Source organism: Eublepharis macularius, chromosome 4 (genome assembly GCF_028583425.1).
Source record: "Eublepharis macularius isolate TG4126 chromosome 4, MPM_Emac_v1.0, whole genome shotgun sequence".
Classification (NCBI taxonomy): Eukaryota; Metazoa; Chordata; class Lepidosauria; order Squamata; family Eublepharidae; genus Eublepharis; species Eublepharis macularius.
In genome coordinates this window covers 89,666,878-90,820,310 of record NC_072793.1, presented here as the reverse complement: position 1 = coordinate 90,820,310, position 1,153,433 = coordinate 89,666,878, and the positions used below count along the sequence as shown (strand labels likewise).

Genomic DNA, 1,153,433 nt, shown 5'->3' with positions numbered 1-1,153,433 from the left:
GGGCATCTTTGTCCTTGCTGTGGCACTTCTGTGTGTCTCAGGTGAGTTCCTCTTAAAAGAAGGCCTTCAGGCTGCAATCCTAAGAATGTTTTCCTGGAAGTAAACCTCACAGAATCCAATAGTTCTTACATCTGAGTACATCTGATTCTCAAAATGCCATATCTAACACACAGATACACACACACATCACTCTGCAATCTTTTTACTGCATCTTTAAGAGGGGTGGGGAGACGGGATATAAAGGAGGACAATATTCTTATATGTATAATCAGTGTTGTGCAGTGGTTACAATGTCAGACTGTTCTGGGAGAACTAAATTTGAATCCCCACTCTGCCATGGGCTCTCATTAAATGACCTTGGGTCAATCACTCTCTCACCCTAACCTATCTCACAATATAGTTGTGAAGATAAAATGGAGGGAGTGGGAATTATGTTGCAAATCACTTTGGGTGCCTACTGGGGAGGAAAAGTGGGGTATAAATATCTAAATAAATAAATAATCATTAAGTAAATGATAGTGTTTAGGCAAGAGCTGCTTGTTGTGGGGGAGAGAAAAATGGACCTGGCTGAAATGTTTTGTTTTACTTTACTAATGTCCTCAGTATGGTTGACAAGAAGAAGATGAACCTAAATATAGATAGAGATTGATGATTACAAAGAAATGCTGATGATCAACATGTAAAGTCCTGCTCATTTTCTTGTTTAATCCTGGAAACACCTAATCAGAATTATTCAAATATTAGCCCATTGTACTGTACATTGACTCAGCAGTAGGGATGTGCGTTTCGGCATTCAGAATGCCGAAAGAATGCCGAAACAAAAGTGTTTCGGCTTCTTTCGGGGAATGCCGAAACGTTTCGGGGAATGCCGAAACGTTTCGGGTAGCCGAAAGAAAAAAGCTGAAACGTTTCGGGATTCTTTCGGCTTTCTTTCGGCTTTTCAATGGGAAAATGCCTCCGTCTTCCCGGACGTCTGGGGGAGGCATTTTCCCACCGAATAAGCCCAAAATTGGTGGGGACCTTCCTCTAACCCTTCTCTAACAACCACCCACGTTTCAGACAGATTGGACTTTAGGGGCCATGTTATGGCCCCCCAAAGCAGGTCCCCCCATCCTCCCATAAGAAAGCGAAGGAGCAGCATATTGTTAGCATGCTGCTGCTCATCTTTCTTCATTATTTCCTATGGGGAAAAAATGAAGAAGCAGGCTTCCTTTGCCAGGGGTGGCATTTTGCATGCAAAATGCCCCCTCACCCTCAGGGGCCCTTCTCCCACCCCTCCTCCCACCCCCCACCAAGGCTCAGCCTGCTCCCACTTGGGGGGGCCATTTCATGGCCTCCCCAAGTAGGTGCTCTAATCTCTACCACTGACAGTTGGGGGAGGCTTGTGTTGCCAGGGGTGGCATTTTGCATGCAAAATGCCCCCCAACCCTCTGGGGCCCTTCTCCCACCCCTCCTCCCACCCCCCACCAAGGCTCAGCCTGCTCCCACTTGGGGGGGGCCATTTCATGGCCTCCCCAAGTAGGTGCTCTAATCTCTACCACTGACAGCTGGGGGAGGCTTGTGTTGCCAGGGGTGGCATTTTGCATGCAAAATGCCCCCCAACCCTCTGGGGCCCTTCTCCCACCCCTCCTCCCACCCCCCACCAAGGCTCAGCCTGCTCCCACTTGGGGGGGCCATTTCATGGCCTCCCCAAGTAGGTGCTCTAATCTCTACCACTGACAGCTGGGGGAGGCTTGTCTTGCCAGGGGTGGCATTTTGCATGCAAAATGCCCCCCAACCCTCTGGGGCCCTTCTCCCACCCTTCCTCCCACCCCCCACCAAGGCTCAGACTGCTCCCACTTGGGGGGGGCATTTCATGGCCTCCCCAAGTAGGTCCTCTCAGCCCCTAAAGTCCACCCCTTACAGCCCCACACAAACCCAATTCCCCCCCAGCTGCCACACACAGACCCAAATCCCCACATTAGCCCCTCACAGACCCAAATCCACCCCCACCTGCCCCACACCCATAACCCCAGGAACAGGCTGGCAAAGGCCAGCCCTCTCCCTTTGTTCCCTATGCTGGGAACTTCTAAACTCTCTTTCCCTGGGCAATTCTGCACAGCCCAGGGGTGCCACAAATGTGGGCACAGCAGGGGGGCGCACCAAAGGGCATGATAGAAGTGTACTACACAAAATAATACAACCCACTTCACCGTTTTTGACAGCAGTTGTGTTTGTGTGATTCTCTGATGTGAAGTGAGTTGTGTTATTTTTATGTAGTACACTGCTTTCATGCCCTGTTGTGCCTTCCTACTGTGTAACCTAAAGCAGTTAAGGAAATAAAGTGCTTTTGACAGCAATATTTTGGGGTGATTCTCTGATGTTAAGTGAGTTGTGTTATTTTTGTGTAAGATACTGCTGCCATGCCCTTTGGTGGGGGGTGGGAGGAGGGGTGGGAGAAGGGCCCCTGAGGGCTGGGGGGCATTTTGCATGCAAAATGCCACCCCTGGCAAGACAAGCCTCCCCCAGCTGTCAGTGGTAGAGAAAAGAGCACCTACTTGGGGAGGCCATGAAATGGCCCCCCCAAGTGGGAGCAGGCTGAGCCTTGGTGGGGGGTGGGAGGAGGGGTGGGAGAAGGGCCCCAGAGGGTTGGGGGGCATTTTGCATGCAAAATGCCACCCCTGGCAAAGGAAGCCTGCCTCTTCATTTTTTCCCCATAGGAAATAATGAAGAAAGATGAGCCGCAGCATGCTAACAATATGCTGCTCCTTCGCTTTCTTATGGGAGGATGGGGGGACCTGCTTTGGGGGGCCATAACATGGCCCTCCAAAGTTCAATCTGTCTGAAACTTGGGTGATTGTTAGAGAAGGGTTAGAGGAAGGTCCCCACCAATTTTGGGCTTATTCGGTGGGAAAATGCCTCCTCCAGGCGTCCTGGAAGACGGAGGCATTTTCCCATAGAAAAAAGCCAAAAGAATGCCGAAATAATGCCGAAAGAATCCCGAAAGCCGAAAGCCGAAAGAGATTCTTGTTTCGGCTTTCGGCTTTAACGATAGAGAATCTTCTTTCGGCTTTCTACTTTCGGCTATAGCCGAAAATTTTTGGCTTGCACACCCCTACTCAGCAGAACTGCCTCATACTCGGAAGAGCTAATAAGACTGAGCAATCATTTTGAATCCATTTTATGTTTTGTGTTTCTGTTATAATGTATAATTATTTTAGAAAAAAATGGTTGTGAGTTATAATATTTGGCGAGGATAAACAACGGTGCACTTCTTCATGGACCAATAGATTACCTTTTTGAATTTAATGAGCTTTAAAGATAAACTTAATGTGTCTGTTCTTTCAGGAGTTTTCAGTCAACCTGAAAGACCATCTGAAGTAAGTGCTGCCTCTGCTTCTTTCCCCAACTACTTTAAAAATACTAATGATGCATAACAATAAATAACCCATTTGCACATAGGCAGAACTTGATTTGGTTTGTGAAAGAACATATTTGCAAACTCCATTTCTTTGGCTCTCTGGGAGGTCAGAAAACCCCATCTCTGTCCCAAATTTCTGCTCAGCATTGCCACCCTGTTTTCAGCAGGTATCAGAAACAAACTGGGTAGTAACCACTGCCACCAGATTTGCATATCCATCATTCTACCTGCACTGCTGTTTAGAGGCTTTGTCTAGTTGCCGCACCCTCCACTTCACTCCTACAAGTTAGCACGGGGATGATCACTCACATTTCTGCAATTCTGAGCTATCGATTCCCTAAATAAGTGAACTGATCTCCCAAGCAGTTTTCCTCAGCAGCTGGCATGAATGGCATCTGTGGAAGAGCACAGTAGTTCATATTCATTTCAGTGGCACATGCATAGGACTGTGCTTGATTGTTGTAATGTCAGCTAGATACAAAACCCCACACATGTCTTGGGTAAATATTTAAAAGAAATAAAGCTTCTGTAGGGATATTCTTCAAATAAAGTACTCCAGTTCCTACATCTAGGCATTAGGGGTGTTTTTTATACAAAGCACAGCATAATAGTAATTCATAATCTCAACAGAGGGAGAGAAACAGATTGTTCCACACAATCTGTGGTTCAAATGTCCCTCAGCCAGTCATAAGAAGAGACAGACCCAGAGTCCTGTGAATAAAGCAACTTTACAACATTTATTAAACATGATGGAGTGGAGGTTACACAGAGAGTAAAGGGTTCCCTTGTGTCCAATGCTCATCAAAGCTACAATAGCTGTGCAAAGCATTTTATACCTTTTGATTAATTACAATATTTGTTATTCTATTGGCTCAGATCTTGCTGTGGTCCCCATTGGCTCAAGTGGGCTACCACCTCTAATGATACAATAGTCCAGGGGTATGCTTATTGGAAGAAACATCTTTGGTCAACAGCATAATTACAATATTTCCCGATTGCCATTGCTTATCTGATCTGTCCTTGGTTTATCTCTAGGAGGAACATCTCTCTTCCTTTCCCACACATCTCTTTCATAGGCTTTTCATTATATCCATCTCTCTAGCTCATGTAGCATTTTACCAAGGGTGCCCCAATGTCACTTTTCAGCAAACTTGTATGCTACAGGCAGAGATTGTGTCTCTGGGTTCCGTGGGAAGGGAGCACTCTCCCTTCCGGAGGAATGTGCTTGAGGTTGCATTTAGCACCCATTCCCCTTGTTCTGGGGCTTCTTCTCAGCCTTGAAGGGTACTGCTAATCTGATTAACTCACAGCTAGCTTCCTTCTTTCAGTAACACATTTTCTTTCCCATTCCTCTTCTATTGCTACATTTGGCATGGAGAGATTTACTAAGAAGTTTCTATATCAACCTATAAGCAATGTCTAGCTAATAGTGAGTACAGGTGCAGGTGTAACTACCTTATAGCAAGCTTCACAGTGGCTGGTCTCAGTCTTCACAGTGACTAACATACATAACATACATTCTGCTTTGGTCATTTTGTTTCAAGTCTCATTCTCTTGCAAGTTGTGTTACAAATACTACATTAGCTCCTGCAAATAATAATGCATAGCAATAGTAAAGACACATGAAATATTCTCCTTCATTAAATCTACTTCCCACAAGATCAATGTACAAGGGTGGCCATTTACAGTGGCCAACCATGCAGGAAATCCATCCTTATCACACCTACAGTAAGGTTAGCTTTGGATGTGATTAACCATTACAGACAGTCTGCTCCACATGAACGTAGCTACCTAACATAACCAAATGATGCTCTGTCTTCTGACCCTAAATCAGTGTTTATTTATTTAAAAGTGCTAGTACTTATATATAGTTGTACTGATTTCCAGCAATTCCCACCCCCAGAGACTTGGAAGAGCCCCCCAGCAAGGTTCTGGTATTCTGTACTAGTGAGTACTGCTACAAAAAAAGAGAGCCCTGCCTAGAACCACATAGTTCAATATGTGGCTTAAAAGCATGATTAAAAGCATGAGAAATCTTGGGATAGCAATTGGTCATTTGCTGAACATAAGATCGTGTGAAATGGCTGCAAAAAAAGTCTAACGCAATTTTAGGGTCTATTAACAGGAACACAGTATCCAAAAATACGATGTACCAGATCCACTCTGTTCTGCACCAATCAGACCTTATCTAGGGTACTGTGTCCAGGTCTGGGTGTTGCATTTTAAGAAAGATGTAGAAAAATTTAAACAGGGTCAGAGAAGTCCTGCAAGGAAAATTTGAAGAAATCCGGTATGATTAGCCTGAAGAACAGAAGACTAAAGGACTATCATGTGGAGAGGGCAAAGACATTTCTTTGCTACTTTAGAAAGCAAGAGTAAATTTAATAGGCTTAAGTTGCAGTAAGGTACATTTTAGATGAATATTTGGATAACATTCCTAATGGTGAGGGCAGTTTGACAATAGAATCAATTATGGGGGGTGGTTTCTGCCTCACTGGAAGCCTTCAAGTAGAGGCTGGATATCTTTTAGAAATATTCTAGTTTTGCATTTCTCACACTCAGTAGGAAATGAAAGGATGTGGTGGTGTTGGAAAGAAGGAACCTCAATCAATGGGTCTGGCATACTGAGGGCTAATCAAACATTCATGGACCTACATGCATTTCTAGCATTGTGAAGAATGGGTACTCTCTAGCTGGGGCACACTTTAAATTGGGCTGTCATTGAACTGTATTTTCCATCATATGGACAAATCCATGAAGAATATTAGATCATGAGAGCTCTTCCTGAGTGCAGAGAACTGGATTAGATGACCAATGACAAACCTGTGAATTCTGTGATTTCTAATACTATACTAAAGACTTCTAAAATCATCAAATATGCCCTGCTACACACAGGATACATCCGGCTACTGTTGATATTCTGGGTTTTAGATGTTTTTATGCTATTTCCTACCAAGCAATATATAGCTACCTAAGGAATCCACAGTAGATAGAGCTGTCCAATTAATTTTCTTTGATATAATCACTTATACATTCCATCTTCTTTATGAGAAAGAAAAAAATTAAAAGCTAGGGGTAGGTTCAAAGTGTGACCATCTTACTCCAATGTACTAAAAAGACGTGAAATCAAGGGTGGTGAGATTGTGTACCTATATATAAATGATTAATTTTTTTTACAGTTGGATTGCAAGAACTTCCAGAACCCAACTGGTATCGGGAGACCGGAAATCACACAATGCCCAGACTTTGAATATACTGTCTGCGGCACGGATAATAATACCTATGCCAATGAGTGCCTGATCTGTCAATATAACGCGTAAGTATTGCAGATATCTTGGCAATGAAAAATGCTAATAATACTAATAATATGTCATTATATCAAATCATTGCCTCATAACATCATTTTAAAGTAATCTCATATGCCTTTCTTCATTACATTTGCATCCCACCTTTCCACCATAGGTGGTTTGCATGGAAGCTCTCCTTTTTTATCCTCACTATCCAATGGCCCAGATATGGTGATTGACCCATGTACCTACCAAGATTCATTGGGGCTTTGTAAACAGGTCTACTTAAGCCATCACTTAATCTATTATACTATACTGATAGCTGTCTGCTAATAGAACCTATTTTCCCTTTATATACATACACACATACACACAATGAAATAGAGTCACAATTATATCAAAATATAGAATCACAGAATCATAAGGTTGGAAGGTACCTTGAAGGTCATCTAGTCCAACCCTCTGCACAAAGCAGGAAATTCACAGTTACCTCCCCCCCCCACCGCCCACACACACACAGTGACCCTTACTGCATGCCCAGAAGATGGCAAAACACCGTCAGGATCCCTAACCAAACTGGACTGGGGAAAATTGCTTCCTGATGCCAAAGTGGCGATTGGCATTACCCTGGGCATGTAAGAAGGGGCCGCAAGAACTAAGCACTGATGTTACCCTTCCTGCCCTCCCTGTCATGATCAGCCTAGGTTCACAAAATAAGCACTGTTGTCAGAGGGCCATCTAGCCTCTGCTTAAAAACCTCCAAAGGAAGTCTGTTACACTGAGGGACTGCCCTCTAGCAGTGGTTAAGTGGTTCGGCTGAGAATCAGCACTCTACTGGTTTGAATCCCACTACTGCCATGAGCTCAGTAGGTAGCCTTGGGTAAGCCTCTCAGCCCCAGCTCCCCAGCTGTATTGTGGGAATAATAATAACACTAACTTGTTCACTGCTCTAGGTGAGGCACTAATCTGTCTAGAAGAGCAATATATAAGCACAGTTATTATTATTATTCAAATTATCCAAAATACAAACAACAATAAGCAGAGGTCACATGTTATTATTGACTGACCTTGCTAAGCTGATACAGGTTTCCTCTGGAGACCTAAGTATCAACCAGATATCGGCATAATATGTATGCTGTTCCAAGTAGCGCCATCTTTTGCAGTTCTGTAGGTGTTATGGTTCCAAGTGCCCCGATGACAATGGGGATTACTGTTGCATTCTTCTTCCATAGTTGAGTGGTTTCTATTGCCACATCTCTATATTTAATCATTTTTTCATGTTCTTTTTCTTCGACTCTGGCATCCCCAGGAATTGCAGTGTCGATTATCCAGACTTTTTGATTTTCCATGACTGTTATGTCTGGTGTATTGTGTTCAAGATGCTGATCAGTTTGAGTTCTGAAATCCCACAAGATCTTGACTTATTCATTTTCTAGCACCTTTTCCACCTGATGTTCCCATGAATTCTTTGATACTGGCAAGTTATACTTTTTACACAATGACCAATGAATTAGCTTTGCCACCCTATCATGTCTAGCTTTGTAGTCCATCTGTGCAATTTTGCTGCATTCAGAGATAAGGTGGGGCACCGTTTAATCTTTTTCCTGGCATAGTTGACATTTTTGATTTTCACATTTTCTGAATTTTGGCTTTCATAACATCCATTTGCAATGCTTGTTCTTGTGCTGTGAAGATCAGACCTTCAGTTTCTTTCTTGATTGTACCCATCTTCTACCATGCTCAAGTTAGGCTGTTGTCACTTTCCTTCAACATTTTTTAGATGTTGCCCATGTAAGGGTTTGTTCTTCAAGCCATTTAATCTATTCTCAAACTGTTTCTTCTTGTATTCAGTAGTTGTTATTGTTATTGTTAATCGTGGTAGGAGGCATCAGGAAATGAAATAATAATGATGAACTCAATTTACAAAAATTGGGGTGCAGACAGTAAAAGTTCATTACCTAAAGCTAGCAAGGCTCAAAAGCTTGAAAGAGGTGGTTTTACCACCCAGGATATAGGGAAATATTTGCTAAGGTTCCTAACTCTTCTTGCTCTCTCTCCCTCCTACCCAGGGACCACAACCCTGAACCAAAAGTTGGTAGGAAACATGATGGGCCTTGTACAGACAACTGGTAAGCACACTAAGAATTTTATAGTTAGGAACTAATAGTGCAATCCTAAACAGAGTTTCTCCCTCTAAGACTATTGAAGTTACTGGTGTTAAAAGGGTATGATTCTAATTAGGACTGTTAACCCATAGAATCAGAATAACAAGGCATTAGTCAATCCATCCCTTTCTAAATCTACAGATCGGCTCAGTATTGTACAAGGAAGCTGTCTAATGAAGATCATAGAATTTTGGAAAGGATAGTCATGTTAACACTTCTCTTCCTTTGTACACTGATCAAAAAAGGTCCAGCTTTTGTCCCTGAATGAAAATCTCTCCTAGCACTAAATAGATTAAAGGGTCATATTTGGTAGCCTTTCATTCAGATCATACAGGAGTGCCTCTGGCAGTTAGAAGGAAAGTCTGAGGGTGGTAATTTCTAGCCTGGCCTGTGCCAATCTCTGTTTGCCTTGCAGCAGCATTGGTTTGCCCCTCCACTGCTTTCCTCAGTCCTCCCCTTCAGGATCTTCCCTCTCTCATGGTTAAATTAGAGAATGTCCAGGGCATTGTGCAGCAGCAGAAAGACCATAGCAAGAGCATCCCCTTGCTATGTGTAAGGGAAGCCAGAGAACAATGAGGGTCAAGCAAAAGGGCAGCACAGTTCTGATAATAATAACATTCGATTTATATACCACCCTTCAGGATAACTTAACACCCGCTCAGAGCGGTTTACAAAGTATGTCATTATTATCCCCACAACAAAACACCCTGTGAGGTGGGTGGGGCTGAGAGAACTCCAGAGAGCCATGACTAGCCCAAGGTCACCCAGCTGGCTTCAAGTGGAGGAGGGAGGAATCAAACCCGGTTCTCCAGATTAGAGTCCTGTGCTCTTAACCACCACACCAAACTGATACTGCCCTCCCAGCAGGTTGCTTCTCATTCTGTTGTGAAGTGGATTTGGGGCCCACAGAAAACTGCTCTGTTTTCTTTCCAGTGTCCCTGTTGCTGGGTCACACTGGCTTTCTCAGCCCTCCCTCTCCCCTATATAGTTCAATGTGAGAGAGGCTGAGATCAGAATTGTGGGGGGAGGGGGGGCTGGCCACATCCCCTGTCTCTCTTGTATGCCACAACTGCTTTACTTGGGCTTTCTTCTCCCCTGCATCATCACAGTGCACTGAGAGGATGCCCACAAGGGGTCTATGATAGTGTAGAGATCTTTGGGCTTCCTCTCATTATGCCACAGAGAGAGAGACTGGGAGGGAATGCAGGAATAGCTGTGCTAACCAAGCCAAGGGCAGCTCCTGGCTATCACTGATATAAACATGTGTTTTTCAAAATTTACAGCAGTTACAATTAACCCCCTTTAAGTTCCCTGCCAAATTCATAGTGAATGCCTAAAAGGTGCATTGTTTCAAACTCATTTAATAGCAATCGTTACAGTGTCATAGATATCCTTCATAGTTTTGGAACAAAACATTAAATACCTATACTGTCTTAATTTATCCTTACACTTGACTATAACATGCACAAACACATCAGTACATCTGTCCTTTTAAATCAAAGTAAAAATTGGTTAAAAGCTTCTCAATTTCTTTAAGTCACCTTATTTGCTTCTGATACTAACAATGTATGGTCACTTAAGCTCTAACTACACATGATGGTGGCAGACCCATGTAGTAAAGCAGGGGTGGCCCATTTTTTTAAAAAAATACTAGAGGATATAGTATACAGCAGTGAACTCCTACCCATGCCTTGCCTACCCAGAGTTTATTTCCTGACATCACTGGAAGTGTTCATAGCTGATATAAAAGTGGAGGGACTACAAGGAGGGACTACAGCATGTAGGGAATTGATGCGCTTCTCACTCATGCACCCTTGTCAGGGCCAGCGCCACCATTGAGGCAGTGAGGCAGGCGCTGGGGTGCTAGAGGGGGCACCAGAGGGGGTGCTGGTGGCGGAGGCGCATGCCACAGAGCTGGCGTGTTTGGCCTGTGGCTGCTATAGCCAGCCAGCCCTGTGCCGCTTCTGCCACCACTGCCACCACATGTCCCCGGCTGGGCACAGCAGCTGTGGGCCAGGCACAGCAGGCAGCTGGGGTGGCGTGTGGAGCATGGGCAGCCTCCACGCGCCACCCCAGTCACCTGCCAGCCAATGGCCCTGGCTTTGCTATGTGATGATGTCATCATCACACAGTCCGGGGGGCACGCGTGCTGCATGCTGTGTGCACACGCACGTGGGGATTGCCACGGGCACCAGAAACCCTGGCACTGGCAGAGACCCTTGTGCATCTTTAATTTTCACCTCTCTATATATGATCAGACTAAATAAAGGAAGCAACAGCCCCCAGATTACAAGATCTTAGCAAGGATGTTAACAATAGTATGTTTTGCAGGTCATTAATTCATAGTGTTGCCATAAGTCAGAAGCAACTTGATGACACATAGCACACACATATGTGAACAAGCAAATTTCATTATAAATGTATGGGCTTGCTAGTGTCCTGTATAGTTCGCCTCTAATATTCAGACTGAGATTTCTGTTAATTATGAGCATAGCTGATTCTATAGTGAGGAAAACAGAGGTGCTCAGGCAGCATATTTTGGATAGTGGCATCCTCCACCATCACCTTGGTTGCCATGGTTGTTGTTTCATCATCACGGTTGCCATGGTTGTTGTTACCACTGCGAGAGTTCAAGAAGCCCCATTGGGTATGCATGGCTTGCCAAAACAGATACTATTGAACAGGACAGTACAAGAAGGAAACAAAAAAAGAAATGAATCAAAAGTATAAGTAAAAAGAAAAGTCTTTTCCTTACACCTAGAAGTAGACATACCTAGCACTCCTTCTAAAATATCTAGGTCTCAAGCAGTGTAGGGATTTACTTGTAAAACTTTGATCTGGGTCTGAAAGTGAACCAGGAGATAGCTGACTCAAAACTGACAAAGCCTACCCCCTACAAGAAATAAGAGTCAGCCAACTGACTGTGGTACTATGTACTAGCTGAAACTATCTTACAGTTTTCAGAGGCATAGCATATTACAGCAAAATGTGGTTTCATAATCACACTACCACTCAGATACTGAATCTCTCACCAGCAGCTTGGGTCAAGTGTGAGCTGACCACGATCCAAGTGCTGCCCTCAACATGGGCTCACAGAGGATCTACGTGGAACAGCACCTCCCAAGTCCTCAGCCCTTCCCTGCCCCTCACTGCCCAGGCCAGTTCATTCTGATTGGCTGGCCTTGGCTTGAATCCATGGTGGCATGAGCTATCCCTCAGAAGCTGCCAGGAGCCCTGCTGCCCTCCAAAAATGGCAGCTGTCATGCACTCCCCACTCCCTTCCACCAGCCAGCCCCAAGTGAGTTTGGAGGCCAGTGTTTACCATAATCTGCGATTTCTTCATTCACAACGTCTCACAAAGGCTGCTTCCACTCATGTTGGATAATCCACTTTCAATACTCTTTAGTGAACATTTGGAACTGCTTTTCCATGTGTGGAACAAAAATCCACTTCCAAAGGATTGCTAAAGTGCATTGAAAGTGCATTATTCAACGTGTGTGGAAATGGCCAAAATCAAGGGCTGCATATATGCAGTTGGTGCATTATCTGCCAAACCAACTATGCAAGGTACCACTAGCCATTTCTAGACTTCAGCTCTTGTGCTAATTAAACAGGGGAAGAAACAATTAACTAGCCAAGACTCTTGATTTTTATATAATGAAACTGGCCTAGGGTAGGATCCAAAATACTCAGTTGTGTCTTAAAGGAAAAAAATTCTAGAGACGCTTTTTGGGAATATGGGAACCAGAGTGGACATATTACCCTTTCCAAAAGTTGTACATTTTAAAAAGTAAAGTACTTTTGTTTCAGGTCTGTAGTCTCACGTCATAATTTTTCTTTATTTTTAAATTCTTCTAGAAAGAAGAGTAACAGCACTCTCCAAGTATTTTCGGACAACATGATTGATGATTAAGAGATCTTTTTGCCTAATTTACTGCTAGCAGATCTTTAATCTGGGTGTCGCATTTAGTATTAAAAAAATCTAACCTGCAACTGTTTTTTTGTTTTGTTTCTTTTATATTATAGAAATGTATTGTGGGGGGGGTTCCTGTCACAATCCCAGATACATGTTTTGTTCGGGGGTGGGGGTTTCAGTTTTAAGGCACCATCACTGAGAAACCCCTGTCCTTAATGGATACCCTGTTGCCTTTGTCCTATGAGCCTACAGTCAGTGCTACATGGTCCAGAAGCTCACCCCAAGTGTGCCAGTGATAGTTCTCATCATCTACCATTCCCTGGAATATGTCATACTAGCCCTGGGCCACCAAGTTTGAGCAAGTATGAAAAAAGAAATAGACCAGAAATTCAGAAATCGCTCAGGAACTACTAATATGCAAATCTGAGGATGTATTAGGCAAAAATTATAGAAGAAATAAACTGTCTCTGAACACAGATGCTACTAAATTTCGTAACAGCATGAAAACTTAGTTTTCTTTTATAAATAAAAACCACTCAGGTGTCAAACAACCCTCAATGTCTACGGATTTTGGCATTTTAAACCAGAAACCATATAAATACCCCATGAATTTATTTCAGAAAATACTGGTCCAGCAAAGTATTTTAAGTGCTCTCCTGAATCAGTATTTTACAGTCCTCCTGATTACCTCGTGATCCTTTTCATAACCTGGAGAATTTTTTTTCACTGCAAAGATATATATTCTTGGGGTAGAAAATCACCTCAGATCCGAACAAGCATTTACTAATATTAGTTGCTTTCCTTTAAAAGTTAAAGAAGTTTGTTCGTTTTTAATATACTTTTTGAGATATACTTTTTGTTGTTTCAAAGTGGAAAAAAAGTTTTATAAAGGAACTGGCTTGAGTTATTGAATATGCAAAAGAAGGGCAAATCTATTCAAAAGAAACATTTTGAATCATGCTCAAGTGTGTTTTCAGGCTTGAGTGTCTGGGTGCCATGAAACACAATGACTTCTGCCACCACACATAAACAATGAGTGATTGTAACTGCTAAAGGCACCCACAGAAGATCTTCCTGCCTTCTCTCAGCACCAGTGCAATCACTGCCTCTCCACTCACCACTGGGAGCAGCAAGGAGGAATAAGGAAGACAGCTGCTCAAAGAAGCCAGGTACTGGAGAGGAGCAGTTTATAGATGTACAATTACTGGGAATTTTATAGCTTTAAGGAGAAGTCAGGGTTTCCACCTTGGTTTTTTGGGGGGAGTGGGGAGAGGGAGGAGAGGAAAAATTGAATTATGTTTAACACTTATTTCCTTTTGAGATCAAACTTACCTTAGTACTTTAAGAACATAGAATTAATATTCAACTTAGTTGTATTGTAGAATTGCTGTACAGGTGTAATTCTATGAGGAGAAAAGGTTTAGTTTTATTTAAAAATATTTACCTATAATTATTAATAAAATTAAAAGTACAAAAATTTTGGAGGTATTAAAACTACAAGTATAATGTGTGTAAAGATATGATAGCTGTTGTAGAAGAAAATGGAAAATGAAATATGTATTATTTTTATTTGTTTTTCCTTTATTTTTCATTCTTTTCTTCTCACTCTCTGTTCTTTTTTCTTTAATTTTTCCTTTCTCTGCCCTTTTATTGGGTGTTTAATCTTATTAATAAAATAAAAAGTATTTTTAAAAATATTTACCTATATATACAGTAATAACAACAGCAAAAAGAATATGATAGTTTGTGCCCACTGGAAAAAATAAGGGCGGAAAGAGTTAAAAGCAGAACTAACCAACATTACACTAAATTAAATATATATGATTATGTAACTTCCAATTTAGACTACTGTAAGTACTTATATAGGCATTCCCTTGAAGGTTACTCAGAAATTTTAGTTGGAACAGAATGGAGCAGCCTGCCTTGTAGGGTTTTGAGGTGGTGTGCAAGATTACATGCATGCGATGCTGCTTATAAAACAAGTGCACCAGCTTTCAACATGTCTCCAGAGTCCTCACTCTGTTTTTATAGGTTTTGACATAATGCAAAATCTGGTGCCCATATATTTGAAGGACTGCCACACCAGTTGAGGTGAACACCACATTCCCTGCTAACTCCTTTCTTCTGAGAGGTGTTTTTGAAATCTGTAGGTTGCACAAGTTCTCTGTAGATAGCCTTTCCTAGTCCATTTCTTGGCTTTTCAGATCTTTGGTTCAAGTTTTTAGACCTAGTCAGGCTACAGAAGGCTTTTCTTTGAAAAATACAGTCACTCTCTATGACTCTGCAGTTTTCAGGGAGATGAGTGCCAGATGGAACTGAAGCATGCAGGTGTAGATGGGATCAGAGCTTTGAGGCCAAATCAGGAAGGAGTTTTGCAGCTTCGTTCCATCTCATTAGTGCAAGGAATCCTGAGTGACAGCTAGTAGCTCTGATGGTGAATGGGTTCCAGCTTCAGAGGGATGTCACAAGATCTAGCAACACTCCTGACTGGTCAGTCAGGCTCAGGCCATGATGAAGCAGCCTGGCATAAAACAAAGGTCTCCATTCTAGTATGGTCTTGCTTTTGTTTGGATTGCTTACATGCCATTCTGTGTCTTTGGACCTAACTATCAGAATTAGGGATCCCAGGTGCCTACTGGTGGCAAGCAATCCAAAGAGTTTATTGTCTATAGCCATAGGCTGTCACAATTTACCAAACATCGACTGATAAACAGTTAAATCCATTATCAGTTTGTAAAAGTTAATTAAAATTAATTAAAACAGTACAGGATGCCAAACAATCCCAGGGATCACGAAACAGCCTCATTCAGTACCACCTTAGATCTTATCTTTTTGGCTGTGAGTGCAAACTGACTGACTCTGTAGGACACATGATTATCCGTGTCAGATAACAAAAACACAATCTTCTTGATTTCAGAATATGTGTTTGTTACTGATAGGATTCTGGCCAAGAATTTAGCTCTGGGTACACTATATAATGGACAATAAAGTAGGTAGTGGGGAAGGTTCTCCACTGTAGGTAATCCAGAAATGCAGGTGCAATGTTCCATAGGGATGTGAGAATAATGCCCTGCCAAAAGAGCTGTCTGCATCATCTGAAAGCACAGAGCAGTGAAAGACACTCTGAGGTTATAATGAGAAATACTGGCTAGGTAGGGAGATCTTAAATGGCAAGCAATCTCCTAGCAGTTTACCTTCTTTTGGGCCACCTGGAGATTACCCACCACTGGCAGGCACCCTGGGAATATGCACAGCGCATGTGCTTCTGGGAGGACATGACAACATCACTTCCTGAAGTGACATCTTTGTCCTGGTTGCAAGTATGCTCTCATGCTTAGTTGGAGCCAATTTTGGCCCCAAATGGGCTAGAATTAGCCTGGTGCAAAGCACGAAAGCATATTTGTGGCTGACATGATGACATCATTTCTGGGCATGAGGTAAGTGCCAGGTCCCCGCTCCTGCTGGAAGGGTATAGGGGCCTAGCAATCCTAAACAAGTGTCAATCCAGGACTCTTGCCTTTGGATTTTGGACTTCTGCATCTAGCCTGACAAAGTAATATCTGTCTCAGAGGATGAAATCTTTATAGTATTTTAGAGTATTTCTGTAGTTTTGTTATTCCTTTCCTGTTTTGGCACAACTTGTATATTTGTAATTTCTTATACTTTTCTAATAAATTCTATTAATTATGCTTCTGTGGTTTTATTTCGATTTTGGGGCTTCAATCTAAATCCAGTACTTTGGCCTATTCTGGATATAGCTATCAAATAATTGTTTTTGTGACTTATTGATTGCAAGATTGACTTCTTGATTAACACTCAATAGAGCCGGAGAGTTTGTTCCTCAATCTCTCTACTGAGAGTTAGTTGAGAGGGACTGGTGGTGGCTCACATTACCTTGGGAGGATCCCCCACCCCTATATTGAGTGTTTGCTCTTGATCTTCACTCTAGTTTTCTTGTGGGACAAGGGGGCTATGACATTCCCACACTGTGGAATAGCTTAAAAGGAGGTATATATATATAGTTCCTTCAATGCCAAGATTTCTTTGAAGTGTCCTGATGTTGGATTATACTGGCTTGAATGTCTATGACTATCTGATCTTTTTATAAACCTTAGAGGTGAGAGTTGTTCTCTTTTAGAATTAGGGGGCCAAGGCCATATTTTATGGCAAAATGGAATACCTTGGTAGGATTCTGAAACTAGCTCCACATCAAGTGACCAGAGAAACAACTCTGAAAATGGAACCCAAAGCCCCAGCATGCAGAAACGGCCAGCTAGCCCAGTCCAGTGGAGAGGGCGTGGCCTGGTTGGCTGGCATGGGGTGTGCCTGTGGGGGTAGAAGGGTGTCCTCAGGCAGAGGAAGGATTTAAGGAAGAACTATAGACAGGAGTGGGAGAGAAATGTGTCCAGCCTTAGGAAAGTATGGATGCTACCAGTTTCCATTATGCATCAAAATTCAATTTTCATGTTTAAGTAGAATTTCCTCTGTCCTTGCAATGTTTTGGACTGGTGTCTACTCTGATTGGTATTAGCTGTCTAGGATCTCAGGGAGAGAAAGGTCTTTCCTAATTCCTACTACCAGAAATCCTTTATGTTGATATGCCAGAGGCTGAACCTGGGGCATTGTGTGTGAAAAATATGTGCTTTACTAATAGACACCAGAGGTGACTGTTCCAGTTGACCAGTGTCAGGTGAGAGGTGGATTTAAGGAGCTAACCTTATAGGTGCTTGTTTCCTTTGGACTGGTGGGACATACAGAGTCTAACCTCTGACTTTCCTAGCATAGTATCCAGGTGCATAACTTCCTGAATATTTGAGTGGCTATAATTCTCATATAGTTCAATCAATCTCCTTCCCTTCCCTTCTCAAGTATACTGGCCATTACCAAATCTGGAGCCTTATAAATCTTGCAATTCTGTTCTGAAAAAGTTGCAACATACAGTTGTTGTGGCTTGTAATGTGATGACATTGTGATCCCAAGAGCGTTTGACAAAAAAGTAACAGCATCACATTTACCTCTACTAATAACAGCTTAAGTCCTCAGATAGCAACAAATGGTGAAGTTCAGAGTTTTTGAGGAAACCAGGTTAGGAAATTTCCTGGGCTAGGCAGGGGAGTCCACTAGGGACTATAGTTATTGATTTTGATAGGCAGGAGTTTGGGTGCTGTTCTCTGTTTAAAAAAAAAAGTTTAAAAGTGCCAAGCAGTCTGTGGTTACCTTACAAGCTTCTGATTCATGTAACAGTGTGCCTGTTCAATATAAAGTACTTCCCAGATCCAGCATTCTGTCATCTAGCTGGCTGCACTGGGAAGAAGTTGCAATTCACTTTACCCCTGAAATAAACCTGTTTTCCTAGTTGTGTTCCTCAAGCCTACTGTGTGATTCCCGCAAGCTTACCTCATAATAGGCCAAGTGACTGTCAGGTGGCACTCTGAGTTCCAGGCATTACCATCATTAAGGACTAGAAGACCAATTGGTCCCAAAGGCCTCAATTATAAGAGTTCACAGTAAAAGAGCGGGGGAGGACCATAACAAAACAAAGGCCTGGATCAGAGGTTGTAAGAGAGGCTATTTAAGTACCTTAGTTCCTGATAATGTGAATTGTGCCAAAAAGCAAATAGGTAGCCAAAGGAACTCTTGATTCTTGGGAAATATAATCTTCGTAAATCATACGAATATAATTCCAGCATTCTGAACCAATGAAGGCTTCCCAATTGTTTTCAGCTCCCTTACCACAGAGGGAACATTGCAATAATATAGATATAATCAAAGCATGGATATTAATGGTCCAATCACATCAGCAGAAATGGCTATAGGTAGGACGCTAGAAAAAGCCGGCAAAAACTCTCCAAAACACAGATCAAATGGCAGCATTCCCAAGCTGCACACCTCATGCTTCAAGGGCAGTACAGCCCTGTCCAGATATCAAAACTATGAGTGACCAGTGGTTTCTCAATCTTGCCTGAACAGAATTTCAAAGTACTGACTAGCTCATGATTTCCTCCAGACTGTGGTTCATCCTGGCTGCTTCCACACACTTTGGATAATGCACTTTCAATGCTCTTTCATGATCATTTGGAATTGAATTTTCGTGTGTGAAACAAAAGATCCATTTCCAAAGGATTGCTAAAGTACATTGCAAGTGCATTATCCAACGTGTGTAGAAATGGCCCGTCTGACTCAAAGGCAATATGGATTGTGTTTCACTTCCAAATTCTGGCTAACAACAATTCCACACAGCATGGGAGACAATACAGAACTTTTGGGGATCCCTTAGCTCAAGTATTATGGGTCCAAAGAACTATGTGCCAATGGGCCCTGTGCTCTTCTGAAACTGGTGCCAGATAGAAGTGAGACTCCCCAGAGCATGGCAGCTCTGATATCCATCTCAGTCCACGTTCTTGGAACTTCTTTTAGAGTAAAAGATATATAGCTGGACCACTGAATTTTATAACCATGGATACACCTGATCATTATTTAATGTAACTAAGGTTCTAATCACAAGACATTTCCATGTTGAAGTGTCTACTTGAGGAGAAAGACCAAACAAACACAAGGATGGCATCACATTTCCCTTAGTTCCTCTACTAGTTTTGTCTGTCAAGGCAAAACATTTCTCTTTAACAATACCTCAATGAATTCAGAGTGCTATAGGTCTACTTGAAATATCTATTTAAAAGACTTTGGTGACATTAGTTCCTCTTCCTGGAACATCTTAGGATATCTCATCAAGCCCTCCTATCAGCAATCCTACATCCTCTAATATCTGAAAAAGGAACTGGTCTACTAATTATGTAACAAAGTGAAGAAATGGCCCACAAGTACGCTATAACAGTGAAAAAGACAAATCAGCAAGTCACTTCAGATGCATGAGGTGATAGAATGTTCAGGATCTAGAAAACAGTGAATTTGGGAGATCCAATTCCCTCCAAAGCCAAAACAGCTCATAGGTCCAGTTTCAGTAAGTTTAAATACTAGGTAGGAATTTAGCAAACAGTACCAATTAGCATATCTAGTTTGATCATGCTGAAGATTTCTGGAAGGTGGCTTGTCTACTTAACAGATTATTGGAAAGTCAAGGGATGCAACCACTGTGTACAGGAAAGTTGTGAAAAACATCACAAGACACCGAAGAAAGCACATTTCCACATCTCAAGTGATGTGGCAGGTGGATATTTCATTATCAATGTTGCATATACATGATTGTATATGAGAAAGGCCTGACTGACTGTAAATAGGTCTCCCCTTTAAGTTAACGTGCAGACTCCAGTTGGTGCAGAATGCAGCAGCTCAGTTATTATTGGGAGCTAGGAGGAACATGAATGTTATTCCCATTCTGCAGTCACTCCATTGGCTACCTATTGGGGTCATTTCATTTTCTGTTGTTGTGGTCCTTCCTGTTCCCAGATTTCTCTCTCCCAAGGCTTCACCCCCAAATTTCCCTTCTCAGAGCTAGCAACTTTATCCCACTTTCCTTCCAAATGGTTACTCAAAATTGCATACAAGACAAGGAAAAATTAGGAGGAAACTAATATTGACATTTGAAACTAATAATTGGTCAGTTTGATGGTGAGATTTGCCCTCTGGATGGCACCTAACATTTTCACTAAATGCTCCAAGTACAAATTCAAGTCCTTGCTAAAAATTGTGCTGTCATCAATATAAGCCAATGCAAATTCTGACGTACCAGCTATTTCTTCTTATTTTTCCTTCTGCATTGACTGAGAACCTGGCCATCTCATTGTCAATGGGCTGGCCAGGCAATTTGAAATTATTGGCTCCTGCACAATCCCATGAGAGCTGCTGGGAGCTGCAGGCCCAGACAACATGGTGGCCATCGTGCACTGCACTCACCTCTCAGTGTTCTGCAAATTGGGGCCCTGGATGAATCTGGAGCTGGGGCTTCTTCTGCACACCCTGGTGTTCTCTTGGTTTGCAGAACTTCCTTTTCCCTTTGTGTCTGGTCCCATTCCACAAACTTCACTAGCATTTTCTCCTGGACTGTACACAGAGATGACATTTTCTTTCTTGCTTTTTTCTTTTAAGAACAAGCTACAACTTGCTTCAGGCATCTATAGATACAAAGTAACATACTTTGTAAACCACTCAGAGTGGGTATTAAGTCATCCTGAAGGGCGGTAAATAAATCGAATGTTGTTGTTGTTGTTGTCATTGTTGTCACCGTTGTCGTTGTTATTATTATTATAGAGAGATACTTCATCCTTGGTAATCCATATTGTTCCCCTTCATGAGATGATGTCTTTACATCCACTGGCAATGTTCCGTGACTGCTATTTCAGAAGGGATATAAAATAATGACCAAATAAGCTATCCTCTTCATAACACTTAAAGTTCTCTGGATATTGGAATTAAGCACATGTTAGAGAGGAAGATTTGGTTCCCCAGAAAAACAGAATGCTACATTAACCAAGCAGTCCAGTTTCAAGGCAAACCCCACTGTTTTGTACAAATTTAGCAATCAATATATCTGGCAATGTCTGTTCATTGGGATTAGTTGTAATGTACAGTTTAAGTTTCAATATGTTCATTAGTCCACTTGCCCATTGCTGTCTGAAAAATCAAACTTTCTGCAGCTCTCCAAGATGTGCAAGTGCCATGTGCAGGACAGAACCTGTTTAGTAATAATGTCACACAATTGTTGCATTCTCTTTGGCAATAAACAAAAAAGAAGTGTTTTTTTTAAAAAAATCCCTAACTCAGCTCATGCTTCTTTAGAAATCACATTACTTCATCTGAAAAACATGTGAAAGGGAATATTGCATAATCAAAGCATTGGAAACATATATACTGGAGAGTAGAGATGGGCACGGACCAGCATTTGCCTACGGACCGCCAGTTCGGGGTTTGTGGGCTTCTACGGACCACGGACCACGAACTTTTAACGGACCAGGCCCGGTTCGAGAACCGGTTCGAGAACCGGTTCGAGTCAGAAAAGGCCTTGGTTTTCCCACAGATTTTCACTTCAGTCGACTTTCCCCACCAAAGGTTCTCATGTAACGCTCCTCGATTATCACTTTTCCAAAGAGACAAACAACAACTTCCCCTCCCCTATTCTCATTGACCCTTACCCGCCCTTGGGGGAAGGAGAGAGACTTGTACTCCTGTCCAGGAGAGGTGGCTGCCCACAAAACCCACCTACATGGGGCTGCATCAACAAGGGACGCCCTCCCCGGGGACGGGGAGACCAACTCTCCATGATGGCCAATGAATGGATGGACTTGAGGAAAGCCAACTCCGCAACAGGAGATCATGCAGCAATTCAAAGTCCCCTTGCTGGAATGGAAGGCACGCGAGGGAGGGAAAGGATGTCTTCCACACCTTGAGGGAAGGAAACTCATGCTACCCTGTTCAGAAGGGGCCTCTTTGGGAAGTGGACAATGAGTCCCACCTCAGTGACGTGGTGTGTCAGCTTGCTTGCTATCAAGCAAGCTGACCTGGGCCACTGTCCTCCCTGTCACCAGACTTTGGGGATTGACCCTCAGAGGGGCCCTTGTGCTCGCGGAAGCAGGACGGTCACCGACCAAACCCACTTCACCAAACGTGGCGGTGTTGGCAAAGGAAAGATATGCTGGTTGGGGTTTGAGTGGCTGGCGAGAGGGCAGCCGCCACGTGGGAGAGGTGGGTATCGACGGTGGCCACACCCTCCCTGCGGGGGCCCCCCTCACTGGCCCCGGTTGGGGTTGAGTGGGGAGAGGGCGGCCGCCACATCGGAGAGGTGTCTTTTGATGGTGGCCTGGCCTCACCCCTCCTTGCACATGCCCTGCATTCTGCTGAAACTGGCCTCCACACTCGGGGAGGCCCTGCCCCTGTGATGTGGGGACCACCACAGATCTGAGCATGACCTGATCAGAGCACTGCACCACAAGCAAGTAAGGATTTGATACGAGTGAAATGGGAGAGGAACCCCATAGTTTTAACTTAATTGTCTGAAACGGGCCTGTGCAGAGCCCCATGCCACAAGCAAGTTCAGCACAGTGTTCTTTTACAAATTTGTCCTAGTTTAAGTTGAGTCAAAGGACAGGAGGACAGTACATAATGTGTTAATGAAATTGTTAAGTGGAAAATTAATAAAAATATTTTCTAAAAAAGAAATTATGTGATTTCCTTTTAATTTATGTTTGAATCGTTGATGTGAAGGCAAAATTGAACTTGCACAAAATAATGAAATTGAAGAAGGCCACAACAAGAAAGGACAGAGAGAGGAGATGCTGGGCCAGACTGATGGTCCAGAAAACCAGACTCATAGCCTGCTCCTTCAGGACAGAGGATCTACTGAGAGAGTGGGTATTGAAATGATGGATCTTGGATTTGCTGTTAGGTTGCAGCAGGTCGTAAGAGATTATGAAGGGAGAGGCTTAGAGGTGAGAAAGAAAGTCTGGAGCAGGGAGGGAAGGCAGCTGTGGTGGGGAAGAATGGATGAGTTCAGGAGGAGGGCTTCCTATCCTAACATGGACTGGGGGTGCTCTGGAGCCTGACTTAAAGTGAAGCAACCTGCCATCAGTGCAGAGAGAGACTGGGGTTTCTCAGAGCCAAGATTCTGGGTCCCCAAGGTCCAGGGAAGGATACCCCAGCAGGGGGAGGTTGATCTTGACAAACGCCAATTGATCCACTAGGGCGGGATCCAGGCGTGAGCAGTGGGGACGGAGGATGTCTCCCAGGTGGGAGAACACCCGCTCACTCTGGACACTGGTGGGAGGGCAGGAGAGGAAATTCATGGCCACAGACGAGAGGTCTGGCCAGATGGCAGATTTACATGCCCAATACTCCAGGGGATTGGATTCAGGGGACTCTGGCATCTCAGCAAAGTACTCCCGCACCATCACCTCTGCTGAGTCCTCTGCAGGTGCCATCCTGTCCTTCCTCATGCCAGCAACCTCCCAGTTCAGCACTGAGGACCAGTAGTTGGAGCGTGGTGGGCTCTCATGGGATGAAGTGCCAGGCTCATCCTCTGCCACTTCCCCCTCCTCCTCCTCCGGTTCCTCAGCCACCAGCCCCTCTTCTGTGCCCTCTTCCCTCTGGCCGTGTCTTTTAGCCTGCCTGCGAACCTCTTTGCGAAGCTCCTTTTTCCATCGTTCTAGCTCACACTGGTGCATGGCAATGGCGCCCTTCACACGTGGATCGCACATGCAGGCCATTCTGTACGGCCGCTGTTTGCAGAGAGGATGCAAGCAGGCGGCCACTCCTGCCTGCAACCTCTTCACCAAGTCCCTGACACTTGGAAGGGTTTCCCCCCGCTCCAGTTCTTTGGCCAGTGCCCAGTGCAGCCCACAAATCAGGGGGATGGCTTGCCCCAGGCTGGACTGGTAAGAAGAGAGGAGATCCGTGGTGTCCCGAAATGGCTTGAGGATATGCACCATTTGAGAGAGGACTAGCCAGTCCACAGAGCTGATGCTGAGCACATTTCCTGCATGCATGATGGGCGTTGAGGACATGATGTCTTGCAACACATGTCTTTGCTCCACCAGACGAGCTATCATCACATAGGTGGAGTTCCAACAGGGTGCCATGTCCTGGAAGAGCTCGTGCTCTGGATCTCCCCCCTCCCCCTGCTTCTTGTGCAGCTGTCGGGCAGACTTAATGCTGCGAGAAAAGTGGGTGCCGAGACGACGAAAGCCATCCAAGAGGTTGCGCATCTCCAACGTTCCCTGGTCCCAGCTGGGCTTGACCGTGCTACCCAACCCGAGAGCATCCCCCACAACCAGGTGCAGCTTATGGGCCAGACAGACAATGCCCTCCAGGGATGCCTCATTCAGGGCCTCCAGCATGTTTCTACCAGCATCCATCACCATGTAGCCACGGACAGCATCGCCTGGGGACAACCAGTCCCTCAGTGAACCCTTCAGCACAGCGGCAATGTTTTTCCCATTCTGATCCGCATCCATCCCCCGTGCCTGGAGCAGAACCACTCTGTAGCCCGCCGGCAGGGGTGGCGCCTCCTCTTGGGCCCCCAATTTGACCGCGGTGTTCCGGAGGTCCTCCGGTTGCCACCAGTGGGCAGTGATGGCGAGGTAGCCATGATGACGGCTGCTCCACAGATCTGCTGTGAAGTGCACACTCCGCCCTCTTGCTCTTGCCAGCTGGTTCCTGACCATCTCTGCCATGCAGTTGTAGATGGCGGGCAAGACTCGCCGGCCAACAGTCCGCCGCGAGGGCGTCGTGAACCAGGGTACAAAATGACGCATTGCCCTGCGAAAGCCCACACCCTCCAACACAGACAAAGGGAGTCCATCCAGGGCTATCATCTCAGCCAGTACATGAGTTCCGGCCTCCTGAGCTTTCCCCTTGAATCTTTTGCTTGGCAGGGACGAGCCAGAGGGAACAAGTTCCTGAAGGGTAGCCTGCCTAGAAGTTCCACTCCCACCCACAGCTCTCTCAGGGGTGTGAGCCTTCTGACTAAGAGTGGACTCCCGTTCCACTTGCCCTTCTCCCTGCTCAGCAGCCCTCTTCACCCCACTGCTTGATGTTTTTTCTTGAGCCAGCAGGCTTGGGTGATGTCTCTGCAGATGCCTGCGGAGGACACTGGACGACAGGTGTTGGGGGTCCACACCCCTACGCACCATGGCATTGCAGACTTGGCAACGCACCGAACATGGGTTGTTTGGGATGGTCCGGAAGTGCCGCCAAAGCGTGGGGTTAAAATGGACACCAGGAATCTGTGGCTCAGGAGGAGGACAAAGCCTTAATGGTTGAAGTGTTCGGCTGGGCCAGGCGGGTGGAATGCAGGCAGGGGAAGCCACAGGAGATTGGGATGGGAAGGAGCTGAATGTTTCTGCCGGACCCTCCAGTGACCCCTAAGATTGATCCACAGAGAGTATTGGCAGCTGATCCTCAGTGGGCAATGCTGAGAGCTCTTCTGCCTGCTCCTTGATCCCCAAAAGCAAATCTGTAGAACAAGGTGCTGCCTCTGAGGTCTCCCTGTCCCTGGTGCCACTTGTACTGGCCATTGATGGGCACCCAGGACAACCTTTGCAATTCTTCCCACCACGACCACTCTTGTTCCTCTTTCCAGCACTCACGGTGCTATGAGAAAAGATCTCTACAAACAAGTGAGAATCTTAAATGAAGCACAGAGCCCCAAAAGCTTGGAGCAGGGTAGGGCAGAGCCAGGGTAGGGCACCCATCTGAACCCCAGTTGAGGGAAGAATGCACCACAAAAGACACTCTAGAGAGGCTTAGAAAAAGTGAAGCAGAGAGAGAGCCCCCAAAACCTGCTGCCAGTGGTTCTAGGGTGGGTGTTTCACAGAGGCCAGTAGCAGTCTCCCCCTGCACCTCAAAGGCCAGGCTGGAAATATCCCCCCAAGTCACCCACTATTTAGGGGGTGAAAGGCTTTGAAAGGAGTGAAGCAGAGAGCCCCCCCCCCAAAGCGAGCTGCCGGTCACCAGAGAGTAGGTGTTTCACAGAGGCCAGTAGCAGTCTCCCCCTGCACCTCAAAAGCCAGGCTGGAAAAGTCCCCCCAAGTCACCCACTAAAAAGGCTTTGAAAGGAGTGAAGCAGAGAGAGCCCCCCAAAACGTGCTGCCAGTCATCAGAGAGTAGGTGTTTCACAGAGCCTAATAGCAGTCTTCCTCCCCTTGCATCTCATCAGCAGCCAAAAAAAAAAAGTGGGGGAATGAAGGCAAGAACTCAAGCAGACAACGCCCAAAGCTGCCTTGCACCCACTGTGGGTCTTTAAGTGGGGTGGCGTCACAGCACAATAGAACCCACCAGCAACCCAGAAAAAAGGAAGAGATTTGGGGGGGAGGGGGGATTAAGTCCGAGAAGAACCCAAGGACTCAAAACGCAGAAAGAAATCAGAGTAACCCAATAGTGCAGTAAAAGGATTTTTTTAAAGTGCTCTAGAATAGAAATGAGGAGAAAAAAATTAAACAGGAATGGAGAAAAGAGAAAGCTCTCTTGCACCAGAAGCCCCAAAGCCCCAGACACAAGCCGCGCTCTCACAAAAAAAACCCTTCCCCACAGCAAGCAGTTGCTAAGCTAATTTGCGTCCCCGCGCCAGCAAAATGGAGCAGCTCTTCGCACGCTTTGTCTTTTATGCAGAAAGGCTGTGATCTCTGACAAGCTCTTGATTGGCTGACAGAGCTGCCAATCAAGGTTTCCTGGGCTAAGATTGGTGTGTTCCAAACGGGAAAGGTGGCTCCACACCGCTGCCGAGGAAATTGTTTGAGCGGGAATCCTGGCATGACGGGCCAACGGACACACGGACAGAAAGCCCCAACGTTCGGCAGTTTCATGAGAAAAACGCGTGCCCACGGGCCGCGTGTTCGCGAAGGACGAACTGGGTAAGTTCGTGACAAAATTAGGTCCGTTATGCGGTTCGTGCCCATCTCTACCGGAGAGCCCAGGGAGAGAGGAGAGACCTCAGCTTGGCCACTGGAATCTGAGGAGCATCTTGAAAGAGCCACAGCGAACTCAGATGGACCAAGCCAAACAATGAAGACAACAGGCTTTCTGCTCTTCAGCGTGAAGCTGTTCTTCTCCTCCAGTGAGTCATCTTTCCACTTACCTAGATTTCCATTTTGCTCAGCCTTACTTTTAAGAACCATATCCTGTAGCACATCAGACCCCTGAAAACAATACACCTCTCAGAAACACATGCCACACGTTGTTTCATGTAACAGCACTGGCCCACAGGATAAGCAGCATCATGAATGCCATGCCTTATGCACCCATGCTTCCCAAGTGTTTGCACATTGTACAGGAAGTCAGTGTTCTATGCATTACTGAAATAAATTATACAGCGATAGTTTTTCCCCATGGAGTGCAGTTTGTGCTTGAATGAAGTCATGCATTACTGAATACTATGAATTTTATGCCATCTACTGAATAATACCTGCAAAAAATCCCATGTCTGCATTTTGATTTGTGAATGTTTGGAACACTTTTTACAATTCACACAATTTACAGGATTTCTTTAATTAATGCCCTTCCCAAACAGATCCAACTTTGCACACTGCCAAGAACACCAGTACCGTTCCTTCTATTTTTCTGGCGTGAAAAATGTGTCTGTGCAATATGTGGCTCTGTTTTATAGCTTTTTAAAGTTTGGTATTTTCATTCTAGGTACTGCCATGGCAGGAATAGCGGTGAGTGTTCGTTATTTCTTCCTAATCTATACCATTTTTCTTGTTGCTGATAGGTTATCTATCTGCTAAAGGTGGTCAAAAGGTAATGAAAAAGAATATTTGGGCTAAAATTAACATTCCAGTTTTCTATGTGATGGATATAAAGAAAATGTAGTAAGTATTAAGTATGAAGACAGAGGGCATCTTACTTTTAGGTAAATATAAGTCTTTTATTGCTGATTTTCTTTTCATTTGATTTTTTAATTTTTCAACTTTTGACATAAAGACATTAATAGTATTAGTAACATTATATGATCTTTTGATCTTCATCACATTCTAAGGGTTGTGCAGGTTGTTGATAACTCTCTTAAATCAATGGAGATTCGGTGTAACTGTTGAGTTTTCAGGAAGCTGAAAAGCTAAATTATGTCCCTATTGTCATGGTTAATATCACATAATTTCCAAAAGGATACTGAGCACTTCCATTACTGTATAGATGTCTCATTGAACAAAGTTTTGTAAGAATTATAGGACAAGCATCTGGTATGATTGGTTTTGTGGTTGAATGTCATTCTTTTTACATGTTCAAAGAAGAGGATCCATTTATCAGTAACCTGGGACAACTATAGAAACAAATTAACTCCCCAAATTTCTCGACTCTCCACCTTCTTAGCTCAGAAATGGTTTCCACCGGGCTGTGACTCAACTATTAGTAAAGTCTGGAGATATTACAAAATAGCAAGACTGATAGGTAACACCAATGAAAAGAAGATATTAGAAAAGATAGAACTGGAAAGGGAAATCTAATGTAGTATCCCATGGTATTTCTATCTACGACTCAAACATATGACCTCACAGATACTGATAACTGAAATATTATCAAAACCTAAAACAGATTTAAAACAGCTTTTAGATAAATCAGAACCCAACTGCAAACGTCTAATTTCAAAACTATACAACATAATCCTCAGCACTATCAAGCATAAACCTCCAACCAACCAAGCAAAATAGCCACAAGATTGTGAGAATCTTATATGATCTGACTCACCAGTGATCAGTAGTACTAAATTACAGTCCTACAAAATAATAAATCACTGGTACTGCACCCCCAAGAAACTAGCCATAATTTCTTCCGCAAAATCTTCTCTTTGCTGGAAAAAATGTGGAGAAAGAAGCTCATATGTTCACTGCTGCAAAATGATAGAAGAATTCTGGAAAGAAGTCCTTGACCAGATGATTCAGATAACAAGCTATAAAATTCCTCTGAAACCTGAAATAATCTTCCTGGATCAATGGCAAAACACAAACATACCTCAAATCAGAAGAGACCTTCTAAGAACCTTCCTAGTGGCAGCGAAAGCAGCAATAGTTTCAAAATGGAAATCACATAAACCACCTACACTAGAAAATTGGTACACAAAGGTATGGGACCACTACATATTATGTAGTACATAATAGAAAAAAATCACAGATGCATCTGACGGGAAGAGCTGTAGTTATTGAAGGCTTATACTACATTGGAATTGGATGGTCTGGTTGTTTTGCTGCTACAAACCAACATGGCAAAACGCCTTTGAAGCCTCACACAAGCCAATTAATCTCCATACCAAGAGGAGATGTTTACATTTACTAGCAAAGGAATGTTTTGGTTACATCCCTCTCTCCCCCCCCCCCTAAGTGCATCTTCTCTCTCCTCCCCTTCTCCCCCCTCCTCTTCTATATTTGACCAGTTTCTGTACCATGCATCTGACGAAGAGAACTTGATTCTCGAAAGCTTATGCTACAATAAAATTGGTTAGTCTTAAAGGTGCTACTGGACTCTTTTTGAATAGGTTTTTATATTTATGTTCCCCCATAAATTGATTCCTATTTCCTATTTCATGAATAATGTAGAAGTTTGCTTCTTCTGGAGTCTCACCTGGAGTTCTCTGCTTTGCCTTTCTCTTCCCCAGGGAAAGCGGAGGAAAGCTTGAGCTCGAGTACCCTGGACCATGCAGGAAAGGTGCGAAAGAATGAGAAAAAGCAACCTCACCCTCACTTCATGGCTTGCTAGCACCCCACCCCCAATTCTTCCTTCTGCTCTTGCTGTGGTAACTGTTGAACATCTTGCAGTATTTGGATATAGTTGAAAAATCTAAGCAGCATTTCCTCCCTTAGTCTACTTTGGGCCTTAACATCTGTCTCTAAAGCTTATACTTGTAGAGTCACAATAAATAAGAAGTGTAGCATAAAAAAGTGTTCTCAAATGGATCATTCTATAATATATGGGTCTGGTTTACAATTTTTTCATGTTTGGTATTTTCATTCTAGGTAGTGCCTTGGCAGGAATACCAGTGAGTTCCAGTTATTTCTTTTTAACCCATACCTTTCCACTTCTTGCTTATAGGTGATAGCTGCCCAAAGTGGGCAAATGGTAATGAAAGGCAATATTTGGGATAACCCTTTGGATTGAGGCCAGATGCAGGAATAGGGTGTCTCCTCCATCCTTCCTTGGGCCTCCCAGCCATGGATTTTACCATTGTGGTGATGGGGCCCCATTGGCAGGCAACCTCCTGGCATCACTCACTACAATGGCACCCTAGCTGATTCCTGTCCTGGGGTCCCAGTGCCAGTCAGAGGCAAGCTGGCAGTGCAGGAAGGCATGGCAGCTTTGGGGGAAGGGGTAGGATTTGTTTCCCTCCATCCTCTTCCTTTTTGCCTCTAGCATAAAGCAGCAGACAGCTCCTCTTACTTACTTCCTATCTTCCCTCCCTCTCTCTATTGGGCACTCATGTGCAGATTGTCAGGGCTTGCAGCAGCTGCCACTGGGTGGGGCACCAGACAGCCTGCTCTTGACATCAAAGGAGTGCCAGGGATGCTGCAGGACCCTGCTCTGTGGAAGAAGGGGCAGTATACATCACCCAGACTCCCTCTCAATCCACTCACTGGTCTGCTCAACCTGGGCCGCTCACCCTCTGTCACCTCCACCATCTCCTCCTCCAGCAACTCTCCTCCGTGCCTCTGCTCAACTCCATCACTCCTGCTCAACCCACCACCCCAGTGCTCTTCCGAGCCATCCTTTATAGGGCTTCCTCTCTCCGCCCCACCCTCCTTGCAGGCTCCACCTGGCAGGCCACACCCCCTCCCAGGCTTCCCAGCATTGTTCTGGGCTGCCTCAAGCCGTTGCAGCTGGGGTAGCTGGTTTGGCTGCCTAGACCAGCAACAGCTGTGTCTTGTTGGCTGGCTGCCAGGTTTTTCTGGCTGAGCTGGTTGCTGAAGGCAGGCCCAGCTGTGGCCCCCTTGGCTGGCTGCCCAGTTCTTCCTACAGAGTGCCTCCAGCAGCTCCACCTGGAGGAGCTTTGCTCTTGGCCTCTCCTGAGCCTGGTTACTGTCTGCTAGCTGAGGTGTAGGCTGGGGCGTGGCTCTGAGCTGTTGTGGCTGCTTCTCTTCCTTGGCTGGTAAGGGCTCTGCTTGGGCCGCTGCTGGGTCCCTATTCCCCCTGCCTTTGCCCTCTCTCTCTGCTCTGTTTAGCCCCCTATCCTCCCCCTGGAGGGTGGGACTAGCTGGCCTCTCCCTGCCCCTTCTAGCCCTCTGAGGCTTTGGACCTTTGCCCCTTTCCCCTGGTGTAGGCAGGTCCTGGCCCTGGATGCTGGCTGGGGTGGCAGGACAGCTGTCTCCCGGCTGCCTCCCACTGCTTCCTCCCGGCAAGGCCGGGGGCTGTGCCTCAGATCCTGGACACAGATTACTATTTGATCTGCTCACATTGCTGTCACAACTTGGGGGTGGTGGTTTGGGGGCATTAAGCAGGATCCAGTTGGGGGGGTAGACTGTGCTGACTAGCTGTCTCACCCTACTTGGGGGGGACCCTTAAGGGATTTGTGGGCAAGCCATGGACTGATGTGCCTTGTATGGGGACCATTCTCTGGCTTTGCTCTCAGAGGGCAAGGGGACCCTGGTGTGGGCTATCCAGGTGGGAATCACACCCCTGCCACCCCGCGGTTGGCTCCCATAAGTTGGACTGGAAGGGGTGCCATCAAATGGCAGGCAGGTCATTCAATGCTTGGATCCATGCCCTCAGCCACGCCAATTCTCCCACAGTTGTAAAACAATAAAGTTGTAGCCTGTTTTTCTTCCAGACTGGTGTGTTGTGTCTTTGTGTTTTGTTGCCTCAGGCTTTGTCCCACTACCCTGGGACCAGAAAGATTGTAGATAAGTGGCAAGGTATAAAGTACCAATGGTTTGGTCTCTTAGAGTAGCATCACCATTTTTGGTGGGCAACATCTGCCACTGAACAATATTGGACATAAGAGCTTGAATTTTAAATCTGGAGGTGGAAATAAGACTTTTAAAAATGTACTTCTGTTTTCTCTGCAGATTGACTGTAGCCGCTATCCCACCCCAGTCTGCCCCCTTCTATACGATCCACATTGTGGTTCTATTCGCAAGACATATGCAAACAAGTGTATATTTTGTAACGCTTTTGTGTGAGTATAAATGTTACTAATGATAGCCAAATGAGGAGGGTGATCAGTGCAGTTCAACTGGGTGTGCCTTGTAGCTAGCGTTCCATTGGTCCTTATTCCAAGAGATGCTGAAGCCTGAATAAAAATATTTTCTGACGTGACTGAGTAGTGAAGCCTGCAGCAGGGGAGTTGTGTTTATCAAAAAATATATCCGCAGTTGTGCAATCCAATAGGTTTTTATATTTATGTTACCCTATGAACTGATTCCTACTTCTTTTTTCATGAGTAATGTGGAAGCTTGCCTCTTCTGGAGTCTCACCTGGAGCTCTCTGCTTTGCCTTTCTCTTCCCAGGGAAAGCAATGGGAAGCTTGAACTCGAGTACCTTGGAGAATGCAGGAAAGGTGACAAGGAATAAGAAATGGCAACCTCTGCCTCGCTTCATGGCTTGCTAGCAGCGCCCCCCCCACACAACTCATTCTCCCCTCTGCTTTTGAGAAATGATGAATATTTTACACTATATGAATGTGATTGCTTAGTTTTTCTTTATTGATCAATATTTTCTCCCATAGAGTCTTCTTTTTATCCTTAACTTCTATCCATAAAGTTGTATCTGTAGAGTGGCAATAAATAAGAAGCACAACAGAAAAGATTATTATTGGTACTAAGATAAGGCCTATTCTAGTGGTTTGCTTATTATTATTATAGTATTTTATAGTATACTAGCTTGATACTCGTGCTTCACTACAGGATTTAACTACTTTAAGTCCAGTTATAATATTTACGGGTATGTAACATTTTTTGGTTTGGGTGGGAGGGGGGGTTACGTTGGTTTTGTAGTATAATAGCATAGTACCTGAGCTTCACAAAGGTGTTTGAATAAAGCGAAGCGTGTTGATGCCGAAAACTGATGAAGTGAATTTCGAAATGTAACATTTATTGAAGAGATTTTTAAAAGAAAGTTTGTAGTGTTATAAATAAAGTGAAAAATACGTACAACCGTTTTTCTCTACTGAAGGACCTCTTTGTAGACCTCATTGGCGGTTTCCCCCTCAAGTGCTAGGATCACCAGGCTGCTGGGTGAGCTCACTCTGGAGCAGGCCAAGTAGAACTGCCCATGTGAGAAACAGTCCTCCCTCAAGTCACTTCTGTCACCTTCAGTGTCTGGTCCTGGACTTGTTGTTCGTCATTCCAAAGCAGACCTTGAGGGGGAACTGCAGTCCCTTGAATTCAAAGGGTTTCTCTGATGGTATGCGTGGTATGAACCAGGGCCGGATCTAGGGTTTCCAGCACCCGGTGCAACCCTTGTGTGGCCCTCCGTGCACGCACGCAGCGCACTCCCAGCACTGCGTGATGACATCACTTCCGTGATGTCATCACAGAGGGTGGGAGGCATGCTGCATGCATGGCAAGCTGGCCACCCCAGCGCCCAGTGCACCCTGGAGCTGGCGGCAGTGGCGCGAGTGTGTGCTGGGGCGGCCAGCTTGCCGCACAGGCAGCTGAGTGCAGGGCTAGGAGGCCCTCCGCTTGGTTCACCTGTCCCGCTGCCCCATGCCACCCGTGTGGCAAGCCGGCCGCCCCAGTGCTCAGTGTGCCACGGAGCTGGCAGAGGTGGTGTGGGCGTGCGCTGGGGCAGCCAGCTTGCCATGTGGGTAGCTGAGTGCAGGTCTGGGAGGTCCTGCATGCATGACAAGCCAGCCTCCCCATTGATGGGGCAGGCGAGGGCCTCCCAACCCTGTGCTCAGCCTCCTGCGCGGCAAGCCGCCAGCTCTGGCACGCTCCTGGTGGCTGGCAGCCGCACCCGGTCCCCCCTCTTTGGTGGTGCCAGGGGCAGGTTACCCCCCCTTCCTCCCTTGATCCGGCCCTGGTATGAACACCGACTCCCCTCAAGCACTCCCGGTGAACAATGTGGCCTTGATGACATTCCTGTGGAGAGCTTTCACTCACAGTCTAGTGCCATTGCAGAGTTTGGGTGGGTTGAGGTTCCAGAGCAGCATCACTGGAGCCTCCACTTTGAGGAGAAGCTTGTGGGCTGGGGAAGTCAGGAGGGTTGAGCATGTTGAGGAACTCCGTGGGCTAGCGGATTGCATCATCCATTTGCACCACTGAGTCCACAGATCTGTACTCCATTTCTGCCCCTTCAAGGGAGTTAAGTTGTGTTTCATTAATGATGGCAGCCTTGTCATTCTTGAGGGTCGGAATAGCACGCTTGCACAGCCAGTCCATGGATTTCTCCATGATAGTGATGATATCAGGGTATATCGTGGCTGTTAGGTCTGCTAGGTTTGTCACTACTGTGCCCAGGTCTGCAGGGTTGGTCACCTTTCCCTTGGACTCAGGATACTCTCCATCCCCTGTTTTTAGTAGGAGTTCAGAGAATTCACCAGCAGCCACCTCACCTCTCAAGTGGACCCTCATGTTTTTTCTTAGTGAGAATTTCCTGATGAGGGGCCACAGATACGACGTCTTGACGCACATAGTAACCTCATCATCTCGAGTTCCCCTTGGGACTACTGGCAGAGTCTGCCAGAAGTCTCTAGCCAGCAGCACAGTGATTCCCCCTTCCACTCTCTCATTGCCCCTGACATCTTTGAGGGTTATGCTCAAAACACCCCTTGTTGTGCCATGGTGCTCTCACCCCAAACAATGAGCTTACAGTTCCGCAGCACTTGGGCCATGTTGCTTTGTTCTGAGATGCTGAACAGGGGTGTTTCTGCATGGGTGAGGTTAAGAGGCAGCTTGAAGGCAGCAAAGGATCATATGCCATGCCTGACTGAGCCTTGATCTTCCATGGAAGTGATCGCCTCTCTACTCATCTTCCAGGATTGCTTTGCTCATAGGGAGACTCTGCCGCTCTGTGCACCTCAGGGTGATCTTGCTGGCACTTGGCCACTGCTGCTCGGTGCAGCACAAGAGTACAATGTGCATATTTCTTTACCATATCTCTAAGTTGCTGCCTCCTTTTAGTGTCGGTGTATCTTGCACAATGTCTGCCAGGAGGCTTCTTGGGGGCAGTAAGAGGTGATAGCTGCGAGAGGTGTCAAGTGGAGTTGGTCTGTGGGCGGTGTGGTGTGGTGGGCACTTCGGCACGTTCATGTGAGAGGTTCGCATCAAAATGGCCCCTAGAAAGGTCATGCACCATCTCCCCATGAACATTTAAAAACTTAGTTGCCATACTAACTTTTATATAAAATCCCTACTCAGGAGTATTGTATTATCTTTCTTCAACTGTCTGCAGTTTCCTTGACCTGATTTTTACCTCAGAACACAGAGTTCCACAGCTGACCAATCAGAGGGGGGGGGGTGCAAGCACGCAGCAGCCTGCCAGCCACACAGGGAAGCCAGCCCACACAGGGAGATTGGCGGCCCTAGTGAACTTTTAGGGGAAGACGGGGAGGTGCAGTTTACTTCAGGACACATTCAACGACTCCCTATAGCAACTGCACACTGTTTAGAATGTTGTGGGGGAGGGCCAATCAGGCGACATATGCAAATGACCTTGAAAGGCAGGCCCAATCAGGGAAGAGTGGCAAAGCTGACAGGGGGCAGGGTGGGGAGCAGGCAGCAGCCTGCCATCCACACAGGGAAGCTGTATCCCTATGGGGAAATACATTTTAATCCTTTTTACCCCCTTAGGGGGCGAATTTCTTAACATCCTTCTTAGTCGGTGTTTACATCATGAAAGGAATGTTCTCCCCAAGTTTCAGGGGTTTGGGCTTGGCAATGATGAGTCAGTCAAGATATTTGTCTTTATATAGAGAGAATATATCGTTTATTTTATTTATACTATATAACTTTATTTCAGTTACTTTCGTTACTATATTCATGTCCTGCCTTTTGTCCCCAATGGGGACCTAAAACAGTTTACATCATTCATCCCTCCTCCATTTTATCCTCACTACAACCTTGTGAGGTAGGTTAGGCTGAGAGTGTGTGACTGGCCAAGGTCACCCAGAGCGCTTCGAACCTGGGTCTCCCAGATCATAGTCCAACACTCTAACCGCCACAACCAGGTTTCTTTCATTTCATTTCTTCATTCTGTTTCTTTGTTTTGGAAAGTTTTTAATAGAAAGTTCATAAACAGGTGTTAGATATTTGTTTTCAATCTAGTTAAGATTATATTTTAGGATTGCCCTTTGCCTGTTGCTGGCAGGGAAAGCCCTACTGGTGCTCCCCAATCCTCTACTGGCACTCAGTGGGGCACTGTGGAAGGGAGGGAAATGAGGGTGCAAAATTTTGAATTTCGTATTTTGCAATGTCACTTCTGGCTGTGTAACCAAAAGTGATGACACTACGTTGCAGATTCACATGGATCCCTGTGGTTTTTACCAGGGGAGCATCTTGATTGCAAACCTTTTGCAATTCCCACTTTCCAAACCTTACGGTGGGAGCAGGGGATGTACTTCAGACACTATGCTTCATCAAGAGGACGAGAGATCTCATTCTTGTTTGGAAGAAGTCATTCTCATGTATTTCCCCATTTTTTAATATCATATTGCACTGATAAGTGCAGGAAGGTGCAGCTGTGTTCACTTTCTCCTGTGAGTTAACTTGAGGGTATAGTGGAGAGATTTAGGAGGGTGAATTGAAGAAATATGAGGTTGGTTCAGACCTGAGCTGCGAATACACATGCCACCCTAATCTATTTCCCCCAACAGACCAGAATAAAATCAGTTTGATCCTGCAAGATTGCAAAAAAGTCCCACCCAAACACAGTTAACCATCATCCCATCACATTACAAGATACAATGAGAAATTCACCAGAATTGCAGAAACAATATGAAGGAACCCCCATACAGTACAGAAGATGCCTAAAAGCATTAGCACCCAAGATTCATATCTCTAGCAATATGTACATGGCAGCTCCAGGGCCCTGACTTCCTCCCCAAACCTCCCACTGCCTCATGAGACCAGGCCTTGATGCATGCAGCAAGGTGCAGCGTCAGGTGGCCATCCATTGGGTAGCAGCTGCTTGTGTCCCCTTGAGTCCCACTGCAGGGGAGATTGCTGAGAAGTGGCAGCAGGAATTTCTTTCTTTATTTGTTTGTTTTATTCAACCTATACCCCACCCTTCCCACAAGCGGGCTCAGGGCAGCTTCTAATAAATACACTGTTAAAATACAATAAAAAACTTATTAACACATTAAAATTCAGGCGCCATCAGACAGATCGGCTACTGCAAAATCAGATGCTGCCGAATATGTGGCCACCAAAGGAGCAGTAGGGGATGTGAAGCAGCAGGGGTCAGATGCTGCTCACGAGGAGGCTGCAGGGGTGGTGGCACCCTTATTTCTTGAGACACTCTACAGTTGATGGGAAGAGGATTTCAGAGCTATCCATTGTACACCAGATTCTTTTCTCTAGGAAGTGGAAAATGAGCAAGAATGCAGTTAAGGGTGGAAGGGTTGAACTTTGTGCAACCTTTCCGAATGACACCCAGTTTAGGATTCCTCCCCAAAGGGGCTGCTGGGGTGTGTGGTTAATGATTCTGGATCCTCATCTCCCAGAAACAGGCGAAAAGGCCTGAACCAAACTCATCCCCCACTCAGCTTCATCTCCAGTAACTCCCTCCCTTTTTTGCTCTATCCCACACTGATAACAGTTGTCACAAATTTCTGTCTTATCTAGGGGCTTTGTGGGTTGAGGGAAAAGGAGGGGGCTCCCACTTCCTTACAAAGTCTCTGATCAAGCGCCCCCTCCGCAGACCTTGGGAAAAGGCTGGCCTTTCTCCAAGGTATCAGAGCCACTGCCCAGCTGCTTGCCTCTTCCTGTCCCATTGCACACATGCTAGTCTTTGTGTACAGAAAAGTATACCCTTACCCACTCTTGCCTTACACCTTTATCTTACATTGTGTACCTGCCTGTCCTGCACACAACAGCACAAGGGCCAGAAGAAAAGAAGAGACCAAGATGGCCAGGGTTTGCTGACAACCCCACTAGGGTTACCAAGTTCCCATACCTCTCCCAGCAGGAGATGGGGGACTTGGAACCTTTCTGCTGAGGCCATGATCTCGAGGCAGCATGACAATGTCACTCCCAGGAAGTGACATCATTGCACCGATGCAGGGGTGCACATGTACTTCACATTGGGCCAAAACATACCCGTTTAGGGCCAAAATTGGTCCACGGCAAAGTGCAGAAGGGCTCGCAGTGCGGCACAATGATGTCACTCCCATGTCATCACATAGCCCTGGGATGACTTTTCCCATACCTTTCTTCCCTGCTGGCCAGGTAACTGGAGGTGGAAGGGTAGAGGGTGAAAGCGGGGGATCCCCCACCCCCACTGGGGGAATAGGATCCCTAATCCCCACCTCCACCACATTTCCAGAAATTGCTGCAGCCAAGGCCTCTACTGTAGGCACCATTGGAAGCAGCACCCCTGGCCACCAAAGTGAAGTTGCATCCCCACACTCATGGACCTTCTTGGCCAACCCTTCTCTTCTCCACAGACACCACCACAGTAACAGGACTCTTACTTTATTGTTTAGGGTTCTTGTTCTAGTTGCTGCTCAGTGAATAAAATACATTGTTATTCAAGGTTTTGCAGCCTCACAAGATGCGTTTAAGATACCTTTCCAGGTGGCTTGATTCATTACCTGGAAATATGATAGGCTTAAATTGGGAGCCAAGGCTCCTTTAACTGTGGTCTTCCTCCTGCTGTTTTCTATGTGCCTCTGTGGGCTTGGGATCTGTATGAGAAGTACGATGCAGACTGAGCTGCCAGATCCCTTTCCAGAACAGAGAAGCAGCACAAAAGGGAACATTTGTACCATTTACTTTATGTAAAGTAAGTTTTATAAAACAGCATGGGAAAAGCTTCTAGGGAACAAGAATATGGCACATTTATCTTTCAGAATAAAAAGAAACAATGCAGAATCAAAATACCCTACCCACCCTCATTTGATGAGTTGCAGTTCATCAAAGCACTTCTCCACTGAGTGGATCATCAATCTGTAGAAAAGGACAGAAAGTAGAGCAGCATCTTTTCAATGGCCACAAGGGCTGACTGGGGCGGGGGCGGGGGGGGGGAGGCTGTGTGCATTCCTCTTAAGGCTGCTACCTCAGTGAATGTTTAGGAGAAAACAGAGGGTCAACTGTCTGCTATACCTTCCTCAGGAAATCCTGCCCTCTGTGGCAGTCAGGGACTGCACTGTAGGTAAACTGCCCCACCCCATCCCCAGACCCCCTAGACTGTGGTATTCTCTTCCCATTCCATGGGTGGCCCAAGTTTTTCAAGTTTTTCAAGGTGAAAAACTTCAAAGGAAAATTACAGTAAGATTGCTGAAACTGAGTTCATTTGACAATTTAGGACAATGGATCCTCCAGGGTTGAATCAGGTCATAGAATTTTTCTCTCATTACAGATATAATTTTACGCACATTGTATTGGGTTTTAGTTAAGGGATGTTAACTAAACAAGCTGCACGCAGAAAGCTCTCATCCAAGTTAGAGAACCAATAACTGTTTATCTAAAGAAATATATTTACATAAGTTTAGGGGAAAGAAAGAACTAGTAACTGATCTAACTAGCTAGGATGGCTTTCGATTGAAAGTAGGCCATCTCTCTCAGGAGGAGATGCCATACTGCCTCTCCTGGTGCATGCAAGGAAGGAGAGAGAGGAGGGGGAGAGAAGGGAAGGAAGTTCCCCTAGCAGGAAGGAGACTGATAGCAGCCTATCTATCTAACTGATTCTATGGTTGTTGCCTTCCTTCTTCTCTAAAGGCCTGCGCAAGATATATCGCCAGTCCCTTCTTCTAAGACATTGCACCTATGTTCTATCAATCTAATTAGGTAAAAGGTAAAGTTAGTTCCCTGTGCAAGCACTGAGTCGTTACTGACCCATGTGGGAACGTGGCACGACGTTTTCTTGGCAGACTTTTTGTTACAGGGTGGTTTGCCATTGCCTTCCACAGCCATCTGTACTTTACCCCCAGGAAACTGGGTACTCATTTTACCGACTTCGGAAGAAGTCAACCTTGAGCCAGGCATGTGAACCCAGCTTCCGCCAGGATCGAACTCAGGTTGTGAGCAGAGCTTGGGCTGCAGTACTGCAGCTTACCACTCTGCGCCACAGGGCTCTCATCAACCTAATTACAACAAGTATTATAGCTAGCTTCTGACAACATAATTTGCAATACCCCTCTCACCTCCAACTGGATTTCCTCCCTTTATCCAGTCCATGCGTCTGACAAAGAGAGCTTTGCCTCTCGAAAACTCACACTCTAGAAATCTAGTTAGTCTCTAAGGTGATACTGGATCCAAATCTTGCTCATCTGTGCAGACCAACATGGCTACTCACCTGAAACACGGATAACACAGAACACTAGTGCTCAGTGGTGATCAAGCAGATGGACGAGGATATCTGCAGGGCAGCCATTGGATGGTCTGTGTAGAAATACATCAACAGGCATCATCACTGGACTATCCAGCCTTCTCCCAGCAGCACAAGAATGAAGAGGGAGGAGATGGTGGTTGGGAAAGCACCCATTACCATCTGTGTCTCCAGAGGGAGGGATGCTCCTCTTGCCACTGATGTGATGTCTGTAGTAGGGAGGAAAGTGGCAAGTTAGTATAACAACACAAAACATGGAATGAGAAGCCATGTGTGGCATTGCAGGCTTGGTTAGTTAGTGAATTAGTGTGCAACATGTTTGAAACAACTTGGAATATTTTTTGCAATAGAGTTATTAGTGAAGCTGTAACTGTAACTGTAAAAAAAAAAAACCCAGGAACTAGCCTCCTTTTGGGAGATCTGGCGTGTGTTTCCCAACTGTCCTTTTGGCCCTCTAGGCACATTATTGTTGGATTTGCAACTTTGGGATTCTGTTCCCAGTTTGGTTTCAAAGGCCAACCACACAGGTCACCCTTTTCCTTTCCATGGAAAACTGGGAAGAGCATACCCCTCCCAGCCTGATTGAATAAGGGGGATACTCAGGAGTAGTCCTGCTGTCATGCAGTGCCAACCACCCTCTTAATCATCCTCTGCATAAGCCAGGGTTGGCACATTAGCTAGTGGGAGGTTAACCTTACGAAAGAACAACTGTTCCACACGCCAGGGGATCAGGCTGAATGGTGAGAACGGACAATGTCACTCATCTGTGAGAACACCCATTCAATCTGCACGTTCATAAGTTGGCAGAAGAGAAACCTGTACACCACAAGGAAGAGGTCTGGCCAGACACTTCTGGAGAAGAGAACTGCATATGTGAAAGTGAAAAGATGAATATATAATTGTTACATGACTAACCACAACAAAGGATATAGCAATGGCTGATAGGATCTCATTATATTTTGCCACGATGGGGGAAATGGGAGGAGACACCACATTAAGAGCTCTAAAATCTATGGTCTTCCTCCAAGTAGCTCCACCTGCTTTAAGAACTGGCCATAAGGTTGTGTTCCAAATGAATTTAATTGGAGTGATTACTAGATTTATGCTAGACTTGTGCATTGTAATAATACAGTTTTATTTGTTAAAAGAATGCCCTGACTTGATTCCTACCCTTGGCCTTGACCACATCCATGGCCTTGACATTACACTCCTGGTTCACTGTAGCTCCTGGCAGCATCCTAGGGAAGGAGAGTCAGAATTCAGGAGGTGATGGCAAGCTACTGAAGGGGAAAACTCTCAAACCCACACAACAGGGAGTCGGGGTGTGCAAGAGGTTTCAAATGCAGGACTGCTCTGGACTGCGACAATATCCATAAAGTCTGGCCCTTTTCATTAACCTGTGGATCCACGATTCAGTTAGTATAGCCACAATTCGTAAATAGAAAATCCAATAGTTGGTTCTGTGGGGAAGTCAAAGCCAATTTTTTACACGTGGTAGAATTGTATAAGGGCTAAGAGATTTGGGGGATAGGAATGAAGATATTGTTCATAGCATTCAGTCTTAACCTGCAAATGACTGTTGAATTGCTTCTTCTCAATTGTGTGTGTGTGTGTGTTATGTGTCATCAAGTAGCCCCTGATCTATGGCGACCCTATGAATGAAAGACCTCCAAAATATCCTATCATTAACAGACTTGTCCAGATCCTGCAAACTGGAGGACATGGCTTCTTTTATTGAATTAGCTTCTCAATTATATTGTTTCAATTCCAAAAAGGCCTCAGCATATAGCTCTTTATTTAATAACTACTGCTAGACAACATTGTAAATCAAGCCTACTTCCAAAAACTCAAGATTGGATGGATAAGGCCAAAGGAGTCTGTTTCATGGACCTCATTACAAAAAGTTTGTGATATAATGGTGATAACTAAAAAATGAATTGTTGTACTTAATAAAATAGAAATGACTACAATTGATATTTGATGCGCTATTTGTTATGATGGGCCTTTCTGTTTATGTCCTTCGTCATTCATGTAGATATAGTTGAAACTAATTATTTGTAATATATAACTTTATCTTCTAACTTCTTTTGCACATATTATCTTATCTTTGTATCTCTGGTTTATTAAATAAAAATGAATACATAAATAATAAGAAACTATCCATGTAGTACCAGCTGAATGTAGTACATACTGTGTCTGAGAAAATTGGTCTGTTTACTTATCAGGTTCTCGGAAGACTCACAGGGCCAAGCTACACATGACGAATGACACTTGAACAGCAAGTGTATTTCTCCCTGTTCACTTGCCCTCCACTCAATCCACTTGCCGTTCAAGTGTCATTCGTCATGTGTAGCTTGGCCCTCAGTTGCAGCTGCTCTGCCAGGAATGAAACTTTCATGAGCACAGCAGTAGCTATTTCATAATGTCACATCATCTTGTCACATCATGTGTGTGTGTGTGTGAGAGAGAGAGAGAGAGAGAGAGAAAGAGAGAGAGAATTTTGGACCTGGCTTTCAGGCAGAGTATTCTTTTCATTATTCCCAGGTATCCAGACTCTTTACACTGCTTGGGCTGCACGTGCCTCTCCTTCCTCTCAGGCCATGTCAACTCCTTCCTCCCCGGCTTCACTGAGAGACTTCCCTTTATACTCTTTCTCCCTTCCCTTCTCCCCACCTTCCCCAATCCGTGCCTTCCCTTCCTGATCTGCTCCTCCTCCTCCAAACTGTGTCTCCCCAGATTCCTTCCCCTAATGGCGGTTGCCGCTGCCTTCCTGGTCCTGCCTCTCTCTCTTGCCATGTCCCGCCCCCTGCTCCGACACTCCGTTCTTCCAGTGGGTGGCCGCTATCTTGGCCATCATGCCCCTCGCCTTCCCCTGCATGGCTGCTGGCCCTGACCTCAGCTGTGGCTGGGCCCGGCCCGGCCGGGCTGGGCACAAAGCTGAGGGTGAGGAGGGCCTGTGTCACGGCTGCTCCACTGCTCACCACTCAACTGGGGCTGCCCACCGCGGAACAGCTGGCTGGTGGCACGGCAGGCTGGCGGCAGCATCCAGCCACTCCTCCCATCTCCTGGGAGCGCTGTGACTAGAGCATACCCCTCCCAGCCTGATTGAACAAGGGGGATACTCAGGAGTAGTCCTGCTGTCATGCAGTGCCAACCACCCTCTTAATCATCCTCTGCATAAGCCAGGGTTGGCACATTAGCTAGTGGGAGGTTAACCTTACGAAAGAACAACTGTTCCACACGCCAGGGGATCAGGCTGAATGGTGAGAACGGACAATGTCACTCATCTGTGAGAACACCCATTCAATCTGCACGTTCATAAGTTGGCAGAAGAGAAACCTGTACACCACAAGGAAGAGGTCTGGCCAGACACCTCCCTCTTGGCCAGTACTGCAGAAGATCATTGTTGGGCAATTCGTAGGGCTCTCCAGAGTACTCCCCAACCATATCCTCTGCCTGATCCTCCTTCCTGCACCTCCAGGTCACACTAGAGTCATGTGCCCTCCCAAAGGCCTTTAGGAAGAATGCCCTTGAGGTGCTGGTTGGGGGCATTCCCCCCCCCCTGAATACAGGGGTGCCAAGGGTTGGCTGCTACCTTCACTCTTGTCCTCTTCATCTTTGTCACTGGGGAGGACACCCCTCTCAACCTGCACTTGCCTCACCTCCCTGCAGAGCTCATTTCTCCATTGGAGAGAGCATTAGCCACTGGGTATGTGTGTGTGTGTGGGGGGGGGGGTTACACATGGTTACCAGCATGAAGACCCTTTCCCTGGAGTCTTCTTGCAGTCTTCTTACCAGGGCATGTTCTGCCTTGGGCCACTGAATTAATCTAGCTTCCTCTGGAGCTCTTGCATTGAATGACAAAGACTACTTTTGTCACTGCACTGTGTCTTGGTGAAGTCCTTGAAGGGTTTCAGGACAAGCACTGTTTAGGCAGGAGTCTCCCACTATGCATTATCCTCCCTTGAACCCCACATGATGCCAATCTCTCTGGAAAATTCACATAGATCAGATGCTTGAGCATGACATGTGTGTAGTTCCAGCAACTGGGTATGTCAGTGATGAGGTGGTGCTTTGGCATGTCCTACTTTACCTGCTTCTCACACGGGTAGCCTTCATACTAAAGGAAAGGTGGCCAGAAATCTTATACCAAAGCTGGACTTTGATGTCAAAATCTAGAGTGGTCTTTCCCAACTCAAAAGGTTCATGAAAAGATGAAGGAGATCAGCCAGGTAATAAATGCAAGTGAAGCCCATGTCCTCAAGTACTAACTGTATGTTTGTATTTTTTTTGCTACTACCTGTCACCACAGATCCATGGGTGACATCACTGGCTACTCACTCCTCTATCCACTGTTGGATGATAGCAGAGATGTTGGCCACTGTATGCTCCTCATCCATCACCTGGGAACGGAGCAGAACCTGGCAGTAGCTGTCACACTGGGACCTCTCATTCTCTCCAATCCTGGTAGTCTCACCTCAAAAGTTCTCGGGTTGCCACCAATGCAGTTAGCAAGAGGTACACATGCCATGCATTAGATCTGGTCCAAAGACCCATTGTGAAGTGCACAGTTCTCTCTGAAGCTCAGGACAACTGTGCCTTCACATACACCCTGGCCACTTTATAAAGAGCAGACACTACATTCCATCTCATCATGGTGTGAGTGGGGATCATGTACCAGAGTATGCATCACAGAGCAACAGGCATAAGCCACAGCCCTCCACTATGCGGAAGGGTCTGCTATCAAGGGTGTCCAGTGAATGGAGTGACTCTCTTGGTTGCTTGCCTGAGCTCACCTGAGGCACTTTACTTCCTGAAGTCCTAACATCTCAGTCAAAAATGTCTGGCACTCCCTGGATTGCACCAGTGGGGAAAAAAGAACTGAAGGTGGAGGTTGGGGAACCACACACCCCCAATGCTGTCAGTAGTTGGGCAGTTGCCTGACCAGCATCACATCTTTATCCCAGAAGAAGCACCACTTAGTGGTCATTCTTCAAATGGCCCCTCTTTCCAAAAGCCCTCTGGCTGACCCTCACTCTGCAGAGCTGGCACAAGGCATAGGAGGGGTCTTCCATTTTCTGGAAGTAGTTCCATACAATAGAAGCTGGGAAGACAGACATGTCTGGCAGGAGCAGGAGGATTTGCTGTGGGGAGGGGTTGAGGTGTGATGTCTTCAAAGAGCAGCTCCACCTCTTCCACATGACCATGGCTAATCTCCCTCCCCACCTCAGGAAGACTGCTGGACCCCACAGGAATGCATGATGATCTTCTCTACTGACAGTTCAAACCCAGGGAAACCTGACCACTCCCTGGGCTGAACAGTTTGGAAATAACAGTATCTTGGTAACAGTAGTTACTACCTGGGAGTCCACTTTTGTTCAAACCAACTCCTCCTAAATAGTACTTCGCATTAAAAAAAAATGAAGGGCTCCAGTGCACACTCCTACTGGCAAGACAGACAGACCTATCTCTAAACTACCCCAAACAAGAAGCCTAAGTCATCCCACACGCTCCAGCTCACAACAGGAGTTGGAGCCCACAGTGGTAATCAAACTCAAACTATGTTCTCAAACTGTCTGGCTCTGTCAAGATGTTAGTCAAAGCCTAGAACCTAACACAGAGAGACACACACACAGACACTAGGGATCCCAGACCCCTGGTGGGGGCGGGGGATTCCCCGACTCCGCTCCCCCCACCCCGCCCTCACTTACTTCACTGGTGGGGGACACGCACCTTCCCTGAGGGCTCCCCCATGGAGCTGCACACTCCTGTGCACAGCAGCCACCAGGATCGGGCCCGTTTTGGCCCGGATCAGGGCTGCTGCAGAGCATGAGAGTGCTCCTGCGCTCCGCAGCACCTGAAAATGGGCCCGATCTGCGGCAAAACGGGCTCATTTTTGGGCACTGCGGAGCGCAGGAGAGCTCCTGTGCTCTGCAGAGCCCCAAAATGAGCCCGTTTCAGCATGAATCGAGCCCATTTTGAGGTGCTGCGGCACACAGGAGTGCTCCTGCGCTCTGCAGCACCTCAAAAACAGGCCCAATCCGCAGCACAACAGGCCTATTTTCAAGCGCTGCAGAGTGCAGGAACGCTCCTGCGCTCCACAGCACCTCAAAAACAGGCCCAATTCGCAGCAGACCGGGCCCGTTTTCAGGCACTGCGGAGTGCAGAAGCACTCCTGCTCTCCGCAGCACCTCAAAAACAGGCCCGTTTCAGCCCCGATCGGGTCTGTTTTGAGCCCCTGAGGAGCCTGGCCATGCTCCCAGGGGCTGTGCGATGACATCACTTCTGAAGTGACATCATCATGCCTGTGGGGGGGCGCATGTGTGCACTTTGTGCACGCGTACCCCCTCTCCCCCAAGGTAAGTGCCAGGCCCCTATCCCACACCTGGAGGTTGATGGGGCATGGCAAGTTGGCAACCCTAATAGACACATAACATAAGACATTCATTTGATGGCTTTGTTTGCTGTTGTTATTCCTCCTGAGCTGTGAGGTAAACAACTAAACTAAACCAACACAATATAAAATTTTCCCCATGCATGCCCTGCCTACAGGTCATTCAGTGCTATTCCTCCAAGAACAGAAGTTTACCAGATTAAAGATTAGCATGGCCTAGGCTATACTGCCATTATTCCCTCACATGGTGAAGTAGTATCTGATTTCTCCCACTCCACAGGACACAAGAGCCTGCCTTTATAAGTTCTTCTTTTCCTGTTTTCCAAAGCTGATAGTCAGGGAGGGGTCATGTCCCTAGAACCTGATTAGCAGGTAGACAATGTCAATGCCTGGTAGTGCCAAAAGAGATGCACCTTTCCCCCCTCCCCTCCAAGAGAGTTGAATGAACGCTTCCAGGGCCGATGGGCCAGAAGGAAGGCAGTGCTCCCCTGAGTCCCAATTGGTAGAGACACAATGCCAGTGCCTGGGAAGTGCCCCCCAAACAGATGCACCTTCCCCCATCCCCTTCAAAGGAGTTAAATTAAATTGAATGAATGTTTCCAAAGCTGATGGGCATGGGAAAGTGTTGGTGCTTATCCCCTTTCAATGTCCAGATTGGCAGGGAGACTGCCTGGGGGAAATGCACTCATGCACACAACACACATTTCCCTTTCCGTCAACAGAGATAATACTAAGGGCTGCTCAGTGTCTTCGCTTGGGATTCGATTGGTTGCAGTTATCAAGGAAAACAAGGTGCTGCTGGGTCACGCTGCCTGGCCTACCTGCCTGCAATGCTGCTGAGTGGGTCAGAACCAACATGGAACATGGAACCAACATGAGCGCACTCGCGGGGAGAGCATAATACAAATTTGAAATAAATAAATAAACACACAAACTTTTCAGTGGAAGGGAATCATTACAGCTTTGTTTCCCAAATTTGTTTCACTGTTCTGGAAACTGTTTTAATGAGCTGAACCAGTGATCTCCTGGGGGGGGGGGAAGCTGGCTTGTTTGTTCCATTTTGCACTCCTCTAGTCCAAACTACTATATCTAATGCTCCCTTCTAAAACTTACCTACCAGATGGGACTCACAGAGTATAGTGACCCTAAATGCCCATTTTACTGCGCAATCTTCCAGATACTTTAGAGCCATTCTCCCATATGTGGTGCCCATGGGTGCCATAGCGCTCACAGATGTATTTCTTGGTGCTCATGCAACCTGTTTCCTCCTCAGTACAAAATAAGTTTAAATATTAGGTATGAATCCTGCAAACAATAGCAATCAGCATATGTAGCATGATCATGCTTAGTATTCACTTGGAGATTAGAGAATATGGTTGTGTAAATTGACCTGTCCACTTAGAAGATTATTGGGAGGTTTGTTACTGTGGCTGTCCAAGGAATGCAACTGTCATGTGTAGGTAGGTAGCTTGTGAAAGACTATATTCACCACAAGCCACTGAAGAAACAACATTTCCACAACTTGACTGAAGTGGTAGTTGGATATTTCGTAATTAACATTGCACATGCATGCACATATACGGGTAGGGCCTACAGAGATGCCAGCTTTGCCAGTGGGATCTGAGAAGAGTTTTTAGGAAGAGTTCTACAAACTTGGGTGGGTACCAAGCCAAATCTTGATTACTCAGTATGATGCTGCCCTCCTTTTAGCCAGATAATATTTCATCTTCCAGAGATCCCCATTCTGTTTAGCCCTGCTGTGATGACTCACAGAGCATAACAAACCTCATCCCTGAAAGGCTCGTGATACACATGGTAAAGTTTGCTTCATGCATTACAACAATCATGTAGAAACTGCATGTTGTGGCTCCATGCCTGGAATACAAATTAGGTAAGTCGCTTACTATAGGAATCGGCCCTCTCAAATGGGGATTAGCATTTTCAGTTAATAGGGAAGATAATAAACAAGGGACAGAACAGGGCTTTATAAAATTATGCACTGACTGGAGAATAAGGGCATCTTTTCTCTCTTCTGTAATGCCAGAGGCTGGAGTACTCATTGAAAGTGATGGACAGGACATTCATGACATGGAAAAGGAACTACTATTTATTAATTTAATTTTTAATTTAATAATGTAAAATTAAAGCCAGGAAGCCTTTGTGTCGATTTAGTCCAAGCGGATGCATCGTCTTGAGTTTTGTTATCAGTAGCAGTTCAGCAGTCTCTCTAATCTCCCTTTGAAATTTCTCTGCAAGATAACTGCTACTATTAGGTCAGCAACTGAATGTCCTGGAAGGTTTAAAATTCCCTCTACTGGTTTTTGAATGTTTTGGTTTCTGGTGTCAGACATGTCTATTAATTCTTTGTTGAAGGGACTGGCCAGTTTGTCCAATGTAGAGAGTGGAAGAACATTGCTGACAGGTGATGGTGTAAATCACATTAGAGAATGAGCCGGTATATGAACCCGAGATGGTATGGCTGATACTGTTGGGTCTACTGATAGTATTGCTTGGATTGATATGAGAGCAAATTTGGCATCTTGGTTTGTTACAAGTCTTGGTACCAGAGTCCGTGTTAGTGTTGTTGACTAGTTTATCATGCTGAGTAGTTGTTTCAGGTTAGCAGGCCGTCTGTAAGCAAGAAAAAGTCGGTCCCCCAGTGCCTGTGTAAGGAAAGTGTCCCAATCCAGCATGGGTTGTAGGTCATTAATAATGCATTGGACAGGCTTGAGTTGTGGGCTTTAGGTGATCACCAACAGTGTTCGGTTGTTATTTTCTTTGGGCTTGTCTGGTAGCAAGCTGTTCCTGAGCGTCATTCTGATCTTTCCAATCATCTTTCTCACTATGTCAGGAGGATACTGCAGTTGCAAAAATGTCTGTTGTAGATCCTTCAAGTAACTATCTCTGTCTGAGGGGTTGGAGCAGATGAGACTATACCATAGGGCTTGGATATACACAATGGATTGCTTGATGTGGCTTCCTGGCTTATTACCAATGCTAATTTCTCCACACTCACTACCCCTCTGCATACCCCACCGTATTCAATCATGTCTGCCATTGTTCCACTTCTGTAAATACCCCACTCTCCAAGATATAAGGACATGGACTCACATTCAAGCTGTATCTGAAGAAGTGAGCTGTGGCTAACAAAAGCTCATACGATGTATTGTCGAAGGCTTTCACGGCCGGAGAACGATGGTTGTTGGGGGTTTTCCGGGCTGTATTGCCGTGGTCTTGGCATTGTAGTTCCTGACGTTTCGCCAGCAGCTGTGGCTGGCATCTTCAGAGGTGTAGCACCAAAAGACAGAGATCTCTCAGTGTCTTTGTTGAAGGACACTGAGAGATCTCTGTCTTTTGGTGCTACACCTCTGAAGATGCCAGCCACAGCTGCTGGCGAAACGTCAGGAACTACAATGCCAAGACCACGGCAATACAGCCCGGAAAACCCCCAACAACCAAAAGCTCATACCTTACCACAAATTGTGTTAGTCTTATAGGTGCTACTGGACTCTTGCAATTGTCTACTGCTACACATAGAATAACATAGCTACCCATCTTGAATTATATGGCTGTTAAGTCTGGAATCATATTTCTACTTATAATCAGAACATAGTCTCAAGCCTAGTGTAACTTTTGGCTTAACTTGTCATTTATAAGTAGTCATATGCTCCATTTGCACACATATTTTCCTGAAAAGCCTTTTTTAGAGATATTTCGCACTCACGGTTTAAAACGCCTTTTTTTAGCAACCGCAGTGGTGTCAGCTTGGCACTGATCCTTTCACACTTCCCAGCAGTTTCGATTTGGCCTCTTGTGATTCTGCCTGGAAGCCTCTGTTCAGCTTCGGACTTTCGGGGCATCGCAGTGCACGTCAGCTTTTTTTTTTTTAACTTTGAGCATGTGTGGTAATGACCATGCCTTACATCTTAGGACAGACAAGCCTCCTCCCACGGTGCCCCTTCAACCACCCCCTCCCACCTTACTCTTCCCGGGGTAAGGCAGGACTTGCCTCCCCAGCGTTTTTGCATGGTGTGGGCGGGAGCACACTCATACCTGCCTCTGGCTCTGCTGAGACGCGTTGAGCCGGGGCTTGGTGTGCTTTCTGAGGGGCTGGAAATTCCCTCGTGTGGGGATTGCACGCACACACTCCAGAGAGGAGAGGCTGCAGCAGCTCTTGAACCCAGAACAATTTGGCTGAGCTTAGCAAGTTCACTTTGTGAAGTTGAGAGCCTGTGTGTGTGTGTGTTAGGGGTGTGCGATTCGGATTTTGGCAAACCTGAAAAAACCCGAATCACCCCGATTCGGATCAATTCAGAAAAATCCGAATCGATTCGGAGAAATCCGAATCGATTCGGGTTTTCCGAAGCACCATAACCCGAATCGATTCGGATTGATTCAGATTGATTCGGGTTTTTCAATGGGAAAATGCCTCCGTCTTCCCGGACGCCTGGGGGAGGCATTTTCCCACCGAATCTAGCCACAATTGGTGGGGACCTTCCTCTAACTCCCCTCTAACAACCCCCCAAGTTTCAGACCGATTGGACTTTGGGGGGCCATGTTATGGCCCCCCAAACCAGGTCCCCCTATCCTCGCATAAGAAAGGGAAGGGTGAGCATATTGTTAGCTTGCTGCTGCTCATCTTCTTCGTCATTATTTCCTATGGGGAAAAATGAAGAGGCAGGCTTCCTTTGCCAGGGGTGGCATTTCGCATGCAAAATGCCCCCCAACCCTCAGGGGCCCTTCTCCCACCTTTCCTCCCACCCCCCACCAAGGCTCAGCCTGCTCCCACTTGGGGAGGGGCATTTCATGGCCTCCCCAAGTAGGTGCTCTTTTCTCTACTATAGCTGGGGGAGGCTTGTCTTGCCAGGGGTGGCATTTTGCATGCAAAATGCCCCCCTACCCTCAGGGGCCCTTCTCCCACCTTTCCTCCCACCTCCCTCCAAGGCTCAGCCTGCTCCCACTTGCGGGGGCCATTTCATGGCCTCCCCAAGTAGGTGCTCTCAGCCCCCAAAGTCCACCCCTTACAGCCCCACACAAACCCAATTCCCCCCCAGCTGCCACACACAGACCCAAATCCCCACATTAGCCCCTCACAGACCCAAATCCACCCCCAGCAGCCCCACACCCATAACCCCAGGAACAGGATGGCAAAGGCCAGCCCTCTCCCTTTGTTCCCTATGCTGGGAACTTCTAAACTCTCTTTCCCTGGGCAATTCTGCACAGCCCAGGGGCGCCACAATGGTGGGCACACTTCTGAGTGCCAGCTGGTCCCTGTGAAAGAGCACCTGAACCACAGACACCCTCCCTCAAATTCCCCCACCACCTACAGAGATGGCTGGCCAGCCAGCCCCATTGTTCCCTATGATGGGAACCAACTGCACAACAAAGAATAAAACACGAACAACACAAAATAAAGTTTTTTAAAAATTATTTTCTCCCTTTCAAAGTACAAGTAGGCAAAGCATTATGACACATTACACCAGCAGTCCCCCACGCAGAAAAATAACACAACTCACTTAACATCAGAGAATCACAAAAGCACAATTCCTGTCAAAAACACTTTATTTCTTGAACAGCTTTAGGTTACACAGCAGGGGGGCAAACCAAAGGGCATTCCAGCATTCCACCTCACAAAAATAACACAACTCCACATCAGAGAATCACCCCAAAAAATTGCTGTCAAAAGCACTTTATTTCTTTAACTGCTTTAGATTACACAGTAGGAAGGCACAACAGGGCATGAAAGCAGTGTACTACACAAAAATAACACAACTCACTTCACATCAGAGAATCACCCAAACACAATTGCTGTCAAAAACGGTGAAGTGGGTTGTATTATTTTGTGTAGTACACTGCTATCATGCCCTGTTGTGCCCTCCTACTGTGTAACCTAAAGCAGTTCAAGAAATAAAGTGTTTCTGACAGGAATTGTGCTTTTGTGATTCTCTGATGATCTGCTCCTCCTCCTCCAAACCTTCCACCTGCCCCGGTGTCTCCCCAGATTCCTTCCCCCAATGGTGATTGCCCGCTGCCTTCCTGGTCCTGCCTCTCTCTCTTGCCATGTCCCGCCCCCTGCTCCGACACTCCGTTCTTCCAGTGGGTGGCCGCTATCTTGGCCATCATGCCCCTCGCCTTCCCATGCATGGCTGCTGGCCCTGACCTCAGTTGTGGCTGGGCCCGGCCCGGCCGGGCTGGGCACAAAGCTGAGGGTGAGGAGGGCCTGTGTCACGGCTGCTCCACTACTCACCACTCAACTGGGGCTGCCCACCGCGGAACAGCTGGCTGGTGGCGCGGCAGGCTGGCAGCAGTGTCCAGCTGCTCCTCCCATCTCCTGGGAGCGCTGTGACTAGAGCGGGCTGGTAAGAGCTTCCCTGGGGCTCTTGTGGCGTTCTCCTGTATCGGGGATGGGGCAGGGGGTGGGTGGGCCAGCCCCCCCAAGTCCGGCATGGCTGCCCCCACCAGACAGCTATTGAGGAAATAGAACTCAGTTTTACTTTCTCTAATATGCTGCCACCTGCTATTTAAACTTGGGCTATTTGTTGTAAACAGTGTTTGAGTTTTGTGCATGTGTTTTATTTCTCCTTAGCCAACAACTTCAAGCCATCCAGAGTTAAACCAGAATGAAGAATAACTATTATTTATAATACAGAACATAGGAATGAATGATTTCAAAGATTATAAATATTTTGTGTTTTAACTGGGAAAGATTACGATGGAACAGATTAACAGCCAGTCATCTCTCTGCTGCCTTTCCATAGCAGCCTCAAAATCTTCTCCTTCAGTAACTACCTTCCAGTGGACTCCAACTGTCACTGGCCCCAGAAAATTTACATTAAGCTCCAGTATTAAAGAAAATTTTTACAAAATGATGTATTGTTGGTATATGACTCCTGAAAAATTGGCTAGAATGTATAAGGGGGCGTCAAATGTATGTTGGAAATGTGCCAAACAAGAAGGGACATTTTTTCATATGTGGTGGACATGAAAGAAAGCAAAGGGTTTTTGGTTGCAGATACAATAATCAATTCAGAAGATTTTGAAGATTGAACTTCAGCTGAAACCAGAGACTTTTCTGTTGGGAATAACAGACAGCCAGTTGGAAAAAAGCTTTAGAACACTGTTTTTATACTTTATTACAGCAGCAAGAGTACTTTATGCACAAAAGTGGAAAACTACAACATTGCCTACAGTGGAGGAATGGTGGAGGAAAGTTTTGGAGTTTGTGTCAATGGCAAAACTTACTGCATTGATTAGAGAAAAGCCATTAGTTAACTTCTTGACTGAATGGAAACCGTTAATAGACTTTTTGCATGAAATGGATAACAAGGATTTGATGACATCTGGATTTATGGATTAAGAAACAGGAACAATAGAAAAAAGAGGGGATTTGTGACTTAGAATAAGTGTGACTCTAGAAATGATATATACTTGTTGCGGAGAAAATTGGAACTCAACCTATAGTGTAATCTAGGTTTTTGTCGTTGTTGTTTTCTTTTCCCTTTTCCTTTTAATTATATAGAAATATGTATTGTTAGTGTGTCATCTTTAGAATTGTGTGTTTTTTCTTATCCTCTATGTTTATTGTTTATTATGTTATGGTGTATAGTTTATAGTTTAAATACAGAAAAAATACAGGCAAAATCTTCTCCTTCAGTAACTACCTTCTAGTTGGACTCCAACCGTCACTGGCCCCAGAAAGAAAACAGAATGCTATATTAAGGCAAACCCCATTGTTATGTACAAATTTAGTAATCAATATATCTGATGGTCTGTTCATTGGGATAAATTGCAATGCATAGTTTAAGTTTCAATAAGTTGGTTGGTCCACTTGCGGGTTGCTGTCTGGAAACTCACATTTTCTCTTGCTCTCCAAGATGTGCAAGTGCCATGCACAGGATAGAACCTGTTTAGTAATAATGTCACACACTTGTTGCATTCTCCTTGAAAATACAGAGAAATAACTTTTTTTAAGAACCCTAACTTGACTCATGTTCCTTTAGAAATCACATTGCCTCATCTGAAAAACTGCATAACCAAAGCACTGTAAGTATATATATAGGAGAGGCTTGGTAGAGATGAGAGACCTCAGCTTGGCCACTGGAATCTGAGGAGCATCTTCTTGAAAGGGCCACAGCAAACTCGGGTGAGACCAGGCCAAACAATGAAGACAACAGGTTTTCTGCTCTTCAGCGTGATGCTGTTCTTCTCCTCCGGTGAGTCATCTTTCCACTTACCCAGATTCCCATTTTGCCCAGCCTTGCTTTTAAGAACCATATCCTGTAACACATCAGACCCCTGAAAAAAATACACTTCTCAGAAACACATGCCACAGGCTGCTTCATGTAACAGCACTGGACCACAGGATAAGCAGCATCATGAATGCTATGCCTTATGCGCCCATGCTTCCCGAGCGATTTCACATTGGAAATAAATTTCCGTGCATTACTGAAAGAAATTACACGGAGATCATTTCTTTCCCCATGGAGTGCAGTTTATGCTTAAATGTAGCCATGCATTATTGAATACCATGAATTTTATGCTAGCCATTGAATATATCTGCAAAAAATCCTATGTCTATATTTTGATTTATGAACATTTAGAACATTTTTGACAATTCCCACAATTTTACAGAATTTCTTTAATTAATGTCCTTCCCGAATAGTTCCAACTTTACACACTGCCAAGAACATCAGTTCTTTTCCACTATAGATTCCTTCTATTTTTCTGCTGGTAAAAAAGTGTCCTCAAATGTATCGTTGCACAATATGTGGCCCTGTTTTATAGCTTTTTCACATTTGGTATTTTCATTCTAGGTACTGCCATGGCAGGAATACCGGTGAGTGTCAGTTATTTCTTCCTAATCTATACCTTTCCCCTTGTTGCTGAGAGGTGATATATCTGCCCAAAGTGGGCAAAGGGGAATGAAAAGGAATATTTGGGATAAAATATACATTTCCATTTTCAGTTCACTAGATAAATGTTGGGCAAACGTTGAGCTTCGAACATGAATGCCAGGTCTTCCACCTCCCGTTCAGAGGGTAAGAGGACCTGGCAACCCTACCTCAAACAGATGTTGGACTTTGAGAATTTTGCCCCCACAGTTCCCCTCTCTCGGTGATCCTGTCTGGAGATATTGGAAAGTCATAGCCTTTTTTGGAAATATAGCACTCCATATATGCTCAGAGAAGGTACTTCTAGGTGATCTATCTTCTCCAAAGTAAAAAGATAAATGAAAAAGAATAGTTGGGCTAAAATTAACATTTCATTTTGTGTGTGATAAATATAGAGAAAATGTAGTGAGTGTTATGAAGACAGATGGCATCTTACTTTTAGGTAAATAGAGACCTTTTGTTACTGCTTTTCTGAGGGACTTTTCTGTCAGGAAAGATCAGTCTTCCAAAATTAGGGACTTGGTACCTGTAATCATTGTGCTGCTGAGGGGATTTTGGCAAATTGAAGCAGCTGAATTCCCCTCTTTATTTTTTTATTTACTATATTTCCAGTCTTCCTTTGTCATTGAGACTCAGATTACAGGTTATAAAACAGTGCAATCAGACTGTAAAAGACAAACAGTGAACTATGCAAGAGAACTAGGATTACTGAACAACAAACTACCTGAGGCAAAGTAAACTATAAACAAAAAAGGAAAGTGGAATGCAGAAAAAGAAAGTGATGCCTGCAATAATCATAGCAGTGAACTACAATCCTACTCCATTTAAAGGATGGTTCCATTCTACTACTACAGATCTATCTATTGTGAACAATTCCCTCTTTAATGTTCCTTTCCCCCCACATTCTGCCAACAGAAGTGTGGGAGCCTTCCCGATCTCTTCAGGCAGGCCATTTCAAAAGTGGGAGCCACCATTGAGAGTGCATGTTCCATGGGCAGCTTCTGATCTTATCCATTTACAGAGTGGCACCTTTAGAAGGCATTGTTCAGATGAGCAAAGCTGTAGCAACAGGGCATAGTAGGACAGTTGGACCTGCGGGAATGTGAGTCCAGGGCCACTAAGGGCTATGTAGATGATAACCAGAACCTTGAATTGAACTTGGTTAGCAACGAGGTGACTGCAGAATGGGAGAAACATATGTGTTCCACCTTTTTCCTGATAAGAACACATTAGAACTGTAATAGAATGAACAGACTGGGAGGGCACCTTTATAACAGAATAGGGTTATAGTCCACTGCAGTTATTATTGTAGGTATTGCCTGCATTGTCTTTACCTTATAATCCATTATCTGTATTGTTTATATTATAAATTGCCAAAGGAACCTTATTGCCCGAATTGTTCTCGAATTCTGTAATCCTGGTCCTACTCTGTTCATTGATTGTTTCATGCTGTAATTAACCCAAAAATACAGAGAGAAAAGCCCTCGCCAAGGGACACAATCAAACAGTTAAACCCAATGCTCACAGAGTATGCAAAATACTAAACTGTACGTAATAATTAATAAAGTGCTCAAGTGCTGCACAAACAATCTTAGGGTCACCAATTATTCCACAATGTCAATATCCCAATACATACAGTCAAATTACAATAAATATGAACAATGATTATAAATACAATGTTTACAGATGATATAAATATACAAAATATCCAATAAATATTTGGTCGCAAAGCACAATTCACTATTCCTTCTTATTCGCCAAAACATAACCCAATCACAAAGTTTCTATAGTCGCCAAAAATGAATTCAGGGTGGACTCGCACTGCCCTTGAAGGCGAAACACTGAATCATCAGATAATAAATTCTGGGATTTACTTTAAAGTAATGCTTAATTTCTTTAAAAAGCTGCTAGTGCAGCTTCACTTACAGGGGAGGGGGTTGGAAGAAGTATGCTTGAATGAAAGAATTCATTTATTGGGCTCAGTCTCAGTTCTAATTCTTAGTTTGTTAGAAGAGAACTTGTCTGTGAACATTTATATATCATGTTTAACTCAGTAGGAAAATCATTTGGGGTTCAGATGTATAGATGCTTGCAATTGATTCATGGAGTGGTCATAAGCGTCATAAAACTGATTCATTTCTAGTTCCTTTCAGCCGCTAGGCTTGCATTACAGAACTGTAAACAATTTGTTTATCCAATTTAAAATTGATAATTGTAAGTGTTGGGGTGGTTTACCGGAACGTGAAATCTGGTGCCCACAATAGGCTATAGTAATATTCTCCTTAGAAGCAGAAGGAGTTCCATTTCTGAGGCATCAGCTGGTGCTGAACAGTGTTTGTCAAAATATTTTGTATTTTAAATCATCAGGAAAGGAAGAGAAGTTTAAAATGTGCTGTTGTTGCCTCTACAGATTGACTGTGCCGGCTATCCCACAGATAAATGCACTGCGGAATATCTTCCACATTGTGGTACTATTCGCAAGACATATGCAAACAAGTGTGAATTTTGTAATGCTCTTGTGTGAGTATAGATTTTACTGATAACGGCAGGATGAAAACGGAGAGAAGAGCTCCTCAAAAGGCTTTGCTTTGTAGCCCAATTAAAGAGTAATGTGCAAATGAGCGTTACCAACCTGCAAGTGGGGCCGGGATCTCCAGAGTAAAGAGATTAGTTGCCCTGGAGCAAAGAGAAACTATTTAGGATAAACTTCATGGCATAGCGTCCCTACTGAGCTCCCTCCCTTTCCCAAACTTGGCCCTCTTGAATAGGGTTGCCAGGTCTCTCTCCCCTCCATTCAGGAGGTTAGGGAACCCAGCACTTACCTCGTGTCCGGCATGAGGTCTTTCTTCGCACATGCACACCCTGGGGCTGATGCAGTGATATCACTTCCAGAAGTAATGTCACCATGCTGGCCATGGAAGCACTTCCGTGCTCCGCAGAGGGCCAATTAGCCACAAAGGAAGCACGGGAATGCTCCAATGGCCAGCATGACAATGTCACTTCCAAAAGTGATGTCACCATGCCCCCAGGGTGCACATGCAAGGCCATCAGCAGGCAAGAGGGCAAATCCCCAGGAGTTTGCCTGCCACCTGGGAACCTTACTCCCCAATCATTGTCTCCAAATCTCTAGGAGTTTTCCAAGCCAGAGTTGGCAACCCTGTGTGCAGTTTAGACTTGTTGCAATAGATTCTGAGTTTTGAGTTAAAATATTTTATCATATGATTGAACAATGACTCCTGGAGCAGAGAAGTGTTTTGATCAGCAGAAAATATACTAGTGGTTGTCTTCTTAATTATATCTCAAACTATTTTACTCTGTGAACTGATTCCTACATCTTATTTCATGAGTAACGTGGAAGTTTGCCTCATCTAGAGTCTCACATGGAGTTCCCTGCTTTGTCTCTCCTTTCTCCAGGGAAAGCAGTGGACAGCTAGAACTCGATTATCTTGGAGAATGCAGAAAAGGTGAAAAGGAATAAGGAATACCAACCTCAGCCTCATTCCCCCACCCCCAATTCTTCCTTCTTCTCTTGCTGTAGTAGCTGTTGAACATCTTGCTGTGTCTGAATGTAGCTGAAAAATCTAAGCAACATTTCCTCCCTTAGATTTGACTTTGATCCTTAACATCTATCCCTAAAGCTTATATTTGTGGGGTGACAATAAGTAAGAAGTGTAGCATGAAAAAATTGTCCTCAAAGGGCACTCTGTAATATATGGGTCTGTTTTACAATTTTTTCGTATTTTCATTCTAGGTAGTGCCTTGGCAGGAATACAGGTGAGTTCCAGTTATTTCTTTCTAACCCATACCTTTTCCCTTCTTTGGCTAAAATATACATTTTAGTTTTCAATTCAATAGGTAAATGTTTAAGCAAATATACTGAATGCCACATTTGATAAAGGGTTGTTTTTTTACTGTGAAGGAAAAATCTGTTTAAAATAATAGATAATAATAATTTAAAAAGCCTTCAACAATACAATAATTTAAAAACTTTGTACAATACATGGTACCTTGATTTACCGGGAGCCTGGTTTGCAACCCTTGAGGTTAGAGCAAGATGCAGGAATAGGGGGGCCTCCTTCATCCTCCCTTGTGCCTCACAGCTATGGATTTTACCATTGTGGTGATGGGGCCCCATTGACAGGCAATCCCCCTGGCATCACTCACTACAATTGCTGGGGGGTTGGGGCTGATTCCTTTTTTAAAAAAAAATAAGGATTTTATTTAAAAAGAAAAGATATAAAAATAGAAAGTGCATAGAAACTTATACAGGCACAACATTTAAAATGAGATTAAGCTAATAGAAAGTTACATTCAGAATATATAACAGCAAAACTAAGTTGTTCTCATTCCCTCTCCTTAGTTGCTTATACCCAACCTTTAGTGTCAACAATTTTTAATTAATTATTTCTCCTGTGTTTCATCTTTTTAGCATTGTATCAAATTACCTTATCTTACTTTTAACCTAAGTAATCAAATAAATCTTTCCATTTTGTCCAAAATTCAACTATTGGTCTATTATGCACATAAGTTTGGCCATTGATGCATAGACATAGATCTTGTCTATCCCCTCTGATGTGTCAGGGCACAGATCTGTTTTCCATTTTGCTGCCTATAGCACTCCTGCTGTCACTATATACTGGAAAAGATCTCCCTGTTCTTTTGTAACATTATTTGGCAAAATGTTTAATAGCATATTTTTCAGATTTAGCTCAAACCTAAGCTTGAAGATCTTCTGCATCTCTTCATGTATCTTTATCCAATATCTTCATGCTTTCTTAGATGTCTTCATATGATAAATTGTTGCATCTGTGCATTGACATTTCCAACACTGTCCACTATAGTCCTTCCTTACTAATTCTGGCAATGTCTTTGGGAGTTGTATACCATCTAAAGAACATTTTGTACCACTTCTCTTTTAACAACTGACAATCTATAAATTTAATATCTTTATATCGTCAAAGGCTTTCACGGCCGGAGAACGATGGTTGTTGTGGATTTTCAGGGCTGTATTGCCGTGGTCTTGGCATTGTAGTTCCTGACGTTTTGCCAGCAGCTGTGACTGGCATCTTCAGAGGTGTAGCACCGAATGACAGGGATCTCTCAGTGTCAAACTGTGGAGGAGATGTTTGCAAGTAATTTATATCTACTCAGAAAGGTGGGTTGGGTTGTGTCATCCTGTAAGGGTTTCCCAGGGTGTGGAATGCTAATGGAGTGCTAATGCTTCACTGTATCCTGAGGAGGTTCTTTTGCATATGGATTAGTGCTCGATATGCTAATCTTCTCTGCAGGGCTATTGTGGGTTGTAGAGTCTTTTGTTAGCCTGGTGTTTTTCAGAACTGGAAACCATGCTCTATTCATTCTTAAAGTCCCTTCTTTCCAGTTGAAGTTTTGCTTATGCTTGTGAATTTCAATGGCTTCCCTGTGCAACCTGACAAAGTAGTTGGACGTGTTGTCCAGTATTTTGGTGTCCTGGAATAAGATACTGTGTCCTGTTTGAGTTAGGCTATGTTCAGCCACTGCTGATTTTTCAGGTTGTCCAAGTCTGCAGTGTCTTTCATGTTCTTTTATTCTTGTCTGGATGCTGTGCTGTGTGGTCCCGATGTAAACTTGTCCACAGCTGCAGGGTATGTGGTATACTCCTGCAGAGGTGAGAGGGTCTCTACTGTCTTTTGCTGATCGTAGCATCTGTTGTATTTTTCTGGTGGGTCGGAATACAGTTTGTAGGCTGTGCTTTTTCATAAGCTCTCCCATCTGATCCGTGATTCCTTTGATATATGGCAAAAATACGTTTCCTGTAGGAGACTGTTTTTCCTTAGTTGTTTGATTTATCCTGGGTTTAATTGCGCTTCTGATTTCATTTCTGGAGTAGCCATTTTCTTGAAGTGCATGGTTTAGATGATTGTGAATTGTATGTTCAGGTGGATGTTGTTGAGGTGGTTTTAAAATCACCAGGCTAACAAATGCGCTGATCAAGAATTCCTCACTACATCCCAACGCACAAAAAACTATGCAAGACAGAAGCACAGCCACCTAGACTATATGGACTCCCTGAAATTCATAAGGATTCAGTCCCACTCCGACCCATCGTGAGTGCCATTGGCTCACTGACATATGAATTAGCTAGACATCTGGCCAATCTTCTGCAGGACCACATCGGGAAAACCACATCTTACATCAAAGATTCAGCACATTTCATCAACAAAATCCGTTCTCTGAAACTCAGTCCACAGGACATACTTGTCAGTTTTGATGTTGTATCCCTGTTTACTAAGGTTCCAGTAAAAGACACTATTGCACTTATTAATCAGATTTTTCCAGAGGATGTAACAGCCTTATTCCACCATTGTCTGACAACCAGTTACTTCCAATGGGATAACGAATTCTATGAACAGATGGATGGGGTGGCCATGGGAAGCCCGCTCAGCCCAGTTATAGCAAACTTCTACATGGAACATTTTGAAAAAAACAGCTCTAGAATCAGCACCTCACAAACCTATTTTTTCTGTTAGCCTGCTGCCTTTTTAAAGAGCTTGTTCTTTGAACCTTGATACTGTTTGGCGATACATCAACCATGGAATATTTTTTCCTTGAGCTTGTTTTCACATTTCCTTGCTTGTCAATCATAGATTCATAGCTGATTCATAGATTCTATTTCTGGTGGCAGTGTCACAATGGGTATTTATTGGCAACAACAGTGCCAAGATTGGTGGACTCAGTCTATTTCTGCATTGAAACCATGTTTTAAATAGTCCATCTCTTAGTATATGGATCCCATCCTGCTTTTGAATGGATTTCATTGATTTCTTAAGCCATAAATAATTATAAATGCCTTCTCTAGCATCCACTATCTCCAATTTAATGTGTCTTCTACTCGGATTTATAATCAAATCTGTTATTCAAACCAGTGCCACTGCTTAGCGATACAGTTTGATATTCGGTACTGCCAGTTCTCCTCAGTTTTTGTCATCCTGTAATACTTTAAATCTTATTCTTGGTTTCTTCCCCTTCCATATGAAGTCATTTGTTACTTTCTGCCACTTAAAGTCTTTTGATCTATATGAATTGGAACCATTTGAAACAGGAAATTCAATTTTGGTAATATATTCATTTTAACAGCACAAATTCTTCCTAGCCATGAAATATTCAATTTTTCCCATCTTTGGAAATCTTCAGTAATGTTTGTCCACACGTTTTGATAATTGTCCTTATAAAGATTCTCATTTTGTGCTGAGACATTTATCCCTAGGTATTTTACAGGCTTTGTGGTGATGGCACAGTCTGTTATTTTTTTCAATCTCTTCTCATTCCTATGTTGCTGTCGAAAATAACATTACCTTTGTTTTCTGTTTGTTCAACTTGTATCCAGAACATTGTCCAAATTTTGATATTTGTTCCATTACATAAGTCAGAGAGTTGGGTTTGTCAGCTGATTCTTGACCTGGGGGCCCAGTGCCAGTCCAAGGCTGCCTGGCAGTGCAGGAAATCATGGCAGGTTGGAGGGAGGGAATAGGTTTGTTTCCCTCCAGCCTCTTCCCTTTTCCTTCTGGCACAAGGCAGCAGCCAGCTTCTCTTGCTTCCCACCTTCCCTCCCTCTCTCTAGTGGGCACTGGTGTACAGATGGATCTCCTCATATTGCTGTACAATTTGAGGGGTTGTTTGGGGGCATTTGGCAGGATCCAGCTGGGGGAAACTGCACCAGCAGGCTGTCTCACCCCATTTTAGGGGTCCCCTTAATGGATCTTGGGGGAAAGCCAGAGAAAGACATGCCCAGTTTGGGCAAATCATCTGGGTTTGCTCCCAGGTGGAATAGGAATCATGCATGGCCACATCCAGGTGGGGATCACACACTTGACCTCCAATAGTTTGATCCCATCAGGTGAGCTGGGAGCAGGGCCACATTATTCATAAGGGCCCTGCAGGGACTAGGGGGCCTGTCAATTTTTTTTTTTGATGAGGCACATCTCCACATAAATTACAATTAATTGATTCTCTTATATAACATCTAATAATAAGAAAATTAACTGCTTCCTTATTGAAATGAAATTGTCTCTTATATTAAGCAATTATCCATAAATTATATCTTTTAAAATAAATAATAAAAATTTTATTCACTTCAAAATATTACAGTATTGAACAATTATACCCCCAAAATGTGCTTTCCTGTAGAGTTCTACTCATGCAATACAATATTTTAAAAATTGTGAATATAATTCTTCAGGAGACCCTCAAAATGGATATAGGGCTATGTACTGCAGTCTAGTACCTACCGTACTAGACTACCTACCAGGGTCAGGCTGTCAGCTGTAGTGGGGTGAAAGATTGAAGTGCTTTCTAATTTTCAAGTCGATCAAACAAAAGGGGTTACGTTTACAGACACCCAGAGTAGGACCCTATCTGTGCAACTATTCACTACTTTTACATGAAAAATATCTTTCTCCAGCCCACAAGGATGGGGGAAGAGGAGAAGGAGAATAGCAGTTTGGGACTGGCTGTAAGTGCACTTTGCTCATCCCTTAAAATGATCTGATTAGAAGTGAGATAGACTGGAAGTGGAAAGAGGGGAGGGGACCGAGGAGGAGCATGATAATAGAAAAAATCAGATAGTTTGCAAAGATTTGACCAGTTGCAGACAAGGACCCTTTCCACATGTCCTTAAAGGGACAGCCCACTCACTGAACGCTGGCAGCTTTTCCCCTTGACTCCAGATGTCTCCCTTTTCAAAACGGTTGCAGCGCAGGCTGTTTGACTTCCATTTTTTGGAGCCTTTTCTGGGAGAGCACTTTTCTGAAGTCCTGAAAATGTGCTGAAAAAACAAAAGCCAAACAGCCTGCAACTGTTTGGAAAACGGAGATGTCTGGAGTGAAGGGGAAAAGCTACCAGCATTTGGTGAGTGGGCTGTCCCTTTAAGGATGTGTAAAAAGGGCTCTGTTCATGACCAAGAAAGTAGTTTACAAGCTCCAAAATGATTGCCAAGCGACCAACTCTCTACAATGAATCAACCTTCTGCAAAGCATACCTCAGCTTCTGGAAAGCAGATCTCAGCCAGTGTAAAGCATATCTCAGCAAGCTCAATTATAACCTGTGCAAACAAGTGGCTCAGGGTTGCAAAAGAGGCCTTTGCAGAAGGGGTTTGAATTCTAGGGCAGCAGAGCAAGATAAGGCTTTTCTAATTTACAAGTTGGGGGGGAATCTCCAGCCCATGAAGTGGAGGAAAGGGGGAAGGGGAAGGGGGAAGGGAAGAAGGAGAATAACAGCTCTCTGCAGTTTGGATTGGCTGGCATTGCCCTTTGATCCTCCCTTGCAAGCATTTGATTAGAATGGAGAAATGCCATTTTCAGGAAATCAATAGAGAAAAAAATGTGCTCATGTTGCATGACTGATAAGCATCAGAACTTGAAGAAAAATTAACAGATTTTTTTTTAGGAGGGGAGGTGTTTCATTATTGCAAGAATCTTGTATTTGTAATACTGTTGCATATAATGATCTGAAATAGCAATTTCTGTGTATATTTTCAGCTCGAGTGTTTCATTTTGCACACCCCTAGTAGACACTGGGCTTTCATGGCAGCATTCTGTTTTCCTTAACAGCATTCACCAATCAGATCCCAAGGGGAGATAGCCCTTTTATTCTTAATTAACTCTGTTGCCAGGAGGGGGGAATGAGTGCAATGTGAATGAGTGCACTTTTTTCTCCTCATATCTACCCTGTGCAATGGTGGCAATCTGGTCCTTGCAAGACCCCTCCCCACCTATCATCTTTGGAAAGGTTTGGAAAAGGGAATGTGAACACTTCAATCATTGGCTGCAATTCAAAAGGCACTTCCCTGCATGTAAGCACGATTGAATGTGAGTTACATCTGAGTAGACCGGCTGGTGTGTATCTTGGTTTGTTTTGCAGTGCTACCCAAGCACTGGTCTGTTTCCCCCACCCTCATCAGCATTTGGCAGTCTCTGTGAGAAAATGTGCCACGGAGGGGCTCATTCAAATCTGATAAAAGCACTGGAAGACTTCAATCATTGGCTGCAATTCTAAACGCAATTCTCTGGGAATAAGCACAAGGAAATGTGACACTAAAAGTAATCATTTACTTGCACTATAGGGGGAAAAAGTGAACATAAAGCAGGATTATTCTTAATGCAGTCGCCACCCCTTTTCCCTAGCCAGCCAGTTTTTGTTGCCATAGTGTGCACCCACTGACATTCATCTTCTTCAGGGTCCATTGTTTTGTAGACATGGGCACCAATTGAAATATGAATCAAATTTCATGACGAATCTGGCTTGGGAGCAGGGGGTGGATGGGAAGGCATGTCAGAGCAGCAGGAGGATGGGAGGAAGAGAGTCAGAGAAGGGATCCTAAAGCTGGCAAGCAGCAAGCAGCAAGCAGCGGCAGAAGAAGCTGCTGAGGCTGCCACTGCCACTGTTACTCTGCCATCCCATTCTTAAAAACAGAGAAGGGAAACAGAGGGGAAGGAGTCTCTGATTATAGTTCCCAGGTAAACTTGTGCAGACTCACCACGTGTAATTGGTCATTTGTAGCTTGGCTGCTTCACCAAACTTGGAGGGTAGCTGGAGGAGAGCCTTCTGAAGTCTCCCTGCGAGTTTGGCATCTCTGGGTATGAAGGGGGCCATTGTAGGGCCCCAGGATCTGACGAATCATGAACCTAACGAATCATCTCATGAAACGGGACAAATTCATGAAAGTTCGTGTTTTGTGATTCGTGGAACGTGGCGAAATGTCATTTTGTGGAACTCTCATTTTGTGGAATTTGTGGAACTCTCATTTTGTTTTTTTCCATTTTGTGCCCATCTCTATTATTTTATGTGTGTCATGTAACTGAAAAAATCTTGGTGGGTCAATTGTTTAGAAGGAGGACTGTGTTCTATGTGATAAGCGCAAAAACAGCTGCCCCAAAGTACCTGGAAGTCTGCATTGCAAAGAACAGGGCTGATAATCATGATAACAAAAAAATCCAAATGGATTAGATCAGAGCTAGCAATGCCCCAGCCGAATAAAAACACTAGTGGTGCATAGTTGGTTCAGAACCCATAATACAAAACAGAAACAGATTTCTTTTCAGTGCACTCCTGATGGTGGCCAGTTTTTTTATCCTGCCTACTGTGTCGTGTCTTTCTGTTCTGTCACCTCTAGCCTTGGCGAGGTGTGAGGTACCAATCTTTTGCTGACTTAGTATAGCACCACCATTTTTGGAGGACACCTACTGCCATTGAACATTCTTGGTCATAAGGGATTGTATTTTAAAAATGAAAGGCGAATGAAGAGCTTTAAAATATGCTGTTGTTGTCTCTGCAGGTTGATTGTAGCGGCTATCCCACCCCAGTCTGCCCCCTTCTATACGATCCACATTGTGGTTCTATTCGCAAGACATATGCAAACAAGTGTGAATTTTGTAAAGCTTTCGTGTGAGTATAGATTTTACTAATGATAGCCAAATGAGGAGGGTGATCAGTGCAGTTCAACTGGGCATGCCTTGTAGCTAGTGTTCCATTGGTCCTTATTCCAAGAGATGCTGAAGCCTGAATAAAAATATTTTCTGATGTGACTGAGTAATGAAACCTGGAGCAGGGGAGTTGTGTTTATCAAAAAATATATCCGCAGTTGTGCAATCAAATAGATTTTTATATTTATGTTACCCTATGAACTGATTCCTACTTCTTTTTTCATGAGTAATGTGGAAGCTTGCCTCTTCTGGAGTCTCACCTGGAGCTCTCTGCTTTGCCTTTCTCTTCCCAGGGAAAGCGGAGGAAAGCTTGAACTCGAGTACCTTGGAGAATGCAGGAAAGGTGACAAGGAATAAGAAATGGCACCCTCTGCCTCGCTTCATGGCTTGCTAGCAGCATCCTCCCCCCACAACTCATTCTCCCCTCTGCTTTTGCTCTGTATCTGAATGTGATCAATAAAGAAAAACTAAGCAGTGTTTTTGCCCTTATCTCAACATCTGTCCCTAGAGGTCATATTTGTTGGGTAAGTAAGAAGCATCACAGATAAAAAAATCCCTCCTCAGGATACCAGGGGCAGAGCTTAGTAAGCTCCTGAACCAAGGAGCGAAGTTGACTAGAAGTCACGAACCCGCCAGACTTCTGAACCAGGAACTGGAGCTCCTCAATATGCCTGCGCTGGGCATGTGAAAATTGTCCTCCCATACTCACCAATGAAGGGGTCACTGAGACAGCAACGAAGGAGTGCACTCAAAGGGGCCTATGCCAGGCGTTGGTGAGCGGGTGTCCCTGTTCGGCTGCGCCACTTGTAGGAATGACACGACACAGGGTTGCGATTCTGAGCATCAGTCTGCGAAGGCTAGTCTCTCCTAGCCAGCCAGTGGCTCCTTTATTTAAGCACAGCATGCATACACAAGGACTGATGACCATGGAAATAATGTTTGTCTGTGCTGGCATCCAGTTAATCAGTTACTGACAGGGCCGGCTGAAACTGCACGTTGCATTGTTAAGCATTTACGAGGAGAGGGGAGCAGAGTGCCCTTTCAATCAGGGTAGGCTTTCCTATCCGCTGACCTAAGGACCCACAATATTTGTTGGGTAAGTAAGAAGCATCACAGATAAAAAATGTATAGGTACTAACATAAGACCTACTGAGCAGCAACTGGAACCAGATCCCTAAACAATAAAGAGACCTGCTATTGTGGTGGTGTCTGTGGAGAAGAGGAGGGTTGGCCAAGAAGGACCCTGAGGGTAGGAGTATGATTTCACTTTGGTGGCCAGCTTAAATCTGGGTTTCCCAGATCCTAGTCCACCCTCTAACCACCATACCACAATTCTTTCATTTTATTTCTTCATTCTGTTTCTTTGTTTTAGAAAGATGTTAATAGAAAGGGCATAGAAAGCTGTTAGATATTTCTGTTCAGTCTGGTTAAGATTGTATTTTAGGGTTGTCCTTTGCCTGTTGCTGGCAGGGAAAGTCCCTACTCATGCTTCCTTATCCTCTACTGACACTTAGTGGGGCACCACGGAGGGCAGCAAATGAGGGTGCAAAATGGTGATCTTAGTATTTTGCAATCTCATTTCTGGCTATATAACCAAATGATGTCACCATGTTGCAGATTCACATGGAACACTATGGTTTTTTACTAGGAGAGTACTTCTTGAAAATGTTGTGGATTCATATCCGTGGTTGTTGAGTTAAATGTTTAACCTGATTGGGTAGTTTTCCATTGGGGCATTGCTGGTTCAGGATAGATCAGTTTTTTTTCTGTTCTCATTATTTTTGCGGCTGTTCTTTACAGTTGTAAGGGGAAGGAGGACCAATTGGAGGCTCTGAGGCAGCTGTTTTTGCACTAAAATCATGAAAGTACACAGTCATCCCTCTAATCTAATCCCTACATTTAAAGCAGATTGAACAAAGGAGCATGATTTTACAGACCCTCGAAGCAGGTCCCTCTCTGTGCAGTCACACTTATCTCTACTGATTTCTCAAATGGCGACAGCCTTGCAGGAGAGCTCCAAACCAGGCATAGGCATAACCCACCCCATCTGCATTAATTTTATTTTCCTGCAGTGACTGACTGACAATAGAATCTCTTTGTGCCAGAACCATCAAGTCCAGTCCATGTCTTCTTGTAGGGGACAGTCTTTGGAGTGCTGGGCTATGTGATTTGGTTAATGCAAAAATTATTTTGGGGTGCAGCTTCTGCCCTCCCCTTTTTCTGCCTCTGCATTTGTCCTGGAGGCAGCCCACTTTGCAGCAGTTAGCACAGGAACTGGGCTTTGAGGAAGGACCCAGCATAGGTCCACTTGGAAGACAGAGTCCCCTAAACATGGGGGTGAATGATATGTACTCCTCCAAACTGTACTTTGGGATGCAGAGGTTTTCAATCTTCCTCAGTATTATTTGCAAATAAGGCACTAGGAACTGCGAATAAGGAACTGGGAACCAACTTCAGCTTTGTTATATTAGAGAATAATGATAGACCTGCATGACAGGACAGGATGAAGATGTTTTCTGCAAAGAAAGCCTCTCTCACTTTGTGAAAGAAAACCAAGAACAACACAGAGTTTTCAGAAGTCAAAAAAGGTATAATCAGTCAATCACTGTAAGAGTAGGAAAATGAAATGATTGCAGACAGGGTTTCTTATAAATGCCAGTGGTAGGCTGGTACTCTCCTGCTGGGCTGCTGCTTGACCACCAATTTCCCCCGTGTCTGGCAATGCCATCCTCTTTTCTGCCCCCTCCACCAGCCCTGCAGCAGCAGGCCCATCCCCAGGCCCTGTAGCACCTCCTCGGTTAGCACCTCAGCTGCAGGCGCTACCACAGAGCCCCAGGTCATCTTCCCTGTCAGAACAGCAGCCAACTCCCATACCTAACCTTAGGCAACAACCCCCAGCCACTCAGCCATGCCCCTTCCTCCCGCAATAGTGCTGGTAGCTCAACCTCTTCCAGACCCACAGGAGTGCTTTGGCAGGCCAGGCCAGGCAAGCACAGACCCCAGGCCACCAAGGGAGCTGCTGGGGACTCTTCAGAAGCTGCAGGGGTGAGCCAGGCAGAGGAAATGGCCCACCTTGGGCTGAGATGGAGTAGGAGGAGCTGGAAGACTGCAGAGTCTGCTCAGCCCTCCCATTGGATAGGCTGAAAGAAGGGCTACTGAGTGAGGCTAGGTGAGGATTCAGAGGAAACTTGGGGATGTGGGGAAAGGGAAATCCTTTAAAAGCAGGTTACTGAGAGGGGGAGGAGAAAGCACAGGGAGAGGCAACTGGAGTGTGATGTCACTTTCTGGGTAGGAGAAGGTGCAAGTTGGTGAAACTCCCTTCCCTGCCCATCTCAGACCAGAGGACATCTTTCTTCTGGGAATCTGGCAGGATGGTGCATGGCGGTGCCGGTGAAACTTCACACACTCCTAGGAATCAGTAGAGGGAAGTGTGCCTATGCTGAGAGACTCCTACTTTGGGGTCTACAAAATCCAATCCCTTTGTTCAATGTGCTTGAAAGGGCGTCCTTGGGTTAGAGAGAGTGCTATGATCTGTGTGCAAATTTGGTGCCATTATCTTTATAGACAGCTGCCCCAATCTCTTAAATACATTCCCCACTGAAAATAATAGTCCTGAAATTACAGAACTGAAAAACCACTTGGATTTGAACCCCAAACCTAATAATCAGTGATTATGGTAAAAAAATTTTAGTAGAAGCGCAGCCATGTCCAGAAAAGGCTGGCACCTTAAACATTCTGCACTATGGTTGACCAATGACCCGTCAACTTCAATTTATTGACCAGATCATCAGCAACCTCATCTGACTAAAAGAAGTAGAACTTGATGTGATTGGCATATTTATTGCATTTTTCTCCAAATCTCTAGACAACCAGCAATTTTACATGCATGTTAAAGAGCACTGTACAAAACCATTTGGGATCCCACAGCACAAGTGTCATGGTTCCCAGGGCTGGTGTCAACACATGGTAGGGTGTGGTAGCTGACAGGGTCTGCAGCTTTTGGTTGGGCCTCCTGCTGCTGCTGACTCCCTACTCAGGCGTCTCCTCTGTTGCTTGCACTCTTACCCTTCCACTGCCTACTTGTGAGTGCTCTGTCACATCTGCTGTCTAGCACTGCTGGAGAAGGGCATGTGAGTGGTGCACAGAGCGTCAGCATTCCTGGTGGCCATGGCAGTGGAACTCCTACCTGCATCCACGACACATCACCATTGGGGAAAGGGCATGCAGGCAGTGTGGGCAGCTGTGGATGAAGGTGATAAGAAAGCTTGAGAGTAGACAAAAAAAACAGAGGGCTAGAAAGGAAGCCCAGTTGTGGGTATGGGAGGGACCTGAGCACTCTCTGCCCAGGTTCCCCAAAATCTGGGACGAGCCCTGATGGGCTCAAACTGAGAAAATTTCCATTTTATTTTCAGATCCAGGGCTTCTGAGTGAACTCTATTCTATTATTGATTTGTTCTGGGTGGGCCAGTGCCAGCTCAGATCTAATATATTTGGTTTTTTCCATTTTCATGAGTTTCAGCTCATTGCATGTGCACAAGGGAGTGTTGGACGTATATGCACAGGCACACGTTCTTTTCAAAGGAAGTTGCAGAAAGGAGGCTCTGGGGCAGCTTATTTTGCATTTAACCGTGCCAAAAGTCTCACAGGACACAGTCCTCCTTCAAAACCATTGACCCACCTCCTTTTTTCTCATGTACATGCTACACACACACACATACAATAATAGACCCTGAAGAAGTGGAGTATTGGTGGCTTGGCACACACCATGATGCAGTGCAGCATGAGTCCAACCAGTGCAGTGGAGTGATGGCATTAAATTTTAAAAATCTAACTTTCTCTTCCATTTTTTCTTTTCCAGGTAATAAAAATGCCAATAAATTATTATTACCTTTGTATCCTTGCATATTTCTTGCTGCCATTCTTCCTTGTTGTTACCAGAACTGCTCTATTTGAATGGGGAATTAGCTAGCAGTCTGGAACTAAATTTAGTGCAGGTCTTAACCAACTATACCAGGGTCCCTCTCCAGATACTCGTGGAATAAAGAGGCAGACTAAATAAAGATACAACGTGTTTTACTAAATAATGTGGCATATGCCTGAACTAGCACACGCATACAAGGTTACACACAAGAGCTATGAAAACAGAGTAGGAAAATAGAGACGGTTGCATTAGCGGGATAGTCCACTTGAGAGCGATGAAGTTGGGTATACTCACAATCCTGAAACGGAGCAAAGACGTAGCAGCGAGGTGGTCTAATGCCTGCACTAGATCCGAAATAGAGTGACAGCAAGGAGTCTAGATAGGAATGGCATGCACACTATGTGGCCTGGGAGACCAGCTTAAATACCCCAAAACGTACCCTGGGGCTGGTGCGGTTTCTAGTGGTTCTCATGGGTGAAACAAAGGTTTTAATGGTTCTACAACTACCCTAGATGGGCCACTTTAGGAATCTGATTATATTATTGTGACACCTTCGGAAGAGGGGACAAAGGAGGGAGGGGGAGATCCGGGCGTGTTGAATGGATGTTCCAGCAGACAGGGCTTGTCCCGACGTCATCAGCTCTGGAATGCGGAGGCTGCTTTGAGATGCATTCTCTAAGCATTTGGGATGGTCGGCACTTAGCTTCTTCTCTGGGGCAGAGCAGGGTGAGGTCCGCCGCTGCGGATGTGGTCTGCTCGCTTCTCCAAAATGGCTTCTCTCAGCAGGCTGCTTTTCTGGGTCTTCTGGCTGCCTGGGAACATGGCTGCCGGCTGGGCATGGCTGGGGCTTGCTAGCAGGCTGCCCAGTAGCGAGGGCAAGCTGGGTGACCGGCCCGCAGGAATCTCCAGGTGGGAACTGGCCAGGGGGTGCCTGGTCAGGCTCACTGGAGGTTTCCCTGGCTGGCACCTGGCTGCTAACAGCACGGCTTGGGCCCGGGTAAGGCAGGCTTCCATGGAGGCAGGGAAACAGCATGTACAACACAGTCCATAGCAGAAATAGGGCACAGGCACAGTCTGTGGTTGATAGCAAGCAAGCAGGAAACTGACACGTGAAGCAGAGTCCAAATAGGCAGGAAACGTGCAAGGCAGTCTCTGGTGTAGCAGTAAAACAGCAACACAGGAAACTCAAACATAGTTCATGGCAGGCCTTAAAGCAGGAGAGGGGGGCTACTTGGCAACATTGTGCTTCTTTTCCATTTTGTCCAAGTCCCACGATGAACGACAGCTGGTGGCAAAATCTTTTGTTTCAGCATTCCACTGGAAAACGGGATGTCTCACCTTTATTGCTGCCAAGGCATGTGGTATAAACCTCCCCCCTACCCAGTTTTTCACAACTTTTTGTTTTGCTGTGCAGGCAGACAGGAGCAAGTAGGGTAATGGGCCATTAATGCCAATGGCTCACAGCAACAGACTATGAAGAATTGGGAATTTTAAAGTATTGTTTTTGTTTTGGCAGTTGGATGCTGGGGGAGGGGGGAGTTGCAGAAACCTGAAGAGAAAATTACATAGGTTGATACACAGGTGGGAAATGAACTTGCTGGGGTTTCATTGGGGTACATGTTTGCCATTTGCACAGAAAGAAAGAGAGCAGAAAGCCCCAAAATACAATTATTTAAGTCTTCCAGGGCTTTGATGAAGTTTGGTTCATCCACAGACCACTTCTTCCATCCTTCCATCCACTTCTCCTCACAATGACATACTGTCCAAATGCCTTGATGGAAGTCGGGGAGACAGACCATTGCCCTGGTGTTGCTGGAGTAGAGCATTTTTTCTGGCCAACCTGCATTGTCCATCCAGGAAACCACTGCCCATCCAGGCGCCATTGTAAACTAACAAGTGGTCATCACAAGCCTTTTTCGTTGTGTTCGTCTGCTATTTGTGAAGCCAGCTAGTCAGATGCCTTCAATCAATTCCCTTGGCAACAGAAGCAGGGACAGCCTGAACTTTGTCTGTACTCCTTCTGTTGCCCTGGAAACCCCAATCAAAGCCCAACTTAGCTTGATAGGCAGGTCTTCCTTCCAAGTGTGGAGCTCCAAATTGCTTACATGGGAGCAGAGACCAGGGGGGAGGGGTGTTCTATAGCCATGGGAACTCCAATCTCATCCCTGCTTTGTTCTATGGGACCTCTGGTTATAAAAGGAAGTGTGCTCCAAGCTCTAGCTTTCAGTTTCAGCAGGCAGTGGAGTGGGAGAGAGCTGTTGCTAGCATTTTGGGAGAGACAGGGAGAGTGCATTGGAGCCCTCCAGTCTGTGTGAGACCTCTGGAATGGCTGCCATTACAGCTACCTTGAAGAAAAGAAAGAGGCTGCTCCTGTTCAAAACTTTATTCAGTTGTGATGCCTTGTCATGGGTTTATGGATTTTTAAAAAAGGACTTTTGGCATTCTGTAACACTGTATAAAAGACCTACATTGCTGTTTTGTAATACATTTACTTATGGATACTGTATAAATCACTAAAGTGGGGATACCATTGAATGTAACACAAAATTAATTTTTCATTACAGTTATGAACCACACCCCTGAAGAAGGGGACGAAATCTGAGTTTAGCCGGCCCCAGATTGGGCGTGGCTAATTTCTAATTTGCTTTGGAACCTGTTCACCTGGTAATTTTTCGTTTGAGAAGACTTTGTGAAGATTCTGCTGTTCCTCGTGGCCAAAGAACACACATATATACACGATGGAAACCCTGGACTAACTTTATCGAATAGCTCATATATGCTTTATAATATTGAGTAGTAAATGCATTAATATATTTGACTGTGATCAATAACATTGAGTAGTAAATGCATTAATATATTTGATTGTGATTATATATTCAAATGGGTTTTGAATAGTGGCTCCTGTGAGTCTCTTCTCTCTTTAATTACAGCTACCTTGGCATCACCGCCCACTGTTGGCAACCAAAGGACCTCCACCACCCCAGGCCAAGAACTGGCACCTGAAAACAGGTGCCATGCTTGACACCGGTCTACAGGGTAGTTCTTCTCCAGGCCTGGGGGATGGACTATGATCATACTGGGAAGAACATTGCCGCCACGATAAAGGCAGCACTGAGGGAGAGGACGGCCGGGGGCTCAGGAGGCAGGCATTCATGTCGTGGCAGAGACGATTGCCCTACAAGGATTCCCCCTATCCGTCGTGGAGGGCATGGGCTTCTGCAGGCTGTTTCAGCATTTCTCCCCATGGTTCTCCATGCCATCACAGCGCACCATTGGGCATCCTGCCTGTCCTCCACCAGTCTGTGTGAGACATGGTGCTCAGGGAGCTGTTAGCCGCCAAAGGCCGTACCGTACACTTCATGGCAGACCTCTGGAATGGCTGCCATCACAGCTACCTTGACATCACCGCCCACTGTTGGCAACCGAAGGACCTCCGCTACCCCTGGCCAAGAACTGGCACCTGAAAACAGGTGCCATACTTGACACCGGTCTACAAGGTAGTTCTTCTCCAGGCCTGGGGGATGGACAATGATCATACTGGACATCACCACCACGATAAAGGCAGCACTGAGGGAGAGGACAGCCGGGGGGGGAAGGGTTTGTCCGTGGCTTCATGGTGACAGACGTGGGAAGCAACATGTTGGCAGCCCTGAAAGAGGTATCCCTCCTGGGCCTGGTGAGCATGGCACACTAGTGGCACCTGGTCACGATGGATGTTCTCTGGCTAGGGAGCAAGCCGAGCGACAGCTGGGATGAGGGAACTTTGTGAACAAGCAATCTGCTGGACAGCTGCTGGCACATCACTTCCCACTTCTCCCGTAGTATAAACTCTTCCCGCGAGCTGCTCCAGAGGCAGGGGGAGGGGGGACCCCAAGCACCACCTTTATCAGGACCTGCCCACCCTCTGGAACTCCACCTATGACATGATAAGTCATCTGGTGGAGCAGAAGGGCCCGTTGCAGGACATCCTGTCATTGCCAGACATTCTGAGGGGGGAAGGAGAGCTCAGCCTCAGCTCCATGGAATGGAGAATCCTTAACAAGATGTCCCGGTTGTTGAAACCCTTTAAGGAGGCCACCGAGCTCTTGTGCTCATACAAGGCCAGCCTGGGTCAGGTCATCCTCCTGATCCACGGGCTCAACCAGTTGAGCCCGTGAGGAGCTCGAGCATGAGCCAGAGCTGCTCCCCAGGGTCAGGGACTTTGTGAGGAGGATCCAGGCATGCGTGGCTGAGCGCTTGCATCCTCTGCATCACAAGGTGCTGTACCAAATGGCCTCTCTCTGAGACCCCTTGTATTGGCTAAGTGCTGTAATAAAGAAATCTGATCTCTGTGACCCCTGTATCAAGGGCAACATCACTCCAGGAGAGACCCACCAAAGCGGGACCACTCAATCTCTGGTACTCATCTGTGGGCTGTGTGGTTGGCCTCAGTACACTGGATGTGTCTCTCTCACAGTGGAGGATGGTGGCCATGGTGTGAGAGTACCTTACGGAGCCCACAGAGCCCCCCCAGTCCAACCCCTTGGAGTATTGGGTGAGTAAATGTGCCATATGGCCGGACCTGTTTCAACCTCTCCCTCTGTGGAACTAATATGACCCTTCCCACCGACTTGTCCTACCCATCCGGTCCTTTCCGTGAAGGCAGGAAGGTGGGTGAGGTCTGCAGCCACCACTTTTGGACATGAGGGATTACCACGGCACTGCCACTGCCTTTGGGTCTTCCAGGTCCTGCTTTGACCCACTCTGACCCACCAGGGTGTGTGTTTGTGTGTGAAAGGCCTCCACATTCGCCACCATGTCTTGCTGGAGGGTATTCTTAGCAGATTGTTGCTGGGTCATTTGGTAAATGTGGCAGCTGCCGACATCACCCACCTTCCGGCCATGTGGAAAGTAGCCTCTCTGAGGCCTGGCAGGCGGGCACATGGGGGGTTCTGCTGGCGCGCAGCCAAACCCCCCACCCCTTAGAGGGGAGGCAGCCCATCATTGCCTCCCCAAGCCCGCCAGTCCCAGTGGCTGCCGATATTCCCCATCTTACTGAGTTCCGGAAAGTGGCCTCTCTGAGGCCTGGCGGGCAGGCACATGGGAGGTGCCACCAATGAGCAGCCAAACCCTCCACCCCCTAGAGTGGAGGCAGCCCACAAGTCCACTGCTTGTACATGGGGCCAAAGTCAACTGTTGCCTCCAATTGTATCAAATGGGAGTTTCCTGGGGGCGTCAGATTTGGGAATGTATAACTCCAAGATCTGTATTGCAATCTTGACCAAACTTGGATGATGGCTGGAGGAGAGCCTGCTGAACACTTCCTGTGAGTATGGGCTTTCTAAGTCCCAAGGGGACTGTTCTGGCCCCCACGAACAATGAACACCGAACATGTTCGTTAACAGGTCATGTTCATTACTGTTCGTTTGTCCGTGTTCGTCAACGGCAATGAACAACAAACAGCATGTTCATTTTTTCCCCTGTTCATGGCCATGTCTAATCGTAATACAAAACAAAAATATGCACAAACCGGGCCAATTTGTGATTCGTGAAAACGCAGTTCATGGGGTCGTGTTTTCCACGAACTCCATGACTTTTTGGCCTGGTTCATGAGAGTCGTGAGCGGTTCGTGAAGCCAAACAGGCTGGCGCCACTCAACTGATTTCCTAAGCAACATAGGCCCGGAATGTCTGCAGACCTTTTGTTGCCATGGAAACCCTAATCTTAGCCCAGTTAACCTTGATAGGCAGGTCTCCCTACCAACCATAGATCTCCCAGTCTGTCATATGGGAGCCAAGAGTGGGGGGGACACGGGCCTTCTGTAGCCATGAGAACACCAATCTCATCCCATCCCTCCAAACCCTGTTAGGCAGGTCTGACTGCCAACCACAGACCTCCTGTTCTGCTCTATGTGAGCATTTGTTGTATAAGGCACAGCTGTCTGCCTTGAGCTTTCAGTTTCAGCAGACAGTGGGAGAGTGAGGAGCTATTGCTGGCATTTGAATGAGATAGAGGGAGAGTGGCATTGAGCTTGGCTGCTTTAAAATGTGGCTGGTTTAAAGGAGACTGAAAAGCCTCTTCAGCATCAGTCTTGGCATAGCTGGGGTGCCTTCTTTCCTCCACCCCATCCCACTCCACCACAGTCCCAGGGCCACTTCCTGGCTCTGGGCTGGGGCCTAGCTTGACTGAGGCCTACCTTTTTAATTGGATTTTCTTTGTTTCTCCTTATTCCTTCTGGATTTAATTATTATCTTTTTGGTGCACCTATCCTGCCCTCTCAGATCAGGTGTCTGTGTGTGGTGGGGTAGGGATCTACCCACCCTGTCTTAGGGCCACCGTCTGGTTCCGGGGCCAAGCTAAGTGGGTACCTCGGCTGAGGCCTCACATTGTTCTTTCACTTTACTATCAGTTTTGTGCACCTGTACTGCCTGCTCAGGTCAGGTGTCTGTATGTGGCAGGGGCACTACTAGGCTCTGGGACCAAGCTAAGTGGGCACCTCGGCCGAGGGATCACATTGTTCTTTCTCTTTATTATATCTTTATTTTGTGCACCTGTCCTGCCTGCTTAGGTCAGGTGTCCATGTGGTGGGGTTGGGCTCTACCCCCCACCATCTCAGGGCCACTGCTAGGCTCTGGGACCAAGTTAAGTGGGCACCTCGGCCAAGGGCTCACATTGTTCTTTCTCTTTAATATCTCTTTATTTTGTGCACCTGTCCTGCCTGCTCAGGTCAGGTGTGGCAGGGTGGCTCTACCCTGCCACACCTGACTCAGGGCCACTGCTAGGCACTGGGGTAGACACTAAGTGGACACTTTGGCCGAGGGCTCACATTGTTCTTTCTCTTTACTATCTCTTTATTTTGTGCACCTATCCTGCCTGCTCAGGTCAGGTCTCTGTGTGTGGTGAGATAGGGGTCTACCCCCCACCACCCCATCTCAGGGCCACTGCTAGGCTCTGGGGCCAAGCTAAGTAGACACATCTTGAGGAGGGCTAACATTCACTCTTCTTTGGTCTCCCAAGTATTCCTGTTTTGCAGCACTATGAGGCTTAGAGTGGGGGCCAAGGGTGGTCATGGGGGAAGTGCAAAGGTTGTCCTGGTTGCCCATTGCCCAACAATAAAGGGGGGAAGTCTCAGTGGCACCAGAGACTCCTACTCAGAGGGAGCTGTGGAGGAGGCAAAAGAGGTCTTACCACTGGAGGAAGAGGTTCTCCTAAAACTTTTTGAGGAGGTGGAGGGATCTCAGGAGGAATGACAGGGGTTTGGAGAAACTTCCATTCCCCCCTCCCCCACATCTTGGAGCTGTCCCTACCCACAGTCCACCCATCACACCGTCTTCCCAGCCCAGTTCCACACTGTGGCTGGTAATCCTTAGTTCTCCTCATGACCGACCTCCTGGTCCCGGTTTCAATCTCTCAATCTGGCAGCTGTAAACAATAAATGGTGCCAAAATAATTTAAACCAAGGAAAAACAGTCTCCTACAGGAAAAGTGTTTTTGCCATATATCAAAGGAATTACTGATCAGATGGGAAAACTTATGAAAAAGCATAACCTTCAAGCAGTATTCAGACCCACCCGAAAAATACAACAGATGCTACGATCAGCAAAAGACAGTAGAGACCCTCTCACCTCTGCAGGAGTATACCGTATACCCTGCAGCTGTGGACAAGTTTACATCGGGACCACAAAGCGTAGCATCCAGACAAGAATAAAAGAACATGAAAGACACTGCAGACTTGGACAACCGGAAAAATCAGCAGTGGCTGAACATAGCCTAACTCAAACAGGGCACAGTATCTTATTCCAGGACACCAAAATACTGGACAACACTTCCAACTACTTTGTCAGACTGCACAGGGAAGCCATTGAAATTCACAAGCATAAGCAAAACTTCAACAGGAAAGAAGAAACCTTAAGAATGAACAGAGCATGGTTTCCAGTCCTGAAAAACACCAGGCTAACAAAACACTCTATACTCGACAATAGCCCTGCAGAGAAGATTAGCACATCAAGCACCAATCCATATGCAAAAGAACCTCCTCAGGATACAGTGAAGCCTCCCACCATTAGCATTCCACACCCTGGGAAACGCTTACAGGATGACTCAGCTCAACCCCACCCCTCCTGAGTAGATACAAATGACCTGCCAACATCTTTTCCACACTGTGACACTGAGAGATCTCTGTCTTTTGGTGCTACACCTCTGAAGATGCCAGCCACAGCTGCTGGCGAAACATCAGGAACTACAATGCCAAGACCACGGCAATACAGCCCGGAAAACCCACAACAACCATCGTGCTACTGGACTCTTTTCTATAATGATTATTAAACTGCATTGGCCCTAATTTTGTCATACCATATATACCCATGACACCCAAATTTTAAGTCATGCCCTTCAAGGTCCAATAGTCTTCTATTTTTTAACAGTATCCATTCCTTCATCCAATCAAACAGTTAACCACAAAATATAATCTCAAATCTGGTAAACCCAAACCTCCTCTTTCCTTTGCATCCTGTAGAACCTTAAATTTAACCCTTGTTTTTTTGCCTTGCCATATAAATCTTGATATATCCTTTTGCCATTGCTTAAATGGTGCCTCAGTTGTCAATACTGGAATTGTCTGAAATAGGAATAACATTCTAGGAAAGACATTCATTTTAATTGTAGCTATTCTTCCCAACAACAAATAATTGAATCTTATCCCATCTTAACATATTCCTTTTAATTTCGTTCCAAGTCTTAATATAATTATTTTGGAATAACATACAGTTCATATTTGACAAAGTAATACCCAAATATTTTACCTTTTTCTCAATTTTGAACCCTGTTTTGCTCTCAAGTTTCATTTGGTCCTGTATATTCATATTTTTAGTTAACACTTTGGTCTTCTGCTTATTAACTTTAAAAATGGCCACTACACCAAATTCTTTCAACTTTGTCATTAAGGTTTCAATTCCCTCTAAAGAGTCCTCCAAAACCAATGGATGTTTGAGGCATTGTTTGTTATGATGGCCTTTCTGTTTATGTCCTTTGTCATACATGTAGGTATAGTTGAGACTAAGTATTTGTAACATATAGGTTACTTTATCTTCTAATTTCTTTTGCACATATTATCTTATCTTTGTATCTCTGGTCTATTAAATAAAAATGAATACATAAATTATAGCTAACTATCCAAGTAACATCAGCTGAATGTAGTGCAAGTGTACGCACTGTGTCTGAGAAAACTGGTCTGTTTACTTATCAGGTTCTCGGAAGACTCACAGTTGCAGCTGCTCTGCCAGGAATGTCATGAGCAGAGGAGAAGCTATTTCATAATGTCACATCACCTTGTCACATCATTCTTTTCTTCTGAGGTGGCTATGCTGCAAAACTCAATGTTACAGCATCAGGCAAGCAAAATGGCACTTAGGTCATAAGAATTTAGTTACTAGCACTGTGAACTTCAATTTCTGTACGTGTGTAAGTGTTAATTTTGGATCTGGCTTTGGGGCAGGGTATGCTTTTCATTATCCCAAAGTATCCAGGTCATTTTACCATTTGGGGATGTTTTCAGGCCCTAAAAATTCTTTTTTAACTTTTAATTTAAATTTTATTAAAAAGAAAAGAGAGGGGGGTGGAGCCATGCTTGATGGCAGCAGACGTGTAAGCTGAGAGCTCCTAGGCCCTTGCCTCCTCAAATGAAAAAAATCAATGCTCTAAAACAAGCAAAACAGCCTACTAACGATAGGAAAGAAAAATGGGAGCAAAATGAAGCAGGCAGCAAGTGAAGACGTTTTTGAAGCCTGGAGACCTGCCAGCAGATCCTGAGTCCCAGCTGATCAATGGAGCCAAAATGGCCACCATTAACACTCCAGCCGACCTGGAAAATGCTCCCATAGGCAAGAAGGACTTGGAAGAACTGAGGAATGACCTGGAGAACTTTTTCACTGAAAAAGTTTCAGAGCTTCTGCAGCCAATTCACTCTCAGATTAAAGTACTGACAGGAAACCTAAAAGAGGCTACCCAGTCAGCAGAGACTGCAATTGAACATGGAATAACATTGCAAGAAGACATCAAGTCACTACAGATGAATGAAGAAAATATGCATGAAAGAATTGCAGCTGTAAACAATAAATGGTGCCAAAATAATTTAAACCAAGGAAAAACAGTCTCCTACAGGAAAAGTGTTTTTGCCATATATCAAAGGAATTACTGATCAGATGGGAAAACTTATGAAAAAGCATAACCTTCAAGCAGTATTCAGACCCACCCGAAAAATACAACAGATGCTACGATCAGCAAAAGACAGTAGAGACCCTCTCACCTCTGCAGGAGTATACCGTATACCCTGCAGCTGTGGACAAGTTTACATCGGGACCACAAAGCGTAGCATCCAGACAAGAATAAAAGAACATGAAAGACACTGCAGACTTGGACAACCGGAAAAATCAGCAGTGGCTGAACATAGCCTAACTCAAACAGGGCACAGTATCTTATTCCAGGACACCAAAATACTGGACAACACTTCCAACTACTTTGTCAGACTGCACAGGGAAGCCATTGAAATTCACAAGCATAAGCAAAACTTCAACAGGAAAGAAGAAACCTTAAGAATGAACAGAGCATGGTTTCCAGTCCTGAAAAACACCAGGCTAACAAAACACTCTATACTCGACAATAGCCCTGCAGAGAAGATTAGCACATCAAGCACCAATCCATATGCAAAAGAACCTCCTCAGGATACAGTGAAGCCTCCCACCATTAGCATTCCACACCCTGGGAAACGCTTACAGGATGACTCAGCTCAACCCCACCCCTCCTGAGTAGATACAAATGACCTGCCAACATCTTTTCCACACTGTGACACTGAGAGATCTCTGTCTTTTGGTGCTACACCTCTGAAGATGCCAGCCACAGCTGCTGGCGAAACATCAGGAACTACAATGCCAAGACCACGGCAATACAGCCCGGAAAACCCACAACAACCATCGTGCTACTGGACTCTTTTCTATAATGATTATTAAACTGCATTGGCCCTAATTTTGTCATACCATATATACCCATGACACCCAAATTTTAAGTCATGCCCTTCAAGGTCCAATAGTCTTCTATTTTTTAACAGTATCCATTCCTTCATCCAATCAAACAGTTAACCACAAAATATAATCTCAAATCTGGTAAACCCAAACCTCCTCTTTCCTTTGCATCCTGTAGAACCTTAAATTTAACCCTTGTTTTTTTGCCTTGCCATATAAATCTTGATATATCCTTTTGCCATTGCTTAAATGGTGCCTCAGTTGTCAATACTGGAATTGTCTGAAATAGGAATAACATTCTAGGAAAGACATTCATTTTAATTGTAGCTATTCTTCCCAACAACAAATAATTGAATCTTATCCCATCTTAACATATTCCTTTTAATTTCGTTCCAAGTCTTAATATAATTATTTTGGAATAACATACAGTTCATATTTGACAAAGTAATACCCAAATATTTTACCTTTTTCTCAATTTTGAACCCTGTTTTGCTCTCAAGTTTCATTTGGTCCTGTATATTCATATTTTTAGTTAACACTTTGGTCTTCTGCTTATTAACTTTAAAAATGGCCACTACACCAAATTCTTTCAACTTTGTCATTAAGGTTTCAATTCCCTCTAAAGAGTCCTCCAAAACCAATGGATGTTTGAGGCATTGTTTGTTATGATGGCCTTTCTGTTTATGTCCTTTGTCATACATGTAGGTATAGTTGAGACTAAGTATTTGTAACATATAGGTTACTTTATCTTCTAATTTCTTTTGCACATATTATCTTATCTTTGTATCTCTGGTCTATTAAATAAAAATGAATACATAAATTATAGCTAACTATCCAAGTAACATCAGCTGAATGTAGTGCAAGTGTACGCACTGTGTCTGAGAAAACTGGTCTGTTTACTTATCAGGTTCTCGGAAGACTCACAGTTGCAGCTGCTCTGCCAGGAATGTCATGAGCAGAGGAGAAGCTATTTCATAATGTCACATCACCTTGTCACATCATTCTTTTCTTCTGAGGTGGCTATGCTGCAAAACTCAATGTTACAGCATCAGGCAAGCAAAATGGCACTTAGGTCATAAGAATTTAGTTACTAGCACTGTGAACTTCAATTTCTGTACGTGTGTAAGTGTTAATTTTGGATCTGGCTTTGGGGCAGGGTATGCTTTTCATTATCCCAAAGTATCCAGGTCATTTTACCATTTGGGGATGTTTTCAGGCCCTAAAAATTCTTTTTTAACTTTTAATTTAAATTTTATTAAAAAGAAAAGAGAGGGGGGTGGAGCCATGCTTGATGGCAGCAGACGTGTAAGCTGAGAGCTCCTAGGCCCTTGCCTCCTCAAATGAAAAAAATCAATGCTCTAAAACAAGCAAAACAGCCTACTAACGATAGGAAAGAAAAATGGGAGCAAAATGAAGCAGGCAGCAAGTGAAGACGTTTTTGAAGCCTGGAGACCTGCCAGCAGATCCTGAGTCCCAGCTGATCAATGGAGCCAAAATGGCCACCATTAACACTCCAGCCGACCTGGAAAATGCTCCCATAGGCAAGAAGGACTTGGAAGAACTGAGGAATGACCTGGAGAACTTTTTCACTGAAAAAGTTTCAGAGCTTCTGCAGCCAATTCACTCTCAGATTAAAGTACTGACAGGAAACCTAAAAGAGGCTACCCAGTCAGCAGAGACTGCAATTGAACATGGAATAACATTGCAAGAAGACATCAAGTCACTACAGATGAATGAAGAAAATATGCATGAAAGAATTGCAGCTGTAAACAATAAATGGTGCCAAAATAATTTAAACCAAGGAAAAACAGTCTCCTACAGGAAAAGTGTTTTTGCCATATATCAAAGGAATTACTGATCAGATGGGAAAACTTATGAAAAAGCATAACCTTCAAGCAGTATTCAGACCCACCCGAAAAATACAACAGATGCTACGATCAGCAAAAGACAGTAGAGACCCTCTCACCTCTGCAGGAGTATACCGTATACCCTGCAGCTGTGGACAAGTTTACATCGGGACCACAAAGCGTAGCATCCAGACAAGAATAAAAGAACATGAAAGACACTGCAGACTTGGACAACCGGAAAAATCAGCAGTGGCTGAACATAGCCTAACTCAAACAGGGCACAGTATCTTATTCCAGGACACCAAAATACTGGACAACACTTCCAACTACTTTGTCAGACTGCACAGGGAAGCCATTGAAATTCACAAGCATAAGCAAAACTTCAACAGGAAAGAAGAAACCTTAAGAATGAACAGAGCATGGTTTCCAGTCCTGAAAAACACCAGGCTAACAAAACACTCTATACTCGACAATAGCCCTGCAGAGAAGATTAGCACATCAAGCACCAATCCATATGCAAAAGAACCTCCTCAGGATACAGTGAAGCCTCCCACCATTAGCATTCCACACCCTGGGAAACGCTTACAGGATGACTCAGCTCAACCCCACCCCTCCTGAGTAGATACAAATGACCTGCCAACATCTTTTCCACACTGTGACACTGAGAGATCTCTGTCTTTTGGTGCTACACCTCTGAAGATGCCAGCCACAGCTGCTGGCGAAACATCAGGAACTACAATGCCAAGACCACGGCAATACAGCCCGGAAAACCCACAACAACCATCGTGCTACTGGACTCTTTTCTATAATGATTATTAAACTGCATTGGCCCTAATTTTGTCATACCATATATACCCATGACACCCAAATTTTAAGTCATGCCCTTCAAGGTCCAATAGTCTTCTATTTTTTAACAGTATCCATTCCTTCATCCAATCAAACAGTTAACCACAAAATATAATCTCAAATCTGGTAAACCCAAACCTCCTCTTTCCTTTGCATCCTGTAGAACCTTAAATTTAACCCTTGTTTTTTTGCCTTGCCATATAAATCTTGATATATCCTTTTGCCATTGCTTAAATGGTGCCTCAGTTGTCAATACTGGAATTGTCTGAAATAGGAATAACATTCTAGGAAAGACATTCATTTTAATTGTAGCTATTCTTCCCAACAACAAATAATTGAATCTTATCCCATCTTAACATATTCCTTTTAATTTCGTTCCAAGTCTTAATATAATTATTTTGGAATAACATACAGTTCATATTTGACAAAGTAATACCCAAATATTTTACCTTTTTCTCAATTTTGAACCCTGTTTTGCTCTCAAGTTTCATTTGGTCCTGTATATTCATATTTTTAGTTAACACTTTGGTCTTCTGCTTATTAACTTTAAAAATGGCCACTACACCAAATTCTTTCAACTTTGTCATTAAGGTTTCAATTCCCTCTAAAGAGTCCTCCAAAACCAATGGATGTTTGAGGCATTGTTTGTTATGATGGCCTTTCTGTTTATGTCCTTTGTCATACATGTAGGTATAGTTGAGACTAAGTATTTGTAACATATAGGTTACTTTATCTTCTAATTTCTTTTGCACATATTATCTTATCTTTGTATCTCTGGTCTATTAAATAAAAATGAATACATAAATTATAGCTAACTATCCAAGTAACATCAGCTGAATGTAGTGCAAGTGTACGCACTGTGTCTGAGAAAACTGGTCTGTTTACTTATCAGGTTCTCGGAAGACTCACAGTTGCAGCTGCTCTGCCAGGAATGTCATGAGCAGAGGAGAAGCTATTTCATAATGTCACATCACCTTGTCACATCATTCTTTTCTTCTGAGGTGGCTATGCTGCAAAACTCAATGTTACAGCATCAGGCAAGCAAAATGGCACTTAGGTCATAAGAATTTAGTTACTAGCACTGTGAACTTCAATTTCTGTACGTGTGTAAGTGTTAATTTTGGATCTGGCTTTGGGGCAGGGTATGCTTTTCATTATCCCAAAGTATCCAGGTCATTTTACCATTTGGGGATGTTTTCAGGCCCTAAAAATTCTTTTTTAACTTTTAATTTAAATTTTATTAAAAAGAAAAGAGAGGGGGGTGGAGCCATGCTTGATGGCAGCAGACGTGTAAGCTGAGAGCTCCTAGGCCCTTGCCTCCTCAAATGAAAAAAATCAATGCTCTAAAACAAGCAAAACAGCCTACTAACGATAGGAAAGAAAAATGGGAGCAAAATGAAGCAGGCAGCAAGTGAAGACGTTTTTGAAGCCTGGAGACCTGCCAGCAGATCCTGAGTCCCAGCTGATCAATGGAGCCAAAATGGCCACCATTAACACTCCAGCCGACCTGGAAAATGCTCCCATAGGCAAGAAGGACTTGGAAGAACTGAGGAATGACCTGGAGAACTTTTTCACTGAAAAAGTTTCAGAGCTTCTGCAGCCAATTCACTCTCAGATTAAAGTACTGACAGGAAACCTAAAAGAGGCTACCCAGTCAGCAGAGACTGCAATTGAACATGGAATAACATTGCAAGAAGACATCAAGTCACTACAGATGAATGAAGAAAATATGCATGAAAGAATTGCAGCTGTAAACAATAAATGGTGCCAAAATAATTTAAACCAAGGAAAAACAGTCTCCTACAGGAAAAGTGTTTTTGCCATATATCAAAGGAATTACTGATCAGATGGGAAAACTTATGAAAAAGCATAACCTTCAAGCAGTATTCAGACCCACCCGAAAAATACAACAGATGCTACGATCAGCAAAAGACAGTAGAGACCCTCTCACCTCTGCAGGAGTATACCGTATACCCTGCAGCTGTGGACAAGTTTACATCGGGACCACAAAGCGTAGCATCCAGACAAGAATAAAAGAACATGAAAGACACTGCAGACTTGGACAACCGGAAAAATCAGCAGTGGCTGAACATAGCCTAACTCAAACAGGGCACAGTATCTTATTCCAGGACACCAAAATACTGGACAACACTTCCAACTACTTTGTCAGACTGCACAGGGAAGCCATTGAAATTCACAAGCATAAGCAAAACTTCAACAGGAAAGAAGAAACCTTAAGAATGAACAGAGCATGGTTTCCAGTCCTGAAAAACACCAGGCTAACAAAACACTCTATACTCGACAATAGCCCTGCAGAGAAGATTAGCACATCAAGCACCAATCCATATGCAAAAGAACCTCCTCAGGATACAGTGAAGCCTCCCACCATTAGCATTCCACACCCTGGGAAACGCTTACAGGATGACTCAGCTCAACCCCACCCCTCCTGAGTAGATACAAATGACCTGCCAACATCTTTTCCACACTGTGACACTGAGAGATCTCTGTCTTTTGGTGCTACACCTCTGAAGATGCCAGCCACAGCTGCTGGCGAAACATCAGGAACTACAATGCCAAGACCACGGCAATACAGCCCGGAAAACCCACAACAACCATCGTGCTACTGGACTCTTTTCTATAATGATTATTAAACTGCATTGGCCCTAATTTTGTCATACCATATATACCCATGACACCCAAATTTTAAGTCATGCCCTTCAAGGTCCAATAGTCTTCTATTTTTTAACAGTATCCATTCCTTCATCCAATCAAACAGTTAACCACAAAATATAATCTCAAATCTGGTAAACCCAAACCTCCTCTTTCCTTTGCATCCTGTAGAACCTTAAATTTAACCCTTGTTTTTTTGCCTTGCCATATAAATCTTGATATATCCTTTTGCCATTGCTTAAATGGTGCCTCAGTTGTCAATACTGGAATTGTCTGAAATAGGAATAACATTCTAGGAAAGACATTCATTTTAATTGTAGCTATTCTTCCCAACAACAAATAATTGAATCTTATCCCATCTTAACATATTCCTTTTAATTTCGTTCCAAGTCTTAATATAATTATTTTGGAATAACATACAGTTCATATTTGACAAAGTAATACCCAAATATTTTACCTTTTTCTCAATTTTGAACCCTGTTTTGCTCTCAAGTTTCATTTGGTCCTGTATATTCATATTTTTAGTTAACACTTTGGTCTTCTGCTTATTAACTTTAAAAATGGCCACTACACCAAATTCTTTCAACTTTGTCATTAAGGTTTCAATTCCCTCTAAAGAGTCCTCCAAAACCAATGGATGTTTGAGGCATTGTTTGTTATGATGGCCTTTCTGTTTATGTCCTTTGTCATACATGTAGGTATAGTTGAGACTAAGTATTTGTAACATATAGGTTACTTTATCTTCTAATTTCTTTTGCACATATTATCTTATCTTTGTATCTCTGGTCTATTAAATAAAAATGAATACATAAATTATAGCTAACTATCCAAGTAACATCAGCTGAATGTAGTGCAAGTGTACGCACTGTGTCTGAGAAAACTGGTCTGTTTACTTATCAGGTTCTCGGAAGACTCACAGTTGCAGCTGCTCTGCCAGGAATGTCATGAGCAGAGGAGAAGCTATTTCATAATGTCACATCACCTTGTCACATCATTCTTTTCTTCTGAGGTGGCTATGCTGCAAAACTCAATGTTACAGCATCAGGCAAGCAAAATGGCACTTAGGTCATAAGAATTTAGTTACTAGCACTGTGAACTTCAATTTCTGTACGTGTGTAAGTGTTAATTTTGGATCTGGCTTTGGGGCAGGGTATGCTTTTCATTATCCCAAAGTATCCAGGTCATTTTACCATTTGGGGATGTTTTCAGGCCCTAAAAATTCTTTTTTAACTTTTAATTTAAATTTTATTAAAAAGAAAAGAGAGGGGGGTGGAGCCATGCTTGATGGCAGCAGACGTGTAAGCTGAGAGCTCCTAGGCCCTTGCCTCCTCAAATGAAAAAAATCAATGCTCTAAAACAAGCAAAACAGCCTACTAACGATAGGAAAGAAAAATGGGAGCAAAATGAAGCAGGCAGCAAGTGAAGACGTTTTTGAAGCCTGGAGACCTGCCAGCAGATCCTGAGTCCCAGCTGATCAATGGAGCCAAAATGGCCACCATTAACACTCCAGCCGACCTGGAAAATGCTCCCATAGGCAAGAAGGACTTGGAAGAACTGAGGAATGACCTGGAGAACTTTTTCACTGAAAAAGTTTCAGAGCTTCTGCAGCCAATTCACTCTCAGATTAAAGTACTGACAGGAAACCTAAAAGAGGCTACCCAGTCAGCAGAGACTGCAATTGAACATGGAATAACATTGCAAGAAGACATCAAGTCACTACAGATGAATGAAGAAAATATGCATGAAAGAATTGCAGCTCTAGACAATAAATGGTGCCAAAATAATTTAAAGCTGAGAGGAATCCAAGAAAATGCTGAAGTTAATACAGATCTTGCTATCTTTATTTAAAATGGCTGGCTTCTGTGTTAAATCTAGAAGAGGAGGTGGCTCCAGTTATTATCAGAGCATTTTATTTGGTTAAGCCTGCTGCAGCCCCTTCTAATCGCACCAGAGACATTTTTTTAATTATTTTTATTAATTTTTCATAAACAACATATTAAATGGTGAATGTAGTAAAAATAACAGATTATTAATTTTGTGATAGTACAATATTAGTGATCAGTTCCTATTAAACTTGATAGATTAGTTATACTAGCAGTATAACGATTGCTTAGTTTTTCAAAAGATACTGGGTGTGCCAGAAGGGCTCTGGGACTGGAATGACAGGCCCCTGACAGGAATGACGGGCCCTGGGTGTGCCAGAAGGGCTCGGGGACTGGAATGACAGGCCCCTGACTGGAATGACGGCCCCTGGGTGGGCCAGAAGGGCTCTGAGACTGGAATGACAGGCTCTATGCTGGAATGACGGACCCTGGGTGTGACAGAAGGGCTCTGGGACTGGAATGACAGGCCCCTGACTGGAATGACGACCCCTGGGTGTGACAGATGGGCTCTGGGACTGGAATGACAGGCTCTGTGCTGGAATGACGGGACCTGGGTGTGACAGAAGGGCTCGGGGACTGGAATGACAGGCCCCATGCTGGAATGACGGCCTCTGGGGGTGCCAGAAGGGCTCTGGGACTGGAATGACAGGCCCCTGACTGGAATGATGGTCCCTGGGTGTGACAGAAGGGCTTGGGGACTGGATTGACAGGCCCCATGGTGGAATGACGGCCTCTGGGTGTGCCAGAAGGGCTCTGGGACTGGAATGACAGGCCCCTGACTGGAATAAAGGCCCCTGGGTGTGCCAGAAGGGCTCGGGGACTGGAATGACAGGCCCCTGACTGGAATGACAGGCCCTGGGTGTGCCAGAAGGGCTCGGGGACTGGAATGACAGGCCCATGACAGGAATGACGGCCCCTGGGTGTGCCAGAAGGGCTCTGGGACTGGAATGACAGGCCCCTGACTGGAATGACGGGCCCTCGGTGTGCCAGAAGGGCTCGGGGACTGGAATGACAGGCCCCTGACTGGAATGACGGCGCCTGGGTGTGCCAGAAGGGCTCGGGGACTGGATTGACAGGCCCCATGCTGGAATGACGATCCCTGGGTGTGCCAGAAGGGCTCGGGGACTGGAATGACAGGCCCCTGCCTTGAATGACGGGCCCTGGGTGTGCCAGAAGGGCTCGGGGACTGGAATGACAGGCCCCTGCCTGGAATGACGGGCCCTGTGTGTGCCAGAAGGGCTCGGGGACTGGAATGACAGCCCCCTGCCTGGAATGACGGCCCCTGGGTGTGCCAGAAGGGCTCGGGGACTGGAATGACAGGCCCCTGACTGGAATGACGGCCCCTGGGTGTGCCAGAAGGGCTCTGGGACTGGAATAACAGGCCCCTGACTGGAATGACGGCCCGTGGGTGCGATAAATTATGTCTTGGCTCCTTGCTAATGCTATTTCTTTAAACTTGAAAATATTTGCCGTATGGTACTCTATCGTATCAGGACAAGCTTTACTGTATAAACTCAACATTACCTCCACTGACCTATCAAAATCTGCACAAAAAAGTTAACTCATTCAGCCCCTACTCCTCATAAAGGAACTAATTCCAGTAAGAAACAACTGAGCAACAAAATGGAAAGCATTCCAGAGTCAAGAAATTGTTTTTTCCCCATTTCCTTGCAAGCCGTATAAGTGGGGAAGGGGGGAAACAATCCAAACTTAAAAAAAAAACCAGTTTAATATGTCACTAGCAGTTTGTGCTACCCAGCAGTATTGAGGTTTGGGTGGGGGGGACATTTTCTCTTGCTCCCAATAAAGACAGGCCCTTGATTTTGCACTTTTGTTCAACAGGCCCAAATGAGTTCACTTTCCACAGGGTCTCTCAGAGGCTGTACATATATCATGTTTTTTGATTTAGCATTTGGTATGAAAATTGCTTTCTTATTAATTTGAGTTCAATAGTTTTTGTTATCAACATTATATTGCCTTTTCAATGGGTGGTGGGTAGGGGGTTAAGTTTTGTTATTTTATACTAGAAACAGAGCCCGTTGTGCAAATAAATACAATGGGCTCTAGAAAGCTGGGGCTGCGGAGGGCTGGTGGGAAGTTGTGGTTAGAAAGGGCTGGCAGGTGGGGGGCAAGGTGGGTCTGGGGAGAGGTGAGAAGCAGGAGGGGTCTGGGGAGGGATGGCAGGTACGGAGGCAATGGAGGTTTGGGGAGGTCTGAGAGTCAGTTGGGGTGTGGAGAGGAAAGGCAGGTAGGGAGGCAATGGGTGTTTGGGAAGGGGTCAGAGGCAGGTGGGGTGTGGAAAGGAAATGCATGGAGGGAGGCAATGGGTGTTTGGGAAGGGGTCAGATGCAGGTGGGGGTGGGGAGAGTAATGGCAGTTAGGGAGGCAATGGGGTTTTGGGGAGGGCTGAGAGCCAGGTGGGGTGTGGAGGGGAAAGGCAGGTAGGTAGGCAATGGGGTTTTGGGAAGGGCTGAGAGCCAGGTGAGGTGTGGAGGGGAAAGGCAGGTAGGGAGGCAATGGGGTTTTCGGGAGGGGTCAGAGGCAGGTGGGGTGTGGAAAGGAAAGGCAGGGAGGGAGGCAATGGGGGTTTGGATCGGAGAGCGGAGTGCTGTGGCTCCAGAGGCCTTGCAGGGCGGTGGCACTCTGCTCACACCGCCTTTCCCCGGGCCCAAGGAGAGTGGAGAACTGCTGCCCTGCGAGGCCCCAGGAACTGTGTGCACTGCTCTCCTCGAACCCGGGTCGAGACGCCGCAAGAGGAGCACCGCTGCCATGCAAGGCCCCGGGTCTTTGCAGAGTGGCGTGCCCGGCTCCGGCAGGGCTGACATGGCAGCAGGTGCTTTGCCCTCGTCCTGTCCCTGCCGAAAGCAGCGCGGCGCGGTTCTGGCAGGGGTCAGAGGGCAGCAGGCTTCTCTCCTGCCACGGCTCCTCTGAGGCTTTCTGACACGCCGCCCTTGCTGCCCTTCCTGCGCCACCGCAGGAAGGGCTGAGAGGGGCACCGCTGTGGTGCAAGGGCTGAGCGGAGTGCTGCTGCCGTGCAAAGCCCCGGATCTTTGCAGAGTGGCACACCTGGCTCCGGCAGAGCTGACGCGGCAGCGAGCACTTCGCCCTCGCCCTGTCACCCCGTCCCTTCCAAAAGCGGTGCGGCTTGGCTCCAGCATGGATCAGAGGGTGGCGGGCTTCTCTCCCGCCGTTGCTCCCCCAGGGCTTGCCGACGCGCCGCCCTTCCCGTGCCGCTGCCACCGCCCTCTGAACAGGCTGCGAAACCTGCGGCATCGAGCAGCACCCTCCAGAAGCAGCCTGCCTGGTGCACTTACTGGTGCATCGGAAACCCGCTAAGGGAATTATAAAGTAGGACTAGCAACAAAGCCCGTTGTGGGGGGAAAAAACCAACAGGCTCTAGAAAGGGCAGGGCAGGCGGGGCAGGCATTTCCTCTTCCGCCCTGTGCTGCGCCCCCTTCGCAGTCACGCGGTGCCCGCTCGGAGTTCAACACGGGGAGAATCTGCGTGTGGATTTGGAGCGACGCGCGTTCTCGGCCTGGGGCAGCGCAGGCAGCAAGAGCTTCGAAGTGGGCGGGACAGGGTAAAAGCCGGAATGAGACGGAACAGGCCGGAAGGGGCACAAAAGAAATGCCAGTGCCACAAAAAAGAGGGGGATGTGTTAGAGACACTCCAGAGCAATATTTTAGAAATGAAAACTCTGGACTGGCACCCTTTAATTAACCCATTCCATGCCAAAAAGCTCCCGGAACAGCACAAAACAGCCCGGAACGGGCACTAAAGAAATGCCAGTGCCACAAAAAACAGTGGGATGTGTGTTAGAGACACTCCAGAACAATATTTTAGAAATGAAAACTCTGGACTGGCATCCTTCAATTAACCCGTTCCATGCCAAAAAGCCCGGAACAGCACTAAACAGCCCAGAACGGGCACTAAAGAAAGGCCAGTGCCACAAAAAAGAGGGGGATGTGTTAGAGACACTCCAGAACAATATTTTAGAAATGAAAACTCTGGACTGGCCCGCTTTTATTAATCCGTTCCATGCCAAAAGCTCCCGGAACAGCACAAAACAGCCCGGTACGGGCACTAAAGAAACGCCAGTGCCACAAAAAACAGTGGCATGTGTTAGAGACACTCCAGAACATCATCTTCAAGGCCTGTCCATCATCTTCAAGGCCTCCTGGAGGATTGGGGATGTGCCACAAGATTGGAGAAGAGCGAATGTTATCCCAATCTTTAAGAAAGGGAGGAAGGATGACCCAGGAAACTACAGGCCAGTCAGTCTGACTTCTGTTGCTGGGAAGATACTAGAACAGATTTTAAAGGGATCAATCTGTAAGCATCTGAAGGACTGCTCAGTGATCCGGGGAAGTCTGCATGGTTTTGTTCCTAACAGATCCTGCCAGACCAACCTGGTTTCCTTCTTTGATCGAGTGACCAGCTTGCTGGATCGGGGGAACTCTGTTGACGTGATTTATCTGGATTTCAGTAAAGCTTTTGATAAGGTCCCCCATGACATTCTGATGGGCAAACTGGAAGACTATGGAGTAGACTATAGGACAGTTCGGTGGATAGGGAACTGGTTGGAGGACCGCACTCAAAGAGTGGTGGTCAACGGCTTTTCATCAGATTGGAGGGAGGTGTCCAGTGGGGTGCCGCAGGGCTCGGTTTTGGGCCCGGTACTTTTCAATATTTTTATCAATGATCTGGATGAAGGAGTGGAAGGGTTGCTCATTAAATTTGCTGATGACACCAAAGTGGGAGGGGTAGCAAACACCCAAGAAGATAGAATTACAATTCAACAAGACCTGAATACTCTGGAGAAGTGGGCAGCTGTGAATAGGATGCAATTCAACAAAGACAAGTGCACAGTATTACATCTGGGCCACAAAAATGAGAAGCACAAATACTGGATGGGGGATACACTTCTGGGCAGTAGTATATGTGAAAGGGATCTTGGGGTAAGAGTGGACTGTAAACTGAATATGAGCAGTCAGTGTGATGCGGTGGCAAAAAAGGCTAATTCAATCCTGGGTTGTATCAAAGGGGCCATAGCATCGAAATCGCAGGAGGTCATAGCCCCTCTCTATACTGCCTTGGTCAGGCCGCACCTGGAGTACTGTGTGCAGTTCTGGAGGCCTCACTTCAAAAAGGATGTGGACAAAATCGAGGGGGTGCAGAGGAGAGCGACGAGGATGATCAGGGGTCTGGAGACTGAGCCCTACGAGGAAAGGCTGAGGGTCTTGGGAATGTTTAGTTTGGAGAAGAGGAGGTTGAGGGGGGACATGATTGCTCTCTTTAAATATTTGAAAGGCTGTCATTTGGAGGAGGGCAGGGAGCTGTTCCAGTTGGCAGCAGAGGGTAGGACGCGAAGCAATGGGCTAAAACTACAAAGGTACCGACTGGATATTAGGAAAAAAATTTTCACTGTCAGAGTAGTTTAAAAGTGGAATCAGCTGCCTAGGAAGGTGGTGAGCTCCCCCTCACTGGCAGTTTTCAAGAAGAGGCTGGATGAATACTTGTCAGAGATGCTTTAGGCTGATCCTGCACTGGGCAGGGGGTTGGACTAGATGGTCTGTATGGCCCCTTTCAACTCTATGATTCTATGATTCTATGATTCTATGAGAAATGAAAACTCTGGACTGCCCCGCTTTTATTAACCCGTTCCATGCCAAAAAGCTCCTGGAACAGCACAAAACAGCCCGGAACGGGCACTAAAGAAACGCCAGTGCCACAAAAAACAGTGGGATGTGTTAGAGACACTCCAGAACAATATTTTAGAAATGAAAACTCTGGACTGCCCCGCTTTTATTAACCCGTTCCATGCCAAAAAGCTCCCGGAACAGCACAAAACAGCCCGGAACGGGCACTAAAGAAACGTCAGTGCCACAAAAAACAGTGGGATGTGTTAGAGACACTCCAGAACAATATTTTAGAAATGAAAACTCTGGACTGGCACCCTTCAATTAACCCTTTCTATGCCAATATGCTCACGGAACAGCACAAAACAGACTGCAGTTTTCTGCAGACTCGGGACTGAAAGCACACCCAGACCATGTTTTTCGCTTCCCTCCACCCCAACAATTATCTGTTGGTAGCCTGGGACTTAGCCTCAGGCGAAGAGGAGTTACCTGGCTGGATGCTCCAAGTAACAATCAAAAAATATGTCCTATTTTTTCAGTTATTTATTTGTTTATTTATTTGAAAAAAAAATTAAGAGATGTCCGATTAATATATATAATAAACCAAAAAAAGGAATCCACTTTAAGGATTGCTTCCCATAGACCAATTCAGTTAGAGGGTCAAAATGAAGGTGAGTGCAAAAATGATGCGAAGGGTGTGTGTTTTGTACAGTGAATAGTGGATTAATGTGAACAAAATCAGTGATGCAAAAATTTGTGACAGCTTGGTTGGAAAGCTGCATGAAGTATTGGTATCTGAAGAGGGTTTTGACTAAAGTGTCAGCAGGTGCTTGGAGAGACGGTTCAAGCATACAGGAGGGAACAGCAGAGCTGATTTGAAGAGAAGGAGACTGGGTAAGGTTGCAACCTCCAGATAGAGCCTGGAGTTCTGGAATTACAGCTGATCTCCAGATAAGAGAGATCAACTCCCCTGGAATAGCTGCTTTGGAGGGAGGACTCTATGACATTATATGCCACCGAGGTTCCTTTCCTTCCTAAACCACACCATCCTCTGATATTATCCCTAAATCTTCTGGCACAAGCAGGAGTCAGCAACTGTAAGACTGGGGAGGCTGAGGATGGTGAAGCAGCAAATATCATACTCTAGAATGTAACAGATAAAGGGCTTCTAAGCAAGATCAGGTTTGCCATTATGGCCTCTAGGAGAAAATTTCCTATGGGATGGTGGTCTGGGGTACCACTTGTCTGCACACAACACACACACACGTCAGTGCCCAGGCAGCCAGGAGGGCCAATAAGGCTGGCTAGGCAAGAATCAGCCAGTGGTCTAGTGGTGCAGAAAAGCCTGGTGCTGAAGATGCTGCCTATCCTCCTCACTTGGCTTGCCTTTGCCTCAGTTGCTCCATCAGTGATCCCTCTTGATCAGAGACACCAGCCACAGATGACCAATGATGAGGCAAGTGAGGCAAAGACGAGCCAAGGGAGACAGGCAGCAATAGTCCTTGGCTTCACTGTGGTGCTGCCTCCTGCTGCTGGCTTGTACTTGCATATTAGCCCATTATCTGTTGGATCTCCTCCAGATGAGGCAGTGTTGATGGAAGAGGGATGGGACCAATGGTGAAGAACCATTTTCCATGGCTTCTTTGGCAACCCTGTCCACCCCCGTTGCCACGTGATAAAGATGATCCATTTCAGTCTGATTGTTGCCCTCATCATGGCAGACTAAGATCATTTGTTGCCCTGATGAATGCCCTACACTGATCCTCTTATTTGGAAACTGCATCCTTGTTTGTTTTCCTGTACTTCTTAGTGCCTTTTGATATCGTTGACAATGCCATCCTGTGACAGCACAGCATTCATATTTGCTAACGCTGTGACCTGGAACCAGGTATTTGGGACACAGGGAAGTTTATATCCCAAACATCTGTCTGCCATGCAGCCACAAAGAGGTAGGTAGATAACATGCACAAATGATGTCTTCTTCACCCACTGGTGTGTAAAGTGTGGGTTGGTGAACCCCAAAAAATGGAGCCAGGGCATCCATTGTAGATGTCAGCACTCAAAAGGCAAGGATTGGTGGAGGGGGGGTTTACCTCCCCCTGTCACATATGTGGAAGAGAACAGCTTCTCACATATGTGAAGGACAAAGGCTTTACATTCAGTAGACAAATGGCAGCTTTCTCCCTCCCTCCTCGACGGTATCTGAAGACAGCCCTGATCAGGTGAGCAAAGCTGCTGTGGTGGAACATAGAGGAAGAGGTTGTCCTACCGATATGCCAGGCCAAGGCCATCTCACAGTCAAGACTTTGAACTGAGTTTGATAACTGATGGCGGAGGCGGGGGGGGCGTTGGGGGGAGCGGCGCAGCCGCGACCCCCGGGGGCCCGGCTGTCTTCGTCTTCGTCTTCGTCTTCGTCTTCGTCTTCGTCTTCGTCCACGGGCACGGGCACGGGCACGGGCAATTTTATTTTTGGCAACCTCTTCTACATGCAAAACTTTTTTTGGTACCAAGTTGTAATGTTATAAAATGGTAAAAATTTCATAAAATTGTAATTTTACTAACAATCCAACTCAAATAAGTTTATAGACAATTCAAACAGTATTGCTTTTATAATCATATTAGGCATAAATATTAAACATAACTTTTAAACATTAAGTAAAAAGTATTAAACCCTCGGTAGAGATGGGTTGAAGGTTTTATCTTAAATCCTGAGCAGCTTGAAACCTTCAAGTGAGAACTGAAAACATGTTTCTCTGTTTTAGAGAAACTGCTTTTCAGTACAAAATAAACGGGATGTATGTTTTTGTTTCACTCTCCCAACCAGGAGACAGACTCCTCCTAAGAGTTTAATGGCTTCTTTCATTAACAAACGCTAGTCGTTTTCATTACGTGAGGTATCAAAATATAAATGTTTATTTAAATAAAACATAGAAAAATAGAACAGATGAACGCAACAAGAATTAAGTTTCCTAACATTTCTTAATGAAATCTAACTCAGTCAGATTAACGATGAAATGCATTCAAGTTACCGTAGCACATATTACAAGGGTAAGTTTCCTGCCTAGATCGTCATGAGATTTCTTTTGGCCAAAACCCTGATCTGCTATTTGGATTACCATTTTTATATATTATCTTATGCAGAAATCTAAGATCTTTTCATATGATAACAAAGATAAATATCAAACCAATCATAATTTAATTCTTTTTTACTATTTCCAATCATGTGACATTTTACCTAGCCAAAAGTACCACTATGCCCAGCTGTAAGATAAGAGATATGGATAGTAAAAGTGACAAGAAAAGTTACATGACCAGATCATCCTTGGTCTCTGCTAACAATTACAGAACATGTATCTGATACTCTTCACTATTTTTAATTGGCTGTCAAAGATAAAGAAGCACCAGTTATACACCATACTAGAAAAAGAACTACAGTGATGTTCATACAGTGTTATTTAGAATGCATATGTTTCACTAAGTATGTGTTCTAAACCATAATCAGCAGTCTACTGGTTTGAATCCCACTACTGACATGAGTTCAGTAGGTGGCCTTGGGTCAGCCACTCCTCTCAGCCCCAGCTCCATTGTGGGGATAAGAATAACACTGACTTGTTCACTGCTCTGGGTGAGGCACTAATATGTGTAGAAGAGTGGTATATAAGCACGGTTATTATTATTATTTATATTTCCATGACACCATCCCTTGACCTGTGAAATTAAGTATTTTGATAAATATGAAAGTGATACCAAATATAAATGCATTGCATAATGTGTGAGTGTACATATACAAACTTTAAAAATTGTATTGGATAATACCGCAAAACATGATTACTGAGAAAGCTGCTTTCACTGCTTTCAGTGTGGAGAGCTGTTTGTAGATCAAAACAACCTGACGAGCTGTCTTCATGCAGAGTGCGCTTGATTCTCTTGGCTTTCAATTCTGCTTTCGTTCAACATGGGTAAATCGATGTGTCAGCAGTAAACATTTGTATCACTCCTCTCTGAATGACCTTTTAAATGTTACTGCCTATCGTGTCAAAGCAATTAAAATTAACAATACAGTTACTAAGCTGCTAGAGATGGGCACGGACCGCATTTTGGACCTAATTTCGTCACGAACTTACCCAGTTCGTGGTTCGCGAACACGCGGGCCGTGGGCTTGTGTTTTTCTCACGAAAGCGCCGAACATTGGGCTTTCTGTCCGTGTGTCCGTTCCCCCTTATTGCCAGGATTCCCGCTCAAACAATTTCCTAGGCAACGGTGGAAACACCTTCCCCGTTTGGAACACACCAATCTTAGCTCAGGAAACCTTGATTGGCAGCTCTGTCAGCCAAACAGAGATCACCCTTTCTGTATAACAGACAACCTTGATTGGCAGCTCTGTCAGCCAAACAGATCACTCTTTCTGTATAACAGACAACGCGCGCAAAGCGTCGGCTCCATTCTCCTGGCGCGGGGACGCGAGTTAGTTCTAAGCTCAGCAACTGCTTGCTGTGGGGAATTTTTGTGTGCGTGTGTGTGTGTGTGAGAGAGCGCGGCTTGGGCTTCAGCTGCAAGAGAGCTTTCTCTTTTCTCCATTTCTCCTCCTTTCTATTCAGAGCACTTTAAAAAAAATCCTTTTACCGCGCTGATTTTTTCTGCGTTGGGAGTCCTTGGGTTCTTCTCGGGCTTAATCCCCCCTCCCCCCCCAAATCTCTTCCTTTTTTCTGGGTTTGCTGGTGGGTTCTATTGTGCTGTGACACCACCCCACTCATAGACCCACAGTGGGTGCAAGGCAGCTTTGGGCGTTGTCTGCTTCAGTTCTTGCCTTCTTTCCCGCACGTTTTTTTTTTGGCTGCTGATGAGATGCAAGGGGAGGAAGACTGCTATTAGGCTCTGTGAAACACCTACTCTCTGGTGACCGGCAGCTCGCTTTGGGGGGGCTCTCTGCTTCATTCCTTTCAAAGCCTTTCACTCCCTCAATAGTGGGTGACTTGGGGGGACATTTCCAGCCTGGCTTTTGAAGTGCAGGGGCAGACTGCTACTGGCCTCTGTGAAACACCCACCCTAGAACCACTGGCAGCAGGTTTTGGGGGGCTCTGTCTGCTTGACTTCTTTCTAAGCCTTTTTCACTCCCTAAATAGTGGGTGACTTGGGGGGATATTTCCAGCCTGGCTTTTGAGGTGCAGGGGGCGATTGCTACTTGCCTCTGTGAAACACCTACTCTCTGGGACCACTGGCAGCAGGTTTTGGGGGGCTCTGTCTGCTTCTTTCTAAGCCTTTTTCACTCCCTCAATAGTGGGTGACTTGGGGGGATATTTCCAGCCTGGCTTTTGAGGTGCAGGGGGCAGACTGCTACTGGCCTCTGTGAAACACCTCCTCTCTGGGACCACTGGCAGCAGGTTTTGGGGGGCTCTGTCTGCTTGACTTCTTTCTAAGCCTTTTTCACTCCCTCAATAGTGGGTGACTTGGGGGCATATTTCCAGCCTGGCTTTTGAGGTGCAGGGGGCAGACTGCTACTGGCCTCTGTGAAACACCTCCTCTCTGGGACCACTGGCAGCAGGTTTTGGGGGGCTCTGTCTGCTTGACTTCTTTCTAAGCCTTTTTCACTCCCTCAATAGTGGGTGACTTGTGGGGACATTTCCTGCCTGGCTTTTGAGGTGCATGGGGCAGACTGCTACTGGCCTCTGTGAAACACCTCCTCTCTGGGACCACTGGCAGCAGGTTTTGGGGGGCTCTGTCTGCTTGACTTCTTTCTAAGCCTTTTTTACTCCCTCAATAGTGGGTGACTTGGGGGCATATTTCCAGCCTGGCTTTTGAGGTGCAGGGAGCAGACTGCTACTGGCCTCTGTGAAACACCTCCTCTCTGGGACCACTGGCAGCAGGTTTTGGGGGGCTCTGTCTGCTTGACTTCTTTCTAAGCCTTTTTCACTCCCTCAATAGTGGGTGACTTGGGGGGATATTTCCAGCCTGGCTTTTGAGGTGCAGGGGGCGATTGCTACTTGCCTCTGTGAAACACCTCCTCTCTGGGACCACTGGCAGCAGGTTTTGGGGGGCTCTGTCTGCTTGACTTCTTTCTAAGCCTTTTTCACTCCCTCAATAGTGGGTGACTTGGGGGAACATTTCCAGCCTGGCTTTTGAGGTGCAGGGGGAGATTGCTACTGGCCTCTGTGAAACACCTCCTCTCTGGGACCACTGGCAGCAGGTTTTGGGGGGCTCTGTCTGCTTGACTTCTTTCTAAGCCTTTTTCACTCCCTCAATAGTGGGTGACTTGGGGGCATATTTCCAGCCTGGCTTTTGAGGTGCAGGGGGCAATTGCTACTTGCTTCTGTGAAACACCTCCTCTCTGGGACCACTGGCAGCAGGTTTTGGGGGGCTCTGTCTGCTTGACTTCTTTCTAAGCCTTTTTCACTCCCTCAATAGTGGGTGACTTGGGGGAACATTTCCTGCCTGGCTTTTGAGGTGCAGGGGGAGATTGCTACTGGCCTCTGTGAAACACCTCCTCTCTGGGACCACTGGCAGCAGGTTTTGGGGGGCTCTGTCTGCTTGACTTCTTTCTAAGCCTTTTTCACTCCCTCAATAGTGGGTGACTTGGGGGGATATTTCCAGCCTGACTTTTGAGGTGCAGGGGGCGATTGCTACTGGCCTCTGTGAAACACCTACTCTCTGGGACCACTGGCAGCAGGTTTTGGGGGGCTCTCTGCTTCACTCCTTTCAAAGCCTTTCACTCCCTCAATAGTAGGTGACTTGTGGGGACATTTCCTGCCTGGCTTTTGAGGTGCAGGGGGCAGACTGCTACTGGCCTCTGTGAAACACCCACCCTAGGACCACTGGCAGCAGGTTTTGGGGGGCTCTGTCTGCTTGACTTCTTTCTAAGCCTTTTTCACTCCCTCAATAGTGGGTGACTTGGGGGGACATTTCCTGCCTGGCTTTTGAGGTGCAGGGGGAGATTGCTACTGGCCTCTGTTAAACACCTACTCTCTGGTGACCAGCAGCTCGATTTGGGGGGGGCTCTCTGCTTCACTCCTTTCAAAGCTGAATGGATGTCCCTGGCATCCTCCTCCTTGTGACATGTCCTGTCCTTGGTATCCTCCACCTGACGACACATCCTGTCCCAGGTATCCTCCTGATGACAAGCCCTGTCCCTGGCTTCCTCCTCCTGATGACAAGCCCTATCCCTGGTATCCTCCTCCTAACGACAAGCCCTGTCCCTGGTATTCTCCTCTTGACCAGTTCTGCCCCTGGTATCCTCCTCCTGACAACACATCCTGTCCCTGGTGTCCTCCTTATGACGACAAGTTCTATCCCTGGTATCCTCCTCCTAACGACAAGCCCTGTCCCTGGTATCCTCCTCCTGGCGTCAAGCCCTGTCCCTGGTATCCTCCTCCTGATGACACGCCTTGTCCCTGGTATCCTCCTCATGATGACAAGCCCTGTCCTTGGCTCCTTCTAAGTACCTCCTCTTATTCTTTATAAACTTTACTACTTCCATTAGAATTTGTATACTTACAAAACAGTCTAAGGCACATGGTGAGCTTTCTTGATTGACTGCATCATGTTTGGTGAAGTGGGTTTCATCGGCGACCGACCGTCCTGTGGAGATCCAGCTGGGTCTGCCCCTGGTCTGCCAGAGGGACCCTCGTCTGGGTCGGTTGCCTCCTCTACTTGCAGAACTGGGGTGACTTGTGGGTTTGCCAACCCCTCCGCCGCTTCCCTGAGTAGCCTGGAGAACTGGGGGTTTGCCAACCCCCTCCGCTGCCTCCCTGAGTAGCTTGTTGAACTCCAGGGGATCTCTTCCCAGTAGCATTGGATGGGGTAAGTGGGCTACTTTGACAACCTCTATGTGGTGGAGCGCCCCCAGGTATTCCACCATGACCCAGACCACGGGGTGAAGCAGGGTGCAGCCCATCACGTCTGCCCCCATGTGCCCGGCCAGACCCCCTGCCCCCTCAGGGGAGGGAGCTAGGTGCCACCTCCCTGGGCCTGCCAGGCCCATTTTGCCCTGCTCTCCTTTGGCCTGGCAGCTGGGCACATGGGGGGTGCTGCCAGCGAGCGGCCAGACCCCCCACCCCCTCAGGGGAGGCAGCTGGGTGCCACCTCCCCGGGCTTGCCGGGCCCATTCCACCCCGCTTTCCTTTGGCCCGGCAGCCAGTCATATGGGGGGTGCCACCAGCAAGCAGCCAGACCCCCCCCCCGCCCCCTCATGGGAGGTGACTGGGTGCCACCTCTCTGTGCCTGCTGGGCCCAGCAGCCGCTGCCAGCAGACACCTTCCTGCCTGGTGGGGAATACCACCCTGCTCCCCTCTTGCTCGCCACTCGAAGCCCAACCAGGGCCAGTGAAGGGGGCCCCCTCAGGGAGGGGGTGGCTGCCATCGAAACCCACCTCTCCCACATGGTGGCCGCCCTCTCACCAGCCACTCGAACCCCAACCAGCATATCCTTCCTTTGATAACACCGCCACGTTCGGTGAAGTGGGTTTCGTCGGCGACTGTCCTGCTCCCGCGAGCGCAAGGGCCCCTCTGAGGGTCAATCCCCACAGTCCGGTGACAAGGAGGACAGTGGCCCAGGTCAGCTTTCTTGAAAGCAAGCAAGCTGACACACCACATCACTGAAATGGGACTCATTGTCCACTGCCCAAAAAGGCTCCTTCTGAACAGGGTACCATGAGTTCCTTCCCTCAAGGTGTGGAAGACATCCTTTCCCTCCCTCGCATGCCATCCATTCCAGCAAGGGGCCTTTGAATTGCTGCATGATCTCCTGTTTTGGAGTTGGCTTTCACTCAAGTACATCCATTCATTTCCCATCATGGAGATACCTCAGGAAGGGCATCTCTTGTTGATGCAGCCCCATGTAGGTGGGTTTTGTGTGCAGCCACCTCTCCTGGACAGGAGCACAAGTCTCCCTCCTTGCCCCAAGGGCAGGTAAGGGTCAGTCAGAATAGAGGAGGGAAAATTGTTGTTTGTCTCTTTGGAAAAGTGATAATTGAGGAGCGTTCCATGAGAACCTTTGGTGGGGAAAGTTGCCTGAAGTGAAAAAGTGTGGGAAAACCAGGCCTTTTCTGACCCGAACCGGTCCGTGAACCGGTTCGCAAACCGGGCCCGGTCCGTTAAAAGTTCGTGGACCGTGGTCCGTGGAAGCCCACGAACCCCGAACCGGCGGTCCGTGGGAAAATGCCGGTCCGTGCCCATCTCTACTGCTAAGATCAATTAATGGCTCTTAGGCTTTATCTATTGATCTAGTGACATCTTCAAAACCCACTGGTAACAGACTATACATACGTCTCTTCTATCCACAATATATACACAAGGATTGATTACATATTCTTATCTTCTAAATTACATATTTAAATGACATTCTTATCTCCTAAATTAATTAGTCAAACTCTTACATCAAGGATTGGTGACAAGTTGTGGACAGACTACGCTTGGACAGAATGTACACAGAATAAATGACATCAAACAAATTGGAAACTAAATAAATCACTTTTATTTAACAAATAGATTTCTTTTGAAGTCTCTTTAGAAATTAAACAATAGAAACAAACTATGTGGCATTCCTCAAATCCACGTGTAGGATGCTATGGAAGTGGTACTTAGAGGGAAATTAATCTCCGTTGCCTCCTGTCATGAAGAGCAAAAAGAAAACATTAGAAATGAAATGATATCTAGAATAAGAAAACTAGAAGATGAACACAAAAAAGGCCACCCAATCTATAAACTTGCTTGCATGAAAATTAGAGGAAAAAACCTCCTCACATTCTATACAAGCTATTAAAGGCACCCAGGAAAAACTCAAACTAATTCTGTAAAATTAGCCGATGTATTTGCTGAATACTACCAAACCATTTGTACATCAGACAATCCTGACACTAATCATATTTTAAATTATTTATCATCACAGGAAATTTGGAAAAAAACCTCACAAGAACATAAACAATATCTGGACCAACCAGTCACAACAGAAGATGTTACAGTCACTATCAAATCCTTGAAAAAAATAACAAAGCTTCAGACAGGGATGGATTCCCTGTCAAATTTTTACAAAAAAATACATTCACCTACTTTCAACTCCACTAACTGCCACGTGCAACTCTGTTATGTTAGGAGGTAGCATCCCTCTATCTCGGTCAGAGGCTGAAATAGTAGTTACTCCAAAAAAGGACAACCATATTACAAATACTAAATCTTCTCAACCAATACCCTTCCTGAATCAAGACCAAAAGATCTTTACAAGCATATTTGCCAAAACATTGTCTGAATTTAAATAACCAACTACATTCACCTTGACCAGACAATACACGTAACACTTTAACTATAATTAATTTCTGTGAAGCATACAAAACCCCTGCATTACTTCTGGCCTTTGATATAGAGAAGGCAATTGGTTAAGTGGAAATACCATATCTAAAACTTTTACTTCAAAAAATGGGTTTTGGCGACCAATTCTAAAATGCCATTAATGCTCTTTATCTTTCTCCAAAAGCTACAGTTAGGACTAACAATGTACATTCAATAGATATACATATAGCAAGGGGAACTAGACAAGGCTGTCCCCTTTCCCCATTTCTTTTTTTTTTTTTTTTTGAAAAATTTTTATTGGGTTAGAATCCATTATTTCCACATTTACATTCAATTTTCCCCAATTTTTTCATCTCTAACCCCCTCCCTTTCCCCCCCCCCTTTTTGTTGACTTCCAACAGCTTTCCAACCCTTTGTCCCCTTTCCCTTACTTTTATTAGCTTCCTCTATCTAAAACAAATATATATTCTCCATTATTCTAAGCAGTACATCCTTAACTATTTTTAACATTATATGCCCAAACTGTAAGCCTTTGTTTCCATCTTAGATAAACAATTTATCCCAATTTTTCAATTTCAGGTATTTCTATATATCATAAACCATATAGATCATACATTCGTTTATATCAAACAATTTGACTTATTCTCTATATATATTACTCATTCTATCTTTTTATAATAGTTCTATATATCTCTCCTCACGTAGTCAATCAATTTGACCCATCTATATCTTCAGACATTCAGTTTGGTACAAAACTTGTCAGAAAAAAAAAGAAAATATTGTTAGTTAATCGCTCCTTATATTTAGTCCTTATAATTAATTATTTTCTCTATGTTCTGTTTGTTAACCTATATATATCTATATATATGTCAATCTATTAATCTGACTGCTTATTAATTCACATTTATCTCTTCTCCCCCCGGTAAAGTCTCCCCCCTCTACTTCAATACTTCAGTAGTTCTCAAACTGCCACAGTTTTCCTCCCACCTCCCATTTCTTCTCCAGGTATTGTTTCAGCTTCTCCCAGTCTGTGTTGAACTGCCCTGAGTCCAGATCTCTCAATTTTCTTGTCATCTTGTCCATTTCAGCCATATACAGCAATTTGTAAGTCCAATCTTCAATAGTTGGCACTTCTTGTACTTTCCATTTTTGCGCATACAAAAGTCTAGCTGCTGCTGTCATATAAAATATCAACGTCCTGTGTTGGGCTGGAATTCCCTCCATTCCCAAGTTCAGTAGCAGGAGTTCTGGGTTCTTATTAATTTGAAATTGTAAAATTTCACTCATTTCTCTTATTATTTCCCCCCAGTACTGCCTGGCTACCTCACACGACCACCACATATGATAGAGGGAGCCCTCATGCTTCTTACATTTCCAGCATTTATTAGAAGTATTCGAATTCCCTAGCGCAATCTTCTTTGGTGTCATGTACCAACAATAGATCATTTTATAAATGTTCTCTTTGATATTAATACATGTCGTTGTCTTCATTGTAGTTTTCCACAAGTATTCCCATGCCTCCATTGTTATTTCTTTATTAAAGTTTATAGCCCATTTCACCATTTGTGTTTTAACTATCTCATCCTCGGTATACCACTTCAACAGTACTTGGTATACCTTGGATATTCTTTTCTTATCTTCTTTAAGAAGGGTCTGCTCTAGTTCCGAATTCTCTATTCGTATACCTCCCTTTACAGAGTCCGAATTATATAAGTCTCTGATCTGTCTATACTGGAACCAATCGTAGTTAGGTGATAGTTCCTCTTGTGTCTTTATTCTAAGTTTGGATGCTTCAGTTTTAGTTATTTCTTTATACGTTAAACATTGTTGTTCATTATCAACAGCTCTCGGGTCTATCACCTCATATGGAACCACCCACAAAGGGGTTCCTTCTTGTAGATAAATTCTGTACTTCTTCCAGATTATGTATAGACTTCTCCGAACAAAGTGATGCAGGAACATCGAGTTGACCTTTACTTTGTCATGCCATAAATATGCGTGCCATCCAAATATTTTTTTATATCCCTCTAGGGCTAATAGTTTCTTGTTCTTTAATGTCATCCATTCTTTCAACCAAACTAGGCAGATTGCATCATGATAAAGTCTCAGATTGGGCAGTTGCATTCCGCCTCTTTCCTTTGCATCTTGTAAAACTTTCACTTTCACTCGAGGCTTCTTGCCTGCCCAAACAAAATCTGATATTTTCCTCTGCCATTTTTCAAATTGTTTGGAGTCTCTGATGATTGGTATTGTCTGTAGCAAAAACATTACTCTTGGTAACACATTCATCTTAACTGCTGCAATCCTGCCCAACCATGACAAATTCAATCTATTCCATTTAATCAAGTCTCTCTCTATCTGAGTCCATAGTTTTTCATAATTGTTTTTGAATAGATCTATGTTCTTTGCAGTTAATTCGACTCCCAAATATTTCACTTTACTTGTTACTTCACAATCCGTTGTTTCCATTAACAATTGTTGTTTCTGCTTAGTCATATTTTTGCATAATATCTTTGACTTCTTTTTGTTAATGAAGAAACCTGCCAAGTCTCCAAACTCCTTGATCTTATCTATCACTCTTGGCATGTTCTCCAATGGGTCCTCTACAATTAACATTATGTCATCCGCAAATGCTCTGACCTTGTATGAATAGTCCTTTATTTTTATTCCACGAATTTCATCATCTTGACGTATTTGTATCATCAGAATCTCCAATACTAAAATGAACAACAATGGAGATAACGGGCAACCTTGTCTTGTTCCTTTACTTATCGTCAATTTCTTAGTCAATTCATCATTCACCACAATTGCTGCAGTCTGGTCTCTATAAATTTCCTTAATTGCTCTGATGAATCTTTCTCCCAATTGTAGCTTTTCCATAGTGGCAAACATAAAGTCCCAGTTTAAATTGTCAAACGCTTTTTCAGCGTCAACAAAGAAGAAACCAACCTCTTTGTCACAACGCTTGTCATAATATTCAATAGCATTGATCACTGTCCTTAAGTTGTCTCTTATTTGTCTGTCTGGCAAAAAGCCTGCTTGTTCCTCCTCTATGACTTCCGAGAGCCACCCCTTCAATCTCTCCGCCAATATCTTCGCAAAAATTTTGTAGTCATTGTTGAGTAGCGATATAGGTCTATAATTTTTCACATTAGTCAGGTCTTGGCCCTCTTTTGGGATCAATGATATATTCGCTTCACTCCAAGTTTCTGGAATCCTTTGATCCCTTAAAACCCCATTCATCACCTCTTTTAGGAATGGTGCCAGTTCATTAGCCATTGTCTTATAGAATTTAGCCGTAAGTCCATCTGGCCCTGGCGCCTTTCCTAGATTTGCAGATTGTATTGCCTTACTTATTTCCTCGTCAGTTACTTCACTATTCAACTTATTTCTCCAAGCTTCCGAGATTTCTGGAAGTTTGGTTTTCTCCAAATATGACGCTATTGATTCTTTGTTTACTTCTTTTTTATTATACAGCTTAGCGTAAAATTTATAAAAGGCTCTACTAATGGTAGCCTGCTCCAAATACGTTTTGTTATCTTCGCAAATTTTATTTATTATCTTCTTTTCCCTTTTCTTCTTCAATTGCCATGCCAGGTACTTCCCAGGTTTATTAGCACCCTCAAACGCTTTTTGATTCAGTCTTTTGAGATTCCACTCCAATTCTTTATTGCTCATTGCTGTTAGCTGTTCTTGAAGTATTTTAATTTCCTGGTATACCTTCTTTTTCCCTGGTCTCTTTTTTAGCTGTATTTCTTTGGCTTTTATTTTCTCCTCAATCTCTTGTCTTTTCTCCTCTTTCTTCTTTCTTGCTCTACCATTTAAGTCCATTAGTATGCCCCTTACAACCGCCTTGTAAGCATCCCAAACTTTATTGGTTGGTACTTCTTTATTCACGTTGTATTGTATAAAAAACTTTGTCTCTCTTCTCAGTATTTCCATATTCTCTCTTTCCTGTAACAAGTCCTCATTTATTCTCCATGCTTTCCTTTTTCTCTTTTTTCCAAATTTCCACATAATTGGGTTGTGATCTGAGCCTATCATAGGCATTATTTCTACCTCCTTAGTCCATAATGCTAAGTCTTTTGAGGCCCAGATCATATCAATTCTTGATAATGTAGAATGCCTTGCAGAATAAAAGGTAAACTGTCTGCTTTTAGGATATTCTCTCCTCCATACATCTTCAAGAGTCTCTTGTTGAATCAACTCAAAAAAAAGCTTTGGTAATAGTCCTCTTTTCTTTTGTGCCGTTGTAGTCTTTTTGTCTAGTTCCAAGTCTGTCACTCCATTGAAGTCTCCAGCAAGAATTATCTGGTCGTATGCAAGATCGTCTAAATGCTTCCTTAAATCCTCAAAGAAGCTTTCTTTTGCACCGTTAGGTGCATAAAGTCCGACTACCAACACTCTCTTTAAATTCCAAATACATTCCACTGCTACAAATCTAGCTTCCACATCTCTCATAACAAATTTTGGCTGTAGCTCCTCTTTTATGTACAACACCACTCCTCTTTTTTTCTTGTTGGAGGCCGCTACATATTCTTTGCCCAATTTTCCAGATTTTAAATATTTTACATCCTGCTTTCTGATATGGGTCTCTTGCAAACAAACAATGTCACATTTTTGTTTTAGTAGCCAGTGAAAAGTATTTTTCCTCTTATTCGGTGAGTTTAGTCCATTTACATTCCAAGATAATACTTTACACTCCATACTCATGATCTTGTTGGTAAGTCTTTTTCATTGTCCTTAATAAATCGCTCCATCTCTCGCTCAGATCTGATGCGTTTTTTGGCCCCTCCAAACTCAAAGGACACTCCTTCCGGTAACTCCCATCTGTACCTGATTTTCATGTCCTTCAAAATCTGAATTAGCACTTTATATTTTTTCCGGTCCAGTAACACTGATCTGGGCAGTTCCTTCATTATAATAATCGTCTTGCCATCAATCTCCAATGGATCTTGAAACTGTTTTGTCACAATCCTCTCTTTCATATTTCGTGTTGTAAACTGCACAATCACATCTCTTGGTAGTTTCCTCTGGGTTGCTATTCTCGAATTCACACGGTATGCCACATCTAGGATAGCCACAACTTCCTCCTCCTCCTTCCCCAGGTACTCAGCCAACACCTCAGTCATCTGTTCTTGCGCTGACTTTCCTTCCACTTCTGGCAAGCCACGAAAACGTAGCTGCTTCTCCATATGTTTAGTTTCTGCAACTGACATTCTCCCCTTCACCAATCTCATCTCTGTTTGTTGCGTGTCTGCTAAATTCTCCATCGCGTCTTCTACTGTTTTAACTCTCTGCTGCGTTCCTTGTAATTCATTTCGTATTGTTTCCATACCTTTTTTCACTTCTGACAGCTCCGATTTTACTGTCTGTGTAACCTCTTTAACCTCTTTTATCAGCTCCAATTTCGTGTCCTTAAGTTCTTTAATCATATCTAAAAGTTTTTTGTCCAGGTTTTTATCCAGGTTTTCTATTGCCGATTGCCACTCTTTTTTTGACATCGTGGGGCTTGCTTTAGCTCGCTCCCACGAATCCGCTCTCTTCCTTAACTCCGTGGCGTAAAATTTAACATTTTTCTATTTTAAATGTCCCGGTCTTCTTATAGAAATTAAGTTTTAAAGAGTCCAAAATGTCGGGCGTCTTTTCTCTATGGTTTCTCTATGATTTTGTAATCCAAGATGGCCTACTTCCTCTTCCGCTGAAGCCGCGACCCTTCCCCTTTCAAAAATGGCGATTCCCTACTTCCTGCCCTCCAGCAAGGGCCGCTTCTCTCCAGCCACTCTATTGTTATTACGCACTTCCTGTCTCCCGTCTTCCCACAGCAGATCTCGCGATGGTGTCTTTTTCTCACAGCTCCAAAGCCACAGGTATTCAAAACAATAGTCCCATTTCTTTAATAACTTCTTTAAACTTAGTCTCTTTTTAAATTCGATTCCTGCCGAGTCTTCCCCTCCTTTTCACTAGTCTGTTGCAGTTTAAAAATCTACTTTTTTTCCTCTCTGTTTTTATCAATCTGTCCCGTCTCAGAAGATAATGATCTTTACCTTCTCTTCACTTTTCTCGGGTTGTAATCGCTGTTTCGATTTTAAGTTCTCCTCTCAGCTTCTTCCCCCAATCGATGCTTGGGTATGTAGGTCTTATGCCAGCCGAATTGGCCCCAAAACTGCCGCAGAGATTATAGCCGACCCGTCGCAAGGTGGGACCTCAAGGATCGGGGGGAGACTCGTTGTGTAAAGCCCCCCCTCGTCCGAGATCTAGCTCACCCTAGGGTCTTGAGCATTCTTTGCCTGCTCCCCGCCTGAGAGCAGTCGGCCGCGGGCTATTTTCACCCCGCCGGCCGGTTAAAACGGCAGTCCGGTCAGCTCCGCAAGTGGAGCTGCGTTAGACCTCCATGGATCCCAAACAGGAAGTCCCCTTTCCCCATTTCTGTTTGCCATAACTATAGACAGGGCCAATGCTACCATTAGACCAACTAGGCAGCCGCCTTGGGCACAGACTTCAAGAGGGGCATAGTTTTATACAGATTACTGTGACCAACCAGTCACAACAGAAGATGTTACAGTCACTATCAAATTCTTGAAAAAAATAACAAAGCTTCAGACAGGGATGGATTCCCTGCCAAATTTTTACAAAAAAATACATTCACCTACTTTCAACTCCACTAACTGCCACATGCAACTCTGTTATGTTAGGAGGTAGCATCCCTCTATCTCGGTCAGAGGCTGAAATACTAGTTACTCCAAAAAAGGACAACCATATTACAAATACTAACAGCGCAATCCTATGGCCGGCCCCAACGCCGGCGCGGCTGCACTGGTGGTGTGGCGGCGGCGCCGGGCCGGATCCTGTGCCAGCAAAGTGTGGCCGCAGCGGCGCCCGCAGCGGCGCAGAGATGCAAATTTGGAGAACCAGAAAGTGTTGTGGGCGGGTCTGATGCACGGCCGCCGCCAGGTGCAGCCAAAGGGCGCTGTTCCTGACAAACGGCAGGGGGAGGGGCCAGGAAAGGCGTAGCCTATGGGCAGCACGTGATCCCGGCCAGGCCCCAGAGCAGCAGGCAAACCGCGCCCATGCCGGCAGACTGCCTCGGCTTGTGTGTCGGGCGGGGCTCGCAGTTGGGAAGGAGAGGGGTGGGCATGGTCTGAGGAGCCTCTCCCCCGTTTGCCCAATGTAGCACCAAGTCCGTGGTGGCCGCGTCCAGAGAGGTTGGCATGGGACTGGCAGGCGCCCTGCCATGAGGAATCCAGGGCAGCAGCCAGTCTCTGGCAGCAGGGGACAGCCCCCAAGTGGCGCCGAAGGGGAGGGCTGGCCTGAGGCCGCCACCAAGAGGCAGACACAGCGGGCCTGCCCCCTCGTCCCCATCCCAAGGCAAAGAACACAGACACCCATTGCACAGAAATCAGCCTTTATTATTATATCATCCCACCTCCCCCAGCAGATGTGAGGAAGGGGAGGCGTGTAGGAGAGCCGCCTGTGCAGCAAAACACCCCACCCCACCCCCAAGGCGGCAGCGGCGGTCACCGGCGAGGCCGGCGGCCGGACCCCCTTGGCCGTCCACGGGCCCGGCCTCTCGCACGCAACTGGGCCCGAGGGAGGGGTGCCTCTGGGGCGGGTGGAGCTGCTGCAGCGGGTGGGGCCGGAGGGTCGAGGATGGTGACGAGCCGCCCGAGCAGGGCTTCAGCACGGGCTTGAGAGGCACAGAGCCCTTCCCCCACTTCCAGTACTGCAGCCATGAACTCCCGGCCGCGGTTGTTCGCCTCCTCCCATGCAGCGTGCACCTCTAGCCGCTCCCTCTCGATCGCCGCCCACATTGCGGCTAGTGTCGGGGGAAGCCGCTGGGCAGGGCGGGGGCCGCGAGCCCGTGCACCTGGAAGGACCCCCTCCATGGGCCCCTCCCCCTCAGAGGCAGAGCCAGGTCCTTCCCGCACACGGCCCATGGCACCCGGTGGCGGGGGGGGGCTGGAGGGGATGGTGCTGCAGGCTGGGACAGCTCCTCGAGCGGCTCTGTCGATGAGGTGTCCTGAACCGGCGGAGTCCCAGGGCCACCTTCACCCTCCACCGACACAGGGAAGCCGATCGACTGCAGGAGAGCCGCTCCGGCAGCAGAGGTCCTCCGGGAGGGTGGCAGCTCGCGCAGCTGGGCAATCACCTCCCCGCCTATCTCCAGGCGCATGGTCCCTGCTGGAGTGAGACATGGGTGGGAAGAGGCCCCAGGGAGGGAAGAGCAGCGGCCCAACATGTGCTGCCACAGGCCACCGAGCCGGGCCAAGCACACCCATTCCAGCTGCGGCCGCAGCCCCTTGTCTTGAGACCGGTTGGCGCCATGAGGGGCCTTGGATGTGTGGCCGAGGCCGGTGGCCGAGCCAGTCCCTGGCCCCACCAGCAGCAGGGCCACAGATACATACCGTGCTCTGGATCCATGCCCCCCGTCGGGCCCGGTTGAGGCTCCTCGTCGCTGGCAGCAGGGGCTTGCTGTGGCGGTGGAAGGGCTGCCTGTTCCTGGGCCCCGCTCTCTGCCAGGGGGGGCACAGACTCCGCTGCCTCTGCCTCCGCCTGGCTTGGGTCTGGACCCTCAGGGGCCGTGCCTACTCACGGGAGAGGCCCTGTCACACATGTGCCACGATCCATGCGTTCCCCCCCCTCGCCTCCCTGAATCCACAAATACTAACCGGGCAGGACCTCAACGCCCAGGCCGCCCACCACCGCCTCCGGGATGACCGCTCGCATGACCGCCTCTGGGCCTGGGAGCCCCTCGTCAAGGGCCCGCTCATAAGGAACCCCCTGAGACATGAGGAGGCGCACTCGTTTGCGCGCGGGCCCGAAAGAATCATTCCAGCGCTTCATTGCCGAGTGAGCAGTGCGGGGCACGTTGCCCACAGCCAAGACCCTGTCAGCTGCCATCTGCCAGAATGCCCGTCGTTGAGACCGGGACGAGGCGCCCCTGTGCGTGCTCAGGGCGACCTCCGCATTCTCCACCACGAGCCCAAAAAGCAGCACTCTCTCGGCCTCCGTCCAGTTTGCCTGGCGCTGGCTTCCGCCGCCACTAGTGCTCTCAGCAGACATGGGGGTAGTGCCCGCTGGAATGTCCGGTCCCCGAGATAAGTGGTGGGAACCAGCCACCTAGTCATGTGCCCACCCATCCCCTCGGCAAGATGGAGGAGGGCACAGGGGGTGCAGGACCGGGAAGGGTGGCTGGGACGGCCCATGCAGCGGACAGAGGACCAGCTCCTGAGCACCACTTGCAACGGGCCGCTGAGACCAGTAGGCCTGCTGCTTCCAGGTGCGTGGGGGGGGGTTCAGGGTGCTGGAACTCAACCTGCGCTCCTTCCAGGGAGGACCTCGATCATCCCCGCCTGGTGCCCGCCACTGCCGCCGCGGCTCCCAGCCATCCGGACCAGCCACCTCCTGCCAGCCGTGTTTGTCTGAGCGGCCCTCAGGCGGCGCCGCCTCAGACGCCGCCGCCGGTTCCAGGTCAGGGTGCCATCCCTGTTCCTGGGCGACATGACTTGCCTGGACCGCTTCCGCCTGGACAGGGCAGCCATACAGGCTCTGTGCGAGGAGCTCGCACCCGCCCTTCAGGGGCAAGCTGCGGCTCCCCGGGGCATCCCCGTCCTCCAGAGGGTCCTGCTGTCCCTCCGCTACCTTGCGACCGGCTCCTTCCAGGGAGTGATGGCTGAGGCCTTGGAGGTCTCCCAGTCATCCGCCAGCCGCTGCCTGCATGCCTTCCTGGACGCCCTAGTTGGACGGATCCACGAGCACATCCACTTTCCCACCTCAGAGGCAGAGTTGGCACCCATCCGGGCTGGCTTCTCCTCCCTTGCAGGCTTCCCCAATGTGATTGGAGCAGTCGACTGCACGCATGTGGCCATATGCGCTCCCAGAGAGGAGCCGCAGGTCTACAGGAATCGGCACCAGTTCTACAGTATCAACGTCCAGGCAGCCTGTGACCACCAGGGGATCTTCACGGACCTCGTTGCCAAGTTCCCGGGAAGCGTCCACGACGCACAGATCTTCACCACCTCCGGCCTGAACAGGCTTCTGTCATCATGGCCTGAGGGGAGAGGCTGGCTCCTAGGTCAGGAGTTGGTGGGGGAGCTGTGAGGGGACGGGGATGGGAAGGGAGATCCTAACACCACCTCCCCTTGCAGGTGACCGTGGCTATCCATTGCTGCCTTACCTCCTGACGCCATACCCTGCGGATGAGCCCGCCGACAGAGCCAACTACAACCAGGCCCACCGGCGCACGAGGATGGTGATCGAATGTGCTTTCGGTCAGCTGAAAATGCGCTTCAGATGCCTCCATCACACGGGCGGCCGCCTGGCCATGCAGCCGTTCACCGTCGCCAAGCTCGTGGCTGCCTGTGTCATGCTGCACAATATTGCCGTGCGCCTGCAGTTCCCCTTGCCAGCCACAGAGGGTCCAGGCGAGGACCCCTGGCTGCCGCCCGCCGCCCGCCTTTCTCCTGACGCCCCTGCAGAGCCCCAGGAGCATGACCGAGCTGTGCGAGACAGGGTCGCGGAGCACCTGTGGCATGCTGCGCGCTGAGGGCCATGCCTGGCCATGGGGGGCTCGGCCGGCCAAACACTCGCCCTTTACGCCCCTATGGTGTCCCAGGCGGCCCCTCCGAGTCCCCGCTCCCTCGACCCCTGCATGTAGAGAGCATGGGAAAGCCGCCCCAGCCAGCAGCCACCGCCCCCCATGGACGGGCTGCACTGGAAGAGTGGTTAACGAACTTGGCTTTATTCCCAATCGATTCCAGGGCCGCATCAGGGGCCCAGAGAGCAGCTTGCCAACCCAGAACCCCGGCCTCAGCAGCCAGGAGGGTGAGGGCTAGGTAGCGCATCGGACCAGGGGGAGGCCAGCGGCCCCGCCACGGCATCCCCGTTACAGAGCAGGGGCCCGGCTGGGGTCCCAGATGCCTGTGCCTGGGATGGCATATCGGCAGCTGCCCGGCCGTCCGCGGGGACGGGCTCCAGCTTCGGCCACTTCCTGCCAGGCCCCTCCACTGGGTCACCCTCTGGGTCTTCAGCGGGTGGCGGGTAGCGGGGTGGAGACCAGGCGGTGAAGCCCCTCCCAAGTTCCTCCTCATCTGGCGAGGGGCTCCGGGCGGGCGCTGCTGTGGGGGCAAGAGGTGGGGGATGGGAGCGTCAGGGCCCCTGTGGGCTCTGGGGTTGTCGTCGCGGCCGCAGGCCGCCCCACCCCACATGCCCGTGCCCCTCCTGTTGTCGAGACTCACATGGTGCCGCTGCCCGCGCCTGCTGGAATGCCCCGTGAACCCGGTCCATGGCAGCCATCCACCTGTCATTGATGGTCCCTGCAGAGGGGGGAGAGAGGGAGGGGGGGCACCCGTTGGTGGCAGCCCGGCATGTGCTGCAAGCACCTGCAACCTGCGCCTCGACGGAAGTGGCTGGGATGCCTCCGGGCCCTTACGGCCTGCCCTCTGTGGCAGCGGAGGAGGCCCCCCAGATGGCGCCGAGGACCCCGACTTACTGTGCGCGGGGCCCGCAGCCACCTCCTCTTCCAGGAGGTCATGCTCCACCGCGCACAGCGCCGCGTCTAGCCACGCTCGTATGAGGTGGGCCTCCTCTGCATGGCCAGGGAAGAGCTCCTCCAGGTAAACTGGCCGCGCAGTCATCGCACCCTCATCTGCCAGGAGGTCATTCCCGGCAGCCTTGGCAATGAGCTGGGCCCCGAGCCTGGCCGCCCACTGCTCCCGCCACCCGTCGCCCTCCATGCAGCCAGGACTGCTGTGGGTATAGTGTTTCTGTGCTGCCCGCCGAACTACACCGCCCGCCGGCATGACCTTGGAGGGTCTGAGATGTAACAATTCCCTATCTTCTGTCTGGCAGCTGCATAGTTCATGGATAGGTTCAGCACAGGCCCCCCGGCTCAGACCTGTGGGTTGGAGGGGAGGGGGCCGCGGTGGTTGGCTTCCTATGGCCCCAGGGCCCTCTTCCCTTTCCGGGATGCTGTGCTGCTCAGGTGCATCCTTGCGGGACGCGAACCCTTGGGCCTGGCCGTACGGTGCGCCGTGGGACTGGGAATAAAGCTCATCTACCCATGGACCCATGTCTGCCTGCGATAATTTGGTGAACTGCCAGCCATATCCTGCCCTGGCACCATGAGCGCATGACCAGGCCCGCGGTGACAGCGCATCCCTTCCAAGAGGGGGGTGCTTAGGATGCACAATGACTGGCCAGGGGCCGCTCTGGCATGTCTTCCATATTGCCCTAACGCACCTGCCCTGCCTGGCATGCCGCCCTGAGCTGGGGGAGTCACGCAACCTGCCATCGGGGGGCCCTCCCGGGGCCTGGGGTGGCCACCCAGCCTGCATGGCCCAGCCGGGGGAGGGGCGCGCTGTGGCAGCCAGCCGGGGGGCCTCGGGCTCCCGCATTTTGGCCACTTTGCGCAGCTGGTGCGCTCTTCCACTGCCCCTGTGGGCGGGGCCAGCGGCCTTCCCTGCAAGATTGGTGGGGCTGGCAGCCTAGGAGTGGTTCCCCCCCGGCAGGGCAACGCGAGCGGCCACAATTGCTGAACGCAGGAGACGGCGCCGGGCCAGGGCGGAGCCACAGGCAGCCTTGGACGCACCCCTTCCCTCCCAACAACCACGCTGTGTTGGTGCGGGGGCCTCGCAACTGCCCCACAGGATTGGATGCGAGGCAGGATGCCCTGGGGTGGAAGGTGTTGGAATGACCAATGGGGCTGCTGCAGACGCCTGAGGGGCTGGACCCACTCTGGGAGGCGGCTGCTCACGGGACTGTGTTGCTGGGGCTGCGGCTGCAATGGGGGTGACCCTCCCCAGGCGCGCGAGACCTCCTGCCCGGGATATGGCATCCGCCTGCCACCACCCTGGATTCTCCACTGGTGGGGCTAGGGTTCCAGCGAGCGGACCATTTCCCCTGCCATCTCCCGCCCCCTTGCAGCGGCAGCTCGCACCACCTTCTCCCTGGCTTATCGGGTGCCAGCTACTCTCCCCACCAGGGATTGATCCCCCTCCCCGCTCACATGCCCCGCCCCAACCCTCTACCTGGCCATAGATGCAGGGGGGTTAGCCGTGTTAGCCTGTGGTAGCGAATTCAAAAAGGGTCCTGTAGCACCTTTAAAACTAACCAATTTTATTGTAGCATAGGCTTCTGAGAATCAAGTTCTCTTCGGCAGATGGGTGGTACAGACACTGGTCAAATACAGAGGAGGAGGGGGGAGGAGGAGGGAGGGAGGGGGCGTTACTGTGAGGGGAGGGAGGGGGCGGGGAGGCAAGACGGGGTGTGTCGGATACATTTGTGGCAATGTGCAGGTGGAGATATGTGACGGGAGTGTTGGGGGAGGGGCGGAGGACGAAGTCAGACTCGCAGACACAGAAGGCAGTTGTTGTACATCTCGTTTTATTGCACTGGAAAAAGCGGGCTTGCGTTTAGGCTGGCGAGGGAGCCGGAGCATTCCACACAGCCCTCCTTCCCGCTCGGAGGGGCGGGGCTGGGATGCAGGCCGCGGCGCGACGGTGCTTCCTGGGCTGCAGCCAACCGTCCGTCAGAGATGTTTGGGGAGGGCAGGGCGCGGGGGAGCAGCCATGCCCTGGACGTGCCTGCGGGAGAAAAAGACACATGTGGGCTTTACCTCATTCTACTGCTGAGGCAAGCCCCACACTCCGCCATCCGGGGGGGTTGCACATGGTCGAGGGCAGCAGCTGATGCCTGACAGTCTGGCAAGGATGCACTCGGCCTTGGGAAGCCTTTACCTTTATGGGAGGGAATGAGCTGGTCACAACAAACACCTGGTCACATGTGGTTTTCGAGGCGCCTGCCTCTGAGGCAGCCAGGGGCGGCCATGGTTGCCCCCCACCCTTGCTGGGCCTCACCCAAAGCGGCAAGTGAGCGGGTGGATTCAGGTGAATGGGCGGTTTGCACTAATCTGCGGAACGCCCCCCCACCTCCTCCTCACCTGTCAGCACTCCGTCGGTCATCACCAGGTGGGAGCACCAGAGTCAGGGCACCTGCAAGGAAACGGGAGAGCATGCGGTTAATTTGCAAAGTGTCATTCCCTTCTGTCACGGAAGGGTTAGTTTGTTTGTGCTTAGTTAGAAGCAACTAGTGTGCATGAGTCCAGTTAGATGTTGAGTCACTCTTTCTATCACGGTAGAAAGGGAGTTAGGCAGACATTTGCACCTCTTCCCCTTTACGAGAAGTTCCCCCACTTTTTCGTAAAGTCCCCCGAGTGCATTCTGCGCCTGCCAACGTGAATGCCCTCAACCCGTTTCGGTTTTCAAAGGGGCAATGCCACTCAGCACACGGGCAGAGCCTCCGGCAGAGTGCTAACTTACCTGGGGGTTTGGGCGGCGCTGGCCGGATGTTTTGTAGGGCGGGTTCTCAGATGATTGGGTGCAGAGAGGGGGGCTCGTCCATGCCGGGCGCGCACGCTGATTGGTCCCTGGGATAGTTCTCATCCTATGCTCCTTCAGGCCGTAGGGGCGGGGCTGGGCGCTCAGAGAGGGGGCTGATTTTTCGCCGTTCCATGGACGCCTATGGGCTATGCCTTCTTTTTCCGTGGCGTAGCTTTTTTGCGCATAGTTTTAAACAGATTACTTTCTTGAAAAAAATGCAACTGAGAAAACCTATTGAGCACCCCCTAAACGGTCCTGTCCACAGACATCAAGCAGCTCAAAAGCTCACCGTAACTTTTTTATTTATTTATTTATTTGCTGTATACCCTGCCCTCCCCACAGATGGGCTAAGGGTGGCTAACAACATTTAAAAATACATTAAAATCACAGAAACATAAAATCAATATTTTTTTATAAAAAATAATTAAAATGGTCCAGGAGAGGCTATTTAAACAAATATTGGGAGTCCGTATACAGGCATGGCAGATGGCTGAGGGCAGCTCCGGAAGAAATGGTGGTCTTAGATGGAAGAAGAAGGACACTCGCTGGCACTCAGCCAAAGGCCCAGCAGAACATCTCTGTTTTACAAGCCCTGCAAAACTGTAACAGGTCCCACAGGGCCCAGATCTCCAGCGGGAGAGCATTCCACCAGGCCAGGGCCATTGCAGAAAAAGCCCTCACCCTGGTTGAGGCCAGATGGATGTCCTTTGGGCCAGGGACCACCAGGAGTTGCTTGTCTGCAGAGTGCAACACCCTGCAGGGGACGTAATGGAAGAGATGGTCCCGCAGGTATGGAGGTCCCAGTCCATGAAGGGCTTTAAATACCAAGGTTAACACCTTGAACCGGATCTGGAACTCCACTGGAAGCCAGTGCAGCTGGCACAGCACATGATGAATGTGTGCTTGGATGGGCGTTCCGGTAAGGATGCGTGCCGCTGCATTCTGGATCAGCTGTAACTTCCGGGTCAGACCCAAGGGCAGTCCAGGATAGAGTGAGTTGCAGTAGTCTAGCCTGGAGGTGACCGTTGCATGGATTACTGTGGCCAGGTCCTGTGGTGAAAGATAGGGCGCCAGTTGCCTGCCCTGTCGAAGATGAAAAAAGGCAGACCTGGCAACAGTCATGACCTGGGCCTCCATTGAAAGTGTAGCATCCAAGGTCACACCCAGACTCCTCACCATCAGGGAAGGTTTCAATTGTACCCCATCAACAGCTAGGAGCCGGTTCCCAGCTTGATTGCCCCATGATCCAGACACAGAACCTCTGTCTTCAGGGGATTCAATTTCAGGCGACTCTGATGTAACCATACCGTCACAGCCTCAAGACCCTTGACCAAGGAATCCAAAGCAAGATCGGACTGGCCATCTGTAATGATTCCAAGTAAATGTGTGCATGTATCTTTAAATGCTTGGTGAGATAGGTGAAGAGTCGGGGGTGAAGGAGATGGATGAGTGAGTGATATGAGTCAGGCTATGGCATTCCATCCTTGATAGTCTGTTTCACTCCCTTCTGCAAGAAGACGAGGTCTTTTGATTTCAAAAGGTTTATTGTGAAAGACAGCATTCAAGCCCAGATGTGCATATTCCAGGATTAGAGATCCTGGCCGAGCAAAGCATTGCTAGGAATGAATCATAGAGCAAACGTTGTTACATTTCACACTCCCGGAGCCCAGCCTCCCCCCCCCCACAAGTTCATACAGCAAAACTTCTCAGAGGTGCGCTGAGTTGGCCAAGGTCGAAACAGCAAATAAGACAGGATCCTTTCCCATGGAATCGGCTCCTTGCTGGTGTTGCCTGGAGGGAAAGAAGTCTAAACACTATACGATTAAATATGGCGTTACTTAGGTTAAAACAGTTTCTGACAATATGATTGGTTGAGGACTGAGAGGGTGGGTGGAGTGAATGCAGTTTGAGACTGAGAGTAGAGAGAAAATTTTTAGTCAGAAGGAAGCAGACTAGCTGTGTGCTGCCTGAATATGTTGAAGTGCTTATGAGAGAAATATAACCTGTGTGGAACCTGAACTGAGCATGTTTGTGAAAGGACACTCAGTCAGGGAAAGAGAGGCCAGATGTGTGAATGAGAGTAAATGAAGTAACTTTAAGAACCGAGAACTACGTTTATGAAACCAATACGCTTCTCGAATAAATAAAAGCTTATTTTTGTTTTGCTATATCCCAGTGTAGCTGTCATTGCTATATCCCATTCCTATCTTCAGGGCCACATAGAACCACGAAGGAGCCTGACGCTTAGGAACGTTACCAAAGAGAAAATTTAAATAAAATATCTTGGAATAAAATATTCCGGGTGGCAGCAGACTACCCAGAGGGTTAAGGGATAGATTAAAAGAAAAATCTACCCTAAAGAAAGTAAAAGTCATAACACCATCCATCAGCAGATAGAGCTGAGTGTCATCCGCATACCAGTGACAACCTAGCCCAAAGCTGTGGGCTAACGGGGCAAGGGGGCACATATAGATGTTAAATAGCATCGGGGAAAGAATCGCCCCCTGAGGGATGCCACATACCAAAGAATGGTAAGCAGACATCTGTTCCCTGAGTGCCACCCTCTGTCCTAGATTGTGAAGGAAGGGGTTCAGCCATTGCAGGGCTGTTCCACGAATCCCCACATCGGCAAGGCAATGGGTCAGAAGATTATGATTGACCATGTCAAATGCTGCTGTAAGATCTAAAAGTATCAGCAGTGCCAACCCACTCCGGTCCAGGTGTCGCCGCAGATCATCTGTGAGGGCAACCAGAGCCATCTCTGTACCATGGCCAGGCCTGAAGCTGGACTGGAATGGATCCAGGATAGAGGCATCACCCAGGTATACCTGCAGCTGTTCTGCTACCGCCCTCTCAATTACTCAAAGTTATCTCAGAAGTCTCAGTCAACTTGAGAGGAACAATCCTTAGTGAAACTACTCCTTTTTAGCTCTCCAGAGAGCCAGCTAAAAAGAAGAAAGTAAACAAATTAAGTATCTGCAGACAAAAGTATCTCCTTTTCAAGTACAACACAATTCTCTCTCTCATTGTCTCACAGCAAACATGAGAAGGGGGTGGGAGTAGAAGACACTCTGTTGTGCCAGCCAGGAAAAAGGTGGGGAAATAGCTTCCAATGCTACAAAAAGAAACTTTTCAGCAACTTGAGGAAGCCAAGCAAGAAGTGAGAAGGAAAACAAAAGGGAAAAGGTGGGAAACTGCCTCCAGAGCTAAGAAAAAAACCCACTTCTTAGAGCAAACTGTATCCCAGCAACACCAAGAGAAGAGGCAGAGTGGAAAACACTAAAATCTTCACAGCTATTCTGCTGTGTCTGGAAAGAAATGGGCAGAAAGTCAGCTTCATGGCTGCAATAAAAGGGAGGAAAGTAGGGAAATTCTGCTGTAGCAATGCGCATAGCATACTTGCTGCAGAGGAAGAAGTGCAGGGAAAAATACCTCTGCACTAGAACCTACAACTATATAGCCAAGCTTTTAAGGTTTCCTCAAAATCTGAAAATCCTTTAAAAAGTTATGATGACCTCGTCCAATCCTTAAGGCCACTTTTGGTAGGTGCTCGAGAGGGAAAACTGGTCAAGACCAAGTTGTGGCATTTGGAGATCAGTTGTAATTTGTGGGGATCTCCAGGAGGGTTGACAACCACAGAGTCATCAAGCCAGGCGGCCTTAGCATGGACCTGCCTGCTGCCAGAACTGCCACTGTCTCCCAAAGAACCCCAGGAGCAGCGAAGGCTGAGGGTAAGGGCAGAGTCATGGGCCAAGCACAGGAGCGCATGCCTGGCAGCCCACGGCCTTCCCCCTGCTGAGGAAATGTCAGGAGAGTCAGTACAGGATCTACTCCTCCTGAGTAGCAGAGATGAGCCAGCTTGGAGAAAGAAGCTTAATGAACCCAGCCTCACCTGTAGGAGAAACTCCCTTTATAAGGCTGCAGCTAGCATGGGGTTAGCTAGTCAGAATTGTGGCATTCTGGGCTTGGCTGTTGGTGAGCTCTTAGGCTCTGGCTGCCTGAGCCTTGGTGGGTCACAGTCTTTGATTTTGGAATCTGTTACTTGACCATGGAGTTTGACCTGAGAATCTTTGTTGTTGGCCCTGTTGTCGTCAGAACTTGCCTCCAACCTAGTGAGCACAATATTTTTAATCCTTCTGTTTCTATTTGTTGCTCTCTGTTATACTCTTAGATTATGTTGCTGCTCTTTCTTTGGGTTTGTCATGAAAATATGGTTTAGAGCAAATTATACTAAGTGATACATGTGTATTCTAATGAACTTTGTTTTAGAATTTCATTAGGCTGTCTTGTTTTTGGGCATAAATTGAGCTAAATGTGTAAGTTTGGTTTTCTATAGTGCCTTTAATAAATATGAATCTGCCTTTCGGATCTCTTAGTGTATTTTTACGTTGGAAGGGTAAATACTTTTACTTTACCCTTTCAACATAAATTTTAAATTTCCGGCATGGGAGAGATGGAGCTCTTTCAATGTGCTATCATTCTCTTCAACACCGACACCACACCCTCTGCTTTTCTCCATTTCTCAGCTTCTTCTGGTGGTAGCTAGGATATTTCACCCCATGAAGTAGGTTCAGGTATTTCTGCTGTTCTTAGTGCAGAGGTAGTCAAGTCAAGTTTATTATTACAGTCTGCAACCAGTACATATAAAACCATTTGCAAATCAGTTTAAAAGCCGTTGAGACTGGATACTGGGGAAGAACGATGAATAAATATAAGAGTAAAAAAATAAGATTATCATAAATTAGTTGTTTAAGCTGCCTTATGTGATTTACGTTGCTTGTAGACCTGGGCACAGAATCTTGCTACTTGACATGGTGTCTGGTGATTCTGATCAGACAAAAGATAATCAAGTTTGATTTTATTTGAACTTCCAGGGAATCTTTCTACTAATAGACTAATGGTTTCCGCTCTAATTTTACTATGACTTGGGCAGTTGAAGAAGATGTGCTTCATTGAGTCAGTTTCTCTTAGGGGATAGGAGCAAAGCCTAAGAGAGTAATGGACAGCTTTAAACTTTCCTTCCAGAACGGCAGAGGGTAGAGTTGAACTTCTAGCTAAAGCAAATGCCCTTCTGGAGTTACTGGATTCAAGAAAGTAAAAATAGGCTGCAGGAGCGGCAATATATTTAGTAGTATTTGAAGAAATAAAACCTGGTGCTCTAAGAAAATGTTTGTCTTTCAATGTCTGTCACTCTCTGCTTAATGAGTGATTTTTCTCGGTCTAACCCCATGACTAGCAAACTTTGAGGGGAAAGACCCAATTTTCCCAGGGATTTCAGAGTCGCCTTTTGCCAATTAGATTGAAATTTGTCTTGGAATAACAGAGGGAGCAGACGTTGCGGGTTTAGACACCCTGACAGCCATTTGAAAATTGAAAGGATGGTGATTCTGGCCTCTACCCTTAACATTCTTGTTTCCAGTCTAACCCATGAGTTAGGCATGCATTTGGGCACTTGTAATAGAGCTCTAAGGAATTTGGAGTGCACTCTCTCAAGTTGAGAGAAAGAGGAGGATGGCAGCCCCATGATCCGTATACTAATTGGGCCAATGGTTTGGCTTTAAACAATCTGAGCGCAGCCGGTACATACTGCCCCCCTTGTGATCGATAGAATTTCAGTATACCGTGTGCTGTTTTTTCTCCCACATCAGCAATGAAGCTGCTATGTGTTGTTTTGGTACCTGAGGCTTGCAAAACTACACCCAAATATTTGAAGCTGGTAAGTTGTTCTAACTGATGCCCCTGAAGCTCCCATCGTCTGGTCTTTGGATTTTTACCGAAAGCCAGGATCTTAGTTTTTTGGTAATTAGTTAGAAGGTGTTCAGTATCACAGAACTGGGAGAATTTTTTTAGGGCTCGTTTCAGCCCTATGGGGGTCCTAGAAAGTAATACAGCATCATCTGCATAGAGCAGTACGTGAATGTGCCTATTTGCTAATTTGGGAGGATGCAATCCAGGGGCATTCAAAAGGTTTACCAAATTGTTGATGTAGAAGATAAACAGAAAGGGGGCTAGAAGGCACACCTGCCTGTAAGTTTAAATGGGGTCAGTCAAATGCCCAATTCGGCTGCACCTTACTCAGGGCAGTTTGCTTGTGCATAGCCCCCAAAAGGGACAGCAGTCGCCTATCAATAGAGGAGGCCTGCAGTTTCCTCCAAAGTCTATTTCTAGAGACTGTGTCAAAAGCTGCTTTTAAATCAACAAATGCCCGGTAAAGTGATGCTTGGTTTTCTGTAGCGTATTTCTCTACAAGGTGTTGCATTACTAGGCAGTGATCTATTGTTGACCTGCCAGCTCTAAAACCAGCTTGCTCATCAGCAATTATTCCCTCCTGTTCTAGCCAGTCTAAAAATTTCTTCAGCAGATGTTTCGTAGACAACTTGCTTACAATGCTTAGTAAGCTGATTGGTCTATAATTGGATGGATCCTCCTTCTTTCCCTTCTTATGGAAGGGGACTACTATAGCCATTCCCCAATCATTGGGGATGTAGCCAGTTTCATCAATATAAGTAAATAGGGAGGCTAGGAAAGTTTCCCACCAGTCCTTATTTGTTTTTCGTAATTCTGGAGATATTCCATCAAGCCCAGGGGCTTTTGCATTCTTTAACTGGCTAATATAAGCTTTTACCTCTTCGGCATGAACTGGGGGGCATTTGGCCAGATTTTCTATTGTTAGGGCAGGAGGGGGTTGAATAGGATCATCATACATTTTTTGGAAAAAAGAAGTCCATTTATCTGGGGGGGATAGAGGAAGCCAAGGGGGAGGCGGCTGTGGAGGCGCGGTTTGACACTAGTTTCCAGAACACCACTGAGTTTTTGCTCGTAGCTGCTTCGATTATATTGGCCCACAGTTTTCTGGTATGTTCTTTCTTACAGCGGGCAAGCAGTGATTTATATTTCTTTTTAAAAAATGAAAGAGAACGATATGCATCTTGTCTGGTCTTTTCATCAGCTCTCAGTGCTAACTTATAGGCATAGATTAAAGCATTTTTAGATCAAATACAGCTCTGATCAAACCCAGGTTTAGATGACAAATTGGTCTTGACCAGTTTTCCCTCTCGAGCACCTACCAAAAGTGGCCTTAAGGATTGGATGAGGTCATCATAACTCTTTAAAGGATTTTCAGATTTTGAGGAAACCTTAAAAGCTTGGCTATATAGTTGTAGGTTCTAGTGCAGAGGTATTTTTCCCTGCACTTGTTCCTCTGCAGCAAGTATGCTCTGCGCGTTGCTACAGCAGAATTTCCCTGCTTTCCTCCCTTTTATTGCAGCCATGAAGCTGACTTTCTGCCCATTTCTTTCCAGACACAGCAGAATAGCTGTGAAGATTTTAGTGTTTTCCACTCTGCCTCTTCTCTTGTTGTTGCTGGGATACAGTTTGCTCTATGAAGTGGGTTTTTTCTTAGCTCTGGAGGCAGTTTCCCACCTTTTCCCTTTTGTTTTCCTTCTCACTTCTTGCTTGGCTTCCTCAAGTTGCTGAAAAGTTTCTTTTTGTAGCATTGGTGTAGCAGGGTTCAGTGTTCCCAAGAATTGAGACTAGACAGAATCTTCAGGAAGGAATGATGTTTATTGCCGGCAGAGCTCAGCATGACTAGTGCCACAAAGAACTGAGCTCCCGATTCATTCACAGTTCCTCATTTTATACATACAGCATATAGACACATCACATGGTGTTGGTGTCAGGTAAGCTAAGCTCATTTTAGCTAGAATGTATCTGTTTTCCCATCTAACAGCGAGGCACTTCAACTGACAATTTAGATGAACATGTCTACATTGCTTCCGCTTTTACTTTGAATGCAGGCTATTTTAGATAAGCATGTCTACATAGCTTCCTCTTTCACTTTGAATGCAGGCTACTGTAAAATGTGAGAACAAAGTTTATTTTTCATTATAATCATTCAGTATTAATGGCACACAGCATTTGCAATCTATTAGTAATTAAACAATTGGTATTTCCTTCAGCTACATTTCCCCCCTTTCAGCCTCTGATTAGTGCAGCAAAGAGGCTGACCCAAAACTTTGTCTGTACAATTTATGCCTTTAGCCCTACATACTCCCCCTCCTTCTTTTCATCCTCTGACGGGAACCTCAGAGCCCGCATCTTAATTGAATAATCTCGTTCAGGAGATACAGAGGTAACAGTATATAGCTGAGTCAGGGGTGGGGCTCCCCTGGGTGGAGGCGCCACCGGTGTGACCATCATTGTCATGCCTGAAACTGTAGATTGTATGAGGCGAATAACACAGGGAATACAACAAGGGAGGAATATAATACCGGCTAGAGCACACCCCATCAGAAACAAAGCTTTCTTCCACCAACCTCCTCCTAAGAAGGAGTCCCACCAGGTAGTGTACCAAGCAGATTTCTACGTCTGCACAGGGACATGGGCTAGCTTGCGTATATTGGAAGCTATGTTTGTAACTGCTTGCCCACTGTCATCAATTGATAAACAACAATCCGAGAGATTAAACTTTTTACATACTCCTCCTTCCTCGGCTAGCAGGTAGTCTAGAGCCAATCTATTTTGGTAGATAGGTGCTCTCATTTGGGTCTGCTGCCGGGCCAAGAGTTCAAGAGCCGCAGCTGTTTGATTAGTAAGGACAGCCTGAAGACGGATTAGGCGGTTCAGTATGTAAATAGGGTGTGGCAGCCCCAAGACCCATCCTGTGCCCAGGTGGCTGGGCCATAATACTCTATTATACGCTGGGGGGCCTGAACTGTATGGTTTCACTGGGTTAATATTTCAGGGGTCACTTCCATTGCCACACAGGGCCATTGCTCACTCATAAGGGGTCCCCCACACACCCAACAATCTGAGACATTTAAAGAGGCGGCTATTTGTTCAGCAAGAGTCAAAAAGAGATTTCTACCAGGGGTGGGGATTGGAACATCTGAGGCAACCTCCTGATACAAGGAGGAGTATACCACAATCGGGGCCTTAGTTGTGGCCTCAGTTTCTGGTGGCTGAGTTGCTCTGGGGGCGTAGGCCACACGATCCTTCCCCCACGCAGCTGGGATGCATAACCATGGTATGGTTGGGCAACCTTGCACCGTACCAGACCAGGACCACCCTATATTTTGGACCATTGCATACATTTTCCCTTCATGATAACAAACTTTTGCAAGATGTCTGTGATAACACTTTGTACTAACAGGGGTGGTTACGGCATGAAAAGTTCGGATATACCGTTTCAAGCCAAAACAATGGTTACACTTCCATCCTCTCTGTGGGAGCGTCATCTGTGTTGGAAGGAGTATAAGGAGGAGGAGAAGACAGCCTACAATTGGGGCACTTCGTAATAGCATAGTGTTGGCACTTACAGACTGGACAAGTCTCTATTTATGGTCGTCTGCCCAAAATACACCTGAGTAGGCAGCTGAAAAGAAGGGTTAGCCAGACCCCAAACACACACCCCGATATAATAATGAAGGCAGAGTATGACATGAAGCCCTTCTTAAAACTTAACTTTAAATTGCAGCCTGAGTCTAGCACATTTTCCCTGGACCAGGCTTTTTAGCAAAGCACTTATAATATAGTCAAGCAAAGCTTAATCTAGATATAATATCAGAGTGGTGGGGGAGTAGCACCACTCCCTGGAGTGGGAGAGTAGGAGGAGTATATAAGAAACACTGGGGGCAGGGTACGTTACTACAATGTTGTTGACCACAGTCAGGACAAACTACCTCTTGGATGCCTGTCCCGATCTTATAAAAACAACAGATAAGGAGAACAAAACACAGGAAAAATGCACAGCCAGTAAAGGTATAGGAGAAAACACGAAAAAACATCAACTGTTACTGTAGTCCACCGATGATCAAAGCTTCAGCTGTGGGTAGACTAGCCAGCCCAGGAGTGGCTATACCAGAGCGTCTTCAGCCTTGAACCTGAACAGCCTCCTGGAGTGCTCAGGTACCAGGCCCTGGAACTGTTGCCTGTGAATCTTAGCCTTTTCCGATAGGCTGAGATCCAGAGGGTAGCTTCTTCAGTCAGAAACGGAGGGGATCGTCTGGACAGATCTCTGAAACTCAAGGCGTGGCAGCAGGTTTAATATTAGTCCAATGAACCCAAACTGCAATGCCTTTTACTTTCACAGCAGTAGGAGTTGCTAACAGGACAGTGTATGGGCCCTTCTATTTAGGTCCTAGCAGAATTACTTGCCAGTCCTTTACCCAAATCTCAGCTCCTGGCTGAAACGTATGGACTAGATTAAACACTGGCAAAGGCTATTGTTCTCCTACATACTTTTGAATTTTCTGCCAAGTCTTGCCCAGGGCCACAACTTGTTCCCTGAGTCTCAGATCTCCCAACTGACAAGGGTTTCCTGTAACACCTTGTAAAATAGGAGGTGGCCTACCAAACATTAACTCAAATGGGGACATTTTCACTTAAAATAACTGCTGGCAGACCCCACCGTCCTACAATTTCCTTTAAGAGACACCGAACTACCTCTCTGGCCTTTTTAGTTTTACAAGGAAACGCTTCTACTCACCCAGAATATGAATTAACAAACACTAACAAGTATCGGAATACTTGGTACCGTGGCAATCCAGTAAAATCTACAACTAGTGACTGAAATGGCAGAGACCCCGGGGGTTGGAACCCAGGAGGTAGACTTGGTCCTTGTCGGGGGTTGTTTCTGGCACACACGACACAGCTTCTGGAAACAGCTGCACACAGTCCATGTAGTTTAGCAATGTACAAGTCCTTGTTTAGTAACTCTGCTAGTGCTGACTTTCCATAATGAGTGGCTTCATGGGCAGCTTTTACTACTGCATGAGCAATTGATTCTGGCCCAAAGAGTCTTCTATCTGGAAACTGAAGCCAGCCATCACGTCTCTGGGTATTCTGAGGACTAACCTAGTCCTCCTCCTCATGGGAATACTTTGGAGTCCAATCAGACATCTGGACTTGGAAAAAGACATTGAAAATGGGATGGCTGCAAAAATTCTTCTCTGGCCACTGCAATGCATGACAGTTACTTTTTAAAGCCTTGGAGCAATTGCAAAATCTCAGGTCCATTTTTAATTCGTTTTCATGAAGCAGTGATGAGACCTTTCTCTTTGTATAAAACTCCATGAGCATGCAGAGTAAGAAATGCATATTTAGAATCTGTCCAAATGTTAACCTTTTAATCCTTCTGCTAACTGAAGAGCTCTGGCTAAAGCAGTAAGTTCAGCTTTCTGAGCAGAGGTATTGGGTGGCAAGGGTTTAGCTTCTATATTCTTTGTCCAAGTTACTACTGCATACCTTGCATTTCTAACCCCATTTTCGACAAAGCTGCTGCCGTCAGTAAAATAATGTCTGGGTTTGGCATGGGGACATCAGTCAGGTCCTTTCGGCTAGAGTAAACTTCATCGATGGTTCGGAGACAATCAAGGGTTGGGCTCGCCTCATCTACTGGCAGTAAGGATGCTGAGTTGAGAGCACTAATTACAGTTAGCTTCACTTGTGGGTTTTCAGAAATCCCTGATACGTGGTCATGCATACATTTGTGAACGAATCTCTTCCCTGTAGTCCATCAGGGCGAGCACAGAATGTGGGACTTTAACACAGACCTTCTGTCCCAAAGTCAGCTTCTGCGAATCTTTGACTAGCTCTGCTGTGGCTGCTACAGCACGGAGACAGGCTGGCCAGCCTTTTGTTACAGCATCCAACTGCTTAGACAGGTATGCTACTGGCCTTTCCTAATTTCCCAGATGCTGGGTTAATACTCCAGCTGCTGTGCCATTCCTCTTATGCACAGAAGAGCAAAAAGGCTTCATAAGGTCTGGCAGACCCAGGGCAGGGGCTTCCAGCAACTGTCCTTTAAGAGTCTGGAATGCTTGCTTCTGCTCTTTTCCCCACAGAAAAAGGATCCCGTTCTCCCCCCTTTGTAACTTCATAAAGGGGCTTTGCTGTTTTTGCAAAGTTGGGAATCTAAATTTGGCAATACCCTGCAGACCCCAGAAATTCTCGCACTCGCCTCCTGGAGGAGGGCTCTGGAATGGAGCAGACTGCTTCCTTGCATTCATGGCCCAGGGACCTGATTCCTTCTGATATATCAAATCCCAAATATTTTACTTGGGGCTGACAGAGCTGTGCTTTCTTCTGTGACACTTTGTAGCCAGCTTTGGATAGCACCTTTAGCAACTTCTGGGTAGCCTCATAACAAATCCCCTTACAATGATTGTTTTATCTGTCACGGGGACTACTGGCTGAGTTACTACTGAACGTTCAGCTCTAGTGTCCACTAAGAAAGAAACATTTTGGCTCCTCATGCAAATTTCAACCATGGGCTCCTGGGGGCCAAGATTGAAGGTGCTCAGTCTGGCTTATGCCTCCCATTCTTCGTCCCATTCAGAGTCTATTTGCCATCCATATTTGTCCTCTCTCAATGCTGCTTCCATGGCTGGTCCTCATCTTTTATACGTTCCATCTCGGACTTCCCCTCGGCTCTGGGGGTCCCATCTTTTCCTTCTTCTATCATCTCGTCCTCTTCCACATCCCCTGATACTCTGCAGCCTCTCTTTGCACTCATCTTTCTAATGCCCTCTTTTAAAACACCACGCACATGTTTCAAAATCTAGGGGCTGTCTGCCTCCTCTCTCTCAGGTTGCCCCCCATACGTCCCCTTCCAGGGGGGTACTGTCCCTGTTGGGGCTGCTGGGCCAGTGCTACAGCCAGCAATTTTGCCTTCTTTTTCATTTTTCTATTGGTCTCTCTTTGTGCTTCCTGTTCACGATTAGAAAAAACTTTATGGGCAATTTCAAGCAGCTGCTCTATATTCATTCCCAGGAACCCTTCTTGCTTCTGTATTTTCCTTCTAATGTCCCCTGCTGCTTGGGTGACAAAAGTGTTCAAAACCATTCTCCTATTTTCTTCTGCTTCTGGGTCATAGGGAGTGTATTGATGGTAGGTCTGGTAGACCCTTTCTAGGAAAGCACCAGGAGGCTCATTTGGTCCTTGTTGACACTCTTGTATTTTTCTCATATCGGTTGCCCTTTTTCCTGCAGCCTTTATCCCTTGCATCAGGGCCTGCTGGTACCCGGTTAGTTTAGCCATGCCTCCCTCTTCATTGGCATCCCAGTTCAGATCTGCCATAGGAAATGCCTCTTTCACCTTTTGTTTCTGCATCCTCCCCTTCTTTCACTAGCTTTGCTAGGTATTTCCTAGCTCCTTGTATAATACGTTTGCATTCCTCTTTATTGAAGAACGTGATTAGGAGCTGGTTGCAGTCCTGCCAAGTTGGTTTATGGCTATTAATTATGGACTGAAACAAAGTAGTCACCGGTTCTGGCTGATCTGAGAATGGAGGTGTGTGAGTCTTCCAATTGTACAGATCAGTAGTTGGAAAGGGTATATATATTAAATGCGAGGTCCCTGAGCGAGGGTTCACTGTCTCTCTTAAGGGACAGGCTTTAGTTTTCTTCAAGGGATAGACATTGCTCTCTTCCCCTTCTTTTTCTAGCTCTGGGATATCTTTATACTCATCTTCTGCCTCTACATTTTCTTTCCGTGTCTAAGATCTGGTTTTGGCAGGGGTAGCATTGGAGGGGTTTCTTGGTCCACCCCCAGCTCCCCTTACTTGCTCTTCTACAGGCCCTTCCACTCTCTCTCCTCCTCTAGGCAGTGAGGGAGCATATGGTGGTGCGGGCACCTCTTCTTCTTGGGTTTGTTGAACAGGCTTAGACTTCGGCTGGAGCCTAGCTTCTAGAGGGGCAGTGGGGCAGGCAGTATCTCGCTTTACTGGCACCACCGGGTAGATGCCTCCCTTTGGTGGTCGCCTTCTTGACTATGGATTCATCCTCCTTCCTTTCCCTAGGGCCATAAGCTGCACCTCCTTCTTCCTAGCCCGGTACCCCGGCCAGTCCTTAACCCAGGGAGGGGGATTCAAACAAGTATCAAACCATGACTGTGCATATATAATCTGATCATCATGTTACTTAAGAGTAAAGTGATAAACATTTAAGGCAGTTGTTTCGTCAAAAGTCCCTTCCTTTGGCCAGCCTAAATCAAATGTAGGCCAGAAAATTTCCAACAGCTCAGGGGTTGGATTCTCCCCTGACTGGACCCATCCTCCATACACCTCCTGGAAATGTTTCAACATCAATTTCAAGGGGGTTGTTTCTGGGGATGAGCATGAACCACCCATTATCAACACAGAGCCCAGACAAGACAAGACAGTCTAGGGACTAATAACAGTGAGAAAGCAGTAAGGGGTCTGCTTCTCACGAGGCCCTACGCACTCGCTTCTTGTCTTTGACGACCTGACGAAGTCGCCCAGCCAGGAAATGCGTCTCGGAGATTCACACACCAATCGCCCTAGGCGTTCCATTCATGGCATTCACATGACAAGTTTCCATCCCAGTTCCTACAAGCACCAGCGGGTTCAGTTGAGTCCCTCTGACTCACTTATTTGGGCTGTGCTAGGGGGTGATCAAGCCCCTCTTCACTCCAAAGTGGAACGGTAACCCCAATTACTCCATACTCACATGTCCCGGGACTTTTCTGGATCACTCGTTCCTGATTCCGTCACCAGGTCGTTGACGCCCCAGTGGCGCACCGTGGACACCCGAGGAAGGCAGGGCCTGCTCCTGAAAAACTCAGGTGGCGCCCACAGGTCCACTACCAGTCTAGAACCAGCGGCCACGGACTGGGGGTCAAGGGGGTACCCCAAGGGTCCCCTCAATCCCAGAAGAACGAGCCCCCAAAAATGTAGCAGGGTTCAGTGTTCCCAAGAATTGAGACTAGACAGAATCTTCAGGAAGGAATGATGTTTATTGCCGGCAGAGCTCAGCATGACTAGTGCCACAAAGAACTGAGCTCCCGATTCATTCACAGTTCCTCATTTTATACATACAGCATATAGACACATCACATGGTGTTGGTGTCAGGTAAGCTAAGCTCATTTTAGCTAGAATGTATCTGTTTTCCCATCTAACAGCGAGGCACTTCAACTGACAATTTAGATGAACATGTCTACATTGCTTCCGCTTTTACTTTGAATGCAGGCTATTTTAGATAAGCATGTCTACATAGCTTCCTCTTTCACTTTGAATGCAGACTACTGTAAAATGTGAGAACAAAGTTTATTTTTCATTATAATCATTCAGTATTAATGGCACTCAGCATTTGCAATCTATTAGTAATTAAACAATTGGTATTTCCTTCAGCTACATTGGAAGCTATTTCCCCGCCTTTTTCCTGGCTGGCACAACAGACTGTCTTCCACTCCCACCCCCTTCTCATGTTTGCTGTGAGACAATGAGAGAGAGAGTTATGTTGTACTTGAAAAGGAGATACTTTTGTCTGCAGTTACTTAGTTTGTTTGCTTTCTTCTTTTTAGCTGGCTCTCTGGAGAGCTAAAAAGGAGTAGTTTCAGTAAGGATTGTTCCTCTCAAGTTGACTGAGACTTCTGAGATAATTTTGAGTCTCCTAGACTATTTTGAGATGCAGCAATGACTGGCAGTGTTATCTGAAAGCAGGATGATATAACTCATAAGGTTTGCCTTTTTTGAGAGTTAATGATCTCATATTGCCTATCCAAAGCCATACCATACTGCTGTTATTCAAAGAACAATATACACGAATCGCTAGCATCTTTTTCACCTTAATAATTACTTCAACTGGTCCACTTTGTTGGGGGAAATGGTTAAAAAATAGCTTTTCTTCAGAGGTGCAATGGATCTTGAATCAATAGAGAGTCAGCACACGAGTTTAGCTTTTAAAATCATTTACTTCTAAAGGAAAAAAGGTTAACAGGATTGCCTACAAAATAACAAATGCCTGGAGCTACATTCTCACTACTGGTTACAAACAAAGAGCTGGGATAACTGAATGGAGAATCTTCTTCTCCCTCTGTCTTCTTGACCCTGAAAGAAAATCACCTGACCTGTTGACCAATAACAGTTTACAAACACTCAAGTTTTCTGGGCTTGCAGATTATTGGCTTTGAGCCAGGTTCCCCTTCCAGGTCAATCTAAACAATAGCATGGTAGGTAAACACATTAACCCCATAATGAGTGAATCTCAGACCTTACAACACACATATATTCCAACACATTTATGGTACAGGTTTCTCATATTTGTTTTACATATTGGGAAATGTCTTGTTGAGGTAGTGGTGCTCATTCAAGTCTTTCTCCATCAGGCTGCTCCCTTTGCCAAAGATTGCTGGCATTGATTGTGTGGGCCTGGTGTGGGATGCCGAGGAGAGTATAGCCATCTGTCTGGTGTACCGATTGCCCAGAGCACCAGCAGATGCTGTGCCTGGCCTGTTAGAGGCGGTGGCTGGCTGGGCCTTGGAGTACCCCAGGCTTCTGGTCTTAGGGGACATCAGTGTCCATGCTGATGATGCTACCTTCTCACAGGCCATGGACATGATAGCCTCCATGGCAGCATTAGGACTCTCCCAGTTTGTATCAATGCCCACACATCGAGCAGGACACACACAGGATTTGATCTTTGGGTTCGGGATACAGGTGGATCTGGATGAAGCTATAGCAGTGCCATGGTCAGACCACCTCATCCTGAGGGCTTGTCTGGGCACCATGACCCCCTCCTGCTTGGGCGATGAGCTGATTTATGCTCACCCATGGAGTCAAATGGATCCAATTGAACTGCAGAACGCTCTGCAGGATCCGATGTCCCCTGGTGGCTCATTGGATGAGCTGATAGAGGACTGGAATGTCCGTTTCTCTGAAGCTATTGATGAGATCGCTCCCCATCGCTCTCTCCGCCCCTGAACTAGGGTAGCTCCTTGGTATACTGATGAGCTACGACAAATCAAATGGGAGCTGAGACGGCTAGAGCGAGTGTGGCGGCGACTCCATGATGAAATGACAAGAACATCTTATAGGACGTTTATGAAGGCCTATGAGATGGCACTGAAAGCTGCAAAGAGAGACTACTATGCAGCTTCCACTGCATCCACTAGTTCTTGCCCAGCACAACTTTCCAGAGTGATTTGGTCTTTAACGTCCCTCACACATGGGACAAATAAAAATGTAAATTCGGTAATAAACTGTGAGGCTTTTGGAGACTATTTTGCGAATATTATCTTGTCACTCCGCTGGGATCTGTCCACCACAGTTGATGCAGTATGTGTACTGGAGGCCCCTTGGTCGTCCTCAGGGTTGATATTAGATCAGTTCAGGCCACTCTCCCAGGAGGAGGTGGGCAGGGTCCTTCATGCTGTGAAACCTACCACGAGCTCACTGGACCCATGCCCATCATGGCTGGTGAAAAGTGGTGGTGATGGGATTTGGGCACCGTTAGCTGACATCATTAATCTTTCTCTGAGTTATGGGTTTTTTACAGACTCACTGAAAGAGGCAGTGGTGCAGTCCTTCTTAAAGAAACCATCACTGGATCCTGCTGATCCAGCCAATTATCGCCCAGTTTCGAATATTCTGTTCCTGGGTAAGGTAATTGAGAGGGCAGTAGCGGAACAGCTGCAGGTATACCTGGGTGATGCCTCTATCCTGGATCCATTCCAGTCCAGCTTCAGGCCTGACCATGGGACAGAGACAGCTCTGGTTGCCCTCACAGATGATCTGCGGCGACACCTGGACCGGAGTGGGTCGGCACTGCTGATACTTTTAGATCTTACAGCAGCATTTGACATGGTCAGTCATAATCTTCTGACCCATTGCCTTGCCAATGTGGGGATTCGTGGAACAGCCCTGCAGTGGCTGAACTCCTTCCTTCACAATCTAGGACAGAGAGTGGCACTCAGGGAACAGATGTCTGCTTACCATTCTTTGGTATGTGGCATCCCTCAGGGGGCGATTCTTTCCCCGATGCTATTTAACATCTATATGTGCCCCCTTGCCCCGTTAGCCCACAGCTTTGGGCTAGGTTGTCACTGGTATGCGGATGACACTCAGCTCTATCTGCTGATGGATGGTGTTATGACCTTTACTTTCTTTAGGGTAGATTTTTCTTTTAATCTATCCCTTAACCCTCTGGGTAGTCTGCTGCCACCCGGAATATTTTATTCCAAGATATTTTATTTAAATTTTCCCTTTGGTAACGTTCCTAAGCGTCAGGCTCCTTCGTGGTTCTATGTGGCCCTGAAGATAAGAATGGGATATAGCAATGACAGCTATACTGGGATATAGCAAAAAAAAATAAACTTTTATTTAGGCGAGAAGCGTATCGGTTTCATAAACGTAGTTCTCGGTTCTTAAAGTTACTTCATTTACTCTCATTCACACAGCTGGCCTCTCTTTCCCTGACTGAGTGTCCTTTCACAAACATGCTCAGTTCAGGTTCCACACAGGTTATATTTCTCTCATAAGCACTTCAACATATTCAGGCAGCACACAGCTAGCCTGCTTTCTTCTGACTAAAAATTTTCTCTCTACTCTCCGTCTCAAACTGCATTCACTCCACCCACCCTCTCAGTCCTCAACCAATCATATTGTCAGAAACTGTTTTAACCTAAGTAACGCCATATTTAATCGTATAGTGTTTAGACATCTTTCCCTCCAGGCAACACCTGCAACGAGCTGATTCCATGGGAAAGGATCCTGTCTTATCTGCTGTTCCAGGCAACACCTGCAAGGAGCCAATTCCATGGGAAAGGATCCTGTCTTATCTGCTGTTTCGACCTTGGCCAGCTCAGCGCACCTCTGAGAGTGTTTTGCTGTATGAACTTGCGGGGGGAGGCTGGGCTCATTCCTAGCAACGATTTGCTCGGCCAGGATCTCTAATCCTGGAATATGCACATCTGGGCTTGAATGCTGTCTTTCACAATAAACCTTTTGAAATCAAAAGACCTCGTCTTCTTGCAGAAGGGAGTGAAACAGACTATCAAGGATGGAATGCCATAGCCTGACACATATCACTCACTCATCCATCTCCTTCACTCCCCACTCTTCACCTATCTCATCAAGCATTTAAAGATACATGCACACATTTACTTGGAATCATTACAGATGGCCAGTACGATCTTTCTTTGGATTCCTTGGTCAAGGGTCTTGAGGCTGTGACGGTATGGTTACATCAGAGTCGCCTGAAATTGAATCCCCTGAAGACAGAGGTTTTGTGTCTGGATCATGGGGCAATCGAGCTGGGAACCGGCTCCCAGATGTTGATGGGGTACAATTGAAACCTTCCCTGTTGGTGAGGAGTCTGGGTGTGACCTTGGATGCTACACTTTCAATGGAGGCCCAGGTCATGACTGTTGCCAGGTCTGCCTTTTTTCATCTTCAACGGGGCAGGCAACTGGCGCCCTATCTTTCACCACAGGACCTGGCCACAGTAATCCATGCAACGGTCACCTCCCGGCTAGACTATTGCAACTCACTCTATCCTGGACTGCCCTTGGGTCTGACCCGGAAGTTACAGCTGATCCAGAATGCAGCGGCACGCATCCTTACCGGAACGCCCATCCAAGAGCACATTCATCATGTGCTATGCCAGCTGCACTGGCTTCCAGTGGAGTTCCAGATCCAGTTCAAGGTGTTAACCTTGGTATTTAAAGCCCTTCATGGACTGGGACCTCCATACCTGCCGGACCGCCTCTTCCATTACGTCCCCTGCAAGGTGTTGCGCTCTGCAGACAAGCAACTCCTGGTGGTCCCTGGCCCAAAGGACATCCATCTGGCCTCAATCAGGGCGAGGGCTTTTTCTGCCCTGGCCCTGGCCTGGTGGAATGCTCTCCCGCTGGAGATCTGGGCCCTGTGGGACCTGTTACAGTTTTGCAGGGCTTGTAAAACGGAGATGTTCTGCTGGGCCTTTGGCTGAGTGCCAGCGAGTGTCCTTCTTCTTCCATCTAAGACCACCATTTCTTCCGGAGCTGCCCTCAGCCATCTGCCATGCCTGTATACGGACTCCCAATATTTGTTTAAATAGCCTGCTCCTGGACCATTTTAATCATTTTTAAATAAATATTTATTTTATGTTTCTGTGATTTTAATGTATTTTTTAATGTTGTTAGCCACCCTTAGCCCATCTGTGGGGAGGGCAGGGTATACAGCAAATAAATAAATAAAAAAGTTACGGTGAGCTTTTGAGCTGCTTGATGTCTGTGGACAGGACCGTTTAGGGGGTGCTCAATAGGTTTTCTTAGTTGCATTTTTTTCAAGAAAGTAATCTGTATAAAACTATGCCCCTTTTGAGTTCTGTGCCCAAGGCGGCTGCCTAGTTGGTCTAATGGTAGCATTGGCCCTGTCTATAGTTATGGCAAACAGAAATGGGGAAAGGGGACAGCCTTGTCTAGTTCCCCTTGCTATATGTATATCTATTGAATGTACATTGTTAGTCCTAACTGTAGCTTTTGGAGAAAGATAAAGAGCATTAATGGCATTTTAGAATTGGTCGCCAAAACCCATTTTTTGAAGTAAAAGTTTTAGATATGGCATTTCCACTTAACCAATTGCCTTCTCTATATCAAAGGCCAGAAGTAATGCAGGGGTTTTGTATGCTTCACAGAAATTAATTATAGTTAAAGTGTTACGTGTATTGTCTGGTCAAGGTGAATGTAGTTGGTTATTTAAATTCAGACAATGTTTTGGCAAATATGCTTGTAAAGATCTTTTGGTCTTGATTCCGGAAGGGTATTGGTTGAGAAGATTTAGTATTTGTAATATGGTTGTCCTTTTTTGGAGTAACTACTATTTCAGCCTCTGACCAAGATAGAGGGATGCTACCTCCTAACATAACAGAGTTGCACGTGGCAGTTAGTGGAGTTGAAAGTAGGTGAATGTATTTTTTTGTAAAAATTTGACAGGGAATCCATCCCTGTCTGAAGCTTTGTTATTTTTTTCAAGGATTTGATAGTGACTGTAACATCTTCTGTTGTGACTGGTTGGTCCAGATATTGTTTATGTTCTTGTGAGGTTTTTTTCCAAATTTCCTGTGATGATAAATAATTTAAAATATGATTAGTGTCAGGATTGTCTGATGTACAAATGGTTTGGTAGTATTCAGCAAATATATCGGCTAATTTTACAGAATTAGTTTGAGTTTTTCCTGGGTGCCTTTAATAGCTTGTATAGAATGTGAGGAGGTTTTTTCCTCTAATTTTCATGCAAGCAAGTTTATAGATTGGGTGGCCTTTTTTGTGTTCATCTTCTAGTTTTCTTATTCTAGATATCATTTCATTTCTAATGTTTTCTTTTTGCTCTTCATGACAGGAGGCAACGGAGATTAATTTCCCTCTAAGTACCACTTCCATAGCATCCTACACGTGGATTTGAGGAATGCCACATAGTTTGTTTCTATTGTTTAATTTCTAAAGAGACTTCAGAAGAAATATATTTGTCAAATAAAAGTGATTTATTTAGTTTCCAATTTGTTTGATGTCATTTATTCTCAGTGTACATTCTGTCCAAGCGTAGTCTGTCCACAACTTGTCACCAATCCTTGATGTAAGAGTTTGACTAATTAATTTAGGAGATAAGAATGTCATTTAAATATGTAATTTAGAAGATAAGAATATGTAATTAATCCTTGTGTATATATTGCGGATAGAAGAGAAGTATGTATAGTCTGTTACCAGTGGGTTTTGAAGATGTCACTAGATCAATAGATAAAACCTAAGAGCCATTAATTGATCTTAGCAGCTTAGTAACTGTATTGTTAATTTTAATTGCTTTGACACGATAGGCAGTAAAATTTAAAAGGTCATTCAGAGAGGAGTGATACAAATGTTTACTGCTGACACATCGATTTACCCATGTTGAACGAAAGCAGAATTGAAAGCCAAGAGAATCAAGCGCACTCTGCATGAAGACAGCTCGTCAGGTTGTTTTGATCTACAAGCAGCTCTCCACACTGAAAGCAGTGAAAGCAGCTTTCTCAGTAATCATGCTTTGCGGTATTATCCAATACAATTTTTAAAGTTTGTATATGTACACTCACACATTATGCAATGCATTTATATTTGGTATCACTTTCATATTTATCAAAATACTTAATTTCACAGGTCAAGGGATGGTGTCATGGAAATATAAATAATAATAATAACCGTGCTTATATACCACTCTTCTACACATATTAGTGCCTCACCCAGAGCAGTGAACAAGTCAGTGTTATTCTTATCCCCACAATGGAGCTGGGGCTGAGAGGAGTGGCTGACCCAAGGCCACCTACTGAACTCATGTCAGTAGTGGGATTCAAACCAGTAGACTGCTGATTATGGTTTAGAACACATACTTAGTGAAACATATGCATTCTAAATAACACTGTATGAACATCACTGTAGTTCTTTTTCTAGTATGGTGTATAACTGGTGCTTCTTTATCTTTGACAGCCAATTAAAAATAGTGAACAGTATCAGATACATGTTCTGTAATTGTTAGCAGAGACCAAGGATGATCTGGTCATGTAACTTTTCTTGTCACTTTTACTATCCATATCTCTTATCTTACAGCTGGGCATAGTGGTACTTTTGGCTAGGTAAAATGTCACATGATTGGAAATAGTAAAAAAGAATTAAATTATGATTGGTTTGATATTTATCTTTGTTATCATATGAAAAGATCTTAGATTTCTGCATAAGATAATATATAAAAATGGTAATCCAAATAGCAGATCAGGGTTTTGGCCAAAAGAAATCTCATGAAGATCTAGGCAGGAAACTTACCCTTGTAATATGTGCTACGGTAACTTGAATGCATTTCATCGTTAATCTGACTGAGTTAGATTTCATTAAGAAATGTTAGGAAACTTAATTCTTGTCGCGTTCATCTGTTCTATTTTTCTATGTTTTATTTAAATACACATTTATATTTTGATACCTCACGTAATGAAAACGACTAGCATTTGTTAATGAAAGAAGCCATTAAACTCTTAGGAGGAGTCTGTCTCCTGGTTGGGAGAGTGCAACAAAAACATACATCCCGTTTATTTTGTACTGAAAAGCAGTTTCTCTAAAACAGAGAAACATGTTTTCAGTTCTCACTTGAAGGTTTCAAGCTGCTCAGGATGTAAGATAAAACCTTCAATCCATCTCTACCGAGGGTTTAATACTTTTTACTTAATGTTTAAAAGTTATGTTTAATATTTATGCCTAATATGATTATGAAAGCAATACTGTTTGAATTGTCTATAAACTTATTTGAGTTGGATTGTTAGTAAAATTACAATTTTATGAAATTTTTACCATTTTATAACATTACAACTTTGTACCAAAAAAAGTTTTGCATGTAGAAGAGGTTGCCAAAAATAAAAGTCCCCGTCCCCGTCCCCGTCCCCGTCCCCGTCCCCGTCCCCGTCCCCGTCCCCGTCCCCGTCCCCGTCCCCGTCCCCGTCCCCGTCCCCGTCCCCGTCCCCGTCCCCGTCCCCGTCCCCGTCCCCGTCCCCGTCCCCGTCCCCGTCCCCGTCCCCGTCCCCGTCCCCGTCCCCGTCCCCGTCCCCGTCCCCGTCCCCGTCCCCGTCCCCGTCCCCGTCCCCGTCCCCGTCCCCGTCCCCGTCCCCGTCCCCGTCCCCGTCCCCGTCCCCGTCCCCGTCCCCGTCCCCGTCCCCGTCGACGAAGACGAAGACGAAGACGAAGACGAAGACGAAGACGAAGACGAAGACGAAGACGAAGACGAAGACGAAGACGAAGACGAAGACGAAGACGAAGACGAAGACGAAGACGAAGACGAAGACGAAGACGAAGACGAAGACGAAGACGAAGACGAAGACGAAGACGAAGACGAAGACGAAGACGAAGACGAAGACGAAGACGAAGACGAAGACGAAGACGAAGACGAAGACGAAGACGAAGACGAAGACGAAGACGAAGACGAAGACGAAGACGAAGACGAAGACGAAGACGAAGACGAAGACGAAGACGAAGACGAAGACGAAGACGAAGACGAAGACGAAGACGAAGACGAAGACGAAGACGAAGACAAAGACAAAGACAAAGACAAAGACAAAGACAAAGACAAAGACAAAGACAAAGACAAAGACAAAGACAAAGACAAAGACAAAGACAAAGACAAAGACAAAGACAAAGACAAAGACAAAGACAAAGACAAAGACAAAGACAAAGACAAAGACAAAGACAAAGACAAAGACAAAGACAAAGACAAAGACAAAGACAAAGACAAAGACAAAGACAAAGACAAAGACAAAGACAAAGACAAAGACAAAGACAAAGACAAAGACAAAGACAAAGACAAAGACAAAGACAAAGACAAAGACAAAGACAAAGACAAAGACAAAGACAAAGACAAAGACAAAGACAAAGACAAAGACAAAGACAAAGACAAAGACAAAGACAAAGACAAAGACAAAGACAAAGACAAAGACAAAGACAAAGACAAAGACAAAGACAAAGACAAAGACAAAGACAAAGACAAAGACAAAGACAAAGACAAAGACAAAGACAAAGACAAAGACAAAGACAAAGACAAAGACAAAGACAAAGACAAAGACAAAGACAAAGACAAAGACAAAGACAAAGACAAAGACAAAGACAAAGACAAAGACAAAGACAAAGACAAAGACAAAGACAAAGACAAAGACAAAGACAAAGACAAAGACAAAGACAAAGACAAAGACAAAGACAAAGACAAAGACAAAGACAAAGACAAAGACAAAGACAGCCAGGCCCCCGGGGGTCGCGGCTGCGCCGCTCCCCCCGACGCCCCCCGCCCCGCCTGCGGCGGGCCGGGGGCCCCCGGGGGTCGCGGCTGCGCCGCTCCCCCCGACGCCCCCCGCCCCGCCTGCGGCGGGCCGGGGGCCCCCGGGGGTCGCGGCTGCGCCGCTCCCCCCGACGCCCCCCGCCCCGCCTGCGGCGGGCCGGGGGCCCCCGGGGGTCGCGGCTGCGCCGCTCCCCCCGACGCCCCCCGCCCCGCCTGCGGCGGGCCGGGGGCCCCCGGGGGTCGCGGCTGCGCCGCTCCCCCCGACGCCCCCCGCCCCGCCTGCGGCGGGCCGGGGGCCCCCGGGGGTCGCGGCTGCGCCGCTCCCCCCGACGCCCCCCGCCCCGCCTGCGGCGGGCCGGGGGCCCCCGGGGGTCGCGGCTGCGCCGCTCCCCCCGACGCCCCCCGCCCCGCCTGCGGCGGGCCGGGGGCCCCCGGGGGTCGCGGCTGCGCCGCTCCCCCCGACGCCCCCCGCCCCGCCTGCGGCGGGCCGGGGGCCCCCGGGGGTCGCGGCTGCGCCGCTCCCCCCGACGCCCCCCGCCCCGCCTGCGGCGGGCCGGGGGCCCCCGGGGGTCGCGGCTGCGCCGCTCCCCCCGACGCCCCCCGCCCCGCCTGCGGCGGGCCGGGGGCCCCCGGGGGTCGCGGCTGCGCCGCTCCCCCCGACGCCCCCCGCCCCGCCTGCGGCGGGCCGGGGGCCCCCGGGGGTCGCGGCTGCGCCGCTCCCCCCGACGCCCCCCGCCCCGCCTGCGGCGGGCCGGGGGCCCCCGGGGGTCGCGGCTGCGCCGCTCCCCCCGACGCCCCCCGCCCCGCCTGCGGCGGGCCGGGGGCCCCCGGGGGTCGCGGCTGCGCCGCTCCCCCCGACGCCCCCCGCCCCGCCTGCGGCGGGCCGGGGGCCCCCGGGGGTCGCGGCTGCGCCGCTCCCCCCGACGCCCCCCGCCCCGCCTGCGGCGGGCCGGGGGCCCCCGGGGGTCGCGGCTGCGCCGCTCCCCCCGACGCCCCCCGCCCCGCCTGCGGCGGGCCGGGGGCCCCCGGGGGTCGCGGCTGCGCCGCTCCCCCCGACGCCCCCCCGCCCCGCCTGCGGCGGGCCGGGGGCCCCCGGGGGTCGCGGCTGCGCCGCTCCCCCCGACGCCCCCCGCCCCGCCTGCGGCGGGCCGGGGGCCCCCGGGGGTCGCGGCTGCGCCGCTCCCCCCGACGCCCCCCGCCCCGCCTGCGGCGGGCCGGGGGCCCCCGGGGGTCGCGGCTGCGCCGCTCCCCCCGACGCCCCCCGCCCCGCCTGCGGCGGGCCGGGGGCCCCCGGGGGTCGCGGCTGCGCCGCTCCCCCCGACGCCCCCCGCCCCGCCTGCGGCGGGCCGGGGGCCCCCGGGGGTCGCGGCTGCGCCGCTCCCCCCGACGCCCCCCCGCCCCGCCTGCGGCGGGCCGGGGGCCCCCGGGGGTCGCGGCTGCGCCGCTCCCCCCGACGCCCCCCGCCCCGCCTGCGGCGGGCCGGGGGCCCCCGGGGGTCGCGGCTGCGCCGCTCCCCCCGACGCCCCCCGCCCCGCCTGCGGCGGGCCGGGGGCCCCCGGGGGTCGCGGCTGCGCCGCTCCCCCCGACGCCCCCCCGCCCCGCCTGCGGCGGGCCGGGGGCCCCCGGGGGTCGCGGCTGCGCCGCTCCCCCCGACGCCCCCCGCCCCGCCTGCGGCGGGCCGGGGGCCCCCGGGGGTCGCGGCTGCGCCGCTCCCCCCCGACGCCCCCCGCCCCGCCTGCGGCGGGCCGGGGGCCCCCGGGGGTCGCGGCTGCGCCGCTCCCCCCCGACGCCCCCCGCCCCGCCTGCGGCGGGCCGGGGGCCCCCGGGGGTCGCGGCTGCGCCGCTCCCCCCGACGCCCCCCGCCCCGCCTGCGGCGGGCCGGGGGCCCCCGGGGGTCGCGGCTGCGCCGCTCCCCCCGACGCCCCCCGCCCCGCCTCCTGACTTCATTCCAGTCAGGGGACTGTCATTCCAGTCCCCGAGCCCTTCTGGCACACCCAGGGCCCGTCATTCCAGTCAGGGGCTGCGCCGCTCCCCCCCGACGCCCCCCGCCCCGCCTCATTCCAGTCAGGGGCCTGTTATTCCAGTCCCAGAGCCCTTCTGGCACACCCAGGGTCCGTCATTCCAGCATAGAGCCTGTCATTCCAGTCCCAGAGCCCTTCTGGCCCACCCAGGGGCAGTCATTCCAGTCAGGGGCCTGTTATTCCAGTCCCAGAGCCCTTCTGGCACACCCAGGGTCCGTCATTCCAGCATAGAGCCTGTCATTCCAGTCCCAGAGCCCTTTTGTCACACCCAGGGCCCTTCATTCCAGTCAGGGGCCTGTCATTCCAGTCCCAGAGCCCTTCTGGCCCACCCAGGGCCCATCATTCCAGGCAAGGGCCTGTCATTCCAGTCCCCGAGCCCTTCTGGCACACCCAGGGGCCGTCTTTCCAGCATGGCGCCTGTCAATCCAGTCCCAGAACAGGTTATCTAAGCCCAGACACTTTCCTTCAAAATCCATTCCACATTTTCTTTGCACCTCTTTTTTTGCTCTAATGTGTTTCAATGGAGCCCATGCAAGTCAATGGGCATTCCAGTTTCCCATTATTTCCTATGGGCATTCAAGCCTCTCTCATTATTTCCAATGGGCAATCCTGTCATTCGTTTTAGTACATCCCCTCTGGAATGCTTTCCATTTTGTGGCTCAGTTGTTTCTAACTGGAATTTTGCTTCCTTTATGAGGAGTAGGTGAATTCCTCATTCACCCCCCTAAATTTAAGATTCTGCTGGTGCACTATTAATTCCAGGCTTATAATTCTTTCATGCATCTCTTCTTTCTCTTGTTGCATAGTGCATATTACAGATTGCAAAGAGTTAGAAATATCTAGTGCATTATCAGTCTTTTGAATAACATTATTCATTTTTGCTTGAAGGTCAGCTATCTGATTAGAGAGTGGCTTTATAAGATCTGTCATTTTATTTGATATTAAGTTCCATGCTTGCAAACAAAGTTGCTAGATCAGAGTCAGGAGGGGTATTCATTAGAGCTCCTACCTCGTTTCGCAACAGCTGCATTTTGCTTGTGTTGCTTGCTTTGCTTGCAATTGCTTGCTTGGCCTGGGTTGGAGGGGAAAAGTCCTGCAGACACTTTGCAACTGTGCCATTTTGCTTCTTAGTCTTCTCATTGTGCTTCCCCATGTCTGGGGGTGATTTTCATTAAGTTAAGATGTGGATTTTAGAGGAATTTGGAGCAGGGTGGGGCAGAGCTCAGCTCTCAGGCATCCATCTTCTCAGACATCAATGCCATGCCCCACCCCCCGCACCAGAGACATTTTAATACAATTTTTGCATCCAAGAACAAGGGATAGAATTTTGCAAGAAGCACATCAAAAGGGAGCTCTATCATGCAATGAAAGAAAAGTACTAGTCTTACTGGATTTGTCTCCTGAAGTGCTAGAGAAACAAAGAGTACTTAAACCTATTGCATCTAAACTTCCAAGTGCAGGCATTCACTTGCAAGTGCAGGCATTCACTTCATCAACCCTATATGTTCTTCATGAAGGAGTTATTCATCAGGCCAGTGATTTAGCTTCAGGAAAACTCTTATTATCTGCACTAAATCTCTCTTTGACATCTGAAGAAGAACAACTGGCAAGTAGAGAGGCAGCAAAGCAATGGTTTCAAGCTCCAGTGATTAAAAGATGGAAAGCAGAAGACAAACAAGATCAGACCCCTGAATTTAACAGTCATGAATACATGTTATTCCTGAATTATGATTCCAGTAGTCAGAAATGCACTTTGTGTTAATGGGAAAACATACTTGCAAAAATGCAAATCGATTTATTTTGGTAAACAATAGTTGGTAGCTTATTATAATATATAATTTACTTTGTAAAAAAAGAGAGCAATTATATTGAAATAAGTTTAAGTTAAAAAGACTAGCTATAAAGGAATAAAACAACATTAACGCTGAAACTATCTATAGGAGGAGGTGGGATAAGGATGGTAAGATCTGGTTATTAAACACTTTCCCCCCTAAGAAAGAGGTTCCAGGTCAGGAAGTTGTGGAGTTCTGACTCCCTGTGCCCAGTAGCTTGAAGGGTCCCGAGAAACCCACCCAGTTTATAGGGCGCTTGGTTTGTTTTCTTTATAGAATGTTAGGTGCTCCTTTATTTTATTGTATTTTGTATAAACTATAAGTATAACCTATAGCTTGAAGGGCCCTGAGAATCCCACCCAGTTTATAGGGTACTTGATTTTTTTTATATATAGAATGTTAGGTGTTCCTTTATTTTATTCTATTCTGTATAAAATAGATTTTAGAAACTTTGTTCTTGGCATTACAGCAGTGTTTAAAACATTAGAATTAGTTGCCCAGTTAGTATAGGGCAATAGAAGTAGTAAGTCTCTCTCTCTCTCTCTCTCAGTTTGTGAAGTGTTAAATTAAAACTCAAGATATCATTTATATTCTTAGTACACTAGATATCTAATTTAGCCAAATATAGGAGTGATAAAAAATAAAGATGCAGTCCTTGAAGGCAATTTACATGGAACTGCAGAGGTCTTAACAATCTAGTTAAAGTAAAGAGAATTTCTAATATATTGACTAAAGAACACCCTCATTTTGTTTTTTACAAGAAACCCATTATTAAAAGTTAAGTGTGTCTTAAGTTCTAACTGGTTTAACACTTCATTTCAAGCTCCTAGCTCCTCTAAGGCTAGAGGGGTAGCTATTTTGATTTCTAAAAATGTACCATTTTAACATCTAGACACCAAAGTGCATCCAAGAGGACATTTTGTCTTTTTCAGGGGCAAACTGGATGGTTCCCCCCTGACATTAGCTTCCTTGTATGCTCGAAATTCAGACCAACTCAATTTCATAAAAAATGCTCTTGAACAACTGATGGCATTTCAACAAGGGGATGTCTTTATAGGATGTGACTTAAATTATGTAAAAACTAGGCTCTGGACAAACCCCAAAAGAACCCCCTCCATTTTAAAGGTAAAAGAGAGAAACCATCAAAATTGCAGCAGATCTTGGATTCATTTGGTCTGGAGGATGTCTGGTGATTTTATAACCCAGACGCCAGAGATTCTACCTATTTGGTTTCGGTTCATACTGTACATACACACATTGATTTTTTATTAGCTTCTAAGTCAATGTTATCACAAATTCAGAGCGGAACCACAAGTGACAAAAGGCACAGGTTGGACACTTGTCAGCTTCCCACAAGTTTTGATGGGAAATGTAGGCAGCTTGGCAGAATGTTGGACAAGTGACAGTTGAAAAGTCCATTGGACAGCAGTCAGAGAGCCAAGCTGCAAGACTAGAATGCCTACATTTCCCATCAAAACTTGAGGGAAGCTGACAGATATAGGTAACAGAGTTATATCAGATCATGCTTGGGTGTCCTGTTTAATTACTAAAAGAATTACTGACGGAAAAGGTCCAAATTTGTGTCTAAACAAGTTACTTTTACTCAATGAAAACCTCTGTACAGAGCTTTCTAAAGAAATTGAAACTTATTTTGATTTAAACTAAAAGTGTGGTATAAGTTAAGAAAATGTGTGGGATGCCTTTAAAGTGGTGCTTCAAGGCAAAATTATATCTGTTGCTTCAGCACTAAAAAAGACAGACAGAAATTGATTTCAGAAATACAATCTTAAACACATTATTTAGAAAAGAGGCATAACAATATGGTGGTAGTACGATGCTCCATAAATTAAACCATGAACATAAAAATTAGAAATGATTGAAACATCAAAGATACAAAAGAAGTTGTTACTTTTAAAACAAAGATTTTTAATGAAATCTCCAAAGTCTCTGAAATGGCTTCATAGAAGGGTGATTCACAAAAACACATCAAATCTGATACACAAGATCAAGAACCCCCAGGGGAAAACATTAACAACTTCAAAGGAGATAGTTCAATTTTTTATGACTATTATCAGAAACTATATAACTCTGAAAACCCTCAAGAAGCCTCTAAAGAAAAATATTTGAATTCCATAAAGTTCAATACAAAAATCTCCTTAGACTACTTAAAATTTATGGTTAATCCCATCACCACTGTGGAAGTTGCAGAAACAATACAAAAATGAAAGAATAACAAAACACCAGGTCAGGACGGCCTACCAATAGAATTTTATAAAAAAAATCAAAACCCAATTAATGTCACTAGTGGAAATTTGTAATCACGCAACGTCATCTGGAATAGACATGGGTATGAACCAGGAAAAAGACAAACCACGTGGTTCATTCAGTTTCAGGGAACACGAACTGCAAACTTTGCCGAACTTGAGCCAGTTCACGAACCGGTTCATGATTCAAGGTTCGAGGGAGCCCAAAATGGGCCCCTTCACGCTCACAGCCAAACTAAACAAGATGAATTACACGAAGTCATGTGAGTGTCTAGAATCGTGTCTGTTTCTTCCTGCCCATGTCCATTTTACTCCTGATGAACATGTGTCCTGTAGCCCCAGTCTGTGTATGTGTTGGGTAACTGCTGTAGTTGTAGTTGTTAGAAACATAGAGAAGCTACAAAAAATCAATTATAATAAGGTTTGGACAAAGATAACAAAGAAATTGAAGGATTGGAAGAATAAACATTTGAGTATTTTAGGGAAAATTAGAGCAGTAAAAAGATGTTATACCTACTTCAGGTACTTCCAATAGAACTGGGAAATGGGACAAAAATATTAAAAATTGGGTGTTCGGATGGAAAAAAGCAAGAATTTCAAAAAAATTGGTATATATGCCCCAAGATGATTTAGGATGGGGACTCCCACATCTGCAAGCTTATTATGATGCATTCCAGTTGAAAGCATTGATGGAGCTAGAATGGAGGAAAGGGGATAAGTGGGTAAGATTTGAATCTGCAATCAATAAGGGGGCAGGTAGTTATGGAATTTATACTAGAGAGCTGCAAAAGGAGATAAGACAAGCAAAGGGCCCAAGAAAAATAGCCTTGATTGCTTGGAAGAGGTGGAAAACAGCTATGATACCACAGAACTCGAAATGGACTCCACTTAAGTATATTTGGGAGAAGGAGATAAACCGGAAATTTTGGGAAGATCTTAAAGCGGAAGGTATAACTAGAGTGAAGGATATGTATAATAGTCAAGGGGATTTGCTACCACTTCAGGAATTGAATCAAAAATTAGGGGAAAGATATTGGTTAAATTTAATGGGGTTACACCATTCAATTAAACAAGATAAATATAAAGAAGCTATTAAAAGGGAAGACAATAATACAGAACATGCACTATATGTGGATGAAATAAAGAAAGGGCTGGCAGGGAAAATCTACCTTGAATTGGTGAGGGATAAGGAGATTATGTTTAGAACTTAAAAAAATAAATAGAATAAAGAAAAACAAATAACTTCTGAGGAGGTTAATAAGTTAATGGTGAATTTGAAAGCAATTAAGCTAGAAAAGTATAGAGAACTTGAAAGGAAGATAATCATGAAGTGGTATAGAACTCCTGCCCAATTAGCATACATGCTTAAAGGGATGAAACCTAACTGCTGGCATTGCAATGCAAAAGAAGGGTGGTACTCCCACTTATGGTGGGAGTGTCCAAACGTTATAGATTTTTGGGAAAAGATACGGGGAAAAATAGCATTGGTATGTAAGGTTAACCTTAATATAGACGCAAATCTATTATTCATGGGTGTATTGGGAAACACTAGAATTGAGAAACAAAACCAGGATATTTTCAAAGCAATGTTACTAGCTGCACATGCAGTGATTGCATACGGTTGGAAGGAGAAGTTAAAATGGACCTTAGAAAGATGGAATGATTACCTATATGAATATATTCAATCGGATATGTTGGAATGTTTAAAAAAAGATAAGGCATGGGATGGAAAAATGGAGGAGATAAAAGAGAAATGGTCTGTATATTTTCAATGGGTATATAATGGAGAAGCCAATACAGCTATATTTGGAAAATTGAAAAAAATGTGCTCGTGGCTAAAAATTTAATTTGTAGTTATAGGATGGCCACCTTGTGGGGGGGAGGGTTACAAAAGGGGTAAAAGATGTATCATAGGAGAACTGGGACTGTATTGAAATGTAATAATATGTGATGCATTAATAAAAAAATAAAAAATAAATTAAAAAAAGTTGCAGTTGCGAGTGTCATAATCAGCAAGTTGCCATTGCAGAGTGTCGATTTTGAACGACTTCTGCTTCCCTCTCCCCTCTTTCTGCCCTCTGATCAGGCTTATACTCAAACTGTTTTGCTTTTAATTTGGATAGGGGTGGCATTTTGCAAGCAAAATCCACCAAATTTGCAGGAGACCTAGTCCTCAATGTCCTCTAAAGACCCCCCAAGTTTCAGAGAGATTGAACCCTGGGAAAGGCATGATCCATGGGTCCCCCCCTTCCTGTCATTTTTTCTTCACAGTAGTAAAAACTGGAGTGTCTGCTGGCCGCAACTTTGAGGGGCTACAAACTGACCTTCCCAATGTCCAAAACCCACAAAATTTGCAGGGGAGCTAGTACTCACTGTCCTCTAAAGACCTCTCAAGTTTCAGAGAGAGTGAACTCTGGGAAAGGCATGATCCCCCTTTCCTGCCATTTTCCCTTCATAGTAGTAAAAACTGGATTGTCTGCTGGTAGCTACTTTGAGGAGCTGGCCCTTTTCCTGGCTGGATGGGCCAGAATGGGAGCTCTCTAGTTGGCAGGGACAGCTGCACATCAAGCATGGTGGCCTCAGATTGGGGGCAACCAAAAGACTGCCATCATTGCCTGGGTGATGGATTGAATGGCACCAAAGTGTCTGGCTTCCCGAACCGGCAACAGAATGGTAGGAAAAAGTCATTTGTTTCGTAAAAATGTGGCCCCACGGAACGTGTGTTTCTTTGACTATGAACCTGCCATTCCTTCCAGAATTTTGTTCTGTGGTTTGTTTCATACCCATCTCTAATCTGGAATCATTCCTAAATCCTGGAGGGAAGCAAGAATTGTTGTAATCCCAAAACCAAAGAAAGATCCCACAAGAACAGAATCATACAGACCGATTTTGATATTAACCCATGATTTAAAAATTTTCTCATCTATCTTGGCCACCCGTCTCAATAAAATTATTTGAAAATACATTCACCCATACCAATCTGGCTTTATGCCAGGGAGGTCTTTAACAGATAATATAAGAAAATCACTTAATATCATACATCACTGTTGTCATAAATGTCTGGAATCAATCCTGTTGGCTATAGATGCAGAGAAGGCCTTCGACAAATTAGAGGTCCCGTATTTTAAAGTAATTCTGAGATATATGGGTTTTAGTTCTAATTTTATGAAATCAATAGATGCTTTATATTGTAACCCTACAGCACAGCTAAGGATAAATAACTATAGATCTAAGAACCTTGTTTTAAAAAGGGGAACCAGACAGGGATGTCCTTTGTCACCCATTCTATTTGCTATTTCAATAAAACCATTGGTCATGGCAATCCGGCAAGATCAACCAGTTCAAGGAATTTCAATTAAATCTTCAATGTATAAATTAAATTTGTTTGCTGATGATGTAGTAGTTTATACCAGTGACCCAGTAAATACTTTACATAGCTTAGTAAAAAATATTCAGAGATTTAACTTAATATCAGATTTAACTATAAATCATTTAGTAATGGAGATTTATCCAATTTGTCTTCAAGCAAAACCCCAAAAAACAGTCAAAGAGAGTTTTCAGTTTAAATGGGTAACAAATACCTGGAGGCACCTGGGAGTAAATATCCCCATCGATCTAAAGGACCTATTTGATTATAATTATAAAACCCTTAGCAGAAACATAAATACCACATTAAATGATTGGGGGAAAATCAATCTGTCATGGATGGAAAAAATAGTTTATTAAATCTGTTATTTCCCCACAATTTTTATTTTTATTTCAAAGTCTTCCTGTATTGGTCCATCAAAGTAAACTAAAAATTTGACAATCTAGAATTAATAACTTTGTTTGGGCCAATAAAAAACCAAGAATAAGTTTTCCACTGTTAACTCGCCCCTCCAAGTTAGGAGGGGTAGGGCTTATTATGTTGCAGCCCAAATAAAAAATATATTGAGTTATATGGCCCAAAACACAGACAGGGCTTGGATTCTAATAGAACAAACCTATATTTCCCCTTATTATTTACATGAATTAATTTGGGATAGACCAAAAGACCTCAGAAAGCTCTATCCAACCCCCTTTTATTAACAACATTAAATTTATGGGACAAATATAGGAAAACTTTGGCACCTAATACCTTCCCGGTGTCAGCCTTCCTGGGACAAAACTGGTTTGCACCTGGAAGGGAAGCAAAATCTTTGAAGGAATGGAGGGGAAAGGGGGTCTTTAGACTGTGTAGCATTAGTCAAAAAGGACAGATTTGGTCAAAAACACAATTAGAAACAAAATATAACTTTAAAATACCATGGCTCCAATATCACCAACTATACCATTTGTTTGTAAAAACAGGATAGGCCACTTTAGTGGATAGAGAGCTTACACCGTTTGAATCTCTGCTAAAAAAATAATCCTTCTGGCACCAAAGGTAAAATCTCTATTCTTTATAAATTGCTAAACAATAAACAGTGGTCACTAATGACAACACAACAGAAGGTATGGCAAAAGGACTGTAGCATAACAATAAATGAAAATCAATGGAATTCAATATGGACCTCAAATCTCCATTCTTCTAAAGCATTAAATATTAAGTTACAAGCCTTTAAATTGAATTCAAGATGGTATTTAACTCCACTGAAATTATTTTATTACAAATCGAACAATGACCCCAGGTATTGGAAGGGATGGGGACTGGTGGGAACATTGTTGGTGGTCTTGCCAAAAAATCCAGATCTTTTGGGATAAGGTGCTTGATACAGTGGAAAAAATTACAGGATATCAAATCCCAAAATGTCAGGAAACTGTATTACTCAATTTGTAGAATAGCTCATCCATACCAGCAATTAGAAGAGATCTTATCTCATTATTGCTGGTAGCAGCCAAATTTATGTTAGCCCAGTACTGGAAGTCTGAAAAAATACCCTCAATAAAACAATGGCTATATAAGGTTTGGAATTTGGTTGTAATGGATAACATTTCATCACAAATACCAATAATGAATAACCCAACATACCAATCAAGCTATTTGGAAAAATGCTTTCCTTTTTTTTTATTATACTACAAATTATACTTCAATGGATATTTCCTTACCAAAGAAATATAGTGATTTTGTATTTTATTAATGTTCATGTATTGTTTAGTACCCTTCACTAATGTTGTAAATAAGGTTACTGTTAGCATTAAATAGCATTATGATTATGTTATGTAAGGTTATTAAATTGGAAAATTAAATAAAAAGTTTTAAAAAGGAAGTGGACTATTGTAGTAACCTTAAGAATAGTAAATTGTGCACGATTTTACATTATTATGAATGATAACAATGTAACCAATGTAACCAATGTAAATTGGTTACATAAGAGTAAAAAGCAAAGGATATAATATGTGACTATAAGCTATTTATTCTCTCCTTCTTATTACTTATGTGTACTCAGCATTTTCTATTCAGTATTCTAAAATTTAACTTTAATATTAATCCATTTCAAGAATAGCCATTCTTCATTTTTCTTAAATTTCTGCTATTCAGTGTTTTCTATTCAGCATTCTAAAATATTAAGTTGGGAATTGATCTAGCTCAACAATAGGCATTAGTTTCCCTTAAATGACTACCACTAATTCTAGAAAAGAAGTATATCGTTTCTAAAGTCATTACTGACCCACGGGGGAACATTGCATCACGACGTTTTCTTGGCAGACTTTTGAATTATTACAGTCACATAATTGTTACTCATTGGTTTGAAGAATGAACCAACTTCCCTTTTTTCTTACCAATCTTATTAATTTTTAAGGATAGGCATTCAGTGTACTCAAATGGTTTTAACTATGAAAAAAGATTAAAGCCAAACCAAGTTCAGAAAGTGTCAAAGATAAAATATCTCAAAAAATAATCTCCTCTTTCATGGTGATTTAAAACTTTGTTCATGGAACTAAAACACAAGTTTGAGAATCCTTTACATCAGGAGCAGCAAACTGATTAGGAGACTCAAGAATCAGTATAGGAAAATAAAAAACTAACTCAACCACGACAAACCAATGAGACCACTCAAGGATTTCCTACAGGAATAAGGGAAAATGTTCGGAAGTTAAGAACGGATTTATTCTCTGGATTACAAGAATCTAAAACACAGCAGAAACACTACAGAGAGATACAAGAAAAAATTGAATCAGTCCAAGCATTAAATGCAAGCTCACCAACAAGAGTAGGCCAGAGAATGGGAATTTGGGAAACAGAATTTGAAAGTAATATTTTGGGGCCTTGCAGAATTCAAGAAACCTTGGCCGATTTGGATTTAGAGAGTATACTCCAAGGGCCAGAACGAGACTGTCTGAGGGTGTAAATTGACTTTGACCCAGGGGGCTTTCCACAATGAGATGATCCAAGGAATCCATAGCATTTTGGTCACTGAGCAAATTATTAGAATTAACTCAACGTGTGCAAACTGGAAGAAACCATGAAGAAAATAAATAAAATGGAGACCAAGGGAAGATCTATTTTGAAATTTAAACACTTTGTTGTCTATAATTATTGCTGATTTTTTCATGTTCAGACAAATTTCTTTATATATACAACAGGCCCTAAACATTCTTGACCATTTTTAATACCCCCATTCTGACCCCAGAGGTAGCAGGAGGAGGTAGGTAGGAAAGAAGGAGGAGAAATCTGGCCTCACCAAACAGCATTAGTCACTGTCTCCCATCCTTTGAGATTAGAGGCTCCTTAACAGCTGATGCTGACTAACAGCAGGGACTATTATTTCCTGTTGGCTGTAGATGGTGTAGAGAAGCTAGTCCCAATAGTAGGAAGACATGGCCTCTATCCACCAACAATCAGTTGATAGTCAGCATCACTTCTAAGGGAGGCTTCTACACCCTTCAAAATTTAAAGGGATAGCAAGGAGTACTTTCCTGGTGGGTATCTGAAAATGGTGGGTGGTCATCTGGACTGGATGGCAGGCTCCTGCAAATCAACAAAAATTTGGTGCCCCACCAGATTGGTGGCTGGTCTCCTGTACCTCTGAGAAGCTTGGCTGAACAGCCAAGTTTCACTGGAGTGCAACAGCCTGCTGGCCAACCAAATGAATGAGGCAGTGAAGCCTTGCAGGAGTGCTGGAGCCTGCCTTGCCAACCACCCACATTTTCTGATGTTGCTCAGGTAACTCAGTGGATAGTGTGGACAGAGACCAGTTTTACCTGCCTATGGATTGTACAGAAGGCAGGTCTACCTATACGAAATAACGGGAGAGAGGCACTCATTAACAGCTGTTTGGCAGGCTAGATTCCTTTCTCTCCCCACTCCAACACCTCAATGAAAAAAAACTCCAAAAATTCCAGAGTATAAATTCTTGCCATTCCCTGAATTTCAAGAGTGGTTTCAATCATTTTGGATAACCCCAAGTCAACCAGGGACAACTACATTTTTGGCTTAATTTTGTCTTGGATATGTGTGAACGTGCCTTGAACTGAATGGCTTAGGACAGCCTGATCTTGTTGTCTCTCAGAAGCTAAGCAGGGTCTGTCCTGGTTAGTACATGCGGTTGCTATCCAGAGGCAGGCAATGGCAAAGCACCTCTTTCTGTCTCTTGCCTTAAAAACCCTGTGGGGTAACCTTAAGGCAGCTTTGCCTGATGGTAATTTACCATATATCTGAATGCACATTGTTGAGTACTATCTCGGATCCCTGAGCAAGTTCTTATGTACGAAAGACATCCTGTGTGTATTTGTCAGAAAAGGCAAGTTGGGTTCTTCTGCATACCAAAATGTTCCCCGATTTGTAGAACTTCCTTTTCCCTTTGTGCCTGGTTCCATTCTACAAATTTCTCTAGCACATTTTCCTAGACAGTACACAGAGATTATATTTTCTTTCCTGTTTTTTTCCCTTCATCCTTGGAAATTTTGCCCCCCTTACACATTGCCACCTTCCGTAAACCTCCCTTCAAAGGTTTGGGGCATTACAGCACTTAAGGGCAGTCATAACACATCACCTATCTAACCTCTAATTTTCAGGCAGAGAGTCCTGAACCATATCCACACTAAGTCCACCCTCCTCTTCCCAAAGGCTCCACAGGTGGCCCGTTCCCCCTCACCCACCTACTGCCCTGGGTTATTGAGAAAAGGGAACTCAGTTTTATTTTCCTTAATATGCTACCGCCATCTATTTAAACTTGGCCCATGTGTTGTGACCAAAGTTTTTTTTAAGTTTTGTGTGTGTGTTTCATTTCTTCTTAGCCAACAACTTAAAGCCAACCAGGGTTAAACCAGAATGAAGAATAACTTTTATTTATAATACAGAACATAGGAGGGAATGATTTCAAAGCTCATCAATACTTTTTTTAACAAGAAAAAATCACGATAGAACAGAATTGATTAACAGCTAGTCATCTCTCTGCTATCGTTCCTTAGCAGCCTCAAAATCTTCTCTTTCAGTAGCTACTTTCCAATGGATTCCACACTGTCACTGGCTCAGCATTCTGCCAGCTCTCATTATCTGTTTCTGAGGAGACACAGAGCTGGAACCAGTCCTGCCCTTCACAGTAATCCATATTGTTTTCTTAGGTGTGGTGATTGTCTTTACTTCTCCAGTGCAGGCAGTTTTGTGAATGCTTCTTGGGAACAATGGTCAGAAAAAAGAGAGCCATACTAGTAACATCCACTAAGAGAAAAGAGAAGAGCAAGGTTCAGATAGGGAGTTCTTTATTTGTCCTTTTAGATTCCTAAAGGAACAAATAAACAACTCTCCATTTGCATCTTGCTCTTTTCTTTTATGGATGCTTCTTGGGAGCTATTTCAAAAGGGATATAAAATAAACAGTCCATACATGTCGAAGTAAGCTACCCTCTTCATAAGGCTTAAAGAAGTTCTGGGAATATTGGAATTAAACATATGTTAGTGAAGAAGAAAGAAAACAGAATGCTACATTAACCAGGCAGTACAGTTTCAAGAAAAACCCCACTGTTATGTACAAATTTAGCAATCAATATATTTGGCAATGTCTGTTCATTGGGATTAGTTGCAATGTACAGTTTAAGTTTCGATGTGTTCATTGGTCCACTTGCCAGTTGCTGTCTGAAAACTCAAACTTTCTGCTGCTTTCCAAGATGTGGAAGTGACACATGCAGGACAGAACCTGTTTAGTAATAATGTCACACAATTGTTGCATTCTCTTTGGTAATAAACAAAAAGAAGGGTTTTTTTTAAAAAAAAATCCCTAACTCAACTCATGCTAATTTTGAAATCACATTGCCTCATCTGAAAAACAGGTGAGAGGGAATATTGCATAATCAAAGCACTGGAAACATATATACTGGAGAGCCTAGGGAAAGAGGAGAGACCTCAGCTTGGCCACTGGAATCTGAGGAGCATCTTCTTGAAAGGGCCACAGCAAACTCGGGTGAGACCAGGCCAAACAATGAAGACAACAGGTTTTCTGCTCTTCAGCGTGATGCTGTTCTTCTCCTCCGGTGAGTCATCTTTCCACTTACCTAGATTCCCATTTTGCCCAGCCTTGCTTTTAAGAACCATATCCTGTAAGACATCAGATCCCTGAAAAAAATACACTTCTCAGAAACACATGCCACAGGCTGCTTCATGTAACAGCACTGGACCACAGGATAAGCAGCATCATGAATGACTTATGCACCCATGCTTCCCAAGTGATTGTACATTGGAAAGGAATTTCCATGCATTACTGAAAGAAATTACACGGAGATAATTTCTTTCCCCATGGAGTGCAGTTTATGCTTAAATGTAGCCATGCATTATTGAATACCATGAATTTTATGCTAGCCATTGAATATATCTGCAAAAAATCCTATGTCTATATTTTGATTTATGAACATTTAGAACATTTTTGACAATTCCCACAATTTTACAGAATTTCTTTAATTAATGTCCTTCCCGAATAGTTCCAACTTTACACACTGCCAAGAACATCAGTTCTTTTCCACTATAGATTCCTTCTATTTTTCTGCTGGTAAAAAAGTGTCCTCAAATGTATCGTTGCACAATATGTGGCCCTGTTTTATAGCTTTTTCACATTTGGTATTTTCATTCTAGGTACTGCCATGGCAGGAATACCGGTGAGTGTCAGTTATTTCTTCCTAATCTATACCTTTCCCCTTGTTGCTGAGGGCCAAGCTACACATGACGAATGACACTTGAACGGCAAGTGTATTTCTCCCTGTTCACTTGCCCTCCACTCAATCCACTTGCCATTCAAGTGTCATTCGTCATGTGTAGCTTGGCCCTGAGAGGTGATATATCTGCCCAAAGTGGGCAAAGGGGAATGAAAAGGAATATTTGGGATAAAATATACATTTCCATTTTCAGTTCACTAGATAAATGTTGGGCAAACGTTGAGCTTCGAACATGAATGCCAGGTCTTCCACCTCCCGTTCAGAGGGTAAGAGGACCTGGCAACCCTACCTCAAACAGATGTTGGACTTTGAGAATTTTGCCCCCACAGTTCCCCTCTCTCGGTGATCCTGTCTGGAGATATTGGAAAGTCATAGCCTTTTTTGGAAATATAGCACTCCATATATTCCACCTTAACACCTGGTTGAAAATGAATTCAGGGTGGACTCGGGCTGCACTTAGAAGGGAAACACTATATGATCAGATATTAAATTCTGGGATTCACTTTAAAGCAATGCTTAATTTCTTTAAAAAGCTGCTGGCGCAGCTTCACTTACAGAGGAGGGGGTTGGAAGAAGTACGTGTGAATGAAAGAATTAATTTATTGGGCTCAATCTCAGTTCTAATTCTTTGTTAGAACTTGACTGTGAACATTTACATATCATGTTTAACTCAGTAGGAAAATCATTTGGCGTTCAGATGTATAGATGCTTGCAATAGACTCATGGAGACTTTTCACACTCTCACTTTACAGCATATCCGTACCTGATTCACATCCCATGTTTGCAGAGGTTCCACACTTGGAAGCTAGTCATGGGACGCGGTGCTGTTCTTTTCCCCCATTACCCTGATTTTTCTCCCTGCAGACATACCCTGATGTTAATTTTTAATCAGCTACCCAGTCGGTGCAGACTCGATTAATGCCACTGTGAATGTTTTGCAGCACTTCCCCCCTCTCCTTTTCCCTGGGAGCTGATTGGTTTGTATGGAATTCAGCACACCTGTCAAACTCAGCTTTCTGAACTCCTTTTTTCCGCCATTTTTTTTGCCCACTTTGCAGCCCTCCTAATAACACTCACTCACACCTGACTTCTGTAGTAAGGCAGGACTTCAATTTGCACAGCATGTTTTTTTTTTAACTCTGAGCATATGCAGTAACATTCCTGCATTACACCTTTGGACAGACAACCCTCCTCCCATGCTGCCCTTTCAACCCCCCACCCCACCCCACCCCACTCTTCCTAGGGTTAGGCAGGACTTGCCTCCCCAGGGGTAAGGCACTGTGAGGGGGAGCAAACTCATACCCACCCCTGGCTAAGCTGAGATGCGCTGAGCCGGGGCTTGGTTGGGATGGCTGCTCTTGTGCTTCACAGCCTGGCCGTCCCAGCCAACCCCTCATTCGCTGCACACTCAGCTGAGTGCACAGCAAGCTGCGGATCAGACAAGGCGGCTCCTGTGCTCCGCAGCCTGGCTGAGGAGCACAAGAGCAGCCATCCCAGCCAAGCCATGGCTCGGCGTGTCTCAGCTGAGCCAGGGGCAGGTATGAGTCTGCTCCCCCCGCCCACTGTGTCTTAACCCTGCCTTACCCTAGGAAGAGTGGGGTGGGGTGGGGGTTGAAGGGGTGGCATGAGGGGAGGCTTGTCTGTCTAAAGATGTAATGCAGGAATGTTACCACATACGCTCAGAGTTTAAAAAAAAGTGCTGTGCAAATTGTAGTCCTGCCTGTCTCCTTTGGAAGAGTGGGGTGGGGGTGGGGGTTGGAGGATGGGCATGGTGGGGCCTTGTCAGTAGGTGTAGAAATGTTACCATGCATGCTCAAAATGTTGGGGTGGTTTAGCAGAATGTGAAATCTGGTGCCCACAGTGAGATATAGTAATATTCTCCTTAGAAGCAGAAGGAGTTCCATTTCTGAGGCATCCGCTGGTGCTGAACAGTGTTTGTCAAAAGATTTTGTATTTTAAATCATTAGGAAAGGAAGAGAAGTTTAAAATATGCTGTTGTTGCCTCCACAGATTGACTGTGCCGGCTATCCAAAGGGAATTTGCACCCAGGAATATGATCCACATTGTGGTGCTATTCGCAAGACATATGGAAACAAGTGTGAATTTTGTAATGCTCTTGTGTGAGTATAGATTTTACTGATAATGGCTGGATGAAAATGGGGAGAAGAGCTCCTCAAAAGGCTTTGCTTTGTAGCCCAATTAAAGAGTAATGTGCAAATGAGGGTTACCAACCTGCAAGTGGGGCCTGAGATCAGTTGCCCTGAAGCAAAGGGAAGCTACTGAGGATACATTTCTATGGCATAACATCCCCACTGAGCTCCCTCCCTTCCCCAAACTCGGCCCTCCCCAATCTTTGTCTCCAAATCTCCAGAATTTCCAAGCCAGAGTTGGCAACCCTGTTCCAATAGATTCTGAGTTTTGAGTTTAAATAGTTTATCATATGATTGAACAATGACTCCTGTAGCAGAGAAGTGTTGTGATTAGCAGAAAATATACTAGTGGTTGTCCACTTAATTATATTTCAAATTATTTTACTCTGTGAACTGATTCCTACATCTTATTTCATGAGTAACGTGGAAGTTTGCCTCATCTAGCGTCTCACATAGAGTTCTCTGCTTTGTCTCTCCTTTCTCCAGGGAAAGTGGTGGACAGCTAGAACTCGATTATCTTGGAGAATGCAGAAAAGGTGAAAAGGAATAAGGAATACCAACCTCAGCCTCATTTCATGGCTTCCTAGAACCCCCCCCCCAATCGATTTTTCCTTCTATTCTTGCTGTGATCGCTGTTGAACATCTTGCAGTATCTGAATGTAGTTGAAAAATCTATGCAGCATTTCCTCCCTATTGGCCTTAACATATATCCCTAAAGCTTATATTTCTAGGATGACAATGAGTAAGAAGTGTAGTGTAAAAGAAGTGTCCTCAAATGTCTAATATATGGATCTGGTTTACAATTTTTTCACATTTGGTATTTTCATTCTAGGTAGTGCCTTGGCAGGAATGCCGGTGAGTGCCAGTTATTTCTTTCTAACCCATGCCTTTCCCCTTCTTGCTTATAGGTGATATATCTACCCAAAGTGGGCAAAAGGGAATGAAAAGGAATATTTGGGATAAAATATGGATGGGGTATAGACTGGAAGTGGAATGAGGGGATGGGACAGAGGAGGAGCACAATAGAAAAGGGGTGGCCAAACTTGATTAATGTAAGAGCCATATAGAATAAATATCAGATGTTTGCGAGTCATAAGATATGATGCATTGAAGTTACTTCACAGAGAAAGGTGGGTTTGGGGGAGTGTCCTGAAAGTGACATCACAGGAAGGAGTGGAGTTTGGGTGCAGTATGTGGGAAGTGACATCATTGGAAGGGGTGGGGCTTGGGAAAAGCCATTACTTGAACTTTGACCTGAAAGTGACATCACAAAAGTGATGTCATATCCTTGTTACACACCACCCCCAATGTCTCCAGGCTCCACTGTCAAAGTCCACAGATATTTTCCAAGTCCGACCAAGCAACCCCAATGTTTTAATTGAAAATATAAAAGGCATGGAAAGAAAGAAAGAAAGAAAGAAAGAAAGAAAGAAAGAAAGAAAGAAAGAAAGAAAGAAAGAAAGAAAGAAAGAAAGAAAGAAAGAAAGAAAGAAAGAAAGAAAGAAAGAAAGAAAGAAAGAAAGAAAAGAAAGAGAGGGAGGGAGGGAGGGAGGGAGGGAGGGAGAAAGTAAGGAGAAATAAACTAAAATAAAATAAACTTTATGGCCACAGCGATGCTCAGAGAACTTCGGGAGCCGCATGATATGTATAGAAGAGCCTCATGCAGCTCCAGAGCTGGAGTCTGGCCACCCCTGCTATATAAGAAAAGCAGACAGTTTGCAAAGACCTGATCAGTTGCAGACCTGATCAAGTGCAAGAAAGTAATTTACAAGCTCCAGAATGGTTGCTAAACGACCAGCTCTCAATAATGAATCAACCTTCTGCAAAGCATACCTCAACTTCTGCAAAGCCTTGCTCAGATGCCAGGATTCAAACTCCTCTTCTGCACAGGCCATTCTTGTAGTCCTGCTTCAACAGGTTCTAATTGACCTTGCTGAGCATAGTGCTCAGGACTACAAGAATGGCCTGTGCAGAAGAGGAGTTTGAATCCTGGCATCTGAGCAAGGCGAGGCTTTTCTAACTTAGGGGGGGGGAGCTTCTCCAGACCATGAGAAGGGGGAAAGGGAGAAGGAGAGGGGAAGGGAAGGGAAGGAGGAGACAGCTCTCTGCAGTTTGGATTGGCAGGCAGAGCTGTTTAATCCTCCCTTGAAAGCATTTGATTGGAATAGAGAAATGCCATTTTCAGGAAATCAAAAAATATGGTCATGTTGCATGATTGGTAAAAGCATCAGAACTTGAAGGGAAAAAGTAGATTTTGGGAGGACGGGGTTTCATTATTGCAAGCATCTTGAATTTGTAATACCATTCCAGATAATCAAGTTAATGATCCAAATAAAGCAATTTCTATGTATATTTTCAGCTATGTATATTTTGCACTCCCCTAGTAGACACTGGGCTTTCACAGCAGCATCCTGTTTTCCTTAACAGCATTCACCAAACAGATCCCAAGGGGAGAGGGCCCTTTCATTCTCAATTAACTCTGTTGCCAGGAAGGGGAAATGAGTGCAATGTGAATGAGTGCACCTTTTCCCCTACCCCCCTCCTCTCTACCCAGGCAAAGGAGTTGTCTCCCTGCCAATCAGATCCTTGCAATGGGAGACCCCTCCCCTCCCATCAGCTTTAGAAATGTTTGGATGGGGGAATTATTGGCTGCAATTCAAAAGGCACTTCCCTGTGAGTAAGCAGTATTGAATAGCATAGGAGTTACATCTGATTAGACCTGCTGGTGTGCATCTTGTTTTTTTTGCAGTGCTACCCAAGCACTGGTCTGTCTCCCCCACTCCCATCAGCATTTGGCAGTTTCTGTGAGAAAAAGTGTCACGGGGCTGGGGGGGAATCAATCAAATTTGATAAAAGCCCTGGAAGACTTCAATCTTTGGCTGCAATTCTAAAGACAATTCCCTGGGAGTAAGCACAAGGAAATGTGGCACAAAAGGTAATTTTGGCCTTAATGAAAAAGAAAAAAAGTGAACGCAGACACCACCGCACATTCACCAAGCCATCCAGTTTTTGTTGCCATAGGGTGCACCTGCCAACACTCACCTTCTTCAGGGTCCGTTGTTGTTGTTGTTGTGTGTAGTGTAACTATGGAAAAACTCAATGGATTAATGGTTTAGAGGGAAGACTTTGTTCTGTGTGATTTTGGTGCCATTAAGTGCAAAAATAGCTGTCCCAAAGAGCCTGGAAACCCACATTGCAAAGAACAGGGCTAAAACTCATGAAAATGTAAAAAAACATTTGATCAATGCTAGCAACACCCCATCCAAATAAAAACACTAGTGCTGCATAGTTGGTTCAAATCCTATAAAACAAAACTGAAACAAAAAAATTTTCAGCACACTGCTCTAGTTGTGGCCAGTTTTTCCTCCCTCTTGGTTTGTAATGTCTTTGTGTTCTATCACCTTTAGCCTTGACAAGGTGTGAGGTACCAATGGTTATGCCTCTTGAGAGTAGCACCACCATTTTTGGAAGACCAACTGCAATTGAACAATATTGGTCATAAGAGGCTATATTTTAAAAATGAAAGGCGAACGAGGAGCTTTAAAATATGCTGTTGTTGTCTCTGCAGGTTGACTGTAGCGGCTATCCTACCCCAGTCTGTCCCCTTATATATGATCCACACTGCGGTTCTATTCGCAAGACATATGCAAACAAGTGTGAATTTTGTAAAGCTTTCGTGTGAGTATAGATTTTACTAAAGATATCCAAATGAGGAGGGTGATCAGTGCAGTTCAACTGGGTGTGCCTTGTAGCTAGCGTTCCATTGATCCTTATTCCAAGAGATGCTGAAGCCTGAATAAAAATATTTTCTGATGTGACTGAGTAATGAAACCTGGAGCAGGGGAGTTGTGTTTATCAAAAAATATATCCGCAGTTGTGCAATCAAATAGATTTTTATATTTATGTTACCCTATGAACTGATTCCTACTTCTTTTTTCATGAGTAATGTGGAAGCTTGCCTCTTCTGGAGTCTCACCTGGAGCTCTCTGCTTTGCCTTTCTCTTCCCAGGGAAAGCGGAGGAAAGCTTGAACTCGAGTACCTTGGAGAATGCAGGAAAGGTGACAAGGAATAAGAAATGGCACCCTCTGCCTCGCTTCATGGCTTGCTAGCAGCATCCCACCCCACCCCCACAACTCATTCTCCCCTCTGCTTTTGCTCAGGTAGCTGATGAACATCTTGTAGTATCTGAATGTGACTGATCAATAAAGAAAAACTAAGCAGTATTTTTACCCTTTCTTCTTTTTATCCCCAACATCTATCCCTAGAGGTTATATTTGCTGAATAACAATAAGAAGCACAAAAGAAAAAATTGATATTGGTACCAAAATAGGACCTACTCTGGTGGCTTGCATATCATCACCACCACCATCACCATCACCATCATCTTTATTTTTTAAACTTAATTTATACCCTGCCTTTTTTCCTCAGTGGGATCTCAAAGCAGCTTGCATCATTCTCCTGTCCTCCATTTTATCCTGTTAGGTAGGTTAGGCTGAGACCTTTTGACTGCTCCAAGAACACCCAGTGAGCTTTGAACCTGGGTCTCCCTGATTGTAATCTTAATGTCTAACCACTACACCACATTCCTTTCATTTCATCTCTTCATTTTGTTTTGGAAAATTTTCGATAGGAAGGGCATGGACAATTGTTAGATATTCATTTTCAATCTGTTTAGGATTATATTTTAAGGTTGTCCTTTGTCTGTCACTGGCAAGGAAACCCCCACTTATGTTCCTCCATCCTCCACAGGCATTCTGTGGGGCAGCAGGAGAGAAAGGAGTTAAAAATGTTGATCTTGATATTTTGCAGTGTCTGTTCCAGCTATGTAATCAGAAGTGATATCACCATATTGTAGGACCCTCTAGGATTCATCAAGAGTGCTATAGTTTTTACCATTGACTTTCTGGTGAATCCTAGAATGTGGTGATATCACTGCTACATAGTAGCCAGAATTTATAGCCCAGTGTATGGGAGGTCACTGTTTTGGTAAGTCCCATGTCCAAACTCACGTGGATTGTCAACCAAGGTCTTTTCAAACAGTGTGTCTCCTGATCAAATAAACACCCCCGACTGAGTTCAAGGAGATGAGAGAAATATTTCCAGTTTTATAGGCAATACAAATTCCCATATGGCAAAGAAGGCAAAAACAGATATCTGTCCCCCTCCACCAAAAGCAGACAGCACAGCAGAGAGATCACAAAGCCTTACATGTCTTATCACAAGAAAAACAAACCAACAGACAGAGAGGGTAGAAATTGGTATGTGGAACCACCAGAGCCAAGTACTTTCATCGTTCCACCAATGGGAATGTCATATTTCTCTGGCAATCCACCTAATTCTGATCAAAATTCTTGGCTGTCTCTGAGAGAAATGGTTTCTAAAGAAACACTCAAGAATGCTAAAATTTCTAAAGAAACATTCAAGAATGCCAAAATTTACCACCAGAATGGTGGTAGAATGGCACAGCAGATAAAGAGAAGCACTTGGTTCTCTTGGAAGCTAGGGGCATGCATTCAGAAATTGCTTCTTACAAAATGAGCCAGGCAAGCAATGTCCAATGGAAAGGCAATCCTTCATCTAATCCAAATTAAATATTTGGCCATTTTTTTCTGGTAGCTCTGACATTTCCATTTCCCCCGTTCAGTTTATTTCTCTGCATGGCAGTAAAGAATAGAGGCTAGTCAATGAGGGAACAGAGTGACTCAGAAATTATGTACCTTACAGGCATGCCATCCAACCAGAACCAAAGCTTATCACACACTCTGTAACATTGCCTGTAATTGGTGTTCCTGTGCACATCATTTAAATTAATTAGCAAAATTCTAGGTTTCTTTTCTATAGACAGAATACTCATAAACCATAAGAAGAGCCTTGCTGGTTCAGACCAATGCTCCATCTAGTGCAATATCCTGTCTCACAGAGTGGCCAACCAGTTATCCTGGAGGGCCAACAAATAGGGTGTACAGGCCAAGCCTCCCCCAATATTGCCTCATAGATTGCTGCCTGACAGCTGTGGTAAAAAATAACATATTGAAACTGAACCCTGACAAGACTGAAGTGATGCTTGTCGGGAAGGCAGAGATTTTGAAGGACATTGTACTATCCACTTTCAATGGAGTTTGTCTGACCCTTGCAGACTCGGTTAAGAGCCAAGGGGTTATACTGGATCCAGCACTACTACTAAATAACAAGTTAAGGCAGCCACAAAAAATGCTTTCTACAACCTCACTTTAGCCTGGCTAAAGTGTTGAGGCTTCTTACCTCAACATGGCCAACTTGGCCACCTGGATCCATGCTATGGTAACATTAAAACTTGAGTATTGTAATGCACTATACAATGGTCTCCCATCTAAGTTAACTAGGAGGCTCCAATTGATGCAAAATGCTGCAGCTCAGCTGTTATTGGAGTGAGCAGGAGCATGCACATCACCCCCATTCTGCAGTCACTCCATTGATTACCTATCAGTTACTGTGCTTGGTTCAAGATATTGGTTAGCACATACAAAGCTCTTCCTGGCCTTGGTCCAGCATACCTATGGGACCGCCTCCCTCCCTATGTTCCTCCATGACAGCTTCACTCATTTGAACAGGGTCTCCTGCAGCATTTAAACTCATAGCAATACTAATTGAAGTAACTTCCAGAACAAATACAATTTTAGCTGGCACCACAAGGACTGTGATAATCATAAAACTGCGTTTTTGCTATTTTTTAAATTCACTTTGTTTATAGTCCATCTTTCTTGCTGAGACTCAAGATGGTTTATACAATATAAAACAATGCAATCAGACAGCATCATACAATAAATTATGCAATAGGACTAGAATTCCAAAAATTGAGAAAATTCCCCCCAAAAGATATAAGTCATGATGTATCATGAAAAACACAGAAAACAGAATTGCAAAAGTGGAAGACAATGCTGTAAAAGGAAGGAAATACAATAATATGATGAACAATGGACTTATAAAATAATAACAACAACAACAACATTCAATTTATATGCTGCCATTGAGGACAACTTAATGCCCACTCAGAGCAGTTTACAAAGTATGTTACTATTATCCCCACAACAATAACCTTGAGAGGTGGGTGGGGCTGAGAGTGTTCTGGAAGAGCTGAGACTGACTCAAGGTCACCTAGCTGGCTTCAGGTGGAGGAGTGCTCTTCTGAACCATTCTATTATACTACAGTCCTAATTGTCAGAATCTGTTTTAACCTAAGTAACGCCATATTTAATCCTGTAGTGTTTAGATTTCTTTCCCTCCAGGCAACACCTGCAAGGAGCCGGTTCCATGGGAACGGATACTGTCTTATGTGCTGTTTTGATCTCGGCTAGCTCGGAGCGCCTCTGAGAAGTTTTGCTGGATGAACTTGGGGGGGAGGCTGGGCTCCAGGAGTGTGAAATGTAACAACCTTTACTCTATGAATCATTCCTAACAAAGCTTCGATCGGCCAGGATCTCTAATCCTGGAATATGTACATCTGGATTTAAATGCTGTCTTTCACAATAAACCTTTTGAAATCAAAAGACCTCATCTTCTTGCAGAAGGGAGTGAAACAGACTATCAAGTCTGGAATGCCATAGCCAGACACTAATTTCTTATGAAATTGCCGCCCCCCACCAATTCTGTTGTTCGCAATCTGCAGAATGATAGTAGTGAGGGAGCCTTCCATGATTCACATTGCTGGCTCACTGTCTCAGAGGGCGCTGTCACTCTGTATAAGAAGTGGTGCTCTTGATCTGAAAGAAGTCAGAATTGTAGCTGCCGTATGGCAAATGTCTGTTGTTCTACTTGGGAGAACAGCCAAAGAGCCAGAGGTCCAGAAAGATGAGGTCCATTTCACAAGCTTGCCTGCTTGTAAAACTGAAAGCCCCCCCCCCCCCCCGAAGTTACAAATAGAATACTGCATATACAAACACAGACACAAACATGCATGTGTTAGAAGCCAGAGAAAAAGACAATTAGATCTCTATCTGTGAAAGGACCTCTTCCCTTGGCTAAAAGCAGCCCTGAGGTGCTTATTATTGTCCTGATGCAGACTCACACTGGCAGCAGGCAAGGGATAACTCCCAAGTTGTCCGAGCAGGGCAGCACCCAGTTCCAAGGTTCAGGCACCAACTGGGCACACTCACGGCTTCAAGTCCAAAGGGGGATTCCAAAAACACATCCACAGGAACAGGCCAAGGTCAGGGACAAGAGAATCAGTTCCAAACAGCAGCAAGGTCAGTAGTGAGCGGACTCGTTGCTTCCACGCAGCCACTCCCTCTTCGGCTGCTTTTAAGCCTCACAGTGCTCAGCTGCTTGTGCTATAGCACGCACCTGCTGGCTGTCTCAGTCCTGCTCCTGCGAGCACTCATCATCACTAATGATGCTGGGCCGGTGCTGTGCTGCTAGCCTGGCACTGCGCCTTCTGGCTTGGAGGGCTCTTCTAGCCCTCCACTGGCAGCGCTCCCGAGGCTCTGGTGATGAAGGGGGAGAGCTGGCCTGCACCTGGCTTTCTGTTGCCAGCCCAGGGCTGGGAAGCTGAGGAACCGATGTGCTGGGACCTGGCTGTGGATCAGTATCTGAGCCTTCAGAGCCTGCCTCCTCCTGCAGTGCCTCTGCCACTGGCTGTGGATCTGGGTCAGGTTCACCAGCTGCCTCTTCCTCAGAAGAGTCCTCTGAGTCTCTCTGTTCCGCTGGGCCAGGCGATTAATTGTGATGCTTTTGTAAAGTTTTTTCCTGATACAAACACATTGTCTGGTTCATTTATGGATAATTTTGATCTATTTACTGTGATAGATGTTGATCTTGGGATCAGTGAAGGCCATTACTTGTACACTGGAGACTCCTTGCCATCAGTTTCCTTTGGGGTTCCACAAGTCACAATTCTATTCAATCTCTACATAGAAGTCCGTAGAATAAATTATTTGTAGCTTTGGAGTTGTCTGTCATTAATATGCCGATGACACCTAGCTCTATAGTTCTTTATCTAAATCACCTGGTGATAGCACAGAGGTCTTCTTAAGCCACTGCCTGACTACCGTGGTTTAGTAACTAAGAGTGAACAAGCTGAAACTGAATCTTGACAAGACTGAGGTAATGCTTGTTGGGAATACTGAGGTCTTGAAGGACATTGTGCTTCCCACATTCAGTGGGGTTAAGCTGACCCTTGCTGACTCAGTAAGAGCCCAGGGGTTATACTGGATCCAACATTACTTCTGTAAAAGCAAGCTAATGCCTTTCTTCCCACTTTCTTTAGCCTGGAAGATGGCCCCTTATCTTGCCACAGCCAATGTGGCCATCTTGATCCCCATCACAGTGACATAGAGACTAGACTATTGTAATGCACTCTACAGGGGGCTGCCCTGGAAGTCAGCTCAGAAATTCCAGTTGGTACAGAACACCACAGCTCCAGCTGGTACAGAACACCACATCTCAGTTGAAATTCCAGTTGGTACAGAACACCACAGCTCAGTTGCTATCAGGACCTAGGCAGAGCATGTGGACCTAGGCAGAGCACATACACAAACATATACACAAAAGAAAAGTTTAATACTGTGTCATTTTGACCCTGTTACACTGATGGATACAGGACCCTGGCATCTGGCCACTACTTGTGCACTGGATCCTTGCACATTCTGGTTACTAAAATCATGTAAACACTGCATAAATGAGCCCTTAAGATCTATCATAAATTAGTCATTAACTCAAGGCACCTTTCCCCAGCCACTCAAAGAAGCAGTATCTGCCCACTACTTAAAAAACAATCCCTAGACAAAAATGATGATTAGGACAGACCTAATCTGCCCTTTCTAGGCAGAGTGAATGAGAGAGCAATAGTAGAACACCTACAGGTCTTGGATAACTCTGGTGCTCTGGACTAGACATGAGCATGAACAGCATTAAAAACAGAACAAAACCACGAACAGCCCAATCTGCTGTTCCCAAGCAAGCTGTTCGTGAGGCCCCATCCTAAACGAACAGGTGGTTGTTAAAAGCCTTGTTCGTTGCCTTCGGCAGCCATTTGGCAAGCCAGACAGTCTGGAGCCTGCTGCAATCAATCCCCTTGGCAACTGGAGGGAGGGACTGAACTCATTCTGGCTTGTCTTCTGGCTTTAACCCTTCAAAGTACTTCCAACAGAGAGTCCCGTTTTTGCCACTGTGAAGAGAAAATGACAACAAAGGGACAGACACATGCATCATGCCTTCCTCGGGGTGCAATCTCTCTGAAACTTGGGGGGGTCTTCGGAGGACAGTGAGGACTATATCCCCTGCAAAATTGATAGGTATTGGACATTGGGAAGGGCAGTTTGTAACCCCTCAAAGTAGCTGCCTTCCAACAGGCAGTTCCGTTTTTGCCACTATGAACAGAAAATAACAGCAAGGGGGGGGGACATGGATCATGCCTTTCTCGGGGTGCAGTCTCTCTGAAACTTGGGGGGATCTTCAGAGGACAGTGAGGACTAAAGGGGGAGAGCCAAGGATCATGCTTTTCCGGGGTGCAATCTCTCTGAAACTGGGGGGGGGGGGGTCTTCAGAGGACAGTGACAACTATATCCTCTGCAAATTTGGTGAGTATTGGACATTGGGAAGATTATCCTGGGTGTGAGAGGGACGGGGAGAATCTCCCCACCTCTCTCACACTGGGCAGGCAGCCTGGCTGTGTGACTGCTCTCCTGGCCCTTTAAACTATAAGCTGGCAGTCGGCAGGAGGAATTCCCCCCTGCTGCCTGCCAGCTGATAGTTTAAAGGGCTCTTTAAAGGGCCAGGTAAGTGGGTTTAAGGGGAGGGGGCTAAGTGGGGGGTTGGGTAGGGGGGTTCTGGCCCCCATGAACAACGAACAATGAACATGTCCAGGAACAGTTCATGTTTGTCCATGTTAGTTGTTCGTTGTTCGTGGATGGCACCGAACGTCGAACAGGGTGTTCGGGGCGGGGGGGTGTTCCGTTCATGCCCATGTCTACTCTGGACCCTTTTCAGTCTGAGTTCAAGCTGGGCTATGGGATGGAGACAGCTCTGAATATAGACAACAGCCATGCTTCTTTGTTGGTCCTCTTGGATTCATCTTGCACCTAAGTTGCAGTCCTCTTGGATTCATCTTGCAGCTTACCTGCAGGACCATCTCTAGTGGTTCATGGCCCCAGGGGCATTCATCTACCCTCGACCAGAGCCAGGGCCTTTTCAGCCCTGGCACCAGCCTGGTGGAACTTGCTTTCTATCAAAACTAGGGCCCCTTGGGACTTGTTACAGTTCCACAGGGCTTGTAAGGTGGAGATGTTCCACCAGGCCTATGGTTGTGACTGAGGCTTAGATGAACTGTCTAGCTTCTCCCCCCTCCCCCCGTGATCTGTGGTACAGCATCATTAACGTCATATATCATCTGCATGCCCTACCCCATAATATCTTGAATCATAGGGTGTACTGTGAACACTGATAGCCATCTTGGGTAATCTGGTTTTAACTTGAGTTGATAATGCAACTGTTTTTACTTCTATATATTGTATTTAAAATTATTTTACTGTTATTATACTGTTGTAACCAGCCCTGAGTCTACTTGCGGGGAAAGCGGGTAAAAATCAAATAAATTTAATTTAATTAATTAAATTTGACACTGTAGGTTATGCCATCCTCTTGAGATATTTGGAGGAAGAACTGGGTATCAGGGATGTGCTTTGGACAGTTTTAAATGGTTTCTCGTGGAGTGGACTCAAAAGGTTGCTAAGACCAGCTATCTTCAGGATGGGAGTTACCTTGTGAAATTCCACAGGATTCAATCTTAATTCAATTTTTATACATAGACTAGGAGAAATAATTTGTAGCTATGGAATTGGATGTCATCCAGCTCTATACCTCTCTATCCAAATCCTCTGGTCCCTCTTTTGGATAGTGGTGAGGGGGGTTGAGTGTGTCAGTGAAACTGAGAAAAATACTGTCAGGAGTGCAGACTCCATCAAGATTCTAAACTCCTAGCAGAATCATTCAAGGCAGAATGGTCAAAGCTGAGATGCCAGCCTAAGATACATCCACGCGCTTCAGGAATCAATGGTCACATCAGCAGAGAATTGACAGTTCCAATGGAAGTGGAGGTGAAGGAATCCTTGAAGGATAGCTAGTGGGCACCAGCAGTAGTAGACATGGGTGACATGGGTGAAGCATCTTTTACAGACAATGGCAGTGAAACTTCAGCTAACCCTGATTAATACTGTACAGAAGAAGGCAATGGTAAACCACTTCTGATCTTATTTTACCTCGAAAACCCTATAATGAGATTGTCATGATAAGGGTATCAAGCTGGCCTTTAATTCGCCTCTCTGAGCAAGCCTTGGGAAAGTAGATTTCTTATCAAGAAGAAGGGAATAAAAGCTGACAGGGCAGTACACCATTTGCTCAAACTAACACCTCTCCTTGGGATATTTTGTTACAACGGACATCCTATGAAAGAGAAATCTATGTTTTGGTAACTTGTTGGTCCATCATAAAACCTAACTCTGTGGGAGATGTGGCTCAGATAGACCCTAGTCATGTAGAACTGGTTTCAATTCCCTATGATGGAGGGAAATTCTCTCCCCACCCACAAGGAGGGGAGAGGATTTAAAAAGGGCTACAACCTTTTGTGTAGCTCCATCATTGATGATGGAGACACTGGTCCCAATGCCTCTCCAAATAGGGGCACCCATTCAAAAATGATGCCAAGTATCTTCTGTAAATTCCAAGAATAAATTAGACATTAGTAAAATTAGGAAAGCTGGATTAGATTTAGGAGGTGGAGTGAAAACTGGTGGAAGGAACATTAATAATTTGAGATATGCAGATGACATATTACTGGAAGAACATAATGAAAACTTAAAATGACTCCTGGTGAGGGTTAAATGAGAAAGTGCCAAAGCAAGATTACAGCTGAACCTTAAGAAGACAAAAGTAATGACTACTGAGGAATTGCTCAATTTTAAAGTCAACAGTGAAGAAACTGAAATTGTTAAAAAGATTTTGTATTCCTTGGTTCAATCATCAACCAAAAAGGAGATTGCAACCAAGAAATCAGAAGGAGATTGAGACTTGGAAGGGCCACTATGAAGGAATTAGAAAAGATTCTTAAGGACAAGGATGTCTCTCTGGGGATCAAGATCAAGATAATTCACACTATGGTATTCTATTACCATGTATGGATGTGAAAGCTGGACAATGAAGAAAGCTGACAGGAGAAAAATTATTCATTTGAAGAGTGGTGCTGGAGGAGAGTTTTACAGATACCATGTATGGCCAAAGAGGCAAATAAGTAGGTTCTAGATCAAAGCAAGCCTGAATTCTCCCTAGAAGCTAAAATGACAAAACTGAGACTATTGTTCTTTGGTCACATCATGATAAGACAAGATTTGCTGCAAAAGAAAATAATGCTAGGAAAACTTGAAGGCAGTAGGGAAAGAGGAAGACCCAAAATGAAATAGCTTGACTAAATAAAAGAAGCCACATCCTCTAGTTTGCAAAATCTGATCAAAGATGTTAGTGATAGGCTGCTCTGGAGATCTTTCATTCATAGGGTCGCTGTCAAGTCAGAAGTAACTTGACAGCATATAACACACACAAATCCCCAAGTGATGCAGTAGAACTAATGAAGCAAATAAGACTGGGTGAGCGGAGGGTATTAAATTAAAAAATGGGCTCCAAAGCCAGGGAAGCAAGATATAGGAGGCAAGCTCAGAATCAAATAATACCATAGGGAAGAAGGGACGGAGGTGGGTAGGAAGTAAGCTACCAAGGAAAACCATAAAATACTTCAGAAAGAACTGGAGAACACAGCACACACAAAACAGAAAGTATATTCAATAAGAACATAAGGAAAATAAAATACTACATTGGTACTTTGGCACAAGAAAACCTATAAACCATCTCTCTCCCTCTAATATCCCTAGACAGAGATATGCTTTAGGATTGGACACATATATGTAATCTTAGAAAGAAAGAAAGAAAGAAAGAAAGAAAGAAAGAAAGAAAGAAAGAAAGAAAGAAAGAAAGAAAGAAAGAAAGAAAGAAAGAAAGAAAGAAAGAAAGAAAAATTTTAGTGTTTAGAGCGCACAATCAATCAAGAAAACCCAGAGTCCCTCCCCCCTCCAAGGAACACATCTTTATGCCCTTATTAGGAAAAGACTGCAGAAGGCGGAGAGACTGAAAAGCTCCTGATCAAAATGAAAGTCATTCTTTGTTTTTTCTTTATAGGCTGTTTAGATGGGGAATTTGTTTTGTTTTCTTTAATTTGATTATTTAGATAATTGAGACCCGTCTACTCCTGATTAGAGATGGGCACGAACAGCAATACAAATGAAAAAAGCCAGGAACAGCCCAATCAGCTGTTCGCAAACAAGCTGTTCGTGAGGCCCCATTCTAAACGAACAGGTGGTCGTTGCAAGTCTCGTTTGTTGCTGTTCGTCAAGCCAGATAATCTGGCACCTGCAATCAATTCCCTTGGCAACAGGAGGCAGGGACTGCCTGAACTCTGTCTGAACTCCTGCTGTTGCCCTGGAAACCCCAATCTAAGCCCAATTTAGCTTGATAGGTCTTCCTTTCAAGTGTGGAGCTCCAAATTTGTTACAAAGAAGCAAAGAGCAGGGGGGAGGGGGGCTCCCAGCTCTACTTTTGCAGACAGGGAGGGAGAGACAGTTGCTGTTAGCATTTTGAGAGAGAGACAGGGAGAGTGGATTGGAGCTTGAATTTTCTTTGTGTGTGGTGGGATAGGGATCTACCTCTTCAAGTTCCAGGGCTGCTACCAGGCTCTGGGCCAAGCTATTATTTATTACTGGTACGTTTCCTGCTGCCTGCTCAGGTAAGGTTTCTGGGAGTGGTGCAGTAGGGATCTCCCCCTTCAGGTTCCAGGGCTGCTGCCAGGCTCTGGGGCCAAGCTATTATTTATTATTTGTATGTTTCCTGCTGCCTGCTCAGGTAGGGTTTCTGGGAGTGGTGTGGTAGGGATCTTGATGGCTGGAGGAGAGCCTGCTGGCCCCCACGAACAACGAACATGTTGGTGAACAGGTCATGTTCATCAATGTTCGTTGTTCGTGGATGGCAACGAACAACGAACACCATGTTTGGGGTTTTTTTCTGTTCGTGCCCATGTCTACTATTGACTTCTCCCATTCGCTAACCTTCCCCTCTAAACTGGGGTCTCTGTTCAGAGAGCTGAGTTTCCAAAGTGCCAAAGGGTCTGTTTTAAAATATAAAACAAACGAACAAAAGCACTCCCTTCTAAGTCCATTGAAGTTAAAAACACTTTCCCCCCATTTCCTAGGGATACTATAAGGTAGCCTGCTGGCACAGTTTTGCCACTTGCCTGCTAGCAACAAGCAAGCCCCCACCCTCAACCTCAGTCTCCCTCTCTCAAGAAACTGAGGAGCAGGAGAAAAAAGATAAAAATGGCCTCCACTGATACTTTAGGAATTTCCCCGTCTCCAAGGTCTTTACAAAAGAAATTAGGAAAATTCCTAGGATATCACGTGGAAGTGATGTCACATTCTCCCCAAACTCCACCTTCCCCAGGCACTGCCCTCAAAATCTCTTGGCATTTGTTTATGCAGTGCTGGCAACCCTATGCCACCACCAGAGCTGGGAACCCTAGTTTCAGGAGCCCAGTGTCAGGACCTATTCTGATCCCCTTTCCCCCTTTTGCCACCTCTAACTGGCTGGTGATGTGCATGTGGAGGAAAGTGGGCTAATGGAGGAGCTTACCTGTGCACATAACGAAAAAGCTATATTTGGGGCCGAGTGTTAAAGAATCAGCCAGGTGCAAAACTATCACTTCCAGATTGATGTCATCAACAAGGGGGACACAGTCGTGTGCATTTCCCCACCCTGCCTCCTCCCATCAATCAGTTGGTGATCTGCAGGCAAGCCATAAATTGCTGTGTTTACCTGCCATAAGTAGGCACCAGCTAAGGCTAACATGGGTGCGTATTATGGAAAAGAGTTCAGTCTCACCTTGTCCTCCCAGCCTTTCTCTGTGCTGCAACTGTCTTTTCACCTTAGCAATCTGATAAACATGGCCAAGCAAGCTGAGATGCTTGTGACTGAGCTCTCCCGATTCAAAGAAATGTGCCACCATTTAGCCTTAGGTTCCAAAGGAGTTGAACAACATGACACCAATATTGATCATCATTAAAGTTACAAATTCTCAGCAGTGAAAACACTTAACAAATACAGTCAGAACAGTACAGTAAAAAAAAATCTGTTTCAATAAGAACAGGTAGGAAATCTCAAATGAAACACCGTCTAGACAAATTTTTACCTAGCACCAAAAAGAAAGCTGATCAAGTGCTCCAGGCAGACAGCTGAGAATGCATGAGACTTTTCCTCAGAGACCTTTTATTGCCCTCTGTCTGGCTCGGTAGTGTTTCAGATGTTTTTCTAATATACACACAGCATTCAATATTTTCAGAGGTCATCCCAACATGATCACAGGCTTTGCCCGAATTAAATGGATGTTGATTTCTCACAGCTTTTTCTTAAATGTGAGAACATGCCAGGTCTGGCTCCTGTGCAGATGTTAACATTTGCCTTTCATCCACCTGCTCTAGATCTGCTGCCTGCACAATGATTGGTCTGCTTGGTTTTTCTCCTTCCCCCTCCTTGGGGGCACTGTGTGTGTGTGTTGGGTTGCCTGTGCCTTTACCAACTAGTACAAGATATAGATATATAAACTAACAACCAAACTTCATGCTCTGACTTGGAAAGCCCAGGCAAGCCCAACCTCAACAGAACTTGGAAGGTAAGCAGGGTTGGCCTTGGTTAGTAATTGGATGGGAGACCTCCAAGGAAGACCAGGATTGCAGAGGCACACAATGGGAAACCATCTCTGTTAGTCTCTTGCCATAGAAACTGCACCAAGAGTCACCAAATATAAGTCAGCTATGACTTGACAGCACTCTCCACCACTGAACAGAACATAGATATACCTGCTCATTATTTTAATTTTTTTAATGCAATTAAGTTTCTAATCACAAGACATTTCTCTATAGAAGAGCACTGAAGAACAAACGAACAGCATTGGAACGCTGTTCCCATAGTATCTTTAGAGCAGAACCACAAGTGACAAAAGGCACAGATTGGACACTTGTCAGTTTCCCTCAAGTTTTGATGGGAAACGTAGGCAGCTTGGCGGAATGTTGGACAAGTGACAGTTGAAAAGTCCATTGGACAGCAGTCAGAGAGCGAAGCTGCGAGACCAGGATGCCTACATTTCCCATCAAAACTTGAGGGAAGCAGACAAGTGTCCAATCTGTGCCTTTTGTCACTTGTGGTTCTGCTCTCATTCTCTACAAGTTTTATGTCAGCCAAGGCAAAATGTTTGTCTTTAATAATATGTACCTCAATGAAACGGAATTTAGACTACTTAAAATATGTTTTTGAAAGCCTTTGTTGACATTCGTTCTTCATGCAATAACTGATTGAATGCAATTTAGGCCACTTCTTTTTAAGGCTTCCCATCAGTAAGCGTACATCCTCTAATATTTGACAAAAGAAATGGTCTGCTAATCCTGTAATGAAATGAAGATATGGCCCACACACTAAATAAATCAGCCAGTCAATTAACGTGCTTTAATTAAGTGATAGGATAGAATCCTCAGAGTTTAGGGAACACTAGTAAATTTGGGAGACCCAATTCCCTCCAAAGCCAAACAGCCCATAAGTCCAGTTTTAAAGTAAATTTAAATATTAGGCATGAATATAGTATACAGTTTAATAATACTGAGATTACTGAAAGGTAGCTTGTCCACTTAAAAGATTATTGGAAAGTCAAGGGATGCAACCATTGTGTGTAGGGAAACTGTGGAAAAATTACTTACCACAAACTACTGAAGAAAGTACATTTCAACATCTCCACCGAGGTAACAGTTGGATATTTCATAATCAGTGTAGCTCATGCATGCATGTTTGGATTGGCAGAGATGCCAGTTTTGCCAGCAAAACCTGAGAAGAGTCTTTGTAGAACAGTGTTACACACACTGGGCACCAAATCACATAATGACAAGAACACGCTTTCTGCCCCTCAGCCTGATGCTGCTCTCATTGTACCCAAGTGGGTCATCTTGTATGAGATTCCTGTTCTGTTCAGCCTTGCTTTGATGACTCACATAACATAATACACCCCATCCCTGAAAGGCACATGATATACCATTCAAGCTTTGTTTTTTGTGTTACAATAGTCATGTAGAAGTGGCATGCTGTGGCTCCATGCAAGGAATACAACTTGCATTAGCTTACCACATTAATTCATCATATCTCCTGGAGTTTCAGCATTTTCAGTTCAGAGAAATAACTGAGGGTTTTATAATAGGGTTTTATAAAATTAGAATGGAAAATAAGAATAGAGGACATCTTCTCTCTCTCCCATAATGCCAGAAGTTGGGGTACTCAATGAAAATGATGGGCAGTGTATTCATCATGACAGAAAAAGGAGTATTGTAAAGTAATTAACCTGTAGAACTCCCTGCTGCAGGATAATTTGATGCCCACTAATTTACATGGCTTTAAAAAGCAATTAAACTCCTTCCTGGAGGGTAGGTCCATCCAGGGCAAGTGGCCATGATGACTAAATGGAACTTTTATGTTTATAAGCAATTGCTGTGGAGTAACAAAAGGGACAGAAGTCAGCCTCTGTGCTCTGCTTACAGGACTTCCTGGGCTTGGCTACTCTATGAAACAGGATGCTGGGTTAGATGGAACATCAATATGATCCAGCAGAGCTGCTGCTATGAGAGGCTTGATATCAACACTACACATGGTAACACAACATCAGCTTGGGGGCCCTCTATGCAACAGGTCTGGTTCACATAGTTAGTATTGAGGTTCTCAGACACTGTAGAAAGCACCACAGAGAAGCATTTCTTAGCAACCGCCACATGACTACTGCAATACATGATATTACCCTTTACACTGCAATTCCATGATTGCTTGGGTACAAGGAAGTTTCAGTGAAATCAGCAGAATTAATTAATTGTGCTCTATACATTGCAGTCATATTCCTTGGAGAGCAACTGCAACTTTGACCATTTAAAGAACCTTACAAATGCATGGGTAGTACAGTTTTTTTTTTCATTAATAGATTTTTATTGGATGGGTCAATATATATTCAATTTCAAATACAAATACATTCCATTTCAATTCCCCTGTGTATATTTCCCCACCCCTCCCCTCCCCCCTTTCCAATAATGACTTCCAACAGCACTCCAACCCCCTCGTTATTAATAATACCTTATTTCTATACTAAAGTTGTTCTTTTCTTATTAGTAGTAAAGATCTTAATTATATCTTATCTTACTTAATTTCTTTAAAACCCCTCGAAAGACCATAATTGTCCCTTAACATCCCATTTCTTTTCCAAATATTTTTTCAGCTTTTTCCAGTCTTCCAAAAATACTTCTGGATCTTGCTCCTTCAAATTTCTTGTTAGTTTGTCCATTTCAGCCATGTACAACAATTTCCTTGTCCATTCTTCAATTTCAGGTATTTCTTCTCTCTTCCAGTACTGAGCATATATTATTCTAGCTGCTGATATCATATAATATAACAATATTTTATCATTTCTATTAACATCTTCCAAATGCAATGATAATAACAACATTTCTGGATTTTTTGCAACATTATAAAGAAGTATCAAAGACATCTCAGTACATATTTTGGTCCAAAAGTCTCTAGCCTTACGACAAGTCCACCACATATGAAACAGAGAACCTTCATGCTCCTTACATTTCCAACACTTATTAGATAGCTGTTTGTTGGCTATGGCTAATTTTTTCGGTGTTAAGTACCATCTATATAACATTTTATAGCCATTCTCTCTAATACTGGTACATGTTGATATTTTTAAAGTATTTTTCCATAATTGTTCCCATGCTTCCATCGTTATTTCATTATTACAATTTATAGCCCACTTTACCATTTGCACCTTGACTGTTTCATCTTCTGTAAACCACTTCAACAACAATTTGTACATTTTAGAAATTATTTTACTATTATCTCCCAACAGTAATTCTTCTAGCTCTGAATTCTTGATTCTAAGGCCTGTTTTTCTTTGGTCTGAATCAAATAAGTCTTTGTCTATATTGCAACCAACAATATTTGAATGGCAACTCCTCATTTGGTTTAAGGTTTATTTACATTTATTGGAGGTATACAATCTTACACTGCCATATGGCTATGGGTATTGTAGTTCAATCTAGTCAATTCTGAACACAGACCACCACAATGAATGCTGTTTCAGCTGTTGATTTCTTTTTATTATGCAGAGAGCTGTTGTAGCATAGTGGTTAAGTGGCTGGGCTATGAACCAGTTCAAAGAGATTCATAGAGAAATCAGATGGTCTGCTGGGGATTTCAAGTGTGGAGGCGATCCCACAAATGCCTGCATCCTGCTGTATGATCCCTATTTGTGATACTGATTGCATCACACACAGCAACAAGTGTCATTTCTGTAATTCTTTTGTGTGAGCATTCTTTTCCTTTATTGTTTCATAACACTGTCATGCTTCTTTCTCAGCAATTGCTCAGTTCCTAAGCTCAGTGCTTCAGTATCTGAAAGGGCTGCTCAGGCTACCAAAATGGTACTTGAATTCTCAAGAGTACAATTTTGGTTTCCTGAGCAAACTGATCAATCTGCAATGCCATCCTGTACTTTTCTATTGGGAGAGGCAAGTGGATTTTTCTGCATGCCTAAGGATTCTCACCAGTCTGTAAAATCTTCCTTCCCCTTTGTGCTTGGTCCCATTACATGGATTTCACTATCAATGAGCAAGTTTTGACATCACTTTGAAAATAGTGATACTTGTTGCATTCAGAGATATTTTATTACTCTTTTTTAATAAAAAAGGAATGATCTTTTCATCCTTGTTAATCCCTATTGTTTCCCTTTGTGATTGTTTGTTGAGATCTATTTAAAACTATTTTCTTAATAAAATGTGCTAAAACTGTTATGAATAGAGATATTCCTAAGAAAATAATATAAAAGGTTGTAAATCATGCAAAAAAAATTTTTTTCCACTGTTCAATGACTGGTATTCATTTCACTACAAACCTAATATTTTGATTGTTCTTTCTTTCCCTCTTATGTCAATTTTGTTAATAATACTACATTTCCAATTTGCCTATACCATTCCATCATAGATGGTGAGATCACAGACTTCCACTTTTCAGTGGTAAATATTCTTGCAGCTGTGACAAATTCTATGTTGTTTGTTCCAATACATTTTTTTAAAGATAATCTTGCAATACTATTGTTATTTCTTTGATAAGGGTTAACATATATTCCCAGAAGGAGATTAATATTGGACAGTTCCAGAAAATATGTTTTATTGTCCTGAGCACTCATGTCTGCCCTGGACTTGGCCCCGGCGCCCGCCTGCCAGCCAAAAAAGAACCCAGAAACCAGCCAGCCTACCTCTCACAACCCTGTCCCCCTTGCTAGCTGGAAGGATGGGGAGAGATGCTTCAGGAGGCCACAGGGATGCCAGAGATGGCTGTCAATCAGCTGAGCTGCACAGCAAGACACTCCTGCACTGGGTCTGACTGGGTCTGAGAGGCAGGTAATGCCTCCTCGAGAGAGGGAGTGGTTGCCCCAGCGTTGAAACAAGCTTTGGTGCATCTACTACTAAAGAGGTCTACATTGGACCCAGGAGATTTCAATAACTTTCAACCTGTTCTATTTTTGAGCAAGTTGATTGAACGAGTGGTTGCTGGATAACTTCATGAATTCCGAGATAAAGCAGATTTTTTGGATCATTTCCAATATGGTTTCACATCTGGTTATGGAACTGAAACAGCCTTGCTCACCCTGGTTAATAGCCTGTGCTGAGAAATGAAGACAAGGAGTGTGACTCTGTTGATTCTCCTGCAGCCAGGATGCTCACCAGAGTGGATCATAGAGACTATATCACTCCAGTTTTGGCCCATTCACACTGGCTCTCAATCTGTTTCCAGGAACAATTTAAGATTCTGGTACTGAACTTTAAAGCCCTATGTATCTTGGGATCAACATACCTGAAGGACTGTCAGAGTGTGAAAATAACTCTGGCAAGATTCAGACATTGTCAGATCATTCTAATCTAAATGACAGCTAAGTCATATGATCGTCCAAGGTTGCAAGGTTGCATCAGTCAGATGTGCTGAGTGCAAAGGTAAATGCTGATTGGATGTAAGTTATATAAATGTACTATGTGTACTGTGTATTGTGCGCCTGCATAGGTATCAGAGTCTGGTGAAGCACTTTGCTACTCTGAGTTGTAAAGGCTATTGGACTGTGTATATATATCTCTGTAAATAAATCTGTATATATTTCACTTTACTTGGTGTGGTCTCTGCTGCATCTAACCTGCTAGCCAGTAAGCTGCTAGAAAGCTTTGCATCAAGGACTTCCTATTCATTTCCTCCCATTCAGCCCCTAGCTATCTCCAAGACAATTTTTCCCAATCTGCATTTCTCAGACATGTACTCATCTAGTAAACCTCCTCCCCTAATTCTGTTCATGGGAGAGATCAACCTGCAGTGCAACCAGACAGTGGTCATCAATCAATCTAGGAGCCACATTCGACCTGTATCTCCATTTCTTATTCTGTTCTATGTGTCTTGTAGGGCTGCCAGCCAAGTGCTGGCAACCAGGAGGATAATTACTGGAGTGGCAACTAGACATGGGCACGAACAGCAATATGAATGAAAAAAAAACCATTAACAGTCCGTTCATCTGTTCGCGAACAGGCCGTTCGTGAGTCCCCATTCCAAATGAACAGGTGGTTGTTGCAAGCCTCGTTTGTTGCGTTAGGCCACTGTTCGGGAAGCCAGAACCGCAGACTCCTTCAATCAATTCTCTTGACAAGGGCAAGGACTGTCTGAACTCCTTCTGGCTTTCCTTCTGGCTTTAACCCTTCAACTTCCAGCAGACAGTATTGGACATTGGGAAGGTCAGTTCTGTAACCCCTCAAAGTAGCTTCCAACAAGCAGTACAGTTTTTGCCACTGTGAAGGTAAAATGACAGCAAAGGAGGCGGCGCCGGCTCTCCCAGTGCGAGAGGGATGGAGAGAATCTCTCCATTCTGCTGGCACTGGGAAGGAGCAGTCCCACGGCGCCAGCTCTGCCCACTGTCAGGGGGATGAGGAGATTCTCCTTGTCTCTCTGACAGTGGGCAGAAGCGGCCCTGCAGTGGCACTGGCTCTGCCCGCTGTCAGAGGGATGGAGAGAATCTCTCCATCCCTCTCGCACCCGGCAGCAGCAGTCTGGTGGCACTGGGGTGGGGCAGGGGGTTGTGGGGTGTTTAAAGGGCCCTGCCCCTTGCACATGGCAGGAAAGGTCCCTTTAAACTATCAGCTGGCAGGCAGCAAGGGGGAATCCCCCCCCCGCCACCTGCCAGCCGATCGTTTAAAGGGATCTTTAAAGGGCCACAAACACGAACACCGAACATGTTCATTAAGGGGACATGTTCTGTTCGTTGTTCATTGTTCATGGATGGCAACGAACAATGAACAGGGTGTTTGGAATTATTTTCCTGTTTGTGCCCATGTCTAGTGGCAACATGCTAATAAGCATTACTTGTTTGACCATACAGTTTCAGGGTGATCCTAGAGCATCACAATGTCACAATGATGGCACATCTAGGTTTGCATGGCACATCTGGGTTTGCTATGGCATCAGCATGATGCCTATCCCCTGACATCTCCCCTCCCAACCACTTTATTGAGTGGCAGCAAGTAAACAGGGCTGCCACAGGTGGGAGGTCTCCTGCTATATTGGGAAACCTGGCCAACCTAGTGCCTTGGCTGTGCTGTGAAGATTGAATCAACCATAAGTGCTTGTTAGCAATACTAAAAAGCAGAGTGGAATTAGTTGCTCAACAGCAAAGTTGCTCCATTCCCCACTTTATATCTTACTTGTGTTTGAGTGGTTGTATGACCAGTATTGTTCCATTTACTGTAAACTGCATGCTCACTCTCTATGTGACATGCTGGTCAAACTATATTGAGAAACTCAGCTCAACTTTTAACACAGTAAACAATTTATTTGTATTACAGAAAGAAGGTGAGGCACTAAGTGGCCACATGTGCATGATATACTGTACACCATGAAGATTGTGACAGTAGAGGGAAGGGGTGGAGGATGTTCTTGGGCCATTCATTGAGGAACTGTTCCTTCACCCTCAGTGAGCCACTTTGCTTCCCTTTATTCAGTTCTTTGTCTTTGGAAATCCAATTACAGCATGGAGGTAGGGTTCCTGTAATGGTTGCTGGAAGCTATTTCAAATACAATAAATTATCTTTTCTTACATCCTGTTATAAAGAATCATACATACTCAAATATAAGACAAAAGAAAATATGCACTTTTTTCTTCAATAAAGTGAATTAACAATCCATATATTCCAGAAGTAGGAAAAATCTTAAATCCAAATCTAAGCAGGAATCTCACTACCTTCTACTTGTACTTTGATAAGCATCAGCTAAGGCACATGAGTCATATTTCTGGGTCTACAGATAGACTACCAGAATGAGGAATTGCTTAATAAGAACAGCAATTAAAATGTCTTGTGCAGCAATCTCTAAGCCTTGTTCGACAATAAAAGTAATGTGATCTTAAGGTAAGTCCTGAAATTACCAGAAGGTTTCTGAAGCCACCAGTATAGTTATTTTGTGCTGTTGGTCATCCCTAATAAACATATTAATCGGGATCCTGCAAGCCATACAGACTGAAGGCTAGGTAGAAAAAATTCACCTGCACATTCTCCATACTCATGAAGGTAGGCTGAGGTTAACCTCCGAGTATTAACAAGGTGCAACTTTTCAAAACTGCAAATTAAATATTTACCTCACAAATATGTAACTTTTAAACACATATATGTGCATTGAGGTTCCATTTTCACCAGAATATATTTCTTAATTGGATTTAAGTTGGAGTATACTGTCACAGATCTGTTAGCGGTCAGACTTGCCCCCTAGAAGGCTTATGAGCATAGCTATGCGAGGCCAGCTCACCCCCTCCCTCACTCTGGAGATGAGCTAAGGATCCTGATACAATAGACCTTTCCCAGAGTTCCTGAATTAATCACTGCAACACACCCTATCCATCTCCCCTTTACCACTTTCCTATTATTAGACAATTCAGGGCTCTTATAGCCTCACCCATCCACTTTGTAGATTGTCAGTCATTATTGTTAACTTTAGTTCTGCCTGGGGAAAACCTAATCAAACCTTCCTAGTTCATTGTCACACCTTGATGATGGTTTGCTGGTTCATTGTCCCACTTTGGAGACAGTTCACCAGCCTATTGTCTTGCTCTGGAGATAACTTCTCAATCATTTGTCCCACCCTTGGAACAACGATTAAGCCTTTGTTTCAGAGGCAGAAGATGCAATCTTGCCCCTGGGTAGGATCCACAGTATAATTGGACTGCCCTCCGCCATAGCTGTGTGCATTCTTCTAGATCCAACATCCTCCCTTGAACGTCTGTTCAAGGCTCCCTGAATTGATGCACAGATCGTTCAATGTTCTCTTGGACACCTTCGTCTGGATGGTAAATATCTCCCAATCCCTTAAACTCTATCCAACTTTCACCACTGCTTTCTAGTTAGCTCTGAGGGTGTGTTGTGTGTTTTGTGTGCTATTTGAACTTTCTTATTTTCAATAAAAATTCCCTTTTGGTTGAAACCTGTCTGGTCACTGAAAGAGTTCTGTAGCCAGGACCATCCTCATATACATTGGTAGAGATCCGGAAGTTACCCCTCTCACTGCCTTCTCCTTGTTGCTAATTCACCCAACTCACAAGGAGACCTTCCCTTTGGGTAACAGACCCTATGTGTTAATGGTATAGATAAGGAACAGCTGGTCTCAGATTTTCAGCAACCATGTTTGTCTCTTGCAGTATCAGCGTGGCTTACAGTTCCATCCTTAAGAAAGACAGTTGATGAAGAAATGGATGGATGCCGGGAATTAACAAGGCAATCCTAAGCAGAGTTACTCCAGTCTAAGCCCAATGAGTAACTCTGGAGTAACTCTTCTTAGGATTGCATTATCTTAGAATGAGCAAGACAAACATATCACAGGTTTATAACATTTCTATGAGAAATTCATTCTAAGCTCAAAGACACTTTACCTTCAGAGAGAATGGACTGAATGGTTTGATATAGTAATGTGAGTGTCATGTAATTGGACTTATATAAGGTAGTCACACAAAAACAACCCTGACTTGGGTTGTGTGAGACTATCTAATCTTTTTGAAAGCACTTCAGTGAGAATCTTAGAAACTGTAGTTTATCTTTTAAATTTCAGATAGATAGGTTAAGAGATGACATGTATGCTATTCTATTTCTATTTTCATTTATTTTATTTTTTATTTACATTATTTGTAGTCTGTCTCTCTTACTAAGACTCAAGGCAGACTGAGGGACTTCCGGCTTGGATTAATGGAGATCTGACGCAGCCTACAACCTGGGCTGTCCGAGCCACTGTTTTTACTGGAAAGTGGGGCGCTCCAACGCCCGTTTCCAGCCCAACTTCAGGGAGAGATATTGGCAGAATTTTTAGGGAAAGAGAAGGATGAAATAACAGCAAATATGGACCTGGCATATAGAATCAATTCGGCTTTTGCACAGCAGAGGAAGTTACCAAGAGATATTATTGTGCAACTAGTGACAAAGAGAATGAAGGAAGAGATTCTTAAAAGACACTTTGAAAAACCATTAATAAAGGAAGGGAGTAGAATCAAGATTATGAAAGAAGTACCAAAACGGATTCTCCAAGAGAGGAAAAAATATAGAGAACTGACCCAGAAACTATGGGATAAAGACATCAGATATAGATGGGAAATTCCAGAAGGATTAAGCTTCAACTACAAAGCTTTGAGAATTGTTACCAAAACCAAGGAGCAGATAGAAAGATTTTTACAGGAACATGCAGAGGACTTTCCTGGACTATTAAAAATGTAATAACATGGAGTACAAATTAATATCTTGGAATGTGAATGGTCTAAGCTCACCCCAAAAAAGAAAAACAATTTTTCATTGGTTAAGAAAGCAAAATCCTAATGTAATATGCTTACAAGAGACACATATCAAAGATAAAGATGTAAAATATTTAAAAAATAAGCAACTGGGAAAAGAATATATATCATCATCCAAGCAAAAGAAGAAAGGAGTAGTGATTTATATAAATGAAACTGTAGAATCAAAGTTAATTTTTCAGGATAATGATGGAAGATATGTGGCTGTGGAAATAAACGTAAATGCAAGGAAAAAATTGATAATAGCCCTATATGCACCGAATGGAGCATTTTTCAAGGATTTATTGAACAAATTAGATCAGGATGCATTTGATCAGATGATATTGGCCGGAGATTTTAATGGTGTGGTGGACTTACAATTAGACAAAAAATCAAAAGCAATTATCAAAAAATCAGGGAAATTACCAAAAACTTTTTTTTAATTAGTTCAACAAGAACATTTAGAAGATGTATGGAGAAAAGAAAACCCGGAAAATGCAGAATTTACTTACTACTCCGCAAGGCATTTATCATTTTCACGTATTGATATGATTTGGGCGACAAAGGAATTGATTTTAATGACTAAAAAAGTGGAAATTTTACCAACGGCGAGTGCAGACCATAATCCAATGTTATGGAAATGGACAATGGATCGAAAAAAATTTAGATGGAAAATAAATGAGGACTTATTACAAAATCTAGAAAATCTGAAGTATTTGAAAGAAGAAACCAAACAATTCTTTTTAACAAATAACAATAACGAAGTCTCAATACAGATGGTATGGGATACTTATAAGGCTGTAACAAGAGGAAACTTAACTCTATTAAACAGCAAGGGCAAGAAAAGAAAACAGGAGAAATGGCAAGAACAAAGAAATGGCAAGAACAAAGAAATGGCAAGAAATACAACAAAAAATACATGAAAAGAACAACAATTAAGGAAAAGACCAGGGGAAAAATTGATTATACAGGAAATCAAAATATTACAAGATCAAATAACAGCCATTAGTAATAAAGAGCTAGAATGGAAGTTAAAGACATTAAAACAGAAGTCACTTGAAGGAGCAAATAAACCAGGAAAGTATCTAGCCTGGCAATTGAAAAAAAGGAAGGAAAAGAAAATTATCAATAGAATAATAGAAGATGGCAAAGAGTCGAAAGATCATCATTCAATCAAGCGTGCATTTTTTAAATATTACGCTAAGCTATTCCAAAAGAAGTCAGTAAGTGCACAAGAGATAGATGGATACTTAAAGAATACCCACCTACCAAGGATACCAGAAAAGATGAAGCAGAGACAGAACGCTCCAATTACAGAAGAAGAAATTATACAAGCAATTGATGCAGCTAAGATTGGGAAAGCACCACGACCTGATGGGATCACAGCTAAATTCTATAAAGTAATGAAGGAGGACCTAGTACCGACTTTAAAAAACATAATGAATGATATGCTTCAAGGAAAAGGCCTCCCAGATACATGGAATGAAGCAAGTATTGCTCTGATCCCAAAAGAAAGTCAAGATTTGACAGATGTAAAAAACTATAGACCTATATCGCTTATAAACAACGATTACAAGATAATGGCAAGAATACTAGCAGATAGACTCAAAATATGGTTAATGGACTTTACAGAAGAAGACCAGGCTGGATTTCTACCAAATAGACAACTAAAAGATAACTTGAGAGTGGTGATAGATGCCATTGAATATTATGACAAACAACCTGATAAAGAAGTTGGCCTTTTCTTTGCGGATGCAGAGAAGGCCTTTGACAATTTGAACTGGGACTTTATGTTTGCGACTATGGAAAAGATGGATTTAGTTAATGAATTCATAGAAGCAGTCAAAACAATTTATAAACTACAAAGAGCGACAATTTGTGTCAACGATGACCTAACAGAGAAGTTTGAAATAAGGAAAGGAACTAGACAAGGATGTCCACTATCGCCGCTTTTGTTTGTGATGGTCTTGGAAGTTCTATTGAGGAGGATCAGAGAAGATGATAATATAAAAGGATTAAAAATAAAAGGATCTTCCTACAAATTGAGAGCATTTGCAGATGATGTGATGTTTATAGTGGAAGATCCTTTACAAACCCTGCCAAGATTGTTGGATAAAATAAAAGAGTTTGGAGATTTGGCAGGCTTTTATATAAATAAAAAGAAGTAAAAAATAATAACAAAAGACATGACCAAAAAGAAGCAGCAGGAACTGAGTGAATTAACAAATTGTGAAGTGGTACACAGAACTAAATATTTGGGGATAGAGTTGACAGCTAAGAATATAGACTTATTCAAGAATAATTACGAAAAGCTCTGGTCTCAAATTGAAAGAGACGTGATAAAATGGAATAAATTAAATTTGTCATGGTTAGGTCGAATTGCTACAATTAAAATGAATGTGTTGCCTAGAATGATGTTTTTAATGCAAACAATACCAATAGTGAAAGATAAAAAGCAGTTTGAAAAATGGCAGAGGAAAATATCTGAGTTTGTCTGGGCAGGAAAGAAGCCAAGAGTAAAGATGAAAGTTCTTTGTGATGCTAAAGAAAGAGGAGGAATGCAGTTACCTGATCTAAGACTCTATCATGAAGCGATATGTTTGGTGTGGATTAGAGAATGGGTGACTTTGTCCAATCATAAGTTACTAACACTAGAAGGCTATAACAAAATATTTGGATGGCATGCGTACATGTGGTATTGTTATGCGCAAAACTTTGCGCCTCTGTGGTTCGTTCTCCATTTTCTGACCAACCACAATAAAAATTAAAATAAGATCCTGGAGCCCTTCTTGAATTGAAGCAAAACAGATGGTTTTATTAAACCGGTGGATGAGTCTTTTTCTTACACAGAAGTAGACGGTCTCCTTGTGTGCAAAAGCTCATCAAAATTACAATAGAAGCGCAGAGCAATTAATACTTTCAGATAATCATAACAATATTACAATATTCTAATATTTGTTATCTTATTGGCTTGTAAGGTATCTAGGGTCAGTTCTGATTTGAAGATGCAATTCTGGGTTGGCCCCTCTACTTGGGAGAATTCCAAATCTTGCAACCCCCTTATCTTGCCCTCAATTTGGAAGGACACCTTCTAACCTCTCACCTACTTTCTTCTGGGCGTAATACTTTCAATGGTGCCAATGAGTCTCAATCTGGCAGCCTTGGTACCCTCTGATAACTGAAGTCTGTGGGTAGGAAGGGATGTTTTTTCCCATCTGTGCCCTTTCCCCCAGTTTCTTCTCAGCCTTAAGGAAGATAAGGCCACAGGTGGCCAAAACCAGCTTGCTGCATCAAATCAGTTTTCTACAAAAGGCTCTCTGGTACTGATTCCTATTGGAATCTTATAGAATAATAAAACATATGCGTAATATTTTATAAGTGCAGCTCTACAAGCAGTATATTATTAGTCCTCAGTTCTTGCAGAGTTTCAGCATACTTCTCTTGATCTTCTTGTTTCAAGTGTCATATTCTTACAGGTTGCATTACAAATACTACATTGGCTCCTGAGCGTAGAAAAAAAGTGCAAGGCATATAAGTGATATATAAAAGTAGTATATAAAATCCTTTTCTTCAAATCTGTATCCATCAGTATGAAAAGTACAAAATGGATGCAATGTTTCAGCACCTAAGAAGAAATTTACTGTTAACCTGGCTCAAATATAAGAAATTTATAGAAGAAAAGAAACCACTTTGGATTATACCAGCTGAAGTAGTCAACCCAAACTTGGAATATCAGCGAAAAGAATGGCTTACCCCCAAAGAATTAACAATATTAGAAAATGAAGAGTTGAAACTTAAGTGAAATGAGGATTTGCCATTCAAATATGGTTGGTTACAATATAGACAAATAAAAGACTTATTTGACTCAGATCAAAGGAAGGTAGGATTTAGAACCAAAAATTCAGATTTGGAAGAGATATTATTGGGAGATAATATTAAGGTAATATCCAAAATGTATAAGTTGTTATTGAAGTGGTTCACAGAAGATGAAACAGTTAAGGTTCAAATGGTAAAGTGGGCTATAAATTGTAACAAGGAAATAGCCATGGAAGCATGGGAACAATTATGGAAAAATACCTTAAAAATATCAACTTGTACCAGCATTAAAGAGAATGGATATAAAATGATGTATAGATGGTACTTAACACCGAAAAAATTAGCCATAGCTAACAAACAGTTATCAAACAAATGTTGGAAATCTAAGGAGCATGAAGGTTCTCTATTTCATATGTGGTGGACTTGCCAAAAGGCTAGAGACTTCTGGTCTAAAATATGTGCCGAAATGTCTTTGATATTACAGTATAATGTTGCTAAAAATCCTGAAATGCTATTACTATCTTTACACTTAGAAGAGGTCAATAGAAACGATAAGACATTGTTATATTATATGTTAGTAGCAGCAAGAATTTTATATGCTCAATATTGGAAAAAAGAAGAAATACAGAATGTTGAAGAATGGACAATGAAACTGTTGTACATGGCCGAAATGGATAAAATAACGAGAAATTTGAATGAGCAAGATCCAGATACTTTTTTGGAAGATTGGAAGAAGCTTAAGGAATATTTAGAAAAGAAATGTGATGTTGAAGGACAATTGTGGTCTTTGGAGGGATTTTAAATTTTATATAAAAAGACTTTAACAAAAGAAAAATATATTAAGATCTTTATCAGGGTAAGAGTAATAGCAATACAATGTAATAATAATATCTATGAATAAAAGGGGGGTTCGAGTGTTGTTGGAAGTCAACAAAGAAAAGGGGGAGGGGAGGGGGTGGGGTATATATCTAAGCTGAAGGGTTAATTAGGATAAGATTAATGTATTAATCAATTATTGTATATTGCCTCATCCAATAAAAAACTTTTAAATAAAAAAAAAGACTCAAGGCAGACTACACAGTGTAAGTCCAGAGGAGTTAGCCGTGTTAGTCTGTAGTAGCAAAATAGTAAAGAGTCCAGTAACACTTTAAAGACTAACCAACTTTATTGTAGCATAAGCTTTCGAGAATCACAGTTCTCTTTGTCAGATGCAGTATAAGTCAATACAATCAACAGCAGGGACATTCAATAAACAATGCAATAGGGTATATAAATGCAGATTTACAGATCTGAAAACATGCAGAAATCCAATATTCAGAAATCCAATAGCATTTGAAAAAATGCTAAAACAGCATAAGCAGTTCTAAGACTGACATATTAAATAACACAGAAACTACCCAATAGGATCATACTTGCAGCAACAAACGATACATAATAGTATACTCTAAAGTTCCTATCCTTTTATCAATGCATCTCTTTAAAACCACTTCCTTACAGTCTCTCCTATCTGAGTAAAAAAGCCCTCTCGAATAATTTGGTTTTGAATGGTTTGTGGAAAGCCAAGAGAGTTGGAGCTTTCTGGATCTTTTCAGGTAGCCCTATGTAAGTGTTTTTGTATAACTATGCTTCATTTATATTTAATCATTTAATGATTAGATTGATTTTAAATACACATCTTAAAAGATAAGAGTACAGTCTTCATAATACAACCCTATGGTATAGTGGTTAATGTGTTGTTTTAGACACAGACTCTCAGTTTCCACATGTTTGTTTTAAAAGGAATACTTCCCCTCATGGGAGGGGTGTGTGTAAACAACAGTACAGAATGAGATTGTACAGATCAGCCTATCCACTAGCCAAGTCTCAGCTGTTCCTCAAGTAATGCAACTTTCATGTGTAGCAGAGCACCTATTTGGTAATAGTATCACACTCTTCTTGCATTCTGCACACAGTCAGGGTGTTTTTTAAAAAAAGCTCTGACACAGTTCTGGCTCCTGTAGAAATCTCATTTCCAAATCTTAAAAAAATGGTTAAGGGGAATATTTCATAATCAAAGCTTTACCAATATGCATATATGGGACAGATGAGGTACCTCAAACTAGCCAGTAAAATCCTAGGAGCATCTTCTTCAAAGAGCCACGGTTGACTCAGGTGAGATAAAGTCATGCCATGAAGAGAACATGCTCTCTGTTCCTTAGCCTGATGCTGTTTTTCTTCTGCTCACTTGAGTCATAGATTACAATTTTGTTTTGAAGAGTCAAAGTCCATAACAATCCTATTCTTGAATAGAACATGATGCTCAGTGGGCTTTCTGAAAGCCATCTCACAGATTACAACAGTCCTATAGAAGCCTTGCACTGTGGCTCTGCGCAAAGATTAAAATAAAATAGCTAATCACACAGGTTTGTTTATTTATAACATCTTAATGCTACCTTTCCACTCAGGGTCCCCAAGGAAGCAAACTTTAAAACATCAAAATGTTAAAACTGCATTTTAAATATTGGTGTATATAAAATATTTAAACAATTCAGTAAAACATATAAACACACAGAACAACAACTAAGGAGGAGGGTCAATAACAGTTAGCATTGAACTACTTTGAGTAATCCTTATGCATTTCACCTCAGCTTCATCAGGAGGATCTACCAATAAAACAATGTCTGAATAGCAATTAATATAACATTCCAAAAATGATAAGACACATTATTAAAATATTATTTAAAAAACAGGATCATTATACAGAACATGTACAGAGTGATACATGTTACATGATACATGATACATTTTTGTGTCTAGAACCTATGACAACATAGGTCCCCCTGACAAAGCTGAGGCAAAACGCATATGGGCTGCTCAATATTAAAAGAATTTTCTTTGCACCATTTGCTGTTTCTTCTTCGTTTGACTTGGTGCACCCTCCTTCTTTTCCTATAAGAGAGCATCATGCATGGACCCTTGAATCAAGCAATGGTTCTGAGATCATATTTGTACATTCCAAGTTGAAATGTGAGCATAGCACTGGCTTGTTTAAAGTGCATATTTATTTAACCTATTTTAGTGAAATAGTAACAAACTGTATCATCTGAAAAGGTTTTGGGAATTCAGCTCTCCCAGCAGCAGCATAGCTGCTCAAGCTGGGAGCCATCATTTGCAGCCCTGCCCAGAGAAACGGAGACAGGCTCCCTTCCTGGGCATCCGGGCTTTGCCAGGGGGTGGAGCCAAGAGCCTTATACAGGCAGCTCCACTTTCCCCCGGCATCAGTTGCTTCGCTCGCTTGGACGGAGCAGGAGGGTTTTTTCTCCACGCTTCCTCCGAGCAGCAAAGAGCAAGCCGCGCCGTTTGGCCTCCGCAGCAGCAGCTAATCATCAGGAGGGCCTTTGATGGCAGCAGCAATGTTCTGGTGGCGGTGACGGCTGTGCTATACGCAGGAGCATACCCGCTGCTTTTGCCGCCTGTTTTCAACCCCACGGCCACAGCAGACCGGTTTTCCGGCTGTGCTCCCGGGGTTCAAAGCAGGGACAGTGAGGCTTTAGGCCCCTGCCTCATCTCATGCATTGTCGTTGTCCCCCCCCCCCCTTGGGCAGACGGGAGCAGTGTAGCTGGGGCTACTATTGTGGCCTGGTGCGGCCTGGGGGCTGTGGGGGGTAGATTTTCCTCTGCCCCTCCCTGCTTCATTACAATAACTTTGAGGCCCTGGTAGCCCATAAATAAGGGGTTGGTGGCCTGGTGGCTAATTTGGCTTGCATCCCTCAACTAGGCGGGGTGTTGGGCGGCTGCCTTGCTTGTGTGGGCTTGGGGGCCATTTTGTGTTTGCCATTTTTTGTCAGCCATTTTGTGCATTCTCAGCACCACCTAGTGGTGGATTATCGCTATTGTTTCTTTAGCAATTTTCCCAATCTTACTGGATGCAATGCTATATAGCAGGGTTGGTGTTATATTTGGTTAAGTGGTTGCAAACCAGTCCCATACATCACTTGGCATTGGCAACTGTTGTGTCATACTTTGGTAGGGGTCATGCCGCTCAAAAAAGGGGGTGGCCCATCTAAGGGGAAGCAGCCTGTGAAAAGGCCGGCACCGAGGAACCCTCCTCCAGCTCTGTCTTCCTCAGATGTGGATGATGGCCCGAGCAGGCGGGGACTTATGGAACGTATTGTTGCACTCGAGAGGGCTAGGAGTGGCACGGCATTAGCTGTTGCACCCGTTCGGCCATGCTGAGGTTCTAAAAAAGTCTCTAGGGCTGAATGTAACAAACATCTTGCCTCTCGTCTTTCTGCCTTCAAGGGGTCATTAGGAGTGGTGGCAGGTGATGGAGGCAGTAACCAGGAACAAATGGCTTCAACTGAAAGTGTGGCTGACAGCAGGCAAGTTGCCATAGTGGTGGAATCACCAGTATCCGATGGTAAGGCTCCTCTGCCTCTGTAGGCTGCCGCTGGGCCCTGGGGCTGTTGGGAGCAGACAGCTACCACTGACGCTCTGGCATCTTCCGCTTCAGGTACATATCCCATGCACAGTTGGCCTTATGCACCCCTGCCAGTTTGGCCTAGTTATGCCAGTTGGTCCTTGAACCAGCAGCAGGCGCAAGTTTGGCCAGCTGCAGGTGGTGCTTCCAGTTGGGATGGCCAGGCCTACCCTCTTTCTACTGTCGAGTGGCCTTATGGTTACAGCAGTCAGCTGGACCCAGCCCCTTATGGATCCCATGGATATGGGATGGTCCCTTACAGGGCACTGCCCACAGGGGATACCGCATTGCCTTTGAGAGATCACTTGACCCAGGCCACCCGGGACAAAATTATAAAGGGCAAGTACATGGACGTCTTTACCCTTCTCTTCAGGGAGCTGGAGAAGAAGGATAAAGATGATCTAGATGATAGGGACAAAGAGAAGATTCACCGTAGGTGGATTGACAGGACATGGTCTCATTGGTTGTCTGGGTTTCTGGTTTCTGTGGGTGTATTGGCTAGGGCGCAGCCAGGTAGGGCTCTCCCCCTTTTCCAATACATGAATATCATATATAGGGGCTACACTGAGTTTGAGGGGGCAGCGTGGCTCCAGTATGATAAGGAGTTCCGCATGCATGCAGCATTAAATCCAAGCCTCCCCTGGGATCAAATTCTTATACAGTTATGGAGCAGGTCATGGCCCCTGCCAAATCCAACCTGGGAGAAAGGATTGACAGCAGTCATATGATAATTTGGCCCTCCCAGGGTTTAGGTTCCCGCACCTCTGCGGGGCAGCAGGTTCAATTACGGCTGCTCTATTGGGACTTCATGTCCAAAGGGGTTTGCAACAGGAAAGCGTGCAAGTTCACGAGCATCCCGCATGCGTGGGAACCCATCCATATTCAGCTTGCCCCAAAGCAAAGCAGGGTGGAAAACACTTTGGGGGAGGAGGCGGCCAACAAGGGACTGGAAAGGGAGCCCAGCCCAGTAAAGCTGAGGGTACTTGAATGGTTGCTTCAGGTTTACCCAAGGCGCGAGGATGCTGACTATTTGCTTTCAGGTTTTAAGTTTGGGTTTAGGGTCCCCTTTCAGGGCCCCCAGACGCATTTCATGGCAGCCAACCTTAAATTGGTGGTGTAACAAACAAGGCAAACCTAGTATATAGACTGTAACAATAAAGAGGGGACCACCCCAACTAGGTCAAAAAACTCATTAAAAAAATCACTCCTGTTCTTCAAAGTGACAAATGCTCACTCTCTATACAATATATACTTTCATTGTCACCGACTTATTCATATTTACATAAACAACAACTTAAAGACATGACTCTGGATAACTAAAGTAAGGTAAGTAAAGTCCATTTATAGTAATGCTCTCATCTTTTGCTTTTGCAGCTTGTATTTATCAGTGGCTGCCACCAGAAGAGTTGGCAATCCCACGCGGACGCCCAAACGGAGCCGGCTATTTCAAATGCTGATTTTTGTCCCATGGACTTCCTCAGAGGCATTAATCTGTTAATTATTACAATATTTACAGATGATACAAAGCATAATACACAAGATACATTTAATGTACAGGTAATAAACATCATATCCAAGGCTTACCCGTCTCCTTTTTATTTCTTGGACTTAACAGTGAATTATTGTTTAATTGCTTCTTGGAGTGATAAGAAGGTTGCGTTTCCTTTAATTAGAAACAGCGGGTCCCGGTACACTAAGATAAGAGACTCATGAGCTGCAGTAGGTAGCACGCCTGAGAAGGAGTACTGGCGTCACTCTCCAGTTACCAATAAGAGATATAGAAAGCATGTGCGTAAGAAATAAAAAGGAGACGAGAGCATTACTATAAATGAACTTTACTTACCTTACTTTAGTTATCCAGAGTCGTGTCTTTAAGTTGTTGTTTATGTAAATATGAATAAGTCGGTGACAATGAAAGTATATATTGTATAAAGAGTGAGCATTTGTTGCTTTGAAGAACAGGAGTGAATATTTTAATGAGTTTTTTGACCTAGTTTGGGTGGTCCCCTTTATTGTTACAACCTTAAATTGGTGGCTGGCATGGAGGAGGTGGTCCGGCAAAAAAATTCAAAGGAATGTGTCGAGGGCAGGGTCTTGGGTCCATTTGATGCCCCTCCTGTCCCTTCCTTGAGGGTCTCCCCTTTGGGGGTGGTGCCAAAGAAGGCGCCTGGGGAGTTCTGCCTCATCCACCATTTGTTGTTTCCTAAAGGGGAATCGGTGAATGATGGCATTCCTGATGAACTCTGCACAGTGCACTACACTTCTTTTGACCAAGTGGTCAAGGTTGTGCATCAGTGTGGGGTGAGAGCTGAGATGGCAAAATGCAATATTACATCTGCCTTTCGCCTGCTCCCGGTTCACCCAGAAGACTTTGAGCTCCTGGGATTTTCATTTGAGGGTAAGTTCTATATGGACAGGGCCCTTCCTATGGGGTGCTCCATATCTTGCTCAGCGTTTGAGCGCTTCAGTTCCTTTTTGGAATGGGAGTTGCGACAATGCTGTACTTGACCTGACATTGTCCATTATTTAGACAACTTTATGATGTCGGGGCCAGCCGGCACTGGGCATTGTGCCAGGCTTTTGGCAGGGTTCATGGAGCTAGCAGAGGAACTGGAGGTTCGATGTATTGTCGAAGGCTTTCACGGCCAGAGAACGATGGTTGTTGTGGGTTTTCCGGGCTGTATTGCCGTGGTCTTGGCATTGTAGTTCCTGACTACGACACTGAGAGATCTCTGTCTTTTTGTGCTACACCTCTGAAGATGCCAGCCACAGCTGCTGGCGAAACGTCAGGAACTACAATGCCAAGACCACGGCAATACAGCCCGGAAAACCCACAACAACCATCGAACTGGGGGTTCCTTTAGCTCATGAAAAAACTGAGGGACCATCTGTTGTCCTGACGTTTTTAGGAACAGAGCTGGAAACGGTGCAGCAGACCTTAAGATAACCTTTAGAGAAAGTGGTAGATCTTAGGCTCGGTTAGAGGACTGCTTGAGTAGAGACAAGGTATCTCTCCTTGAGTTGCAGCAATTGGTTAGCCATTTGAATTTTGCCTGCAAGGCGGTTGCCCCTGGGAGGGCTTTCCTCAGGTGGCTGTGCGATGCTATGGGGACTTTGCAGTTGCCCCATCATCAATTACGAAATAATAAAGGTATGCGGGAAGATTTATTGGTGTGGAAGGAATTCCTGGACACCTTTAATGGGGTGACTTTTTGGAGGGAGGATCTGTTGTTAGAAGCAGAGCTCCAAGTCACCTCGGATGCCTCTGGGTCTACTGGCTTCAGAGTATTCTTTAGGGGACATTGGTGTGCTGACCAATGGCCAGCAGATTGGGTAGATCAGGGATTGTCCAAAGACCTTACGTTATTGGAGTTCTTTCCTTTGTTAGTGGCTGTATGGCTTTGGGGACCACAGTTGGCTAACCAGGCTGTCCACTTTTGGTGTGATAACTTGGCGGTGGTGCATGTGGTCAACACTCTGGCCTCTAGATCCCTGAGGGTGATGAGGCTAGTAAGGGACTTTACTTTGAAATGTTTACAATTAAACATTTTATTTAGGGCCAGACACGTTCCAGGTGTTAATAATGGTTTGGCAGATGCTTTGTCTCGCCAACAGATGGAACAATTCTGGCAGCTTGCCCCTTGGGCCAACAGGCAACCGGCAAGTATGCCCCAGGAGCTTTGGCAGCTTGGACAGCAGAAGCGAATAGAGCGATCCAACTGTTAATTGCCCCCACCATGCGCAGAGCCTACAACTGTGCAGTAGGGCACCTCTATGAGTTTAGGGCATCGGCTAGGCTCCAGCAGTCATGGCCCATCCCACCTGAACACCTGATGCACTTTCGTGTAGTGCAGCATGGGCGGGGTCTTTCTGTAAAGTCCATTAGGGGACAGCTGGCCGCTTTAGCCTTTGCAAGCAAAGTGTGTGGCTTACCTGAATTCATGGGTGTTTTCAGGATTAGAAAGATGCTAGAGGGCTGGGCCAGGGAAGTTAGGACGCCGAGTGACCCCAGACAGCCCATATCCCCATTTGTATTGAAGGGGTTAGGGGCTGCTTGGGGGGAGGTATGCTCCTTGGTGTTTGAAAGGAAACTATTTCATGCTGCCTCTTTGACAGCATTCTTTGGGGCCTTGTGGGTCAGTGAGCTGGTGCCCTCATCTCGTAGGGACGCTTCTGGCCAGGCCTTGGCAGCCCAAGATGTTACATTTGTTGGGAATAAAGTCTCCCTTTGTATTAGACAGTCCAAGATGGATCAGTGGCAGTGTGGGAGTACCTTGCTTTTGGGCTCATGCATGGAGCAGGAGCTGTACCCTGTTAAGGCCCTCAGGGAGTATGTCACACTTCGTGGGGAAGGACAGGGTGTCTTCTTCCACCACGAAGATCAGACCCCATTAACTAAGTATCAGTTTTGGGCTGTGACAGAGAGGGTGCTTAAGAAAATTGGTTTGTCGGGGGTCAAATTCAGCACCCATTCCTTCAGGATTGGGGCTGCCTCTGTAGCTTCTCTTTTCATGGGTTCTATAGGGCTTAGGAAGCAACTTACACAAAATTTTAAGAAATAACTTTTTTTTTCTTTTCAACTTTTTAACAATTAATAACATACAACTTTTTTTTGAAAAAAATCAACTCTTAAGTGCAACCATAAAAAAACTCCAAATCAACAATGTCCTTGAAAAGGCAAACAGTTCAACATCCAAGAAGTGATGAGACCTCTCTCATCCATTTGAAGCAGCTGTACCCCAGGCTTCCGTCTTCTTGTTGGGAATTATAGCCCTTATTCAAGGTGATAAGAGCTTATAATTTATTAAGCTCCCCAGCAAACAGCCTCCTCTTCAGCAGCCTGCCTCTAGCTTCTGACTCCACCCCATTGGGCTAAACCAATTAACCTCACAGGGGTTACACCTCTACAGCAGCGGCTATGGGGTACCCTCAGCTGGTGATACAGCGAGTGGGCAGGTGGCAGTCAGGGGCATTTCGGACCTACATCAGACCCCTGCCCCAGTTTTAAAAGGCCATACTAATTGCTCTTTCCTCAGGTGCCGTTTCAGGCCAAGGGAGGAAGAGGATCCGGATATGTGGCCACAGCATGGTGTTCTGGGCGGCCTACCAAGCCAGGAGAACACCAATTGGATCCCAAATGGGTTTGAGTGCTGTGGCCATGGTGGAGTGGCAGGGTTAGGGTTAGATGGCCGGGCCTGCTACTGCTCTTGTTTCAGGGAAGGAAGGGTCCTTCCCCACACATTTTGGTCATTCACTTTGGTGGTAATGACCTGGAGCTGATGCAGGGTAAGGACCTGTCAATGCAAGTAGCTGAAGACCTATGGTGTATACGCAGCCAGTGGCCAGGCGTGCTTATATTTTGGTCAGAGACACTACAGAGATGGGTTTGGAGGGAAGCCTTAGATCCTAGGGTGATTGAGAGGGCCAGGCGTAAGGCTAACCATGCCATTAAGCAGTCCTTAGGGGATGGCTTGGGCATTTATTTGCCACAGCCTAGAATTATGGCCAAATTTGCCCACTTCTTCAGAGGTGAATGTGTACACGTGTCGACTGAGGGCAATGACATATTTCTGGATGACCTGTGGCAAGGGCTTCGGTTGGCCTTAAGCCACCTGTGGGGCACGAGGGTCTAAGCAGAGGCTTGACCCTTGCGGTGGCAGGAGTGTTTTGGGAATAGGGTGCGGGCCAGTGAGCACTCATTGGTACTTCCCCATGGGTGGGGAACAGGATCTGCCATCAGTGCTGTATGCTTTGGGCGGCTACCATAACACGGGCAGACACCTGCTGGGATCCCCAGGCACAAGGCCTTCCCTCATGCTAGATGGCTGGGTACTTGATGAGGGGATCCATGGCCTGGCTGGCTGGCCAGGTTGCAGCCATTCATGAGATAACCTACACTTTGGGGCTTTGGGGCTCGCCCAGACAGGTCAAGGCAGAGGTCTGGAGTTGATCCCGTGGCTTGACCTGTACCGCTTAGTTAGCCCTTGCCGTGGTTTATGTTTAATGGTCATTTTAATAAACGGCCCTTTAATTCCAAGCCTGTGTCTGTCTCTTCATTCTGGCTGGGGTTGCAGTTTGGGTCTCCCAGCAGCAGCATAGCTGCTCAAGCTGGGAGCTGTCATTTGCAGTCCCGCCCGGAGGAACGGAGACAGGCTCCCTTCCCAGGCATCCGGGGCTTTGCCAGGGGTGGAACCAAGAGCCTTATACAGGCAGCTCCGCTTTCCCCCAGCGTCAGTTGCTTCACTCACTCGGCCCACCCACCTCACCCTGTTTTAATGCAGGATTAGCCAGCTGTTGTGACCAGAGCCAGGTAGGAATTTTTCCCTCTTTTCCCTGATTGGCTTTTAGGAGAGGGTTTTTTTCCGCCTACCTTGCACTAATGGCAGTGTTCAGAGGTATTCTGGGGTGGTGCTGTTTGGTTAGTTGCTGGCAGGAGAGTTTTGGGAATAGGGTGCGGGCCAGTGAGCACCCAGTGGCACTTCCCCATGGGTGGGGAACAGGGTCTGCCATCAGTGTGGTATGCTTTTGGTGACTACCATAACATGGGCAGACACCTGCTGGGATCCCCAGGCACAAGGCCTTCCCTCGTGCTAGACGGCTGGGGCGTTAGGTACTTGATGGGGGGATCCATGGCCTGGTTTGCATATGTATGTTGCAGCCATTCCTGAGATGGCCTACACCCGGGACTTTGGGGCTTGCCCAGGCAGGTCAAGGCAGAGGTCCGGAGTTGATCCCGTGGCTTGACCTCTACCGCTTAGTTAGCCCTTGCCCTGGTTTATGTTTAATGGTCATTTTAATAAACAGCCCTTTAATTCCAAGCCTGTGTCTGTCTCTTCATTCCAGCTGGGGTTGCAATCAGACTTTGCACCACTTGTATCTGGGATCTCTGAGTTGCTCAAGTTTTATTGTCTTTATTACCAAGACTGCTATCAGTGAATTTTTTTAAAAAACTCAAGCAAATCTGGTATTGTATAGGATACTGGTTTCCAGGCTATTGGGATTCACACAGTTGCCCGGAGCAGGATTCTTTTATTAGGTTTACATAAATGTATTACCACACAAGGCAATGTTAGGAAAACTCTGTATTGAGCTGTACAATGTCCAGAAACAGACTCATAAAGGCAAGGAGTCATTGCCCCCTGTAACCAAGCCAATTTCTTGGAGCAGATCAAAAGGCTGAGCTTCAAGACTCTCACCCCGGGGTTTGCTCTTCTGACACTGGCCTTCTCCTGGACTACCTTACTCCACATGATTGCAGCAAGGTGCATAACAAAGGATGGATTTGTGGGGATTAACTGACAGCAATGACCATGTAATCCCCAGTTTTCAGATGTAAAGTTATATTTAGATGTATTTTCGTATTTTAAAGCAGATTTGACATGAAAGCACCAACTTGACATTCATCCCGATCATAAATTCACTGAGCCAAAGAATTTGACACTTACCAAATATTGCCATATGAAACTGGAGTGGATTATACTGTTCTGCTCTCTACTGTGTTGTTCCTACTGCTATCAGGCCTAGTATCAGTTGCTGTACCAAAAGAAACTGGGAATATCAGACAAAAGGTACAAAGTTTTTCTATTATATTTCTCACATCAGTAAAAGTGCAATTGTATATCAAAGGGATTATCATTCTGTCTGTGTTATTATTGCAAACTCTAGGTATAATAATATTCTGGGTGTATTCTCTGCTTTATAGCCTTGTTGGTCTGCAGTAGAACATCAGGATTTGCATCCAGTGGCACCTTAGAGCCCAACTAGATTTTCAGGGTATGAACTTTCAAGAGTCAAGGCTCCCTTCTTTAGATATATGAAGGTATCTGGAGAAGGGATCTGGGTTGCTTGCTTATTTAAAAGTAAAGGAATATCAAATGGCTTGACCAAGTTATTCATTTGGATCAATATCCTAAGCCCAGATGCAATAGAGGACATGAACAACTGAACCTGATTGCACATAGCCTGGTAAAAGAAACTTGAATCCTAGCAATCAGCTGTTTGGAGGAGAGCAAAGAAGGCTAATGGGCTATGCCTGCCTAGTCCAGCTTTACATTGCTGCTGCTTTCTCTTTCAGCCCCCTAGAACTATGTGCTGCACATACGTACATATGCAAACCTTACTTGTTCTCTTGTGCCCATGTGTGGGTATGCACATGAGCACTGCTGCTGATTTCTCCTTCTGCTCTCAAGTGATGATGGCAACCCCATTCACATGTACTGAGGAGGACCCAAAGCCTTCAAGGGGCCCAATCCCGCCATCACTGCAGCAAATGCTGGATTGAACTCACCCAAAAGGATTGTACTCTACTCCAGTTCTTAGTATGTATTTATATGTGCACAGTGACACGGCCTCTCCTTTCTCTGTACTTTGCCACAGCAACTCTGTGGACTGCTGCTGTATGAATGAGGTCAAAGGTCAGGGCTCCAGAAGCTCCCCAGTGGTGCCACCCCTGCTAACTCCACTCAATTTACTTTTAGCCTGTCACCAGTGTATAGGCATAGCAAACAAAAAACCCACTTGGTAAACAGAAGAGATTCCAGTTTATAAAATGTTATCATAAAGTTATTAAAATATAGCTTTATGATAAAAGATGAAAAGCAGAAAGTGAAAACATAGGTGGGGTATATCCAGTATTTTGTACAGGGTGTCACATGCATGTCAATTAACCTGCTGAGCACAATGAGCTCCTAGATCTTAGGGCAAAGTTTATTGCCTTGAAACCAAGATGGTGAACTGGAGAAGCTGAAAAATGTAGTGTAGTACAGATAAGATAAGGAGTATGCAAGAATTTCCAGAGTTCCCACACATGCTTATAACTACAGATGGGCACGAACCGAAATACAAACCAAAATTAAGCATGAACCAGGCCGGTTCATGATTTGTGAACCACAGTTCATCAGATTCCATTTCTGACGAACCATCATGAACTTTTAGGCTGGTTCATTTGGTTCATTTTTTGGTTCGTCACTGCAGACAGCCTAGTGCCAATCAATCAGTTTCCTAGGCAACAGGGGATGGACTTACTGCAGACCTTCTGCTGGCCTGGGAGTGACCTTCTGCTGACCCAGAAGTGATGATTTTCTGACCCGGCCATGACGTTTTCACGAATCAAACGAACCGGTTCACGAACCAGGGGCAGGTTCGTGAAAGCTCGTGGCTTATGAAATTTGACAAACCACGAACAGCATGATTCAGTTTTTTGCCAGTTCATGCCCATCTCTACTTATAACTCCTTGGTAATTACTTGTGAAAAAGCAGGAGGGAAAAATACTGAGAAAGATAGATTTTTCCCCAGATTCCCCTCCCTCCAAAAGTCTCATCCAGCCCTGGAAAAGTTGGTTCCTGGGGTCAGAGGGTCCACATAGATTTATAACCCCATGGGTTAAAAAGCTGCAGCAAGAAAGGGGGCAAAGTTGCCCTTCCTGCCCCTTCTGTCAGGGGAGTGCTAGAGAGATGGGAATGGGAATGAGATTCACTTGCACACACCAGTCACAGGTTCCAACCAATTGGACCCAGCCCATCTTAACTTCAGCAAAGCTGCTACATCACAGACCATGTCATGGAACTATTGTATAATTGTTGCAACAGCTTACCACTGCTCTACAGTCACCACAGTTCTCTACAGTATCGAATTTCCGCTTCTAATTATTACTTGACAGGAAGAGATAAGATAATTAAGGATGCAAAAGCAGAAGAACCTAACAACATTGGTGCTAGATATGATCCTATTTAATTCAGTGACCACCCAGATACCTCCAGAAAGCCAATATGCAGGGCACAGACGCTAAATCTCCTCTTCTTGTTACTCTCAAGCACTGGCATTCAAAAGATTTAATTTAGTTAAACTATCACCACTTCCCATGGCAGTGAGCTCCACAATCACTTTCGTTGCCTATTGCCCATCACACATCCAATACCGTAATGCCCTTGTAGAGATCTATGGTACCGTAACATTTGGAATGCTATGTATAGCCGTGGCCGTCATACCTCAAAAAGGATGTTATAGCACCAGAAAATATGTAAAAAGGCGATTTCCCCATGTTTAATGGCTTGGAGCACCTTCCCTATAAGGAAAAGCTAAGGAGCCTATCCCCGGGGAAAAGACTGACCAATTACAAAAGTGGTGCTGCAGCACATCCCTCTGGTGAGTTGTGTCCACTGCTGGGCCTGGCTTCAACCAAGTCACACAAATTGTGTGGAGGAGGTGGAGCAGGGGTTAAAGCTAAAGTAGCCCTGCAAATGTCCCTATCCTCTGCCTTTTACCGACTGAAACCAATGTTTGAAGTCCAGCAATATTGTTGTAGTTGCTTAGAAACCCCCACAATGGCCACTGACATCTCAGACAGCATTTATTTCTTAAAGGTGCAGGTGCTGATTCTATTATTTTGGGGAGTTCATTCAATCCTCCAATTTTTTTTAATTTTTTTTTAGATTTCAGATTTTTTTGCAAACCTGTGGGTTTTATCAGGTCTGGTGTGGCCAGCCTTATAGTAAATGTCTTAATTTCTGTTAGCATGTTCTTTGTCCTGTAAAATTCTTGTCATGTATGGCACCAGAGATTGCAAATTTCATGTTCTATCCTAAACAAAAAAACGCACAGTTCTAATCAAACAAACAATGTGGTTAGATAAAACCAGGAATAGTGAACCCACAGTTTTGATCTGAGCTCAGATAAAGTAACCATGTGATGTGGCACTGTCCTTACAGCAGAGTTATTTTGTTACTGCTTTTATGTTCTTGTGTTCTTACAGTACTATAAGTAAAGGGCAAACACTCATATCTTAGATAACAGGTACATAGCATGATGCTATACTCTCTGACCTAAGTTAACTTAGAGCACTCAGGTGTGGACTTTGCTTATGAAAACTTTGTACAAACAGGGAGTGCTTTATACAAACCACATTGCCTGGATGCATAACAAACACTGGAAATGCACATTGCTAATACCTTTTGAATATGCAGATGCACTTCATTAAACAATCTGCCACCTGCCATTGGAAGTGATAAAATCCAGCATGAGCCATACCTAATGGTTTGTCTAACTATATACTTCAGTTCTTTAGAGTGATATAAACTTCCAACAATTTTCTACTGCATAAAAATGTTACATTTACTGAGTGTCAAAATGGGGGAAGGGTAGTAAGTTTTTAAAAATGAATTGTAGGGTAGATGTTTGCCATAAAAGCAGGGGTGGACTGGGAGGAAAAAATAACCGTGGACAAGGGCCCTATCTTCCAGCCCAAGACCCACCCCAAAAGGTGAACACCTTGGCCAGGCCAGGAGCTGCCTTCTCCAGGCTGGGCATGGTTTGCCAAGGCTGGGAGCCACTTTTTCCAGGCCAGGAGCCATGTTCCCTGGGCCATGCATAGCTCACCTGGACTGGGAGTCACCTTTTCTGGTCTCCATGTGGCTTGCCTTGGCCAGATGCACAGCACTTCTATCCTGGGCTGTACTGGCTCAAGGGAGGGTAGCAGGCCATTGGCCCACTGAGAAATAGTGACCAGTCCATCCTTGCCCAAAAGAAGACACCAAATTATACAATGTCACTTAGCTTAATTTATTTATAAATCAAAATAATATTTTGCAAGATTTTCATCAGCTACAGGAGCAGAAGAAAGGCAGAAAGGGGATCTTTGCAGGTAGACTTCCTAGGTCTCCTGCTGTGGTGGGGATCCTCTGCCCCCATTCCTGTGCCCCGCCGCTGCTCACTTGGCCAGAGAGGGAAAAAACAATGGAAAAGGGGGGGATGCAGGCCAGGATGCAGACTGGGGACACAATGTGACCTGCATCTCCACCTGATGACATAATTTTTAGCATAACCCAGAAGAAATGCGTTATGCCATGACCAATTCCATAAAAATTAGCTGAAAACAGTGAAAATGCAATGTTTCAGTCTGAATTTTACTGAATTAGCCCTGGTGCGACCTGTCACTTCCATTTTGCACCATAAAGGACATAATTCCTGGAGATGTGGATGCATGTGTGCTTTGCAAACACACACAGATAACTACTTGTCATGCCCCCCACCCCCTGTTTTTAACTGGTGGAACCTGGAAACCTTGTTTGTAGGGATACTATTAACAGGGCATGAAGCAGTGAGTATTCTTCAAGTGAACGTTCTTTACTCTTGTGTACCTTCAGTTTTCAGGTATGCTTCATAGTGTTTCAGTCTAAGCTTCCAATGGCTTTTGCTGGTGTGGGGAAGACAAAGCAGAGCATTCAATGTGACATTCTGGAATAAGAAAGCTTCCTTGTTAACCAGGTACACAAAAAGATAACTAGGGATTTTAGAATGCATGGTCTCTTGAAACCATGCAACTACTGCAATATTTGATTACAGACTGTCTCTATGAGAAAAGCGTTAATTTTTTCAAAACTGCATTTTTCATTTCTATGATAAAATCCTTTAAGCAGATATTCAGTGCCTATTTAAAACCATTCCAGATGGGAAGCTGTGCATGTTGCAGCAAAAACAAATGAGTCTAATTCCATGTTACAGACAGCACAGTTTTATTCTTGCATCAGCTTTTATGGACTTAATGAAAATTTATGGCTGGAATAAAATATTGTTAGTCTTTAAGATGCCCGTTAGACTCCTGTTTACTTAGAATAAGTATCGACTACAAACTGAAGGTTATGTACACAGCAGCATCCTTTTCAATTGGCCGTTGTAAGTGAAACTTATACTCACTCATAAGCATTTCAGAAAAAACACTTGTTAGTATGTGTTTGTCCATCAGAACCACAACGTGGTCTGGGTGTCACAGGGCATGTTTCTTTGGGATAGCCGTGACACTTCATCTGCAAAGACAGAAACAGCGTATTTTTATATATACATAATTGATGTTATTTATAGTCCACCTTTCTCATTGAGACTCAGGATGGATTACACAGTGTTAAGTCAGTGTAATCAGTACAGTAAGACTTCTGATAAGCAAAGTAATAGGACTAGGATTACAGAAATCTGAAACAAAGCATAAGTATTAAACATGATATGCTAACAAGGCCAAAAAGTGGAATTACATAGGCAGAAAACAATGTACTGAAAGCAAGATAATACATATGACAAATAGATAATATATACTATACACAGTAGTGTAGCCCAAAGTTCTGTTCCCTTTATTATAGAACCTTCTGGAGCCACTGCATTATAATATAACCCTGTCGCCTTTCTAAAAATGCCCTCCTGAACAATTCTGTTTTACATAGTTTGAGGAATGCCAGAAATGTAGGCACCTTCTTGACCTTCTCAGGCAGATCATTCTACAAGGTGGGGTCCACAACCAAGAATGCAGATGTATAGGCAGTTTTTGATCTCACTCATTTACAGGATGGTATCTAAAGAAGGCCCTGCTCAGATGAGTATAGCTGTAATGGCAGGGAATATTTATCTCCTCACTTTTTCCCCCAATGGTGGCCCAAATCAGCTCACAACATTGTTCTCCCCTCCTCCATTTCACCCTAATAACAACCTTGTGAGATAGGTTAGGCTGAGAGTGACTGACACAAGGACACCCAGTGAGCAGAGTGGGAATTTGAACTCCAAGATCCTAGGCCAATACTTTAGCTATTACACTATACTTTTAATTGTTTTTAACGATATTTTTATGCCGCCCCTCCAGAGTTTTGCGTGAGGCAACTGACAACTAAAAACACCAGAAAAATCACAAGATCATGTTAAAATATCAATATAAGAAAGAAATATTAAAAACAAACTAGGGACATAAAAATAACATAAACATATGCATAAAACAGACTTCAGATCTGAAGCAGACATCATCATCATCATCATCATCTCTATTTTCCATAGTGCACCAGATATTTGAGCTGGAATTTTTGGTCCTTCACTGACTTGGATTTTATCCAAGAATTTTGCCTTGGTATGTGGCAAGGTCCAAGTAGTGCAGCTGTTTGCAACTGGCCAATTGTTATTCTGTCTTTGCCTATATTGCCTGGGTATCGTTCAACTACTGTACTAATATTTTTCCTTTCAGCTTTAGATGATAAAATCTCTTTGATGATAACAAACCTGATTAATATCATATATGTTAGCACATAGTAAGCTGATAGTCTTTACTAGACATGGGCATGAACCGCATTATGAACTTCAAAAACCCACGAAATTGGCGATCACGCGATCGTGATCCTGCAGATCGTGATTGTCCACGGCAAATGAACCAGTGTTTGGAAGAAGCCTGGTTTGGTGCGTTTGGCCGCGGTTCGGGAAGCCAGACAATCAGGTGCCATCAATCAATTCCCCTGGAAACGGAGCCGGGGGAATGCCTGAACTCTGTCTGCACTCCTTCTGTCACCCTGGAAACCCGAATGGAAACCCAGCTTACCTTGATCAGCATGTCTTCCTTCCAACCATGGAGCTGCAAAGCGGTTACAAGTTGGGAGAAGACACCCGGGGGAGGGAGGGAGAGGGGGTGTTCTGACTCACGGGCATTCCAATCTCATCCCTGCAAACCCTGATAGGCAGCTCTGACAGCCAAACACAGACCTCCTGCGTTGCTCTATGGGACTTCAGCCTATAAAAAGCACTGCGCTCCCAGTTCTGGTATCACTTTCAGCAAGCAGTGGAGTGGGACAGAGCTCTTGCTTGCTACTTGCTAGCCTTTGGGGAGAGAGACAGAGAGTATAATTGAGCTGGGATTTTTGGGATAGGTATCTATCTCCTCTGGTTCCAGGGCTGCTGCCTGGCTCTGGGGCCAAGCTCAGTGGGCACCTTGGCTGAGGGCTCACATTAGTGCTTGATCTGGTCAGGTCTGTGGGAGTGGTGGGCTAGGGCTCTAGTCCCTCCCTCCCTCTGGTGCCAGGGCTGCTGCCAGGCCCTGGGACCAAGCTCAGTGGGCACCTTGGCTGAGGGCTCACATTAGTGCCTGATCTGGTCAGGTTCGAGAATATTACATAGTTAGAAAATTGTATGTAGAAAACAATAGAGATAGAAAAAGAGAGGGGACATCACCCGCCTTTCAGCCTGCGCCGGTAACAAAGGCATGCTCCTCTGAGGCCTGGCAGGCGGGCACATGGGGGTGCCACCAGTGAGTGGCCATATCCACCACCCCCTAGAGGGGAGGTGGCTTGCCTTCGAGTACACCCCTTGTCCACTGGGCCAACATCAACTGGTGACTCTAACTGTATCGAGTGGGGGTTTCCTGGGGGCCTTGGATTGGAGAGGGTATAACTCCAAGATCCCTATTGCACTCTTGACCAAAGTTGGCTGCTGGCTGGAGGACAGTCTGCTACACACTCCCTGTGAATATGACCTCTCTAAGTGCAACGGGGGCCGTTCTGGTGCCCAAGAACCGCAAACCATTTTGGCAACAGAAAATGTTTGTTGTGGTTCATGACTTTGGGGTCATCATCGGCACCAAACCATGAACTGCTGATTCATTAAATTTTTTGGGTTCGTGCCCATGTCTAGTCTTTACTATACTGTTGACTGGTAAAGAGAAATTCATAACACATTAGGTCCATGTAGTAAACAGGTAGAAAAATGCTAATCTATTTCCAAAAATGCTGAATATATATTTAAAAAACCCTACTACCCTTCTAAAAGTAGAAACAAACAAATATCCACCTGGATGATTTTAAGCCTACAAGCCAGATAATACTATAATGGCTGGAAGAGTCTCTCCCCATACAGTTTGGCCAGGCAGTATTCATCGTATAGGCTAAAGAAGTTGATTATCTCTTCTTTAACCTCCCACTTGCCCCCCTTTAAGAATTCTTTGAAAGATGAAGTGAATGCTGAAATCATGCTTTGGATGTTACATAGTATCTGAGCTACTATGTCAGCATACTGGGGATTCTGAATTACTTTTATTTCTCAGTGAATGAATTTTTTCGGCTAACTTTTTTTCCTCAAAAAACCCCCTAGGTGGTAGATTAGGTTCAGAGACAGTGCAACATCTATGACAGAGAAAAGATTTACATCTGGGTTACCACACTTCTAGTTCAACATACTAAACACTACTCCATGCTGTCTTTCTGGAGAATAAGGTCAAAAAAAGCTGACATTTACCCATCTTGCTTCAATGGAAATAACTAGAACAATTTCTTTTTCTTTTTTTCAGAACTAAGAGGGGTACAGAAAAAAGAGGGGGGATAACAGGGTCAAAGGAACAGTAAGATTTTGCACTACAAGAGTTATTAAAATACAGAATACACAAAACATATCTTAATCAGAGTTCATCAGCTTCTGTGCATTTTCACATTTACCTTCACAAACTAAATAAGTTCTTTTTCTACTCAGTGTTCAATTTTGGATCAAGTAAAGGTCAAAATGAGCGGTCTCTATGTACATTCATAGCGCTATATCTTAATATGGTCTAATGCTTCTATACAGATCATTTCTATTTATCTTAACTTTATGCCAATGTTTCTGTATCAAATATTCTACCTCATCATTCATATTGAACTATTTTCCATCTTATCAGATCCTAATCTTATATTCAATCTATAACAATATATCACTATACAATCTTATTCAGATTTCTAAAACTAAAACATTTAATGCATTTTATCCTTTGTGAGTAAATTCACCCATTTCTCTTCAAATTCTCTCATTGGTCTTCTGTTTAAGGAGCTTGTCAGTTTTGCCATGGTTGCATATTCTGCCATCTTATCTTTTCAGATTTCCCTAGTTGGGCATTCTTCTTCCTTCCATCTGGTTGCAAATACCAACCTTGCCGCCGTCAGTAAGTATCTAAACAGTTTGTGTCATTTTCTGTCTAGGTTTTCTGGTAGTATTCCCAATAACATAGTTTGTGGTTTCATGGTGAAATCAAATTTTAAAATCTTTTGTATTTCAGCATGTATTTCTTTCCAGAAATGTTTGCTTTTGTGGCATGTCCACCACATGTGAGAAAAGGAACCGTCTGCTTCTTTACATTTCCAACATAACCCCACATATTTCTTGTCAATTTTCTCGATGTCCTCCATCGTCTAATAAACGGTTAGATTGCTTCGTCCGCAGGACTCCGTGTCTGTCTCTTATTATGATTGGCTAAAGGGAAATTCGGGACACCAGTTGTGTCCAACAGTGTAATGTACCATCTGAAGAACATCTTGTACCAGTTCTCCCTTAGTGTTTGACTTGCTGTAAATTTTATACCCTTTGTCCAAAGGTTCTCCCACTGTTGAAATGTTATTTCTTCTCCAAAATTTTGCATCCACTTTATCATGCACACTTTAACTTGTTCTGTTTCAGTATCATATTGGAGTAAAAGTTTATATATTAGACCCAAGATGTGTTCCTTTTTCTGCATGATTATTTTCTCAAAATCGGTAAGATTCCTTAACTGTCCTCTGAGTTCCTTCAGGGCTTCTTCTATCCTGGAAACTGCCTGAACATATGTCAGCCATTGTATTTTTTCCCCCTTCATCTTGAATTTCTTGCCATGATTTTATCTTTCCTTGAAGGTTTATCATGTCTTCGTATGTTATAAAGTCATTATCTTTTCTCTGATTCTTGTCACAAAAAGCATCAATTGGTGAAAATAGTGGCAATATCAACGGGCTTATTCTTCTTCTAACCAAGTCACAAATTTGAATGAGGCTGTCTCTTATGACATGGCTTTCTTGTTTCTTTCTTGGTCTTTTTGCCACCCAAAGGAGGTTGGTGTAGTCCATCTGTGAAGTCTGCCGCTTCTAGTCATATTAGTCTATCTTTGGGGTTTCTTATCCAGTCTATAATCCAAACTAGACCAGCTGCTTCATAATATAATTTGATATTTGTGACTGCCAGCCCTCCTCTGGAAGTTTCATCATATAATACTTTGAATCTCACTCTTGGTTTTTTACTGTTCCGGATGAATTGATTTATTTGTCTTTGCCAATCCTTCAGTGTCTTATCTTTTATGCTAATTGGTAACATTTGAAACAAAAAATTGATTTTCAGTAAGGCATTCATTTTAATCGCCAAAATTCTTCCAATCCAAGACAAATTTCATTTGGACCATCTTTCCAAATCTTTTTGAATTCTCCTCCACAATGTCTCATAATTATCTTTGAACAAAGTGTCTTTAGGTCTTGTTAGATAAATGCCCAAATATTTCACTGGGTTTGCTGCTATCTCACATCCTGATACTTCCTGGATTTTTTCTTCCCCACGCTTTGTTAAAAGTTTGGGGATAATTTTTTTTTCTTGTTAATTTTGAATCCTGAATATTTACCAAACTTCATAAGCTGTTCCATCACATCTTGTATTGTCTCCTGCGGGTTCAAAATTGTCAAAACCACATCATCTGCATAGAATTTCAGTTTGAATTCTTCATCATCCACTTTTAAACCTTTGACTTCAGGGTCTTGCCTTCTTGGAAGTGAGAATTTCCATTGCCAATATGAATAGTTGTGGTGACAACGGGCATCCTTGTCTAGTACCCTTTTCTATTTGCAATTCTTCTGTCAATACTCCATTAATTAAGATCTTCACTTTTTGTTTTGCATAAATTCCTTTTATCCAATTTTCAAACTTAAGGCCAATGCTTAAATTTTGTATTATTCTTTGCAAAAAAGTTCAAGAATGATTGTCAAATGCTTTTTCAATGTCCAGAAAGACACTATCTAGAACCAAAACACAGAAAGGGTAAATGCTATAAGGCAAACCCAAAGACATATTTTAAAATGTCATTTTCACTGTTGGAAAATTGATTGCATTTTATCTTTTAAAAAGTTATATCTATACTAATAATAAGGCCCATTGTTTGGGAAAATATAACAGGCCCTAGCAGCACTTCCCCCTCCCACCGCATCTCCCCCGTGGCATCAGTCGAAGGGGGATCAGGGAAGAGATTGGGACCTTCCTCCTCCTCCGGCCCCTCTGCAATCACTCAGCTTGTGCAAAGCCCTTCCAAGGCCCCATGGAGGTGGTGGGGAGCCCCCTCAGCTGCTACAGGACTTTGGGAGGGCCTCACTGCCAATGTTCCCTCTAAGCGGTGCAGTGTTGTGAGCCAAAAATCTACTTTGTGAGCGCAACTTGCAAGTTTTGAGCATGCCTTTTCCAAAACCAGAATCCATTTGATTAAAAGGCTTTTGATTTAGGTTGTCTGGTATTGGTACTGGGTACCATCAAAATGTTGATGACACCCACTTAGGCATGTGGTTCTCAAAAGTGTATGCCTCAATAAAATTGGTTAGTCTTAAAGGTGGACTCTTTACTATTTTGCAACTACAGACTAACACGGCTAACTTCTCTGGATCTACGAAGAAGAAGAATTGTGCCTCAACCAGCCCAGCAGTGCACTCACTCTCTGGCTATTCCCTTCTATGTTTTATATAAAAAGGTGTTGTGAAGCATGCCTGTGAATGGCTCAGACACCATTTCTTTCCACATACATCAGTGTATTGCCAGTTTTCTTTGCATATTGGGCAACATCAAGCAGATGAGCTTCAGTAAGGGTTCTTCTTTGCCCACAGGCAAATCCTAAACAGAATGTGATGTGCAGTCATCCTTCCCTCTAGCTCTGCTCTGTCTATTGGCATTTCCTGTCTCTTATGTGGCCAGGTCTGCAGAAAGAAGAAAGCTGGCAGAGGTTGAAGGGAGAGCACCTATTTAGCTTCCAGCTAAGAACTGCTCATTGGAACTGCCTAGAACTGGTCTTTAGTCACCATAGAAGCTTCATGGCTTTCAAACGCTTTTTCTCTTTGTGAGTTATGGTCATGGAATCTTTGAAATGAAGTCAAGTAATAAAGCATTAAGTCAGTATTGAAGTCCTGCCTTCTCCTTGCTTGCCGTTCTGTTTTATTACATTGTACTGCAATGATCTATTCTCCCCTGCAGATATAAGCAGAATGCCATTGATGTACATGAATACTGGTAAAACTGAGGCTTCAGCTCCCCACTCCCCATGGAGTAATTACCTAGAGAACAGGCTGTCATACCAGCCCATGTAAAATTCCCAGATTCAGACCCTAGCTCTGTCATGAATTTTCCCTGCCATGCAAGTCCTTGGGACTAGGGATTCAATTTTTGTGTACATGTAAATAGATTTCCTTAGTTATGAATTTACAACAACAACAACAAAAAGGAATTCCCTTACCCAAAGCTGGCAAACCCTAGGGGTGTGAAACACCACCACTGCCACCTCTGGCTCCATAGGGCAGCAGAGAGGATGCTTGGCCGCCACCACCTCCTCCTCCTCCAGCACCTGGCACTGGGCTGGAGAGGATGCTTGGTGAGCTTGCGAGAGGTCGTGTGGGTGCCTGCTGCTGCTGCTGCCACCTTCTCCTCCAGCACCAGGCCAGAGAGGCTGCTCAGCAGGCCGGTGAGAAGCCACACAGGCACCTGCTGTGGCTCCTCCTCAAGCACTCGGTGCTGGACCAAAGAGGCTGCTCAATGGGCCAGTGAGAGGCCACATGGGTGCCCACCAACTCCAGCACTGGGCCAGAGAGGCTGCTCAGCAGGCCAGCGAGAGGTCGCATGGGTGCTCGCTGCCACCTCATCCTCATCCAGCACTAGACTGGAAAGGCTGCTCGGTGGGATTGTGAGTGGCTGCACAGGCACCCACCGCCTCTTCCTCCTCCAGCGCCCAGCACCAGGCTGTGCAGGCACCTGCTCGCCACCCCCCCCCCTCCAGCTCCTGACACCAGGACTGAGAGGCTGCTTGGCGAACACAGCAGAGAGGAAATTCCTCTGCGCCAAGGCCAGAGCCACATCAGGTCCTCCGGGTAGGCCTGCCGTGCGCTGGGCTTCTCAGCTGTGTGCTGAGTTGTAAAAATTCGTGCGCGATTGCGCACAAGTGCACATTAGTGGGAACAGTGCTCGCTGCCGTACTGACCTTTCCTACCACAGTGGTGGGCTCCTTGATGACCATGGTGGCAGTGGACTCCTTCATGGCAGCAGCAGGCTCCTTGGAAGCCCTGAGGCAGTGAGAAGGCCCCAAGGAGGCAGTGGGGAGGCAAACCATTTTGCCCCAACTTGCTTCTTGTCCCCATGTACTGCACCTGCGTGTGGATAAGAAGTGAGTCATCGGGAACACAGTTTTCCTTTTATATAGTAGGATTGAGATTTATCAACATGCATATTATTAATTTAAATGGTTCTCTAAATACTTTGAAGACTTGTGGGACAAAACCCTCAAAATAACCTTTCTCCTCAGTGGGGACCCGAATCAGCTCACATCCTTTTCCTTTCTAATATCCTGACTCCTGCACCACACTGGATCTCACACTGACTGGATTGTTGAAAGCAGCTGAGAGTCAGTTAAAGAAAAAAAAGAGGGATGGGAAAGAAATCAGGTCTTTTTAAGGCCCCGAGAGCTTGGAGACTCCTGGATGGGGAGTTTTTGGTGTGTGGGGGACTTTCAAATTGTTTCCCCTCTTGTAATTCTTCACAGGATCTACCATGCCCTATATCTAGTAGTAAAATGGCTATCCTTATGAAGATGAAAGTGGCAAAATTAGGCCAACTACAGACAAGGTATGATTTCCATATACTTGGAAGCTTTCCCTGGGATGAAGAATAGTATGACTTTGTAAATTATCCATAAGGGGGGAGGGGTTAAAAATAACCTGATGATAGTTGAAAATATTCCAGGCAAGAGGAAATTTTGAGTGTTAGTGAGAGGGGAAAGGGGGAGGAGAAATAAGCATAACACTGAGAGACAACCTAGAGAAAAAAATGTTTTGCCCTCTTTAACAGATGCTTAATGTGTGGGAAAGGGCAGCTGATGCTTTTCATGGCACAAAGCTAAATTATACCTCCTGGAAAATAACATTCCATTAAGCCTCTGTTAAAAGGCAGGATACTTTCCCTATGTTGTTAGCAAGCTTACCTGGAGAGGGTGAGGGAGGGTTTTTCAAATTATACACACACATAGACATGATTATTCACAGGGCCCCATTAGTATTACTGATCCAGGGGAGTTAGCTATGTTAGTCGGTAGTAGCAAAAATAGAAGAGTCCAGTAGCACCTTTAAGACTAACCACCTTTACTGTAGCATAAGCTTTCGAGAATCACAGTTCTTCAGATGCATGGAGGGTAAGAAGAAACTGGTCAGATATATAGGGGGAGAAGGGAGGGGGGAGTAGATGCAATCAGTAGCTTCACTGATTGCATCTACTCCCCCTCCCCTCTCCACCTATATATCTGACCAGTTTCTTCTTACCCTCCATGCATCTGAAGAAGAGAACTGTGATTCTCGAAAGCTTATGCTACAGTAAAGTTGGTTAGTCTTAAAGTGCTACTGGATTCTTTTCTATTAGTATTACTATTACTCACCTGAATAAAAGAAGAACAGGGTCAGAAAGAGAAGCAGAACTCTGGCTGTCTTCATTATTAGTGGGTTTAGTCCCAAACTTTTCTGCTAACGCTCGTCTAAGAATCACATACTGATAAAAGGCAATATTGACATTTTACACATAGGCACCAGTATGACGAAGCAATTGTAAAAGAAAGCACACACTAAATTTCCTATTTGTCCTTATGCCAATTTACTACCTGGGTTTCTAAAGTAGTGTCTCCACCATACAATAAAATAAATATACCTTCCAATTTAGTATCTTATTGCATTTGACAAGTACATGTTCAGTTCTTTTGTTGTTTGGGTCTTCAGACTACTCCAAGCAAACAGTATAAATATAACAGTAAAACAAACTATCTGGAGTCTTACATTTAGATATCCTGATGCCCTCCCTTGTAACACCCCACCAATCTTTGGCTGGGATATAAAGGCTCAAGGATCTCCATTTCTACTCATGTCTGAAGAAGGGAGCTCTGACTCTTGAAAGCTTCCATGCTGAAAATATTGTTGGTCTCTAAGGTGCCACTGGATGAAAAACCTGCTATTATATTTTTATAGTACCTTTAACCAGTTTAGTCCCATAAATAGAGTGGCTCTTATCTTTTTCAAAGATGGGACTGTGTACCTTGTGCTAGAAATAGAAGATGGATGCAGATCACACATCAGAGCTCACGAAGCTGAATTATACTACCTCTGTTCACAAATTACTATGAACACAAATGCAATCCATGTACAGTGAGTACTTGGTTTTTTTTTATAAGTGTGTTGAGTAATTCTCACGGTACATTTAACTTACGTGCAGCTGAACATGTGATTGAATCCACAAATTTATCCTGGTATTGATGCCCAGTTTTCTTAAAGTGAACACATATTGGCTCTTTTTTACAAACAGATGTATATATGTATATGCAGGATGTACCTGTATTCACTGTAACCTATGAAAGGACCACAGAATCAGACCATTGGTCCATCAGGGCAAGTACTGTCTCCTCTGAGTGGCAGTAGCTCTCCATGGTACTGAATCACCTTACGACCTGATCCTTTGAACTGGAGATGCCAAGGATTGAAACTGGGATGTTCTGCATGCTGAGCAGATGCTCTACCACTGAGCCATGTGCCCTCTTTGAGCTGTCAACAACATAAGAAGAGCATAAGAAAATTAAGAGTCCATCTCATAAAGCATCTGCTTTTCAACAATGGCCAGATGCTTCTGATCAGCTCAAAAGTAAGGCATGAATATAGAATCCCTTCAAATTTTTTGCCCTCCCTGCAGCTGTTACTGTATTATTTAATTATGTGCCTTATGTACATTTTTGTCCTGAATCTACAGCTAATTAATTTGATTGTATGAACTGTGGCAGTTACTGGGATCTAATTGTGAGGAGGCATTATTTTAAACAGCCATGAAGATTAAAACCTCTTTAACTGAATTAAAGCAATGCATTAACCACTAAATCACAGTGCCACTTGATGGTTTAATGTTTCCTTACAATGCTCAATCTTTGCAGGGCACAGCCCTGAATCTCTAAAGAGGATATTGAGGTTTGTTTGTGTGTTTTGTCCCAAGTCAAGTAAAGACCACATAAGTGAACCACTAAGGTCTATTGTTCATCAATTGCTAACCTAGGGCATCTTCCTCCAGCTGCTCAAATAGGTGGGTATCCATCCACTAATTTAAAAACCATCCCTAGACAAAACTGATGTGGCCAATTATCATCCAGTCTCTAAGCTGCCATTTCTGGGCAAAGTGATTGAAAGAGCAGTAGCTGACCAACTCCAGATCATTTTGGAAAATTCTAGTGCTCAAGACCCTTTCCAGTCTGAATTCAGACCAGGGCATGGGACAGAGATAGCACTAGTAGCATTAGTGGATGATCTCCATCTGATAATAGACAGGTCATGCCTCCTTATTGCTCCTCCTGGATTTATCTGCAGCCTTTGACACAGTAGACCATGCCATCCTGTTGAGGCATTTAGAGACAGAAGTGGGCATCAAAGGATGTGCCTTAGACTGGTTTAAATTGTTTCTCATGGATCGGACTCTAAGGGTTGCCATAGGAGATCAGCTATCTCCAGAATGGGAGCTATCTTGCAGGGTACCTCAGGGCGCAATCTTATATTCCATGTTATTCAACCTCTATGTAAAGCCTTTAGGAGAATTCATTTGCAGCTATGGAGTTGGATGTCACCAATATGCAGATGACACCCAACTCTATATCTCACTATCCAGGTCCCCACAGGATGCAGTGGAAATCTTAGATCGCTGCCTAACAGCCATGGTGAAATGGTTGAAAAAAAACAAATTGAAATTGAAACCAGACAAGAAGGAAGTGATGCTTGTTGGGAAGACAGATCTTAAAGGGCATTGTACTCCCCACTTTTGGTGGAGTTCATTTGACCCTTGTAGACTTGGTTAAGAGACTCGGTGTTATACTGGATCCAGCGCTACTACTAGAAAAACAAGTTAAGGCAGCTGCAAAAAATGCTTTCTACAGCCTCACTCTAGCCTGGAAGATGGCTTCTTACCTCGACATGGCCGACCTGGACACCTGGATCCATGCTATGGTAACATCAAGACTTGACTACTGTAATGTGCTATACATAGGTCTCCCATCTAAGTTAACTAGAAGACTCCAATTGGTGCAAAATGCTGCAGTGTGACTTATCAGGAGCAAGCAGGAGCATGAACATTACCCTCATTCTGCAGTCATTCCATTGGCTACCTATCAGTTACCATGCTCAGTTCAAGGTATTGGTTATCACATACAAAGCTCTTCATGGCCTTGGTCCGGCATACCTATGGGACCACCTCCCTCCCTATGTTCCTCCATGGCAACTTCGCTCATCTGAACAGGGTCTCCTGCAGGTGCCACCCTGCACATGGGCAAAATCAACAGCAGCCCATACACAGGCTTTCTCTGTGGTGGCCCCTACCCTGTGGAACAGCCTGCCTGAGGAAGTCAGGAGAGCCCCCACTCTCCTAGCTTTCCGCAAACAATGCAAAACTAAATTATTCAAAAAGTCTTTTGTATTTTAGGGAGGGGGCTCAGATACTCCACTAATGAGTTAGGGACCATAGACCTCACACATAGACTTCACCACTATGTTGCTTTATGTACGATCTGTTGCTTTAAATATGTGCTCCTATGTCAGCCCTAGAATTGCTTATGTTCTTTTCCAGCATTTCTTCAACTCTGTATTGGATTCTTGCTAATATTATGTCTTTGTAAACTTGTGTTTATTTACCCTATGGCACTGTTTATGAAATTATCCTTGATACTGAATGTACTACTCTCACACTGAGTAATCTGCTTTGAGTCTCAGTGAGAAAGGTGGACCATAAATGACATAAATAAAATAAATAAATAAGTTCAGAGTGAAGTACTGTACTTCCTAGCCAATAAATAGTCAATGTATTAATTAAAAATTGTATTCAAAAATAATCCAATGACTAAACAAAACATTAAATAGATACACAGAACACTGGTGTAGCCCATAAAAATCAATCCTATATAATATACAACTCATTCCTATTCTACTTAAGTTGATACTTGCAAAAAAATGTTAAGTGCCAAAGATTCTTACCCAGAACTGTGCCAAAATGGGGAAAACAGGTTTCAGTAAATACCAGATTGAGGGATTCATAGGTTATGTGTGGCCACCTTATATAGAAGGTAGTACATACATCAACACATCCTACTATATAAAAGGCTTGCCATGTTCTTGACAACCAACCTACCTGGTGTGCCTCCAGAGGGTGCTGCCATGGAGGAAGCCCAGACGAGGCAGCCAGTCCCTCCAGAGAGCACGCTGAGGCGAGAAGCCCAGGCAGGGATCAGGCCTAGAACAGAGGAAAGCGACACCATCACTTTGTGTGATCTGAACACTGTACTTCTGTTGATACAGCCTAAAATCATATTTGTCTTTTTAGCTACCACATCACACTGCTGACCCCTAGATCTTTTTCACATGTACTATTACCAAGACAAATCTCTTCCTTCCTATAATTATGCGTTGATTTTTCCTACCTAAATGCAGACATTTATGTTTAGCTCTGTTGGAATTCATTTTGTTAGTTTTAGCCCAGTTTTCCCGGTGTCAAGATCACCTTGAAACTTGATTCTGTCTATTTGCAACCCTCTCAATTTAGTATCATTTGCATATTTAATGAACATCCCCCTTATTCCTTCAGGTAAGTCATCTATAAAGATGTTGATCAACAGAGGGCCCAGGATAGATCACTGAGACATTCCACTTGTCCTTCTTCTCCAAGACGATGAGGAACCATTTACAGGTACTCTTTGGGTGCTATCTGTCAACCAGTTACAAATGCAACTAACAGGAAGAGGACCCAAACCACATTTTACCAACTTGTCAACAAGTGGAACCTTGTCATGTGGAACCTCATCAAAAGCCTTAGTGAAATCAAGATAAACTATATCCATAGCAAGTAGTGTGTTGTGTTATGTGCCATCAAGTTATTTCTGACCTACGGTAATCCTATGACGGAAAGACCTCCAAAACATCCTATCATTATCAGACTTGCTCAGATCCTGCAAACTGGAGGATGTGGCTTCTTTTATCGAGTCAAGCCATTTCATTTTCCTACTACCTTCTACTTTTTCTAGCATTATTGACTTTTCCAGATAATCTTGTCTTCTCATGATGTGACCAAAGTAACTCTCTCAAATAACCAGTAGTACCTGTAAAACTAACAAAATTAGTGGTAGGGTATGAGCTTTCATGAGCCACAGCTCACTTCTTCAGATACCAGGTACCTGAAGAAGTGAGCTGTAGCTCACAAAAGCTCATACCAACCATACCACTAATTCTTTTAGTCTTATAGGTGCTACTGGACTCTTGCTCTCTTTCTCTGCAACAGACAGACTAACATGGCTACTGATCTTGATCTATCTCTCAAATAAGGAGATAAGGTTAGTCTGACATGACTTGTTCTTGAGTAACCGCACTGTCTCTTAGTAATCACAGCTGTCTTTTTTAAATGCTCAAGGACTTATGTTCAATGTTTTGTTCCAAAACCTTTCCAGGTATAGCATCAAACTGATGCATTGATAGTTACCTAGATCCTCTTTTTCCCCCTTCTTGAAGATGGGGAGAACATTTACCCACCTCCAATCTTCTGGCACCTCACTTGTTCTCCAAGAATTCTCAAACATGATAAAGTCTCTGCAATTACATCAGCAAAGTCCTTTAGTATCTTAGGATGCAATTTATCATTTCATTTAAAGAACATTGCTTACTTAAATGATATTGCTTCGACAGCCAATGGGCTACAAGCAGCATCACATTGAAACAACCCTTTTATTTTCCCCTTTTACATTTAATTATTGCTGACAGAAATTTTGCAACTAATACCATAATCCTTTTATAATTTAAAGAGCCTAGGTATTTACATACCACCCCTATGTAGATCCTATGCTGCAATTCCCTTCCTTCCTCATGTGTTCCCTTTTTGCCAGGATGAGCACAGTTCTCCTTGCAAGTGAAGATGAAAGCAAAGTAGGAATTGAGTAGTTCTGCCCTGTCTTTATCACCTGTTAAAATCTCAATTGACTCTCCCTGCAGTGGGCCTATCACTTCATTATTCTTTTTCCTACTACAAATATAACCAAAGAACCCTTTTTTGTTGTGTTTAGCATCTCTTGCTAACCTGAGCTCATATTGAGCTTTAGTCTTTCTAACAATCCCTCTACAAGCCCTAGCAATTTGTTTATATTCATTCTTCATTATGCAGCCCTCCTTCCATTTCTTAAAGATGTCTTGTTTAATTTTTCAGCTCTTTAGAAAGCAGTGCAAATTTGGTGGGTATTGGACATTGGGAAGATCAGTTCGTAACCCCTCAAAGTAGCTTCCACCAGAGAGTTCCATTTTTGCCACTGTGAAGAGAAAATGACAACAAAAGGGGAGACCCATGCATCATGCCTTTCCCGGACTGCAATCTATCTGAAACTTGGAGAGTCTTCAGAGGACAGTGAGGACTATGTCCCCTGCAAATTTGGTGGGTATTGGACATTGGGAAGGTCAGTTTGTGGGGTGTTTAAAGGGCCCTGCCCCTTGCACGTGGCAGGAAAGGGCCCTTTAAACTATCAGCTGGCAGCCAAGGGGGGGGAATTCCCCCTTCCACCCGCCAGCTGATAGTTTAAAGGGATATTTAAGGGGTCAGAACAACAAACATGTTTGTGAACAGGGTTATGTTTGTTACTGTTCATTGTTTGTGGATGGCAATGAACAATGAACAGCTTGTTCATTTTTTTCCCCTTTGTACCAAGTCTAGTCTTAAATAGAAACCCTTTAATAGATTGTCATAAAACTAAATAAGAATTATAGCTGTGTTTTCTTGTATGATTATTTTATTGGTGTCATATGCTGTCTGTCCTATGTTGTTTTTCAGAATAGCCTTTTTATGTGTATAAGATGTACTTTGTTCCCATCTAAGGTCACGACAATCAATTACTTCACTTAGTGTTTGCTAACAAGCTGCCTGTCACATGCTCCTTTCATTTTTTCTGTGCCCTCTGCAAAGAAGCTTTACAGTTTTTGCAATACACAGCAGTCTTTTATGATATCAAATTTCAATAGCTACTTGGGAGGAGATTTCACAATCAAAGGCAAAGAGAGATGTATATAGGTATTAAAGACTGAGAGAGATGTTAGACTTCCCTTCTGCCAGTAGAATCTGAGGAACATCTACTTAGGAGACTTAAATCCACTAACAGTCATGAAAACAGCAGGCTTTCTGCTCCTCAATCTGACACTATGCCTCTTTTACTCAGGTGAGTAATATTGCAGAGGTTCCCTTTTTGGAGAGCCTTGCCACTGAGTATTATATCCCACTGGGCTTCCTGGAAATTATAAAGACTGCATCATAAGAAATTCTGTTTGTCAGGACTTCTGTACATCCAGGAATGACAAAAAAAATGCAAGATGATTACCATTTTGGACTTCCTTTGTTGCAGAGAAATAGTTCACCATAGCACTTCACATTCTGGGTGGTGATTTCTACTGGAGACAGTTTCTGCATGCAGTAAGGCAAGCAATTTTCAATTGTTAAAGCTCTCTTAGAGTTGCTATTAATAGCATACAAAGTAGAAATAGCATACAAAGTAGAACTTAGGTGCTATTAATAGCATACAAAGTAGAACTTAGGTGCAGTTCTGGGCACACAAATGGATATTCTACCTGAATCAGTAGGATTGTCTTCCACAAAGGTGTATTTTCAATTCGTATGTGAAAAAATATATTCCTAATTGAAGGAAAACTGAAGAATTTTTGTTGGTTTAATAATCTGCTTTTTAACTGAATGATCTATGACACATTCATTAATTAGCATATTTCCAAACTCTAATAATATGTCTTTTTTGAGAGAAAGCAAAATGCATTCATTTTTCTATGGGGAAAACAATGTTCTCAACACATGGACCTGGACACAAATTAACATTTTTGCAGATGCAAGGATTTCTACTCGCAGAGTATTATTTCTCTGCCTCCCCAACCTCCCTACAGCCTCCAAATATTTATTTTTTATATTTTTTATTTATTTATTTAATGCCATTTATAGTCTGCTTTTCTCACTGAGACTCAAGGCGGATTACTCAGTATGAGATTAGTACAATCAGTATCAAGTACATTTCAATACAGTGTCAAGGACATTTCATAAACAATACCATAGGGTAAATAGATACAAGTTTAAAAGACATAGTATTAGCAAGAATCCAATACAGAGTAGAAAAAAATACTGAAGCAGAACATAATCAATTTTAGGACTAACATTAGACAATATGGAGCACTGGTGGTACATAGGAATACATATTTAAAGCAGCAGATAATATGTAAGGCAATATAGTGATAAAGTCTATGGTCCCTAACTCATTAATGAAGCATCTTCCCTACAATACAGCCCTCCCATCTAAATAAAAAGCCTTTTTGAATAGTTCGGTTTTGCATCGTTTATGAAAAGCCAAGAGAGTGAGGGGTCTTCTGACTTCCTCAGGCAGGTCATTCCACAGGATAGGGGCCACCACAGAGAAAGCCCTTGTACAGGCTGCTGCTGACTTCACCTGTGTGCAGCATGGCACCTGCAGGAGACCCTGTTCAGATGAGCAAAGCTGCTGTGGAGGAACATAGGGAGAGAGGCGGTCCCGTAGGTATACCAGACCAAAGCCATGAAGAACTTTGTATGTAATAATAACTAATACCTTGAACTGAGCATGGTAACTGATAGGTAGCCAATGGAGCAACTATAGGATGGGAGTGATGTTCATGCTCCTGCTCACTTCTGATAACAGTCGAGCTGCAGCATTTTGCACTAATTGGAGCCTCCTAGTTAACTATATGTAGCATTTAGGGCTGCCAGGGTACTTGAAGGAACTTTGCACTTCATAAGCAGAACTCCTTGTGTCTTGAGGAAACAGTATTCTAGATCCAAGCTATGAATCTGCATTATAGCTTTTACTTCTTCAGTATTTTCATTCTAGGTATTGCCATTGAAGCAAGATCGGTAAGTTCCAGCTATTTCTTACTATATCAAACTGTTTTATGTATGATGGTCACATATGGTAGTTAAAATTAGGGATGTGCGTTTCGGCTTTCTGAATGCCAAAAGAAAGCCGAAACAAAAGTGTTTCGGCTTCTTTCGGGTTAGCCGAAACGTTTCAGAGAAAGCCGAAACGTTTCGGCTAGCCGAAAGAAAAAAAGCCGAAACGTTTCGGCTTCTTTCGGCTTTCTTTCGGCTTTTCAATGGGAAAATGCCTCCGTCTTCCCGGACGTCTGGGGGAGGCATTTTCCCACCGAATCAGCCCAAAATTGGTGGGGACCTTCCTCTAACCCCTCTCTAAAAACCCCCAAGTTTCAAACCGATTGGACTTTGGGGGGCCATGTTATGGCCCCCCAAAGCAGGTCCCCCTATCCTCCCATAAGAAAGCGAAGGAGCAGCATATTGTTAGCATGCTGCTGCTCATCTTCTTCATTATTTCCTATGGGGAAAAAATGAAGAAGCAGGCTTCCTTTGCCAGGGGTGGCATTTTGCATGCAAAATGCCCCCCAACCCTCTGGGGCCCTTCTCCCACCCCTCCTCCCACCCCCCACCAAGGCTCAGCCTGCTCCCACTTGGGGGGGCCATTTCATGGCCTCCCCAAGTAGGTGCTCTTTTCTCTACCACTGACAGCTGGGGGAGGCTTGTCTTGCCAGGGGTGGCATTTTGCATGCAAAATGCCCCCCAACCCTCTGGGGCCCTTCTCCCACCCTTCCTCCCACCCCCCACCAAGGCTCAGACTGCTTTAGGATACACAGCTTTAGGATACACAGCAGGGGGGCGCACCAAAGGGCATGATAGAAGTGTACTACACAAAATAATACAACCCACTTCACCGTTTTTGACAGCAGTTGTGTTTGTGTGATTCTCTGATGTGAAGTGAGTTGTGTTATTTTTATGTAGTATGTAGTTATTTTTATGTAGTACACTGCTTTCATGCCCTGTTGTGCCTTCCTACTGTGTAACCTAAAGCAGTTAAGGAAATAAAGTGCTTTTGACAGCAATATTTTGGGGTGATTCTCTGATGTTAAGTGAGTTGTGTTATTTTTGTGTAAGATACTGCTGCCATGCCATTTGGTGTGCCCCCCTGCTGTGTAACCTAAAGCTGTTCAAGAAATAAAGTGTTTTTGACAGGAATTGTGCTTTGTGATTCTCTGATGTTAAGTGAGTTGTGTTATTTTTTCTGTGTAGGGGACTGCTGGTGTAATGTGTCATAATGCTTTGCCTACTTGTACTTTGAAAGGGAGAAAATAATTTTTAAAAAACTTTATTTTGTGTTGTTCGTGTTTTATTCTTTGTTGTGCAGTTGGTTCCCATCATAGGGAACAATGGGGCTGGCTGGCCAGCCATCTCTGTAGGTGGTGGCGGAATTTGAGGGAGGGTGTCTGTGGTTCAGGTGCTCTTTCACAGGGACCAGCTGGCACTCAGAAGTGTGCCCACCATTGTGGCACCCCTGGGCTGTGCAGAATTGCCCAGGGAAAGAGAGTTTAGAAGTTCCCAGCATAGGGAACAAAGGGAGAGGGCTGGCCTTTGCCAGCCTGTTCCTGGGGTTATGGGTGTGGGGCAGGTGGGGGTGGATTTGGGTCTGTGAGGGGCTAATGTGGGGATTTGGGTCTGTGTGTGGCAGCTGGGGGGGAATTGGGTTTGTGTGGGGCTGTAAGGGGTGGACTTTAGGGGCTGAGAGGACCTACTTGGGGAGGCCATGAAATGGCCCCCCCAAGTGGGAACAGGCTGAGCTTTGGTGGGGGGTGGGAGGAGGGGTGGGAGAAGGGCCCCTGAGGGCTGGGGGGCATTTTGCATGCAAAATGCCACCCCTGGCAAGACAAGCCTCCCCCAGCTGTCAGTGGTAGAGAAAAGAGCACCTACTTGGGGAGGCCATGAAATGGCCCCCCAAGTGGGAGCAGTCTGAGCCTTGGTGGGGGGTGGGAGGAGGGGTGGGAGAAGGGTCCCTGAGGGCTGGGGGGCATTTTGCATGCAAAATGCCACCCCTGGCAAGACAAGCCTCCCCCAGCTGTCAGTGGTAGAGATGAGAGCAGAGCACCTACTTGGGGAGGCCATGAAATGCCCCCCCCCAAGTGGGAGCAGGCTGAGCCTTGGTGGGGGGTGGGAGGAAGGGTGGGAGAAGGGCCCCTGAGGGTAAGGGGCATTTTGCATGCAAAATGCCACCCCTGGCAGAGGAAGCCTGCTTCTTCCTTTTTTTCCCCATAGGAAATAATGAAGAAGATGAGCAGCAGCATGCTAATAATATGCTGCTCCTTCGCTTTCTTATGGGAGGATAGGGGGACCTGATTTGGGGGGCCATAACATGGCCCCCCCAAAGTCCAATCGGTCTGAAACTTGGGGGTTTTTTAGAGAGGGGTTAGAGGAAGGTCCCCACCAATTTTGGGCTGATTCGGTGGGAAAATGCCTCCCCCAGACGTCCGGGAAGACGGAGGCATTTTCCCATTGAAAAAGCCGAAACAAAGCCGAAAGCTTTCGGCTTATTCGAAAGAGATTCTTCTTTCAGCTTTCGGCTTTCGGCTTTAGCCGAAATTTTTTGGCTTGCACACCCCTAGTTAAAATACACAGAAATAATATATTTAAGGTGTTAGAGGACGTTATTTAAAAACCCATGTGACCCTAAATATGCCCTTTTAGTGCTTACCCTTGAAACTGAGGGTCAAACTAGACATGCAGGTTTTTAAAGAGTTGGGTTCACGTTCCCTAGATCCATCTTGCATTCCCCACAGCAATACAGCAGCAGTGGGAAATGGCTATTAAAAAAGAAAAGAAACCCAAATAGCCTCAGAACACCACTGCAAGGGAAGGAAGACCTCCTGCCTCTCTCCCCGCCCCCCCTGCTGTTTCTCTGTGTTAAAATAGTAAAGGGGGAGGATATTTCCCTGTTTTTACTGCTCCACATACACAGAATACTCCATGTGGAACAGCAGAAAGAGACCTCCCCTTGCTATTTTGGAAAACATCTGGAGGGAGAGAATTTATCAGTGGCAGCTAGAGTAACATTATCACAGTACTGAGTGAAAAGGCATACTCCAACTATCATTAATTTGAGTATGCAAAGCCTGGTTTACTTTATTGATGAAAAAGATAGCAATTAACAGACATGCAATAGGAAGAGGAACATGCAAGAAGATTTTATTAAGCTTTGACATCCATTCATTACATATTGGAATGTAATTAAGCCAAAGGGAAATTTGAAAAAGGAAATTTTAAGGTTTATAGGATTATAGTATACTATGAATTATTAAAGCCAAAGTTGTTTGATTATGTAGATTTTTTTATTGGTAGATTATCAGTGCAATTCTAAACAGAGTTACTCCAGTCTAAGCCCATTGAAATCAATGGACTGGAGTAATGCTGCTTAGGATTCATATTCTGTATGCATATTCTGTATAATTTACACATATGTCCTTTTTTCTTCTTTCTGATGTTTATTTTTTCTCTGTTAAATAAATACAAATCCTCAAACTGTTTCTTTTTACATCACATCATACTGTTTTTCATAATTAAGAGGTGTGTATAGAAGTTAATGGGTAACCACAATTTGTAAAAATTCATTTGAAAACTACACTGGAGATTTCTGTTTATTGAAAAGGTTGTGTAGAATGCATGCTACTCAGGGTGGAATTTATGTAATCGTAGGTTGACCAAGGAATTCTGGGATTGCACAATCATGCCAACCAGGTAGATAGCTCCCATATAGTTATCACATATGGTTATCACAAGCATTCCTCTGCATGTGTGCTGCTGGAACCACAGGTTTGGAGGAAACCTCTTCAACTCTCAAAGCAAGTGTTTGGTTGTTGTAATTTATGAACTGATTCTCAGTTTGTTTCAAGAAAAAAATGCAGTGTACCAGAATATCTTTTAACTAAAGAGATAGATGTATCATTTTAATTAAAGGAATAGTAGATAGATGGACTTCTATCACCAGACTTCTATTGATGAAGGGTCTATGGCAGTGACCCTCCAGCAGGAAGAGCCACTGCTTTGCATTCAGAGAAGTTCCCAGGTTCAGTCCTTTGCATTTCCAGTTAAAAAGGACTAGGCAGCAGGTAATGAGACCCTGAAGAGCCTCTGCCAGTCTGAACAGACAATGCTAACCTTGATGGACTGATGGTCTCTTCAATATAAGGCGAGTTCGTGTGTGCTCTTTTTCTAAGATAAATGAAAACCTTAGGCTGCTTGATCGAGTGGCTATTTTCATACCAGAAATAGCAAGCCTTTCAACATTAAAGCATTAGAGCCTGTCAGGGCTTGTCGCTGCCGCTGCTGGGCGGGGCGCCGGCTGGGCTGGCCCTGACATCAGAGGGGCACCAGGGATGCTGCAGGACCCTGCTCTGTGGAAGGAGGGGCGGTATACATCACCCTGACTCCCTCTCAATCCACTCGCTGGCCTGCTCAACCTGGCCTGCTTACCCCCTGCGTCCTCCATCATCTCCTCCTCCCAGAACTCTCCTCCAAGCCTCCACTCTCGCACTGCTCTGCTCTCACTCCACAGCATCACTCCTTACTCACACCCACCACCTCAGAGCTCTTCCTAACCACCTTATATAGGGTTTCCTTTCCCCGCCCCGCCCTCCTTCTAGGCTTGTTCCCTCTCCTGACTTGGCCCAGCTGTGCCTTCCCTCAGGTGTTTCCCTCCTACCACTAATCCCTTCTTGGCTTCCTTGCCTTGCTGGCAGGGTGGGGTTGAATGCGAGCCATCCCCAGCTGAGGTCTCCTTGGCCTTGCTCATGAGGAGCTGCCCAAGTAGGCATTTGAACTGCTGAGCTTGCCTGGCGTTGCTCATGAGGAACTGCCCTGGCCAGCTTCTGGGCTGCCTGCTCATTGATGCTGGGTGGGGCTGCCCATCTCCTCCCCCAGAATGCCTGTGGCAGCTCCACCTGGAGGGGCTTGGCTCCTAGCAACTCCTGAGCCAGGCTGCTGTCCTCTAGCTGGGGTGTGGCTCTGGGCTGTAGTGGCTGCTTCTCCTCCTTGACTGGTAAGGGCTCTGTTTGGGCTGCTGCTGGGTCCCTATTCCCCCTGCCTTGGCCCTTTTCCTCTGTCCTGCTTAGCCCCCTCTCTTCCCCCAGGAGGGTGGGACTGGCTGGTCTCTCCCTGCTCCCTCTAGCCCTCTCAGGCTTTGGCCCTTCACCCCTTCCCCCTGGAGTGGGCAGGTTCTGGACCTGGTTGCTGGCTGGGGTGGTAGGACCACTGCCTCCTGGTTGCCTCCCACTGCTCCCTCCTGGCAAGTCTGGGGGCTGGGGCTCAGACCCTGGACAGAGCCTATATCTCTAATAGTTGTGGGAACACCAGCTGATAAAAAAAACCCTCTAATAAAGTAAACTGCACTTATTTCATTTACATAAGTATTAAAACTATGGCCACCCCAAAACTGGTCATTTGATGGCATAATAAGGAGAAAATCCTGAAAATCTGGCAAATACAAGACTTGAGAACCTTAACGTTTCTTTAAGGAAAACATTAAGTAGATGAAGGATTGGTATGTGGCTGGCTAGCTTCAGTCTAACAAGATGGGGGAGTGTTTATTCATTTTGTTTGGTGTCTATCCATTTGGCTTTTTTTTCTTTGCAAATGCGCGGTTATAGTGCAAATTGTGAACAAAGTAATAACTCTGTTTGGACACAGACAACATTTAAAAATACATTTTTCACACCACCAAGCCCGTTTGTTTGTTTGTTTGTTTGTTTGTTTGTTTGTTTGTTTGTTTGTTTGTTTGTTTGTTTGTTTGTTTGTTTGTTTGTTTGTTTGTTTGTTTGTTTGTTTGTTTGTTTGTTTGTTTGTTTGTTTGTTTGTTTGTTTGTTTGTTTGTTTGTTTGTTTGTTTGTTTGTTTGTTTGTTTGTTTGTTTGTTTGTTTGTTTGTTTGTTTGTTTGTTTTGGCCCACCTTTCTCATTGAGTCTCAAGGTGGATTACACAGTGTTAGTCAAAAAGATCAATGGCTCAGACATTCATTAAACAACAAAATCAGGTCTGGACTGAAGAAATTTTAAAATGTAGAAATTCAAAACAAAGCTGAAACATAACATAAGCAATTTAATCTGACATATTAAATTACATGGAAACTACCCATTAGGAACCTACATGCAGCAACAGACAGTACACTGTTGTATAGTTTACAATCCCTTTATTTTACCAAAGCATCTCTCTGAATGATTTTCTTACAACACAGCCCTATTAAGTGTGTTATAAAGCCCTCCTGTATAAGTCAGTTTTGCAGAGTTTTCAGAAAGTCAGGAGAATGAGACCTCCCCTGACTTCTTCAGGCAGACGATTCCACAAGGTGGGAGCCACCACAGAGAATGTGCATGTATGGGCAGTTGTTGATTTTGCCCATTTGCAAAGTAGTATCTGCAGAAGGGCCTGAGCGAAGTTGCCATGGCAGAACATAGGGAGACAGGCAATCCTGCAACTATGAGGGGCCAAGGCCATGAAGGGCTTTGTATGTGATAGCCAAAACCTTGAACTGAGCCCAGAAACTGATGGGTAGCCAATAGAGTGACTGAAGAATAGGAGTAATATGCATGCTGTGCTTAGCTCCTGATAATAACTGAGCTGCAGCATTTTGTACCAACTAGAGTCTTCTAGTTGACTTTGACCAGATACCTATGTAGAGTGCATTAAAGTAGACTAGTCTTGATATTACCATGCCATGGATCCAGGTGGCCAGATCAGCCATGTCAAAGTAAGCTAGACTGAGTTGGAAGAAGGCACATTTTGCAGCTACATTAGCTTGTTTTTCTAGCAGCAATTCTGGATCCAGTAAAACCCCTCGGCTCTTAACTGAGTCTGCAAGGGACAACTGAACCCCATTGAAAGTGGGAAGCACAATATCCTTCAAGATCTTTGTCTTCCCAATCAGCATCACTTCTGTGTTGCCTGAGTTTAAATTTGTTCACTTTCAACCATTTGTCCACTGCTGTCAAGAGCTCTATTACCTGAGGATTTGGATGGAAAGATACAGAGCTGGGTATCATCTGCATACTGATGGCATCCAGTTCCATAGCTAGGAATTATTTCTCCTAATGGCTTTACATAGAGTTTGAATAATATGGAGGATAAGATTGCAACCTGTGGAATTCAAGATAATTCCCACACTGAAGATAGCTGGTCTCCAAAAGCAACCTTTTCTATCCATTCCACAAGGAATGATTTAAACCAGTGCAAGTTCTGCCTCCAAACACCTAAACAGGATGGCATGATCTACTATATCAAAGGCTGTAGAAAGATCAAGACGGAGCAAAAAAGAAACAGCCTTTGTCTACATTTTCTGATAAAGATAGCTAGAACTATAGGAGAACAGTTGCTGGGTTTGACCAAGAAAATCATAGAAGTCTTTGTACACAGAAACTGGTCTAGTGTGACCCCATAGGTAGATACACCACAAAGGAAGTCTAGAGGCCTAGAACAGAACAATGTTGGAGAGGGGCACAAAACAGAGGAGTAACACAGTTTATGGCCTTATGCAGATTAAAGAACTGTCTAACCCATATGAGTAGATAAAATGTATTGAAGCCCTGGTGAAAAAAGCGTCTGAGAATGACAAGAATGTATAACTTCACAGAAGCTGAAGATATGATTCAAGGATATTGGTGGAGGGCCAAAAGATAGTCATACAAATGAGAAACTTGTAATCATTCATTTTCCATAGACTTTGTTAAGATAAAATGCAGCAAGAATGAACTAACTAAAAAAACTTGCGGATATAATTTCCGAGCCACTGTCCATTATTTTTGATAATTCTTGGAGAACTTGTGAGGTGCCAGAAGGTTGGAGATGGGCAAATGTTGTCCCCATCTTCAAGGAGAAAAAGGAGAATCCGGATAATTACCGATCTGTCAGCTTGATATCTAAACCTGGCAGGGGCAGATTTACAGGGGCCTGCCCCAGGCACTGATGAACAGAGGGTGCCGGAGTGGCTGCTGGCTGGGAGCGTGTGCTCCCAGCCCTCCGGTGACAGCACGGGAGGTCTGGAAGGCCACCCGTGCCACATTGGCGGGGGGCCAGCTTGCAGCGCACTTCCAGCCCTCCAGAAGCCGTGCTGGCGGTGGCACGAGAGGACTGGGAGGCCACTCACACTATGTGCCTGCAGTGCTGATGGGGCGGCCGGCTTGTTGTGCGCTCCCAGCCCTCCAGCAGCAGCGCAGGCAGAACGCTCCCAGGGGGCACCCTGTGTGATTATGTCATGAAAGTGACTTCATCACGCACTCCTGGGTGTGTGCGCGCACAAAGCACGTGCGGGGGCAGGGGCGCTGCTGGACTTGGGATGCCCTGGCTGCTGGCAACCCAAGATATGGCTCTGATACCTGGAAAAGTTTTGGAACAAATCATCAAACAAGTCCTTGAGCATTTAAAAAGGATAGCTGTAATTACTAAGAGCCATCATGGGTTTCTCAAGAACAAGTCATATCAAACTAACCTTATCTCTTTTTTTGAGAAAGTTACTACCGAAAGTTACTACCTTGCTGGATCAGGGGAATGCTGTAGACATAGTTTATCTTAATTTCAGTAAGGTATAATATCTTTGTTGACAAGTTGGTAAAATGTGGTTTGGATCCTATTACTGTTAGGTGGATCTGTAACTGGTTAACAGATCACACCCAAAGAGTGCTAGTTAATGGTTCCTCATCCTCTTGGAGAAGAGTGACAAGTGGAGTCCCTTAGGGATCGGTCTTGGGACCTGTTCTATTCAACATTTTTATAAATGATTTGGATGAAGGACTAGAGGGAATGTTTATTAAGTTTGCAAAAGATACTAAATTGGGATGAGTAGCAAATACAGTAGAAGATAGAGTCAGAATACAGGATGGAAAACTGGGCTAAAACAAATAAAATGAATTTCAACAGAGATAAATGCAAAGTTCTGCATTTAGGAAGGAAAAATCAAATGCATAATTATAGGATAGGGAGACTTGTCTTGGCAGTAGTATGTGTGAAAAGGATCCAGGGGGTCTTAGTAGACCATACACTGAACATGAGTGCACAGTGTGATGTAGTAGCTAAAAAGGCAAATGCAATTTTGGTCTATATCAACAGAAGTATAGTGTCCAGATCATGCTAAGTGATAGTATTGCTCTACTCTGCTCTGGTTAGACCTCACCTAGAGTATTGTGTTTAGTTTTGGGCACCACAATTAAAGGATATAGACAAGCTGGAATGTGTCCAGAGGAGGGCAATGAAGATGGTGAGGAGTCTGGAGACCAAGTCCTATGAGGAAAGGTTAAAGGAGTTTGGTATGTTTAGCCTGGAGAGGAGATGACTAAGAGGTGATATGATAACCATCTTCAAGTACTTGAAGGGCTGTCATATAGAGGATGGCACAGAGTTGTTTTCCATTACCTCAGAATGAAGGTCAGACCAGAACCAATGGGATGAAATTAAATCAAAAGAGTTTGGGGCTAAACATTAGGAAGAACTTCTTGATATTTAGAGAGGTCCTTCAGTTGAACAGGTTTCACTGGGAGGTGGCCAGCTCTCCTTCTTTGAAGGGTTTTAAGCAAAGGCTGTATGGCCATCTGACAGCAATACTGAGTCTGTGAACCTATGCAGATCATGAGAGGGAGGGCAGGAAGGGTTACATCAGTGCTTAATTCTCATGGCCCTTTCTTCTAAAGCTAATCTTTAAAGTGTATTTTCTGCTGATCTCTCTGCAGGTTGACTGTAGGGGTTATCCTCGAAATGTCTGCACCCTTGAACACCGTCCCCATTGTGGTACTGATGGAATAACATATAGCAACGCATGTTTCTTCTGCAATGCCTATGTGTGAGTATAGGTTTTAAGGAAGATGTTTATCTGGAGTCAGGGGGAGTACATCTGACCTCCTTGTAGGTAGTGACCATTGGCCATGTGGATGGCTGGAGGCCTAAACTTGAACTGCAAGATATGGGAGCCTCTCAGTAAGCTTTAAGTTAAAGAGCATGCCTTAGAATGGTATCTGACTAAGGCATGTATAAATTGAGGAACAGAGAGGAACAGCATTTTTACATCTTTCTTTTGGGACCTCTTGCTCAATCTGCTGCTGTGCTTGAAAGCATGAGTGTGAAAAAATTTTAATAAATGCTTCTTAATTCTTGAATGCCAGTAGCTATTCTCTGTACCTCATAGACTTCTACCACCACTCAAACATGCTATTTTAAAACAGATGCCACATGAAGAGGGTGATGTGTTGACAAATTGCTAGTCCCCCAGTAGTGCATGAGCAAATTGCTCATAACCAAGTGCCGTGTAGCTGGAGACTTACGCACAAGGTGGGGCATTAGAGCAGCAAGCCTAAATGGGGGAGCAGTGGTGGTGGGTACAAGAGAGAAAGAGAGAAAAGAGGATCAGGAGAGCCAAGTTGTTGGCATGTGCCAAACTGAGATTTAGACTGCTATTGATGCCCAGATGCCTTGGAGGGAAAGGCAGGCCAGTGCCTGCAGATCAGTGGAGCTGTTCTGCCACAGCTCTTTAATGAGGAATGTTATGGATTACAATGCTGAGTTCTCTGTTTTTTCTTTCTCATACCAGCCACCAACGTGGGAGGCTTAGACTGAAGCACAAAGGAGCTTGCAGATACCTTTCAGATGCACAAGACTAAAGAGAACCTACAAGAGAATTCCACTTCGTTTTCTGCCTTCCTAATATCGTTCTCATCTGCAAGGACCCTTTCTTGCCTTGCTTCTGCTATGTTGGATCCAAGCCATTAGTTTTAAATTTTCAAAAAGTGTTCAGCTCTTTATGTAGCTTGCTTCATTGCTTCCTGTTTAATTAGAATTCTTGGGCAAACTTCATCACTTTGCTTCTTAACCACAAAGTAAACCTGTTATACAACTACCTTGTCTCTCAGGTGCAAACTAGATGCGACAGACCCATCTATTAAATTTGTCTACTCCAATCCATGCTTTTAAGAGTAAAGGGGATGCCAAGGGGTGGGGGGATCATGTTAAATCTACTCCCTCTGATGGCTTCTGCCATCCATCCTCCAGTGACATTTACCCATCATCCAGGTTCTGAGCCTGACTGGAAGGAAAGCCCTGGCTGTGAAAGATTACAGGGAGAAGAGCAAAGAGGATTTGGTGTTCTCTATCTGCATGCCTCTTGTGCTTTTTCAAGCCCGCATTTTATATGGATGAAGAGATCTGACCTATGTTGCCAAGACCTAGCTGGAAGAAAATGATGGGGTGTATCTATATCAGTTGGCTCCACCTAGTTATGTGGCCCTTCATCAACCCTTCACCAAAGGAAGAGGAGGAGGGATAGCTATCATTGTTTATAACTGTTTTCCCTTTCACAGATTCCCTATGCAAATTATAGCTGGCATTGATTGTTCATTACTTCAGGTAGCACAGATAGATTGGGCATCCTACTCATTTACCATCCACATAGGGTCTGGTTTTCCCAGACCCTAGCCATGATACCACTTGTTCTGCCAAGGGGCCGGGTTCTTTGGATTTGATAGCAATGGAAACACTTTAGTGGTGAAGGAAAATAATTTCATTACACACAAGTTCAATAATCAAAACAAGAAGACACAAGAACAAGGGGATAGACATACAGCATATAACATAAGCAAAGGAAAGATACAACCTGATGCAATCACAATGCCTCCTTCAGTCACTGAGGAACCCTCAAGTGGCAACAAGGCAGACCCCACGGCCCAGTTCTGTACAGCACCACACCGGCACTCTCGTCTGTACTGAGCCCCACACTAAGATGGCTCTCTCTCTCTCTCTGACTTATTAAAGCAAGGATATGCCCACCTGAAACATTACCCTCCTCGGAAGGGGATGATTAGTGGGAAGGTGATTAGTCACAGGGGTAAGGCCAAGGAATGCTTTCAGTGTCAAGGCCGTCCTTGATGGTTTGGCCCTAACTGATAGGCCCAAGCGCCTGGGAACTTCCACTGAAGTCAATAACTCTTTTGTTTTAGGAAACATTCTTGTAAAACATTCACACTTTTGACATCTCAGTCCCAAAATCTTCATTTCACAATACTTTGGTTGTAAAATCATTTAGAATATACTTGAAAATTGAGTAACTTACATTTCTTTGTGGAACAAAATAGCTTGAGAGGAACACATCTCTCACCATTAGATGGCACTGAAGGTTCACTTTGAAAAATCGTGGTTTTGGGTGTAAAATACTATTTTGGATTTGCTGAACACTCTCTTATGGTGGATACTGCTTCCAAAAATTAAAAATGTGTCATTTACAGAACAGTGTTCAGTGTTACTGATAACGTCTCTACAGACTCAGTAGGTTTTTATACAGACCAGGAAAGAGCTATTGATTAAAATCCCTTTTCTACCAAGACAGATTATTTTAAATGCTTCATACAGGAAGCACCTTAGGCTTGGTGTCTGAACAATTATGTCATTATTGGGCTATGCCCGCTAGCCTGATCTCATCAGCTCTCAAAAGCTAAGCAGAGTTGGCCCTAGTTAATACTTGGGTGAGAGACCACCAAGGAGGTCCGGGGTCTCTTCACAGAGACAGGCAAACCACCTCTGTTCATCTCTTGCCCTAAAAACCATCTACTGTCATCATAAGTTGGCTACAACATGATGGCACTTCTACCACCAGGGTTATGTACACCTCGGACTTTTAACTTGTGTGAGACATCATTTCAGAAGTACCTGCTTCTGCCTGCTGAAGCATAATGGTTAAGTTGTTGGGTTGTGAAGCTAGTTCAACTCCCACTGCCAAGAGCTCTACAGGTGGCCTTGGGTAAGCCACTCCCTTCAGCCCCAGTTCCACCTGTTAGCAGTCAAACCCTACCCTCATGTTAATAGGGACATTTATTAATATGGTTATATCATAAACTTCTCCCCATGTGCCCTGAGCCCAAGACATGCTGCCTGGCCAGGCAAAACAGACCCCCAACCCAGCTGGAGTCAGAAAATACTGGAATGTGAGTCATAGGTGAGACTGACTAGCTGCCCCACACCCCAGAGATGTGCAAAGGTTTAAAGACAAAAGAGGTCTTCCAGGAGTTCCTGAGCTAATCTCATCCACACCCTTCTAATCTTCCCCCTTCCTAATCAAGGCTACTTGGGATCTGATAGCCCTTCCTATCTAACAATTGCAAGTCATTAGTCACTTTTCTTGCCTTTAATAACACCCAGGGAGATACAATCAAGCCTTTCCCATTTTATTGTCTCACCTCAGGAGTCAGCCATTAAGCTATTATTTTGGGGTAGAAGGTGCGATCCTGCCCCAGGGTATGTTCACAGTATATTTGGACTGCCCTGCCATGTGCTCAGTGTGTGTGTGTCCTGGGATTCTATGCATACCCTCAGATGTATTTCTGAGCCTTCTCCTTCTTGCTGCGAAACCCTGGTTGCTCAGCCACTGCTCTCTACAGATGTCGTCTATCTCCTAGACTGGTAAATATCTCCTGACCTTGAATATTTCTCTCTCCCTCCTCCTCCCTATTTTCTTAGCTAGCTCTGTGTGTATGTTGTGCATGATTCCCTGTATGTTTGCTCTTGCTCCCTTTTCATAAAACCATTCCTGTTGAACACCCGCTTGGCTCATTCAGAGAGTTCTCTAAGTGGACAATCCTGGTCTACTTTGGTGGAGATCCTGCTAGTTATCCCATCTCACTGTGTCTTTATGCTAATTCCCCCAACTTGCAAGGAGACCCTCCCCCCATTTGTGTAACACCCAGCTGTATTGTAGAGATAATAACACTAGCTTTGATCACCACTATGAGTGGACGCTAATCTGTCCAGAAGGTGATATGTAAGTACACAGTTATTGTTACCATCTTTCCAGTGGAAAGTAGAAGTGGGCACGGACTGGGGAGAACCCACAGACCATCAGTCCATGGTCCATCTATTTTCACAGACCACGGACCACTCACAGACCCATGCCAGTTCATGGACTGGTTCGTTGATCTGTGGTCCATCACTTCTGGGGGCTCTGGGACCACCCCTGCACAATAACTGATGCCAAACTCACAGTGAGTCTTCAGCAGGCTCTCCTCCAGCTACTCTCCAAGTTTGGCCAAGATTGCAGATCAGACATCCAAGTTACAGACCCCCAAAAGCAGCCGCCCCCAGGAAACTTCCAGTACATAGAATAGGAGCCGCAAACACCAATTGACTTTAACTGGCTTGCAGCACCAAAAAGTTGTAATGAAAACGTGGGATGAAGTTGGAGAATCCTCTTCTGAGAACGGAATCACGCCCCCCCCCCAGAGTGGAATGATGGTTTCTGGGAGCAGAAAACCTGCTCTGGGGATGGGATGGGGAGGGAGAGAAGTACTCTTTGAGGGGACAGTCAAGGAGATGTTTTTGGAGAGACAGCAGGAATATTCTTTTAAAGGACATGAGGACAGAGACAATCTATGAGAGAAGGTTAAATTTGGGGGCAAGGAGTGGATGTTCTTTGGGGAGACAGGAATATCTCTGTACAGGAAAGGCGATCTATGAGAGGAGGTTAATCCGGGGGTGGGGGAGTCTCCTTGGGGAAATAGAAATCTCCCTATCGGGCTGGCCAAGGGAAGTTTGGAAGCACCGACTCTGGGAGGGCGAACAATCATTATGAGGAGGCAGACCTGTGCATGGGGAGACTGCAGCCCTGAGACTGGGTTGGGGCAGAGCTCTAGTCCACCACCCCACAAGCAAATAAGAATTGAAAGGGGGAAAAAAGGAGAAACAAGTGTGAGCCCTCAGCTGAGGAAACCCAATAAGCTTGCACCCAGAGCTTGACTGCAGCTCTAAGACTGGGTTGCGGGGCACAGCCCTAGGCTAGCACACCACCCCACAAGCAAATAAGAATTGAAAGAAAAAAGTATTAGACTGAGCCCTCAGCCGAGGAAACCCAATAAGCTTGCACCCCGGGCCTTGCTGCAGCACAAGCTCCAAGCCTCCCTCTCATGGCACACAATGCAAAAATAACTCCTGCAGCAAGCAGTTCCTTGCTCGGTAAGTGCGGGCACAGCTCTGGGCTGTGTCTTATATAGTAAACGCTCACATAGAGAATAATGGGAGCTCTCTGGTTGGCAGCCACAACTGCCTATCAAGGTTTTCAGGGCTAAGGTTGGTATATTTCGAGGGCAGCAGAAGGTCTGTGGGTGGCTCCTATGTTGCCTAGGGAATTGATTGCTCAGCACCGAGATGTCTGGTTTCACAGGCGGACGGACCAACCCAAATTTGTCGCATCTGTGAAAAAAGGCACATCCCATGACCCGCCGGCTTGCAAACACCAAACCAGCCTGGTTCATGCAAAATTTTGGTCCATTTTCCAGTCCGTGCCCATCTCTAGTGGAAAGTATTGTGGCCAAGTTCGACTCTGTTTGACTCTGGCCTACTGTTCATAAATACATTCAGGATTTGTAGTTAACAATTCTTTTTAAAGAATGCAAAACAAAGCAACAGTCTTTCTGACAACTCTTTTTCTTTAAAAAAATAAAAATTAATTCTCCCTAGGTTTTCTCAAAAAAATAATGTATAGTTAGGCCATACCTTGTCCTCTGCTTTTGCCATTCATTCCTGACATTTCCAATAAACTTCCTCTCTTTTAAATTTTTTTAAAGGAATCCTTTCTCCTTTGGGCATCATCAGATTCTTCCCTTCTACCTCCAGACAACATACTCAAATCCTCAAGAAAAGTTATTTTAGTTGTCCACCATTAACCTGCACACCAAGATGTCATCCTTCTAGCCAAGCAGACTTAATGCTATCTGGAAAATAATGACTTATAAGCCTTTTGCCTGCCAGTGAATGAATGGGATTATAGGTTGAGCTTTCAACATTTACAAAATGTGAAATAAACATTTCCCTTCCAAAGCAATAATATATACAAAAATACTTACAGAAAGAGATATCACCACATAAGACACCTTACCATGGAGAGAACAGGTGACCTTATGGACCTTTATTTAGCAGTGTCCCACTAATTTCAATGGGTTTTACTTACAAGTAAATGTGAATAATATTTCATTCCTACAGCTTGAACCTAGGCATGTTTATCTAGAAATAGATCTGCACAGAATTGTAGTCCAATCTGATGCACGTTTACTCAGAAGTCCATCTCACAGTGCTCAGTGGAGTTAGCTGTTTCTGAAATTTTGCTTCATCTTCCCCTCCCCTTCAGCAATTGAGAGGGCTACCAAGTTCTTTCCCTCTACCCTGTTATATTGTATTATAGACTAGTATTTTGAATTATTGAGCTAGGACAATGTAATACATGAAGGATAATCTTAACAATGAAATGGAATGTCTTGGGGTAAATAACATGGCTTCAGAACAATGACCTTTGGTTGTCAGTAAACTTAGAAAAGAATGCCATCATTGCAGCAGATGCAGGTCCTGTGTTTTTAAAATAATGTCAGATTTTTGTCAATATCAAGGCAGATAATGGCTTCTAAGATAAAGTGTTGAGTTGAAGCAGAGCAGAGCCTGCTGGGACTGCTGCAAAGAGTCATAAGGCTCCCTAATCCTATTCAGCCATTACAGCATCACATGAGACCATGCTGAAGAGTGCAATTATAGTATTAACTTAGATTTGCAGGATTCTGAGCTTGGGTTTTCAAACCTGTCATTGGGTTGCTTCAGCATACCTGGCATGCGTAAAAATAATAAGACAGATTCTGTGTTGTAAAATTTAGTGGCAATATTTATCTGTAGCATTAAGATGGTTAACAGGGAGAGCAGGTTGTACAGTTTTGCATGTTAAGTATCACTCCCCCCGTCTATAAAGGGGGTATACTACATGCTGACGTTCTGGGTCTCATAGTAGAGAGGGTCTTTTTTTGGAGCACTATGGAAGTGTGTGCCTCTTCAAATCTCTAGAATTGGCAGTGGTGTCATGCATGGTACATGCACACTGCCCTCCTCCTAATGCCAGTGTGCTCTGCTGGTAGCAGAGTGCAGGACACTGGTATAAACCCACAGCTAAAAGGCCTTAAAATTGCTCCAAAGTGAAGCAAGAAAAGGGTGTAGTGAGAGGCGGATAAACTTCTGAGAATGTATCTGAGTCCAATGTTTCTAGCCAAGTTTACAGCACTGTATATGGCTTTTTTAAAACACATGCCAGGTGTGCTGAAGCAACCCAATGATATGTTTGAAAGCCCAAGTTCCATATCCTGTAAATCTCAGATAATATCATAATTGCTTTCTCAAGCAGGGTCTCATGTGAGAGGCTGAGTAAGATTTCTCTGCTGCAATCCCAGGCTCTGCTATGTTGTGAGTCAATAGTGTTTTCTCTTATCTGTCATGGTATTAAGATGAAAATGTGACAGTATTTTAGAAACATAGAAACATACAATCACCACAATGATAGCATCTGTTACAAGTTTATGACTAATGGCTGTTTTCAGAATTGGCTGGAAATAATTATCCATAGAGATTACTGATACTGTTCTGAGATTCTATTTCAGGGAGGGTAGTGGGGTTTTTTTACCAAGTATTTTTTGTCTATTTTTAAAATTTTATCATCCCCCCACCATCTTACCCAAAGGCAGCAGGAATGGGGAGGGAAGGAGGAAGGAGAGGAAGCTTCTAACCTCTGAGGAAACAGCTGTTAGTGGTCATCTCTTCGTTTTACATTTTAAAAGGCCATTTCCCATAGAACATAATGGCTCTTTAAGAGATGCTTGCTGACTAACAAGTGAGAGGATTAGGTAGACATAGCTTCCCCCAAGTCCATTTAAGTTTTAAAACGGAATGAATGACTAAACTAGCACAAACTTATCATGCTGACGTTATCCCTGCTGGAGGCTTCTTTCTGCCTCCAGCTCTAGAGGTGGCAGAGACTGCCTCCACAACCAGAAAATGATGGGGGCGCTGGCCAGGGCTCCTGAATTCTCATGAGGCTTGTTTCTTTGTGGGAATCTCTTTTTCTCTGTATACCTTTTATTTTATTAATAAGAGTAAAAGCCCAGTAAAAAGGGCAGAGAAATAGAAGAAAAAAGTAAAGAAAAATGACTACAAAGAGAGAAAAAGAACAAAAATGGAAAAGAACAAAGAAAAATAATACGTTTCATTTTCCATTTTTCTCTACGACACCTATCATATTTTAACAAACATTATACTTTTAGTTTTAATATCTCCAAAATTTACCTTTTCTATTTATTTTTTCCGAAATTTATTTTCTTAGAAATCAAAACCACAAATCATCAGTTCATTTTTCCTTGTCTCATGCAGAAAGTTAATAAGGGATTTCCAATTAATCATAAAAATAGACAATATTTTATCTCTGATCAGAGCTGTAAGTTTAGCCATCTCCGCTAACACCATGATTTTCCACAATCCAGTCTTCAATTGAAGGCAATACTGTACTTTTCCACTTTTGCACATATAAAAGCCTAGCTGCTGTGGACATATAAAGAAATAAGATACCATGTTTATTTTCAAACTGTTTATCCATTAGTCCCAACAAAAAGGCTTCGGGTTTAAATTGTATATTGAGCTTCAGTATTTTTTGTATTATCATATGACTTTGTGATCAAAATTTTTTTGCTTTAGGGCAAGTCCACCAAAGACGATAAAATGCTCCTTCTTCATGTTGCTCACATTTCCAACATTTGTTTGAAAAAACTTTACTCATTTTTGCTAATTTATCAGGAGATACATACCACTGATACATCATTTTATAGAAATTTTCTTTAATTGGGTAACTAATCGTGAATTTGAGCCCCTTTGTCCACATATTTTCCCACTGGTCCATTGGTATGTTATACCCAATTTTTTTAGCCCATTCTATCATACAATCTTTCACACATTCTTCAAATTTCAACAAAAGTGTGTACATTTTAGAAATAACATGTTCCTTCATTTGTACAAAGTTCTTTTTCAAACTCTGTCTTTTCGTAACCAAAGCCCCATTATTTTTATCTGATTTAAACCTTTCTATAAGTTGGGCATAGAAAAACCATGGACATTTATAACCTTTAGCTATTAAATCTTCGTGGGAATCTCTTATAGATGGCTACACATAGGAAATAATAACCCTTTATTTCCTATAGGTGATAGAGAGGCCTGATCTGTGTACTAAAAATGAGTAGACTTATCCTCTCTACCTATGGTTTGACTGACCTTGAATTATGAACTAGTATTTTAACTTATTGAGATAGGACGAATGCCTAATTGTATAACCATAGAGAAGTATGGTTTTAATGTTGTTATATGATGAAATTATCTAGATTGAGCAATGCATAATTCTACACAATATTCCTGAATTATATTTATTGCTTTCTTGACTTTCCTAATATGCTACAATTTTAATTTCTCTCATGAATACTCCATAAAGACACAATAAATTTTATTTTGCATTTTACAATCTACCCCAATTGGCTCAAATTTGATGGGATTTATTTTTTAACAAGCTTGGTCTGAGCTTCTTTCGAGCATCTCAACATAGTGTCTCTGGAGATGTTTTAAGAGGCATTTGGCCTGGTACAACAGTAATAATTATATTTTAAAGTGTATGAGGAAAACATTTTTTTTCTTACTTACAATGAAACCAGCTGGATTTCAAAACCATATTAATTTTTTTATGAATGCACAAGTGATAAGGCTTAGAACAATATGGCCTCTTCCCAGCATGCAGCTATGCTGCTAAAGCTGGGGGCCATTAGTTGCCACCCTGGAAGGAGGGAGGCAGAACCACCCCTTCCTTTCAATCCACGGTTTGGCTGGGAGGGCGGAGACAAGGGCCTTAGGAGGCTGCTCTGCCCTGCCCAGTCACAGTTGGGAAGAGTCGCTCAGCCCACCCTCCTCACCCTGTATTGGTGCAGGATTAGCCAGCTGCTGTTATCAGAGCCAGGTAGGAATTTTTTACCCTCTTTCCATTTTGGAATGGGAATGAGGGTTTTTTCGCCTACCTTGTACCGATTTCGGGTATTGAGGTCATTGGCTAAGGGTGGTGCAGGTTAGCAGTATCATTGGCAGGTTTGAGTTTGAGATAGGGTGCGGGCCGGTGAGCATCCTTGGTGCTTCCCTATTGGTGGGAAGAGGGGCCTGCCTGAAGGGCTGGTACTGCTTTGACGGCTGCCAGCTGCAGGGGCAGGCTGCCTTCGGGAACCCCCACATGAAAGTCCTTCCCTCACTGCTGTACGGCTGAGGTGTTCAGGAGCTTGAATGGCGGGTGACCAAATTGCCTGGCCGGCCAGGTCCATGCCATCCATGGATGGGTCGCACCTGGGGCTTCGGGGCTCACCCAGACAGGTCAAGGCGGTGGTCCAGGGTGGACCCCGTGGCTTGACCTGTAGCGCTTTAGGCCCTTGCCGATGTTCTGGTTTGTTCTAGTTGTATGAAGTTAATAAAGTGGCCCTTATATCCAAACTTGGTGTCTATCTCTTCAATCCGACTAGGGTTGCTCTGCAACCGGAGACCAGTCCACCGGTAGCTGTCGGTTCGTTGCTTGGGTTTGCCTCTTACCATAGGCATGTAAAGAGTGTAACCTCACTTGATCTTTCCCTAGTACTGAACTCATGTCTCTGCTAAGAATAATGTGCCAGCAGCAAAAAGATCTTAAGCAAGACTGGAAGTTTTATTTAAAAAGGCAAAAAAGAATGCAAGCAGAGAAATAGGGCACCATCTCAGGGCCTCATCTCTGCTGAACACTAGAACACTACGGAGATAGATACAGAGTACAAAATCATTAGCTAGACATAACAATGATACAAAACAATTAAGATATCCTTTCCCCCCCCAAACAAGAGCTCTTGAGACCACCACCCTCCATTGCAGAGAGCAGAGTTATCAGTTCTCTGCTCTCTAACAAGAGAAGGGTCCCAAGCATCTTGTGTCTTCACCTTTTATAGTTGGAAAATCAAAGGAATGCATAGTTTGACACCATCATCAATTACGCAACCTTTGTTCTGATGACACAAATCTAATGAAGAATTTCACAAAAACATTAACCAGGACATCCTCTACATTTAAGATAGACTTCTTCTTTGATATGCAATTAGTTACATTGTAAATTACAAAGGAATGTTCACTTTTTAACCAGCCATAACTTGGGATGGTCTGCCCTCTCTGGCGATAAACTGTTTGCTCCAGTCCTTATCACCTTGCTCACAATGATTTACAAGTAAAGACCAAAAGACCCTCTGAAGGCATTTAACAATCAGCAACTTTTGTGGCTTTATCTGGTTTCAGTCACACAAAGTGAAACCTTCTGCCTGCTCTCAGGAAAGAAACTTCAGAGAGAGCGCCTTTGGAAGATCTCTATGCCATGCTGAAGCTGGTTCCATATTACAAGCATAGGCCTGGTTCCGGCCCAGTCCCAAAATTCTGACCACAGATATAGCTAGAACTATAGAACAGTTGATGGATTTGACCAAGAAAATCATAGAAGATGTATTTGCACACAAAAATGAGGCTAGTCTGGCCCCATAGCTAGTCATGCCACAACGGAGGTCTAGAGGCCTAGAATAGGAAGGGCAAAAAAACAGAGGAGTAACACAGTAGTATAGCCTTGTGTAGATTAGAAATGCCATCTAACCCATATCAGTAGATACAATGTATTGAGGCCCAGGTTTACAGAGCGTCTGAGAATAATAGGAATGTCTAACTTCACTGAGGTTGAAGATATAATTCAACAATGGGTTTACTGGTGGAGGGTCAAAATATATCCATATGAATGAGAAACTAGTAATCATTAGTTTTCCAAAGACTTCGTTAAAATAAAATGTAGCAAGAATGAACTAACAATTTTTATATACTATAATAAGGTGTTTCCAGTATAGGTAACCTTGTCTGATGTTTGAAGTTATAAAATAATTAGTTAATCAAGAACGTGAGCCCTTTGAAGCAGGACAGTTAGTTATTGTTAAGAGATGGTTTTGAAATGCTATAAATATGAGAAGCTGAACTGATCAGGAGCTTCTTCCTAGAAGGGGCTCCTTGCCTGTGACCTTCTTATCTTTGAGTAAGATACTTGGACTCATGTAATTGCTCTCCTTTAATGATCTATGTAATTAGAATGGATGGGATGATTTTCTTTTGCTTGAGCTAATGTAAAGAATGCTGAATAATCAGGTTTTAATAATAATAACTAAGAATGGAAGCAGAGATTCTGTAATAGTATTATTTGTGTACTATACCCAGTAATGAACCTAAAACTTTAGCTGTGGTGTATCTCTTTGCCAGGAGTTAAATTATTTGATATAGAAAACCTAACTAGATGCTTACAGCTTCTTAAGCGCTTAGCTATTTCTGAATCAGGCCTGACTAGAGTAAGCCAGAACAGAATGTTCACCAAACACAATTTCATGTTAAATCATGTCATTGAAAAGTCCATACATTGCTATATCAATAGATAGTTTCAATATGGTAGCTACCTCATGCAAGCAGACTTGATTTCTTGGGTATTCTTTTCATTTATCCCATTTACAGCCCCATCTTTCAGCCCCAAATAGACTCTCGAAGGAGCTTATAATGTAAGAGCAAAAAATACTTGGTATCAACCACTGCTGCAAGAGATGTTGGAAAGATACCCACACTTGAACCACTTTTTAGACAGACTGCTTTTGAAAAACAATTTAACATGCAAATGAAAAAGAATGAAGTATTATAACTAATTGATAAATTAAACAATAACAAGTTCTAGTTTATATGGCATTCATCAAGAGCTCCTTATTAACTTGCCCAGTGTAATGAGTTTGTGTGACAGACTAGTGAATTTTTCAAGAAAAAAATATTTCATACAAGACCTACCTAAATTATGGAATTATGTTTTAGATAGCTATGTAAAATTTAGATAGCTATGTAAAATGATCAGAAACATTCGTGAAGGGTAGGTCTATTGATAACTATTAACCATAAGAGCTGGGACATGCTGGGGTCAAACAAGAAGTGGCCGTCATTTTCATGCTCAGCCTATAAGCTTCCCAAAGTTTCCTGGACAGCCTTCCTACCTGTTCTGTAAGCAGAGCTGTGCAGACAGAAGGAATATGCTTCACTTTCATTTTCCAGGCAGCTCAGCTTGCATAACATATGAACCAATGAGATTATGTTTATTTGTAATTTTAATATTTAGATTTGAAAATATTCTGAATAATGCATTATTTGGTGAGTTCTGACTAGAGGTGGGCGCGATCCAAAAAAAATTACCAATCAAGCTGATCGGGGATTGGTGCCAGCGACAACCCCAAATCACCGATCCACACCGATCATCTCCCATTTCCGATCTGTGGATCGGGGATCGGGGAGGCCAAAGCGGAGGGGCGCCCTGCTGTTCCCAGCTATGTGCGAAGGTGGGTGGTGGCGGCGACCACTGGGCCAGGCGGGCATGGGGAGGCGCCTCCCCTCAGAGAGGGGACGTACACACACACACACACACACACACACACTTAGAGCAGAGGGGGGAGTTTTTAACCCGGCGACGAGCCGCCTCCCCTCAGGGAGGGGACGTTCACACACACACACACACACACACACACACTTAGAGCAGGGGGGGAGTTTTTAACCCGTCCCTGCCTCTCCAAATAGAGAGAGAGACACACCCCGTCAACATGTTTCAGCCAGCTTTTAAAAAAAAGCAGGGACAGAATCCTCCATTCCTCCCCACCCGATTTTAAAAGCAAGCAGCCAGTCTTCCAAAAGCATATTTTAAACACACACACAGAGCCGTGAATGAGGTTTTCCCACAAAATACAGTGTTTTAAAAGCAGGTTAAAAACCGAGAGTGACAGCCAGAAAAACAGCCATTCCTCCTACAAAGCCCCGTTTTTTAAAAAAGCAAAAAAAACGTTTGGAGTGCTCATAGCTACAGAACACCCCCTTTCCCGTCCTTCCCCTGGGTCTCTTCTCCCAACTGGTGAGTGCATTGCTGCTCCGCGGTTGGAAGGAAGCCCTGCTAATCAAGGAAAGTTGGGCTTCCATTCGGGTTTCCAGGGCGACAGAAGGAGGGCAAACACAGCTCAGGCATTCCCATGGCTCTGTTGCCCCGGGAATAGATTACTGGTGCCTGATTGTCTGCATCCCCGATCAGATCCCGATGGCCCAAATCAAGCCCCGATGAACCCCCCCCCTCCGAACACTGGATCGGTCGCCGTGGACGGCACCGATCCCCCGGGTCCCGATCCCCTGGGTCCTGACAATGGCGAACGCCATTATCGTGGGTATCGTGCCCATCTCTAGTTCTGACTATTTCTACATTCCAAATTGCACATCCCTGCTTCCCAATCCAGGAGTAAATCTATGGCATAATTTCCTTATTTCCTTCAATGAACAACATTAACATTCACAGTATAAATAGTTCCCAAAGGAGTGTCAGCACATGTAACGTGGGAGACTCCACAAATAGCAATGAAGCAATGCCTTGTTATATTGCAGTCTCTTTCTCTACCCCCACTGAACAAATTTAAGTAGACAATTGTTTTGGAACCAATATGCTCTCACAATGTGAATCATTTTTTATTGTGTCCCTTAAGCTTGTAACTCTTTAAATCTCCATTGCAAGGATTCAGTGAGGATCCAGTCAGTGTAACAATTGCTATTTAGCCTACCAGATGACTGGTTGGGAAATTCAAAGTTATAACAATGCTGTGATTAATGAGGAAAGTAGCAATTGTCAGATAAATTACAAGCTCTGAATGAGTAGCTCATCTAATTATTGTTGTAATCTGGGTTTAATGTGGATAAGGTGGCATTCTTAAAGCCTGGGATAGAGCCATTAAACATCTAGTGGCTACTTGGACCAATGATCACTGCTGAAATTAAGTAAGGAAGTTTTCCACCATTAAAGGTGGGGACTGTGATGCTTGATGTATAAATAGATAGGGAGGTGAAAGTGTTAGAGCTGCCTTGAGTTTCAGCACTAAGGAGTTGTCTGCTTGACTGGACTAAACTTGTAGGACCAGAATGAACACCACAGGTGTATTTGTGCTTCTAAGCCTGTCCCTCTTCTGCCTTTTTTCAGGTGAGTTACATTTATAGGTTACTTGTCAAACATGCTCAAGCTTCAAAGATTGCAGAGACAGAGCTGCTGTATCAGAGTGGACCAACAAGCTAGGCTGACTATCCATTGTCCTCTAGATTGAAAAATCCATTCAGCATGAGCAGAAGTGCACTGTGGTGGTTTTGCTGCCTTCTCATTCCTACTGCAGTCATCCATCTACTCCAGTATTGTGTTTCCATGGGAAACATCATGTGGATTTTAATCTACGTTTCTGGAACTTCATGTGGATTAAAATAGAGGGCTGTATGACAGGAGGAAAATGGTTCTTGTCTTCCACAAGTGGAAGTGCCTACAATGGACAGAAAGGTTGCTTAGGATACTAGCCTATATTTACTATTGTTTGTGTTTGTAAAATGGAATGAGGTACGATGCCATCAGCACCATAAAATTCTGAACAGTATATAATGCTATCTTTAGAAAATGTACTTATTAGGAAGCATGTTGCAGTACATTTGCAGCATATACAATTCAACTTAATAATTAGAAACATTTGTACTTTAATCTTCTTAATCCTTAATATTCCAGTATTTCAGTAGAAATACATCGACTATGTTAGCTTCAGTTGTCTAGGATTTTATTTCTGATGTAAATCTGTATAAATTGTCATTTACCAAACTCAACATGCTCAACTATGTATGACAAGTCAGTTGAGGCTCAGGAAATCTATTTTTTCCCTGCCTGGCTTGGCCTGCAAAAACAAACTATTGAAAGGAAAGTCATAACGCAGGGCTTGTGGACTGGTCTTGGCTCAGTGGGTCACAAGTTACGGCATTACATGCTCATACTAATCTAGGCACAGCACGAAGTGGTGTCCTCGTCACTGATGCCCAACATGCATTCTTCATTTGAGCATATAAATGGCTGAATGTACTGAGAATTCCAGGGCAATCTCAGGATTCAAAGTGACACCAAGGCCAGGAGTAAGTTGGAAAGTATCAGTGTGCATCACTGTGGAGCTATAGTTACATTATCATTTGCAAGGAAGATGAAACTACTAGTGCTGCTGCCATTGAGCCAAATGGCTCTTAAGCTGAAGGGTCCTCCTGAAAGTACCGGTGATAATGAATCAGCACAAGTAAATTAAAGCTAAACAGAAACCTGATATATTACAAATATTAACATAATTAAACACCGTTAGAACCAATCAGAAAAAGGCCTGTGTAAATAATATACTGCTACCAGGATGGGATGAGAAAGAGGCAACCCTTACTTCAACCGGCAGTCCATTCCATAAGGATAAGGCCACCACAGAAAATATTTTTGTTCTGACAATCACAGATCTCACTTCTTGACTCTTTAAGGAGGGACATGAGAGCAAACCTTGTGTTGATCTTAAGGTCCTTCAGATATGAGGGACCCTGGCCAAAAGTGGCTTTAAAGGCCAGAACCAGCACCTTGAATTGGATCTAGAAACAAATAACAACAATAACATTTGATGTATATGCCATCCTTCAGGACAACTTAATGCCCACTCAGAGCGGTTTACAAAGTATGTTATTATTATCCCCACAACAACACCCTGTGAGGTGGGTGGGGCTGACAGAGCTCCAAGAAGCTATGACTGACCCAAGGTTACCCAGCTGGCTTCAAGTGGAGGAGTGGGGAATCAAACAGGTAGACAGTACCGCTGCCGTAATATTACCATCATATGGTTCGTTTGACTTACGCACATTAATAGATGGACTGCTGATTTCTAGACCACTTGCAGCTTCCCCATTGTGCAAACAAACAACAGAATCCATGCAGGCAGTACAAACCAAATTGTGATTGTAATGCCAAGTCCTCAAGCTATTTAACTTTACTTCCAGTTCAGTGTTACAACTGCTAAAACCAGACGTTTTTTGGATAAAGCCAAAAAATCCTTTTCATTAATGGAATACATCCAGAACATTTCCTGGGTTATCTCCACTGCGGGGGGTGGGGGCAGTATTATGTTTCATCTTGCTAATCCTCATCCATTCCATACCTGCCTCCCAGCACCTGTTCACAGTTTCCACAGCTTCCCTGTGATCTGCTGGTAGTGTGAGATAGAGCTGAATGTCATTTCCCATTCTTCCCTTGCTTGAAACTCTATGTAAATTTCACAGAAATTAACAAGTAACACAACTTTTTAAAACTGTTATTATACAAAAATAAATAGATGCAATATATATAAATCCATCAATACAATGAAAAGTTAATAATCAGTTGAGCCCATGATAGTAATTACTACTGCTAATATTTAAACTTACACTGACCTTTAATTACAAATATCATTTTCAACATAGCATAATGTTGGAATCCAATAAATTTCTCATCCTTTGATTTTTAATTTTTTTTTAACCAAATTCAATACCTTCTTTTAGACAATCTATCTTTTTTGGAGCACATTTTTTCCATTGAATGACTAGCACCATCTCTGCAGCTGTTAACAGATTTTTAGCTATCTCTTGAGCCAAAAGATTTACCATTTTGACATAGTTCAGTAGAAAAACCTTAGACACCTAAGATAGTACTATTCCCAAGGCTTCAAATATAATACCCACTCACATGTCTACCACATATGCTGAGGGGGGGGGGGGCGGAATGCTTTATCTTTAGACAATACCAAAGCTAGTATACATTTTTTATAGTCTCCAGGGGGATTCAAATTCACTGGTAGCATCTTATTTACGAAACAATAGCAATGATCACTCTGCTGCCTAGTAGAGGATAACTGTTGCTGGGCAATGTTTTTAATGTAATAAATACATCACCTTTGCTTTGTTTAGGACTCTTGGGGGAACTTTACATACTCACATGCTTTGAATATGCAGCATTTACAATTTTCATCTTCTATTGGTACACTGGTGTTTTGGCTCTGCAAGATGTTAGTAACCTTGCCTCTTTTTTTGTTGCAGATGTGGCTGCCCAACGCGTGATGCAGGTTTGTGCAGCTTTTTTATTATATGTTATTTTATTTCCCTGGGATCAAGTTCTCATAAGCCCCAGGTCAGCGATTAGTTGGTCACTTACTGGAAGACCCTTTAATAAGATCATAAGACCATTTGGGAGGTCAGACTCACATCTTTCCTGAAAAGGGACTAATGTCCAGTCCCATGGTCACAAGTGGCTGTTCCCACACAAACTTCCTCTCCCTTTGAGTTTGCAACTACGGGGGACAGACTCTATGCGTCAGAGGGAGAGCTTTGTACTTTGGGTACCTGATTCCTAATACTAGTAATTTAGCAAATATTTCAGCACTGAGAAAATGCTTAGTAATACTGAAACAGGGGGAAAGGGTAAAAAATATCTCACCATTTCCAAAAGCTGTTGCATATTTCTGTTGATTTCAAATGATACGTTTGTGAGGAAACAATCTGACGAACTAAGCAAACTGATGAAACTAGGACTCTTCCACAGGAGGAGAATAATTTTGGACCAAGTTTTAAAGTGAAAAGGAAGCCTTAAAATTAGAAATTTCATCTCAAATTTTCAGAAGTAGTTGTGCTAATCTGCTGAAGTTAATATAGCAAAATGCATCTGACCAGAGCTTTTTTTCTGGGAAAAGAGGTGGTGGAACTCAGTGGTGGAACTCAAGACTGCACAATGACATCACTTTGGGTCAGCTGGAATGGGGGGGGTTAAGGTTTAAATTGCCCTTGGCGAAAATTGTCACATGGCCGGTGGCCCCGCCCCCTGATCTCCAGACAGAGGCGAGTTTAGATTGCCCTTCGTGCCACTTTGCAGTGCGGAGGGCAATCTAAACTCCCCTCTGTCTGGAGATCAGGGGGCGGGGCCACCAGCCATGTGACCATTTTTAAGAGGTGCCGGAACTCCGTTCCACCGCGTTCCCGCTGAAAAAAAGCCCTGCATCTGACAAAATGATTCCTGGCTCACAAAAGTTTAAGCCACAATTGACTTGTTAGGTTTCAAGATGCCATGAGATGCTTTGTTATCTAAAATGTTGATTGTATCAGAAAATGTCAGAAGATTAATTTTAAAATGAACCGTTCTGAGATGGTGGCAAACAAGACTGATGCTGGGTGCTGTCAAAAGCAAAAGTACTTTTGAACACTTTACCAAAACGCAGACAAATTAAAAATTATTGAAATGTTGATCTCTATAATATGAGATGTAACTTTAGCTTTCTGCGGTCTTCTTGTTTTTTGTAGTTGTGCTGTATATTACAAAAAATCTGATATCTTCCTCAGTACATCGTTTTGGTAACATGGGTACTAGATAAGTGGTATACTACTGATAGATTAATCACTTAATCAGTTGGAAACAAGACCAAACCAATAGATTATGGCACCTATTGAGATTTAGAGCTGATCTAGAAGTTATTCTTACATGTTCTTTGTACCATACAGCCATGCTGCTTAATAGAAATAATGACATGAATCCTATCTGCTTTATAAGTGAATTGTCCCAGTTCCACCCTACAACATTGTGATAGCTGCTGTAGAGGACAGGGACTCAGCAACCCTAGATACGTGGGATTCATGTTATGAATTTTACTAAGCAATATGGTCATTGTGTGGAAGATTCTAAATTGTGCATGACAGTACCAATCACCATAATGCATACTCTAGATTAACTGTGCCTAGGAAGGAACAGGCTAGTAATCATAGCCTTCATCTCACATTTATGTGATGTCATCTATAAAGTTTGCAATACCTAAGGGCTAGGGCACAGAAAAGATGACGAACAGATGAGACAGCTTTGTAAGCCCCGGTTAGTGAAATCACTTAAACGCTTAATTCTTCTGCCAGCTTCATATCCCTGGAATTTGGAACTGGATATAGAAATCAATATGTTTTTTCTTATTAAGCAATATCTCAGACTGGATCCAATCAGCCTTTCTGCTATTTGAAAATGAGTTACATGCACAGAGTCATGTCCCATGGGGTCTGTAGTAAGGATGGGATTTGGGCAAGACTGAGTGGAACAGTTGACTGGATCCAATCCTTTATTGGCAGATATTTTGTTCATGAAATCCTAAATGAGTCAACCACCTGGCCCATGAATCCTTCCCATCTGCCTTGAACTCTTCTAAACTGTGATAACTGCATCTCTTTTCTCCATTATCCAGAAAATTGAAAACCTGCAAACCTGTCTTCTGATTAATTCCATAGCTACTCACTGGAAACATTTAGCCAAAAGGATAAACTCAACTATTTCCACTGCTAATGCAGATTGGGAAAGCTAACAGATATTAGAACTATTTTTAAAAACTTTTTAAAATGATGCTTATTCTTTTGGCAGATTGATTGTAGTCAATACATGGATGATTCAATCTGCTCCAGAGAGGGAGAACCTATCTGTGGAACAGATGATCAGACTTATGGAAACCGGTGTGCTTTTTGCAAGGCCACTAGGTAAGTATATCAAAGATGCTGTCCTACATGCAAATGGTGAAAATGTGTGGAGGAGATTGATGGAGGGCAGTGTCATAGAAGGAAGGCTCCTATAATCATTATTTGTATGAATGTGCATGGTTTGATTCATGAGAGTGGCTAAACAGGACAAATCAAGAAAATGATATGCAAATATAATTGATTTGACTGATTTATGAATAGTTTTTTGGCTCTAACTTTGGATTATCTTCGTGCAAAATATACATATGATGCATGCATTTGTTGGATTTTGTGCTACTTAAGTGGTGCCCTGCAAAATATTACTACTGTAAACAGCTGCTTGGGTTGCTTATACTGTTCAGGGCCAGCCATTACTATGAGTCTCCTCCTACTTAAAATATTAAAATGATTGATTGATTGATTTGGACCATTGCTATCTCCTAGCAATTTGAGGGCAACAAAGGAAAAGTAGGCAGGTCAGTCCTGGTATCTCAAAGTCTTGATCACCCCAAACTGGGAAAATACAGCTTGGATTTCTTTCCCTAAAAGATTTTTCAAAATGTCCATCTATAAGAGCCAGTTTGGTGTAGTGGTTAAGAACACAGGACTCTAATCTGGAGAGCCAGGTTTGATCCCCCACTCCTCCACTTGAAGCCAGCTGGGTGACCATGGGCTAGTCACAGTTCTCTGGAGCTCTCTCAGCCCCACCCACTTCACAGGGTGTTTTGTTGTGGGGATAATAATGGCATACTTCGTAAACCGCTCTGAGTGGGCATCAAGTTGTCCTGAAGGGCAGTATATAAATCAAATGTTGTTGTTGTTATCATTATTATTAAGTTCACTAGTTTGCCATAATTTAGCAGTTTCTGTCATTTATTATCTTATTTCTGTATTTCAGAGATAAGTATTTCTCATTTCTCCATATATTTCTCCTGTATTATAGGGGAAAGGGAAATCTTGCTGTTCGTCACATGGGGGAGTGCAGAGGGAAAACTGGCATGCGCAGCTGAGTGCAACATAGCTCCATTCTACTCAGTTCCTGGCTAATGCTTGGAGATCACTTGCATGGAGGTTTGACCTTTCATTTGTGGCTGTTTCCCCCTTTGGGCTCCTGGCAATGCTATTGTCTCCATCGTACATGTTCATTAAAGCAGAGCTCAGCAGAATATTTTTGACTCTTCTTCTTGTGTAATATCTTGAGAAGCCTTAGAAAGCAGAGTGAAAACAAGAGAGCCATACACTTCATATACACTAGATGGCCCCATTGACTGGAGAGTTGGTATATTTTCTTGTCCCACCTCATTAATAAAATGTTGTAAAGAAACATGGAAGTGCTCACCTTTGATATGAGAAGTTAGCTACAGAAAAAATGTGCAACTAGTCAGCCCTGCTGATAAAACTTAGAATGTCACATTTAATTGAAGGCAGGCAGGCAAAAAAAATACTCTTTGCTTTAGAGATTGAGAAGCTTATATTTAAGTCGGGAAAGAGTTGCTGTCAGTTGCCCGACACTGACCCAAGCTTTCCTCATAATTCATTGCTCCTGCTGGCTCTCCACTTCCTTATACAGTGCAGGTTTCCCTGCAGAAAGATGAAAGAAATGCATGCTCTGACTAAAGAAACTCTGAGAAATAGCAAGTGGCAGTAGCTGTGGGTCATCTGCAGTCCAAATCTGAGACCTAGAAAATTTGTTTGGGATATTTGTACAATTCAAATTTTTACTTTATTCCCCACCCCCCACCCCGAAGCACTCTGGGTTCAAAGTGCATTCAGTGAAAAAAAACTTTTTTTCAATGCACAGAAGTACCTAGTTCATCATCAGGAAATTCCTCACCCTTGATGTTGCAATTCTTTTCTGGAGCTGAGTTGCTTAACTCACCCTGTATGGCTCCTGCCCAGTTCTTCAGCATAATCCTGGTATTCAGATATATATTTCTGACTAATCAGTCTCTCTCAGATCTGAGGTGGATGTCTTATTTATTTGAAGTAATTACTCCCTGCCATTCCACTTATGGATGCTCTCTCACAGCATCATTTAAAGTTGTATAAACAAATAGATTTAAAATTAAACTAAACTCAATAAATGCAAGGGTGGTCTTAGTGAATCAGGGTCCCTGGACAGAAGTCCTGCAAGGGGTCCCATAGTCACTGCCCCTCATTGCCTCCTGCCATGGGGCCAAGCAAGAGGCAGCCCACACCCTGTGTGAGGTGGGCGGGAGCCACCACTGATGCCAGAAGCCAGCTGCTAGAGCCCCAGAGAAGGCAAGCATAAGTGGCCACCACGGAGGTGGTGGGACAGATGCAAGTGGAGGTGCTGTTCTGCTTTCCCCCTGCCCATCAGGGGAAATCAAGGACTTGCAAGACACAAAGAAAGAATCTAGTCTAGTCTACTTTCTGCTATGCTTGTTTTCCACTTGCAGGTAGGCTTTTGTTTGGGAGCATTTAAAACAGACGTTCTTTATCTATACTTGGAAGTGGCACCATCCCTTCTATGACTTCAACGATCGACTGTCTTATTCTGCTCTGTCACACAGAACAGGCTATAGAAAGTGTATACAAAACAACTTATATAAAATCCTGTTTTGAAGCCTAGATTCTCTTTTCTAAAACTTTAAGATGACTTGAAGCAAAACAGAACATAGTCTGTGACTACTGAGCCACATTCCAGCTATGACCTAGTCCACTTAAAAATAAAAGCTAAGATTTCCTGTCAAGATGGTACAGCAGTTGGCCATGGCTCATTGAACTCCTGAATGAGACTCTTGTTACTTATGCTGACCAGGCTCAAAATCCTGTTCTCCAGGCCTCTAGGGGATGGTGATCTAGGATAATTTCTTTACTATCTATGTATTTATTTATACCCCAAATATCTCCCCTGTAGGGACCTGAAGTGGCTTACAGCATTGTTCTCTCCTCTATCCTCACAGCAACCAAGTGACATAAGTCAGACTGAGTGTGTGTTAGGCCACCCAGCAAGTGTTTGTAGGACAGTGGGGATTTGAACCTGGTTCGCCCAGATCCTAGTCTGACACTCTAACCACTACCCTCCAACTGGAGATAAATGCTGGAAATACTATCCTGCTGAGCTCTGGCCACCAAGGCCTGCATCCACCCTAAGAGGTCCTACAGCCTTAGACTGGGTTAGCCCCTTGCCACAACCCACACAGACTTAGCATGACAATGTGGCCTCAGGGTTTGTGATCATAATGGAGCTTCATGTCTTGGCCTAGACAGGGCCGGTGCTACCATTAGGTCAACTAGGTGGCTGCCTAGGGCACAGAACTCAGAGGGATGCAGAACTGACCTAAGGGACACAGTTTTATACAGATTAGTTACTTTTTAAAAAGCAACTGACAATTTATATTTTTATTTTAAAATAAATACTACAACAGTGCTATAGAATATAATTAATTATAACATTTTATCAAAATTTTCTCTGTACTCACTCTCACTTGCCAAAGTCGCATTGGCACCAGCCACTGTGGTCTGCCTCCTGGGGTTAGTTGGCAAACAGGGCAGGAGTGGGGGAGAAAACCTATTGAGCATCCCCCAACAGGGTAGGGGGAATAGTCCTCTCAACAGACAATCAAGTTTGAGGATGGTTTTCAATAAGTTTTGATAGATCCTACTGAGATTGCAAAGGAACTTGGAATACTATCAAACTTCAAGACAGAACAAGTTAGAAAAAGAAGAAAGAAACAGCAGTTTGAGTATGAGGCCCAAGAAAAGGCAAAACAAGATCCAAAGCAGAAATTCAAAGTAGGTTTCTATTATGCTGTCTTAGACACTGCCATACAATCTGTTGAAGAGAGATTCCAACAGCTACAGCAATATAATTCCCTATTTGGCTTCCTATAAGAAGCCAACAGTATCAACAAAAAAATTCGTGTCAGTGGTAAGTGGTGAATGCAGTTTCTCAAAGCTCAAACTTATAAAAATGTACATACATTTAACAATGCTGCAAAAGAGACTAGTTGGTTTGGCAGTGATATCTTTTTTTTTTTTTTGAAAATTTTTTATTGGGTTAGAATCCATTATTTCCACATTTACATTCAATTTTCCCCAATTTTTTCATCTCTAACCCCCTCCCTTCCCCCCCCCTTTTTGTTGACTTCCAACAGCTTTCCAACCCTTTGTCCCCTTTCCCTTACTTTTATTAGCTTCCTCTATCTAAAACAAATATATATTCTCCATTATTCTAAGCAGTACATCCTTAACTATTTTTAACATTATATGCCCAAACTGTAAGTCTTTGTTTCCATCTTAGATAAACAATTTATCCCAATTTTTCAATTTCAGATATTTCTATATATCATAAACCATATAGATCATACATTCGTTTATATCAAACAATTTGACTTATTCTCTATATATATTACTCATTCTATCTTTTTATAATAGTTCTATATATCTCTCCTCACGTAGTCAATCAATTTGACCCATCTATATCTTCAGACATTCAGTTTGGTACAAAGCTTATCAGAAAAAAAGAAAATATTGTTAGTTAATCGCTCCTTATATTTAGTCCTTATAATTAATTATTTTCTCTATGTTCTGTTTGTTAACCTATATATATCTATATATATGTCAATCTATTAATCTGACTGCTTATTAATTCACATTTATCTCTTCTCCCCCCGGTAAAGTCTCCCCCCTCTACTTCAATACTTCAGTAGTTCTCAAACTGCCACAGTTTTCCTCCCACCTCCCATTTCTTCTCCAGGTATTGTTTCAGCTTCTCCCAGTCTGTGTTGAACTGCCCTGAGTCCAGATCTCTCAGTTTTCTTGTCATCTTGTCCATTTCAGCCATATACAGCAATTTGTAAGTCCAATCTTCAATAGTTGGCACTTCTTGTACTTTCCATTTTTGCGCATACAAAAGTCTAGCTGCTGCTGTCATATAAAATATCAACGTCCTGTGTTGGGCTGGAATTCCCTCCATTCCCAAGTTCAGTAGCAGGAGTTCTGGGTTCTTATTAATTTGAAATTGTAAAATTTCACTCATTTCTCTTATTATTTCCCCCCAGTACTGCCTGGCTACCTCACACGACCACCACATATGATAGAGGGAGCCCTCATGCTTCTTACATTTCCAGCATTTATTAGAAGTATTCAAATTCCCTAGCGCAATCTTCTTTGGTGTCATGGTTTGGCAGTGATATCAATGGAACATGCCCAAGTATCAGCACTTGACCTGAAGAAATTGGTGATAAAATTTGCAAAGGAAAAGGCACACAAAATCAGAGTGTGATGATCTTGAAATGGGAACATTCAAGAGACTTAAATTTTAATATCACAATTCACAGGATTATTCAAAACTAGTGCCAGAGCCCGTTGTGACATAATACAATGGGCTCTAGCAGCGGGCGCTGGACTGAGCTGCCCCACACCACAGTGGGCCGCCAGACTGGGCCATCCCACACCACAGTGGATGGCCAAGCTGGGCAGCCCCATGCTTTAATGGGCCGGGCAGCCCTACACTGCAGTGGGCTGCTGGGCCAGGCAGCCCCTCGTTGCAGTGAGCCAGGCAGCCCCACATCACAGCTGGCTGTGCCACCCTGCACCTCAGCAGGCCGCCAGGCTGGGCCACTCTGCACTGCAGCAGGCCACTGGCCTGCGCAGCCCTGTGCTGCAGTCGACCGCTGGGCTGGGCAGCATTGCACCAGACCCCGAGGCACTGGGAAGGCCCAGGGCCACAAGGTCATGTCTTCCTGCTGCCATGCTGGTCCTTCCTGAGCCTCCAAAAGCCCCAAGGCAGCAGGAAGGCCTGGTGCCGTGGCACCAGAGCTTCCCACTGCTGCGCTGGGCCTTTTCAGGCCTCTGGAGGCAGCAGGGAGGCAAATCATTTTACCCCTGGCTTGTTTCTTATTCCCATGTACTGCATCTGCATGGGGATAAGGTCACCAGCAACATGGTTTGTCTTTTATGCTTAAGGATGATTTGTGATTTGTGTGCTAAAATTTATTTGTTTTTGAGAGAGAAAATCAAAGATTGTTGTATTACTTATTCTCATAATTATTTAAAAAAATTAGCAATATCAAGTATCGTGCTTTACATTTTTCCTACAATTCATCTGTTTTTGAAAATTGGTTAGCATTGGGGGGGGGCACAAGTAGTTAGCCTTGCCTAGGGCACAAAAAAAGCCTGGCACCGGCCCTGGGCCTAGAACACTGCCAATGACCCCTCATGTTGATGCTGAGTTGACCTGCAGGTAGATGCTCTGTTCTGGAGAGAGGTGAGGTCCTGATCGTGCTGCCCTTAACTCTGTTAAGTGGCCTGGTGAAGAAATCCGGTGAGGGGGCCTGAACACAGAGAGGGTGTTTCCCACTTGTAAGAAAAACCCACATTCACATCTCTCATATTCAGTCTACCAAACATTAGACACAGCATTTGAAGCTTTTCCCTCCCAAAGGAGAAGAAAACACCTCACCCAGACCTGAACTACACTACTGTAACAGAAGTAGGTTGCCAGCCTCCCGGTGGTGGCTGGAGATCTCTTGGAATGACAACTGATCTCCAGGCCATAGAGAACAGCCAAAAATAAAATCTTCTCAAACCAGCTATCTGACCAGAAGGGGTGCTCACATAGAAATTACCTGTCTGTGGTGCAGATCCCCCAAACAACTGAGCAATGGAATCAGATAGATAACATTCTAATTTTCCAATAAGGAGAATTATCACCACACATAGCAGCTAAAAAGCAGCATTCTCTTCAGAGACTTTCCACTGCACCACTCTTCTTATTTATAAGCTTGTAATCCCCTTTATCAATTCCCAAAGACCTTTATGCAAACTTCAGACTAATAAAGGGGGGGAAATTTAAATACAGAAAATGCTCAATTCTTATGAAGGCAATAATACAACTTGAGGGATCATCTTATTTCTCATATTAGAGAAATAAAATGAATGGCTGACTGGATAGCTGCAGCTGAAATTTGAACATTTCCTTAAATACTATGTGAGCTGATGTCCAAAAAAAGAAAGCATCTACAAAATATAAGTGATCATATCCCCATTTCATCATTAAACACAGAGCAGAACCACAAGTGACAAAAGGCACAGATTGGACACTTGTCAGCTTCCCTCAAGTTTTGATGGGAAGTGTAGGCAGCTTGGCGGAATGTTGGACAAGTGACAGTTGAAAAGTCCATTGGACAGCAGTCGGAGAGCCAAGCTGCAAGACCAGGATGCCTACATTTCCCATCAAAACTTGAGGGAAGCTGACAAGTGTCCAATCTGTGCCTTTTGTCACTTGTGGTTCTGCTCACAGACTACAAAATTCTTAAAATCAAGCAGGTTTACTAAAAGGCAGGCATTTTAGCTGGAATACCAGAAGGCTTTGTGATGCTAATGAGTAAGTTAGAAAAACGATTCTCACACAATCAGTCTATTCAAACTGTTTTTGCTTTATTGGAACGTTAAGTCATATGAAAACATGAATTCAGAAGTTATCATGTGTATAGGCATGATAGTAATTGTTTAATTATCATTGATTGGATTATGAAGAAATGTGCACAGAATAATATTTCAGTAGGAATTTTGTTATTTATATTGGCGGTAATAAGAATAGATGGTTGGTTTCATTTGGCTTGGTTGGTGGATTAATAACTCAAGTAACTAGTTCTATGGTATTATTTGTATATAGATTTGATGTATGAAATAAATAATAAAAATTATGTGGACTCAGATTTGCAAAATGTACAATGTTATAGAAAATATTCATTTCAGTATTAAATTCAATTTCAAAGTGAATTAAAGGCTCTTACACACTACAGAGTCATACAGCAAGATCTGAGTCCAGTGGCACCTTAGAGACCAACCAGATTTTCAGAGAATAAGCGTTTAAGAGTCAAACTTCCCTTCTTAAGAAACACTGAAGAGTCGTATTTTGTTCTATCTGAGTACAAAATCAGAATGTTCACAGAGAGACTCAGAACGAAATAATACGTGGTTATTTAATCTAGAGCTGTACTATATATACCCAAGAGAGGTACTCAGCAAAGATTTATGTACAGTGAAAGCATAACTAGGGCAAAATTTTGATCAGTGCATTCTTTAATCCCTCAATTTTCCTTCAAATTGCTCAGAATAGTGTACATGTTCTCGCCACTGCCATTTGGTCTTCACAACAACCCCACGAGGCAAGTTAGTTTGCACGAGTGTGGCTGTTTGACACATCACCCAGTGAGTTTCACAGCAAGTAGCATTTTGAACCTGTGTCTTGCCAGGTTTAGTCAAACACTCTAATGATTACACCAGTAGGGTCACTTGAAACATTACTTCCTTCATGAGTTCGGCATGGAGCCAACCCAGGTTCACCTAGACACATGACAGCTCTAGGGAATGGCTTGTATAGGGATGTGCGTTTCGGCATTCAGAATGCCGAAAGAATGCCGAAACAAAAGTGTTTCGGCTTCTTTCGGGGAATGCCGAAACGTTTCGGGGAATGCCGAAACGTTTCGGGTAGCCGAAAGAAAAAAGCCGAAACGTTTCGGGATTCTTTCGGCTTTCTTTCGGCTTTTCTATGGGAAAATGCCTCCGTCTTCCAGGACGTCTGGAGGAGGCATTTTCCCACCGAATAAGCCCAAAATTGGTGGGGACCTTCCTCTAACCCTTCTCTAACAACCACCCAAGTTTCAGACAGATTGGACTTTGGGGGGCCATGTTATGGCCCCCCAAAGCAGGTCCCCCCATCCTCCCATAAGAAAGCGAAGGAGCAGCATATTGTTAGCATGCTGCTGCTGATCTTTCTTCATTATTTCCTATGGGGAAAAAATGAAGAGGCAGGCTTCCTTTGCCAGGGGTGGCATTTTGCATGCAAAATGCCCCCCAGCCCTCAGGGGCCCTTCTCCCACCCCTCCTCCCACCCCCCACCAAGGCTCAGCCTGCTCCCACTTGGGGGGGCCATTTCATGGCCTCCCCAAGTAGGTGCTCTAATCTCTACCACTGACAGCTGGGGGAGGCTTGTGTTGCCAGGGGTGGCATTTTGCATGCAAAATGCCCCCCAACCCTCTGGGGCCCTTCTCCCACCCCTCCTCCCACCCCCCACCAAGGCTCAGCCTGCTCCCACTTGGGGGGGCATTTCATGGCCTCCCCAAGTAGGTGCTCTGCTCTCATCTCTACCACTGACAGCTGGGGGAGGCTTGTGTTGCCAGGGGTGGCATTTTGCATGCAAAATGCCCCCCAGCCCTCTGGGGCCCTTCTCCCACCCTTCCTCCCACCCCCCACCAAGGCTCAGACTGCTCCCACTTGGGGGGGCCATTTCATGGCCTCCCCAAGTAGGTCCTCTCAGCCCCTAAAGTCCACCCCTTACAGCCCCACACAAACCCAATTCCCCCCCAGCTGCCACACACAGACCCAAATCCCCACATTAGCCCCTCACAGACCCAAATCCACCCCCACCTGCCCCACACCCATAACCCCAGGAACAGGCTGGCAAAGGCCAGCCCTCTCCCTTTGTTCCCTATGCTGGGAACTTCTAAACTCTCTTTCCCTAGGCAATTCTGCACAGCCCAGGGGTGCCACAATGGTGGGCACACTTCTGAGTGCCAGCTGGTCCCTGTGAAAGAGCACCTGAACCACAGACACCCTCCCTCAAATTCCCCCACCACCTACAGAGATGGCTGGCCAGCCAGCCCCATTGTTCCCTATGATGGGAACCAACTGCACAACAAAGAATAAAACAAGAACAACACAAAATAAAGTTTTAAAAAAATTATATTCTCCCTTCCAAAGTACAAGTAGGCAAAGCATTATGACACATTACACCAGCAGTCCTGCACACAGAAAAATTAAAACAAAACTCACTTAACATCAGAGAATCACAAAGCATGATTCCTGTCAAAAACACTTTATTTCTTGAACAGCTTTAGGTTACACAGCAGGAGGGAACACCAAAGGGCATGGCAGCACTATCTTACACAAAAATAACACAACTCACTTCACATCAGAGAATCACAAAGCACAATTCCTGTTAAAAACACTTTATTTCTTGAACAGCTTTAGGTTACACAGCAGGGGGGAACACCAAAGGGCATGGCAGCACTATCTTACACAAAAATAACACAACTCACTTAACATCAGAGAATCACAAAAACACAATTCCTGGCAAAAACACTTTATTTCTTGAACAGCTTTAGGTTACACAGTAGGAGGGCACAACAGGGCATGATAGCAATGTACTGCAAAAAATAATACAACCCACTTCACCGTTTTTGACAGCAATTGTGTTTGTGTGATTCTCTGATGTGAAGTGAGTTGTGTTATTTTTGTGTAGTACACTGCTTTCCTGCTCTGTGGTGCCTTCCTAAAGCAGTTACAGAAATAAAGTGCTTTTGACAGCAATTTTTTGGGGTGATTCTTTAATGTGAAGCGAGTTGTGTTATTTTTGTGTAAGATAGTGCTGCCATGCCCTTTGGTGTTCCCCCCTGCTGTGTAACCTAAAGCTGTTCAAGAAATAAAGTGTTTTTAACAGGAATTGTGCTTTGTGATTCTCTGATGTGAAGTGAGTTGTGTTATTTTTGTGTAAGATAGTGCTGCCATGCCCTTTGGTGTTCCCCCCTGCTGTGTAACCTAAAGCTGTTCAAGAAATAAAGTGTTTTTGACAGGAATCATGCTTTGTGATTCTCTGATGTTAAGTGAGTTTTGTTTTAATTTTTCTGTGTGGGGGACTGCTGGTGTAATGTGTCATAATGCTTTGCCTACTTGTACTTTGGAAGGGAGAATATAATTTTTTAAAACTTTATTTTGTGTTGTTCTTGTTTTATTCTTTGTTGTGCAGTTGGTTCCCATCATAGGGAACAATGGGGCTGGCTGGCCAGCCATCTCTGTAGGTGGTGGCGGAATTTGAGGGAGGGTGTCTGTGGTTCAGGTGCTCTTTCACAGGGACCAGCTGGCACTCAGAAGTGTGCCCACCATTGTGGCACCCCTGGGCTGTGCAGAATTGCCCAGGGAAAGAGAGTTTAGAAGTTCCCAGCATAGGGAACAAAGGGAGAGGGCTGGCCTTTGCCAGCCTGTTCCTGGGGTTATGGGTGTAGGGCAGGTGGGGGTGGATTTGGGTCTGTGAGGGGCTAATGTGGGGATTTGGGTCTGTTTGTGGCAGCTGGGGGGGAATTGGGTTTGTGTGGGGCTGTAAGGGGTGGACTTTAGGGGCTGAGAGGACCTACTTGGGGAGGCCATGAAATGGCCCCCCCAAGTGGGAGCAGTCTGAGCCTTGGTGGGGGGTGGGAGGAAGGGTGGGAGAAGGGCCCCAGAGGGCTGGGGGGCATTTTGCATGCAAAATGCCACCCCTGGCAAGACAAGCCTCCCCCAGCTGTCAGTGGTAGAGATGAGAGCAGAGCATCTACTTGGGGAGGCCATGAAATGGCCCCCCCAAGTGGGAGCAGTCTGAGCCTTGGTGGGGGGTGGGAGGAAGGGTGGGAGAAGGGCCCCAGAGGGCTGGGGGGCATTTTGCATGCAAAATGCCACCCCTGGCAAGACAAGCCTCCCCCAGCTGTCAGTGGTAGAGATGAGAGCAGAGCATCTACTTGGGGAGGCCATGAAATGCCCCCCCAAGTGGGAGCAGGCTGAGCCTTGGTGGGGGGTGGGAGGAGGGGTGGGAGAAGGGCCCCAGAGGGTTGGGGGGCATTTTGCATGCAAAATGCCACCCCTGGCAACACAAGCCTCCCCCAGCTGTCAGTGGTAGAGATTAGAGCACCTACTTGGGGAGGCCATGAAATGGCCCCCCCAAGTGGGAGCAGGCTGAGCCTTGGTGGGGGGTGGGAGGAGGGGTGGGAGAAGGGCCCCTGAGGGTAGGGGGGCATTTTGCATGCAAAATGCCACCCCTGGCAAAGGAAGCCTGCCTCTTCATTTTTTCCCCATAGGAAATAATGAAGAAAGATCAGCAGCAGCATGCTAACAATATGCTGCTCCTTCGCTTTCTTATGGGAGGATGGGGGGACCTGCTTTGGGGGGCCATAACATGGCCCCCCAAAGTCCAATCTGTCTGAAACTTGGGTGGTTGTTAGAGAAGGGTTAGAGGAAGGTCCCCACCAATTTTGGGCTTATTAGGTGGGAAAATGCCTCCTCCAGGCGTCCTGAAAGACGGAGGCATTTTCCCAAAAAAAAAACCCGAAAGAATGCCGAAAGAATGCCGAAAGAATCCCGAATCCCGAATCCCGAAAGAGATTCTTGTTTCGGCTTTCGGCTTTAACGGTAGAGAATCTTGTTTCGGGTAATCCCGAAACAAGAAAGCCGAAAGTTTTTTCCTTGCACACCCCTAGGCTTGTATGAAAAAAGGAGAGCCCAAATGGGCTCGGAAAGCTGCCACCAGGGGAGGGAAAGCTCCTGCCTTTCTCCTAAGCATTTTCTCCCCATGCAAAAACAGTGTGTGGGGGGGGGAGCTTTCCTGTCCCTGCTGCTGCACATGCACACAATACCTCCACATGCAGCCGCAGAAATGTGAAACTCCTCCCTCCTCCACATTGTTTTTGCATGGGCAGGAGGTTGCAAGCCACTTGGTGATTGCCTGCCACCTACACTGTTTTTGCATGGGCAGGAGGTTGCAAGCCACCTGGCGATCGCCTGCCACCGGCAGGCACCCTAGGCGCAAGAGCGGTGCCCGTGCTCCCAACAGGCACAATGACATCTCTTCCAGAAGTGAAGTCATTGCAATGACTGTGGGACTGCTCCTGTGCTTCACTTGGGGTTGATTTTTGCCCCAAATGAGCCGATTCTTGTAGAATCAGCCTCAAACAAAGTGCAGGAGCATTCCTGCACTGGTGCAATGACTTGACTCCCAGAAGTGACATCATTGCCAGGACAGGATGCATGCGAAGATCCTCCTGCTGGTGAGTACTGGGCCACCCTGGGAGGGTACAGGACCTAGCAACCCTGTCTCTAAGGTTGTTCTGTTTTAGGCCTCTGGACTCCCTTTGTGGTATGTCTAGCTATGGGGTTGGGCTAGCATTTTTTGTGTGCAAAGATATCTTCTATGATTTTCTTGGTCAAATCGAGCAACAGTTCCCCAACATTTCTAGCTATATCCATAACAAGAAGTTTGTCTAATTATGTCCTTGTGATCTGAAAATTCACAAGTCTTTGCCTTCTTCAGTTCTGTTACATATGAGTAAATCCATTCATTTTCTAACGGTGGGTGACTCCAGAACTGATAGTACTCAAATATGATATTTATTTTGGAATTAAAATAATTCTTGAGCAGGGTTAAAGGCTGCTCTTGGGTGGAGTTATCTGCAGATTCTTGCCCCAGGGTATACCTCTAACAGGCCTCTTCTCCAACAATCTTGGTTGCCAGGTCCACCTACCTTCTAACTAGGGTGGGTAGCTCTAGGAAGGCAAGCGGGCAGTGGTTCTTTTCTCACTCACCTGCATGAGCCTTAGCTATGTTTTCACTAAAGAATTGGCCCTGCTGAGACCCTGTTGCTTCCGGTTTGAACCAGAAGTGATGCTATCAGAAACCCTGTGGAGTGCACATGAGCCATTTCACTGCATGCTCTGGCCAGCCTTCTCACCCCCAGCCAGATGAGCAGTGGCAGGGCACCGCAGCTGGAGGCATGGGATCCTATGCTCCTATGGTCTCTGCAAGTATGTGACCCAAATCTTCAAAACTAAGCACCTCTAGTTAGGTCCTTAGTAGGTAAAGGTAGTCCCCTGTGCAAGCACCGAGTCATTACTGACCCATGGGGAGCCATCGCATCACTACGTTTTCTTGGCAGACTTTTTATAGGGTGGTTTGTCATTGCCTTCCCCAGTCATCTACACTTTATCCCCAGGAACCTGGCTACTCAGTACCCTTAGTAGAAGGAGCAATAATGAGAGGAGCTTTGGGAGTGATAGAATCTCTTCAACATCACATCCACAATTAAGCCTTTGCTGGAAGGGAATGAGTCACTCTCATTTCCTGTGATGGAAAAGCTGTCAGGTTAAATATCTGGGTATTTAAGCTGCTTTGTCTTGAGGAGAGCTCTAATAAAACTGTCACATGGAGAAAACAAACCACTCATCAAGGAAAACAGAAGGTATATTATTCCACCTGCTTTTATTAATGAATACTATACTAACTAAATATTTCAAAGCATTAACTGTTGAGACAGGGTTCTGTAGAATGTTACGAGGATATGGGAAATGTTATATAGCACAAAGAGTTATATAACCAGCACAAACTTAATTTTAACCACAAAGATATATCAGGAGAAAATCTTGAACTCAGCTAGCTACTAATAAAATCAAACTGAACTAGAAACAGAAAGTGAAAATGATCTTGCTAAGAAACTGAGTTTCATACTTCTTAGTATGGAAAACCAGGACCAATACAGTACAGAAGCCATTTGATCATAAAAAAGTACATTAGTAGAGTTTTGTAGGACACTACTGCTACAGAACACTGATTGAATAGTATACCAACATCACCACCACCACCCTTCACAGTGAGTTTTTGACACAGGGAAGTATTCGGTCTAGGGTTGCCAACTGTGGTTTGAGAAATTCTTGGAGATTCCAATGAGAGAGATCTGTGAGGATGTGATCCCACAGAGTTCATCCTCTGAGGCTGCCATTTCTTCCAGAGGAAAAGGTGTCCAGCATCAGTTCTAATCTGGGAAAACTCCAGGCCCCACCTTGAGGTTCATAGCCCTAATTCAGTCCCCCACATGCATTCTGACATGATACAAATGTCAGGAAAGATAGACAATACTTCCCTCCCCCCCCCCCCAATGCTAAACTTCATACCAATCCAATTTCTCTTGGGTGTACGGTCTCCCTATTCATGGCACTCTGTGTTCTTGATTGCAAAGACAGATCTTGTTGGGAGAGATTGAAGGGGGAGGCACTTTCTTCAGAGAAGGGTTTTGGATTGGGTGGCATGATTGTCTCTTCCTGTTCTTTTATTCTATTATTGTAAATTCTCCTGGCCTGATATTCCTGGGAAACAAGATATAATGATCCTTAAAAATCTATTGTGCTTAGCCTCAAATCTCAAACACTGGAATGTGACTCAGGACAAATCTTCAATGGACCTATAATAACCAGAGCAGACTCTTTTACTGTATGGAATCCCATTAAATGTTAATGTATATCACCACTAGGATTACTAACCTCCAGGTGTGGCCAGAAGATCTTCTAGAATTACAGCTGATCTCCAGACTTCACAGATCAGTTCCACTGGAGAAAACGGATGCTTTGGAGTGGTGACTATGACATTATACCCCGCTGAGGCCTCTCTTCAAACCCTACCCTTTCCAAGCTCCACCCCAAAATCTTCAGGAATTTCCCAGTGCAGAACTGGCAGCCCTAATCACCACCCTGCTCACAGCAATTACAAGTTGGATACCAAAAGCATGAGAGCCAAATTGTGCCATTGTATCACAAAGACTATAACTACACTGGCACTTCTTACAGTGGGACTGTGTTGCTGCTTCCTTATCTCAGGTGTGTATCATGAGTTCTACAGGAGGACAATGTAGGGCACTGAGGCTGACATACCCACATAGCTTTAAAAGAATGATGAATGTGATTCTAAACATTTGTAAATATGTCACCAAAAATGTAAAATTGAAACTTTTAGGTACAATGAAGAGCCTTGGGAATGTAGGTGGTTGGGTGGGGCAATGCAACAACTTAATTTGCATTTTGGGAGAAATGAATGTGGCTCCTTTGCTCACTGTAACCTGATGGGTTGTGGAGTACAAAGGGTGGTCCTTCCTGAATTGGAAGAGTGGGACCTTTTAGAAGCCTATGCATTTGCTCCAAGTGTTAGCCTTACTGCTGAAAAGCCTCAGCTGAAAAAACGATAGGAGCTATAAAGAAATCAAATTCCATTGAATTAACATTTAGGACCTTGCTGCTGGGCTGTTAATTTTATATCACTAAACTGATTTCTTCTGGTGTGGATCCTCACTCTTACTCTCTATTGGATGAAACCACTTCTTGGAGAGAAAGCCAGCTACCCTCTCAACTTCCCTTCATACTTGTTGTCCAACAGATTCTTGTAATGATTGCTGACAGTACTACATTCTGCAAGAAAACAATTCTTCCAGGATATTAGTTATGGAGCCACAGTAGCTATCATACTGCAAACCAAATTTACCACAAAACTACTTTCAAAACCCATAACATTACCTGAGAGCTCCCCTCTTAATGAACCATGAATAAAACCTTGACTTCATAGGCCATCGATCATCTTCAGAGTCAAGACATTTGGGAATGGAAAACATTGGAGGTGGGGAGTATCATATTCATTTATAAAAAATATAGTTTTGCTTTAACCAAGAAGTATGAGCAGAAAAGGGGGGAGATCCTAGACTTTGAACTCACCATTGGTTCTAATACCTAGGTTACACAAATGAAAAAAATTGGGCCCTTTTTGATTATATAATTATATAATTTTGATTATTATATGTTTTACTAATTATTTTATATAAGCTAGATAGCTAAAATAGCTTTAATTACAAATCTCTTTCATTTAGTTTTTACAGTACTTATATTTGGGGGCATATATTAGGGGTCCACCAAAAAGTTATCAGGTGCACTGTAGCTCAAAGCCAAAAGTGCATGAGATTTGTAGTTCCTTAGGAGAGTTGCCACTGCCAGTACGGTTGCTAGCCTCCATGTGGTGGCTGGAGATCTCTTGGAATTACAACTCCAGACTGTAGAGATCAATTCCCCTGGAGAAAATGGCTGCGTTGGAGGCTGGACTAGCAGAAGTCCCTCCCCAAATCCCACACTCTCCAGGCTCCACCCCCAGGAATTTACTAACCTGGAGCTGGCAACCTTAGGTTCCAGTACCACACATACCAAATTGCTACCAAGAATAGGGTTGCCAAACCTGGCAACTGGTGGGAGGACTGGGAGTGGGGAAAAGGTAGCATGAGTGTGTTCGCAATGTCACTAATGTTGCCACATCACTTCCAAGTACAATCCAGAAGTGACAAAGCATAGCTCTAAGAATCCTACAGAGCTTTGTAGTAAAATCATAAAGTTTTTGGCAATTCCTACAGCTACTCTTTTCCACTTCTGGGTTGTGATGTAGTGATGTCAATAGGCTTCCCTAAGTGAGCCCAAGTGAGAAAGAGTTTGTAAGTTTGGGACAGGATTTGGATACAAAGTATAGACAAGAGCTTAGAGACAGAAATACTAGAATAATAGCCAGCCCTTGGTTTCTAGTTTGATTTTGAAAATTCATATCTGCCTAATCTGCCTGCTAGGCAGGGCTAGCCATTTTTGTTGTTTAAGTTACCTTACCACTGTAATACATAATGGCATTGTGACAGGACTGGCTCCAGCTCTGCCTCACCTGAGAAACAAACCAATGAGAGAGGACAGAATGCTGAACCAGTTGGACTCCATTGGAGAGAGTGAGAGGCTGAGAGAAGGCAGCAGAGACATTTTCTGGCTGACTACAAACCTGTTCTGTTACATTGAAATATTCCATTTAACCCCAGTTTGTTTATGCATGTAAAATCATTCACTCCTATGTTCCATCTTGTAAATAAAGTTTCTTTTTGTTTTGTTTAATCCTGGCTGGCTTGTACTCATTGGCTGAGGAAAAATATCACATACACAGGCCTCAAATACTCTGGTCACGTTAAATGGGCCAAGTTTAAGTAAATGGTGGCAGCATATATAAGGAAAATAAATATAGAAGGAAAATAAAATAAAGTTCCCTTTCCCCAATAGCTCTGGATAGTAGCTGGGTGAGGGGAGGTAAATACAGGGAACAAGCTGCCTGTCTAATGGAGTCTCTGGAAAAGGAAAGAGGAGACTCTGTGAGGATTTGGGTCAGGGCTCTCTGCCTGCTAAATTGGAGGCTAGACAGGTGGCGTGTTGTGACCAGCCCTTATCTGCCTGGGAAGCCTCAAACCTGTGAAGGGAGAATTATGGTGGGTGGCAAGGTATGTAAAAGACAGGGTCATGTATCCTAAGTTAGACTTGAGGAAGTTATACACCTTGTAACCAATCACAAAATGGTAACAATTGTTGGTAACAGAGTAGGACTTTCAAAACACAAAACACCAGTGTCTTAAACTAACCAGCCTCCCAAGCTATTCTTTAAATTGCACTGCTACCTAGTACTCCCCCCCCCCTCCCTCAATGAATAAAATCAATGCTTGGCCTGAATGATTATTATGGAACAATATTCTTCAGCTGTTACTGGGACTAGCTAGACTGCACCCTCTGCCATCTGGTGGAAATCTATGAAAAGAAAATCCTAACTGTTGTAAAAATGATGTCATATACAGCAACCCTTAGATGTCTCCTGTATTCTGCTATTTTGTTTTAATGTTTAAATAGTCTGCCTGCCCATGTGAACATCATTTCTGAGAGCTGATCTATAGATTACAGAGGGCCCAGTGTTACCTTGATTGGATGGTTTGAAAGATAAGTGCTAAACTATGACCATGCATTCTTAGGGGGATCATTGTAATTGATATCCTTGGACAGAGACTTTCCTAACAGAGCTGCAATACACAGTGAAGCACAAGCTATCATCGGCCGTTTCCACATGTTGTTAAAGCAACGGGCTACTTACTCAATGCTGGCGTGTTTTTTTACAGATTCCAGATGCCTCCGATTTCAAAGCGGAAGCAGGCAGTTTGTCTTTCATCTGATCAGCGTCCTTGACCTGGCACAGGAAAAAGCGGGAAATCCTGGTCTCAGAAAAGATGCTGATCAGACAAAAGACAAACTGCCTGCTTCCGCTTTAAAATCGGAGGCATCTGGAATCTGTAAAAAAACAAGCCAGCATTGAGTAAGTAGCCCGTTGCTTTAACAACATGTGGACACGGCCTTTATCTTACATGCTGGCAAAAATCTGAGAATACTTACATCAGGAGACTGGAGCCATGAACAGACAAGACAGATCTCCCTACACATCTGAACAATGCCCCAGGTTTGCAGAAAAATCTGAAAACTAAAAAAAGTGGTTTAAAAAAATTCAAATGATAAAAGAAGCACTGTAGTTTTAACCAAATGCCCTTAGTGGCTGTTGTTAGGCAACAATAACAGTTTAACCAGTATTCCAGGCTTGGCAGTAGGGAGCAGGGCCCATTCCAGGCTGTTTTGACCTGTTTGGACCTTTGAGGGAGGACTTGGGGACAGGCCTAGAAGCAACCACTGGGCAAGTTGATACCACATGACTTGCATGACTACCCCAGGCCTGGCTGTTTGCTACTGTTCAAAAGCACCTCCTCCCCAAGCCAATACAGCGGTTAGAGTTTCAAAGTAGGATCTGGCAGTGCAATCCTAAGTGTGGGGTTTGTAAGTGCTCAGGGAACTAACTATCTTTATGCTGATGTATCTTGGAGTTATACCACTATAAGACCAAGTTACACCAGTGGAACTCCCTGGTGCCACTCTGCACTGGCAGGAAGTCACCATGGCCATCCTCTGGTGGACCTCAGGCACAAATCCCTGCACTGGAATGGGAGTGGGTGGGCCAGGGGACAGGCTGAGAGTTAATCAGCTCCTTAAGCTGCTTCAGGCTAGGTAACACCCCCAAACAGCAGTGGAAATTTACACCATGAAAAAGACAGTGTAGCCCATAAGCACCTATGCAAAGGGAAGATTCAAACACCCCATGCACGCCCCCCCCCCCATGGCCTGGTGGATGCTGACTAAAGCTGCAACAAATCTGCTTGCACTTCAACAGTGGCCAAGTATCCTCTCCAGCACCCAATCATGCCCCTCTATGAACCCTAAAGGTGGGCACGGACCGGAAAATGAACCAAAATTTAACACTGACTGGTCCGGTTCTGCATTTGCAAACCAGGGGGTTGTAGGACACCTGTTTTCCATGGACCCCATGGACTTTTCACCGGTCCATTGGTCTGCAGTCCATTAAAGCCTCCCTGCACATCAGTCAAAATGGCACCAAGACTGTGACAAAATATTATTAAAAGAACAATGGGAAATATTATGGTCCTCTAAAATATTTAATTCATCAACAGTTAATATTAAACTACAGTCCTATAAGATATTAACAAGATGGTATCTTACGCCCAAAAAATTAGCAGCTATTTACTCTCACAGTTCATCTTTATGTTGGAAAGGATGCGGGGATACAGGATCATATATACATTGTTGGTGGAAATGTCATTACATAGAAGAATTCTGGAATACAATCTTACACCAAATCTTTTTGTTAACTGGCTACAAAATACCAAAGAAACCTGAGCTGATATTTCTGAATCAATGGGATGATATAGAGATCCCACCAATTCGACAAGACCTCATCAATATCTTCTTAATGGCAGAAAAAAATGTAATTGCTCTAAAATGGAAATCACATACTGTACCGACAATTACCAGTTGGTATTCTAAAATATGGGACCATTTTTTATTTGAAAAAATCAATGATAGAATCTATCAAGCTGAAAATTTCCCCAAAACAACAAATTTTATGGAAAAATGGTTCCCCTTTTTTGAATACATTTCTAAAGAAAATCTATATCCTCCCAATAAAATATACCAAACAATCCTAAATCTATAATACAAAATATATCAGATCATTCAACTTGAATTTGTCTTTCCATGTTTTACCTTTCTCTGTTATGTAGTTTTTAACAATTTACCCATGTTGTATTTCATATTGTAAACAGTTTTGTTAATAATTTAAATAAAAATAATAATAATAATAAAAGCCTCCCCGCCACACTGGCAAGCAGACTGGGAGCACTTTAACATTTAAATCCCCCTTGCTCCAAATGACTAGCGGGGCTACCAGTCAGCTGGAGAAAGGGAGATTAGAGCACTCCCCGCACTACTCGCAAGCAGTGCCAGGAGCACTTTAACATTTAAATCCCCCCCTTGCTCCAGCTGACGGGCCCATCAGTCAGCTGGAGCAAGACGGGGAAGTAGAGCGCACCTGGTGCCACCGGCAAGCAGAGCCTGGAACGCTTTAACATTTAAATCTCCTCTTGCTCCAGCTGACTGGAGGGCCTGTCAGTCACCTTGGACAAGGGGAGGGTTAGAGGGCTCCCAGTACCGCTGGCAAGTGGTGTTGGGAACACTTTAACATTTAAATCCCCCCTTGCTCCAGCTGACTGGCAGCCTGACTACCTTGACTGGACTCCCCCTTCCCTGGGTCAGACAACAGGGCACAACTGTGGGTTAAGGTGCCTGGGAGCTACTTCTCTGTACTCCCCCATTAAAGCAGCCAATCATCCCCTGGATTCATTCCCTCACAGGATCAGAGCTCCATGCAGCAGCCGAAGCAAGTCAAGCTGATGCAGTCACAGAGCACTTCCTAGCTGGATGATGTGTCATTTGGATGCCAGTGGCCACTGCCTCAGTGGAGTCCCCTGCCTCTCATGAGGCCATAGACTGTACCGAAATGCAGCAGACCAGGCCTCAACAATTTGATCTCTGAGAGCCAAACTACAAGTGATGTCTTACACAGGTTGGACACTAGTCAGCTTCCCTCAAGTTTTGATGGGAAATGTAGGCATCCTGGTCTTGCAGCTGTAATGGAGAGCCAAGCTGTAAAACCAGGGCGCCTACATTTCCCATCAAAACTTGAGGGAAGCCGACTAGTGTCCAACCTGTGTAAGACATCACTTGTAGTTTGGCTTTCAGTGTGCCTCACACATGAGCAAGCAGTGCAAAGGATGGCTCAACCTACCAACAGAACTAGCAGGATCACATTTCCCCTGTTTAGTTCTCAGTAGAGAACTAAGGTCTCAGTAGTTCTCAGTAGAGGACTAAGGTTTATCATCCAAGGCAACCAAATCAGTCTGTGTTCCAAACCCTGGCCTGAAGCCAGAATTAAACGGGTCCAGAAAAATCAGACTCGTCGGAGAGCTTCTGGAGCTGAGAAGTACCCACTTGCTCTAGCACCTTGCTTGACAATGGAAGTCTGGCTGAAAGTTTTCCAAAATAGTACAGTACTGGGAGACTTTTTTCAGAACTAGTCTGATCACTGCCTCCTTGAGCAGAGGCGACACAACTCTCAAGGAAGCATTTGCCACTCCCCCTACCCACCCCAGCCAGTGCCCCACCGGGAGCTTTTATCAGCTAGAAAGGCAAGGGTCAACAACAGACCACATGAAACCGTTCAACTGGGCAATTATATGCAGAAGCAATGGTGAAGAAGAAATATTGCCTTTTTGCCACCATCATCACCACACAATAGGCTCAGTGCTGTGTTCTGTCACCCACAATGGGTTTGCTAGCGAGAAATATTCCGTTTCTGTCTCCCCTTCTTCATGGCAGTTCCAGAAACCGACGAAAAGTGGAAGATGCTCCGCTGGTATCCCAGCAGATACCAGCTAGCAAACCCGTTGCAGTTACTAATGGTATGTGAGATATATATGCGGTTACTAATGATATGTGAGCTATATATGTATTATTATTCATTGATAATTGATGGTATGCTGATATATTTTCATTCTGGATTATACTACATTGAAGAGTTGTATTTGTCTGGTCAAGAAGGTATTGTCCTTTTAAGCTAGCACTTGCACTTTGAGAAAAGAAGTTTACAAGCACTATTGCACTTTGAATTCTATGGAATGTATGATGCTATTAGCTGGCTGCAGTGGACTTTTTTGCCTTCTGTAATTGATTGACTTCTCTATTTCATTATATAAAGAAGACTTTTTGATGGTCTAACTTTGTTTTACTGTGTCTTTAAAGAAATGCAGTAGTAAGCTAGTTACAGTGGTTTTTTCATTTTGGTTGTTGCTTTTCTCCGTGGCTCTCTCCTATTTTGAGTAGCTTACATTACCCAGCAGTATTTGGGTCTATTTGGGGTTTCCATTTCTGAGAGTGTTGTGAAGTTTTAAAAAGTGTTTTTAAGATAGGGCATTTTAAAACTAGGTTTTCCCTGTCCATCTCTGGCTCCCCTGGAGCCAAGCCAGACACTTTGGAAGTAGTTTTTTTGCTTAAGGCTTTTCTGTAGATTGGGGTTCATGGGTAGCTTCATTCCTGAAGAGGAATTAAGCTGCTTGTTGGTATTGTAGTGCCTCCACAAACCTAAATAGTGCCTTTAAAAAAGAGTCATGTTTCCATCTCCAGGTTCAGAGCCACAAAAAGCAAGCTTTTAGAGTAGGTAGATAGGTTTTCAAACAAACTTTCATTTTTGGCTAGGTGCTTTGGGTGGTGGGCCTGTTTAATAAGGTTACTTACTAACTTGTTAGTGTAGGTTCTAGGGGCAGAAAAATGAGTGACAGGAGACCAGTGAAGGACTCTGTAGGAAAGATGAGGGCTAGAACTAGGGCAGTGGAGGGAAGGGAGAGGGTTATGGTTCTCCCCCTACCGGAGAAGAGGAGGCTTGTCTAAGCCTAGATTCCGTTCATCAGCCTGGCTTCTGGTGGCAGCTGGCTCCCGCTCCCCCTCCTCCAGCTGTTGAGACCCAGCAGCAGGAGGAGGAGGAGCATGAGAAGTCTTGGGATGGGCATGAGTTTTCATCCCTTGGGCTAACCCCAGGGTCCAGAAGGATATTGGAGGAACTGGTGGAGGGGCCATCAGCAAAACTTCCCCAGTGTTCTCTGAAGCCAACAGCAGGCCTTATATGACGATGCAGGAGGAGATGCTCCATGTCTCTACCTGTCATGTATGTCAGCATACCTGCCATGATTGTATTCTGCTGGGCAATGCTGTTTTATACTGGTCAATGCTGTTTGCCAGCATTGTATCGTGTATTCTGTGTAGATCATCTGTTTTAATTTATGATATTAATTGCAGGAGAGCCAGTGGGCCCCTCCATTATCTGCTGAAAATATGTACTTTCACTTTTTCCAGAAAGTGTCCTTGAAGAGAGCTGCTAGCAGCTAAGATTGTAACTTTCCCAGAGACTGGGATATTTTCCTTTGTACTTCATGTAGTCTAAACTAATCTGTTCCCATGCAGCCTCTTTGGGGTTTCATGCCAGAATGTCAATGAACCCCGGGTGGGCGGGAAGTTTTCTTATACCCTGTATACACCTGTACTGTATGAATCTCAATAAAGCTACTTCAACTGGAACATCTGCATGTTAACTGTGGAGGGCTTGAGACCAAACTGCCAGGGACTGACACTACCCCTTTACCCTCATCCATCTTCTTCTGCCCAGTTTAGACACAGTGTATCTGGCCCAAGCACATCACAAGAAGCACTGCCTCCTGGGGTGCCCACAGCGCCAAGGCAGCATGGAAAGAGTTTTTCCTCCAACGTCTAGGAGCACTTCCAGAGGATGGAGGACCCCAGGTATACACAGTGCCAGCAGTGTAGGTCATGTGTCAATCAAGGTGGGGGAAGTCAATGATCTCTCAAGTACCAGCTTCAAGAACCACACGAAGAAGCACCACCAGGCAGGGCTTCTTCCCATGCAGCCTCTTTGGGGTTTCATGCCAGAATGTCAATGAACCCCGGGTGGGCGGGAAGTTTTCTTATACCCTGTATACACCTGTACTGTATGAATCTCAATAAAGCTACTTCAACTGGAACATCTGCATGTTAACTGTGGAGGGCTTGAGACCAAACTGCCAGGGACTGACACTACCCCTTTACCCTCATCCATCTTCTTCTGCCCAGTTTAGACACAGTGTATCTGGCCCAAGCACATCACAAGAAGCACTGCCTCCTGGGGTGCCCACAGCGCCAAGGCAGCATGGAAAGAGTTTTTCCTCCAACGTCTAGGAGCACTTCCAGAGGATGGAGGACCCCAGGTATACACAGTGCCAGCAGTGTAGGTCATGTGTCAATCAAGGTGGGGGAAGTCAATGATCTCTCAAGTACCAGCTTCAAGAACCACACGAAGAAGCACCACCAGGCAGGGCTTCTTCGGGGGGGGGGGGGGTGAGACAGGAAACATTGCATCAACCGACACTTGAAGAACATGTGCCAGTTGTTTTATGTAGAGACTGAGTCATTATAGAATTGGGGGTTGGCCAGCCCCCCACAAAATGCAGGAAGGTCTGAGATAACATACGTTTTTTACAATGATGAGTGCTATATGGGAATGCCATTAGCCTTGTAGGCATACTCAGGGCATGTTCAGATATTGCTACAAATAGAGTAATTGGATGCAAGGAAGCCCATGGTTCCTGTAAATGTGTAGAAGAGGAATTTTTTTTGCAAGTACAGCTTCTCACCTCTGCTATGATAAACTACTCTCAAAAATAATCTGTCTAAACTATTATTAAATGCCCCAACCTCTCTGCATCTGGTCCATTCCGTAACATTGGAGCCCTTTAGCATGCTTACTACTCACTTCCTCTCTCCCCAGTGACCAAGCTCAAGAGAAGTTATGCATACCAATGGCTATTTTTAGCATTTCCAAATTGCCTTTCCACCAATAGTAGTATGCAAGGCAATTAAGCTTATAATTGGAGAGGAACAGAAGTGGGAATGATGAACTGCCAGTGTTGGTAACCTTGCTCTAGCCTTTCCTTCATAAATCTCTATTACCAGTCACTTCTGCATAGATCCATGCCAGCTACAACTTGGGAGTCTCTTAACCATGAAGGAACTTTTGAAGTTAGACACCCTCTAAGATTGTCTGCATTTGTAATTAGGCATCTCTTTTATGTTTTTCAGAGTAATGATTCAGAACTAATAGAGCAAGGTAAGCTAGGAAGGTATTTTATAGCCACATAAAGCTGTAACTGGGTAGGTTGGCAATTGAGATTTGTCAGAAGCTGCTGCAATAAGCGCTTAAAATCCTAACATTCATATTCTTGCCTCTTGCAGTAGAACGGATTAGAGTCTGCCATGATGCCTATAATAATTTCCTTCTTGGTTCTGAACTTAAATCTCGGCTTGCTTTTAAGAAGTCAGATATTAAACTAAGCCAATTCTCAAATGAGGTATGTAATAATTTCAGACACAACATTATGGATGTGTCATGACAAAGATTCTCATTTAGGTATCTTTACAGTCCAAAGTACCATCAATTGTGAGCCAGATCCTACCTTCTGAGTCTATCACATTGGTATATCAAGAAATTGAATACAGAGTTAAGCAATGCAAAGGTATTGAGTTCAGCAAATAGAACTAGGTTTGATTCAGTTGCTTCTATGAAGCTCTGTTGGACAAAGAAAACAAACTATTGGAGGAAGAAGAAAATACTTCCAAGAAACTGGATTAGGTGTGGCATTCAAAGGGAACTTTAGTTTTATTAAAATGAATGTGAGCCATTAATTTAAGATCCTCTCTTAACCCTCCTCTCATGACTACCCAAGTTTCAGGGAGATTGAACTTCAGGGGGCATGTTATGGTCCCCCAAAGAAGGTGCCCCTATCTACCGCCGATGGGAGGGGGAGGAGGAGGTTGGAGTAAAGTGAGTCAGAAGAGGGAGGGGGATCTGGGAAGAAAGCAATGAATCTGAGAGTGGCCAGTCCTGCAGCAGCTCTCCTTCCAGCCAATGGAGATTTGCTGGAAGGAGAGTGCCTTTTTAAAAATGCTGCAAGGATTTAAATGGGAGTATAGAGGCACCTTCTTTGGGGGGGGGGGCTATAATATGCCCCCCAGAAGTCCAATCTCCCTGAAACTTGGGTGGTTGTGAGAGGAAAGGTAGGTGTATGTCCCCTGCAAATTTGATGCACTTCGCTTGCAAATTGCCACCCCCAGCCATCTAGGAACCCCCCCCCTTTTCCCCATAGGGAATAATGATCGGTGGTTGATATGGGCACCTTCTTTGGGTGCCCATATGGTCCCCCTGAAGTCCAATCTCCCTGAAACTTGGGTGGTCATGAGAGGAGGGCTGGAGAGGGTCCCCTGCAAATTTGGAATTATTAGGTAAGAAAACACCCCCCCCCCCGGCCCCCGGATACCCAGGAATGGCATTTCCCATTGGAAACATGGCCAAATCTTACCTAATAATCCCAAAACAGTTTAAATACCCGAATTTCCCCCCCCCCCCCCCCCGCTTTGGTAAACCCAAAGCAGGAAACCCCAATCTTTTTTTGGTGCACACCCCTACTTATATTTGTATATTTATAATCAATCTTTTTCACTGAGACCCAAGGCGGATTACACATACAGGCATTGTGTGTATCACACATGCATACACGTTCCTCCATAATATCCAATCCTTGACAGCCTTGTTCAGGTCTTGCAAACCGAAGGCTGTGGCTTCCTTTACTGAGTCAAGTCATCTCATTTGGGGTCTTCCTCTTTTCCTGCTGCCTTCAACATTTGCTAGCATTATTGTATTTTTCAGTGAGTCTTGTCTTCTCATGACGTGATCAAAGTACGATAGCCTTGGTTTATTCATTTTAGCTTCTAGGGATAATTCAGGCTTGGTTTCGTCTAGAACACACTTGTTTGTCTTATCCTTATATCACAGAACAGATGTCTACTTAGTTGTGGTATGTAATCTTGTGTAGAAAAGCATAATGGACCTGAGCCCTTAATACCACATAACAGCCCAGGAAGCCTCATGTACAATGGAATATAGTCACCTTGTCCATTAGCATAACATGTGTTTAACAGAGTGACAGTTTTGTGAAACTTTTGTTTTTTTCACTACTGCATAGCCTTATATATGTCAGATTCTTTTAAGAAAAAAATTAACTTCTTCAAATATCTTCAGTTATGAGCTTTTCTGAATACTAAATTTCTCAGAGGTGTTGCTTTAAGGAAGCTTTCAGTATTTGAAGAGCTACCAATTAAAGGTGGGAGACATCTGTTTTCTAGAATGTATGATATTATTTTAAAATCCAGTTCTCACCACAGATATTATTTTCAGCTTAAGTCGAACTAAGCTCTTGGTTGCGAGGTCTCTGAGTAAGTCTGGAAGTTTTCAATGCATCAGGGAACTATCCTTGCCACATCTTTAAAATTCAGAGAAAACTGGTTAAAAATGGTTCATTAAATTTATTTAACACTAAAGCAGCTTGTGAAAATTTGTAATTTTTCTGATCACTGCTGATTTTGTTGTTGTCCTATTGCTGATATCATTCACATGTGGTGGCACTGTCAATGGGCTGGCAATTATTGAAAAATGATAATCTAAAATGAAAAATTGGCTTTAGGATAGATATACTTCTACCTCCAAAAATGGCTGAACTATGATTCTAGTTTTTTTTTTTAAACCTTCAGGTAATTTCTCTAAATCTCATTATTCTTACAAGACTTAGGAAAAAACAAGGACATTTACACCATTGTGAAACTGACTTGGCTAGAAAAAGGACAATGTATCTTTTTAAATTCTCTGTGGTTTTTTTGTAATCAGCTAAATCAAAAGGACTGGATAAAGTTCTGTTGTACTATAACGCTGAAAATAAAATGAGGAAATGAGGGAGAAAATATGCACCACGGGTTGATCTTGCTACTCCTTTCCACTTGAGACCTTCACCGGAAAAGGAGCCTCTTCTGTAAGAAAGTGACCCCACACTTAGCTGACCAGAGTGGTTGGATTCAACTCAATGATCCAAAGCCTGGATCTACTACACACATAAACACATCCTACTGTTTTATCAGTATGTTTGAGAATGACTACACACAATTTAAGAAAAGGCATTTATTATTAGCACACCTGCTATAGTTCCTTAAGAACAATATATGCAGTCTTTATCTGAAAGGGGCAGTCTGCTTTCAAATACAAGAATGGCATGATGAGGGACTGTCAAGAAATGTGAGATAATGGTCACATCACACTTCCACAGTGCAGGCTGAAGCAGCACAAATTATCATTTAAGAACAGCTGTGGCTGAACACTGCCATTCAAAGAGGCTGTATCCTCACAAAATTAACAAGTATAGAACAACCAATCTTCATGCTTTAAGGAATTAGACCTCAGCTCTCTTCAGGTTTAAACCTTTCTTCCAGACAGAAGTTTTTTTTGTAAAAAAGGAACACATTTCATCCAAGCATTGTTATTTTCTCAAACAATGCCTCCTGTTCTCCAGTCATATATGATCCAAGTTTTATCACCAGGATCTACAAAGGCATTTTTGTGCCCTCTACTGATGCTTTCTGCCTTAAAACTGTCTTGCACAAAGGAACACTTGACATACTAATACATAATTAGACAGCTTATAGTTCATAGACTTAAATACCGTAACAGGGATGGGAAGCAATTTCTATAACTGAGAATGGCAAAACTGGCTCCATAGTAAACTTCTGGAGAGAGGGTGTGTGAACTTTTTCTCCCCTCCACATTTCAGAACAGTGTGGCTTTAAATCTTGGGAATACTATAGTAGCAGTACAGATGGCATTTTAAATGGTAATACCAGAGATAAACATAAGTAGAGCAATTGGTTTTCCTTTCCGCTGTTTACTGCAATCTTCAGATAGAACAAACCCATGGTAAGACCATGTATAAAGAGTCACTCTGGTAGCTAAGTCAGTGTCCAGCACTATTTATTCTAGCTTACACAGGAGGAAAGGTCAAAGGGTCTCTACATTCCACTTCACAAATTAAAGCTATTGGCCTTGCTTCTTTGAAAGGTATCTAGATAGAAAAAAGAGAAACAGATTTACAATGAGATCAGAAAAACGCATAATACCCTATTAAGACGTAAATAGATATTTACAACTTCACAAGTCATTCTCTAATATAAGAGCTTAAATAATACAAAAATGTTCTGTCCCAAAATTTTCTTTATCTCAAAACGGTATGATGAAGAGTTTTTAAGGCATAACATGAGGCAGGAGAAGCAGAATTTGAAATTAGTCTTTCGTTTGTTGTAAAGCCCCCCAAATAAATAACCTCTTAATGGTTTCAGCAAACTCACCTTTGAGAAGTCAAAACATTTACATTTTTAAACCCAAATTTAAATATATTGGAGGGGGGGCAGTCTTTAAAACTTACATAGGAAAAAGAATGTTATTTAACAATCATCCTTCCGATCAGCTTTATAAAAGTACATAAAGCCAGCAGAAGCTTTGTGGGCACATCAACTGTTAGTAAACTTGCATGAATATCAAGTTTCTTTTTGTTTCACCAGATATTTTAAAATTTATCACTGATGAAAAAGCTTTGGAACCCCCCCCCCACAGTGGTTGTATTATCCTCTAATTGCTAACAAATAAGATAAACACATGCTCTATCACTACATTAAAAGTCTTTATAAAACTTGGACAAGTTTACAAGGTTCTGGGTCTTTCTAGAAAAGTATGACTTGGATACAGTTAGCTATTACACTACATGGTCTTGAGATTATTACTGTGCTCTCATTTGACCAGATCCTACACCAATAAGCTTCACGCATCAAATGAAAAATGTTTTAATTTACTTATCCAGGCTTTTACTGGGGGATAAAATTGGTTTTTCTGCCTTCTGCTACATTTAGCTAAATCCTAATAAGTTGAGTTTACTGGCTTTGATTACTACAAAAGTGTTCCTCAGCAGACAGAATAAAAACATAACAAATAAATATTGCATGGTTCTTAGTAGGGGTGTGTGCTTTGAGTACCCAGTTTGGGGAAAAAAACTGAACCGGGCTCGATTTGTAAAGAATCGATATTTCCGAATCGGGGCCAATATGATGGCCCCAATTTGGAAATACCGAATCAAAGCACCCCGAAACGATTCGGGTCACTTCAGGAAGCTTTGGGGCCTTTTTAAAGGGCTCCCTGCCACCACCACCCCACTTACCTGGGACATCCTGGTGGCAGTGGAAGTGGCGGCACGGGCAGCGGAGGCGCTGGCTGCAGCATTTCCTGCTGCCCTGCTGGCCACTGTGAAGGCTGAAGCGGGTGGCGCCGCCAGCTACAGCCTTCCCTGCCGCCCTGTTGGCCGCTGAGGCAGCAGAGGCGCTGGCTGGGGCCTTCCCTGCCACCCTGCTGGCCGCCCCCGTGGCAAAACCGCCGCCATGGGCGGCAGAGGTGCCAGCTGCAGCCTTTCCTGCCGCCCTGCTGGCCGCTGTGGAGGTTGAAGCGGTGGTGCGGGCAGTGGAGGTGCCAGCTGTGGCCTTCAGGAAAGGTAAGTGGGGTTGGGCTTGGGGGAAGGGGGCCACTCAAGACTTAGGTATGATAACAACAGTTCCCTTTTCTTTTGAGAGATGAAGGCTTTGGATACAAGCTTCTTACTTAATTTTTCATAGCCTTCTAATATGCCCCAAACTGTGTGGTATTCTAGATTTACATTACTGGCTTAAAACAATATTATTATGCTGTGCAGAAATTTTGAAGCCCTGTTTTTTTAGGGAAATTGAAATATATGCAACATTTTGCCATCAAACTGAAACCATTTTGCTGTTTTAATGCATAATTCATAAATTTGTTGGCATATAAAATTGTATTAATTGGCATATTTATGGAATTTCAAAGTATTAACATCTTAGTTTTCTTAGTTGCGGGAAGGGGGGCTCAAGGGGGAGGTGGGGGTCTCACTTCGGTATGCTCCGAATCACTAAGAAGCATACTGAAGTGATTCTGATAACCTGAATCCCGAAGCGGCTTGTCACTTCAGGTTTTGGGTTATTCCAAATCTTTTTCCCGCTTCGGGTAAACCCGAAGCGGAAAAACCGAATATTTCCCCGGTGCACACCCCTAGTTCTTAGGGCTCCTCATTCAGAATTTCTGAGCACTAGAGGGGTACAAAATTAGCATTCATCAACTACTTTCAGACTACAAAGCCCTTCACATGACTTTACAAGTAGTAAGCTCAACATTATTCCCATCGTATAGCAAACTTCTCCAAACCTGTGGATGCTTCTCCACAAATTGACATCACATGGGAATGCAACATATGTTTCTACAACCTTGCGCGCTGGGCCTTGCAGGACCCACACAGCCTCCACGCACAACTAACAACCCAGCCAAAGTAAAACATGGACAGGTTAAAAGAGGTGTGCCACTGGAGGAACAGGGCCCATCTCAGTTGCTGGGCTTTACCTTTCCCCGGGCGCCACAGTAGCAAGCCACTCTGGGACCAGGTGCTACAAGGTAGGGAACACAAGGGGGAAAGTGTTTGGGAATGGGGAGAGCCAAAGGAGAAAAGTGTTTGGAAGGGGGCAAAGGGGAAAGGTGTTCACAAGGGGAGGGGCACAAGCCTGGCACAGTTCCCTGGAATCCCTTCCTGCAATTTTTGTGGGGCCCCCACTTTTAGTCCAAAGATGTCTTATGGTCAACCAGAAATAGGAAAAAGTAGAGTAGATCAACTCTCAAGAAAAATGCTTGATTAGCAGCTCCTTTCTTGTTAAACTAAAATGACAGTATTGCATTCTTGCCAAGTCAACTGCAGATAAATATCAAGCAAGCAGTTAAGAATGCTGTGACGGACTACATTTTTAAAAAGTTATTAAGTGTATTGGTAGATTCCAGCAAAGTCACTGGGGCTCTTCATTTTACATCTATATCTAACTAGATATCCATGCTACACTACAGTATTTAACTACTTTCTTTTATCGGATTTTTACCTCAGAGTTCCACAGCTGACTAATCAGAGAGAGGGGGGTACAAACAGTGCTGTACAAATAGCTGAAGGACTGTGAAGCGTTAATGCTTCACAGAAACAGAAAGCCTTGAGTGACTGGCTACTCCAAGTAATCTGATTGGGTATCATGAGCTAAACAGAAAAAGACTTCTGAACAGGAATATGGGGGGAGAGGAGGCTGATTTCAGCCCTAGCTGAGTGAAGTTGAGTACTAACAGTTTTGAGATTCAGCCCTGACTGAGAGGCTAGAGGAGTTGAACACAGAAAGGAGAACTGAAGGAAAGTTGGCAAGGAAGTCTGAGAAGTAGCCACAGAATCCCATTCAGGCCAAAGAAAAGAGATAGATCTTCCACTGAGAGGATAATTTCCTTACGCAGTCAAATGGGGAGTTAGCTCTGGTGTGGTTAGAAACTGCCTTTGGAGACCTTAAGGGTCTGTTAAAAACTCAAGATGACTACTGGTGTTTCAAGAGAAGTGGTCTGGGTACTGAGAGGAGGGTAGCAGCCTTCTGGAAACCCAAAAGAGTAAGAGAATACTCAAAGAATGTGTACTAGAGTATTTGGGAAAAGACTAGAACAAAAGCTTCTCAACATAAAAGACTTAAGTAACTGTGAAGAGCTTAAGAAACTCTCATTAGTATGAAACATTAGGCCACAGTCTGTGCATCTACTGATTTTACCTCAGAGTTATATTGTTACCTCAGAAATTTTCAGCCCCTGAATTCATCTAATATTTTCCCTCTATGTTGAATAAAGTATTTTGTTATTTTTGAATCAAAAAATACCTCTAGTACTATCTAAGTTGTTTTAAGTCAAAAGCGGGAGTGGGGGTGGGCGGGCACTATATCTGCCAAGCCATATACAGAAGACGCAGTTGGCGGAACCTGAGAGGTGCAGAGCTCTCCAGCCTGAATCATTAGAAACATTAGCAAGTCATTAAGTGTATTGGTAGATTCCAGCAAAGTCACTGGGGCTCTTCATTTTACATCTATATCTAACTAGTTACCCGTGCTACACTACAGTATTTAACTACTTTCCTTTATCTGATTTTTACCTTGGAACAGAGTTCCACAGCTGACTAATCAGAGAGAGGGGGGTGAAAGGAGGCAGGAACCTGCCAGTCACACAGGAAACCCAGGCCCCACAGGGAGATTGGCAACCCTAGTGAACTTTTAGCGGAAGGCTGAGAGGTACATTTTACCTCAGGACACATTCAATGACTCCCAATAGCAACTGGATACTGTTTAGAATCAGGCCGCATATGCAAATGACCTCTGTGTTCCAACTGTTGCTGGGGGGAGGGGGGGTGAAGTATGGAATGTTGTGAGCTCCAATCAGCTCGCATATGTAAATGACCTTGAAAGGCTGGCCCAATCAAGGAAGAGTGGCCAAGTGGGCGGGGCCACAAGCAGGCAGCAGCCTGCCAGCCGCACAGGGAAGCAGTATCCCTTTGGGAAAACACATTTTACCCTTTTTGACCCTCTTAGGGTGCGAATTTCTTAAAATTCCTTCTTAGTGGGTGTTAACATCATGAAAGGAATATTCACTCCAAATTTCATGTTTCTAGGTCCAGGGCTTTGGGCTGGGCATTTATGAGTCCGTCAGAGGACGGACACACACACACACACACACACACAGATTGAGGAAAACCCTACTTGTACATGTTTTGGTTGCTGCAATTTTCTGGTGCTCTAACATCATTACACAACTTGCTCCCCTCCAATTACATATGAAAAGCAAAGGGCTACTAAATTTCCTGAAGGCCAAAGCTGCAGATAGAAACGCAAATCACTTAATTTCTGTAACAGATACGTGTGTCCTGACCCCTGCTGATGGCGTTTACATCAATTCTGACTAGGCCAGAAGGCAGGGCAGGCTGACACTGCCATGACAACAGTAAGAACAACATTAATCCTTACCTTTCCCAGTGCTTGTGGTTCAGCTCTAAAAAGTCATCTAATTTTGATATTTCCTTGAGGTACTGAGTAAGTTTTAGAAGCTCTTTATCTTTATCTCTGTTTAAATGCGCCTTCATGAAGGGCTTTATCTGTTAAGACAGAACACAGTTATAAATGACTTGCATTTTTAGAGAAATGTGTACAAAATTTAACATTGTAACATTGCATCCTTTGCAGTCTTGAGCGCCTAGGTCTAAAGCTACCACTAAGAATCAGTCCAATAACAAGCACTATCTAGTTATATCTTTCCAGGCAGACTTCATCCTTTCCTTCCAGCTGCAATAATCTCTACTACTACTATGGGCCCAAGATGTTCACAAGACACAAGACAAAGGGTCTTTGTCACTGCCAGTAACACTGGCAGCACAACAGCTGAGTTCAAAAGCAGCAGTAATTCTCCTTCACTGTAGAATTCATACTCCTCAAGCAGAATTTCCAAGTGCTCTGTTTGCAGTGAGTAGTTCTATTATATGGAGTGAGCTCAGTAAACATTATCTGAGTTGCCAGGGCCAGCAACACCCACAAGTTTTCAAGAAGAGGCTGGATGAATATTTGTCAGGGATGCTTTAGGCTCATCCTGCATTGGGCAGGGGGTTGGACTAGAAGGTCTGTAAGGCCCCAACTCTGTGATTCTGTATCTGCAGAAAAAAATCTGTATATATTTTCAGGTGGGCCATCATGTTTGGTTTGGTAGAAGAGCAAGATTCAAGTCCAGTAGCACTTTAAAGACCAACGAGATTTCCAGAGTTTGACTTTCGAATGCTTATACTATGGGAATCTTGCAGGTCTTTAAGATGCTACTGGACTCATATTTCAATATGAAGGCCCTTACTGAGTATTAACAACTATGGTCAAATACTACTGTTTATATACAAGATTTATAACCCATTTTTCAACTCAATGAGGGCTACCAAGGCATCTAACAACTAAAAACAGAGCCGTATACAACACATCATAAAATGAGTTAAAAACAAAACTAAAATACATACATCCATACATATACATTACACACACCCTCCAATTAAAAACATAGGGCAGAATGAAGGGATTGAGGGAGAGCCACATTAAAAAAAATTCTTCACCCACTGGCAGAAGGCGGTGAGGGACAGATAAATATTCCTGAAGAAATTCCACAATCTCAGCACCATGATCAAAAAGGCCCTCTCTTGGGTTGTCACCCATCTAACATTAGAAGGTGGGGGAACCTGAAGCAAGGCCTCAGAAGATGACTGTAGTAGTCAAGTAGGTTCATATGGGAGGTGGCCCTTAAGGTATGCTGACCCCAGACCACATGAGGCTTTAAAGGTCAACACCAGCACTTGAATTTGTCCCAGAAAGAAATTTGGAGGCAATGAAGATGGGTCAAGACCAGTGATAAAGTAACTATGACCCACTCCAGTCAGCTTTCTGCCTGCAAACCACAGCTATTTCACCAGTTGAAGCTGGTGAAAGGCATTCCTTTTCAAAGCCACCATCTCCTTATCCAGCAGTAGGGCCAGGGCCAGCAACACCCACAAGCTACAGACCTGCAATTTCAGAGGGTGTGCAATGTAATCCAGAGCAGGAGATGCCTCATTTCCAAGGTCAGTCCTTCCACTCATCAGAAGTACTTCTGGCTTGTCATGATTAAGCTTCAGTTTTATTAGCCTGCATCCACCCCCAAACTGCCACATGTTAAAGAGCATGAGGGACAAGATGAACCCTGTGTGACCCCTCCCCCCACAGGCCAGAAATAAGGAGCAGTAATCGCCCAGCACCATCTTCTGAAATTTAAACAGGTAGGACCAAAACCACAGCAAAACAGTACCTTCCAGTTAGTAAGACCTAACTAGTTGCCTTTCTACTGAAGCTAACAGCAAACCAATTGGGGATGGCCATCCCATTGCCCATTCCACTTTTCTGGGCACTTCCCTTCTCTTCTTCCTCAACCTCCCTAACTCCACTGCTGCTAACTCTTCTTACTCTCCCTTTCCATTCCATGTCTATTTCATCTTATCCCAACAGTCCCACGACACACAGCTATAATTAACATTATGCTATGTTCTTACGGATGCTTCCCTCCCTTACAGTTTCCATGAATGAAGAGAAAGATAGCCTCACTGCTCAGTTCCAGAAGACAACTCTGCATCCTGGAGATTATGCACAGACCATTCCCCCCCCAGGTTTAGAACTGTAGGCTCCAGTTTCAGAAAGCAGAGGAAAAGTACCATATCCATAAGTAAGTCTGCATACTACTGCCAGCTGCTGTCTTCCCAGATAACTAGTCTTACTTGGCCAATTGGAGATTATATTTATTTGCCATATATGAGCAAACAAGTAATCACAACAAACCTGTGTTAGTGATAAGCCAAGCTCTGAAGTTAACAAAGCTCACAGTACATGTAAAAGTTATAGCTATAACTCAGTCAATATTTATTTAGAAAATTATTATGCTGGTTGTTGTGGGTTTTCCGGGCTGTATTGCCATGGTCTTGGCATTGTAGTTCCTGACGTTTCGCCAGCAGCTGTGGCTGGCATCTTCAGAGGTGTAGCACCAAAAGACAGAGATCTCTCAGTGTCACAGTGTGGAAAAGATGTTGGCAGGTCATTTATATCTACTCAGGAGGGGTGGGGTTGAGCTGAGTCATCCTGTAAGAGTTTCCCAGGGTGTGGAATGCTAATGGCGTGAGGCTTCACTGTATCCTGAAGAGGTTCTTTTGCATATGGATTGGTGCTTGATGTGCTAATCTTCTCTGCAGGGCTATTGTCGGGTACAGACTGTTTTGTTAGCCTGGTGTTTTTCAGAACTGGAGAATGAACAGAGCATGGCTTAAGAATGAACAGAGCATGGTTTCCAGTTCTGAAAAACATCAGGCTAACAAAACACTCTATACCCGACAATAGCCCTGCAGAGAAGATTAGCACATCAAGCACCAATCCATATGCAAAAGAACCTCTTCAGGATACAGTGAAGCCTCCCGCCATTAACATTCCACACCCTGGGAAACTCTTACAGGATGACTCAGCTCAACCCCACCCCTCCTGAGTAGATATAAATGACCTGCCAACATCTTTTCCACACTGTGACACTGAGAGATCTCTGTCTTTTGGTGCTACACCTCTGAAGATGCCAGCCACAGCTGCTGGCGAAACGTCAGGAACTACAATGCCAAGACCATGGCAATACAGCCCGGAAAACCCACAACAACCATTGTTCTCCGGCCGTGAAAGCCTTCGACAATACATCAATTATTATGCTGTCTCTCCAGGGAATCTTCCCAAGATGGCTTACAAAATATGTAACAAAAAGCATTAAAAAGTTGGTAATTAAAACCCAACAATAAAAAAAACAAGCTAGAGCATAAAAACAAATAATTTAGCAGCTTAAAATAAATGTAACAATTTTCAGGCTAAAGCATACTATAAAAATAATGTCAGAGGATCAACTTCTTAATTAAAAGGTTGGGTAAACAAGCATTTTGGCCTGGCACCTAGAAGAGAGTAGATTAGGTACCAGGCAAACCTCAACTAGAAGGACATTCTATAGCCAACTTGCCACTACTGAAAAAGCCCCATCTCTGGTTGCTACCTGCTTTACCTTTGAAGGTGGGAACATAGACAGCAGAGTTTTGTAAAGATGATCTTGGCTAGTTTTGCATATAGAAGGTACCAAGTTCAACACCTAGCATCTTCTCTTCAGATAAAGGAATTTCAGTTGAGAGAGTAGGAAAAGACTCCAGCTTGAGAACTTGGAAAGTATAAGCATATATGGCAGAATACAAAGAGAACATAAAGTAGCTTCATTTGCTTTTGTTCATCTCTAATCCAATCTTTGACTGGCAGCGGCTCCCAGTGGTTTGTCACAGCACTGCCATCTGAAATCTTCCTAACTGGAGATGAGAGGAACTAAACTGGGATCTTCCATATGTATGCTCTACATCCAGTCAAATACATTATTTCAGATTCTAGATTACAGGCCCTTGTAAATTTGTGACTTTATACTATTTTCTTTTATGAGCAACATAACGTGCGTAACTTATTTGCTTCAAAAACAAAATACACTGACAAGAGAATTGTTATGGTCTTTGTTGCAACCATTTCTTATGGTGACCATGTCCTTCTGAGAGTCTTACAAAACTGATTTCAAGCGCTGCTTGTCACATTTATCAAAGGGTTGTGAACAATAAGCTAATCCCTCATGGAATGGCTGATTAAATTCTGCTGCCACTGGTAGAACATCTGATCTCAGATTCTTTCTACTGCAACATTGCTCATCAATGATCACCTCCAATTTGTCCTGCTGTCAATAAACTCTGAGCTGCAGATCACCAGCTCTGTTTTTCCACAGGGAGGCAATGATACCATTCTGTCAGCACAGCACTCCATCAAGTCTCCCTCCAGATGAGTAGCATTTTACGGCAATATGCGCTCATCTGCCACTATTTCTCAAAACTGGATAGGCTTTACAGAGGACTATAATAACATCATGAGAGTCAAGTATCTTTTCTAGGTGAGTAATGTGAAAGGAAAAAAGCCACTAAAATATAACTTTGTTGACACCCATTTCATAGCTTGTACAGGTTGTTCCTTAGCTTTATTCAGACCAATTATCTCTCCTATTCTGTAAAATGTTGTCAGAAATCTCCCTGCAGGATTGCCAGCAAATTCATTACTGCAAAAGGACTTTTATTCTGCTGCTACCCCCAACTTCTTATTTCTAATGGAATAAACTATACTATAGCATAGTGGTTATACTGCCATAAGCTCAGCAAGTGGCCTTAGGTAAGCCACTCCTCTCAGGCCCAGCTCCCCCAGCTGTATTGTGGGGATAATAATAACACTGATTTGTTCACCACTCTCAGTGAGACACTGTCTAGAAGAGTGGGATGTAAGCACAGTCATTATAAATGACAGCCACAAAGGAGAACATAGCATACTGACTAACAAACTGGAGTGTGAACCTGGTCCCTTGGTTTAAATTTCAAGTCTGTCATCAACTCAATGAGTGACTTTAGGCAAATTATTCTCTTTCATTCTTAGCCCCTAATCTGCAATACAGGGATATTAAGGAACTATTATTAAAGATTACTGAGATAACGTATGTGAAGTGCCTTGAACAATCAAGATTATATGCAAGTGAAAAAATATTTTAGTGTCTCATCATTCTGTTATTCTATCTGCCCAAGCATGCTTTGCATCCCCAGTCCATCTTGAGATACCAGGCATCACCACCCCTTTCAACGCACTCAAACTCAAAATTTCTGCTGGCAACCTCAAAGCTCCACAAAAACAACTGCACCACAATTCTATATGAAGTTCTCAGAAGCAATGACATTTTCATAGAAGGGGTAAACTGTGGTGGCTAAAGTGGGTCTGGGTGAGAGAAACTGAAATCTAAATAGCAGGTCTCAAGATGTTCTTGAGCAAATCACTTTCTCAGCCTAACTTACTTCAGAGTTGTTATAAAGGAAGGGTAGGAGACAAGTATTATAAAATAATATTTGGTTCCCTCTCATAAACTCTTGGGATTAAGGTGCATAATTTAAAGAAAAAGGTAGCACACTGTTAATCCAGAAGCCCAAATATGCACATGGGCTCATGGGCCTGCCAATTCTGTATAAGGAGGAAAGTCAAAATGTGTAATAAAACCGTTCCTTTTAGAAAGGCAACAAGTGCAATTAAAAAGTTCATTTTAGAAAGTGTTTGTCTGCCTAAAGATTTGGACGGAATCCTACAATTCCTACTGCCTGTATTATGATGAAGGAGGGAGATGCTCAGACACTGGTCATGATAGCACAACAATGACCTGCCAACCAACTAACAATTGTGCAGACTGGATCACACAGCTGGCATTTCCCCAATAAAGTTAAAAAATTACCTTAAGTCCGTTTTGGGGATTCATCAGAAAATTTCGTCCAATGTCATCAAACATGATTGTATTTTTCTTGCTGTAAAACTCTGAAAATTTGCCCCATATAACACCCAGAGGTTTCACCTACAGAAGGCAAATTAGAGAAATCCCTCATGAAAACATCAGTTAATCATTTATATACTACTTTCATTCTAGAAAGATCTTTACCATCCCTCTCATTCAGACCTCAAAACAATCAAATGAAGTAGGCCAATATTATTCCCATTTTATAAACAAGATCATGAGGATAAGAGAACTATTTTCCTTGTTCATTTTTGTATCCAACCTTTCCCCAAAAAACTCAGGATGACATAAATGGATGAGGCAATTCCATTTTTTCTTTAAAACCTTATGTGGTAAATCAGGCTGAGAGAAAATCCTTACCTAGGTCTACCCTTCAAGCCCCACTCTCTAGTCAACGATTTCCAACTTACCCAGGAGCTACTCAATATTTTATTTGTGAGTATATGTATTTAAAATCAGGTCTTTTGTTCATTTTTATGAGTGGCAACTTTAGCCACTATTCATATTTATTCTGTACAAACTCGAAGACAAATTTATTCTGTAACAAATTCAGAGAACTGCTATAGCACAGTAGTTAAGTGATCTGGCTGCGAATCAGCACTCTACTGGTTTGAATCCCACTGCTGCCATGAGCTCAGTAGGTGGCCTTGGGTAAGCCACTCCTCTCAGCCCCAGCTCCCCAGCTGTACTGTGGGGATAATAACAACACCAACTTGTTCACCGCTCTGGGTGAGGCACTAATCTGTCTATAAGAACGGTATATAAGTGCAGTTATTATCATTATCATCATTGTTATTATCATTATCATCATCATTATTATTGAATTCATTTACTATGGAGAAGCATAAAAACCTGAAACTATTAAATAGAGCTTATTTCATTTTTTAAAAGCACATATAATTTAGAACGAGGAACAGTGATCCAGAAGTTACAGGAACAAGTGTGAAGCAGCAGAATCTCTCTTGCTTTCCCATATTAGTTATTTGGGATACATTCATGTAAAGAAAATAACATTGCTATAAGCAACTTCAGCTACCTACCAATAAGCAACCTGAGCTGCTAAGAGGCGGTATGCCATCTACAGAGATATTAAACTTATACAATTCATACCTGGCATTCCATAAGCAGCAAAAAGTTGCATCACAGTAAGGAGACTACAAAGTAACAATGTGTCAATCCCTAAGCTACAAGAGAAACACAGCTCGGTTTGCTTCTTTGATTCATTTAATACAGAAACTGTACTGTGCTGATCTGTGGCACGCTAAGGTCTGAACAGTATACACTGAGTTTTCAATCAAAATATTGGAGGGTGTTCACGCCTTACAGGGAGAGGCTTGCTTTCTGGATCCTTTAAACTTCCTAATTCTACAAACATCAAGAATGGATTTTGCTGCTTCCAAACATAAATAATCATGTTTAGCAAACAAACAGCCTTACATCAATTAATCCTCGCCTTGGAGTATGCACAGTTATCATGGCAGCACTATCCAACATGAAGGTTATCTTGTAGTTTGCATTGGTGCTCACTCCAAGTTCCTGCATTACAAAGACAACTGATGATATTTTACCCACAAATTATTTCATGGCTGTGATTTACAAATGTTTTACAATGCACTTATCAACTAACAGTAATGAGCAGTAAAGAATGACCCAAGCCATACTAAAAATAGAGGCCTGCTCCTTTCGCCTAGGAGAGTTTTATTATGGAATCAAAGTTACTCTTAAAAGCTGCTACAGGTCCACACTGACCATGCACATTGCAAGCATAAAACTGTTTTATGGCTCTGACTCATTCCTTGGGGCCATGTTGTTCTTTAGACAAGAAAAGCAAGAGGGCAGAGGAAAGCTGTGACATATATCCTCACAGAGAAACAACTGAAACAGTTGCCCTTCCTAAGCCATCATAGAAAATACACTTACTAGAAGGTACTCTAGATTTTATTATTTTCCATTTCATTTGTGTTACATTCAAGCAAAGAAAGCATAAAAAAATTAGTTATCCTAGTAAGGGCATTCAAAAGATTTAAAAAGACTTGACGCCTAACATTAGCTTTGGGACAGAGTGGCTGTTTCTGGAAAAACCCTGCCGAGGGAGAACAAGCTGTTTCAAAGGGTAGAAAGGAAAGGAAGAAAACAACCCTTTACTATTCCCTCTCACTTTTTATATCAATTATTTCTAAGGATAAAATGCAACACTAAGATCCCCAGATGCACTACAATGCAGATTTTTTTGTACATGTACGAAGATTCAAAGCAAGCACAAATAAATGGGTACAATCAGATGTTATATGCAGCATCTGGAATGCCTGGCTCCTGGAAGACTGCCTCCCAGGTTAGCTCAGACCAGAGTAGAAAGGTTCCCTATAATTATTAGAGAAGGAGGCAGAAGAATCCAGACAGACTGATAAGCTCTGCCTACTCTGGATACGACTGTTAGAGAATCTTGGGGGCCATAACATGCCAGTATGACTATCTGCTTCTTTTGCTGTCCTAGCTATTGAGCTGAGACACAACTATTCTCCAGTTCTTTGTAACTTGCATTCCACATAGTTACATGAAGCTGCCTGTTACAGAGTCAGATCACTGGTCTACCAAGGGTCAGCACTGTGTACTCTGCCTGGCAGCAGCTCTCAACAGCTATTCACATCACCTACTACCACATACTTTTAACAAGAGAGGCCAGGGATTGAACCTGAGAACTTTCACATGCCGAGCAAATGCTTTATCACTGAGACACGGCCCCTCACCAAAATGAGGCTGAACTATATTAACTGGTTTCAAGGGCTTATCACTAGAAAATGCTCGGTATGCAGACCACCATTAATGCTATAAACAAATCTACTAGCCAAACACCATTCCCAATTTTATGGTGGCTTTCACAAAGTTGGTAAAACAGTTTTTGAGCTTTTGGTGTCAACTTTATGCTGAACTGCAATATACATATTTACACATTATGATTTTTTTAGATTAGAAATCTGAGTGGGAGAAGAGCCCACTCATATTCCTGCCACCACTTATGAAAGTGATCCAAACAGTTAATATGTAATGAAGATCAGTCTCTAATAGATATAAATAATGGTGTCTCTTGCAGACCCATAGCAGATCCACACAAGTTTAGAAGCATGGCAACTCTGCTGTGAGCTTCCAAACATAACCATGGGTTACATTTATGCTGCTTTGCCATAATCTTGGTAGGCTTGCAGTACAGGAAACTGGTTTGATCTCATGAAAATTACGTGGAGGATACCTGAATGCCAACTGAGTTCATTTAATTCATACAAGGGAAAACCAGTGAACTGACACTAAATTAGATATGTGAAGGTCCAGGAAAACTCTGGAGACACCTGTGCCCTTTTAAAAACCCCTGCAAGGACTCTGCTGTTTTTCAAGCTTGGAAATTCAGGGGAAGCACTGAAACATTCCATTGCTTTTTAAGACAAGGTTTACTCAGAATAAGTAGTGTGAAGATTTTTATCTAAGAATCTATAGCATTACATAGTGCTAGTTCCTGTGTATAATGTAGACACATACAACATATTTTCAAAAATATATTTACTGTATAAATGTGACTAATTTTGTCTACAATTAATATGTATAATACACTACTGAATAGTTCAATGCTTTCAATGTTACAAAGCTGAATATGTCCAAATATGCTGCTAGCCCCATTATGACTAGATGGAGCTGTCCAAAAATACTTTATTTTCTTTGCTACAAAACTTGTATTTTCTCTTTTCAGAAAGAAGCAGGGAAAGGTGAGGATATAATGGTTGCTAGGAGAAAGGAAACAGAAAAAAGTGTAGGGAAGGGATGCAATGGGAAAGTGAGGTGCCCCCCACAAGTCCTTGAAGGTTCTCTAAGTCACAGTTTTGCCAGAGAGAGGCTGCTGGGGGAGGGCTGGAGAGAAAGCTGAAAACAGGGTTCAAAGGTAAATTGGCCAGTGGGTGGGAAAGAGAGAAGAAAGCATGAAAGGGAGAAGGAAAAGAGTAAACAGTGGAAGAGAGGAAAATAAGATGCCCCCTGAAAGTCCTCGAGGGTCTCCCATTTGTTGCATAGATTTCTACTTTCCCCAACATTTATTTTTTCCCATGATTTCAAAATGCCTAAAAATCTTCTTTTTTGCTTTGTTTGAAGTAATATTTCTGCATATAGTGTCTGTATTATATCTTTTTAATTATGATTTTAATGGATCAACATATAAAATATATAATAGGTTAAACTTCTAATTTAACACTAAACCAAATTTTAACGTACTAAGTCAAGCAATGGAATTAATAGTAAATAATCTGTGATAGAATGTAACGTGGATACATAACATATAGATGTTTATAGTTTCATTCATGCAGGATCCTCAACAATAGGTGGAACTATAATTTGTATTGCTTTGGACTATCTGCTTGGAAATGAGGAAGGGAAAAATGAGGAAAAAAATAGTTCAAATATTTTACTTATATTTTGTAGGTACCTCAGTTTATTATTATTATTCAATGTATTTCACAGCATACATAATTTGTTAGATTTATTTAATAGTTTTCTGTATAATATTCTAGGCATTATTAATTGTTCTTTTCTACTTCTTAAATAAAATCTTAAAAATTGAAAAAAAATGTCTAGAAATCTTTCTTCCTTATCTTTGATAGAGGGGATAGGCAAAGAAGAGAGAAGAATCCTTTCCGACTTTCATTTCACCTGCTCTGCATAATCATGTTGGCATGCCCCTTTAGGATACATCTCCACAGAGATCGCTTAAAGGTCCTAGTGAGAAAATGTATTGCTGTTCTGGTAACAAGCTCCTGGTTCCCTGTGTCACTTTGGCAATTAAAAGTACCAAGATGCCTGAAAATTGGTTTTAACAATAAATGTACTGATGTGGAATAATTTCAATTTAAACTCAGGCCAGCACATAGTAGACAAATTTGCAATTCACATATAGGCATGTATAGAAACAAGGGCAAAAGTGTATTCCCAATAGAAACACTTAAGCAGTTCCCAGTGTACTTAAGACTGTTTTTGTATTTAATTATGCCAAACTGACAATTACTACAGGGGCTTGATTTAAAAGTCACTGCTAATTTTGAGAAGAAAGTACTTAAGCAACATCTTAAAATTCAGGTAATCTACATTTCTCACACATATACACATATAGCATTAGCAGAAGTTCAGGCATGCATACACATAGGGCTTACCTTCATTTTAGCCTCAATCCATTTCATATTAGTAGCAGCTGAAAGAAAAAGACAGACTTTTAAAGTAAATGAAATGTAAACAGATTATTAAACCAGGTATTTTTACTCTGAAGTAAGCTATTTTTTAGATCAGAGTACTTATACCACAGAAAACTGTGCTTTATCAAACTGTTATAGATGACATTCTTATCAGGTACTCATTTTCATATGACTAGGGGTTCTGTGCTGACTGTCTACCAGGTCCTAGGTCTTCAAAATACATCTCTTTAACAATTCTCTGCAAACAAACTATTTGCCTTAATGCACTAGAAAGATTTCACATCAATCACTGCACAATATAAAAAAAGATGCTAGTCTTTAGCAGATTCCTAAACTTTATAAAGCCACTTTCAAGTTTGCAAAGTAAACAACTTACACCATATTACAATATCATAGTCTTCATACGCAGATGTCAGGAACTCATGCAAGTATGGCCTCATCAGCTCAACGCCAGTCTCTGCACATGACCTGTGGTCTGAGAAGACAGGTGGCAGATGTACTTCAGTAGCGATGTAAAACACTAGCCAGTAAGGCTTGATTTAAACCATGGTTTCTACATAAAGGCTTATTCTTGCTGGATGTTATGACCTTAATATTGCAACACAGATGAAGGTTTCATTTTTAAAACAGTAACTTCTCAGGTTAGTTTTACAGTTATATCAGAAAACAAATGGTCTTTTGATTGTTTGCCATTTGAAATACATAATTATGAAATCATTGCAAGGTGAACTCTCTCCAGTTTAATAGGTTAATCATTCATATTTGGACCACTTTTCTGCTGTACTTTACTAGAAAAATAAAAATAATAATTAACAATAATAATAACCATTTAAATTGTTTTATTTAACTAAAACAATAACATTGGATAGTATATGTATGCTTGCATTTGCTTAAACACCCATGTTTGCTAACTATTGTGGTTGAACAAAAATATTCCCAAACTGGGTCTCTTTTATGGCCTGCTACCATTATAGGTTCTCTCTTCAAGGGAGAGAATAAGATGATAAATCTCAGGGTATAATCACAAAGATCAAGACTTCAGGAGTATTCTGCTCAAAAGTTTCACTTTCATTTGTACTGCTTGCCCCTCCCTCACTTACTTAGCTTTTAACATCTCCTTCTTATCCAGATCTATTCCACCCCAAACAATCTTCTGTTCATTGAACTTCTTGACACTTAGCACTTAAGATGTAAGGGGCTGATTCTGTGTACACAGATTTACAAAGGAACAATGGGATTGAAGTCTCTTTCTCAGCTCCATATGGTTATTTTAAACCATTTTTGTTGTTAAGAAGAGGCATTTTATCTCTGCAAACACAAATCCAGTTTTGAGAACAGCCAAACCAAACATCTGTGATGCTATCTTCTAGACCAAAATATTACCCAAAATAATCTTAGAGAAAATACTGGGAAAGCATGACTTTGGGGCCCTAATGAATGAATGAATATAATTAATTTACAGAAATTGTTAAACATTGTATGAACATACTACATTATTAAAATTAATCTTTATTTCATGATGAAAAACCTTTGGGCTATAATGTATCTTAAACAGAAAACTATATTTAGATTTTTCCTCAGAAAGCATTTTATCAAACAAAACCCAATTTACATTAAAAAAATCAATTTACACTAAAAATCCATTTTTTTTACTTTTATAAAGAAATCATTAATTTCTATCCATCCTGAGTAATATCATTGTTTCTTTATTTGTGTTCTTGCATAGGCCAATGTCTCTACCCAAAGAAACACATGAGAACCAGTTGCAAAGTCCTTTTACAGAAAAGGTTACAATCCCACCAATTGAATCCAGCCCCCTAAGTTGACTCTTGAACAGAAAATTGAAAGTATTTTAATCCCTTTCAAAGGATTCCATAAATGTAAGCCCCAGCAGCTGGGCAAGAAAAGGGAATTCATTCATGCACCAGAGTCCTCATCATAAGCAAATTTATTCTACACCTTACGGACAAAAAAAGATGAAAATATTGACTTCAAATTCCCATTCATATTAAATGAAGCCTGAACCAAGATTTCCTTAAGTGGCTTGTCCACCTCTAACCTAGTTTTATGTAGTGGTTAAGAGAGCGGGACTCTAATCTGGAGAACCGGGTTTGATTCCTCACTCCTCCACTTGAAGCCAGCTGGGTGACCTTGGGTCAGTCACAGCTCTCCAGAGCTCTCTCAGCCCCACCCACCTCACAGGATGATTATTGTTATGGGGATGATAATGACATACTTTGTAAACCGCTCTGAGTGGGTGTTAAGTCATCCTGAAGGGTGGTATATAAATCGAATGTTGTTGTTGTTATTATTATAATCTTTACATAGCAATCATATTTGACATACCGGTTGGTTACCAATGTACACAATAAAAACCAAACACACATCCTTAAACACCCATGTACATGCCCTGTGTCTAGCTATTTGGGTAACACCCCCCACATCAGATGAATACAAGTTTAAAAAATCATTTTGGTCCAGCCATCATAAGAAATCAATCCATTCTTAATCACTGTTCCAAATCTACTTGAAGGTCTGGGATACCTGTCTTCACTTCTAAAACACTAGGGTGTTTTTTTTTCCTTTTACATCTAGGGCACACTGTGGAAGATGAACATGCAGGGTAAACAATTTTTGAAAAAGAGGCACACTACTCACCAAATAGGGTGTAGTCAACATCCAGAACCAATAATTTCTTCCCTTCCCTTGGAGGATTCAATATTTCCACTTTGTACTCTTTAACTCTACGAGAGATTTTTAGTAGATTCTCTTCCCTAAGCACAAACAATGTAAACAGCATGTCAGTATAAGCAGTTTTATATATGAACTTGACGGTTTTTCTAAGTAGCGACAACTCACCTATTCTCCACTTCAACAACTTCCTCTTCAATATCAAAATCATTGACTACATCTTCATTGTCAGGAGGTGGCCCAAGGACATCTTCCTATACAAAAGGTAAAACCAAAGAACAAAAAAGGCAAAAGAATAAAAACAAACTCGCTTTCGATTCAGGATATTGTGCAGAAAAAATATTTATAATGAATTACTCACTTTTCTACCAAACACTATATTTTTAATGAAGGCTATATCTCACTTAGGAACGGGATTATAACGAAACTATATTATATTGCATAAAATAGAGCCTTTGGTTAGTATTTAAAAGGAACAATCCAATAAACTGACAACATATTGATTTGATAACCAAGGCAAAAATGGAGAGCAACAAAATAATTTAAATACACATTAAAATGTTAAAGCAAAGGGTAGAGGGAAGGGACATGAAGTGATTTTAAATACAGACTACTGTGAAGACAGGCAGTCTCTTGTAGTTGTGGGGAATAATTCTCTCACCGCAAGATCATAATCAAAGGGGTAAATGAACTGAGTTTGGAGCAATGGGAGAGTTGAATGACAAAATGTTTATGTTAAGGATGCAGAAATCCCATTAATAGAGCAATATGGGAAAGGGCAATTGTTTAGAATTCTGGATGTTTATAAATGTACTTGCACAGCAAAAAATAAAATTAACGTTTTTTAAAAGCATCTTTGTCTTCAGAAGATGAGTGATAAATAACCTGCAGAGATAAATTTCCCAAATATGAGGATTTATCTGACATGGGAGGAATTTTTAAAATGTAAGAGCTGGTAGAGTATAGTGGCTAAGAGAAGAACAGCATAATTTTATAGAGAGTTATTTCAGCCCAGTTCTTTATTCTAATGGGCTTAAACCAGAGTAACTCTGCATAGGATTGCCCCATGAGTGGTCTTATAAAAGCTACTCTCTCTGTCGCAGTCCATCATTTGCAATAAGGAAATAATAACACTGACTTTCCTTACAGAGGTGTTGTAAAAATTTATCATGAGATAATGTGAGTGACGTGTTCTGCAAAAAGCACATAAAGGATTATTATAGCAAACTTCAATTTACAGCATGGGTTGAATCCAGTCAGCTTTGCAGCTGATGAAAAAGATGGGGGGATTTTTTTTACCCCCACCCCCAATGCTACACTATATATCATGGAATTTGCATGGGAAAAATCATGTGTGATGGGGCCCATGGTAAGGAGGGGAATTGGGCAGGATTAAGTGACGAAGCCAGCTGGACCCAATCCCATATACACAACCCTATATTCTAAACAAATATAAAATTTGTATCAATTAAAATGAATCATGCAGTTATTATATTACAGGTTCTCATTTATGCATATAAAAGCAGGCACTTCAGTCATTAATGAGCAACTGTGTTTCGAATGCCTGACTAATCACCAGAATTTTTTCTTACCGGAAGTTAGAACACAACCAAGATTATTTTTATAAAGAGTTATTTTACCAAGCTTTCCTCACGTGTCCCCATCATCATAATTTTAGTATTTGGTTTCAATTTTAGTGTTCCAAGCTTAACATCATTCTCTGCTGGTCTGCCTGTAAAATAAACAGATCACAGCTTCCTCAGTGAAAATAAAGCAATTTCCTCTGCTAGTATTCTTTCTTCTTTAACCTGCAACATATAGCATCTTTACAGAATACGTACTGATTTAATAACTTACTGCAATAAGGGAAACTTTTCCACCCTGACATAGCCTGGTTAGTTATGTTAGTTAGTTATATTAACCCACCTCTTTTCCACCCACAAATATATAATTAAAATATACAGTAAAAAGCAATCAAATCATTAATTAAAACAGCAAAACAGAGAACTAGCTTGTTAAAACCATTTTAAAAATTTACAATAAAACCAACAAAGCAGACCATGTTCAAGCCAAACAGAAAGTAATCACACCCAGATGAAAGCTTTTTGGAATAGAACAGCCTTGTAGGGTTTTCTAAATCTTACTCAATGCTATCAGGGAGAGCTCCTCCAGAAGGCCATTCCATAGGGGCAGAATAACACACTGTGACTGGGTCAAAACAGATCCCATGCTCCTAACAGAAGACACAGAGAGCAGGAGCTGTAGAAAGGGGTGTGACTGGCATGTGGAAAATACAGCCTTCAGATTGTGAAGGATTTTAAAGGCAGCCTTAAACTGATTGTAGAAACAGGCATGCAGAAGTCTCTCTAGAACAGTTATAATATAATCAAACACACTTGCTCCAGTTTGAAGACAAGTTCCCTCAGTTCATGGTAACTGAAGTTTCCAAGTTGCCTTTAAAGACAGCCCCATGTAAAGCACATTACAGTAAACTAACCTCAAGGTTAGAAAAGCATGAATCAGGACTGGCAGTCTAGATGCAGGAGTTCAGAAGGGGAGATCATTTGCAAGATGGGTACTCTTAACAACTATAGCCACACTAATTTTATTATTTTTTTCAATGAGGTTATTAGATATCGTTAGAACATAACAGAAGGGTAATAACAACAACATTCAATTTACATACCGCCCTTCAGGACGACTTAACACCCACTCAGAGCAGTTTACAAAGTATGTCATTATTATCTCCATAACAACAAACACCCTGTGAGGTGGGTGGGGCTGAGAGAACTCCTAGAAGCTGTGGCTGACCCAAGGTCACCCGGCTGGCTTCAAGTGGAGGAGCGGAAATCAAACCTGGTTCTCCAAATTAGAATCCCGCGTTCCTAATCACTACACCAAACTGGCTCTCTGCCAGTGGTCTAACAGTAGGTAATTATATGCATCCACTGTATTAATTTGCAATTAGAAGGATTCAGAAATTCTTGGACTTTCATACTTCCTCCCCTTTCTTCTCACATGAACAGCACAAATAGCACAAATAGAAGACTTCTGGGCTTTCAAGAAACCACAAGTTCCCTCAGCCATTATGTTCATAGTTAGATACTAGTTAAAGAGAAGTACATCATCCGAGTTTTTTCCACCCTTTTAAACTCATGCTTAAGAGATGTACACATTGTAGAAGGAAAAAAAGATAAAGCAGGATTATGACAATGAAATCCTATACTGATTTACTATAGTCCATCTTCTTAGTTTGGAATAGCTCTGTATAGGGTTATGATGTAGCGCCCCCCCTTTTAATAATTTAGAGCATAAAAAAGAAGTTAGATTAATTAAGTAACAATAAAGGGTATGGCATTGCCAGTCAGCTTAGCAGCAAACTCTGCATTGCAACATCACTAAACAGCAATAATTTTTTTTAAAAGTTACCTTTCACTTTTAGTCCAAGAAGCTTTTGGCGCTCTGGTAGCACTCCAGTAAGCCCCTTGAGAGATTGCTTGAGATCTAACACTGTGTCCTCTTCAGACAGAGTAGTTATCAAAAATTCTTGCCCTCCCCACTTTATAATAAGAGAGACAGCCATCTTTGTAACATATGCTCAAAATGAACCTATGAAGAAACAAAACAGTGATATAACCATTTTAGAATTCTAAAATTTCAGACTTAACTGGAAAAACAACCTGGTTTACGGAAAAAGCAACAAATTAATGAACTTAGTAGTCTACAACAGATCATACAAATTTGGGAAACATCTCAGTGAGAAAAAGGAAATGGTCAGAGAAAGCAACAGCACATGTTGTTTAGTAGAGTCACAGTCACCAAGGATATCTGCTAATGCTTCCTTAATTCAGGCACAGACCAGCTACAGTACCAGGATGAGTGTCCAGCTGAAGTAACAGCATCATGAATTGGTCACAGCAAGCTTCAGAACAGATTATACCTGGCAGATAGCTCAGTTGACGTCATGAAGCCCCTTATATTCCAGAATGACATACTGAATCATGAACCCTATTAAGGAGACTACACAATAATAAGAAAACATGCTTTTAACAACACAGGACCAGATATTTCTGCCACCAGCGCATATATCATCAAAATCAGACAACCATTTACAATCTAAACTCAATTAGACCTTACAAATTTATTGGTGGTATCATTCCTCAGAAGAAGCTTAGCAAAGTCATTCCGCGAATATTAACCCCGCCCTGATCATTTGGCCAAAAGAGTCCATAGAGGATCACTTCATGCTGGGTACACTTCAAGAGCATTTAAGAAGCATTTGCTTTTAGCTATTCGTGCACTTGCAGTGCTTTCATCTGGATCCACCACAACTACCACTCAATTAAGATATTACAAGCACCTTTGTTTCAAGATGTGGTAGGGGTACACTAAACATCCAACCTAATGGACTAAAGATGCACATTTGCTGGAAGGGAAGTGTTTTGAAATAACTTTCACCATTATGTTCTATTGGCATAAGACACTGAAAAGAACCTCTAATGTAAGAGTAATCCTGAAATTCTAGGATAAAGAAGTTACTTATTTCAGAACACGTTTGTCTTCTGAACCTTTGTAATCCTGAGAAGTTCCTATGTCTTTAAGAATTACATGAGTAGACCTCTACAATAAAGTGGAGATGATGGAGACAACCACACCAAGTAGTATTTTGCTTTCTATACAAATCGTCCTCATAAAGTGCATAATATAGTATAGTTTAAAAAAAGGTCTGACTACACGATTACACTACAAATATTTACAACCCAATCCTATACATCTTTACAGCAAAGTAAGTCCCAATGAATTCAAGAAACTCCCAATTCAATCTGTAAAGGAATACAGCGCTGAAGTTACATAAAGCCCTCCCATACTCTGGTCCTAACAACTTTGCCAGCGGGCCTATGAGGGGCATTTGGCTTAGCCCTTTTTGCCCTGGCCTGCCTCAGGTGAACTGGGGGGAAGAGAAAGCCCCCATTCTGCAAGGCTTACAATAACAGCAGCTGCAGCCCAGGCAGCTCCCACAGATAAGCAGGCAAGCAATGCTCCGCCAGGCATCCACTGAGCCAAAGAACGGAGAGCAACAACCCTCTCTCACCCTCAGCGAGAGTCCTGGGAGACAGTCACACCGGAACCAGAACCCGGCTGCCCGGACTCCGTGCGAACCGGAAGCAGTAAGCCAAAGCTCCCGGATGTAGCGGTAGAGCCCGCCAACATCCATAGCCCGGGGTCAACATTAATAAATCTAAAGAAAAGCATACGCGCTCGCCTTACCAGACGCCAGCAGGAGGGGACCGTTGGCCGCCTTTCCCGGTAACTCGGACGGAATGGCCGTTTGGTTGGTTCTCTATTACTGCCTGGGCAGCAACGCAGAAAGTGGAGTTCCCGGGGCATAACCAGGAGGGAAGGTAGCACTGCCGGCGGAGAGGACTTTGCTTGTGCGCTGTGCAGTAGCGACAGGAGCACTGAGGGTATCAGAGAGATGGGCACCTTCCTGTGTTCCTAGGCTGAAACCACTTTCCTCAGGGCAACGCTGTTAGAAAGCCAGGAGGAGAGAATTTCCTGTTATTGGAAAGGGGAGTTAGAAAAAGGGGAGGGATAGCCTGTTAGTTTTGCTTTTCTAACTGGAAGATTGCTGTTCCTGGTGCTTCTACTGAAATGTTCAATGCAAAAGAGGGGCGGAGAACCAAAATGTTTTACGTTAAGTCTGCAATTATTGCTTGTCTCCATTTCACGAAGGCTACAAGCCATACACTTTGAGCTTTTCCAGTCTGCTCTGAAGCATCTCTCCCACCCTCTTTCCACTTGCGGAAAAGTTGTGGGGAGCTCAAACGCTTACGTACCATGCTGTGATAATACTGTTGTTGTTTTTTGGAAACTAGTACTGAGTTTTATGGTAATACTCCTATGAAAAGGTAAAGGAGGTGAGTTTAATTTGAATAAACTTTCATAAGATCAAGCTACAAGAGTCACTTAGTGGAAGAAACCGAGTTGCAAACAGTTCTAAAATTAAACACTAGTATCCTTAAGTATAATTTTACTTGCACACTAATTTCTGACAATTGAAGCTGGGGGAAGAGGTCAAACATACTGCGTTGAGAGTTGTCTATTGACAATTTGACCTACATAAGGTTGTGTAAAATAATAAATGTGTACTTAATTACTTCTGATAGCTTTTATTTCAGTCTTAGAAACAGTTATGACTCATTGCATTTAATAGATGTTTTACATTTTAAAGTGTGTATTATTGGTATGCAATGACCTTTATTTAATCAGTTTTATACGCTTGAGTGCAGCGCACTTTATGTTAAGCAAACATTGGTAGGACAGAGCTGCACATGTGTTTGTGAATAGATATATCATTAGAAAAGGTGAACATTGTCTAGGAGGAAGTGATCATCTTTTAGTATGGGGATACTCATTGTTAATGATAAAACAAAGGGACAGCCGTGTATGCCAATCTGAGCTCCTTGGGAGAAGGGTGAGCTTAAAAAGTTAAAAAAAAATAAAATATGTACTATAAAATGCTACAATATGAAAAGTCTGGTTCAGTGTTAGGAATCATTTGGGTAATGAATTAAAATGACCAGTTTCATAAAGCTTTTATACGCACTTAGAATACTGTGGCTGCCCATTATTTACATATTATCACTGACTTGAAAAAATGTCCAGAAAGGTCAGCCAGATATTTCCCAGTTTCATGTCAACTTTGAAACCACTAGCCTCTGTTCCTCATCTGCAATATACATATAATGTTGCTGTAACTTAAAAGGATCACATTACCGAAATAATTAGGCAAAATACTTTAAAAACTTTAAATGGGTCCTGTAATAGCATCGCTCATGGGTCAAAGTTTACATTTTGGTTTATTACTAAGTCTGCCACCAGTAACATCACTAAACTATCTTGATCTCATTGCTTGCTCATCCCCCAATGTCATATGCATGTGTTGATGCTTTTCTGGTCTCTTCATAGGACAATAAGCTCAGCTCTCACTCAACAGAATAAATGCACACAAATTAGACATTAAACATTGTAATATTCAGCAACCAGTGAGATAACATTTCAGTTTCGCATACCATTCTATTGCTGACCTGAAATGCTTCAACAAGGAGAATTGTTCAAAGGGAGACCCTGGCATAAAACTGCTGAATTTCCCCCACCACACCTCATCTCAGATTAACCCAAGACTTGGAATTTTATCTTGCCCAACCTTACCCAGCAAGCTTTATGGCTGAATCGGGATTTGAACTTGGATCTCTCAACTTCTGAAGAACTGGGCTCTAGTCTGTGAAAGCATATGTTGGGTAAAAATTGGACTTTAAGGCACCACAGTATTTATTTCTGCTATATCATGGCTGCCCCCCTGTAATTATGATTGTGTAGTTGAATGAGTGGTTAAAATGCAGAAAAGGTTAAATAATCTGCACGGGAGTCATTTTGAGTATCTGCATCTGTATGAAGGAATGCCTAAGGCAGAAATTTCACACATATATATATTTTAAAAAACCCTTTCTGGTAGGAAAGAACTCTAATTTACAAAGGCCATGAATTCACCCCATGGATAGAAAATAGAAATCTGAAAACATTTCTGGTCCTGAGAAGTTTGAATATCTGCAACAGAATATGATACTAATCATGACTGGAATATTTCCCTCGATGTTCATGGCACTCTTTTCTATCCATGGGGTGAATTCATGGCGATAGCTTAAAATAGCCCTCAGCCATTATGTTCATAGTTAATACTACAAAGCTCTCAGCATGTTTTGTAAATATTGCATCTTATGATAACTAAATGGAAAACTCAAAATTTCTCTCCTGTCACTCTGTGATGACCCTACCCTGAGGAGGTCAGGAGAGCCCCTACTATCCTATCTTTCTGCAAACGATACAAAACCAAATTATTCAAAAAGGCTTTTGTATGGTAGGAAGGAGGTCTCAGATGCTTCGCTAATGAGTTAGGGACCATAGACTTCACTACTATGTTGCTTTATGTACTATCTGTTGTTTTAAATATGTGCTCCTATGAGCTACTTGTGCTTCATGTTATCTAATGTCAGCCCTAGAATTGCTTATGTTCTGTTTCAACATTTCTCCAACTCTGAATTGGATTCTTGCTAATGCTATGCCTTGTGCTTATTTAACCTGTGGCATTGTTTGTCCTTGATACTGACTGTACTAATCTCACACTGTAATCCCCCTTGCGTCTCAATAAGAAAAGTGGACTATAAATGACATAAATAAAATAAAAAGAAGGATATGTTGCATTTCCTTGTGTGCCATTTTCTTTGTCTAAGCCCATCTGACAGGGAGGGTAGTCTACAAATGTAATAAATAAATAAATAAATAAATAAATAATACTCTCAAAATACTCTCAAAGAAATTTGCTTTGTGATTAATTTAAGGTGATGGCTCTTGTCCAGCCCCTGTCCTCAGGCTTTCACATTATCTCTCAATTTTGAAAAAGTCTTTTGAAAGTTTTGATGAGATTCCTCTGTGAACTGCAGGCTTTTATTCTTCAGTCCTCAACAGAGCTTTTGTTTATGAAATGGAGTGACTTGATTGCTAAGAGTTGAGAAATCCAATTTATATAAAGCTCTGTTAATAATGCTCTAAATTATAATTTAATATTGACATGGTAGCAACAATATATGAAGCAACAGAAGTTTCTTTGAAATGCTTAACAGTTTTTTTTTTAAATCTAAAAGCACATGACTGAGGAGTTGTAAAACAGTCTGCCTTGTTTCCTGACTGGAAGATTTATGTATTTCTGAACAGAAAACATTTTCCAAGAATGAAATCCTATCCAACAGGACTGAGGCTGGGGATATTATTTCAATTATTGAAGAAAACAGAAAGATGATTATAACAATGTGGGAAACTATACAAATGCTCTGTGGAGAATAAGAGGGGTATGGGAAGTACAGGGTTAACTCCCCCCCCCACACACACACGCACAATGTGTAGAATTGTGGGTGGTCAGAACAGTTGGTGTCTGTTTATGCTCACACTGCGGCACAATTTGACTTCAGGTCTCAAACAGGGATAACCAACTCATGGCCTTTGTGCCAGATCCAGTATCGGAAGCAATTTTTTCCACATCAAAGAGTAGCAGAGCTGCTCAAAGTTATCTTTTTCTGAATCGATGGAGGAAAGGGGTTTCACTTTAAAACACTGCATTGTATATAATTATCAAGTCATACCGGGAATCCATTTGATCCCCAGGTGACAAATATCTTTAGTGTTCTGCCATTTCTTCAACTTTTGTATAACTTTTTATTTCATGACCATTTTGTGACTACGATGTGCGTTTTGCAAGAATGTTTTATCACTGTCACAGGATGCTAAATGAATATTCTATTAAGGTGGGGCTTGATAATACTAATCTCACAAGGTTCAATTACTGATACCACAATTCATCTTACAGTGCTTATTTAATGAGTGCTGATGTACATTTTTCATAAATAATTGTTGAAAGAGCATTAATGCAATGTTGACTATGCATACCAGTGTTACCAGTTTTGCAACTAAAGATGAACTGTTTATACTATTTATTTCAGTTGAGGAACAGGTAATTGACATGCCAACATTTTTATGGCTGACTTGGAACAGCGTTTCCTCAGCTCCCATCCACTGACACCCCTGTTGTACTTAAGGTTCATTGATGACATCTTTATCATCTGGACACAAGGGAAAGAAGCAGGGGAGAAAATTTTTACCAGGCTTTTAACAACTACTACTCCACCATCAACCTGATCATGAATCAATCTACATAAGATGTACATTTTCTAGACACCACTGTACAAGTACATGATGGAAGTATAAAAACCACACATCATCTCCCCTTCAGTCGTCATCCCAAACACCAAACAGTCCATTGACTACAGCTGCATATGTTCTAGTCCCTCTGACAGATTCTTACCAGCGTGATCTACAACAGATTTCTAGAATTACAATACCCACCAGATGTAGTAAGAAAACAGATCAACAAAGCTAGAATGATACCAAGAGATGACTCCCAACCATAAACAACTCACTCAAAACAATGCACTTCCCAGCATCGACATGAACCCTGGAACCAGGGCCTGTAATAAACCAAGATGATAAGTCTGTCCCTTTATTCACTTCAACAACAAAATCGCTGGACCTAACAACACCAGCTATACCATCTCAGGCTCATTCAGTTGTTCATCGTCCAACGATGTATATTCCATCAAGTGTCAGCAATGCCCTTCAACTCTTTATATCGGACAAACAGGTCAGGCCCTTTGCAAAAGAATAAATGGACATAAATCTGATATCAAAATCACAACATTCAAAAACCAGTGGGAGAATATTTTAATTGTCCAGGACATTCCATCTCTGACCCAAGAGTAGCAGTTTTCAAGCAGAGAAACTTCAAAGGAAGACTACAACATGAGATTGCTGAAATTGAGTTTACCTGCAAATTTGGACCAATGGAATCCACCCCCTCCCCTCAGGCTTCAAAGGGACATTGGATTCTTTTTCATCACACATGTTCATTTTCTTCTTTTTACACTCCAACTCTATCAAGCTAATTACAGTATTATTACACCTTATACCTTTTATTTAAATACCCTTCCCACCTTCTGGTTAAATAAAACCCTGCATACTTCCATTTCTAAATGTATCTGAAGAAGGGAGTATTAGCTCTCAAAAGCTCATACTCTGGAAATCCAGTTGGTTTTTAAGGTGCTACTAGACCCAACTCTTGCTCTTCTACTGCATACCAACACAGCTACCCACCTGAAACATTCTTCATCGAGAACTGTGATTCTCGAAAGCTTATGCTACAATAAAATTGGTTAGTCTTAAAGGTGCTACTGGACTCTTTTTGATTTCGCTACTACAGACTAACATGGCTAACTCCTCTGGATCATTTGAATTGTCTGTCCTACATCCCTCATCACACACAGGTGTGCATACAGGGGTTGGGGTCCATAATATAAGCAACTCTATGGCTTTTTAGCTTTATGTCATCAGTTCCATAGCCCAAACATGCCACCTCTGTTTTCTCATTAAGTATATGGTTGATTTGTCACCTTCATCTAGCCTTCACTGAATCTCCAACCTCCTAAGATCACATGATATTAAAAACATTTTTAAGCCCATCATAGCTAAGCCTGGAACAGGATTTTTTGCAGTAATCAGACTGAACTTCTTTGGGATTCCAAGATCAGGTCTGGAGACTGCATTAACATCACCAATTCTATTAGATACACTTGCCATTATACCACTAGTACCACACTAACTATGCTTTGCTGTGTTTTTTCCTGGTAAAAAGAGATATTTACCATTGTTTTCCTCAGAAAATTAATAGACACAATTATCTCAATTGTGAGATTTGCAGTCAAATTTTCAGATGGATCCAAATAAACAGTCACATCTGATACACTCAAACAAATGCCTTGTATTCAAACCAGAAGCAGAAACAGGAACTTCTTTCCAAGTAGAGAGGTTTAGAATCAGGGTGCCCATCCCCCTAAAACCAACAGAGCTTAATTGTGCTTAATTCTCACATCTGCATGGAAGGGGAAAGGATGGTTCTCGTGCTCCAAATTGGGATGGGATGGCTTTTAGGTGGAAGATAGCAATGCCACAAACACTTGTCAGTAAACACAGTTGGACTTTGAAATAAATTTGCCTAGGGTTGGGTTATCAGTTATCTGGGATAAGAGAGAAAGGATCAATAAACATGGATAGAATCCGGCTGTAATTGCTACAAGGAAGCAAGTATGTATGACAGCAGAAAATATGGAGGGTTAGTCATCTTTGGCACATAAGGGGAGTCCAGTGGCACTTTAAAGACAAACAGAATTTATTCCCTTCCAACATAAGCTTTCTGGTGTGGGAGCTCACTTCACCAGATGCATGAGGTGCACATCTGATAAAGTGAGCTCTGACTCCAGAAAGGTTATGCTGGAATAGCAGGATCTGAGTCCCGACTACCTACCTGAAGCTCTGCGACAACAAATTCTGTTTGACTCTAAAGCGCCGCCGGATGCCTGTTTTATTTTGCTGCTACAGGTTAACAAGGCTGCCCGTCTGAAGCGATCATCGTGTCTGGCAGGCTTTCTCTGAGGGGAGGGACTTAGGCTGGAAACAAGTAAGCAGAGGGGTGGCCGCGGCTCCACGGGTTCTGAGGCCAGCTCGGTGCAGGCAAGAGATCTGCAACGGCGCAGTTCCCCGGGAGAGGGCGAGCCAGCAGCGCTCCCCTCGTCCACCGCACAGGCAGCCACTTTGTCTCGGAGGAGCCGCGCGCATGCGCAGTGGCTGACGAGGAGCGGCGGAGTGGGAGGAGGCTGGCGGCTCTCGGCGCTCGCTGGCAGGAGGCGCAGAGCGCGGCGGGGCGGAGGGGCCATGGTCGCCCGTTAATGGGGCAGGGGAGCTCGCGTGGGGTCTGCGCTCGGAGGCGTGGTGGGACGAAGATGACGATGCTGCTCGGGGAGGCCGACCGGTTGCTGCCGAGCCAGCGTAGGCCAAGCATGGAGCCGCGGCAGCTGCTGTAGGCGCCGCCGGGAAGAGGAAGGGGACAAGCAAGCTGAAGAAACAGCCAGAAGCCCCCACCCCCGGGCTGGGGCGGAGACGCAGCGCATCGGGCCAGGTGACGCCCCCCCCCATCGCTCCCTTGCAGTTTCTCCCCCGCAGGCTTCCTGACGGCCTTTCCACCCCCTTTTCTCCCCCGTCGCGCCTTCCTGCGATCTCTCTACCTTCTCCCGGCCCGTTCCGATAACAGCCCCTTCCCATGCTTGGGGCCTTTCCAGTATTTGCCCCTCCCAATGACTCCCCGGTCTTTCGGAGCCCCCCAGGTGTCTCACTGCCTCCCCCGTCTCTCGGAAGCGTTGCAGTCCCGCCCCAAAGAGGGCCCTTCGGAATCTCCTCCCATCTTTGCCCACCCGAACTCCCCGCCGAACTGCTAAAACGGGACCCTCTGTCCCCCCCCCCCCCCCCCCCGGAGCCCTTCTCCGCGGCATGTGCCGCCCTCGAATTCCACCCATCCCTGAGAGTCGGGAAGCCTTTTTGAACCCCCCCCCCCTTTTCTTTTTTTTTTTTTTTTTTTTTTACACGGACGCACGGCGGGGAGGGCTCCCCTCTGCCTTTCCCTGCTGCGCGCTGCTTCCCGGGCGGCGGCGGCTTCTGGCTAGCAGCGAGCTGTGCAGGGGTTACTGGAGTTCAAACGCTGCCGAGCTGGCCGGGGGCCGAGGGAGCCGAGAAAGGGGCTTTTCCGCAGGCGCTGAGTGGAAGCAGCCGTCAGCCTCGCTCGCGGAAGGAGGGGGAGGCTCTGAGCGTGTGGTGGAAAGGTTCAGGTTTCTAAAGAGGATGTGGTGACAGGAGCGGGAGGGAAATCCCAGGGGCGAGGCGGTGACCCAGGTTCTGAGTTCAGCGATAGCTCTTGGGGAGCCCTCAGTTTCCAGAGGGCAAGTCAACAGTGCAAGCTAAAGAGCCTTTGGTGTAGGAGCTGAAACTGGATAAGTGGAAACAAAGTCTTATCAACATTAATGAAGTGGCCACATAATGCATCTCACGTAATAGTGTTTGGTTATCACCAGTTTCCCATTTTACCTGTGAGAAATTGCCTGGCACAAAACCTTTGCATTCCAGTGTTTCATTTAAAGTAGGAAATGGAGGGGACCAAGTTTTATTTAAAGCCAAAGCTTATGTAAGAATCCTTCCTCGTTTCCCTGTCTGATGTTCAAGACACTCTGCTTGTTTCTCCCTTACTGTCATATCTAATTTTTTTAGGTACCTCTTCTTTAAATTAAATCTTGTAATGCTGATTTTTGTTGTTGTTGTTGTTAATCTTCCCCTTTGGGATGGTAGTTCAGTTCCATTGAGTTGAACTTGCACTGGCCAATGAGTACTTATTATTATCACTTATGGGAAAGATGCCTTCATGTCAGGTATTGCTTGTCCTCTGGCAAACAGAGGAAGAGTATGTGTACTAGAAGAACAGTCTGGGTTGGAGAAAAATTACTTTATAAATAATTATACTGTGTTGAAACATCTCTGCAGTTAATTTGCTTATGTTGAGATGCACATTTTGTTTCTAATAAGTGCTGATCTGTTTAATTTTTGTTAGATCTGCTTCCAAGGGGATTCCAAGAAACTGATACTGCTGGGAGCCAGTGTGATGTAGCAGTTAAAGTGTCGGACTAGAATCTGGGGGACCTAGGTTCTAATCCCTGCTCTGTCATGGAAGCTCGCTGGGTGACCTTGGGCTAGTCACACTCTTTAAATGTAACCTACCTCTCAGGGTTGTTGGGAGGATATAATGGAGGAGAGGTGAGTATAAGTGAAGTAAATAAATATATCAGGTTTAATATTTAAGTCGCTGCAGTTCGGTGTGAGAGAAGCAAAGAGTTTCCATTTGCCGCATTGACTTCCAAGGAATAACATGCTGGTACCGTAATGCAGATTTTATATTAAACCTTAGTTTCTCTTACAGAGGAGTATAATTATATACTTCTGTGTACAGTTTCTTGGGACGGAGTCCTGTTCAACTTATTGGGAATAGCTTGCAATGCCTAGGAATGACTATTCTGTTGTTTGATAGGATTTTCAGCAGGCTTCCAGGTAGTACTTTTACCATCTATATACTTCTAGGAAAATTTGTATCAAATTTATGTGGAAGCAGGATTGCCCACTTTTGTTTCCTGGCAAGATTCCTGAGCTTTTAACAGCTACATGGTAAACAGTCATTTAGCAATTTAAACTTTTCCTGGCAAAGGTGTCCTTTGCTGATTGTCAAGTTCCTATCTAAAACACAGGAACTTTTGCAGGGGGGGGGGAGTTGGCAAACTATTTCCATGTAACTTTGATCATGTGTGTGATGAAACCTTATCCATAAATAAAAACAAGACAATGTGGGAAGGAAGGCTTAATTTATGAGTCCTATATTAACACTGCTTCATGATACAGTATTTTGGAATCTCTGTAGTTTTGTTGAAGCAGGAATGGGGGACTGCAGTAACATTTTTCTGACACACGTTTTAACAGGTATGTAGGGATTGCGTCGGTCAAGTATGCTTTAACATACAGTGAGGGGAAGTCCCCTTGAAGGTTATGGAAATTGTTTATTTCTGTTTCTCTCAGCCTTTCAGGTTTCTATGGAAGAACTGCAGATAAACACAATAAAACAGTGCAGAGAATTTGCATTTGGTGCAAAAAAAGTGCATAGCTTTTCTTGTGTTTTATAGCTCGTTTAAAAAAGTCCACACACAGCACAATGTGTATTGCTTTTGGGGCTTCTTAGGTAGTTCATTGGTTGTTCGCACCATTAGAACACTGACTGGTGATTTTATATACCAGCAGCACTTTTCAAGCATTGCATTGCTTGGTAACGTTACATCAAAGTACCGGACTGTAGGAGGTGGCCTTTTTAAAGTGCAGAGATAGATAAGGTTTAATAGGCGTTAAAGTGTTTGATAATTGTGTAGCATCTGTAGATATTTAAATCTGGAGATTGGGGCCATGAACAGGTAAAACCTATCTTTATACAAATTTGAGGAAAGCCTAGGTATGCAGAAAAATCTAAAAAATAAAAAATAAGAGAAGCAGCACCTGTAGCTTTAAGAAACAAATGTGTTTTCAGTGGCTGTTGCTATGTTTCTGTCTGTAAAGGTGAGGGAGACTTTCCAAGCATGCCAGCAATCACCAGGCAAGTTGTTACCACCAAACTAGCATGACTTACCCTGCCCAGCTGCTTGCTGATGTTCAGCAGCAGCCATACCATAAAAGACAATATAATATAGTGGTTAGGGTTTCAGACCAGGATTGGGGAGACCCAGGTTTGAATCCATTATTCTTGATAGATAACCTTGAGCCAGTCACATACTCTCAGCCTAACTTAACTTCACAGGGTTATTATGATTATACCATGGAGAAGAGGAGAATGATGAAAGTTGCTTTGGTGGAGAAAGGTATGATATAAATAAAGTAAGTAAATAATAAATATACCTGATGGGCAGATAAAAGTTTGGTAGGTGGAAGGAATATATAGCAGAAGATGAGGATATAGGATATATGAAAATATACCCTATGTATGGGATGTAAAGATGAGGATATAGGGACTGCCAAGAGCCAGAAGAGAAGAAATAGTGTGGAGAAGGGGATGGAAGGGAAAGCAAGGTGACCAATGCAAGTCTGTACAGGTTCCCGACTATATAACTGGGCCTGGCAGCTGGAACCATACTGAATGCATGCAGGAGGGAAAACTAAAGACTGGGAGGCAGATGAAGGCAGCTTGGTTAGTGGATGGGAAGGACAGAAGGAAGCAGGGAAAGCTATTGGAAGCTTTCAGGGAAGAGAAAGAAGAAATAGTGGGAGGAGGGAGAATGAGGTGACCCCAGCATGTCCAACATCCTGCTAGTGAAATTTAAAAAATGTTTCAATTGATGGGATTTTCATAGGCAAATAATATGGTTAAGTAATTTCTGTAATTAATTTCTGTTGAATACTTTTGGATTTTGAATTGTTTCAAGTGATTTGCATGTTTTTGTTTATAGACGCCTGTGAGTAGCTCCAAAGTAGTCACAGGAGTATTTGCAGGATCAGAACTGCAGCTGACTGTGCAGTAAGGCTAAAATTTACATATTAATGGTCTGTTGGAGCCAAGTGACATTTATGTGGTTCTGCATCCCAGAATGGTGTTTGTGTGTGTTAAGTAGATCTCTCTAATTTGTGTGTTACTTTTAGAAGTCTCAGACCTGAACGTCTGTATTGTAAGATGCATGGAAGTGTAATAATGCAAAATGAACACATTTATGTTTCTTTGAATTGGATCTTGCATTATCTCGTCTGGCATTCTTTTCCATTTGCAGTGCAGCCCTAAGCAGAGGTAAACAGTTCTAGCCCACTTATTCCAATTGGCTTAGAAGGACGTAACTTCGTTTAGGAATGCACTATTAGTTGGGTTAGAATATTTTACTTTCCCAAGCTGTATAATGTCAGTATTTTCATTTTTGGAACCTCACCATCCCTTATGGATCTTCAGTAAATTGCTTCCTTGTTATAGATGCTTCTAATGGGAATTAATCAATGCATCTAACAAGAGTAATGTATGAACCAGTTGTGAGTGAAAGTGGATGTGGACAAACCTCTAGGGGCAGGTTTAGAGGTGTTCAGATATAGCTATGAGTGTTGCCTTCCTCATGTTGAATTTCCACCTTCTAAGTCCTAGATGTGTACATTGACATCCAAATATAACATGAGAAGTAGCCCCAAGAATTTCAGTCTTAAAGCCTTATTTCTTTCACTAGAGTGTTAGAATAACATCCCGAGAGACCTGACGCCTTTCATTTACTTCACAGCCATGGTAAAATCAGTCACTGTGGGATGTTTCACATTGTTAGAATAATTCAGTGCCTGACCTGGAAGGTCTTCCTGTAGATTTCTGCCCTGTGTGTGAATTTCAGAACTGTATTTAATTACTTATCACTATAGCTGCCTCTGGAACAGTATATACCTAGCTGCAGTGGTGGAGGTAATCTTTCCTAATAGCAGGAAGCTGCTTAATATTTTTTTTTTCTTTTAAAACAAGAGTCCTTAGCACATGCCTATTATGGATACCCCATTAAATCGTTTAGCTAGTTTTCGTCCAAATGCTAGTGCATGTTGGGCATACCAAAGCATATTTTCCTGTGTGCTAATGACACTGCTATTATGTACATTTCAGATGCACTATGAGATAGGTGACTGTTTAGCAAACTGGCTTATAATTATGGCTAATTATGGCTAATGTTTAACGGCATTTGGGCTAATAGCCAGATATACACAGTGGGGGATCTGGTGAGAGATAAGGAACAGTTTGCTTCTTTCCCCTCATATGCCTCAAAAAAAGATTTCTATAGGTAGCCAGCCCATAGCATTCCTAAACTGAAGGTGGGATTTTGGTCATTAAAGCACCAAGTTCATGAAGTGGGAAAGTGTAATGTGGCTCTTTATATTCAGAAATTTAGCTATAAACTGCCTCATGGGCTGGTTTTGAGTGTAGAAGAGGAACAATCAGTGTTCCTTGCTTTCAGCTCATGGGCAGTTTCTTTTTTAGGCTGAATTTTTGATAGTGGGCATTTAAACAGCCTCATTGTTTTTTTCCCCCTGTTTCAGAAATAGCTATCTGACTTTTAAAGCCCTGAAACTTATGGACTAGAGCTAGGTTGCAGAGGTGCCCTGCTTCAGAATTTAGAAATGATGCTCTTGTTTCTGAAGCAGGAAAGAATAAAGTGAAACTTTAAATCTAGAACAGCAGGACTGAGTTCAGTGGCACCTTAGAAACCAAGAAGATTTTCAGAGTATGAACTTTCAAGAGTCCAAGATCCCTTCTTCAGAAAGTAAACTTTAAATCTAAAAATTCTGAAAATTGGTCCTGAAAGAAATCATATTGGAAAGTAGAAAGCCAAGCCTTCAGCGCAAACTGCTAGGTTCATTTCACAGTGGAGCAGAATTTCAGCATTTCTCTGCTTCATCAACAACAGCACAGTTCTTTAAGCTATAAAACTCAAATTGTTCTGCAAGTGAGAATCAACAAGTTACAGCATGTTTCCTACATTTTCCATACAGAGCTAAATTTAAGAAGCGCATGAAGAGCAAACTAAAATAAATAGAACATTTTGTTGCAGGTCCTCTCTTGTCAGTTACAGTTTCATTATAGAAGGTTCCTGCTGAATATACTGTATGAATACAACAATATGCTGAAGACTAGAGCCATTGTAATTCATTGGTTAAAGTAATGAACTGTAGGACTGGGAGGCTTGCGTTCAAATCCCCACTTAGCCAAGAAACTCACTGGATAATCTTAGCTAGCCCAACAAATCACAATTTTGAGGTCTATCATTAAGTATAGATAATGAGTTTATTTTTATATGTTTATTAACTTCATTTATACCCCTTGTTCTTTCCCAATGGGGACCCAAAGTGACCTAGATCATTGTCTTCTCCATTTTATCCTCACAACAAAAACCCTGTGAGATAGGATAGGCTGAGAGTGCTTGGCTGGCCCAGGGTCCCCCAGGAAGCTTCTGTGGCAGAGTGGGGATTTCAACTTAGGTCTTCCAGAACCCAGTCCAGCACTTTAATCACTACACCAAACTGGTGTAGTTAAACTGTAAATTGATCGGATTGGCAGCGTAACAACACTGGGCTCTTCAGCAGTCTCTCATAATCGTGTACAGCAAATGTCATTGTAAGGGGGAACAAAGTTACTCTCATGAAACCTGTCTCATGTTCTTCAAACAATGGATGATAATATCCTTGAAAATAATACAATCAAGTTACTTGCTTAGTATTGAGATCAGAATGGGGATCTGACAGAAGAGCAGGGGAATCAGCATAAATTGCAGTACCCTGAAGACTTAAGCGTCATTATGTCTTTAAAACTGCATGGTTGGATTCATGCCAGTATCTTAAAATGCTGGTTTAAGAATGTTTTGTTCCATGTTCTACCACAGAATCTATTTCCTTAATGTTTTCCCCCAATTTCTGCAAAATTTATTGACAACTGCCCTTCCCCAGTTTTCCTCCCATCTCTATGTTACACAGTAGAGCAATTCAGCTGCTTACTACAGTTGTGTTGTAATGGGCAGTGGGTGACTGTTACTGATATAGCTATGCACAGAACCTTGGATCAGACTGTTGCAAATCATAATGTTATGTTATTGCAGCAACCCTCCTAAACATTCATTATCTAATGCAGCTGTTTATAGGATTGAGCTTTTCAGCCTGATAGCATCTGGTTTCCCTGCAACAAAAAAACCTTGTGCATCAAAGCTGCTATTAAACCATTCTTTAGCATGTTTAGTATGCAAAATGGTTTACAATGCTTATCTCTTAATATTGGTCATTAAATTTTAATCGATTTCTATTTGTGGTGCCTGAGTTGCAGTTTATGTAGCAACAAGCATTAACAAGCCTCCCAAGTAGAGCAGTTTGTCTGCAGTGGGAAAATTCATAGTGGGTTAAGCAAAGCATTGTAATCCAGGAAGATGCTCTGAGCATCATGGTTGGGATCCAGCTTACTTTCTTGCTGTTGAAAAGGGGAGGACCTTTTTGACTACCAGAAGGGTGCTATGGGATGAGAACTACAGAAAGGAGGGAACTTAGGTGAGATTGGTTGGAAAAGCTTGCTGGATCCAACCCCATGGATACAGTCTTTAAAAAAAATGCAGGTTGTAGTAGGACATTATTCTACTGTAGGCATCTTCAAAATAGATGCTGATCAGTAAGTAGAAGCAGAATGGTTTATTGTATGTATACACATAGAGCTTTCCAGAATTTTTCACAAATACAATGAAGTTTTTTGTGGTTGTGTGAACACAGTGTGTAATAAGTGACTGCAAAATAAGTGTAAGCATGTTTTCAGGGTTTTTTTTTTTAGCTCTCCCTCCTATTAGTTATTTTCAACTTTAACAAGTATTTACCAAGTTAATGGTAACTAGCTGTGTTAATCTATTGCAGAAAGATAATTCAGTCAAGTTATTTTCATAGCACATTTTATGATTCTCTGTGTATATTAATTTCAGCAGCTTTGAAAAACCTGTAAAGTAAATCAGGACTAAAATGTTTAAAATTTTGCTGTTCTGCAGTTTATTGTTCAGAGGTTTATTGTTCAGAGGAAATGGTAAGGCTGATCACGACCTGTCCAGATGCCTCTGCCCAGCAAGCATCATCGTTTAGTTGGCACATGACCAGCTCACTCACATCCAAATCTCTTGGTTCTGCAGCCTATTATCCTTCACGGTTATTGAATTATACAGTGTATAATGGGTTGATGCAATAATTAACTTGAACATTCACACTTCCTGCTTTGGGTTGGACTGTCAGACAGTAGTTTGATTAATTCATTTGCACCAAAGGTGAAAATACCACTTTTCTTTTCATGTGATCTTGCTGCTATATTTGAGACTAATTTATTATATATATAATATCACATGATAAAATACCTTCTGAAAGATTTCTTTTTTCACCCAGCAATCAGCCTTTTACTCAGGTATGAAACATCTTTCAGAATTCTTGCTATGACATCTCAATTTACAGCTTTATGAAATATGAACACATAAATAACATTTAAAATAACAGCTGCTGTAGTAAACTGCAGAAAACGGGAGGATGCAGTAGAATTTCTGCCTTACCCTTAACTACAGACTTGCTGTGAGAAATATTTACTATCCATTTGGGACTTTAATAGTAAGATCATTTACAGGCTTGTGAAATACAGAAGAACTGTACTATTTATTTATACCAATGTATTTAAAAAAAAGTCCCCAAATCTAAAAACAATTTCTTTTCATTGTTAGTTTGTGTGATTTCTGCACAGGTCAGAAAAAGGGGGATAAATAAAAAGATAAAATGTTTGGTCTTACTGTAGTTATCAACTTCAGCACCTCTCTTTTTCTGTGTTAACTTTTTGAGAGCAATTTAGTTTTCACAAATCATTCAGCTATCAGGTGTAGCTTTGTTCTTATTGACCGTTTTCTCTTAAGTCCAGCATCCCATGTGATCACGTTTTTAATTTGCTTCTAATTTTAAAAACATGTATTTAGATTTTATATTTGTACTGTGGCATTCACTATGCTGTGTGGGTAGTTGCTGTGGGCAAATACTCACGATTTTCTGCTGTACGTGGATTACAGAAGCCTCAGGATCATAGTAAGCAGGTCATTCATAATTTATAAAACCTGTCACATTTATGAGTGTGTGTGTTACATTTTCACCTGCATTGTTGGTAGCATTGATTAGCTGGTGTCACTCATTGTGTTGGCTCATATTTTGAATTTACTGGATCGAACTACAGCTCCCAGGCAGCAGTTCGAGATTATATGAAATATTTGTGATTCAGTTTAGAACATATGATGCTTATGAAGCACATGCTCAGCTTTTGCAATCAGGCAGGAAAAACTAACAAAGCTGGAATATTTGAATAACAAGCCTCACTGCTAACAATTTACAATTCAAACTGAATAATGTTTACTTCTCATGAACTGGTCTCATTGAGAAATGCAGATAAGAATAGTGAGGAAACTTTATATAGAAGTATGTGCATAGTAAGAGGTTGCCCAGGTTGGCATGTGTATGATCAGCAGCCTTCTTCCCATCTGCATTGTGTTGCATGTGTGAAAGTCACTGCTATAGTACTGTTAAGTATAGGAGGACCATTAATTCAGTGTACAATGTACAATTTGGAGGGGTAAGGTAAGCTGTGATTGTGGGTGTTTAAGTGCTGTGAACATCTTGAAATGGAGTTGAAATTCTTGGAGGGTGTTCATGTCATGGTTCTGAGAGAAAATACATTGTACTTCGTCATTTGTTTAAGGAGAAGTTCCTTGTTTTATTTTCCAGTTCTGGGGACATAGTGATATAACTTGGTGTGTCATATTTTTATCAATTTATTAAATTATGTCTATCTCACTTTCCTCCAGAGATTTATCTCCAGAGAGTTAATAAAATGCCAGTATGGCAGAAAAATACGGTAAAAGCACAACAAGATGAAAATCACTTCCTTTTGATATGGTTGGTGTGATGGTGGAAAGGAAGGGATAGTCATCTGGGTGTTTGCATTTTTTAAATAATGACTTTTGTGGGCATTACATATTTTTGTCACTTGCAGGAATAATCCCTGGGTGGCCAAAGGGTTGGATTGAAACAAAACAATCTCTAATTGGCTTGTTTCAACCACTGTTTGCTAATTCTTAATAGAGATTGAGTAACTGAGTCTGATAATATCTTGCTTTCTAAGCCCTCTGTAATTTGGTTCCAGTATGAATGACTTTTACAATAATACATATCCAGAAAAGCACACAAAAGTTGAACAAATATTATTTTTAACACTTTGGATATTCAACGCTTTATAACTAGAGACTCAAGCTTTATATAACCAGTATTCTTCATTGCTTTCATAAGTCACATAGTCATAAATATCTTGGGATCTTGGGAACTACTTTGCTGGATCCATTTCTTTCCTATAGTCCCCAGCCAAATGTACCAGGAGGTCCATAAACAGGACTTGATAGAAAAAGGTGCCACCTGTTTTTATCCTCAGCATGTGGTACCTGGAGGTGTACTACCTCCAAACATGAAATGTTCCACTGAGATACCATAGCTGAATTTGTGTAAGCCTTATTTAAAACCAAGTAAGATTGTAACTGTAAAAAAAACTTGTGGTAATTAATTCCATTAGTTAATCTTGTATTGTTTGAACAAGTACTTCCTGTTCCCTGTCATGAATTTGTTACTTATCATTTTCATTGGAGAATCTCAAGTTCACTGTCCATGCACCAGTAACATAACTTTACAAACCATTACTATCTTTTCTTAGTTGTCTTTTTTCCTGTTTGAAGATCTGAGCCTTTTTAAACCTTTCTTCTTAGGGAAGATACAGTTCTGTGTATCTGTGGTTAAACAATAGAGAAAGTATATTGAATTGTATGATACTTTTCCATTCTGTACTTTAGAAGCATTTTTAGTAGTATCCAAAACATCATATTAGAATTTACTGCCGAAGAATTAAGGATTGGAAGGATAGCCACAAAGGGCTGAGTGTTGGTTTGTTGGTAAAATTATATGTTACCTTGATGGTATTGTCAAATGAAGCTGGCTACGCAGTCCATTGTGGCTGATTTTTTAAATTAATTTTGGACTGTATCCCAAAATGAAAATGCTTCCTGTTGCCCTGTCCCTTCATCTCATACAAACTCATTTTCTCCCTCTTTCTCCAGCTCCATTGCAAGACAAAGGTTTGGTGGATCAGGAGCTGTGTGCTTCTGCTTCCTTTTTTATAACTGTAATCTGCAAAGATACTGTCTTTAGTTTGTTGGAACTGTTAAACACCAGGTGCTTTTCTCATCTTAATGGTGATACTAAATGCAATTTTATTTCATTTAATGTGGTGTGAGAGTCAGGAGTCCTTTACTCTTGTTTTCCTTCGTAGTAAAAGCAAATATTAATGGCCTTTCCATCATCACTTCTTTTTTAGATTTAACTTAAATGCATCATTATGAATAGGTAGAAATGAATAGCCATTCACTGAGTCTGTGTTGGATTTAAACCAGAGAGATCTGCGTTTGAATACCCCCCTGGACTAAGAAGCTCACTGGGTGGCCTTGCATCAATCACTCTGCTTTAGTTTAGTGCTTTTCAAACTATCTGATGTGGTGGACTGGCAGTTTTTTTCCAAATGTGCCAAGGACTAGTACTGTATTTGTGCTTTATTGCTTGCTACCATGTTTGCATATGCACATAGCTCATCAGATCAGAAAAACTAACGTTATTCACTGTATTTATTGGGCTGGGAGTGTGCATACTAAGTGTAGTGTAACACTGACTTGTTAACCGCTCTGAGTGTGGCACTAATCTGTCCTGAAGAGTGGGATATAAGCACAAGGTTATTATTATTATTGAAATACAGGGAAAAGTGACTGCAAGGCTGTGCATCTGCAGATAGTGTGGATTTCTATTACCCATTTACAATGCACAAAAATATTAGTTATTTTAAACCTCAGTGAATAAAGACAGTGTGTGTTATGTGCCGTCAAGTTGCCTCTGACCTATGACGACCCTATGAATGAAAGACCTCCAAAACGTCCTATCATTAACAGACTTGCTCAGATCCTGCAAACTGGAGGATGTGGCTTCTTTTATTGAGTCAAGCCATCTCGTTTAAGTTTTCCTCTTTTCCTACTGCCTTCCACTTTTTCTAGCATTATTGACTTTTCCAGAGAATCTTGTCTTCTCATGATGTGACCAAAATACGATAGCCTTAGTCTTGTCATTTTAGCTTTTAGGGAGAATGCAGGCTTGATTTGATCTAGTACCCATTTATTTGTCTTTTTGGCTGTCCATGGTATCTGCAAAACTCTCCTCGAGCACCATATTTTAAATGAATCAGTTTTCTTCCTGTCTGCTTTCCTCATGGTCCAACTTCCACATCCGCACATAGCAATGGGGAATATCAAAATTTGGATTATCTTGATTTTGGTTCCCAGAGAGACATCTTTATCTTTAAAGATCTTATCTAGCTCCCTCACAGCTGCTCTTTCAAGTCTGTGTCTTCTTCTGATTTCTTCATTGCAGAAAACCCTATGCTGAGACAATCCAAAATGAATAAAGAGGTTAACAAAAATAATATAAAAGATAGAAAATAAAAGATACTAAATTGAAGACACAGTAATTTTGAAAATACAACCCCCCCCCCCACAAACCATCCTTAACTGGATGCAACCCCCCCCCCAACCCCACCAGGGGACAGGGGGCATTAAGCTTTGGAGACTTGAGTGCAGCAAAGCACTCAGAACCTGCCATTCACACCAACATATGCCTGTTGAAATCCATGTGTGTACCCACAACTCTCCAGTCTTCAAATGGTGTTTCAGTGCCCCAGAAAGTTTACGACATTCAAGCAAGTGCCCCCAAGCATGTGCAGACTTTCGCCACTGAGCAACCCACGGCCCTGGCGAGGAAATCTCCCAAACCAGAAGTTCCAGGGCAGTGCCTCTCAGCCAAGGAGGTATTCTATGCTGAATGCCACCAGCAGATGCAGCGAGACTGGCCAGAAGGCTTCTCCTCAGCTTGAACTGCCACATGGGAAGAGGTGACAGCGGCACAGCAGGCCATTTGAGCACCTATCAGAGTGGTCTCATTTTAGGCACATATGGCGTATCTCTCTTCCAGGACTGTGCAGAAACAGGCCCCCTGCCCCAGCAGCCCTCCAAGTCTTGCCTAACCTGCTCTGTAGGGATTGTGGGGGACTCACTCCACCTTATCCTAGGAGGCTGAACCCCCACATTCTGCCTCCAAGCCTCCACTAGGAGCACTATATCAGCCAGGGCAACTGCTGGTGCTCCTGCCCCCACAGCCAAGTGAGAGTGGGGGCTGCCTTGCACAGATGAGCCTGTACCTCAGGAGAGACCCTCAACTTGCCCCAGCTGGAGCCCTACAGCCTGCCCTCCCAAGAAGGATGGTCCTTGCCCCCATCAGCCTTCCTGAGAAACCCCTGCTCCAAACGTGCTCGCACCTTACCCTATAGCAGCATGGCCAGCTCAGGGAAAAGGGCAATTGCCCTCTTTCTCCCTCCCCCCTTGCATTGGTGCAGCCACCCTCCAAAAGACTCCTGCAGACCAGCAGCTGAGGGCTCACAGACCGGAACCAGTCCATGGACCATCACTTTGAGTAGCATCAGTCTATCTCACAGGGCCATAAGATTTTTCTTCACAGGATGAAGTCTGTCCTATGCCACACTGAGCTGCTTGGAAGGAATATAAGAACTAAATGTGGGGAATAATGACTGACTGACAAATGGATGTCATAACGGTTGGGTGGGTATTTTAATTGTGCTAACAGCTCATACCACTAAACATTATTGACCCTATCAAAGCCATTGCTGTGACATCTATCTCAAATATGGCACATGTGAAAAGGTTGGGCACAAGAACCTATGGCAAATGATTTGGTTGTTCAAATAACGTCGGTTTTTCTCAGTGGAACAGTAGACCTGGGGTGGCAGTTCCATGGGGGCAGGTTTGAAGATCAAACTAGTCTAAACTGTCAGCAAGTCTAGATATATTTGTCAGGTCAATAAGTAAATAACTACCAGGACTTACGACTTTTATCTTTTTTCTCCAAATTTGAAGATTTTTTTTAAAAAAACAATTAAAAGTAAATACTTATGTTGGACTGCATTTCTTTTCAGTGGGTTAAAGTGAGCATAAATTACCAAGAAGGTATTAAAGGTACTTTACATGATGTGCTAGGTCATCAAAACCAAAACCGAGGAAGAAATGCTTGCAATCCCAGAGTTGTCCTGAGAGGGAAAAGTGATAGGGCTTTGTAAATTACAGTGCGAGTGCAGGCTATGTACATTGAACCATTGTGTGTTGTCCGGTATTAAATGGATGCATCTGAATCACATAATCATTTCTTCTCTAGCAACAGATACTATATCAAGCTGAAGATAAGAGTTTCAGTTGCGTATTTTGCAGCAGTATATCAACTGGATTTTATAGACAAAATTTTAAATATGCTGTTTATGCTGCTCTGGCATGGGTAAGATCAACTATTCTGTGAAAACTCTGTTGCTGTTTCTCCTTCGCTACAGTGCAGCTGCTGCTTATCATCTACAAGTATTCTGTTTCGTGTTGTCATACTGTGACCACGTTGCTTCTTTCCCCACAGCTGTGTTCATAGTTCTCATCAGCTTTCCTTTGCAGGTCTCAGTTCAGATTCCCATACTGCCAGTTTCTTTGGGCTTGTGATGGTTCCTGAATGGTACTGGCATCTGCCCTACAAACATTCCAGATATCACAATAACTGTGTTTCGTTTTTTAGGAATAACTCCATATCACATGCATACGGCAGTAACATTGGTTCATGTGGATCACTGTGTACAAAAGGCAGCTTCCATAGGACCTGTTTTTATTGCAGCATATTCCTGGCCTGAAGTACTGCTATATATCTGGACTCTCAGTTCTTTGTCAGTCCTGTACTCTACTCAACATTTACTGCTGCTTTTGTTGCATTTTCTTAACTTGTTATGTAGTGCTGTTGTAGTATTTTCTACTAGATCTCAGGACATTTTGGAATTGAGGGCCAGCTGCTTAGCCAAGCCATCTTGAAATCCCTTCTGGAAATTTTTTCCCGGTTGTAAAAGCTAAACTGATGATTCAGTGGCAAGAATTGTGGGAAATGAAAAATAACAAGCTGTTTGAACTCACATTTGTTAGACGGCACCAAGTGCATCTCTTTTGAGGATTGTAGGCATGAAAACCTCCTGGCTTAGGTTGAAGTGATGGTTCCACCATATGAAAGGCTTGTAACATCAGTTTAAAACAGTTAAACATGGTATGCATTAATGCTTAAGTAGATGTTTCTGGCAGGGTAGTGAATTTATCTATATTGTGTAGTAAAGAACATAGTCTTTCTCCCTCTTGCAGTATTAAAAGCAGATGTCTCGTCCTCTTCACTTTATAGTCTAATGACTAGTTTTATGAGGATTGGATATTACCATACTTTTCTGTTCTTTATTTTGGATGTATGACCGCCCCCCCCCCCCTTTTTGACTTAATTTAAATGGTACTAGAGGCATTTTTAAATTTAAAAAATATAAAATATTTTATTTAACGTAGATGGGAAGGATCAGGTGGAAAATTTCTGAGGTAACTCAATATAGATAACTCTGAGGTAAAATCAGTACATACACAAACTTGAGATCTAATATTTCAGACTAATGAGAGTTTCTTAAACTCTTCACAGTTACTTAAATCTTTTGTTCCAGTGTTTCCCCAAACACTTTAGTATACTTTCTGAGTATTCCCTTACTCATTGGTTTCTAGAATGCTGGTACTCTCTTTCTGGTCCCTAAACCCCTTCTCTTGAAACACCAGTACTTGTTTTCAGTTTTTAACTGATTCTTAAGGTCTCCAAAGGCAGTTTCTAACCACACCAGACCAGGGATCTCTTTACTCTTCAGGGCTAATTCCCTATTTGAATGGGTAGGGAAATTCTCCTCTCACTAGAACAGCGATGGTGAACCTATGGCACACATGCCACAGCTGGCACGCAGAGCCCTCTCTGGGCACGCGAGGCAAGTCACCGGATCGCCAGTTCCAGGGCTCATTTGGAGGGGGGAACGCCTGGAACGGCGTTCTGAGCAGAGATCACATGGGTTTTGGCCCTGCCCACGTGATCCCTTTTCCTCAACGCTGCCTCCCTGCTGCCGTCTCTTTAGCAGCAGGAAGCAGAGGCAGCAGCCGGGCTGCTCGGGCTGGCTTTCTAAAGAAGAGTAAGCTGCTTTGATTTAACTTGCTTTACTTTCAGTTGTGGCTCTTGAGTGAGTGAGAGAGAGGGGGAGAGAGTGCTTGCAAGCTGCTGATCTAAAGAAGGGCTAACTGCTTTGATTTAACTTGCTTTACTTTCAGTCATGGCTCTTGAGAGAGAGAGTGCTTGCAAGCTGCTGGTCTAAAGAAGGGCAAACTGCTTTGATTTAACTTGCTTTACTTTCAGTCGTGGCTCCTGAGTGAGTGAGAGAGAGGGGGAGAGAGTGCTTGCAAGCTGCTGATCTAAAGAAGGGCTAACTGCTTTGATTTAACTTGCTTTACTTTCAGTCATGGCTCTTGAGAGAGAGAGTGCTTGCAAGCTGCTGGTCTAAAGAAGGGCAAACTGCTTTGATTTAACTTGCTTTACTTTCAGTCGTGGCTCCTGAGTGAGAGAGAGAGAAAGAGAGAGATGTTAATTAGTTGGGACAATTGTTTGAGTTGTTTTTTCTTAACTAAAACCTCAGTATTCAGGTTTAATTGCAGTGCTGGAACTTTGAAAAAAATAAGTTGGTTTTGTGTTGCAGTTTGGGCACTCAGGCTCAAAAAGGTTCGCCATCACTGCACTAGAAGATGTATCCCCTTTCTTTGGCCTGAATGGGAGTCTGCTCCTACTTCCAAAACTTCCTTGCCAACTTTCCCCCAGTTCTCCTGTCTGTGTTAAACTGCTCTCAGTCAGGGCTGAATCTCCAGATAGTCAGCACTCAACTCCTCTCAGACTCTCCTCTCCCCAGCATCTAGTTCAGGAGTTTTTCTCTGTTCAACTCATGCTACCCAATCAGATTCTTGAAGTAGCCTGTGTCACTCAAGGCTCTCTGTTTCTGTGAAGAATTAACCCTTCACAGCCCTTCAGTTGTTTGTACAGGACTTAAAAAGCTTTTATAAAGTGCAGTCTGTCATAGGGTGATATTAAAAAAATTATTTTGATAACACTTGGATGCAAATTATCTTTCGAAATGTATATTCCTGTGTTTTGGAGCAATATGGCCTGGCTGATGCTCTGCCATGAATCTTTACCTACCTATTACTGATTTAAATTGTAGTCTGTGAAAATGCATGTTTTCCTTTTTGGCTTTGTCCTCCTCCCCCGGAAAGCATTTATTACATCAAAAATCTCACGCCTGGGGGCGAGGCGTCGTGAGCGTGCATGCCAGACGTGTGAAGTTCAGGCTTCTGACTCAAACTCCCTACCGATTTAAGCAGCTTTTAACCCGAGCTCTTCATAGCAAATCATGGGCAAAACAGGAGGTAATAAAAATAAGGCTTCAGAATTGACCGTACAAACGGTTAAAACCTTTTTCTCACCATCTGAATCAAAGAATGGGGCTGAGATGGAGCTGCATGCTGCAACCAAGATGGCCGCTGCCCCCTGCCAGTCGGAAGGCAGATGACAAAGAAATCCAGGTACTGGAAGCCCATATTAATCTCAAACTAGATCAACTTGAGGAGAAATTTGCTAATCGGATGGAAAAGTTTCTTAAGCCTATGAATGAGCAGCTAACCCTCATTAATGAAACTCTTCAGCAAGTTACTAAAACAGCTGACTCAGTGTTAGACCTCAGCCTGTCTTTGCAAAAAGACGTGCGCATAATGCAAGCAAATGAATGCTGGCTGAAAAATAAAATCATGGGTCTAGAGAATAGAATAAAATACAATAATTTGAAATTCCGCGGATTTACAGAGTCGGAAGAAGGCACAGCAGATTTAACTGCGTTCTTATCAGGCTTGCTTGCTCATGAGCTGCAGTTGGAGAAGGGGGTGGCACCAACCATATTGTCTGCTTACAGGCTGGGTTCCCCTCAAATTCTGAGAGCAAATGCTAACAGAGACATTGTTGTCCGCTTTTTGGATTTCCGTACCAAAGAAAAAATCATTCAAGAAGCAAGGAAAAGAGGCACGTTTTCTTTTCAAGGGAAAGAAATACAAGTCTTCCAGGACCTGTCGAATGAAATGCTGCTGCATAGGAAAGAGCTTAAGCCTGTCACCTCAACGCTAACTAAAGCGAATATCAGATACAAGTGGGTGTCATCGACTAAGCTACAGGTCGCACATCAAGGCAGAGTTCTTTATGCAGTGGATATAGTCTCTGGCCTGAAACTTCTCACCGATTTGAACTTGCCAACCCAAGATTTGATTGTCAACCCACCAGAAAACATCACGGCTCAAAACCTTCCCACTCAAGAGAGATGGATCACGATCCCCACGAAATCATCTTCTTGAGCTAGAGATTTTTCACCAATGTCTCCTGTTTGGCTCAGCTTTTGATGTGAAGAGCTTGCAAGGAATAAGGGGGGTGGGGGAGGGGGGAAGGAAAAGGGGGGATTTTGGCTTGTTTCTTTTTTGTCTGAGAACTGACTGTTCTCTTCTGTCGCTACCCTTATCTTTTTTCTTTTTCTCTCGCTGCCCTTCACCCTTTAATCTCCAGCTATTGTTTCATCTTTTTTTTTGCCAATCTGCGGTCGGGGGGGGGAGTGGGAGTTACCTGTTTTTCATTCTAGTTCCCAAATTTCTTAGGGACCTCCATATATAGGGAGGTAACGATTTCTTTTCTCCCTATTAGTTGTACAGGAAATTTCTTTCTGTGCTTCTGGAGGGGTTAGCTCTTTGGTTCCAAGGAGCTATAGTTTAGGTTAGTTATGTCTAAGTTGTTACTGGTTGAGGGGGTGTTTTGGGTTAATTGGTACTGTTAATGTTTTTCCCTGGGAGGTCTGGTCATTCTTAGCTTCCTATGGTAAGCTGTGCAAGGTAAAGGAAGAAGCAATTCTTCATTCTAGAGCTGTATTTCTTTTGTCTGAGTTTATTACTTGTACTCTGCATCAGCTTAGCCTCTTCACAATGTTAAGTCATGACAGGGAAAATTAAAATTGTTACTTTCAACTGCAGAGGCTTAAATAACCCCATTAAGCTCAAACGTGTTTCCACAGCTTTAGCACAGCAGAATGCAGATATATTATTTTTACAGGAGACCCATTATAAAAAGGAAATGCCTCAGATACTGAAATCTAATAGATTTAATTTGCATTTCCAAGCTCCCGGCTCCTCAAACGCAAGGGGGGTTGCAATTGTATTTTCGAAAAATACCAAATTTCAATGGGTAGACTCTGAAGTGGACCATAGAGGAAGGTTCATATTTATCAAAGGGAACCTGGAGGGGACAAGGGTAACCCTAGCTTCGATTTATGTGCCTAATGATAAGCAACTTGATTTTTTCCATGAAACCTTTTCCAACCTTATGTATGTTTGCTGAAGGTGAGATTCTGATTGGGGGGGGGGACTTTAATTGTATAGCTGATTTAAATTTGGATCGGTCCCAGAGGGATGGGAGACGTTGCAAGAAAACACCACGTCAACTGAAACTACAAATGTTGTGTGATAAATTTGCTTTTAAGGATGTCTGGCGAGCTCACCATGGAGTAGAGAAAGATTTTACTTATTTTTCAGCCCGGCATCAAGTTCATACTAGAATCGATTTTATTCTGGCCTCCAGTAAACTTTATCAAAATTTAATTTCTTCTAATATTGGGAGTAAAATTTGGTCGGACCATGCCTGGGTGGAAAGTCACTTGAATTTAGACAATAAAATAATACAAGAAACTGATTGGCTATTAAATAAATCCCTTTTACTAAACCCGTCTATACATAAAGAAATAGAGAAAATACTTGAAAATTATTTTAAAGAGAACGTTGCAGGGGAGGTCTCCCAGGCAACAATTTGGGATGCTATTAAGGCAGTGGTCAGAGGGAAAATCATCTCAGTAGCCTCCTTCTACAAGAAAGAAAGAGAGAAATTAAGATTGGACATTTTAAGCAAAATCCAAGCACTAGAAATTAAGCAAAAAAAAATTAATACTAAAAAAGTTTACAAACAACTTCTGCTTGAAAGAAAGAAGTTGGAATCTCTAGAGTCCTCTAAAATCAAGAAGAACTTACTTTTCTTAAAACAGAAATTTTGGCACAGAGGTCCTGGAACACTTCGCTTGCTTGCTTGGAAAGTAAAAAAAAAGTTCTCAGCCCACCAAATTAATCTGATTAAAAAAGGCAATAAGGATTATACTTCCAATAACAGGGAAATATTGGGAGTATTTTACAACTTCTACTCTAAGCTCTATAGAACCACAAACCCTTTTATATCTGATATTGACAACTTCTTAGCATCCTGCACTTCCCTAAAAAGTCTTAGGCCAGCACATAGGGAATTCTTGGAGTCGCCCATTTCTCTCCAAGAAATCACAGAGATTATCAAGAAGCTTAAACTTAACAAAACTCCTGGCAGGGATGGTTTTCCTGCCGAATTTTATAAAAGCTTCACACATAGCTTAGCAGAACCACTCAGGTTGACTTGCAATGCAGTTCTTACCCAGGGCATCTTCCCTCAGTAATGGAATGAAGCCTCGGTCATTGTGATCCCCCCAAAAGGTAAAGATGTCACCCTCCCATCCAGGGTGGATTTGATTTAAATCACTAGTCAGTAAGTCTTGATTTAAATCATAGTTTTCTACATAAAGACTAATTCTTGCTGGTATAACTTTAATATGCAAGTAATGAAGATTTTTAGAATAACAACTTTTCATATTAGTTTTACAGTTGTATAAAATATTGATTTTAATACTATTAGAAACACATAGTTAATTTATTGTGAGATGAATTATCCCCAGTTTAGGTTAATCATTCATATTTGGACAACTTTTCTGTTGTACTTTATTGGAAGGAGAAAAATGATCATTACCTTAATAATAACAATTTAAATAGTTTTATTTATTCAACTGAAACAATGACATTACAGCATATGTTATTTGCTTAAACAAACATCCATGTTTGTTAACTAATTTGGCTAAACAAAATATATATTTTTTAAGAAACTTAGACTGTCAGCCCAGCCTACACATGAAAAACTTAAATACTGTCCTCTGTAGCTCACTCGTCATCTTCTTCATCTTCTTTGTTCATAATCTGGAAAAGAAAAACAAGCTTTCCTGCTTTATCGGGTCCCAAACGATTTCTCAATTTAGAATGAATGAGTCCAAAGGAAGAGAATATTCTTTCAACGCCTGCAGAAGAAGCTACTGCTGTTAAAAGTGAAATCATTACTTGAACAGTCTAAATCCAAGTGCTTAAGTGACTTCCACCAGTTCACTGGTGTGACTTTCTTTAAAATATCTTCAGCAAACATATATTTCTTGAATGGTTCCCCCTTAGCTCTGAAGTTTATTATAGTTGGCATTACAGATGGATGATTGCTGGATACCCATGTCATAGCTAACTCCTCTTCCTCAGCACTTAAGTTTTGACCCTGGTACTGGATATTGACAATATTTGCCAAAAAATGAGCTGGAGACAGTGCTTGTCCCATTAGTTTTTTAAATGCTTGTAATTTAATTCTGTCCATGTGTAGTTCTGTTTTTAAGTGTTCACTCAGTTCCTTCCAAATTTCAACAGCATCAGCAATAAAACAGCTATTTTTCCGTATTTTGTTTAAAGCTTCAGAGATGGGTTTCAGGATGCTCAGCATATGTTCAACATTTCTCTTAAGCCCAATGTTGAGGATTTTGGCCGTGACAGTGCCATCTATTTTATCTCGATTTTGTTCACAAACTGTCATCAGAATAGGCCAGTTCTTGATATACTGCTCAAAACAGTCCACCACAGAGTTCCATCTAACATCTTGTGGGAGCGTTAGCTTGGTTCCACCCATCCTTTTCAGAGCTGCTGCAGCAAAATGATTGTTACGGAAGTATTTAGCAATTTCAACAACATTAGTCTTTATTTCTGGAACACTTAAGTCTTTGGCTAAGAGGTGCAGCAAATGAGCACTCCAACCATATGTTATTAGCTTTGTATTCCCTTCCTGCTCTTCTAAATTTCTTCTCATCTTGGATACATTTGCAGCATTGTCTGTGACCAAACTGCGTACTAGACATTTGAATTTTTGTTCACGTTATTATAGCTTTTACTGCCACTTCTTGTAAGTATTCTGCTGTGTGTGCATTTCCTGATGTATCAATTGTTTGTGCAAGGAAGACTTTCCCTTCTTCTGTTGTTATACAAGCACATACAACAGGATCATTGTGGACATTACTCCACCCATCAATACTTAGGTTAACAATTCTACCCTCCAGAGCTGTTGCACATTGCTCCATTTCTCTGTCATACACGTTATCCAGCAGTTTCCCTGCAACATCTGCTCTGCAGGGTGGACTGTATCCTGGTCTCAGTGACTGAACCATATTAATGAAATGTGGGTTCTCAGTCAGACGGAAAGAAGAGTTTGTTGCATAAACAAACTGGGCATTTTTTTCATCAATTAACTCTTCTTCTAATCTGCTAGTTTTTATCACAAACTTATCTATGGTGGTTCCAGGAGGGAAGGTTTTTTTCTTTCTTTTAGGTGATATACTGTGGGTGTCTGATGATGATGCAAATGAAGCACTATCCGGGATGGATAACTCTGAAACTGTAGAACAGGAGGATGGTGATTTTGAAGGTGGATAGTTTCCAGAATCCTTAATGTTGACGATGAATTCCCCTAAACAAAAAAGTCATTGTTTATACAATTTCTGCTTATTGTACAGCACTGCCCCAAAAGGAATATTTGCTTTTCTTCATAACTGTACCAAATGACAGTAACATGCAGTAATAATAAGAAATATAATTTTGCTCAAACATGACAGTTCAAGGCAGTCTTTAGAAATATGATTCAATAAAAATGTTTACCAACCTGAAGATCCTGCCTGTTCAAATGTGTTTCTTTGGTCATCTTCATCACAGCACTTCTCATGATGTTGCCTCATTCGGGCCACCAGGCCTTGCATTTCTTTGTTGCAGTGTTTGCATTTTGCACGCATGCCTGCCTTACCGATAGGTAAAGGAACTTCACCGCCCAGAGCCCCTGGGGATGGGCGGTATATAAATTGAATAAATAAAATAAATAAATAATTAAAGTATTCCCAAACTGGGTCTCTGTTATGGCCTGCTGCCATTATAGGTTTTTTCCTCCAAGGAAAGAATGTGATAAACCTCAGGTCATACACACAAAAGATCCAAAGACTTGTGCAATATTGTGCTCAAAAAGTGTCACTTTCATTTTGTACTGCTTGCCCCTCCCTCCTCACACTTAGTTTCTTCTTGTGCAGATCTATTCCACTCCAAACAATCAGAAAAATATTGTTTCTATTCACTGAACTTCTTGAAACTTAGCACTGAAGGGGTTGATTCTGTCTTCATAGGTTTGTAGAACAATAGGATTAAGGTCTTTTTCTCAACTCTGTTCATGTTATAACATTCTTGCTGTGAAGAAGAGGCATGTGATCTCTGCTGAGCTGACACAAATTCAGTTTTGAGAACTGCAAAACCAAGCATCGGTGATAATATATTGTAGGCAGAGAAACTGCCCAATAATCTTACAAAAACCTCTGGAAGAGCATGACATTGTGAATGGATTAATGGAATTTATTTACCAAAAAAAATAAACATATACAGCCTTATTCTACATAATTAAAAACTAATCTTTATTTCATGATGGAATAACCTTTGGATGGTAATATATTTTCCTCAAAAAGCATTTTATTTAAAAAAATCCGATTTAAATTTTAAAAAATCCGATTTAAATCAAAAAATCCGATTTAAATAAAAATTTTTTGATTTTTTTAAAAAAAAATCATTGATTTTTATCCACCCTGCTCCCATCATCCTATCGTCCGATTTCTTTGCTGAATCAGGATGCTAAAATCTTTACAGCTATATTGGACAACAGATTAAACAAAATCATTAATCATTATGTTCACCCGGACCAAACGGCTTCATTCCACACAGAAACATGGCAGACAATGTGCGTAAATCTCTTAATATAATCAATCATTGCATTACCTATCAAATGGAGGCTCTCTTGTTGTCACTTGATGCAGAAAAAGCGTTTGACAGCTTGGAAACTAATTACCTTCTGAGACTCCTGTCAAAAATGGGTTTTGGCCAAACTTTTATACAATCAATCAGCTTACTTTAAGCCAACCCTACGGCCCGGTTAAAAATAAATGGTATAAATTCAAAGGATATTAAACTTACAAGAGGGACCAGGCAGGGCTGCCCCTTGTCACCACTACTGTTCGCCCTTGCCATAGAACCTCTGGTGGAATCCATAAGACAATCAGCTGAGATCAAAGGCATTAGAATAAAAAGTCATGAATATAAATTTTCTCTCTTTGCTGATGATATGGTTCTGTATATCTCTCAGCCTTCTGCTTCGTTACCTCCCTTGGAAGACAAGTTACATACCTTTGGTCAACTATCAGGTCTTAAAATTAATAAATCTAAATCTGAAATTTACCCTATTAATTTAGCCCCAGACACACAAGCTCAGATAGCCTCCAATTATGAATACCAATGGATCAGCAAGAACTGGATCTATTTAGGAATCACGATCTCTGTCAACCTGGCAAATTTAAAGGAATCTAATTTTAAAACCCTGGAACTCAAAGTTATAGGTGAATTTAAAGAATGGAGCAAGTTGACTTTATCCTGGACTGAAAGAATACAACTTGTCAAAACCATGATTTTACCACTTTTCTTATTTAATTTTTGTATGCTGCCTATTAATCTCACTGATCAAGATACCCAAAAGTGGCAAACTCTTATAAATAAATTTATTTGGGCTAATAAACATCCTAGAATTAATTTTTCAACCATGAAACGTTCAACCAAAAAGGGTGGCTTGGCTATTCCAGACCTAAAATGTTATTATATGGCAGCGCAGCTAGCAAACATAGTGCTTCTTTTGCATTCCTCAGATAGTTCAGACTGGACATACGCTGAAACTGCACATATTCTTCCCCATGATATAAAGGATATAATTTGGACAGACCCAAAACACAGGCCTACCCAAACTCTTGCCAATCCATTTTTGAAATCTACTATATCTGTATGGGACAGGGTAAGAAACTATCTAGCTCCTACACCCTCACCCCTATCATCCTTCCTGGACCAATCGTGGTTTCCACCAGGTCAGGATTTAATTTCATTTCAGCAATGGAAGGTAATTAAGAAATCTAGGATCATTGACATCACCAAACATGGGGCCATCCTAACTAAGGAGCAAATAGAAGAGGATACAGAGGTTGCGGTCCCTTGGTATCAATACTTACAATTATCTCACCTTATAGGCAGCCAACTATTTGTCGACTCCTTGAAACGGGAGTTAACAGATTTTGAACGTTTATTAAAAAAAATACAACCTCATCGTAAAGGCCTCATAGCTAGCATCTATGCTAATTTAAACTCACAAAATGATCAATCCTCATTAAGGTACCAATTGAAATGGAATAGGGACTGCAGTACCCCCTTAACAGAGGAGCAATGGTCCACAATATGGTCTGGCAAGCCCCTAAATTCGAACGCAATCAACATCAAAATGTCGTCTTTTAAATTGTTGTCGAGATGGTACATGACTCCTCAATTTCTACACCAAATTAATCCCAATTTAATACCGCTCTGTTGGAAAAAGTGCGGTCAAATTGGTGACTATATCCATTTGTGGTGGTCTTGCCCCAAGATGCAATCATTATGGGACTTAATTTCAAGGAAAATTAAGGAGATTACAGATTATGAACTGCTCATGACTCCAGAATCAATTTTGCTGGGTCTTTGGGAAGACCCTGCCATACCAAAGGTGCGGAAAAATTTAATATTTATGTTACTTGCTGCTGCAAAAATGCTTCTAGCAGCACACTGGAAATCAGACAAGCTTCTGAAGCTACAACAGTGGGTTCAGAAAGTATGGGATATTTTTACTATGGAAAAAATAGCAGACCGCCTTCATTCTATTGATAAACCACAGTATCAGTCATCATTCTTTACGCAATGGTTGCCCTTTTTGAATTATTTACACAATACTAATGCTGACATCAATACTTTTAGCTTCTTAGCTATATTATGAGAATATCTCCTCACTGTTCCCCCTTGCACTGTTTTTGTAGTCTATTACATTGGCTTTGTTATTGTTATTGACCGTTCCAAGGTTTGTTTCTTGTATTATTGTTATGTGTATTTATGAATATTGTAAATTGTAAAATGAAAAATAAATAGTTAAAAAAAAACTCACGCCTGGGTTTGTGTTTATTTGACTGTGCACATAATCCCCAAGATTTGTGTTCAGTGGCACTTTAGAGACTGACAAGATTTTCAGAGTGTAAGCTTTTGAGAGCTCCCTTCTTCAGACTCGAGTAGGAATGGAGATCCCTGAGCCTTTATAATTCCAGCCAAAGGTGGGTGGGGTGTGTCATAATCTGGCTGTGCCAGGAAGGCCTAGCAAGGCCTCAGAAGCCTGTTAGCAGTGGGCGTAGGCCTGCCTACGATTCCCAGGAGCCCCTGGGCAGTTTTGGCTCCCTTTTTGGCCAGTCAGAACACAGGGGGCTAGTGCTATACAAGTCTGGGAGGAGAAAAGGCCTGCATTCTTTCTCCCAGGGAGCAGGCCAGAGGAGATTTCTGCTAGGGGGAGAGGCCGTCATCCAGGTAGGGTGAGAAGACAGGCCTGGCAGACAGAGGGACAGTGAGTTCAGTCACGCTAGGGCCTTTTGTTTATTTTGCTTTCACCCATCTATTGTTGCTAATGCACCTTGCTTCTTGTTTGCTTGTTTGTTTGATATTAACTGACCTCCTTGTAAATAAATCCTTTTGTTTGTTGTTACTCTGCTGGGTCCTCACACCTGTTTATTGGCCAAGCTACGGAAGTCAGAAGGGTTGGGAGGGTACTCTGGGCCTTCCCAAGGCACCCTAAATCCCAGAGTGGTGGCACCATACGGTGGCTCACCCTAACTGAGGCATGACATGGTGGCTGTAGTGGTGGGATGGACTAATTTTGGACCCTGGTAAGGCAGAGTGACATTTGGCTTTAAAAAAACCAAAAAGTTTTTTTGCTTTTGGCTTAAGGAAGCCACTTTTGCTGAAGGTGCTTGCAAGACCAAGTAAAGGTCTGATAAAGGTGTGGTGAAAGAAGATTTTGTTTATGTTTTAGCTGTCGGGTCAACTGGATAGTGAGGCTAGAATAGGTAGTGCATGCTCCTGTGAACTGGGAAGACAAAATCAGAGGACGCGCCTGTTCCTAGAAGCAAGACCCAAGCAAGGGCTGCTGGGCCCATGTCTGAGAAGGAAGAGACAGACAGAACAATGGAGCCCCCCGAGTGAAGAGGTCTTGTGTCTTCAGCTGCAACTTAAGCAAGCAGACCTTGAGCTAGAGAAAATGAAGCTTGAGAAAGAGAAAGAGAACCAAGCTTGCTCGGAGCTCAAAAAAGAGAAAGTGAAGCTAGAAACAAAAAGACTGAGGCATGAGCTTGAGATGGCTAAGCTCGCAAAGGGTCCGCCTCCTCCAGATGCCACAGTGAAAGAGGACCGTTGGAAGTACCCCTTGTACAAGGAAGGAGAGGACATCAAGGCCTTCCTTCAGAACTTTGAACAAGTCTGCATTGACTACAAGGTCCCCCCAGAGCAGTGCATGGAAAAGCTGAGACCGCACTTGAGTGGTGTCCTGGCTTCAGTGTCCGGCCAGATGGAAGGTGAAGAGAGAACAGGTTACAAGCTGTTCAAGCAAAGAGTGAGAGAGAGAGTGGGATTCACCAAGGAAGGGGCCCAAAAGCGCTTCAGAGAGATCAGGCTTGAAGGTAAAGAGTCCTACCCGCAGTTAATACACAGACTGGGAAAAGCCTATGACTTGTGGGTGGAAGTTGCAGAAGCCAAGACGCTGGCTGATGTCAAGGCCCTGATGTGCATTGACTGGTTCCTGAATCTTCTTCCTGAGCACATTCGGTTCCCGCTTGTGGACAAGAGTCCTTCTACCCTTCAAGAAGAAGGCCAGTGGGCGGAGCAACTGGATGAATCTTACAGAGGGCAGAGGTACAGCATTCATCGGGACTGGCATAAGAGGGAGTCTCCTAAATCCCTACCCTGGTCCAAAAAGCAGCCAGAAGAAAAAGGACAGCTGTCCCAGCAACAGCAACCTGTTTTCCCAAGTGCTGGTGGGAAGTCGCCCACGGTGGAGAAGAAGGTGCCACGGTGCTTTATGTGCAACCAGTTGGGCCATGTTCGGAATAAGTGCCCCAAGGTAGGGACTGACATGCACCACATGATCCCAGAGAGGCCTCAGATTACTTTCCCTGCATTTGATCCAGAGTATATTCCCCAGCACCACTGGAAGAAGGTCATGGTGGATGGCTGTGAAGTTGCTGCTTGGCGAGATACTGCTTCTCTCCTGACTACTGTGCATCACTCTCTTATCAATCCCAAGTACCTCCTCCTGGGAGAAGAAAGGAGGGTAAGGCATCTGCATGAAGCAGAAGGTATTCTGCTGCCCGTTGCCCAGGTACAGATTACATATGAAGGTTGGAATGGACTTTGGAAAGTTGCTGTGCACGATTTTATCCCGGTGGCCATGTTTGTGGGAGAAGACTTAGCAGAGCATGTGCTCCAGGAACCAAAGAACGTGAGCTACAGTCTGCAGAACCTGAGGCTGACCAAGAGGGAGATGTGTACACACAGTTTCTGAAAGACTTTGCAACTCGCTGGCCAGAAGCTGTGGCTTTTAGCCATATCGATACCAATGGTATTTGCCAAGCCTTGGCAGATATATTTGCAAGGGTGGGTTGGCCCCTAGAGGTTCTCACAGATGCTGGGACCAATTTTCTTTCGGGGTGTTGGAGAAGCTGTGGCGCAGCCACAGGGTTCAGCACTTAGTGACTCTATCATCACCAATCAAATGGGTTGGTGGAAAGGTTCGGTGGGACACTCCGGGAGATGATTAAGAAGTTTGTAATTGTCCATTCCAACAACTGGAACTTGGCTTTGCCTCAGCTCCTTTTTGCCTACCAGGCAGGTCCACACCCCAGCTTGGGATTCTCCCTGTTTGAACTGGTCTATGGAAGGGAAGTCCGTGGACCTTTGGAATTGGTGAAACACCACTGGGAGGGTTCCCTACCTTCCCTAGAGACTAATGTTTTGGACTTTGTGGACAAGCTTCAGAACTGCCTAAAGGAAGCTTTAACACTAGCCCATAAGCAGCTGCAAGAAACCCAATGTAAACAGAAAACCTGGCATGATAAAAAGGCCAGGGAGTGGGTTTACCAAGCTGGTGACTTAGTTATGGTGCTGAAGCCTATGAAGAGCAATAAGATGGACACTTCCTGGAAGGGGCCTTACCAGATCAAGGACCTCATGGGGGAGGGGAAATATGTAGTCCAGTCACCAGACACAGACCTTCCTACCTGGGTTTATTATGCAAACTCCTTGAAGCCCTATCATTCTTAGGAGGTTATTGCTTGCCATCTTATCCCAGAGGTGGCAGAGCACAGCCCAGATCCCTGGTTGCAGACCACATCAATGGGGATCCAGATCGCTGAAGCCCATGATTTGGTCTGGTGGGGGGAGGTGTCATGATCTGGCTGTGCCAGGAAGGCCTAGCAAGGCCTCAGAAGCCTGTTAGCAGTGGGCGTAGGCCTGCCTACAATTCCCAGGAGCCCCTGGGCAGTTTTGGCTCCCTTTTTGGCCAGTCAGAACACAGGGGGCTAGTGCTATACAAGTCTGGGAGGAGAAAAGGCCTGCATTCTTTCTCCCAGGGAGCAGGCCAGAGGAGATTTCTGCTAGGGGGAGAGGCCGTCATCCAGGTAGGGTGAGAAGACAGGCCTGGCAGACAGAGGGACAGTGAGTTCAGTCACGCTAGGGCCTTTTGTTTATTTTGCTTTCACCCATCTATTGTTGCTAATGCACCTTGCTTCTTGTTTGCTTGTTTGTTTGATATTAACTGACCTCCTTGTAAATAAATCCTTTTGTTTGTTGTTACTCTGCTGGGTCCTCACACCTGTTTATTGGCCAAGCTACGGAAGTCAGAAGGGTTGGGAGGGTACTCTGGGCCTTCCCAAGGCACCCTAAATCCCAGAGTGGTGGCACCATAAGGTAGCTCACCCTACCTGAGGCATGACAGGGTGTTACAAGAGAGGTCATCAGGATGTAAAGGCATAGTGCAGCTTGATTAGATGGGAAGGATGTAGCAAAGGAAGAAGTCAGGATGTACCGGTAAAATGCAACTTGATTAGAGCAGAAATTAGGACCTGTAGTGAGATAAGAATCCTAAATCTCTGTTCAGCCCTGGGGTAGGGGTGGGCCCATTGTTCTGAATTTGTGAATGAACTCAGTTTCAGCAGTTTCATGTTGTAATCTCCTCTTGAAGTTTCTCTGTTTAAGAACAACGACTTTTAGGTCATCAGTTAAATGTCCTGGAGATTAAAGAGTATCATTGTTCAACGTAAGTTGTAGGTCATTAATGATTGATTGATTGACTTGATTTATACCCCGCCCTCTCCACAAATGGGGTCAGGGTGGCTACAACCTTCATAAAACACAATCAATCAAAACCATAAAATCAATAATAATCTTTAAAAGTCATTAAAATAGTCCAGATGCAGGCTATTTAAATAAATATTTGGGAGTCCGTATATGGGCATAGCAGATGGCCGAGGGCTGCCCCAGAAAAAGTAGTGGTCTTTAATGGAAGGGGGACACCCGCTGGCACTCAGCCAAAGGCCCAGCGGAACTTCTCCATTTTACAGGCCCTGCGGAACTGTAACAGGTCCCGCAGGGCCCGGATCTCCAATAAGAGAGCGTTCCATCAGGCCAAGACCAGGGCAGAAAAAGCCCCAGCCCTGGTTGAGGCCAGACCTTTGGGCCGGGGACCACCAGGAGGTGCTTGTTTGCAGAGCGCAACACCCTGCAGGGGACGTAATGGAAGAGGCGGTCCCGCAGGTGTGCAGGTCCCAGTCCATGAAGGGCTTTAAACACCAAGGTTAACACCTTGAACTGGATCCGGAACTCCAGTGGAGCCAGCTGATGTGTTGAACTGGGTGACCTGAGAGTTGTATGTGTATATAGCTTTCTGAGGAGAGTAGACTTCAGGAGAAGAGTTAGAGCCTAAAATTGTAGGTTAAGGGCACTGAACCTTTTTATTACTTGTATGAAATTTTGCAATATCTAACTGTGATGAAGAAAGGGAAATCTTTTTTCCCCTTCTGTAACCGAACAGAGATTTCATTGTTACCAGTTCTATGCAACATAGGTATTTAAAACAAAATCAGTTCTGCCATAGTGTGTAAAAATGCTGTATCATCTGTGTATTTGAGCTTTAACTTCATTCCATAGATTGTGTTGAAATAGGGACATTAATTGGAGTTTTGAGACTTTATTCCCAAATATAAAGCTAACACTGTGTAGCAGTTACAGTGTCATACTGTGGTCTGGAGGCGCTTGGTTTGGTTAAAAGAGTGTGTGTGACTGGCTCATCTCCCGGGATTGTTGTGAAGTTAATGGGAGATCAAGTATGCCTCTCTGAGCTTCTCCAAGGAAGAACAAGGTAAAAATATACTATATAGATAGAAATAACAGCTAAGAATTAAACTGATCGCAGGCTAGTGAAGAGAACCATTGCAATGAGATCTCACTTTGTCAATTTCCAGCGCCATAGGGATTTGTTGTAGCTCTTGCATTTTAGTATTGCGCATCAAGGATAGCACAGTTGTGGTCTTAGAATATGTGAGTTTTTTTGTCTTATGCTGCAGTAAGAAATAAGTATGGCTGTGAGAAGTATGGCCCCACCCACCTCACAGGGTGATTGTTGTGGGGTAATAATAACACTTTGTAAACCGCTCTGAGTGGGCATTAAGTTGTCCTGAAGGGCGGTATATAAATCGAATGTTATGTTATTATTATTAATTGCCTTTCCTCCATTTCTTTTCCTTGTGAATGCAGCTTCAAGAATAGTCTTAATGCAGTTTTCTTACTATATTTAGGCCAACCATTACTGTCCTGGGGTATTCCCAGAAGATGTAGAGCCTCCAAAAAATCCCAGGATTTACTGTTACTTTGTATTACCCTGTCACTTTTGATACAGTGATTATATTTTATGATCTCATAGTTAATTGAAATAAAAGTCCTACCCAATAGATCAATGGGATAAATTTCTTAGATATATCATAGATACAAAGTTGAAGAGCCACTTAGAAGAATAAAATGTTCAAAGCACTTGCTTGCCCTTTCCATGCAGCCTTCAGTTCTCACTGCCCATTACTGCCAGCAGAGTGGCTCTGTTTTACAGTCAGTGTGTCAGATTGTCAGTATGGAAAACAGACAAGAGTAGTCTAAATTTAGAGCAGAAGGAAGATCACTGCTGAATTTCTGGCAAATTGATTTTTTACAAATAGAATGAAACTCATTCATAGGGTTATGCTTTTTTTATACATATGTTTAAAGCATAATCCATAGTTGACTTAATGATTGACAGAAGTAGACTTGAATCTGATGGAACAGATATCCATTAGCTAAGCAGACTTTCATCTCCTGCCCCTTACTGTTGAAGCCCAAAATGCTACTCCTAGGCACAGGACCTGCAATTAAAAGAAGTTGGGAAGACTTAAAGTTGCCCGTCCACTCCATTTATGGAAATCATCTGTAAGATCCTTTCCATAGTATGACCAGTTTTTAAAAGTTTGCAAAGGATGGGTATATCACTAGCAATTTGCTGTAATACCTCAGTGGAACCTCTGTGGTAGATAGCAATATTCCTTTGAATACCAGCTTCTAGGGGCAGCTGACATTGGCCTGGATTCTGTGCCTTTTCTCCATGTGCAGTTCTCTCTTAGTGCTACAGAAACTGTCTACCACAAATCCCATTTTCTATTGTTACGCAAATAGGAGGTTTCCTTAATTAGTTGGGGGAATTAGCATTAAAAGAGACAAGCGAGAGGGGGTAACTGGGATTCTCCACCTGTGTATACAGGGATTGTTCCCTTAGAGAACTCTCAAATAAACGGGCACATATTCAACAGGAAAGGCTTTTTTGTTAACAGAGGAATAAAAGTTAACCATACAGAAAACCACACACAGTGTACACACAGGGCTAAATAAAAAAAAAAGTGAGAAGATGGGAAAGCAGTTTTTGGGGAAACTGCTTTCTCTGAGATTATCAATCTCAGAGAGGGAGAGGTCTGTAGAGGAGCAGCAAAACGGCCAACGTTTCACAGAGAGAAGAAGCCCAAGTGGATTGGGTGTGCGTGGATGGGTACCAAGGCGCACATACCCTGAGCACATGGCTGGGGAGCCCAATTATAGGGCAAAATGTTCCCTGGAGCAATGCTGACATCTTGCTCCCCAAAACAGTGACTTAATGGCTTGTTTGGAGGTAGGACAATAACTTGGGGAGGGTTTGATGTGACTATCTGGTAGTCTATAGGTAAAAATATAGCTTGATGACCTGGTAAGTGCTGGACAGGAAGGCTATCAGAAGTGCTGAATAGATTTGATTAGGTAAGTGGGAAAGAGGAGGTAGAGGAAGGCATTGATGAAATTAGGCAGGGAGTTTTCTCAGGAAGCCTCTTATCTTTGCTGCTCTGTAAAGCATTGGGGGCTGTCAGTCATCCCTCCTCTGACTCACAACTTGGTGACTTTCCAGTCTCCAGGCCAGCTGGCATCCACTCTGCCTAGAACTTATGGGAAGGGGTTTATGATATTCCATATCTATAAACTGTGCGTGCAGTGTGGGGAGGGGATCTGACTGTTAACACTATAGCCCTGGGCATTTCTACTTTCACATGACCATTGTCTGTTATTGAGATGTAAAATGCTTAGCAAGATAAGCTTGTTACTGGAAGGGAGGACTGCATTCATAGAACCCAGAAGAAGCTTGCATGGATGAAAAGTATAGGATACAAGCCAAATAATTTGCTTCCTGTTCATGCATTTCAAAAGCATCTGTCTAGGCACTGATGAAGACAGAATACTGGCATTGATGGACTTTTGATGGGATCCAACAGACAAATTCTTACATTAAAGAACAGTTTTGGTATCCTGAAATTTACTCGTTACTTTCTGCTTTTTACAGTCTACTACGTATTTCCTGAAAACAAACAGAATGGCTGCAAAGGAGAAGTTGGAAGCAGTGTTAAACGTGGCCTTGCGGGTGCCAAGCATCATGCTTTTGGATGTCTTGTACAGATGGGATGTCAGTTCTTTCTTTCAGCAGATCCAAAGAAGTAGTCTCAACAACAATCCCTTGTTCCAGTACAAGTACTTGGCCCTTAATATGCATTATGTCGGTAAGTTATATTTCAGTTGACATAAGTATATATTCCTTGTTAATGTCTGATTAAAATAATGTTGCTTTTCCACTTCAAACATGTCTTAATAGTGGTTTATTCCTATTTTATGAATAATGGCATCTTTGCAAATAAACCCTGCTTCATTAGATTGAGTGCCTGTTCCCCCCCAAACAGTGAAGGTATGTTTGAGTAATTCATTGTCATTGTCATTGTCCAGTTGTTCAAGCCTAGGAAACAATGCCCAAGTAAGGAGCTGTCCAGCAGTGGCTGCTACTGATGGCTTCATCATCCAATACAATCCTCCATTTAAATTAGCACAGTTGTCAAGGAGAGAAGAGTGCAGCCTTTGCAATTTGCTGGCACTTGCAATGATATTGGTGGCCTCACTCCATGGCAAAGGAGGCTTGAATGACAGGGAAAGGAAAGGGCAGCTGAATGGGCTGATTCACATGATACAGAGTCCTCTTGGCCACCACAAGGACTTAATATGACATGTGCAACATGCATTCTTTACTTTCCAGGCATGTGGGAACCATATTCTGAGCACTATATTCATGGGAAAGGGACTTCAGCCCCCCCCTACCCTCCGCCGCCCCCAGTGCCATTTTCATTAACTGAAACTGCCCTTGGGAGCCTTTCTTCTGGGACACTAGTATGTTATGACAGCAACGTATAAGTTTTTCCTGTAGAACAAATAGCAATTCCCAGGGGCCATTTCAGTTCCCAAAGATGGCACAAGGGAAGGCTGAAGCCCCTTCTTCAAGCATGTAGCAGTCAGTGCCTTGGTGGCATGGAACTTCTGGTGTACGTGTATTCCAAGTCCTTTTGGTGGCCATGAGGACTTGGTAGTGTGTGAAAGCCCTGAGTCAAGCAGGAACGCACAAGAAAGAATCTTAGATGATAGGGAGTTGCCAGTGATTAGATCCTGGAAAGGGAGCAGGTGATTACGGGTAAGCTGTAGTGCTGGTGCAATGATTTTGCAGACAAGGTGTAGAAGAATGACATAGGATAAAGGGTTTTTTAAAATATACACCCCCTAGTCCTCCTCCTGCTTGCCCTTTCTGAATCAAAACCAAAGAAAGTTTGGCACATAGTTCCTTTTCTTTCATTTGTGGGGAGCACAAAGAAGGATGCAAGTTGAATCTTGCTGGGCTGCATTCTTACCCTCTGTTAGACCAGGAGTTGCGGCTCCTCTTCAGAGTCATTGCTGCTCATTCCTTTGTTTGGTAATGAGCAACCACATAGAAATGCCACTGTTCAGTTACTTATTCACTGGGTCCCTGGAGGCCATGGGCATTGCACCTGCCCTTTAATGATAAGCAGTCAGTCTGATCAGCGGTGGCCTTTCCTGTAGTCCCAAGGCTGCCTGATGGTGCACACCACCAAATTTGGCATCAGGGAATCTGGATTTTTTTTCAAGCCATTGGAATTCCTGATTTACGTGTCAAAATACATTTATGGTATATTTGGATGACTGGGTTTCCCAGTATTAAACATAATTCTGGGAAACAATCAGACCCTTGTTTTTTTGTATGTTAATTAAGGGAACAGAAAGAGATCATTCTTCTTCCCCCCATTATAGCTGAGTCATTTAGTGAAATTAATTGGGAATATCTTTGGAACTGAAAAGAGAAAGTACTGCTCCTCAAAATATTGGACATAAATTGGACTTTATTATTACAAGGTACAATGCCGAGTGGTGACTTTTAAATAGACTTTTAAAAGTATTAGACAAAACTGTGGAAAGCAGGTCTATCAAAACCTATTAGGTATGATTGCTAAGTGTAAGCTCCCTACACAGAGGCGGTATATCTCTGTCATAACACTTTTGTTGTTGACCTTTTATCAGTGCAGAAATAACTTTGGGAATGCCAAAGCTTCTGGGGTTTTGCTGCAATATTTGCAGTAGAAACTTTTAAAAATTATTTGTGTTTCAAAAAGAATGAAACTATTCTTAAGATATACGAGCTGTTAGATAAGATTTGTAACAGTATGGCTTGCAAATTAAAGAAGAAATACTTGAGATTCAGTTCTGAATTTTAATAGGACTACACTAGGATATGTTTAGGTACTTCAAATTAACGTGCAGATTGGATTGCCCAACCCCAGTGAATGCTAGTAGCAAGAAAGAACATTTCATATATGAATAAAATAATACATTACAGCTAAGAGAGAATTTGCAGCTATGAGTTAAACAAGTAGATCGGGAAGGAATTACAAGATTAATAACTATATACATACTAAGTTGAGGTTGCCTGGCAGGGATAATACAGATATAGAGATAACTTGATTTTTAGCTGGCATCTCCATTTTACCCCTGTGCCAGCACCCCAGGCTAATACATCAAACTGTAGGAAAACTCTGATTTTTCTTCCTAATGCTACTGGTGGAGGAGATAGGATAGGATTGTCTTAATGGTGTGACACAATCAGATATCATGGCCAGATAAATAGTTGTTCTACAGGGACTTGCAAGTCAAACCCTGATCTGACCCCAGCTACAGAGATCTATTCATTTGGCGTTTATTCGCCTTGTTCCAGAACATTGCTGTCTTAGCAGCAATGAGAACTGGGTTCATTATACGATGGCGCTCTGGTGCTGCCTATCATGGCATGTGGCCTTCCTATTGTGCTGGGCAGCACTTCCTTGTAAAATCTAGCTCCAAGTTTAAAGGATACACAGCTCTTTCCAGTTAGGCATATTGCTTCCTAAAGCAACTTAACAGCATTGCCTGTTTTGACCCAGTAATTGTTTTAATCCCATGATTGTAGGAATGTGACAACTATCTGCTTACATATCTATTGCCTGCAGCATATTGATTTTCATTGCAGATTACAACTTGTTACCTAGCCTTGGCCTACTGTGATTGAACATATGATTGGCAGAGGAACTGTAGAAATATCTTCTTTCTAAACTGAAAGATATACTCCTCCCCTGGAGTGGTGTGTGTATAGCTATCTGTGTCTGTCTCATTATGACCCCAAAGGAAGTCAGCATTTTGTTCATTGCTGAAATGCCCAGGAATTACAGGCCAAGTCATGTTGTGTTGAAAATACAAATAGCAAAATACTTCTTGCTTCAAAGAGCTTGCTGTGTAACAGTGGCATCCTTTGTATTTAAAGTTTTAAATATATATGATAAACACTATCAACAAGCTTTTCCCTTCCATAAACCCATACTGTTTCCTATCCCTAAACAGAGAAGAGGGGGGAGAGAGAGAGAAAAGGAAGAAAAAATGAAAGGGAAGGAAAGAAACAAAGTTTTATATCAACTTTCATAGAGCTCTAACAATTCAGCTCAGATCTAACTATATTTCATGCCTGCATCCCATCTCTAACTTCCTTATAGTTAAAGCTGTTCTTCATTAGAATGGGCTTCCTCAGGAGGTGGTGAGCTCTCTTTCCTTGGAAATATTTAAGAAGAAGCTAAATGGTCACTGACAGCAATGATGATTCTGTGACTCACTGTGTATGTACATAGATTGGGAGAGGGAGAGCATGAAAGGATGAGCTGGTGCTAGGCTCTCATGGTCCTTTCTTAAATGCCCAGGGTAATGCCAATCACCACTTTGGGGTCAGGAAGGAATTTTCCTCCAGAACAGATTGACCAGAGATCCTGGAAGATTAAATTGTTCTCCCACTAGTTTTTGAGTGTTGTCAGATTTATGCCCATTATTTGCATAGGGACTGACTTGTTTGTCCAGTGTAGAGAGTAGAAGTGCTTTCTGGAGTCTCTTGCGCAGCTAAGACATCAGGGCCAATTTTGACATGTGGGTAGTGTTGTCAGAATGCTCATTGAGGCAGGTGAAATTACCTGAAGGCTCTCAAAGGGTTGTTACATTTTCCAGAAATTAAATTGATGTCATAAACCCAGATTTTACCCAGTCATGCAAAATAATTGTGCATTTCCTGTCTGAATGATAGAATTGTCCGACAATGTAAAGTCTCTGTGATGATATGGGTCAAACCTGAAGACTAACCCAAGTCCCTCCACACCCTCCTAGCAGCAATTAGAGTGGGAGAATGTCATTGGATTTCTAAGAGATTATTAACCTAGTATTTTGCCACCTTGTTGGAGTTAAATTTGTTGTATTTCAAGTCTAACCCATTCCAGCCATTTTTGTTGTTTTATTTGCTGATTTGTCATTTCAGAATCTCATGCATGCCATTAAAAATACATTGTGGTATATTTTAAGACTGGAGAAGACCATAACCTCCTTTACCAATTGGGAGTTGCATTTTTTAATATGTTGTGTTTTGTATTTTGCCTACAAAATGTGGAATCTATATGGCTGAAAGATTTCTGTGGGGTATAAACTGAAAACCAGAGGATGATACAGATGGATTGTGTCATAATGTTCATTTTAATATGTTGATTTTTTTCCTCCACAGTGTTAATCTTAGCAGTGTCATCCGAAGCAGAGTTACGTTCTTCTGAAATTGACTTTGATGGATTTAGAAGGCTGCAACTCTGTCTAGGATTGCACTGCAAGGCGGACTGTAATGGGAGGGGAAGGTACAGTATCCCAGTCCTAAAGGGGCATTACTTAAACAGCACCATCAAAGTATATGGCATTGAACAGTATAACCAAAAATACACCCACAGATTGGCTTACCAGGATAATGTTTCCATACCCCTCTGGCAAGTAGGATGCCCAGAATTGCACATTCTCTCCAAGTTCTAACTTGCCATGTGGTTTAGAGAAGGTAAAAAATAGCTAGAGTCTCCTGGTCTTTCTAATCTTCTTCCCATCTTAAAGCAGTTAAGAGAAATCTGCATTCGCTTTGGAGTTAGGAGAAGATAAGAAACAATTGGAGAGACTCCTGAGGTTACTTCCTTCATGTCCTGTGCAAATGAGAAAATACACCGGCATTCCCCCATGCTTTCTGTAAATACTAGAGCAGAGACTTGAGAGAAGGGTGGGGAGGAAGTTAGTATCAAATGCAGACCAAGTCAATGTTATTGGACCTGTGATGCTATTAAAGGTTGGATCTCTCAAGTCATCAACACAAGTATGAAGACGCAATCCAAAGGTGTTGAATATTGACTGTTTCTCTGGTTGACTATCTTTACCATTCATGCAATGCTGATAATTAGTGTTGTGACACATTTAAGTATGGAAAAACAGACACCGTTATGGTGATTACACATAAGAATGTTTGTTTCCTGCATGATTTTTTAATGTTTAAAATGCCCTTACTGTAATGAGAGCATCCTCGATGTATGTGTTTAGATTTCTGGCAAGTTACATGAGTATATTTTCAAATGCACAGAAACGTATTCATGTAACTTATGGTCTGTGCACATGCAAATAACAACCTTGTGGTGAACTCACAAATGTTACTTAAAATAACATTAAAAGGTTCAGCAGCTATTTGAAAAACTAAACTTGCCTTAAATGTAGGGCATGGTTGTTGTGTGCCTAAATGAAAAATGTGCAGATTTTTATTTGTGTACCCAGGCCTTCACTTATACCTTTGCTATAAGATGACACCATGGTACAACTACAGAAATAGGCCCTGTTCCATGAGGGCATTATTAATTTCATGGAATATTTTAATGTACTAAATATATAGTAACTAAGTGCACTAAAAAAATAGAATGTGCCTTAAAAAGAACCTTCAAGCTATGTAGTATCATACCATCTGACCTACATTGGGTACACTCAGAAAATAAAATTTGGCTATTAATACTGATGCAGAATTTTAGAAGCTGCCTCTAGATTTGGCTACTTCCGCATTATTGCAGGAAAAGCTTTGGCTGGAGGAATCTTGCTCATGCCTAAAAGATCCTGGCTTCATTCAGACTTCACAGTACGCCATAATTTGCTATAACAGGCATGGCCATGGTTTGTTTCTCATATCTGTGCCCTCCTTCCCTTTTGCACAGAGCGTAACTCAGGATTCCTGTTTTGAAACTAAGGTCCCAAGAACTCCTCATAAACATGATTTAGAATCCTGATTTGTAGGGAGCGATAAAACCCCAAAATCTTGCACTTTCATTTATACATCATGGGAAACCATAGTTAGCTTCAAACCAGAAATATTCAGTTATACTTTGAGCTTGAAAGGAGAGGAGCATTTGGACATCAGAAACAAGCTACATCCATGTCTGGGGCAGTGGCTGAATGCAGAGCATGTCTTTCTTCCCTCACATTCATCCACCTTCTGGTGCTTTTATTCCCTGTTCCTGTCCAACTTGCTTCTGGTAACAGCTCTATGTTTCCTTTCATCTAGACAGGGGGACATTCAGACTTTGCTCTTATCCTAATGGCATCCCCAAAAATGTTTAGTAGCCATGCCCTTCTGGGGCAGAAAGTTCAGGAAAACACTTTGGGGAAACTAGACCACCACCGCTGTTCAATATTTGCAACCTTGCTGACAATTCATCGTAAAGCTTCATTCTGAGGCACAGCTAACAAGTACCCTATCCATTTTTCTGTGTGAAATGCTCAGGGGACAGAGGACTGTAGTCTTGATTAAACACTTTATGCTAACCTCGTCATAGTGTATTTCATGCCTCGGCAGACATTAGGTTGAGTGACGGATCTAATTTTCAAATGTTCTATTTTAGAGTGTAGCTATTTTTAAATGAACACATAATCTTGTGACTTGGTCTTGTGTCCCTTTCTGATCACGCACATGGAGAGAAGAACTTTCATGTGGTGTGATGATCCATCACTGTCTTAAGCTTTGTTTTAAATAGCTAAATTTTCTGCAGTCAGGAGCCACAGGAAGGCTAAAACATTCTTCCTGCATTCTGAAATCTCTGTGCTATTTAATTTGCTTCCTCTTGCATTCTTATTGTTGCCAAAATGTATGCACTTCTGCCACAAGCACAAGGCCAGCGTAGTAGCATTCAGACAATAAAGTAACACAGTAGCAAGCCTCTTCACCTCCCATTTTTAATTCATCTTTGTAACTGGTGTTACGTATGTGGCCGGTGGTATGGCAGTTAACATCTGTTTGTTTGAGCTGTAAAGAGGACTACAAATAGTTTTCTAAGCCCAGACCTATTCAACATATCCCTTATTTTCTGTTGGTGCACTGAATAATGTGCATTTCTTTTTAGATACTGCTGTGATATACAGAGTTGTGCATGTTCATTTGCAGGGGGGACAGAGGAGTGGGTCAGATAATTAGATCGTATTGTATCCTGCCTTTCTCCACAAAGGAAAGCAGTTTGTCCCCCTTAGCAGAAGCACTAAGAGGTAAGCTCAAGTCCATCTGCACTCTCTTCTTAGCATTTTTGTGGTACCTGAAGCTATTCTTGATGATGACTCTTATTTGATCACTAGTCCCTTGTTAAGAATGTTGAAGTTGCTATAGTTAGAGCTAGGTTGCAAGCCTCTATAGAGCCACCTTTTTTATTTGTTTTGGTTGATTTTTGGAAAGACCTACTGTTAGTGTGCTTGCAAGGGACAAGGGAGGTATGACAGTGGGGCTAGGTATCATAAGGGAAGGAGCTGGAGATATGACAATGCTCGGGTTCCTTCCAACCTCTGCCCCATCCCGAGGGATGCTGGTAGTGGGGCTAGGATTCAATGCTCTCTCCTGTCACTGTTGTTGTGCAACACCAAGTTCACTCATAACACAACCCTCCAGCAATATTTTGCAATGGAAGAGGTGAACCTGGTGTGTACAACCAACACCTGGGTACAGGAAGGTGAAACTGTCAGCCTGAAAGAGCTAGCCCCCCCGCCACAGTTTCTCAGTCCTTCATCAGTCACGGGATAGTGCCTGGGGTGTGTGTGTGGCAGCGGTGCTTATTTGAGAGTCTTTCTCCATCAGGCTGCTCGCCATGCCAAACATTGCTGGCATTGACTGTGTGGGCCTGGGGTGGGATGCCAAGGAGAGTATAGCCATCTGTCTGGTGTACAGATCACCCAGCGGAGCAGCAGATGTCTTGCCTGGCCTGTTGGAGGCAGTGGCTGGCTGGGCCTTGGAGTATCCTTGGCTTTTGATCTTGGGAGACTTTAACGTCAAGGCTGATGATGCTGCCTCCTCATGGGCCGTGGACCTGATAGCTTCCATGGCGGCATTAGGACTTTCCCAGTTTGTATTGATGCCCACACACCAAGCAGGACACACGCTGGACTTGATCTTTGGGGTGGGGATATAGGTGGATCTGGATGAACCCATAGCAGTGCCATGGCCAGACCACCTCATCCTTAGGGTTTGTCTGTGCACCGCAACACACACACACACCCCGGCTTGGATGATGAGCTGATTTATGCTCGCCCGTGGAGTCAAATGGATCCAATTGGATTCCAGAATGCTCTGTGGGATCCGATGCCCCCTGGCAGCTCGTTGGATGAGCTGATAGAGGACTGGAATGCCCATCTCTCTGAAGCCATTGGCGAGATCGCTCCTCATTGCCTTCTCTGTATACCGAGGAGCTATAACTGATGAAACAAGACCTGAGACAGCTAGAGTGAGTGTGACAGCGATTCCGTAATGAAGTGACAAGAACATCTCATAGGACATTTATGAAGGCCTATGAGATAACAGTGAAAGCTGCAAAGAGAGACTACTATGCAGCTTCCATTGAGTCCGCTAGTTCTCACCCAGCACAACTTTCCAGAGTGATTCGGTCTTTAACGTCCCTCACAAATGGGACATATAAAAATGTAAATTCAGTAATAAGCTGTGAGGCTTTTGGAGACTATTTTGCGGATAAGATCCTGTCACTCCACCGGGACTTGTCCACCACAATTGATGCAGTATGCGAACTGGAGACACCTTGGTTGTCCTCAGGATTGATGTTGGATCAATTCAGGCCACTCTTCCAGGAGGAGGTATACAGGGTCCTGTGTGCTGTGAAACCTACCACATGCCTACTGGAGCCGTGCCCATCATGGCTGGTGAAATTCGTGTCCCTTTAGCTGACATCATTAATCTTTCCTTGAGTTTTGGGATTTTCCCAAAATCATTGAAGGAGGCAGTGATGTGGCCCTTATTAAAGAAACCATCACTGGATCCTGTTAATCCAGCCAATTACTGCCCAGTTTCGAATCTTCCGTTCCTTGGTATGATAATTGAGAGGGTGGTAGCGGAACAGCTGCAGGTATACCTGGATGATGCCTCTATCCTGGATCCATTCCAGTCCGGCTTCAGGCCCAGCCATGGTATGGAGATGGCTCTGGTTGCCCTCCCAGATGATTTGTAGCAACACCTGGATTGGAGCAGGTCGGCACTGCTGATACGTTTAGATCTTATAGCGACGTTCGACACGGTCGAAAACGATCTTCTGACCCACCACCTCGCCAATGTGGGGATTCGTGGGACAGCCCTGCAATGGCTGAACTCCTCCTTTTGCAATCCGGGACAGAAGGGTGGCACTTGGGGAACAGATGTCTGCTCACCATTTTTTGGTATGCGGTGTCCACCGGGGGCGATTCTTTTCCCGATGCTATTTAACATCTATATGCATCCCCTTGCCCAGGTAGTTCACAAATTTGGGCTGGGTTGTCACCAGTATGCTGAGGACACCCAGCTCTATCTGCTGATGGACAGCCAGTCTGATCACGATCCGGATTCCTTGGCCAAGCGTCTTGAGGCCGTGATGGCATGGTTACGTCAGAGTCACCTGAAATTGAATCCCCTGAAGACGAAGGTTCTGTGTCTGGGTCGTGGGGTGATGGAGCTAGGTACCCGGCTCCCAAACCTCAACGGCGTACAACTGAAACCTTTGTTGACAGTGAGGAGCCTGGGTGTGACCTTTGATGCCACACTTTTAATGGAGGCCCAGGTCACAACCATTGCCAGGTCTGCCTTTTTTCATCTTTGGCAGGTCAGGCAACTGGCGCCCTATCTCTTGCCCCAGGGCCTGGCTACTGTAATCCATGCAACTGTCACCTCTAGGCTATACTACTGCAACTCACTCTATGCTGGGCTGCCCTTGGGCCTGACCCGCAAGTTACAGCTGGTCCAGAAAGCAGCAGCATATGTTCTTACTGGAATGCCAATTCGAGCACACATTCATTCTGTGCTGTGCCAGCTGCATTGGCTTCCAATGGAGTTCCGGATCTGGTTCAAGTTGTTAACTTTGGTATTTAAAGCCCTTCATGGACTGGGACTTGCATACCTGCATGACCACCTCTCCCATTACGTCCCCTGAAGGGCATTGAGCTTTGCAGACAAGCAACTCCTGGTGGTCCCCGGCCTGAAGGACATCTGTCTGGCCTCGGCCAGGGCCAGGACTTCTTCTGCGTTACCAGCCTGATGGAATGCTCTCCAGCTGGAGATCCGAGCCCTGCGGGACCTGTTACAGTTCCACAGGGCCTGTAAAACAGAAATGTTTTACTGAGTCTTTGGCTCAGGACCAGCCGGGATTCCCCTCTCTTCCACCTAAGACCACCACTTTTTCTGGGACTGCCCTCGGCCATGTGTTAGGCCTATATGTGAACTCCCGACTGTTTATTTAAGTAGCCTATGGATAAGGCGCCTGGACTATTTTAACAACTGTCTTAGGATTGTTACTGATTTTATAGTTTTATGATTAATTTATTGTATTTTATGGATGTTGTGAGCAGCCCTGATCCTGCGGAGGGCAGGATATAAATAAATTATACGTCCTGCCTGTTTTTGCACATTCTCTGAAGAGTATAGCGGTAGGGTGAGGCAGGGTTAGTTGCTGGTGGGATGTAATGGCTGGAATGTCAGTCTGATCTGGGAGAACCACTCAGCCTAACCTACCTCATAGGGTTGTTGTAGGGATAAGATGGAGGAGAAGAGAATTATGTAAACCACCTTGTCTCCCCATTGGGGATTAATGAAATAAAAAAATAAATTTATCACTGGGAAGTTCAGAGATTTCATTTACCACAAAAGCACACCTTTTACCATCTCTCTTTTTCTCATAGCCTGGCCTGGCCGTTCTCACCCCTCTCAGTCACTGCTCTGATGTTCCAAGCATGTGCTTGCAGCATGAGGTATCCTCTCTGTGGGAAAATGTTCCTTTGACTTTTCTTTTTTTCCTCCGATCTCGCATGGATGGAGGAGCATTGGACAATTGGCGGCTACTAGCTAGGCAAGACAGGACCACAGGGGTGGGGAGAAAGAGCAGAGAAAGCTTTCGTGGAGGGGAGGAGGTTTCTATGCTACAAATATGCTGGTAAGATTGGAGGACTAACTGGTGGGAGTGAAGAGTATAGCTGGACGGCTATGTCAGGCAGGAGGGGGTAGAGAAGACAAGAGCGATTTCATTGGGGGGAATGCCTCTGTATAATCCTTCAGGAAGCCTACCTAGCCCTAATCCTTAAGGTTGTAGTACTATGCACATTTACTGAAGAGTAAATCCCATTAAATTAAATATTATACATAATATCAGACTGAATGATACCTGCATTTGCTCAAGTTTCTTCCTTCCTATTCTTGCCTTCCTCTTTCCATCTCCAGAATGCCTTTTCTGTATTACTTCCTTCAAACCGACATTTAAAATGGTAAATACCCTTGAGGAAGTGGTGTGTTCTTTTTTGGCTTATGTTAATAAAATCTGATGTTACATGAATGCATGAATAAATGTATAACATGTTTTGCTATTTAATATTGGTCCTGGAGCTGTGCCCAGAGGAAGTGGTGCATTCATTGGTGATCAGTTTAGAGAAGGCAGTTTAGAGAAGACAGCAAAGGTACATCACCTCCTATGTGGCTTGTGTTTCCTGTTTCTGGCTTCCTTGGATTACTGCCCATGATCCAGACCTTGTTACCAGTGAGATCGTAACACTGGCTCCTCTTGTATCTATCCATATGCTTGCAGCTCAGTGGGTTGCATGTTGCCCCCAGCAGGGTTAAAGATCTGCAAAAGTTCTGGGGAGAGGTCTAGACCACTATTCAAAGGGAGTAACAACTTTCATCTTTTCGTTCTTAGAATGGTTTTTGCTTTCTTCCATTGGAACTGCACACGTTACTACCTTTCTGGGGCTCTCATTTCAAGAAAAAAAATGTTCATCCATTAAGGTACTGATAATGAATATGAGCACTGGCAAATCTCTGGGACCAGATGGAATGCCTATTGAATGGTATAGATGAATCGCTGTTATGATCCAGCAGGACTCTTCTTATATTTTACTGGTTAAAAAACTTTTAAAATCTTGATTTGGAGATCAGGTACCAACTGCAGTTTTTCCAGTGTGCTAAACATAGGGTGCATGATGTTCACAAAGAAATGGGAAAGGCAGCCCATGCAGGAGGAGGGAAGGGCAGAGTGGAACACTTTAGTCTGTGGAAATGCTCCCTATTACCATACCCATGGTTTGACATTACATCTGAATCAAGCCTCTGTCTCACTTGCCAAGCTCCCTCTAGACTCTAAGGGGTTTAAAACCGTCGTTTGGAAATCTCTGCTGTGGTACTTCTGTGATCTTTGGCAATGTATACATCATGTTATGATTGCAAAATAACTGGAGATTGTGTGTGTCTTTGTACTGAAAGTTTATATAGGACTCTCCAACTGGCTTAACAGTTGTGATCAAATGAGAGAAACCATTTGTGAACATTCATTTTTTTAAAAAATCAAGGCCTAGATTTGCTGAGCAGGTAGCAGGGTAGGAGTCATGAGAGTAGAAATAAGCTCATGTGTCTGGGCTCATGGTTTGAATCCCAGTCATTATTCAAAGTGCAGAAGTTTCCCTGCATGTTACAGAAAGACAGCAAGCACCATTCTCTCCTCTCTCTTTAAATATTTAGTCAATGCCTTTTGGCAGCCAAATAAGCAAGAACTCTTTGCAGTTATTTTTGCTCTGTAGAAAATGCCACATTTGATTATGCTGCTCAGATCCAAAGTTGTTGATTGTGTTAGTGTAACTTTGGCAGAGGGGCATCTGCAATAAAAAACAACCTGGAAACCTGCGGCATAGTGCTTGGAAGTGTTTTTTTTTAATGATTGCAGCAAAAGGAACGCTGAGATATGGGTTTAAGCTTATAAGCAGTGATGTGACTAAAAGATGCTGCAGTGACCTTGACTGCAGTTTTGCCTACTAATTTCAGCATTTTGAGATTTGCACTGTTTGGGCCACCTTTTGTCATTGTTATATCTAGTTCTGAACTGAGACAGAGTGAGGATCAGAAAATCTACAAAACGGCGCCAGAGACAAACAGGCAATTTTTTCTGCAAACCTAAGCTCCCTGAATAACCAACACTAGCCTGACCTCAGCAGAGCTTGAAAGTCATTAAGGGGCTGGATGAGGGTAAACAAGCTAAAACTTAATCTTGAGGAGGTTCTCCGGATTAGTAGAAAGGCTGACCAGCAGTGTGAGATCTCCCCTGACTTGAATGGGGTTACATTCAGGTTCACAGCTTAGGAGTACTGCTCGACACAGCAGTCATCTTAGAAAGCCAGGTGGCTCCAGTGGCTCAGAGTGCATTTGCCCGTATTCAGCTGGTGTGTCAGCTATGTCCATTCCTGGTTCAGTCAGATGTAGCCACACTGATCCATGCCTTATTACATCTCGTCTGGACTATTGCAATGTGCTCTACTTAAGGCTACCCATGAAGATGCGGCTAGACTGCTGTTCAGAACCAGCTATTGGGAACAAGTGGTCTGCTACTGATCTGCTCACAAGCCAAATTCAAGGTGCTGGTTCTAGCTCTTAAAGCCCTACATAGGTTAGGACCAAGGTATCTGAAGGGTCTTCACCCATACGCTTCTGCCTGCAAGTTAAGATCACAGGGAGAGGCTGTCCTGACTGTTGCATCAACCAGGGAAGCTTGGTTGGTGGGTACACGGGAAAAGGCATTTTGGCGGTAGTCCCACGGTTTTGGAACAGTCTTCCCGGGGAGGTATACCTGGCCCACTCACTCTCTACCTTCAGGAGGCAGCTGAAGACTGTTTTATTTAATACAGCATTTTAATGTATTTTAATTGTTTTAACTCTTTTTCACTGTTTTAATATATTATGTTTATAATAACTGCACTTACATATTGCTCTTTAGACAGATAAGTGCCACATTCAGAGTGGTGTACAAAGTCAGTGTTTTTATCTCCAAAATACAGCTGGGGAGCTGGGGCTGAGAAGAGCGGCTTACCCAAGGCCACCTGCTGAGCTCATGGCAGTCATGGGATTTGAACCAGCAGAGTGCTGGTTCGCAACCCAGCCACTTAGCCATTATGCTACAGCAGCTTATTGTAAGCCACCTTGAACACCTTCGGAGGAAAAGCAGCTAATAAGTATTATAAATAAATAAATAAATAAATAAATAAATAAATAAATAAATAAATAAATAAGCGGGCTTGTTCATGGTTAGTACTTGAATGGGAGACCACCAAAGAAGACCTGGGTTGCTATGCAGAGGAGGGCAGTAGCAAAGCACCTCTGCTCATCTTTTGCCTTGAAAACGCCATTTGCGCTCACCATGGGTCATTCGCAGCTTGACAGCAAATCGTCATCATCATTATTTGAAAGCACAGGTTTCAAAAAAAATGGAAATATTAAGAAAAATTGGAGTTAAAAAAAAATCAAATTGAAGAAGGAATGTCTTGTTTCTTCAATAAAAGTATGCCACTAAGATCTTGTGAAACTATTTTGAAATCTTGGTGGCCATTTTGGGGGGTTGCTAGCCAGCTGCCAGCCAACATTGTTAAAGTTTCCAAGCCTTAGTTATTGTCAGTATGAGGGAGGATTTAAAAAGGAAAAAGGAGGAGGTAAAACTAGATAGTGAAGGAGCAAAAAGGTATAAATGGAAAGCTGAAGATGGGATGTAGAAAAAGCTGGCTGGGGGGTGGGCAGTGGCAGAAGCTGTCAAGAAGCAAAACAAAAAAAGGCAGGTGAGTGGAGTAGGTAGAGAAAGACCTGGGGGAAGCACAGAGGAAATGAAAGAGGGAGAGGGGGGAAATGAGATCCCTTCTCACAGGTTCCTCATTTGTTTATTCTAATGGTTCAGTTCATGGTCTGTATGTCTCATTAGGGCATCAAAATAGAGAAGGCTGGTTGCTGTTCCTGAATATTCAGGGAAGTAAGTAGAAAATACGTCTTTATTTTTTTTAAAGACTCCTTTCAGATCATCTGAGGAGCATTGATCATGGCCATGCCTGCTAGAAGGGCAGCTAAAGGTGATAATACCTTGGAATGGGGAAGGAGGTAAGGAGGAAAATGGAGACGGGTGTTAATTCCCTACCTCCCATTCCTTTTCTCCAAACTCCTCCAATGCAGTATGGAGAGGGGGTTGGCTAAAATGTCTCCTGTCTTGCATTATATCATTCATATTCAGGGATAGACAACCAGTTTCCTGCTTATCTCACTATAATACTCGGCCATTTAAAAAAAGTATTAAAGAGCTAGACTGCTGAAGATCAGGGCCAGGGGGGTAGAAGTGACTCATCCAAGCTTTGCAGCATCTCACAGTATTGCACTGGGGTGTATGTTGATTTTCTACTTATGATTCCCCCCCTAACCTTTAGGAAAATATTGCCATGTAGAAACAAGCATTGACCATGTTTGCTGCTCCACAAGTGAAACTATTTGAAAGTACTGACTTTTTTACTTTTTCAGTGGTGATGATTGTTTTACTTTTGCAAGTCATCACTTGATTTCCAGTGATGTGCGTTTGAACTTGCCCTAATTTTACCAGCTGGACATGATTGGTTTTATTTGATTGGGGTGTAGAATAGAGTACTTCTAACAAGGATATGTACTGTCAGGGCTTGTCGCTGCCGCCGCTGGGCGGGGCCCCAGCTGGGCCAGCCCTGATGTCAGAGGGGCGCCAGGGATACTGCAGGACCCTGCTCTGTGGAAGGAGGGGCGGTATACATCACCCAGATTCCCTCTCAGTCCACTCGCTGGCCTGCTCAACCTGGCCTGCTTATCCTCTGCGTCCTCCATCATCTCCTCCTCCCAGAACTCTCCTCCAAGCCTCCACTCTCGCACTGCTCTGCTCTCACTCCCACCATCACTCCTTACTCACACCCACCACCTCAGAGCTCTTCCTAGCCACCTTATATAGGGTTTCCTTTCCCCGCCCCACCCTCCTTCTAGGCTTGTTCCCTCTCCTGACTTGGCCCAGCTGTGCCTTCCCTCAGGTGTTTCCCTCCTACCACTAATCCCTTCTTGGCTTCCTTGCCTTGCTGGCAGGGTGGGGTTGAATGCGAGCCATCCCCAGCTGAGGTCTCCTTGGCCTTGCTCACGAGGAGCTGCCCCAGCCGGCTTCTGTACTGCTGAGCATGCCTGGCCTTGCTCGTGAGGAGCTGCCCCAGCCGGCTTCTGTGCTGCTGAGCATGCCTGGCCTTGCTTGCGAGGAACTGCCCTGGCCAGCTTCTGGGCTGCCTGCTTATTATTGCCGGATGGGGCTACCCATCTCCTCCCCCAGAATGCCTGTGGCAGCTCCACCTGGAGGGGCTTGGCTCCTAGCACCTCCTGAGCCAGGCTGCTGTCCTCTAGCCAGGGTGTAGCTCTGGGCTGTAGTGGCTGCTTCTCGCCCTTGGCAGGTAAGGGCTCTGTTTGGGCTGTTGCTGGGTCCCTGTTCCCCCTGTCTTGGCCCTTTGCCTCTGTCCTGCTTAGCCCCCTCTCTTCCCCCTGGAGGGTGGGACTGGCTGGTCTCCCCCTGCTCCCCCCAGCCCTCTGAGGCTTGGGCCTTTCGCCCCTTCCCCCTGGAGTGGGCAGGTTCTGGACCTGGTTGCTGGCTGGGGTGGTAGGGCCACTGCCTCCCAGTTGCCTCCCACTGCTCCCTCCTGGCAAGTCTGGGGGCTGGTACCCAGACCCCGGACATGTACATCTTCTGCCTTGCATGCTTGCATCCTTCAGACTTTGCCTATGTGATACTGTATTTTAATAACAAGACAACATTTATAACAGAGTAATATCTCTACTGCAGGGGGGAGGCATTACTTTTAAAATAGACACGTGGAAACAAGAGTCTGTCTGTACTTTAAAGCAAAGTTCTGACTTGGGGCATGTATCCCGAAAAGATTTGGGTTTCCCACTTTGGGTTTACCTGAAGCGGGGGAAAAAATTGGAAATACCAGAATTCCGAAGTGGCAAGCAGCTTCAGAATTCTGGTATCTACTCGCTTCAGTATGCTCCATAAAGATTTGGAGCATACTGAAGTGAGGGGGAGCAGGGAGAGGGCGAAGGTGATCAGCTGGACGGCGGAACGCTGCTGCTGCAGCACGTGCAAGGCTGGGATGGCCCGGAGTTGGCTCCTCTGCTGCTGCCGCGGCCTGCACAAGGCCAGGATGGCCCGGAGCTGGCTCCTCTGCTGCCGCACCACCTCCTCTGGGCCTACAGGGCAGCGGGGAAGGCTGTATTTTACCTGAATCGGAAACCCTAGTTCTGACCACTAAATCACCGAGTTGTATTTAAGATATCTGTTCTCTCTCACAAATTATCTTTTACTGATTAACAGTCTTCTGATTGGAAGTGGTCATAAATTACTTATTCCAGGTATAAAGGGAAAACCATATTTCCAGTCAATAGTCACTCAGTATTGTCTGTAAGACTTTTATTAAAAATCAATCTGATCAATCTTGAAACAAATATACAAAGCTTACAAAAATACCTATTGCAGTTCCATATATAAAAGAAAAATGAAGCAGATAAGCATACATATCATAATCCCTTGTCCTATGTATCTTAGATATAAAAGATAAAATGAAAATTTAAGAATCTCACCAAAGCACTTCTGAAAGAGTACATAGTCTCATACAATTCAGGTTTGAGAGATTCAAGGATCTTTGGGATGTGGCTATTTAAGACAGACTGAATGATATGAAATCCATATGACCATATGAACATCCTCTTAGTTTTTTTCTTCTTTTTATTTAAATGCTTAAATAACACATTTTATCAACCAACTAATAAAATATTCATAATTTATATACTCATTTCAATATAGGATATACAGGAGGACCAAGTTTGTTCAACTTGTGTTATTCTTTCCTCTTTGCAAAAAATGTAATCTGACCATACGAAAAGTTTCTTTCACTTCTTCAATCCTTTTATGCCTGGAGCTATATTCCAATACTAGCAAAAACCATTTTAACTATTGCAACTAAGTGCAAAATAATGTCATGAAATTGTTTCTCTGCATTAAATAGGTCATTCAGCAAGAATATTTCAGGTAATAAAAATAAATTGATGTTTAAGCTGTTATTTATATCATCAACTATTTTTCCCAGTAGTCTACAGCACAGGAACTTGTCCATCATAAGTGAAAAAAAAATCTGCCTTAAAACACAACACTAACATTTAGTAGAATATAAACGATGAATGTTTGCAAATTTTTGAAGTCTTAGATACTATTGAGGAATCATTTCAAAGATGTTTTCAATAAATTGTGAAGCAGAAGTAGGAATATATTTCCGACTCTTTTCAGATATTGGAAGTCCCAAGGTTTTTCTCCCATTTTTTCTTAAAACTACTACAATGATCATTACCACTAACGATTATATTATATAAACATGAAATTAAATGCTTTTTTACTTGCCCAAAGGCCTGTTTTAGTTTAGAAAACTGTCTGAAATCTCCCCTTCTCAGAAAACTCTTAACTTGAATATATTCAAAGAAATTGATTGGACCTGAACTTTTAGAATTAACTACTTCAAAAGACACCATTTTAGAGCAATTGGCAAACCTGCTTCCCTTTATGTTCAACTAATAATTTTACTGTCAGAGAAGAATTTACAAGTTGGACTTGTCTAAATTAATCTTCCATGTTTTCCATTGTGCATTCAGTTTGTAGCTATCAGTGTCCCAACAAGATTCTTCCTTGCACTGTAGTTGTATGCAATCAAGAGTTTGGGCTATTTAATGAGTTGACGGACTGCCTTTCCTGCTACCATAAGTAGATGTTGTTAAAGTATTCCATAGAATGTTGAACTATGTATTTAGAATTGTGTTAGGGAAGCTTATGGTGGTCCTCAGTCATCCACCAACAAAAGCAAAAAGTAACAGAAATAGTATCAGAATTCTAAATGCAGCTTTTTGGCGACTTTCACACACAGACAAAGAAATCTATTTTAATAACCAGGGCAAAGAAATAAAAGAGAACAACAAAAAAGGGTAGAACAAGAGATCTGTTCCACAAGATCCAGGAAATCAAAGGGAAATTCAAGCCGTATCTTGGGATGCTGAAAGATCAACATGGAAATACAGTATCTGATCAGGACAAAATAAAAGAAAAATGGAAGCAATACATTGAAGAACTATATAGAAGAGACAGAAGGACGACAGATTCCTTTGAAGAAGAGTCTTTTGACAAAGAACTAGAAGTCTTAGTAAAATGAAAGCTGCACTCAAAGCATTTGGGAGAAACAAATCACCTGAAGTAGATGGAAGAGCAATAGAGCTGTTTCATTTCCCACCCAAGCAAAGTGATGCCCAGAATTCTATAGTAAAGACTCTTACTGTATATGGAACGAAAGATGTCAGATATTTAAGCTGGATTCAGAAATGAAAGAGCGACTAGAGATCACGTTGCAAATCTCCGATGGCTAATGGAACATGGCAGAGAATTTCAGAAGAAAATCAGCCTGTATTTTATAGATTACAGCAAAGTCTTTGTGTGGATTGTGAAAAGATGTGGATGGTGTTAAAAGAAATGGATGTGCCACAACATCTGGTTGTTTTGATGTGAGGCTACTGTTAGGACAGAATATGGGGAAACAGAATGTTTTCCAGTTGGCAAAGGTGTCAGACAAGGATGTATATTATCTCCCTATCTATTCAACCTAATTGCAGAACATATTATAAGGAAAGCTGGATTCGATTTAGAAGAAGGTGAAAAATCAGTGGACGGAACATTAACAATTTGAGATATACCAATGACCCCTCATTACTGGCAGAAAAAAGTAAGGACTTGAAACAACTACTGATAAAGGTTAAAGGAGAAAGTGCCAAAGCATGATTATAGCTGATCATCAAGAAGACAAAAGTAATGACTCCTGAGGAATTGCACAATCTTAAAGCTGACAATGAAGAAATTGAACTTGTTCAAGATTTTCTGTTCCTTGGCTCAATCAACCAAAAGGGAGACTGCAACCAAGAAATCAGCAAAAGATTGAGACTTGGAAGAATGGCTGTGAGGGAATTAGAAAAGATCCTTAAGGATAAGGATGTCTCTCTGGGAACCAAGATCAAGGTAATCCAGACTATGCTATTCCCCATTACTATGTATGGATGTGAAAATTGGACAGTGAAAAAAGGTGACAGGAGGAAAATTGATTCATTTGAAATGTGGTGCTAGAGGAGAGTTTTGTGGGTAACATGAAAAAAGACTAAGAAGTGGGTTCTAGATCAAATCAAGCCTGAATTCTTCCTAGAAGCTAAAATGACAAAACTGAGGCTATCATATTTTGGTCACATGATAACAACAACAACAACAATGTTTGATTTATATACTGCCCTTCAGGACAACTTAATGCGACACTCAGAGTGGTTTACAAAGTGTGTTATTATTATTCTCATGACAATCACCCTGTGAGGTGAGTGGGGGTGAAAGTGCTCTGAGAGAGCTGTGGGTGACCTTTGGTCACCCAACTAGCTTCAAGTGGAGGAGGGGGGAATCATACCTAGCTCTCCAGATTAGAGTCCTCCCAGTCTTAACCATACACCAAACTAGCTCAGGAGAAGACAAGACTCTAGAAAAATCAAAGCTAGGAAAAGCTGAAGACAGTAGGAAAAGAGAAAAACCCCAAATGAGATGACTTGATTCAGTAACGGAAGTCACATCCTCTAGTTTGCAAGATTTGAACAAGTCTGTTAATGATAGGACCTTTTGAAGATCTGTCATTCATAGGGTTGACATAAGTCGGAAGCAGCTTGACAGGACATCATACACACACACACATGGATTTGTTGGATGAATTTTAGTATCAGATTTTTACATTATTGACTTAATAGCCCCAATCTTTGTTCTTTGTTTTTAAATAGATAACTCTTGATAAATTGAGCACTACGTGATATCCATTAGCTTGTTGCATTTAAAGCACTATTTGCTGAGAGAATTTCACAACCACCATGTTTCAGTAAGCTTGATTTCTGGGCAAATGGGGGCCTGTTTCAGTTCTGTACCATGAATTGACTGTCACCCATCTCCTTGCAGTGAGAAAACGTGACACAAATATGATTTTGTTTTGAATTCTCAAGGAATTGTTTACTTGTATTACCTGCTTTGTTGCAAGATATGTGATTTAAAGGAGAAGGTCTTTGATATTTTTGGCTTAATGTCTAATTTAACTGTGGAAATGTTTTTTTTTAATTTGTGCTGGTACAAATCTGAAAGGTAGCTAGGGAGAGAATTGCAAAATTGGTATTTTCCTTCTGAAAGGGAGAATGGAGATGTTAATTCCATTTTGCTTATTCTTTTCTAAACATTTCTAAAAGCCAAGTGGAGCTTTTAAATTCTTTTTAACTTGATTAGTCAACTGAAACTTGATTCTTGTCAACTTGATTCTTTTTAACTTGATTTGTCAACTTAAAAGATACAGGCTATGTAAAACTTGCTTAGTGTACCTTCATTTTTTTCTTTTTTAAATTTCTTAAAATTACATTGTTGCAAAATTTCATGAATTACCTTCACAGCTGATGTTAGTGGATGGCTGGTTGACTCTTTTTGACTTGCAAGATGAATTGTTCCCCCCCCCCCCCATCTTCTTTTACTTGTGAGACAATCTGGCATTAAGGCAAATCCAGGTCTTTGTGTTTTTTTATTAAAGAGTTCTAAGACACAAAGACCTTCCAGCTTTCTCTTTTAAATGAAACACATTTTTTAAAAAGTTTCGTATACTAATTTATGAACTATCTCAATTTCTTCTCCAGGTTATATCCTAAGTGTTGTACTCCTAACCTTACCCAGACAACACCTGGTTCAACTTTACCTGTATTTTCTGACTGCACTGTTGCTGTACGCTGGGCATCAGATCTCCAGGTAAGAATAGCAAGAATTGTTTTCAGCTTAAGCTTTGATTTTCAAATCTTAAAAACTAACTTTGTGAATATTGTGACTGGAGCATCCGCTTACCTTTTTCTCCTTACTTATAAAATATGCTTTGGTTGAAAGGAAAATAATTGATAATAATGTCTTTCAATTGAATGTATGGAGAATTTCTAAGGACAGATTCCCACTGAATAAATGGGAAGCTTTTATGGACTTTCACTCAGCAGTGATTGGGGCTGTAACTTACCTTATGCGTAGAAGCACGAGGGATCACTTTTCTATTCCAGAGACATTAATAAGCTCCTTTTTAAGTTTAGACATTCAAACATGCTGGCTGTTTATTCAAAGCCACTTTTAGCTGCTCTTAAAGCTCTGAAGTTGCTCTGAGTGATTCTTGAGCATGATTCAGCTTTTCATCCGTTGATGATTTAAAAGTGGGCACAATAAACAGGAGAAAATAAGGCTGTAAGTACATGAAGCATAATTACAGTGGCAGTTACTGTTATTTAACAAATTGACTCATAGGATGAGGTTTTTATAGACTTTGGGATCTGGATTTAAAAAGTTAACATAAAAACATAAGAAGTGCCGTGCTATATTAGACTAAAGACACATTACGTCCAGCACTCTGTTTACGCAGGAGCCAACGAGCTGCCTCTAGGAATCCCACAAGCAAGATGACTGCAACAGCATCATCCCACCCATACCACCTCAGCAACAGATATAAAGAGGGCATACTGCCTCTGGTACTGGAAGAAGTAGATATCCATCATGACTAGTAGCCGCTGATAGTTCTGTTCTCCATTAATTTATCCACTCCTCTTTTAAAGCCTTCCAAGTTGGTGTCCACTACTATGTCCTGTGGCATTAAGTTCCACAATTTAACTATGCACTGTGTGAAGTACTTCCTTTTATCTATCCTTAATCTCCCACCCTTCATTTTCAGTGGATGACCACAGATTCTAGTAATATGAGAGAGGGAGAAAAGCTTTTCCCTGTCCACTTTCTCCACACCATGCATATAGATCTCTATGATGTCTCCTTTACTTTTTTCTAAGCTTAACAGCCTTAAGCCTATTAGCTGATCCTCTTAGGGTATTTGCTGTAACCCCCTGATCATTTCGGTTGTTCTTTTATTTCGCCTTTTCAAGCTCTACAATATCCTTTTTCAGGTGTGGTGTCTAGGTCTGTACACAGTACTACCGCCAGCATAGAATTTGCCCTTTTCACAACAAAAGCACACTGGGTTGGCATTTTCATCAAGCTGCCCAGTTACCACTCCAAGATCCCTTACTTGGTTTGTTGTTGACAGCGCAGATCCCATCAATCTATATGTGATGTCTACTGGCTCATTCCTGTTCACGTGTTTATTGATACTTTCAAAAAACTCTGGATTTGAGGCAGTGGCACCTTAAAGACCAACAAGTTTTTCAAGGTATGAGCTTTTGACATACCCTGAAAATCTTGTTGGCCTTTAAGGTGCCACTGAACTCAAATCCTGCCACCCTACTGTAGACCAACATGGCTACAGACATTAAGTCGTTAACCATTTGATATCTGGGAGCATGGATCTGAATATTTTGACATATGTTTAAGATCCAAACAACGCTTTGAGATTTAAGGCAGAGGGAGCATTTTAGAAGATTCTAAGGAAGAAGCTTTGTTGAGCATCTGCCTTGCATTCTAAAAGACCCAGGTTCAATTTCCAGCATCTCCAGTAAAAAGGATCTGGTAATAGGTTAGATGGAGACCCCAGACAACCACTGCCAGTCAGAGAAGACAATACTGACCTTGATAGACCAATATTCTGGCTCAGTATATAGCAGTTTCATGTTACGTGAGCTGTGGTGGCACTGCTCCATCCTGGGCACTACTCCATCTTGTACTCTGAGGCATCGAGGTGCTAGCTGCCATTCATGTCTCTGCCTGGCAACATGCCACTCTCCTTGCTTCTACTGGCACTGGCTTCCACAAACCTTGAATGAGTATTCACTTCCTCTTTTGGTACACTATTGCCACCACCTATCCTTTGTAGAAATTACCGATTATGAAGAGCAGGACTCCCAGCTCCCCTTCCCTGCATCGCCATTCCAAGGCCCCACCTCATGTTTGCTTCTCCCTGCTACCTAGTGTCTGGGTACCACAGGGGTTGTTTATTGTGCTTGTGCCCAACAGCCCACCCCTTTCACTGGCACCCATTTTAAATAGCATGTCCAAACAGTGGAGGTTTAGGGGATACAAAGAACAACTGCCAGCATTAAATTTTAAAGAATTTATTTTTAAAAGGAAGGTGTCCACACACAAACTGTCAGAACAGCAAGAGATTGAGCAAGGGCTCCAAAAGAGAGGTGAAAACACAAAAGTCCCTGTGTCCCTCATTCTGTACAGGCCCTAGTGGCTCTTATCTAAGGCAGGCTCTTTAACTGAAAAGTTGCAGGGTCTAAAAAAAGGCCTTTACCTTGGAGTCTTTGTTCAGGTAGCCAGCACTTTGTCCCCTCCACATGGCCATCTTCACCAGGAGCCCACATGTGAGAGCCTTTTCTGCCTAGATGGAATCAACCAAAAGCGACCTTCCTCTTCATGCCAGGGAGTTTTATTATCTCTGTACCACTCCCACCAAAGAGTCCTCCAGATCCCTTAAGCTCCCTCTTGTGACAGCTTTTAGCAGGAGGAGTGAGTTGACCATTTCATTGTCTACAGCCAGGCAGAGCACTAGCATTTCTAAAGCATTTCTGAGTACGACTTGACTTCCCCCCTCTTGCCTTTTCACTACTAAGAAAGAAAAAAACTTTTAAAAACTAAAGTGAAGGCTTTGTACAGTAAAACACATTTCTCTACATGAACCATATGACACGTGGAACTGGACCAAATTCTTTTCAGAGAACAAACTGTGGAGAGCAAACTGATAGGTCAAAATGACATGCAAAGCCAACATAAATATATCTTCCAGAAAATGCTTTGGGGCTGAAGGGAAAATGAATCTTAAAGGTATCTGTGAGGGTTTTGTGATAGTTGCATTGCTCAAGTATGTGAGTCAGTATCAATCCTATCATTTAACATATAATCTCCTGGTCTTTTCTATTGACATTTATTTCCTCTAAGCTTCTTGGCCATGTAGTCTATACTCAGTCTCTGTATTTTTATTTATTGTTTGTTTGTTTGTTTGAAACTCTTCTTGATTCTTTCAGTTTGCTTTGGCTTGTTCTGTTCCTTCAAGGACTTTTTTTTTGCTAAGGTGGCCTCATTGTGACCAAGCCATGGGTTCATCATTTGGGTACCATCTTTATTAATACTCTACTCCTTAAGTGCCATCCTATGCAGAGCCATTCCAGTCTAAGCATGTTGAAATAAATAATTTTAGAATGGAATAACTAAAAATAGAATTGCCCTGAAGGAAACTGTACCTTCCTAACTATCCTGTATTTGTTGCAGTCATAGTCCAATCTCAGCTCAGGTTCCATTTCTGTGTTTTCTGATATCTTCTCGCCTCCAACTTTTCTAACACTCTAACCACTGCACCACACTGTAATGTAGATCTGCTCTTGAAAGCTATCTGGAGACCATTGCTAATAGGAAAAGCAGTTCATGGAGTCTAGATATTATGTCAGATGTTGACACAATCTTATAAGGCCGTGTTACCCATTTTCTCCATTAGTAACCTGTGTGAACATTGCAAACACAAATCTTTGCAGTGATGAGGAAGAAGCGATCAGAAGTTGGTTGGCAGGGATTTATTTATTGCAGTTTTGGAAACCTTGCAGTGATTCATTCTGCACAAGATATGACAGTTAAAAAGTGGGATATAGTCTAATAAAGCAATATTTTTTCTGCCCAAATCACCACCTCTAGTTTTTCTGTTACTTTGTATGGCATTGTCAGCTCCTGTGAGTTCTAGACACAAAAATTTCAGGTTCCCTTTTACTCCCCCCTCTCCCCCCCCCCCCCCGCCCACACACATTGAGGCTCTACAAACTTTTCCAACTTTTCCAAAACTTACTCCTCTCTGTCCTTTTAAGTGTAATTCTAAGAACACTTTCCTGAGAATAGGCCTTATTTCTGTGTAGACCTTTGCTCCCTGTTGCTTCTAGTACTCTTTTTCTTCACTATGTTAACCTTCTTCCTGCTCTCCTTCTCTTCTGTCATGTTTCTTCTATTTATTCATTCTTGAAAGGTCTTTGTTAAAATGACTTCCTGTTGCCAGACCAAACTGTTTTCTCTAATCCATCTTTTTCAAGATAATTGCCTCATCTCCAGTTAATCTCATCATTTTGCCTTTTCTTATTCCCTTTGCTCTTCAGTCTGTTGATCGCTGTTTGTTCTCTTTTCCAGTCTCCATTCTGTCCTCTGTCAACACCCTGGCAGGCAAGCCTATTTATGACCCTCTCTTCCTCAGAGCTTTTCTTGATCTTTTTGGAGTTGTCAGTTACCACTATGACAACTTTCCTTTATTAGTACTCTGGGAATAGCGTTCTTCCCTCCTTTTATGTGTTAAGCTGATTTGGTACTGCTTATGTCCAACCTGTGCATGCAGCACCTTAGCATCCAGCCTTTTAAATAATCGAATCATGTCTCAAAAAGAAAACTCCTGATCAGTGCTATGATTATGGACTCAAACCTTTTAGCAACTGTGTTTGTAAAAAAGTTTGTATTTAAAAGCCTATCCTGATGCGAGCTCCATGTATGGGATCCAAATAGTTACAGACCAGCAGTCTGAGTAGTTACCCTGGTCTGTGCAGAGAGGGGCGGTCCTTTGCTGTCAGCCAGAGAATAGGAAAGTGGAAGATGGAGGCATTTGTTTTCCAGAGGGCATTTGAAGCTGGAGAGTGACAGTACCCCTCTCCTGTTAGCTGAACAACTTTTCTCTGAATGCAACGGATTATGACTGACATTTGTTGATATATATCTGGATATAGTATCCTGTGTGTTAATTCTGATTTTCAGCATGGTGCTTTTCCCCGATGAGTTTATTCATCAGTCAGTTCTCCCTATCGGAATTAAAAAAAATGTTAATGAAAACAGCAGTGAGATATTTCTCTAAAAACTGTGTATTCCAGTTTTTGTTAATGGGAAGTTAATTTTTAAAAGGCATTTATTTAGCTATCTAGAATGCTGAAAACACTCTTAATGACGAAGAGACATTTGGTTTGTGCTGGGGGAGCAGTTGCATATTGATGACTGCTGATTCCCATTTTCCATCCCTTGCTGTTCCCAATGCTTCCTGACACTCAGGAGTGGCCATTTGGGAGGTGCAAAGGGCAAAAGCAGGAAGGGGAAGGTGGAAGAATCATACACATAAGCTGAGCTCTGCTTACCATTCATCGAGGACATCTCTTTTAAAAAGTCTCCTTTAGTAGAGCAAACGGCAGTGGTCACCAGAGACCTTAATGCCACCTGCTTCCAGAAACCAGGCGTGGTACTCTCCCTTGAATACATAAAATCACAGTCCTTGACCATGAGTTTTTCCACATTCTTTGTATTCTTTTTTTCTTAGTGGAAATATGAAAACTAATAAGCAGTTGTGTGGGTGTTTGCAGTTAACAGAAAAGACTGGTCAGCTGCTTGCTGGGATGCAGCTAGTGAACTACGGTGTATCTTTGTTGGCTATCTAGAGACCTTTTTCATTCATGGGGATACATGTGTAGTCTCAAATAATGCTTTTAAAAATTGTACCTTTGCTTAGTTAGTCCATATCTGATTTTCTTATTGTTTTATATCAAGAATCCATCTTGAGCAATTAATCTCCATATCTTTCTTTCCACTTTTAATTTTAACGTAATACGCTTTTAATTTTAAGGGTGTAAAATTTCTTTTCAAAACAAAATTAAGTACTACTTTTTTCCAGATCATTTGCTGCTGGCAAGAGGAGAACAGGGAACATGCAAAACAAAGATGGCAGTAGGAGGACAAAACGTTCTCCTAGAACTGGTGCTTTAGATTCTTTGTTTGTTCTCATGCATTTTAATTGCAGGTTGTAGCCTAACAAGACCCACTTCAACATCATTTTCCACATACTTGTTATGCTTTAAAAAAAAATCCTGCAGTAGACTAGCAGTCCTGTAAAAGGTACACAAGAGAAGACTTTGAAGTGCCTGATACTTGAGAATACCTCTGTTTCATAATTTGGAAAGTAAATAGGAGTGAATGAGAAGAATGTGTCATCCAACAAGATATGCAGCTAAAAAACCTTTTCTACTGCCTGTGATTATCAAAAACTTGCATATGCAAGGATCATTGGATTCCAGTCACAGGACTCTACAAGATAAACAAAAGTAGAGAGGCTGGCATAGATGCATCATAAAAGAACATGATGTTCACTGTCCGTCTTCTGTGCAGCCCCACATGGGACTGCGCCTGCGCAGGCCTGCCGACCGGATTTTTCTTTTCTAGCAAACGTCCACTAGGGGGCGCACGTCCGATCCAATGCGCATGCGCGGCCGTTTCCCGCCCGAGCGACATTGGGCGACGTCGCCCCCTTTCCCCTCAGTTTCTTCTTTGCCGCCGACCGGTAAAGACCTAGCTGTCCGCTTGTGAGGAAACTTTTTTCAGTGAAGAATGTCGGAGAAGTCGCTGTTTAAGCGTTGTTCTACTTGTTCGACGAAGATGACAAGGACGGATGGTCACTCCGTTTGTCTCGAGTGCCTAGGAGAGGGGCACATCATCGAAAAATGTGAGCACTGCCAGTGGGTTCACCCCGAAGGCAAGGGCTGAGAGGGCGAACAGGCTGAACGCCCTACTGTGGAGAAGGGCTATGCGGGCGTCGGGGGCCCCTGGTACCCCGGGGGGCCGCCACCGGCTGGTGGGACAACTGAAACCCCCTCTGCGATGGGATCTGTCCGAAGCACCGCTGCCACCTCGCGTTCCCCCGCTCGCCGGATCGCCGACAAGCCCAGCACCCGGCCCCGGATCCGAAGGAGGCTGCAAGTTCCACGTCGGGCCGCAAGCACTCGACTCCGAAGTCAGATCCGACTCGGAAGCGGCACCGTTCCAGGTCCCCGTCGAGGTTGGAACCGATCGCCACTCCGGCTCCGAAGGTGCCGAGGACTTCATCGGATCCGAACATCCCGGCTGGGTCGGTTCCCAAGCTGTCGGATCCAACTTCGACTCCGACGTCGTCGGCTCCGAAGCCCACTGAATCGGCTCGCACCGGCCTTGTTCCGAAGACGGGCTCTCGATCGGATCCAAAGGTATCGGATCCGTTGCCCGTATCGCCGGCTCCGATTGACCGGAACCAAAGCTCTGATCCGACTTCAGCCGCCAAGGGCGAAAAGAAGTCGAAGAAGAAATCAAAGCACAGGCAGTCGACGGTCAGTCCAAACGGATGAGGTCCTCTGGGAGAAGCCCTCGACCCCGTCACCGCACCTGTCACCTCCGTTGCACCACTCCACTGATGACGATGGTGACCTGCCCGACGCTCCACCTCGGGTTGCCCAGACGTGGCATGCCGGTGACTATATGGAGGACCGGCCTTATCACCTTCCTCAGAGTGGCTATGACAGAGAGGGCTCCCTGTATGCCAGCTCTCCATCGTTTGGCAGGGAGTATTGGGGTGACACTCGGAGTGAGTTCTCCCACTATGGTTCTCCCAGGCGCGTCTCACCTTACCAACGTGCAGAGCCTTATCAGTGCCCGAGTCCCAGCCCTCCATCTGACCCGTCGCCAGATGACATCATCATTGGGAGCTGGTCGTGTGTCACCCTCTGAGGACTACCGGCTCTATTCTGAGCAGATGGTCAGAATGGCCCGTTCTCTCGACATCGAGATATCGGCTGTAGATCCTAAGCCAAAGGACAAAATTCTACAATATGTCCAGTCTGGGAATCCTCCAACTATTGCTTTCCCATTCACCGAAGGCTTGGTGGAAATCATTCACGACATCTGTGAGAAGCCAGCCTCTGTGTACCCGACATCCCGCAAGCTGGAGGCCCTGTACAAGACGTGGGATGACGTTTGTGCATACCTCTTTGCACATCCACCTCCTTCTTCCCTCATTACAGAGGAAATGCAGACCCGTCAACGCCAGGGGTCTTATGCTGTGCCCATTGACAAGGAGAGCAGGAAGCTGGATTCGTTGGGAAAGAAGTTATACTCCTCTGCTGCCCTGACGCTGAAAATCTCCAACTATTCAGCCATCATGGGGGCGTATCAAATATTCCTCTGGAACCGTATGGCGGTCTTTATGGAAAAGCTCCCTGCAGACCAGAGGGTATTGGCAAAGGTGGTTCTTGATGAAGCCTTGTGCCTGTCGCGACAACAAATAAATGCTGGTCGCGACACGGTTGACACCTCTGCGAGAGCGTTAGCTTCCTCCATCGTCCTCCGCAGACACTCGTGGCTCCGCACGACTGCTCTGCCCGTCGAGACGCGAAACAAGGTGGAAAATCTGCCCTTTGAAGGTCAATCCCTGTTTTCGTCTAAAACGGATGACTACCTGTCACAGAAGCGCAAAGATCGGATGACAGCCCGTTCCTACGGCATTCTCCCGACCAGGCCGTCCACCGAGAATCGGTTCCAGTATCGCCCTTCACAGGGCTATCGTGGACGGCAACAGCGGGTACCAGCCGTATCCACGTTATGGGTCCTACAGGCAATTCCAGCCGCCTGCAAGTTCCTTTCACCGCCGGAGGCCTAGCTACCGCCCTCGTCGCGGTCCACAAGCCCACGATGCCAAAGAGTCAGCAACGCAGCCAAAGCAGTTCTGACTAAAATTCGAACAGTCTGTCGTGTTTGGGAACAGATTGGTTCAGTTTGCCTCTGCATGGGCAGAAATTACATCCGATAGTTGGGTTCTTAAAATCGTTAATGTTGGATATAAAATTCAGTTTGATGTTTACCCAGTGTTGTCTCTTCCTGACCACTCATTACAATCCTCTTCTGATAACTTACAGGCTGAGGTTGTGACGCTACTGGAGAAGGGGGGCTGTGAAGGAGGTGCTCCCTCAGGACCCCCTCTTAGGTTTTTACTCCAAGATGTTCCTGGTAGACAAAAAGGATGGAGGAGTGCGACCCATCTTAGACCTACGGGAACTGAATAAATTCGTTCTTGTCAAGAGGTTCAGGATGCTTACCTTGAACACGGTCCTCCAGTTAATGCCCGAGGACATGTGGTTCGCTGTCCTGGACCTCAAGGATGCATATTTTCATATTGCCATCCATCCTGATCATAGGAAGTACCTTAGGTTTCTATGTAAAAATAAGGCCTACCATTACCAGGTGCTTCCCTTTGGTCTCTCAACAGCCCCACGAGTTTTTTCTAAGTGTATGGTTGTTGTAGTGGCTTATTTGAGGGAACAGGGTTGTACCATCTATCCCTACCTTGACGATTGGCTTCTAGCAGCACCCTCTGCTGATGCACTCCTGGCCCAGATTCATACAGTGATGCTCACCTGCTCCCGATTAGGGCTTTTGGTTAACTTACAAAAGTCTAACCTTACCCCGTCCAAGAGAATACGGTTTATCGGTATGGAATTGGATGGTGGCGTAAACAGAGGTTTTCTGCCCAGGGAGCGTGCTTTAAAGATTGGCAGGATGGTGAACCTTTTTTCTAAGTGCAGGTTCCAATCCGTGACGGCGATCCAGAGGCTACTGGGCCTCATGGCCTCTTCTACAGCTGTCACCCCTATGGCCCGGTTGCACATGCGACCTCTCCAGCTGTGGTTCCTATCGGTTCATGATTTTGAACACGAGTCCCAGAATAAACGATATTCCATCCCCAGAGGGATTACCCGGGCCTTACAATGGTGGCTTGACGAGGCTAACCTTCTTGGGGGTATTGCCTTTGGGTCCATCCAAACCGAGATCACAATCTCGACCGATGCCTCCACGGTAGGATGGGGAGCCCAGTGTGGTGCCCTGAGGGCACATGGGGTTTGGTCAGAGCAGGAAAGGAAAGATCATATTAACCTGCTAGAATTGAGAGCGGTCCATTATGCCCTTATCGCGTTCGCAGACACGCTGCAGCAGAAAGCAGTTCAGGTGCTCACAGACAATTGCACCACGATGTTCTACCTGAACAAACAAGGGGGCATTACATCCAAGGCCCTCTGCGACGAGGGCCGTTCGGATCTGGAACTGGGCCATGGACAGAGGCGTGTTCATTCAGGCGGTCCATATTCCTGGCACCAACAATGTCGTCGCGGACAAGCTGAGTCGGATGCGATTCGACAACTACGAATGGACCGTAGCAGACAATTACCTGAACGCCATCTTTTTGGACTGGGGGTTCCCAGACGTAGACCTCTTTGCGGCAGAGGCCAACAAGAAGGCCCCGCAATTCTGTTCCAGGGGAGGGCTAGGTCACCGCTCCCTAGGGGACGCGTTCCAGATACGCTGGACAGGGCACCTGTTTTATGCCTTCCCTCCGTTCCCACTGCTGTCACGGGTCGTCAGCAAAATTCAGAGGGATGGGCCGCACTTAATTCTAGTGGCGCCTTTCTGGCCCAGACAAGTGTGGTTCCAACATGTCATGCAGCTTTCGCAGGGGTCATATTATCAGTTCGCACTGAACCCGGACCTTCTGTCCGACAAAGGGGTTTGGTATCACGACCTACCCAAACTCAACCTCACTACTTGGCGCATTCAGGGACGGAGGGGATGTCTGACAGGGTAGCTGAAATTTTGCTGAATGCCCGTAGGGACACCACCACTCGCAGGTCATACGCAGCTAAATGGAAGCGTTTTGAGGCCTGGGCTGCTGACAACGAAGTTAATGTTTGGGATTGCCAGTTGTCTTCTGTGTTTGAGTTCCTCCTGTCCCTAAAGGACGGGGGACTCTCTAATTCTTCTATTAAAGTTTATTTGGCTGCCATTTCGGCCTTCCACCCTAGAATAGATGGGAAGACGGTGTTCTCCCCACAGTTTGTCGAAGTCTTTTTTGAAAGGGTTGTATAATATGTTCCCGCAGGTCAAGGAAATTGTTCCCCAGTGGTCACTGCAAGTTGTACTGACGGGGCTTATGAACTCACCCTTCGAGCCACTGGCTACCTGTGATTTAAAATGGTTGTTCTGTAAGGTGGCCTTCCTGATCGCCATTACATCTGCCTGCAGAGTTAGCGAGCTTGCTGCCCTGAAGTGGGATCCTCCCTTTTTGAAGGTCCATCAAAATAAGGTGGTTCTCAGACCTGACCTTCGTTTTAGACCTAAAGTCTCCACTCAGTTTCACACTTCACAGGACATTGTTCTACCTATATTTTTTCCTGACCCTTCCAGTGGCCCTGAAAGGGCCTTACATTCCTTGGATGTGAGAAGGGCTATTTTATTTTACCTGCAACGTACGTCACAGTTTAGGAGTGCCAAACAACTGTTTGTGTGCTATTATGGGCCCAGAAAGGGAAAGGCTGCTACAGCCCAGTCAATTTCTCGCTGGGTTACTCAGACTGTTAGGGCCTGCTTCTCGCATGCTAAGTTACCTTGCCCTTTGGAACTGAAAGCTCATTCCACCAGAGCACAGGCTGCTTCTGCGGCCTTCCTTAGGGGCGTGCCCTTGCAGGACATCTGCAGGGCTGCAACGTGGTCGTCTTCTGACACGTTCGCTAAACATTACGCACTAGATGTGTGGGAAAGGAAAGAGGCTGCTGTTGGTCAAGCAGTGCTTCAATCTATGTATTGTCGAAGGCTTTCACGGCCGGAGAACGATGGTTGTTGGGGGTTTTCCGGGCTGTATTGCCGTGGTCTTGGCATTGTAGTTCCTGACGTTTCGCCAGCAGCTGTGGCTGGCATCTTCAGAGGTGTAGCACCAGAGGTGGTGCTACACCTCTGAAGATGCCAGCCACAGCTGCTGGCGAAACGTCAGGAACTACAATGCCAAGACCACGGCAATACAGCCCGGAAAACCCCCAACAACCATAGTGCTTCAATCTCTTTTTCGGTGAGAACACATGCCCGCCTCCTGGGTAAGTGGCTTGTGAGTCTCCCATGTGGGGCTGCACAGAAGACGGACAGTGAAAACAGAGTTGCGCTTACCGTAACTACTGTTCATTGACGTCTTCTGTGCAGACACACAACCCTCCCTCCTACCCCGCTGTGTTCTTCCAGATAATGTGAAGGCATTCGGCGGCAAAAGGAGAAACTGAGGGGAAAGGGGGCGACGTCGCCCAATGTCGCTCGGGCGGGAAACGGCCGCGCATGCGCATTGGATCGGACGTGCGCCCCCTAGTGGACGTTTGCTAGAAAAGAAAAATCCGGTCGGCAGGCCTGCGCAGGCGCAGTCCCATGTGTGTCTGCACAGAAGACGTCAATGAACAGTAGTTACGGTAAGCGCAACTCTGTTTTTTTTCAGCCTTATTCAGAGCTCTCTCACTAAACTTCAGCACAGTGCAATTGTTAGAATATCAGCTAAGGAGACCTAGCTTAAATCTTCACTCTGCTATATATGCTTTTCTAAGGTCCGTAGGGGGAAGGGCAAGATAAGACTTAATAAACAAAAAAAATGATCTTTTTTGTTTGTTTTGACAACTGAATTCTGTTTTTAAATACAGAGATCATATTTTTATATTTTCCTGTGAGGAATTAAGGCTAAACTATATATTTTGCAGAGTTCTGTGATTCCTTTCTCTGACTCTTACTGTTCCTCAAAGAAAAGCATCTTTGGGAAGGGGTTGGATGAAGACCAGCAAATGGAAAGGATGGCTTAAACTTTCCCTGCCAGCCATTTATCTACACTAAGTCATCTGTGAAGGAAAGATTGATGGATGCTGTATTGTTTTTTCCTCTGTGGGTAGGAAAGCAGATTAAAAAGACCAGCTTTCAGCAGACAAATGGCTGGCAGGGAAGAGGTTAAGAATTCTCTCCTATCCCACTCCTGTAGCCCCATTTATGCTCAACTAAAGAATGCCAGTCGTCTATGGATTTTTTTCCTTGAGGGAGGATCATGGAACTATATTACCACACAGTGTATACCTCCTAATCACTGTTCAGATTGTAACTGAATGGAATTTAATTGGACTGGCAGAAAAAGCCAGCTTCTGTGTCATACTTGTCCAAACTTCTTATGTGTGTTTTGCTTTTTGTGGAAAAACGTAAGAAAAAAATCAAGGCAGTGCTTCAGAGTTTTCCAATATTTTTCATTGCCAGCTCTACATCACTGTAGTGACTGAAGAATTCAATAGAATTTGCTCATTCTAAGAGACCTAGCAAGATAAGATGCAATTACATTAATTGGATTGAATTCATTCTTTGTACCACTTCTAGTGTGCCTTTCAGTCTTTCTTATTCATCCTTCTGACAAACAAAGGAGATGTTGTTCTGGTTATTGAACAGATAAACTAAGATAGAGGCAACAGTTTTCCTGGTAAAGCTGCAGTCTTAAACATTTCCCAGAGTCATAGCCCAATGAATACAGTTCTCAGTAAGCACATTTAGTATTATTCAGTAAATGAGCATAATACTTTGCAGTTTTAGAATGTATTCATATATCAAACATGAAAAAAATATCAGTTTGGTTGAGATAGTATGAACCTGGTTTAAGTGACTAACCAAGTGACTTCACTAATGGAGGCTCTTTCTTCCTAGTCATTGAAATTCTGAACTATGGTTTAATCCCTGTTAAAAGTCACAGTTAATTACTGGGGACTAGCTAACTTCAGTTTGTATTTGGTGGGAGAAGGATGTTAGAGTCCGCAGAGGTCCACCTGTATTGACTTGTCCATAAGGCCACTCTTGTCCTAACGTGTGCGGGGTATTGCTACGTCTACATTCCCAATCTAAATACCAGAGTTCTGTTGTGCTTCTCTTGTTCACTGTTGTAAACGTTGCTGCTTGTTTCTCCTTCCTACTCAGAGTATGTCTTTTTATCTTCTGTAGTAGGCCTAGAATCACATTCACAACCTTTTACCGTACATCTTTTGGATCAGCTGCTTTGTATTTCATTTTAAAAACTATCTCTGGATTGCTTCAGTTGATAAAAATCACATAATGCAGCTACAAAAATCTCCTCTTTAATTAATCAAGTGGTTGGCTGAACAGCAGCCTTGCAAGACTTGGATGCATCAGCCTTTTGTGGCTTGTCTGAACCCCAAGGCCTTCGTTATTTAGTAGTTTGATCTTTATCCCAGTTAAAGTTTCTCTGCTTAAAGGTGCAACAGTGGCTGTACTGCTTTTCATTTTAAACCCCTAAAGTAGTATGACTGACTTTTTTTTTAAAAAAAGCACTAAATTTAAAATAGTCTTATGCAAAAAAAACCCCCTAGTTTGGCTGTACTTTTATAGCTGCAATGTATTATAGCTGCAACATAAGGCTTTATTTTTACCAACTCCACCACCAGCCCTCCAGTGAGTTCAGTACAGAAGCTAGAAGAGATCTTTCTTGAATAGGTGTGAAACGTGGTTCCAGTTACAGGAGACAGAGTTCTAAGACAAGTTAAAACCTAGGGAGCCAAGACACATGTATAAAAGCAGTGTACAAATATGTATGCAGCCCTATTTGAATACTGTGTGTTTTGCCATGATTACTGTATGTATTTGGAAACAGCGATGGTTTTCAAATGTTTATATTTTAGCATGATTTCACGCCTGTCATATTTATTTTTTACATGTATATAAGGAGATTGTAATGTACACAGCAGCACTTGGTTAGTTTTGGAAAAGTGTTAACAGAATAAGAGAGGAAAGGAGAATGCCATAGACCATGTATTGAACTAGATGACCATGTAAAGCACTATAGAAAAGAGTCCAGTAGCACCTTTAAGACTTAACCAACTTTACTGTAGCATAAGCTTTCGAGAACCACAGTTCTCTTCTTCAGATGCATGTAAAGCACTGTGACCTTTACATATTTTGCCAGTCTGCAAAGAAGAAATCATATACGATAGAGGTCCTATTTCATATTTTTAAAAGACAAAATCTTAACTGCCTCTGATTTAAAGGTTTCTTAATATGTTCTCATTGTGTTCCTCAGGGATTATGTGAGGAGTGAGTTGGAGTCTGGATATGAAGGGCCAATGTACTTAGAACCTCTATCCATGAATCGTTTTATGACAGCCTTAATAGGTGAGTGACTTTTTAATTCACCTCTTACACAGAACTAATGGTGTAAAATTACTAGAAATTTGAAACTAAGGGAGTACTTCCCCCCCCCCCCCCTTCTAGAAGTTTTGAGGAAAATTTGAAATATATGAAATACTTACTGTACTTTCAAAACTAAACTTATTTTAGTGTGTTAACACAGAATATATCACTTACAGCTAAGTATATAAAATATGTAATATTAGGCATTAAACAGTGTGGAATTTAACAGTGTAACTGCCTTAGTTTCCTTTGAGTAAAATTGTAAATACACATAGTACTTGAGAGAGAGCTGTAAACTGCTGCATGCTGTACTGCCTTAGTTTTTTGCTACCTTTAGAGGCTGGAAAAGTAAAAGTTGAAATTATACAATAAATTTTGTAGTAAACTAAAGTAAATGTATTATTTGAACAGTGTCTCATACGTTCACAATAGGAGTTGCAATATATAGGGTTATCAAGTTAGACTTTACGAGATTGAACACACTGAACTCTTTAATAATGCCTCATACATACACATTATAGCATAATTTTTGGCAAAATTACCAACATGGAATTATTATTTCTAATGCTGTACTAGGTTGTCTTGCATAAGACAATCTTTCTAGATATCGTTGAATTAGTAAAACCTGGTCTTAAAAAGCATTTAACTCATTACAAAAGAGGAAAATATTTCATAGGGATTTTTTACTGGTCAGAATTTCTCAATTTTTCCAGCGATGAAAATGGTTTTAAGAAAAGTCCTTGGGGACAAAACATGGAAAACATGTTTCCAGTTTTTTCCCCAGACCTTCACATCTGTATACTTATTAAAATGCATTTCATGTCATCATGATCATCCTCCAACCAACCTGATACATTTTCTGTCATGTTTATCTGATGTGTGTGTAACAACTCAGCCTCATGTTGCTCCTTATAGTATTTGTAAACAAAATGGTAACAGTGATTTTATGCAGTATTATAGGTCAGATTGGGACTTAGTCTCATTTACTTAAGTGATTTGAAGCTGGTTTTTTGTCGCCTCTGACATAATGCACTTTGTTTAGGCTCCTGGATACAAATTGTGGCTTCTGTGTTATACAGATTGTGTGTTTATTTATATAGAATATTCCTATCTTGCCACTTCAAAAATCTTACCTGAAGAGTCTGACAGTAGCAACAAAAAGGCCGTAAAATAATACAACTAGCTTGAAGCTATTAAAATAATAAATAATATTCCTGTGATAACATTTGTAGCACTAGAACACTAATAGATAAAGTCATCAACATAAATATTTTCAGATGGTAGGTCATAGAGAGGAAATAAATTGTAACTTTAAAAAATTGAAGCCTGGGAAATGAATAACGTTTTCATCTGGCATATAAAGCCAATAAGTAATGTAAACCAATATATAAATAGGCAGCAAGCAAACTTCAAAGAGGAGAGCATTCCACACTAGGGGAACCGCTGCTAGGACAGCCAATCCTAGGTGTATCTTTTAAGCAAGTGAGGGCACTGTTAGCAGGGCTTGGAGTGATAAGCTTATTAGGCAAGGGGAAAAATTGGGAGTCCGAGTAACTAACCTTCAAGCACTTTGGCCACAAGTTATCTAGGGATTTAAATGTGCACACCAGTTGTGTCCAGTAACAGATGGGAAGCCTGTGCTGATCTTCAGCACAAGAGTGGTATGCTGTTTCTGAGTTGGCATTTGGGAAGACAGATGTTTGACCTCTGTAGCTAAATCTGATACAGAAGTCAACATTACTGATCCCCACTATAGGGGATATAACTATACAAATTACAGTTCCTTTAATATTAATTAAATTACATGATTTTTCCCGTTTGTTTATATGCTATAAAAATGCTTTTGTTAAAAAAAAAACCCTATTCAACATTAAGGTCAAATAAATAAATGTTAATTGATTTTTTTTAAAATGTTACAAATAGAAGTCAATATTTTAAAAAAATTAAATGGAATTTTAACAGAAAAAACTACGTTGATCCAAAAGTTCACTGTATAGATATAGGCTATTCAAATAAGTTAACATAGTGCTCAATGCTGATTTAGGAGTCTAATGTTCACTATGACCTTGAGACTTTGACTAATTTTTGAAACTATTGGAAGGAACTTTCCTTCCAGAATGAAGGATTTTTCAGCCCATGCTTTATGGCAGTGTTAAAGCTGGTCTGGCCAGAAATCAACTTACTTTCTTGCAAGAGTCTTGCCTTTTTATGCTTGTGACCTTGGAGACCTGGAAGTTGCTTTAGAGATCACTTTTTTCCTCAGCTACCAACCATGATGAGTGTCACTGCTTATTTGGCTGGCTTTGCATGTTTACAGGGCTAGTTTCACAATGCCCGTTACTACCATGATGATGAAGTCCTCAGAGACTGATACTAATTTTGAAAGAGTTTTTTTAACCGTGTCTCTCAAAGAGAAATTCACTGAGTTTCCATTGGAAATTATTGTTTTAACTCTTTCTATGAACACTCTTGAAAAGTTCATTGGAGGCAAACATCTGATCGCAAGCACAAAGCAGATTTTACTTGTCGTTTAAAAGGGAAAATACTATTTTTCCCAATATTGCATCAGTTTTGCTAGGTCAATAACTCTTTCCAGTTTTATTTGATTGGCCGAGCTGACGTGTCTTCTGCATGCATGACTTATTCTTGCTTTTCTTAACAGCCAGTCCACTAGTAGAATCACACTGAATATGGGTGTTCCACACACCTTCCATCCCTTCCCATTTTTCCAGTTGCTATGTCAGTTTATTTTGTTACAGATATGCCTTAAAAATTAGGATTTTTGAGGGGGGTTGCTGTCATTATTAGTGGCATCACAGCATCACCTACTCAGCCCTTTTCTCCTTTTTGTTGCACATATGGTAGAAGAGGGACTTACGTGCTTATGTAAGAACTGCCATAATGACCATGTGGAAAAATACTCTCCACTCAAAGATTTACCCCAATATTTGGACATTTGGAACTGCAGACTGGTTTTAAACAGTTCTCCAGTCGACATGCAGCAGGCAAACGGAGAGAAGTCAATTGCTCCCCCATCTAGTTAATTACATTCAAGCAGCTGGCACTTAATGTTTAATCATATAAATGTCTCTAGCTGGCCAAGAACAATGAGTGAGGTCGCTCTGCAACAGTCTCCACCAAAATAAAAAATGATAACAAATACCCCCGAAACCCATAAAGAAAAAAATTACACAAAAAATATACATAGTAAGGGGTGGCACTAGAGATCAACATTTTTTTAAAAAAATAATTAAAAAAATCAAAGACTCGCTGACTTGCCCACAGAAGGGAAAAAGTCCCTTCTGCAGGGAAAGGAGTGGGCTGTGGCCTACCAAGAAAGCCAAGCACAAAGGCAGCAAAGAGTGAAGGCTGAGTGGTCAGAAAGAGCAATGAGCGCTTCTGTGCCTGCTGAAAGGGAAAGAAAGTAAATGCTCATGGCAAAAAAAAAGAAGAGTCAGAAAAAGAAAAAGGTACCAATTGCTGCAGGCACATTGGAAAAGCAGTGATCTCTCCTGTGCCTTCTTACACTGATGTAGAGATATACCACTATCAGGAGAGAGTTTAAAAAAAAATGCCACCACAAGGGATAAAATGGGAGCATAGGACAAGGTTGTCCCACAGTCATGGTCCAGTGAGCGAAAACTGGGTGGGAAGTAGGAGGGAGAAACAAGAGTGCAGGAATCATTTTACACATTAACAAATGAAACTCCAGGTTGATTGCTAGGAAAGAGTACGGTAAAAGTACTCCGAAAAGAACCAGAAAGAAATGGCAGTGTAAATGGGAGGCAAAAACTGATGGATCCAGAGTATGGGCAGAAGACAGGATAAACTAAAGCAGTAAGGCGTCAGAACCAATGCAATAACACTGTAAAAAAGCCCTGAATCTCTCATATTTATGTATTTATTTAAAATGTTTATATGCCCACCTTTCTCCTAACTGCTCATGAACAAAGGCAGGTAGCAATGATTAATATAAAATAAAACTATATACATTCAGATACTAAAAACAGTACACAAAAAGCAATAAATAGCATTGAACTACCTAAAACATCATGTTTATATCCTGGAAAATATTCCCTTTTGCCCACATCAAACTATCCCCAAAATTCTCCAGAATAATTCTGTTTTGCAGTCCCACTGGAAAGCAGGAAGGGTGGGAGCCCCCCAATCACTTCTACAATTATGGGGCAGCCACTGAAAGAAGCCCAAGCCTCGTGAGTTGCAGGAATCAACTGGGGTGAACTCTGTCGAGCAGAATCTGTAAGATACGCATCTGATCTTACACAACCGAGAGTGACGCTCAACAGTACTCTGTCCTGAAGTCATCCATGGCGTTTCATCTACTTGAATCAGACCCGCAGCCCTACATGGGGGAGCGGAGCCCAAGTCTGCCATTTGAACTGACACCAGACGAGGCTGTGGGAGATAGGGAATCTGTTTCTCCCACAAATGACTTTAGATTCTGTGCCAAACAGATACTCCAAATGGCAAAATCCTTAGACATAGATATGGCCTGAACCAAGACCCAAGGACCCAAGGACAAAATACTACAGCACCTCTATTCTGGGAACCTGGCCAACATCACATTCCCCATGATCAAAGGATTTGTAGATTTGATGTCTGCACTATGCCAAAAGCCAGATTCTGTTCCCCCTACATCTAAGAAGGCCGAAGAGCTTTATGAGCGCAAGGAAGACAAATGTCTCTTTCTTTTCCCGTCCTCTTCCATCATAATTAGTTACAGAAAAGATGCAATAAGACACAGGCAAGGTCACCATTCTACACTTGCTAACAGAGAGGGAAAGAAGCTGGATGGCCTAGGATGCAAGGTCTTTATGTCTGCAGCCCTCAACATAAAAATTGCTAATTACGCTGCTATTATAGGGGCTTACCAGATATTCCTTTGGAATAAGATGGTGGTGTCTAATGAGTATCTGCCAGAGGACCAAAAGGTCCTAGTCAAAGTGATCCAAGAGGAAGTGATCAGGCCTTCAAAGCAGCAGATGAATGCCGAAAGGTAATTGGCCAATTCTTCCACCAGGGCTCTAGCATCAGCAGTAGTTCTTCAGAGATATGCATAGCTCCGGTCCACGAATCTACCTATTGAGACAAGAGACAGGGTGGAAGATTTCCATTTAAGGAAGAGATATTATTCTCTTCAAAAACTGATGAGTATCCCAAAAGTGGAAAGATTGGCAGACCACAAGATCCTATGGAGTGTTACCACCCTCTCAGCAATCAAATTTTTGACCTTTCTACATGCAGCAGCAATAACCATACAGAGGTCACTATGCCAGATACCAGCCTTACCAGCTTCAGTATCCTCTCAGTTGCTCAACATCTACCGGTCAAGGACAGCATCAGAGGCGTAAGCCCATACATAAGTTGAGACAAAGTGTCTCATTAATGGGGAGCAAAGATCCAAACCAAAGTCAGAAGCAATTCTTACTAACACAGGAGAAACCTATTATTTTCACTTTTATACAACTTGGGCAACCATCACTTCAGATGCTTGGGTATTATAAGTTATCAAGAGTGGTTATAAAATTGATTTTAATAGTTCCCCATCGTAAACCTATTCAAGATATGTTACCTGAGCTGGTGAAAGAGTTGTCAGTGCTGCTAGAGAAGAGAGTGGTACAGCGAGTACCAATGTACGAAACTAGATTTGGACTTTACTCAAGGTTCTTCTTAGTCCAGAAGAACAGGGGTTTTCAACCTATATTAGACATGATGGACTTGAATAAGTTGGTCAGTATACGTAAATTTAGAATGGTTACACTCAATATGGTATTGCAGTTGCTACCCCGCAATTCTTGGTTTGCAGTCTTGGACAAAGACGCTTACTTTCATATTTCTATCCATACATCCCACAGAAAATTTTTAAGATTTCAGTTTCGGGAGACCACATATCAATACCAGGTCCTACCATTCTGACAAGTTATGGCTGTAAGGGTATTTACCAAGTGCATGGCTGTAGTAGTTGCACACCTGATAACTAGAGAGGTGGTTCTGTTTACGCATATCTGTACAACTGGTTGATTTCTGCCCATTCTAAAGAGTCCTTACAAGAGCACATAAACCTGGCTTTAGAGATATGTCAATGCTTGGGGTTAATAGTTAATTTTAAAAAATCCAACCTCAACTCCTCTAGAAAAGTGCTATTTATCAGTGCATTACTAGACTCCTCTTTAAATAAGGCTTTTCTCCCACTAGAGAGTGCAAAAACGAAAGACCATAGTTAAATCTGTGTTAAACTGTAGATTCTAATCAACTCTGAAAATTCAGATGTTTCTTGGAATGATGGCTGCAACTATAGCGGTGATTCCCCTAGCAAGACTATATATGAGGAACTTACAACTATGGTTTCTGTCTGTCCACAACACCTTGATATACTCACAGAATAGAAAGTATTCCATTTCAAGAACAGTGGTTAAGTCACTACACTGGTGGTTGCTAGATCCCCATCTGTTTAGAGGGGTTTGGTTTGATTCTCCAAAAATCAAAGCCACAGTTACCACACATGCTTCAATAGAAGGTTGAGGACACATTGTGACCATCTCACAACCTACGGTACTTGGCTGAAGGGTGAAAGAAGTTTACATATTAATACGTTAGAAATGAGAATGGTTCATTACATGCTTACTCCTTCACAGATATCATGCAAAACAAACATGTTCAAATACGAACACTTGTACCAGTATGTTCTACATAAACAGGCAAGGAGGCACTGCCTCAAGGTTTTTTTTGTCTGGAATCTATGTAGATATGGGACTGGTTAGTGTGACACAGTGTCTCCCTCCAGGCCATCCACGTTCTGGGTACATCCAGTCTCATTGCAGACAGGCTAAGCAGACTATAGTTTTTTCCACTCAAAAGTGAAGGAGTCATATACTTGGCTTCCAACCATGGGGATTCCCGGACATAGACCTGTTTGGACAGAGGACAACAGGAAGGCACCATTGTTCTGCTCCAGAGTAGGAATGGAGTCAGGGTCCCTGGGTGATTTTTTCAGTTAACATGGTCAGGGTACCTGTTTTATTCCTTTCCACCCATATCCCTCATAGTTCGCAACCATCGGCAAAATACAGATGGAAAAGACAGATTGGATACTAATAACACCATTCTGGCCAGGTCAAGCATGGTTTCACCAATTGTTTCTAATGGCCAAGGGCAAATTTTGACACTTACCGTTGGTAACAGATCTACTACTATACCAAAGTGTGAGGTATCACAACATACCCAGACTCAGACTGACAGCATGATTGATTCTGCAGTAGGCAGTCTCCCTCAGAAGGTATCAGAAGTTATACTGAATGCTAGAAAGCCTAATACTGGGAGATCTTATGTCCATAAATGGGATAAATGTGTAGGATGGTCCAACAAAAGAGGCCTTAATCCGTATATGTACCCTTTAGCCTCTTAGAATATCTTATGAGTCTTAAATATGCTGGGATTTCTTCGTCTTCCATCAAGGTATATCTGGCTGCAGTTGCATCGTTTCACTCCCCTGTAGACAAAAAGACAGTCTTTTCTCATTATATGTCTAAACTGTTTCTGGAAGGTCTTCAGAACTTGTTTCCTCAGGAAGCTCGAATAGTACCTTGATGGTCATTACAGCTGGTATTGGCCAGACTGATGACTAAGTCATTTGAGCCCCTGGCCACTTGTACCTTAAGACTCATTTCGATTAAGGTAGCATTCCTGGTAGCCATCATCTCTGCCAGGAGAGTAGGTGAATTAGCAGCACTACACATGGATCCTCCTTTCTTATAGATCCATGCAAAGAAAGTGGTAGTAAGTAGGGTATGCAATTCAGGATTCTGATTCAAAATAAACACCTGAATCAGACCCAATCTGTAAAGATTCAGGATTTCCAAATTAGCCCCAGCATTGTGAGCCCAATTGGGAAATACCAAATCAAAGCTTTCAGAAGCAATTCGGATCGCTTCAGGAAGCTTTGGGTCAAGTGGGAGCACAGAAATGGGTGCTTCCCTCTGGGCTTGCTTCAGCTGCCAGGGAGCTTCCCCGCCTGACATCTGAAGCAAGTTTAAAGCCCCTTTCAGGTGAAGATGGGTACCGGACGTTTCAAAGCGCCCCTTCTCCTGCCCCTCACGAAGGACAGGAGAAGCAGTGCTGTCACCTGCAAACGCCCACCCCTGCCCCGGGTTCACCCGATTCACATTGGGTGAAGCCAGGCACCTGCAGCAGTGCCCCTTCTCCTGCCGTTCATGAGTGACAGGAGAAGCAGCGCTGTCAGCTGCAGATGCTACACATTGGGTGAAGCTAGCTGCTGGGCATTTCAAAGCGCCTCTTCTGCCACTCATGAGGGACAGGGGAAGGGGTGCTGTCAGCTGCAGATGCCACCCTCGCCCCAGCTTCACCCAATGCACATTGGATGAACTGAAGCGCCTGCAGCAGGGCCCCTCTCCTGCAGCTCATGAGCGACAGGAGAAGCATGGGTTTGAGCTCAGTGTGCTCTCTACAGGGCATACCGAAGCTTTAAAACACCTGAATCCTGAACCAGCTTGCTGCTTCGGGTTTTGGGTCATTCTGGAATATTTTTCCAGCGCACACCCCTGGTAGTAAGACCTAGTTTGGAATTCTTACCAAAGGTAGTTTCCAAATTTCACAACTCACAGGAGTTAAAACTACCTGTATTTTTCCCTTCTCCAGTGTCTGAGGCAAAGGGAACACTACATACTCTGGGCGTGAGGAGGGCTATATTGTCCAACTTTTTGTTTGTTATGAAGGCCTAAATAAGGATAAAAAGGCTACTTCTCAAACTATTGCCAGGTGGGTAGTTCAGGCTATTAAGATGTGTTATGAACAAACTGACTTAACCTTGTCCACTGGGAGTCCATGCCCATTCCACCACGTCACAAGCCTGGAAAGGTGTTCCTCTACAAGACATCTGTAGAGCTGCAACATGGACTTCAACTGATACTTTCTTCGGGCATTATGCCCTAGATGTATATGTATATAACAGGAGGGAAGCAGCCATGGGTTAAGCAGTCCTGCAAATGCTGTTTTCATGAAGAGCATATCCTTCCTCCATGGGTAAGTGGCTTGTTAATCGCACAGAAGACCAAAAATGAAAACAGAGTTGCACTTACCTGTTGAGGTCTTCTGTGCAGGCACACATGCCTTCCCTGCTGTGTGCTCTTCACTACTTACCTGGAGGGTCTGGCAGCTAAGGAGAAACTGTGTCAGAGGTGTTTCAGCAGGAAACAAGCCATGCCTTTGGTCTGGGAAGGGGAAGACCTCCCCTAGAGGAATTTTTAGCTATAGAACCTACTGATCAGTAGGCCTGCGCATATGCAGTCCCATGTGTGCCTGCACAGAAGACCTCAATGAACAACAGTTACAGATAACTGCAACCCTGTTTTGTGAATTACTTTAAATATCCATGTGTGTAGTCTAACGTGACTGTAACTATGGGCTTCACAATTCATCCTGCAACACAAAGCAGAATTGGTATGGATATGCAAAAGGAAGTAGAGTTCGTAAACTGGCAAATGGAACTTGCGGCAGCTGAGACTCTGAACAGTGGCCCAGGCAGGAGAATTGATCAGTGAGGCTGAAGCTATCTAGCAGGTTATAAATCTAAAGACTGTTGAAGCATCTTTGTGCCTCAGCAATCAGTCAGTTGTGAGGAGAGGCAAACTTCAGGATGCAGGAGGCACATACTTATTTTATTGTATTTACTTTATCTATCATCCATCTTTTTGCTGACAGTCATGGCAGATATTCATCTGTTCCAACCAGTATGACTACATTTTAATAAATGTTAACGTTATTAAATGTTAGGAACCACATCAGATTTTGAGAACTTTACAACCTGTAAATTACAGATCGCAATTTTTAGGCACCATTGAATATGTTATGTGCCTGTCTTCTACAAAATAAGAACACAAGAAGCTCCCTGATGGACCAGACCAGTGACTTCATTGAGTCTGGTTTCCTGTTTCACACTGCAGCCAGCCAGTTGCCTATGGAGGATGTAGAGACCAAGGTCTTCCCCCTGTTGCTGGCTCCAAGCACTGGTATTCAGATGCTTACTGAGTCTAGAATGTAGATCTCCCTTAATCACCATGCATCTGTATTTTAAAACCATCTATAATAAATCTTATGTAACAAAAAGAAACAAACATTGCATTCAGAAACAAAAACTATTTATGTATGCATAATTAAGCCATAAGAATGAATATGGAATTGAAGTGGCACAATATTCAAGGCATTGACGAGTGGATTTCTGGCTTCTAAACACTTTTCATATATTTCCTGCCTGTCCTAAAACTTATTTGGCTCCAAAGGACTGGAAACTTTAAAACAAATAAATGGTGACAGGTAATAATCTTGTAGTAGGTGACAGGTGTGCTCAAAGGTAAAGTGTACATACTCATATTAATTCCTGTGACTATTTTTGACAAATCACACTTTGGATTGCTTTAAGTAACCTTTCTCAGGTGTGTTCTTTTGGACTGTTTACATGCGTCACAGTGATTTCTAAAGCTATGCCACCCACAAGTCTTAAGGTCTTGAAAATGTAACATGAATAGGGGTGTGCAAAGGCACCCTGATTCGTGTTTTCCGAATCTGCTAAACCCGAATCGAGAGGCCAATTCGGGTTTAGCAGAAACCCAAATCGCCCAGCTGATTCGAGTTTACCGATTCGGATTGATTCGGGTTGATTCGGGTTTTTTTTTCAATGGGAAAAAGCCTCCCCAGGCTTCTCTGAAGCCTGGGGGAGGCATTTTCCCACCAAATCACCCCAAGTTTGGTGGGGGCCTTCCTCTAACTCCCCTCTAACAACCCCCCAAGTTTCAGAACGATTGGACTTTGGGGGGCCATGTTATGGCCCCCCAAACCAGGTCCCCCTATCCTCGCCTAAAAAAAAGCCATAGCTTTAGGTTGCTGCTGCTCATCTTCATTCATTTTTTCCTATGGGGAAAAAATGAAGAGGAAGGCTTCCTTTGCCAGGGGTGGCATTTTGCATGCAAAATGCCCCCTACCCTCAGGGGCCCTTCTCCCACCTTTCCTCCCCCCCCCCACCAAGGCTCAGCCTGCTCTTACTTGGGGGGCCATTTCATGGCCTCCCCAAGTAGGTGCTCTTTTCTCTACCACTTACAGCTGGGGAGGCTTGTCTTGCCAGGGGTGGCATTTTGCATGCAAAATGCCCCCCTACCCTCAGGGGCCCTTCTCCCACCTTTCCTCCCACCCCCCACCAAGGCTCAGCCTGCTCCCACTTGGGGGGGGCCATTTCATGGCCTCCCCAAGTAGGTGCTCTCAGCCCCCAAAGTCCACAACAGGGCATGATAGCAGTGTACTACACAAAATAATACAACCCACTTCACAGTTTTTGACAGCAATTGTGTTTGGGTGATTCTCTGATGTGAAGTGAGTTGTGTCATTTTTGTGAGGTGGAATGCTGGAATGCCCTTTGGTGTGCCCCCCTGCTGTGTAACCTAAAGCTGTTCAAGAAATAAAGTGTTTTTGACAGGAATTGTGCTTTTGTGATTCTCTGATGTTAAGTGAGTTGTGTTATTTTTCTGTGTGGGGGACTGCTGGTGTAATGTGTCATAATGCTTTGCCTACTTGTACTTTGAAAGGGAGAAAATAATTTTTTAAAAACTTTATTTTGTGTTGTTCGTGTTTTATTCTTTGTTGTGCAGTTGGTTCCCATCATAGGGAACAATGGGGCTGGCTGGCCAGCCATCTCTGTAGGTGGTGGCGGAATTTGAGGGAGGGTGGCGGAATTTGAGGGAGGGTGTCTGTGGTTCAGGTGCTCTTTCACAGGGACCAGCTGGCACTCAGAAGTGTGCCCACCATTGTGGCACCCCTGGGCTGTGCAGAATTGCCCAGGGAAAGAGAGTTTAGAAGTTCCCAGCATAGGGAACAAAGGGAGAGGGCTGGCCTTTGCCAGCCTGTTCCTGGGGTTATGGGTGTGGGGCTGCTGGGGGTGGATTTGGGTCTGTGAGGGGCTAATGTGGGGATTTGGGTCTGTGTGTGGCAGCTGGGGGGGAATTGGGTTTGTGTGGGGCTGTAAGGGGTGGACTTTGGGAGCTGAGAGCACCTACTTGGGGAGGCCATGAAATGCCCCCCCAAGTGGGAGCAGGCTGAGCCTTGGTGGGGGGTGGGAGGAAAGGTGGGAGACGGGCCCCTGAGGGTTGGGGGCATTTTGCATGCCACCCCTGGCAAAGGAAGCCTTCCTCTTCATTTTTTCCCCATAGGAAAAAATGAATGGAGCAGCAGCAACCTAAAGCTATGGCTTTTTTTTAGGCGAGGATAGGGGGACCTGGTTTGGGGGGCCATAACATGGCCCCCCAAAGTCCAATCGTTCTGAAACTTGGGGGGTTGTTAGAGGGGAGTTAGAGGAAGGCCCCAACCAATTTGGGGTGATTCGGTGGGAAAATGCCTCCCCCAGGCTTCAGAGAAGCCTGGGGAGGCTTTTTCCCATTGAAAAAAACCCCCGAATCAACCCGAATCGATTCGGGTTATGGCGATTCGGAAAACCCGAATCGATTCGGGTTTTCCCGAATTGATTCGGGTTTCTCCGAATCAACCCGAATCGGGGTGATTTGGGTTTTTTCAGGTTTTCCAAAACCCGAACTGCACACCCCTAAACATGAATTGAACTTAAAATATGAATCCGCCCCTGAGCCTGCTGTCATGGGGAGGGCGAAATACAAATCTACTAAATTAAATTAAAAGCAAATTTTAAATATTTTCTCTGGTGCCAGGGATGTTTGCTAACTCAGGAAAGATATCTTGCCTATTACTATATTGTCAGTGATGACTAGCAAGAAAATATAATGGGGTATGCCTTTCAATGAGAAGACCCTGTTATTGTGACATTTAGTTCTTCTGCAACAGAGAATGCAATGAATGTGCGCTACTAGAATGTGTCCTGTGTAAAGCTCTGCCAGAATTCCCTATATTATCCATTAAATGCTAATTTGGAGATTAAGTATCCCTACTTCCCAATTCAAGGGCATAAGCATATTTGTCCGAAGGTTATTGGGCAGATAGTGCACTTAATTCCCAAGTTTCTGACCTTCGAGTATCTTTCACAAGTATGTCTTAATAATAATGGTCTCTCCTTCATGTATGGGAGTTAAGTACTTGATGTAGTATGTGAGTCTATATTTGGATATTGTTTTAAATGTCTTCCTATTTTCCCTTATGTATCAACTACAGATTTAAGGCCGGGGAGGGGGGGACGACAACAGAAAAAACTTTTTTTCTGGGGATGTTTTTTCAACCTTTCCAGCAGAAAAGTTGGAAATTTTGAGGAAGCATTGAAAAAAAGTGTCCTGTGAAATAGTTTTTCTTTTGGAACAATTAAAATGCTTTTAAAGGCTTTTTAAGTTTTTTAAACACTTGAAACATATAGCATGAAAAAGCCAGAGGACTTTTGATTTTTCCAATGGAAAATTTGCGGGACCGCTGAACAAAACTTCCTGTGAATGTTTTCTCTTTCTGAGTACAAAAAACATACAAAGCATTTCACTCTTCCCAAGTGTACAGCATGAGAAATTTGGGGGAACATTGGAGGAAGGACCCTCTTACACTATAGACAGATATATACAGCATTTCCAAGATTTTTTGTTTGTTTGCATGTAAATAATTTTGGCAACAATTAATATGCTATAATGTGTTTAATAATACATTATTAGAGTTCAGTGTTTTCAAATGTGCTGGCAGTTCTACCTATTATGACTCTGAGGATATCTGTTCAAATAATACACAGTTTTGTTTACTACAGAGTTTGTTTTTTACCTTCAGCTTTTTTTTTCCTACCTCCCAGATGACAAAAATTCTGATATATGTGCTGTGGTGGCACAGAGTGGAACAGTTTGCAAAAATTGGGGGGGGGGGTCAGAAGTATTTTCTGACTAGAATGATTCATCATTACTGTCTTAGCATTATTGAAAGAAGATCAGCTTAGTGATACCAGTCTGATCAGTAACAATTTATTCATCTGGCTCTGACCAGCAACAGTGCTTGAGGCCTGGTTTATGCCCAGGGGTATTGGGTGGTCATGTGGTGTGGAGAACATCATGTCATACTGCAAGCTGACACTCACATTTTGGTACATAGTTAATCCTAGCAATATATTGACGGAAATAGGCCAGATATCTAAAGAAGTAACTTCCTTCGTGCTTCACATCACGAGCAGAACCCAAGTTAAAATACTATTGTAAAACCTTTTTGCTAGAGGCTAATTGAGATCCCCCTCCTCCTGGCCACCTGAAAGCTCAGATTTCCTCAGAGTTTCTCTTTCCCCTTTTAGGAGAAAAATTAGAGAAGGCACTAAATTCTTGGGCACTGTGTGCTGTCTTAGTCGCTCTCTTCGTCAGATCATTTACTTTTAGATAATTAATTGTTGTGTTCTTCTTTGTCACCTCAGTGAGGATCATGTTCTGTATTATAGCTAGTTACAATTGTTGTTGGGAAATTAGAAATCATCAAATGATGTAAAACACAAAGGGAAATTATAGCTGTCATAAATTCTGTACTGCATACTTAGAGCCAAGCTACAAGTGACGCCTGACACAGATTGGACACTTGTCAGCTTCCCTTAAGTTTTGATGGGAAATGTAGGCAGCTTGGCGGAATGATGGACAAGTGACAGTTGAAAAGTCCATTGGACAGCAGTCGGAGAGCCAAGCTACAAGAGCAGGATGGCTACATTTCCCATCAAAACTTGAGGGAAGCTGACAAGTATCCAACTTGTGTCAGACATCACTTGTAGCTTGGCTCTCAGATGCAGTACTCAGCCAATCTTCATCCTCATCAGACTCCAGACACAGGAGATTTCTGTTCTTTTTCCAGAAAGGGACTAGAGGATGTGTACAGGCTCTAACACTTCGTTGGTAGTTCTCCTCTCCAAAAAGATAATAATTGCTTGCCTGGGAGGAGAATATAGAGGGAACTCGGCATTCTCTTGTCTCTGATGACACTGGCTGTGATGTAGCAGCATTTGCTGCTCTGAAAAGGTTTATTGCGTAATGCTCTAAGACAGCTGCAGTATGATGCTACACATGATTTTTGAGCTCAGTGGGAAAGGACTGGGTTTTAAAGAGGAGGAAGTAATTCCAAGACATTTTCAGTAGTAGAACAAACAGGGTTGCTGCCTTGTTGATATTTAAAATAATTGCATCAGAGACTGATTTCTAAAAAGTAGTACAAGTGTAAGAATATGAGCAGTTAAAATTTTCCTTTCTTTCAAGCTTCTTTGACCCAGTGCTCTTGGATAAGGAGTCTTTATTTCACAGTTTAAAATTGGCTAGTTTTGAAGATGACTAGGATATGCTAATAAATAGTAGCCATATTTTGTTGGTTTCTTTTGTGTGGACCTTTTCACACTGTCCTTGCTCCTGATCTTGTTAGAAGTGAAAGCTCATTTATTTGCCCTGTTTTAGTTTGATGCATTATGCATCTCCACCTCAGTGTTGGATTTCTCTCCATTAATTGTCTGAACAGTTTTCCGCCCCCTTACTGGAGAGAAAATTCTGATTGGAAGAAAGATCCTCTGAAAATGCTACCTCATTGCACATGCCATTTGTTTTGCAAAATTGTTAAGCTGCTAAAGCAACCAATCGCCAACTTCTGTCCTGAAAATCTCTTCCCACATGCTGGTGTTGCATCAAAAAATGTGTTTATTTTGCATGCCACTAGTTCTGTACACCTAGGCTCCCCATAGCCCTCTTGCATGGTTTTGGCCAACCAACCATTCCCAAGCACCAAAGCACCCTGCCCTGCCACTTGGGACTCAGCCCTCAGGAGTTCTGCCTACCTGGTAAGCCCCTCTGCATGGCAGTGCCCCCCCCCCATTTGACTTGGCAGTAGTGGTGTTGGTGCGGCCAGCCAGCTGGCCTACCTGAGCACACACAAGCAGCCAGAGCAGGAGTAGCAAGGCCAGAATGCACAGCTTGCCTAGCAACTGCTCCTTCCTTTGCTGGCCCCTGCTTTTGTGCTGCTGCTGCTGCTCATGTGCGTCCAGGCCGGTTGGCTCTGGCTCGTGTGAGGACTCGGCCCTCTGGGCCTGGAGTAGCCGCAGTCCTTCGCTACCACCATCGCTGAGGGGCTCACCAGGCAGGCAGGGCTCCTTAGGACCAAGTCCCAGGCAGCACAGTGCTGCAGAGCAGAGTGCTTTGGCACTTGGGGAGACTGGATGGCCAAAGCAAGGCAAGAGGACTGCAGGGTGCGATGGATGGACTGAGGGCCCACAAGGAACCAGAGCCATTTTTGAAAAATACCTCGGAAGGTGAAAGAAGAGAGGGTGGGAAAAGGGAGGAAAGAATAGGAGGCGGAAAGGGGCGGGGAGAGGAGCCTAACAAATGAGTCATTGAACAGGGGGTGGGTCGAGGAAAAGCAAATGTAAATATCCACATGGGAGTCAGGCTTATCATGTTATATTGAAGAAAAAGGTGCAGGAAACCAGCATCCACTAAGCTAAGGTAAACCCCAGGATGCTGTCGGGATCACCACTGAAGATATCAAATGCTGTGCATAAATTTTAAAAAATCTAACACAGTATAGGGCCAAATGGGGCAAATAGCCTGTGCATAAAAAGCCCATGAGAGATGACCAATCTGGCCTTACGAAGACTGTACTTTGATAACTATTTTTAGTTGTTGACTACCTGTGACATACAGGAACATATAAAACAGATCATCTTGTGCAAGCCCAGCAATGTTGCTTACTGTTTGAATGGATAGCAACTTGTTTTACAAAGTAGTATTCCTTTAAAATGTTGTCTTGAATGAACAACATTGTCTTAACTGGCTGAATTATCTGAGTGACAACTGAGAATGAGTAGCCCAGAGGCATTAAAGTTATTGGAATAGCAACTACTGACCTAGATGCTCTACAAGCTTTGCTGACCTTGGCTACTAAACTTCTGCTGGCTCCATAAATATTGCTGCTGAAAAAACTATTGGAATCCAGTGTTGTTGTTTTTCAGTTTTCTACATCTGTAGTCATCTTGTGTTTGTGGCTTTGCAAAATTTGCAAGTACAACCCCAGAGGAAGTTAATTACACTTCATACTAGTAGGGTTTAAGTTTGCTTGCCCTATTGATTGGAACCTATATTTATAAATATATGCCACCTACAATACCAGAATAGATAAAGAAGTTATTGCTTATAGTAGTAGCTTTAGCTTAGAACTGCATGATTTATTGCACAAGCCCAGGCTAGCCTGATCTTACATCTTGGAAGCTAAGCTGGATTGGCCCCGATTAGTGCTTGGATGGGAGACCACACCAAGGAATTCCAGGATCATTCTACCGAGACAGGCAGCGGCAACCTACCTCTCTTCCACTCTTGCCTTGAAAACCCTAAGGGTTCAGCATAAGTCCACTGTGACTTGATGACACTTTCTGTCACCAAATGGTTTATTGATTAGGAAACAGTCCCAGTGTTCAGGAGCCATTTTAAGCTAGCATTAAAGTAATATGTACAGATAAAGCATGTTGCTTGGTTCACGCCCCCCCCCCCTCTTTCTCGTTTGAAGAATCCTGGGTAGAAACTGACTCAGGGTTACCTGTGATACAGATAATGCAGGTGTGCAGATTACCTGGAATTAGTTTACTCCCCACAAACCAGGTCTCTAAATCAAGAAAAGTTTGTAAGAAGAAAACTAATTTTGTTTAACTTAAGGCTATGCACACATACCTCTTAGGTAACTGGAGTTAGTTTCTAACTGGAATTATCCACCCAGAAAGTGACACAACAGCAAGCTGTATTAGTGCAGGTAGAACTTTTATCAGAGTCTAGATTTGATGGAGTGTCATGAACTTCTAAACACTTAAAGCAAACTATGGCTTGCCATATTTGCAGGAGCTATAACTGCAGGGTTCTTTAATACCCAAAGGGTTAAGAAGGTTCCCTACTCAGCATGAAATGGCTCATCCTGGCTGCCACTTTTCTCAGACAGCTGAATGATCAAGAGCAAGCCCTGAGAGTTCACGTGTCATTAATTAAGAGTGTATAATTTGTGTTTCTATTTGACTGCCTCTCTTTTCCAACAAACACATTTCCATATTTTCCTCTGTAATTGTGGAATCTGGGAAACTTTGCAATTTATGAATGTTGAAAATTTCATGATCTTATCAAGAGTTCCTAAATCTAACCTTCTGTGCTGCAAGTGTAAGTTGCATCTTTGGGTTTATTAAACTTACTTGTCCTACTTATTGTGTTGTGAGTAGCGTTTCTTACCGTAAGCAAGCTTACTTTGAACTAGGTTGTTGAGTGGAACTTCCTTTCCTACATTACATTTTTAGGAGAAGCCTCTTTTATGGGTGCGGCTGGTCCCATTCAAATCATACTTGTCATCTTTTGGTTTGCACTTTTTAGACTACAACACACTAAGGATATGCAGCAGGGCGATGTGTCTCTGCTTCAAAGCTTAACAGTTTTAGTAGATTCACACTGCAGATCATTAATTTGTAAGTCACATTTAAGACGATACATCTGTCACTCAATAAAGAGCACACCATAAAGCTCCTTTAAAGTGTTTTAACTAGCTGAACAAATGCCTTCCTTGCCAACGTGCTTAACTTTTAAAAGGTGAGTTGGGTTGCCGTCTAGATGTAATACTCATCACTGAGTTTTTGTGATGAGTAGCTCTGTTAACCAACTTCAAACAACATCTGCTGCTTATTGACTCCTGTAGGGTGTAGTTATGATGGCTGCAACTAAATCTAAGGCTTTTTCAGTGGCTGTCCTATTTGATGGAATTGCCTGCCTGAAGTTGTTAAGAAGGCTTCCATTGCTGAAATTCTTCGAATTATGCAAGGCATAATGGCATTCCTTAAAAATCATTGTAATTCTCATTAATTACAGTTTTAGAGAAAAGTGAGGCAAAAATGCTCTTAATAAATATTAAGAGAGTTTTTCCCTCTTAAAGTCTAGGGGTTTTTGCTATTTATAATACTTCCTGTCATTTTCAGGTCAGCTAGTAGTCTGCACCCTTTGCTCCTGCGTCATGAAAACCAAACAGATCTGGCTCTTCTCTGCTCACATGCTCCCTCTGCTGGCGCGGCTTTGCCTTGTCCCTCTGGAAACTATTGTTATCATCAACAAATTTGCTATGATTTTCACTGGCTTGGAAGTTCTCTACTTTTTGGCATCCAATCTTCTTGTACCATATAATCTTGCAAAATCTGCATATAGAGAACTTGTTCAGGTAAGATATGTTGAAAGAAGCAATTTTTTAAATGTGTCTTGGCCTACTTCTGTCTATCCAGAAATTGAAGGTAGCAGTGTTGACATTCAGCAGCAACAAAATCATCAATGGGGTATATAGTAGTCATCAAACTTTAGAGTGTCTGGGTTTTAAACAAAAGAAAAAAAATTGAGGGGGGAGACAAGACTGCAGATTATAACATGTTGGAACAGAAAATGTATATCTGTAATTAGGTTAGACTATGCTAGCAGAAAGAAGAGGGAAGAAAAGAAGAAACTTATGTTGCAGCTGTATTGTGACAAATACAATATGTTCAACCTGAAGTGTGCTAGGCTTCCAATTTATTTATTTTTTGGAGTGGAATGAATCTTCTGGACCCAATAAGATTATGTGCCTTAAATTACGACAATAATGAGCCATTGAAACAGCTGGTTGTGCTACTGCAATCTCAGGCACAGCTGTAGCATTGAAGGCATATAAATAACCATCAGCTCGTTAATTAACAAGGTGGTCTCTGTTCTTTCTTTAATAGCAAACTCGCTATACAGCTTTGGATTTCATACATTTGTTAGGCTAGGGTGTGAAGCAGAATGGGAAAATACAAGCTCTTTAGACAGCAATTTTTCGGATGGAAGACCTACACCCCAAATATCTAAAGAATAATTGTAGTAAGGTGTTAAATGCTGAAACCCCAAACACTAAAGGGTGCAATGATGCAGTAGAGAAGGGATAGTGCTTTGACCACTTTTCATATTGCTGTTGCATTCAGACTAGCAGAATAATCTTTAATATTATGGCCGTTATTTGTATGGCTTCACTGGCGAAGTTCCCTGACTTTACCATAGGACTTGCTACATCCTGAGATGGCTACCTGAAATATGTGAGAGATGTGAGCATAAGAGAGAGTGAGCATAAACGGGCACTTCTCACAGTGGAGGGTGGTGAGCAGTGGGGTGCCACAGGGGTCGGTATTGGGTCCAATGCTTTTTAACTTGTTTATTAATGATTTGGAATTGGGATTAAGCAGTGAAGTGGCTAAATTTGCAGATGACACGAAATTGTTCAGGGTGGTGAAAGCCAGAGAGGATTGTGAGGCACTCCAAAGGGATCTGTCGAGGCTAGAAGAGTGGGCATCCATGTGGCAAATGAGGTTCAATGTAGCCAAGTGCAAAGTAATGCACATTGGAACCAAAAATCCAAAATATAAATACAAGTTGATGGGGTCTGAACTGGCGGAGACTGACCAAGAGAGAGATCTTGGAGTCATGATAGATAACTCACTAAAAACGTCAGCACAGTGTGCGACTGCCATAAAAAAAGCTAATGCTATGCTAGGGGTTATTAGGAAAGGGATTGAAAACAAATCAGCCGGTATCATAATGCCTCTGTATAAATCGATGGTGAGGCCTCATTTGGAGTACTGTGTACAGTTCTGGTCGCCACACCTTAAAAAAGATATCATAGCACTGGAAAAAGTACAGAGAAGGGCAACTAAAATGATTAAAGGGTTGGAACACTTTCCCTATGAGGAAAGATTGAGGCGCTTGGGGCTCTTTAGCCTGGAGAAAAGACGACTGAGGGGAGACATGATAGAGGTTTACAAGATAATGCACGGGTTAGAGAAGGTCGAGAAAGATGTGTTTTTCTCCCTTTCTCACAATACAAGAACTCGTGGGCACTCTATGAAATTATTGAGCAGTCGGGTTAGAACAGATAGAAGAAAATACTACTTTACACAAAGGGTGATAAACACATGGAATTCGTTGCCACAGGAGGTGGTGGCAGCTACAAGCATTGCCAGCTTCAAGAGGGGACTGGACAAATATATGGAGCAGAGGTCCATCAGTGGCTATTAGCCACAGGAGATAGATGGTATTCTCTTTGTGGGGAGGTGGTGCTCTGTTGTCTTGGTGCTGGAAGGAAGGCAGTGGGAGGGCTTCTGGTGTCCTGGCCTCACTGACAGTCCTTTAGATGGCACTGGATTTCTAGCCACTGTGTGTGACAGAATGTTGGACTGGATGGGCCACTGGCCTGATCCAACATGGCTTTGCTTATGTTCTTATGTTCTTATGTTCTTCAATCTGCTTTCCACTTCTATTTTAGATTTGGTATATATAGTGGCAAGAGTCTGGGCTGGGATCTAGAAATCCAAATCTCACCTCAGCTGTGGATTTTCTAGGAGTGCTTGGGAAAACCCTAATTCCTCAACTTTAGCTCCCATGTAAAATACAGGGATTATGCTGTAGGTCTGCATTACAAGTTTGCTGGAATAATGTGGTCTGAATGCCTTAAAAAGTGAGGTACACATAATGTAACCATGCTAAGTGTTCTAAGTGTGTCATTATTGATAAATCTTTTCATGCTCACATTTTGTAGAGCAAATCAAGCTGTCTATGGGAGAGAAGATGGGAAGGTTCTTGAATAACAAGCAGCCAATCTTGAACCAGTATGCTGACCAGAAACTACCACTCCTAGTATATAGGAATGGCAGCTGTTGCGTACATCCATTTTGTCCTATCCTGCCTAGCTGTATTCCCTCCCTGTGTTTACACATTTCTTCACTTCCTCCTATTTCTTCTTTTTCTAACTATGATTTTTCCACACTCATTATGCCACTCACCGCTTCCCATGTTTTCATGCTCTGTGAGGCCCCCAGCAGCTTGGTTTACCAAGGAGCTAGGCAATATGAAGTGGACTGAAAATAGCTAGAGTGACCTTAGTGGAACACTCAAGACAAATCAGGGAGACTGTGTCATAGAGCCCATTGGCAGGCCTATGAGGTGGTGGTGATGGCAACAAAGAAGACTTTCTTCTCTGCCACTATTGCATCAGCAGAATTTTGTCCAACTCAGTTGTTTAAAGAGATTTGTGATTTGGTAACACTATTCCCTGATAGTGATGAAAATTTGGTCTCTAGCTGTAATGTTTTTGCGGGGTACTTTACTGACAAAATCTCTCTCATCCATTTAAGAAGCCAAATTGAGAGCAGATCCAGTACCTGCTGTGTCAGAAGTGCCTGCTTGTCCTTTTTTTAATGGATAGTTTCCTCTGGATGCTGACAGGTGCTTGGAGTATTAGGGCCACCACTAGTGCTCTGGACTCCTGCCCATCCAAGCTTTTAAACTCTTGCTGGGGAAGATATTGGGACCATTAGTGAAAATCACCAGCTTTTCCTCGATTGAGGGGGCTAAAACTTTGAAGGAGGCAGACCTCTACTCAAAAACTTTCATTGTCTGGGGATGAGGTGGCCGTTTATGGGCCAGTTACCAGTTTAGCTTTCTAGGGAAGAGGATAGTGTGTGGTGGCAGAGCAGCTCTAGGACTTCTTGGGTGACGTATCAGCCCTTGACCCATTCCAGTCTAGTTTCAGAACTGGATTTGGGACTGAGACAGCTTTAGTTGCACTGGTGGATGATCTTCGTTTAAAATTGGACAGGGGACAGCCTTCCTTGTTGATACTGTTACATCTTTCAGTGGCCCTTGACACCATTGACTATTTCATTCTTATCCACCAGCTTGAATATGGAGTTGGTATTAAGGATGTAGCTCTCTTGATAGTTTTGTTCTTTTTTGTCTGACCAGACACAAAGAATATCCACCTGAGTTATGGAATCAAGTGTTGGTTTTATCTTGTAGGGTGCTACACTATTCTGTTCCCTCACCCAAGCTTTTTAATATATATATGCCACTGAACAAAAGTGTCTGGATCTTTGGGGTTGGGTGCCATCAATATTCAGATGACACTCAACTCTGTATTTCATAACCCGAGCCTCCCGATGCCTCCATCTTGCTTCTGAACTGGTGGTTTGTGGTCAAGTGAGTAAGGTGAAACAAACAGAAGCTGAATCCAGACAAGACAAAGTTAATACTGTTTGGGAAGGTTGATATTCTAGAGGGACGGTCGATATTCTAGAGGGACTAAGTCTTCTTGTCCTAGATGGAGTAAAGTTGGATTTCTCAGAGCAGGCCAAGAGCCTGGGAGTGCTCATGGGACTTGCCTTGCTCTTTGAAAAGCAGGTTGGCATGTTGGCCTGGTAAGCCTTTATCACCTGTTTCTGGTACACGAACCCTTCCACTACCTAGACTCAGCTAATCTAGTGACACTGATCCATGTTTCTGTAATCTCATGGTTGGATTATTGTAACATGTTCTACATGGGTCTGCTCTTGAAGACAACACTTCTACAATTGGTCGAGTATGCATCAGCCCAACTATTATCAAGGGCTAGTCACTGAGAACATGTGCTACCCATTTTCAAACAGCTACATTGGCTGCTAGTTTGTGTCTGAGTTCATGACTTTTAAAGTCAGGATCTTTAAAGCCCTTCATGATCTGGGAACCACATTTCAACCACCGTCTCCTTCCGTATGTCCCAGTGCACCAATTACAATCCTCAAGCAGCCATTTGTTGCAGACATCTTTTAAGGGGGAGGGGAGAGATTTATCTTGTTTTTTAATGTGGAAATTTTTAATCATACTTAAGCCTCCTTGAATTATGTGGAAAGGAGTGGTATAAATCCTCAAATAAATAAATGTGTATTGTTGGCCCATGGAGGACCAGTTTCAGGATAACTGTTGGGTCATGTCCCAGTGGCTGCTAGGTAAAGTGGGGTCTACTATTATACTGCCTCCCCTAGATTGTATGAGTCAACCGTTATTCCTGAGAGAGACCATGTAGTCACATATTCCTTCCATTCTTTGCTCTTCCCTACTTCACACTGTGCTTAAAGTTTCAAATGTTGAGAACACAAACATAGACTTTTCTCTTACAGAAAATGCGAGTATGGGAGAAAAGAGTCTGGCACCATGGCAACATGTAGTCCTTCCATTATAGCCCAGCCTCAGCATATGGATGAGGCTAGGCCAGGTCTCTGCTGGCCATGTTTGGGGGGAGGGTGTGAATGAGTGTTTTAACCCTCCCCATCAGATGTTCCACCACCACCACCCTGTTTTTAACAACTTCATTACCCCTGAAAATTATATTAACTGTTGCCCATGGGTTTTATCCAAGTGAAGCCGAACAAATAACTGTGTATTGGTTGCTGCTATCTTGGTATTCGTTTATTATTACAGTATAATTGATTAAGGTTTTATAATGTTTTTATAATATTTTCATGGCTAATTTGTATATTTATTGCTGTACTGTGTTTAAAATGTTGTAATCCTCCCTGAGCCTGCCTGCGAGGAGGGTGGAATAGAAATCCAATGAAATAAATAAATAAAATATATGCCATGCCTTGCTTTTAAAAAAAGAACCTTTATTTAATCAAGTTGGTTCACAAAAAGAACAACTGTAAGAAAAGCACTGCCCAGTTAGGTTGCCAGGTCCTCTCACCTTCTGGGCACTTACCTCTGCGGAGGTCTTCGTGCATGTGCACCATGCACATGCACTCCCAGGGCCGTGCAATGACAGCACTTCTGAGGGTGACGTCATCGTGCAGGACCTCATGCCACCCCTGGGAACCCTCCTGCACTCCACAGCAGGCCAATTTTGGCCCACTGCAGAGCGCAGGAGTGCTGCTGGGGTGGTGCGACAGGCCTTGGAGTGGTCCTGTCCTTTGCTGCGAGCCAATTTCATCCCCAAACGGGTCCCATTCAGCCCACTGTGGAGTGCAAGAGCAGTATTGGGAGGGCCCTGGAGTTCTTCATGGTGGGCCAATTTAAGCCCCAAAGGGGCCCAAATTGGCCCACTGCAGAGCATGGGTGCACGCCGCACCACCTTTTCCCCCGTCAGCCAGGTAAGCAGGGGTGGGAGCAGGGGATCCCCCGCCTCCAGTGAGAGACTGGCAAGCCTAAGCCCAGTACAATTTTAAAACTGCAAAAAAAGGAGTGGCTCATATTCAGCCTGAGTGGAATGATGTTTGTGGAAGTTAATTTTTCCTTTCCCACTGTAGCTAGCTGTACCCTCCTGTGATCATGCCCCAGGAGTAAGTAGGGCTCCAGGAATAGGTTTTGGGAGAAGCTGCGGTTGGAGGGAGAAATTGGTGAAAATTGACCTTCCAACTGGCAGAAACATCTTCTTAACATTAGTAAACACAGTTAGGATCCACCTCATCCTTTTTAAGACTAACAGTGTCAGGAACTTAAAATATAACTTACAGTTCACTCATCTACTTAGTTCTAAAAGCTTGATGATCAAAACATGGTTACTTGTCTCTAAAACCGATTGAGAGACGGACACAGGCAGAGCTCCTTGTGGAGGGAATTTCAGAATGTTGGTGCAACCACCAGGAAGGCTCTACTCCAGGCACCCACCAACTGTCTCACTGATGAGTGGACATAGATGATTTCAGCAAATACGTATGTTCATGTGCTATTAGTTTTCCTAGTTTTAATTTGTTTAAAGGCAGTAGGAATAACTTGACTTCTCAATGATTTCTATATATAAATCCTTAACGCTTACTGGGAAATGTTACACAACTTCAGCATAGAGAAAATCTTACAGTTGAGAGAGTGCTCCTCACCCTTGGTTCTGCCACTTCATTATGCAAATCATGCCATTCAGTTCTTGACAATATCTGAACAATTTAGTAGATACTTACAACCTGCTGTTTGGATAATAGTGAAACTAATAAAATAAACTGTGGTTAAGAATAGCACTGTGTATTATGTAAAGTGGTGTGTTATATAAAGGACATATATTTGCCATTAAGTTGATTTTTTTATTAATAGCCTCTCAGACAAGTTGCCTGCCGTCAGAGTATAATTACAGCTTTGAATTAGTTTTGTGTTAAGATTCTAATCTAGTGTAATTTAGGATTAGGACATAACCACTTTTACTAATGGCATGTTATAATCAGAATCTTGTTTCTTCTGCAGTAAGAACAAGTATATATTGGCCAAAATGAATTGGAGGCTTTGTTCTTTAAATCCAAAACACTGCACTGAAGTTAAGGCTAGTTACATGTTTGCCCTTTGACTTACCTTGCTCCAATTTTATTTCATAAACGTTTTCTGACTTAGCAGTGTAGTTTTGCTGCTGTTTATGAAATTGCCTTGCTTCTGTTTATGAAATGACAGTGGCTGCATTCAGATGTCACAGAAAGCTACAATTAAATTCCAGCTTGCTTTGATAGGCAAGAAAGCTGCTTGTTCATTGCACCCACGTGGTCCCTTTCTTCTTCACACAGAGCATGAAAACGAACTTCAGTTGCCTGAGAGGTCCGAATGCAGGTTCCTGGATGAATTAAACAGTTTTTTTTACCCTACAGAAGCCCTGAATTTTAAACCAAGGTTGAATCCCAACGTGAATCCAAGGAGGATGGGGCTTAAAACCAACTGTAGTTTTTTTTTTCTGTTATGTGTAAAAAGAGAGGGAAATGAGTCAAGCCTGCGATCAAGCCACATTGGTGTCAAGCACAGCAAATTGGAGTTGAATTCCCACTTAGCATAGGGTTCCCTGGTCCCTTTATCCTTCCAGCTAGAGGAAGGGGGACCTGGGACTTACTTGCTCTGAGCTCCACTTGCAAAGTGCTCGTGCATGCTCCTGAAGAGGCGTAATGATGTCACTTCCGAGAAGTGACATCATCACATCAGCCACAGATGTGCTCCCATGCTTTGCAGGGGCTAATTCTGTCCTGGGGGGAGGGGGGCAAAATTGGCCCAATTGAAGAGCAGAAGCATGCCTGTGGCTGGCGTGACAGCATCACTTCAGGAAGTGATGTTGTTGTGCTCCACTGTGAGTATGCCTGGTGTGCGCATTCCTGAGTTGCCTGTCGGTGGCAGATGATCTCTGGGGGGGGGGGCGTTGCCACTTCCAACCACTTGCCAGCGATCAGAGGGCAATGGGGCAAACCTTCCAGAGATCACCAGCCACCAAAAGGCAACTGGGAAGCCTAACTTAGCACAATATGTGAAATGATAACTTTTTTGTGAACATTTTGATCTTCTCTTGAGAGTTTTCTGATCTCTTGTGACTCCATAATCATCCATTATTACGTAGAACATCACATCACAGAGATGAAAAAGGTTAGGAGCCTCCTTTGCATAAAGTGGTGTATGGCATAATACAAAGTGTCTGCTGCAGTGAGACATGACTTGGGAGGCACAATAAACTGCCACTTCATAATGTTGTGTCTTAATTATCAGACTCACTGCCAGCTTCACATGCTGATAATCTGCATTGTGAATACCTAATTAAACCAGCAGCAAAGAAGGAACAGGAAAGAGAAAAAGGTGATTCACATTCGACACCTACTGTTTTCTTTAACTTTTATAAGTTATTTTTTAGCAAGAAGGTAGCAAAAATAGCTGGGTTTCTGAAAAATTATGAACAGGATTGCTGTGACTCTTCCTTTCTTTTTCAGATAAGAATACATTCTTCCGTTTTATTTTGGAGGGGAAAAAACAGTCTCCTCTTTTTGACTTATGCAGGTGGTTGAGGTGTACGGCCTTTTGGCCTTAGGAATGTCTCTGTGGAACCAGTTGGTGGTCCCTGTTCTCTTCATGGTCTTCTGGCTTGTATTGTTTGCTCTTCAGATCTACTCCTACTTCAGCACACGGGATCAGCCTGCCTCTAGGGAGAGGCTTCTCTTTCTCTTTCTAACCAGGTACTTAACTTGTGTCTATTTGGCAGTTGTCAAGTTGCCATCATAAATAAAGCTGCTTCCTACAATCAAAAAGGGAAACCAGTCTCATATAGAAATCAGCCTCATATAGAAAATGCTGTATGTGTGATGGGGGGCACTTCATGTGTAACATAACATGCGACATTGGGTATATGTACCCGATTTTTTGCAATCTTTCCTTCACTGATTTGAGATGGAACAGTGGCAGTATTAATTTTTTGTACATATGCTCTGTGTTACATGTTATGTTATATGTGTTGTAGAAGGGCATAGAGAATGTCCTGGGTGGGACGTGGGCAAACTGCCCTATGTCTCATTCTAGTTTGTCGGCATTCAAATGAAAAGGCTGTCACAGCATGAGAAATAAGGATTGCTGCATCTGCCTTTAAGAAAAAGAAATGTTCTCAATCTCAGTTTTTGTTATCTTTGCCATTTTATATTAGGTATTTTAAAGGTTTTAAGCTTTTAAATTCTTCTGGTATATGCTGCTTTTTAAGATTAAAAGGCAGTATATGAATCTTTATATTCCTATCCTGCCTTTCTACCATTAATTGCTGAACTCCTTCCTTCACAATCGGGGACAGAGGGTAGTACTCGGGGAACAGATGTCCACTCGCCATTCTTTGGTATGCGGTGTCCCTCAGGGGGTGATTCTTTCCCCGATGCTATTTAACATCTGTATGTGCCCCCTCGCCTGGTTAGCCCACAGCTTTAGGCTGGGTTGTCACCAGTATGCGGATGACACTCAGCTCTATATGCTGATGGACAGCCAGTCTGATCTCGCTCTGGATTCCTTGGCCAAGGATCTTGAGGCTATGACAGTATGGTTACATCAGAGTCGCCTGAAATTGAATCCCCTGAAGACGGACGTTCTGGGTCTGGGTCATGGGGCGATCGAGCTGGGGACCTGGCTCCCAGCTCTCGACGGGGTACAATTGAAATCTTCGCTGACGGTGAGGAGCCTGAGTGTGACCTTGGATGCCACACTTTCAATGGAGGCCCAGGTCACGACCGTTGCCAGGTCTGCCTTTTTTCATCTTTGACAGACCAGGCAACTGGCGCCCTATCTTTCACCCCGGGACCTGGCCACAGTAATCCATGCAATGGTCACCTCCAGGCTAGACTACTGCAACTCAGTCTACGCTGGGCTGCCCTTGGGCCTGACCTGAAAGTTACAGCTGGTCCAGAATGCAGCGGCACGCATCCTTACCGGAACGCCAATCCGAGCACACATTCATCCTGTGCTATGCCAGCTGCACTGGCTCCCAGTGGAGTTCCAGATCCAGTTCAAGGTGAACCTTGGTGTTTAAAGCCCTTCACGGACTGGGACCTGCATACCTGCGGGACCGCCTCTTCCATTACGTCCCCTGCAGGGTGTTGTGCTCTGCAGGCAAGCAACTCCTGGTGCTCCCCGGCCCAACGGATATCTGTCTGGCCTCAACCAGGGCCAGGGCTTTTTCTGCCCTGGCCCCAGCCTGGTGGAATGCTCTCCCACTGGCAATCCGGGCCCTGCTGGACCTGTTATAGTTTCGCAGGGCCTGTAAAACGGAGATGTTCCACTGGGTCTTCGGCTGAGTGCCAGCGGGTGTCCCCCCCTTCCATCTAAGACCACCACTTCTGCAGCTGCCCTCGGCCATCTGCTATGCCCATATACGGACTCCCAATATTTGTTTAAATAGCGTGCTCCTGGACTATTTTAATGACTTTTTAAAAATTATTATTGATTTTATGTTTTTGTGACTTTTAATATATTTTTTGAAAGTTGTTAGCTGCCCTGAGCCCATCTGTGGGGAGGGCGGAGTTAAATCAAATAAATAAATAAATAACAAAAAGAATGTCTTGAGTGAGTGGCTGAGGGATGTTTTTCATGCCAGAAAAAACTTTGGCTCATGAATGCAGTCTTTCCCCTTAGAAATATTGCATTATAATGTGTTCCTTCCCTCCAGTATTGTGGTTTCTCAGAAACCGTTACAACGATATGTGTTCTAACACCCCTTTGGCCGTTTTCACACGGCCACGCACCCAGAAGATCGCGTGAAATTCACGGCATAAAAGATTCACGGCATAAAAGCATCTTCCTAGCTCGATTTCCCGGCACAATCCTGTTTAATGGCACTTTTTCTGATGTCATTGGGCCATTAAAGGGGGTTGTGCTACGAAGACGTTTCATGCTGTGAGTTTGCACGTTCTCCCGGGGCGCGTGTGAAAACGGCCCTGTTTATAAAAATGTACTCCTCTGAAGCAAGTTAAAAACCCAGTCTTCATAAGATTTTTTTTAAAAGCTGCTTTTTAAAAAAAGGTCAGTTCTCAAGAGTATCATAGAATGGACACTGTAGTTATGCAACACAATAAAGTGTCATGTCGCCTGATGAATTAGTGTTACTGAATTTGCTCCTTGTGATTATTTTGGGCTTGTGTAAACAATAACACAGAAAAAGGAAGGTGCAAACCAGCAATAAATATAAATCTGCACATGAAATTGCAGGTTTACATGTCCGAAGAGGCCAGACTTTTTACAATGGTGTTGACCACATGAGGGTTGCGCATACAAGTCTTGGGGCTCATATGCCACTGCAGTTGGATAAGAAAAATGTGCCTTGAATTTATGTACACCATTCACTTGTCGTACAGTGTATGTACACCCTTAGTTCTCATTTTTTGGTATCTACTAAACATGTACAAATGAGCTGACATAAGAGATACCGGCTTTATTTTGCATTTTTATGAAGTATCTAGATTGAAATGTTAATGAGCAAATTGAAAGCATCTTTTTTGTCATTGAGGAATAATATCTTACTAAATGTAAGCAGGTCAGTGCTCCCTGATTGTTCTGTCTTTTTAGTGCATGCTGATGAAGCCCAGCATAACAAACTCAGCTGGTACATGCTACACTTTGTTAAATTTATATTTACAAGATTCTTTTACTTCAGCTAAACATATTGTGTGTTGGTATCTGTAGAATCTGGCAAGATCCTCATTCATATTGACATTTCAGCTAAAGCTCATAAATGAAGCTTCATTCATCTTTTCTAGCTTTCAACTCAAAGTATATTGGATTGTTCAGAGTTCTAATTCAGCTGTGTTGTATCCTTCCTAGTATTGCAGAATGCTGTAGCACTCCCTATTCTCTCCTGGGCTTGGTGTTTACAGTCTCTTTTGTTGCACTGGGAGTTCTAACTCTCTGCAAGTTTTATCTGCAAGGCTACCGAGCATTCATGAATGACCCTGCTATGAATAGGTAAGTGTTCAGTGGAAAATATCTAACCCTGGCATAAGCCAGATCTGAAGCAACGCATAATAGTATAATTTTAAAGATGATAATAGTATGTACATGGAGCAATGGAATGTACAACAAACAGTTTGTGTGATTTTATTTGATTTTTTTATTTTAATAAATACTTTTGAGCTTTGCAAAAGATAGTTGGGGTACATGTGCCAAAAAAAATAAAATTAATTTCAACCTGTTCCAATTGAGAAGATAGTTGGAAACAGTTTCCTTTTCTTACAGTGGTCTGGCATAAAAATGAGGATTAATTCTGTTAATACTAGGTGTGTGCCATTCAGAATTTGGATTAAATTACCAAATTTTGATTGAGTCAGTAAAATCTGGGAATTCCAAATAAAAAATCAGGTATCCTGAATTTTTACTGATTTTTTTTAAAAATCATTAAAATTCGGCTGTTGTTTTTTATGGGAAAATGTCTCAACCTATAAAGATAAAAGTGAGCCAAGGTTATCAGAGTTCAGGCACATTTCAGGCAAAGATAATATGTAGGAATAAACATCCCATTATTAATTATTTCAAAACACTTAATATGTAAAGTTTTATCCTCACAGTTCTATAACGCAGAGTCAGTACAATTACTGTTGTATAGCGGAGTAATTAATGCTGAGAAATGGTGACTGGCTCCAATTGACTCAATGAATGAATAAACAGGTTTGAATTCAAGTCCCTGCACTCTTTATTGGAGTTTTGCTTTTGGTAGTCCAAAGGCAGCATTCAGATAATAAGGCTGTAAGAAATGGTTTAAAGAGATGCTTTGGTAAAGGGAGAGTGACTGTAGACTATACAGTTGTGCTGTCTGTTGATGTTAGTTATGCTCCGACTGGATAGTTTCTACATCTTTAATGTAGTTTCTGCATCCTAGGGAGGCCCGCCTGGCATTGACCAGGGCCAGGGCTTTTTCGGCCCTGGCCCCAGCCTGGTGGAACGCTCTGTCTTATGAGACCAGGGCCCGGCAGGATCTGTTAGCATTTCGCCAGGCCTGCAAGACAGAGCTGTTCCGCCAGGCATATGGTTGATGCTAGGCGGTGCCCCCCCTCCCAGTGGGGGATTAAACTATATGCCCTCCCGTTCAATGTCACCTCCCATCTCTCACATATTTTGCTGAAAAAATGCTCTATAGATTGTGAAAGGTGAGTGTCTAAATTATGTCCTGCTATGTTTTTTGTTTTTTATATTTATATAGATGTAGTATTTTTTAAATGAATGATACGTACTATTTTATGTTTTTAATGGTAATGATGGTTAATTGTGTAATGTGTTTTTAAGCTTTGTTGTGATCCGCCTTGAGCCCACTGGTGTGGAGAGGGCGAACTATAAATGGAATAAATTAAATTAATGTCAAATGTTTTGTTTCAGCAATATTTCATCTCTATATTTAGAATTGTGATTGTTTTCAAATGTCTGCAATCCATAACCCATTGTATTGTTTATTGAATGTCCCAGACAGGAATACAATAAATAAATACCTGTGGTTTGATGAAGGCCACCAGCTGGTATCATTTGCTGACATTCTGATATCAAAAGCTGTGGGATGATGGCTGTATTTTACTAATGCAATTTTAAAATTGAATCCAGATGATTAATACTCCAAATTTTATTCTCCCTTTCTATTTTTTCACAATGCAAAGAGGGATGACAGAAGGTGTCACACTTTTAATTCTAGCCGTGCAGACTGGCTTGATAGAGCTGCAGGTTGTCCATCGGGCTTTCCTGCTCAGTATTATCCTCTTCATTGTGGTTGCATCTATCCTGCAGTCAATGCTTGAGATCGCTGACCCCATTGTTCTAGCATTGGGAGCTTCAAGAGACAAGTACGTATTTCTTTTGCTTTGCTAATGTTGATCACTGTCTCCCTCCCACCCCATTCCTATGTTAGTCACAGAGCTGTGGATTACCAAGTGTATTGTGAGGGAGTGGAAAGGATGGAATAAAGCAGTCTAATATCAAGTGAGTATTGATCAGACAGGAACAACAGACAGTAAAATAGACTGGGGAGGAACACCTTATAACAAAAATCAGGAGTTAAGGATCTTGTATACAATCCAAAGAGTACCTTTAAATTCCCACACTCATCTTTTGACCTCTTAGTGCAGCCCTCTGGGCACTCAAGTCACTGTATGTAAAACTGATCAGTAACATATTTGAATGCCCCCACACACATTAAAACAAAAAGTAGCCTACACAGAGAATAGTAGATATTCAGAAGAGAAGGATTCCAGCCTGTGAGGAGGAGGAGGAGGAGGAGGAGGAGGAGGAGGAGTAATAATAATAATAATAATAATAATAATAATAATAATAATCGATTTATATACCTCCCTTCAGGATGACTTAACACCCACTCAGAGTGGTTTACAAAGTATGTTATTGTTATCCCCACAACAAAACACCCTGTGAGGTGGGTGAGGCTGAGAGAGATAGAAGCTGTGACTGACCCAAGGTCACCCAGCTGGCTTCAGGTGGAGGAGTGAGAATCAAATCTGGTTCTCCAGATTAGAGTCCTGCGCTCTTAACCACTACACCAAACTAGGGTTCCTTTCCAACCATGCATCTCCTTCTTTCACATATCCCAGATTCAGTTTCTATCGTGCGATAAGTTACCACCAATCTCACTCTTTAACAAGCTCAATGGAGAGAGGAGATTGAGAGGGGAAATAAAGCAGCCACATTCACCTAGCCTCCTTTGCAGTTCAAGAAGAAATTAAACTAACTGCCAAAATGTTTTTTCCCCTAACAGCTTTAAAATTAAAATGGGGAGGGGGGGGGGGGGTCCCTTACATTTTGGTGACTTCTCACAAATCACTGGCCTGGTTCCAGGGTGACTCCAAATTAGATGGGCTGATCTAGTCAAAGTGACAGAATTCTAATAATGCTTTTGGGGGGGGGGTGCTTTTCACACTACTGATCTTTTGCAAATGAAGCCTGGAGCAGAAGAAAGAAAGAAAGTGGGGGAGAGGTGGGGGGGGAACCAACTTGATGCTTTTTCCTCTTCCTGGGCTGTTTTCCTTATTTATTTATCCACCACCACCCCTTCAGTTTTGGCAAAGGGACATTGTTCATAACTTTGGGAAAGCTGGGTTGAACTGAGAGAGGAGGCAAAATTTTCTCTCTTTTGCAGAAGATTTTTTTTTAAGTGGGGAAAATAAAGAAATAGCTGTTTGTTGTTAGTTTAAAAGATTCTCCCCATTGTCTTCGCAATAACATCAGCCAGAGCAGGACATGGGGGCAGGGCTAAGTAGCCAGCAGAGGCAATGTTTTTATGAATGAAGTTAAAAATCAGTAATTAGCTAGACCTTAATCTTAGAAACTCTGTGGAAGGGAAACTGATTGCTTCCCATGCTGTGGAGCAATAAAGCAGCACAATTATAAAAGAAAGACTTTTAAAACGATGCTTTCCAGAGGATCGTTGCAATTTTCTTTAACAAGTAGAGTAACTGAGTAGCCAGCAGAGATGGCGGAGGGCAGTGAGTGAATTCTTGCGCTCCACAGCGATCACAGCCCATTGTTTTTTCCAACTACACTTCCCAGAAAACGTGCCAAGTGTCTCATCTAGCTTGGCTGTAAGTAAATTTTGTTCCAAGAAATCTGCTTGCAAGCCAACCTTTGCAAGGTAGACCTTCTGTTTAGTTCCCAGATAGGCTTGGAGATTTGTCCCTTTACTCCAGTGCCTTAGGATAGACAAAGGGACTGGTGGCAGCAACCAGGGCAATTGTGAGGCTTTTTTCTCATTGCCGGTTTTGTAAGTTCTGTATAAAAGGTTCCCTGGCTCTGTGCATGCTCTTCCCCTTAGCCAGGTTGAGGCAGTGGTACTGGCTGGCCTTGACAGTGTATTCTGTGATAGACTTCGTTTATATTTATTCCAAATTCTCAAGATGGCTCTCCTAATATAATGATTTTTGAAGTCTATGTTGACCTTTACTTTATCATACCACAAATAAGCATGCCATCCAAATCTCAGGTCATGACCTTCCAAAGTCAAGAGCCTATCATTTCTCAGAAGCATCCATTCCTTCATCCGCATTAGACATGAGGGAGCGAAATACAACTTCAAGTCCGGTAGTGCTGGTTGTTCTTGTTAGAGGGTCTTGCTGGTTTTGAAGGATTTTTTTGTGAGGATTTATAAAAAGTCCTGGTGAGAAACTGTGTGTTTTACCTTTCCTGTTTTCTCTGCTTCCTTGCTTTTTTGTAAGCTGCAGCTGTTGTAAGTAAAAAAAAGTTTATTTATGTCCATTAAATCTGGTTTGCTTAGAGGTTACTTGTGGCTGATAACAGCCTGTCTGCAGCATATTAATGCTAAATTTATTAGCATAGGGGAAGGGTAGAAGCAGAGCTATGAGATGTGTAGCTAGCTCTTATAAATTGGCCCTAGTGGCAGTAGGATTGAATTCAGCTCTGCCAGGTTCAAACTAAAATGCGGGGAAAGGGTATGTTTTTAAAATTTAAGATCCCCGACATCATGCCCTGATATTTCCGCAAATGATTGATTCCAGTGTGTGAGCTTTCTAGCCTGATGCTGCAGTTTCCTTCTTCAAGGTTCTGTATGTATTCCATCCATGTGTATTCCTAAGGATAAATAGCCACTTTAAAGGAATAGAATATGTACAGTATTTGATTAATCAGCTTCAGCTGAATTAGGTAATGAGTAAGAAGCAAGATGACACTGCTGCTGAATAATAATGATGCTGTAACAGCTATCTGAGCAGTTTTTTCCCTCGTCTGTTGAAATGGAAGGCTTGATTCACATTCAAAAGTAATAAGAATTGCTTCATTACTACAATGTATGATGCTTAATTGGCATGTATAGCCCCACCCCAACAGATAATATTTTATTTTTTAATTTATTTATATTTCAATTTATATACCGGCCATTCTCAGGAGCTCTGGGCAGTGAACAAGTTAAAGTCAATAAAAACAAGAAAACAACAATAGTAAAATCAACATACAAAACAATAATGAAATAAATTAACCAAGTGCAATGGTGTGCAAGTTGTGCGTGACTTAATGGGAAGAACTGCTATTTTGTGTCTCATACACTGGTGAAATAGTTGTCAGTGGTCCCAAGTAGGGGTGCGCACAGAGGAAAGATTCGGGTTTCCTGCTTCGGGTTTACCTGAAGCAGGAAAACAATCCGGAATACCCCTAAACCCTAAGCGGCAAGCTGCTTTGGAATTCGGGCATTTCAGCCGCTTCAGTATGCTCCATAAAAATTTAGAGCCTACAGAAGATCACAGCAGGAGTTCTCGGCTTTTTCACCTGATGGGAGGGGGGAAGAGGGAGCTCCCTCTTCCCTCATCCCACTGGGTGAAAAAGCCAGCCTGAAAACTTTCAAAGCTCAAAGCAGTGCTGAAAAGCCGTGCTCTGAGCTTTGAAAAACTCCAAGCCAGCAATTTCACCCAGTGGGAGGGAGCTCCCTTTGCATCCCTCCCATTGGATGAAATAGCCAGCCTGGATACTTTCAAAGCTCAGAGCAGCGCTGAAAAGCACTGCTCTGAGGTTTGAAAAACTCCAAGACGGCTATTTCACCCAATAGGAGGGAGCTCCCTCTGCCTCCTTCCCATTGGATGAAATAGCTAGCCCAGATACTTCAAAGCTCAGAGCAGGGCTTTTCAGTGCTGCTCTGAGCTCTGAAAGTATCCAGGCTGGCTATTTCATCCAATGGGAGGGAGGCAGAGGGAGCTGCCTCCCCTTGGGTGAAATAACCAGCTTGGACTTCTTCAAAGCTCAGAGCAGGGCTTTTCATCGCTGCTCTGAGCTTTGAGAGTATGCAGGCTGGCTGTTTTCCTCCCATTGGGTGAAATAGCCGGCTTGGACTTTTTCAAAGTTCAGAGCAGGGCTTTTCAGCGCTTCTCTGAGCTTTGAAAGTATCCAGGCTGGCTATTTCATCCAATGGGAAGGAGGCAGAGGGAGCCCCCTCTTTCTCTCTCCACTTGGGTGAAAAAGCCAAGGGCGTTTCCCTCCCCCCTTGGATCAGCTGTTTGGCAGAGATTTCTCCACCAAACAGCTGGTCCCAGGTTTAAATGCCCCTTTGCCTGCTGCTTTGCAGGGGCAAGGAAAGGGGCATTTAAATCCTTGACCCGAAGCTTCCCGAAGCAATACCAATTGCTTCGGGAAGCTTTGATTCGGGGTTTCCAAATCGAGCCCTGCGTGCTGGGCCCAATTCGGAAGTCCCAAATCTTTGCAGATCGGGTCCAATTTGGGTATTTTACCCGAATTGGAAACCCGAATTGCATACCCCTAGTCCCAAGCAGAGGTGGCACTGTCCTCCCTCAGTGCTGGCTCAGCTACTCAAGTAACACTGGCTGTCAGATGACATGGGAGACTACATGGCTTAGAAGCAGTTTCCTTTGACAATATGAGAGACACCACCAAATGGTTGGTGGCCTATGGGCAGTATCTACTTCAGAGGAGCTACAGAGAAATAAAAGTCTTGCAGCCCTAAACAGCCAGCACCAAAGCCAGCACCCTTTCTAGTCCATTGACTTCAGTGGACTTAAAAGGGGGTTAATCTGCTTAGGATCATCTATTCTCTTATACTACAGATATGAGCCTACTACTCAACATTACACTAATTCAAGAAAAAATAAACCCCAGTATCCCAGGAGGTAACACATTTATGGTTTCCTGGTAAGAGCTGGTTTTGCTGCTCTTTAATGCTGTCTGGGCTGTTGTTGGCTTTTAGGAATAGAAAGTTTGCTCCCAGTTCTTAGTGGCAACAGGAAAAATGATGCATCTTCTTTGGCTTCTTGGAAGTAATCAAGACTGCCTTTGTGCTGAAAATTATACTGTTTTATCACTTGCAGCCACAGTACCATAAGGATATATTCTCAGGTGTTGGGACCATGGCCACCTTAGAGAAACTCTAGTCCAGGTTCAGGCAGAATTGATCATGTTGGTTTGTGATAAAGCTTCAGTCTGTCCAGGCTGTTTTGCTTGATGCCACTGCTTCGTAGATACTGTTGTTACTATCTGTTGATTTATTTTCTGAGTAAAGGAATATATCTAGAATCTTTTGTTCAGAGTGGCTTCATACACTCTGTAGTTGATGTGACACATTCTCTGCTGTAACAAGATCACCAGATTTCACATGAAGAATTGCATGTCTGGAAGTACTCCCCCATGGTACACACACATTTTACACTCCATATTAAAACAATTACTTCAAAGAAAAGGTCCTTTTGTAAAAAGGATGTGCCTTATCAAAGACTGGACACTTGAAATCATCCCTCAGTTTGCCACTGTTATGGTTGTAAATATGAGGACCTTGAAACTGCCAGCACAACACTCATCCATAGCAATTCCTAACACATTCCAAATTGTGTTAGTCTGTTGTAACAAAATAAAACAGGAGTCAGATATCAACTTAAAAGATTAACAAATTTACTTCAGCATAAGTTTTCATGAGTCAAAGCTCAGACCTGATAATATACAGCTGGGGAGCAGTTGTTACACAGAGAGAACAACATATAACAAGATCCAGTTGAAAGAGTACACCATTCTCAACATGGTTCCTCTTTCTCCAGACCTCAGTTAACTGAGGTTTCACTGAAACCTGTTACCACAACTGACAAGATCCCCCAGGGGTTCAAGGTTGGACTTTGAACACACACAACACCTGTCCCCCAAGCTTTCTTCCCAAAGCCAGCACCAAATCCTACCTAAAAGCGAAATAAAACCCTGCCTAAACTGGCACTGTCATCCATAGCTCCCTCCCCCTCCCTTTTTAAAATGAGGCTTGCTTGTCCTGTCTCATCTTGAATGTGCAGAACTCTGATAGATCACTCTCGTGGGCTTGCTTTTTGGAGTGTAGTGGGAAGCATCGCAGTTATAAGCCAAGCCTTTAAATAGCAGCACAGAACATCGATAAAGGAATTTGAAAATGGAAAAAAAACCCACCCCAGCACAGATACAGATGACTAGCTGCACAACTCTGTTTAACAGGCAGTACTGCCAGAGTCGTTGGTGACAGTGGGTGGATACCAGTTTGTTTTTGGCACACATGGGGAGTGATTGGAAGGGGCAGTGTTGCTAGGGTCAGATGCGGGGTTTTTCTGACCTCTTGGGAGCCAACCACAACAAACAGGAAGCGTTTGCAAACCCTGTTCCTTCACACCCATTATTGCACAGAACTTTATTTCCCCCTCTAAAGAGAGACATTCCAATATCTGAGGTTAGAGGCCATATTGTGTTTAAATAACCATGGTTTCACCCAGTTCAGATATTTGCCTTTATATAATGAGGAGAAGATGTGAACCTTGACCACACTCCCAGTTTACCAGATGTTGATTGGGGGAGGGGGAAAGTGTCTGAATAGCTTTTGAAATGGTTCCTGAAAGCTTCTTGGCTATAGTTCAGCTTGTTGAGGTAAATGTGAAAATTCCTTTCAGTGCCTCGTCTGTGTAGCTGATTATAGGTTTTAAAGTTAATTCTGAGCATTAAATTATTCTTTAAGAAGCAAGGCTGATTCGGTAAAGTATACTATTAGCCTGAAATCTTGATGTGATATTGGGCAGGTAAATAAACTGCAATGTTTATAAAATATGTATGGACCATTCTGTTAAAGGACAGTGAAGTGCATGTGGATAAACACTTTCAGGAAAAATATTGAAAAACTATTCACTGTGGAAACCTTGACCAGAAGTCAGTGACCAGAGTCTCTACAGAGGGGGGTGCTGTTTATTATGTCAGTTCTGACTCCTGTTGCAGGTGCAAGTGCTAACTCTGCTTTTAAAGTAAAAATTGCTATTTTTCTTTTTTGCAGGAGCCTCTGGAAGCATTTCCGTGCTGTTAGCCTGTGTTTGTTCTTGCTGGTCTTTCCAGCTTACATGGCCTACATGATCTGTCAGTTTTTCCACATGGATTTCTGGTTGCTGATCATTATTTCTAGCAGCATACTCACCTCCCTTCAAGTAAGATAATACCTCCTTGTATGTACTTGATATGTATTAGTAGAAACAAGCAGATCCCACAGTTTTAGCCCATTCAGCTGTGGGATCCTTCTGTAATCCTGGAGATTCTGTCTGAAGCTCTTCTGTCAAAGCTCATGGACTTCCGTGGAGCTGAACCCCAGAAAACTGGGGTGGAAAGAAAACAGCCCACTCCTCCTCTCTCCCCATTTACTCATTTTTCCTTTTTGTGTCTATAGAGATTGTGGATGCTGGGGAAAAACATTTTCAATCTCAACACTCAGAAGTGGTTCTGTAAGGGCAAAGTTTGCTTGCCTGAGACCTGAAATCCACATTTTGGAACTCAGAGAAGCATTCTAGGCACTTCCAGATCTATCTCAGCTGCATCCAGAATTTGAGCGTAGAAGTGAAGGCTTAATTCTCTTCTCAAATGGCCAGGATTGCTTCTGAAAGCCTTCTTGGGGAGCCAGTCTCCCAAGTCCCTCGGAATAGATTTTCAAGATTTTCAGCAGTCCTTGGGAATGTAGATCTCAAACGGATTGTGAAATCCAATGGAAATAACAAACTATTTCTGGGATATCTTCCATTTTTCCATTCCTTATTTTTCAGAGTGGTGATTTCTTGTGTTCTAAGTCAAGTTCCAGGTATTTTCTTTATACAGTACAGATGATGAAGATTGTAAGGGGTACCATGAGTATACCAATTTTAAAATGTCCTTTACCAAATAAGCTTAGACTGTATAAGCTTGTGTTTTTCCAACACTGGGTGTAGACCACCCAAAGTTAATCACTTTTACAATCCACTGGCATGTACCTAACCACACAGTTCTTCCAATGGAATGGAGAGCCAGTTTGGTGCAGTAAAGAGTGGCAGGACCCTAATCTGGAGAGCCAGGTTTGATTTCCCACTCCTCCACTTGAAGCCAGCTGGGTGACCTTGGGCCAGTCACAGCTCTTTCAGAGCTCTCTCGGTGGGCTGCAAGTGCATTATTCAACAAGTGTGAAAGCAGCGTCAGTGAAAAGACTAGGGGTTATATTGGATCCAGCACTGCTACTAGAAAAGCAAATAAATGCAGCAGCAAAAAAGCCTTCTCCCAACTTAGACTAGCCTGTAAAATGCCTCCCCCTCCCCCCCCCCCCCCCACTCAACACGGCTGATCTGGCCACCTGGATTCATGTCACGTTAACATCGAGACTAGACTGCTGTAATTCACTCTGCATAGGTCTCCCCTCAAAGTAAACTGAGAGACTCCAGCTGGTGCAAAATGCTGCAGCTTGTTTACTTTCAGAAACTAGATGGAGCTTGCACATCACTATTATTTTGGAGTCACTCCATTGGCTACCCATCAGTTACTGGACTCAATTCAAAGTCATGACTATTACATTCAAAGTCTTTCATGGCCCAGGCCCCTCTTATCTGCAAAACCGCCTCTCTCCCTATGTTCCACCACAGAAGCTTTGCTCATCTGAACCAGACTTTCTGCAGATACCACTCTGAAGTTGGGCTAAATCAACAACTGCCCTTACACATGCTTTCTGTGTGGTAGCCCCCACCTTATGGAATGACCTGCCTGAAGAGGAAAGCTCCCACTTGCCTGGCTTGCCGCAAACTATTCAAGACTGAACTGTTGATCATATTGTATTTTTGCTCAATGAATGTCCTAGCTATTGATTACATTGTATCCACTTGGAGTGTGTAATCCACCTTTGATCTCAGTGAGAAAGTTGGACTATAAACAGACAACAGTAATAATACACACCCTTAATTTCAGTGGGATGGGAAAGATTTAAGCATGAGTTAACTCTGTTGAAATCAATGCAATTTAAAAGTACTTAATTTTCACTGGATTATGCATTTATTTGTATTGTATCTGTTACAGAAACATCTGGCAATCAGATGCAGACTTGTCCTTTTTTACATTTGTTTGAAATATAGCCCTGATTGTGACGATTGATTCCTTGTTCAGTAGAAATTTACTTAAAACATTTGTTTATAATTATTCGGGTGCTTTATTGGGTTTGGGATATTGGGAAGTTTTAGTCTTGAGACTTGAGTCAAATTGTGCATTCTTTCTGCTTCCAGGTACTTGGAACGCTTTTCATTTACGTTTTGTTCATGGTCGAGGAGTTCAGGAAAGAGCCGGTAGAAAACATGGATGATGTCATTTATTATGTGAATGGCACTTATCGATTACTAGAGTTCCTCGTAGCACTCTGTGTTGTGGCATATGGTGTATCAGAGACTATCTTTGGAGAGTGGACCGTGATGGGCTCAATGATCATCTTCATTCACTCCTATTACAATGTATGGCTTCGTGCTCAATTGGGATGGAAAAGCTTTCTTCTCCGCAGAGATGCTGTGAATAAGATTAAATCACTGCCTACTGCTACCAAAGACCAACTGGAACAACACAATGATATCTGTGCCATCTGCTATCAGGTATGTAACATGTCCAAATAGTAGTTACATGGACTGTATCTCCTTACTTTTTAATCATCATAACAACAGTGTGCTTATATACCACCCTTCTGGACAGATTACTGCCACACTCAGAGTAGTGAACAAAGTTAGAGTTGTTATTATCCCTACAATACATTAGGAAAACTGGACCTGAGAGGAGTGGCTTACCCAAGGCCACCTGCAGAGTTCAAGGTAGTAGTGGGAGTTGAACTAGCAGAGTGCTGACTTGCAGCCCAGCCACTTAACTACTATGCCACATAGCATCATGTAGGCTGCCCTGATAGGATCATCAAAAATTATAGCCAGGAAAGTGATTCTGTTCAGGTATGTGCAGACGTGGCATGCTAACCTGAATGGTGGAAGTATATATTGCCCTTCTATCATATGCATAACAACAGGCTTGGATCCACCAGAGCATTTCTTTGAACAGAACTGTTTCCATCCATGGAGCATGACTTTCTCACCTGCTGCAGCCCAAAAGTAAGAAAGTTGCACTCCATGGGCAGAAATCCTTCCTTCTGTAGAAATGCTGATAGATCCAAGCCATTATGTGTGGTGCAGATCCTCCAGGTCTATGTGTGTTCAATGGGCTGATCTGCTTAATTCTTTTCCCTCAGAAGAGGAAGGGAAGATTGTATGTACTGTGGGCACAACTCTATGTAAAGCATTCATATCACACATTACTTTATGTACAAGATGGGGACCATGTGCTTATTCTTCTCATAAACAAGTTATAGTGCCAGCTGAACATAGGAACAAGCCCCAGTTTCTGCACCGGTCACCTTAGATGTGTTGACTCTTTAAATAAGAGAGCTGTTTTTATAATTTTGTAAGATTCATCTCCTAGAATTAAGTTTCTATGTAAATGATAGTTTAACATCAGATGCTTCTTAAAACAGGAAACAATGCTGGCTACTTTACATTAAGGACTTTAAATTGATGCTTGTAGCTGAGATGGCGCATGGGATCGCTTTTGAAAATAGGATGCTGACAAGCCTGAGCTGGCAACTTCTAATGACAGTGATACCAGGCTGCCCAGTCATTTTGTATTGGTTTCTCTTTTGTAGATGGTACAGCCAGTCTTACTGGCTTCAACTTTTACCTCCACTCCCATCTTTGTCTTTGCAGGACTCATTTAATCTCCAAGGCCTGTTCATTCCATATTCAAAGAAACAGTTGGTCAACAATGAAACACCATCAAAATTAGGTTTAGGCTTTTATGCAAGCAGGAGTAAAGAAATGAAAAGAACTCTGGAAGTGACACTTGTCTTGCATCTTAACCTTTAAACTCCCTGTGTCTGCTTCCCACCCCCCACCCCGACTGTGTATTGGTTGTAACTATAAAAGCCCCGCTAGTGTAAGTGGTTCATTAAAAATATTTTAAAGGCAAAACTTCATGCAATTAAGAACCATTGTCTGTAACTATTGAATTCAAGATCCAAGCCATAAAAGTCTGGCAGAGTATATGAAAGGTTCAGGGGCGTCTACACAGAAAAGCATCTCCAGAAGCTGAGCAGGGTCATAGAGAGCTGCTGCTAGCCAAGGTTGAGAAGGCCTATGATCGAAATAAGTGTTAGGCAGCTCCTTCTGGATACAGCGACTTGTCAGGCTCTCCATGGATATGCTCAGTTTGGTATCCCAGGAGTAGAAAGGCCAAGGGCCTGGACTACTTGGATGCCCTTCAGATTTGATTATTTAGCTCTTTTGGGCCACAAACACTAGGCCTTTGGGGGAAGTCTTATATGTTGCATAGAGGACCAGAACCTCTAAAACCCCTTTGCAAAATAAACTACTTGGGATCTGTATTTATTTATTTATTATTTATTATATTAGATTTTTAGTCCGCCTTCCCAACCAGGCAGGCTCAGGGCAGAGTACAACATTTCAGTTTACATAAATACAGTTATAAACAGATAAAACAGTATACAAATAACATTAAATACAAAAAACATTAAAACAACTTTATACAATACAGCTTCTCTTCAGATGGCGATAATAAAATACTGTTTTTCAAGCCCTGGCTCATATGTAGGGTGGTGGACAGATCTTTAGTGTGGCCAGTGGGGGCCCAACCTAGCCTCCACCATATGCCTGGTGGAACATCTCTGTCTTACAGGTCCGGCAGAAAGATAATAAATTCCACCGGGCCCTGGTTTCCTCAGAGAGTTCCGCCAGGTCGGTGCCAGGACCGAAAAGGCCCTGGCTCTGGTTGAGGCCAGGCAGGCCTCCCTTGGACCAGGGACCACCAACAGTTGTTTATTTGTTGAACGAAGCATCCTCTGGGGTACATACGGGGAGAAGCGGTCCTGCAGATAATGCTGGGTCCAGTCCGCATAGGGCTTTATAGGTCAACACCAAAACCTTGAACGGGACCTGGTACTCAACTGGTAACCTGTGCATCTGGCGTAGTATAGGTGTTATATGTTCCCTAATTGGGACCCTTGCAATTACTTGCAAAGCTGCATTTTGGACCAGGTGTAGCCTCCGGATCAGGCCCAGGGGAAGCCCTGTGTAGAGCGAGTTGCAGTAGTCTAATCTAGAGGTGACCGTTGCTTGGATCACTGCAGTTAAGTCATGGGTTGATAGGTAGGGGGCAAGCTGCTGGGCCTGTCTTAGATAGAAAAATGAAGACCGGGCAACCGCTGCGACCTGTGCCTCCATAGTCAGGGAGGCATCCAGGATCACTCCCAGGCTCCTAACTCTCGAAACTGGCGCAAGTAGTGCTCCATCAAGAACGGGGAGCCGGAGTCCCGTGCCCATGGCCCCCAGACCCACAAGCAGGACCTCCATCTTTGTGGGATTTAATTTCAACCGACTCTGCTTCAACCATCCAGTCACAGCTTCGAAGGCACGCTCCAAGACATCTGGGGCAGATATAGTTGGGTGTCATCAGCATATTGATGACACCCAAGTCCAAAACGCTGCACCAGCTGGGCGAGGGGGCGCATATAAACATTAAACAGTAATGGGGAGAGTATTGCCCCCTGTGTAAAATCCTTTGTCTAGCTACTTCAGTATATGATTACTTATTTGGTCACTCATATGTCACCTTATCTTAGGTTTGGATACTCTAATATGCTCTAGTCAACTTTGCTGGATGCTTCTATTTCCTAATCCTGTTGCTTCTATTTCCTAATCCTATGTACAAGCCTATGCACTAAAATAATAATTGTTCTGTGTCCCAACAACAGAAATTTTGCACCACCCAAGATAAGCAGAATATTGCCAGCTGTATAAAGTATGTACATTGAACGGATGTGCATAATTTATTTTTCTGTGTTTTGTATTTTGCGTGCCTTACTCCTATTTCTGCTAGTCATGAGAAGACTAAAGGCACTGAAGCCTTACTCCCAGCCAGCTGCTCAAAATCATATTCAGTCACCTCTTTGACTTTTCAGATTTTAGCAGGCATTCCCCATGTTCTTTCAAGACTATCTTCTCAGTTGTAAGGTATAGAAACTTGCTTTTAAAGTATCAAGAAACCAAATTCTTTACCCTCTAGTACAGTCAGTGATTATGCAGCTCTGATTATGAAGATTGTTACTGTTTAATAACTTCTTGTACATAGTGTACTTGCCTAGAATTAAATGTTGCATTTTGCTGTTCTCATGTTGAATGAACACATATTAAAAGTGTGTGGGCCTTGGAACAATGCTTAATGAAGCATAGGGACCAAGTCCACTTTCATCATGACTTGCTTTAGCAGTTAGTTCCAGCCTTAGTTGAGTTTTTCATTAAAAACTAATACACATACTGAGCATAAATCAACTTGGGTCGTTTCAGGAGAGTGCTTTTGTGGTTGGGTTTTTTATGATTCGTCTCTTTGTTCCTTTAGGACATGAAATCTGCGGTCATCACTCCTTGTGGCCACTTCTTTCATGCAGGCTGCCTTAAGAAATGGCTATATGTGCAAGAGACCTGCCCCCTGTGCCACTGCCAACTTAAAAACCCTACTCAGCCCCCAGGACTGGGATCAGAGCTGGTGCCACAACCGAATCCTGGAGCGGAACCAAATACTGTTCAGCAAGAGGCAACTGAAACCCCTGGTGTAGAATGCCAGAACAGGGCAAGAGATGAACCTATTGAGAATGGACAGGCTGTCAAAGGTTTGGGTACCATACAAGACTCTTTGGACTCCAAGGATGGGCCTGTCACTCCAGATGATGCCTCTTCCTTTGATGTCAGCCAGGCAGAAAGTGCTATAGAAGGACTGGCTAAAGAACAGGAAGAGGTGGTGACACGAGACCTTGGGGGTTGTATCCAGAATTGAACTAGCAGAGGATGGTGCAAGGACAACACTCCAGGGTCCCTTGACTCAGCAGACAGAATCCTACTCTTTGTTGTCTTGATCAAGTTTAACTCTCAGAATGCTGGCCAAAATGTATTTATAATATCCCATGCTGATTTCTGTGAGCTGCTTGGTTTACAGGGCTGCCAGTGCAATCCACTGGAAACTATTTTAGAAGCTGCCACCATGTTGCAAAAAGGGGCAGAAACTGAAAAAAAATCATAAATGAGTATTGTCAAAAGGGAAAGTTGTAAGAAAAATAAGAATGGGAGGGTGTGGGGAGGGGATGGAGAGAGCCAGGTTGGGTGTGGGGGGAAGACAGTGTTGCTGAAGCGTAGAAGGAAGAATCAAACAGAAGGACAAAGATGGGTCTGAACCTCTGGGCTTGGTTTCTCTGAAATGATGAGTGTTCTGCCAAGACCATTGGCAAAGATTCTGTAGAGCACTGAAGGAGAAATCAAGGAGTACCAGCACAGATTGTGTTGGAAGTGGTGCTTTGGGCAAGTTGGGTTAGGGCAGCTGCATTTGCATTTGTATAATCTATAGCAACTCTTGACTTTTTACAACAGAGCTGTCAACACTTTTATGTTTTTGTTAATGAACGTTCTGGGCAGCACAGGCTGTGTGAAGTGGACTAAAGCTCCAGTGAACGCTCTTGACTCCACCAACAGAGTGCAGGAGAGATGTGGGAGGAGCTTTAGGATGCTGATTGAAGCCTGTTGGTGCTGTTCAGTTTGGTGTAGTGTCTAATTTTTTGCAGCTGAATTAAAGCAGTATTACTATCCTGGCGATATTTGCACCTTTTGGGAATGAGTACATAATCTGTATGATCAAATGCCGCAAATGCCACTCCTAAAGCTGTTAATAGGATTTGCACCTTTTTTCCTTCTTTTTTCCCTTTGACAACTGTGTGTGTGTATTTAAATTTTTACATTCATCATGGCTTTCAGGTAGAAATAGGGACTGGGGAGAGGGATGGGAGCTGACAAATTTTTTATGTGAATTTTGATATGAAAAACAACTAGTCACTTATTTATACACTAGGCTTGGCTCAAAGAAAGTGTGTTTTTGTTTTCCTCAAAAGTTGTTGTTCCTAACGTGATATGTGACATTTTATTTTTTAGCAGTGAATTTGGATGTAGACTGACAGAGATAGGTGAATGTCTCAATAAACTACATTTGAAGATTTTTTACATTTGGCTGTGATGTTTTCCCTACCATGTGTTTGAAGATTTGATCCTTAAAAGCTCTTAATGAGAAAATAAGACTCCTGCTGGCTAAGACCAAGGTCCATCCAATCCAGCTTCTTGTTTCTCTGGTGCTTTTAGGCCCAGGCAGCTTCCTGCAATATACTCTCATGGTTGAGCCAATTTGTATTGCTTGGGACAGTAATAATTTCCCCAAAGCATAGGACTTGACCAGCTTTTCGTGCTTTATCTTCTTACTTTTACTGGTACTCTAAATGTTACTCAGTAGCAATGCTCAGTAAGCTGCAAGAAAAGGCTTGTCTCTTCATTTATTTCTTTGAGGTATTCTGCATGGCCATAATTTCAGTACTGAATTTATCTTCTAATCAGAAATAGAAGTTATCTGTTCCCGCTGAATCTCAAGAAACATCTTTCAAACTCAAAAGTTAATTTTCTCAGTGTTGACAAGAGAAAAAAAAAACCTGAAAAGATACTGATAATTTTTTCTAAAGCCAAGATGTGGGGATTTTTCCTACTCTGCCAATGTAAACAAGTTTTCCTTGTGGTTCTCCCCTTCCCCCCCAGTGCTTTGACTTGAACCACATCAGAGTGCAGGTGTGAGCTCATATAATTGTAAGTTCCTCCATATCAGACAGTTCCCTCTACAGGAAAAAACAGCACATCACGTTTCTCTGTATTTAGGGGTGTTTTGTGAAGTCTGCAGGCACTTGGTAAAACCAGGATTCCACTTTCATTTGAAAAAAGTTTTTCAGACCCAATTGTTACGTAAAAAATGTTTCTGCACTTACGCTTCAAGAAATCAGTAGTACAACAAAGTTTATCTGCTGAACAATGGGTAAGAATTGAAGAGTAATGTTAAACAAATGAACAGTATGCAGAGAATCAAATAGGCAAAGTTGTTGAAGCTCACTGACTTGTGATAACATTTCAACTGTGTAGTTCTCAGGTCTAAAGAAGACTCCTGCCTTCTAGTATCCGATATCCTACATTAGAACAATCCATAAAATCTGGCCTTAGAACAGTAATGATAATTCAGTGTTTGCATTGGTTTGTTTTTGGTCAAATACGAGCTTCACCTCTATGAAGAAACATCTAACTATTACTCCAGAAGTGGTAACATTTAGGGAGAACTCCTAAGATGCTGTGGTGAAAAAATGAAGCCACAGCTTGCTTGGTGACTTCTCAAAGATAACTCCTGTAATGTGATTCAGTGGCCTGTAGAAACACGTTCCCATGTGTTTAGGATAATCCATAACGTTATTCAGTCTAGTACATGGTATACTATAGCAGTTTTATTCTGCAATCCTAAACACAGTTATTTGGAAGTAACTTGATCCTGGTTACACTTTGGTAGGGCTTGGCTGTTCGTGTACAAAATATCTTGCAGTTGCCTGCCCTGTTTGTTAAGTACACATTTAAACTGCCATTCCTCCAAGGGGCTTAAGGTAGCATATGTGATTATCCCCTCCTCCATTTTATCCTCACAGGCAGCCCTGTGAAGTGTATACTGGGCTATTGAGTAGTAAGTGATTGATCTAAAGTCACCCAGTGAGCTTTGGATCAGTCTTAGTCTGATGCTAACTACTATGCTTCACTGTTTCCATAATCTTGTGAGTCAAGGGTCTGTAGCATTTTATGAATGGGGAGCTGTTCCTAAATATGTTTACTAGAAACCCCCTCCAATTGAACCGAGTGTGGTTAAGATAGGATTGGAAGTGTTGATAGTTTAACTGGGATATGAACCCACATCCCCATGAGGAATATGATTCTAATAATAATCTGCACTCTTCTAGACAGATTAGTACCCCACTCAGAGCAAAGTCAGTGTTGTTATCATCCCCACAATACAGCTGGGGAGCTGGGGCTGAGAGAGGTGAGCTCATGGCAGTAGTGGGATTTGAACCAGTAGAGTGCTGATTCCTAGCTGGACCACTTAACCACTGTGCTACAGCAGTGTTTTGATTTAAGGGCTTTTATTTGAGTGTAGGAGGTAGATAGCTTTTAACTGTACTCATTTCACAATGATGTGTTTTGTTTAACAAAAAAACTTTTACAAGCTGCAAAAATGAGTTACCAATGCAGGGTAAGCTAAAGATTTTCTCAAAGCCAAGTTCCCTCTGCTGGCTAAATTTACTACTGCAAACAATATAGAAAAGTGATTATTAATATATTGACTTATAATTTACAAAACTGGTAGCAACAAGCCTCTGACACCAAACCTAGAAGGGACAGAGATTTCAGCGTTCATCAGCACTTTGAATTGAACAGCATCAAAGGCCTATGAAAAATAAAGGGGTTTGCAGGGTATTATTTCTCTTGTTAATGCATGGGTGTACATAGCTTGCCAAAGCTAGTGAGGAAAATAAAGGTCTCCACTCTGAGCAGAATCCATAAAACAGGTATAGGGTGACAGCTGAAAGTGGCCTAGTGCTTAATTTGTGGTTATCTGTCCCATAAATACACTGTTAAAATGAAGGTGAACTGCTTTTCAGTCATGCAGATTACATGGACAAAATGATAGCTTTAAAACTACTAAAGTTATGTAGGGCATATTTGCAAGATCTGAATAAAAGTACAAACATGCAATTAAGAAAGTACATGGATAGCTTTTATTTAGGGAATGAGCAAGATCTCACCCCAGCCCTGATCTGGAATTAAACTTGTAAATCAAAGTAATATCCAGACATCTATTAGCAATCTGGTTCTCTATGATTAAATCCACCTTAGATCTCTGTAGCCTCCCCCAGTCTTTTACTAACAGAAACTAAGGCATGAAGTATGGCAATACTGCTGTGTTTGCCTAGCATTCCCCACAATGGCCGGTGAGAGGAGCATTCATTTATTAAAGCTACAGGAGAGGCTTCTGTTCTAAACCCAGGATCTGGGTTTAACCTCCAGGGTTTTTTTCCTTTGTTTTTCTAAGATTTCAGATTTTTCTGCAAACTGGGCTTTTTTCAGTCTTGTAGAAAGATCTGACTTGTTTGTTTAGCGCTCCAGTCTCTGGATTTAATTATCCACAGATTACGCCATTAGAATAATCACTTAATCTCTGCAGAAAAAGCATCTGTTGCACTTACATGCTACTCTTCTTCTAAGCTGATCAGCATGGGGGATGTAGTTTACCCCTATCTTGTGAGGTAGGCTATACTGAGAGCGATTGGCTAAAGTTTACTCATAGAACTTAATGACTGAGTAATTTGAACTGTGCTCTAAAAGGCCTAGTGAGACACTCTGATCACTATGCAATACTGCCACATCATTCCTCTCCCCTCTCTGTGGGGTTTTTTTTGGTGAAGTCTCCTGACCATCCAATGTCAGGAATGCAAGCAGAAAGTGTTTTCAAAATTCTCTCTCTCTCTCTCTCTCTCTCTCTCTCTCTCTCTCTCTCTCTCTCTCTCATTAGGTTAGTATGGCAGAAAGTAACACTATTTGGTTGAGGTAGACTAACAGTGCAATTCTAAACAGTTACTCCAGTCCAAGCCCATTGAAATCGCTCTGCTTAGGATTTCATTGTGTACCTACCTTCTGCCTCTAGCGACCATTTTTTTTAGGTAAAGCAGCTTTATCTCTCCTCCCTCAGTCTTGGAAGTTCAACCATTTAGGTCATGAAAGGGTAAGGTACTAATCTGGCAACCCACAGCTACCTAAGTTTTGCCCGTGGTTCCAGTTGTTCACGTCAGAGAGATGGAACAAAAGACCTGATAAATTGAACCACTGTAAATTACTAGCCTTGATGCAGTGTGTCATAGGCTCAAACTATTAAAGTCAACTAACATCTTACAGTACTTTCAGCAGGGATGCTCTAACACTCACCTATTTGGTTTGTAGTCTGTCAGTCACAAACGAGCTAATTTTTCATTGAAGAGTTTGGCTGTTTATGAGCAGTTCAGACCTGTTTGCCAGGTTATCTTTCTCAAATTCAAGCAGTACACTACAATGCAATTGGCAGTATTTATACAAGTGCATTGACAGTCCCAAGGTAAGTCCTACTTTCAGTCCAACCTGTTGCTTCAGCATACTGCTGAACAGCCAGTTGTATAAATAGTAAGTAAATCACTCAGTCAGGAATTATACATTTGTATTTTGTATACTGTATTTTTTAAAGAGTCTTACTCTGGTGTTCCATTTAAGTCTGTATTATTGACATTATTTTGTTCATTGAATTTTTGCAGTCTTATGGTAGGTGTAGTTTTCCCTTCCACCTAACCAAATAATCCATCCATGATTCTGGATAGAATAATCTCACCTACTGTACAAGTACGAAAGCCCCTACACGGCAAGGAAACGAAACTCCACCACTGCCACAGCTATTGCACAACTGCAAAATTTCTAAAACAGCTGTTCGTGGTGGATGGCTGACAAGCAACCAGACTGGACATTCAGCTCAGGTGATCCTGGCCATCAAGTATAGTACGTTCACCTATCAAACGTGTTTGCCTCAAAAATTGTAGCATTTGTACTTTCAGCTTAGCTTTCTGAAAACCATCCAAGTCTTAATTTTTTAACTTCTGTATTTGACTCTACAGAAATCTTTGCAGGAGCAGATTTGGATCATGGTTCAAAGGAGGGACAATTACAGTCACTGCTTGATACTTAAAGGAAGAGAGATGGAGGACATAACTTCCTTTGTACTTGGGAGTAAAATGTTTTCTTTGTCAAGACCTCTTCTTAGCTTTCCTAACAGGGCCTTCAAAGCTTAGAAAAGAAAACAGAAGTTCCAGTTGGAATGCAGAGGGATTAAGTTTTTATTTATTTCCCCTGCTCTGAGCTCGTATTGTGCAGTTTGGAAGGAAATGTCCTTGAAAGATGAGTTCCTCCATAAACTATTTCAGCTTCTGTTTGTTTTCAGATGGAAATTATTTTCTCAGAGACCCTGCATGTGAGGAAGTGGGTGTTGATAAGTAAGACAAAATAAGAAATTACAGCCTGTAATATCAAGGGGCAGTCTATTTCCAAGCCTGGAAACAAACAGTTTGTAGTTAGCCATGTGTTTATTGGGTTTTGTCTTTGTCAAATTACTTTCTCAAATGCATGCTTAGCAGTCTGACTTGTCTGAAAGAAGACGAGAAAAGTCTTGCTCAAGGTATTAAATGCTTCATCCCTGTCTTTACCTGTTCAAAAGCCTGCTAAAGCTATTTGACAAACCCTTGCACAGATTAAGGAACCTTTGATCCTCTGGACCCTTCTTGTTTGAGTTGCCCATAACCTAAATTGTTAGGACAGCGATGGCTGACTTCTGTTTTCTCAGGTATCATTCTGTTCACCAAACACTACTCCAAACAATCCAATCCCTGGCAGATGTTCAGGGTCAGCAGTCCTTGTCTCTTTCTAGGAGCAAGGTCCTTATATCAGTGGCACACCTAAGCATAGATGCTATAAGATAATTGAAAGTCTTCCTGAAAGACTTTCTCAAGAGGCACTGTAATGATTTTAAGTGTGTGTGTGTCTTTAAATGCTTGGTGTGATACTGATGAAGAGTGGGGGGTGAAAGAGCGGGATGAGTGAGATGATTGGTTGATGACTGAGAGAGTGGGCGGAGTGAAGTGCAGTTTTAGTTACTGAGCAGAGAGAGAACATTCAGTCTGGGCAAAGCAGGCAAGCTGTGTGAAAGCTTGAGGGGATTTGCATCCTAGTTCGTTTAGGCAACCTGTGTGAAAGCCTGAACTGTGTGTGGCGGTGAGAGAATATTCATTCTGACTAAAGCAGGCAAACTACGTGCGCGCCTGAGAGAAAGTCTATATACATTTGAGTGAGCGAGTGATCTATGTGAAGCAGGCAAACTGTGTGTGTGCCTGTGAGAGAAAGTTTATGTATATCTGTATGACTGAGCCTATGTAAAGAAACTTTAAGAAGTGAGAACTATCTTTGAAACCATCAAGCTTAAGTACTAGAGTGAAACTGATACACTTCTTGTAAAAGTAAACGTTTTTTTTTTATCCCAGGGTATCTGTCATTCCTATATATCCCATTCCTATCCTCAGGGCCACATAGTCCCACAAAGGAGCCTGACACTTGGGCACGTTATTAAAAGGGAAATTGAAATTACTTATTTTGGAATATAATTCTTGGTGGCAGCAATCTACCCAGTGGGTTTAAGAAGAGGGTTAAAGGAAAAATCTAACTGAAAAAGAAAAGGGCTTGTAACAGGCACATTGGCATGGTTTTGCCTTTCTAAAATACAAATTAAAGAGCTACCCAATATGTTGACATAGAGGCTCAGTGCTTCATTTACTTACAAATAAAACTGCACACACTTTTTTTCTACCACACTTTAATTAAAATTAGCTCAGATGTTTGCTGGAGATGGGGAGGATAAGCTTATTCTGGCACCATGGTCTGCCCATGGTACTAGTTTGTTGCTTTAAGAGAAAAATTAATGGCTGCTTGTATGAATCAGGGCCAACATGGAAGGTTACATTTTAGATAAGGCAAGGATCACTTATTATTCTAAATACCTGCTAATGGTATAATGTTGGAATGTGACACCCTGTTCTTATCTGTATCCTACAATAAGTACCAGAGTCTGTGCCTCTAACTGTGGATTAGGTTAATGTGTCAAATATTCAGACTGTGTATTTTTAGCAGGTATATAAAATACAGTTTAGTTAGGCTGAACTGGATTGAGAAAATGTTTTCTTTTTCATTACCTCATAACTCACACTTGATAGAGTATGGGAAGAGAAAGGATCCCAAAACAGATCCTGGCGTGAGAGCTGCAACCAATCTTGAAATCTATTGATAATCCCCATGAAGAGTTAGCTTATTGGGGATTTTTCTAAAGAATGGGAAAAAACCAAAATCTACCCGTCTCTCAAGAACTTCTGTAATGTTATGCTACAGTTTGTTTCGGACATGAAGTAGTCCCCACATAAGCATCTCAGTAGCAAATTGATGGCTGCTAGGCTAGGTTCACATTTGTATGGCATATCATGCTTTAGTTCTGTGCAAATTCCCTGATGGTTTTATGTGTGCTTGAATAACTGCTAAACTCATTGAGATGTGTGTATGAAATTATTTTGCCAGTTTTCTACACTTACCTAATGTCATCTATACTCACCAGTTTTTGTCTCTCTGAGTATGCTCCTTTCAGCTCTTAGAAGCACAAAACTAATGCTTCATGGAGACAATGAAAGTCAAAACTTGAATAGAAATTAACCTATTGAATATGGTTGACAAACCTCCAGGTGGTGGCTGGAAAGCTCCCAGATTTACAACTCATCTCCAGACCACAAAGAGAGTTCTCTTGGAGAAAATGGTTGCTTTGGAAGCTGGACTCTATGACATTATGCTCTGATGAGATCCCTCCCCTCCCCTGCCCAACCCACACCCTCCCCAGGGCCTTCCTTCAGGAACTTCCAAACCTGAAGTTGACAATCCTAATAGTGAGAAGTGTCTAACATTCTTTAGGCAATAAAGTTAACGAATACTGTATTCAGTACTCTGAGCCTTGTCAACATTAAAGAGATTAACATGTTCATTGTCAGCTACCAATACCAGGTATTTCCCTTTGGTCTGGCCTTGGCACCTAGGGTATTCACAAAGTGTATGTCCGTAATCGTAGCACACTTACCAACCTAGGATGCTCCATATATCCTTATTTGGACGATTGGTTAATATCGGCCCCTTCTAGGGAGACATTATTAGAGCATATTTCACTTACCATCCAGACCTGCCTAAACCTGGGGCGTCTCATAAATTTCAAGAAGTCTGCCCTAATACCTTCTAAGAAGGTCCAGTTTATTGGAGACATCCTAGATAGCTCTGTCAATAGGGCTTTCCTGCCAGTAGAAAGGGCTGTATGTATTAAAACCATGGTCAAACGGTTTAGTGCCTACAGGTTTCAATCAGCTAGAGCCATCCAGACCCTGTTAGGCCTCATAACAGCGACTACCATGGTGACCCCTATGGCCAGACATGTACATGAGGAGCTTACAACTGTGGTTTCTTTCAGTTTTTCACCCAACAGTTCATTCTTTAGAGAAAAAATTTACAATCCCAAGAGGTATAATTAAATCGCTCACTTGGTGGGCATCAGACACTAATTTACTTACCGGTATGGGATTTGGGTCCAAGAAAGTGGCTCTATCACCACTGATGCATTGACTTCTGGGTGGGGGCCCACTGTGGTCAGCTTCATACCTATGGTAAATGGTTGATACAGGAAAAGAATGTACATATTAATGTCTTAGAACTTTGAGCTATTTGTTATGCACTTACCTCATTTGCAGATGTGGTACAGGGAAAACATGTACAGATCCTAACTGACAATTGTTCAGCGATGTACTACCTGAACAAACAAGGAGGCACAGCCTCAAAGAGACTTTGCAAGGAAGCCATTGCCACAAGGGAATGGGCTCTAGACCACAATATAAGTCTACAAGCCATCCATATCCCAGGAACATCCCATGTCACTGCAGACACCTTAAGCGGACTAAACTCAACCATGAGTGGTCTATAAAACAGTCATATATCGAACCAGTTTCTGGAAGTGGGGTCTTCTGGGAGTAGACCTCTTTGCTACCAGGGTGCTGATCATGGCTGATAAAAGCTTTTCTCATAGCCATTACTTCCGTGAGGAGAGTGAGGGAAATTGCAGCCTTACGGTCAGATTCTCCTTTCCTTAAGGTTCATTCAGTGAAAGTGGTTCTTAGAACAGGACCGGACTTTAGACCCAAGGTGATCTCAGATTTCCATATGTTACAGGACATAGTACTCCCAGTCTTCTTTCCATCCCCCACTTCAACTGCAGAACAGGCGCTCCATACCTTAGATGTGCGTAGGGCCATTTTGTTTTATCTGAAATGTACAGAGTCGTTCAGGGTGGATAAACAACTTAGTTTGTTACGCTGGCCCTTAGCAAGAGGGCTAACCCACAAACTATATCGAGCTGGGTGGTGAGGACTATTTAGTTTAGTTACGCCACAGCCAAGTCACCATGTCCTTTGGAACTTCAGGCACATTCCATGAGTTCACAGGCATCATCCACAGCGCTGATGAGCAACGTTCCTCTGGCTGACATCTGTAAAGCAGCGACATGCTCGTCCTCTGAGATTTCTGCAAAACATTACGCACTTGACGTATGGGAATGGCGGGAAGCAGCTGTTGGACAATCAGTGCTCCAATCTCTGTTCAAGTGAAGAGCAGTTTGACATCCAGTCACTTTTCACAACTGGCACCCAGTTGTATCTGTTGACGGACAGCCGACCTGACTCTGCCCCGGATGTTCTAGTTAGAGCTCTGGAGGCCATGCCTGGATGGGTGAAACAGAGTCAACTGAAGTTGAATCCGATGAAGACAGAGGTCCTGTATTTAGGTCATGGGCCATTGGGTTCGGGGATCTGGTTCTCAATTTTGATGGGGCACCACTTCTGCCTGTTCTATTGGTCAGGAATCTAGGGATGACATTGGATACCTCCTTACAAATGGAGGCTCAAGTCACGGCAGTTGTCTGGTCTGCTTTTTCCCATCTCTGCCAGCAGCTGTCGAGCAGCTTGCCCCCTACCTTTTGACCCGTGACCTAACGACAGCGATCCATGCAACAGTCACCTCCAGGTTGGACTACTGTAACTTGCTTTATGCAGGGATTCCCTTGGGTCTGACTCTGAAATTGCAGCGGGTCCAGAATGCTGCAGTGCATATCCTTGCGGGCACAGTGTATAAGACACACATTACTCCTATCTTGCAGCAGAGACACTGCCTCTCCATGGAGTTCCAGATCTTTTTCAAGGTTTTGGTTTTGACCTATAAAGCTCTTAATGGATTGAGACCAGCTTACCTGCAGGGCTGCCTCTCGCTGTACGTACTCCAGAGAGTACTTAAATCAGCAGATAAACATCTACTGGTGGTCCTGGGCTCCAGGAATGCTTGTCTGGCCTCAACCAGGGCCAAGGCCTTTTCAGTCCTGGCCCCAGCCTGCTGGAATGCTCTGTCTGTAGGTACTTGGGACCACCACGATCTTTTATCCTTCTGATGAGTCTGCAAGACAGAGATGTTCCACCAGGCATTTGGTTGAGGTTGGTCTCATATCCATCTGATAAGCCTCCCCACCAGTCTCCTGTTAAGGGGGGGGGGGTTGTATAGCTATCTTACCCCCTTTCCATGAGAAGTCACAGTGTGACCAGAATAACTGAAACCCCCTCCCCTGCGTGGTTCTGGCAGGGGTGAATAGAATGAGCTGCAATTTGGGGAAACTGTAGTTTACATTGTATGGTGATGTGGTTTTTATTGTTTTTTATTGTTTTAAATGTATTTATACCTATTGTTTTATGCTTGTTGTGACTCGTCCTGAGCCCACTTGTGGGGAGGGAGGGCTAAAAATCAAATCAAATAAATAAACAATAAAAGCAAAACATAAATATAAACAAAAAAGTTTTTAATCTTCTACAAAGTGAAAACAGATGATCCAATTAAAAAAATGTGAGACTTAAAACTGTTTCAGCTAAATTGTTTCTAAGCACACAGCTGTAGCCTTTTTGTGTCTGAAAAAAAGTTCCAACTGGAAGTGACTTAAATTATACACAATGGCCCTAGAAAAGAAATGGATTTGGCTGTTTCCCCAAGTTGTCCTCAAAATCCTAGAACAAATCCCAGTATCTTCCAGCAGGTTGCCAGTACCATTCATGATGTGTCTGTGTGGATTCCCAAATCCCTGGTCAGGATCTCAGTAGTAAGCAATCATGTAGTGCTGACATCTTGAAAGGTTTAAAAATCCAAGTATGAATGATTTGCTATTCAATAACTGAAACGAACTACATATTAAGAGAAAATCACAAGCTGCTCCCTCACAAGAGTATATAGGGGAAACAATGCATATAAAATAAATTAGAAATTAACATTATTCTAACTCATTCCAAAGAAAGTATAGGACCCTGTTTAAAACAATTGAAGAGATTTGTGATACTGTTTTTTTCCCATCCTTTGTTAAGTATTTCTTTATGAAATACTTGAAGCTTGGCAATTGTTCTTCTTTCCTCTGTTTCTGAAACCTTGATAAGCCACAAAAGAGTTAGCATTAGTTACATACGTGCTAGATTACTCCTCTCCCAAATATACCTGAAGCTGACTGAAGTTTGGTCATGTACTCTAGTGCAAGGGCATCTGTGTCACACACACATCATTTCATTGAAGATCACGTCCTAAATATCTATCTTCTGGATTTTCCAAATTGGCATTTTTATAAAACTTTTTGAAACTTTACATAAATCTTTGTGAAACTACTTTAGCTCTTCTAGGGACAGACTGCCCTGCTTGCTTTACAGTTTGGTTCTTCCTTTCAGGATTTTTGTGAGAAAAGTAGGTAAAAAGGTAAAGGTAGTCCCCTGTGCAAGCACTGAGTCATTTCTGCCCCATAAGGGGACATCGCATCATGTTTTCTTGGCAGATTTTTTATAGGGTTGTTTGCCATTGCCTTCCCCAGTCATCTACACTTTACTCCCAGGAAACTGGGTACTCATTTTGCTAACTTCGGAAGGATGGAAGGCTGAGTCAACCTTGAGCCAACTACCTGAACCTGGCTACCGCCAGGATCAAACTCAGGTAATCATGACCAGAGCTTGGACTTCAGTACTGCAGGTTACCACTCCACGCCATGAGGCTCTTTTATAATCATCATCATCATCATTATAACGTTTGAGTTATATACTGCCCTTCAGGATGACTTAACACCCACTCAGAGTGGTTTACAAAGTATGTTATTATTACCCCCACAACAAAACACTATGTGAGGTGAGTGGGGCTGAGAGAGCTAGAAGCTGTCACTGACCCAAGGTCACCCAGCTGTGGAGGAGTGAGGAATAAAACCCGGTTCTCCAGATTAGAGTCCTGTGCTCTTAACCACTACACCAAACTGGCTCTTGCTTTTACAAATAGAAATATGTGACTACTATCTCCACTTTTAGAAATGTGGGATTAAATGAAAGAGAGATAAATTTACTCAATATTGCCAGGTAAGTGTAACTGATTTGAATCTGTAAGCACTTGGCCCGGCCTCCACCATCTTTAGTAGCCATTTTAACAAGGCTGCTTGTGATATTATAAATCACCAGGCCTCTGGATTTAAAATGGCAGCTTGTATTGCAACCAGAGGGCTTCCAGCTAACGGTTGCTGAGTCCCTCCCAGGAGATCCAGGCATGAATGGAATGCCTCATAGGAATATGGAGTGATTAGAGGTGATTGGATTTGCAGTCTCTCCAGCCCCTAAGGAATCCAGTGCAACAAAGGTCTCGCAGAGTCATCCCCACTTAACACATTCCTTCCCCTCCTTCTGTAATGAGATCTCCTGTCCTTGATTGAGGAGCTAATCAAATGACATTCATAAGTATTTACAGTTAAGTCCTGGGCAGGTACATTCCCCAACTAAATTCATCAACTTAGCTCCGATGGACTTCATTAACAAACTGTCCCTTTGTGCAGCACTAGAACAAATTTTGCATTTGTCTTCACACACACCAGCAGCTACCAATCAAGGTAATCAAACCTTTTGTCAATTCCAGAAATTGACCGTTGGAGTCTTTGTTCTAACGGCTAGGTGGGTTCTCCCACCTCAGGGCATGTTTTACCTTCATTCAAATTGTGCACGCTCCCTTAGGGTCGCTTCCCTAAGTCTCTCTCTCTCTCTCTCTCTCTGTACACGTTTACCAGATCCAAAGCACTGTTCCCTTGAGGTTTGCCCTAAGCCTCTTGCCACCCTTGGCCGAGAACACTGGCATTTGAAGCTCTCACTCCATGGACCCTGTGCTCTCCAGATAGGTAATTATCGCCTCGCAAACCCTTCAAATCTATCCCACCACCACTGCTTTTCTTAGGCCTGTTGTGTGTGTGTGTGTGTGTATTTGCCCCTTGAATAAAAATTACCCTTTAATTAAGAACATGGACTTCATGTGTGTATATCCTTGGGAAAGGACTCCGTAAATTATTGGTGAAGAGATCCTGCGGTTACCAGCCTCTCACACAGCTGTCTTCCTTGCTTGCTAATCACACCCCCACACACACACACAAATTCTATTTACTCGCAAGGAGACCAATTCAGGTAACAAATTTCCATCAGGCCAGATGTCAGGTTTCTTAAAATAGATGTTTCAGTTAGGCACTGAATTTTGCTGAGTTCAGTTTTCACAGCCTTTTTATCTGTAACATTTCCCATTGAAGGAGTTTGTCTTAAGTAGCTGCCTATGATAAAAGCGCCTAATTTTTGTCACCACTAGATGGTACTATGGTTTTGGAAAACAACTCCAAACAGTAAATAGTTCCTTCAGTTGCGAATTATCAGAAGTCTCGGAGGAAATGAAGAGATTTAATAAATGCTATGTTTTTTCTTTCCCAAGGTATGTAAATATCAAGTGCAGTTGACACTGTTGTGACTTTGAAAAATGTTGATTAGAATTATGTGCAAGCACTGAGGTTTATTTGCTTTTTTAATGCCATTTCTCCATCTTTCTTACAAACAAAATTCAAATTCCCACAAATTATTATGGAAAATAAGTAAACTTCCATAAGGAGTTATTATTTTAGTATGTCAGTTAAAATATATTGTATTTGTCAATGGTTCCTGTGCAGCAATATCCTAAATTTGGCCAGCTATTTTTAAATCGTAAGGTTCCAGTTATTTTTGCAATTTCTGACAGTTTCTAAAATAATAATTTTACAGTGAAGCACATTGTTTTCTTGAGAATCTACTAACTCCCCCCCCCCAAAAAAAACCTAATTCCCAGCATAATATTGATAACCTACAACTAAAATTTTGTTAACACATACCCAGAAGAGATGTAAACAATTAGGCGTACTTAAATTAACTTTCCAAAAACACCTGGTATGAATATCTGGCAACTTATTTGATTTTTAAGAAGGAACTTACCACCTACTCAACAGTTTGTCAGACTAGGAGAAAGCAAGGTTCAAATCCCTGCTCAGCCATGAATCTCTCTGGATGACTTTGATCCAGACAAATTTCTTTCTTGCAGGGCTGTAGTGAGGATCAAATGGGGAGGGGAGAGCCATGTATGCTGCCCTGAGCTCCATCCAATGGGATAAAAATTACAAAGCTACTGAACGTCCATAATTTTTTTAAAAAGAGAGATCCTGTGTTATACCAGAAATAAAGTTCCACGAGCTGGAAGCCTGTGAGGAATCGGGGGGTGGGCATGACTCCCCTTAAGTTCTTTTTCAATGGCTTCTTGAGCAGCATGGATTTTTCCCCATCCCTCTATCCTTTTAATGGACTTTCAGCTGCTAGGCAATGTTCTGTACTTTCTGGAACATACTCAGTTCTCACCAGGTTGGGGTTTTGTGCAATGGGGGACTCTTCTGGCCAATTTGTGAATTTATATTTTTATGCACACCTGAAGGAGTCCTCCAAGTAGGCAGAGACCCTGCTTTGTCTGTGAGTGGACCCATTGTGCTGTTTTTTGCATTCACATATAGGACACCTGATAATTATTAGATACAGTGGTAACTTAGGTCTCAGGCATTTTCCTAACTTGTTTCTTCATAAATTATAAGAATATACAATTTGTATCAAAGTCATCAGAATAGTGTTGGTTTGTCGTGCTTGCCTTTTTAATTTTTAAAGGTACTTCAAAATCAAAACGGTTCTCAAATCTTAAAAGCTGTAGAATCATAGGGTTGGAAGGTACCTCCAGGGTCATCTAGTCCAAACTCCTGCACAGTACAGGAAATTCACAACTACCTCCCTCCCAACAGCCCCAGTGACCTCTGCTCCATGGCCGAAAGATGCCAAAACACCATCAGGATCCCCAGCCAAACTGGCCTGGGGGAAAGATTTCCTGACCCCAAAGAAGCAATCGGCATAACTCGTGTATATTTCTTTTCATGAGTGGATAAATTGACCTGTGAAGGAGTTTGAACGTTAAAGACCAATACAATTTTACTCCAGCATAAGCATTTGTAAACTAGAACCACTTCTTTAAAAATGCCTTGATACTGTATTGAAATGTACTTGATACTGATTGTACTCATCTCTTTCTGTGTAATACGCCTTGAGTCTCAGTGAGAAAGGTGAACAGCAACAAGCAAACAAACAAACAAATATACAATCATTTGTTTCTTCATGAGCTTTACTGACCTGGTCATATCCAGGTTGAAAAGCATATTCATGTAAATGCAAAGGTGATCTGAAAGCTATGTGGGAGGACACATGAAATGATATTACGATACCTGATAAATAAGCCAAGACCTTTTTGTTTGGTTTGGTGACTAAAGGGAACCTCCACATTCAGAGATTGTTGATCTCTGAATGAATGCCAGTGCCAGGAGACAACATCAGGGGAAGGCCTTGGCCTCTATGGCCTGTTGTTGGCCCTCTGAAGTAACTGGCAGGTCAATTACTCCATCCTGTGAAACAGGATATTGGACTAAATGGACCCACAGGTCTGACCCAGGAGCACTTTGCTTATGTTCTGATGCTTAGGGAAGCGTTGAGCTTTTGGCTGGGTTTTGTGTGATTTTGTTGCGATTGTATTGTATTGTTACAATAAACTGCATTGAGAGCCCTATAGGTATACTACTGTCGGGAAGACACATTAGAAACAAACACATAAATATATACTATCTGATACAGATGAGGGAGATGTTTAGAGGTTGTGATTTCTCCGAGCAGTCAAACATAGTGCTTGAGTGGAACAAGGGTCCATGCTTTAGTTCTGGTTGTGGGATTTGGAATTGCAGAATTTGTAATTTCATTCCAACTTCTCTTGTTAAGGAATAATTTTGAAAAAGAAATGAAAAAAATTAGATAGTGAGTTAAATAGATGCATAATGAAATATATCTGGGACTCAAGGTTATCTGAAGTGTTTTGTATGCTTTTAGCAGTGCTACATTCAGTCACTCCTGTCTTTCTAGGTCAGTCTGTTTCCTATGATGATTTAATCATACACTTAATTGCTTATTGTTTGTTATTATACACAACTTTTCCCTGGCATTTATTGTGCAATCCTATGCAGAATTACTCCGGTCTGATTTTTATAGGCTTAAATTGGAGTAATTCTGCATGGAGTTTCACTGTTATCCTTGCAAAATCACTAGTTTTGATAAGTGTCCCCCACCTTATGGAACAGCCTGTCTTGAAAAGTCAGGAAAGCTCCCACTCTCCTAGTTTTCTGCAAACTACGGAAAACTGAATTATTCAAGGGGGCTTTTTAACAATAGGGCTGTGCTGTAAGGAAATAGTTCAGAGACATGTCTTGGTAAGGAACAGTGACTGTAGACTATACTACTGAATACTCTTTGTGGATGTAGAAATGATCTTACTGGATAGTTTCCACCTTGTTTAATACTCAAATTACTTATGTTTTGTCTCAGCAATGTTTCATTTTTGTATTCCTGTGTTTGAATTGTATGCTTCTTTTCAAATTTCTGCCATGCGTAACCTACTGCATGTTCTATTGTATTGTTTGTTGAATGTCTCAGCTACTAGTTGCATGGACTTATACTGAGTAATCTGCCTTGGGTCTCAGTGAGAAAGGAAGACTATAAACAACATAAATTAATTAATTAAAAGAAAAGAAAATGGTATAAGTGGGTTGGTTTCAAAAGATCATTCTCAATTCAGAGAATTCAGCTATGGTTTTTTGCACTGTAGAATTTTTCAGGGGTTTCACCGCAAATACCTAGTAGTTTATGCAAATTTCAAAATCATTTTCAAAAAGCAGTGTACTTACTATGTTCTTTGTAGAGGTTCATATTGTCAAATGTCTATACATTATGAATCAATTCCCGATGTAAAGAGATCTGCTTTGAATATGGTCTGTTTCAAAGATTTTTTTCCTGTGGTAGTCATAGTATTTTGTTTTCAATGGCAAAGTAATTATGCATCTGCAAATCAATTTCTTATTTAGGTATTTTCTACAGATAAAGATTTAAGAGAATGAAATAATATGACAGAGGTCAAGATTTCTGCACTTCCCTGTTGCCCAAAGGGATTCTTAGGAGAGCTCAGATTTTTACACAGTTCTCACAGGATGCTAATCAACAAACTGTCCAACTTCAGTTATGGATTCAGAGATTTGATTCCCACCCCCACCCCCCACCATCAATTATTCTGAAGTTTAAAAGTCAAGTTGTGTATCATCTTCCAAGTGTCTGTATCATTTTCTAAATTTAGTCTGTTTTCCTATTCTTAAGTTAGCCTGCACATGTGAATAATTTGTTGCTCCCAATTAAAATACATTTATTTTGAGGCGGGGGGGGGAGGGGCGCAAAATACTGAAGAGCTGCACACTCAGTGATGTCTTGTTCTATACTTAGATAAGAATATGTCAAGGTCCAGCTCCTGCTCCAAATTCCTCTTTGAAACTTATTTTGCCAGCAATCTCCCCCAAACCACCAGCAGGTAAACCTGTCTAATACTGAGCCATATTACTGCTCCATCCAGCCTGATGTTGTTTCCTCTGACTGACAGCAGCTCTCCTGCTGTATGGGCCCCTTGTATTAGATGTTTTAAGGCAACCCTCTTCTCCTGTTTCAGAATGAGAACCCACAACATTATAACTAACAAGCAACCCTACGGACAAACCAAATAATTAGGGAGCCTTATAGCCTTACTGTATCTACTTACTGTCTATTTATTCTGCTACTTTTCTATTATGAGCTTTACTTGGGTCTAATGCAGGCAATTTTTGAGGCAGCAACTTCAGCTGTTTTTCTCAGCTGATTATGTTTTATTGTCCTGATCTTGGGAATGCTCCAGGACATGCATATATCACTCTTTATCACATTTTTTAACCAACTTCTGGAAGATATACCAGAATGCTGTGTCTTGTTGGAATCTTACTACAACATATGGCAGCAAAAATACCAGCTTGCTCCTGCTGATAAGTTAGAAAGAGAAAGGTCTTCACATCACCTTCAGCTCACACTGTCTTGGGTTTTGTATCTGCAAGAATGTGAGTTCATGAATTGATCGTAAACCAGGCCTGCACAGTTTATCACCTACCAAACTAGATACAACCAAGCCAGTCATGTATTGTGAGTTTCCAGGACTTTGACAGCTCCTCGAGTTGGTTCAGGGGTCATTTCAAACTATGGTTTGGTAGTACATTAATGTTCACCTGAATCTCAGAGTTAATTAGTAATTTGAATTTAATACAAACCATTTACTTATTTAGTTACTTTACTTATTTATATCATTTGTAGTCCACATTTTTCACTGAGATTCAAAGTATATTACATGATGTGAGTCCATACAATCAATATCATAACATTTTAATATATATGTGATAGGTATATACATGCAAGTTGCAAGATTTAAAGAGAGAAAAAAAGAAAAAATTAAAAGTATTGAAACAGAGCATAGACAAATTCCATGACTGATACATTAAACAACATAGGAACTATCCAGTAAGATCATACTTACGGCAATAGTAGTAAAGTCTTTGGTCCCTCCTTAAACCTTTATTGATGGGTTCCCTATTCTTTTACTGATGGATATCTTGAGGCCACTTTCTTACAATATAGCCCTCCCACCTGAGCAAAAAGCCCTCTTGAACAATTTGGTTTTGCATCATTTATGGAAGGCCAGGAGAATTTTCCTAACCTCCTCAGGCAGGCCATTCCATAAAGGGGGGGGGCACCACAGAGAATGCCCAAGTACGGGCAGCTGTCAATTTTGCCCATATGAGGTGTGGTGCCTGTAGAAGTCCCTGTTCAGATAAGTGAAGTTACTGTAGTGGAATACAGAGAGAGAGGCAGTCCCATAGATATGATGGACCGAGGCTGTGGGGAACTTTGTAGGTGATAGTAAATATCTTGAATTGGGCTTGGTAACTGATAGGAAGCCAATGAAGTGTCTGTAGAATGGTAGTAATATTCTTTGTTTTCCTAGCTTCTGATAATAGCCAAGCTGCAGCATTCTGCACCAACTGGAGTCTCCAGGTTAACTTAGAGGGCAGACCAATGTGCAGTGCACTGCTGTAGTCAAGCCTCAGTGTTACCATAGCATTTGAACTGGCAACACTTTTTCTTTTCTGTAGGTGCACCAAAATACTTCTTGAGGGGAGCAGTAGGAGCATCCTTGTGCCTGCCTTCCAGACAGCAGGTAAAACTCCCTGCAAGCATGTTGGTGTTTACTGAGAGAATGGAACTGTGGCATGGATAGCCTTTGTCTCTATCATCTCCTCACTCTCTTCCCTTCTTGTCCCACCTAGAAAATTGAAGTCAGACAGCAAAGTACCAGGATCATTGTCATATCCAAAGTTTTCCAGCAATCATTGTCATATACAAAGTTTTCCTAATGCTGCAAATAATTCTGTTCAGATTCAGAGCGTATATGATGTTAAAATATCAGTGTGGTTCAGAACAGATTTTGATTAATGAAACTCTAATTTCACATGTTTATTCTTTTGGAAAATGTAGACAATGGATGTATTAAAAAAGCAAAACCAACAGTTTTTGTCTAACACAAAAGCTTTGTAAATCAGAGAATGCACAGCAAAACAAAAATTGTTGTTATATTAGTTAAGCTAAGCAGAAGACTAACTTGGAGAGATATACATTGTGTTGGAATAGAGATGTGCTATGATAGTCCAGGAACTAAATCCAGCCCTTACCCCCTCCTTTCTAATGGGAATTTTAGGGAAGTCATCAACCTGGAAGTGTTTGTTCATGAAAGCATAAACTTTTGTGCCTGAGACAAGGTAAATGAGAGTCAAAGATAAAGTGTCTAGCAAGAGAACACTACCAATGTCTCTTAGCTGTTCAAACTGGGCAGGATAGAGTTAAAGAATCATTTGCCTGTCTCTAAGCTTATTGCATGAGTAAATCAGTAATCAGTGCTGGGGCAGCTGCTCTTCAATTCAAAAGATTACCTCTATTGAACATCAGATCAGGAGTATTATTACAACTCCAAGACAACTCTGAACAAAATCCTTCTTCACCTGTGTCTGCTTAACAGTGCAGTTCTAAGCAGTGTTACACCCTTCTTAGCCCACTGAAGTCAATGTAACTCTGCTAAAGATTGCACTGTTGGTGTTAAACAATTTTCTCCAGCAAAGCAGAATGAAGTCTGTTGGGAAAAGGCTCATAAGAGATCATACCCCTAAACGCCTTTCCCAAAAAATGTGTAAAAAAAAAAGAAGTCTTTGTTGATAGTAATGGGGCAGAATAAAAGGCAGTCTTTAAATCTTTGTCATGCTAGGACTATTTGAACAGAGATTTTTGTATTTAACTCTCTCTCCCATAAAGGATAACATTAAGGAGTAACATGGGAAAATATGACTCCTGGCTCTGATGATGTAATGGTTCTTTGTGGTGACATTTTTAAGAGCCCTTGGGGAACAATGACAATAGCAGCATAAGAATGTGAGATGTTCTTTGTAGTAAAAAGGAAACAAATAAATGTCCCCATTAAACTCTGAGAGGTCAATAGCGTTCTCCAGACCATTTGATTCATACTTTCACTGACACTTCTTTTCTGACTTATCTTTTAGAAGGAACATAAAATAAAGGTACTGCTTCCAACCTTTTGTACACAGAACATGACAAAGGATTTTGAATTGCAAAAAAAAAGTGGTTGAATATGAAAAAAAACCCTGCCTTTATAAAAAGACTTTTAAAGAAACTTTGCTAGGACTCTGTTCATCAAAACTCACTTTTTTTGATGAAATTCGTTTTATATTAACATTGTTCCAAAATGTTCTGGTTATTTGATTTGAAACTGTCCAACAATCACTTCTGCTCATGCTATTTCCAAAGGTATAATAGAGATGAAGAAGGTATAGAAAAGGTGACTTCCAAGGCACTGGAGCATCTGTCTTGCAAAAGAAAGCTAAAGCTTAGAAGAAAGGCACCTGGGGCATGTGGGGTATGAGTGTGTGGAGAGAGGAAACAACTGTTAAAAACACTATCAATAATATACAACAGATAAATAAATCTCTCTCTCTCTCTCTCTCTCTCTCTCTCTCTCTCTCTCTCTCTCTCATGCGCACACACTTTTGCAATCCAGGATTTTAAAAATCAATTGCCAAGTTCAGAATAAAGCAAAAAAGGGCGTCACACAATGAATAATTAAGATCTTGATTTTAAATCAGAAATAAGTTCCGTTGTGCAACAGAACTTGCTTCTGGGTAAATAGGCCTAGGATTGTAGCTTAACATAACTTGAGGCTTACATGACTTCTAAGAAGAATTCAGGAGACTGATGGAAGATAGGTCTATCATCAGCTATTAATTGTGCAGGCTGAACTGGACTTCCACAAGAAGGAATATATACTTTTGAATACCAAACAGGAGATGCAGGGAACATGAGACAAACTGCAAAACTGACATTACAGAAGTGAAATCTGAACATAAACAGTGCCTTGATGAATCACATCCAGAGTCTAGTTCTGTCATACTTTATTTATCAGCTTCCTAGTTCTGATTTAGTTCATTGAAAAACCAAATACTAAGATAGTTATTGTATGATCCAGCAAGGTAATTATTTTGTTCTGCAATTCAGATTTCATTCCTGTGATGTCAGTTTCTAATATCAATTGGGCTGGAGACACAATAGTAGCTATGAGCCAGTCACAAAAGTCATGCTATATTATTATCCCATCATGTATGAAACACAGAGCCCATGATCTGCTGAGTCAGCCTGTCGAATATAAGGAAGTCTTGAAAGTACACATGGAGTTCTGTTTCATGCAGGAGCTCTTCCATTATCCTCTATAAACTGATGGGATACTCTCATTGCCCAGTTGGACAATGATACTATCGTTGGGCAATAACAAGAATTATCCTATCATTTAAAGGGAATTGGAAGCCTTTGTTAACATAGGGGTTTGGAATGGATCATGCCCAAACAGGTAAACTAGTATCTCTGTTGGAATGGCTTAAGTTAGCAAAGAAAGCTTTCAGAAAATACAAGACATTATTGGTTAAAAAAGCAAATATCTGTAGCTATTTCAGCTTAGTAGTGATCTAATAAGAAAACTTTTCAAATGTCAGCTGACTATTTCATTATCAGAGGCTAAGACATTACAACCGTGCAATCTGGAATCTTTGAAACTAAAAGGAGGTTTGCCACTGACTCAGGATTGTGTTTAAGATGGAAAATGATTGGGATTGAGGCTGATAGTAACCTGACTCTGAAGATTTGCAACAAAGTTTGATCCAAATATAACTGAAAATCTTTCCAGATGTGATTCAAAAGTACACTTCCTTCAACTTACATAGAATTCATGATAACAATATACCACTTTATCCACTTTTAGATCACTAATCAAAAATGGCAGGTCATATTCTTTTGTACTCTTCATGCCATTATTCATCTTTCTTTGCTTCCATTTTTTAAAGATAAGTCGTAAGTTCTTAGTGATAGAAATAGTTAATTTTTTATTCCTGTGATCCAACAAAGAACGTTGAACAACTTTTAATTTTCAATAATAGTAATAATATTTGATTTAGCTATAATAGCTATAATGTTCCTGTTTGTACTATTGGAACATGCTGCTTAGTGTGACTGGAGTTAAATCAGCAATGTGGCAAGTCTTCTTCAGCATGACACAAATCTCATTATTATTAGTATGATAGTTATCTAAGAAGAAGCATGGGCCAGTAGAAATGGAAGAGTAGGACTATGTACCCTTCGGGTGTGGTTTCATTTTGTGTTATTTTTTAATGTATTTGTTTTCAATTATTATTTCATTCATAGCCCCTGCCCCCCAGATTCAATGAGAAGTGCACTTCAGTGGGAAACTTAGATCTTTGTGATGAAATTCTCAGTGATTATAACCTTGCACAAAGAATCATCCTGTCCAAATTGCAGGCGGATAGGGAACATTTTACTCTGGTACCCCAGTCTGTAGTGCTGCTTTTTCTTCCAGAATTGCAACAGATCTTCAGACTACTAAGAACAGTTTTCCTGGAGGAAATGGCAACTTCAGAGCCCAGATTCTATGGCATCACATCCCCACTGAGCTCTGTCTTGAAATATTAATTATTATGAGGGAAGGGAGTTGGGGGAGGAATCACATACTAGCTAAGAGCAACAGAACAGAAACTCTCAGGAAAATGGGAGCCACTGCTTATAGATTTAAGAAAGCACTTTAAAGCATCCAACTTTTGGTGAAGAGACAGTGAAAAGAAAGACCTATCAGGAAAAAAACCTCTTCTGTTGCAAGATTGTTTGACTGTGATGATTGGAAAGGTTCCCAGTTGGTTTCATTCTCTCTTAATTCTCTCCTCTCTCTGAGTTAGAATTCCAATTGGACTCACTTAAATCAAAAATATCTATGTAATCCCTTTTCTTAGGACTAATCAAGCTGACATAAAACAGTGTTCAAGATTTTTAGTTCTCCAGAACTCTTCATCAGGCGGTATATTGAGGGAAGGTGGGACAAGAAGGGTGTTTTAGGTTATAATCTTATGATCTTGTCATAAGATCATCCTGTGTAAGATGTTCAGACTTCAAATTATGCTGATGTCAGACCTTCTGGGAAGAAAAAGTTTTTAAAAAAGGAAGCATCCCACCAAAAATACAAAAATCATCCATTGATCAAATGTCTCTGTAATACCAGATAGAATCACAGATAAGACATAAATCACTTAAAAGACTAAGAGCAGAGGAAGTGCATGGTAGTACATGGTAGTTCTTGTGACTCACTGCACTTCCACAGCAGAGTGGTGATTTGAACCTGGGTCTCCCAGATTCTACTCTGAAACTCTAAGCACTACACTGTACTGTGCAGGCTTGTGGGGAGGGGGGCTGCTGTTGAATAGTAGCAAGCAGCTGGGCCTGGGTGAGTCATGCAAGTCTTGTTGTATCAAGTTGCCCAGTGGCTGCTTTTGGGTCTGGCCCCAATGATCCCTCCCTCAAAGGCCGAAACAGCCCCGGAAAAGGCTCTACTTCCTCCCACTTCCTTTTCTTGACAAAAACTAAGCCTGGAATACTGGCTAATGGTTACCTAGAAACAGCCACTGAGGGCATCTGATTAAAGCTACAGGCACTTTTAAATCATTTTTTTAAATCCTCAATATATTTCTTTAGATTTCAGATTTTTCTGCAAACCTGGGGCATTTTTCAGGTGAGTAGGAAGATCTGTCTTGTCTGTTCATAGCTCCAGTCTCTGGATTTCAGTATCCTCAGATCAGGGCCACTTGGCTATTAGTATATAGTCGTAGTCGTAGTCGTAGTCATAGTGGTGGTAATTCACCTTTCTCACTGAAATCCAAGGCAGATTATACAATGCAAGTGAAAATACAATATAATCAACAGCTAAGATATTCACTAAGTACAATAATGAATAATAGGGCATTCAGGAAAAGAGATACAATAGGGTATGGTAGCAAAAACACTGGGTAAAAAAGAAGCATAAAGCACAGAGATGAAATCTTTCTAAAAGAAAGCATAACTAATTTACATGGCATGTTTAGCAACATGGAAAACTCTCTAGTTGGCACATGTCTACATCAGCAGACAGTACCCAATAGCATAGGCATCTCTGTGAACTACTTCGTAGCTGAAAGACATTTTTTGCTGACCAGTGATAATATAAAAGGATGGAAAGCCAACTGAGCTGTTAGATATTTTATATCATTGATATAAGCTTTCAATATGGGTTCTTTAACCCACTTTGGCTTCTAAAGGCAAATGCAAGATTTCACACACCTAAAAGATAAGATGCTATCATCCCTCAGTTAGGCCACTTCCACATGTTCCAATTTTTTCGGATTTCCCTGTCCCAAAGCTGCATTTTCCCAATCCACTTTGAAACTCACCTTTCACATGCATCGTTCTCATGTGAGTTCTGTGGGTGTTTGTCGTGAAAAAAAGGTCCCAAAACAGAAAACGCATTCTTTATCTGCGCCTCATCATAAATGACGTTGGCATATTCCTGCCCAACTTTCCTTTTTTTTTTTTTGAGTGTGTGCAGTATTGCGCTATACCATTGTCCTGTCTTTAAGCTTCTGTAGAAACTGGGCATGTGTAGTACTCCATTCTCTACCATTGATTTCCCGCTCAAAGTTTTAAATGCAAAAGTATTTAATAAATATGCAAACAGTGGAGTAGCGTGATTACGTGATTCCATATTTAAAATAAAATCAGAAATGGCATTCCATTCTCAATGTTGTTCCAAAACTGATAGTCCAGTTGCTGAACGATCCAATGTAGCAAGCACTGCAGTATGATTTCCTTTGTATACATAGATATTGTAATAGCGCAAGGACCATTAAAAAAAAGTTTTAAAAGTGTGTGTGTGTGTGTGGGGGGGAATTATATTATTGCACATGTGAGCCAGACGCATGTGTGATGTTTAAAGGAGGAGTAATGGTGAGAGGAGAGGTTGGAGATTTGTGGGAGGGATATTCTGGAGCTCAAAAAAGCCTTCATCTGCATTGATACGGTAAGATAATTGCACAGTAAACCAGTATAAAAAATAAACACAGACCAAAACAGTTCTCACAAAAAACGCTTAAAAACCGGGATCATCATGATCATGCGTGGGAAGTGATGTGTGTAATGAGTGAGATAACCCACCAGAGTTCCGTTGGCAGGCCGTCCCCATAAGGATGTGTGGAAGCGGCCTTAATGAAGCTTTAATCCAGGTTTTCCATAATCTGTTTTGATCTTTTGCCTTCAGAAATCAAAGTGAGTTAAACAGCCTGTAGGAGAGGGACTTGCACGCTCCCTGTGTGTCATTATACTACCATCCCTGTGATGATCACAGCCACCTGTGAATTTTGGTCCAGACCCCTAAACATCTGGAAGTTGAGTTTTTGTGTTGCAATGAAAACCTTAGAAGATATATTGAATGCTACCTTGTAGCACTTTATTTGTGGTGTGCTGTGAAGGAAGAATAGCAAATAGCATGATGTCATATACACAACTAGCCACTAGATGTCAATATAGTTCCATAAAAACACAAGAGAAGACACCCCCCCACACACGTTTGCATTTCAGTCGGGAAAAGCTAGAGTATTTAAATAGTTCTGCTTAGGGTGCTGTGTGCTTCCCAGGAATAGGCATGTTTGCTTAGAAAATAAATAATAACAATTTTAAAAACTTTTTTTCAGATTCATACTCTTTTTTTTCATAGTAGGATATAGTAGTATGTGACTGCTTAGGACAGGACTGTTAGAGCAGCAAAGTCACAAAAAAACACTCACCTAAGCTGCTCCCCTATACAAAGACCATTATACACACACACACATCTGCCTTATACTGTCAGACTGTTAGTCAATAACTGTTCTTTATGTCTTAAGAACCATAGTAAGGGTTACAGTGAAAATGTGTGTCTCAAGAATATGGCCTCAGACATTAAAGGTTAATATAGTAGAATTCAGGTTAAGACTACCTATCTAGGCATGATTTCATTTAGCATGTTGATGGGTTTTCCCATCAAATTGTTAGGTATAAAAGGAAAAAATTTTTAATGACAACATAGTCATTTTGTAAGTTATTTAAAAGCATGTGAAACATCCATGTCTACAAACAAAAGGCTTTATGGAGCTGGCTAATAGGAGTGTTGCTTGCTACTCCTGGTGCACTCTGTGGGGTTTTAAAAAAATGTTATTATTGCTTGCATTTTATAATCTTTTTGAGAAACTGGAGTGGAAAGGTGAGTTAGATATTTTGAAATGATCCAATTACACTCTTAGCAAAAGTCATTTTCTGATATTTAAAAGCAATAAATTTCCAAATAACAAATACTGTATTTCTTCAACATGTTGAAAAGTCTGAAGTAATAGTATCTTTTCTCACACAGCTACATACCATTTAAAAAAAAATCAGAAACCATTTCAGCGAAGCTAATCCCATTAACAGAAGTTCTAATGACCAGGCTTTGTATCATTGCAAGGTTACCTCCTGGTGTTTTCCTTTCCTATGATACACAATACCAGCTGTTGATTGTTCATTTTAAAATTAGGCATTCTCTCACTGTTCTGTACTTGAAGCTGAGTTGAAGATGATCATGATAGATGGTCATGACAAAGAAGTCACTGATGGGGGAACAGCCCCCCCCCCAAACCTGGGGGGGATTGCCTTCTAAACAGCTTGTTGTGTTTTCTTGACTTTGACCTGTAGAATTAATGAATTTTCACCTTCCTGTTTGAGCTGAAACTTATTTAAAATTATGGTCCAAAGAGCCAAGTTGAAACATTTTAAAATCCCATTGCCACGCACTTAAATTTCTCCAGTCAATATCATTAGGGCTTTAAAATATTTCATTTTGACTGGACCAGGCTCAATGTGAGCATCTCAGGAGCATCATTTCCTCTGCATGTAGGAAATTGCTTTTATAAAATGTACATGTCTCTGAGTGTGATGAATGTGTTGAATATCCATTTTTGCCATGAGTATACAGGCTAGGGAGCTTGGTGCCTGAAGCGAGTTCATTCTTGAGCAATGGGAATTAGCACTGGGTGGTCAGGGATTGCAACTGCTTAGAGAAGATGAAGTTTTAAAAGAAAATTTGCAAAAGATGGATCTGAAACAATATGCCACATTATATATCAGACAAATTACAGATCTACATAACCAATGAGTTTGACAGTAATTTTCTCTTCCCAAAGAAGACCATGAGTTATTGGGGTACAGGGTAGAATGCTCAGCATCTCAGAAACTAGATTTCCCAAGATTTGTTGGGATAGTTTAAATTATATAAAATTAGTATAAATTTGTCATTGATCCTAACACGGGGAATGGGCAGTAGGACAGTATCTAATTGAGAACAGAAAGTTCCTCTAAGTAGAAAATTAATAGGATCAAAGCATTGGGTGTGATGAGAAAACTGCATCCTACCTGCCCAGTCATATAAACAGTGTCCATTGGTGCAAAGTGATTTACTTTTGCTCTCTTCATAGGACAAATATAATAATAATGATATTAATATTAATAACAACTATAATAACAATAATATTTTTATATACCACTCTTTCTAGACAGACAGTACCCCACTCAGAGCAGTGAACAAAGTGAGTGTTATTATTATCCCCTCAATACATCTGGGGAGCTGGGGCTGAGAGGAGTGGCTTACCCAAGGCTACTTACTGAGCTTATGGTAGTAGTGGGATTTGAACTAGCAGAATACTGATTCACATTCCAACCATTTAAGCACTATTTGATGGATCAAACCATTCTTTCTGGTTTGATGTATCACCCTAAAAGTTGGACAGCATGATTTTTGCTACGTCCAGTTTCAGTTCCACTAACTAAGTTGTATCCACTTTAGATACAGTGGAAGAATGAAAGAGTAAGAGAAAGATATCTGATACTTATTTCTTTGTTTGTTTGTTTTATTAATAGCAGGCAGCTCATAAAAATTCTCTTTTCCTTTCTTCACAGGCATTGTCCCAAAATGCAAAAATATTTCAAACTACATCAAAGAGCTGTTTCTTTAAAAAGAAAGCTTTCAGTCATAGGACACAATCCCGCCAAAATCAAGCATTCTGAAGTCCCACTGATACAGAAGTATATGTTTTGCTCTCTCCCATTGCAATCAATATGGCTTAATTTGGCTGGATCATGCCTATGAGTTGGAAATACTTTGTCCTCTCTTAGCTGTTGCCCAGAATTTCAGGGCTGGAGCAATGGACACTTGAATCCCTTTTCTTAAGCAATGTATCAGGTGCAATGTTGTAAACTCCTCAGGGTTTAATCGAGCAAAGAAAACGAACTCATCTGAATACAAATATAATGTTCTTTTTAGAAGGCAGGGATGGCTGCTAAACCTTGATTTTTAAAGCCCTCCCAGTTATTCCTTTTCTGGGCAAGCCAGAATCAATTTAGGGCAGCTGAAGCCAGTGTTTCTGATATTTGGGGAACACCACTCTGGTGTTCTTTCAGCATGACTGTAGGTCCTTTCCTATAGAAATCTGAAGCTGATCTGAAAGAATCCATCTGGGGCATCAGTACAGATTTTCTTACTCTTGTTTATTTTGAAGATTGAATTGAAAGCATCACATGTTAAGAACACCTTTCACTGTGGTTACTTTCTATATGTCATGATAACCATACCAATGTGGTCAACACAAGTGAATCAGTTGCCCAGTTTTTATAAGTAACTCGCATACTTAGTATAAGAACCTGTAAAATCATTTATAGCAATAGCCACTCAATATATAGAACTAGTAAGTGGGCCAGAAATATAAATGTTCCAAGGAGCAGTCACATGTGGTCTGAACTAGAGGGGGTAAGCCATTCTTTCCTCCATTTTTCACCATAAAGAATGGATGGGTCCAGTTGTTAAGATTGTAAACAGAAATTCTCTTAATTCCTCCTTACTCAGATTTCTTAATTCCTCTTTATCCTGAAATCCAGCAGTCCTTTTATTTTCCTCTGTTTAGGGAGTACATGTCTAATCCATTCTTTTTGCTCAAAGAGATATTGAAGAGAGGAGGAGCAGGAAGAAAGATTCTGCAACATTTCAGAATTTCACTCTGTAGATGTTCAGAGGTAGGCAATGGCTTCCCAAGTCTTCCTGTTTTTCTGCTACAGCACAACTCTGGGTTGTACATAAAACAACTAAAAGGGTGCCTTGATTTCTCTTCAAAGAGAAATGAAAGAGAAATACTGCTCATAGAAGAGAAAAAAGAGAACAAGAGGAATCAATGGCTTTATCTATAAAAGTGAATTTTGGAAAAGGAAATTCTCAACCCCGTAACAACTGGTCCAATTGGTCATAGGGTTTAACATTTGAATTAATGATGGGGTATACGGGGGTTTGGAGTCAAGGCCAGTGTTCTGTGGAACTTTAATATGAGACTGCCACATGATCCTCATTGCTATCTGTTTGAAGGATTTGAACCCAGGACAAGCCCGGTAATGTAATGCAGTTTCAGACTAGGACAGGGATGCCTAAATTCAAATACTTTGAATTCAGCCATGAAGGCCATCTTAGGACAGTCGTTCCTGTATCTGCTCAAAATACCTCACGGGGTTGTTGTGAGGATGTAATGGGGAGAGGAAAAGCATGTATGCTATTCTTGATATCCTTGGAGGAGAGATGGAATACGAATGTGATAAATAACTAATTAATCCAACTAAATTATATCTAAGAACTGTCTTTTGCTCTTCTTTGTGCACGAAGAAACTCAGCTAAGAATGAGATTTTTTTTTTGCAACAACAGCCTCAGCATTAAGCCTGCGATCCGCAACTAGGTTTCCCATGAGGGAGGCTGTCAAAGAGGCAGCATTGCCCCAGTTCCTTTAAAGCACAAGCAGATAAAGATCCGTGCACATACCAGCCTCTGGGAAAAGCTGCAATAAGTTCAGCAGTGATGGTGAATGTTTCATTAAAAATAAAAAGACACAAAGAATGAAATACTACTCTTTGTTTCTCATGGCGTTGTCCCCCCCCCCCCAAAAAACACCCCAAGTGTGACTTGGCATTCCTTAGAGCCCAACTTCCATCTCTTAAACAGGAACGTCTCTGTTTTGAATAACAAACTAAATAATATTCATATTGCCAAACTGAGGGCTAAAAGAATTTTTAAAAATCTGAAACCTGTTTAAACTCGCATTTTAAAAAGGCACTGATTTCAAGGAATATTTTGAAGCTGTGCCTCATATAGAAGCTTCCACTTGCAAACCACTGCTTTGGTCACTGATGTGAGATCTCTGAAATACTTTAACACAAAAATGAGTTATGCCCTTCCTGTACAGTTATTTCCCTTTTATATTTGGGGTCTTTAGTGACTACTTTATCTATGTGTCTTTTCATCAAAACTGATAACAATAGTTTTCCTGGCTTTCAAATTTATTGTGCAATCCTAAGCAGAGTTACTCCAGGCTAAGCCCAGACTGGAGTAAGTCTGTTTAGGATTGCACTGAAATTGGCCCATTATAACTAGAGTTGACAAACAGGCTCTATGTTCCCTATTTAAAGCTGAGCCAATAGTAACGCATTGTAAAGCAAGCTGATCATAGTAAATGTGGTAGTGGACATCCCTTCCATTTTTGTATAATGAATTACTGGAATCAGGCAAATACAGCCTCCAGGCATATACTGAAGAATGCTCAAAATTCTGTCCTGGAAGTGGATGGGTAGACAAAATTTGCACATTCCTTCTCCATCACAGTCTTGACTTTTTATAATCTCCACTCTATACACACCAGGCTATCAAATTATATGATGCACCTTCCCAGGCCAATAATCTACTGTTCACTTAATAATTATAAAGGAATTAAAGAAGAAATTCTGTTTTTTGCCTCTTTCAGCCATTTTCCAGTTCAGCTACTACCATAGCAATAGTCTCTTTTTAAGATAATATTCTACAGAGAGAGGATCAGTGGTATCTTAATAGAAGTCCTCAATATATAATACTACAACAACAACAACCGTGCTTATATATCACTCTTCTGGACAGATTAGTGTAGGCTTGCCATTCCCCAGCCGCGAATGGGGGATCCCCTGCTCCCACCTCCTCCCCCGCCCCCACTTACCTGGCCAGCGGGGCACTCGCCAGCACCCCCCAGCAGCATGGATGCCCCCCCAGGCAGCGTGGTGCACCCCCACACCCCCACAACAGGCCTGTTTTGGGCCAAATCAGGCCCACAGGGGCAATTCAGCCCTTTGGGGAGCACACACACGCTCCTTGGCCGCCCTTTGACCTGAGTGATGATGTCACTTCCTGGAAGTGACATCATCATGCACGCTGGGAGCACAGATGTGACATATAACTATGAAGCTGGCGCAGGGTAAGTGCCATTGTCCCAGTGTCCCGCCAGGGGACTTAAGGGACCTGGCAAGCCTAGATTAGTGCCTCACTCACACTAGTAAACAAAGTCAATGTTATTATTATCTCCACTGGGGAGCTAGGGAGGAGTGGCTTACTCAAGGCCCACCTCCTGAGCTGATGGAAGTAGTGAGATTCGAACCAGCAGACTGCTGATTTGCAGCCCAACCACTTAATCACTATGTTTATAACAGCATGTTTATCCATTCTTGTATCTAACATAAATGCTTTGTGCTTAACTTCAGTTCTCTTCATGGCATAACCCATATATCTCTCCACACCTTCATACCATGACATATCAAGTTTAAGGTGTTGGTGTTAACCTTTAAGGCCCTTAACGGACTGAGACCTGCATATCTTCAGGACCGCCTCTCCCTGTATGTTCCCTGGAGAGCATTACGCTCTGTAGATCAACATCTGCTGGGGGTCCCTGGCCCCAAGGATGTTTGCTTGGTCTCAACCAGGGCCAGAGCCTTCTCAGCTCTGGCTCCAGCCTGGTAGAATGCTCTCTCAGTTGAGATCTAGACCCTGCAGGACTTATTACAGTTCCACTTGGCCTGTAAAATGGAGATGTTCTACCAGGCCTATGAGAGTGGTTGAGGAGCTGGCAAACTATCCTGCTGGTCCCTTGCCTGTTTTGCTTTGTTCCACTCTGCTTTTTAATGAGATCTGTTGATTTTATTTTTATGATTTTAACTGTTATTTATTGTATTTTAAATTGTGGTTTTTATGATGTTGTGACCTGCCCTGAGTCTGCTTGTGGGGAGGGCAGGATATCAATCAATCAATCAATCAATCAATCAATCAATCAATCAATCAATCAATCAATCAATCAATCAATCAATCAATCAATCAATCAATCAATCAATCAATCAATCAATCAATAATATCCTTACCTGTGAACTTTGTTCACCCAGCTTTCCCACCTTCAGCTGCCTGAAGGTCTCCTGCTTTTTCAAACTTCTCCATCCTTGCTTCCCTTTATGCCTACAACTATCTCCTAGAACATCTACATAAGCCATCTCTCTCCCTTCTTTCAAATCCACCCTCAAAGTTAATGTCTTCTGTGATGTGTGTCTCAGGGTCACAGATTTCATCACTTCGCAAATAAGCCAAATATGTACATGTTATTAAGGAAAATGCTTGGATCCTATGGTATATATGTACTGATAAAAGGGATTTACACCAGTGGACCTTCTTTACCTCCTCCTCCCACTGTATCCAAAAATTATCCTCAAAATGCTGCTCCTGTGGAACAGCAAATTCCCAGTATAGTATAAAAGGCGGGGGGGAGTCAGAGGTCTGCTGCAGAAGGGAAATGGGAAAATTGTTCCCATCTTCCATTCATCAATTTTTGTGTGTGTGATTCAACCCCTTTTCCTGTTGCCTTTGTATACCATCTTCCTCCTCTCCCTTTGTTGCCCCCCTCTATGTCAAGTTTTATACTATAAAGCTATTGGATCAAGGGCCTGTCTTTTAGTTTTGATTCTGTGAAATGCCATTACATGACAAGCACCACAGAAATTAATGAATAACTTCCCATTCCCGTTCCTGTTCCAAGCCACGCTTAGTCAATATTTGTACATTTGATAAATGCCTGGGTGTGAAAAGGCCCATAATTCATTTATTTGTTTAGAAAGTTTTGATCCCATCTTTCTACTAACCAAGTAGAACTCCAAGCAGCTTTCAAAGCATTAAATGAACAATATACAGTAAACTGGTATCCAATGAAGTTGAGATGATGGGTTTTCCCATGGTTGATCTTTGTCAGGACTTTGATATCATATCTTGAGCTAGGTTTTTTTTAAAAAATGAGCAAGATACTTTTCAGGGACAGCTCCACTTAGAACTCCTTGTAGCAATCTAATCTGGATTTTACTAAGGCACAAATACATTTGACCCAACAATATTTCTGTACTTATTGTAAGGTATGGCATCTGTAGGCACTGAGAACTCCAGGTTTTACCATAACTAGCCATTACCACATCAAGGAGGCAAAGATAGCCAAATTCATCCATCCCATTGCCACAATATCCCAAATGTCCCAAAGGACCTCCTTCCTATATCAAGCTTCTCTGAATATTGTGTCATCTAACGTCCCAAGATGAAAACAAATTATAGCTGATATGGAAACAGATAACTTGAGCAGCCTACACCTGTGTACTCAACATTATCTTAAGTAGAGTTTCCTCTCAGGTATGTTTAAGACTGAGTTGGCGGGGGGGGGGGGGGAATCAACCCAGCATATCTGGGGGTTTACATGAATAGAAGTATTTGATAAAGTTTGATTTAAATAGGTTGTAAATGTATGAATTTCTACACACAAGCCTTTTTATTTTAATAGGCACTGATAGCTGAGGATAAAAACTGTTCCAGTATCTAAACATATATGTGGAAAAGTAGCTGCTTCAAAACCATGACTAAAGTTCTGTCTTTCCCCTGACATGACCTAGTCATACCCCTGGGGACAAAATGAATGCCCTCCTCCCATATAGGGGAAAAGACAGATATGCATGTACCTTCCCCGCCTATATAAGTCAGCTGGTTCCAGCTGTCACCTTAGGAAAACTCAGCTGTGGCTACATTCATGAAACAACTTTTACTCAGCTTCAAAGCTGACTGATCACTATACACGGTACAGAGCACACACCACCTGATTAGGTCCAGACAAATGGTTTTTAGTGCCCTATGCAAAAACGTACACATCCCCCGCTCAATGAAAAGGGGGGGGGGGGAGAGACATCTAGAAGAAATGTTTACCTTCATTTACCTGACATTTAAAATGAAAAATGTAAAAATAAAAAAGATATTTTGAATATTTTTCATGAACCCTAATACAATTTCTCTTGTATAGGGAAACTACTTAAAAGAGATGAAATATTAGTATATGTACTTTTAAATAGAGAACATAACTTCAGTTCCATCTACTTGGCACCACTTAAAGCCTGGTGCCCTTGGCCTAGTTCACATATATGGTCAGGCCCGCCCTGAGCCCAATCCATTTCCAGTTGATACTACTGAGTAAATGTCACATGTATTCACCCCTCAGGTTTGATGGAGAGTGTAAACAAATTTCAAACATAACAACTATCAGCACTTCCTTAAAGGAGAGTCAGTATAGTGTACTCGCTAGAGTGTCAGACTAGGATCTTGGAAACTCCAGTTTCTAATTCCCAGTCTGCGATAAAAACTTGTTGGGTGACTTTGGGCTAGTTACACACTCTCAGTTTAACCTTCCTCACATGGTTGTTGTGAGGATAAAATGGAAAATAGGAGAATGATATAAGCTTCTGGGATGAAAGACAGAGGATAATTGAAGTAAACAAATGAGACGGTAATTTTTATTTTATTTGACACATGCGTGTATATATGCATGCCTCTGTCTCATGTGTTCTGTAATCTATATTGTAGGATTGATCTGGCATTATTTTTCCTTACTTTCAGTTGTTCCAATGAAGCTGGCTTTTATAGGTGACTGGTTCACCAGCTTGACAGCTATGCTTGTTCTGAACACAACAACACAGTAAATATTCATTTAAGTTCAAATTAGATGTGGTGAGAGGTTCCATGTGTTTCTGTATTAGTGTTTTCTTGTTCATAAGAGGGAGGGTCTTTTTAACCAAAACAGATACATGCTGGCTCCTTGCCCACCTTTTTCACTCTGCTTGGTTCATTTATTTAGGGAGTTTATATGCTGCCTCTCCAGAGGCATGTCTCAGAAGTAAAAACGATGCCATAAAATGTCAACATAAATTATCAGTATTAAAAATAAGCTATTATGAAACAAGTCAGCCTAAAACAACGACTGAAAATCCTAAAAATATCAATAAAACAGCATTCCTTATAGCTCATTGCATTCCTGACATCAGAAAATCTCAAGTAACAGAAAGTAACATGGGAAGGGTAGGAAAGAACAGATTGCATTGTTCATTTTTATTTAAAAAGATTGATTGCCCCTCCCACTTGAACAGTAATTATGTACAGTAAAGAATATACATTGGAATACAATTAAAAACATACATAGCCTGAATCGAGTGTTTAACCATAGCATATGTTTGTCTGCTTTCACACTTCACTGCAGTTTAGCAAAAATGTGCATGAACTCATCCAGGCTTGCATATGCTCCTCCCTCCTTCCTTCTAACATAGGTAGAAACTAAATCAAATAACTAGATGACCCTGGAGGTCCCTTCCAACCCTATGATTCTATAATTTTATGAAATGCAGGCCCACAGGTCAACCAGAGTTTTACACACACACACGCGCACGCACACAAAATTGCAATAAGCAGAGTTACGCTCATCTACATCCACTGATGCCAGTGGACTTAGAAGGGTATAACTCTTCTTAGGACTGCACTGTAAGACTCCGTCTGGTATTGGATACTATCTCTTTATCCTCTGCTCTTATGACTATAGTCTTGAGCATCAACAATACAGAAGAACAGAAAGCAATTATAATAATAATAGCAAGTAATGATAATAATAATGATGGCTATAACCAACACTACCCAGCTGTAACACTGAGTTGTCCAGATCTGGCTATATATTAGATTTAATCACATAGGAGAAGAATTTGGCTACTGCCAGAGTAGTATGATCACCTCCAGCCAAAAGGATCTGTAGCTTAGAGGGCTGGGATACAGGCCAGATTAAAGTTGCCAGATCCCTTACCCTCCCAGTGGGACGAGGTGGGATACCCTGTACTCACTATTTTTGTGTTCACATGTGCGTTCCTGGACTGCATGATGACATCACTTCTGGGAAGTTATCATCGTGCAGGGCATTGTGCCGCCCATGGGAGCACTCCCATGCTCTGAAGTGGGCTGATTTCAGCCTGTTTGTGGCCTAAATTGGCCCGCTGTGAAGCACAGGAGCTCTCCAGGGCCCTCTCAGCCATGCTCCCATGCTGCACAGTGGGCCAAATTTAGCTCATTTAGGGCTGTAATTGGCCTTCTGCAGAGCGTGAGAGCACTGCTGAGCACTCCCAGGGTGATGCATCACTCTGCCTGGGAACACGCCACACCACCCAGGAGGCACATTCCCCTGCCTTCCCCCCCCCCCATCAGCCAGGTAAGTGATGGTGGGGAGGTGGAGGGTGGAAGCAGAGGATTCCCCGGCCCCAGCAGGGGAATGGTAACCCTAGGCCAAATCCTTTATAAAAAGAGAAACAAACAGTCCTATACCTGTGGAATTTTGGACAATCAAAAAAAAAAATGGAGCAAGGTGTCAAGAAGACTCCCTGTGTCACAGCTAACGGGATCCTTCCAAAGCTGCTAGATTTGTGTTGGATTCTTTTTCAGTCAAGAAAAACAAGCTCCAGACAACTTGCACACTGTATTTTTATATCACGGGTATCCAGAGTTAGTTTCTACCATGATTCTTTGCGTAATAGAAGGAAGGAAGGCATATGTCAGAGCCAGGCAACGAGATGGACTTGTGCTAAACGTTTTGTCTAACCACAGTTAACTAAGATGTCTGAATGCAGCCTATGTAAGCAAAGATAACCATTTATATATTAACTTGTTTCAGGACAGGAATATTTAAAATTGCATGTTGTCTAGAGTAAAGTCAGATGATAATTTAGTTAATAGCAACTAAAATAATCCAGGGATTGGGGCACCTTTCCTACAAAGAAAGGCTAAAGTTCATGGGGTTTTAAAGTTTAAAAAGATGACCAATGAAGCAATATAAGTTAGGTTTATAAAATCATGAACAGTGTGGAGAAAGGGGGATGAGCAGTGATATCCAATGACTTGGGAGGCAGATGTGACTCTTTGTCATTACCCATGTGGCTCTTCTGAGCTCTGTTCCCCAATGTGGTCCCTGCCTTGTTTTTCAGGGAAGTGAGAATGTCCCTTGCCCAGTGGATCTTGTGGTTGAAAGGTGGTTTCTACCTTGAAACAGCTGCTGGAAGGTGAACAGGTAAGCTGAGAGCCTCCCTGAAGTGCAGGCCTCATGCCAGGGATGGAAGTAAATGTGGCTGTTTTTGCTGATGGTCATTGTGACTGTGGCCCTCTGCAAGCCATGAAGTGAGTACCACTGGGACAGAAAGAATTCTTTGCTCCATGTGCCTTTACACCAGGGCCGAATCCACACTTACCAGCACAGCACTAAGCAGGCAGAGTGAGAGCGTCTTTCTGGCGCGATTTATGACGTCATCGCACCATGATGCCGCTCTTGTGGTGCGATGACATCATAAAACATGCCAGAAAGACGTTCTCATCTCACTCCACCTGCTTAGCACTGTGCCAGGTAAGTGTGGATTCGGCCCAGGTCCCCAGTGAAACTGATGTGGATAGATTCAGTACAGACAAAAACGCATTTATCAAGCAATGAAGAATTAATGTGTGGCATATGCTGCCACATAGTGTGATGATGGCCACCAGCACAGAAGGTTTTCACTGTGGATTTGACAGATTCAAGGAGGAGAGGTTGATCAACAGCTATTAATCATAGTGGCTAAATGGAACGTCCATGGGCAGAAAGTATTATAGATAATAGTCATTGGAGAAAGCCTCTTATGTGCCCTATTTGTGGGCCATGCAGAAAACAGAATGTTGGACTATATGGGCCTTTGATCTGCTCCAGTTCTATTCTTATTTCTAAAACAATGGCCTGAAAATAAATAAGAATTCTAATTTGCAATATTCAATTGTTTTACAAGTCAAACACCCCTACCATGAAATTCTAGTTCATAATTAAAATGGAGATATATTAAGAATTTGTGCCTATTTTTTAGCTATACATCTAGCATTCACCATATTAGGAGCATTCTCAGAAGACGATTATTTCAACACATTCAGTCTCAAAGAAAATGGGGTTTGTTTAATGTTAAATGTACTATCTTAAGTGGGAAAATCATAAAAAACTTTAATGGGAAAAATGCCTTTAAAAGCTGGAACTGAATGGAACTTTTTAAAAATTGGAATATAATTTATAAAATAATATTCCAGCTCCTGATCCACATAATCAGTAATAAGTGGATGGATATGTAATGTAAATGTGAACTTTAAAAAAAATGAGTGGGGAAAAATACCTCCAAGTTTATTATCAAAAACAACAAACAAAGCAGCACATATTTAAAAATTACTCACCAGTCAAAGCAAAGGCCTTCCTTGCATAGTTCCTGCAGTCTTATTTTCAATCACCCATGCATGAACATGCGTGTATCAAAAAAAGGAGTCTGTTTAGAACTCTGTCTCTCAAAAAAAAGCAATCTCTTTCCTGAGTCTTTGAAGACGATTTTTGCAATTGTGAGCAAATTATGATTTGAGTTGAAGAGAGTTTTTCTAATAACAGGAAAAGTATTAATGTCAAAACAAGTTTCAGGAATTGTCTCTGCCTCTTCACTGCTAGATCTAATTCCCCGATAAGGCTAAAGTTATTAAACAAATTGGGGGAGGGGGAAGTAGAATCAGCTGATGTTATGACCCAAATGAAAAGCTGCCACTGACTAGCAGTGGGGTGGGTGATGAAATTGCTGCAGGTACAATCTTTTCTAACGCCATTAAGGCAGGCAAATAACTACTTAGCCACTTGAACAGATTTGGAGAAGAAAAGCTGCCAAGCTCACTGCATTGATCCAAGCACTGCATTTAACTGATCATTGCTCCTTCTCTTGGCAAGTGCAGAATTCGGGAAAGAAACAATTGATACAGGTGCAAATTGCTTTTAATTGTAAAAGTATATCTCAAGGTTGAAACATTGATCCTGAAAATGATACAATGTGGGGCAAAGGTTGGATACTACATGGAGTGAGGCACCAATAGGAAAAACAACATATACTTAGCTATTTATATTGGAATTTGCTGGATACACTGTTCACCATGTAAGCCCAAAATCTGTTTTCTCAATGCTATAGTCCAGGATGTAATAATTAAGAAATTATTAAGTAATAATTAAGTAATAACTAACAATAATTACAAAAAGAATACAGTTGAAACAAATCTTTCAAAACAGGAAATTTAAAAGATCTTTAATATGTTCAACCTTCACACTCAAAATAACGAGAGTCAGAAACTTCCAGAAATCTTAAGAAATGACTATTATTCCTGTGCCTTGCTGTCTGTTTTTCACAGCTATAAGAAGGTAGGGCAGCAAGGGCAGGGAATGGCACGGCAGAGAATCAAATTGACAAGGGAAAGACTTCCTATTTATATGCTGCTTTCTGCTCTGGTGCTTTGCATGCCTGCTTGCTTGGGATTGTGTACTGTCTAAAGGCAGGTGCCACACAGGGGGGTAGTAGTAGAGGCTACATCCCCTCCCAGTACAGGTGGTATACTTGCAATGGAGAAAATAATTTTGTCTAGAAGACAAATATTAGAAGAAGGTAAAGGTATAGGCTTCACCATACCACTCTTTAAATTGTTAAAAAGGAAGAGTGCCAAATGTATACTTTAGAAGGAAGGCAGAAGCACTGTTATGGGGCAGGAGAAGCAAATGTTTCCACAACATAGTGCAGTCAGATAAAACATAAAAGATCTGTGATCACCCATTCACCCATAGCTCCTGCTATTCTCATTATAAACAAAGACAGAAAACCTTCACATGTACAAAAAGTGAGATTTATGTGGATTGCCTACATCTAATCTGGATCAGACAAGGGAAGATGTTCTCTCCCTCCCCCTGCACATGCCTGAATCATTTTCCTTCTACTCTGGCTCTGAGAATGGAAGTCAGCCAGGCTGGGAGAAAAATGCTGAAATCAAGTGAGTTTGGGCATGTGTGAAAGTGATCTAAAAATAGAGGATCACAGGAAAGAAGAGGAGAACTCGCTCATAAACCCATTTGTCCTTAATTACATGGGCAAATTTATGGGAATGCAGGATCTTTTGGGTGAAAGTATAATCCCTGAAAATGTCATCCCAGTTGACTGGAAGAAAATAAATTACGAATGGAAATAATAAAAATGTAATAAGTGCAAGCTTGGTGCACATACCTGATCTCAGTTATGCATAAATTCACCCCAATGTCTATTTTGAAAATGAAAAATTTCACAACAAAATTTTAATTCTTACATTGAATGTGAAATTTGAACACTTCAAATGCATTGTCTTCTTTAGATCTCTTGCTTATTTTGATTTTTCCACATTTCAAATAGAAACAAATGCTAGTTACTATGTCATACAATGTGACAAGTATACATATTATCAGATGCTAAATGCTAGAAATTAAAAAACCATTTTAAATAGAAAAACATCATGACATGTCATCTATTAGTAAATACAGTTACACTGCAGCTATCAAATAATGTCAAGTACAAATACATCAGTGGTTTCCAACTATCTTCAAGAAGACCCTGGGTTCGAAGGATGCTTATGGGGAATTCTTCAATAAGAAGAACAGCAGAAGGGAACCAGTCCTCTAGTGGGGAGCTTCCTTGGCAGTACACAGCCACAGGGGAATGCTGGATGCATTCTTGGATATACATGCAGCTGTGCTCATTATGGAAAGCTGAGTGTAAGCCCCACACTTGCTCTGAATCTTCTTTCATTCTTTGGCTGATGCTACAAATATTGTTGGACAATACCAGTGCAGAGGGCCAAGGTAGAAAATTTGAAAGTATCTGTGTCATATGTCATTATTCATCAGCTCACAATGCCATCAGTTGCTGATACCATCACATGTTGACTTCCAGACATGTCCACTGTCTGATATAATACTGAAAACAAGTATCACTTGGTATCAAATACAGTTGTCAAATATTTAGAGAAACTGAGTGAATAGTCAAGTGTTAAAAGAACACCTGATGTTTTAGCCAACATCAAAAAGAAAACATTTGAAAAGAGTTTCTAGGAGCACATCTATTTCTGCTCCAGAAGGATGTATTTAAACACGTTCAGAGTGCCCTCTCATCCCTAAGTAACAACAAATATTCCCAAATGTTGATATTAAAGGACTTTGTGACTTAAAATCTTGCTACTTCTCACTGGAAAAATTAAGTTTGTGTATGTTGTAATTAATGTTAATGAGATGAAGAATGTACATAAACATCAGCAGTTCTGCACACTCACTTGAAGGTGTGCAGGTGAACATGTTGATCAGTCAATGTATGCATTCTCAGCTTGAGGACTATGACTATTAACTGGGTAGTATATGAAACATCTCTGATCAATCTACATTCTAGTGATTTATCCATCTTGACTGGACAATGTCAGAAATCCCCAGTTCCCAATCAAATTTTGTGCTCATTCTCCACGTGTATATGTGCTACTTCTAGTATCTATGGACACTCTTCATTCAGCCCACATTAATCCCTCATATGCAGTGCATGCCAGGGACTCTGGTGATGTTGGTAGTCTAGTGCATTCTCCACAGCTAGAATGCATTCACCGTAATAAACTCTAGCATCAGAATGCCCAATGAAACTGAATGCTGTATTCTTAACAGGATTCTTTCGCTGTTAGGATTTTAGATGCATCATTACCTTCCATCTAGTAAACACTGCGCAAACAAAAGAACATACAGATATGTTGGTCAGTTGTTAGTTAAGCTAATGAGGTCTTGGGGGGAGGCTGTATTTCATTAAATTTGTTTGTCTTTAAGGAGCCGCATGACTCCTTTTTGATTTTTTATCAAAATTGGCATGTAAAGTTTGAAACAGACTCTTTGTTAATATGAATGCAGACATTATACATTATAGGTATGAACAATGTGAGTGCGCCTGTATATATTTCTGTGAGAAAAAGAAAGCTCCTTGAAGCTTCTTTGAGAAAAGCCTCTTCCTTTTTTGAGAAGGGCAGCCACAGAGCGGAAAAGCTTGTTTGGGGGGAAGACAAGGAAGGGACAGCACGGGAGCAGCAGTCCAAAGGATGCGCCGAGTGTGATCATTTATTCTGCCTTGTTTGGTATCATGAGGCAGCCGCAGTGGTCAAGAATAAAGCAACCCCCACTCCCAATACACACACACTGGGTCACTGAGATGTTTCTTCTTGCCAATCGTGAACGAATTTAGAGTTTGTGGAGGAGACAAGCGGTTGGATGGCGATGCACACGACTGTCTTGAAATGTTGCAAGGCTTTAAGTGGGACCGGCTGGCACTTTGCAACCAAGGACGGGTGGGTGGTGTGCAGAAACTTCAACTTTAGCATGAAAAGGATCCTGCCGACAGCAGGGGAAGTTCGCGTGCATGCGTCTGTCGGTGCGTGTGGACGCGTATGCAGTCCCTGTGTGTGTTTGGGCGGGGGGGGGGGGTGCACACGTATATAGGTGACAAGTAGACAAAGAAATTGGTGTCAGCACAGGTGGATGCACTTGAATGTTCGAAAAGGGAAAACTTAACACCGCTTTTTAGCATCCGTTTCTTTCTGCGGAGTTTATTTGAATTTTCTTCTGCTGTAAGCGGGAGTCGCGTGCGCGTTTTAGGGGAAGGTCGCATTTTGCACTTCCCAATTGCGATGCGCCGGCCGTGTGGTTCCAACCCGACGGGTAACAATAATGGAAAACAATAACCTTCTCATCTTAGAAAGAAAATCGATCCCTTCGAGTGAAACAATTGTTTCTCGAGTCTCCCCTTCTTCTGCAAGCCCCTTCCCCCCATAGCCGACCTTTCTCGGAGAGAAAGAGGGAGCAATTGAACTCATTAGGGACTTTTAAGGCTAATGACTTCCTTAGATTATTGATAATGGGGGAAGAAGGAATCATTTTAAAGCCCTTCTGAGAGCAGGGGAGATTTCGGCGGTGTTTTTCGGGGCCACCTGATCCGAGGCAGAAAGAAGCTTTTTTTAAAAAATGAAACGCATCGGTGCCTGTGCAGATGATTCTGAACGAGCGATTTTTTGTTTTGAACAATAACAACAGAGGTAAAAGCCACATCTTGTTACAGGGAGTTGCGCTTCACTTGTCTAGCATGTGTGCCTGCGCGCCTCGGCGTTTGATTCGGTATTAAAATATAAATTACATAAATCTCTTGTACAAACGGCTGTAGGACTAAAATGTAACCCTTTCCCCTATCCTTTTTAACACTAACACACACATGATTTTAGTGAATGACAGCTGTACCTATTGAATCTGCAACATTCATTTTTTAAAAGGCTCAGGCTACAGGGTGTTTTTTAAAAAATAAAATGACTACAGTTCCTGAGGACTGCAGTAAGATCGTTGAGGACGACTCTCTTGCCGAGGAAAAATGCAGAGTCAGAAAGGAAAGGCGTCCCTCGCATTTGGCAAGTAATGTTTGGAAGACCGGGCGACGAATCGCCGCTGTCTGCGAAACACTTTTCAGCGACGGCGAGCAGGCTAAACTAGGCAGTGAACTTGATGCTTGTTTGGTCGCTTGTTACCCGAATGCCAAGAGCAGAATCTTTCGCAGGCGATCTTTTCACACATCTGTACTCTGGAGTCAGACTCTTAAACTGTGGCTATTTAATTCGACCAGCTAAAAGCCGGGGGTGGGTAGCGCGACTGGCCAAAGCAGAGCGTGAGAGAAGGACCCGTTGTTTGCCATGAGCGACACAAACTTTGGCACTCTCCGCTCGGTGAGGAAAAGTTCCCACCTTCCAAGGTCCCTCCTAGCCTCACGCCTGGAGATGGCTTCTTTCCCCCGCCCGCCCCGCCGCCGAGCCCTCCTTCCTGCCTTCCTTCCTTCCCTCCCCGTGGGCGAGCCCCCTGCCCGCAGACCCTGCCCGCGACTCTTGCGCGCTTCGATTGCAACTTTCTCCGGTCTTCCCCGGCAGAAAAAAGGGGGCGGGCAGGTTGGAGATGCTAATAAGGGGGGCGTGTCCTTGCAGCCCGCCGCCGCTCTGAGTCCTCGACGGCGATTGGGGAAGCGCGCAGTGGCCGAGGAAGCGGTGACGCTATGCAAATATAGGGGGCGGGCCCGCGCCCGCGGGGCGCCGCCCCCTGCCCATTGGGGCTGGTGCGCTCCTGTTTAGCTGCGGGGATAGGCAAAGTGGATTCCGTTGGGGGAGCCTGCAAATCACTCCGGTTTGGACGGGGAGAGGGGGGCGGAGGAGGAAGCGCCGCGAGGGGCTCGGTCCGCGCAGGGTCTCGCTGCTGCTGCGGCTACCTTTCCCGGCGTCCGCGCGCCGCGTGTCTTTTCCCCCTCCCGCTCTCCCTTTCTCCCCAGCAGCCAGCCAGCTTCCTGCGCTGGTGAAGAAAGGCAGGCGAAGAGCGAAAGAGCGGGGGAGAGGAATCGGGGCCCGGAGGAGAAAAGACAAGAAGGGGCGCGCGACAGCAGCAAACTTGCCTCTCCCGGCACTGGAAAATGACACTTGGTGCAGCCCAGGGCGCCGCCGCCGCCGCCGCTCCGGTCGATCCTATTGTTTCTTAGGCTGCCTTCTTTCTCCGGCAGTCCAAAAGGGGGTGACTTCAGCTCGGGAGGGACGGCGGCTTCGTCCTCCCGGCGTCTTGTGTGATCCTGTCAAGCGGCAAACAAGCAACAAACACTCTGCGCGAGAGAAAGAGGCCACCCCGCTGCCCAGCCTCGGAACGAGCGAGCCCAGCAGGCAGCCGAGAGCATCAGCGGCCACCCCCGGGGGTGATCGGGGTCCCCCCCTGGATTCTTTTCTTCTTCTTCGAAGCCTGAGTTCGATTTCCTCTGATTCTCTTTGATTCCACCCGTCTCAAGAAAGAGAAAGTCGCGGGCGATTTGGGTTCTCATCGACACTCTTCTTTGTTGTTGTCTTGTGCTGTGCTTTTTTCTTCCCGCCTTGTCTTTTCTTTTTTAAGAAGAAGGGAGGGCCGTGGTTGTTTTTAATTCATGTTTGGGATTCAGGAAAGCATTCAGAGGAGTGGGAGCAGCATGAAGGAAGAACCCCTCGGCGCGGGGATGAACGCGGTCAGGACCTGGATGCAGGGAGCCGGCGTTCTGGATGCAAACACGGCCGCTCAGAGGTACGTAGGCTCGGCGGCGGCGGCAGCATCCCTCGCTTCCTCTTCCCTGCCTTTCCCTTCTCTGCTCCCAAGTCCAGAGCGCAAGTCGGCCTCGGGTCTGCAGCTGATGGGCAGCCAGCGCTTTCCTACCACAGCAAATAAGCCCGAAGAAAAGACTTTTTGTGTTAGATGGAGAGGAGCACAGTCCTTGGCGACCACGGCACCAGTTTAGAGCCTTTCCGATTGACTTCTGGGGAGCAGGGAGGCTTTCTTTCTTTCTTTCTGCTCAACAACACACACCAAGCCCTATCACTCCAACTTTCACTTTTCCCCTCCTTAAGGAGGGGGAGCTGTCAGAGATAGAACCAACGTGTGTTTCTGCTTCTCATGCTGCCAAGATCCCCTTCAAGAAGCAATGCTGTGCTCCGTGTGTACTTACAAGCTTATTGTTCCCCCTCCCCCCCCCAGTAATAAGGGTCTCTGTTTGCGTTGCTCTTGCCTCCTAAAGCTTCACTCTTCCTGAGTTGGAAACATGTAAACAACTTTTTGTTAACATGTAAACCAAGTTAGTTTGTTTCTTAACCTTTGCTAATAACCGGAGTTTTTGCATAAGTCCTGAGATCTACATACATTTGTTTGTAACTGCCCTCTATACATCCCCACCCCTTCCCAACATAGTATTTTGCCAAGCTATAGCTTTAAATCTTATAGCCCTATTTACTCGCATGTAAGACCAATTGCTTATAATGGGACTTCCTCTGAAGCTGCCATAAGCCCATTTTTAGATATGTATCCGGAATCCATGGTTAACTCTAAACTTTCATGTTGACATCTTCTTGTGTATTTCACTTCATTCCTCACTTCCCACTTCTTCCCCACTCCACCAACCTTCTTAGGAAGAGAAGGTTCTGTAGGGGCAGCCCAAAGGCTGAAATATTTAACATTTTTTCTCCGCAGTTTGGGATGTTTTCCCACCGCAAAAGATGCTGGGCTCCAAGGCGCTGGGAAGGCTCAGGCGAAAAGATAAGGCACATGGTCGAGTTACTGACAGCTCAGGCCAGAGTTGAGGGAACATTTGCGACAGCAACACTTCAAAAGGGAAAGACATTTGCCCAGACCAAACCAGCTATTGCTGGTTTAATCACTATAGGGAGGAAAATGGAGGTTCCAGATGCGTTTTGAAAAGCAGTTTTGAGAGCATAGTTTCTCCCCCTTTCTTCCGAATAGCTGGTTTCCCCTTTAGGGAAAAAAAAGAGCACCAAGGAAGCCGAATCAATAAGTTGTCCATGGTTTTGCCTCCTTTTTCCCAGACTAGGATCCGGAGCAAAAGCTAGAGCAGTCGCCCCATTGCCTGAAGCTGACAATCTAGCAGGGCCCCTGCGTGTGCTTTGACCCGAAAGCCTGTTTGAAAAGTTTGGACAATCTTTCCATGCCTTCGGCAGAGCCCGACCCAGGAGTTCAAGGGCTTTCTGGCTATCGCCCCTGTCCACATCCCTTCTCAGACCCCCGACACCCTGTCCGTGGGGTGATGGCTCGAGGGGTGAGAAGGTATACAGACCCTGGGTGTGGGTGTGGGTGTGTGAAAGGGACGAGATGGACTTGGGGCTCTTTGCGTCTCTCTAACCTGGTCTCTTTCGGCCGCAGCGGGGTGGGCCTGGCCCGGGCGCACTTCGAGAAGCAGCCGCCTTCCAACTTGAGGAAATCGAACTTCTTCCACTTCGTGCTGGCTCTCTATGATCGGCAAGGGCAGCCCGTGGAGATCGAACGCACCGCCTTCGTGGGCTTTGTGGAGAAGGAGAAAGTGAGTATCGGGGCGGGCGGGCAAAGGGTTTGAATCCTCTGACTGCCACCTCGTCTCCCATCACAGTCTCTGAGCTGCGCCCCTTCAAACTCGTGCTTTCCCGCTTGTGATGCTGCATGTCTCGGGGGCGGCTGTTTCCATCGCCAAATCCCTGCTTGCTCCCCTCTGCCCTCGCGATCCGCCCTCCAAACACTCGCACGACCACTTTTGTTCCCCCTCCCCCACAACCCGGTCACTTCAAACACCGCCGACACTCTGCGACGGCATCCCTGGCCTCAGGTGTGTGTGTGTTCTTCCTAGGCTCAACCCGACCCTTGGGGCTTCTGTTCCATACACGCCAGCCCCTTTCCCCTTTGGCACCAGCTTCCAAGTCCCGCATCGATGGGAGGCCAAAAGGCTCCGGGGTGGGGGTGGTCTAGGATTGTAAAATTTGTGAACCTTTTCCAAGAGGCGCCTCTCTTTTTGTCTTTGTGCGTCTGCCAGGAAGCCAACAGCGAAAAGACCAACAACGGGATCCATTACCGGCTGCAGCTTCTCTACAGCAACGGTGAGCCCCCGTCTTGTTCAGCCCTCCTGACAGCTCGCAGCGCCTCTCGCTCTCTAGGGAGCTCCCTGGCTTAATCCCGCTGCTTAGCCCTCGAAACGAAGGGGGAAGGGGTCTCGCCCTGGAAGGCGATCCCGGAGGGTCTGGAGCACAGCAAAGTGCCCCGCCCCGCCCCGGGAAGTTCTCGAAACTGCGTTGGCCTTCATGCGTTTAAATCCCTAGTTTGCCAGACATAACATTCCACCTCGGCCAAAGCGGGCCAAATCCAAACGAGAGGCAGCAAACTTTTCTTTCTGGCTTCTCGCTGAAACCGTTTCTGTCCCTTGCTTTGGGCGGAGCTGGGGGCGGGAGCCTGGAAAGGAAGTGTAGCTGTTATCATCTCCCGCCAAACAGGGGCAAAGGGGCACCGGATGATCTCCGGGGGGGGGTGGGGGTTGCAACTCCTTGGCACGCTCAGAGGGCTCTTCACAAAAGGGGTCGTGTGTGTGTGTGTGTAAATAAAGTTCTCTCTCTTTTTTTACGAACAAGGGCTTTTAAAAATGTATGCAGAACTAATATATTATGACGCCCCCCCCCCCACTAGTAAAGTCTGCGTAGGGTCTCTTTCGGCCTCGTGTTAATAAATACTAGCCAACGCGTTGGCCTTTATACCCCGTTTTGGGACAGCCAAGCAAGCCATGCGCAAATGAAGTGCAAGAGCCGTCGGTGTTGTTGGTCTTGAGGTGGGCGATGCCGATAGTGATTTGTGTCCCTGTGTTTTTGTCCCCCTCTCCCCTCACTTAGGAATAAGAACAGAACAGGATTTTTACGTCCGCTTAATCGACTCCATGACAAAACAAGTAAGTTTTGCTTGACTTAATTCTCTGCTAGCCTGCCTTCGTCGAGTGGAACCGGAGGGGCGGGGGAGAGGTGAGGCGTTGGAGTTGGTCGGGTTTGTGCCGGGAGGAGCAGCGGCGGACTGGCCGGGTGCCCCGGCTCTCGAGAGGGAGAGCGCTCCGACGGAGGTGGCTGCCGTCAGGCCGTGCAATGTGCGCCGGGAGGGGCCGTCCACCTCTGGCCTCTTCCTGTGGGAGTCGCGCCCCGCCCTGGCACAGATTAGCCATTCTGTTCAAGGGGCGGGGGCGGGGGATACTCCCTCTCGCAAAATCGGCCGGCTCACTGTCCGAGCGAATACATTCTAGAGCAAAAGCGAGTCCCACTTTATGCAACAGACCTGACTTCCGAGTAACTTCGCTCAGAGCTGCAGCCTGTGACAGAGCGAGGAATTTTTAAAAGCATCATCAAACTATTTCCAAAGCTCCGTTTTTTTGGGGGCAAACATGCACGCAGCTCTTAAGGAAGGCTATTTAAAAAGAGTTTGGACAGATTCCCCCCCCCCCCCCCCCCCAAAACGCAGTTATAGTTATAGCTCGAGGGAAGCTCTAACGGATGCGGGGATAGAATATGCTGCCTCTCGCCCCCACCCTGCCTTCCCATTCCGAATGCCCCGCTTCTTGGAAAGCAGATTGGGGGACAGCAGCAGCGACTCGTAACGATTTCGAGGCCGAGAGAGCGAAGTTCGTAGCTACGAACCTCACCGGGAGAGAGGCCTCCCCTGAAAAGAAGCCCTGGGAACACCCAACGCCCGCCAAGTCGGAGTGACTCCAGTTCCCGTTTTATACCAGCCGCGTTTGAGCGCTTGTTGAATTGGGCTTTGCTTGCGATAGGTAAATCCCACATCCCAAAAGCGCCTCCTGCTCTTGGTTTCAGATTGGCCGAGAGCCAGGGCGGGGTGAACGAACGACGGCCTTAAAGGTACAGAATCACCGCGGCTATCAATTTTCTCAAGGGCAGTGTACGCTGAGATCAAATTGAAGCTGGCTGTTCTCATTTTATTTACGAATGAAAGAGGAGTTGTAGTTTTTGCTTCCCCCAAATCCGAAGTTAGAATCAGGCATGAAAACGATCAAAAACATAAAGATCACAGCTTCATGCTTTCAGACTACAGGATTCCCCCTCCACACACACACTTTAATTATGCGAATGAAAAGAAATAGAAAACAAACACAGGAGCACCAAACAGCTGCAAGCCAATGTAGCAAATATTTATCCTTGCTTATTTGCAATTACTTTGTTAGTGTTTTATAGGGACAGCGATTAAATCGTGACAGATTTGCACTCACACTGTATAACTAGGCAGTGAAATGTATGCAGGGAGGATAAGTAATTATTTTTAAAATGTTACATTCAAATATAACTCTGGTTTTAATCTGTAATATAGAGAGCCCCCTGTGATGCAGGGTAATTTTCAGCATGACATTTAATTTAGAGGTCTGAAGTGTGTGTACACACTCAGAGGCACATAGTTGTGTTTACAGGTACAGGCTACACACACAACAGAGAGATTTATTTATAAGCAAAAGGAGGAGATGGTTTTTGATTGCCCCAATTATAATATTGTGTATTGATTTAATTATAAACACCTTTTTAAAAACCCGTACTAATTTGCTAGCATTAAAAAAGTCCTTTGAATCCAGTGTGACTGGCTTTCATTATGTTTGATAAGTAATACATGTGGTCCTACCCAAATTCCATTTTTTTCCTGCAGAAAGATTGGGGAGGGGATACTCTTTTTTCAAAGTCGAATTAAATCATTTTATTTCACACATTGCTTTTGAATGTTTCAGATTCCGTCTTCTAAAACTTTTGTTGCTTGACTTTGTTTTTAGTGTCTTTTTGACACCAAACCAGAAAGGTCAAAGTGTTGAGTTTGTTTTAGAACACTGTCTTTGATGCACCCTAAACCACTCTTCCTGCTATTGATGGCTGTCTTACAATGGGGAGAAAAAAGAAAAAAAACCCCAAGTCATTATGTTAGACAATTCTACCAGTCAGATAAAATGAATGAGTTAAAATGATGCTCTTCTAAAAACACTTCATAGCCTGTGTGATCTGAATCCCTTTTACATCTTGGAAGTAAACTACTGAATGTCAGTCTAAATTGCCACAGATCTATGAGCTTATATTTAAAGAGGCAGAAGCCTTTCTAAATAAATAAATAAATGGTTTGTTAAAAGGCAGAATATTGCATCGGTGACTGAACAAAAACATCAGTAAATGTTATATCTTAACAGTTTTCAGGCTACTATTATGCAGGAAATAATGTTTCTCCCCTTTGTGATTATGATCCTTGGTAGAAAGCCACTATTTTAGGTTCTACCAGGTTTAAAATATTTTCCTTAATAAGGCACTTTGCCTATGGTTGCATCATTTTCAAATCTGTGAAATTCTAAAGGAAAAGGAAAAGATATATGAACTGCAATCCTGCATGCAGCTGGGCACTTCAGTGAGATTTAAACAGCCTCACTGTGTGCAGGTTTGCTGCTATAATTTATTTGTAGTAATTATAACACAGAAACAGGCAATCACCACTTTGGAAATCTTTCTTTCTTTCTTTCTTTCTTTCTTTCTTTCTTTCTTTCTTTCTTTCTTTCTTTCTTTCTTTCTTTCTTTCTTTCTTTCTTTCTTTCTTTCTTTCTTTCTTTCTTTCTTTCTTTCTTTCTTTCTTCTAGTTAGAACTAAGCACAAAGGGGAGGAGTGAAAGATTAAGATTGCTAAATAAGACTTTTAAAGTCCAAACCCCAGATTTACACGGTGAGGTCAACAGAGAAATGTAGGATGAAGAAATAACAGTGTGCTAGCAGCAAATGTGTTCTGTCCAAACAACCTTGCTTTATTCTTAAGTGCAGAACATACTCAGCATTGTCACATGTGAAGGATTTTTCAAAGATTGGTCTTCTCCATTTCTTTTGTAACATGGTCTTATTATTATTTCTGGAAAGCAAAGATGTTAGCTAGATTTCTCCTTAAAATGCATTTTGGGTTGGTGGCCTTGGAGTTTGTGTTTCAAGGGTTCTCCAGGGAAGAACTGTGCTATGTTCACCAACGTGTCCAAATGAGGAGATGCCACTTATAGTTTAGCATAGAGTGTGAATAATACAGCAGATTTTGGAGTAACTTTCAGCTTGTAATTAAATCGGGCAAAGCCTGGGTGAAAATTTCTTCAATTTTTAATGCAAGTTAAATATATATTGTTAGAGGGGTAGCGTTCCCATCCTGAAGACTCAGAACAAATTGGATAATGGAATGATGATTTTCAAATGAACCAGTGGCAGGAACATGCATGTTTTAATGGGGCGGGGGGAGCGGGTGTCAGCGAAAGATGCCTATGATTTCCCTATATTTCTATTCACAGAAGCTTTGGTCAGTATTTTAAAAATATCCCCAAAAGGGAATGATTAAATAGATGAGTTTCTTTTTTAACCCACAAAGATACATTCTTTATATGAAAGGCAAACTGGTTTTTAGTTTGAAATCTGTACTGGTGGTGCCACAGAGATGCTTCAAAACTTAGACGGTTTGATCCTGCAAATGAACAGTGTGCTGGTGTGTTTGTTCTCATGCAGCGTGACTGCTGTCATATTGTTCTTTGTTTTGAGTTGTTGTTGCTATTACTTTGTAAATTTCTTTTCATATCTTACTGGTGCTGTGCTTGTACAGACACTGGACTTTGGGATATTGCTGTCTATAACAGAGCAGGTCACACTAATGTTACTCAAGTTGGGGAAAGTATTCAAATTCTGTTGTATTTTCAACAAGCTAAGGAACAGACAGGTTAAGTTATGGAAATCCATATTTTGGAGCTGAATTCTTGTAATTATTTATTTATAAGAAAGCAATGCAGATCTAAGTGGGGTAATACTTGAGTACTACCACATGTTTGTAAGCAAGTATTGACATCTAGAAAATGAGACTAGCAGTACAATCCTCAGCAGCGTAACACCCATTGAAATTTAGAAGGGTGCAACTCTTCTTAGGATTGCACTGCAGATCCTGTTAACATCTTCAATGTTACTCAGGTCAGAAACTTGCCACAGTCTTCAGAGATAGCTAGACTTGGGTGTTATTTCTGTTTGTGTATGAACCAGTACTTTGCCATGAAAAAGGAATTCACCTTGAAACTTTTATGGAGTGCCTGAAGTTTACCATTTGTTAGGTGCTCAGTGTGTGAGTTTACTGTGTTGTACTTCAGAATCGCACTTGGCTTTGGGGCGTCTCAGAGATGTAAAAAGTAGAGGTTGTGCATATTGCAGCGTTGGAATGCTGTTTTGGCATGCACACTCTAATAAATAACACTGGGGAAAATGTAAATATTAGATGAATCTCTTTAGTATGGATTCCCTCAGAATTCAGTCATATTATTTGGCAGTAAGTACATGCTGATTTCTGAACTTTCAGGTAATACGTAAGTGGTTATAGAAATAGCTGATCTCAACAATACAATATTGCAGATTCATTCAGCATTATGATATACATCCCTCCCCCTTGAGCTTAGATTCCTGAAGTAAATATATTTTTCTACTTATGGTGCAATCAGATTGTGCAAATGCACACAGCTATTCCATCGACTTCCCCACTCTGCATGTGGCATGGTGCTTTGGCTGGCCCATATGCGATTAAAATATTATGAATCCATTCAGAAAAGGAATCAGCAGAATCCAGGCTATTGAGCTTGATACGCTTTTGAAATGACGGAGAGAAAGTTTGCAGTCAAGCCAGGTTTTAGCAGCTCCCATGTCCCTTTGTTTATATGTCAAAAAGTGCAGGTGATTTTAATTTTCTTGTATAGAGAAGAATGCAGAAGTTTGAAATTTGCATGCCTGATCAGGACCTGTGTGTTTGGGAAAATGTAAACTCATCATAGTGGAAAATGTGTTGTTTGGAGTCTGGGGGTGAAAACAAAGCTGAGGATTTTGGAGAGACTGCCTGGGCCAGATGGCCTAGTGCATTCCCAGTCTGGCAGCCCAACTGCTCCCTCCTGTATAATATACAGCCATTTGTTCTGGGATATTTACGCTAGAGTTGTTTCCATGCGAATGTTTGAGAAGCATTCAAAATGAACATATTAGCGAGGCAAGAATTTTAGTTAATTCACGTTGAAAAGCTGGCTGGCATCTCAGGGGCAAGATCACAGGAACAATAATGAGCACCTTTTGGTCTAGTGCTTTTGGGAAAGAATATATTCTCTACGTTTAAGGCCTGCTCTGCACGTTGCTTTATGCCATCTCCCTTCATTTGTCAAAAATAATGAGAAACTAGTCTGCAGCTGGAAAATAGGATTATTTGTGGCTAATCAAATGTTGCAAGGGAAAAACAGTTTTCACACAAAATGGTAGAGCTTTTTGCTGATATACAAAGCTTTGTAGATATAGGAAAAGATGCACAATTAGACATCATAATCTGAACCATTGTTCCTGGTGCTTTATAATCATTGGAGCAAGTTCGTAACCCAAAGGATAAAACATTTCTATTATTTATGTAACTATTTATCTAAACATCATTGGATGCCTCAGAAGCTACTACTCAGACATATGAAGTTGTAAGAGACAGTTGGGTGGAGATATAGATAGGTTTTATGGCCAGTTATCCAGTCTGTTTAAAGTTAGTTGAGACAGTCCCATGAATGGGACAACTTAGTTGTAATTAACATGCAGTTGTAGAGCCCGTCTCACTGGAGTTTCCTGTGATTTTTTTTTTAAAAAATCTGTCTGTATGACTGACTTAGAATTGGCCCCACTGAAGGCAAGAGGAGTGACTCGATCGATTTTTTAGCAGTCCTTCCTGTATAAATGCCTGTGACCTCACTGTATGCCCTGCTACAAAAGAAGTAAACAAAAAGGTGAGACAGGTCACAGCACATGTTTGTTTACTTCTTTACTAATGTGGGTTAGGCTGTAGATTTGCAAAATTATTTTTAGTTCTACTGTGGTCTAACTTTATACCCAGAGACTTTCACTTCTTCTTCTTCTTTTTTTTAAAATATGATATTCCTTTGCATCTGGGTACACTGAATTAGAGCTTTGTAAAAATCTTGAGACAATTATAACCCTCCCACCTGCATTTACAAGTATAGTATTAAAATAGTTGAGAAATAAGGTTAAAAAACCATTTTTTGTTTAATGTATAGGAAAAAAAAACTTTTCAGAAAAAGGAGTACTTATTTCAGCATCTTCCTGTAGAGGAACCTGTGTTTCTGGCAGCTGCAAAGGTCTGCGATTGGAACTGTTCAGGCTTCCTTTTTGAAACAAACGTTGTATATATTTGCAACCACGGCTTGTGAGCACAGACAGTGACTTTAAGCTAACAGATATGCCATATGTTTATTACACTGAGCCATAGCGCTTAGCATTTTGGAGGGGAGAGTTAAAATTTGTAACAGAGAAGTATTGAGAAACCATAGTTTGAGTCCAATCTTGTGTTCTGAATCTAACCAATCTCTTCCTTGACTTTCCCAATTCCTTTATCTCAGTTAGAGACTCAAAGTCCTACCTCTGAAGAAATCTAGCTTACAAATTTCAAGCCTTGGTAATGGGACCAAGGAAGGCTAGCTGGCACACATATAGTGCAGAACCTTCTTGTTAAATAGCATGCCATGTATAATGAATGGACACCAAGTCCAGTCACTTTCTTTTATGCCTCAGCTTCACAGTGCATGGAATGTGAAGGATGGTCATGGGACTCATTTGGATCACAAGTTGTGCTTCTGTATATCACTATTCAGTCCTCATATCAAATTGCAAAGGCTGTGCTGCTGCAGAACAATTCCCATTTGCCATGTGTATTTCTGTATTTGGGAGTTAAAAGCCCGGGTTGGTTAAGCGCAAAATGATTGTGTGATCTTTGCAATGCTAAATACTTTGGGTATTCCACACTCGCTTCTGTGGAATATAGAGTGTGGGCCGCTGTGATCTAACATCGTCTTGAACTGGGGTAACACATATTTTTTAATCTTTCTCATTAAAATACTATAACTCAAGAATTTAAAATGAAGTTGGATCACTTCGGGCCAATCTCATTGTCAGTTTGGCTTTTTATTGTCATTACTATCTATGCAATGCTAAGCAGAGTTACACCCTTCTCAGTCCATTGTCTTCTAAGCCCATTGCTTTCTGTACAGTTTCCGAATGGTGCTCATGAAGTGGGACTGAAAAAGTAGGGAGGCCCACACTGTGCCTCTTCCCACCATTGCCAGCAATGCACAGCTCTCAGTTTGAATATGTACACTTGCCTTGATATTAGCTGAATGTGCTAAGAAATGGGAAAGTTAGCCCCTAGTGTGTCGCAAGGCTGAGGATGTTATGCATGTAAGCAAAAGGACTGCTGATGTTAAACACAACAGACAGGTGATTAGATACCACACTGTTGACTCTATTTGTTCATTATTGCTACTTAGTGGGGGGAGGGTTAAGTAGGTACCTGGAGGTTAAGCAAGCATAGCAGACGCAAAATGAGAGGGAAAGGAAGTGAAGAAAGTGAGGGAATTAAACCTGCTTGCTCTTATTTGTAGTTGCTAGTGAAGCTGATATTGCTGCAATTAAACTCACATTGACTTCAGCGCTAGTAATATTGGCATATGAACATGCACAGTGGTGGGCTTCAACATCTTCAATTCTTACTTGGGGGAAAATCTGCTGGGGTCTCACTGTGCTGTATTAAATGCGAAATCAATTATTCAGTGCAAAACACCATCACCCTGGCTTTACTTGCTTTTTTTTGGCAGGGCCCAGATAACCTGACATATCAAATGCAATTAAGCCTTCAGTATGCTTCCATTTGTGTAGTGAAAAGTCCACTCTTGATCACAGTACCAGTCTTTTGCAATATCTTGTGATTCTAGGACTATTTTAAAGGTCTAAAACTGTGAGATTCACAGGGGAATAAATCTTGTCTTTTGAAAAAACTTGTGCCTAGCCACTCTGATTTGCAAGTGACACCCTGACTATAGCAATCCTGAAATAATCCAGGAATCTTCAACCTTATTAGGATACAGTCCATATACTCAGTGGAAATGTTCCCATCAATTGCAATGGAAGGTGAATTGTGCTCATGATATGTTATTTTTGCAAATATCGTGATTTGTCTGGGCACAATTCTGATTGGTTTTTTGGTGGTTTGATGGGAATCATAGGGCTTTTCATTTTTCTCTGTTATTTTGCAGGGAAAGAATTTTCAAGACAGTCTATTGACAAGGCTGTTGTTCAGTATCTTAAAACCTGACCCAAACCCGTTACAAAGAAGGGATTTCAGCATTTAGTTATATACAGTGCTTCAGATCTAGAGCGCTTTGTGCTTCACAGACCACTTTATATATATATATATTTCTTTGTTCATTTCAGTCAATAAGATAGCACAACATACATGCTTCTGTGTGCATCTGTATGTACATCTAAGCTCCTACATCTGCAAGGAATCACTGGTGAATGAGTTTAAAGCTGTGAGTCTAAAAACATGGACTGGGGAAGTATGAAAAATGTTGCAAACATTCAACAAGGTTTGTTGTAGGATTCTCATGTACTGTGTAAAAAGTATTTATAACTGAAATGAAGGTCTTTTATGCAGAATCAGACCATGGGCCCATCTAGTCCGGTAGTATATACTCTGACACTGGCTCTCCAGGTCTTCAGGCTCAGATCTCAGCCAGCCTTGGTGACAAAGATACTTTTAAGCAGAAATGTTGGGGATTAAATTTAGTCCCTTTACACATAAAAACCATGAATTCTAACAAGCTGCAGTCAACAACCTTTTTCTGTATGTTTGGAATCCTCTCAGTCCTCTCAGTGTGCTGAAGAATTAGAACTCTGTGCAACTAAAAAAAGGACGTGTAGCACAAAAAACTCAAAAGCGATAAAATGAAACAATCACTGTACTACAGACTGGATGGGAACTGAGACAAAAAAAGAAATATCTGGATCCAGAGCTGTAACACCACACCCAAAGTGTTGCAAATGAAGTTAGATGCTACGATATTCAGGGTCTATTCAAGCTCTGTTGCAGCGGTTTCAAGAATGAAGTTGGTGTGAGTGTTGAGGAGAACTATAGCAACATCAGTGTTATTATTTATGGCACCACTAAATCATATTAAAATATAATATGCTGGGCTAGAGTGTGATAACACTGTGTTTAAGCAATTACTTTTGCAGCCTAAGATTCACGACTGCTGCACGGGCAAAAAACCCCAAACCCTCTGCCTACCAACTCCGTGGACGACATTATCAAAGGCAAAATTACAGCACAGCCAAACCATCTCATTTAGTATGTGGTGTGATTATTCTACTTGCTGTGCTGTTTACATTTTTCTAGGGTTTTCCCCACCTCATTAGTTAATTGTACTGCTTATTTGTTTTAGGGATGCTGTGATAATATGCATAATTTTAGATGCATCATTTTGACAAAATGCTTCTTGTAATAAGTTTGTGCCAAATGATTCTACTAACTGCAAAAACAGCATTATATGTTGTAAATGCCCCTTGGTGTTGTGGAACAACTATGAGAATGTCACCCACTAATGGCACAATCCTAAACCGTGTTACTGCCTTGTAGACCCATTGAGATCAATGAAAGGTATAACATGATTTAGGATTGTACTCTTAAGGTGTGTGTGTGTGTGTGTGCGTGTGAGAGAGAGAGAGAGAGAGAGTGCTACTTATTCATAGCCTGAAAGTATACATATACCTGAATATTGCCTACATCTTTAATAGTAACTGCCCAGTTCATCTAGTCTGACGTTCTTGAAAAAGGATTAGACAGATTTTTGGAGGATAGGTCTATCAATAGCTAAATGGAACCTCCATGTCCAAAGCAATATGCCTTTGGTACAAAACCAAAAGACGGATGTTCTGATAGGGACATCTGGCTGCCTGATTCTGGAGGTACATCTTTGGTTACAGCAAGGCAATATTTAGGTTCTTATATTATACAGAAACAGAAAAAGCCCATCTGGAGCTTCACAAATCCAACTATATTGGACATGACCAAAAAAAAAAGAAAGCACGAGTCACCCACACTTCATTTTTTCCCATTTCAGTGTAGTAGAGGGAATTTGACCTATTTCAAAATGTCTCTTTCCAATGTAATTAGCTGCCCTACTCAGGGGCAGACTGGCCCAAATACTGGCCACCTGGCTAAGCTTGTTTCAGAACTGTTTTAATGTCCCTGTCCATTCTTGCCCCTGGTGAAATTTCTCCTTGACCCTAGTAAATGATAGAAGCCCCTCCTTGCTTTTCATCTGGTTACGTCTAGCAAAATGAGTTCACTTGTGTCTACCTTTTAACAGGATGGCAGGAGAAGTTAATATGTAAAAAACATATATCTTGCACAGTAGTGTTATATGAGGCTCCCCCCGCATCTTTATTGGACCTCAGTAAATATTTTTTCTTGTAGATTCTAGCTTTTGGTTTCCAGCTTGCCCACTATTGACTTGGCCCCTGGTCACTGGGCTTTTTAAAGAAGTTTGGTCTGAAGCAATAAATGATGTGTGATCTTGTTTTTGCTTTGTGCTATGAAAAGACTCGCCTGCTAATCAAATGTCTGTTAAAGATATAAGAACAGGCTGGGATTATGGCATGTTGGAAAACTTTTTATTTTCCATTTGTTGGGCAGAATCACGTTTTGTTTCAATGTAGCTCTTGTTCTAAGCATTTTAACTATAATGTTTGCATATGGGGGAAAATATGGTATTTCTTTCAAATAATAAGTCAGAACTTACTAGATTGCACTCTTGAAAGTACAGGAGTATTCTCAGGGTTTGTAGACTTGAGATCTGCTATATTCAATTTAAAAATTAAGGACCATTTAGGTGGTAGCAAACTGGGATTTGTTGTCAAAAGTGTATAAATATGTTCAAACTTTATATTTATAGATTGAATTTTTGACCTCCTTTTCAACACAGGATTCCCTAACCCTCCTCTATTTTGTCTTCACAATAACCCTGAGAAGTGAGCTGGGCTGAGAGAAAGTGTTTGTGAACCTCGTTCTAAGTGGCAGTTTGAACTAGAGTATCTCAGACCCTAATCTGATTTTCTAACCACTTCATCACAGTAGGATTGCCAACCTCCAGGTGGCAGCGGGAGATCTCTCAACATTAAAACTGTTCTCCAGCCCATAAAGATCAGTTTCCCTGGAGAAAATGGCTACTTTGAAATGTGGACTGTATGGCATTATACCCTGTTGAGGTCCCTCCCTTCCCCAAATCCCACCGTCCTCAGACACCACCCCTGAAAGCTAGAGGAATCTATCAACCCCAGAGCTGGCAATCCTATCACATAGGCTGTCACTTAAATTATAATTAGTGGAACACTTACATCATTTTAGGATTGAACTAAATGTTATGTGAGGCAAATGTATTGTTCCGATCCTGTGCTGCTACCTTAGGGGCAGAGGGAAGACTTGCAGTCGGACTGGAAGACAGGTTGTTTAAGCTTTTTCCTGTCTACTGATTCTCCCTACAACTCTTCTCCACAGCCTGGATTTTTTAAAAACTGGACTGGAAATGAGCCTAGCTTGGAAGGGGATATGGGAAAGAACTGGCAGGTAGGAGAAGGGTGAAGGCACATCTTCCTGCTTACACTACAAATTACTTTCCTCTGTCTTATTGACAGAGTTCAAACGTGCTTTATAGTGGCACCTAAAAATGTAACACATCAAGTAAATACCATTAATGAAGAAGAACTGAAGTTGTTATATTGGAGGATCTGTCCTGCCTTGTCCTCTTGTTTTCTACAATTTGTTTATTTGCATTTACAGGATTTTACTTCCCTTTAACATATAGCACAGTTAACTATGCTGGCATTGTACACTGCACTTTGTGAATCAGGTTCTGTACTCGTGGGGGAGCAAGTTAAGTTCCCAGCCGTGCTTTTTGTATTAAAATTACATTAACTTTTTCTTTTTATGAATAAACCCCATAGAGTTCTGAGCCCTCCATTTTTTTTACACATTTAAGTTTATATTTTATTCTGCATTGAAAAGAACATTGTGGTTGTCTTGACTACTAAAAAAGCCCATCTTATACAGTGCTCAGAAGATGTGCATAATGCATCAGTTAAAACAGAGGAACGAGCAAAATGAAGATCTCTGTGCACAGCTTCTGCTGCTTTCCAACAACAAATCTTGAGGCAATTTTTGCAAAGATGCTGTCTATTTAAGCAAAGCTAACTGTCTTGCCATGTAGTTATGCATTCATGGACTGTGGCGGTGATAATTTTCTCCAGAAACATTCACTTTGCCGCTAAAATATCTATATCTATCTATATTCCCCTGTCTTTTCTTTCTAGGCGATAGTATACGAAGGACAAGACAAGAACCCTGAAATGTGCAGAGTTCTGCTCACCCATGAAATAATGTGCAGGTAAGAAAGAGCCTGTCACTGTTTAATTAGCTACAAGAAAATGATTTTTTCTCCTCAAAAACTAGGTTGATCTAGATGCTATTTTAGGTAGCTGTCTTCAGTGAGCCCAAAATAACATGGTTTTATGTGTGTAATTAGCAGCAAAGTCACACTCATCAACCACCCATTTTCATTATTTATTAGAGCTTAATTCTGAACAATCTATGAGTGATTTTCATTTAGACATCAAACCCTTAATGGACATGGAAAATGGCTTGGCACCAAAAATGATAGCATCTAAATTGCAGCCCTTGGAGGAGGAGTAATTATCCTGCATAGGCTCAGCAGCAAAGTCCATAGTCCATATGGGTACTGCATGCAGACTTCAGTCTAATGGGCTGAAGCATGCCAGAGATCATCCTTGCAGTTTATAGTAGTTTCCCCTTGGCAGTGAGATGTCAGATAGATTGCTTGAGGAGGAAGTAGGGGCCAGGGAAAGTTATACAGTCTGTGGTCAAGGTGATGATGTCCATAATGCAGATAGAAGGCTTGGATGCAACAAGGACTTGCATGCTTAAATTTACTACAGCCCTTTGCTTTTAATGGCACCATTCATAGTAGCAAATCTACATCCATTTCTTAGTCTTAGGCAAGGGATCATTGCCTAAGACAATGTACAGCATTTGTTCTGGATTGGAAATCTTTCTCCTGTGGCTAGCTTCTTTGAATCTAGTGGGACTTAACAACAAGTACTCTACTGCTGCTATTTTGAAACAGATTGCAGATTTTTCTTCTTTTTTATAGTTACACTTTGCTCTGGATTCCATGACAGACTTCAAGAAGGTTGCCAGCTTCGGAACCTCCCCTAATGCAGTCCTTTTAGCAGCAGTCTGAGCATCAGTAGGCAAATGTTTAGCCATTAAAAGCTTCAGTCACTGATTGTTGTAGTTTAAACCTCTGCAAAAGGTGCAGGAACAGGCCAGGCTTCCCCCTCCCTCAGCAACATGAGATCACTGAAGCAAACTTCCAAGAGACTCATGTTAATGGCTAAGACCTAGCAGTGTAGATGGAGCCAATAAGTCTTTTTACATATTTCAGGAATTTCAGTGCCATAAAACTCTGATATAAAGGAACACTGCTATGGTCTATAACTTGGGATCAGTTATTGAACAGTGCTTTTCTTTCTAGAAAGCTTGGGTTCCCAAACCAAGAAACTGACCTTTTTAGTGCCCCCCCCCCCAGTGACAGAGACTATATTTCTACAAGTTGAGTAAAGGGCAGAGATGCAACAGACACATTTCATTCCACCCAATCCTGGGCCGTTTCCACACAGCTTACCTTCCCTCAGAACGACCTGGAACATTGTGCAAAAAACACGGAAGATCACGTTTTCTTGCACAAGATTTGTGTGACGTCGTGCAAATCACACACGAGAAAACGTGTTCTTCCGTGGTTTTTGCGCGATGTTCCAGGTCGTTCTGAGGGAAGGTAAGCCGTGTGGAAACGGCCCTGGAAAAGCAGTATGTGTTGCCTTTCTCCAAGCCATGCAGATCTTCAGATCCAGAGCTTCTGTTTAGGGGGGGAAAGGTGACAGTCCTCTTTGAAGTACATGTAATAGGTGCAATTCTGAGAAAATAGACAAAGTTCCACATCATGATGAATTTAAGACTATTTGTCCTTAATTATTTACTTACTGACATAAACTGAGTTGTATCCATATCAGAGAGCAGCTGTTTTATTCAACACGTGCCTCCAGTGTGAGCAGATAGCATTTAGAATTTTAACACTCACAAACCCAGCATATTATTTTGTTCTTTTTGAAATATACAAAGATCTACACATTTATTTTACGTTTACTGAAAGTTTAAAAATAACAAGGCTGGAATCTTAGCCGACAAATACTCATGTCAACAAATTCCCTTGCAGCCAATAGACCTTGTCATGAAAACAGTTCCATGCTAATATAATTGACATACTAAGTTTATATTCTTAATATTCAATAGATCTTCTCATTTCCATATAGGCAGAATGGGTTTCCGTTTTCAGTGTTTGCTTGAAAGAAGAGGGCAATGGCCTATTTTTTTTTAAAAAAAAATTAGAACCAAAAGTAGAAGTGAATGTTTCCAGATCCCAGTAGAAGTATAAAAGATGCTGTTGATTTATCAGGCTGCCTGATCTTATTACACAGAGCTATGATCAATTTTTTTAATAACACCCATTCAAACTGAAATTCTCTTTTAAGAAGTTGGGGGGGGGGCTGTTCTTGCTTTCTCTTCTACTTGGTCTCTTGCCTTTTTAAAGCGGAAGTTGGGATATGCTGAATCTGCACCAAGGGTTCAAATGCAGCCTCAATTATAAGCATAAAATTAAAGTCTGTTCCCCATTAATCAGCCCAGCTAATTGCTATGCACTACCATTAGCCATATGGTGCGAAAGACAGCTTGCTCTCTCTAAGATGAAATTTCTTCATTCTAGACATGAAATAGTGAAGGCCCTGTGCTTCAAAATAGCTTGTTTTAGATATTTAATTCCCAAACAACTTTCAGCAGCGCCTTTGATCAAGGCTAACAGCACAATAAAACTTTGAGTTTATGTCACTGAAACTGTATATTTACAGAATGGGGAAGCTCTGGAGTGGCAGAGACAAAGAACTCAGATGTACAGAAGAGACCCTGGATGAATGGGGATGGATAATAGCAAGACTAACATAAGATGTCAGGCATCTCTGTGTTTGTTTTTTTCCAGGGATTTCAAAGCATCTCGACAAGATCATTCTTTTGCTGATGATAAAAATGATGAGGACAAGCATATTGCTATGATAATATTTATTCTTCATCATATTACCAAAGAATTGTTCAAAACTAATTGTTAGTAACCCACTATGAGAGGCAAATAGCAAGAAATAGCCCCAGACCAATGAGCAAGGCCCCCACCCCCATCATGGCTATTTTATGGTGGGAAATGTGGGTTTTACTCATTACAAAGTCCTTGTGTTTGGGAGGAACAGCATGAGGACCTGACATCTTCAAACTGCCCTGTGGAGCTGCAATTGGCTGCTAACATGATTTTTACAAGGGAATCAATGGCTCCATGGGGCAGTTTGGGGAGGCCAGGCTGCAGCCACTTTTCCCTGGGTGCTGTGATTGTAAAAAAAACAAACAAACGGAACCGATATGCATTTGGGAGGCACAAAACTATGTAGATGGAGCCTCTTTTAGTCAAACTGCAGAAGAGGGCAAGGATTAGGTTTCAATATCTCATAGGTACTTTTGCACAGCTTTCATGACTTCAAGACCAGCCTTTTCATAATGGCAAACAATTCAAGGTTTGTATATCTAAATATACCTATCTAAATAAATACCATATACCTAGGCCAGTAGTCTTTGGCCCACAGATCAGGACCTTCAGGTGGGTTACAGAGCCCACCCTGCTGGGACCTAAGCCTTTATAAAGTCACATTTTTTTCAGTTGCTGCTCGGAAATGCCTGCCCTGTACACATGCATCTTTTTGCATGAATAGCAAGAAAAGCAGCAGGATAAGCAGGGGAGGCCACTCTATGTTGGAGAGGTTCTGGATTGTCAGCTTGTTCCTGACTACAGTTTAGCTTGTATTTTCTGTTCCTGGCTCTTGTGGTCTGCTGTGCGCGGTCCTGTCCTTGACACTGCTAAGGTCCTAACTTTGGCTCTCCGTGATGTCATGTGTTGATGGGGCAGTGGGTCCCATGTTGCCCCCCCCCCAGCTCCCAAGACTGGAAAGATTGAAGACCAAGTGCTTTGTTGAAGTTAAATAGGTCTGGGTCCTGGTCAGTATCTGGATGGAAGGCATCTTGGGAACCCCATGAAATCATTATTGGAATGATCTATATTAAAATAATTTTATGTGGTAGAAATACTTTTTTTTAAAAAAGCTCACTCTTGCAAAGATTATATGTATGAACATTGCTAATAAATGTATATACATGAGCACAATCTAGCCAAACTTAAGCACTGATGGGAGACTTAAGCAAATGCTTATTTTTTCCATTTAAATTAATGAGACATAATGGATGCTAAGAAATCCATGATTGGACTTCTAACAGGGTGCGTTTTTCTTAAAAAAATGAAATATAAGCAGAAAGAGCTAAGAATTTGATCTGTGTGTAGGGGGTGGTCAGAACATTTTTCTGATCCAAATCAGCCTGCCTCACTTGTTTTGCTATCCAGAGGAAGGAAGACATAGGATCTCTGTATCCATCACTCAGCAGAAAAATGTCCCAAGATGAAAGATGAAAAACACCCTCTCTCACACACTCTTGTTCAATTGCAGCCTTCTCCCCCCACCCCATCCATGTAGATAGATGTGTCCTCCTCCCCCACATCATCCTGACTTTCTTCTAAGAGTTCATGGAAGCTTACAAAGGGGTATGAGGTAAGCTAGAGTGAGAGAGTCTGGCTTGAGGCAATTGAGGGAGTTCCATGGCTGAATGAGTATTCAAACAAGGTTGTGCCAGAACTTGGCCAAAACTGACCCTGTAGTCTGAAGATCAGGTATAATTTGAGCAGATCTCTGGGCCCCAGTTGGCATCCGTAATGCAGTGTCTGCAGTTTGCTAGGCCATAGCTTCCAGTTCAAGGCCAGATAGTCAGTCAGTCCCTTTATTGGCATAAAATAAAGTCAAACAAAATCAGTATTTGAATTCACAAGGCACTGAACTCAGGCACTTTGAGATGAAGAACAAGTCCTTTCAAATGAGGGGTGCCAGACCCCTGGTGGGGGGCGGAGGATCCCCCGCCCTCGCCCCCCCGCCCCCACTTACCTGGCCAGCGGGGGGGTGCAGGTACCCCCTGTGCATACTCCCCTGCGGAGCTGCGCGCTCCCACGGATCGGGCCCACAGCACCCCAAATGGGCCCGATCCGCGCCAAAACGGCCGCAGATCGGGCCCGTTTTGGCGTGGATCGGGCCTGTTTTGGGACACTGAGGCACGCAGGAGCGCTCCCGCACTCCACAGCAGCTCAAAATGGGCCCAATCTGGGCCAAAACGGCCCTGTTTTGAGGCACTGCGGAATGCAGGAGCATTCCTGTGCGCCACAGTGCCCCAAAACGGGCCCAATCTGTGGGCGTGTTTTGTGCCGCTGTGGAGTGCAGAAGCGTTCGCGCTCTCTACAGCAGCCCCCAACGCGAGCCCCTGCAGAGCATGGGCATGCTGGGGGGGGGCGTGCACAGTGTGATGACATCACTTCCCGAAAGTGACATCGTCACACTTTGTGGGAGCGCGCACGTGCTTTGCATGCACGCTCCCCCCTCGGGACACAGGTAAGAGCCAGGCCCCTGATCCCCCACTGGGACACTGAGGGGGCCTGGCAACCCTATTTCAAATCTAGATTTGTTCATGACTGCTAATTAGACTGATCCTGAAAGAACTCAAACCCTTCTCAGCTGTGAGGGTTGAGAAACACGTGGGAATTCAGGAAGCAGTTCTAAGGGAAAATATATTATTACAAATGAGACTGTGTGGTATCTGCCATCGGCATGGTGAGGTCTTCTATCTGTAGTGAGGATTACTGGGTATCAGTTGGAGTTTTGTATCCAGAAGTCCAGGCATGAAGATCAGGAAGCAACACAAGTTTTAAACAGAAGCAGAGGTTAAGATAAATGGTGCAGCAACAGCTGTCTCGCTTCCATAGTTTATATCTTTTTAGCCAACAGGATATTCTGGAGTGGATTACAGCATGTGGTTAATCCAAAAATACTGGCCTGGTTGATGGAACGGAGTTGTTACAAATGCCAAATTCAGCACAGTTCTGTTGGGTTTTATGTGGAATGAATGTGCTTCAGACAATTCAAGTAGTAAAACCACCTTTTCAATTATGACTCATTGTGGTTACCAGTTTTTTCCCTCCATTACTAAGTATGGAATTTTTAACGCAGAATTTTTGCATAATCTTAAAACCTACCCATTTCCCAGCTACCCATAGACCTTAGTTTGTACCTAATAGTTATATGTTGATTTCTTTTGAATACTGGGTTCAGCTTTTGAAAGTAAGAAAGGTCATATCTTTAATTAGTACTTCTTCTGAAGACAGAGTTGTTTATAGCTTTTCTAGTTGAGATGGACTGTGGAAGATTAAAGGTGTGGTGAATATATAGTAAACCATTAAAGTATTTTCACAACTTCCTAAACATAATAATAGTGATATTTGTTACATAAGTGAGAGAATCCCCAAATCTTGATATTTCTTAAAGCTATTTTTTCACATGGAAGAGAAAAAATCAGTGGTTCTTAGTGATCTTGCTACAACCCAAGGACATTTCTGCAGACTTGGGCAGACTCCATTTAAAAGTCATGCCTGGGACAAGTTTGAAGCCCTTTATGGCCGCCCCACTTTTGGATTTTATTTTCATAAAACTATTTATACAGTATGCTTTTGTAAAAGGCATTTCCATTACACTTAATGCAGATTATCATGTTCTTGGCAGTCTTGTTGACTTGTTATACATTATTTGCTATATTGTTGAACAGCACAAGAGACCCTTTGTCACTCTCCCCAGTTAGGGGAAAACAGTCCATATTCAAACAAAGTAAAGTTACCTTCTATAGATGGATTGAATTTTTATAGGATTCACATCAAATCTTACTAGTCTTGACTCCTCACTTTCATGCTACCTGAATGTGCTGTTAGTTTTCTTGATGCGCACCCAAAGAATAAATGCTACAGCAAAGACTATATCAATATTGTACTTAATGCATTCTAAATTTTTTGCTTTGCTGAAAGCCCTGCTTTCAGAGCTGTGTGGTACAAATAACGTACGTGCTAGAAAATTACATAGATGTCATGTTAAGAAACATCATATGAGAGGAGAGAAGGAACGGGTGTAAATGAGTGGGACTGCCTCCATCCTGTGACCCTTTATATTAATATATGCATAGAGTATGCATGTACATGTGTATTACTCTTAGAAAGTGGTCAGAACCAATGAAAAGAAATGCTTGCCACCATCTGAACAAAGCCTTAAGCACATACATGTGTACATGCATAAGCTTCATAGGCACTCATGTCCCCCCCTCCACCATGCCTTATCGAGTTCCAAAATGGCCATACACACCCCAAAGCTGTTTTGGCACTTGAAAGGTATGTATGTGGAGGAAACAAGAACACAAGTCAGGACCAAGCCTTTACAGCATTTTAAAATTACTTTAAATTGGTGGCAGTGCCCGTGTGGCAGCCCTTGTGGCAGCCGCAAGGATACTATCACATCTAGTTTGGTCTTTGGCCTAACCTACCTCACAGGGTTGTTGTGTGGATAAAATGGAAGAGAGGATAAAAATGTAAGTTGCTTTGGAAATGCCATGTATAAACCAATTAAATAAATGAATCAAATATTTGGAAAGCCAGTGTATTAAAGCATTTCCTGAGAGCTGTGCCCATCAGTCTGAGAGAGAGAGTCGGCACTGGTGCTAGTCTCTTTCATAAACAACTCTAATGAATTCATAAACTCTGCTGCTGAGGTGGGCAGGGGTCATTTTGTAGAAAAAGAGCTGGAGGAACTCATTAGCATAACTCATTAGCATATGCCATGCCCCTTGCCATCACCAGAAGTGTGTCCTTGGCATAACTGATTTGCATATGTCACACCCCCTGACATCATCTATCCTGGCTGTTTTGGACCCAATCCTGGCCATTCAAGGCCGAAATTGGGCCCAAAATGGCAAAAGGGGGCTGAAAATGGCCGAAAAGGGGCCCAAAATGGTCAGAATCGGGCCACTGCTAAGCGGGAGAGAGATCCTCCACCCATCAGAGGCCTGATCCTGGCCATTTCGGCCCCAATCCAGGCTGAAATGGGCCCTAAATGGCTGAGAGTTAGGTGGGTGGGGCCACCGGTCATGTGACCTCTTTGGGGAACTGCCGGAACTGCATTCCTGTGCGTTCCCCCTCAAAATGAGCCCTGGAGATGGGGGATACTTTGGGGTGCAAAATGCCAAGGGCCCAGGTTATTCAAGGGAGCTGAATATTCTGGCAAGCTGCCATTGGAGGACAATAGCAAATCAAGCACGTGTGTTTTTCTGAATGTGAGGAAATCTGCATGTAGTGTAAGTGGGGGCTCAGTCTTTTTCTGAGATCCTATGGTGGTTCTTGACAGCCTGTTTACTGAATTACATTTGTGGCAAGTTGAATTTCTGCATTAATATTAAACTAGTAAAATGACCATGTGAAAGATCCAATTTCAGGTTTTGAGCTGAGGGCTGGCAAAATTCTCAGTGACAGTAAATTGTCTGCTCTTTTACTTGCACTCAAGTAATGTATATTCAGAATATTATTAATCATAATTTCTGTAAAGTATTTAAAAAGTAATCACAATACAGGTCAGGCATTCTTAATTGATTAAATTTTCATAAATGTGTACATGAATCAGAAAATCAATCGTTCTGAAGGAAAACATACCCTTCTCTTGTGTTTTACATAATACAGGCATGTGTCACGACAGGCACCTTCTTAAAGAACACACCCACTGTTGCCTAGCCATAGCCATACAATGTCTGCTACTTTAAGAGAGTTTCAGTAAAAATCAATATGGGAAACTTTTCACAGTTTTATCCAGCTTACAGCTTCAGATCAAACTGCTCCTAAAGGGATAGCTGCAGGGGTGGTTCAAAAGTTGGCAGAAAGAAGGGATAAGATGGCACTTATCCACCATTAAAATAATCTTTTAAAAAAGGAAAATCTGCCCGATTTATTCAGTGCACCTTTTAATTAATAAAAAGTGTTTTAATTAAGTAATCTAACAAATTAATTAACAAAACATTACACCCTTCCATCCCTCATAGTGGTGATTTCCACGTGTGCTTAGGCGGAGGACAATCTGTGAGGGAAATTATTTGCAAAATACTGATCAGCAATTTTGACAGAGAAAATGTGGCAGGTCAAAGAATCCTCCTTTAAAATTTGCTGTCTATTCCGATTCTTCTGTGCCTGCAACTGAAGATGGTAGATTTGGCTGCCAGCTGTTGATCCCTCAAGGAACATAATTTTATAATCTCTTGCTTACATGTGAACTCTTCCTAGAACACTGCAATTGTTTTAAATGGAAATGATTATTTGAATAAGTGATTATGTTATCTCTCAAAGTTTAAGCAATAGCCTGGGAAATGTACTCTCTTTTTGCATGGGGGGGGGTCAAAACTGTTGGATTCTTTAAGGATTTATCCCTGTTAATGATAGTAGAACAGTAAATTATGATTTGTATTTCGTTATTAAGGCATGCCCTCACCACTGGGGATCACAATAGAAGTTAATTGTGTTGAAAACTGTGAATCTTGTGCGTGGAGTCTCATGGGATTGTCATGGACTATGAGACTTATTCTGAAATTGTCTTTCCTTCAAATGTATTTCAGACAACATTTCAAAAGAAAAATGACTAGAATAGCTTATACATAACACAGTTAGTGAATTATGATGACATTGGGGGGTCTTTTTACGTGCTTTCTGGTAGGGCCTGAATCTTATTTGTGTTCCAAAGAGACTTCTCCTTGTTTCCATCCCATCTGATCCATGACAGAAAAAAATCTTCTTAATCTTTGACCTTCTTGTGAAAATCGGTTTTTCGTCTGCTTTCCCCCCAATCTGGACTCCCATGCCCTGGAAAATTACATCTGCTCCCATCCACAGACTTTGGATCTGCTTTCTGGTTTTTTAAATATTCTAGAAAAAACCCTGCCACAATCATGAGGACTAGAAACATATTATTAAAATGAAAAACTGGGATTTTCTGAGTCTAAATGGCTACATAAAAGGAGCACTGAAGTTTATCAAGGAGTTTGCTGTCTACCCTGCTCTAATTTATAACATATAAAACATCCTGTCATGATTATTGCCTCAAAGAACTTTTGCATCATTATCCCTAAAAAGTGATACAGCCCTGCTCCTACTTGTGTAATTTTTGTTGCATGTCAGATGTGGAAGATGTTAAACCTCACAATTAACCCATAAGTGACCTACCATATTCAACTGATTTCTAGGCAGGGACTGAGTGGTAACTCTAGCCAGCAGCGTGAACCCTCCTGTATTTGTAATTATGATTTTTGGAGTGTAATGGCTGCGCTAAATCCTTTTCCTTTTCCTCTGTAGCCGCTGTTGTGACAAGAAAAGCTGTGGCAATAGAAATGAGACTCCTTCAGATCCAGTGATAATTGACAGGTAAGAGTTGCTGTCCTTTTCCATGAATTTATTTCAGGTTTTGTTTATATATTTGAGTGTTCATTATATTAAAATACCTGCCCTGTGCTGCTCATGGGCAAAGAGTTACGTACCTACTTGGGTGTAATGGAATTGTGCTGTAAGGTTTTGATTCTTGTGGAAGGGACATATTGGTTGTAGCTGTGAGCAGAAGCTCTGTAAAGTGTTCGAATTGTAGTCTCTGATTCATGCTTCTAAAAGAGAGATTTTTCTCTCCAGCTTTCCATGTCTCAATTCACATGCTGTGCCTGGGAAGCTTCAGGAATATAAAATAATAATAGTTTGTGATTTATGAAATGTGGTTGGGTGCTTATAAATATTTAACTTTTTACTTTGAAAAATGTTTGAATCATTATCACTTTTTAGCTACAGTAGTTCCCTTGGATGCAATCCATCTAAATTGTAAGGTTTGTTTTATTTTATTTATGCATTAAGAGATCTGCAAAGTAAAGACCCCCCACCTTCCATCATGTTTTCTCTGGTTTAAGAACCATTTTGATTGTATTGTCAGCTGATTAATTCATTTTGCCTGTCTTAATTATTATGGTTTCTAAACTGATCCAAATTACTAATCTGACATGACCAAATAAATCACTATAGAACAATAAATTCACTGGAGTTGTTCTATGCAATTTGCACTTGGCAGGTTTGCAAATTAGGTAACATTGTAGCCAAATATTCATTTTTACATTTTAATTATTGAAACTTGTCATACAGAAACATATGATAAACAGTTACAATGTTGCATTACTCTGTGAGTGTTAACACTGTTAAGTGACCACGCAGAGCTGATAATGTCACCTATCAACTAAGAGAAAGAATAATGTATCAGGGAGGGGAATGGAAAACTGAATTCCAAAGGCAAAATTTCATGTACATGTTGTGTGTAACCAAACTGTGCCCTTTTGTTTTGCCGTTTAAATTAATGTTTGCTTTGTTAAGTTCAGGGTCTTGTCTTTGCTGGAGTACATAGAAAGTGTACAGTGTAATGCTGGAGCAAAGTGGAATTCTGTTTCTATATATGCAGGGTCAGCCTTGGTTACTAATTGGATGGGAGACCTCCAGCGAAGACCAAGGATACAGAGGCAAGCATCTGTTAGTCGCTTGCCATGAAAACCCTGCCACAAGTAGCCATAAGTCAGCTATGTCTTGAGGGCACTCTCTACTATATGTATAGAAGAGTTATGAATATATTATGAGTTATGAATATATTTTAAATGATTTCTCATGCACACATTGTGAAAGCATGGGAAAAAACAAAAGCCATTAGGCAAGCCACAACATTGTGTGTTTAAAGTGTGCTGTAGAGGGATGTGATATTAAAGGTGGTACTATGAGTAGTACTTTTGGGGTTTTTTTGACCAGCAATTCTTAAAGGTGCTTAGTAGCAATTTGACTAAAATGTTGGTGTCACCATCTTCATATAGAGAGATGTTGGCTACAATTAACTGAAGTTATAAAATCTTAGAAGTTCTCTCTGGCATTTTGTTCTTTCTAAGAAAAAGCTCTGGTGCAGAAGAATGGATTACGCTTCCTAGTTATTATGAGTAACTCTGGACATATAATACCTTAGCTGATATAACTGGCATTTCAGAACATTGTGTCGAGATAGACTTCCAGCTGAATTCAGCTTGTGAGACCAGACTACAATAAACCTTTCCTTGATGCTACACGTTTTGAATGTGAACTGGTTAATCTTTCAAAATTCTTCCCTTGGTTTTAAGTTGTGACTTTGATACAGAAGGTTGATATGACTGTGGTTTGAATAACATTTGATTTTGACCTGTTCCTGTGGGTTGCAGTGGCATAAGAAATTTGACTCAGCAGTGCTGTAATTAGCCTTGCCTGTGTTTTTGAAACAGGATTGGGTTACCTGGATCGCATTAGTGTGGCTTCTATTGTTGCCGCTTAGCATCTGTCCCAGTAGGGTACTTAAAACCTTTTTCTTGGCCAGGGCTAGTTCAAACAATTTAGGCAAAATAAAGTATGCGCTTTGTACATTTAGTGGCTCTGGTGATGTTACTTGTGACATTTACCCTTCACAGTTTTTTTTTTATTTGGCTTGGGAAAGCATGAAGCAATCTATATGGAGCCAGTGTCTTAAAACAGAATACTTTACAAATTGTTTTAACATTAAAAAGCCGTCACGAGCTGGAACATATGTTGAGTTGCACTCTGCTGTCATTCTTGCATGCATAAAATTGTAAGCTATTATGCCAATTGATATGCAAAACCATATTTAGCTTTTTTTTTAATTTGCAAGTGATCCTTTTCAGGACACAGTTGGTAAGAGGGAGGGGGTTTGCTAAAACATTTTCTGCTTAACAGACTGATCAGCCATGCACTTGGTCTGAATAACTTACATAGAATGGGCATCTTAAAAGCTGTATAGCAGGCACGGGCCATGCTTATATTGCAGACATGTTTTGGTATAAGAATGCTCACTACTTTTCTAAGTCTATAAAATATGGCTTTGGGAATGGCTAATGCTTGCTATGCATGTGTATGTATGTGTGTCCATATTATAGTAAATGTCTCTAAGTTGGCAAATGAGAACATTCATGTGGACATGCTGACAATTCAGACAAATGTTGTGAATGTCCAAACTCAAAGCTACACTGGTGAATCCTGGCAGCTTGCATGGTAATTGTCAGCCTTTACTGGCGCAGCAAATTACATGTGCACCTATTGAGTTGTATAACAAGCTCTGTTGCAACGGCTTCTTTTATAATAGTTAATCTGAACTGGAACCATTTAATCATACATGTAGGATTTGGGGACCGCATGATCAATGCACTGGAGGACCATCTAGGAAAATGACTCTATTTTACTTGATTAGAGTTGCAGGTTATGTTTGCAATAAACGTGACCTAATGAAATTTCCTGTACTCTAGTTATCTGTCTTGCTGAAATGGAGTATAAATCTATTACTAAATTGTTTTCTATTAAAATCTTACAGATTTTTCATATTATGGGTTCAGTATAAAACAAATGTCTATGTGTTCATATACATCTCTAAAGGATTGTAATGTATCTAGTTTCATGCATTCTAATAAAAACCCTTATGCCCAAGAACTATTTTTAAAAGGTTATTGTTGCCTGACACAAATAATGCTAATAATAATTTTAATTAGGTGGCATGCCCCATTTTCCCTAATCTGGGCATTTTATACCTGTATGATACAATTGATAGAAAATACATAAACAGTACAACAAGAGTTACTCCAGTCTAAGCCCATTGACTTCAGTGGACTTAGACTGGAGTAATTTTGCTTAATATTGCACTGAAAGCGTGTTACAAAACAGTAATATGAAGGGGAAGAGATATTAAAGAACTAACTGTGCATGCCTGTCAAAGCACCTTTGATTTCATAAAGATAAGAGGGGAGGAGCAAAATGAATTTAATGCAAAACAATTTAATATGCAACAATTCCTGTGTATGCTCAACCTAGTCGTAGCAAAAAAAGAAAGAAAAACAATCACTTCCTCTTACTATATTCTGCCATACATTAAGATTCAAATAGTAACTCATATTTGAATTTAAAAGGTTTGCAGTAAAATTCCTGAGCAGGAATTGAATAAATTGTACTTTTATTGCCTCACTGGATATTCCTGTGTCCTAACCTTTTTTCCCTATATAGTTATTCAAGTTCAATAAATAAAACCTCATTAGACTATTCCCATTTCAATGAGTTTATTAAATTTTACAGGAGTAATTAGCATAAGCTGTGCTAATTTTTCTGGAAGACTAATGAGAGAGCTTCCTAATTAGGTTTGCTTTGTAAGAATCTGAAAAGATGATAATGAAAAAGTCACACAGGGTGCAATACAACAAGAAGGAAGAGCCCTATTATTTTTTGATTTGTGAAAGACAACACTATTGGCACCATTTCCAACTTTCCAGCTTAAACAACAACAACAACTGACCACCATAGATAGAGATATTTAACAAAGACATCTCTGCTAGAGGTTTAGCTTTTCTCCCTTTGGTGAAGAAGTCAAATATACAGCAATTCTCTTGGATGAAATAAATGTGGAAAGTAATTTCATTTGCAAATGGAAATGCATATGGGCAGAATCATTGCAGGAGATGCATTTGTGCCTTGCGTACCAGATTCTGTTAAATACCTTTTTATTTTTATTATTAAATCCTTTCTCGAAGGAATACATATGATCTCTCTTAATTTTATCTTCCCAACAACCCTGTGAGATGGGTTAGACTGATAGAAAGTGACAGATCCTAAGCTACTTTGGTAAATGTCATGACAAAATTGAGGCTCGAACCTTGGTCTCTCTGGTCCTAGTCCACCATTCTACTACATTGGCTTTGGTTGCTTTAGTGTGTTTGCATGCATGTGTGAACACACACGCACACACACACAAACACACACATTTAACTGAGGGCTGGAAACATTCTACAGGCATTATCAATTAGATGCTAAGCATTCGCTTCCAGTGCTTAAGGTAGGTTTTTTGGAAACAGTTGAAAATAACACAATCAAGGTGTTTCTGCTGATATTTGGGGATGCATCCCCACTCTTTTGTCTGGTAAATAGGTTTTGTAGGCTTTGGGGATGCTTCAAAAAATTGCAAAACCAGTTTGACAAGAAGCAGCTGTATGACAAAAGAAACAAGAGGAGCACTGTCTCAATTATATCACTTTCAGCTTTCTTGAGTGTGATTTCTTGTCCCTTGCCAGTACTAATATTGTCCATAACTATGCGCCTAAGAATCTGATGCTAAATTAATTCTGGTGTGTAGGTTCTGGAAATAATTTCCCTTTGATTGCTATATGGGAGTGTGGTGAGTAAATTGCTTCTTGGTGTGGAAACTTTTGTAGGACCACTGCTTCTAGAGCACTGAATTCCTCCCATAGCCCAGTTTCTCACTATTTTTGTTGTTCTTGCTGAAGCAGCTTAAGATCCTGAAAATGGTCTGTGTCTTAGGTCCAAGGCACAACAGCTCATGCCAGGCTAGCTATATGCATACTCTAACACGGGCTGAATTCAGCCCACTTTTAATTTTAAGACACATCATCGCTAACCCACAATTAAGGTGGCTGGAAATGGCATGATAGAAACCACAGACATTGCATGAGTTCACTTCCAGTCCTGGCCCAAACATATATAAGCATGTTAGTGAGGAGGACTGGGATACCTGTGGCCACATTAACAGCTGAGACCAATTAACAGTAATACACCCCTAAACACGTTATCTCAGTATTAAACAGGCCGTTCAGGATTTGCTAAATCTACAGTAGGCCTGCTCACTGTTCAGCTGAACATAGCTCACTGCCCATATATTGTAGTTTATGAAATGCCTGTTAGCATCTTATTGTTTTTTACAGTCCATGGAGACAGCAAAAGCAGGATGTTTATTTACTGCTAAACCATGGTTTGTTGTATGGCTGCAGGGGGAGGGAGATATCCTCCACCCCTAGCTGCCACTTTCTTCCACAGTTTACCTGGCCAGTAGAAGGAGACTAATAAGGGGAAACAGGCGGCTTGGACTCTGCCAGGGCTCTTGTCAGCAATGTCATCACATCATCAGCAATGTAATGATATAATTTCCTTGTGCCTGGAAGTGACAACATCACATTGGCAGTGAAGCCATGGCTTAGGGGCAACAACATCCATCGCATCATCACATCGCCAGTGATACTATGACATTACCTGCAAGGGCCTACAGCAGAAGGTAAATCTTATCCTCTGCCTCCTCACAGTCATTCTCCAGTCCCTGCCAGGTTCCAGGGGTGTCCTGGCAACCCTAGTTTGTTGGCTGATGGGCTGAATGGGGCTTTTGGGGTTGAAAGTGGCCCGGGCATGCTCTGTAGCAGGAATTAAGAAATGTGTCAGTCATAGTTCTCTGCTATCTGTGCACCAAGATAAGGTTTCTCCATTTCAATTGTACAATAATGCTGTGTGGGTTACACTGAGAGAATGATTGGTATTAATTTCTTACAACGCAGTCCTAAGCAGAGTTGCCACCTTCTAAGTCAATTGAAGGCAATGGGTTTAGAAGACATTATTCTGTTTAAGATTGTACTGCTAGTGAATTTTGTTGTTGAATGAAGATTTAAACTTAAATCCAGGTACAGTATTCTACAGTATCAGACTAGTTCTCTTTCTGGCCTTCTGCATTCCTTCTGTCATTTCACTATTTTATTCACCCTTCTTCCAAAGAGCTAATGGTGGTGCACCTGGTTGTCCCCTCCTCCATTTCATCCTCACTACTGTGTAGGGTTGCCAAATCTGGGTTGGGAAATTCCTGTAGATTTGGTGGTAGAGCCTGGAGATAGCAGGGTTTGGAAGGGGTAGGGACCTCAGCAGGATATAATACCACAGAGTCCCACCCTTCAAAGCAGACATTTTCTCCAGGAGAACTGATCTCTGTGGTCTGGAGATCATTTGTAATTCTAGAAGATCTCAAGGTACTGCCTGGAGGTTGGCAGTCCCACTACTATGCTGTGATGCCTCAGTTTAGGCTGATGGAGAATAACTGGCCAAAGATCACCCAGTTCATGGCCAAGGAATGTTTGAATCTGAGTTTGTCCAGTTTTATACCACACTGTCCTTTAATCACTCCACTATGCTGGCCCTTTCTCCCTGCAACATAGAAAAAGAGTAGTTCAAACTGCCTCAGTATATGCTTAACAAGCAATTTAAAGTCACTAGTTACTTAAGGCCAAACTGTATGTGATGACAGCAGGAGAAAAAAGATTCATGGAAACAGACTTCAGAATACTAAACAGCAGGTAATGGGACTAGGGAAGGTTCTGAAGTTCTCGGCTATTTTGCTGTTCAAAACGGACACTCCAACCGCTTTCTACCACACTGGAGCAGATCTGTATTTAGACACACACATCTTCAGCCACCATGTCTAATTTTGGTCCTTAGCTTTATAAAGATCTCTACATTTTGCTCTTTCTGTGAGGAAGACTGAAGAAGACAGTGGGCAAGCTTTTACTTCATGGGGTCTAATTCTATTGTGTATTTTCAACATAAGATAGTTCTTAAATATTTGGCTAACTGACAGGTCCTGATCCTGGCTGGGCATCTCAGAAACACAGAGGACTCCCTACCTACCCTTGTTGGGGTTAGTACCTTGAAGGACTGGGCTCTTCTTTTGTTTCTGTTCACAAAACTTCAAATGCCCTATTCATAGCTATTGATTTCTTAATGCTAGCTGCTGCTTCAAAGTGTGCACAGGGGCAAAGAGGACAGAGGCGGCCCATAGGATTACCTGGGTCAACAGAACTAAGAATCTTTTATTCCATTTCATGTATTATTAAAAGGAGAGTTTTTGGGGTGGAGTGGGGGATGGAAAGGGAATTTTTTCATCCTTTTTGATGGTGTGAGGGGGAAGCAGAATATAGAAAATCCAGAAATATCTCATTTCTGAATTATTGCCATGGTGTAATCTGATTTCTGAATCCTCCTGCTTTATTTAAATATTTGCAAATACATGTTATTATATAGAATAAGATTTATTCTTGATGTATCTAACATAATTCAGGGGACTGACTGGAGCAGGATGGGGTCCATTGGCCAGAATATGGTTATCTAGTTGTTTCAAAATATTTGATTGTCGAGCTACATTGACGGCAAAACTGTGACATTAGAAACAAGAGATGGAGCTGCAGGTAAAGCCTTAGGGAAAAATGAGTTTGGTCCAGTAGTTAGGATATCTGAGGATACAAGCGTCATGTGATCAGTGCTTGTTGAATAGGAGCAGGATGACCCTTTACTGGGAAAGTTCCTGGAAGGCTACTGCCCTGGAAGGCCAGTGGCAACCAGGAGGAAGTTAAGCTCAGTCGCCCCTGTGGTGCTGGCAGTGGCAAAAAAACATCCATTTTACTATATTTACACGCATTATAAGCTAACAGCACCTGCAGCATGGAAACTAGCTCTTCCTTCCTCTGTTTCCACTTGGTGGTGGACAGTCCACCAGATCCATATTATTGTTTTAAGCTTCTTGTGATCATAAACATTTTTGCATAACCATTCTGCTAATAACAAATAGTAAATAATAACATATATTAAAATATGACCAGTAGACCTTATATAAGGTGGTACAGTTTTTCTTGAAAGATGTTTAGTACATTTTCAGAAAAACAGCAGTATGTGCAGTAGTGGCATAGCATGCTCTGAATGTTCTGTTGCACTGTTAACGTGATAGCTTATTTCATGTCAGAGCGGTGGAAAAATACAGGCAAGGCATACAAAGTTCTCTGTGTGTCGTTTCGTCGACTTTGCATAGGCAGTTGTGATCAGCTGTAGCTCAGTATGAAAGGAGGTTTACTTTAAAAATGATTAAGGAGATGGGTCTTAGATTTTTAAAATGAGAGGGAAAGTGTCTTTTCTCATGTGTGGAACTTCTATAAAACACTTGTGACATTTCTTTAACTTATGAAAACCTATATTCAAAATGATTTTGACATATTTGGTGCTGTTAAGCTGCTCTTGGTATGAAGTAGGTCGTTAAAACGTGTTATTTCATTACCTTGAAATTATATCCTGGACATTATTAAAGTGACCCAGATATAGACTTTCACAGCAACCGTTGAAATGCTGTGAACAGTACTGTTTTGTCTTCAGTCCCTAGCTGCCTGGAAAGGTGTAGGCAGATGAAGATAAATCTAGCGCAGGCTAATTCTCCAGTTACAAACCTTTGTTCCCGTGCAAATAAAGGTTTTAGATATACAGGGTTCATTATAACAGAATTTTAATTGCCTTAATCTGGCAAAACTCCTAGTCAGACAAGAATGTTTTTCTTCTAAGATATAGTGGAAATATCGCTTCTTGATTTCTGTGGCTCGTGTGTCCTCTCTTTTAATGTGTTTTTTAAAAAAACTTCACAGATTAGAATGGCAACGAAATTATTGTGGAGGTTGATAATGTTGTGCTGGGTCACAATGGCTTCACTTTCACATTCTGAAAGCATTAGTTCTCAATTCACTTTTGGAGTTGACGGTGAAGTTCTGGGAGGGGGGATGGCAGGAGGAGGAAGCCCCAAAGAATAACCGTGTTATGACAGGCAACCTGGCAAATCTATATAGTATTAGAGCAGCACAAAACCTCTCCAACACAGCATTCTCCAACTATATCATTTAGCTAACTCTTGGAGGCACAATAGTTTTGTAATATAATATAAAAAAGTAATAGTGTTAGCTAACACGTCTTTAATAAGATATTGTCTCCTGCCCTGCCATATGCTAGAGAGCAGCCTCCCGCTCTGTGGGGCTTTTGATTCCTCTCAATAAGATTATTTCAAATACTCTAATCCTGAATCATTGACATGAATACAAAAGCCTAGTGACATCTAATAGATGCCTCTTAGCTTTGCTTTTTCCTCTTGTTCCTTGCCTTTTTCTTCTTTTTTTACCTGACAAAAAGCTTACAGACTCTTGGGCTCGGTCTCTCAGTTGCAGCATGGGGGGGCTGCTCATGAAATATAAAGGAGGAAAAAGGACTGACATAGGGCTGATAAGCCACAGAGCAAAGGACCATAGATTAAAAGTAAATGCCAGTAAATCCTATCCTGTACACTCACTTGTTCTTTTATTGTTTTCTTTAACTCTTCCAGTACTGGAGGAAAAGTGAGGCTGAGGCAAGCCAGGGAAGAAAACAGGAGGCAGAGGAAAGATTAGCTCTTTCCCCTTCTTGTCTCACGTTTGACACATTTCTGTGCATCGGGCTGACACAAATTCAAACAGATTTCAGTTGCAAAGGACACTAAACAAGGACTTCTGCCAGTGTGTAAACCAATAGACTGTTCAGGGTTTTTGTTTGGGTAGATGTAATATATTATACACCAAACTGTTCAAAAGATGATACCTTTCCTTCTTTGCTGCAAAGCCTTTCTGAAGTCTGACAAGTACAATATTTATTTTATTTTAGATATGTATGAGCTGTGTTTTCAATTTGTGTTCAAAGTGTCTTAGAAGAAGAAAGACCACAATAAATGTGAAATAATTAATAATTTAAAGACACTAAAAACCTAACTAAATAACTCAGAAACATAAACAGAGAGTCAAAGGAAAATACCTCCAGAGAGTCCTAAAAACCAGGCAAACAAGGAATTTTTTTCAGTTCTTCCTAAATGAAAGCAAGGAGGAACAATTCCTTTCTTCTAAAGGAGACCATTGTATATAGCTTTGGAGCTACGGCTACACAGACCCTGCTTCTAGAAGTAGATGTTTGTCTCACATAATGATAGTATCTGAAACAGAATCACATAGGACAAATGGAGATGATGGGTGGATGTAGGGGGAGTTGATTTCTAAAGCATGTTGGTCCCTAGTTGTAGAGAGCTCTCTAGGCTAAAGCCAGCACTTTGCATTCATTCTAGAAGGGAACTAGCGGTCTGTGTGGAGGACAGAGCAGAAGGTTGATATGTCCCTGCTTGCTGCCATTTAACAAGAGACAGTTTGTGGCATTTTGTATTAATGACAGAATCTTAGTTATCCTCCATAGTAGCACCACATCACATCACAACAATAAAGTCTGGAAGTTAAAGATGAGGAAGCAGAACTCATGGTCCCCCAGGAAGGGACCCAGTTCATGCAGCCGGTGTGGTTGATGAAAAGTTGTTCTAGCAACCTACTTATAAAAAAGCAAAATGAGGTCCAAAATTACACTATGACTACAAACTCATGTTGATAGGGCAACAATCACCTCTCTGATAATCAGTGAGCTTCAGACTTCGTCATGAGGATTTCACATAAGCGTAACCTCTGACTGTTCAACTTCAATTTTATCTGTTCTTACTCAGCCATTCAATCATAATTTAAAGACATTAGTTAAGGACAGAAATAGCAGCTCCTGGATGTTTGGTTAACAAAATATAACGCCAAGTGTCATCCAAAATGTTGGCATCCTACTCCAAAGCTCTGGATGATCCCTCCCAGCAGCTTCGTGTACATATCAAAGAGCATTAGCAAGAACACTAAGCCCTATGGAACCCTGCAATGGGTCCCTTTTGATTCCTATTGGACAAAAAGAGAACAAAAACACCAGAGAGCAAAGCCCTCTGGTGTTCTAAATGGTCCTAGAGGACAATGTTTTCCATAGTATCAGACACCCTGTGAGATCTAACAAGATCAGCACGGAAGTATTTGCCATTCCAGTCTCCAGATGCAGATCACCTGCCAGGGCTACCAATGCTATTTTCATCCCCAAATCAGTTTTGAAGCGAGCTATGAATGAAAAACTGCAAACCATACAGTTTTTTTAAACAGTCTTAACTCTGTTCATTTTCATTATAATCCTGTGAGGCAGGTCACAGTTATTCCCATTTAACAGACAGGGGAATTGAAGCTGGCAAGTAGTAACCAGCTCTAGGTCCAAAGGAATCCTTTAAGTTTCACCTAATAATCCTCCTAGCAGATGAGGAAGAAGGAATTCTTTTCCACACTCCTCAGGAACTGATTCTTCAGTGTCAGAAGTTACTACCAAAGAGACTATTAAATTCAGTGTTGTAACTGGTTATTAATATGACAAAGACTGTCAAATCATTATAGTATCAGTATTTCTTCATTGCTTACATCAGATCGCATTAGGAAACTTAATGATTTTCAAATAATCACCTGCATTCAAATGCGGATTGTCTTTCACTTTCAAAAAGGACTAACTCCTGACTGAGTCAAAGCCCTAGCTTTCTCTGTGATCTCAGTGAAATTAACCTTTCTGTTAGAATTTTTTGGCACCTGTCTACCAGCACCTCCATTGGCTGACATCCCAGATGTTAAGTCACTCTAAGTGGATGTTAAAGAATATTTTACATTGCTCAATTTTTTGAGAAGAATGACAAGAACAAGGAATAAAGTGTATTCTATTATCATTAAATTGTTCTTTCTAAGAAAGGGATTAGCAAATTTCAGTTTTATTCAGTGTTGTGTCTTTGGTCGTTTAAAATCTGTACTAAGCTCTAACATACAGGGTACAGATTACTGTGATCATGTTCAGGGATATGGATATTCCTTCTGTATGTAATGGAAGCACAAAAACTGATCTTAGATAGAGGATTTGATATAATTAGATTCTTGGCTTTCATTTACAAATTACATTTCTAACCTGGATAGAGCTTCTTTGATAAATACTCTGATTTTTTTAAAGTGTAGAATACAAGCATATGTAAGAAAAGTCTCCCCACAACCCATTTTCTGCTCTTTATTTTGCCCTTAAAGTTGGATACTTTTCTCAAACAACGTGTTCCCGAGATTCCTAGAGTTTGGTTTCTCAAAGTGGTTTTGTGGTCTTCATCTAGCATACAGCTTTACAATTGTTTCCATCCATTCTATCTAAGTGGGATTCCTCCCTCCCAACTGGAGCAAATTGAAGAGTATAAAGGTCATGATCCTTGACCCTTGTTTGTGACACCCTTTTTAGGTGTAGCCCTCCAGATTAGAGTTCTGATATGTAACTCCATAGACTTTGCTTGTTGCAAATGAAGTTGCTTAAGGTTCTGTGGTAGGGAATGAATGAATGACTCTGTGTTCTGTGGCCCTTCAATTAATGGCACATTATTGATACAGTGTGTGTTTGTGCAGGGCAGGGGGGCTGAGAGAGAGAGAAAGCAAGCAAGAAGTAAACCGTTTCCTATTTTCACTTCACATGCTAGGCCTGATTTAAGCTGATCGCCTCTTTTTCTATCCTTTAGCAAATGCATGACAAGCAAGTAAAGTTTTATCTGGAATGGACATTCTGTGGTTATTTAAAGATTTACCTCCTGAATGTAGCCTGTTGGGCTGCTATTAAAGGCACTGGAGCTAAATCTGAAAACAAATATTCAAGGTTATCCTGATTGGAAATGGCTGTTGTGGAATAGTAGTAGATCAAGAGCAAATGTTCCTGATATTGTGAGATGCAAAATGGTTCTGAAATGTTTTCCATGATCCATCAAGTTCTGTGTGGATCATTTCTTCTTTGGACATGGGAATGCAGCACAGCATTTCATTCATCCAGATGACCAGATGCACACGCTGGAGCCTGGCAGACCCATTGGACAGCCCCTAAATACACAAACATTTACTTGCACACTCTTTCCCTCTCCAATTTGCTGATGAAGCATGAAGCCTTAAAATACCTGACAGCTACTAAATTTATCTTCAATAGAGTGTCCACCTGGCCAAATAATGCCAGCGGGTTTGTCTTTTGCTCTCAGTCCTTCTGCTTTACTAAAGATACAGTATTTATGCCTATTTAACCTGGGGCCATAGCCAGCCTTTCTCACTAGGCAAGAGTGCAACATTTTAGATGGGGCCCAGAGTCTTCCAGTTAATTTGCATTGGGGGAGGGAGTAGTAACATTAAGGTCAGAGATGATTCAGTCTGCAGGCTGCAGTAGTTTACCATCCCTCACCCATTACTCCTTTTATGCACCTTGCCATACTCACAATCATAGTACTTAAAGAGTGAGGTTTAAAAAAAAAACCTTGCAGTGTAATTGAAGCTAAGTCTTTTTTCTGTAAACAGAAACTGTCATAAGACAACTAAAAAGCTCTTCTTAAAAAATCTCAGATAGGGCAAACAGTACTCCAAATGGGACAGAAAACCCACATGAGCACATGAAGCTTCCTTATAATGATTCAGGCCATTGGTCTATCAGTGTTGGATTTGTCTATTCTGACTGGTTATGGCTCTCCAGGGTCTGCATCACCTATACATGATCTTTTTAACTGAAGGTGCTGAAGATTGAACCTGATATCTTATGCACACAAAGCAAGTGCTTTATCACTGAAACATGCCCCTCCTCTACTCACTGGCCTCACCCAGGCTACAGTCCTGGTCTAACCTCATGGGTTAGATCCAGTGGCAGTTTCCATCGATGGAAGAGATATTTTTGGCTCTGCCCTCTGCAACCTGTATAGGGTTGCCAGCTCCAAGTTGGGAAATTCCTGGAGATCTGGGGCATGAAACCTGGAGAAACCTGGAGAAAGTGGAGTTTGGGGAGGGAAAGAACCTTGACATGGCATAATTCCATAGAGTCCACGCCCCAAAGTAGCCATTTTCTCCAGGTGAACTGATCTCTGTGGCCTGGAGACCAGTTGTAATTCCAGGAGATCTCCAGCCACTACCTGGAGGCTGGCAACCCTAGTGTCCCCTGAAAAATTGCTACTAGGGTCAGTGGATGCTAATGAACAATGTGAAGATGGGGCAAAAATCGCTTCCCTTTCCATTAGAAGAAATTCAATGTGGAGATGGGGCAAAAATCGCTTCCCTTTCCATTTGCAGAAATTCACTGCTGGATCCATTTCCCTTTTTCTGCTTACTGTTGGGCTAATGCCAGGAGAGGACATATATTTCAAATTTCACATAGTGCTAATTCAGACCATGCACCATTCTAAATAGCATGCATCAGGATGCTTGAAAGACTAAGAAAGATGTACAGGTTCTAGATTAGGCCACCTGTAGATACTTTTCAGATCAAAAATGGGTAAACTGTACAGAAAAAATAACCTTTGTACAGAATATATAATGCATTTATGAATTGTTATGTGTCATTCACTTTATACTACAATAAAAAGGACTAAAATATTTCCCCGCTGTGCTAGAAAATAGTACTAATGAATCCTACAGTATTCCTACATTTAAGGTCATTTTGGCTCCCATAATGCCAGAGTATTATTGCTAAAACCCATAAATTTAAGCTTCATAATACTGTAAAGATAAACACTCATAAGATCATTTACACTTGATCCAATTAGATTTTAAATATTTAAGTTATAATTATCACAGAATTCGCTCCTCTTAATAATACTAAGCTCATGTGGCATGTAAGAAGAGGATTTCCATACATTATATTCTAAACAATATTTTCATACATTATTCTTAAGCAACATGAGGACAAATTTAGGGAATACTGGGGGTGGTAGCTATAGTAACACAGATGTGTCCCAAGAATCAGTCAAAATGTGTTTCGAACAGCAATGCATGTGAATAAATCATTGTTTCATGAGGTGGAAATCTTTCTTGTACCCTGCTTCTTTCCTTCCAGGCAGGTTTTATTTGCTTGTGCTGCCCTGGTTATTGAAGGGTTAATGAATTGTAGCCTGCTCTTTACAATCCCATCATGTGCCTGGTTGACTCTAAAAGAAGGGGCTTGCTGTAGCCTACAGGGTATCCTTTCCCAGCTTTTTCTGAGGCCACCTGGGCAGATGAGATCCTGCATAGTCTGTCCTGAGGACACAAAATCTAATCAGGCGCTGCCTCTTCTAGTCTAAGTGACCTGCCTGCATGAGCAGAGAGGAAGAAATCAGGGAGGGCAGCTAATCACTGATAGGCTACATCTTTCTGGCTTTAGGGAACTAGCATCTTTCCGTAAGAGAGGAAGTCTCTCCCTCCCTTCCCTCACCATTTGCTTTCAAGATAAGGTGTCATTCATGAGACCATTGTGCTGAACTAATCAGGTTAATTGTGGATCCCAGAATAGTCTTCATTTAGTCAATCTCTTCTTCCTGTTACAGGCAGATAGTGTAGTCCAAGATTGCACATATTTTTCGTTAGCTTAGAGTTTGTGTACATAATGTGCTGATTCTAAAAATGAGTATATAAATTGATATGATTGTGGCGAACACATGAAGGAGGCTTGTATGTATCTGCTGTATAGTGCAATTAATGTGATGGGCACATACTACATGAACACTGTGTATTGCCTACATGTTGGCAACGTGTTGTACACAGGATAACTGATTATTGTACGCCAGGGGGTGAATGCTGTCTCTTAACTTGCATTGGTGGGTTCAAAAATTGCACACTCAACTGATATCTTTGAAGTATCATGGACACCACTTGCCCAGGTTCTGAGCATGTGGTTTAATTTTAAAAGTGTTGCTGTTCATAGAATTCCAGTCTAATGATAGCACCCTCTGGTCTGCTATGGTATCACAGTGGAGTTTATTTGTTTGTTTGTTTGCTTTAGTTATCACCTGCCTTTCCTGTTGAGATTCAAGGCAGAATACAAAATATAAAAATGATGTCACATTCCCTTTCAGTACCCGGCTTTCTGGCCAGTGGCAACCAAGACATTGTGCCCTTTGTCTGCCCAAGTCACTAAGAAAGTAAAAAGGTCAGAGGACAAGAGAAATGTAGAGAGGAAGATTTCCCATGGCTCAGGTCTGCCTGAAGGGAATGTCCTTTGATTCCTAGAAGTGTAAAGGCAGGTTATTGTTATTTACTTTATTTATACCCCTCCTTTTCTCCCAGTGCGGACCAGAAGAGGTTTACATCTTTCTCCTCTTGCCCATTTTATCCCTACATTTTATCCTTTAGGTTAGGCTGAGAGTGTGTGACTGGCCCAAGGTCACACAACAACCTTCCATGGCAGAGTGGGGATTCAAACCTGGGTCTCCCAGATTGTAATCTGACACTCTAACTATTAAACGTCACTGGCTGTCCGGTATAAGCTGCATATGCTCAAGTAGTCCATATTAGAGATGAGCACGAACCAGAAAAAAACGAACCATGCAGTTCATGGTTCGTCGCATTTCACGAACCACAAACCACGAACTTTCACGAATCTGCCCCGGTTCACGAACTGGTTCTTTTTGGTTCGTGAAAACGTCACATCCAAGTCAGCAAATTGTCACTTCCGGGTCAGCAGAAGGTCACATAGGCCAGCAGAAGGCCACTTCTGAGTCAGCAGAAGGTCTGCAGGAAGTCCATCCCCTCTTGCCTAGGAAACTGATTGATTGGCACCAGGCTGTCTGCGGTGATGAGCCAAAAAACCAAACCAAATGAACCAGCCTAAAGTTTGTGGCAGTTCGTCAGAAATGGGCTCAGACGAACTGCCGGTTCATGAATCACAAACCAGCCTAGTCCGTCACAAACTTTATTTCATATTTTGGTTCGTGCCCATCTCTAGTCCATATACTGCACTGCTGAATCTTGGCCAATGGATTCAGTGTTTTCACCACAGATTCATGTAGCTAGAGAATGTTGAGTGTGATGTGAGAAAACCCCACTGCCAACATTTGATTTTGAGCAAATATGTCTCTGAGTTGTCACTGAGCTGTTTAGATACCAATGAAATAACCAAAAACATTCCCCAGATCTGAACCCTTATCTAAATGATGCCCACCCACAATTACAGTTGGTATAGAGAGATTTAGATCACTAACACATTAAATGATACATAAGAAAAAATCATGTGTTGGAGGTAGATACCAGTTTGGGGGGGGGGCAGGGGAGAAGCATTGCTCAGAGTTATTTCCCTTCCAGCCTGTCCTTAGTTCTTAGTCTTCCACATATCAAACCATTTCCCAGGGTCGATCCTCTGTCCAAATTAGGTATAGTCACTATAATCTTCCTACAAGGCACAATCCATATTTTCTGCTTTGCAAATGTTATACCCATTAGAGTAAAGGTGAAAAGAGTTCAGGGAGAAATGAATTCTATAGAACCAGCAGGGATGTCTTTGCCTCTCACAAAATTTGAATGTCTTTTTAAAAATTAGTTTCCTTACATTCTTTCAGTCCTTTCCCACCCCTCTGTAACCTCATTCAATGGAAGTTTGGGGAATGACTTTAATTATATTGACAGTCAAATTCTCCCTCGCTGCCCTGGACAGCATGTAGTCGTAGATTGCTCAGATTATTTTCTTTAACACTTGGGGGATAGAAAAATTGGTTGTTTCAAAATTAGAACCAGCTGGGTTCTCATAGCTATCATTTAAAGGGGAGCCACTTTGCACACAAAAACCAAAGCTCAGGTTAGTCATTAGCTAAAACCCTAAATAAGCAGTGTTCGGTTTACCGCAGTTGAGAATACAATGCCAGGAATAATTCTGTCTGTCTTATTAATGTGCATCTTTAATGCTGCTACTGCTGAACTTTAATTCAAGACCAACCTCTATGTAGGCTTTGTTACCACGAAGAAACTCCTCTACTTGTCATTTTCATGGTCTCCTTTCTCCCTGAATGTAGAAGTTAAAATAAAGACATATATTGCATATTCTGAACCTAACATGGCATTGTGTATGTTAAAGATAAGTAGGTAACTGTAACTGAACAGGTTCATACTTTGAATGCAAAGGGGAAAAGTACTTTTATCTTGCAGGTTTTTTTTCTTTCTGGAGGAGGGATGAGGAGATGATGTCAACTGAAGCAAAATGCAAGGGCTCCATTGGCTATTGATTCTCCTGTCTTTTTAGACTAGAAAAACTGTCTGTTTGTCACATTTTATTAATCAATGCTGGTGCCAAGTTTAATTTGAAATTAGGATCACACCTTTAGTCAGAAATGATATAAAGCAAATGCCTTCCTTAGCATTTGCCCTGTCTAAAGCAAGATGGAGCACGATTGTATTTTGATTTTTGGTATGAGGGCTTAAATCTGGCTGCTTGGCCGCTGATTTTAAGCAGAACGGTTCTTTTTTTGTAGTGAGAAACCAGCTTGGTTTAAATTTTAAATGTGCTATACAAATGTAAGTTTTTGCTTACAGAAATTATGGATTCTTGAATTAGTTTGTGTTTTGTTTTAAAGCAAATTTATTTTTTAATGTTACTATTTGTAGGACAAAAGGATGTTTGAACGCGAGAGTTTCTATGTGCCTTTTGCAGGAAAACTTGTAACAGCACAATGATGGATTGCTGAGCTTTGCACAACTAATTTGAAAAGCCTTAATGTATTTTTAAAAAAACGCTCCCACTGATGCCTGGAATATAACATGTTTTTGACGCTATTAATAACCTGCTGAAGTACAACTGAAGTATTTTTAAACAAGGTTGAAACCATTTAGTACTGTATATGTTCAGATCATTATTTGACCTGAATATTCTGACATATAAACATTTCAGAGAATTACATGTTGATTTTTTTTTTTAGAAACCTAACAACTAAGTGTTTTCCCCTGATGATATCTTTACTTAATTTTTCAGTTTGTTATCATGCTATATAATTTGACTGTACATTTTTTAAAGGTGGATCCCCCCCTCATTTTTTTAAAAAGCGGGTATATTTCTAGTCATTCAAATTTGGGGAGAATTTTACTTCCTGTTTCAAAGGTCAAGGAAAGCTGACCTCAACAGCAGTGCAGAGGCTGCTGAATTATTCATATCATTGACTTTGTGTCAGCTTCCACATTTGTGCAGAGGGATGTTTTATTCATTTATCTCATTTAGGGTCCTTCTCTGCACCTGTTTCTACCATTAAGTACCCTGTAATTTGCATTTGATGCTAATTTAGTTTCATATCAGCCTGGTCCCCCCTTGTTAATTTAATTTTCTAAGACCCTTTTCATTATACTAGAAATGTTTCCCTCTTTAAAGCAAACATCTATACAAGTAATTGTATAAACTGCCTTTTAAATAATATCTTTTAGAAGATTCCATCGTTTAATTCCTTAATTCCTATAATTAGCTATGGTTTGATTAATGTTTCAAAGGGTTAAATTAAAATGCAGAGTTACTCAAATGCACCCTTGAATAATTTTATCTGCAGTCTATAACAGTTTCTGCATTGCTGCCTTTTATTCCACTTGTGGTTTTGAAAATTATACGTGTTAACAAGTCCTAATTTCCTTTATTTAGTGACTTTATTTTTGTCAGCTAATAGCTGTTTCTAAAAGTATAAGCATTGGAAATGAAATGTTGGTAATCTAATGCCTAGTTTTTTTTCCCTTTCCTAGTAGAGTGCAAATGGGGAAGGAGAGCTGGCATGAGGAGAATCCTAACCCAGAAAAGCTATTATAGTCTGTCTTACGCTGTAACAATTTAAAATACCCACAGTGATTATTCTCACAAAAAGAGAGCCAAATAGCACCACTCTACTCTGTCAAACAATCTGATTGGGCGCATTTATTCCAGAATGGTTGTGTTTTAATATGCAGCCATTGTGTGTATGTTCATGTGCATGTGCCTGCCTTTCTTTCTATGTATTGATGAGAATTAACATGAGAGAGACCATAGGAGACATGCTCCCATCTAAAAGTTTGGACTTCCTGAGTTGATTTTGTAATTCATTTACCGCATTAGAAGAGTTTTGAACAAAGTGTGAGCCTACAATAGGAAAGTTAAGTAAATTTGATCTCTCACTCAATTTTTTTTTAAAAAATGCTTACCATAGAGTAGGAGTTACTATGCTTACCATAGAGTAGGAGTTATATTATATATCTCACTGCAATGTAATTATTTATAGTGCTTTAAAAAATCCAGTGTCCCTGCTTCTATTAATATAAGATGCAATACAATGCAGAATCCCTTGTTTTCCACACATGGCAGTTTCAGCTCACTTCCATTAGCAGAATACCTCTGAAGACACTGAAAATGGAGCAGTCTGGGAAAGAGAAAGGAAGAGGTATAGGCCATTAGCAACTGGACTTGCAAAAGCAGTTTATATTTATTTGGAGGGGTCTTTTTTACATGCCATTCTTTTTAAATTTATAAAAATATGTTACATTTGGATCCCCCTCCCGCAATCTCTCGGCCATCTTATTTCTATAAAATCTTTGAAGATAAGCAGAGCAGGCAACCCTACCTAGGTCATGAAAACTCCACTCATAATTAATTAGAACATTGAAATATATGAAAAGAGTAATGAGAAGAGTTATTTGCAAAGAGACGGGTAGCATGATGTGTTCAATGCTATATAGTCCATGCTCCAAAGTAACAATTTTCCCCAGTGGAACTGATCTCTGTAGTCTAGAGATTCATTGAAATCCCAGGAAATCTCCAGGCCCCACCTGGATGTTACCAGCCCTAGGTTAGATCCAACTAATTTTTTTGCTAGTAAAAAGGGAAAGAGGAGGTCCCCTTTGGCCACTTAAAAGACTATTGTGGGGGATTGTGAGGCCTGCACGTACAAATGCCATGTGTGATGGGGTCTGTAGTAAGAAAGACACTTGGGTGAGATTGAGTAAAAAAAAACCTGGCTGGATCCAATTTGATATTTATATTGTGTTTTTCAGAATTACACAAAGTGTTTCTATATCTTAATGATTCTTAAACAGCCTTGTAAAGTAGGCTACCCTGAATTAGAGTTGTGGAGCTTGAGGGTGAGAGGATAGTGGCTTACCTCAAGTTACCTAATGAATTTGTAGCTAAGGTGAAGCTTGAACTGTACTGTTCCTGGTAAAGTAACCCCAAAAGAATTGCAAGCCCCTACTCAACTATACCAAGACATATTTCATACGTAGCCCAACTTCCAAGAAGAGAAGTTCCATATAACTACATCAATACTGGCATTCTTCTATATGTTAGTACTATGATACAACTCAATGTGAAGGAAATCTAACAGAATATACTAATTTTCTCTTCTGTATATCCTTATAATGACAGTTATAAGCTGCTCCTATAATGTTTTTGCGTAGTTTCATGTGTATAAAGATTCAATGTTTCTGTATTAAGATTGTTATCCTACTTCTTTGTATTGTTGTTGATATTCATGCATTAAAATTTTTTTTAAAAAAATGAAAACTGAATATGGTAAAATATCAAAGGATAAGAGATGATTAAAAAACAAAACAGCTAAAAAGTCTAAATAAAAATAAATTTGTCTAGATAAAAAAAAGTAAAGTAATCCCAACCCCCACATATTTATTAAATGATGCATAAAGCACATGGTATAGTTTCCGCTGGGGTCAATGGGACTTGAAAAGTGGTTGACTTTGGCTGAATTATTCCCACCCAGACTTGATTGAAAATAGCTCTATGTCACCTCAAGTTGATTAATCATATCCATTTTAATCAATTAGCTGATTAAATTTGCATATGAATAATTCTAAGGCAAGCAGAATTCTTTCTTTATTTTCAGATAATACACATGCATATGTGAATGTATCTCACACCACACTTGATTTCCAATATATGAAAGAAGCGACCCGGGGGGTGAGGGTGGATCTTCTGTGTGGTACTTGCTACCAGCATTTTTTGTAATTAATTGTGATTAATTGGAGATACCCTTTGGCTCATTCCAAAGATTTTTTTTATCAACCAAATCAATTGACTAAACATTGCTGCCGTAGTTGCTAGAGCTGATTTTGAGCACTGTCTGTCATAACAATAATAGGAAACTTTGGGAAAGGCCTTTTTAAATTACAGTTTTAAAAATTGAAACTCATTTTTAAAATAAAATAAAAATGTTAACTCTTGAGTAACAATGCCATGGGGAAATTCTGGGTTGGTTAAAAATATTATTTCAGTTGTGAGAAATAGGTCTATTTTTTCTGTAGAGTTAAGGAGTTCTTATTATAGGGCATCCAGAACTCCTTAAATATATCCATCATGTTGTCCCATATTTTGTCTATTGCACTTTTGGAGTTATACTAGTAGTAGCTATTGTGTTAAGAAACATCTGCTTTAAGATTAGTGGAAATTGGTCATTTTTTTTTCTGATTCAAGGGTGTTTCCCTAGTTGTTATTAAAACCACTTTTAATCTGAAATGTTTTACACGTGGGGTCTGTTTATATGGTATAGAAAGTCGAAGAAAGCCACTTTTAAAAATCAAATTAACATCAAAAAAGAATTGACTAAAAGATCCCTGTCAGAGTTTCTTCTGGCCCTGTAGACATGGATGTTCTCATTGTGTTGGATCTTTATTACAGTTGATAGACATCATTTGTTTCTTGATTTCATCCAGTTAAATGAAGTTTGACTTGAACTAAATTTAATTTTATAATTGTAGCATAGTTCATTGTTTCTCAAATTGATATGTATAATTCTCTGGGGTGGAAAAGAGAAGCTGTGAGGGAAGCATAAGGCAAAAACTAGGCCTTCCATTATTACTAAAATTTTGGCTGCAAGTTTGTAGATAGAATAAATAGAGTAACAATTGACATAGAAGTTAGAAACCTGTTAATTCTTAGATGGAATTTTTGTTAGGCACAGGGCCAGGTGGTAGGGTTCCTTTACCTGGCTAGTTACACTGTTCACAGTGGTAGGTTCTAATCAGCCACCTAACAGGGAGTTCTGTTCATTTGGTTCCTCAGCTTCTGAAGTAGCCCCCTCAAGAACTTTTGGGCATCTCAGTTGTATGTATTTATGAACAGAGGGTTTTTTTCTGCCTCATGATGACTAAGCCTGATTGAAAACAGTTAGCCACTTGTTCTTTTTCTTTCAGTGGTACTTAGTCATGAGTAACTGTAGCTAAATTGGGGCCCTAAACACCTGTCTGTCTTATCAGCAAAATTTGATGTTTCAGTTATTTCTATTATTATTTATCATACTTATCTGCTCTTTTATTCAAGCAGCACATAAAAGTAAAAAACTTACTATGAAACCTATATCTGCTTTCAAAGTAAGCATTTTTTTAAAAAAAATCTCTAGTTGAGTAGCCAGTAAGATTTTATTTTTCCATCTCACATTTGTCTGTTGTGCTTTCTGAGCTTTCTGTGCTTGTCTGTTGTGCTTTCAGGGCTATAGTGGAAGTAGCTATAGGATTGGGTCCCGTGCTAGGCAATATCCTGAAAAATGAACTCATTGTTGAGAGATGGTCTGAGCAGTAGATTGGACTAATGTAGAGAGAACTAAGTTCCAAGTGCATTAAAACTGAAACCCTATCGTCCTAAAACATTGTCAACAAAAATCCATAGACATATTACTTTTCTCCTATTTTTGTCTTACATTCAAAGTGAAGACCTCAGCTCAGGGCATTTCCTGAGTATTAATGACCATTCAGAGTTAATGGCCCTCGGTTTTGCCTCAAGACATCAGCTCCTCCTAACTGGTCATTAATTCCCAGGAAATGCCCCATGCAGAGGTCATTATTGCTTAATTATCTCCATACACTTTAATGCCAGTTTTGACAATGTACAGTCTACGTGAGTTATGTATGTTTTACAGTTGGTTTAATAGCTCATAATTAAAACAGCAGATGATCTTGATTATTATTTATTAATGTTTTCTTCTTAGTTTTTCTGGTGCCCAGGCTAGTTTTATGCATGGGGTGAAGGTGTGCTGTTTCTCAGGGATACCTGAAGCTCAAAATCCTAGCTTGCTACATAAAGCATGCAGATGACTAGACAGAGTTTGGAAGGGAATCCTTGGATTTGGGAGACTATAGTAAAATAAAACATTCTTTAAGCATCTGTCACATCAGACGTGCAGCACAAATCTGTGTGCTCCAAATAAAATTGCCAAGGGGCTTAGTTCATGAGATACTCAGCAGCCAGTAAAGGTTGTCAAAAGAGAAATTATGATCGGCGACATCGCTACAAAGTGATATGGGCGTTTCAAAGTCTTGAGGCAGGAAGCAGTATTGAAGGGCTGTTCATAATTTCATTCCCAAGTGACTGTGAGACTATGCAAGGGGGTGAAAAAGAAAGATGGCTTCAGAGGGTGTTTCATTCATAACAAATTGACAGATTGAAAACCACTTCACACAAGATGAAATTTCCTACATGGAAGTTTCTACCATGTAGGCCATTGCATGAATTTTGCATATACATAATCAGGAACAAATGCACACATATCATTTTAGCCTTGAATACGAAGAAAGTGGGTGCCAGTTATGGTTTTCTGTTGCATGTGCACATGGTAAAAACACACACTTTTAAACACAGAAATGAATTATGTGTAGGAAATTTGTCATGGGTAAAGCAGCCCTTAGTTGTAGGAACAAAGCACAAAAGTTTAAATGAGGTTATATAAGTATCCTGGAACAAAGTTGCATTAACAAATTGTGAGACCATCATGAAATGTGCTGAGTCAGACTTCACTAAAGAACTAGTGTATGCAATTTTGGAATGGAAATGGGAAGAAAAAATCCAGGGAGCAGACGCTACTGAAAGTATACTGCAACAGAGGTTAAGCCAGAGAAATATGTTGTGTGTACTAAAATGCAAGAGTTGGAGAGAGATATAGTTCAAGGAAACAAATAAAATACTAAGTGGCGTCTCATATAGAAAGGAAAACTAGGCTTGGAGAGAGGATAATGATGGCAGAGCCAGCACTTTATAGTTTTTGCTAACTTGTCATCAGAATGAAACAGTGAGTTCAGGGTAGGACTGAGGCAGTTGTGTTTGCCTTTGTGAGGTTCTACAGTTGAAAAAAAATATATAAGCCAGAGGGTCAACTAGTTCGCATATTTTAGATTTACATGATTAGAATTTGTGTACCATTTTAATGAACACGACAGGTGACAGATTACAGTTGTTGAACATGCTGCACTGATGCTACAGAAGTTTCCTTTTAATTATTATTTCCTCGTGAAAAACATTAAAGCAGTCATTGCAAAATCTTAATAGATTGTTGTAGAAAGCATAGATTCTTGAAAAAGCATGAATTTAGTAGGGAGCCCTCTCTTAAATGAAAAACAAGCAGATGAAAAAGCAGAACCTTGTATGTTCCCTGCATTCAAAGGCACTGATAGGCTAAGAGAGGCATGCCTTGTCTGGTAATCTCTCACATCCCCCTAAATGATTTAGAAAACAAGTCATATTAATTCTTGCTCACACCTGGTTCATCTACAAATCACTTGTCTAAAAGACTGAAATCTACAGCACTGAATGTTTCACAAATGAATGTGTTTTTCAACTGACTTAAGTTATTCACATAATGTTTTTTCTTCCTGATCTCATTTATAAAAAAAAGTGAGCTAGCTTTTATTTCAAAGAAAGCCATGGTGCCTCGTTCTCATTTATGTGTAAGCCAATTTGCACCACTCTGGCAGTGTGAAGGACCCTTGAAGTGGGAGTAAACATTATTTACACCAACTTGGAGGGCTCTTTATGCAATCTACTGAAGCAGCATAAAGTGCTCTTAGCAGAGAATCATGGTTGTAATGTTAAAAAGAAAACAATATAAAGGCTTAAGAAGACGGCACATTTATAGAAAGAAAATTTATCAATGGAAGTCTTGTTACCAGTGTGTGTGTGTGCGCGCACTTGTGTTTAAAAATAAAAAACAAAGAGTTTTTAGAAAGGAAATTAACATTTTTTTGCTTATTAGAGTTGGGAAAGGGTCTAAGCAAAAATTAAGATTCTGGACCATATTAATATGAATTAAGAGGAGTGTGTGTTTGTATGTGTGTTATCTGACTGAAGGTAGTTTTCAGAAGCTGGCAATTGTGAAGAGTGGAGAACTGAGGTTAGGATTTAGGCAGAACAGCTGAAGATCAGGAGCTGACTGGCAATTTTTCCCCCCACCTTCAGTCAGTAGTGGCATTGTAGCTGTTATGAATCGGTTCTTAGATCGGTGTCTCCTTGCTATAAATCCTGACCATCAGGCTGTGCTCATGGTGGGCAGTGAGGCTCGGACAAGAAGGGGCAGGCTCTGTTTGTGTTGTTACTAGCGACATGTAGCAGAGTTCCTTCAAACGGAAAAGCTCTGGCTCCAGAGTGTCGCCAGTGAAAGTAGAAACATAAGTCGCACATGGGGTGAGAAGGAAAGAGCATTGCCTCGACTGTAGAGATTCACTCTGGAGGTTCAGGCAGGATGATTTGGGACACTGAGGGTCTTGTTTGGAGATTTCAAGGCAGTGGTGAACAGGGGTCATAAAAACTCCTTCAGGAACCTAGCAAACTATTAAAGTCTTGTTATTTCTTTAAACGAAAATCTATGATGTGTCCAGATAATTCTTTTAAAGTCAAACAGAGATTTTAAAAAAAACTTCTTGCATTTGTGGCTTGTTTTCTCTGCTTCCTTGCCTGTTTCTCCCAGTTTGTTCTGTTCGGTTATCTTTGTTCATTTTTATGATGGCCCCTTTAAGAGGCAAAAGCATGTCATTAGGTGTTAGGAACTTTTAACACTTTTTCATCTTTTCAACATTTGTATAATTACTGTTAAGCCACGTTGGAAAGCCTGGGGCCTAGTGATCACTAAGGTAATGTTAGGATTCATAAGCAAGGAGGGGAGTGTTACTGTTGAACTTGGTGCTTAGAAAAACTGGCTACCAATTACGTGTCATATATGCTTCAAGACTCGTCTGTTTGCCTTAAAACAGCCGTGAAAGCAAAGGCAACTGGATTAGTGCCATCTGGAAGGTGACGTCTTTAGTTTTGACTTAAATTTATTTCATTCCATCGCATTTGTAGCAAATAACGTGGTGCAGTGCTGATGAACATAAAAGTGGGTATAAGTAAAATGTTTGGAGAGAAAATAGACACAGTTTGCTGTGGTTGTAGCTCCCCCCCCTCCTTTTAAATTTAAAAGCGGGAACTAGAGGACTCCGTGGTAGAGGAATGTATTCATGTCATGAAAGGCTGTTTTTGAAGACAGCTTTTTTGTTGTTTACATTTTCTCTGAAACCGAAATGACACAGCTGGCCATGTTCAAAGTAGCATAAAAATAGGGATAAATAAACAGTAGTGAAGAATGGTCCCTAATAAAAATGATACATGAGAAAAAATAACAGAGTTTATTATAACAGAGGGTCCACTTGGCCAAATTGTCTTAGACCTTGGAAGAAAGAACAAAAAATGGCTACATCTGCAATCCCTAGCACACTTGCTAGAGAGGAAGTCACATTGAGTCCAGTGGGACTTACTTCTAACATGCTGTAGAATTCACTATGTGAACTTCATTTAGTGATTTGTGTTTGAATGTCATGGTCCATTGCAGGCTTTCTGTGTAACTGTAGAAACTGGGTTCTTTCTCAGCATACTTTTCTGTGAAATGGATCCATGCCATGGCACACGTGCAACAGGATTGTGATTATAATATATTAATAAGAGAAGATCAAAAACTCTTAACCAGCAAATTTACGGGATTTTTTTTGTTTAAGAAGTTGTTCCAAGGAATGGCATGATTAGCAATGGATCTTGCAAGCTAGAACTGACAAAATATGATATTGTTAAATGGACCATTGTCAGTAAAATTCAGGAAGGATTTTATATTTTATTTTTGTTCAAAGAAAAACTCAAGCAACATACTTTTAAAAAATCTCTTGAGAGTACGGTATAACTTCTGAAGGCAAGCACAAATAAAAAGAAGCATTGTAGTGGTGGTGATGAAAAAGATTTTGCCATATTTCAAGAAAGCCAGGAGGAGTATTTGGGCAGGCAAGAAAGTCTTCGAATCCTGCTGTGTAGTTTGGTGGCTTGGGAGGCCTAGCTAGCTAGAATATCATTCAGGTTTTGTGGCCTGGAAGTGGCAGTCAGACAGCCTGGGAGATAGATAGCAATTAGAATTTGGAATCAACCTGGGAGATAAGGAACCACTGAGGATTTATTGTATATGTATATGGACAGAAAGAAAAAGTCAGTGCATGGGGAGGAGACGAGGGAGGTGGAGTACAGTAAATCTCCAGTGACTCCATGTTTCTGGCTGTTCCTGCATCCTAATAGCTGTCTCTGTGTCAGCTGCTGAGGTCGATTGCTTTTCCGCTTTGACTCCCACATGCCTTTTCCATCTTCTGGCCAGCTCTCTTTGTATTCTCTAGCCCTTTCTCCTTCATTAGTTACTTTTTCCCTATGTCTAAAGCTGTCAGTTATTCCCCTCTGCTGTTCTTTGGTGGCACTATTAACCTATGTGCTGCTTGCCACACAGGCCAAGGGATGCTTTTTTTGCACTCCAATACAGATGCCAGAGTAGAAAGTAAATATGCGTGCAGTGCTCAAGTGATGCTCACATATATAAAGTTTGGCCTTCCCCTTAAAAATGCATGAAAATGAGACCAAGGAAAGGGTCAGGCCCTTGGTCCTGTATTTTTTCCAGGAATTTAAACTGTGGTTTAAATACGTGTGAACCTTTTGAACCATTTAAAGTGATATACTCATACATGTATGTATGTATGTATACACACACACATCTCTACTTGCATATAAACCCTTAAACTCATGGCACAGGAGAAGCAAGGATTACTGGTAGGTTTGGCATCTGAAGAATTCTATAAAAAGAGACACTACTGTACTGGAACGTGCATGAACTTAACCAATTGCAGGAGTGGAGAAAATGGCCGCTTCAGAGGGCAGACAGACTATGTATAGAGCAAGAGCTCTAAGTGGGTTTTCAAACTAATTTCACGGTGCTGGTCTTGGTGAAATTACTCCCTAAACTTCCCCCTCCACAGGCACTATCCCCAAGTTTCCAGGGATTTCCCAGGCCGGAGTTGGCAGACTTATGTGGCCCTGATATAGACACCCCCCCATAAAGGAATGAATATGACATAAATATATAAGACAACCAATATAATTTTGCTTTCTTATTGTTCAGCAAAAGGAGCCAAGGCTTGCCAAGGACACCAGAGTTTCAGTTGAATGTCTGTAATTTCACCACATTGCAACTCAATAGGGCATCATGGAAGTCACTAATTTTAGAATGCTGTTATTTCCTGTAGAACTGACCTATCTGTTCCATAGTTTTCCTTATAAAGTTTTGTCTGGATAATCCAGCTGCAAGATGTACATGCATTGACGGGACAAGCAACTGGCACTATCCCCCATGCAAGTTTCTAGTGTTTCAAGTGTGATCCCCTCCCCGCCCTCAGCTATGTTTTCAAGATAGGATTCCAGTCTCCAGGTGAGGCCTGGAGATCTCTTGGGATTAGAGATGGGCACGAACTGGAAAAAAACGAACCGTGCGGTTCATGGTTTGTCGCATTTCACAAACCACGAACTTTCACAAACCTGCCCAGTTCGTGAACCGGTTCATTTGGTTCGTGAAAATGTCACATCCAGGTCAGCAAATCATCATGTCCAGGTCAGCAGAAGGCCACTTCTGGGTCAGCAGAAGGTCTGCAGGAAGTCCATCCCCTGTTGCTTAGGAAACTGATTGATTGGTACCAGGCTGTCTGCAGTAACGAACCAACAAAACAAAACAAACCAACCCACCTAAAGTTTGTCTCGGTTCATCAGAAATGGACTCTGACGAACCACCGGTTTGCGAACCACAAACCAGCCCGGTTCATCACGAACTTTGGTTTGTATTTTGGTTCATGCCCATCTCTGCTTGGGATTACAACTGATCTTCAGAATACAGAGATCAGTTCCCCTGGAGAAAATGGCTACTTTGGAGGGTAGAGCCCATGGCAATATAGTCCACTGTGGCCCCTTCCCAAACCACAGCCTCTCCAGGTTCTACCCCTCAAATCTCCAGGAATTTCCCAACCCAGACTTGGCAGCCCTATGGAATAACTCAAAACAATTTCCTTGGGATTTACTCACTGGAGAAAGGTGAACGGAAACTGATGTTTTATTACATCACTAAAATCGTTCCATCCGGATAATTTCAATTAATCATTTTGAGCTTTACACTTTGAGACCCCCCACGGCCCATTTTAAACAATGGCAACCCTTTAAAAAGATAATTTTATTCTGTTTTACATACAAGCAATCAAGTTTGATTTGCTCCAACCCATGCTGGTGTATTAGCAATGCTTAATTGAAGTGGGTTTAAATCAACAAAATATTTTTCTTAAATGTATAATTGATTGTGTAGGGAAGGAAGAGCTGCAAGTATGGAAATCATACATCATTTCATTATTAATGGCAATGTCTAAATAAAATGCAGACCTTGTCATGTTTAATGGATGGCTAAGTACATTCTGCTCCAAAAGGCAAACCTCTCTTTAAAAAAAAAGTCTGCATAATTTTAGGTGGATTTTAATATTGTTAGAAATATGTTCAAATGAGTTTACATGTAAACTTGAACAGTAATTGCTTGGGAAGAATTTTTTTTAAGATAGTGGCCAGATAATAATATATGAAATAAAAGAATTAAAAATATATAAGTGTATATGCCTAATGTTTAAAATAATATCAGTAATACAGGAAAGAATTACAACTGTGAAACAAAATAAATGATGTAACACATGAAATGACTATTCAACTTGTCTCCACTCTCCACTATTCATTTCTAGGTAAATTTTAGTATATAGTTTGTATAAGAACAAAATATAGACTTCCAGGCTGGAATGGTTCAGTTGAAGAAATCCATGGCCAGTTCTATGTTTGGCAATGTTTTGCTTTTCCTTGCTCCTGTAATGGCCCCCATCCAACAATTAAACTACCTTTTGGCCATTATACATCTTTCTGTACTTCCAGTAAAAATGGTTAAAAATTAGGGGCAGAGTTGAGCTGAATAAACTCTTCCATGACTCACTGAGGATTTGAGTCATTTGGAAATTAAAGGAGTTCATTATATGGTATTGAGAACCTTTGTCAAAATAAGGGTTGCTCTCTGATAGTAAGGCATCGTCTCACCCTCCAAGTGTGTGTGCATACGTTGAACAGATTGAGGCTTGTTTCAGCATTTCTGAGTTCTATTAATTTCTACGGAATGCCAGAAGAGATGAAGCTAATCCTATGCTTGTTTACTTGGAAGTACATCATTGTGGCTTACTACTAAATGTATACGATTGCATGCTTAGAATCTGGATAGGGCTTGACTGAATCCTGAGGAGTACTAATTTACTGATCAGATGGGAAAGCTTATGAAAAAGCATAACCTTCAAGCAGTATTCAGACCCACCTGAAAAATACAACAGATGCTACGATCAGCAAAAGACAGTAGAGACCCCCTCACCTCTGCAGGAGTATACCGTATACCCTGCAGCTGTGGACAAGTTTACATCGGGACCACAAAGCGTAGCATCCAGACAAGAATAAAAGAACATGAAAGACACTGCAGACTTGGACAACCTGAAAAATCAGCAGTGGCTGAACATAGCCTAACTCAAACAGGGCACAGTATCTTATTCCAGGACACCAAAATACTGGACAACACTTCCAACTACTTTGTCAGACTGCACAGGGAAGCCATTGAAATTCACAAGCACAAGCAAAACTTCAACAGGAAAGAAGAAACCTTAAGAATGAACAGAGCATGGTTTCCAGTTCTGAAAAACACCAGGCTAACAAAACATTCTATCCCCGACAATAGCCCTGCAGAGAAGATTAGCACATCAAGTACCAATCCATATGCAAAAGAACCTCCTCAGGATACAGTGAAGCCTCCCGCCATTAGCATTCCACACCCTGGGAAACTCTTACAGGATGACTCAGCTCAACCCCACCCCTCCTGAGTAGATACAAATGACCTACATCTTTTCCACACTGTGACTCTGAGAGATCTCTGTCTTTTGGTGCTACACCTCTGAAGATGCCAGCCACAGCTGCTGGCGAAACGTCAGGAACTACAATGCCAAGACCACGGTAATACAGCCCGGAAAACCCACAACAACCATCGTTCTCCGGCCGTGAAAGCCTTCGACAATACATAGTACTAATTTACTTTTTCACTCTTATTCAGCTCATTTTGCAAGGAGTGATAGCCAGAGAAAAATTAGAATGTTAGTTTCCTTCTGAATTGTATAGGATTTAACTATTAGGACTGGTTAAGTACCATTTGTATTAATAGGACTTTGGCTTGCAATGTTTTTAGACAATTCAATGTCTAAAAGTAAACCCTGGTCCAAATAATTTTACCAACAGAAACATTCCATGCCACTGCATGAGAACATTTGGAGGATTGTGGAATCAGCATGCAGATAATTCTTCTGTGAACAAAATGATCCTGAGTTCATTCACCACGTTTGGTTTCATGTCCCTAATGTTTCTAAATGTACAATACATTACTTAAAAAAAAATAAAGTCTTAAAAGATTAAATTGTGGGGGAAATCATGTTAATAAGATGTGTTATGCTTATCAGCAATGTACAACAATGGCTAATATGACACAACACAAACAGATGACTTGAAAAGGTGATTAGACAGATTCATGGAGAAAAAGATTGATCAAGGCTGCTAGCCATGGTGACAAGGGAACCTTCCATCCAGAGAAGGAAAACATCTGAATACCAGTTCTAGGAGGCAAAAATCAAGAGAAGGCCTTGGCCAATATGGCCTGTTCTTTGGTCCTCCAGGGTTGGGAACTATGTGAAAAAGGATGCTGGATTTGATGGATCACTGGTCCAATCCAGGAGGGCTCTTCATATGTTCTTAAAATCTGGATTTGTCTGGTTTTCTCCAAAATTAATCAGAGTATATATATTCATGCAACACTAAAGTAACATACACAGTCAGATTTAAGTACTGATAGCTTGCCTCCCATTCCCCATTGCTATGAGCACAAGGATTATTTGCACCAGGAGATCCTGTATTCAGATAAATATGAGAACAGTAAATTAGTAATTATGAGTGAGAAGGAAGCATGCTAACCCCAAACACGATGTCCCTTGATGTTCAGAAGTGTAGAGAAAATAATGGTCAAATAGGCCCAAAGATCAACAATATGCAGGATGACAATTTCACTCATTTCAGTTATCAAGTGACTGCTGCAAAAGAACATTGTCAAATCCAGGGTCCCAGTTGTATGGATGAAAAGATGATTGTGCACTTATGTCTTTTTGCTGCAGAGCATGGCTAAATGTGTGGATATCAAGATTAGGGCCAGTGGATGCAATCCCACTCCTCTGCATTCTTATACATTGTACATGCTTTTGAATGTGTGCATATGAATAACAATTAACATGTACCAGTAGTGCAAATGGCTCATAGCTGCTGCCCCTCTTAATGTGTTTCATGATTAATATAAATTGTGTGATAAGTACACATTGTGCCAAGCAATAGCAATTACGTATAGTGTGAGTGGGCTAGCTGGAAGAAACATCAAAGAGTGGCCAGATTCAGTTGTCCAGCTGCTTTCCTTTCCAGTTTGCAAATGGTTTTTCGGAAGTACTTCATCCATTGTTTTCTCTTAGAATCAGTATAGTTGAATCTTTTGCAGCACAACTATCCATTCATTGTTTAGACTTTTAAGGCTTTTAGATCTTATTTCTAAAAAAATGTCATTTCATCTTATCATAAAAACCTTGCCATATGGCAAATATGCTAGTCCTTTAAAGCTTTCCATACAAACTTTGATGTTTCTTTTAGGAAGTTAACTAATATACCAGTATCACACACACACACCAGCGCTCATGAGTGCTCTTGAGAGAAAAACATGCTTTACAATGTAAAGAAGTAAAACATAAACAAACAATATTCAAACATTTATGAAAGCATCCAGCAGATCAAAATGGTTCATCATGCCTTGTCTTCATGACCGAAGAATGCTTCCCTCTTGGATATGCCATGCAGACAAAACTTTCCTTTTAGGTTCTTTTAATTCATAGTGCTTATATATTGACTTTCTTAAATGTAAGTAGAATAATTAACAGGTGCTTACTGTTCAGTAGTCAGTAACCAGTTTGGTGTAGTGGTTAAGATTGCGGGACTCTACTCTGGAGAATCTGGGTTTGATTCCCCACTCCTCCACTTGAAGTCAGCTGGGTGACCTTGGGTTAGTCACAGCTCTCTGGAGTTCTCTCAGCCCCACCCACCTTGCAGGATCATTGTTGTGGGGATAATAACATACTTTGTAAACAGCTCTGAGTGCGTGTTAAGTTGTCCTGAAGGGTGGTATATAAATCAAATGTTGTTGTTATTAATCCCATCCATGCTGGCCCCATCCTCCACCTCCAGTCTACATGGGGCAAACACATGGGAAATGACCATACATACATTTAGAGGTATGTGCTAAAAACTTGGTATTTTTAGGATTTGGGTATCAGGAAAGCCATAAATATCGGTATGGCTTTATATCATGTCCTCTCACACTAGTTTGGTATTCTTATCTGATTTTTTTTAGGATTCTGAAACTAACTGGATTCATTATTCCCTATAGGGGAATCTTTTTGAGGGGCCGGAATGGATGTTTTTCATGAAAATTATACCAAAATTGCAACAGAGTGATGGCTGCCTGTCCACTAAAGAGGCCCAAGTTTCAAATCTATGGGTCAAGGGGTCCAATTCTATGGGTTCCTGAACAGATGTCCCCAGTTACTCTCCATTGTTTCCTATGGGGAAAGAATACAATGCTTTCTCCAGGGAAAATAAGTCTTAGCCAAACACATAAGAGCTACTGACCAAAAGCCTCCCAATGGGGAAAAAATACCCAGCACAAGCCAACAGAATATATTTTTAAACTGGAAACACCAAACACACATCCTTACATACTTCCACTCCCTGTGTTCAGCAAATCTGTTTTTGGAATGGTTGTTGTGGGTTTTCCGGGCTGTATTGCCGTGGTCTTGGCATTGTAGTTCCTGACGTTTTGCCAGCAGCTGTGGCTGGCATCTTCAGAGGTGTAGCACCAAAAGACGGAGATCTCTCAGTGTCACAGTGTGGAAAAGATGTAGGTCATTTGTATCTACTCAGGAGGGGTGGGGTTGAGCTGAGTCATCCTGTAAGAGTTTCCCCGGGTGTGGAATGCTAATGGTGGGAGGCTTCACTGTATCCTGAGGAGGTTCTTTTGCATATGGATTGGTACTAGATGTGCTAATCTTCTCTGCAGGGCTATTGTCGGGGATAGAATGTTTTGTTAGCCTGGTGTTTTTCAGAACTGGAAACCATGCTCTGTTCATTCTTAAGGTTTCTTCTTTCCTGCTGAAGTTTTGCTTATGCTTGTGAATTTCAATGGCTTCCCTGTGCAGTCTGACAAAGTAGTTGGAAGTGTTGTCCAGTATTTTGGTGTCCTGGAATAAGATACTGTGCCCTGTTTGCGTTAGGCTATGTTCAGCCACTGCTGATTTTTCAGGTTGTCCAAGTCTGCAGTGTCTTTCATGTTCTTTTATTCTTGTCTGGATGCTACGCTTTGTGGTCCCGATGTAAACTTGTCCACAGCTGCAGGGTATACGGTATACTCCTGCAGAGGTGAGGGGGTCTCTACTGTCTTTTGCTGATCATAGCATCTGTTGTATTTTTCGGGTGGGTCTGAATACTGCTTGAAGGTTATGCTTTTTCATAAGCTTTCCCATCTGATCAGTAATTCCTTTGATATATGGCAAAAACACTTTTCCTGTAGGAGACTGTTTTTCCTTGGTTGTTTGATTCATCCTGGGTTTGATTGCTCTTCGGATTTCATTTCTGGAGTAGCCATTTGCCTGAAGTGTGTGGTTTAGATGATTAATTTCCTCATTGAGAAAGTGCGGCTCACATATCCGTCTTGCACGATCCACTAATGATTTCATTATGCCTCTTTTCTGTCGGGGGTGGTGATTGGAGTTTTTGTGTAAGTACCGGTCAGTGTGAGTTGGTTTCCTGTAGACCTTGTGACCTAACTGAAAGTTTGCTTTGCGGATGACCAAGGTATCCAGGAATGGGAGTTTTCCCTCGATTTCTTTCTCCATTGTGAATTGTATGTTCAGGTGGATGTTGTTGAGATAATTCAAAAACCCCATCAATTCTTCCTCCCCATGGCTCCAAATGATAAATGTATCATCCACAAACCGGAACCATACCCTAGGTTTGTGGGGTGCTGATTCTAGAGCTGTTTTTTCAAAATGTTCCATGTAGAAGTTTGCTATAACTGGGCTGAGTGGGCTCCCCATGGCCACCCCATCCATCTGTTCATAGAATTCGTTGTCCCATTGGAAGTAACTGGTTGTCTTGACTTGGACAACCTGAAAAATCAGCAGTGGCTGAACATAGCCTAACGCAAACAGGGCACAGTATCTTATTCCAGGACACCAAAATACTGGACAACACTTCCAACTACTTTGTCAGACTGCACAGGGAAGCCATTGAAATTCACAAGCATAAGCAAAACTTCAACAGGAAAGAAGAAACCTTAAGAATGAACAGAGCATGGTTTCCAGTTCTGAAAAACACCAGGCTAACAAAACATTCTATCCCCGACAATAGCCCTGCAGAGAAGATTAGCACATCAAGTACCAATCCATATGCAAAAGAACCTCCTCAGGATACAGTGAAGCCTCCCACCATTAGCATTCCACACCCGGGGAAACTCTTACAGGATGACTCAGCTCAACCCCACCCCTCCTGAGTAGATACAAATGACCTACATCTTTTCCACACTGTGACACTGAGAGATCTCCGTCTTTTGGTGCTACACCTCTGAAGATGCCAGCCACAGCTGCGGGCTAAACGTCAGGAACTACAATGCCAAGACCACGGCAATACAGCCCGGAAAACCCACAACAACCATCGTTCTCCGGCCATGAAAGCCTTCGACAATACATCTGTTTTTGGAATGTTGCTGATCATGGGGAGAGGGTTTGCATGAAGCCATTTCCTCCACATATTCTCCTCTTGCAGGGCTGGATCTAGAGTTGCCAGCACCCAGGGGCCTAGAGGTGTGTCGCTGGGGGCGGCAGCGTGGGTGGCTGAGTGGAGGGCTGGACGAGGCGGCTGGCTTGCCATGCACTCCCTGTCCTGTGCATGCAGCAAGCCAGCCGCCCTGTTAGCAGGGCAGGTGAATGGCGCGGGCAGCCTCCCAGCCCTCCACTCAGCCGCCTGTGCTGCCGCCGCCAGCTCTGGCGTACTCCCAGTGGCTGGCAGCCGCGGGGGGTGCCTCCTCTTTGGCAGTGTTGGGGGCAGACTACCGCCCTGACCCCCCCGGTCAATCCAGCCTTGTCTCCTTGCAGACTACTCAGCCTATTTGGGACTTCTGCATAAAGCTTGTATGTTTGACAAACCTCTGGATTCAAATGCCTGATTTGTCACAGATGTGGTGGGATATATTGGACATTTCATCCACTATTTCAGCCCCTATTCATCAATAAGTAGAATGTATAGAAACTTGTTTCTCATAGTAGTTGTGAATAGAATCAAGATAAATATTATGGCTTGGATTCTAGTTTCCACTTGTGCTTCTCTTCCTCAATTGCAGAGACGTCTCTGCTGCCAGAGTGTGTTCCTCTGGTGCTATGCACTTCTGTCCACATACAAGTGTCTGGGGCCAGAGGAATGAGCTGTGTAGCAGAATATCTGCAGTGGACAAAGAGTAGCACAACTATAAGATCTAGGCCTATATTGCTTTTTCCACAGTGATAGTGTTATATGTATGAACAATAACTATTTGGAATGGCATTTTGTGTCACTGATGGTTAAATATATGATGTGCTTAAAAAGTATGAGTTCATTCCTGCTATATGTTCTCATTCTAATGGTCTAGGTACTCATTTGTGAATGTAAGCAACAGAAACTCTTGCCTCCCCACGAAGCAAACCACAGGGCTAATTTATGTAGCTTCTGTGACGACGCTGCCATTTTTCTGGGACTATATCTCACACTGGATTAGTGGTGGGTGAGGCAGTGATTGTAAATGGATGTCAGCAGAGTGGCATCCAGGAAGAAGGCAAAAACTTTACTCCTACTAGTTGGTGCCTGATCAAGGGTGGCAACTGAGTCCAATATTGCACCAAACCATGCAGACTTATTACATAGTACAAACCAATCACATCAGTGTGGAACAATGACATACTTGAGTGCAGCACAGTTGACTATTACTATTAACCCACATGGCTGGTGCCAATAAGCACCCAACCCACCCTTCTCCTCAAACTTCACTGAGTTGCAGCACTATTTAACTTGCTGGCTGTCACTGTTAACAGCCACTAAACCCATAAATCACATGACAGGTTTTGTGGGCCTTTATATCAGTGCTACCATTCTGTGAGAAGTGTGATGCTGGTACATTAATGTCACATGTGATCCACTTACTGGAGATGTGTTTTCCAAAGAACTCCTCTCCCAGGTGCCACCCAGCATACCAAGCTTATGTGTAAACAGTGCAAAGATGGTGAGACTGCAGGAACCCTTGGGAATACAGCAATTTTTAAAAACAACAACAAAACCCTGACGCTTATTATGGTGCCTAAATGGGAGCTGAGCAGGAAATCTGACCTCCAGTGACACTACTCTCAATACTGTCCCTCTGCATGAAATTGGGTTTTGTGTTGTTTTCTCCCTGAAAAGTTTTGTGAAAATGTAAAATGCAGGCTGACACCTGTCATTTTTTTCTGAAAGAAAGGAGCTTTGTGCCATACTGTGGGTGTTTTGGCAGGGAGTGAGCAGTTGTGACTAGCCACTGTGCAGGAAGGTCAGTCGTGGAAGAGGCCTATCTTAATTGCTCGTTCTGCCAGCATAGTTCAAACCACATGCCACCCAAGGAGGCATAGGAGCCATGGAATTACGGAAAGAGACCTCACATTGCACACTCAATAGGCAAAGGCCAGTTGTTATGCACCCTGAAAGCATTTGTAGCATAGAGGCATGATACACACTTGTAATAAAGTTTCCCAGTGGAAAGGATTATATTCATCAATCAAAATCCAACACTTGGCAGAGCCTAGGCAAATGATACTGCTGCTTATCAGTGCTATACCCTGCTTGTTTTACAGATACTCTGTTCCCCTTTGACTAATCTCTGTGTTGCATCTTGCCACATGCGTGGTCCTCGCTGCATCAAATTCAAATGGGCTTCCATGAGATGAAATGGTTTGCTTACATGTACTGTTTTGCCTACTAGGGGATCAGACATATATTTTCTAAGGCAAAAATGAAGGGAGTTGTTCAGGCAACCCAGAATCCAGATTGATCCAAATTGCAGGTTGCCCCTTTTGTACATAAACATATTCAAATACATAATTGCATGAGTCCTTACCAGCTATAGCTCAGCAGGGGGAGTTGCCAAGTCAGCCTGAGTCAAAACAGAGTCAGAGGATGAAATGGGAGAGAAAGGCAGAGTATAAACAGACAAAACATAACAAAATAAAACATTTATTCTGGTTGATGCTTTAATAGGACTTATTTTCTACTGAAGATTTTCTTCATTTAAGTAAAACATAGTATTTTTACACTCATTGTAATCCCTCAGTTGAGGGTAAAAAAATCAGTTTCTAAATAAGTAGGAGGAAAAAACTCAGGTATGCAATATCTCTAATTCAGACAAGTTTGTCTCTTATTGTTTGGCAGTTTGAATATAGCTTTAGTACATGGGAAAAATTTCTCTTCCAATTACACAGCAGTTTTGTGGTGGCAGAGTGCTATAATGGGAATGTTTTGCAGCCAAAACTATCATATTCATAAATCCTGCTGTTCTACTCTATAATTTTTATTCTCTTTTGGATAGATCAGTATTCTGTGGTCACATCAGCTACAATCATGCAAACAAAAATGGGCAGTTAAATATTGTGACAGTCTTATAAGCCTTCTTTTGTACAAAGAACACTTACTCAAGTGTCATGTGGTAGAAGGGAATTGGCCTTTCACTAATATTTTCTAGTTAATAACGAATGATTAGGGAAATCACAAGGTGGGAATTAGTTAGGAGCACTATTTATTAATTTGCTAGTAAATACAAAGTACTTGATTATATTGAAAGGGCACTAGGTGCATGTTTCAAACACACACAATCATAAAACGCATGTGGTTATTATGCACATACTTACTTTGCATACTGTGGATGTATTTGGCCATAGTATACAAAGCATGTACAAATCTAAGAATAAAGTTTTATATTCCAAATATTCAAAAGAATAAAATCAACATTAAGATGACAGAACTGCAGTTTGATCAAACAATAGTTAACTGTGATGCCCGAATGCAGGTGGACCAACAAACTGGATGTCACCAGAGTAAGATTTCACTTGTAGCTGGTTTATTAACCACACTTTGTACCAATTTGAACTCACAAACCACAGTACTGTGGTGTAGTACTTCTCCATAGGTATATCTCACCACAAAATGAGCACTATAGGAAATTTGTGCTCCTGGCAGGAAGACATGGAGGAAACAAGAAGCAGACCAAGTGGAGTGCATACATAAACCAGAAGTTGTTACTTATACTAGAGTTCATTTAAACTGGAGTTTATGGTAGTGTGCTTTATGAATTAATTTATTTATAAAATCGGTATCCTGCCTTTCAAGATTTAGAATGTCATACTAGGACCTGGGAGACCCAGGTTTGAATCCTCACATTGCCATGGAAACCTGCTGGGGTGACCTTGGGCTGTTACTTAAGTTTGTGTATGTGGAAGGATGTTATGATTTGTACTGATGAGCAAATGGAGGTATTGGAGCATGGGCTGGTATTAGTGGCTTTGGAATCTTTCTTGCTTGTATAAAACATATACACTTGAAGCCATTTGGCAGAACATATACCTTTCTTAAATCTATGTATTCTTTCTTTTCATATCACCCATCCCACCCTAAAATATCCAGAGCAGAATAATTCTGAGTCAAAATGTGAGGCACATTGTGAACTTCTTTTCTCCTCTTACAAAGCCATGCCCCTTTGGGGTGATATCTTGTAGGCTATGGAAAGGATGTGAAACCTTGGTATGGCTATGTGCCATACAAATTCCGCATTCCTGTCCCTGGTACTACTCTCTCCATTACCTGATACTTAGTGGTACTCCAGAGTAACCTTCTTTGTGGCCCAGATCAGCTCCTTCTTTGTGGCACTTTTCTTTTGCTTCTTATTCTTCCAGGCAACAATGGCACCCCCCCTGTAGCCAGTCAGACTTGGTTCAACAGCAACATCACAATGCTAGAATGAAAAAGTTCAAGTTGGAATTGAAACAGTAGTCAACAAGTAAATTGGCATGTGAGGTGTAAACTTTTGGGAGACTTTCAGCCCTTTCTCTTTTGCTGAGCATGTTCAGCTCCCCTCCCCCAATTCAGTGTGACACTAATATTTTATTTTGGAAAGTGAACTAAAAGATTGGGGAGGGGGAGTCACCAGTGTATTTTCTATATCCTCATGCAGAGTTTGGCCATCCATAAATTGATACAGCATTAATAAGCAGCATGTGTAAGTCCCATTAGTGTCAATGAAAGCTGTACAGGCATATTAAAGGGGAGAACAGATTCATGAGCTTTGAGCAGAGTCCAAAATTGTGATTTATAATCTATGTAGCATTTAATGGATGGCTCTTTGGCACAGAGCTTAAGAACTCTGTGGTGTTTAAAACACTCTGCTGTCTTTTTATTAATCAAGAGCAATAGAAGCAAATGTTCTTAATTGTATTGAAAATGTATGCATTGCTTGGCCATTTTATTTCTCTTCTAATTTCTCAGAAAAGGCTTTCTTGTCTTTATTTGCCTCACTACTAGTGACTTCTTGAAATGAAAGATAAAAGATATTCTGAAAGAATTCCTGATAGGTCTCTGCCAAAGCTGCTGGGAGTGGGGGAGGGATTCCCCCTGTAAATTGGATTACAGACATTTTCATGGTTTCTTCCTTGGATGTTGGGATGAGAGAACTTTCAGGCCTTGAACTCACAGCTTTTGCAGCTCTGTTGATGAAATATTTAACCTTTCTTTTTTTCTCCTCCCTCTAATTCAAGTGTGAGGATGAGAACAGCAGTTTTTGAGCTCCATGTCTCTTGCATTAGTGTAGCGTAGTGCCTGAAAGCATCCAATTTTAGTGGACAGAAATTAGCCCTTGCCATGCAATCAGTTTGGTGCACAGTGTACAGCAGAAGTGCTCCAATAATGGCCCCCTGCAGATGTTAAACATTTTGAATTGGCATGACAAATGAGCCCTGTGGTCCTTCTGGCTCAGCATAACTGTGTCTTCCTGTTGGCTTCACTTGGGTCAGATTTCTGTATTTCAACAATATCTGAAACATAACCTTTTGAATCCTGCCCTTTAACCACATTGTCGTTTTCCCTGTGTGCCCTCTTGTGTTTCTTTTGAAGAAAAAAATCTTAAATGCTTTCCGTTGTCCTGTTGTAGATAGCAATCATGGAAGTGTATGGGGGTGTGGATTTTCCCAATCCTGCAATGAATGGTTAGTCTTCCCTTTATTGTTTTATTCTCATACCAGAGCATGTTAGCGTATGGCTCAGATAATGACATACATTTCCTCTTATATTTACCTGTAGTCACAATGAACACACACATGAATATCTGAAGCTGCCTTATACAAACTATTGGTCTATCGAGGTCAGTGTTACCTGTTCTGACTGGCAGTGGATCTCTGGGCTCTCAGGCAGAGGTCTTTCACATCAATTGCTACTTGATCCATTTAACTGATGATGCCCAGGATTGAACCTTCTGCATATTAAGCCGTCCCCCCCCCCCCCACAATGAGCCATGGTTCCTCTCGTCTTGCCCCTTTTCTCTAACATTTGAATTGAGATCCAAAAAGTAATTTCTCACAGTGCAATCTCTCCTTTTGTTTGAAGCACTTAGGGCAGCATACATGGGGCATTCCTTGTTTTATCTTCACAATAATGCTATGTGATAGGGTAGGGGTGTGTGTGTATGTGTATGTGTGAGTGTGTGTGAGAAAGAAAGAGAGTTGCCCTTGTCTTACCTAGTGAACTGCACAGTACAGCAGGAGATTTCAATGGGCTTAGACTGGAGTAACTCTGCTTAGGATTTCCCTGTAAAGCACTGGAGGCAGATTTATAAGAGAACAGTAGTTGTGGTTTATTTTTCTTCTCAAATGGCTACTGTTTTTAAGTGGTCCAGGCACAGTATAAAGGTTATAGAACAATGTAACTTCACAATCTTGGTTGAGGTGTATATGTTTCTGGTCCATGGGTAACAGTTTATGAATGATTTAAAAACAAATTAATTTCTGTCAGAGAACTAAAAAATCATTTCACCCCCAGATGGTAACTTTTCAGTCACAACTCACAAGTCGTTCATAGACTTCAGCTTGAGTAAGTTTATTTCTGTCAGACCCCAGAGTCTTGACAAACTGGTTGCTGTAAAATGCCTTATTAGGACCTTGTTTTTACCATAGAGTTTGAGGGATATGATGGCTCCCAGACTCATCTGGGAGCTCGAGTTGCAGGCGATGCGGGGGAGGCAAGTGGGGACATGGCACGGTGGCCACCATGTTGTGGAGGGGCAGGGAGTGACCAGGGGCCAGGTGAGCGTGCCCAGGCACATCCGATGCGGGCCCCTGGTCTGAGAAGCTGGCCCACGCCCCTTGGCACTTGGCTCGTGGCGGCATCCCACCCAGCCCTCCCTTTTGTCACAACTTTGGAGCGAGTAAGTAGCAGATTGGGGCATTGGGCACCGGTCCGTTTGGGGGAAACAGGGCCCTCAGGCTCAGTTTCCCTATTATGAGGATCCCCATAAGGGGTCTGGGGAGTGAGGAATGGCCGGTGCATGCCCAGTCGGGGGCTGTCAGTCCACCTCACTTCCAGGTGGCAGGGGATGATTCACACAGGTGTGTACACCCACGTGGCATCCCATTGACTGTCATCCCATGGTTCCCCCCCCAGCAGGGGTCTGAGGGGTGTGTGTGGGTCATCGGCTTGGCAGTCGGGTCAACCAATGTTCGGATCCATGCCCTATACGTGCCTTTGCTCCCTGAGCTGTAATCTCAATAAAGTTGTGACCTCAGCCAGTGTGGAGGTAGGACAGTCTCTCTCTACTAGAGGTGGGCGTGGTCTCGAAAATGGACCAAAATTTTGCACAGTCTGGCCCAGTTCGTGGTTTGCAAACACGCAGTTCATAGGACTCACCTTTTTCATGAATTTTGGTCCATTTGGGTCGGTCCATTGGTCTGTTGTCTGAAAGTCCAGACATCCTGGTGCTGATCTATCAATTCCCTATGCAATGGAGGGGACGTCTGCAGACCTTTTGCAGCCCTTAAAAACTTGATAGGTAGCTCTGCCTGCCGAGCAGAGAGCTCCCATTCTGCTCTATAGAGCAAGGAGTGAGAATGAATTCCCTAGGCAACAGAGAGGTGGACATTCTGCAGCCAATCTTAGCCCTCAAAACCATGATAGGCAGCTCTACCTGCCAAGCCGAGCACTCTCATTCTGCAACAGAGGGGTGGACGGTTGTTGTGGGTTTTCCGGGCTGTATTGCCGTGGTCTTGGCATTGTAGTTCCTGACGTTTCGCCAGCAGCTGTGGCTGGCATCTTCAGAGGTGTAGCACCAAAAGACAGAGATCTCTCAGTGTCACAGTGTGGAAAAGATGTAGGTCATTTGTATCTACTCAGGAGGGGTGGGGTTGAGCTGAGTCATCCTGTAAGAGTTTCCCAGGGTGTGGAATGCTAATGGCGGGAGGCTTCACTGTATCCTGAGGAGGTTCTTTTGCATATGGATTGGTACTTGATGTGCTAATCTTCTCTGCAGGTCTATTGTCAGGGATAGAATGTTTTGTTAGCCTGGTGTTTTTCAGAGCTGGCAACCATGCTCGGTTCATTCTTAAGGTTTCTTCTTTCCTGTTGAAGTTTTGCTTATGCTTGTGAATTTCAATGGCTTCCCTGAGCAGTCTGACAAAGTAGTTGGAAGTGTTGTCCAGTATTTTGGTGTCCTGGAATAAGATACTGTGCCCTGTTTGAGTTAGGCTATGTTCAGCCACTGCTGATTTTTCAGGTTGTCCAAGTCTGCAGTGTCTTTCATGTTCTTTTATTCTTGTCTGGATGCTACGCTTTGTGGTCCCGATGTAAACTTGTCCACAGCTGCAGGGTATACGGTATACTCCTGCAGAGGTTAGGGGGTCTCTAGCATAACCTTCAAGCAGTATTTAGACCCACCCGAAAAATACAACTGATGCTACGATCAGCAAAAGACAGTAGAGACCCCCTAACCTCTGCAGGAGTATACCGTATACCCTGCAGCTGTGGACAAGTTTACATCAGGACCACAAAGCGTAGCATCCAGACAAGAATAAAAGAACATGAAAGACACTGCAGACTTGGACAACCTGAAAAATCAGCAGTGGCTGAACATAGCCTAACTCAAACAGGGCACAGTATCTTATTCCAGGACACCAAAATACTGGACAACACTTCCAACTACTTTGTCAGACTGCTCAGGGAAGCCATTGATATTCACAAGCATAAGCAAAACTTCAACAGGAAAGAAGAAACCTTAAGAATGAACCGAGCATGGTTGCCAGCTCTGAAAAACACCAGGCTAACAAAACATTCTATCCCTGACAATAGACCTGCAGAGAAGATTAGCACATCAAGTACCAATCCATATGCAAAAGAACCTCCTCAGGATACAGTGAAGCCTCCCGCCATTAGCATTCCACACCCTGGGAAACTCTTACAGGATGACTCAGCTCAACCCCACCCCTCCTGAGTAGATACAAATGACCTACATCTTTTCCACACTGTGACACTGAGAGATCTCTGTCTTTTGGTGCTACACCTCTGAAGATGCGAGCCACAGCTGCTGGCGAAACGTCAGGAACTACAATGCCAAGACCACGGCAATACAGCCCGGAAAACCCACAACAACCATCGTTCTCCGGCCGTGAAAGCCTTCGACAATACAGAGGGGTGGACATTCTGCAGCCAATCTCAGCCCTCAAAACCTTGATAGGCAGCTCTGCCTGCCAACCAGATAGCTCTCATTCTTCTCTATGCGAGCAAGAAGCAAGAATTAATTCCCTAGGCAATGGCTGGGAAGGTGACTGGTGAGTGAGGGGGCTCTTCCCCCACCCTTTTCTGTTTGATTTTGCTTCATTACAACTTTTTGGTGCTGTAAGCCAATGCAAGTCAATTGGCATTTGTGACTCCAGTATCTACTAGAAGTTTCCTGGGGGTGGCTGCTTTGGGGGTCTGTAATGCAGACGTCCGAAATGCAACCTTGACCAAACTTGGATGGTTGTTGGAGGAGAGGCTGCTGAAGATTTTCTGTGAGTTTGAGCTCTCTGGGTGTGAAGGGGAAGAGCTAGGGCTGCTGGAAGTGACAGACCACAGACCAACAAACTGATCCGTGAATAGGGCTGATCTGTGAAAAGTTCATGATCCGTGAAAATTGACAGACCGTGGGCTGGCAGTCCATGGGTTTTTCCCAGTCCATGCCCACCTCTACTCTCTACCTTTCTCTTTTACTTTGGTAAGTGTGAGCCAAAGTATGAGACATTTTTTTGTGGCTGCAAAGACCAAATAACTTTAATTTCAGAAAAAGAAAGTTGTATCTTTAACTATGTAAACCATCAGTGGATAGCACAGAGAAAATGAAATAGGTATAAATGTTCTTTCTTTAGCTCTAGAATTTATATCTGTATTGTTAAGTAGATTAAGCAAACATATCTTGATGATTCTGGTTTGTTGTTCAGATTCTTTAATTTGTTTTTACCTTCTTCCTCTATCAGGCTGTTTTGCTATTTTCAGACATCCCCCACCACCATACCAATAGAGTTGCCAGTCCCCTGCTGGGGGATCCCCCACTCCCACCCTCCACCCCTGGCTCCCATTTACCTTGCCGGCATGGGGAGGGGAACGCGCCTCCTGGGGTGAACTCCCAATTTGGCCCAAATCGGGCCACTGCAGAGCGCAGGAGTGCTCTTGCGCTCTACAGCAGCTGAATTCAGGCCTATTTGGCCCCCTGGGGAGTGCAGGAGTGCTCCTAGGGTGGCATGTGACCCATGCAATGATGTCACTTCCCGGAAGTGACATCATCACGCAGGCTGGGAGAGTGCACGAGGGAAAAGCCATAAGGTAGGTGCCAGGCCTCCAACCTCCCACCCAGGAGGTTGGGGAACTCAGCAACCCTACATACCAGTGTGTGTCTTCTCCACAGTGTGTGCTCCCCAGAAAGCCTTCATCTTCATTCTAATAGCTTAATTGCTCCAATGCCTGCAGTTTGGAATTCAGAAGAAATTGGTTGGGAAGAGCAGGCTACAGATTACCTGTATAAGGTTGTCAGCTCTGGAGATTTTGAGGGTAAAGCCTGGGGGAAATGTGGTTTAGGAGGGGAGAGACCTCAGCAGAATATGATGCAATAAAGTTCACCCTCCAAGCAGCCATTTTCTCCAGTGAACCACAGCCTATCACAGGCAGCATTTGTGAACAATGTGAAATGTTGGAGCTCATATAATTATAAAAAAAGTTTTTAGACATGAATTTAAAGATGATCAGTGCAAATTTATACCATTGATGTTGGTTACAATCCTAGAACAACGATTTCTCTAATAAACTGGCTGAGGCCAAACAAGCTGATGTTGAATCCTGACAAGTGGAAGTGATGCTGGTTTTCAGGAGTAACTCCTTATATGTTATTATGGAGAATAATATCTGACTGTTAAGAGATTCACTATTAAGAAATTAAGTTTTTTTGGACTCAATCCTGTTAGAAAAGCAAGTTGGAGATGTGGCAAAAAGTGCATTCTTTTTCAGTTATACCTAGTACAGAAATTGTTCCTTTCTTGGATACTCTGCTAAAGTAGCCATGCTAATCCATGCTATGATAACCTTAAACTAAACTTTTGGAATAAGCCGTACATACATTATGGAAACTTCAGCTAGAGATTGTTATCTGGGTCTAATGTATCTTTGCCAACTGCAGGTTAGGAAATTCCTGGAGATTGTACTAAGTTTAAAATGTTGTGGCTTTGTAGGCCAGTGCCAGTGTGGCATAGTTAGAGTGTCAGCCTAGAATCTAGAACTTCTCATTCACTTCTGCACACCACCAGGAAAGCTCACTGGGCGATCTGAAAGCATTCATATACTCTCAACCGATCCACCTTATGGGATTGTTGTGAGGGAAAAGTGGAGGAAGGGAGAACCAGGTAGGCTGCCCTGAGCAACTTGGAGGAAGGGTGGGATAGAAGAAATTGTTTGCTTGTTGTGTTATATACATATGCAGTCTGCCTTGAGTCCATTCTGGGAGAAAAGCAGACTTAAAAGAGTGGCAAATAAATGTTAAAAAGACGATTTTGAGTATAAGACTTTCTTGGGAAAAATGTACTTCAAGCTTGGCCATATTAGTAAGAATGTTTCTACATGTGATTGGCCTTTCTTTGAATGAACTTGGGTGAAGGAGGTTTAAATTACATGAACTCATATGAGCTTCATAACTACAAAAATGGCTGTTAATATTTAAAGTGATTTTTAAAAGTAAAACTACAGGGAGGCCATTTTATTGCTAAATTACTTTGGTAACTGAATTTTTAAAAAATCACCACCAATCCAAATAAAGGATGATGTTGATATTTAAAATAAAAACACATAAAGCCTAAAAGATCTTCCTTCCCATGGCATTGTGTGGTGAGGTACATAAAAGTATCCAGAAGCATACAGCAGTTTTATTTTAACTAGTACTATATAACATGACACACTGTGCAAAATAAATAACTTTGGAAAATGCATTTCCTAGAAATGGAAGTAATATGGAAAAACAACTGACATAATCACTTTTGTAAAGGTTTTTGAGAGTGAAAAAAACAAATATAATTCACATAACAACATATAGAGCCTTAAAACTGTGATAAGCAATTTTCCAGAATAAAATGATGAAGACCAGTTTATAATGTTAGGGCTGGTGTCTGATGGCTGGTTTGTAGTGCTAGAGGTAGTGTGAGATGATTTTCTCGTTATGAGCTTTGCACTTCTTTTGTGCAAAAAATTCCTTTCATATTGCAAGGATTATTTATGTCAAAATGACCTTGACTCAATCACTTGCATCCAATGACTGACTTCAACTAAGAGAGGAATCTTCCTCCAATGGAAGGTCCTCACTGTAGCTGCCTACATGGAGAAACATAGTATACATTGATTTGGGATAATAAAAGTGATATTAAATCTTGACAAATAAATTGCATTTGTATAGGCCTACCTGTAAGAAAGGCAGAAACATTGACAGCCCAGTAACCTGGGGTAGTAAAGGAATGTTAAAGAAGTCCCTAAAGCCTAGTTACGCAGTTACTTTAGCTATGCTACATTTTCCCTGTCCTTATATAACAACAAAAATTACAACAACAACAACCCTTCAGGATGACATAACACCCACTCAGAGCGATTTACAAAGTATGTCATTATTATCTCCACCACAAAACACCCTGTGAGGTGGGTGGGGCTGAGAGAGCGCCTAGAAGCTGTGACTGACCCAAGGTCACCCAGCTGGCTTCAAGTGGAGGAGTGAGGAATCAAACCCGGTTTTCCAGATTAGAGTCCTGCGCTCTTAACCACTGCACTTAGATGGACATATAGGTGTGCATATCTGTGGAGACAAGATTTCCCTTGTATTTATTATGCTTTATGTATTTGATAGGAAATTGATGGCAATGGATTAGTCTAACCTCACAAATTATTAATATATAGTTGTGATTTCCCTAGCTTTTCAAGGGAGGAATTAGTATGTAAGGTACAGTCTCCAAAGTCTCTGAAAGAAACTGAAATGGGAGTGTAGGTGGGGTCAAGGCATGGTTGTCTGTCAGTCTTTGTCTTTCTGGAGCAAGCCTTTGTGTCTGGATTATTGCATGAAAACTAGAACAAAGGATGACGGGACTCCCCCGCAATGCTACCCTGTCAGGATTCATGTTCTATTGATCTGTGTACCTCTGGTGGGTTTGCTTGCTCCCTGGCAGGAAGTTGTATGCTGGTTGATTTTGCTGACAGATTAGATCCTCAACTATGTGAAGTGCCTCAACCTTCCATTTATTTATTTGAAAATTTGTAATCTGCTTTCAGTTCATAAGAATTCTCAAAGTGGAGCGCAACAATAAGCCTTGTTGTTGGCGCCACTGGGCCCTCTCGGTGCCCATGGCTAGACCAATTAAACAGTCCCCAAAGTGCTTTATGTAGCTTTATGTTGATAATAATTTCCTCTTGGAAAATACCATTAATCTTTAGTGGCCTCTTTTCCACTAGTAAGACAGCAGTAGGCATACTTCCTTGGAAATAGGTCTCACTGAAATCAATGGGACTTACTTTTTTAAAGTAAACATTGTTATTTAAAATTAGACTTTTAAGCAGTTATTTTATGCCTGAAATCACACACTTTCATTGAAGGGAGGCCTTTATTTGGCAGGGTGCTCCTTGGCATCTCGTAAAATTTGTTAGTCTTCAAAGTATTTGAAAATGCCCCCTCTCCCAGCAAATAACAGTGTACTGAAGCTTCAACAAAAGTGTCTGTTAGGCTCCTCTGAGCAGCACCTACGGAGAATATCCTTAAGCTAAAGGCCTGTAGCCTGCTTGTTGCACCAGTACTGTATATGTCGAGCACCATGCAGGCAAGATGGAGTTAATTCAATAAAATAAATATAAAATGCTCTCTAGGCTGTCAGATGGAGCTAGAAGCAGGTCAGAGGTCACAGAGCTGCTTCACCAGCGCACTAATCGATTTGCTGTCAAGGTAGTGGTGCCGGGGTTTCAAGTAACAGGAGAATTGAGTGCCACTCGGGCCCAATTTCCATAATTGCTCACTGCCTTTAGTGTACAACCTTTTATGAAACACAAAAAATATATCACTGAATTGTATTGATTAGCCATTGGGTTGAATAATTCACTTAGTATTTATTACCTGACCCTCAGAGGTTAAATAAATCCACTATCCAACTTCAGCTTGTGAAAAAATATTATTTATTCATTGAAATGTGGACTGATTATTACACAATAGCACCCTATATCTGTTGTTCTTTTTTTTGCTCTTGAACCCCCCCCCCCCCGAATGCCACCTTTCATCCCTGCCACTTTTTAATGGCAACAAGTTAAAAAGAAATATTTATTGATAGCTGGAGGCACTTTCTAAAATAAATATGGTGAGATCCACAATAATATCATGTCTTGTCATCCTTTTGAAACTTTTTAATGTTTTTCATGCTCCCTCCCTTCAATCCATTGTTTCTAAATTATTAGCTGAAGTTTCATAGAGACTGTATCTGAAATATAAGGTCAGCTAGGAAAACATATTTAAAAACAAAATTTATTTTGGAAAACTGAAGCTTAACCAACATGCCCTAATCTTATATTTACAATAGGACAATATTCTTTTTTGATAGCTCACGAAAGACATAGATCATCCTATCACATTAAACACTCTTTGATAATTAAATTCCCAAAGAAAACAGAAACCGTTTTTAACATGAGAAGATAAAACTTAAACCAGTCAACCATGGACAGCTCACTGTCATTTCAATAAAAATGATTTCCTATCACTTTAAAATGTTTTCTATGTAATCTGTAGGGCATTTTACGGCTTTAAACATTAAAGCAATGATCAATTATTTATCTGTGGATATTATTTACATAATGCTTTTAGTATATCTGAAGACTGCATCTTCTTTCTGCTGTACAATACCTCATTTGCAACTATGCCCTCTCATTATTTATCCAATTACCATTCAGTCGTATCATCGGGATGTAACCATGAAGCAGTTGAAGTCTTCTCTCTAAAAAAGATTTCCTAACTTTGTGAAAAAGTCTTTCCTCAATTTCCGGACTGCATCCTCCAGTCCCTCCAAGTATTGTTTTTGAAGTTTAATGGAATTTACGCTAGGTCAAGTGGAGGAAACAGTGTGAAGCTTTTTTTCATGAAGTGTAAAGGAAAAACCTTATTTTTTTACTTTGTATTTGTTGATAGTTATGTGTGTCTGTATCCAGGATCTGGACTTACACTTAGCAGCAGTAAGAAACCTGTTTCTTGGTGGTATAATAAAATAACCCTCTTTTCCTGTATCACATAATGGAAGGAAAAGTCTGTCAGAAAGTGTGGGATGTAATATGCACAAAATTACCTCAGATTTGTTCAGGTGTCCAGCTTCCTGCTTTCGGGCCCTGTAAGTTCTATAGTATTTGACATTGTTTATCATTTCTATAGCATTTTCATTTTAGCAACATATACTGAGCCAAAATGTGACAGGTGTTTTACAAATATTTTCTCATTCCACGTTATTTGCTGATGGGGGGGGGACTAAAGTATTGTCACCACCAAATTTATTATCTACCACTCAGGGCTGCGCATCCACTTCACTGTACCTTTTAAAAAATCTCTTTGAAGTTCCAGTTGGTTGCTGCTTTGGACCATTTAAAAACAATTGTCCTAAATCTTCTTATAAGTACCAGGTTATTGCATGATATAGCTCATTAGATTTGGCTGCATGATGTCATCATCAAAAGTGAATGAACCCTGTGGCCAATGCTCTTACTTGGAATAGTGTTGTTTGCTCTCAATGAAATCTAATTGGCTACATGATGATTTCACTGATTCTATGAGTAAAATTTCCATTAAAAATGATGTCAAAGCACTAGCTGTGAACAGTAGCAAATGCTCTCACACACAGAGATTGGAGGGAAGGCTTTCAGAAGCTCTGTGATTCCCCTGAGATCCCCTTTTCACTCCAAAATGCAAATCTGGAGGAAGTTGAGCACAGCACTGCTTATAATTTGTTTTGCAGCTCTTTTCCCATTGATTATCATGAGAGGTAGGCCAGAAATAGTTTTTTGCTGAGGCTTATCCAGGGAGTTTCATTGGCTGGGATTTGAACCTGTCTTTCTTTCTGTACTTACATTTTTATACTGTTCTTCCCCCATAGGGCTTTGGGGAGAATTTGCGTTTCCCTGTCCTCCATTTTATCCTCATAACAATCTTGTAGGGTAGATTATGCGAAGAAAGAGTGGCTGGGCCAAGGTCACCCAGTAGGTGAGTGGGGAAATGAACTAGGTTCTCCCAGTCCTTGTCTTCATTTCTAAATTGAAAACTGTCCACCACATTATAATGTACAAATCATTGTAAATCGTATGACAGTCATAAAAGCACTGCTGAAATATGTATCAGTGCATACACATATGCAGTTGCTAAATTATTCTCTCCCCTGCCATGCACAAACAAAATATGCCTCTGTACGTGCGTAATGGGAAGTAGTATCTAATTCCTGCAGTAGCACTTTCTGTCTGTCTGACAGTCAGTGTGATACAATGGTTAGAGTATCAGACGAGCTGGGGAGATTCCCAGGCAACAAAACAATTTAATAAATAGTTAGAATGGGGCCATGAGGCAAGTTATCTAACTAATTATTGTTTTGGCTTTGTATTGCTTCAGAAGCTATGGATGTAAACATTGTTTGAGACATGAAATTGGGCTTGATAGTAGATGCATATGGATTAGTATTTCCATAATACTCTTGCTGTTTATGTTGAGTATCTCTAGTTGGTCTAATGTTGGTCTAATGTTAGGCATACCTGAAAGTCTTAACTGGAGGGGGAATGTACAAAACTGAAGATAGCAGAGAACATCAACTGTATACAATTAGCATAGAAAGAATTGTTCGCTTAAGTGAAATCTTAGCAAATTAACAGTTGTGCCTGTTAATATTTCAATTTTCCTTCTGTACAATTAGGAAAGAAATAGTAGAATAAAATTTTTTTCATGTTGCTCAGTTGGACAACAATGCAGGTAAGAAGGGAGTTTTGTGCTGATACAAAATATGTGAGCCTGAATGGTATCACGTAAAAGACTAATTGTATAGATAACATCGTAAAGAAGCTAATGCCATCACCAAGCCCTTAATAATGGGAAAATAATCCAAATGAGAAAGTTGTCAAAAGAGATCACTGAGAATAGAATTAGGAACATGAGATAGCTTTCTCAAATGTAAAATTATATTACTGTCTTACATATCTTACTGATTTGACTGTGGATATTACCAAAGCCCATGCTGTGGTTGGGTGTGTTAGTCCATAACTGGAGGTATTCAGTTTCTCCTCAGGAAAAAATTCTACTCCCCTCCCCCCAGAGGATGCCCCTCATGCTCATAATGGGAAGATGCACTAGACTTCCTTCCATTCCTGTAAGCACTTTCAGTAAGGAGGGAGGGAACCATGCTCATGAAGAGTGCAGAAAGGAGATGTACTGACACAGCATATCTTAGTCTAATAAGACACACATAAATATGTCTTATCCCTATAGCTGTTATGTTTCAGCTTACAGTAGCTGAGTCACTATTTCACTGTTACATATGAGACTGCCAGCCTATATCCTACTATATAAAAAGCATGCCATATTGCTGACTACTCACTTTTTATCCTCAAGCAGGCGCACTCTGGTCTGCGCAAGGATAAAGAGTCATCGGCAATATGGCTTGCTTAGGAGGGGGCAGGGAGGCCCAGTGCGCTGGCGCACCCCTCCCAAGGCTCTGCAGTGGTTGTGGGAAGGCCTGACATGCCACGGCACTGTCACCTGGTGCGCCAGTGGGGAGAGCTGTGCTCCTGCACCAGCCAGGCCCTGAGCAGGCTGGGGAATTGTGACAGGCCCTGGAGTGCTCCTGTGCTCTACACCAGCCCAATTTCAGCCCCAAATGGGCCTGATTTGGCCTCAAACGGGAGCACAGGAGTGCTGCTGGACCATTTCCATGAGCCTGGAGTGTTCCTGCACTCCACACCAACCCAATTTCAGCCCCAAATGGGCCCAATTTGGTCCCAAACGGGAGTGCAGGAGCGCTGCTGGAGTGGCGCCATGAGGCCTGAAGTGCTCCTGTGCTCTGCACTGGCTCAATTTCTACTCATTTGAAGCCAAATCGGGCCACTGTGGAGTGCAGGAACCCTGCTGGGGCAGTGCGACAGGCCCTGGAGTGTTCCTGCACTCTGCATTGGCCTGATTTCTGCCCATTTGAAGCTGAATCAAGTCCTGTTTGGGGCCAAAATTGACCTGCTGTGGAGTTCAGGAGCACTCCAGGGCCCATTGCGCCACCCGAGCAGCATTCCTGCACTCTGCAGTAGGCTGATTTTGGCCCCAAATGGGCCTGATTCAGCCTCAAACAGGCCAAAATTGGCCCACTGCTAAGTGCAGGAGCACTGCTGTAGTGGCTCCATGAGCTCTGTAGTGCTCGTGGACTTGGTTGCTAGTTTTAACATAAAAAGCATTTTCTTTGTTCAGGTTGCACTAGAGGTCTCCTCATAGTACAGGGCAACAGTAACTGAGAGCTAAGCTACAAGAGATGAATTACACAAGGAGGAGCACCTGAAGGGAGTCACAGTGTTAGCTGGGAAGCTGAGTTTTAAAATCAAAAAGAGTCCAGTAGCACCTTTAAGACTAACCAATTTTATTTTATTGTAGCATAAGCTTTCGAGAATCAAGTTCTCTTCATCAGATGCCTGATCCGAACTAGTTCGGATCAGGCATCTGATGAAGAGAACTTGATTCTCGAAAGCTTATGCTACAATAAAATAAAATTGGTTAGTCTTAAAGGTGCTACTGGACTCTTTTTGATTTTGCTACTACAGACTAACACGGCTAACTCCTCTGGATCTATGAGTTTTAAAAGAGATTGAAAGGCTCTGTCAATTTCCCCTCTCTACAGAGCCAGAGAGATTTGTTTATTTCTTCTTTGCCTCTTAAAAGAGGAAGTGAATCTGACAGAGCCTTGGGGAGGCAAAGAGGAAATTAACAAACTCTCTGAGCAGCCATCTCCCAGGCTCTGTAGAGAGGGGAAATTAACAAAGCCTTTCAATCTCTTTTAAAACTTAGGGCCAAGCTACAAGTGACGAATGACACTTGAACAGCAAGTGGATTGAGTGGAGCACAAGTGAACAGGGAGAAATACACTTGCTGTTCAAGTGTCATTTGTCACTTGTAGCTTCGCCCTTAGTTTCCCGACTAACATTGCGACTCCCTTCACATACTCCTACTGATGTAATTCAATTCTTGTAACTTGGCTCTCAATCCAACCAGGAGATGGGTTGGAGAACTTTGCCTTGAAAGTCCCGGTGAATCTCTTGTTTTCCTCTAATACAAATGAAAGAACCTCTACATATATTAGAGAGCCCTTTGACGCAGAGTGGTAAGCTGCAGTAGTGCAGCCCAAGCCCTGCTCATGACCTGAGCTTGATCCTGGTGGAAGCCGGGTTCAAGTAGCCGGCTCAAGGTTGAGTCAGCCTTCCATCCTTCTGAGGTTGGTAAAACGAGTACCCGGTTTCCTGGGGGTAAAGTGTAGATGACTGGGGAAGGCAATGGCAAACCACCCCATAACAAAGTCTGCCAAGAAAACGTTGTGATGTGACATCCCCCCATGGGTCAGTAATGACTTGGTGCTTGCACAGGGGACTACCTTTACCTTTACCTTTATATTGAAAGGCGGCATATAAATCGAATGTTATTGTTATTATTACCTACACATAATATAATTTCTTCAAAAGAAAACCAGCTAGTTGAAAACCTTTTTTAAAGTTCTCCACAAACCATACAGCCTATTCAGATCAAGCAAATATTTTAGAGGCCTAGACATAGACAATGTTTTAGCATGTGTGTGCATACATGTGCATGTGCACACACATATGATCCAACTATTATCCTGTTTTAAGGAAGTAAAAATGATACTGAAATTCAGGGGAATAATTTGCCACAAAATTGAAACTTGTTTCCTGGCCAACAGAATTACCAGTGTCACTGCTTACCCTACTCTTTGAACAGTCTTTAATTTGACACCCTTTTGTGGTCTGTGCCCTTCTTTGTATCTCAGTTGTGGAAAATGCCTTAATTTCCAAATGTAGCCTTTTTAAAATATATCTGTCCTCCTGCTTCCCCTGTTATTGTTGTGAATCTGTATGTGGTGTTTAATTTTGCATAGAGTGTTTTTGAGTATGAATCAGGCAGTAGAAGTTTCCAGTATGCCTGAAGGATTTGGCTGCTCATATGAACTGAATATCCAAATCCCCATTGGTAGCGTTGGAAACAGCACCAAAATGTCTATAGCTTTTTGCTGCAGAATGGGGTGCCCGATGTTACTCGCACGAAGCTGCCTCGGTGACTACTAAAATATGGAGGTTTTGTTTTCTTGTTTATTTATTTGAATGAATGCATAAGATCAGAACAGGAAACACTGAACAGCCTGTACAGTGTACACTGACAAAATCCAAATGAACTGCTTTTAACAAGTCCTAACTCTCTCCCAGCAGTAGTGACACCCCTATGCCTATTAAAGGTGGACAAGCTTAGGCTTGGCATCTGTTGAAGGGGAAGGAGTTCCATAACTGGAGGGTGAATCTCTAAGAACTCTTTATGCTCCCTGGCAGTCCTAAAGTAATACAAGGATCGGTTTCATACGATCATGGGCATTACAGTAAAACATAACAGGGGAAGCATACTTGGATGTGTGTCGGGCCTTGATCATTTAGGGCCATTATAAACTTTAAAAAGCATCATACCAGTTGTGCTTCTAAGCAAAACTACAATCAGTGCAGATGCCAGATAATCTCATTGCAAGGTGGACTGCTTCACTGGTTTTAAACTTTAAACAGTAGTCAGTCCATTAGAACCCTTACTTTGAATGCATTTCCATTTCAGATAAATCCTATATCCTGGAAGCCAGTACAATTTTTAGGGTGAATAATTTCCTAATCTCCTCAATATAGTTAAGATATGTGATTCTGTCTCCAGCCCTGGACTTTACCCAGAAGCAATGCAGATAATAGGGTTAGAATTAGTATTAACTAGGGAGAATGCCATCATCTGATGCATGCATCACAAGGTGGTGGGGGATGCATTGGGACCACATCAGGCTTGTGGCTGCTTAAGAGTATCAAGCACAGGTTGCTGTTGTTATGGCCTTTATCTATTCATCCTGGCCAGGCAGCAGCTGTAGTGCTCCCTTAGCATTCCCCTGTACCTCTGCGAATATCAGGTCTCCTACTTCCTCAATCATTACTCATGGGTGGCAGCCTCTTACATCTTCTTACATCTTAGAGTGCCATATCACAGACAGTCAGTGGCTAGTGGGAGAGAATTCACTGCTGCAAAAAAGTGGAAGTCATTTCACCTTGTATGAACTCCTCCCCATGTTTCCTGCTACACCATGATGATGTGATGAAAATAAAGGAATAGAGGGAAGGAAATGGAACTTTGGGGTCAGCAAGGGATCATCATCATCATCATCATCATTATCATCATCATCTAGTAAAGGAATATCAACAACAGATCCTGGGAATAGAAAGAATGTTAGAGAAAGGGAAGGATTTTGAGCTTCCCTCTGACTTTCAATATTATAACTTGGGGATATGAAGTGCCAATGGTGTGTTAAATGCTCTAAAGGTAGGTGGGTCTCCTCTAGTTTCTGCCCATTTGTTTCACGGGTGAAAATGTACAAATATGATGAAGATGGAAGACAGGTCAGTGAATGATAATGAAGAATGGAAATAGTGGGTAGGGGATTGTTATTGCAATTATATCTACATAGAGGTATTAAGCTGAAAATGTTGAGTTCTTTACTTAACAAGGGCCAGTGAGACCTCTCCTCTGCTCTGCATAATATAAGACTGAGGGTTCCTGTGAATTATAGCTGGAGCCAATGAATATTTACTCAGAAGTAAACCCTACTGTGTTTCTTCAGGACTTGATTTCATAGAAATGCATAGACTATAGCTATAGGCTTATTGTTTCTGTATACACTGGTCCATCAGTGATGGCTTTTTCTACTATAAACTAGCAATCTGAGGACTCACTCGAGCACTAAAACAGAGGAATGTGTCTAGTAGGTGAAATGAACAATTCAGCAAAGCTTTATATAGAATATAGATCACAGATGATAAGATATCTGTACCAAATTCTTCATTTATCCAAAAAACCTCCTATGTTTCTGTAATTAGTATACAGAGCTATAACCATGGGGTTATGCCTAGACATCTGTGATGTCACACATGCCAGAAAGGCTGCTTGTGTCCCATTGTTCCCCACTGTGTATGTTTCTCCTTGTTCAGGAACTGGCTCTCCTCTGTTGGATGTTACATAGCAAGGCTTCATTGTTAAAGAATTTGTATTTTTTTTAAGAGGTGTGGGGGGGTGATGAATGAGATTAATTTATCTCTGCCTTTATCTTTTTCAAAAAAGGGTGGGTGCAAAAATAAATTTTCCACTTAATGCATCTTGGAAGTTGCATTTTCTTTCCCTTTTAGGATGCATTTTACATAACATTTGAAAAGTGCTGTCAAAACAACTCATAAAGGAGAAAAAAAATGTAATTGTCTTGACATGTGGTGATTATCCAGAACTTAAGCTGAAGAGAAAGGATTGTTATTTTGTTTACGATTTCCCTTTTAAAATAAAAAAAATTTAAAAAAATAAAAAATCCAGAAGTGCCCATGATTTCCCAACTGGTCTATTTTTACCAATGTAAAAGCTTCATGGAAGGGTCAGATTTGGGGTTTTGTGTGGGAAACAACAGATACTGCCAGCAGTAGAGCAAGATCACTGCTGTGCTGCGGTTGACATGTTTTATGACATTCCATGCATTTCTGAACTGCGTACCAAATGGATAACTCTAAATCTCTAGTACTTTGTGTGAATTAGAAATCTTTTGATTTAGTCTGAAAGTTACATATTATTTTTAACTTGAGATGTTTATGACCATCCGGCTACAATCTTTCTCTTCCCAGCATGGTCTCAGCACAGGAAATATTTGTAACTGTTTCTAATAAAGCAAGCTCCTTTTTTTTAAACCCTCCTTTTCTCATCTGACTTGCACAGGCACAAAAGAATGGTGAATATAGTGAAAATAGCTATCAGAGCTACAATATGTAGTTGTATTTATATAGAGTGGCGAGGAAGAAAGTATGTTTTGTTTGTGACTGGGTAATATTTTACAATATGGATAGGCAACACTCAGTATGTATGTTAAACAAGGCAATTCTACCCCATTTTGGCTGGCATGTGGGGCTGGATGTCTGCCTGAGGGACCCTGGTGAGCCCCTGAGGTGCTGATAGCTCAGCATGCTCCCAGTGTGTCTGGCTTAGTACAACTCTCATATCTGTCCCCACCACCTTTTGTTTGCCAGTTCATATTCCCAGCACATTGTAGGTTTCCTGGTGCGTGGGTCAACAAGATTGTTTACTCATGTTTTACAGTGAAGAACTTATAATATTCAGCAGTGTGTGGCAAAGTGGTACATTGGTAGGGCTGCCAACTTGGGGTTTAGAAATACTTGGAGATTTGGGGGAGGCGGGTAGAACTTGGAGACAGCTGGCTTTGGGGAGGGGGAGGGTTGCCAGCTCCTGATTGTGAAATTCCTGAAGATTGGGGGATACAGCCTGGAGAGGGCAGGGTTTGGGGAGGAGAGGGACCTTAGCAGGGTATAGTGCCATAGAGATCACACCCCATATCAGCCATTTTCTCCAGGGGAACTGATTTCTGTTGCCTGGAGATCAGTTTTAATTCCGGGAGGTCTTCAGTCACCACCTGGAGGCTGGCAACCTTAAGAAGGGGGAGGATTTCAATGTGGCTTAATGCCATAAAGTCTACCCTCCAAAGCAACCATTTTCTCCAGGAGAACTTCTCTCTGTACTCTGGAAGTCAGTTATAGTTCTGGGAGATCTCCAGACCTACCTGGAGATTGGCAACCCTATGTATCGGAAGTAAAAGGTTACTGTTTTTTAGGTGAAGGGAGGTGATGTTCTTACTGGCAACTGTAATGAGGCAGATACAATAGTAAAAGCATGGAGAGTGTTAAGCATCTTGAAGACACATGTTTGCTGACTGGCCTATATACAATGCAGACTTCTGATGGTGCCTCATGAAGCATGCCAATAATGACCCATTTTCACCTCATAGCAGCAGCCTCTTATTGTGATCTCACTGACCAGCCACTGTTTGCTATCATTAGCTCTATAAAGTCCACAGTGTAGCACTATTCATGGCTTTCTACCCAAGTTCACTCCCATTCTGGGGTGAACATGAGGAATCAAAGAAAGGTGTGTGTGGGGGTGGGGGGTGGGGAGTGACGTTATGAGAGGAGATAGAAGTGGACCAAAGGAGCATGAAGAGTGAAGTTCTCCTGATTTACATGTTTTTAAATCAAGTCTGTGGTTAGTCAATCGCCAGACACAAAATTTAGCTAGGGAACTGCAATTATGCACTTATTCCAACCACTGTGCATATGCCAGTTATATTGGAAGACTGATGGCATGGTGCTCATGGCAAGCTAGTTTCCTGAAGGTTCAGTCTTAAGAATAGATAGCAATTCTGTGGATTTGCTGTGGCACACCAAACTGGTATTCATGCTTGTGCCAAAAACATAATGTTTTTAATGTAAGATTTTTGTGCAGGTAGCATTTAGGCTAATCCACAAGTCTGATCCAGCAAGCCTTTTAATAGTTTTAGTAAGTTTATACTCTAATTTTGTTTAATTTATAATGTAAAAATTAAACTGTATTGGTCACAAAACTGCCATACTCTTTCCACACTAGCTTCTGTTTCTCCCCTGCTGGTTTGTATAAATTACAGTGAAATGCTAAGCAGAAATCAATGGGCTTAGGACTGGTGTAACTGCTTAGGATTTCACTGTTAGAAGCTCTATTCATTTAATGCCCAATTTAATTGGAAAGCCTAAACCTTGTCCCTCATGTGAAATAAATAACTGCTTTCATTTTTGGTACGTTATGATGGGTATCATCTGTAATTACTGACCTGAATTCAGTGCATTTAGACTAGCCATGCATGCTGAATAACTCAGCTGAGGGCATCAACCTATCATTCTATGGCTTTAACGTCCTACTTATGCCCAACATTCTAGTTCAAGGGAATAGCCACAGCAATTCCAGTCTTGCACTTAAAGTGAGAAAATCAAATATACCTTCAAGTTGAACATCTATGCATGTTCTTCTTCTTCTTCTTCTTCTTCTTCTTCTTCTTCTTCTTCTTCTTCTTCTTCTTCTTCAAGTTACAATATTTGAAAAATATACCACAAAAAGTTGTTTCATATTGCATTACCAGGAGCTTTCACTATGTGGAAAAGTTACTCCTCATATTCCTAGGGGTACATTATCAGTACTTAAAAGTTAGCAGGAATCTGCTTCCATTTTTAACAACCAGACAAACCTGTAGGGATGTGTTAAGTCTCAAACCTACAGAAAAAAAAGAAATGTCTATAGGAAATTTTGCAGGGTTCAAAAAGGGCAGTTTCATGTGACCTCGCAGATTGGAAATAAAAAGGCTGCTATTAGTTCCGTGTCAGTTCTTATAGTGAATGTTCCAGAGTAACCGAGGATGTTAAGCTGTCAAATATTATCAAGGGTTAATAAGGTTAAAGAAGAAGAGAGAGCAGGCCAACAATAAAGAATGACAGATAAATATGTTGCAATAAATAAGAGGTGTCATTCCCCATGAGAGGGAAATTTAAATCATAACCCAGAAGCATAGCAATTGCAGAAAAATTGCTGCTAATTATTTCTGTATTGCTTGCCATTATGCATAGTAGCTTTTAGAATATCTGAAGATCACAGCCCTTCACCATTGTGTTTTGATTGAATGTCTAAAACACTCCAGATAAGGAAACTTGATGCAAACAGGTGGACATGGGCCATTTCTGACGACATAATCCCCTGGCAAGTTCTCACTGGCATTAATTTCCTTTAATTGTGCGAGTAGCCATTGATGGAGGATACCTCCATATTCTGAGGTGGGAAGCCTAAAAATATCAGTGCCAGGAAGCGACATCAGTGAAAGGTCTTAGCCTCTATGCCCTGTTTGTTGGCCCTCCAGAGCAACTGATTGGCTACTGTGTGAAACAGGATGCTGGACTAGATGGACTACCAGTCTGATCCAGCAGGGTTTTTCTTATGTTTTGGATTTTGCCCTAAATCAACAAATGTACTAAAAATAAACAAAAATCTGCAGAAGTTGTTCTTAAACACTGCAGCCAGATACAGATGATACTTGATGCTTATGGCTGAATAAATCAGTGCCTGAATGCAAAGAAGCAGCAGCAGGGAGAAGAGCTCAGTTCCTGTTTTAATTGCAAAGTAGTGTGAGCCCTCCTCCTTTCTGATCATTAGCACGAGGTTGGTGGTGGCAGAATGTGTAGTTCTTACTATGGGTGTTTTGTACTTAGCCTAATCCTATAATTTACAGCACCAGCTAATCATCATTTGTTATATAAACTCGAGAGCAGAACCCATGACAGTATTTCAGTGATATACTGCAGTAGTATCTATCTAGCACATGTTAGCCCTGTTCATTAATTACAGTGAACACATGTACAACCCATGTACAGTGTACACATAATTGTTTTTGTGTTGAGTAATTCTTATGTTATAGTCCATGCATTTAATCTGAATGTGTAATACAAACTCTGCATTTATCCAGGTACCTGTCCCTGGTTTCATTTGTAAAAGGAATTTGTGCTGGCTCTTTCTTACAGATGTATGCATGTACAGGCAGGATGTATGTGTGTTCAGTGTTAACATGTAAACAAGGCTATTAAGTATCAGTGTGCCAGAGTTTCATTCTGACAGATTATAGGATTGATTTCTTTTACTGCAATAGTGTTACATGATTGGTCAAATGACTGTAAATAACGATGTATGTATGGGACTGATTTCTAATTTAGAAATGTTGCATGTGTAATATGTAGTTATATTCAGTAATCATATCGTATAGTATAATGATATAACTTGAAATGTTAAATTGGGTTCCCTCCCCCACCCCCGTTGAATCTGTGTTAGTAATCAAGCAAGCAAGGTTCTGTGTAACCCACAGTGCTTTTTCTGAGCCTGCTACTTTTTTATTCTTACTAATGAAACTTTCTGTTTCAAAAGCTTGCATACACCTACGCCTATGGACAGGTAGTTGTCCAATAAAATATGTCCCTTTATCTATTTTGAAAAATCTGCTTCCTGGGGAAGAAACATAGTAGCTACCACAAATGTCAATGCCAAATACACTGGTACTGAAAAGAGAACGGAATTAGATTTGTAAAGGCACTTAGCTGGGGATTCCTTTCTGTCTTTTTGTTAGACAATGAGAGAAATAAAGACCAAGTGTTTAAACCCTTACAAGAAAGTAATCTAAAGTGAACATTTTGTAGCAAATGAAATTAAGCTTTATTATTATTTTAAAGTACAACCTTTTCTCTTTTTTGGAGAGCCGAATAGCCCCTTTGTTTGTTCTATGATCAGACATATATCTTGGAACTGTGGGTGGTATCCCTTTAGTTTTTCAAAGTCTTGATGTACCATACATTCTATTCTGAGGGCTTCAGAGTATTTGACAAGAAATATTTTTATGACTAGTAAGATGCCAAACCAAATAATAGGACTGTGTAAGAGAATGAGAACATAAGGAGAGGCTGTGAGTAACTAAGAGAGAGTAGCTATCCATCTTCACTTTTCATCTAGCTTTCTTCACCTATTTTTGCTTCCTTCCTCCATTGGTACCTAGGGACCTTAACTTCCATACAGTGTGAATTATCATACCCTTACCTGTGTTATTTCCTTCCTGCTTCTCTTCAGACCAATTCACCTGTAGCTCACCTGTAATTAGGTGGTGGCTGGAGATCTTCCAGAATTACTAGTGATCTCTATATGATAAAGATCATTTCCCCTGGAGAAAATCACTGCTTTAGAGGGTAGGCTTTATGACATTATACTGAGGCCCCTCCCCAAAACCACAGTCAGTGGCGTAGCATGGTTGTGAGCGCCCGGGGCAACTTCCAGCAGGAGGTGGTGCCTGTGGGAAGTGATGCTAGCCACCCCCCTTGAGTGCTCCCGATTCGGGGCCACTCACCTCCCCACTCCTTACCCCTCTGCCACAGCTGCTTGCCCCCAGGTGTACTCCTGCGATTCGGGGCCACGTGCCTCCATACCCTTTACCCCTCCACCGCAGCTGCTCACCACAGCTGCCCGTGCCGCCGCTGCTTGGAACACTCCTTAGCCAGCAGCCGTGGAGGGCCAGCTTGGCAACTGAGTGAGCTGGCCCCCCTGTCAGTCCAGCAGGTGGCCAAGGCTGCGCAGCAGGTGGCCAGGGCAGCGCGGGTGGCCTTCCGGCTCCCGCGGACATGGTGCAGGCTCTCATCAGTGGCCGATGTCCCCTAATAATTTTACTCCCAGGGTGGCCGCCCCTCTCCTCCCCACGCTGTGCCACTGCCCACACTTTCCAGACTTCACCAAAATCTCCTGGAATTCCTATCCTGGACCTGGCAACTCTAATCCCTATGGTCATGTTAGTGAAATGTCTGCACTACTGTGGGTAATGTGACCCTTCTTCGTCAAATCTGGAACTGTTAATTATGTTAACAGACAGTAGCTGTCATCACTGTGCTCACCTCTGTATGTCCACATCATTGACCCTTCCTTTTTAGGCCTGTTAGATATGATAGGCTTTGTCTCTTTGTTCAATGTAAAGAGCTCAGGTTGGTAGGCATGCAAACAGATCAGATATGAGAAGGAGTATTGATGTTATTGCTGCTAATGTCACAAAGGAATCTAAAGGGGGAAAAGTGATTGGAAACTTTTTTCTGGATGAAAGTACTCCTTTCCCTTTCCTCTCTATTTTCTATTGGCAAAGCAATTCATAAGGAAAAAGAAAGTAGACATAGGCCTACAGAGTAGAGATGGGCACGAACAGAAAAGCAAACAAACATGATGTTAGTTGTTTGTTGCCATGAACAGGGACTCACGAACACTTACGAGCATGACCTGTTCACGAGAACATGTTCGTGGTTGGATGTTCATGGGGGCCAGCATGCTCTCCTCCAGCCATCATCCAAGTTTGGTCAAGATCCCTGCTGCACCACTCCCAGAAACCTGACCTGAGCAGGCACCAGGAAAGGTACCAATAATAAATAATGGCTTGGTTCAGAGCCTGGCAGCAGCCCTGAAACCTGAAGGGGTAGATCCCTATCCCACCACACACAAAGAAAATTCAGGCTCCAATGCACTCTCTCTATCAAAATGCCAACAACAGCTTTCTCCGTCTCCACTGTCCGCAAAGTCAGAGCTGGGAGCCCCCCTCCCCCCGGGTCTTTGCTCCCTTATTGTAACAAATTTGGAGCTCCACACTTGAAAGGAAGACCTGCCTATCAAACTAAATTGGGCTTAGAATGGGGTTTCCAGGGCAACAGCAGGAGTTCAGACAGAGTTCAGACAATCCCTGCCTAAGTTGCCAAGGGAATTGATTGCAGGTGCCAGACTGTCTGGCCTGACGAACAGCAACAAACAAGGCTTGCAATGACCACCTGTTCGTTTAGAGTGGAGGCCTCACAAACAGCTTGTTCTTGAACAGCAGATTGGGCTGTTCGTGGCTTTTTTTTGTTCATATTGCTGTTCGTGCCCATTTCTACTACAGAGGCATTGGATATTATTAAATAAGATGTCAATTAATTATTTTTGGTAAAAATTAGTAGTGATTAATATTGGAACCAGCTATCCTGTCACCTGTTCATATTTGAGAGAAAAATGGCAAGTGATGCCATAAAATATTGCATAGCTCTGTGCCCAGGAATAGTTAGCAAAGATCCCTGTGCTTGTGTCATAGATGTTAAAAATAAAGCAGCACATTCCAGAGTAATTGATTTTCTTTTCTTTTTTAAGGTGGTAGCTTCATCTGGGTGCCAAAAACATTAACGAAGTTTCATAAAGAAATTTCTCTGGGTATGATCCCTCTACACTTGTGTGTAGTTTCTTGACTTATGTACCAGCTGTTATCTAGCAGCTTATCTCAGCTTCCTGCAAATGTTGCACTTAGCATGATGCTATAGTATAAAGAAAACTACTTGGGTGTGGCAGATTCATGTTGTTAATTTACTTTCCATAAATGGTGTACCCTGTGGAACAGAAGCCGCTTCCATGTAGTGATCACTCCATGTGAAGAGGACCAGGATGATTTATTTGGACCAGAGATAAAGATGTGTTCAGTCAATACCTTTACTGTTAGATGTTGCACAGCAAAACTTTAAAATCTGGCAAAGCTCATGTACATATCCATTAACTCCACAACCCCTTCCTAATTAGCATTCTTTATGGCTAATCATTGTGATACAGATTTATAGAGTTTTCACTTGAGCTGGCTTCCCACAAGCTTTATTGCATTCAAAATATTTAGCAGCAGCATACTGGCAACGTGTTATGATGGGAATAGATGCTTGCTTCCTTCCACAAGGGAGGGGGAATTGCTGTTACTCCTAATTGATTGCTCGGTGGAGCTCACCCTTGCTCTTCACCCCCAAGGCTTGACTTTACGCCATATGCCTGGTGTCAGTGTTTGGAAACCAGCTGGTCAGTCCAAGTACATCCTGTGGGAAGCCGGCAGTTTAGAGCAGGCAGTGGTGTAGCCGTCAGCATGTTAGAGAATGCCTTTCACTGGTGTTTTGATAATAGTTCTGTAGGCTTTAATTATGCTGTATGACAACACCATTCAAGAACTATCAAAATAAAATCTTTTCAGGAGATTCACTGTTAACAAGTTTGGAAAAAACACTGTGGGTTTTTTTTGTTCTTGTTCTTTTTAAAAAATAGTATGTAGATTTGTCCTGCCTGATTTTTCCCCTACAGAAATTTTATGTCTAATTGAGGGGGAGGACCCCCACCCTTCCTTCTATCTAAAAAATGCTTTAGTGCTGTCAGCGGAGCTCTTTTAGTGGCAGCAACATCTGTGAGACCTCCCCCAATATCCATAACTGGAAAAGAAAGCAGTATAGGGTCCATTAAGGCCATTTAAAGTTGAGACTAAGTCTAATGGCATCAAATTATTATAGTGACTGCAAATGGGGCATTATAACTTAATGCTCATAAACTGTAAGCAGGGGTTGTGCATTCTTGCTGTCAACACAGCAGTACTTTAGGAACGTCTCTGTTGTTGGGTAACATTTAGGTCTAATGGTCTGGCATTTTTAGCCTGCAGTATAAGTAATAGCACACATACTGGAAGTTACCTTTTGATTAAGCATGTCTTGGAAAATAATGAATTTTGGTAGGATTTGGTGCATTTAACAAGAGTTAGTTTTGCATTTGAATATGCTTGAAAATGCTGGATTCCTTTCCAGTGATACTTTATTGGATGCAGAGGATGAGAAGGGAGTCTTGACATTTTTGCCTTTTAAACAGGAAACATTTTGCCCCCCCCCCCCCCAGTCGGAAGAATGAGACAGACACAAGGCTTTGGAATTAAGGGCTGCTTTATTAAATTCAACATAACTCTAAACTGCAGCAAGGCTAACTGGTGGTACAGGTCAAGCCACGGGGTCACTCCAGGACCTCTGCCTAGACCTGTCTGGGCGAGTCCCACTGCTCCAGGTGTGAGCCATTCTTAAAATGGTGTTGCCCCGGCCGGCCAGGCAAAGGGTTCCCTGTCCCAAGATCCTAAAGCCTCAGCCATACAGCATGAGGGAAGGACTTGCACCTGGGGTTCCCTGAAGGCGGTCTGACAGGTGGTGGCAGCCATGAAGCATACCCTTTCCCCTGACAGACCCCATTTCCCCACCAATGGGGAATTGCCAAGGGGGTGCTCACCGGCCCGCTCCCTATCCCCCAACTTTCTCCTACCATAGGAATCCTATCAGGCACCACTCAACAAATCACCCCAAACCCCTACTGCAGTACAAGGTAGGCAAAAAACCCTTCTCCGCTTTGCCAATTTGGAGAAGGGAAAAAATTTCTACCTGGCTCTGGAACAGCACAGGCTAATCCTGTACTAAAACAGGGTGAGGAGGGTGGGCCGATCGCATGGAGAAACTGAAGCCAGTGGGGGCAGAGATGCCTTCTACAGTGTCTGACTCTGCCCCCCAGGCAGGACCCGGATGCCCGGGAAGGAGGAAGGTCTGTCTCTTCGGCCCCCAGCTAAGCCTCTACGAGGCAGCTGGGGAGGGAACTCATTCCTAAATGAGTTTTATGTTTTTATAGTGCATCTTGTATTACTAGTATGTGGCTTCGCAAAAATCAATACAATTCAATCAATACAGAATCAATACAATTGTATACAGTAAAAATTGAAATCAGTTTCTAGATTTCAGGTTACAAAGACAGTAAGTACACTATCTTTTCTCAAGTTTCATTTCACTTTTTTATTCTTTCCTGGCTCTAAATAATTGCTACATATTCCCTATACAAATATGTTTTCCCAGACTGGAATTGCATTCTTGGGTTTTTTAATCTTGTAAAAGTCATACTTAAATGACTTTGTGCAATTCTATCTGCTCACTCTTGCATATATACACTTTTTGGTGGTCTGTTTGGGATATGTGTGGTTTTAATGAAGTAAGTTTCCTGTACTGTGGAGTAGTCAGGTTTTGAACTTTTGCTGGAAGACAAAACTTGCAGTATGGCTAAGTGTGTGCAATCAGTGCTACCCTCTGGCCAGTTTTCTACTGGTATGACCATTTTCTCCCTTCTGGCTAGATGTCAGATTTTTATTTAAATAATGGAGGGAGTAGGAGAGGGGCATTTCATCTGTTTGTTTATGGCTTATTTGTTATTTCCTTCATCATTAGATTACTTTGATCCCAGTTTTTCAAACACAAGGGAAACTGTGTAATGCATGGCCAACAGGCTTTGAAAAGTCTCTCTCCATTATCCTTTTTCATTTCCTTCCCTTTACTCATCTCCCAAGGGCAATGGCATCATAGATGGCCACTCTGTAGGAAAATATCACTGGGGGTGGGGGATCCCCGCCTCCTACTGTCCCTCCTGCCCCTGGTTACCTGGCTGGTGTGCTCCCATGTGGCACAGCACACTCCCATGGCCTGATTTGGCCCTGAATCAGGCCCAATTCAGCCTAAATTGTGCCACTGCAGAGCACAGCAGCACTCCTGTGCTCCACAGAAACTTGTTTCAGGCTGCTACGGAGTGCAGCAGTGCTCCCACACTCTGCAGCATCTGAATTCAAGCCTGAATCGGGCCAAATCAGGCAAGGGTTGGGACAAATTGCAGCAGCACTCCCTTGCTCCACAACAGCCCAATTCGGACTCTAATTGGGCCGAATCGGGCCACTGCCGAGTGCAGCAGTGCTCCCACGCTTTGCAGAAGCCCGATTCAGCCTGAATCTGGCCCGATTCAGCTTCCCCTATAGAGTGTGCAAGTGCTCTTAGGGTAGTTTGTGGCCTACACAATGACATCACTTCCTGAAAATGAGTGCACACAACAGGGTCAACAAAAGGTAGGTGCCAGGCCTCCAACCTCCTGCCTGGGGAGTTAGGGGACCTGGCAACCCTAGTTCTATCAATGGATGGGCCAGATTTGTGGCTTTTAAAAATTGCCAGCCCTTGGTGAAATAACAGAATCCAATTGTGAAACTTACTCTTATTTGTTCATTATAGAATCCTCTTTCCTTATTTAGAGGTGACGTTTCACAGTTGTATAATGAACAAATAGGAGCAAAACAGTAGCCAGGAACAGGGACAATCTGAATTTTAACCTACCCCAAATTATACAACGTAGCAGATTTAGGGTTGCCAGGTCCACTGATTCCCCCGGCGGGAGATCAGGGGCCTGGTAGTTACCTTGCTCCATTACTGGGTTCCTGATCGCACGTATGCACGCTCCCAGCTTGCGTGATGACATCACTTCTAGGAAGTGAAATCATTGTGCAGGTCAAGGGGCAGCCTGGGAGCGCTCCTGTGCTCACCAGGGCACCAAATCGGCCTGTTGTGGGCCTGCTGTGGGGCGCAATTTGGCCCAAATTGGGTTTGCTGTGGGCCGTGTCACTCAGAGGCGCTCTGCGCTGCCTGGGGGAGGTCACCCTGGGAATCACCCACCCACTGGCTAAGTAAGTGGGGTGGGGTGGTGAAGGTGGGAGCATGGGATCCTGCTCCCTGGGTGGTGGAATGGCACTCCTAGGCAGATTGAATTGCAGGGAACAAGATTCATAGCAAGAGACAAAGGCATACTCTTGGTAAGATCAAATTGCAAAATACAAATACTCAAACCAATTAGTGTAAGCAGATTTGTTTTAATTTTTTATATTTTCAATCTTTTATTATAATAATTGTATCAGCGCTCTTGAGATACGTCAATCACCATCTTAACTAGGCCTTTTTTACTGTTTAAAAGGGCTATTCAAATGAACAGAACCATGCAGTAGTCTAAAGATTTTGGTGCTCCTGTGGTATAATTATGCATAGTATGAAATATGGAAGTATTTCATTTTTGGGAGCTAAGCAGGGTCAACCATGGTTAGTATTTGGATGGGAGACCACCAAGGAAGACAAGGATTGCTATGCAGAGCAAGGTAATGGCAAATCACTTCTTCTCATCTCTTGCCTTGAAAACCCCTTGAGGGATCGCCGTAAGTTGGTTGTGACTTACAGCACCTCTTCCTCCTCATTGTTATTATTATGAAATATGAAGACAGGAATGGACTATGGCCCTCTTGTTAAATGCTTTCCCTGAGCAGATTGTGCATTCCTGTAGTTACAAAGTTAGAAAAAGGAGAATCTGCAGCAGAAACTTTTTGTGATTGTAAAAGGGCTGATGGTGAGTTAAACAGTGTCACTGACAAATACCCAAGAGAGAGAAATGCCAGAAGTAATGCTAACATTTGTCCATCTTTCCACAAATATGTGCAGCAGGTCAGAAACATTCAGAGCCAATAATAATTTAGAAAGTACAAATGAAAAGTTACAGTGTTTCCTTTCACTGTCTGTTTTAAGTCATTGGTGTTTGTTTTCTTCTGTAATTATAGATCCCTCTTTGTAACTTTTATTTTGCACTTTCCATCCAATGACATTCAAGAGATGCAGCAGACATTTCTCCACAGGTCTGTCTTTGGCATTAAATGGTACCTTGTGATGAGTCTATTTGACAGTTTTATTGCCAAGCAGAAATTTGTTTGCAATCTTTAAAATCCTGACTTTGGAAACATTTATAAAACCAAGGAGGAATGCAAATATTAATGAGTCTGATATAAAGACATTTTTTCTCTATCATTTTTATAGTTGCTATAGAAACACCTTGGCCTTCACTCTTGCTAATTAGTTGGATTTTTCACATTTTATATTTGGAAATGCAAATCAGTTTTCGTAAATTATTACTTTTTCCCCATTTATATTTACAGTACTGATATGCAGATGTACACAGGAAGCCTGAGATATTAATTAGCTGCATAACACAAATAAGTGCGACATTTATGATCACAAGACAAACCTGCTGGTTTTTTCCCCTCTAAATGTTTGGAGGAGATGTTTACAGAGATTTTTTTTTTATTCTGAAGTTGTAAATTTCAATAAACAGGGTGATTTTTTTTGTTTTTTGGTAAAATTCTCAGATAGTTTGACTATATTTTTATGGATTTAAATTTAACATATTTAATCTAAAGATCTGCAGTTCCATCCCAAGTCATTATGCAAATAGAGAACATTTGGGCTTGATTCTCTTCTCATTTTTGCCATTTTTAGTGAATTAAGGTTAGACTATATAATCACTTACTCTGGAAATTGTTAGTGTCTTGAATGATAGAGGCATTAGGGTTGAATCCTAACATCAACAATGACCTTGGCCAGCAATTTGGAAGGGACTAGCAAAGACAAAGGCTTATGGGAAATCCTTCATGCTGTTTATTTGGCATCTCAGGTAAAAATGGAGGCAGGGGGATCTTTATTGTCAGAGACACCATGACGTTCATTTACTTAGGATCATTTTCAGTATAGGATTAGATGCACTCAGTCTCAGCAGGCGACATCTATCCTGGCCCTTGTGGAAGGAGGTTATTCACAATGCGTCAGAGCTAGCAGAACAACCACAATACTACAGTACACTACCTGGATTTTGTCCGCTGCGTATTGTTTGTCCTTTTGGTAAGGTGGTGTGTTTGTTATGTGCCATCAAGTTGCTTCCAATTTATGGTAACCATATGAATGAAAGGCCTCCACAACATCCTATTATTAACAGTCTTGCTTATATTTTTTAAATTGGAAGCCGTGGATTCCTTTATTGAGTCAAGCCATCTCATTTTGGGTCTTCCTCTTTTCCTACTGCCTTCTACTTTTCCTATCATTATTGTCTTTTCCAGTGAGACATGTCCTCTCATAAAGTAACCAAAGTCATTTTAGCTTCTAGGAAGAATTGAGAATTGAGTTGGTCTAGAACCCACTTATTGTGTTTTTGGTCATCCATGGTATCTGTAAAACTGTCCTTCAGCATTACATATCAGATTAATCAAATTAATCAGTTTTCTTCCTGTCAGCTTTCTTCACTGTCCATTTTTCACATACATACATAGTAATGAGGAATACCATAGTGTGGATTATCTTGATCCCCAGGGATACAACCTTGTCCTTAAGGATCTTTTCTAGTTCCTTCATGGCTGCCCTTCCAGGTCTCAATCTCCTGATTTCTTGCTTGCACTCTCTTTCGGTTGATGATTAAGCCAAGAAATATAAAATGTTTAACAATTTCAGTTTTTTCATTGTCAACCTTAAAATTAAGTACTTCCTCAGTAGTCATTACTTTTGGCTCTGTCATGTCCAGCTATAGTCCTGCTTTGTTACTTTCTCCTTTCGTCTTCATCAGTAGTCATTTCAAGCCTTCACTGTTTTCTGCTAGTAATGTGGTGTCATCTACATATCTCAAATTGTTAATTAGAGTTGTGCAAAATGAACCAAATGAGCCAAAAATATACCTGGAAATCACTGCTTTGTTTTTGTTAAAGCAGCTTCTGGCATGGTGAACCAAATCCGTCAAACCAAGTTATAACAGCCCACACTCCCAAGTTTGTGTGTTTTGTACCATACCTAGCAGCAGTAAGACACTGGCCTCACATGGCAGTATCTTGTTTTCCTTCACCAATTAGATCCCAAGGGAAGAAGCTCTTAAATTATTAATTAACTCTGTTGGTAGGAAGGAGGAATGAGTGTAATGCACTCATGTGCATCTTTTTTTCCCTTGTTGCTATTTGGGCAATGGCACTGTCTCCTTGCTAGTTGGGCCCTCACAAAGAGGAGGCCCCTCTTCTCCCCACCGATCAGCTTTGGAAACATTTGGAAAGGGGAATATGCAGACTTCAATCATAGGCCCCAATTTGAAAGACACTTCCCTTGAAGTAAGCACTATTGAATAACATGAGAATTACATCTGAGTAGACCCGTTTAGGTAAGGTGCATCTTGGTTTATTTTTGGTGCTACCCAGGAATTGGTCTTCCTCCCTTCCTCACATCAGGGCACTTGAACATTTGCTGTGAGGAAAAGTGCCACTGTGTGTGTACGTGTGTGCAAGTAGTCTAGTCAATTAAATTTGATAAAAGCCCTGGAAGACTTCCTTCATAGGCTGCAATTCTAATGATGCTTCCCTGTGAGTAAGCATAAGGAAATATTGCACAAAGATAATAATTTATTGGCACTACAGAAAAAGAAAAACAGTTAACATAAAGCAGGTTTTTAATGTAGCTGCCTCCACCCCATTACCCCTTTGCCTTCCAGTTTCTCACCGTAGTGTGCACCTGCTGACACTTGCCTTCTTCACGGTCCGTTGCTGTTGTTGTGTTTTTACTGTAACTGAAGAGAAACTTGGTTCGAGTTGTGTTAAACTTGTGTTCTGTGTGATTTTGGTGCCATTAAGCACAAAAACAGCTGCCTCAAAATTGTCTGGAACCCCACATTGCAGAGAACAGGGCTGAAACATGATAAAGAAGAAAACCAAAACAGATTAGATACAAGCCAGCAACAGTAACACAGTACAAAAACAGTAACAGTACATAGTTGGTTTGGAAGCCCCTGATTCATACTGAAATGGAATTTTTTTTCAGTGCACGCCCCTGTTGTTAATGTTGCTTCCACTAATTTTTACTCCACCTTCTTTTAAATCTAATTCAGTTTTCCTTATCCTTTCCTTTCCAGGTATAGCTCTTTTGCACATAGCCTTAAGCCTGATCCCACATTAACAAACAAAACTCCAAATACTACTACTACTATTACCAATAATAATAATAAAATAATCTCTCTCCAGTCACAAAAGTTTTCTAATTTTAGACGGGATTAAGCTTTCCTTATGATATGCTCTACATATAGATTGAACAGCTAGGTACACATCCTTGTCTTTTTTCAGAATTGGAATGTAGAAGGTGTGTTTCCAGTCTATGGGCCATTGATTTGTTTTCCATATTTAACAACAACAACAACAACAACAACAACAATTTTGATGATGGTGATTTATATATTTGTTGGCATAGTTTTGTTAATTTTTTTTAAAAATAGCTCTATTGGTATACCATCCACTCCTGGTGATTTGTCTCTCCCTCTCATAGCTTTCACTTCATTTTCTAAGATGGCAGGTCCAGTGTCAAAAGATTCTTCTTTGAAAGAATCTATCACCTTTCCATCTCTTCTGTATAGTTGTTCAGTGTATTGTTTCCATATTTTCTTGATTTTATCCTGATTGGATACTGTATTTCCATGCTGACCTTTCAGCTTCCCTGGTTGTGGTGTGAATTTCTCTTTGATTACCTAGATGTTGTGCACGAGATCTCTTGTTCGTCCTTTTTTGTTCTTCTCTTCTTTTATTTGCACTAATAGTTCTCTTTGTTTCTGCATGCAAACTGAAAATCTGCATCATCACCTTTTACTTTGGTTGTTGTGGGTTTTCCGAGCTGTATTGCCGTGGTCTTGGCATTGTAGTTCCTGACGTTTCGCCAGCAGCTGTGGCTGGCATCTTCAGAGGTGTAGCACCAAAAGACAGAGATCTCTCAGTGTCACAGTGTGGAAAAGATGTTGGCAGGTCATTTATATCTACTCAGGAGGGGTGGGGTTGAGCTGAGTCATCCTGTAAGAGTTTCCCAGGGTGTGGAATGCTAATGGCGGGAGGCTTCACTGTATCCTGAGGAGGTTCTTTTGCATATGGATTGGTACTTGATGTGCTAATCTTCTCTGCAGGGCTATTGTCGGGGATAGAATGTTTTGTTAGCCTGGTGTTTTTCAGAACTGGAAACCATGCTGTGTTCATTCTTAAGGTTTCTTCTTTCCTGTTGAAGTTTTGCTTATGCTTGTGAATTTCAATGGCTTCCCTGTGTAGTCTGACAAAGTAGTTGGAAGTGTTGTCCAGTATTTTGGTGTCCTGGAATAAGATACTGTGCCCTGTTTGCGTTAGGCTATGTTCAGCCACTGCTGATTTTTCAGGTTGTCCAAGTCTGCAGTGTCTTTCATGTTCTTTTATTCTTGTCTGGATGCTACGCTTTGTGGTCCCGATGTAAACTTGTCCACAGCTGCAGGGTATACGGTATACTCCTGCAGAGGTGAGGGGGTCTCTACTGTCTTTTGCTGATCGTAGCATCTGTTGTATTTTTCGGGTGGGTCTGAATACTGCTTGAAGGTTATGCTTTTTCATAAGCTTTCCCATCTGATCAGTAATTCCTTTGATATACGGCAAAAACACTTTTCCTGTAGGAGACTGTTTTTCCTTGGTTGTTTGATTCATCCTGGGTTTGATTGCTCTTCGGATTTCATTTCTGGAGTAGCCATTTGCCTGAAGTGCGTGGTTTAGATGATTAATTTCCTCATTGAGAAAGTGCGGCTCACATACCCGTCTTGCACGATCCACTAATGTTTTCATTATGCCTCTTTTCTGTCGGGGGTGGTGATTGGAGTTTTTGTGTAAGTACCGATCAGTGTGAGTGGGTTTCCTGTAGACCTTGTGACCTAACTGAAAGTTTGCTTTGTGGATGACCCAGGTATCCAGAAATGGGAGTTTTCCCTCGATTTCTTTCTCCATTGTGAATTGTATGTTCAGGTGGATCGTGCAAGACGGATATGTGAGCCGCACTTTCTCAATGAGGAAATTAATCATCTAAACAGCTCTAGAATCAGCACCCCAGAAACCTAGTGTATGGTTCCGGTTTGTGGATGACACATTTATCATTTGGAGCCATGGGGAGGAAGAATTGATGGGGTTTTTGAATCATCTCAACAACATCCACCTGAACATACTTTGTCAGACTGCACAGGGAAGCCATTGAAATTCACAAGCATAAGCAAAACTTCAACAGGAAAGAAGAAACCTTAAGAATGAACACAGCATGGTTTCCAGTTCTGAAAAACACCAGGCTAACAATACCCGACAATAGCCCTGCAGAGAAGATTAGCGCATCAAGTACCAATCCATATGCAAAAGAACCTCTTCAGGATACAGTGAAGCCTCCCGCCATTAGCATTCCACACCCTGGGAAACTCTTACAGGATGACTCAGCTCAACCCCACCCCTCCTGAGTAGATATAAATGACCTGCCAACATCTTTTCCACACTGTGACACTGAGAGATCTCTGTCTTTTGGTGCTACACCTCTGAAGATGCCAGCCACAGCTGCTGGCGAAACGTCAGGAACTACAATGCCAAGACCACGGCAATACAGCCTGGAAAACCCACAACAACCATCGTTCTCCGGCCTTCGACAATACACCTTTTACTTTCCTTCTGTCTTTAGCAATGTTAAGAGTTTCATCAGTCATCCATCTAGGCTTCTCCTTTCTTTTGGCTACAGGAATTGTCTTTGCAAATTCATCCTTGATAATGTCTCTGGTTTCAGCCCACAGTTCTTTTTGTTCGCAATCAAGATTAATAATGCAAATCTGTTCTTTGTGTGGTCTTTAAATTCTTCAGGAATGTTATTTAGCTTATATTTTGGCACTATGATTCTTTTAGTATATCAGCTTTATTCTAATTTTTGATTGTGGTCTGTTCTGTTCCACAATCAGCTCCCGGTCTTGTTTTAGCAGAGAGAATAGAGCTTCTCCTGCTTCCAATTATGTAATCTATTTGATTCCTTTATTGGCCATCCGGTGATTTCCACATATACAATCATCTGTTTGGTTGCCTGAAGCATGTGTTTGCAATGAACAAGTTGTTGGCTTCACAGAATTCTATGGGTGGCTCTCCTACCTCATTTCATAATCCTAATCCAAATTTTCTGAGAATGTTTGATTCTTCTTTGTCCCTACTTTTGCATTCCAGTCACCTGTGATTATCAGTGCATCTTGTTTAAGTGTATGATTCTGTTTCTTCCTGGACAGTTGCGTAAAAGGTTTTAATTTGTTCCACTTCAGCATTTGTAGCTGGGGCATAAACTTAAATGATAGTAATGTTGATAAGCATTCTGTGAAGTCTCATTGACATTGTTTGGTCAGACTTTGCATTATAGCTCTTTTTTTTTTTTTAATTTTTTTATTGGGTTAGAGCATTATTATTTTTACATTACATTCAATTTTCCCCTAATTTTTCGTTTCTAACCCCCTCCCTTTCCCCCCCTTTTGTTGACTTCCAACAGCTTTCCCACCCTCTGTCCCTTTTCCCTTACTTCTATTGAATTCCTCTGTCTAAAACAAATATACATTCTCCATTATATTAAGCAGTACATCTTTAACTCCTTTACTTATTATACACCCAAACTGTACGTCTTTAGATAAACAATTTATCCCATTTTCCAGTTTTGAATATTTCTATATATCATAAACCTATATATCATAAACCATAAAAATTTCCCACATTTAAATCAAACAATTTGATTTGTTCTCTATATGTTACTCATTTCATCTTTTTATGGTAATTCTATATAACTCATCACATAATCAATCAATTTAACTCTTCTATGCATTCAGTTTGGTGCATATAAATCTTATCAAAGAAAGAAAATATTGTTAATTACTCAATCCACATGTTTAAACCTTATCATTAATTATTCTCTATCAATATTCTATCAATTAATCTTTACATATCTATATATATCTCAATCAATTAATCTAACTGCTTATAAATTCACATTTCTCTTCCTCCCCCGGTAAAGTCACCCCTCTCTTTTATACTTTTATTATACTTCAGTAGTTCTCAAACTGCCACAGTTTTCCTCCCACCTCCCATTTCTTCTCCAGATATTGTTTCAGCTTCTCCCAGTCTGTGTTAAACTGCCCTGAGTCCAGATCTCTCAGTTTTCTTGTCATCTTATCTATTTCAGCCATGTACAGCAATTTGTAGATCCAATCTTCAATAGTTGGCACTTCTTGTACTTTCCATTTCTGCGCATACAAAAGTCTAGCTGCTGCAGTCATATAAAATATCAACGTCCTATGATGGGCTGGAATTCCCTCCATTCCCAAGTTTAGCAGCAGGAGTTCTGGGTTCTTATTTATTTGAAACTGTAAAATTTCACTCATTTCTCTTATTATTTCCCCCCAGAACTGCCTAGCTACCTCACACGACCACCACATGTGATAGAGGGAGCCCTCATGCTTCCTACATTTCCAGCATTTATTAGAAGTGTTCAAGTTCCCTAGCGCAATCTTCTTTGGTGTCATGTACCAACGATAAATCATTTTGTAGATGTTCTCTTTAATATTAGTACATGTCGTTATCTTCATTGTAGTTTTCCACAAGTATTCCCATGCCTCCATTGTTATTTCTTTATTGAAATTTATAGCCCATTTCACCATCTGTGTTTTAACTATCTCATCTTCAGTATACCATTTCAACAGTACTTGGTATACCTTGGAAATTCTTTTCTTATCTTCTTTAAAAAGGGTCTGCTCTAGTTCCGAGTTCTCTGTTCGTATGCCCCCTTTTGCAGAATCCGAGTTGTATAAGTCTTTAATCTGTCTATACTGGAACCAATCATAGTTAGGTGATAGTTCCTCTTGCGTCTTTATTCTAAGTTTAGATACTTCAATTTTAGTTATATCTTTGTATGTTAAACATTGTTGTTCATTATCAACAGCTCTCGGGTCTATCACCTCATACGGAACCACCCACAAGGGAGTTCCTTCTTGTAGGTAAGTTCTATACTTCTTCCAGATTGTATATAAACTTCTCCTTACAAAATGATGCAGGAACATCGAGTTGACCTTTACTTTGTCATGCCATAGGTATGCGTGCCATCCAAAAAATTTTTTATATCCCTCTAGGGCTAATAGTTTCTTATTCTTTAGTGTCATCCACTCTTTTAACCAAACTAGGCAGATTGCATCATGGTAAAGTCTCAGGTTGGGCAGTTGCATTCCGCCTCTTTCTTTTGCATCTTGTAAAACTTTCACTTTCACTCGAGGCTTCTTGCCTGCCCAAACAAAATCTGATATTTTCCTCTGCCATTTTTCAAATTGTTTAGAGTCTCTGATGATTGGTATTGTCTGTAGCAAAAACATTACTCTTGGTAACACATTCATCTTAACTGCTGCAATCCTACCCAACCATGACAAGTTCAATCTATTCCATTTGATCAAGTCTCTCTCTATCTGAGTCCATAATTTTTCATAATTATTCTTGAACAAATCTATATTTTTTGCAGTCAGCTCAACTCCCAAGTATTTCACCTTACTAGTTACTTCACAATCCGTTGTTTCCATTAACAATTGTTGTTTCTGCTTAGTCATGTTTTTGCATAATATCTTTGACTTCTTTTTGTTAATAAAAAAACCTGCCAAATCTCCAAACTCCTTGATCTTATCTATCACTTTTGGCATGTTCTCCAATGGATCTTCTACAATTAACATTATGTCATCTGCAAATGCTCTGACCTTATATGAATAGTCCTTTATTTTTATTCCTCGTATTTCCTCATCTTGTCGTATTTGTATCATCAGAATCTCCAATACTAAAATGAACAACAATGGAGATAACGGGCAACCTTGTCTTGTTCCTTTACTAATCGTCAATTTCTTGGTCAGTTCATCATTCACTACAATTGCTGCAGTCTGGTCTCTGTAAATTTCTTTAATTGCTCTGATGAATCTTTCTCCCAGTTGTAGCTTTTCCATAGTGGCAAACATGAAGTCCCAGTTTAAATTGTCAAACGCTTTTTCAGCGTCCACAAAGAAGAAACCAACCTCTTTATCACAACGCTTGTCATAGTATTCAATAGCATTGATCACTGTCCTTAAATTGTCTCTTATTTGTCTGTCTGGCAAAAAGCCTGCTTGTTCCTCCTCTATGGCTTCCGAGAGCCACCCCTTCAGTCTCTCCGCCAATATCTTCGCAAAAATTTTATAATCGTTGTTAAGTAATGATATAGGTCTGTAATTTTTCACGTTAGTCAGATCTTGGCCCTCTTTTGGGATCAATGATATATTCGCTTCACTCCAAGTGTCTGGAATCCTTTGATCCCTAAAAACTCCATTCATCACCTCTTTTAGGAATGGTGCCAGTTCATTGGCCATTGTCTTATAAAATTTAGCCGTAAGTCCATCTGGCCCTGGCGCCTTTCCTAGATTTGCGGATTGTATTGCCTTACTTATTTCCTCATCAGTTACTTCACTGTTCAACTTATTTCTCCAAGCTTCCGAGATTTCTGGAAATTTGGTTTTCTCCAAATATGATGCTATTGATTCTTTGTTTACTTCTTTTTTATTATACAGCTTAGCATAGAATTTATAAAAGGCTCTACTAATGGTAGTCTGCTCCAGGTACGTTTTATTTTCTTCACAAATTTTATTTATTATTTTCTTTTCCCTTTTCTTCTTCAATTGCCATGCCAAATATTTCCCAGGTTTATTAGCGCCCTCAAACGCTTTTTGATTCAGTCTTTTAAGGTTCCACTCCAATTCTTTATTACTCATTGCTGTTAGCTGTTCTTGAAGAATTTTGATTTCCTGGTATATTTTCTTTTTCCCTGGTCTCTTTTTTAACTGTACTTCTTTGGCTTTTATTTTCTCCTCAATCTCTTGTCTTTTCTCCTCTTTCTTTTTCCTTGCTCTGCCATTTAAGTCCATTAGTATGCCCCTTACAACCGCCTTGTACGCGTCCCAAACTTTGCTGGTTGGTACTTCTTTATTCACGTTGTATTGTATGAAAAACTTAGTCTCTCTTCTCAATATTTCCATATTCTCACTTTCCTGTAACAAGTCCTCATTTATTCTCCAGGCTTTCCTTTCACCTTTTTCCAAATTTCCACATAATTGGGTTGTGATCTGAGCCTACCATCGGCATTATTTCTACCTCCTTAGTCCATAACGCTAAGTCTTTTGAGGCCCAGATCATATCAATTCTTGATAATGTAAGGTGCCTTGCAGAATAAAAAGTAAACTGTCTGGTTTTAGGATATTCTCTCCTCCATACGTCTTCTAGGGTCTCTTGTTGAATCAACTCAAAAAAAAGCTTTGGCAATAGTCCTCTTTTCTTTTGTGCTGTTGTAGTGTTTTTGTCTAGTTCCAAATCTGTCACTCCATTGAAGTCTCCAGCAAGAATTATCTGGTCATATACAAGATCGTCTAAATGCTTCCTTAAGTCCTCAAAGAAGCTTTCCTTTGCACCGTTAGGTGCATAAAGCCCGACTACCAACACTCTCTTTAAATTCCAATTGCATTCCACTGCTACAAATCTAGCTTCCACATCTCTCATAACAAATTTTGGCTGCAGCTCCTCTTTTATGTACAACACCACTCCTCTTTTTTTCTTGTTGGAGGCCGCTACAAATTCTTTGCCCAATTTTCCAGATTTTAAATATTTTACATCCTGTTTTCTGATATGGGTCTCCTGCAAACAAACAATATCACATTTTTGTTTTAGTAGCCAATGAAAAATATTTTTCCTCTTATTCGGTGAGTTTAGTCCATTTACATTCCAAGATAATACTTTACACTCCATATTCATGATTTTGTTGGTAAGTCTTTTTCATTGTCCTTAATAAATCTCTCCATCTCCCGCTCAGATCTGATGCGTTTTTTTGCCCCTCCAAACTCAAAGGACACTCCTTCCGGTAACTCCCATCTGTACCTGATATTCATGTCCTTCAAAGTCTGAATTAGCACTTTATATTTTTTCCTGTCCAATAACACTGATCTGGGCAGTTCCTTCATTATGATAATCGTCTTGCCATCAATCTCCAATGGGTCTTGAAATTGTTTTGTCACAATCCTCTCTTTCATGTTTCTAGTTGTAAACTGCACAATCACATCCCTTGGTAATTTCCTCTGGGTTGCAATTCTCGAGTTCACACGGTACGCCACATCTAGGATAGCCACAATTTCCTCCTCCTCCTTCCCCAGGTATTCAGCCAACACCTCAGTCATCTGTTCTTGCGCTGACTTCCCTTCCACTTCTGGCAGACCACGAAAACGAAGCTGCTTCTCCATGTGTTTAGTTTCTGCAACTGACATCCTCCCCTTCACCAGTCTCATCTCTGTCTGTTGCGTGTCTATTAAATTCTCCATCGCGTCTTCTACTGTTTTGACTCTCTGCTGCGTTCCTTGTAATTCACTACTAATCGTTTCCACGCCTTTTTTCACTTCTGACAGCTCCGACTTTACTGTCTGTGTAACTTCTTTAACCTCCTTAATAAGCTCCAATTTCGTGTCCTTAAGTTCTTTCATCATGTCTACAAGTTTTTTGTCCAGATTTTCTATTGCCGATTGCCACTCTTTTTTCGACATCGTGGGGCTTGCTTTAGCTCGCTCCCACGAATCTGCTCTCTTCCTTAGCTCCGTGGCGTATAATTAAACGTTTTCCTTTTTTTCAAATGTCCCAATCTTTGCCAAAATTAAATTTTTAAATATCCAAAATGTCGGGCGTCTTTTCTCTATGGTTTCTCTATGTTATTGTAATCCAAAATGGCCTACTTCCTCTTCCGCTGAAGCCGCGACCCTTCCCCTTTCAAAAATGGCGATTCCCTACTTCCTGTCCTTCGGCGAGGGCCGCTTCTCTCCAGCCACTCTATTGTTGTTACGCACTTCCTGTCTCCCGTCTTCCCACAGCAGGTCTCGCGATGGTGTCTTTTTCCCACAGCTCCAAAACCACAGGTATTCAAAACAATAGTCCGATTTTTGTAATAACTTCTTTAAACTTAGTCTCTTTTAAAATACAACTCCTGCCGAGTCTTCACCTCCTTTTCACTAGTCTGTTGCAGTTTAAAAATCTACTTTCTTTCCTCTCTGTTTTTGTCAATCTGTCCCGTTTCAAGAGATAGCGATCTTTACCTTCTCTTCAACTTTCTCGGGTTGTAATCGCTGTTTCGATCTTGAATTCTCCTCTCAACTTCCCTCCCCGATCGAAGCTTGGGTATGTAGGTCTTATGCCAGCCGAATTGGCCCCAAAACTGCCGCAGAGATTATAGCCGACCCGTCGCAAGGTGGGACCTCAAGGATTGGGGGGGAGACTCATTGAGTAGACCCCCCCCTCCTCCGAGATCTAGCTCACCCTAGGGTCTTGAGCGTTCTTTGCCTGCTCCCCGCCTGAGAGCAGTCGGCCGCGGGTTATTTTCACCCCTCCGGCCGGTTAAAACGGCAGTCCGGTCAGCTCCGCAAATGGAGCTGCGTTAGACCTCCATGAATCCCAAACCGGAAGCATTATAGCTCTTGATTGTTTGTGCTACATCTTGCCTCACTATTAGAGCAACACTGTTTCTTCTGAGTGTGTCATTTCTGGAGTAAAACACTTTGTAATTTCTGACTGAAAATGTCCTGACCCAGTCTACTTGAGTTCACTCTCACTTAGGGTACTATGTTTAAATATTATGTTTCTTGTTCTTTTGAGCTTACCTTGATTCATACTTCTCACATTCTGTTTTTCAATTATATGTGTGGCACAGCTTTGGACTTTCCCTTTGCATCTATTCACATCAGCAACTGGACAGCCTTTTGGCTTTAATCCAATCCCATCATTAAGGATAATGCTATTCATACTTGTCCTCTGCTCTCCCCAGTAGCCAACTGAGTGTCATCTGACCTGGGGATCCTGTTTTCTGGCACTTTTCTTCTTTTGTTTTGTATTGTCTTATAGCGTTTTTGAGGTAGGAGATGATCAGAAGTGGTTTACCATTGCTTTCTTCTGCACAATACTAACCAGGGTTAGCAGAAGAGTCACTGTTGTTGTCAGTGAAAGATCCTTCTTCCACTACTGTTGCTGCTCAGTAACCCTTCAAGGGTTCCTCTGCCTCCATCATCACTGGAAATTATCATCTGCTGATATGACTGTTGATTCCAGAAGGGGGTACATGCATCTCTGTCTGCTGTCTCAACTTTGGCCATCCCACCTTGAGTGACTCTGCTAGGAGTTTAGACTCTTGTCTGAATCTGTGCTCCTGACGGTATTGCTCTCAGCTTCACTGATACACTCAAACCCCCTTACCACATTAAGATATGTATCAAAGAGGGTATGGAGGAATCCCAATTATATGTGAGTCTTATAATCATTGCCATGTGAAGGAGATCCCTCTTTAGATTCTCACAGAAGATTCTGGGGCAGGGATAGGGCTTCACTGGGACAGGGCTTCACTGTAAACATCACACAGACCTAGATTCTTATGGTTCATGCAACTGAAAGTGTGTCTCAGGGTTCTGGAGACCTTCACCCCACTCTGTCCTGCACAGAATAGCAGAATAACTCAATGGTTCCTAGTTCAGGGGTCTCTTCTATGCTTGTATTTAGCACAAGATCTAGTTTTTTCCGCCAGTGTGTCTCTTGGATCTTACGTGTTTCTTGTCGCCTACTGTTGCATTTACACAGCAATACAAGAAATAATAATATAAAACAAAATGAAAAATAGTAATATAGGAACTAAAAACAGCAAGTGCTCTGCCAATCAAAGTACAAGGTACACTCCTAGATAGATCAATGGTCTCTCTTGGTATAAAGCAGCTTCATGTGTCCAAGTAAAAGATTAGGCACGTTTACAAGCATTATTGCCATCATAAATTTTGACTGTCTGTAGAACTCTATGCTACTTTGAAGACAGCCTTTCTTTTTTTAATGAGCATATGAAATTACCTTATACTGAATCAGATTGTTAGCGCAGTATTCTGCAATCCTTCAGCAACTTGACTAGAGAAAAATCCCAATACCTACTGCCTAAAATCCTGTAACTGTAGATAAAGGGGACTGAACCTAGAATCTTATGCATTCAAAACAGGTACTGTATCACTGAGCCCTTGATGTGGCCCAGTCTTTGCCACTCCAGTCGGAATGAAGACACCGAGCTTGGATCTAAGGGCCACTTTATTAATTAACAACAACTGATGACAACCATTAATAACTGCATGAAGGGCAAACATGAGGTACAGGTCAAGCCAAATGGTCACCCCGCAGACCTCCACCTTGACCTGTCTATGCAAGCCCCAAAGCCCCAGGTGTGAGCCATCCAATGGATGGCTGAGACCCGGCCAGCCGGCAAAATGGATCCCCCCAACTCAAGCTCCAAAGCCTCAGGTATACAGCAGTGAGGTAAGGACTTGCACCTGGGGTTCCCCAAGGCAGTCTGCCCATGCAGCATGGCAGCCGGCACAATCAGTACCATCTGCTCCTGGCAGACCCCTCTTCCTCATCATTGGAGAAGCGCCTAGGGTGCTCACCGGCTGGCTCCCTATTCCCAAACTGACTCCTGCCCATGACACCCCTGGCTGACACCAACCAGCCAATTACCTCTGCCCTAGCATTGGTGTAAGGTAGGTGAACCCCCCCCGCACCCAATGCCAGTCTGGGTGAAAGGAGGAAAAAAAGCCTACCTGGCTCTGAATACAGCAACCAGCTAATCCTACACCATAAGAGGTGAGGAGGGTGGGCCGAGCGCTCTGAAGAACTGTGGCCAGGTGCGGGCGGAGCAGCCTAAACAGGCTACTGGCTCTGCCCCCCAGCAAGCACCCAGATGCCCAGGAAGGCATCATCTTTCCTCCTTCCATGGAGGCAAAGTGCGGCCCCCGGCTTGCACAGCTTGTGCCGGCAGCCGAAGGGACCGTTCTCTAACACAGTCATAGCAGCAGGCTTCCAAAGATCAAGGCCTTTACCCATTATGTTTTAAATCCTTGTTATTTTTGTTTGCTTTGATTTTTAACTAGTTTTTTGTTAATCATTTTTGGAAGCCTCTTCCTTAAAATTGCTCTTCATGCCTGGAACTGACCGTATGACTGCATACACAACTATTATTTTTGTTTTCAAAAATTTGATATGTAAGTATCATATATGCTCCTCCATCTGTTTTGTTTATTCTTTTCTGTTTATAACAATCAAAACCACTAGATAAAAGTTTCCTAGGGACCTTTGCTGATACACTGTTAGCTCAAATCACCATATGACCAGAATCAGAGATAAGCACAGCAGCAAACACTGAGCAGCATCAGAAGGTGTGTTACCAGCCCATGCAAATACAGTAGGGTTGTCATTCCACTCTCTGCCCCCTGCCCCCACTCACCTGGCCATCAGGGGGGAAAGGCACGGGAACAAGCCTCCCAGAGCATGCTCCTGGCATGGCAAGATGACATCACTCCTAGGAGTGACATCATCATGCAGGTCTTGGTAGTGTTCCTGGGCTTTGTACTGGGACAATTCTTGTTTGGGGGGCAAATTGACCCAGCACAAAGCCTGAGAGAACTCCTGGGGCCTGCTCAGTGATGTCATGCCCAGAAATGATATCATGCTGAGCTATGAGTGTACGTTCATGAGGACATCTTCCAGGTGAGTGTCAGTCCCCCTCCAGCCGGAAGGGTAAGGGAACCTGGCAATCCTAAAATACAACTTTGTGCATTTGACTATAAAACTGGTAGTTGAGAGAATGAATTACAAACTTGACCTTCCTGGTGAAAAAAATTCACTGGGCCCTTTATACTGCCTTTAAACTGCCTTTATAAAGCAGTGCTCATCTGTATCATGAAGGTACAAGTAAATGCTCACTTTACTAGCCTGTATGTAGGCTTCCCAGTTGCTCTCCGGTGGAGGGCAATCTCCCGGCATCCAGAAGGGACATCATAGCATTGGCACCAGAAGTATGTGCATGCTTCGTTCATGTGTGAGGATCATTCACCCAGTAAGTACTGCCTCACCCCTCCCGGGAGGGTATAGGAACCTGGCAGCTCGTGTGGCATACTAAAAATGTATACGAAAAATATTGAAACTTAGGATGGGTTGTATTAACATATATTGTTATCACTGCAGAATATGTAAAAATATATTCTGGCCTTCTTAGGCATCATCCCCTAATCTCCAGGAATTTCCCAAGCCAAAGTTGGCCATCCTAATTGATCCACCAGGCTTTGCTTCCAATGCCCCATCTAAATGATAGGTTTTTAAAAATTTTCAAGAGTAACCTAAACTCTCCTAGTTCCTGCAGAGTAGAGGGAATGAGTTGTGATTAGAGATGGGCATGAACCGAAATACGAACCAAAATTAAGCACGAACCAGGCCAGTTCGTGGTTCGTGAACCAGCGATTCATCAGATCCCATTTCTGACGAACCACCACGAACTTTAGGCTGGTTTGTTTGGTTCGTCACTGCAGACAGCCTGTTGTCTAGGAAACAATCAGGGGATGGACTTCCTGCAGACCTTCTGCTGACCCAGAAGTGAACTTCTGCTGGCCTGGAAGTGACCTTCTGCTGACCTGGAAGTAATGATTTCCTAACCTGGATGTGACATTTTCACGAACCAGACAAACCTGTTTATGAAACAGGGGGAGGTTCGTGAAAGTTCATGGTTTGTGGTTCGTGAAATTTGACGAATCACGAACCACATGGTTCAGTTTTTTTCCAGTTTGTGCCCATCTCTAGAAAAGGGAAAATCTAGTTCATATAAATGCAAGAACAAGGATTAGGCAAGGAAGATGTGCCAGATCTCAGCAAGCGCTAGGATTTATGAAATCAGTGGAGAGAGGCCACCAGGTTAGATACAAAAAATACCTACAATATTTGCCTTAGTTGAATGACTTTGCTTCTTCTCTTTGTGTATAGCAGGAATATTTTTAGGAAGAAATGATGTTCCCTGTGACATTTGCTCTGAATGTGAGGAAATGCTGCAGCATAGTCTTGTATTAAAAATGTCAGTAAACAAACAGAGCAATAAAACTATGCAAGAGAGGATTAGTAACAAAAGGCATTTTTTTCCACAATGAGCAATAACCAAAGTTACTTAAAATAGGCTTCAGGCTTTGGGGAGAGGCCCTGATGCTCCCCTGGCCCTGGCAAAAGAAGTAAATGTAATAGGGAAGAATTTTTCCTCTCTCAAGCCCACCAAAGCAAACAAGCTCTTGAATTTTGTGCTGTCATTAGGCCCAGGAAGATCCTTGCAGGATCACAAAACAAATCAAGCGGTTGAGGGCTTCCGGGCAGCCAGCTAACAAAAATATACTATCAGAGGATGCAGCCCAGCAAGCTCTGTGGCTGTCACAGCAGTAGGTCTCAAATGTGGGCATCCGTTCAAGAGCTTCACTCCCACATCTGGTGAAGCTGTGACAATCAGTGTCTGACCATTTTAGAAATCAGATACTCTGGGTACCAGGAAGTTGATTTGCCTTCCACTTCCTTAACAAAACATGCATTAATATTTAAGCACTGCCTTTATAAAGCAGTGTTCTGTCTTGATCTCGGGCGAAAGTTATGAGCTGGGAAAGTTCACTTGAATGCAGCCAACCATATATACATTTCAAATATTTCTTAAGACTTTTAAAAAAGCTAGCCAATTGAATCCTGCTGGCTTATTATTGCTGTTTGACAGTTTTATATGTATATTAAATCTTGATCCCCCCTTTAAATTATCTCTACCCAAAAAAACAAGAGATGAAACCTATGAAATATTTCCTTATTAAGTAAAATAAAGACATAAATGCTTATAATGTGATTCCTGCTATTGTTTTTTGCATATTTCTTCAATTAGAGCCATATGGCATAAGGTTATCATATTATTTTCATTACTGTGCAGTGTCTTAACTATCAAGGACCTCTTGCCTTTTCTTTTAAAAATAATTCCTTTAAAGAATTTCTGCTGTTTGTTTTTAACAGGGTACCATAAAACTGATAACAACATCTTGAATGTAGTGCAGCAACCTAGTCCAACTACTAAATTGTTCAACAAACAAATAATGTACCTGATTTTTCTTAGTGTTTGCCGTTGTTGAATTATTGTGATTTGAACCTCCTCCCTTTTTAAAACTATGAGCTGACAACAGCAAGAAGAAAGAAGTTATTTAAGGGCCTGACAGCATTCTAAACAAAATAATCTCTTTTCCCCCCAAAAATGAATGTTGTGTTTATGTAAATCTTTATCTGAAGTTCCTTCTAACAGCTGTTCACTGAAATAATAGGCAGAAGCTTAAATTCAGATATTGAGTGAGTCTCGTGGGAAGTTTACCTTCTGCATAGCCTAGGTTTTAAAAAATTTTTTAAATCTTTGTTCTTGGTACAGCCCTCTACAAACATTTGAAATAACACACATAATTTATTGACAAATGTCAAACCAAAGGACACTTGCAGGTAGATTAAACTGGCCCAACACTGGAACAACTCAAATCAAACAAAACACAGATAGCTTATTTATTATGTCTGACCAAAAAAAAATACAACATATGTAACCCCCCACCCCATTCAAGATATCAAAGAAAAACAAACCATTCAGTATAATAAGAAACAAAGATTGTTTTCAGGGATGGTCTTTAATCCGTTTTGGTATCTGATAGACAATTGTTTTGTTTTGCGTTTCAGACAGACAGGCTCATTAAACCTTTGCTGATTCTGGTGGTGAATGGTTTATTTTTTTATTTCAGGCATCTTAAAGGACGTTGTTGTCCTTTTTATGATGACTTGATCCATTTTTTGTGTAACTTCTTTTCTTCAGGTTTTGTTGTGTGGTTGCATTTCTGAGTAATGGGAGATGCTATCTGAACAGTTTATTGTACTTTGTAATGAGTGACCCCCCCCTTCCTATTTTTTAAAGAAACAGAAACAGGTTTTTGGTATATCAAATAGTGCAAAACTGAGAGACAAGAATAAAAAAAATTACAGAACAGCATTTTAAAATGAAAGCTAAGTTACACAACTCTTCTCCTTAGCATACTGTAGTTTTACTTACAATTTATTTTAATGGAAGATGATATGAGTACCCATGTGTAGTCTGAGGTGATAAAGTCCGGATACAGTTTACTACCTCAGTGAGCACCACTGATTCCACAAGTTTGTCTTCTGCATTAAGAACTCTTCAATAACTGTTGTTACATCACCACAGGAGGAAACACTTTTCTCATAGAAGTTTCCATCTTCTACTTAGTATACTTTTTTTTTTGTAGTATGGACATGCCATCCTCCCCAAGACTCCCTTGAAATGAATAGAACTGATGAAAAAGCACATCCCTGTGGCTTGTTTAGTCTTACTAATTTCAATAATCCATGTTCAAAAGACATCCCCAGGAAACTGTGCTTCATTTGACTTCTTTCATTTACAGATCTAGTGATTATTGATGTAGTGATTATAAATGTTTGATCCATCACCAGGATCTGAGCCTCGGTCTGCTGTGGCAGATTCTGGCTATCAGACAACATCCACCTATTTTCTTGCTTATCAAGAAAATCTCTGGACTATCACTTTTTCTTACTACAGGCTTATCTGTGAATGCAATGTAATAAGCGTGGTCTGCTGTTTTCTTGCTGTGGAAGATATTCCTAATATCAGCTAGCAGTTTTATATCATCATTGTATTTGGACTGTCTTTAGCTGGCCAGAGTGCTGGCTTAGTCTTCTTGAACCTCTAGTGCTTTTTAGCTCTGTAGTTCTCCATTTATCTGTATTCTCAATGTCATCTTCAGCTGGCAGTGTTTCTTATTATTAGCTCTAAACTGGCAAAGGCATTTGTACACCCACTACAAGCTCCTATCTGGTAAACAAACTGGCACTGACTGTTAACAATGGGAAGAAATTGATATATACACATATACAATTGATACACACACACACACACACACACACACAAGCACATATGTCTCAACACCTAGAGCTAGCCTAGTAAATAAACAAATAATAATCTGAATGCATCCTATCTATAGCATTTTGCAACTTACATCAAATGCCCTGCACAGCCATTTTTTGTACAGACTAGATATCGGTGGGTGGTCACGAATGAATACTAAAGGAGAAAATGTTCTTGGCAATTAAGATATTTAGCAGTATACTAAACTGTCACCAGGGACTCATGACGTATCTTCAGAAATTGCCATTTTTTTAAATAACAGAAATGAAACTATTGTCCCATTATTGTATATTTCATAATATACCTCTCTTCTGCTTGAAACTGTACTAACTTATTTTACAATATTTTTTAAACCTTAATATTTTGAATTTTTCTTTAGCATGTTAGATAACTTGGCTGTCCATGCAGAGAACCAAACAGGCTAACTGAGGATCAGCAGGGAGACTTCCTGTCTTGTAGAAACCTAACCCCACACAAATCATTAAAAAGCGACTGAAGCAAGTTTCCCCATCATAGTCAGCCAGAGCTGCTGTGCACACTGATACACAACTTGTCAGTTAAAATAATCACAGTCAGAGGACTGACATACAGTTTGTTTGTGTCCAAAAGTATGAACATGATTAAACATGGGAAAAAAAGTTTTTCATGCGCTATCACATATAGTTTTGCTGCCACTGCACTGTCTTTTGACCACCACATCCATGGCAGTCTTTTCATCTGCTGTTGCCAGTTATTAAAAACAAAGCAAAAAAAAAAAACTTCACATTTTGTGATTTACTAGTTAGGTGTCTTGATAGGGTAGCATCATTTCATGCTTGTAAAGGGCCACCAGACTATTCCAGATATGGAAAAATGATTGCATGTCATTTCAAAGAAATAGAAGCAATATCCTTTCAAAATATATGTGATAATAAATTGAAACATAAAATTGGTGGGATCTGAGATTGTAGAATTTGCTTATTTTAGTTGCAGAAATGACTGGAGCACAACTAGGGTGGCCAGGACTCCAAACTGGGGGATGAGGGGGTGTCTTGGAGGGTGCACTTGGGGAGGTACTCACTGTGTGTGTGTTCAAAGCGTGAGCGAACTCTGGACCCTTTGTTGTTGTGCCAGGAATGATATTCCCTACACCTTTTCCCTCTTGCCGGCCAGGTAAGAGGCAATTGGGGAGGGCAGAAGCTGGGAGTGGGGATTCCCAGTTCCCACCAAGGGACTGGGCACTCTAAGCACAACAAAACAAACAACAGCTTTTTTATTTTTGTTTTTGCAGAGGTAGAATAGTTTTTCACCTTTGGGGATAAACAGAGGGAATTGTAAAAAAATATATACTTTAATTTCCCTCGTATCAGTTGTATGGCAGAGTCAAAGCTAGCTTGAGTCAAACAATGGGAATAATTTGATAATGCATGAAGAAGACTCTCGCCCACAATGTCTGCAGCCTGCACACCATCAACCACTGCTTTTCAGTTTCCGGACATCTCTTTTTTAAAGAATGACAGTCATTGTCAGAGAACTCCCAGCTCATCTGATGTGCTGTCTATCAACCACAAATCCACAGAGCTGCAAAGAGGTACAGTGTATGAGAATTTGCAGCACATTCCTAGCATGAATTTCTTATACAGTGTGGACCCAAACACTATGTTGGTTGACCCAGGTTTAGATAGCTGAGAACTTGGAATTTCTTAGATATGTTAAAACGCACCAATAACTCCTAATAATGAACATTGTGCTATTATTGCTGTACATGGTAGAAGAAAGGCTGAAAAGCACTTTAAATGGCATGTGAGAATTTTACGTAACTATTATTGCATATTTCTGTAACCCCCAGTCACTAGAGATGTTATTGATACATCCTTTGGTAATGTACTAGTCATCTTGTTGGTAGCCTTATAAGAGTAAAATGTCACCAGTATATTGCTACACATCTTGATGCTTTGAGAGAGGGTAGAGAACAGAAATGTAAATACCTTTGAATGCATTCATTTCTCAACTGTTTGTCTGCAAAGATGGGATGTGAGTCTGTTCTGAACTTGTACAATTATAACAAGTCTATTGTACATATTATGTTTTTATTTATAGACAACCTTTCTCACTGATACCCAAGGCAGATTACACAGTGCAAGTGAAATACAATATAATCAAACAGCTATGATATTCACCGAGCAAAGTATATTTTTGAGTATAAATGATATAGCCTTGATCTGATAGCTGAATAACTATTCAGATGTTTCCATTTCCTGGTCCAGTTATTTTTTTCTGTGCAGAACTTTTTTGTTAATACAGAGCTAGTAACTTTCAGTTCAGAGGAAATACGCCAGAGTAACTGGTTTCAAGGGACAATGGTGACTCCAAACTGTAGGAGCAGGTACATTATCTTTGATGGTGTCATGCTTATATGGTCACTCAGATATCAATTTCTGGTCAGATAGCAAGATCCAGGCTAGTAACATAATTTCTACTTTTTAAAACATTAATTGGTGTGACTGTTTAGTTTTTTTTTTAAAGAAACCCCTCCAAAAGCTTTTTCTTGTTGTATTATTTAGCTCTAAAGTAGAAATGTTTCCTCTTAGAACTCTTAATCCTTTTTGGTTTTTATATTCCTTCAGGTGCCAGACCAGTAGCCATTAGGCCATTCAAGAGTAAAAATGCAATTTAACAGATGCTCTTTCAGCCTTTCCTGTCTTAAAGGTGATGGTGGTAAATTCCTTGCTATTCCTGAAGTATCACTCTGACTGATTTTTAGTCATACAGAAGGGACCTGTATGTATAAAAAGTTACTTTCATCAGCATCTAGGGAGTATTTGTGAAAACATAACGCTGTGTTTTGTAAGACAGCCTAAAATGCCTATTTACATATAAATACCCATCCCTCAGAATTGCATAACCACAGCCACAGGTTCCTAAAATAATTTTGTGCTGGAGATTTATTCTCTGGATATATTTGTTATATGTCTTTATGCCTGCGTATACACCATTAATCCTTTTCTACTGTGTGTGTTTTGGTGATTTACTTGTTTTTGGGAATAGGACAATATTTCGTTATTTAAATATGAATGTTGTGATAAGAGAGGAGGAATGGGGGTATACAGGGCTCATTTTGAGGGGGAACACGCAGGAACACAGTTCCGGTAGTTCTCCAAAGAGGTCACATGTCAGGTGGCCCTGTCCACTTGATTTTTGGCCATTTTGGGCCCGTTTTGGCCTGGACTGGGCCCAAAATGGCCAGGATTGGACCCAAAACAGCCAGGATTGGTCCCAAAATGGCCAGGACCAGGCCTCTTACAGGTGGTGGATCACTCTCCCTCTCAGCAGTGGCCCAATTCTGACCATTTTGGGCCCCCTTTCAGCCATTTTCAGTCCCTTTTGCCATTTTGGGCCCAATTTCGAACCTGAATGGCCAGGATTGGGTCCAAAACAGCTAGGATAGGTAAGGTCAGGGGATGTGGCATATGCCAATCAGTTATGCTAATGACACACTCCCAGTGATGTCAAGGGGCATGGCATATGCTAATGAGTTGTGCTAATGAGTTCCTGCAGCTCTTTTTCTGCAAAATGACCCCTGGGGGTATACTGATATACTGGGGTTTTTTTCTGGGAAAAGAGGTGGTGGAACTCTCAAGAGGGAAATGAGGAAAAAACACACGGGATTCTTTGAAATCATATTATTTTCAAGCACTATTGCCGAGTATTTTCAAGAGGTGCTGGAACTCCATTCCCTCTGAAAAAAAGCCCTGCATATATACCTGCTATCTTACTTGTAAAATATACCCCTTTGACAAACCTAGTAGCTCCTACTGAAGTGTTTTCTTTCCAAGGAACTTCCTCTTTTCCAGAAGGGCCATTAATTCCAAGTTATTTAATCCATTTTCTACTCATCCCTTCTGAGATTGTAGCACTCTGTTTTGCCAGAGATCATTCTCCTTATTCTGGTTCTAGTAGACCACAAAACCTAGTTTCTAGAGGAATGCCCTTTTAGTTAAACTTGATTAGATCTTACTTAGCCCTTAGTAGTTGCCTTTATAATTGTTTGAATTTTTTAGTTTGGAAAATTAACATTTTCTTTTCAATTAAGTGCTCAAAGTGGTTCACAACAATTTCCTCAGATAAAAACCCAATACAAAACATACAATAAAATCACATTAAAACAACAGCATAGTATAAATACTTAAAACTGCTCTAGTCCCAACCAGGGGTCATTTCGTAGAAAAAGAACTCCAAGAACTCATTAGCATAACTCATTAGCATATGCCACACTCCTTGATTGGGCCAAAATAGCCAGGATTTGGCTGCTGCCAGAGAGGGGAGTGTTCTCCCACCTGGCAGTGGCCCAATCCTGGCCGTTTTGCCCCCAATCCAGGCCAAAACAGGCCCCAAATTGCTCAAAATGGCCATTTTGGGCAAGTTTTGGCCTGGATCAAGCACAAAATGGCCCGAATTGGGTTAGTACCAGGCAGGGGAGGGGTCCTCTGCCAGGCACCAACCCAATCCTGGTGGTTTTGATCCTGAACCCGGCCGAAAAGGGCCCCAAATTGCCAAAAATAGCAATTTGGGCCCCGTTTGGGCCCAGATCATGGCTGAAACAGCCTGGACCAGATCAGTGCTGGGCAGGGGAGGGTTCCCCCACCCGGCACCAACCAGATCCAAGCAGTTTTGGCCCTGATCCTGGCAGAAAATGGCCCAAAGGGTCAAAAGTGGCCATTTTGGGCATTTTGGGCCAGGATTGGGGCCGAAAAGGACCTGATCATGTTGGAGCTAAGTGGGGGAACCCTCCCCTGCCAAGTACTGACCTGGTCCAGGCTGTTTTGGCCCAGGTCCTGGCCCAAAAGGGCCCCAGTGTGCCCAAAACGGCCATTTTGGGTCCATTTGGGCCCAAATCAGGGCCTAAAAGGCAGGGACCAGGTTGGTGCTGGGCCGGGCAGGCTTCCTCTGCTCAGCTCCAACCCAATCTGCACCCCTTTGACCCCAATCTGGGCAACAACCCAATCCGGGCCGTTTTGGCCCCAATCCAGGTCGAAATAGGCCACAAATGGCCCAAAATGGCAATTTTGACCCGTTTTGGACAGGATTGGGGCCAAAACAGCTGGAACTGGGTCGGTGCCAGGTGGAGGAGGCTCTCCCTGCCCAGCACTGACACGATTCCGGCCATTTCGGCCCCGAACTGGGCCATTTCAGCCCCGATCTGGGCCATTTCAGCCCTTATCCAGGCCAAAACGGGTCCAAAATGGCTGAAAATGGCCCTTTTTGGCCTGTTGTGGCCTAGATCAAGGCCAAAACGGCCGGGATCAGGTCAGCACTAGGTGGCCCAGCACCAACCCGATCCCAGCCATTTCAGTCCCGATAGTTGCTGTTTTGGCCCCAATCAAGGCCTAAACGGCCCAAAATGTTTTAAAGTCAGCTGGGCGGGGCCACCTGACTTGGGTGAAGTACTGGTGTTGCAGCTTCAAGAGTCGTGCAGGAATGAGACCAACAAGGATTCAGGAAAGGAAGCGTGCTTTATTAGCCGGCTAAGGCTCAGCGTGACTTCTGCCACTCAGCGAAACTGAGCCCCCTAACACAAACAGCAACTTGCTTAAATACATTCTTGTCAGGCAGAACACACAACTAAATCACATGCCATAGTTACAGACTTGTCATTGGTTAACTAACATCATGCTACATAACTTTGATACATGTATGAGCCTCAAACTGGCTCCCTCTGGTAATTTTCCACTCTCTTTAGGCTGCGGCCTACTTCACTGGAAGTGTGTTCCGGTGCATTCCCCCTGGAATTGAGCCCTGGTCCAAACTTCAGACTATAAAACCCTGCAGATAACAAAATTGCAAACATAATCTACAGCAATCAGTTCTGCCTCACATTAAAATATTTAATGCGAAAAGTACACAGAAATAGTTCTGCTTTGCAGAGTTTTCAAAACACCAACAGGTCCCATCAGACATGAGTGCCTTCTGACAGTGCATTACAAAGGGAGGGCACCACAATCATAAAGGACCTCTTCCTGGTGAAGAAAGTTGTGCCAGCCTGGGACCAAACCACCAGCAAGCCCTGCGAAGATGAGCAAGTGGAGGGGGGCGGTTATAGTGAGAGAGGCAAGCCCAAAGGTATGAGGGTCCCAGACTGTGAAAGACTTAAAGGTGAGAACAACAGCTTAAATTGGATTTGGAGACTAATTAGTAGCCAGTGCAGGTTTTTCAAAATCAGTGTTATATGAGCTGACAATGTTAACTTGGCCAGCAACCTAGCAGTGGCATTCTGCACTACATTTAGTCTCTGGAGCATCTTCAAGGGTTTCCCTACATAGAGTGAGTTGCAGTAGCACTCCATTAGCACACCCTGTTGTAGTACGGAATGCCCTCCTTTCTAGTGAGTAGAATCACGGGTCTTCCCCCAGGCACATTTGCTAAGAAATACCATTGGGAGTTTTCATATGCATGTACAGAATTTCAGCCTCCACCTCCTAATCAATGATGTTTTTGAGCATTTTTGGTATTGCCTGTTTATTGTATTTTATTTAAAATTAAATGCATCTTATTTAAATTTTATTTTGCCCTACGTAGGCACTCACAATAGTAAACATCTCAAAATTTTCAGAAACTGAATCCTAAATGTTTTTACTTGGAAGTTTTGGAAGATATTGCGGCTCTCCCAGCATCAGCATAGCTGCTTGAGCTGGGAGCCGTTTGTTGCAACCCCGCCTGGAGGAAAGGAGACAGGCTCCCTTCCCGGGCATCCGGGGCTTTGGCCAGGGGCGGAGCCACGAGCCTTTTGCAGGTGGTTCCGCTTTCCCCCGGCCGCAGTTGCAAAATGCGCTTCGCCCACCCACCTCTCCCTGTTTTTAGTGCAGAATTAGCCAGCTGCTGTGGCAGAGCCAGGTAGGAATATTTTTACCCTTTTTTCCCTGATTGGCTATGGGGAAATGGCTTTTTTCACCTACTTTGCACTAACGGCAGGGTTGAGGCGTTTGAGTGGTGGTGCTGTTTGGTTATGTCACTGGCAGGAGAGTTTTGGGAATAGGGTGCAGGCCGGTGAACACCCAGTGGTGCTTCCCCATGGGTGGGGAACAGGGTCTGCCATTAGTGCGGTATGCTGGTGGCAGCTGCCATAGCACAGGCAGGTGCCTGCGGGGATCCCCAGGCACAAGGCCTTTCCTCATGCTGTACGGCTGGGGCGTTAGGTGCTTGATGGGGGGATCCCTTGCCTGGCTGGCTGGGTTGCAGCCATTCAAGGGATGGCCTACACCCGGGGCTTTGGGGCTCACCCAGGCAGGTCAAGGCGGAGGTCCGGAGCTGACCCCGTGGCTTGACCTGTACCGCTTAGTTGGCCCTTGCTGTGGTTTATGTTAATGGTCATTTTAATAAATGGCCCTTTAATTCCAAGCCTGTGTCTGTCTCTTCATTCCGGCTAGGGTTGCAATCAGGGTCTACACCTTAGAACAGTATCCAGCAATGATATTCTTTCATTAGCTTGCTTTGAATCTGTGAAAAAAGGCCTGTTTTTAAACTAATGAAATGAATGACAAGTCCCCCCACCTCCATAAAGGATCATACTGTAATTGAAAAAAAAGAGGATCATTTATGAAAATAGAATTGCATAGACAATTTGGCTAACAGAGAATTTTCATTTGGGAAAATTTTCTCTGCATTGCTCCATTACTAATAACATTCAGTACAGTCCAGTAATTTTTCTTACAAGGTATTCAATCCACAAAGGACCTTGTGCAGTGACTCTGCTTTCAGAGATACGTACAGCTTTATGTATTTTTAAAGAGATGGTTTCCCTATTATAAGCCTCATTTATGCAGAGCATTAAAAGATCTTCCAGTATGGGCTTTATTTGTTCTCTAGATGTGGATTATCTCAGAGTAGCCACTTTTACTGGACCGTGATTTGGTGATTATTGTACTTGACGTTTTTCTCAGTGGGAGGAGGGAAAGGAGGGACTTCCTTTGAGTGTATTCTGCTGTGGCAATCATACCCACTATATGCAGCATCTTTACTGATACCCCTTTGGAGGTTAATCTATTGTAAAATTAGATTGTAAAAATGGACACAGTTCCTCCATTTACATACCAGTGCTTAAAGGGCTTATGAAATGAGTCAATGCTGAAGTAGCAGCACAATTCATTGGTAAGTGATATGTAAACCATGCAAATGAGCATGGATCCTTTCTTCTGGATCCTTTCTCCTTTCAATTTATCTTTAAGGGGTTGCTACCCTAGCAATTTGATTGCTTTAAGAACATAGATTGTCTTCTCTTGATGGTGAAACTGCTTTAATCCCCTTCTCCAAAGGTCAACTAATCTCTAGCCTTAAGTGCAATAGATGCAAATACACTTCTCTTGCAATGGCCCTTCTAATTTAATTCCCTTCTAAGCTTTCATGTATAAACCTAGTAATGGATCCAGTTTGGAAGGGGTCAAAAGGTTTCTGTTCCCGTAAAATTTAAATTGACATCATATACTGATAATGGTATGCGCTGCTTTACTATAAACATTGCTGCCGCTCTTTTGGCATATCATTTTGTATAGTAATAGAATAACAGCTACATACGAACAAAGGTGCTGCTTTGTTATAACTTATATCACATCTCTGACTTTCCTGTAAAAATACAGCTCTGCAACACAGAAGGTACAGGAGACAAGAAACAATTGATTCTGTTCATGCATGTACAATTATCTTCAAATAAACTAAGCAATATGTATTCCAGCTGTATCTACGTGATAGCTCTAGGACTTAGTTTCACCAGGTACTGTCATGTACAGAATTTATACCTAATAATAGGTTCCCTCTGTTTTCTGTACTAACTTAATTTTATTTACAAACTTTAGGTGGCATAAGACGATGCGAGTTGCTTGAGAAAGGGATTCTACATCCCTGCTAATCTGTGCTGCGTTTTCAAATTATAATCTTTTAAATATTTTTGAAGTAAAACATACAGCAATCCTAAAAATGGATATATCTAAATGAAATAAATGTGTATCCTGGATGACACCGAATGCTTATTTGGAATTAGATGTTTCAAAAAAAATTATTTGGCAGGGTGGGATGCCTTCTGACAGCTCATGCTTTTGTCTGTTTGGCTTGCTCTTTACTACATTATGAATGCTTCGTTCACTGAACTTAAACATGTGCGAACCTATTTTCTTCACTCAAGTGTCAAAAGGCACACAGCTGTAAGCGTAAATACTACTTGCAAATATAAAAACCTTTACAGGTGACTGACACACGATTATATATATGTTCAAGAATTAAGATGAGTCTGTTTCAGTATATCACAGTTCTGTTTTTCTTCAATCTCCAAACAATATTCTGTCCTTATAAAGTAAGGGAAATTATCTTTTCCCATTGCTTCTCGATGAGGAAATGGCAATCCTATTGTGGAATTCTGCCTCCTATAGCATAATAATATCAATAAGCATTTATATAGCACTTTGTAAAGGGTTAACTTGTTTCACTTGTATTATTTCAGCAAAATATGGTGGCCTATATAGAGGAAGCTTTATTGCTAAACTCAAAAGAAAGTTGGTGTTATCACCTAGGGACGTTTTAACCAGCCTGGCCTGATCAACGCGCTGTTCTTGTGGATTATTTCTTCCTGCACAAAGGGAACTCTGGCTCTGTGTCAGAGCTTGGGCCTGACAGAATCCAGAACATGCAACTATACTAATTTATTATTTAAGGAAGTGGGGAGCCAGTGGCTCACTAGACAAGCTATAGTGACACAGAGGAGCAGGCCTGGATTGTGTTGGATGGCACTTTTCCCTCTTTGAAGCACAGGACTGATTTCTATTACTTTGCGACATTCAGAAAGTGTCAGGCTGGCTCTTTTTATGAGAGCAGAAGTGGAGATTATCACTGATCAACACACTTTTTAAAATATATACAAAGGTATTAGTTATTAAGTCATATGCAATTTATCTTTTAAAAGCACTGCTAAACTTTTCCAGGAATTAAAAAGGAAGAAGGCACCATGACATCCGTTTATGATTACAGCCATTTGGGTGTTCAGAAATCTTTGCAATTTCACAGAATAGTATCAGTGTTTTAGGAACCAAAGTCACAAACTAGGCCCTATTTATTTCATAAATTCCTAAATAGTATAACTAGCCAATCTCTATCAATGGAAACTTGCAGCCAAGGGAAGGGTGATTTTGTCTTCTGCATCTTTAATGTTTTAATATTACTCTCTCTTCATGGTGTTGAATTTTTCCCAGTAACCACCACAAGAACTTGAATTTTTTTTTTAAAAAAAACCCCTGTCAAATCTGCACATGAAAAAACTTATAAAAACAAAAGAAGAAAAAAGGCAACATTAATTAAACAGTAGCAGTTGCCTGAATCTAAAAGTCTGTGCTGGGAGCTCCCACGTATTCAGCAAGCCTTCAAAAAGATTCCTTCTCACCACAACCCTTGTTCCCCCTGACATGATGGTGCTGAAATTTTGGAGAGCCTCTGTAAAAGGTTATCAATCTTAAGGTAGAGCCTAATTTTCTTCTGGAATTACACAATCTTCAGACTACAGAGATCTCCTGGAGGAAATGGCAACTTTGGGCAGACTCTACAACTTCACATCCCTGCTGAACACCCATTCGCTGCCAAAGTTCACCCACCTGAGACAGCACCCCCAAATCTTCTGGAATTTCCTCAAGCTAGAGTTGACAACTATACCTGTGTGGTGGCCTTCTGTGTAATTTGAGTGAATGGGGCAAGTGTCAATGCAGGTGGTGTTGTATCCTAGCCTATACCATCACAGTCCCCCAGATATAAGTAAACCTTGTCTGGAGTCTGAGGCTCATCCCTTGGACTTACCAAGAAGCGGGGGTGGGAGAGAGTTGGAGGACCACTACCCAGCCACCCCAACGGACACCCTGGGCCAGCACGTACCAACAATAGAGAGGGAGAAAGAGGCAACCCAGCCACAGGAAAGTGGAGCAGCTCCCAAGCCCCAGAGGATCAGAAGGAGCAGGTGGCAGCCAGCCAGCCCCACCCACCAGCGGGAGACTAAGAGCTCTGACAGGAGAAGTAAGGACAATCAGGAGGGGGCCAGGGCAGAGGGAGAAGGCACAAGAAATAGGGACAGCCAGCCATCAGCCAGCCAGACAGCTACCTTACTGGCAGGACAGCAGAAGCAGCACAGGACCACGTCCCAAGCTGCAAACAGGGAGGAAGAGAGTAATAGAGACCAGCTGAGGCTGCTGGAAGCTCAGAGCAGAGGAAGCTTGGCAGCCAGCCAAGAGAGCATAGCTGTAGCTGTCCAACGCAGCCAAAGTAGCTACCCTGGGTGCATCTGCTTGAGGCAGCGAAGGCCAATGCTAGGAGGCAAAAGAGGGGTGTGGCCTGGCAGGTGGAACCTGGAATGAGGGACAGGATATAAGGGAAGTCCACCCTCAGAGCATGGTGGGTTGTGTAGGAGTATGATGGAGTGGTGGGAAGAGGAAGAGGAAGAGGATGAGGAGGAGTAAGACCGACAGCTGGGTAGGGACAGCTGTCATGCAAGGCAGCTGAGACAATGTCAGGTTGAAAGGACCTGCGAGTGGACTGAGAGGGTGTAAGGGTGAGGTATACCCCCCTCCTTCCACAGAGTGGGCTCCCGCAGATTCCCTGAAGGTCCTTTAAGGCTGAAGTCAAGCAGGCTGGAGTCTCACCGGGCGACGTCCAAGGCAGAATCTGACAAACCTGTCTAAAGCAGCACGTCAGGTAGGAAGGGAGACAAATACCTTCTTAACTACCTTAAAATCCTTTAATGCTTAAAATATTTTTAATATTTGAATGGAGGTTTCATTTTTTTCTGGCTAGAATTTCAAAGACAAAGCACTATTTTGTACAGTGTTCCTCTCTATCTGACTTTCTAAATGATTCTGAAAGTACATTATAGATCCATCTTGCTGCGTCCTCCCCAAACATAGGCAATGAATCTACAGGGCAGATAAGAATGAAATATGAGTGATTTTCTCAAAGTCTTGATCAGTTGTTAAGGAACAGTGACATTCATGGACTGGGTTGATGAACTTTGCACAAGTGTTATACCTGCGTTTTTATTTTATTTTTGTTTGGTGTTGTTTTTTATTGCTACTGAAAACCACCTTGAGGCTTTGATGTAGTAAAGTGGAACAAAAGTGGGACAAAATACACAGTAATAAATGTTAGACTATGTCATTGTTCAGACATCATGCCAGCCCATGTCTTCAGCCGTGTTTGTTCTTGCTTCTGCTTCTGTATACTAAATACATGAGTAGATACATCAAATCCTGAATTCTTGCTGTCCGAGAATTCTGGGTTTTGAGGGTTAAATAACTTCACTGATCTGTGAGCACAAAAAGCAAGACACTCAATAGCTGATCTGTCAACCTATGTACACAAGAAAATGTAAAAGATTCCAGCTACCTGTAGCTTTAGCAAGGCTGTTGCTGTCTGCTGTCTTGTCCTCCTCACCCTTGGCTGCAATTGATGCTGCTAACTTTTCATCAAAGTTTTGACTAGGTTAAGATTGCAGGGTCATTTCTTTTTATTACCTCTTTTGGAAGGAATGGCTGCTAAGTTTAAAAAGCATGGCTTTCATTAGATTTCCTACCACTAAAAACCTCTTCTGAATCCCTGAAACATGCCCCCATCAACCTGGAATCCTTGTCATAGGTTTGAAATCCTTTCCCTACAATGCTAAGAATTAAGAAACCGCAAAGACTGACCTGTTTTGTAGGAGGATTGCTGTTACACAGCAGTGCTGTCATTTTAACCAGGAAACCATCCATCATTTGCCTGCTAGTCCTCAATAATCACCTTCTATTACAGTCAGATTGAATCTTCAATTGCTGGCGTTATGCCAAGTTTCCTATGGTTCTCGATTTCCTGTACTTTACAGAGGTATTCAAAATAATTTACCGTTCATTCAAGAGCTATATTCCTCCTGGAAAATATTGTTATCATTACCTGTTGATGCCTAAAAGTTTGGGAAAGCTAGAGGTTTGCTCTTTCCCTCTTGTTTCTTTCCTTTGAATTTTCTGTTGCAATACTGGTTTGCATTTTTCACTTGATACATTTATGCAATGCTAAAACAGAAATATGCTGGGCAATGATCCTTTCCTTAACAATATAAGCAATGACCTGATTATAAAGAGTACATCAAGCAGAAAGGGTAAAGGTGCCAGTGCAGGCAATAATCGAGCCCAATAGTGAAAATAGGAAGCAGTAAGAAACATTTTGGAGGCTGGGCTTTGCATCATATTTATTAGTGGAGCAGAGACTAAGTGGAATTACCACTATGTCTTTGTTATTGTACACTGGGCCAAAGAAGGCTACTCATACTTTTTGATAAAGTATCTTATTGATAACTTTCAGAAATTTCACTGTAGAGACTTTAAAAAAAAGATCTGTCTACTGCTTGTTTAACTTCTTTTTTGCCCCTCTTTTCTTCCCAGTGGGGACACAAAGCAGCTTACATTGTTTTTTCTCCATTTTTAATCTGACAACAATCTTTGAATCAGATTAGGCTGTGAGCTTGTGACATGCGAAGGGTCACCCAGCCTGCTTCCATGGCACAATGGAGCTTCAAATCTGGGTTCTAAGATCCTAATTGAAACAATCAACCACTATATCATGCTAGTTCTTATGGTTTTCAGTCATGTTTTCAGTAGGTTACATGTATTTCTAAATGTAAATTAACTTTAAATGGAGCGCACTGTGATACTAAATAATGTTTATCATTGCCTTTCATCTCAGTAATAGGTGTGTGCACCAAGAAAAATTATGTTATAATATTAGATCCAGGCAGGTCGGGTGTTTACCAGTTATGCTCAGATCTGTGTGCTTATTTAGATTCTTGAGTTCAAGACAATTATTTTCAATGGGCAATGTATATGAAGGTCTGTGGCAACTGTTTATAAAGATAATAGCACCACATTTGCACTGTGGCAACTGTTTATAAAGATAATAGCACCAGATTTGCACAACTCTTCCTCTAATCTAAAGACCCCCAAGTTTCAAGCAGATTAAACAAAGGGGGTCATTTTTACAGCCCCCTGAAGTACATCTTTCTCTCTGCAGCCACTCTTCTCTCTACTGATTCCTAAAATGGCCATCAACTGACAGCCTAGTAGGAGAGCTCCAGCCAACCACCAGCATAAAAAAACCCTGTTGCATTCATTTAATGTTCCTACTTTTACGGTGGCTGACCGACAGTATTTTCTTTTTTTACCTTCCTGTTGTAAATTTTGCATTTGCCGTACTTCTTTGTTCTCATCTGTTGTTTGTTTTCTTCCATAAAGTGAGGGTGGCTCCTGTTTCAGAATCCACCCCCTGGTCAGTCTTCAATTATTCCCTATGGGGGACATTGTGGGGGGTGGGGTGGGGGGAGCAGCTTGTGGTTTTCCAACTAAATGACACCAAAATTGTAGAGGAATAAGGATTGCCTGTTTTGTAAATAAGTCCCAAATTTTAAGGAAATTGGACCACGGGTTCCAACTCTATGAACCCCTGAACAAGGTATACCCAGGCTTTCAGAAGGATCAAAGGACTCAGCAACCCTTTGCAGCTTACTTGCAAGGATCTTTTGGAAGGATCTGATTGGAAGGGAGAAATGCCATTGCCCAGGAACTCAGTAGAATCAAAGAAAAACACGTAACATGCTGAATTGCTGGAACTTGAAAAAAAAGCATGGATTCTTCAGAGGAGAGGGTTTTGTAATTCCCAGGGATCTTGGATTTGTGTTATCATTCTGGAAAATCAAGGTAATGACCCAAACCAGCAATTTATGTATATATTTTTAACTCAGGAATTTTGTTATGCACATCCCTTACTCAATAATAGATCACAAGTCACTCTTGAAATCCCATTGTTTGGTCTTTAAGACAAACCCAAAATTCAGGTGCATATGATTGGACTGCAGTATTAAATAATCAGAAAAAGACACTCTGCACATGCTCACAAACATGTTCCAGGTTGGAGACTTAGGTACAAAAAAAAAAAGTTCTGGGGCTGAGCTCTGCCTCAAGTAAATCCAGAGCTTTTTTTCAGCTGGAACGCAGTGGAACGGAGTTCTGGAACCTCTTGAAAATGGTTACATGACTGGTGGCCCCGCCCCCGATCTCCAGACAGAGGGGAGTTTAGATTGCCTTCCGTGCCGCCAGTGGCGCTGAGGGCAATCCAAACACCCCTCTGTCTGGAGATCAGGGGCAGGGCCACCAGCCATGTGACCATTTTCTCCAAGGGCAACCCACTGAGTTCCACCACCTCTTTTCCCAGAAAAAAGCCCTGAGTAAATCTATCTGCAGATGCATTCACACACTGAAGCATATTTAGCATGACTAAATGCTGACTCGGAAGTGACATTTTCACAAACCAAAACAAACCAATTTGTGAACTGGGGCAGGTTCGTAAAAGTTCGTGGTTCATGAAACATGAAACATATCCATCTCTAATTAGTAGGATTTAGCCCATTCTAGATTTGTTTATAATTCATAATGGAGGTGGGAGACTGGAATGGCAGGAGGTCTGTTTAGAATAGGGTTGCCTACTCTGAGTTGAGGAATTTATGGAGATTTGGGGGGGATTGTGGAGCCTAGAGAGTGTGGGGTTTGTGGAGGGTACTCTGCAGAATATAATGCCAAAGTATCCCCCCTCCAAAGCTGCCATTTCCTCCAGGTTCAGATCAGATCTATGTAAGCTGGAGATCACTTGTAATTCCAGGAGATCCCCAAATCCCACCTGAAGGATGGCTACCCAAATTTAGCAGTATGCATGAAGTCAAATATAAAAATCATTCAAACTCTTTGATATTCATAAAGTTAAAAATGGTATTCGCAGCAGGTCTTTTTTGCAAAATAATTATACAAACCTATTTTATTCTGGATTCTTATTGGAGCAGGAAGCATATGCAGCCCGTGGCAAATTATTTTATGTACATTATGGAAAATGGTTAAAATCCTGAACATTTTGTTTTTCATCTTGAAAAATAAGTTTCCTCATTGCTTCAGAGATTGATTAGTTGATCAAAAACGGTGCAAGTTCAAGACTAATTAAGAACATAAAAAACATTTTTTTTGGAGCTGAAGCACATTTTGGAAGGTAAATATGTTAAATTAAAATATCAGTACACAAACTTCCCTGTGACTGTTAATTGGGGGGTTACTGTCTTCCCACTGGGGGCAGGCTATCTCCAGCTCCCAGCTTCTATTGCCTGCTGCTGCTCAGCTGGCAATGGGAGGAAATGCCAGGGAGAAGTGGGGAGGCACAGTGATTTAGCTTCCAGGATGACCCAGAAGTGACATCATTATGGTATGTGATGCTCCAACTGGAACTTCCCATCTGCCACTGGTTGCTAGGCTGTGCAACCCTATCATTAATTGTTGTCCTGGATCACAAAAGCAGCACGCAGGAATTCTTCATTATATCTGCCTCTCTAGCTTCTAGTTGATTTGCAATACCCATAAGAGTAAATATATTGTCTTTACTTCAGTCATCATCTTGGGGAAAAATCCTAATATTTTGCGTTCTCAAACTGCAGCTTTCTTTTCTTTAATAACTATTACGAAAGAAAAGGGTGTGTTTGTTTTGCTTTCAATCTGCCATCCAATTTTTTCCTCTCAGCAGTAAAAATGGTATAGTGAGTTTGAGAGGGAGTGGGTGCACCATTGTGCATACTTCGTATCCAGCAGAAGAAAAGAGGAAATATTTCACCCTGGCTTGAAAAAGGGTGGGGATTTGTTTCTTTTTATATTTATCCAGGAAAAGCTGACAATCGTCCCACATTAATGAACAACACCATCAATCACTGCACTGACAATGAGCGGAAAAGCGAGGTATATGTCAGACTGACGACATATTGCTTTTTTCAGCTAGGGCATGGCTGTTTATAGCACTTTTTTTTTTGCTGGCAAAAGGCTTACTACATGGGGATGGAACTACAAAGAAGACTCTGTAATAAATCTGCTAGAAATATGTTTTGTTGCTTCAGAACTTTTAGCACTCATTTGTTTTCAAAGCTCTTGAAGTTGTAAAATAAAATTTCCCCTCCTTTTCTGAGTGGAAAACAAATGCTAAAAGATGGAGGAATCTCACTGGTACGGTTGCCAGCTCTGAGTTGTGAAATTTCTGAATATTTGGGGGAAGAGCCTGGAGAGTGCAGGGTTTGGGGAGTGGAGGGACCTCGCCAGGGTATAATGTCATACACCTCTCCCAAGCAACTATTTTGTGATCTCTGTAGTCTGGAGATCCATCTCCAGGCCCCACCTGTAGATGGGCAACCCTATTTTTTGGCTTTTGAGTTTTCAAGCATATCTTGTTTTTTTATGTAGATTCATATCCTGCTTTCTGACTACCAACATGCTGTGTCTTACGACAATGAAAGATTGTGCAAGGTTGTTGTTAAGAAAGAGCAAGAAGTGCATCTGTTAATTGTCCAGACCAGGGAGAAAGTTTTAGCTAAGCCCCCTCCACGAAGTGTTTGTTTATTATACAGAATATATTTTTTAAAGTAAGGAAGCATTCAAAGATATAAACTCTTCCTGTTGCATATCAAAGAAGTGGATTATACCACATTGCATAAACCACATGATTTGTTTTGTGTAATGAACTGAATAGTTAGAATATTATTCACAATAAGGTATGTCCAGAACGTCTTTGGGTTGTAACTAATATTTTGAACACAGGGAATGAGAAGGACACATCAAACAAGAAACTAATTCTATTGATGAGAAACTCAGTGTTGGTCAAGTTTGTATAGATATATTGCCTTAACTTTGATCACTCTTATGACAGTAAAATACTAGAAATGGTACATGTAGGCTTGATAGCTTATCAGGTAGAGGACAACTTAATTGATATTTTGTCCCAGAGCAAAGGGAACTGAGTCCATTTTATGGTATGACAGTTTTGTTTCAGTGCAATGGAAGTCAGGTTGCTTCTTCATTCCTTTTCCCTCTCTCCTTTCTTCTTACAGTGATACATGCAAGGAACATACCTTCTAGCTTTTCTCAGTGGCATGTCTTTTGGTTTCCTGAAATTTATTCAGCATACAGATACAGACTGTCCGACCTGGCAGCTAGCTTGTCAGATGTAACCTCCTGATGACAGTGTGCAAGGCTGGAAAAAAGATCCTACATGCAAGTTCGATGATTCTTGGCCTTTGTAGATGCTTGTGTGATGGTGTCCAGGGCACACTGTCTTAAAAGGCACACAGACTTCTGATTCCTTTATTTTCCTTCCAGATACTATGCTGCTTGAAACACTTAATTCTGGAGTTTTTAAAAAAATCTGTATTAATCTTTGGACAGAATAAAGGACAGAAACAACACAAATAAAGGAAGCATACCCTTCAACCCAAAGAAGAATATTAAACCAATCTAATTCAAAACTCATCCAACAGTAAAGGCATATTATTAAGAATCAAGTGTTGAACAGAAGTTAATATATTGGTTGTTCTTTACGCTTGTATTTTTACCATAGAAATCAACTGTGATTAACAGTTACAGGACTAATCCTTCATTTTCTCTTTACCTTTTTTCTTGCTATCTCTGTTCACAGAATTATCCTTCAACAGGTATGCAGTAATGGCCTCAGTAAGGACAGCTAGTTCAAATATGAAATAAAAATGTTCAGGATGGTTTATACAAGCATGCTATCTATTCAACTGAAACTCCACAGGAGTCATCAACTACAGTTGCTTAGAGCCTTGATTGCTGTTTGTGAGACAATCTTAAATAAGACCCCATTTCCCTCAAACATTTTCATGTGTGTTGCAATAGGTATTACTCCAGAAAGATGCTGTGGCAAAGAAACATTATATAGGACATAGCTCAAAATCCCATTTGTCATAAGGGACTTCTGAGATCATCACACTGAATCCTGATACTGTGGTAGGATTAGCTAGAATTTGCATCACACAGTTCTGGTTTAAGGTAATGTGGACAGACCAAGACCATCTATTCTTTATTTTTAAAAAAACACACACAAGGCATACTGTGTATGGGAGGCACCATAGTGAGATGGAAATAATGAGTATATTGAGTTAAGGGAAACAGCCACCCCCCCCCCCCAAATCTCTTCCATCATCTGAAGTACAAATGAAAGTCGAATTGATACATTGCATGATGCTGTTCCCAGATGTTTTGTTTATAGGAAAGTTTCCTTATGTGCAAACTAACTGAAAACAAGAAATGTTAGAGCTCCAAAACATTTTTTAAAACCCTGTCTCCAGCATATGATGAGAGATTTTCTCAGCATCAGCATAAAAGCCCAAAATTCTCATCCAGAAATGGTATGTAAATAAATAAACTCTAATTGGGTTGACAGTGCCCCCTTTCCTGGCAGTGCCAAGAATCCTAGCATTGTAATTATACAGTTCTGGGCAGACATGTGGTTTCCATTAAGAAAGATCTGTGATTGACGGAACTCATGAGGCATGTCAGAAAAAACACATCAATGTCTTTATAGAGGGGGAAAAACAAGAGAAGAGATCCAAACTTACTTTGTAGGAAATGGATTTTGTAAATCGTTCAAAATGGCTAAAATAAATGCAATAAGCAGACGGGGCAAAATCAAGAGAACATGATTGTGCATAAATTTAGAAATCCCAAATGCTGTTAGCATTTCTTTAAGAAAAGGAAATGTCTCTTTTCTAAAACTGCTTCCCTCCCCTTTTCCCACTTCTATTCAGCATATTTGTAAATGGTTTCAATTAAATGATAAAGATATTTAAAATCTTGCAGGGGAGGGATGACATCATAAGGAAAACACTATAACCTCCTCCCCGCCCCCACAAATTTTTAAGAGCTTCACACTCTTCCCATAAGGAAGAGGAGGGATACTGTAGCCTGTTTAAGGGAAAGAAATTTCCCCATACATGTATTTTAAAAGTAAACTAACAGAAAGCGGGAGGGGAGAGAGAGAGCGAGCCCTAATGACTTGCCTTAATCAATTAAAGTATCTTAAGTGTTGGAAGGTTTATTTATGTGCCTTAGCATAAATACTTTTGAAATGACAAACATTTTAAGATGCTGCCAAATAGTGTCATCTCTTGGCAGCCTTAACATTTTCTGCTGGATGTGTTTGCTTGACAACAAAACAATTCTCTCTGCTTTTCACCCTTGAAAGACTGCCTCGTCAAAAAAGTGGTAAAATATACAGCGTTTCTTAAACAGAAAATGTTTTGAGAATATTCTTTTCTATGGAAGATTTTAAAATGTAAAGATTAAAAGGTTTTTTAAAATAAGGTAATGAGATAATTTTGGGATCCCTGCTTTGTTAAGATTAGTCATATAAAAAATAAAGATTTGTATTTCCTAAACAATGAGGGATATGCTAGTAGAAATCACTCTGCTCGCAGTTTTTGAGGATGGATTTGGGCTGTTGTACGTACAGTAGACATAGGAAACACTTGGGCATGACATTGAATACCTCATGCTTTTTGTGCATTGTTGTAATGTGCTGCATAGAACTGGCCTTAAAAAACAATTTGGAAATTTCAACTAGTGCAAAAGCAACTGGCCATTTGTTGTGTGGAGTGAGTCATCTGGTGCACCTGCTTTGAGGCAACTCCACTGGTTGCCTACTGGTTTCTAGGATCAATTTAATGTCCTGGTTCTTACCTTTAAAGCCCTTCATGACCTGGGAGTGAGGTTGCCAGGTCCCCCCTGATAAATGATGGGGATGGATGGGGCCAGCTTACTGCGTTCGAGAGGGGGCTTTTCCATGATATTACTACTATTGGAAAACTGTGGCTTGATAGTTTGGGGTGACGTCATCAGTTTTTAAATTATTTATTTGAATCTCTTATTTTTTAAAAAATTGATGTTATTACCTCTCCTTGTGCATATGGTGCCTAAATGGAAAGTGTCTTGGTTTACGAAATCATCAGTTTAATCACAATTAATTTTGATGTCTGAATTTGGATTCTTCAGCAAATTAGAGTTTCCTTTTTGCCCATAAACTGGGATTTTATGGGGTTGAGAACTCTAGTTTATGGACAAAAAGAAAATCTTCTGCAACTTTTAAAAAACGTCTGAATACAACTAACAAAACTGTGGTTAGATCCAAGTCTTTCTAAATCAGAAAGCCTTCTATTTAGACTCCATGTATAATGGGAATAGGCTGTAGGCTTGCTAGTTCTGGGTTAGGAAGTTCCCAGATTTTGGAGGTGAAGCCTGCGGAAGGCAGAGTTTGGGGGGGGGGGACAAGGGACCTCAGTTGGGTATTTTGCCAAAATGACCATTTTCTCCAGAGGAACTGATCTATTTCACCTAAAAATCAGTTGTAATTCCAGGAGATCTCCAGCTAGCACTTGGAGGTTGGCAATAGACATGGGCACAAACCAAAAAAATTTAATGAATCAGCAGTTCGTGGTTCAGTGCCAACAATGATCCCGCAGTTGCGAACCGCAACAAACATTTTCTGTTGCTGAAACTGTTTGTGGTTCGTGGGCACCAGTACAGCCCCCCCTTGCACTTACAGAGCCCATATTCACAGGGAGTGTGTAGCAGACTCTCCTCCAGCCAGCACCCAAGTTTGGTCAAGATTGCAATAGGGATCTTGGAGTTATACCCTCTCCAATCCAAGGTCCTCAGGAAACTCCCACAAAAATCCAAGCTCAATTATACTCTCTCTGTCTCTCCCCAAAGGCTAGCAAGTAGCAAGCAACAGCTCTCACACTCCACTGCTCGCTGAAAGTGAAAGCCAGCCTAGGAGCGCAGTGCTTTTTATAAGCTGAGGTCCCATTCAGCAACACAGGAGGTCTGTGTTTGGCCGTCAGAGCTGCCTCTCAGGGTTTGCAGGGATGAGATTGGAGTGCCCGTGGCTACAGAACACCCCCCTCCCCCTCCCTCCCCCAGGTGTCTTCTCCCAACTTGTAACCACTTTGCAGCTCCATGGTTGGAAGGAAGACCTGCCGATCAAGGTGAGCTGGGGTTCCATTCGGGTTTCCAGGGGGACAGAAGGAGCGCAGATAGAGTTCAGGCATTCCCCAGCTCCATTTCCAGGGGAGTTGATTGATGGCACCTGACTGTCTGGCTTCCCGAACTGCAGCCAAATGCACCAAACCAGGCTTCTTCCGAACGCTGGTTCGTTGGCCAAGGACAATCACGACCGCTGGATCGCGATCGCGCGATTGCCAATTTCGTGGGCTTTTGAAGTTTGTAATGCAGTTTGTGCCCATGTCTAGTTGGCAACTCTAGGAATAAATAAGCCTGAGAATAAACAAGACATGTATTTTCCATGAGCAAACTAAGAGTTTGATCTAGCAGGAAACTTCTATTAATAGAAGAGCAGCAAATTTAGCCGATTGTTTTCTCCTGCTGCAGATCTCTGGACCCCCCGCCCCGTTCCTATTCATACAGTCAATTCATATGTTTGTTATGCATTCTTTTTTCAATCTTTTCACCTCTTGAGGGCTTCCCCCCCCCCCCCGACCACTCTCATTAAAAGCATTTCCCCTGACTGGATAATATTTTTATGCTATTGATATTATTGAGGGGCTATGCAAGCAAAGCCTAGAGAAAAAAAGACATTTCCCTAATACTTTGGATTTATAAGATAAACACTATTCTAGACTATTCTTTTCACTATTTTAGACTATTCTTCTAAAACAATTAATGAATATAGAAAATGGACTATTCATTAACAAAGGGAAAATAATTGTCACATCCAACGAACAGAACAGCTATGCAGCAAAAGATGTGATGGCTTGGGTGGGGAAGAAGTAGAAAAATAATAGAATTTTTTAAAAAAATCACTGAGGAAAGATAAGAAGTTTTGGAGAGTATTGAAAGATACTCCTGTGAAATATTTTCTCTTTTAGAATGAATGTGGTCATTCTATCAGTTTTACTAACTCCAACGTGTAGAATGCAGATTTTTAAGTAAAGACAATCTTTGGCATTCAAGACCAATAATTCTTTTTTTACTGTTTAGACATATACAATATTTTCAAGTATATCTGTGTTGTTTAAATATGACTAATTTTGTCTATAATGTGTATAATGATGTCATACTTCTGAACAGAATGTTACTTTTCAGGCTTATAAAGTTCAACTCAGTAAGCAGATATGCTGCTAGCTGTATGATGGTATGAGAATGTTTCTGTGCAAGTCATACACTTCCGTATGCATTTTCTATTTCTCTTGTGTTTTCTATTTTCAACTCCACTCTCCTCCCTGCTAGATACCAAAAAGTAAGGGCTTAGCTAAGTGATAGATGAGAAAACATGACTATGAGGGTCTATTTGCCCCTTTCTCAGGCTCTGCATTTCCTGGGATCATGTAACTGAGGATACAAGCCTGAAAAGGGAGCAAACAGTGCCACAGGTTCTGCTAGGGAAACAGTGTAATGGATCAAACTGAATCTAAAGAGGCAGAACATATCTAGAATGGTTGCCATGCCTTTTGATTCTTCAAGATGTTGACCACAATTGGATATTGCAGCTCCTGCCAATAAAACACACTCAGATGCATTTGTCTACATGACACATCACTTTCTTTGTTGTTGCATTCACACAGTAATTAAGTGTACCTTCCAACAATGTAGAAGATGCGTAGTCTTCCTGTTTAATTAGTTCAGCTTTGTCCCATAGCTTCCCACCACTGGATAATCAATAGTACTCTAGAGAGCATTCCGCCAATATTGGAAACAGCTGTAAATTGTAGCTTCACTGATATTTTGGTTTATACTGTGAAATAGTTATAGACCAGAATATAGAATCAATTATATATTCAGGAAGGCAGATAAATGAATATACCTTTTGGAAAAACATGACGCTTGTGTACATAAAAATGATTTCTCATGTTGTCTCTGGTTCTTTTTCTCTAGCAGTCAAAGAAAACATGACAAAGTAAGAAACAAAGATTTTCACTACAACTGGCCCAGCCATGACCCATCCAACCAATGTCAGATCTCCCCATGGCCTCATGGGGAGATCTGACAGGAAGGACCATTCCTTCCCATAGCTAAGTGTAGGGGGAAACCATTCCACCCCCAATTAACATATACGGGAGAGGACCATTCCTTCACCCAAATCACCGCCAGGTAGGACCCTTCCTACCCCATCAACATATGCGGGGGAGGACCCTTCCTTCCCCCAGCAGGCAGGGGAGGACCATGTCTTCCCCAAAACAGAAACAGACACGACCGTGGCCCCATCACCCAGCCTGAGGTGGAACACGCCGGCACGCTGTCATGCTGGCAAGGCGGGCTGACCAGAACGCCCCGCTGCGCCCCCATTGGATCTGTCACTGCCTTGGAGACCCGCCCTGGAGAGGCATCGGACCTAAGAAAACTCAATTAGTGTGACGCTCAAAAGGGAAGCAGGGGACATACGTTTTCGTTCTTCATCTTTTCTATGCTATTTCTTTCTTTCCTTTTTTAAATTTATTAATATTGACCAATTTGAAAACTAAACCTAACACTCAGCAAGAACAGGAAAACGTGCAAGAGTTAGCATTCAAACAGGAGCCAGCAGCCTGCTACTCCAGCTAAATGTCCTAACAGGCACTCAGTTATCCACACCTCACTCAGCTGGGCCCCTTTCCCAGCTGACTGCTGGCCTCCTCCGCCCCCTGGGCATTTGCCACCCCCCTCCCTGCTTGGATCCAGGGCAGGCTGCATAAAGGTGAGGGCCAGAACAAGATGGGCACTCATGCCTATACTTACACGTTTTCTTGTTGCAGGCCCCCTTTGCTGTAAAGTCCCAGCAGAGAAGGTGGGGTTGCAACTGCTGCCCATCAGACACGTGGGTGACTGAACTAGTTAAAGGGCGGTGAATCAGGTGGCCACTATCTGACCTATCTCCAGAGTTTGGCTTTGCAGGGGACATCACCTGCAGCCACAGCTGCTGATGAATTTGGTCCCAGGGAAGCTGTAGATTGAGGGCAGCCCTCATCCTAAACTCTTTGTTATACTGCATCCAAGCAGCACCAACAAAGTCAGTATATCCCCTATGTATAATGTTCAGGTACTGAAATAGCAACACAGCCTGTAAAGGCTGGGCTCTACCCAACACCCCAGCATAAATCAGGAATCCTGGGAGCCAATTATGCCAGTTACGGTCTACCTTCCATCTCCTGATTTTTTCCTTGCCCCGTTCATCTAAATTGTCCTTATCCTTCTTCTTCAACTCGTGGAAAATAAGGGTGAAGACATCTATATATTCCCCTTTAACTATCTTATCCCTGGTAGCCTGGGTAAGATGGTCCCCGAGGGGCAAAGCAGTATTACCAAAAGGAAGCACCCTATATGGGACTTGCCCATATGCTCCATAAGGCAGAAAGCTCCAAGATGGATAAACCCCATACTGCCACCCCATAGAAGGCATTCCAAGGGATTGGCTATCACCAGTCCCCCACATTGGTTGATGATTCCCTAAGGCAAACTGGGTGCTCGGTGAGCTGCTACTTGAGTTGGCCACCCCACTTTCCCTGATGCCTGCCAAGCTGAACTGTTGTTGAAAGTGTAGGCATGAGCCGTGGTACCCATGGACCCGGAGGCAGCGGCCTGACCCCAGGGTCCCCATGGCCAGTCACACATCTGCTGAGACAGGGCAGACTTACCAGTTGGCACATCAGGTTAACCGCCATGGCGACCTGAACACCTTCCGCTTGTCCATCTGGTTCAACTTCAACCACAACATCCTCCTCGGCATCTTGCGCTGCATGACTAGTACTAGCCACCGCCTCAGCTGGACCTGACAAAGACTCAAGGGTAGAAAGACGCTTCAGAATCTCCAAACAAAAGGCTGATTTGGATGTAGCTCTAACTGGCTGAACACGCTTGCCCACACCCCCTGCAAGAGCTGGGGTCCCCTTGGCCTTCTCCAAGGCCCCCAATCGCTTTAATATTTCCGAGCCAAAACTGGCTTCCCCCTCATCATCAGATGAGGAGGGTGCAGGAGGGGCCCTCTTAGGAGGGTGCTTCTTGGCAGGCTGTTTGCCCTTGGACTGACCCTTGCCTTTCTTGGAAGCCATCTGAACCTCCGGTCAACCTCTGCTGACCCTAGAACTACCACGAAGGATGTTACCCTAATTATTATTATTAATTATAAGGTATAGTCTATGGTATCAATACATGCTGACCCAGGCACAATGGAGGGTGTGTGTGCAGAGAATTACTAGCACAGGCTCCTGCTGCCTCACAAGGCCTAGCTGCCACAGTGCAACAAAGTTGCTCTATGCGCTATTGTGCCCTCTTGAGGGCTGAAGGTGCACCACAGGCCAGGAAACCCACCAATCTCTGAAGTAACTACCACCAAATGGCTGCCAGATACAAAATGGCAGCCACAATATTGAAGAAACTGCGCCCGCCAAAAATAACATGCCACCAAGCCACCCTAGGCCTGGTCCTAAGCCCTCTACTCCCTGTGACCAAGCGCAGGCCTGACTAAGAGAGTGGGCTAACCAAGCCAAAAGGCCACTAAGTTGCCTTGGGACTGGCCCCAGGCACCCTGCTTCTTGTGCCCTGATACAGGCCCTGCCACCCTCCAGGCCCAACCAGAATGGGGGTATAAGCCGACCGTGGCTGCACTGTATCCCCCCATACAATAAGGGGGGGCAGGAGGGAGTGATCGAGCCAGGAAGAAACCCCTTGCCCATGCCCCGACACCACTCTAAGCCACGACAACTTGAAAAGTGCTGCAGCAGCACCCAAAACTGCGCAATTCCTGGTGCCCCAACCGCTCTCTTCTCTGATGTGTCTGCTGCCTCAGCTGCTGTTAAGACGAGCGAGGAGCAAGCCTGGCAGAGCCACCCACCTCTGCTCCACACAAAGAGGGCTCAAATGCTGCCGCCTGCTCATGTGTCCTGATGTTCCTCTGTGAGACGGCAAAAGGAGCAGGAATTCTAAAAAGCACTTCCACCTCCAGCCGATTTCACGGAGCAACTGACAAGACAGGGGTGGAGATGCAAACTAACGGCCTTTGTCTCAGCCCCCAGCTTGAAACCCTGATGTCGGGTTGGGCCGTCTGTCTCATCCTCCTTACGCGGAGGCAATTCTCGGCCCCCAGCTAATGCTGGGGTCGAGCTTACTTTGTTCAGAACCAGTCAATATACATTACTAGTACTCATCTCATTACATCTATGACATATCATTACTGTATCTCTATTGATAATGAGTGGATAGGCTTTTGACAATGAAAATGCATGAGTAGAATTTCTTTCTTTGTAAGACAGGAGAAATATCACAGTCAAGGAAAGAATAATTTTTTAAAATATTGTATATTTTCCCTCCAATATTATACGTTTTAACAAAGCTTAGGTTGCTTCTGTTGAGGCTGCTCCCTCAATATCATGTTTTATAATATCAACTAAAGAACAAGATTTGGCTACAGTAGCACCTTAAAGACTAACAAGATTTCCAGGGTATAGCCTTTTAAGAGTCAAGATCTTTGACTCTCAAAAACTCATGCCTAGAAAATCTTGGAGATCTTTAAGATGGGCTCAAATCTTACTCGTGTACTGCAGACCAACATGGATACTCACCAGAAACAAATATCAGCTGAAGACACCCTTTTCATCAGTGCCATAACAATGATTGCCGGCACCCAGGGGCAGATCCAGGGCTCTGGCCGCCCCTGCGACCACTCTTGCGTGCGCGTAAAGTGCACAAGTGCACCTGGACTATGTGATGTCACTTCCTGAAAATGATGTCATCATGCAGGGTATGCCGCCCCTTGGGAGTGCACCCACGATTCTGTACCCCCCCAGCTAGCAGCTGCAAGCTGGCCACCCTATTGGCTGGGGTGGTGCGGGAGGGCTGGGAGGCTGCCCACACACCGTCCCAGCAACCTGTTGTGCTGATGGCTGCACCTGGCCTGCAGCTTCTGTGCCTGGATGAGAGCATGCACTGGCAGCGGCAGCATGGGGCAACTGAGCGGGAGGGCTAGGAGGCAGCCCTCTCAGTTGCTCCGTGCTACTCCTGCCAGTGTGCGCTCCCGGCTGAGTGCAGCAACTATGGACCAGGCATAACCATTGGCGTGGCAGGAGGCCTGGGTAGACATGCTCCTGGCCAGCAGTTGCACCCAGCACCCCCTCTTTGTTGATGCTGGGGGCAAGCAACCCCCCTTCTCTCCCTAGATCCGACCCTGCTTTTCATTTACAAACATTGTACAAGTTCCTTTAGGAGTGTCTATGGTTGCTCCCATGCCAGTCTGGGTGTATGTAAAGGCTATTACCCACCTGGCTCATCCTGAACTCTGTGTACCATGCAAGAAATAGGTTTCCTGAGGAGCCAGACATTTCTTATGTGATAAGGAAACATAGCTCTGGATGAACCATGTACCTGAACTTTTTGCCAGTGTGGGAGTAAACACAAAGGTGGCAGCATGTGGGCTAAAACTAGTTGTGGAGCTGGAAACTGTTTCAGAAATTAAACAGAAGAAATGTCTGTTTACAGTAAGGTTGCACAAAGAGGAGTTCCTGATGGTGACTCCACAATTCTGGATTGTAGAGTTCTTACCAATATTCTAGGGCCATCTTTTTGGAATTGTTCAATGTACTTTTAAATACAGGTTGGATTTTTGTGGCTAATCTAAAGGTGGTTTCAGCCTAAAATAATTCACTCCCCCCACAAAAAAAACTTTTATAATATTTTCTTTTGATGTACAATGCCGTCCTCCTAGGGTTGCTGGGTCTCCTGAATGCCAAACTGGGGTGGGAGGTGTGTTCAGGAATGCACACATCGGGAGTACTTACTTTGCATACTCATGCAATCCATGTACGCTCCTGAGCACTTTGTAGTGCTGGGAATGGGGCTGATTTTTATCAAATCTGCACCGTGTGGGGGCCTTCACTCCCTTGTTGTGCCAGGAAAGATGTCATGCTGGCATGACAAAGAAGTGATCCAGAGGAAAAGAGTACTGGGGGCTCTTGGTCTCATTCCTTGTGCCTTCCCCCCCGCCAGCCAGATAAGCGGTAGGGGGCAGAGACTGGGAACGGGGAATGCCCAGCTCCCACCAAGGGACTGGTAACCCTATATCCTCCACTGTGAACCTCTTGACATGATTTAGCTAAACATAAAAATTTATACTTGCCCATTTAAGATCATTGCCTCAGGGGAATTCAGTTTTATAGAATTCTGCATAATGAAACAAATATGTTTCTGATAGCTGAATTTTACATCTTGAGTTGACAGTTTAAACTTGAAAATAACTCTTATGTCTGAAAACCTGCCTTCCAATAGCAAGTCACATTTCTCAATCTAAGCAGTGTTGATTATTTGAAGATTTTAAGATGAGAACATTCTATACAATCAGGCTCAATTGAATGAATCCCCTCCCCCTTGCCATGAGGACCAGCACTTTTGCTTGTGCAAGGATGTGTGTAATTTTTGCTGAAAAGCCCTTACCGTATTTCTTCCCCTGTTGTATCTCTCACAATTTCTAAATGTCCTTCATTCTTGGGAATAGCTTTTCTGGAGCGTAGCATGGTGTGGCAGGGTGAAGGAGGGGAGGGCAAGTGGTAGAAAGTAGGATCTCTTTGTAACTGTTTCTTCTCCAAGAACGTGAGAGTGGTATTCTTTGTTCTCTTCTCCTCATTTTATCTTTACAACAATCCTGAGAGATATTGGCTGAGAGAGAAAGTATTAGCCCAAAGTCACCCAGTTTCTCCCCTTCTCCTCTTTATCCAAGATATGTTGTATAGATAGCCAACATTTGTTTCAACTCTTTAGCAATCTTGCAAGATAAAGCATTATTATTTACTTTGTATAGATAGTAAACTGAGGCTCAGTGATAGTAACTTATATTATTTTTATTTATTTATGTTATGTTATTTATATTCTGCCTTTCTCACTGGGACTCAAGGCGGATTACATAGTGTGAGATTAGTACAATTAGTGGCAAGGACAAGGGCAGGCATTTCCATACAGTGTCAAGAACATTTCCATAAACAATGTCATGGGGTAAAAGAATATAAGTTTACAAAGATATAGTCTTAGCAAGGATCCAGTATGGGGTTGAGGAATTGCTGAAAGAGAACATAATCAATTCTAGGACTTACATTGAACAACATAAAGCACAGGTAGGATATAGGAGTACATATTTGTGCAATGGCAAAATTTGGATTGACATATCTTGGATCCAAGTGCTCTCTTCTGGATCATATTCTCTCTTATTGGTGATCCCTGGATATTTCAAAAAGAGGCTTAATATCATGGGTTGGATCCCAACCAAATTAGCAATTTGTTCTGATTTCCTCTTCCCACTACAGACCCCCCTCGTGTCCTTCCTTCAGGTCCTCTATCCTCCAGGAGCAGCATCTCATGAAGATCAGTGGGCTGCAGAGGGAGGGGAAGGCAGAAAAATTCCATTTTCCTGATGGGAAATTTAGCCTAGATCCAAACCTCTGTGTTGTGCTGCAACAAATAAAGCACATCACCACACCTAATAATACAGTACACAAACACATTTTTTAATACTAGGTCAAACATTTTGTTTTTTAAATTATGTTTTAATGAGTTATAATACAGTATTTTAATATCATGCAGGATTTTAAAACACAGGCTGTGTTTCCTCTCCTTCTGCATTAGAATAGTTTACGATATTTTTTTCATGGGATAACATTTAATTAAAATATACTAATTTATGTATTTGCTTATTATTTGTATCCCTAAAGCAGTGAAAATTCATGGTGTGATTTTATGAAAAATGTAAATGAGAATGTTAGCGTTGCTAATAAAGTGAAATTAGCATACTTTTTAAAAAAATACACCATTTTATTTGTCAACTTCATAAAAATAAGTTGAAAATAAATGTTTGGGTGTGTGTTCTGATTGCATAAGGGAAAAGTGTCAGTGGGCAAAAGATGAGTTTAGAATACTGGATTGTGAAACTCATTAAGTAGGCCTAAATCTATTAATGGCAGCTGTTCAATGAAAAAATGATTTTAAAGGTATTGGAATCAGTAGATGAAAAATATTTTTTCATCTACTGATGAAAAATATGAAAAATATTTTTTTAATTTCCATTGTGTCTGAATTAAGTTTTATCTGTCAAGCTGCTATTTAAAACCTTGTTTCTTTTCACTGTGTTACATAGGGTTGCCAGGCCCCCTCAACCTCCCAGCGGGGGATTGGGGCCTGGCACTTACCTTTGTAAGGGGTCACTTTCGGGAAGTGACATTATCACGTGGCCCCTGGGAGCATGCCTACGCTCCGCAGGGGCCTGCATCTGGCCTGTTTCTGGCTGCTATGGAGCATAGGAGTGCTCCTGCACTTTGCAGCAGCCTGATCCAGCCCAGATTGGACTCTTTTGGGCCCATTTTGGCCCAGACTGGCCACTACAGCGCATAGGAGTGCTCCTGTGGTCTGCAGCGGCCCGAAACAGCCCCATTTCAGCCCAGATCCAGCTCGTTTTGGGCCCATTTTGACCTGGATTGGGCCTATTTTGGGCCGCTGTGGATCACAGGATCACTTCTGCATTCCACAGCAGCCTGAAACGGACCTGATCTGGCTGCAATGTACCGGAGCATGCAGCGCCACGGGGGAGCAGGCACAGAAGGTGTGCTCCCCTGCGGGCCAGGTAAGTGGGGGCGGGGTGTGGGGGCAGGGAGCGGGGATACCCCTGGCGGCAGTCTGGCATCCCTAGTGTTACACAAACAGAGGCAAGCTTTCCCTTTCTCCAGTATTTGTTGACAGAATGAAACAACAGCAGTGATAGCTATTTGCAAAATATTTTCATTTTGCTTTCAGCTTCTCTTGTAAGTCATCTAATATTTTGAAACCCTAGTTTCTGATCATAACAAATGTGACTATGAGCCAATACGGGACATTGAATCTTCCACAAATCTTGTAGTAGTATACATGGGGTTTCTCACAGTTTAGTCTACTTAAATCCCTATATGATAGATCTGGCTGAGAGGTCCAACTGGACCAAGATTCTCCAGAGGTTTATGGCTGAGCAGAGATTTGACTTTGTAGTTCTCACTAGAGGTGAGCATGAACCAAAATACAACCAAAATTCATGACGAACCAAGCCAGTTCGTGGTTCGTGAACCAGCAGTTTGTCAGATCCCATTTCTGACGAATTGCCACAAACTTTAGGCTGATTCGTTTGGTTCATTTTTTGGTTTGTCACTGCAGAGAGCCTGGTGCCTATCAATCAGTTTCCTAGGCAACAGGGGATAGACTTCCTGCAGACCTTCTGCTGATTCGGAAGTGACCTTCTCTGGCCTGGAAGTGACCTTCTGCTGACCCAGAAGTGACAATTTTTTGACCTGGATGTGGCATTTTCACGAACCAAACAAACTGGTCCATGAACCGGGGGCAGGTTCATGAAAGTTTATGGTTCGTGAAATTTGATGAACCACGAACCATATGGTTGGTTTTTTCCCTAGTTCGTGCCCATCTCTAGTCGTCACCTACTAGCTTATGAAAGTTTGAAAATTGTTCCAATGTTATGACACAAGTTTATGAAGTGGGGAACTTACATATCAGCCTACTTAATTCAAATGAATGAATTGGAAAAATTTTTTTAAAGGCATATCACCTGAAGCAGTGCATGGATATTTGAAAAAAGATCACTCCATAGTTTTGGTTAATCCATCATTTCAAACTGTTATCCATATAAAAAATGTAAAATATAAAATGACAAGCCCAAACCCTAAAATTTGAGTATGAAAAAGGATTCCCATTTGAAGTTCTGCTACTGGGACGTGTGATTGCCTTCATGAATTCTCATACATTACACTCTTAGAATAAAGTGACCCACTGAAAGGAATCCAAGGGAACTTGCACTCTATGGTGTTTGTGGCAGTGTAAACACATGCATATTTTTTAAATTTGCAGTTGTTATCGCTGTTACTCATACTTCACCCTGGACTTGGATTAGAAAAATTATCACTGATGAGAAACTGATTCTCATTGGAATTTGTGAAGACAAGGTGATTATAATCCTGTTATCAGAAGTGCTCTCTCAACAACTGGATGTATTCTTATATACATCTCATAAGGGGAAAAAACTGAAAGTCAAACTTCCTGTTACATTCTGTTTTACAAATTCAAAAAATGAAAATGTTGAACTATAATCCCATTCTCCTGACCTGCATACAGAGGTGTAACTAACTAACTTTTACTTGCCTGAATCTTTGGACAGAATTCTAGCTGTAAGAAGGACAGAAACATCAAATTCTGTGGCAAACAGTAAACACTGAGATGCACCCTGAGAGTCTTTCACACATTCATCCTTTGTTAGTCATTTATATTCACACTTCTTTACTTGACTAAGGTTCTTTTTTAGACAGCTTGTGGGCCTTTGCTGTTTTGTTAATGATCTGTCAATAAACACGTGGCTTTTTCTCTTTAAAAATTGTCTGTTTGGAGGAGAATGATTTCTGCCATTGGTGGGAGTGGAGGAGCCTCTCAGCTGAGGATGCCTGGCCCAACAACATCACCATGCTAAAGCATGGAACAGTTTCACTCATGAACACTAAGGGGGACAGCAGATTGTTTACACAAGAAGTGCCAATAGTCATTAGAGAGGACCCGTGAAGTGTTTCAAAATGTGGGTGGTGTTAGCATTCTCCACAAAGTAAGAGCTGGAGTGGAACAAAAGAACAGAGAGGAAACGCACATGTTCTGATGCAAGGCAGCTCTTCCTTAAGGACTCCAGGGAGGTGGAAATCTGGACCTAAATTGTTTGCTTTCACTTAGAAAGAACATCTCTGTTGTTGAGTAATTGTTGTTTTCCCTCCTGCTTTAATTTCCTTTGTAAATTATCTACCTTGCCAAAGTGTTTTGATGAGGAAATCATCCTCATAAAAAAGGTCAGCATATGAAAAAAACAGAGCTGGTATTCCAAATTATGCCCACTTTTACTATTCAGTCTCTTCCTAATGCTTTTTAGATGGAAAGAAGAGACAACTTTAAAGAGTTTACGAAATGAAAGTTCATCAGGAAAGCTCTTTACTTTTTTCTGGTTAGGTGTGGTGGCAAATATGCTGAAAAATAAGCTGAGGAGGGGGATACAATGGAGCATACCATGACTATCCCTGTCATGGAGGAATTACAATTTAAGCAGGGGCAGGGCAGGGCAGTGGGGGTCTGTGAATGTGAAGTGATTGTAGTTTCTGCTTCTAAAGGCAGACGTTAAAACATTTTGTGGGGTTAGAAATCCTGTTGCATGAGCAGAAGACCTTTCCCCGTGTGCCTGGGGGAACAATCTCCAGAGATTTCTCACTCCAGGTTTAGCCATCTGTGCCACCTGCCGTGGCATTCCAGTGGGATCCCTGAGTCTCAGGAGTGCCTTTTGGGAAGGGCTGGGATTGCAAGAGGAAGGAAGAAAGCAGAAGGGCTTGTTCTGTGAGTAAAGCACCGCTTACAGCTTTTGGAGTCCAAACCTTTGTATATGTTTTGCCCCTACTATGCATTTTTGCTACACTTCATCCACCAGAGATCCTGTAGAGCTGAGTCTTACAGCAGTCTAGTACATCGCTATAAAAAAACCTTTTAACAATAAAACAAACCAGCCTAGCTATTTCATAATAGCTACCTCCTTGTTCATGTAAACAAGTCCTTCATATGCACGATTTCCACCTGGATCTCATCATGGTTAGGTTATTGCTATAAAACATTCAGTCAACCAACTACATTTACCCAGGGTTATGGATGAATATCATCATGAATGTAGTGATTATGGAACTGCTGATGAGGCAGCCCATGTAGTGTGGCATGGATTATTAGGTAGAAGTTGAGTACGATGTACTAACAGGGCCAGTTCCTGATGTGTCACAGAGGCGAGACTCACTGTGGTGACACAATAAATAGTAACTCTAAGGAAGATGAGAGCAGTAGCAAACAAACGACTCAAACCAAGAAGTGAGTGTGAACTTGGAAGGCTGTATAGCTGTGTACGCTGTATAGCAAGGAATGGTCCTTATCCCATGACCTTTTGCAAGTGGAAGTCACTTCTGTTCATGTAAGGTGGTGGGGAGTGTTTGTGTGTGTGGTTTTTGTTGATTGAATCCCCCAGTAGTTAGAAGAACCCCCATCTCAGTGCACTGAATGCTGTTCCTAAGAATTCTAATGGCCCTCAAGACATATTTTTCATGGGCACTTGGGATCTGCAGTAGGGCTGCCAACTCCCTCATTGGGAAATTTCTGGAGAATTAAGGATGGAGCCTGGGGATGGAGGAAAGGAGAGATCCTAGTGGAGGTATACCTTAAGAGTCCATCCTCTGAAGCTGCCATTTTCTCCAGGGGAACTGATCCCTGTAATGTGAAGATCAGTTATAATTCTGGGAGATTTCCAGCCCCCACTTGGAGGTTGACAAGCCTAGTCTACTACAGTAGGAAAAACAAGGCATCCAAGCGGTTCTTGCTGCGTACAGTCCCGTAAAATATCCCCTGCACAAGCTGCACTAAGTGACTGATCTGTCACATATGCTTGTTGGATTATTTGTATCATTTATGAGCATTCTTCACCACTGCTGTCTCTACCGTCATAGCTGCCAGAAAAATGTTTTTATTTGTACATATAGTAAGAATATAGTCCTTCACTCTTGTTAGGGAGCTTATATCCCATTGGGCTGGATCCAGCCACCTTTTCTTCTGGTGAAAAAGAAAGATGATGTTTGCTTTGATTACCAAGTAAGGTTATGCTGTGGACTTGCATGTCCAGAAGCCTCATGAAATGGTAGTAAGGTAGGGAGTTGGGTGAGATTGAGTGAAAAGTCTGACTGAATACAACCCATTGTGTGCACAATTTCAATTGCCATGGTATGTATATTAATCATTATATATCTGTCCAGTTCTATATGTGCAGTAAATACCTTGTGTATGCATTTATGTGTTTGTGTCTGAGATACCATGAATCCTGTACATGTTTTGTTTGTTTCACTGTTTCCATCAAGAAGTGTGACTTCTATCCATTTGCTGGTGTTGAAACCCTTCAAAAATATTATTGTGAATCATTCAGTATTCCAGCACTTTTTTCTTTAAAAAAAACATTTTTATTAAAGAAAAAGTCGAGTCTAACTCACAAATGCATCCTTTTTCTCATGTATATTTGATATGAGGCTCCAGCCTAATCTGATAAAGTGCACTTTGCCTGTGGTGTCTTACAATAAGCTGGCTGCATTAGTGCCGGGAAAAATCAATACCGATTTATAATTTACCATCGCAAAAACCTATCACTTTTTATGACCCTCCATCCTGGCTCATTAATATTACATTAAAACACACCCACACCCACTGCAACAGGATAAAATTGTGGGCTTGTCTAGTTACAATAGTAAAAAAAAAATCCTTTAATTGGACTTTGCTTGAAAGGAAGGCCAAAAATGGTTTAGTTGCTCATTTTTTTAAATTAAAAAAAAAGTCTGTTTGGATTTTAAAAAATCTAGCTTGGTAATAAATCTTTTATTTAGGCTAGTATACTTTTTTATTTTGATACCTGACAAATTAGAAGATGTTATTTTTATTAACTAAATGGCATCTAATCTTTTGAATGGGTGTGTTTCTTAAAGCCCTTCTGCATCCTTCCAATTCTTGTATGGAATGGTTAGAAATTAATAATTTACATTTAGCAGCAGCATTTCTCCTTTTTGTTTTTACTTGATATAGAACTGAAATAATACTTAAGTGACAACTGGACTGATTTTCTTAAAGGGATGAAGGATGCCCTCCCTTAGTTTTAGTCATTTAGGGAGCTGAAGGTGCCAGTTTGGAACCTGACTGACCAGGATTAACTGAGAAGGCATCCGAACTGAGGAAAGGATAACAATATAAACTGCTTTGAGTCCCCATTGGGGAGAAGACTGGAGAATAAGTAAATAAATAGTGTATATAAGTAAATGGAGAAGAGGAAGCTGACATAGACTTGAGGCATCAAAATAAAATAAAACAGAAGTTCAGTGGCACCTTAAAGTAGAGAGGCCAGGTCTTGCACTGCAGCTGGAGACCTTCCAGCCTCCTTCTCATCTACCTGAAATACCCAAGCATTCAGTGTTGCACCTCTATGTGGAGGGACGTTGGTGGTGTGGCAAAACATTCATTCATGTGAGTGCCCACTACAGAGATCAGTTCTCCTGTATAAACTGGCAGCTTCAGAGGTGATCACATCCCCTCATAGCTCCCTCCGCTACCCAAACTCTGCCCTTCCTGGGTCTATCCCCAAATGTCCAGGAATTTCCCAACTAGGACTTGGCAACCCTAGATACAGCTCAGGCACAAATGTAATAACCCCACAATAACTAGGCTTGAAATATATATAATGAGTTCTTCCTTTCTTTCCAGTTGTGGACCAATGTGATCTAAGCTCTTAGGGTATTAATGGTGTTGCTGGCCTTGGCAAAAAAACCCAAAAGTCAGTAGGACAGAAGACAAACAGCATGTCTAAATTCTGAGTTTATCATTCTGTTTTCAAGTCTTCACAAACCATGACAGGAAATGCTAAAACAAACAGGAGAAAAAAACAGTTTGTCATACATTTTTAGAAACAATATTTGTCTCCCTAGAAAGCAAATTAAAGCAGTTTAAAAACTCCCTTATATCTAAACCCATTTATTTATTTATTTATTTATTTTATCATATTTATATTCCGCCCTCCCCGCAAGCAGGCTCAGGGCGGATAACAGCAGATAATGTCTAAGACAACTGTGACAGTGTTTATGCTGGTGTTGGAATGGTGTTCTTTATTTAGTTTCCAGGGAATATCCTTTCAACCCCCGCTTGTTAATATCATGAGGATTCTAGTTTAACAAGATGACTTGTTCTCATCTCTTAGCTGTATTAAATGTGAAGGAGTAAATAGATACGCAGAGGAGGGTTTTTTTAAACAAGAAACATAGATTAAATAAAAATCGGAAATTCAGTGTGTGTTCTGAAGTGTGCAGTAGATGCACACCATGCAGCAAGTACATGTCGTGATTGGGTTTTTAAAAGACGTTCGCCTCCCCACTGACTGACAGGGCCTATTGATTTTTTAGGTTTCTGCCGTCATCAGTTTTCAGCCTCACAGCGGCCATATGTCGAGGTCAGGGCGCGCAGGGGCTCAGCCAGGCAGCCTTCGCCACATCCAAAAGTGAAGGGCCGCTGAAAGAAAATCAATCATGTCATAAGTGGGAAGCATCAAAAATTTTCCCCCTGTATGGCCAAGGCCCATCAGGCTGTCTCCGCTCAGTAGCTAAGGTTAGGCATCTGTCAAGTCAACCTAGGTGAAAAGTATTAGAAATGCCAGTTAACCCATGGAAAGGCTGAGCCATGTAGAGCTTTCTTTTCCCTTTGTTTGCCTGCCAAATATGACAAGGTTAGCATTTCCACTTAATTTCTGAGACAGAATCCCCCCCCCATCTCTCCCTCACTTAATCTATAAAACAGACTGTATGCTGTGAGTGATTTAGAGAAATCACCATTTTTTAAAAAAAGGTAATCTAATGTTATTAATCAGTATATTATTAAGTAAATAATACATTTTTATCTACATAGTTTCTAAGCTTTTTAAAATGTTTGTCTTTCCAGTTCTGTGAGAGGGATCCCATTTACAGATGTGGAAACTGAGTCTGAGATAGTTTGACTTGTTCAAGGTCACTTAGCTCCAACTGAAGCCCCATATGCATTCTAATATACATACAGAGCTGCTGTGTGTGCAAGTGGCCTCGCCCACTGACTGAAGTGTCAGTCAGCTCCCCTTGTGCAATTGAACATTCATGTAGAGCTGCTCCGAGTCCTGACATTAAGCTCAATAGAGAAACCCCTATGTTTTCAAGAACACAATGTACAGTCCTTTGGGCTAAACAATCTCCTTGACTAGAGGGCGTATGTCAAAGACTTCACATGGATTTGAATTTGGGTCAAGTTCTCCATTATGTACATGAAGCCAATTTGTGAAAGCACTTGTAAATTATAAAATGGACTCCTGCCCTCAGTGTCACGGGCTGGGCCAGCCCAAGCAGGGTGGTGCAAGTCCAAACCTCAATACCAAGTCCAGAGGGAGTTTCAGGAGCCAAAAGCCAAGTCAAAGCAGTGGTCAGAGCACAAGCTAATGCCAGAGGTGAGTCCAGAGTCCAAGAGCAAGGTCAGGCACAGTCCAAGGTCAGTTACCGGTAGTGTCAGGTCCAACAGTAGGCACAGGCAAGGTTCACGGAGCACGGAGTGGTTGCAGGCAGTAGACACGTTGCTTCCATGCCTGGCTGTTGCTCCTGACTGGCTTTTATAGCCAGGCATGGTTTTCAGCCAGCTGCTGGGGCTCCATCCTGAAGCTACTCATCATCACTCTCCAGCAGCTGGCGTTGGCTCAGGAGACGAGCACTGTGCCGTCTCTCCTGCAGCTCCAGTCTCTGGCGCTGTCTGCGGCGTTCTCTGGGTGTGGGTGAACCTGGGGGGGTGGAAGCCTCTGGCTGGGCTTCCCCTGTGGTGCTGGCAGTCCCTGACTGAGCTTCCCCTGTGGAAGTCCCTGGCTGCACTTCCCCTGTGGTGCTGGGGCTGGAGAGTACTGATAGCTCTGCTTCAGCTGCTGGCTGTAGGCTCCGATTAGCCAACAGCTGTGGCTCCTGATTACCAGCCTCTGCTGAGTCAGGGCTGGCTGCATGGAGCTCCTCTTCTCCCGAGGAGTCCTGGCTGGCTACACGAAGCCCCTCTCCTCCTGAGGAGGAGTCCTCGCTCTCACTGAGCCCAGGCTGGGCCATGACACTCAGGATATTGAAGTCTTCTAATCATAGAAGGAGGAGCTAAAATATTCACTCAGTTACCAGGATTAAGACTAGAGATGGGCACGATCCAAAAAAAACGATCCAGCTGATCGTGGATCGGTGCCAGTGACGATCCCGAATTAATGATCCGCACCGATCATATCCTGTTCCCGATCCGTGGATCGTGGATCGTGGAGGCAAAAGCGGAGGGGTGCCCTGCTGTTCCCAGCGATACAGGAACAGTGGGTGATGCTGGCGGCATCTGTGTTTGTGTTTGGCCATCAGAGCTGCCTATCAGGGTTTGCAGGGATGAGATTGGAGTGCCCATGGCTACAGAACACCCCTTCCCCCTCCCTCCCCTGGGTGTCTTCTCCCAACTTGTGACTGCTTTGCTGCTCTGTGGTTGGAAGGAAGCCCTGCTGATCAAGGAAAGCTGGGCTTCCATTGGGGTTTCCAGGGCAACAGAAGGAGGGCAAACAGAGCTCAGGCATTCCCCTGGCTCCGTTGCCAGGGGAATAGATTGCTGGCACCTGAGTGTCTGGATCCCCGATCCGAGCCCGATCGCCCCGATCCAGGCCTCTCCTGACCGCTGGATCGTTGGCCATGGACGATCACGATCCGCCGGTTCACGATCGCGCGATCACCATTATCGTGGGGTTTTTCCAATCGTAATGCGGATTGTGCCCATCTCTAATTAAGACTGGGAATGTGGTGGTGGTGGTAACAGAAGAGATATAGTTAAGGTTTTTAAAACCAGTATTATTAACTAGTTTGAGGACTTCATAGTAAAAAAGACTTAGAGCACTCACCTTAATGTCTAAATTTGCTTGTTGTATGTTGTAGTGGTTTAAAAATAGAATAAATAAATACATAACACAACATTTTGATTAATTGGGAGTATCTGGTATCCTATCAAAATATTTAATCTGTGAAGAACTTTCTCAAGACATACTATACCCGAATGCCCATTTAGCAACTTGGTGTGAATTTTCACTTTATTTTTATTGAGAATTTTACTGAATGGACAATAAATACTTTCATTGTTACCATAATTGGTGAAGATATACTACATGTGAAAGTATATGGCTATGTTGTATGATTATAATCTTCTTGTTCAGTTAAAAATCTATACAATTACATTGTGCAGTTGTGCTAAATAAACAATTTTCTTTCTCTTTTACTGTTTATAACAAGTCTGTTCCAGGGAGGCAATATATATCTGCTATGCTGGCTAAAAATACAGATTGGATAATAGACTGGAATATCTAAGATGTTGGTGGCTAACTTTCACATTTTTGATTGCAAGTTGTGTATTTCAAAGAATAAAGCAAAACACCATCAGTAAAGATATTGCATGTCCATTTTTTGTTAAACACCATCAGTAAAGATATTGCATGTCCATTTTTTGAATCATATGCATCTGTTCCACTAATAGCAGAACCTTCCTCCATTGCATGGTGCTTCTTCCAAGGGAAGGTGAAAGAAGTAAAAAAGTAAATTTATTTACTTATGTAAAGTAAATGTATTGATTTACTTCATTTATACTCTGCTTTTCTCCAGAATGGGGACTCAGAGCACCTTATGTTGTTCTCCTTTTTATCCTCACAAGAACCCTCTGAAGTAGGTTAGGCAAAGAGTGTGTGACAGCCCAAGGCCACACATGCAACAGTGGGGATTTGAACCTAGTCTCCTAGATCCTAGTCCAACAATCTAACTACCACACCACACTTAGTATACCAACATGTAAATGTTTTACCACACTGGCTTTGCACCAGAAGATGTCTCCTTCCAGTGGAAAAAGATGCCACTGTTGGTGGAATGGATTCATGAGTTCCAAAAGAAAGAAATGAGAGGAGAGAACCCAGTGTTTGTGCCCTGACCTCCTTATAGGAATGCCAGAATAAAAATGTGATAGCTGTAAAGATGAAAATGAAAGAGCCATGTTTTGATCTAGTCAGAATCCTTCGTATTTGAAATAAATATTTAGAGCTTCTGTAATTATAGCATTTATGTTAAATCAAGCCTGCCCAACTTGTGATCCACCAAGCCAGGCTGTGTGGCAATCATGGGCTTTGATTCACCAGAGGATTTCTGTGAACAGAGTGCAGGGGTGGTTTCCCCCCCCCCCCATTTTCCCTGTCCAGCTGCAGACTTTCAACTCCCTCCTCATACTAATTCTGGGGTCCCCTGCCACCAGGGGCAGCATTTTGGTATAGGATTGCCAAATGGCAGATAGCACCCAGTGGAAGACTAGGGGGCAAGGACGTGTGGAGGTAGCATCATGGCAACACTGTCACATCACTTCTGAGGTGAACTTGGAAGTCACGTCATCACATTTGTGCAACACTATGATACCATTTCTGGATTCACCCAGAAGTGACTTTACAGTATTTCTGCAATGCCAATCTTCCTTTTTTTCCCTTCCACCACCCTACTGAGCAGTAGCAGGGGTCAAGGCTGTCAGTGGGAGGTCTTGCCAACACTATTTGGGTGGATATTTTGTGGTGCAATGTGGAGAGGGGTAAAAGGAAGCCATGCTTTGCTGTTGGAAATCACACTCATTCACAGAAATTCTGAACTGGATCCAAGCCATGTATTGTGGTCTGTCAGGCTCTTGTAAATCCTCCTACTTGTGCATTTCTGAGCAGGTGTCGGAAACCAGAGGTTTATCAAGATCGCAAATGGGACATTGAGCATGGTGGGTTACAAAAGATCACCTTGCCCATGTTATATATAGAATGATTATCCAAAAGTCCCTGTTAGCCAAGTTCACCATGCTCTTATCTCCCCTACCTCCTAGCTGCATGTAAATTCAGTCCTATTTAAGAAGCATTCACTTTTGTCTGAAGTTTTGATGGTATGAGTTATTTGTAGGGCACTACCACTACAGCAATACCTTGACTTATGCAGTTTCCTGGACACTTAAATATGAACACAATAATTGTTGCATAAGTTTTTGTGGGCCAGAGCCCACTTCATCAAATGCAACTGCAGTACTGTTATGTTTCAAACAGCATGGGCTGTGTAGTAGGCAAGGATTTAAAAGAAAGCAAGCCTAGTGTGAGAAGCTAAGGAGACTTATGGAAATTCACGTGAACCTGTATAGATTGCAAAGTATAAATATCAACATGCATATATACAGGGCTGGTGCGCCCATTGAGGCCAGGTAGGCGGTGGCCTCAGGGCGCAAGGGCATTGGAGGGGCGCCGGCGGATCTGGTGTGGCTGGGCTGCAGCTGCTGCAGCCAGCCAGCCCCGTGCCGCCGCCGCCGCCGCTGCCGCCAGACGCCCCCAGCCAGGCGCAGCAGCCACGAGCCGCTGCCAGGGCAGCGTGCAGAGCGCGGAGCAGCCTCCGCCCGCCACCCCAGCCATCCGCTGGCCAATGCTCCCGACTTGCGCTGCGTGATGACGTCATCGTGTGATGACATCATCACGCAGTCTGTGGTGCAGCGCGTGCGTGTCAGGAGTGGCCGCAGGCGCCAGAAACCCTGGCGCCAGCAGTGCATATATATACGAGAAGCATGCATCTCTTTATATTGATAAACCATATGACCTCTTGCTTTTTAATGGTTATTTCTTCTATTATTGCCATTTTCCTTTTAAATTCTAGATCTGAATTTTCTTGAAAGTTGTTCTTTTTCTAAGCCAAGCTGGCAGCATGATTCACATCAGAAATCTATATAGAAGTAGGCAATTTAAAAGCAATAGAAGACCAGTGCAAATTATGAAATGAAAACTACAGTTGAATTATTTTGTCCTGAACTGATTTTTGCTGTTGAAACAATATGTATTTCCTTTGTTCTTTGTTCTGTGCCAATCACATTTGCCATTCCATACAACCAAAAGGAGAAAATACTTCCTTGAGACCTTTCAAGTAGTGCTTCAACTACAGGCGTCTCAAAATATTGACTAGATTGCTTTTGGCAATGAAGTTATTGATATATTTTTAGGCTACTCGTTACAAGTTATTTGAATACAAAAATGATCAGACATTTAAGCATTCGTGTTATATAGAATCTATGTTAGATGCCTTCTCTAATTCATGTTATAGTTCTATTTAACATTATCTGATATCTGTTGTGAAAAGTCTTTGTAATAATGACCTTAGATGGCAAATACGATGTTCAATGTTTGATGTAGTTGTGGGAGGGGGGGAGAATGCATATGTTCTTGGTCGTTTCTAAATGATGACTCTTTACAGAATGAAAGTCTATTCATGGAAGGATACAGTGTAGTTTGGGAGGGCATACTTGTTTATGTTCTTTGTCATTTCTAAATGATGAAGACTCTTTACAGAACAGAAATCAATACATAGAGGGAGGGGTCAGCATTGTATCAGCTGGTGTCTATCCTCACTAGGGTTTTAATTGCCTGCTGGTAACAGACAGTTACCCTCTGCCTGTAAATTCAGTGAGAGGAGGAGAAAAGGTGGGGTAAAGCCAGTGCCATGTGTTCTGCAATATTAGTTCCAGCTGAAAAACTGGAAGTGAGATAGTGACATTCTAGGAATCCCACAGATCTCTATGGTTTTGCTATAAAGATATGTTGGATTCTTAGAATGTCACCATAATGCAGTGGTATCACTTCTGGTTTTTCAGCTGTAAATGACATTGCAATGTTGCTTGAGGCTGTTTCCTGTCCCCTAAGGCCCTCTATACCCCAGTAAACCTCCTGCTGGCAACTTAATCCTGACTTTCACACATTTGAGATTTTGATGTGCCCAGGGCCTATGTGCATACACCTAAATACATGAAGACCTGATAATGCAGGGGTTATATATGGAAGGGCAGTCACAACTTCTTTGTATAGTGGGTTATATGCCCATAGGCCCCTGTTCAGATGAAAACTTGAATATGTGCAAGTCAGCGGCATATATGATCCTGATCTTTTCCATATGTATATTTCTATGCACATAGACTATCTACACAGGGGCTATACAACACTTAAAGTCAATATCAATTTTGCCATATTTGGGTTGGTTTTTAAATGATCTTTTATTTTAAAGACAAGTTACTGCTCTTATAGTTAAGAAAATGGTGAAGAGGTATGTATGTACAGATGCAGTGCTTATGGAATTTCCAGATTTTAAATAGAAACAAATTGTGATTATGTTTTACTATGTGTAAATCTGAAGAGATATACAATTGTTTTGAGCAATCAGTACCAAGACAATTCCAGAGATAAGTATATTTTGAATAATCCATAGAATGTATTGCCATCTAGGATTTTTATCACTTGCTGATAGGCACTAAGCAGTTAATATTGTTCCTCCCAGAGGAAGGAGACTGTAACAGCAAACATTTTAGAAAGAAAGCTAGATTTGGTGTAGGGCTTATCCTAATTACATTATCTAGGCGCTTACACTGTTGTTATAATCAAATGCTGCTAGTGATCCATGAAGCCTGAATTAGCCAGACGTAACCTATCTACAACAGGTAATACTTAGAAGGAAGTACCAAGCATGTTTCAGAAATGCTCAAGTGTAAAATTACTTTAAATAAAGCAGAGTAGGCTGGATGACTGCTAGCTTTCTTAGTTGATAGGGATCTCAGTGGGAGTATGAGAGGGTGGCCATATTTTCACTTGAATCTAATTGAAGAGATTATACATTGCAAGTTGGCAAATGCCTCTTTTTCCATTGGTAACGTTTTGATACCAAATATGAATAAAATATTAATATGGAAGGTGGCTATCCTGTGCCCAGTGACACACACATCCCAGCCAAACTGATTGCTGCATGACTTAAGTGAGCATCTGGACTCAGGTTTCCAGCCATATTATTTTATTTTTATTTATTTTATTTATAGTCCGCCTTTCTCACAGATTGCACAGTGCAAGTCAATATGATCAACAGTTAGGGCATTCAGTGAACAAATACAATAGGATATGGGTTACAGAAGTTTGAAAACAATAATAAGTCCAAACATGGAGATGAGACATAAATTAAAACATTGCTGAAACAAAGCATAAGTAATTAATCGTGACATCTTTAACAACACAGAAAAGTACATCAACAGGCAGAACCCAGTAGAATCTTTAGAAGCAGAACCCAGAAGCCCTTTACCAAGGCTTCTCTCTGAGGAATTTCTTTTTCATTTTATTATTATTCATTTTATTATTATTAAAGTGCACTATAATTACTCATATGCCTAGATTAATGGCACTCATGATTCTTCTTGGGAGGAATGATGGGGAGCTCCATAATCCCACTGCCAGACATGTGTAGCTAGTGATCTGGAGCAAGCCGCCCTGGAAACAGGTACTAGATGCTGGTTTCTTCGCACTCATGTTGTACTCTTCTGCATGTGGGGAAAGACTGAACGTGTGCCTGTTGCCTTTCACTGGCCCAGGAAAAGGTTCTTCAGCCTTTTCGAAGGAACTGTGGGGTCTGAACTATGGTGACTGGATTTATAAAATTGGCTGTCGTTCAAAAAACTACGATTTTAAACTAATGGCCTGTGCTTTAGGGACAAATTGGATGAGATGCTAGAAGACTCATAAATGGATCTCCCAAGCATTTTTTAAATTAGTGAATGGTAGCTGTGGGCACACCTTACTTGGATTGGGACTGCAGTGCAGAGGGAAAGAAGTAAACCTCTTCTCCCCATGCCATTTTTCTGATCTCAAATATATGCTGTCTTTTTTCTCAGAGAGGCAAATAGTAAGTAGAGAAGGAGGACAATTGTAGGTCAGTTTAACAGTACAACAGGGCAAAGGTTAAATGCTCCTTTCCTCTGATCTGTGGCCCCAGTCCGAATCAGGGCCCCTCACAGCTGCTGGTTGAAAATTAAGATGCTTGGGATATTCATTCATGGGTGTTAGAGAACTGCTAGTGGTAAGAGCTGTGAGACTGGATAATGGAGATAGAAACATAGAACTGGAAGGAATCCCCAGGGTCATCTAGTTGAACTCTTTGCACAGTGCAGAGAGCTACCACATACCGACCCCTGCTCTATGCCCAGAAGAAGGCAGAAAATTCCAGGATCAAGGGTTGCCAGCCTCCAGGTAGTGGCTGGAGATCTCCCGGAATTACAACTGGTTTCCAGGCCACAGAGATCAGTTCATCTGGAGAAAATGACTACTTTTGGGGGTGGACTCTATGGAATTATGCCATGCCAAGGTCCTTTCCCTCCCCAAACTCAACTTCCTCCAGGTTTCTCCAGGTTTCACTCCCCAGATCTTCAGGAATTTCTCAACTTGGAGCTGGCAACCCTGCCAGGATCCCTCACCAGTCTGGCCAGAATGAAAATTCCTTCAAAAGTAGTGATCAGCATTACCCTAGACATATAAGAAAGGTCCACGAGGGCCTGGCACCGGCTCATCCTTTCTTGCCCACCCTCTCACAAAAAACCTTCGAAGAATGGGAACCTACCACTTCCTGAGGAAGCTTGTTCTACTGAAGAACTGCTGTGTCAGGAAGCTTTTCCTAATGTTTAGCTGAAAACTGTTTCAATTTAATTTTAACCTATTTGTTCTGGTCTGACCCTCTGAGGCAACAGAAAACAGCTCCATTCCATCCTCTGTGTGACAGCCCTTCAAACTTGAAGATGGCTATCACATCACCTCTCAGTCATCTCCTCTCCAGGCTAAACATACCCAGCTCCTTCAACCTTTCCTCATAAGACTTGGGCTCCAGACCCCTCACCATCTTTTTTGTCCTGCTTTAAACATGTTCCAGCTTGTCAACATCCTTCTTAAACTGTGTTGTCCGAAACTGAACACAGTAGTGAGTAGAGATGGGCACGAACTGAAATACAAACCACGGTTCATCAGATTCCATTTCTGATGAACCGCCACGAACTTTAGGCTGGTTCATTTGGTTTGTTTTTTGGTTCATTACTGCAGACAGCCTGGTGCCAATCAATCAGTTTCCTAGACAACAGGGGATGGAGTTCCTGCAGACCTTCTGCTGGCCTGGAAGTGACCTTCTGCTGGCCCGGATTTGGTGATTTTCTGACCTGGATGTGACGTTTCATGAACCAAACAAACAGGTTTGTGAACTGGGGGCAGGTTCGTGAAAGTTCGTGGTTTATGAAATTTGACAAACCACGAGCCACATTGTTCAGTTTTTTCCCGGTTTGTGCCCATCTCTAGTAGTGAGATCTAACCAGACACTGCTTAATAGACTTTGTTCTTTGTAGTTTTGCAGTGCTCTGTGAGCATAAGGACTGTATTCAAACAGCACTATAAACTGGTTGTTTAAATCGTAGTTTATTCGGCAACCTCTGGTTAATCTGCAATACATAAGTAACAAATATTGGGCTGCTTCCACAGCAAGGATTTCCTATGTCAGCCACCCAACTGATGCGTTTTCTTCCCCATGTTTCCGCATGATGTGAAAGAGACACAAACTACCATTAAAATGAAGAAAAAACAAATTACCCTGGGCTGTCTGCAGTATCTGTTGAAAGGGCAATTTCACTAGCATTTCCAGGTGCCTGCTGGTGGTGGGCAAAGTCCCAGCAGTTTGCCTGATCAACGGAAGGTGGCAGGCATCCTTGGCAAATTCATGGCATATGTGCTCCTGGTCAGATGCGATGACTTTACGCTGGCCATGGGGATACTCCTGCACTTTGTGCAGGGCCAATTATGAACCCTTCCTTGCTGATTTTTTAAAGTATCAGCCCCACAAAAAGCACAAGAGCACTCCTTTGATCAATGCAATGATGTCACTTCCAGCTGGGAGAATGGGTGCACAAAGAACCCCAGTAAGTACCAGACCCCCTCCTGACAATTTCCGGGGAAACCTGGCAAACAGATTTCACACAGAATGGCATTAGCAACCAAGCTATCGCAAAATTACCCTAGTGTGGATGCAGCCCTGATTTGTGCATAAACACTGCATATTTTCCTCTGCTTCGTGTCTCTTCTCTGTCTCCCCACTGGGAAGTTATACTGTCATCTCTGTGGCCAAACAGTTGGAAGGGGCAGTGCTTCTCAACCAAACTGGTCTGTGAATTCAGATATCGTATCAAACCACAGTCCATACTAATTGGAGTTAACAAACCAGCCACAAACTCTTGAAATCCTAGTTTGGTGCCTACCAAGAAACCATAATTGGTTGTACCATCTGCATTTAGACATCACAACTAACTGGAATTTTAACAAACCATGGATATAATGATATCTGAATGCATCCAAAGTGTCAGAAGGAATAGGCCCCAAAATGACTTACAGAGGGTAAGGCAGTCTGGAGTCATCCTATATTCCTTGTTCCGTCAGTAGAAATTAATCAGTATCCCTGTAATTTTTGCCTTACCAGGAAGAGTGGATAATTTTACATGAAATTAGTGCCAACATCCTCAAACCCAAGATGGGTTATAATAAGTATAACACAAAACCACTGTATTCAGTCATTATGGCAGCTGATGTCAACTGTGAATAAAACTTCCTATAAATGAGTGCCTTGTTTAATGCCCACACTATTACAATAAAATGTAGTGGGGTATAATTAATAAATGTGCTGGTGACCTTGAAAATTATTATTGTTTCCTATTCCTGTAAACAAACCCAGTTTCCTTTTATTATTATCGTTTTTTTTCTGCATGTGGCAATTTGGCATAAACACTAGTTTTCATATAATTTCCCCAGTTGACTTTTGTCTCCTTGGCAATTTCCGGCTTTAATAAAGAAAACCTAATTAAGAAGGAGCTGTTGATTGGTTTGCTAGTGTAATTAACACAGGTGATGCTAATGAGTTTTGATGAAACCAATAGTTTATGGGGGAGAATAAACAGAGCAATACTGCATATGGGATTGAGTGATATCTGCACTTTGGGAAGATATTATTATAATTTCAAAGGCTCATGTGAGAGGTTTGTGACCATGAGAGGAGGAGATAAAATGTTTTATAAGATTCATTAGTGGAGCTGGACTAGGTTTTGTAAGCCTTGTGGATTGGAGGTATTAAAAATCAGATTTCTTTTGACCCCATTAATTGCTTTCATAAGGTTTATCTTGCTGAGGAAAGGAGGCAATATTACAAGGATGGCTGTTTGTTGCTGTGTTTATTAAAACCGGACTATACCTTCATGGAGTAAAAAAACAAATTTGCAGTGTTTACATATTATAGCCCATGAGGCTGTAATCTCAGAGGTATCTAGGCTTTTGTTGTTGTTTTGTTTTTTGGGAAAGAGATAGAAGGATGGAAATCCAAAATCGAAGACTGGTATTCTGAATTTTTTTTAACCTGCTGAATTGAAGGTTTGCATTTCTGTAGTTCCTCTCATATCCCCCATCCTTGTTGTGTCTATCTTCCACAATTTTACTTTTCCACTTGCCATACCATCAGAATGTAATGGTGTGAGATGCTCTGCCACAGTGGAAAGTAAAAATGGATTCGATCATATGACTCTTTCTGCTGAATGTTGAATGAAAGAATTTCCCCCCTTGTTTATGTATAAACACTGCTTCCTCTGGATCAAGACCCTTCACTTAAAGGCATAAAATCCAACCTAATATAGCCAAAAAAGAGATTGAAATGAAGATATAGGAAGTCAAATGTCCATATATACAAAATACCTCTAAAGGAAATAGAAAACTCTGCAGTCCCATCAGTTTTGGGGGTGTGGTCCTGGATTAAAATACACAGAATCTCTGACTTTCTGTGCACAGCAACATTCAGTCCATCTGCCACAATGTTATCAGATGTCTATGTACATCTAGAAACAGTTGTAGAAGCACACACATTTCTGTATTCATGGCTCACTTTTCCAATAATATCAAAAGTCTGGTCATTTTGCTCCACATGCTCATCAAAAAACTAAAAAAAATTAGGAACTAGTAGAATAGCCACTATCCTTTGTTATCTGATAAACAACCTTTCACAATTTGTGAAGAAGTGTCAATAAGCATAATGAATAGTGAAGTTTTCCCTTTGTAACAGTGTTCTAAATATCAGATTTGGCCCCATTTCATAGTGTGCTTACCATACTTCTTAACAGCCTTTTTTGTGTAAGCCCCATCAAAAAGAGGGGACACTTTACTGTAATGAAAGAGGTGCATACATAAAATGACACATGGTGTTTTTCTCTGTTCTTTTTTTTTTTAATCATCATCTGTTTTGAAGTCATGTAACTTCTTTAAAAAAACCCATCCTATCATGCTTGTATGGAAGCAAGATGACTAAAATATAAAGCTACCTAAAATTCCTCATGATTATTTGAAAATAAATGCATGGCCTTAATGTCAGTCTTGAAGCTGGGCTTCATATTTTTAAAGCTTGCAGTTGGAAGGAATTTGGGACTTTCCCCATCCACTGTAAACATTTGTTCAATCAATAATAACATAATAATAACATTCACTTTATATAATAACATTCGATTTATATACCACCCTTCAGGACAACTTAACGCCCACTCAGAGCAGTTTACAAAGTAAGTTATTATTATCCCCACAACAAACACCCTGTGAGGTGGGTGGGGCAGAGAGAGCTCCTAGAAGCTGTGACTGACCCAAAGTCACCAGCTGGCTTCAAGTGAAGGGGAGGGGAATCAAAGCCGGCTCTCCAGATTAGAGTCCTGCTGCTCTTAACCGCTACACCAAACTGGCTCTCTTTGTCCACAAGGGCCAGGGCCGGATCTACGGTCACCGGCGCCCAGGGCAACCGAAGACCGGCCGCGCATGCGCGCGCTCCCAGCAGCAAGCCAGCTGTCCTGGTGCGCTGCAGAGCTGGTGGTGGCAGCACAAGTAGCTGGGAGATCGCCTGTGCCATTCGCCTGCCCCGCAGGACAGGGGGCGACTGGCTTGCCACACGCCCCCTGTCCTGCAGGGCAGGCAAATGGTGCAGGTGGCCTCCCAGCTACCCGCGCTGCCTTTTGCCTGCCCCACAGGACAGGGGGCAACCAGCTTGCCATGCACCCCCTGTCCTGCGAGGCAGGCAAATGGCGCGGGCGGCCTCCCAGCCACCCGTGCTGCCTTTCGTCTGCCCTGCAGGACAGGGGGTGCGCGGCAAGCGTGCCCCCTGTCCTGCCGCCCGCACGCTCCCAGGGCTGGCAGCTGTGCCTGGCGCCCCCTCTTTGGCAGCACTGGGGGCAGACTACCCCCCTGCCCCCCCCTGTCTATCCGGCCCTGACAAGGGCATGTGTACATCTTTGGGTTTAATCGGTGCAAAGCACATTCATTTGAAAAGCACTTCAGGCAAGTTGCTGGGGAGAAGCTTGCGGCACAGGGAAGGCCATGCACAAGTTTTCTTCTCCCATACCCAGACCACTATTGTGAGTCCCTGTCCTTCAAAAAAAAAAAACACACCAGTAGTCACATTGTCCAACAGCCTGCTGTAATTAATCAAATGTGCTGAAACCTTTTTCCTCCCTGCCCCTGACTGAGATTCCTGCATAGAACAGGGCTTGGGCAGACTGCAGGCTCACCATTACTTTAAGCAGTTAGCTGTAAATATTCCCCATTAGCCTTTCTGCACTGCCATCCTATCATCATGAACGCTTCTTATTTTCCATAATAACATTGACAGTGCTTTTTAGAGAAGGTCTGTGTTACAGGAAGGCATTTGTTGTTGCCTGATTTGCATAGCTTTTCATTTTGCCAGAGTGATGTTTATATTTTCAAGGGTATGTTCTTCTTTTGTTCATCTCATCCTTTCCTTAAACCTTCCTTTTTATTTGCTGCTCTCCCCTTATCTTTTTCTTTCTCATCTCATTTTTCATCATCGTGTGGTTAATTCTCCCCCCTCCGCTTCAGCTCATGCTACACTTTGTCTTGTCTATTGCTATGTGACAGAAAAGCCAAAGACATTCCATGTCTGGCAGTACACCTCCAGGGACATCTTTTGAACTCTCATAATTTGTATTTATTGCCACCCACTTTGTAAGTTCACAGTTTAATTTGCCAGCAGTGGCAGTGTTAGGCCGACACAGTAAAACAAGATAACGTTAAAATGTCAGAACGAGAGGGGGCATGAATGATGCATTACTCAGTGCGAGAACTTGCACTTGTCATATGCCTTTCCACCAAAGTGATGTTAACTACCTTTTGAGAGCCTTATTGGGCTGGTATTACTTAGAAATAGGATCATTAGTTCACTGCTCTGATTAGAAGGTTGCAATGGTTGATTAACTCTTCTGGAACTGGGATCATGGTCAGAACGTTAAATGGATAACATCAGGTTATGCTTCTAGAACTAATTTTACAATTATTTTTGCGCAATTACTTAGGGTCGTTTACATGTGTATTTCCTTTTCACTATGTTGAGCTGAGTGAATCAAAGCTGTAAGGAAGATTTGTTCTTACCCATATGTTACAGGGTGGCAACTGGTCAGGAGGAAAAGAGAAAAATAACCTAGTATGCTCTTGGGTATATAAAGGATGATGAAAATCTGCAGGTAGTTTTTTTTTTCCTCAGGGCAGCGTGGAGGGAAACATTAAAGCCTGATCATGATGCAAAACAGCATTAATGATACAGCTACTGTGGCCAGTGACAGTTGGCAATGCAGAATGTGCTTATCCAACATGAAGTCTCTTTTTCATAAGTTGCTACACTTATAACTAGGGTTGCCAATTTTATTACTCAGTCTCATCCTGTTTATTTAACAAGTTAATGCGCTAACATGTAGCAGGTGTTGTGGTATAAGTCTTAGCAAATGTAAGGGCATCATTTATTAACCACCAGTTAGGTTCCAAGAGATAGGCAAATAGTTTAAAAGTACATTAACATCTTCAAAAACAAATAAGTATTCTAATACAAAATTAGTATGGGTAATAACTTCCACCCAAAAGAGCTGAATGACTGGACATGTCCGTAGCGTATGCTTAAGAGATTCATCTTGTAAGTTGCACCACTAACAATTAGACACTCTACTTAATCCTTTAGTAAAAAGATGCTGTGGTGTTGAATGTACCCAAAACATAATTTTTTGCCAAATAAGTCACAGCTTAAGATCCATAGCAGCAATCGGTATAAGGCTTAAAGCCATATTCCATTGCTTTGGCAGAATTGGATGCTGTATCTCATGAGTTGTGAGTTGTTACAGATTAAACATTACAGAGTATAATGGTGTGATCTTGTTTAAGTGATATATTCACTTCCAGTACATCATAGACTTTAAATGCCTCAGTGATAATAGGTAGTAATTAGGGTGTGCACCAAGAAAGTTTCCATTTTGGTTTCAGAATAATTCTGTTCTATTACTAGTTTGTTCTGGGTCAGGTGATGCCACCTCAGAACTGATCTGTTTGGGGTTTTTTTGTTTACATGAATTTTGACCCATTGCGCATGTGTTGGCCACATATGCGCAAACACACTCTGTTCTTTTCAAGGTGATGGAGAAATGAGACTCTGAAGCTCTGGGGCATTAACAATTAGTCCTCCTCCTAGTCTAAACCATTGATCCATTGAGTTTTTTCTCAAGAACAATGGACCCGAGTTTTCAGGTGGGGCAGCAGCAGCAAGTTGTTCTCAAATAGGAGAGCACTTCAACCAGTGCAGTGCAGCAATATTCAAAACAATGCTGCTTCCTCTTCACATTTTTCTTTTTCTATAGTGCCAATAACTTATTACCTTTGCATTTTGCCATTACATGTTGGTGCTGTTTCTGGTGCTTTTGTAGTTTTGTTCCCACAATTAGGGGAGCAAATCCAAATCTTTCCTTTTGATGCTTACTCAGGAATCTGCCAGTCTTCTCCATCACCCAAGTGCAAGCAGGCAGGCAGAATGATTGGCTGAATCCCAGCTTTCTGCTCAGACAGACCTATGTTTTTCCCATGAGTTTTCCTTTTGCAGTGGGTGCAGGCAGGATTGTTTTTGGAAGGGAGGGGAGTAGGTACATGTTTGCCATTTGACTCAGAAAAAGAGAGCGCCCTGAAAGACTGCAGAAGCAATCCTAAACAGGTCTGCTCAGACATAAGTCCTATGTTATTCAATATTGCTTACTCCCAGGGAAGTGTCCTTTGAATGGCAACCTATGATTGAAGTCTTCATCCCAAATGTTTCCAAAGCTGATAGGAAGGAAGGGGTCTCCCTTTGTGAGAACTCAATTGTCAGGGAGGGAGACAATGTTATTTCCTGTGTAGGTATGCAGTCATGGGTGGGGAGATGCACTCATGCAGATTGGTCGCATTCCCTCTTCCTGCCAACAGAGTTAATTAATAACATAAGATCTCTCTCCCCTTGGGATCTGATTAGTGCTGTTCAGGAAAACAAGTTGCTGCTCTGCAAGGCAAGCCCAGTGCCTGCCTGCTGCTGGAAGATACAAACCGAAATGCAACACACACACTTTTTGGTGGGAGGGACTTGTTACAATTTAATTTCCCAGATTTGGTTCAGCATTCCAGAAGCTGCTTTTATGAACTATACCAGTGATTCCGGTGTGTAATTTCAGTTATTTTTTTTCTCTTGTGCACACCCGAGTAGTAATACTGGACTTTGAGAGTGTCTGAGACAGTAAGGCTAAGCATGTGTGGGAAGAACAAGGATTAAAAATGTGCATATTTCAGAGGTTTGATTGGAGGTGAAAAGTGTAGAATTACTTGATAGAGGAGATAAGAAATATACATTATGGACATACATGAATCTTTGTTGAATAATCTAGAAGGTTTACAAGCAGTGTGCATTTCAGTCCCTGCTTCATTTAGCAGAAAGTTCATTGAATGCATCCTCCTGCTGTGGATAATCTCAAAACTGATTTAAGAGAGTGCACCTTGAAAGCGTTATATGAAATAAGGGCTTGACCCCAAACACATTGATGCCAATGGAAAATCTAAATCTCCAGTTCGCTGTGATGTTCTGAATAAATGTTGCTGTTGATGTTGCTGTTGTGAATAAAAAGAAGGCTTGTTGGTTTCAGTGGGAAGTGAATCTTTTCATAACAGATAAGGGGCCAATTTGCACCTTTCTCAAACTAGCTCTTGTACACGTGAAAAAAAGGAGAGCTTTTTTGAAAATAATAATGAGTGATCGTTTTAAAAGCCTTGAAATTCAGAATCAAACTGCTAATGATTAGTATTGGATGGTTGAGATAGAAAGACATTTATCACGAAAAATACTTTTTCTTTTGGATAAACCCATAGCAAGTTGTCAGAAGTTGTCATTCATTGTATGATCTGATGTTTATGTGAGTTAACCTTGCAGCCTTTGCTGAATTCTTTCCAGTCAGACACAAATGAAGTAATTGTGGGCATTTGGGCCATGACTTCATTTGGATTACTGAAATGACTCACAACTTGCAGATTTCCTTAAGACATTACTGGCTATTGCATATCTTCCTGAGTATCATCGTCTTCTGCTTGTGTGCATCCAATACAATCAGCTGCCTGGCAATTTAGATTTGAGTACAACTGAGCACCAGAATGTGTGAACTGCAGTGACACATGGCTAATCTTTCTTCTGGTCCTGGAGACCTCGAGTACATTAATGCAGCTCCATGGGATGGGGTTAGCAGTAGCACTGTATTGCTTAGAGCTGCTCAGTTCCCTCTATTCTCTCAGTCACAATGAGTGGGTCAAGATCAAGATGGTTTGAGGCAGCCAGGGTAAAATATCAGCTGCCTAACCCGGCAGATAGAAATAAAGAATTGGGAGTTCTAGTAAAATATTCAGCCTTCATGCAGTAATGTGGGGCAAGCACAGGATCTGGATTGTGCAAAAAGGCAAATAAGGGTTTCACTGGAAGGTTCACAAAGTGCAGTTCAGAATGAGCAGTATTTTGAGTTTTGCATCCATGCAGTAGGTAGCATTTAGAATTGCAGGTGGCTGCTGTTGATACATTGTTGCAATTTAAGGACTTGCTTGGACTACATATGCCTCAGGTGATCATGGGCACATCAGGTATTCTTTAGAATAAGCTACACTGGACTGCATGTGCTAATTTTTGTAGTTGCACAATTGGTGGCTTTAGTACATTGGCAGCATTCATCGTCCTACTCAGCCCTTATTTGGTTGAATAACCTTTGAGGGGCAGGAGAAATGAGTGAGGATGGAAACTTAGTATTAGTCTTGCAGTTCTGAGTAGAGATGAGCATGAACAGAAAAAAAAACCCGAACATGATGTTTGCTGTTGATTGTCATCCACAAACAGGGACTCACAAACAACCACGAACATGGCCCTGTTCACGAACATGTTCGTGGTTGGCTGTTCATGGGGGCCAGCACACTCTCCTCCAGCCATTATCCAAGTTTGGTCAAGATCCCTACTGCACCAGAAACCTTACCTGAGCAGGCAGCAGGAAAGGTACCAATAATAAATAATAGCTTGGCCCAGAGCCTGGCAGCAGCCCTGGAACTTGGAGGGGTAGATCCCTATCCCACCACACACAAAGAAAATTCAAGCTCCAATGCACTCTCTCTATCAAAATGCCAACAGCAATTGTCTCTCCCTCTCCACTGTCTGCAAACTAAGACAGAGCTGGGAGCCCCCCTCCACACTGCTCTTTGCTCCCTTGTGACAAATTTGGAGCACACTTGAAAGGAAGATCTGCCTATCAAGCTAAATTGGGCTTAGATTGGGGTTTCCAGGGCAACAGCAGGAGTTCAGACAGAGTTCAGACAATCCCTGCCTAAGTTGCCAAGGGAATTGATTGCAGGTGCCAGACTGTCTGGCTTGACGAACAGCAATGAACGAGGCTTGCAACGACCACCTGTTCGTTTAGAATGGAGCCTCATGAACAGCTTGTTTGTGAACAGCAGATTGGGTTGTTCGTGGCTTTTTTTTGGTTCGTATTGCTGTTTGTGCCCATCTCTAGTTCTGAGCAAGCAAATAGTTTCTTTCGTAAGTTAATACTTTTTGTGTTGGTGAATAGGTTGACAGATGAGGGTTATTTATTCTATAGTTAAGAGAGACTTTAAATTTTAAACTTCTGGGATCTGGTAATTGGGTAACAGGAAGCAGGGCCAATATACTTAATTAATTGATCATTAATTAATTGATGATTATTTTAACACTGTAAGACTATCCCTCAACCATATAAAGTAGATTCATGTTTTTTGTCATGCAACTAGGTTGTGAAGGTGAAGAAAATGCCCCGCTTTTTAAAACACCTGTGCACACATATTAGGGTGCCTTTAATAACTAGAATTCCTAAATGTGTGGTTAAATATATAGATGTATTTTATAGGGGTTTACACTGAGAACATTTTCATTTCAGTTTCAAATCTGGGGGTTCCAAGTGGACTAATTGTCACTATTGACTTTTTTCAGATAGAGCATTGCCAGTTTGACTCAAATCCATCCCCCCCACCCTGTTAACATAAGTTTCTCCTAAATTGGAAATGAGACACATCCCCTTATTGTTGTATGCCAATGATGCTGTACTCCTTTCACTCTCAAAAGTTGGGATGAAAAAGATGCTGACGCATTTCTTAAATTATTGTGATAAGAACAAACTCTCCCTAAATTTTGAGAAGTCCAAAATTATCGTATTTGGTCGAAGCTGGAGGCTCTTTAATTGGACTGTACAAGGTAACTCCATTGAACAGGTGAAGAGCTTCAGATATCTCGGAATCCATTTCCACTACAGTGGAAATTGGGCCACTCATATTAGGGAAGTGGCAAGGGCAGTGATCAGCAGTGAACTCGCAATCTCTCGCTTCTTTTACACGAAAGGAAATCAATTTATACCAGCTGTCCTTAAAGTGTTTAACTATAAAATATACGCTAAGCTACTTTATGGTGCTCCGCTTCCAACGAAGCGATCGAAAGAGTCCAATCTAAATTTCTTAGGAAAATCTTGGGGCTTCCAGCTTGCGTACCTTATGCGGCAATTTGCCTCGAGACAAACCAGAGACGTTTAGTTACAAAGGCATGGATCTCAGCCTTCAAATTCTGGCTTCGCCTACGTTTTCGAAGCGGGCCTAATAGTCCCATAATGTATATGTTATGCGAGTCTAACACGTGTGACTGGTTGAACTATATCGAAAGGAAAATTACATTGATGGGGCTCAACATAGAAGATCTGTACCTTTTATCTGAGAAGAATGCTTTTGTTAGGATTAAACAGAGGCTAATTGACATGGAGATGCAAGACCTTAGAAGCCTCGCTTCGGGACATTGCTCTCCTGTTCAATGGGGAATTCCATTTAGTGATGCGCCGGCAGAGTATTTTTCCTGTTTAATCGATCCCTGTATTCGAAGGGCATTTATGTTGGCCCGTTTTAATGTGCTCCCTTCTGCTGTACTGTTTGGGAGATTCAAAAAAATCCCATTTGGAGAAAGGTTATGTCACTGTGGGATGTTGAAAATTGAGGATACAGCCCATGTACTTTTATCGTGCAGATTTTATGATGATTTACGTGCATTTTATTTGGATTACCTACTGCAATCACTGGGGGGCAAATCTGTTGAGAGTAAGATAGTGAGTTTTTTAGCCTCAACCAAGGTTGAAGTCACTGAAATGGTGGCAAACTTCCTTTATCGTGTATACAAGAGGAGAAGTGTGTTTAGAATGTTTAACAATTAACAGACTCCACCTGTGTTTGACACTGTTACGGTTATGCCAATAAAGGTTCTGTCTTGTCTTGTCTTGTCAACATAAGTTTCTGACCCATTCTTTGAGGCTCTTTGAGGTAGCTGTTTTTGCAGTTAATAGTGCCAAAATTGCACAAAACACACTCATTCCTCTCAGGGGCAGCGCAAGGGTTTGCCATGCTCGCGGCCGTCTGGCCAGGCGCCCCCCTACGCACGTGCGCGCGCACGCACCGGCCTCGGTGATGATGTCATGCATGGCGGGAGCGCACGCGCCGCCGCCAGCCCGATTGCTGCGTTGGGCGGCCTCCGAGCTCTCCCGCTCGGTTGCCTGTGCCACCGCAGATGCCTGCCTGCGGTGGCTGCGCCTGGCCGGGGGCTTGTGCTGGGAGGGATAGGAGGCTGGTGCTTTGTGGCGCGCGCTCCCACCCGCCAAGCCTCCTCTGGCGCTCCCTCCGGCACCCGTGCCTGCGGCCACTGCCTACCTGGCCTTAATAGGCGCGCCGGCCCTGATTCCTCTAAACCATCAACCCTCTGAGTTTAAGCACACACGACAACAGGGTTCAGTGTTTACAGACCCTGAAAAATGCTTGGGAAAGGCATCAAAGTGAGTGTTGAGCAACTGTGCACACACACATTATTCTTTTCAGGGGGCTTGGGAGAAATGAGGATCTTGGGCAGCTGTTTTCATGCTTAACCAAAAAATATAATAACCATTAGTCCCCCTCTCTCTAAACCATTCATACCCCAAGTTTTTCCTCAAATACAATACACACACATAACAACAGACCCTGAAGAAGGCAATTGTTGGCAGACTCACACTATGGTGGGAAACTGTCTGGCAAAGTGGTAGTGGGGTGGCAGTGGCATCCAAGCAGGAGAGAGCTCTAATCAGCACAGTGCAGTGACATTAAAAAAAAATCCTGTCTTATGTCTACGTTTTTCCTAAATGATAGTGCCAATAAATTATTACCTTTGCATCCTTCTGTTCCTGTTGCTACCATGTTGCCTTGTGCTTTGTACTTTCATTGTCACAATGAGGGGTGAATCCTTCCTTTTGATGCTCCATATTCCACTGTAGAATGGGAGGGGGGGTTGCATTAATCGCCACCAATCTCCAGCTCCCAAGTGCAGGCAGGCAGGCAGGCAGCATGATTGTCTGAATTTCCCCCTCCCCCATGCCAAAACAGACGTTTGTTTTTTCTGTGTTTTCCTTTTGCTGTGGGAAGGCAGGATTGTTTTTGAAAGGACAGAGTAGACCAATGGCTCGCAGGCAGCTTGGCTTAAGCTTGAAGTGGAGAATATGTTTTTAAATAATGGAGGATGCTGGATGGGTGGGTGGGTGTGGTGCTTGCAGTAGCATGGAAACCTGAAAAGAAAAGTAGATTGTTTGTTGCGAAGGTGAGAACTGTGGAGTAGCTGAAGTGTCATTGGAGCATGCATTTGCCATTTGACTCGGAAAAAGAGACACTACATATATTCAGATGTAAATTGCATGTTCTTCAATAGTGCTTACTCGCAGGGGAGTGTCTTTAGGACTGCAGCCTATGATTGAAGTCTTCCATGGTTTTTATCATTTGATTCACAGAACAGACCGCTTGTACCTTGCCCAGCAGCACTTTTCCTCATAGTGACTAACTGTCCAAGTGCCTCCAAGTGGGGGAAACAGATCAGTGCTCAGGTAGTGCTGCAACCCCCCCCCCCCATCCCAATATGCACATTTCCCCTTCCTTCCAACTGAGTTAAATGAATGTTTCTAAAGCCCATGGGCAGGGAGGGAGGGGTCTCCTCTCCCAAGGGCCCAATTGACAGGGGGATAATGCCATTGCCCAAGTAGCAATAGGGGAGGGGGAAATATGCTCATGCATATTCTGCACATCCCCCCTTCCAGCCAATGGAGTTAATTAGGTGGTATAACATAATGTAAGCGCTCTCTCCCCTTGGAATTTGATTAGTGAATGTCATTAAAGTAAACAAGATGCTTCTGGCCCAGTTCGTGCTTGCCTGCTGTGACTGCTGTGCAGTAAGAACCAAAACAAAACACACAAACTTTTTGGTGAGAGGGTGTCATTATAACTTGGTTTCCTGGATTTTGTTCACAGTTCCAGAAACTGCTTTAACAAAATGGAACAGCAATTTCTGTGTGTATTTCTGGCTCATTTCTGGCACACCCCTTGTATCTTGCCTTTCATCCAGAAAGCTAAGGGCAATGCACAGTGTTCCTATGGATACATTTAATCTACAAAATTTAGGGTTATTGACCTAAAATAATTAAGAAAGTTTCATGGAGGAGTAGGTCTCCACAATCTTAGTCCAAACTCTAATCTCTATACATCTGACAAATGAAGTTTTAGTTCTCAAAAAGTTCTAGCCTGATAATCTTGTTGATCTTTATGGTGCTACTGGACTCAAATCTTACAACTACACAACATTGGCTTTGCTGTGGGAAATTCCAGTATAACATGAGTGGGTTTGCAGCAACTCTGTCTTCTGCATAAATTGTGGACTGATTTTAGAATTTGACTATACTGGTCTCTAATTTGTATATAGGATTGCTGCCACTCCCAGAAGGGGTAAATATCTGGTAACTTGCAACTAAGCCTGTTGTGTAAACAATGGGCTCTAGAAAACGAATAACTTCAGTAATTTAAAAAAACATAACTAATAACAACAACAACAACATTCAATTTATATACTGCCCTTCAGGACAACTTAATGCCCACTCAGAGCAATTTACAAAGTATGTCATTGTTATCCCCACAACAAAACACCCTGTGAGGTGGGGGAGACTGAGAGAGCTCCAGAGAGCTGTGACTAGCCCAAGGTTACCCAGCTGGCTTCAAGTGGAGGAGTGGGGAATCAAACCCGGTTCTCCAGATTAGAGTCCCACGCTCTTAACCACTACACCAAACTGGCTCCCAACTAGGCTTATATAAACTTATTTCTGCTTAAGGTTGTGGACATATAAAGGGATTTCTTGGCAGGTCGTGACCATTCCCTCCCTCTCTTTAGATGACAGCTGAGGCACGTTGCAGACCTTCTTTCCTGTTGCTTATGGAAGAGCACTGACCTCGCTCTCCCACCCACTGCAATCAGAATTGCAACTCAGCCACTACCAGGCACAGACTTTGTCCTCGCCCTTCTCTGGCCAAATGCCAGCATCAGTCCCCAGCTGCAGGGAAGCCTCCCACCTTCTTTAGGCAGGCTGCTGCACCCTCTTTCTCACCATTCTCCCTTTCCCAAATCTGTATGGATGGTGGGAACTGTGGCAGGGACTTGCAGCAGCCATCTCCTCCTGCCATTTTCAGCATGGCATGGCCTGAGGTGATGCCAGCAGTGAGCACCATGGCATCCTGGCCTGGCAGGTTGGTGCTGTGCCTGTGCATGGAGGGCTTCCCAATGAGTTGGGTGAAGGTTGTGAAGAAGGTGGGAGGGGTTGCCTGGGACAGGAGACATTGTGGCACAGGAGGCCGTGGCTGGGCAAAGGGGCTGGGTGAAGGGTCTCTGAGCCCAATCCTGGAGGAGAGGTGAGGCATTGAGGGCATTGAGGAAGGGGTGTAAGTGCTGGGGTGGAGAGTCTCGAGGGCCATGGCATGGTGCTGGGCCTTCCTGCCACCACAGCAGCCTCTTTGGGGCCTCCACAGGGTCCTTCCCACCACGATGCCAGATGTCCGTAGACCCTGAGGAGGCTGCTGAGGCGATGGGAAGACAAGCTGTGTTGCTGATGGCTCACTTTTTATCCCATGGAATGTGCCTGCATGGGGATAAAAGGTGAGTCATCAGCAACATGATTTGCCTTTTATATCTTAGGAGGATTACTAATTTGAAAATTCTAATTAATTTCCATGCATAGATAATGCTTAATATTGTGGATAAAAATGTGGCAAGGAGTGCTCTATAAAGAAGGAAGATAACAGTTTAAATCTAATTTAGCAGCAACGTTTATGTGTATCAGTTAAATTTAGACATCCCATTGTCCTTCTGTCTATTACCTTTTAAGATCCAGCTGATATAAATGTGCACTACTTTCTTAACTTGGTGCAGCAGCACATCAATTCATCACAAACAAGAAACTGGTTCTGTTTTCACTAGGAGGATTTTTTTTTCATGCCAATGAAGACCATTGCCATGGGCTCAATATGTCGCAAATGTATACACATTTGTGACATATTGAGCCCATGGCAATGGTCTTCTGTTTCAAAGGCAACTCTCCCACTTGGTTTATTCAAAATGGATTTTTGTTTAGAAATAGGTATGCGCACATGAGTTGAAAAATTAATTGCAGGTGTATATATGATATTTCTCAAACAGGGGGGTTTAAGTATATCATGTATGACTCCTAAACTGTCAAAGAAAATGCAATTGTAAGATTTCCAGAGCTCACGTAGGGTTGTATGCCTGGCTTAATCAATCAGTGATTGTGAATGAGCTGTGATGCTGTTTGTTGCTCTCTCCTCATATGCTTTTATTTTGAATGTGTGCCTTGTTGCCAGCAAGTCCTGTGTCTAGTGTGAAAGCCTTGTTGGGGTGGGAGTAAGTGGTAGGAAAAGGGCCTTGCCAGTTCTGCCTACCTTTCTTGCTCACAGCCAAGGCTTTTGCAGCACCATTAGGATGTAGATTATCAAATTTAAAACCTGTGATGACACCATTGTACCCATCCGAATGATTAATCTGCTCATTAAAAGAGTGCCGATGGGCTAGTCTAATTAGAACATGGATCTTTGTAAAGGACATTGCAGGGTCGGGAATAGGAAATATTACTCGTAACATAAAGTAGGGATTAATTATGCTACTAAATACTATTGTATGAAATTTGCATATGGGTCTGGTCATAAGCAAGGGGTTAGCAAAAGTATGGCATCCTGTTTTTATTATCTTTCCAGATAGGAGTTGTTTCTAGAGAATTGTGCATACCTGCACCCAGTTTAAAAACTATACAATAACATCAAGAGGCTATTAAATGATACATGATGTCTCAAGGAACATTTTGTCAGCTTCAGGAGCATTTCACAGCACAAGTGCCTGCACATTATGTACTCTCATGCTGCTGTCCCTCTCGCTTCCCCTTCATGCTGTCAATGCTGCTGATTACTTTTGCCCTCCCACTATGAAGTTATCCGTGCTGCCTGTCTCAGCTTGTAACTAGCAGCAGAAATTGAACCAAGTGCACAGGCCTCATCGCTCTGACCTGTTTGACTGTGGAGGCTTGCACTGCCTCTGTCCACCTCCTTTCTAGTAGCTCTAGTAGAACTAGTAGCTCTTTAATAATAGAATGGAGAGCATGAGAGTCACCTACACAGCTTCCATGTGTTGCTATGCTTGTCACATGGCAATGTTTCTCACAGGGCAGTGCTATGAAAGCTATGTAGCTTTTGTTCTCTTTTAATGCTCACCCGTGATTCTGTAAGGCTGAGTCACACATGCAAGCATCATATAGCACTGCCCTGTGATACAGAGTAGTCTAATGGAAACTTGCATATATTTATTTGCTTTTCTAGCCAGTAGCAGCTGAGAAAAAGCATTTGCTATGCACAGAGGCAATCATGGCGCTGATGAAAACGCAGCTGATTACTTGAAGGCAGTTATTATATGACATGAGTGAATGCAAAGTTACAGGGCTCAAATTAATGCACAAGCATTAAATTCAGAATATGGGAAACCACTGTCTGGATGTACCCTCAGGCTATCTAAATGCACACAAATACAGAGTAGCATGATACTTCCTTGAAGAGTGAAGTCTCCGGCTAGTTGTTGTACACACTCAGATATTCAGGTGCTTCAGCATTTTCCATTGGCTGTCTACTGCCACAGGATTTTCTCCACCACTGCATACCTAGGGTTGCCAGGACCCCTCAAGCTCCCAGTGGGGGATCGGGGCCTGGCTCTTACCTCTGTTCTGCTGGAGGGGTACGCGCGTGCCACTCCTGCAAAGCGTGAAGATGTCACTTCTGGGAAGTGACATCATCATGCTGCACATGCCCCCCCCCAGCATGCCCAAGCTCTGCAAGGGCTCGCATTGGGGGCTGCTGTGGAGCGCAGGAATGCTCCTGCACTCCACAGTGGCCCAAAACACACCCACGGATTGGGCCCATTTTGAGGCGCTGTGGAACGCCGGAACGCTCCTGTGCTCCACAGCACCTCAAAATGGCCCTGTTTTGGCCTGGATCGGGCCCGTTTTGAGGCGCTGTGGAGCGGGGGAGTGTTCCTGCACACCACAGTGTCCCAAAATGGGCCCGATCTGCGGCCGTTTTGGTGTGGATCGGGCCCATTTTGGGGTGCTGCAGCATGCAGGAGTGATCCTGCGCTCCGCAGCCCCTCAAAACGGGCCCGATCCGTGGGAGCGCACAGCTCCGCAGGGGAGCATGCACAGAGGTCGCACCCCCCCACTGGCCAGGTAAGTGGGGGCGGGGTGTGGCACCCCTATACATACCACCCACATTAATGTTTTGCAGGAGTCTACAGAGCACCATGTAATGGTGGTGGTTCCACACACTTGCAGTTTGTTTGAAGCAGTCTTGAGTAGAGATGGGCCTGATCTGAATTACGATTTCAACCCCCCCCCCCCCCCATTTTGGCGTTTTCGCCATCGTGACTCAGCTAATCGGTTCTGTCCGTGGCAACCAATCCAGCAGTTGGGAGTTTGCTTGTTCAGGACTTGATCGGATGGGTCAGTTTCTGTTTTGAATTGCAGACACTCTGGCGCTAGTAATTTATTCCCGGGGCAACCGAGTCAGGGAAATGAGCTGTGTTTGCCCTCCTTCTGTCGCCCTCGAATGGAAGCCCAGCTTTCCTTGATTAGCAGGCTTCCTTCCAAACACGGAGCAGCAACCCAGGGGAGGGAGGGGGAAGGGGGTGGGCACAAAGGAAAGGCAAAAGGCAGCGCGGGAGGCTGGGAGGCCACCTGCGCCGTTCGCCTTTCCCCAGGACAAGGGGCGTGTGGGCAAGCCAGCCACCCCTTGTCCGGGGGAAAGGCAAAAGGCAGCGCTGGAGGCTGGGAGGCTACCTGCGCCGTTCGTCTTTCCCCAGGACAATGGGCGCGTGGGCAAGCCAGCCGCCCCTTGTCCTGGGGAAAGGCAAAAGGCAACGCGGGAGGCTGGGAGGCTGCCTGCGCCGTTCGCCTTTCCCCAGGACAAGGGGCGTGTGGACAAGCTGGCCGCCCTTTGTCTTGCGGGGCAGGTGAACGGCGTGGGCAGCCTCCGAGCCACTCGCGCTGCTGCCAGCTCCTCAGTGCACCGGGACAGCCGGCTTGCTGCGTGGGCAGGGGCGACTCAGGAGCGCTCGCACATGCAACAGCCTGACTACGGTTGCCCTGGGTGCTGGCCTTCCCGATTCCCGATTTCGGACCGGAAACAAGACTTGATCGGTTAGAATCGGGAACCTGCATTCGGCGGCAGCCCAGATCCATGATCGGCTTAATCGGGATTTATTTTTGGATCGTGCCCATGTCTAGTCTTGAGTTTTCCTGAAAGTAAAGTCTAGTAACCAGATTTCCTAAGAAGCCCTTTTAAATAGTTGCCCATTCCCTTCTTTCTTCAGATCTATTATGGGACATCATGTGTGCATGTTGGCAGGAAGATTATCATAGTTTAGTGTTTGTCATCAAATGTTGAGATCATTTAGGCAAGGATGGGAAATCTGAATGACACAGCCTTCCAGTAAGAAAAAAACAGAGAAGCTGGCTGCAGCAATTTTTGCATTTGCTCAAATGTGTAATGAAGTACATGAAGATTCTTAAAGACATCTGCTTATAAAATGTAGGTGGAGGAAATACTCCCTTATTGCAAATAGGCCAGTGCCTCATATAACTTGTATCTCAACCATACTCAAATAATTTAAGATATTTATGCCTTATCAAGACAAGGAGATCCACGTGTATAAAGCAGGATTCCAGAAGCATATCATTTGCTAGTTTGAGAACTAGGAACATAAATTCCTGGTGTAAACATGTCATCTATCAGAGAGGTGAAAAAGTCAGTGTTATTATTATCCCCACAATACAGCTGGGGAGCTGGGGCTGAGAGGAGAGGCTTACCCAAGGCCACTTGTAGAGTTAATGGGAGTAGTGGTAGTTGAACTAGCAGAATGCTGATTCACAACTGAATCACTTAACCACTATGCTACAGCAGCTCTCTTAAGGTAGATTGCGGGGGGAGGGGGCCACTTGATTTTAGATAGAAGCAGTGATCATTTTTCCAACCTAATCCTGTGCAATGGGGGTTTTTTGGCTTGAATTCCTGTTCTGACTGGGAATATGAGATCCTGTCAGAATTTTTCTCTTAACGGAATCTGAAGTGAAGAAGATTTTCTGTTTGAACCTAAATAAAGAGTGGTGGGACAGACGACCGTGAAGTGAAAGCATTTGAAAAAATAAAACAAGAGACCTCAGATATGGGTAGATAAGTAAGGGAGGAGGAAAGGTTTACTGTTTGATTAACATTTATGTTTTGATTGTTAGCTGCTTTAAGGACAGAAAGGCAGGATATAAATTTTGCTAAAAAAACAAATAAACAAATAAATGAATAATATTCATTGTTATAGCAGTCCCTATTCCCTTTTCCCCATATATATCTTTGCTTCTACTACAAATTATAATTTACTGTTTACTATCTATAAGTGACAAAATATAAATTATTTTTCTCATCTTTTAAAGATCTTTTTACTTCAGTACCAGAAAGTAGGGTGCTTGACCCCCTTTCTGAGTTGTACCAGATTTCAAAACTTTTATTTAGCTAAGAATTTAGCTGAATGGGAACTCTCTACCTCTCAGCAGGTTTTTGTTTTTAGATTTTTTGGAAAAAGGTTTCCTTTTGTCAATATTGTGATAACTCAAATTGCTGAAGATTTCTTTTGGTGATTTGTTTCTGTAAAGAGTGTGTGTGAGTTGGATAGCCGAGAAGCAGGCTGCATTTACTGATAGGCTGTGTTGTTGACACTGTTGTTTACAAGTTTGAAGTGACACCACCCATCAGTCTGTTTCAGGCTTATCAAATCACTTCAACTAACACTGGTCCAAATCTGCCACTACTGGCAACCTCCAGCATTTGTCTGAATAGCTGGTTAAACCATTACAAAACCAACAAAATTGCCAGTCACAGTCTAACAATTTTATTGCAAACTGCAGAAATTGTATGTTTTAAACTAAGAGGCCATTCCCTTACATATTTTGAACATGCACACATTTATTTTACACTGTGGTTCTGTCAGGGAAGGCATAATGTATTATCTTTTGGGAAGCTTGGGATTTAAGCTATGGAGCCTTTCTACAGGTCAGAGGAATCTATATTTTTAAGTTGCTGGATGAAAAGTCAGAGTGATAGTAAAAAGGGAGAGACAAATTGAAGTTTTATGATCCATATTATAATTATAGAAAGGGAAGCAAGCCCTTGATCGGGACCCAATCCAAAGCATAATTTTTAGCTCACATGCTGTGCAAAGCACGCACAAAATAGGTTCTGTGGCCCTTTGTGGGACATGGAAGGTTTTTTTTTTTTTTTTAAAGAAAAGCATCTTGTCTGAAAATGCCCTCCTTTGGCGTACAAAGTCTGTTAAGTTACGTGAATGGGGAAAGTTTTGTAACTGGCCTTAGAGTTTGACATAATATCTCTCAGTTGGAGCTGGTGCTTGTTACTGTGAATAACAAGGATTTTTCATGCCATGAAAGCGATTGGGTCACTATTAGTGAAGCCCTGATGGCAGTTATACCTGGATTTGACATAGGATCAGGGTTTCTTTGGGGAAAGGAAAAGGAGGGAGAAGAGGATGAAGGATGCTGGTGTAATTGTAGCGTGCAAGAAAAACAGACCTTCTCATCAAGAAGTGATGAGAAGGAAGAAGCCATTTGACACACTGCATAGCAAAAAGCAAACAGCAAGTCATCTTTTAAAACAAAATTATTGTGATGTGGAAATAAGTCTAGGAGGCTTGTGATGTTGATGGATGCTGAATGTAAAGGTGTGGCAACCCAATCAATCGCACAAATTAGAGCTCCTTGATTTGCATGGATTAACAAGGAGAGGTCACAGGCTCATGACAGGTCAATGATACCACCAGGAATCAGGAGACAAAACTTTGATTCTTCTTCATTTCATTCTGTGAAGTAATCATGCTGTTCTATTGTAAGCGGAGCTCCATTGCTGATAAAGGAAGTCTGGTCATTTAAATTCATCTAAGTTAGGACCCCACTGAGCTCTGTCAGATATCAATCACAATACAGCAGGGAGATGTTTTCTGACAGATGCCTGTCTTCTTTTCTTTGTGACACAGTGGTGGAATAAAGGTGAGTGTATACATGATGAGTGTATGTGAAATCTTGCCCACTAGTGCTGTTCATATGGTTTTACTGAAGTTAGAGATTTTTTTAATCTGTGAAGTTGTTGCAGATACTTTTAAAAAGGTATTGTTGTTTCTTTGAGAGAGAGAGAAATGGGAAAGAGGTCTGCAGTATTCTTTCTTAAAATCTTGTGTAGTTAGGGGAGATCTGTGAAGAACTTTTTTTAACAAAGAGGGTAATTTTCCCCCCGCCACCAATATAGTTTTTATCTATATTAAATATTTGAAATATACTGAATGGCAATAAGTAGAACTAGCTAGTGTCTGTTTTATTGGCAGCATAAAAGATGTTATTTTTTTTACTCTAGAAGTGCTGTCTGCTATCACACAAAAAACAAGCTTCTAGATACTATACTTGCAATTTTATCAACTGAAGGAATGTTACACACATTTATTCAGTCTCGTTCTAGATGGTGGATGTCTAATGTAAGCTTGGTTCAGGGGAAGTTGAATAAGCCCTTGATATAATATAGCTAAAGGAAGAGCTTTGAGGTTTGCAACTGTAGTTGACAGGCACCGTTTAACAGTTGCAGTATTCAGTTATTTTTAGCAAAGCAATGGGGAGAATTTCTCCAATCATGTTACATCTCTGAAAACACCTGATGGATACACAGTCACAACAAAAAGAACATTCATGTGGTGCAGTGAAACTGGCAGAAGTATATTAACTAAGCTACCAGACAGGATCAGAAAGTTGTTACAGGGGCTGTGGCTTCAAATCTGGACATTGTTGGATTGAAAATAGGATCTAATAGATACTCTATTGGCTTGGACATGAGTGACCTGTTCAATCATGGATCATCATGGATTGTCATTGTCTCTTGGCTCCGATTTCTACCTCACAAACATAAATAAGAGCAAACTCACAGGGCACTTGTGAAAACTGCATAAAGATTTGGGGATATGTTTGCTAGCAGAACGCAGTGAGATTGTATTGGAATTTGCTAGTGTGAAAAAGTGGAGGACTGATTTGTATTTTAGAAAAATAACAGCTACTGATCTTAGAAGTAACTGATTAGCAATAGAGGATCTTCTAGAACCTCCTAGCAACCCTTTGGATAGCTTTATGCCAATTAGTATGGTTATAGCCATTGGGAATGACAGGTGCATTATATTGAAAAGCTATTTACATATAGTAGTTTGAAATCTTGTATTTGAGAGTTTAGTAATACTCTTTAGCATGTGTATTATGCTTAAGATATGGGCCCCAGCTAGGTTTACCAACTCCATGGTGGGAAATGCTTGGAGATATAGGAGTGGAGCCTGGGGAGGGCAGGGTTTGGGGAGGGAGGGAGCTTAGTAGATATAGGATGCCATAGAGTCCACCCTCAAAAGCTGCCACTTTCTCCAGGGGATCTGATCTCTGTTGTCTGGAGATCAGCTGTAATTCCAGGAGATCTCTAGGCCCCACCTGGATATTGGCAACCATAGCCTCAGGCATGTGAATATCTGTGCTAGAAGCTAATTTCCAGAATGACTGAACTGCAGTTTTCCTGATATTTGTCCTTTCACTTAAAATTCTACTTGAGTTTTATTTAGATATGAAGGGCTGCTGGCCCCAGGATCAACGATGCATCGATTTAAACATTTACAGAATAGCAGGCAGTTAGCTAGGCCTAAAATGCCCAGAGAAAATGATGTTTAATCAAGTGGAAAATGTTACCATTTGCATCAGCACAATAAGCACGGAGATAAGTTCTACTTTCAGTTCCTCAGAGAAAATAAATGGCATAACGAATGCTTTATGAAGTTGAACATCACATTGTACACAAGAGTACATTAAAGCCTTTAGAAAAAATATGGTGTAAAATCCCCTATTATGCAAAACATATATTGTAAATGCATTCAATATTTTCTGAATAAAGGAGATACTGTAAGCAAGAGGGATAACTTTGTGACTTACTCTAACCCCTTTAGCATTTTAGAAAAAATGCTATTTTCTAAGATGGTAACAATGTAGCTTCTGTCTTGGTAAGGTACCTAACTATGCTTTAAACAAGTGTTTGCATTTCCATTGTTTTTAAAGGGGATTAGAATAGTGTCACTGGTTTTGTTGGGAATGATGCCCTGAAGTCAGTGGTGAATTTAGCTGAGAGACATACCTTCTGCATTCGATTTATTTAAGCCAACATTCAAACTGTGATCAAGTTAGTGTACCCATTGGTTTTCATGGCTAGGATTGTGCTCATTGGAGAGTTGCTGTTCTGACGTAAAAGAACTGAGTGGTGTAGTGTTAGAGTGCTGAACTGGGGAGACTTCACATCAAATTCTTGCTGTCCCATGAACCTCCCCAGGTGACTTTGGGTCACCTCTCATATGCTGTCAGCTGCCTCAAAGGGCTATTGTGAGTGAGGGTGGGCAGCCAGGAGCTCTTTAGAGGAAGGCAGAATAATATTGATTGCCACGAGCAGGAAGTGTGCCCCTCATGTATTATTAAAAAGGAGGCTGAACTTTACTTACTTAAAAAAGAAATAAATGCTTTTTTAAAAAAAATCACTGGAAATGAACTGTTTGAAATTTTACAAGTGAGTATAAAATTAATATGAACATTAGACTAAATTGAAATCTGGTATAAATGTGCCATCATAGCTGAACTCTGTACTGTAAGGGCATATTACAGAAATTATCTTGAATAACAAATCGAATAGTTTAAAATACTGGAAAAATACACCATATATTGACTGAAATAGAAATTATTTTGTTTAAATACAATGGCAACTGATGACCTTTGATAACAAGTAAAAATAACTAAGGAGAAGGAAGGAGAACTATTACACAATTATGTTTAGGTATGGCAAATTTTGAATGTATTCCTTTATTTCTTCAATGTAATTTTAATTGTAGTGCTTATATAAGTCTCAAATCAATTCCAAATGTACTGTTTATAGAAAATTGTATTAAGTCTCAACTTAGTGTAGTGTTTCTATAATCTTTTACTATGTACTTTCTATTTTCACATCTTCTCTTTTTAAATAAAATCTTTAAAAAAAATAATAAAAAGAAAATCATGTTTGAGGCCCCTTCAATATTGCATGTCCAGTCTGCAGTGAATCATACACAGTCTACAGCAAACGAGTTATTTGTATCTACAGCAAAATTTGCACTGGGCATAATTATACCAGGTAGTTTTCCTGCACAAACTCTGTTAAAAAGAATGGGAGATGAGAGAAAGCATAGCAGTGCTGTTTATACTGCTCCCTTTCAATTAAATTGCAGTGGGTTGTGCCCATTGACTTTCATTGTGGTATCCCAACATATATTGTCTGTAGGTGTGCTATCATCCTCCACTGGGCCAGCATGCCACAAGATTTTGAAAATCAACCTGCCTTGATTTTGCCCGCTCAGCCTTCAAACTCTTGGCTTGTGTGGGCAGGATTCCAGATCATGATGGAAAACAAGTCTTGTTATAGACCCAAGTTTTTAACATCATTGTGCTCTCAGACAAATTTGTACAATCCTTTTAAATGGCCAGAGTGGAGTATGATTTGTCTTAGCCACAAAGAATTTCTCCTGGAGAAGCTCTGTTGAAAATGAAAAATAACAGTTTTGGCAGCACATTGCACTGAAAATTTTACTTTCCGTGGATTTCAGTCAGCCTTGCCTACAAAATGTTCTGAATAAATTGTGCCCACTCTCAAAATGTAGTTACTTAAGTGTAGTTTTGTTATATAAATACACAATTGAAGAAACAATTCATGATAGATGCAGTTGGGGGGCTACACATTGACTGTTTACTGGTGCAGTTAACAGATGGATAAGCCAACTGATCCACAGATGTGCAGCTTATAAATATCAACCAACGTCTTACTGGTGATGTATATCAGCAAGTGGCAACAAATTACTTCCTATTTAACTGTGGTAGATTTGTAATGGCCAAGTAGCTGTCAATAGAAGCAGTGAATATTTTAACAGCCATGTTTTACCAAAGAAAGAGAGATAAAAATGACTGTCTTTAATGTTGGGCTACAAAAATAACTTATAACTTGCTTTTGCTTGGATCCAGATTACTTGAAACACTTTTTAAAGTATTAACACTGATTATTTCATATTTAAAAAACGCTCTAATTTTAAAATGGACTCCCCCCATCTAAAGTGGGATGGGAGAGACAATGTCATGAAAAATGAAGCAGCTTTGATCTAGGGTACAAAAACAATTAGTGAACAAGTCCTTGATGAATGTCATTTTTCCCAGTATAATTTTGAGTCACACATTGACAAAAGGGGGATACAGTACATAGGACTGTGAAGAGATGCACAGTCTATTGTTATATTTTCTGTTTAAATAATTTAGTTGCAAAAATCTGAATGCTGCTTTAGCTGCAATTAATTATTCATTAATGACATGCTAATTGCACAGTATCTCTGAATATTTAACAAAATGCAAAAATATGCATCGTGTTTAAGATCTTTAATGTGCATGGGGAGGGGAGAATCTGTCCTCTCTCACTGTTGTTTTTTGGGGGTAAGTCTCTTTTCAGAGGATTTAGGAAAACTGGTACTAGTGGCCTACTTTCTATTCACTCTCTTCAGTCATTCTTTGTTCAGCGGGATATAATGTCCTTATCTAGACTTAACAATTGACAGGGTGGCAATGCCTTGACTTTTTTCCAAATGATTTCTCAACACAAAAATGGGTTAATTATCACTTTCCATAGCTTTTTGACTAACAAAAGGCCACAGCTCCCTTTCTTCCTTTTCTTTGCTATTTACTGTATGGGAGCCCTTTGAAATGCGATAGTTTAATCGGTGACACCTTCTAAACGGAGGAATTCTGAGTGCTGAGGCCTGCTGCTAGGAGCTCATATTGCTGGGTTGTGAACATTACCATGATTAAGAGATACGGTCTTTATTATGCCAAAGCCACCTTGGACTATGGATGAAGATCTCATATGCTTCTAAACAGTGCAGTAGATTGATTCACACACCCCTCTACCTTCCAGCTGATAAAAGCAAAGTTGCATGCTAGCAATACCCTTTCAAATCAATTAGAATTGAAAAGTCTGAACTATAGCAGCTTAATGGTAAACTGCCTGTCCCTTTCTAGGATGGCCACATATTTCTGGCTGTCCCTTGTGTTTGAATTTTAGACTTTGGAAATGGCTGGCCCTTTTAAGATCTGGATCAGGGGCTATTCTACTTTGAGAGATCTCATTAGTAAATGCTTTTGTTTTCAGGTATTTTTTTAAATGAAGGGCAGAGTTACACGATACATTGCAGTCCAGTCTTTTTTGGCCAAATGGCTTGGGAGACATCCAAAATATTTAGATAATCAGGCATTTGGACAAAGGGGAGAACTAATATCCTGAGGGTTACAGTAGCATGGGAGAAATGAAGGAAATGGTAAAATCAGATATCTCAGACTTTGTTACTAACTAAGACTCCAACTTCACTGTTCTCATACACTACTTCTTTTTTAGAGCTACTGCCTCTTTTGCGTGGCCAGTCTTTGGTGGCAATGCCACTGAAGTCTCACCAAGCAATGGTAGGACTGGTACAAGGTGATTGCAATATGGTAAACTAGAAGTCTGGTCACAGAAGTTGTATGTGAGCTGGAGGAGGCTTTCAGATGTCCATTTCTGAGTACCCTACAGAACTGGGCACAAACAAGCTGTATCTCAGCCAGATATTTATATTTTCAAACACTCACCAATAAGAGATGTTCTGCTTGCCATTTCTGCTAGGAAGTTGGTATCGATAGAATCCACTGTGTTAAATTGCAAGATTGTGCGCTCAGTCTAACCTTAATAACCACAAGGAATTGGATTTAGCAGAGCATTTTTGAGGATGGAGGAGAGAGTTATTTTTGCAAGTTCCCCCTCCTGATGCAGACTTTGCATTCCCTCTTCATATGGGCCCTGGTGGGGGGAGTCCATTCCCCCCCCCCGGAACACAATTTGAGGGGAGGGCATATTGGGCAGAAGGGGGGAAGTAAGAAAGTCACATTTCACCAATGGGAATTCTTTCTGTTAATGTTAATTACTGTTGGATCCAAGATTTCTGTAATACAGCTAATTTGTCTGGGCAGTTTGGGTATTGTTTCCTTTCATTAGTTGATGGCTCACCGGTGTGTTCAGCTCTTCCACACCTATATTAGTGTGGACAGAAATGTCCATGTATCTTATAGCACAATTTCACTAGGACTTAGTCCAAGTAAATTTGCATAAAATCATAGAGTTTGTGTTCCTGGGAAAATCCAGAAGATATAAAACATAAAATCATAATGCTAGTGGTGACACTTTCAGAATAATAAAATAAAATCTTTGCCACAACTAGGAAACAGATGTGCTTTAGGACAGCTTTAACTGTCCCATTGTTCATAGATTCCCTAGTTTTACAGGATTTATTTTAAAGTGATGGTAGATCCCCAGTAGGATAGTGAGAAGTACCATGAACAAGCTGCACCAACATTTCTTCTGTGAGACTTTGGAACAACCTTTAGATATCTTATCTTACTAACTGAATACTTATTTACCTAAATAGATGGAATTTTATAGCACAAGTCTGCATATTCTTCAACGTTCTATGGAAGTATATTTCTCTGGTTCTGTCATTTGTAGAATGTTGTTCTTCTGGGTTCTACAGGGCACTACAGTCCAGAGCCAGAGATGCTAGCTGGTTGCATAAACTTGTAAGATATACACACTGATTGTTACAAAAATAGGTGAAAAGGATGCAAAGCATGAGGGAACATGAATACATATAGTCAACAGCACCCCTGCCTATCTTTCTTATCTGCCTTTTTCTGTTAATCACTCTGCAAACACTTTGGGACCAGAGACTGATTTTCAGTTTTATTTTCTTGCAGTGTCTCACTTTCCCTTCTATGCTAATAATGCAGTGTCAGAGCACAAAGGACAACAAATCAAAGCCCAACCCTGAAAGCCCATACTGTGAAACACTGATCCACATTTGCAGATGCTAGTGGGAGTGGTTGCCAGATGGCTCTCTAGTCCAACATATGGTCAGCATTCAACCTTAGGTAGATGGATATCGTTTTTGGAGATTTCTTGAAATAAATGTCTAATTTTTTATTGCCAGGCTAAGCTCATACTCTTTAAACATATAGCATAAGACATAAAGAGTGGCTAAAATATTAGGTGGACAGTATGTATCTATAGTACATAAATGGTCTTTCAGGCGACTGGCTAACAACAGAGGAAAATAACCTATTATTCCTAAGCACAGTATTCCCAAGCTGTGTTATTGTGGCTGCTGCTGCTGCTGCTGTTGTTTCCATTTAATTTGCATTCTTTGGCCTTTAGCTAATGGGTGAGATAACTAGCAGTGTGTATATTTCAGGCAGAGTGTATATTTCAACCCAGTTTAAATATCGTGATGCTAACCATGGCCACTTCCAAGAAATAATGACTCAGATGACAGTTTTGGAAAATCACTGACTTCTTCATAATTGTAATTGTGCGCTGTGGGGGCCTGAATTGTTCTAAAATTCTATTTCAGTGCTATAGGAAACAATAATGGTAATAATCATATTAGTGGCAATTTGTTTATTACGGCAGGCAGATGCTGTACAATACAGATAAATGTGTCCAATCCCACTCCTAAGGCACTTACCAAAGACATTTCAAACTGTGATCAAACACGGACAACTAATATAGAGGACCATGGGGAGATATTTAGAGCTGCAAATAAATTATGGGGATTCAGATATAGTCCTCAAGCTTGTTCCAGTGAAGAAGTCTCACTGATGTTGGAAGAGAAGTTTTGGAATTAGTTGTTTGAGAATTTAAAGCACTGCCAATCTGGGATTTTCCACAAGATTTTTTTGGGTTGGGGAGGGGGGATTGTTTGGTGGCTACGTTCTCAGCTAGCGATTTTCTTTTTGTCATTCTACAACCTTGGCCAATGTACAGTGTCACTACATTCAGCAGATTGGCTGATTGGAAGATAGCAATCACCGCTGAAATCACCTAGGTTGGTTTGTTTAATTAATTAATTAATATCCTGCCTTTCTCACTGGTGGGCACCCAAAGTGGCTTATATCCATCTTCTCTGTTGCATTTTATCCTCAAAACACAACCCTGTGAGGTAGGTTAGTCTGAGAGAGTGTGACTGGCCCATGGTCACCCAGGAAGATTCCATGGCAGAGCAGGGATTCAGACCAGGGTCTCTCAGATCCTAATCCAGCTCCCTAAACACTAGATTGCACTGGCTTTACCAACCAGTCAGGTGTTGTACGAGTCCAATTTGTTAATTGAAAGACAGCTTGGTATACTGGTCAGAGTGCCAGACTGGATTTTGGAAGGCTTGGGTTCAAATCTCTACTTTGCAGTTGAAGCATCCTGACTGACCTTGAGCCAGTCACTCTCTCAGCTTAGCCTTCCTCACAGGGTTACTGCTGTGAGGATAAAGCGGGGAGAAAAGAACAATGTTGTCACGTAGAGTCACTACCGGAGAGAACAGTGTGTGGTATATAAATATCTAAATAAATAAATAAATAAATACATAAACTATTTAGATCTAAATAGCCACTAAATATATTTTAACCTATTTTGACCTCCAGGCCACCTGCTTCAGTTCTTGCTCTGTCAATAAATTGCCAGTTTCCACCTTGACTGCGCCTGCCTCAATTCTGCTTCCTTTCAGTATTTTCAGAAGTTGACAATCCTGTCAGCACTGCCTTGGAAACACTAAAGATTTATTTAAATTAGCTTGTTTGGCCCAGGAAATATTGGTTATTGTATTTTACACTACTTCTACAGGGCTAGAAACTTAATCTTAAACTGAAATCTGAGATTCATATTCCTTAAAATAGGCAAGTGGAAAAAACAGCTTGTCATAGTGTCTTCAAATAGGAGAAGCAGTATAGCAAAATTATTTTGAACATATTAATTGTGGGATTGATAACAGTGCTGTGTATTTTGTCTAGAATAAGAAAAGGACAATTTCACACAGTATAAAAAAAGAAATAAAGCTGCTTTGGAGGTGCAGTGAGTTCAATGTGCTTTACAACTGCTATGTGATGAAGAGCTCACCTGATTTCTGTATGATGTAGCCAGATCAGTTTTCAGTCTACAGTGAAGAATATGGACAATGTTTCCTCAGATGTGCTGGGTCTGAGTACAACTTGACTTGGTTTTATATGTAGTGAGTGTACAAATCTAATGTACAACATATGGCTTGGATCCAGCAATATACAAGTGGAAACATGCATAAACATTATACACTTCCACTTGTGCAAGAACTTGTGCACAATGCATAGCATGTCTATATATTATAGTGACCAGAAGCTGGTGAACAATCATGAGCAAGCAGAATTACAAGGAGTTATATAGTAAGACTGGCTTAGTAAGGCCTACTCCATCATGGCACCAAAACTTTGGTGCTCCCTCCCAAGGAAGTTCTGCCTGTCTCCCTCTGTCATTGTCTTCCGCAAGCAGCTGACAACTTTTCTGTTTTGTTTGGCATACCTTCAGTAACTGCGTATTGGCCCTTCTCCCTGCTGTGTGTGTTTATATGTTTTCACTAAATTTGTTACAGTTTTTATATATGTATTTAAAATGTAATTTAAATATTTTAATTTTCTGTTGTTTGCTGCCTTGGGGAACCTATTTTTGGGTGGAAAGGCAGCATATAAATATTATAAATATTATATATCATATCCCGATACCAAACAAAAATTTTACACTTGATCCAACACCAAGCATGAGTGAAATTAAAGCATTCATCCCTTGCAATCTCATGTGCTGAACTAAATCCAACTAAGTCATAAATGGTCAAACCTTTCAGTACTGTTGACTTTCTGTTTTTGCCCTCTGGTAAAGTTCAAGGAGAAGAAGTACTAGTTCAAGCGCAGTCTGTGTCACATCTGCTGGCAGTATTCATGCAAGTATAGAAATTGACCATTACCAATTTCTAAATCCAATTAAACAGAATGCCCTCCAGATGAGTACCATTTAAGCTTTTTCTCTTCTGCCTACGTAGCATTCTGGTTTCAGTACAAATGCAGGCAAGATAATCTGTGATTTTTATGCCTAGGTCAGGGTTTTAATTCTACACTCCTTTCTAAAAACTTTCATTGAAGTTAGTTGAAAGTGGACTTTCAAGGGTACAGTTGCTGAAATTCTAAGTTCTCAATGTTTAGGCAGATGGTTCTTGGTCAAAAGCTTGTGTGCACAAAACATGATAGTGGTTGCTGTCTAGTTTTTCATGTTTCACTCACTGTATGTGCTGTTCTGCATTCGACTAGTCAGAGACTCAATTAGTAGTTGCAGTGGTGTCTCTCTGTCTAGCTTGCTGTCTTCACGGAGAGCTGAACTATACAAGACAAATTACAGGAGTCTATGCGAGTGGCCAGATTCGTTATTTTTCCTTACCTTCCTGTGTCTTTTTTACCCCTGGTGAACTTGTGTCTGTGGCTCTGCTCTGTGCACGTGTCAGCAAAAAAGCAGTTTACTTGTAGTCGCATTGGTGAGTGTCCACAGACCATATCATCAAGTTGCAAAATAGAATGGCAATTCTATTTTGCTTCCGCTTCTCTCTTCCCACACAGAAAGGCAATAGGAGACAGGGGATGGTTATAGGGGATGGTTTAAGCATGCGCAAACTGCCGGTGCATGATGGGATGCCATTCCTGTGTCTTGGAGGACCTCAGAAGAAACCCGTGCCGACGGGATCAAGTGCACTCTGGCTGCACTGGCGAGTGTACAGGAAAGCAATGTGGAGACGTGTAAGTCCATTCGCATGTCGTCTGTGTATCATTCGTCTCGTGTAGTTCGGCTCTAAGCCTCTGAGCATGGCTTGTTGTCTCTTAAACAACAAACGTTTCAATATTGAAAAGAAAAGCAAACCTTACACAGTACTTTTTATTTATATTAATTCCTTCCTTCAATCAGCCAGTATATATAATTTAAAATTTGATAACAGCCAAGACTTTACATGATTTTTGCCCATTCTTGTCCCAATCCAAGTTGCTTCTGTTGCATTTTTCTGCATTTTTCAGCAGTATGCTTTATAGTAGATTTGCAGCAGGTTTGCCACACTGAATCACCAAGATATACATTGCTTTCATATGTTGCCAATTGTTGGTTTTTCATCTAAAGGATACCGAATGATCAACAAAAAGACAAGCAGGGACAAAGAAGCATGTTTTCTGGTTGACTGCAGACAGTTTCTGTAGGTGACCTTATATATATATATATATATATATATATATATATATATATATATATATATATATATAGTGAGAATTTATTATGGTAAGGCCTGCAGTTGCTACATGACCTGTGCTTATAAGTGGCCCATGAGGAATGTTTCTAAGTTGCAACTACATGGGAAGTGGCTGTTTTCCTCCTTGGATGTGCTACATAGCGTTGTCACCTTTACTAATTTGAATAAGGACACATAGCATTATCTATGACACTTTTGAGCCACCAGGGCAACTTCTACTTAGAGCCATACTGGAGTAAAGAAAGGCAGGTGTGGTCTGCTCTGCCTTGCAATAGACTTAAAGCAAATGTGATTTTCAGTGTCGTCTTGCAATTAAGCACCACTTGAAAACCCTTGAGAATAATTAAGGGTTTAGATGATGAGTCCTTTTCTGAGGGCTTTCACGGCATTAAATATAACAAACTGTATGTGGGGAAGGGGAACAGGGAAAAGGCTGGAACAAAAAGAGAAAGGTCCTACTGAAACATATTCAGACATGACATTTTCTTATGTCGATAACCATCAAGAGCTTTGCTTTCCCATCCATGAAGACAAGAATGTCACATGTCAGTCAAAGGGAAAGTCACCAACAATAGACCAAGAATGAATTCAGCCGAATAATGCCTGCCTTTGAAAAGCATCAGCGGCCTGTGAGGTTGTTGGTTTAAGGTATGATGGTGGCAGGCATCACATATTACAATGCCTCATCCTTTTAAAAACAGTGCTCATTCACGGGAAGATATACTATCATTATATATTATACTAAGCCAACAAAACCATATTTTCAGAGTGTTTCAGTGTCTTTTTATCTTCATAGCTTCCTACTGCAACTTTGTTAAGCAGCTGCTTTTGTAATATTGAAGAGTGTGAGGAAGTGCTATGTTAAGGAGGCATTCGTAATTACTGTTATTACTATTCCTTTGGTATTCCTCCCTGGTTCAGTTTGCTCAGGAAGCACAGAGCAAAGAACTTCCATGATCTACATCTCTCATACACACACATGCACGCACACACAGCCCTATCTTGGGTTGATTCATATTACCAGACATCAAAAGGTAAATTGTTCATTTTTCTATATGTATTGCTTTAGTTGGATTGTTGATGGTGAAAACTTGACTTCAGACTCCTCTTTCAGACCTAATTATTGTGGCTGTAGGAAGGGTTAAATGTGATTCACTTAATTTAAGTTGCATTGTCTTCAAATATTTATTTGGATATTTAAACTGCACTGTCCCTAGAGGCCTAAGGATAATGTGTGGGAAGGCTTGAACAGGTGTCTTCTTGACTCTGGAGACTCATTATAGTGAGGGTTAAGTAACTCTCCTTGTACATAGAATCAGACTTTAAGTATTAGCATGTCTACACAACAGATTAGAAGTATGAAATCATTGTTCCAGAGGTGGCACAGAGGACTGGTTCACCTTGAGCAAATAACTTTGCTTGACTTTATTCCCTTAACACCAGTACAGAGCTTTAGTGCCAACGTGCTTTATGTAGATTGTTTTAGTCATCTTTTACAACCAGTCTGAATATTGTCTATATCCCAAACAGGAACCAAAGTTGAGAGAATATCACTTTCCCAAAGCAATTTAGTGAGCTCAGTTGTGGCTGAGTTGAAATTTGAATGGAGGAATTCCAAAATAAAACTCTTAGCTTCCACAAAACACCAACAGGGTTGTCAAGAGTCACCAGAGGCTCTTAGACAAATGTTTTACAGCATGGGATAGGGTTGCTAGCCTGTTGTTGGCATCTGTCAGGAGATTTCCAGGTGCAGAGCCTCCAAAAATGGCATTGCCAACATCATTTTAGTTGAAAAACCAGAAGTGGTTTCACATATACCCCACATCACTCCAGGAATCTCACAAATCTCTATGTAGAAGCCCTAATAGCACAGACTAGCCTGATCCCATCAGAACATAGAAGCTAAACAGGGTTAGTATTTGGATGGGAGACCACTAAGGAAGACTGAGATTGCTATGCAGGGGAAGGCAAAGGCAAATCACCCTGTTCATCTCTTGCCTTGAAAATCCCATGAAGTAGAACCTCATCCGGTCACTATGAGGTGGTTGCAATTCGATGGTACACAAAGACCATAGAGATTGATGGAATTCCTATGATGTTATTTATTTATTTTTATTTATTTATGTTATTTATATTCTGCCTTTCTCATTGAGACTCAAAGCTTCACCCAGAAATTATATCATGGCATCAGCAGTACTGTTTTTTTCCCTTTCCGCTGCTGCATTGATCAGTGGCAGGCAACTGGGTATGGCAGTGGGGGATTGCCTGCTGCTGCATGGAAGCTGGCAAACCTACTCTGCTTCCCCCATACCAGTGACCCTAGCCCCAAGCCCAATTACATGAAAGCAAATCACATGATATGCCTGGCTTCCTGGGCCCCTGCAGTGAACCTGAAGTTTTGTACTCCCATGTCCTCTTGTTAGTGACCCTGAATACTAGCTGTTAGGGATCCCATTACCCCAGTGGGAGCAGGGGATACCCCTCTTCCAGCCTCCACCCCCCACCTCTCACATGGCTGGCGGGGAAAGGCATAGGAATGGGTCACGATGAACCCCCCAGAAATACGCTCCCGTGTGCTGTGCACTTAGGCAAGATAAGTACTCCTGTTGTCTCTCCCATAACCTCCCATCCCCCAGTTTGAACCCCAGGGGACCTGGCAACTCTACCTGCTGCTGATGCATGCATGTGATTATTTGACTTGGTCCTCAGAATCTACAAACTTATTTTATCTTCTTTTTTTTCTGTACAAATTAAAAGATCTGCATACCTGAAAGGCCAACTTTAATTTCAAGTTGGCTGTTAACAGGAATTACTGAAGAGAAAGAAGTTAATGTCTGCTCTGCCACAGTTTAGGAGAAACAAATCTACTGATCTTCTGATTTTGAATTGATAGGACTGCTTGCTCCGTACATCTGTTTCTGTCTCTGTTTTTGTCCATAATTATGTTCTCTGTAGTGATAGTGGTTTATCCTGCTATAGAAAAGTTATACTTTGAGGCTAACTTTCTCATGGGGAAAAATTTCTTTTGTTATCTTTTTTCCTTTTTATTCCCTTGTGTAAAACAAACAAAACATAAAATCTATTTGAAAAAAACCAAAGACAGGAAACAAGCCATTCTGAGGAGTTAATGCATCTTGCACTGAGAATACATTGGGAAATACAGTAAAACGTGTTTACTTTCCAATGGTTTCTAGGACCACATTTTATTGAATGAAAATTGACAAATAGCACATTATTTCCAATGAAGAGCTAAAGATAAGGCTAGAGGTCTCCTTCCCCGCCACTGAGTATTTGCGGAGGAGCACTTTTCCAGTGACTTGCACTCTTTCTTGACTTTGGAGCTGTATTTACAAAATAAGGATTTGAAATTTCCTGATTCAGATTGTAAAACACAAGCATTTTCTGTGCAAATCAACACTACTACCAACTTTTAATCCAGGATTCAGTGCTGATGATCTTTTAAACCTACTTTCTTACGTTGTTTGGGGAAAATAATCCACATTTTAATGATCATTTTTGTCTCATTGCCAGTTCTTCCCATCATCTGGTCGGTCTCTTTTTTCTAACTTGCTCTATTGCTACAAATTCAATAATAAGACAACATCAAGCTAATAAAAATAATTTTAAAGATATTATAAAGCTAGAGGCAGGAACATTATTTTTATCGCCGTAAAGCATACAGTTCACTAATAAATAAAGATATAAATAAAAATTAACACCAGACCAAGCCCCAGTTCCTTGGGCTAGTACTCAGTTTCTGTGGTGAAGCTCTATGTAGGCTTGCCAGGTCTCCTGCTATGGCAGGAAAACTATTGACAATCTCCCTCATTGCCCACTGGCTCTTTGAAGGCCAGCAGGAGAAAATTGGAGGATATTGTTTGGATGTGCCGGCATTTGAGTGGTTCATGATGTGAAACTGGTGAAAACTGGTAGTGACATCATAACATTGGAAGATGATGCTCTATGATTTGCCAAAAACTCTGTGGTTTAACAATGGAGTTTTGCTGACTCCTAAAATATCACTTCTCCCATGGCATGATGTCACATGCCAAAATCATGCTGACATGCCTGTCTCTGCCCCCAAATATTCCCAGGAATACCAGGTGGCAGACTTCCATCCCTACCTCTATCCCAAGTTTCTCTTTACCCTAGGGAACACTTTGTTTGTTTGTTTATAAATTTTCTGTGCCACCTTTCCAGGGAACCTGCCCAAGACAGCTTACAAAATAAACATCATAAAAACATAAACATTATAAAAGTTATTAATTCCCACCATTCAAGAACCACAGAGGATAAAACAACATAAAATATGAAGCAGCTTAAAACAAAAGCAACAACAACAGTCCATGTGTGTACTGCTCTTTTGGACAGATTAGTTTCCACTCAGAGAAGTGTTCAAAGTTAGTGTTGTTATCCCCACAATACAGTTGGGGAGCTGGGGCTGAAATGACCTTGGTGAGTTCATGGCACTTGGTGAGTTCGTGGCAGTAGTGAGATTTGAATCAGTGAAGTGCTGCATTGCACCTCAATTACTTAACTACTGTGCTACACCAGCTCTCCTAAAATGGGTGCTAAACATTTCTCAGGCTAAAAAGATACTATAAAATGATGTTAAAAAGATCAGCCCCTTAGTTAAAAAATTGGGTAACTAGAAATGTTTTTGGTCTGGTGCCTAAAATAAAGTAGTGTAGGTTCCAGAAATGGGAAAGGCATTCCACAGGTGAGGCACCACCGCTGAAAAAGTCATCTTTCTGATTCACCTGCCTCACCATTGAAGATGGGAGCACACATAGCAGGGCTTCTGAGGAAGATTTTAGCTGGCAGGTTGAAATGAGGTTCAAAGTCAGAATTATATTCCAAGATTTCGACCCTAACAAAAATGCAATACAGCTCCTGTAGAATTTCAGTAGACTTGAATCTCAGAGTTATAAATCAGAGGAAATGTACTGCATCAAATTGACTTCCCAAAGATAGACCATCCTAAGAAAAGCCTCTAGGCCTTAGAAGCGTAGGGTTCCTAGGTGCCCAACGGTTTACTCCCATACCTGCAGATTGCCAGTAATTGGCAGGAAGTGGCAAACTGCTCAGTGATCACCTGCCACCAGCAGGCAACCCAGGCAAACTCTGGAAGAGATGTCATTGCAAACAGGAGCAAAGCATGTATTTTCTATGTGTGTACAGTTTGAGTATGCGTGAACACAATCATTCAAATGTCTGATTTTCTGTCCATGTATATTGAAGCTGTATTCACATGGAAAATGCCTGTTGCTCTACTCACACAAAACAGTAACTGTGTATGTTGGAAGATCATAGGCACACTCCTGTTATGTGTGATTGCAACATCAAAATTTGACATCTGAAGAGGGCTAACTGGTGTGGATGCACACAGAGTACATATCAGTAATTGATTCTTGAGATTTCAGAGGCATGGCTGATTATAGCCAGTTCACTGTTCTCTTGGAAGAGTTTTAGCCTTGCAGGAGAGGCAAAAAGTAACCTTTATTACAATCCTACCTCTCTCTATAACAGATAGGACAGAATCCACAGTGACTTCTATCTATCTATCTATCTATCTATCTATCTATCTATCTATCTATCTATCTATCTATCTATCTATCTATCTATCTATCTATCTATCTATCTATCTATCTATCTATCTATCTATCTATCTATCTATCTATCTATCTATCTATCTATCTATCTATCTATCTATCTATCTATCTATCTATCTATCTATCTATCTATCTATCTATCTATCTATCTATCTATCTATCTAATTGCTACAAATTGCTCTGTGTAAGCAAGCCAAACTGGGACTGAGTTAAAGAAAAATGTATTGCTTAGATGAAGAAAGAATGGGGTATGGAGTGTACAAGCCTTGGATTTTTAAAAAAAAATCCTAAATTTTAGATTTTTTGAAGTATAATATTTATCTGGAACTGATGCAAAGAAGTGTCTGTTGGAAACACGTAGGCAGATTAACCAAGGATAAATTCTAAACAGCACTAACTATGGTATGAACTTTTTGAAAATGTCGAATGCAGTAATGCTACACTTTGTAGCATGTAGTTTAGGTATCCCGTCATTTGGGGAGGTAGATTAAAAACTACATGTAACAGAAACACACCTGACGAACTTGCATCTTGTGTTCCTTACACTTGAAAGTACAATGCTTATGGTAATGAATTTTATCTATTACAAGGGAAAACAATCACCTTTGATGACATTATAGAATAAACACATTTAACAGCATGCTGAATTGCTGAAGTATCATTTTCAACGACCTCATTAGTGTCACTTAATTAAAACTTCCTTGCTCTTGACTTTGATGCTGGTGCAGGCAAAAACACAGAGGGAATTGAACAAACAACTAAAAAGGAAAGGGGCATCTTCTCGTGATAAATAGCAGTGGTTGCTAATGAAACCAAATTATGTACTTTTTTCCTGCAACTTCGATAAAATAATATGAAACACACAGCAACTTTGCATCAAACAAATTAATCAGCCGTCAGCAGATTTGCCTGATAATAATCTCCTGCCCTTATTGATCATTTAAAGAAAGATTTTTTTTCCTGTACACAAGCATTAGGGTTGGTGATAATTAAAGCTTCAGCTTCAGGAATGCCATAATAACCGTTAATTAGCAGGATGCTATTTTCAACATAATTTGCTAATTAGGCAGGGAGCCGGTATAGTGTACGTACCTAATTATGAAAGGGTCTTGCGATTTAAGCTCATGTGACTGGAGTGTAAATGACACCATTACAGGGGATCTGGCAGGGTTGATTTTCTTTTTAAAGTGTGTTTTCCTCTAGAACATTTAGCCAATTTGATTCTATGGGTTAACCATTTATTTTAAACAGGCAGGCTTTTGCTTAATGCCTTGTTTCTCTCCACAACAAGGAAAAGGATGCCAAATTCTCAGCTTGCTGAATTCTGTTTATTTTAAGACTCTGGTTCAGAATGTCAGTTTGTGGGCAAGGCTCTTTCTAATTTTATTCTTGTACAGTTCCTAGTAAGTTCACTTGCTTAAAAATAATAAATGATGTATATTTCTGCATATTTCTTTCCAATGGATGCTGCAAAGAACACGTTCTAGCAGCATCTTGTTTGCTGTGTTTTGACATTACTCTGCTTAGGCACAGAGGTCATGTGCAGGGTTCTTGTATAGAATTAATCTCTGTTTGGCTGTCAGGCATGATTGTTGCTCACTACTGTAAGTCTACTAGGACAGAATCCTACCCAGTTCACCACAGAAATGTACAACATTCATTTTCTAATTTTATTCAGTAATATTTTTAAAGTATATGCACCACTCTTTAACATGGGGTTTAAGGTAATCAGTGGATGTTATAGGGGTCATTACCCCTTATCACCAAAATGTCATCACTCTATCATTCTGGACAAATTAATCAATGGCCGTTGTTCTTTGGGGGAATAATGAAAGGCTGAGCATTACAACATGTGGCTGCTTAAAGTGGGTACTTGGGACTATATTGGATGATACTATCCTCTGTTTCAGCATTGTTAAAACTTAAAAACCTTTATTTTTATTCTTTCTTTCTCTTTAAATCTTGCAAATTGCATGTATTACATGTATACTGAAATGTCGTGATATTGATTGTACTGACTCACAATATGTAATCCACCTTGAGTGTCAGTGAGAAAGGCGGACTGTAAATGATATAAATAAAATAAATAAAAAGAAATAAATTTCCTGTTTAGAAGAAGGGACATGTAAACATCATGGACGGAATGAAGTTTATGAAATGGTAAAGACTGTCTAGGTGTTCCTAAGGATGCTTATGTTCAGGGAGCTTAAAACTTTATTTTCTGTGTTACTTTTAATTAACACATGAATTATACAGGTGGACAGTATTTGGCAGCCTGATGTTAATAAGAGTCAGGACAGATTATTTCATATTCCTTTCTAAAGATGGATATTTTGATAGTATATTGGAAAAAGAATGACCAATATCTCAAGATCTGGGTAAGGATTAATAAGAGAAATATTGTTATATTAAGACCATAAAAAGAATTTTCCAGGATCAGACCAAAGTTCTATCTAGCATTATGTTTCCAATAATAGGCAACCATAGCAGCCCTTGAATGCTCATGAGCAGGTCAAGAAAATAATAGCCACCAGAAACTGGTATTTAGTGGCATGCTGCCTTTGAATATGAAGGCTTGATTTAGCCATCATGACAAATAGACACTGATAGGCCTTTCATGTAGTTGTCTAATCCCCCTTTAAATCTATGTAACCTAGGCAGCTTTCACACAGCTAGAATTCTCAGTGTTGCTTTCAGTGCTGCTGTTAAAACAGCTAATGTTATGTAATGCATTTGCAGTTCCAATGGAACTTCCACACGGCATATTTCTGCAAACTTCATGCTTTCTGACTACAAAGCTAAAGGTCTAGAGCAATTACTTTTTAAAAAAGTCTTCGAAAATCCCTCCAGTGTCATGGCGGAGAAACAGAGATATCAGGTCCCCTGTTGAGGGTGAGGGATTCCTCGCTCCTAACCTCTGCCCCCCCCCCCCGCCACCACTCACCTGGTCAGTACCCCACTGAAGTGAGGAAGTGACATCATTGTGCTACTCCAGCTCTTCTGCACTCCCAGGCCTTGAGTGATGACATCACTTCCCAGAAATGATGTCATTGCGCTGCCCCAGGAGCACATGCAGACTTCAAAGATGAGTGCCAGGCTCCCTCTTCCTGTCGGGAGGTTAAGGGGACCTGACAATCCTATGGAGAAATGACATCTGCAAACAGCTGAGAGCAGAAATATGGTGTCAGTGTGGGTGGGACTTTTGCAAATGTGCACCCAGATGGTATTTTAAAGAACCTAGACTGTTTTTTCCTTAAGTATTGTAATAAAGCAGTATTGAGTGCTGAAGTATATTACTGAGGATGGGGAAAACATGGAAAGAGGACAATTAGAGCATTATGTTGTATGGATGCTTTAAAAAAAGTGCTGCTGTTTGGAAAAAAAAGTAGAGTAAAATGTCTGCGGGCAGTTTTAGTAACTATTATGACTGCATCCTTATGACAGCTATTTCTGTATGTTAATTTTGTATTGTGTAAAGATCTATTTACTTATGTCGATTTTACTGTTGATCAAATCAGTTGGTAACTTAGGGTTGCCAGGTTCCCAGTCCCCCGTCAGGGGACTACACGGTGATTGGTGTCCCTTCTCGCATGTGCGCATAGCGCACGCACACGCTCCCTGTGTGCATAATGATGTCATTTCCATAAAGTGACGTCAACATGCAGGTCAAAGGGCAGCCCGGTGTGTGCTCCTGTGCTTGTCGAAGGGCTGAATCATCCCCCTGCCAGCCCGATTCAGCCTGAAACGGGCCTGTTGCAGGGTGCGGAGGGGCGCTGCACCACCTGGGGGGCACGCCCCCCCAGCAGCCAGGTGGGGTCGGGGGGAGGAGGTGGGAACAGGGGATCCCCCATCTGGGATGGGGGATTGCCAGCCCTATGGTAACCCTATGGGATACTGAAAAAGGTTTCTTTACATGGTTTTGACACCATGCATACCTTCGTAGATCTTATTCTTCTAAATATAATGATGCCACTTAAGTTTGTACTCTGTATACTAACAGTATGAGCTTCAGCTGCTTGTAACACTCATTTGCAATGCAAAGTGAGTCGAGTAAGCTCCCAATAAACTTTTCTGGTTTTCATGGGCCTCCTTCTCCTTTCCTTTCCATTCTACAACTGATATAGCTGCTGCTGTGATAGAAGAGGCAGATAGAAGAAAGAGTCCTCATCTCTCCCGCCTCAGTGCTTTGCCTTTTTCATCCTCAGCTAATGTCACTGGAATGACAGTTCCTGGTATGCATGGGGCACCTTACACAATGACGTAATAGGTGAAGCATGGGCCACAAAGGGAAGAAGGGAGCATCAGGCAAATTGTGTAGGTATTAAAGTCTGAGTGCTTTGGCAATCTCATGGTACTTCTGATGATGTCATTGGGAGCTTTATGGGATCCAGCCTGAGCATTTGTAATTGTGAATACTTAAGCTATGGACTGATCAGCCACAGCTTGGCTTATGAATTGCAAAGAAAGCATCAAGACTTAGATATGGGGTGAGTTAAAATCTAAATGAAATAAAAGTCTATCAAACACATTAAAACAGATATTAATTTAGTTGACTGAAGATTTTGTTTTTTAAAAGTACAGGAAACTGCATGAGGAGGGACTGCTATGTAAAATACTGTCCCAGAAATAACTTGATATGTGACTGATCTTAACAGATGTTGGGTAGGTATGAGGATTTTCTCCTTCATGGTTTTCAAACCATCTACTATACTCAATTAGGGGAAAAGAGATTTCCAGCTGCAGACAGGAAAGTATAAAGGTTGGCATACAGGTTGTGTCACTTTTTACTCATCATTAGCACATTTAAGTAATGAGAATCATTATGTGAAGTTGCCAAAGTTTGAATAATTAGAACTATCACAAACAGGGGCAGGTTTGTATAATGCTTATATGGCATAGCAGTGCAGTACCTAGAAAATATTGACTGAATCTGAGTCATTTGCAAGTTTAGACTGCTGAGGCTTAGATAATATAGTTTTCTGGTGCTTAGTATAGTTGTAACCCAGTAATAGAAATAAACCCATCTGTATCTAAGTTAGAGTACACAGAACTGTTGCCTTTCTTAGTTGTGAACAAGGACCCTCTTCTGTTCTGATATCACTTATGAATCTGCCTCAGCCTTGCCTTACAAAATCATTACACAAATTTTTGAGATAATATATGCAAAACACTTTGAGCACTCAAAAAGTGAAAGATAAAGGATTACAGTGCTAAGAACACTTTCCTCGGACTAAGATCCATTGTATAGATTTCAGTAGGATTCTAAGTATACCTGTTTAAGATTGCATTGTATTTATAACTATAGTTCAGATCAGTTTCCTCAAGATTTCTTGTTTGGTGCACAAGCAGTACTAATCTCTGGCATGAATGCACATGAACAAACATAATATGTAAACTTGGCAGTCATGGATTCAGCAACTCTTGTAATAATGGTGGACATATTTCAAGACATCACAGTTATGAGAATCTCTTGCTAGCTTTATTCATAATTGCCTGGTTGACACATTCATATGAATGCTTAGAGATATGTCTGGTGTGAAATGGTTTCTATTAACGTGTGCAATTATATAGGATCTGTCTGCCTGATCATCCATCCATCCATCCATCCATCCATCCATCCATCCATCCATCCATCCATCCATCCATCCATCCATCCATCCATCCATCCATCCATCTAAAATAAGTCAAAATAAAAATGCTTGTGTAATCTTTAGATATATAATCTTCCATTCTAGATTATAATAGCTGCTTTCTTTGAGCCATTTTACCTTGTTTCATACAAAGCGATATTTCTCTTTTCCCCTTAAAAGGAATGATAATTTAATTCAATAATAAATGAGCTCCAGCACGGCATAAGAGTCACTTAACTTAAATCTTTTTGTAGAGGTTCCCACTTAAGCAGCTTGAAAGAGAGTAAATCATGTTGGAGGAATGGACATCTCTGTTTCATTGCAACACAGTGGAGCGCTGAATTAATGGCCATCTCTTTAGAATGTATGGATATGCCTTCCAGCTGCTGGTCCTGACAGTGTTATAGCTCAATTAATGTGATTTTGATGTAATTGCAGATTGGGAATGTAGCAGCTAAAAGTGATATTTTTTCATAAGGACTGCTTTCCCCCCTTCAGATATAGGGATGAATAGGCTAAATAGACAGCTATTTATTATATTATTCTTACATTATTTAAGACAGAATTACATGTGAGTTTGGTTTGTGTGTGAGTATATGTTTCATGGAACAAGTTACAAAATACCTGATATGTTTGAATAATAAGCAGTGTGGATAAATAGTAATGATTTAAATAAGTCCTGGAACAACTACAATTTCATCAGTGGAAATAAATCATTGTTGTGCAGCTGTGCAAAGTAAGCCAAGAAAGAATGCATAAAAGAAGACTATTTGAAAGCAAGGAATTTTGATTGGTGAACATAGCTCCGTTCTTAGAGACTATTCCAGTCCCTGTACCCAGCAGTCCTTTTATCCTTCCTAGTGTGTCCACCCACCTACACACTGAATCCTCTTCCTGTTGATTGCATTGCCTGCCACTTTTTTCATTTTATTCCCAGTTATCCAGGTGACCAGTTTGCCATAATGATGGTGCAGCCAGACAAGGGGATAAAACCCAACCACAAAGCAGAATGGTTGGCTGAATCAAACTAAATGGTTGCTTAGAGTTAAAACTTTGTAAAATTAAATTATACCTAACAATAAATTAATACAACATAAAAGAAAGCTACATATTAATTAAATCACATCTGTAGAAGCTTCATGGGAGACGAATGCCTAACCTGCACTACAGAGAACAAGTTAATTGCTTGGTACATGCTTATGGAAAAGTGAATGGATTCCATAATACTAAAGTCCCATTGAAATAACCCTCTCCTTGCAGTTCCAACCTCTCTAACTGAAGGGGTTAATTAGTGAGCAGTCCATATTATTTAAACCAAGGCAGGTTCTGATATGAAGACACAGTCAATAGTCTACTGTGCAGGGCCAGTCTCATAGATTTTGGTGCCCTAGGCAACCTGTGACTTTGCTACAGATGCCTACCATACACTGTAGAGAAAATGATATATAGAGGAAAAACTACAGAAATCTGCTCTCTCTCCCCGCCCCCTGCTTGGCAGCCCTTAAAGCCTGGCTCCCTAGGTGACCACCCAGTATCCCTATATGGTCAGGCCAACCATGTTGCTGTGCTAGCTGGTGAAACTTTATTCTTTGAACAGAATAAAATAATATGAAATATTCAGGTGGACACTTGCTTTTTGTCAAAGCACTTCCTTGATACTGTTAAGTACATATTATGTGTCTTGTACAGGATAATAGCAATGAGTAGCTAGCTACTGTGAAGACTGCTCGCTTGGATCCTTTGCTTGTTTTAGATAGAAAGATGTCCTTAATAATGAAGGGGTAGTCTTCTTTGTTATCCCTAAAGAGGATGAGGTTTTTTTAGCCTTAAAGGGTAGCCCACTTTATTTTATCACATACCTGTGTCATTCAGAGTAGAGTTAACATACAACACAATTAAGTGGCTGTTTGCATAGCACTTTGGAAAGAAAAGTGAAGGGTGAGTGTATCCACAGAAGTGCAGAGTGGCTCATCCTTGTCACTTTTCTGAGAGGCAAACAGTACCAGATATTAAAAGCCATACTTAGCAGAAGAATATGCAATATAATCAGCTACCTCAGCCCACCAAAACAAGTACTGGCACACCCGCACAAGCTACAGCCACTAATGATGAATTCCGTATTCATCACATGGACTAATTAATGCACTATAACATATCCCCATGCAATTTGCAAGTCACAGATTGCATTAGGTGATACAAATGACTCATTTGTGAACCTGAAGGGTGACCTTTGGCAGGACTAGCTTCTGACCTCAGAAATATTAAAGAAAGGTTATTTCACCTTGCCATTGTCTCCAAATGCCAAAATAGCCCAATTAAAAGCCTTGACATGGAAGCATAGGAGCAGATGTGAGTCCTAAAGGGCATTAATTATTTTCAGTGTCAGCTGGTTGTATAACGGAGGGCAAATGAGAGTTTGGAAAGCTATTAAGCCCCTGTCTTACATGCACTGGGTCTAAGGTTTGAATTCAAAATAAGGTGTATTTCTTTTGCACAAGTTGAACTGAATTAAACTTCACTGTGTGCTAGTTAGAATCAAGTGTTCTCTTATTGATAAGACATAGATCTTAAAATATAACCCATCAACAACAATCTGCTTGCTTTTCATTGAATCTATATGAAATAATCATAAGCTGCCATCTCATGAGGACAAAAGCATGTGCATATGTTTCCTTATGTGCTGTTTTCTTTCTGTCCAAGACTCAGTGCCAGCACTGTGTGTGTGTGTGTGTATACACGCATGTGTTTTCTCCAAATGTGGTGACAGATGAAGATACTGTACCCAAACTAAGTCCCCATATGGCTAATTTTTATGTTTGTTTTAACAACATGTAGATTTAAAATAAACGAAAACATAAAGAAATTGCTGCTTCTGCCCTACTGCTCTGGAATTCCTTACTCCAGGTGGGCTTTTATTGACAGACACTAAAATGCCTTGATGTGTCTTTAATAAGAAATTAGTAAGACCTAATGCACTCAAAAAGTTTAATTTGTTCAGGGCATGGTCTCACAGGATATTCATGCCCTGTATAATTTCTCCTAACTTAAAAGAGCTTGGCAGTCATACATATAATCAACATGGTTGTAAATTCAATCAGGCAAGTGACTAAATTGATTTATTATTACATCATCTTAAATTCTGCTTTGAATTAGTTCTTTTCCTCCTGCTTTCATTGTTTTGGTCTGGTTACAAATGGCAGGAGTTCTTGAAATTCAAAAGCAAAGCAGGTTTTTTACATCCAAGTCTTTCAGATTTTCTATTTCCACTTATCTTATTGAGGCAGTGTTTATAAATACTTTGGGTCCTGGAAACACCAGGTGATACAATAAGAATGAACACCTAGTGAACATGTGAAGCTGCCTGATACTGAATTAGACCAGTCATCTAAAGATCAGTATGGTGCTACCCAGTAGCACCTCTCCAGGATCTAAAGAAGAGATCATTCACATTGCCTGAGAACTGATCTTTTAAATGAGAGATTCTGATGATTTATCCTGAGACCTTCTGCATGAAAAGGAGATGTTCTTCCACTGAGCTGTGTTCCTAGAGTATGCAGAACATGGAATCTTTCTCAAAAGTGGGGTAGGAAATGACTAGAAATAAGCATAGGTTTCAGAAAGTGGGGCAGGAAAGGACTAGAAATAAGCATAGGTTTCAGAGCTGATGTGGATCCCATGAAGAAGACAGTGAAGGAGATGGGGTGGGTTACAGAGCAGAAGTGAAAGGCATGCCATGCAAGACAAAAGGGAGCCTAGACTGAGGGACCTTGCTGAAGATCTGAGTGTTGGCAAAGTGGCAGACCATTGATTTGCCAATAATTGATTGTGCTTTTGTTCAGCACAGTAAGTCCTTACTGCAGAGTACCTAATTCCTTTGCACTGAAAGAGAAAGAGATAGATCATTAGGGATTTGCATAAACGGTGTTGTTGAATAATTAATAAGTTGAACACAATGAAATACTATTTATGTTAAATTAGATGGACTTATGGTTAAAAATGCAGCTTTCACAGTACATTTCTGTATCCCAGACTGGAGTAAGTTTTTACAGAATTGTCCTGATAGTGAATAACCCATGGAAGGAATGGCTTTGGTAGCCTTTAATGGGATTGGGAATGTTTTATTTCCACAGTGGGTGATTGTGTTGGCAGTGAGGTATTAGCTAACAGGAGGGTAGAATTAGGAGTAGGAATTGTATTATGGTGAAAATCAAAAAAGTTACTTAGCCTCATGTGTGGGCTTGCTCTAGCAAATTTTTTTTGCATTTTTTAATCTTTAAAAACAGACCAGGCCATGTCACAACAGAAGAAGAGTGGTTGTTAGAGAAGATCAGAGTTGCCAGGTCCCCTTACCCTCTGGCTGGGAGGTGGGAGACCTGGCACTTACCTATATGGTGGCCTTACCTTAGGTGGCCATCTGGGAGGTGACATCATCACACAGGCCATGTGCTGCCCCTGGGCATACTCCTGCTCTGCAGAGGGCTGAATTGGGCCTGATTCAGCCTATATCTGGCTGCTGCGAAGCGCTGCTGTGGCTGTGTAATGGACCCTGGAGTGCTCTTGTGTGCTGCAGCAGTCCAATTTGGGCAGGATTGGGCTGCTGTGGAGTGCAGAAGCACTAACAGGGCGGCATGACAGGCCCCGGAGTGCTCCTGCACTCTTCAGTGCCCTGATTTGGGCCAAAATTGGCCTACTGTGGTGCATGGGAGCACACTGTGCTGCCCAGGAACACCCCCTGGAAGGCATGTTCCCATGCCTTTTCCCCTGTTGGCAAGGTTAGTGGGGGTGGGGTGGAGGGTGGGAGTGGGGGATCCCCTGCCCCCAGCAGGGGACTGGCAACCCTAATTCAGAGAGTAGTACTTTGTATCTTGGCTTATATAACGGTAAGGATTAAGACACAATGGATAGATGTCATTGGCCAGGGCAAACAAGGGACTGTTGTTTACTGACAGGGCACATAACTTAAACCTTGGCAACTCCAGTTAGATGATTTTAGTAGCAGGTGCTGTGCAAGATTAGTCTCCATCCAAGGCCCTGGAGACCCATCATCAATCAAAATAGGGAATTGTCAACTAGATAGACCAGTGATCTGGCTCACATAACACTACTTAATATGTTCATATGGTAAAAAATATTTTGTGTGGACTGCCAGAACCTTTAAGATCAGCAGCACTGCCTTTCATCATTCATAGTTTTGTACCTCTAGTGAGAATCTTTTCATGGGTTTCAGCCTACCGATACTGTAGACAAAGAAACTGTACCCGCAGCCCAGTCTTTGAGCCTTCCAGCCATATCCTGTTCAGAATCACAGTAATGCCTGAAACAGTGTGGCCAGAATTAAGTCAATGGTGTTAGCTTTCACTTTATTACTTTTTAAAAATTAAATTAAGATCAAGTGAATCCATTTTTCCTTATCCTGTCCAAATGTTAAAACAAAACAAAACAAAAATCACCTAATTTTGTGTCTCAGTTGCAAGATAAACAATGGATGAAAAACCAGGTGTAGAAAACGTACCTTCATCAGTGACAATCTAATATAAAATAATGCCTGTGATGTATTATAATAAACTTGATTCCACATGGCTTGCGTTGTTCCTTTTACATTTATTGCATGAACATTTTTTCTTTCTATGGAAGCAGCTGGAGAGTATAAATTTCAGATTTAACTAGCTGCATGCCATTGCTTGTGAGTTTTTTCCCCAAATAAGGGGGCTAATGATACAATGTTATCATCTGTACAGGCTGTTATGACTGTAACATTGCGTATTACCCTGCTGAAATGTCCCTTTAAATAAGGCCCACAGAGTTCACTTTCTGAAGTTCACTGGCTTCTGTTATCAATAATTTAGGATAATATTCTGGTGGTGTCTGAGTGCCTGGACCGCCCCATTTTCCTTGTCAGCTTTCTCATACCCTAGTAGTCCAGTGAACTTGATAAGTGTCCCATCATCCAGTTAATCAAATTACTTATGAACCAAAATTGACAGTTTTCATTAATTATAAAGGATTATTCTAATTGCAATTCAAATTTATTCATTTAGAACAGACGGCATTCAGTAATATTTCAGGAAATTTGCATATTAAATGGAGGGGGTCGTCCATTAAGTATGGTAATGTATGCATATTTCCTTATTTTTAACTTCTGGGCCATATGCACGGCTGCTACTTCAGCAGGTGAAAAACCAGAACGTGCTTAATTTGTTCAACAAACACAGGGGCTGTAACGCATCTTTTGGCACTAACCACCATTGTCCTTCCCCATCTCTATTCCTCTCACCTACCACTCTCTTTCCTCCTTCCAAAAATTACTGTTATGTTTTTCAACTATTTTTTATTAATAAACCTGCTTTAAAAAATAAATTGTAGGCACAGCTGGTAGGGGCTGATTGAAATGTTTTGCCATCGAAGCTGTGTTCATTAATTTCTTCAAGATGCTGAAACAGGCATTAAGGTTGCCTGTTGGAGTCCTTCCCAGTGTCATGTGGAACAGCAAGGGGGCTAATCGTCAGCCTTGTAACATCAACTGGTTACCCCCCTCGTGCGGTGTGAACCTTTCCCCTCCAGTGAAAAATGAACCTGTCTGAGACAAAAGCACAAACTATGCAGGCAATGAGACAATGCCATTACTCAAGCCCCTATATAGGTCTCTATTCCCTGATCATTAAGAATCATATCTTCATGATATTAATAAACACCTCCCCAAAAGCCCAGATCTCAACCTGTACTCTTTGTCAGTATCATTCTGCATGAAGACTGTGGAATATTTTGCTGCCTCCTTTTCAACCCAACTTTTCAACAATGAAAACCTTTTGCTCTCACCTCAGGTGAAAATTTGTGTTGTTATATATCATGTGGTCCAGTCAGCAATGAATTTAACTAACATCCCCAGAAATTATTTCTATCACATTTTAATGATTTTACTAAAACATCTGTCATCTAATTTATTATTGTTGGGTGGTGGTGGAAGACAATCCTTTAAGAAATCAATTTCTTACTTTTAGCAGGTTTGTTTCATTTCCTGCAGTTAAAAAACAGACTTAGGAATTTGTGTGTATATGTGTATACTTTTCTTTCTATAGAATTATTTTACTCTATTTAAATATCATTGTGTGCCATTTTTAAGTAGACGCATGTATTGCTGACTAGCGTTAATCTTGCATCCATGGTGCATGAACATAAATCCTATGGAAAAGCATGGGTTGTTCCCACATGCTCCTGAGTGTAGGTTTGCAGCCTTAAATCTTTTACTGGGTAGGTGAGATGTATTTTTAAGAAAACATTCAGGATAAGAAAATGTAGTTTTTCCGGAGGATATTCATTGTGGTCAGTGTGGCTATTTCAGAGCAGATGGCTTAACTTACATTTGCAGAGTATTTGCCTCAGAATAGTCTTGTTAACAAATGAGCATGTTTGACAATATAGCAATTAGGCATTTTGTAGGGAAAATACTGAAATGAGGTTGCCAATCAAAACATATATGTATAAACTTCAGTGAAAAATCTCTGTGAAAAAGCTGAAATATGTAGATTTTTTTACCCTAAAATTGGCTTGTGGAGATTTTCTGTCCATGTTACGTAACTTTGTGGCAGATATTGGTTAAGGAGTTCATGAATGGGTTTTTGCTCTAGAGTTTTGTGAAAGTTTATCCGCTATCTGTACTGAACACTTCTTTGACCAAGTTCTTGCTTTGTAGTTCTTGAGCACACAAATCTTAAAATCCACCCTGTTGTTGCATTGAATACGGTTACTTGTAAAAGGTAAGTAAAACCAGGCTAGCCTGATCTCATTAGATTTTGGAAGCTAGGGAGGGACGGCCTTGGGTAGTCATTGGATGGACAACAACCAAGGAAAACAAGAGTCACTATGAAGAGGCATGTAATGGCAAACCATCTCTGTTATTCTCTTGTCTTGAAAACTCCAGCAGGGGTTGCCATAAGCCGGCAGCAATTTGATGGCACCTTCCACCATCAGGGTTTCAGTGAATTATAAGATTTGTTTTTTTTACTAAATCCATGATGAATCGGTAGCATTTTTATCCTGTAAAATGGATGATTTTAAAAAAGAGAACATTGTGATTCTGAATGATTTATCATGGCATTTAAGTTCATAGAAGTTACTTGGGGGGAGTGGGGAGATGCACTTAAACTCATGGACAGACTGTGGCTTGGCTTTGACTATTTTGAGATCAAGGCTGCTTATTAGGTGTGGTTGTTCCAAAATGGCCCCTCAGTTCATAATGAAGGTAAGATGGTTACATGAAGTGATTCAGGGCATCATGGAAAACTATGGCTTAATTAAACTATGTCATTTGTTGTGATTTGTGTCTGAATACAGGAAATTCCACTCACTATGTTAGAGTAGGAAAATCAATATAAAAAAACAGGGTCTGAAACTGGTTTCTTAACCAGAGGTAGTCTTAATTATGATTTTGTATGATGTACAAGCATTCTGACTTATGTATGTATGTGTTGTCAAGTCACAACCAATTTATGGCAACCCCAGCAAGGGGTTTTCAAGGCCAGTGAGAAGCAGAGCTGGTTTGTCATAGCCTACTTCTGCAGAGTCTTCCTTGGTCGTTTGGCATCCAAGTACTAACCCTTCTTAGCTTCCAAGATCTGATGTGATCAGATTATAACATGCTGCCTTTCCTCCCCATTGTAACTTAATTTCAGTTTAATCCTGGCTTGTTGCACAGTGACACCATCCTAGGCTGCAGAGACAATAAAATTATCATTTGTAAAGTGAAATCAGAATTTGATTGTCTGTGCCAATGTCAGTTTCACAAACTAACCATGGTTAAAATAAGTCCCACGCATGACCTGTCGCTTCCATGTCATTCTTGGCATGACATGGTGTGACAAGGAAATGCTCCAGAGCACATGCATGCAGCACATAAGGTACGTCTCTGGTTTGGACCCCCCCTCACCCCCCACTTTCATGTCTGGTGGTCCTGGCAGCCCTAATTGAGACAGAAGATAGAGACCCCATACCTGAGAAAGGCTGTTTCCACATGTTCCAATTTTTTAGGTTTTCCGTGTCCCAAAGCCGCGTCTTCCTAATTCACTTCGAGACGTCACCTTTTACATGTATCATCTTCATGCGTGTTTTGTGGGTGTTTGTCGTGAAAAAAGGGTCCCACAACAAAAAATGTGTTCTTTATCTGTGCCTCGTCACAAATGACATTAGTGCATTCCCGCTTAACTTTCCTTTCTTTTTTTGGGCGCATGTGGGATTTTGCTATACCATTGTCCTGTCTTTCAGCTTCTGTAGAAACTGGGCATGCGTAGTACTCCATTCTCTGTCATTGGTTTCCTGCTCAATGTTTTAAATGCAAAAGTGTTTCATAAATATGCGAACAGTACAGTAGCACAATCACATGATTCCATATCCTACTATAAAAAAGGCAAACCATGTTCCCAACCACTCACTCCTTATCCCCATGCAGGCACAGTATGCAAGGATAAGAAGCGAGTCGGAGGCAAAATGGTTTGCCTCTCTGCTGCCTCCTTAGGGCTTCCAGAGGCCTGGAAAGGCTCAGCACAGCGGCAAGGTCCTCCCAAGGTCCTGCAGCGACTGGGGGAGCAAGGCTCCCCACCGCTCCGCAGGGCCTTGGGAGGGCCGCACACACACCAAGCAGTAGCCGAGGGGCCAGAGGAGGAGGGAGCCCACAATCTCTTCTCTGATCCTCCCTTGACTGATGCTATGGAGGGAGGCGTGGGGGGTGGGGGGAGGAAGTGCTGCTAGGGCCTGTTGTATTTTCCCAAACAATGGGCCTTATTGCTAGTTTAAAATAAAATCAGAAATGGCATTCCATTCTCAATATTGTTCCTAGACTTATGGTCTGATTGCTGAGTGATCCAATGTAGCAAGCACTGCAGTATGATTGCTTTGTATATGAAGATATCACAATAGTGCAAGGACCGTTTTAAAAAAGTAAAACAATAAAGGGGGGTTATACGATTGAGCATGAGAGCCAGACGCATGTGTGAGGTTTAAAGGAAGGGTAATGGCTAGAGGAGGAGTTCGAGATTTGTGGGAGGGCTCTTCTGAAGCGCAAAAAAAGCCTCTGAATGCATTGATACATTAACATAATTGTGCAGAAAATAAACACAGAACAAAACAGGTCTCACAAAAAAAAAAAAAAGGTTAAAAACCGGGAGCATCATGACCCACTCGCTCATGGGAAACAATGATGTGTGTAATGAGTGAGATAACCTTCCCAAGTTTCATTGTCAGGCCATCTCATTAATGACATGTGGAAGCGGCCAAACTTTCTACATCCAGAAGACTAGCCGAACCAAAGAGATGCTGATTTATGGCCCTGAGCTCGACAGCAGTGGGCCTTTCAGCCATTTTCTTGCTATTTTGAATTAGCAATCATAGACAGACAGTTAAAATGAATACACTTTACACAAAAGGGTTAAATCTTATTCCCAGTGCCTAGGACTGTGTTTGCTTCTGCGAATAGACAGCTGGCACTGTCAGAGATGACTACTAGTTAATAGGGGTGTGTGCTTCAGGTTTCCTATTTGGGTAAAATACCCAAATTGGACCCGATCCGTAAAGATTCGGGCTATCCGAATCTTTGGAAATCCCAAATCAAAGCTTTATGAAGCATTTGTAATGCTTTGGAAAGCTTTGGAGCTGAGTTTAAAGGGCCCCACTGCTGCTTGCAAGCAGCAGTGGGGCCCTTTAAACATCACCCCAGCCCCAGCCCCAGCACCACACCCCACCCACCCCGACTTACCTTGTCGGCGGCAGTGGTGGCTCCGGCCATCCCCTCCGTCCACTGGGCCACAGGGCCGCAGAGCAGTGGAGGAGGCAGAGAAAGCCCTTCCTTCCTACCCCTCAAATGGCCACGGCACTGCGACGGCCATTTGAGGGGCAGGAAGGAAGGGCTTTCTCCACCTCCTCCGGCCCTTCCTGCCCCTCAAATGGCCACAGCACCGATGCGACCGTTTGAGGGGCAGGAAGGGCCAGAGGAGGCAGCTCCGGCCTTCCCTGAATGCAGGCTCAGGAGAAGGCGGTGCAGCGGTAGAGGAGCCAGCTGGCTCCAGGCCATCACAGCCTCGTGCTGCTGCCACCACCACTGCAGCCCAGCTGATGACCCTCCCACTCTCCCTCCGGCCAGGTAAGTGGGTGGGGGGTGGAGGGGTTGTCCCAGGGGAAAGGTGGGGATGGAGGGGTTGCCCCCCTCACTTCAGTATGCTACGAATATTTATGGAGCATACCGAAGTAAGTAAAATACCATAATTCCGAAGCAGCTTGCCGCTTCGGAATTATGGTATTTCCGAATTTCCCCCCCACTTCAGGTAAACCTTAAGCGGGAAACCCGAATCTTTTTGGGCTGCACACCCCTACTAACTACTTGTTGAGGAGCTGCTTCTATACAATCCCTTCTCCACCTTTCCAAGAAATGATCGCAGAGCCATCAGTTTTGACGGACCATTCTGCACAGAGATCCTTACACTCAGCAGAGTGTACATTCTTCAAACAATTGTCAGGTGTGTGTTTGCAATTTCTAAGTTGTACGGTGAACAAAAATAATTTTATCCCCTACTTTTTTTGGTTAGCAGACTAACATGCTGAATATGAATGTTTTATAATATTGCACCACTTTAGTTAAGATTCTGTAGTCTCTGTGTGAAAAAAGCAGAAAACAAACAGCCCTCTTTATGGCAGTGATTGGAACAGGGACATTCACACACACACACCTTTCCCACCTCTGCCAAGTATCTAAATCCATTTGTTCTAAGAAATATTTAAAGATGGAAGAAAATTACCAGGTATTTCTAAGATTAGTTAGAGAGCACACATCAATGCATTATTTATTATAAAAAGGAACTCCTTTCTAAATAAAATATATAGTTTTAAAAAATCATCTGTCTCCTAAACACTCTACTACTTATCTGTATTGCATAATTTCACTTAGATAGAAAGAGAACATGGTTAACAGATAACAGGGGATTGATTGCATGTAACATTTTGAAGCCGAGGTCTACAAATAATGCTAAGAATCAGTTATTTTGTCAAAGCAGTTAAAGATATAGTTAGGATTGAGGAGTAAGTTGTATCTCATGGCTAGAACAAGAGTTTTTGAGACAAGACTGGATGAGGAATATGGTAGGAACATATGCAATCAACAGGATGCCCAGCTGGTGATGTTTTCATCTACATAATTTTTGTGAGGCAGCAAATTAAAGTGGGAACATTGTCCATGTCAAACCAGAATAAGTTCTGTGTGGTAACATCATAGCAACATTACTTCCTTGATGTTCGTTACAGAGACCTCAAATTGGCATTTATGGTAAACAAGAGTTTTTTAAAAAAATTATGCAGGGTTATCAATTCAATACACCTTTTAATTGCAGAGCAGTATTTTGGGGTTCTTTCTCTCATGCACTCTCATCCTTCTTAACAGTCCTTTAAGGCCTGATTTATGTGTGCAAACAAATAAGGGCATACAGTAGTAAAATGCTGATGAAGTACTATGGTTTCCAGGCCAAGGATGTCAGTCCAAGGCTGGCAACCAGCAGGAGGCTTCCATTGGGAGGACCCTAGCCAGCAACATTGTGATGTCAGTTCCACTGCAACCTGGAAGTGATGTCATCACATAGAGGGTGATGCTCTAGCATTTGCCTCTATGGTTTAACCATAGAGTTTCAGGGGGATGCTAGAGCACCTGACCTGGAAGTGATGTCATAGCATTTTCCCCAGCATTCCCCTCTTCCACTGCCCAGCCGAATGGTGGGGAGAGAGCCAGTAGGGGGCCAGGAGGTCTCCCTCCAATGCAGGAGATCAGACCTCCCTATGTTAGACTGGGTTGCATCATTGTTGGTCTACCAGTGGAGGCTTGCTTTTTGCAGTGTTCTCCATCTTAAAAATTCCTTGCAAGTGGAAAACCAGCAAAAGAAAGAGACTTGGCAAAAACATTCTTATTGCTTTGCTACTTTTCTGTATGCATGGAATTCTTTATGTGACGGAGCTTTCAAAAATAGAAGGCTACCTGCTGTCCACAGTGTACAATCCATTATACTACCGGTGGTCCCTGCCACCTTATTCTCTTGGCACTCATAAACCAGTCATTATTGGTTTATGATGGTGTGTGGCACTATTTAAAAAAAGAAAGAAAGAAAATACAATGGTTGTTGTGGGTTTTCCAGGCTGTATTGCCATGGTCTTGGCATTGTAGTTCCTGACGTTTCGCCAGCAGCTGTGGCTGGCATCTTCAGAGGTGTAGCACCAAAAGACAGAGATCTCTCAGTGTCACCTCTGAGAGACACTGAGAGATCTCTGTCTTTTGGTGCTACACCTCTGAAGATGCCAGTCACAGCTGCTGGCGAAACGTCAGGAACTACAATGCCAAGACCATGGCAATACAGCCCGGAAAACCCACAACAACCATCGTTCTCCGGCCGTGAAAGCCTTCGACAATACAAAGAAAATACAGTTACTTTTTCTGTAGCAGTTGTTATGTGAATGAAATACTGCATGCCATTCTTGCATATCTCTAGTCAATGTCCTGAATTGGATATTTTCTCCATTATGCTTCTTGGAAACCAAACTTAGGAGATAGAGCCTTTTACTTATTCCTCCTGTATACTTGCCCAGTTCAAACATTCGATCAGTGGTGTGCTTGCCACCAAAAATCAAACTCATCATTGCCCCCACCTGCAATATGGCTGATTTTGAGAATACTTACAGCCAGGGGGAGCCTTAACCACACAGCAGTGCTTTATAACAACAGTCATTCCTTTGACTGGATTTTTAAATCAGGCCTTTTATTGTCTGATGATTAGTAGGTTCCAGCTCTGGGTTGGGAAATTCCTGGACATTTGGATGTGGATTCTAGGGAGGGTGGGATTTGAGGAAGGGAGGGACCTCAGCAGAGTTTATTGCCATAGAGTCTACCCTCCAAAGCAGCCATTTTCTGCAGGGGAACTGCTCTCTGTAATCTGGAGATTGATTGTAATAGAGGGAGATTTCTAGGCCCCACCTGGAGGCTGGCAGCCCTATAGGTGAATGGGGAGAATCTCCTCCTAGCTTTTAACAATGTTTGGACAGGTTTGTTCTCATATGCCTAAATATACATAGCTAACTCTTAGATAAAATCAGTTATAGCTAAGTGACTGCTTCTTGTCTTCTTTTCTCATTTCTTGTCCTTACATTTTAATCTCCGAAGAGAAACATTTGCCTTGTTTTATGTGAGAGACAAAATTTAATTGGGCTGGAAGGGTTAGAACTCTTCCATTCATGAATTTAATATTCATAAGAAGTATCACAATAAGACAAAGAACAGTTTCATGTGTACTATTGGCTTTGTGTGTAAAAAAGTGGGTCATTTTTAACATTTTAAAGTGCTTGTTGCTATGTGTGTGGGGGAAAAGCATCACATTTCGCTAGGTAATTCACTTTGCTGGCACTGATGAGGGATGGTTTTTCCCCTCAGTGTGGCATAATATTAATGTTTCTGCTTGCTGGCTTCCAAGCCTGTAGGTCAAAGCTCATGTTTCACAACACAGAACATCCAATCATAAATCTCCTTAAATAATACATGATGTAGGAGAGGGTCACTGTAGGGAAAGCCAGTCAGTCTGAACAAAGTGGCATTGATGCATGGCAGCAGGAAGAGACTGGCTTTGGACAGGTATTGCATGAAGACACAGACTGGAGCCCTTTGCATTCCTTGTCCAGAACTGCTGAGCTTATGTAACACATTGGCAGGGCATTTATTATTATGCTTAAGATTACAATTAATAATGAACACAGTACCATAAGCAGAAAGAATTAGTCCTTGCCCCCAAAGAGTTTACAAGCTAGTGCTTGACAATGTGAAGCAAACAGAGCAGATTAAAGAATTGCAGGTAAGAAGGGATTATAGCCTTTCTCATTACTATGCTGATTTTTGTGCATTTATTCAGTATATTAAAGATCCCCTGATTCATATAGCACCCTTGAACGATGTTGGTAGCCAGCAGACCTGAGGAACCTGTGGCTTTGAAGTGGCAAAGGGCCTTGTTCATGTATTATGCTTTTACAGAATCCACTGGGTCATCTTGCATGTCACCCCATAGAAAATTAATGTGTAAGTTTTATGCACATTAACTACTTCATAATCTTTATTATGATTGGAGACCTACAGTAGGTTGGAATGGCAGCAATTCAATGATTCGTACATTCATTCCAGTGTAAAATCTACACAGGTACTCTGATCTCTGGGCAGGGGGTTTCAGGCAAGCCCAGATTCCCTCATTTATGTTAGAACTCTGACCCCTGGAATTTCAGTTATGACATACCCATAGAGCTGTCTCTGACACTGCAGCGAATGGGAAGTTCTTGCACACTGGAACTTTTATCTACATGAAGTAATCCCTAGACTGAGACTTTATATTTCCTATGTATCTGAAACAAGGAAACAGTATATAGCAGTGAATAAAAACATATACAATGACTTGGATCCTAAGGAGGGTTGCCTCCCCAGGCAACCAGTGGAGGGAGTGGGTGCAGTGGTACTTACTTGTGCATCTGTGGCCCCTACCAATGACACAGTTTCTGGCATGACCCATTTTGCTGTGTCTGGGCCTTTTTTTAGAGAATTGGCCCTTGCTGGGAACAAGTAATGCAGTGGAAATGACATGGTTTGTAGGGGCCTCAGGCACGCACATACTCATTTGGCCATGTGCATCCTCTGGCTTGGACTCATCTCTGAGGCCTGCCTTCTCCCACTGATCAGCTGGTAGTCAGTGGGCAGAAGCAGGAATGCCAGGAGTTTGCCCACCATCAGTGGGCAACTGGCAAACCTAATCCTAATCCTGGTTTCTGTTTGCATGGAGTCCTTTAATTAATTACTTATAGGCCACCTCTCCAGAGATGAGCTTCAGGTTGTTTCACAAAGTAAAATATTTAATACAATAAAATCACAAAACGGCATAAAAATCAATAACAACCCATAAAAACCAACCTAATCACTGGAGAAATATGGGCAACAGTGGAGGATTGCCTGCATCATGGACTAAGAGATATGGAAGTGAGTCTAAGCTGATATGTATAAGATAGATAAAAATACAAAATGCAAAACAGTACTATATAGTGTAGAAAGAATCTACTATAAAGCTTGGGTCCTCAGTCCAGTTAAACCCATAGGCATTTATGGAATTTTGTGAAAAGATACTTGGCACCATCACAGAATGACTACCATAAAACGGTTCCAGTCTAGGCATCCTTCTATGATGGGTGTAGCTGATTCCAAATAAACATTCCCTGCAGGCATTAAAGAAATATCTCCACAGGTCTTCTGAAGAACCTCCTGTACCAAACAGTCGTTGGAAAGCCAGGCTTGTCTTATTGCTTTTGGTCAGTTTTAGTTTCCAGAAAAGGGGGAGTCAGCCTCTCTAGTTGAGAATACCCAACTGTGACACGCCTGTCTAGGATAGCTCAGCATTTTGCTAGTTGCTGGTAGGAAATACGCTGAAGTTCCCTGTTTTTCTTTTTTATTCAAGACACTTTGATTTTATGAACTTCCACAATCCCCCAGGTTCAGAGTAAGTGAACACCCAAAAACACACTGGTGGGTACCATTGTGCCCCTTGAGTACCTTGCTAGTGATAGTTGTGAAGTCTGTAATTGCAATCTGTATGCAAATTATTTTGAATTTATAAGTGGAAAAGCTTATTCTCCATTCAAAAGGAATATTATAATTAATTTTGTGAGTTACAATCCTGACAAATACAGAATATTTACATGCCTTAGTGTGGTATATATGTGTTTCAGTTTGGCTGAAACTGAATTGTAGTAGATGTTTCCATAGTGTGTGCATGTGCACACACGTGCCCGCGTGTGTTTGTGTTTATCCATCTCCTCCCACACACACTAGGAAAACAAAATAATTATATGGAAATCAGCTATAACAACAACAACAACAACAACATTCAATTTATATACCACCCTTCAGGACAACTTAATGCCCACTCAGAGCGGTTTACAAAGTATGTTGTTATTATCCTCACAACAAAACACCCTGTGAGGTGGATGGTGCTGAGAGAGCTCCAGAGAACTGTGACTAGCCCAAGGTCACCCAGCTGGCTTCAAGTGGAGAGGTGAGGAATCAAACCTGGCTCTCCAGATTAGAGTCCCGTACTCTTAACCACTACACCAAACTGTGTATATCTTTGGTTTAGGAGATGTACATGCCATCACAATTTTATGCTGTTAATTCAGTGTCCAAAGGATTTTTATTGGTCACTTTTTGATCATTACACTATTTTAGCAAAAACTCATTACATAACAGATTGTAGGCAGCTATATTTGTCTACAGAAAATCCAAAACAAAGTTCTTCAATTCCTTTTATCAGGACCAACCAAAATATCATAAAAAAGTTAGCAAGATTTCAGGTTCTCTAGGATCAAACTTAATCCGGGTGAATGTTAAAGGGAGGGGGTAAGGAAGGAAGACAGTTATTTCAGGCCATGATGTTAAGGCCCCCGATCTCTAGCTTGAGTGGGCAGACCCAACGGTTTTTAGCACCCTAGGTGAATTACTTCACCACAACCCCTGCACTGTGGGGAAACCACTGTCTCCCTTCTGCCTCCTCCTTGCACCACGGAGCAGCCATTGCTGCCCTCCTTACCCCACTCATTGAATTGCTTGGGAGGTAAAAATGGACCTGGAAGAGGGCCCTGCCCATGTTCCTCCCCCCAACAGAGGGGGGCAGAGATAAGGAAGAAGAGGGCCTGCATCTTCAAAGGAGGTAAGGCAGGAGCAGGCTTGCAGAGGGCTGCAAGCTGGGACCAGGGGTGTCACCCATGGCTGCTACTTGCTATTTCAGATTCCAATACTATGGACAGATGGGGTGGTGACAGTGCTGATTTTGGTTCTCCTCCATCTCTAGCGCCCTAGACGATGGCCTACGTGTGCCTAATGGGCAGGCCAGCCCTGTGAGTAAGATGTGTTTAGCCTTTAATATGGTGCTGGATGGAGGTAGTTTCAAGCAGCACCTCAGCCATCTGGGAAAAGAGAGAAACATGGACATTTCCATTTAAATATTTGGAACCATGTAGTTTCTAATTGGTGATGGGGAGTTAGGTCACTGGGGAGAGATTATTCAAAGATCATAATTATTTTCTGCCCACTCATTGCTGATCTGTTGAATCATGTTAAATTTAAGGTAACAATTATTTCATGAATGCAATTTCCCATGTAATAATATCAAATGGGGGGGGGGAAGCATTTATGTCATAATAGGGGCCAAATAAAGCAAGGAACAGGGATTAACTGGGTGTTATTTACTTCAGCGGATCAGTTTTGATAGTACTTTTTAAGTGTCAAAACCCTTGCTTGCAATCAACAACTGCTGCTAACATTTTTTGCAGCTTAAGCGAAAACAACTATTACCCGAGCCCCCTGCAGAGATAAGTGAATGTGTCAGTGAAATTATTTTAAACACTTCCAATTCACTAAAAGTGTGTATTTATTCTCTGTATTTGCAAGCTGTTCATATAATTTACCCTGTTATTTAGTTGCACTATAATATCAAATTACTCTTAAACCATTTTTGTGTAAAACATCTTCCCCTTGAAAAAAAGAAGTCATAGTAGCAGCATTTCACTCTAGTTCACATGCTTTAGTATCTCCCACCCCCTCTGATTGTAAAGTGAACATTTATTTAAATATAGGCAGTATACAAATGTCAGGTCAGCCAAAACCCTAATATGCTGCAGCAGGGAAACACCAGAAAAGTTGTATTTTACCTTTAAAGAAGGATAGATTCAGAATCAAGCCATCCTTGTACGCTTCCAAACCCCAACGTCTGCAAATTAGGCTGATAAACATTAACCCCTTTGCAATGCATAGACACGTGGTATAGTTAAGATTTGGTTCTTCTTTATTAGCAAACTAGCAACAGAGCCTGTTTTTTTTAAAAAAGGGCCCTAGAAAGGTTCATCTGCCATCCTGCTGCTGTGCCGGCCGCCGGAGTGGTGAGTTGTCTCGCATGGCCTTCCCGCCACTGCGCTGGCCTCTGCAGGGATGGGGTGGTTTGCCTGGCTGTCCCATGCTGGTGGCAGCCTCCACAGGGATGGGCTGGCTTGCCTGGCTGTCCTGTCATGGTGCCAGCCTCTAGAGGGATTGGAAGGCTCACCTGGCCTTCCCATCACTATGTCAGCCTCTGGAGGGGCAGGCTGGCTCACCTATCCATCCCATCACTGTGCTGGCCTCCGGAGGGACTGGCCGGCTCATCTGGCCTTCCTGCCATTGCGCCAGCCTCTAGAGGAATGAGGTGGCTCACGTGGCTGTCCCGCCATGGCGCCAGCCTCCCGAGGGACAGGCTGGCTTGCTTGGCTGTCTCACGGTGGCAGCACCCTCCACAGGGACGGGCCAGCTCGCCTGGCCTGCCATGGCACCAGCTTCTGGAAGGATGGAAAGGCTCTCCTGGCCTTCCTGCTGCTTTGTCGGCTTCTGAAGGGTCGGGCCAGCTCTCCTGTCCATCCCACCACAGTGCCAGTCTCCGGAGGGATGGGTCGGCTCACCTGGCTTTCCTGTCGCTGCGCTAGCCTCTGGAGGGAAGGGCCAGCTCATCTGGCCATCTCACAGTGGCGCCGGTCTCCGGAGGGATGAGCTGGCTTGCCTGGCCATCCTGTGATGGCAGCACCCTCTGCATGGATGGGCCAGCTTGCCTGGCTGTCCTGCTGCTGTGCTGGCCTCCAGAGGAGCGGGCCAGCTCGCCTGGCCTTCCCGCTGCTGCGCTGGCCTCCAGGACAGGCCGGCTCGCCTGGCCTTCCTGCCACTGCACCGGCCTCCGGAAGGATGGGACGGCTTGCCTGGCCATCCTGCCACCATGGCACCCTCTGGAAGCCGTATTGGCCATGATGTACTTTTTATCCTAGTGTTCCTGCACAGGCACATCAGAATAAAATGTGCATCATCAGCAACACGGTTTGTCTTTTTTGTTTAAGGATTAGAGCTGAAATACACCTTACAAGATACAATGGTGCCCACCATGCACAGTCCCTCCCCTAATAACCTGCCCTATATCACACTAAATATTTCTTTGTCCCTGCTTTATACTGGCTGCCAGTCACAGGGGTAGGCAATTACACAGCATGATGAGGCTGCAGAGGGATAAGGAACTGGACAAGGGATTGCTGCTTTCAGTAGCAGCCCCTGTTTCATTGCCATTCACTTTGTAATGGAAACCAGAGAGGAGGTGAAGGAGAGAAGGACAACATAGATCCACCAGAATGGGGGAAAATTAGGCTATGACTTCATTGATTACAGATTCCTTAGATCCCATCAAGCCAGACTGCCCCCCTAGTCCTGACCCCATTCATTGCCCCATAGCCAGCAAAGGGGACCACGCTGTGCATAGTGGTACAGGACCTTAAAATAAAGGCTGACATGGGCCATGACTTGCTCCAACTCTTTCTTTCCCTCTCCATGAAGCTGCAGGTAGCCGTACTTGTGTGTATTTGTTGTACATGTATCACACAGGATAGCATGATTTCTTCTCAGGATCTGTGTTGTTCAAAGAGTTGTTCAAACAGCCCATCTGTACTACTTCAAAAGAACAAAGATATACAGAAATTATTCTTGCTAGGCTGGAAGTCATCCAACACCTTGTGGGGAAAAGTTATGGACAAATATTGATTCCTTGGAATGTAATCCCACAGTCTTCAGTAATGTTCATTGTTGCCCGTACACTAGTCAAATTTTGGATCACTCTAAGAGGGAAAATGGTTCAGTGGTTAATCCCTCTTCTTTTCTGACTTCCAATTGCCCTTTCACCTATAACACTGTTGAGAGGGATAGGAAATTCAAAAACAACAACGCACTTGGGTTGATGATTCTCAGAAATGCCAGCCAAGACCACTTGTGGCACTGGGAATCTTTTTTTTTTTTTTTTGCATAATCCAGTAACATACAACAAAACATGTTTTGTGGTGGTTTAACAAAATAAGAGACAAATGGTAGCCCTGTGCAAAAGGACTGAATTACACACTTCATGAACCAAATTAACGCCACAACACTCTGCTTTGTTTGAAAGGTGATGTGCATTTACGGGCCCATTTTTCAGCAAGATAAATATGACATCCGCCAAGTCTTCCCTGAAGTTAATATTGTAAATAATAAAAGACTCTGTCAGGGAAAGCTGAGAAATGACTTCACCCTCACCCATTTGTACTGTATGATGCCAAAATGCCACTGACCAAATTTGTATAACAAACTGCCCGTTTAGTCTTCTAATGTATCACAGCACAGCCTTTCTTAATTCCCTTAGATTATAAACACTGCTCAGTTTGATTGTGTCGTGTTCAAGTAGAAGCATAATACATGCTCAAAGGATAGTTCTTAATAGCAGGCTTTTGCAACCTTGCCCATACAAGAGCTTCACCATGTTCCCCAAGGGCTGTATCCTATAAAACAAAACAATATGTACTGTCAGTGCTTCATAATATGACCCTCTCTGACAAGCACAGCCTGCAGACGTGATGAGAAGTTAGGCTGCAGTTGTGAAACCCATTTTCCTGGAGCAGACTGATTTCTCAGGTTGTTTTAGACAAAGGCTGGTTCATGGTGGCTGTAGTGCATACCAGGAATAGGCTGTGTGTACCCCGTCATTAGGCTTCCTGTGTACCTGCTGGCTGCCTAGAGGGCTGATAGACTGAGTCAGCCCAGTACACAAACAAGATACATTTTAATGCCATTGACTTCTACACATGCAGCCTCACTTTAAAAGGGTGTTGCAGTCAGGATGGAGCAGCTGTATTTGGATGCCAACTGATTGTGTGTAGGACTGATTCATATACTGTAGGCCTGTATGCAATCAGAGGTTTGTAAGAGTCCCACAGGAAAGCATGTACATGTTTGCTATTGCCAGTTTTCCTCTTCAGATGTTTAAAAGCTGTAGAAGGAAATCAAGGAGAGTAGGATAGTGGCAGCAAGTGTTGCTGTTGACCTGCAAAGAGTTTATGTTCCTCTATCTATCTACATGCAATCAGAGGCCCTATTTTTTCAGGATTCCTTCTAGCCTGGAGACAGCTGTAAATGTGCATGTAGTGCAGCCAATTAGTTTTAGGCCGTCTCTGGTTTGAGATGCTTTAAGAAGTTTCTAAGTTTGGATATGGAACTTGCTAAAAGAAAATCACTGCTGTTTAGCAGGTAGCAATGAAAATATTCCTCAGATATCACGCCAAAAATCATTCAATGAGATTACTGAATTCCAATGCATTTTATTTAGTTGTTTATTTAAAACGTTTTACATTATCCCACTTACGTTAAATCAATGTATTTGAAACTGTATATTTTCTATTATTCTTATGAAGTATGATTATCTATATAAATCTGTTTTAGATACATATTTGCAGTGGTGTCTGTTGGCGTCTGTGAGTTTGGGTTTATACACTGTTGTTTCTCTGTAGTTGTTAAAAAACAAATTCATTCAAATTGGCCTTAGGTCTAATGCTGCTGAAACCCGCCCACCCCATACCTGTGTTTACTTGACTCCTTCAAATGTTGATGAGGGACCATACATTCATGTCTACGATCAGTAATCCCAACCTGGATGCAGTTCTGTGGCTTCAAATTCAGGGCCAAAGAGTACTACTGTCTCTAAGAATCATGTAGAAACCAGATGATGTTTTTTTCAGCCACTGGGGCATTACTGTGGACAGCTGCTAACAAAATATTCCTGCTTAAAAATATAGAAGTCCTTCTAAAAGGTGAACTTGGAAACTATTACAGGAAAATGAATCAATTCTCTAATAGATCAAACCAATAGAAACAGAAAACTATGACCTGGAAATTTCCCACAGAATACCTGCTTGAAAAGAGAATAGAAAATATAGTTGAACGTGTACTTATTCTCAGTAGGAACTGTGCTCTTCTGTCAGGTTAGTGATTTCCTAACTTTCTGAATCAATGTCTGCTTTGATTGAGATAATCTGGGAGTGTAAAAGTTTATTTTTTAAAGGTATTTATAAAAATACCCTCAGAGCTATAAACTACACATTTAATGTTATATAGACAGTTTTCTAAACTTCATCTTGCAATGTGGATTTTATAGATGAGTATTTGATATATTTTAGAAGCAACAATTGGGAAGTAACAAGTCCATGTGGCAGTTTATGGCCAATACAGAAGTAAAAAACAATGGCTGTGCTCACTATCTAAAACTCAACAAGCTAAAACAGCAGCAAATACTTACTATTTCAGTATGAGATTTGGATAATTGGAAATACCTCAGGATTTTGTAATGTATGCAAAAAATTTTCAGCCTGCTCACAGAAACATTCAAGTTTCCATTTAATTTTGAGACATGTTCTGTGTCATACAATGACTAAAACATAAGGAAATAGTACACATTGTCCATTTTGTATACTTAGGGTACAATCAGATTTTCAGTGGGATATATTTGTAATATAGGCTTTTAGTGAAGTATGGCTTACTCCAGAATCTTTACTGCTCAATTATGTTGTCAGGATTCCAAAAGAGAAAACAGGAAATGGCCCTAAACATTCTAACAGCGCGATCAATATTTGCAAAAATTTGGAAACAAAAGAGCTTCATGCAAAAAAGAGATTGGTTTTATAAAGTACAAGATTTGTATATGCTAATTAGATGCACGGGTTTTCAGAAATCTGCTGATGAGAAAAAAGTAGACAAAATGTGAAATCCAAGATTTATTGCATAGAACTGAGTATTGTAGAGATTTGATGTTTATCTTTGATCCTATAATGTTATCCTGCATTGCTTCATAATATATATTTGTATTATGTATGTGTTTGACCAAGTTAATTCAATGTCACTTATATAATTAGTAAATAAATAAGAAAAAAGATATTACAAAGTGGCTAAGTACAACATGAGCAAGTTTACTTATTCTAGCTCTAACTACATGAATGGTTGGTTTATAAACATGTTATAGGCTACCTTTTTAACTACAATGTTTGTGCTTGTACCTGGAGCTGTATGATGAACATGAAGTTAGAATTCAGCTTCCCTTTTGGAAACAAGAGGAAGCCAGGTTTTAGACAGTTGTGTACTTTGCTGACATGTGCTTATGTAGGGTGTCGTGCATGGCTGCACATGATTGAGGAATACTGTAGCTGCAGAACATGTTTATTTCAAGTGACCTGTTAAATAATTATTTGATGTTGTGCATCTTGATGAATGACTGGAAGGGAGAATAATGATTCTTACTAAGTTTGTCCAGTATCTTTTCTCTGACTGACTATTGAAAGTCGCTTATTAGGAAGTGGAATATAAGACAATCCTAAAATATTCCACTTCCAGTTTGTCACTCTAACAGTGTAATCCTAAGCAGAGTTACATCCTTCTAAGATGGTTAACTTCAATTAACTTAGAAGGGTGCAACTGTGCTTATGATTGTACTGCAAATATAAACACAAACTAGCTTGATGCTTCCCAGGATAAGGAGTGAAAGTTGTTTTGTTTTTCTGGGCATATGTAAAGTCTGCACATGGAAAAACATTGCATACACTACCCATAACATTACAATGGGTTAGAGCCAGTGATCCGTCAACATAAAGTGCTGACAGTTAAAGATCCCTCTCCTGGGTAGAGATAGGCACGAACTGAAAAAATCCCGAACCATGTGGTTTGTGGTTTGTCAAATTTCATGAACCACAAACCACGAACTTTCATGAACCTGCCCCTGGTTCGCGGACCAGTTCGTTTGGTTCATGAAAATGGCACATCCAGGCCAGAAAACCATCACTTCCGGGTCAGCAGAAGGCCACTTCCGGGTCAGCAGAAGTTCACTTCCAGGTCAGCAGAAGGTCTGCAGGAAGTCCATCCTCTATTGCCTAGGAAACTGATTGCTTGGCACCAGGCTGTCTGCAGTGACGAACCAAAAAAACAAAACAAACAAATCAGCCTAAAAGTTCGTGGTGGTTCGCCAGAAATGGGATCTGATGAACCATGGCCCATGAACCACGAACCAGCCTGGTTCGTGCTTAATTTTGGTTTGTGCCCATCTCTACTCCTGAGTAATTGTCCACTTTGAGAATGTTTATTTCCAGGAGAAAAGGGGTGAAGTAACCCTTTCTGCCTCCATCAGATTTGCCCCTTCCTCCTCACTGTAGTCTTGCAGCCTGTGTAGCTATTATTTTGGGTGGGTCCTGCATCCCTGGGAATAAACTTTTCCAGAGTGAGACATATATTTGGAATGGGGGTGTGGTCTGTGACCATCAGCACTGTCAGGTCTTGTGACCCCAGGAATAACCTTTCCTGGAGCTAGAAACAGCTGCCAGGGGAGGGGAAAGTGTAGAAGATTCACAGTCTTTGTGTGATCATTGTGCTGGATCCAACTCAAGATACCTTTATCACATGGGTGGAACATTTGCCACAGGGACACTTAGATGGGACATTTATTTATTTATTTGCTGGCAGTGGTAACATGGTAAAGTTTGTTGAGTTTGGTGCCTGACACTTTGTGAAATATCATGAGACAATTTCACTGTTGGTCACATCCACTCAAACAACTTTCTCAACATACTATTTTAGTCACAAGAATTGCCCCTTAAAATAACTCCCAGGCAAGCAATGGCAAACCACCTCTGTGTCTCTTGCCTTGAAAAATGGATGGGGTAGCCATAAGTCAGCTGTTAGTTGACAGCACTTTTCACCAAGTTTTTTTAATACATTCTAGATATGTGGCACATGTTAATTTCTGGATATCTGGTCTAGAGATGTGTTTGTAAAAAAGTTTTCAACAACAATCTGTAAGGCAGGTCCTAATTTCTGGTCATGTTAAATGAAATAATAAATTAATTATGGTCATTTTTTTCATAATTCACTTTGTAAATTATCTGGGTTGCTTCAGCTGTATAAATGGGCATGTTCTTGCTTTTGTATTACAATTTATGAAGTCCTAAGAAATACTATAAAAAGCTTTCATTACCGTAAGAAGTGTCTTCAAAAAGGTCAGAGCATGAAGGGGCATGAAGACAAGGCATTCTCTTTCTAGATATTTGATTGATGATTTAAGAAAGCTTGTCTTGATTTGAATGTATCAAGATTCTTGTGTTGACTGAGGCAGGAAAAATCCCCACTGACCTTGATAGGATCCCCCTTCCCCGGAGACTTTGATCAGATCCAGACTATTGTTTAAGGATTTAGTTACCTTTCCCCAAATAAAACATTCCAGTTTGCTTTGTTGATCTTTCCATTCCAAATCCCCATTTCCTTCCTGTTCTCTTCACTCAATGAACCTTTATCTTATGCTAAGGCTATGCTGTCAGCGTCAGAAGTAGACAAGAGTTATAGGATGAACAGAAGTAAAGGATCTGCTATGGGACCCCTCCTCCAGATGGAGATTTTCCTGGCAGATTAATTTTCTGCTTTTATGACCATTTTGCGCCAGCAAAACAGCTGCACCGGAAGCCACCAGAAGGTCTTTGGTTTTGCTTCCTGCATTGCATATAACACTGTCAAATATTACGCATCATGTCAGGCATGCAGGAGCAAGTTTATGTAAACCAAAGGGATTAGAGATTTTGTTTCCAAATGGTTTGATACTGGTGGGGCGTGGGGGGGGGGGCGATATACAAGGCCTAATTGATGCCAGTGAGATTCTGTCAGTTTCCTTCAGGGCCCTTCAGATTTGGCTTTGTTCTGTCCCCTGAAAGACCTCACCGTCAAAGAGCCCACACATTCTCCCTAGTATAGTTATAAATTCTTGTCTGTCCTAAGCAAATCTTGCTTTCTAGTCTTCTGGATATATATTTTTATATATTTATAATATATATTTATGTTAGCGGTGTACGCCTTAATGGTTTACTTCTGTGAAATGACCCGAATAGGAAGTTTTATGGAAATAAAAGCAAATCAGATCTCAGTTTCACTGTTGTATACAACACCTAACATATTGTTTATAGAAAAAACAACGCAAGTGTCACAGCAGTAGCAACGCTTCATAGTATGACTGGTTCTTTATTGGTTTCTCCTTTGTCTTTATTTGAACAGGAAACTTTACCAAAAAGATGAGCCCAGTTCCCCTTTAAACAGAAAAAGAACATAAAATATACTTGTACTCCTTTTTGTTTTGCCAGGAATGCCAGCAAATACCATCGATGAGATGAAATGGTAATAAGTTTTATAGATCTCAAGCAGTTCTGGCTGGACACCTTTAAAAGTCAATTTTCATTGACAAGCACCCTCCTCCTTTATATTATATAATATATATTTTAGTTACATATGCCTCTAATCATGCTAGATGCTTTTGCAGATCTCTGAAGGACACACAGTCTCTGTAACATCTCTCAAATAATGTTGTCATATTCTTGGAGCACAAGGCCCATTTTGAAACAGTAATTTGGTCCCTAAAGAGCTCTTTAGCCTCTGCCTTGCCTGCCCACCCTGGTCAAGTGTCGAAGAGAGCAGGCGAAGATAGATGGCCTGAACTGGTGTGGAGTAATTTAAACCATCCTGCCTTTTTCTTTTCTTTTCTTTTTGCTTTCCTGGTGACAAACTTATTCAGAAACTTATTTACCCTTTCCCCTCTCAAAGTACTTCTTTCATTCTAATATTTTATTTTTGTTTTCTCTCCGTTTTCCATAGTGAAACTTTCATTAGAATGCAGATGAAACCTGACTTTAGCAAAGGGATTAAGTGGAGATTCTTTAAGTAATAAATCTAAAAGCGTATTACAAGCAAGAAAAGGGGATTTCCCTAGTGTTTTTGGATTTGTAAGTGCCAGAGGCTAAACAACTTACAAGGGCACTAAGATTGCTCTTTTTTTCTACCCCAACCCCTCTGACATGGGATGTGTTCTAATATTGTGGCCTAGCTGAAAATTAAGCTGGTTTATGAAATAGAAAACATGTAGAGTAATTGAAATGTGCCATACAGAAAGTAACGTTCAAGGCAGCATTGTATTGTTGGAAAGATTACAATGATTTGTAGGGAATGTCTTAACTCCTAATCCTAGTAACACAAGATCATGTTGACCATGTATTCTTTCGTAACCAGAAGAATGCAAAGGGAGGTTAATATATATATATTCTAGAAACAGTGCTTTGAAAGCTTAGTCAGTAATTTCCCTTAAATTGCATTTTATATGGTTTGGGAGGCTGTATTTTCATAAAGAAAAAGCAAAAAAAGAAGAAGAAGAATGAAATGGGCAGGATAGTGTCCTTTGCTGGCAACTAGTAAAGATAAGTACCAATCGTATAAACTGAGATGTTAGAAGAAGCTGAAACTAAGAACAGAATCTGTATGTCTTGAAATGAACAAATCACACCAGGAAGAGGTGTTGAAAGTAAGGATTTCCTTTAGCTGTTGGTTCCCAAATGGTGGTTTGTAGATCCACTGGTGGAATAAAATGCAGATGCATTTGATCCCACAGGGGAACGATTAGAAGGACAGACTGCCACTGCCATTTTGGATCAGTAGCAGCTGAGAATTTGAATTCTGATAGCAGGAAGCAGATGGTGGTCTATGAAGCGCCAAGAGGAACGTTGGCTATTTTAGTGTTTATAAAAGGGCCATGTATCTGTGACGCATGGCAAGACAGTTCACCAGTCTGTGTCTTACTCTAATTATTGACCCTTGTGAGACCTTAAAAGAAGCTAGGTCAAGGATTTGCTTTGAAGAGCATAAAATATCTACTAGAAAACAGTTAGTGTGTATGTGTTGGAATCAGCAGTAAACATGGGCACGAACAGAAAAAAAATGAACATGTTTTTTTGTTGTTCGTTGCCATCCACGAACAACGAACACTGAACAAACATGGTCCTGCCACGAACATGTTCATGGTTCGTGGGGGCCAGCAGGCTCTTCTCCAGCCATCAAGATCCCTAATGCACCACTCCCAGAAACCCTATCTGAACAGGCAGCAGGAAATGTACCAATAATAAATAATAGCTTGGTCCCAGAGTCTGGCAGCAGACCTGGAACTTGAAGGGGTAGATCCCTATCCTAGCGCACACAAAGAAAATTCAAGCTCCAATGCACTCACCCTGTCTTTCTAACAACAGCTGTCTCTCCCTGAAAGCCAGAGCTGGGAGTCCCCCTCCCCCCTGGTCTTTTGCTCTTGTAACAAATTTAGAGCTCCTGTACACACTTGGAAGGAAGACCTGCCTATCAAGCTAAATTGGGCTTAGATTGGGGTTTCCAGGGCAACAGCAGGAGTTCAGACAGAGTTCAGACAATCCCTGCCTGAGTTGCCATGGGAATTGATTGCAGATGCCAGACTGTCTGTCTTGATGAACAGCAACGAACGAGGCTTGCAATGACCGCCTGTTCATTTAGAATGGGGCCTCACGCACAGCTTGTTGGGCTTTTTTGTGTTCCTAATGCAGTTTGTGACCATCTCTAATCAGCAGCATTTATGAACAACCAAGTAGGTCTCTGCACATGCTACATGCAGTAAAAATCATGGTAACCTATTGAAAGTATTGTCCTAGGGTGTCTACTCAGAATTTACCTGTCAATTCTTTTCCTGTTGCAAACTATTTTGAAATATCACCCTTACTTTGGACTGCATTTTCTGTAAGCAGAACTCCTGTTCTGCAAAAGGAAGGCTGTAGCTAAGTGAAAGAAAATTTACTGTGTATTAAAAGAGTTGGGAAGTCAATCCCTGGAATCTTCAGTTAAAAGATCTTAGGTAACAGGTACTAGAAAAAACCTTTTTACGTGATAGTTGCTGTCAATTAGAATAGACAGTACTGAGCTAAATAAAGGGCCCTTTCACGTGTTCATTTTAGCCTAATTTTTAACCATTGCTGCCCAAATTACACACAAAATGATGACAGGATGGTAGTCTCAAACAACATTTACCTCCATTTATGAACCACATGTGAAGCATTATGTTCCTTTCAAGCCTTGCCCCTTTTTCTCATGTTGGAAGTAGCCATCTCTCCTCCCTTGGGCCACCAGTTTGGTGTAGAGCTGAAGGAATCTAATGTGGATAACCAAGTTTGATTCCCCACTCCTCTGCTTGAAGCCAGCTGGGTGACCTTGGGCGAGTCACTCACAGCACTTGCAGAGCTCTCTCAGCTCCACCCACCTCACAGGATGTTTGTTGTGAAGATAATGATAATAATAACACACTGTGTAAAATGCTCTGAGTGGACATTTTGTTCTGAAGGGTGGTATATAAATGGAACGTTATTATTATTAGTAGTAATAGTGGTAGTGGTAGTAGTAGTACCACCAGGGCTTTTACAATTTTTGTTTTAAAATTGGCAGTATAATATTGTTATAGCAATACACCGTAATGATAGGTATAGCTGTAAGTTCCTAGCCATTCCTATGGACTATAAACTTAACTTTAAAAAAATTAAAGTTCGGAATTCAGAGAAACTGCTGTATATACCATTACATTGGTATAGTGATATAATGATATTCTAGTACTGATTTTTGTTTAAAGAGCAAAAGCCCTAGTGGCCTAGGGGAGAGGAGGTTTGGCCATTTCCAGTGGATTGGGATGGGAAACTGGAAAACACTGCACTGGAAGTAGAAGGGAAAATAAAAAAGTGGCTCTTTCAGAAGTGCCACAGACATTTCAAACAGTACTCTGAAGCGAATCAGAAACACACAGAACATTTGAAGAATTGTGGAAAGGTTTTTTTTTTAACACTTAATCTTGCATTGCAAATGGGAGACAACTTTGTGTGAAAAGGTAAAAAAACAACAACCACCATTAATAACCAACAGCCAAAATGGTTTACAAAGGCAGTGTGAAAAGGCCCTTATATATGTGGGTGGCAGCTTAATATATTTGTTTCCCTAAGTTCCTATATTATCAGTTGCTTTGGGCAATGCATCTCTTCCTGAGCAACTAACAAGCCATAGAGTGGAAGACCTTGACTGGTACCCTCTTGTATATTTTTCTTTCATTAATACTATCCAAGGTTTCAGCTCAGTAAAGAACATGAACTTGAATGGGTTGCTTCATCCTCTTTCCTGTATGCTTTATATAGGAAATGCTAAGTCACATTACTGCATCCAGGAATGGTGTGCTCATGCAGATTAGTGGATCAACTGTGCTTGTTACCTGCTATGGATGTAATAGCTTGAATGATTTATTTCCAATGCTTTTTTAAATAGAGACTGATTTACAAGGACTTAACTAGATAAATGCTCCTTAAGCACAGTTTCCTTTCCTTTCCACTGTGGCATGCTGCTTCTGTCTGCAGAGGAGCAGAATATTCCTCCCTTCACTCTACCCTGCCCCCATTTCCTTCTGCTAGCCTGGTGGCTTCACTTGTAACATTGACATTCACCATGCACAAAAAAAATAATGTATGGAGAGCAGAGTGCATTTTAAGAGCCCCTTTTTATTCCTTCCCTGACTGGGAAAGATGGCACAGAAACCTGAAGTAGAAACTGTCAATATATGATGCCTTTTGCTGCTCTCTTTCCTGATCAAATAAATAATTTGTAAGGTTTTGATGACAAAAGGATGTATCCTCTGCTCAGCTATCACCTGCCAGCACTACCCTGTGCAATCTGATTTAGAGATTTAAACATAGAAATCTTCCTTTCTGCTGTTTCCCCTGGAAACAGAAGCCCAGCAGAGAGGTTAATCATTTGGGTTTGCAATTCATAGTCTGGGCAGGGTGGGAAAGAGCCAAAAATAATTCTACTTTTATGCACATAAAATGCATTACAAAAATGTTTCTTAAAAAAAATTGTTTAAAAGCACTGTCTCAAAACACTTTTATATACTCCCCAAGAGATGCCTATGAACAAATTATTCTTTACAACTGTGCATTCTGAAACCAGGACATTTTGTTTAAATGTAATGGCATTCATTGACCTAAGTCCTACTATCCTCTCTGTCTTTGACAATTACAATTATTTAATATTTTTTACATCTATACTCCACTTCCCAGCCAACTTAGGCGCCCAAGGTGATAATATGGAGGGGTAATCCCTCTTATTACCATAGAAACAGATCACAATGCTTTAACATTTATCTTCCTAAGCTATAATGTGATTTAGAGAAATGTTGTTATATTCACTTGACATAGGGAACTGAGGCAGAAAGAGATTAAATAGCTTTCTAAAATTCATAAATAAAGTAGAGAGCACAATTTGCCACCATCTTAACTACTGGACCATTTTTATTAGAGCCATCCCTGGGGATTCTTTCTTACATTGAGAAAAATCCAAGAGCAAGAGATGCCCTCAGTGCTGAGATATATTGGCTGTAAATTACTGGTCCGGTCCACTTTCTGCTGTTCATTAGTATTGTGAATGAGAAATATATTAGAGTTTAAAATGAGGTAGTAGGTGATGGGAGTTTGGGAGAGGAGGATTCTTCACATAAGTATCATCGCACAACTCAAAGATGCACACTAAAGTACTTGCAAAACCAAATTTATTTATTTACTTCATTTATGCCCCGTTTTTCTCTTCAGTGGTGATTCAAAGCACCTTATATCATTCTCCTCACCTCCTTTTTTCCCTCATAACAACCCAGGTATCTTAGGCTGAGATTGTGTGCCCTGTCCAAGGATGAAGTTAGGCTGGTGACTGACCCTTCAAGCTTCCATGGCTGAGTAGGAATTTGAGCCGGAGTCATCCCAATCCTAGTCTGACACTCTAACCACTGTGTTTAAATACAAACGAATATCTAAGAATATAAGAAGAGCTCTGATGATCAGACCAAAATCTCATCCAGTCCAGCTTCCTGTTCCCCATGTTGGCCAGTCAAATGCTTCTAGGAATATTATGAGGACAATAACTCTTCTCAGATGTCCCCTCTTCCTCTCCTCACATAGGATATTCAGTGGCATATTTATCTCAGTCTGGAGGTTCCATTTAGCTATTCAGACTAATAGCTGCTGATGGAATTATTGTCTGTGAATTTGTCTAATCCACTTTTAAAGCCTTCTAAGCCAGTAGCTCTCCTCACATCTTTTGGCAGTGACTTTCTTAAATTAAATGTACAACATATTTAGAAATGCTTTCTATCATATATTCTGAACCTGCTGCCCATCAAGTTAACTGAGGGCCAAGCTACAAGTGATGAATGACACTTGAACGGCAAGTGGATTGAGTGGAGGGCAAGTAAACAGGGAGAAATACACTTGCTGTTCAAGTGTCATCTGTCACTTGTAGCTTGGCCCTAAGGAACTCCAAATTCTAAACTTCTGGAAGAGGGCAAAAATAATCTACTTTTCCACACTGTGCATATGTTATAAAATCTTATGATATTGTATATTACTTGTCTCTCCCCACTCCCAAACTTGAAACTCCTGAATTTCAGATTTCCCTAAATGCTCCAGCCCCTTAATCCTTTTGGGTCTTCCCTTTCCCCATCATTTTTTAAACTCCATGATGTCCATTTTGTAATGTGGCAACTCAAACTATGCACATGGTTGTACTAAAGATGTTTGTTTGTTTGTTTATAGTACACCTTTTTCACTGAGACCTAAGGTGGGTTCTCTTTGTCAGATGCATCTTTTGGCAGTGATTTTCTTAAATTAAATGAACAATGTATTTAGATGCATCTGACAAAGAGAACTGTGGTTCTTGAAAGCTTATGCTACAATAAAGTTGGTTAGTGTTAAAGGTGCTACTGGACTCTACTATTTTGCAACTACAGACTAACATGGCTAATTCCTCTGGTTCTATGACAGTATATAAAGGCAGTATATAATGTTATCAGATTTGTTTTCAATCCCTTTCCTGAGAATCAGTTTGGTATAGTAGTTAAGAGCAGCAGGACTCTAATCTAGAGAACTGGGTTTGATTCCCCACTCCTCTGCTTGAATCCAGCTGGATGACCTTAGGTCCAGTGTTCCCTTTAATATGAGCAACTGAGCAATTGCTCACAGCTTCTGACTCCTCTGCTCACAGCTTCTCAGCTGTATCTCACAAGTACTAACTCTTAGGCAGCCCTGCCCTCCCACTCAGCTGGTGCCCGTAGGTGGGCCCTATAGGGATGGAACAGGAATGGAGCCTCGTCCCACTTTTCTCCTCTCTTCCTGGCTGTGGCTGGGTTGACCCCCAGGGCAGAGCCAGAGAGCACCTCCAGCCACTGCTGGCTCTCTAGCTGGGGAACAGAGCTGAGCCGAGTGATGGGGCCTGACCTGACCTGTGCAGCCTAAACCCGCTGGGATCCCCTCAGCCCCAGAGAGGAAGTGGACAGGAGGTAGCACCTCAGCCTCCATGGTGAAGGTGTCATTTAACTTGGCTGTGGAGTAGAAGGAGGCCAGCAAGAAAGATAACAAGGAGGGGAAGGAGGGCAGAGGGCTGGGCCAGGTGCTCATCGTGCCTGCTGATGGCCAGATGAGGAGGAGGAGAAGGCCATTGTGGTGCTGAAGGAGGCTGCTTGAGCTTTGCCATTGACGAGGTCTCCTTTTTGAGGCCTCTTCCAAAGTGGCTTTTACAGCCTGAAATGCAGACTCGGCCAAGAACTGGATCTGGTTGCCCTGTCTCGGCAAGCTGAGTGTCTCCATCTAAAAGGAAATCAATGGACGTAGCCCAAAGTAACTCTGCTTAGGATCACGCTGTTGGGGGTTTATTTTAGTATCGCTGCTTTAGGGCTGGCTCCAGCTTGGCTCTCTCATTTTCTTTTTTTAAGCCGCCTTCTTCTCCGCAGGCTCACAGGCTCACACAGCCCTTCTTTGCCCTCCACCCCAAAGCTAAAGTGGAATTCTAAGGGCAGTTGTGCTTGACTTTCATTCTCTCCTGCAGCAAAAGCCAAGGGAAGGTCTTCTAGTTCACAGGAGAGTCTGTAGGTGCAGAATTAATCAGAAAGCCTTAAAGATTTTGCAGGGTTTGAGTCCAGTGATACCTTAGAGACCATTAAGATTTTCAGGATATGAGCTTTCTAGAGTCAAAACTGACTTCAGATATGAAGAAAAAGGGAACTTTGATTCTCAAAAGCTTATATCCTGGCAATCTTGTTGTTCTCTAAAGTGCTACTGGACTCTGAGCCTGCTGTTCTACTGCAGACCAAGATAGCTGCCAAACTGAAACTTTTTTGGTCCCACAAAGTCTCCTCTTTCACTTTGTCCAAAACCACGGGTTACTGGCCAATTCCAGAGGTTTAGGTTTTGATCCTGTTCATGTTAACTGAAACCTGCTGATGGGCCCAGTTTTAGGGTATCCTAATGATGATAGATTGAAGCATCCTGGAAATGTTTCCTCCTATCATCCTGACTTCTTAAACATATTTTTTGTTTGTGAGCCACCTCAAGCAGCTCTCTGTACAGGTGGTACATAAATATTCTAAAGAAAAGTTAACACTTACAATTCTGTATTTGCATGTCCTATCCCGCTGAGCTGCAACACTGTACAGGGCTTGTTTATTTGCCCCAGAAAACTGGCAAATGGACTTCAGGCTATTGAGGCTGCATGCACAAAGTTACTAAGGCACCAGGTTTGTCATTCCTCAGCTTCTGTCTAAAATGGAAGGGATTAGATGAGCCACATTTTCTTTGTGACATGGAGAATAGAAGTCTATGAGAGAGACTGCATTTGGACAGCTTTTGTGTGTGTTTTAATTGTTTAAACCACAATTGTTCCAAATTTTGTATAGTATTAGATTTCCAGGTGCTTGTATAGGGTAATGGCTACCTGCCTGAGCTGAGAAATCCACAGTCAGAATTGCACCTGAGCCACTAGAAAGCCAGTCAGAATGAATGTAAAACAAAAGCCCAGTGGTGCCTTAAAGACTAACTTTTATTTCAGTATGAGCTTTTGTGAGTCTCTGTTCACTTCTTCAGATGCAGAAATCAAACTTAGAATCCTTCTTATGGGGCAGGTTGGGTGGGGCGGGGATTAAGATCAAGGATGAATTCTGTCATGAGTCTTTCAACTGCAGATTCATTATGTGGGGAAAAGAAAATGTAAGAATGATTCTCAGGTTGATTTCCATAAATATCTGAAGAAGTGAGCACTGAAATAAGTCAGCACTGACTTATTTCATCTTGAAATAAATGTGCAAGTCTTTAAGGTGCCACTGACTTTCTGCTTTATTTTGCAACAGCAGACTAACACAGCTATCCCTTAGCAATCAGCATGAACATATCCATTTTTATATAGAAATACACTCTGATTTTTGTTGCTCCTTCACATAATGGAACTAGATGGTCTTGGACAACTGGTGTTTATTGTTAATTTGTTTTGATTGCAATAAAAATGTATTACATGGTTTTTGTTTTTGGATTCTACAGAGGGTAGAAATCAATGGTTTTAGACTGGAGTTTCTTTGTACAGTATTATATTGTAAATCTCTCCACTGACCTGCTGCAATCTTGTTGGAATAGAGAACGCGAACATGTGCTCAGAATGGGATGCAGACCCTAGACATGATCTCAGATATATTTATATTTGTATATCAAGCAGTTAGGAAGGAGAAGTATTAATAACTTTACCTGCAAAGTAATTTAGTTTGATATTTAGAAACCATGTATGAATGACTGCTTGCATTGTTGTTTCCAAGCGAGAAACAATAGAAATTAGTTTGTAGTTTATATTTGTATATTTGTATGTTTTGTTATGTTTGTAGACTGAAATACATTTTTTTTAAAAAAGGAGGCATGCTCAAAATTTCAATGCAAGTTGTTTCAGCTCACAAAGTAGATTTTTAGCTCACAACACTGCACAGCTTAGAGGGAACATTACTTGGGTCAGTAACAGCTCTCTCAGCCCCACCCACCTCACAGGGTGATTGTCGTGAGGATAATAATAACATACTTTGTAAATCACTCTGTGTGTGGCATTAAGTTGTCCTGAAAGGCGGTACAAATCAAATGTTGTTGTTATTCCTAATCCTCATATGGAATTTGCTTTTTCATTGTTGTTGCACATTGATTTTAGTTTTCTATTCCTTCTCCACCACCCAAATCTCTTTCCTGGTTAGACCTCCAGTTCAGACCCGCTTGCTGTATATATGAAGCTAGGATTTTTTGCCTCTGTATGCATAATTTTTACACTTCTTTCCATTATACTTCATTTGTCATATTGTTGTATGTTTACCCAGATTTAGAAATCTTACAGTCTGCTAGTTTGTTTCACCATCCAAACGGGGCTTGGAGCATGTGAGCAAAATTGTTGTAGTAAGACTAAGATCCGCACTGATTACTTATACCCCATCATCCGTTAGAGTCTGCATTGTGGTTCAAGTGGGATATCATTACTTTTATTGCTGTACTAGACATCTGTTACTCAACATCATTACACTTGACATTTAAATAGGTAGCTCCATGTCAATTACAGCAAAATTCTTCCATGGCAAGGAAAGTCTCTCATTGCTAAATCTTTGGGAACTAGATTGAGCTTTCCCTAGATTCCCCATGCAAGTAGAAAAGTGACTGTAATCACATGATTCACTCAGGTTCATCAAAAGAATAGGATTTCAGGCTGTTGTGATATGATTTGTTAGCTGGGAGCTAAGTGTATTGCCATGTTCTACACTAGTGGCAATCATTGATCCATAGTTTGCTGTTGTTAGCCCCAAAGAAGTGGTCAAGTAAGGAGGATCTCTGGGTAGGAATTTTAGCAGAAGCAGTTTGTAAAATGATGTTACTGTGCAGATGTTCAGCTGATGAAAAAGGAAGAAGGGGTCCTCTCTTGCCTGATTCCCCTCATCACTGTAGGCCTATCACTCACATGGCTTTTGTCTGTGAGGGTCCTCTGGCCTCCAGTAATCCCATTTCAGGGGTCAGAGGAGCTTATGAGGGAAAGGGTGGTGTAAAGATATCCTCCCACCAATGGGACATCCACAGAACATGACTCATTGAAGTGGAAAGACGTATAAGGAAAACAGAGCTGTTTTCGCTTACAATGGAGCAATATGTTTAGCTACAAAAGAGCCTACCAGCAAAACTGAATGTCAGAGAAAAATGGCTAAGACTTGTTACGACGATAAATATGACATTCATGTACTCATGCTTGATAACTGATTTGAGGCTTTTACGCTGAACTGCAAGGCATTACTAAATGAACCTTTCTGCCTCTTGTGTAAATAGATAGATTAATGACATTAAATGAAACCCAAGCCTGCTGAAATGTTTGCTTCCTTATGGGGTTTTCAATTTCCCTTATTTTTGATAAATGAAGCAATCTGGCAATAAAATCCTTGCACAGTAGGTTAATAATGTCATAGCTGAACTGTGAAATAGTAATATGTGTACTATCTCTTTGCAAACAATAATCCTTGAAGCCTGATAAATCTATTTCCAGGCAACTTGTGTATTCATTGTTGCTGGGTGCCCCTTCTCTGCAGACACAAAGCAGTTTACTCACAGCATTTTTTGAAGACCTGGAAGACAACTTCAGTCAGAAGAAAAGGAAGGGGACTTGCTAAGACAAAGGCAGATGAACTTCTCTCCCTGTGCATCATCACCTGTCTTCTCCTCTTAATAGCTTTCAAGAGGTTTAAGATAGGTCTTTCTTCCTTTTGCAGTCACAGCTCATTGCTCTGTTTCCATGTTGCAGCATTCACCTAATGTTATGCCACAGTGGTATTACTTGTCTGTCAGTCACATAGGAAGCTTTTTTCTTTTCTTTTCTTAACAAACTGGACCTCTGCACTGATGATCTTGCCAACATAGTCCATCCATCCAGTATTTTGCAAACCAAACCAATAAAACCACATCGTGGCAGCTGGCCAGTGTCAAAATGGGCCATCTGCTTTGCATGCCGAAGGTCCCAGGTTCAATCTCTAGCATCTCCAGTTAAAAAGACCAGACAGTAGGTGATGTGAAAGATCTTTACCTGAGATCCTTGAGAGCTGCTGCCAATCTGAGTAGACAGACTGATGGTGTAGTGGCCTAATCCAGTATAAGGCAGGTTCATGTGTATTTCATGTATGTTTCAAGATCAGAAGAGCTTCAGAACTAGTTTGACAAAGGTTCTGCAATAGCAATTCACAAACCTGTTGGCTTTTCCAATAAATCACTGGGTCCTGATACACCCAAACTTCCAAACTCCACCCCCACCCCCACCTACTAGATGTTGGTACTGCTCATTCTCCCATTCCAGCGTTTACCCTACTAGTTTTGTTTGAAATCAAAAGTTAGCAACTCTACACTGATACAACGACAAAGCCCTTTTGATTGCAGTGAAACTTGCTAGTTACAGTTTTTATTATGCTTTTAGTAACAACAACAGTAGATTTATATACCACCCTTCAGGATGACTTAACACCCACTCAGAGCGGTTTACAAAGTTTGTTATTATTATTCCCACAACAAAACACCCTGTGAGGTGGGTGGGGCTAAGAGAGCTCCTAGAAGCTGTGACTGACCCAAGGTCACCCAGTTAGGTACAAGTGGAGGAGTGAGGAATCAGACCCAGTTTTCTAGATTAGAGTCCCGCACTCTTAACCACTCCACCAAACTGGCTCTCTTGCCAATTTAACTTGCAAACTTATAGTTTTTACACTGTTTTATACTCTATACCTTCACAACAACTGTATGATGTCAGCAGATCATGACTATTTCCATTTCACCTGTTGGATCACTGGGCAAGAGCCACCCACTGACTTGCCCAAGGCCATATTCTATCCCCTTCTACGCATGTTATTGTGCTTACGTTCAGGATCATTTAAGAGCATAAAGGTAATAGCAATCTTTAAAATAACAACCTGAGATAGGGGGAGTCTTGCACAGGACAGGTTGGTGGAATTTAGAGCATTACCACTTTGGGTGGGGGGCAGCAGCCACCACTGATTTTTTGTTTTAACTAACCAGCTCTCAGAACAAGCTTCCATTCTTTAAATGGAAGATGTGTCACAAAAGAGCCAGCCCCCCCCCCATTTGTGGGGTGGATCAATGCTCCATGTGGGGCAGTGATCCCTTCCAGGCATTGCAATTCTTGCTGATTTCCATGGACTTTTGAATTGATTCACATGTCCATGGTGTGTTCTCATCTTCAAAGTGTTTATGTTCCTGATGATATCAAAGCCAAATGTTTCAAGAGGCTAATTACAGTTATTTCCTCTGTAGGTACCATATCAATTGAAGGCATTTTTGCAAATATGGAAAAGCCAACCATATAATGAAACAACAGGGTACTAAGTATACTTAATTAAAAGCAACTTCATTACAGACTGATGGAATGTTATTTTGATAAATATAGTCAGGATAGATATGCCACTTTGGATGAATGTGCAGTTGACCATGTGGTAAACCGTGATATCACGCCATTTGGGGGAGAATCTACCCAGCTTTCTTTGAGACTCCATCTAGACACTACAAAGTTCTTGTGTTTGCTGGGAAACAGCATTCATATCACATGCGTGATGGGAGTTTTGTGCCTCCCAGACACTTAGCAGCTACTTCAGTTTATGACAACAACATGCAGGGAGAAGTAGCTTTAGCTCCACAGCCCGAACTTGTTTTCTGTGTCCTCAAACCAGCTCTGTTGTTATTGGCTCTATGGTAAAAGTCAGTGGAGCCAATAGAAACTCCATAGAGCAGTTTGGGAATGATGTATTGTCGAAGGCTTTCACGGCCGGAGAACGATGGTTGTTGTGGGTTTTCCGGGCTGTATTGCCGTGGTCTTGTATACCAAGTATACCAAGACCACGGCAATACAGCCCAGAAAACCCACAACAACCAAAGTTTGGGAATGCAAAAACAGTGAGGGGGAAGGGCTAAAACCAGTTCCTCCCACATGCTATGGTAAGAAAAAAGCTGGTGAATGTTGAGGAGGCACAACACTTCTATTGCACATGTGATACAAAGTCCAAAAAACACAATGACTGTAATGTATAAATGAGTGTGGATGCAAGGTAAAATTCTCTTCTCATTGGATTTTATGTTGCAGATTATATATGTAGCTTCCCATGTGGTTACATTGAACAGTTATCAGAATTCACCCTTTGCTTTGTATTTCTTTGCATTTCTGTTAACATCATTTTCCCCTATGAAGATGTGTGAATAATTTTCACTGAAACCATATTTATTTATAGATTGTCACAGTTCATCCTTACTATCACTAACATATATGGGAATATTAAATAGATATTTGAGTTTGCAGGAGAGGAACATGATTCTTACAATTATGCAGAAGTGATGACAGAGTTTTTCTGGTTTCATGCATTTCATTTAAGAAAATGCAATAATTGTTGCATATGGAAGAATAACAGTGTGATTGGAAATGAAAGTGATAGAGGGGGTTCAATGTGAACAAGTAGCAGCCTTCAATGGAAAAAGTAGTTTGCTTATGATGATTGAATTAATTGTGCAAATGGACAAAATCAACAACTGTACATGTGCATTCTCTGTAGTGGCCCCCACTTTGTGGAACAGCCAGCCTGAAGAGGTCAGGAGAGCTCCCACTTTCCTGGCTTTTTGCAAACTGTGCAAAACTGAATTATTCAGGAGGGCTGTACTGTGTAAGGAAATAGTTTAACAAGATGCTTCAATAAAGGGATAGGAACTGTAGCCTATAATTATAAATAACATAAATAAATAAATAAAAATAGTAGACTACTCTGAAGGGCAATACATTTAGGGCATAACTAAACTCACATAATAAAAATAGAAAAATTAATTGTATTTTGCTAGGAGTTTGAGCAGTTTTATAAAATGCCAAACTTCTTTACATTTTATTTTTTATAGTTTGATATTAAACAAGTTGTTGTAATCCAGTGGGATTTAGTGACTTGAATAAAGCCATTGATTATTCCTAAATTTTTAGAATATGATGATGCAAAGGTAAGATTCCTAGGATACTGATTTTCAGTTTTGGAGGTGGGACATTTCCATAATGTGTCGTAGATGAAGTGAACAAGAGAAGCTTGTGAAATTTTCTGGAAAAAAGTCAAGTATGCATTCCATCAATAAATTGTCCATACGGCAAAAATTGCTCTGGTCCTATAATCCGCATCAGCTCTATAGATGAGGAGGTACCATGGTAGGCTGAAGTCCTCCTGAAGGTAAGGGAAGTGGATGCATTGTAGAAGCACATTCAGTCTCCCAAATTGACAATATTCAGTGATGTCCAGAATTAATATGCTTCACCTATTCCTGTTTACCTAGGATAGTCCCTATTTTTTTTACTCGTTTCTTAAAATCACTGCCCCAATTCTGACAAAGGGAGCTTGGACTCTATAAAGCTTATACCCTGGAAATCTTGTTTGTCTTTAAGGTGCTACTAGATCTAATCTTCCTCTTCTACTGCAGACCAACATGGCTTTCCACTTGAAACTGCCCCCAGTTGTGTATCTCTTTTGATATTTGGGACATACCTTGATAAATTTTGCTACTTGTTTCATTCTTCAGGGTTCACCTACCTTCCTAGCATCTCTAGAAGATACATTCCTGAATGCGAGGATGTGGTGGGTCTGAAAACATTTTGTTTCCAGTGCACCTGCATATAAATACAACCTATACAAGTACAACCTGCCATTTCACACACTGGAGCTTCTGAGATGTTACATGCTTTTAGTATGTATTTAATCAAAAGAATTTGGCTTTTAAATCAGTGGAGAACATGCAATAGCAAAGGAAGTAAACGTGGTATAGAACTGGTAGAATTAGGGATGCCAGACCCCCGGTGGGGGGTGGAGGATGCCCTGCCCCCACCCCCACCCCCACTTACCTGGCTAGTGGGGGGTCACACATCTTCCGTATGCGCTCCCCTGGGTGCTGTGTGCTCCTGCACGCAGCAGCCACCAGGATTGGGCCTGTTTTGTTCCGGATCAGGGCTGCTGTAGAGTGTGGGAGTGCACTGATTGGGCCCATTTTTGCACAGATGGGGCCCATTTTGGGCTGCTGCAGAGCGCAGGAACAGCGGCTCAAAACAGGCCCGATCTGCACCAAAATGGGCCCATTTCAGGTGCTGCAGAGTGCAGGAGTGCTCCTGTGTTCCGCAGCACCTCTAAATGGGCCTGATCCAGAGTTGCCAACCTAAGCCCCTGAGTAGTGTGGGTGCGCTCCCAGGGCTGCGTGATGACATCACTTCCCGGAAGTGATGACATCATGCTTGTGGGAGCGCGCACATGCTTTGCAAGCGCTCCCGCCCTGCTCAAAGGTAAGAGCCAGACCCAGTCCCCCGCTGGGAGATTGAGGGGGCCTGGCAACCCTAGGTAGAATTAGAGCCTTTAGCAAAGCATAAAGTTGATAGATCTTAGGCACTGATCTTTGGTATGAAAATAGGGGTATTACAAAAGTGTTCCTGTTTTATCTGTAAAATTTTGGAAGGTATGCTGATGGTCTTTCAGTGAACAGCTTCATCAGTTTCACTAGACCTTTTGAGGAGTTGTTTGGATTATATAGCACGTTCAAATGTTTTGAAGGTGGGAAAGCCTGGCAGTCCAAGCTCCTCAAACTGACTTCATGCATTGTTTCATACATTGCTGCAGTGGTGGGGCTGCCACCAGAAAATCCCTTCTACTCCAGATATGCTGTGTAAGCATTTGTGAGTATGTTGTGAACTCTGACATGAGCATGATCAGCAGGAGGGCTTGAGTTTCTCATATATATGTGAGGGAAGCTCCTAATTTGATCGCCCCTCTAGTTGTTATTAAAGTTTTATTTCCAGCAGCTTTGTGTTTAGTTACTAGCAACTTCCTGTATGGGGCCAGGTTATTGCAGCTGGCAGCTGCTTTTGCCTGGTTCAAATTTGCTGAATGAATGGCTGAAGCACATATCCTGAATCAAAGTTGAGTTATTATAAAGGGAGGAATTGCTTGCAGTTATCACTCATTGCAACAGCACAACTGGATATATCTTTTAAATGACTTATACCGGCTAGATTATATTGCCTACTTTTTGCAACTGCATAGACATTGGCATCTGTTTGAAAAGTGGTTGCAAGGACTGGTTGAACAGTTAGCTGATTTCATGGGCTGACACTGATGGCACACAGAGATACTAAGTAGTAAGTTCAACTCAACAATTTAGAACGGATTTTTTTCATTGAACTATGTCCTCCTTAAAAAATTGGAGATGGTAGCAGCAGTGGATTGGGGGACACAACAAGAAAGTCTAATTGTGCAAGAAAACAGCAATAATCATACAAACTGACCCAGATGATTTCATTTGGATGCAGTCACTTACCTGCTTGTGACCAGTGAGCAAGATGTGAGCTGGAACTACAGGTGTTCAAGCATACTTACATATGATGTATTGTTTGTTTATTTAGGGGATTTAAATGCTGCCTCTCCAGAGTCCTGCTTGAGAAGGCATACAAGTAAAAACAATATCATAAATCATTAAAAACTTCATAAATTATCAATCTAAAAACCAAACAAGCCGTTAAAAGGTAGCCAGAGACATAAAAATAGCATAAAACAAAAATGCACCCAAAATACTTGTCTCAAAATGCATGGAATAAAATGCAATCAGCTTTACTGTTTTAGATTAAGGAGTTATTTAATAGTTTGGTACTGATCTGAGAATTTTCTGTACTGTTGTTGTTGTTGTTATTGTTATATCTTTGATCAGTCCAGGTTATTATTGCAGTCTCAATAGCTAAATGGCTCTAGACAGTGTGCATAAACTTGACAAACAGGAATCTTTAATGCTGTCTGCTCCTATCCCCACAATGCGGCAATGAAGCTTTTATTCACTGTAAAAGATGCTGAGTTTGATTGGCAGGTCAGTTTGCCTGAACACCATGGCCCCTTTCCCCTCACACTTCACTGCTATCAATTACAGTTTTGAATGTGGATTGTTTCTAATGTAAAATAATGCCAGCCTCTGCCTCTAACCCCAGGCCAAAAAGCTCTTTTGTCCTTTTTCTTTCTTTTTTAAAAAATCCTGCTTCATTTTTATTCAGGTTTTGCTCACTCAATTTTTCATGTATATTTTCCTTCAGTGTCTAGATGTTGAGATGCTGTCTTTAGAAATTAGCTTCACACAGAAATGTACTTCATCAATAATTTTGTGGATAAGCTGACCACGTAAGTGGTTAAAACCAGAAATCTTTTGAGATATTACAATTGCTTAATCCTGGCCTCATTTAATATCCCAGGTTGTAGTATTCTAAATACTAGCATTAATGGCAGTAATTTTGTGCACTGCTACACAATGACTTGGCTCTTCTATAACACGATTTCCCTCTGGCAGTCAAGTTAAATTCTCCTCGGGAAAATTTGCCTGACTAGATTGAATACAGATCTTATTTAAATCAGGTGTTTTGCTTTAGCTGCCATCTGTTGGCCAGTTTACTATTATTATTCTGCTGTAAGAGTAGTTACCTGTCTGCCTATATTATGGTAAGTCAGAAATCACATTTAATAAATGTTTGGTGTATTATGGAATGGTTTTAACCTCAGGAAATTTTTCAATGACTGTGTACTTGAGGTTGTATATAATCTCCCTATGCATTGTTGTGAAATGAAAAGGTATGGGGGCTGACTAGAAAGGAGTGTTGAATGACCCATTGCTGACTGCTTCTCAAGAAGTCCACCAGATCAAGAAAGAGCTACACTTGTTAATAGGACTGCTAAGCCTTTGGTAGAGGTGGGGACTCCCTGCCCCCATGTCCCATTGCCTGCCCAGGTCCTGCTGCTCAAAGTTGCTTGGAGTGGCAAAATATTTTTCAAAAAATGGAACCTTTGTGTCCTTACACAAGTGACAAAAGGAAACTCTAGGAATTGATGTAAACTCTATGATTATACCGTAGAGTTCCCAGTGATTCCTAGAGCTGTCACTTGTCACTTCTGTTAAGAGCTTCTGGTCAGTACACGAGACTGCATTTTTGATTTTTCCCCTACAATGCTGCTCCCTCCCCCCATCCACAACCCTCCTGCCAGTTTATTAAAGATGAAAATGATGAGTGGTAGCTCTTTGTGCAGAGCCCTATGATCTTAGTGAATGAGACTTTGCATGGGATTCAAGAACAGCTCCCCCCTTAGATAACCACAGTGCAATCTTATGAATCAGTTGTGAATTCTGAAGTCTCTCAGAGGAGTGTTTTATAATTTACTCTGCAGAATATTTCCTATTATGAGACCTCTGAAGATTTTACATGAAGGATTCAGCTCCTACCTCCTTGAAATTTGACCATGATATGTGTCCTTCATTACAACAGCGAAGAAACACAAGCAGTTATTTGTGTTAGTATAAATTCGTGGGCTTGGTTGTCTCTTTCTCTCTTCTGTTTCCCTTTACATGTTGAGTTTACCGTACAGTTTCAGGATGGATAGCAGCAGGGCTCATTTCAAGGAGGAATGCACAGGAACGCAGCTCCGGCAGTTCCCCAAAGAGGTCACATGTCAGGTGGCCCCGCCCACCTGACTCTCAGCCATTTTGGGCCCGTTTCAGCCTGGATTGGGGCCAAAACAGCCCAGATCGGGCCTCTGACGGGTGGTGGATCACTCTCTCACTCAGCAGCAGCCCAATCCTGACCGTTTTTGGCTCAATTTCATCCCTGAGTGGCTAGGATTGGGTCCAAAACAGCCAGGATAGGTGATGTCAGGGTGTGTGGCATATGCAAATCAGTTATGCTAATGACACACTTCCAGTGATGTCAAAGAGTGTGGCATATGCTAATAAGGTATGCTAATGAGTTATGCTAATGAGTTTCTGCAGCTCTTTTTCTACGAAATGACCCCTGGATAGCAGTAAAAATTTTGTCAATTCTTTTCACATACAGCAGTTTAGATGGTAAACTTATTCCTTGACTATATGATTTCAGATTGCAGCTAAATGCTCACTCTCACACACGCACAAATGCACACACCTATACACACACGTTCTTTCACTTAGAAAGTTAGCATGTCAGAGAGAAAGTTGGATTAGAATCCTTCTTCTTGACATCTTGTTTACAAGGAATTTTTCTAGCTAGAGAATAATTGAATTATGTGATTTTCTAGGTGACGCAGCCCAGAAACAAGTTTATTGGCCCATCTGCTGTTAGAAATAGGGCCAAGTCTCCTGGATTACAAGCGCACAATTAAATCCCATTGATTATAGTGGATTTACGCACCCTTCAGTTACAAACATGGGTATGAGAGCTGCTTCTCTGTGGTGCACTTGCATGCTTTTGGGAAATGTGTATGAAAACTGGAAAAGCAATGGGAAAATATTGTAAGCTGGGCCTAGCTTTCAACAAGGATTCAGAACAGAGACCAGACACAGCCTTCTGGAAGGAACCAAGTTTAATAATGTTTTAACCCCACCCACAACTGTATGGCTAATCTTCTGCAAAGCAGAAGATTAACCCTTAGGCTACTATATTCCTCCCCCCCCCCCCAAGTCTATCAATAAGTCAATAATTTGAACCAGCGGAATGAACAACTAACTAGAGATATGGGGTAGACTGCTCAGTCTCAACGGTAAACAGGTAAGGGGATTATTCTGCCCAGGCTTTCCGAGTCGCTACTATCTAGAGGTCCATTCTCACAGGTTGTTTCCTGACTCTCTTTGATCTGAGAGGTGATGGTAGCAGTGCAGTGGCTGCTATTGGCTCATATAGTTCTGGAACCATTGCAGGGTCAGGAAATTCAGAGTCATCAAATAGAGAATTCACAAGCCTGTTGTGGGACTCTGATCTGTGATGGCTGAGGGAGAATCCACTTCAGGTATATCATTTCCCCCAGTAGTCATCGCAACTTTCAGGAACTCAGGCTGTCTGGGCAGGGCTGCAAGAGCATCTAGGACTTCCTCCTGGCTCTCTGTGTGAGACAGGAGATGGTCTACATGGTTTCTCATAACCATCCTGTCTACCTGGACTGTATTAAAAGAGTGCTTCATGTTGTGACGATAACAGCTCTGGAACCCACTTGGTTTCCCCAGAAAATTATTGACCCACACAGGTGACCTGGACATAAGACTTGTGTGGGATGGCTTCTATCATGATTCTTTTTCATAGATTCCTGTTTCTGAATGACTCGATTGTGTTTATTGGGTTTTAGAAAGCCCCAGTAGTAGTTTTAGAAAGTATCTTCCAGTAGTAGCATATGGCATTGCGCAATATATAGGAAGAAAATGGGAGAGTTTTATCTGTAAGGTTCGGCCTGCAACCTTCTTTAGTGCAGTTTTCACAGTTTGCACTGCCCTTTCAGCCAACCCATTTATGGATGGATGGTACTATGCTGAAGTGATATGTTTCATCCCATTGCTGGTCAGGAACCCTTTGAATTCCTCACTAGTGAATGCAGAGGCATCCAGTGAAATCTGATTTCACTGACTGCTACAAGAGTGTATAGAAGTCAATGGATACTGACTAGCTTGTAGAGCTATTCAGTGGTGGCAGGTGAAGTAGCCACTTTGACTGGGAAGACATCCAGCCATTTGGAATGTGCATTCACCACCACCAATAGCATGACACCCATAAATGGGCCAATCCACATTTGGACTGACCACCCAGCTTCAAAACTGATACTATTGGAGCTGCCTATTTAGAATAGGAGGCTGCAGGATCAATTTGAATTTGAATATGAACCTTTCAGTCATTCAACTCCCCAAGTTTATAATGGAATACTGCCTCATATTGCTTGAGAATCTCAGGTAGCAGCCCTTGTGATATTTTGTTAATTTAGCAGGATTTTCTGCCAATCCAGTTTTAAGATCTGGAGCCAGTCTCACTTCAACAGGCCTGGTTTCTGGCCATGAGCTACCAGGAATGGTAGCCTGGCAGTTTGGACACCATAGGTAACATCTGTTTCCACAAAGCCCAGAACTAGAATCTTCTAACCAGAGTATGTCATCAGTGTTACTGTTGTAGGCTCCAATTGGATGCTTTGGTCATTGTTGGCTAGTTCCTGGAATGTTCCTTCTCCTATAATAGTGGCAGAAGAACCTGCATAATTTCTTCTATCATCCGTTAAGGTTCTGATAGAGACATTTACTGGAGTAGCCACTCTGAAAACCATTGACTTTTTAACAGAATGGGAAGAGCAATTACATACCACCACCACCACCATCAGCTTATGTACTAATATCTAAGTGGCCCTGATCTGCGGATACTTAAATCTGAAGACTGGAGCCATGAACATATAAGACAGATCTTCCTATACACCTGAAAATTGCCTCCGGTAAAAGTCAGGAGGAAGGGGCAGGGCCCTTTCCAGGGCTATTTTGGCCAAGCCCAGAAGCAACCACCAGGTGACTTGCTACCATGCATCTGGCATGACTCACCTAGGCCTGGTGAGCAGCCCCTCCCCACAAAGAGCTAGTATAGTATAGTGGTTAGAGTTTCAGAGTAGGATCTCTGGGTCTGAGACCCAGGTTTGAATCACCACTCTGCTATGGAAACTCACTGGGTGACTTTGACCCAGTCACGTTCAGCCTAACCTACCTCTCAGGATTGTTGTGAGAATAATGGAAGCCAGAAGAATGATATAAGCTACTCTGAGTGCCCATTGCAGAGATAGACAGTATATAAATGAAGTACATTAATTAAAATAGATGAAGATGGGGGGGCAGATGACAGTAAGTTAATTAGTTGGTTTGAGGAAGAGAAGAATGTAGGGAAAGGTGAGCATATGGAAGTTGCTAGGAGAAGGGAAAGAGGTAACAGTGTGGGGAAGGGGATACAGGGAAAAGTGAAGTACCCCCCCCCCAAACACACATGCATACACAAATCCTTGCAGGTTCCTCACCATGAAACTAGGTCCAGCTCAGCAGGTACCGTGCAACTGGGCTGTAGAGGAGAGGCTGCCTGGGGGAGGGGGGGGAAGGGAAAAGTGAAGATGGAGGGCAGACAAAGGTGGGTGGGCAGGGAAGGGAGAGGTGACATGATGGGGGAGGGGAAAATGAGATGCCCCTGCAGGACTCTGTGGGTCTCCCACTTGTATATAATGCCAGCAGTAGGGCTGTCATTCCCCCACCAAAGGCAGGGGAACCCCTGCTCCCACCTCCTCCCTACGACCCCACTTACCTGGCCAGTGGGGGGTGCCCCTGGGGTACCCCTCCCAGTGGCATGGTGTGCTCCTGTGCCCCACCGCAGCGCACTCCTGTGCCCCGCAATGGCACCATTTAGGGCTGAATTGGGCTTGCGGGGGGGGCACAATTCAGCTCCTTGGTGAGCGCAGGAGCACAGGATGGGCTGCCCTTTGACACTTGTGATGACATCACTTCTGGGAAGTGACATCATCATGCACACTGGGAGCAAGCAACTGTGGAGGGTGAGTGCAAGTTTCCCAGTCACCACCGGGGGACTCAAGGGACCTGGCAATCCTAGCCAGCAGGCATCCGCTTCTCTCCAGCACACAAAAACACTGGACATTTATATGCCCAGTATTTTAACTGTTTCCCCCAGACATTCCGCTGTTTGGGTGAAAATCAAACACCTGACAACCCTACAGGCAGGGTGGATGATGGACTCTCTCCCTACCCCATGATTACACCTTGTCTATGCTTTTCAATATATCTAATTCTTCTTGTGGCCAAATCCGTGGATGCTTAAATCAAAAGATTGGAGCCATGGGATCTTTATACAAACTTGAAAAATGCCCCAGGTTTGCAGAGAAATCTGAACTCTTAAAAATACAATAAAAACAGCACCTTTAGTTTTCAGGAATGAATGACAGATGGAGTCCAAAATAATACCAGATCCCGGGGTTGGGGGGGGGGGACTTACTTTTTCAGTGAACTCCCAGCTCAGTGCGATGACATCTCTACTGGAAGTGATGTCATCAGACCTCCCCAGTTCTGGGTAGCCAGGCTGGCTAGCCACTCCCTCTCGCCCGGTGGCACCACTTAGGAGGCTGAGTGGGTGGGCTGGCCACTCTCCCTGGAGCTGCTCAGGAGGCCGGGCAAGCAGGCAAGCACGGAGCTGCCTAGAAGCAAGGGGGAAAGCAAAGGGCAAGGTGTCTGGTATTTGAGGGACATTTACCCCGTACTGTCCAAATGAACACCAAACACCTGACAACCCTATACATTAGGCAACCACTACACTAATGACAGCCTTCTTGCCTTGGTTTCAGTTAATAAGTGAGCCCTTTCAGTCAGTAACAAAGCAGAGCCCTTTCCAGGGCTGTTTTGGAGGATTCATTGGGGACAGGCTCAGCAGCAACCACCAGGCAATTTGCTACCACCTGACTTGTACGACTCACCCAGGCCTGGCTGCTTGCTATTGTTCAACAGCAGCCATCCCACAAAAGCAATTGTGGTATACTTGTTAGAATTTTAGACAAGGATCTGAAAGTCCCAGGTTTGGATCTCCATTCTGCCATGGAAACTGACAGGGTAACTTCGTGCCAGTTACAGACACTCAGCCTAGTCTACTTCACAGTGTTGTTATGAGGATAAAATGGAGAAGAGAAATGGGGGTTGCTAGGAGAAGGGGAAAAAAGAAATAGTGTGGATTGGAAATCTTAGATGCCCCCTACAATTCCTTGCAGATTTGGCACAACACAACTGGATTGGTGGCTGGCACCATGCAGATTTCCCCATGGAGATACTGCCAGGGGGAGAGATGAGGGAACACTGAAGACAAGGAGGCAATTAAAATTAATTTGGCTAGTGACTGGGCAAGAGAGAAGGAAGCAGGAAAAGGAGGAGGCTTTTAGGGAAGGGAAAGAGGAAATAATGATGGAGGGAAAATGAGCTCCCCTCCTGACAGTCCTTGCAAGTCCCCCTCTTGTAATTACTATTTGGGGGAGATAGAATGGAAGTATACTGTGCACAGAGACTCTCAGATTCTGTGTTTTGCATATATAATTTGCTGTGAGGTTTAATTCTTATTTTGAGGAAACCAGTGCATGATATTAATAATCCTGCCTTTTAAAAATACTATCATCAGCTTTAATATTTAAAATGGCTTCATACACAGATGGCTTCATCATGTGGTCTTAGAATTGCTGTGTGCCCATCAGCAGCTAGCAATAGAAGGGAAAAAAATCACACAAAAATATTGTGGGACTGGGGAAAACCAGAGCTGACACCAGTCCTCTCTAGAAATCATTGAAAATTCTATGGTTTTATCCTAGGGTTTCCAGTGATTTCGAGTGAGGCATGATGTTACTTCTGGGTTTCTCCAGAAGACGTAACACTGTTACTGATGGCTGTCCCTTCATGTCCCAATCTCCCACTAGTTGCCTGGCCAAGCCTGGCAACCCTATATTGGCTCTCTGCCCTCCATGGCCCTCCATGGATATCAATATCAGTCAGTTCTGACAGCTGTTGAGACGTAAGGCTTCTTCTACAGAACAGCTGATAAGGTGGTAAATCCATTTCTGGGTTGCATCATTTCAGACTGTCCCTAGGTGTGTGTGTGTGAACGGGAAAGACATAGGTTCTCAAAAATGTAAACTCCCTAATGACTGTTGCAGTGGCCGTGGACATCCATGGAAAGGCCTTTCTAGCTTTCTTAAAGCTGCTTTTCAACCATAGGAGTCCTCGTTTCCCTTACACACAGAGAAATTCTTCCGCATAGAAAGTTAGCAAGTCAGAGAGAAAGCTGCACTAGAATCCTTCTTCTTGATATCTTGTTTACAAAGTAATTTTCTAGTTAAGAGGATAGTTAAATCATGTGAACCAAATTTCAGTTGGTTACAAATGGTTAGAGCCAATAGAAAGATTATGTGTTTACCAGGTTCTCTTTCATCTCTGTGCTACAGTTTAATTATGGTATGCATTTTACCAAAAAGGTGGGAATTAAAACATTTTTACAAATTTTATTCCTGAATTTGTATCGTAAGTTTACATGATTGACTGATGTCTCGAATGGGACATCAGTCCCATTTCAGTAAAATATATATTGGATTCTACGAAACCATTTCTCTATTGGTAATACAATTCATAAACCAGACTTGCTTGTTAGTTGATAATATGATTGGTATGTTTATTGTCAACATAGAAATGCAATTCAAATGATTTTTTTCCTTCTAGGATAAATATTTTCAGGAGTTTCCCTGAGATAGACCCATTTTAGTATGAAATCCTGATATCCACAGGCCAATTCATAAATAAATCAGTTTGAAGTTTTCATGTTATTTATTTGTATGAACATTAAAAAAGATATTTATTTTCCTAAATAAATGACTTACAGAATATTAGGACTTTGTACCCTTTAATTGATTTCCAAATTTGAATAATTGATCTGTTTGTGTTGTAGAATATTTTTTTTCTGTGCATTGACTTAAAACTGTAGAGCAAACAGTAGTTAGCTCATTGGAAGGCACTGTTTGTTTGGAACACTGGTGCATCACTAGTGACTGACAGAATCAGAGTTTGGTTTAGTCATGTACAAGAATGCTACCAGCATATATTCCTTCCAGTGCGCCTCCTTGCTTGCATTTGCATGCCAACTTAAGCCACCTCGCATTCATCCAAAGCCATTATTTTCATTGAGACTGATGGCAGATGGAAATGATTCTTCCCTTATTCTAGCATAACTCAGGTATTATCCCTCAATAATGAGGTGGATCATATTTCTCGCCACAATACCATAGAATTATATGGTATACCATTATACAGTTCCCTCATCACTGTATTCCTATATGAATAAAAGCCCCATATTTATGAATTTCTGATGCAGTCGAATAGTTGGGATCTCCCCTCCATTTATATCATCATAAATAAATTGCTTGGAAGTAAACCCAAATGATTTTGATGGAAAAGAGCTCTGGGCAGGATGCTTAGGATCCTAGCCAAAGGATATCTAACTTTCAGTCCAGAAAAGTATTTGTTTTGATCTAGATTACCTTTTGCTGTTTTTTAAAATGGGTATTATGATATGGAGAGGGATGTGAAGCAGAGATTCTGGGACATTTGATAAAGCATCTCCACTGTACGTTTTTGTTCTCAAAATCCATCTTTTTCCAGATTTGAGTGATTTACAGTGCAATACTATGCAGTTTTCTCCAGTCTAAGTCCACCAATGGGCTTAGACTGGAATCAGTCTACATAGTCTACATAGGATTGCACTGGGAGTATAGCATTTTATGAAGCAAGAATATTTTGGAAGAGTCAACAGAATACTGCCTTAGATCTGTGAAAACTTTGCAAGGTTTTGTATGTTCCTCTGTAGAGATAAATATGCTGTTAATTCATGATGAAGCAAATCAAACATGTACCATTTATTTTGGCCAGGTTTGCTTACCAAAAATTGAGAAAAAATCCTGACAAGCTGTGGAGTGTTCCATGTGTTAGCATTTAGCTTTTCTATTCTTTACTATGCTTCTGATAGCCTTTGGGAACTATAAACAGGAATGTCAAAAATAAAAAAGATTAACCCATTTAGATTTTTTTTAAAGGCAGTCAACAATATTGAAACAAATAAAAGGTTGGTTATATTAAATAAAAGCCCTGCATCTCTGCCAGTTGCCAGTGGTTCTTTACCATCATTTGGACCTCCCTCCCCCTACCAGATCTGTACTGTGAGATGTTTAAACAGAGATTCTAAACAGAAACCTGGGAAGCGTAGCAAATATGCCAACAGCAAATTAGTTCATGACTTTAATGCAGCCTTGCAGGGTATTTCTTTTTATTTGTAGCCTGATGGTATGGTATGCATTCCTTTCCACCACTACACAGACTTTAAAGCTGAAAAAGAATGCTTGTGGAGTCTGCCATGCTCTAGACCATGGAGCACTTTACAATATTCATTCCTTTTGTGGAATATTCTGAACTTAGATGGATGTTGGGAAATCGACAGTTACATTGATACCCATATGAGCATGAAGTTTACAGAACTATTTGACATTGCAGCTGGTGTAATCCTGGATCAGTTGGTTGGTCTAAAAATGAGAATACAAAACAACAACAAAGTCCACAACAGCTACAGCAATGTGCTTATATATTTTTATTCTTATTATGTATTGTATCTTTTATCAAATTATCATCATCATCATCATCATCATCATCATCATCATCATCATCATCATCATCATCATCATCATTATTATTATTATTATTATTATTATCCTCCTGTTGTGACCATCCCTGAGTCCACTTGTGGGGAGAGCAGACAAAAATCTAATAAATTAAATTCAATTAATTATATGCCACTCTTCTGGGCAGATCAGTGCCCACTCATAGTGGAGAACATAATCAGTGTACAGCTGGGGAGCTGGGTCTGAGAAGAGTGGCTTTCCCAAGGCCACCTGCAGAGCTCATGGCAGTAGTAGGAGTCAAACCAGCAGAGTGCTAATTGGAATGAAATCTGATAGCTCACTAATAATGATAGTAATTCTTCAATGAAATGAGTCAGAATCTTATATTGTGCTTAGCCCCATCAAAAACTGTGGATTGAGGATGAATGTTTTAAAGTAGCCAAATGTAATCTTATGTATCAGTCCTACAGATGTTTTGTTCATTATGGGGGTGGTATATAGGCAGAGAAGACTTCCTTTTTAGTAGTGTTGGAGAGAAAGTGATAGTGAGTCTGTGTCAGAACTCTTCCCAGTCAAGCCTCCTTTAACTTTCAGTTATTCTATTCCCCCTTTTCTCCTTTCTCAGTCTTCACTTTCCTCAAACAAATTCATAATGTTCATGTTCTTTTCTTATAACAGTCTTTAATTCAAATTTCAGTGTCCAAAACTGTTATGTAACCTGCCCTTAAATGACTGGAATGGTCAACTCTTTGCCAACTGTACACCCCAAATGACACCATATTTGCTTGACCCTTCTTTTCACAATCCCTCAGTCTGAGAAACAAAAGTGGGGCACATTCTCTCCCATGGTGGCAGCCGCAAACTAACTGAAACAATTGCCCCTTTTGCTTGCCAAACCCACAAAATTACAACAGACTCTGTGAAATAACTTACAATTCTAGCTCCTTCGTGGTCTTGATTTTCTCTGTTACCCCATGACCCTGCTGCTGAGAATTGTTCATGTGATTTCAGCTTTTCTTCATTCATTTAGCCTTGACCTCTTCCCCAAACCATGTATTACTGTTCTTTTGATTGTTTATGGTGTGACTTCAGGCATTCAGACTTGTGGGGATTCAGTGAGTTTCCTCATCTTCCCTTCCATTATCAACTGGACTTCTCTAAGTGTCACAATATGAGATTAGTTATGAACATAGTGCTATGCATCTAAAATGGTTGTGGTCATATATAATATGTGACCTCTTGAAACAATGGAATGCAGCCAGAAATAAAAATATATTGGTTCAGGTTTTTAATATCTGAGGGGAGGACTCAACAGGAGTACCAGATCTTTCACCTCCATTTACCAGGCTGGCAGAGGGAAAGGGGTGGGGAAGGCAGGCCAGGAGAAACTGGAGCACATTGTAAAATAGTATGCAATGACACACTTTGTGTTGAAACCTGGAAGCTACGAGGTTTCAGAGGGGCCAAATCAGCCCTGATTTTTGCCCCACTGAGGCCCCATAGCTTCTTGTTTTCAATCGGAAGTGTGGCATCAGGACTTCCAGAGAGCACGTGCATGCAAGACAGATGGATTGGGGCCCTATGCCTGCCTAGTGACCCCCTCATCCCCCACTGTAAGAGCAGGGGGCCCGGGGTCCTTGGGATTGATTTTTTTTTCCTTTTGTTCCTTTATTTTCTCACTTGCTTCCTATTTTAACCCTTGAACCTTCCCCCAACTCTGTACCTTAGTTGGGGGAAGAAACAGGAAAAAAACTGCCTGTTTCTTGGAACTATTTATTAGAAAACACCAGTCATTTCTCTGACAGGAAGCACAAATACTGGACTGTCTGGGTCAAAACCGGACAACTGCCAACGCTTTCTCTATAACTACCTCTGCAATTCAACATGGAGGATACAAACAACAATATGGGGCTGGGACCCTGGTCTCTTTACACTGATGATACTTTAGATGGTTCAAATACTTCATGGTAACTCTTCCTTGTTTCAGAAAGGAATAGTGGAGTTTGTTTGCACCAGCCCTTGGAATGGGTAGTTTGACATCTTCACTGGAATCCTTGAGCAGAGATAAAGATTTTTTTCCTCCTATCTTGTAATTTCTCCTCCTCTTAATATGTTCTCTTTTTATTTATTGTTAAAAATGATTTTAACAAATAAGAATACCAATTCAGATTTTACATTTTCCAGGGCAGGTTTTTTTCTCTCCCCCATTTTCCTTCTTCTTCTTCTTCTTCTTCTTTTGGGAGGGGGGCACATTCTGAAGCTCAGATGTAAGGCATGTCTGGGAGCAATACTTGGCTAGCAACTGTGTGTGTGTGTGTGTGTGTGTTCATCTATCCATGATTCATTCTGAGGGCTGTTTTAGCCTTCATAAAATATTCATGCTGGTTGTGCATGGCTCTATAATTGCCATCTCAGGCCTTGAATTATTTATAGGTTGTACTGTTCACATAGTCTCATTTACTGATAGAGCAGATAACACCATACAAGAGGATCCCAAACACTCTAATGCCTGTTACTTTGCATTAAGTAGTGGAATTATATTACAGTAGGTGTAAAACGCTGGCCTTTTTCTCCTCTTGCTTTAATATATCATTTTTTGTATTTATCATATGCTAATTGTCGAGATGCTGTTAAGCCTCATAATTCCTGCCAAGCTTTGAAAAAACATTCAAGATGTGGATTGAAATGATTTAGTTTTTGATCCCAAAATGATTGTTCTACGGAATCCTCTCTTGCCCTTTATTGAAATGGCTTTACAAGCACACATTTGTACCTGAACTCCTTTGTTTTGTACTATTGATCAGTTTGCCTGTTGTAATGGTTAACAAACATTCAGCAGTTCAGCTAACGCAGATGTTTACTGAGGTTTTTTGTTTTATTTATTTATTTATTTATTTATTGCTTTTGCCAAGATTGCTGTGCCTAGTTAACAGTTTCTGAATCAGAGCAAGGAAAAGGGATGAGATCAGCTCATATTTTTTTCTCCAGTTATAAATTCTATGTTTTTAAATTCATTTTTAATCTAACCTATTCTGTTTAGGAAGGGTGAGTTTTTATGTTTGTTGACGATTGATTATACACGTGCAGTCATGTACTTATAAATCAGAACAAGGAGTATGTGAATTGTTCCCAAGGGTGGTATGTTTTCCTGGGTCCTAGTTCAGCTCTTGTACCGCATGGGCCAGAAATAATGTTTTGTAAAAGAATCAAAAGCTAGCATGGGCACCATCCAAGTACACATTGTTCCTAGTATGCTTGTCCAATAAGTTCTTCTGTCTGTTTAACATGATCTGTTGTGGGTTACAGGATGCAAATTTAGATAAGAGTGCATCTCAAGAAGATGTAACTCAGACAATTGCTTATAGAAACTCTTATTTGAGAATTTAAATTATACATATGTTCTCTACTTTAACACTGAAGAAGTCCACTTGATTGTACAGATTCCTAACATGACTCAGCACAACATGATGCCTGAGCCAGTTTGGTGTAGTGGTTAAGAGCGGAGGGACTCACATCTGGAGAACCAAGTTTGATTCCCCACTCATCTGCTTATAACAAACAACAACAACAACAACAACTTTTGATTTATATACTGCCCTTCAGGACAACAATGCCCACTTAGAGCAGTTTAAAAAGTATGTTATTATTATCCTCACAACAATCACCCTGTGAGGTGAGTGGGGCTGAGAGAAGCTGTGACTGACCCAAGGTCACCCAGCTGGCTTCAAGTGGAGGAGTGGGGAATCAAACCCAGCTCTTCAGATTAGAGTCCCGCCACTCTTTACCATTGCACCAAATTGGCTTACGAGTGATGTTGTGCTGAGTCATGTTAGGAATCTACAAAATCGAGTGGATTTCATGAGTCAGTCATAGCCCTCTCACTTTTCAGGTAGGGGGGCCTGGCTGGCAACCCTGGTGCTAGTTCATTCCTGGTAATACCACTGATTAAACTTCCAATGATGATTCTGCTGTGAAGTGTTAATAGTGATATAGAGGAGCTCCCAGTTCAATACTGCATCATTTAAAAAAAACCCTAATATCTAAGTGAGATTTCTAATACTGGAAATCCTTACATGGATGAACAGGAAAAGCAACAGATACCAGAGAAGAGAAAACAAATTACATGACTGCAATAAAATATGTATTTAATCAATCAATCAATCAATCAATCAATCAATCAGTGTCATTTATAGTCTGCCTTTCTCACTGAGACTCAAGGCAGATTACATAGTGTGAGATCAGTACAATCAGTAGCAAGGACAAGGGTAGGCATTTCCATACAGTGTTAAGAACATTTCCATAAACAATGTTATAGGGTACATGAATACAAGTTTACAGAGATATAGCATTAGCAAGGATCCAATACAGGGTTGAAGTATTGCTGAAGAAGAACATAATCAGTTCTAGGATTGACATTAGACAACATGAAGCACAAGTAGAATATATGAGTACATATTCAAAGCAACAGATAATATGTAAAGCAACATAATGGTGGAGCCCATGGTTCCCAATTCATTGGCAAAACATCCAAGACCCCCTCCCTACAATACCGCCCTCCTATTGGAGTGAAAAAGCCTTTTTGAATAATTTAGTTTTGTATTGTTTGCAGAAAGCCAAGAGCATGGGAGCTCTCCTGACCTCCTCAGGCAGGCTGTTCCATAGGGTAGGGGCCACCACAGAGAAAGCCCATGTACGGGCTGCAGTTGATTTTATAAAAGCAACTCTGCAATGGAGTCATGGGGAACTGCCAGCGGGGGGGGGGGGGGGAGAAAGAAATGTTTCTTCAAATCAATACCTTTTTGTAAACAGTACATCATTGAGAAAACTGTATCTCTGCTTGAACACTTACTTCTTCCTTTTTTTTTTAACACTTCTTCCTGATAATGAATCATTTTCTATATATATAAAGACCCAAACCCCTGGACCTAGAAACGTGAAATTTGGGGAGAACATTCCTTTCATGATGTAAACACCCATTAAGATGGAATTTTAAGAAATTTGCCCCCTAAGGGGGTAAAAAGGGGTTAAATGTGTTTTCTCATAGGGATACAGCTTCCTTGTGTGGCTAGCAGGCTGCTGCCTGCTCCTCCACTACCAAGTGCCAACTTGGACACTCTTCCCTGATTGGGCCAGCCTTTCAAGGTCATTTGCATATGAGGACTGATTGAGGCTCATAACATTCCACACCTCATTCTCCGCCCAGAGACAGTTGGAACACAGAGGTCATTTGCATATGCGGCCTGATTGGTCCTCACCCCCCACATTCTAAACAGTATCCAGTTGCTCTTGGGAGTCATTGAATATGTCCTGAAGTAAAATATACCTCCCAGTCTTCCCCTCAAAGTTCACTAGGGTTGCCAATCTCCCTGTGTGGCCTGGCTTTCTTGTGTGGCTGGCAGGCTCCTGCCTGCTTGCACCCCCTCTCTCTGACTGGTCAGCTGTGGAACTCTGTGTTCTGAGGTAAAAATCAGGTCGAGGAAACTGCCGACAGTTGAAGAAAGACAGTACAAGACTCCTGAATAGGAATTTTATATAAAAGTTAGTATGACAACTGAGTTTTAAATGTTCATGGGGAGATGGTGCACGACCTTTCTAGGGACCATTTCGATGTGAACCTCTCACATGAACTTGCCGAAGTGCCCACCACACCACCCCTCCCTCAGTCAAACTCCACCTCACAACTCTCACAGCCATTACCTCTTATTGCCCCCAAGAAGCCTCCTCAAAGTGGGGGCTCCAGTGATGCTGCTCCAGAATTTCAACCCACTCAAACTCTGCAATGGCACCAGACTACGAGTGAAAGCCCTCCACAGGAACGTCATCAAGGCCGCATTGTTCAGCAGCACTGCTTGGGGGGGGGGTCGGTGTTCATACCACGTATGCCACTTATACCATCAGATATACCCTTCGAGTTCACAGAATCACAGACTTGGAAGCCATACAGACCTTCTAGTCCAACCCTCTATCCAATGCAGGATGAGCCTAAAGCATCCCTGACAAATATTCATCCAGCCTTTTCTTGAAAACTGCCAGTGAAGGTGAGCTCACCACCTCCCTAGGCAGCTGATTCCACCTTTGAACTACTCTGACTGTGAAAATTTTTTTCCTGATATCCAGCCGGTACCTTTCTGCTTGTAATTTAAGCCCATTGCTTCAAGTCCTATACTCTGTTGCCAACTGGAACAGCTCCTAGCCCTCCTCCAAATGACAGCCTTTCAAGAGAACAATTGTTAAAGAGAACAATCATGTCCCCCCTCAATCTCCTTTTCTCCAAACTAAATGTTCCCAAGGCCCTCAGCCTTTCCTCGCAGAGTTCAAGAGACTGCAGTTCCCCCTCAAGATCTGCTTTGCTATGATGGTCAACAAGTCCCAGGGGCAAACACTGAAGGTGGCAGAAATTGACTTGAGGGAGGTCTGCTTCTTCCATGGGCAGTTCTACATGACCTGCTCCAGAGTGAGCTCACTCAGCAGCCTGGTGATCCTATCATCTGAGGGGAAAACTGGCAATGTGGTCTACAAAGAGGTTCTTCAGTAGAAAATAAAGGTTGTACGTATTTTTCACTTTAATGTTATATACCCATAAGTATTATAACTGGATTTAAAGTAGTTAAATACCATAGCAAAGCATGGGTATCAAGCTAGTCCTACTATATAAAAGGCTAAGCGTATTCAAGACAACTCAGTTCTTACCCTGGTGCACCACCAGAGGGTGCTGCTGTGGAGGGAAGCCCAGATGAGGCAGCCAGACCTACAGAGAGCACACCGTGGTGGAAAGCCCAGGCCAGGATCAGACATGGACCAGGCAGCAATGCCCACTCCCCACCTTCACCCAGCTGGGATCAGGAGCAGAGCAGGTGGCAATGCCCACCCCCCGCCTTCTTCTAGCTGGGATCAGGAGAGAAGCAAGTGGCAATGTCCACCCCCCACCTTCACCCAGCTGGAATCAGGAGCAGAGCAGGTGTCAATGCCCACCCTCCGCCTTCACCTAGCTGGGATCAGGAGCAGAGCAGGTGTCAATGCTTGCACCCCCCCCACCGTCAACCACCTGGGATCAGGAGCAGAGCAGGTGGCAATGCCCATCCCCCACCTTTGCCCAGCTAATATCAAGAGTGGAGCATGTGACAAGGCCCACCCTCTGCCTTTACCCAACTGGGATCAGGAGGGGAGCAGGTGGCAATGCCTGCTCCCCGGCTTCAGTCAGCTGGGATCTGGAGTAGAGCAGGTGGCAATGTCTGCCCCCCGCCTTCAACTGTCTGGGATCAGGAATAGAGCAGGTGGTAATGCCCACCCCCTTCACCCAGCTGGGATCAGGAGTGGAGCAGGTGGCAATGCCTGCCCCGTTCAGCCTGCCAGAATCAGGCCCAGAGCAGGTGGCAATGCCCTGCCCACTTTACCCAGCCAGAATCAGGCACAGAGTAGGAGGCAATGCCCATCTCTTCTTCACCCTGCTGGGATCATGAGTGGAGTAGGTGGCAATGCTTGCCCTCCTTCACGCAGCTGGAATCAAGTGTGGAGCAGGAGGCAATGCTCGACCCCTTCACTCAGCCGAGATCAGGTGCAGAGGGGGTGGTCATGCCCACCTCCCCTGCCTTCATCCTGGTCAGGATTAGTGGCGGAGGAGGAAGGAATGCCTCTTTGTCCGCCTTCCACTTTCTAGAGTCCGTTGTATTTTTTCTCACAACGAGCTTTGTTGCTAGTTATAACATAATTATAAAATAAACTATGACAGCCATGTTCCATAAAATAGGCTAAATTGCAAAATACTGTGCTTTTCGTATATAATCTTGTGTATCCACCCTTGGCATGCTTTCTGGAGGTCTGGCTGCCTCATCTGGGCTTCCCTCCAAAGCAGCACTCTGCTACTCTGGTGGCACACCAGGGTAGGAAGTGAGTTGTGTGTGTGATCAGGTTTTTTTTTTAATTGCCATGCCATTTGAGCATGATGTTACAGGTCCTCACATGCTGTAGAATCAGGTAGTATTGAGGTGTCAAGATCATATGATGCCAGGAGTATCCAGTTGCTGATATCCTTCCTACAAACAGGGAGCTGTGCTCACAGGAAGGCTATGAAGTCCATAAGGTCCCAAATATTAAGGCTAAATGACGCCATCTTATGCAGTTTCTGTGATGGGTTGAAGGCCTGAGCTTGCCAATCATACAACATTCTTATGGGACAATGCAAGAAGCTGTGCTACATCAGATCGTACTAGTTATTAATACATAATCTAGAGCTGTGCATCTTAGGTTTTAATAGGAACAGGGCTCTTTTTACTGGTTACTCTTGAGCAAATGATGGACATTTCACAAGCCCAAATGTAATGTGGTTAAGAGAAAAAGAAAGAAAGAAGAGAAAAAGCAGAATTATGTAAATAAGCACAAAATAGTTGAGTCCACTGTAAGTTTGACTAAGCTATAACAGTAATCTTTAACGATATTTTCTCGGCCTTTGATAATTCTTACTGTCTTTGGTGATAACTTTGGTTTGGGAGAAAGAATACTTTATGCTGTAATTGTATAATATATTTGAAAAGCTTTTCTTAGCCTTTGCTCCCATTAATTGAATATCTAGTATTACCTAATTTATTGTTCAAATATTGAATATGGTAAGGACCCTTCTTCTCAATTTGGGGGGGAGGGGAAGTGTATTTACCATCCCAAGTGTGCCACTTCTGTCCTGTTTGGTTGCTGTATGAGCTTTAAAGTTGCACAAATGGCAGCGGGGTGCAAAGGAAGCTGAGTCATCACTTAAGTTTAATTGGTCAACTAGCCTTTGTTGTTATGTGCTGCATGCTACAGTGCAAGGCCTGACCTCAGCCCGCACGCTGAAAGACTTGACTTCAGTGCTTGTAATTTCCCAATTATGCATAGCGTTGGAACAGCAGTGCCCTTGGTTCTCCACCAAATTTTAACCTTAACTCATAGAGCGGGATGTATGTTAGTGCTTAACTGGCTGGGTACATGTTAGTTCTTAACTAATTGGGAGAATGATCCAGTCATTATGGAACTGGAAAAATATGATTCTTGTAGACGGCATATACATTCAAGAATGAAAGATATTTTTAACTATTTTGTGTGTAAAGAACTTGCTCTGAATGTACTGATACTTTAGATTGAGCAAACCAGATTGCCTAATTTAGTTAGCAGAACATGATGCAGTTCAGTTATGTCTTTTTTCAGATCCTGGTCTGTTTTCAAAATACTTGTCATGGGCATTATCATTTTTCATAGCAATTAGAATTGGCTCTTTATAAACTTGAATGTGTCTATGTTAGTAGGTGTGATCTAGGTGAGCTGTTTATTTAGCAGGGTGTTACAGAACGACCATGAACAGGTAAAATTAGAGAAGTTAGCCAAACTCAAATTTTTAAAACAGGCTTTGGGTCCAATAGCACCTTAAAGACCAACAAGATTTCCAGGGTATGAACTCTTGAAAAGCGACTCTCAAAAGTTCATACCCTAGAAATCTAGCTGGTCTTTAAGATGCTACTGGACCTGAATCTTGCTCTTCTATTACAAACCAACATGGCTACCCACCTGGAACTAACTTAAAACAGATTTGGCATTGAAACACATACATTTAAAGATTATATAAATTGAGAATTTTGAGTTTAGATAAAAATTGACCATTGGAAAACACACTATAGGTTGGATCAAGATTAACACTTTCACAGGTGCAAGTATTCCCCCCACCCCCATGGAGCTCAATTTTTCCATTTTTCCCAATCTCCTGGCAGCTCGAAATACCCCTTGAAATCCTGTTCCTGGATCCTGGAACAGGATTTTAGGGGGGGGGGGGCTTTTCAGGCTACTACAGGGAGGCAGGAAAATGATGTTCTATGGGCAGAAGTGCTTGTACCTGGGAAATGTTTGTCTGGATCTAACCCGCTATGGGTTCATAGCCAAATGAATTGTGTAATCATACCTGGAGATTAACCCAAAGATTTCTTAAACCAGAAAATAAACACCTTACAGTGCCAGCCTATGCAGGATTGAACTCAGGGTGTAGCTCTGCTTTGAAGGGCATTTAACATGGAAATTTACCTACCACAGCAATATTGCATTGAAAATCCCTGGCACTGCAGTCAAATATGGCAGCGTAAAGTTTCTGGCCCAGAGTGCTTGTTTGTGATCCACGCACCACTTAATGTGTATGTACTTCAGCCACTTCATTTCAGTTGATTACAGCTATTATGAACTTGACTGCAAGGTTAGCGCTTTCAGATATAATTTTAAAAAATATTATTTGTGGCTTTCAGATTTATAGTTTGTTCTTTATTTTAGAATGTTTGGGTAATATGAACAAGTTGGGGCAAAAGAACTGATCTCTTTCACCTTTCAGACTGAAATGTTCAGAATTGCGAAACGTCACGCGTCGTCGCATGTCGTCGCGCAGAAAACGCGAAATATCGCGTTTTCTCGCGCGAGTTTTGCGCGACGTCGCGATATTGCGCGATATTTCACGTTTTCTGCGCAACGACGCGCGACGTTTCGCAATGGGGAGGGCCGTCTGGAATTGGCCCAGGTAAGGAAAATGTGTAAAGATCTTCTCTATGAAATCCTTGGAATTTAATTGTTAACTTATTCTTTATCAATATTTTATTTCTAGGGAGCACTAATTCAGCCCGTTGACTACAAATACTGCAAACTGACAAAATCTTGAAACTTGATTGCCATTCATTTCATGTACATATACAAACTTTGACCCAATAATCTCTTCTGGGCAAGGGAATTTTCTTGTATCCTTGGAGTTTCCTTGCTAGCCTCACTGTTCCCATTCATTTCACTGGAAAACGCTGATCTGTATGTTTGGACTGGATATCATTGTGAACTGAAATAGGACAATATTATGTAGGGACTCCAGGTGTACATAGGAGTGCCAAATGTTTATTTACTACACATGTACAGAATGCTAGTGTTATTCTATACATTTGTGGCCCATAAGATGAATTGCCGTGTTTTGGTCAGAGAGCATGGGTAAGCATATCCAGGACTATATAACTATAACTACTGTGGTCTCCAGTGCATAGTTTGTATTTTGGAGAGAAATCATTTTATCATTCGTCACTGCCTGGCTGTAGCAGACTGGGCCAGCACATCATTTGTTAACAACGACAAAGCCGCACTCATAAACGCCGACATGTTACATTAATTTATAGGCACTGAGTGACTTATTAAATGTGATGTGTGAAATATAACAGGGCCTGGTATGGATGATTAGGTTTTGGGCTTTGAATTGTTGACAAGACAGAGGTAATGAATTGCGGGACACAAGCTAGGATGTTTCCCCCTCATTAGTCAGTATTAGCTGCATTAATAGTAATAATTGGATATATTCATCATTTAAAATGTTTTAGTAAAATGTTTGGACAGCACCTGATCGAGGCTGTCAAGTGTTTGGCTGGAAGGTTTTGTGACAGCAGAAGAGTGATGGTACACTTTGGGCAGAGATGTACATGGCCCTATTAAGGTGATGTCTTAACCAACGTCATTTCAGTAGCAGAAAGCAATGTCACAAATAGAACACATGGAGACTCAGCATCACAACTTCCACTTGAAGCTGATGAGAAAAGGCATCTTGAAGATGGCTGCAGTGACTTGAAAATATCTCTCTGGCCCCCAAATAGTCTGAACATCTTAAATCTTGGTTTAGCCCATTTACAGAGAGAGAAATTTACCTGGGAAAGAAGAGTATTATAGTGTGTCATCATCATCTGCTCTCAAGGATGATTGAAAGTCTCTTTGAAACACTTATTTAAATTGAAGGAATAATCTCTTCTAATATGTCTAGTATATGTGATCCACTCATATTTTCTTGAATTAAGACACCAAGGCTGCAATCCTAAGAATACTTTTAGACTGAGAGCAGCTGGGGGTTGTGGTTGATTTTATTCATAATTTTCATTTACTTCTCTTTTGTGAGCTGCCTTGTATCTGTTTGTCATGGAAAGACAGCATAACAATGACCTATGTGGAACATACAAACAAATATATTCTCTTAAGATGATAGGCATTAAGGAAGTTCGAACAAGCAATTCGAAGCACCATGGGAAATGGATCTGTACTAGAAGGACTGTTTATGTGATCCAGCAGGGCTCACTGCTGCTCTTATGTTCTCAGTGACTTAAATTGCCTCAAGAATCTTCTGTTTATTATATTTATACATTTACAGATAAGCTTTCTTTAGAAGTTTGGTTAGTTATTGTGCAATTAGCGCCTTCATAAATAACCTACTGAGACTAGGTACAGTATGCAGGATTCAGCAAAACAACACCCCCACATACACACCAAAAAACTTCCCTGCCTTCTTGGCATTCTGTATTGATATGCTCTACTTGATAGTTTCTGACTTGACTTCCCAGTAGAAAGGTTTTGGATGGAATTGCCTGATTAAGTTTGCATTAAGATGAATTAATTTTTGTCAGGGTTTTTCTGAAGAGGCTCAGCTGTAAATTTTTGCTGATTTTCCTTGCTCTCAGTCAGTTGGCAGCACAGTGGTTATCAAAGCAAAAGTGATAGAGACATAGGCCTGGTTAGATTTTTAATAGTCTCCAGCTGATGACATTATTATTTGTAACATTTGTGTTACGTTGTGTTTAGGATAAGTAAGAGTTTCAACCTTGCAGCTTGGTGCCAGCACAATCAGAGCAATAGCCTTAATTACCCTTATAATGACTTTAATAATATGAAGATACTACCTTTGTGCAGATAATTCCAAGAATACTGATGTCACTCTCTCAGCATCCAACAGATTTTATTTGGTGTAATATATATGTGCACATACACAATTATGGGCACTGGTTCAGATTCAGCAGTGGCATAGGGATAGACTCAAAAAGATTCACTGCTTTGTTTATTTCATGAAATAGTGGCACATTCAGAAGAAATTGAACTAACATACTGCTGTGGTGTAAAGCTTTGGTTGACTGTTTCTGGTTGCCTGACAAATTCTCATAGAATAGAATAGACAGTGGGCACTAGTGGGGGGGAGGGGGAGGAAGTGATGTATTTCAGTAACAGAGTTAGCAAATTTTCTTGCACAAACTTCCATAATTGGATGTTTATGGTGGCATACAGATATTTTTCAAAACATATTGAGATACAATAAATGGTTTATTCCAGTTCATTTTTGAAAACGTTCCTCCTTTTACACTTTTGTCCAGTCCATTGTACCATCTCAAGAATGTTCCAGCAGTAGGGTTGCCTACCTCTAGGTGGTGGGTAGAGGTCTCTTGGAATTACAACTGATCTTCAGGTCACAGAGAGCAGTTCCTCTGGAGAAAATGGCTGTTTTGGAGGGTGGACTCTATGGCATTATACCCTACTGAGGTCTCTCGCACCCCCAACCCTCATCCTCTCCAGGTTCCACCCCCAACCCTCATCCTTTCCAGGCTCCACCCCCAACATCTCCAGGAATTTCTTAATAGCAACCCTAGCCAGCGGCCATCTTCTCGGACATATCACATTTTTATCTTTATTCCACACCACTAATATAACATAGGATCATTAGGAGCTTGATTGGTTGAGTAGCACCAAAGATGTACAGTACTAATAAAGTCTAGTTGCTTCAGTTCTGTGATTAAATTGGACTCTACTGTGCTTTACAATGCAAAGGATTTCACCAGAGAGGAAGAGATACCACTGTATTCATAGACAATTAAAACCAATGAGCATTTTAATGTAATATATGAAGATCAGTTTTTGTGTGCTACTTGTCAACTTCTGTTCCTATGACCAGTTCTGAATGATTTCCCAGGTGTTTCCCTTCCTATTCTGCCAGCCTCTGGCTAGAAGTTGTTATGCAGTTAAGCAATGAGGAAATTTCTTGTTCATTATCAGAAAGGAAGAAGATTGATTAAAACTCCAGTCAGGATTTTTTTGAGTTGTATAGATACAACAAAGTTGAGTTGTAGGACACCACAAAGATTTTATATTTGCTTTTAAAATGTGGTTGATGTGGTTATCACTGTAATGTTCTGAAAACTCTACAGGAAGGAAACTTTCATGAGGCATATATAAGTTGGGTTCTTTGAAAAGGTTTTTCAAAGGGGAGGAGGAGTCCATGGAAAATTTCTAATCAAAATGTGGGTCCTCTGTTTGCTAAAGTTTGGGTGCCTTGTCATAATCTGATAATGTGGTCAGACAGACATGCAGTTGACAGCATTTCCCTCTCTTGTCTACAATATTTTGGCTGTCATATTAGGGAATGCCCTCACTGCAGAGGTACAAACTCCTTTCCTGAAAGATTATCCTTCCTAAGATCAAGTTTTGCAGCTACCTCTGGATACCTTTGGTTTTATAGGACCTGCATCACTGTTTAACATTCTAGTAAGACTGCCACTGAATTGCACATGGTGGTGTGGACAGATTCCTTTCTTCCCTTGGCATCATTACAGAATCCAGATGGAACTCCTCCAGATGTTGTTTCTGAGATTACTAATTAAACTCTCCCAGTGTCTTGTTACTGTAAAATTGACATGCACCCGCAACATCCAAAATATGTACTGTCTCCAGAACAACTCAAGATGTCATCACCTGACCAACAAAGTGCAAAAAAATAAAATAAAAGCCAACAACAAAACTCATACCCTCTGAGCAACAGCTTGTAAGAACACTGCATTTTTTCCTTCCAGGATTTCTTGTATGCATTCTTGGGAGAGAGAAAAAAATCACTGAGAAAAATGGCTTATGACTTGTGGAATTTATCTATCCTTTTAAAACACGAATGAGTACATGTTTCCCTGCTGTTCTGCTATGACTATACACACTGCTCAGATGAAGCACTTTGGCCTTTCCACATACAATCCCTTCCTTGCAACCCTTAAAATAGTAACCACATGCTAGATTCCTTCCTCATTGCCAAGGCTCCCTGCTGTAGAGGAAGTGAGAGTTTTATTCTCTAAGTACCTCAGAACAATGGAGGAACCACTGGTTCCAATTGATTTTTTTTTAAAAAGCTTCAAGAAGGTGTGGAGGATTTGAGCCTCTTTTAACTCTTCCTTCATGCACTCTTTTGGGGTAGCTCAGACTTCTTGTGCGGGAAAAGAAATCCCATGTGCAGTACAAGACTGAAATAGAAGTCAAAGTCTTGCTGCTGTAGCACGGAGTGTAGATGGCCTGGTGGTGACAGGGTGTAGCACCTTCCATTTTGGGAATTTCCTGCGCCTCATTTGTGCTGTGATGCTGGAGCCAAAGGATAAGCAGGAAAGGGAGGGGTACCAGGAAGGGGTGTGCCTCTCAACTGCAGACCTGACAGGCATGGGACTCACTGCTGAGCCACTCACACAATTCGCTGCGTTCTTGGGTTTATGGTTTGTTGTTTTGGTTTCCAGGCACTGGGAAGAGAAATAAAAAAGCATACTTCTAGAAGAGTTCTTGAAGAGAACACTAAATTGTATACAAGATTAGGAAGCTGTAAAACTGTTGTTATATTTCTTCACTATGCAGAGTTTGCTTTATGTGTGAAGACTATAGCTTAACAACTCTAACTATGTGATGAGAGTCAGCATGGATGGATATGCTCATCTGTCTCTTTCATCTAATTTGGTTTATAATCTCAGAAGAATACTGATGCACTCATAATAAACTTTCTCCAGTCATACCACCAGCTTTTTAATGGAGTGACAAGAGGCCTTATTGGCCACCTGGTCCAAATAGTTCTGGCCCTGCTATCCTGGAGCTGTTGTGCCCTTTACTACAATCCAAATCTCAGAACCTCTACCATGCAGATTTTTCTTCATGACATTCATAACCTCCTGAATGTGGTGGTGGTTATTTGGAGATTCTAGGCATAGTTTATTCAAAAGACTTCCCTTTTTGTACAAGGTTTCAGAAGGAACACTTCTTGCCTCTGCTGTTGCTAAACAACTGCTCATTTTGTACATGCTGAGCTACTTGCCTGTAAAGAGGCATCTGCTGAGTTTCGCTACATTCACACCTGCAGGTATCCTTATGTAAAATATCCAGATTGATTTGTGGGTGTGGAGAGAGATCTTACCACTCATCCTTTTAGAGAGATGGTGTGAAGAGGAGATTTACAGTTTAGGTTCTAAATCAGCACTGGCTGTTACAGCTTTGGTGGGGATTTAGTGTGGCTATAGCTGAAACTGGGTGTCATCCCAGAGGTTAATCCTTAGTCTCTGGAATGCATCTCACACTCTCCCTGTTAGTGACACAGTGGAACAGCTGAAGCCAAGAAGCCTTTAACTTATACTATGTGCAGAATGTGGAAGCAAATAATGACAGCGATGTAAATGTTATAAGTTGAAAGTCTTTTGCTTATAGACATGACTGCATACCATTGGAAGAGATGCAGCACACAGGCTGGCAAAAGGTTCTTGATCCTTGGTGATGATTGAATGGAAATGGTAGAAGACTATTAGCAGCAATTAGAAATGAATGGTGCCCTTGTTACTTGAAAGGCATGTCATAGGCATCTCTTCAAAATATTATATTTAAACATGTTGTAGCTAGTGGTAAAATTGAGGATTGTCTGTCATGGAGAAAAACATAAGAAAGATTCTATACTGAATTCAGAATTATTTTCAGCACTTGGAAGAAATTTTCAAAAGTTGTCATATTTGACCCATTTGACTCATTGGCTGAATTTTCAGGCAAATGCTTTGATATGCATGACATTTAAAAAATGATATGTCTGAGAATCTAATTAAAATGGACAATTAGCAGTAGGAAAATCTGGCCATTTTATCAACTGCACTGGCAAGTCTCATTACCTGATTTATGTGTAAGTGCAACCAAGAGTATTGCTGAAGCACACAGTTCATGGCATGGATTTATATTGCTTCAAACATCTGTACGTTGCCAATGATAGAATCTTCCAAGTATTGAGAATGATACAAATTTGGACTCCGTACATGAAGAAATTTGGAACAACACGTTTGAGAATTATGTATTACTCCTTTCCATAGTGGCAATAAACAGAATTCCAAAAATACATTTTTCTTCCTCCTTTTGAAACCTTTCATTTCATTATTTCCTTATTTTGGTTCATTAAGAACAGATTAAAATGGGTTTGGAGCAGAAGAAAAAGTAAGTCATTTTTAAATTGAAATAATTATGTTGTGACAGTGGTAGGGTTGATAACTATCTCTTGGATTTGAATAAAGCTTTTTGTTTTAATAATTATTTTCTATCTCACAATGTATAGTAAAAAGTGTTTAAATGATCAGCAGAGGGCTTTCAAACAACTTTTAACATCTGTGAAGGACTTTTTAAAATGGGATTTTTGCAAAATATCTGCTTTGAAGGTCTTGATTTTCAAAATATTTTGAAAAACAAAGTTGCATCAGAAGCTTGGGACATCTTTTGTGTATAAGGTTGCCAGGTCCCTTCACCCACAGGGTGGGAGGTGGGGGCCTGGCATTCACCTTTTTTTTAAAGGTTTTATTTAAAAAGAAAAGATATAACAATAGAAAGTGCATAGAAACTTATACAAGTACCACATTTGGATTTAATTTGAGCTAATAGAAAGATATATTCAGAATACATAATAGCACAGCAAAATTATATAGTTCTCATCCCCTCTCCTTAGTTGCTTATACCCAAACTTTAATGTCAATCATTGTTAATCGGTCATTTCTCCTGTGATTTATTTTTGTAACATAATTTCCTTAATTTATCTTAATTTTAACCTGTGATCAAAGAAATATTTCCATTTTTTTCCCAGAAGTCCACTATTGGTCTATTGTGCACACAGGAAATTAATTATTTAGCCATTGATGCATATTCGTACATCTTGTCTATTCACTCTGACATCACAGGACAAATCTGCTTCCCATTTTGCTGCATATGGTGCTCTTGCAGCTGTCACCACGTACCAGAAAAGATATCCCTGGTTTTTTATAACATTATTTGGTAAAATGTTTAGTAGCATAATTTTTGGGTTTAGCTCAAACCTGAGTTTGAGAATCTTCTGCATCTCTTCATGTATCTTTATTCAATATCTTTGTGCTTTCTTACATGTCCACCCCATATGATAAAATGTTGCATCCGTGCATTGACATTTCCAGCAGTGTCCACTATAATCCTTACTAATTCTGGCAGTGTCTTTGGGGGTAGTGTCCCATCTAAAGAACATTTTGTACCAGTTCTCTCTTAACAACTGTAAATTTAATATCTTTAGTCCATAGATCTTCCCATTGATTCATGGAGATGGTTCCTCCAAAGTTTTTCATCTGTTTTATCATACAGTGTTTAACTTGCTCCATTTCTGTGTGGAATTGCAGGAAAATTTCATAAAGTTTCCCTAATAAATGCTTCAGGCCACTGCTGATTAATAATTCAAATTCTGATTTTTCTGTTAAACTGCTGCCTTCTTTGAGAGTTTGTTCTTTGAACCTAGATATTGTTTGGTGATATATCAACCATGGAATATTTTTCCCTTGAGTTTGAATTTCTTGCCAGGTTTTCACATTTACTTGCTTGTCTATCACAGACTCATAGCTCAACTGATCAATTCCATTTCTGGTGGCGGTGTCACAATGAGCATTTATTGGTGACATCAGTGGCAAAATTGGTGGGCTCAATCTATTTCTGCACTGAACCCATATTTTAAATAGTCCATCTCTTAGTATATGGACCCCATCCTGCTTTTGAATAGATTTTAGTGATTTCTTAAGCCATAAATAATTATGAATCCCTCTTTAGCATCAGTTGTCTCCAATTTGATTTGTTTTCTACTCAGATTTATAATCCAATTGGTTATCCAAAACCAATGCTGCCGCCTGGTGGTACACTTTAATATTCGGTACTGACAATCCTCCTCGTTTTTCGACATATTTTAAATCTTATTCTTAGTTTCTTCCTGTTCCATATGAAATCATTTATTACTTTATGCCACTTGTTTAAAATCTTTTGTTCTATATGAATTGGGACCATTTAAACAGGAAATTCAATTCTGGTAGTATATTCATTTTAACAGCAGAAATTCTTCCTAGCCATGAAATATTCACTTTTTCCCATCTTTGCAAATCTTCAGTAATGCTTGTCCACACTTTTTGATAAGCATCCTTATATAGGTTCTCATTTTGTTGTGCTACATTTATTCCTAGGTATTTTACAGGCTTTGTAGTGATAGCATAGTCCTTTTTATTCCACAGTCCTTTTATTTTTTCTAATCTCTTCTCATTCCTCTGTCGTCGAAAGTAGCATTATCTTTGGGATTTTTTTTTGTTCAACTTATATCCAGAGTACTGTCCAAATTTGGATATTTGTTCCATTACATAAGTCAAAGAGTTATTTGGATTTGTCACTGATATGACCACATTGTCCGCATAGCTTTTCATTTTATATATCGCTTTTCCCTCCCTTTCATCAATTCTGCTGTCTTGCTTGATTCTCTCTGCCAAAATTTCCAAGGCAATAATGAACAGTAATGGTGATATTGGGCACCCCTGTCATGTTCCTTTTATTATTTCAAGTTTATCCATAAATCAACCATTAACTAGGATTGCGGCTTGTTGGTTGGTGTAGATACTTTTCATCCAATTCAAAGAACTCAGTCCCACAATTCATTCTTTGGTGTGCTGTCATAAGAAATTTCCAAGACATATCGTCAAATGCTTTTTCAGCATCTAGTAACGTAAATGCAGCCCCCTGCTTCCTTCTTGAATATTCAGTTGCATTGAGGAGATATCTGATGTTGTCTTTCATGTATCTCTTCGGGACAAAGTCTGTTTGACCTTCATGAATTACTTCTGAGATACATCTGTGACGGATCCCCCAGCCTTATCTGGCTGACACCCTTTGATGCCACCCCTTGTGAATGATTCTGCTAGCTTAGGACGGTTCTGATTTGGGATCTCACAGCTCCTGTCACCACTTGTGAAGTATTCATTGGCTGAGAGACTCTTCTGACAGGGAATAGAAATAGGGACCACTTACACTCCGGCTCAGTAGGTGTGTTGTAGACCTCTCCTCATGAGGCTAGAACTCAGGCTGGAAGCAGGTTCACTTTCTGGACAGAATGGAATCCTCCTCAGCTCTCACAGACACTAACTGGAACTAGAATGTCACTTCGTTGCACCAGTACCTCCTCAAACTCTGCCACTTAGTCTGACAGGCTGAGAGCTGGTTCTCCTCAGGGCGTATAAGATAGGCAGGAATTATCAAACCGGACTCAGATGGTTAACAGAACAAATTAACTTTACTGAAGCACATTTTATCTTCCTCCTGCACAGCCTTAAACGGTTAAACGTTCCAGATACTTCATTAACTAGTCCTCCTCAGAGAACTTTCTAAACACATCTGCCTTCTCTGGTTGCTAGCCCTCCACTTTCTTTTCCAGAGTCTCCCTTAACTGCCAAAACTCCCAATTAACTATTCTAAACGGTCTTAACTGCTCTTCACTGCCACTCTCTCTCAACATTCCATTCAGGACCTGTCACTCAAACAGGGCCTGTCCGTCACATGCCCCTCTCCTGGAGAACATTGCGCCAGGGAAAGGTTCAGCCTTTCGCTTAGCAATGGGGTTCATGTGCGGCCTCCTTATCTTTAAGTCGCATTCCTCTATCTATATACATACAATTTTCAAAAGCCAATAAATAAGGCAAACAATTCATCAAAATGTATTACAAAGGGGTACACCTTTTCCCTTAAGATAGTCTTTGAGTCTCTAGGTTGTCAGTGCGGGTGTAGACTTCCAGGCCTTTCATCCAGTTGCATTCCTGGACAGCGCGTCAGCGACGGTGTTCTGCCTCCCCGGGATGCTCTTGATGTTGAAGTTGTAGTCCTGGAGTTGCAAAATCCACCGTATCAACTTACTATTTGTTCCCTTCACCTGGTTCAGCCATTTCAGGGGTGAGTGATCAGTACATAAGGTGAATTGCCTTCCCCATAAGTATGGCCTTAACTTTGTTATGGCCCACACTATGGCTAGACACTCTTTTTCAATTACTGCCAGGTGTTGCTCTCTGTCCAGTAATTTTCGGCTTATGTATAGGATGGGGTTTAACTCTCCACCCTCTCCCTCTTGACTCAACATGGCTCCCAGGCCGATGTTAGAGGCATCCGTAAATAGGGTGAAAGGTTTATCAAAATTTGGAGCCTTTAAAATGGGCTCAGTTGTTAACACCTTTTTCAGATGGTCAAAGGCCTCCTGGCACTCGGATCTCCAAGTGATGGGATCTGGGTTCTTTTTCTTGAGGCATTCACACAGGGGTGCAGCTACAGTACTGAAGGAGGGTATATGCCTCCGGTAGTACCCTACCACTCCCAAAAATGCTCTCACATCTTTCTTAGAGGAAGGCCTGGGCCAATCTGTTATTGCCTGGACTTTTCCCCAATCAGCCTTGATGTTCCCTCCCCCTATCACATGTCCCAAATATTTCACTTGGGTCATTGCAAACTGACACTTGGCTGCCTTCACGGTTAGCCCACTGTCTTTTATCCTCTGAAAGACAATAGCAATGTGACGCATATGATCTCTCCACGTCCGGCTAAAGTTTGCTATGTCATTGAGGTAAGCAAGTGAGAAGTCCTTTAAGCCAATTAACATCTTGTCAATCAACCTCTGGAACGAGGATGGGGCATTTCTCAGACCAAAAGGGAGGACTATGAACTCAAACAGCCCTTCCTTAGTAGCAAAGGCAGTCTTGTGTCGGGTCTGTGGGACTCATTGCTACTTGTCAATACCCTTTTGTTAAGTCGAGTGTGGTAATGTAATTGGCAGCCCCTATTGTTTCCAGCAACTCATCAATTCTGGGCATTTTATAAACATCTGGTGTGGTTATCTTGTTTAGCCTCCTGTAATCCACACAAAACCTTAAGGTGTTGTCAGGTTTGGGGACTACGACCACAGGTGCAGCCCATGCACTCTCTGATGGCACAATCAGACGTAGTGCCAGCATCTCTTCCACCTCCCGCTTGATGTATACGGCATTGGGACCAGTAACCCTGTAAGGGGGTAGAGCCACGGGCTTTCCCTCTCCCGTGTCTATCCTATGTTGGCATAGATTCGTTTTCCCTGGTAAGTTGGAAAAGATAGATTGAAATTGCATTAAGATAACTTCCAATTGGGTTACTTGTTCCTGATTGAGGGAAGGAGCGAGGTTTACCTCCTCCACAGTACTCCCTGGGCTTATTTTACCCCAACCCGACAAGTTATGTACATTACCCTCAGATGTTTTTATCAGCAACACCAAATTGTCCCTATCAAAATACAGTTTTAACATATTTACATGGTACATTTTACATTGTTCCCCTTCTTCATCTATAGTCACTAGATAGTTCACATTGGAAACCTTTTGGACGATGGTATATGGCCCTTCCCAAGCAATGTCCAGTTTATGTTTTCGCTTGGATTTGAGTACCAAAACTCTGTCTCCAGGTTTGTACTCTTGTGCTCGCGCGTTGGTGTTGTACCATGCCTTCTGTCGTTGTTGTCCTTGGCTCATGTTATCAGCTGCTGTCTTCATCATTTGCTGTAGATGGTCTTGTAGCTCCTGTAGGTATGATATGATGTCCTGCTCCTGGATGCTCTCTGTTCCTGACCAAGCTTCCTTCAGGATGTCCAGTGGTCCTCTGGCTTGTCTCCCATATAACAGTTAAAAAGGGCTAAAGCCGGTACTCTCTTGAGGAACTTCTCAGTAGCCATACAACAAGTGTTGTAGTCTCTGGTCCCAGTCATTGGGGTGTTTATGGGCATAAGTCTTTAAAATATGATTTAAAGTCCCATTAAATCTTTCATTTAGCCCATTAGCCTGAGGATGGTAAGCAGTTGTGGTGATGTGTTTTATTCCACAGGTTTTTAGTAACTCCTGCATTACTTTCGCCATAAAGGTGGTTCCTAAATCGGTGACCATCTCTTTTGGGAAACCCAGTCTAGAGAAGATGTTCAATAGAGCTTCTGCCACGGTCACTGCCTCTATGTCCCGTAGTGGTACTGCCTCCGGGAACTTTGTAGCATAGTCCACTGCTGTTAAGATGTACTTATTCCCTCTTCGGGTAACTCGGGAAATGGGTCCTACAATGTCCACTCCAATTTTATCAAAAGCCTCTGTCACTATAGGTACTGGTTGCAAAGGACCTTTGGTCTTATCTTGGACCTGGCCCACCTTTTGGCATGTTGGACAAGACTTACAGAATACTCTAATGTCTTTTCCTATATTGGGCCAAAAGAATAGTTGTTGCACTCTGTCCCTTGTTTTGTTGATTCCAAGATGCGATGACATAGGGATTTCATGAGCCATTTGCAAAACTTGCATCCTATATTTTCTGGGGATTACAAGTTGGCTCCTCTTTTCCCAGATCACATTATGTTTCCTCCTTAAGGTGTCTCTATAAAGTCTCTGGTCTTTTACTTTAAAAGGCAGGGTTGTTCTACACTTACTTCCTGATCAATTTGTGCTGCCTGGGCCCACAGTTCTTTAATCGAATCATCCTGCCTCTGCTCTCTCTGAAATTCCTCAGCTTGGGCCACGTGTAACATTGTTGCGTCTGGCTGCTGCTCGGTTTCTATGGTTACAGGGCCTGTCATGCTTCTGGTAATAATTTTCACAGGCTTGGCTTTGGCCTTGTTTACCTCTGAAGCCAAATCATTTCCCAGTAGCATTGGCACCCCAATATCAGGTAGGACGCCCACTGTCCATGTGCCTTGGAAGTTTTGGTACTGCACCGGGATCTCAGCTACAGGGACCTCGAATGCTGGGCCATGGATGCCTTTCAGGGTATATTTCCTTCCTGTCAGGATTTGATGTTTTTGGACTGGCTGGGGCTGGATCAGCGTTACCTGAGCACCAGTGTCGCAGTAAGCTTCTATCTTTTCGTTATTTACAGTCAAGTGTTCTATATATTCCTTATCTAACCCTTCTTCCATCTTCCAGACCCTCATTATACTGTTGGGCTTTTCTGGCTCAGACTCACTCTCAGTGGTTTGAGGATTTGGTTCCTCTGAGTCTGGCTGCACATTCTTTAGCATTTTAATGGTTTTAGGGGGAAATTTCTTTTCTGGTTCTTTCTGTTTGCAGAATCTTTGTATATGGCCCTTTTCGCCACAGGAAAAACAGGTGACTGTTTCTTTCCTCTTTAGATTAGGGCTGATCCGCCTTGCAGGGTTGTCGTTATGGTTTTCAGATGGATGCCAATTCCTATGGGGCTTTAAGGGATTTACCCACATAGCTTTTCCCAGATCTCCTTCCATTTCATCAAGTATAACAGCAGCCTGTTCTACTGTTTTTAACTTCTTATCTCTTAGGATCCACCTAAATTGTGATGGGATTAGGCTGTAAAATTGCTCAAGGCTGATCAGTTGTTTCAGTTCTGCAAAGGTTGTTACTTTGCTTCCCTCAACCCATCTGTCTAATGCCCTATCAATACGGCAGCCTAACTGGGCATATGTTTCCCCTGCTTTACGTTTTATTTCCCTGAAGGTCTTTCTGCTTTGCTCTGCTGTCAGGCCATATATGATCTTAACTCTATCTTTAAAAAGTTCATAATTTGTTATTTCCCCATCTCTCATCTCCCAGTAGACTTCACTTAACTCTCCACAAATCTGTGGTCTCAAATACAACATCCTTCCCTCAGGAGGTATTTGCATATCTTGACAGCATCTCTCAAAGCTATATAGAAAAGCCTCTATGTCATCCCCTTTTTGGTATTTTGGGAATCTCTTTTGCTCTATTCTGGAGCATTCAAAATTTCTCTCAGGCCTTCCAACCTCCGCTCTTAATTGGATTTCCTGAAGCTTTAGTTGGTACAGTTCTGCCTGTGATTGTCTCTCTCTCTCTTGGTCATCTGCCTGCAATTTGGCTATTTGTATTTGTTTTTCTCTTTCTTTTTCTTCTGCTTTTAGCCTCGCCATCTGTAACTCTTTCTCTGCTTCTATCTTTGCCCTCTGTGCCTCCCTTTCTGCCTCTATACGTGCCAGTTCCACCTTCAATCTCATTGTTTCAATGTCAAGGGTGGGATTTCCTTCAGCAATCTCCCCAGCTGCTGCTTCATCTCCCTTTGCCCTGACATTCTTCTGTGGAGGGGCCATCTCTGTCACGAATTCCTCCCTCCCACTAAGCTAGCAGATTGAATACAGTCTGGTTGCCTTGCCTCTCTGTATTCCTTCACCCTGCTTACGTGGGTTATTCTCGAATTGCGACTCTGCCACCACTTGTGACGGATCCCCCAGCCTTATCTGGCTGACACCCTTTGATGCCACCCCTTGTGAATGATTCTGCTAGCTTAGAAAGGTTCTGATTTGGGATCTCACAGCTCCTGTCACCACTTGTGAAGTATTCACTGGTCGAGGGACCCTTCTGACAGGGAATAGAAATAGGGACCACTTACACTCTGGCTCAGTAGGTGTGTTGTAGACCTCTCCTCATGAGACTAGAACTCAGGCTGGAAGCGGGTTCACTCTCTGGACAGAATGGAATCCTCCTCAGCTCTCACAGACACTAACTGGAACTAGAATGTCACTTCGTTGCACCAGCACCTCCTCAAACTCTGCCACTTAGTCTGACAGGCTGAGAGCTGGTTCTCCTCAGGGCGTATAAGATAGGCAGGAATTATCAAACCGGACTCAGATGGTTAACAGAACAAATTAACTTTACTGAAGCACATTTTATCTTCCTCCTGCACAGCCTTAAACGGTTAAACGTTCCAGATACCTCATTAACTAGTCCTCCTCTGAGAACTCTCTAAACACATCTGCCTTCTCTGGTTGCTAGCCCTCCACTTTCTTTTCCAGAGTCTCCCTTAACTGCCAAAACTCCCAATTAACTATTCTAAACAGTCTTAACTGCTCTTCACTGCCACTCTCTCTCAACATTCCATTCAGGACCTGTCACTCAAACAGGGCCTGTTCCATCACAACATCTTCTTAATATTTCTGCCATTATTGTTGTAAATATCTTGTCCATATTCAGTAAAAAGATGGGTCTGTATGATTGTGGTATTAATAGATTGTTCCTTCTTTATGTATTAAAGTTATATTTGCCTCTTGCCACGTCCGTGGTAGGATCTTCCTGTTTTGTATCTCCTTCATCACTTTTTGTAGGGGTATAGCTAATATATCCTCAAAGCATTTATAATTAGGCAGCCATCATTCCATCCGGACCTAGAGCCTTCGCTGCCTTTAGTTTTTGATGACAAAATTAATCTCTTGTATTGTTATTGCTTGATTTAGAATATTTCTATGCTTGGTCGTAAACTCTTTAATTGGTGTTTCTAGCAGATATTTCTCCATCTCTTCTTCTTTTATAGATCCTTCTTTGTAAAGTTTGGAAAAGAAAGTTCTAATTTGGTCCTTCATTTCTTGCTCTTTATAGGTTACTTGATTGCTATTCCTAATTCCTGGTATCCTTCTTTTCTCTCTTTCTTTTCTTAAACAGTACACCAAATATCTTCCAGGTTTGTTTGCAGCTTCAAAATGTCTTTGTTTTAAATATTTCCATTTTTTCTGAGTTTCTTCTACCTCCAATAAATCCAATTGGTTCTTTAGCTTCTTGATTTCTTTCCATATATCTCTATCCTTTATTTTTTTGTTCTTGTTCCAGTTTCTCAATTTTTTGATTAAATTATCCATAACTCCCAGTTCATCTTTTTTCTTTTTGGATGCTATTGCTAACAAGGTCCGTCTTACGTAGTCTATACTGGCTTCCTAGATTGTTATTGGATTAACATCCATTGTAGTATTTATCCTGAAATAGTCAATCAATTCATTTTTACATTTTTGTAATACATCCTCTGTAGCAATAGAGTGTCATTTAATCTCCTTCTTTCTTTCTTGCCTCCACTTTGACAAATTACCTCTATTGGGTTATGGTCTGCTAGAGTCCTTGGGAGAATTTCTGCTTTGTCCACTTTTGTCAATAAGCTTTTGGATATCCAACACATATCTATTCTGGAATACGTTTGATGCCTGTCTGAGAAAAATGTGTAGTCTCTTTCTTTTGTATGCACCCAACTCCAAACATCTTCCAATTTCAAAGTAGACATATAATTCGTACACACTTTGGGAGATTCCCTCCCAACCCTGTAGCTCTATTTTTGGATCCAGGACACCATGCATGTCTGCCATTGTTTGGTGCATATATTGACATCAGTGTCCATACTTGTCCATCAGAGAGTCTTATTTTTAAAATCAGGTATCTTCCCTCCTCATCTTTTAATTCGTGAAGGATTGTCAGGCTCCGGTTATTGATATATATCACCATGTCTTTTTTCTTCACTTGCGATAATGATGTATAAACCTTGCCCAATTTTTACAGTTTAGTAGATATTCTTGGTATTTTTAATATGGGTTTCCTGAATACATACAATGTCTGCTTTTAATTTCCTCAGTTGATTGAAACTTCTTGATCTTTAAGAGGGAGAGTTCAGTCCATTCACATTTACTGAGATTATCCTGTCCATTCCTTTTTCTTCCTTTTTCTTCTTTCACTTGCTAATTGCTCCTTCTTCCTCTCTAGTTGAAGGAATGATGTCTTCCAGGTTCGATGCTTGATCACTGCTGTCTGATTCTAAATCTTGTAGAAGTGTCTCTGCTTCTGTAACTGACATTACTATTTTCTTACCTTTACCCAAGAATATTTCTTATCCTCGAGGGATTTTCCAGTGATATCTTATTTCTTCCTGCTGCAGAACTCTCATCAGGCTCCCAAAATCTTTTCATTTCTTTATTGTGTTTGGTGATAAGTCTTGGAATATTTGTATTTCTTCTTCTACTTTCAGCATTTCCTTCCTATTCTGTAGAAGATTGGTGTCCTTTGTTTTTTTGTGTGAAAAGTTACCAACATATCTCTTGGTACTTTTTGCCAAGTTGCGTATTCAGAATTAATCCTAAAGATTTGTTCAGTTTCTGGGAAGTCACCTTGGACTTTAAAATAGTTCTGAATTAGCTTTTGGAATTTGTTCTCTAAGTCCTGGTCCCCAAACATTTCTGAAATTCTGTGAAATCTTAAATTTTTGCTCCTGAGTTTAATTTCTAAAGTCTCTAGTCTGTGGTCTGCATCTGTCAGGGAACTTGTCTGCTGCTGTTGTGATGCCAATGTGTTTGCACCATCTATGCACGTTGGCCCTGTAAGCAGATTTGTCATGTACAGCTTCCCATCTCATTTTGATGCATATATAAATCCAGCCTTAAGTGCTCCTGATAGTCTTGGGCATTAATGCTATTGAAAGAGTAGTTCATTCAGAGATAACAGGCACTTGCATGCTGGTGTCTTATTACAAATAACGGTAATTCTGTTATATGTCATCACTTAATAGAAGTTCTTATAGGAAAAGTATAACACTAGCATGGCTGGCTGCTAACTTGGTGGCAGTTTGTAAAGTGTGACTGTGCAGTTTTATGCTTATTTGGATGAATAGTGTCTAACATAAGTGGAATTAAAAAGGAGACTTCACACATTTCTGTAGTCTAGTTCTTGAGGGGTCAAGTAAGAAAAAAATAGAGTGTAAAGGAACATAATTAAACAAAGGCAGATTGATTGAATATTAGTGCTTTTACTGAGTAAATGAGGATAAATTCTGTTAATGATGTGACTTTTCCCTGTCTTAATGTGATAATAAAGCACTCTCATTCTGGAGAAGCCTGTCACCATCTCTGCTACAGCAATGACTTCTTAGTTCCTAACGCACAGACAATGACTACAAAGGAAGGAAAAGAAAGCATGGCTCAAATGCTTCTCCTGCACAAGTGTTATAAGGGCAAAAGCAGTACTCTCACCAGCCTGAGTCACTGTGGAGTCAATGATTCATCAACAGTATTGGCATAGTCTGAGGTTAGATTTTGTTCTAGGTGAATATTTGTTGTAAACCAACAAGATTTGCCTCACAAGCCCTGCTGTCTATGGTCTAGCCTTTAGAGGTGAGGTGAATGGCGACCAGAGACAGGCCTTTTCCAGTAGTGGTATCTGGCTTATGGAATGCTCTTCCTCTGAAGCTAGCCAGGCTACCTGTGTAACTGTCTTTTGAGGCATCTAGCTAAAATGTTTCTGTTCGCCCAGGCTTTTAATTAAGGCTTTTAATTCATTTGATCTTTTAATACTATTTTAGTCTCAAAACTGTCACCTTAAGTTGTCAGTGGTCTGTTGGCATGGTCTATGTCAGGGGTCCCCAGACACCTTTGAGAAGTTTGAGAAAGGGTGAGAGCCACCCCAAAACAGCTGCCACAGTAGCCAAATCCAAAATGTCTCTCTTTGCACCCATATTGAACACATAAAGCTGCCATATTCAGAGTCCAGCTATTGGTCTGTCTAGGTTAATATTATCTATATATTGTTTGGAAGCATGGTCCAGCCACTGGAAGGAAGCAGATCTGTAGAAGGAGGGGCGAGCATTTATTCCTGACCACTTTTATTCTCCTCTTGCAAAAGCCCAACTCCCTGGACTCAGCCTAGAACAGAGTTCCCTCCCTGCTTTGCTTTTCAGAAGCAGCTCATTGCAAGTCAGTAAGGCAGGGTTGGCAACTTTCAGGTGGGTCCCCCCCAACTTTTTTGATATGGTAACTCATTATTGTTGCAAAAGGGCAGGGCAAGGCAATAAGGTGAGAAACTGGAAAGGAAGGAGAGGAGAGAAAGAGAAGGGAGCAAAGGGCAGGAGCCACCATTAGGGATGGCTAGCCTGCAACCCATTTTCAGAGGCTTTGAAACCCACTTCGGGATCTCCCACAGGTTGGGAAACACTGGACTAGAGAGATTAGTTCTGTTAGAGAAAATAGCAGCTTCAGAGGGTGTACTCCATGGCATTATACCTCATTGAGATCTCTCCTTCCCAAACCTTATCCTTCCTGGGCTGCACATTCAAATCTCTAGGTATTTCCCAACCCAGGGCGGGCAACCCTGTGGTCAGCCTGTATGGGAAATGGAACCCCACACTGTCTAAGGAAAGCCTGGGTGCTTACCAGTCCTCCTGATCCTCTAGTGGCAGGAGCACTATTGCAGATATGGAAAACCCTTTCATTTAAATGAGGGCAGCCAATAATAAGCCTTGCCTTACAATGGTCCTACCCACTTTTTGAAAATCTTGGCAGGCACCAGAAGTAATGGTCAGTCCCATAATCCCATGAGCACCACATTGGGAAATCCTGATCTATGTTTTTATGCCAGGCTGAGTTTTTAATGCTGGGTTTTAATTTCTATATTTTAATGTTTTGCTTTTATTTGTTTTATTTATTATTTATTTTGTTTTATGCATATATTTTCTACCTCTGAACTATTTTTATTCTTCTTTTGTGATGCTGCATCTTTGTATACAACTTAAGTTAGTTGTATGGATTTTTTCTTTCTGTAACACTAACCATACCCGTGGGGTTGTTGTCATCCATTTATAAGGGTATGAAAACCCTGGCACATTTCTCAAATGAAGACTGAATTTCATTTGAAGTGTTGTGTCTCTTGAAATATGGGAACTGAGGAATTTGGAAGAGAGGATGTGGAATTAAAAATTGATGTACTATATTCCAGTGCACTGAGCATATTGAGGCCTATAGAAAAGCAACTTGAAAACTTGGGTGAAACAAGCAATGACTAGTAGAAGGTTGCCTCTGGGCAAGACTAGCTTCTGCTTCAGTGATTAGCTGGATTCTTCTCAACTTTTTGCAGTGCTGAAATAAATTTTATTTATACCCACAGCATGGCCTTTATAAAAATAACATGAACTTTCTGTTGTTATCTCTTACTTCATAAGACCTACTTGACCATTGTACAAAGCAGACATACCTTATGTGATATCTAGCAAAGGGACACCAAACAATTAAATTCTGGCTGTGTCATTACCGTCATATATGAGCTGTGGGCAAACCATCTGTTGATACTCTCCTTAACTTCCTTCATTAACCAGTTATTGGAGTAATACATGCTTTGGCCCAAGTATAGTAATTTTTGTTAATTTAAGATACAGCATTAGAATGTAATTATTAAGCAGCCACAACTCAAAGCATTTTGCAAATATCTAATGAGATATTAAAAAAAAATAGTGTTTGTCCCTGAGTATTCTGAGCTCAGAGTACAGTAACTCTCTGGAAAATGTCATGCAAAAATCAGATATAGTTTCTAAAAAGAAGAAAAGAGAATGTATAGTACGAAAAGAGATTGATGCCTTTTCCTCTCTCTGCATAACTTCCTCTGCTCATGTATCTAACACCTTCAACTTTCCACATACGATTTAACAGACAGAGATTAAAGAATGGTCCATGGGCTCTTTAGAGGGTTGAGAATTGACACCATTGACTTCTATGAGAATAATGCACAAGGCTTTATTCAGAAAGACTATTTATATGTCACTCCTTCAGCATCCTGCTCAAGGCAGCTTACACCTAGTCAATAATAGCTTGGTTGCCAAATTTTGGACCAATTACTCTTGCTCATCAGGACTTTCAGCTGCAAAACTTTTCACACTAAGGTACTAGGAGTCCAGTCTGGCTGCTTCAGCACTGCTTCTTTCTTGCAGGTCATATATTCCTGTGGTCCAAGTGGATTCATTGTCTTGTTCCACATCCTCTTTTGTGCCTTTGGTAAATGCTTCATTCCTGCTCCCTTTAAAAAAAAATCTCTCATTGCTTGGAGACCTACCTGCTATCTGTCTGGTACCTCTCTCAGTCTCCGCTTTTCTTGGTTCCATACTACTCACCAGCCTTGTCACCCTTTATGTTTCCCTTCTCCTTGCTTATTTTGACCTGACCCTGAATCCACAATGGTGTGACAAGATGCTTCCACTTGATCCTCTTACTTCATAAATACCATACATGCATATCTTTCTATCTTCTTCTTCTGCCTTTCCTCCCATCAGGCCATCCCTAAAGAGATAAAGCCTCTTCAGAGGCCTTCTGCATTTATCCAAGTATGACTTCCCCTCAGACACTAATAAAATTTTGCCATCCAGGACTATGTATATATATATGTATGCATTTAAAGCCTTTATAGTGCCACTGTGAAACTCCCTTGTCTAAGAGTTGCCAACTCTGGGTTGGTAAATTCCTGGAGATTTGGGGATAGAACCTGGAAAGGTGAGGCTCAAGAAGGGGATGGTACGAGAGAGTCCAGGCTTAAAAGCAACAATTTTCTCCAGGGGAACTGATCTCTGTAGCTGGAAACCAGTTGTAATCACTAGGCCAAGCCTTTTTTTCTGGGAAAAGAGGTGATGGAATTCAGTGGCATAGTGTGGGTTGCTAACACCTGGGGCAACTCACAGCAGGAGGTGGCACCCCGGCATCACACGTGCACAGCATGCACGTGCACTCCTGGAACTGCACAATGACATTACTTCTGGGAAGTGATGTCATTGCGCAGGGTGTGGCTGCTTCCCTGGCAGCACTCCTGTGATTCAGGCATGCTCGCCTCCCTGCCCCTTACCTGGCAACCCTCTGGCGCAGCCACCCGTGCTGCTGCTGCTGCCAGTTCAGTTCACTCCTTGGCCAGCAGCCACTGCAGGAGGGCCAGCTTGGTGCCCAGCGAGCCAGCCACCCCCTCGGTGTAGCAGGTGGTGCAGGCGGCCTCCCATGGACACAGAGCAGATTTTCCTCATAGGGTTACCAGCCTCCATGTAGTGGCTGGAGATCTTTTGGAATTACCACTTATCTCCAGGCCATAGAGATCTGTTCCCCTGGAGAAAGCTGCTTTGGAGGGTGGACTCCATGACATTATACCCTGCTATGGTCCCTCCCTTCCCAAAATCCTGCCTCTCCATGCTCCACCCCTCAAATCTCCAGGAATTTCCCAACCTGGAGCTGGCAAGCTTAACTCTATGGCATTATACCTCGCTGAAGTCCCTCTTCTCCCTAAACCCCACCCTTGCCCACAGGGCAAGCGGGAAGGAAGGCAGGCAAGCTGTGGATAGAACAACACCTCTAGGCAAGACCCACGAGGAGTGCAGGGAACAAAGAAGGGATGGGTGGATTCACTGGCTGGCTGGCTGGCTGGGGACAGTGACCACAATGTCAGTTACGCTCTGGCTCGAGCAAGCCCATGAGCTTGGGTTGCCTGGGTGCAGGGCTGGAGCAGAGGATTGCTGTGAAGGGGAAGCATTAGTGCCTGGTCTCTGCTCCTGGGACAGGAAATCTCTTGTGCCAACTGGCTACACCTGCTGCTTTGCCACTCGGCGCACCCTCGGAGGCTGGGAGACTCTTTTCTGCCTCCTGTTGGGAGGAAGCACTCGAGGAAGTAGCGGTAGAGGCAGCCCCTCCCCAGCAAGCTGGGGCACGGGTCCCACTCCTGAGGCTCAGCGTACTGCGAAAGAGCCAGGCATCTTGGGCTGCATGCGGGGAGGAAATGGGATCAGGGGGTGGGGCCACCAGACATGTGATTACTTTCAAGAAGTCTCGGAATGCCGTTCCACCACATTCCGTCAGAAAAAAAAGCCCTGACTAGGCCGCATGCAAAGGTTGGGAACTCTAGACCAAGGGCTGCTTCATCTACACCCATGCATTTTCTTATTATGCAGCCTCTACAATAAAAGTCCAGGAGAACTGTTAAGTCTGAGCTTTATTGCACCATTTTCCTGCCTCACTATAGCCTAGAGACCCACCTATCCATTATGGCCTCCACCTGTCTCTGGGCCTGCTTCTTTCTTGCTGCCTCTCCTTCCCATCCTCCCACTCTAGCTTTTTATTCTCTTTCCTCCTGCCACACCCAGTCCCTGGCTTTCTTGGCCTATATACACGAGTAAGCCTTTATTCCCAAAGAGGTCCCTACTCCTGAGGTAGCCTTTACTCCTGAGGAGGCTAATATTGGCAGTTGTTGGCCCTGCCTTTGTTTTATGTGGCCCTGGGGCCCGCCCACCTTTCCTTCCTTCTGGTGACTAAAGTGCCCCCTCTTTGGGGGCTGTTCCTGGGTTACCCCACTGCATACCACAAGATAGGATACCATAGCATAGGGCTGCCAACCTCTAAGTGGGCCTGGAGATCTCCTGGAATTACAACGAATCTGCAGGCCTCAAAAATCTCTTCACTTGGAAAAAATGGCAGCTTTGGAGGGGGGGAGGGGGGAACTCTATGGCATCACATCACATCCCCCCTCAAATTACACCCTTCCCAAGCTGCAGTTGGCAAATATACCGTTGAGTGTGACAGCCACCTCTTTAGTGACCTGCTCAGGTGAGTCACAACAGAAAAAATGAAATCACAAAACATAAAGTCATTAAAACTGACAATAATTTAAACTGGTAAATAAAATGTAGAAGCTGTGGAACTCATTGATCTGTTTAGAACTAAGTGGAAAGAGCCCATCTTACTGATAGGTGATTCACTGGTGGTAAACTATAGAACAAGTAGTAGGATCAGAGAAAGACATGCTTTATTGGAAATTTTTTGAAAAGAAGTATGATTTAAATTCGCAATTCATGCATACTTTGCTAATATATCACTGAACCTAGTCAGACTTACACGGAGGTAAATATGTATACAATCAGGATGTAAATAAAACAGATCTTAAATGGCTTCAGTAAAAAGCAGTAAGCAGTTTTAAGCAGTGATATACAACTTGGGTTCTGAAGATCTATTTTCGTGTTGTGATCTTGTCACAAAGAGCAGCTAATTATGATTATTGATTTAAAAGACATGTATAAGCCAGCTGTGAACATATAAGAGGAAGCATTCCCCGTATCTATATTTGATTTCTGAGTTCAAGCACATGCTGACAAAAATCTTTTGTTAACAGGAGTATCACATGGACCCATGCTTGTATATAATGACCTATCGGGAAATATTCACATTGCTGGAGTGGGTTTAAGTGGAAATGACAGATAGTTCACCCTCAAATTTCAACTTCCTGTATTTTCAGATTTAATTCTGAGATTTTTGGTAGCATTCATTTTGATATGGTAGTGGTTCAAATTACCTTCAAAAGAAAACAAAACAAGGGCACTTAGGTATACAGAAAAAAATTATGCTTTGGATCTCTTAAGATGAAAAATTTCAGTGCTATGCCTGATGGACTCATAATATTAATAGAATGTTTACAAATGGGGAACCCACAAGGACTAGCACCATAAAATTAGTTTGGAAACCCACTTAAAGCTCTTGCTTTGCACGCCAGAAGCAAACTGTTAAATGTTCCTGGAGGCAAATATCTAATACCTTTACCTTAAGGATTCAGATGTTGCTGGTACAGTCCCTTTGCAAGAGAATTTGTTACAATTTAGGGTTGTCTTTCTCCATGATATTTTCATAATGTGTTGTTGTTGTTTTGGTTGCTTTAAATTGTTTTAGAATGTGATTTTATTATGTCTTTTTTACCTTGTTAGCCTCTTTGGTGGCACTTATGAGGGCTGAAAGGCAGGATATATATATATAGATAGATAGATAGATAGATAGATAGATAGATAGATAGATAGATAGATAGACAGACAGACAGACAGACAGACAGACAGACAGACAGACAGACAGACAGACAGACAGACAGACAGACAGACAGACAGACAATACTTAGGATAGGTAGGACTGTGGCTTTCCTCCTGCTCCATTCAGATTTCAGCTAGATTTATGCTCCAGATTTAAGCTAGCACTTGCCCTGTAGAATTGCTATAGGTGTCACAGAACCTGGCAGCCTTTCATTTGTCATATTGAAGAAAATCTTCCTGCTTCATCTTCTAAGCCCCTTCAGGGTGACAACAGAGAATAGTTTTTCCATCAAAACAGTGATGAAGCTGTCCTATGATCAGTGTGCCTAGCTGACTCTTCCTAGACTCCAGCATCTACACACCCCTAATTGTATGGTCCCACATTCTCAAAAGAAGCTGGTCATGCTGAATCTTCTTTTGGGGCAAGTCCTGTTGCTCCTCCCTTTACAACATGAGAAAAACATGGCTTTCTTTCTGTACACCTATCAGTGAAAACTCTGATTCATCTTCTGGCCATTTACTGGAACTCAAAGTTGGGTGAACTAATAATCACCAATACGGTAAATAGAGCTCTAAGGTATATTACAGCCTCCTTTTTAGAAAAAACTAGTATGCATGGGGGATTTAGTCTTTCTGAACTAGAAACCACATAATAATAGAGATGTGAGAAATCTCTGTAGCTTTCTTGAGGATGCTATTATCCTTTCTTACTTCATATTTTGTGTGCTTCCTACTTCTCTGGGTAGTGAGAAGTTCTAGAAGCAGCACTATCTGGGTTGCTTCCTTTTTAAAAAAATTTTTTTTATAAATTTTTATTTTTAATTACTAACATCAAAAACTACAAAAGGGAAAAAGGGAACAGGGGGAAAGGAAAGAAAACATATAAAACACACACACTACATCTACAAGTATTGCATTCCCTTCATAATACAATTATTTAAAGTTAAACTTTCTAATATGCTATTAGATTGGTAGATCTTATAAAATACGAACTACAGTCAGGATCAGGTCTTCTTCCCCCCCCCCTGCATCTCGGTCGCAGCTCTCTCTGAACAGCTACAGTGGCTGCGCTCACTCCCTCCTCCCCATTCCCCCCTTCAGATTCTGAATCCTCTCCTTGATGAAACTCTTGATGATTAAACATAAAGTCCCTCAGCTGTACTTCTGATGTTATCTTGTAGGCTTGGTCTTTATAACTGAACCAGATACCTTCCGGAAATAACCATTTGTATTTTATTTCACGCTTCCTCAGAATAGCTGCAAACCTTTTATATTTGAATCTTCTTTTCCGAGCTAAAAATGGAACGTCCTTCAATATCTTAACCTTGTTACCCAGAAAGTGCAAGTCCACATTGTACGAATTATATAAGATGGTGTCCCGAGTCTTCTTAGATGAAAAATCGATAATAATCTCACGAGGCAGCTGACACTTCGTTGCATATTTTGAAGATGTCCGGCGGACTTCCAGAATATCGTTTTTTAACTCTTCTTTAGTTGCCTTTGCGAATGACGCCAAAAGTTCCGACACCAAATCCTTTAACTTTTCACTTTCCTCCTCCTTCACATTCTGAAGACGCAATACCGTCTGAGCACGATCCACTTGTAACCCTATCAATTGATTCTCCAAAAGCTTTACTTCTTTGTTTGTTGCTTTCATGAGTACTTCATTTTCCCGAGCAGTCTGCTCTGCCCCAGATGCTATGTCTTTAAATGGTTTTCACTTCGTTCTCAACTGAGCCAACCCTTTGACCGATTTCATTTAGCTTATCAACAAAGGGCTTCATAGCTTCAGCGACCGACCATTTAACCACCTCTTCAAGAGACTCTCCTTTCCCCTGCAAAGCAGCCGAAACAGATTTGCCCACAGCAGGGCTCTGCTTTTTCGTCGCCATCTTAGGGGGGGGGGGAGTCCGCCAACTAAGTTCCAAAACTCAATGAAGGGGAAGATATCCGAACCTTCTTAGCTTCAACTCCCACCAATCCTTCTCATACGCTTGGGATGACAGAAGGGATCCGCTACTTACAGGTTTTCACTTTAAATCTGCTTGTTGCCATTCTCCATGGCCTGGCAGCACGCAATGTGCTGTGCAAGTCTGCTGGCCTCCGTAGGAGCAAACGGGCAGTTTACCCCCTGCATCGACTTCAGGCGGCTCTTCCCGCAGCGCTCCGGACCCTGACCCCCTCACTGGGAGTCCTGGGGGTTAACCCTTGCAGGTCAACCACCCGGTCAGGTTGCTTGGGCACTTCCTCCCGGACCTGCGGAGAGGAGCGTCCGACATGGCCGGGAAAACAAAACCGAATCACTATCTGGGTTGCTTCCTTTTGGAGATGGGAGCAAGGGAGACATGGCATTTTTGGACTATATTGGTGGAGGCAAAAATGCACTCCTACAGGGTCGCAGATCCACCATGTCCTCCAGAAAGCATTGATGAAAAATACTATGCACTCAAGGTGCTTGATACAATTCTGCTTGCTCTTCTTTGTTTATTTCAACACAGGCGTGCACACACCTGCTCCCTCCCCTTGTCTGAGGGGGATCTGCTCCTCCAAGCTCCGATGGACCATTCATGGAGCTATTATTGAACCATTCCTTAACAATTGGCACTGACTGAGAAAATGTTTACAGAGGAATAGTCAGCTAGCATCTGATGTATTATGTTTGAAAATTTAGCTATAGCACTGAAAACAAACGTTGGGGCTAAATCCTAATTTGCTGTGGTGCAAACTAAAGTCTTGCTGTTCTCCATTCATCATGTCTCTGAATCCTGAACTGCAGGCTGTATTAGATCACTTTCCATGGCTTATTTATAAATTTCCATTGTGCTAGGAAATCTATACTTCAACATTTCCATTGTCTGTGATTTAACCGCTAGATCTGTGCAACTTGCATTATAGACTTGTGTAAGAGTAAATGAAAGAAATAAAGAAGGAACATAGTACCCTGCAGACTCCATCAAACCCAATGGATTTCTTTATAACTCATTAACCAATGGCCCCTGCTCTATCCCTGAACCTTCTCTCTCCATCCAATCACATCTGCAGTTGCTTTCTGATATTTCATCTAGATTTCTTAACACTGCCCCAACCTCATTGTCTGAGACTTTAAACATCTCATCTTTCCTCCCAAACTTTCATTTCTTTATAGGCCCTTTATTGCCATCTGCATGCAGAAAAACTTGACATTATTTCTGACCTCTCACCTTTGAATCTTCTTTTTGGGCAAGTCCTGTTGCTTCTCCCTTTACAACATTACAAAAACATGGCTTTCCTTCTGTACACCCATCAGTGAAAACTCTGATTCATCTTTTGACCATCTCTTAGCTTGTCTAGTACAAAAGAACGCACCCTTTTCTGGTCTTCTGTTGTGGTATATTGGACCTCTTTAACTCTAAGCACTCTGCCATCAAAGTAACTTACCTGTTTCTGACGCGCTCTTTGAATCCCTACATACTCTGCTTACAAAACAAAGACAGATGTATCCTTCTTTACCCCACCTCCTATTGAAAAGAAGCCTAAGTACGTTAAGCTAGAGTGAATGCATAATCTTCTATTTTTATTCCCACATCCACATCTTTATCTATTTTATTTCAAACATAGTTTCTATAACTCAGAGTAGCTTATAAAAACAAAGGCTGGTTCCACCTTAAGAAAAATAAAAACATGTTGCTTCAACAAATGGAAACTATGCAAAGAAAAGTTCTTTGTTGTTTAGCCAATGCCATACACATGCTCTGACAATCATGTCACATACACTTAGCATGATAAATCTTACATCCATCTCTCCTCCTTCTACATTTGCATAGGCTGTTTAAAATGCACTCTTGCCTCAGTCTAAAGATATTTTTAACTCTTACATCTATCTCCCCTCCTCCCCTTCTTGGTAATCTATTCCTTTAGGGAAGGGCGGGCCAAAGTGGTCAGCTGCTTGGCTCCTACATTCTAGAAAACTCTGAAGAATTCTCCAGCAAAATCTCTGGGGCAAAGTGGAGTTTTCCCCAAAGAATAAGGGCTTCTGAGAGACTTTGCCACATAAGGGCCTGTTGGAGACTCAGAGCAGGCACCAGTTGACAGGGAAATCTTTGCCTCCCAACAGATGGTCAGGCTTTTCATTTCAACAGGCAGAAGAGTGAGCTCAGAATTCTGCCAGCATTCCACACTACAGGGCCAGCTTAGGGCAAGAGGGATCTAATGTCCATGCCCTTCATAGCTGCTGAGCTAAATGATGAACTGTTGACAGCAGAGCCATCAAGTGCTCATCCTCAAAATGTAAGATCCTGGACTCCGGCTCCCCACCAGCATTTTGTTTTTCTTTGGTAGCATTAATGTCCTGTTTGCTTGTTTCTCAAAATCCATTTTGGCACAAGTACAAACCACCACTTGGTGGCAAGCAGTTGTCTGGAGTCAAGATGCCAGGATTTGTGCTGACAGTTTCTTCCACACATTCAGAGTCAAGCTGTCACAGCTGGCCATTAGAGACTTAAAAAGACACACATACACAATTGTGCGAGCCAACTTGCAGTGACTGGATATGAGGATCTACTTGATAAGACAGTAACTTCTGCCTCTCTTTAATTTAGTGTAAACATACAAATCCCTTCCAGTTCCCTGTTCAATTGTACCAAGGCTCCTTTGGGTAAAGTCAGTCAGTAGCGTTCTGTCTTTCTCTCTGTGCATGTACACACATGCTTAGTGCACATACTTATGTTGCTATGTTCTTTCTTTCATGAATGTAAAGCCTTTTAGCTTGAAAAATCAGCTGCTCAGCCTTTACTCATTTTAATTGCATTAATGACTATTTCTTACATTTTTTTCTGCCAACCCCACCCTCTGCCTGCCAGTTGCCAGGGGTCCACCCTATCCCCTATCAATACAAGTCCAACACTCTAACCACTATACTATGCTGCCTGTAAAGTGATTGCATTTTTTACATTGAAGCTTGAGGGCATCATCTTTTTAAAAAATTTCTGTACAGTTCCTGCTTTGTTTTAACAAATAATAAAGATATCCCTATAATAAACAGGAAAAAACATCAAAGTGTAATTTCTAGCAGCATAGAAGTTTGCACCAAATTACAGCTACTGTATATCAGGATCTACCTGATAGCTAGCAAAACACACCAACTTCTTTTTTGCACTACAATCTTTCGTATTCAAGTATTCTGTCCTTTAGTTGATTCCAGCCTCTCCTAGAACACAGAAAAGTCATTGCTTATTTACATGTATCATTTTTATTGATAGATTGAAAATATTTTAAAGCCACCTTTCCACCCAATGTAGGGTCACCAACAGGCCATTTCCACACACGTTGAATAATGCACTTTCAATGCACTTTAGCAATCTTTTGGAAGTGGATTTTTTGTTCCACACATGGAAAAGCAGTTCCAAATGTTCACTAAAGAGTATTGAAAGTGGATTATCCAATATGTGTGGAAGCAGCCACAGAGAACAATAAAAACATTAAAACTTTCTTTTCTATTAGAGTTCATTTGACTCAGTGGTTCGAACAGCCGCTAAAACATTACAATGATAAAAACAGACAAATATACAAAAGAATTATTAAAACAGAGCACAAATAAACATATGATGAATCAGTGAGACTCACTGAGGGAATGCCTGATGAAACAAAAAAGTATCATCCACTGGCAGAAAACAATGATAGAAATCGACCATTTCTGTGGTCTGCAGTAGAACAGCAGTATTTGAATCCAGTGGCACCTAAGAGACCAAGAAAATTTTCAGAGTGTAAGCTTTCGAGAGTCAGAGCTCCCTTATTCAGACACTAGAAATGGACACAAGCTGCGAAAGGGGCTATCTCCAGATGATACCAAAGCAATAGGGAGAGAAAAACCTCCACTGAAGACTCAACAACAGTACAGCTCAATAAATCATTTACAACTCTATAAAGTGCAAGTGCTGTAAGTGCATATTACAAAAATCATGCAAATTGCAATGCATGCCCAACTAATGTTGGGAAACATTAGTTATTGTACGAAATACATTGCAATTTGCACAATTTTTGTAATATGCACTTATGGCACTTACACTTTATAGAGTTGTAAATGATGTATTGAGTTGTACCAGAAATGGACAGGCAAATCTCCCTGGGGAGAGAATTCCATAATTTTGGTGCCATGACCGAGAAGGCTTTTCCCAGGTTGCCACTCATTTAGCCTCAGATGATGGGGCAGCTGAAGCAGGGCCTCCAAAGATTACTGTAGTGGTCAAAATGGCTTTAGTCTGATGCTGAAGTTTAGCAGGGTTTTAAAGTTAGACAGTCCCATAGACATCAGCTAGCTGAACTTCCATTGCTGATCTACGCTTGTGGCAGAAGAGGTGGTAGAACGTGGATCTGAAAAGTAATCAGGAACTAATAGAATGTCTGTAGAGAAAGTGTAATATGGGTAGTCTATCTGGCTCCCAGTAATGATACCACCACCACCACACTATCTGAACTCAATTCCGTTGCCAATCTAGATCTCAGTTTTTAGTAACTTTAGGGCCATGCCTGCATGATAAAAAAATTGTTGTTTATACTGAATACAAACCTGTATATGAATTTCAGTGGATGTATTATAGGTGAGTTTTAATATCTGTCAGAGGCTGACTCACAAGAGCACAGGAGAATGCAGCATAAGGAAGCCCAGCAAGAAAAGGAAAGTTGAAAACTTTGCTTCCACTTTTGCTTCTCTTGCTCCTGCAACACAGAGGGTGATTTCTGCTGATTCTCCCTCGTGCTGAAGCCCCCTTTCCATGCAATGCTGAAGGTCCCTGTAACACCAGGAGCAGCTTTTCGGAAGGCACAAGGGCTGCATGGAGAAAAGAAGAGGGAGAAAGAGATTCCATGAACTCCTTCCATGCATGGTTCATATAGGGTTCCCTCCCTCAATTAATTTTACAATTAATCACTCTTTCCCCTCCTCCTAAAACAGCAAGATGGACAATATCCATATACACGAGTCAGTTGTCAAAACAGTTTAATTTTGTTACACGGTTTTTATCAATAATAATTACTGTTCCATTTGCCTATTCAGTATTCAAATAAAAAGAGGAAAACAAAGATTTCTGAACAATCAGGCCCATTTTTATGAATGGGAGCTGTGCAAGAAACTATAGATGTTCCCTTGCTCATGTCTCCCATTCATGTCAGTGGTATTTATATTTTATGTGCAAGAGGTTCCTGATAGAGAGTGCCTGAAGGAAATTATCTTGAACATGTTGATTCAACAGTTATCACAAATATGTTAAGACTTTCTCTAATTGTACTGAAATTTCATTAATGTGGTTGAGTTTAGTGAAGATGAGTCTGCAGATGATTCTAAATAAAACATTGATACATTCTGACTTTTAAAGAAGAAGCTTATAAACTGTGACCAGCTGTTCCACAAGGCATTATTTTTATGGTCCGTTAGTGCAAAACACCGAGGGAAACATTTTCTGAAGGTTTTATCACTTTAACATGTAAAATACAGTTTCTCCTCTTGAAGAAATGTGTGAGGGTTATGGAACTACTCTGTGATTTGTGCATAGTTGGGCACTGAGAAATGTTCTGCATTTAAACATTTTGTTTTCTTTAGCTTTTGTGAACTAAATTGTAGCTCAGCTTCTTTCCCTCAGTCATTATTATTTTCAGATAGTGTCAAGGATGATTGTATCCATAAGCTGCCATGACGAGGAAAGGCAAGAGTAAAACACTCCAAACTGGGGAGAGGATCCTTGCTTTGTACTCGCCACCACCAGTCTCTCAACTTGAGACCAAGAGACAAAACTCAAGCCCTACCAGGTCTTAAACAACAAGAAGTCAGCCTTGCAAAGTAGACCAGTTTGCAAACTGAGTTTCCCAAAACAATTACTTCAGCAGCTATGGTAAATAGGCCAAAGTACTGGATTCAATAACATATAACAACAACAACAATATTCAAGGACAACTTAATGCCAGCTCAGGACAACTTAATGCCCGCTCAGAGCGGTTCACAAAGTACGTTATTATTATCCCCACGACAATCACCCTGTGAGGTGGGTGGGGCTCAGAGAGCTCCTAGAAGCTGTGACTAACCCAAGGTCACCCAGCTGGCTTCAAGCAGAGGAGCCACTATACCAAACTGGCTCAGGCTGATGCTCCCAACACCATAGAAATATACTCATAGAGTTTATTAAGAAGAGTGCAAAGATTACAAACGTATGCAAACAAGAAAGGAAAATAACAAAGCTAAATAACTTTCCTAAAGTATTAGATAGGATTTGGTCCTCTGACATAGATGTTACCTTGTAAGGCTAAAAGCACAAAATCCAGATAGAGCTTTGAAATCCAAAAGCAATGGTCCTGGTAACCAGATCTAAAGAGCATGCAGCACAGGTATCTACCAGCAAGTACACAGAATGAAGGTTGGGTTATAATGAAAACCCTAACTGGTCTGAACTTAATTAACCAATCAGGAACCTTGCACATTCTCCCACTCAAGACTCTGCTCTAAATGATGCAGTGTAGGTGCAATAACCCCCTTCTGGCTTGGCTGTGAAGCTATAATGTCATGTATCTGGATTCCTAATCGGGTTAAGAGAAGCATTAAGTGTTTTGAGCAATTGGAGCGAGAGATAACTGCTAGTAGAACACTCTTGAAAAAGCAAGTATGAAACAGGAGAAGTGCTGGCTTCCTGTTGAGTGGTTCTGGACAGCTGTGAATTCCCCTTCATGTTGAGACTTGTGAGTTTTGGAGGGTTCTCCCGCCCGGGAGACGGTATTGGTTTTGATTGCTTCTGCATGTGGGAGTTCACCTGGAAAAGAAACCCTAAGAGGACATTGTTATAAGAATTTATATTAACTCCAAGTCTCTGTTGAGAACAAAAAGAAGAATTGTGCAATTTATTGTCAAAGATTTTCTAATGTGACTGTATTATCATTTGGATTCTTGGATGTGAACATGATGTAACTGTGTTTTGTGATTGCATAAGTTAACTTGCTGTCGTTTGCACTGTGCACTTTAGACTTCAAGATTGTGACCACAGTGTGGTATTATTGATAATAAAACGATTCTAATAATTGGGCACGGTGCATTTTAAAGGTATTATTGTATCTGCGGCTTCTTTTCGTTGATCGGTAGCTATCCTGCGGCGCTCATTTGTCTAATCAGGCAGTGCATCTAGCAGCATCTTGTTTTCCTTAACAGTAAGTCTGTTTGCACTCATGCAACCAGTTGGATCCAAAGGGGAGTGACTGAGCCCTCATTAACTCTCATGGTGGGAAGGGGATATGCAGGGCACGCAGGAGTGCATTTTTCCTTCAGAGCTTCCTGGGGAAAGGCACTGGCATTGAGTCGGCTCATAGGGATAAAACCACAAAAGATTTGCTCTGTTCTGGAGAGAATAGATAGCATGGTGCTGCCAACGCCAGAATCACCACCGCCATCCCTTTCTGTGCATTTTTACACACAATGCAAGGAAAGGCCAGCACCAGCTACACGAGCATGCACATGTGGGTTTGAAGAGGGAGGAGTCACCTTCTTGCCCAGAAAGCCTTCTGTCTCTTGGGGCTCTTCTGATTAAAACTGTTAACCCAGTGTTAAATGACAGGGAGGTAGCAGGCATGTGCATTGCATACTCACACGCACATGCACACCCAAGTCTTTCCAGATCAGTATTCTGTGTGGAAGGACTGATCTGGTCAGATTTTTTATTTTATCTCACACCAATGACACTTTCATTCAGTTCTGCCCATCATTTCATCGTATTCATTTTCATTCAACTCTGGGGTTAACGGTTTTAGTTGGAAAGGGAGACTGGCAGCCAATAACCTGTCTAGTTTCCCATTTTTTTACTAGTAAAATAAAAAGAGGGCCATCCTCTCTCTACTTTCCTTCCCATCAAGATAAAATCAACATCTAGCCCTCTCTGAGCATTTTTACACACAGGGCAAGGAGAGGCTGGTGGGCTTAAACAGGGAGTCCTGGGATGCTGCAGATTAGGGTGAGGAGGATTTGCCTGCCCTTCATCATGGAATCGAAACTACAAGGTACAGGAAATAACAGCACGACTCAAAGGTAATAATTTATTGGCTTTGTCCCGATCATAAAGAAGCATTTTTTTTTTTGCTGCACTGTGCTGGTTGTCAATGGAACTCTGTCCTGCTTGCACGCTGTGCTGGCATGCTGTGCCAGCACTGCTTTGCTTTCCCCCCATTGTGTGCACCCAGCCACCTGCCTTTTGGGGGTCCGTTGTTCTGTAAGTGTTCATGTGCTTGAGCAGAAACGTATTAGATTGATGGGTTTTGGGATGATGTGGTTTTTTGACACAGATTTTGGTGAAGTGCAAGTAGAGCCTTGTTTCCCCAACTTCCTCCTTGAAAAAAAACAGTGTATGCATGTGTGTGCAGCTGCCCAACACTCAGCTTGATGCTTGCCTTCACCAAGCATTCCTTGGGGTCCATAAACACAGATCCCCATCATTGCATGCTCTCAAATTTGGTGGATTGATTGGTTAAAGGGAGGACTGTGTTCTGTGCAATTTTGGTGTAGTTGCATGCAAAAACAGCCACTCCAGAGCCTTGTTTCCCCATCCACTCCCAAATCTAAGTGGTATTTATTTTTTCTGCACTAGAAAAATTCCCTGTTTCTGCTGTGAGAATTCTGGGGAACACTTCAGTTTCCTCGGTTGGTCTGCTGAGGACACATCAGTGTTGAATGGAGGTTTTTTTTAAAAAAAAGGTATCAGTGTTGCATAAACAAAAAACACCAAAAAAGAATGGACTAAAAAGTATAGGAAGCACAGAGGGAAACTTTAAAATTCAAGTGGAGTACAGGGCTCTCTGCAGCATTTTTGTGTTAGCCATATTGCAGCTTTTTCCCCCCTGGTCAGTTGCAAGGGATTTTGTTTGTTTTTTAAGGCTCCAATATTGCAACACTGCTGTTTTTTATAAAAAATAAATACTTGGAGTGGTTGCTATTTAACCAATGAGGACACAGGGAGATAAAGGGGAGGGAGAAAGACAGGGCCAGGGCCAGGGCCAGGTCTTACATTGAAGAAAGAATTCTGCATTCCAAAAATTCACTGTTTGATTTAACTGGGGGAAAAAATCAAGGTGTGTGCACAGAAAGAAAAGCCACAGAAAAGCCAGGGAAAGATCAATTTTGCTGCTTTCCTCCATGTAGAATGCAAAAAAGTCTGGGAAGCAGTTTGAAAACTGAATTGGGGTATTTTGACTGTGTGTACAGAACTCTGGAGAGATAGCAATGCAGTATGGGGCCAGAACCAATGAAAAAGTCTCATGCAGAAAAGACTGGGGAGTTTACCGCTTGAAGAAATGAAGGCAGTCTGGGAGTAGAATTTTTAGCTATAGTAGCATCTTCTGCCTTGATGTTAGCCTAGGGACCCTAGCTGGTCCCAGGAGGTATTTATTAGGGGATATTTGTGTACGGATCTGTGGGTTTTTTTATTGCATATGAGTATGTATGGATGTGGTTAATGGACAGTCATTTTGATTAGTAACAGTAGAAATAACAACAAATCCCCCCACTCAGCAGTTAATTTGAGGAAGTTTATGAGTTGGATTCAGTATCATGGATCTTTCCCATATTCCCGTTCCCACAGCAGTCCTTTCTGATTTTAGGAGAGTTTATTCCCAGGCTTCCTTGTGGGCAAGATAAGAGGCTGCAGTGGGCAGGGGAAGGGGAACAAAATTGACCTGCTTTTTCCATCAGTGCAGCGCCATTGGGGGGGGGATTTCCCCCACATTCTGCTTCCCTACTGCAACTACCGAACTGGGTTCCGGGACCATGAGAACAAACTTTCTCAGGATCAGAAAGGACTGGTAGAGAAGGGGAATGAGGGAAAGATCTGAAATTCTTGCATCCACAGATCACTGGATCCACAGATCATTGGATCCAATTGCATTCCTTCTATTGTTCGGGCCACTTGCACAAAGAGGATTTTCCAAAGACTGCATAATATTTCTGTGTGATCCAGAAAAACTGTAAACTTCAGGAAAGACTCTAAGAATATAACCTGTGTTGAGATACTGCTTTATTATAGAAGTAGAGTTGTTTAATTAATCAGTTAAAAAGCCAGACAACCACTAATTGACTTCAACCTTTAGTAAGCTGATAGCTTTTCAGACTAGCCAACTTTTTCCTGTCTTTGGATGAATTTGTTTATTTAAAACATCAAGTGTTGTTTTTGGTATTGGTTTAATACCACTTCTCATACTATCTATTCATTGCATTTATATGCTTTTTATGTTCAGTATTGTAACACTAGCAACATAGCCCGTTGTGGGGAAAAAATACAACGGGCTCTAGAAAGGGGAGGGTGGGCAGGCAGGCATTCACTCCTCCTCTGTCACTGATTACAGCTGGTGAAGGACAGGGGGTGGGCATTGTCATCTGCTCCACACCTGATCTGCCTGATCTCGGGCATGTGAAGGGGTAGTGGGCTATCTGCTCCAAGCCTGATACATGCCGAGTAAAGGGGGGGCATTGCCTCCTGTTCTGCACCTATGGCTGGGAGAAGGGGGGAAGGCTGTGTGCATGATCCCAACTGGGTGAAGGGGGATGGGCACTGCCACCTGCTCTGCACCTGATTCTGACAGGTGAAGGTGGGTGGTGAGCTTTACTGCCTGCTCTGCTCCTGATCCCAGCTGGGTGAAGGGGGTGTGGGCATTGCCACCTGCTCTGTTCCTGATTACTGCAGGTTGGAGAGGGGGCAGGCATTGCTGCATGCTTGACTCCTGACTCCAGCAGGGTGAAGACAAGGAGGGCATTGCCACCTGCTCAGTGGCTTACTCCGGTAGGTTGAAGAGGGTGAGCATTGCCACCTTCTCCACTCCTTTTCCCAGCTGGGTGAAGGGAAGAAGGACATTGCCTTCTGTTCTGCACCTGATCCCAGCCAGGTGAAGGTGTGAGGTGGGCATTGCCACCTGCTCCACTCCTGATCCCAAATGGGTGCTGGCAGGGAGTGAGCATTGCCACCTGCTCCATTCCTAATACCAGCTGTGTTAAGTTGGGAGGGAGGCATTCCCAGTCGGGTGAAGGATGGCGGGCATTGTCATCTGATCTGCTCCTGATCCCAGCTGGGTGAAGGGAGTGGGCATTGACACCTTCTCCACTCCTAATACCTGCTGGGTTAAAGCAGTGGGTGGTCAAAGCCACTTGTTCTGCTTTTGATCCTAGCTTGGTGAAAGGGAGGTGTGCATTGCCAAGTGCTCCGCTACTAATACCAGCTGGGTTAAGGCGGGCAGTGGGCATTGCCACCTGCCCCGCACCTAATACCATCTGAGTTAAGGTTTGTGTGGGGGTAGGCATTGCCATCTGTTCCACTCCTAATACCAGCTGGGTTAAGACACGGGGAGGGCATTGCCACCTGCTCTGCTCCTAATACCAGCTGGGTGAAGGTGGGTAGCGGGCATTGCCACCTGCTCTGCCACTAACACCAGCTGGATTAAGGCAGGGGAGGGCATTGCCACCTGCTCTAATACCAGCTGGGTTGAGGTGGGGGGCAGGCATTGCCATCTGCTCCACTCCTAATACCAGCTGAGTTAAGACGGGGGGGGGGGCGGACATTGCCACCTTCTCCACTACTGATACCAGCTGGGTTAAGATGGGGAGAGGGCATTGCCACCTGCTTTGCTCCTAATACCAACTTGGTTGAGGTCGGGGGTGGGCATTGCCACCTGATCCACTCCTAATATCAGCTGTGTTAAGGTAGGGGTGGCATTGCCACCTGATCCGCTCCTAATACCAACTGGTTGAAGGCAGGGGGTGGGCATTGCCACCTGCCTCACTTCTAATATCAGCTTGGTGAAGGTGGGAGGTGGGCATTGCCACCTGCTCCCATCCTGCTCCCGGCCTGAGCTTCCCACCATGGCATGTTTTCTGGAGGGACATGGTGCCTTGCCTAGGCTTCCCTCCATGGCAGCGCCCTCTGGTGGTATAAAGTGAGTTGTCTGAAATAAGCTTACTCAATTATATAGTAAGATGTAGTGTACAAGTGCTGTAATTTTTGAACCTTTCATACCTGAGACCCACCATTAACACCAGCATGCAACATAAAATTCTGTGAATATTTTTCTCACAATTACCTCTTTTTTCCCTCTTCCTATTTCTGTTTTTCTCTCCTCTCACATATTCTCCCTCTCTTTAAAAACAAGGGCAAAAGGGGGGAGGGATGATGGCAGCACCGGTATGACCTTCTGAAGGTTGGGCTGTGATGCACTTTGGGATATTTTTATTTATGGCTGGGGGGTGGATAGTATTTAGAATTAAGGACTTGTTTAGATTATTGCTACTACTGCCACGTTTGCCTTCTCTGTTAATGTTCATGTTCATATATTAAAAGGTACTGTAAAAATAATACATTTTTGAAAAACATGCTGGCTATTTACATGAGTACAAATATGTAATAACATGGCAGAAATGGTAACAAAAGAGAAGTGAATCTTGGAACGAAGGCTGAACTTGCCTGCAGAACAGATTTTGGGTTTAATGTCTTAGATAAAATAGTACGTACCATCTTATTTGTTATGATATGCAACAACATTGCTGGCAGTTTTGTAGAAAAACATACCAATTTGTCATATCAAACTGTGCAACTATTTTCAATAGCAGACAAATATTCAATATGAAATCAACAGTTCCAGAATCTTTATGTGTGAGTGCCAACCATCAGATTCCTTCTCTCTTCTGTCCTTGCCTAAGGAAAGTTTCAGAAGGCGTATTATTAATGTTAATAACTACATTGCTTTGTGTATAGCTATTCTTGTGGCTCAGTATTTTGATACATAAGAACTAGGTGAGAGCAGTCTTATCCATGTGATCCATCTAAGCAGACAGTTTCTTTAAAAAAATATTATTTATTTCATATAACAAGCAACATAGAAAAAATAAAGAAAAAATAATACCTATAAACAACTTAATAAATATAATTTCAACTACTTTCTAAATTATTATGAACATGTTTACAGAGTTTCAAATATAAATTGCCATCCTGCTACAAAATTGTGAGTTTTACCAATATAAACATATCTCTTACTTTTTCTACCCATTCCATGAGTGTTTGTTCGGTAAAATGAAGAAATGTTGCTCCTTTTGTGAAAACTGACTTACTAAACAATCTATCTTGTTCTTCCAGATTCTTCTTGAAGTTCTTTCTTAAATGTAACCAGAACTGCCTAAAAAATGCAGGAAACCCTCGTGACATGCGAAGATTTCAGGTCAGTATCACTTATTCCTTTATGATTAACTGTATTTTGAGGATATGGATTAGAAAGAATTTCAGCCAAAGTAACCAGGTTAAACAGTTGGGGTATGCTAACAACTGAACACATGTAGCTGCCTGAATCAAACCGTTGATCTCTTGAGGTCAGTAGGTCAGTATTGTCTACTTTGACTGGCAGAAGCTCTCCTTAAATAGGGATGTCTCACATCTACTACTTGATCAATTTTATTTGGAGATGCTGGGAATTGAAACTGGCACCTGCGTACCAAGCTGCAGGGCTGGACAAAGGGTTTTTTTGGTGCAACTCTCCCCCTACCTCAATTCAAGACAAAGAAAAGTGAACTTTTTGCATGAATCTGTTTGGTGGCAGCTACACCTTTACGGTGAGCTCCACTGGCTCAAGAAAGCAATGAGTGAATGGAGCCACAAGCTGCAGCTGTTGCCAAACACTCCTACAAGACTGCCCGTCCTTCTGACTTGAGGTGGGGGAGCATTTGGTAGTAGCTGCAGCTTGGGCATCTGTATCAGTGCATCACTCTTTGCTTGCCATTGTTACATGCCATAGTCACATGCAATTTGCAGCCCCTCCTGAATGCTCTACCCTACCTAAGTCAAGAGGATGGAGGAAACTCACTGGGAGCTTACATGTAGTTGTAGGCTGCATGTCAGCTCCGTTTGCCTGAGGAGGTAAACAAAAAATGGAGCTCACCTGCAGGCTGCAGCTACCACCAAACAAACAAAACAGATAATGTTCTAGGCCAATACATTGTATACCTTCAACATTAAACATGTGGAATAGGCATTTTAAGCCACAGGTATCATTTACCTCCTTTATTTTGAATCAGTAGTTAAGAATCTTGGCTTTCTTATGAGTAAAATATGGAATTATGAGAATTAAGAATGTACTTTTTGATTATCACACCAAAAACAAAATCCGTATGACCAACTGAAAGGTATGGCATCTCTGATGATTAAGCAAAAATATGTGCAGAAAACTCACAACAGTTTCAGTACATTTGATGTAAATATTACTTATGGTCAAACTCATTATGTGGAAAATCCATAATTGGATATCCTGATACTTGTTTGTGTCAAAAATAACGTTGCTTGGAAATGCAATGCATGAGAACCTGCCGGAGGGTTAGGGGGCAGCACCCTGGGAGAAAAATTAAAAAGAGAAATAAGACCTCATCTGCTTACAGGAAGTTCTTATAGAATTCTGGTGATTCCTAGAACTACTCTGGAAATATGGTAAGAACTTCCAGCTTTACCATAGAGCATTTTCTAGAGTTATCCTTTGTGACTTCTGAGTAGCTCTAGGAAATGCCAGAACTCTATGATAAGAACTTCCTGTAAGTACACAAGGCCTTATTTTTATTTTTAATTCTTCTCCTACTGCAGGCAACAAAAATCAGGGCTGGGACAGGAAAATCCCCTGCCCGTAGTGGAGACTTAGCAGCCCTCGTCTAATAGCAGCCATTGGGGAGAGCAGTTTGGATTGGAACTGTGGCTGGAGCAAGGAGTGCTGTTTCCCTAAAATAAATCTCCTATCTCTGAACTGCTCCTAGTCCCTTTAGGAAAATATTATATCCATATTGTAAATGTCTGTTCTTCTACAGGGTTTAAGTAGCTCTGCCAGAGACACGATGCTCAGGAAAGGATTCTACCCTCCTTGCCCTAGTACAATGGTTCTGATCCAGATTAGACTCTTGTTTGGCTGCTTTTTATTATCAAAGTAAACATTGGGAAATTTGATCACAGATCTCCACACAATATATTTTGACTATCACATAACAAAGCCCTTTATCACCGTAGCCACTCATATCTGCAGGACTGCCTTTCACCCTATGCTATGCCATGGCAGCTTTGCTCATCTGAACAGGGCCTTCTTAAGATGCCACACTGCACCTGTTTCATCTCTGTGTTTGGACTTATATTTGTTTTCAAATTTCTGTTGTATTTGTTCGTTGAATGTCCTAGTTGATCATATTGACTTGTACTGTATAATCCGCCTTGAGTCTCAGTGAGAAAGCAGGACTATAAATCAACCAGTCAATCAATATGTAACTACTAAACACAGAGTTAAGAAATGAAAAATTGAAAACAATTTTAATTGACTTTGAAGAACAATGCTACACAAAAGATCTTTAAAAACCATTATCCCAAAATTTATGGCCAGTTCCTGTCATTAATTATTAGCCTGAACATGATTGTAAGCTAAATTGGAAAGAGTGTTTGATAGGTTATTACAGAGTCTGGCTGGAAGAAAATCTTTAGAAATGTTTTAGCAAATTCAATTTGCATTAATACAAAGGAGAAACTCTTCTATTAGGCCCCACAGGGCCTTGCGCTCTGTAGACAAGCAGCTTTTGGTGGTCCCTGGCTCACAGGATACTCGTGGCCTTTTTTGCCCAGGGCCTTTTTTGCCCTGGCCCCAGCCTGGTGGAATGCTCTCCTAATTGAGATCTGGGTCCTGTGGGACCTGTTACAGTTCTGCAGGGCTTGTAAAATGTAGATGTTCCACCAGGTCTTTGGTTGAGAGCCAGCAAATCATCTCCTGCCTGTTCCTCACGTCCTGTGCTTCATTGGTGGCTGCCCTGGGTTTGCACCGCAGCTGTATTCATACCTTTTAGATATTTATTGTAGCCTGCATTGTCTGTGGCGCCAGTTTTGTACTCTGCAATGTATTGAGCTTTTAAACATTGCTTTAGATATTTGTTTATGATTTTTAATGTACATTGTTTTCTTTTGTTGTTAGCCACCCTGAGCCTGTTTGCAGGGAGTGCGGGGTGTAAATCTGATTAAATAAATAAATAGATAAATAAAATAATTCAGAGGGAATTACTGGCTACTTCCACACATTGGATAATGCACATTCAATGCTCTTTAGCGATCATTTGGAACTGGGTTTTTGTGTGTGAAACAAAAAATCCACGTCCAAAGGATTGCTAAAGTGCACTGAAAGTGCATTATCCAATGTGTGTGGAAACGGCTGCTAAGTTTCCATATCTTGGAAAAAATACATGGCTCTGTGATACATAGCTGTTAGAGATGCAGTTTGCCCTGTATAGGTTTTCCATGTATTTGGTGTTTAGCCATAAGACAGCTATGACTTAACAGCACTATCCACCACCACCAATAAAGATCTAGTAGGGTAAAATATTAAAATTGATAAAGTAGATGACAACATGTCATCTACTTTATGTAGATGACAACAGGTTTACCTGTAGTTCTGCTACTTGCATTATTAAATTTTCTAGGTGGTATAGCATAAAATAAATATTGTCTATTAATTTTTCAGTAGCTGAAACTGTAGTTGCTAGAAACTGATCCATTTCTAAAACTTCAACAACAAAGGAATGGCTTTCTATGGCGTGGCATATTTCATAAGCATCTAATCATATTGGGAAAGAAACCCCAATGTTGAATGTAATAATTGCACCCAGTTACATAACTGGGTAGAGTTCTTTACTGTTTCTGCTAACTAGAAACTAGCTGGAGGTTTCCAAAGTGAGGTTACACTAGAGATGGGCACGGACCGGGAGACGGCCACGGACCACCGGTTCGGGGTTCGTGGACTTCCACGGACCATGGACCACGAACTTTTAAATGGACCAGCCCGGTTCGAGAACTGGTTCGAGAACCAGTTCGATTCAGAAAGGCCTTGTTTTTTCCACAGATTTTCACTTGAGTAGACTTTCCCCACCAAAGGTTCTCATGTAACACTCCTCAACTCCCCATGATGGGAAATGAATGGATGTACTTGAGTGAAAGCCAACTCCGCAACAGGAGATCATGCAGCAATTCAAAGGCCCCTTGCTGGAATGGAAGGCACGGAAGGGATGGAAAGGATGTCTTCCACACCTCGAGGGAAGGAGACTTATGCTACCCTGTTCAGAGGGAGCCTCTTTGGGCAGTGGACAGTGAGTCCCACCTCAGTGACGTGGTGTGTCTGCTTGCTTGGGTTTGGGGCAGGGCTGTGACCTGGGCCACTGCAGGATGGTTGCCGATGACACCCACTTCACCGAACGTAGTGGAATCAACAAAGGAAGGACACACGGGCACTGCGGACCCCTCCCCCACACCTGGGGGAAGGGAACAGAAGCGGACTCCCCAGTTGGATGGGGCCCTTGTGCTCACAGGAGCAGGAAAGTCACCAACAACACCCACTTCACTGAACTGAATGTGGCGGTGTCGGCAAAAGAAGGACATGCGGGCACTGCAGCCCCCTCCCCCATGCCTGGGGGGAGGGAGTGGAAGCAGCCTCCCCACTCGGAGGGGCCCTTGCGCTCACAGGAGCAGGACGGTCTCTGACGATACCCACTTCCCCAAACGTGGCGGCGTCGGCAAAGGAAGGACATGTGGGCACAGCAGCCCCCTCCCCCACAGCATATCCACCTTCCTGTCTCACCAGAAAGGATGGGAGGGACAACAGTCGTGCCCTAGACTGTTTTGTCAATATACAAATTATAATGGAAGTAATTGAGTTTATAAAGAATAAGAGGAGGTACTTAGAAGGTATGAGGGACAGGGCTTGTCGTCAAGAGGAGGATACCAGGGACAGGACTTGTCATCATGAGGAGGATACCAGTGACAAGACATGTCGTCAGGAGGAGGATACGAGGGACAGGTTTTGTCGTCAGGAGGAGAATACCAGGGACAGGACTTGTCATCAGGAGGAGGATACCAGGGACAGCGCTTGTTGTCACGAGGAGGATACCAGGGACAGGGCTTGTCATCACGAGGAGGATACAGGGGACAGGGCTTGTCGTCACGAGGAGGATACGAGGGACAGGGCTTGTTGTCAGGAGGAGGATACCAGGGACAGGGCTTGTCGTCAGGAGGAGGGGGAGGTTCCCCCCGTTCCCGACAGGCCAAAACAGAGCACGCTGGTATTCTCGCCAAGGGGGGGAAAGGAGGCCACATTCGCCCAGGGGAAGCCTGATCCCACAGCTACCAGGTGACCGCACCTGAAGTTCCATCTTAGCGTAAACTTGGCGGCAGCTGACCTCACCCACCTTCCTGCCACGCCAGAAAGGATGGAAGGGACAGGACGTGTCATCATGAGGAGGACTCGAGGGACACTACGTGTCGTCATGAGGAGGGGGAGGAGGGGAAAGGTCCCACAGCTACTGACTGTCCTCCTTAGCCGAGGGTCCCACCAAGGGACATTGTGGCAGCGGCAGCAGATCCACCTTCCTGCCTCGTCAGAAAGGACCAGAGTTGCAGGACACATCCCCACCCAACTGAAAGAGGTCCCGTTGTGGCTCCTCCACATTGTCAACCAACTGTATCCTTTGGTTGCGGGATCACACAACCAGGCTAACCAAAGAGACAGCAGCCTTCCTGCCTCGCTGCCAAGGTCCTCAGTTGCAGCATGACACTTTCCCAACCAGCTGAAAGAGGTCCCGTCAGTCCCATTGACAGGGGAGCCACCACGTCGACAACCAACTCCACCCCATATGGTACAATCGGCTGCTCGATCGCAACCATGTATGTAACCAAGGAGGGAGCAGTAACAGGAGAGTCCCTCGTGAAGTGGGAGTCAGACAGGATCTGCCGTCCTGCCTTTGCAGAATGTGGGGGATGGGCAGGACAGGAGACATTGCTTGGATGATGGTTGTTGTGGGTTTTCCGGGCTGTATTGCCGAGGTCTTGGCATTGTAGTTCCTGACGTTTCGCCAGCAGCTGTGGCTGGCATCTTCAGAGGTGTAGCACCAAAAGACGGAGATCTCTCAGTGTCACTCAATGCCAAGACCACGGCAATACAGCCCGGAAAACCCACAACAACCATCGTTCTCCGGCCGTGAAAGCCTTCGACAATACATTGCTTGGATGGGTCAGCGTGGTTCCTGAGAAGGGGGGAGACAGAAACATGACAGCAGCATCAGCAACAGAACTCAACCACCTTTCTGCCTTCGCGGGGCGGACATGATTCAGGGGACCCATTCCCCCCTGGCCAGAGGGGACAGCAGGTGCCCATGCAAAGGGGGAGACAATGCAGAGAGCCCCCCCAATGTGAGCTGCCAGTCACCAGAGAGTAGGTGTTTCACAGAGGCCAGTAGCAGTCTCCCCCTTGCACCTCAAAAGCCAGGCAGGAAATCTCCCCCCAAGGCACCCACTATTTAGGGAGTGAAAGGCTTAGAAAGATATTAAGCAGAGAGAGCCCCCAAAGCGAGCTACCAGTCGCCAGACAGTAGGTGTTTCACAGAGGCCAGTAACAGTCTTTTTCACAGCCTGCCTTGCACCTCAAAAGCTAGGCAGGAAATCTCCCCCCAAGTCACCCACTATTTAGGGAGTGAAAGGCTTAGAAAGAAGTGAAGCAGAGAGCCCCCCAAAGCATGCTGCTAGTCGTCAAAGAGTGGGTGTTTCACAGAGGCCAGTAGCAGTCTTCCCCTTGCACCTCAAAAGCCAGGCAGGAAATGTCCCCCCAAGTCACCCACTATTTAGAGAGTGAAAGGCTTAGAAAGAAGTGAAGCAGAGAGCCCCCCAAAGCGTGCTGCTAGTCGTCAGAGAGCGGGTGTTTCACAGAGGCCAGTAACAGTCTTTTTCACAGCCTGCCCTGCACCTCAAAAGCCAGGCAGGAAATCTCCCCCCAAGTTGCCCACTATTTAGGGAGTGAAAGGCTTTGAAAGAAGTGAAGCAGAGAGCCCCCCAAAGCGTGCTGCTAGTCGTCAGAGAGTGGGTGTTTCACAGAGGCCAGTAACAGTCTTTTTCACAGCCTGCCCTGCACCTCAAAAGCCAGGCAGGAAATCTCCCCCCAAGTTGCCCACTATTTAGGGAGTGAAAGGCTTTGAAAGAAGTGAAGCAGAGAGCCCCCCAAAATGTGCTGCCGGTCTTCAGAGAGTGGGTGTTTCACAGAGGCCAGTAGCAGCCTGCCCTTCACCTCAAAAGCCAGGCAGGAAATCTCCCCCCAAGTCACCCACTATTTAGGGATTGAAAGGCAGAAAGAAGTGAAGCAGAGAGCCCCCCAAAGCGTGCTGCCAGTCGTCCAAGAGTGGGTGTTTCACAGAGGCCAGCAGCAGCCCCCCTGCACCTCAAAAGCCAGGCAGGAAATCTCCCCCCAAGTCACCCACTATTTAGGGAGTGAAAGGCTTAGAAAGAAGTGAAGCAGAGAGCCCCCCAAAGTGTGCTGCCGGTCGTCAAAGAGTGGGTGTTTCACAGAGCCTAATAGCAGTTTCCCTCCCCTTGCATCTCATCAGCAGCCAAGAAAGAACGTGGGGGAAAGAAGGCAAGAACTCAAGCAGACAACGCCCAAAACTGCCTTGCACCCACTGTGGGTCTGTGAGTGGGTGCGGTCAGAGCACAATAGAACCCACCGGCAACCCAGAAAAAAGGAAGAGATTTGGGGGGGGGGATTAAGCCCGAGAAGAACCCAAGGACTCGAAATGCAGAAAGAAATCAGAGTAACCCGATAGTGCGGTAAAAGGATTTTTTAAAAAGTGCTCTCAAGAAAACTAGAATAGAAAGGAGAAAAAAATTAAACAGGAATGGAGAAAAGAGAAAGCTCTCTTGCACCTGAAGCCCCAAAGCCCTAAGGCACAAGCCGCGCTCTCACAAAAAAAAACACCTTCCCCACAGCAAGCAGTTGCTAAGCTTAGAAGCTAACTCGTGTCCCCGCGCCAGCAAAATGGAGCGGGGCTTCGCACGCTTTGTCTTTTATGCAGAAAGTCTGGTGATCTCTGTTTGGCTGACAGAGCTGCCAATCAAGGTTTCCTGGGCTAAGATTGGTGTGTTCCAAATGGGGAAGGTGGATCCACACCATTGCCTGGGAAATTGTTTGAGTGGGAATCCTGGCATGACGGGCCAACGGACACACGGACAGAAAGCCCCAATGTTCGGCGCTTTCGTGAGAAAAACACAAGCCCACGGCCCGTGTGTTCGCGAATGATGAACTGAGTAAGTTCGTGACAAAATTAGGTCCGTTATGCGGACCGTGCCCACCTCTAGGTTACACTAACAAGAAATTAGGCTTGTATGAGAGGGTGGGCAGGGGGTTCTATACATGGCACAGATTTCCTTCCATCCATTTGGGATTGACTAGAAGTAGTTTCACTTTGGTCTAGCCCTGGCTAGCCCGGACCCTTATTAATTGGCACTGTACTGTGTCATCACTTAGTGGGGCCTATGAGCAGCATCATGGCAGCTTTAGCTAAAGCCAAGGGGCTCTGATCTAGGGTAGGGTTGCCAACTGACCTGGAGAAAAATGCCCTTTGCCTTTAATAGAAGCTTAATGAGTTGAAATGGGCAGCTGAAAATTTTCATAGCATGGAAGTAAATATCATCACCTGATATATAATATCCCATTGAACTTCTATTAAAGAGAGAGCATGAGATATCCAAGAAACAATGCAAAAAGGACTAGGATTACAAATATTAGGGAAAATGTAAAAAAGTATCCAATATGATATAGCATAAACAGAGCAGAAAATGGTATTACATTAGTAGAAGATAGGATTGCCACTGCCCTTGATTGGTCACTCCATGGCATTTGAGGGTGGTGACTCTGGAAACTTGCATTAGGCAAAACTCTAGGGAAATTCATAGTCCAACACAAGCCCTCCCCCTTCCCTCTGCTCCATTGAGCAGCAGCAGCAACCTGGGTCCAGGGTCAGGCAAACCTAGCAAAGACAGCATATTAAGAGCAAAATGATACTATGCTGTAGCATAGTGGTTAAGTGGTTGAGCTGTGAGTCAGCACTCTACTGGTTTTAATCCCTCTACTGCCATGAGCTCAGCAGGTGGCCTGGGAAAGCCCCACTCTTCTCAGCCCCAGCTCCCCAGCTGTATTGTGGGGATAATAACACTGACTATCTTCACCACTCTGAATGGGCACTAATCTGTCTAGAAGAGTGGTATATAAGAAAACTGTTGTTAGTAGCAGTAGTAGTGTTAGTATTATTAATACATACAATAAATATTGGAGTAGAATATAATCCTTTCCCTGTTATAAAAAGTATCCTCCTAATCCATTCCATTCCAGCCCTATTCCATTTACAAAATGCTATCCTGAACAATTCTATTTTACACAATTTATGGAATGATAGAAACATGAAAGCCTTCCTGACCTCCTCAGGCCAGCCATTCCTCAAGGCAGGAGCCATAACAAAGACTGTACATGTACATGTAATGCTGTGTTTAACTATTAAAAATGCACATTTATATATTATCTTTTGTGATGTGATATACCATCAGTTGATGCTGTATAATTTGGTTTGGTTTATTTTTGTTTCCCTAGTCATAGAATTTGTACAGAATACTTAAGTATCTCCCATCTGTTCTTTTAGACTCTGCTTCTATTTGCTTCCTACTTAAATTTGATCAGAATATCTTCCAGACATGGTCTCACAAAACCAGGGCAATCTAGCGTGAACGGCTAGGCCTGAAGCCTGTCAAAGCAACAGTTTATGCTTACCTACTTGCTGCCAGTGTGCAACTCCCCCAAGATGTAAACTGATTTTCATATGGTAATGCTTTTGTGTGTACTGTCAGAAGAGCAATCAGGAGTTTGTGTAGGTGACTAGGTAGGACATAAGAGAGGTTGTTGATCTCTTGACTGGTAAAGACATTCTGTCAAGCAAGCCCAGCTTCACAGCAGTCGAGCTTTCCATGTATAAACAGAGACTGCTTAATTACACAGGTCATGTCAATTAGCATGACCTTAGTGTTTTAAAGAAATTAATCACTTTCAGCAGAGCAAATCATCCCTCATACTTTAATATTCAGCATCGTACTGAAGTGTGTAGAAATGTATTCAATGACTGTGTGTTTTTATTTTTATAATTAGTGGTTGTGTTTAATTATTTTTTTCCTTCCCTTTGGACTTGTTGCTTGAACATTACAGCAAATAAAACAAGCCTGGAAGTTGATGATATATATATTTTTTATTTTGGCTATAAAAGCAAAGTGTGAGGAAAAAATAAGAGTAGGTGTGGCTAAAATTCCTGACTCTCTCATCCGTTACAGAACTGTTTTTAATAGTCCCAGCCAAAATATTATGGACAAGCAGTGGTCTGCTAGGAAACCATGGCTGCCTGAACTTTTGCTCCTCTTCTTTATGCCCGCCATCACTTCTCTCTGCTACAAGCACTTTCACTGGCAAATAAAGCAAAAAGCAGCAATGCTATTTCGTCCCTCACCTCCCAGTCACTGCCCCAGTCTTCCTGGCAGACCCATGGCTGTCAAAAGAAGGAGAAAGCTGCTCTATCTTTTTCGCATTCCAGTCACTGCTGCTGCATTTTGCCTGTTCTTCATTTTGGGTGGGCAGCAGCAGCAGAACCAGCAGTCTAACTCCTCTCTTCCCACCATCCAGCCATGCTCGCTTGCCTGTTCTCTCTTTTCCTGCCCATCCAGGAACAGGTTCTTCTATTTTTTCATCCGCCACCATAACCTCTGCCTGCCATAGCTTCCTAAGAGCTGTTTCTTTTATGTTATATGTGCTCATGTAGACAACACTTTCCTAGTTTGTTTTTTTAACCCCCACTGTCATTGTTCCCGTTTTTAGATTTTTCTGCAAAACTAGCCCCCCCTCCCCAGTTTGTATAGAAATCTGTCTTTTCTATATATGAGCCTGTTATACAGATTTTTAAGTATCCACATATGGGACCATGTTAAGAATTAGATATATAATGTAATGCAGTAGGGGCTCAGTTACTTATGGGTGGGATTAGTTGTTCCTACTCAACTGTGGCATATATGACTTCACTCTCTCTTACTCTTTTCAGCACCCACCTATGGTGAAATGATACCTCATCCCACACTAGCATAAAATCTATAGATTTGGAAAATTAATCTTTACCGTGTACCCTGCTATCGCTCAGAGGCTAGTTTTAGCTATTGCAGTTGTTTCCCCCTGCAATTGCTTCCACTCAGTGTTTGGAGGGATAAACAAAAATATAAATTTGCTTCCAGTAAAATGGAGATTACTGAAATACCAGGAACGTGCCATAAATTAATTGGCTAGCAAAACTTAATGGGCTGTGTTTAAAACTGAGGAGTAATGTGACTCCTAATCTTGAAATATTAGGTGATGCACCATAACAAATAAACAGGCTCCATGTTCAACCTAGATAAACAATTTGATTTTCTAACTTTCAGTTTTGTTTGTTTTTTGAACTAGTTTCCAGAACATTTGCAACTGAGCTATAAATTACAATACATAGAAAAACGAATACATACTGGTATGCAAATGATAGCAAATTTAAGATATATTTTAAAATATTTTAACCTTTTTAGGTAACAGTTTACCACCCTATAATGCTGAATATAAGATTTAAATTAAGAATGAATGGAAGGATTGCTGTTGAACTTGAAAATCATTTTCTGAGTTTTCCTGTCTCAAATTAAAAACTGTTTTCTTCACAGCATTTGGATAGACTTGAAATTTGGCAGGCATGACTGTCCTTATATTTACATGAGTTTGTCAGCACCTCATTAATCAATTTTTAAACTGTGGTGTGCCTGTTCTTTTAAAGTTGTGCCTCTGCCTACTCTACGCCTTCTGTTTCCATATTTTTAAAAAGCAAAATAAGAGTTCTTTCCTCTATAAATTAATTTTACATGTGCTTTGATATAACGCATCCCACTCATTCAAAAATGAGAATGTATTGTCTTTTCTACAAATGCATATTGGCTTTTTGAAAGAACCTACTTGTTCCTGAAAAGTTCTTTTACAGAATTATTTTTAGAGTAAATGGATATATGGATAGTGATCATAGGGCTGTGAGGGCTGTTTAAAAAGATGTTTAGTATATATTAGATATTTTACATAGTCACAGAGTATTAATATTTATAGTTTCTGTGGGAGATTCCATTTATAGTTCTCCCAGCGACACTAAAAGAGCTACCCTGGTATGGTATCTTTGTAGTAAGATTCTGTTATGTAACTCAGAAACTGTTTTAAGGCTGGGTGGTGTTATGGTCACAGGGAAAGTAAGTTACTGGTTCCAGTGGGTAGTTTGAGGTGGGTAGCCATGTTGGTCTGCAGTAAAACAGAAAAATTCAAGTCCAGTAAGGTGTATGCTTTGCCGCCTATGGTTGAAGGCCGCGGGGGGAGAGTGTGCGGCGAGACACAAAACAAGCGAACACTGGACTGGAGGAAACAAGGCCACAACTTTATTAATAAACAGCAAACGAGGAGTGTTGGCGCAGCATGAGGATCAGATCCACAGCATCGGGTGACCCGCCTGTCAGCCGATGAACCACGTCCCCCTCAGGCCCCAGGCTGAGGGAGGGAACCAGGAGTGCCATGAAGGAGGGAGATCACCCGGTGTACACCCTTTGGTGATTCCCCATGCCACCTGGGGGGTGGCGTGCCCTGGCAGCCCCCGAGCTGGGCGTGCCCCTTGCCGCTCACCCCCCAAGACTCCATAAGGGAGTCCCCTTAATGGGGAGCCTGTGCGCGCAGGCCCAGTCTCCCCAACAAATGGGATCTGATCCGATGCTCCACCGCCAAAGTTGTGACGAGCGATAAAGACAATAACATAGGGAGTGGCGGGGGGGGAAGCTCGCACGTCCCGGGGCCGGCGCAGACTGAGGGCTGAGCCGGGCGGCGGCCGGATAAATACCCGGCCGCCGGACCTGAGGGAGAACCGGCTCGCCGCGCCTGCCCCGCCCCCTCCCAGCGAACCCGGGCGCCCGATTGGGCGCCCAGGTTTAAAACGATTGGCCGCGGCCTGCGCAGGGGCCCCAGCGCAGCCCGCGGCCCGGAAGTCCTGCCGCGAGTCTCCCGCGCGGCCCCATCGGCGGCAAAACGGGCCCCCCGGTAAGTCGGGGGGGGGGCTCGCCTTGCCGCCTATGGTTGAAGGCCGCGGGGGGAGAGTGTGCGGCGAGACACAAAACAAGCGAACACTGGACTGGAGGAAACAAGGCCACAACTTTATTAATAAACAGCAAACGAGGAGTGTTGGCGCAGCATGAGGATCAGATCCACAGCATCGGGTGACCCGCCTGTCAGCCGATGAACCACGTCCCCCTCAGGCCCCAGGCTGAGGGAGGGAACCAGGAGTGCCATGAAGGAGGGAGATCACCCGGTGTACACCCTTTGGTGATTCCCCATGCCACCTGGGGGGTGGCGTGCCCTGGCAGCCCCCGAGCTGGGCGTGCCCCTTGCCGCTCACCCCCCAAGACTCCATAAGGGAGTCCCCTTAATGGGGAGCCTGTGCGCGCAGGCCCAGTCTCCCCAACAAATGGGATCTGATCCGATGCTCCACCGCCACAAGAGCCCCACGGGCTCCCGCCAACAATCCTATTGCTGTAGCCAATCCAAGAGGCCGTCCCGCACGTCCTGCAGCCATATGTCCATGCCCCAGGAAGACAAGTGTACCCCATCCGGCTGGAACAGGGGGGCCAGCTTGTGCGAAATGTCCCAGTGGGTGATCAAACGGCCACCAGCCGCCACAATGAATTCGCCCATGGCGCGGGCCAGCCTCTGCCGCGCCCCATCCAACTTCTTGGGACACCGGGCCCCCCGCCAAACTCGTCTCTGAAGCAGATCGGACCAGAGGAAAACAGTGTCCGGAAAGACCCCCCGGAGGTAGTCCAGATCAGTGCACATGGCCTGTCGAAACTCCAGGCCCTCCCGTTCGGCCAGGTCATTCTCGCCGAGCTGTATAATGATAGCGTCCGGAGGGCCCCGGTGGTGTGCTTGACGCAGGAGAGTTGGAACCAGAGATGCCCATCGCATGCCGCGGACTCCCAGCCAGCGCAGTTGCAGTCGATCCTCCAGGCCCAGGTGGGCGCCCCAGCCAGATGACTCAGCATACTTCCCCGCCCAGTGGACGATACTGTGGCCGCATAGCCACACCGACTTCCTGGCACCTGGAACTGGAACATATGGAACAACCGTTTTAGAGAGAGGACCCCCCCGCAGGGCGAATGTAGGCCCTAAATGCCCCAGACCGCCAGCGACCAATGGCCTGGATGGCTGCTGCGGGGAGGCCAAGATCAGCGGCCACTGTGGCAGCCCCGATGCGAAAGGAGTGGGTCTCGAAGTCCCGGGCCGCCAAGCCGCATGCCTGCAGGCCGGCCCGCAGGATCGCTGAGAACTGGAACCGGGTGAGGGGGGAACCATCCCTATGGATCAGGAGTGGGCCCGAGAGGGAGGGCCGGAGCGAGAGGAACCTTTCGACCGCCCGCACGGGGCACAGGGAACGCCGACGGGCCGCCTGCAGGCGGATGACGTGACCCTTGCCCTGCTGCGCTGTCTTTGAGCGGCGGAGCCTGATGGACACCCGCCGGGGGGACCAGGACACATCTTCGAGGGCCACCGCGCGGCCGGTCAGGTCGCCCTTCGAACCAGCCACCAGCTCGCTGACCCTGAACGCCCCGTAAAAGGACAGGATGTAGGCTGTGCGGAAGAGCTGGGCTTCATAAGAGGACCTGCAGAGGGGGGGGACCGCCCGGAGTACCTGCCCCATTATGGCCAGTGTAATGGGCCGCCTGCGGTCCCGCCGAGGAGGGGCCATGCGGGCCCAGCCCTCCACCGCCCGCCGGGCGAGGAAACATGCGCACGGGTCAGGGAACCCGGCCGCTTTGCTAAAGAAGGAGATGGCCGCGAGATCCCTGCGCATGGTCCGGGGGGCACGCCCCAAACTGTGCAGGTGGGCCAAATAGCGGAGGACCGCGGCCTGGGACGGGGGCCAGGATCCCCCATCCCCACCCCCCTTGGAGAAGGCCAGGAACCTGGTGGCCGCGGCAGAATAAGCCCGGAGAGTGGACGGGGCCACGGAACGCAATACTCCCTGCATTATGGTGCTGTGCCAATCGTCCAGAGCTCCTCCGGGAACGGGTCGGGAGTGCGCCTCGCCTCCGGGGCCAACCTGAAGAACTTCTCCATCTGGAAGCGAGACAAGGCATCTGCCAGGCCATTATCGACACCTGCTATGTGACGTGCTGAAAACGTGATGTTAGTGTTAAGGCAACACAAGACAAACCGGCGGATGAGCCGCATGACCCGCTCAGAGCGAGAAGATTGGCTGTTGATGACCCTGACGGAGGCCTGGTTATCACACCAGAAAGTGACCCGGCGGTTCCGCAGGAAGCCGCCCCAGATGGAGACTGCCACCAGGATGGGGAAAAGCTCCAGAAAGGTCAGGTCTCTGAGGATTCCCGACCCAACCCAGCCAGCGGGCCACTGCTGGGCGCACCAACGACCCCTAAAGTAAACCCCAAACCCAAGGCTACCTGATGCATCAGAGTGCACCTGTAAGTCAGAACCCAAGTCCAGGGGGGCCTGCCAAATGGAGACCCCGTTGAAGCCCCGCAGGAAACTGAGCCACACGCAGAGATCTGCCTTCACGCCCTTGTTAAGCCTGATGAAATGGTGAGGGGCCCTGACCCCCCTGCATGCCCTCGCAAGGCGGGCGCAAAAGGCCCTACCGGGGGAGACAACCCTGCAGGCGAAGTTCAAGTGCCCGAGCACCGACTGGACCTCCCTGAGCGTGCACTTCTTCTGGTGCAGTAAGCCCGTAATAAGCTCTGCAAGGCGAGCCAACTTATCACCCGGGAGACGGGACACCCCGGCCACCGAGTCCAGCTCGATGCCCAAATATGTAAGGCGCGTCGTGGGGCCCTCGGTCTTGTCCTGCGCAAGTGGGACCCCCAGCTCTGCTGCCAAATCCTGGAAGACCCTGAGGTGGTTAGCACAGGCCGGGGACCCGGGGGGAGCCATTATCAAAAAATCATCGAGGTAGTGACAGACATGGGGGGAACCCATGCGGCCCTTGGCAGCCCACTCCAGGAATGTACTAAAGGTCTCAAATGCGGCGCAAGCGATAGAGCATCCCATGGGCATGGCTTTGTCGTAATACCACATCCCCTGGAACTTGAACCCCAGTAGCGAGTGATCGAGGGGGTGCACGGGCAGCAGGCGGAAAGCGGACTGCACGTCGCACTTGGCCATAAGGGCCCCCGCCCCGCAGCCCTGCACTAAGCGGACCGCATGATCGAATGAGGAGTACCTTACCGAGCACAGCTCAGGCGGGTTGAGGTCGTTGACCGACGACCCCTTGGGGTATGACAGGTGGTGGATCAGGCGGAACTCGCCTGGCGCCTTCTTGGGCACCACCCCCAGCGGGGAGACCCTCAAGTTAGGGAAAGGCGGGCGAGGGAATGGGCCTGCAATGCGGCCTGCCGCTACCTCTTTAGCAATTTTTGCTGCCACCACGCCTGGCATCCCAGAGGCAGACTTGAGGTTGCCCGATGTGGTGGCCACACGTGGCCCCGTGAAGGGGATGCGGAAACCGGAGGAAAATCCCTCCCAGAGGTACCTGGCCGCCGAACGGTCAGGATAGCGCTCCAACAGGGGAGCAAGGGCCTTCAGCCGCACCGGGGTGGGGGCCAGGCCCTGATGCCCAGGAGGCGCCTCAGTTGCCCGCACCTGCGCCCTGAGAGGTGCTAGGGGCCGATCCTCCATCCTTGCGAGAGGTGCTGGTGGAGGATCGGCCCCCCCGAAAGGGCTGGGACCCCGCCTGGCCACGGGGGCAGGAAGGTCGCGAGTGGGGGCCCCCGCATCCATCACAGTTGTGCTCGAAGCGGCACTTCGAGCGGTGACACCTGCCCTGATTGTACTCCCAGCACAAGCCGCGGGAACGATCCCGGCGTGCAGCCCAGCGCCCGGGCCGGGGGGGGTCGCCCTTTCCCTTGATGTGGGGGCCCACCAGCCATAGCCACAGCTTTTGGCTGATCAAGTCCCACCTGGCCCTGGGGTTGTGGGAGGCCCTTTTGCGGAAGGCCTCGTCATAGTCCATGGCCGCACTCTCCCCGGCCAGGGCCCGGGCCCGGAGCACGTTACCCAGATGGTTCGATAGATGCCAACCCCTGTCTGGATAAGCTGCCTGGACTACACCCATGTACACCGTGAAGCCCTCGAGCCAGTTGGAGAACGAGCGCTCTGCCAATTCCCTACGCGCGCGCCGCTTGCCGCGCTTGGCGGCGGGGCTGGACCTCCCATCCTCCGCCTCCGGCCGTAACAAGGAGAAAACGTCCACGTAAAACCCATTTAAAATACGTTCGCGAGCCTTGCGGGCGAGGTGGATCCCGGGGGGGTCCTCGTCATCCAGGAAGGAAGGGCCCGGGGTTTCCCCTTCGGATCCCCAAACCTCAATGGGAGTGCCCTCGCCCTTCCCGCCCCGCGACCTACGCCGGCGGGCCCAGTCAGGGAGCCCTGGGACCTTGGCCGCCACCTCCCAGTAATCGTCCCCTGGGGAATCCTCCTCTGACGAGGACTCACCTGAGCTCCAATCGCTGTCTGACTCCTCAAGCCGCGCGCGCCGGCTGCGCCTCTTGTGGGATGACTTCCTCTTCTTGACCGGACGGCGCCGCTCGCTGCTGCTGGCCTCCTCAGAGCTGGGCGAAGATGCTGCACCACGGTGATGAGGCCCAGCCTTCCTCTTCCTTGCTCTGTCCTCTCTGGGCTGGGAGCTCCTGGTCGGTGAGGGAGCAGGACGGGCAGGAGCCGCCCCCTGACCAGAGCCCCCCAGGCTATCCACTCGCGCCGTGAGGAGCTCCAGAGCGCGGGCAATGCTCTGCATGGCATCGCCGGACGCGGGGGTTGGAGCTACCACTTCCCCCCCAGCCTGGGGGTTTGGCCCCTTCCCATTGGTGAGGGCCCTTGCCCCAGAGGGTGCTGGCATGGAGCTGGCCCCCCTGCCACTGGCTTGCTTGGCACCCCTGGACCGACCTACCCCCGGGGGAGCCTGGCTGGGTCTGGGAGGCCTGCTGGCCTTTTGGCGGGCCTGGCCAGAGCCACCTGGTTCCTTGGCCGCCCCCCCGCGGGGGGGTTTGCCTGACGATGAGCGGCTGCCACGCGGTTGGGCTCGCCCCGCAGTCTTGCCCCCCCGGGGGTTGCTGGGCCCAGCCCCATTCCCCTTCTTGGAGGCCCCGTTCCCCTTTTTGGGGGCCATCCTAGCCGGCTAGAGGGGACGGCAGCAGAGCCTGCCAAGAATCAGGGACTCCCCTGCGACGGGACGGAGGAAAAATCCCCCCCACCCCCACGAAGCAGCTCTCTCTTTCTTCTCCGGGCTCGCAGCGCCGCCCTCCTTGCTCCCGCGGGTCTTCGCCGGAGCCGAAGGGTCGACGCTCAGGCTGCGCAGGGACGAAGCTCAGCTCCAGCTTCCCCTGCCGCAGCCCCGTGTCACCCCGCTCCGGGCTTCGGAGTCTTCACCGGAGCCGAAGGGATGTGGCCCGATCAGGCTCGCAAGGGAAGAAGCCGAGCTTCGGACCCTTGCTGCAGCCGCGTGCCTCCCTGCTCCGGACTTCGCCGCCGCTCCACTCCTCGTCGCTCCTCGAAGCTCGCACGTCCCGGGGCCGGCGCAGACTGAGGGCTGAGCCGGGCGGCGGCCGGATAAATACCCGGCCGCCGGACCTGAGGGAGAACCGGCTCGCCGCGCCTGCCCCGCCCCCTCCCAGCGAACCCGGGCGCCCGATTGGGCGCCCAGGTTTAAAACGATTGGCCGCGGCCTGCGCAGGGGCCCCAGCGCAGCCCGCGGCCTGGAAGTCCTGCCGCGAGTCTCCCGCGCGGCCCCGTCGGCGGCAAAACGGGCCCCCCGGTAAGTCGGGGGGGGGCTCGCCTTCTTGGAATCACAGACTGATGGCAGAGTTATGATTGATCATAACATAAGCATTCTCATTTAACTTTAATTAGCATGTTATGTTTATACATCAAAGCAAGATAGGATCATTTCCTATGGTATCTTACTACAGTCAAAGTTTCCGTGTCTTCCTTAATTCACTATTTATAATTGGCTTCAATAAGAAAATGATGAAAGCCTTATTTCACAGATTATAAATAATGATTTTCCGTCATCATACTATTCTAACTCATGTTAGAGTTAGACACTGTATGTGTCTTCTTGCAAGCAAGACATTAAGTTGCTGATTTTTTCCTGATTCATATCAGAATCCCTGTTTGAGTCATGATCAAAATGTGTGTATATCCTGATCATTGCTTGGGAGAGCTGCCTCCCTCCCTCCCCCCTCCTCCCATTGCCAAGAAACCCAGTAAATTTTTTTAAAAAAATACTTAGGGTCCCTTGTACTGTTATGTTATTTTATATATATTAATGAAAACTGTTCTGTTGAAGGAGATCCAGTATTCATCATGTACTATTGATAAGATATAGTTTGTAATATATATTGTGAACAAATGCAAGTTATCCATGTAACCTTTCCAAACGAAGTAGGAACCTTTCTGTTTCATGAGTGTTGAGGTAAGTCAGATGACCATGCTTACCACATGACTGGACTTTCTACCTTGATCCTCTGTATTACTAGCCCCAAGGTGTAATTTTTTCTGCCATGTATTTCTGTCTGTGATAAGGAAGTGTAGATGGGAAAAAAACAAGGGATTGTTAAGATTTGGATTTGGGAAAGAATATCCTATTAGTATTCCAGATTATTCAAGTTCCAGATACCCTTTCAGAATTTAGATTCAGGTTTTGGGGGAGGGGGGATGGGAGGAGGGAGGCTTCAGAAACTTTGAGCAGCCACTGGCCAAAAAGCCTCCAAATGCAAAACAGAACCGACATCAAACCAGAAAATTCCAGCATAATCACATGCCAATGTGGCAACCCCTACACAACCAATGTCAAAATGGAGAATCCAATCACCATTATTGGGCAGACAGTTCTGGCAGTGTTCCCCTTAATCTCTGATCTTATTGCTTGGGAGAGCTGCCTCCCTCTCTCTTCCCATTGCCAAGAAACCCAGTAAAATTGAAGAAAAACAGGCCTAGGAGCCTTAAAATGCTGACCCTAAATATTCCTTCATATTTCTGAAATTTTTCAAGACTTGTTTATTGGTATTCTGGAAAACCCAAATATCTCTTCAGATATCCTAATATATCCAAAGAATATATCCATTAGAATATATCCATTAGTTATTTTTCAGACATATATTCTGAAATATCCAAATGCATATCCCTAATCTGTGGCCTTTTATGTGTGGTCTTCATTAAATTATGCATTTCATAAAAATGTCTCTGGCTCACAAATGTTATGCATTGAATTATAGAGTTATAAGGAGTCTTACATACCATCTAGTCAACCCCCCCCCCCCCAGCTCAATGCAGGAATAGCCTAAAATACCCCCAACAAGTATTCATCCAGCTGCTCCTTGAAGACTGCCAGTGAGGGGGAATGCACCATGTCCCTAGACAGCCGATTCTGCTGCTGAATTACTCTTAATGTGTAGTTTTTTCTAAAGTCCAGATGATACCTTCTCTCCTGTAGTTTAAACCTGTTGTTTTGAGTCTTACCCTGTGTTGCCAACAGGAACAGCTCCCTTCCCTCCTCTAAATGACAGCTTTTTAAATACTTAAAGAGAGTAATCATGTCTCCCCTCAACCTACCCTTCTCCAAACTGAACATTCCCAGATCTCTCAGTCTTTCCTTGTAGGGCTTGGTCTCCAGTTCCTTAATCATCCTGGCTGTTCTTCTCTGCACCCGTTCCAATCTGTCCTACTCCTTTTTGAAGTGAGGCCTCCAGAACTCCATGTAATAGTCCAGGTGGGGCCTGACCAATGCAGTATATAGTGGGATAATGACAACCTGTAATTTGGATGGTATACCTTTGTTAATACACCCCAAGATTGTGTTTGCCTTTTTTTGCTGCTGCATCACACTGACTGTTCACATTTAGCCTCCTATCCACCCGTACCCCAAGATCTTGTTTACACAGATTGCTACCCAGAAGTGTATTGCCCCCCACAGTCGCAAGGAGACAGACACAAGGCTTGGAACTAAGGGCTGCTTTATTAAATACAACATCAACAAACAACTATTAACTGCAGCAAGGGCTACTAGCGGTTCAGGTCAAGCCACGGGGTCAACCCATTGATCTTTGCCTCGACCTGTCTGGACGAGCCCCCACTGCCTTGGGTGTGAGTCATTCGTAGAATGGCATTGACCCGGCTGACCAGGCAACGGGTTCCCCTCCAAGTTCCTAACACCTCACTCGTACAGCATGAGGAAAGGACTTGCCCCCGGGGTTCCCAGTAGGCGGTCTAACCAGGTGGTGGTAGCCGTAAAGCGTAGCATCCACTCCTGTCAAACCCCTTTTCTCCACCTATGGGGAATTGCCAAAGGGGGTGCTCACCAGCCTGCACCCTACTGGGAGGTAAATACCCAGCCCACTAGCCAAAGCCTTCTGTACTGCCCTATTGGCTTGACATCTAGGGCACTCCATTCCCCTAGGGTCAACTGTCTTCTGCCAGGTGCGCCTCGACAATATAGCCGACCAAAATATATGTACATCCTGCCACAGGGATTTTATGACCCTCAGGTCATCAATAACTTGCAACAATAAAGCACAGCCTTTCATCAGCCCCAAATTGTTGCCTCCCAAGTGAATCACAAAAATTTGCGGGGGAGGACCCTTCCTGCCCCCAAACAAGAGTGGCAACAGACCTGGCCACCTAAGACCATGCCGGCCCTGCCACTCAATCGTGGCATGCTTGCTCAATTCAATCAGTGGAACAGTTCACAGGAAGGCAGAGGGCAGATGTAAGACCGATAGGCAGCTGTTCGCCATCTGCCCACATGTTGGATATCTCCCCTTGTGTACCCCAGAGCAGCTGCCGTGGAGGCAGCTCCAATTTGAAAAGAATGTGTGCCCAATTTGACACCTGTCAACCCTAGCTTGCTCAGTACTCTGTCTGTCACCGCCCAGAACTGATACCTCATGAGAGGGGAATGGTCACTATGTCGAAACAGCAAACCAGCATCATCTCCCCTGACTGCCAGATACTCCCGGAGTGCCCTGACCGGGCATAACTCCTGGTCTGCACAGGGGCCCATGAAAGAACTGTGCCCGCCTGCCGTTTATCTGTTTTGGATCGTCTGATCCGAATAGATACCTTGTCACCCAGGAACATCAGGTCATCTACCAACAGGCCATGATCCGTATCATCTGTTCTGGAGCGTGCCACCAGCTCACTCACCCAAAGAGCCCCCAAAAACGCCATCAACACAGCTGCATGAAAAAGCAAGGACTCGAAACTGGACGTACACACTTCCCCCCAAAACTGATCCCAGCCCCTTAAGGATCGCTGGGGAGATAGGTTGCCTTTTGTCTGCAGGAGCACTCATCTCCCTGGACCAGCCCTCAAGCGCTTTCCGTACCAGAAATCACCAGTAACATCAGACAAACCTCAGTCCTTACTGATGAAAGCCAGGGCTGCAAGCTGCCCCCTAATAGACTTCACAACCAGCCCATGTGCTTGTTGAGTAACGCAAAATTGCAGCAAGTGGTCTGGGGGGATAGGCCACAACTGCTGAAGCCACACCTCCCCCCTAAAACCTGTGAACTGCCCTACCGCTCACTCGTACACCCTTCGAGTGTTGGGGCAATGGCAAGCTGGATTGCCCTGTTCACTTCCGCTCTCCAAGCTGCCACAGCTCTCTGGGCATTTGGGTGGGTTGTCTGTTGGCCTCTGGAGCGGGCTGCCAGAAACGCTCCATCTGTTGGCGAGACAAAGCGTCCGCCACAGCATTGTCAACTCCCGGAACATGCCTGGCCCTAAACAAAATATTAAACTGCAGGCATTTCAATGTAAATGCCCGGACCAACCTTATCACTCTGGGTGATCTGGACGTCAGGGAGTTGGTCACCTGAACCACAGCCATGTTATCACACCAGAAATGCACAACATGGTTGGCTAACTCACCACCCCAAATGAACCCCGCACCAACATGAGAAAAAATTCTAGAAAGTTTAAATCCCTAGACACCGCAGAGGAGGCCCACTCTGCTGGCCACCGCTCCGCACACCAATGGCCACGGAAGTATAATCCCAAACCAATGGCCCCTGAGGCATCCGAAGTCACCTGCAGGTCGGCTCTGACCATCAGGTCCTCCCTCCAAAAGGTAACCCCATTGAAGGAGGCCAAGAACTCCTGCCACACCTCAATATCTGCCCGCATACCCCTGCTTACGCGGATCTTATGATGCAGTGTTCTGAGCAACGCCAAAGCATCACACAGCCACCTCAAAAAGGGCCTACCTGGCACCACAGCCTTACAGGCAAAATTCAAACACCCCACAAGCTGTTGCAGTTCAAGGAGGGAAGCATTCCGCTTTTCCTTAAAGGAAGCCAGCCGAAGCCGGAGGTCCTCAACTTTATCAGCTGGGAGACGCAATGTCTACTGTACCATATCCAGCTCAATCCCCAGGAAAGTTAAGAGCTGTGCTGGCCCCTCTGTCTTTTCATGGGCCAAAGGAATGCCCAGCTCTTCAGCCATAGCTATGAATCCGGCCATCAGAGATGCACACTGTCCAGAGCCTGCTGGCCCCATGAACAGGAAGTCACCTAAATAATGCACCATAGCTTGACATTTAAGCCGCCAGTGCAATTCCCACTCCAGGAACGAGCTAAAACACTCGAATACTGCGCAAGAAATTGAACACCCCATTGGGAGGGCCCTATGCATATAAAACTTGTCCTCAAAGGAAAAGCCCAGGAGTTCGAAGTCCTCCAAGTGTACAGGGAGGAGGCGAAATGCAGACTTAATGTCACATTTCGCCATTTCTGCCCCAACTCCACACTGGCGCACCACCTTGACCGCCTGGTCAAAGGACACATAACGCACTGAGCAAAGCTCCTCGGGAATGACATCATTCACCGAGCCCCCTTTTGGGTAAGACAGGTGGTAAATAAGCCGATAATTACCGGCCGCCTTCTTGGGTACCACCCCAAGAGGGGACACCCACAAGTGAGGAACAGAGGGAGCAGCAAACGGCCCCAGCACCCTGCCTTTGGCACATTCCTTCCTGATTTTTGCTCTAACCACTTCCTCCATGCCCAGAACCAAACGTAAGTTGTCCAACATGAAGGAAGACCAAGTACCGTGGAATGGAATACGAAAATCGACCTTAAAACCAGTAAACAAAAGCTGTGCATCCTGCCTGTTAGGGTACAGCTGCAGCAATTGCTTAAGCATTTTCAGATTTACCGGGCTGGGTCCCTTTACCAGCTGACTGCTGGCCACCCCCTCCTTCTGCCTTCCTATTGCCCCCTCCTGACTTTGATTTGGGGCAGGCTGCATATGGGTGGGGGCCCGCACAAGAGGGGCACTCGTGTTTATACTTGCAGTCTCTTCTATTGCAGGCCCCCTTCGATGTGAAGTCCCAACAGAGCAGCCGGGGTTGAACCTGCTGCCCTGCTGAAGGGTGGGTTCCTGCCGATGCCAAAGGATGGTGAATAAGGTGGCCACTATCTGATCTGTCTCTTGTATTTGGTTTCGCTGGGGACATCACCTGCAGCCAAAGCTGCTGGTGAATTTGGTCCCACGGCAGATGTAGGTTCATGGCTGCATGAATCCTAAATTCTTCCTCATATTGCAGCTATGCTGCACCGACGAAGTCCATGTAACCCCTATAAATAATGTTGAAATACTGGAAGAGGAACACCACCCGTAAAGGCTGGGCCCTACCAAAGACCCCAGCATAAGCCAATTGGCCCAAGTGCAATCCACCTTTCTCCTTTTAATCTTTTCCCTGTCCCGGTCATCTAGATCCTCTTTATCCTTCTTTTCCAATTCACGGAAAAGGAGGGTAAAGACGTCAACGTACTCACCCCATATAATCTTGTCCCTTGTAGCCTGAGTGAGGTGGTCTCCCAGTGGCAAAGCTGCAACCCCGAAGGGAAGAGCCCTATATGGGACTTGGCTATACGCTGGGACCCCAGCCTGTTGATATCCCCAAGGTGGGTATGCACTGTAAGGCCATCCAGAACTAAAGAGCATAAGCCTGGCACTCACCAATGGCCCACCCAGTAGGAGCAGGAGAGGTAGCGGTTGATGAAGCGGTTGGCAACCCTGCCGGCTGCCCCAGCCAGGGTAACTGCCCAGTTACAGGCCACTTGGGCATGCCATGTGCTGTTTGTGTGAATTGAGCAGGGGCATGACCAGAGGACCTGGAGGCAGCGGCCTGACCCCAGGGACCCCATGGCCAAACTCCTGCATGCTGTGGCATAGTTGGCTTACCCTCCAGCGCGCTGGGCTCCACTGCCTCCGCCGTTTTCCCGCTGTCATCTTGCCCTTCTTGCTCGGTGGTTATCGCGACGTCCTCAACTGAACCAGACTGCATCTCCTGCTCAGTGCCGGTATCCGCTGCTGACGCCCCTGCTGTGGACTCCAAAGCAGACAAACATTTCAGCACATCAGCCTGAAAGGCAGCTTTAGATGCCAATCTCACTGCCCTAGACTTCTGGGTCCCATTCATGGATGCTGACGCACCTCCTCTGGCCCTTTCCAGCGCCTCCAGACGCCGCAAAATTTCTTGGCTCCCCGTGATGTCATCCTCTTCATCAGAGGTTGAAAGGGCTGGTGGGGGCCTCCTGGGAGGCTGCCTCTTAGTGGGTTGCTTGCCCTTCGAAGAGCCCTTACCCTTCCTGGATGCCATGCCTCAATAAGCCTCCCAAGCCCAAGGGAGCCTACCAGGCAAGCCAGCAAGTAGGGAAACCCCCGTCGAAACCAGCTTCCTCCACCCTGATACGCGCCCCACAACTCGAGCACTATTTGCCCCGAATAAAGTGGCGTCCGCCCCAAAATGGTGCCCCACTATCACCGCATCTGCACTGGCTTTGCATGCATCCCAAGCCACCCTGCCGATGCGGCAGGCTAAGAAGTGAAGCAGAGGAGGAGGGTGTGTGTGTGCTTAAGTACACACTCTCCCACTACCCCGGCCAGCCCTATGCCTAGCTCCACGGGTGCAGCCGCGCCGTGCAGGCTGCAGTAACTACGTTGGGCCGAGTTAGAGGGAAAAAGGGGGGAGGTGGGAAAGGCTAACCCACCGACCGCCTGAAAAAAGGGGGAGCTGCGGCGACTGCCGCCTACCAGAAAGCGAGGCAAGCATCGCTGCTTGCCGCCGCTACTTCCGCCGCACTCACTGGCGATTCTCAATGCCGCCACTTGTTGCCACTGCACGCCTCTGCCACTGAGCCCCGTGCGAGGAGGGATGCACCCTTGCTGCTTTGCTACCTGCTAGTTCCTCCGCCGCTCAGCCCAGAGCAGGAGAGAAGGAACGTCTCCTGTCTCTGCTGATCACACGGAGTAACTCTGGCTGCAGGAGGGCAGAGCTGCCTTATAAGGCCTCTGTCTCCACCCCTGCAGCAAATCCCCAGATGCCAGGGAAGGGACTCTGCCTCCTCCTGCATCCGGGAGCCGCTGGGAGTGTTGCCTTCCTCATCTAGTATGTACACTTGCATTTTTGTTACCCAGGTGGAGAACCTAGCACTTATCCATGTTAAATTGCATCTTATTCAAATCTGCTCACTTTTCCAGTCTGTTCCGATCTCGTTGAATTCTATCCCTGTCTTCAAGGGTGTTTGCTGCTCCTCCCAGTTTAGTGTCATCTGCAAATTTAATGAGTAACCTCTTCACATTCTTGTCCAGATCATTTATAAAAATATTGAAAAGCAAGGCCAGTGGCATTCCACTGGATACCTTCCTCCAATCAGATGTGATGCCATTGACAATTACTATTTGGGTGCAGTTATCCAGCCAGTTCCCTATGTATCTAACCATCCTAGAGTCCAGGCCACAGTCCACCAGTTTACCCATCAGAACATCATGAGGAATTTTGTCAAAAGCTTAACTGAAATCCAAATAAACTACATTGACAGCATTACCGCAATCCAGTAAGCCTGTCACTCGATCATAGAAGAAGATGAGGTTGGTTTGGCAGGACCTGTTGGGGACAAATCCATGCTGGCTTCCCCGTATCACCATGTTGTTCATCAGATACTTGCAAACTGATGCCTTTAATATTGGTTTCAGTATGGATGGTTGAAGCAGTCGGCTGAGACTGAATCCCTTGAAGATGGAGGTCCTGCATGTGGGTCTAGGGTCCATGGGTGCAGGACTCTGGCCCCCTGCTCTCGATGGAGCACCACTTACGCCGGTGTCGAGAGTGAGGAGCCTGGGGGTGGTCCTGGATGCTTCCTTGTCTCTGGAGGCACAGGTCGCAGCGGTTGTTCGATCCTCTTTCTTCTATCTAAGACAGGCTCGACAACTTGTCCCCTACCTATCAACCCATGACCTTACGACAGTGATCCAGGCAATGGTCACCTCCAGATTAGACTACTGCAACTTGCTCTACGCAGGGCTTCCCTTGGGCTTGATCCGGAAACTGCAGCTGGTTCAGAATGCAGCTCCACAGGTGGTTGCCAGAGCACCAATCATGGCTCATATAACACCTATCCTCCGTCAGCTGCACTGGTTACCAGTTGAGTACCGGGTCCGGTTCAAGGTTTTGGTGTTGACCTATAAAGCCCTATGTGGACTGGGCCCAGCATACCTTCGGGACCGCCTCTCCCCATATGTTCCCCGGAGGTCGCTTCGGTCAGCCACTAAGAACTTGCTGATGGTCCCTGGCCCCAGGGAGGTCCGCCTTGTCAGGTTCAGAATGCTTCTCTATATGTTGTAACCAAAGAGACTCCATTTTAATTCTTTTAGTGTTCTGAGTGCTTTCTTCACAGGTGCCAAGATGTTCCCTAGCAGCTATCTCTCAGAAGAGGAATGTTTTGGCTACAACCTTTCCAGTACTGGGAAACTTTCTCTGTCTCAGCTTCAAAGGGATTGTTTTGAGAACTGTGGGGAGAGGCTGGGCTTACTGAGTCTTGATACTTTGTACTGTATTCTTTGCCTCTCATTCGTAACAATACACGTGTACCAGTTCAGATATTGCATCTGGACCAGTGGACTATAATGGTTGCTTTTTTCAGTAAATCTTTTGAAAACAACGGACTCTTGTCTGATTGCAGAAGGTAGTCTGTATACAACTATTATTTAGCCACAGATCTGACACGCCTGGCCTCTACCAGAGCCAGGGCCTTTTTGGTTCTGGCTCCGACCTGGTGGAACTCTGTGTCTGAGGAAACTAGGGCTCGGCAGGATTTGTTATCTTTCCGCCGGGCCTGCAAGATGGAGATGTTCCGCCAGGCATTTGGTGGGGGCTAGGCTGTCCTCTCGCCGGCCATACCACTGAAGACCTTCCACCACCCACGCAGGAAAATGCTGTATTTTAATATTTTATACCCGCCAATTTTAATTGTTTTGATATAATGTTTTAATGTTTTTATAATGTTTTTACTGTTTTAAACTGTTGTTAAACCGCCCTGAGCCTGTCTGACAGGGAGGGCGGTCTAGAAATGTGATTAAATAAATAAATAAATATCTTCCCTGGGACAGAGGTCAGGCTGACTACCCTGTAGCTCCCAGGAACGTCCTTTTCCCCTTTCTTGAAGCTTGGGATGACATTTAGCCTCCTCCAGTCTTCTGGCACATCATCTGTCCTCCAAGAGGCCTGGAAGATGATTGACAAAGGGTCTGCAAGCTCTTTGGAAAGTTCTTTAAGCCCTCTCAGGTGCCCTTTGTTAGTATTCAAGATGCCACAATACTTTCTGATTTTTGGCAGCCACAGAATAAAATGGCTACTTCTCTATGGTTTGTATTAACAGGATGTCTGTGTATAATAGTTTGCATAATCTTCTCTGTGTGTACATAAATGATCTACATGTAGAATTTTGCATATGTGAGACAACTAGATTTAGGCTTTCAAAACTATATGCATGTAGAATGGACATGTACCTGCTGGCTCTGCTCACAATTAGCAGTTGAACATGTCCACTTACCTCCTTCATACTCGTTGGCTCTTCTAGGCTATTACAAATACTGAAAAGGCACTGTTTCAAACAATATGCACAGTCACTGTCCTGTGTGAATTGGACAATGTGTGCATTTTCCATGCAATTAAAGCTTCTTTTGACATGAACCAGATCCTCAATTTTCCAGGAGCCTCTGGTTTGCATGAATGGAAGTGGTACCTGCATGCAGAATCAACATGTTTCCCAGTTCATACAAAACAGCAACCACATTTAACCTGCTCCTGATATGCACTGCTGGCAGGCTTCCAGTTTGCATGAATGGAATGGAATGTCTGCAGAGGGCTACAGTGTATATGTTGTAAATACATGAATAGGACTACACAGATATTTATGGATTGTGAGCATAGGAAAATTTGAAAGTGACTTAAACTGACCTGGGATTTGGCCCTTTATGTGTTTCTTAGATGGGAACAAACAAATAGAACATAATAAGGAAATATCAACATTCTTCCGAAATTTTTCTTTTGAAATATTTTTGCTTTTTTTTTAATATGAGAAATACTTTGAACAACATTATCTGATGATTTGTTCTCACTTTAAATTGCAATCTGACTTTTTTTACCTGAATAGATATCCCCATATTTAAAACACCGTGTGACATGAGCCAATGGCATTCATCACATTGTTTCTAGACACAAATTATTTTATGTTCAGTAATTTACTTTTATTGTGTGTGTGTGTGTGTTATGTGCTGTCACGTTGCTTTCAACTTATAGCGGCCCTATGAACAAAAAGCTTCCAAAAACAGCCTATCATTAACAGCCTTGCTCAGATTTTGTAAACTCAAGACCGTAGCTTCCTTTATTGAGTCAAGCCATCATATTTTGGGTCTTCATATTTTCTTACTGCCTTCCACTTTTCATAGCATTATTGTCTTTTCCAGTGAGTCTTGTCTTCTCATGATGTGATGTGACCAAATTATGATAGTCTCAGTTTCATCATGTTTGCTTTTAGGGAGAATTCAAGCTTGATGTGATCTAGAACCCACTTATTTGTCTTTTTGGCTATCCATAGTATCTGTAAGGGACAGAAGGCGGCATGATATAGCCTGATCTTGTCAGATCTCAGAAGCTAAGCAGGGTCAGAACTTGGATGGGCAGAGGAAGGCAATGGCAAACCACCTCTGCTTCTCATTTGTCTTGAAAGTCCCTTGCTGGGGTCACCATAAGTCAGTTGCGACTTGATGGCGTATATGCACACATGCAGTATCTGTAAAACTACTCCAGCACCAAATTTCAAATGAAACAATTTTCTTCCTGTCAGGTTTCTTCGTTCTCCAATTTTCACATCCGCACATACTAATAGGTAATACCATAGCATGCATTATCTTGATCTCCTTAGTGACACATCCTTGTCCTTAAGGATCTTTTATAGTTCCTTCATTACTGCTCTTCCAAGTCTCAATCTCCTTCTGATTTCTTGGTCACACTTTCTCTCTTTTGGTTGATGGTTGAACCAAGGAATAGAAAAACTTTTATCAATTTCAGTTTCTTCATTGTCAACCTTAAAATTAAGTATTTCTTTGATAGTCATTGGGATACCAATAGAACTATTTCAAGCTACAGAAACGGAGTCCATCAAAATCTTAACAGGAATATGTCAACATATATGGAAAACAAAACAATTGCCTAAAGACTGGAAATGCTTAGTCTACACACTAATTCCAAAAAAAGGGCATGCCAAATTGCAGCAACTATTGGACCATTGTTTTAATTTCCTACACAAACAAAGTAATGCTCAAAATTCTACAGCAAAGGTTCTTATCATATATGGAATGAGAAATATCAGATGTTCAAGCTGGATTCAGAAAAGGAAATGGAACTAGATATCACATTGCAAACTTAGATGGCTAATGGAACATACCAGGGAATTTCAGGGAAAAATGTCAGCCTATGTTTTATAGATTACAGCAAAGCTTTTGATTGTGTGGATCATGGAAAGCTATGGATGGTATTAAAAGAAATGGGTTTGCCACAACATCCGACTGTTTTGATGCACAACCTGTACTCTGGACAAGAGGTTATTATTAGGACAGAGTATGGGGAAACAGAATGGTTTCCAATTGGCAAAGGTATCAGACAAGGATGCATATTGTTTTACCTCTATGCGGAGCATATCATAAAGAAAGCTGGATTAGATTTAGAAAAAGTAGGGTGAAATTAGTGGAGGGAACATTAACAATTTGAGATATGCAGATGATACCACATTATGGGCAGAAAATAGTGCAGACATGAAGGTGGAGTTTAAAGGCAAAAGTGCCAAAGCAGGATTACAGCTGAACATCAAGAAGATAAAAGTAATGACTACTGAGGAACTACACAATTTTAAAGTTGACAATGAGGAAATTGAAATTATTCAAGGTTTTCTATTCCTTGGCTTAATCATCAACCAAAAGGGACACTGCAATGAAGAAATCAGAAGAAGCTTGGAAGAGCAGCTGTGTGGAAACAAGAAAAGATCCTTAAAGATAGGGCTGTATCTCTGGGAACAAAGATCAAGATAATTCAAACAATGGTATTCCCCATTACTATGTATGGATGTGAAAGTTGGACAATGAAGAAAGATGATAGGAAGAAAATTGATTTACTTGAAATGTAGTGCTGGAGGAGAACGGCCAAAAAGACAAATAAGTGTTCTAGATCATATCAAGCTATCCTGGCTTTCCACAAACTATGCAAAACTAATTCAGGAGGGCTTTTTACCTGTAAGAAATGGCTTAGAGAGATGCTTTGATAAAAGGACAGGGGCAGTAAACTATTCTACTGGGTGCTATCTGTTGATATAGCTATGCTCCTACTAGGTCGTTTCTGTGTTGCTAAAGAACTCATGTTTAATTACTTAAGCTTTATCTCTAAATATGGATTTATGCTTGTTTTCAAATTTCTGCAATCTATATCTTGAGTTTCAGTGAGAAAGGTGGACTAAAACAAACATATAAAATTCTACACCAGAGCTGAGGAAGAAGTTGCTAGCCCTGAAGTGCCTTCACCACTTTCCTCAGATCTTATTTGCACAGGCATACTACTAATTCATATTCTCATTACAGATGCCTGAGTAAAAGGAAGAAAGGATAACTGGTTTTTTTCTGATCTGAGATATGGAAAGGGAATGAAAGGTGATAATGATTTGGCAGGGCAGAGCGAGGGGCAGGACAGAGACGCATACTCTTAAAATATGCTTTTAAAAGTTCAGATTGCTTTCAAAATTTCCTGGGAAATTGGGGGTATTTGGGTAGATTGCAGTGAACCTGAGAGGTTACATAGACTGGACATAGGAGTTGCAACAGCTGTCTCCCACATGCCCATACTGTTAGAATGGACTCTCAAGGCAGGATAATCCCAAATTTCAGGCAGGCCTCTATGAACTCTATGAGACAATCTTTAATTTCTTGAAGACCTTATTAAGTATGGGGATCTGGTGAGTGTAGCCCAAAGTGTTTAATTAAGCAGCATTTCTGTCAATATCAGACCAAATCTATTTTGAATAAGTTTATTAATCAGGCATTATGTGGAGAGTTTTATTTCCTTTTTTCTTTTACCTGGTGCAAGCAGTATAAGAGAGATGTTGTTAGCATACCTTCCTGTTCATACAACTTTGAGCGGGTAGGCGGCTTCCTCAGAGACTTGAAGCAATGTTTGCCAATCCTTGTAAAGCATTTCACCTCTTCAGAGGCTAAAGCCTCTCAATACCAAGAACAATTAAAGCAAGAGCCTTTCAGAGCGACTGGGGAATTCAGCAAAATAAATCAGAAATCCTCTGCCTTGGCTCTGGAGGGTTGCCTCATTATAAGAGCAGATCTATTAGCCCCCTTGCCATTGTCTTTCATTTCTCAAGTGAGGTGATTCTAATTAAATTAATCTGCATGTCAATCTATCGGTGATCAATCAAAGGGGCTGAGGTCCCCCTTTGCGGCGCTGTGCTTGCGGCTGACATGGGCTGATAATGGAGGAAGAAATAAACTGTCGAGCAAAGTTAATTAGTCAACATAATAGGTGGATTAAACAGGAGCTGGATGATTGCTGTTTCACATGTTGAAGCATGAGGTGGGAGCTGAAACTGCAATTAACAGACAATTATTATATTTGGTTGTAAGAGGTCGCATGAATAAACATATCTCAGTGGGTTTCAATTTTTAATCCCCTTTCCTTGTTTAATATAAGGAGAAGTGTAGGTCATTTCTTCTTATTGTTTTAGCCAAAGTTTTGGAAGGCAGTGTATATTCATGAGAAAGATGCTTGTAGTTAGGCAGAATGCTCAAATATGAGTGACAGTGAGATAGAAATGTTAGTATGGGTGTTGGGGGCAAGAGTAAGAATATAGTCATTGGGTATGGATATGTGTAGCCAGATTTCTAGAACACTTTTCTGAAAACATGACCACTCATGATACAGTACAAGTTTAGCACTTTAAAAACTCGGTAATGCAGCTTGACATTTAAATAGTCTCTAGGCACTTTTGATAGTATTGTTAATGGATTCAGTTTTTTGCTGAATGCATGTACATTTCTGATCAGTTTTACTGAGTCCTGTTCAATCTCTTTTTTCACATTTGGACAAGGCAATGGTAGGCCCATCCATTTACAACCCACGCCCCAACAACCCGAACAATCCATGCTATAGTGTGTTCATGGTTGCCAACATGCAGCTGGTGACTGGAGATCTCCTGGAATTACAACTGATTTCCAGGCCACAGAAGTCTTGTTTCCCTGGAGAAAATGACCGTTTCAGGGCCAAACTACAAGTGACGAATGACAAGTGTATTCCTCCCTCTTCACTTGCCCTCCACTTGCTCTCCACTCAATCCACTTGCCGTTCAAGTGTCATTCATCACTTGTAGCTTGGCCCTCTGGTGGGTTCCATGGTGCCCAGAGCACAATGTTGGGGAACCCTGCTGTAGACTGTGAGGTCTCACTAATTCAGGAAGGAGTTGAGCCCCTATTAAATATGCTATTGGTAAGATGTCTCCATTAAATATTTTATTTTGGTGAACTCCTTAGAGAAGAAGCTGTCTTTGGTGGTAAGACTTGTACTTTAGCTTGGATTCTTAACAATAGTGCAGCCTCAGACCAGATGGATATTTCCCCTTATATTTGAGGTCAACACAGGCAAAGCTATGCCAATTTGGCCTCATTTACTTCACATAAGATGTCACCGGAGCTCAAGTACAGACAAGGATAGAATTAAGCTTTCTAGGTAATGAGGTTCTTAGTCACTTGCCATAAGCTCAACTGTATTATTAAATGCTTTCATTATCTGAAACTTGAGTATCTAATGGCTGTATCAAACACACACATACTTAGTATCTTCATCTTATTGTTTAAAAATCTTTTTGAAGAGACCCACTATCACTTATATTAAAAAAAAACTTTTTCAGGTACACTTGTTTAAGGTATCAGGTTGAAAATGTGAAATGTGTTTGAAATTTATTGGAGAATTCCAATAATGAGAAGCCGTGCATTTGCAATCCGTATTTGTGAATTTGTTAGATGTTGTGAATATGTAATTTCATGTATCCTACAAATTACAGCAAAAACATCTCCATTTTCAACATTTGCAAAGTATATGAATTCAGACCTGATTAAAATGTCTACTTGGATTTAAAAAGCAGTATTCGTTTCAGTTCCAAACTGCAATGCTTACAATGAATGAAGCCTGTTCTAGAGAATTTGGAAGATGTGCAAACACTCCTGTCAGCTACAGCTGTAATAGTGTAATGCCTATAGCTGCTCTCATCCCATCTTTACTGGCCACTCTTCTGTTGTTTTTGAAACAGTCCTCATTTTCAGTGACAACAGCTTTATGATCTACATACCAGAGGATGATGTTGGGTAAAATACAGCCAGTTATTTTAAAAAAATGTTAATAAAGAGTTCCATGTTAAAATGATGGTTAACAGTGCATGTTCTTCTGTACAGCTACAAACTGTGCAATTTGACTTAAAATGACATCAAAAGCTTATGATGCCAAAGACTCACTTGTCAATACTATAGCACCTCTTGTTAGAGTTGTATAATCTAAGCAGTAGTTATTATGCAAAATAGCAGTGCAATTTTCTGCAGCTCTCAGCTGTTATTTAAGGTTCGGAGTTTATTACACTTTGTGCTTATTTCATTTTAAAATTGTATTAAAGTGTTCCTTATACTGCTGTTCTGCTCATAGGTTGTGGTATCTACAACAGTCAACGTGGATGGTCATGTCTTGGCAGTGTCGGATAACATGTTTGTACACAACAACTCTAAACATGGGCGGAGGGCTCGAAGGCTTGATCCTTCGGAAGGTACGCCTTCTTATCTGGAACATGGTAGGCATTTTTTGTTGGTTGCCATTACTTCTTTAAAGTACTGGTTTATTTCGACTCAATCTCTTGGTTTTCTTCTTCACTGCTAGTTATCCTAGAAGGATCAAAGGATTAAGGTTTAGATTTTGTTTGTTTGTTTAAAGGAGTGTAGGGTCTTGGTGCAGAAATTTCAGCAGCATTTGGGTAGTCCCACACAGGCTGCTCATGAAGTTATTATCAGCTGATAAGAAGGTTATGAGAAAACTTTACATCCCTCCCAAATTCATGGTTAGTGTTCATTTATTTGAAAAGGCTATGAGCAGGCACTCTGTGGCACTCCAGTGTGTACGTGGTCTGTCCAGTTTTCTTCGGTTACAGTACGATGTTCCATGTGCACTTGGAGATTCTCAGTTGTGTGCCCAGACTGTAGGAAAGAAGGTGAAACTCCCTGAAAATTGGAACTTAGAATCACTTACTGTGGTACATAATAACATTAATAAATGACTATCTCATGGATAGTTGCAGTGGTGACATTTAATATATACTTGTGTGAATCCATCCTTGCTTTTTCAAAAACAGAGCGGAACAAAGGAGTCATGTTTTAAGAACTACATAGCACTTTCATACGGTAGGCTACCTGACTGGCAGAATTCAGGAAAGATTATTACTTTCCCTTTTCCTGTTAAACTTCTGTGTTCCCATGGATAGAAAATTAGGTTGTTTTTGTACAGTCGCAAGTCACACTTACACAATCCACTTGAGAACAGGAATCATTTGTTACTTATTCCTTTTTCTTTATGTTCCTAAATTTTACTCTTCCCTGCAACTCACTGCTCCTGAATTCTATTTTTTAAAATAAGTTTCAGAATGGAAACACTTTGCAGTTTGCAGCAGTCTCGACCTGAAGCTCACAAGTGCATTAATAAATTATGTTTTACTCTATTTTCACTATCCATACAATAGGAAATAATTATAATGATTATTTGCTTTGTATCCTGCCATTTGTATTCTGCCATTCCTCCTTTTGAATGATACTGAAGGAAGCTAGGAATTCATTAAACACAGTCATAAAAATTAGAACCAGTGTGGGGTAATGGCTAGAGTGTTGGACTAGGATCTGGGAGACCAGTGCCATGCAAGCTTGCTGGGTAGCATTGGGCCAGTCATACACTCTTAGCCTAACCCACCTCACAGGGTTGTTGTGAGAGGAGAATGATGTCCCCATTGCGGAGAAAGGTGGGGTATAAATGAAGTAAATAAATAAAAATGCAAAATATGATCAGTTAATCCAAATCAGAATAAAATTATAAAAACAATCCAAAAATACACAACAGCAAAAATAAACGTGCTACTTAATCCATTCTTCCTCAAAAGCTCTATGGAACAGAACTATACTGATCTTTTTCTGAGCCCAGGTAGTTGAGCCCTATAAGACAGGTGTTCAGCAGTAACTCATAGATCTTCTACTACTGCACACTAAGGCCTTTGGCACTGTTACTAGTTTAAGAATTTTCTGAATGAATATTGGGTACTGATTAACCCATTAAACTATCTCAGAAGCTGCTTAGGTTAGGATCGAGATGGCAATAACAATGGGTGTGGGCTCGCCTAGTGTCTCCTCCAGTGCTGCCAGCCCCACTGACCAGATGCAAGCAGAGTGCACATGAGTACAGGGGCCATTTGACACAGACCTGGATAGTGGAAACATGGAAATGAATTGCTGCTGGCCAGGTCTGAACTGAATAGCCTTCATGGAGCTGCCGGAACTGGGGGTTGGAGATTTGGCTTGATTGCTCTTCTTAACTGCTGCAGGCCTTCCAGGAAACTGGGCCATTCCTAGCAAATTACAGCCAACCACTCTGATAAATATTTTACATTGTAAACCAACTTGAACAACCTCTATAAAGAGATGGATTAGAAATAATCTAAATAAATAAATAGTGTATGTACTCCAGAATGAGGTCAGAATTTCTCTTTTCCCATGGCAGTCTTCTAGAGTAGAACTGATCTGCAAATTGAAATGGGCTTCCATATGTGAATCTTGGCAGTTGTGCTTTAAAACAATTTTTTTCCTGCTTTTATTATAAATCATGCTATACTATTAGCTGTTATTAAATCCCATGTATAACTGATACAAATTTAATATTTTAAATAGCAGATTATTAACCATCACAGTTGCAGAGAAAAGCCTAAAATATTGTCAAGAGTTTATAATGCAAGAGATGTAATTCACTCTTATATTATTATTATTAAAACAATATTGTTGTTTGAACTTTAGTGCCCTCAGAAGTATTAAGATGGTCTTGTGGACATGTCAATGCTGCTTATTAATGCCTTTGGGGAAACAAAAACAAAAATCTTCCTGCCATGTGGAAGATTTCTCCCCCCCCCCCACGTTTACTAATACATTAATGAGCAATCCTAACAATTACAATATTAATAATAAATATTACTACTGCCAAAATATTGATAATTAATTATTAATAGGAATTATTGTTATGACTAGAAGTTATATTGACAGAGGGTAGAAATGTAACTATGTCAAAATCTATTTTATAAATATAGAGAAATAATCGCACAGCAAGACTTCTTGGGAAGGTAGAGTTCCCTCCCTAAACCCAGACAAACCTTCTTCTATTTCCTCTTCAATAATATTTTGTCCCCTTTTTGTTATTTATATGTTTATTTATTTATTTTAATTTTAGATAAATAAAAGAATAATTATGAGATACTGAACAGAAGAGAAAAAAATAACCCCACCCCAATTTCCCTCCCCCTCCAACCAATCCCTCCCCTTCGTCTTATTCTATAAGTTAATGAGACTTAAATAAGGTAAAATAGTAACAATCCGTAACTGTCGTGCCCAGGTTAAGCAAGACAGTTATCAGCCTAAACTAACTAATTGTTACTTAGTGAAAGGAGCTTAGAACTATTCTAATTATTCTAAATTGGTTCTCCCAACCCCTATCCCATAACCTCTAAGAAGTATTTAAATTTACAAAGATATATATAACATCTATGTGGAAGATTTCTGATGGCCAGATTAGTCTAGTACTGCAGTCATGTGCAGTTCGTCCCACTGAACTCAATGGGACTTTCCTTTGAGGTATTCCTAGGTTCTTGTTGTAACTGCCCTTTTGTGAACTTTTCCTTCAAAACTGGTAAGTAATAAACTAAATCAAATTTAGTAATTTGGTAAAACCATGTGGGAAGGTTTATTTAGGGTCTCTGGTATGATAAATCCTGCCCAGAATGCAAATGTTTATTTGTCTATCTGAACCTCTTCAATCCCCATTGGAGCTAATAAGTGTGAATAAAAGGCTCTTTTCCATGCAGTCTCTGGTGATTGGTTAGTTTCAAAAGAAGCCAGCTGAGATTAATTTCAAGGAAACTAAATACCACTCCAGAAAACCCAAATGAAACAACCCTGCAGGGTGAAACTGTTTTTCTACCATTAGATGAATCAATGCTGAATAAAAAATCTGTTTTGCACCAGTATTAGTTTACAGCTCCTCTTCCACCAATTTCCTTTGCATATATGTTAAATAGCTACCCCATGTTAATGGCACTAAAACTGGACATGTGGTAAATTCATAATGATCCAGGCCACATATTTGCACTTTCTAACCTAAAATTCTTAGCTCAGCAGTGTTTCTTATTATATAAACACAACTTACATCTGTATTTATTTAGCCTTACTTTTTATATACGCCATGAGCCATTTTATGCTACAATTCATGCTTTTGATTTTATTCCATCCCAGCCAACAATTTAATTTAATAAACAAACCGCTATCATAACTTTTGCTTGATTTTACTAAAGAATGTGCAAATTGTTATTTTATTAATTAGCGTGAAGAAAAAGCACACCAATTTTATCTGTTCATTCATCGGACATACTCTAGGATTCTTCCTCCCCACTCAAAACACTGCTTTTTGTTTTTGAAGGGTAGCCTGTTATTCCTCACCCCTGCTCAAAAAGTCTTCATGAATATCTGCCAGTTATTAGGAGGATATCACTGAATTCCTTACACTGGAAATATTCTTATTCTTATTTACTTACTTTATACCTGCCTTTTTCCCCAATGGGGACTCAAATGCGATTTGAATTTTTTATGGTTAAAAATTGTGTGTGTGTGTGGACTTACATAAATTAACTACCTGAGGTAGTTCTGCCTACATTAGTCAACAATAATTATGTACTTCTACAATTATTTTCTAAAACTGGCAGTAAAATATTGCCTTTCTGTGCCCTCTCTCCAAACGGTTCACATTCAGTTGGGTTACTTGAGTAAGACAGTTTGGGAGCCATTGGCAAGTTCTCTCCTTTTCAAGAGATTACAGTTCTCTAATAACCCTAAATTGAAAGCCCTTTGGAAGATTTCCCATTGACTTCAATAACTTTTGGAACATGAAACATATAGATAGGAGGCTGCCCTGTGGTAGAAGGCAGCATCTATATGTAGCATACAATAACTTTTTCTGTACCACATCAAGCTGTTGCTTATAAAAAGTGTGACAAAGTTTCTAAATTTAAAGCTGCAGTCCTATTCGCAATTTCTTGAGACTTAAGGTCCATTGAAATAATCAGGACTTCTTTCTGAATAAATGATCAAATTGCACATCTCGTATCTAGGGATGTGCAGTTTGATAATAACTAAACAAAATCAGATCTAAGTATCATTCTTTCTGACTGAATTAATATAACTAATCCATCTACGATGATTTTTGGTTTGAGGGGGAGGTTCTGAACCCTTGCAAGCTTTGGTCCTCTTTGTGTGATTTGTTTCTTTCTCTTAGGCTAAACAGGGACAGTGGTTTTTTTGTTCCTGCTGGCTGGTAAACAAACTGAAGAGGAGGGGTTGGCAAACTAGACTTGTTCCCTTTTGATAGTAGGGAGATTGGGGGAAAGAGACTGGAAACAGAGACAAGGGCTTTGTTTCTTTTCATTCTAGATGACTGGCAGTCTGATGGTGTAGGAGGAGCTCCTGCTTCTCCCTCCCCCCACCGTACCATTTTCCTCAGCCAAATAGTTAGTGAGGAGTAATTGGCCCATTGCATATCGCGAACTGTAGGACTTTAAAAATGCCTTTCCCTGCAACTGTTTTGTGACTGAAGGGAAAGTAATTTGGGTTCAGGGAATAGGGTTGTCAGGGGTCTCAGAGGCCCAAGTGGGGGTGCAGGAGGCTGGAGGACCATGAGGTACTAAACTCCCATGCATGCACATAAAGCGTGCACTCTCCTGTGCTTCCCCTTCAAAGACGAATCCTAATACATGCTGAAATGGAGGTGAGTAAAAACCGTCCCTTTGGAGGCAGTTTTCACTCCCTTTGGAGGCAGTGTGTGGAGGGGTGGTGAGGCAAAAATAACTCAACAAATATAGTATTTAAGGAAAAGGTAAGCACCAAGTCATTACTGACCCATGGGGGGACGTCACATCACAATGTTTTCTTGGCAGACTTTTTGTTACAGGGTGGTTTGCCATTGCCTTCCCCAGTCATCTACACTTTACCCCCAGGAAACTGGGTACACATTTTAGCGACCTCAGAAGGATGGAAGGCTGAGAGCGGAACTACAAGAGACAAAAGGAACAGGTTGAACACTTGTCAGCTTCCCTCAAGTTTTGATGGGAAATGTAGGCATCCTAGTCTTGCAGCTTGGCTCTCTGACTGCTGTCCAATGGACTTTTCAACTGTCACTTGTCCAACATTCCACCAAGCTGCCTACATTTCCCATCAAAACTTGAGGGAAGCTGACAAGTGTCCAACCTGTGCCTTTTGTCACTTGTAGTTCCTCTCTGAGTCAACCTTGAGCTGGCTACCTGAACCTGGCTTCCACCAGGTTCGAACTCAGGTCGTGAGCAGAGCTTGGGCTGCAGTACTGCCGCATACCACTCTGCACCACAGGCTCTATAGTATTTCTAACAAGAGAAATAAATACAAATATCGAAGAACCATATGAACTTGAAAGACCAGAATATAATATCTAAGCATATTCTTACTCCCAACTCAGCGTATAACATGGAATGCACAAAGTTGTTGTTAATACTCATATTTATTTATTTAAGACATTTACCTGCCTTTCCACACAGAGGAGCTCAAGGCAGCTTACAATATAAAACAGAAATAAGCATAAAATTACATTAAGAACACATTTTTAAAGTGCTCATGCACTGAAAAGTGGCTACAGTACCCTCCTTTGTTGAACTATAGCATTAGACCATTAAAGATGGAAGAGCTGGGAAGAGAGTTGCCAGGCCCCCTTACCTGGTGGCAGGGGGAGGACCTGGGACTCATCATTTTTCTTCTCTTTGTGCATGTTCCCAGCACTGACATGATGATGTCACTTCTGGAAGTAATGTTGTTCAGTCTGCTGGGAGCATTCATACCATGTGTGTTCCTGGGGTGGGTGATCTCAGACAATTCAACCCCCACCCCCATCAGTCACTAGCAGGCAATCAGGTAAACCAGTGGGCACTTGGGAGCCCTAGCTAGGAAGTAGATCTTGACAACCATAGAATATTGTAGGCTTTCCCCCCTAATATAGCTGTGGCCTTTTTATATCTTTGAAAAGTAGATGATGAATTACTAGTTTTACTGATATTGTTACTAGTGGCGGCTACTTGACACATAATATGGTGTTGTTATAGTTCTCTTATCACTTGTTTTTAGAAGTATTTTTTTCACAATTGAGCAACTATAAAACAGTCTGTGTCACCACCTAGTTTTGCAGGAGCCTTCTGTCTCCATGGTTTGAGTCTAACTATTTCATATGCCTGGATATTTTGGGATTATCCAGTTTCTTTCTATGTAAAGCCCACTTGTCAGGCTATAAGGCAAGTTCCTTTCAGTGGTTTGACTCATTATAACTGTGTTCATGGTTTTAAAGCCATGCAAAGCTATCCTAGATACCTGTTCATTAATAAACACATTGGACCACTAAATGTATCTATATTTCAAAAGTAATAGCTAGCAGAGACTAATTTCAGCGACGTTGGTGCAAACACGGTTAGTTGCAGTAATCAGTGGCCTGCCTTCATTATCATTATGGTTGCATTCTGAGAATAGTTGGATCTCTTTTCTTTCCTGCTTGTGTGTGTTTTCACATTTATTTATATACTTTAGGATGTATGGAGACAAGCCACCATACCTCAATCAAAGAAGTAATTTTAAAAGGGAAATTTCAAAATGTAGTTCAAAGGAGATGTGTGAGAAGGGAATTTGTACAAAGTAGCATTCAGACAAGCCTGAAGAAATCAGTTGATCCTTTTAAGGGGAAGGAAATCCATTCTTTAGATCAGAGATGTCTAGTGACTTAGGGAGAAGTCCCTTTTCTCCTACCACATACTTTATGCATTATGGTCAAGCTTGTGAAATGCAATATACTTCAACTGACAAAACTGATTATTTCCAGTATGAAGAAAAGGTATAATTACGGAGACATTGGAGGGATGAGAGTAAGTACACCTCTCTGCCGGCCAGTCTCCCTGTGTTACATGCATATTAGGGTTGCCAACTCTGGGTTGGGAAATTCCTGGATATTTTAGGCGTGGAGCCTAGGGGGGTGGGTTGAGGGGGGGGGGGAATCTCCACTGGCTTTAATGCCATAGAATCCACCTTCCAAGACAGCCATTTTCTGTAAGGGAGCTGATGTCTCTTGTAAGTTTGGGAGATCTACAGCCACCACCTGGAGATTGGCAATCCTCATAATGGCAGTACTATATGATTTTATCTGCTGTTACTTTTAGGAAATATGTTACAATTTTGAGACCACATTCCAGAATAGCCATTTTCTCCAGGGAAACTGATCTCTATTGCCCAGAGATCAGTTATAATTACGGGAAATCTGCAGCCACAACCTGGAGGTTGGCAACACTAATGCATATACACACTTTCCTTAAATTTTGTTAAAGTGATAAATTAAACTGTAGGATTTAATATGATAAATTAAATGTTGGACTGGATCTCATAATCTGGCTCTTTGCCTCATTTCCCTCCTCTCTCCAGCAGTAATTTCCAACCACGGGAAAGTTTATTTCCACAGCTTCAGGACCCCATAGCCATTTATTTATTTACTTCATATACTTCTTGCTTTTCTCATTGAGACTGAGGTGGATTACAAAATGTGTGTTGGGAGGCTTTGGTTGAGAGGAAGAAGAGTGCAAAATTGTTCAGGTCTTTCTCTTCCATCACTTGAGCTGCACTGAAGAAAGAGGCAAAATGAAAGGACGATTTCTTCCCCTTCCCCCTCCTCATTGCAGCCCTTCAACCCACATGGCTATGCCATGCAGGTCCCACAACCCTTGGAATAAAGTTTCCCAGGGTTGGAAAGGACTGCTGTGGGGTGAGGGGGAATGTGAAAAATGTGGAACTCATCAATGCCTTTTGCTGACAGATCTCAGGATCTAGTCTTTATGACTGTATATAATAATAATAATAATAATAATAATAATAATAATAATAATAATAATAATAATAATAATAATAATAATACTTGGAACTGCGTACAAATTACACCGATATTTGTTTGATACTTAGGTCTCCAGCGGAAACTTGTATCAGCTTAGGAAGGCCAATCAATAATAACATGTGAACTCTGCTTATCACAGAATCACAGAGTTGGAAGGGGCCTTACAGACTTCCTAGTCCAACCCCCTGCCCAATGTAGGATGAGCCTAAAGCATCCCCGACAAATATTCATCCAACCTGTTCTTGAAAGCTGCCAGTGAAGGGGAGCTCACTACCTCCCTAGGCAGCTGATTCCACCTTTGAACTACTCTGACCATGAAAAAGTTTTTCCTAATATCCAGCCACCAGCTTTCTGCATGTAATTTAAGCCCGTTGCTTCGAGTCCTCTCTCTGCTGCCAACTGTAACAGCTCCTTGCCCTCCTCCAAATGACAGCCTTTCAAATATTTAAAGAGAGAAATCATGTCCCCCCTCAATCTCCTCCAAATGAAACATTCCCAAGGCCCTCAGCCTTTCCTCATAGGGCTCAGTCTCCAGACCCTTGATCATTCTTGTCGCTCTCTTTTGTACCCTCTCAATTTTGTCCACATCCTTTTTGTATTGAGGCCTCCAGAACTGCACACAGTACTCCAGGTGCGGCCTGACCAAGGCAGTACAGAGAGGGACTATGACCTCCTGTGATTTTGATGCAATGGTTCTTTTGATACAACCCAAGACTGAGTTTTGCCACCGTATCACACTGACTGCTCATATTTAGTTTACAGTCCACTCTTACTCCTAGATCTTTTTCACATACACTACTACCCAGAAGTGTACCCCCATCCTGTATTTGTGCTTCACTTTTTTGTGGCCAAGATGTAATACTGTGCACTTGTCTTTGTTGAATTGCATCCTATTCACAGCTGCCCACTTCTCCAGAGTATTCAGGTCTTGTTGAATTTTAACTCTGTCTTCTTGGGTGTTTGCCACTCCTCCCAGTTTGGTATCATCAGCAAATTTAATGAGTAGCCAGTTTACCCCTTCATCCAGATCACTGATAAAAATTTTGACAAGTACTGGGCCCAAAACCAAGCCCTGTGGCATCCCACTGGACACCTCCCTCCAATCTGATGATATGCCATTGACCACCACTCTTTGGGTGCGGTCCTCTAACCAGTTCCCTATTCACCGAACTGTCTTATAGTATAGTCTGCAGTCTTCCAGTTTATCCATTAGAATGTCATGGGGAACCTTATCAAAAGCTTTACTGAAATCCAGGTAAATCACACCGACAGAGGTCCCACGATCCAGTAAGCTCATCACTCGATCAAAGAAGGAAAGCAAGATCTGTTGGGGACAAAACCATGTTGACTTCCCCAGATCACTAAGTGGTCCTTCAGATGCTTACAGATCGATCCCTTTAAAATCTGCTCTAATATCTTCCCAGCAACAGAAGTCAGACTGACCTGCCTGTAGTTTCCCAGGTCATCCTTCTTCCCTTTCTTAAAGATTGGGGTAACATTTGCTCTTCTCCAATCTTGTGGCACATCCCCAGTCCTCCAGGAGGCCTTGAAGATAATGGACAGAGGCTCTGCAAGTTCTCTAGAAAGTTCTTTGAGAACTCTTGGGTGCACACCATCTAGCCTAGGGGATTTGTATTCATCCAGTGCAGCCAGGTGCCTCTCCACAACCTCTCTTCAATGTCAACTAGCCCCTCAGGTGTCTTCTCATGTCTACTATCCATCTCTAGATGGGCTCAAGTTCTTCAGTGAGAAAACAGAGGCAAAAAAGTCATTAAGCCTGTCTGCTTTTTCTCTGTCCTCCATCAGAGTTTCTCCTTCCACTCCCAACAGCAGTCCAATTGCCTCTTTTACCTTGCATTTGCTTCTCACATATCTGTAGAAGTTTTTCTTATTGTAGAGAGCCCCCCTGGCCAGACCTAGCTCATACTGAGCTTTGGCTTCTCTGATGGCTGATCTGCAGTACCTAGTAACCCTCATATATTCTTTTTTAGAGGTCTGTCCTTCTCTCCATTTCCTGAACGTTTCCTTTTTCTCCCTTAGCTTATTCTGGCGCTCTCTGTTCATCCACATTGGTTTCTTGGAGCCCTTACTATGTTTCCATCTTGCTGGAATAGTGAGGGCTTGAGCTTGCAAAGGTTCATGTTTGAGAAGAGCCCACCCTTCACTCGTTCCTTTCCCTTCTAGCACACTCCCCCGCGGAATGACTCTCATCATTCATTGTTCATTGAAGTCACCCCTACGAAAATCTAACCTATGAGTCTGGCTACAAACTTCCTTGGCCCCCCACAGCAACTGGAATTCAAGGAGGACATGGTCACTTTCCCCTAAGGTCCCCACCACCTTAACCCAATCTACCAATCCTTCCCTGTTGGTCAATATTAAGTCTAGTATGGCCGAGCCCCTTGTAGCTTCCTCCACCATTTGAAAAAGGAAGTTATCGGCCAGGCAGGTCAGGAAGTTGCATGAGTCTTGTTTCTTTGTTGAGCTTGCCTCCCAGCACACATCGGGGAAGTTGAAGTCACCCATAATTATAAGGTTCTGATGTCTGAACACTCTACCAATCTGTTCAAGGAGGGCAGCATCCATTTCCTCTCCCTGGTCAGGTGGTCTGCAGCAGACTTCAACAACAATACCCTTTGTCCTTCCTCCCCTTATTTTCACCCATATACTTTCCATCAGGCTGTCAACCACATTCTCCAGAACTTGCTGACAATCAAGCCCTCTCCTCACATACAATGCCACTCCTCCTCCTCTTCTACCCTTCTGGTTTTTCTTGAACAACTTGTACCCATCCACTACCACATTCCAGTCATGGGAATCATCCCACCAAGTCCCAGTAATTCCTACTATATCGTAGTCCTCTGTTTGCAAGAGAACCTCAACCTCATCCTTCTTATTACCCATACTTCGGGCATTGATATGTAGGCACTTGCAGCCTTGTATCTTTGTTTGATCTGTCCTACTCAGGTGGGCCCCCGCTGTTATCACTTCTTCATTGAAATCCCCTTGTTGATCATCCCCTTCCCCTTGCGGCAGCAGTTTAAAGCTCTCCTGATGACACTCTCCAGGTTCTTTCCCAACATTTTCTTCCCTGACCTTGAGAGGTAGCCCATCATGTGCTAGAAGGCCTTCTCTAAGGAAACTTATCCTGAGGTCCCAGAACCCAAAGAGCTCCTGCCGGTACCACCACCTCAGCCAATGATTCACCTTGAGTATGGTCTGCTCCCTTTGCATTCCTCTTCCTTTGACAGGAAGGATAGAAGAGAATACCACCTGTGCCCCCACTGTCTTCAACTGCCTTCCAAGAGCTTCATAGTCCTCTTTAATTCTTGCAATGGCATTCGCAGCCGTGTCATTAGTTCCCACGTGAACCAGCACAAATGGGTACTGATCAGTCGATCTGATCAGTTTCAGCAGTCGGTCCGTAATATCCTGAATTCTGGCTCCTGGTAAGGGATCTGGCCTGGACACATGATGTTCCGTACCCCTGAGCAGAGAGTCTCCGATGATCACCACCTTCTGTTTTCTTCCACTTCCGTGCTGCCACATGGCCTCTTCACTCCATCCTCCAAGTTTTTATGGTTCTCCTTCCACTCTCGTCTCCATCACAAGCACCTTAAAATGATTCTTGAGCTGCAGTGGACCAAGCGTCGCCTTAGTCCATGTCTTCTGGTTTGTACTGCAGAACTGAGAGGAGGCTCAGAAAGGAGATCAACTCTTCCTTCTTCTCTTGGACTTATTTCTTAATGCTTGTGCAGAGCCCCCAGGCTCTTCTCAATAAAATCCTCCCCTTCCTTGATTTCCTGAAGGGTGGTGATTCTCTCCCCTAGACTCTGAATCTTCTCCTCCAAAAGCCTGACAAGTGAAGTCCGTTTTCTCTTCTGGGAGGAAAACAAACATAGCACACTCCATGCAGGTGACTGGAAAGGGGCCTTCTGTTGACATCATCGCCTTCCAAGTATATTTCAAGAGTATTCTTCTAGCTGCAGATCCCTTTCCTTCTCCTTCTCCTGTTGATTGTGTGTTTTTTGGATATTTTGAATAACAACAACAACAACACTAATATGAATACTGATACTAATACTAATAATATCAACAACAACAACAACTGCGCTTATATTCCCCTCTTCTAGACAGATTAGTGTCTCACTCAGATCGGTGAACAAGTTAGTGTTGTTATTATCCCCACAATACAGCTGGCGAGCTGGGCTGAGAGGAGTGGCTTACCCATGGCCACCTACTGAGCTCATGGCAGTAATGGGATTCGGACCAGTAGAGTGCTGATTTGCAGCCAAACCACTTAACCACTGTGCTACAGCAGCTCTCTGTGCAGCATTTTTGTCTTATATTTAAAGTAGCTGTCCATTAAGAGATTTTAGTAAGTGGTTTAACTCTGAGCCTGTTGCTTTTAATATTTGGACAGCCATATCTCGGCAGTTACTGGCTGTAATGCAATGTGTTCTTAGATGATATCTCTATACATAGCTATAGTCATAGCTTCCAGAAACATATACACAAGGACCTGTATTTGGTAAGAGCTGAAATACTGGATGAGACTATTGTTCTTTACCTTAACCAAATGCCTCAAAATATTTTACCCCTAGTAATTTAAAAGTGAAACTAAATACCTTGCATAAGTATAGAAACAGTCTTTAGGAACAAAATTATATGGGTGCTATTTTCAAAGTTTAATTGACTCAAAGATCACCAGTGCTTAGGGCCAAAGGGTGAAATTTATGCCTTTTAAATTTTTTCCCTCCAAAATCTGATATAGTTGTTAGAGTGTCAGACTAGGATCTGGGAATCTCAGGGTTGAATCCCCACGCTGCCATGGATGCTTGTTGGGTGGTCTTGGGCCAGTCACACTCTCTCAGCCTAACCTACCTTAGTGGGTTGTTGTGATGATAAAAAGGAGGAGAAGAGAATGGTGTGAACTATTTTGGGTCCCTATTGGGAAGAAAGGCAGAATATAAATATAATAAAATAAAAAATTAAAATTAAAAAAATGCATGAATACCCATGCATGGAGTCGGAACATGACATTGGAGATTTAATCCCTTCTATCCATACTATCTTCTGGAGAAAAATAATCCCCCACCCAGCTGCTTTTAATCCTTGTTTTATAGTGCAATCCTAAACAGAGTTATTCCTAAACAGAGTTACTGAAGTCTAAGCTGATTGGGTTTAGAGTGGACTAACTGTGTTTAGGATTTCACTGTTAAAGCATGTTACAGGTTGATTTGATTGTAACTCATTTCCCCTCTACTTTTCCCTACTGTTTTTCTACTGCTGTTAGCCAGAGTAGGGAGGAATCAGGTAAATATGTATGCCTGTCTTCCCCCTCCTCCAATAGAACTAATGCTATGGTTAAAAGCAGTTGAGATGGGTATGATTTCTCATTATTTGCAACATAGAACCATTTGGTGAATCTTCCATCTTTCTAGATTTTCAAATGCTGCAAATAAGTGATGGCTTAACTCTGTGGTCAAATGCTTAACTCCTTAACTCTGTGGTCAAATGCTAAAGGAGGTCAGATGCAAAATGGAGGTGCTACTGCTGGTCCGAAGAAATGACTCAGGAATTGAAGTGTCTCCTGTTTTGGATGGGTTGTACTCAACTTAAAAGAGCTGGTCCATAGCTTAGGGGTGCTTCTGGATTCAGGCCTCCTATGAGCAAGCAGGTGGCAGTGGTGGCCAGAGGTGCCTTTCACAAGCTGTGGCTGGTGAGCCAGGTTTGGCCTTTTGTGACAAAATGATCTTGCCACTGTGGTAAATTAGACTACTGCAATGCCCTCTGCGTGAGGCTGCTCTCAAAGAGTGTACAGTAGCTACAGCGAGTACAGATTGGTGCAGTCAGACTGCTGACTGGAGTGGGTTGTAAGGACCATATCACTACATATCACACTGACTCCCAATCAGCTTGTGAGCCCAATTTAAGGTGCTGGTGTTGACCTTTAAAGCCCTATACATCTGGAACCAGCATACATTAAGGACTGTCTACTCTCATATGAACCTACCTGGTCACTGCAGTAATCTTCAGCAGTCCTTCTCTGGGTGCCTTCACTAGCTGAGGCTAGATGGGTGGCAACAATATACAAGAAAGAAGCTGACAAGAGCAGGCTATTCTCCCTATTGTTTCCTCTGATTGGAAAGGAAATCACTTCTCAAACTGAAGCCAGAAGAGTAAAACATCACAAGAAAAATACATTTGTTTTACATTTTTTGCATCAAATATAGAGACCATGTTCAAACATTTAATTTTTTTAAAAAAAATTATTTTTTTTAAAGTGCCATTCTTTTTATGGAAGATGATGTTTTGAGTCCCTATGTCCTCTGGTAGAAGTAGCAACTTCCCCTCAATGTGTCTAATTATCATATGGACCACTGGTAATTAGAGGGTAGATGAAATAATGGCATATCAGCTGGCTAACATTGACTTTAAAACAGTCCAGTGGCATCTTAAAGACCAACAACATTTATTTTAACATTAGTCTTTAATGTGCTACTGGTCTTTTATTTTATTATGCTATAACAGACTGACATGACTACTGCTTGCGTTTAACATTCTGTTGCAGACAAACATGAGTTAGTTACGTTTGATCACAGGGGAGGAGCAGCTACAAAGGATAAAGCAGGCACGTCGGCTGCTGAATATGTAAGCAGATCCTGAGAAAGATATACCTCAGTTGTGGCACCAAAATTATAGGACTCTTTCCTCAGGAAGATACTTCTGTCCCCCTTGATCACTGTCTTCAGCTAGTCAGTGAAACTTAATCTGTTCTATTAGGCATTGCCTCACAGATTCTCCTTCTTGTTTGTGTGTTTTAATTTTTTGTATATTTTGTTTAATTGTTTTTAATTAGATTTATAATATGTCTTTTAAAAAGATGTTTTAATTATTTTGATTGTTAGCTACCTTGGGCTCCCTAAGATAGTTGGGAAAGTGGCATAAAAAAGTTCTCAACAAAATAAATAATGACAACTGCCTTTCCAAGCACATATACATGCTGCCTAAAAAAAACATAAAAATAACTGCTGTATAGCTATCAGTCAGCTCAGTACCACTTAAAAATCAAATTATGAGATGTGAGAGTAAATAACTATTAAATTCCTTTAACAATAATTTAGCATCAAGTGTGTACAGAATATGCAGATACTCTACTCAACACAGAATAAATCTTAAATCGAATACCCAGTATGCACACTAAAGCTACTTTGCCTGTAAGCACTACTCATTGTAGTGCCTGTAATGTTTATAGTATTTGGTCATGTAGGTTGGCCCCATGATGAAGAGACTGTTTTGCCCCTGCTCAGCATACTCTGTGCACAGTGAAAATTATTCATTTGGTAAACTCTGTGCACCTTACCAATAGTACATTAAGAATTTTCTACCTGGAGGCTAATAACTTGCATGTTGGGGGGACATATCCCTAACTAGGATGGGACAAATAAGAAGAATGAGGAAAAAAGAAATGGAATTAATCATATTTTAAAAAACATTTAAAGTGACTGCAGAGCGTACAAAAGAGGTGAGTGCAGAGTCCTTTTAGGGTAAAATGCTGTGCGTTGTGGGGACAGCTAAAATTTGTGTTTATTCCATATAATTAACTACAACTGATAAGACAACAATGAAATGCAAGTGAACCAGCCGCAGCTCTATTTCACCATAGATAGGTGTGAAGTTTTATAATCAAACTCGGTAAAATTGCTTCAAAGTAATTTTTCCATACTGTGAGTTGTACTTATTTGAACGTAAAAGCAATTGCACAATTGGTTTCTCCCTTCCTGCCTCTCCATAACATAATGCAGTAGCCTCAAAATTATAGTGCAGGAGACCCTGTCAGCTTGCATGCTCTAACACTTTATTATCTAATGATCTAATATGCAACAAGGCAAAGAGGAGGTGCTCATCACTCTGACAGGATGCCTAAGAGAAGTGACTAAATTACTTTATGTACCATTAGCGCTAGCAGCCATGGTGAACTCACCGTGAGCATTTATGCAAATACTCCTGAATATATTCAAGTGGCCTTGTCAAGCTGACAACTGACGAGCAGTTTAAATGGCTCTTTTTTTTAAAGGGCCAGGGTTGTGGTTTTTTTCTTTCATGCTTTCACCTTCCACTATCTAAAATTGCCAAGGCTCTTTGACAACTGACTTGATTCAATATGGTTCTCAAGAAACAGTAGCAACTAATCTGCAACCCTAAACCTAGATACGAAGTATAGATATTGTAGGTATGACAAACATTTTAGAGTAAGAAGAGACAATTAGGACCTTTCTGTTGGTCCACTTTTGACAGTGTCCAGTACAAGAAATATCAGGGCAGACCCTTTTCTGTCACTCATTCCTAGTGTTTGACAGAGGATGAAGGATCTTTGTTGGGAGGGTGAATGGATTCCATGGCTCAACTGGCAATGAGCTGTTGACTTCAGAGAGTCATGATGCTATGAAATCTTACTAATTTATTTAATCAAGTTTCACAGAATTTTAATTTTTTTTTTTAAATGTTTCTATCCTGCTTTTCTCCTGGCAAGCAGGACCCAGGGTTGCTTACAATTTAAGTCATACCCAATACAATATAAACAAATATTAAAAATCTAGCTGAGAACTGCAGTATTTACAGCTCTATAGTTATAGTAGTAGTAGTCCTTTGATCATCATCATCATCATTCTCTCTTGCAGGTTGTGTAGTCTTCTGGATACATTTCGGATATTCAGTATAAAAATATGGAGAATTGAAGCAAACTCTGAAATAACGAGTCACTGGCTTTAAACATTTTAAACACTTTCTAGAATATAGCCAGATAACATAAAGGCTTAAACCAATTTTTGCAAATCAATAGCCATCAGTTCAGAGGTGTGTTGATCATTTAATTGTTCTCAAAATCTGTTCAGAAAAATGACTTGTAGTTTACACCTGTGTTTGTTTTATAAGAACTAGGGCTTACTCCTACATATGTGTCATAGGATTGCAGCCTTACAGACATAAATGTTACATGATGTCGTATGTAGAGCCTGAAACTATTATATTTCTCTCATTTTCTTCCTTGGCCATGGTGATCAGGCATGCAGTGTGAGTTCCAGAGTTGGAAGTCAATTGTCAGGCATATGGGGCCTGGTTTGGATTGCAACCATGGTAAACAGGGCTTAATAATTTCCTCCCTACATCATTTTTGCAATTTAAAATACCTTGCTCCATTGGAGAAAGGTGGTATAGCACATCAGAATGTGTGGTTTCACCCATGGGGCAAATAGGGCCTTTTCAGGTTTGGATAGGGTTGCCCGCTCCAGGTTGGGAAATTCCTGAAGATTTGGAGGGTGGAGGGCAGGGTTTGGGGAGGGGAGCAAGCTTTGTAGGGCATAATGCCATACAGTTCACCCACCAAAGCAGCCATTTTCTTCCATCTTTTCCACTGTATGTAGAATGTGAAACAGAAAGGCAATGGGGGGAGGGAATGACAGATTGCTTAATTTCGAAATTCAGTCGGACCCTTTGATTCAGATGATGAGTGGCAGGAAATGTTAAATGGTCCCAGTTAAGATCATATGTGCTTTAAAATCATAACTAAATATTTCAAAAAATTGTAACCATGTCCACAAATCACTGTGCCATCTCTGAATGCGTTGTGTTGGAATAATTAATGCTTAGACAAATTTGATTATGTTGTAGGATTGCCAGCTCCAGACTGGAAAGTTCCTGGAGATTCGGAGGTATAGCTTAGGTAGGATGGGGTTTGTAGAAGTGAGGACTCCAGTAAGGTATAATTCTATATTGTTCACCCTACAGAGCAGCTATTTTCTTCAGGGGAACTGATGTCTATACTCTGGAGATCAGCTGTAATTCTGGGAGATCTCTAGGCCTGGAGGCTGGAAACCCTATGTGTGTTGTGAGAGAGGAGGGAGATCAGCTCAGATATAACAGCATATAAATGAGTGCATCCCGTTCATTTTCTCTTGAGTCCTCCTAATCTTGTATCCAGTGATTTAGATTCTCAAACTGGGCCTGTGGAATAGGCAATTAGGGGGAGTCTCTTTCATGTAGGGTATAGGACATACTATTTCAGTCAAGAGCAGAATTTGCAAAGCTGTGGGATGAAAGGATGGAGAGAGGGCAGGACTTGAGACTGCAAGAGCTGGTTGATTGGTGCTAGCAACATGAGTCTCTTTCAAAGCAAAGCCAGGAGAGTCATGAATTGTAGGGGCAAGAGCTGTGAACTTACCGTGGTAGTAAGGAGACAAGAGTTGCTAAGATAAGGGGGTGGTTTAGTTATTGATTCTTCCCAAGAATAGTGTTTTCTCTTCCCATCCTATTCCCTTGCATGTTCTGCTTACAACTGTGGGGCTTAAATCAGTGCCAGAGCACCTCTTCTTAGTGATGAGATAGCTTCTAAACATGTGTGGAGTACTTTTCTTGTTCCTGAATTATATCCTGCATCCCTGTGTAAGTTGCTTTGAGTTTCATACGAGAAGAAAAGGAAATACAATAAATAGTTTCCACATGTTGGGGGAGTCCCTCAAAGGGATGTGGGGGATATATAAGCTCTGGATCTATGTTTTGTTTTTATTGATAATACATGAGGCCCCTTCACCTACAGAGTGCCTGCGGCAGTATGTGGTGGTGTTTGGGTGAAATTGCTGAGGTGGCCATCATGGGCTCCAGCCCCTTCTGAGAGCTGTGCATTTTTTTTTTTTGCAGGGCAATGTGCAGAGGTTTGCCAACCTCCAGATGGTGGCTAGAGATCTCAAATTACAACTGATTTCCATCTCCAAGAATTTCCTAATCCTAACCTGGCAACCCTATGTGTAGAAGTATAAACTATAATTTTAGTTGTTAACAGCAAACTGCGATTTGCTGTGAAAGCAGCAATATTACTTGACTTTACGTTAAGGAAGAGAAGAGACGAAACTGGGGTCAAATCCACATTACTCATTCTAAGTCGCATGTTCCCCGCATTCCCCATGCAATCCTGAGTGCCGGTCACATTACCTCATTAAACAGACGCATTTCATTCGCATTTCTCCCGAATATGTGGTCACAGGTTTTCAACGGGAGTTTCACGGTGGCCGTGAACTGGCCAATGCGCAATTTACGCGTTTTTTTTAAAAAAACACCCCCCTTCCTGTCTCTCCGGCCGTTCCGAGAGTTCCTATTGGCTGATTCAACTTGCAAGTGCTCCGTAGTCTGCAAAAGACTGTTTTTGACTTCATAGCATTGGATTTATTGATTATGCTGTTTCTGAATCAAATCTGGTAGTTTGAAAAATCATTTTGGGGTGAATCCACCCTCAGAACGGACTCGCGAAACTTCCTTTTTAACTTTTATATTTTTTTTATTTTATATTACTGTAATATCGAAATTACGAAATATCGAAATAATGACACTCCAAGGAAGTGTAACTTCAGTAAAATTCAGGCGCTGAACTGTCCTGCATAGGAAATGCCCACGAAAGCTTCCCACATGCTTCCAAATTTCCAAAAAAGAAACGGGAGAGAGCCATCAGTGCTGTCAGTGGGGGAAAGAGAAGCATCATTATCTTCAATGATGTTTCTTTATAAGGCAAGATCGAAATAACGGAAAAGTGCGCTCAAAAAAATAAAAAAAAATGGGTGGGAAAAAGGTCCCGCCCCAAAAAGCGGTTTTCGAGCAGCCATGTGACCAGAGGGACGCGCGAGAAAGACGGATTGGAAGCAGGAATGTGAACGAAGAGGAAAAAATCACGGATTGGAGGCAAATGGAAGATATCCGATAAACATGCGGGTAATGGGTGAATGTGGATTTGACCTGTGTAAGATCAAGGATCCTCCCAGATTAATTACGTAAAGAATGATTTATAAATCTTTGAAAGACAGAGCAGGCAGAGATCGCTCCAGAGGGGAAGGATTCTCTCACAGCCCTCCGCTGCCTCTGCCGTGCCAGACTGTCTCCTCTTTCGAAGCTTTTACCCTGCTGCCCTCGCTGCTTAAAACATTGAATTAACCAAGCCTTGATTAATGTCTTGTGTAGAGAGACTCTATGTTAGCAACTTGATTTTTGCCAAGTTGACAGATGAAGACTTGTGTCATGAAAGGGTAGTATAAAGAGCAGCCCAACTACATTTGAAGGCTATGATAGGGTCACAGACAGAAGCGGCCTCCCTAATGGCCACTTCTGCCCTTTGCATTACTCTCTTTCTCTCCCCTTCCTACTTGCTAGCTTCTTATATTCTGATGCCCCCTCCCCACCATGCTGTCATTTCCCAGTCAACTTGTGGTGACCTTTCATGAGTTTTTCAAGGCAAAAGATGAGCAGAGGTATTGTGCCATTGTCTTCCTCTGTGTATAATGATGGGGGGAGGGTAAGCCATCTGGCTCTGGAAAACTGTGGAGGGGAGCAGGGAACAGGAGCCCCCATTGCATGGTGCTGCAGGATTGGGTCCCTGTGGTGATATTAGAAATGTAAAAAAAATCAGACTCTAAAATGGCACTGCATACCAATGGCAAACTCAGGGACTTGGTATTGCTTAGTTTGGCCTTTAGAAAATAAACAATGTGTGGTTAAATCTTTCCTCTTATGACAAGACAGGAATTGATAAAAGTCATGTCAACTACTTTGAAGGTGGTATAATGCTCACCACTAAGTAGTTTGAGCAAACAACTGTACAGTGCAATCCTAAACAGAGTTACTCCATGCTAAGACCATTGAAGTCAGTAGGCTTAGACTGGAGTAACTCTGTTTAGGATTGCACTGGTAGAGTAGTATATATCCTCCCATGCATGGTGTCTCTTATCCAGATGGAAACTAACAGTTCTTTCTCAGATTATGCCTCACTAAGCCTCTTGCACTGTTCTGAGGTTGAAAATGAGGTAATTTTAATGTAATTTACCTGCATTGATATTTGTAGAGAAAGGAAGTATGCTGTTTTATGAGATGAATCAACAAACTGAATTATTTCAGTGAGCAATATGTGACATTTGACTACAAATGACAGGTATACACATTTTCCTATGCAGGATAATATATATGTACTAGGAAAAACTAATGTGTGAAGCTGTTTCTAGAAGAATCAACTTCAGTATTTAATCTGAGGCAAGGATTTGACCTGTATTTTGAATCCACAATCTGACCCTGGAAACAGTATCTTCCATGTCATACAGTAGTTGGCATTTTTTCTTCTCTGCGTATGCAGGTTGATTGATAAAGAATCAAGTAAAACATGTCCTAAAGTTTACTAGAGTGAGTTTCTTAGAATCTTAGAGAGAGTTACAGAGAGTAATGGAGTAGGAGAGGGTGGTCAAAGACTGGAATGTAACCTCCAAAGTCTGTGTACTTTCGAATGCCACTTGTTTGATGTTCATATTGGGGCAGCTGTGTGATGTTGGTTGGTTTCTCATAAATATCTGGTTGACCATTGGAGAAAATAAAACACTGGACTACATGGGTGCCAAGATCATAGTTCATCTAGGCCTCCAAAAAACATTGGATTGGCCATGTATACCAGTTAAATTTGGACTTGTGGGTCACCATACCAAAAAGGTTGGGAACCACTATCCTAGATTATTGGCATCAATTAGATCATTTTGTTAATTACTTTTCTCTCCTCCCTCCTTGTGTAGGGTATTTACGTTTGCATTGTTCTCTGGGTCATTCAAGCTGTTTGGTGAGATCCAGTTTGGTGTAGTGGTTAAGAGTGCGGGACTCTAATCTGGAGAACCGAGTTTGATTCCCCACTCCTCCGCTTAAAACCAGCTGGATGACCTTGGGTCAGTCACAGCTTCTAGGAGCTCTCTCAGGCCCACTCACCTCACAGGTGTTTGTTGTGGGGATACAATAATAACATACTTTGTAAACCACTCTGAACAGGTGTTAAGACGTCCTCAAGGGAGATATATAAATCGTAAGTTGTTGTTGTCGTCATCGTTATCATCATCATTATTGTTAATCAATAGGGTATTTTTCCTTTAGGAAATAAGGCCTCCTCATAGGTTACACAAATGTGTATGAAGCTTTGGATGAAGCCGCAACCCACCTAACGTTTAATGTGTGACTTTATTCTTACCTTTAAAACAGTGTGTGTGTCGGGGGGAGTATACCACCTCCCATGAGTGCACAAGGGCAGGAGGAAAGTCTTCATCCACCATTCCCGCCCCTGCATGCTTTAACTAGCCAACAAAGGCCATGGGGAGAGGGCTGTTTGCATTATTGACAATTCTATGCATCTGCCAAGGATCTTCCTATATCATTTTATCACATCGTGGCAGGCGTGTGGACCCATATTCATACCCCCCCTCCCAATGTCTGAAGGTCCAGATTCTGAAAACTTGAGGCTTCCTGAAACCTTGTGTCCTTCTATTGGCTCAGTGTATAACCTGTCACTGATCAGACCCAAATTGAATTTTAGTAGATGATGAATATGCATCCTTCCTGGCGGGCAGCAGCAGTGGATGCAGAAGCCAGTGATGCTAATAGATAGCTCTCAGAGGCAGCCATGATCAAATTGAAAAGTATTTTGTTGTACAAAGCAAGGTTCCTTTTTCCTTTAGTTTCAGTCCCTTTCTCCCTCCCCCATGTCTATGATTGGGTTGAGGGTGGAATAAAACTGCTTGTTTTTACTTATTTGGAATATTTAGCAGTCAGATAATCAAAGTTAAAACATATCCTGCATTCTAGTAATATAGTTTTCAAAGATTAAGAGTTTCCCTGCTTCATGTGCCTCTGTACCTTCATCAGTGAATTTATGGTGGTATTATGTTTTAATGAATTGAACAAGTCCCTGAACAACAACAAGCGTCCTTTGTGTTCAAATTTAGATACTACACACTTTGTTCTTCAGATGAATAATAAAACCAATACGCTTCTTTAGCAGTAAATTTCAAAATACCTTTATTGTACGTTACTAATAAGTGCTTAAGGGTTTGTATATTTGTGCCTGTGTGTTTGTGTATTTTTAAAGTGCTGCTGTTACTCATGCTGCAAGACACAAGGAGACTGCAAATTTATATTCTGATAGGCAGAGACAAACCTCAGAGAACAGATGGAGCAGAGTTCAGTACAAAGGTTTAATCCTATCAGGATGATTCCTCGATGGCCATCTGGATTATCCAAGGCACAAATTCTGCGCCTGTTAAAAATACAACTTAGGCCAAGATTAGAGTCACAGATTTTCCAGCAGAGTTGTTCATATTTGACTTTATGATTCCCAGACTCTGGAAAATTGCATTCAATTGCATTCAATGATATCCTCTTATTTAATAGAGAAATCCAAAGAAAAAATGGGGCTCTGTCTTGAATTTTTATTTATAGAGAGTGGATTATCATAGCTCTTCCCTTTCCATGTCTATGTATATACATATATATGTAAATTATATATAAGATTCCTTTGCTTTTCGGATGTGCTTTCTTTTTACAGTTTTCAAAGGGGCAGAATTGGACCAAAATTATTTGATTCAAAAACTTATGTGTTTGTGTATTATATTCTTTATATGAATGCAAGCTTTTTTTAAAAAAAAGTTGTTCTTTCAAAACTTTGTACAAGAAGTATCATGAACAATTACATGTATAATTAATTTCTTACTATTTTTATATAGCAACGTGTTTATTTTTGTTAGTATACTATGAATTGTTTTGCATTTTGAAAACTCCCTCAACCCCATATGCAGTGCTTGAGAAAACATCTCTGAAGTACTGCTCATGCAATGTTATGGCATGATTCTGAACATATGACTATTTATAATAAGAATGTATGCAGAACTTTGATTCAGGTTTGGTTTTGTTTAAAACGTTTTTTTGGATTCTTTAATGTTTCACTGTGAATTTACATTTGGGTCTCAATGAGAAACACATTCCTGTATACAACTCTTTTTGCCTCCCAGTCAATAGGGATGACATTTAGGCATATGAGGTTCGGGAATCCTATTTGGGAAAAATGCCCGAATCAGACCCAATCCATAAAGATTCGGGATTTCCAAATCATGCTGGCCCCGATTCGGAAATCCCGAATCAAAGCTTTCCGAAGCATTTGTAATGCTTTGGAAAGCTTTGGGGCTTGCAAACAGTGGCAGGGCCCTTTAAACATCACCCCAGCCCCCCAGCCCCACCCACCTCGACTTACTTTGTTGGCAGCAGCAGTGGCTTTTGCCCTCCCTGCTGCCCCTGGGGCCATGGAGCAGTGGAGGAGGCAGAGAAAGCCCTTCCTGCCCCTCAAATGACCGTGGCACTGTGGTGGCCATTTGAGGGGCATGAAGGGCTTTCTTCGCTTCCTTCGGCCCTTCCTGCCCCTCAAATGGCTGCCATGGCATTGCAGCCATTTGAGGGGCAGGAGGGGTCAGAGGTGGTGGCTCTGGCCTTCCCCACCGCCCTGCAGGCTCAGGAGGTGATGCGGCAGCCAGCAACCCACCACGCAGCTGATGACCCTCCCACTCTCCCTCTGGCAAGGTAAGTGGGTGGGGGTGGAGGGGTTGCCCCAGGGGGGTGGGAGGTGGGAGTGGAGGGGTTGCTCCCCGCACTTCAGTATGCTCCTGAATATTTACGGAGCATACCGAAGCGAGTAAAATACCATAATAATTTCCGAATTTTTTTCTTGCTTCGGGTAAACCCGAAGTGGAAAACCCGAATCTTTTTGGGCTGCACACCCCTAATGACATTCTCAGGGACTACAGCACTGAGCAAAGAATCCCTAATTTCAAACAGAGAAGCTAATTGAAATTCTCATTATGAGATTGAAAAAAATCAGCAAATGCTCAGCACAGGAAGGCAAGATCCATGTCTTGGGGTGGGGGTGCAGGACTTAAGCTCTGCTCACCCATACCCACCACTTTTATGTTAAAGAAAATCTACCTTGCATTACATCTGTCATCAGATCTGCCTAAGATGGCTTTTAGATGAGAACAAAGATATTCTTTCATAAAATGATACGATCCTTCTCTTCTGTCACACTATCATGAGTAGGGATGTATACTCAGAAATATCCCAGCTTAGGGCTGCCAGTCCCCTGGTGGGGATGGGGGATCCTCTGCTCCCATCCTCTGGCCCTGCCACTGCATACCTGCCCAGCTGGAGTAAAAGGCACAGGGAACAGGCCTGGGAGGCAAGGAAACTCCCAGTGAGCAATGAGCACATTCGCTAGTGGTGTGGAGCTGTCACTTCTGCAAGTGATATCACCACACCCGGAGCGGGTTATGCTCCTCCACTTTACAGGGGCCAATTTTGCCCCCAACAGGCTGAATTGGCCCCGCATGAAGCACAGGAGCACACCTGCTGCCAGTGTGCTCACATAATTTCCTGGAAGTGATATCAGTGTACCAACATCAGGAGTGCACAATTTGCGCATGTGCAGGAAAAGAACACTCAGTAAGTTCCAGGTTTCCCTTCCCCATCCGTTGGGAGGGTATAAGGACCTGGTAATGCTACTCAAGCTGAATACGAACCAGAAAGTAGCTATTTCTGGTCAGCTTGAGAAAAATACAAATGCCCCCAAACACTCCCAAATTATAAAAGTAATGAAAATTTATCTCCCATCTAGGGTTTTGGGCACTTAGAGGAAGCTCGTCCACCAAACAACTGATTGGCAGTCTTTCCCTCCCTGTAAACTTTAAAAGGCTGTTATTTTGTATGGGAAGACCTCGCCTCCCAAATTGGAAGCCAGTTGTACTCCATAGAAAATAATGGTTTTTAAATTTTAAAGGAACTTGAAATGCCAACTAACAGCTGATTTGGCAGACCTGGCCTGGAGAGATAACAAAAGGCATGCACTTTCAAAATCTGTTATCCAAAATTCATTCAACTTTTTTTTTTTTGTGCACACCCCTAATAACGGTTTCTGCCACTCACGCACACATATATATTGGCAGAGTCACCCTATCTCCTTGGTGTCCTTCCCCTTCCTCTTACCATCCATGGAAATGCAAAAATGGGAAATGAAAGCAGTGCATCTGCAAACATTGTGGTATTGCCAGAAAAATGGCAATACCATTGTGTCTCCGAAAACCTGAAGTTATTCAGATTACACAAGCAAGGTTAATGAGCATGATCTGTTTGGATAAGATTTTAAATAGTTAATTTACAAATGCACAACCCTTAAATATAACATTGTCCCCTGTTCTCCGCATATAGTTTTTGTGTAGGCCTCACTTATCTTTCGTGTACATGCCTAGGCTTCCAGTTGTTATGAAGTTACTCCCACCTGTGGGAGGCATTCCTTAAAACAGGCACAAAAGCTTCTTTTACTATTATAAAGTAATTCAATAACTACTAACCATGTGGTAGTGTGAAGAATGATTTCTCTTCAGTGATCCTTCTGTACAGGTCCCAGTCTTTTGACTGAAGAGAAATCAGAAGTTTATTCCAGGTCGTGATGAAAACCTTGTAGTCAAGAACTGTATTTAAAATCACTCTAGTTATCCTAGATTAAATAAACAATTATACAGAAAACACTAGAATATGTAAATGAGATTATAAATAAAAAGCATGTCATCCCTTCTGCAACCTAGAAGTGCAATTTCTAAAAATGTTACCATTTTTTTCAGAAAAGATAAGATAGTCTCACCACAATCCAGATTTGAGAGATTCAGGGAGTTTAGGGTATGGCTATCTTATAGAAATATAATTACATGAGCATCATGTGAGTTTATTAAACAATCTAATCTGTTTCCTCTAGAGGCATGATGTTAGACACCTCTGAGCATTCCAAAGAAACAATCATTGGAAACTCTTTTCTATTTGTTCTAGAATTTACTCTGGGAAAAAATCCATTGATTCATGTGTTATTTTTCTTCAGGCTGAAAACTGTTAAGTTAGCTAGAAGAGTGAAAAATGCATAGCCTTAAACCAATTTATCAGGATTAAACAGTGGTTTAAAGCCAGTTTGGTGTAGTGGTTAAGAGCGCGGGACTCTAATCTGGAGATCAAGGTTTGATCCCCCACTCCTCCACTTGAATCCAGCTGGGTGACCTTGTGTGAGTCACAGCTTCTAGGAGCTCTCTCAGTCCCCCTCACCTCACAGGATGTTTGTTGTGGGGATAATAATAACATACTTTGTAAACCACTCTGAGTGGGTGTTAAGTCATCCTGCAGGGCGGTATATAAATCGAATGTTATTATGATTATATTATAAAATCCGGAACAAAGTTGTGCCATTCGAAGACTTTGCCCACTTGATTTGTATCATAGTATAATTAAGGCTCCATACATTGTGGTGATTGAAAGTGGCATCGTAACCCAGAATACACCTTCTTTTTGTAAATGTTCAGACAAGCTTATGTGCTGAAATTTTGTAGATTTCTGTTATCAAAATCTGTCTCCATCAAAATGTTTCCACTCTGGTACTGAGTGATCGTATTTTTCTGCAAATGCACATTCCAAATATTCATTTCCTTGTGCAGGAAGTCCTAGGCTCAAACATAGGCAACTTTTTAAGCTTAAACAACATCCAGTCATCTTGCACAATAAACAATTAAATAAGAGACTTGAAACCTTGGATTCTCCAATTTTTGCAAAAAAGAAAATGTGATTGAAACTCACCTTGCTTCCAATCTGTGTTGAGTTGAACACCTCATTTGACTTCCTTGGTCAAACAATATTTCAAGCAGTTATGCACATGTGTTGTAGCAGCACTCAGATAGCTGGATGGGTAGCCTCTTTCTGTTGGTGTATTCTGACAGTGATGGGTTTGTTTGAATTATGAGTTACTTCCAGGGTTATTGTTGTAGGCAGGTCATTCCATTGAAAATCAGCTCCATTAGCATGAATGTGTTGGTTTTGTACCTGCACAATTCGTGGCATTAATTTGTTATAGGCAAACATTTTGCTGATCCGTGCTCAGAACTGACTAGATCAAAATACAATTTTAGCAGCAGTGCGATAATTTATAAATTAAATTATAAAATTAATATGAACCAAGCCAATTTCAGGATCCAGGCACAGAAGAAGAATGGATAAGACTTCAATGCTTGACACAGTCATACAGAATCTTCCTCCTCAAATCAAGACAATCAAGGAAAGTGTCCCGTTTTTAATTTGTTTTCCCTGGGACAGCCATGGCAAGTATTTGTGATCCAAACAGGACGGTTGAGTCAAACAGGCAAAATGCATGTCCAACAAGCAATACATCACAATTTAAACATCTTTGATATATTTTATTTAATTTACATTATTAAACATAAAGATAATTGATGAAGGATGGTATGGGGAGAACTAGTATGAGAATGCAAATGCACCAAGAAGTTTCAGTCGATTTTTGATCCAAAAGTTGGTCTTTCCCCCAGTTTTTTAGTGCTGTTCATATGTTGCGAATAGAGATGGGCACGAACCGCATTACGAACTTCAAAAACCCACGAAATTGGCGATCGCACGATCACGAACTGGCGGTTCATGATTGTCCACGGCCAATGAACCAGCTGGTTCAGTGCATTCGGCCACGGTTCGGGAAGCCAGACACTCAGGCACCAGCAATCAATTCCCCTGGCAACGGAGCTGGGGGAATGCCTGAACTCTGTCTGCGCTCCTTCTGTCACCTTGGAAACCCAAATGGAAGCCCAGATTACCTTGATCGGCAGGTCTTCCTTCCAACCACGGACCTGCAAAGTGGTTACAAGTTTGGAGAAGACACCCAGGGGAGGGAGGGGGAAGGGGGTGTTCTGTAGCCACGGGCACTCCAATCTCATCCCTGCAAACCCTGATAGGCAGCTCTGACGGCCAAACACAGATCTCCTGCGTTGCTCAATGGGACCTGTGCTTATAAATAGCCATGGGCTCCCAGGCTGGGTTTCACTTTCAACGAGCAGTGGAGTGGGACAGAGCTCTTGCTTGCCACTTGCTAGCCTTTGGGGAGAGAGACTGAGAGTATAAATCAGCTTGAATTTTTGTGGGAATTTCCTGGGGGCCTTGGATTGGAGAGGGTATAACTCCAAGATCCCTTTTGAAATCTTGTCCAAACTTGGGTGATGGCTGTAGAAGAGCTTGCAAAACGCTCCCCGGGAATATGGGCTCTCTAAGTGCCACGGGGGCGATTCCACACCCAATGAACAGTGAACCGTGAACTGGTTCAGCAACAGAAAATGTTCGTTGCGGTTCGCGATCTCGGGATCGTCGTTGCACCGAAATGTTAAATTTTTTTGGTTCGTGCCCATGTCTAGTTGCAAAGAAGTTGCAGTCTGAACAGAAGGGTGAGCAAGCATCCCTGTCTGCATGCTGTATACCATGCTGTAACCAAATGCATAGCTAAGTATTTTGATGCTATATGTGAAATTACAGTGCAGTCCTAAGCAGAGTAAAATCCTTCTAAGTCAGTTGAGATCAATGGTCCTTTTTGTCTCTTCTGCCTGCTGGCTTTCTACTTCTCAGTTCCCTTGCCTTTCTGTTCCCTTTCTACCAACAATTCATAAGCTATCTCTCCCCATAACTTAACCCGTATGTGGATTTTCTTTTCTCTATAGACCTTGTCTACATAAGTAATGAACATAATTGAAATAGTTATTTTAGTATAATTACTAGCATAATTAAAACAGTGTGTAGAATTGGACAGGAAAGTGCCACCATGGTCTGAAGGGGAGTTTATAGAAGAGATATTAAAAACCTTTTCTGTTCTGTACCAGTTTGGTTTGCTTTAGCAGGATTGGTAGAAAGCAAGCATTTTGAGGAATTCCACTTAATTGCCTAGAGAATGAAAGCCCACGTTTGTTTATTACAAATATATTCCTAAACTATGACCTGTGGGCTACCTCAGGGACTATACAGCTCCCTGGAGCCGTAAAAATCAATGGATTTTTTCGCATTCCTTTTAGTGTCCAGGATTTTTTAAAAATTCAAGAGGCAGTCAGTCAAAAGTGCACAAAAAAAGTGCTTTTCAACTTTAGCAAAATTGAAAATATTTGGGAAAATTTGGGGGAGAAATTGAAATATAGCAATACTTACTTTCTTATCAGACCTAAATGTATTTTGCTGATTTAACAACGTAAAATGCATAATTTATAACTTAGCTAGGATATACAATTTTAGTGATGGGCATACTGGACATATTTACGGAATATAAAAGTATATATATCTTCATTTTCTTAAAGAAAAGTTGCAAGTATACCCAAAATGCTGTGTCCTATGCTGCCATAACACATGTATCTTAATTTTTGCCCCTTGATAGACAGCCAAAAGTAAAAGTGGAAGACAGAAAACAAATTTTGTAGCGGTATTTGGACAGAAACACTCTAGGACTACCAGCATATTTGGGTAATAAATTAAACTTTATAACATTGAAAGCACTGACATCTTTAATAATGTATTATTATTACTAAACAAATTATAGTATATTAATTTTTGCCCAAAATATACTACATTTAAAAAATATATTCCTAAAAATGTTGTATGAACTTTACAGTAAACTTAGGAATTATCATTATCTAATTTTTACATAAGAAGTTTCACACTATACATTTTGAGTAAAACTTGTCTTTCATTTAGTCATTCCAATAGAAGGAAAATCAGGAATTTTTTAGTGTCCAAAATTTTCTTCAGACATATTCCTGTTAAGCATTCTGGGTTAGGAAAACCCTTACCTTAAAAAAATATTTCTCTCATTCTAAACCAGAAAATGTTTCATGAGAGGATTTTTCAGTGCTTCCCCAAATTTCTGAATTTTTTCATTGAGAAAAAGGAAAAAGTCCACAGATTTTTTTTTCATATAATACATTTTGAATGACAAAAACCTTACCTTAAGAAGCATTTCACCCACTCTAAAAGAGAAAATATTTCACAGGAGTTTTTGTTCCCCCAAATTTTCCGGTCTTTAACTGCAAAAAATGAAAACCAATTCTCAGGGGGAAAACAGTGCATTTTTTTTCTCTTTCTGTTTTTCCCTGGGCCTGCACATTTCTAATAATGTGATATTATCTTTTTTACAGATTGTGAAAGAAAAAGCTGTGCTACAAAATTTCTTTCCTTCTATATACAGAGAAACTGTATATCTTTCCTTCTATATACAGTAAACTACAATTTACTGTTTACAAAAGAATTTTTCTTTTTATAATTTTATTACTTGGATGTTTAAATTAACATTCACAAATGAACAAATAAAATTGTACAATTAAAGCCACAGAATTTATTTTTGTGCTGTTTTGCAAAATATTCATGCAGGGTATGTTGCTACATTCAGGAACACTTTTGTTTATGTCACATTTTGTTGTGTATTTTCTCTTTTTTTATTTAATCATATAAATTCATATTTATTTAAAAAGTGTCTATACTACCACTTCAATTCTATTTGAGGCAGTTTCCAAACATATACAGTGTATGATTATCACAATAGTAAACAATATATATATACACACACAGAGCAGCATTCTCAAAAACAAAAAATAACATCCTCAAACTGCCCAGCATACATCTAAAAGTATGACCTTAAGATATAGTTTATTTTAAAATCAGGTATAGCCTCCATCCACACAGAGGCAAGAGGAGCTGCTCTTGCTATGAGAATTGCAGAGTGGAATGGTATACATATGGCCCATCCCCCTTTGCTCACTGTTGGCACTTTCAAACCAGTCATGTTTGTACCTTTAAAAATATTTTGTGAAAAAATTTCTACAGGAGCATAGGCTGATTCTGTGCAAGAAAATTAAACTTCAAAATAATGGTTTTTGCAGGAATTTTAAACTGATTTTCATTTGTATATCCGTGCCAGAAACATTGCTCTGCAGGAACCTGGGATTCTGACATTGTGTGTGTCCCAGTAAATATTTCTGGTCATACAAACCCCCAAAATCTGGAGAGAGATTTGGAACACAGTGATTTCATAACCATAATTAGTAAGTTCTATACAGTTACACTGCATTGACACATTTCAGTCACATCAAAAATAGATTTATACGGATATCATTGGTTCTGTTTGGGGCTGGATCCATTGTTGTAGTCTTCTAGTAAATATAGAAGATAAACCTGTGTTTTATGATCCAGACTACAGAAAGGGGATGTTAGTAGAGGTCACGCTTACAGGCACCAGCAAAAACTGTGTATTAATCATAGGACAAATAGATTTCAGCGGTCAAATAAAAGCAGAGGCAGAACCTTGCTGATAGCTGTGCATGCCACTACTTCGCCTCGGTAAGCCTATACCTCTCAGTTCAATTAATCCTTAGTCCTAAATCCTCCCGTGAACACGGAAGTAAGCACTGTTTTTCCCTTTAGTCCTTTTTTTTTATCAATGAAATAGAGTGTTTCTTTTTGAAGGTGAAATGCAGGTGTATTGATTATAAATGTAAGTTTCAAATTGAAGGGTTTGATTGGCTGCTGACTGAGTCTTTATGGGCATGTAATCAATATCCTGTGAATCCTGCATATCAAAATATTTGATTCTGATCTGTAGCTTCTTAAATTTGTTAATATCTTTTATATACTCAAGTGGCCTATCAGGCAATGCTGGGGGCATCCTTGTAAACTGTTTGCACACAGAGCATTAGTGATGAAGTCAGTATGAAGGCAGGAAGGGCCCTCTTCACCATCATGATTATTTTTAGTATTCATTTTCCTCCCTCTCCACCATTGTGGTGAGACAAATTGGAAATCTGGTAATTAGGCCCTGACTCTTAATGTAGTATTAGAGTCCCAAGCCAAAGTTCAACACCCTGAAACGAAATTTAAACCAATTAATCAGTTAGATTTTTACCGCTTGTCCATGTTTTCTCTGCAATTCCCACAGCACGTGGCCTTTGATCAATTTTCCTGCAAAAGCTAAAATGTGTGCCTGCTGCTAGCGAGATGGGGATGACATTAACATGGCACTCATAAAACAATCAGAGCAGTGAAGCCTCAAACAGAACAGGGCATAGTAATATTTAATAAAAGCATGCACATAATCTTCAGAATTAGCATTTTGTGCCTTGCAGTACCTTTGGGAGAAGAGCTTTTATTTGTGGAGTGATCATTATTATAACAAAGAACAGCTACCTAATAATTTCCACTTTAACTCTGCAATATGCTACAAGCATTTCTGAACCATTATGTTAAACGGGTGGGGGTGGGGGTGGGGGGGGTTCATTTTATTGTCACCACTTGAAAGACAGAAATTCTCTTCTACCTTTAGTGGCTGGAGAAAAAGGGAGGAAATTCCCACATATGCAACATCTGAACAGTGAAACAAAAACTACTGAGGTTCATGCTCTACAGTGGTATTTAACACACTTTCTTTAGAAGGATCGTGAAAATCTAGCAGCATCCAATGCGTTGGAAAGGGGGGGGCAGGATGTACATTGACTGTGTTGAGCCAGCAAGCAGAAGTGGTAATGTCTTCTTATTTAGGGATGTGTTTTTTTTTCTTAGTTAACGTATGAGTATGGATGTACAAAATTGCAAAAGAAGCATTGCTTGTTTTATCAAAACTCCTTTCGCTGTCCTCAGAATTCCTCAGATATTTGTCCAAGCAGAAACTTCCAAATATACCGCTAGCAAAATCTTACTATCATCACACAATATGTGGGACCAAGTTTTCCATGACATATATTGCTAGGATTTTTTGTTTTGTTTTGCCCATCATTCCTTTAATGTTTTGCCTCAGCAAGAACACCCAAATTCACCTCAGAGCTTGGTTTTTTGACAAAATTCAGTGGCAACTCCTTTTCAGCAACAAGATATAGATATTACAAGGTTAGGTAAAACTAGGGATTGTACAGTTCACAGATTAATATTCTCTGTAACCATTATATTAATTTGTTCCATATACTAATGATGACCATGTTAAGTTGTTGTTGTTGTTAAATATTTATTTTCAGACAATAGGCCATGATCAGATATGTTTGTTAGAGAGTCACATGTTATGGGAAACATCAGTGAGTGTTCATAGGATCAGAAAGTGTTAAAATACAAGCTTGATCATTATAGATTACTAATTTGAACTGAACAATTCTGATTCATAAATGCTGTTAATGCTTTGAGTATGAACAGTATTATTTCCAACATTTGGAAGAGGTCAGAAATATTCTTATCTGACAGTTATTCCAATGCTTCACTGTCTGGTTCTGTTTTCCTAGACAACAAGAGGTGGAAGAGGAAGCAAGGGGAGAAATTGACTCAGCAGTCAGCAGAGATGTGACTAGTAGGAAAGAAAGCCACCCACAGCTGTTAGTCTATCTTTACTCCAAACAGGATCATTCCTAAAGGCATTTCTGTGCAGTGTTTTTATTTTCTACCAGTCAGCACACTGTCATACTGCATTGGGAGGACTTTCTAATCCTATATAAGACAGGTCTAGTTTGCAGGAGATATTTCTGGTGATGTGCTGTCACCCAAAGCTTTGCTTGCATGTGCTATAAGGCAGTGTGTATGTAAATGCTATGAAGTTTGGCCTAAGGTTATTTCCTTCTCTGTTGAGAGAAACACAGGAGTGTCAGAAGAAACAGCCAAAAGCATTGCTTCCATGTGCTTAGGGTTGCAGAGAAAAAACAAAACAAAGGTAAAGGCCCTTTGTGATGATTTCCACGCAGACAAAGGGATTAGAGGCAGGGGCTTAAGCAACCACATGCATAGGATGCAAAAGAGATCTGATAATCTTCCTATATGAAAACAATGAACATGTTATTTAAAAGTACACTTCTGGAGGGGACACCCAATATGCACAAAATGGACTGGAATTACAGAGAAGTAAGGCATGGTAGGGATAGAGTTTATCACCCTTCATGTTTGTACCCCAAGTATGTAAAACAAACAAACAAAAATTAAGATCCTCCCTAAAAAACTACGACTAGGGTGGCGGAACAGTAATGTGTTGATTGTTTCGTTGTATAGTGCATTTGCCCTTTTGCTTGATTTTCTGTGTTAGGAGGAAAGGATAGTAAAGTGAACAAGAGAACTTGCCTTTCCAAGAACCATGTGATCCTAAGGCATTGTTTAGGAATCCTAGGTTCCCCCAGGGGGAGGGGCAGGGAATCCCCCACTCCCACCTTCTGCCCCCCTCCACTCACCTGGCCAGTGTAGGGGGGGAAGCAGAGGAACGGGCAGCAACACCTGTGATAGTATAATTTTTCCATTGTAGTGGAGAGGAAGGAGATCTTTGTGAAGTCCCCCCTCCTGCTACAGACTGCCAATTTGTTCAGGACTTGTTTAGGGCCTGCGGGAGAACAATTCCGGGGGGAGGGGGATAGAAGGCTGCAGTCAGGGTTGGAGGCTTTCCTCCAGCTGTGAACATTTGCTTAGGATCCAAGGGTTGTACTTGGTTTCTAGTTACTGACAGCTTAACGTCTGTTTTTAAACTTCAGTAGACTGCTTTCATAGTGCTGGGAGAGGCAACCCAGTTGTTGCTGCACCTGTAGTCTTTTGGTGCCCAGGTCTTCTGAGGTTTAAACTATAATTCTATGTCAACGCACTGAAGTCAATGAGTTTAGGAGTAACCCTTAATAGAATTGTACTGGCAGTCCTGGAGACTGAAGAGGATGGGGCTTGGTGGCATCTGGTGAGGAGGACAGAAGATGGCACCTGCCAGATTTGAAACCCAGCAACTTTACTTTTCCTTTTGTTGAAAAAAGAGAATTTAGTTAATGCATCCCTTCCCTCTCCCCTAATCTTATACTCGGCAAGAAGGATAGAGGAAATAACTAGAAGTATTTAACATTTAGAGATCTATAGATTGTGTGTACCTTTGTAGAAAATAGCCTTTCTCTGTAGCATATATAGAATATTCTTGTGTTTAACTTATGTGACAGTGTATGTGGCTGTACCATTAGGAAATGTGTGACTGAGAAGCAATTTTAATTTTTATTCACGCTATGATTTAATCAGAGCATTTGATTCCTTGGAGGGAATGGGGAGATATTTTTAAACACTGCTTTTATTAGCTGTAAGCCCAGCACTGTGAGTGGAACTTTTTTTAAAAGTAAGAAGCTTTCTGGAGTTTTTTATGCATGGTTTTATGAGTGTAGCTTGAGTCCAAATTAAACATATCAGTTACTTCTATGCATGTGTGCAGCAATTGCATGACTATAGTATTATAGGATTCCTTTTGTTAGCTCAGATTAAATGCAAATACACTGTGAGGTGCATATCTTGGAACTTTCAGATGAAAAGTTTAGGAAAGTTTCTTTGTTTTTTTTTAAATCTTAAGTGGTCAGCAGGACCAAATTTCCCATACCATCTAAGTTGGTTTCTAGGACCGCAATTTTTCAGGCTTCAAAATCTTTGTGGGAGAAATAGATTCTATGCAAAAACAAACCAATCTATTTAACACTTTTAATGATCAATATATTCTATTTTTAGTCTGGCTAAATCTGAGAATACCTAAATCTGGAGATTGGAGCTGTGAACAGGCAAGATAGGTCATTCTGTACATCTGAAAAACATCTCAGATTTGCAGAAAAGTCTGAAATCTAATAAATAAATAATTGGGGGGAGTCAAAACACTCCAAAATGATAAAAGAGTGCCTGCACTTTTGGGAAATGAACCCCCTCAGTAGCAGTAAGAGAAAAGAGAAGAACAAGAGGAAAGTTGTGCCAGCATTTCAGGTTTGGTTTCCTTCAGTAAAATTCAGGGGAGAGGAGAAGCAGGGCCATTTCTAGGGCTATTTTGGCCTTTGAGAGAGGACTCTTCAGGGCCAGGCCTGCCGCAACCACCAGGCATTGCTACCGCCTGAATTGCATAACTAACATGTGCCTGGTTGCTTGCTACTGTTCAATAGCAGCCACCCCCAAAAAGCCATAGTGGTGTAGTGATTTCCGACTAGGATCTTGAATCTCCATTCTGCTGTGGAAACATGTTGGGGCAGTTATACATGCTCAGCCTAATTTACCACACGGATGGGATCAGACTCATCATTAAGAGCACAAGTATGCTTCCTGTGGGTTGATAGCCTCCCCTCCCCTGGGCTAGGCTAGAACTGTGCTAGGCTAGAACTGTGACAGGAAGGCTGAATCTAGCCTGTTTGAACTTCAGACAAGGCATGGGAAGTGGCACCCAGCCTGCCTGAGGGAAGAGAGGAGGAGGCAGCACCCAACTCATGCACAAGGGAAGGAGGTGGCTCCTGTACCCCATGAAACCAGAGAAGTGGCTCCCAGCCCACCTGAGGTGTGAGAAGTGGCTCTCTGAATCCCTAAGCTCTGTGCGAGGTGAAGAAATTGGTACCCATCCAGTTGGTTAGAGAGACTGCTTCTTCCTGTTTCCATCCCTCTTTTGAGGGGTGGGGCAGGATGGGCTGGGGGAGGGGCTGTCATGATCCCCTCAAACTAGCCCAATGACTGTGATGTAGAGACCTAGGGAATCAGATGGACCAGAGGGATCAGGGAGGGCCAGATGCTACATAGGCACCCACTGAACATGCTCCAGCAGCACCTAGCGAATTCTTCAGGAAAAACCTTGCCACTGGCCTCAAATCTAACCACTAGACATCTACCAGGCAAGATTTGAACCCAGGCATCTAGAACTTCCACAAGAACAACAGCAGCAGAAGGCCTGAGCTGAGATATCACAAAGGAGGCAAAGTGCCAGATTGGCACCATGCAATCCCAACTTGGATCCAGAACGTACATCACCAGCAGGGAGAGGCACTCAGGGGAGAAACACATGTGCCTGAACTACCCATAGTCTGACCTCTCTATGCTTCACCACCAAATCTCCAGTAGTTTCCCAACACAGAACTGGCAACCCTAATTGTTAGAGATGGCTGTGATGATGTTCCTCATTTTGAGCACTAGAAGTTTAATTTTATGTGCCATTTAAATTAAAATTGTTACTTTTTGAATATTTTCAGCAAAACATTTGGTAAAATTTGCATTTTAATGAAGAAATCAATTGGTATTTTGCAGTTAAACAGTTTCATTTCAGTGTTTTAATATAAAAATGGGTTTTTAAAAATTTATTTTTATACTGAAGATGATTTTGTAGGAAACAGGTAATTTTCATTACCATTTGATCAATTTCTGTTTCACTGTAAGGAATTCAATATTTTTATTCAACATGTTAAGGCATTTCCTTGATTGCTTCTTTTAATTTGCTTTTAAAAATATTTATTTGAAAAATTACACATTCTAAAAAGGGAACATCTTGTTATTTCAGTGTGTTATTTTTTTCCTGCCAAAATATTTATTAAAGCTCTTCATAAAACTTAGGTTATTTGACTTATTTTATTGAAACATATAAAAAGCATCCACGTTACCCATTATTTCACACATTTCAATAAGCAACTTTTTATAATTAAGAACTCTATAGCAGTAGAGAAAGACCTTGGGAAGGAAGATATCATGGTATAGCCCAATCTCGTCAGACCTTAGAAGCTAAGCAGAGTTGGTACTTAGATGAGGGGCCACCAAGGAGGAATCTGTAGAGGAAGGTAATGGCATACTACATCTGGTTCTCATTTGCATTGAAAACTCCTTGCTGAGGTTGCTGTAAGTCACTTGTGACTTGACATGTACAAAAAGGCCTTGATCTGATTAATCATTAGTTAGGCCAACTTTTCTTTAAGCATGTTGTTTAACTCCTTCACTTGTCCATGTGAACATTTAGGTGACCTTCCCCTACTTCACAATTACTTCATTGGGAATGCATTATACATTCTCTCACCCTTCCCCTCCCTCCTTCTCCCTTCCTCCTTCTTCCTCTCTCTCAAGCAGGAAACTTGCAAGGGGCACCTCATTTCCCCACCCTCCACTATTTTCTCTTTCCCTTCCTTCTTTCGAACAGCCTCTACATTTTCACTGACCTTCACCAGCCAACCTTCCTTTATCTGCCCTTCCCTTCCCCAGCAGTGCCAGCTGCTGAGCTAGGCCTACTTTTCCATACTGACTGCTAGGTCAGGCCCAGTTGCATGTTTGTTTATTCATACGCTTATTTATTTACATTATTTATAGTCTGCCTTTCTCACTGAGACTCAAAACTGATTACATAGTGTGAGTCAGTACTAGGGTTGCCAGGCCCTCTTAACCTCCCAAAGGGGAAACTGGCTCCCTGCACTTACCTCTTGGGGTGGGGGGTGCACGCATGCGAAGCGTGCCCATGCACTCCCGCAAGCGCGATGACGTCACTTCCGGGAAGTGCCGTCATCACGCTGCCTCCTGGGAGCATGCCCACACTGTGCCGGGGCTTGGATTGGGGCCCAAAATGGGCCAATTTTGGCCCAAACTGGGCTCATTTTGGGCCCATTTTGGTGCCAATCAGGCCCATTTGGGCCCAGATCAGGGCCACTGCAGAGCGCGGGAGCACTCCTGCACTCCACAGCGGCCTAAAACGGGTCTGATCCACGCCCAAATGGGCCCAAATGAGCACAATTTGGGCTGAAGCTGGCCTGTTTGTGGCCGCTGCGGCACGCAGGAACGCTCCCACACTCCCCAGTGGCCCCGATCCAGGCCAAAATGGGCCCAATCCAGGTGGCTGCTGCGCACAGGAGTGCACAGCACCACAGGGAAGTGCGCACAGAAGGTGTGCGCCCCCCCCACTGGCCAGATAAGTGGGGGCGGGGGATCCCCCACCCCACCGGGGGTCTGGCATCCCTAGTCAGTACAATCAGTTTCAAAGACATTTCAGTAAACAATGTAATCGGGCATATAAATGCAAATTTGTCAGGATTTAAAACCAGCAGAAACCCAATAGAGTTGAATAAATGTTGAAACAAAGCAAAAACAATTCTAAGCCTGACATATTAAACAACATATGTTTAACATATGATCCTACTAGGGTCATATGTAAGTATGACCTAGGGATGCCAGACCCCCGGCGCTTCACAGCACTTCAAGATGGACCCGTTTCGGGCGAAATCGGGCTCGTTTTGAGCCCGTTTTGCTCATTATCGGGCACTGTGGAGCGCAGGAGTGCTCCTGCGCTCCACAGTGCCTCAAAATGGGCCTGCTTCGTGGCAAAACGGGCCCATTTTCAGGTGCTGCGAAGCGCAGGAGTGCTCATAATGGGCCCATTTTACTTTGGATCGGGCCCGTTTTGAGGCGCTGTGGAGCATGGGCGTGCTCCCAGGGGCTGCGCAATGACGTTTGTGGGGGATCGTGCGCACCCCCCCCTCTCCCCCGAGCTAAGTGCCAGGCCCCTATCCTCCCGCTCTGAGGTTAAGGGGGCCTGGCAACCCTAGTATGACCCTGGTAGGGTCATACTAGTATGACCCTGGTAGGGTCATACTTACAGCAACAGACAGTACATTGTCCTGTCTGTATCCCTTTACAGATGCATCTATTTGAGGCCACTTTCTTACAGTACAACTCTCTTATGTGTGTAAAAATCCCTGTTGAATAATTCAGTTTTGCACAGTTTGTAGAAAGCAAGGAAAATGGGAGCTTTCCTGACCTCTTCAGGTAGGTCATTTTCTAAGGAGGAGAGGCACCACAGAGAATGCACATATATGAGCTGCTGTTGATTTTGCCCATCGTGGCACCTGCAGAAGGTCCTTTTCAGATAAGTGAAGCTGCTGTGGTGGAACATAGGGAGAGAGACAATCCCATAGATTTGATGAACCAAGGTTTTGAAGAGCTTTGTATGTGATAGCCAATACCTGCAAGAATTTTTGGGGGGTGGGTCACTTTCCCCTGTATCCCCTCTCCACCTTATTTCCTCTCTTCCTCCTCCTAACAGTCCCCACATATCCTGTTTCCTTTCTCTGCCTCCTTCTGTCCATCCCATCCACCAACCAGCCTACTCTTTATGTTCCCCCCATCTTCAGCCATACATTAATTATTTACTTAATGTATTACCTGCCTCAAAGGTTCAAAGAGCCCAGCTCCTTCCCCTTCCCCCTGCCTTTTACTGACAGAAACCAAAGCTTGAAGGTTGGCGGTACAATTGTGGTTGCCTGGCAATGTTCACAGAAGGCATTCATTTCTTAAAGCTACAGGTGGTGCTTCTGTTATTGGGGAGGGGGGTTTAACCCTCCAATTTTTTCAAAAAGATTTCAGATTTTTCTGCAAACCTGGGGCATTTTTCAGATTTGTAGAAAGAAATGATTTGTTTGTTCATGTCTCCAGAATTTGAGTATAATCAAAAAGAGTCCAGTAGCACCTTTAAGACTAAGAACTGTGATTCTCGAAAGCTTATGCTACAATAAAATTGGTTAGTCTTAAAGGTGCTACTGGACTCTTTTTGATTTTGCCACTACAGACTAACACGGCTAACTCCTCTGAATTTGAGTATGTGACTATATATATATAAGCTGTGAATGCTTATCTGAGTAAAAGTTAGATTTGGGGACTATTTTAAGGATTACACAGATCTGTTACAATCAGATTGAGGGCTATTAAGATTAGCAGCATACTCTTGCAGCCATTCAATTTAACAAATTGTGTCCAGGGTATCTAGCTATATGTGCTGTCAAAATGTTATCTTGAATGAGTAATAAACTGAATAAACTAATCAGATCTGAGCTCAGTGGAGGTAGTTTTCTATAATAAAAGAAAAACACAGCTACATATAAGAAATGATTTGAAGAAAGCAGTTATTTCATTTTATGATATAATATTAAATATTATTAGAATATTTTATTAAAATATTAAAAACAGATAACCAATCCTTCTGCAAACTTGGATTTTGCAACAAAACGTTACTACATGGCATTGGTCAATGCTGTATATATTATATATATTTTCATGTCCACAAAACACCAAAGATAAGACCAAAATGATAAAAAGTAGAGTTAGATTAAATGGCTGTCTGACATTTTAAAAGTCTAGACATAGACAGTCCAACTAAGAGAGATTGACTTCCATTATGCTAGACATCGGAGAAAGTCCAAGATCATGTTTTGCAAAGACATGAATTCAGTGTTACAAAAATAATGACAGAAATGTACTCTGTTCTCCAGTCAGTCTTCAGCCAACAATACTATTTTCTTTCTAGAGGCTGCCAAATATGATTATCTTCTCAAGAGAGAGAGAGAATGGAAACAAAATAAAAATTTAATGGGCAAATGTTCCCCCTGAAAGATCTGATTTGGGATCACTCACGCAAAACAGAGAGAGAGTAAGAGTTCTAGAATCTTCATGTTAGTAGAGGGGAAAAGAAAATCAAAGCTTTCCCTCTCCACCCCCTCCCTTCGCAAGTCTTCTGTCATTAAAATCTGGTTCTAACAGCTGAATACTTCTTTTTCATGTGTGTTGGAAAGCAGCTACACCATGTATCAAAGCCATCAGTCCAAGTGAAGGATGGACTACAGGAGGTGCCACTGTCATCATCATAGGAGACAATTTCTTTGATGGGTTACAGGTCATATTCGGCACCATGCTGGTCTGGAGTGAGGTAGGTGTTGTCTGCACGTTAATGTCTAATGACTTTGTGTCTCGTTTATAGCTAGACTTTATGTCTCTCGGCCTTTTTCTATCATGGTAACAATGAATATACTTTCTCTATTTCCCACAAACAAAAAGTTTGAGATAACTCATCTGTTGTCACAGTTCCTGTTTACACTATGGGATTCATTGAGACCTTGGTATTTCAAAAATAATAATAATTTCAATGGAAGTTTCTGTAAATAACCTTATCATTTAAAACAATGCAAATAAAAGCAATTTCTTTGCTTATTTATTATAGACTTCTTTTCCTTCTTTCCATCAATTTATGTCCCATGTACAAACAAATGTAAATTCATGGAGATATCTACTCATGGCTTATCTACTTATCATCAGGGCTTTTTTTCAGTGGGAACGCGGTGGAACGGAGTTCCAGCACCTCTTAAAAATGGTCACGTGGTCGGTGGCCCCGCCCCCTGATCTCCAGACAGAGGGGAGTTTAGATTGCCCTCTGCGCTGCTCGGCTGGGCAGCGCAGAGCAGCGCAGAGGGCAATCTAAACTCCCCTCTGTCTGGAGATCAGAGGGCGGGGCCACCGGCCATGTGGCCATTTTCACCTAGGGCAATTTAAACTTTAAAAAACTCCCCCCTTGTTCCAGCTGACCCAAAGTGACGTCATTGTGCTGTCTTGAGTTCCACCACTGAGTTCCACCACCTCTTTTCCCAGAAAAAAAGCCCTGCTTATCATCATACCCTGACCTGGATACCATAGCCCAGGTGAGCCAGATCTCAGAAGCTAAGCAGGGTCAGCCTTGGTTAGTAATTGGATGGGAGACCTCAAACGAAGACCAGGGCTGCAGAGGCAGGCAATGGCAAACCACCTCTGTTAGTCTCTTGCCATGAAAACCCTACCAGGGATCGCTGTAAGCCAACTATGACTTGATGGCATTCTCCACCACCACACTTATAGGTGATATGGATATTTACTCCAGAACAATTTTATAATATAGCTACCTCATAAAAACTGGTTTGAATAAAGTAATCCAAGAGGCATGTGATACAGGACTCACACAACTTTCCCTCCTTAACAATTACCTAGATCACTCATTGTTAGGGTGTCTCCTATGTAAGAAGAAATGAATAAGACAGGGATAAGGATTTTCTCTGATTTGTAAGAACTTGTATGAATGGAAATTGTGGCATGCAAGTACATTCAGATGCTACAATACTTATGCATTTGAATTGTTCATGAAGAGTATCAAATGTCACATGTATTGAAAGGATAGCAAAGCTGTGGCAAATATAAGATTGGTTAAAATTGGGAAATGTGCAGCAAATGGAAGATGAAATTTAAAAGGGAATAGCAGGTCTGACTTTGTGAAGATGCTAGACGTCAGTGGTAGAGCCTGAGTTTTGTATGCAGAGGGTTCTAGATTCAATCGGCATCTCCAACTTCCCCCATACCTACCCTATCAAAAATTCCATTTAACACAAGCATTTTTTAAAATCCTTATCATTGTTCTTACCTGTAGGAACACCTATAGGAATGAACTATGAAACATCTTCTATATTTATCTTGAGATCTGATTAAGAAATAAGGCTTGACTGTGCCTTTTGTTGTAAGGCCTTCTTGTGCTGCATATATCAACAGGGTTCCCAATAGTACCATTCTATATTACAGAGTGCAAAATATGTGTGTGCACATGTGTGCATGCTTCTAATGTTGGCTTGACTGTGCCTTTCGTTGTAAGGCCTTCTTGTGCTGCATATATCTGTCAGAACTGTGGCTAGATAATGTCTATACTCCAGACTACCTTCTGCAATCAGACAAGAGTCCGTTGTTTCCAAAAAGTTTACTGAAGAAAGTATTCATTATAGTCCACTGGCCTAGATACAAAATCCAGGCTGGTACACGTGTATTGTTACGAATGACAGGCAAAGCGTGAGGTACAAAGTATCAGATCCCAGGAGACCCAACCTCCCCCCATAGTTCTCAAAACAATCCCTTTGAAGCTGAGAAAGCGAAAGTTTCCCAAGGCTGGAAAAGCGATAGCCAAAACAATCCTCTTCTGTGAGATAGCTGCTGGGAACATCTTGGCACCTGTGAACAAAGCACTTAGAATACTGCAAGAATTAATATGGAGTCTCTTTGGTTACATACATACACTGTAACCCTGACAATATCAACCGGATTCCCAATAGTACCATTCTATATTACAGAGTGCAGAATATGTGTGTGCACATGTGTGCGTGCTTCTAATGTTGGAAGTCTATCTTATGGTTCCTTTACTCTAATGCAAACCTGAGTCTTTTATATATTTCTCTTTGATGGTATAACGTTTCTATATAGGTATATATCTTTAGTAAAATAATTTAAATCTGGGCTAACTTCTATCCAGTTTCATTGCTGTCCAAAATAAATCACTCTAATATGGTTAAAAAAATATTCGAAGGATTAAAAAAAACCATTTTATTGCACTTCTCTTTTTGAAGATAAAAGTGTGTTCAACATACATGAACATATCGAGCTATCTTATATCAAGTCAGATCATAGATCTATATAGCTTAGTTGACTAATGTGGCTGGCAGCAGCTCCCCGAGGTCTCAAGGCAGGGTCCTTTTTCACACCTGCTCCCTGAGGTCCTTTAACAAAAAATAGGAACTGAATCTGGAATTTTCTGCATGTAAAATACGCTCTCCGAGTGAAATGCTACTTCTCGTCCTCCATATGTGCAAGAATGTGTTTTACCTGAACATTGCTATATAAGGGGATACCACTGGAAATGTTCATTTCTGAAATAGTCATCCTATTGTAATACTTACATTGTAAGCACTTTGCAGTGCAAACACAGCAATTTTAATTTATTTAATTTATTTAGTTTATTCATGCTTTGTAATTGCAGTATTTATAGGCATTAAATGGAGCCGATTATCGAGCCATTTTTTAAAACTCTGCACTGGTATGTGCACTGTTGAATAAAATAGAATTTTTTGCTACCACAGTTCTGTAAGGTTTGAGGTACATGTTAAATATGTAGATTTAAAGTGATTCCAGGACACACATTTATTATTTAAACATACATTTCAGTTATAGGCTCTGTAACATAATAGCTGTTCTCATTCAGGGAAGTACATCAAACCATAATTTGTCATATTAAGTTTGTGCAGAAATTCAGATACTTGTGGCCAGAGCTTTCAATTAATTTCCGGCTACCACAATGAAAATAATTTCAAAAAATATTTGACAGCATTTATGCTCAAAAAGTAAAGGTCATGCTTCATTCATTTAGATTGTGTAGTTCAAATGCAAATAACAATTATATATAATATGTACCAGTTAAGCTGCTTATAATTTCTGCAAAGAATTTGATTTCCAAGAATTTGGAAGTAGCTTGGATTGCAACACAGATATTATTCTGACTATCAGTTGACAGTGAGTGAGAGAGAAGAGAAGGTGTTATGAGCTTCGGCCTAGTGAGGCCTAGAGGCTCTGGGGAAGCCTGCACTCAAGTTACTGCAAGGCCTACATTTCCCAGGTTCCCTTTGGCCCCTGTGATTGGGTAAGAGGGGATTCTGAGGGGAAAATTGCACCAATAGGAAAGGAGGGAGATGGTTCCTGAGAGAAGAGATAAAAGGCCTCATCACAGGGAGAGGGTGTTCACTTCTAGGGAGCACAGCTGAGGAGAGGCTGCTGCAGACGGAGTGTTCCCTCATCCAGAAGGGGTGAGACAGTTGGAAGCCAGTAACCAGAGGACAGTTAAGAGCAGTCTAGTTAGACACGTTAGGGTATTTTATTTTTGTTTGTTCACCAACCTTTACTATTTTCTTTAATCTACCAAGTTTAAGAACCGTTATTAATAAACCTTTTAAATAAAGTTCTTTATTATTCTGCCTGGGTCCTCATGCCTTATTTGGTCATGAACTAAATCAAACCTACTGGGAAAGAATCAACAAAAGGTGTTAGTGGGGTGCTCTGGGCCCTTCTTTCGGAAACCTGTACCAGAGTGGTGGCGGCCTATAGACAGCTACCCTGGGCACCAGCAGCTGTGACAGAAGGGGTTTTGGAATGCCACCAAGGGAGGCTGCAGAAAGATAGCTGACTGTAAATCTGTTCTGTCGTTCCCTGTTTAGCCTATATATAGAAAGAGTTTTTAAACCATTCTTTCCTCTGTTCCATCTTGTAAATAAAAGTTCTGTTTTGTTTCTCTTTAATCCTGGCTTGGAATTGTTGGCTGAGGGGAATTAAAGCATACAAACAAACCTCAAACTTTCTAGTCACAACCAGGGGGCCAAGTTTAAGTATATGGTGGCAGCGTATATTTGGGAAGTAAACTCTAAATTCCTTGGCCCCAATAGCTCTGTGCAGTAGCTGGGTGAGGGGAAGTAAATAGAGGAAAAGGGCTGCCTGTCTGGTAGAGCCTCTAAGAGAGGAGAGAACCCTGTGAGGATTTGGCTCATTCAGGACTCTCTGCCTAAAAATTGGAGGTTAGATAGGTGGCGTGTGCTGACTGCCTTTTACTTCCTGGAAAGCCCCCAAAGCTGTGAAGAGAGGTTTAGGGTAGGTGGCAGGGTGTAGCCTTAGGTGCTTTGAACCTCAGCTCTCACAGATGCTAGTTTGATACTGACTGCTACATCTCACAGTCATCACACAGAAACCTTTTAAAAAGCACCCAGAGGTTCCAGAAAGCCTCGTCCAAAACAAAACTGTCTTCATAGAAATTTGCTTTCTCAAATCCTTTAAAAATCTATTTAAAAGATGTTATTTAAAAAGAAAGAGCAAGGAACAAGGGGTAGACTACTCTGAAGGGTTTCTGAACCCTTCAAAACAAGGACAATTGTTTTATTGGACTACTGTTTATATACTTAATAATTTATAGTCTGACACTTTTGTTGAGATTCAATACAGATTTATTAATAAAAAATAATACTATAAAGTCTCTCCCCTACTCCCCCCAAAGCAGTCATTTTCTCCAGAGGAACTGATCTCTGTAGTCTGGAGATCATTGGAAATTCCAGGAAATCCCAGGGCCGTACCTGGAGGTTGGCAACCCTACTGTTCTGAATTATTCTGATCAGGCATGATACAGATATAGTCCTAAGCATCTAGTTAGCTTTCCTATATCAAATCATTTAACTCCTAGCAAGAGGTACACCACAAATATTGTTTCAGGGTTGTTACTGACTATAGTATACAAGTAATACTATCACAAATCTTCCATTCTAAGCCTTTTATTATTACAACATGATTATTCAGCAGCATTCCTAATATTGGCTCAATCAACAGAAAATCATTCCATCCATTATAAAACCTACACCAATCATTAAAGGAGAGCAGTTGCATGAGTCCAAAAAGGTTTCTTATTCGAAGATTTGCAGGTCACAGGCAAGGAGCCTCTACAGGGAAGAAGCTCCTGATCAATCCAGCTTCTCATATTTACAGGGTTTCAGAACCATCTCCTAATAATAACTCACTGCCCTGCTTCAAAGGGTGCACATTCTTGGCTAACTAATCATCTTATATCTTCAAACAACTGATAAGGTTATCTATATTTGAAACATCTTTTGTTTCAAATATGGATATGAATTGTTCTTTCTTGCTACATTTTATCTTAAAATCTATGGAAAATTAGTGATTACAGATTTCTCATATGTATGAGTATCTTTTGGCCCTCCACCAATACATCCTCTTTGCAGGGAGCACTCTTCAGCATTAGATATCAGATACTGGGTGTTAAAAGCAGTAAGCAGAAAGATGTTTTCCTAATGACTTGCAGATGAGTTACGCACAGGCACTCTAGTGATTGGCCACAGCTGGTGATGGGAAGAGATAGGTAACATCGAAGTATTCATCAAGGACAGAGTTAGGGAGGCAGAGGAGATAATAAAAGTTCTTCCATAGTCCTTTAATTTAGTACTTGGAGATGAGAAAATGGCATGTTTTGGAATTTGGAATCAAAACTTTGGCTATAGGCTTCTAGCTATTTCTAAATTAAAATGATGGGCTGTAAATGAGAAAAATAGTGGCTGGCCTGAGGTCACCTAGTGCATTCATAGGGACTTCCTACTTCAAAGCCCGTATGGTACTCTAGCTCTCTTACAATGTGTCCTGGAAAAATGAGAGAACACTCTGGAAAGAAGAAATAATGGGTTGTTTGCCTAGATTTCTTCATTTAATCTAAGTCTGTTTAGCATATATATCAAAACTGATGCCTTATATTCCTAATGAAATATGCAAGTATTTATATTTACATGGATGAGCTACTTTTCCTTGATAATTGCAGCTATTAGAATTACTTCTCTTTATAACTGTATTAATTAAAAACTTTCAGCCTGATTCCCTAGAGCAAAGAGAATGTTACAATTAGAGATGGGCACGAACTGGAAAAAACCGAACCATGTGGTTTGTGGTTCGTCAAATTTCACGAACCATGAACTATGAACTTTCACGAACCTGCCCCTGGTTCGCGAACCGGTTCGTTTGGTTCATGAAAACGTCATTTCCGGGTCAGAAATTTGTCACTTCTGGGTCGGCAGAAGGTCACTTTTGGGACATCAGAAGTTCACTTCCAGGTCAGCAGAAGGTCTGCAGGAAGTCCATCCCCTGTTGCCTAGGAAACTGATTGATTGGCACCAGGCTGTCTGCAGTGACAAACCAAAAAACGAACCAAATGAACCAGCCTAAAAGTTCGTGGTGGTTCGTCAGAAATGGGGTCTGACGAACCTTGGTTTGCAAACCACGAACCGTCCTGGTTCGTGCTTAATTTTGGTTCGTATTTCGGTTCATGCCCATCTCTAGTTACAATATTCAAACTACACATCTAATTTTAGGGAAGGTCCATGGTACAATCGTAGATCTTATGCTTTGCATATAGAAGGTATCAGGTTCAGTCACCAGCATCTCCAGTTAAAAAGGCCTGGTTACGTGATGTGCAAGACTTCTATCTGAGACTTTGGAAAGCTACTACCCATCAGAGTAGAAAATACTGACCTTGATAGACCAATACCTTGATTCAGTATAAGGTAGGGCTGCCAGCCTCCAGGTGGTGGCTGGACATCTCCTGGAATTGCAACTGATATCCAGGTAGGCTTGTCAGTTTCCCAGTGGAGGCGGGGAATTCCCTGCCTCCGGCCTCTGCCCCCGCCACCTCTTGCCTGTCCAGCGGGGGAGGCTTTGGAACACCCCATGTCATGCCAGGAATAACTTCATTCCCAGAGTATCACCGAAGTAATGAGTCTCGCCGGGGGCCACTTGAATAAAAATCACACACCCCAATTTGGTGTTTGGGGCTGATTTGTACTCAATTGGTCCCTGGCATAACATTCTGGGTCACACTGGGAATGATGTCACTCTTGGCATGATATGGTGGTGTTTTGGAACATGTGTGCACTGTGCACATGCACAAGGTAAGTCTCCCCCTATTCAACTTCCTCTCATAACCCCCCATTCCTCCACTTTTGCCCCCCAAGAATCTGGCGACCCTATCTTCAAGCCATAGAGATTAGTTCCTCTGGAGAAAATGGCTGCTTTAGAAGATATCCTAATGAGGTCCCTCCCCAAACCCTGCCCTCTTCAGGTTTCACCCTCAAAATCTCCAGGAATTTCCCAACCTGGAGCTGGCAACCCTAGTATAAGGCACCTTCATGTGTTCATGTGCCGATAATGTCTACAGTCAGACCAAATAAAACATCACCCCAAAGCCCAACAAAACAAAGGCAGGCTTTGGTAAGACTTAAGACAAGTTCATAACTGTACAGCAACAATATACTTCTCTATGTGTCACATACTGCATAGCAAGCTGCTGATAAGAATATTAAGTACAAGAGTTCCAACGAACAGGATAGTCGGGCTGCTGCGCATGGTTGTTTTTACACAGTAACCCAAATTAACTACTGATGTTGCTACCACTTTTATAAATCATCAGACAAATTATTTACAGCCAGCAATGAATAACACACAAATGCATGCACAGAGTTACCACCAGGGCTGGCATGCCCATTGAGGCCAGGTAGGTGGTGGCCTCGGGTGCGAGGGCACTGTAGAGGTGCCATAGAGGGTGTCGGGGGGCGGAGGCGCGCACAGCGGAGCTGGTGTGACTGGGCTGCAGCTGCTGCTGCAGCCAGCCAGCCCCGTGCCGCCGCCGCCACACGCCCCAGCCGGGCGCAGAAGCCACGAGCCGCTGCTGGGGTGGCATGCGGAGGCTGCTCCATGCTCCGCACGCCACCCCAGCAGCAGCCTGATGGCTTCTGCACCCGGCTGGGGCATGTGGCGGCAGCAGTGGCATGGGGCTGGCTGGCGGCAGCAGGAGCTGCAGCCAGCCACGCCAGCTCCGCTGTGCACTCCTCTGCCCCCACACACCCCAGCCGGACACAGAAGCCATCAAGCTACTGCTGGGGCAGCGTGCGGAGCACGGAGCAGCTTCCGCGTGCCGCCCCAGCTATCCTGCGCTGTGTGATGATGTCATCGCATGATGATGTCATCACACAGTCTGTGGTGTGCGCGCTCTCTGCGCATGTGCACACGAGTGGCTGCAGGCGCCAGAAGCTCTGGCGCTGGCCCTGGTTACCACCTCTACAATATAAAACAACTCCACATAATAGAAAGTAAGAAGAATAGATTAGCTAAATACAAAACCAGACATGCTGTTGCAAATGCAAAGACAAATATGTACAGGATTTTAAACTGATAGCAGGCCCATACTTCCTGCTGTCCTTAATCTCTCTACAGCTCAATTTTAATTTAATAAATTTCATGTCTTAACTGATTTTTAAAAGATTATATGAAACAGATGACAGGAATGCCATCTTATTAGATCAGTATATTTAAAAATTCCAGTACAGAGAATTGATGGGCTGTTAAATTCATACTTGGTTCCAGATTCTAATTTCCTTTATGTCTGAAGATCATTACATGTTGGCAGCAGTCACATGGGCACATTCTGCACTAAAACTATTACAGTTGTGTGCTATGAAGTGCTTGCCTCTGTATATATTGTGCAAATTCAGCACAATTTATACATTTGCTTATTTTACACAGTCATAGCATGAGGCAAGCCTCTATGCAGGGCACTGAAACTCCCTTTTCTGGTAATGGTAAACTCTCTCTTCTCTGGCTCCTGAACAGTCACCAGGCCATGCTGCTCAGACTTTCAAGTCCTTCACAACTGTAATGACTATGCTTTTATTTAAGTTAAAAAAAATTAAAACAGATTCCTGGTATGTTGAATTTTGGGGCACTTGTCTATTTTACAGAATCCCAGAATACACACAGCTTTGGTGACTATATTAATATCTTAATCATGAGTTTTTAGATGTTCTCTGAAGTATTACAAATTGAAAATAATTGAAATTCTGGTCCTTGTATATGCTGAGTGCAATTATATGTATATGTGTGGAGGGGGGAGAGAGAGGAGACTCACATGTGGTGGAAGAAAAACTTAGTGCTGATGTAATGCAAAATATTTGGTTTATTTTAACTATGATTTATTTATAAAGCCAACATTCAGCTAACAAATGATTATTCAAATCTGGAGCCTCAGTACAGTTAAGATGCTGCAAGAGAACAAGCCATATTGTCTTCATTTATATGTCACAAAAATCAATAGTTAATACTAACTGTGGGTAATAAACTGCTTTCATACTAGGCTTTCCAAGTGTCCTGCTGTGATGGGAGACTTCCCGCCCTTTGCCTGCTTTCCCCATGATTGCTTGGCAGAGTAGTATTGGAAAAATGGGAGAAAGAGTTATTGTGCTGTCACTTCCAACATAAAGCGGAGGTGATGTCACTACCTTGGTATGATGTGTAGTTGAAACTATAGAGTTTTAGGACACTTACATATCCTAGAGGACCACAATTATGGCAGAAGTTAAAAACAGCAATCTGCTCTTTTATTGCACTACCACTTTTTCTACAAATACAGCACCTCAATAAAATAGAAAAGGCACAGAAACTATGCCAAAATGTTGGCCCTTACCCCACTCCCATCCTAAGAGAAGAAACATAACATATCAGACTGTAGAAGTGTGATAAAATGGACCTTTCACCATGACAAGAGTTGCTAGCCCCCTGCTGCTGTTCACCTGGCCAGTAGGGGGGAAACCGAGGGGAAATGGGGAGGGAGGCCAGGACACAGGCTGGGGACATCATTCTTGGTGCAATGAGTCACTGCAGGGCCAATTCATTAAAAATCAGTCTAAAACACAGAAATGCCATGTTTGGGGACTATTTTTTACTGACTTGGATCTGGTGTGACCTGTCACTTCTGAGTCATGCAAAAAATGACATCATCAGCCAGGGATGCAAGAATGTACATGCACTGTGTGCATGCACACGTGTCTGTTGCACCCCTGGCCCCCATACACCTTCCTCAGTTTTATATTGGAGTATCTGGCAACTCTGACCATGACTGAGTGCTTCAGGTGGCTGGATGTCCAGTTGATGCGTATTTTTAAATTGCCTCTGTGGTACAGTCAACAAGCCTTTTACTTGTTCTGGTGACAAAGTTTCATATATGCAGAGTCCAGGGAGGGTATTCCTGTTCAACCTTTACATGAGACTCCTTTTAAGCCAGTTTTGTGGTGAAAGTGTAGTCTGCTTTGTACAGTGGCTATCATAGGACTTTTCCATACCATGTTTTTGCTGCGGGTCAGCTTCTTAACTGCATTGTTCCCCATCACTAGCTTACACACAGTCTTGTTTGCTGATTGTTTCTCTCTCATTTTTTTCTTGAGGTTTTCCTCATTTTTTTCAGACTATCTAAAAAAACTCAGGACAAATTCATTAAAAAAATGTGACAGCAGCAACACAAATGTGTAATAGTATATATTATTTATATTGTTATTAGTATATGTAATGATAATATAAAATGATTAATGTTGATAATCCTTTAAGGTTATTTATGAACCTCATATTGAAATCTAAAGACGTTAAAGTCGATTATACAATTGCTATTGGTGGGAAATGGTACCAGGATACTGGGGTGAGAGTGTTGTAGGATTAGGGTTGTCAGGCCATGCCTGGCAACCAGCAGTAGCTGAGTGGAGTGTTGACAACTTCCAGGTGGAGCATGGTGATCTCCTGGAATGACAACTGATCTTCAGATGACAGATCAGTTTCCTTGGAGAAAATGGCTTTTTTGAAGGGTGGACCCTATGGTGTTACACACGGTAGAGGTCCCTCCCCTCTCCAGGCTCCGCCCCCAACTCTCAAGGAATTTCCTAACCCAGAGCTGGCAACCCTAGCTGGGAGGGCAGGGACATGGGCACATGGCATGACGTGTACCATCATGTCACTTGCGGGGAAAACCATGAAGTGATGGAAGTAGCTGTAGTTAATCTCTGGAAACTCTATGGTAAAACTCCACTTTGTTTCCCCCCAGAAATGATTTCATGGTACATGCACCAGAGACTTTTTTACTTTTCTCCTGCCACCACTGAGAGTGGCAGCCAGCAGCACAGATTATTGCAGAAGGCTTTACTCCATAGTGGGATTCATAGCAACCCTATGTAGAACACTGTTAGATTACCCCTTATCCTAGAGGAAAAATGAAGTAAATAAATTCAGTCTGGAATTTATGACTTCTAGAATAATGTATAATGCCTGGTGGTAACTAGGCAAAAAACTATCACTCTTACCTTGTATTCTTGTGCCTTTGAAAGTATCGTGTATGTTTAACTTATTTACTTAAAAGAAGAAGGAAAATGATTGTAAAGAATTGTCCAGAAAATCAGCTGAACTCTCCTCAACCTTAACACTATGCAGCAACGTACCATAAATATGTCAGTATCTTCTTGGGAACCAATGTGTTTTTATTGGAAAATGCATGAAATAATGTTGAAAGAGAATTAAATTGGTGACAGACCTATACATGCTGTGATGATTTTATATAATGCATGAATGCACGCACTTGCATACACTTTAAAATGTTTACTGTAGTGTAATATAAGAAAAAAAATCTAACTGACCTATCTTTAAAACTCTTGCTCTTTTCATTTAATTTTTCTTCTGTTTCCACATATATTGTGTCTTTGTTGTATTTATGTTGAGTTTCTTATTATTTTAAAGAGAATTAAAAGCTGAGTTTTTTAAACTCAATAAATGATGACTGGAAGGTTCATTACTTCAAGGCACTTACAGCCATAATTAGCTTTTTCGAGGTGAAAGAGGAGCGATACTAAAATATCCAAATGCAGTTGAAACATTTTTTAAAACTTGGAAATTAGGCAGGAAGTTTGAATCCCCCCCACAAAGATATCACATTTCAAGAAATTATACTATCACTTTAATTAGAGAAAAATTTTATGGCAGTGAATGGAACACTTTTAACCAGCTCTGCTTGTGCCCTGTAAGCTGAGGCATGTGGTGTATTTTAGGAGCTTGTAATTTTCCTTTCATTTTTTATCATAGCTTATGTTAAAGAAGCTTACTATGCTCCGGCCTGAATGGAAATCTTTTGGGATGAATGGATACAGAAACAGCAAGCCAACTGTGTTTAAATGTTGCAGAATGTCATTAAGCAATTTCCATACTCAGAAGCAAATGCCTGCTATGTATGAAAACAGGACTAACATTATTATATGACTGGGGAAGTGAACATTTGCAAATATTGTTGTCATTGGCTTTTATGCTGGTTACATTGATAATGCATTCATCACTGACATGTTAATTACATGTTTCAAAGCATTGCTTATGTGAACTGAGAAGAAAGTGTTATTAAAGAACTATTTTGCATCTAATAGGTTTCCTCCCTTTTAATATTTCCTTAGCTTATTACACCTCATGCAATCAGAGTTCAAACACCACCCCGACACATCCCTGGCGTGGTAGAGGTCACATTGTCTTATAAGTCAAAGCAGTTCTGTAAAGGAACCCCTGGAAGATTCATCTACACAGGTAAGAGTCTTTTTAAAAAAAATTATATGTAATGTAATATTTATTTTGCCCATCTTCCCTGTGCTGCTGCCTTTAGACAGAGTTTTAAACAGCTGATGTGTATTCCTGCATTAGGACTGACAAAGAGAGCTGTGGCTCTTGAAAGCTTATGCTACAATGAAGTTGGTTAATCTTAAAGGTGCTACTGGCCTCTTTACTATTTTGCTACTACAGACTAATACGGCTAGCTCCTCTGGATCTATGACACATTAGGACTGAGTCACATAAATGCTATTTCTGCACAAGACCATTTGCTACATGATTTTACTTATCTACATGATATCTACATGAAACTGGTGAGTGAGGTCATCCAGAGATTATTACCAGTATGTAGATGAGATCCAACGCTATCTTGTGCTCCCGGCTGATCCTCGGAAGGCTGTAGAAACCCTGAACCAGTGCCTGGAGGCATTTTGGGGGCAGATATAGGCTAATAAACTGAAGTTTAATCATGACAAAACAGAAGTGGTATTGGTGACCCAGGATTTAAGGTGCCCCCTGCTCTGGAGAGGGTTGCATTTAGGGGTGCTGTTGGACCTGGGCTTACTGCCAGATAAGTAGGTGAGAGCTGTGGTAGGAGTATCTTTTAACAGCTTTGACTGTTTAGCCAGCTATGGCCTTTCCTGTACGGAAAAGATCTAGCCACTGTGGTACATGGCCTGGTAACATGTAGATTAGATTGCTGCAAGGCACTCTGTGTGGGATTGCCCTTGAAAAGTGCTCAGAAATATCCACTGGTATAGAACGTTGCAGTCAGGATGTTGACTGGAGTTGGTGGTAAGGACCATATCACTCCAGTCTTGTTCCACCTTGCAATTAATTTCTAAGCCCAATAAAAGGTGTTAGTCCCAAGCCACATATGGCTTTAAAGGTTAGCATACCTGAAGGACCTGCTACTCCTATATGAGCCTATCTGACCATTAAGGTCATCTTCTGAGGCCCTGCTTCAGGTCCCCCTGCCCTGTCATTAGCCTGGTAGCAACTTGAGAGAGGGCCTTTTTAGCCATGGCACCAAAACTATGGAACTCTCTACAGGGATATTCCTCTGCTCCATTCTGTCACAGTATTCCACCAGCAAGTGAAGACATTTTTGTTTTGCCTGGCATTCCCTCCTTCCTACTGTGTGTTTTAATAACTGTTTTAATAACTGTTTAATGTGATTTTAATAAGTATTTTCATTTTGGTTTTAATTGTTTTTATGAATAGTTTGTATGACTTTTGATGTTTTGTTTTAGCTTCCTTAGAGTTCCTCACTGGCATACAAATATTGTAAATAAATAATTTAAAAACTCAAAATGTATACCTCTCATTCCCAGCATAATGGTTCCCATCATTTATATAAATTTGGATCTTATGAAACATGTTCAACAGGAAGGCTTACTAGCCAAGTGTTGGCTGGTAAACTGCAAGCATGCTTGGTGCTTTGTTGGTTTGAAGTTGATCCCAAGCAGTTCACAGGGTGAATAAATTAAAAATCATGTAGAATTGGGAGAAGAACAGCTATATGAATTCTGTAGCATCTTTTTTAGAATTTCAGGTCTGAGCCCTAGATATTTTCTGAGGAATAGAGGGTACATAGATAGACTGGAAGTGATGAGTATGTTTCCCATTAACATTGACCACAAAACATCTCTAACTGGAAAACATGCAAGAACGGTAGCACCAAAAGACATATGGAGATACTCTTATAGACCTGAGAGAACACATTTGATATAAACAAGCTCCTTCTGGTAAATATGTTTATCAGATATAGTTTTGTCTAATATGTCCCAGTATACCAGCATGACAGCAGGTGTCCAAGCATAAACTACTAACATGGAAGAACTGGGTCGGGATGTATATTTGAGGAATGCTTGGCAGCTTTCTCATATATCTTAGCTGCACTCCCTTGACATCCAAAGAGAGAACACACTGCAGAATGAAGGCAGGGGGCTGGATCCAGCCAGTTTTTAATACAGTGTTGTCCAATTAACCTCATCATTATAGCCTCCATCTCACATGTTCTTGCTCAAGCAGATGCATGATTCCTCAGCATGGCCTTTTTTTGTGGTTGAAAGCTACCCCTTTCCTTTTTTTCACCAACTGAAAAGCTGGTTGGCTCTAGCCCAGGATCATAGAAGAAGGGTGTCTGAGGAATCTTAAAATATCTGCCAGCCACACATTAGGTATATATTCCAATCATGTGGTTTCAGAATGATGTTTTATTAAAACTTGATCATGGGAAACAGTGAAAAGATATGTAGAGTCTTTCTATGACACTTCCTTTTTTCTTTTTGTTTTTATTGGGGCAAACCCTTCTTAGGTTTTTTATCCTGCAGTATAGCAGAGCTCTGGTTGCCAGAACCAACAGTTATGATAGATGTTTGATCAATATCCGTAGTTTCCATGTCAGGTCCTTTGCCTCTTCAGAGCTAGAGTAAACTGCAGCTTACTCTTAACAACTTTTCTTTTGAATCTACTGAAGGCTGATAGGTTTTGATTCCTGACTGGGTCCATGTTTCAGTATAAGCTATCTTGTGAACCTTTTGTAAGAGGGCAGATAGAAATACTCTAAATAAATAAATACTTTGTACTTGGATGGTTCAGGAAGTAAGATAGTAGCCTGTGTAAGTGTTGCTAACCAGCCAACTTCTAGGGGAGCCTGGAGTTCTAGAAGTACAACTGATCTCCAGAATAAAGAGATCAGTTCCCCTGGAAGAAATGGCTGCTTTGGAGGGTGGGCTCTCTGATCTCATCTCCCTAAACTCCATCCCCTCCCCCAAATCCACCCTTCCGAGGCACCTCCCTCAAATCTCTAAAAAATTCCCAAGATGGAGATGGCAACTCTCACCTCCCAGACGTGTATCCCCTGCAACCAGGTCTGAGCCAATCACAACAGTGGCAACTGGTTTCTCTTTCTCAGTTCAACCTACTTCACAAGGTCAGTATAGAATGACAACGGAGAGGGAAGAACCATGTATGTTGCCCTGAACTCTTTTTGAGAAATGGTAAGGTCAAATAAAAACATGATAGTATGATCAGCCCTGCCTCAGTGTTGCTCAAAACAACCAATCTCCTATCCTTCATTCTTTCCACTAATGACCTTCGGTTGTAAGTAGATTAAATGTCTGCGTCTTGGCTTCTCACCGACTGGCAATACACATTGCCTACTTGGCCTTCATTGTTCCTGCAGAATACTTTTTCTTCAGCCAAGAGAGCCACTTCACACATTACATTTTTAGGATATTTGTGCTTAAAAATATAAAATACAGTTTCTATTCACACATTTATAAATGTGAGCATTGAACAACACATGTATCAGGAAAGTTGGATTGTCTGCAGCTGCTGTTGAGCATAGACTCAATGGCAAATTTGGCTTGCATCTGTTTAACGTGCAAAATAACTGCTAGATAAAAAATAATACATAAACTTGTCAGGCATTAACTAATGCAAAATTCTTGCATTTTCTGTTGGAAAGAGGGAAAACACATTGTTACTTTGCATGGAAGGAAAATTCCAGATTGGGAGTAAGTCTAGAAGTGGGTTCCAATCCCACAAATTTAAGAATGACTGCCTTAGGTAGTCCATTGGTTCTTTATGACTTAGCCAATACAATAAATAGAGGAGAATTTACAATCAACATCATATTTTTTTAAAAACATATTCATGCATGTAAGTTCCCACCTTTAGAAATGCCTCCCAGCCCTTTAAACAAAATGCAGGATTGGAGCAAGCCTGCCGATTAGTTTTAGTTAATTGAAAATTATAGGATTGACCCAAGAGGAAAATTTCGCTTGCACTCCAATCACTATTACAAATTAAGGAAAATTACTACAATTTTGTTTAGCTAAGGTTTCACACTGAGTTCACAAAATTAGCTCAGCCACCCTGACAAAGTCAGCACTTTGTTACTGATGGGGGTGGGGAGGAATAATAGACTGTGGTGTATACAAACGAAGCATAGAAAAGGCTATGATAGTTTATAGAACTAGGCCAAGTGGTTTTAATTAGGATTATTAGTTCATTGTAAATTTTGAAGAACAATCAAACTAGCAGATTAGCTGTTTCTTTTAAAGCTAGGATTTCTTGCCATTCATTTTTCCCATGAGAACTTCTTTTAACTCCCACATTGCACTTAAGAAAATCATTCTCATTATGAGCCTACAGGAAATGGACCAATTGGAAGTTCTGATACTGTAACATTCCACAGCAGTGTTCCAATGGTTGGGAGCTTTTCCACAGTATTTGTCAGTGAATTCAGTGTTCTGGAACATTTTACAAAACCACAGAGGCCAAATGTTTTCTCAGAGGAGTTTGGCCTCTGTTTTTGGCTGAAAACATTGCGGAATCACTTGGTGTTTATTTAGCCTGCATTTAAGAATGAGAAAAGAGTGGAGGAAAGAAGAGAGGAAAGAGAATTGGGGGTTGTGGGCGGTACAAAAGCCATTCAAGCATGCTTTTTTCCTCTGGTGAAAATGTCCTAACCATTAATGGCCTCATTTTGTGGTTAGGTCTCATTTAGAAGAAATTATTTTTAATCAGTGTTCAGCAAAATGTCCCCTCAAGCCACCTGGCTGTAAACTGTTTTTATTCTTTCTTTCTTTTTTTACTGTTAAGGGCTTAAATTCTCAGAAGAAAATGCCTAGTAACCCATTAATTTTAGATTCTTCTTTTTTTCTTTTAACTGCCAACAATTTAGGAATTTGATCTGTGAATGCATGTTCTATCCATGATTCAAGGCTGTGTATGCAATCAGACAATTCTACATAGTGAAAATATTTTAGTAAGAAATTCATTGTGAGGGCTTATTAAAATAGGCACATTCCCCTGCCATTAAATAATGTAACAGACAGCTATTTGAAAAACAAAGCAATTTATATTTAGATATTAAGAGATTTAAATATAGAAAACAATAGACCAAATACCCATTATTTATTGCAACATTTTCTGTGAATCTTTAAAAGGCCCATCTTACAGCAAATGAGGTATTTCATACTCATACAGACACACACACATTTTTACGTCAAATTCTCAGCAATATTGTTACATCCACAGAATGGCAGAGTGGATAAAGAAATGACTGCACTAATAACACTAGTAATATTGTTGTGTTTCTTTGGAGAATTTTTTAAAAAAATTATTTCTTCCTTTTGAAGAAGTTCATGTTACAAAGACACTCGTGCAACCTCCTGACAGCAACTAGATCAATAAGAGTTGTTTTGGGTGTTTGATAGTTCACCTAAAACTTCCATTGGGCATTTATGTGTTTAAAAATATGCTTACGTTACATACCAAGGTTCTGTTTTCCCTCCCTATTTATAAGCTACAAACAAACTGTAAGCAGCAAACAAATAATCTGTTTAATACACTTTTTACAGGTCTCAACAGCAAAAAGGAGGGAGAACAATAACAAAATGAAAGTTCAGCTAGTTCAAAGTGTACCTGTAGACAGAAAAATCAAACTTGGTTTAGAAGAGCTTGCATTGGTAGAGCAAATACTAGGGTTGCCAGGTCATCTGGAGCCCAACCTGGGGGACAGGGGCGGGGTGCATGGGGGAACTTACCTCATGCATGCGTGCTCCAGAACTCTTCCTTGTCATGCTGGAAATGACATCATTCCTGGCATGACAAGAAAGAGCTCCTGTGTGCACTCCTGCGCACTCCAGAGCTTCTGGGCCCATTCCCTGCACTTTCCCCCTCCCAGTCAGGTGAGTGGTAGAGGCTGGGAGTGGAGAATCCCCTGCTCCCACCAGGGAACTGGTAACCCTAACTGTCAGCATAATGTAGTGCAGCAGAACATGTAATATACCTTCTACCTGTAAGATGTTTGCTCTTACTGCCAAACTAAAGCCTATCAGGAAAAAAAATTATTTTGAATGCACTATGTTCATACCTCCCAAGAAATCTATTCTTTTTTCCCCCTAAGGAACCTGTGAAAGCCTATGTAGCACAGGGTGTCCAGATCATTAAAAAAATATTCCACCCACCTCTCAATATTATAAGTCTAAAGAAGCCCGAGGCCTTACTTGCAACCTTGACTTTTTGCTGTCTGCCCTAAGTGAATAAGTGATAAGGCCAGCAAAGATATAAATCATTGAAATCCCTGTCCAAAGAAAACATATTGACTACAGCCAAGCAAATAACAGCCCATAACCAATGGTCTCATTCATCATTTATGTAATAGGGAATATAAAGTATTTTCTACCTATGAAACCTCGAGGAGGAAGACATTGATAAGCCTCCAATCTAAGCTGTACGATTTGATTATTAAGGGACATGAACTGTTTGTCACATTCCTTCAATCTTTAAAATGTGTTGCTATTTCTAAACGATAAATTTGCAGTAAAAGATTAGGAGGCTATTAACAATATAGCATAAACTAGACTTTATATGCCTTTCTGGCAGTTTTCATGCAATCCCGTGGATCTCTGCATCTTCTAGCCTATTTAAAGTGGTATAACAGTTATTTGACCTTCATAGCCAATAAACCATTTTGTGTTTTGCAGCTCTAACAATAAATTAACCCACAGGGTCACTGAAATTTATCTTGCAAATCCTTTCCTTTATCCTTACCCAAATGCTTTCTTTTTCACACCCTTGCTTCCAAACTTTTTTTCTATGTGATTGGTCTTCCTTGAGTTTTTATATTCTATTGTTATTTTAGAACAGCTGCTGGTATATTATTACCCACTTCTAAAAACTTGATCTGTTATTCTCAAAGGACTTCTCTGAAACAGACGGTTGATTTAAATGATTCATATACTGATACTAAGTTTTAAGGGTTGTATACCATAGGTAAGTTTTTAAATGTTTAATTCTCAAATTTATTCAGGATTTTTAACAGATAGTCACTAGCAAGTTCGTTGAAAGATCAAGATGGGTAGCCGTGTTTTCTACTGTCTGTAGCAGTAGAAAAGAGCAAGAGTACAGTAGCATCTATAAGACTAAAAAAAATTGTAGTAGGGTATGAGCTTTTGTGAGCCACAGCTCACTTCTTCAGTTACAGTTTGTTTAAAGTTAGATTTGGAAATATTATGATTTAAACCCAGCTTATAGAAGGTCTGTTAAGATCCATATATACGTGATGATGAAGTTCCATGACTGGATCTTGGGGAGGTCTACAAGAAAGGAGAGGGTTGCAAGATTCATTCTGCAATTTCTGCTACATTTGAAATTGTTTAATCTACTATTTTTTGGTCAAGGCTCCTGTGTTTTTGACAGTAGTATAAATTCAGCAGGTAAAGTTTTCCTGCAGTACAAAGCAAAGCTTTACTTTTAAAATTTTTCTTTGTCACTGGTCTGTTAGGGCTGGGGCTCTGTCACTGGGCAGGAGCCATGCCAGGTGGAAACAAATTCACCATCCTAAACTGGAGAACTCACTAATAGAGATGGGCACAAACGAGGAAAAAAAAAAACCGTGTGGTTCGTGGTTTGTTGCATTTCACGAACCACGAACCTGCCCGAGTTTGCGAACTGGTTTGTTTGCTTCGTGAAAACATCACATCCAGGTCAGCAAATCGTCACTTCTGGGTCAGCAGAAGGTAACTTCCGGGTTAGCAGAAGGTCTGCAGGAAGTCCATCCCCTGTTGCCTAGGAAACTGATTGATCGGCAACAGGCTGTCTGCAGTGACGAACCAAAAAACAAACCAAACAAACCAGCCTAAAGTTCGTGACAGTTCATCAGAAATGGGCTCTGACGAATTGCTGGTTCACGAACCACAAACCACCCTGGTTCATCATGAACTTTGGTTCGTATTTCAGTTCATGCCCATCTCTACTCACTAATAGTGTATTCCCTCATGGTAAAAACAGAGAAATTATCCTGGAGAACACAATCAAAGATATTTATACAATTTTTATATAATTTTTATAAAATACCAACAGTGCAAAAGTGCCTAAGTATATTAAACAGTCAATAAATACATTAAATACCAGCAATTACTACAAAACATTCAAAAGTGCTACAATATATACAAAAGTATCCAGATGGTGAGAGAAATATACAAAAATACTTGATTGGACAGTTCATTTACAACAGTCCATTCATGTCGGTGCAAAAGCACTCTAGCCAAATAATCAAAATGTAATGCTGAAGCTGTAGAAACGCTTAATAGAAATAGTGTAGCAGCGAAGCTGTGGAATGCCACGCCTACGGATGTTGCCATCATACTTCGTCCAATTCCGTTTCATACTAACACTTCTTCACAGGCATATTTTTAGCAAGTGCTTCAAACAGTCTCACACTGTCTAACGCTGCCTGAGAATACCGATATGGTGGTGTGAGACTGTTTGAAGCACTTAAGTTTTGATTATTTGGCTAGAGTGCTTTTGCACCAGCATGAATGGACTGTTGTAAATGAATTGACCAATCAAGTATTTTTGTATATTCTCCCACCATCTGGATACTTTTGTATATATTGTAGCACTTTTGGATGCTTTGTAATAATTGCTGGTATTTAATGTATTTATTGACTGTTTGATGTACTTAGGCACTTCTGCACTTTTGGCACTTGATAAAAATTATATAAAAATGTATAAATATCTTTGATTGTGTTCTCCGGGATAATTTCTCTGTTTTTGGCTTTCAGTCCCAGGAGAAGCCCTCTTTTTGGGTTTCTGCTTGCACTTTGGGCTATGGCAGATATTCTCCCATGGTAGCAATTAAGAACCATCTTCAGCAGCTGTTTGGGGGGCGGGAAATGGAAGGTTGAATATTTATATTTCTGTTTGTCCTTTCGTTCATGTATTTGAAAGTTAAATTAATTTACAATACTAATTACCCAAAGACCTGAATGATTCTAAAAAGTCCAAAACCCTGCCAATTTAATAAAAACCCTCCAGTTACCTCAGAGTTAGTGTATTACGTTGCAAAGTGTGCAAAGTGTATTGCCACTGAAGTATAAATGCTTAAGAGGATGAAAAAGATGGTAATTGCTGAAATTAGATAGAGGCTTAAAGGACCATTGCCATGTATTGAAAACAGCAAGAGCTCTTCTTTCAGGAAGGTATAGCAGAAAAACACCAGAAGAATACATACGTTTCTGTTGTTGTCCCTTTACCCTTCCACCTCTTCAACCCAGCCAATATAATCTTTCACCTTCTTCCTGAAAACATAAATTATGGTTAACCTCCTGGCATTAGGAGCTGCCAAATTGAACTGCTTGTTCATTTGCACCTGGTCTTGGTGCTGGTGGTTAACATCAGGAAGCCCTGTCTTCCAGTAGATGTAGGGTTAATTAAAGAATAGACCCCCCCCCCCCAGAATCTTTTTCTTTTCCTGTATTTCTTTGTAGAGCAGAAACTGAACATAATGAAGTAATTGTCTAAACATTGGTTAGAAATTCAATGTTATGTATTTCCTTTTTATCAAATTAGGATGACTTGCAATTTAAATTTAAAGAGGAACATGTAGAACAAATCAGAGTTGTGTTGCAGACCTACAACTCTGAAAACAAAGCACTTCTTTACTGAAACTGGTTAGCAATATTTATGTGTTTTTTGGTCAAAGGGCAATCCTTTGTACATTTGCATGGAACTCAGCTCTATTGAACACAATTATACTACTTCTAAAGAAACATTCCTGGGTCCAGGCTGTAGCTGCATGGCCGTTTCCACATGCCCTAACCCTCCGGAAAATCGTGCAAAACTCACGACATGAAGCGTCTTCCTAGCATGATTTCCCTGCACGATCCCATTTAATGGCACATTTTCTGATGTCATTGCACCATTAAAGGGGATCATGCTGGGAAGACGCTTTATGCCATGAGGTTATGTGTGTGTGTGAAAACGGCCCATAAGGGCAAATGAAACAAGTGTTATATTCTTATCTATCTGTCTGTTTACAAAAGTTGTACCCCACTTTTTTGCCTTAAACAGGACCACTAAAGGTGGCTAAACAGATTAGATGCATAATAAAAACATGTCAAAAACGATTTAAAGCAAGCAAAAGTAGATCGTTAAAACAATTAAAACAAGGCTAACATATAAAAACATAAAAACAAGAATTAAAACATTGGACAGAAGGAGGGATCACAGAGGGAACACTTGACAAAACAAAACAAAGAAGTCTTCACTTGCTAGTAAAAGACTGCAACAAAAGAGGATAGATGAGTCTATGTGGGGAGAGAGTTCCAGAGTTTTGGTGCCCCGACCAAGACATTCCTCTCCTGGGTTGCTAACTGCCTCATCTCAGAAGGTAAGGATATCCAAAGTAAGGCCTCTGAAAACAACTGCAGTGGTAAAATAGGTTCACAATGGAGTAGGTGGTCCTTCACGAGTATTGGTCCCAAACCATATAGGGCTTTAAAGGTCAAAACCAACACCTTTAATTATACCTGTACGAACTGAAGTTTCCAAACACTTTTACAAAAAGCAAGTGCCTTTTTGAGGGCCTACACCAATCTTCTGAAAAGCAGAATGGGTGTTTCTTTTATGTACCTAACACCCTCCATTTTGGCACAATAAAAATCCTTATAGCTTTTTTTGTGGAGGGCTTAATTAAACCTTGCCCCATACTAAGATAGTGCTACATTTTAGATGGTATAAAGAATGTTTAGTAAAGCTCTGAAATGGACAGCCAGGTTTTTAAACCCAAGATTTAAAAATTAGTACAGGGCTGTTTACATAATTTAACCATTCTTACTGGCCCTTCCTGGATTAACCTTGTGAATGCTGAGAGGATCCTGATAACTGTGAAGTCAGATACCTGCTTCTTAGATCCCTGCACTTCGTGGCAGATAAAATCATGCCACCAAGTGCACTGTGTGACAGATTACTGTCTCTCTCACACAGGGCTGTTTTCCTAGTTCCCTTAAGGAGGCTATTGTTAGACTTTTGTTAAAGAAGCCCTCTTTGGATAAAAAGTAGCTGGCTAATTACCACTCACTGTCTAAACTTCCCTTTCTGAAGATGATAATTGAAAGCAGTGGCTGAGAAGCTGCAGGTTTTTCTGGATTAGACATGTGCCCTTTGGCTTCAGGCCTGGTTTTGGAGCCAAGACAGCTCTCATTGCCTTGGATGATGACCTCCAATTTCATCTGGATAAAGGCATACCAGGGCTGTTGATTCTTTTGAATCTATCAGTAGCTTTCAATATAGTTGCCCGTTTAGTCAAGCGAGATCATTTTGCCTCCCTGGAAGTAAGAGAAAACTTCCTAGATAGTTCTCTTCATTCCTCCAGGGATACTCTCTGAGGGTCGCTATCAGGGTTGCCCTGGCGGGAGACTGGGAATCTGGCACTCACCCTCCACGGTCTTTGGCATCGCTTGTCACTTCCAGCGTGTGTGATGATGTCACTTCCGGGAAGGGACGTCATCATGCAAGTCAAAGGGCAGCCCGGTGTGCGCTCCTGTGCTCACCAAAGGTCTAAATTGCCCCCCCCCCGTGGGCCCGATTTGGCCTGGGGGTGCACCCCCCCCACTGGCCAGGTAAGTGGGGTCAGAGGGAGGAGGTGGGAACAGGGGATCCCCTGCCCTGGGCAGGGGAATGGCAGCCGTAGTTGCTATCAGAGTCCTGAATTGTGGGGTCTCACAGGACTTGATCTTCTCTCTAATGTTATTTTTTGTGCACACACAAACACATACATACATACACACACATGCTGACAACACTCAGTTCTCCCTTCTACTGGATAAGCAGCTGGCGGCAGGAACTATCTCAGTGCCTAGATGTGGTAGTGGATTGGTTAAGAGGGAATTGACTGAAGTTGAATCCACCTAAGATGAAGGATATTTGGCTAGGAAAAACTGAGATGCTAGCTGAATGGTCTCTCCCGAGATGTGATGGTGTCCAGCTGACAGCTGTAGACTTTGTAAAGAGCCTTGGGTTATGGTTGGATTCAGTGCTATCACTGGATAAAGAAGTGTCCACAGTCACAGTGGATTTTTTTTTACCTGTGCCACATCAGCCAGCTAGCTCTTTATTTGTCCGGGTCTGACCTTGTCACATTGGTTCATCCAGCAGTTACCTCCAGATTAGATTACTATAATTCACTCTATGTAGGGCTACCTTTGAAAACATTTTGGAGACTGCAAGTGGTCCATAATGCAGCTGCCAGGTTGTTGATCAGAACACCATGGTCAGTTCACATTACTCCAATTTTGTGGCATTTGCATTGGCTACCAATTTGCCTTTGGATCCATTTCAAACTGTTGGTGCAAGCTTTTAAAGCCATTAATGGTCTGGCCCCTCATACCTATGGGACTGTTTCTCCGCTTATAATTCCCCACTCCCTCTTTGATCATCCTCTTGGAGTCTGTTGCAGTTAGCTGTCACTAGGGGAAGGGCTTTCTCAGTTATGTCCCCTACTCCATAGTGAGCACTCTATGATCACACTCGGGCCCTGCTGGATTTGTTGAGTTTCCACAAGGTATGTAAAGCTGAATTGTTTAAGTTGGCCTTTGGAGGATATTCCAGACTTTTCTAGATTGGTCCTGACAGTGGTATGGTGCTGACCAAGGTATTTAAATGTATTTTAAGATTTTGATTTAATTTTATTGTTATTACTTGTGTTTACGTTGGTTTTTAACTTATACAATTAAGTGTTGTAAGTTGCCTCAAGACCCTAGGGTGAGCAGCTGCTAAAAAACCTAATAAATAAATAAATAAATAAATAAATAAATAAATAAATAAATAAATAAATCTGAACTGAGCACAGTCATTTTGAAGGTGAAACATTTCTCCATGTCCTCACCCAATTTTCCCTTCCCCACCAGATCATTCTGTGTCTCATGGGGTCCTTTGAAACTGCTGCTGCTGTTTTTCAGATTTTTCCACCTAAAAGAACCAGTTGCTGGTCTTGTGCCATATAGATCCTTTCCCTTACAGTTGGACAGTAGTATAAGTAACATCTTCCCCTCTCCAATCCCCATTCTAATTTACAAATTAGGTATATCTCCTAATAACTGATCCAATATGATGTTGCTGCTGACTGTGTGTGTAAAATGTCCTCAAGTCACAGCTGACTTCAGGCAACCCCATAGAGTTTGCAAGGAAAGAGATTAATAGAAGTGGTTTGCCATTGCCTTTCTCTGCATGGTGACCCTGGACTTCCTTGGTGGTCTTCCATCTAAGTACTAACCAATGCTGACCCTGCTTAGTTTCTGAGGTCTAATGAGATTGGGCTAGCATGAGCCATCCAGGTCAGGTGTTGCTGAGCATTAGTATAGAATCTGATTTTAATATGATTTTGTTAGTGTTTTTGAATACTCACACCACAGGCCATTTGTTATAAATGTTCAAGAGTATCTTGAATTATCACTGAATCAGCTCATAAACTTTTTAAAGAAACTGTGATTGCTTTGTTGAATTCAAATGAACTGTTTTTGTGCAGATGAGTATAAGTACTTTGTGGTTCAATTGTGGAAGTATTTGGCAATTGAAGATTAACAGTTTCTTTCCTTTTTCTCTTTGTTAGATTTAGCAGTAAATTAAGTGCTGAGCATAGAGCAGAAAGCTCTCCTTTATCTTCATGATTATGTCATTTTGTTCTCCTAGCCCAGTTCAGTTGATGACCCATTGACTTTAGCAGATTGTGATGTTAGCTGAGTGTTTGGGTAATGGTCATACAGTGGGAATAGGTCTGACTTATTTAGGTACACTGTTACTTTTACAATAAGCTCACTGAAACCAAAATCACAGAGTAATTAACTTATATTGTTTCCTCTCCAAGGGGTCTGTGGGTAGCTTCTGTTAATGCCTAAAGAAGATACTTTTTGTGCTAAGAGTACTGCAGCAGATAAGTTAACATGATTTGATTTGCAGACACTTTAAACACTTAGCAGGAGACAGCTCTGGAAGCTAATTAAATCATTTGAAGGTGCACAAAATTATCTGCTTTTGTAAGAAACAATTTCAGTGAATTATGCTGGCCCTTTAGCTGAGATCATTCACAGAGGTGGTGGAGAGGCAAATTTTACTTAGAATTAAATTTCAGAAGCATCATGGATATGAGTTCTGTTTCTAATGCTGAATCTTTTAAAACAGCTGTTCTTAGGAATTTGCATTTTCTGAAGCCAATTCCAGATTTCAACATTGTTCCATGAAAATCTTTTCACTTGCATTTTGATTAACCTGCCCTTTTCACCCTGGTCTAGTGCCTGAGTTAAAAACAACCCCCTCCCCCAACACCACCACCACATATTGGTATACTTACTACCTTTCAGATACTGCATCTTATTTAGTGTACCGGAATTCCCAGTTTAAAGTAATCACAAAATTTATGGAGAAACGGATAAAAAAGGTTGTAAAATATCGATTTGGGGAAAATAATAACACAACTCATCTATAATAAGAAGAAAAATGAAGCAATAATTCAGGGGGTATTGAGCGGCCTGCTGCTGGTTGTATTGATCTGGTTCTTTAGTGTGTGAAATCGCACCTGAGATTGGAACTGCATTCCTCCGCTCATTATTTCAGAGATAGCATTATCTTGTTACATGGGCCTTGCAGAGCTTAGGCTGTTAAAAAGAGGGGGGGCCCTCTCAAAATAATCACAAAACATTAAGACCTTAAAACCACAGTGCTATTCCTTGCTTCAATCTTATTGCAATTGAGCATGTGTATTCATTTGTCTGTCATACCAAGTGCTATTGTCCTCTTGTTCCTTAAAAGTCCTTTTTGGCGATCATTATATCGTCTTAGGGAATAAACTAGAGGATAGTTGGGTTTGTCCATTACCAGAATTTTTTACTTAATTATGTAGGATCTTTATAACGGAGTAAGCGTTATTTTATGTATGTTAACAATGCTAAATTAATTTTTGCAGAAAGTGGAGACTTAAAAGCATGCCCTGGAAAGAAGACCAGGCCTATTTAATCTAAACATTGCTCTTTCCTGGACATAGTAAAACAGGTTTTTTAAAAAAGTTCCCTCAAAAACCAATCTGGTGAAAACCCAAAAATTCCTGCTTGACCCTACAAAATCAACCAGCGAATTCTGCAATATCCTATGGGAAGGTGGATAGGTCACTGGGTTGCCAACTCTGGCTGTGGAAATTCCTGAAGATTTGGGTTTTTTATCTAGGGAGTGTCAAATTTGGGGTGAGGAGAAAGCTCAGCAGAAATGCAATTCCATACAATCCACCCTCCAAAGCTGCCATTTGCTCCAGGGGAAATTATCAATGTAGTTGACATCAGTTATAATTTCAGGAGAACATAGGATTGCCAGTCCCTCTCAACCTCCTGGCAGGGAGACTGGCTGCACTTACCTGTTGTGGGGGGTCTGGGAAGTGATGTCATCATACAGCCCCCTGGGAGCACACCCATGCTCCGCAGGGACTCAGATTGGGGCCACTGTGGAGTGCAGGAGCACTCCTGTGCTCCGCAGCAGCCCCAAACAGGCCCAATCCACATCAAAATGGGCCCGAAATGAGCCCGAATGGAAGCGCACAGCGCCGCAGGGAAGCACGGACTAAAGGTGCATGCCCCCCCTGCTGGCCAGGTAAGTGGGGGCAGGGTGTGAGGGCAGAGGCGGGGGATCCTCCGCTCCCGCCGGTGGTCTGGCATCCCTAGGAGAACACTAGGCCCCACCTAGAGGTTGGCAACCCTAGTGGGTCAGCATAAATGCATGACTAGGAGAGTGTATAGCTCCTTTATACAGCCATCTTGCTTCCCCCTCCCAATTGGCTAGAGTCTCTAGGCCTGGCCTCCTTTGAAAAAAAGGGTCTGGGGCAAATGAATCCATGTTAGCTGTGCTGTATTACAGAACAACTTTATTTTGTTTATTTAAAACAACTCTATCTCACTTTAGCTTCTCATACTCAAGGGAGTGACTGTATCAGTTGAAGGAGAATCTAATTTATTTGGATAATGTTCTTTGGAATCCATAAAACTATGATAGGTGGGCTCTGTGGAATTTTTGACATTTTTCCCCTTTGAAAATTAGATCCCCTTGCAGTATCACAAGATATTTTTGAAAGAATCCTTGTTTTGGAAGCGGTTTGCCATGTGGCATGGCAGCTGCTGGTGAAGAAGAAGCTCTAAGCCTGCTGGGTTCATACAACTAGTTGCATGATTCTTAAAAGAGAATATTGCTTCCAGAGAATTATATTGATGTGGACCCCAAAAAAGACAGTATAAGCAGATAACTAGACAATTTGGATACAGTGGAATAATGTAATTGGGGAAGTGTGCAACACAGGCCTTCTGTGTTTTGCAAAAAGTCTTAATAGTATTTTTCCCTGTGTTTTCTCTTGGATCTCTTTATTTTGAGAACCAGTGCTAGAAAAGATGCATCTAAGCATTGCTAGCTTACCTAACATTAAACAGTCACTCACATCATGCAGCACTGTTTTCTTGTTTGTTGTTTATGTGCTGACTTCTGCAAAAGTGCTGCACTTAATAATTAGAAATAAATAATTTAACAGACAAACAGAAAAAGCCCAAGTTAACATGGAAAGATAAAAATCAAAGAAAAATTGCCCAAGATATGAAACAGTAGCTGATACAATATACTCACATTTCCAGCTTTCTAAAGGGTTGTAATTTAAAGAAGGAAACAAGACTTTTGTTTAACCCTGTGGCTGCCACCAAAGGATAATTTGCGACATAATCTTTCTACAGCTGCCTCTAGGCATAAGCCAGCCCACAAAGAACATTATTGAAAAATGTGACCTAAATCAGTTAGCCTTGTCCTTAAGTGACAAAGGCTTCTAAAATTTTCAATGAATATTGATTGATCTGTGACTTCCAAAGGGATGCTTTGAAATGCCATGCCTTAGATTTCATTAACTCCTAAGGAAAATGAATATTTAAACTTACAGGAAAAGAAGACTTGGTATGTAGTGAATACATTGGCATTTGATAAAATGTAAGATTTTTTTAGAAGCGTAGGTTTATTTTACTTCTCAATAATTGGACTAGGACTTATTCTCCGATTGATGCACCTACTTTGCATTTGTTATATGAAATAGATGTTAGGATTAGACATGGGCACGAACCAAAAAAAATTAACGAATCAGCAGTTCGTGGTTCGGTGCCGATGACAATCCCGAAGACGCGAAACACAGTGAACATTTTCCGTTGCCGAAACGGTTCGTGGTTCATGGGCATCAGAACAGCCCCCTTGCACTTACAGAGCCCATATTCACAGGGAGTGTGTAGCAGACTCTCCTCCAGCCAGCACCCAGGTTTGGTCAAGATTGCAATAGGGATCTTGGAGTTATACCCTCTCCAATCTGAGGCCCCCAGGAAACTCCCACAAAAATCCAAGCTCAATTATACTCTCCCTGTCTCTCCCCAAAGGCTAGCAAGTAGCAAGCAACAGCTCTCACACTGCACTGCTCGAGAACATGAAAGCCAGTCTAGGAGCGCAGTGCTTTTTATAAGCTGAGGTCCCATAGAGCAACGCAGAAGGTCTGTGTTTGGCCATCAGAGCTGCCTGTCAGGGTTTGCAGGGATGAGATTGGAGTGCCCGTGGCTACAGAACACCCCCTCCCCCTCCCTCCCCCGGGTGTCTTCTCCCAACGTGTAACCACTTTGCAGCTCCATGGTTGGAAGGAAGACCTGCCGATCAAGTAAGCTGAGCTTCCATTCGGGTTTCCAGGGCGACAGAAGGAGTGCAGACAAAGTTCAGGCATTCCCCCGGCTCCATTTCCAGGGGAATTGATTGATGGTGCCTGGCAGTCTGGCTTCCCGAACTGCAGCCAAACGCACTGAACCAGGCTTCTTCCGAACGCTGGTTCGTTGGCCGAGGACAATCACGAACTGCCGGATCGTGATTGCGTGATTGCCAATTGTGGGTTTTTGAAGTTCGTAATGCGGTTCGTGCCCATGTCTAGTTAGGATTGTCAGCTCTGGATTGGGAAATTCCTAGAAATTTGGAGGTGGAGCCTGGGAATGGTGGAGAGGAACCCCAGTGTATATTCATCTTGTTCTATCAGAATACATTTTTAAATGGAAAAGACATCTCACTGAAATCATGTTGGAAATTTTATAGAGATATTTTAAAGCACGAAGAGCATGTCAACAACATGCAGAAAGTAAATGCCAGGTTCCCCCCCCCCTCCTGCCATTCACTATACATAACTCACAATTATTTTTCTAATTACTTTGAAAAGGCATGGGTTATATTACTTTCCTTTTCCAAGCTCAGTTTTTTTATAATTCCGCAGGGATGCTTCTCTCTTCCCCTTGGTAATATAAACACATGTGAATACTTTTTTTACTGTTGTTGTTACTACCAATGCATTAACTGTGTGCCCATGGCTGCTTGGTTTGCATTACATATATTTAACATTGCAGTAAATTTCTTTATTTAATTTTATCACATCTATTCTCCAAGAAGTTCAGGGTGGTGCACATAGTCTCCCCCTTCCCTATTTTATTTTTACACTAAACAGCTAAGATATGTTAACCTGAGAATCATGGTCTCAGAGTCACCCAGTGAGCATCATGGGTGAATGCAAATTTGCCTCCAGTTCTGTAAACCACTGTATATGCTTGGATCACACATGACAAAGTAAATAGAGCAGCCGATAATGGGGCAGGTGTGTTATTGTGAGTGTATGTTATTCATGAAACTGACTACTAGGACTATGGAACTAATTGAAACAATGAGTAGTGGTACAACAAAACATTACTATTCAAATTCAGTTACAGCAGGGTTATCTAAAACTCTGCTGAGCTGCACATTACCCTGAAAATACATGGGTTTGTAGTAGGAAAATCACAACTAGAGATGGGCACGATCCAAAAAAAAATACCGATTAAGCCGTTCATGGATCCGGGCCGCTGCCGAACCCAGGCCACCAATTCTAACCGATAAAGTCCCATTTCCTATCTGGAATTGGGAAGGCCAAAGTGGGAGGGCGCCCCGCTGTTTCCAGCGATATAGGAACGGTGGTTGGTGGCAGTGGCCGCCAGGCCCGGTGGGCAGGGGGAGGCAGCGATGAGCCACCTCCCTTCAGGGAGGGAGGGGACATTCACACACACACATACATTTAGAGGGGGGGAAAGTTTTTAACCCGGCAACGAGCTGCCTCCCCTCAGGGAGGGGAAATTCCCAGGGCCAGATCTACAGTTGCCAGTGCCCAGGGCAATCGTAGTCAGGCTCTTGCGCATGCCCGCGCGCTCCTGGGTCGCCCCCCTCCACCCACGCAGCAAGCCGGCTGTCCCGGTGCACTGCGGAGCTGGCGGCAGCACAAGTGGCTTGGCGGCTGCCCGCGCCATTCACCTGCCCTGCAAGACAAGGGGCGGCCGGCTTGCCCGCGCGCCCCTTGTCCTGGGGAAAGGCGAACGGCACAGGCAGCCTCCCAGCCTCCCGCGCTGCCTTTTGCCTTTCCCCAGGACAAGGGGCGGCTGGCTTGCCCATGCGCCCCTTGTCCTGGGGAAAGACGAACAGCGCGAGCGGCCTCCCAGCCTCCCGTGCTGCCTTTTGCCTTTCCCCAGGACAAGGGGCGGCTGGCTTGCCCGCGCGCCCCTTGTCCTGGGGAAAGGCGAACGGCACAGGCGGCCTCCCAGCCTCCCGCGCTGCCTTTTGCCTTTCCCCAGGACAAGGGGCGGCTGGCTTGCCCACACGCCCCTTGTCCTAGGGAAAGACGAACGACGCAGGCAGCCTTCCAGCCACCCGCACTGCCTTTTGCCTTTCCCCAGGACAAGGGGCGGCTGGCTTGCCCGCGCGTCCCTTGTCCTGGGGAAAGATGAATGGCGCAGGCGGCCTCCCAGCCTCCCGCACTGCCTTTTGCCTTTCCCCAGGACAAAGGGCGGCTGGCTTGCCCACACGACCCTTGTCCTGGGGAAAGACGAACGGCGCGGGCGGCCTCCCAGCCTCCCGCGCTGCCTTTTGCCTTTCCTTTGTGCCCATGGCTTCAGAACACCCCCCTCCCCCTCCCTCCCCTGAGTTGCTCCTCTGTGGTTGGAAGGAAGCCTGGTAATCAAGGAAAGCTGGGCTTCCGTTCGTGTTTCGAGGGCGACAGAAGGAGGGCAAACACAGCTCATTCCCCTGGCTCCGTTGCCCTGGGAATAAATTACTGGCGCCAGAGTGTCTGCAATTCCGAATGGAAACTGATATATCTGATCAAGTCCTGACCAAGCAAACCCCCGACTGCTGGATCGGTTGCCGTGGATGGAACCGATTAGCTGAGTCACGATGGCGCAAACGCCAAAATTGGGGTTTTTTTGAAATCGTAATTCAGATTGTGCCCATGTCTAATCACAGCATCCAGGAGCAGAAGTCTTTAGCACCTCTTCCTATCTGATAGGTATAGGTGTGGTGATAAGCCATGTAAGCAGTCCTGGCAAGTATTGTATGTCTTCTGGCCTTAAAAGCTATGAATAAAAATTTGCTAGGATTTGTCTGCAGGCATGGAAATGAGGAATCAATGTACCAAAGTTCACTAAATTTTTAGAGAAAATTGATGTAACTTTATTAATTATTCAGTATGTTATATCAGCATCTAAGGTGTGCCTTTTCTAATATTTAGTTCTGCATTGTATTGTAGATCATAATAAATATTTTTGGAAAGTAGGATTGAATGCTTGAAGGATTTCCACCCCCCCCCCCCAAGATTAACCTACCATTTTACTGTCCCTCACATTTTATATCCAGCTACTCTTACCCCTTATGAATTAAAAACGGAGTCAAATGATAGGCATTCCTTACAATAAATTGTTTCAGACAAGCTACTGTAACTATTTTTGCTTCATTTACATTTAATCAAATTATACTTTATTTGCAATACAGAGAAATGAGAACTCTGCAATAAATCACCAAGGGCCCAGTAGAGACAGAAGGCAGTCACAGTGTTTGCGTGCGCATGTGTATCGAACATTGCAATAACTGTCAGAGCAACAAAAGCTTCTGCTGATAAATTTCCGTATGCAAGTATATTAAGTTGATTTGTTTGTGGCCCAGTCCATGAGAACGTTTGGGTTTCTGTGAGTATTACCATTTGCAAATTTTAACAATCAGTGTTGGTATATTGCTGACACCTTAAGATGTTTTCACCACATCAAGAAAATGTTATATATCTTCAATTTTGAAGTGGACCACTGTACATTTTAGATATTTCCAGATGTCAGTTATCTTGAAAGTTCTGCTTATCCTAATTATTTTTCTGTGCCTATCTTAAGAAAGTTATTTCAGTAAAATTCTTTATAACTGATACTGATTGCTGCATATTTCTTGAGTTTTTTCAGATGAATGAGGGTATAATTCTGTTCATCTTGAGAGACAGTTTGTCCATGGCATAGCTGCCATTTTGGAGAAGAATATGGGGAGAGTGAGATCTTGTGAATGCTGTGTTGCAAGGTCCCAGCTGTCATTTTCAGGAAGCAAAGGGAAGAGGAACTACCACTGCCTCCCCGCCCCCCAGCTGTATGAGCCTGGAAGGTGGTAGCAGTGGCACTGCAAGCAGGCACACAAGCTGGCAAGTGGGCAGCCTGAAGGGGAGTAGATTAATTAACATGTATAAAAATATATATAGTTATAAAAAAGAAACCTTATGTTTTGAGGTGATGTGAAATGATAGGAAAATTTAGTCTGTATCTATGAGGAGGACACATTCACATATGCAAGTAACTCTTTCATGCTGTGGTCGTCAAGGGGTAATTATGCACATCATGGGAATTTTTGCTCTGTCAGTGCATTAAATGCATGAGAAATGCTAAGTCAACTGCTGACCTCATTACAGAACTGAGTCCAATTTAGCCATGATCATATGGCAACTAATGGCATTTAAATTTAATTCTGGCCATTATTTTGGATTCTTCTTCTTTTGGAGTTGATCACTAATTAATGAATCAATAGATCATCTTTTAATCTCAAGTTTGCATAGTTTCATCTTGTGTGTCACAGTAAAGACAGGAATACCTCAAATAGATATCTTTCCCAAGAAAGTTTTTTTTAGTACAAATATCTCTCTTCTTGAAATGCTGCACTCTGAAAATCCACTTATCCAAAGCCCTAGAGCATAAGTTATGTTCGATATTTAGACAGAATAACTTCCTCTCCTTAGCTTTTTCAAATATGTAACTGATAAGGACTATCTAGCCAGATGTGTTTTTACACACATCAGATAGTGTAAAAGGTATCCTGCAAATTTCAGCACTCAAAAATATTAGTTGGGTTTTAAACAAACCCCTAAGGACTTTGTCTCCAGAAAACAAAAACTATTTTGGCAATTCTTTGCAAGGATAATCCAGCTTCCCTGTGTTTTAAACTACTTAAGGGACAACTGTAGCCATCTTCTTTGAAAGGAAACTGGATTTGTGTCCCAAATGAGACTACTGGTCCAGCTCATGCAGTTTTTACTTCTGACAAACAAGCAATTTCTCATGCTTTAGAAAAAAGGAAATAAAACTGAAATGTTTCTCACCAGTCATGGATTGTTCTGAAGACAGAAAGCAATTATTTTCTGATTCCTGCAGTGAACCTCTGTGCTTACAAGCATAACCATAGAAAATCTACTTCTCTTTTCTTGGTCAAAACCAACCTGGGTTTCTTTGTTCCTGTAGTCATGCATCCATCCATACATGTGTAATTCTATTAAAATTATTGTATTTCATTATATACTTCAAGAGTTGGATGTTGAACGCTGTTCATACTGCTATAAAATGCTTTGTAGAGGCAATGTAGAAGCAAGGAGATACAGCAATGAAAGTTAATAACAAATTGTACAGGTGTTTTTGTGCAGCATTTGCGCTTGCTAAGAACACATTTGTGTTGTTTAAAAGTTGTTCTCCCCTAGAGTATTTTTTTGACCTCCTGATACTTGGCATCATTGGTAGGGAAGGAAAAGAATTTCTCCTTTTATCTGTTCAGTTCAAGCGTTGGTGGTTCGAGTGTGTTTCGTAAGCTGATGGAGGAAATTGCAGTTAACAAACTTTTTTTGACTTACATATGAATTTTGACAGATAAAAAATGACCTCAGTATTGATTACTGTTGTTTGAGGGTTGGGGACTGTAGCTTTTTTTCTAAAGTGAATTTCTGTTAGCTGGTGATCATAATTTTATTATTCTGATAACTCAGAATGATTGGCCAGTGTTTTGTAATAGTTGTAAATAAGGGCATAAGCAGCACCTGCAAGGTCTTAGAGGGGGGCACCTAATTTTTCCTTGTATCTCTTCCCCCCATATTTCTTCATTTCTTTCCCTGATAGCTCCATAACCTCTCCTCTTTTCCTGCTTCCTTCACTGAGAGCCAGTTTGGTGTAGAACTTCCCTGCTCCTCTGCTTGAAACCAGTTGCCTGACCTTGGGTCAGTCAAAACTCTCCCAGAGCTTTCTCAGCCCCACCTACCTCACAGGGTGATTGTTGTGAGGATAATAATAACACACTTGTAAAATGCTCTGAATTAAGTTGTCCTGAAGGTCAATATATAAATCAAATTTTTTTGTTGTTGTTATTTTCCTCATCCAACAGTCAACCTATCTTCACCCTTGTCTACAGGTTTCCTTCCCACTGGGAAAAGTCTGCCCAAGCTGTACACAATGATGGGCTGGGCCCAGTTGTATTGTGGCTGCTGGTGGTGCCAGATTGTGCAATAGTTAAGTGGTGTGGGTAGTGAGTCTGCAGAGGACTAAGGACGGCCTGGCCTGTTCTTAGTAAGTCCTTCTCCATCAGGAGACATGATAGGGGGAGATGATGGGGCCCTTTCCAGGGCTCTTTTGGTCCACTCCTGCTGTCTCTGCCAGAGTTTTGCTTTACAAAAACCAAGGCTTAGAAGGGTCAGCAGTTTATTTCTTCACTTCATTTACAGTCAGTCCACCTTTCTTACTGAGACTCAAGGCGGATTACAACTAAAAACACGCAGTAAGAAACCTTATAGTACATAGATCCAATAAAAAATTAGAACACACTAATACAGGCACTAAAGCAGCATTACAAGACTGGAGCAAACACAGTGAAATGTATTGTCGTCCCCCCCCCCCACTTTGGATAAAGAGGCAGACACAAGGTTTGGGAACCAATGGGACACAAAAATGGCACAAAACATTAACTGCAAACATTAAAGCAAACATGGCAAGAGCCTAACTAGTGGTACAAGTCAAGCTCTGTGGTCATCCTGGATCTCCACCTTGACCTGTCTGGGCGAGCCCCACTGCCCCGGGTGCAAGCCATCCATGCGTATGGCTGGACCTGGCTGGCTGCAAAATGGTCCCCTTCTTCATGTTTCTACTACTCCAGCCATAGAGCTTGAGATAAGGACTTGTACAGGGGGGTCCCACCTGGCAATCTGCCCTTACAATTATTGGCTGTGAAGCATACCAACCGATCCTGACAGATCCCAATTCCCCCAACAATGGGGATGTTCCAAGGGTGCTCACTGGCCTGCTCACTTCTCCAAGCTCTATCCTGTCAGGGACAAGCTATTTAAGGCTCCACCGTAGACTAACAACCCATGCACACACTGCAAGGTAGGCAAAAAAAAAAAATGCCTGTCCCCATCAGCCAATTGGGGAAAGGAGAAAAAATTCCTACCTGGCCCTGATAAATAGTGACTGGCTAAAACTGCCATAAAATCTGCCCTCCAAAGTTGCCCTTTTCTCCAGGGGAACAGATCATTATAGTCTGGAGATGGTTGAAATTTCAGAAGAACTCTAGGTGCTACCTGGACATTAGCAAAGCTACCTTCACAGTTTATTCTATCTGTGGTTGCTTCCACAAGGAGAAAATATTGTTGTGATGGTTGTTGTGGGTTTTCCGGGCTGTATTGCCGTGGTCTTGGCATTACAGCCCGGAAAACCCACAACAACCATCATTCTCCGGCCGTGAAAGCCTTCGACAATATTGTTGTGATCACTAGCAAACTCCAAAATATCAACTGAGTTCTTAAGGAACATTATTTTCTTAAACCTAAATACATTGTGTTGGGAGAAGACAACTAATGCCGTCCCTTCCTCAGGTTTCAGAGGGGGACAAACTAGAAAGTTAGAGAGATCAGGGATCTGTTTACTCTTTACTGCCTTGAACTCTCATTTGATATGTACATTGGTATACTTATGACTTCCTCCTCATGACATCTTCTCTTTGTCACAGTATCGGACTATCCTCTCTTCACTATGGTACCTTTCACACTCATACTTTACAGCGTATCTGTACCTGTTTCTCATTCCATGAGCTTGCAGCGATTTCACACCTGCAAGCTAGTCATGGAATGCAGTGCCACTCAGTCCACAGTGTCCCCAATTTTTCCCCCTGCAGATGCACCACAATTTTAATTTTGAGGCTGCTGTCGACTCACAACTGACCGGATTAATGCCAGTGTGAACGCTTTTGTCCCTTTTTTGCTTCTCTTCCCCCTTCTCCTTTTCCTCGGGAGCTGATTGGGCTGTGTGGATCTGACTACTCCCACTCTCCTCAGCTCTCCGACTGCTTTGTCTGCCCCCCTTTTTAATGTTTCAGCATTTGATGGCAGTGCAGTGAAGCATCCCCAGCCCTCCCGGCTGGCTGGCAGCAGGGAGCCGGGTGCCCGCCTGGCCTGGCTCAAGTGGGGAAAGCAGAGCGCAGGGTGGGAGGGAGACAGGCAGGGTTGGGGTCACAGGGTGCAGGTGTGTGCGCTTGCCCTCTGTGCCCTGGTGCCTCTGTCCGAGCGATGCCCCCGAAGAACTCGGGTTTGACTTAGTGGGCAGCCTCAGTGGGGGGGGGGGGGGAGAGCTTCGGCTGTGCAGCATACAAGGCGCTCAGTGTGAGGTCTGGGGCTGAACCAACTTTAATCCTCGCTCAGCTGCCTCTTGCCCTTGTCAAATCCTGGTGAGTTTGTTAACCAGGGATGATCTGCGGCCCAGAACAAAGGAGGGTGGAAGGCTGGGAATGATCAAGGGGAGCAAGGGACTCTTCCTCCTGCAAGGCCTCTGCTCAGCCTCTCCTCTCTTCTGGCTCCCATCCTTGCGCCCCCCCCTCCACTCCTGCAGTCTTGCCGGGGCTTCCTCTTAAGCTTCCTCATCACATTTTAGCTTTCTGCTTCTCTACACTGCCCTCTCCTTTTCCTTGAGCTGATTGTCTGTGTCGGGGTGCTGAGCCTCCTCAGCACCTCGTCCACCTTTTCTGTAATTTTAAAAATATTTCTAAAGGACAGTAACATTTCAGCGTTGTGCATCTTTTTTTTTAATCAATGGATAGGAAGCAATGCTCTTATGTTACTTCTGTTTGGGAAAAGGTGCTGTGGGAAATCACCACCAGTAGATATGCTTTCTGTCTCTGCAAAGAATCACTTCTGTTCATTTGAATGTTGGACACATTCCCCTTTTGATTTTTAATGCTCAACATAAATGATAATTATGGCATTAAAAATGGTGTTTGAACAAGCATGGGGAGTCTAAATTTTCTCCAAAAAAATCATCCCACCCCACCTATTCAGGGTTCACGTGATCGCGTGAGACCAGTGGTGGCTGGAAAATATGCTGGGCAGGTACAATCAGCTCTCAACACCCCTTGGCGCTATTTTCAAATGTCAAAAGTTTAGGTGTGAAAATGGCCACACAGGGATGCAGTATTGATGTGCATAGGGAGGGGTGGGGTTTCAAGTGGTACTGTCCCAATGTTACAATGCATATGCAAACTTTTAAAAAAGTGACATGAATTCCAAAGCCCACAAAAAAACTGGGGCTTCAAAGCGAGTGTGAAACAAAATGCAGGACACCAATTTGAAACTTCTCAGACAGTGTGAGACACGAGTGCCGAGCCGAATCTGTTGTGATCGTGGTGACTCCTTGGAAATGGCACGTTAACCCATGAGTGTGAAAGGTACCCATCTTGCACCATGGATGCAGGACCTGACCTGCAATCCAATGCCATCCTTAGACTAAATAGGTAGGCAGGGATCTCTCTCTCCTCTTTCCTATTAGAGTATGGAGTTTCCACAATAATCAACTCTCATTTATTTTCTAAGCCTAAACTAATCCTCTGAATGTAAGTTTATTATTTTTCTCTCTCATACACACTAGTCCACAAATCTCCTGCACCCATCATGACATTCCCTGCAAATGATGCAACGCTCTTAGTACATTGTTTCTGTCATTTTGGGGAGTTAGAATACCTTAATGTGTGTTTGCGTGTTTGTCTTTTAGAATTCAATTTTTTCTGCAAGTTTGGGACATCCTTTGGGTTTATAGAGAGATTCCTCCTATTTTTTTAATGATTATTAGATTTTTTAATCTGCTGTCCTTGTAAAGGGCTCAGAGTGGATTACAACATGAATAAATAAATTACAATAAAACAGCATTAAATCATAAAATATAGTAGTGATACATTTGGGTGGCAACCAAGTTGCTCAACCCCATCCAAAAACATTCCATGAGGTGGGAACAGGCAGAATATATTAATATTTCAGTGGGAAACCGGGGTGAGGGTTCCCCCCCCCCATCTATCTCTTGCTGCATTTTGCCTATCTATTAATTCACAGTCTGTGGCCTGGTTTAGAATTAGCTGTATGAAAAGTAGGGAACCTGCAGGATTAGTAGAGGGGGGGGAGACCATCTCCCCCTCCAACTTGCCTGCTGTGCCACTAGCTGAGCAGCCTGCCCAGTGGCAACACCACCATTCCGCTTACTCAGTTTACTCACTCAATCACCAGCTTCTGGGGGGCAGCATTGTTTCCTTGCCTGCCCACCCTAATTGCCAACCCTCCACATCGTAGGTAGCAGCAGCATTGGCTGCTCCTTCCTCTTCCCCTTCTCCATGGCTTATACAGCAGCAGTGGGGGGTGGGGTGGGGGTGGCAGCTCCCATCCATTCACCCACTCTCTTTCTTCCCACTGCTTATTGATGTGGGGACAGCAGTAACTCTTGCTTCCCCACCCATCTGCCTGTTTGCTGCCAAGTTGGCTGAAGCAGGGGGCAGTGATGGCGGCAACTACTTCTCCTTCCTGCCTGCAGTGCCACCACTGGGAGGACAGGTTCCCACTCCTCCTATCCACCCATCAGCCTTCAGAGAAGAGGCATTGGTGGGTTGCATCAGGGCCCATAGGTTCCTCCTTCCCACTGCTGATAGTAAGTTGAGAGTCCTTCCTCTCTCAGAGACCCTCCCACTCCTTCAGCCAGTCTTGGGAGCTGCTTCTTCAATGAGCTGCCCTACTCATTGTCTGTGGCCAGGTAGGCAATGAGAGCACCTTCCTTGGCTTCTGTCACCTCCACTTTCGCCACTGCTGCCCCCAAACTCGAGACTCCTCCGTCTCTATGGGCAACCAGAGCTGCCCTCTTTCATCCCCTCTAACACTTTGCAAGCACAGACAAAATATTCCTGTGCTTTGGGGGGATTTCAATCTCTTCCATTAAAAAAAAACTTTAAAGATTTTTTGAAAGCCTGGAGGGACCCCCAAGTTTATAGAAAAATCTACTTTCGTCATAGCTTCAATCTGCAGATGTAACTATCCACAAATGGGGCCACATTGAGAATTAGATACATTGATGGTTTCAAATATTTTCATGCATTTCACTATTATTCAGCAGCAATTTAAACATCAGAACATGTTATAATAATTTTAAAAGCATTATATGCTAAAACCAATCAGCTTAAAAAGGTAAAAAACAAATGTAAATCAGATGACTAAAATTCAATAGATCCCTTGAACATTAAACAACTGAGGAGGTTCCTTGAGCATGAAAGAACTGAAAGCCAGCAGGTTAGTGCATCCCTACTTATCTGCCCTGTGCCTATCAACTGTGGTTTTGCTGATGGAGCCACAAGATTAAATTTCATGACATTATCAATGAAAAAAATTACGGTTATGCCTGCCACCTGGCTTAAATGACACCAAGGGGTGTGTGAGCATAAATAAGAAAATGTTCCTGAGAAGCAAGTGAATAAAAAAGGACAGACAATATCCAAACAATGCAAATGTTTGGGTCCCATGATGTTTGAAATTAAATACTGTGATACAACTTCAGCTGTATCTTCAGCTGTATCACATCTACTCCAGTTAATATTGAAGCAATCATCAAAATTACAAATTACTGAGCACAGCCCCAAATTCCTATATTTGTTCTCTATAAATTTAATCCTGCTAACAACAGGTTTATATAAGTTCCTTTATCTATTTTATCTTCCCTTTTATGCATGTGAACATGTTTTTATATAAATCAATGTACCTGTAAAAATGTTCACTGTTGGCATCATAAAGCAGGAAAGGACAAGGTCATCGGCAAGCCCCCTCTACCCTCCCATCTATAGAATCTTGTAAAGGGAAGAGTAATGGAAGGGGTGGAGCTTGCAAGTGTTATCTCCATAAGTATACAGCCCAAGCTTTAAATTGTTGCCCAATATTGGTGGGGTAAAGGAAGCTTGAAAGGACAAAGGGAATAGCAAGGAAGATGATGGTGTAGTAGTTAAAAATACAGGAACCAGCAGCAGTGAAGCATTATACTTAGCAGTTTGGGGGTGGGGGGGTTCCTTAGAGGAGGCTCATACTTTCTGGTCTTACTGGCCAAGCTGAGAGTGGCACTTTCAGTGCAAATCACTATATACTCTTCTGCACCTAAAAGTGTATACCATATGACTGTTTGCTGTTATCCTCTATATCAAATGTGAGATGAAAAATTGCCCCCCAAACCAACTTAATGGAATGACTATGCTGAATTTTCTGAGTATTTAGACAAATTCGGTCATCATGACTTGCACCCAGATCCTTAACAAGATACTGAATTCCAAAGATATCAGTAAGTCTGATTTTAAAGCAGTTATGCATAGGATTTCTGCACTGGAGAGTGCAATTTATCCAACCTCCATCATTGTTCATTATTTCATAGAATCATAAAATCATAGGGTTGGAAGGTACCTCTAGTCCAGCCCCCTTCACAATACAGAAAATTCACAACTACCTTTCCCAAGTCCCGACTGCCCCAGTGACCCCTGCTCCATGCCCAGAAGATTGCATTTTTACCTTACTATTTTCCATTTGTATTTTTACCTTCTTATTTTCCATTTGCTTGTTATCTAATTTGACAAAATTAGGTTATTTTACCAGGAATTTTTATACTGGCCATGAAAATTTCCATCTTACAAACTTCTGAGGGACACCCTTCTATGGGACACCCTTCTATGGGTGTCCCTGTCTTTTGAGATTAGGACAATCCGGAAGAGAGCCTTTTCAGTTGTGCCAAAATTCAAGAACTCTCTCCCCAGAAACACTTGTTCGTCCTGTTCTGCTGCCTTCTAACAGCGGGTTAAGACTTTTTGTTTTGTTTGGCATTCTCTCAATGATCCCTCCTTCCTGCCATGTTGTTAATTGTTTTTTTTTAAGAATGTGTATTTTATTGTGTGTGTATTTTAGCTTGGTTTTAACAGTTTGAATGATGCGTTTTTGTTTGTTTTTAATGGTTTCATGATCTATTTTTATTATGTATGTTTTTAATCTGTTAGCCGCCTTAGTGGCTCTGATGAGGGCAGAAAGCTGGGGTATAAATTTTATAAATAATGCAGTTAAATAAACAGAATTTTGCACTGGGTTTAGTGGAGTACAGAAAAGATGTTTAGTTTTTTTCCTACTTCAGGGACAGTTTAAAAAGTTTAAAGGAGCACTACATCTTTAAATAGTTTTGAGGAAGGTATTTTTTAGCTACTGACTCTGAGACTAACTTGGTGTTCTCCCCTACTGTGAGATGTAAGGTGCTTGTAGCTTGTTCTAGGAGAGTAATAAGTATTGTTGTTAAGCAATTGTGGTGTTGAAATTCTGCTCCACTATGTCTGCCAGTATTTATCTAAAATACTTTCCCCAGTGCGTGTTGGAGTTCCAGTAAACCGTGTCTTATTGTGCGACCTTTTCATTTTCTAGTGAAAAGGGATCAGCTCGTCAGATAAAAGCTACAAGCTGGAGTACAGGAAAAATGCGTGCTCAGAAAATCCGAGCATGATTGAAAACAAGATGTGTTAAATCAATGCAGTTTATCGCCTGCCTATTCCTGGCAATTGCTGTTCTAAGCTCATTCTGAGCACACACAAGATGATAAAAGTATAGTGTCACAGTGCTCACTGGGGTATGAGGGCAGGGAAACATGTTTATCAGAAAGGTTGCTATGATTTTTTGCTCCTGATAACTATTATTGTCAAAACTCTTTGGGACAAAATCTGAACAATTATAGGAGTAAGTAATATTGCTGGGTGCTGAATGCAGAGGCTGCTGGAAGCTCCAGAATTATAGCCTTTCCTCCCTTAAGAACATACAGCAAGCATTATTATCTTTTCAAAATAATTCTCTTTTCTGGTTGCGCAATGTGTTAATTATTTCTAGTAGATAAATATATTGAAAATGAAAATATGAGGCCTCAAAGCCTTATTTTTTACACTCATTATTTAAAATATTTGAACATAAAATTTTATCCAAGATTTGGAATGAAACCGTTCATTAATATTTAGGGTAGATCTTGCTTTTTATGTATCTTGCAATTCTAGTCATCTGTGTAGCTTCGTAAGTCTATGATGTGTATAGTCTGATAATTTTTTTAACATTTTGACATGGATCCAAATGTGCCAGGAGGACTTCATACACCCACTCAATAATTCTACACTGATCAGCTGTCTTGAAGGGAGATGGGGAAGAAAGAAGAGTTTATTCCTAGACAGACTTATCAAAACTTTACCAACAAGGAGTTCTTTTACCGTCTTATCAAAGGCCTGCAGTTCTTACCACGTGCCCTCCTTTGTCCCAAATTGCCATATGGGTAGAGAGATCTCTGGTTCCACCTCTCAGTGGAAGAAGACAGGAAGTCTACAGTAGTATAATTACAGATATAATTTGTATAGATATATACACATCATTGCACATCATAGCTGAATTTCTCCATGTGAAAAAATATGTAATAGGAAGCTGTGGTGCACAGATAAATTGCTGAATGAATTGGTGGGTGAACTCATTGTTTAATATATGCCCTTTCGCCCTAAATAAAAGAAAGAAAAAGAGTGTCAATGTATTGTGATCAAGAGTGCCCATGTGCTTCCTGAGAGATACTTCATTTTTAAAATTTCAGTTTCAAATTTACTTTTTTGCATTCCTTGAATGCTCAGGGTTGCCAGAGATATTTAATTTTGATACTTAGGTTCTAACCTGTTGAGTGTGTGTATGTGTGTAATAAAACATAGTACACCATGTGTACAATTATGTTTGATGACAGTAGGTATGCCTTTGCTACTAGTTCAAGTAAACCTTTAATTTGAACAAGGAATAGTCACAGAGGAAGCCAGAGGCACAGGTGCTAGTTTCATAGTTTGATTTGATTGTGAGATGTTATTTATAACCTCATGAATGTACTGCCTGTTTTTTAGACTCTGTGTAGTTATAAAATCTAAATTTTACATTTGTTATTAGCTAGCATATCATTCTGTTCCTAGTAAAGAATGACATCATCTGTTAAGTACAGTTAAGAAAAGGAAATTAAATTCACAAGAATATGTTTAAGTAAAAGTGATACACCAAGTCATAAAAGCAGGGGAACTCTTGAGTTTGCCTTGTAATAGTCTCTGTAACACCAAGCCTTGTGTCTCAGCAGGGCTTGCTCCTCCCACTTCCATTTTCCATTGCCTATGGGAATAAACACTTGGGGGAAAATTAATGAAAAGGAAGCTTTATGGAGAATAAATTATATTAACGACAACCACAACAAAAATAGCCCAGTGCTTGTATGGTTTCATTTAATAATGTTAAATTAAGAGAGAAAACTTTCTTTGCATGTGAGGTTTGCAAAATATAATTTTTCACTAGATGATGTGTATGTGAAGTGGGTTTTTATGCTCCCCTCTGGATCAATTAAAGTCCTATTGCATACAAAGGTGCTTGGTTGGTAACTTGCTGTATGAATGTTGTAGCTCTGTAGTGTTGCCATTGTTTGCAACACTAATGGTCAGGGTCTTGAGGTTTCCTGGCAGATTGGAGGGGGGTTCCATGCCATATTTTCCAGTTGTCATTGTCTGAATTATCCTCCTAAGCACTGAAATTACTAACTTTATTTGAAGGTGACACATAAAAGGTTTTGAAAATACTGTTTTCTGTAAGGGAAAATGCTACACAGGAAATTGTGCAGTGAAGCTTAGTGTACGGATCCTCTGCATTGAATGGTATGTCCTTACGTGGATTGGCTGCCATGTGGAAATGTGAGGATAAGAGTGCTACCTCTTAGTTAAGAACTGGGAAGATCAGAACTGGGAAAAAGAGAGACAGTGTAGTAAAGATGTTTACACAGAAATGGCATACTTCCCTTCGTATTGTCTGTTTTACAAGACCAGCTTCTGACTAGAGATGGACACGAACCTGAATATGACCCAAAAAAACCCACGAACCAGCTTGGTTCATGGTTTGTGGAAGCTCCTTTCCACAAACTTCCACGAACTGGTTACTGGTTCATTTAGGTCATATTGATTTCAGAGAGGGGCAGTTTAAATGGCCTTTTCCCCAAGGAAAGGGCCATTTAAACTTTTCCTGCCAGTTGCAAGCAGGTCCCTTTAAACTATCAGCTGGCAGGGGGCGGGGGGGATTCCACCCCTCGCCACTTGCCAACTGATAGTTTAAAGGGACCTGCCACTTGCAAGCGGCAGGGCCCTTTAAACAGTCCACAAACCCCAGCCCCAGCCCCCCACCCCCAGCCCAGAGCCCCCTGCCCCAGCCCCACACTTATCTTGATTCACACTCCTGTGGGCCTGCGGCCTCCTCCCCCTCCTCCCGCAAGGGGCAGCAAGGCTGTTTTCGGCCTCCTCTGTCCCTCTGTGGGCCTCCTCCGCCACTGCGCAGGCCCACAGAGGGATGGACGAGGCCAAAAATGGCCTTGCTGCCCCTCAAATGGCCGCGTGGGAGGGAAGACACCATGCTGCAGGGTAAGTGTGGGCCTGTGGCTGTGGCTGTGGTGGGGGTGGTGGCGGGGGCTGGGGTTTGGGCAGTTTAAAGGGCCCTGCCACTGGCAGTTCTCTTTAAACTATCAGCTGGCAGGCAGCGAGGGGGGATCCCCCCTGCCGTCTGTCAGCTGATAGTTTAAAGGGACCTGTTGATTGCAAGGCAGGAAAGGGCCCTTTAAACTGTTAAATGCCCCTTTCCCTGCCGCTGCTAAGCCCCAGTTCCGTGCCAGTTCATAGTTCCTGGTTCATGAAAACCCACGAACCACGAACCTCATGGTTTGGCATTTTTTTGGTTTGTGCCCATGCCTACTTCTGACATGTAGATGGGAGGAATTAGTGCAGAATGCAATGCTGCATCTATTGAAATAATCATACTAGAGATATGCAAAAGCTTCTGTGTGGGCATGCCCTTCTTCATGTATAGTTAATTATGAAGGCCTAAATTTAACACTGTAGAACCTAATGTTAGATGTTACAGTGTAACAGGAGAGCCAGTTTGATGTAGCGGTTAAGAATGTGGGACTCTAATCTAGAGAAATGGGTTTGATTCCCCACTCCTCTACTTGAAGCCAGCTGGGTGACCTTTTGTCAGTCACAGCTCTCTAGAGTTCTTTCAGCCCCACCCACATCACAGGGTGATTGTTGTGGGGATAATAATAACATACTTTGTAAACCGCTCTGAGTGGGTGTTACGTTCCCCTGAAGGGCAGTATATAAATCGAATGTTATTATTACATATTATAAATGTATTAACATGGTATATATATATATATATATATATATATATATATATATATATATATATATATATATATATATATATTTATACTTCATTCATACCCTGCCTTTCTTCCCAGCCAGGACCCAAAGTGGCCTACATTGTTCTTGTGTCTTCTGTTTTATCCTCACAACATCCATTTTATGCTCACAAAAATTCTGTGAGTTGGGCTTATAGTATGTGACTGGCACAAAGTCACCTAGCAACTTTCCATGGCCCAGTGGGGATTTGAGCTGCGGTCTCCCAGATCCTAGTCCAACACTCTAACCGTCACACTACACTGTCTCTCAGTTGCTGAACAAGTACATTCCTTTCCATTAAACAATAAAAAGTGTCCATCCAGCCCTAAAATTTCATTGGCCTACTGTAGGTCCTGCAATGTTTCAGAGGCTGTCATCTTTACCCTTTGACTGTCTCCAGTGTGGGTAAGCCTCCATGGAGTATAACCATTCTTTATGCTCACTATCTTGACTCTGTGATAATACTATTTTGTGCTGCTACAGGAAAACAAAGCACACTGGACCTTGCCTTAAGCACACAAAAAAAAAGATGAAGAAGTTCATTATGTTTTAAACTTGGTATCTTGGAAACAAGACAGACTTACAGAGCATAGTCCATTGACTTCAGTGATGAGGGGTGTCACTCCGCTTAAAATTACATTTTTAAGCATTCTTTCTCATTTTTGGAGGAAAAAGAAGAGAAAGGTAGGGTACGATAATTACACACAATGGGGTTTTCATATTCTGAGAATCTACAATGAAAAGAGGATATTTGATTCTATATACTTTACCAGCACACATGCACACTTTCAGCATTCCTGTCTTTGTTTCTTTTCATATATTCCCATTACAGCATTCCCGCTGTTGAAATTAACAACAAAAAATCAACCTATGAAGCAAATATTAAAGAGCAAGAAAGATTTTGCCTCTTGGGGAGACAAGCCTTTGGGAAAATAAGAGGCCTGTTGGTATTGAAGTGGCAGTTGTAAAGTTTTCTAGAATTATAGTTTAAGGCATACTAATGCATATACAAGGCAGCTTCTTGTGTTTTCTAATCAGTTTACTTAAGGCATTGTTGACAAATATTACTTGAGCATCATTCCTGAAAAACAGTAACAAAAATAATGAATGAAAGAAAGAATATCTGTGTGTGTGTGTGACAGAAAGAGAGTGAGATAAGGCCATGAGAAGTAAATTTGCTGGCTTTGTCTTTTGTGCCGGCATCCCTGATACCTCCGCAGTTTCCATGTAGAGTCTGTTTATTTTCCTTAGATAATAACATTATAATGTGTCTAATTCAATTATTCCTTGCTGCATCTGAATGAGTTTCCTGAGACTTCCCCAAGCTATGAGTTCCATATGATATTTGAATAGGTTCTTTTAATTGCTAATATTAAGTGCTGATTATTCTGCTTTAAGTCGGCAGTATGACTAGAAATACAAATTCTTCTCTCCTGTATGTCAAGCAGTCATTCAATTAACAATCCAAGCTTTATTGATACAGCAGGTGGTCATTATTGAAAAAAGAAAGGCAACCTTTTAAATTCTGGTTTCAAAACAAAATAGAAAGTTCAAGAGCTCTTTTTTTCCAGGTATAATTATGACTGCAATCAATTGATTTAGTCCATTTTCCAAAATGATGTTAAAGGAAAACTGACGATGTAAGTTGCAGTTTTGGAAACATGAAATAAATCAATCCTCCATTCTGATTTTCACAGATAAGCTTAAATTTTTCTTGTATTAAATGTCTTGGATTTTATGAGTTACAGCTTCAGAAAGGCTGTGTGAAGAGCTTCCAAGACTTACTCTCTGAACGCCTAATGTGAAAGAAAGTTCTTCCTCAAGGGTTTAAGTAGTAATTCATAAAATGGAAAGAATAATAAATATTGTGCCTTAACTGATACACTAGCATAGATAGACAGATTTTGTACACTTGGGTGTAATTTTAGTTAATTCACACAGGAGACAGGTTGAAAGTTTACTGTTTAGATAGGGGGAAATGGCTTAAATCTTGTATTTGCAAAAATGATTACATTACTTTAAATGAAAATGCTGTTCTATTAGCTACTTCAATAAGCATTGCATTTGGAAAAGTATTTTAATAAAAAAGTTGCCTAAAGTTTCACGTAAGTTAAAATACATAAGTGAAGGAAAGTACTTACTTTGATTTAGATGTCTTTTGGAGATGTAATTATTGGCTTTTTACTCACCTATGTAAAACAATGTACTTTTGTAAATGGATTTCTGGCCACTTTAATCCATTTTTCTCTCCCTCTTTGTCTTTTTTTTAAAAAAAAAACATAAAAAGTAAGCACAGTCAATCAAAGAATTTTAAGGTTTATTTCCTCTTTAGAAATGATTGATAGCCTTTTAGATTTACAAGTTGACAAGTTAAAGGGTGCTATTGGTATAATTATGTACTACATTCACAGTATTTCAATTTAAATGTCCTTTTAAAACCATGAGATTATCATACCTGTATTTTGAAAAGTAGTCCAGTCAGTTTGGGTTGGTACACAAATTGCTTCCATTAGCCTTGGGACCTATTTGAATTTAATACAGTTTTTTTGAAGTCGGTAGTACTTTCAATAGTACTTTTGAAATTTAGGGTAATGGGAATGCTTTTTAACTATGCTATGTGCTAACTTGTTTTTAATGTATGGATGGATGTCAAGAACACAAATACTGCCTGTTACTCAGTCTGAAGGTTTTTTAAAAAAATCATATTGATATTTTTTTCCCATCTTATAAAAAGACATAGTAGGTCATTGGGCATTGAAAGAACACATTTTATGTAGGGTAAAGAAGGGTGCTTACTCCATCTCTCATTAAAAACAATAGCAAAAGCTTCCAAGGACCTAAAAAAGAACTCATTTATTCTATGGTAGAAACGATTAAGGAATTAATCTGGAATTTATTACAGTGAGGATCATTTATTTTATCTGTGATTCAAAAATATCAGCATTGGGCTTCCCATCTGTATGTTTGACTATTTGAGTCTAAACAACTAAGTTTAATTTAGATGACAAATTGCTAATACACATATATGAAATAGACTGGGATTTGATACAAAAAGTCCAAAGGCCACAACATGCTCTGTCTGGACTGAAGCTTTTAACATTTTAGTTTAATTTTATTTCAGTTTTAATGAACACACTAAAATAGATATTTTGAAGGAAGAAAAAAAAATGATCTCTCTGGACACTGCCACTTGAAGCAGTGCTTCACATTCCACCCAACAAGGCTGCTTTTTAATAATTGAAATATCACTAGGGTCAGCTGTACTGCTAACAGCCATAGAGCTTAAGACATGCCCAGGGAGATGAGTTAGTGACATTTTTTAAAATATATATTTTTATTAGTTTTAGGTCCAACTTACTTTAACAACAGGTTTAAACAAGGATCTTGCATTTTTGCTGCATGTTATATAATGTGTATTTCATTCCATCGCTACCATTTCATCATACTTATATTATCTATTCAGAAGCTATTGTCACTACAAGTCTAACTTCTTTAGTTCTAATGGAATTATCTATTTCTTCATTGTCTAGTTCATATGCACAACTCTTCTTATAGGTGGGATCAAATACATATTATAATTTGGAACTGCAGGAGGCTTTTTTCGTTCCACTATTTCTCCAGTCAAAAAGTATTTTCTTATAACATGACAATGGAAAACTTGAAAGGTAGCATCTGAAGTATTTATCAAATGAATTGTATCAAAGCTCCCTGAATTATAATAGTTTCTTACTTAAAAGATGTTTACAGAGAGCCCGAACTTTCTGCCCTCATGTCACAGTTATGCAGCGAAAGCCTTGCATCTAACCTCAAACAATGTTTGAACCACAGCTTCACAGTCATTGCTGATTTAAGTGGAAAAGAGCATGGATGGAGTTTGCTGTGATAGTTTCCAGATATTCAGAAGTGTTGCCTTTTATTGTACTCTATGTGGGAGCACCTTGCTTTACTGCTTATTAGATAATTATTGTGTTTGTTGTTTCAGCCCTGAATGAACCAACCATTGACTATGGTTTCCAAAGGTTACAGAAAGTCATCCCAAGGCATCCTGGTGACCCTGAACGCTTGCCAAAGGTCAGCAAAATGTGCTGTGTATGTGCCGTCATTTACAATTACAAAGTTTCTAACAGTGTAATTTTGTTTTGAAATCAGTGATGTGTGTGAGTATATATTATACGGACATTTCTGAGCTCGCTCCTCTTATTCCAGAAGGAATATTGTATGAACAGAAGCCTAATGCAGTTAACATGTAATCAGGCAGTAATGAATGCATGATGAGGGAAGGGGGATTATTTCTGTTGTCCTTGTGGTTGGTTTACACTGCATAGAAATTACACGTGCATAAACTGTGTTTGTGATCTATTCTCTGCAAAAACCTTACACACACCTAAACTTTGTGCAGAAGATACATAAAGGTGAGGAATACAGATTTTGTACATGATCCTACCCCCCATGCATGTCTTTTACCCCAGATCACATGTCATCTGCACAGGTCGTCTATCAATGTATTTTTAAAAAAATTTTTTTATTGGATTAGATATCATTAAATTGTAAATTACAATCAGTTTCCTTTAATTTTTCCAATTCTAACCCCCTCCCTTTCCCCCCCTTTTGTTGACTTCCAACAGTTTTCCAACCCCTTGTCCCTTTTCCCTTACTCATTTTAAATTTATTCTATCTATCAAACGTAAACTTTCACTTTCTTCTAAGCTTATCTATATAACACAGTGCTCCTTCCGTCTTCCTACTTACTTTAACAACTAAATAATACATAACTAAATAATACATTCTTGGCATATTTTCTTTTGATAATAATCATTTAACTAATTTTGGTACTCTATACTCTATTTTATAATCTCATCTTCAATATGGGACAAACAATTTATCCCTCATTTAGCATAATTTTAGATACTTCTATAAACAGTACATTCAATATAAGTCAACCAGTTTAACTTATACTCTATATATTACTTTTTCTACATATCTTATCTTCATACTGTTTTAATTATATAATTATATTATTCTTTCATTATGCAACTATCCACCAAGGTCTTCTATCAATGTATGATGTTTCCCAGACTAGAGACAGCAAGCTCAGAAATATAACCCAGCAGATTGAGCAAACGTATATATCATTGTTTGAAAGACAAACCACCTACACTCATATCTATTTCATCTATTTCATCCCTAGACGAATTTGCAAATTTATTAAAATAGTCTGGTCCAAGTACTTTCAACCATATGCCATAAATGCTGGACTTCTTAAAGGAAGTAATGGGCTAGAGATATTGCTCAGCACAGTTTTCTTTGGTAATATATAATTTCACCAGCATTTAGAAAAGAGAAGGCATAAGATTTTTGTCCAGTTGCAGAGTATTATCTGTACTTTTCAGATGTGCAGCTCAATTGCCTTATCTACTAAGGCTACTTCACACATGACACACGACATTTGAACCTTGGAAGCTTTGGGGGGGGAGGTTGGGAGAGAGATAATTTTTTTAAAGGAAAATATAAAATAGTGTAGACACCACTATGATAGTGCGTAAGTTGTGTGTAAATTCAGTCTTAGATTTTAAAAAATAGGATATAGAACTTGGAAAATCGAAGACAAAAGTCATGATTTATAACATAATGTCTAAAGCAAAATTCATGGTTCTCTTTTTACCTGACGTTTCATAATGTATAGCTATTACCTATATGCCTGTGATTTGAATGTTACATTAGAGTCAGGGATTTAGTAGCATGTATGTTTTGTACTTCCTAAATTTCCACTTTCATGTAATGTTTGAATCAACCATCAGTTTCATGTTACTGTTGTTTCCCTAGTTTTTTTCTCCCTGTCTCTATCCAAAAGGCAACATTAAGTTGAACGTCTGGTATGTACCTCATGGGTGGATTTTATTTTCCATTAGTAGAATGTACTTTTCCTCCCTCCCTCCTCCTACTACAACCAATAGTACATAAGGGGGGCCTGGTGCAGAAAGAGGAATTGGTGGAAATCGCCAATTTAGCCTAGATCAAAACCCATGTCTTATTGTCCTGAATCCAGAATATTTGGCTGTTCGTATTTCTGAATGAATAAATAAATTAGAAGAGCATATATGCAGTTGTAGGATCACATGGGGAATATATTATGATATTTGACTATACAACATTTTTTAATAATTAGAATTTGTGTTGGGAGAATTATACTCAAGAGCCAGTGTAGTATAATGGCTAGCGATGGACTAGGATCTGGGTGACCAAGTTCAATTCCCTTCTGTGCCTTGGAAGCTCACTGAGTGACCCTGGGCCAGTAACAAACGCTCAGCCTAACCTACCTCACAGGGCTTGTTGTGAGGAAAAAATGGAGGTGAGGAGTATACTTTAAGCTGCTTTCAGTTCCCAATGACGACAATGATGGAGTATAAATGAAGTAAAATCAAATAAATAAAATAATTTGATAATTTGACTGTTTTAGAAAAAAGATACTAAGAAATACAAAAATATAATTAATTAATATAATTATAATTAATATAAACTATAATTAAACATGGAAGCAGTACATTTTCAGCACAGTACTATTAAGTCTATGATGCAAGGTAAGTGCACAATAATTATTCAAGTAACTGTTACATTAGTTATAATGATGCCATAGCATATTTTATGGCACTACTGGTTACATTACTAATATTTTTGGCTCCAGAATAGTAACAGCAGATAATGAGTTTGCATTCATGAAGGAAACCTAGATGTGTAACTGTAGAGTTCATTAATAGGGTTTTTACTGCTTCAGTAAGAATAGATGGTGACATGAGTATGGTTTTTACAGAGATTCAGGGTTGACCTGGCATTTATGTTTTGGATTACATCAGTTAAGAAAGATGGTTTTCTCCTTGTAAGTTGAGCTCCTAGATGTTGGGATTTTTTTGTAGGACTGTATGTCCAATGAATAAATTCCTGTGGTGTGATGGTATGGGGAAAGAAAAACAATTATGTAAAAGTTCTTATTTAAAGACAAATAATACAAATATGCAGAATTCTATTTTCCATTAAACCTTAATGTTAAGTATAGGACAGACCACCATTCAGTTTTGGAACAATTATTCTAAAATCTTGTTTTCCATCATATATACTCTCTGCATGACCTTGAAAACATTGTCCTTTCTGTGATATTTCTTGATATAGCTTGCACAGTGAAGAAAAAACCGCATAAATACTTTTGAATTCATGGATTGGTAGGGAACAGTATAAAATTGCTAAATATTAATTCAATTTTATTGAGAAGAACATGTAATGAACCAGTGAAGGAAGATGTAAGTTTAATAAATCCACTAGAAATACCTTTAAAATAGATACATAATATTGTACATTTACAAAACTTCCTTAACTAGCAAAGATACAAATTTACCAAATGATTGTACAACTGATGACCAAATGCATTTTGGCAAAAAATTGCCTTCAGTGGAAAAAAAATTCTGGATAACTATGTGCACCATCTCAATAATAAATGCATATGAATTTACAAAAAAAAGGACATATAAAAAAACCCAACAAATATTAAATTATTAAATTCATATTAAATATCAAATTCATTAAAATCAAATAAATAACTTACTGTTAGTGTGTGTGTATGTTTTGTGCTGTCAAATTGATTCTGACTTCTGGTAACTGTGGCTTTTCTCTTTAACCTGCCTTGGATCTTTATTACAGTTCCTCCTTATGGTACCTTAAACTTTTACCTCAGGAGGGCTCTGGTCACAACTAGAGTTGGGCACGAACCGGGAAAAAAACAAACCATGTGGTTCGTGGTTCATCAAATTTCACAAACCATGAACTTTCAGGAACCTGCCCCTGGTTCATGAACCAGTTCGTTTGGTTCATGAAAATGTCACATCCAGATCAGAAAATCATCACTTCTGGGCCAGCAGAAGTTCACTTCCGAGCCAGCAGAAGGTCTGCAGGAAGTCCATCCCCTGTTGCCTAGGAAACTAATTGATTGGCACCAGGCTGTCTGTAGTGACGAACCAAAAAACAAAACAAACAAATCAGTCTAAAAATTTGTGGTGGTTCATCAGAAATGGGATCTGATGAACCGTGGTTTGTGAACCATGAACCGGCCTGGTTCGTGCTTAATTTTGGTTAGTATTTCAGTTCATGCCCATCTCTAGTCACAACCAACCCACTGCCAGCTTCAGTTGTTGTGTATTTTATCTAGACTTTTAACCTCAAGAACACCTTCTCTTTGGTGTTTGAATCCCATCGCTAAGACCACCTGTAGCATTTTGCCCCCTTTGTGTGACCTATATATTGTTGCCTCCCTGACTTATTTAGTGTTCCCAAAAGGTTTTCACAGCCACCAAAGGTCTTAGATCTCTTCAGTTTAATTGCTATTATATGAAGGCTTGGTTATAGATGATAGTATGACAGAACAGTCAGCATGTAGGGGTGGCTAATGAGGTAAAAAGGGAGTCCTATATTCCAGAAGAAACAGGTATTGGGCTTAACCCAAAATAGAATTTATTTATAAATACAGTGCGTCAGGGCTTGTCGCTGCCGCTGCTGGGCAGGGCGCCAGCTGGGCCAGCCCTGACATCAGAGGGGCACCAGGGATGCTGCAGGACCCTGCTCTGTGGAAGGAGGGGCAGTATACATCACCCTGATTCCCTCTCAATCCACTCACTGGCCTGCTCAACCTGGTCTGCTTACCCTCTGCGTCCTCCATCATCTCCTCCTCCCAGCGCTCTGCCGCTCTGCCTCATACCCACCACCCCAGAGCTCTTCCCAGCCAGCTTTTATAGTGTTTCCTTTCTCCACCCCACCCTCCTTCCAGGCTTGTTCCCTCTCCTGACTTGGCCCAGCTGTGCCTTCCCTCAGGTGTTTCCCTCCTATCACTAATCCCTTCTAGGTTTCTTTGCCTTGCTGGCAGGGTGGGGTTGAGTGTGAGCCATCCCCAGCTGAGGTCTCCTTGGCCTTGCTCATGAGGAGCTGCCCCAGCCAGCTTCTGGGCTGCCTGCTCATTGATGCTGGGCGGGGCTATCCATCTCTTCCCCTGGCTGCTCCACCTGGAGGGGTTTGGCTCCTAGCAACTCCTGAGCCAGGCTGCTGTCCTCTAGCCAGGGTGTGGCTCTGGGCTGTAGTGGCTGCTTCTCCTCCTTAGCTGGTAAGGGCTCTGTTTGGGCTGCTGCTGGGTCCCTATTCCCCCTGCCTTGGCCCTTTTCCTCTGGGTCCCTATTCCCCTCTCTTCCCCCTGGAGGGTGGGACTGGCTGGTCTCTCCCTGCTCCCTCCAGTCCTCTGAGGCTTTGGCCTTTCGCTCCTTCCCCCTGGAGTGGGCAGGTTCTGGACCTGGTTGCTGGCTGAGGTGGTAGAGCCACTGCCTCCCAGTTGCCTCCCACTGCTCCCTCCTGGCAAGTCTGGGGGCTGGGACGCAGACCCCGGACACAGTGGCAGTTCAGAGTATTGATAAGCATATTGGTTTCAGGTTCATAAGTTTGGTGGTTTCCAAATAATTATATACAAGTGGGGGACCCACTCGGACTTGTGAGGGGCATCTCATTTTCCCCTCTCCCACCATGTCCTCTTTCCCTTCTCTCGCCATTCCCCGTAGCCTCTCCCCTTTTCCTGCTTCCTTCTCTCTTTCCCACCACCTTTGTTTATCCCCTGTCTTCAGCTTTCCCTCCTCCCCGCCTGCAGCCTCTCCTACAAGGCCCAGATGCATGGTGGAGAACCTCCAAGGTCTTGCAGGGGCCACCACTTTGCCCTGTATCCCCTCCCCACACTATTTCCTCTTTCTCTCCTCATGGCATCCTCCATATCCTCATCTTTCCCTACTTCCTTCTCTCCTTCAGACCCACTTCAAATTACCTTTTATCTGCCCCCCATTTTCTATATATTTATTATTTATTTACTTCATTTATATACTCCCTTTCTCTGCTGTGGGGATCCAAGTTAGCTTATATCATTTTCCTCACCCCCCTGTTATCCTCATAACAACCCTGAGAAGCAGGTTAGACTGTGTGTGTGATTGGCCCAAGGTCACCCAGTGAGTTTCCACAGCAGGGTGGTGATACTAACCTGGTTCTCCTAGATCCTGCTCTGAAATTCTAACCACTACACTACACAGGCTTGGGGGGGGTGCTGCTGCTGTTGAACAGCAGCAATCAGCCAGGCCTGAGTGACTCATGCAAGACTTATGCTAACAAATTTCTGAGTAGTTGCTTCTGGGCCAGGCTTTGAGTACAGGTTTTTTTTTTAACTTTCTAAAATTGTAGATTCTTCATCAAAAGGCTCTCCTTCGAAGGCATCTGCCAACCTTTCATCTGTTATGTATAGTTTTTTATTGTACTGTTTCTTTCTTTTCTTATTTTGTCCTGATCAGATACTATAGTTCTGTGTTGATCTTTCAGCATCTTTAGTCATGTTTTGAATTTTCTTTTGATTTTTCTGGATCTTGAGGAATAGATTTCTTGTTCTTTGTTGTTGTTGTTGTTCTGGTTAATATAAAAAAATCTCTGTCTATGCATGCAAGATGCAAGTCATGACAAGCTGCATTTATACTTCTGATTCTATTTCTGTAACTTTCTGCTTGTCTGTCTTTAGGATTTTTTTTCATCAGTTATCCATCTTGGCTTCTCCTTTCTTTTAGCTACAGAAATAGTCTTTGCACATTCTTCCTTGGTGATGTCTCTCTAGTTTCAGGCCACAGTTCTTCCAGTTCAAAATCAATTGAACTTAGTAATGCAAATTTGTTATTTACATGGTCCTTGCATTCATCAACAATGTAATTTAGATTATATTTCAGCACTATGATACTTTATATATTTTTCTTTAGCTTTATTCTAATTTTTGATATAAACAATTCATGGTCTGTATTACAATCAGTTCATGGTCTTGTTTTAGCAGAGAGTGTAGAGTTTTTATGAGGAATTTTTAAAATCCCTCTTTACCCAGTTCCTCCCTAAAACTCAACAACTTTTTTCTTATCCTCTTTTTAGGAATTTGGAGTCAGTTTCTAATCAATTTCTTTTTGATCAAAAAGAAATTTGAAGAGAGAAGGAGCAGGAAGGGAGGTTCTGCAAAATGTCAGAATTTTACTCTGTAGATGCTCTGAGGCAGACAATGTCTTCCCAAGACTTCCTGCCTTCCTGCTAGAGCACTCCCTGGTGTGTATAATATAAAACAACTGCAAGGGTTGAATTTAGGGTGTCTTGATTTCTCTTTGAAGAGAAATAAAAAAAACCCTGCCCTTATAAGAGAAAAAAGTAAGAAGAATCAATGGCTATATCTAAAAAAAGTGTATTTTGGAAACAGAAATTCCCCATCCCATAACAACTCTAGAATTGAGCTTTTTCATCTTCTGGTTCTGATTATGTAATCTATTTGATTCCTGTGATCCAGTGATGTCCACATACACAATTGTCTATTCTCTTGCCTGCAGAAGTTTGCAATGAACAAATTGTTGGCTTCATAAAATTCTATGAGTCACTCTTATATCTCATTTCATAATCTTAGTCCAAATTTTCTAACACTATTTGATTCTGTTTTGTCTCCTCCTTTTGCATTCCAGTCCTCTATGATTATCAGTGTGTTCTTATTTAGATATATGATCAGTTTCTTCCTAGGCACTTGCATAAACACTCTCAGTTTCTTTCCCTTCAGCACCTGTAGTTGGGACATAAACTTGAGTGATGGTTATGTTGAGAGGCTTGATATTTATTTATTTATTTATTTACAGCATGCTGAGACTCAAGGCAGATTACATAGCATACGTCATTGCTGGGATATTCAACAAACAATACGATAGAGTAACGTTGGCAGAAATTTGAAACCAGCAGAAATCCAATACAGAGCTGAAAAACAATGATGTAACAAAACATTTGCAGATTTATACGACATATTAAACACAGCAGAACTATCCAGTAGGAGCAGACTTACAGCAACAGACAATATACAGTAGTACAGCTGGGCATCTAGAAAATTTTCATTGTGATTTCATATCTGAGCTTATTGAGCTAAACATTTAATGTGGTTGGGTAGTTTTCTTTTGGAGTGTTGCTGGGTCAGGGTTGAAATTCCTCAGGTTTTTTTTCCATTCTCATGATTTTCATGAACGTTCTTTTCAATGATGAAGGGGAGGGATGCAATTGGAGGCTCTGAGGCAGCTGTTTTTGCACTTAACGGCTCCAAAATTGCACAGAACACAGTCTTCCCTGTAATCTAATGAACCTCTAAATTTCAAGCAAAAAGGATGGGGGAAAGGATTTTACAGCCCCCCTCAAGTAGGTCTCTATCTGGGCAGCTACATCAAATCCTCTCTGCTAATTCCTAAAATGGCCATCAAGCAGCAGCCAGCCAGCAGGAGAGCTCCAGCTGGCCACCAGCATTAAAAAAAAGCCTTGTCTGTATTCATTTCATTTCCCTACTCTTACAGTGAATGACATTTTTTTTTACTTTTCCACTGAAAACTCTGCATTTGCCTTCCCTTCCCTGTTGTTGTTATTTGTTTCCTTCCTTTCAGAAAGTGAAGAAGGCTTCTGTTGCAACCCCCACTTCATCCATTGTTGTACTTCCACTGTTTCCTATGAGGGACTTAGATGGGGCTGGAGTCATTTTTTTTAAACCAAACTTTGCAGCGGACTGTCTTCTGTTTGTCCTTCAAAGAACTCCAGGTTTGAAGGAAATTGGGCAAAGCATTTGAATTCTATGGGTCCCTGAGCAAGTCTCCCACCATTGGACTTTTTCTTCTTTCACAAGAAAAAAAGTCTCTCTATAGCTCACAAGGAGGGGGAAGGGGGGAGAGGAATGGCAGCTGTATTTGGGATTAGCTGGCTCCTCCCTTGCAATAATCTAATTGGAAGGAAGAAATTCAGTACAGAATTCAAAGTAAAATGTGAGCTTATGCTGCTTTGCTGGTAAATGCTGGAACTAAAAAACAAACAAACAGATTTTGGGAAGGAGGGGTTTCATGATCCAAGCAGTTAGGACTAGCATTTCAGTTCTAGAGAAGTAAGATGTAAGATCCAGAAACAGTTATTTTTATTATTTTTATGGCTCATGATTATCATTAAGCACACACCTGTACAGTAGTATAGTATACAGTCTCTATCCCTGTACCAATGCATCTTTATGAACTAATTCTTTACAGCTCAGCACTATTACCTGTGTAATAAAGCTCTCCTGAATAATTTGATTTCACACAGTTTGTGGAAAGCTATGACAGCAGGAACTTTCCTGACCTCTTCAGGCAGGCTCTTCCATAAGGCCAGGGACCCTGCAGAGAACGTACATGAATGGGATGCTGTTGATTTTGCCCATTTGTAGGATGGCCTATGCAGAAGGCCCTGTTCAGATGAGTGAAGTTGCTGTGATGGAACATAGTGAGAGAGGTGATCCCAGAGATATGAGAGACCAAGGCCACAAAGGGCTTTGTATATGATAGCCAGGAGTTGGTCCTAATAACTGACAGGTAGGCAATGGAGTGACTGCAGAATGTAATATGCATACTCTGCCTAGCTCCTGATAACAACCGAGCTGTGGCATTCTGTACCAACTGGAATCTCCAAGTTGACCTTTTGAAGGGACCTTGATTACTTACCCTTTTTAATTGGATTGAGTTTTCTTTCCACTTCTTTTTCCTTGTTTGTTACTAATTGAACTTAACTGACAACTGGCTCCAAATGTGATCAGAGACATGATGGACTGGCAGAGGAGGGCAGTTTGATAATACACAAAGTACAAAGCCTAAGATAATTCTGAAACAGTGGCACACTGACAGCTAAAGTGCAGAGCCATGTTCTTTTGCTGGCGAGGAGCCCTTTTGTTTTTGTTTAAATGTATTTATTTATTTATGTCATTTATAGTCTGCCTTTCTCACTGAGACTTAAGGCAGATTACATAGTGTGAGATTAGTACAATCAGTAGCAAGGACAAGGACAGGCATTTCCATACAGTGTTAAGAACATTTCCATAAACAAACTTGTAAATGAATACAAGTTTACAAAGACATAGCATCAGCAAGGATCCAATATGAGGTTGAAGAACTGCTGAAACAGAACATAATCAATTCTAGGACTGACATTAAACAACATGAAGCACAGTTAGTATATAGGAGAACATATTTAAAGCAACAGATAATATGTAAGGCAACATAATGGTGAAGTCTATGGTTCCTTACTCATTAGCAAAACATCTGAGACCCCCTCCCCACAATACCACCTTCCTATCTGAGAAAAAAGTCTTTTTGAATAATTTGGTTTTGCTTTGTTTGTGGAAAGTCAGGAGTGTGGGGATTCTCCTGACCTCAGGCCGGCCGGTCCATAGGGTAGGGGCCACCACAGAGAAAGCCCGTGTACAGGCTGCTGTTGATTTCACCCAAGAAGATAGAGTTAAAATTCAACAAGACCTGAATACTCTGGAGAAGTGGGTGGTTGTGAACAGGATGCAATTCAACATAGATAAGTGCACAGTATTACATCTGGGCCACAAAAATGTGAAGCACAAATACAGGATGGGGGATACATTTCTGGGTAGATGTGTCTGCGAAAGAGATCTTGGAGTAAGAGTGGACTTAAATATGAGCAGTAAGTGTGATGCGGTGGCAAAAAAGGCAAACTCAGTCTTGGGTTGTATCAAAAGGGCCATTGCATTGAAATCGCAGGAGGTCATATAGTCCCTCTCTATACTGCCTTGATCAGGCTGCACCTGGAGTACTGTGTGCGTTTGTGGAGGCCTCACTTCAAAAAGGATGTGGACAAGATTGAGAGGGTGCAGAAGAGAGCAATGAGAATGATCAGGAGTCTGGAGACTGAGCCCTACGAGGAAAGGCTGAGGGCCTTGGGAATGTTTTATTTGGAGAAGAGGAGATTGAGGGGGGACATGATTGCTCTATGTAAATATTTGAAAGGCTGTCATTTGGAGGGCAGGGAGCTGTTCCATTTGGCAGGAGATGATAGAACTCAAAGCAATGGGCTTAAATTACATGCAGAAAGGTACCAGCTGGATATTAGGAAAAACTTTTTCACGGTCAGAGTAGTTCAAAGGTGGAATCAGCTGCCTAGGGAGGTGGTGAGCTCCCCTTCACTAGCAGTTTTCAAGAAGAGGCTGGATGAATATTTGTCAGGGATGCTTTAGGCTCATCCTGCATTGGGCAGGGTGTTGAACTAGAAGGTTTGTATGGCCCCTTCTAGCTCTGTGATTCTGTGATTCTGAAATAATTATTCTGGATATTGGTGCTATATGTATTGGGCTTTGTGCAATGGTTTGTCCTAAGATGAAAAACCGCAGTACCAATTCTAACCACTTCTGGAAACATATGACTCTGATATTGAAACTTTCCAAAGGATTACATCAAACCATGCTGTAAAACATCATGCAGATACTTCATCTAGCTCTTATAGCATTGGTGTGGGGACAGATTTTTTTCAGAAACTGCCATAAAGAGGAATTGATGCCATGTGACTGACTATTCATTTGAGCTTAATGATTTGTAACAATTTGTTAAATACATACACACACAGTAAAATGGGGCAGCAAATGGAAAGATACTACCTTATAAACATGTTTCCTTCAAGGAGCAGTAATGCTTTTACACACACACACACACACACACACACACACACACACACACACACCCCGTTTTCGGGAAAGCAACAACGGCTACATTTGTGTATTTTGCTCCATGGAGCTGAAAATATCTAGTAAATTGATCCTGTGGGAGTAATAAATACACATTACTTTATCTTGTACTTCATGTCTTATACCCCTGAGCCTTGATAGAACAACACCACTTAATAGACTAAAAAAAAAGAGTAATTACAGTCATTGGTTGTGTGATTTTTCAGCCCTTCCAGCCCTGCCTGACCTTCTAATTTAGCTCACCGTGTCTAACTAATGCATTTATATTCATCTTTTATGAAGCATGTGTAGTACAAAATTGACTTTGCAGCCCTTAGCTAGCTGTCTTACCAGGTTGAGAATCTAGTTAGTCCTATGTTCTGTTAGTGTGTAAGAGAGAATGCTTCCTTGTGATTCCAATCAGTTACTGCTTTTTAAAAATCCTTTTGGAAGTAAAGAAAGTATTTGTTCAATTTTTCCATCTGCCTTTTGAAAAGCTGTTATACTTTTCATTATTATTTACAGCCCAAACATGCATGCAAAAAGATGCAAGCATTTCTAAAATGGTTACCACTAATTTTCCTGCCTGTCAAGAGTGCTTAAATTTCCCTGTAGTTTGGCTTAAAATTTAGCACTGTTACTTCTTAAGAATTACAGACATATAAGATCATCCTGGGCTGGTTTGTAAACATAGCTGATATTTTATGATGAATGATGTCACAAAATGTTCAATATGCTTCTTTGTCACACCCGTGCACGGAGGCATTAAGAAGTAGATTAAGGGAAGACTAGAGGAATTCCCTCTTCTGAAAGAACCCTTGAGCTAGAGAGCACACAGACAAATCTCTCTCCTGTGTTGTCTCATAACTTCCTATCCAGTTCACTCATCCAGTGGAGCACAATTGTTCTCTGTGAATTTCTTTTCTCACCATATGGTATTCTCATTACCATACACTAAGGGTCCATATGGGGAACTTGTGAAGTGAACTGTATTCATTTTAACTGCCAGATGAGCAGTCTTTTGCTTTGCAAGCTTAGCTTAAGTCATCTGCTGCCTTTATGTTGTTATGGCAACACAGTACCAATAAAAAATTCTAATCTACTGTAAGTATCCTGGATCACAGTATTTTAAATGCTTGCCGTAACTGTCCTCTAAAGTGAGGATGCTTGTTCTTTTAGTATGACAAAGGGTTATTACCAGTTCCAGCAGGTGGCAGTAAAGAAATTATCTGTTTTTCTTGCAGAAATCATATAATTACAAACCAGCATTATATTAGAAACACATTTGTTGACTGCTGCTCTGAATTTTGTTAGAAAGTAAGCCTTTTTTGCATGAGATGTAGAATGATGCCAACAAAACCTTTTGCTGAAACTGGGCTTTGAAGGAGACCTCACTGGAATTCTATAATCAAAATAAGCCCAAAGTCTGGTGGACTGTTTGTGCCCCCTCTCTGCATCATGAATTAGCCATTCAAAAACCAGGCTAATTAAGAACACCTTAAAGTAATGGAAGTGGGGAGTGATATCCTTAAATATAAATCATTTTCACCTCTGCAGGCCCCATGATATGTTGCATCTCTGTCTCTCTGCCTATATTGAAAGTGAATGTTTGTAGTCTCACTTCATCAGTTCACATTAGCCTCATGCTGAATATTTAAACACTGAACAATTTGAACACCCCATGAAGAGTTGCACTTTCCCTTGGAACTGCAAAGGCTCATCCAATAATAATTTAGTAAATCAACCATTTAGTGGCTCACTTGTACACTGCATTGTGCCAAATGCTATGCAGCTCAGCCGTGCACCAGCTAGAATTGAAATTCAGACTCCAGTCATATGGTGGCACTCTATCGCACATTGGAGAGACCAAATAGTAAATCTTCCTCCCAGCAATGTATTTGCTCATAGTGATTTTTCATAAATAAAGCAGGATGGCAAATCCAAGCAAGAGTCAATTACATATGGCACATTCTGTTCTAATTATAGTTCTGTTATTTTTTAAGATGTTGTTATTGTTATAATTAAAATGGTGTCTCTAGATTAAAGTTCACTATAGGGGACAGTTTATGTTGTAACCAGTGTATACTTGAACAACTGGTCTGAGACACTGGCTTGTGCAAGGAGCCATATATGTTGGCTCTTGAACTTCTCTTGAACAGCACTGTGCATGCCATCCCACCATAATATAAATAAAACAAATTATTATTTGAGAATTGTTTGTGTTATCAGAGCAGTTTGTGTTATCAGAGCAGTTTAGTCAGTGCAGCTAGGCATGTGAATGCGTGCTGATGAGATAATAAACTTACATAGAGCCTTTTTACTTTAGTAAAAAAAATTAAGAGTCCTTTTATTTTAGGAACTTCACTCAAGATAGGAAAGAGAAGAGAAAGAGTGTAGTCTAAACTATCTAAGCTAGGATGCTAGTGGATGCAAGAAGCATGTCCTGCATCCTCCATGGTTGCAAGATGGAAAGTGTGTGTGTGTGAGGGAGAAGCAGGAAGGAAGGAAGTCCCTAAGAGTAGCAATCTACTGATCAAAGGGATAGACCCAGTAGGAAGGTGGGATGCATGCACACTGACATCTCTATTTCTCTGTCTGTCTGGAATGTCCAGGCAATCCAAAGCTTTATTCACAAGTGCCGAGGGTCAAATCAAGAAGACAGGGGAGCGCCCACACTCTCCGGCTGCTCCCGGCGGGAGATTGGCAACGGGTTTGCCTGGCTAAATTGTCCCGTTTCGCAAGGCTCACAGCTTCATCAAAAGCCACAAATATTGCAGTAGCGGTCTTTTGGTGTGTCCTCAGTGTGCCTTTTGCCTTGGTGTATAGAATGTCCTCCTTTGTAACCTGACACCGTCAAAAAGTGCGCAACATGTTTGGCTTAAAATTAACTAAATCCTTTCACTTTGGGCATACTTCAGCCAAGTGAAGTTTACTTTTGCCTTTAACTCTTTGATTATTAAATCAGGATAAATGAACTATCAAAATAACTCATAGGTCAATATATTAACAAATTATACACACAAAATAAAGAAGATGAATTATTGACCCAGATGTCATAAAATCATTACTTTACTCAAGAGTAGGGTTGCCAGTCCCCAGCTGGGAGCAGGTGATCTACCCCACCCCTGCTTACCTGGCCAGCAGGGGAGGCACAGGCCTCCTCGGGGTGCACTTCCAGGCAGCACAGTGTGCTCCTGTGAGCCCGATTTGGGCCAGATCAGGCCCAGATCAACCTGAAACAGGCTGTTGTGGAGTGTGGGAGTGCTCCCATGCACTGCAGTGGCCCGTTCCAGGTCAATCTGGGCTGATTTGGGTCAAATTTGGGCCTGGATTCGGCCATTGCAGAGCACAGGAGTGCTCCCCTGCTCTACAGTGGCCCGTTCCAGGCCATTCTGGGCCTGATCCGGGCCGATTCAGCCTGGATCAGGCTGCTATGGAGTGCAAGAGCACTTCCGCACACCGCTGCAGAGTGCAGGAGCGCTCCCATGCTCCACAGTGGCCTGTTCCAGGCTGATCTGGGCCTGATCCAGGCCAAATCGACCAGAATGGGCCGCTGTGGAGCATGGGAGTGCTCCCGGCCTGTGTGATTATGTTAATTCCCAGAAGTGATGTCATTGCATGGTCCTGGGAGCATGCGCACGCTTTGCGCACATGCAAGGAACAGAAAAAAAGGTAGGTGCCGGGTCCCTCACCTCCTGCTGGGAGGATGGGGGAACTGGCAATTCTATTCAAGAGGATTTTGCAGTGGTAAATATTCTTTCACACATATTTAATCTTCAAATAATAAATTGATAACGCTGAAATGATTATTATTTAAATGCTGTAAATTTGTGATGCTTCATAGAAATATGAATTCACTTTGGTGCCTTACACATAGGGATGGGGATTTTGTGGTTTACTCATTGCTGGTGCAGCTGTAGATTAAGTGCATCAGCAATGTGGCTTCCAGATGGCAGGTTTCCCCACATTTTCCCTGCCTCAGTCCCCTGGAAGTAGCCACCCTCCCTCCGCAGGCCAAAAGAGTTTTGCAAATTTTTTTTAAAAAAAAATCAGCACTAGAATATCATTATTTCGCTATACAATTGTAGCAATCTGTGTAGCAGATTTTCTTTCATTAAAAATGTAAGACCTTCCCTTTTTTCTTATATATCCACAAGGGAAGGGCTAGAGATATATTTTTAAAAAATGAATCCTGGGTATTCAGAGAACCTGCTACTCCCATTGCTACATTGATATATCGATATAATGATATTCTAGTGCTGATTTTTAAAAACAAAAATCAAAAGTCCTCCAGTGAAGGGGGAAAGAAATGGCTGCTACAGGGACAGGGGAAATGGTTGCCATGTGAGCCAGAAAATCCAAATATTCTGACACGCACAGCAGCCATTCCAGCTTTACTATGATCTTCCCTCAAACTTCAGAGTAAAGCAGGTTTGAGAAAGATCAGAGAAATGCCAGAGAAATCCCTGGGGATGGATGAATTCACCATGATGCTATGGGGAAGCAGGAAAAACCCTGTCTCCCCAAAGCATTGAACTTGGGGCAAATAACCCATGTGGAAGATATCTTTGTGTCCCTTGGTCACATTAAAAGCCCAAGATGTTTCTCCCTCCACTCCTCTGGTGAGCTTTCATATGTGACAAGGTTAACCTGACAAGAATCCAGACTGGGAGGATTGGGCAGTTAATATCTCTGTGTGGAACATGTATCATCAGAGATGGTGGGTTAGTAGTTTAATAAAGGATGTTTCAGCTTTACACTGAACTTTTCACCTACCTTTCCCGTGACCTCATATAAATCTTAGTTCAGTACAATCACTTAGTGGCCCATAGACAGCATGCAGTTGATAATGAAATCTCTCTGTGTTGCTGCCTTTATACCTTCTGCAGCCATCCTTGCAGTTAGTCATCCCTCCTTATGCCTAATTGCTTTTCTGAGTCCTCCTTCAGGAACCCTCATATTCTGAGTTTAGGCAGGTGGTAACCCAGGTGAGGGCCTTCTTGGAAATTGTTGTGGTAATGTGATCCAGGGAAAGGTAAGGTGTCCTTGCAAATCATTGTGTGTTCTCCAGCATGCAACTGGACTCAGCCTAGAAGCCAGCACCATGCAATTTGACCATGGTATTCCTGGGTAGAAGCTTCCAGGGGTTGGGAAGGAGGGAAAACTGAAAATGGGGGGGCTGGTGGGTGGGAGAAGGAAGCGGGAAAATGGGAGAGGTTATAAGGGATTTCAGAGAGGGGAAGGAGGAGGAGAAAATGAGATGCCCCCTACAAGTCCCTTCAGGTTCCCCGCTTGTCTCGTGAAATTAGGCCCTCAGCTACTATGTGTGCTCTGTTAGCACGCACACACAGTTCTGTTGTTCTGTGGATCTCTAGTATGTGTCACTGGCATGAGCTACCAGGGTAAGCTCTTTTTACCTATCCATGTCACAGCCATGTGGGAAAGAGATTTCATCTTCATCTATATTTCAAGAACAGTTTTCTTTAAACATGCTCTTAGGCAAATTCCCAATAAACACTATTTAGCTTTTTTAAATAAATAGCTTGGAGGTAATTTAATATTCATGTAATTGATCATGTATCACAGAACATAAATACAAAAGACTGTTTCATAGCCAGTATTCCAAATATGGGTTCATAACCTCTATAGCCTTAAGCAACAAGATCAGGGTTGTGTTAACTTGGGTGAAAAATAGGTTGGTCAATTTCAATAATATGGTAAACTAGTTAAGCCAGATATACTGGTGGTTGCCATGTTTCAGCACTTGGAATAATTCCATTTTTCAGAAATCACCCCTGAGTCTCAAAACTGTCCAGCTCCCTCTGTGACACATGTTGTATCCCTCCAACAAGATCAATGTTAAAAAATTAGCATTTAATTTCTTGGTGTATATTAACCAGGCCAATATACTCACATTTGGAAACTGCAAGTTAGGGATATGCAATTGCATTTTAAAAAATTGTTTGTTTTAGTAAAAACATCCATTTTTTGTATATTTATTCTTCCTATTGCAACTGATGCCACTTAGGAGTATGCAGTCAAATACTGACAAACCAGTAAAAAACCCAACTTTTCCCAGGATCATATCAGCAATATATGAATTTTCAAAAGCCCTTCACAACAATTCCCACTTCGTATATCTCCATTCTCAATGATATCTAGGAATCAGAAATCATGTTGGGAAAGCTGCAGAAGCAGGGCTGGAGGGACATAGAGGAAGCGTGGATAGGCTTCCAACTGTCCCATGGTGCATCAGCCATTTAAATTTTAAAGGATAATTATTTACTATGGGTAGAAGATGAGGCCAGGTTTACCACCCATAAAAAACAATGGCCTTTAAGGTTTAAAAGGCCAACGTGCCATGGGCTGGGGCACATTTCCTCTCCCTCTCTCTCAGACGTCCTGCTCTTGATGCTTCAGGTAGGGGATCAGTTCAAAAATTTTCATTTAATTTCCTTCAGAAAGAACAGGATTGCTGTTTTCACTAAACTGGAAGTATTGTTCTACATTTTTAAAAACAGATTTTTTTTCTTGATATGACTTCCCAAAATGAGAACAATATGCCCAGTATTTAATGAAAACAATATCCATAACCATCCCAACTTTCTGATATGGAATCAAAACCATTTTTAATCACATACTTCTAATGCCTCCTCATGCTCATCTTCCTTCTCTCTTTTTCTTTGCCCTCCATCTTCTCTCAGCAGTACTTACTGTGCCAGACCAGGTTATTTCTTTTATTAGGTGGTTTAAGCCTTAAGTTGCCAGCCATGCAGCCAGCTAGACAGTCAAGTATCAAGCAAACAGAAGCTCTCTCTTCCCATCCCTTCCCCTTACATCTAGTGTCTTGGTTCTCCCTGGCAAATGTATTCCCAGTGTAGACTAGATATGAAATTCCTGTCAGAATCATCTGGGCACTCTATTCACAAGGGCAAACCAAGCTGTATCTGTTGGCAAGCTGTTGGCAAGCTGTGTCCAAGACACTGGAAGTTTAAGACAGGAGGAAAGAGTCTCTGCTCATTGGTGTCTGTATACCACAAGCTCTAACAGCAACAACAGCAACAACAAGTGTGCTTATATACCACCCTTCTGGACAGATGAATGTCCTCTCAGAGCGGTGAACAAAGTCAGTGTTATTATTATCCTCTCAATACATCTGGGGAACTGGGGTGGAGAGGAGTAGCTTAACCAAGGCCACTTGCAGAGCTCATGGCAGTAGTGGGAGTCAATCCAATAACGTGCTGGTTTGCAACCCAGCCATTTAACCACTATGCTACAGCAGCTCTCCTAAATTGAAGCTATCCCCTATCAGCCACAGAAATTGTTGTCCTTCACAACATAGTAAGTGCTGTTGATGGGGTGGGAGACAGGAAAAAAGGAGGGTGGGCTTAAAAGGAAGAATGACAGTTGTTGTCATTCTGTTTTGTTTTTGTTGCCCCTCCCCAATTGAATAAATTAATTCTCTTTTAGTTTGTATTTCAAATTTTTTACCAGTGTAAAGGGGGATTTCTTGAGATGCCCATGTTTTAAATCTATTTTATAGAGATTACATGGGGCATTTATCATAATCAGGCTCCATATTGTCATTTATGAAATGGGATTCAGATGAGATGGAATTCAGTTTTAAGACTTCCTTATGTATAATGCTGGTGGCTTTAAGATAACCTAGTATATATACCATGATATGCTTTCCCAGATAAAATATGGCCACTATTTGATTCTTTCCACTTACACTAACTGGACAACAGAGTTTTATTCCTGTCCTCATGGTGTCATTTAGTAGTGTATGCAAAGCCATTGTCATAATTCTTTCCTAAGAAACACAAGGCTTAACAATCTGTACTTAATGGATGGCACTTGAAAGATAGACCATTTTGGTCAAATGAATCAAGAAGAAATGTTTCTTTTCTAAACGCTCCCATGAAGGAAAGGAAGGGTACCACTTTGTGACCAAGCTTAGTGATCCATCACTGTAAAGTCTGCTGTCCCAGCCCACCTTCTCAGAGGTCACTCGATCGAACTAGCTGCTCTTACAACTGTATTATTGCTTATGGAACAGTAATTGAGGCACCGTTTACCTGTTCTAATAGGCAGTGAACAATTTGCACTCAATAGAGATGGAAGCCAAATCATTCATTTCATAACACTTGGACTAATTTATTTGTTGACCTTCTAATATCCATAGCTCTTCACTACTATTAACTGCAACTCAGACAAAATCCCTTGTCTTCATTTTGCTTTCATTGATTTTTTTTCATTATGGCAATAACAGCCCCCCCTTTCTGTTGTAAAATGCAATCATTTTGCTCACAATGGTATAACTCCTTTAGACAGTAACATCCTCTAAGTACAACAGAAAACAAACTTGTGCTGTCCTTTAAAACAAAGATATATGTACTTTTCTTTGACATAACCATGTCTGAAAGATGATTCTGTGCTTGAAAATAAAAATACTGCAGATGATTCAGTTGTACGTGATAAATTAACATATATGACAAAAAAGCATGGGACTACATGATATGCAATACAATGAATTTTTGTTTGTTTGTAAATTTCAGCATGTTCTGGTTTATGTTTTCAGGTGCCATGCCCATGCATGCTAACCCAGAAATCTTAAAAAACAGGTTGTGAACTGATCTGGCAGAAAAGAGCTGATCAACATTTCTTTAAATTGTTTGCAATATAGATGATTTTTTTTTAAATTAAGGGAAAGGAACAGTATTGCCAACACTTTTCTTATTTGTTAGCTGGTAAGTGTTTTGTTCAATTAAACAACATCAGTTTAATATTTTCCCTCTCTTCTCATCCCCAAATGTTTTTAATACAGGATTATCCGAGACTAGTTTTATCTGCCACCACCAAAGAAAGATGCAATAGTTAATGTGGTGACAGAAATCAGAATGCTGGCCAACTGAGAGGAGAATTGTCTTATGTACCTAATATTTCAGAGAAGATATACAGTGCATTCCCTAAGCAGAGCCACACACTTCAAAGTCCATTGAAGCCAATGAGCGTAGAAGGCTGTAACTCTGCTTAGGGATTGCACTGTAAATTTATCTGTTTGGGTAACTGCATGAGACAAATGCTTAGCCATTTTTTTAACTGCTTAGCTGTGTTCAAAATTAATCACATCTTCCTCTTGCGGATAATAAGAAAGAAAGTTGATGAAGTGCTTTAACAACATAAGGCAGGGAGCACTCCAGTAAAACAGGTCTGCTTGAGCTGAAGCCTCTCTGTGCAATAAAATACTATTAAGTCCTTTGAACACAGAGTTATAAAACATAATTGTTACACATTTGGCATTTTATGCTTCCCTAGAAATTACCACTTGGTATCTAGATGTAAGCTATGTTCTTTCTTTTCATTTCAATTGGGTCTGAAGTGGTCCTTTATTGTAATGAGAATGCCCCTTCCCAGGAACTTTTTTTTTCAATTATGCCAATGATAAAAGGTAAGTAAATGCACTCATTTGTAGGGGTTATGACAGAGAGGTTTGGCTATTTTTAAAAAAAATCTACTTTGAATGCCTCTCAACATTATTCCAGCCTTTGTTTCAGCATTTTTATGCATTCTTTAGCAGACTGTAGCAAAATATCACCATAGGTCAGACAACCACAGCTTTTTACATTTCCACTTTTATCCCTCCTATTAAATACCAGTAGTTAGGCAGTTTCTAATGAGATTCTCCACTTATCTGAGAATTATATTCCAGAAACTCTTCTTTGTTGGACAAGAAAAAAAATCTGTATAATCTACACTCAATCTCATTGTAATTTTTAACTGAAAATTAAGGGTTCTGTATCCTAAAGATGAGACAGACATCTTCAAGCACAGTTGGTCCATTGCTGCTCAATCCAGTCAAGCATATAGATTGTAGAGAAGTATTTCAAGATTCAATACAGAGGTTGAATAACATGGGGGAGTATAACATGGAACTCAACAAGACAACTCCCACATTGAGGGCAGCTGGTTTTCCATGGCAACCCTTTGTGTCTGATCTATGAGGAATGATTTAAAGCAGTCCAAGGCACATGCCTTGGTACCCTCAGCCACCTCAACAGGATGGCATCATCTACTGTATCAAAGGCTACAGTTAGATCCAGTAGGAGAAACAAAGAAGCATGGCCTTTGTCTAGATTCAGATGGAGGTCATTCACTAAAGCTGCCAGTGTTGTCTCTGCCCTATAGCCCAATCTGAAACCAGACTGAAATGTGCCCAGAGCATATAAGATGTATAAGAAGATTTGGAGTTGCTCTGCTGCTGCCCACTCAATTACTTTGCCTAGAAAGGGCAGATTAGAGACTGAGAGATAATTGTCCATCTCATTTTTGTGTAGAAATTGGTCTTTTTTAAAGTAGTGGGAGGATAATCGCCTGTTAGAGTGACTGAGGAAAGACGCCTTGAGTGACTGATTTATGATAGTCATCAAGGCCTTGGTAATGTGGTGCTTAGCAGCCAGGATGGACAAGGGTCCAGTACACAAGTAGTAGCCTTCACAGATCCTGTCAATATCTATCAGAGTAAGTAGGTCAAAATGTTCCATAAGCAGACCAGATGATACATGAAGCGTTTCTTCTGCCTATTATACCAGATCAGGGCATATGCATGTTATTTTGCCAACAACAAAAAATGTACAACTAATTATCTGATCCTAAAATCAGGCAAATTTAGTTCAAATTTTACTTTGAACAAAAAGGCATTGATTAGAAATTGACTCCAAATCCTAGAAAGAAAAGGAAAGAAATTGGGTAAAGAAGAATTCAGAGAATTCTACCAAAAAGAAAATCAATTGGGCCGATACAGCGGGTGCTGCCATTTTGTTATCATTCACGTGCAGAGATCATTTAGATATACGCTACTACAAAGCAAAATTGAGTTTAGCACTACAGCATTCAAAAATCTGTACTTCTTTGCTTGGATTTTTGTTAAAGTAAGAGCAATAGGAGATGTACAATGTATGTTTTCTCCATGCAAACATTTTTTTCCCTGTTCACTACAGTGTCAGTGGAGCTGGAATCTAATCTTCATGTTCAAGCAATTTTATTGGGAACCATGTTCTTTTTGGAAATTTCATGTAGAGGCAAGAACCTGACCCATCTCCTGTTTGGAAAGTAATACCCTATCATCTTGGGAAATATTTTGGAAGATAGGTTCATACAAATAGTTTAATTCTTTTTACTATTCTTTGTATGAATTTGTATTTCAGTTTTTACAACTTAAAATTATGTGAATGAGAATTTCTCCTATCTACTAGAGAATTATCTATACCTTTGTGATCAAGAGATGGTTTCCTCATTGATTTGTAATATATTCATGCCTTGATGCATGCATGCATTTACCCTTCAGTGTTCAAAGATTTTGCTGTCTCATATATGCATACTATATTTTAGCTCGATGTGGAGCAGGTGGCAAGGTCATCTATGAACGTTTTTGTTACTGCCTTAGGCATAGACTGTGATCTTCAGTTTGGATGAAGACTGTTAAGCACATTATAGCTTGGAGACGTCTTAGCTGAGTGGATTCTTTGTGCTAGAATAGAGAGCTGGGTGATGGGGGGGGGAGGTTTATAGTGTTATCTTAAGGATGGCCAAGGAGTGAGATGGAGATGGTGGGAAGTGGCACAACACAGTTGATTTTTCAAGATGCTTGATTCTAGTGTGTGCACTGCATGTGTAAGAAACTGAATTCAGATTGTGTTATGTTTAAAACTCAGAACAGAATGAAGTACATTAGTAGGGAACAGAAAGAGCCAAAAATGGAGAAATGAAGGGAAGTGGAGTTATAATTCAGTGGCGTGTGTGGGTGTGTGTGAGAGAAAGAGAGAGAGAAAAAGTGAATTTGTTTCCAAAATTACTGATTTTCAGGTAGGACTTCAGTGGTTCAGGATTGAAATATGTATAGTTTTTTAGGTTCCAGAGTTTCAGGATCATCATTTTCAATTAAGAGTATAATTCAAAGGCTATTTATAAATATAATGGCACCAAAATCACTCAGAACATAGTTCTTCCTCAAATCTAAAGAACTCCTATGTTTTAAGCAGATTGAAAGGGTTTGATTTTACAGACCCCCGAAGTAGATGCTTCTCATAATAGGCGCATTCTTTCTATTGATTTCTATGGGGTGGGGGATGGCAGTCATACCACTCCTTTCTCCACAATGTGGGCTCTAAGCAACCTACATCATTCTCCTCTACTCCATTTTATCCTCTTAACAATCCTGTGAAGTAGGCTAGGCTAAGAGTGAGTGACTGGCCCAAGTTCACTCAGTGAGCTTACAGGGCAAAGTGGGGTTTCAAACTTGGGTCTCCTAGTCTAAAACGTTAACTACTACATCATAAAATGTAGTTTAAATAAATTCATAATTTAACCAGACAAAAATAGTACTTAAATAAACAGCACCAGCAAAAATATGTTAATGATAGCCTGGCTTAGTCCTGATGCAGCAGCAAGGCTTGGGTAAGTCATGCAAGTTGGCAAGTTACCTGGTAGTTGCTCCTGGCCCTGGCTCTGTGATGAGTCCTCCCTCAAGCGCCAAAACAGCCCTGGAAAGCCCTTCCCCCTTCCCCTGCCTTTTATGGACAGAAATGAAGTCTTGAACTGACAATACTGTTGTATTTGCCTATTCATAGCCACAGAGGGCATTTGTTTCTTAAGCTACTGGCATTGCTATTATATGGGTTTATTTTAAACCTTCCAGTGTATTGTTTCAAAGATTTCAGATTTTTCTGCAAACCTGGTGCTTTTATCAGGCTTATAGAAAGATCCGTCTTGTCTGTTCATGGCTCCAGTCTCTGTATTTAACTATCCACAGATTTGACCACATGGAAAATTAGATATATTGATATGACATATAGACAATACATACAATAAACATTTAATAGTTTTTCCCTATACAGTGTACTAAATTGTATACAATAGGTGGTTCAGATATTTAGATCTAGCGATCACTGCTTTCTTATAAAAGAAAATAAATATTTGGCTTGTAACAAATATTCCTTGACATCAATTAAACTTGAAATATACTAGCATTGTTCTTTTTACCCATATTAACATTAAATAAAATCAGAGGTCAGCAAGACTGCTGTAACATATTTACTAAGAAGCGGCACAAAACCTAGATGTTGTAATGAAAGTTGATTCCAATGAAACAGATATGAATAATGTGAAGATAAGTGGCACAGCCAAGAATCTACTGGGCATTAATATAGAACATTATAATTCATCTTAAACCAAATTGCATGGCTTTGATGAATTCTGCAGTGGCAGCATCCACATCAAAGATTGAACCAAAAAAGTTGAATTGTTGCTCTAGATGCAGAGTTTCAGTGAGTTTAACTCTTGAGGTTCTGATAGTATTTATTTCACAGTAATATATCTGGTTCTATATCATTGTCATATTTCATACAATGTGGCAAGTGAATTCATTTCTCTGCATCATTTGATTCATGGAAAGATCCATAAAGTGGAAGAAGTTGATTCATTGGCTTGCTGGGTACATGTTAAGAATCCAAATGGAGAAAAGAGTCAACCACACAATAAAAGGAATTGAACGTATAGGGGACAGACAATAGTTCACTTATAGCCTGGCTTACTAACATATCTCTTTCTTAGAACAGAGTAAACTTTGGGATTTCTATCTTCTTCCATTAACTGTTCTTCTAAAATAAATAAATCCAAATACAGGAAAAATCTTTTTTGTTGTTATTTTGGCATAAACTTGTTACCACTGTGAATTAAAAGAGAGAGAATGTTTTAAAGCATTTGCAGCGAAGCAAATCTTTTCTTACAAATGCCTCCATAGATTATATATAAGCTTGAGTGGAATTCTGTTGCTTCAGAAATGTCTTAGCTGGCATATTCAGATGGAAGTACTTTTACATGTTTTCAATTTATTGCCGTAAAATTATGTTTCTGGAAGATACCAAAAAAAAGCCCATGTTCCAAAAAGAGAAACATTTTTGTAAATTTCTGAATTATTTGAACTATGATTTCTCCTTAAACGATAGTGCTTGCATTTCAACTGATTGATCCTGGTCCGACTCTTGAGGTATTTGGATTTAAACGTATTTACAGCATATCTAGATGGCTGTTTGAAAGGGATCAACTATACATATCCTGTGCCTCCTTGCTAGGTTCATTGTCCTAATATTATCTTCCTCAGTTTTGTAGATTTTTAAAAGTACTTCAGATAACCAGCAAATTTGTATGACTAGACAAAAATGGCATAAAGAAATTATTGTACCACCATGGGATAGTTTTATTGCTGCTGCTACTCCACCGCTTTTGCCAGCTTCTGTCGTGAAAGTGTCTAATGGCATAAGTTGATGAGATGCTAGAAGATCCCTGACAGATCTTACCAGCATTTTTTAAAACTTAAGAAAGAGCACCTACATGGGGATACAGTGTGGATGGGGACCATCCGAGAGGAAGAAGAAATTTAACTCTTCTACTTTTGCACAATTCAGCTAATTTAAACTGAAAGCCCTTCACATTCACACACATGGTTAGTTACTGGACTTGGAAAGAAAAAAGATTGGCAAAGTGTGCTCATGAATATCATTTTTTTACTAAATCACTTTAATCCAAAATGCACTAGATGAAAAGGGGTGTGTACAGGATTCTTTGGATGGCTTCTTCCTATGTACCCTTACAAGGGGAATAGGATTCGGGTCTAGTAGCAACTTAAAGACCAACTAGATTCCTTCAGGTATCTGAAGAAGAGAGCTTTGACTCTCGAAAGCTCATACCCTGGAAATATGGTTGGTCTTTAAGGAGCTACTGGACCTGAATCTTACATTTTTACTTGCTACTCATCTAAATCTATTTACAAGGAGTGTAAGCTTTGTTGGAGACACATGGGGTTTACTTTTGAATAAATATATGTTGGATTAAGATGTTAGTCCCATTAACTGAGAATAAGGTAAATGATGTGCAAGTATTTCATGAATCTCACTGAGACCATCTCATTGAGACCATCCTGTCTCTCAAGATATTTCAATGAAAATTCTTGACTGCTTTTGCACCATGGGCTACGGTTTCTTCATGTTCTTAACATGCCTTGGAGAATATTGGCCCCAACATGTATTAATTCAGTTATCCTTCAACAGTTTTCTGCTTTGAAGAAATGCTTTTTGTACCACAGAAAGGCTTTCTGTGCATTTGTGCTCTTTTCTATGCATCCTTTCTGTTGCTGTTGCAGTATCACTTTAATTTTCAGAGACATATATCTTTTTATATTAGCTATCCTTCTTATAATACCATTTACAAATTTAATCAGTGCATTTTAATATTCCATATACTTTAAGTGCAATATACAATAAATAGCCAGGCTTCATCTTAAACATGCTTTAGCTTTAAATTGTTAAAGCTGCAGTGCCCTTTCAATCTACTTACATAATGTCATAAAATATACATTTCAAGGTAAATGAAGTCAGCTACTTCAATTTAGTCTCTCAAACTGGTAGTAAATGAGAGGTTAACACTATGGTGCCAAACCCATTATTGAGTAAATTTAGCACCTTGGACAGCTCTGTAAAATCTTTATTGCTTTCCTGACCTGCTCGTCATGTTCTGTCTATGTGTTCAGTGGCTCTCAGCTCTGATTGAAAGGCAATATATTAGATCCCGAACACAAACACGCTCGGGGGCTGGTTCACTGGGAGCGTAATGACATGGAGGTGAGAACAATTTTCTGGTCACTGCAATTCAAGCACCTTGCAAGGTCTATTGCAGTAACTTATAGAAGACTTTTAAGTGCCGTTTTTATTTGTGGCTATAGGAACTGAATGGGGATCTGAAAATGTTTTAAATTATATTAATACATACATACATACATACATACATACATATATATATATATATAGATAGATATAGATATAGATATAGATATATATAGATATATATAGATATATATATATAGATAGATGTCATGATAATCTTTAAAGTAAAAGCTTAGCATTATCAAACAAAGGAGATGTTGTATAACATCTGCCTTATTTAACCTTAAAGTGTCATACAACCAAAACAAAAATAGCAGTTATGTGGAAGCATTGTTTAAGAAAGCATGCATTATATAGGTCACTGCACTGTTATAAAATAAAGAAATCCCAAGCATTGATTATTTGCAAATTTTAATAAATGTTGTGGATAATTAGGGTTCTTAATCTTTTAAAAATCTTACTACGTTTTCTGATTAAGTAGCTTTTTATTTCTTAATATTAGGCATTTTCTGTGTAATTACACAAACTATTTTATCCTGCAAAGTTCCTATTGAATGAAACTGCTCCAGAATCTTTGGGTTGTGAATTTCAGACTGTAAATCACAGCCTTTAGACTTGAAAAAAATGGAGAAGGGATAGTTCTATTTTTAAAGAAAAAGTAATTATTATGTTACTGAAATTATTTCAGTTCTGACATCCAAATATTCCTAACTTTGATTGCCTCAATGCATTTTATTAATTGACAAAGTCATATTATCTGGACAAGATGTTTTAGTTTACTGTGAACTGGAAAAGTAAAATCTGACAAGCAGCTATTCTATCCTATGCTAGAATTTTAATTTTTTACAAGGCAGACAGAGCCACTGACATTCTAAGTGCCTTGGCTAAAGTAGCATTGCCTGATTCTGTATGGGTTTCATGTGCATTCAGTTCATACACTTTTTAATTATTTAATGCTTTGGTCAAGCTGTACAGAAAGGCCAAGGCTGTAGCTAGTGATCTCTTCAGAAACAGTTTCAAATGTATTGATTCAGATTCCACCAATTATATAATACACCTGGCTATATGCATGAAAAATAATTGAAATGTACATTCTGAAGGGAAGTCTGTGTAGCATTTTAAGAAAGGATAAATATTTACTGGGAGTCCAAATAGGGGTACACTCCCTGTCTCGTTTTTAAATATGGGACATAAAGTATGTCATAAGTAGCTACTGGAGTATGACAACTATTTTATCATATATTGTAGAGAAATTTAAATTGAAAAAAAATGCTAATATGCATCTAAAAGCTTGTCATCTAAAGAGTTGTTCGAGGATTTTGAAGAGGTTATGGTGACAGCAAAATGGATGCAATTATATCTCTATTTTTTGATCAGAGACTATAGTATATGAAAATTGAGTATTACTGCTACTTTTGGTTAGAAAATCTATCTAGTGCAAGAAACATTTCTCATTAAACTTTTCAACTTCATTTGGCAGTCAACTGGAAAATGTATCTTTTTCTATAAGGCACCTGCAGAAATATATATATGTATGAAACTTTGTGGTTCTTAATCAAATAAAATACATTGCTTGAGGAAATTATTATTGAGCCAGTGGAAATTAGCAGTATATAAGATGAAGGGTTTTTCTTATGGTCTATAACTTATCAGCATATTTTATAATACCCACTCTACCTTGTTCTTCAGCTTTTTACATATTTACAGTGTTTCACAGGTGAAAGTTCAAAATAGATAGGGATATATCTTAGAAGAACAGGGCAAGTGAGGTGTTCCTAATACAAAAGAATTGAAGAACACATAAGGAATAAACAAATGATTAGGTAGAGAAAGGTAGGATTATGCCCAAAATTCAGGCACAATTTTCTGTTTGTTCTAAACACACATTTGTTCTAAACGCACATATTTGTTCTCAACACACATTCTTTTGTGTTTGTCTTCAAAACATGCCCCCCTTCTACTATGACACAACTTATGCAGGTTGTGTCACTTACTTGTAACAAAGGAAAATGAGCCAAAGATGTAGGATATTACATTGTTATCAGATCAACTGCATTGAAGAGATAACTTAAAAATGTAGTTGCTCTGATAAGGTCACTCTTCTTTAATATAAATTAAGAACCAAATGAACACATTGGAGAAATTCATAACATGGACTGAAAGACCTTGATTGCAGTAATCCAGTAAATGACCACAGGTTTTATTCTGCAATAAACTTGTGAGCTGGTAGATGGTAGACAATTGAATGACAGATTTTATTTTGCAGCACAAACAAGTCTCACCTTTTGACTTTATTAAGCTTGTGTTTGAATTGGATGGACGGTCATTTAACACTATTCGGAGTTCACTAAGTACTGTTGCTATTTAAGACTGTATTCTTGTGTACAGGAAATAAATTTGAAAACACAGTATACAAATGCAACAAGATTTTTTTCAACATACAGTTTATTGAACTGATTAGGAACATCTCTCTTTTTTCTCTCTCTTCTGACAGGAAGTAATACTCAAGCGGGCAGCTGACCTGGTGGAAGCACTCTATGGTATGCCGCATAACAACCAGGTACTTCCTTTCTTTATTACACAGTTCTAAGGAGTGGGTATGCTAACATTTAAGATGTAGGGGTAGCCTGTAGCAACGCCAATAAAATTTAGAAGTTTAGAAGGGCAAATAAATGAGAGTGCCACAATATGTATATATAAAAGCATCCACTAAAGATACTACGGTATTATGTTTTAAAAACATATAATTAAAAAGGAGATTGAAACTGGGAATAGTGATCTATGCTGTAGTCATTTGTATTTTGTAGATGCATTTACATACTTGCAATATGATTTAAATATTTATCCTTCACAAATGTTAGAAACAGTTTGTTTTCTATTTTAAAGTTGAACTGAACTGATTTTAAAGTTGTGCTAGCTCCTACAAAATGCTTCTTAAGAGATTCAGTATTAGTAGGCTGTGTCAGTCTATGGAGTTCAAGTTACTCTGATTTCATCTCTCACCCCTTGCAGCAAGGAATCCAAGCAAGCCTTTGGATACCTATGGACACTTGTACTTTGAATATATTCTCTCAATAAATAACCTTTGACTCAAGAGTCCTTGGATTCCTTGCTGCAAGGGGTGGGAGAGGAAATCAGAGTAACTTAAACTCCATAGACTGACAGGCTGTCATGGAAGTGGCCTTCCCTACCTCATATAATCTAGCATATAAAAGTTTATACTTAAGAAAGTGGGAACTTGTCCTGTCTACTATAGGAAGCCTGAAGCACTCTGTTCTCCATCACAGACAAGGCCTTGGCCTAGAATTCCTTTCCACACCAGGCTAGGTGAGGAAACAAGTCCTGGCAGCCATTTTATCTGTTAAAATGAGGGCAAAAAGGGATGGCTAAACTCAGTGCTTCAAATGTTTGATTTGGGAATTCATCCTTATATGCTGCTATTTATGTAGACCAGAATGAACATATTTATATAGTGCTTAGACCTGGTTTATGACATTGGTCCATTGTGCTCAGTACTGTGATCTCTTATTGTCAGTGGCTCTTCAAAGTATCAGGCAGTCTTTTCCAATACCTATGACCTGAGATTAATTGGAAATTCCTGAGATGGAACCTGGAATAGTCAAAGCACATTCCTAGGCTTTTTTCTGATGGCATTTGCTTTCTTCCTTATAGTTGGTTAGTCTAAGAAAATTCCATGTGTTTGGCTTTCTGTGCATCAGTGTTGGTCCTTCAAAAACTGGGAGTACAACTGAAAAGCTTATTCTTTCCCCACATATGTAATAATAAATAATCATGATGTCTGATTGTTGTATTATAGTTGTTAATTTATGTACCGCATGAATTACAATATGCATATTCAATCTTACAGCAATCTCCTGTGTGGTTCCACACTTGATCTTTAACTTACTCTGGACTCAAATCTATCTAGTCTTGTTCCATTGTTATAAGGGTGATACATTGAATGAAGTTGGTGCAGTCTAATTAAATGGTCACTGAATTTCTTTTTGTTTCCTTAATCACCCTGATCTCTTTACTCTTCCCCCAGGAAATAATCCTAAAAAGAGCAGCTGATATAGCAGAAGCACTCTACAGTGTTCCTCGCAATCATAACCAGCTCCCAGCACTCGCCAACACATCAGTCCACGCAGGAATGATGGGTGTGAATTCCTTTAGTGGGCAGCTAGCAGTCAATGTTTCAGAAGCCTCACAGGCCACCAATCAGGGTAAGAAGAAATATTTTTCAGGCAAAAATCAGAGAATTTTAAAGGTTTTTTTTCTGCTTGCTTGCTTGGTTTTAGTCACAATTTAACTAAAGAATTCAAGGTTGAATAGACTGTACACACAAGAGGTCAGTATACATATTTCTAGCATACTTATTGCATGCTGGATCCCCTGCTTTCACCCTCCGCCCCAGCCTCCACTTACCTGGATGGTGGGGGAGAAAGGCATGGGAGTGGGCCTCCCAGGTGTGCTCTCGGGGCAGTGCGACAGTGTCACTGACATCATTGCACTGCCACAGAGCACTCCGGTGCTTTGCCACAGGCTGATACAGGCTCCAGATGGGCTGAATTGGGCCCATTTGAGGCCCAAATCGGCCTACTGTGAAGCAGGCACGCCCCCTGTACCTCTGTGGTGACGTTACTGGAAGTAAAGAATAAAGAAGGCAAGAAGGAGGTAAGATTCCCCGCCCCTCTCCCACAGGGAGGGTACCTGGAACCCTAGTCAGGAAGCAGAGAGCAACTTACTTGGTAAATTACCTTACACAGATGGCAAATGACACATTTGTGTTTTAACAAATGCCCAAAAGCCACACAATAGGGAATGGCTACTTTAAAAAAAGAGAAACCAAACAGGCTTGGAACTCAGCCACGTGAGGAGGAAGCGCTCCTGCTTCCCCTCAAGCTGTTTTCCAGCATGAACACAGTAGGGGGGGAGGAATTATTTCCCCATTTTTGCTGCTACATGTGCACAAATACTCCACATGAATCAGCACAAATGGGGAAATAACTCCCTCTGATCTGTTTTTGCATGGGGAAACCCCTTGGGAGGGAGGAGGCAGGAGCCCTTTGCGGGGAAGCAGAAGCCCTTCCTCCCCCTGCAGTGGCATTCTGAGCCCATTTGGGCTCTTCTTTTTCTATACCAAAATATTTTTGACATTTTACCTGCTTAATCACAATTTCACAAATAGAGAGCTGTATAACACGGGTCTCTGTTACTCTACCCCTGGAGTACCTATGATCAGGAAAAGAATCAAGGACCTTGAAATTTCCAGCACCTGCTAAAGACATACATATTTTGTTGATTATTTTAATTGATATTTTAATTATGTGTGTGTGTGTCTGTCTGTGAACCTCCTGGAGCACCAGTAGTGGTGATGAGAGCAAGATAAAAAATATTTAAACAGACATTGTCTTGTGATGTCACAAATAGACATGGGCAGGAACTGCATTACGAACCAAAAAAACCCATGAACCTCCTGATTGTCTGTTCACAAACCGGCGGTTCGTGAGGGTCCATGGAAGGGTCCATGGAGGTTCGTTGGAAGCCCGGTTCATTACGTTCGCCTGCGGTTCATGAAGCCAGACAGTCAGGCACCATCAATCAATTCCCTTGGAAACGGAGCTGGGGGAATGCCTGAACTCTGTATGCACTCCTTCCGTCACCCTGGAAACCCAAATTGAAGCCCAGCTTACCTTGATCGGCAGGTCTTCCTTCCGACCATGGAGCTGCAAATTAGTTACAATTGGTTACGTGGGAGAAGACACCTGGGGGGAGGGAGGGGGAAGGAGGGTGTTCTGTAGCCATGGAGACTCCAATCTCATCCCTGCAAACCCTGATAGGCAGTTCCGACGGCCAACCCCTTGTACACTGGGCCAACGTCAACTGGTGGCTCTAATTGTATTGAATGGGAGTTTCCTGGGGGCCTTGGATTGGAGAGGGTGTAACTCCAAGATCCCTATTGCAATCTTGACTAAACTTGGGTGCTGGCTGGAGGAGAGCCTGCTAAACACTCCCTGGGAATATGGGCTCCCTAAGTCCAACGGGGGCCATTCTGACGCGCATGAACATCGAACCAGTTCATCAGCGGGAAATGTTCGTTGCGTTGCGGTTCACTGGTTCGGGTTCGTCGTCAGCATTAAACCACGAACTGCTGGTTTGTTAATTTTTTTTTATTCGTTCCCTTGTCTAGTCACAAACTCCAGTATTCAGACCACTACCAGACTAACCTAAATTTTCTACAGTTGATAGTCCTGTCCATAGATAACTGGAGGTGCCAGATTACCTTTATTTTAATAGCCTGTATTTCTATTAGATTACTATCTCTCCATTAATAACAAATGTATGGCTTAGATAACATCTCCCACAGCACCTTTGTACAGTAAACCTACAAACACAGCAGTGACCCTTGTTTTTATAGATATTTTTGATCTGATAACTCCAGGTGTGTTTCTGTTAACATTTATTACTCTTTTTTATAGCTAGGCACTCTGAAAATTAGAACAAAATGAAGTGCCTCTAATCATTTGGTGTAATTTCTGAGCTAGTCTCTAGTTTTAACAGGCAATACTCTTATTTTTCAGTACCCTAATACTATACAGTGGTCACAAATTGCTAATGGTTAACAAGATTTTTCTATGATAGATTCCACCAGGCAAGTAGGTTGTCTTATCAAAATGTTTTATAACTATTTGCAACATTTCCAATATATGATCCAAATGCTCATAATTATTTAAAGGCTCTTGACATTTCATAAACTATTTGTAAATGGAATTTTGTAGAATAAGTGACCTCCAGTCCCTTAATCTTCCCCAGAAACACACATTTACTGAAGCCTCGCATCAGGGTTTAGGATGTTTTGAAATTGGGTGGAGCTCTCTCATGAAAAACAGCTGTTCTGCCTGTTTCACTTTCTATCAAAGGTTTTACTCGCAACTCAAGCAGTGTATCGCCTCATGGTTACGTGCCAAGCACTACCCCACAGCAGACAAACTACAACTCCGTCACAACAAGCATGAATGGCTATGGAAATGCTGGAATGTCAAATTTAGGTGGATCTCCAACTTTCTTGAATGGATCTGCTGCCAATTCTCCCTATGCCAGTAGGTACTCTGCACTTTAGCTTCAACGGTCATGTGAATTGTTATCTGAACGGGCTGAGCTTTCATAATGACTCTAAGGTACAGACTTCTTTAAAAGCATTAACCTTACCGTCAGTGTATTTTTATTATTAGTTTCTAATGGAACTAATAATGTTACTGTTTTTAGATGTTACTGTTTATATATTTTTGTGTGTCTGATTAGAAAAAGTCAGAGTTGCTTACATGGGTTTGCTTCATAGGTCTTCCAAGGGTCTTCCATCTAGGAATTGTTTAGCTTCCACAGTACTACAGCATCACATGTTCCATACATATCATTTGGAATTGGGGGACAAGTACTTTAAAAATGCTATAAAGTTCCCCTTGCTAAGTTGGTTGTTGTTGTTAACTTTGATGATATCTGAAACCTGATTATGGAATTTGATGGGACTATTTGCCACCCCAGCTACAGAATATTGGGTTGTCAACACACTGTTTCATAAATAACTTTCCCACATTTTGTGCAAGTTGCAGAAGAGCTCATGTAAGATATAGGGAGGAGAAAACTCTGCCAATTCCCATTTCCATCATCACATGCCATGGCATTCCCAGAGGTTTCCTGATCTTTGGGAGTGGCTTTTGGAAGGGCATAGAAGCAATGGGAAAGGGGATGCACCAAAAACTCTTCCACATGCTCACTCTATTTCCAACTTCTAGTTTTATCTGTAGCTTTATTGAGCACTTAGGTGTAAACAGACACGATTAATGAGTCATGATGATGAAAGGTCTTTTGGTGCCCTAGTATTGCCTTCACAACATGTGAGACATTGCAACAGAACTCTTTTTGAATCTCAATAGCAATGTTAGAAATTCTGGATCACAGCAGATGAGGCCACAGTTTGATTCCTTCCTACATATCACTGTTCCTGGAAACCGAGGCAGTGCTGCTATGGTCTCCACCAAAGAGACCTAAGACTTCTTAGATTGCCTTTACAATAGAAAGAGGAACCATGTTTGAGCAGTTCTCACACCAGGCAAATAATGTCAAAGGAGCTGTCTGCCGGTAATGAAACACCAACTTCTTGGTGCCTCATCTAAGCAGGCTTTGTTCCTCCAATGTGTAGGTGTCTGATGATCTCTAGACTGGGGCCTATGATGGTAATTCAGCTTCAGCTTCACTTATAGGTAAACATTGACTCAGTACTAAAATGTAAAAAGGCTAACCATTAGGCTTGTCTTTAATTGTAAGAGAACACAGATTTCAGAACAAAGAAGATGCCACATTTATGTTTTAAAACAGGACCATTACCTTAATGCTCCTCAATCATATAAAAAGACCCCATGATTGTAACAACAACAACAACAACATTAGATTTATATACCGCCCTTCAGGACAACTTAATGCCCACTCAGAGCGGTTTACAAAGTATGTCATTATTATCCCCACAACAAAACACCCTGTGAGGTGGGTGGGGCTGAGAGAGCTCCAGAGAACTGTGACTAGCCCAAGGTCACCCAGCTGGCTTCAAGTGGAGGAGTGAGGAATCAAACCCGGCTCTCCAGATTAGAGTCCTGCACTCTTAATCACTACACCAAACTGATTGTAATGTTGCAGATAAGAAGTTATTCACCAGGATTTACATTTACATTTTATTAGCAGCATATTAATAATGGATGATCTTTAAACTTTCTAATATACTGAGGTAATTTTATAAGTTTATCTTCTTTAGAAATGATAATTTACTGTGATTTGGTTGAGCAAAGCCCTTATTCTTTTTGTTAACATACTTTAAAAAATACGTAGTTTCATAATCATGGACAGAGTTATTTTTAAATTGTTTTTTGTCATGTCTGTTGTTATTATTATTAAGAATAATAATAATTCACCTTGGAAGGTGTTTCTTGTTGTCTCATTAATGGGAAATATATCCAGTCAGAAAATGTTTCAATCATGACCTGAGAATTAGAAAGGTGGCATTCTTAATTAAATCAATAAACTAATTGCTGTATAGTAGCAATTCAATTTAGGTGCTTTGATTGCTCTGCCTTAACAAGTGCTTGCTGATACTGAGTGACTATAGACGAAGATTGTATCTGTCAGCCTGTGAAACTTTGAAAGTTTAATTTCCATTAATTGATTTCCTCCATGTTCATAAATATGATATCACTTTCTCACACAAGGATTCCAAGGAGGTGATTTTTATCTACAGAAATGCTGATAAAATAATAATCTAAAGCCCAGCTGATTTGAATTTTGATTCCCCTTCCATTTAATTATCTATAAACATCTCCTGAACATAAACAGCACAACATGGGGAAAATGAGGTTTGGCCAGTTGACTCTTCTTTTTTTATACTGAAGCCAATAATTCTGCAATAACCTGAGGGATTTGACACTATTTTAAGTAAAGTATGCTCTACCTAGATGAACACATCAGCTAAAGACATGAATTCTCTTTGTACAAGACAACAGTCTTTCAAAATTAAATAAGTTATCTTCCAGAGTTTATAAAACTTCTTAAAAATTAGAATTATTTGTCGTTTTAAACCACATTAGTAAAAGCGGAAGCAGGCAGTATCAGGGTCATGTGGATTGCTGTCTGTCACCATTGTCCTGGTGCCTGGCAGTAAGAGCAGAATCAAAGGCTAAACACATATTGATTTTATTGCTGGATTCTTCTTTCCTCCTTTCTTCCTTTCTGTCATGCTTAAGGACTGATATGTTGCTGTTACATTGTAAATTTTTTCCCTTCAGAAAGCTCATGAACTTGAAATTTCATGAACTTTTGAAGACAAAGTTGAAAGAATGAAGACAACTACACATTTTTCTGTTTGTCATGGCCAGTAAAAATGGGCCGGGGGGGGGGGGGGACGAGCCTTCCAACCTGACTATACATGCCTATTCAGCAGAAAGTCCCACTTGGTTAAATAGACTTTACTCTCAAATGAGTGTCCGTAGGATTACAACATTAGTCAAGCCATTTAGTGGATAATGTAATATTACTATACAGAAACAAAAAGTTATGGTTCATAATTTTAAAACCAGTTTTTTAATTTTCAAAAACAAAGAATTTCATGAAATGCTCTGTATACCTTCCCTCACCTCCCCATCCCAGCATACGCATATACCTATGTAGAATTCAGTTGTAGAAGAAGCAGAGAAAATAATATAAAATTGGTTGGGTAAAAAAATAAAATTTAGTTGCCAAAATGAGGCGTACATTTCAGATATGGTTTCAAACCCAGTTTGAATGCATGGGGTTGGATCTTCAAGAATGACGAATGAACAAGTGCATGGAAGAGATTTTTGCTACCTTCCTGTTCCCACAGAAGCCTCTTATATGTCCCCAAAGCTGCACTAAGGGTCAAGGGAACCCTTAGGAATGTCATAGGATATGACACTGAGGGCACAGAACAGAAAATTTGCAGAAGTCATCCTCCCAAGTCTTGCACAAGTCACAAAACAGCTCAAGGAAGAGACAGACAAGTGAAGACAGATTTCTGCCAGTTCCCAGTTCTAGCTGCAGCTCCAGACCCATATGCCACAACATTCCCAAAGATCTCCTGACCTTCACAAATGGCTTTTCAAGGGCATAAGGGCAGTTCTTTAGGAGCTAGCCCAACATTTCTTAGGACTGACAGTGAAATACAATTCTTTGCAATGTTGCAGAAAATACAAGAATATTAATTTTTGGAAAATCAAAAAGAGTCCAGTAGCACCTTTAAGACTAACCAAATTTATTGTAGCATAAGCTTTCGAGAATCACAGTTCTGACAAAGAGAACTATGATTCTCGAAAGCTTATGCTACAATAAAGTTGGTTAGTCTTAAAGGTGCTACTGGACTCTTTTTGATTTTGCTACTACAGACTAACACGGCTAACTCCTCTGCATTAATTTTTGGATTTTTCACATCTTGAAATTTGCAACATTGAAAGGAATCCTTGCAGGTACATTTTAGATTGTTCTGTGTAGCTGCTTAGGGAAACAAGAGTCTTATGGCAGAACTGTATGATGTGAAATGCACATTTTCACTTTTAACTAGAGTTTCCTTTTCCTTAGAAAAGTGATTTACACACAAAAGCTTCGTGTCTAATACTTTTAAGAAGCACTTACTGGTCAAGTAAGAACTGTGACATGATTGACAAGCCATGATGATGATGATGATGAAGGGCCAGTCAGGGCTGTGATCCAGCCTTTTCACCCTAGGAGCCACTGTTAGAAGTTCTAGGTCACATCAGAGTGGCCTAGAAATGTAATTCCTTCCCACACCTTTATCACTGCTCCCATAAATTGCAGCAATATTGGTATGTGAAGGACTCCATTATGGACTTCATGCGCATGACCCATAGTTTCCAGCATTACCTTTTCAGTGGAGGGAACAACCACATTTGAGCAGCTCTCACACTGTAAAGGTAATATTAGGAGTGTTCTGCCAAAAATGAAACACCAACCTCTGAGTGCATCTGCTAACAAAAAGTTGCTACTCCCAGAACTGAGTACCATTGAGCATTTCCATTTGAAATCTTGTTAAGAAGGTCTCTTTCTTTTTTTTTTCTCTAGTCGTGCCATCTAGCCCAACAATGGCCTCCTCCACTAGCCTCCCTTCTAACTGTAGCAGCTCCTCTGGAATCTTCTCCTTCTCACCAGCCAACATGGTCTCAGCGGTAAAGCAGAAGAGTGCTTTTGCCCCTGTTGTTAGACCGCAGACATCCCCTCCCCCAACCTGTACCAGCACCAATGGGAATAGCCTGCAAGGTAGGCCAATTGAAGCATGTTGTTATTTTATATCACCTTGTATTTTTGTGTACTGCAATGAGAGGGATAGACCTTGATGGTCTATGGTGTGATGGCTAATACTGCCCTAATTTTGCTGATGCTTTCATCCCCTTGCTTAGAAAACATGCCTGTCCTTATTGCCTGTCCTTGTTGAATTGAGATTTTTTTTGGTCTTTAAAGCACAGTCTGAGTGTTTGCTTTAAAACAAGTGATATTGCTGCTTACTAATACTAGCCTTTCTCTTTCTTTCCTTTCTTATTCCTTGTTGTTGTTTTTTATCAGACCAGTCTTTTGTGGACTCTAGCAAGTACTCCACTGCAGGGTCTCTCCAGGGTCTGGCCTTCTCCTGAAGTACGTCAGTCAATATTCCCTTGCTTTTTTGCTTTTCCTTTGTCATGTCCACATGTGCAAACTCTTTTCTAATAGCAGCAATGTTTGTGGGGCAGGGGCCATCAAAGAAAACAGGCCATATCAAAGTTTGGTTAGCATGTGATAGCAAATTCCACATGACATATTGTGCTCCTATGTAAGATCTCTTTTCTTCTTCTCTAACATCAGTTCCTCATGATTAATGTACTGCATGAATGCTAATTTATCTTGCAAACATGCAGTGTCTCCTTGAAAATATCTTTATCGGAAATTGGATATTATTTGTACATCTGTTAGGGAATGGAGGATATGTTCAACTCTTTTCTTAGGTATTGCCCTCCTGATGCAACTGCTGAAGTATTTTTATCATTTGACAGTACCAAAGCTTAGAAGAAACTTTGCTCTGGCAAGAATAAGAGCTCTTCCCTCAGCGGTTTTGGAGGGTAAAAATAAGAAAGTACCATACGCTATAAGAATATGCAGATGCCCATATGACAAAGTTGAAACATTTGATTATATGATTATAGAGTGTCCCATATTTAATTATTTGAGGGCTAGTTTAATTATCCCTCTACTAAAAAATATGGAATTACCTAATATCAGAGCTCAGGTGACGTGCTTATTATCGGATATAAATGATTCCTTTACTCTTTCTGTGGCAAAATATATAGGGGCAATAATTAAATATCAGTGAAATAACATTCCCATTTTAACTTCTGCTTAAGGTGATAGCTGTATGAGCAGTACCAGATAGATATAGATAGATATTTTTAAATTTGCACTAGAGGTATGTGATTTGGGTTTTCAATTTGGGATAAATACCAACTCGGACCCAATTTGTAAAGATTTGGGATTTCCGAATTGGGCCTGATTCAGAAATACCGAATCAAAGCTTCCCGAAGCAATTTGGGTCACTTCAAGGCACTTTCAAACCCTTTAAACTTCAGCTGGCAGGTGGGAGGATCCCCCTGCCTGCCAGCTGAAGTGCGGGAAGGGCCCTTGCCACTTGCAAGCAGCAGGGGAAAGGCCCTTTAAACTTTAGCTGGCAGGCGCAGGGGGATCCCCCCGTGCTTGCCAGCTGAAGTGCAGGAAGGGCCCTTTCCTGCCACTTGTAAGCAGCAGGGAAAGGGGCCTTTAAACTTTAGCTGGCAGGCGTGGGGGATCTCCCCCATGCCTGCCAGCTGAAGAACAGGAAGCCCCACCACCACTGTGAGGTGGTGAAATAAGGTGGTGAAATAAGGTGTGAGGTGATGAAATAAGGTGGTGAAATTTCACCCTTCCATCAGGTGAAATAAGCGGTGGGACGGGAACTTTTGGTGTGCTATGAATCTTTACGGAGTATACCAAAGCAGGACAATAAGCGGTTTCCAAAGTGGCTTGCCGCTTCGGAAATTGCTTATTTCTGATTCTTTTTCCCACTTCGGAAATTCCAAAGTGAAAAAATCGAATCTTTCTGTCCCTGCACACCCTTAATTTGCATGTCTCCTGGAACCTAAACGACAGTCAATGGAAATGGATCCTGTGTGTCCTTACAGTCAGTAAGAGATTATAATACAGAACTGGAAAGATGAAAGTCCAGTTTCCTGTAATTCATTGGATTGAGGTTCTTATAAATTTACCAGCATTTGAACATATCACATGTAGAAGATAATTGTGCATTTTTAGATATTTATTTATTTTTAAATATTTGGAAACCTTTTATAGAAGTCAGAGTTGCCACCATTGGTTATTTTGTTTTTGGTGTCTTTCTTTTTTGCTTTGCAGAAAAATTATGAAAGATTTTTTAAAAGTAAAAAAAATGTTAAATTTTTAAAAAGATATTTAGGAAATGGGAAAAGTCAGTTGTAGTGAATTTAGGTATTCATCTGAGATATTAACTGGCATGGTCAAACCACAAGAAGGTTATTTTGCTTTATCTGCTCCTCTCTATACATGTATGCATGTGAGAGAGAAATTGTTTTGCTGAATTCTCTGACATGTCATGAGTATATATAAGATTGCAGGTTACCACTTAATGATTAGCCTATGTTATGTTTTCAGATGATGCATTCATACTGAATCTTTTTTTTTTTCTTTTTACATGATCTGCCACAGAAGATCATTCAGTAAGATGGCTAGGCCTTATCTGCATTCTGTGGCTTGTTTGTTACTGTTTAGTATTCCATTTCCTAGTTTCTTTGTACTTCAGAAGTTCATACTTTTCCATAACTGGTCTGGATAGAAGTCTCGCATGATGGCCTTGATACTCCCTCATTCCCCCATGTTATCGAACCTTTTCCCTTTCTCTTTTTAAAACAGTGAATTGTGTAGACAGGTTTTTTTTAGTAAAAGGGAAACCTAACTAGTTCATAACATTAATAACTTAACTCAAGAATATCCTTCTACTGAGTGTGTTTGTTTGAGGGCTTCTTCTTTATTTGTTTGCACATTGAAGCAAATTCTTTATTCAATTCATGAATATAATAGTTTACAAGCAAAAAAATTAAAACAAAACATAATATACGGTCCTGCGTGGGCTCCTACAAAGGAGCTTTCCTTAGCCTAGTGGAGTTTTATTTATTTTTTCCTAGTGGAGTTTTATTTATTTTGTGAAGTTCTCTTTTATTTTAAAACAGGTACTAGATAATGGGAAGGTTTTCAGCACTCTTGGGCTTGTAGAAGAAGTATTATGGTCTTTTGGAGATCCTGATCCTTGTCCCCAGTTCTGAGAAGTAAAGGAAATATTTTAAAAATAGTTTTAAAATAGTGAAAGACAAAAGTAGTATGGAATTAAATGCAGCCCAAGGGCAACATGTTCTTAAGATGGGTGAACACCACACACAGCCTATTTTTTACATCCAAACAGCTAGCTACTACACCACAAAAATGGGCTTCTGGTGGCTTTTACTAGCAATTATCATCTAAAACAATCATTTGAGTCCATCCTCATTTTCCCAATTTTATTTTTTTAGGGACACATATATCTACACTGAATTCATCAGCATAGATCTCATTAAAATCCTCTGGTGTCCTCACATTCATGGATACCTATCTTTCACTGACAAATACCATAATAGCCTTTTATAGAATGTGTGTGTATTATAAAATTGTTCCTCTTGTTCAGATCTATTTAATACCTGGACCTCTGATGTATAATATAAAAGCAAAATCCCTCCATTTCACTGTTGGGTTTGGTCTTCTTGGTGGCTGTCCTACTGTCTTTATTCCTCCATCCTCATTACACATTTTAATTGCACTGAAAGGAATATACATTTTCATGCTCACTTAACAAAAGAAGGGTCCTCATAGTCACTAGCTGCCTCAAACTGTGCCAAAGATGGAGAGGGTTACTGACCTGAGGTCTTTTTTAAAAATCCTTTCCAGTCTGTCTGCATATCTCGCAGAATTTGGTGATAAACAGCAATTTGTTTTCCATTGCCTTCATCTATTTCATGTGAGATTAACTTTAGGATCACCTATCCCCTATGTGTTTAATGTACTAAAGACTCTCTTGACCATGCAATGGGTCTCTGAGAAGTCAGGTTGGCTACTGCAAAAGAAAGAAGAAGCTCACAAGCAGAATGAAAAGCCCTTGTTCATAAACAAAAAGACACTGATAATGCCTAAAGATAAATGCTGCCCTCACTCCAAAGCAAGCTAAAGCCAAAGCAAGCTAAATATAAATAGTCAATGGGTTTTAATCTTAAACTGTAATTGATTTATTTTTTTTAACATAAAGGATACAGTCAACCAAGAATGGATTTTATGCAGTAGAATGAATATAGGAGCTGTGCATAGGACTTTGCAACGAAAGACCTCACAGATTTCTCTGGCGTTTTTATGGTACATTACTCACAGTTTCAATTGGAAAGAATTCTGAGGTGTCAAAAATTTCAAAATGGTTAAAGAGGGCCTGATTTTCTTTTCTTAACAGCATGAATCAATAGCAAAAGCATATGCATAGCTGTCGTAGACTGGCAGTCAAACATATTGTTAAACATGGATGTGATGTTAAATACAAGCCACATATTTAGGCAACAAATACACCGAAGCCTGTGGGAAGATATTGCTTAACAGCAACACCAGAAGACCTGGGAAATCCACAATTAGATCTTCCCTGCATTTTTTAAAAGTAAATTGAAGTTGGTTGTTGTGGGTTTTCCGGGCTGTATTGCCGTGGTCTTGGCATTGTAGTTCCTGACGTTTCGCCAGCAGGTGTGGCTGGCATCTTCAGAGGTGTAGCACCAAAAGACAGAGACACTGAGAGATCTCTGTCTTTTGGTGCTACACCTCTGAAGATGCCAGCCACAGCTGCTGGCGAAACGTCAGGAACTACAATGCCAAGACCACGGCAATACAGCCCGGAAAACCCACAACAACCATCGTTCTCCGGCCATGAAAGCCTTCGACAATACATTAAATTGAAGTTCCCTGTATGATTGGGGCCATACAGGGAAGGGAGAGTCAGGCTGAATCCACACGCCCTCAGAACGTCCCGACGTTGCGCTAAATGTTCGCTAAACACCCAGAAGTATAGCATCTTTCTAGTGCGATTTCTGAATCGCGCTAGAAAGACGCTATACTTCCAGGTGTTTAGCAAACATTTAACGCAACGCTGGGATGCTCCGAGGGCATGTGGATTTGCCCTCAGTTTAAACTTCCCCTTCCTAAATAGTACAATATCTAAACCAACACACATGCACCCCTCTACATGCTGTTATTAGACTTGAAAAGAAAAAAACAGTAGGTGCTAAGGACAGACTGGAAGGCTAAAATAGCCCTGGAAAAAGACTCTGCCCCCCTGAGGGAGGAAGGGAGGGAGAGCAGCCCAAAAGCAAAGGTCATCAAATTGCAGCAGCTCCCATTCACCTTGCATAGGGATTGGGGGTGTCACAAATTGAATGACTGTCTGATCCCCAAGTGAAATGAATATTTTCTGTGTCAAAGAAGATAGTTTCAGGAGGGTAGCCATGTTGGCCTGCAGTAGAAGGGCAAGATTTAAGTCCAATAGCACCTTCAAGACCAAAATGTCCAGGTTTGTCTGACAAAGGAAGCTTGACTCTTGAAAGTTTATACTCTGAAAACCTTGTTGGTCTTTAAGGTGCCACTGAACTCAAATCTTGCTCTGTGTTACAGAAGTGACTCTTACAAGCAGCAAATTTGTGTATATTACTATTGCCCCCCCAAGAGCATTAACTTAATGGACAAACTCTTGCACAAATAGGCCAAATGGGACATGCAAACATTACACTCATCTACACTGTTGTATGTGGGTTTGAATGATGTGTACAGCTGAATTTATTGTTCTTGCAATTTACAATAGTGATTCAGATTTGTACTTGTGTTTTTCCATAGGGAATATGAGATCAATTGCAGATAATGATAGCCATGTGATATGCAGTTCAGATATGTGTTTTTATGGATAAGTATACCAATCATGCACTGCCATCATAGAGGTGGCAATATCCATAAACATAAAGAGACAGATGTCACATATTCCTTACAGGGATTCCTGATTAACCACTACATTTTAATCTGAAATGCTCAAACAGCACGCTGACTTCAGCCTCCTTCCCAACTATAGCTAGGAATTCACTCTTCTTCAATGAGAGAAAAACTAACATAAGCAGGTGTTTTTAAGGCACAGATGAACTTCAAGTGATGAATTAAGAGATTTCTCCTGCAGCACTGTGTCATCTGCCATCACCTAGGGCATGCAGTGACTGATCAGAAATGTATCTCTCCCTGTATACGTTACTACTTTAAAAAAACACTCTCTGTAAGTCATACCTGCCTTTTCTTTCTACGACTTCTGGATACTTCGCTTTAGACCGCAATTGGGAGGTGCTTATATAACTTAGAGATCAACCAGATTCATTTTTTTTAAATAAAATTTTATTGGTGAGTAGAAAAACAGAAGAAAATTTTCCAAATTTAACACATATAATCCCATTTTTCCCCTTACTCTGTCCCCCACCCTTTTCCTCCCCCCTCCCTATTGACTTCCAACAGCTTTCCAACCCTTAACCCTTCTTATTACTTAAATCTATTTCATTTATATTTTCCTACCAACTTTGAATCATAATATCTCTTACTCTAAGCACATTCTTATTCTTTTACATAAACTCTATCAAACATACTATCAATATAGTATATCTCATATCAATATAACATAACAATATAGTATAATATATAGCAGGGATCACTTTAAACTTATTCTATTTCTTTTCTTTTATGCATATACTCCATCAAATACACTATCAATATAGTATATATTATAGTAATATATTATATATATATTGTATGCTATGCCACCAATGTAGCACAGCACACAACACCATATAGCATAACCACATAATATGTTATAATGTAAAGTCTGATCCACTAACCCGTTATTTTATGTTATATATCATATATAGTATATCTCATTGAGATATCTATTTACCCCTTCTCATTATCTCATATATTCAATGTAAAATTCCCTTAAATATTATATTAGCTTAGATTATAATTACATTCCCCCTAAATGGTAAGATCCCTTCTCTCTTCTCATTGCAACATTGTTTTTTTAAAAAAATTTCAAACTACCACAGTTCTCCTTTTACATCCCACTTTTTTTCCAAAAATTGTTTCAATTTCCCCCAATCAACAATATATTGTCCTAGGTCAAGATCTTTAAGTTTCCTTGTCATTTTATCCATTTCTGCCATGTACAGCAATTTATAAATCCAGTTTTCTACAAGAGATCAACCAGATTCTTCACTAGAGCCACAGCCATGCTCGATATTCTTACCATGTCGTTCTGCAAAGATGTAAAATACATGTTTGCTTTCTTTTTTTTGCTCTTCAAACACATTAGAACATAACAGAGAGAAACAATCCTTATTCATGGTTTTTAAACAAAACAAAAAAAAGCTTTTGTAAGTTTTGCTCTCATCATAACTAGAGAAAAAATTCTCTGTGATATTTTCTTTTTCAAAATCAATTGCACATTGAAGCAGGAAAAAGCCTAGGTGGTCTTGTTACACACTGCACTTAAAGTACAAAAGTACCATGATAAGGCCCTGGCAGAATGGAAATATGAAACCTTTTAAGCAGGAAGAAATTCAGAATGTCATTCTGCCTTTTGACTTGTAATTTAATTCTGAAGTATTAGGCTTCTTCAGGGGTAATAATAATAATGATCGGTGCTCTTTTAAAAAACCTGTATCTGGGCTATATATTGTGCCATTTCTCTTCCACTGGCACAATTTCTAGCTTTTACCTCCAGTGAAATATTAAACTTTTCTAACATGGAGAATAATCTTTGCTTAGAAAATTGTTGTGGAGTTCTTATAAATGCCAATTACAAAAAATCTGCAAAAATGTTTTAGGGCAGAACTATACTGAGAGTTCCATGATACTGGGAGTTCCTGGTGGGTTTTTTAATACTGTAATAATCAGTATATGTGGGCCAGATTCTGTTTGGGACCACAGAATGAGTGCGATGAAGGTTTTGCTCCACCACCCATTTTTCCAACAAGAAACCATTATTGTCGAAGGCTTTCACGGCCAGAGAACGATGGTTGTTGTGAGAGATCTCTGTCTTTTGGTGCTACACCTCTGAAGATGCCAGCCACAGCTGCTGGCGAAACGTCAGGAACTACAATGCCAAGACCACGGCAATACAGCCCGGAAAACCCACAACAACCAAGAAACCATTATGTTTGTCCTGATGGGGCAGACATAAAGATACAAACCCAGGTCATGTATGCTTGTCCTCGGTGCTGTATCAAGTCAGACAACTGCACGGCGAAAATGCTTTTTAAAAAACCCTTCACTCATGCTGTGGTGCAGATTGAATTTGTGCCCCTGTGCATCTGATTTTTACAGGGAAAAAAATCACTGGGAACTCTATTTATGAAGCTTCCTGCATCTTGATTATTTTTGCACTTACTCACCACCAGTTTCTTGACAGTTGAACAATAAGGAATAAGAAAGGACAGTATTCTCAAATGGGAAAGAGCATGGAAGATCACCGAGGATGGACTCTATCCTACTACCATACTGATCAAAGTTTGAAATGTTCCTCCAGTTTAAGGAACCTTCCTGCAACTTAAGTTGAAGTTTGTGGAAGAGCCAATTAAATTGGAGGAAAGCTATGTTACATGCCAACAATCTTCTCATTTACCTTACCATTTCTTCCTTGACATAAAGTAATATTCTCTTTCTTGTTTGCTCACCAGAATGCATACCTTTGATGACCCAAGCTTGTTTTGACACACTTATTATGACCAGGGCACAAATTTGTCTAGACCCAGTATAGATTTGTAACACAGCTACAACCATTTTGTAATATTATCCCATGAGTCATGAGATTAAAAAAAATTGTATCTGAAATGATGCATATCATATAATGTTAATGGGTTTGTGGTCCAAGTCAGGCCCACCTGAATTGCAGGTATATTCAATCTTCCATCCCATTCTGCACCTGATTACGAGTTCAATTAGTATTTCATCCAGAGAATCACACAGCTCCTTTCTCTGGGGACAGCTTCTCATCCTCATTGTGATAATTGTTCCTACATTCAGTTGACATCAGAGAAATCACAAGTTTCATTATGCAATAGATTCTTTGCTTACACCTTTCTGAAAAAGGAAGTGGTGACGGCAGCAAGGACCTGTGTTCTCAAGGATTGTATGTTATTTGTGGAAAGTCTCTTAAACCATTTTCTTGGATGGCATTTATTTGTAGGGGCATAGGATTCCTGTGTACACAACTGCAAATTTTATAAAGCTGCCTTAATGAAATTAATGTCATCATAGGGAGTGTTTCACTTCTGACACTCAACTATATATAATGCATTGTTATAGATACTCATTTTTGTGTCCCTGAAAATATATCAATAAATTATGTGACACATTTCACTAATATAGCTATAGGGTTGCCAGTTCCAGGTTGTGAAATTCCTGGATATTTTGTGGAGGGGAGGGACCTCAGCAGAATATAATGCAATAGAGTCCACATCCCAAAGTAGCCATTTTCTCCGGGTTAATTGATCTCTACAGCCTGGAGATTAGTTGTAATTCCAAGATATCTCCAACTACTACATGGAGGCTGGCAACCCTAAGCTGACAGGAGAATGATGAACTCTCTCTGAAAACATTTATTTAGGCCTCCTATATGGGTGCTTATGGGTAGGCTGGAGATGGAGTAAGCTAAGTCATTCCCATTACACTGATATCAAGGTGCATTTTGAGGCATAGGCACTATAATTTGGATCCTTGAGTCAAAATGTGACATAGTTCGTAGGTGACTCTACACAATCCTGAGACTTCAGCTTCTAGTTGAACAAATGTGGGACATGATTGGGCATGTTCATTCACTGCTGTCTGTGTTATCGAGCAGAAGTTTGATGATTCTGTGGTTCCAACAAATATGAAAATGTTATCTTGTTCACTGTATTGTGTTTGGGTTGTCATGAACACTGTTGACTCAGTAATCATGTGAAAACATTTGGTGTGATTCAACACTTCATCTGTTGTTGAGAACCAGCCAATGAGAGCTGGTGGAATGCTGGACCAGTGACAGTTGGAGTCCATTTGAAGACAGTTAGAAGGGAGAGAAGGGTTTTGGACACTGTTGAGGTGAAGCAGCAGAGATATAGCTAGTTGTTAACTCCTATTCTGTTACATAGTCATCATTCCCTGTTTAACCACAATATATATATTTCGAAATCATTCACTCCAATGTTCTATCTTGTAAGTAAAAATTATTCATTGTTTTGTTTCAACCCTGGCTGGCCTAAAGTTGTTGGTAGAGAGGAAATAAAACATACACACATAAATCTCAATTATTCTGGTCATGTCAAATGGGCCAAGTATTAATAAATGGTGGCACTGGCAGCATATATAGGGAAAGTAAACACTAAGTTTCCTTTCCCCAGTAGCCTTGGGCAATAGAGGGAACAGGCTGCCTGTCTGGTGGAGCCTCTGGAAAGAGGAGAGGGGCTCTCTGCCTGATAAAAAGAGGTTAGATAAGTGGCATATCGTGACTGCTCTTAACTGCCTGTGAAGCCCCCCAACCTGTAAAGGGAGGTTTGTGATGGGTGGTGTTGTGTAAAGGGGTCACAGTTGTCTTCTATGTTCATTGCATTGTATGTTTGGGTTATCATTGTTGACTCAGTAATCATGTGAAAATATTTGATGTGTTTCAACACTTCATCTGTTGTTTTGTTGTTGATTTTAAAACTATATAGTAGTACTTATTATACAGATATATAGATACAATATTCAAATTATTATTACTGTTGTTGTTAATAATGATAATGATAATAATAGTCCATCTTTCTCACTGAGATCCAAGGCGGATTACAACAGTTTGAGTAAAAGTACACTACAATCAACAGCTATATCTGAGCTATATTTTATGACACAGTCCTGTAATTTGGATTGAAAGCCCTCCTGAATAATTTAGTTTTGAATAGTTTGTGGAAAGCCAGGAGAGCAAGAACTTTCCTGACCACCTCTGGCAGGCTATTCCATAAGTTGAGGGCTACCACAGATAAAGCTGTTGATTTTGCCCAGCTGCAGAACAGTATCCATAGAAGACCCTGTCTAGATGAGCAAAGCTTCCGTGGCAGAACATAGGGGGAGAAGTAGTTACATAGATATGAAAGGCCATGGTCATGAAGGACTTTGAATGTGATGAACTGAGCCTGGTAACTGATGGGAAGCCAATGGAGTGACTGCAGAATGGGAGTGATATTGCTCCATTTAGCTTCTGAGAGTAAACGTTCTACACCAACTGAAATTGAGTTAACTTTAAGGGGAGACCTATGTAGAGTGCATTATAGTAGTCTAGTCTCAATGTTACTATGCCATGAATCCAGGTGTCTAGATTGGCTGTGTCAATATAGGGGGCCATCTTCCAGGCTAGTCTGAGTTGTGAGAAGGCCTTTTTTGCTGCTGTATGTACTTACTTCTCTAACAGCAGTTATGGGTCTAGGCTAACCCCTAAGCTTACTGAGTCAGTCAGAGTCAACTGAACTCCATCAAATGTCAGAAGCACAATGTCCTTTAAGATTTCTGCTTTTCCAACCAGTATCACTTCCATCTGTCTGGGTATGGTTTCACTTTGTTTGCTTTCAGACATTTGACACCAGTTGTCAAGCAAAGACTCAGTCAGTACTAGAGATGGGCATGAACCTAAATATGAACCAAAATAACCCACGGACCAGCCCGGTTTGGGGTTCGTGAACCAGGGTTCATGGAAGCTCGTTTCCATGAACTTCCACAAACTGGACTACTGGTTCGTTTGGTTCATATTAAAGGGCCAGTTTAAATGGCCATTTCCCTGGGGGAAATGGCCATTTAAACTTTTCCTGCCACTTGCAAGCAGCAGGTCCCTTTAAACTATCAGGAGGCAGGGGGGATTCCCCCCCCCCTCGCTGACTGCCAGCTGATAGTTTAAAGGGACCTGCCACTTGCAAGCGGCAGGGCCCTTTAAACGGCCCAACCCCTAGCCCCCACCCACCCAAGCCCCAGCCTCTCACCCCCCCACCCAAGCCCCAGCCTCAGCCCTCCACTTTCCTTTGATGCTGGGGTGGTGGAGACCTCCCTCGCTGCCCGCACAGCAGAGAAGGCCAAAAATGGCCTTTCTGCCCCTCAAATGGCTTGTGAAGGGCAAGTAAGAAATTTAATAAATTAAATTAGTAGGTAACAGCCCTCACTAGCCATTTGGATACTAGTGAACCTATAAATATGTGCAAAGTACTAGCAGATAGCTGAGCAGTAGGCCTGTGGGTGAAGACACCTTTGACTTAGCTTGTTCTAGTAGTTTGCACTAAAAACATCCTGGAAATCCAGATCCAGGTTTCAGGGATCCAAAAAATTCCAGAACTCCTGAAATCTGCTAAAGATTGTCTAATAAAGTTAAGCAAGATTAGAAAATCCCAGATTTATTCTCTATGAGGAAAACTATCTGGAGGCTGGAGGGGGGCATTTTTCAAGCAAATTTACCAAATATGTAGGGAACCTGCTCCTGAGGTTCCAGTTCTATGGGTCCCTCAAGGAAGTACCCCCAGCCACTCCCCACTGTTTGCTATAGGGATAAAGGCAAATTCTTATGCAAGAGTAAGCACAACAGAACGAAACTGAAGTGCTCCCTGTACAAGCTGCCCCCATTATTTCCTATTACAGGAAAATTTTCAAGCAGGCTCTCAGACAGAAACACACAGGGGCAGGACAGCCACCAGCCAGAGTCACACTCCCAAATGCAAGCTCAACCCAGAGAAAGCCCAGTGGAACCAAACTGAAGCAAGGGAATGGAATCCCCCCAGAACCAAAGTGAAGCAAGGAGACCATCAAACTGGAGAATCATGTCAAAACAGAAGATTACACCCAAGCCAAACTTAAGCAACGGACACGTTACAACTTAGCCCAGCTGAGCCAGTATCACTCAAACAAGCCTGGCAGATAAGGAGCGCTTCTGCATGGATTGGCCACTCATTTCCCCTTCCTCCTCCCCATCTCCTCTTGGAAAAAAAAGTCTGGAGAAGACAGGGAAACAACCAGCTAAAAGCCTGAAGCCATGTTTTATGGATATACCCAGTTGGATCCGGGATTCTCTAATTTGATCCAGAAAATTTAGATTCAGCCAGATCAGCAAAAATCTGCCTTTTTAACCTGGTTTCCAGACCTTAATCGCACACTCCTAGTTTGTTCTTAACCATCTTTATTGGATTACAGTAGAATATAAAATACAAGTGCATGTAACATGTAGGAAGATATAGCACACTAAGCTAGCAGCTAAATTTGAAAATAACAGAAGAGGTCTGATGTCTAACTAAACCTTGAGAGTTACAAAACATACCTGGACATCTGTTCAGGAAGGATGGGTGTTGGAGAGTCATGGAGCAGAGACAAGCCCTTCTCTACCATCCACCTTTCTCACTCACAGATGAACCACACAATACAAAAGATGGCAGAGCCTTTTACCCCCTTTTATCAAGGAGGGATTTCCTCTTCCTTCTTAGAGAGTTAAAACCAGTCCTCCTAGCCTCCATAGCTTATCTAAACCTTGGTACATAGGGGAGGTTTTTTTATGACAGACGAAAAGATTACAGACACCACTTTTTCTCCTTCACAGAATGTCAGTTATAACAAACATTCCAAGGAGAGATGACAGTTTGAGCAAATGATGCACTGCTCCGTCAGCTCTTATTGCACCCTCCTTCCTAAGAAAAGATCTGCTTTCCCAGGGCTTGGGCACTAGGGTTGCTAAGTTCCCTTACCCTTTTGGGGCGGGGGGGAGAACTCGGTACTCACCTTAATTTTCCTCTTTGCACATATGCAAATCACATATGCACTCCCAGGCCTGAGTGATGATGTCACTTCCAGGAAGTGATGTCATCACGCCACCCCAGGAGCACACCCGGGAGGCCTGTTTCCCTGCCTTTCCTCTCCAAGGGCCAGGTGAGTGAAGATAGAGGGTGGGAGTGGGAGATCCCCAACCCCAGCAGGGGAATGGCAACCCTATTGGGCAGAGAGGTGAATTAGAGGCCAGCATGATATCTGAAGGCCTGCTCAACACTCCTTAGCATGACAGGCCTAAGTTTGGGTTTCAATTAATGCAAAGCATTCCGCTCGGACAGCACAAGAGAAAATAGGCTTATGGGTAGCTCCAAAAGTTACAATTGCTTATAGTCAAAGGCTTTTCTAGATGATCAAAGTGTGTTGCAATTATATTTGGATCTTTGCAGGCTATCCTCCTAAGTTCTGTATCAATTTCAGTAGAGTGTTATCTTTTTCACATGTTATGCATGGGGAAGACAACTTTGCTGCTCATCTCTTTCTGAAAAGATGTGTAAACAAGTACAGAAGATTAAGTTTCTAAGAATATAACAAAATAAAATTTATTTATTAATTCGATTTTTAGCCCTCCCTCCCCGTGAATGGGCTCAATATACATTAACAGAATGAGAGGGAATGAGGGGGACAGAGTGCTAAAATACAATTTTTCAGAATTATGAAATTATTTTAATTTCTCTTGTATACAGTTGTATCCATTGACTTTGTTCCACTAAGTGAGGAGCCTTGCTCCTGCAAAAGGAATCTTGGTTCAGTGGAGAACAGTGGCTGCTAACTTAGCAGAAATAACTTGTTAGAGCCAATGTAAGATGTTTGCTAATGGTGTAAAAGTTACTCATGAAGGAGATTTGAATTGAGATTTAACAGATTCGTTTAAATGTTTTGATATATTTACATGGGACTTCGTTTCTAATACATATTATTTTATTCTTAATGTTTGCTGCCACAAACACTTACTTAATTTTCTAGGGCAATACAGCTGAAATTAAGTGCTTCTAGAGTAACTGCTTTATTTTAGTGTGTTCTCCTTCCCAAGCTATTGCTCAGCATAGAGTGTAAAATGCAAAATGTAGCATAAACTGCTAGTAAATAATTGGAATTAGGGTTGCCAGCAACAGGTTGTGAAATTCCTGGAGATTTTGGTGGTAGAACCTGAAGAGAGCAGGGTTGAGCAGGGGAGGCACCTCAGCAGGGTATAATGCCATAGAATCCACCCTCCAAAGGAGCCATTTTTTCCAGGGAAAATGACCTGTGTCATGTGGAGATCAGCTGTAGTCCTGGAGGTTGGCAACCCTAATTGAAATGATGTCCCACACAAAGTGATTTATCTTCCCTGCCCCCTTGTCTCTTTTAACAGCTATATCTGGCATGATCGTCCCCCCCATGTGAAAGAATTGCCTTGAAGAATTGTACTAATGAAGAAGGTTGGATTCTGCTTCAGAACAAAATCTGACTCAAGTCCCAGAGTGGAACTTTTAACTCAGGCCTTTTTCCTTTTTCTTTTGTTAAAGAGGAAGTTCACAGTAACTGCAAAGTTTAAACAAAATAAAATTTAAAGCTTCACCATCCTTGCAAAATAATACTGAAATTCATGAAGAGTCTGCAAGTGCAAGGTGTTCACTCGAGCTGTCCCTCCCAAGTACTTGGGAGAAAGATTTATTTTGTGTCATGAAAAAAATCCATTCATGTCTTTTCGGTTTTTTCAACCTTAATTTAATTCTGCTGCCATTTGTCTGTTACAAATTGTCCTGGAAGAATGGGGCATAGAAGGCCCTTTTATTTAATAAAAAAAACTTTTTTAAAAGCAGTGTGAAGAGAAGGCAAATGGTGGTAACACTTAAAAAATGAGCTTGTATGAAACGGAAGTAGAAGTGCCAGGTAGGGGTGATTGTTTTCTTTCCTTAGAAGAGTAAAGGGCCATGCCAGTTAAGGGCTGGCTCATGAATGTTACTCATCCAGAGAAAGTTTGCTCATCTAATGTTTTGCATTTTTGGTATGTTTGTGTGGAGATATATATATTCACATAGATATACACATGCACACACATACACCATTAATTAGAATTCCAAGTCTATGTTAGGGGCAGTAAGACTTTTTTGACCCTCTTTTTCTTAGAATATCATAATTACGTGATTGTGTAAATAATGCAAGACAGAAAATTAGCAAAAGTGTAGCTAAGGACAAGCATATTCCACCGTTACCTTGAAAACCCAGTGCCTCCGGATATAATGCTGAAACTGCAGAATTAGATTAGCATGGCTCTCTATCTTTAGCTTATGTCAAAATCTTTCCAAATGAGTGGCCTCCCTTACTCCTGTCAATGCAGTTTAACCCCAGTCTATGCATACAAATCTCTTTGGGATTTGATGCAACAGGTTAAAGGCACAAATGTGAGCCACTTTCATACATCTTTTTCATTTTTTCAGCCAAAATATCATCCTTAGCTCTCTCCCCCCCCCACACACACACATTTTTTTCCTTTGGGAAAAGGCAGAGACAATTCATCCTGCCATCCCATAGATGGCCCAGAAGCACACTCGAACACAAACATGTCAGTCAGTTTCAAGCTGAAATTGCTTTTGTATTCATGTACCTTTTCAGCCTACAACATATTTTCTTAAGTAAAAGATAATGGTTTCTTCAACAGAAAATTAAAATATGAAAGAGAGGTGGAATAGAGAGACTACTACAAAAAGGTTACAGATCCCACCCTCACAGAAATTTTGGTCTCATTTTTTGGGAACTATTCACAAAATACTTAAGTGAAAGATGCAGCAAACTTCTAAAGACACATTACCCAATCTTCTTTGCCATTGCATTTTGTATGTAGTTATAAATAATGTAGATTTTGGGTGATTTTTTTTTGCCAAAGTTATTGTTATATTTATACATTGTAATGTCTTAAGACAGTTTTTCAATCACACATACACACGCAAATTACTGCATATTTTGCAAAATGAGCTCACTACCTTTAAGATTGCACATGCTTACAAATTGAATTAAAGGAAAAAAAGCTTTTTTAAAAAAAGGATTTTGTAAAATACCATATAAATAATGTATTTATCTTTGGGATTTGTACATTGCTTTTCCCCCCTGCAGCATCCCTGTTTATTTTGTTGTGTATGTTTGCTATGTGAAAAGTGCTAATTTGTTTGGTCACTCACAGGTGTATTAGCTGTTTAAATGTGATTTTAATACAATTCATTTATAGGATTTTTTTAGTAATTGTTTTAAACCATGCTTCCATTTTTGTTTAATTTCCACTCAAAAGCCATTGTCTATTTTTGTATTATTTGTAAGTTAAAAAGGTCCCCCCCCAATATATGGCAAAAAGTAGCATATTATTCTTGTAGCATTTAGTTCAGTAGATTTTTTAAAAAGGTATCCTTTGCTTTTGAAGCTTATAAAAAAAATCTAATGCTGTTTTACTCTATTAATATGCATGGAATCTCTCCCCTTTGGAGTGACGCATTTTTGTGCATTAAATATGGGGAGAAACTTCATAGAAATCAATGAAAATACTTTCTTTCTTGTCTGCTTGTATATTTCTCTGTCTTTCACATAAATATAAACCAGCAGATTGGATGCCTTAACAATGCAAATCATACTCATTTCACTTGTACATTGTACTGCACACCAGAACTGTCAGTCATCACTAACATTCTAAGGAAAAAAATGGAATTTGAAAAGCACAAAAGAACTGTTTTGTTACCTTAAGACAATGTGACTTTTTCTAGACAAGCAACAATGCTGCAACTGTGCATGCTTTCTGTATGAATTTTGCAATGGATTTCACTCAGATGTCACTGTGTGATCTTTTGGGAAAGGGAGTGGGGTGGGGGAGGACAGAGGGGGAAAATTCCAAAAGGTTATTGCCCATGGAATGGTTAAGAACACATTTATACATAGTAAAACTGGAAAATACAAGGAATATCAATGTATTGCTTCTCTGTAGTCCATACATTTATTCTAATTCACATAATGAATGATGGCACTGCAATGTAATCAAATTTAAAGCCATATTTTGTCCAGTGACACCCTCCACTGAACCCCTTTCAGACTGAGATGCACCTATTTAGACACCCATACAAAGTCATGTACATGTGTATCCCTTTCTTTCAATGTCCAAAGATCCTTTGACAATATGTCAAATTTGTTTCTATCTCCAGCTATTTATAGTGCTGATAAAAAGGAATTTATATTTTAAAAGTGCCCCAGCCCCCCAACATTTGTGTGATTATACAGATGCCGCTCTTTACAGAATATGGCTTTAAGTGGAAATGATCATGTTTCAATCTTTACCAAGTGAAACCCCAGATTGGCTAGGTTGTGTGAAGGATACCTATTTCCTCTTTATTGTACCTGACTGCATCTAAAAAGAAAATCATCTCTGGTTCTATTAATCTTTCACCTTCTTAACTAAACCTTTTGGAATAGATACACACACTGTACAGTCCTATTGTTAGAGAAAACTAACTACTGTAGAGATTGTTATAATTTTTTTGCAGAAACTCAAGCTGTAAAAACTTTTCAACTTTCACAATATTTAATTAAAGTTACTTCCTGTCTGTGAGTAAAGCTCTTGGCTGCATATTTATTCATTTGGCTTCTGGGTCAACAGAGGATTAGAAGTGCTGAGTGAAAGCAAGCAGTGACCAGATAGACATGCCTAATTTTCTGCATTTTTTCTGTTTCAAAACATAAACCAGAAGAAACAGGCGAATAATGCTTAAGAAGTTGCTTACAGTGGACTCATGGTAAGATTCTTCAAAGCTATAGGTATGGATGTTTGAAAAGGAAAAAAGGTTTCATATTTCCAGCTTCAAAGAGAATCACCAAGGTCTGGGGATTCCAGTGAGATAGCCTAGATTAGAGACTCTACCAAGCGTATCTGGGGCTCTAGATCACACATGGCCCATGCATAAGAGTCTTGTGCAATGATTTCAGTATCAGGAAATGCTGTGCATGCAGAGAGACAATGGCAGAGCACACGTTGTATTTAAAAGGTATCAAGTTCAGTCTTTGGAAACTCCAGTTGACAATGTCTTGTAAAAAAGGGCTGGAACAGACCCAATGCTTTGAAAAACTTCTACTTACTACTGCCTAGATGGATTTTGATTCAGCATAAGAAAACTTCAGAGGTTCAAATATACAATTACAGTACTTTAGCAGAGCACTCATCAAAATCGAAATATATTGGAACTCCAAGTCGTGAATTCTTACATGTGTTTCAGATAGCCATGAATCACAGCTTACAGATTTGTGGTCTGCTTGAATGAATATTTTATTATATTATTTTGATTATAATAATAGAGTGTAATCACTCCAAATGGTGAGTGTACTCACACTGTGGCAAAGGTGAGCCATATTCACAATTACCATCAGTCAAAAGACCCAATACTAACATGGGATTGGGAAAGGGTGGGGTGTGCTGCAGCCTGCGGAAAGGAAGAGCCAGTCAACCCGACAGGGCAGTCCTTGGCATACAACATTGGGGGTAGAGCAGAGGACGCACACATAAGGGTTTGCTCCCCCCCCAACCCCCATCTTTTTTCAGCCCATGTATACATGGAATGACAGGAACTCAAACTTATGACACAAAATAATGCACAAGTTCTCTGGAAATCTTCATTAGACTGTTAAAAAATAAGTTCTTTATGTTAAAAGTTCTTTTCAATTTGAACTCTAGCATTACAAGAATTGGGGAGGGGGTCAGAACTTCTCTCCATGATAAGTTTTCTTCTTGCAAAGGGGTCTTTTTATGGGTAAGCATTCAACAGTAGTATGTCCCATTCACCACCTCATTCTGCTGTAGATGTTGATCTACACTCATACACAGAACCCCTGTATCTCATGAAGAAGTTGTGCTGTAAAAAAAGTATTGGATAATAATGTTATCATAGATCCAGAGGAGTTAGCTATGTTAGTCTGTAGTTGCAAAATAGTAGAGTCCAGTAGCACTTTTAAGACTAACCAAGAACCACCACTCTCTTTGTCAGATGCATCTGATGAAGAGAGCTGTGGTTCTCAAAAGCTTATGCTACAGTAAAGTTGATTAGTCTTAAAGGTGCTACTGGATTCTTTACTATAATGTTATCATATGCATGTTTACACCCAAGGAAATCTCGCTTTGTTTAATAGGACTTTCTGTCAGGTAAGTATGCATGGGACTGAAGACTAAGCAACATGCCTTGCAAATCTGTAGGGCTTGGGAAGACATCTGAAGCTCCCATCATCACTCGCCAATACTCAGCAGACTCTGCTGAGGAAGGACAGGTGAAGCCACTGCCTCTTCCCTGCAGATCCTGCCACAGGAGCTTGCTCTGCCTTATGCGGGGGACAGAGAAAGAAAGGCACTCAGGCTTTCCAGTGCAAGAGCCTCCTTCAGTCAGACTATCAGCATTCCAGAGGGAGGTTTCAAGCCAGGCATTATGCTTTTTCAAGCCTCCCCCTCCAAAATGGCAATCTTTTGCTTTTTTCATTTTAATTTGAAGGGTCGGGCAGTGACTTTGAGAGTAACTGGCATTTACTCAATGGGCTTACTCTTAGGAAACTTAATAGGATTGCAACTTCCTGCAAGGCAATTTCTCCCATTTAATAACTTAAAATGATTTCTTTGCGCATGACTGAAGCACACAGAAGGGGGGAGGGGAGTCATTGTTTGCCTTCAACTTCATGCTCTGGTGAAGTGAGGGGGAGATGTAAGGCAGGGCCATATCTTCACAGTGGGGGGGCGGTGAGGAGGGCAGGTGCAGATATGCCTTAACTCACCTCACAGCCGGGCAGGCAGGGGTCCAGGAGTTCAGGCACCATCTCCCCACCTCCCAGCAGCATAATGGAGGGGGGGGTTGGATGTCAGTTGCCTATGGTGCCCCAAATCATTGGGCTGGCTCCACTCTAAGTCCCACTAAGAACTTACTTCCTGGTAATTGTGCTTAGGATTGTAGCTTCAACTTTGGCAGGGACATGCCTATAGCACGCCCCAAATACTTCTACAATCTTCCCTATTTCCAATAAGGATATAGGACCAATCCATATAACACCATGCAACTATATCATTTTGCATCCATACTGATTTTTAATCACTGGATTGAAAGTTGAGGGGATGGGCTGATCATTTTAGAACTGTACCAAATACGTCATTACAGTTTTTCTTAATCAGTTATACTGTGTGCTTTTGCCGCAGTAGTCATTCTGGGTATAAAAATAAGCTCTGAAACATGGTCATGTGAATTAGCCATCTGTGTTACTGATAAATGGACAGGAGGCAACACAATTCCATTTTACAGTGGAGAAAAAGGGGGGAAACAAAGTATGAGTGGTTCACTTAGTTCAAGAAGATTCACTCTGGACCTGAGGTAATAAATTCATGAGGGAAGCCTGAGATAGCTATTCTTCAGTTCTGTCTAAATGTACTGCAGGAGTGCTAAAATCTGAAAAACATTCACTCAACATGTACATATATTTCAAAACTAACATTTTTAGGTAGTGAAATACTTTCCCCTGCTGTATCATTAATCAATTATTTCTTCCTCCCTTCACAGTCATGTTTAATGTGATACAAAATCTTTCAAATTCCTTCCTGCCATATATTATTACACCTATGTGCCTCTTGCTTGTACTGCTACAAGCTCACTGTGTCCTGATTACATCACCTGTGTCTACTGGCAAACTTCTGGAAGTGATTTTTAAATTATTCTTGTCAGCAGATCACAACTCAGTGACCTTCTGCGACCTCTGACTAACTATCATACCAGCATGTCAGTGCTTACATTTAACAAACTGATTGTGAAATCCTAAGCAGAGTTACTCCAGTCTAAGGCCATTGATTTTGAAGGGGTTAGACTGGAGTAACTCTGCTTAGAATTGCAGTGTGAGTATCCAAGCAGACGTTTTAGCTATGCATGTGCTGCTGGAGATTTGCTCTGCATCAGACTTGTATATGTGGGTCTCATTCTGTACAATAGCCCCTTACTCAAACCAAACAATGTCAAACTCTCAACTGAACATGTCACCTCCATGCTGCTTCAGGCAACACTATATGCACCTATGTGGTGGTTCATAAATGTTGATCACTTGACAAATGCAATTAAAAGAATGAGCCCAAACTGATCTAACAGTGAAGCTGACACTTTTGTATTTTTCTGATGCCATACTTTCCAATCAAGAACTCTCACATATTCAGCTGCCACTCATCCAGTGCTGAGAGCCAGTTTGGTGTAGTGGTTAAGAGCGACAGGACTCTAATCTGGAGAGCCGGGTTTGATTCCTCACTCCTCCGCATGAAGCCAGCTGGGTGACTGTGGGTCAGTCACAGCTCTTCCAAAGCTCTCTCAGCCCCACCCACCGCAAAGGGTGATTGTTGTGGGGATAATAATAACATACTTTGTAAACTGTTCTGAGTCGGTGTTAAGTTGTTCTGAGGGTGGTATATAAATAGAATGTTGTTGTAGTTACATAACAAAGCAAGGAGAAAGCATGTGTGGATAAGTCCTCTGCCGATGATGTTCAATCTGTGGTAGCAATTTGTACATGCAAGTTGCAGTCATCAAGTCATAAAATCATAGAATCATAGGGTTGGAAGGGACCTCTAGGGTCATCTAGTCTAACCCCCTGCACAATGCAGGAAATTCACAACTACCTTCCCTCCCCACACCCCATGCCCAGAAGATGGCAAAACACCATCAGGATCCCTAGCCAAACTGGCCTGAGGAAAATTGCTAGCAACCTGACTCATGAGCATACATGTGTATCCTCTACAGTGATCACTGGAACTTCTTAATATCATCAATAAATTATTTATTTACTTGATTTATATTTTAACTTCATTTATACCCCACATTTTCCCCCAACAGAGACTCAAAGCTTATCATTGGTTCTGATAACCAGAGATCTGATCACCAGGTCTGTTCAGTTCAGCACAAAAGTGAATAATCACTGAATAGGTTTGCATCCAGTTTCTTTAAACCTGCACATGTGCAAAACCGATGCAGATTCAACAGATTGGCAGCCATTAACATCACCAAGGACTACTTAGACAAATAAAAACAGTAGGATTTTTTTTAATGTAGTGATAGTTTATGTCTAATCTATATGCTTTGTTACTGATTTAAGCAGAGCAGCTGGGCTGTATAAGAGCACATATATGCAAAAAGATGACTGCATGGTTAGGAATGAAAATTATGAAGAAAGAAGGTCCTTCTAAAGGAAAGGAAAGTAAGACAGTAGATGAGCGAACAGTAGGATTAAGGAGGTCAGTGGCTTAGCGGGAGGGAGGGGATCGTAGAGCTGGAAGGGACACAAAGGTCATCTAGTCCAACCACCTGCACAATGCATGAAATTATTTCCCTGCTCAGAAGGTTGGAGAAAAACAAAACTTAAATGCTGTGTCTATCTCACAGACTCATTATTTCCCTGCTCATAGGGTTGGTGGGAAATGAAACTTAAATACTGCATCTATCTTGCTCTTTGGACTAATAATTTAAAGTTCTCTGTGCACTCTTCAAGGGTCCTTCTTAATGGTGATCCTGCTCCACTTCTTTGTGAAGTTTGGTCCCTTATCCGGTCTGGGTTTTTTGGGAGTTAGTTCTGAGAGGGGATCCAGTTGCAGTCCCTTGAGTATTTGGAAATCGCTGTCTAAATCAGTGGCTTGGTAAGTCTTGCCCTGGTGGAAATTATGAGTCATGTAGAAGCTGCCCAATGATATCTAATATTGGCTTCCAACAGTTTGGAAACAATTGGTTTTAACTCAGAGTGCTCTGACTCAGAGTGCCCAGGAGAAGAACCTGAGAAGCCAAGGCCAGAGAACCAGGGGGACCAGCAGCATCAGGGAGGTTCTAATGCTGCAGAGGGACATGCTGACTATGCTCCAGCAGAGCAAAAGGCGACCCTGCCAGAATATGCCCTTACTGTCAGCCCTCATAGTCCCTCAACATTCTTTGTGATTCACCTGGAACAGTGGGGATGTAAGGCCCAGGCAGAGATGGCACTAGGGATCCCACTACCCCGGTGGGGGTGGGGGATGCCCCCTCCCACCTTTCACCCTCCACCGCTGCTTACCTGGCTGGCAGGGCAGAAAGGTGGGGAACAGGATTCCTGTGTGTGCTCCTGGAGGGGCTGGCACAATAACGCTTCTCAGTGGGCTGATTTGGTGCCTGTTTGGGGCCCAAATCAGCCCACTGTGAAGTGCATGTACCTCCCCCAGCTTGCGCAAAGACATTACTTCCCGGAAGTGACATCATCGTGTGAGTGCAGTGCTGCATGTGCACAATGATGATGCCAGGAAGAAGAAAAGGTTAAGTGCCAGCTCCCTCCCTCCTGCCAGGAGGGTAAGGGAGCCTGGCAACCCTAGGTGGAACAAAAGAGGCAAAGTGCCAGACTAGCTACGCGTAACTTCCCTGTAGATCCAGAGCAGAGGACTGAGTGATGACTCTTTAGAGGAGCCTTGTCAGAGCTCAGCACAGCCTCCAGAGCGGCAACAGCTACCAGCAAGTGCAGCTGAGCCTGAATAAAACCATGCCTTGTTGGATCAACCGGTTCACTAGGCACAAGTTCTGTGCTCTAAGCTCAAATCTCCAGACCACAGCTGGGACCTTGCTGGTTCCAAGCCTAGCTGGCCAAGCAGCTGGTCTTACTCCCAAGGAGTCCAGACCTGGCTACCCCACAGAGCACAGGACACATATAGATTACTAATTTAACTGCTGAAGCCCACAATTGTTGAGTTTCTGGCAATGTCATCCTCCTCCTTTCCATCACCACCCGCCAGCCCAACAGCAACAGGCACTGTCCTCAAACCCAGCAGAGCTTCTTCTGTTAGTACCTCAGCTGCAGGCACCTACACAGAGCCCCCAGCCACCTTTCTCAGCAGGACAGCAGTTGCTGACACTCATACACAACCCTGAGCAACAACCACCAGCCACTGAGCTGACTCACCTTTCTCCTGTAGTAGTCCTGGAAGCTCAGCCTCAGCTGGGCCCACAGGAGACTGTTGGCAGCCTGGACAGGGCAAGCACAAGCCCCAGCCACCAAGGGAGCTGCTGGAGAAGCTTCAGAACAGTTGGGGCAAGCCAGGTAAACAGCAGAGCAAATATCCTACCCTGGGCTGAGATGGAATGGAAGGGGCCAGGAGACAGCAGAGTCTATGCAGCACTCCCATTGGATAGGCTGGGAGAAAGGCCACTCCCAGAAGCCAGATGGGGATTAGGAGGAACCAAGGAAGGTAGGAAAGAGGAGTCCTTTAAAAGCAGGTTCCTGAGAGGCAGGAGGAGGAATCACAGGGAGAGCACTGTACCGGAGAAAGAACAATATCTTACAACTTCTTACCTGCCTGCCTGCAGACTTCTGTCTTGGGAAGCAGGCAGGATGGAAGATGGTTGCATGGGGGCTCTGGAGAAGGCAGAGAAAGAGGGATGGGATCACATTGCACTAAAAAAAATGAAAACAACTGGTACTTTTCTCTGTGTGTGTGTGTGTGTATGTGTATGTGTGTGTGTGTGTGTTTAGTGGACTAGTCAAGTTGGTGGGGGAGGAACACCATTCTGCAAGCATATTAGGCAGGAAAATGCTGTTCCCAGAATTTCCCCCTCCTAAGTGAAAAACAGCCTTCAGATTTTACTCCTGGAGATACAAACTACCATAGGACTGATATTATACATTTGGTCAATGAATTTTATTTCAATAATGATTATAGAATTTCTTTATAAAATATTGGCACAGATTTTTTTTCTCAAGCAATGGTAGTCCTCAAGCAGAACTCTAGAAAGGTGGCATATACATTTTTGAAATATATAAATATTTTTCTTGTATATTTATACACTTACCCTGCCCTTAAATAAAGCTCATAAAAACAAACCTATTTTAACATCAATAACTGTATATCTAAAAATTCTGATAATATAATAAATAAATAAATAAAACTGGCATTCAAATTAAAAACATCAGGATTGAGCAAGACCATATGCAGAGAGTTGTATAGGATTGGGCTTGGTAGATTTCCAACAACTCAAATGTGAGGGTGGGGCCTCATGATGTCATATTGAATAGCAGTACTAATGGTACTTCTCCCACACACCACTTGGTGTCTGAACCTTGATTCTGGGGAGATAAGGTGGGCCATAAACATTTTAAATAAATAAATAATAGTTAAATAACTAAAATGTGTATAGTAACTGTGATTGTACAGTAGTAAGCATGTGTCTTTGAAGAGGTGTACTATTCCCACACTTAAATGGTATTTGAGGGCTGTTAGGAATTGGATCACCCATCTCCAATTTACACCTGCAGTAGTTACCATAAAACAGGCATTGAAATCAAAGGACTTAGACTGGAGTATCTCTGTTTAGGATTGCATTGTTGGCAATTTTATACAAAGATTGATACAGGCCATTTTCCTTTCCCTATCAGTGTTTATACATGGATGTGGGTGTATGCAGTGATAGTATCAATCATATCTCAATTCAATAATCAGGTCTTAATCACATCTCAGTTCAGGCCCACTATGTATCACACAAGCTATGCATGCTCTGGAGCTTGAGTAGGGTTATCAGGTTCCCCTAGTCTACCAGCAAGAGGCACGGGACCTGGTGCTTACCCTTCCAGCTTTTGCGCACATGTGCGGGCCCTCATAACCACACAATAATGTCACTTCTGGGACATGACATCATTGCACAGGTGTGGGATGCGCACATGTTTTGCCGTGGCCCTTAAATGGGCCAAACTGGGCCTGTAGTGAAGTGCAGGAGCACTCTTGGGGCAGCAACATGACATTACTCCTGGGAATGATGTCATCGTGCTGCTGCTGGAGCATACCTGGGAGGCCCATTCCCCACCTTTCCTCTCTGCTGGCCAGGTGAGTGGTGGGGGGGGGGTGGATGGTGAAAGCGGGGGATCCCCCATCCACACTGGGGGAATGGGATCCCTCAGTCTGAGTAATTTCCATGGGTCACAGGAAAATAGACTAGATAGCTGGCAGTGAGGAAGGCGGGGATAACAGAGTTCTATTGAGCTTGGTGGCATTCTTTGCAGATAGCTGCTGCAACCAGGCTTGGACTAGTTCGGGTAAATATAACACTCTCACACCCTGTGCCAGACTGCAAAATGATGCACCTTGCACTGCTTCAAAAATGTAAACGTGAGAATTATAGAAGTGTCTCATTCTGGAGCCTCAGGGTAAGATGTAAAGGCCCTTTTCTAGCCAAATAAAACAAAAATTCAAGGACAACTTAAAGACTAACATTTGCTTCAGTATAAGCTTTTGTAAGTCACAGCTTACTTCCTCAGATAGATATGTGAAGGGAAAATCATTCTGGGAATTTTTATGGGGAAGGTTACAGGGAGGAGAAGAGGAACCAAGACTTGGTATGAATTATACCATGAGTCTTTCCAAGGTAAATTCTGGATCTAAGGGGGGAAGGGAGGAGTTGTATAGAAAGGTTCAGTGTAAATCCCATCATAAATCAACAAAATTAGCAGTTGCATATAATGGATGGTAAGAGAGGCCAGAGTTTGAGCAGATATAAAAATAGTTTAAGTGAAAGTTAACTGGATGGGTTCTATAATCCAAAAAAAAATGCTTTTTGTAAATCCTTCAGGTGATAGTCCCTGTCTGAGGGATTGGAACAAATGTGACTGTAAGGCAGAACTTGATTGTATACTATGGAAAAGGCATCAGATCTGATTGGAGGGATGTGCTCAGTTTGAGCCCAGTACTTTTCAATATTTTCATAAATGATCTAGACGAGGGTGTTAAGGAATTACTCATTTAATTTGCAGATGACACCAAAGTGGAAGGGACAGCAAACACCCTTGAAGACAGGGATAGAACAAGATCTGAACACACTGGAAAAGTTTGAATAAAGATTTGAATAAGATGTGATTTAACATCGATAAGTGCCAGGTTCCCCAGCTAGGTAACAAAAATGCAAAGCATACTGGATGAGGGATACACTTCTGGGTAGCAGCGTGTGTGTGAACATGATCTTGGGATACAGGTGGAAAGGAAACTAAATATGAGCAATCAGTGTGATGTGGCAGCAAAAAAGACAAATGCAATCTTGGGGTGTATTAACAAAGGCATAACATCCACATTGCAGGATGTCATTGTCCCACTATATACTGCATTGGTCAGGCCCCACCTGGAGTATTGTGTGCAGTTCTGGAGGCCTCACTTCAAAAGGGAAAAGGACAAATTGGAATACGTGCAAAGGAGAGCAACCAAGATGACCAAGGGCCTGGAGACTGAGCCCTACAAGGAAAGACTGAGGGACCAGGGAATGTTCAGTTTGGAGAAAAGGAGGCTGAGGAGACACATGATTGCTCTCTTTAAGTATTTAAAAGGCTGTCACTTAGTGGAGGCAAAGGAGCTGTTCCTGTTGGCAGCAGAGAATAGGACTTGAAACAATGGGTTTAAGCTACAGGAGGGAAAGTACTGTCTGGCTGTTAGGAAAAACACAAGAGTAATCCAGCAGTGAAATTGGCTACCTAGGGATGTGGTAGGTGCACCTCATTGACAGTCTTTAAGCAGTAGCTGGTCAAATACTTGTCAGGGGTGCTTTAGGCTGTTCCTGCATTGGGCAGGTGGTTGAACTAGATGGTCTGTAAGATCCCTTCCAACTCTATGATTCTATGATTACTGTAGGTGTTCCAGGTGGATATATGCAGGTATGTTCAATGGTCAGGTGTTTTTGACAGAAAGTGGTGCTTATGTGTCTATTGCTTACTTTCACAGTGATGTCCAGGAAATGTAAATGTGGTGTGAATTGGTCCATGGTGAGACTTTTGATGGGGTGAAAACTGATGGAAGTCCCAATGGAATCTTTTGAGAGCTTCCTTCCTATGTGCCATTTTACTAGCATATGTTCTCACTTCCCTCATTGAGCTGGTGCAAAGATTTTCTGCCAGATCTTAAAGTACAAAAGGGAAGGGCTATAAAGGGAAGGATTAAATATTTTAAGTAGAGAACGGTTTGGGAGATAAAGAATCCTAGACACAGCCCTGGGACACAAGACTCCTTTACAGATGAAGATATATGTTACCACAACCTGCAGTCCATGTGAATTATAAACAGTGATATTTCTATCAGGTTGTGACATATTAGTATGTAACATCTTTCTCCTCTTCACACTCCAGATATGCCCTTTGAGTGTTTAAACAATACAGAGTAACCTCCCAACAGATCTTAATATATATTTTATTTCAACTATCACTCTTTTTTGTCAGGTGAGTTCTTCCACACAGCAGGTGTTCCTTAATAGTGTTAAGGAATAAACAAAACATAGTGATGGGTTTAGCTAATGGATTATTAAGCAAAAGGAACTTCTGTTAAACCTCCTTCCACTTAGCTCATTGTTGGTAAGAACATGAAAAGACTATCAACGAACATGCCATGTATGTTTTCCAGGCTCATGGGATGGGAGCTCAAACTTTAATGCAGTTCTGATAGAACTGAATGTGACTAGCATTATGTAATCAAAGAGTCTAGGAAGTATTTATCATATTTGTCATCTACGCAAGATGTACTGGTGGATGCCTCAAAGGTGCTTGACCTGCTTGGCAGAGACCATTCTGTTAGCATTGCTTGATGAGCCACGCAGAAGGGATTAGGAGGAGCGAGGCTGGAGGAATGGGCATGGTGGCTCCTGTTTCTCTGTTCCACCTGAATCATAACTCTAGAGCATATGATGAAATGCTCCTCTCTCTCTTCCAAAAATTAGCTCTTTATACCGAGTCATAGGATTTATGAACTGGTTGATAGGGATAATGTGTGAATTTTTCAGTTTGGATTTCCAACATGGAAATCCCTGTTTCAATTTCACTTCCCTGTTGTGCAAAATAACCCCATGATTCTTTGGTTTTCCCCCTGTCATTTCCTGTTTCTTCACCCTGATTTTTAACTACAAGAATTTTTTAATGTTATTTGTACATCAAAATTATACATATATGTACAAATGGTCTTTATTGTACACATAAATATTGGATACATTACAAATAAAAATAGTCCAATATACAATACACAGGAATCTAAAAAATCAATACAGCAAAGCAGAGAACAAACTATTGACAAAATATAAATGTATATAAAATGAAATTGAGAACATTTGCTTCATCATCTACTTATCCATCTTTCAGCTGGTCATGTGGTTTGATGAAGACAGTTTTCTGCATTCATCCATTGATGCAGCATTGTCCTTTTTTATTTCCATGCCTGTCCTAAGCCTGTTGCTGTTTATTAATTTACTCCCCCATTTTTGGCCAAGTCCATAATATACTTTGTTCATCCCTGCCCATTGCTGATAGGATGTCCAGTCCTCCCCACTTTCCTTGTGATGAATGTGCAGCTACTGATGTGATGATGACCAGCAAAACAGATGGTTTTCTTAAAAACCCCTCCAACTTGGACAAATTCATGAAAGACGATGAGTGATCATATGGAACCTCTTTGTTCAGATGTTGGGAACAGACAGTTTCTGGTGAGCTTTCCAGCATCTGGCTAACTCCTTTTGGAAACAATTAGGATTCTGGACTTGATGGACTTCTTTTGTGGTTCAGCAGGGCTGTACTCATGTTCCTATTTTATTGATCTTACACCCAATAAAGCACCTCTTGCTATCCATGGTTACTGCATGATTTGATCAGTCCCTGAGGAAAGATGAAATATCAGCAATCTGTAGTTTATTATATCAGAAGAAATTTAAGAACAAGTTTTTTATAGTTATTATTGAGTGCCCACATTTATGATACTGTTTGCTTATTGGATTCCAGAGAAGTTCCTAAGAATCTTTAACTCTATGTGAAGAAAAGTTTAGCTTTCAGAGAGTCTTTAAACAGATCTAGTTACCCCTAATTATCCATGGCTCTTTAATATGGAAACAAAGTATTTCCTTTTTTCTACTTCTTCAAAATCCTTTGCTTTTATTGGCCCATTAACAGCTTGATTTGTTGTCAGTGAAAAGATTGTATGAGTGCGACAATCCACCACAATTAATAAAAAATAAACATGGATATAATTTATATCAGTATGTTATAGTTCAGATTTTCTTTACACCTAAGCATGTCCACACAGCTGTACACATGAAATCTGTAGAAACCCTGGATTGTAAATTTTAATAAAACTGAACTAGGTGGATATTTATTTATTTACATTATTTATAGTTTACCTCTCACTGGGATTAAAGGCGGATTACAAAGAGTAATTCAATACAAAGGATGCGACATCCAATAAACAATGCAATAGAATATATATTGTAGAAGTCTGGAATCGACCAGAAATCTGAAAACAAAAGTGAAGTAAAACATAAGTATTAACATGGCATTTTACACAATGCAGAAAATTACATATTAGGGCCCTACTTTTAACAACAGGCAGCATGAACTATACACAGTAGTACAGACCACAGTTCCTAAACCTTTACACAGGTAGCTTTCTAATTCATTCTGTACAGTGCAATCCTATTTCTTTTGTAGAAAAGCCCTCTTGAATAATTCATTTTTATAGTTTGTGGAAAGCCAGGAGAGTGGGAGCCTTCCTGACTTTATGAGGCAGGCTATTCCATACAGTGAGAGACACTACAGAGAAAGTATGTCTCTGTGTTGATGGTGAAGAATGCTGTCGAGTCATAGTTGACTTATAGCAACCCCTGGTAGGGTTTTCATGGAAAGACACTTGCAGAGGTGGTTTCCCATTGCTTGCCTCTGCAACCCTGGTCTTCATTAGAGGTCTCCCATCCAATTACTAACCAAGGCCAAGCCTGCTTAGCTTCTGAGACCTGATGAGATCAGGCTCACCTTGGCTATCCAGGTCAGGGTGTGTTGATTTTGAGGGGAGATCAATGTAAAATACATTACAGTAGTCTAATCCAGGTGCCCAGATCCTCTATATCAAGGTGTGTGTGTGTGGGGGGGGTATCCTCTGGATTAGACTGAGTTGGAAGAAAGTGTTTTTTGCAGCTGCGTTAACCTGCATCTCCAGCCCTGCCATTAGATCCAATAGAACCCCTAATGTCTTAACTGAGTCAGCAAGTGACAACCAAACTCCATCAAAAGTATGGAATGCAATGTATTTCAGGATATCTCTTTTCCCAACAAGCACCAGTCAGTCTTTTCATGGGTTAGTTACAATTGGTTTACTGTTTTTAGCTCTTTGGTAAGTTTTCAACTCTTTGTTAAGAATCTGGTTAGTACGGTTGCTGTGGGGAAAATGGAGTATAAACATTTACATACATAAATAAAATATTTATTCATTGTCTTGAGTTGCCTGCCTCTTCTGTAAATTGCATCATCTGTAAGTTTGTAATTCAGATCCCAAATCTGGGGGAATTATTTATTTTTGGTGCTATATTCTGTTTATCAGCCCTTGAATTTAACCTTACTTTCCCTCTTTACCTCTGAAGAGCTTTGCCAACAGATCTACTTTCATGCAGAAAAATAGTATCATTCTTGTGGTAATTTATGCAAATTAAACAATCGATTAGCATAAAGCTTCTGCTACCATTAATGGGGTTACAGAAGTGGGTTGATAGGTAAAGTGATCTCCTTAGTGATAATTAACTTTGATCTCTTAAATAACAGCCAAAACTTGAATACAAAAAAGAGAGTGAAAGTGCCAAATGACATTTGTGGTACGGTAACAGTAAAACAGTAGATCATCAATTATTGTAGCTCAGTTATAAATACTTTTCTCAAAGGGACATAATTTAAATAGAAGATGAACAACAATCTTAAAAATGTGCTGAATTTAAATTATTTTTACTTGCTTTTACTTATTTGGAAGCCTCTGTGGTATGGATTACATGGAATATACAGAGGAGTCAGCCGTGTTAGTCTGTAGTAGCAAAATCAAAAAGAAACCAGTGGGAGAACACTTCAATCTACCAGGACATCCCATCAAAGACTTAAAGGTCACTGTAGTTCAACAGAAACCTTTCAAAAACAAAATCCAACGGGAAGCTGCTGAATTGGAATTCATATGTAAATTTGACTCTGTCAAGCTGGGACTGAATAGGGACTATGAATGGTTATATCATTATCAAAAGTAACTGATTTCCTTTACAGAAGCAAACTGATCTCCATATCAGAAGGAGCTGTTTGCATCTACTCCTCCCTCCCCTCTCCTCCTCTATATCTGACCAGTTTCTTCTTGCCCTCCATGCATCTGACAAAGAGAACTGTGATTCTCGAAAGCTTATGCTACAATAAAGTTGGTTAGTCTTAAAGTTGCTACTGGACTCTTTTTGATGGAATATACAATAGAATGATGAAGGGAGCTTTGATGCTTGAAAGCCAGTTTGGTGTAGTGGTTAAGAGTGCAGGACTCTAATCTGGAGAACTGGGTTTGATTCCCCACTCCTCCACTTGAAGCCAGCTGGGTGACCTTGGGCTAGTCACAGTTCTCTGAAGCTCTCTCAGGCCCACCCACCTCACAGGGTGTTTTGTTGTGGGGATAATAATAACATACTTTGTAAACCGCTCTGAGTGGACATTAAGTTGTCCTGAAGGGCAGTATATAAATCAAATGTTGTTGTTATTATTATTATTAAAGTTCATACCCTGGAAATCTAGTTGGTCTTCTGGACCCAAATTTTGCTCAACTTATTATTAGTAACAATATCTTTTGTTCTCTGAAAACCTCAATAGGCCAGTGCTATGGTTGAAGTGCTTCTGTCTTTTACACTGTGCCCATCCTAAGGCCTGCCAGAGCCAAAGATACTCTGTTCTGGACAATAATGGTACTAAATTGTGGCGTCCTCTTTTGTTTAAAAACAGTTGATGGAAATTTTCAATCTTTGCCATGCACATTATTCAGTTTTACTTGTGGCATTAATGGATAAGTTTGAGTATCCATATAGTAAGCATGCTTACCTTTGAACTAGGGTTACCAACATCCAGGTGGGGCCTGGAGTTCTCCTGGAATCACAGTTAATCACCAGACTACAGAGATCAGTTCCCTTAAAGTAAATGGCAGCTTCTGAGGGTAGACTGTACGGTATACCATAAAGTCTAGGAGAACAAGAAGTCCTAGAATTACAGCACATCCCCTCTGAGCTCACTCTCCTCTAGGAATTTACCAAGCCAGAGCCACCAACCCTACTTTAAATTCAATTAACATTGTGTTTGTCAGCTCCCAGCAGCAGTGTGTGTGTTATGTCACTTCAAGTTCCTTCCGACTTATGGAAACCCTATGAATCAATAACTTCCAAAACAATTTATTATTGACAGCCTTGCTCAGGTCTTGCAAATGGAAGACTAGGGGTGAACATAACAGAAAAAATGAGACAAAATTACACACAGAGTGCTTTGGCTTGTTAAAGCAATTTCTGGAACACTTAACCAAATCTGGGAAGACAGAGGTCCTGATGGGGCAGCGCTGGCACCTATGCCGATGGTGAGGAGCCTGGGCGTGGTGGTGGATGCCTCTCTTTCAATGGAGGCATCCAGGTCACAGCAGGTGCCAGATCTGCCACCTTCTGTCTTCGTCAGATCAAGCAGCTTGTTCCCTAACTATGACTGGCAACCTAGTTACAGTGATCCAAGCAATGGTCATCTCCAGATTAGATTACTGTAACTTGCGTTATTGCCAGTTGCACTGGATTCCAACTGAGTTTCATATCAAGTTTAAGGTACTAACTATGACGTTTAAAGCTCTTAATGGACTGAGACCAACATACCTGCAGGATCGCCTCTCGCCATATATTCTTCAGAGTGCACTTTGTTCTGCTGACAAACACCTTCTGATGATCCCTGGCCCCAAGGAAATTCACCTAGCCTTGACCAGGGCCCGGACCCTGGCTCCAGCCTGGTGGAACTCTCTCAATGTCAAGACTAGACATGGGCATGAACAGAAAAAAACCCGAACATGGTGTTCATTGTTCATTGCCATCCATGAACAATGAACAATGAACACTGATGAACATGATCCTGTCACGAACATGTTCGTTGTTTGTGGGGGCCAGCAGGCTCTCCTCCACCCATTAAGATCCCTACTGCACCACTCCCAGAAACTCTACCTGAGCAGGCAGCAGAAAATGTACCAGTAATAAATAATAGCTTGGCCCTAGAGCCTGAAAGCAGCCCTGTAACTTGAAGGGGTAGATCCCTGAAAGCCAGAGCTGGGAGCCCCCCTCCCCCCTGGTCTTTTCCTCTTGTAACAAATTTGGAGCTCTGTTCCACACTTGGAAGGAAAACCTGTCTATCAAGTTAAATTGGGTTTAGATTCGGGTTTCCAGGGCAACAGCAGGAGTTCAGACAGAGTTCAGACAAACCCTACCGGAGTTCCCATGGGAATTGATTGCAGATGCCAGACTGTCTGCCTTGATGAACAACAATGAACAGCAACGAATGAGTCCTGTTCATTTAGAATGGGGCCTCACAAACAGCTTGTTCGCGAACAGCCGAATAGGCTATTCGTGGGCTTTTTTGCGTTTGTTATGCTGTTTGTGCCCATCTCTAGTCTGTCAGGTCTGACATATGTTTCTTATGTGTTCTAACCAGAGAGACTCCATTTTAATCCTGTCAGTGTTTCAAGCTCTTCTTTTGCAGGTGACAAGCAGTCCAGCAACACTTATCTCAAAGAAGAGGAATGTTTTGACTACAGTCCTTCCAGCCTTGGGAAAGTTTCATTCTCTCAGCTTCAAGCCACGTGTTTTGAGAACTGTGGGGGGAGGATGGGATTTGCTGGGCTATGCTATTCTGTATCCTAACTTTTACCTTCATTCGTAACAACATCCGTGTACCAGCCAAGATAGTGAATCTTGGCCAGTGGACTATAATGGTTGTTTATATTCAGTAAAGTCTTTTGAAACCAATGGACTCATGTCTAATTGCAAGAGATAGTCTGGATTGCAACTTTTAATAAGCCACAGTCTGACATTTTGTTACGAATCACATCTGTTCCAATGCCTAAACCGGGGCAGACGGATTCCAAGGGCACTCCCAACAGGGACCCTTTGTTTGATCCCTATGCCTCCCCTGGTTCGGAAGGACTGGAACCTACGGCACCCGTCCAAGGAGGAACGGAGCCCAGACGTACTGCGCTGATTACCCTCGCACCTGATAGAGCCGAAGGTAGGCCCAGGGCGGCGGCAGAACCTCTGATATCCCTGCCTACGCCGAGGCAGTGGGGCTCGAGGCCACGCAAGACGAGGGAAAGGAGGACAAGCGCAGTGTTTACCAAGTCGCAAATGGACGGGAAATGGAGTATTGGCTCTATCCCCAAGCATCCAGGTAGCCAACCGTGGTATCACTGGAATCGAGAAGCTGATCAACTCGAGTGGAACCGAAGAGCTGCTGAATGTACCCAGATGTGGGAAACCTCCCGTCGCGACGTAATGAGTTGGGATTATGCAGAGAGTACCCCGTGGATGGGGCAACGCAAGCCAACCGAACAGAGTTGGATACAATTACAAAGCCGAACTTTGGCTGTTGATGCTGGAATTTCGGCGGTAACTGGATTGGCCAAAGGAATATTGGCGGGGAGATCGGAAATAGAACAAGGTAACGAGGCTCAGGGCATGGGAGAAATTCGGCCTTGGCCTCGAGCTACAGCGTCTTATGCAGAATATATGGAAACTACACAAGTTCCCAGAGAAGCTCCCCAAGAGTATGCTGAATCGGGGGCGACAGCAGCCCCAGAACGGGTACAAATACTAGAAGAAAGCCTCTGCACTATGGAGGAGAGCTTAGCACATGTGGTTCATCTACTCTCCGTACTTGTTGTAGGAGGATCTGAGGAAGCCCCAGCCCAACTGGCAGGTGCTTCAAGCCGAGTTGTAGAACAAAATCTGGCTGCCCTGCAAGCTATGGTCCCGAGGGGACAACCGCTAATACTTCTTGATGACCAGCAACAGCCAGTACAACCACCAGACCAACCTCAGGGGCCGGCAGATGAGAGACCAGAGGAACTTCCCCTGGAGGAGCCGGGAGGACCTCGAGATGATGAGGAAGAGGCACTGTTAGAACAGCCTCCAGAGCTACCGCAGGAGCAGCCCCAAGAACAACCGCAGGAGCAACCCCAAGAATTGCCGGCGGAGCAACCACAAGAACAGCCGCAGGAGCTACCGGTCCGCCCGATACAGCCGCAAGAGGAGGCTCCGGTACTCCCGCTGCCGCCATGGGGGCAGCCACGGTTTCCAGGGCCTAGACTCCCTCCGCCGTTTAGACCGAGTGGTCCGCCTCCTCAAGCCCTCCAGCTCCGCGACCGCTAAGGCCTCAGCCAAGGCTACAAGCGCCTCCTATACCGAGACCCCAAGGGATCCCGCAGCCAAGGCCCCAATTCCCACCGAGGCAACCGCTCCTGCGCCAACCTGACTGGCAGCCAAGACAGGAATTGGTGCCTGTACCATATTACCCACTCCCAGCACCAGCTCCCAGACCTCAGGAGTTACCAATGGGATGGGTGAAGTTGGAAGCTACTTTCGATGGGGATCCCTCGAAGTTGGGATTTTTTCTAGTACAAGCCCTGCAATTTTTTAATCGTTGGGGACACTTGTTCGAAGACGAAGCTAGTCAAATCGAGCATTTGGGATCCCGATTGCAAGGAAAAGCCGCGGAATGGTATGTAGCATTATACGACTTGGGGGCTCCAGAATTAGATTCCCTACAAGGGTTAGTAAATGCACTCCGAGCGCAATACAAAGACCCACTAGAGGAGAGTAGAGCCCGAACGGAATTACAATCGATCAGGCAAGGTGGCATGTCGGCTAGAGACTATGTTACAAAATTCCGACAGCTAGCTGCCAAATGCCCAAGGTGTGAGGAATCCACCAAAATAATCATGTTTAAGCATGGCATGAATCCCAGACTGTTAGATCGAGCCCTTATGCAAGATAATCCCCCCACACTCTTGGGTTGGATTCAATTGGCTTGTGAAGTAGAAAACCGGATGCAAGAAGTGCGTCTGGTTGAGCAACAGCAATCGGGCAGCCACCGGCGAACCTCCATAATCATCAGAGGGGGCAGAGGGGCAGGATACACAACTAGAGGAGCGAGAGATGCTAGATGGCAACAAGGATTGTGTCTACAGTGTGGTCAAAGCAGCCACTTCGCAGCGCAATGTCGCTTCCAGCCTGTGCAAAGAACTCCGTTCCCGCCAAGGCGTCCAGCCCCTACCACCCTTTCTCAGCCGTCTCGCCCAACGCCCGCTCCGCAAACTTCGTGAGGGAGAGGTACATTCAGAAGAAATCCTCCCGAAAAGGGATTAGAGCTGGAGGAAGTTATGGACTTTGACCCAACCGCTCTAATCGGCGAAGAGGTGCCTGAAAGTCCCAGTTCGGGAAACGAGATGGATCTGTCATAAGCGGACCCAAATGGCAGATCAACACTCAGTCAGTTCCCATAGTGGATAGACCTCAAGGGTCCATACTATTCATGCCTGTTAGTTAATCCTGAAAGACAGACCCATATTCGGGTGCAAGCGCTTATCGACTCTGGATGCTCCAGAGATATAATTGCACCAGCTTTAGTGAATGAATTAGTGCTCCCAATAAGAGAACTTGAGAATCCAGTCATTTTTGAACAAATGGATGGCACTAATATGAATCCAGTCACTACCGAAACAGTACCAGTCATTACAGGCATGGGACAACACTGGGAGACAAGATCATTTGTAATTAGCTCTACAGCAAAATACCCATTAATTTTGGGAAGCAGATGGTTGTGGGATCACAACCCGGACATTAATTGGGCAGCTGGAAGTGTCACCTTCAAAACAGATACTTGCAAGTCTCATCGTTGGGACCAGAATCGGGGTAAGAATCCTACCCTTATAGAACAAGCCCTCCTGACCCAGGAGGAAATTAACCAAATACCCAAACAGTACAGAGCCTATTTACGAGCTTTCACCGAAGAAGAGGCCAACACCTTACCTCCCCATAGAAGAACCGATTGCGCAGTGGAACTCATCCCAGGAGCCACCTTACCTAAAGGTAGACTTTATCCCATGAGCCCAAATGAGAGAGAGGAGCTCCGGAAATTCATTGACACTAATCTTCAAAGGGGATTCATCCGACCAGCGAACAGCCCCCATGCTGCTCCAGTACTGTTTGTTAAAAAGAAGGATGGGGGATTGAGACTGTGCACGGACTTCAGAGGACTTAATGCAGTCTCCTCCACAAACGCCTATCCCATTCCTCTCATCAGGGATATACTCAACGTCGTGGCCCAAGGTAAGATCTTCACAAAATTGGTCTTAAAAGATGCTTATTTCCACGTTCGTATATGAGAGGGGGATGAGTGGAAAACCGCGTTCAATACGCCATTGGGACGGTATGAATATTTAGTTATGCCTTTTGGCTTGTCCGGGGCCCCTTCAGTTTTCATATCCATGATCAATGAAGTATTGCACAAATTCTTGTACAAGGGAGTAGTTGTTTACCTAGACGATGTGTTAATTTACTCTGATTCTGAAGAACATGTTCGCCTAGTGCAGCAAGTATTGACTACCCTCATGTGTAATAATTTACCCATCAAACTGTCTAAATGTGAATTCCACAAAACAGAACTTACCTATTTGGGATATTGCATCTCAAAAGATGGGTTAAAAATGGATCCAGGCAAAGTAAAAGCTGTTCAAGACTGGCAAACCCCCACAACTCGTAAAGAACTGCAATCCTTCCTAGGGTTTGCCAATTTCTATAGAGAATTTATACAAAACTTTGCCCAAATAATTCTCCCCCTTACTGAACTTCTAAAAACCAAAGACAAAGGGGAGCAAGCTAAAAAACCAAAAGCTAAACTGAATTGGACGCCACAATGCCAATGAGCCTTTAATCAATTAAAGCAGCAATTCGTATCCGAACCAGTGCTGCAGCACCCCGATGAAAATCGCCCGTTCATAGTGCAAGTGGACGCCAGCGATACGGCGATTGGAGGCGTCCTTCTCCAGCGGGGAACAAACAACGAAGTCAAGAAGGAGGGGGATAATATACCCAAAGACAAATTAGTTCAATCCGAACAGGGGGAATGGCTGTGGGGTAATCGATTCTATGTGCCAAAGGCTTTGAGAAAAGAAGTACTACACCGCTGTCATGATGCCCCAACAGCTGGTCATTATGGATATTTAAAAACTCTTCATCTGATTCAGAGGCAATTTTGGTGGCCAGGCATGCGCAAAGACATTTCACAATATATAGCTTCATGCCCCATTTGCCTCAGCGCCAAAACACGTAAGGGCAAACCTCCTGGACTTTTACAACCCCTTGAAACTCCAAGTAGACCGTGGGAAGTTATTTCTATGGATTTCATCACAGATCTTCCCCCCTCCAAAAATCACACCTGCATTTTAGTAGTCGTGGATCTGTTTTCTAAGCAAGCCCATTTCATTCCTTGCACTACAATGCCTTCGGCAAAAAGATTGGCGGATATTTTTCTGAAATACATTGTAAAACTCCATTCTTTTCCATCTAAGGTAATATCCGACCGCAGCGGACAATTTGTTGCCAACTTCTGGTGGGAGCTTATGCAACTAATGGGAATTGAGCAAGGTTTAAGTTCTGCACACCATCCGCAAACCGACGGACAGTCTGAAAAAACTAATCAATTATTAGAACAGTTTCTCCATTGCTATATCAATTTCCAACAAGACAATTGGACTGATTTGTTGCCCTTAGCTGAATTTTCTTACAACAATAGTGTACATGCATCTACCGGAGAAACACCCTTCAAAGTAGTGTATGGATACCATTTTAAACCGTTTCCTTTTGAAGCGCTTCCCCCTGCAACGGCCTCCCGTGATGTTTCAGAATGGTGGGGGGAGGCAGCTCAGCAATGGACTCTTATTCAACAGCATCTTAACAAAGCTAAGCTAGACTATAAGAAATACGCTGATCGCCATCATGCGGCCAATTGGGAATTACATCCCGGAGACCTCGTTTATTTGTCCACAAAGAATTTGAAAGTCGCCCAAACCAGCCGTAAATTAGCACTGAAATACCTGGGACCATTTCCAATCCGTAAAATCATCAATAAAGTGACAGTAGCACTCGATTTGCCAAACCTTCGCCACGTCCATCTGACTTTCCACATCAGCTTACTGAAAAGGGTCCCTCCAGCAGACCAATGGCACACCCGTGCTCCTCCCATACCAACTCTAATTGATGACCAAGTCCATTATGAAGTACAGCAAATTTTGGACTCTAAAATCAAGCGTAATAGACTCTTTTACCTCATCAGGTGGAAAGACTTTGATTCTGGGTTTGATGAGTGGGTGGAGGATGTTCATGTTCATGCCCCTAGATTGATTAAATCCTTTCACAATCTCTACCCTCTCAAACCAGGGGGAAGGGCATTTTAGAGGGGGCAGAAATGTCAGGTCTGACATATGTTTCTTATGTGTTCTAACCAGAGAGACTCCATTTTAATCCTGTCATTGTTTCAAGCTCTTCTTTTGCAGGTGACAAACAGTCCAGCAACACTTATCTCAAAGAAGAGGAATGTTTTGACTACAGCCCTACCAGCCTTGGGAAAGTTTCATTCTCTCAGCTTCAAGCCGCGTGTTTTGACAACTGTGGGGGGAGGATGGGATTTGCTGGGCTATGCTATTCTGTATCCTAACTTTTACCTTCATTCGTAACAACATCCGTGTACCAGCCAAGATAGTGAATCTTGGCCAGTGGACTATAATGGTTGTTTATATTCAGTAAAGTCTTTTGAAACCAATGGACTCATGTCTAATTGCAAGAGATAGTCTGGATTGCAACTTTTAATAAGCCACAGTCTGACATAGTCAAGACTAGGACCCTGTGGGACTTGTTACAGTTTTACCAGGCCTGTGAGATGGAGATGTTCTGCCAGGTCTATGGTGGTGGTTGAGGCTGCAACTTAGATTGTGGTTTTAACTTCTGTATTGGAATTATGAAATCATGTATTTTATCTTTTATAGTGTATCATTTATTGTATTACTATATAATGTTGTAACCTGCTCTGAGCCTATTTGTGTGGGGGGGGGCAAGAAATCTAATAAATTAAATTAAATTAATGACTCCCCCATGCCTCCAAGTTTGTGTGTTCCATTTTAGTACTTTATGGCACAGAGGCTGGGCAAGCAGGCCAGGCAGTCAGAGGCTGTCTGGCAGCATCTTGTTTTCCTTAATGGCAAATTTTTCTGCACATGCAACCAATTGGCTCCAAAAGGGAGAAACTGAGCCCATAGTGTTAACTCTGTTGGCAGGAAGGTGATGTGTGTGGTGCACATAAGTGCATTTTTTCCAGCACTTCCTGGGCTATTGGGTTATGGCATTGGCACTGAATGGCTTGTAGGGATCAAAGGTTTACTTTGCACTGGGGAAGAGAGCAGCAGATGGCATGGTGCCACCACTATTGCCATCATCAACCCTTTCTGTGTGCTTTCATGCACAATGCAAGGAAAGGCTGGCCTGGCAACTTCCATGTGGGCATGCACACTTGTGTGAGTTTGAAGAGGGAGGGGTCTCCTTCATCCTCTGAGTCCCCGGTTGTCACAATGCTTGTGTTATTCAGATTAAGATGACAATTGGAAAGAAAAAGCAATTATTAGGAGCCAGGAGGGCCCAGGCATGTGGAGCTGGCTCATACACATTCGGTGGCCTTCTGCTGCTGCTGCTGCCCTTCACTTAGGTGCTATGGTTCCTCAGGGCCACTCACTGTGACTTAAGTACTCCAAAGATAGCAGGTTGAGGAGCACCAGGATGCATTACATCAGGCTGAGAAAGTCTTTAGGCTTTTGGGGCTTCTCTGATTAAAACTGTTAACCCAGCGTTAAATGACAGGGGAGGTAGCAAGCATGTGCATTGCCCTCACATGCAGGCACCCCAACTCTTTCCAGATCAGTATTCCTTACAGAAGGACCAATCTGGTCAGCTCATTTTCTTTTGGTTGTCTTATGGTGATTTCTCTTTTCCCCTTTTCATTCAGCTCTGGGTTTAGTTGGAAAGTCAGTCTGGCAGCCAGCAATCTTTCCAGTCTCCCACTTTTATGAGGGAAAAAGAGGACCATCCTCCTTCTACTTCCCTCCCATGAAGGAAAAAACAACATCTAGCTCTCTTTTCTCTGTGCTGTTATGCACAGTGCAAGGACAGGGTGGGAGCTGGTGGGTTTAAACAGGGAGTCCTGGTCTGCTGCAAAGCAGATTAGGATGAGGAGGATTCACCCCTCTTTCTTGAAATGAAACTACAAGGCATAGGGAAACATGACATAACAGCAGAACTCAAACGTAAAATTTATTGGCTTTGTTACTAAAGCAGGATTTTTTAAAAAAATTACTGTGTTGTCCTGGACTGGTTGGCAATGAAGTGCACTCGTGCTTCTGCGCTGTACTGGCGCTGCTTGTTTCCTGCCCAGCCATTGCCAACACTCACCTTCCTTGGGGTTCATTGTGTGAGTTTTCATGTGCTTGAGGAGAAACTCATTGGATCAATGGATTTTTGGATGATGCAAAAAGAACAGTGTATGCACGTGTGCACAGCTGCCGAACCGTCACCTTGATGTGTACCTTTCCCATTCTTCAGGATCCATAAACACAGAACCCATTGGCACATGCTCCCAAACTCAGTGGGTCAGTTATTTAGAGGGAAGACTGTATTTCTGATGTGATTTTGGTGCCGTTGCAGGCAAAAACCACTGCCTGAGAGCCTCGCCTCCTTGAAAAGAAGAGCATGTGTTTACGCATGCACAGCCAGCATGCATGCAAGGGGCCAAAGTTCATGAAACAAAACCCTCAAAACTGATCAGATTTGAGCCAGCACTGCCGCAGCTGGAACAAACTGGTAATGAGACACAATTGTTCCATAATCCATGGAACTGATGGATATAGATTTGAAGAAAAGGATTTTATATATTACTTTTATATATCACTTATATGCCTTGCACTTTTTTCCTACGCTCAGGAGCCAATGTAGTACTTGTAATGCAACCTGTAAGAATATGACACTTGAAACAAGAAGATCAAGACAAGTATGCTGAAACTCTGCAAGAACTGAGAACTAATAATATACTGCTTGTAGAGCTGCACTTATAAAATATTATGCATATGTTATATTATTCTATAAGATTCCAATAGGAACCAGTACCAGAGAGCCTTTTGTAGAAAACTGATTTGATGCAGCAAGCTGGTTTTGGCCACCTGTGGCTGTATCTTCCTTAAGGTTGAGAAGAAACTGGGGAAAAGGGCACAGATGGAAAAAACATCCCTTCTTACCAACAGACTTCAGTTATCAGAGGGTATCAAGGTTGCCAGATTGAGACTCATTGGCACTATTGAAAGTATTATGCCCAGAAGAAAGTAGGTGAGAGGTTAGAAGGTGTCCTTCTAACTTGAGAGCAAGATAAGGGGGTTGCAGGATTTGGAATTCCCCAAGTAGAAGAGCCAACCCAGAATTGCATCTTCAAATCAGAACTAACCCTAGATACTTTATGATCCAATAAGATAACAAATATTAGAATATTGTAATATTGTTATGATTATCTGAAAGTATTAATTGCTCAACGCTTCTATTGTAAGAGGATGAGCTTTTACACACAAGGAGACCGTCTACTTCTGTGTAAGAAAAAGGGCTCATCCACTGGGTAAATAAAAACCATCTGTTTTGCTTCAATTCAAGAAGGACTCCTGGATTTTATTTTAATTTTTATTGTGGTTGGTCAGAAAAGGGAGAACGAACCACAAAGGTGCAAAATTTTGCACATAACAGAACCAAAACTGAAATGGAAACTTTTTAGGTGCACACCCCTACTCAAGACCCTGGCTTCCTTTACTGAGTCAATCCATATCCAGGGTGGCGCAAGGTTTTGTGGTGCTCATGGCCAGCCGGCCAGGCGCCCCCCCGCGCACCAGCCTCCTTGATGACGTCACACATGATGTCATCACAGCAGTGCGCCGGCGGCAGCCCAATCGCTGCGGTGGGTGGCCTCCGAGCTGTCCCGCTCGGTTGCCTGCACTGCCACAGATGCCTGCCCGCGGCGGTTGCGCCTGGCCGGGGGCTTGTGCTAGCGGCGGCGGCGGCACGGGGTGGGAGGGATAGGTGGCTGCTGCTTTGTGGCACGTGCTCCCGCCCCCCGCACCTCCTCCGGTGCTCCCTCCAGCACCCCACGCCTGAGGACACCGCCTACATGGCCTCAATGGGCGCTCCGGACCTGTCCATATCATTACATTGCTCATAGCAATGGATAATGCTAATTGTGGAATATACACATCTGAATATGCTTGGAACACTCCAGGAGCATTTAGGCCTTAATGGAGAAGCCTCTGCAACTGCTGAAGTAGGTTTACTATCTGCCTACTTATTGCGGGCAATCTCCTAGGGATTATCTTCTTGGATAATTTTTTTAAAAAAATTGCTGGCCTCAGCACCTGTATATCATTTCCAGGTACAACTCAGAAGTGACAATGCATAGCTCTAAAAATCATCAGAAACTCTGTGATAAAACCGTATAGTTTACCATAGAATTTCTGGTGATTCCTAGAGCTACTCATTGTCACTTTTGGGTACAACTTTGCTGAGGTTACACACATACCCATGTTCCCAGCCCCACTCACAATGTGAGATCCCTTATATCTGATTCTTCCACGTCCCCAAGAAATGTAGGTAATGTCCTTAGTAGTTCATCCAGACATCCAGATCCATGGCTGGATGTCTTATCTTGTTGGGCGTGGGGAGGGGGCTTGCTAACAATGTTGTAACATTTCTCACAATACTCTAGCTCTAGCATACATATCTAACTACTTGTTGGAATTTATAGGAAATTATAGGTGAAATACTGGGATTATACCCTCTTAAATTCCATTTAATTTAGTGGGAGAGATTTAAGCTTTACCCGTAAACTGAAATTACTAGGACTTAATATAAATACTTTAATTTGGTTTGGTTAATGCCAATAATCTCCAATTTGAGTACCAGTTTGGTGTAGTGGTTGAGAGCAATGGGACTCTAATCTGGAGAACCAGGTTTGATTCCCCATTCCTCCACTTGAAGCCAGCTCAGTGACCTTGGGTAAGTCTCAGCTCTCCAGAGCTCTCTCAGCCCCACCCACCTCACAGGGTGATTGCGGGGATAATAATAATATACTTTGTAGACTGTTCTGAGTAGGTGTTAAGTTGTCCTGAAGGGCGGTATATAAATGTAATATTATTCTTGTTCTTGTTTTTGTTGTTGTTTTACAATGAGTAATCTGTCTTGAGTCTTAGTGAGTCTCTCTATACAATACTTTTGAAATGTGTTCTTCACATGTCAGGAGATGCAATGTTAGTTAGAAAGTATGATTTTAAATAACAAAGCTGGTGGAGATTGCTCTGGAGGGGCTGGATTCTCTCACAGTTCTCTATTGCCTCTGGTGTCTCCCCTTCCAGAGCCTTTGGCCTGCCAAGGATCAGTTAATTCAAAGTTTTAAGTAGCGAGGATGGCAGGGTAAAAGCACCAGAAGAGGAGACAGTGTGGCCCACCAGAGGTGGCGGAGGTCTGCGAGAGAATTCATCCCATTTGGAGCAATCTCTGCCAGCTCTATCTTTCAAAACTACACTTCCCAGGTAACGTTGTGTCTTCTGATACATGAAGAACACATGTCAAAAGGATTGTGTAGAGAGACTTACTGAGACTCGAGACAGATTACTCACTGTAAAACAATGCAATGAAATAGCAGGAGATAATTGGCATTGTGTCTCCCTACTAGAAGTGGGCACGAACAGGGGAAAAAACCCAAACATGATGTCCGTTGTTCATTGCCATCCATGAACAGGGAATCACGAACAACCATGAACATGACCCTGTTCACGAGCATGTTCATGGTTGGCTGTTTGTGGGAGGGAGGGGGGAGACTTGGATGGGAAGAAAGTTCCCTGCGCCATTTGCAAATGGCACGGGGAACCTCCTTCCTTTCAAAGTCTTCATCCTTCCAGCCGGCTGGAGTGAGGGGAGACTCTGAAGGGAAGAAGGATCCCCATTACGTTTGAAAACAGCGTGGGGAAGCTCCTTCCCTTCAAAGTCTCCCTCCTCCCAGCTGGCTAGAGTGGGGGGAGACTCTGTAGGGAATAAGGTTCCCCATGCCCTTTGCAAATGGCATGGGGAACCTCCTTCCCTTCAAAGTCTCCCTCCTTCCAGCTGGCTAGAGGGAGGGAGGGGAGACCCTGAAGGGAAGAAGGTTCCCTATGCCTCCTTCCCTTCAAAGTCTCCCTCCTTCCAACCAGCTGGAGGGAGGGGGGGAGACTTTATCAGGAAACCCCTGACAAGTGGTTGAGTCGGGTGTGAAGTGCCCCTCTCCCTGCTGCTGTGCAGTAGCAGGGAGAAGGGCATTTCATCCCAGCAGACTGCACTCAGCTGCTTGTCAGGGGTTTCCCTGACAAGCAGCTGATTGAGGGATTTAAATGTCCCTCTTTCTGCACTGCGCAGCAGCAGGGAGAGGGAAATTTAAACCGTGGCAGGCTGTATGTACTCAGCTGCTTGTTGGGAAAACCTCTGACAAGTGGCTGTGTTGGGGGTGAAGTGCCCCTCTCCCTGCTGCTGTGCAGCAACAGGGAGAAGGGCATTTCACCCTGGCAGGCTGCACTCAGCCGCTTGTCAGGGTTTTCCCTGACAAGCAGCTGAGTGAGGGATTTAAATGTCCCTCTTCCTGCACTGTGCAGTGCAGGAAGAGGGAAATTTAAACCCCGGCAGGCTACAATCAGCCCTTGTCAGGGTTTTCCCTGACAAGTGGCTGAGTCGGGGATGAAGTGCCCCTGGGCTTAGATTGGGGTTTCCAGGGCAACAGGAGTTCAGACAGAGTTCAGAAAGTCCATACCTACTGTTGCCAAGGGAATTGATTGAAAGGCGCTATATTGTCTGCCTTGATGAACGGCTGATGAACACTACGAACAGGGCTTGGAATGAACACATGTTTGTTGGGAACGGGGCTTCACAACAGCTTGTTCACAAACAGCTGAATGGGCTGTTCGTGGCTTTTTTTTGTTTGTATTGCTGTTCGTGCCCACCTCTACTCCCGACATAGCCTAAGAGCCCTGTGGTGCAGAGTGGTAAGCTGCTGTACTGCAGCCCAAGCTCAGCTCATGACCTGAGTTCGATCCTGGCGGAAGCCGGGTTCAAGTAGCTGGCTCAAGGTTGACTCAGCCTTCCATCCTTCCGAGGTCGGTAAAATGAGTACCCAGTTTCCTGGGGATAAAGTGTAGATGACTGGGGAAGGCAATCGCAGACCACCCTGTAACAAAAAGTCTGTCAAGAAAATGTCGCGATGAGATGTCCCCCCCATGGATGAGTAATGACTTGGTGTTTACACAGGGGACTACGTTTACCTTTTTTACTTCCAACACTTGATGGACACATGTCCTGTTGTCTCATGTAGAGCGATTCAGTGAGAAAGTAAAGTAAATTAATAAAATAGAATCTACAGTACATAGCGGAAGGACAACTAAAGCTTAAAGTATTTTCTGTGATTAGGAGAAATTATAGTATCTAACACACTATACTTTTAGGGATGTGACTTAAATTAACATTCATACAGATTCTGTGTATGAAAGAGTTGGTGAATTACAAAAATGACAGAGCCCATCCAGGATCAAACCTAAGAAATAACGACACCCAGGGCCACTTTTTGGTACTAAGTGGTGGTATAAATGATACTACGACACATAGGTTCTGGAAGAGGTGGGTATTTTTCTGGTTTACAAAGAGAAATAATGAATGATGAAGTAGTTCAAAATATTAATGCCAAGTGCTTCTATTATGCATGTGTGTTGTAACCCACTGATGATGATGGCCAAGGGGCAGGGAGTACAGTGACAAAATGCACACAACACGTTATCTGGAGTAAAAAACAGCCACAACTTTATTGAATTACAGTTATGAGGAACATTGGTGATGCATAGGAGTTGGATCCTAAGCATCGGCTGACCTACCTGCCAGTCAATGTCTGCCAGCCCTCCCAGACCACTGCTGAGGGGGGGACCAAGGAGTGGCACCAAAGGGGGGATCATATGGGTGTATGCCTCTGTGTGATTCCCCTTCCATCTGGGAGTGAGTATGCCCCAGCAGCCCCCAAGCTGGGCATGCACCACCATAACTCACTCCCAAGATTCCTTATGGGAATCCCCTTACTGGGGAGACTGGGCATGCAGGCCCTGCCTCCCTCCAAAGGGATCCGACCCCAATGCCAGACCGCCAGCAAAGCTGTGATGAAAGAATAACACATAACAGCAACAAAAACTCCTGACCAGCCAGACCAATGCCCCCAAATGAAGGAGGGCCGGGTGAGGAAAAACGAGCAAAAGCGCAATGCAGAGATGCCAGCAGCTCCTTAAATCCTCAGCTGCCCTGACCAGAGTGAAAACTGCATTGCTCCGGTCAGGAGCCCAGCCCTGCCTGCCAGCCACCACCCCAACCACCCTGATTGGGCAGCTGGGAAGCTTAAAACTATTGGTTGCAAGCCCACCTGGGGGAAGCTGGGCAAGCTCACACACATGGCAGCCACCATGCTCTGCACCCCCAACCACCCATACACCATAACATGGGCTTCCCAGGTAAGTCTAGGAGCCATGGTTTGCAATCCAGCGATGATGTTGATGGAGGGATAAGGAGTACAGCTACAAAATGCACACAACACATTATCTGGATTAAAAAACAGTCACAACTTTATTGAATTACAGTTATGAGAAGTACTGGTGATGCATAGGGGTTGGATCCCAAGCATCCCCCCCCCCAAAAGGAAAATGTGCACACCATTGGCCAGAGATTTGGAATACTACCCGGTCAACATGGATATTCACTAACAAATACCAAAGAAAATGAATTCATCTGGCATGTTACCTAGATTTCCCAGTTAATACAAACATTTCTTACATACCAAAGGAAGATGACCCTGAATATAAGACAAGCCCTCAAATGTTATATACACATTTATTACTGTACATACATATAATTTATGTGTGAATGTAAGATGACCCCCTCTTTTTCTTGATGGTATATTGCTAGCGAACTATATTTACATGGTCCCTAAGTGAAGAATAAATATATTAACTGGTCAATAATCATACTATATGATTGATTTTGTTTATTCTATATATCCCCAGCATGTTGTGGATACTACATGTGTTGACCATGCAAACTGCAAAATCACTTCTGAATGCTGTTACTTTGAGAGCTACTGTAGCATAGTGATTAAGTGATTAGGTTGCAAATCAGCTCTGTGCTGGTTTGAGTCCCATTATTGCCATGAGCTCAGCCGGTGGCCTTGGGTAAGCCACTCCTCTCAGCCCCAGCTCCCCAGATGTATTGGGAGGATAATAACACTGACTTTGTTCACCACTCTGAGAGGGGCACTAATCTATCTAGAAGAGCATTATATAAGCACTATTATTATTATTATTACTACTACTACTACTACTACTACTACTACTACTACTACTACTACTACTATTATTACAATCTGTTGACCGTCATATAAATAAGTATGATCACGGGAATTTGTGCACATTTCTCATGCAGCTTGCACATGCAATATGTACGGTATAGATGTGTGTGTGTGTATCTATTTCACAGCTACAACATCTCAATAAATTTATTCACTTGCGCTTCAGAGCTTCTGACCACTTGCTGAATCATTTTCATCCTGACAGCTCTCTCCCTTTGATATGGATGAACTCAAAGAGAAATGCCTGTCTTCCTAATTTCTATTTCCAGACAGTGTCAAGGGAATGGGAAAAGCAAAATTTAAACTTTTAGGAAATGCATCTTTTAAAAAGAATGCCTTTTCCCCTACATGATTTAATAGGCCTTCATTCCAATTTAAAAAACGATTTGCAGGAGTTGATATATTCAAATCTCTGATCCGTATTTGAAGGTACTTCTGAAGGTGCACTCTGTAACCTGTGTATAGCAGACCCTTTTGAATCTTGTCCTTGAAACAAAAATTAGTGCCCCAGGGGACCGAAGGATTGTAGACAACTGCTAAGTGCCAAGAGACTGAAATCCAAGTTAGAAGTCCTTACTGTTGGAAAGGGAGAAGGTGGATGAGAGGAAAAAGAGAGGGTGGAGGGGGTGAGAGAAAAAATGTGAAGATGAGAACCGCCTTCAGGAGCCATTTGGGAGATAGTCACTGGAAAGAAGAAAGATAGACATGTGCTAAAAACAACAGAAACACAGGTGGAAATGGCCTATTGGGAAATCAGGCTGTCAACAAACAAAAGCTTACGGCCAGAAAGCAGTTTCAATGGCAGCCTCTGCTACCAAGGCCTCACTGTTCAGTACATAAATTAAGAGCAGGGTTGACTATGGAAATTAGGAGTGATACCATGAAAGAGGCAAATGACTGTCTTTTATCTGGTGATAACATCCAAAGAGCTACTTACTTCTTTGAAGAGTAAGAGGAAAAGTTGGTAACTATGACTTAGATTCAAATAGGAGAAGGGGGGAGCAATTTGAGAGAGAGAGAGAGAGAGAGAGAGAGAGAGAGAGAGAGAGAGAGAGAGAGAAGTTCCATTTCATGTACCAGCAGCTCAGAACTTCATTTAGAAGTAATCAGTTCTGTCTACCGCCAAGACATTTCTGACAGCAAGTCCCCTTGGATAGTTTGTCACTCAGAATACATGAAGGAAACAATATGATTAAAATTTCTGTGTATATTTGAAGGGGGAAAAGGAACCACCTGTGATGCAGTTAGAACCTGGGCCAAGTCATCTGCTCCATAACTCCATTACAGCTAATTCCAGAGGGATGGACATATCAATCTTTTGCAGCAAAAATAACAAAGAGTTTTGTGTCACCTTAAAGAAAAACAGAGCTATCATGGCATAAGCTTTTGTGGACAAGATCCCACGCACCAAATGTACTCTGTTCTATAAAAGCTTATGCAATAATAAATCTGGTAGTCTTTAAGATGTATGCCACAATGTTTCTATTGTGGCTGCAGACAATATAACTTGCTAGTGTGGAGGGTAGAAAGAAGTTATCATGGCATGTACTTCTGGTTCTTCACACCTGTTATCATAGTGTTATACATAACAATCTTATCATAATGTATCTACACCCCTTTCAGGGGTGTGAACTCCCTATGTGAAGACAATTTGTTTGTATGTGGGTCTAGAAAAAAGTATTACACAAACTATTATTGAAGGATAGGAATCATCCAAATGATCTAAATAGTGTGTGGGGGTGGGGTGGCAGGCTATAGCTAAGCAGTAAAGCAGTGGTAGACAACTCCCAGCGCACATGCCAAATGGGGGCATACCAGACCGTTTTGCTAAAATGGCTGTGCCCTTGCTGTGCCCTGAAAGCTGAGCCAGACCAAACCAGGGCTGCTTCCACACACATTGGATAATCCACTTTCAATACTCTTTAGTGAACATTTGAAACTGCTTTTCCACGTGTGGAACAAAAAATCCACTTCCAAAGGATTTCTAAAGTGCATTGAAAGTGCATTATCCAACGTGTGTGGAAATGGCCCAGAACACAGTCCTGGGACCTTTTCTGGGACCTTTTCCAGAGCTCCTTCCAGCCGTGCTTCCAATAAGTATAGCCACCTTTCTGAAAAGCAAATCCATCATTGCCACTGCTAGCTTCAGATGGCGCCATCTCTGTGGCCAGTGCAATCCTTCTATTTCTCATTTCTTCTATTTTGCTTGCCATCGTATCAACATCTTCACAGGTAGCTCTTGCATTTCATTCACCACTTGGTAGAGCATACATGTAGGTTTGCTGCCCCTGTTCCAGTCAAGATCCACATGCCTTTTCCAATTTCACAGCAAGCAAGAATCCATCTAATGAAGATTCTTTCAGTACGCAGATGTCATGATGCAGGTGTTGTTCACTTCTTGAATTTCTACTAGTCATGGTAGTTAAAGGCACAGAATACCTGTCTGAAAGAAATAAGACAACCCTTCTTGTATAGCACCCATCCACAGCATTTTAACAGCATGCTGCATTGTTATAATTTGCACATAATGAGCTGTATTCAATATGGGAAGCATTAACTTCTAAGAAGAATTTCCCTCGACCATTGCAGCATCACATAGATTTTATCAGTGTTTCTTAAGCCACAAAGTATATTGATAAGAATATTTGATGGAAAAAATAGAATGGCATTGCTTGGTTAATAATCAGATAGAAATCTATCCAGTGCCTAGGAGCCAATGAATAATCATCTATAGCTTTATGTCAGAATAAACTAAGGGAGGTATCAATTGTTTTCTCATGGGAGTTGTTGCTGTGGCCAGCATTAATCAATATACTCATTAACAGCCAAGAAAAGAATTTAAATTCAGTGATCATTGGAACTGCAAAAGATACAAAGTTGGGAGGGGTAAATGGCAAAAGGAGACACTGACCCATAAAAAATATAGATGGAACTGATTAACTTCAGGATTGTGTCAGACTTCTATGAGATGAGAAATACATCTGGGGAAGAATAGTGAACACTAGAAATGTAAAATAAGGGAAGGAATCTCTAGGGAAATCCAGGAGATCACAATCAATAATTTTGCTATGACTTCATAGTGCAACTCTGTTGCACAAAGAACAATGTCATTGTAAGAGTCACTTACCCATCACAGTGTTTTCATGAGAAGGGACTTAAATGTCGATTTCTAACTTTGAGATGTCTGCAAAAAAATTGCTTCCAACTGTCAAAAAGGTACTTGGAAGGAATTAGGGTGAGATAAAAGAAGGATGAATAAGGGACACAAACAATTTAATAGTTTATTCCTGGAAAAAATGTTCTAGAAACACCCATCTCACTGATTAAAATTGGAGAAAGTTACAGGTTAGTATTCTTGCACATGAAGAGAAAGAAATTTGATTTTGTGATTTGATTTTGTTGTATTAAATTATGCTTGCATTTTTTAATCATGGTGGAGTATTTGCATATTTTTCATGGGTGTTCCATATGCTTGATGTGTTTGACACTATCTGTAATGATTTCAAGAAATGGGTGCATGTGTCTTTAAATGTTTGGTGAGATAGGTGAAGAGTGGGGGGGTGAAAGAGAGAGATGAGTGAGTGATATGATTGGTTGATGACAGAGAGTGGGCGGAGTGAAGGCAGTTTTCAGTTACTGAGGGAGAGAAAAAGGTTCAGTTAGGGCAAGAGAGGCGAGCTGTGTGCAGCCTGAGTGTGTTCATGTATTTGTGAGGGAAAGGCAACCTGAGTGGAAGCCTGAAATGAGTGTGTCTGTGAGACTATATATTCACTCTATTTGAAGCAGGCAAACTGTGTGTGCGCCTGAGAGAGAAAGAATTGAGAGTGAAAAGAAAACAGGCTAGCTGTGTGCTGTCTGAGGAGTTCTCTGTGAGAGAAATATAGAGCCTAGAGAAAGAGGCTAACTGTGTGTGAAGCTTTACAAGAGATCTGTGTGAATGAGTTTGGATGAAGCAACTAGAAGAACTAAGAACTACTTTTATGTAACCAACACGCTTCTTAAAAAATAAACTTTTATTTTGTTTTGTTATATCCCAGAGTAGCAGTCATTGGTATCTCCCATTCCTATCCTCAGGGCCACATAGAACCACGAAGGAGCCGGACGCATAAACACGTTACAAAAGGGAAAACTTAAATAAAATATATTGGAATTTAATATTCCTGGTGGCAGCTAACTACCCAGAGGGTGTGAAGGGAAAGATTAAAGCAAAATCCACCCTAAAGAAAAGTGAAGATCATAACACTATCCATTGAAAAATTATAGTTATGATGTGTTTTCATGTAATAACGTGTTTTCATGTAACGATTGCACCAGAATCTTTGATGTAGACTGAGAAAACGTAAAAATTGCATTGCTGAAACAGGCCCAGGATTTGTGTAGTCCAGCATTATGTCTCTGAAAGTGGCCAGCCTGTGGAAGCAGTGCAGGACAAAGTGTCATTCCCCTCTTGTTAGTTTCAGGCATACAATACGAAGACATACACTGTCTCTAAAAACGGAGTTTCTATTGAACTTTTTTTATTATTATTAATGCATCACATATTATTACATTTCAAAACAATCCCAGTTCTCCTATGATACATCTTTTACCCCTTTTGTAACCCTCCCCCCCCCTGCAAGGTGGCCATCCTATAACTACAAATTAAATTTTTAGCCATGAGCACATTTTTTTCCAATTTTCCAAATATAGCTGTATTGGCTTCTCCATTACATACCCATTGAAAATATACAGACCATTTCTCTTTTATCTCCTCCATTTTTCCATCCCATGCCTTATCTTTTTTTAAACATTCCAACATATCTGATTGAATATATTCATATAGGTAATCATTCCATATTTCTAAGATCCATTTTAACTTCTCCTTCCAACCGTATGCAATCACTGCATGTGCAGCTAGTAACATTGCTTTGAAAATATCCTGGTTTTGTTTCTCAATTCTAGTGTTTCCTACTACACCCATGAATAATAGATCTGCATCTATATTAAGGTTAACCTTACATACCAATGCTATTTTCCCCCGTATCTTTTCTCAAAAATCTATAACCTTTGGACACTCCCACCATAAGTGGGAGTACCGCCCTTCTTTTGCATTGCAATGCCAGCAGTTAGGTTTCATCCCTTTAAGCATGTATGCTAATTGGGCAGGAGTTCTATATCACTTCATGATTATCTTTCTTTCAAGTTCTCTATACTTTTCTAGCTTAATTGCTTTCAAATTCACCATTAACTTATTAACCTCCTCAGAAGTTATTTGTTTTTCTTTATTCCATTTATTTTTTAAGGTTCTAAACACAAACTCCTTATCCCTCACTAATTCAAGGTAGATTTTCCCTGCCAGCCCTTTCTTTATTTCATCCACATATAGTGCATGTTCTATATTATTGTCTTCCCTTTTAATAGCCTCTTTATATTTATCTTGTTTAATTAAATGGTGTAACCCCATTAAATTTAACCAATATCTTTTCCCCAATTTTTGATTCAATTCCTGAAGTGGTAGCAAATCCCCTTGACTATTATACATATCCTTCACTCTAGTTATACCTTCCGCCTTAAGATCTTCCCAAAATTTCGGGTTCATCTCCTTCTCCTAGATATACTTAAGTGGAGTCCATTTCGAGTTCTGTGGCATCATAGCCGTTTTCCACCTCTTCCAAGCAATCAAGGCTATTTTTCTTGGGCCCTTTGCTTGTCTTATCTCCTTTTGCAGATCTCTAGTATAAATTCCATAACTACCTGCTCCCTTATTGATTGTAGATTCAAATCTTACCCACTTATCCCCTTTCCTCCATTCTAGCTCCATCAAGGCTTTCAACTGGCATGCATCATAATAAGCTTGCAGATGTGGGAGTCCCCATCCTAAATCATCTTGGGGCATATATACCAATTTTTTTTGAAATTCTTGCTTTTTTCCGTCCGAACACCCAATTTTTAATATTTTCGTCCCATTTCCCTATATCTTTCTGGTCAAGTTCTATTGGAAGTACTTGAAGTAGATATAACATATTTGCTAGTATAAACATTTTTACTGCTCTAATTTTCCCTAAAATACTCAAATGTTTATTCTTCCAATCCTTCAATTTCTTTATTATCTTTGTCCAGACCTTATTATAATTGATTTTTTGTAACTTCTCTATGTTTCTAGCAAGATATACTCCTAAATATTTAATTTTACTTACTCCTCAGTTCATCCCCGTTAGAGCTAATATCTCTCTTTTAGTTTCCCTATCTACGTTAAGAAACATTATTTCAGATTTCTTGATATTGACTCCGAGCCCCGAGCTTGACTTGAAATCTTCTAAAATAACTAGCAGTTCTCTTATTGCCTGTAGCGGATTACTTATTGTCAGCAGAATATCATCCGCAAAAGATTTAACTTAAGTTCTTCCTTACCTATTTGAAATCCCTGAATTCTACCACTATTTCGAATCCTATCTGCTAGGGGTTCCATTTCTAATGTGAATAGCATCGGGGATAATGGGCAACCTTGCTTTACTCCTCTCTGGATTGAAATTTCTCTAGTATGTCTATCGTTTATTCTAATAACTGCTTTGCCGCCCCTATAAATTTCCCTTATAGTACTTAGAAACGGTCCAGTAAAACCAAATTTCTCCAATACCTGCATTAAATAATTATGATTTAAGGTGTCAAACACCTTATAAACATCTAATTTTAGTAGGGCTAGGGTTTTCTTTTCTTTACCAAACAAAACATTTAATATATTTCTCAATGGATGGGCTATAGATCTATTCTTGACAAAACCATATTGATCTTCCTTAACTAATTTTGGTAAGTGTTTTTCCAATCTATTAGCTAAAATTTTGATTCAATAAACTAATTGGCCTATAGGAATTTGTATCTAAAGGGTCTCTCTGGGGTTTTAGAATTGGAAGGATCTCAGCTTTTTTCCATGAATCTGGCATTTTACCTTCTTTTAATATATAGTTAAATAATCTTTGCATTTCTGGTATCAGTAACTCCGCCATTTCTTTATAATATTCTGCAGGGAATCCATCCAAACAAGGGGATTTCCTATTTTTTAGACCCTTTAATACTTCTGCTATTTCCTGTCGTGTGATTTCTTTATTCAGGCTCTCCCTCTGTTCTGTCGTTAATTTGTTGTCTAATTGTTCATCAAATTTTTGATTTTCTCCAGATTTAAATAACTGTTGATAAAATTTAGCAAGTTCCTCTCTTATCTGAGTATTTTTTAAAAGCTGTTTATCCCCATCCCCCTTAATGCATCCAATTTTTTGCTTTTCCTTCCTTGTCTTTAAATAATTGGCCATTCTTTTCATTGTATTTGTATTGAGTCTGTGATATTCATTTTTCACTAATATTTCTTTCTTCCACATAGATAAAGAGTCTAAGTTCTCTAGCACTTTTAAAAGTTTTTTTTAGGAGTTCTTGGGTCTGTCTACTGTAGTTTTCCTGCAATTCTTTTTGTTTTTGTGTAATTTCACTTACTTTCCTGCTTCTTTCCTTATTATTTTCCCTTCTAATTCTAATTGGAGTTTCTATTAAACTATCATTTACAATAGATGCAAATATTTAGATATGTTGACTTTGCCCTTTTTGAAGATATTAAAAGAGCTGTTACACAGATTTTACGAATGGACAATAGTCAACTCTAAATAGTTGATTCTATCCTACATTTCAGCTGACTGATGACTAGCTATGTTTGTGAATTGGATCTGGACACATTGATTGAATTCTGGTTAAAACAACAACAACTGGCATATCCAATGGGTAGGGATGCTCAAACAACCACCAGTTTTGTTCATATCTTGGTCAGCAGTCATGATGGGTAGCTGATTTTTTGATTGATTGTCAATCCATTGTGCTATTCATGACTGTTCAACAAGTTGCTTCCCTGTATTCCTTCAATCAGCTTTTTGTGTATGGTTTCTATTGGTCACACACACCTATTGAGTTCTATCTCTTCCACTTTGTTGCATGAATGCTTCAGTAAGCAGGAAATTGTTTAAATAGAAAGTTAACTCAGGCACGAATCCTAGAAATCAGTGATAAATAAATGCTACATTAAAAAAACCCCAAAACTACAGTAGTCCTTAGTAATGACTGCCTACTTGTTTGAGCCTGCAGCATTTTTGCACATGTGCTCATTTGGAAACAAACAAAGTAAACCTGTTTTGCAAGCATTTGAGTCATTCAACGGAAACTGAACAGATTGTCACAGTCACACAACAAACTGTGTAGCATCCCAACCAATGAATGGACAGGATCCACATACCTAAATAAACCATCTTTCTGCATTCTTTCTTGCATTCCTTGAAGACCTGTTTTGGAAGGGTTCCTGAAGATACCAACTGTGGTTCAAGCCAGAACACTAAAGGCATATTAGTCAAGCCAGAACACTAAAGAGTAGTCCTCACACTGAAGAATTCTTTCCTCTTCGAAGGCTGATTCCTCTTGGAAGGGACCCTTGGCCCTGGATCCCTTCCAGTCGGGGTTTTGCCTGAGACACGGGATGGAGTCACTGCTGGTTGCCCTCATGGATGATCTTCACAGACTCCTGGATTGAGGTGGATCAGCACTGCTGATATTACCAGACCTTTTAGCAGCATTTGCTACGGTTGACTACAAGCTTCTGACCCACCACCTCACCGATGTGGGGATACAGGGGATGGCACTACAATGGCTAGTCTCTTTTCTCCATGGTCGAGGACAGAGGGTGGTGCTGGGGGAGAAAGTGTCTTCTCACCACCTGCTGATATGCGGTGTGCCACATGGGGCAATACTCTCCCGGTTATTGTTTAACATCTTTATGCACCCCCGTGCCCAGCTGATGCGAAGCTTCGGTCTTGGGTGTCACCAGTACGCTGATGACACCCAGTTATATCTGTTGATGAGTGGCCAGCCTGACTCAGTCCGGGATGTCCTGGAGCATGCCTTTGAAGCCGTGGCTGGATGGTTGAAACAGAGTCGGCTGAAATTAAATCCCACAAAGATGGAGATCTTGTACTTGAGTCATGGGTGCGTTGATTTGGGACCCTGGATTCCTGTCCTTGATGGGGTGGTACTTGTATTGGCCCCAAGAGTCAGGAGCCTGGGAGTGATCCTGATGCCTGGATGTCTCCTTGAATATGGAGGCTCAGGTAGCTGCGGTTGCCCAGTCTTCTTTCTTCCATCTTTGGCAGACCAGGCATCTTGCCCCTTATCTCTCGACCCGTGACTTAACTACAGTGATTCAAGCAATGGTCACCTCTAGGTTAGACTACTGTAATGCACTCTACACAGAGCTTCCCTTGAATCTGATCCGGTGGTTGCAGCTGATCCAAAATGCAGTGGCGCGCGTCATCACCGGAGTGCCGAGAAGTGCACACATCACACCGGTATTGTGCCAGCTGTATTGGTTACCAGTAGAGTACCAAATCAAATTCAAGGTTTTGATATTAACCTATAAAGCCCTATACAGACTGGGACCTGCGTATCTTTGGGACCACCTCTCTCCATATGTGCCCCAGAGGATGCTTCAACCTAGTGATAAACAGCTAGCGTCGACCAGAGACAGGGCCTTTTCGGTCCTGGCTCCAACCTGGTGGAATGCTCTGTCTAATGAGACCAGGGCCCGGATGGATTTGCTATCATTCCACCGGGCCTGTAAGACAGAGTTGTTCCACCAGGCATTTAGTTGATGCTGGGTACGGCCCCCGCCGGCCGAAGGGGTAGAATGGGGCCCTCCCTATTGAACATCCACCTCCAAAAAAGTTTCCTCCTCCTTTCAGTGATGGTTGGAAATGGATTAATGAACTTTTTTGTGCTGCTTGTGTTTGTTTTTTCAATATTTATACTGTATCATGTTTTTAAACTGTGGTTGTAATTTTAATGTATACAAATGTGATCTGCACTGAGCCTGCCGGTGCAGGGAGGGTGGAATATGAATTTAAACAAGTAAATAAATAATAAATAAATTATAATAAACCTTTTTTTAATGCTATTAAGTTTATCTTTAATGGCCAATGACCAATGTATCTATATTAATTGTATGTTATTTTCAGGGCCGGTATGTCCATGGAGGTGGGTCTGGCAGCCACCTCGAGCACTGAGGTGCTGAAGGGGGTGCCGGGGGTGCCGGGGCGCCTCGCGGAGCTGGTGACAGCAGCACTGGCAGTTAAGCGGGAAGGCTGGGAAGCTGCCCGCGCACCACTCTGGCCACCTGCCATACCTGGCCCACAGCTGCTGCACCAGACTGGGAGCATGTGCTGGTGGCGGCAGCACAGGGCAGTCTGAGAGGGCAGCCTCCCAGCCCTTCTGCTCAGTTGCCCCGTGCTGCCACCACCACAGCCTGCACACAGCTGCGGGCCAGGCATGGCAGGCACCCAGTGCAGTGCGGGACAACTGAGCGGGAGGGCTGGGAGGCCACCTGCGCGCCATCCTAGCTGCTTGTCATGCCAATGGGGCTGGCTCACAGCCACATGCTGCGTGATGACATCACATGTAGTGACATCATCACGCAGTCTGGGTGCATGTGCGCTCGCATATGCGTGCATTGCGCATGTGCATGGGGGCGGCAAGAGTCCTGAAGCTGTCCCTGGCCTCAGGTGCCAGAAACTCTGGTACCGGCCCTGGTTAGTTTCAGTGCTATGATTGTGATGCTTAACATTCTGTGACCACAATATAGTGATTTATTGGCATAAATGGCAGGCAGTGGTGTGGTAGAAATCAGAGCTTAATCAGTGGAAATCCATGATTTGAAAGTATAAATCTGGGGAAGCTGATTTGTTTGCAGCCACAGATGTGTTCTGTAGGAATTCATTCATGAATGATGAAATTGAAATTTCTGGGAACATAGTTCAGAAAGCCCTTTTCTAAAACTTATAAAATGCATCTCTGATTAACTTGTCATAACTATCCCCCATTGAAACTGAAGGGACTTTACAAGTCTAATTTGTTTAGTTAGTTCAGTTGCAGACAGTAGCGCCATTGGAACCACTTCAGAAGGTTCCTTGCATTTCAAACAAGTTTATCAGGGGCTTGTTTGAACCGTTAGGAGGATAAATCAAAACTCAGAATTCTTTCATTTTGCACAGACATACCTCAGCAGTCCTTGGGTTCACAACCTTAGCAAAAATTCAGAATGTTTTGGTGTCTTGTAATCAGATTTACTCCACATTACTAGAAGCTGAAATATTGCTAGCCCTAATTCAGTTGCATGAATAGAAGTCTAGGCTGTGTGATCCAGTCAAATATTTATAAAAGCTCCAGTAAGCATTTTGGATGGCACGATAACTAAATCTACAGTTCAATCCTTAACAGAGTTATAGCTTAACTCCATGTGGGGCAATGTGGCTCAGTGGCAGAGCGTCTGCTTGGCATGTAGGTGATGTGAAAGGCCTCTGCCTGAGACCCTGAAAAGCTGCTGCCAGTCAAAGTGGACAATACTGATCTTGATGGACCTATGTTCAGTATAAAGCAGATTCATGTGTGTGTGTGTGTGTGTGTGTGTGTGTTCATTGAAGCCAACAGGGTTAGAAGGGCGTAACTATTTAGGATTGCACTGCTAGATCCTACTCTCCTTCCTGGATACTACATTCCAGATGCTACATATTGCAGTTGGATCATGACCACTGACTTTCAGCTCTGGTCGGTGGTGTCTTGAATTGGGGAAGTCACTCTCATCCCAAATTATCAAATTCTTCATCCAGATAATGGCAAGGATATCTCTAACTGGATCTTGATGGGAATTTCATTTTAGGAGAAGTGGATCAAACACAAAGTGCATAGGTCAGATCATTTCACTTTCCAAGTTTATATAATGATGTCAGTTTACATCCTTCATAGCAATACCGATTATGCAATGTTAATTAGTAATTTTCATAAAAATTATATTTTAAAAGTCTTTATCTCAGCAAAAAAAAATTGGGGGGATTGCCCTCTCTGTGCAAATGTAACCCAGCAAAACTCTGGCTACATAGATCCCTCTCTTAAATTGTCTTTCCCAGTAGGGGAGTTGGGGGTGATTTGAGTCAATAAATGATAGTACTATGGTTTATGAAGCAACTATAAAATTGCTTTAAAAAGAAAACATTCAAGGTATTATAGTTTTCAAGGTAGTATACATTTATCATAAACCTAACGACTTTACAGCTACTGGTATAACTGAATCCTGTTTGCTATGAACATAGCAACATTTTGCAGACACAGGATCTTCAGTGCCCTTTAGAAAGAGCACTCAAAACAAATGGTGTCCAGTAACACAAAGAAACAGCAAGAAATGCAGGGCTTCTTCTTCCCTGTATGCTCTTCAGTGGCTCATCCTCCTGCTGCAGCTGTCGATGCTTTATTTCTCTGTCTTGGAGCTTCAAAGAAATTAGCAATTCCCTCAATCAAGGTCTTGGCCTTCCTCTCACCTGCCGCAGGTCAGGCTGACTCTAGGAAAAGAGTTTTATCATTAACCACAAAACAACTAACAGCTTGACAAACCATTTTTTAAAATAATATCTTCTAAATTCTAACATTTAATTTCTCCCTGGTTGGGCCTGTTGTATACCTGCAAAGAAATTAGCAGCTCACTCAATCAACCTCTAGGCATTCTTTCCCTTACTGCAGGCTGCACTAACTGAGGCAATTGGGCTCTTGCAGTTGATTATATAGGAGCAACTTTACTAATTGCCCATACTATAAGACTTTTGCTCCCTTGGGTCTAAAATCTAAACCTTTAATAGAAATTAAATATTAATGGGAAAATGACATAGGTTGCACTAAGTTCATCTGCTTTATCTAGGGTTGCCAACCTCCAGGTAGGGCTTGAGGATCTCCTGAAATTACAACTGCCCTCCAGATAACAGAGGTCAGTTCCCCTGGAAACAATGGTTTCTATGGTGGGTGAACTTTATGGCATTTTCCCCATTGAGGTCCCTCCTTTCTGCAAAGCCCACCATCTGCAGGCTTCATCCCCCAAATCTCCAGGAATTTCTCAAGCAGGAGTTGGTAACCTTGGTTACCAGATTTTGTGCTTTTTCTTTTTCTCTCAAAATTTATAAAGTGATTTAGCAATTATCTTCACTGAACTGTGAGAAACAAATCAGATAATCTGCTCTTACGGTTTTGTGATCATTTCAGGCTTGATTCTACCTAAACACAGCACCCCAAAGGACTTGAATGAGGCAATACAAGAGCATGGCAATGCAAAATAAGGAATCTATTGAGAGCATGTCATGGTGATATTATTGTACATTGAATCAGCGCCCTATCGCCGTATTTTTTTTTCTTTTAAGAAGAGAGTTTGGTTACTTGAACATTTCCCCCCTTCCTATAGAAATAAATCACTCTGAACCTCTGCTAACCCTATAAACCTTCAATCCCATTTATTTCCCTTCTCGCTTGAACAAAAAAATAAATATCTAGAGAGCTAGACTAACATCTGAAGAGTTCAAAGAAATCAAGTACAAATTTTCTCCTGACAAAATGTTAACATGGTGGAAAACCTTTGACTGAGAGGTAACAAGAGATAAGTAGTTAGATGGGTTCTATAGACAACAAGTCACAAACAAATTAAATCTATTTCACTGCAACACCGATATAATTTCCCTCCAGAGAATATCTAAGACTGACAAAACAAACAAAGAAATAGCATGTTTCTTAATGTGTGGAATGTGACAGTCAATGGCATATGGCAAAACAAGACTAAATGGTGTGAGATGCACTTGGTGAAAATGTGCTTCTCAAAATGGAAGACTCTGCTTCTCTGAGTTTTCTGTTATAGGTTTGTCCAATGCTAAATTCTTCTTCTGCCACTAAGAGCAGTGCTGTTTATTTATCCATAATAGTCTCTGGACCACATCTTCTGGATTTATCGAGATCCTTGGTAAATCTTCCTAGGCAGCAATCATCTTATTTGAGAAATGAGCAGATTTCCCTTTTCCATTTCCTTGTCATTCCTCTCTGTACTGTGTTCCACTCCTCCTTAATCTTAGTTTAACTAGGAAACTAGGAAAATGTCTACAATTATTTCCAAAATTGTCAAAAAAAGGCAGTTTGCCACAATGTTCAGCTCAGGTGAAACATCTGTTTCCCTTCAAGGTTAGTGATCTGCACGTATGCATTTATATATAACGTGCACCCCCCCCCCACCATACAAAATGTGATCTACGATTTCTTTGAGATTTTTTCATGTTGTGTTTTACTGATTCACACACAGTTTTCTGTGCATTGTTAAAAACACCACAAAGAGAATATAGATTATTTTGTGTGAGGTTTTATATGCAATCACATCAAGAGGACTTTTTTAACGTTTTTTTCAGTGCATTCATATGTATCGGTCATGTTCTGCAGGTGTAAACCCATACAGGATCGCTGCCAGAAACTGCATAGGAAAGCACAAGCAAGAGAGTTGGGGGCTGGGAGTTTTTAAAGAGCTGGACTGAGAGTGAGAATGATGGCGGGCGGGGAGGGCAAACAGAAATAGCAGTGGAGAGGCAGATTAAGAGAGAAGAGATAAAGCTCCATACATTGCCTGATCCTATAGCGTAAGCATTGTTATGAGTAATGGTGGGGGATTTCCCTGGCGCAAAACTGAACCTAAAGTGTTGTGTTAAAAGGCAGTCCTTTTAGACTTAAAATTTGCACCTGCCAGTGACAGGAACAAGGTTTTTTTGCTACCTGACTTGCTTCAAAGAGGATGCATGAGGCAGGCGATTAAGTGATCCTATTGACCAAGGGGCTGATGTTTATGGGCAACCCTGTGTCATGAGGGATGCTCTTGGAGGAGAATAGGTTGTAAGGTTATTGCCAATGAGTACTAGTAATTCAATTCGGTCTGATTCTATCAACAAGACCTTGATAAGGGGGTGTGACAGTTTCTCATGGGAAGTGGCTGCCTCACCATGAGATAGCATTTTGCTGCACATCCTTCTTACCACAATCCTCTGATTTGGAGTGTAAGGGGTTCTTGGGTAACATGGTATGAGAACTGTAATTACTTATAACATTGGGGTGCTTTCTCCTAGCACCCTGAAATTTGGAAATGAGGATCCCTTTGGAGACGGATACAGTCTCTGATAACTCCATACCAATTGGATGGGAGGAAAAGTTACAAACAGAAATTAGCTTCCACTGAAACCTATTTACTTTCATTATAGTCTGCCTTTCTCACTAAGATGGATCCAGATGGATGGCACAGTGTATGTGGTAAATCAATGCAAACTAATAAACAATGTAATAATCTTAGGATTACAGTATCTAATGAACTGAATAAAAGGGTTTTTGGGGTTTTTTTTTTAAGATGGAGATTACCATTTTTGGGACCTTCCTTATCTCTTCTAGGATTGGTATCTTGGGAATACTGAGGAGTACTTCCCAAATTCAGTACTATTTTGTTGAAAGCAAATAAATGACCCCATATTTCTCCATGTTCACAGTGAAGAATAAAACAGTGTTTCTGAAGCATACAATGTATGTGACCTTTCTTTGCACCAATAGTTTCAAACTATGAAATTCTTCTACAGACTTCTGTCAGAAGACTGGTTAATAAGAGACTTGACTGCTGCCACTAATTTCCCACAGCAGGTATAGTACAGTGTTTGGTTTTTCTAATATACACTCACAGTTCATTTAGGGGAATGATAAAGTTGATTAGCATCCTACACTGAATGGACAGGGTACCATAAACATGTTTTGGGTTTTTCTACAATATGAAGAGATTCTTGAATAGATCCAGAAGGGTATAGAAACGATACACTGAGCTGATAGAGCAGGAAAGACATATTCCAGAATTTTCTATAAGGCACACCATTTCTACAATGCATACTAGGATCTCTCAGTCCCTAAACGCAGAAAGTCTGAAACTGCTGCTGTCAACTGTACAAACATTTCCCAGGCTTTATAAGGACTGCTTCAGGCTTAGCACAGCTTTGCAATATTCCGGCAGTTTGGTTAAATGCTGAGACTCTACTGACTACAATCAGGATTCTGAGGGGCTTAGCAGCACCTCTAGAAAAAAAATCTGGCATTGACTGTTTATTTTTACTTCCTCTTCCATCACAGAATGTTCAATGTATGTTTAACTAGTCTTTTAAAAATATGTGATCAAGACTGTTCTTTTCCATGCCAAATGGGGAAAAGCCTTGCATTGCATAATGCTGTATTCCCTTCCACCCATCATCTGATAACAATAACAAGTGCTGTAACTTAGAGGCTTGTACATTTATGTTGGCACACTTTGAAAAATACTAATGTGAACTGAATCTCTTGTCTGCCCTCAAAGACTAACAAACACCATTCATTTCCTAGCGATTAGTCTCAGCCCATCAAACACTTTTGTTGAGCCCAAAAGAATATTTCATTTATTTAGATAAGTGCCATTTGCTCACATATGGGCCACAACTCATTCAACAAGGAGTAGGCTGTTACAGTTTGGCCCTACTTTTTTTTTTAGTAAATGAAACGGAGCAACAAATCAGCAACACAATCCTCTTTAATACTCTAAAGAGAATGCATTATACAAAGATTGTACAATGTAAGAATCCGCAAGAATATTGAAGCAAAATTAAATCACACAGGCACGTGTAGTTTGGTCTAGGCAGGGGCATCTGAATTATTTGTGAGATTTCTTACTTGATAATAGTGTTGTATCATTAATGAGAAGTGACAATGCTCTTGTTTTGCTTTGTTGCAAAATATTGCTTTACTGTTGACGAAGACGGGGAAGCAATAGCTTTCTTAATAGGTTTTGGTTAAGCTTACCAACAGCTTCATATGGAACAGACGAGGCACAGCGTCTGGATCATATGTTTTATTTAGTGATAATTCACTGTTTGGGGAAAAATATTGGGAAATTGAGCATACCTTGCTCACGATGAAAATTTCCTCTCAAATATTATTATTTCCTCTCATATTATTTTTAGCAATTGTTTGCAATTTAAAAAGAGCACTGTTTTGCATATTTTTACATATGTGTGATTGGGAATTAGTATGGTGACTGATCAAGTATCTGCTGTTCATATATTCTGTCAATTTATTGACTTTCTTGGTTTACATAAGATCTAGGATCACAATGGGCATCATTGCTTTTTTTGGTATGGAAAATAAGTGCCATGCATCAATTAGCATTATTCATCATGTTGACACATACTGGATTAAGCTATAGTTCTCAGGGAGAAGTCCATGAATACACAAAGTATCTGAGATACAATTTAGAACACTTGAGAAATACCAACAAGCTTAGTTTTGGTAGTCTGCCAGAATACAGCTGCTTTTACATAGGTGTTTTGCTCTAGAGTGGTTCTCAAGCTGGAGTTTTAAAAAATGAGCATCCAGATGATGTTGTCCTCCATTTATTCGCCTTCTGACTCCTTCCAGTTTGCTTGATGCTTTCCACACTTGCTTTGCTCCAATTTGTCTCGAAAGATGATAATCAAAGTAGGTTTGCTCATTGTGTGGATGAGGTGCAGATTTTTGAACACTGGTGCCATTTACCCTTTGCATTTCTTCACACTCAGTCACCACCTCCCCTAGCAGGCATTGGCAAAATCAGTAAGTGATATAATTCTATAGTATTATACTGCTATAAAAGTAAAGCTACTACTGATTTAATACATTGCCAGCAAAAAGCCCTCCATGAGAGCAATCTGGGAGGGAATGGCAGGCACAAGAGTAAACTGAGGAAAACATGGGCAATAACCTGTTGCTGCTTTGAATGCCTCTGCATTTGCTGTGGCAGTGAGTACACCACAGGGAGTTGTCACCTTGTGCAAGCAACTTAAATGGGCAAAATCTAGAGAGACAAACATCAGCAAAGATGATGCTATCAATTTGTGACCAAATTCTGATTCAAAAAGAGGATATTGCTTGCAATTTGAAATCAAATTGTGATTCAAGTAGAGGATAATTCAGTTTTTGCAAATAAGATGTTAAAAAACTGGACTTTCTCTGCTCTTAATGCCTCTTCCAATGTGCGTGTAATAGTATTGTTAATTTCTTTGTAACTTAAAATGAACAGTGGAAGAGAGCAAGAGTCTAGTAGCACCTATAAGACTAACAAATTTAGTGGTAGGGTATGAGCTAACCCTCTGCAAAACCCACCCTATTCAATCATGCCTGCCTTTGGCATTCACCTGCTATTATCATTTGGCTTTGGTAATCAATCCACTCTCCAAGATATAAGGACAGATGGACTCACATTCTAACTGTATCTGAAGAAGTGAGCTGTGGCTCACAAAAGCTCATACCCTACCACTAATTTTGTTAGTCTTATAGGTGCTACTGGACTCTTGCTCTCTTCCACTGCTACAGACGGACTAACACGAGTAGTTTGGCATCTGTGCAGCTGACATTCAGCATCATAATTGGCCAGGTAGTTGTTGACAAATGTTCACACTTTATTGGTGTTTGGTTTACATAAGCCCCAGGCCCATCAAAAGAGGGCCGATTCCAGATGACTAACGTTAACCTTCATGCCGCCCTCTTCTGGATCGCAACGGGGAAAATGCAAAATATCGCGTTTCCTCGCGCGAGTTTTGCGCGACGACGTGCAAAACTCGCGCAAGGAAACGCAATATTTCGCATTTTCCCCGTCGCGATCCGGAAGAGGGCGGCATGAAGCGCCTTAAGGTTAGTCATCTGGAATCGGCCAAGGTCATGCATCATTTAAAATCAGTTACATTTTTTGTTGCTTTTGCGCTTGTGAAATGGATGGCATTCAACTGTGGGTGGCATTCACCATCTTTGTACTTTTTCCAGAATTTATTGGACTGGCCTACAAATCAGTTCATGCTCACAAATGACTATGGGAGTTAGGAAGGCAAAATGGGCAAGAGTGGGACTAGCAGTGCAATCCTAAGCAGGGTTGCTCTAGTATAAGCCATGGATTTCAATGGACTTAGACTGGAGTAACTCTGTTTAGGATTGCACTGCAAAGATACAAGCCATCCAGATTCTCCCATCCCAGCAGACTTCAGACAACAAAAGAAAGCACCTATTTTGTAATTTTTTTTTCTGTTGGGCAATTAATTGGTGGAGGAATGGGACATATTTTGTGTATTTGCATTCATATAAGAATGCAAATGCACAAAACGCTGCAATATAATTTGGAACAATATCAACATTCAATGAAAGAAAACATTTTCTGCTCACATTTACAATCAAATTACAATTCAAGAAGTAAGGAGTTCACCCATCACTGGTGTTCACACATCATTCATTTTATTTAGATGCATTTGTGAACCAGCCATATGTATATATACTGGTACCATTGTGAAGACTTTAATGTATATTTTATTTGTTAATGCAAGAACTGTTCAGCATGGGTTAACACCTCCTGATTCTCTCAATGAGCACATTTCCCCAGTTGTCTTCTTTTATTATTTCATAGGTTTGTTCTGCTTTGCATTCTACTCCTCTTCAACTAGAAGAATTTCTAAAATTAATGGAAAAATTGGAGCACATGCCTATGAGCATCGATAAAACACTGGAAAAATAGAAAATTTTTATGAGATTGAGCACAGGTTGCCAAAAAGATTATTTTCATATCTATCTGGAATCCAGTCTAACTGGCTTTCCTCAGATGTCAAAAAGAAGAAGAGGGACAATATTTCTGCTTTCAAAAATAAGGGGAACAAGGGAAGTACTATACTGCTAATAAATGGAGGATATGATGAGTACAAAAATTCAACAATTAATATAGTAAGTGAAACAGAAATAAATTTTGAGGTATATAATGATATAGCATTTTAGGTGTGAATGTTGTTTTAGAATATTTTCCTGTAATGTGGATTTTAAAAAAAAGTTCATGGTTTTAACACTACCAGGTATCTATGCTACTGCTACTCCTGTCAAAATTGTACATTGAGAAAAAAGTTCTGTATTTTTGGTTGACAGATGCAATTACACACCCACGTGCTTTTCAAATGCCTCTTCTGTCACACGGGTCCTCAGCATCATATGGTGTACTAGTTTCACTTCTCAACATTAGATACTCTAGCTTTTCTAAAGATTTATCCAGAATCAAGGTAAAAGTTAAAATTGATATCAGTGTCAGTGTAAAGTGTGCTGAAGCCCATTTTTTTCCCCATTTCTGTACACAGAGTGGTGTAGGTATGGAAATACCTGCATAGTGGTTGGTATTCATCAAAAGAAAAAAAAGTTGCAAATGAATATTGAATATTTAAATTTTCTCCCTGCCTGCTAGAAATGCATTTTCAAAGCATTATCCTCAGATAAGAGAAGCCAGAACTCAGAGGGCTTCGTTTTCTTTGCTAGAGTGTTTGAGTAAACAGCATTCTCTGCATTTCTACTCATTAGTGAGGAGAGTGGCTCTAAGTATAATCTACAAATTATTCTTATTCTCAACATCAGAATGTTTTAATGCATCTCTGTAGGCTCTCTTGCAGGACCTGGTTAGATATAAAGGAGTTGAGTACAAAGAAAATGTATTTTGTTTTACAGAGTGAAAAGCAAAGTAAAATTTAACAAATTGAATAGCTGTATCTAAAACTTTACAATGAACATACCAATATTAAGACTGAAAGAAAGCAAATAGTATATATTTTCCACAAAAGCCATTGTATAAATATAGCAATTATGATTTAGTACAATGCAACTGTGTTCTAAGTCAACCTTGTCCTGTGCTCAGTGAAGAGTCATCAGATGAAGAGTTGCCTGCAGTTCACCCCCCACACTGACCCAGCTGCAGCTGACCTTGAGTCTGATGAAGATCAATTACCGGCTAATCAACTAGCACAACCTTCAGCTGTAACAGACCCAGTGACAGGGAACTCTGAAGCAGCCAACAAGGCTGCAGAAGACTGCTACTCCCCTCCCTCTTCTCTGACACCCTTGCAGCATCAGCATTGTCAGAGATGGGTAGAGCTTCACAAGCACAGAAGGAGCGCATGGCTCATGAGCCAGCCGCAACTGTCAAATGACCAAGACGAATGAGTAAGTTCAGGATGTCTGCCCAGTAAGTGGCTGACAGTTTAGCTCATTAAGACTTTGCCATAAAAATGGCTGGAAGGAGCAGCAGTTTGCGGAAACTACCAGTACACTTCATGTTTGCTCTACTGACCTTGCTGGCACCCTAATGCTGGAATTCTGACCCTTGGATTGGAACTGACTTTTGATTATTCTGGAACCTCTGACATTTGGACTTGATTAACTCTTTGCTGACTGGTCATGATTGGCATCTGCCCTCTGACCCCTGGCTCCTAGGTTTCAACCTACTTAGGTTTCAACCTAAAAATAATTATTTTAAGTTATGTATTAAATTGAAGTTCATGATTTGGAGTGAATAACAACACTGATAAAACTAAAAATAAAATATTCATTCTAATATTGAAATCCTATATCTGCTTTTCTCTAAACTAGAGATGGGCATGAACCGGAAAAAAAATGAACGATGTAGTTTGTGGTTCGTCGCATTTCACGAACCATGAACCCCAAAATCATGAACCTACCCCGGTTCGCAAACCACTTCGTTTGGTTTGTGAAAACATCACATCCCGATCAGCAAATCGTCACTTTCAGGTCAGCAGACGGTAACTTCCAGGCCAGCAGAAGGCCACTTCTGGGTCAGCAGAAGATCTGCAAGAAGTCCATCCCCTGTTGCCTAGGAAACTGATTGATCGGCACCAGACTGTCTGCAGTGATGAACCAAAAAATGAACCAAGTGAATCAGCCTAAAGTTCATGGCGGTTCATCAGAAATGGGCTCTGACGAACTGCCGGTTGGCAAACCACTAACCAGCTCAGTTCATCGCGAACTTTGCTTCATAATTTGGTTCGTGCCCATCTCTACTCCAGACATTTAAAATTCCAACGGAATAATCTTTTAGTACTTCTGGAAATTAATTCTGTCCACACTTCGAGGAGTTTTCCGAAGAAAGGAGTCCCACAGTGGTGAGGTAGTCTGAAATGCATGCGTCTTTAACTGGTATCAGTATAAAAATGCAGCACAGACAAAAATGTGCACTGGTGAGACCTTTGCATTGTGGACAAAGCATAATTTTGAATATTATACACACAGTTCCCAAATAACATCATTAAAACTGAAAAAGTCCCATTAATTCTGTAGTCATGTAAATTTTAAGTTGAATACCTGTAAAGAAAGACATCAAATCATATTTTACTCTCTAAACAGCCCTTGCTGCTTCCATTCCAAAATTATTAGTATTACGGTTAATGTCTCTTTAGTTGTGTGTCTTCATCAACATGATGCTTGCAGCTTGTGAGAATACCAGCAAGCACTTCAAAAACTGACGAGTAAGCAAAAACAAGGCTTTTCCTTAAGCCCTTCACAGTTTATAGCCACATTTACATAACATTAAATAAGTCAACAAAGGCATCATTAGCTCCCATTAAAATATGAGCGAAGAAATTTAAACGAACAAGACAAGCTAATTGGTAAGTAATGTTGTGTATCAAAATTATGACTATAAGATTCCACAGTTAATGAGAACCACTACAACTGTGTTTCCTATACATTTAAAAATTAAATTAAAGGTGAACATAGTTGAGCAAAAAGTTTTTGAGAACTCATTTTGTAAGACATGTAAGTACAGAAATCTACCATGTGCCAATGTACCATTCATTTTTTTTTAATACTGTTCAATTTATAGATAGATACCTGGCTGGCAAGAGTTCATATGGATTCAGAAGATCTGCCATCTCCTACTAGGAACATGAATTTGGATGCACCTCAAAGGGTGAGATCTCCATTAGCAAAAAATAATCTGGACTGTCTTCCACTGTGGGTTGGAGAATGCTTATTTTGTATCTGGGCTCACTACTGTTAATAGCAGGTAACTAAACTAGCATAACATCTTGCTGTGGGCAACTATCACTGTATCTGAGATGCCTGATTACCCACCAGTTTGATTCATGTCCTATTTACAGACAGCAATCACAGCAGCTGAATATCCGATGAACTGTCTACATCCAAATAGCTCAAACATGTCTGGTTGTGGCAGGGGTGGGGGGGATTGTACATGCACATGTTATTTTGCTGTCTAGTGTCAATATTGCTTCCAACTTAAAAGCCACATTTGTTAAAAAAATACATTTAATATTGAGTCTTATTCTTTTCATGTTTCTATGAGCCTTACTAAAATAGAATAATTCGCTGCCCATTAATGGCTGTCCAGCTCTCTAGATCCAGATTAATTCACACATGTTCATTCTTGCATATCCTCATGAGAATTGTATGGGGAAACAATTGATGATCTGCTCTTGAAAAGTAGGTTGCTGTAATGACTTGACAAGGTCCTGAGGGATACATACCTTCCTCCCTGGTCATTGAGGAGACTGAGTTTGCCAGCCAGACAAGTGCAAAAGCAGCTGCAAGTGTAACACGTAAGAAAATCTAAGAGGGCATGACAGAACTATGACCCTGCGGTACAAATGACTACTGCACAACTGCCGAATTTATCAATACAGCCTTCAAGTCTAATATCTAACAGCAATACTGATGATCTTACCAGGGGCTCAACTCGTGTAAGTGAGGAGTCTGATCAAAAGAAGTTAGGCTGGCAAAGTGCTCAGCACCCTTACATGGTATGGAGACTTCAGCCTAATATCAATGGCATGTTCCTGATAGTTTCTCCAGCCTTAGGAGACTTCTCCAATGCTTAGGAGTCATTAGAGGAAGAGCCACTTAAGTTGGAGGAAGGCACTCTTAACTAAAGGAAGGCTTCAGAATTTGCTTAGAGGAGTGATTGTATACAGGCCAGCCTGTGCCATAGAATTCTGTTATTGAAATGGATGACAAAAAGCCATATTACTGCTATTGTTTATTTGTGATTGATGTTGCATTGGGATTAGCTCTGCCCTTCTGAATGTTCTTTGTTATAAACAGGTAACATTTTTCTATAGGTGGTTTGAAGCCTTACTTTGTAGGGAGCTGGAAAGGATGAAGCCCATATTACATTTGGTCTTCCTACAAATGCTGACCCTGTGCATACCTTTTGGGGTGATTACATGTAATAGGACCATCAGGATCAACCCCTTCAATGTAAAAAAGAATCTGATTAAGTATTTCTCATCAATAGCTTATCATGGACCAGAAAGTGAGTGCAAGTGAAGCAGCAGAATGAAAAAGAAGCTTCTTGCAGAAGGAATATTAGACAGTCACCTTCTAGAAGCTCTTAAAACCAAATGAACGGCACCAGAGGCTACAGAGAAAACAAGAAAAGGAAGAAACTACAAAGCCCCTGCCTGAGAATCTTTAAACTAATATGACCTGTCTGTCTTAAGGTTCTTACTATCAATTATCCTTATCAAGCTTGAGCAAGAAATATGAAAACCTGCCAAAAAACATGCAGTCCAACATTCTAGGCTGGCCAAGGGCAGACTCCATTTGATAGTCTGTGAGAATCAGAGTGGAAAGAGAAAAAATGCTGAAGGGAGGTATGAATATGCTGATTTTAATTCTTCAGTACTTTCCTAGGCTTCCACTGTCTGTCTGCTGTCCCTTCTGCAACTCGGTAGGGCAGTGGGTGGGTGGGTGAATAGAAGTAAGAAGAGTCATCATGCTATTGGCATGCTATCACTTCCAGCACAAACCTGGAAGTGATGTCAACTCATCAGTTGTACCATTGGATTTTGGGGAGTCCTAGAGCATCACACCAACACATTAACATCATTTCCAGGTTTGCACAGGAAGTAACATTACATCACTGACACAACATTATTCCCGAAATCAAAAAGAGTCCAGTAGCACCTTTAAGACTAACCAACTTTATTGTAGCATAAGCTTTCGAGAATCACAGTTCTCTTCAAGAGAACTGTGATTCTCGAAAGCTTATGCTACAATAAAGTTGGTTAGTCTTAAAGGTGCTAATGGACTCCTTTTGATTTTGCTACTACAGACTAACACGGCTAACTCCTCTGAATCTATGAACATTATTCCCGCCATCCCTGCCCCTTTTTTCTCCCATTGGTTGCCAACTGTATAAACTTTTGTGTGTGTGTGTGTGGAAGGGCCAGAGAATCTGGCACAATGTCAACTTTTTAATCTCCCCCTTTCCTTTTGCCACCTTGTCTTAGTTCTTAGTCTATGCCTTTACAAATTTTCCTTGGATCTACAAGCCAGCCCAAAATTTTAAGAACCTGACTGATTTTTTTAAACAACAAGGACCTTATGAAGCGGGCAGATCCAGTGAAATCCAGACTGGGTCAAATAAATATCTTGAAGGAATGGGAGTTCTGGAGCAGCAGACGATATCCCAATGGAAATAGCTTTAATGAGGATTGCAAAAAACACATTTCAGGATCCTTGCAACTCTAGTGTCAATAATGCACTTCCTCTACATACATGTTCATTTTTGAAATGCCTGACAGTCAACATGAGAGCCAGTTTGGTGTAGTGGTTAAGAGTGTGGGACTCTAATCTGGCTTGAAGCCAGCTGGGTGACCTTGGGCTAGTCACAGTTCTCTGGAGTTCTCTCAGCCCCACCCACCTCACAGGGTGATTGTTGTGGGAATAATAATAACATACTTTGTAAACCGCTTTGAGTGGGCATTAAGTTGTCCTGAAGGGCGGTATATAAATCAAATGATATTGTTGTTGTTGTTATTATTATATGACATAAATATACCCATTATTACTGATCATGTATTTTAGTCTTCACTAGAAAGCCAGTGAGTTAGAATTAGGGAGATGTATTTATTAAATTAGTATCTACCTTTTATTTAAAAAAGAAAAAAAAACCAAGACAGCCAGTAAAGAAATTTCACATACAAACAAGTGACAGCTGGCACATGGAAGGAGTTTCCCAGTGTCTCACTTCTCTCTTTTGCAAAGTAGTGAGTGGCCGATTGAGGTATGAATAGCAGAGCTAAGCCCGGCAGACCAGTGGAAAAGGCTTCACTCTCTCTCCTCCCCTTCCCCTCTTTTTCTGCTAAGCTGCAGAATGGCTGACTGCTGATAGAGTAAGAACATAACATTAGAAGAAACCTGCTGGATCAGATCAGTGGTCCATCTAGTCCAGCGTCCTGCCCTCACACTGTGGCAACCAGCTATTATGGAGGGCCAGCAACAGAGGACAGAGGCTGAGGCCATCTCCTGAAGCTGCTGCCTAGCACTGGTATTCAGAGAGTCATTGCCTCTGTATGGGGAGGTTCCCTTTAGTCACCATAGCTAATAGCTGTCAGAACTGTGGCTAGATAATGTCCTTACTCCAGACTACCTTCTGCAATCAGACAACAGTCCATTGTTTCCAAAAGGTTTTTACTGAAGAATTAGTTCATTATAGTCCACTGGCCTGAATACAATATTCAGGATGGTACATATGCATTGTTACCAATGACAGGCAAAGCATGAGGTACAAAGTAACAGATCACAGCAGGCCCAACCTCCCCCCACAGTTCTCAAAACAACCCCTTTGAAGTTAGGAAAGCGAAAGTTCTTCAAGGCCGGTTCATGGTGGAACATCGGTAGCCAAAACAATCCTTTTCTGTGAGATAGCTGCCTGGGAACCTTGGCACCTGTGAAGAGAGCACTTAAACACTGAAAGGATTAAAAATGGAGTCGGTTAAGCAAAGGCATACAAGAAAGCATTCTGGACCTGACATTCTGCCCCCTCTAAGATGCTTCCCCCCCAGGTTTATGTGGGTAGCGAGAGTGGAATGCTTTAACTAATCTAGGAGCATGAACATGTATAGAATTCACCCACTCATCAAACCCAGAATCAAAGTCCTTCCATCTGATAAGGTAAAACAGCTGATTTCTTTTTAGTTTAGAGTCCAATATTTGTTGAACTTCATAGTGGGTTTGATCATCAATTAAAGTTGGGATTGGAGGGGCCCGGGTGTGCCACTGGTCTGCAGAGGGAGCTTTTTTCAACAGACTGACATGGAAGGTATCATGCACGTGGTGTAAGTTCTTTGGTAAATCCAAGGCAACAGTCACTTTGTTGATTACTTTGTGAACAGGAAAAGGTCCTAGGAACTTTAACCGAGGGGGCCCCAGCCAGGCCAAATGGCATAACCAGATATTCATACTGGCCGAGGGGCGTGTTAAAAGCGGTTTTCCATTCATCCCCCGCTCTGATACGAACATGGAAGTAAGCGTCTTTTAAGTCTAATTTCGTAAAGACCTTACCTTGAGCCACGACGTTGAGTAGATCTCTGATGAGCGGGATGGGGTAGGCGTTGCTGGAAGAGACAGCGTTAAGTCCCCGAAAATCCGTGCACAGTCTTAAGCCCCCGTCCTTCTTCTTGACGAAAAGCACTGGTGCGGCATGGGGGCTGTTAGCAGGGCGAATGAATCCTCTTTGAAGATTGAGGTCAATGAACTTGCGGAGCTCTTCCCTTTCGTTAGGACTCATGGGATATAGACGGCCTTTGGGCAGTGAGGCGCCTGGTAAAATTTCCATGGCACAGTCCGTCCTCCTGTGAGGAGGTAAAGTATTAGCTTCTTCCTCTGTGAAGGCTTGGGTGTACGCTCTGTATTGCTTGGGTATTTGGTTGATTTCTTCCTGGGTGAGGAGAGCAGGCTCAGTGATAGTAGGGTTGTTACCCCAATTTTGATTCCAACGATGATTTTTGCAAGACTCATGGGTGAACGTGATGCTTCCCTCTGCCCAGTTGATGTAGGGGTTGTGATCGCACAACCACCGGCTTCCCAGGATCAAGGGGTATTTCGCAGTGGCACTAATGACGAATGATCTTACTTCCCAATGCTGTCCCATGCCTGTTATGACCGGAGTGGTTTCAGTGGTGACTGGATTCATGTTAGTGCCATCCATTTGCTCAAAAATGACAGGTATTTCCAATTCTTTCACAGGAAGTACTAGCCCATTTACTAGGGCTGGTGCAATAATGTCTCTGGAGCAGCCCGAGTCTATTAGGGCTTGCACGCGGATGTGCATTTTCTTGTCAGGATTCACCAAAGTTATTGGTATGAAGAGTATGGACCCGTGAGGTCGGTTCGAAACCGGAACTGACTGAGGTTTGATCTGCCGTTTGGGTCCTTTTACGACAGATCCATTTCGTTTCCCGAGGAGGGACTCTCTGGGTTCTCCCCCCCCCCCCGTTAGGGCTGTTGGATCATATTCCATAACTTCTTCCAATTCTAATCCTCTTTCGGGAGGGTTTCTCCGAGAAGCTCCTCTACCTCTCGCTGTTCTGGGAGCTGGAGTAGGGCGCGGTGGCGCCGGGTAGGCTGCGGGGGCTGGGCGTCTTAGTTGGAGCAGAGGTCTTTGCACAGGCCGATATGGGCATTGCGCTGCAAAATGACCACTTTGGCCACACTGCAGACACAACCCTTGTTGCCATCTAGCATCTCTTGATCCACGAGTAGCATATCCAGCCCCTCGGCTTCCTCGGACGAGAACGGAGGAGCGCCTTTGGCCCGTGGGTTGTTGGTGTTGTTCCACCAAACGAACTTCTAGCAGGCAATTCTCTACTTCGCAAGTTAATTGGATCCAACCTAACAGCGTAGGAGGATTATCTTGCATGAGAGCTCTGTCCAACAATTTAGGGTTTAAACCCTGTTTGAATAAAATGATTTTGGTGGATTCTTCGCACCTTGGGCATTTGGCAGCGAGCTGTCGGAATTTTGTGGCATAGTCTCTAGCCGACATGCTGCCTTGCCTAATAGACTGCAATTCAGTCCGGGCTCTAGTTTCTTCCAGGGGATCTTCATATTGGGCTCGAAGTGCATCCACTAGCCCTTGAAGTGTATCCAACTCGGGGGCACCAATCTCATAAAGTCCTACATACCAGTCAGCCGCTTTGCCTTGGAGTCTTGATCCCAGGTGCTCGATTTGACTGACTTCACTTCCGAATAAATGTCCCCATCAATTGAAAAATTGTACTACTTGAACAAGAAAAAATCCCAATTTGGAAGGATCTCCATCAAATGTAGCGTCCAGCTTAACCCAACCCATGGGAAGTTCTTGCCTGGGAGCTGGTGCTGGCATCGGGTAGACGTCGAGCGGGGCGAGTTGTAAAGGGGGCTGTCGCGGTGTTGGCGGTAGCTGCGGCGGAGGCTGCTGAGGATAAGGTTGAGGTTGTTGCGGGAGAGGCGCTCCCGGAATCGGCTGGGGAGGCCCTCTAGGTGTGGGTTGTAGCGGCGCTGGCCGTAAGGGTGCCGGCCGCGCCGGCGGTGGGCCTCGAGGCGCTGGCACAAGAGGGGCGGGAATCGGCCCTTGGGGTGCCGGTTGCAACGGGGATGGGTGAGGAGAGATGGGTTGGAGAGGCGCCGTAGCCCCCCGCGGCCCCGGCGTTTGATGAGGCCTGGGAACAGTACCTCTTCTGATTCTGCTCGTCCCAGGGATAGCTCGTGGTGTATCTCCTCTTGGGAGGCTTGGAGGCTGATTTGCTTGGGTCGTGGGTGGAGGCACTATAGGGGAAGCGGGCCTCAGCGGTTGTCCTGGTTCCCCACCTCCTCCTCCGTTTCCACTGTCAGCGGGAATGATTGGACGATCGGGGCAGGGGTCTTCTGGACTCGGTTCTCCCCCTCCTCCGCTGGCTCCGTCGGCATCTGGTATGATCGGTTGTTCAGGACGGGGTTCTCCTGGGCACGGGTCTTCGGGGCAGGGTCCTTCCCCGGTTACATAATCAGAATCCCCCGTTTCTGGTGGCTGTTGCGGCCACGGTTGGATAGGGCCCTCCGGACGGGGCAAAAGATCTTGCAGGTTAGACAAACTTTGGCTGATGTCTGGTAGACCAGCTGGCGGTTCACGACCACCATCCCCCGCCACGAGTACGGATAGCAGGTGGACTGCGTGGGCTAAGCTTTCTTCCATGTTTGCTAGTCTGGTCTCCAAAACTTGCACTCTATCAGGATTTTCCTCCTCCTGTTCCGTATAACCAGTAGCTTGCAAAGTGGGCACATTTTCAGTATGTGGCCTCGGTAGACCAGGTATGATTTCTTCCACTCCTTGTTCTTCTTGAGATCTCGCGGCTAAGATCCCTTTCACCAAACCAGTGATTGCCGATATTCCAGAGTCGATTGCAATCATTTGGCTTTGAAGCTGCACCCATTGGTGCTCACTTATTTCTTGTTGCCCCGACCACGGGGTGACTTCCGAACAATCCCAGCTCAGGGCGCCATGGCGGGACGTCTCCCATTCCGTTTGTTCGGTCGTCCTGTTCCAGTAAAGCCACGGTCGGCTACTGGCGTGCTCGGGTATAGACTCCAAACTGCGCCGGCTATCCAGCTGCGTTTGCGTGAACATCGTACTGGCCCTCCGTTTCCTTGTCTCCCTTGGTCTCGCGCCCCACTGCGTTGGAGTGGGCACGGAAAACAGTGGTTCGGCTGTAGCTCTGGGCCGGGTATCTGCACTGCTGGGAGCGAGGGTATAAAGCGTAGTAATCGAGGAGTTGTTTCCTCGCGGTACAGGTCCTTGAGGCTCCAAACCTTGAGAGCCGGGAGAGGCATACGGGTCAAACAAAGGATCCCTGACTGGGACAGCTTTGGAGTCCGTCTGATCCGGCTTAGGCATTGGAAAAGGAGATTGGTAACAATATGTCAGAACTGTGGCTAGATAATGTCCTTACTCCAGACTACCTTCTGCAATCAGACAACAGTCCATTGTTTCCAAAAGGTTTTTACTGAAGAATTAGTTCATTATAGTCCACTGGCCTGAATACAATATTCAGGATGGTACATTAGCATTGTTACCAATGACAGGCAAAGCATGAGGTACAAAGTAACAGATCACAGCAGGCCCAACCTCCCCCCACAGTTCTCAAAACAACCCCTTTGAAGTTAGGAAAGCGAAAGTTCTTCAAGGCCGGTTCATGGTGGAACATCGGTAGCCAAAACAATCCTTTTCTGTGAGATAGCTGCCTGGGAACCTTGGCACCTGTGATGAGAGCACTTAAACACTGAAAGGATTAAAAATGGAGTCGGTTAAGCAAAGGCATACAAGAAAGCATTCTGGACCTGACAATATCCACTGATAGAGCTACCCTCCACTAATCTTAAATCTATCTATAACTGTGGCCAGCACTACATCCTCTGGCAGTGAATTCCAAATCTTAATCACTTGGTGCATAAAGAAATATTTCCTTTTGACTGTTTTGAGATATGGTGACCAGAACTGAACACAGTATTCCAAATGAGACAGCACCACCATAGATGCAAGGGCATTGCATTATTGACTAGTTTATTTTCAATCTCTTTTCTAATAATCCACAGAAAAAGTTTGTCTTTTTCACTTCTGTGACACACTGGGTTGACACTTTCATTGAGTTATTCACTATGACCCCAAGATCTCTTTTCTCGTTAGGTTTAGCAAGTTGGGTTTTTTATTCCACTGTGCATTGCCTCACACTTGCCTAAACTGAACTTCCTTTGCCACATTGTTACCCACTCACCCAACTGGGGAGGGGCTGTGGCTGAGTGGAAGGGCCTCTGATTTGCATGCAGAAGGCCCCAGGTTCGATCCCTGGCATCTCCAGTTAAAAGGAACAAGCAGTAGGTGATATGAAAGCAGCTGAATCGACTGAGAAGTTAGACAGCTGCTTTCAGTCTGAGTTGACAATATTAAGTGACACTGAGAGATCTCTGTCTTTTGGTGCTACACCTCTGAAGATGCCAGCCACAGCTGCTGGCGAAACGTCAGGAACTACAATGCCAAGACCACGGCAATACAGCCCGGAAAACCCACAACAACCATCGTTCTCCGGCCGTGAAAGCCTTCGACAATACATTGACAATATTAACCTTGATGGACTGATGGTCTGATTCAGTATAAGGGATTCTCCTGGAGGTCTTCACAGTCAGCTTCATATCATGACATCTGCAAACTTGGCCACTACACTGCTCACCCACCCAATTCCAAATCATTTATGAAAAAATAAATAGTACTGGCCGCAATACTGATCCTTGTGGAACCCCACTATTTATTACCCTCCATTGCGAGAACTGTTCATTTATTCTTACTCTTTTCTTCCAGTCATGTATCCAATTTTTAATCATTTAGGGGACTTATCCTCTTATCCCATGACTGCTAAGCTTACCTAGGTGTCTTGGTGTAGAACCTTGAGAACAGCCTTTTGAAAGTACAAATATATAATGTCTACTGGGCTGCTGTCATCGACATGCTTGTTTACTTTCTCAAAAACCTCCCAGTTGGTGAAGCATGACTTACCTTTACAGAAGCCATGCTGATATTCCCTCAGTGGACTTTGTTCTTTTATGTGCCTAATAATTCTAGGTTTAGAGTCAGGGAAGCTGAAAGAAACATGCTCACTGTCTCTCTGTTGGGGTCACATATCTAAACATTGAGTGAGAGGCAAGAAAAAAACAAAACTCTGGAGAGAGGATACAGTTTATCATTGCAATTCTCATTCGAATATTAAATGAACAGAACCAACTGTTTACCAACTTACTATCTACCTTACACAAAGAAAATGGGGATGAGGTGCAATCACTTCCACCAGAGCTTTCTTTAGGATTGGTATTACCCACTGTTTATCATACTCCTTTGCTCTCTTGATCTTAGAAGGATGCATTGTCTGCTGCTATTCCAGGTGGAGTAGTCACTGGAGCTGGTAGTAGAAAAGCATGCAGAAGTAGTAAAATGATAAATGCATCGAAGACAAATAAATACAGCTTTGTTTGGATGAAAACCCAATACTGGGCTAAGTAACAAAGTAAAGGAAAGCAATTTTTACATTACCCAGCTGTGCTTACAATAATACACAGAAACTCTGTGAATCATTTCATGGTTTATTAAATGAAAATTTTGTTTGCAATTGATGAGTTAGGAAAATAAACAGCCTTGGTTGTTTTCATTTTATATTTCCCTGGTTTGTCCAGATCTTTGCAGCCTTGCATGCCAGCATTGTCCTCAGGGGCTCATTAAAAAGACCACTGTTTGCTACTCTGATTGTCCAGGGAAATCAGCAACAGATTGCCATTAACCCCTGGAGGCTGAGAGCTTGGAATTCTTGATGTATTCACTACTGTTGGCAATGGGATCCCTCTTAGCCTTCAGTGCCAAAGGGTTAATTTTGTCTCTTCGATTGCTGTTGTCAGGATTCCAATAAAGCAGTGTGTGACCACTATGGGATACTGACCACTTAATACAGCAAAACCTGCCAAAATTGGCTTAAGATTTCAGGAGAGCAAGGGGCAGAAAAATACTGCTTTTTCTAAAGTACATTGCATTACCACTGTTTACTTACAATTCTCTCATGAAAGGATTGCTTATTCTTTGGAGCATTTCAACTCTTTGAAATCTTCACAGAAAACAGAAAGCAAATGATCTCTAGTATTTTGTGAGCCTGAACATTCTCTAGTAGTAGCATCCTTTGTAAAAATTTCTTGATTAAATACAATGAATAAGATGCAGATGTCAATACCAGTAAGTGTGGATTTCTACCTTGCACTCTTGTGTGCTTCAGCCTTCCCTAACAAGAGACAAGATACCCAAGATAAAAAAGTATAGTGGTTTGGAGAAAATACATGTAATTCATCTGATGCTCAACTTTTTTTGGTCCTTTCCCCATCAGGCAACACAGTTTTCTGCAGCAACTATAACAAAGACAGGACAAGAGAGAAACAATAGCTAGTCTTGGTGTCCTACTCAATGAGTTTCAATCTCAGTGAAGTTTGATTGGTACTTCCTTTTCCCAACTGAATACAAATATTTGAGTAAACATCCAGGCAGATGGCTCTTAAATCACAGAGATGTGGTGGACAGAGTGCTTCTTCATATCAGTGTCATGTCTTGCCACCAAAATGAAGCTTTCAAATGGGAAACAGAAGTGAGTGCTGTAATTTTAGTTGATCCCAGGGCTGCCAATGTCACTATGGGTTCCTAGTAGACATGGGCATGAATCGAGATACAAATCAAATTTTGTGTCGAATTGGGCCAATTCATGTTTTGCGAAACGCATTTCGTGGGGTCGCAATTTTCACTAAATTCACGACTTTTGGGGCCGATTTGTTCAATTCGTGAATGATTTGTGATGCCAGACAGGCTGGTGCCAATCCATTGATTCCCTAGGCAACATAGGCCCGGAATGTCTGCAGACCTTTTGTTGCCATTGGAAACCCCAATCTTAGCCCACATAACTTTGATATGCAGCTTTCCCTGCCAACTGGAGAGCTTCCATTCTGCCCTATACAGCAAAGAGCAGGGGGGGTTAATCCCCCAGGCAACTGAGGAGGGGGCTGTAGCCATGGGAACACCAATCTCATCCCTCCAAACCCTGTTAGGCAGGTCTGTCTGCCAACCAGAGACCTCCTGTTCTGCTCTATGTGAGCATTTCTTATATAAGACCTTGTGCTTTTCAGTTCCAGTAGACAGAGGGAGAGGGAGAACTTGTTGCTGAGATTTGAGAGAGTGGAGAGAGTGGAACTGGGAGCTTTTGGCTGGATTTGCTGCTGCTTTAAAAGAGACTGAAAAGCCTCTTTCTTACTTTCAGCTCATGGCCTTGCTGGGAAAGTCATTGGATGAGGGTGCCTTCTTTCCTCCACCCCACCCAACCCCAGTCTCAGGGTATTTCCTGGCTCTGGGGTCTAGCTTGATTGATACCTACCTTTTTTCTTTAATTTTTGTTGCTTATATTCTTATTTAGAACATTTGTTCTTGCTGGCTTTTTGGGTGAGGGTGGGTGGAGGAGAGCCTGCTGAAGTCTCCTTGCGAGTTTAGCATCTCTGGATATGAAGGGGGCCATTGAGGTGCCCTGGGTTCTGATGAATCATGAAACTAACAAATCGTTTCATGAAATGGGACAATTTTGTGAAAGTTTATGATTTGTGATTCATGGAATGCAACGAAACACAGAACACTCATTTTGTTTTTTCCCATTTCATGCCCATCTCTAGTTCCTAGACAAAAATTCCCTTTGGGCCTTTGGCTACTAAGGAATTACACTACTTTAAGGCTGACAATGAAGAAACTGAAATTGTTAACGTTCTTCTATTCCCTGACTCAGTCATTAACCAAAAGGGAGACTGCACCAAAGAAATCAAAAGGAGATTAAGACTTGAAAGGGCAGCCATGAAGGAACTAAAAAGATCCTTAAATGTAAGGGTTGCTGGAGACCAAGATCAAGATGCAAAATATGGACAATAAATAAAGCTGATAGGAAGAAAATTGATTCATTTGAAATATGGTTTTGGAGGAGAGTTTTACTATGGACTACCAAAGGCAAATAAGTGGTTTCTAGATCAAATCAAGCCTGAAGTCTCTCTAGAAGCTAATACGACAAAACTGAGGCTATTGTACTTTGGTCACATCCTGAGATGACAAGACTCACTGTAAAAGACAAGAATGCTAGGAGAAGTTGAAGGCAGTAGGAAAAGAGGACCCAAAATGAAATCGCTTGACTCAATAAAGGAAGCCACATTCTCTAGTTTGCAAGATCTGAGCAAGGCTGTTAGTGATAGGACCCTTTGGGGTCTTTTATTCATAGGGTCTCTATAAGTCAGAAGTGTCTTAATGGCATATAACACACACTACTTAATTGCATTAAGATGGTAAAAAAAAGGATGCCTTTTTCATTTCAAAACCAGGGAACCATAAAAGAAATGTGAATGTTCAAATTGAAACAGGGTTATCAGGTATTTGGCAAATTCACTCCACTACCATGAATGTATTGCCTGATCATAGTTTGTGCTTCAAGTTCTAGCAAAGTCCAGGAAAAAAACTGCACAGGGAAAAGAGGCCTCTAAAAGGCCAAAGTAATTATGTCATTTTGAAACCACTGACCAGAATCAGAGCTTTTATCTTCACCCCAAGATAATATTTTTACATAGCTTCTAATATGTATAGCCTGTTGGGGGACTTACCTGTATCCCAATGGTGGAAGGCCCCCAAAGCAGGATTCAGCACCCCATTAAACGAAGGCAGAAATGTTGGCAAAGAGTTTATTAGAGTTAAAGACTCAAATAAACTGATGCACAGCAGATATCTCTGACAATGCATGCCATGCAGGGCACGCCTATTATCCTATATACCCTCTTAAAAATAAACTATCAAACTAAATAGGAGTATCATGTTACTTCTACAAGAATGCAAGCACATCTATTCAGAAAATGTTTAAAAGATAGACAGGCAATGAAGATGTGCTAAGTGTTTTACAACTGACACTCTCATGGCACCTCTTGTTATCTTTTTGCATACCAAGAGGGTGCATTCAGAAGACAATAGGAGTACTGGGGAATCAAAGCCACAACATGTAGACATTCTTGAGGCCATCTCCTGTTGTATATCATGGCACCCCAGAACATCTCCATCTCCCACTGTCTTAGGCTAAATAGCTAATTTTTCAAGGCCATTACATATAGGTGAAGTGAGGGCCAAAGGAAGGTAGACAGCCAAGACTCATCCCAGCATGCCTTCCAGGAGAACCAAAGTTTTGCTATACATGTCACAAGAGAAGTCTCATTAAAAACTTTATAGATATAAGGGAAAATCCTTTAACAAGCCTTATGCCATAATTCTCATTTTCAGAACAAAAGAGCACTTCCAACTGACCATCATCCAGTATCTTGTTTCTAACAATGACCAGATCAAAATGATATGCAGGAAATGTTTCAAAGAAGGGGCTACAATGTAGAACTCCATTTGCAACTGCTTTATATAGCCAACAGCATAAGTGAAAGGATGTGTTTCAATAGCTATTGACACTATCATCCTCTGACAACGTGCTGTACCTTTTGGAATTCGGTAGCCTCTTCAGTCAGTTACAGTGGGCCTCAGCAAACAGACTTTTGACATATGATGCATTTGAGGCGCAGGTGGCCCATCCTTTAGCTTGGACTCTGCTGATTACTAGCATTGGAGATCCTGAGTTCAGCCTCTGGTGATGCTCATGATAGCTGTTGTTGCAATCAACAATATAAACTTGTCTATGGTATTATTATCCAAATCTGATGGATATAGATTACTACAACCAGCTGTGCTCTGTGTTAGTTTTATGCTCACCAGAGAATAGTTGCTGAGATGAAACAGTCCTTTATTCCTGCTGTGCTGACATTTCCTTACATGGGTGCCACAGTCCTGCAACTCTGCTCAAACAGTTGAGGCTGTGTTGCAGTAAATTGAGGCCATATCAGCTCAAGGAAAGAATCATATTATTAGTATTGAAAAGAGCTGGGCAAAAAAAAGAAAAAAGAAAGAGACAAACACACAAAGGAACTGCCAACTTTAATGCTATTTCCTTCACTGATGGGTGTTGTGGAATGTAATAACTCTATAGTTACCGTACCTTGTGATGAAATGGACACATTGAATTAGTTGCATAGAGAGCAAATGGCAGAAAGGAAGAATTAAGACTCGACAGGTTGAATCTGTTTTCTGAGGCAATGGTGGATTTTGATAAAATGGACTGGATTCACAGTCTGCTTATAACACATAACTATACTAAAAATCCATGTAAGTAACCATCATGGCTACTTGCAAAGAAAGTGTATTTTGGTATGGGTGTACAGAATTCTCTATATTAAAATCTCACCCTGTTCACAGAACTACAGTTCTCAGCATTCCCTGACGTTACTATTAAATCATTTTAAGGATAAATAGTCTAGATGCTAAATGATCTATGGATCACCAATGTTTTCTTTCTTTTACAATTGTCAGGGCCATTGTGTGTGTGTGAGAGAGAGGGGGGGAGGGGGGGGAACAACTTTTTTCCAGAGTGTCATTTTTCCAGTCTCAAATGTCTACTCAGAGCTGCTGTTTTGGGGGTAAAGATGCAGAAAATGGGATTGAAGTCAGGACAGTGGCACATTACAATGTCCATCACAGCCAGGGCCTTCAGGGCTACTATTTACTATGAGAAATATATTGGAGATCTGTTCATGTGTTTCCCAGAATCTTATCTGGTTGATCCTTCAAAGTCACATTTAAAACCTTCATTGTGTAAATTATCTATTTTGGTGGGTTTAAAAAAAAATCACTGTTTTACAGATTTTTGGGAGGGCAATATGGTCATGATGGAGAACAACAATGTTGTGAAGTTAGTGGATGGTAGATTGTAGTCTTACACTGCATTCCTAAACAGACATGTCAGTCTCTGGAAGTACATTTTTTTCCTGATTTTAATTAAGTATCCTTCAAGGAAAAATACTTGGGACACTTCTTACACTCCCTAAGGTGCTTCAAGGTGCTTAAATAGGAGGGGCTGAAGTGAACGATAAGTTTTTAAGACTTATAAGAAGCTCCCATTCCATTATTCATGACAAAGTCACCACGTCTTTAGGCAGGTGAGTATTACTTTCCTTTCCCCTTTACAGCATTATCAACATGAAGAATGCATTCTTAACTAAGCCACAGAAGGCTTTGTTGTGGTCAGTAATAGATTCCATCCACTGCTTAATAAAGTCCACATCACAGAAAGTGCAATCAGCTGCCTCATTCCCAAGATCTCCTCTTACAAGACCTTATAAAAGTTATAAATAGATAACTCTCCATCCCTTTGTGTTGTCTGACCAACCTTCCCATCCTCTTTTCTTTTGCTAGGGAAACAGATTGGTCATTAGGACACACAATATGAGCTAAAATGTTTTGATGTGCTTGGCTGGATAGGATAGAACTAGAGAGTATTCCTCGAAGGGTCCGTACATGTGAAATGTTTTTTGAAAGTGGTTAAATGAGTGTTAAGGAGAATTAGCCATGGCAGCTTACTTGGAAGATTGTTGTGGCTCCCATTTTCTAATACATCATATTCTTTTCATTCCTTAATTACTTTTTTGTGAAAAAGACAATTCCCATAAAAAGAACACTTCATTTGCCGCCTAGTGCTGATGGGGGGAGGGAGTAGGACGCATGAACAAACCCAGACCACACCAAGCTTGGAGAAAACACGGCCACAACTTTATTGAAACAGCAGTAAAGGAGTATTGGCGCAGCATGTGGATCAGATCCCAGAAAAACATCGGCAGACCCGCCTGCCAGCCGATGGACCTCGACCTCCCCCAGACCCCAGCTGGGGGAGGGAACCACAGGAGTGGCATTTGCGGGGAGATCACCTGGGTGTACACCCCTGAGTGATTCCCCTGCCACCTGGGAGTGAGGATGCCGTGGCAGCCCCCGAGCTGGGCATGCACCCCAAGCCTCACTCCCAAGATTCCTTATGGGAATCCCCTAACGGGGAGCCTGGGGCGCGGAGGCCCCCAACTCCCCCAAAAGTGATCTGATCCAATGCCCACCGCCCGACAGTTGTGACAAAGGAACGCAGAAAACAAGGGAGAGGTGGGTGGGAGACGTGCCGAACCGAAGTGAGGGTGGGCGGGGACGGCAGCTGGTTAAATACCCAGCTGCCGGACCTGAGTGAGAACTGCGGACTGGAGGTTCGCAGTCCTCGCCCCGCCCCCTCGTGGAGCCGGCCGGAGCCCCTGATTGGCCGGCTCCGAGGTTTGAATTTGATTCGTCGTCGGCCCACCCGGGGGTTCCCGGACGGGCCGACGCGACGAAGACGCGTCCCAGCCTCCCCCCAGCCCGACGGCGGCAACCAGGCGCCCGGTAAGTCGGACGCCTCCGTTTGCCGCCTAGTGCTGATGGGGGGAGGGAGTAGGACGCATGAACAAACCCAGACCACACCAAGCTTGGAGAAAACACGGCCACAACTTTATTGAAACAGCAGTAAAGGAGTATTGGCGCAGCATGTGGATCAGATCCCAGAAAAACATCGGCAGACCCGCCTGCCAGCCGATGGACCTCGACCTCCCCCAGACCCCAGCTGGGGGAGGGAACCACAGGAGTGGCATTTGCGGGGAGATCACCTGGGTGTACACCCCTGAGTGATTCCCCTGCCACCTGGGAGTGAGGATGCCGTGGCAGCCCCCGAGCTGGGCATGCACCCCAAGCCTCACTCCCAAGATTCCTTATGGGAATCCCCTAACGGGGAGCCTGGGGCGCGGAGGCCCCCAACTCCCCCAAAAGTGATCTGATCCAATGCCCACCGCCACTAGAGCCACCCGTGGCTCCCGCCAACACTCCTACCGCTGACCCAGTCCAAGAGGCCGTCCCGCAGGTCTTGGAGCCAGATGTCCTGTCCCCAGCTGGACAGGTGAACCCCGTCAGGGGCGAAGAGGGGGCTGATGCGAAAAGAAATGTCCCAGTGCGAGATGAAACGACCGCCAGCTTCCATGATGTACTGGCCCATAGCGCGAGCAACCCTCTGCCTGATCCCATCGACCTTCCTCGGGCACCGGGCGCCACGCCAAGCCTGCCTCTGCAGCAAGTCCGACCAAATGAACGTTGTCTGAGGGAAGAGGCTCCGAAGGCAGTCCAGATCGGCGCGCATGGCCCGCTGCAGGTCTGGACCCTCGCGCCTGCCCAGGTCGTTCTCTCCAAGTTGGATAACCAACGCGTCCGGAGGCCCCAGTCGCCGGGCCTGCCGCAGGAGCATCGGCCGGAGGGAGTCCCATAGCATCCCGCGCACGCCCATCCAGTGGATCTGCAGATGGTCCTCCAGGCCCAGGTGGCTGCCCCAGCCCGATGATGCTGCATACTTCCCGGCCCAATGGACGATGCTGTGGCCACAGATCCACACCGACTTCCTTACCCCTGCCGGAAAAAACATACGAGACCAGGCCGTTAATGACTGCCCCCCCCACTGGGCCGGATGTAGGAGCGAAAGGCCCCGGACTGCCAGCGCCCGATGGCCATGATGGTCCTGTCTGGCAGCCCGAGGCTCGCGGCTTCGGTGGCCGCCCCGATACGGAAGGAGTGCGTGCCGAACTCAGAGGGAGGGAGCCTGACAGCCTCCAAGCAAGCCCGTAGCAGGGAGGCGAACTGGTAGCGGGTGAGCGGGGAGTGATCCCTGTGTATGAGAAAGGGGCCCTGCAGGGGAGGGCGAATGCCCAGGTAAGCACCCACCGCCCTGACCGGGCAAACTGGCCCCCGCCGGGTAGCCCGCAGGCACAAGGTGACCCCCCTTCCCCGCTGATCCGTCTTGGAGCGACGGATCGTGACGGCCACTCGTTGAGGGGACCAGGAGACATCTGCGAAGCTGAGAGCCCTGCCGCTTGAGTCGCGCCGGGAGCCTGCCACCAGCTCGCCGACCCGCAGCGCCCCGAAGAAGGCCAGGGTAAAGGCCGTGTGGAACAGTTGAGCCTCGAAGGAGGACCAGCAGCAGTCGGGGAGGACCCGCAGGAGGCGGCGTAAGATGGAGAGTGAAATGGGGCGCCTCCTGTTGGCGGAAGGCGGAGCCAGCCTGGCCCAGCCCTCGACAGCCCTACGTGGAATGAAGCCGCGGCACGGGTCGGGGAACCCTAAGGCCTTACAGAAGAAGGCCACCGCTGCCAGCTCTCTCCGCATGGAGCGGGGGGCCCGGCCCAGCCCCCGCAGGTGGGCCAGGTATTGAAGAACCTCGTCCTCAGAGGGGGGCAGGGCAGCCCCCCCACCCGCCCCCCAGGTGAAGCCCACGAAGCGCTCCATTGCCGCCGCGTAGGCCCTGAGCGTGGAGGGGGCAACTGAGCTAAGTACTCCCTGCATCACAATGTCTCGCCAGCCCGCCATAGTTCCTCTGGGAATGGATCCGGAGTGCGGTGAGCCTCTGGCGCCAGCGCGAAGAACCTCTCCATCTGGAACCGAGACAACGCGTCCGCAAGGCCATTATCCACACCTGCTACATGACGGGCTGAGAAAGTAATGTTAGTAGCCAAGCAGATCAAGACAAAGCGGCGAACCAGGCGCATAACCCTCTCGGAGCGAGAAGACTGCCTGTTGATGACCCTGACCGTAGCCTGGTTGTCGCACCAGAACACCACCCGCTTGTCCCGCAGAAGGTCCCCCCAAATGGAGACAGCCACCAGTATGGGGAAAAACTCCAAGAATGTGAGATCCCGAAGGACCCCTGACCCAGCCCACGAAGGAGGCCACGGCTGGGCGCACCAATGGCCCCTGAAAAACACCCCAAACCCCAGGCTTCCGGCCGCATCTGAGTGGACCTGGAGCGCGGTGCCCAGGTCGAGGGGGGCCTGCCACAGGGAGACGCCGTTGAAACCGGCCAGGAATCTCAGCCAGACCTCCAGATCTGCCTTGATGCCCTTGGTGAGGCGAATGTGGTGGTGAGGAGAAGTGACCCCCCGGCAGGCCCTGGAAAGTCGCGCGCAAAAGGCCCGCCCTGGGGAGACCACCCTACAGGCAAAGTTAAGGTGGCCAATTATCGACTGCAACTCCCTGAGGGTGCATTTTTTGCGAGCGAGGGTCCCCGCCAGGAGGTCCCGGAGGCGGGCCAGCTTATCCGCCGGCAGCCGGGAAAGCCCGGTCACCGAGTCGAGCTCGATGCCCAGATAGGTGAGACGAGGCGAGGGCCCCTCTGTCTTCTCCTCCGCCAGGGGAACGCCCAGCTCGGCCGCTAGCTCTTTGAAAATCCGGAGACGGTCGGCGCAGGCCGGGCTGTCGGGGGGGGCCATGATGATAAAGTCATCCAGGTAGTGACTGACAAAGGGGGCCCCCATGCGATCCTTGGCAGCCCATTCCAAGAAGGTGCTGAAAGTCTCGAAGGCCGCGCAGGCCACAGAGCAACCCATGGGCATGGCCTTATCGACAAACCAGCGGTCGCGAAACTTGAATCCCAGCAGGCACTGGTCGCTGGGGTGGACGGGCAGCAGCCGGAACGCTGACTGGATGTCGCACTTGGCCATGAGGGCCCCCTTCCCGCATGCCCGAACGAGCCGGACCGCATGGTCGAATGAGGCATACCTAACCGAGCACAGCTCGGGTGGGATGGCCTCGTTCACTGAGGAGCCCCTGGGGTACGAAAGGTGATGTATGAGGCGGTACTCGCCCGGCGTTTTCTTGGGCACCACCCCCAGTGGGGAGACCCTGAGATTGGGCAGAGGGGGAGCGGTGAACGGCCCTGCCACCCTCCCTGCGGCGACCTCCTTGTCAATCTTGGCGGCCAGCACCTCCGGCAACTCCCTGGCTGACTTAAGGTTGCCAGATGTGGCTGCCACGCGGGGGCCGGTGAAGGGGATGCGAAAGCCGGACGAGAAGCCCTCCCGCAGGAACTGAGCAGCCTGCCTGTTTGGGTATCTTGCCAGGAGGGGGGTGAGGGCGTGGAGCCTGACGGGGGTGCAGGCCAGGCCCCCCAGCCCACAGAAATGTTTAGTTCCCGCTGCCGGCGGGCTGGGGAGCTGTGGTACCCGACCCTCCCTCCTTGCGGGCACTGTTGTTGGAGGGCCGGCTGCCACGAAAGGGCTGGGGACCAGCTGACCCGCGAGGGCAAGCCGGGCGGGAGTGGGGCCCCCCGCAGGCATCGCAATTGTGCTCAAAACGGCACCTGGGCCGCTGGCACCTCCCCTGGTTGTATTCCCAGCACAGGCCCCTGCCCCGCTCCCTGCGGGAAGGCCAGCGGCCAGCGCGGGGGCCCTCCCCCCTGCCCTTCATGTGGGGTCCCACTAGCCAGAGCCATAACTTCTGGTTAATGAGGTCCCAGCGTGCCCTGGGGTTATGCGAGGCCCGCTTGCGGAAGGCCTCGTCATAATCCAGTGCCGCCGAGTCCCCAGCGAGAGCTCGGGCCCGAAGCACATTCCCCATGTGGTTTGTGAGGTGCCAACCCCTGTCAGGATAGGCGGCCTGCACCACCCCCAAGTAAACAGTGAAGCCCTCTAGCCAGTTCGCAAATGTGCGCTCAGCTGACTCCTTTTTTGCTCCTTTCCTCTCCTTTTTTGAGGAGGGGGCAGACCTCCCGTCCTCAGCCTCCGGCCTGAGCAGCGAAAGGACGTCCACGTAAAAACCATCTAAGATGCGCTCGCGGACCTTGCGGGGGAGATGGCTGCCCGGGGGGTCCTCGTCATCTGTAGTGGCTGTGGGGGGCAGGGGGCTGCCCTTGGGGTCCCACACCTCCCTGGGATCCCCCTCCCCGCCAAGGCACCTGAGCCGCCGGCGCTGAGCCCACTTGGGCAGACCCGGGGCCCTAGCGGCTACCCCCCAGTAATCACCCTCCAGCTCCCCTTCGTCTGAGGACGAGGACTCACCTGTGGTCCAGTCGCTGTCTGACTCCTCCTGGCGGCGGCGCTGGCTCCTCTTTCTTCGCGTTGACCTCCTCCTCTTGGCCTCTCTCTCTCGGCGCCCGCTGGCGGACCGTTCGGAACTGGAGGATGAGGAGTCCCGATGGCGTGCGGGCCCCCTCTTCGCTTTGTGGCCCCCTTTCCGACGGGGGACCTCAACAGGCTCTGTGGCAGCTGGGGCTGCCCCAAGCCCGGAGTTCCCCAGGTGCTCCACCCTAGCTGTAAGGGCCTCCAGTGCCCGGCTAATACTCTGGAGGGCAGGGGATTGGGGCCCTCCCCAGAGTGCCCTCCTCGGGCCCCGCCTGGTGCCCCCCTGCCTGTAGGCTTGCTGGTCTTGGGAGGTGCCCCCTCCCCCCGGCCTGGCTTTGCCGTGCCTGCCCGTCGCGGCCTGTTGGAGCCTCCCCCAGGGGTAGCCCGAGCCCTGCCAGAGGGAGAAGCAGGCGGCCTGCTGCCCCCTGCCTTGCCCCGGGCTTGCCCCGGCCCTTTGTGACTGCTTGCCGTGCCTGCTCTTGGGACGGACGCTGAGGGGGTGGGGCCGGGTCTGCGCCCCCCGGCAGCCCCCTTACTGGCCCTCTGGGACCGAGTCTTCCCCACCCCTGGCTTCTTGGAAGGGGCCATGTGCGTGGGAGGGAAGCCACCAACCCGGAAGCCCAAAGGCCCTGGGCAAGGGAAGAAAAAAGAGGGTGAGCAGCCGGCCGGCGAATGGAGAAAACCCCCCCCCCAAGGGGCACGGTTCCCACCCCCACGGGCGGCCTGACTGCGAAAGGGGACAGGGCTCAGCTAAACCCCAGAGCCCTGCGCCCGTGTCCTTCCGTCGCTCCTCCGGGCCGTTCTTCTGCCGAGTGAGGGAGGTTCCAGCTGGAGCGAGCGATGGGGCAGCTCTCACCCCGCTCCGCACCCAGCCACGCACCGCCCTCGCTCGGTCTTCCCCGCCGCCTCTTCTGCCGCGCTCCGCGGTCTTCCTTCTTCGGTCTTCGCCGCGCCGACGTCTTCTGCCTTGCCCCGCCGCTCTCTTGCCCTGCTCCGATGCTCCTCTCTCTAGACGTGCCGAACCGAAGTGAGGGTGGGCGGGGACGGCAGCTGGTTAAATACCCAGCTGCCGGACCTGAGTGAGAACTGCGGACTGGAGGTTCGCAGTCCTCGCCCCGCCCCCTCGTGGAGCCGGCCGGAGCCCCTGATTGGCCGGCTCCGAGGTTTGAATTTGATTCGTCGTCGGCCCACCCGGGGGTTCCCGGACGGGCCGACGCGACGAAGACGCGTCCCAGCCTCCCCCCAGCCCGACGGCGGCAACCAGGCGCCCGGTAAGTCGGACGCCTCCGTTTCTTTGAACTGTTGCCAAGAATGTGCACCGCAACTGTTGAAAAGGGAGAGAAAGGATCTGGCATGTCTATTAGAGTTTGCAAAGGCACCTTATATTTTATCCCCATTCTTTTTTAACCTTGCAGAATTGATTAAATGGATCTAATTTCTTTTCTCACATTTCCAATTTCCATTTTTCAGGGTGATAGGGTTCTCCCCTTTATAAATTATTTAGACTTCTTGAGGAAGAAATAAATATTTTTTAAAAGCATTTAAAAAGCATTTTAAAAGCATATTTTTAAAAAGCAGTCCCCCACTATGATTTTCACCCCTGCCCTTTGCTGCAAGTGTTGCTCTACATGTATGATTTCACCGCTGCCAACCCCCTTTATTGCTTATGCATGATGAGCTGTGCTCATGTAAGGTCTTTGGGTACCTACAGCTACAGGACACTGAGGAAATCATGGCCAAACATCCAGAAGCTTCAGGATATTTATTACATAAGATATTGTAAAAAATAACACCACCTGAGAGTTAATTTCACATCAGACATTCTAGATCTGAGGTTACTAGCGTACACTTTTCAACATTTGTAGGTTCTGCCTAAATTGAGGATTTAAATTTATTGGTCATAGGCTAGCTGTAGTACTTGGTAATTTTCTAAACTTACTGCTTTTCTATCAAAAAGTAGGGATCCCTGCATTTAGTGCAGTGCTCTGTTGCAGCTACCACATGTTCATTGAATCTCCTAACTGTTGATCTTATTGACTTGCTCTGCGTAATTCACCTTGGGTCTCATTGTGAAAGGTGGATTTTAAACAAATAATAAAAGGCAGCCCTTAAGCCAGCTGCCAAGAGAGTGGGCAATGAGAAAGACACACTATAAATAATACAAAATACATTAAATAAAAATTTCAAGCTCTCAAAGCCACTCAAAATGTTCAAGCCTTCAACTGTGTTGTAAAAAAGCTAACATAAAATCTTACAATATACAGCTAAGAAAAGCAGAAACAGGTCACATCAAATTACAAATTATGTTTTGTCTCAGCAATGTTTCATCTCTGTATTCCTGTATTTGAATTTGATGTTTCTTTTCAAATTTTTGCCATGCATACCTATTGTATTCTTTATTGAATGTCCTAACTGTTGGTTGCGTGGACGTACACTGTGTAATCTGCTTTGAGTTTCAGTAGAAAAGGTGAAAAGAAAGCAAGCAAGCAAGCAAGCAAGCAAGCAAGCAAGCAAGAAAGAAAGAAAGAAAGAAAGAAAGAAAGAAAGATGTAGTGCTATCCTATGGAGAGTTATGCCCCTCTTTGTCCATTGAAGTCAATGGTAACTGAGACAAGATTATGAATATACAGATGGATCTATCTGGACTTGATGGATCTATCTGGACTGAGAATTATTACAGAGGGTGGGTGCTAGGGGTGTGCACTGAGAAAATTTTCATTTTCTCACCCCATTTTCATACAGGGTTTCTGAACAAACTATTTACTATTACTGTTTCTTTCTGAGTGGGCTGTTGCTGGTTCTGCTCAAATCTATTTGTTCTCTTCCCTCCTTTATCATGAGTTTTGAAGCCATTCTTTGCAGTGAGACCTTCGAGGCTCTTTGGGGCAGCTGTTTTTGCAGTTAACAGCAACAAAATTGCACAGAACATAGCACCCCCCCTTTTCACCATAGACCCACTGAATTTGATGTTCAGTGTTTATGGTCACAAGAATTCTTGAGGAAGGTGTCAAGGCAAGGTTAGTGTTGGCTACACACATGTGGAGGGGTGGGGGAATCAGAAGGAGGGGAAACAAGGCTCTGGGGCAGCCACATTGACCATTAGTCCCATCATTCTAAAACACCGAGCAGGGCTTTTTTTCAGCTGGAATGCAGTGAAATGGTGTTCTAGCACCTCTTAAAAATACCCATGTGACTGGTGAGTATTTGGGCTCGAAACAGAGAGGATCAAATGGGGGAGTGCTCTCCTGTGTAGCAGCGGCCTGTTCCAGGCTGATTGAGGCCCAATCTGGGCCATTTTGGCCATTTCATACCCATTTTGGGCCAAATCAGGCCCCAAATGGTCCAGATCAGTCTGCTGCTGGGCAGGGGAACACAGCCCGTTTCTGGCTGATTTGAGTCCAATCATTTGGGGCCCATTTTGGCCATTTTGGGCCCGTTTCAGCCCAATTTGGGTATGAAACAGCCATGATTGGGCTGCTGCCAGGTGGTGGAGGGTTCCCCTGCCTGGAAAGGGCCCATTCCAGGCTGATTGGGCCAGATCAGGGCCACTTCAGGCCCATTTTGGACCCATTTCAGCCCAATTCAGGCCTGAAATGGCCAGGATCGGGCTGCTGCCGGGTGGGGAAGTGCTCTCCCTTGTAGCAGCTGCACATTCTAGGCCAATTTTGGCCTGAATCAGGCCCCTTGTGGAGCACAGGAGCACTCCCAAGGTGGCCACAGCCTGCATGATGACATCACTTCCTGGAAGTGATGTCATCGTATGGTCTCAAGAGTGCCTGCTGCCCAGTGTGTTCAACCACCTCTTTTCCCAGAAAAAAGCCCTGCCACCGAGTGTTTCCTTGAACACATTACACACACACAACAATGGACCCCAAGGAAGGTAACTGTTGGTGGGTGTGCACCATGATGGGAAACTGGCTGGCAATGTGGTAATAGGACAGTGGCAGCGCTGAAGTAGGAGAGCGCTGCAACCGGCAGAATGCAGTGACATTAAAAAAAATCCTACTTTATGTTCACGTTTCCCCTTTTCCTAAGTGATGATTAGTTCCAACGGCTCACAGAGGTCTTGGCTTAAGCTTAATGTGGAGAATTTGTTTTTAAATAATGTTTTGGAAGATATTGGATGGGGGGGTCCTTGCAGCTGGATGGAAACTTGAAGAGAAAAGTAGATTGTTTGTTGAAAAGGTGGGAACTGTGAAGTAGCTGAAGTTTCATTGGGGTACACATTTACCCAGTGACTCAAAAAAAAGAGAAAAAAAAAGATTGTCTATGGAGACAATAATAAACAATAGTGCTTACTCCCAGAAGTGTCATTAGGATTGCAGCCAGTAAGTCTTCCAGGGCTTTTATCAAGTTTGAATCATAGTACAGACTACTTACACCTTGCCCAGTGGCAGTTTTCCTCATAATGACTGACCGCCCAAGTGACCTGATGGAGGTAGGAGAGACAGGTAGTGCCACAAAAAAAGGCAAGATGCACATTCTCCCCAACTGGTCTACTCAGGTGTAAATCCCATGTTATTCAATAATGTTTACTTCCAGATAAGCATTGCAGCCAATGATTGAACTCTTCCAGGGCTTTTATCAAGTGTGATTAATTGAAAAGATCACTTGCACCCTTCCCAGCCGCACTCTTCCTCACAGTCACTGACCATCAAAATGCCTTGATGGAGGTGGGGAAGACAGATCAGTGCCCAGGTAGCACCGCAAACCTCCCCCCAAGATGCATATTCCCCCTTCCTTCCAACAGAGTTAAATGAACATTTCCAAAGCGAATAGGCAGGGAGAGGTCTCCCCTTGCAAAGACCTGATTGGCAGGGAGCACCAAAAATGCACACATGCACATTATGCACATTCCTCCTTCCCACTAACAAAGTTAATTAGGTGGTACAACATAATGTAAGGGCTCTCTCTCCTTGGGATCCAATTGGTGAATACTGTTAAGGAAAACAAAATGCTACCAGCTCAGTGCCTGTCTGCCTGCTGCTGCCACTGCCTGGTAAGAAGTGAAGCAAAACACATGAACTTTTCAGTGGGAGTGTGCTGTTGTAACTTGGCTTTCTAGATTTGGATCAGCATTCAGAAACCACTTTCTGATCCAATGCAACAGGGAAGAATATGTATCCCCTAACTCATAAATTTACAATATATCTCAGAATTGTGGATCATTTTGTCTGGAAATGAAACCTCTAAGCCAGGGAAATGGACTCAGAATCCAGCCTAGTCTGTGAACTAGGTCTGAATGCGTAACTCTGGTATAGAAGTTGCTATCTCTTGCACCTATTTCAGTACATTTTTCATAGAATCTTCCTCAGCTTGGAGTACATGCTACAGGCGGGGGCCTTGAAGGTGATTCATAGCAAGATACCAGTACAGTGGAATCCAGAAAGGTATTGTAACATATCCACTGCTGCATCCTTACCCACTCAATGCTGGGATTCAACTCCAAAAAGAGAAATGGTAATAAGAAAGTGCGGCTTAGGAAAGCATCAAACAATAACCTTGTTTTGGGTTTCAGAGCACAAATTCTTTAGGTTTTCAGTAGGAAGCCTATTTATTTATTTATTTTGAATATTTATATACCCTACTTTTCTCCCATTGTAGTTAGGACACAAGGGAAATGATATCAACACAAACAAACAAACATGCAAACAAACAAGTTCCAGTTTTCTAATAAAAACGGGGTAAGCGCGAGCGCCCTGACTCACTGGGCGCTCGGTTTGCTGCCGCCGGGGTGGAGAGGCGGGGTGGGCGCGGCAGCTGCAGGGTCGGCTTGCCCGGCATCCATTGGGCAAGCCGACAGCCAATTGATTCAAACCCCAGCCAGCCAATCCGCGGCGGCCGGGAGGCGGGGCGGGGCTTGCTGCCGGACCTCGGTGAGGCAGTCTTCCCCCAGGTCTGGCGGTTGCTTATTTAACTGGCTCCCGCCCGGCCCCGCCACATTCTGTTCCTGGCTGCGAAGAAGAGCAGTGAAGAGGAGGAACGGTAGCGGCGAGGCAGCAGAGACAGAGGCGGAGGTCGGAGCGGCTGGAGCTGAGCCCTCACTCGACGCCTGTCTCCGCTGCCAGTCAGCTCCCTGCTCTCGGCTTTGGTCAGAGGCAGGTGGGAGCGCTGTGCCTGAAGGCCCGGAGGTTTAGCTGAGCCCTGGGCCCCAGCGCAGTGAAGAGGGTGAGGAGGACGCCCAACCCAGCAACAGCGATCAGTGCGACGATGCCACCGCTGAAGAGGGCCGTGGGAGCTGGAGGGAAGGCTCAGGGAGGGGGAGGTGGAAAGGCAGCTGTCCCCTCCAGGGCTGGCAGCAGGGCTGGGGCAGCCTCCTCCGGGGCCAAGGGAAAGAGGGGCTCTCAGCAGAGCAGCTCCAGGGACAGGATTCCCAGCACGGGGAAGGGGAAGCGGGCTGGGGGTGCTCAGCGGCGGGTGGCCTCCGGTGCTTCTCCCCCCTCTTTGGGCCAATCTCAAGCCTCTGTGCATTCTGGAAGGAGCGGGCAAGCGGGGAACGACCGGCCCAAACCCCCTCCCGGGGCGAGAGCCAGGAGGCAAGGGGGGCCTGCAGGAGACACAGAGGCACCATCCAGCTCCTTGCACAGCATCAGCTGGGCGCTGGAGCTCCTCACGGCCCGGGTTGAGAGCCTGGGGAACTCCAGGCCTGGGGGGGCCTCAGCCCTTCCAGAGCCTGTTGAGGTCCCAAAGAAAGCAGGCAACCAAAAGAGGAAGGGCAGATCAGTGAGGGGACACCGGACAGAGAGATCTACAAGCACCAGTTCCGGGAGTTCCAGTCCCGAGCGACGGCCAGTTGCCAAGAAAAGAAAAGCCTCTAAGAGGAAGGGCCGAAGACACAGACGGCAGGAGGACTCAGACAGCGGGGGATCCTCAGGTGAGTCCTCCTCTTCTGATGAGGAGACCCAGGAGGAAGACTATTGGGGGGTGGCTGTGTCAGCCCCGGGGCTCCCTGACTGGGTAATGCAACGTAGGGGGCCAGCTCCTGGGGAGGGTGACCCACGGGGTGTGTGGGGCAGAGACCTAAATGACACCCCCCCTCCCTCAGATCCTTCACGGATGATGAGGACCCCCCGGGAATCCACCTTGCCCGCAAAGTGCGAGAGAGGATTCTAGACGGCTATTATGTGGACGTCTTCTCCCTCCTTAGGCCAGAGGCGGAGGATGGGAGGAGTGCCCCTTCCTCAACGCTGGTCAAAAAGCGGGCCAGGAAAGAGGCAGCTGAGCGCAATTTTAATAATTGGTTGGAGGGGTTTATGGTCTACATGGGGGTCATTCAGATTGCCTATCCAGAAAGGGGGTGGCACCTCTCCAACCACCTGGGCAATGTCCTGCGGGCCCGTGCCCTGGCGGGGGAGTCCGCAGCAATGGACTACGATGAGGCCTTCCGGAAGAGGGCCTCTCATAATCCCAGATCCAGATGGGATCTCATCAGCCAAAAGCTATGGCTTTGGCTGGTGGGCCCCCAAATGAGGGCGAAGGGGGAGGTCCCCCGCGGCCGCTGATCTGGTCGGTGGGACAAGTCATGGGGGATCTGTTGGGAATTCAACCAAGGCAGGTGCCAGCGGTCAAAGTGCCGCTATGAGCACAGCTGCGAATCCTGTGGGGCCCCACATTCTTGCCTGTCATGCCCCCGCGGGTCCCTGCCTTCTGCGCCCTTTCGGGGGGGCGGTCCTCCAACAGCGGTGCCCACAGGGACGGGGGGCCCAGTTCCACCGCCGCTCAGCCTGCCAGCGGCAGTAAATAGCTCGGGCTGCCGGGAATTGGGCTTGGCTCACACCCCTGTGTGCTTGCAGGCCCTGCGCCCTCTCCTGGCACGTTACCCTAACAAACTAGCGGCCTCCTTTTTACTGGAAGGCTTCTCGACGGGCTTCCGAATCCCTTTCACGGGTCCCCGCGTAGCCACCATCTCTGGCAACCTTAAATCCGCCAGGGAATTGCCAGAGGTGGTTGCAACCAAGATAGCCAAGGAAGTGGCAGCCAGCCGGGTAGCCGGCCCCTTCTCCTCTCCCCCCTTACCAAATCTAAGGGTCTCCCCATTAGGGGTGGTCCCTAAGAAGGTTCCTGGGGAATACAGGCTGATCCACCATCTTTCATACCCGCAGGGCTCATCCGTCAATGACTGCATCCCCCAAGAGCTTTGCTCTGTAAAGTATGCCTCCTTCGACCATGCGGTTCGCCTGGTGCGGTCGTGTGGTCCGGGGCCCTCACGGCCAAGTGCGACGTGGAATCCGCTTTCAGGCTGTTGCCCGTTCACCCCCTTGACTTTTGCCTGTTAGGTTTTAGGTTCAGGGAGAAATGGTATGTGGACAGGGCCATGCCCATGGGGTGCTCCTTTGCTTGCGTGGCATTTGAGGCTTTCAGTACCTTTATTGAGTGGGCCGCCAAGGGCCAGATGGGTTCCCCTCATATTACCCATTATTTGGATGATTTTTTGATCATGGTGCCCCCTGGTGGTGACACTTGCGCTGTTCGCCTACACATATTCCAGTCTTTGGCCAAGGAACTGGGGGTCCCTCTTGCCCAGGAAAAGATGGAGGGCCCAACCTCCCACATCACCTACCTGGGGATTGAGCTAGATTCAGAGGCTGGGCTCTCCCGCCTCCCTCTAGATAAATTGGGTCGTCTGCGCGACATCATCACCTCCACCCTGGCGCGGGAAAAATGCACACTGAGGGACCTCCAGTCCATCATCGGGCACCTCAACTTCGCCTGCAGGGTGGTCTCCCCGGGGCGGGCCTTCTGTTCCCGTCTCTCCAGGGCTTGCAGGGGGGTCTCAGCGCCTCACCATCACATCCGTCTCTCCAAGGGGATTAAGGAAGACCTTAGGGTCTAGCTAGACTTCCTCTCCAGTTATAACGGGGTGTCCATGTGGCAGGGCTCCCTAGACCTGGGGGCCGACTTGCAAGTCAGGTCGGACGCGGCCAGCAGCTTGGGGTTTGGGGTTTACTTTAATGGGAGGTGGTGCGCGGAGCACTTGCCCTCCTCATGGGCCAGCTCAGGGATTCTCAGGGACCTCACCTTCCTGGAGCTATTCCCCATCCTAGTGGCCGTGATGGTTTGGCGGGAGCAGCTCAGGGACAAGCGGGTCCTTTTCTGGTGCGACAACCAGGCCTCTGTGCGAGTGATTAACAAGCAGTCCTCTCGCTCTGAGCGGGTCATGTGTCTCGTTCGCCACTTTTTACTATGCTGCCTTGCTGCTAATATCTCCTTCTCAGCCCGTCATGTAGCAGGCCTGGATAACGGCATTGCAGACGCACTATCTCGCTTCTAGATGGAGAGGTTCTTCACGCTGGCCCCCGAGGCATGCCGCACACCCGACCCATTCCCCACAGACCTGTGGCTGATTGGCGAGACGCCGTGATGCAAGGAATCCTCAGCTCAGTGGCACCATCGACCCTGCAATCATACACCAAGGCGGTGGCATGCTTCTTGGCTTTCGCTGAGGGACTGGGTGGTCCGGACCCCTGGCCAGCATCTCAGGCGACGGTGCTGCAATACCTGGCTCATTTGCATGGACTGGGCCTTGCTGCCGGGACCATGCGTAGAGACATGGCCGCTATTTCCTTCTTCAGCAAGACAGGGGGTTTCCCTGATCCCTGCAACAGTTTCAAGGCTCGCAGAGCCGTAGAGGGGTGGGGTCAGGTCTCTCCCCATGTCTCTGACCAGCGGAGGTCCATCACCTTGCCCATCCTGTGAGCTATACTCCGGGAGGTTCCTGACATTTGCTGGTCCTCGTACAAGGCGCAGCTTCTCCACACGACCTTTGTTTTGGCCTTTTTCGGGGCCTTCCGAGTGGGGGAGCTGGTGGCCGGGTCCCGCTGGGATCACTCGGGCAGGGCCTTAGCCTTCGGCGATGTCGTTCCATCAAGGCACAAGGTGGCCATTACCATACACAACTCCAAAACAGACCAACAGGGCCGAGGGGGTCTCGGTCCTACTGCAGTCGTCGCAGGAGCAGGCTATTTATCCGGTCTCGGCAGTCCGGTCTTTCTTGGCAGTCCAGCCTCACTCCCCCGGCCCCTTCCTTATTCACAGGGACAGGTCCCCCCTCACGCGTTACCAGTTTGCGGCCCTCCTGCGGGCGTGCCTACAGGCAGCAGGGTTCCCACCCAAGGAGTTTGCTACCCACTCCTTCCGCATCGGGGCAGCCACAGTGGCTTCAGACCTTGGCCTTCCCTCCGTCGCCATCCAACGTCTCGGCCGGTGGCGGTCCAGTGCCTTTCATTCCTACATTTGCCCAGCCCGGGTGCTCACGCCCTGATGTTTTCTGTGTTCCCATGTTTCCAGGTCAGTGGAGGACGGTGTGGATTTGCGGCCACAGCATCATGCATTGGGCTGGGAAGTATGCGGCGTCATCGGGATGGGAAAGACACCTTGGGTTGGACGACCGCGTCGAGATCCGCTGGCTTGGCGTCCGGGGCATGGCATGGGATGCGCTCGTTCCCACATTGGTCCACCAGGCCCGCCGACAGGGCCCGCCCGATGCACTTGTCATCCAGCTGGGAGAGAACGACCTGGGCAAGTGGGAAGGCCCGGACCTGAGGCGGGCCATGTGCAGTGACTTGGACTATCTGCGCGGTTTATTCCCGGGAACCTTTTTTCTGTGGTCGGACTTGCTCCAGAGGCGTTGTTGGCGTTTCGCGCGCCATCCTGACAAGGTGGATGGAATCCGGCAAAGGCTGGCACGCGCCATGGGGCAGTACATCACAGCAGCCGGCGGTCTGCTCATCATGCACCCAGACATCTCCTTTCACTTGGAGGCATTGTTCTGCCCGGACAGGGTCCATCTGTCCAGCTGGGGTAAGGACATCTGGCTGCAGGGCCTCAGGGATGGCCTGCTGGAGTGGTTACAGCAATAGGAGCGTTGGCGGGAGCCCCCCTCCAGGGGGGGCTCTGGTGGCGGTTGGTCATTGGATCGGATCTCTTTTGGGGGGAATCAGGGCCTCCGCCCTGGTTCCCGGTAAGGGGATTCCCATAAGGAATCTTGGGAGTGAGTTACGGAGGTGCATGCCCAGCTCGGGGGCTGCCAGGGCGTACTCACTACCAGGTGGCAAGGGAATCATGCAGGGGTGTACACCCATATGATTCCCCCCCCAATGCCACTCCTTGGTTCCCCTCTTCAGCATGGGCCTGAGGGGGGAGGGGCCATCGGGTGGCAGGTGGGCTAGCCGATGCATAGGGATCCGATCCACATGACTGCCAATGCTCCTTAACTGCTGTTGTTTTAAATAAAGTTGTGGCCAGAATTTTTCTCCAGTCACGTGTGTGGTCTCAGTTTGTTGCCGCGCCCCCCCTGGCTTCCCCATCCTCAGCACTAGGCTGCAATATTATGTTTACATGGGTTCAAATCCTCATACACTGGAAAGCTCATTGGGTGACCTGGGAGGGACCAGTCACTCCCTCTCAGGTGGTATATGTATGGGGGTTGTGGAAGCTCACCTGTCTCCCTATGGGAGAGAGATACAAGTTGCCTCTTTCTTCACATATTTAAAAAAGTGAGAAGTAGAACCAAGAGTACACAGAGATGTCTGTCTTCTAGCAGTGATGAAGCATTTACTTAAGGAACTCTGCCACTCACCCCAAATGAAGCTCAATCAACACCGATTTGGTGATTTTTAAACAGAAATGCCTTTTCTTTGCAGATATTACACTGATATGGCCTCAAAGTTCTCCAACTATAACAACAGAACGCTTATATTTAACATTAATTTGGCAATATATTTTACAAAAATGTCTTTCTGCAGATATTGTATTAAACATTTAATGAGCTGAATAAAGTGTGTACACTGTATAGAGTTGACGTTGCCTATGCAAAGCCTTGTACAGATTTGACATTGCCTGAGGCCATAGTGAGTTCATTGTTTGCCCATATAAAATACTTCATTTTCATTAATATTTTGTTTTCTTTACCTCATCATAATGGAAATGGATAAAAACAAAAGATATATGGCTTATTTCGAAATCCATGCAAGTTGGATACTCCCAAAATTCCAACAAGATTACATAGAAATCTCATCTGGTAAATATTACCCTATGTTTTTGTCTTTGCTCAAGTTTTTACACAAGTTGACAGTTTGTGGTATTGTGCCCACATTTCAAAGTTAAGATCTGCAAACATATGGCAGGAGCTCAACATTCCATTCCACATGGACCACAATGTCTCCAGCCTACACTGTTTGCTTGTACTAAGTGAGGTGGAAAATAAGAATTTTCCTAGAGAAATGTGGAGACATATACAGGCAATTTCACTTTTGTTAGCCATCTCTGCTAGCTTTAAGCCCTAGAAAGATCAACACTTGCATTGCTTCCTGATACCTTCCAGTGAAAGCCAGCATGAAAGCATCTAGAACACTGGATGGGAAAATCAAGTTCAAATTTCGCTAAGCTTGAAAGATTGCTTATTTAAGCATTCATAGACCTTTATGGGCACTTCAGATACATTATTTCTGACCTGGTCTACACATGCAGCCATGTTAGTTAGCAGAGTTCTCATGTGGCAAAATGGACATTACTATTTCAGACAGTGTGTAAAGAGTTACATTTTTAACATCTCCCTGTGTACAAATTTCCTGTAAATATGAAATTAACTCACCAGGAAGGTTATAGCCTTGAACACGGTATACTAGATTTCTCCTTACAGAGAACTATTAGTTTAAGAGAACTTTAATTCAATGTAATCTCTCCCCTGCAATTTGAAGTCGGGGTGTGTGCCAAGAAAATTTCCATTTCCATTTCAGTTCTGGGGGGTTCCAAACTAATTCTGTTACATGACTAGTCTATTCCAGGTTGGCTGGTGCCAGCTCAGAGCTGATCTGTTTGGTTTTTTGGTTTTTATTGGTCCTTGTGTGGGCATTGGCCATAAATGCCCAAACTCACACTGTTAGTTTCAAGTGGTTGGGGAAACAAGTCTCTGGGGAAGCTGTTTTCACACTTAACCAAAAACAACATCAACCCCTCCTAGTCTTAACCATTGATCTGCTGAGTACACAACAATGGACTCGTAGAAAGCGTCAGTGCATGGAGCAGCGGCAGCAGGACATTCCCAAGCAGGAGAGTGCTCCAACCAGTGCAGTACAGCAACGTTAAAAACAAGCCTGCTTCATGTTCACTTTTTTCTTTTTCTATAGTGCCAATAACTTATAACCTTTGCATTCTACTGTTGTTTGTTGTTACTGTTTCCTTGTTCTTTTTAGTTTTGTTCCCACAAAGAGGAGTGAATCCAAGCCTTTTCTTTTGTTGCTCAGTGTTCCACTGAAAAATGGGGCATTTTTGCTGCCAATCTTCTCCACCTTCCAAGTGTGGGTGGACAGGCAGGCAGGCAGGCAGAATTATTGGTTGAATTCTGCCCCCTCCCCCTGTCCAAACAGATATATGTCTTTTGAATTGCAGCCTATGATTGAAGTCTTTCTTCCAAACATTTCCAAAGCTGATGGGACGGGAGGGAGATTCTCCCTTTGCAATGATCTGTTTGGCAGATATGAAGAGAATGCAACTTCCCGGGTAGCTACGGGGTAGGGGGTGGGGAGAAGGAATCAAACACATTGGTCTTATTCCTCCTTCCAACCACAAAGTTAATAATGTAAAGTCTCTCTCCCCTTGGGATCTGATTGGTGCTGTTCAGGAAAACAAAATGCTGCCCTTCGAGGTGAGCCCAGTGCCTAACTGCTGCTGGAAGGTACAAACCAAAATGAAACACACAAAGTTTTTGGCAGAAAGAACTCATTACAATTTAGTTTCCTGAATTTGGTTCAGTATTCCAGAAGCTGCTTTAATGAGCCAAACTAGTGATTTCTGTGTATTCTTGGCTCATTTTTTCCATTATGCACACTCCTGGTCTGAAGCAGGACACTCCATTCTAACACCTTAGCACTCCAGCTCTCTGCAGACAACATTATGTGGAATCAGGGCTTTTTTTTCTGGGGAAAGTGGTGGCTGAACACACTGGGGGACACATGCTCCTGGGACTGCACGCAGCCCGTGGCTGCCCTGGGAGCACTCCTTCACTTCACAGGGGGACTGTTCGGGCCCAAATTGGCCTGGAACATGCAGCTGCTGCATGGGAGGGCACTCTCCCACCCAGCAGCAGCCTAATCCTGGCCGTTTTGGGCCTGAATTGGGCTGAAATGGGCCCAAAACGGCCAAAATGGGCCCCAAAAGGCCTGGATTGGGCCTGAATTGGCCTGGAACGGGCCACTGCTGGGCTGAAACTGGCCCAAAATGTCCAAAACAGGCCTAAATTGATCCAGATTGGCCCCAAATTCACCTGAAATGGGACACTGCCACACAGGGGAACCCTCCCTCACCTGGAAGTGGCCTGAATTGGACCAAAATGGGCCCCAAATGGGCCCCAAATGGCCCGGATCGGGCCTGAATCAGCCTGGAACAGGCCACTACCAAGCAGGAGAGCACTCCCCTGCCTGGCAGAGATCAGATCCTGTCTGTTTCAGGCCCAAATTCTCACCAGTCACGTGGGTATTTTTAAGAGGTGTCAGGATGCTGTTCCACCGTCTTCTGGCTGGAAAAAAAGCCCTGTGTGTAATGTAATCAAAGTATAGTGTGGGACAACTAGCATGAATGCATCAGATTCATCCCTGCCTATTTGCAGTTATGAGTACAGAGTCTAGGTATGTACAAAGTATGCTTGGTCCCTGTGATTGGGAACATTTTAAAAGGCAGAGCCCTAATTAGAGATGAGCCCTGAGAAAATTTTCGTTTCAGTTTTGAATCCAGAGTTTCTGAATGAACTATTTACAGTTATTAGTGTTTTTGGGTGAAGCATCACCTTTTCGGCTTAAACCCATTTGGTATTTTTAGCATGTGGAAGAGACAGACCACTGCCATAGTGCTAGAGTGGTGCATATCTCTGGCCAACCTGCACCTTCTGTCTATGAGATCTCCATTCCAGCCCAGTTTAATACTATTCTGTTTGATTTTTTTAGGCAATTAACCCCTTGACATTCCCCCAACGCATTCCCTTTTCCCTCCAATGGAGTTAATTAAATGACTGTTTCTGAAGGCAATAGGTTGGGGTGGGTGGGCTGTGTTCCTCCCCTTGCAATTACTCAATTGGCAGGGAGACAATGCCATTGCCCACTGCAAAAAAAGCACTAGTGCACACATTTCACCTTCCCTCCAATTGAGTTAACTAGGTGGTATAATATAAGAGCTCTCTCGCTTAAGATCCAACTGCTAAGAAACAATGCCGTTAAGGAAAACAAGATGCTGCCAGCCCAATACCTGCCTGCCTGCCTCTGCCACTATGTGGTAAAAAGCAAAATGAAGAAACACAATTTTTTTTGGCTGGAGGGTATTCGTTATAGTTTGGTTTCCTGAACTTGGTTCTCTGTTCTGGAAGATGCTTTAGAAAAAGAAAACAGTGATTTCCATGTGTATTTCTGGCTCATTTGTTTTGTTCTATACATCCCTACTCCTAATGACAGAGATGGAACCTGCACATGCACAATTTTTACATACACAGATGACATACTCATAAGCCATAAGTTGCACATAGTAGAAGGCTGGGTCAGCACACTCATGCTTGCTACCTCACTACATTCATTGATTTCAGCACCCATAATGACTCCTGCAGATCACCTCATTTTGCTCCGTGTAGACCAGGCCTCAGTAATGATAGCTGACAGCACAGTAGCCAAGAAAATGAGTTGTGATTTGGGATGTCCACAGTTCTTATCCTTCCTCTGCCACAAACTCAAGTCGGTGTCCTAATCAGGTCACTCCCTCTTTGCCTTGGCCCAAAAATGCCAACAGGGATAATAACACTGACCTATACCAGTTTGGTGTAGGTGTTAAGACAAGAAGGACTCTAATCTGGAGAACCGGGTTTGATTCCCCACTCCTCTTCTTGAAGCCAGCTGGGTGACCTTGGGTCAGTCACAGTTCTTCCAGAGCTCTCACAGGGTGATTGTTGGGGGGGGGGCGGTAATAATAACATACTTTGAAACTGCTCTAAGTGGCTGTTAAGTTGTCCTGAAGGACGATATATAAATCAAATGTTGTTATTGTTGTTGTTGTTACTTTACAGGGCTGTAAGGATTATAGCAAAACAATGCATGTGAATTTGAAAGCACTATATATATGGCAAATTGTATTAAGGCATACAACAGCTCCATAAAGTACATCAGCAAAGATGGTTATTGAGGCAAATGAGCTAAAGCAGATTTTAAAAATAGTATTATAAAAATACTGATAATTTGTTGTTGTTTGAAAGTACGCAAAAATTCTACTGCCTGGCTGAATGGTGAGATGGACTTGACAAACAGAGTTATTTCCTTACTGCAAAAAGGCACTAAGACAGAGAAACAACAACTTGCCAAAGGCCACCTAGTAAATCTGAAGCAGAGGTAAAAACCTGGACTGCCTGGTTCACTGCAATTCTGCTACACATGTTCTCACACAGCTTGCTTTGGGATCTTGGCCAACTAGTTATTTCTCAGTTTAACTAACCTACAACTGCATAGGCTTGTTCTAAGACTAAAATAGTACTCTCTGCTCTTCAGAAGGGTGGGATTTAAATGCAGCTATTAAAAATATTTCCTGGCAGGAGAATTAAATGAGATACAAGGTTAGGACAGCATGTTCGTGTGTATTCTGAGATGTAAATTAGCAGCAAATGGCCAAAGAGCCTGTTTTCATATTCTTAACTTACAGCAGTATGTTCCTAGAGGCTTTCTTCCTCCTCCTCCCATTTTACCTAATGAGAAATCGTTTCCATACTACGGCTCAAAACCTCCAATTAAAATGCAAGTGATGCAGAACAATTCAACATAGTGATCTACTCTGCCAGCAGTATGCATAAGATTTTTATTCAGCTTTGCATATAATTGTTTGATGCCTATGGATTGTGAGCAATGTACATTCTTATAGAAGATAGTTGGGGAGCAGAAAGCTGGAATGAATGATTATGAATTGTTGCTCACTTTAGGAACATGATTGCTCATAGCATCAGTCAATATGCCACCTAGACATAAAACAGTATGGACTGGTTTGAAACACCCAATAGCATCCAAACAGTCTTTGGGGCAATTTATGGGCAAAGATGATGTGGCCATGGTTATTCATACCTTGGTAACATGTGCTACATAGGACTGACTTTTAAGAAGGTCCAGACATTCCAGTTAGTTCAAAAGGTAGTGGCTAAAGGCTTAACTTTGACCATTTGAAACATAGAGATATTACTACTTATTTTTGAACTTCAGTGTAGGAGTGTTAGACTAGAGCAACTCCAGCTGAGGCCTCCAGTAAGCCATGTCACTGGGTGATCATGCAATCAGTACTTAAGAATAGAAGTACTTAAAGAATTTAAGAAGATCCCTGCTGAATCAGATCAGTGGTCCATACAGTACAGACCTTTGTCTCACACAGTGGCCAATCAATTACTATAGAGGACCAAGAACAGACCAAGACCTTCCCCTCATGTTGCCTCCTAGCATGGGTATTCAGAGGTTTCCTGCCTCTGAAAGTAATTCTGTCTCTTTCCTTCCCCCCACCTCCACCACATCACAGAGTCATTATGAGGATAAAATTGAAAAGAGGAGCACCATGTATGCTATCCTGAATTAATTGGAGGATGAGACATAAAATATACTTTCTACGCTATTACTGATCTTAAAGCCCTAAACTATCAAGGGTATCTAATAACCGTTTCTTGCAATATGAATATATTGGATCTGTTCTCTCAGGTCTTCATCTGAGGCTGTCCTCATACTCCTTTCTCATGTACAATAAAGCAAGCATCTATTCAGCTCTTTGGCTCTGTAATTCTCTTCCTCAGAATGGGGAATGTCTGCATTTTAGTTGGCCTTCTGACACATGTTAAAAACGCTTTATTAGCTGTTCAGTGGCTCCCCTACTGTTTGGTCTCTTATTTAGTTGTTTTTTTAGGATTATTTTATTTATTATGAAGTTTTGACTGATTGTTTTACTTCGGGGGGGGGGCGTGTTTCTGCATTTTCCTCTCTTGTTGTAGAAAAGTGGTTGACAAGGTGTGCCAGACCTCTCCACAAATCAGCTCCAGCATCTGGAATGTTGAGACTAAAGTCTCAAACAAATGACATCACCCCCAAGGCAGGACAGAGTATTGTCTCACTATGAAGCATCTAGAAAGAGTCTTTAATGATCAAAAATTAAAGGAAAAGCTTCGAGACCACAGGTTCCCCACAGACTTGTGCCCCCACATCTTTTTCTCAAAAGAAAGCACTGGTTATTCAGCTGTGACAGACAGGACTGGCTCCGCCTCAGCCTCTCCTGAGAGACAACTAATGGGAGTGAGTGGAATGCTGAGCCAATGAGAGTGAGAATCCATTGGAAGGAAAAGGAGGCTCTTTGGGAGCTGCTGGGAGAAAAGAGGTCTCAAACACTAGTAAAGGAGGCAGAAGAAAGAGTGATGGCTTTTAATCTGTTCTTTTATATTGAAACCTTCCCTGTTTAACCCCAGTATGTTAACAGTTTAAAATCCATTCACTCCTATGTTCCATTGTGTAAATAAAGTTTCTTTTTGTTTTGTTTAACCCTGGCTGGGTTGAGATTGTTAGCTGAGGGGAAATATCTGACACACACACACACATAAATGCAGTAGACCAATGGGCCTAGTGAATTAAATGGTAGCAGCATATATAGGTCTAGTAGCCTCTGGCTTCCCTTCCCCCTCCCAATAGCATGGGGCTGTAGCTGGGTGAGGGAATATACATACGGGGAACTGGCTGCCTGTCTGGTGGAGCCTCTGGAAGAGGAGAGAGAGGACCCTCAGAAGATTTGGGTCAGGGCTTTCTGCCTGCCATAGTGGAGGCTAGACAGGTGGTGGCATGTGGCAGTGCCCCAGTCTTAACCTGCCTGAGTGGCAAGAAGTGTGAAGGCTTGTGTGTGTGTGAGGGTTTTTTGTCATCTTCTATATCAGCCTTACATTTAGTTGGAGACTTAAGTCTGGTTCATCTGGCCTTTTGTGAGTCTTATTTATTTAAACCAGATTGACTTTTCATTTTCCTTATTTAAACATTTTATATTTGTTTAAATGCAGTGGTAAGCTGCAGTACTGCAATCCAAGCTCTGCTCATGACCTGAGTTCAATCCTGGTGGATGCTGGGTTCAGGTAGCCAGCTCAAGGTTGACTCAGCCTTCCATCCTTCCAAGGTCAGTAAAATGAGTACCCAGTTTCCTGGGGGTAAAGTGTAGATGATTGGGGAAGGCAATGGCAAACAACCTTGTAAAAAGTCTGCAAAGAAAACGTCATGATGCGACTCCCCCTATGGGTCAGTAATGACTTGGTGCTTGCACTGGGGACTACCTTTACCTTTACCCTAATCTATGGTTATAGAGATTCATCTCACACACCCAGCTCACCACCGTGTCCATCACTCTGAGCATCCACTGAAGGAGTACATTAATTAGTAATTAATAACACTACTACTTAAGGAATTCCTGGAAAAGGAAGGGGCAGCTGCATAGGGCTGGGGGTATGAAGGCTGAGCTACATGTTATATTTGTTTTTGAGTTGTTTCTGGGTTCATCACTTTGATCAAAGTCACATGTCAGCTCCAAGAACATTGCTTTGCCACCTATGTGCTACGTCAGTCTGAGTTCCAGCAAATAACACACAGACACCATCCTTGGGTTGGAATGGCCACAACTTTATTGATTACAGCTAGATGGAGCATTGGCCAGGCATATGGGCATGGATCTCCATTGGCATCAGAAGGCCCACTCGCTGTCCGATGCATATCATGCCAGCTCCATGCTGGTGCACCACAGCAAGCATTCTTCTGCTGCCAACCATGCTGGATGGCTGTTGCCTCCCGGTCCATCAGCGTGAGCTGCCCAAATGCCCCACTCACCCTATTGGGATCCATCCCAATGCCTCAAACCTGCCACAGGAGGAAGGCAGAAGGCCCGACTCCCACCAGTGCTCCAACTGCTCTAGCCAAAAAAGTTGGAGCCACTCCCACCCCCAGGGGTCCCAACTTTGATGACCAGAGGAAGGCGAAAAAAAACCCAAGGGAGCCCTGGCCAATCTGGCCCCTTGTGGAAAAAAATCCTTCCTGGCACCCGCAGGCGACCGGCACAACTGGCCCTGGGGATCTCTGCCAGGACCCCTAGGGGGCCCAACTGCACCCCTGAATCACTAATCATATTTCTTCGCTTGTCCAGATGTTGCCGCCAGGCCGTTAAACCTTCTCTCCGAGGGGGACGCTGTGGGAAGCCCACCTGCCAATCGCCCTTATGCGGTCTGCTGACAACCCAGCCTTGGCTGCTGTGGTGGCTGCCCCAATTCGGAATGAGTGAGACCCATACTCTGCTGGCAGAAGGCCTGCTGCTTGGAGGCTGGATTTCAGAACAGCTGTGAACTGGAACCTAGCGAATAAGCTCCTGTCAGTATGGATGAGGAGTTGGCCTGCAGCCATGGGGCACTTGCCCAGATACTCCCTGATGGCTCGGACAGGGTAGGGGGGCCCGTTCCCTACTGCTCGGAGCTGTACCACTGCTCCTCACACCTGCTGGTCCATCTTGGAGTGCTAGACTCTGGCCCGCAAGCTGCTGCCCTTGAGCATGACATCACCCACTGCCAGGGCCCTGCCCGATGGATCCCCAGATGAAGCAACTACCAGCTCCCCAACCTAGAAGGCCTAGAATGCTAGGCAGAAAGCTTGCCTTGAACAGCATGGACTTGAAGGACAAGCAACATACTCCGGGGAGGCGCCCCAAGATACTTAGAAAGATGTCATGATACTTAGCCACGATTGGCTGCTGGGAGTCCTTGCGGCTGCTGGGAATCCCTGCTGGGTCAGGAAGTTACTGGTTGGGTCCATCCAACTCGTTGCCCTTTAGGAAAATGAGATGGCTGCCATGTGCCTTCTGATGGTCTTGGATGTGTACCCAAACTTGTCCATCCTAGCCAAGTATTCCAAGAACACCTCCTCTAGTACCTCGCCCTCCACACAGCCAAGCCATCTAAATAAAAAGGCCATGAATGCAGAAACAGCTGCCCCTTACGCCTGCTTAGTAGATGGCGCTAGTGAGTTCAGAACTCCTTGGAAGCTTGGTTTTCCCAAACTTCCACAACTCCTCCAGGAAGCGGTCTGGGTGTTGTTTGGCGTTTGGTGTCATGTCCCGAAATCTGTCTTCCTGAAAGCAAGAAAGGGTGTCTGCTATGTCATTCTTCACCCCAGATATGTGGCAAGCTCTGAACATGATGTTGTGCTGCAAGCAGAGGAGTACCAGCCTGCATACCAGTTGCATGACTTGCTCCGAGCATGATGATTGTCTGTTTACCACTTGCACCACTGCTTGGTTCTCGCACCAAAAGAGGACCTTCCTGTTACGGAATCTGATAGTCCAAAGGACCACTGCAACCAGAATCGGAAAGCACTCCAGGAATGTAAGGTCTCTGAGGATGTCGCTGCCCCTCCAGGCTTCCGGTCACCTTTGTGCACACCATTGCCCCTCCCAGTAAACTCCAAAACCCATGCCCCCCATGGTACCAGAGTGCACTTGGAAAGCTGTCCCCACCTCCATGGACTTGCACCAAAATGATACGCCATTGTAGTCCTTTCAAGAATATTTGCCATATCCACAGATCTGCTTTCAACTGTTTGGTAATCCGAATGTGGTGGGGGGGCCCGTCACTCCTGCAGTTGCCTTGGTGTGGTGAGTGCAGAATGGTCTCCCGGGTGCCACTATCCTGCAGGCAAAGTTCAGACTACCCAAGAGGGAATGGACCTCCTGCAGCTTCTTCTTCTTTGCCCTGAGCACATCATTTACTTTCTTGTGGACTGCTCCCAGTTTGTCCAGGGGTAGGCTGCAAGAGCCCTGAATGGTGTCTATTAATATCCTCAATTATGCTATCTGGCTGGTGGGACCCTCTGTCTTCTCATGGGCTAATGGGACAGCCAGCTCTTCAGCCACCTTCTGGGATAGTTGGAGGAGCCTCTGACAATTGGTGCTGCCTGCTGGATCCACCATGAAAAAATCATCAAGGTAATGTGTAATGAAAGGGAAGCCCACTTGATTTTTCATAGCCCATTCCAGGAAGGTGCTGAATGTCTCGAAGGCTGAGCAGGCCACCGTGCAACCCATAGGCATATCCACATACCATTTTCTTTGGAATTTGAACTCCAGCAGGCACAATTCTTTGGGGTGGACTGGCCGAAGCCGGAAGACTGACTGGATATCACACTTCGCCATGAGTGCCTCACAGCCGCAGGCACACACCAAATTCACTGCCTGGTTGAATGAGGCGTAGCATATGGAGCAGAGCTGCAGAGGGATCCCATTGTTCACAGAGGTCCCTTTTGGGTTGGATAAATGATGGATCAAGTGATATTCGTCAGATGCCTTCTTCGGAACCATGCCAAGCAGGGACACTCTCAAGTTTGGGATGGGACTAGAGTCAAAGGGGCCTGCCACCCATCCCGCACTCAGCTCCTTCTGGATTTTGGCTGTCATCACCTTCAGGAGGTCCTGTGCCAACTTCAGGTTGGCTGCATCCATGGCTACCTGGGGCCCTTCATATAGTATTCTGAACCCTTTGGCGAACCCCTCCCAAATGATGTTGGTAGCCACCCAATTGTTGTAACGCTGCAGCAAAGGCCACAGTGCCACCAGGGAAATGGGTGTTCAGTCAAGAAATCACCAGTCCCCCTGCATGCCTTCCTCATTTCTTGCCTGCAGTGGCAGAGTCACCTTGGCCTCTGCCCTGACCTGTTTGATTCCCGTCATCTCCCCATGCCTTGTTCCCTGTTGTGCCACCTCAAAAGGGCTGCTGGGAGCTGGACCCCTGAGGGCAATCCAGCCATGGGTGACACCCGTAGCACACCTCGCACACATGTCATATCTGCACCTCAACCTATGACATCCTCCCACATTGTATTCCCAGCATGGCTTCCTGAGTGAGTACCTCCTAGCACCATTCCAGTCAGCTGGGGGCTTCTCCCCCTTGCTTTGGCCATTCAGGCCCACTGCCCAGAGCCACACCATGCTGTCTAGCTGATCCCATCTGGTAAGCAAATTGCCGGACACCTTCCTCCGGAATTCCTCATCATACCTGAAGGCCGCCCAGTCCCCGGCTCCCATCCTGACCTGTGCGACCTCCCACCAGTGGCCTCTCTGAGTACACTACCTGGACAATTTCCATGTAAACTCTGTAACCAAAGATCCAGTTGTTGAAAGTGCACTCAGCCAGATGCTCCCTCTTGGCTCTTTTATGCTTCTTAGAGCATCTGCACTCCTCAGCCAGCTTGTCCAGGTGCAGCAGGGTGAAAACATCTATGAAGTACCCATTCATGATGTGCTCCCTCACTTTCACAGATAGGTGGTACCCCAATGGAGCCTCCGTGGGGTCTACTGGCGAGGGAGATCATCCTTGCATGGTGGGCCGCGAGCACTCCCACAAAGCACATGCTCCGTCAGCAGCCCTCCTGCAGTGCCTGCAGTGTCTTGCCCAATCTGCCAGCCCCAGGGTGTATGCTGCTTTCTCTCAGTAATCTCGTGCCCCACGTTCCCAATCCTCATCCATCGATGACTCACCCCATAATTCTCTGGATGATGAAAATCTTCTGCTGTGGCTCCTCAGTCATGACCAGCGAGTCTTCCATTTTGATGCCTGAGCATGACCTTGGCCTCCATCCTGCTCCACGTCACTCTCCCAGACAGCTTCAGGGCCCAACAATTCCTCCATTCAATTGGCCCTGCCTTGGTCAATGGAGGATGGGCTCCTGGGTGCTGGTGTCCCTTCTGTCTTAGACCCGACCAGTGAGGTGGTCTGCTGCCCGCGGCCCTTCTTGCCTGCAGCCCCTGGCCCGAAGCCCGTGCCACCACGGGGGCCTGGCCACTGCCCCCACCCAGTGCAGCCGCAATGGAGTCAGACAGGACTTGCATGGACTCCATGAAGATGCAGGAGAGGTCCCAGAATGTGGCCTGAACCACCTCCTCCTTGCCAGGTGTTCTGGTGGGGTGCCTACCCTGCTTGGCTGTAGCAGTGGCCCAACCATAGCTGGGCACCCACCAGGCCTCCTCCTCTAACCTTCCAGGGGCCCCCACTGCACCTCTAGTAACCAGGCCCTGCTGGGTGGATGCAATCATTTCCTTGACTTTCGAATCTGCTGCCATGCCTGTAGGAAAAATTCAAAGAAAGACCTGCCCATGCCTTTGAGGTGATCACGTGAGCACTGCATGACCACTGCTCATCTCCCAACCCTTTCCCTTTCACATTCGCTCCATGGCAGTCGTGGGGGAAGTGTGGCTGGGGCTAAGCCAAGCCCACAGTGGACCATGCATCCCCCCTCCCACCAAGAGGGCCCTGCTATGAGTGGGGGGCTGGTGGTGCCAAGCCCATCCTCCTGGCAACCCCCATGGACTGCTGGGCTGCAGTGGGCTCCCTCATGGTCTTTGGCACTGGTCACCCTGTGATGGGCCCACACCGGTCATGCCAGGTGAGCCAAGGCCTGCCAGAGAGGCTTACTCAATGTCCCCCACGGAGCTCATGGTAGTTGAAACCAGTGGAGTGCTGGTGCGCAGCCAAATCATTTAATACCTCTGACATAGCCAGGCAGGCCACATCGCCGGCCTGACGATACCAGGAGCAGCCTTGGTGCAGCGGGGGCCACTCACCACCCCATGGGCCCCTGGGACCCCCGCCGGGTGGCCGCACATACTTGCACAAGTCACGCCCACCGGCCTGGCAGAGCCAGGGGCAGCCCCAGTGCAACTGGGCCACTTGAGGCCTCCACGGGCTGCAAGGACCCTGCTAGCCACCATGTGTGCCCGCAAAGGCTGTGCCATGGCATAGAAGAGCCACCCATGGCCCCTGAAGGCCATGAGGACCCCACCGGGCCACTGCGTGCACCCTCACATGATGCGCTGGCCAGCCCAGCAGTGCCGGGATAGCCCAGCATGATGGGGCTGGCAGAGGCCCCCGTGGGCCAGGAAGGGCACCGCTGTGCCCTTACGCACACCCAATCAGGCCACACCACCTGGTTCAGCAGCACCGAGGAGAGCACCAGAGTACCATGGCCGCATGAGGCCCCCTGGGTGCTGGGCTGCACTCCGGCGCTGGGCAAGGTTCCTGCTGACCAACTAGGCCCCCAGGAACCTAGGCCCCTGGGAACCTGCAGTGGATGGCCCTGACCTGCCACTACAGGGGGGGGGGTGGGGGCCAGGCAGGGTGTGGGATGGAGCCAGGCCCCCATGCAGCTACCTGACCCCAGTGCCACCCCCCACAACTGGGCTAGGCACTGGGAGGGGGCAGGAAAAGCCTATAGGCAGGACCCCAGGGAAGAGAAGGGGATGTGGGCCCCCTGGCTCAGGCCACAGGGATCCCCCTTTCTCTTCATTAGTTTTTTAATGAAAAGGGGGATGGTAGGCCACGGGGCCATCTGGGATACTATTACCCCCACAATGTACATGGGGAGCTTGGGCTGAGAGGAATAGCTGCCCAAGGCCACCTGTTGAGGAGCCTGTTCATCTCTCCCCAAGGGGAATCCTTTCAGGAACTCCCCCCTTACCTCAACCAAGATCAGAGAAGCTGAGACAAACGTGCTGCTTCTGCCAGGAATCCTGACGGAATGGCGCTGACCATGCAGCTGGACCGGAGGAGGGCTGGACACTCCTCTTCCAGACTAACCACACCTCCACTCCACCCTGCCCTCGGTGCCAACACAGCCTGCCGGTGAGTCAGCGAGCTTCTCTTAAAAACCACAGAACCTGATTTTGCTTGCAAGGAGTGACATGGATGGAGGAGGGTTTTTTTGCATTCCCCCAGCCTTATTCCTGATGTTAACCCTCCATTAGGTAGTTATTGGTATACATTTGGAGCTGTACATGGTGTATTCTGAGCACTCAAAGGTCAACAGACTCCACCATGGAAATTCTTTCTCTGGGACTTGTCTTCAAAGGTGATTGGCTGGGATCACTCACTTCCTGATCACTTGCAAGGATCTGATTGGAAGGAAGAAATGCCACTACCTGGGAAATCAGATAATCAAGGGGGGAAAAAATCTGTTGCTGCTAATAGTAAGCACACAAACACACACAACCCCCCCCCCCCGGAATTTTTGGAGGGTATTTTTTTTCTTAATGTCTAAGAATCCTGGCTTTGTGTTACTACTCCAGACTTGACTTGAAAAAAAGATTTTTGTGTATATTTTCAGCCCTCAAATTTCAGAATGCACACTTCTAGTCTTCACTTAGTCCTTAGATATCAAGGAATACTTTGACTTTAGACACCTGTACATGCATGGTAGTGTGGTGCAGTCCTAAGCAGAGATACATCCTTCTAAGTCCACTGACTTAAATGGATTTAGAAGGGTATAACTCTGTTGAGGAAGCTTCTCAAATAAATAGTAGACCCGTGTTTTAAAGTGTAACTTGTACACAGTCTGCTAGCATAAATTTGTTATTCATTTTAGAATTTCATTCTGGCTTGCCAAGGTATCAACCCCCAACAACCATTGCTGCAGCTGTTACACATCTTGTTATGGCATTAAGCTGACTCAGGGTGATCATCTTCCAAAGGATTCTGGCATTAAATAGAGCCCTTCTAATACCCCAAATAAGGAAACCATAGTTAACAGTGTTGATGACAAGGAGATAACCAGAAAGAATGAGCCAGATTTGGATGTGCAGCATAAGACAGAGATACTAAAGGAAAGAAGAACGTTCTGTCACCAATTTGGCTCTGATCCCCCCCACAATGAAATGTAGAACAACTGGTAACAATTTGGGTGCATAAAAATATTATACATCTGCTGTACTTTGAATTGATCCCAGCTGATGTTTGTGTTTTCCAAAGAGGATGATTGCAATAGTTCTGCCCTGAGCCTGATTTGAGCATTATGAGTACCTGCAGACAGTTTAAAGCTGTTTGAAATTTTTCAATGAATTTTTTTCCCAGCTGAAAAATAGCTTTTTCCCATGGAATGGATAAGGTAATTTATTGCATGCCCCCATCTATTCATACTTTTTCAGATCCTAAAGCAATATAAAATGAAAACAACAGTATAATGTAACATCATATAATATATGAGCAAACCTTTTCCTACACACACAATTTTTTTTCTGATAAGTTTATTCAATTTCAAAAACAGTTAAAATATTTGATATCTATTTGAAATAATTGCATGTTAATTTTATTTTTTAAAAGAAGCCAAGAAAACCTCAGGACAGATGATCCTATTCAAACTTTAATCATTTATTTTTCTAACCAGTTCAAGTAACAGAGTGTGACAGGTACAGTACCTGGGATGCCTGAACACTTGGCTTGTATGTTTTTGGTTGGTTGTGAACATGGACTTGATTTTCCACAGTTTGCTTTTTTCATTGGTGTACAGCAGGCAGCTTCACTGTATTCCTTCCTAACTATGCAGTGCAGTGCATTTTTTAAATATGTCCATTTTCACACATCCTGATCGAGTCCTACTATCCTTATACTTGCTTTGTAAATGTTCCGCTTAGCAGGAATTTATTTAAATAGATTATTAGATTAATCTCAGATCATATATATTAATCATAAATATATGCTGTGATTCGATAAAATCATACCCTTTGATGTTTGGGTACATGACTCACATCTGATCAACACATTAAAAGACAGTAGGGTTGTTATGGGGTATGGAACTGCTTTTTCCAAAATTTTGTTTTTTAGCTTTAGCAATTGGTTCCTCTTATTTCCTTTGGTTTCTCATTAATCTTTGTGGCTTTTTAAACCATATGATAGTGTATATTTCTTTACCTATGGATTTCTGCCTGCTATTGTGCCACTGTAAAATGATACAAAGGTTAAAAGCAGTCTGATGTAGCAAGAATGTGTTCAGACAAATCTTGGCTTGTGTTTAATTGTTTGTGTAATAACTCACCTTGTTCTCAATGTTTCAGCTATGCTTGTACATAAATAAATAATTGCAACCCCAGCCGGAAGGAAGAGACAGACACAGGCTTGGAATAAAGGGCCGTTTATTAAAATGACCATAAAGGTAATGCACGGCAAGAGCTAACTAAGCGGTACAGGTCAAGCCCTGGGGTCAGCCCACTGACCACCACCTTGCCTGTCTGGGTGAGCCCCAATGCCCCGGGTGTAGGCCATCTCATGAATGGCTGGAACCCGGCAGCCAGGCCTTGGATCCCCCCTCAAGCACCCTTTACGCCCCAGCCGTCAAACATGAGGTTAGGCCTTGCTCCTGGGGATCCCCTCTGGCGTCTGCGCTCCTAACAAAGAGCCGTCAAAAGCATCCCGCCGTCCTGGCAGACCCTGCACCCCACGCATAGGGAAATGCCACAGGGGCTCACCGGCCTGCACCCTATTCCCAAAATCTCCTGCCAAACTAACTAAACAGCGCAACCCAACAATAACTCAAATCCCCGCCATTAGTGCAAGGTAGGCGAAAAAAACCCCTTCCCAACAGCCAATCAGGGAAAAGGGGGGAAAAAATCCTACATGGCTCTGAATCCAGCAGCTGGCTATTCCTGCACTAAAAACAGGGTGAGGTGGGTGGGCCAAACACTCAAAGAGACTGCAGCCGGGGAAAGCAGAGCCGCCTGGATCAGGCTCTTGGCTCCGCCCCCCGGCTAAGCCCAGGATGCCTGGGAAGGGAGACTGTCTCCTTTCCTCCAGGGCGGGGCCGCAAAGGACGGCTCCCAGCTTGAGCGGCATTCTGCCGCGCTGGGAGAGCCGCAATAAACAAATAAACAAATAAATAAATAACTAAATAACTATATATTACTGAGGGGGCCCATGAAAGTGTCCTGGAAGCTGACTAGGAGTTACATTGGTGTATCAACTTGTCCTTGGGCTTCAGGGCTTTTCCTGGGGTGTTAAAGGAGGCCATGATGAGGCGTCTCTTAAAGAAATCATCTTTGGACCCCACTGAGCCGATCAGTTTCCGCTCACTCTCTAACCTCCTGTTTCTGGGCAAGGTGATTGAGCGGGCAGTGGTGTAACAGCTGCTGGGGTTCCTGAAGAATACTTCGGCCCTAGATCCCTTCCAGTCCAGCTTCCGCCCAGGACATGGGACGGAGACATTGCTGGTCACCCTTCCAGACGATCTTCACATGCATCTGGATCGAGGTGGATTGGTGCTGCTGATGTTACTGGATCTTTCATCAGCATACAATATGGTCATTTATGATCTTTTAATCCACCACCTCACTGATATGGGGATACAAGGAACAGCCTTGCAGTGGCTTGTCTCTTTTCTCTACAGTCAGGGACAGAGAGTGGCATGGGGGGGGGAAGTTGTCACCCCGCCACCCATTGGTGTGTGGGTTCCTGCAGGGGGCAATACTCTCCCCATTACTTTTAATATCTATATGCGCCCCCTTGCCCAGTTGGTGCGAAGTTTCAGACTTGAGTGTCACTCAGTTGTATCTGCTGATGGACAGCTGGCCCAACTCAGCCCTGGATGTCCTGGAGTGTGCATTTGAAGCCATGACTGGATGGTAAAAGCAGAATCAGCTGAAATTAAACCCTATGAAGATGAAGGTCTGTACTTGAGTCATGGGTGTTTAGGTTAAGGACTTTGGCTCCTGACCCTCAATGGGGTGCTGCTTGTGCCAGTTCCGAGGTTTAGGAGTCTAGGGGTGATCATGGATGCCTCCCTGAAAATGGAGGTGCAGGTCACAGTGGTAGCCAGGTCCTCTTTTTTCACCTATGATGGACCAGGCAGCTTGTCCCTTACCTCTCGACCTTCAACTTAACTACAGCGATCCAGGCAACAGTCACCTCCAGGCTGGATTACTGTAACTCACTCTATATGGGACTTCCCTTGAGTCTGATCTGGAGATTGCAGCTGGTTCAAAATGCAGTGGCATGTGGAACACATGTAACATTTATACTGCGCCAGCTGCATTGGCTGCTGTTGGAGTACAGAATCAGATTCAAGGTTTTGGTACTAACCTTATAAAGCCCTATGTGGACTGGGACCAACATATCTGCGGGACCGCCTCTCCCCATATGTGCCCCCGAGGTTGCTCCAATTAGGAGATAAACAATTATTGGTGCTCCCTGACCCCAGGGAGGCCTGCCTAGCCTTGACCAGAGTCAGGGCTTTTTCAGTCCTGGCTCCAACCTGGTGGACCTGTCTGTCTAGTGAGACCAGAGCCCGGCAGGATTTACTATCTTTCCACTGGGCCTGTAAGACAGAGATGTTCTGACAGGCATATGGTTGAGGCTGGGCTGGGCCTCCACCAGCCTGGATAGAGGAGAAGAGAAGATCTGAGCTCTCACCACCAGAGTCGTCCACCATCTGGCTTCCAATTAGTGAATATTAATTGCTGCTGTCTGGCATATTTGCCATTATATTGCTCTGTATGATGTTTTATCTAATCTTTTAAACTGTTTTACTGTTTTATGATATGTAAATTGTATGGAATGTTTTTCTCTGATGTAATCTGCCCAGAACCTGCTTGCAGGGAGGGTGGAATAAAAATCCTAAATAAATAAATAAAATCTCAGACTTGTGGCATCATAACTCCACATAAGGGCTCATTGGCTTGGCATCACTCCGCCCAGGTCTTCTGCCAACTCTTGGTCATGTTGGCTGGGCTTGGGTATAATGGGGCGTAAGTGCCTGTGCTGGTGGGCTCAGGGGTGGGGCGTGAGTCAGTCAGCTCCTTAAGCCATTTTAGGCACTGGAATGCCCTCTGCAGCCCAATCCAATCATAGCCATTTAATCGTGTCCGATCCTTGGCTACTCTGTAGATTGTATCCCTCCAGGCCTTTCTGTCTCTGACTGCTTCTTTCAATTCCTTCATGTTCAGTCCAGTGTATTTCATGATGGTATCCAGCCAGCGGGTTTTTGGTCTTCCTCTCTTCCTCATTCCACTCACCATTCCTAGCATCATTGATGTTTCTAGTGAGTTGGCCCGCATTACGTGCCCGAAATAGCTGAGCTTCTGCTTTGTAATCTTCCCCTCCAGAGACATGTCAGGTTTTATGCATTCCAAGACAGCTTGGTTTGTTACTTTTGCTGTCCAAGGGATCCTCAGGAGTCGTCTCCAACACCACAGTTCGAATGAGTCAATTTTTCTCCTGTCCATTTTTGTTAAGGTCCATGAGAAATGATGGTATAGCAGGTAGACACCCATTGTAGGGGAAAACCCACCTCCCCACCTGTGTCCAGCCCCACCCAAATGGATTGGAGGAACTTTGTGAAAAATGCAGTGTACCTTGTATTTATACCCAGGAGGAGAACTAAGTCCAGAATGACTATCAACCCCCCCCCCCATGCTGATTTGCAGATTACCCGGCTCCTGAGCCCTGGCTTGGGGAGGAGCAAGAGTGCACTGACAGGTAAGAAGGAGCTAAGGAGCAGCAACCATGGTTTGCTCATTTACACCAGCCTACCCTTATCCCTTACTGACATCCCCCAAATGGTGGCCTCTGTGGTTTAGGCTTGCCTGGTGGGAAGAACAGCCCATGCCAGTTAAAGAGGCAGTCACCCAGGGAGCTGTGCTTGATGCAGCTGTTTTGGGGGGAGGGATCCATTCAGATTCCCTTGGCCAGCCCTCTCTTGGGCAGACAAGAGTGTAGTCATGGGCTGGGGTGACTGGGTACTCACTCTCTCATGATGGCAGGCACATGACCCCTTAGCTGTCTCCCTCAAAGGATCAGAGCTCCAAGCAGCCATGGTGTCATAGTACAGCCAGGGCCTGACAATTCCTCAGAGGAGGAGCAGCTGGAACAGCCAAGGCTTACTGAATGCCTTGCTTCTCCTGAGGAGGAGCAGCCTGTCTCCCATCAGCTGACCGCAGCTGAACTGTCAGATGCCGAATCCCAGCCAGAAGCTCCCCTTCCATACCCAGAGCCATCAGCCCAGATGCAGCCAGCTTCTTTATCCCCTCCAATATCTCCAGACCCCCAAGAGCAATGAGAGCAACGTCGACGCAGCAGGCACAGAAGAGACTTACAGACCCAACATCAATCAGCACACCTCCAAGCTCTAAACAGGCCAGCCTTCTCAGAGGAAGGAGGTGCTTCAGAGGAGGAGACTTGAAGCAGCTGTGCCAGCTGACATAACACACCCAGAGTATAAGAGCATGAGGGAGGGGCCCTTTCAGCGTGGCTTCAACGAGTTCTCTGAACCGCTACTGTGGTGCCTGTGCTTGCTCCTTGGAACTGTTTCTCTGACCTCCGACCCAGCCTGTCTTTGACTATCCCCTTGATTTACGGACTTTGCTCATTCCTAGCCTTGCCAGCTAGAGTCCTCATTACTAGAGGTGTGCATGAACAGGAAAAAAAGCGAACACGTTGTCATCCACGAACAGGGAATCATGGACAACCACGAACATGACCCTGTTCATGAACATGTTCATGATTGGCTGTTCATGGGAGGGAGGGAGGAGACTTGGAAGGGAAGAAAGTTCCTTGCACTGTTTGAAAACAGCGTGGGGAACCTCCTTCCCTTCAAAGTCTCCCTCTTTCCAGACTTTGTCAGGACTTTGTCAGGAAACCCCTGACAAGCAGCTGAGTTGGGGGTAAAGTGCCCCTCTTCCTGCTGCTCTGCAGCAGCCAGGAGAAGGGCATTTCACCACGGCAGACTGCACTCAGCCGCTTGTCAGGGTTTTCCCTGACAAGCAGCTGAGTGGGGGATTTAAATGTCTCTCTAGAAAGAAGAGGGTCAGTTTTTCAGTTCTGGCAGAGAAAGAAATCCAGTGTGAAGAGTTGGGAGATGGAGTCCTAATGGGGAGCAGTTTTAACACCAGCAAGAACTTGGGAAAGTTGGCAAGGAGGTTTGGGAAGTAGGTGCAATCTCCCAAACAGGCACAGAAAGGGGATAGATCTTCCAAGGAAAGGAGATTTTCCCTACCCAATCAAACATGGAGGTAACTCTGGACGGCAAAGTGATCCCTGGTCAGGTGTGGTTGGAAACAACCTGTGGAGACCTTCAGATTCAAATAACATCTGAAGGAAAGCACTGGTGTTTGAAGAGAAGGAGATTGGGGTACTAGAAAGATTGGGGTACCAGCTTTCCTAACTCCAGAAAAGGAGAATCCTAAAAGAAAATATACTAAAGTGCTTGGGGAAAAACAAGGAACCAAAACCTATAAACAGAAGCCTTTAAGTATCTGTGAAGAGCCTAAGAACTGAAGTCTGTGAGTGTTCTGATTTTACCTCATATATTTTATGTTTTATATTTTATACCATAGTATATTTTATACCATATGGTAAACATGCCATTTCTGTTGTTTAAGGACAAGGGAACATCATAGAGACCATTAACCCAGAGAGTATTGAAGAAAGGAAGAGGTAGCAGGAGGGCTATGCCCCCCTCTGAATTGGTGCTTCCATGTGGAATACCAGTCCAAGGAGATTGGAGCGCACAACCCAGCAACAGAGGGCTCAATGAAGGTGAAGCTTCACCAGCCAATAGATTGTATCATGTTTTATTTATTTTTTTAATTATATTTATAGTCCGTTAATATAAAAACTAAAAACAGGTAGCATAACAATAAAACCTGCAGCAATACAATTCAATAAAACATAGCAGCGCACATATTGCACAGATCCCTCAACATTAAAGATCCCTTATGGTGGGGTAGCCAGCTGCCAGGTACATCGCAGACCCAGAGGCAGTGTCCCCCCATGGCAGGAGGCCAATTGGATATGGGGGGGGGGGGCAGGAGTTAGTTAAGATTTTGACAGTTGGAGTTTTTGTCAGTTGACAGTGGGAAGTTGGTTGAAAAGGCCAATGTACCAAGAGAGTGGGCTAAGTGCTACACTTGAATAAGGGGAAAAACAGGGAGTTTAGAAAATGTTGATTTTATTTCTTAAGAACACATCATATTTGAACAACATCAATCTGAACTAAAATCACTTCAGTACTGAAATCTTTTAACTGCAGTCTCGGTTTCCAGATTGCCACTTTATTAGATCTTAAAAGGGTAGTTTCTCATAGACAGTCAAACATAAAACTTACTTTTAGGGGTGTGCAAAACAGAACAAATGAGCTGAAAATATACACAAACGTTGCTAGTTTGGTTCATTAAAGTGGCTTCCAGAATGGTGAAAGAAAATTGGGAAACTAAACTGTAATAATGCTCTCCACACTGAAAACTTTGTGTGTTTCATTTTGGTCCTTACTCATGCAGCAGCAGCACAGGCAGGCCTGGCAGGCCAGGCAGTGTGGGCTGGCAGCATCTTATTTTCCTTAATGGCAACTTTGCATGCAGCCAATTAGATCTCAAGAGGAGAGACTAAGCCCTAGCATGGTGTGGCATCACTCATTGGTAGGAACTGGAATGTGAGCATTCCACATGAGTGCATTTTGTCTTTGACCTCTCCAGTCAATGGCCTTGATATTGACTGGTTAACTCATGCTCATCGGGATTGATTTGCAAAAGTCTTGCTTTGCACCAAGCAGGAGAGTAGCAGATGGAATGGCACTACTAGTGTTGCCTTGGCAATCCTTTTTATGCACTTTTATGCACAGTGCACGGAAAAACTGGCAAGCAATGTACAATGTCCACACAGGCATGCACATGCAAATTTTAGAAGGAGGAGGAGGTCTCCTTTCTAGCCTCTGAGTCCCAGGCTGCTGAAAAGGCTCATCTTATGCAGATTAGGGTGAAAATTGCAAGTAATAAATGATTGCAGGCCTGGCGTCAAGTGGGGTTAGAGGCGAGGGTGAGGCAACAGAAGGTACAGACACTTGTTGGGATTAAGAAGGCCACAGCTTTGTTGGTCATGGCTTATGGAGCCTTGGCTCTGCATAGGGTGAGAATCCAAGCATCACCTGGCCCACTTGCCAGCCAATAACCCCTTAGCTCTCCAGCCTGCCTGCTGAAGGGGGACTGTCTGGTGGTCAACGGTGTTTCATCAAATTGGAGGGAGGTGTCCAGTGGGGTGCCACAGGGCTTGGTTTTGGACCTGGTACTTTTCAATATTTTTTATCAATGATCTGGATGAAGGAGTGGAAGGGCTGCTCATTAAATTTGCTGATGATACCAAATTGGGAGGAGTAGCAAACACCCAAGAAGATAGAATTAAAATTCAACAAGACCTGAATACTCTGGAGAAGTAGGCAGCTGAGAATAGGATGCACTTCAGCAAAGACAAGTGCACAGTATTACATCTGGGCCACAAAAATGGGAAGCACAAATACTGGATGGGGGATACACTTCCGGGCAGTAGTATATGTGAAAGGGATCCTGGGGTAAGAGTGGACTGTAAACTAAATATGAGCAGTCAGTGTGATGCAGCGGCAAAAAAGGCTAATTTAATCTTGGGTTGTATCAAAGGGGCCATAGTGCTGAAATCGCAGGAGGTCATAGCCCCTCTCTATACTGCCTTGGTCAGGCCACACCTGGAGTATTGTGTGCAGTTCTGGAGGCCTCACTTCAAAAAGTGAGGCCTTTGTGTACCACCACTGTGACTAATGGGTCACAGGAGCAGCAGGAGGAACTTTATTCTGCCCAGAAAGACTTTTGTCTTTTCTGGGCTCTTCCGATTAAAAGTATTAACCCCGGGTTAAAGAACAGAAGAGAAGGGCCTCAGCAGTCCCTGTGGGGTCTCATCTATCTTTCCAGATAAGTATTGCACTGGGGAGGATCAATCTGGTTACATTTTTGTGTTTTCTGTCAAACCACTTTGTTTTTAATTCAACTCATTCTTCTTCTTCACTCAGCTCTGGCTTAATACTTTTAATCAAAAAGGGAGACTAGGCAACCTATCCAGTTGCCCTTTTTTGCTTATAAAAAAATAGTGAAAACAGCAGGTCTTCAAATTCATCTTCCCTTCCCTTCCCTTCCCTTCCCTTGAGGAAACCCTTGCTTTCTGTGTGCTTTTTTACACACAATGCAAGGAAACACCAGCAAGCAGGCAACCACTCCAGCCTCTGAGTCCCTGGGTGCCAAAAAGTCTCATGTTATACAGAAAATTAGAAATAATAAACAATTATTAATGGAGAGCCACATTGAGGAGGACTCAAGCATGCGTGGAACAGGTTGTTGCCCATTCAGTAACCTTCTGTTGCTGCTGTCCTTTGCTTAGGTGCCAATGTCACCACTGTGACTAAAGAAGTCCTCCAAAGAGCACCAGGACGACTTCAACCTGCCTGGAAAGATTTCTGTATTTTCTGGGCTTTTCTGATTAAAACTGTTAACTCTGAGTTAATCACATGGAGAATATTAGCGCAGTGCACAGTTGCACACACACAACCCCATATTTGTTTGTTTCTTACTTAGTGTTTTGGCAGCAAACGGTTGTTGCTTCCTATATCTTTCAACTCTGGGTTAACATTTTTTGCAGGAAAAGGAGACTGAACAACCTGTCCAGTCTCCCTCTTTTACTAATAAAAGATAGAGAAAAGAGAGGATTACTCTTCCTCTACTTCCCTTCTTGTGAAGGAAACCAAAGATCCATCCCTCTTTTCTGTGTGCTTTTACAAGGAAATGCTGGTGGGCAACCACTATGGAGCTGGGTTCAAAGAGTCCCAGGCTTCCACAAAGGCTCATGGTGTGCAAATTAGGGTGAAAATTGGAATAATAATGAAGGGAGAGCCACACTGAGGAGGATCCAGGCATGTGGAGCAGGTTGTTACTGCCCACTCAATGATCTGTTGCTGCTTTCATTTAGGTGCCACTGCAAACCAAATGTGACTGAAAAAGTCAACCTAAGACAAAGTCTTTCCACATTAGTATTCCATATAGAAGCACAGGCCTGATAATATGGGGCTGCCTTGCTTTGGCTTCAGTTTAACTTCTTGTCCTTCATCCCACAACTCTGGGTTAATAGTTTTAGTTGAAAAATGGAGATTGGGCAACCTGCCCAGTCTCTCACCTTTTTTTTGTAAAAATAGTGAAAAGAAAGTTATCCTCCCATCCCATTAACCAAAGTAATTCACCCTTCCTGCCTCCAAATCTTACAGTCATTTACTGTTTTAGGAAAGAGAAGAATCACCAGAGGCTATAAGTGAAATGTTGACGGCCCTGCAGCAGTGCCCCAAACATTTCTCTGCCAGTGCTCTATCATGTTTTGGGTATGGCATGAATCAACATTATGGACCTATCAAGTCAATATAGATCAAGGACCAAACACAAAGGATCATGGTCATGTGGTCTGCATAGTCTACTCTGGTCAAAACACAGTAACTTTCAAAGAACAATAGGTGCTCAGAGGCAGAGGGTAACAAATGAAGTCTCAGACAAGGTTCCAATAGATCTCTCTACTATTTCAGCAGGTCCGCCATGACAAGAAATCTGATGCTGAGATTATGGTCTTTATTGGGAACACATCACTTTTGAAGCCTGGGAAGTTCTATACACAATGCTCTTCCCAGGCTTTTTGGTTCCAGAGTTGAATCAGAGCTGAGGAGCCAAATGGACCTTGATCAAATGGACTGGGGGGGGGGCGCTCCTCCTGAGCACTGAATGGATTTGTGGAAAGAGAATGCAACTACAAAGCACAGGATATATGGTATCAACAGGCAACAGCAGGATGCAAAGGTAATTTATTGGCACCATGCCATCATAAAGCAGGATTTAAAAAAAAATTCACTGCACTGTGTCAAGATTGACAATGGAGTCCATCCTGCTTGGGCTCCTGGCTGCCACTTCTTTGTCAGCTAGTTTTCCGCCATTGTGGCTGTCTGCTGACACTCACCTTCTTCAGGTCCATTGGTGTGTGCTTGAATAGAAACTTGTTGGAGCAATGGAATTTTGGATGAGGAGGTGGGACTAATGATTGGTAACGAATTTGTGGGTTTTGCTCGGTTAAGTATAAATAAAGCCTCAGTTTTCCAGTCTTTATTTGTTTTAGATTTTTAAATTTTACCTTGAAAAGAATAGTGTGTGTATGCACAACTGCCCAACACTCACCTTTATGCCTTTCCCCAAGCATTCTTGGGGTTCATAACCATGACTGAACCCCATTGTTGTCATGTGTGTGCTAAACTCAGAGGGTCAATCAATGATTTGGAAGATTGTGTCCTGAGTAGACATGGGCATGAACTGAAAAAACCCCCAAACATGGTGTTCATTGTTAGTTGCCATCCACAAACAATGAACAATGAACATTGACGAACATGACCTGTTTACGAACATGTTCATTGTTTGTTGTTCGTGGGGGCCAGCAGGCTCTCCTCCAGCCATCAAGATCCCTACCACACCACTCTCAAAAACCCTACCTGAGCAGGCAGCAGGAAATGTACCAATAATAAATAATAGCTTGGCCCCGAGCCTGGCAGCAGCCCTGGAACCTGAAGGGGTAGATCCCTACCGCACCACTCCCAGAAACCTTACCTGAGCAGGCAGCAGGAAAGGTACTAGTAATAAAAAAATACCTTGGCCCAGAGCCTGGCAGCAGACATGGAACTTGAAGAGGTAGATCCCTATCCTACCGCACACAAAGAAAATTCAAGCTCCAATGCACCATCCCTGTCTCTCTCTCAAAATGCCAACAGCAACTGTCTCTCCATTATTGTCTGCAAAGCCAGAGCTGGGAGCCCACCTCCCCCTGTTCTTTGCTTCCTTGTAACAAATTTGGAGTTCCACACTTGAAAGGAAGACCTGCCTATCAAGCTAAATTGGGCTTAGATTAGGGTTTCCAGGGCAACAGCAGGAGTTCAGACAGAGTTCAGGCAGTCCCTGCTTCCAGTTGCCAAGGGTGCCAGATTGTCTGTCTTGATGAACAGCAATGAACAGCAATGAATGAGGCTTGCAACGACCACCTGTTCGTTTAGAATGGGGCCTCACAAACAGCTTGTTCATGAACAGCTGATTGGGCTGTTCGTGGCTTTTTTAGTTCGTATTGCTATTCGTGCCCATCTCTAGTCCTGAGGGATTTTGGTGATGTTAAGTGCAAAAATAGCTATGCCAGAGCATTGTTTCTCCAACTCCCCTTGAAAAGACCATGTGTCTGTGCATGTGCAGCTAACACCTGCCTTGTGCACGTACAATGGGCTGGAACTCATGAAAATGGAAACATGAATTAGATCCAATCCAGCACCAGTTCACCAAGAACAAACCAATAACTGAACAGAGTTCATCTGGAAGCCCCAGAAACTGAAACAGAAATTTTCTCAGTGCACACCCCTACTTACTTTTACTTCCTGCCACATAAGAACATTGTTCCAGAACTGAGAGAATTATTAAATTATATCTGGTTGCTATGAAAAAGTTGTAGTGTTTTTACCAGTGTAACAAAGTGTTGATGCCTGCTTGGACTGCCCCGCCCCCAAATATAGATTAAAAATTTAAATTGCTCTTTATGTTCACTGTATACATTTTCCTTAGTTTGTGTTACTTTAAATAAATGCCCTTCTTGTTCAGTTTTTGAAAGAAAAGCTCTGTCAGTTTACCTCACTCATCAGAGGTGTCTAGCCCCCAAGGAACACAAGGCTATAAAAAATATTTGAGTCTTGAAAACAGAGTAATTGACTGTGCTAGATGGACGAATGGTCTGATTCATATAAAGCAGGTTCATTTGTTCAAAGATCCACCTAGTTAAATAATAATATGTACAACTGCATTTTGTACATATGAATATTTTTAACATGTATTTATTTACTTCTACCTTTCTCTTCAATGGGGGTGTAAAGTGGCTTACCTCAGTCTCCTCTCCATTTTATCTTCACAGCAATCCTATGAGGCAGATGAGGTTGATAGAACGTGACTCGCCCAAGTCACCCAACAAGCTTCCAAGGCAGAATGGGGATCTGAACTTCCCAGAACCCAATCTGAAAAAAAAATGGAATTTGTGGTAAATGGTGCATGTTTCATTTCCCAAATTAATTTTAACAAAAACACAGATCAGGTTCAAATTGCAAGGGAAAGCCTCCAGTTGGTTCTAAGCCTCTCAGATCTCATGATTTATAACTCATCAGACTGTGGTATAGAAGCTCGCCTGATCTTAGGTGGATTTTGAAAAACTAATAGTGCCATCCTAAGCAGACACACACAGTTCTAGGCCATTGAAAACACAGATGGCATTACTTCTGAGTGTAATGCTTAGTATTACACTGTTAGAAACAGACAGCTAAAACTCTTCAACCTGTTGTATTTTAATAAAACATTTATTTTGGAACACGGGGAGGTGGGGATGGGGGGTTGCATAGCATGGGATTTCCTAACAAGGGAAGCAGAAGAGGCTCTCTGGATTCTGAACATTGGAATTTCATGTGGCATAAATCCTTGTTAAAAATCTATATCTAGCAAGATCCAAGATCCATTAAATGTCATATATAGGCGATATGCAATTCTAGTAAAGATATGGTATACAAATGGAGTTTCTTCACCTTGGTGAGGATGCAAATGAAGAGATTCATGTCATGTGTGGTGGAAATATGCCTATATATGAAGAATTTTTTTTAAAAATCACATTTTGGCCAGATCTGACAATATTGTGCTTATTTCCAATACGAAGGAAAATTATCTCTGAAAAGGACTGTGTGAAATCAATGGGCTTAGACTGGAGTAACTCTTCTTAGGATTGCACCGTAAGTCTTTTTGGCAAGTTCAGGTTACTGTTGTTATTTTTGTCCACCTTTCTCACAGGGACCCAAGGCAGATTAAAAGTACCGTTAATAAATGTGATCCATAATGAATAAATGTGATCTGCCCTGAGCCTGCTGGTGTGGGGAGGGTGGAATACAAATTTAAACAAATAAATAAATAAATTTCAATCAATTATTAAGCAGATTACAAAAGAGAATAATATCAGGCAATCAGTGAGTGGATTATAAAATATAACAATATTTGAATCTAACAGCAAAGATTCCTAGCATGACAAAATAATGCAGCTGGGCTGGAATTGTTGAACAGCAAGGGTGACAAAAACAGAAAAATGTATGCAAACCTATCTGTTTAAGGCAACAAGACTTTCCTCAGCATAGGAAAGACTTTATCCCTAATAAATGTCACCTCCTGAGCTGAACTATTAGACAGCAGCTTTGCTCCCTCTACAAGAATGCCCTCCTGAAGAATTCAGTTCTGCACATTTTACAAAATGATAGAAGCGTGGAGGCCTTCCTAATAGACCCTGGTAAACTGTTCCACAAAACAGGAGCCACCACAGAGATTGTACATGAACAGACAATTGCCAATTTACTTGTTTGCAGGAGGTTGCAGCACAACTGCTTGTGCACTTTTCCTGAGTACTATAAATAAGTCTGTACTGTAACCCACAATGTCTTGCTTTGATGTATGTAATGTCAGCCTCATTTGTTAATTTATGGAACAACCATAAGCTTGTTTACTCAGAAGTAAGCTCAATGGAGCTTACTCCCAGGAAAGTGTTCTTATGCTTTATATCTGACATTATTAATCTGAAAACAGAAACTAGAATTCAAGTGCATATCTGCTTCAATAATGTTACAGCAAGAATATTGGCTGTATAGGTTGATTTAAAGGGCTGCTTTACAGTATCTTGATTCACAGCGAGTTACTGGATTTAATCTCTTCTCAACGTTATGGGTACTTTACACATTGCATGATTTTGGTACATGCCTAAAATCAGGGTTTTTTTTCTGGGAAAAGAGGTGGCAGAACTCTCAAGAAGGAAATGAGGAAGAAACACACAGGATTTTTTGAAATAATATTATTTTTACGTGCTATTGCTGAGCATTTTCAAGAGGTGCTGGAACTCCATTCCACTGCATTCCCACTGAAAAAAGCCCTGCCTAAAATTAAAAAACACCACCAATGTATAAAAAGCAGGAATGCAAAAGACATGTTTCTGTAAACATGTGTATAGAAATGGCACACATACCAGAGAGTTGGGGTTGCCTGAGGCTCCCTATAGAGTTTAATAGCAAACCCAGACTTGTTCAGGAATAACAATTATTGGCTTTATAATTTTACAAGTGGAAGACCAAAAAGGACTTGTAGAGGGTATCTCATTTTCCCTCCCCCTACTATTTCTTTTTTCCCTTTCCTGGAAAACTGTGGCTGAGTTGCACATTGTTGGCTGCTGGTCCAGTCTCAGCTGTGCATTGCCAGCCGCTGGGCCAAGTTGCATTGTGAGGAACCTACAAGTAGGAGTGTGCAGAAGAAAAAAAAGTTTAATCCAGTTCAGGGTTTCAAGGATACCATAAAAGTTCAGTATTCCAGAAAACTGGGTCCATTCTCTAATCTGGTTTGGAAGATTAGAGAATATCAAATTAATCTAGCCCTTATTCCCTATGGGAAAACTATCCAGGAGGATGGGGAAAACACCAAATGTGCAAAGAACCTACTCTTTCCTGTCCACTAAAGATCCCCCAAATTTGGGGAAGATTGGACCCCAGGGTCCAGTTCTGTGGGTCCCTGAACAAGCTGCCCCCAGCCACTCTCCATTGTTTCCTATGGGGGAAACCATTTCAAGGCTTTCTAGGGCAAACCTTAAACAAAGGCAACCCCTGGCCAAAAGCCAGTCTCAATACAAGTCCACCCCAATGCAAGCTGAACCAACAAAGCCCAACAGAACAAAAGCAAAGCAAAAGAATCAATGTCCAACCAGAGAGTCTCAATATCAAACCAGAGAATCACAAACTGAAGCAAGGGGGATGGGCCTTGCTGGACAAGCCATGGAGTTCAAAAGGTGCTTTGGGCCACTTCATGCCCTCTGTCCTCTCACTGCTGCTGCTCCACCTCTGCTGCCAGTGCCAGGTGGATGTGAAACTAAAGAGAACCCTCACGGGAAGGAACAACAATTACAAATTAATAAACAACTCTATTATAAGTGCCCAAAGGGCCATATGTATTTCTTATATAAATAAACCAATCAGTGAGGTGGCCAATTACAATTTATACAATGATTCTTCCTTAAACTTGAAAAATACAAAGGTCCAAACAAAATGTGTCCTGTATCTTCTTTAAATAAAGTAGCATTCATGCACAGCTATGTCCACACACGTAAGGGAATCCACGGCTGCACACCCAATCTGGGGCCGGCTGAAAAGCTCAGATTTCATACAGAATCTTCCTCAGGGGCGTGGCCTGAGGATTCCCTTACCATGTGTGGACATAGCTGTGCATGAATGCTACTTTATTTAAAGAAGACACAGGACACATTTTGTTTGGACCTTTGTATTTTTCAAGTTTAAGGAAGAATCATTGTATAAATTGTAATTGGTCATCTCACTGATTGGTTTATTGATATAAGAAATACATATGGCCCTTTGGGCACTTATAATAGAGTTGTTTATTAATTTGTAATTGTTGTTCCTTCCTGTGAGGGTTCTCTTTAGTTTCACTGTTACAGTACGGGAAGTGCCATTGTTTTGTTGCTCTCTAGTGCCAGGTGGATGGCTGGTCCTTAGCCTTTCTAGACATAACCACACCCTCAGTCATTCTAGATGGGGGTTACACTCATATATCAACTGGTGTCCACTTTTGTATTTGTGGAGTTTCAGTCCCCTAAGACCTTCCCCAATATATTTTGTTCTGCCCTTTGTATACAGAGCCCAGAAATAAATTTCTTGGGCAAATCTTTAAAAACATTGATTCTTCCATGTGGTGGAAAAATTAACCCTCCTGATTTCTGACTTGGATCTACACATCTCTTATAGAGCAGCACAATTTGCCCTGGCAGGGAAGAAAATCAGGGCTTGAGTTGTACTTAATGACCGAGTCTCCTTCATCCATGTATATCGAAACTGCTTATGTGTTTTAAGTAATTTTTATATGTTTTTAACATCACAGTTTTATTATTCGATGTTTATGTGTTTTACTTAGTTTTATTCACTTGATTGTGATGACCTTTGGCCACATGCAATAGATAAATATTATGACATTCTGGCTTTCCAGACATGGGGTGATGGTGGTGGAGGAAAGACCATCTCCCTTGGCCCATTGCCTTCATGTCTCCCCATGCTCCCGGATAGCTCCTCTCCCAGTCTCTCTGCCTGCTACCTCCTGACCCCCACTGGCCTTGCACCATTCTCCTTCTGGCTTTAGGAAGTGAAAAGGGTTAACTTCAGGCTTAAGAACATGGAAGAGTTAACAGCAATACTACCTGCAAAATCATGATTAAATGCTGCGCACTCACTTCTGCCAAGGAAACCAAATTGTGCAACCAATTTAAATGAGAGAGGTGAGGAGAAAGTGATCTGTTGCTGCCATTTGCTACTACTACTGCCACACACTATCCCCGTGATTGAAGAAAAACTGAGCAGAGCACCAGTCAACCAAAAGCAGACACACTTTTGTTGCTCTGACTTGATTTCACTTTGCCAAGGCTCCTGGTCAGGTGCTGGAAAGACAAAACAAACTCGAAACCTTTCCTACTTCCCAGTTCACATTCTCCCTCCTTGTCAATTTTAACACGGCACTTAACAGCTGTTCTGCAAACCCTTTTGGAGTACTTTGCCTAGTTTAGCCAGGAGCTCTTAGTTTCCATTCCTTTTAGCCTTCTTATGCTGGATTGTTTATCATCACCACCATCTTCATCATCATCTTCTTCTTCATCATCATCATAATTATAATCGTTATTATTTAAAGTCTCGCTTTTCATTTCTAAGGCTGTGCCTTCAGCACTTGTATAACTTTGCCTCCAATTTCCCTCTACTTTACAAATGCAAAGCAAAAATACCCCACTCTTCTCCCATACAGTACTATGGCCCTGCAGGAAGGAATCCAATGTGAGATCATGAAGTGTGCAGTGCCTAGATGCTGCAAAAATGAGACAGCCCAGAGTGCATTAGTTCCATGGAAATGTCTTTATGACTCAGGCTCACACTGGCATGCATGCACCAAATTGCTCAGTGCTCCCCCCTCACCCCCCAAAACACATTCTCTCTTTCTCTAGTGATCAGCAGGATGGGACAGAAAGGGAAACTTACATGCTAGGACTTTGCTTTCTATGCCAAAGCAGGCCAAGGGGGGTGGAAGGGATGGAGGCGAAACAGAGATTGAGTGGGATGATCATTAGTGCTGCATAGTGAAAGAGAAAGGCAAGTTCTGGCTCCACGTGGACAGGGACAGGCAACATCACAGTAGCGTGATCAGCAAGCAACAGTTCATAACAAACACCCCTTCCCCTCTCTTTTCTCTTTGCATCTTTCCACCCCAAGTCATCCTATCCTTCCTCCATGTCAAACCAGAGAACCCCATTGTCAAACCAGAGAATCCCAAACTAAAGCAAGGGGTGTGTGTGACTTGCCAGACAAGCCATGGTGTTTAAAAGGTGGCCAATGGTGGCTTGGTGGAGGAGATAGGATGGGAATCCACATCCCATCTCATGGAGAAAACCAGGCACTGGCAGCAAGAGAGCAGTGGCATAAGGTACAAAAAAGGGTGGTGGCTCAAGCTGAGGCAAGCTCCATGGCTGCATCTAGAGAGAAGCATGAGGCTAAGGCTGGCGGGGGAAAGGAAGCAGCAGGCAGAAAGGCTGGGAGAGGAGCCAGCCAGAAGCACTGGGAGATCTGACAGCAACAAGCTGAGGGAAACTGTCTTGCCCCCACCTGTTTCCTCCCTCCCCCATTTGTGGAAAAGCCCACATAAGGTTGGAGAAGCAGCTAGCCCATAGCTACAGTTGCATTTGCCAACTTAAAACAAATAAACTCTTTTTAATCTGGCCCAGCTTCCCAGATCTGACCTGGGATTCTCTAATGTAATCTGATAAAGCAGGATTATGCTGGAGCAGCATAAATCCAGCTATATTAACCAGATATGAATCCCAGGTTGCACACCTCTACTGGCAAGGGGGCACCTTACTTTCTCCTGTATCTCCCTCCTAACATGATTTCCTCTTTTATGCATTTATATGCTCCCTCTCCAGTGACCTGCTCATAGTGGCTTACAATTAAAATTATAAAACAAAACAACCACTAAAAACAAAGCTATTAAAATAAACCACTTAAAACAAGCCAATAACATTGAAACAAGCCAGAACATAATTATAGCATAAAATAAGCAGCCTAAATTCTTTTGGCTGAGGAAAACCTACTATGATCAACAAGCAAGCAGCCAGTGAAACTAGACAAAGCTTCTCTCCCCAGGCTCACTTGTAAGAATCTGAAAAGTCTGAGTGAGGAATCTGTAGCACCAGAATAGGTAGCTCTCTTCTCTCTGCAGTGGACCCCCACCTAGTGCTCCCATTACAAGTAACCCTATGTAGAATTACTCCAGTCTAAGGCCATTACAATTAATGGACTTAGACTGGAGTGACTGAGTGTAGGATTACACTGTTAGGTGTTTTCACCTGAGCATATTGCATATGTGCAATATTACAAAATTATGAGCTAATCTATCCAATTCATTAACAAGGGAAAGAAATAATAAAATATATAAGAATAACAAGTCTGAATGCTTAAAAATTGCCTTCTGGTCCTTGATATCACCATGCTGGTCAGGGTTTCTGTATTTTTGTGCACAGAGCCGTTGTGTCTTTAAACATTGTAGTAGCATCACATTCCCCTTTGCCGTATCTGAATGCAGCAGGGAAGTTTCACCCATTGATTTCTGCCAGATATGCAGCTGTTCTAGCCACAGAACCCTTCTCTCTTAAAAAAAAAAGAAAGAAAACCAGCAGCAGCAAACCAGTTGCTGCTTTATTTACAAGCTGTTCTAACAATTAGGGTAAGAGATGCATATTATTAGTTAAAGCTTATGTACCCTTAACAAGCAGCTGTAGGTCAAATGCAAGTGCCATGGGGACCATCTGTACCCCACAGGCTGCATATGTTGCCACCCCAGAATTACAATATTTTTTTCTGTGTGCACTTCATTTCTGTCTATGGAACAGCTTAGCTCTGTGCCCTTGAATGTTTGTAACCTGATGCCTTCTCTCTTCTGCTGGGGTGATCATCATTTACTGAAAGACTTGTCTGTTTACCAGGAATGTCAGGAGATTTGAGGGCCAGTGGTGTGTTTGCTATGAATATCAAGAGGCTGACATTCATAAAAATGAACAAATACCTTTTTAACCCACAGGGAAATGATGAAGGAAGATCCACATGCTCTTTATTCATCAGTGAGAAGAAAGAAAGAAAGCCAAGGTGTATTTTTTGTTTCTTGTGACAGATATCAAAGAGACAGCACTCCACAGAATGCCATGTTAAGTATCTTTCTTGAATCTAGCAGTTTAGAGCAGCAAGTATTTTTGAAAGACTGCACAGAGCTTCTTTTCTTTGCAAATTTCCATCCTCATCATCAGATGCCCCACTTAACATGCTGGCCAACTCATTTCAATCATCTGCAAGGTAAAGTTTAGCTTTGCAGAAAGCGGGACAGTAGAATGAACTCAACGGACAAGCATGGGCCACAAGGCATTTCTTAGGATGTTGTTTTTCAGAGTGTTCATGACTGGGGCTAGGGTCTCATTAATGGGCATGCCTGAGCTGTTCCAAGTCCATTACACACATTATGCGGCAAGAGTTTTAGATAGGGGTGTGCATAACAGAAAAAATAAGCTGAAATTACACACAGAACTTGTGGGTTCGGCTCGCAGCTTCTGGGATGCTGAACCAATCTGGAAAACTAAATTGTAACAAGTCCCTCCTGCCAAAAACATTGTGTTTTGTTTCAGTTTGTACCTTCTAGGAGCGAGCAGGCACTGTGCTCACCTTGCAGAGCAGCTGCTTGTTTTCCTGAACAGTGCCAATCATATTTCAAGGGGAGAGAGACTTCACATTATTAATTAATTGTGTTGACGGGAATGCGTATAAGTGCATTCTCTCCCTTCCTGCCTGCCCCCCCCCGGCTGATGCTGCATGGGAAATGGCATTCTCTACCTCCCTGCCTATCAGATCCTTGCAAGGGAAGACTCCCCCTCTTATCAGCTTTGGAAACATTTGGAAGGGAGAGTTCAATCATAGGCTGCAATTTGAAAGAACTTCCCTGAGAGTAAGCACTATTGAATAACATGGGTCTTACATCTGAGTAAATCTGTTTAAGATTGCTTCCATAGTCATTTAGGGCTCTCTCTTTTTGGGTGTTAAGTGGTCCTGAAGGTCCGCTCTCTGAGTGGGTGTTAAGTGGTCCTGAAGGACAGTATATAAATCGAACACTGTTGTTGTTGTTGTTATTAAATAATAAAATCTGGTCATGGAAACACTTTACTATAAGATATCCTTAACAGAATTTCATAGTTCTTTCCACATGTCCTTAAAGGGACAGCCCACTTACTGAATGCTGACAGCTTTCTCCCTTGACTCCAGAGGTCTCCATTTTCAAAATGGTTGCAAGCTGCTTGGCTTTTGTTTTTTTGGCAGCTTTTCTGGGAGTGCACTTTCCTGCGGTCCCAGAAAAAACAGAAGCCAAGCAGCCTGCAACCGTTTTGAAAATGGAAACATCTGGAGTCAAGGAGAAAAGCCTCCAGCATTCAGTGAGTGGGCTATCCCATGTAAGGACATGTGGAAAGGGCCCAAGTCTTCTCTAACTATTACAGCTCTTTTTAGTGAACTTTGCATTACCCTTACTTTTCACACCAAACATCACTGACAACCTGTGATGCCATGTCCATTTCAAGCAAAGTACTGTTTTGTCACACACACTCCTCCCCTTAGTTCCTCAATAGCTCTAACTCAACATGGGATCCAGAGATATATCTCAAGAAACTGTTATAAAGCAATTAAGGAAACAATAGGGATTTTACAAGAACTTTTATGCAAAATTCAAAACTTCTGATTTGCTTACCTATTCAAGAAATAAGTCTTTAAGAGGTGAAAGTCAGCAATTTTAATTCCCCCTCCACTTCTTCTCAAGAGGAATGATCACATGAAAAGGGGCTAGTATCCTAGATCCAATGAATTCACAGGCCCATAGGAAAACACGGTGAACTTTATATGAAAGTTAGCTGCTGTGAATGATTGAACACGTTGGTACTCCCAACAATCTTGTAATATTATTACTTTAGAAAAGGGCCAAGATTGAAAAGAATATTGACTTGTCTAGTGTAGTGGCTTTAATCAAGTCAATATTCTCTCAACCTTAGCCCTTTTATGAAGTAATAATACTGGTTTTCCTTACAAGTTTCCTGTAAGGAATATAAAGTTAATGTACAGCAAGAGTTTTGAAATACCTACACCTCAAATGGATATTAGAAAGTGTTTAAAGTGGTCTATTTGTATTTAGTCTAAAACACTAAACTGTGAACCAGAAAATCCCTGGTTCAAATCTTGCCTGTGCCTCAAATATATGTATACAAATAAGGAACCTACAAAAAGTTGCAGGGATGGGAATACTATTTCCTCTCTCCCTCTCCCTAATAGCCCCCGTATCCTATTCCCCTTTTCTCATCTCCACTCACCAACAACCTTTCTTTTATCTGTCTCCCACAGTCTTCAGCTTTTAAATTTATTTACTTCATTTATACCCCACCTTTCTCCCCAATGGGGACCCAAAGCAGCTTACATTATTCTCCTCTCCTCCATTTTATCCTTATAACAACCCTGTGAAATTGAAAAAGAGTGGTCCAAGGTCCCTAAGCAAGCTTCCATGACAGAACAGGAATTTGTAACCTGGTCTCCCAGATGATAGGCTGACATTCTAATCACTATGCCACTCTGGCTCTCAGCTTTCTCTCCTTCCCTTCCCAGCAGCCTTTTCCTGGGAAAAGAACACCCAAGTTGCAAAAGTCACATAGAACATTCGGATGAGTTGTGTGGTGGCTGCTGCCAGGCCCAGTCAAGTCTCATGAGTTGTGTAGCCACCACTGCAGCTAGGTGAGTCATACAAATCACATGGTACCAAGTTGCCAATGGTTGCTAACTGGGGCCAGGCTCCAATGAGTCATCTCTCCAGCACAGGTACCATGGAAAAAGGGTAGTTTGAGAAGTTAAATTAACCCTGGAAAGGGGCCACCCATCCACCTTTTATTGACAGAAACCAAGGTTTGAAAGCTGGCAATATTATCATGGTCATCTACCAACTCCCAACATGGCTAAGAGGATGTTCCTTTCCTAAAGGTACATATACTGCTTCTATTATTGGGGGGGGGGGGGAGTATCCCTACAATGTTCCTCCACTTAGAATCCAGATTTTTCTGCAAACCTGGGGCTTTTTTCAGGTTTCAGAAAGATCTGTCTCATTTATTCACGGCTCCTGTCTCCTGATAAAAGTATCTGCAGACTGAGCCATGTTGTGAGTTAGATATATTAAAAATAAGGAACCTGCAAGAACTTGTGTGTGGGGTGGGGAATCTCATTTTTTCATCCCCCAATATTTCCTCTTCCCTCTCTCTGAAAGCCCCATAGCCTCTGCCCCTTTCCTGCTTCTTTCTCTTCTTCTACCCATCAGCCAACCTAGCTTTATCTGCCTCCCTATGCAGCTTTCCCTCATTCCTTCTCTGTGGTAGCCACTACCCAGGGAAAGGATGACCCAGTTGCACAGTGCTGTCCATCAGATGGTGATCCCAGGTGATGTGATCAGAGGTTCAGAAGCTGAAGGAGAAAAAGTAATGCAGAGACTAAGACCTGCTCAAAGACTCCATGTGCAACATCACAAGGGCAGTAGATGGGATGATCCTGCTACAAAATTGTTTGGGGGAACTGGGACTACTTTTATGGACAGATAACCCTATTATCTGGAGGTTTCAGTCCCTCTTGATTCATATTAGACTGTGGGGAAAAGTTTGAATGTTACTGGATGGTTTGAAGTTAACTGCTTCCAAATTCATGCTTAGATGTTTCAGGAATGTAGGTGGTCTTACTCAATCAGAAGATTGAGCAGGGCCATCGTCACATGGGCGTCTCTTCCGTTAAATTTCCATCATATAGCGTTCTCATTGCTATCGGCACCATGATGCATTTTTCTGTCAAATCGCGTCCCCTCGCGCTTCCAGTTGCTCACACCGTAGCGCTCTGTGCCGGCATTTCGAATGGGCATAGAAGATACTCCTCCCCCTTTAAAAATCCCCCCCCCCCATATAATTCCATTATATCGAAATTGCATCATATTAACTTAACGTTAGCCCAACCCCAAATGAGCATGATGGGTGGGCCAAGTTTTCCCACCCATGGAGCGGCCAGAACGTTGGTTGAGATTGTTTTTCTTCCAATTTTGAACTTCCATAAATATTCCTTCGTCTTGAGAATAATCCCTGTCTGACGTGATCCTCATCGCTGAAGACTCAGCCATGGCTCCACAGAGAGAACTTGTTCTTCTGGTGGTGCAGCTGGTTGTTTTCATGGTGCAGAGCATGCTGACACTGTGCCATGCACACCTGAGATCCCTTCGTCGGAGGAGAAGGGTGGTGGAAAGACTTTTTCGGTCTTCCAAAAAACCAACCCCACCTGCCATCATCAGCGGGAAGGGAAGAAGAAGGAGGAACTGCGAACGGTGGCATTCCCTGGCCAGCCTGAAGGTTCCAAGAAGATTTTGGGCATGAGAGCGCAGTCGGGACTGGTGGGAAAGGATCGTTCTCACCACCTGGGATGACGGACAATGGCTGGAATGTTTCAGAATGGACCAGGAAACCTTTATGGACCTAGTCAGCGTCCTCCATGGCAGACTTGAATGTCTGCACACAAACATGAGGGAACCTGTGTCTGCGGAGCAGCGCATTGCGGTGACCATTTGTTTTTTCGCCACTGGTTCCTGTTACTGCGTGGCTGGTGATCAATTCGGTTTGGGAGCATCCACGGTTGCAACCATCGTTTTGGAGGTCTGTGAAGCTATGGAAGTTGAACTTCTTTCAAAGACTGTTTGCCTGGGATCGGAGGTTGGCAAGGTATTCCCCCCCCCTTTTTAATTTTTTTTAATTTGTTGTTGTTATGGCAATATAACATCATGTCTCAATGCCAAAAAAAATAATGTGCCATCAGAGACTTCCATTGAAACTGCCTTTTTTCACAGCACTCTCTTAGATTCATGCTAATCTCACTATTATTTGGTTATTGGGGCCATGCTCGTCATTCACATCTCTCTTATCGCCTATACTGACCAATGGCTTTAATTTCAGATAATGGATGGATTCGCTGTGCTGGGATTCCCGCACTGCATTGGGGCCATCGAAGGGACCCACATTCCAATCTGTGCACCTGGTGGCAGCCCAGAGCAGTACAGATACAGGAAAAACATTTCCTCTATGCTGCTGCAGGGAACAGTGGACCATACAGGTAGATTCATGGACGTTGAAATCGGTTGGAGTGGCAAAAACCATGATGCTTTTGTGTTTAAAAATTCCTGCATATGCGTGGCCATGGACAATGGAAGTTTTGTTCTGGGAAACCCAACTTTGAACTTAAATGGGGTTTCTGTGCCACCCATTATACTTTCTGATGGAGCATATCCCATGCACCCATGGCTGATGAAGCCCTATGGAAAGCTGGCCGTCACACGAAGAGAGCAGAACTTTGACCGTTGCCTTTCTCGATCCAGGAATCAAGTGGAAAAGAGTTTCGGACGATTGAAGGGCCGCTGGCAATGTCTTCTGTATATACTGAAGGCCAGGGAGGAGAACCTGGTGACGATTATAACTGCATGCGTGATCCTCCACAACATATGCAAGGCACAAGAGCAGCGGTACCTTGGCAATCTGAGAGATCCCTCGCCCGTCATGTTACCAGAAGAGGGGGTAGAGTCGCTGGCCAACAATAAGACTTTGCTGGAGGGGGGGAAGTTGGTTAGGGATGCGCTGGGTGCATTTATGGACTCGCGGATGAGGCGCTAGTGGCAAGCGATAGAATGACTGATTCTAGACAAATTACAGTGTGTATATATTGGCATCATCATGCATGGCAATAGTTTTACTTTGAAAACAGATTCTTTTACTTGTCTGGTTTTCTTTTTAAAAAGAAAAAGAAAATTTGTTTGAGTTCCATCTGATAAAGTTTTTTTTTTCTAATAGCACCATTGATGAATCCAATTGTGGGTGTTGTTGAATGTGGGGGAGGATGGAGTTACAGATACAGCGTGCGGGCAGCTGGCTAGGATGTCATTGTACATGAAACGGCACGCACGACACTGTATATAATTTTTGGAGGCTAATGGAAGCTTGGGCGTGACTGCGGCATCCGACAGAAAAAAAAATTAAAAAGGCAAGGTGTTTTTTTTTTTTTTAAATTGCTGCCTGTCCTGAGGCGGGTATGATTTCCTGGTATCCCATCAAAGTTTGCACCAAACATGGTCTCGCAACCGCAAAAACAAATAAAAACAAAAGGTTGAAGCGGAGGCTCCATGTTAGATTGTTATTACGACATAAGAATAAAGGATGATTGCAGGATAAAAAATAATCTTCAGGGCACATAGGGATGTGCCTTACTGGTAAACACAGAGGCAGGTGACATGCAGTGCATAGAACAGACAATTACACATACTTGAAGGAATCAGTCAATGCCACCATAAACTGACCATGGGACACACTGCAGTCATGAACAACACTTAAGGGAAGGATGAGTCAAATCATCAGTATTTTCACCCCATAATATGATAAAGTTTCCCTTCCCCCCACCCCAGGGTCTCTCTGGTAGCAAAGAGGGTTGATGACAAACTGCCCCATGAGCGCCGTCAAAAACAGAATATCGAAATGGCGGAATTGCACCGCAAATGGAGAAAAAAATGGCTTGCAATGAACAGAAAAATCCCTTGTTCATATTTTTTCTTGTTTTGGGAAAAATTGATTTAACAAAATTGGATAATCAGTTGGATCTTGAGGAGAATTCGATCCGACCACTGACCTCTCTTTCCCTCTCAGAGAATGGTTGAGCATGCTCAGTAGCAAAAATTTCTAAAGTCGTTATTACCACAGAGCAGCAGAATGCCTCCCAGACGACCGGCCTTCTGGTGCAACCAAGAGGTTGAGGCCTTGCTGGACATTGTGTCCAGCAGTGGGAAGGTGGAGAGGTTAATGTCTAGCACCCACCTACCCACTAGGGCCATTTTTCTCGGGATCGCTAGAAGACTCTTGGCCAGGGGATTCCAGAGGACCGCGGACCAGTGCCAGTCTAAATTCAAAAGGGTCAAAGGGTTCTTTTACGAGGCACTGGAATCCTGGCAAGGGATCCCCCGTCACAGCGGCAGGCCACCACACCTCAGCAGCATGCTGCATCTTTGGGAGGCAGCTGGAAGACCCAATTGGCAAGAAAGGCGGCATGCATGTAAGTGCCAAGTTAAGCAGTGACAATTTCATTTCTCTTATGTGTTTTCTAAGAGCCACAGCTTTCCCCCTATTAATTGGAGTAGAATAGTGTCGGTCAACAAAAACATGATGAGTTTACCCTGCAGTCCCCCACTCATATGCTTGTGTTCACAGATGCCCAGGGCATGTTCCTCATATGGAATATTTGCAGCACTCCCCAAGCTGTGTTTTCAAAAGGCTATATCCGTCACCAAACTACCCAGTGTTTCCCAGACCATCCATGGGATTACCAGTGATTTGTGCACACCAGTGTTTCAAAAGGACTGCTCCAGTTCTTGGCTCACGGAAATGACATTTCAATAACTGACTGCCCCATAGGAATCCACCCATCACCCAAACACAATGGCTGGGTGCTGATATACCTCTGTGCGTGTGAAATGTGGTTCTGCCTTTCCTTATGGTTTAAAAACACAAGCATGCTCTGAAAAAAGTCATGGGTTTCCGGCATTGTTCAAATTCCCCAAAGCAGAAGAGAAGCATCTCCGTTATGCTGACACAGTTATAGGTGGATTGTTGGTTTGTCTGATCAACCCTCAACTTTAGTCAATTTGTTGCAATGGCAAAGCATGGGAACAGCCTCTCCCCACCTTCTGACAATTTTTGCTGTTACTCGTGAGAGTTTTCAATTGATAATGTGACAATGCATGTGATAAAATACGCACTTCTGCTGTTTCAGCTGTTCGAAGGGAGAGAGAGATGCATGAGGCCATGGGAGACTTGCCCGGGAGTGCACACCAGAGAGGACAGGCCAGTGAAGGCAAGGAACCTCAGGAGGAAACCGGCAAGGAACACTCCAGAGATGCTCCCTCGGGTAAGATAAGGACACCAACAGAAAATGCCAAATGATATTGTTTTCTACGCAACATGCCCATCGCCAACCAATCTCATTCTTCTGACACCAACAGCATCATGTACCTGACCGCACTCTACAGAGCAGAAATCCTTCCCTCTTCCCAAACACTCAATGTAATTTGAAACAATAACGGCACTGGTGAATCACAAACCAAACTCCTGTTTTATTTCTTACAACAAAATTTCTTTTCCATGCAATTACTGCGCACAACAGGATGACAGGTGTTAAGCGGCACTCATGTCATCAAGTGACAAAACAAGGGGTTCAGAAGGGTGAGCATCCAGAAAACAGGACTATGGTGATGTTCAACCATGCACACATCCTTGTGTGCCATTCACAGATTAACACGAAACCCAGAAGTTATAAATTGGTATACACATTGACATTTTTTTTCAAAAAACAACAGAAAACTTTTTTTTTTGATTTCAGAAAACACAGGAGGAGAAGACCGGGGAACAGAGGAGGGCGAGCAAGCACCCTCGACAAGCGGACACTCCTCCAGGCCCACTGCCACAGCAGAGCCCATTTTGGTGAGCATATACTCTGCCATTCGCTCACTGGAGGAGCGGATATTTCCCTCCAGTGGGTATAACTAGACATTTGTTTCAACAACATCCCTTGCATCAGGTGATCCTTTGGTGCACATAAAAACTAATTTTTTCTTTTTTAGTCAACAGAATTCAGAGCCAGGTGAACGCCTTGGAGGCTCGATTTTCGAGACACGGACACCGTCTGCTCTCCATGGAGCGAAGGGAGCATCAAAGGGAGCATCAGTGGCAGAGCATGCTGTCTCGTGGTCAGGACCCATAGACCGAGAGACCCCAAAGATGTATATAGTTGTGATTTGTAAATAATTTCTTGTTGTCTTGGTCTTAAAAACAATTTATGCTTTGATCGTTTTCAGTGCTAGATAAAGCAATATGTTGATTCACTTGTACAGTTGTTCTTATCTAACTTGAAACAGTAAAAACTTGTTTGAATTTGTAACACATTGTCCATTTCTCCATGAACACCTTTCCAGACCTAGCAGGGGTGGACATTTTTTATCTATAGGGTCAATCGATCTCTGGCCTTCCCCACACAGGCTCTCTTGGCTGCCACTTTTCTGCTAGCCTCTTCATTGCTCTTGGGTTGCCTTTCAACAACGGAGGCCACCCCTTGAGCAATGGGAAGCTGCTGACGCATGATTGCCTCTCCCAATGTTTTAAGCGTTCCCACAGCCGCACTCATAACATCTATGTTCTGTGACCAAGATTCTTGGAACATCCTGCGTTCCTGCCGTGTTTCTTCCAAGAATTCCAGTTGTCTGCAGCTCTCCTCCTCATGCCACTTCCTCGTCTCCTGCTGCTCCTTCTCACACAGGGTCATCTCCTCGCGGTGTTCCTCAGATGCCTGAGAAAGGAATTTGTCTGCAGCGTTGTTGATCACTGAACTGCCCCTTCTAGGCCCACGAAGGTTTTCCAGACGTGTCCCAGGTGAGACAACTGCTGCAGGACCCGGTGGAGCACATGGGTGTTGCGCTGTGGAAAATTGAGATTAATCAATATTAGGCAGAAACACGCACCCACACTATCACATAGTGGCACAGCAAAACGATAAATCTGTCCCGCTTTCGAGGTCTTGTTGCCTCTCGTATTCTGGGGCAATCACGCAAATTTTGATGCTTAATAGAGAGCAACAATGCATGAAATAGGTGGTAGAATGGTTAATCCATGCTATTGCCCTCATCATCCCATTATAGAGCCTGTGTAATAGATTCCTGAAAGCAAATTCAAAACACTCATCTCGAGTTTGAAAAGGAGTGTTTTCAAGGTGCAGACATCCACCTAGTTGTGGAGGAAACCCAAGTAAGGATTGGAATCAAGCAATGCAGCTCTGTGATGTGGCTACAGTCACTTACCCGCAGATTCAGGTTGTGGCTGTGGTGGGTCATTCTCCTTTTCATTCCATGGTTCATGATTAATGCCGCTGTATTGCTCAGCATCTGTTAATATAAATGAGAAAGCCACTTATACTTTCATCTTCAAGAGTACTAGTTTTCCCTCTCTTGGATCTGCATGTCAATGAAAAAAAGAGTAATAATAACATCCATCACTTTTATCATGGTGAGGAAATATTTGCTGAAGCAAAATTCCATCATTGCATGCATGCTCTGGAGAACATAACATCACCCAGCCCAAGGATGATGGCCATCACTTAACTGTGGTCCAAAAGGTCTCCCTCCCTGCCATTGTGCCACACAAAAAATTTTTTTTTAAAGGCAATCTAACATGCTGGGAGCCACACTATAATGGTATTAAGTGTGAACGTCCATACAGACTCTCAAAGCAGCCATGGTCGCCTTGATTTGATAAGGTGTCCAGACAATTATTGGACATAGGTTTTTACAGTTGAGCATTTTGAATATTTGTTGTGTTAAACATTTGCTGACCCTGATCCTTGAGACCGTCTGGTGTGGTATCCAGGTCCACTTCAAAACCGTAGCTATTCTCATTGCTGTGTTCAATGATGTCTCCTGAAATTAATAAACATTGTCACCGAGGAAAATGCTTCAGCACCCAGAAAACACACTTCACATACATAAAGGAACTTCATGATGTTAACCCATCCAATGGGCATCTGAAGGCCCTCTAAATGGACATGTGAGCAGTGTTCCTCACCACCTTTTGGAGACACTGCATTTGATAATGGTTTGAACATTGGGTTCTGTTAAATGGTGTCAATCTAAACCTTTCCACTTAAGTCCCCCCCCCCCCCGAATGATTCCTTATCCTGGGAGGAACTCCATTTCCCCTAAGTTCATAATCAGGATACATGAAGCCCCCCCCCCACCCGTCATGATCAGTTTTGCTCTTACCTGAGGGGCAAGGTGAGGAAATCATTATGTCATCTCCACTTATGGTCACCAGCTCATGAGAGAACAGCTCCTCAGATCCCTCCTGAAGTACCACTGGTTCTGTGCACACCTGACCCATCACCTGCAGAACCATGCTCCGTGCCAGGCGTTTTGGGTACACGCTGGCATTGCCTCTAAGTATGCTCTCGAGCTCCCTGTAGTACGGACAAGTTTCCTGACCTGCTATTGTGTGCAACCACCTTTTTATATTCAAAATGCATTGTCTTTGTCTTCGATCTGCACTCAAGAGCTGATCTTCTATGCGGACTTCCGGTTTGGGATTCATGGAGGTCTAACGCAGCTCCATTTGCGGAGCTGACCGGACTGCCGTTTTAACCGGCCGGAGGGGTGAAAATAACCCGCGGCCGACTGCTCTCAGGCGGGGAGCAGGCAAAGAACGCTCAAGACCCTAGGGTGAGCTAGATCTCGGACGAGGGGGGGCTCTACTCAAGGAGTCTCCCCCCTGATCCTTGAGGTCCCACCTTGCGACGGGTCGGCTATAATCTCTGCGGCAGTTTTGGGGCCAATTCGGCTGGCATAAGACCTACATACCCAAGCTTCGATCGGGGAGGGAAGTCGAGAGGAGAATTTAAGATCGAAACAGCGATTACAACCCGAGAAAAGCTGAAGAGAAGGTAAAGATCGCTATCTCTTGAAACGGGACAGATTGATAAAAACAGAGAAGAAAGAAAGTAGATTTTTAAACTGCAGCAGACTAGTGAAAAGGAGGCGAAGACTCGGCAGGAGTTGTATTTTAAAAGAGACTAAATTTAAAGAAGTTATTGCAAAAATTGGACTATTGTTTTGAATACCTGTGGTTTCGGAGCTGTGGGAAAAAGATACCATCGCGAGACCTGCTGTGGGAAGACGGGAGACAGGAAGTGCGTAACAACAATAGAGTGGCTGGAGGGAAGCGGCCCTTGCCGACGGACAGGAAGCAGGGAATCGCCATTTTTGAAAGGGGAAGGGTCGCGGCTTCAGCGGAAGAGGAAGTAGGCCATCTTGGATTACAATAACATAGAGAAACCATAGAGAAAAGACGCCCGACATTTTGGATACAAAAAAATTAATTTTGGCAAAGATTGGGACATTTGAAAAAAAGGAAAACGTTTAAATATACGCCACGGAGTTAAGGAAGAGAGCAGATTCGTGGGAGCGAGCTAAAGCAAGCCCCACGATGTCGAAAAAAGAGTGGCAATCGGCGATAGAAAATTTGGACAAAAAACTTATAGACATGATGAAAGAACTTAAGGACACGAAATTGGAGCTTATTAAAGAGGTCAAAGAAGTTACACAGACAGTAAAGTCGGAGCTGTCAGAAGTGAAAAAAGGCGTGGAAACGATTAGTAGTGAATTACAAGGAACGCAGCAGAGAGTTAAAACAGTAGAAGACGCGATGGAGAATTTAATAGACATGCAACAAACAGAGATGAGACTGGTGAAGGGGAGGATGTCAGTTGCAGAAACTAAACACATGGAGAAGCAGCTTCGTTTTCGTGGTCTGCCGGAAGTGGAAGGGAAGTCAGCGCAAGAACAGATGACTGAGGTGTTGGCTGATTACCTGGGGAAGGAGGAGGAGGAAATTGTGGCTATCCTAGATGTGGCGTACCGTGTGAACTCGAGAATTGCAACCCAGAGGAAACTACCAAGGGATGTGATTGTGCAGTTTACAACTAGAAACATGAAAGAGAGGATAGTGACAAAACAATTTCAAGATCCATTGGAGATTGATGGCAAGACGATTATCATAATGAAGGAACTGCCCAGATCAGTGTTATTGGACAGGAAAAAATATAGAGTGCTAATTCAGACTTTGAAGGACATGAATATCAGGTACAGATGGGAGTTACCGGAAGGAGTGTCCTTTGAGTTTGGAGGGGCAAAAAAACGCATCAGATCTGAGCGGGAGATGGAGAGATTTATCAAGGACAATGAAAAAGACTTACCAACAAAACCATGAATATGGAGTGTAAAGTATTATCTTGGAATGTAAATGGACTAAACTCACCGAATAAGAGGAAAAATATTTTTCACTGGCTACTAAAACAAAAATGTGATATTGTTTGTTTGCAGGAGACCCATATTAGAAAACAGGATGTAAAATATTTAAAATCTGGAAAATTGGGCAAAGAATTTGCAGCGGCCTCTAACAAGAAAAAAAGAGGAGTGGTGTTGTACATAAAAGAGGAGCTGCAGCCAAAATTTGTTATGAGAGATGTGGAAGCTAGATTTGTAGCAGTGGAATGTAATTGGAATTTAAAGAGAGTGTTGGTAGTCGGACTTTATGCACCTAACGGTGCAAAAGAAAGCTTCTTTGAGGATTTAAGGAAGCATTTAGACGATCTTGTATATGACCAGATAATTCTTGCTGGAGATTTCAATGGAGTGACAGATTTGGAACTAGACAAAAAGACTACAACAGCACAAAAGAAAAGAGGACTATTGCCAAAGCTTTTTTTTGAGTTGATTCAACAAGAGACTCTCGAAGACGTATGGAGGAGAGAATATCCTAAAACCAAACAGTTTACTTTTTATTCTGCAAGGCATCTTACATTATCAAGAATTGATATGATCTGGGCCTCAAAGGACTTAGCGTTATGGACTAAGGAGGTAGAAATAATGCCGATGGTAGGCTCAGATCACAATCCAATTATGTGGAAATTTGGAAAAAGGAGGAAAAGGAAAGCCTGGAGAATAAATGAGGACTTGTTACAGGAAAGTGAGAATATGGAAATATTGAGAAGAGAGACAAAGTTTTTTATACAATACAACGTGAATAAAGAAGTACCAACCAATAAAGTTTGGGATGCCTACAAGGCGGTTGTAAGGGGCATACTAATGGACTTAAATGGCAGAGCAAGGAAAAAGAAAGAGGAGAAAAGACAAGAGATTGAGGAGAAAATAAAGGCCAAAGAAGCACAGTTAAAAAAGAGACCAGGGAAAAAGAAAATATATCAGGAAATCAAAATTCTTCAAGAACAGTTAACAGCAATGAGTAATAAAGAATTGGAGTGGAACCTTAAAAGACTGAATCAAAAAGCTTTTGAGGGTGCTAATAAACCTGGGAAATATTTGGCATGGCAATTGAAGAAGAAAAGAGAAAAGAAAATAATAAATAAAATCTGTGAAGAAAATAAAACGTATCTGGAACAGACTACCATTAGTAGAGCCTTTTATAAATTTTATGCTAAGCTGTATAATAAAAAAGAAGTAACCAAAGAATCAATAGCATCATATTTGGAGAAAACTAAACTTCCAGAGATCTCGGAAGCTTGGAGAAATAAGTTGAATAGTGAAGTAACCGATGAGGAAATAAGTAAGGCAATACAATCTGCAAATCTAGGAAAGGCGCCAGGGCCAGATGGACTTACGGCTAAATTTTATAAGACAATGGCCAATGAACTGGCACCATTCCTAAAAGAGGTGATGAATGGAGTTTTTAGGGATCAAAGAATTCCAGATACTTGGAGCGAAGCGAATATATCATTGATCCCTAAAGAGGGCCAAGATTTGACTAACGTGAAAAATTACAGACCTATATCACTACTTAACAATGATTATAAAATTTTTGCGAAGATATTGGCGGAGAGACTGAAGGGGTGGCTCTCGGAAGTCATAGAGGAAGAACAAGCAGGCTTTTTGCCAGACAGACAAATAAGAGACAATTTAAGGACAGTGATCAATGCTATTGAATACTATGATAAGCGTTGTGATAAAGAGGTTGGTTTTTTCTTTGTAGACGCTGAAAAAGCGTTTGACAATTTAAACTGGGACTTTTTGTTTGCCACTATGGAAAAGCTACAACTGGGAGAAAGATTCATCAGAGCAATTAAAGAAATCTATAGAGACCAGACTGCAGCAATTGTAGTGAATGATGAATTGACCAAGAAATTGACGATTAGTAAAGGAACAAGACAAGGTTGCCCGTTATCTCCATTGTTGTTCATTTTAGTATTGGAGATTCTGATGATACAAATACGACAAGATGAGGAAATACGAGGAATGAAAATAAAGGACTACTCATATAAGGTTAGAGCATTTGCTGATGACATAATGTTAATTGTAGAAGATCCATTGGAGAACATGCCAAAAGTGATAGACAAGATCAAGGAGTTTGGTGACTTGGCAGGTTTCTTCATTAACAAAAAGAAGTCAAAGATATTATGCAAAAACATGACTAAGCAGAAACAACAATTGTTAATGGAAATAACGGACTGTGAAGTAACTAGTAAGGTGAAATATTTGGGAGTTGAGCTGACTGCAAAAAATATAGATTTGTTCAAGAATAATTATGAAAAATTATGGACTCAGATAGAGAGAGACTTGATCAAATGGAATAGACTGAATCTGTCATGGTTGGGCAGGATTGCAGCAGTTAAGATGAATGTGTTACCAAGAGTAATGTTTTTGCTACAGACAATACCAATCATCAGAGACTCTAAACAATTTGAAAAATGGCAGAGGAAAATATTAGATTTTGTTTGGGCAGGCAAGAAGCCTCGAGTGAAAGTAAAAGTTCTACAAGATGCAAAGGAACGAGGCGGAATGCAACTGCCCAACCTGAGACTTTATCATGATGCAATCTGCCTAGTTTGGTTAAAAGAGTGGATGACGTTAAAGAATAAGAAACTATTAGCCCTAGAGGGATATAAAAAATTTTTTGGATGGCACGCATACCTATGGCATGACAAAGTAAAGGTCAACTCGATGTTCCTACATCATTTTGTAAGGAGAAGTTTATATACAATCTGGAAGAAGTACAGAATTTACTTACAAGAAGGAACCCCCTTGTGGGTGGTTCCATACGAGGTGATAGATCCGAGAGCTGTTGATAATGAACAACAATGTTTAACATATAAAGAAATAACTAAAATTGAAGTATCTAAACTTAGAATAAAGACGCAAGAGGAACTATCACCTAACTATGATTGGTTCCAGTACAGACAGATTAGAGATTTATACAATTCGGACTCTGCAAAAGGGGGCATACGAACAGAGAACTCGGAACTAGAGCAGACCCTTCTTAAAGAAGACAAGAAAAGAATATCCAAGGTATACCAAGTACTGTTGAAATGGTATACTGAGGATGAGATAGTTAAAACACAGATGGTGAAATGGGCTATAAACTTCAATAAAGAAATAACAATGGAGGCATGGGAATACTTGTGGAAAACTACAATGAAGACAACGACATGTATCAATATTAAAGAGAATATTTTCAAAATGATCTATCGTTGGTACATGACACCAAAGAAGATTGCGCTAGGGAACTTGAATACTTCTAATAAATGCTGGAAATGTAAGAAACATGAGGGCTCCCTCTATCATATGTGGTGGTCGTGTGCGGTAGCTAGGCAGTTCTGGGGGGAAATAATAAGAGAAATGAGTGAAATTTTACAGTTTCAAATAAATAAGAACCCAGAACTCCTGCTGCTAAACTTGGGAATGGAGGGAATTCCAGCCCATCATAGGACGCTGATTTTTTATATGACTGCAGCAGCTAGACTTTTGTATGCGCAGAAATGGAAAGTACAAGAAGTGCCAACTATTGAAGATTGGATCTACAAATTGCTGTATATGGCTGAAATGGACAAGATGACAAGAAAACTGAGAGATCTGGACTCAGGGCAGTTTAACACAGACTGGGAGAAGCTGAAACAATATCTGGAGAAGAAATGGGAGGTGGGAGGAAAACTGTGGCAGTTTGAGAACTACTGAAGTATAATAAAAGTATAAAAGAGAGGGGTGACTTTACCGGGGGAGGAAGAGAAATGTGAATTTATAAGCAGTTAGATTAATTGATTGAGATATATATAGATATGTATAGGTTAACTGATAGAGAATAATTAATGATAAGGTTTAAATATGAGGATTGAGTAATTAACAATATTTTCTTTCTTTGACAAGATTTATATGCACCAAACTGAATGTACAGAAGAGTTAAATTGATTGAGTATCTGAGGAGTTATATAGAATTACCATAAAAAGATGAAATGAGTAATACATAGAGAACAAATCAAATTGTTTGATTTAAATGTGGGAAATTTTTATGGTTTATGATATATAGGTTTATATAGAAATATTCAAAACTGGAAGATGGGATAAATTGTTTATCTAAAGACGTATAGTTTGGGTGTATAATAAGTAAAGGAGTTAAAGATGTACTGCTTAATATAATGGAGAATGTATATCTGTTTTAGACAGAGGAATTTAATAGAAGTAAGGGAAAAGGGACAGAGGGTGGGAAAGCTGTTGGAAGTCAACAAAAGGGGGGGAAAGGGAGGGGGTTAGAAACGAAAAATTAGGGGAAAATTGATTGTAATGTAAAAATAATAATGTTCTAACCCAATAAAAAACTTTTCAAAAAAAAAAAAAAAAAGAGCTGATCTTCTATGGCCCCTAGTAGTCATCTGCTCTGAGATTCTCTCAAAATAATCCAGGTTTCTGTGCGTGTTTTGAAGTGCTTCTTGGATTTTTTCCTCTCCCCAAAAGTGAAGCAGGTCTAATATCTCTCTATGTCTCCAGGAGATCCCCCTTTTAATGCTGCTCTCTGCTCTGTATGCCATTCTGTAAAACAACAGATGGACTAAGAGGAGAAAATCTGAAGTTGGTTTCTTTTTTTCAGAGGTTGAAGGAGATGTGTTCTTGCTCTGATAAAGCCAAGGATGCAGCCCTACACGATGCAAATCCTTTCAGTGCCGCCAAATTGAAAGCAGAAGCAGATGCAACGGTTCCTGATAATTGAATGTTTCCCGTGCAAAAAAAAAATCCAGTATTCATAATATCGCTATTACAATGTACTGATTTAAAAACACAATAAAAAAATGCAATTCTGGACATGACGGAAGACACCTTTGTGTTGCTTTGGGTTTTTGGTTGGAATAGGGTCTCTTTAGGCTATAATTACAGTAGATTAAACTTGCGATCTTATGTTTACTATGTCGCAATAGCGATATAAGGACGAATTTTTTTTTTAAAAGGCGCGCTCAAGACGAGCGCAAAATGGCACCTGGGATTGCAGAGCGAGATAAGTAAGGGACAGTTTCCCGTGATGACTAGGGGTGTGCAAGGAAAAAACTTTCGGCTTTCTTGTTTCGGCATTACCCGAAACAAGATTCTCTACCGTTAAAGCCGAAAGCCGAAACAAGAATCTCTTTCGGCTTTCGGCTTTCTTTCGGCATTCTTTCGGCATTCTTTCGGCTTTTTTCTATGGGAAAATGCCTCCGTCTTCCAGGACGCCTGGAGGAGGCATTTTCCCACCGAATAAGCCCGAAATTGGTGGGGACCTTCCTCTAACCCTTCCCTAACAACCACCCAAGTTTCAGACAGATTGGACTTTGGGGGGCCATGTTATGGCCCCCCAAAGCAGGTCCCCCCATCCTCCCATAAGAAAGCGAAGGAGCAGCATATTGTTAGCATGCTGCTGCTAATCTTTCTTCATTATTTCCTATGGGGAAAAAATGAAGAGGCAGGCTTCCTTTGCCAGGGGTGGCATTTTGCATGCAAAATGCCCCCTTACCCTCAGGAGCCCTTCTCCCACCCCTCCTCCCACCCCCCACCAAGGCTCAGCCTGCTCCCACTTGGGGGGGGGGCATTTCATAGCCTCCCCAAGTAGGTGCTCTAATCTCTACCACTGACAGCTGGGGGAGGCTTGTCTTGCTAGGGGTGGCATTTTGCATGCAAAATGCCCCCCAGCCCTCAGGGGCCCTTCTCCCACCCCTCCTCCCACCCCCCACCAAGGCTCAGCCTGCTCCCACTTGGGGGGGCATTTCATGGCCTCCCCAAGTAGGTCCCCTCAGCCCCCAAAGTCCACCCCTCACAGCCCCACACAAACCCAATTCCCCCCCAGCTGCCACACACAGACCCAAATCCCCCCAGTAGCCCCTCACAGACCCAAATCAACCCCCACCTGCCCCACACCCACCATAACCCCAGGAACAGGCTGGCCTGCCCTCCCCTTTTGGGAACCCCTAAACTCTCTTTCCCAGGGCAGTTCCGCACAGACGAGGGGTGCCACAATGGTGGCAGTGCCAAATCATCCCTGGGAAAGAGCACCTGCCCTGGCACACAGACAACCACCCCCCTGACCCCCCCACCACCTGCAGAGAAGGCTGGCCAGCCTGCCCCATTGTTCCCTATGCTGGGAACCAACCTCCCATCAAAGAAGGGAACACAGACACACAATGATTAAGTTTAAAAAACCTTTATTTTATCATTTTCAAATTACAAGTGGTCAACAAATCACACAACATATTACACTTATTGTCCCTCACAGCACAACACAACACAATTAACTACACATCAGAGAATCTTAAAAACAATTTTTCTTTTGAAATGGACAATCTGTAAAGTTTTGAACATTACAACAGGTTACATAGTAAGCGGGTACAACAGGGCATGGAAACAGAAGCCCACACTAGACAAGATGATCATAATAACTACCAGCCTAATACAACTCTCCCTCCATAACATGACTTAATGGGGGGGAACCACTGCAACAAAATCCCCCCCCAACCCTCTGGGGCCCTTCTCCCACCCTTCCTCCCACCCACCCCCACCAAGGCTCAGCCTGCTCCCACTTGGGGTGGGGCATTTCGTGGCCTCCCCAAGTAGGTGCTCTGCTCTCATCTCTACCACTGACAGCTGGGGGAGGCTTGTCTTGCCAGGGGTGGCATTTTGCATGCCAAATGCCACCCTTACCCTCAGGGGCCCTTCTCCCACCCTTCCTACCACCCCCCACCACATGCATTCCTTGACAATCAAGAAATCTGGAGTTAAATATAATGTGCATGTAAGTCCCTCAAAGACAGAAGCAATATGGAGGTAATGACCCATTTGATTTCCACAACCTCAGACACAATTAGGGATCCGTTTCCCCTTGGTGAGGGATCCCCCACTCTCACCTATCACCCCCTGTCACTGCTTACCTGGCTGGAAGGGGGAAAGTCAGGGAATGAGCCTTCAAGGTACGCTCCTGGGGCTGCTGCCGTGATGTCACTGATGTTATCTGGCTGCCCTGAGAGTATTCCTGTGCTTTGCAGTGGGCTGATTTGGGCCCTACAGGCCAAAGCAGGATCACTTGTGGCCCAAATCTGCCTGCTGTGAATTGTGCGTGCTCCCCAGCCTTGTGTGATGATCACATCACTTCCTAGAACAGACATCATCATGCCAGAGCATTGCCATGAAATGATCATGCGTGTGTGAACAGACCCTAAGTATCCTCTAGGCTTCAGTGATGGTATAGTCTGTCAGTAATGTTTTCACACACATTATAGAGAGAGAGAGAGACAGAGAAGGGGGGGAGGCACTGAACCTAGATTATTTCTTCTATTTTACTGTCCCCTTCCAAAGCCAGGGTGGCATTGGCACAATGCCCCCCTCCCCCCAGCCAGAGCCTTAGTACCAGTATGCATTGACAGGCCCATGCATCATAGTCCTTTTTGAGACCCAGCCAAGTTGTGTGCCTTTTGGAGAAAAATGTTCAAGTTGCTGGTGGGGGTATGAACAATTTTTAGATATCCACTGTAGTGCAATGGCTAGAGAGTTGGTCTAGAATCTGGCAGACTCTGATTCTGTGCCTTGTAGGCTTGATGGATGTTCTTGGCTCAGCCTAAGTAAACAATTGTGTTGTGTTTTCCAGAGGCAGTCTAGGTGATTTTGGGGCCCTAGACAAATGTTCTGGACGGGGCCCCAGAACCAGTGCCGCCCCACCACTGGCTCCTTGCCAAGGCCAAGCAATTTGGTCACCTAGGCCCCAGATAGAGTGGGCAGGAGTGCGTTGTTTCCTTCCTCCCCCCCACCCCCTCCAACAACTAAGAAGGCCATCGGTGGATGTAGTCACTCCAACGTGAGGCATGGAGCAGCTGTCTATTGTTAGCCTGGTTGTGATGAGGGTGAAACAAATCAAGGGAGAACAGCAATGTGTAAACCACTATAGGTTCCCATGGGGGAGAAAACCGGGGCATAAGATAAACCTTTAATTTGGTGGGGAGGGGGTATATACATTTTATGTGTATGTGTCTGTATGTTTTATGCATTCAAATAACTTATGGTGTACTTTAGAATTATTGAGCTCCAAAATATCCCAAAAGCCTTGTCCATGTATTGCAAACCGAAGTCAATCTACCACATCTAGGGTATTCTTCTTTTCCCTACTGCCTTCAATTTTTCCCAGCATTATTGTCTTTTCTAGTGAACCTTGTCTTCTCATGATGTGACATTAATCAGTAAGCACTATCATCAACTGATATCTTCAAGGGAGAAAGCAGGCCTGATTTGGTCTGGAGGCCACTTACATGTCTTTTTCGGAGTCCATGGTGCATGTAAATTAAAACTTTCTTCTCACTTGACAGTATGAATGCGTTTTCTTCCTATGAGCTTTGTCTAAATTTTACTGTACTGATACTGCTCATTTGGCCAAAAGGCCTGCCCTTGAGCAATGCCACATTAAATACTTCATAATAAAAATATGTTTTTAAAACCATTTAAAAGTGTCTTTAAGTGCCATACGCTGATTTAAAAAAACATAAGCTAAATGTTTGGGAACACAACCAGATATGTGAATGACTGAAATGCAGCCCAATCCCACTGCTACTTAAAATCCATTTTTGATGGAGGTCTGGATTGTCTTACATTGGTGTCATTGGGCTTGGAATCAGGAACCTGGAAGTGTTCCATGGGGGCTACAACTTTCATGCCAAGGCTAAGAGGGTGGGAACGGGATCTCTCTGGGGTGGCAAACTCTGGCCTTGGAAGTTACTGGCAATTTGGGGGTGGGACTTGTGGAAAGGGAAATCTGAGTAGGGATCTCCCCCAGAATCCATGGTCCACATTTGCCCTCTAAAGAGATTGCCCTTGGAAGCAGCCAGTTTCTCTGTAGGGAACAACTCTCTCTAACCTGAACTCAAGCCCAACCAGGAGTTTGGCAGCCCTAGGAAAATTTCTGAAAAAGATGGCAAAGGAGGGCCAGCAACTGATAGAGGCATGGAAGCCCACACCAGGACAGTAGCAGGGGCCTACTTGGGCACAAAGGACGACCAGTGCTCTCATCCCCCATAGTCCACTCCTTACAGCCCCACACAAACCCAGTTCCCCCACCCCAGCTGCCACACACAGACCCAAATCCTCCACTCAGCCCCTCTCAGAACCAAAACCACCCTCAGCTGCCCCACACCCAGTACCCCAGGAACAGGCTGGCCAGCCTGCCCCATTGTTCCCTATGCTGGGAACCAACCTCCCATCAAAGAAGGGAACACAGACACACAATCATTAAGTTTAAAAAAAACTTTATTTTATCATTTTCAAATTACAAGTGGTCAACAAATCACACAACATATTACACTTATTGTCCCTCACAGCACAACACAACACAATTAACTACACATCAGAGAATCTTAACAACAATTTTTCTTTTGAAATGGACAAACTGTAAAGTTTTGAACATTTCCACAGGTTACATAGTGAGCGGGCACAACAGGGCATGGAAACAGAAGATGATCATAACTACCAGCCTAATACAACTCTCCCTCCATACAACGACTTAATGGGGGGGAACCACTGCAACAGGGTCCAGCAGAACCTATGTCATTTCCTGTGGCTGTGCTTTCAGTTCAGACACACAAAGCTGAATTGGGCACTTCCAAGGCACTGGACAATGGTATTTCTGGAGCAGTTCTGCAGAGGTCTCCCCCCACCCCCACACCAGCCTCAGAATTTACCTGGGAACGTCTGCGAGAGATCATCATTGGCCGGTGCCCATCCACCACTCTTCCCGCATCCCCCAACCATGCAAACCCAACATTAACATCAACAATTTTTTTCTGGTTTTTTTTTTTTAAAACATGAACATTCAATCAACTTTTAAAAAACATAATCACAACATTTTTGGGTTTTTTTTTCTTTTTTTTACATGAACAGAACATCAACTTTCAAAAAACAGTACAACAATTCTTCTTCAATTTTTTTTTTACAAGGATTTCATCTGATAAAAACACCTAAGCAATCCCTATCTAACCTGTTTCTCCCTCCAGTAGCAATCCATGTTTCTGGGGCATTATTTTTCATAATAAATTTGGTCCCACAGGGTCTGTCTCAGTGATGGGAGATGTTTTGAATACCCTGGAGGGGGGCTTTCAAATTGCTGGGTGTTTTCCCTTTGCCACTGGTTCCTAACCACCCTCCCTCTACTGGCCGGTTTTAACTGTATATACAGGGTTTTATACAGGGGAGAGCGCGATTCCAAAGGATTGGACTCACAGAGGATGCAGGCCACAAGTTGGGCTCACCTCAGTCACTCTGGAAGTCCAGTCCTGAGAAATCGAAGAGGCGAGAGTTGACCTTCAGGAAGGTCAACTGCTCGACTCTCCATGGGAGAAGGCGAGTGCGATGTGGGCCGACAATGTCGCCCGCATGTGAAAAGACGCGCTCGCTCTCCACGCTCGTCGGAGGGCATGAGAGCAGCTGCTGCGCCTCGAGGGAGAGGTCCGGCCAGACCGACTCCTTCCTGGCCCAGTAGCTGAGCGGATCGGTGGAGAGCGACTCGCAGGGCTCCGCGAGGTAGTCCCTGACCATCGCCTCCGCCGGATCCTCTCTCACGGTCCTCACGACCCCAGAGGGGACGAGGGCCCACCGGAGCATCTCCATCTCCATCGGTACTCCGGTGGTGGCCGCGGGGGGGGGGCCTGCGCAGAGGGGGCGTCAGAGGGACCCGCACGGCAGGGCCCCTCTTGCGTCCCCCCTGTCGACAGGCGTCCCCTCTTGGCCTGCCTGCGCCTCACCCAAGAGCAGAGCCCGTCTCTGGCTTGGGTGAGGTTCCCGTCCCGCTCGGCGAAAGTGCCCTTTATGCGTGGGTCACACACGGTCGCCAACATGTATGACTCTTCCTTAGTGAGAGGAGTTAGCCTGGCAGCTATGCCCTGCTGCAGCCTTCTCACTAATGCGCGCACCGCTGGAACAAGGTCAGCACGGGGCGCGACCCGGTCTGCAAGGGTGGCCAGATTCCTCTGGAGCGTGTGCACCAGGGGAATGACCAGACCGAGGGTCGCCGTGTCTGACGAGACCGCCACAGTGAAGTCCTTGAAGGGCTTCAGGACCTCCACTGTCTGGGTGATGGTGAGCCAATCCTCCCGGCTGAACTCACCCACCTGACTCGCACCACGGTTCTCGGAGAGCCACGCGTGGAGTGCGGCCTTCTGCTCCACCAAGCGCTCAAGCATGGCGCAGGTGGAGTTCCAGCGAGTGCTGACGTCAGTGATCAGAGCGTGCTCTGGCACACCTGTCCTGACCTGTGTCTGGCGCAGTTCGTGCGTGGCCTTCACGCTGCGCGAGAAGTGACCCGTGAGCCTCCGACATTTCTGGACAAGTAACTGGAGTTCACGGGTCCGGGTATCCACGGGTTCCTTCGAGGAGCCCAACCCCAGCGCATCTCTCATCACTAGGTGAAGCTTGTGAGCGGCACAGTAGATGCTCTCTCGGCTCACTAGATGCGCCGCTGCCCTCATGTTCTTGCCACCGTCCGTCACCATGCATCCCACGGTGGCGGGTCCCTGGCCTATCCACTCGTCCAACTGTCTTCGCAAGGTGGCAGCGATGTTCTCCGCCCTGTGAGACACGTCGAGCACCTCGGTGTGAAGCAAGGCCTTGCAGTAGCCGGCCTGGCGGTCTCCCATCCTTCCCTGTCTAGCTGTGCTAGGCACCTCCCCCCGGCCCCCACCCAGAACCGACTCGGGTTCCCACCAGTGAGCAGTAAGCGAGAGGTACGCTTGCTGCACACTTGGGCAGGTCCAGATGTCCGATGTGAAGTGCACAGTTCTCCCGGCAACCCGGGACAGCTGTGCCTTCACATGATCCCCGGCAGCCCTGTAAAACGAGGGCACCACCGATCTGCTCAACGACGTGCAAGCAGGGACGGCGTACTAGGGAAAGCAATCTTGGAGCAGCCCTGAGAAGCCGAAGTCTTCAACTACGGAATACGGTTGCCCATCCACTGCTATCATGTTGACGATGTGGCGCGTGATGCGCCTGCTCGCCCTCTGGATCCCCTCTCTGGGCACACTAGTGCCCTGCATACCAAGCATCTCCGGGAGAGAGGCTTGGCATCCCTTTCCTGCAGGTACCCTTAGGGGGAGAGCACCAGAGGAGCCTGCCTCCTTCTGGCTAGCTGGCGGCCGTGCGGCGCCACTCAAACCCTCCTCCCGAAGAAGCACCGCCTGGTGGTGCCTCTTCATATGGTACCTCATCCCAGACGTGGAGAGATGCCACACATCTTTGCCACGGCTGACGCGCTGCCTACAATGCAGGCACAGGGCTGCTCGGGGATCCTCCGCTGTCTGGAAGTGCTTCCAGATTTTGGAGGAAAAGGGCAACCCACGCTACCCAGGAGAAGCGCTTTCCGGATCACCCTGAGGCACCTCCTGTGAGGTGCTCTGGCCGGACACACCGTGTCCCACTCTCGGCCGGGCAGGTGGAGATGGACGAGGCTGAAGGGGCAGAGATGTGGGCTCTTCCACCACAGTCTCTGCCTCTTCCTCCCGCATCCTCTCCTCCTGCACAGCCGCGAGAGGCCTGCTGCTGGCCTCAGAGGAAACTGGGGTGGACCGCCCCAGGGGGGGTCTCACGGGCAGTTCCTCCAACATCCTCTGGGTTCCTGGGGTGAGCGGGAGCACAGGGAAAGTCATGTGCTCCGCGCCCATCCCAGGAGACACCACATGCTGCCCCTCCTCCAGCAGCTGGCTCGCAACCACTGGAGGAGGAGGAGCCTCAGCAGCAGGCCCCCGCCCAGTGCCAGCCCCTGCCTCACGCACCCGGGTTGGGGGTGGCCCTCCAGCAGCTGCCTCAGGAAAGAGAGTCTTGCGAACCCTCTTCCTGTCACCAGAAGCCAGGCTGGTGAACGGCAGCAGCGCAGGGGAGGGCCTCCTCCACTCAGATGGGGGGGCTGCCGCAGCAGTCCCCCTCCCCCTCCCCTCCTCCCCTCTAGATTTCTCCCTAGCCTTTCCCCCGGGGCCCCTCTCTGCTTTCCTCTCTGACATACTTTCCCCTCCCAAATTCTACCCTAACTAATCAGAAAAGATTTGGAAAACAACGGTCAACTTTGTTTTCAAGACCTAACTAACCTGCTCTAAATCTGTGCTTCTAGTGGCTCTGTGACTTGGAGATGAACAATCAAGTGCCTTTTTAAGCAACCCTATTTATGTCAGGGAACCTGAGCCTGCCAATCAGCTGAATTCCTCTGGAATTGAGCTGGCCCTAAACCCCAATAACAGAGGTGACTAAGCCTTAAACACTCACACACTAGTATGCCCGGGCCGGCCTGGCACCACCACGGGTGCCAGAGATGGGCAGTGGAACCCTAGTTATGGGGGCACTAATGGGAAGCCTATTGACAGCTATTACAAATTTTTATATATATATATATATATATAGAATTCTATATATATTCTATATATATATATATTCTATATATATATATATATTCTATATATATATATATAGAATTCAAACCTAACACTCACTCACTAATGCTTTCCCTGCTGAGTCCCTATTTAGTTTTTTTTAAAAAACTAGGCTTGGTTTCCCTAATAATTATGTTGAGGGCAATTATCCACTGATCACCTACCAACTGGCCTACCTACCTAAGAGACACTATTTAGCGGGACCAATGTATCTGTGGTATGTCGGTGTGGGGTGTGGATGTGGTGTTTTGAAGATGAGCCTCCCCCCTCCCAAGCTAGCAAGAACCCACCCCCAAGCCCACCCAAATGTGAACCCGGACTCGCTCACACTAACACCAGTCCTGCAGTCCAGCGATGTTCAGGCGGTCTTGCAGCTGGTCCTCCTCTCCTCCGCGATGCTGTCAAGAAAATTGGAAATGTTAACAGAGTCAACACCACACGCCGCACACGCAACCCCCAAAATTCAAGGCCCCGTTGCACAAGCCAAGTCAGCCCCCCCCCCCTGAAAGGCTAGGGCCAACCAGCAGCAAAACAAAACACATCCACCCAGCAGAGCTTCTGGCCTGTGCAGGCCAAAAGCTGGCACACTCATTTTTTAGTCCTGTGAAACAGTAGTTCAAGCCCACCCCACACTCAAACTTGACAAATGAAACATGAAAGAAAGCAGGCACTGCAATCAATGCTGGCCCCCCCTAACCCCCAAACAATGTCCTCTTGCCCAACCAGAAAATGCCCCCCCTAGCCCAAGCCATAAAGACCGAGCCAAAGCATATGCTCGCAGGTAGGCACAGCAGCAGACATAAGCTCAAAAAACAAATTTTACAACAACCCTACCAGTCCACCACTGCAGATGTCCAGCAATGTTGATCCTCCACGCAGAGATCTGCAGGCCGATGTCCACCAAGTGCAGTCCAGTCCAGAAGAGGTCCACTAACGATAAACAACCTGAATGTGAAGCAAAACAGTGAGTGCCAGGCCAGCAAACGGGAAGGGTTACCAAAGCCAAAGCAGCATACCTGTGTGTGGGCCGCAGGCTGGCACAGTTGTTCAGGATGGAGCCTGTTGGAAAGCCTTGCAAGCAGGGGGCCAGACACAGGAAAAAAAGCCCACACCATTCCAGTTTGTGAAGCACAACTGTGAGTGCCAGGCCAGCAACCAAAAAGGGTTACCAAAGCCAAAGCAGCATGCCTGTGTGTGGGCCGCAGGCTGGCACAGTTGATCAGGACGGAGCCTGTTGGGAATCCTTGCAAGCAGGGGACCAGACACAGGAAAAAAGCCCACACCATTCCAGTTTGTGAAGCACAACTGTGAGTGCCAGGCCAGCAACCAAAAAGGGTTACCAAAGCCGGAGCAGCAGACCTGTGTGTGGGCCGCAGGCTGGCACAGTTGTTCAGGACGGAGCCTGTTGGGAATCCTTGCAAGCAGGGGACCAGACACAGAAAAACAAGCCACACCATTCCAGATTGTGAAGCATAACTGTGAGAGCCAGCCAGAAGAAAGGCACCAAAGACACCCAGCAGAGCTTCTGGCCTGTGTAGGCCCAAAGCTGGCACACTCTTGTTTTAATCTTAAAACAGTAGATCAAGCTTAAAGAAGGCAAGCACAACAACCAATGCTGAACCCCCCCCCCCACCATCAAACATTGTCTGCCCAACCTGTCCCCCAGGCCATGCCAAGAATAAACTGCAACACCTTTTTGCAGAGGCAGGCCACAGCAGCACATTGCCCAGCATCAAAAAAATTTTCAAAAATTTTAAAAAGGCCTACCAGGTGTCCTCTCAGGATGTCCAGCAGCACAGTTGATCCTCCAGGCAGATGTCCTCCAGGCTCCAGGTGCAGTGCAGTCTCTCTTCTTCTCCTCTCTCAGTCAGCAGCAGCAGCAACAGAGGTGCTCCAGACAGTCTAGCTCCAAATTTAAACCCCCTGCTGCAGCCTCAGCCAAAGATTTAAATCTATTGGCTGGCATGAAAATACAGCAGAGGGATTGGTGACTCCTAAAGTCCCCCCTCCCCTGCCTTTCCGCACCCACACTCCAAGAGCCACCCTCCTCCTGCTCCCCCTCCCCTACCTGTTAGTTTTGGCGGGAATCTCTGCTGCTTTGCAAATGCAAAGTGCAATGCAATGCTTGCACCTTGCATTTGCAAGGCAAAGCAGGATTCCCTATCCTCCTTTGCAAGAGGGGTGGGGGGTGACAGAAGGAGTGAGTGATTCACTCCTTCTCCCCCCCTCCCCTCTTCTAAGAGCCTGCAGGAAGCCTTTGCTTCCAGCAGGATTTTGCTAGCCGCTTGCTAAGGCAAACGGCTAGCAAAAACAAAATGGCGATTCTCGAATGCCGAAAGAATGCCGAAAGAATCCCGAAACGTTTCGGCTTTTTCTTTCGGCTATGCCGAAACGTTTCGGCATTCCCCGAAACGTTTCGGGTTACCCGAAAGAAGCCGAAACACTTTTGTTTCGGCATTCTTTCGGCATTCTGAATGCCGAAACGCACATCCCTAGTGATGACGAGATAGAAATCAATGCTGGACAATCACACGGAAACAGATTATAGCGCAAAAATTGAGAGTGAAGGAGAATTCACAGACTCGCAACAGTAATGGAATAAGGTGGGCATTTGACAGGAGATTTCGCCATTTTCGCGCAAAATTTATGCCCGTGTGACGACAGCCCAGGTTACGTTCAAGGGACAAAAGACCAGGTGGGATTAATAATAATAATAACAAATAATGACATTTGATTTATATACCATCCATCAGGACAACAACACCAACTCAGAGCAGTTTACAAAGTGTGTTATTTTATATATATATATATATATATATATATATATATATATATATATATATATATATATAAAATTTTTATTTTTTAAATAGAAGATAGGGAATAAAAAGTAAAGGGAAGGGGGATAGAAAGAGAAGAAAGAACAAAAAAAGAAATTACACATCTATTACATTGCACTATTTACTCTAATAAATGTCTTAGTATTCTGCTAATCAGCTCTCTATTTGCAAATTTTTCCATTTATCTTCTATAATGTCCATAAAGGACCACATCTTAGTTGAAAATTAAATTTCTCCAAACTTATCTTGTATCCATTTGTAAAAAGGCTCCCAAATGTCATTATAGGTTGCAATGTTCAATTCTTTCAGTAAACTCGACAATTTGTCCATTTCAGCCGTCTCAAGTATTTTTTCGACCAGGTTTTCTTGTGTTGGGATAGTTGTCATTTTCCAAAGTCTCGCATATGCAATCCTAGCTGTTGTAATTATATTCAGCATCAGATGCTTTTGCTCTTTATTGACCGGGACCGATATGTGGTTTAGTTTAAAAAGTTCTGGTTTCAAAGGTAGTGGAGTCATGAGTATCTGTTGTAACATTGTATGTACCATCTTCCAGAACTCCACTGCTTTTTTGCATGTCCACCACATATGATAATAAGATCCCGGTATCTTCTCACATGCCCAGCAATTATTTGACATATTTAAGTGAGATTTAGCTAACTTTTGGGGTTAGGTGCAACCTATAAAACATTTTATATACATTTTCCTTCAATGAGGCCGATTTTGTCATCTTTAAATTACTTTTCCACATTTGTGACCATTGCTCTAAGTCTATTGTATGTCCCACATTCTCGGCCCATTTTATCATAGTATCTTTGACCTCCTCCCCCTGTAATTTTGCCTCTATAAGTATAGCATATATTTTCTTTATCATTTTAACACTGGTACCACATAGTATCACATCAATATTTTCATCCTTTTCGTGAAAGGTGCTATTGTAAAGGAGGGGCTCCAAAATCCCAACTTGTTGGTTTATTTATTTATTTACAAAATTTATTACCTGCTTTCTGCACCCCATCAGGCCACCAAGGTGGCTAACAGATTTAAAACATACATAATGAAAACACATCTTAAAATCCATTAAAACAAACCAAAAACACATAATTAAAACATCATTAAAACCAAGCTAAAATACACATACAAAAACATAAAAAGAATAATTAAAACACAGGGCAGAATGCTAAACAACAAAAAAAGCCTTAACGTACTGGCAGAAAATGGCTACAAAAAGTGGACAGACAAATCTCCCTGGGAGAGAGTTCCAAAGTTTTGGTGCCATGACTGAGAAGGACATCTCCTAGGTTGCTACCTGCTTAATCTCTGAAGGTGGGATCACTCAAAACAGGGCCTCTGAAGATGATCACAGTGGTTGGATAGGTTCATAAGGGAGAAGGTGGTATTTCAAGTATATTTCAAGTATATTGGTCCCAATCCATACAGGACTTTAAAAGTCAGTACCTGAATTGTGCCCAGAAACAGATTGGGTGTCAGACTGTAGTTATATGGTGCCTACGATCCATTCCAGTCAACATCCTGGCAGCAGTGTTCTGCACCAATTGAAGTTTCCAAAAACTTTTCAAGGGCAGCCCTAGACAGAGGACACTGCAGTAATCTAATCTAGATGTAAGCAGCGTATCTACCACAGTGGCCAGATCCTTTCTGCCCCGGAAAGGCTGGCAACCAGTTGGTAAAAGATACTCCTGGCCACAGTTATCAGCTGCTTATACAGCAGTAGGCCTGCATCTAAGAGCACCCCCAAACTACAGACCTGTTCCTTCAAGAGAAGTGCAACTCCATCCAGTACTGGTGACACTTTAAATCCTTCCGCTCACCAGTAACACTTCTGTCTTATTGGGATTAAGCTTCAGATTATTAGCCTGAATCCACTCCAAAACTGCCTCCAGCTACTGGTTCAGGGATCGGCCAGAAGCACAAGATAGAGTATTGGTGACAACCCAGCTCACATCTCTGGATGGCCTCACTCAGCTTTTTCATGTAGATAGATCATAAGCCAGAGCCTTGTAGGAATTTGCAAACCACAAAAAGACAAAGGAGATGAGCAGCAGCCCCCCAGAATCACTTTCTGAAACCTACTGGTAAAATTGGCACCACTGCGGCCCCTTCCAACTCTATGATTCTATGATTCTATGAATCCCAGCCCATAAAGGTGGCCTATGAACAATGGAATTGAAAGCTGCTAAGAGGTTCAGGAGAGTCACACAATCCCTACCTTTATCTCCTGAAGCAGGGACATTGATGGCCAAGGCTGTTTAAGTGCCATAACCAGGCCCGAAAATAGATTGGAAAGATCCAAACAATCCATTTCATCCAGGAAAGCTTAAAGTTGTTCAGCTACCACCCATTCAATCAGTTTGCTCAAGAAGGGAACATTTGAGAGTGGTCAATAGTTATTGAAATCTCCTGTATCTAGGGTAGACTTTAGTTATGGATGCACCAAAGCCTTTTCAAGGCTGAGGAGACCACTTCCTCTCTTAAAGGGGCACTCTCTACCTCTCAGATCTAGTCATCCCACCCTCCCCCCAGCAGGTTTAAGTTATGAGGAAGGGCAAAGGTCATACAAGCAGATGGTAGGCCTTAAACCTCCAAGGATCCTATCCACATCCTCAGACTGAATAAACTGAAAAGTATTCCAAACAATTGGACAAGTCAGCACTCTGGCTCCATCTGACCTGCTGCTAATGCAAAGTCTAAATCAGTATAGAGGTGAGAGATTTTATCTGCCGTGTTAAGCAAAATGTCCATACTGGGCCACTGAGCAGTTCATGTTCTCCTGTCGGCCAAATCCCATCAGGCCCCTGATCACCCACAACAGCCCCACTGGCCTCCACTATATGTCATGTCTAGTTTGGCCCTCAGATTAACCCTTTCTTTACCAGGTAAAGCTAGCACATGCTGTCTTTCTGCATGAGACTATTTGCTATGATTTCAAGTCAAGTCAACTGAGCAATTAGGAATCCGTGAAGAGGCTTCTAGCTGTTGCTGATAAGAGATAAGTTCAGAACAAAAGTGACATCATGCCAGCTGCTCTTTTACTCTTTCAGGAGAGTAAAATGAGTCAGGTGGGTTGCCTGAATTTTTAGGCTTCCAGAGCAACTTGGGCATGCCAAATTTGGATTCTAAGGCTCTTCTATTGGTTACGTCTGACTACAGGATTAATTGGGGTTTCAGCCATAAGGAGTAGTCCTCCTTACTATCCCTCTCTTGCACTCAACTTCTCCCCTAAAACAACTCTCCTGGTTTTCTCCTCATAGCAATTCCCTCATGTAGTGAAGGTATATTTTTAACAAAGAAAACTTATCAACACAATGAAAAGGCTATTATTGTTTTAAATGTTTGGATTGATGTTTCTACCTGCCCAGTGTAGCTTTATGTAGATAAGAAAAAGTATTAATCTTCATTTAACCTAGGGCTTTGGGGAAGCAAGTTCAGAAAGGAAAAAAAAAGAGCAAATCACTCACAAAATTATATTTTATGCTGTTTTCTTCATGTCAATAAGAATTTATACAGTTGTGGGATTGAAATTTATGTTTTAGGTGTCGCCAACCATAGCTTCCATATATTTTCTCAAACACATATTGCAGAGAAGAAATTGTTTATGATGCCACTTTAGCTGCCATAAAGAAATATACAGAATGTAAATACTAAACCATGAGTGCAAGTAATGTTACTGTTGCTTTAAAATCAGGATGCTTTGAGCTCATTTTGTGGTGGGTGCCCTCTGCTGGATGTACTGCCTCAAGCAATTGTCTATGAAGCGTTGGCAGAGAAATGGCCTTGTGTGATGAAGAAGTGGTCCTAGTATGACAATTTTACATGTGACTGGGTACAGAGGGCTGTTTCCTGCAGTGAAGTGTCCACCATTTATATCCTCCATTGAAGGGTAGAAAAAACAGATCCTTTACCACTAATCTGAAATTCTCATTATTTGACCAAACTAGCATCAGCCAACCGGAATGTGTAGGCTGCAATTTATTTTTTCTTGTGTGTATATGCAAAGTGCTGTCAAATTGCAGCAGACTTTTAGTGACCCCTGCTGGGGTTTTCAAAGTAGGAAACTAACATAAGTGGTTTGTCATTGCCACCCTGGTCTTGGTAGTTTCCCATCCAAGTACTAACCAGGGCCAACCCTGCTTAGCTCATGAGACTGGGCTAGCCTGAACCATCCAGGCTATGTTTCCAATATTTTGTCTAGATATCTCTATGACATGTTCATTTTTTATCCAGGTAGTTGGCAAATGGCAACACTAAGCATGTGGCCATCACTATGTCATGGTAGTGAATTCCACAATTTTAATAGCTCATTGAATAAAGAAGTATTTCCTTTTATCTGTCCTACACTCCATCATCTCTTCTTACTCCATTATGAATTTGAGCCGCATTTGTCATTGAACTAGTACTTTAATGAGGTTCTGTTCTTTGGAGAGAAATAAACAGATGACTTTTTCCAGTACTGAATCCCTTGCCCCACAAAATGATGCCCTCTTCCCCCCTGAAAAGATTAGAAAGAAAAGTTTTATTCCATGCAAACCTCTTAGCAGACATTTCATAGCACCTAAATGCCAGCTGCCAGTTTCTGTTGTTTTTATTAGGTTGACAGCTACTCATGGGTGGGTGCCAACTTTTATTCATTATATTTCATACTTTATAGCTTTAGCCTAGGTTTGAAAAGCTGCTGGCATTTGGTGCAACAGCAGCCCTTTCCCCTTTGGGACAGTCATGCTTCGCAACCTCCCCCTGCCTCCCCCCCCCCCAACTTCTATCTGTTCCATAACAGCTGTGTTTTCTATCAGTGCTTGCTAGCTGCTGTACACTCAGTCCCCAGGACTGGTTCTTTCTTTTCACTCCTGGATTACATGCAACTCAAATCTAGCTGCAAAAGAGACCCTCATGAAAAATAAAGAAAAATGGCTGTAAATTTACAATGCCCCACACTCAACAGCGCATCCTCTTATTATTTTACAGAGTTGCCATTTCAGTTAACTAATACCTCTCAGATCTTGTCATAATGAACACCCCTAAAATACAAAGAAATCTCTCTGATTTTCCTCATATATATGTGTAGTTCCTTCTGTCTGGTGATACAGAAGGCCGCTAATTTCTGATCCTAGATATAAGAAGTGGTAGGGGGAAAGCTTCTTTCCTGTTGTCTAACAATTACAGACTCACTTGAGACAATGGTTGTATAATTCTTGGTTGTATAATTTCCTGGTTGTATAATTACTGCAATATAGGGAACAAGCAAAAATGAGCACCATGTTCAGTTTCATTGAGTCTCCTTTGTTCATGTTGCAGCATACTTTTTGTTCTGTAGTTTTTGTGTTTCCCCTGAAACTGAAACACTCCTCCAATCCTCATGTGGTCTCATGGGTGACCTCATAAGGAAATGGTTGATAGCTAGACCAATGAGGTAGCCTGTACCTGTGAGAGTGGCTCTGCTTACTTCAGGAGCACCAAAAACAAATAGTGGAAACCCACAGCTGGGAGTGGATACTATAACACAATTCTCAAAATTGTTTTTTATAATTAAATAAGTGCAAAGTGCTACGTGTTAAGTATATATAAATACAGTATAAATACATTTACAATAAATATATAAGAGACATACAAAATATCCACAATCCAATAAATACAATATTACAGCCAACTAAGTCCATAGATTGTAATATGAAACTAACATCCAACAGAGAGTTTGCAGTTGATTCTTTCTCTCTTTCTCTCTAGGTGCAACAGCAAAAATGGATCCCAAAGGGAACAAGATGGCACACCCAACTGCATGTGAAACATGCTTAGGCTGGGTGCCACTTTTGCCTCACTGCATGGATGGAGAGACAGCCTTACATTCCTGGGCATCCAGGCTTTGGGAGGAGGGGCCTGGCCCTGTAAAGGGTGGCTCCGCCTCTGTAGGGCTCAGTCAGCTTTGAAAGCTCGGCCTGAGCACAGCATATATCAAGCTCTCTCAGCCGAGCTCCTCTGAGGCCAGTTTTACTGCAGGCCCTCAGGGCTAGGAGGCTATAGCTACCTTCTTGGGGAAAGCTGTGCTAGTTCCCTGCTTGATATCTTCAAACAACAGGAGGAGAGCCAGGGCCCAGTGCCAGGCTCAGTGGTTTGGCAGAGTTTTTATTATTATTATTATTATTATTATTATTATTATTATTATTATTATTATTATTATTATCATCCTCTTCTTATTTACACTTGGGGACTGTTGGTTATCAGTCAGGAGGGGTTATATCCAGTCCTTGCAGGCCTCTAGCCTAATTAGGCTCTTCTTCCCCTTATTTTGTTGGGAGGGTGTACTTTCAGCAGAAACAGCAATAGGCTTTTCTGTAGACCGCAGGAGTGAATTGCAGCCATCTGAGGGGTGGATTACATTACTGCTCCTGGCTTAGCAGGGTGGATGCTGGTAGGCCTCCTCTCTGTCTAGGCTTTTTCCCTCCCCCCCCCCCCCCCCGTTTATACTTACTTGGGAGGGAGTATTTCTAGCAGCAATAGCTCGGCTTAAGGCCTTCAGGCAGCAGGGGGTGCATTTTGTGAAAAGGCTTGGCAGTTTATTCAGTTGGATGCAGCCATTTCGAGTGTGGCATCAGTGGCCTTTGCCTCCTGGCAGTACAGCCTTATTGAGAAGACATCTACAATATGCACAGCTCCAGCAGTGGCCATTTTGAGTGTGGGTTTTATATGGTCTGATTTGCCTCCTGCTTACTGGCAGTGGAAGCCATTTTGGTGAGGCTTTTCCAGCTTCTGCTGTGCTGTGGTGGCCATTTTGAGTGTGTCACCCTGTGGCCTGCTTAGCCTAGCACTGGCAGCCATTTTATAGAGGCCTCTGCAGTTTACACAGTGTTTGGGCTGCTGTTTTGGGAGTATGTGTTACTGCAGTACATTGCGTTACTGTACATTTCCATCATGCCACTATGCTAAGGGCAAACAGCCACTGAATATGTATCCTGCAAAGCAGCCCTACCTGCAAAGTTAACCTTTGAGGATGATGAAGTTGCCACAGGGAGTAAGGAAATACTGGGCTATCAGTGTCCATCAGTCAGGAGGGCTGAAACATGGTTAGGCTCAGTCCCTGCAGGCCTCTAGTTTATCTAGCCCCCCCCCCAAACGTTTTCACTCTATTAGAGAAAGTACTTACAGCTACAGCTGTGAAGGCCTGGCTGAATTTTCCAATCCTCCTGGCAGTTGGTGTGGGGGAGGGAACTAGATAACCCCTCAGCACACTTCATGTGGACAATTAGGCAGTGATGCCCATACCTAACCCTTTCATCCAAATCATATAGGATTTTGAGATGGGTTCCGGAGACTGGTCCTGGCATTTATGTTTCAAAGCAACACCCAGTCTCACCTGCAGATGCAACAGGGCAGCTTGTCCCTCAGATTTCCTGTGAGCTAGGCCTTCGGGGATGGCTGTGGTTGTTTGGCAACCAGATGATATAGCCCCCAGCACACGGTGCACCTATGTCTAAGTAGATGGCGGTCTCCAGGCTGGGGCATAGGTTGGTCTGTAGGAGTTATGGCTAGTGGATATATCCCACAGTTATGCGGGGGGGGGGGGGGTTAAATTAAGGGGCTCGCCTTGTATCCAGTAGCAGCCATCAGGCAGCTTATGCACCTTTAGGTTCACCAGTAAACCTCCTCGTTTGATGTTGGCCTGGGCATTTTCTGGGGCTACATGATGTTAATGGTTGGTGTGAAAGTTAGATTCTTGAGAATTTGCACAGTGATGACCCAAGCCCTTAAGGAAGGGTCTGGTTGACATTGCACTTAGCCACAAAGAACATGATGGCCAGCTGTTATTTCTGTTTGATGGGACATGAGGATCTTTCCCTCACTCCTGGTCATTCACCAGGGGGTAATGTGTTGAAATTTCCAAGGGCACAGCCCTTCTATTACAGGCCCCACAGATGTGCATGTATAGGCTGGGTGGCCCAGTGTGCTTGAGGGGAGGAACTGTCCTCTGCCTCACATATTGTTATTCACATGTGCAGTAATAACCTGGGCTGTGGGGCATGGCCCTTGCATGCATAGGCTGGGTGGCCTTGTGAGCTGGAGGGTGGAGCGGCCTCCATTTCACATTCAGTTTGTTCACCTGGGTGGTATGACCTTGGTTCATAGGGTCTGGACCTTTCCTTACATGCTCACACAGACTTGCAGCCTGGGTTTAGGCTCTGTTTGGAAAAAGGTGTGCCTATCAGGATATGAGTCTGCACTATTTCATGTAACGTCACTGATGGCCTTCTGCGGAACTCTGAGAGGAGTGAGCTGGTGGCCCAATCCCTCACAGATCTGTCTGGGTGTGCACTGAGGGCACAGGACCTGAAGTTTGAGACTAATTCAGTAACCCTTCATATTAGGTGGTCCAAGATGGATCAGTGAGAGTGGGGGCACAATTGTTCAGGTGGGCCCTTGTGATGAGTCCGAGCAGTGCAACTGCACTGGGCTATCTGGGACCAAAGAGTAGGTCGGTGATAGTAGGCAGTGTATTGGGCATACGTGCACCCCTGCTGACGCTTTAAAGAGCTGTGTCTAATTGTTTCTTTTTCTTTTTAGGTGCTGTGATTCACTGCAGGAGGTGTTGAAGCCTCATATGTGGACACAGAATGATTTTCTGGGTGGCTTATCAGGCCAAGAGGATGCCAGTCGGGTAGTTACAGGGCCTCTGCATGCAATCCTCTGCCTCACATTTTGGTCATTCACCGCGTGGTGTTGACCTTGGCATACAGGTCATGGCCTCTTCGTTTCAGGCTCACACAGGCTTGCAGCACCAAGGCAAGTCGTGGCCTGATTGTAGAGGGGAGGTGCGGACCTCCACCTCAGATGCTGGTCATTCACCGTGTGGTGTTGACCTTGTCTCTCAGGGCATGGCCCTTTCCTTACAGGCTCACACAGACTTGCAGCGCCCAGGCAAGTAGTGGCCTGATGGTTTGAGGGGAGGTACGGACTTCTGCCTCACGTCCTGGTCATTCACCACGTGGTGTTGACCTTGTCTCTCAGGGCATGGCCCTTTCCTTACAGGCTCACACAGGCTTGCAGCGCCCAGGCAAGTAGTGGCCTGATGGCTGGAGGGGAGGTGTGGACCTCCGCCTCACATGTTGGTCATTCGCCACGTGGTGTTGACCTTGTCTCGCAGGGCATGGCCTTTTCCTTACAGGCTCACACAGGCTTGCAACGCCCAGGCAAGTAGTGGCCTGATGGCTTGAGGGGAGGTGCGCCTCCGTCTTACGTTCTGGTTATTACCTGGATGGTATTGACCTTGGTCTACTGTGCTTCCCCGTCATGGTGGCGGGAAGGGTCATTCACCTGGGTGGTGATGACCTTGGTCTGCAATGCTTCTGCGTCAGTGTGGCAGGAAGATTGAGAGCCACTAGGTTGGGGCTAGGCATATGGCCAACAGAGCCCAAGAGAAAGCTGTCGGGAGGGACTGAGCATCTATTTGCCACGTCCCTGCATAAAGGCTGAATTTGCTGACCTCTACAGAGGTTATCAGGGGTCATGGCATAAGGCCAAAATGGCCCTTTAAAAGGCTTTGGGAGCAGGAGGGGTATTTATTTGCCCTTTCCTGGCATTAGGGCCGAAGTTGCCAACATCTACAGAGGTGTCGGTGTTCACCTATTGGTGAAGGGCAACACAATATTCTGTGGTAACTGACGGCAAGGGTGATGGTTGGCTAACTGTGGGGTGCAAGGGCCTAAGCAGAGGCTTGGCCCTAGCTGTGGCAGGTTAGATTTGGGTAGACAGAGCGGGCCGGTGAGCACCCAGTGGCACCTCCCCATTGGTGGGGAATAGGGGTCTGTCAGGGATTGGCTGGCGGGCTGTACGGCTGCCAGCTGAGAGGGCAGACTGCCTGTGGGACCCCCTGTACAAGTCCTTCCCTCGGGCTTCATGGCTGGGGTGTATGGAGCTTTAAGGGGGGAACCATTCGCCTGGCCGGCCGGGTTACAGCCATTCACATGGATGGCTCGCACCTAGGGCAGGGGGTGCTCGCCCAAGCAGGTCGAGGAGTTGGTCCAATTGACCCTTTGTCTTGACCTGTACCGCTAGTTATACCCTTGCCATTATTAAGTTTAATGTTGGTCAATAAATGGCCCAAATTTATACCCAAGCCTTGTGTCTGTCTCTTCATTCCGAATGGGGGGGGGGCAAAAAGATCTACAGGTAAGTGTCCTGGATGGTCATCAATCTTATATATTCCTATAAATTATATTTTTTGTTATTTTTATTTTTGCTGCAGGTAGAACCAGAATCACAGGAAACAAGTTCCACAATCCCAACAAGAGCCGGCTAATGTGTCTTGTTTCATTGGACCAACTTCATCAGGGGATATTCATAAAGTCCACCCTGCATCTGGAATACAAACTATCAAAATAAATATTTTTGGTTTTTTATACTCATACCTGAGAATCTAATCTCTCTGTTGTTTCTTCAATTATTACTCACTCACTGACACACATGGAGTCTCTTGTGTGTCAGCATTTGGCACACCCTGTGCTCTGGTGGTGTGCAAACTAACTACATTGTTACTTCACTTAAGTGCCTTGACAGTTTAGATCCTGACAGAGGATTTAAAGGTACATACATATAATACAATTCACAAGTAACAACTGAGATTCAACTCATTATTCAAACCATGTGGGTCCAGACTTCCTAAATTGTGAATCCAGAATGCTTCCTTCTATAACAAAATCCTATGGATTCTATCTGTTTTATCTTTGGCTGCAACAAATAGAACCATATATTTAAAGGCATCACTCGTATGTTGATGTGTGATGAAATGTACAAGGGGCGCTTCCGGCATTCTGTGTTTAATTCTAGATATGTGTTCTAAAATTCTGACCTTTACAGGGCAGGTGGTACTACCTACATAGATTTTCTGACACTCACACGCAACGTGGTAAACCACTCCTGCCATTTGGCAAGTGGAAAAATGTCTTAAAGTGATAGTAACATCTCCATTTTTAAGGGAGATCTTGTCCCCTGCCAGGGCTAATGTACACACCTCACAATGGCCACACACAAAGTGGCCAGTAACATTCTGGGGTGTGCCTGCGGGTAAGAGCTGGGAAAGCTTCCTATTTGGTTGTGGTACTTCAGGAGCACAGCTGCAGCTGGGTGGAGAGAGAACAATGAGGAACCAGCAGTGAAGCCAGAACATGCAGGGCAAGATTGCACCTTCAATGAGTCCCTCGCTTTTCAATAGGAAAAGATGGCTGGTATGAGTTGGTCATGGTGAACAGCTAAAGCTATTGCTTGAAAGCATGCCTTTATGTATCTGATGGAGCTTCAAGCGACGGCAGAAGAGCTGACTGTAACATTTGTATTATTTTCCCTGTCTATTTGGGTCTGTTTGTGCCCCTGCTGTCCATTCTTAACTTGGAATGGGATAAGTTTAGAGGGTGACACAAACCTAATTTCTGTATTTTGAATTAGATGTGACTTGGACTTTTCTGAAAAGGGACTGCTTGAGCCTAAGAGACAGGCTCATCCTCTTTCTCCCCTTAGTCTTTTGGGCTGCACAAGGCACAACATAATTGCTCAGAAAGAACCTCTGTCACGTCAGGTGAAATCCTTGGAACACTTCAATAGTTTGGAATGTACTTGGCCATCCTGTCAATGCAAATTTCTTAACAGCGGTCAATAAAATTGGTGTTTCTCACAAATAAAAAAACAGATAGACCAGGTGATTCAGGACAAGTTGAGACAGATCTGCTGTCTGGAGTTTGCTGGCTGATGAAGAGCCACAGTAGAACTAGTAATTTTGAAATGGTCTCCTGCTAAAACATCAATGATCATGAAACTACTGGAAGACCTTGAAGTGTGTGGCCCTGCAACATGGCTTTGGATCTGTTGCCCTGAAGAACTATTTCTAGTGATTCCACACTGCCAATATTCACAGCTCCACTGTATGATTTACTATCATGATGAAGTGATGGCCAATGTCTTTGATGGCTTTAAAGGGGTTTGCACAAAACCATAGATAATCAGTCTATCGACAGCTATTAGCAATGGCAGCTAAATGAGACTACCATGATTAGAAGGAAAGTATCTCTGAATACCAAGAATAGACAACTGGATTGGATGGATCATCAGTCTGATATGGTGCTCTTGTTTCATTCGCCTGTCAACAGTCACTCACTATCCCTTCTGAGATTCTGCATCCATGATAAAGTCACCAGGTTTATTTCCTGCTCCTGAGAAAGAGCATCTCACTCCCCATTTTTAGACTGTCAACAGTAAGGAATTTGAACAACAAAGGTGATTTTTAAGTTTGCTATTGTTAGAGAGGTTTTTGCCTAAGGTTAAGTAGACAGCTGTCTGCTTCACTTATCTGCACAAAGGGGTCAAGATGGATGCTTTTTAAAAACTGGAGCAAATGAAGGAAGTATGAATGTGTAAAAATGTGCAGCTGAGGAGAGAAATCATCAGCCGTTCCAAGTCTGAACTCTCTTGTTTATTGGACAGATACACTGTTTCACATTAGCTATAGCTTGTGAACTAGAAGTCTGACAAAAGCAATTTAACCTCCACATTTAAGTCTCTGACATTTTTGTCATCTGAGGTTTCTTCAAATTAGAAAACAATTAAATGAAGAATCTGGCAAAATGCTAGGCCAGATGTAACAACAAATTCTCCTTATTTTTTTAAAAAAATCAAGCAAGCTGTAAAGCCTATGTAATTTAATTCTAAGCTGCTGTGTAGCCAAAAGGCTTCTTTTGAAAGAGGAAAGGATCTTTATCAAGGATTTGTGGACCAAAGTGTAAAATCAACAAGCTATTCTGGCCAGGGCAATGTGGCTGAAAATCTAATCCTCAAAGTGTGTTCTCCACCTTCCAGCTGGAATGTTTAAAATGGATGGTTTGTCTTGGTGCATTTACGCTCACCATTGTGTCAAGGGGCTTCATGATCCCATATTCCAGGCAACCATCAAGAGGGGCACAGATGGAGAATCTTCAGTATGATAGTAGCCATATGATAGTAACTATTACATACAACTGGAGCACGTATAAGAACTTGCTGCATGGATTTTTATTATTATTTTTAGCCAGAGAAATATGTGAGTTTTGTTCTATCAGAGTATGATGAAGAAGTGAGTGGAAGTGGTAAATGAATACGGGCTGATGGTACAGGAAGAAATATAATGTGTGTGAATGCCACAATTCTGGCAAGGAAATGAGATCACATAATTATTAAGAAGTTATTAAGCCTATTAAGGGGTTAGTCCTGGAATATCTGTCTGATGCAAACCAATAGGGAGTGCAAGCCCAAGGAAGGCCATCTGTAAGACAGAGCAAGAACTTGAAGAGAGAGAGATATAGGAATAGGTGGTTCAGAATAGCTGATGAAAACGAAAAGGATAATGTATACAAATAGGAACTGAATACTGAGATGCTACTACAAATGAAAACACATCTACAAATTTTCATGAGACTACTTTTATCATTATTTCTGTGATCCAAGTATCTGCTTAGATTGTGCAAAGGTTCTCCAGTGTGCAAGGGTTTTCCAGTGACCCACAAAATTTTTTGATTCCCTTGAAGAACTTTCCCTCTGCTACATCACAGCCTTTGAAACTCACTTCAGGCTCAAAAGTATCTTGCCATGTGGCACAAGCAGCAGAGGTTTAAGACAAACAACTCTAAACCACCTGAAGCTCATGATTATTTGACTGCTAATATTTACAAGATGTTCCTAAAAATTTAGGCAAAATTAAATTTCCATTCCTTTCTCCTCTGATTTATGCTCATATAATTGCGCAGTGGATTACAACCCTGTAAAAATATTCATGACTTCTATCCAATATTTTAGAAGTATTGAATGTCATAATCCTGGCCAGCAAATAAGAGATCACACAGGATGAAATGAGGCCTATTAAGGCTTTGGAACTTGGAAATCTATTGACTATCAGAAATTGTAGGAGCAAGTCTGTGGGGAGTGCAAGTCGAAGGTAAGTCATAAGGCAGTGTAAACACATAGTCACAGACAAATATAAATCAAAATAATGGTAGTTCAGACATATCTATGAAGCCAAGAGACAGAAATGGCACATTCTGTTCTGGCTCTAATATCAGGGGCTTGGAGCAGTCAAAGTATTCTTCTGAAACAAAGGGTTTGCCAGGTGCAGACTTCTGAAAAGCACGGTGGTCATCATGGCTACAGTCTCAATAGCTGGGTGCTAAATGTTGGTAGAGTTCAGGAAATAATCCGATCCAAGCTTCAGAATTTACTTTCAATGAATTTACAGCAACAGGATTTTTGCAAAAGACAAGCGCTGACTGCAGGCCATTAGTGCAACAGAGAGGCCTTCAGAGCATAAGCATTAACACATAATAACACAGCAGAGAAAGAAAAAACAACAAGAGGTAGGCTGAACTGCAAGAGAAAACATTCAATAAACACTAGTGAATGCTCCACAGCTCCCCCTAGGGTACAAGAGAAAAAAACTACCCTTTTAAGCAGTATTTGCAATAACTAGACTCTTAGCAGGCTGTGGCTTCTCCAATACTAAGGTAGCATAGAAGCAAGTGAGCCATACAAACAGGTTAAACTAGCAAGACTCTCTTGTTGAACCAGGGCTTTCATTTCCTGGAGAGCAAGAGGCCCCGCCTATTCCTGGGATTCATTTTGTCAGGATTTGATTGAGCGCTGATTCTGCAAAGAACTATATGTGCTTGGACAGTGATGTGGCTCATTATTTTGAACACAGACTGCCAGCCTGGGGCTTCTTTGTTGATGAGTTACCTCCTCATGGGTCTGTGATCTCTGTTACTCTCACCAGATGGGGAGAGAACTTGGGGGACTGATAATCTAGGATTTGGCCTTGTAAGGTAGGAAACTTGCTGCACCAGAATCTGGCACGTTGGCAGCAGCATCTGGAGCTAAGCCTTCTAGGAAAGGTTCTTCAACTCAGGTCTTGGGATTCAGGGGCTCTGAATTTGGAAGAAGCTCTGTGTCTGGAAGCTCTGGTCTGGTGGTGTCCAGTGTCATTTGAGCCTCTTCTCCCAGGGTGGAGTTTGGTTTGTCCTGGTTATCCTCTGAGGAAAAGTTCCTTATTTTTGAGTCCAACTCAGGATGGGTAACAACAAATTTCATACATGGTTATGGCCAAGCCCTAAGAAGAATGGGGGGCCCATGGGCTGGCAACAGAACTCACACTTTGCGTTTATAGGGACTGAGTTTTGCCTAAAGAGAAAAGTTGGTAGGAGTTGGACATTCCTGTTTATCCAAGAAACATCCAAAAATGTAGAAGGAAGTAACAGAACTTAGTGAAAATTTTTGAGGGTGGGAAGTGCACGTTGTATTGTCAAAGAAGTACAAGATGCCATCAATTGTGCCCCAGGAAATCAGATCCTGAGGAAGACTCTCTTTTCCTAGAAAGAAGAGCAATAAAATGCCTGAGTTGGCAACTGAGTGAAGATGAGATTCCATCCATTTGTTTAGCTGCTAAAGTGGGCCAGAAGGATGACTGCTTGTGTAACCCAGGTTAAGACATTAAAACAGAAGCTATGTGCAAATCCTGCACCACAACATCATTAGGGGGAGGCTTGCCTAGGGGGACCATGAGTGATTCCAAACCCAGGATTGGGTGGGTGAGGGTGCTGCTCATGGA

General features: G+C 42.8%; 6 protein-coding genes across 10 annotated transcripts; 5 read left to right on the top strand and 1 right to left on the bottom strand.

Moving 5' to 3' along the window:
• Window positions 1–3,143: 3,143 nt before the first annotated feature.
• LOC129329358 (serine protease inhibitor Kazal-type 1-like) lies at window positions 3,144–12,845 on the top strand. The gene is made up of 4 exons (XM_054978892.1): window positions 3,144–3,359; window positions 6,580–6,716; window positions 8,757–8,816; window positions 12,711–12,845. Coding segments are annotated over exons 1-4 (270 nt in total). The 5' UTR covers window positions 3,144–3,287; the 3' UTR covers window positions 12,712–12,845.
• Window positions 12,846–227,870: 215,025 nt separating this feature from the next.
• On the top strand, window positions 227,871–240,625 carry LOC129327023 (ovomucoid-like). Of its 2 annotated transcripts, XM_054975404.1 has the most exons (5): window positions 227,871–228,053; window positions 229,755–229,777; window positions 233,453–233,494; window positions 239,466–239,575; window positions 240,320–240,625. In XM_054975404.1, exons 1-5 carry the CDS (start codon window positions 227,999–228,001, stop codon window positions 240,387–240,389), a joined length of 300 nt encoding a protein of 99 aa, XP_054831379.1. In that variant the 5' UTR covers window positions 227,871–227,998; the 3' UTR covers window positions 240,390–240,625. The 2 variants fall into 2 exon arrangements, with proteins under 2 accessions (XP_054831379.1, XP_054831380.1); XM_054975405.1 differs by lacking the exon at window positions 233,453–233,494 and having other exon boundaries at window positions 227,875–228,053.
• A 13,988-nt stretch (window positions 240,626–254,613) lies between these two features.
• LOC129327611 (serine protease inhibitor Kazal-type 6-like) lies at window positions 254,614–261,038 on the top strand. Its single transcript, XM_054976367.1, has 4 exons — window positions 254,614–254,671; window positions 257,590–257,615; window positions 259,937–260,049; window positions 260,972–261,038. Exons 1-4 carry the CDS (start codon window positions 254,614–254,616, stop codon window positions 261,036–261,038), a joined length of 264 nt encoding a protein of 87 aa, XP_054832342.1.
• A 28,247-nt stretch (window positions 261,039–289,285) lies between these two features.
• Window positions 289,286–313,261, bottom strand: UBLCP1 (ubiquitin like domain containing CTD phosphatase 1). 2 transcript variants are annotated; one of them, XM_054978838.1, is made up of 11 exons: window positions 313,205–313,261; window positions 311,542–311,721; window positions 309,753–309,844; window positions 308,281–308,366; window positions 308,080–308,195; window positions 305,798–305,896; window positions 305,383–305,420; window positions 301,634–301,732; window positions 300,140–300,256; window positions 294,244–294,371; window positions 289,286–289,397 (listed from the first exon to the last, which is right to left on the bottom strand). In XM_054978838.1, exons 2-11 carry the CDS (start codon window positions 311,693–311,695, stop codon window positions 289,370–289,372), a joined length of 957 nt encoding a protein of 318 aa, XP_054834813.1. In that variant the 5' UTR covers window positions 311,696–311,721; window positions 313,205–313,261; the 3' UTR covers window positions 289,286–289,369. The 2 variants fall into 2 exon arrangements, with proteins under 2 accessions (XP_054834813.1, XP_054834814.1); XM_054978839.1 differs by lacking the exon at window positions 313,205–313,261 and adding an exon at window positions 313,099–313,118.
• Window positions 313,262–320,410: 7,149 nt separating this feature from the next.
• RNF145 (ring finger protein 145) lies at window positions 320,411–439,802 on the top strand. The gene is made up of 11 exons (XM_054977383.1): window positions 320,411–320,731; window positions 354,826–355,039; window positions 376,795–376,903; window positions 391,803–391,894; window positions 410,874–411,109; window positions 419,482–419,657; window positions 422,773–422,913; window positions 424,590–424,772; window positions 431,717–431,864; window positions 433,944–434,300; window positions 438,157–439,802. The coding sequence occupies exons 2-11, from the start codon at window positions 354,856–354,858 to the stop codon at window positions 438,589–438,591; spliced, it is 2,061 nt and encodes a 686-aa protein (XP_054833358.1). The 5' UTR covers window positions 320,411–320,731; window positions 354,826–354,855; the 3' UTR covers window positions 438,592–439,802.
• A 44,811-nt stretch (window positions 439,803–484,613) lies between these two features.
• EBF1 (EBF transcription factor 1) lies at window positions 484,614–986,070 on the top strand. Of its 3 annotated transcripts, none has more exons than XM_054977385.1 (17): window positions 484,614–485,323; window positions 486,947–487,103; window positions 487,587–487,650; window positions 488,431–488,486; window positions 500,799–500,872; window positions 510,956–511,024; window positions 799,541–799,622; window positions 834,448–834,565; window positions 877,074–877,204; window positions 889,956–890,082; window positions 928,634–928,722; window positions 958,454–958,519; window positions 960,005–960,182; window positions 962,880–963,059; window positions 967,597–967,791; window positions 968,095–968,163; window positions 982,868–982,908. In XM_054977385.1, exons 1-16 carry the CDS (start codon window positions 485,190–485,192, stop codon window positions 968,160–968,162), a joined length of 1,788 nt encoding a protein of 595 aa, XP_054833360.1. In that variant the 5' UTR covers window positions 484,614–485,189; the 3' UTR covers window position 968,163; window positions 982,868–982,908. The 3 variants fall into 3 exon arrangements, with proteins under 3 accessions (XP_054833360.1, XP_054833359.1, XP_054833361.1); XM_054977384.1 differs by having other exon boundaries at window positions 834,448–834,589; window positions 877,071–877,204; XM_054977386.1 differs by lacking the exon at window positions 968,095–968,163 and having other exon boundaries at window positions 834,448–834,589; window positions 877,071–877,204; window positions 982,868–986,070.
• Window positions 986,071–1,153,433: the final 167,363 nt, after the last annotated feature.

Coding starts and splice junctions, on each gene's coding strand:
- LOC129329358 (XM_054978892.1), top strand. CDS start 3,288: ATGAGCTTTAAAGATAAACTTAATGTGTCTGTTCTTTCAGGAGTTTTC. Junction 3,360..6,579: donor AACCTGAAAGACCATCTGAA/GTAAGTGCTGCC, acceptor TTTTTTTTACAG/TTGGATTGCAAGAACTTCCA. Junction 6,717..8,756: donor CTGATCTGTCAATATAACGC/GTAAGTATTGCA, acceptor CCTCCTACCCAG/GGACCACAACCCTGAACCAA.
- LOC129327023 (XM_054975404.1), top strand. CDS start 227,999: ATGAAAACAGCAGGCTTTCTGCTCCTCAATCTGACACTATGCCTCTTT. Junction 229,778..233,452: donor TTGCCATTGAAGCAAGATCG/GTAAGTTCCAGC, acceptor ATGTAATCGTAG/GTTGACCAAGGAATTCTGGG. Junction 233,495..239,465: donor TGCACAATCATGCCAACCAG/GTAGATAGCTCC, acceptor ATCTCTCTGCAG/GTTGACTGTAGGGGTTATCC.
- LOC129327611 (XM_054976367.1), top strand. CDS start 254,614: ATGAACACCACAGGTGTATTTGTGCTTCTAAGCCTGTCCCTCTTCTGC. Junction 254,672..257,589: donor CCTCTTCTGCCTTTTTTCAG/GTGAGTTACATT, acceptor TTTTTGTTGCAG/ATGTGGCTGCCCAACGCGTG. Junction 257,616..259,936: donor CTGCCCAACGCGTGATGCAG/GTTTGTGCAGCT, acceptor TTCTTTTGGCAG/ATTGATTGTAGTCAATACAT.
- UBLCP1 (XM_054978838.1), bottom strand. CDS start 311,695: ATGGCTGTCTCTCTTATTATAAAGTGGGGAGGGCAAGAATTTTTGATA. Junction 301,733..305,382: donor GGATTGAGGCTAAAATGAAG/GTAAGCCCTATG, acceptor TTTGTAATGCAG/GAACTTGGAGTGAGCACCAA. Junction 289,398..294,243: donor AACCACAAGCACTGGGAAAG/GTAAGGATTAAT, acceptor TTTTCTATCTAG/ATACCTTTCAAAGAAGCAAG.
- RNF145 (XM_054977383.1), top strand. CDS start 354,856: ATGGCTGCAAAGGAGAAGTTGGAAGCAGTGTTAAACGTGGCCTTGCGG. Junction 411,110..419,481: donor CATATAGAGAACTTGTTCAG/GTAAGATATGTT, acceptor TGACTTATGCAG/GTGGTTGAGGTGTACGGCCT. Junction 424,773..431,716: donor TTGGGAGCTTCAAGAGACAA/GTACGTATTTCT, acceptor TCTTTTTTGCAG/GAGCCTCTGGAAGCATTTCC.
- EBF1 (XM_054977384.1), top strand. CDS start 485,190: ATGTTTGGGATTCAGGAAAGCATTCAGAGGAGTGGGAGCAGCATGAAG. Junction 877,205..889,955: donor CCATGCTGGTCTGGAGTGAG/GTAGGTGTTGTC, acceptor ATATTTCCTTAG/CTTATTACACCTCATGCAAT. Junction 963,060..967,596: donor TGCCAATTCTCCCTATGCCA/GTAGGTACTCTG, acceptor TTTTTTCTCTAG/TCGTGCCATCTAGCCCAACA.